Here is an 875,436-nt window from a genome sequence, read left to right as displayed (position 1 = left end):
CTGCTTCTCGGTTTCCTCCCCGTGTCCTTGGCAGGGGAGTTTAGAGGCCACTTTTGTTGGCCAGGGAAACGTATGTATGGCTTCTTTAGCATTTTTCTCTCCAGTGGAAATCGGATGCTCGCTGCCCGGGTGGTGGTTTGGTGAACGCTTACTTTCTCCTCTGAAAACACGATTGGTTTTTAGGTTTCAAAATTGTGTGAACGCTTAACTATCATCCTCGGTCCCTGTTTCCCCTTGCCGCCAACCCGTCTGGGGAGGGGATTCCAAAACAGGGGACTTTGAAAGTAATTCCGTTTTGCAGACTAGAAACTTTGCGAGGGTACATCGCGGAAAGCTTAATAAGCTTCAACCTGAAGGGACGTGAGCTTTGAATGTGGGTCCTTGTGCGGCACTGGAGCCTACAAGCCGAGTACCTGGGTTCCTAATCGAGTGTTGCGTTGTTATTTTAGCATCGTAGAGCCGCCTGGTGTTGCTAAACCACTACTTTTTCAGCATCAGATGGCATCTTGAGCAGTGCAAGCGTTCAATGTAATTACGGGTCAGTATTGCCCCTGATCTTCAGGGATTTAGAAGGGAAATAGATGCAGGGCACATTTCCTAGCTGACTTAAACCCATCAGGCTAGCTGTGTCAGTACATCAAAGCCTTGCATTAAAAAAAAAAAAAAAAAAAAATCTTCCACCCTGGTAACAGCGAGGAGGAACATTTACGGATTTTCCAGTATGATGTGGCTCAGCAATTCCTCATTAAATCTGTTGTGTCGCCAGAAAGGACCTTTAAATATGTATAGAGCCCTGCTTTTTTGCCTATTGGATTAACCCCCCTCATTCTGGTAGAAGGCCTCAGGTAGATCCCCCGCCCCCCTTTTTAAAAAAAAGTCTTTCATCTTTGGGTTGCCAGGAGTTGGCCATCCTGTTATGAAGGAATAGAAAATGGGAAGCTTTCTTAATGGATTTTAAGCAACCTGTCCTTTGACTAGGTGAGGCAGTAGGGAATACCAGCTAGACCTCTGCAGGGAGAGGTGCCAGGTGGGCACAAGAATCAGGAGGAAGGACACAGTAGTACTATCATTTTGGAGGGTGGTGTGTGTGTGTGTGTTTATGTTTCAGTGGGCATACTAATGCTACTTTTAAAATTTTATCTCCATGACAAACTCTCCCCAAACCATGAAAGCTCCCTATATCCCACTTTAAGAAGCCTGAATGTAATCTGATGATTATATTGAAGGATCAGACCCACCAAAATATAATTTGTAATGTAGGTGATGAAACCTTTCAAAAATCTCCGCTTTCCTCATTTTCCTCCCTTTTAAGAGCCTCAAGCTGGTACTTTCAGTAATAGACACAATTGTTAGTAATACATTGAGTTCTTTCTAGGTTCATTAATCAAGCCTAATTTCTGGGCTTCAGTAGCTGAGAGGGACATCAGCCCAGAGAGTGAGAAAATCATGAGACTCTGCAGATAGGAAAGGCATTTCAGTTTGCTAAAGTGTCATTGTGCTACAGGGAAAAGCTTTTAAGAAGAAAAGGATGTTTAGGTTGTTTTTAGCATGCATGTTTGCTGAATTTGGCATTTGGTGGAGATATTTGGGAATTGCAGATATTAAATTCTACACAATGGTGGTATAATTTCTTTTTTGCCTAACATTTTGTTCTTTTAAAATTTTGATTTAAAAAAAAAGATTTTATTTAACAGAGAGAGAGACAGTGAGAGAGGGAACACAAGCAAGGGGAGTAAGAGAGGGAGAAGCAGGCTTCCCGCTGAGCAGGGAGCCCGAGGCAGGACTCGATCCCAGGACTCTGGGATCATGACTTGAGCCTAAGGCAGAAGCTTAACAACTGAGCCACCCAGGCGCCCCAAGATTTTGATTTTTTAAGGGGAATCTCAGTTCTTAGCTTTTGTAGCCTTCCATACTGGCTTACATTAATTCTTGACTTGAACGCCTTAGCTGTTTTTGAGAAGTAGTTGAGAAGTATTGCTCAGTTGATCTATCTTATGTTGATATATGTATGGCTTGAGAGTAGAAATGTTGTTTGCTGCTGGGTATTGCTGCTTTTTCATTATGGTTCATTCTGGACATGGTGGCTTTGCTCCTTTACTGTAAAACATTGAGGTCAGGGATATCTTGCTAGTGTTCAAAACATTGTAAAACTGGGCAGATAGAAGTGGATTGGGATTGGGAGTGGTATAGGAAAACATTATGCATTATAAATCTGAGAATTTGGATTTAAAAAATAATGTATCACCTATTTACTCTTCTTGGGCGCTAGCTTGCTCCAACCCTAAATAGATTTCAAGATGCAAAGTGTAGAAGTAGTTCCTATGAACTGGGTATAATGGAAAGAAAGCTTACCTCACAACCAGCCAACCAGACTTGGGTGGGAAATGTGACTTTGTCACTTTGAACTGGATGAGTTCAACAGGCTACCTCAACATCATGATCTACAGTTTGCTTTCTGTAAAATGGGGATACTGCTACTAAAAGGAATGCTGTGACAAGTAGAATATCTAATATAACGTCTGGTACCGTAGCCAATAAATGGCATTGTCTCACACTTCTTCAGAACTGAGCTCTTGATTACCCAACCTTTCAAACAGTTCCTCCTCTGTTTTCCATCTCATCCATCTAACAGGTGGCTCAGGCCAGAAGGCTGGAGTTTATCCTTCATTCTCTCTTCTGCTCTTTCACTGCCCCCCCCCCCACCAGTTTGTCAAAAAATCCTTTTCTACTCTTATGGAAAAATCTCTTTCAAATCTGTCTGATTTTCAGTCTCCACTATGCTTCCATTCTGCTTGAAGCCATCGTTATCTTTCCCCATTGCCTTCTGCACATATACTGTACCCCTTCCAGTTCCTTTTCCCACCAGCAACCTAAAAAGAAAACAAGTCACTTGATGTTTAAAGTCTTCAAAGCTCTTAGGAAACACATTTATTTCTCCAGATAAAATATGAAATTTTCAACATATCTGTAAGGTCCTGCATGATTTGACCAGTGCACCGCCCCGCCCCCCATCTTCATCCTTTGCCCACCACATTGTCCAGTTCTCCAGCAGGGCTCTTGCTCATGCTATTGGTCTCTATTTTAGGACCATCTCCTTGAGTAATTTGTTATCCTTGGGTATAAATTCATGTATGATCTTTATAAATGTCTTATCACCCTTATCATTGTGTAACTTAGAATCCCTTTATCTTCGCCCTCATAGAGCAATCACCTTTCCTTTTTAATGTTTGCCATAAGTTATAACTATGTATTATTCAACTACTTAATGTTTCTCTCTTGCCCTCTAGGGCAGAAATAATGCCTGGTTTATTTGCTAGTCTATACTCAGTGCCTAGTGCATTTAGTAGGTGCTCAATAAATGGCTATTAGTATAATGAATAAGATAATAACATTAGTTTTGTCTTTATATCTTGATTGCCATATTTATCGCTGTTCAAGCTGCTTTTCCTAACAAAAGCCGGACTGACACTCTCCTATTTTTCCTCCTTGCTGGTGTTATGTATAATATGAAATAGCCTTTGCAGATACCAGGTAAAATTAATGTATTTGGGCTCTGTGGAACATTCAGATAATAAATTGAGACACCTTTTAACTAGTGTTACCCTTGTGATTTTCTTTTGTAGATAATCCTTTTTCTGAGTACATCATTAAAGTAATTATGGGTGTTTTTTCATCAGCACAGGATTACTGAAAGAAGAAAATCTTACTATGTCATATTATTTTACATGTGTCATATGATAATACATTAGTCATCAGCTGTTGATCACTCAATGCCACACTTCAAAGGAAGGTAGAGAAAACTGGTAGAGAAATGAGCATTATAGTTTTAAGGATGTTTAGTACTGTCCAGTTGTTGATGTGACTTGCATAAATAACTAGGTATCATTTGAACACTTAGTTAAGGTAGCAGAGTGGTTGTTTAAAAATTGGAGCCACCTAGAGGCCTGGAAATTCTTTTTCCTTCTTTAACTGAAGCATTCCTTCTTTTAGCCAAAAAAGTCTCATGACTTTCCAAGGCCAAGGAAGGCTTAAACCTTGTTTGAGTGTTTTGTCATGTGGTTAGTCTTTACAAATTATTAGTTTGATGCACGATAGCCCTGAACTGTTTATGTTCTTCTTATTTCTAGTCTCTAATTCTTACATAATCACCCACGTTTTCTTTTGACTTGTTTCTTAGGGCTTGAGTTTCCTTTTAGAATTTTCCCTTTTACCCTTAGAGTATAATTCCAGTTCCTTTCTAGTTTTGTATTTTGTATGTAATAAGGTATACAGAGAATTTAGGAGCCAGTTCTAATTCTTTCATGATTTATTTGTTTGCACTTAACTTCTGGGTTTCTCCTGAACGTTATGCCTCATAAGTGGTCTGTACTCTTGAGTTTTTGTCAGCGAAAAGCTGGATGCCCTTGGGTTTGGAGAGCAGGGAAGATTAAAAAAGCATTTTTAAGTCCTTATTATGTGCCAAGCACTGGGCTAAGAGCTTTGACAAGAGAAGAATGAGTAGTTCACCTGATGAAAATCATAAAAAGGAACCTTCAGCTTTTCATGTGTTTGCTTTACTTAAGGAAATGGTTCTTGTTGTTCCCCTGTTTACTCATCCTTTATTTTCTAGTTGGGAAGGTATGCCAAGACAGAGAAGCCCTCCCTAGCCCATCCCATTACCTTAGCTTTTTATTTGTTTAGACCTGATTTTACTTGTATAAAAATATTGGCAGTGGGGCCAGGGAAGGGCATGACCTTTGATTTGTCTTTGAGGTAGGTCTCTTTGCCCCAGGACATTGGTACCCTGAGTAGCTACCACCGTGGAGGAGAAAAAAGTTATTGTTTAAAACCTGTTATTTTTTCTCTCATGTATACATGCTTACTTGGTTACTTTCGGTGACCTTGAGCAAGTTGCTTGGGGCTTTATAGCACCAATAATATCTATTACCTATTTATTTCACAGCCTTGCTATAGAATTTAGAAGTCTTATTTTTAGCAATTTTTTTTTTGCCACATTCAAATATATCCCAAAGCTCATTATAATTAACTCCAATGCTGTCCAAGTTTTATGCATCAAGAAAAATATTTTCTGACTCAGTAGCATGTGTTTTAACTCTTTGTTTTGATAAGAAATCAGATATAAGTACAGGTTGTAACAAGAGGAGAATTGTGATGATTTTTATCAGGTTTTATTTATGTGGGTGATATATTTTGTCACTTGTTAACTGTCATTGGCCCCTAGCTAAATCATGTTTGTCTTTAATTATAGTAATTTTATTATTGGAAAATCACTTAAAATTAAGTTATTCTTCAAAAAGAAGCACATATATTGAAAAAATTATAGATTTCTTACTAGATAGGTATTGGGCAGAAAAGCAAAATATCACTGTAACTTTTGCTTAAGATACTTGAATAGATTTGTGATCTCTGAAACCCTCATAGAAGTACTATTGAAAGATAGGTTGGGAATAATTCGCAGTGTTTGATGCAAAATTTGGTCATTTCTGAAGCAAGTTCTTTTTTTTTTTTTTTTTTAAGATTTTATTTATTTGAGAGAGAGAGCGCGAGTAAGAGAGAGCATGAGAGGGTAGAAGGTCAGAGGGAGAAGCAGACTCCTCGCGGAGGTGGGAGCCTGAAAGGGGACTCGATCTGGGAGCATGACCTGAGCTGAAGGCAGTTGCTTAATCGACTGAGCCACCCAGGCGCCCCTCTGAAGCACATTCTAATACTTGATGCCATTAGATGTCAGGAAACCTTAAATAGTTTACTTGTGCTGTATTTTTCTTTCTTTTTGTATATAATGATTTCCTCCTTTGCTATTTCTTTTTTTTTTTTTATCTCTACTGAAAAGAACTGAGGTAAACAGCTACTGACATGCAATGAACTGCACATATTTAAGTGTACAGTTGGATAAGCTTCCAACCTACATATATAAATATGAAATCATCACCACAGACAAGATAGTGAATATATATATATATCCCCCCCACCAAGTTTCTCCGTTCCCATTTGCAATCCCTTGCCTGTCCATTATCCTCTCCCCTCAGAAGCTTTGCTTTCTGCAGGGTAGTTTGCATTTTCTAGAATTTAAATGAATGGAATCATGTAGTATATAGTCTTTTTTTAGTCTGGCTTCTTTCACTCAGAATAATTATTTGGAGATGCATTCATGTTGATATATCCAGCAATAGTTCATTTCTTCTCATTGCTGAATAGCATTCCACTGTATGGATATATAACGATTTATGTATGTATGTACCTGTTGATGGACATTTGGGTTGTTTCTAATTTTTGTCTCTTAAAGGCTGCTGTGAACATTTGTATATCATCCTTGTGTGGACATGTGTCTCCATTAGTCTTGGGTAAGAACCTAGGAGTAGAATGGCAGGATCCTGGTAGATGTATGTGTAGCTTTTTCAGAAACTGCCAAGCTGCTTCCGAAGTGATTATTTCATTTTACTCTCCTAACAGCAGTTTATAAGCATGCTAATTCCTTCACATTCTTACCAACACTTAGTATTATTAGTCTTTTTTTTTCCATTTTTTATTAGACTTTTTAATTGTAGTCATTAACAGTATTTCATTTTGATTTTAATTTGCATTTCCTTAATGACCAATGGTGTTGAGCATCTTTTGATGTATTTTTTGCTATCTTCATATCTTCTTTGGTGGTCTGTTCCAGTCTTTTGCTCACATTTTTATTAGGTTAATGGTTTTCTTATTATTGAATTTTGAGAGTTCTTTATATATTTTGGACAAGTCATTTTTCAGATATATGCTTTGTAAAGATTTTCTTCCAGTCTGTGGCTTGTCCTTTCATTTTCACAATGACTTTGAAGTAGGAGTTTTTTTATTTTGATGAATTCCAGCTTATGATTTTCTTCTCTTATACATTATGGTTTTGGTGTCCTTTTTAAGAAAACCTTTGCCTAAGCTAAGGTCAAAGAAATTTTCTTCTAGAAATTTTCTGGTTTTCTTCTAGAAATTTTATAGTGTTAGCTTTTATGTTGGAATCTATGATCTACTTTAAGTTATGTTTTTAAAATAGACTTTATTTTTTAGAGCAATTTTAGGTTTGAAGCAAAACTGAGTGGAAGGTACAGAGATTTCCCCTATGCTTCCTGACTCCCCTCCTCTGTATCTGTATCCCCTCCTCCTTTTTCAACATTCCCCACCAGAATGGTACATTTGTTGCAGTTGAACCTACTTTGACACATCATTATCACCCAAAGTCCATGGTTTACCTTAGGGCTCACTCTTGGTGTTCTAAGTACTATATGTTTGGGGAAATGTGTAATGACACATATCCATCATGGCATCATAGAGTATTTGCACTGCCCTTAAAAATCCTCTGTGCTCTGCCTGTTCATCTCTCTCCCCCAGCTAACACCAGGCAACCATTAATGTTTTTACTATCTCTGTAGTGTTTCCTTTTCCAAATGTCATAGAGTTGGAATCATATGGCATATAGCCTTTTCAGATTAGCTCTTTACCTACTAATATGCATTTATGTTTCCTCCATGTCTTTTCATAGCTTGATAGCTCATTTTAGGTCTGAATAATATGCCGCTGTCTGGATATACCACAGTTTGTCCATTCACATACTTTAGGACATGTCTGCTTCCAAGTTTTGGCAATTATGAATAAAGCTGCAATAATCGTCCATACGCAGGTTTCAGTGTGGACATAAGTATTCAACTCCTTTGGATAAATACAAAGGAGCTAGTTGCAGGGTCATATGGTAAGAGTATGTTTAGTTTTATAAGAAGTCACCACATTGTCTTCCAAAGGACTTTTCCAAAGAGTACCATTTTTCATTCCCACCAGCAATGAATGAGAGTTCCTTTTCCTTGACATTTGGTATTGTCAGTGTTTTGTGTTTTGACTGTTCTAAAAGGTATGTAGTGATATCTTGTTGTTTTAACTTATATTTCCCTGATGACATATGATGTGGGGCATCTTTTCATATGCTTATTTGCCCTATATCTTTGGCAAGGGGTCTGTTAAGGTGTTTGGCCTATTGATTTAATATTTTGTATTGAGTAAGTTTTGAACTGAAGTTCATTTTCTGCATATGGAAATCTAATTTTTAAAAAGACTATTCTTTAACTACTGAATTGCCTTTGCATCATTGTGGAAAATGGGTTGTCTGTTGTATCTCTTTATATTTTATCAGTTGACATTCACAGCTGGATAACACAAACTAAAGGAAAAGCAGCTAAATCATATACTTGATAATGAATGTTTTTGTTATGTTTAATCAAATTTCTAGTTTCCTTACTGTAGCCTTTATGTAAACCTTTTCTACTCAAGCATTTCTCCTTCTCCCTTTTGCTTTTTGTAATTTGCTATGTATCATAGTAGTAACATCTGGTGGTTGGGGTACATGCATAACTTACCCCTTTAAATTTTAATTATCTTTACTGTTAGTGAAAATTATTTATGTTTTCTCTCTTTGAAAGTGTCCCATACTAGATCACATCTTCCATTTTAATTTTTCTAGTTTTGATGATCTGTCTCTTCTCCTAATAGTGAGTGATGACATGTGGTATATATTGGAAAGAGTGCCCAGTTCAGTAAAGCCTGGCTGGACCTGGGTAGCCTTGGCAAAGTTATAAAGCTTACCCCTTCTCACGTTTCCTTTAAATGGGGTTACTAATTAATCATTAAGGGCTGTTTTGGAATAAAAGTGATGTTTGTAGATGTCCATATATGGAAGTGAATGTGTGTGAAATGTCTCAGTGAGGGGTTAGTGCCTTTCCCCTTACCGACTCCAGTAAGCTGTGAATACTCCTTCTGTCTGAACTAGGAGTCTGAAGAGGCCCCAGTGCTCTTTGGAGAGGACACCTGCTCTGCAGTCTGTCTAGGCTGATGGTCTCTGAAGAGAATGTGGTCACTGTAGATCATCTAAGTGTGGGAGAAGAGCCTTTGCTAGTTAACATGGATGATGGTCCTCATTCCTCACAGTCTGGAGTTTCTGTCTGCTAGGACGTTCACCATTAGTACTCCTTTCTCTCTATTGAATTTCAGTCTCCTCTTCCCTTCTTTCCTCACTCTCAACCTGGAAAGGATATGCTCAGGTCTCTCTTGACATTTCTACTCCTTTTAGCTGTCTCCTTTCTTAGCTGACTTCTTACAGGAGTTGTCTGTGTTTAATACTTCTACTGCATTACCTACCAACTCACTCCCCAGGCAGGCACCATTTCTTGGAAACATTTCTTGCCAAAGGCACCAATTTCTTAATTGCCAAAATCAATGAAAATTTGTTACCTCTAATAGAACAAAAGCTATTTGTAGTATGTTTTCACTGTTGAGCCATCTCCCTCTTTCTTTAGACTTCTTGGCTTCCTTGTGAACACTTTTTCTTCTTGTTGTTCATTCATTCATTCAGAAATGAACTGCGTGACCTTCCATGCAGGGAGCTCTAACAGAGAACGAAACACAGAAAACTGCCCTCCTAGAAAGTACATTCTATTGGAGGAAGTTAAAAAGTGAATGAGTAATTTTACATGCTTTATAGGATGATACATGAATCAGAGGGGGGAAAATGTAACAAGTTGGAGAAATTGAAAATGATGGGGATCGGAGTAGAGGTGTTGTTTGATATTAGATGGGCAGCAAGTCCTTACTAATGAGAACATATTGGAGTAGAGAATTTAATAAAGTGAAGGAAATAAACTCTGCAGCTAGCTGGAGGAAGAACACTCAGAGGAGAGAGTGCATACAGGTAAATACACATATCATAGCTGCCGGACCAGTGAGGCTGGGAATAGGGGGAGGGAAGGGGATAGGAGCAAGAGACAAGGTAGAGGAGTTTGGGGGGCCCATATACCAGGCACTTACGGGCTATGATAAGGAACTTGATTTTTACTCTTGAGTGGGAAGACAGTTGAGGATCTTGAACAGAGGAATGAATGAGTTGGAGGGTAGCATAGAGTGGTAGGCAAGAGCATGAACTGTGGAGCCGGTGGCCTAAATTAAAATCCTAGCCCTACACTTACTGGCTCTGTCACCTTGTAGTAGTTCCTAACATCTCTGTGCCTTGTTGGCACTCACAATGTTGTTATGAGGATGAAATGAATTAATATTTGTAAAAAATAGCATGGCAAATAGTATTATAAAAATACTTATGAAATACAATTAGTAAAATGAAGAAGATAGCTTTGTTGCCATGGGGAAGGGACTTTTCAAGAGGAATTAAGAACAGAAGTGGAAAGCCAAGACCTGGAAACAACCTGAGTGTCCATCAGTCCATGAATGAATAAAGAAAATGTAGCATATACATGCAATGGAATATGATTCAGCCAGAAGAGAGGAAACCTTGCCATTTTTGACAACATGGACAGATCTTGGAAGCATTATGCTAAGTGAAATAAACATAGAAAGGCAAATACTGTATGATCCCGTATACATGGGCAATCTAAAAACAAAACACCCAACTCATAGGTACAGAGAAGAGATTGGTGGTTGCCAAAGGTGGGGAGTGGGGGTGTTGAAATGGGTGAAGGGGGTCAGAAGGTACAAACTTGTGCACACAAGGCACATACACCAGGCAATGTAATATGCCTGGTGTAATATGCCATGGTGACTTAATAAAAAGAAAGAAAGAAGAAAAGAAGTGGGGAGACCAGTTAGGAGATGATTGCAGGACTTCACTCAAGGTGTGGCTTAGTTGAGGTGCTCTAGTGGTAGAGGTAGGAAAAGGGTCACATCATGGGTATATTTTGGAAATGAGAATGACTTATTGGCTGAGGGGTAGATCCACTTTTCATCCCATCTCTGATCTTTCTTGCTCAGTCTTCTTTGCTGTTTCCTTCTCTCCCTTTTGACCAGTAGTTCTCAAACAGGGTGGTAGTATTTGGAAATATGTGGGGGCCTTTTTCGGCTGTCCACAGAGCCTAGGCTGTGGGTATTTCTTGTGTTCAGTGGGCAGGGCTGGGCCTGGATGCTCACATTCTGCATGGTGAAGACATGTCCTGTGCAATTTGCCGGTAGCATCATTGTTGAGAAATGCTGCTTTAGACCTTCTTCCCATCTTCTTCCCCTAGTCCCCAAGCCTAGCATTTCATAACCTATGGCCCTCCGTTGGTAGCAGGGGACCTGTAAACTGCCTGGTGTTTTTTCCAAAATGTTAGTGTACATTTTGGTTGGGGGGGAGGTGAGAATTTTCATCAGGTTCTTAAAAGGGTTCTTATCTTAAGAATGTAAGAACTCTTGTCTGAATGGTCTCACCCACTTTTATTGTTTTTATTCTGGCCTATGTAGTGATGGACTTACAAATCGCTCCTATAGTGTTCTGTGCTATGACTTCTAGATCCTTCTCTGCTGAACCATGCAGCAATCCCTTGAGATCAACATGTCTCCTAACTTCTTCCTGTATTTCCCACCTGGGTTTGTGACACCATCATCCACTTTGTTCTTAATCTTGCCTTTCCTGTACCACCTCACCTTGATTAATTCATCTGGTTCTTCTGATTTTACCTCCTGGACAGCTGAGGAAATTTTTCCCATTTCTCCTTCATTCACTGCTCTAATTGAGCATCTCTCATTTAGGTCTTTCCACCTGAAACCCAGTATCCACATGTCAGCAGATGAGTGCTTGGACACAGAAATCTCACTGTGTCACTAACTTGCTTAACAACTAAGCTCTGTCAATGCCTGCAGGGTTGAATTCAGATTCTTGTTATAGCATACCAGACCTGTGAAATCTGGTTCTAGTCCCTTGTCCTGGACTGGCCAAGTGGCTGTCCGGCCTCCCTGCTTGGCTGCCCTCCAGCTCTCCTCCCTTACCTGTCCTTCCATGCTAGCCTATAGCAGGATTAAAGTAGTAAGCTGTTTTATGCATTGATGCTGCAACATCTAAATATGCTATTTGATCCCATGAAAAAATGGTTCGACCTCTCTCTTACCCATACTTGATAGCTTTAAAACCCAGCCTGGCTATCCTTTCTTTCCGAAGGAGGTGCTCACTCCCTTAGAAGGCTGTCTTACTTTCTTTATATACCATATGCATGCCTGTTTCTCTTTCTTTGCATTGTAAGTTCAGAAGCTCTCTCTTTCAAACAGATGAGCTTTTGAGAGGCTCTTCTTAAGCTCATTTGTTCATAGGTTCAAAGTGACGAAGAAGACTTTAAGCTTGCAGTCCCCCAGTGCAGTTCAAGGAGTGTAAGTTGGTTCTTTGAAGCTTTGTAACCAGTTATGCCCTTGCTGCTGGATGTTCAGTGGGGCATCTTTATCTAAAGTGGAGCAGCTTTGTCTGCCTTAAAAATCTCTTGTGGCAAATGGCTCCTTCATGGTCTCTTTGGAGCTCTAGGGAGCCCCTTAGTAACCCTTGGAATCCAACTTTCCTCCTTACCTCTGGAATTATAGGAGCCTCTGGGCTCAGTCTGGCTGTGTTAACCCTTTCTGTTCTAGAACAATTTCCTGGCCTCCTGAACTAACATTGGGCCAAGTTTCCACCTTTAGCACTGTTCATCCTGTTGTACATTCAAAATGGAAAAACTTCTAAAAATATGTCTTCTCTGTTCTGGTTGATTATTACTGCTGGGTTATAATAGGCATAGGTTAGCCTTTTTCACCCTCTGCTCCATTTGTCCTTTGCCCTTTAAGGTTCTTCCCAGTCTTCATTCCATATGTAAAAGGAAAAAAAGGGAAAATATTTTTCATCACTCTCAATAATTTATTAGTACTCCTTTTGTTTCTATCTTTTTCCAAGGGTATTTACACTAAAAGGGAGATTAAGATTTTAATCTAGCCCACAAAGCTCTACAAAACAGAGAGCTTTTACTAATATTATATTTTCTAGCTCTGGGACTCCTAAAATTCCTAGCAATTTTAACTATTTTAGATCCTTCAGATAGAAGAGTGCTTGATATGTCAGCCTGGAACTGTATTCATGGATGGTATTGTTTCTGTGAGAGTAATACTCAGGTGCAGTGAAAATTTCTGGGAATGTACTCAGAGTTTGTCTAAGCACTAGGTTCTGAACCCAGTACTGGGAAGTTAGCTATTTGCAGATAAATGATGTTGGTATATTGGGCAGTGCCTTTACTCATCTTTGATCCATTCATGCAGTATCCATTAAGTTGCCTACAGGCTGGATTTGCAAAAACAAAGAAAACCAGTCTTATCTTCCAGATAGTTTGTATCTGGGCCTGGTATTTAAAGAAATCATTTTTGGAATGTAATCATGGATAAGATGGAGATGTGGATTCTTGGGGTGGGATTGGAAGTGTTTCTGGAAAGATGTTTCTAAGACTGCTTGATGAAATCAGCGAAGGTTTAAGAGGAAAATTCACTCTTGAACTAAGACTTGAGGATGAAAGGCATTATTTGGGAGGATACTCCATACAGATCAAATGGTAGACACCCTTTGGGAACAGTACATAAGGGATAACATGGTCTGTTGGAGAACTACATATAGTTCTGGTATCTCTAAAGTTAGATGTGGACAATGGAGTGCGGGGAATGGCAGAAACCATTAGGAAATTGCCACCACCACCCCGCCCCATCCCACCCCAGGGTCTGGGGTAGGATATCACATTGTCCTAAAGTTTGTTTAGGTTTCTGTTTATAGCATGACTGTTTATGAGAAACATAGTTTTCTATTTCTGTCCTGAGTTAAGATTTCTATTTATTTAGATTTTACACTAGGAGGAAATTTTGAGATTGCTTTAGAATTAACTGGGACTTAGATAGAGTACTACTGCTCAGTGTCTTCTAATATAATGTATTCAGATCACCTTGTTTATATTCACTTCACAAACATTGATGAAGCACATGTTATATAGAAGGAATTATACTTGTTGTGGATGGTATTTTGAGGATTAGAAATGGCCCCGTCTTTCAAGAAGCTTGTAGTCTAGTTAGCAAAGGAAAATTTGAACTTTCAAAAGCCCTATTATGGAAATAAAGGTGATAGCAAAAGGAAAGAGGATGAACTTGTTACTTAGAGCTATGAGGAGCAGAGAAGTCTGTTTAGAAGACTGTGTGATCTAATCAAGGACTGAAAGACCAAAAGAAATATGACTGGTGGACAGTGGTGTAAAGGTGGGACAAGGTGATTGGGGAACTAGAAAGAGGCCACTCCAGCTGGAGAACCATGGTTGGGAGGTAATACAGTGTGTAGAGTCCCTGAATCTGGAGTATATTGCTGGGAGTAGAGAGAAATGAGGCTGAATATATGACTGGGACCAGGTGTTGGGGTCTTACATGCTACACTACGGAATTTGAACTTTATTCCAAGGCAGTAAGCTTTCAAGAACAAGTCTTCTACTGGTCTTCCTCTCAAACTCAGTCTGTTACTGTCTCTAGTTCTCCCTCCCATTTGCTAAGTTCAGAACAAACCTAGTGTAATATACCTAGTCTTGATATCATGTGACAGGGATTCTTCTGGTTTTGTACAGATTACCAAGGAAATTGTGATTTTAGCCTAGAATTTTAGGATGTTTTCATAGCAGCCCAAACCTTTGGTGTTGGTTCTCCTTATTTTAGATTTTTGCAGTACACCATTCAGTTTTTCTGAACTATTTTTGTGCCCACTATATAATTTGATTTTTGTTCTTGGAAATAATCAGATCAGACAGCTTATAGCTAGAGAAATAAGCTCAAAAAGCCTAAATGAATAGCCCAAGATCATTCAGTAGTGAGAGTTCAAGATGAAATTAGAAACTGACTTTATGACCCTGTTTGGTCCAGGATTCCTTCCATGAAGTCATTATGCCATAGCCTTTCACTAAACACTTTTAGTGATTCTGACTACCAGTGAATGTATGCCAGCTGTGTTGTTATGGCATCCGAGAGATGTTTGCATGGATTCATCCTTGTTGGGTGGGATATTTTGAAATGGCTGAGATTATAGGTACATCTATACCTTTAGATGTGAGGGAGAGAGAAAACACACACGCAAGAGACAGCCTGAATGGAGTTGGGAGTGGGAAGCAAAGGGAGAGGGAGAAATAGACATTTTGCTGAGCAGGGAGCCTTACAGCCCACGGACTGGGTAGGCTCCATCTCAGGACCCAGGAGATCATGACCTTAGCTGAAGGCAGATACTTAATGAACCACCCAGGTACCTCTCATTCAACTAATCATTTTGATTTTTTTTTTCTGGAAATAATCCACCTAAATCATTGGAGTTTTTATTCTTAATTTCATATACTTAGCAGGAAAATTGTTTTCCATTCTTCAGATATTCAGCAAGATAACAGTTAAGTGTATACTGTTTGTGAATCATTTTTAAGCAGTATGACTTAAGAAGTTAAGTACACAACTTAAAATATTTGTAAAACAAAAGGAATTAGGGATCTTGCTTTAGAGTTCTCTTTGATTTTTGCCAAGAGCAACAGAGTTGTTGGCCTTTTAAAAGTCATCTAGGTTGTAAGGCAAAGATATAGTATTGGCAAAGATTGTAGTTTTTATAGTTAAGGACCATTGACATCAAATACTAAACCTATAGAATTCCAGTAGGTGGTGACACTGGGAGGTCATACCATATTCAGAAGATAGCTATGGAAGGTCACTTAGTTAATAGTCGGATGGTGGGACTAGGTTTTGAGACACTCCTGCTAGGATCCCTGTTGTTGGTAGGATCAGGCTTAAACTCCTCAGCCTAGGCTTTTGGTCTTCCGAGGAAGTGTGGAGTCTTTTCCCAAATCTGACAATAAAGGCACAGAACACAGACAAAAATAAGGACTTGCTTATCAGCACTGAGTGAATGTAATTCAGTGGCATTGTAGGAATGACAGTAAATTTCAGACCTATCTCAGAAATGAACATGGAACTCTTACATTCTGTTAAAAAAAAAAATACAGTAGATTCTAGTTGAATATGCAGAGGCTGCTGAGCTTCTGATAGAGCTGATCTGGAACACTTTGTTCAATTCTGAGGTCAAATCAAGTTATTTTTAAGCTCCTAAATGACTGGCACTGGCCTAAATACAATACTCTTATGTATCCAAAGCCAGACTGGCCAACCTCACCTGTCTAATAAGAGCATGTACAGTGGCAGTCACAAAACCTCTGTGTTCTCTCACTTACGTCTTCATTATTTCTTACTTAATGCTATATTATATATGTACTACCTATGATTATATTAATAATATTGTTAATAAATAATAAATATTGCTTATCTTATTTCCAGTCCAAAATGTTTTAGACTTCAGACAAAAACCTGTGTTTGTGTACATGTATTTGGTGGGGAGGAATTCCAGAGCAATGGAGTAAGCGCCTTATAGCACAGGCACGTAGATAAAACTAATATTCAGGAAAGAGGAAGGACAACAAAACCAACATTCTTTAAGTTCAAAGTATAGTCAAAAGGTGGTAATAATATTGCACATGATTATGGTGCCTTATAGTTTTCAGATCATATTCGCCTCTTTTAAATCATGTAATTGCTACAGCAAACCTGTAAGAAAGGAATGCTAAGCATCATTCACATTGTCCATTCAAAGTGAGGTCGTAGACTACATTGTCTAATGTAACAAATATTTACACCATTCTTCCACAGTCAGTTTGGTCCTGCCAAACCTTCTAGGTGTCGTATTTGGGGGATTAGATTGATAGCGGTATCCACCAAAGAAGCTTGAAGCAGGTGAGGATTACTTGGCCTCACTACCAGTTTATAATGAAAGCACATTTTGATTAAACTACACATACAGATAATGTTTAAATAAACATCCATTGGCAAGTAACATTGAATTGTTGAAACAGCCTAGCTTGTAAGCTTGGTGAAGGCTCTCATCCTTGTATTTTTAGGTGTTCTAATACACCTTTCAAGGAACATAGACAATAGCATAACAGAGGAGAGATTCTTGGTCTTTTACTTGTCATGAGGGGTTCCAGGCATCAACAGATTCTTACAGTTTGTTTACTTAAGGGTGGAAGTATCTCTAAAACATTGTAACAAGCCACACAGATTTGAATCCTTTAGTTTCACCAACATGATTCTATCTCTGACATTCATCAGGCTGATTATAATTAACAAGCTGCTGATTACACCAAAGAAAATCCATCCAGTAGGTAATGAGCAAAGTCCCCAAAACATTTGTCTCTTGTAACCACCCTGATGTATGGGCTTCCTGATTGGAGACCACCAGCTCCACCCTGGATAGTGCATTCCCACTACTATCAAAGTTACTGTTATTGCTTAATCTAAACTGTGTCAGAGATCACAGGCTTTATGCTGAAATGGCTCAAAAAGTAAATTGCAGATATTGAAACACACTTAGCCTGTTTTAATATCTAGGCAGGTTACACTATAATTTATATTTTGTCTTTAATAAAATAAGGAAGTGTGCCTATTAGCAGGCATATTAACTTGACTGTAGAAGTCTTGACAAAATGTGGGAAGTAAGTTTGTGGTGATGTTATTTTTGCCCATATTAATGCAGCATGAATAGGGCATGTGTGCGTTGTATCTGATTAGTGACTGTGTGTGTGTTTGTGTGTGTGAACTTTATGTAGCTCAAAGACTCAGTGACTCTCAGGTGTAGTTTTGTTTGTTTGTTGTTAAGATCTGTTTGTTTATTTTAGAGAGAGAAAGAGAGCACGCTAGCAGGGGTAGGGACAGAGGGAGAGGAAGACAATCTCAAGCTGACTCTGCACGGACTGCAGAGCCCCAGGCCAGTTTGTGTCTCATGACCCTGAGATCATGAACTGAGTTGAGACCAAGAGTCAAATGCTCAACTGACTGAGCCACCCAGGTGCCCCTTGAGTATAGTTTTCTGAGAAGAAATGAGAGCTAAAAATGTAAAGATTTCTAATACTGAGGTAAGGCTAAGGTTTTGACACCCACCCATACATACATAAATAAGATATAGTCTGGTGACTGCTGTGTGTAAATATTTACACACTCAAGCATGTGGTAGATGAAGTTTGGTGGTTAAACTTAATATAGATAGTTTTTTGGATAGGTTGGAGATATATTACCTATGGAATAAATGTGAGGAAGAGGCATACATGTATTTTTTTCCCTAATTTTAATTTAAATTTAACCTCTCTGTGGTTTATAACTATCCCCCAAAGATAAAAGCATATTAAATTTTACCCTCTGCTTTCCCACATGTGGTAGTAGTTGAAGACCAATTAATAGACAAGCTTGTCTAGCAGAGTAAGAGTGTAGAGTAAAAGTCAAATAGTGAGAAGCTACAACAGCTGGCCTAGTCAGGAAGAGAAACCAGAGAGAAGTGAGAGCATTGTCCTTCCTAAAAGCAAAAGGAAAAAGTCTCAAAAACAGAGATAGCCAGCAGTATTGAAGCTGAAGAGGGAAATTAAGTAGGATAAAGACTTGACTTCTGGCAATAAGGAGGAGATCCTGGATGATCTCAAGAAAAGTGAAGTAAGCATTGAGTTAAAGAAGGTGAGGAAATGTAGGCTGATTTTTAAATAATCATAGTAATTTTATTTATAATGTCCGAATGCTTATAAAGTGCTAAGCGCTTTACTTGTATTAACTCATGTTAATCTCACAAGCACCTCATGGAGTCTGTACTTTTTTATTCCCCATTTTATCTGTGTAAAAACTGAGGCACAGGATAATTTACCCAAACTTCCATGGGTAGGGAGAGTGGGCCAGAGCTATAATTCTAACCCTAGGGTGGCCCCACCACTATTTATTTTAAATAAATTCCATCCTATGCTGAAGCTTTGCCATAGAGGAGAGTTTGGGTCCTTTTGTGTTTTTTGTCCTGTATTGGGTGATAGAGACACAGAGATAGTTCCTACCCTTGAGGAACTTTTTAAAAAATTTATTTTTTAAGATTTTATTTATTTATTTTACAGAGAGAGACACAGCAAGAGAGGGAGCAGAAGCAAGGGGAGTATGAGAAGGAGAAACAGGCTTCCCACTGAGCAGGGAGCCCAGTACGGGGCTCGATCCCAGGACTCTGGAATCATGACCAGAGCCAAAGACAGATGCTTAATGGCTGAGCCACCCAGGCACCCCGCTACCCATGAGGAACTTTTACAGGAGTAGTAGTGAAGCTGGATTAGCAACACATGCAGTGTTTTCATTTCTGTGGCAGAAGTGTGTAGTAGGTACAGTCAGGACACAAGATGATGTGGCCAGTCTTTAATTGTTGGAAGAAGGAGAGGGGAGGAATCAGAAAGGGTCTCTTGGAGAAGGTGACTCTTAAACTTAGGTTCACAATGATAGAATTTAGAGTGGTGGTTTTTTTCATCAAATTTTCTAAGTACTCTTCCCCTCTGGTTAAAAACTGATTTAAGCAAATATGCCCTATCTTTAAAAGTCTGCAGAGGACTAGTCCTTATGACATTTAACTCTCAAATGTCAATGTTTTGTTGTTATTTGTTTTGGCTGGGTGGGTCATTATGCTGTAATATACTCATAATATAATTATATGGAGCATTCTCTTTAGAGAAAAAGAGTTCCCTCACATATTCTATTTTAAGAATTTAAAAAAGCACACACATACACATAACAAAAATATACACAACATCTTTGATTTAAAGACACTGTTCAATGGAAAAAAAATAAATGTAGTAACTGCTGTGCTTTCTGTTTGGGGTGGGAAAGACTTTCTTACATAATCTTTTCTGCACTTTCATTAAAAGCACCTTGGAAGAATTGAAAATGTTGCCTAAATGAGGACATGGAAATCAGCAAAGAAAGAGTTCTGGAAATCTTACAGAATCTTTCTGAGTAACTTTACTTAGGTGCCCTCTTTCCATTAAGTGATTACATGATGTCACTGAATTTATTATTGCTTATTTAAGTATAGATTTGTTACCATTATTTTAAAAGCAAGCAAATTTTAATTTTTTTTAAACTCCAGTTCCATTAAACAAGTTGTTTTATTGCATTGGCTCACTACTGGTTTTGTTTCGAGGTTTGTTGCCCAAAATAATAGTTAAGAATCATGAACTGAGGCAAGATGGCTCAGGAGTAGCAGACTGAAAGAGCATTAGGTCCCAGAAGTTCAGCTAAATAGTGATCAAACCATTCGGAACACCTACAAACTCAACAGGAGATTGAAGAGAAGAAGAACAGCGATTCTAGGAACAGAAAATCAACCACTTTCTGGAAGGTAGGGCATGCAGAGAAGTAAAACTCAAGCAATGGGAAGATAGACTGCAGGGAGTGGGGCTAGCTCCCAGCAAGCAGTAGAGCTGCGGAGCACAAAATCAGAATTTCTAGAAGTTTGCTCCAGTTAGGGATGTCACTTCAGAGACTAAACAGGAAGTGGAGCCCTCGTGGGGACAGTGTGGTCTCGGGACCCGTGGGGTCGCAGAAAGACTGGGGGCGTCTGAGTGTGGAAGAGCTCCCAGATATTGGAGCAGGGAAGCTAGCTGCAGAGAAGGAGTTTGAGATGAGGAGAGGGCTCTCAGCTCAGGATTACCTTAAGCTGTGATCCAAGGCACAGTCAGGTCACTGCCCTTCCAAGCAGGAACCCCACAAGTGGCAGATCAGGAGATACCCCCCTTTTCCTCCTCCAGGAGGAGTGGCACAGGAGCATGCTGCAGGAATCTTCTGGGTTTGGAAACTACAAACGGGGCTGTGTGCCAGAGAGAGAAATGCATGGTCACAGGCTGGGTGAGCTGAGAGTGCAGCGGGAGACCAGGGAGATGGGAGACATTGATTGCTTTACTCTGAGGGTGCAATTAGGAGTGGGGCCCCGAGCTCTCAGCTCCTATGGGGCCGGAGATTGGGAGACCGCTATTTTCACTCCCATTCTCCAGAGCAGTACGGAAAGCATTCAGGGAACAAAAGCTCCCGAGAGCAAACCAAGCAGATTGCTTAGCCTGGCCCCTGGCAAGGGTGGTGTAATTCCACCTTGGGCAAAGACATTTGGGAATCACTACAAAAGTCCCTTCCCCCAGAAGATCAGCAGCAACATCCAGCCAAGACCGAGTTCACCAATCAATGAAAACTGCGAACTCCAGAGCTAGGGGAAAGCAACACATAGAATTCATGGCTTTTTTTCCCATGATCCTTTAGTCTTGCAAAGTGAAATTTTTTTAATTTTATTTTTTCTTGTTGTATTTTTTAACTTTTCCTCTTTCCTCTTTTAACATTTTTTAGCTATTTTATCTTAACAATACCTTTTTTTAAAAAATCTTTTTAAATTTTCATTGTTACAGTCATATTTATCCCTTCATTGTATTTAACCTTATTTTGGGTATACATATAGGTTTCTTTCTTTAAAATTTTGAGATACAATTACTTCTAATAGATCAAAATATACCCTAAATAAAGCACATTGCTTTGTTCTGCTCTCTACTCTGATCACATTCTCTCCTCTTTTGTTTATTTTTTTTCTATTTACAACCAACTTACCAATTCCTTTTTTAGAATCTTTTTAAAATTTTCATCTCTATACTCATATTCCATCCCTTCATTATGTTTACCCTTATTTGTGTGTGTATATATATGAGTTTTTCCTTTCTTTAAAATTCTGGGAAGTAATTTCTTCTAAGAGACCAGAATACACCCCAAATCAAGTGGGTGTCTGTTCTATTCACCAATCAGATATATATATATATTCTCCCTTCCTTTCCTCTCCCCCAGTTTTGGGTCTCTTCTGATTTGGTTAGCATATATTTTTCTGGGGTCTTCGCCACCCTTTTAGTATTTTATTCTCTCATTCATATATTCTTACCTGGATAAAATGACAAAACGGAAAAACTCACCATAAGAAAAAGAATAAGAGGCAGTACTGATGGCTAGGGGTCCTAATCAATATGGACATTGGCAACATGTCAGAACTAGAGTTCAGAACAGTGATTATAAAGGTGCTAGCTGGGCTCAAAATCGGCATGAAAGATATTAGAGAAACCCTTTTTGGAGAAATAAAATCCCTTTCTGGAGAAATAAAAGAACTAAAGTCTAACCAAGTTGAAATCAAAAAAGCAATGAATGAGGTGCAATAAAAAATGGAGGCTATTACTGCTGGAATAAATGGGGCAGAAGAGAAAATTAGTGATATGGAAGACCAAGTGACAGAGAATAAAGAAGCTGAGCAAAAGAGAGACAACTACTGGACTATGAGGGGAGAATTCGAGAGAGAAGTTATACCATAAGACAAAACAATATTACAATAATTGGGATCCCAGAGAAGGAAGGGAGAGAGGGGTGGAAGGTCTATTGAAGCCAATTATAGTAGAGAATTTCCCTAATATGGCAAAGAGAACAAGCATCAAAATCCAGGAGGCACAGAGAACCCCCTTCAAAATCAATAAAAATAGGTCCACACCCCGTCTTCTAATGGTAAAACTTGCAAGTCTTAGTGACAAAGAGAAAATCCTCAAAGCAGCTCTGGACAAGAAGTCCGTAATATATAGTGGTAGAAATATTAGATTGGCAGCAGACTTATCCACAGAGACCTGGCAGGCCAGAAAGAACTGGCATAATATATTCAGAGCACTAAATGAGAAAAACATGCAGCCAAGAATACTATATCGAGCTAGGCTGTCATTGAAAATAGAAGGAGAGATAAAAATCTTCCAGGACAAACAAAAATTAAAAGAATTTGCAAATACCAAACCAGCCCTACAGAAAATATTAAAAGGGGTCCTCTAAGCAAAGAAAGAGCCTAAAAGTAGTAGACCAGAAGGGAACAGAGACAACATACAGTACCAGTTACCTTACAAGCAATACAATGGCACTAAATTCATATCTGTCAAAAGTTACACTGAATGTAAATGGGCTAAGTGCCCCAATCAAAAGACACAGAGTATCAGAATGGATTAAAAAACAAGATCCATCGATCTTAAAACTCATTTTAAATGCAAAGTCACCTCTAGATTTAAAGTGAGGGAGGGGAAAACAATTTACTATGCTAATGGACATCCAAAGAAAGGTGGGGTGGCAATCCGTTTATCAGATAAGATAGACTTTATGCTAAAGACTATAATAAAACATGAGGAAGGACACTTATCATACTCAAAGCATCTGTCCAACAAGAAGATCTAACAATTTAAAATATCTATGACCTTAATATGCGAGCAGCCAACTATATAAATCAATTAATAACACAATCAAAGAAACACATCAATAATAATACAGTAATAGTAGGGGACTTTAACACCCCCCTCACTGAAATGGACAAATCATCCAAGCAAAGATCAAGTAAATAAAAGCTTTAAATGAACACAGTGGACCAGATGGACATCACAGATATATTCAGAATATTCTATCCCAAAGCAATAGAATACACATTCTTCTTTAGTGCACATAGAACATTCTCCAGAATAGATCATATCCTGGGTCACAAATCAGGTCTCAACTGGAACCAAAAGATTGAGATCATTCTCTGCTTATTTTCAGACCACAATGCTCTGAACCTAGAACCCAGTCACAAGAGGAAAGTTGTAAAGAACTCAAATACATGGAGGCTAAAGAGCATCCTACTAAAGAATGAATGGGTCAACCAGGAAATTAAAGAAGAATTGAAAAAGTTCTTGGAAACATGAAAATGAAAACACCCTCTGTTCAAAATTTTTGGGACATGGCAAAGGTGGTCCTAAGAAGAAAGTGTATAGTGATACAAGCCTTTCTCAAGAAATAAGAAAGGTCTCAAGTACACAACCTAGCCCTACACCTAAAGGAGCTGGAGAAAGAACAGCAAAGAAAGCCTAAACCCAGCAGAAGAGAAGTCATAAAGATCAGAGCATTTCATCAAAATCAAAAGTTTCTGCACAACAAAGGAAACAGTCAAGAAATCAATGAAATAGAAACCGTAGAACAGTAGAACTAATCAACGAAACTAGGAGCTGCTTCATTGAAAGAATTAATAAGATTGATAAACCCCTGGCCAGACTTATCAAAATGAAAAGAGAAAGGACCCAAATAAATAAAATCATGAATGAAAGAGGAGAGATCACAACCAACAATTATAAGAACATATTATGAGCAACTATATGCTGGCAAATTTTACAACCTGGAAGAAATGGATCTGTTCCTAGAGACATATAAACTACCAAAACTGAGCCAGAACAACATAGAAAACCTGAAGAGACCCATAACCAGGAAGGAGATTGAAGCACTCATTAAAAATCTCCCAACAAACAAGAGCCCAGGGCCAGAGGGCTTCTCAGGGGAGTTCTTCCAAACATTTGAAGAAGAATTAATACTTTTTCTCCTGAAACTGTTCCAAAAAATAGAAATGGAAGGAAAACTTCCAGACTCATTTTATGAAGCCAGCAGTACCTTGATCCCCATACCAGACAAAGACCCCATCTAAAAGGAGAATTACAGACCAATATCCTTGATGAACATGGATGCAAAAATTCTCACCGAAATGCTAGCCAATAGGATCCCATAGTACAGTAAAAGGATTATTCACCTCAACCAGGTGGGATTTATTCCTGGGCTACAAGTTTGGTTCAACATCTGCAAATCCATCAGTGTCATACAATACATTAGTAAAAGAACAGAAACCACATGTTACTCTCAATAGATGCTGAAAAAGCATTTGACAAAGTACAGCATCCTTTCTTGATCAAAACTCTTCAAAATGTAGGGATAGAGGGTACTTACCTCAGTATCATCAAAGCCAATCTATGAAAAACCCACAGCGAAAATCATTCTCAATGGGGAAAAACTGTCCCTAAGGTCAGGAACACAGCAGGGATATCCACTATCACCACTGCTATTCAGCGTAGTACTAGAAGTCCTAGCCTCAGCAATCAGTCAACAAAAAGAAATAAAATGCATCTGAATTGGCAAAGTAGAAGTCAAACTCTCGCTCATTGCATATGATATGATACTTTATGTGGAAAACCCAAAGGACTCCACTCCAAAACTGCTAGAACTCATACAGGAATTCAGTAAAGTGTCGGGATATTAAAACAATGCACAGAAATCAGTTGCATTTCTGTACACCAACAGCAAGAAAGAAGAAAGAGAAATTCAGGAGTCAATCCCATTTACAGTTGCTCCCAAAGCCATAAGATTCCTAGGAATAAACCTAAACAAAGATGCAAAAAATCTATACTCAGAAAACTATAAAGTACTCATGAATGAAATTGAGGAAGATATAAAGAAATGGAAAAACATTCTATGCTCATGGATTGGAAGAACAAATATTGTGAAAATGTCTGTGGTAGCTAAAGCAATCTACATGTTTAATGTAATCCCTATCAAAATAATCAATTTCTTTCAAAGAAATGGAAAAAATAATCGTAAAATTCATATGGTACCAGAAAAGACCCCAAAGAGAGGAATGTTGAGAAAGAAAGCCAAAGTTGGTGGCATCAAATTCCAGACTTCAAGCTCTATTACAAAGCTGTAATCATCAGGACAGTGTGGTATTGGCACAAAAACAGACACATAGATCAATGGATCAGAATAGAGAGCCCAGAAATAGACCCTCAACTCTATGGTCAACTAGTCTTTGACAAAGCAGGAAAGAATGTCCAATGGGGGAAAAAAACAAACAAACAAGAAAAAACAGTCTCTTCAACAAATGGTGTTGGGAAAATTGGGACAGCCACATGCAGTAGAATGAAACTGGACCATTTCCTTACACCACACACAAATGGACTCAAAATGGATGAAAGACCACAATGTGAGAAAGGAACCCATCAAAATCCTTAAGGAGCATATAGGCAACAACCCCCTTGACCTCAGCCTTAGCAACTTCTTCCTAGAAACACTGCCAAAGGCAAGGGAAGCAAAGGCAAAAATGAACTGTTAGGATTTCATCAAGATCAAAAGCTTTTGCACAGCAAAGGACACAGTGAACAAAACCAAAAGACAACTGACAGAATGGGAGAAGATATTTGCAAATGACATATCAGATAAAAGCCTAGTATCCAAAATCTATAAAGAAGTTAGCAAACTCAACACCCACAGAACAAATTATCCAATCAAGAAATGGGGGCACCTGGGTGGCTCAGTCAGTTAAGTGTCTGCCTTCAACTCAGGTCATGATCCCAGGGTCCTGGGATTGAGCCCCATGTTGGGCTCTCGGCTCAACAGGAAACCTGCTTCTCCCTCTTCCACTCCTCCTGCTCATGTTCTCTCTCTCTCTCTCTCTCTGTGTCAAATAAATAAATACAATTTTTTTAAAGGAAAAAGAAGAAATGGGCAGAAGACATGAACAGACATTTCTGCAAAGAAGACATCCAGATGGCCAACAGACAGATGAAGTGCTCAACATCACTCACCATCAGGGAAATACAAATCAAAACCACAATGAGATACCACCTCACACCAGTCAGAATGGCCAAAATTAACCGGTCAGGAGAGGGCTGATGTTGGCGAGGATGCGGAGAAAGGGGAACCCTTTTTCACTGTTGGTGGGAATAGACGCTGGTACAGCTGCTCTGGAAAACAGCATAGATTTTCCTCAAAAAGTTGAAAATAGAGCTACCCTTTGACCCAGCAATCGCAGTACTGGGTATTTACCCTAAAATTGGAAATGTAGGGATCCGAAGGGGCACATGCACCAGATGTTTATAGCAGCCATGTCCAAAATAGCCAAACTATGGAAAGAACCTAGATGTGCATCAACAAGATGAATGGATAAAGAAGAAGAAGTGTATATATACAATGGAATGCTATGCAGCCATCAAAAGAAATGAAATCTTGTCATTTGCAATGACGTGGGTGGAACTAGAGGGTATTATGCTGAGCAAAATAAGTCAATCAGAGAGACAGTTATTGTATGATCTCTGATATGAAGAATTTGAGAGGCAGGACGGGGGGTTTTGGGGGTAGGGAAGGAAAAAATGAAACAAGATGGGATCAGGAAGAAGACAAACCATAAGAGACTCAATCTCACAAAACAAACTGAGAGTTGCTGGGGGGTCAGGGGGTAGGGAGAGGGTGATTGAGTTATGGATATAAAGGAGGATATGTGGTGAGTGCTGTGGTGAGTGCTGTGAAATGTGTAAGCCTGATTATTCATGGACCTGTACCCTTGGGGCAAATAATACATTATATGTTAATAAAAATAAATACTACAGAAAAAAAAAAAGAAAAGATTCATGAACTGAGTGAATATTATAGGTACAGGGCTGTGCTCGGTCCTTTACCCACATACTTATTTAATCTTCCAATTCTGCAAGGTAAATTTGCTCATTTTACCAATGAGAAAAGAGGTTTGCAGAAATTTAACTGAGCATGTAGTGGGAAGACCTCATCTAAGAAGAATGAGGCCAATGGAAGGAGAAAAAGCAAAGATGAGGTAATGGCATGGAAGTGAGCAAAAAAAAAGAAAAATCAGACAGATGAATCAGTCAGCAGACCGACCCACTGGGGTATTGCACATTCTTGTTCTACAACCCCTGAGGCTTGGGTATATAATGCTCTTGTCTTGAGTATGTTAGCCTTCTGTGTATGTGGGTTATCTCTTTCTTTACATGCTTTATGGCAGGGTTTGCAAACTCATTACAGCAGTCAGGCAGTTGGCATTAAGAGGTGAGGTAGGTTTGGTAGAAAGGATGAGTGGTTGCAACTGTGACAAGCTAGTGTGTGTGTGTGTGTGTGTGTGTGTGTATTTATATGTACCCCACCTAAATGGGGTGGCCCCCACTCAGATCTACCTGATTACTGTCTTTATGAAATGTGGATGGGCCAGGGTTTGGCTTATCAGGTTTTTTCAGAGAAGCCTTATATTTAGATATTTGGGGGTGATTTCCAGCCTGTTCAAGATATCAAAACACCATGTTGGCGCAATAGGACATATAGTGGAAGGTGGATTTGTGCTGTAAATTGTATTATGTCTTCTTGTTAGTTGATGAGAGTTGGGTAGGGGTAGCACTAAGTTCTTACACCTGTGAGAAAGAATTTTGGCTACCTGAGCAGGCCTAGCTGAGGCAAGGACAGTAGTTAGAAATGCTCTAATTTTAACTTTTTCATCATAGGGGATGTAGATGTCAGATTGTTGAGATAATCTCATTTCAGGAATTTAAATTTAAGCTAATTTTTTAAAAAATTCATGGAATAAGATATTACAGTTCAGTGAATTTTTTAGATAACTTAAATTCCTTTAAACTTTCATTTTAAGAATTAAGAATATCAAACTGTTTTAACAATCAGTATATTAAACATAGCATTTGGGAGGGAGGCTTTGAAGGATCTTGTTAGTATATTATCCCATAAATTTAAATTTTGCCCAGTAGAAAATTGGCAGTGGATGTGCACTTTTTATGAGCAGTTTAAGGAGATACTGAGGCAGTTGCTTTATTAAAAGAAGGAAGAGTTACATTGCTAGGGTGACATATGTCCCAGTTTACTAGATCAGTCCTGTTGTTCTGGCATAACAAAAGGACCTTTTGTCCACGATAATAAATTATATGGTTACCTTATATAATGTTAATATGTTTTTTAGTTGCTGATCCCTTTCTTATAGAGGTGGAATAGACCAGGTATGCTGAATGACCTTGTTACTTCTTGTAAAATTAATCGCCAAAGCAAAGGCTAAACCGGTCTTCACCTTATGTGACTCTCTCAGCCCTCCCTGAAGGATCTTTGCTTTTGCTGTCATGGTTTTACTTGTCAGCAACATTTAAACCATGACTGATTATTTCTGTATCATCGTTTTTGAAGCCATCCTTTTTGTTAACTTTAACCTACTCTTATATCTGTATCAAATTTAATTTGTGGTATGTGAGGGGGGCATAGCAATCCCCATTTCAAGGGTCTATACTAAAAATTATCCATACTCATTGTTAAATGACACTTAGGTAAAGGTAATAAAACCTTGATTTTATAAAAGCACATTTCTAGGCAAATATTTTTTATTGAACATACTTGAAATTTATTGAAATTGAACATACTGGGTGCTACTTTCCTGTTGTATCAGTTTTTTTTTCAGAAATCATATTTTAGTAATTAATATATATGAGGGATATCATGTTCCACATATTTTTCAACTTGGAATAAAAATATAGAAGGCACGTTAATCAAGTTCGTGAATGAAAAAGTTTGAAGATACAGGTTAAATCTAAAAATGACAGACTGAAAATTCAGAATGATTTTTATGGCTTCAAACAATGGGTGAACCATAAAAAGACTAAATTTAATGGGTCAGAATATGAATTTCCACATTTAGATTGAAAATAATAGCAGTTACACAAGTACAGGAATGAGGAAACATCTCAACATAGCTCATATGAAAAGAACAGGAAGTAATGGCCTCTTAAAAGGTTAATGCGACCTTTCATTTCTGGTGGGTGTGAGACTAGATACATTAAAGTACTCTTCTACCACAAACTGAAATAAAAACGCTAGATAAGTTATATAAATGTGCCTTTAAAAATGATGAGGGGGAAACATGGGCCGTAAAATGAAAGTGAGACCTTAGTGAGATGAGTGAGATGGACAATATGAGAGCACTTGTTGAATCCAGCAAGTACCAGCTTTGATTTTCGTGGTCTCTTGTTGCTCTCTCCAAAGCCCAGAGCCTGTGTTAGGGGAAAAAAAAGTTTGATAGATGTTTCCACTTCAGTCTGGGATCCCCTAAAGGTTACTTCCGTAGTGTAGTATTGAACTAGAACTAACTTTTTCCTGGATCTCCTCCCAATCCCCAGAAACTGTAAGGAAAACTATCTAATATTCCATACCCAATAACTAGCATTCATGGAGGTTTGCAGTCCTAATTTAGACTTACCTAGGTGGTTCAAAAAGACAATATATAGTTGTAAAGTGGTTTTTGCATAGTAGCTCAAGGCAGAACCAAGTGCAGATTCCTTCTGGGGAAATCTTTCTTCAGAAACCCAGGCCTCAAAAGAGTTCGAAAAATATAGTTGCCAGAAATTTTAACTTATGGTCAAAATTATAAAACAGACAAGTAAACAGAACATCATGACTAGATAACAGAATTAGACATGGAGTGATCTCAAATATAGTTATCAGACAGAGAATGTAAAGTAACTTTGTTTTGAAGAAATGGGAATGTTAAAAATGTGAGTGAATAGCAAGCGAATATAAAAATGACAAAGGAGGTCTGAAAAAACCAAAGAAAGCTTTGAGAAAATAAATGTATAATTGGATTTTAAAAATCAGCACGGGGATGCCTGGGTGGCCTAGTCGGTTAAGTGACTGCCTTCGGCTCAGTCATGACCCCAGCATTCTGGGATCGAGTCCCATATCGGGCTCCTTGCTCTGCAGGGAGCCTGCTTCTCCCTCTTTCTCTTCTTGTCACTCTGCCTGCCTGTACTATCTCTCTGACAAATAAATAAATAAAATCTTAAAAAAAAATCAGTATGCAGGCTAAATGGTAAATTAGACCTAGCCAAAGAAAGAATTCTTGAACTGGAAGACACTGAGCTTTCTGACTGACCCACAGTAAAAAACTCATTTATTGATGTGTGTATACATATGATAGCTGTATATAATTTAAACTGGACTTTTAGGAAATTGATTGTATCCTCCTAAGTGTAATATTCTCTATAATTTTTCCTTTCTGATTTGCTCTTTTTCATTTAAAAACAAAAGTTTAATCCAACCCAGGAAATTTTATAAACCATAGTAGGTCATGAGCACAATTTTGAAGAAAACTGATTTCATTTAATACAGTTGAAAATATACATACCCTACAACCCAGCATATATCCACCAGTGTTGAGAGTACTTTATGTGGCCCACCCCATAAACCCTGGAAAAAAAAATCAGTTGTAGAAAACATAACCATGGTGTGCTTCATACAGTGGCTTACTGTAGCACTAAGATGATGACTGAACATGATGAACCACCAGCAAATACATCATAGGCACCATTCCATCAAAGTGCGTGCTGCCTGGAGACAGCCAGCCTGAGCCCATACCTGTGCATGGGAACTCTTTCTGCAGCTTTGAAAATGAATAGATCACCCATCCAAGCAGCAATACTATATTGAATAGAAAAAGATTATATGTGGTATGATTCCATTTATATCAAGTTCAGAAATTTGGGCAAACCAAATAGTATATCATTTCAGTATAAATGATTACTTTTCTAAAGGCAAGAGTTTTAACTTCTAAGTGGGGCATGAGGGGGAGTGGGTTAGGAAGAGTCAAAAGGAGCTTCAGAGATACTAGTAATTTTTTTTCCATAAAACTAGCTGTGGCACAACTAGAATTCTTTTGTAATTCTTTATCCTTTATATCTCTTCAGCATTTAATGGAAATAATTTAATATTAAAAAAAAAAAAAAAAGGCCAGGGCAGAATCAACACAGGTAATAAATCTTTAAAGCTGATCAGACCATCTTTAGAAAGTCATTCTTAGTTTTGGGTGCCAAATTTCATGGACATTAACAAATTGGAATATGCCCAGAGGAAAATGTCCAGGGTGATGATATGACCCTGGTCTTGAGCCTTTAGTTTTTCAGATGCAGAGCATGTGGATTTTGAGCATGGGGCAGTTTTGGTTTCCCAGGCCTATTGGCTAGTATATGTGGGAAGTGAACTCCACTAATATTGTACCATGCAGAAATGAGTCCTAAAGAATTGCTACAGTTGTTGTGTAGTTTGCTAAATGTTTTGTTTTTGGTTTTTTTTGTTTTTTTTTCATCAAATGCTGTAACTTATAAGTTATAGCATTATAATGCTAGGCCTTGTGTTACCTGCCGTAATATACCAGATAACAGCTCAGGAATGGGCTCTTTTCATTGCCGGGTTCAAACAAGCCCTGTGCTTTTCATAGCTCATGAAGACATCTTTAAATTTGGTCGTATCCATCGAAGGGAGATACATCCGGGTAATTTTGTTTGGTGCCTTTTGGAGGAAAGGCAGATTCAGTCCTAGCATTGCTCTGTCTTTGGCTGTGCAGGGAGCCATTTTGTCTGACCAGGGCCTTAGTCGGACATAGACATGGAAGGCTGGGCAGATGGTAGCCTTTATCTAGGTAATGATCACTTGAGGTAAAGGTATAAATTAGCAATTACTGAGGATCTGCAATGTGCCAGCTATTGTTGGGCATTTTTTTTTTTTTAAGACTTCATCTCTTTAGAGCAGTCTTAGGTTTGCAGCAAAATGAAGAGGAAGTTACTGAGATTTTCCATATACCCCACACGTGCATAGCCTTCCTCATTATTAGCATTTTCCACCAGAGTGGTACATTTGTTACAATTAATGAACCTACATTGACATATCATTATCACCCAGTCCATATTTACACTATCATTAACTTTTGGTGTTGTACATTCTATGTGTTTGGGTAAATGTACAATGATATGTACCTACCATTAGAGTATAGATTTGCACTGCCCTAAAAATTCTCCATGTTCTGCCTATTCATGCCTTCCTCTCTTTCAACCCATGGCAACCACTTACTGTCTCCATAGTTTTGCCTTTTCTTGAATGAATGTCATATGGTTGGAATCATACAGTATGTAGCCTCTTCAGATTGGCTTCTCTTTCACTTAGTCATGTGCATTCATCTTTCCTCCATGTCTTTTCATGGTTGATAGCTCATTTTTATTTCTGAATAATACTCCATTGTCTGGATGTACCGCAGTTCATATATTCACCTACAGAAGGACATCTTATTTGGTTCCAAGTTTGGGGAGTTATAAATAAATTGCTGTAGACATCCATGTGCAAGTTTCTGTGAACATAAGTTCTCAGCTCCTTTGGATAAATATCAATGTGTACAATAACTGGATCCTATGGAAGGCGTATGTTTATTGCACACCATACTGTCTTCTGAAGTGACTGTGTCATTTTGCATTTTCACTTGCAATGAATGAGAGTTCCTGTTCCATTTGATATACTCAGTGTTACAGATTTTGGGTATTCTAATAGGTGTGTGGTGGTATCTCATTTTAATTTGCATTTCCCTACTGATATATGATATAGAGCATCTTTTTTATGGTTTTATTAGGCATTATGATATAAGAATATTCTATCCCATTGGGAAAGAAGTGGTCTTATCTCCATCTTATAGATGTGAAACTCAGAGAGAGGTAGCTGAAATCAGTATTTGAAGGAGAGAAGGCCATCCTGTCAGGAGAACAAGGTGCAGAGTCCTGGCCAGAGGACTAGGACTAGTAAGAGCCTAGGCTCCAGTAAACAGGGCCAGATTCATATACAGAATCTGCCATTTGCTAGCAGGGTGAGCTGGATTGTAAGCTATTTGCCTTATCAGGAAAGGAGGAAATTCTTATTTCGTGGGATTGTTATGAGCAGTAATGAATTAATATGCATGAAGTATTTAAAACAGTGGCTTGGCATGTAGAAGGTGGTATAAAATGAAGTGTTTAGAGAATTTTTTTCCCTGAATGTAGGTATAGCAAGCAATTCTCCTGGTCTCTTTGACCCTGTAGCAGAGCCTGCCCTCAGACTTTTTTTTCTTTTTTAAGATTTTATTTATTTATTTGACAGACAGAGATCACACGTAGGCAGAGAGGCAGGCAGAGAGAGGAGGAAGGCAGGCTCCCTGCTAAGCCGAGATCCCAATTCGAGGTTTGATCCCAGGACCTGGGATCATGACCTGATCCGAAGACAAAGACTTTGACCCACTGAGCCACCCAGGCACCCCAAAGGGTAGTTTTTTTTTTTTTTTAAGATTTATTTATTTATTTGACAGAGAGAGAGATCGTAACTAGGCAGAGAGGCAGGCAGAGAGAGAGGGGGAAGCAGGCTCCCTGCTGAGCAGAGAGCCCGATGCGGGGCTCAATTCCAGGACCCTGGGATCATGACCTGAACCAAAGGCAGAGGCTTAATCCACTGAGCCAGCCGGGCACCTCACTTGCCCTCAATCTTAAAGAGATGAGATGGTTATGTCCGCTCTGGTTTCCCCAGCATCCTAAGTTGGGTTCTGCCCCACACAGACGTGCAGTGGTCTTGAGGATTTACATTCATCAGTTCATTATCTTCTAGGATTCTTCATCTTCTGGAGCATAGAGATGTTGATTATGAGGCATTTATTACAGGATATAGCAGGTACACTTATTCCCATGAGCTTTGCTGTGCAGATAAGGAATTGAGGCTCCAGGGAGGTTATGAGTGTCCCAAATGCACATCATAGCAGAGCTCAGCTTAGGGTGTTTGCTGCACTACCTCTAGAACATGTGGAGCGCAAGGTCACTTTTCTCCTTGGAGCCTTGACTTCAGTGTGGATGACCTCACATTTTATTGGGTTGGCTGGACTATTGAGACTATGGGTTCCAAGTGCCTTTGGGAGCCTGTGATGTGTAGGCTGTTGCTAGCTTCCAGATCATGTCAGCATTGCTTGCCTCTTCTGTTAGCACATCTGCTGACTGCTCCTCTTAACCCAGTTTGTCTCTGAATCATGCAGGCATTAGACTTCCATTCACTTCCTCCGTGTGTTTCCCTCACATCTGACCTATCATTTCCCTTAGTTATTGGCTTTTCACAACCCTGACCAAGTTCCTATTTATTTATTTCTCCCCCCTCCTCTTCTGGCACTTCTGTTTGCTTAGTCATTTTCCCTTTTTTATCCTGTTTTCTCCTTTATTTATCCTTACACACTGGCTCTTATATGTTCCTGCTGTTTTTCCTGTGTCTTAGGTCTGGAGCGGACTCTTGATTTTTAGAGTCATTGCTAGACAGTGACTGGTATGGACGGGAATGTGGTATGAGCTGACCGAAATCTGTGATACCTTACGGCAACTATGTCATGCAGTCTTGCCTTGTAACTTAGTTTTGATTAACCTGGAGCCAAATTGAGCACTACAGTCAGTATTATAATGTCTCAGCAAGGGAAAAGAAGATACCAAACCTGTGGAGACTACAATTCCAGAAATGATCCAAGGACTTCCCTTCCTTAAGGCACTAAGGCAGGAAATGATAAGGTCTCAGAAATAGGTAAATAATTAATGAGTGCCTGGCTTAAGTAGCGTTTAAACATAAAGATACTCTTTTCTTCAACTTAAGGCAGCCTTATTGCTTATGCTCTTCTTGGAACTGAAGTGAAAACATTTATTCAAAATTAACATACATTATGAAATAGTTCAATTTATGAAATTTGATAGTTGTTTAAAACATACTTGAGCATGCTGAAATGTTACATAGTAATTGTCAATTTCTTTTTCTTTTTTTTTTTTTTAGATTTTATTTATTTATTTATTTGACAGAGATCACACATAGGCAGAGAGGCAGGCAGAGAGAGAGAGAGAGGAGGAAGCAGGCTCCCTGCTGAGAATGAGCCCGATGCGGGGCTTGATCCCAGAACCCCGGGATCATGACCTGAGCCAAAGGCAGAAGCTTTAACCCACTGAGCCACCCAGGCGCCCCAGTAATTGTCAATTTCAATAGCAGGGTATTCTTTACACTCTCTGTGTTTTGTCTCTTTTGTTTTGTTTTTAAAAATATGCTAAAAATTTTCTATCAACTATTTTAAAAGGAGAATGAAAATCATTGTCACTTCAAATTAATTAGTGTTAATTTTAAAATGAATCCATCACATTTGAAAATACCCTTCTTTATGGTAGGGTTTTTAAAAATGAGTTCTAGGACCAACAGAAGAAAAACAGGAGAAAGTTTAAAACATCTCTGTGGATAACCTTTTGATCAGAACTGTGAGGTCTTTAAAAGCAATCTTGGGATTTTTCTTGTTGTCTGGTAGCAGTATTGAGCAGATGGTAAATTGACAGAAATAAAGCTGGATGATTGGCACGTCTATGTGGCTCAGTGGGCTAAGCCTCCGCCTTCAGCTCAGGTCATGATCTCAGGGTCTTGTGATCCAGCCCTGCATCTGGCTCTCTGCTTAGCAGGGTGCCTGCTCGCCCCCCGCCCCCCCCCCCCCGCCAACTCCCCCTGCTTCTGCCCACTTGTGATCTCTCTCTCTCTCTGTCAAATAAACAAGTAAAATCTAAAAAAAAAAAAAAAAAAGGCTGGATGATCAAATCTGATAAGATGAGAGGTTAACTAGAGAGATCTATGGTATTCAAAAAAAATTTCCTGGAGTGGTGGGAGCGGTGACTAAAATCAATATTTGGTATTTCATTTGTGTTAATACAAAAAACAAAGCCACAAGTTTGCTTTTTAATTAATTTTTTTTCTTTCATTTAAAAAATAGTCCTCCTACCTCTGAACAAATCCATTCTTGTAGGTATAGAAGGAAAAGAGAAATTTGTATCAGCTGGCTGTCTGCATGCCCCCTCAGGAAATAGTATGTCAAATTCCTGCTTTATCAAGCCCCTCCTCATTCAGTGAGTGTGCCAGATTCTGTGTGAGGTGCTGGGAGTATAAAGAAGAAATGAGACAGGCTTCCATGGAGCTGTGGGGGAGTGGATCTAACAAATAACACAAAACATTCTGGAAATCTCTATTCCTTTCAGTATGTTTAGAGGAACTTTCTGCTGAAGGACTGGCCACAGCTTCACCAGTGTCATTAACCTTTAGTTCATTTAAATCAAAGACCAGTTAACTGTATTTGAATTTTTGCTGGTCTTAGAAAGCAGCTCTTTAATGGGTATACCTGCCCCACCTAAATTCTTCTGAAAAAAATCACTATGCCTCCAAAAGAGCCTTGTACTTTCTAAGCAACAGTAAAGACAGCTTTGTGGAAGGAGCTCACTTCCTCTTCTGTTCTTCAAGTCTTTTTCCCTTTTAACATTTTCATCAGTTTTATGTTTTCTCTTAAACGCTGGGCTATGTGTGCTGGCCTAATCACTGGACCACGCCACAATCATGCTGTTTCTAAGTGCTTGCTTAATGTAACCGTTTAATATGTCCCAGTGTCATATTTGTCTGAGCTGTGTTCTACAGGGAAACATAGTGTCTATTAACACAGTTATGTTTGTTCTTTAACCTATATGCATTTAATCATAGTTTTTTGGGGCAGCTCAAATTGGAGTGATAGATCTTCCATAAAAATACCTAACTTATTTAATGAATGCTTACCAAACTCTGCAGTTGCCCTGAAAACAACTCTGATATGTGGGTTAAGTGTTAGCTAGGGGAAGAAGACCCTATCCAAGGAACCCTTGGATAACTTGTTTAGCAAAGCTTATGGAATGCGTTTTTCAAACTTGTCTAAAAAAGATGATTGTTTGGCTACTTAAAAAATAATTGATCAGATCCTTTGTCTTATCCTTCTCCTTTGTTACTCTTCTGATTGCCTGTGTGGCATTTAATAACAAATCAGACTAATAAGGATGCATTTCAGTTCTGGCAGCAGAATTGCTGTCAATTGCTATAGATCAATTGATTAGGCCAGAAGGGGGAGGTGCAGTCAAGAATGTGAACACTTAAGAGAAGCAGCATGGGTTATGTGAACTAACCTGGGATGGAAGTCTGGTAGAAAAAAGCAAGATCTTTTGAATCAGTTACTCCTGAGTTCAAATCAGGGCTGTACCTTTTACTAACCATGTGATCCTGGAAAGGTACTGAATCTTTCTGAGATCTTAGTGTCTTCATCTGCAAAATGGGGACTGTCAGGATTTACCTTCACAGAGTAGTGGATAGCTTCTAATGATGCGTAGGGTGTTGCCTGGCACTTACTTTCCAAGTATCTACTATAACTTCTTTAAAAGGCAAGAACTTGGTTCAGATCAGGTCATCTAATCTTTCTAAGCCTCAGGCTTGTCATCTGTATAATGGGAATTTCAACATATTAACATGAAAAGGCTCAAAAAATTTGCAGTTATATGGAGGTATAATAGCTTATTTCACAAAGGCCTCCTGAATATCCACCAGAATATGAACTCTACTGTAGCTTTTTTTCAGATCTTTTTGGTGCTTCCAAAATATTCACTTGGTATTACTATAACTACACATTAGTTATGTCACATAAATATTGCAGAATTACTGGAAAGAAATCCATATCTTATTCACATTTATAATTCCTACTATATTTTAAATATATTAAGGATTTGGTAAATGGTTATTATATAAATAATTATTTTTTGTTATTATCATTGCCCTCAGCTTTTCAAATAACAGCTAATAGCATCATAATGGATTTATTTCTACCTTTATTATTTCTGTAAACATTTTATTGTTTTAACATTTTATGTGGAATATGTAAAACCTAAGATACCTTTTTTACTAGCATTGTATATTTAGTACAACTGAATCATATTCACAGATGTAGGATGGCTGTGAGTTTTGGTGCCCAAAAAAAAAAAAAAAAACTTTGAATGTTCCTGCCTTTTATTAGAAAAACTAAAAATCAGGAGAATTTCAAATTTGCATAATATTTATGGTCTTAATTTATTTTGTGTATACAAAGAGATAACACTTATGAAAATCTGCTGTTGCATTCTATTTATAGTTGAATATTTATTTATAGTTGAATATTTAGAGGGATTTTCTCTTTCTGATAAAAAAGAAATGTGCTCTTTTAACTTTTCAGGCATCTAGAAGTCACAGAGGAAAGAGTTATTCCTCCAAACCTTTAGACTTTTTCTTATATGACCTATAAGACTTGAATAACTAGAGCAATAAGCTCTTTTCTGATTTCTACGGTAATAAAAATGCCACTGTTGTCCATTGATTATCCAGCTTGGGGGCCTAGTTTAGAGAAAGGGAATATACCAAAGAATTAATCAGCAGTCACAAAGAGATACCTATAAGCAAATGAAGGGCTTGCATGCTTTATTTCGTTTATTTGGGAAAAAAAGGAAAGGAAAAGGGCAATATCTCTTGAAAACTGGAATTTATTTTGCTCTTTAGTTCTTAATCTGTTTTGATTTGGTTCTGTGTATAGGAATTGCAGTATCCTGATACTCTGTTCATTTCTATCAATAGCTTCTATTTGCATTCTTATAAACTAATATAAATAAAGGCTGTGTATGTGGCAATAGATATATATTAGTTATCTATTACTGCATAACAAATGACCCTGAACCTAGGGACTTAAAACAATACATGTTTTGTTTTGTTTTATCTCACCTAATTTCTTTGGATCAGGAATCCAGGAATGTCCTAGATGGGTGGCTATTGCTCAGAATCTTACATAAAATTGAAGTCCAGGGATGCCTGGGTGGCTCAGTTGGTTAAGCAGCTGCCTTTGGCTCAGATCATGATCCCAGCGTCCTGGGATCAAGTCCCACAAGGGGCTCCTTGCTCGGCGGGGAGCCTGCTTCTCCCTCTGCCTCTGCCTGCCACTCTGTCTGCCTGTGCTCGCTCGCTCTCTCTCCTTCTGTCTCTGACAAATAAAATCTTTTTTAAAAAATTGAAGTCCACATGTCATCCCATGTTATAAGTAGTCTCTGTGAAGGTTTGACTAGGACTGAAAGATCCACTTCCAAGGTAGTTTGCTCACATGCCTGGCAAATTTGAACTGGTTGTTGGCAGGAGGCCTGTTTCTTACCATGTGGACCTCTCTATAGGGCCAATTGACCATCTGTAATGTGAGCAAATGATCAGAGAGCAGGATAGAAGCTGCATTTTCGTTTATGACTTAGGGTGGAAGTCACACATCATTTCCCTGCTAATCCTGCTGGCTGTACAGGTTAACTGTGCTCATAGTGGGAGGAGAATACACTAGGGTACAAAGATCAGGAGTTAAGGATCTTTGGGGGCTATCTTGAAGGCTCGCTACCAAACTAGAATGTGTAATCTAATATGTGCAAGTGTCCAGTGAATGTTCAGATAACCTAAATTTTAATTTTATCAAAAGTAATACAATTATTGGAGTATAGAGATTTTTCATTTTTATATCTTTTATCCCAAATTGCACGTGTTAACATACATTGGTTATTGGTCAATTTCAGTTGCATATAGATAGCAGTGCAAAGTGTCTCTGTCCTCAAGGAAGGGCAAATATTTCATTGTAATTATACCAAGTATTACAACAGGGGTACATACTGAAGATGATGAGGTCAGTTGTTGAAGAACATGAGCTCTGAAGTCAGTTTGCCTCAGTTCAATTTCTGGCTCCTTTATTTATTAGCTATATGACGTTGGACCATTTATTTTACCTTTCTAGTCTTTATTCTGATTATTCCCTTTTTATAGCCTACTTTCCTCCTAGGGTTGTGGGGATTTAGGAAACAGTACCCAAGAGTACTATTAGCCAGCCACTTGAGATTTCCTGGAATGAATCAGTTTGGATGAGGAAGGTTTCCAGGGAATGTGAGACATTTGAGTCATCTCTTGAAGGGTAAGTTGGAGTTTGGTCAGTACAGAAAGTTGGTGGAACCTGAGCATGAGATGCCAGCATGAAGTAGCGCTAGAGGCTGAGGAGCTGAGCAGTGGGGTTGAGGCTGGGGCATGTCATGTGATAGCTTCAAGGGAATGATGAGAAAGAAGTTTAGACAGTGGCATGCAAGGATGGGGAAGAGTCTCAGGTAGAGCCCCAGGACCTTGTAAATTTTCTGAGATGATCTCAGTTTAAATCACAAATTTCTTACTGTCTTCATGACCACCCTCACAACTGCTAGATCTTATATCCATATTTGTGGTTAGGAAAATATTGTCACTACAGTTACAGGCAAAACAAAAGAAGTTTGGACTTTTTTTTTTTTCTTTTAAAAACCATAGAATGATAGGATTTGCTCTTTTTTGTGTGTATATTGTTTTTTTAAGTGTTTTGGGCAGTGGGTTGAATAGTTAGGGTGGTTATAGTAATCAGTAGGGAGAGGACTGAAGCCTCACAGGAGGCTAGAGAGGTGAGTACAAGTATACAAGAGCCCGAGACCTTTGCTTCTTGTCTGTTCTGGCATTTCCCACAGGCATCCGAAGCATGTTTCCAGGACCCTGACAAGACTAGAACACTTCCCATCCTATTCCAGAGAACCTTGACTTATCCAGAATTTTGTAATTATAAAAATCTAAAAAGGAGAGATTTTAATGTTAACTTATATGTAAGTATCATTTTAAATTATGCATGGGAAAATAAGCACAATAATCTTGGCCTTTAAATGTCTGGCTTTAGTATTAATAACCTTGTTTTATGGATAAGAAGATAATGATTATGTCAATTTTAGACACTCCTTCTCAACTGCCCACTTCCCATGTTCAAAAGATTTTTTTTTTTAAAAACAAAACTGAAAAGAAAGATGAGGCTTTAAAGAAGAAAAGACAGATTAAAAATGGGATTTTTGATTTAGATAATTAAGAATCCATTTGCCAGAGAGAGCTGGATTCCAGGTGGCTTCTCGGCCCAAGGGTGGAAATTAGGGTGCTTTGTTTATATATATAGCCTTTCTCACGTGGTTTTTAATTCACCTTCCAATACTCTCCCTGAGCGGGGCTGACTCTTTATTGCTTTTTTTTTTTTTTTTAAGATTTTGTTTATTTGACAGATCACAAGTAAGCAGAGAAGCAGGCAGAGAGAGAGGAGGAAACAGGCTCCCTGCTGAGCAGAGAGCCTGATGCAGGGCTCGATCCCAGGACCTTGGGATCATGACCCGAGCTGGAGGCAGAGGCTTTAACCTACTGAGCCACCCAGGCGCCCCTCTTCATTGCTTTTTGGATGACATGCTCCATGGACAGGCTCTTTTACCAAAACACATAAGCCTCAAATATGTGTCTTTCTTTAGCTTCTTTAGGAGATAGGTAGGTCTAGTTGAAGCCAGAAGGCTCTAACCCATCTGGCATAAAATGATGAAAAAGGAATGCTGTGGTACCTAGTTCACTTAAAGCTTACTTGTTTTCATGAGAAAGAATGTTAATGTGAGTGCTGCCCTCTTTTTCTTTTAAAACTTGGAAGCATGCGCTAATGCACCTTTGCACTGCAGCCATAACACTATGTAAAAAATAACCTAGAAATGGATAGTAGTTTTATACACCTATTAAGTTACATGAAATGTTAGTCTAATAATCAGACTGAGTGACAGTGTCTCCATTCAGGATTCTAATAGCCTTGCAGAGAGAGCCCAGCTATGAAAGGAAATTTTGGAGTAACTTACCCCATCCTCAGCTGTGTTTGAAATTTAGATATTTTCTGATAGCTTGCATCACATTTGGGTTCTTTCTCTCTACACTATTTCTAATTTGATATTTTTTATTATTTCATAACTAAGATTTTAAGGATTGTAACTTTCTTTAATTTTCTGTAACTTTCTATTCATAATAAAAGTAGTTTAGTGTCTGTATGTGCAAAAAAATAGTTGATAGAAGATGGTCTTGTTACTAAAGTAAACCTTTCTATAAATAAATGCAGAAACATCTGTTAAGGGCATAGTCTGAATGTGGCAGACATCTGAATTGCGTCAATTCCTGCCTTGTGGCCAAGATGTCTTTCTTAGGCTTTCTTTATAACTAATGGCAGAGTTTCACATTCTCACAGCATTAGGCAATAGAATGGTCAAAAGAACTGATGCCAAGTTACTCTCTTTCTTGGGTTAGCTAGTGGTAATAATTTATACTCACCAAAGAAAAATGTGGCATTTTTTTGTTTTTATTTTTGAAGACTGAAAACCTGAGATGTCTCCTTCAACGTCACTTTTCGGCCCTGGCTTTAGGCAGTTTTCCAAATGTCTAATTGCTAAACTGCTTTCAAGAAATTATTGTGGTATTACCGGAAGCTTTGGTCAGGAGAAAAAGGCAGCACACAGTCTTTCCTAGAGCACCATGGGCCCGTCAAATGACCTTTTTCAGATACAACTGAGATTCTCTTTTCCGTGGCGGGAAAAATGCTGATTGAAACAAAACAGAAAACAAACTCACCCCACAAGTATTGTAGTCCAGAGGAGTAAAGGTCAGAGAGGGGATGAAAAATTCTTCTTGGGAAAACTTTTGAAGCTAAAGCTTATTTATTTGATCTTTGATGTTTATGAGTTAAAATGGGTGGTTTAGCATTTTTAAGATAAAAATCAGCCAGGACTGTAAGAACACTGTGTACCTTTTCAGGTGCCTGTGTACCTCGTCCTAGAATACCTGTCTGGTGCTCTCCTCTTCCTCAAGACTACCTCAGCACTCCTCCCACTTGGGGACTCCAGCGCCGTAAGGTGAGTCTGCAAAGTTGTACTCCTTGCGTATATCCTAGGAGAGTATCGTTTAAAGTGACTTTTAAAAACAACTGTTCAAAATTTGGGGAGACCTTCGGAGGTTATGTTCACTGGTGAACTCTCAAGAATCATCATTTGTAAGCCCTATATTTAGATAAGTATAAAGTTTAATTAGCAATAGTGTCTTTTGCCAGTATAATATAAGCCCTAGGTTCAGATTTGGGTTGACACTAATAGCATTATGAAACATGCTCTTTAGATTTCAAGTTTGAAGTCTGAAGCAAATTTTTGCCGATTAGTATGTCACCACTCTTAGGTTTCCTGAGCATCATTCTACTCATGCTTTAAATTGGCAGCCTCTTTTTTTATGAATTGATTGATTGATTAAGTTTTTATTTATTATTTATTTATTTATTTTTATTTTTTTAATTTGACAGACAGATCACAAGCAGGCAGAGAGGCAGGCAGAGAGAGAGGAGGAAGCAGGCTCCCCGCTGAGCAGAGAGCCCGATGCGTGGCTCGAACCCAGGACCCTGGGATCATGACCCGAGCCGAAGGCAGAGGCTTTAACCCACTGAGCCACCCAGGCGCCCCAAGTTTTTATTTTAATTTCAGCTTGTTAGCATACAGTGTTATATTAGTTTCTGGGGTACAGTATAGTAATTCAGCACTTCCATACATCACCCTGTGCTCTTCAAAACAAGGGTACTCCTTAATCCCTATCACCCACTCAACCCATCTCCGCCCCTCTCCCCTTTGGTAACCATAAGTTTGTTCTCTGTAGTTAGAGTCTGTTTCTTGCTTTGTCCCTCTCTCTCTCTCTTGTATTTTTCCCTTTGCTTGTTTTGTTTCTTAAATTCCACATACAAGTGAAATCAGATGGTATTTATCTTTCTCTGACTTACTCACTTAGCATTATACGCACTAGCTCCATCTACACTGTTGCAAATAGCAAGATTTCATTTTTTTTTTATGGCTGAATAATATTCTCTTATATTCAGATACACACACACACACACTCCACATCTTCTTTGGATAGATCAGTTGATGGATAGCAGCCTCTTTTAGAGCAGAAAAATATTTCTAACAGTGAAGGTTAGAAGGTCTTTATAAGTCTGAAATAGCTTATAGTTTGAGCTTCGGTCCTGCAAGTAGTGTAATTGGCTTCATTAAGTAAAGGGGGTCACAAAGTCTCTTGAGGTGGGAATATACAACTAAATTAATTTTCACTTGCTTTTTGTATGCTTGATGTGTATCCTCTCTTGAATATTAAAGTGACTCATTGGTCTCAGAAGGGAAAATAATTTGATCTTGTTTATAGTATGTGAATCATTTGTGAATAAACTGTTCACATTTTACAGGTGAATAAGCTCTTTAAGGGCACCAACCAGCATGCCGTCTCGTAAATTCCTTAGTCCCTCATTTGCAAAAAAGTTATGTGCTTGCATTTTTTGCTTCAGTGATGATTTTTGAAGGTCTTAACATTAATTAACTCCCCTCTGAAATAAAGAGTATAACCTTAGAGCCATGTAGTAATTGCTAAACTATATGGAGGGAAATATATTCATAAAACCCCAAGTCCTTATCCTTACTGGTTGTTTTTTTCCTATAGACTCTGTTGAATTGCTTGTGGCATTAGCAAAATCCATGACTAGAAGACCCCAAGTGTTGAAGAAAAGATAGTCTGATTCTAATAGAGCGGTTTTGTTATATCCATGTAAGAGCTGAATAATGCTAGTTAAGCCCTGCTATTTGTTATATAGTCTAAAGAAGAAAAGTATAAGGAACAAAATGTATTATGTAGTCCCACTTACTACAGTCTCTCCATAATTGTGTCATCGCCTAAATTATTAGATTTAGCTTTTGTCACTAATAAAGCTATTCTGTAAATCTTTCTTTTCTTTACATTAATTATTTTCTATTTGGGAGGGTTTATGTAAAGGTTACACCAAGAGAAACTGTGATTCAGATTTAATATTTAGACATTGTGTACATTTGGGTTTGAATGTTTCGGTTATTTTGTTTCTTTTATAACATTGTTAGTTACCCCTCATACAGGTTGGAGATGTAGGAGTTGCTTCAAGTTTGCTGCTAAAGAGTTAATATTTTGGCTCTTTCTTCTCAAATGTTTTCGTATGCTAAAAATTAACAGCCTTTGATTCTTCAAGTGTATAGAGACTCCCTTAGCCTACTGCCTTGCTTTCCTTTTTTAAATGGAGTTTTGTCTGTTTTAAATAAATGAATGGTTCCTGAATGTGGTAGAGCTGTACATAAAAGTGGTTTGCTCTTGCTGACTACCAAAGTGATCCAGTTTACTCATTGAAAGAGGATGTGTGAGGATTCCCTAAACCTTTTTGAATGAAGCCTCTAATTTCAGTTGTGTTGACTTTGATACCAACAAAACCAGCTTTGAATTCTCGCTATTGCTACACTGTAAAACCACCCTAACTTTTTTTTTTAATGTAGCAGCTTTAAATTTTTAATGTATTACAATCAGAATATTTCTACTAAATCCCATTTTCTCTACAATGATGCAGTTTTTCCTAAACCATTATTCTTTTAAGGAATGATAGTGAATAAGTCACATATTATTTATCACAACGCATCTTTTCCTTGGTTTGTAAATTTGAGGCTGTGTGAGAACAAAGTTTAAACCTCCTATTTTACATTAAAAAAACAGATTACATAAAACAGTATTAAGATTTTGCAGATTATTTATTTTATTTGCTTCTCTCTCTGTTTGGAATAGGACTGCATTCTTCTCCCATCCCCCTTTTCTGTTACCTTCCTGTAGAAGGCATTAATAGAGGGAAAAGAATGATAAACAGGACTTAGCCCTATAATCTTCTTTCAAAACTGCCTTGTAAGTAATTTCCCTTAGTTTCTGTAATGAAGCTTATGATGGTAGTATATTGTGCTTCTGGTAGTGGGGAGTAGTTTCAAAATACTCTCAACGTTTTATATTTTAAACTGTGTGTGTGTGTGTGTGTGTGTGTGTGTGTGTGTATTTGAGTTTTCAGGTTAGGTTTTCTGCCCCATGTAGATTTAGTGGAATTTATTTTTTATATGCTTATGCTTGGTTTTAATGGTTTAGATGAGGGTATTTCTGAATAAACCTTGTAAAGAGATTTTTATTGTTGTTACAGGTAATTCATGCACACAGATTTTAGGAGGCTCAAAATGATCTTTTGGCAGAAAAACTTCGTAGAAGAAGGGGGGACATTTTCTGTAATTTAAGTTGTCATAGTAACCTGCATCAAACTCATACTTGGAATCCAGGCCTGAAGAATTTCAGTGACAATAAACATTCCAGTGGCATTCATCTTTTTTTCCTCCTCTGAGAAAGGAGCCATCAATTGTGATCTAATTATTTCATTTCTGTTTTTAGAAGATGAGTAGCAGCTTGCATTTTTTTGGCACTTTGCAATTTCCCTGGCAGAGTAAAAATGAAAAGTTAGCTGTTTATATTTGAACTTGGCATTTTCTGATAATGTATCTCAAACTATTTGATGACAAGATAGGTTCACTATAAAGATTACTTATTGAAATATGAAAAAAATAGAATTTGATAATGATTTGAAGATATTGCCACATATATTTGTTAGCTTGTAAGTTTTAATATTAAAAATATTGGAATCTGGTTTTTATGGAACTCTGATCTGGAAATGTTAGGATTTTCCCAATATCAGATTGTTAATATATTTATTTTATGACACTTTGTACTTAAGCATGAATATATTTAAAAAGGATGAGGTATCATTTTTATTAGCAGAATAAGTGTATTTTGAGGAATTTGTATCCAGGAATTTTTTAGATATGCTCTCTTTCACAGAGGACAATAGAATGTTGTTTCTAAAGACAAAGTTATTTTAGGGTTTGCTTCACTCTTGCTTTTTGCAGGATACTAATTACTAATAAAGGGAATTTGGAGTTCAAAATATTCTCCTTCAGCAAGGAACATTAGGAGAAATCAGAAGATAAAGGTGTGTGTGTCCTTTCATTTTAGGAAACTTGAAAAATAAATTGGAAGAGTTTGTGACTAGTCTAATAAAAATAATATACAAAATTAGCAGTTACTGGATATAACTATAGCTATCTGTAGATAAAAATGGTAAAATTCTTGTCAAAACTTTTCCACATGTATTTGAGAATCTTAAATGGATAATTTAAAAAATTTTTTGAATTTTAAAAGGTACAAGGTAAATGTAGAAAACCTAGATAGTACATTTACTGGGGAACTGTGAAGAAAAATGTAATCACCTATTATCTCACGGTTTAGAGATACTTACTATAAATATTTTATGGGAAGTATCTGGAATTTTTTAAACAAATTAGGAATCAAGCTATCAAATAGCCAAAATACTAATAATGGTGAAACACTAGAGTTTTATCTCCTATTAGAATTAGCAGCATACCTGCTGTCATCACTACTTAAGTAACTCTGAAATATCTAGCCAATGCTTTAAGAACAGAAAGATAGAACATTGGAAAAGACAAAAATATTTGTAGATAATAAAAAATGTCCAAGATACCCAAACTAATAAAATAAAATTCACTGTAATGTAAATATCATGATTTGTATACCAGTAGTAATCAGTTCAAAAATAGGGGAAAAAATACCATTAATAGTAGCAATAAAAATTTATGCTGAAGATTAAAGTCTATAAGAAATGTGAATGACCCATGGGCAGGAAACTATTAAACTTCATACAGACCTAAAGACTTGTTCAGTCCTAGTACTTAACAAAGGAATATCATATTTGGTATGTCAAATCATTAAAGATTCAAAAACATGTACATGAGACATATATGAGTGGTACCATATTATGTTAAAGATGACGTAGACTAAAGTAATTCCTATGTTGGCTGTGGGAGAAGATAGATCAGAATGCTCATATAATGCAACTACAGGGCAGACAGTGTTGCAGCCGGTAATGGAATCTGTCTACCTGCCTACCTACCTATCTATCTATATATCTGTTTATTTATAGATAATTTTTTTTACTATTTAATGAAATGGAAAATGAGAGTAACCTAAAAAGTAACAATGTCAGGACACAATATAAATTATAACCTTGTATTCTTTTTTTAAAGATTTTATTTATTTATTTATTTGACAGAGATCACAAGTAGGCAGAGAGGCAGGCAGAGAGAGAGGGGGAAGCAGGCTCCCTGCTGAGCAGAGAGCCTGATGCAGGGTGGACCCTGGGATCATGACCTGAGCCTGAAGGCAGAGGCTTTAACCCACTGAGCCACCCAGGTGCCCCTATAACCTTGTATTTTTAAATGTGCTTGCAAAGAAAATAAACAAGACAATATACAAAGTGTTATTGATGATTATCTGCAAGTGATAGAACTATAAGAAAATAATAATAAGTCACTATTATCAAATTATTATTAAAGATTCTCTAAAACTATATTTATAATCAGAAATTTGAAAATAGATTCAGTTTTCTAAAAATTCTAAGGTTGGTCAAATGCCTAAGATTTCATTATCTCTTGAAAAAAATTATTGTAAAAACCTATTTATTAAGATGGATTATATACAGAATTAATTAACGAGGGGATCATCAGAGTCTCTGATTAGGGCTGAACAGACTGCACTCCCCAGCTACCATTCATATTTGACTTTGGTATATACCTATGCATCTGGTAATTATGCCTCCTGGGAGTGTGGGTCCCAACAAAATCCCTGAAAATGATAAAGAACAATATGTTCCTATGTTTATTTATTTTTTTTTAAAGATTTTATTCATTTATTTGACAGAGAGAAATCACAAGTAGGCAGAGAGGCAGGCAGAGAGAGAGAGAGAGAGGAGGAAGCAGGCTCCCTGCTGAGCAGAGAGCCCGACGCGGGACTCGATCCCAGGACCCTGAGATCATGACCTGAGCCGAAGGCAGCAGCTTAACCACTGAGCCACCCAGGCGCCCTGTTCCTATGTTTAAATCTGAGCCCTTTCCCCCATGCCTATCAAGTGCCACAGCAGTTTAAATGTTCAAATATTGATTGTCAATGACATTGAATCAAATTTACTGAAGTCTTTATGGATTAAGTGGGAGAATTAGGGCACTTACTTTAATTCTGCAGCCGTTTTTATTACTTACCTTTCTCTCCCCTTTCCCATTGACTCTCCTGTTCTGTTTACAGCAATTATACCTGGTCAAGAAACTTAATAATTTTTAGGAAATGTACCCAGTGTGGGATTCTGTGCCTCTGAAGCCTTAAGTGTTAACTTTGTTAACTTTTTTTGTGCTATTCTTCCTGAACACAGCTTTTAACAGTGGACTTGTTTTGTCTAGTAATTATAGATTTGCAGGTACCACCACTCCTTTGTGACTAAGGAAGAACTTTGGTCTCTCTGGCATGTAAGACCCTGAAAAGGTCCTGGCACAGCCTTGAACCTGTCTCATCACAGGGCTTATATCCCTGAGGTGCTTCCCACCACAGGAAGCATGCTCTTTAAAGTTCACAGTTAATGACAGATGAACCACTTTTAAGTTTAAATAAAATTTGATTTTACATTGTCAAGATAGTTTTCTGGTTTGTTTGTTTAATTTTCTCCTAAGACAATGCTTGATTCTAAAAATTGCTTTTCTGACAAGACATGTCTGATACCTTCTATTTTCTGAAATTCTAGAAAAGAGGTCTTGAGTAAAGCATTAGTCCTTGTATTTTTAAAATAATTGTTCATTTAAAAAAATAATACAGTTAAGCTTAAAATGTATACAAAGGTATAAATAAAAAAACAGGATTACCTTCTTCCTCTTTGTATTTGCTCTACTTAAAGGTAACCACTGTTAATAGTTTCTTTGGTATCTTTGCAGAAAATGTGTACTTATGACATGTGTTTATGCCTTTTTAAACTTACATTAATAGTTTGTGTGTAGTGTATGTATGTGTGATTCTTTACAGGCTGACTCCTTTAATTACCAGAATAATCTTAACAGTAGATATGACTATTAGAGTGTTGAATTGGTGGAGGTTCAATGAATATTTATTGTTGGTTTTCATTCTTCCATTTGGCTGAGTTTATATATAAAAATAAGGATAGTATGTAATTACTTAATATACATGAGACTATCATTGAGTCTACTCCTGATTGCACCAATGACTATCATTTTCTGTGACCTAGTTTCTGTCCCTGTAAATTGAAAGGGTGCCTTTACCTACCTAGGGAGAACATAAATATTAAACAGGGCCAAAATACAAAATCAATTTTTGTTCTTACATACTACTTAGATAATATTAAGATAGTAATGATGCCATAACATTCCTTCTAATTATAAAAAGGCAATTTGTTTTATTTAGAGTGGACCTCATGGAAGTTATAGAAGTAAAAATAGGATGGCGTTCATATTTTCTGCCCTTAAGGAATATAAAGTCTCTCCACGTTAAGAAGGTTCACACACCAGATGGGAAACATAGTTATTGCCAGGTGATAAACTCTTGAACTTGTGCTCTCTCTCTTTCCCTCTTTCACTCTTCCTTTCTCTACATTTCAACCAGAGTATACTTGGTTCCTTAGGAATTTAAGGAAACTTGTCTTAAACCTCCACTTTCAAACCTTAGGAAAGTCTCCCCATGATCTTACTAAGTCTAGAGTCTTTGTGTCTCCAGCAAGCTTCCCCACATTGGTCTTTGACTTGCCTGAATGGATAGTCTTCATTTTGCCCAGGGTTAAGCCTTTCTCTTTTAATAGTTTCTGTGAGAGCACAACATAACACAACACACACATACACATACACTAACACCACTTAGGAGAAGCTACCCAACTTCTGAGACTTAGAGGAAAGAGACTCACACTGCAAGAAGGGCAACCTTGATAAATCTTCCTGGATTCTGGCTTCATCCTTATCCCTCACTTCCAGGATGTCTCAAGAAGCTGTCAAAAACTGCCACGTGTCATCTCGACTCATCGGTCTGGGTACAGGTCAGCCTATCATGTTATTTATTGTGTGGCCTTGACTGCTTAGTCTCTAAACTCCAGTTTTCTTACTCAGATGTTAGGTAAGATTTAATTATACAGTTAACCCTTACTGTACTGTGGTTTAGGATGCCCACCCCCATGCAGCTGAAAATCCACTTATAACTTCTGACACCCCAAAAACTTTACTAAAGGCCTACTGTTGACGGAAGCCTTATTAATAACATAAAAAATTAACAAGTATTTTGGATGTTATATGTATTAGATACATACAGTACATAAGCTAGAAAAAAGAAAATGTTACAGTCATGAGGAAGAGAGAATACATTTACAGTACTGTACTGTATTTATTGAAAAAATATGCATAAAAAGTGGATCCACACAGTTCAAACCTGTGGGAGTCAATTGTATATGTGAAGGTCTTAGCAAGTACAAAATTTAGTGTATGATAATTATAACCATTTTTATTAATGGAATGATGTTTTCCCCAAATGCTTCAATCTTGTTTCAGACCTAGGCTAGATATATTTTTATAAAAGCAGACGTTCACTCTTTGGTACTTACAGAAACTATGTAATTGTTCAAACCAGGCACTTTAGAAAGTGAAACATAGCACTATAGATAATTATGCTGGGATGAAAATGTAAACCATTGATGTTCTAGGCACACAAGAATAGGTGGTCCCTCAGGGTTTACCCGTAGTGCCTGATTTGTAGCTCGTGCTCAGAGAACACAGGTCATTGTTGTTGAGTAAGACAGTGAGGATATAGGACAAGTGAGGTCACATTCATCTTTCTGAGCTTTAGTTCCTTACTTATTAAATTGAGGTTAACAATAACTAGCTCACAGGGTGGCTGTAAAGATTAAATGAAATTGTTATCTTATAAAACAGAGTATATATGTTGAAATTAGACACCTGCTGATTCCCCTCTCCATCTCTGCAAATTACCTTAGCTGTACTGATGGGTAAGTTTTGATTATAGCTATTTTACGTACGTACTTCTCACACCTCCTTAATGTATCTTTATAGTTCATTTGACTGGCCATGGGAGGTGGTAGTCACAACCAACTGCACCTGTGGTTCCTCAGTTTACACTGGAGAGCTGGGTCTGTATTCCTTTAGTTAAGCACATTTTAGAAATTAATTATTTTTATTAACTTATACTGTATTATTAGCCCCAGGAGTACAGGTCTGTGAATCGTCAGTCTTACACATTTTACAGCACTTATCATAGCATATACCCTTCCCAATGTCCATAACCCAACCATCCTCTCCCTACCTGCCCCGCCCCAGCAACCCTCAGTTTGTTTTGTGAAATTAAGCATCTCTTAGGTTTGTCTCCCCCCTGACTATGGAAACAACTTAGATGTCCATCAACAGATGGATGGATTACGAAGATGGGGTATATGTATATAATGGAATACTATGCAGCCATCAAAAGAAATGAAATCTTGCCATTTGCAACGACATGGATGGGACTAGAGGGTATTATGCTGAGTGAAATAAGTCAATCAGAGAAAGACAACTATCATATGATCTCTCTGAGATGAGAAATTTGAGACGCAGGGAAATTTGGAGGGTAGGGAAGGAAAAAAATCAAATAGTTATGTACTTCTTAACATTGAAAGGCATGAATTGTAGTGTTCAGAAACCACACCTGCTTTCCCTGTAAATTCTCTGTGGCACTTTTTTTTTTCCCTTTGTGTTTTTCTATATTTTGGATGATTCATAGTGTAAGTAGGATTTTTTTCCTTAAATATTTCAAATATGAATGTTTATGCATTCAGTAGACTTCGTATGAATTAAAGGCACTTGTTTTGCACATCAGTGCGGAGATGTATTTGTTTCTTGGGAAAAAATATAGCTGAAACCTTGAACATTAATAGAACAGTTGGAATACATATACCAAATTTTATTTTCTTAGAATTTATAAATAAATTTTAATAACACAAAACTGGAGGAAGTAATAGATCTCAAGGTTTGGGTCTTTTGCAAAATGACCACAGCATTTTCCATTATCTTCCATAGTTCTCTTCATTAGCAAATCTGTATTCAGTCCTGGATTGCCCAGTCTTCAGGCTTACAGGTAGTAGATGATTTTAGTCCTGTCATAAATTATGTAATTATGGAATGAAGAAGGTGTGATGAGAGTATAACAAGAAATTTGTGCAAAGGTTAAGGAAGTCTGTTTGTGGATACCATTTAAGTTAAGTGTTTAAAGGTGAGTAGGTCTTTAGGAGGTAGGGATAAAGCTTTTGAAAACAGCCTAAGAAATAGCATATGCAAAGCCTAGAAAGGCACATAAGAAGCCTGATGTTTTGAGGCTTAACAAGTACAGCTAAGTGTGACTATGAATGTGGTTGGGAAGGAGAGGACTAATTTAAAAAATGAGATTCTTACTCTCATTGGTTCAAACAACCTTTTCTGGGGCTCTGGACTTTGTATTGAAAGGATCAAAATTATAAGTAGATAAAGTTCTATTTGGAGAAGAATAGACATGTTAAAGATTTGGAGCAACCTAAACTTCAGAAATCTCTGTAAGGAGAAAGATTACTTACTTTCTTTGTTCTTGATAGTTTCTCCATAATCTCAAGAAATTAAATATTTAACATACCCTCATTCTTCAAAAGGATATTGCTGCTATAAAATGTTCCCACTTAAAAAATTAAATATAAATAGATAACATTAAAAGCTATACTGTTTCCAACCAGTTAATTTAACATTCCATTCATTTTGTTAACATTTTCTCCTGTGAGCTGCTCTATAGCCACCAGACAATTTTACTGTGCAAATTCTTTGCAAATTTTGCCTTGTCAAAATGTGAATTGTATGAGGGATGAAATGATTAAAAATTGCTTTTTTTTTGTACAACAAATAACACTTTCAGAAAAATCATGCTGATATTAACTGCCATTGCTCTTCCATTTTGCTCCCAAGAATTGTTTGAATGTATACACTCCATCTTTATATATATCAAGAAGTAGAAATATAAATAATGATTTTTACCGTTAACAAATAGTGATTTCAGGGGCGCCTGGGTTGCTCAGTCATTAAGCGTCTGCCTTCAGCTCCGGTCATGATCTCATGGTCGTGGGATCAAGTCCCTCATCAGGCTCCCTGCTCAGTGCACCTCCTCTACTCCCCCTGCTTGTGTTCCCTCTCTTGCTGTGTCTCTCGCTGTCAAAAACCAAAACAAAAAACCAAAATAGTAATTTCATATAGTAATATTTATATCATGTGAAAAATAAAATGTCATATGGGTGACTACCTTAGTTCTAGTACTATCTTGCCTGCTTCATTTTGTATTTTCCCTGTGCTACACTATAACATATACATAAAATCTTTATTTTTTACTTGGAAAGCACTTTGAACATTCACATTTGAGCTAGAAGAAACCAAGTCCCAGCTGGAGACTGATTTGTTCCCTTTGGACATCTTCTCTAGGACAGAAACTCTTCTACACCTATTTGTGGTCCCAGTGCCTAGCCAGTAGATAAAAATCTATCAAATAGGAGGGTACATCTCTTAAAACCAGTATCTTTTTGATTCTTAATCAGTCCATATTCTTTCCTGTATACTTATACTTCCCCGTCTGTTTTTCTACTGCAAAATGAAAGCCCTCGGTTTCAAATTATGTGTAATGCGTAGTTGCTGGTTATCATAGTCCCATCCCCATCTCACAAGAAAGCCAAGCTCACCAGCATGTTAGGACAAGGAGATTATCTGGGCTGAGGACCAGTGGATATACCAGAATGTTCCTGAATAAATATAATTTCCATATTCAAGATGGCTGGAGCTTTGTGCTTTTCAATATGTTGTTCATGCGTGTTTTGATTAAACTACAGAGTCAAGAGAGTCTGTTGGATCAGAGACTGTTTCTAGAATAGTATTTCTAAGCAGGGGTAGTTCCACCCTCAGGGGTGTTTAGGAAGTTTGTGAGGGTGTTATTGGTTATCACAGTGATTGGAAGAATGCTACTGGCCTTTAGTGAATGGGTCACAGAGATGCTGGGCATCCTGTGGTACACAGGACAGTTCCACACAGTGCTATTAAAATGGCCCACTCTGTTTTCCTATGGAAAAGCCACAGCTAAGCATAACTTTTTACATGTATACACAAAGCATTTTTGCATTGTCTTAATATCTAATGAATTTTCCAGGATTGCAACTATTACAGAAATTAAGAGAAAATCATGTTTAATTCAGAGTTTGAAAAGAATTGTTCCCCAACTTAATAACCATGTCACAAACAGCAGTCCCTCTTGTAGTATTTGAGTTTCCCATCAACAGACCTGCGTTTACATATCCGTACTTGCAACTGTTGCATTTATGGTATAGGCATACCTCAGAGATAATCACTGATCACAAATCACTGTAACAAATAATAATGAAAAAGTTTAAAATGTTGTGAAAATTACCAAAATATGAGACACAAAGTGAGCAGATGCTGTTAAAAAAAAAAAAAAAAAAAAAAAAAAGGTATGAAGAGACTTGTTTGTTGCTGGGTTGCCACAAACTTTTAGTTTGTAAAAAAATAAAAAAAATCATGGGATCTGCAAGTGCAATAAAGCTAATAAACACAATATGACGAGGTGTGCCTAGAAAGGCACAAGGGTCTAGCTGCTTCATTATGTCTTATCATTTACATATTTAAGTTCCTGTCTCTCTGTTATAAAATATTTTTCTTTTATTTCTTTCTGGTTTCCTTGTTGAGAATAGCCTGTTTGAGGATGGAGGAAGCCCCGGGCAGAAGCAGGAAGACTGCTTAGGAGGCTGGTGCAGTTATTCGGGTTGGCAGTTACAGTAGGGTAGATAGAGACAGAGCTAACAGGATTTCCTGACAGATTAGATATGGGTTATGAGAGAAAGAAGTCAAGGATAACTGTAGGCATTTGGGCCTAAGCAACTGAAAGGATGTATTCTAGTTGCTTTGAACTGAGATGAAAGAGTGTGGGTGCCACAGATAAGGGGTGGGCGGTAAGTGTAAGAGTTCTTTTCAGACACGTTGAGTTTGAGATGTCTACTGGACATCAGAGTGGCAATGTTGACTGGGCATCTGAATGTGAGGCTGAAGTTCAGGGAGGGGTCTGAGCTCGAAATACATGGGAATTGTCAAGTATGTGGCATTTCAAGAAATGATCAAGTTGAATGAAATCACCAAAGGAGTGAATATAAATGGAAGAGAGTAAAGGACCTGTGACTGAGATTTGAGATTCTCAAATAAAGCTTCTAGAGAAGAGATTGAGAAAGAAATCAGTGGGATTGGAGGAGAAGCAAGAAGAGAGTACAGGTATTCTGGAAGCCAAATGAAGAAAGAGAATGATAAATTGACTCTTAGATTTAACAATGAGCTAAACATGATGGATAAGCTTGATTTGGATGGAGCAATGGGGGTGCGAGCCTAACAGGAAAGAACTCAGTGGAGAATGGAAGGTGAGAATATGAAAAGGGAGTAAGATATGGAGGATAGCTGGTGGGGGGAGTGGTTCAGAAGGAAGTTGTTTTTGTTTTATGATGGGAGGTATAGCTACTTATTTATTATCTAATCCACTATAAAAATCAAAGTAGATCGTGATGATGCTGGAGCTGATATAAGAAGACTAGCATCCTGGTTAGCCTTGGTGTGCCTGTGACTGCACTACTGGTTTTCCAAGCATCTGGTATGCCACAGCCCTGGAATGGCCAAACTGATACGTAATAGACTTTGAGACCCTGGGAGCAGAAGGCTCTCTCACTTGCCAGTGTTTCTTCCTCTTTTGTTTAGGAAAGTTGATCAGGCACCAGCCAAGGGTTTAGGTTCTAGCCAGATACTAAATTAGAAATTAGTGGGAAATTAGAAGGGAAGGCAGAACCAATTCCTTCTTCGTAGGCAACTGTCTGAGAACAGCTAAAGTGTGTCCTTCTTGTCCACTTGGAACCATCTTAACCATTTTGACTTGTAGGCAGACTGTCACAGGGCCTTTAGAATAAGGAAAGTGAAGCACCTACAAGGGCAAAAAATATAAGGAGGCACTCACTTTTAGAGTCATGCAGATACGATGTTGACACTTGAGAATGTTGCCTCCTTGCATCCTTTTGTACCCTAGGCACCTTGCTTGCTACACACCCCCCAATTCCCCTGGTCCTGAGAATGGGCACTGTGATTTAAGGAACAATAGGAAACTCTCTCCCTAATTATCTCTTCTCGTATTACCAATTGGTGATTAATGTGCTTTAGTCAGTCTGATACTCCTCTTCTTCTTCTTCCATATCTGGTCAACTTTGGTGACAAACAAACATGAGGAAGACTTGGTAAAGAAGAAAAGAAATGCTTCTGGGCTGCAAAATTCTATTGTTAGTGATGAGGCAGAGTAGGGAATGATTGGTTGGGGCCTTTTGGCTAGGAACATGAAATTTTGGATACCTAAGAGACTGGAGAGAGGCAACTGGGGGATAGAAGGGAGACTGGTTAGGATCAATCAGTTTTGTTTACGTAGACTAAAATAGAAACTGTCCCTCTCTAGCTTAGTACATTTGTCATTTTTAAGAGTTTTAAGGGCCTTGGTACCATCTTGTCTTTCCATCTGTGGAATCCAAGGGTGATAGGAGGTGATCATTTATCTTTTTGGCCCTAAGAATTGAGTTTCTTGTTCTGCCCAGTGCAGATCTGAGAAAGATTTTGTGAGGTCATCTGAAGAATTATCCACCTTTGTACCTCAGAAACTGAAGGAAGCCTTACAGCAATATCTGTAGAACCTAGGATTCTCAAGACTTTGTGTCCTGGAGAATATTGTCAGGTGGTCTTGTGCTTATAGGCTCTGAGGAAGCCCTAGTGATAAAAGTATAATAGAGAATCACAGGCCATCTTGATTATACTATCTGAGTTGACAGATTCTCAAATGAGGAACATTTAGCACCAAATATGTAGAGGTGGTGCAGATGTGCTCGTGTACAAAATGAGAGTCAGCTGAAGGAATAGTGGGCAGAGAGAGACATAGATGGCTGTGCGGAGCTTCCATCAGGAGGAAGTGTCTAGAGGGGCAGGCAGCAGACACACTTGGAAGAGAAAGGGTGGACGTGGTTAGAGATATGGTCAGTTATTCTCTTATAATTGGGAATTTGTTGATTATAGGACTAAGGAAAAGCCCACTGAACTTAAAAGTAACAAAAGTTTTCTTCATTTTAAAGTGGCTCGTGGAATGGCAAAGAAGTGCATGACTAAACATGAATGAAATAAAAGGTAACTGACTAACGATCCTATTTTTTTTGTAGATCTGGAGGTATTTCACTGCAAAAGTTAAACCTTTATATATTGCAGCCACATATGAATCAGTCTGGGAATAGTACTATCAGACGACAAGTTTTTATTGCAGTTTCTTTTGGGATGAGAGCTGATGCTGCTTTAGTTTGTTTTTCCACATCTCAGAGTCCACAGTCATATGCTCATGGAAGGAAGTCCTTACTGAAAATAGTAGATATTTGACTTTATTCGGTACTTTGAGAATTTCCCCAGAACTTATTTTCCAAAAAATTAGTCAAGTATTTCCCAGAGGAGCTTTCTTCTTTTTCATAAACAGTATTATTTTTGTTAGTAGTAGTTACTTTTCTAGGTCCTTGCTTCCTCTTTACCTGTAGTACCACAAATAGCGGAGTCAAGTAAAAGTGAGGACATAATTAACTGAGAAATGGAGACTCACCCATGAACTTCATTTTAAATCTAGTGTCTTTAAATCTTTTGTTATTATATGTGTGGCAAATAGTAGACCTTTAGTAGTAAATGCTTTTTTGAAACCATTGAGTATAATGTACATTTTGCTTAATTACTTCTTTTATTAGATGGTAGAGTTTATTAGTTCATGATTTGAGGTCTGGTTGCAGAGGGCCTAGATTCAGATGCTGGCCTTACTCCTAAGAAGTTATGTGATCTTGGGCAAGTTTTGTAACTTGGCTGTGCCATAGTTTCTTCTTATAAAAAGTAGGGTAAATAATAGTACCTACCTTTTAAGATTATTATGAGGACCAAATAAATTGATATACTCAAGGCACTTAGAACAGTTCCTGGCATATGAGAGGTACTTAATAAATATTACAAATGACTTTAACAAAAGCTGTCAGGCATTTAATATTTAAAAAGTGAGAAAACCAAATCTCTGCTTTTTTCCCCCAAATAGCACTGTAACTAGCAATGAATACTGAGTGTTGGTTGTGTGAATTTTAGATAAGCCTTTTTTAGCTTCCTGTGTTTCTGAAGATGGAGGAATAGAAGTCATCTTCCTATCTGGCCTCATATCATTATATCAGTCTTGACACACTCTTGACACTGTGTTTATATATTATTTACATTTTTGCTAATCATGTAAGTGAGTTGAGTTTTTATAAATTTGTGGGGACTCTGATTAGTATTGGGGGGTATTCTTTGTCCATGATGTTTCCTTCCATGTGAGTGTTTGGAGTGGTGGATTTGTTCCATCTTCATGCTCTGTCCCTCCATCTAAATTAACAGAATCAAAATAAAGGAAAGTGTACCTCCCAAAATAAAACAATGATGAGATTTCCATGTAGGCAGCAACATGTTATCCACAGGGTTCTTTGTTGCTAATAGGCGCATAGTCATAAAGGTGACAGAGTTCTCTTCATATGCAGCACCCACAGGACTTCCCTCCTAGCTTCTCTCCTGCTTCCAGTAATCCAGTTGTATAAACACGTGGGAAAATGTGGCTTCTCTACTGATAACCACCTGATGGGACAGCACTTTGCTGTTCATACTGGTGAACACCTACTCATTTTAAATAGGTGAATTTAGGGTGATGCTCACAGCAGGCTAATGAGAAAAATATTCTTATCAGTATTCTACAGCTGAAAAAAATGAGCCTGCATGAGTTTAAAGGAGTTCAAGGTTATACAATTGAAATACACAGTGAACCCAGGTCTGCTGACTACTTAAATCCCATGTCCTTCTCATTTTATTGCTTTCTCATCAGAATCCCTCAGGCTCAGTAAAATATAATAGGACCTGAAATAGTAGCCAAGACTATTCATTAGAAATCATAATCACAGAATTAGAATTTCAAGTAGCATAAGATTTGATACCATGTTTAACTATTGAAAAGTTTACTTTTTATAATAAAAGGCCCTACTTTCTCTTTAGATATATTGTTCATTTTTCCAGGTAATATAACCTAAGCATTTTCTAACTAACTTTAAATTTTCAAAGAATTTTTTTCATTACATGTATACTTTATCATGAAAGTAGATTTTATGTTGATAGAAGTCTTTTTTCTTTCAGTGTGGCTAGTGTTGAGTAGGCCTAGATTGACTCTGAAATTCTTAGAAGAGTATAATTACCAGTTCTTATCCTGCACTTGGTAGGTAGGTGAGTGATCTCAGGAAGAATAAAATGGTTCTATTTTTGTAACCATTATTTTTCTAAGCCTCATTCTGAGTAAATGACACATTTCTATATTGCAGGGACAAACCTCAGACCTGTAGCATTGGTTTGGAGAATATGAGAGTGTGGACCTCTGTAGCCTCACGGAGTTGTGTTCGTGTGCCCGGCTTGAGCTGCCAGTGCTACAGATACAGCCACAGGAGCCAGTGCCGTTATGTCCAGTGACTTGCTAAGGGAAAGCTACCTCACTGCAGAAGCAGGCCTTTGGCAGAGAACTGCCTATTTCAAAATCACGTTCAGTGATGAGTCACTAATGAGTTCTGAAAGACCTGAACTCCTGTAGTAATAGTAGTAGCTACTTTTTATTAAGCAATTACCGCATGCCAGATTGTATTTAAGTCTTCATGTTCATTGTTATATAGCTTTGACGAATTTAAGGATGATCATTCCCACTTTAGAGCCAAGGAAACTAGTAATTTGTTTAAAGTTGTAGAGCCAAGAAGTGGTGGGGTCAGGATGTGAATTCAGGGCTGACCACTAAAACGTGTTCTTAACCAGCAACTTCCACATGAAGGATGATGAAATATGTCATGTGTGTATACCTGTGCCCATAGCAGGCATAATTAATTGCTCATGGTATGTGTTCCGGCTGAGCTGATAATCCTTTCTTATATTACATTCTTGGCATCTGTAGTCAAACAATCAGACTTTTAACAGGCAAGGTAAAATATACTCTAAATATGTCTCAATTAACTTCCTCTGAAATTTCAGTGGTTTGTTGAAATTGGGCCAGTTTGCTTTTGGGAATAATAAATAAGGTAAATTATCGCTTTGTTTTATAGGAAGAACAAACATGCAATATTTTTCTATGGAAGTCTTCATTGGTGTGGACAGTTGAATTGAATTCAGGATAAATTCCATTTTAAATAGCATATAAAAGTCCTCTCCATGACAGAAAATTTTAAGGCAAGTTGATTTTACTGCTTTATAATATTTGTTTTTTGAAAATTTTCTTGAATGGATATTTTAAATAAAAAACAAATTTTGACAGTGCTCAGAGTTTGTTACAATGAAATTAGATTTTTTTATATAATTGACAGAAAATGAATTTAAAATTCATTAGATTTTAATCATAGATCAAAATACTAATCCTCTAACAATTGAATTTAAAACTGTGTTATAGCTGTAGTTGTAGAAATAAAAACTTGTTAGGATTACAGCTTTATTTACTTAACTTGCTTACTTATTTACTTATGGTCCTTTTTCCCTTCAGACCTTACTACTACTTGAACTGAATATAGTATTCTTTTTTAAATGTCACATACAGTCAGACAGACATTCCATTGTGTCTCTTGACCCCTTGGTATAAGAGACTCCTCACCGCCGTATTATTGAAGAGCATCTTAGCATAGGATTTAGGGATGACATGTTTAAACCAAAGTCTAGTAATACTATAATAAATGATCATTCTTGTCTGCTGCTTTAGCGTTCAGATTTCTAGAAAATGTGCTCTTCATTAATATCCTCTGAAATCTGACACAAAACTGAATAATAGAAAATAACTGATACCAAAATATATTTCCATAGGTAGTCTACCTCACCAGCAAAGAGACTGAGGTATAATTTATTCTAAATTAATATGTGAGGCCGTGGAAAATCCTTTATCTTTTGTGCGTATCTTTAAAGTTAAGTAACATTATACTTTGTTAACTTATCTCCATTTGTAAAGAAATGAAAATTTTCCTTATTTTTCATTAGCGATGTTGTTAGGAGAAGAAAAGTATGTAATACTGAAAATAAGACAATGTATTATTTTGTTTTAAGAAATGCTGACTTGAATGTGCTTTTTTTAAAAAAAATAAATGAAATTAAGGGAAATAACTCAATAGTTTTTCTTTAGTAACTCTACTTGTTCTCAATAATACCATTTCTGGTTTTTCTTTATTGATAAGGTCCTAGCTATTCATACTATATAAACAGAAGCAGTACTTCTCTATAACACTGTGACCACAGACCCCACTAACTCTGACTAATGGTTACTTTGAAGTGCTGGTGGCCAGTTGAAGTTTATAATTTGTTGCCAAATTACTATTATCTTTATTTTCATCCTGTATTTTGCCTGTCAAGCAGTCATATTCTCCAAAACTGGAGAGTCAGAACCTTCAACTAAAGAGTTTGTTTAACTAAAGGCAGGAAGGGCCTATTTTTTCTTTGAAACATTTGGGGAATTCACTCTTTTTCATTTGTTTTAAACTTAAAATCTGGAAGTTATTTAGGGTTGCTTAAGGGGTTTTTTTGTTTGTTTGTTTGCTTGATTGGTTGATTGGAGTTTTTGTTTTTGGATTATCTAATGACTCTCCCAGTTTCTAAAGTCTAACTAGTGCCTTTTTGTTGTTTCATTTATAGTGCTTCTTTAGATTAAGAATTAGCTTCTCCCAAACCTAAGATTTCAAGATCTCCCGACAATCTTAGACCATAGCTCCCATGGCCTGGATTTTTGTTGTAATGTTACCTTAATCTGTTATATTATTGCTGTTTGTTCTAGAAAACTCAGTTTTCTAGATCTGGGAAGAAGGATGGGGGTTTTTATGTATTAATATTTTATTACATTTATGTATTGATATTTATATGTTTCTGTATTTGCATGTATTATGAAACGATTACTACAATAAGTCTGGTTAATATCTGTTCCCATAACAGTTAAACATTTTTTTTTTCTTGCAATGAGGAACTCTTAAGATCTGCTATTTTGGCCACTTTTTTTTTTTTTTAAGATTTTATTTATTTATTTGACAGAGATCACAAGGAGGCAGAGAGGCAGGCAGAGAGGAAGTGGGGGAGACAGGCTCCCTGCCAAGCAGAGAGACTGATTCGGGGCTCTATCGCAGGACCCTTAGACCATGACCTGAGCCTAAGGCAGAGGCTTAAGCCCACTGAGCTACCCAGGCGTCCCTGTCTTGGCCACTTTCAAATATGCAATCCAACATTAGTAACTCTAGGCACTATGCTGTATATTACATCCCCATAACTTATTTTATAACTGGAAGTTTGTACCTTTTGACTCCTTTAGCCATTTTCACCCACCTACACCCTACCTCCTGCCTCTGGCAGCTACCCATCTTTTCTGTGTATCTGTGAGCTTGGTTTTTTTCTTGTTGCTGTTGTTCTAAATTCCATGTATGAGTGAAATCCTATGGTATTTATCTTTCTCTAGTTATTTCTCTTAGTTTAATGCCATCAGGGTCCATCCATGTTGTCACAAATAGCAAGATTTTATTCTTTCTTATGACTGAACAGTATTCTGTGATATATATATATATATATATATATATATATCTCACATTATATGTGTGTGTATGTGTGTCACATTTTTTTAATCCATTTGTCCATTGAGGGAGAGCAGTTAGGTTGTTTCCATGTCTTGACTATTTATAAATAATACTGCAGTGAACATGGAGGTGCATTTATCTTTTTTAGTCAGTGTTTTTGTTTTCCTTAGATAAATACCCAGAAACGGTATGACTGAATCATATGGTAATGCCATTTTAATTTTTTTTTTCCATTTTAATTTTTTGAGGAACACTTACACCATTTCCCATAGTGGCTGCATGAATTTACATTCCTACCTGTGGTGCCCAGGGGTTCCCTTTTCTCTACATCCTCGCTAATAATTGTTATTTCTTGTCTTTGGACAATAGCCATTCTAACATGTATGAGGTGATAGATATTTCATTGTGGTTTTGATTTGTATTTCCCTGTTGTTGAGCATCTTTTTTCGTGTACCCGCTGGCCATCTGTATGTCTTCTTTGGAAAAATATCTTCTCAAATTCTCTGCCCATTTTTTAATCAGATTGTTTGTGGTTTTGCCATTGAATTATAGGAGTTCTTTATCTATTTTAGATATTAACTGCTTAACAGATAAATGATTTACAGATATTATTTCTTATCCAGTAGGTTGCCTTTTCATTTTATTGACAGTTTGCTTTGCAGAAACTTTTTAGTTTGAGCTAGTCCACTTGTTTAGTTTTGCTGTTTTTGCCTTTGTTTTCAGAGCCAGATCCAAAAAATCATATCTAAGACCAATGTCAGAGAGCTTACAGCCTATGTTTTCTTCTAGGAGTTTTATGTTTCAAGTCATCCATTCAAGTTTTTAATCCATTTGAGTTATTTTTTATGATAATGTAAGATATCCTTTTGCATGTGGCTGTCCAGTTTTCCCAACAGCATTTATTGAAGAGACTGTCTTTTCCCCATTGTACAGTCTTGGCTCCTTTGTCATAAATGAATTGACCATATATGCATGGGTTTATTTCTGGGCTCTCCATTCTGTTCTGTTGATCTATTCATCTGTTTTTATGCCAGTCCTATACTATTCTGATTACCATAGCTCTGTAATATAGTTTGAAATCAGGGAGCATGGTATATCCAGCTTTGTTCTTTCTCAACATTGCTTTGGCTCTTCAGGGTCTTTTTGGTTTCATACAAATTTTAGGATTGTTCTATTTCTGTGAAAAATGCTGTTGATATTTTGATAGGGATTACATTGAATCTGCAGATCACTTTGGGTGGTATGGACATTTTAACAATATTCTTCTAATTTGTATCTTCAATTTCTTTCATCAGTGATTTATAGTTTTCAATATACAGATATTTCACCTGCTTGGTTAAATTTATTCCTAGGTATTCTTCTTGACTCAATTGTAGATGAGATTGTTTTCTTAATTCTCTTTCTGATAGTTCATTATAGGAGGGATCTTTTTATTGTTGTTGTTACTGTCTCTATATAAGGGTATATGAAAAAGAGCTTTATAACTTTTAAGTTCTGTACAGTTCTTATGTTGAATGAGAAAGTTGTTTTTAGGAAGTTATAAAGATAAAATATAGAAATTAATTTTTTTTCAGAATTTAAGTTGCTTATAAAGTTGTTTCCTGGCAGTTGTGTATGTCCATTTAAAATTTGTGATAGTATTTTCTTCTTCCCCTTTTTCTTCATGCTATCTGATTTGTTTTGTCGTATTACAGGAATGTTCATTTGTTTTTTTTACTTACATTAACAAGACAGGATAGATAATGAATTGAAGTTCATTCATTCGCTGAGACCTTTCCTTTTTCTTTTCATTTCTAGTGATTTGTAAAATTGATTTGATCTTCATTTCTCTGCTATGCACAAACCAGACAAGTTTCCTTTTTTTATGAAAGCTTTGGCTTCACATTTTTAGTACTTTCAACTGGAATTTTCCCCCTGTAGATGAATAATAGTAAGTGAGGAAACATTCTTTCTTATTGTTCTCTGGTTTTTCTTAGGGAATGAAAATCCCTATAGGATTAGGTAAGTAAAATATTTTTAGCAGAAAAGCTTTTTTCTGATTTTTTTGTCTTCTTATTATATCAGTATTGATAATTGTTAATAAGCATATTTATTCTGAGGTATGTAAAGAAAAAATTGGAAAACGGTGCTTTCTATTGCTGCATAAATCTAGGTCCAATCAGGAGAGAGGAACCACATGATCCCTGGAACAGGGAAAGCTTAATATAAAGGACTGTAAGTATGACAGGGAATAGCAAGTGAGATTGATAAGAGGTAAAGAAACCTCTGTAGAATTACAGGAATAGCAGGTGTAATATGATGACTGAGATAGAGTACCCCAAGAAATGGCCCCTTGAGACTTTCAGAGTTTATTGCAGAGGACCTGGCTGTGGGTCACTGCAGAAAAGTCAGTGTGGTGCATTTTTGTTGGAGCTTACCCCAAATCCACCCCCTGGGAACTTGCTGCAGATGTTTCTTACCGGAGGTACTCCTACTACACAGTCACCCAAGCCACTGCTGGGGCAGCTGCAGGGTCAGCTGACCTCTCTACACTTGCAGGAGCTGGGCACTGAGGGAACCAGGAGGGAACAAAACCGCTTCCTCTTGCCCTCTCCTGTGTGTCTCTCCAGTGCCCTCTCTTGACAAACCTTCATATGCTGCATTTGTCAAAGAAAACCTATTGAAAGACCTAGATCCATTTTCAGAGCAAAAGGGTGAATTTGGAGTGGAAGAGAATAGTTAATAACCACCACAACTCTGCAAGATCATTCATGACAAAAAACATTTTTCCTTCCCCATGGACTCTGATAGTCTGTGAGATAGCCTGATTGCATTTCTACTGAAGTGTCTACTGAATGAATTGTTAGGCATATCAGTTTATTTAACTTCTAATGAAATGTATTAATACTTTGCAGTTCATATATATCTATTCTCTCGATGAATCCTTAAGAATCTGTGTCACTATAAAAGCTAATTTTTATTATTTTTTTAAAAAGTGTTGCTTCATTTCATCCTGCTTCTTACCTATATTCTTTAGACTGTAAACATCCATTTAAATGTTACACAAGCAATTGGCAGCCACCTACGAAGAATTTATTCTTGCTTTAAATTCTATTTGAAAATAGCTCTAGAAGCTTATTATTTGCTTAGGAGATACATTTTTTAATTTTAAAATTCGTGATGTTACCTAACTAGATTGAAATTTTATGACATTCTGCTTTAATATTTCTTAATGACAAAATTCATGAGCTAAAAAAGTCTAGATTAAAAACAAGAAAAGGGGGCTCGTGGCTGTCTCTGTTGGAGGAGCATGAGACTCTAGGTCTCGGGGTCATGAGTTCAAGCTCCACATTAGGTGTAGAGATTACTAAAAATAAAACTTAAAGAGAAAAAAAAAACAAGTTTATAAAACCAGGTATGAATCCCAGCATTAGTAGCCAAATGGACAACATGGTTTTAGTATCTTAGATGTATGCAAACTAAATACTTAAAATTATTGAAACTTGAAATTACTGACCAGAAATTATGTAGGTCCCGTGGGAGAACTAGTAGAAAGTATCTGGTGATAAACCTGTGTTTCCCTGGTTGTACCCCATCCCACTTCCAGGGTAAAGGGATGTTGATTAGATACTGGGTTAAATCAAGGATATTGATCTACCTATCAGAAGAGACTTTCACTGCATTTGGAAATTTTGATCTAGCCCCAGACCTGATGACTCATGTTAGTCCCTTTGTAGTCAGTTATTTAGAATAACTAGTTCATGTGTGGCTTCAGTGGGTATCTCCAAATTTTCTCAATAAGCCCTCTCTCAAGAGTTGAACTGAATTCTGGTGAACCTGAAGCTCTCTTGCATCATGGAAAGGGAGACTATTGTCTTTCTCCTGGTTTGGTTTGGCCATAGTGTGAAGTAGTATGCTGTCCTTGAATCAACTAAACATTTATAGATAGTCTTTTGGGCCTAGGTGGCATGGGGATGGACTGTACAAAGGGGACTAGAGAGCTGGATTGTGGTGGTCATAACTGTCCATTGGTGAGTGTCTCCAGTTTGACCAACAAATCTGCTTGACAAAATTGGTTACAGATTACAGTATACCACCTTTATTCTTTTAAAAGAATCTTAATAATATTAAAAAATGCCACATGGGGTAAGCTTGCTTTTTAAAAATAAAAGATAACTATCTCAAGTTTGGTGACTAATAATTATGAGTGAGTTTAAGAATGCTAAACTGATACTTTTAAAAGAAAGTATGACCATTAAAAATAAGTCTTTTGGTGTATAATAAACTGATACAGAAGAAATTTCTAAAAGAAGAATTATAAATGTAGTTTGAGAAGTTGCAAATTATGAGTAAGTATATATTTCCCAAATTGCCTACCCTAATGGGCACAGCACCTATCTACATGTAAAGTATGAAATTACATATTAAAGAAAAATGTAGTTTCATTACTTTGTACTCATAACTCTTAGTAATAGCTTTGGTGCAGCAAAATCCGAACTTTTAACTCCTAGAGCAGACTAAATAATATAAATATTCTTCATGCATACAAAGGCTTATGTAGAAGAAAGAGTGTGTGTGTGTGTGTGTGTGTGTGTGTGTGTGTGTGTGTGTGACTAAGTTGAGTTTAAAAGATAATTGAAATTATAAAAATATTCCTGAATGTAGGAAAAGATTTGTCATTTTGCAGAGGGGCAATGAGTTACTTTGATGTTTTAGATAATTCTCTTATAAGAGGGAATTTAATTTTCTTGATATCCCTTATTTGATAATGTTTTTTGAGTTGTGTCTCTGGAAGTACCTCAGGGCTGAAACTTAAAATTTACAGCTTTGTAGCATTTGTCTAAGATGTAACAGGAAGATAATGAACATAAGAATCTCATTTGTAACCTTACATAGAGTGAATATTACCCTATATAGCAAAATAAATAAAGATTTTAAATCTTTAAACTGGATTATCTGGGAAGGCCTTAATGCAATTATACCTATCCTTATAAGAGAAAGGCAGAGGGAGGTTTTTTGTTTGGTTGGGTTTTTTTGAGAGAGAAGATGATGAGGAAATAGGACCATGGAGGCAGAGATGGGAGTGATATGGTCACAAACCAAGGAATGCCTGGAGCCACCGGAAGCTTGAAGGAGCAAAGAAGGGACTTTGTAATTAGAGCCATTGATGAATGCATGGTCCTAATGATTCTTTGATTTTGGCCCATAATCAAAACTGACTTTTGGATTTCTGGCCCCAGAATTATGAGAGAACTAATTTTGTTGTTTTACACCAAGCAGTTTGTGGTTATAGCAGGTCTGGGAAACTAATTCACTTACTTAGTACATGGACTGATTGAATCTTTGTTTCTCCCTAAAATTCATTATGTTAAATTAATTACAAAATCCAAGTGATGGTATTTGGAGGTAGGACCTTTGGAAGATAATTAGGTTTGGATGAAGTCATGAGGGTAGAGCCCATGCAATAGGATTATTGTCCTCCTAAGGAGAGACCAGGTGGCTGTCTCCAAACCAGGAAGTGGGTCTTCATTGGATACCAGATCTGCTGGCTGCTTGATCTTGGACGTCCCAGACTCCAGAACAATGAAAAATAAATGTTTTCTAAATCATCCAGTCATCTATTGTGTTGTGACAACCCAAACCGAGTAAGACACCTAGAAATGAAACAATTGCAAAAATAAATTGTAAATATAAGATGAATCAACTTTACAGAGATTAACAACTATATTTTAAAAGAAAATATTGTATTTAGTGATGGTGACTGCATAAGACAGATACTACTATCATATGCTACTGAGAAAGTGAAGGAAATTTGGCAAGGTAGAGCAAAATTATGGAGCCATTAGAAATAATTTCAAAGAATATGTAAGGCAAAAATGTGACTATGATATAATACTAAGTAAAAACAGGATTTATCATTTATTTACATTATGGGGCATCTAGATGGCAAAGTCAGTTAAGTGTCCTACTCTTGGTTTCAGCTCAGGTCTTGATCTTGTAGTCATGAGATCAAGCCCTCAATGGGCTCAGTGCTCAGTACAGAGTCTGCTTGAGATTCTCTCTTCCTCTCCCTCTGCCCCTCCCACTTATGTTCTCTCTCTCTCTTTTTCTCTCAGATAAATGAATCTTTAAAACAAAATAAATTTATTTATGTTGTGAACTAAATTTTAGTATGTATTATCTGTTTATAGAAAAAGAAAAGTGAAATTAAAAAATACCATCTGCTGAGCAAATTTACTTTTCTTTAATCCCTGCTTTTCTACTTCTTAACTCTATGACCTTGGGCAAATTACTGAAGCTCTGGGGGCCTCTGTTCACATCAATAAAGTGAGGAAAATAAAATAGCTATGCACCTTATAGAGGACTAAATGTGTTAATATTTTTTAACCACTCAAAACGATGCCTAGCATATTCCAGGCATGCAATGTATATTACTTAATTTTTTGTCCTTTTTAAAAATATATATTGGAATAAAATTTTCAAAATCTAAGGAAACTGTTCATCTGATTACTTCAAAACTCATTTTATTCTTCCTGCACTTAAAATATAGATATGAAGAGAGGCTCCACTTCCAGAATGGCAGTGTGAGAATCTTTGTGATCTCTACACCAAAATAAGCATAATTGGTAGAAATTATTTTTAAAAAATTAAAGTCACTGGATATCATCCTATAGGTATACACCAACTGAAGAAACATTTATCCAGGAAAATCTTCTAGTACTTGATAAGAACAGCCATTTGGCAATTAAGTCATGACCAGCCCCTACCCTTCACTATTCCCCACAGCTCAATGTTAGAATAGCTCCACTCTTAACAGGTGAGGCTAAGAAGATGGGTGCTCTGTCTTTCATCTGTCAGTGAAAGGATACTGTATCTTCATTTTTTAATTTTTTTAATAGAGTGGGCATACAGGGTAGGGGAGGGGCAGAGGGAGAGAGAATCTTAAGCAGGCTCCATGCCCAGTGCAGAGCCCAAAGGGGGGCTCCATCTCATGACCCTGAGATCATGACTTGAGCCATCAAGAGTCAGATGCTTAACCAACTGAGCCATCTTGGCGCCCCAAAGGACACTGTGTCTTATGAGGAGGGCAGGCTACCAGCATGTCTCATCCTCTCCAACTTTAAGTTATAGAGGCTACATTCCTGGTGAGTGCAGCCGAGATGTCAAAGGCTCCCATCCTCCACCCACCCCATACTGATAGAATGGAGACTCTACTCCAGATGTAGCAGACTTAGAATACTGGGGCCCCAGTTGTCCTCACTCTACCTTCCTTAAAAAGCAATAGTTTCACAGTGAGAGAGGCAAGCCAAAAAGACCAGATGCTGCTACCCCCACTCAGCCCGTGGAGCAGTGGCTCTAAGATTCTGGCTCGGGAAGAGGTAATCCATAAGAACAGAGGATACCAAAGCTCTCCCCAGAGGAACTAATTTTACTTGAAATGGAATTCTGGAAAATCAAGTCTAAGGATGCTCTCAAAAACAATGGAGATCTTGAGAATAAGCAAATTAAGAGCAGGCTGATAGATCCTCTTCATTAAGAGTAAAAGCTAACCCAACAGTCAGCTAGTTCTCAGAACCAGGGAAAGAGCTAAGAAGGAAGAAGTCGGAACAACCTCAGAGACTAGCTGAAAAACTACCAAATCCCAGGTTTAACTGGACCAGACTGTGAAAGAACTTATGCCCCAACGCACTGTTTAAAACAGTAGAGCAATCAGCCAGCAATTAGTTGAGCCAAAGATCTGGGCTGACAAGAAAAAGAGACAAAGTTTTGCTAACAGGACACTAGCATTCCCTGGTGATTTTACTTAACATAATGTCCTCAGAATTCACCCATGTTGTAGCATGACAGGACTTTTTTTTCTTTTTTATGGTACAACAATGGTCAGTTGCATGCATATACTCCATTTTCTTTAAGCATTCATCCATTCCTGACATTTAAGTTATTTCCAAGTCTTGGCTAAGTGTGAATAATGCTGCAATGGGCATGGAAGTACAGATATCTCTTTGGGATCCTGATTTTGGTTATTCGGGATAAATACCTAAAATGGAATTGCTGGATCATACAGTCATTCTATTTTTAATTTTTTAAAAGATTTTTATTTGACAGAGATCACAAGTAGGCAGAGAGGCAGGCAGAGAGAGAGGGGGAAGCAGGCTCCCTGCTGAGCAGAAAGCCTGATGATCATGACCTGAGCTGAAGGCAGAGGCTTAACCCACTGAGTCACCCAGGCGCCCCTATTTTTAATTTTTGGAGGAAACTCCATGCTGTTTTTATTTACAATAGTATACCCACCAGCATTGCACAAGGGTTCCAATTTCTCCACATCTCACCAACACTTATTTTCTGTTGTTTGTTTTATGTAATGGCCATCCTTACAGGTGTGAGGTGATAGCTCATTATAGTTTTGATATGTGTTTCCATGATGACTAGTGATGTGGGGCATTGGTTATATACCTGTTGGCCACTTTTATGTTACCTTTAGAAAAATACCTATTCGGGTCTTTTTTGAGAGAGAGAGAGAGCATGTGCACAAGCAGGGAGAAGAGCAGAGGGAGAGAATCTCAAGTGGATTCCATCCTGAGTGCAGAGCTGGACATGGGGCTTAATCTCAAGACTCTGGGATTATGACCTGAGCCAAAATTGAGAGTCGAACACTTAACCAACTGAGCCACCCAGGCACCCCTCTTTTGCCCATTTTTAAATTGGGTTGTTTTTGTTTCTTTCTTTTTCTGGCTTTTTTTTCTCCTGAGTTCTAAGATCTCGTATATTTTGGATACTAAACCCTTATCATATATATGGTTTGCTGATATTTTCTCCCATTCTGTAGGTTGCCTTTTACCCTGTTGATGTTTTCTTTTATTGTGCAGTATATTTTTAGTTTGATGTACTAGCTGTGTGTCTAATTTTGCTTTTGTTGCCTGCAATTTTGATGTCATATCCAAGAAATTATCTCCATGCCTGATGTCAGGCTTCTTCCTTGGGTTATCTTCTAGGAGTTGTGACAGTTTTAGTTCTTATATTTATATATTTAATTCATTTTGAGTTGATTATTGTGTATGGTATGAGACAAGGATCCAATTTCATTTATTTTCTTGTAGACCTATTGCAGTGTATTTTGAAATCACCAAGTGTAATGACTTCAGCTTTGTACTTAAGTTTTTTGTTTTTGTTTTTGCTATTGTGGTATGCTATTGTGGTTCCGTGTGAATTTTAGGATTGTTTTCTCTGTTTCTGTAAAAACTGTCATTGGGACGTTGATAGGGAATGCATTGAATTTGTAGATCACTTTTGATAGTTGTGGACATTTTAACAATTCTAAGCCTACCAGTACATGAATATGGGATATCTTTCCATTTGTTTGTATAAGCTTTAATTTCTTTCATCAGTGCTTTGTTGTTTTTAGTGTACAAGCCTTTCACCGCCTTGTTTGGTTTATTCCTAAGTATTTTATTATTTTTGATGCTTATTGCAAGTGGGATTATTTTCTTAATTTCTTTTTCAGATAGTTTGTTAGTCTATAAAGACACACTGATTTTTATATGTTGGTTTTGTGTCCTGAAATTTTATGAATTCATTTGTTAGTTCTAACAATTCTTATGTGAATATGTATGGATTCTTTAGGGTTTTCTACACATAAGATTGTATCATCTGCAAACATAATTTTACTTCTCCCTTTCCAATTTGGATACCTTTTTCTTTTTCTTGCCAATTGGTCTATACCGTTTTAAGACTATGTTGAATAGAAGTGGCAAGAGTAAGAGTCCTTGCCTTGTTCCTGATTTTAGAGGAAAAGCTTTCAACTTTTTACAGTTAAGGATGATGTGGCTTTTCATTTATGGCCTTTATAAGTTGAGGTAATTTCCTTACATCCCTATGGTGAGATTTTTATATAGTGTTGGATTTTGTCAAATGCTTTTTTACATCTTTTGAGATGATCACATGATTTTTATCCTTCACTCTATTGATCTGTGGGATGTCATATTAATTGATTCTTGTATTATGAACCATCTTGCATCCCAGGGATAAATCTCACTTGGTCATGGTGTATGATCCTTTTAATGTGCTTTTGAATTTGATTTGCTAGCATGTTGTTGAGGATATTTGCGTCTGTGTTCATTAAGGGATATTGGACATAATTTTCTTTTCTTGTACTGATTTTGTCTCATTTTGGTATCATGGTAATACTGTCCTCATAAAATGAGTTTAGATATATTCCCTCTTCAGTTTTTTGAAAAGATTTGAGAAGAATTGGCACTAATTCTTCTTTTTTAAGTACTTGGTACAATTACACCAATCAAACCATCTGGTCCTTGGGTTTTCTTGTTGGGAGATTTTTGATATCTGATTTAATCTCCTTACTCATGATTGGTCTGTTTGGATTTTCTGTTTCTTCATGATTCAGTCCTGTTAGGTTCTATGTTTCTAGGAATTTATCTATTTCTTCTAAATTATACAGTTTGTTAGTCTGTAATTATTTATAGTTGTCTTTCATCCTTTGTATTTCATTGGTATAAGTTGTAATGTGTCCTCTTTAGTATCTGTTACATATTAAATATCTGTTTACTTGACTAATCTCTTTTTTGCTTAGTCTAGCAAAAAATTGTCAATTTTGTTAATCTTTAAAAATATTTTTATATTTCTGTTCTCTATTTCTTTTATTTATGCTTTAATGTTTATTATTTCCTTCCTTCTGTTCCTTGACACGTAAAGTTAAGCTGTTTATTTGAGATCATTTTTTAATGTAGGTGTTCATTGCTATACCCTCTTCATACTGCTTTTGCTGTATCCATAAATTTTGATATATTGTGTTTTCATTTGTCTCAATGTATTTTCTCATTTCTTTTTTGCTTTTTGACCCACTGGTTGTTCAAGAGTAATCTATTTAGTTTCCATAAATTTGTGTATTTTCCAGTTTTTCTTCTGCTATGAATATCTAGTGTCATTCCATTGTAGTTGGAGAAGATACTTACTATGATTTCCATCTTAAATTTGCTAAATTTTATGTGATTTAACATGTGATCTATCGTGGACAATGTTTCATGTGCGCTTGAGAAGAATATATTTTCTGCTGCTGTTGCATAGAATGTTCTGAATATGTCTTAGGTCCTTTTGGTTTATAGTGTTGTTCAAGTTCTGTTTCTTTATTGATCTACTCTAGATGATCTATCCGTGGTTGAAAGTAGGGTGTTGCATTTCCCTGTTATTATTGTATTGCTATTTCTACCTTCATTTCTGTCAGTTTTTGCTTCATATGTTTAGATGCTATGATTTTGAGCACATGTATAATTATTATGTCTTCCTTAGTGCTCTTGACTCTAAAAATATTGGCAAACGATTGGACATTTATTTGATTAACGTTAAATGTGTTTGTATGATTCAGTGCTTAACCCACTTTTACTGTTATTAACCAGCCAATTATTATTCTAGCTGTAGTAGATGAGAGACTTCTGCTGGGTGTTTCTGGCCTTGGGCTAAGAACTCATTCTTTTTTTTTTTTTTTTTTTATTTTTTTTTTTTAGATTTTATGTATTTACTTGTCAGAGAGAAAGAAAGAGAGCACTAGCAGGGGGAGCAGCAGGCAGAGGGAGAAGCAGGCTCCCCACTGAACAGGGAGCTCAGTGCAGACCTCCTAGGACCCTGGGATCATGACCTGAACGGAAGGCAGATCCTTAACCTACTAAGCCACCCAGGCGTGCCGAGCTAAGAGCCTCTTGAAGATTAGATTTGAAAGTCATTAAGTCATTAATAAAATTAAGCATTTATTAAGCTTCTATTTTGTGTTATTGCCTATTAACACATAGCTAGTAATTGATACCATAAGAATGACTCTGGTCACTTAGGGAAAAGGTATAAAGAAGTGACATAGAGGACAGAGCCAGAAAATTCGTAGTTAATGTTAACATGAGAAAGAATAGCCCATAGTGATGACTTTTAGAGAGTAACCAGATGAATAGGAGAAACAATGGAGAATAGGATGTAAATCAGGACAGGAGAGTGTTTGCAAGGGAATGGCCACCAGTGCCAATGCTATAGAGACATCAAGGAAGGTAAAAAGAAAGAGTAAACTGAGTATACAGTATAAAGATATGGCCCTCCAAGCGTGAGAGCTTTGTGAACTTGGAAGTATTTCAGGTAAAGGGAGGATATATGACAGTGGAGTTTGTGAGGTGAATGGAAATTAATTGTAAGAATTTGAAACCATGTGTAAATTTTTTAAGAGCTTAAAAATAAGTTTCACTCAGAACTTTATTCTCTTCCCCCATATTCTGTGGGATTATAGGTGATTTTATTTTCCTAGAGCCTTTGCCCATTTACTGAATATTCTATAATTAACATATTTTAGCTTTGTAGTTGGAAAAGACTATACTGACTACATTTCGATGTATCCAGTTATATATGCAAAAGATACAATGATGTACAGTAGCCTTATTTGCTAATATGTTGAAATACAAAACCATGTTTTTTTTAAACAAGTATTTTGCAGACTACTAAGGAGTTTTACTGGCCTACTACCCTGTTCTTTGGGATTTTCTTTGATGCTACAGGGAATAAGAAAGACTGTTTTAGAAGGTTCTAAATCCCTAGGTAAATAAGGGTCTGTGCTGAACTGGCTGCTGTAATCCACATACATTATAAAAGCCTCCCCTAACCCTTGAATTTTGCTTCTACCTGTGGCTTACAGTGGTAGACTGGCAGTAAATGAAGACACTTGGGCCCTACCTTTCCTAACGGAATTGCGATGAAAGAGATTGAAACTTTTGGTTGTCCGCTCCTTTTTGTATTATATGAGAGGTGGGGTGACTGGGGAATAGTGTTTTACTGACCACATATTTTATGCAAGACACTGTGATGAATTAAGGGTCTCTCTCTCTCTCTCTAATTTGATTGTAAATATATATGTTGAACCCTGAAGGAGTCCTGGCTAATTTACTTTTTCCTTGAAGCCACATTTGGTAGACCAAACTTAAAACTAATTTAAAAAGCAGTATAAATCTTTATTACAGTCTTTAGCTGAAAAATGTCCAGAGATGATTATATTTATAAAAATTCTTGAATCTGAAATTTCATCCAGTTTTCTCCATTATCTCTTACTAACATGATACCTGTTCACAAATCTCTCCCAGGAAACCGCATCCCCTTCACTCCTCCCTCACTGCTCGAGTTAACTGTTACGCAGATCATTTTAGCCTCTTCGACTGTTTCGCTTTCCTATTCCTCCATTACCTGTATTCAGCACTAAGGGTAAAGGTGATGGGGGTGTTCATGCTCAGATAGGGTCTGGGTGGGGAAATAATATTGAAATACAGTCATTGTGTGTTTTTTGGTGTTTTTTAATGTCCTTATTACAAATATACAATAAGTGTAAAATGCTTCACAAACCCTGTTTTTCATCTCTCTGGGGAAGGGTGACCTCTGGTGGCTAAAACAAAAAGCCCCAAATTCAAGAGACCTAAAGCTTTATTTCATCTCTGCTCAATCGCTTCTCGGCCTTTTGGCTAAGATCAAGTGTAGCATCTCTGCTCAAATTGCGTGCATATGTTCATGTTCTGTCACTTTTTGTAATGTTCCATGTACTCATTCCAAGTAAATAAGTATCTTTTGCCACCATGTTTAAATCCTGCATCTTTTGTTATGCATGGGCTGTGCCTTCTGGATTCATAATTGGCCTTAATTTGAGATCTAAAATATTTTCTTAGTAAAGTATGTTAATTGTAATTATTACTATAACTATATTTGTATTAAAATTATATATTTATGTAATTGTTATATGAACAATAATTATAGATACATAGCCTAAGATATAACATAGTTATAACTTAATTAACATTAATTAATATATTAATTTAATTATATTTTCTTAACAAGACTGTTTCCTTGGTACTCATATATTATTAAAACTTAAAACTGTTTTATTAGTTTAAATTGATATTGTTATTAGTGATAATTCTAATTAGAAAAATAGTGTTATCTGCTGGTTAAAGAAGTTGTCAGTCTCAAACTTTGCTGTCTGTTTTATTTATTTATTTTTTTTAAAAGATTTTATTTATTTATTTGACAGACAGAGATCACAAGTAGGCAGAGAGGCAGGCAGGCAGAGAGAGAGAGGAGGAAGCAGGCCCTCCGCGGAGCAGAGAGCCCGATGCGGGGCTCGATCCAAGGACCCTGGGATCATGACCTGAGCCGAAGGCAGAGGCTTAACCCACTGAGCCACCCAGGCGCCCCTGCTGTCTGTTTTATACTCTGTGCTACGATTTATCTTCGAATCAACCCTCTAACCAATATTTAATTGGGTTGCTTCCTCAGAGATACTTGTCCTTACCTTGTTTAGTCTGTCACTAAATTGTTAATAATCTTCACTGGTTTTAATTTGCGTCCCACTTTGTTTAAAAAGGATTTAGAACAACTTAAAACGAGGCATACTATAAAAATGGTAAAAATAAATTTTAAAATAAAAATGAAGCAAAGAGATAAAGTATCTTGGCTCAGTTTACACTATAGAATGTCTAAATTTTTTCAATTTATTTTAATCCATATTTTTTTGCCTAACATGTACTTGATAAATGTGTTAAGCTTAATAATAAGATAATTCTTAGGAATTTTGCCCCATGATCTAAGGAATGCTTTATTGAGAAAAGAAAAAATTCTTTCTGTAGCAGTTTAAAACCCCACATTCTCATGTTTTATGTTTTAGAATCCTGAATAGGAGAGTAAATGAAGCAGAAATGGATCTATTGCACAGAATTGTACTTGTTTTCAAAGAACTTTCTATGAGGTTCAGTAGAATGACTTTTTAAAAACACTTATCTAGATAAGGTGGATTATCTTCTTTTGTAATCCAGTATTGAGTTTTTGTCTGTCATACACAGAATTATTTTTATAGCGCCTGATGTTCTGCAGAACTGTTCCTAATGCCATAGGCGTTTTTGCTGAGGTGTTTGGTATGAAACAAAAATTCCTGTGTTACTCTACATGTAGTAGAAAAGTGTATTATTCTAATAAATAATACTTAACTTATTTTGCAAACCAAGTAGGTGTCTTTGAACTTTTCTGTTTTCCCTGATTAAATTTAACTAATAAAGCAGCCCAGATGAACACCTGAAAATGTGGACTCAAAGAGCACTTTTTCACACACACTGTACAGAGAAGACTAAGTTTTCACGGTTAATTGTGTATCACAGAATATATCCAAACTATGGCACAAAGAAAACAATACTAACAAAGGCCAGACTGTGCTTAATGGTTACATTTCTTAGACCATTACCCACTATTCTTTTGATAATCTAAGATGTCTTAATTTCATAAATTATATTATTTTGGTATATTATTTCCTTTAGGAACATAATATTTCAGTGTCCTATAGTAATAAGGCAATATAAATATCCTGTTGTTTGTTATAGAAATAATGTACTAATTACTGAAAAATCACAAAGATGTTTTTGTAAAATATTGATACCATGGAAATGATCATGTAAAATACAAGTATTCTCTATAATAGGGTTTTGAACTTTGGCAGTAAAAATGGCAAATAGTTGATTGAGATATTTTTGACTAGAGGACTGGAAAATGAGTGTCTCCTTCTGAAGGTGGCTTTTTAGTGGAGTCTAAGTGATCAGAATGGGGGTGGGAGAGCTTGAGAGAAAGGGTTTAATAGAGATTTCAGTATCAACTATACATGTAAAACCACAGCTATTCCTGTCATTATTGAAAATATTTCTTATTCAGAGAAATTCAAGAAGTCTGAAAAGATGCTTCACTGGTTTGATATGACCTATATGTTTTATTTATAAATGGGTTCCAAATAAATTTACCAAAATACCTTGTTTCCCATCATCACATACTAGTTTAGTGAAATGTATGTTTCTGTGTGTTTAATTGAAATTTATGTGCATGATACCAGCAGCCTCTGCAGGATAAGAAGGAAACTTCCTGTATCCCAGCGGAGCTAGTAACTAACATATGGTCTTGAGAAGTTTGGAAATTTTATGTCTGGAAAACTTCTGGCTTTAGGAATTTTTCCATTGAGCATGCTTCACTTGAAAAGATCCTTCCTAATAGCCTGTAGTGTTTACTGGCCCAGCTCATCCATTTTTGTGATGATTTATTCATTTATTTTCACATGTAAAACTTTTAAATGTCTTGGGAAATTTATGGAACTATGTATGTTGTTGCTTCGTTTTTCCTAAAAGGAAGTAGGATAATTCAAGTAATTAATATAAAAAGCAGTTCTATGTATGCTGTTAGATTCACAGCAGGTTTCTCCACATCATCTAGGTAAGGAACTTTGGAATGTTTATTCAAAACAAACTTCTAACACTGTTTCGTATAGAGAAGTACATCCCAAAGTCAAGTTCTGGGTCTCATGGGAAACTTTCATGGCTTAGTCAAACGTTCTCTTGGGACACATGAATTTTTAGAAGGGAGAACAATAACAAAAAAGGATTTGGAAATTGCTACCTAGTGTGAAGCAAAGAATTTTGAAGAAAATTTTTTCCGGCTATTTTTGTACCTTACTTACCTGTTCTTTATAACCTAAGATATTTTTAATTCATAAAACCTCCAAATCTATTAAAAGTCAAAGGCATTAGATTTCATTAACATGTAAAATGCCTAGTTTTCTTTACCCTTCTATAGTTATTTAAAATAAGGTTAGTAATGAGAATATCAACTGAGAAATTCTGTTGATGTTTGAAATGCCTGGGGTGCCAACATAATTAAACAGCATATGTACACACTTTGGCCCTGTTCCAAAACCAGTGATTATGTGTCTAACCTTAATCCCATGGGTCTACAAAAGCTGTTAGAGTAAACATCTGGGATCTTTTACTACCTAAACTCTTACATAATCAGTGAAAGGAGCTTCTTACCCACAGATGTACTACAGAGAACAATTTATATGTATGATTTATTTTAAAGCACACATGGGTTAGGAACTAAATACATGTATCAGATACTTCAGCCATCCTTGAAATGTGACTTTTCCTCTAAGGCAAAAAGTAAGGACAGTGTTGTGCTCTTTTCAGCAGCACATATACTTAAAAAAAAAGTAGGGACAGAGTAAATGTTGCTGAAGAGTTCAGCCTGACCCCAGATTCTCTATGATAAGACTTAGATCTTTTGGAGATCAAATTCTTACCAAAATTGTGTGGCTCAGCTCTCAAGCCATTATAGAATTTGTTGGAGCTCCTTTGATCAAAATATCAAGATATCAAGATATCTCTTGATACCTTCTCATGTAAATATTGTTCTAAATAAAACTTTACAATCTTTCAGAACAGAAATACCAAATTGTTCATAGCATTTTTTTTTGCTTTTACAATAGAAAATGACATAAATACTGAACTTTTCCATATCTTTTTAAATTTTCCACTACATTCCTCCTTCATGCTTGATACTGTCTCACTCTTTCATCCTAAAGCACATTAAATTTTTCAAGAGTAAAATGATTTGTCTGTAGAAACGACATTAATATAATTATTCAAGGTTTCTTGGGAAATTAAGAACATGAAAGGCTATCCATTGATTTTTTTTTTTTTTATGACAGACATAAGATGAAACTAAAGAAAATAATCTTCATGGAAAGAAATATGCTTAAAGGGCCAGGTATTTTTTTTTAAGTGTATTTCTTTGTGGATATAAAAACTGTTTCTTTTTATTTAATATGCAAACCTGCCTGGCCCCTGTGGGTTTTCCCACCCTCTGGTAAAGATTAAGAGCAAGGACTGGAGTCAGAGTGAGTTCAAATCTCCGCTCCATGTTGTACTAGCTGTATTGTATCTGGTTAATTAACCTTTCAAAGCATCTACATCCTCATTTGTAACATGGGGATGATGATAACATTTTCTCAGTGGGTTGAGTTAGTGTATGTGTCTGGCATAGAAGAACCTCTTGGCATCTGCTGGTGGGCCTTTCCCACGACCAAGCAGAGGCCAGTTGATAACTGGGTGCAGGCCAGCACAAGTGGGCAGGAAGGAGGGGCACGGTGAGGAACCAGAACCCCGTGGGGGCAGAGAGACGTGGCTACCTTACAAGGGGAAGTGTAATTGAGGAGGGGCTGGAGTGAGGTGGGCAATGATAGGAATTTTACCCTAAAGTCCGTTAGGAACATTCACGGATTTAAGCAGGAGAAGCCCAGATATATACTACTAGTGAGTGGATAAATGATTGGGGAAATGAACTAAGTTGCTTTGGGATGGATTTGAGCTGAGGGAAGAAGCTAAGATGAAGAGGTTGTCACAATAGCTGCTGTTTAGACTGCGTCTGAGCCCCTGTGGTTAGAGGAACGAGGTTGTGGATGGTTGTGGATTTCTTCAAAAACAAGTTTTAAGTGTATGAGTAAGTTCTAGTCCAAGTTATAATTATTCTTGCCAGCTGTGAGGATAGGGACTATCTGTCATTAGACCATACAACTTAATTACCCAGGAGTAAAACTAGCTAAACAGTAATGCCCACAGAAGAAGGGTCAGTGCCTTGGTACAGCCTTACCTTTATTACCCTTTCCTCTAGGAGTTAATTTATAATAGTATTGGACGATTGGGAAAATTTCCATTGAAGTTTATAGGGAAATACTGGAGTAATCTTCATAAATCTCAAAAATGGGATACGGTTCATAGCAACTAATGCACATAGAAATTAAAACCAAAGTATTGCAATAAAAAGAAAATGTCCAGAAAGGTAAAAGCAATCTGCAGCAAACCAATTGGAAGAACACTACAACTTGTGAATCTGCAATATGGTACTTTTTGTTGTTAGATGAGCTTTAAAATAATGAAGAATTAGTACCACAGATTTTAATAGATGATGTGGAAAAGATATAATAAATAATTCGGAACTTATCCCACCCTTGTTTGATTTTCTCCCTCTTCAGCCCGGCATTTTAGTAAGAAGCAGGAAGCAGGAAGTTTTACAGTGTTCCCTAACTTGAAATATGGACAGTAAATGCTGGAGGACAAGGACTAAGAGTTACTTAGCCTGCCAGAAAAAAAATGAGTTTTTTTTCTAAGAAGCTTATTTGCTTGATCATTTCCACTGTAAAAAAAGAATTTTAATTTCAGAAGTAGTTAAGAATGATAAAAATCCTAGATAGGGCATGACGGTATTTCACCCTACCCCTGTGGACTCAGGGATGTTGATGGATTTTCTCTCACCCCCTACCCCAACCATTGCTCTATCCCAGTTGACCACTGTGTTCACAAAAGATGTGTGTCCTGTCCCTCTGGTATTCAGACTGTAAAATGAATGAAGAATCCCTGACCTAGATGATCTATAGATCCCTTCAAGGGCTATGCGTCTATATCTTTTCAAATGTGTGCAAGTGCTACTAAAGAAGTAATGAGAAAGTAGATGGAAAATTTATACTAAAACAAAAAGGGGAGAAACAGTTGAGCCTGGTGATACAGCATCTATATTTCAGGGAGTTACAAACATAGCTTTGAAGTACGGCAAACCAAACAGACCAGTTGTGAGAAAGAGAATTCAAGATAGCCTAGCACTATTCTCCTCACAGTTTGTTAAATTACCTCCTTTTACTGGGCCTTAAAGAGAAATTGGAAGGAAACAAAGACAGGAAGCCATTTCATCCTCTCAAATTCAACAATATCAGTGGTAAAATACTCTTCCTCGCCTCAGTGGATCACTGCCAATGCCCATTTCTTACCCTCTTTGGTATGCTCTTACAAAAGCAAACTCTTTACAAATAAATTTAAAATTTCATGTTATTTTATATAGGTTTTGTGTTTTGTACTTTTTGGCGGCATTTTTAGAAATAAGGTAGAGATTAACATTTTTACTACTGGTATCCCATTTTATTCTGTCTTTTGTCAAAATTTTCATCCAGTTTTTAAAAGTTTTATGACCAAATTGTATTTTATTAGTAATTTTCTTATTTGTCTTTATTAGACTTTTAGGACTGAAAGTTTTCTTAGACGCTTAACACTTTTAGTTTATTAAGATTGGCACTTGAAATAAGATTAACACAGTAAATTTAGGTGACTGCTATAAAAAGCAAATGTATTTCATAGCATGGACAGCCTTTTCATAGCTGATGGACGGCCATGACTACTTCAATGGGCCTCTCTATATGGGGGGGCTGCACCATTTTTATACACACACACACACACGTATGAATGGGTTACAGGGGAAAGAGCTTCAGAGGAGTGGCAGTGTTCTGAAATCAAGAGCTATCCCTAAAGCTATCCCTAAAGGTCACCACAACATGTTTGTTTCCCAAGAATCAGAGTCTAAAGGAAAATAATGCCCCAACAGTCTGAGTGTGAAACAATTTAAAGGCTTTTGTTTTGTTGTTTGTTTTGTTTTGTTTTTGTTTTTGATTTTGTTTTCTTAAAAGAGAGACAGGTAAGCAAATACAATTTAAATTCAGTTCTGGGATTGAGCTTGAGTGCCAGTGACATGTGTATGTTTAAGATCTCATCTCCTTTTTAGTGTATTGTCTTAGTTCTACCTTGTACATGCCTCCGCCTTCAATTTTATCAAGTTGTGAATTGTCTGTAAACCTCTGGATTTGGCACACAGGTTGTACAGGGAATGTATGCTTTGGGTGAACTAGTGCCACCGTGATAGTTTGTTCTCTTCATGATGTTTTCTCTGCTGTTTTATACCTTTTTCTTAGAGTGAAGGTTTGTTTCAAGATGAAAGTCTCAAAGGAGTACATTGTCAGCTGCTTTGGAAATAGAACTGACTGGAAGTTAAAATAAATAAATAAATAAATATATATCAGTAAAGCCCACAAAGACAAATAAGCTGAAATATGTGGTTTTGGTAGTTTCCTGAAAGCATTTTACCTTCTCAATCATTTTTGGGCACCCCAGATCCTATATACTTACTCGTTTTATACTTTGTGCTTAGAATCCCAGCTTCTGAGGCATGTTAGAAAGCCCAAAAATAGAGAATTAAATTTTAGCTTTTAAGTATATCTTCCATGTACACCTTCATCATTGTTACCCAGAGTACATTAGAAAAAATTTTCTTGGGACACCTGGGTGGCTCAGTGGATTAAAGCCTCTGCCTTCGGCTCAGGTCATAGTCCCAGGGTCCACCCTGCACCGGGCTCTCTGCTCAGCAGGGAGCCTGCTTCCCCCTCTCTCTCTGCCTACTTGTGATCTCTGTCTGTCAAATAAATAAATAAAATCTTTTTTAAAAAATTGTTTTTTCTTATATAGCCTACTCTTTAACTCCCAAGATTAAATTGGGAAAATAATTCAAAATGCTTTATTCTTTAAAATTCTTGTTTTAATCATGCTTAGCGAAATAAGTCAAGCTGAGAAAGACAACTATCATATGATCTCCCTGATATGAGGAAGTGGTGATGCAACATGGGGGCTTAAGTGGGTAGGAGAAGAATAAATGAAACAAGATGGGATTGGGAGGGAGACAAACCATAAGTGACTCTTAATCTCACAAAGCAAACTGAGGGTTGCTGGGGGGAGGGGGTGTGAGAAAAGGGGGTGGGATTATGGACATTGGGGAGGGTATGTGCTTTGGTGAGTGCTGTGAAGTGTGTAAACCTGGTGATTCACAGACCTGTACCCCTGGGGATAAAAATATATGTTTATAAAAAATAAAAAATTAATTAAAAAAAAAATTCTTGTTTTAAAAAAACCCCACCATTTAAAAAGGGAACATATTTAATTTGCCTCATTTCCAACCAGATATAATTAGTGCTTAGTGAAGCCTCAGCTCCCAATGCACAAAACTAGAACATTGCTTTGTCTCTTGTTGGTTTTATTTAATTTGACTTTAGTGTTTTCACAATGAATTTATTGGCCTGATAAATTACTCCTTTGTTTTCAAAGACAAATCCTTCCTGTCACTCAGGTCTGTGTCAGTTCTTTCTACTTAGAGCTTTGTGGAACAGTCACAGATGTTTATTCTTCCTACATAATCATAGGACTTTTTCTTATTTTCCTAGAAAATGTTTATATTCTTCGTTTGTTTTTGAGTTATCTCTTTTTTTTTTTTTTTTTTTTTTTTTTTAACTACTCTAATGGCACTCACAATGTGAAAGCTTAGAATCACAACTGGAAGGAATATCATGGGTGTTCCTCATGATTGGGCAGGGAACTGACCCAAAGCTGTGAGTTTCTATAAAATGCCTCCTCTCTTGAAATTTAACATACTGCTCAGGGGCAGGCTTAGAAGGTGAATTCTTAAGGTGACTTTCACTGCATCTGCAAAAGAATCCCCAGAAGAATTAGTTTTCTGAAGTAGATAAGGCGAACTCCATTCCTTGGTTTTTGTTAGGCCTGTAGAAGGTGTCCTCTTGGTTTATCTGCTCCTTATAGATCCCTTGTGATAAATCTGGGAGGCTGATAGGGGTCTGAGTGGGTAGTCTTAATTTCAATTTCAGTCTAGACTCCTATTGAGGCTGGATGTTAGAGGACTAAAGATTAGTCTTTACCTAACTCTTTTACCTTAACTTTTGAACCCTCTTGAACCTGATAGCCTCAACTGTTTGGTGTTTTGTTTTGTTTTTTGTTTTTGGAAGTGGGAGTGGGATATCACTATCACAAAATGATAGTGATAACTGCTTAGCTAACTTTATAAATTATCCAACCCTCATCGATACATTATGTATTTAAAATAAAATCATTGTTTCATTTTCTTGAATTGCATAGGATCTCCACAAATTTGAGTATTAGATTCATTTGAACAGTTGATTTTTTGTTTTGATTTTGTTTTGATTTTTGGCTTTTGTAGTTGTTATTGACTCATAACTTTAATTATATTAGTGTTCTTGATTTTTAAAAAAGGAAATTAGGATATCATTTATTTCCTTAACATTGGATTTCTGCTTCAGTAGCTAAGTACAAATAATTGGTTGCCCGGATTTGAATTTTAAAAATTAACAACTTCATTCTCTTGGTCATTCTGTCACTTCTAGGTAAATTTCGAGCAGTGGAAAAACTTCCGAAAAGTTAAAGTTATGCTTCTACTAGTGTTTCAGTGAACGGATTATAGATCGATACCTCTGGACTGTAAAAACTTTTATCTCCTGCTGCTGCGCTGAAACCTCCTGTATGCCCCTCTTCCCTCCCTTCCACCCTCCTCCCCCAACCTTTTCAGCTTTTGGATATGAAATCTACTGGCTTTTAAAGAGTAAATTTGTTAGGCCTTGAATCCTTGATTCCCATTTTATTAGTAAGGTAGCTGCTGACTCTTTATTTGGACTGAGACTGTCTATTGTTTTCTGAGCACTGACTACATTTATATAGAATGAAGATGAATTTAATATATTAATATTTTTATATACAGGTTTTATTCTCTGTGATTTTTTCCACAGTCTAAAATTTAATAATTTATTTAAAATCTATCTTTTCCCCTAAATATGTTGCTGTCCATCACATTAAAACATAAGCCGTGAGTTTTTTGAGATTCCTTACATTAGTTTTGATATATACAGCTTTTAGAGTCTTTCATTGTTTAGTTTGTTCCTCGGAGGTCTATACTTTTTTACTTCTTTGGAAGCTTAGTTAGATAAATATCTGTACGGATTTGTGGAAATTTAGACAATCAGAAATGCATTGATCTCCTGGCTTTGACATTGCATAGTTATATAACTTGAAGGTATTACTAATATAAAAGAGCATGCACTTTATTCACAGATTAGCAATTATAAAGGAAAGGAACTTTGATTTCTAGTTTAAATTATAGTTAAAGGAAGGAGAGAGAGAGAAGCATTATGTGTCTGTGTCTTTGGGCACGCACACACACACACACACACGTGTGTATAAATACACATACACATATACATATATTAAAATACTAAATTGCATGTCTTGATCAGTCTTACAATGGGAGCACAGGACAGCCTGATACAAATTTGTACAATAATGCTAAGGAGGGGTGCTTGGATGCCTCAGTCAGTTAAGTGTCTGCCTTCTTCCCTGGTCATGATCTCAGGGTCCTGGATTGAGCCCTGTGTGGGCTCCCTGCTCAATAGGGAGTGTGCTTCTCCCTCTCCCTCTGCCCCTTCCCTACAACCAGACTCACTCTCTCTCTCTCTCTTCTCTCTCTGTATCTTAAATAAAATCTTAAAAAAAAAAAAAAATTTTTTTTTTTTTTTTGCTAAGGAGATACTATTTAAGGACACAGTGTATACTTGAATGAGTTTTATAGCTTTAAGTCACCTCTCTGATCCTGTGATGTGTTGGATCTGTCTTCTCAGCTCTAGGTGCAGATTTCTAATTTTGTTCAATAGCTCTACAGAAATACTGTTCTTACAAATTCCAAAATATCTAAGACTTAATAACTTCTTGTTTATGACAGAATCATTGAGAATACAAATTGCTAGTTATTGTAAATGTTTTGGAACTCTTAGGATTTAGTTTTAAAAATAAAATGAGGTACATGTTTATTTAATTTTTTTCTGAAATAATATACTTACAAATCAAAAAGGTCAGTTTATCTTTTCCCCATCTAAGTGAGCTAAACATAGCAATTTCAGAACTTGTTTACAGAGAAAACAACATATTTGAAGGAAGAGTTTGGAAAAGGGCATATTTGTGTTCACTCTGTGTATTCCCAAGCTTTGAAATGGAAAAGAATATTAGCCACAGGTCTCTCTGTGGGTCTGTTTGTCTTCATAATCTTAGATAAGTTATTTAGATAGGTAATTTATAAACGAGAATCTGAAAATGGCTTGAGAAGTCTGTGCTGTTTATTCTATCAATTCCTTTGTTATGATTTCATTAAATTCCGTACATTCTTTTTATTAAAACTCTCTGAGTGTGTAGGGTGGAGCATGTCTTTTTTTTTTTAACTGGTGACATTTGGCCTATTTTGATTAATTTGTTTTTAGGGAGGGAAGAGCTTTGCTTAAAGTGATATGGTGTTAAAGAGCAGTATCAGCAGAATTTTATACTGCACTGATTTTTTTTCCATTTCTAAACATTAACCATTATTTTCGCAGTTATTTTACTATCTACTCTTTAATAAGTATGATTACTTGAACTGAGCATTTAAAAATGAATATCTATAAAAGTTATTTCAGCTAAATTTTTTTAAGATTACATGGAAGCTACAAATTGTAGATTAAAACAATAGTATTCCTTTTGTAGACATTACCTTGGGATATACAATATTTAAGAATTCTACAGTGCAGGGACGCCTGGGGGCTCAGTCAGTCAAGCATCTGCCTTTGACTCAGGTCATGATCTCAGGGCCCTGGGATGGAGTTCCACATGGGGCTCCCTGCTCCATGGGGAGTCTGCTTCTCCCTCTGCCTGCTGCTCCTCCTGCTCCTTATGCTCGCTCTCTCTGTGATCAAATAAATAAATCTCAAAAACAACAAAAAAAAAAAGCACAGACTTTCACAGTGCAGTATAATATTCACAGTAGTATCGTTAATGGTAAGATGTGTCATTTATTCTAAGAGTTTCAATCAGGGCTTTACTGGGCTTAAAATACCTCAATGTCGATTTTGTCACCTTTGGATTCACACTGACATTTTCTCATTAGTACTGTGCTCTTTTTCCACCGGTAAATGTAAACTGTCAGTTTCTGTCCTGTTCAGTTAGCACCTGTGTTATTCAGCAAACACATATGGTGCACCCACCAGGTATCAGCCACGGTGCTGAAGGGTTCAAGAGGTAGAACAGGAATCAGAAGAGTAAGCAGATAAGCTCTGTGAGAGGTCTTGTGATGAAACAAAAACAGAATGCTTTTGGAGGCACAGAGCATGGCCACCTTCAGATCAGAAGAGGAGCCGAGAGATTGGGGAAAGATGCTTAGAGGGAGTCTAAAGTCAGAGAAGTATTGTCTAAGGAGGAGGAATAGCATATACAGTGCAAAGATGCTTGAGAGAATGAGATATTCAGTGAACCACAACGTCCTAGCATAATGGGAGGGCAGCTGGGAGAGTTGCAGGAGGATCAAGAAGGAGTATCAGTGACTCTTGAGGACCTTAAATATTATAGACTTGTCAGATGTTTTTTTATTTGAAGACAGTAGAGAGCCTTTGGAAGATTCTGAGCAGGAGTGGGAAATCAAATGTGTATTTAAAAAGATTTCTGGGGTGCCTGGGTGGCTCAGTGGCTTAAGCATCTGCCTTCATTTGGCTCTGGTCATGATCCCAGGGTTCCAGGATTGAGCCCCGGATCAGGCTCCTTGTTCCGTGGGGAGCCTGCTTCTCCCTCTCCCCCTGCTGTTCTCTCTGCTTGTGCTCTATTTCTCTGTCAAATAAATAAATAAAAATCTTAAAAAGAAAGAAAGAAAGAAAGATTTCTCAGCAATAATGTACAAAATGGATATGCAAGGGAAGAGGTAAGATAGGAAGGCAGAAGAATCACTGGCAGGTAGTCACAGAGTGCAGTGGTTCCGCTGCAAGCTACGAGTGTACAAAACTGAGAACAGCCCCCATGTCTGTCAACCCTAGACAAATGAATAAATTATGTTTTGGTTTTTTTTTTTAATATTTTGTTTATTTATCTGACAGAGAGAGAGATCACAAGTAGGCAGAGAGGGGGGAAAGCAGGCTCCCTGCTGAGCAGGGAGCCGGATGCGAGACTCGATCCCAGGACCCTGAGTCCATGACCTAAGCTGAAGGCAGAGGCTTAACCACACTGAGCCACCCAGGTGACCCAAATTGTGGTTTCTTTATGCAATGGAAATCTCTACTGCAGTGAGCAAGAATGAGCTATGCACAGCAGCATGGGCGAAGCTCAGCAAACATACAGTATGTGAAGAAAGCAGCCACCACTTCATGTGATGTCGTCTGTTCATACAAAATGCAGAGCAGGTGAAACTAGTCTGATGATGGAGGGCAGAGTAATGGCTGCCTTTTAGGAAGGGGTCAGGACGAAGAGAGGGGTTCTTTCTGGTCTTAAGAAGTGATTAGACAGATGTGTTTGCTTTGTGAAAATTTATCAGACTTAAAATTTCAGAAATGTTCAATTTCAATTAAATGTTTCTCGAAAAATCCAGTTTTCTTAACTGCAAAGTGTGTACACTGTTTGATTCCCATTCCCTAGAAAGCCCCGTTCTATCTAAACAGTGACACATTTATTGTCTTGCTGCTGCTTTGCTCCCACTTTTCAACTCATTGAGGCAGGGCTAGGTTTGGGGGACCACTGGAATAATCCTTGGCCTATTTTTTTTTACCCATTTCATTCAATGATAGTTCTACAAGCAGATAGTTCTACAGGCAGCTTTGCCAAGATAACTGCTAGATTAGCAGTAGTTGAGCTTTGCTTTTTACTCTGAAAATGTAAAGCTTGATGAGATGTAAACACATTGTGGAAGTCAGACATACTAATGAAATGTAAGTAAATGTATTTAAACATAACAAAAACTAAGGGTTTCTTTTTTCCCCCTGAAGCAAACAATTTAATTTGGCAAGTATATTAGGATTTTTAAGTTAGTTGCTTGAGTTGCTATGCCTTACAGTTGGGCCATTTATATTTTCATCTCTCTAGGTTATACACATTCATGTGCTCTAGGTTAGAGCTTTCCTCACTCAGTCGGTCTCCTGACTGACAGGTCACAGCCATCTTCCCCTGGCTCTGCTGGTTTCAGTAAAGGGCAGGGACTCGGCCTAAGCCCAGTACTTTAAATAGAATATTGTAAGTAGAATACCACTTCAGTCAGCATCACTGTTAATATTTACAATAAGTACCATGCCTTTTGCCCCGAAGTGTCACAGCACACATCTCAAACTTAGCAGCTGTCTTTTCCAATAATGCTGAATGACCGCAAAACAGTACAACACTTCCTAGATTATTTGAAGTCCAAAACTCGCCCCCCACCTAAATACAGAGAAGCACATTGTATCCTTTAAAGAGAATGGCATCTGAAGATATTATGAGGAATAAAGTGTGGCAATTTGGAACAATAGCATTATATGTTACATTACACTGAATAATTAACCTCTCTATTAAAGTTTTGCTGCAGTTGGGGCGCCTGGGTGGCTCAGTGGGTTAAAGCCTCTGCCTTCGGCTCAGGTCATGATCTCAGGGTCCTGGGATCGAGCCCCACATCGGGCTCTCTGCCCAGCAGGGAGTCTGCTTCCCTCTCTCTCTGCCTGCCTCTCTGCCTACTTGTGATCTCTCTGTCAAATAAATAAATAAAATCTTTAAAAAAATAAAATAAAATTTTTCTGCAGTGGAAAATATCTGTCACTTGAAAATATCACCAAAAGATGTTCCTATTTTTGCAGATTATCTAAGAATTTAATTATTTAATTAAATTAGATTTTTCTTAAGGAAATAAATAGAATTAGTAAAGTTCTTCTTAACTCTTAAGGATTATAGGAAAATGCCTTTTCACAGTTGTTCATACTTTTTAAATCTTCTTTGAATTGAAGTAATTCTACTTTAACAAAGATACTTAGGGATCATACATGTTTAGTTTTGCCAAATATAATTTCTGGCTCCCATGCCCTGAAAGCATTTAGTACTTTACCAGCTGAGTAAGTATAGTAATGAAATTTGGGGAAATATTTGAACCGTTCCACTTTATATACTGTGTTATTTAAATCTTCACATTGAAGTTAGTACAAGTTTAATAGTCTGGCAACTACTTTGACCCAGGAGTCAGGCACTCAAATTTTCTTTTTTTTAACTGCATGTATTAATTTCAGTAACATTTCTTCCCCAAATTCTTTTATTTTGGCTTTCAAGTGTTTATATACTAATTTAGCTTAGAAATACTAATTTCCTATACCTTCAAAAAAATGTGTTTTGACATAGAAAGTTTGGCTATTTAAAGTTACCATTATAACCATAAGTTAAAATGTTGTTTTGTTGAAAAGTTTACACTTATTTCATTGCAAATATAAAAATGAGTTTCTTTGTCATACTTGATGGGCTCAGTATTTATAAAAATATGAATAAGTCTGTAGTGATCTTGATTTCATGAATAAAAAATAAATTTATTTTTATCCCATATTAAGTAAAACAGTGGGTTTCATCACAGGAGGTCATAAATACTAAATTCAGAAAATAGGTTCATTATACCTGAATGATGATCATAAGGTCACAACATAATTTGCTGTCACTCCGAAGGATAACATTCACTCATGAAATGCCCACATCTATTCAGATGTGAAGAAGAAAATGATTTTGCCCTGTAGATCCTTTGTTTTAATAAAGAACTTGTGTTTTGGGGGTCTGATAACATTTGGATTTAGACCCCAGCTCTATTCCTGCTCCACCTAGACAAGGGAGAGGCAGGAGGAGCATTTCCAGCAGGAATCTGAGGAGTCATGTATTCCTTCCTAAGTTTGATGTGATTATTGAACACCAGCTCCTTCTTCTCAGCTCTGTGGCAATAATTAGACTGAATATATCATTCAGCTTAGTAGTACTAGAATTTCTGTGTCCTGTGGTCACATCTACTTGATTACTTTCTGTCCTGAGCCAGGACTGGTGATTACAGAGTCCTGGCAAACTTTACTAATAACTCTATTTCATAAATATAAGTAACTTTTCAGTAATTATGAGTATTATCAGATTTAGATCTACCACTTGCTGGCTGAGTGATTCTGGGCGAGTTACTAATTTCTCTATACCCCCATTTCCTCATTTGTGTCAAAATAATTCATGTCACATAGAGATATAAATGGGTATTGAATGGATTAAATATAATAGTTAACTTTTCATCTGTTGCAAAGTAAGAGCTCATTCTATATTAGCTATTTATTCTTACTGTTTCACAAATAACAAAGTGTGTTTTTGTTTGAAGGGTTGGTTTACAATGAAAATACCAAAGTGCATCTGCTCAAGGAGAAATATCACATATGTGTTTGCACTTATGTCTATCATTTAAAATGTAACCAAGTGTTCAGTAATATTTTAAAGTACATTATAACATTGCTCCCTGCCAGTTTTCTAATGATTATGGATGAGAACCTTGAAATAGCACTATAGTGAAAGGCACAAATTTGCTTAAGGCCAGAGTTCAGGGTTTTTTTGCATTAAGACTTTGAGAATGGGGGGGGGGGAGACTTTGAGAATGGGATCCCTCATGCCAGGCCTTAGAGCTCTAATAGGAGTTAAGCTCTCCCAGATCTTGGCACCATACACATGCCTCCAACTGCCTCTAACTGGCCACAAAGTAGACTGGGACCCTAACAGAAGATATAAGTGCAAAGCAGATGGCTTTTTATTTTCCTTTTTTATAATACTACAGCAAGAAATGGAACCCACTGGTATATTATTTTTATATTTCTTAAGAGATTTTGTGCCAATAAAACTAAGTTTGTAAGGTCCCCCACTGTTCTGTCTTCCATAAACATGTAACAAAATTAGCAAGAACAGCAACACATGGTTTTTTCATACTCCTCTTATATCAGTGGTAACCCCCATTTTATGGTCTATTTTAGCTAGAATTCTTTATAGGAACAAGTCCTTCAACAACTTCTATATTGGACACTTAATTTATTTCAATATTTGTAAATATATTTAATATCTGTTTTCAGAATTATCTGGTATTATTCCAGATATTGGCTAACTTGTATCCATGTGATCTTGATCAAATGATGCAATTTGACCAGGCCTCAGTCTTCTATGTTAAGTAAAATGATTATACAAGTTGATAGCCAATGAGTTGCTAGCTCTGAAAGGCAAGATATCTTATCCATTTGGTTTTGGTGAATTCTATGAAATGATTGACCTTTACCTAGAGCGAAAATACCATCTTGTGCCTGTCCCTCCAGTTTCTCCAGTACGAGGAATCCACAACTTCCTTGCTACAACTTTTGCCAGGTAGAGCCAAGTATATTTTGGTGTGTTGTTGGTTGGCTTTTTATTATTAACATATTATGTATTATTTGCTTCACAGGTACAGGTCTGTGAATCATCAGTCTTACACAGTTCATAGCACTCACCATATCACACACCCTCCTCAGTGTCCATAACCCACCACCCTCTCCCTTCCCACCCCACCCCCCAGCAACCCTCAGTTTGTTTCCTGAGATTAAGAGTCTGTTATGGTTTGTCTGCCTGCCTCTCAAACTCTTCATATCAGAGAGATCATATGATAATTGTCTTTCTCTGATTGGGCAGTTGTACAGATTTTGCTTCCTCTTAAAATTATACTTACATAGAAATGCTATGTTCCTACTGGGAGCTTTAATTAACAGATCAAATTTTACCTAAATTATTAGTTCAGAAATCAGTCTGGTGAAGTACTGTACTCCCAAAAGATTCTTGATACTCATTTATGAGCAATTGGTTAACACCTCTGTGTATGGGAGAAGTTTCCATTTCAAAGTCATAGTTACGGGTTTAACCTTATGATTTAGAAAAATATTATTGTCAATAAGCTATCTGGAGGGGGGCTTAGAATAAGAAACTCCGCTGAGGGCAATGGCTCTTATAGCACCAAATTTGGTGCTAAATAAAAAACTAAAATTACTACCTATATTCATTGTAAAGTTTTACTTTTTTAAGGATAGAAAGCTAGGTCTTAATAGCAGAATCAGTATTTTTATACCAGTAACTTTAGCTTGATTTGTGTCATATTTATACCAGATGCATTTGAAATTTCTTAATATGGATGCTAATCCCAATTATCATTTCTAGTCTTGATTTAAAAACTTCTAGAATGTTGGCTGCTCTTAAGGTACATGCTGTAATAAACTAAAATGACTTTATTTTAAGATGCTCTTATTAAAATAGTGTTCCTGAAATTTTGCTTTTGTGTTGATTTTTCATATGATAAAGAAGTTTCTAATTTTTGAAAGTTACAATTTTTATTTCCATTCACAGAATTAACTTTTGTTGAATTCATATTAAGCCCTGCACTAAATACATTTTTAAAAGATATTTCATTTCTCACAAATGCCTCTTGAAAAGTTCTGTGTCTTAAGTCATACAGTAAGTAATAGACTCAGGATTTGAACCTTGGTACATTCTGTTTCCACCAATCAGTGTTACCTTGAAAAAATGGCTCTTTCCAAAAAGTAGTTTTTAACGGTATAAACTTAAAGAAAATGCCAGAAATCTCTTAGAAGCTTTGGTTTGTATTTAAGTCAAGAGTTAAAAATTATCATAAATATGCAGACATATTTATTTTAGACTCTGTAAAAATAAATCTGGATGTAATTTTCAAAAACTGGAGGAATAGTTTGTTAGTACTGAAAATGAACCTGATCATGAGACACTCATTTTGCTGACATGTGCAGTTATTTATTATAGGTTCTCTGAATTAAAACTGTAGTTTCTCAACATGATTTAGTTGGTTTACTCTTTTCTTTCTCCTAGAATGGAAAATTTATACATGTTGTCTGATCATTGGTTATTAATAAAAGTAAATTTTCAAGTGATGGTAGGTGAGATTTCTTAGTGTAACTTAGGGCATTTTAAAAACATTTATTTGGGTACATTGACTCCTTTTAGAGAAGTGTGCCTTATTCATGCTTTAATTTCTTTACTCATCCCAATTTAGAATATATGCCCCTAAATTCCTAGGTTTCTGACCTTGCGAGAGTTATTTAAACTGAGAGTCACTTTTCTCTTTAAAATAAGGCTAATGATACCTAACCCACTGAATTGTATCATGAGGAGTAAGTGAGATACAATACTCCATGCTTAGCAGAGAGTAAGTATTCATGCCTTTCATTGCCATGATTGCAGAATTGTCACTTGAACATGTTAAATTTGGGAAATGTTTCACTGCATATGTTTAAATGCTGTGACCTGAGGATGATGAATAGTAAAGGAAAGAGCATGGGTTTACTGGATTTAATAATTAATATGCAAATATTGCTTAGCATTGTGAACTTTTAAAAACATACTATCAAAAAATTCTATGACTAATAAGAAAAATACAAAACCCATCTTTAGAAGGCATAGCTTAATTGTGGCAATTAAGACTTCATATAAGAAAAAGAGAAAAGCTATTAAATGTTCTCATTTGTACTCTACTGTTCCCACAAGTGAGCTTCACACAGTGTCTCTGTGTGAAGGGCTAGCTAAAATCTTGTTTTATATATAGCATGTCTTCAGAAGTTGGTCATTTGTATCCTGTAGTTGTACGCATTGTGGCTCTTTGCCACTATCTCATCCTCTGTGCTATGTCACTGAGTCCTAGTTTAACAGAGTTTAACCAGTTTCTCTGCTGTGAGGTATCTGCTGCACATGGTCTCCCAGAGCCAATGTGTTTTGAAAAATGTTTCCCAGAATTGTTAGACTGGGGAGCCTTATTTCCTTGGTGCATGTCACAGGACTGTTGTTCTTTTTTTTTTTTTTTTTAATTTTTTATTTTTTATAAACATGTATTTTTATCCCCAGGGGTACAAGTCTGTGAATCGCCAGGTTTACACACTTCACAGCACTAGGACTGTTGTTCTTAATATCTCATTTTGGGAGGCTTTGATTGATATCGCTGAAGTCCTCTGCCTTAGTGTCCACTTTTGAACATTGTGTGCCTTTTATGAAAACCTACTTTCTGTGACAGAGTTTACAGGACTGTATTATAGCAAAATAATGGGTTTGCTACAAGCAACCGAACATTTAACTGGGTTTCCAAAATACAGAACCAGAGTGGCGTAAACATGCATCAGCTGAATACTGCAGTTGAGGAGCAAGCAACCCATGACTGGCATCTGAGGCAGTTTTCCAGAAACTGTTATTTGTCTAGACGAAATCTGTTTTCTTACCCACGTTTTTCCTTTCTTATGTGTTTTCACCCTCCCTCTCCTTCTCTCTCATTGTGCTTCATCCTGTCATGTTCTCCAGGTTGTTTTTTTCCTGTTGTTGTTATTTGTTTTTATGTTTGGTTACTTTTCCATCTCCCACAGGCAAGAGGTACCATTTTTTTCCTTACCTCAGTCACCATTTGATTATTAAAAAGTTAATACTTTTTTACTTCATAACAGTTGTTCTCTATAACTTCATTTCTCACATAAAATTAGTTTTAGAATGAGGTAATCTAAACTCCCTCTAGTTTTTTTTTCTTTAAAGATTAATTTATTGGAGAAAGAGAGTGCATATATGCAGGTAGGGGGAGGAGTGAAGGGAAAAAAGAAGCAGACTTCCCGCTGAGCACCGAGCCCAGCACAGGGCTCTATCCCATGACCCCCTGAGATCATGACCTGAGCAAAACCAAGAGTCTGTCACCCAACCGACTGAGCCACCTGGGCACCCCTAGATTTTATTTTTTAATTAGCTTTCTGTACAAAAGGGAATTTGGGTATCTGATTATTAGTTCTAGTAAGTACTCTTCATAATATACAGTGTTCATTGTGCATAATCTCTGTACGGTGCCAGAAGAACTAGTGGCTAGCATCAATGTTTTATTTAAAATAGCTAGTTTGATTGTGAAGATTTTATTATAACACATTTTATCTGTAGGCTCTTTCTATAAAGAATGCTTTAATATGCAGTAACCATAGATATTGAGCAAAACTGGACATGAAAGAAATGTTAAAACTGGCACTAAACCACCTGTATGTTTGTGTCTAGGGTCCAGGGGGTAATGCAGTTTGCTTAGCAGTAGCCTGATGGTAGCATCACAAGGAAGTTAGATCATTTTAAAGCTTTCAGTCAATTCTTGTTTTTTGTGAGAGCCCTTGGTCACAACAGTTTCATCGGCTGATCAATACATCACTTTGTTTTCTGTGTTTTTCTGTCAAAAAATACCTTATTTGACACACATCGTTGATTCATTAACATTAAACTCACAGCCAGTAGCTCTATAACTCATACCTAACAACACATACTTTTCTCCATAAGTCACATCACAGCCTTCTTATACTTATGTCAGCACTATGCTTGGGAGCCATTTTCAACAGTGAAATCACCAACAAAAACTACAAGAATGCCAAAACATGGCACGAAATACACTGGGAAGAGGTAACTTGTCAACAGTATGAGAGCTGAAACAAGGCAGAATATGCTTCTTTATGACCTCAGCTGGGAATGTGTAGGTCAGACCACTCAGATTTTTCACAGCTGTATACATGTCTTTGAATGACTCTGAAAGTGCCATAAATATTGATTTTGGAGTTACAAGTAAATTTTAGTGAGTGTGTGAATTCACAAATAAGGAACCCATGAATAATGAGGATTGACTAAAATTGTTTCATTAAAGCACTGTTCTTGGGGGAATGTGTCTCCACAAATGTAGATGCTTAATTCCAATATGCTTTCAAGGTAATAAATAGTTTTTAACTAAAGAACACTTGTTCCCAGTAACATGTTACTGAATAAACCTAATTTTTCATTATAATAGTTAAAATAATAATGATTTGAATATAGAAACCTTATGGTAAAAACAATAACAACTATAATAATACCCTTGCAATAGAACCTTACTTCTACCTACATTATTGTTTCCATGGAAAAATTTATTCCAAATTCCAACTGAGATGTCAAAGCCCCTTAGCTTCTTGAGTCCTTAGTCCCAATGATGAGCAGTCCACCATACGCACCTACAGTGTAGGACTTCCGTTTTCCCTCTAGTCTAGTTCTGGGGCTGGGAGCAAATCGTGGGAGTTGGGCTCTGGACCACAGCACAGAAGGGAGTAGTAGGGGCTTCCACCGAGAAGACATTCTTCAAATGACTTTCACGAATAACACCATGATTTTGAGGGAAGCTAGGGGGATGATTGTTAGTACAGCCCCAAACTTGACAGAAGCCATATTTGGAAAACAGGGGCTCTGCTAGAAATAAAATTTTGGACCATGTGGTTCATTGATCTGATCTATTAAGGCATCTTTTTTACTTTCCTTAAGGATTTCAGTTTGAAAGATAGTATTAATGGTGTTAGAAGAAAAATGCAGATGCTGGTCTTCTCTGTGATGAGCCGTGGTAGGAAGTCTCTGATCAAGAGGATAAACACCTTGCAAGTTTATATCAACTAAGCAATATTATTTATGCTCAATGTTTTCCCACAACGTTATTATACTCTGTAATATTTAACAGATATGCATGTGCTCTGTGTTCATTTGTATTTACTTAATGGTTAAAAGTTTGAGGTAAAACAATGATAATTCAAGATAAGAAAATAAGAGGTGGTGTACTAAAATCTTTATAGAACTTAAAAATGGACCTCATAAGTTTCTTTTAAATGATAGGTTTCTTTTGGGGGAGGAGGCCTTTAATGAGATCTTTCTTGCTAGGTTTCCCAAGTTTAAGATTTTTAATGAAAAACAATGGACTAGGTATTAAATAGATTTTAATTCAGCTTAGTTTTTTTAAACTCAGCTGAGTTTTTTATTTAATAAAATAATTTAATTTTAATATATTAATTTAATACAATATATTAATGTGTGACCATTTTTTAATCTTAATTTTATTCCAAAAAGAATAATACATATTCTATTTTTAGTAAATAGAGCACCTGGTGGAGAAGGAAAAATCTCTTATTTTAAGAGAGGAGCATTTCCAGCAGGAATCTGAGGAGTCAGATTCTGTTTCCTTTCCTTAAATGGTCTTTAAATGGATTGGGGACAGTAGCATATATAAACCTCTCATTTGGAATTTCAAGTGTGCACCAGTCTATTAAATGCTCAGAGTACTATAACTGTAAAAAGAAAACTTGTTTAACTTTATTTGCAAGATTTCTTACAAATAAAGTTGGAGCACCCCCCCCCCCCGCCGCCCTCACACCCCAGAAACTTTAGCCTCTTGTGGGATTTCATAACTGAGGAACACAGTTGTGGAAATTAGCGTGTCAGAGGCAAGTGGTTCTTCTTCTGGGCATACAGGGGGTTTATGAAACCACCTTGGCACTTCAGTGTGGAGGCAGAAGGAGCCAAATCAACACACTGGGAAATGGTCCATCCTTTCCCTTGTTTTCAGCATGAAAAAAGTATTTTTGTACCTTCTCTAGAGAGAACAATAGGTTTATTCTCCTTCTCTCATGTGTGTTCTGACTTATATACCCAGGTGACGGGTGGCCTAGAACTATCTTAGGTCTTTTAAGAAAATGCACAAGGACTATATTATACTCTTTTACTAGACATGTTTTTAGTGTTTTTAAAATAAGCTTTTCAATAAGTCATCGATCCTGAAACACCAGTTCCATCATCAACCTTTAAATAAATTTAAATCATTTTAATTAAATCAATGTTTATTACATCTCATAAACTTTAGCATTCTTTTCAAAACCAATAAGAAAATAGAATCATAAGACAGTAGACAAACAAATCATTGATTGATTAGTTTTAACACAGGAAGAGCTGAGATTTTAAAAACCTACAGGAAAAAGAATTGTGTACAATTGATTTTTAACCAGTTAATAATAACATTCTAATCAATACAAGAAATCAAGGCATTTGGTTTGATTGTGTGAGAATGTGAAAGACATATATATAATGCAGCTTTAAAGAAAAAAATCAAACAATGGGGAAACAGCAAGTGTAACAAAAAGTTGAGGTTTATATTATTAGAATAACTCTTGTAATTTAAGAATACTGTCAAACCCCAGTTAAATAAATGAGAAAAGGACAAGCAGTTCATTCATGGGGAAGTTGTCAGCCAATAAAGAAATTAATTTCCATCATCTGCTTTCTGCACACCTGTGCCTTATGCTATGGTTGGTGTTGGAGTTTGAGTGTTGAAGACCACACTCTCAGTCCTTCCGGGAAGGGAGGGAGGCAAGGGACACATGAAACAAAGGAATGCAATGGAGTTGTGAAGATACATTTACAAATGCTTGCAAGGCTATGGAAACTGGTTCAACTGGTTTATTTTTCAAAAAATGACAAAAACTGTTTTTTAACCTTACAAATGATCCTAATGAGTTTTTTTTTTTTTTTAAAGAAAGGAATAGCTTATATGTTGAACAGTAGGGCTTAGTCAAGTAAGTAAGATTTCTTAGAGTTACTTTTTGATTTCTTAGAGTTACTTTATGATGAAAATTATAATTATGAAAATTATAATAATATGAGTCACTATCATGAATAGGTGACTATAGTTGTATTCATGCTACCAAATACAGTTCTATAAAGTAAGTATGTACATGGTCATTAATGGTAGTAAGATTATGAGATATTAGAATTTATTTCACATAATACTTAATAAAATAAATTTAAAGACTCGTTTTATTTAAAATGTTTTTTCTTCTTTTTAGCTGACTACACAAGACTCTGCCTTCCCCATATTTCCATAGCCAGCGACATGACCTGACACCTTGATGACCAGTCTCAGGGCCCTTAGGTGACTGGCTGCTACACCATGGAACTTAAAGTATGGGTGGATGGAGTTCAGAGGATTGTTTGTGGGGTCACCGAAGTTACAACTTGCCAGGAGGTTGTAATAGCCTTAGCTCAAGCAATAGGTAAGTGGACTTTCTGGGAATCTGCGATAAAGTGGTTTATACTTCCTCTTGTGGTTTATGGTTGTGTGTATTAAATATAGATTTCTATTTTTTTGTTTATTTGGTTCCATAATACAACTTGCAGGTACACTTTTACTACTATTCCCCGTGCTTAAATAAATCTATAAACACACTTATTCTCTGTCTCCCCCCAGATTTTACTGACCTTCAGACTAGAGTCTGCACTGCTTTCCATTCTACTGTTGTTTCTCCTAAACAATGATTTGTGGAACTAAAATGTTTTCTTTTTTTCTTTTTTTTTTTTTAAAGATTTTATTTATTTATTTGACAGAGATCACAAGTAGGCAGAGGCAGGCAGAAAGAGAGAGGGAGAAGCAGGCTCCCCACTGAGCAGAGAGCCTGATGCGGGGCTTGATCCCAACCCTGGAATCATGACTTGAGCCAAAGGCAGAGGCTTTAACCCACTAAGCCACCCAGGCGCCCCTAAAATGTTTTCTTGAGCTAAAACATGGATTCCTAGTTCCCAGACCCCTGATTAGGAAAAATCCCATTTTCTGTTTATTCTGACTACTTTTAGAAAAGAAAAATGCAGCAAATAACATGGTCCTTCAACAGAAAGATAATATGTTCATTTTTAAATCTTACCTTACAGTGCAGATGAAGTTATCAAGTACATGCTTACTAGCTCCATCTTGTTCACCTACTAAGAAGAAAAGTTGGAACTTTTCTTCTCAGTGTGTTTATCTTTATCATTTTTATTCATGTTTTTTAGTTGCCTTAACCCTTTTGGAATATGATGAGGGTATAAACATTGCAAAAGCCAATACTGTGGGCTATAGCTTATATTTGCATCATAAGTCCATCATTTAGCAAACATGTAGCAAACATGTTAGGTGCTTAGTGCTTCTTTGTCTTGAGCGACTAGTCAAGTTTACTTTATGTTATGCTAGTGTATACTGGAAACATGTTGCATTTGTTCATGATAGAGAAAAGTCACCCTGTACCGTGACACCTTAGCATTTTGTGGAGGCATTTCTGGCAGCTAAGAAATTGACAGTGCCCTGTGCAAAGATAGACTTTCTTTTTAATACTGACATCTTTTGATTTTTCTTAAATACTGTGTAGTACACATATTAAAACAATGATAAAATTCCTAATCAATGAAATTTTCTTGCATTTTGGCCTAAGTATATTTGTGGACTTAAGTTTAATATTTAAAGAAGGGAAAATAAAGGCATTTAATTTTATTTCATATTCTTTGCAACCAACTTATTTGGTTAATTATCCCTTTTACAAGCCCGATAAAGAATTCAAAGTAATGATCATAAAGGTACTCACTGGATTTGAAAAAAAAGTGGATGAACTCAATGAGAACTTCAACAGAAAGATAGAAACTATAAAAAATAAGCAGTTAGAATTAAAGAGTACACTAATTGAAAGGAAAAATACACTAGAGGGAATCAGCAGCAGATTAGAGGATGCAGAAGAATGGACCAATAATTTGGAAGACAGGAAAATGGACGATAACCAACCTTAACAGCAAAAAGAAAGAATAATAATAACAAATAAGAATAGGTTAAGGGAACTCGGTGATATCATTAAGCACAATAACATTCACATTATAGTGACCTCAGAAGAAGAAAAGAGAGAAGGGGACAGAAAACTTATTTGAAGAAATAATAGCTGAAAACTTCCTTAATCTGGGGGTGGAAACAGATATCCAGGTCCAGGAATCAGAGTGCCCCAAACAAAATAAACCCTAGGAGGTCCACACAAAAACACATAATTAAAATAGCAAAAACTTGGGACACCTGGCTGGCTCAGTGGGTTAAAGCCTCTGCTTTCGGCTCGGGTCATGATCCCGGGGTCCTGGGATCGAGCCCCACATCTGGCTCTCTGCTCAGCAGTGAGCCTGCTTTCCTCCCTCTCTCTCTCCCTGCCTCTCTGCCTACTTGTGATCTCTGTCTGTCAAATAAATTTAAAAAAAAAAAATTTTTTTTTTTTTATAAATAAAAAATAAAAAATAAATCAAAAAAAAAATTTTTTTGTTTAAATAGCAAAATCTTAAGAGAGAATATTAAAAGCCACAAGAGAAAAGTGAATTCATATAAAGGAAACCCCATAAGACTATCAGCTGACTTTTCAGCAGAAACTTTTCAGGGCAAAAGATAGGGGCACGATACACTGAAACGGCTAAAAGGAAAAAGCCTACAACCCAGCAAGGTTATGATTCAGAATTGAAGGGGAGATCATTTCCCAGACAAAGGAATTTATCACCACTAAACCAGCCTTAATAAGAAATGTTAAAGGGAATTCTTTACATGGAAAGAAAAGACCATAATTAGAAATGAGAAAATTATGAAAGGAAAAAATTCACTGATAAAAATAGTAATCAACTATGTATGAAGCCAATATGATGGTTAAACACAAAAATAGTAAAAGTCAATCATATCTATAAAAATTAGTCAAAGAATACACAAGAAGTAAAATATGATTTCATATACATAAAATATGGATGGGGAATAAAAATTTAGTGTTTTAGAATGTGTTTGAACTTAAGGGATTATCAGCTTAACATACGTAGGGTGTTAAATATGAATCCCATAGTAACCACAAATCAAAAATTCCATAGCAGATACACAAAAAAATAAAGAGAAAGAAATCCAAGCATAACACTAAGGAAAGTAATCAAACCACAAAGGAAGAGAACAGAAGAAGAAAGGAACAGAGAAGAACTATAAAAACAAACAAAATTAACAAAATGGCAATAAGTATATATTGATAATTACTTTATCATTACTTTAATAATTACTTTTAAATATAAATTTAATAATTTATTTTTAATTGCTTTAAATATACTTTAATAATTACTTTAAATATATTTTAATTTTATTTACTTTACATTACTTTATAATATTTACTTTATAAATGGACTAAATGCTCTAAGCAAAAAACATAGGCTGACAAAATGACCCAACTTTTGTAGCAACAAAATTTTTTTAAAAAAGATTTTATTTATTTATTTGACAGAGAGAGATCACAAGTAGGCAGAGAGGCGCAGGGAGAGAGAGAGAGGAAGAAGCAGGCTCCCTGCCAAGCAGAGAACCCAGTGCGAGGCTCGATCCCAGGACCCTGAGATCATGACCTGAGCCAAAGGCAGAGGCTTAACCCACTGAGCCACCCAGGTGCCCAAAAAAATGGATTTTAAAAAAATAAATAAACAAGACCCATCTTGCCTATAAGAGAAAAATTCATGACAGAAGACACTTATAGACTGAAAGTGAAGGATAGAGAAAGATAATCCATGGAAATGGAGGTGGAAAAAGAAAAGGTTTAGAGGCAATACTTACATCAGACAAAATAGATATTAAAACAATGACTGTAATAAAAGATAAAGGCCATTCTAACTGGTGTAAGGTGATATCTCAATGTGGTTTTAATTTGAATCTCCCTGAGGGCTAGTGATGATGAACATGACCAAGGTTAACAAGATAGGAAACAACATGTGTTGAGGGGATGTGGAGAAAGGGGAACCCTCTTACACTGTTGGTGGGAATGCAAGTTGGTGCAGCCTCTTTGGAGAACATTGTGGAGATTCCTCAAGAAATTAAAAATAATTTCTAGAGCTACCCTATGACCCTGCAATTGCACTCCTGGGTATTTACCCCAAAGATACAGATGTCGTGAAAAGAAGGGCCATCTGTACCCCAATGTTTATAGCAGCAATGGCCACGGTCGCCAAACTATGGAAAGAGCCAAGATGCCCTTCAACGGACGAATGGATAAGGAAAATGTGGTCCATATACACTATGGAGTATTATGCCTCCATCAGAAATGATGAATACCCAACTTTTGTAGCAACATGGACAGGACTCGAAGAGATTATGCTGAGTGAAATAAGTCAAGCAGAGAGAGTCAATTATCATATGGTTTCACTTATTTGTGGAGCATAACAAATAGCATGGAGGACATAGGGAGTTAGAGAGGAGAAGGGAGTTGGGGGAAATTGGAAGGGGAGGTGAATCATGAGAGACTATGGACTCTGAAAAACATTCTGAGGGGTTTGAAGTGGCGGGGGGGTGGGAGGTTGGTGTATCAGGTGGTGTGTATTATAGAGGGCACGGATTGCATGGAGCACTGGATGTGGTGAAAAAATAGTGAATACTGTTATGCTAAAAATAAATTAATTAATTTTAAAAATAATAATTTTTAAAAAATGATAAAGTCATTATATAATGATTAAAAGGGTTCAATCCAAAAGCAAATATTAACAGACTTAAAGGGAGAAATTGGCAGTAATGCAATAACCATAGGGGACTTTAACACCTCATTTATATCAATGTATAGACCACCCAGACAGAAAATAAGAAAACTGGCTTTGAACCACACATTCAGCCAGATGGACTTCATGAATATATACAGAATATACCACGCAAAAACAGTAGAATACACATTCTTTTCAAATGAGCATGAAATATTCTCTAGGATAGATAACATGTTAGGTCACAAAACAAATCTCAATAAATTTAACAAGATTAAGATCATATTAAGCATCTTTTCTGAATATAACAGTATGAAACTAGAAATTAATTACAAGGAAAAAAAAAACTGGAAAAACCCAAACACAAACACATGGGGACTACACAACCAGTGGGTCAGTAAAGAATTGAAGAGGAAATTTAAAAAAATGCGTGGAGACAAATGAAAATGGAAACACAACTGTTCATTATCTTTGGGACACAGCAAAAGCAGTTCTAAGAGGAATATTTATACTAATATAGGCCTACCTCAAGAAATAAGAAAAATCTCAATCTAACTTACAACTAAAGGACCTAGGAAAACAAATAAACAAACAAAGCTCAAAGTTAGTAGAAGGAATGAAATAATAAAAATTAGTGTGGCAATAAGTGAAATAGAGACCAAAAAAAAATTAATGAGATTAAGAGCTGGTTCTTTGAAAAGATCAAATAGTCAAATCACTAGCCAGATTCTGGAAGAAAAAAAAAAAAAAAACGAGAGAAAGTAAATAAAATTATGTATGTATATATGTATGTATGTATTTATAAATAAAAGTCTGAAATGAAAGAGGAGAAATAATAACTGACACCACAGAAATACAAAAGATTATGAGAATACAGTGAAAAATTAGGTGGCAGCAAATTGGACAACCTAGAAGAAATGGGGATAAATCTTTAGAAACATAAAATCTTTCAAAATTGAATCAGAAAGAAATAGAAAACCTGAAGAAATACATTACTGGTAAGAAAATTGAACTGGTAATAAAAAAAAATTCCCAATAAATGAAAGTCCAGGACCAGTTGTCTTCATCGGTGAATTCTACCAAACATTTAAAGAGCTAATACCTGTTCTTCTCAAACTATTCTGAAAAAAAGAAGAGGAAGAAAAGCTTTCAAATTCATTCAACAAGGCCAGCCTTTATTACCTTTGTAGCAAAACCAGACAAACACTACAAAGAAAAGAAAACTACAAGCCAGTATCCCTGATGAACATAGATGCAAAAATCCTCAACAGAGCATTAGCAAACTGAATTCAGCAATACATTAAGAGGGTCATTCAACACCACCAAGTGGGATTTATTTCAGGAATGCAAGGATGGTTCATTATTCACAAATGAATCAATGTGATACCTCATATTAACAAGAGGGAGAATTAAAAAAATCATATAATTGTGTCAATAGATGCAGAAAAAACACTTGACAAAATACATCTGTCTATGATTAAAAAAAACTCTCAGTAGAGGGCTTAAAGGGAGCATACCTCAACATAATAAAGGCCATATATGGGGGCACCTGGGTGGCTCAGTTGGTTAGGTGACTGCCTTCAGCTAGGGTCATGATCCCAGAACCTTGGGATCGAGTCCCGCATCGGGCTCCTGGCTCCATGGGGAGTCTGCTTCTCCCTCTGACCCTCTCCCCTGTCATTCTCTCTCTCACTCTCTATCAAATAAATAAATAAAATCCTTTTTAAAAATAGGCCATATATGAAAAACCCATAGCTAACATCATGCTCAGTGGTGAAAAATTGAAAGCTTTTCTTCTAATATTAGACATAAGACATGTTTACTCTCACCACTTCTATTCAACATAGTACTAGAAGTTCTAGCCACAGCAATCAGAAAAGAAAAAGGAACAAAAGGCATCCACATCCATAAGGAAGAAGTAGAACTCACTATTTGCAGATCACATCGTAATTACATATAGAAAACCCTAAAGACTCCACTAAAAATCCGTTAGAACTAACAAGTGAATTCAGTATGGTTGCAGAATGCAGAATTAATGTATAGAAAACTGCTATGTTTCTATACATTAATAATGAAGTAGCAGGAAGAGAAATTAAGATAATGCCATTTATAGTAGCATCAAAAAGAATAAAATAAGAATAAATTAAAGGAGGTGAAAGACCTATACTCTAAAAACTCTAAGACTTTGATCAAAAAAATTGAAGGAAATACAAATAAATGTAAAGATGGACCATAATCATGGATTGGAAGAGTTGATATTGTTAAAATGTCCATATGGTCCAAAGCAATTTATAGATTCAGTGCAATCACTATCAAAATACAAATAGTACTTTTCTCAGAACTAGAACAAGTAAGTCTAAAATTTGTATGGAAGCACAAGAGATCTTGAATAGCTAAAGCAGTCTTGAGAAAGAACAATAAAGCTGGAGGTTTTACTATCCCAGATTTCAAGATACATTACAGAGTTCATAATAATTAAAACAGTATGGTACTTGATCTCAGGGTCCTGGGATCGAGGCCCACATCGGGCTCTCTGCTCAGCAGGGAGCCTGCTTCCTCCTCTCTCTTTGCCTGCCTCTCTGCCTGCTTGTGATCTCTCTCTGTCAAATAAATAAATAAAATCTTTAAAAAAAAAAAAAAAAACAACAGTATGGTACTATTAGAGATCATCGCAGCAAGATAGAGAGCCCAGAAATAAACCCACAGTTACGTAGTCAATTAATCTATGACAGGGAGGCAAGAATATACAATGAGGAAAGGTAGTATCTTCAATAGTGTTGAGAAAACTGGACAACTATATGCAAGGAAATTAAAATGGGCCATTTTCTTAGACAACACACAATAATAAGCTCAAGGTGGGTTTTTCCCCCCCAAGGTAGATTAAAGACCTACATGTGAAACCCAAAACCATAAAACTCCTAAAAGGAGTTTTGGACATTGACCTTAGTAACATATTTATGGGTATTCTCCTCAGGCAAGAGAAATAAAGGACACACACACACACACACACACACACACACACACTACACCAAAATAAGCTTTTCCACAGCAAAGGAAACCATCAACAAAATGAATAGACAACCTTCTGAATGGGAGAAGATATTTGCAACTGATGCATTTGATAAGGGGTTAATATACAAAATATATTAAGAATACATACAACTCACCACCAAAAGAAAATCTTCTTAAAAATGGGCAGAGAACCTGAATAGACATTTCTCCAAAGAAGGTAACACAGATGGCCAACAGACACATAAAAAGACATTCAACATCACTAATCATCAGGGAAATGCAAGTCAGAACTACAATGAGATATCACTTTACACCAGTCAGAATGGTTAGTATCAAAAAGACAAGAAATAACGCGGATGTGGCAAAAAAGAGGACTCCTTGTGCACTGTTTGTGGGAATGTAAATTGGTGCAGCCACTGTGGAAAACAGCATGGAGTTTCCTCAAAAAAATTAAAAGTAGAAATATCATGATTCAGTAATTCCACTTCTGGGTATTTATCTGAAGAAATGAAACCACTAATTTGAAAAGATGAATGCACCCTATGTTTGTTGAAGGATTATTTATAATAGCCAGAACACAGGAGCAACCTAAGTGACCACCAGTACATGAGTGGATAAAGTAGTGTGTGTGTGTGTGTGTGTGTGTGTGTGTGTGTACATATACGTGTGTGTGTATACAGATGTATATAAATGGAGAACAGAGTGTGTGTCTGTGTGTGTAACAAGATATTACTCAGCCACAAAAAAGAATAAGATCTTGCCACTTGCAACAACATGGATAGACCTAGAAGGTATTAATGAAATAAGTCAAACAGTAAAGACAAATACCAAATGATTTCACTGATACATAGAATCTGAAAAACAAAGCAAAACACAAAAACAGACTTTCAAATACAGAGAAAAACTGGTGGTTGTCAGAGAGAAGGTGTTGTGGGGATTGGCCAAGTAGGTAAAGGGGATTAAGAGGTAGAAAATTCCTGTTGTAAAATAAGTCACAGTGATGAAAAGTAGATAATCAAGATAGTCAATAATATATTTTTTTAATTTTTTATTTTTTATAAACATATATTTTTATCCCCAGGGGTACAGGTCTGTGAATCACCAGGTTTACACATTTCACAGCACTCACCAAAGCACATACCCTCCCCAATGTCCATAATCCCACCCCCTTCTCCCAAACCCCCTTTCCCCAGCAACCCTCAGTTTGTTTTGTGAGATTAAGAGTCACTTATAGTTTGTCTCCCTCCCAATCCCATTTTGTTTCATTTATTCTTCTCCTACCCACTTAAGCCCCCATGTTGCATCACCACTTCCTCATATCAGGGAGATCATATGATAGTTGTCTTTCTCCGCTTGACTTATTTCGCTCTAGTTCCATCCATGTTGTCGCAAATGGCAAGATTTCATTTCTTTTGATGGCTGCATAGTATTCCATTGTGTATATATAGCACATCTTCTTGATCCATTCATCTGTTGATGGACATCTAGGTTCTTTCCATAGTTTGGCTATTGTGGACATTGCTGCTATAAACATTCGGGTGCACGTGCCCCTTTGGATCACTACGTTTGTATCTTTAGGGTAAATACCCAATAGTGCAATTGCTGGGTCATAGGGCAGTTCTATTTTCAACATTTTGAGGAACCTCCATGCTGTTTTCCAGAGTGGCTGCACCAGCTTGCATTCCCACCAACAGTGTAGGAGGGTTCCCCTTTCTCCGCATCCTCGCCAGCATCTGTCATTTCCTGACTTGTTTATTTTAGCCATTCTGACTGGTGTGAGGTGATATCTCATTGTGGTTTTGATTTGTATTTCCCTGATGCCGAGTGATATGGAGCACTTTTTCATGTGTCTGTTGGCCATCTGGATGTCTTCTTTGCAGAAATGTCTGTTCATGTCCTCTGCCCATTTCTTGATTGGATTATTTTTCTTTGGGTGTTGAGATAGTCAATAATATTTTAAGTACATTGTACAGTGACAGATGGTAACTATACTTACTGTGGTGAGCAGGGAATAATACACAGAATCAAATCACTGTGTTGACTGAAACTGATAAAACATTGTATACCAGCTGTACTTCATAATAAAAATTAAAAAATTAAAGAAAAAAAAAAAGGTAAAACATAAGAACTGAGAGGTATTTTGTCTCAAGACCCAATTAAATACTAACCAAAATAAAGTCATTTAGGCGTATTACTATTTTAAAAATAGCTTTAAGACAGAGGGCAATACAAAGAAGAGACTACTATATTAGCATACATAAGGCTTAATTCAAAGGAAGATAAAAGATTGCAAACTTACATACAACAAGTTAATTGCCTTAAATGTAATCAGGCACCTGGGTGGCTCAGTCAGTTAAGTGTCTGCCTTTGGCTCTGGTCATGATCTCAAGGTCCTGGGATGGACTCTCTGCTCAGTAGGGAGTCTGCTTCTACCTCTGTGCATATTCTCTCTCTCTCTCTCTCTGTCAAATAAATAAATAAAATCTTTAAATATACATATGTATTAAAGTAAAACCAATGGAACTAGAAAGAGAAACTAACACTCTCAGGGGAGATTTTTAAATATACCTCAGTGACTGCTGAGAAGAATCAACAAATCAGAGGGGGAAAGCCCCACATAATTTATTAAAATAAAAATATTCATCTTTGGGGGTGCCTGGGTGGCTCAGTGGGTTAAGTCTCTGCTTTTGGCTCAGGTTAGGATCTCAGGGTCCTGGGATCGAGCGCCGCATTGGGCTCTCTGCTCATTGGGGAGCCTGCTTCCCCCCACTCCCTCTGCCTGCCTCTCTGCCTACTTGTGATCTCTCTCTGTCAAATAAATAAATAAAATCTTTTAAAAAAATACTCATCTTTGGGTTCTTTCCGCTTAGTAAAAACTCTAAAATTAGCAATTGTCAAATCTAACTTTCTTTGTTATATTTGAGACTCAAACCAAGGGCAGTGGTTTAAAAGAACATAAATGTATTACACAGGGAGGCTGAGGGGTGCACCTAGCTTCATCTGTCCATCTGGCCTCCACATTTTCTGCACATAATTTCAAGGGGAAAGTGTCCAGATGTACAAGGTGTGTGTTTGTCCATTTGGACTAAATAGTATTCTGTACTTGCTTGTGAACAAGCTAAAAGTTTTAACTGAATCTACCTCAATTTTTGCTGTCTGTTAAATCAGTCCAGACCTGTTTTTGAAAAATTGACAACTTGAATACAGAGCTTTTATGGTATATCTCCAAACTTGGCTAAACAACTCTTTTTCTGTATCATAAATACTTGATGGAATTCAGAATTCATCTGAGAGATGGTTCAGCTGGCAGCCAGCTGAGGATGGTTGACTCTTGCTTTTCTGATGGCGTCAGACTTTCTCAGCATCAAATGTAATATGCTCCTGATGTGTACTTATATATTTCTCTATCTTGTAATGTGAGTTATTGGTATTCAAAGTTTAAACACTAAATGAGAGTTTTATAGCATGTTGACCTTATTTCCTCTGTAAGAAATAATAAGGGGGCTGTTAGGAAAAATTAATGCTGTGACATCCAACCCCAGAATTTCTGTGGCTGAACACAATAAAAGTTTATCCTATTAGCAGAGTATTGACTGACTGACCAAGCTGCAGATGTTTCTAAAAAATTTATAATGAAGCAACTTGTAGAATACCTTCATGGGTTTAAATCCACACTTTTGGTGCATGGGGTGAAAGCATCAAAGATATACTCTTGATTAGGGATTGTGAGGGATTTTCCTGGAAAGCTAAAATTTCTCTAAGGAAACCACCAAGATGTAAAAATATTTACATAAGTTAACAATCTGCAAATATATATGGCAGTGAACATTTTTTTACTCAGTGCTGTTAATCAATGGAATCGAATTAGAAAATAGCTAAAGACAAAACATAATTTGGTAACAGTTGTTGAATGTATCTATATCTAGTATCTAGTATCTAATAATATGGAAAGAAATCCTTTCTACTCTCATCTTTGACTACCTTGACAGGTTATATTTAGGTGGTAGAAATAGAACACATGCAAATTATGAGACAGAATAACAAAATAAAAACATAATTGAAACCCTTTAATTGGCATGAAGTAGCTAAACCGCCCTGCCATGCACTGTGTGTTTGGTCACTATATATGCTGGGCTTTTGACACATTCCCAATTTCGAGTATTTTGTCTTGTTTCTCCCATAGACTATCCCAGAAATGCCATTATTTCACAGTTCAAACTGCTTCTCAAATCTGTATGTGAAACAGAAAGCCTTTGACTGTTCATCTGTTTCAAGTTATAGTCCAGAAAATGCATTTGCTTTTACAATATCCCCCAAATATGAAAAGAATGTATTTCTGCCCTCAAGTAGCTTAGAACTTAAGTAGAGTATGGCTAACAAAAGATTAGAGAGGAAAAGAGGAGGAAGAAATCAAGGAGACTGAGGGGAAGGTTTTCTGATTCATACTCCTTTTTTGCCTGGTACCATTTAAAGTACGAAGTTTCAGAATTTTTCTCTGTTCTCACTTCTTGTGATCTTGTTCCCATATCTCCTTGTCTTGGGATCAGAGTTAGCATTTAATAGAAACAATTGGTTGGGGCTGGGGTCCAAGGTGAAGTGGACTGTTCCTTAAAAGCCATGTTTCAAAAAAAAAAAACAAAAACCATGTTTCATATGAGTGGCCCCAAGAAAGTAAGTTTTCTATTTTTTTTTAAAGACTTTATTTATTTGACAGAGAGAGAGAGCACAGGCAGGGGTAGTGGCAGGCAGAGGGAGAAGCAGACTCCCTGCTGAGCAGAAAGCGCAACATGGGGCTCCTATCCCAGGACCCTGGGATCATGACCTGAGCTGAAGGCAGACACTTGACCGACTGAGACACCCAGGCGCCCTAAAAATCAATTTTCAAACAAGAACATTTTATACTTAATTCTAGTTTAACTATTTAATACTTACTTCTTTTCTCTGGAAGTCCCTCTGACATAGGGGTCCTGCTTATTATCCATCTTACACCATTGCTTTGCCTAAAGTAAGTAATCAGTAAAACATAGTTTCTAAAACAGTGTTGTCCAGTAGAACTTTCTGCAAGGATGGTAGTGGTCTCCATCTGTGCTGTCCAGTGGAGTAACCACCAGCCGCATGCAGCTACTGAGTACTTGAAATGTGGCTCGTATGACTGAGGAAATGAATTTTTACGTAAAATTTACATGTGGCTAGTGGTTAATCGATATTGTAAACAGTTCTAGAAGATGACATTGCTATCTCAGACTTCCAGTGTCTGTATCTCAACTATTGCCTACCCTCAAATTTCTTCCTTCTCCTTATCTCAGCAAATGAAAATTCTTTTCTTTTAATTAAAACTTTTGTGTGATCTTCATTTCTTTTCTTGTTCTAATATCTCACAACCATTCCATCAACAAATCCTATCTGTACTACCTTCAGTATATATGCAAAATCTTGTTTCTCGTCACAGCCACTGTTAACATGTTGATGTAAGCCACCATCAGTTCTCATGTAGATTTTTGCAGTGGCCTTCAGCTCATCTCCCTGCATCATCTTGGTCCCCTCCAGCCTATTCTCTACAGTTTTCCTTCAAAGTTAATACTTTTTAAAAGTTTTTATTTAAATTCCAGTTAGTTAACATACAGTATAATATTAGTTTCAGATATACAACTCAGTGATTCATCATTTACATGCAACACCCAGTACTCAGGTGCACTCCTTAAACCCCATCATCTATTCCCCATCCCCCACCTCCCTCCCCTCCGGTAACCAGCAGTTCTCTGTAGTTAAGAGTGTGTTTCTTGGTTTGCCTCTCTCTCTCTTTTTTCCACCCTATGCTCATTTGTTTTATTTCTTAAATTCCACGCGAGTGAAATCATATGGCATTTGTCTTTCTCTGGCAAACTTCACTTATCATAATTCTCTTTAGTTCATCCATGTCATTGCAAATGGCAAGATTTCATTCTTGTTTATGGCTGAGTAATATTCCATTGTGTGTGTGTATCTGCCTTTAAAGGCAGATGTATCTATCTTGTATGTATCTATCTTTAAAGTAATACTTTTAAAATATGAGTCATATCTCTCCTCTGCTCAAACCTCCTCCCATCCACAGTGGTTTCATATTAGAAAATTCCAAAGTCCATATGTATAATGGTCTTCAGGACTCTCATGAATCCATACTTCATCTCCTTACCAGTCTGACCTTATCTCGTACCACTTACTTTTGACTGTCCCTTCTTATACACACCAAAGACATTTCTGCCTCAGTCTTTTCATCTCTTTTCTCTGCTGAGAATACTCTGCACCCAGGTATTTTCATAATTCATTCCCTTGGATCTCTGTTTAAATCTCATCTTCTCACAAAAAATGTCCCTGACCACATGTACATATACACATGCACACACACATGCTTATACACTCATATACTCTTTATCTGCCATACTCTAGTGTTCTCTAAAGCACCTGTCATTCCTGACATTACATATAATATATGCATTTTCAAATCTAAACATTTCTGAAAGTCTGGAGTTTATCATACTTCATTTGAAGTTAGCTGTGACTGGAATGTCTTGAATTCATTTGATGGTAAAAACTGCTCTGATTAGATATGAGGCTGTTTTTAATATATATTTATTCCATTTGATATGAACATTGATGCATTTTACTTTATACCTTTTAATATGTTTGATTACAGACATATAGGATAGCACTATGTTGCCTTTCTAAAATCCAGAAAGTTCTGAATTTTCAGCATATCTGGCCTTAAAACTGTTGCATAATGGACAGTAGACCTACATTTACTTTTTGTGTGTTGTATATTGCTTACTACTGTTTTGTTACTATCTATTCTCATAGTTTAAAACCATGCCTAAGTAACAGACATTCACTACATATTTGTGCATAAATGAATGAATTTTTTGAAGTTTTTTTTCCTATAAATTACAGGCTGAGCTGGGTGACCACCTAATGTTTCATCCATCTCTAGAATTATATGATCCTTTAGAAGATAAGGAAAATAATATTTTTATTGCCACATTTAACTCTTAATTTATGCATAAATTGTCAATTTTAGAAATTTACAAATGTGTTGATACTGTATCTGTTTACAAAATAATACTGTTCATTGTAGACTGTTTTGAGTAAAGCAGAAAAAAATGACCCTATCTCCTAAGAGTAATCACTATGAGCAGCACTTTTTATATACCTCTAGATGAGCTTTTAAAAAAAGATTTTACTCTCCATAATTCTTGATAGTTTTAAAGCATCATTTTGTATTTACTGGATCATGAATTAAATGGTCCACACCATTTAATCCTCATAACAGTCTTATGAGGAAAGCACTGTTATCTCTACTTTAGAGATGATCAGGCTAAGGCACAGATTTCAGATAACCTGCACAAGCTCCTGTAGCTAGTAAGGAGGGTACTGGGATCCAAACCAATAGTCTGACTCAAGAACCCTGCTCTTAACTACTATTTTACTCTGTTGGTTATACCCCCTATAATCTCAGTGGACATCTGTTAAGAAATATAGTTATTGATTGAATTATATTGAAATAAGAAATAAAAACACTTAATAGTAAGATATACTGCTTTTTTATAGCCAAGATCATATTTTACAGTTTTGATATTTATAACAATAATGTAATAATTCATAATTTTAAATACCTTTTGGATTTTCTACATAAAACATTAATTAATGTGAAAACATGTAATTCATAGCATGTATCAGACAGGATGGGTTAGATTATTCTATATTAACAAAATATCCTCCAAATCTTACTGGTCTATAGTGATAAGTGCTAGCTGTTATTTTGGTTAATATTATTTATGCAAAGTAAGTAGCATAGTGCCTAGCAAATATAGGCAAAGTAAATGATAATCATTATGAAATCAATAAATTTTATGTTTTCATTATTTTTTAATAGTAGTAAACTTATCATATAATCTTACATAGTTCCTAAAATAATATGCAGTAATTCTGTGACTACATTATAATTCTGTGACTCATCAACACACTGGGAAAATAAACTGTAAATGATTTAGCTAAGAGTTGTGCACAGCTGGCTGATAGGTTATACTCAGAGATATTTACATTCTGACACTGTCATCATGAAATAAACACTCCGTGGTTAAAGTTATCTTAATTGCTACATTCAGGACTTATAGAAAATTCATTGATAAATTTGCAGGATAGTTGGATGTGTTTGGAAGATTGCTTTAAATTCTTTAAGCTTTGATTTCTTCACTAGTGAGTTGAGGATCATAAAGCTATACTGCCTATCTCATAAAACCAATTAGGATTACATATATATTATATATTTTTATTTTTAATATATTTTTTATTTTTACATACATATATGTGTGTAAGCATCAAAACCGTTTAACAGACTATAAAATGATACAATGTAATTTCTTTTACAGTGATCAAGATTCCTTGTAAGAATTCTAAGTCTTTATGAGAAGGATTAGTTATATCGCTTCTCGGCCTTTTGGCTAAGATCAAGTGAGAAGGATTAGTTATGTTTACTGGAGTCTATATAAGAATCCAAAATGTTTATATAGCTCAAGGAGCAAAGTATCTGTTATCAGAAAAGCTCAGTGTGCTTGGATAGATTTTTCATGATTAAGAATGACCTGTTACTACTTCTAATATGTCCAGAAACAGGAGGATATGTTAGCATAAATTCATAAGAGATTAATGCAAAAACTCTGTCATATTGTCATATTCTTTTGAATAATGTACAGTATTCATCTTTGGGTAATAAGTATTTGAAGCTGAAGAAAAAACCAAATGTAAGTTAAAACTAATCTTATCAAGAGGGTTGATGATTAATAGAACCCCCAGGGCCTAACATTATTTCTGACAGAAATTTGGTGTTCAGTATAGATTTATTGAATAAATAACAAGATGTGACTTTTAAATCATGATTTTGTTCTTTGGCTCTAAGAAATTTCCTAAAATTATTTTTTAAAAAAGTTTGCCCTATTGAAAGAGTAGTTGAAATAAGGGCGTAATGTTTTTGGGTGACCCGTATTTGAGTTTTGGTGTATATTTTCAAAAACTTCATAATACTCCAGTTACACATACTATTCTTCTTTAAATTGAGTCAGAGTAATCTGTTACCCTATTTCCTTTTGTCAGTCATCCAGTAAGATTCCACTAATGTGGTAAAGTCTCTTTATGTGATTTTCCTTATTATATGAGGTTAATGATCCTTGAGATCACACAATTGCTTCAACTATTCAAAAGTATAGTCAGTATTTTATATTCGTACCATTACTTACATGGCATACATTTCTAGGTAGTGCAAATAGCCTTAAGTACAAATGCTGCAGATATGTAGATAGGTGGGTATGGATAGATACTCCTTTTTGTTATTCTTAGGGGTCTATCAAGGTAGTGTGCCAGGTATAACTACATGTATCCATTTAATAAAATGCATTGAAAAGGAGTTTTGCAGGAGGAATTTGAATCTCTCCAAATGAAATAGGATCTTTAGGGCCTTGCCAAGCATAGTGTTAAGAATAATGATTATGGGATTTAACTTTTACATAACCTATCTAAAACCTAATTTTTATAATAAAATCAAAGCTATTAATTCATTTATGTTTTATAAAAGCTTTTTTATATTGCTGGATAGGATTTTTTTTTCTTTTTGCCTAATTGCACTAAATATGTGTTATTTAACAAAAAGGGAAAACTGGCAGTAGAAGCAATCCTAAATAATCTTCTACTAAGATACTTTCCTAGGGCAGCAGTACCATTAAGCATTGGAAAAATCAGCTTCATATTTAATTATGGCTAAATTGGGGTTTTTTTAATTGTTAATATAACTCATCTAATGTAATGATTCCATTTTCTTTTTCAAGATGCTCCATTGGCCTCGTAGAGAATTAAAAGAAGGCTCTGCTGATCTATTCTAACCCCTCACATTACCGATGAGGACACAGAGCTCCAGAGAAGAGATTCTAAAAGTAGTTGATAGGCAGCAAAGCCAAGAACACAAAGTGCTGTGTTCTTTGAAGCAGTGTGTACACATGGAACAGTTTTAACCTTGCAGATTTGTCATGTGTTTTTTCTTGGAGTAGTTACAGTAATTTTTAACCTGAAAAATCAACTAGAAATATTTTTTATTCCAAGAAGTCAATCTGCTATATGTAGGGTTTCTTCTTCATTCCCCCTTATTTGCCCACATATTTTTTTTAAAGATTTTATTTATTTATTTGACAGACAGAGATCACAAGTAGGCAGAGAGGCAGGCAGAGAGAGAGGAGGAAGCAGGCTCCCTGCTGAGCAGAGAGCCCGATGTGGGGCCTGATCCCAGGACCTGGGATCATGACCTGAGCTGAAGGCAGAGGCTTTAACCCACTGAGCCACCCAGGCGCCCCTGCCCACATATTTTGACAGTAGTAACAACTAACATTTGTATAGAAGTGCTCAATTTTAGAAAATAATTTTATATTTTATATCTCACTTGACTCTCACAACAACATTGTCAGTAAGAAAATACTATTCTCACCCTATAGATGAGAAAATGGAAGCCAAAGGAAATTTAATAAGTTGTGCAAGTCATTTACTTAGCTGGCAGAGCCAGACTTGAACACAGGCCTTCCAACTGCAGAGCCTCTGTTCTTTCCAGCGTTATATTGTTGGGAGTTGCTAAAAGTTGCTTAAGGATTTTTTTTTAAGTCAGCTTATGGTCATGAGAGGTTTCTGGTCAGCCATCTTGTTACTTGAATAACAGTGCTTTAAATTAATAATGGCTACTGTGTATTGATTGAATACCTACCATGGGCCAGGCGATGGTAATAGACCTTATGATGCCTGACTCTTGCTCTCAGAGCCTGTGAGATACTGGTGGTATCTCCACTTTAGAAGGGAACTTGGGCTGTTTATCCAATAAGTAATTAAAACCCTGGATTAAAACTCCGATCTGTTTGCTTCACAAGCTGCAACTTGTCAGCTGTACCCAAGATTCAGTTTCTGTAAATGAGAACATATGCATTCATGTAGAGCCATATCACTCTTAATGTACTACTTCTGAATTACATACACAGATATTCGCATATATATGTATCTAGACCTGTATTTATTGACCTGATAACTGAGAAAATAACTACTATTGGTTCAGAAGCTCATGAAATTAAAAAAGAGGATAAATCAATAGCTGTATATACCAGTGTTGTAATTGCAAGATGACAGCATCAGTATTTTCTTCCTTGTAATAATGATAAGTAGTAATGGAGACTTTTTTATTGTGATATAATAGACAAGTAACAATTATTTACTTTTAGGTGTCCAGCAGATACTTTTAACAAAATGTAATCCATCTGACCCACCCACCTTAAATGTGAAATATTTAAGAAGTGTGTTCAAGTTAATGATACCATACTGTCTTCTGAAACTTGATCTTCTGTAATTACCAGTTAGGTTTAGTATAACTTCTACTTAAATATGATTTTATTATTTTTGTTTTTTATTATTTTTGCATTTTTTTATTTTTTTAAACAAGAATCTTTGAAGTTAACAACTACCAAAACTGTAGAAGACTTCTCTTTGGGCCCCTATTTTTATACAAAATTATTTTCAAGGATCATTTTCACTGAGGTAATTTTTATTTACCACAGGTATTCAGAAAGATACCAGCTGTGTGAGCTATGAGTTGGCCAAGCCTTCATACAAAGACAGAGGAAAGACCTGTACAGACCCCTGTGAGCTGAGTTATCCATTGGCTCCATACTTCCCTTCAGGAGTAAAAGGGGGCTTCCAACCTCCCTGAGTTTTAATGTGCAGAGAAACCAAAGGGATTCACGAAGTGGAAATTAAGTTTTGAAGTTCTACCTAGCTCCTGGGACCAGGCCCTCATGGCTTCCAGTGGGGCATTCTGGTGTCGTCCTTTGTTTCAGCTGGAGGTCTTGCCCCAAACAAGAAGGTCTAGGCAATTGGGCATTTGATAAGAATGTAAGAGTCTCATGGAGGTTTAAAGTATAAAGTTGAATTTCTAAGCAAATCAGATGGATATATGTAATTCACATGCCATAGTTTTATACTGTTAACATATCTTCAAGAGAAGTTGGTTGTTGTTGTTGTTTTGTTTTGTTGCTTTTGGTTTGGTTTGGGGTTTTTTGTTTGTTTGTTTTTTAGGGTTTTTTTTTTGTCTTCAAGAGAAGTTTAAAAGGCAGCATGGACTGGACTTGGCTTCTAATCAAGAAGACACAGTTATCAAACAGTGTCCTCTGTTGCATCATTTTGGCTATCACATATTCCACTTTGACAATTTATTCTTGTCTTTTTTATCTAGGTCGAACAGGAAGGTACACTCTTATAGAAAAATGGAGAGATACTGAAAGACACTTAGCACCTCATGAAAATCCTATCATATCCTTAAACAAATGGGGGCAGTATGCTAGTGATGTACAGCTGATTTTACGTCGGACGGGGCCATCTCTTAGTGAGCGACCCACTTCAGACAGTGTGGCTCGAATTCCAGAGAGAACTTTATATAGGCAGAGTTTGCCCCCACTGGCTAAACTGAGGCCTCAGATTGACAAATCAATCAAAAGGAGAGAACCTAAAAGGAAATCATTAACATTTACAGGAGGTGCCAAAGGATTAATGGACATTTTTGGAAAGGGTAAAGAAACTGAATTTAAGCAAAAGGTGCTGAACAACTGCAAGACAACAGCAGATGAATTAAAGAAGCTGATCCGGTTGCAGACAGAGAAGCTTCAATCCATTGAGAAAGAGCTAGAATCAAATGAAATTGAAATACAATTTTGGGAGCAAAAATATAATTCTAACCTTGAAGAGGAAATTGTCCGCCTGGAGCAAAAGATCAAAAGAAATGATGTCGAAATTGAAGAGGAAGAATTTTGGGAAAATGAATTGCAGATTGAACAGGAAAATGAAAAACAGCTGAAGGATCAACTTCAAGAAATAAGACAGAAAATAACAGAATGTGAGAGCAAATTAAAGGACTATTTGGCTCAGATCCAGACTATGGAAAGTGGTCTTGAAGCAGAAAAATTACAACGGGAAGTTCAGGAGGCACAAGTCAATGAAGAAGAGGTTAAAGGAAAGATTGGTAAGGTCAAGGGAGAAATCGACATTCAAGGCCAACAGAGTCTGAGGTTAGAAAATGGCATTAAAGCTGTAGAAAGATCTCTTGGACAAGCCACCAAACGATTACAGGTAAGAACATTTCTATAGAAAGGTTTCATCTGTTTAAAAGAATTAATATATTCTTGGCATTTTCTTGAATATTGTCCATTTTCTCTTACATTTAAAGTTAGAAACTGGGGCACCTAGGTGGCTCAGTGGGTTAAAGCCTCTGCCTTAGGCTTAGGTCATGATCCCAGGGTCCTGGGATGGAACCTCCCATCGAGCTCTCTGCTCAGCGGGGAGCCTGCTTCCTCCTCTCTCTCTGCCTGCTTCTCAGCCTACTTGTGGTCCTGTCTGTCAAATAAATTAAAAAGTTAGAAACCTACTTTGGTGTATAAGTTTCATAGAATTTCTGTGACTTATGACAAAGCTAAGATGTGAGACCACAACAAACAGAAGCGCTAAAGCCACAACTGATTCTTGCTCCACAGAAAGAGGTCTCTTACTCTGGCAGTTGTAACATTAGGTAATGGGATACAGAGAACAGAATCTCAGAGCTGGAATGGACACTAATGATGAGATAGGGAATCTGACCTTCTCTCATCGTAGAGATAAGGAAACCAAAGCCAAAATAGATTACTGCAGATTGGTTTACCAAGGATCCTGCGGCTAGTTGACTGCTTATCTATTACTTCTCCATTGTGGTTCACCCCATCTTTCCCAAGATGTAATAGACCCCTTTTCTTCTCCATATTACTTACCTTCCTAAGGAGAGGGGCACAAAAGTTCCTCTCTGATTTTCCCCTCTTCCTGATTCACATACAAGAACATTTATATTTTGCCATTAGATCCTGATCACTCAACTTGTATTTCTCAGATACCCATTCTTGAAAATATGGTGATGTTAGGGGAGTTGCAAAGAGGATATTTAATATACTACATATAAATAATATTTAACATAATAAATATTAATATTAAATAAATTTTAAAATATTAAATTTATGGGTTTGGTTACATTTGGCCACATCTCAAGTGCTCATTGGTAGTTGCTGTATTGGTCAGTGCTGCTTAGAGGCTTGCTCTTCAAAGCATGTAGTTCAGGGCACGCTTGTTAAAAATTCAGAATCTCTGTTGTGAAAGTATCTCCAGATAGTACCAGGGCAGATGGAAGCTTGAGCAGAGCTACTTTAGAATGTGAACAGTTCTATAAGCAGAGAAAGCTAAGGTTTCAAGAACTTACATGATTTCTATTCTATGCCACTAACAATAGTCAAGAGGTAAAGTTAACACCAAAATTTTGAAAATCAAGAATTTCTCATTCCATAAAAGTAGAAGGTTATTAACCTCTGATTTTTCAGTATTATACTATTTGGATTCATTCTGACCCTTAAAAAGGATACAGTTGGAAGTTGTGTTGCCTTTGATATTATTTACAGGAAACAGTAATTTATGATAGTCATTGCTAGTAATTCTCGTTGGGAAGTATCTCATAATCAAACTAACATATCTCTAGTGCCCCCTACACTCAAAGTAAGTGGAGGAAACAACCACTCACTTCTGGTATCTCTTCCTACCCCTACCAGTCTTCAGATACACTCAGCCTGGGTGAGGCCTTGCCACTTTTTCCTCTAGTGCAGTAAGGGAAAAAGAACATCCATTCAAATCACAGGATGCCTCTCTGTGCTTTTTGAGCTTTCTAGCTGTCCAAATTTGATCTCCTTTCTTGAAGGATCTTCAGTTCTCATACCTGTCTTTGCCAAGGACTTAAGAACCCCACACCGAAAATCTTGTGGGACTCTTGCTTTCCTCATGCTCTAATATGTATCTCAGTGATGAATCCCATGAAAAGTTAAACAATTTACCAAAAACAAAAACTTCTCTGAATCTCATGGACCAAATGACTATTAATTTTTGCAGCCATCTATGAACTCATTAAGGAAATTTAATTGTGAACACTTAAAGCAAGATTGCCGTAAACACTGGGATGGACGAAAACTAGTATTTTACTGATTAAAGTTTACAGATAGATTTATTTCATCAGGTGCATAGTGTATTCCTAACAGAGGAAAGCATCACCTTAAAGAGGACAGACTAAAGATGCTGTGTCCTTTATTTGCTTATTTTTTGGCCTGTGCCCCAAAGCAGAAATGACCTCTTTTTAGCCCACTGTGGCAACATTGACTGGGTTTGCTAACGGTGTTCTTGGGAAAGCACGATCACACATCCAGCCCCTAAAGCAGATGGACTATCACTGGGATGTCTTTAGAGGGCCAAGAGTGACTCTTCAAATAAAAAGACAAATTTTAACTTCCATCTAGGACAAAGAACAAGAACTGGAGCAGTTGACTAAAGAACTACGGCAAGTCAACCTCCAGCAGTTTATCCAACAGACGGGGACAAAAGTTACTGTTTTGCCCGCGGAGCCCATTGAAGTAGAGGCCTCACACGCAGACATAGAAAGGGGTAAGGTGTTGAGAATTCTGCTCTCTTTACTTTATTCCCACTGGTTAGCTTTGAAGGAACTACTTGTATTCAGTTAAAATGTTAGCCTACTGTTCAAAGCCTAGGCCACTTAAAAGAAAAAATGGCATGCTTCGTGCTTCTGGGAAAAATCAATAATATCTAGGTTGTTGATTTACATAGGTGGGCATGTAATCCCCAGATCTTACATCATTTGTTTTAACTGCTTCTTTAAGAAACCTTTTCCATATGTATGAGCCATTGTCTGTTGAGTTTTATTAGCTTCTGTTCCTTATGCCCCTTCTTCCTCTCCTAGAAGTCTTTATTATTAATCTGTGCTGATATTTAAAAGATGTGTATCATCTGAACAACCAAGAAATGCTCACCTTTTTAAAAAGGTGTTGAAATCACTGAAAACTATTTGTGTCAACAGAGAGGGTCAAGAAGAGTCTTCTCCTCTTATCCCAGACCTCATGGGGAGCAAGTTCTACAGTTTGCTCTTTGGCTCTTGAGAGCAGGAAAAGTTCTAGTTTTTCGTGTTGCTGTCTACTTCAGGTTGCTGAGTACACCAAATGGTTTTCTTTGTTTTCTGTGTAGAGGCACCCTTCCAGTCCGGGTCCCTGAAGCGACCTGGTCCATCTCGGCAGCTCCCCAGTAATCTTCGTATTCTGCAGAATCCTATCTCGTCTGGTTTCAATCCTGAGGGCATCTACGTATAACATTATCTGTCTTTAGGGGAGAGACCCGATAAAGATACCAAGGACAGTAAGAATTCCTTCTTTGATTTGTGCCAATGATGAACAGAGGATCTATTTCACAAGCCACCGTCTCTTTTTTCTGTCCTAAATTGCATACCACTCGGAGCCATACCCTGTGCACTGATGCTAAAGAACAAAGAAACTGTGTTTTCACACACATCGACAGTGTTGACGTGTTTGTCCAGCAGCTGTAATGCAAAGCCTTCATTTTTATTTGTAGCATTTTGAGAGAGTTAGGAAAGTATTCTGCTGTGCGTATACATAAATAAAACCATGACTTAAGAGCGAAGAGAAATATGTGACTGACTTAGTTTAATTTATTCCATATAACCGATTAGTGGGTGAATGTTGTTATTTTCATATTTTTTGTTACTACTTATCCTGTGACTGAGTTACATTCTGAATTGTGTGACTATGACTGTGTGCACGCCACCAGTGTCCATCCGTACCTGCTGGCCTACAGCTCTGCGAGTGCCATAGGGAGCTCCAGCGTCTGCCCTAACTCCAGAGGAACCCACTTGTGTTTAGCTTGTGTACCTCTCCTAGCCATTGCCTCATTAGACAAAATAATTCAGGTTTTAGTTTTCATCTGGACTCAGATCTTTTCTTTACAGTATTTCCAGCATATGAATGACCACATACCCAGAAGAGTAAATTGTAGGTTTAAAAGATTTGCGGTACTTTAACACTTTAAACAGAAGTGTAGTTGGTAGATCATCTGTCCAAACAGGCATGGGGATTCCTAATAAATTATGTGTTTTGTTCCTGCCCTGCCTTAATCGTTTTAATCTCATGGATCCTCAGAGTCGCCATGATACGTAAGTAAGAGATATCTGGTTGATCTGCTTCAGAAAGGTTACTTTAAGTGATAGATCTTTAAACTAACCCACTTAGGTATGTATAGTCTGTTGGTGTAAGCACCCATGGGTAAGTTCCCGCTTACACATAATTTCCTCTGTACTTTATGGATTGTCGCCATTTCTCCAATCACTTAGATAGAAAGTACATTGGAGTTAGGTATTTTTTACAAAGGAAATAAAGTTAAATTTTTTTTTTTCATTTCTGAGCTTGGCTTTTACAGGATATGAGTCTCCCAATTGTACCTCTATTTTCTTATTTATTTATAAAACCAAAAATGAGTTGACACCTCTCCCATGAGTAGGGACTTAACTGAGATTCACAAGTAGTATCTGGATGGATGTGGTCAGATACCATTTTGCCATTTTTACATTACCTCTGATCAAAATTTGGTACAACATAAGTAAGACCTTAACCTGAAATTTAAAGTAGTTTTTAATTCTGAGGAAACTGTATTCTCTGTATTACTTTCATGCAACAAAGTAAAAGTGGATTAGTATATTAATGCCATGGTAACAATAAAAAGACGTAAGTTATATCTTATGCATGAGGGCAACTTTGGATGTTTTAACACATTTGACTTATTTAAGTGAATGCTGAGAATGCTGCATATAGGTTTCCAATGAAAAATTTTAAGAATGGCTATGAAAATATATAGAAGCTTCTAGAAAACTGAAGGTAATAATGCAGAGTTGCCTTTTCTAGTCCAGCTAAATGGCAGACCTCAACTAAAGATAGTATTTTCTTTGGGTTCTTGGAGTTATCGAATTGACCTTGCCATGATACTATTTTGCAAATAACGAGGAATAATTTATTCTTACCTACATAACCACAACTTATACAGATTTGTTCTCAATTTATAATAGTTATTTCATATCTATATATATTTAAAAATTAGAATTAAAAATAAGATACTTTATAGATTTTGTGATGGTAATGATTTATGTATGCCCAATATATGCCTTATTTTTAAAGGGTTCCATCCTATACCAAGAGTCATTTTGTTATTGTTGTTCAGAGAAATTAAGATCTTATTCACAAAGAAAAACATTTTTATAAATCGATCACATTCTATTTAAATCAAAATGTTAAACTGAAGATATATTAAACATTGCAGTTTTTAATTGCAAAGATGCCTTGGTATGCCATCAAAAACACAAAGTCAATGTCCAACTTAATTGTAAATTATTATCAACATTAATCTAATAACTTTAAGACTGGCAGCGTTGTGACAACTTCCTCTGAATTTCCAAATGCCAAATAATCTTCATGGACCTAATTACAGATAGAAATACTATTTCCTAGAGGCGAAGAATATACAAATGTGAATTTGATAAATATATTGAGCAGCTATACTTTTTAATCAGTCACATTACTTCTGAAAGAACATCTCTAAGAAATATTTTCTAAGTCTTTTTAAAATAGAAGAAAGAAAACTCATTTCCCTTAGAACATCTTAAAAATAATATAGTCTATTCCTATTGTGAACACAGAGGAGTTAGATTAAATGCCACATCTTTTGGATACATTTCAGGGCTGGGGGGGCAGGGCAAGAACAGTGGGCAATGATATATAAAAATACCAAATATAAAATTTTGCATCTGGGGGAATATTCAGGTTCTAAATACTAAACTAGATTAAAGGGTTTTTTAATTGTTGTTATTATTATTATTATTCTGCAAGTTGTTTCATTATAATTTCCTTTAAGTATTCACTACATTAGAAGAGAATTTTTTTTTTCTTACCAAGGAATGATTTGAAATAGCATTGTGTCTAGCATCCTCAGAGAATGATCCATAGTGGGTTTCCTCAGTTTTTTTTTTTTTTCTATGAGCTTTTTTTTTTTTTCAATGAGTGTTTTGATTTATTAGCATGATTTTTGTCCTGATGCACAGGGAATTTATATGTGGGACTTCGGTTGGTATTAATAGAAATTACCCATTTAAGTCCCTCAGTCATTCCTGAAGTAATCATCAATTCCCATAGTTCAAATTAATCACAAAATTGAGCTAAAACAGCAAAAATACAGAATTTATGGTGTGAAATGTGATTATTAATAGTGTTTAAGAAAAACAAATAAAGAACTTGCTTCCAGAGCATAAATAAATTTTGTATCTGCATTAAAAGGACATTTTCTTTGTGAATAAGAGAAAAATGGTCTTTCGAGTAAAGAAACTACATTTAAAGCCATTTCTGTGAACATCTCTCCAAGTTAGAACTATAATAACGGATTGTGGAAATGATATGGAAAAGGCAAAAACTCTTGATTTCAGGTGTGCAAAGGATGTGGGCAGATGGGCATTTCCCTGTGTGCATTGCCTTTGAAAAATTGGGCCTTAATTTATATGTAGATAACAATGCTGTGTTCCCATCCCTCTTCTACCTAAAGTTGTCTTTATTAATCTCTATTGTATTAAAATTTAGCTCATAAGTATTACTTTTATATTATGTCCATTTTTTTGCATGTTTATACTATTTGCTACAGTATTTTTAAGTTTTGGGTGAAGGCCATCAGCTGTGTGGAGGAGACAAAACAATCACTATTTATTCAGTATTGCTGCTTTACATTTCCAGAATAAGCTTTCGATGCCCAGACACTTGACTGCTTGAAAGCTGCAGGAGCTCTATTCCAATGCATTTTATATATTTTTAGAAACCAAATAAATGCAGATAACTATTTAGTATACTAATTATATTAAACCAGCAGAAATATAAAGGCAATAAAGTATATACATATATATATGGGGGGAGGGAAAGATTAAAAAATAGGTTTACAGCCAGACATGGTGATAGCCCTAAATATATTTCCAATCTGTCTTTCTTTATTGACCCAAGGAGGATTTGAGTTGCTGCAGCTTTAAACAGAAAATTGCCACATTCACTACTGTGGACACATAAATATGCTTTTAGTACTGCTTTGCTTATGTACCAATAAAATATCTGTAATATGTATTATATGTAATTATTCTTTTTTCAACTTTCATTTCAAAATGTATATTTTCTGATTATTATCATGAGCTGTAAAACAAAGGATTGATATCTGATGTTCTACCAAGTAATAAATTTTCAGGATTCATTGGGACTTTGTAGTTGCTGGTTTGTGTTTTATGTGTTTAATATTTTAAAAATCTGTTTATTTTCTTTAAAAGATGCCAAAGAGGAAAGGTCTGCATATCAGTGACATAAAATTACATTTCTTTAAAAGTAATGTTAATTATTATAACTTAAGAATTATCTATTGCTAAGAAAAAAAGGTAGCTGTTTTGGGGCACCTGGTCGGCTTAGTCAGTTAAGCGTCCGACTTGATTTCCACTCAGGGCATGATCTCAGGGTCATGAGGTGGAGCCCAGCCACAGGCTCTGTGCTGGGTGTGGGCTTGCTTTAGATTCTCACTCTCCCATTCCTTTCCCCTTCCCCCCACCACACACACGTGCTCTCTCTCACTTTCTTTCTCAAATAAATATTTTTTTTAAAAAGAAGCTGTTTTATCCAAGTGAAACGGAATCAAGAAATTAATGCCTCCCTTTTATTTCAAAAGCAGAAGAAAACATTGTGTCCTAATGAACCTCTATATTCTCAGGGGGCTTAAGTGGGTAGGAGAAGAATAAATGAAACAAGATGGGATTGGGAGGGAGACAAACAAACTGAGGGTTGCTGGGGGGAGGGGGTTTGGGAGAAGGGGGTGGGATTATGGGCATTGGGGAGGGTATGTGCTTTGGTGAGTGCTGTGAAGTGTGTAAACCTGGTGATTCAAAGACCTGTACCCTTGGGGATAAAAACATATGTTTATAAAAAATAAAAAATTTAAAAAAAAAAATCAGGTTTCTTTAAAACCACAAGTGAGGGGGAACAATTCAGGTCCTACTAAGTGCCAGGTACAATGGAAGATACACTCACCTATCTAGGGAACTTCTTCCAAATCATACAACTAATAAGTAGCTTACAAAGCCCTTGAATATAGATCTTCCAGATACGAAATACTTACTGATATTCCATGATAAACGGCATAAGCTTTACAACGCCTAGTTTCTGTTTTTAATGTGGAAGTAATGTGAAAGTACATAAATTATCATTTTCGTATTTTGTGCAAGTTAGATCTTGATCAGGAAATCATACATATGAATGACAGTATGTTATAAAAACAATGATAAATTATTAACAAAATTAGGCAAAATATAAGTTATTCTTTGTCCAAGTTAGGGGGGACTTTTAAAATTTTAATTATCCTGTCCTCCTCTAAAGCATTTTTTCTTAATGGTAGAGCAAGAAATAAACTTCTGTTCACTTGACTCTTCACCTGCCACCCACGTCACATATTTGTGCTGTGTCTTAGGAAGGGCCTCCCTAAGGCCTTTAAGAAGGGCCAGCAGAGTCCTATAAAACAGGCACAAACTTGCAGGAAACGTTCACTGCTTTCTGTAGACATTCAGTGAGCCTTTACTGTTGGCCAGACATTGTGCTGAAATTAACATGATCTGCGTTGCACCTCAGGAAGGTTACGGTCTGATGATCACCCTTATAGGAACAGGATAGAGGGCCATGGAAACACACCAGAAGAGCTTCACCCCAATCCAGAGTGTTGGCAAACTCTGGAGAAGGGAATGGAAACTGGGGAGGGATATCTGGCACAGACTAAAAGATGGCAAGTTGTGAAGCCTGTGGGCCTGTGACCAGACAGTGAAAAGGTCAGGAAGGCTCAAAGAGAACGTAGGCATTGTGGAGGGCTCTTGTTACTATGGTAAGTAAGGAGTTTCTCCATAGAGCTACAGAGGAGTTTCCATGCCACAAGGAAATGAAATGAAATGAAATTTCCACATGGAAATGAAATGATCAGACTAGCATCTTAAGATCTTTCTTGCTGCCATTGTGGTGAACTGACTGGAGAAGGATCAAGACTAGAGACAAGAAAGACCACCGAAGAGGTCTGCAGGAATCCAGGCCAGAGATAATAGTAACTGGAACTAAGAAAGTAAGTAGCTGGTATTTATTCAGTAATGAATGTTTATTGAGCACCTACCTTGTGTGAGAAGAAGAGAACCAAACCAGGGTATAGACATCCTAGGTAAACAGTAGCAAAAGAATATCCTGTTTAAATGGTGGAGACAGAATAAAAGAATCCAAGAATCTCCAGGTGTTTGACAGCTATCCACAGCCCCAAATGGCTGATAGTGACGGTGCTGCTTCTTAATGATGAGTAGTCACAGATACTCTGTTCTGTGTGCTGAGGGCAAAAGATTGGGAGAGGAAGAAGGGAAGAGAGAAAAAAGACCTAAAGAATACGTATTTGGGAGTAGGCCTTCGCATGGGCCTCCCCCTTGTATAGAGTCCCTGCAGTCTTTTCTGCAAGGAAGGTGTGGATTTGGGCAAAAGCTCTCTGCAGCGCCAGATTTAACCATCAGTCTCTTCATCTGGAATGTCAGAATCCTGTTTTCCCAGCATTGTATTTGGCTTTTTGTTCTCTATAGGCCACTTAATTCATCTGCCATGAGGATGTGTCCAAGATGTTAGAACCAGAATGAAAGGCAGTGGAGAGGGTGGACAATACAAAGTCATCTCTGCGCCAAGCCAGTATTTACAAATTTTCTGCAACTGCTAGCAGTGTGAAAATCAAATGAATGATCAGAATACTGAAGTGCAAAATAGGGACACCTGGGTGGCTCAGTTGGTTAAGCATCTGACTTGATTTCGGCTCAGGTCATGATCTCATGGTAGTGAGGTGGAGCCCACAGCAGATGCTTTGCCCTGGGCGTGGAACCTGCTTAACAGTCTCTCCTTTTCCCTCTGCCCCTCCCCACCATGCGTGCACACAGGCACAAACACTCTTTCTCTCTCTAATAAATAAATAAATAAATAAATAAATAAATAAATAAATTATAGACACTTTAAACAAAGAACACAGTGAGCTAAAATGCCATGTGCCAACAGATAGCATGGAAATGGAGGCTGGAAAGAGCAGAAAGAATGTTCACCAGGAGCTTCCCACTCAGTCCAGAGTGACAGTTGTGGCTGTCACTAAGCCATGATCTACTTCCATAACTTCCCTACTAAACCCAGCCTGCATCAGAATCTTCAAGGACTTAACATCCTGGGTCACCCCAATAGGCTAAAAATTTCTCCCCTTTATTAGGCCAAAATAGATTTCCAACTATCCTTAAGACCCTACAGAAGAAGAGTTTCTCATCTATATGACAGGTCAGATATTGAAGGCATCTATTACGTCTCCTACGGTTCTCTTTCCCAACGCCCAGTTCTTTCAAATAGTATAATTTCCAGTCTCCTCTCTCTTGAATGTGTTGCAGACACTCTTGAATGTGGCAGCCTGAACTATTCATAAAATTCCGTTGGTGATTTGACCAGGTCAACATGTAGGAACTTGACTTGTCTTTATGCAGTCTAAAACCAAACGGGGTGATTTGTTTTACTGGTTGGTTTTTGTGAACCTCAGCTCCCTATTAAATCATTGAACTGATTAAGAGTTCACTAAAATCCTATCTTTTTCACACTTTTGCTGTCAGTAAAATCTTTCCTAACCTGTATGTGTGTGGTTGAGTTTTAGGGTGCATGAGCAGAATTTTAAATTATCAAAATCCCTGTAATCTCTGAACACTTGGAAGTTAATAAATTCCAAAAGGAAGACGTGAGCCTTAATGTCAGAGCAATAACGACGTTACTCTGGTGGAGGACAAAGTTCTACAGGAACATACGGGAGGTGAGTGGGAAAATCAGGAAAAAGAACCACTGAAGAGGTTTAGGCTCCTGAGTGAACTCTTGAAGAGTAAATAGGCTTTCACTCATCGTATTTATTGCATGCCTACTGTGTGGTAGACACTAGACATTCAGCAGTGAACAAAAAAGACCTGTCCCTGCTCACTTGGAGCTTATATTCTAGAGGGAAAGATAGAGGAATAGAGAAGTAAAATGTGTAGTATTTTTGATTGTGGTAAGAGCTAGAGAGAAAAATAATAAAACAGGGGAGAGCAATAGGAAGTATCAGAAGTTGGAGAAAAATTGCAATTTTATATAAGTTGCCTGAGGCCTCCCTTAAAGGTGGTGTTGGAGTAAAGACCTAAAGGTAGTCCCAGCACCTGCAGAAATAAAGACAAGATATCTGAACCTCATAGCCCATGTTGGGCTTCATGAGAAAGGAACGGATAGGATTGCCCAAGAAGCCTGTGGTGTCTAGCTTTCTGTTTCCCAGCAACAGATTTGGAATGTGTCAGCCTTTTACTGGCTGTAAGCCAGTAAATCTTTCTCCCAATTACTCATTCAATCAATCCTCTCAAGTCTAAGTAAGAGAACGGAGAGATATTTTAAAGATATTAAAAAATAATGGGGCACCTGGGTGGCTCAGTCATTAAGCATCCGCCTTCTGCTCAGGTCATGATTCCAGGGTCCTGGGATTGAGCCCGGCATGGGGCTCCCTGCTCAGTGGGAAGCCTGCTTCTTCCTCTCCTACTCCCCTGCTGGTGCTGTCTCTCTCTATCTCTCTCTGTGTGTCAAATAAATAAAATCTTTTAAAAATATATATAATTAAAAAATATTTAGGGACACCTGGGTGGCTCAGTCGATTAAATGTCCAGCTCTTGATCTCAGCTCAGGTCTTGATCTCAGGGTCATGAGTTCAAGCCCCGCATTACACTCCATGCCCAACATGGGGAAAAAAAAATGTTTAAAATCTGAATTTAATTACTCTTAATCCTTTCCAAATTTAAATTCATAGGTAAAACGTCCTTCTATGAATAGACTTTACAATTGATCTACTCTCTTTTCTGAAATAGCGATTAAAGGAATACTTTTATATATAAAGATGCTTTATTTTATTAGACATCCCTCTCAAATTTAATGCAGCTTTCTAACCTAAAAATATGTTTTTCAGTTCAAGATATTACACAAAAACCTGCCATTTTGGGGTTCTTTATCATATGTCAATAAGTATAATAATCTATGTTTATGAAAAGGATCTGTAAATTGAGGTCCAGGGACAAATCCTAGGAAAGGTTTTGGAGGCACATCGTATAGAGACTCCTAATATAGACATTTGGGGAGTTGTAGACAAGTAGAATGTGCACTGAGTAGAAGGTAAGGGGAGGAGCAAGTGATAGGAGAAGGGGCCATGCTGTGAAGAACTTTGAATTTCATCAGGTAGGTAGTGGAAAACCAAATGAATTCAAAGGAGTCTTAGATCAGACTTGATTTTTAGAAAGCTCTCTGTGACAATGTTGCAGTGATTGCGCTGCTGTGGGAAGAGATGGGTACTGAGGACACCCTGCAAGGCAGCTGTGATAGATCTGCATTAATGTTAACATCTATGAACACCGTCCTCATCTTCCATCCCCTCCAAATTCTCCTTTAATAAGTAGCAATGACAACTCTTCGCCTTGTGTCATCATTTGGTCCTGAACACATGTCTAGCATAGCCCATGAAAAACCCCAGGTCGACCTAAATGGATAATTCCTAGACTCTGCCATACAAGAACAGATATGGAGAGATTACTAAAATAATGGCACGGCAATTTGCAACGACGTGGATGGATCTAGAGGGTATTAGGCTGAATGACTAGGTCTGTCAGAGAAAGACAAATACCACATGATTTCACTCATGTGAAATTTAGAAAACAAAGCAGAAGAACATAGGGGAAAGGAAAGGAAAATAAAATAAAATGAAAACAGAGAAAGGGGCAAACGATAAGAAGAGACTCTCAACTCTAAGAAACAAACTGAGCGGGCACCTGGGTGGCTCAGTGGGTTAAGCCTCTGCCTTCAGCTCAGGTCATGATCTCAGGGTCCTGGGATCGAGCCCCACATCGGGCTCTCTGCTCAGCAGGGAGCCTGCTTCTCCCCCATCTCTCTCTGCCTACTTGTGATCTCTCTCTGTCAAATAAATAAATAAAATCTTTTAAAAAAAAGAAAAAAAAAGAAACAAACTGAGGGCTGCTGGAGGGGAGGGCTTGGGAGAGGTGGGGTAATTGGGTGAAGGGTATTAAGGAAGCACATGATAGAATGAGCATTGGGTGTTATACGCAACTGATGAATCACTATGTTCTACCATACTAATTTAAAAAAAAAAAAAAAAGTGGCACAGAAAAAATTCCAAAGCCTGTCATCTGGTTTAAGGTCCAGTCAGGCTGATACATAAAAATCAACCATCACAGATGTATGTACATATATATGAGTGTGTATCTATCTATCTATCTACATATAGGTATATGTATGTATATAAATATGTGCCTTGTTACATATCCAGTATTCTAATATATACAATATCAGCCAAATGAAAACCTTTCTTACTGAATACAACCGTATACAAACGCTCCAGTATGAGACTCAAGTAAACTCCTGGAACTGCTATCTGACCACATCCCTCTTGCCAAGAACTCTGACACCAAATAAACTTATGAGCTTCAGAGAAAACAGAAGATCAACTCTTTACGGGGTTGTCTCTGAACAAACACTCATGGATGGCTTCCCTCTTTGATGTGCTTAATGGAACTTTAAATGGAGCCACCAAATGGAAGCCACCAAATGGAAGGTAAGTTCTTGAAAATCTGTTTTATAGGAACCAGCTCCTGTCTAACCATAAGCAGCTCGCTGCCTTGACAGTTCCTTTTATGGTACAAGCAAATGTGAGAGAATGCTTCCAAGCCAGATTTTTGCTTTTTTCCATTTGCAATGGCCTCAAAGTGATAGCCTCAATTTTGCCAAATCAACAAACATTCAGCATGTTTTGGGGGTGCATTTAGGGCACTGGGGAGCTGGTGGACATTGAACTGAAATTCTACCTCTTCGTGATATCTTTCTGCAAGTGGGATCTGCCAGGAAGGGGCTACTTAGAGGACAGTGAGTAAAGTGTTGCCCTTGTCCTGCCAAGAAGCCGGTAGGATCCACACTGAGACACCCAAGAGGTATTTGAATACGCACGTCTGAAGCTTGAGTAGGAAACAAAGCCGAAGATGAACAGAGAGAAACTGTCTTCACTCAGGCAATGGTTTACAGTGCAGGAGAAAGCCCCCTTAAGTACATATGGATGTATTTTTACATGACGAAGAGACAGGTATTCTCAGAAGGATTGACATCTGGTACTCAGCACAGTCAGACGTGCAGCAAGCCAGTGTCCCCAGGGGCCGGTTACAAGTGTACAGTCTCTGCCCCCACTCTGGGTTTAGGGAGTTGGAATTGGCGAGATGCTGCAGTTTTCACAGGCACATTCAACCGGAGAAGGGCTGGAGTCCTCCAAGAGGACTGCAGGGGGGAGGCCAACAGCCAGGAGCCCAGTGGGGGAAGGAGGCCACGAGGAATTAGAAGCTGAAGATGTCAGAAGGGCCCTTGTCAACACGCAGGTGGATGGAATGCTCCTCTAAACCGAGTTCCACTTAGGTTACGTAATGGGGCAATAAGAGAATGAAAGTGACCCATGTCTTTTAGTTTTCAGTGTTTTTTTTTTTTTTTTTTTTTTTTTTAATTTTATTTATTTATTTATTTGACAGCACAAGCAGGCAGAGAGGCAGGCAGAGAGGCAGGCAGAGAGAGAGAGGAGGAAGCAGGCTCCCTGCTGAGCAGAGAGCCCAATGTGGGACCCTGGGATCATGACCTGAGTGGAGGGCAGAGGCTTTAACCCACTGAGCCACCCAGATGCCCCAGTTTTTAGTGTTTTTGTTTTTGTTTTTAGGAACTCCAGATTTTCTAGAGAGTATTAACTGCATCAACCTTCTCTGCTCCTCTGAACTCCATGCTCCAAAAGGAGAAACAGCCATTAAGTATCCACACATCTGGGCTCTTCTTAGCTCTTAGGATGGCAAATTGCTTTTTGTATTTGGGTGATTTCAGCTAAGTGAAGAGAATTTTGAGGTGGGAGTCAGTCATCCCACAAACAATCTTTATGGTTTAACAATAATAGTACAGCCAACCGAGTAGGCGGGCTTGGACCTGAGGATCTAGGGTTGAATAGGGGAGTAACCCTACAGCTGGAGATGAGATTTCCTGGGACTGAACATCATCTCTGTCTCATAATAGCCATATGACCTTGGTCAAGGCATGTGACTCTCTCTGGGCCTCATTGTAAAATGAAGAGCTAAGAAGAGATGATTTCTAACTCTCTTCAGCTCTAACCCCCACAATCAATGACATGTAACAAAGAATAAATGTAGAAAAGCCTGAAAGTCACAAAAATTAATAACATGAGGGGGACCTGGATGGTTCAGTTGGTTAAGCAGCTGCCTTCGGCTCAGGTCATGATCCCAGGGTTCTGGGATCGAGCCCCTCGTCAGGCTCCCTCTCAGTAAGGAGTCTGCTTCTCCCTCTGCTACTACTCCCTGCTTATGCTACTCCCCCTGCTTATGCTCTCTCTCTCTCTTTCTCTGTCAAATACATAAATAAAATAAAATATTTTTTAAAAGGAACATGAATCACGAATACAGCAGCAACTAAACTTGTCAAGTCAATTTAATCTTTTTGAAGTTTGTTACTGAACATTGTCCACCATATGGACCGCCAGGGAAGACAGAATTATTAAGTAATTAGACTGAAAAGAGTCTGCTCCCACACCCTCACCACAGACTGTCCTCCTCGTATGTCAGGTTGCCTGTTGCTCTTAACGATTGATTCTGCATGAAGTCTCTTGTGTTACCGGTCCTCACATCTGCCCTACTGGGTTTAGCTAAACACATGACCTAACATTTCCCCTTTCCTCCCCCCACCCCACTCCTTAGGCTCACCTGTTATATACTAATAACATCCTTTACTTACTTTTTTAAAAAGATTTTATTTATTTATGAGAGAGTGGGTATGGGTAGGGGGAGGACCAGAAGGAGAGAGAGAGAGGAAGAGTCCATGCTGAGTTCAGAGCCTGACATGGGCTCGATCCCAGGACCCCAAGATCCTGACCTGATCCAAAAGCCAGAGTCAGATGCTTAACCAACCGAGCCACTCCAGCATCTTTTGTTTTCTATCACAGCAGTGATCATAACTACAGAGTGGTTTGTCTGATTATTTAATGTCATCTTTACTACACTGTAAGCCCCACAGGACAGGGACCCTGTGTGTTTTGTCCCCCCTCCCCCATTTCCAGCCCCTGCTATAGGTCCTGGCACATGATAGGCACTCAATAAGTATTAAATGAATGAAAAGGTGAATGAATGAATTTCATCTTGCGTATGAGAAGACCAAATCTCATTGGCCAAGTCAAATCACTAAAAAGAGCGATAACACAAACATAGATCTGTTCTCCCCAGCTCCTCAGCAACCTTGTCCTCCACTCAGGAGGGCGTCCTCATCCCTCTCCTGGACTGTGGTCTCCGGGCAGAGGCACAGGTGCAGAAGGAAGTGATTCGGGAGAAGCAGGTACACAGCTGAGGGTATGTTGCCGTCCACCTGCTCCCCCATCACTTGCCCTTTCTCAGAGCGCTTGCCAGTGCTCAGGAGACACTTTATGAACATGAACTCAGCACCCACCTGAAGAAAGTCTGCCCGCTTGCTGAAGGACTCGGCATACACCCCCGCCCTCACTTGGGGGAGCCTAATGAGATATCCAGAACCATGACCTCTCACGTCTCATTCACCTTCATCTACATCACGGAGTCCAAGTTGGAAAAACATGGTATTGTATTTCTTCGGTACACTTGATTTGGGATCACTTCTCATTCCTAATGCAGCAGTTTTCTCTCTGGCCCAGATACCTGGGTGACATAAGCTGAGGTCAGCCCTCCATCCACCATGCCAAGCTGTAGGTCCATTTCCAGAGCCCAGGTGTCCTTTGTTCCATTCCTCCCTCTTGCCCAGAGCTACACTCCGCAACATGTCCACTCCATCTGCTGGATCTGCCTACCACCCCATCTCTCTTCCAGACCCACAGCTCCCTCTCCCTGAATTATTTCCTCAAACTCCATGAGGCGATAATACTTCTAGCTTAAGATAAGCAGAAGAAACACATTCTGGCTACAGAGAAAAATAGCTTAACTGCCTTTCTTCACCTTAGAATGCCATCAAAGCAAATTCTTCAAAATCTGAATGGCTCAAAGTACTTTCTAATGAGTCTTTTGCTTGTTTGTTCCGTTTTTCACAACTCAGAGAAAATACGTTCTCAGCCTCTGTTGACAGTTGTTTGATGAAGAAAGACAGGTAACAAACTTTCCCCAAACCAGCCTGCAGGGCAGAGGATGTGTGTGGAATCAAAGTTTGCCCGCCTGGGGCGCTCACCCTGAAGCCTCACCACCGGGCGTTCTTGGGTTTTCTCTCAAAACCTGACAGAGAAGGTGCTCCCCTTCCAGGGTGACGCACTGCGCCACAGCGGCGCCTCCTTCCTGCCTGGTCCTCCGGTGCCCTCTGCAGGAGGACTCGGCTCTGGCTCTGTTGTCTCCGGAGTGCCTTCTGAAGTCCTTACAAAGCCGGAGTTTTTTGGTTTGGGGACGCTGTGCCTATTACCTGTAATTACCCCCACAAATTCCCATCTGTTTAAAGTTGGAGGCGTGTTTTCATACAACTGAATTTCACTTTAAAAAAAAAAAAATTCTACCGACATTGAGAAACTCAGGTGGTTGGGGGAGTTTCAAACTGGGGAAGCAGGGGTGAGTTCTGATACAGACATTAACGTTCTGATTTTAATTTACTTCAAAAGTGGCATATAAAACCAATTACCTTTTGAGTTTTCCTTTGTTCTGGGCCCTTACCCTATACTTTTTAGTCTGTATTTTGAGTGATACTTCATAATGCAGTAATAATAACATTTGGAGCAGGCTGAGCTGAAGAGCAGAGTTTGTAGGTAGAAAAGAACGAGGTTCTAGGCCTAATTTACTATTATTTTACTGTGTGGCCTTGAAAAGCCAATTCATTCCTCTGGGTTTTAGTGTTCTCTTTTGTAAAATTAAATGGCTGAGCAGGATGATTTCCAGGATTTCTTCCAGCTCTGAAAATTTGTCACCTTATGCTTATACCTGGGTCACCCTTCTGTGCTAATACTTATCGCTTTTATTTCCTACTTTATCTCTTATGCCTTTTAATGGCCATATTTATGGCTCTGTTGTATTAGCTATATTCTTTTAAACAGACATGGATGAGTTTACGTACCTATTTTTCAAGAAAAACAATGACATGGTCATTGTGGCCATGTTTATATATATATATATACATATATTTTAAGATTTTATTTACTTATTTGCAGACAGAGATCACAAGTAGGCAGAGCAGTAGGCAGAGAGAGAGGGAGATGCAGGCTCCCTGCTGAGAAGAGAGCCCGATGTGGGGCTCGATCCCAGGACCCTGGGATCATGACCTGAGCTAAAGGCAGAGGCTTAACCCTCTGAGCTACCCAGGTGCCCCAAATTGTTTTCTTTTACTCTTCCCTTTCCAAATTACTTTTTTAAGACCAAATTATTTTTATTTAGACGTTTCTTCACTCTGCAGATTCTTCAGTTTCCAGTGTCAGTCTTTTCACCAGGGATAATAGTTAATGATCTTTATCACCCACCAATAAAAACATTTATTGAGTGCCTACTATGAGTCAGGCATTCCCCTATGTGCTACAAATATACAGACAAACCCTGGACCTTGTAAACTGAGACTAAGAGAAAATATTCCTACACGCCTGGAAGTTAACATGTTGCTGCCTACCCCCTCACTGTTCCTGCTGTGTCCCGAAACTGACTTCCAGGATATCATACGGAAAATCTACTTATGTGGACAAATCATCTACAGCAGAGGAACATGATCTTCACACATGAAATATGGCTTCTGTTGTGTACTTGTAGCAAATGAACTTAATTCTTACAAATTGCCTCAGCTTCCTTATCTATAAAATAAAAATTTTTTGTTTATGGACTTGGGACAGGGGTTGGGCTGCTTGATTCTAAGATTCATTCTGACTTTTACAGGTCTGTGGTTTCTATTTAAAGTTCAATTATACAGTGATTTCAATAATGAAGACTTGGGACTGTACTTCTTCATAAAGACTAGCAGAAATGAAGTAAAATCCATGGAATCTTCCATTGTAAGAAAACTTCCATTGTAGGAAAGCATGCATTGTAGGAAAACTAAATACATGTCTAGCCAAGTCTATTTATCTATGGTAGTGGACTAATTGATCAGCCTACAAGATTAACGGAATAAAAACTCACTTTAACACAGGGCATCTATACTCAAAAATAAATCTCACATCTGGCTGATTGTGAAGATCATTATTATCTTTCAAAGCAAAGGGGAAATAAACAGAGTTGAAAGTATTCTTCACCAGAAGGCCTGCCCTGTAAAAAATGTTCAAGGAAGTCTTTTGGGCAGAAAGAGAATGATACGAGTTGGAAATGTAGATCTCCACAAAGGAATAAAGAGCTTTCCGTGGATACAAATTTCATTAGCTGATATTCCAGTCTCTACCAGACCAGAGGCAGCAAATGAAGAAATGGAGAGTAGAAGGTCTGGTGGAAACAGATACACACAGCATTCAGCAAAGGAATTCAGCTGATAACCCTACACCCAGAGAAGAAAACAAGAAAAAGAAAATTTATTGGAGGAGGGGGAGAAACAGGGGAGAAGAAGGAATAATTTTAAAATTCTAATAAAATTTAAAATTCTAATAAGTTAATGTCAATTTGTGTTGGTCACCAAGAAAAAAAAATCAAATTCAAGATACCTTGTAAGAAGGCAAGAAACATGAGATAGGTCTATGAGAGAATTTTGTCTAAATGGAGTAAAATATAATTTCATTACTAGACTAATAAAATTTTTTTAAATTGGACCTTATGCCATTTTCTGATCATTTTGTGGCTACTGTTGGGCCCAGGTTGGCAGAAACTCTGCCTTCTCTCTCTGAGTGCCCTCTTCTGTTTGCCCTCAGGACACATGCTCTAAGCACAGTCCTCACGCAACACATGCATTTGATTGAATTGTTGATATAGTCATTTCTAGATTTTCCACTAAAATTCAGTCCTTCTGCCAGGCAGATTTAGCTACCCCTTTTGAAAGCTTAAGCTGAAAAACCCTAGCACTTGTCTATCTTTCAATACTATGAGGTTTTTTTTTTTTTTTTAAAGATTTTATTTATTTATTTGACAGAGAGAGATCACAAGTAGGCAGAAAGGCAGGCAGAGAAGTCGGGGGTAAGCAGGATCCCCACTGAGCAGAGGGACCCCAGGACCCTGAGATCATGACCTGAGCCAAAGGCAGAGGCTTAACCCACTGAGCCACCCAGGTACCCCAAGACTATGAAGTTTTAAAAGCGAACTTAATTTTGCTTGTCCCATGTTTATGCTGAGGAGTCGGGAAGCCTTTTTCTGATTGCTTTAGGGCAAATATCCTTCTTGTCTCTCAGATGTAGTGTGCATTCTCTCATGATTCCTCCATTAGTAATCTTCATCCTCACTTTGAAACTATGGCTCTGAGTGCAAACCTGAGTGCAAATCACAGAGCTCCAGAGGCCACTGCCCTGGCACCTGGCTCGATCCCATCTTAGCTGTCCCTTACACAAGTACCTGTTAGCCAGTGGCTGTGTACTAAGGAAAGTCCCCTCCACATTCTTCCATAGTCTAAATTATGCCTCCCCATGCAGAACTGATGGAAGTCCAAACAAAAAAAAAACCAGATTGTCCTTTCTTTTTTTTTTTTTTTAAAGATTTTATTTATTTATTTGACAGAGAGAGATCACAAGTAGGCAGAGAGAGAGAGGAAGAAGCAGGCTCCCTGCTGAGCAGAGAGCCCGATGCGGGACTCGATCCCAGGACACTGAGATCACGACCTGAGCCGAAAGCAGTGGCCCAACCCACTGAGCCACCCAGGCGCCCCTGTCCTTTCTTTTATCATAACTTTTTCGCCTGCAGATAGAAGGCAACAATGTTCTAAGAAACACAAATGCCAAGAAAACCTACTCTATCCTTTCTTCCTCATGTTACTCAGCCAACCACTTACTGGGCATATTTGGCATAGAAGAAAAAGGAAAGCTAGGACAACTCTTAGTCCCTTTTTCTTTCAGTCCTTATTTACTCATCAGTAAGCCAAAGGCAGAGTGTGTTGGTTGAATGTGCATGAATCGGAAACTGAAATCAAAACAGCTGAAGCACTTTTGTTCAGTATTTCCACTGCTCTGGGAAGAACAAAACACACAGGCATATGTGAGGTACAAAATTTACATTGTATAATTTCAGTACAAGTTATACAAGTTATACTCGCACTTAATATAATTATATTTGTTCTTATAGTTGCAGTTACAATTTGCATTGCAGAATATAAAGATGAATGATAAAATCCATTCTAGTAATTAAAATTTTAAATTTTTCTTTACTTTAGAATGACAATAGTAAATTTAAAAAACACCATAACAAGTCAAGAGAGAAGTTGAAGAAAGGAGAAGGTACTTTAGTACCTTTAGTGGCACCCTTTCCCTGATTTTTAAACCAGGGATCCCACATTTTTGTTTAGCATGAGCACAGCAAATTATGTACCAAGCTGTGAGGTAGGAAAAGCAGAAAATGATGACAAGAAAGTAAAACTTGAAGCAGTGACAGGAAATCATTTAAATGACTATTTCTTCAGGTAATTACAAGAAAAGAGTGTTGGGGCGCCTGGGGGGCTCAGTGGGTTAAGCCTCTGCCTTCAGTTCAGGTCATGATATCAGGGTCCTAGGATCGAGCCCCACATCAGGCTCTCTGCTCCGCGGGAGCCTGCTTCCCCTCCTCTCTGCCTGCCTCTCTGCCTCCTTGTGATCTCTATCTATCAAATAAATAAAATCTTTTAAAATAAAAAAGAGTGTTATAACTATTAATTCCAAGAGAATGATATACTAAAAATCTCTCAGTTATCTGCATCATTTAAACAAAGCATCTTTATTTCCGAGGCGTTAGTCAACCTAGTGTCTGCAGTAACAAGGAATGGTACACTAGGGGGCAGCAGCTACCATCCATCAGACCTCTAGGGCTCTAAAACCCAGGATCACAGAGATTCCTTATTTAACAAACCCTGAGGAAATGAAAAGACACTGACTACCTAAGAAGTCTGCTGTTTATGTTCATTTGCTCTGCTGCATTGTTCCAGAAAGACGATGGGCTGCCTACTCCAAGGACTTGAGCTATTTGTCAAAAATGAAGTAGCAGTAAACAAGTTTTCTGCTCACACTCTATGACACATTTCTTTTCTTTTCTTTTTTTTTTAATGTCACCATACAGAAGTGCTTTGGTGGCTCAGTCGGCTGAACATCCTCCTTCAGCTCAGGTCGTGATCTCTGGGTCCTAGCATAGAGGCTCATGTTGGGATCTCTGTTGAGCAGAGAGTCTGCTTCTTCCTCTCTCTCTCTGCCCCTTCCCCCACTCATTCTCTCTCTCTCTCAAATAAATAAATAAAATCTTTAAAAATATAGTCTAAAAAAAAAAGCCATGGTCTAAAAGATCATATTATTTTTCAAAGGTTTTATATTTTATTGACTTATTTGTGAGAGAGAGCACAAGCCAGGAGAAGAGTCAGAGGGAGAAGCAGATGCCCCACTGAGCTGAGAGTGGGGCTCCATCCCAGGACCCAGGGATCAGGACCTGAGCCAAAGGCAGACGCTTAACCAACTGAGCCACCCAGGCATCCCTGAAAGGTCATTTTAAACTTGGTTTCCCTGAACAACCTAGTAGCCGTTGGTCATCTTTGTCTCCTTCGGATTTGATCGAAAGGAACAATTCATTTCACTGAGGCTGCTTGGCAGCTATCAAGTTGATAGCAATTTTGTAAATCATGAAAAGTGTGCAGATTTCAGAGGAAAACTGCCAAGTCAAAGGATTAGAAAACCATTTACAAAATCCACACTCAGTCACTCAACTTGGCTGGAATTGTCGAAGAATCAAAATGTGCTGAACAGAACAAGAATCTAGAGGTTCATATTTTAAAGGAGATAATTTGCAAAGATTACCACATTTACCAAGATATGGAAAGCTATTGAGTAAGCATGAAGGTGAGACTAGCAATGCCCTACAGATGAGTTGGCTCAAACATAGCTTGCAATATTATATTCAGTTGCTCCTATAAGATTTCCCAAATAAAAATTTTGTAAAAAGTGGAGCAAAAGTTCTATGAAACAGGGTGCCTGAGTGGCTTAGTGGGTTGAGCCTTTGCCTTCAGCTCAGGTCATGATCTCAGGGTCTTGGGATCAAGCCCTGCATCAGGCTCTCTCCTCAGTATGGACCCTGCTATCTCCTCTCCCTCTGCCTGCCTCTCTGCCTACTTGTGATCTCTGTCTGTCAAATAAATAAATAAAATCTTTAAAACAAAAAGAAAAAGTTCTATGAAGCAATATGTTAAGAAACCACTGTTATGAATTTGACTCTCTGGAGAGGATTAAGAAAATGTAACTTTTATCCCAGCTTATTACAAACCTCTAGGATGGTGCTTCTCAAAAGAGGCAGTTCTATCCACTAGAGGCATTTGGACATTTACAGGGGTGTTTCTGGTGGTCCCAGTGATTAGAGGCACTACTTTCATTTAATATGGTGGAGAGCCAGGGACATTAACTCCGACAATGCATAGGGCATCCCCCCAAATTGGAAAAGTAATCTCAAATGTCTCTCACAACTTTTAATGCCCTGCCTTAAATTTACAGGTGAAAAACTTTGTTTCTTAGAAACTAAGTCTCTTTTACATATTAAGCACAGATTAATTGCAGCCTGGTTTTCGTAAAATTCAGTGTTCCAGGTAGGTCCAGGGAAGATCAAGCTTTATTTCATTCAGAACTTTACCAAGACTTGTGATCGCCTCTGAGGAGTGTGTCACCACCAGCAGCTGGTGGGCCAAGTCACCAACAGAACACACCGAGAAGAGTCTGTGCTTATAGCTCTTGATTCCTGGTGGTTCTAAGTGTACATTTAAATATACCTTTTTAGTCTTTATTCAAAATGTTAACTATAAAAAGAAGAATCAAGTTGAAGGGCTTCCCGTCTCTCTTAAATTCCAGCATATTCATAATCATTGTGGGCATCTGACGACTTCATCATGCTTCCCAGCATATCCATAACTGTGCGTTCCTATACTTCAGTGTCTGTCGCTTTCCTCTCATTTCTCCTTCATATGGCAGTTAAGGCATTATATGTATGTGTCGTAAAACGGGCTTCAGGTCTCCTAGGTTTATTTCAATCAACAACTTTTTTCTGACTAATAAGTTTTAAGTAGATAGTTGTGAGTTGAACATTCTTAAATGATATATGGATATAAATACAGCAATGTCAAAAGTACTTATTAATTATTTCATTCATTAAGTATTACCAAGTAGTGAGGTATTAGTAAACAGAGAGTATCTAAATAAAACCAAAATCATTGCTACCCTAAAGAAAATCTTTCTGGAAATAAACCAACGAACAGGGATTTAACAAGGATATTACAAAAGGTGACAAAGCAATTGACTGGGTGAAATTCTCAACCAGATATTTTGGAAGCATTTAATTTGTATCCATCCATTATAGACAGGTTAGGTTCGGTCCCAATAAGCCAAATCAGCATAGATATGCAAAAGAAAAAAAATGCTAAATCTTTTTAAAAAATCACATTATGAGAGATAAAGCAACTTTTAAGAAAAAATTAAAATATGATAAATGAAATGGTGAGAGACTTTCATTATATTTCACCCAAATACACATTTTTTTTTTAAAGAATCAGGATTACATGACTGTGAAATTAGTGTACTTTTTAAAGCTCTTTTGTATGGCTAGAATCAAACTCTTTACTGTAAATTTAGTAATAGAAAGAAATAGTCCTCTGCACTTATTAGAAACAAATGTTGCTATGGGTTTGTTTTCCTTTCCTCTGGCTGGTTGCTAAAATCAAGTATGGAATAGCCAAAGGCAAAACAGGCTAGGGAAGGGTGGCGATGTGACTAGGAGCAGGTCGCCTGACTTCTCAGTGCCTGGGTTTCCTTATATGGTAGCATCATATTAAATGAATCAGTTTGTATTATGTGTTCAGAATGGGGCCCAGTATTTATAGTCAGAGGCACATAGCGAACAGTGTTAACATATCTCTTTTCCAAACCAGAAACATGCAGGCTGCTGGTGGGAACAATTGTCCAACTTAGGGAGGGCTGTCTTGACCCAACTAGGCAGTCACATGACTTGCTTGGTACTTCATAGCTCCAGATGTGAGAGATGCCAAACAATCACAACATAATTAAGAGGGTTTGACAGCCTTGTAGCCCTAGGGCATTCCTGACGAAGCTGTATTCAGTCATTCAAGTTAGGAAAATGGAAGATTTGTGTGGATTTAGGTATTGGAGTTTGTTACTCAGCAACAGATTGACGTTCCTGAAGAAATTCTGACTTAGCTCATGAGTGAAGCAGCTTCTCGATAGTGGCTATTGACTCTGACCACAGTGAACCCAAGAACTCATGATCCTTTGACTCTGGGGGTGGAGGTGGGGACTTCAGGTAAGAAATGATTAGGCAGCAAGACACCAGGAAAACTAGTTTTACAACCTATCAGACAGGTGATTCGTCACATTGTGTGGGGGAGCAGGAAAAGCACGGCCACTGCATCTCACCGGGGGCCATCCGTGTAGCTGCATGGGAACGGGCTCTGGACCTTTGTGCAGCTCTGCGGTCCCAGAGAGGACCTCATGCAGCTGCGGCCCACGGCCCATGACACCAAATGGAAGGCCCATTTGTCTTCCTTCCTTCTAGTATTTCCACAACGTTGCGCAACCGCTGAACTTGCCCAGAAAGAAATGCAAAGGAGGTTTTAGACTATGTCATTTAATGCTTAAAACTATCCTTTCTCATTAAAACCATTCTCTTTACAGGCAAGGGAAACCTAGATTCCGAGAACTAACACTTGAGGTCACAAAGTTGATAAGTGAGCCTCACACCAGTCTGCCTCACTCCAAATCCCATGCCCCCGATCTCTCTGCCGGACTGCCTCCTTGGAACCAGTTACAATGAATGTTTGCTTAGTGTCCGAACACTCAGAAAGCTCCAAACCCTCCTGGACCTTATACCACCATCCTCTCCATTATGAAGATAAGTAAACAGACAAAACAATGTGCAAGGCATTTCCCCAAATTTATACAATTAGTAGAGGCAGGATTTGCCCCCCAGTCTTATAAATCTAAGTAGAATTTACAATAGGACTGCTCAGAAAGAATGGGGTGAGCTACGCTGAGCACCCTGGGGGGAGGGAAAAGATTCTGAGATCAGGACCTTAGCCTATTTTTGTCTTTGCTGTCTCCCCGGACAATGTTTTTACATGAATGGGATTAGCTCATAATCAACCTGCATCCTGATTACTGTACACTCGATCTCTACTCCCTTTTTCTAGATGGTATGTAGGATTTGTATAATCTAGAAAGGTCTTCTCTGTTGAAGATGAAAATTCGAGAGAGCACTTTCAGCTTTAAGTAATATTCTTAAAGTAACATGTCTAGAGCCCACGGAAAACCCCCGTAGGGTTAACAAGCAAATACCAATGGTCCAGGATGCCAAGAGCAAGAAGGACACCACAAGATGAGAAACTTCCACCCCTCGGGAGGACCAACATCTCTGAATTTTGGAGAAAATGCCATTTTCAGGCTTACTCCATTACTTTTATCTAATGAACTGTTACTTATTATGGATTTCAGAAGGTCTAGTGAAGGGACAGTAGCGGAATCAATAGGACATTGCTCTGTGTGAGAAACAAAATAACCCGTATAGATCTCTGTCAAAGTTTACTCCCCTGATCCGGTCTTGAGTCACTGGGCTGTAGGCTCTCAAACACTGGCAGGCATCATGAGCAAGTTCTGTGAGTTCTGTGATTCTGTGATTCCTGCAATTATTCAGAGGAGGCCTCGTGACCTAAGAGAGAAGAGAGTTCCTGGGGTCATTTACCTCACACTCATTTTACCACATTTTCTCCACTACAGAAGTACTGGATCTGTTCATCTAGAGAACTGGTTTGGGTTTTTTTTTCAGATACAAAATATGACAAAATATTTAATCAGTTAAACCCTTTAGGTTCAATTGTAAAATTTAACTTTCTCTAGTTAATTTGTTGTCAATTTATAAAGAAAGTAGAGGATATTGTCATGAGATAAAACTTCCTCAAACATATTTTCAATGCATGAAATAAAGGTAATGCATATTTTTCCTCAACTACATAATAAGCTGTCAGCATTACCAAATTTTACCTATTTCCAATAGTAGAAACAGAAAGGGTTTTGAAGGGCCATTCATTTTAAAAATGAATAAATGATGACTGAATTAATGAATGAATTTTTAAATTATTTACTGAATGCCAGACATGGTGTAGGTACTAGGAATACCCAAATTAATAGCTAAATAAAACCCAAAAACCTACCCTGGGTATCAATATAATCAATATAATTTCATGATCAAGATTAAGAAATAAAAGTCCGGGGTACCAGGCTGACTCAGTTGGTAGAGTACAACCCTTGATCTCAGGATCATGAGTTTGAGTCCCATGTTGGGGGGCAGAGATCATGCTAAAACAAAAAAAGGAAGAAAGAAGAAATGTAAATATATCAGAAGTAGCGTAAATGGAAACTTTGGGAGGAAATTCAAAAATATAAATTAGAAGGCTTTTTTTGCCGTATTCTGGTTTCATTGCTTTGCCTGTCTGTGTGAGCTGGAGAGCACATAATCTGCCCCTGTGAGAGGAGAGGGTGTCGTGCGCTCCAAACCATCCCCACGTGCCTTGGACAGAGACTGTTAATGTTAAGAGAGATCACATACAATTTATTGTAGACCGAGGTCAAAACTGAAGGAAAAAGATTCCTGAAACATGGCCTTGGAGCTTGACAGATGTAAAGATGAGCGACTCACCTTTACCTCTGCCAAAATATATATTCCCTACCAGCCAGAAAGATAAAACGACTGAAGCCATGAATGTGAGGAGGGGAGTTAAGTATTAAAAATTGGAGCTGCCTTGCAGACTGATGCTACCTGCGACTTACACCAGCGCATCGGCATTCTTCCCACAGCCAGCTCCGAAGGAAAGGAAGCCTAGGCTCATGTGGCAGGCATCAGAGTTTACTGGTTATAGAGGGATAGAGCCGCACTGACTGGCAAAGTGGCCACAACCATGGCAAGCCAACTCATCAACCCTAACATAATCAGTTCCTTGAAATAGGGCCATTTTGGGGGTTCCTAGCCAGGTCAACTGTACAAGAGTGGGTCTTCACCAACAGGAAACCACCAAAGAGGGTGCTCCAAATGACTATGCAGACAAGTGGAACTGGGCAGTTTGGAGAGGCTGGTGCCTAACTTCTCGGTCAGAAAAAGGTCACGGTGGTTATTTTTCTCTAAACTTGGATAGGAAGTACAGTCAGTAACAGCAGAGACGGCAAGCCCTCCTGATCTGGTGTTATCTCCTGTGACCCTCCTCCTTGCTTACTCTCCACTAGGCTCGCTGGCCTCCTTGCTGGTCCTTGGACAAGCCGCATGTGCTTCTCATTCAGGACCCTTGCACTTGCTGTTCTCTCTACCCGGAATGCTCTTCCTCCAGATTTCCTCATGGCTCCCTCTCTCACTCCCTTTAAGTCTCTGCTGAAATTTTACTTTCTGAGTGAGACCAGCTGTATTCCTTTGACTTTGCTGCCATTACAAATTACCAAAAACAGAATGATTTAAAACAACACAAAGTTATTATCTTACAGTTCTATTGATGGGAAGTTCACTAAAATCAAGGTGTTGGTAGCCTGCATTCCCTTGTTCTAGGGGAGGATCCATTTCCTACTCATTTGGGTTGTTGACAGAATTTAGTCCTTGTAATTGTAGAACTGAAGTCTCTGTTTCCTTGCTGGTTTTCAGCTGAAGGCCATTCTCCACCTCTAGAGGGTTCCTGCCGTCCTCAGCATGGCCCTCTATCTCCATCCTCAAAGCCAGCAATGACAGGTTAAACACCTCTCCCACTTCAAGGCTATTGTTTTTCTTCTTTCTCCTCATCGCTCTCACTGAACCAGGACAGATTCTCCACTTTTGATATTTTATGTGATTAGATAGGGCCTACCTTGATTATCCAGGATCATCTCACCCTATCACATCTGCAAAGCTTCATTTGCAATGCAAGGGAACCTACTCACGGGATTCAGGGATTAGGGCATGAATATCTTTGGGGGAACATTAAACATATTCAAAATCATGACCATTTAGCTGAGTTACTCAGGAGAAGAACAAATAACGTTATTTAAAAACCCAATTCAGGATTATCCACCCTCTCCTATGATCAGAGTTTGCTTGAAACCCAATGCAATGTGCACCTCAAGGTATTATATGTGTCCCTGACCATCCTTCCTCAGCCCAAGGCCTCTCATGAAAATTTCCCTGATCCCAGCAATTGATGACAAGGGCAACTATGCTGGGTATGTGACCTTTTCTCATAGTCACAGCTGATTGGAGTAGGGAAGACACTTTACCCAAAGGGCAATAGTCCAGTGATTCTTTGATTTGAGCAAACAAGATCTAAAAATAATGGACAATGATATAGCCAATATTTTCCAAAGTTTGTTGTTGTATAGCTCCATATTGACCTCTACTTTGTGAGCACAGTTTGCTCCAAATGTTTACAGACATGCATGTTGATATTCACAATACCTTATGATGAAGATACTCTTATTAAATTCAAAAGATGAACCCAGATAGTTAATCTCCAAAGTCCTAAGTAATCTCACAGTCCTATTATTGCCTTCTACCTGGGAAGGAATGATTCCAGGGAAGTCAAATATATATTTTTTTAATGAAAAATTCCTTCTCCCTTCCTTTCTTAATGACAGGAAGTATGTATGTGTATATTTTAAAATGTTTGTAAATGCAATAATCTTTTAAATATGGTTTTAAATAAAGATATCCTAAATGTCATTCAAATGGCACGAATGACATTAATTCAGTAATCTTGGCATTTGGATTAAAAGAGAACTACACTTAAAAAGAAAAGCCACTGTTTTATACAAATATCATAAATATCTCTAGACTATAACATTAGCATGAAATTGATCAATGAACACCCATTGTAATATCTCTACAGATGGATTCTACTCAAGCTAGGTAGACAGAAAATGAAAAGGCCAATATTTACCCAATTTAAAAAGATATTTAAGGAAACCCATGAATTCTTAAATCAGGTTATAAATTTTGATTGAGAAAACCTTTTCCTCACGTATCAGTGGGCACATGATATCTACATGACTTACCACTGGTGACATGAGCCTTAATCATTTGATTAAGGTGGTGTTTGCCAGGTTTCTTCACTGCAAAATTACTCTTTTTTTCTTTCCATGCCCTAACTTTGGGTGTGAATCACTAAGTCCAGTCATCATGCAAAGGGTGGTTTGTTTACACTCTATTCTGAAAACATTTCAAACTTCTGAGAAAGAACAGCAGCGTGAGAAGTCCCCACACACAGTTCATCTAGATTCATCACTGATACCATCTTCCGCATTCACTTCATCAGTTTCTTTGTCTTGCTCCCTCTGCAGATACATATATTGTTATTCAAATTATTATCTTCTGACTGCACCATCTCCAAGTAAGTTGTAGACAATGTAATCCTCTATCCGTGTATTTTAATATGCATATTCTAAAAACAAGGAACTCCTACATAACGCATAATCAAGGGATTCTTTCACCATTGACTTAATGATCAATTTTAAGGAAATTGAACATTAATGAAATACTATTATTGAGTACATGGCCCAGCACTTCTGCTTTTGTCTGTGATGGAGTATCTGGTACTAGCTCTCTTGACGTAGCTCTAACATTAGACAAAATATGTAAGGCAAGTATCTACAGAAACTAGAGAACAAGCAACACCGAGTAGGCAATGCAAGCCTGCAATCCATCCCTGAAGGCAGAGAAACATTAGAGGTGAGCCTCATGAGAAACCTGGCTCCCTGCCTGGGGAAAATTTCCCTGATTGCAGCATAGCCATCTGGAATCCAAGCGGAGAAGGGCAGTACCCGAGCTGAAGAGGAAAGACCAGAGTTTGGGACAGCTGAGACGCTGGAATCTGCAAGGCAAGGTCCCAGAGAGGCAGGGGCTGTTTAGTTTCTATAACAGAATCATGAGTTTAGGCTGCTACTTCTAATTCTAATCCCCCATCATTAGGCTTTCCCTAGTCTCTTCCTTCTCCAGATCTCTGGCTTTCTTTTAGAGACCCAGTCAGAGAGCAGACGGGCAACATAAGTCACCATTGTCACTGTCAAGCCTCCTACCTGGCGAAAAGTTTGCTTAGAGTCAGGTGTGCAAAAAGGAGGGATGTGGAGCCACAATCACTTGTGTGAAACCTTGAGAACCAATGATGAAACCTAGGAAATAATGATTTGGTAAGACAGTGTACCAAGTGCAAATAGAAATTTAGGGGCTAGGCAATACCAGATTTGCCTCCTAAAGCACCAATCATGATATTCTCTAACTAAAATTTCAAGTTATTTATTTATTTTTAATATTTTATTTATTTGAGGGGCGCCTGGGTAGCTCAGTGCGTTAAAGCCTCTGCCTTCGGCTCAGGTCATGATCCCAGGGTCCTGGGATCGAGCCCCGCTTCGGGCTCTCTGCTAGGTGGGGAGCCTGCTTCCCCTCCTCTCTCTCTGCCTGCCTCTCTGCCTACTTGTGATCTCTGTTTGTCAAATAAATAAATAAAATCTTTAGAAAAAGATTTTATTTGAGAGAGAAAGCAAGAGTGAGCGAGATAGCGCAAGTGGGGTAAAGAGCAGAGGGAGAAGCAGACTTCCCACTGAGCAAGGATCCTGATATGGAACTCGTCCAGGACTCCAGGATCATGACCTGAGCCGTCCCAAAATTCCAAGTTATTTAATTGTTTAAATGATTCTTAAATTAATTAAATAATTACCTCTCACCACAGCTTCTTCATTCCTGAGCTTTTTATTTTGACTCATTTCTTTGTTGTCCGGGGTCCGTCTTTCAGTAGTTCTTTCCAGGAGGGTTTACGGGTTTGTTTTCCCTTAAGTCAAGGATTCGCAACCTTGGACACCTATTGTAATGACCTGAGAGCTTCTGGAAAATCCAGTGACATCGGGTTATTATCCAGACGAGTTCAATCAAGTTCTCTTGAGAGTATGACCCATGCAACAGTAAAAAAAAAAAAAAAAAAAAAAAAATCTCAAATGGCCCTAATGTGCAGACAAGTCAATATCTCCAGTCTCAGAGAAATTACACAAACAGGCTCTCTTAGGAGGAAAAAAAAATCCAAGGGAAGTTGTAAGCAAGGGTCCAAGAAGCAGCCTGGATTGAGAATCGCTGCCTCATTCTTTCAGATTTGAGAACGTTTTGTCTCTATACTAGAGACTCCTTGGGAGGGCTTTTAAAACCTGCATCACGTTTTTGTTCCCTCAGAATTTCATATGCATAGGAATCACCTCCAAATTTGGTCACATGCAGATTCAGATTCAGCAGATATGGAACAGCAACCGGCAACTGGCAACAGAGCTCCTGGGTTTCTGAGACGCTCCCAAGTGATACCAGTATAAGCCTTACTCCTGTCTTCCATAGGGAATATTGCTAGGGAGGAATCTGAAGCTACCTGAACTTGACCCTTTTTTTGCCTTTTGGGTGAATTGACTCTTCTTCCTGGGTGTCCATATGATTCTCTTTTTAATCTTAGAAATTCGGATTTAGTTAGGTTACATGTAGAAGCAAAGTATAAAATGAAGATTCCCTCACTGATACTGCATTGGCTTTCAGATTTTTGTTGTTGTTGTTCTAGTGCCTGTGGGACCCAACTCTGCATTGGTCCCAGCTCTTCCTGGGGACACCATGTAGGACTGGCATGATGCCTAGTCTACACAGTGCCTGAGATTTCTGTTGCCCTGTTCACACATTCATTCCTACAATAAAATGCCCTTCAGTTGAGGTAACTGGAATGCCCTTCAGTTGAGGTAACTGCAAGTTTGTTCCTCGCAACCAAAAGAAATTTATTAAAACAATGAGAAACCATAGATTTGAAAATACACAAAAATAAAGATTGCCTAGAATTCTATGTCAAAAAGTAACATGAATGCAAAAAGAAAAAAAAATGTACTTAGAGTAAAAGTTGGCAGGAAGTGGGGAGGGGCAGAGAAGTTTTCCTAATTTCAGTGTGTCTCTTACAAGTCACTATTTAAGTTAGATCAGCTGACAGATAATAAATAAGAGAAAGGGTAAGAATGTTACATTGCCAAAAAAGAAAGGGAAGAGAGACTAAAGATTAAAATGTGATGCTAAAGGATTCTGGAAAATTTACAAGCAGTTAAAAGCTGAAAACTGAGAAATAAGAAAATCTTAAAGACATAGGCAAGAGTTTAAACCAGGAGGACTATAAAAATTCATAAAACAAAAGTACAACATGGGCTATAAAATTAGCTGAAGGAAGATTAGAGTAAGAAAATAAAATTCAGGGGCACCTGGGTGGCTCAGTGGGTTAAAGCCTCTGCCTTCAGCTCGGGTCATGTCTCAGGGTCCTGGGATGGAGCCCCGCGTCGGGCTCTCTGCTCTGCAGGGAACCTGCTTCCCTTCCTCTCTCTCTGCCTGCCTCTCTGCCTGCTTATGATCTCTGTCTGTCAAATAAATAAATAAATCTTAAAAAAAAAAAAAAGAGAGAATAAAATTCAGAAAGAAACCAGAAGTTTAAAGTAACTTGTTAAAATTGAAATCAAAATGAAGTCAGTTATAAAATAATTTTAAATAAATAAAAATTCAAAAATAAGACAAGGTTGAAAGCCTGCAGGGTAACAAGGAAGTTATAAAATAGGATATGAGATATTTGTTTAAAACATGAGAGTAGGATTAAAGATAAATATAATTAGATGATTTATATAGATTTAAAGTTACATCAGAATATTTTTAAAAAAGTTTGAAAGAGGAAAGGGAAAGAGGAAAAATGTTTTGAAACATAAATAACAAGGAGTAAGAAGGCTTGGTGCTTATTGTCTTTCCCCCCGAGGTAATCTGCTAATGAAGTAGTGGTGTGTTTGGGTGGAACCTGAGGGGACAGAGAGCAATGTGACACCTTGGTCATGGAGGCTTCCCCCTTGCTCCCCTTAGCAGGTGCCAAAGGCCAGCCTCACCAGCAGTAATCAGAGAAGACAGATAGGAGGTATTAATACAGCAAACTCACAGCTGGATGGCACCAACCTGACCCAGGAGAAACTCCCTAGCCTGCCAGCTACATTCCCTCCTGGATTATCTCCTCCAAATTTAGCCCACGTTCAGAGTCAGGGGAAACTACTTTCTCTAGATTAATAACCTACAAAGCATCAGGTGTCAGCAGTTGTCTTATGCCTCTAGACAATTTTTTAGGAACTGTGGTATAGCCCCCCGATAAAAAAAAAAGGCATTTATTTAATACATGTTTATGGGGCATCTTCCCTGTCCCTAGGTGTGTGTGGGTCTCCAGGAAGACCTTCATGAGGTAGTAACACAATTCCTTAACAGAGATCTAGACTCACCGCATGGAAAGGATAGAGCAGTTTTAACAGATAGTGTTTTTGTTTTGTTTTTTAAGATTTATTTATTTGATGGGGGCGGGGGCAAAAGGGGGGAAGGAAGAAAGAATTCTGAAGCAGACTCCTCCCTGAGTGTGGAGCCTGACAGAGGCTCCATCCCAGGACCCTGAGATCCAGAACTGAGCTGAAATCAAGAGCTGGCCACTTCACCAGACCCAGCCACCCACGTGCCCCTAGATAGTTCTGCTGCACCATGGATGACGCACAGGAAAGGGTCGGCTCTGAGCAGAAGGGCCACCTTTCTTTTTGCTGTGGTAGGAAGGGAAATGACGGTGTGGGAGGAGGTGGGCAGGAGGAGTTGAGGGTTTGGGGGTATTGCGTGCAATGGGCTCAATTCGCTTGAGGAAGCAGGGGTTGGCCTGAGAGTCACCGGTCTGGAGGGAAGCAGAGACCTTGAGGTAAGTGGGAGAGAAAGGTCTGGGAGGGTCATAAAAGAAACTGGAGAAGGAGCTAAGAACAAGTAAACAGTCTGACACACAGCAGCGAGCGAGGGCCGAGCGCCAAGCGGAGGCTGGAGCTGGTGCCCGAGTGGCCCGGTTTGGGCCACCACGTGTGGGAGACAGACACGATTAATCACAATACAATGTGAAAAGTCTCAGTGTGACAAGGTAATTTACTGAGACATTAACCTGTGTCTGCTCTCGTTGTATCTTCCCCTCCACCTGTTTTCAAGAATGACTTCAGGGCTATCTGTGTTGGGGAGGTTTGGGCTTAAGTGGATGACGAAAACCTCCCGCCAGGCCTCTTCTAAAGCAGAGGTCTTGAAGTGACCTTCTCTGGGCTAAGACATTTACAGGTGTACTTCATTTGGAAGGAATAGTGTTTTGAAGCTGTTAGAAATGGTTGGCAACATTTGAAAGTAGATTTTTACCTTAAAATGTAGATTTTAGCCTCTCCTGGAAAAACTGGACAGCCTGGTGATCCTGGGCTGCATTTTCATCTTACCACAATTAGTTGGGGCAAGTAATGTCTGCCTCTTGTTAGGGGTTACAACCCCATCCCCACTGTTTCTTTGGTCCCTACCGTTCCCTGTGGTCTTCCACTTAACCATCACAACTCAGGTAGGTTAACTGCCCGTACCTAGACCCCTCTCTCGGGTTGGAGGTATGTTAGGAGGAAGAATTAGAAGCAGAAGCAATAAGGCCTGTGGGCTCCCAGGTCTGCATTTCCTTGGTATAGCAAAGACACAGAGGAGAATGGGGACCCAATGCCCTGAAATTCTAGATCATCAAGCCTTGGCAAAAACTCCTACCCAGAAAGAAGCAGAAGAGCTAGGCATACCAAGTAGCAGGCTTGGACACTGACAGTCATCTAGGACAATCTGAGAATAAAGGGGTTCTTCCTCTATAATCGTGGTATCCCAGGTCCTTGTGAAATCCTAAAGCCAGTAGGAGTAGGAGAGCTCACAGTGACAGTTTTCCACCAGCCTTGGGGGAGGTGGCTAGAAGTTACAATTACTGACAGAAAACAAGAACACACACCACTTCTTGCACATTCATGTTTGTGGAATAAGATTTTAAACACTCAAATGGAGATTTAAGGAAAGGACTAAAAGAACACAAAGCAAAGGAGTGGGTGAGGTTAAGTTTTGACTAAGATCATCTTGGAAGCAGAGGAGATTTAATTGGAGCTGAGTTTTGAAGCATGAGTAGGAGGCTTCCAAATAAAGGCTCTTCTACTCAAAGATGAACATTTGAGAGTACAGAGCACATTCAGGGACTGTGATAGTTCAGGGCAGCTGGGGCATTGGATGCCCATTCCTGGATGGGGGAAATAGGAGATGAGATAGAATAGAAGTGGAGGGAAAAAGGGAGCGTGTAAGCCTTCATGTCTGTTTCCTGTCATAGGGAGTCCCTGGAGATGCTTTTCATATATGATTGTGCTGGCTGTGTGGCTGGTGTTTGGGGAAAGGAAGACTGGGCCAAGGCCACTGAGCCGATTCTTGCAATAATGCAGGTGAGAGGTGATAAAGCTTGAAACTAGGACAACGGCTGTGGGAATGGAGAGGACAGTTTGGATTTCGACAGCCATTTATTGAGTGCTTACTGTGTGCCAGGTATAGCACTGGGTGCTGAGCACACCCTGGTAAATAGATGAAGCTGGCTCTTGCCTGGAAGAAGCTCATTCGCCAGGGGACAAGGTTACCACACCTGACAGAGCCCGTGAAGAGCTGGAGAGTCTGCGAGTCGCAAGCCCTGGGCACACCTGTTGGGTGTTCCATCCCGGGAGGAACTCAGAGGGTCTCACTCAGTCCTACACAGGGTTAGGGGCCAGCTGAAAGCTGACATATCTGTTTTGAAACTTGCTCCTTCTACAGAGCTAGTGTGGCTTGTTCTCTTTAACTCAGGGGATGGAGAAATAATCCGAGTATTTCTTAATTTCAAAGAAGATATTTAAGTAAACAATGTTTTAACGTAATAAGTGGCAATCATTCAGAATAAGAGGAAATTGATGTTAATTCTCTTATTAGGGGAACTCAATTAAAGCTTTGATACCATGTCTTATAATTTTATTTTGACAATAAAATTCAATCAAACCACTCCAAGTCTTTTCCCATTTGCTAGTATGGGATGCTAACTGCCTCTGACTCCTCACCACTTGCTGACGTCTCCTCGTCACGCAGTGCCTGGAATAGAGCAGCTGCTGAGTAAGTGTTGAGGAAATGGATTCGTAATATGGAAAAGGACACTTTGAGAGGGCCTGTGCTATGGTCTTTGGTGAGATGACCAAGCTAAAGTGGTTGCCAGAGATGTTCATTCACTCATCCAGCAAATATTGATTGAGAATTGATACATGTTTTTTTTTATAAAAGACAAATAAATATTTACTTATTTACAGCCAGGTGCCATTCTTGGCACTGGACAAACAGAACAAAGTCCCTGTTCATCCTAGTGAGTCAGACAAGCAGTAAGCAAATTATGTGTATGTGTGTGTATACATGTACACCAGTATACACACACTGTATGAGCAGTGATACATGCTGTGAAAAAAAATAGAGTAAAAATAAAGAATGCTGGGGGAACTGGTATTTTATATATGGCCTTTGGGCTGCTCAGGGAGGGCCTCTCTGAAAAAGCAGCATTTAAGCAGACACCTCTAAAAAGGTGGGGACTGGGGGGTTTGGAATCAGCCTCCAAGCATCTAGGGCTGAGTGTTGCAGGCAGATGGAGGAGGAAGCGCAAGTATTCTGGGTAACGATGAAGCTTGCTCTCTTGGAAGACCAGACAAGTGTGGATGCAGGGGGTGAGGGAAGGAGAAAAGGGAAGAGGAGAGAGGGTGTGTGCATTGATGGGACTAGAGATTTATTCCTTTCACCTGGCATTTTTCATTAAGTGCCAAGTGAAAATAATCCAGTGCGGAGATATACTGATCACTAGTTGTCATAATAGTAATTGCTTGGCAAGTGCCTGGGAACTTGGGAGGTTTTATCACAAGTTGTGAGCACCATAATGGGGGATGAATTTATCAGTATGGATCACTGCCGGATCCCCGATGTCTGGCACACAGTAAGAGCTCAGTAGAAATTTGTTGAGCGCATCTTTGAAGTCTATCTTTGCTTTTTCAACTTTCAGGATATTATTAATAACTAGGCTGTCTCAGACATTATGCACACCTATCATTAAAAGGCAAACAACAAACAATGAATTCGTCTTGTGCTTTGTGAACGTCTGTTAGCTTCTAGCAGCCTGTCTCCAGGGTGGTACTGGCTGTGCCCTTTACACTGGACAGTACACAACCCCTCTATGATGTCTCTGCAAATACTGGCACCTGACCTGTCCAAATATTACTGGCAACGCCGGAGATCACTTTCCATCACAAGACCAAAACCATATTTGCAGGAGGCAGTGGTGTTTCCCTACTTTTGTTACACTTCTGGGTATTCTCGGTTATCTAAAGGGCATCATGAAGACCAAACTCCTCCACACTACTCATTTTAGGTCATTTATGAACATGCGTGTTTCTAGAAGTTTTACAAAATCCACGTAAACACTTCGAAAAGTGAAAGTGGGATTTGATCATTTTTTCTAAGGGATTTGTGAGTAATCTTTTCGAATATAACATAAAAAAAGCCCTCCTTCAGCCCCTGACTACATTAACTGTTCATCTTACTGCACCATGCAGAATCCACTGGTGCCACAAAATCACTTCTTTTTCCGTATACCCTGCACGGAAAGTCCCAGTGTATTCTATCACGATTAACTAAGTCCCCTAGTGCTTAATGAGTGGGAATTTAATTTGCAAAGCGGAGACCAATGAAAGACGCAATGCCTCCACTAGCCTGGTTTGCCCAGACCCTTGGTCTAGCACTCTTCCCGGTCCACCGACCGCCCGGGGTTTCTCCAGCGAGACGTGGCCCAGGGACCAGGGCAGGACGCGGTCTGGCCATAGTCCCGGCGCGGCCGGGTGTGTCAGCCACCTTCCTTCCCCACAACCCCCGCCCCCGCGCCTGGCCCGTCACTTCCCCAGCCGCAGCCAGCCCGGGCTTGAAGTCCCCGCCCCGAGGCCCTCCCCGGGCGGCTGTCGACCTTCCTCTAACCCGCGCCCAGGAGGGCAGCTCGGAAACTGCTGTGTCAGAATGGTTCGAGGAGCCCGGAGTCCGAGCCAGCTTTAATTTGGGAGGAATGACTACCTAGGCCCGGCCCGCTAAAACTCAAGAGGGAAGACGGTGTCGCAGCTGTTGGGAGAGCGCGTCCTCAACCCCACCCGGCGGCCCCGCCCTCGGCCCTCCATTCCGCCCCTCCGTTCCCCCCACCCCAACCCAACCCCAGCCCGCCGGCCGCCAGTCCGCCCCTCCGCCCGCCCGAGTCTGGAGGCCCCCCCCCCCGCCCGCGGGCGTGGGGGCTAGTGCGCACGCGCGGAAGGCCGCGAGCGGGCGCCTCCCCGCCCCCGCCCCGCCCCCTCTCACGTGCCGCGCAGCGTGCGCCGGGGCATGTGCGGGCGCACGTGACAGCGCGCGTCCGGCTCCGGCTCCGGCTCCTTCACCCCGCGCGGCTGTACTTTGAACCCCGGCGTGGGAGGGGGGATGGGGAGGAAAGCCGGACGGGAGGGGTCCGGAGTGGGAGGCCGGCCTCGGGGAGAATGATATCATCCGCAGATTTATCGCTAGGCAACCTAAGAATGCTTCTCTCTTTCCAATCCTAGAACTCCTTGAAGATCTCAAGGCTGATGACATTATCCACCCCCCACACACCCCGCTTGAATTCTCCACCCAGCAGCGCTCGCGTGGCGATTCAAGGCGCTAGAGTTTTTAAATGAGTACGTTTCAAACCCAGAGCTCAGAAATAAGATGCTCCATCGCGCCTACTTGGGTCTGCGGAGCTCTGCAGGAGTGCGGGCATACCATCACGTTTCTTCACCTGTTCGGTCACATAAGGATCCCCCAGCTAGCTACAGTATAGCTATGCGGATGAGCCTTGTTCAACATAATATATACTCGAAAACTCAGCCCTGCTTAAGGTATCCGAGAAGAGACCACGTCTTTAAAATGTATTACAGAATTTTTTCTGACCATTCTTAAGTCACTGAGGTCTACAGGAATTGGATCCAGGTTCAAGTTCCCCTGGGAAAACTAATTTTCTACACATGATCCGAACCTGCAGAGCTGCATAATGGAAGCAAAGTTTATTACAGGGCTATTTGGTGGATACTCAATACTTCAGTTGTGAAACATTTTATATTCTAGGTGTACAAATGTGTATACCAGTATGTAAAGGGCTTCAAATTGAACCTGTAGCAAAAGTTTACAACACCCTAAAAATATCCGATATAAAAACTTTAGCAAATCACCCTCTTTCCTACTTCCTCAATTTCTAAATGTTCCTTCTGTCCAGATTCATAGTTTGCTTTGATCTCTTCTTTCATGGAGAATCTAAATTTAGAGCTCAACCAGAGGCACACAGGTAGGAGGGGTAGAGGCAGAGGAGTAGAGCTCACCAGATCTTGGGGAGACTTGCAAACAAAAGAGGGCACATTTCTGGGTGTCTCCAAATGGAGTACACAGCGGAATTGTAGGGTTCTTTGTAGGGGACCTTGAATATTGTGTCTCCAAGATCTTCTGTATCTCCAATTATTGCTTGCTCTATGCCATGTTTTAGAAAGGCATTAATTAGCTAGCCATCTTTCCTTTCTCCACCAACACATACTCTGCCTCTTAGGATCTCACATGGACCAGCTCAACTCATGTCATGAGCAAAGCTCAGACTGCCCCCTCCTCCTTGCTATTGCCATAGGGTAGTAACACAAAGAGCAGTGGACTCCGAACCAAAAAAACCTGGGTCCTGATTTCATTCTGATTCTGCTGCTTACTGAGTTATGTGACCTTGGACTAGCTGCTTGCTTCAGCTTCCTCCTGGAGGTTTTAAAGTTAGCATTCTTTGTTTCCCTCTAGAATTGTGCACGTGTGCACGCTCTCTTTATCTCTCTCATTTTCCCTTCAGGTATTGAATGAAGAACAGGGTCATCATACCCTTACTTGAAGGGAAAGAAATCACCCTTAATTTCTTCTGTAAGACAGACAGATGGTTGAGGTGAGACCAAGCTGCTTGTGAGGTACTAGCCCCTTCTCCCCACCTTCTGCATTAGAAATTATCATGCTATAAATGCTGTCCTTTGCAGTAGGAAACACCATGGCCCCCTCAGACCCAGCTCATGGTTCAGGTTCTCAGGAGGAAATGATGGTGAGAGTCAGTACAGCAGTCAATTCTAAAGAGACTGGGGAATTAGGAAATCAGTGCTAGGAACTTAGTCAAATAGAGCCAGTTAAACTCCTGGTGCTCAGCACAGGACCCAAGTATATCAGAACCTTCTCCTTGGTGATGGCCCCATGGACTCGTTCACCTGTTCGTTCTGTGAAATCCAGCTACAACTCTAGGCCTCTGACCCACGCAGATGAAGGTAGTCCCCCCTCACCCCTAGTATTGTGTTCACCTTTCTATAGCACTTAGTAGGTTGCATTGTGATCTATTTTGGTATGGGTCTGTCTCTCCTACTAGACTTTGAGATCTCCCGAGATTATTAATCTTTGGTTCTCCAGCACTATCACAGCACCTCATATATAGTAGGAGCAAAACAAATGCCTGTATCCCCATACCCACTGTTTATTGATTTTAGAGGTGCACGGAGAAAAGGAGTGTGTTGCCATCAGTAGGGAGTCTGAAGCTCTGACCAGAAGCTCTCTGACGGGTGTGTCTAAATTCAGTCAGCATGTGGGCCTCAAAACCTCCATCCCAGTTCTGCAGAATGCTTTTGCTGGACCTGCCACCCAATATTCCCAAAACTAAGAGGTGGAGGAAATGAAGCAGGGCCAGGGTCATCCGTGAATCAAAGTGCTGAATCAGTTTTCACTAATACCCCTTGGTCCCATATTCCTATCAATCAGAGAGAAAGAAGTTTTGACAAAATAAAATAATTTGTTTCGGTTGTGTAAATGTCCGTATTTTGTGGTTAGTTGTGGAAGAATGCCATTAGCAAGCTGCTTTTTTATGTACTAAGATTATCAAAAATATATAAAATATCTGAGGGCTTTTGCATAAGTGTTCTGATAGGGAATATTGCTGAGAATGTGCAAAACAAAAGAAATGAAGGGGAAAAAAAGATTGTGGGAGAAACATGTTACTGATTGTACATGCTCACAAAATTTAGAAAAGTGCCCCTCAAATACTTCTGGTAGAGCCTATTTATTCTAATTTTAGACACATTTCAAATGGGTGTGGTTTTGGTTAACTGGTTTCCCAGGCCACAGTAAGTCAGAGATAGCAAATTAGATAAGTTGGAGGCAGGCACTCTGACGCATCAAGAAGTGACAGTTGGCAGCCTGATCATGAGTAAAGAGACTGAAAAACCTATAAAAAGCAGATATAAGAACTCAAAAAGAATTTAGCACGGATCCCAGTACTCCCAGATGACATGCATTGTGTAAAAGTGATGTTTATCATGGTGACCCTGATTTATTGAGAATGGATAACTACGGAAAGGGTACTTCTTTCTAAGATATATTTAGACACTTTAGAGGACACATGTAACATATTGGAGTAAGCTTTCCGCTAAAAAAAAAGTAAGGAAATAAAAGAAAAGATAAACAATATGGCACTTGAACATAGAAGCTTCAGTTTTCTGAATCATTGTTTCATGGGGTCACATATCGTTCCCTGAGGCCAGATAACTTGGACATCACTGGATTCAGAATTTTAAAATATCAACTTTTAAAAAGGTACAGTTTGACATTTGTTTGGAGTTTCCAGTACGGAATCACTGAACTAGTGTGAGCAGCCCAATTATAAGACAAATGTCCAACTCCCTTCTAGTAGCCTATTTTTAAAGTACATGCTGAACATGTTTTTTAGTATAAATCTCACAGGAAATATGTGATAATTTTCTGTGTAAATCTTCTAATAAATTCTATGAAAACAAGAACTTAACACTGTATTTAAGCCTACACAGTATACCCATTTTGAGCTGATGTAAAGCAACACAGAACAATGGGTATTGATGTGAGGGTCCAGTAGGTTACGAATTTTTGTTTAATGGAAAACACCAGATTGCCATCTGAAGTAAAAGACAATTATCACCATAGTACAGCCAGCTTTTAGCATTATAATGGCCTTCATTGGTTCATGAAGGCTCTGTACATTTTCGTCTAAAGGCCTTAGTATGTTTGCCCAGCCTTGTCTTCTAAGGATCTCAGATTGGCAATCACCTTCCATGGAGAGGTTCAGAACTGACCTGTGACACATTCAGAAATAGGCTGAGGCTTCCTTTACCTACTTTTGAACAAAACTTAGGGCCTGCATGGCCAATAACAGAGAACTAAATGAAAAAAAAAAAAAAAACTTTTCACAATGATAGGAACTAAAACCCCAGTCAAACTTGAAATAGTTATTAAAATGTAGTTTCGCTCTTTATGGGGAAAAGGCCACTTATCAATTCAGAATAATGTTTGCTGAGAAATATATGTATGCAAAATCAAATGGCATAATACTATAGGTACACTATATGTATACAAGCAGCACTAACCCACGATTGGTATTTGTCTTAGGTTGAAAAATCACATATATTACAACACGTTTTTTCTTAAAGTTCACCACTGCAGGTATAGGACCATCCTTGTGAATCATTCCTGGAGTCATTACTCGAGTGTTTTAATTTATAAAATAATCAATTACCAAAATAACACATTTCAGATGCCATGTAGACAGTATTATTTTTCAGTTCTGAAAATCTAACTTTATCTTATTACCATGTAAGTACATGGGCATTTGGACTAAATAACTGACCTATAAAATCTGGTCCAACCCTAACTTTTACTTTATCATACCGAAATTATACAATTGCTAAAACATCTATTGTTCTCCAATTAAATTTGAATCTTTTTTGGTTATGAAACTAATATTATTACAGTAGGACATTAAGATGTAGCTCAAAATACTTAAAATAGGACTTTTTCCAATTATTCTGAGTTAGACAATATTTTTCTAAGTTCAGTAGATTACAATGCTCCAAAATCCTACATGGTTTTCTAATGGTAATTTTTACTTCCTTTGTTCTTGTGGTTTATTTATGACGTTTCATGAATGCTGTCCAATCAAATTCAGTTTATGCGTTGAAGATGCTGTGGTGGTAGGTAGTTTACCGACTCGGGGATGCGGTACATCTTGGCCTCTTTTGCTAGCTACAGGTAGCTATTTGTCTGATCCTAGGAGGGTATAGAATAGCTCTGGACTTCATATTGTAAAATGCAGGGGGCTTGACAAATTCATCTCTGAGGTTCCTTTGGCTCCACATTCTAGGACTTGGTAGTTTGGTTGCCGTAAGTCAGCAGAGGGAGCACTTTTTCTACATCTTATAAATTTTGACTATTATTTCAACACCTTTCAAAAATCAAGGGGTTTGTGAAGGTTATTTAAATGAAAAATTGACAATCCTTCCCATATCAAATCACGAATTTGGCCATGAATCTGAGAAAAGCCTACAACTAATTTATTTCTTTTCCTTGAATTCCATGATTAAGTCCCTCAAGAGAATTCTTTTATAAAGGTTAAGGAGCTAAAAATATAAGAAGAAAGTTAAGCACCCCAAAGTGGCAGTGTATTTATTCTGGACCCAGTGAAGAAGAAACGCCAGAGCATCCAAAAGTCTATCTGGAATTAAGGTGAGAAGTCAAAAATTAATCAATCAAAATCATGAGCAAATTGGGTCTAACATAAACAGACCACGCAAGGGATTGGTAGGTTTTTCTTTTGCACTTTTCATTGAGATACATTGGAAGCAAGTAGGCAGACACAGCCAGAGCCTGAAGGCTTGTAAGAAACTGGAAACGTGGGCTATCAAGCCAATGACAAAGTTGTATATCTGAGAACGTTAATAACTTTCATCCCTAAATATATAGATACCTTAAAACTAATGGAGCATTATGCCTTTTTAATTATTAGACAATCCCGTATCGTATATTAAAGTTTTTATTCCTTAGTAAGAATTTTAAAATCACAAAATAGTGTGGCAATATTTAGGTAATAGAATTTACGGAGTGCTGAAAATACTAGAATATAAAGATAATTTCTAGTTTATCTTCACATACTAAAATTTTCTAAACCAGCTGGTTTCTTGCAGACGGTATTTATTTTTTTTTTAATAATTTAAGACAGCATAAGCTTGTACCAAGCATAAGCATTGTAACAAAAGTGCAACTTTTCAGCAAATCCTCCCCAAAAGATATTTTAACTCAAAATATCATTAGCACATAGTTTCTCCCTACAAAAATAGCATGTCAGACATCATTAATTGGATGTATTAACAACTATGTACATAAGAGCCACCTTGTAGGCTAAGAGTTTAACGTTGTTTAAACACAGCGTTTGAGGCAAACAGTAGCAACAGCAGCAGCAAATGCACCAAACTGACTAAAAGACCCAGATATTTTCTTCACTTATAGTCAGACTGTTGTGTCTCACCCCTTACATAACATTCAAGTGAGATTTCTCACAGTGCTACCTTGGCAACAAACTAAAAATATCTAGACAAGGTCTTGGTTTAAGCCTTATTAAAAAAGCTTTCTTTGTGATTATCTGGTATCTGGTTTGGTCTCCAGAAAATACATAGACTTGGAGATAGGAAGGCCTCCCAAGGCTTCATTCCACATCTTTACAGCATTTCCAATCAAAACTGACCAGTTTAATGCTTTCCTCCACTTTTGTTATTTAACAGAAAATAGGAGAAATCATTTTGGATTTGTTTTTAAGTTCAGTGCACATTCCTTTTTTTCTTTACAGCAAGATTATAACAACTTAAAACATGGTGAATTAAATAATGACAAGGTGGGAATAGATGCACTATATATATACATATATGTATATGTATATATATGAAATAATGAAATTAAGACACGTCAATTAATTCACGGTTAATTTCTCCATAAAGTGCTAGTAAATGTACCAGGAATGATTCTGGCCTTCCTCATCCATCTCCTTCCCTGACTCAGTTCTGACCACGGCCCAACTCTGAGTCTCTTTAAACAAGAGCAAGTTACTAAGGGATACCATTCAAACCACTTCAGAAGAGGTTGCAACCTAAGTGACTGGATCCTCACTTCTTCCTCTTTGAAAAATATATGCCTTTTAAAAAGCTGAACATTATAAAATACTGAAGAGTAAATTCAATTCTAAAAGATCCTCATTCTGCCTTTGGAACGCCTCCTGAAGCAGGTGGGAGAGTTATGCGTGCGGGCAGATAGGAACTACCCACTGGCTTTTGGAGGTCAACTCCTGGGCCACAGTTCCCCTACCCTGGTTCAGTCAGCTCCCCCACGGAGCAGACCCTTCTCCCTCTGGAAACAGGTTCTGCATTTTAAAAAGATAATGGAACATGGCCTAAAGAAAGGCAAAACTGATTTGGGCGAATTCTTTAAAGAAAGTATCAATATTGCAGAGGTTCTTTTATAGCTGGTGAGGGAAGAAAGGGCCGTTAGTGTGCGGAGGGTGGGGTGGTGAGGGATGAGCAAAACAGGAACTCCGAATGTACACAAAACACCTGTGTTGTTGTTTTAAAAGCCTGTCGTGCATCTATTACACTTCCTCCCTTAAAAACGTTAAGGGTGTTTTACTTATTAATATTATTATTCCGCGACAACCCTCGTCCTGTCTAAGAAAGGGGGCGAGGATTCAGTGGGTTTCCTTTCCTGGCTGCGAGGGATCTTCCTGAGCGGAGCTCTCCGGGTTCCCGGGCTCGCGGGCGCCGGCGAAGGACAGGTGGGTGCGGCCGTGCGGGTGCGGGGGGTGCAGCGCCCCAGGGGGCGCCACCTCGTGCGGTAAGAGGGTCGCGGCGGCGGCGCCGGCCTTCTCCGGAGGGGGCGACAACACCGAGGACAGGCAGGGGAAGGCGGCGGCGGCGGCGGCGGCGGCGGCTGCGGCGGCGGCGGCCGCGGGCGCGGGGATGCCGGGGTACAGCAGTGGGAACGGGGCGGCGGCCGCCGCCGGGTACAGGTACTTCTCCAGGCCACTCTTGTCCAGGAAGGGCTGCACGTAGGCGGCCGCCGCGGAAGGCGAAAGGAAGTAGAAGGGCAGGCAGAAGGGGGCCGCGGCGGCCGCGGCGGCGGCGGGCTGCGCGAAGGGCGCGCCCCCGCCTCCGCCGAACGCCACCAGCGAGCTGAGCAGGGCGGCGTCGGGTCTCAGCAGTGCTGCGGCGGCGGCCGGGTCGGGCCCCAGGAGAGCGGCCGCCGCTGCCGCCGCGCCGCCCCCCAGGCCGCCGCCGCCGCCGCCGCCGCGAGAATCCAGCTTCATCCTCTTGGGCGCCGGCGAGTCCTCTCCGGGGGGCTCCTGCTTGATGGTGACGCGGCCAGCCCCGGAGCCCTTGCCCTTCTCGCGGTCCGGCCTCGCCTCGGCCTCGCCGCCGTAGCCGCTGTCGGTGTCCGTGTCGTTCTCGGCGGCGAGCTCGGCGCTGGGCTGAGTCCGCTGGATGACCGGCACGCAGTGGGCGAGGGGCTCAAGCTTCTGCCCCCCACGCTCCAGGCAGGGGGCGGCCGCGGACCCTGCGGGGGCGGCGACCGAGGGCGCGCCGGCGCCTTTGCTCAGAGGAACCTGTTGAGTCAACAGCTGGGGGGTGGGCAAGAACTGGGTGGCCACGGCGTGCAAGTGGTTGATCAGCTGGACACACCGCTGCTCCCTAGGCGTCCAGCTCTCAAACCGGGAGAGGTATTGCAAGACTTCTTTGGCGCATGTTTGAAATCCCGAGTGGAACGCATCCAAGTCGGACTGAATGGGCGATTTCAGAGATCGCTCCCCTAGGACGAGGAAGGGGGTGGGGGTGGGGCAGAGGAATGGAGGCAACAAGAAAAATACCGACGTTAAAACATCTGCTTATCACGTGGGCCCTACATTGACTAAAGTGATCTCGGTTTTTCCTCTGGATTCGGGTGATATAATCCACCGGTTGCCGAGGGGCGGGGGGGGGGGCTGTGGGGTGGCGGGGGTGGGAAGCAGGGGGGCGCTCTACTCCCAACTGAAAAGCCAAAGTGGAGAGCGCAACCGCCACTTTAAATAAAAATCTGATTCCTCTGAGTTCTGCTGAAAGCCTCCAGGATGCTTCGGGAAATGGGCACTTTCCAACGAAGGGAAAGTATAAGCAATTTAACAAATGGGAGTGAGCCCGTGGGCCCGAGGAAGGGGGGGGGGCAGAGTCTTAAACACTGCCCCTCTGTGGGCTGCCCGGGTTCATCAGGGGGAGCTGGCCTCCCTGAACTGACTTACCATTCTGTAAAGCAATTATCTTCTGATGCTGCTGTTCGGTTAAGGCTGTTAAAGCTTTTAAGTGTTTTAAAGTTAATTCCAAGACTACCGCTTTCTCCAGATGCCCCAGAGTCTGCAATGGTGCAAAAGAGAAGGGGGCACTTCGTTACTAAAAACACATATTTGGCTTGATTGGCTCTCCGCTCAGCACAGCAACTTAAGCAAAGACTCGGAAAGAAGTACTATTCCTATACTTCTTGAGCTTTCCAGAAGACGGGTTATACATGACTTCTTGCCTTCAGTTGTGAGCACCTACTCTTGAGTTTGTGGGAAACTCTACACTACAGCGCAAGTAGTAAGGCTTATGATATTTACATTTATTCTTATATCTCTGGGAGTAGTACCAAGCTATTAACACACCCTTGGAGAGCAGCAAAGAATGAAAATGTGCATCTTACTGTCAACTTCAGATGTTCAGGCAGTAAATCTTTCAGCTGAGCAATGCATTCATTAATTCGATCTCTTCTTTTCTTTTCTATTAATCTGTGCGGTAATTTGTAGGTATCCTTAATATACGACAATCATGGAAGAAAGACAACAATAAGCTACACATTTATTGGATAAGACAATAAGCCCCCCCCAACACCCCCCCATATTATGTGATCAACTATGCCCAAGAAACCCTTTGCTCTGGACTGTTCTGAAATGCAATTTGAATTCAGGTGTGATGTTTAATCTCCCCTGAGAGTATCCAGCAAACCACTTAAAATTCACAGTTGGGGAACCTCAAGGGCTGGAATATATTTGCGGGCAGAGCTTCGCTGTGAAATCAATGGCCCTAATTAACTATCCAGGCAGGTTATGGGGAACATCGGAAACTTACACTTACCTTGCTATCGTCTCGCTTCATGCTTCTTTTGGGCTTACACATATACAAAGAGGAATAGTCCAGTCTGCAAAACAGAAATCAGCATCAGGCACCCATTCGGGGAGGAGCACTGTCCTTGCCCGATCCATACCACTTTCTGGAGAAGAAAAAAAAAAAATCAAACTGAAGCCTAGACAGATATACGCAAGGGTGCGTGCACCTTACCCTATAAAATCTCTATGTTCCAGTAACTGTCTCTCTTGCAAATGAGGAATTCCTTCGTCCATGTTCAACCGCTGTCCGCTTCCTCTGTTTCGATTTTTGGGGTTCTGTTCTATAATCTGTGGGACGATAGCTTTGGGAGATCTTGGGGGGATCTGTGCGTCTCCAGTCTCTCTCTCTCCCTTCTTCAGTGCAGTGTTGAAAGTGTGAAGCAGTTGGTTCCCCCCCCTCCCACCGCGCTCGCTCTCTGGCACACACGCACACACACGCACGCACACTCGCGCCGTCCCCACTGCGCTGGTAGTTTGCTCTCACTCCGGGCAGTGTTTGGCCACAGGGCACGCGCGTCGCCGGCCAGACCAGCACCCAGCTCACGTGCGGAACGTACCATCCGCGGTCCAGCCCGGAGGGGGGCGGGGGAGGAGGGGCCGGGCCAGGAGTGGGTGTCGGGAGCAGGCTACGAGGGAAGGCGAGAGGCAGGAGGGGGCGGGGACACCTGATCAGGGCCACCGGAAAGGAAAAACAACTTCGGCCAAGCTATTCATCTTCCCAAAGGCGTTGCAGTCAGCTGGGGGAGGGGGCGGAGGCGCCGGGGGGTGCGGGGCAGCCAGGGCTTCCTCCGCTCGGAAATGCTACTCCCTCAGTTCGTCCGTCATTACGGTGCAGGAACGTGAACGTGGCTTTTTGCTTCGCCACCGACTGCACTGGTGGTTTGGACCAGATAAAAGAAAGAAAATTCACGGTGGGTAAACTTCAGTCCCAAAAGAAAATTTGGAGACTTGTTTGCTCACCGCTCAGTGGCCGGGGGGGGGGGACCCCTTGGCCCTGGTTGGAGGTTGCCCCCTAATGGGGCAACTTGAAATCCGTTCCCTGAAAGATTTAAAATAAATGAAAATGTAGTCACTGAGTTAGAACGTCGCAATCCAAGTGTCTTTCGGCGACACGGTGTCCCTGGGCCACCCAAACTTCCCGCAGCAGCCGGAATTGCGGTGCCACTAATCACAGAAGCAGATGACGACGTTTGGGGCCTCTGGTGCTCCCAGAGGAACGCGGCGGGAGGGAGGAGGGAGGTGGGGGGGGGCACAAGAGGGGCTACCGCGGAAAAGCAATGCAGCATTATCATTCGCCGGCTAAACTCCGTCGCCCCTCATCGCCTCGGGTGGTGCTGCGTGGTCTCCCACCCCCACCACGTACCCCTCCCGCCGTGTGATAAGCGACGCCGGAGTGTGCAGAGCCCACGTTTACTACCGCTGGCACCTCCAAAGCCTCCCTCCTTAATCCTGTCTCCAACGGGTACCAGCACAGGGCCAGCAACGTGATCCGACCTGCCGCTGCTGCCACATCACTGCGCGGGGAACCCGTGCGCGCGCGCGCTCGCTCGCCCTGTGGCCGCGGCGCCCGGCGCGGGGAAGCACAAGCCAGCACGAGCCGGGTTACCTCTCCCCAGAGCCATCCCGGGAGTATGACTCACTGCTAGCGAGAGTTACAAGAGGTGCCCGGAGATGCGCACTGCCCACGCCGCCCGGCGCAGCGGGCGATTAGGGGCCTTGGAGGCCGGGGGAAAGCTCGTCCTGCGGGACTCCCCGGGCTCCCGCCCCGCTGCTGCCGCTACTCGGCTCTGCTGGGGGCGGAAAGGAGAGAATATATGTTGATTTCTCTTATATAAGTAGATAGATATAAAAATCGCAGTTCTTTCCATCCTGCAGCAAGAGTAAGGTTCACATTCTCCTGGGTTATCCCCGAAACCTTCATGATTGCCAGCGGCGCAAGAACCAAGGGGAGAAGTACGCCGAATGAACGCGCACAGGGGCGCAGCGGGGGCTGGGACGGTCACTACGCATACCCCCCCCCCCCCGTACCGCCCCCTCCCCAACCGGCCCTCCCCGCAAAGCACGGGTTCCGGGGACGGATCTGGGTCGCGGGAAGCGGCGGCTGGGAGGAGGTCACGTGTCTGCGGGAGTCGCGTCTCCTCCTAGCCTCCAGGAGCCGCCCGGCCGCGGTGGCGGCGCGCGCTGCTGCAGTCTCCCGAGTCCTGGGCGGAGACGCGCCGCGTCTGGCTTCGTGACTCCCGCCGCGGCGGTGGCGGCGGCGGCGGCCCAAGCTCACCCGGGCAAGAGGAGACGCTCGCGGTCCGTCCACTTCGTCTCGGGAGAGGGCCCTTGAAGGTCTCTCGACTTCCTCAAATATGGGGACGGAGTTTGCACCAAACAGGCAGTTTAATAAGGATAATACTTAGAAGAAGTGATTTTTAAATACTGGTTTTATTTTAACCTCGATTCAACCTCTCTCTTGTTTCTGAGTCATTGGGTGGTTAATTCTCTTTAGTGGGGAGGGCAATTTGATGCCCTCCTAGCGGCATATGCCTGCAGTACTGTCCGCTTGTTCTAAATTGACCCAAAAAGGGTGGAGGGGAGGAGGATACCTTTAAGGTGAAACCTCCCTTTATAGGTTTGTGAATTTCGAAGTAAGAAAAGGCTAGATAGAATATTTAGTGAAAATAAGGTCTGGATCACTTCATCTTGGCCTTGTCGGTAGAGCAGACAAGACACAAGGCAGACAGACTAGGGCCAGCCGTGGGGCCTGATTCTGGCGCGGACTCTAAAACAGTTCAGAAGAGGAGGAAAAGGCAAAGAAGACTAGTGAATCATGGGTGTGTTATTGGATGTACACTTACCGTCATTGGGAGACAGAGAGGCCTATTGCTGCAAATTAATCCTTTTTGTGTTACTACTTGGATCTCATCATCCTGTCGCAAGCTTTCTCACCATGCCCAATATTTTTGTTTCCTCTTCCACTCCTTTCTTTTTCAGATGCCCAGCCCAAACTGAGGATGGAATCATTTCGAGTTTTTTCTTTCCTTTGTGGTTCTCAGTCCTCCTTTTCTTCTGTCTTTCCTTTCCATGCCCACCTTTTTACTCATTTCTCCTTTTCTTCTTTTCCCTTATGTTTTCCTCTTCCTACCTTTTCCCCATGGAAGGTCTGCTTTTGTTCTTACTCTACCGTTTGTTCTTTTATCTCTTTTCTTTTTGTCTTTTTTCTTTCATTGTTCACCTGGATAACTCTTCTTGCTAGTTTAATGCTTTCTAATGTCCTTTTGCTGCAAGGTATGACAATAGCTAATAACTAAGGGTATAATAATAGCTAATTGGTAATAATAGCTAATAACTAATAATGGCATTTACAATTAGAGAACCTGAAAACCACTCTAGGGGCTTTTTGTGTATAACTCATTAATCTTTTCCACAACCCTATAAAGTAGATCCCATTATTGCCTCCATTTTACAGATGATGTAGTAGATAGGTAGGGAGATAGGAAAAAAATGTGCCTATGCTCCCAGAGCAGGATTTAAGCACAGACAGTGGGCTCCAGAGTCTCTGCTTTTAATGATTATTACCCCTTGGTGGGGGTAATAATAGGGCCAAGGTCTGAATGTTAAGTAGCTGTGTTTTAAGCAATTTACTAGTGTCAGTGAGTGTGGGCATTTGTTGTAGTGTGTGTGTGTGTGTGTGTGTGTGTGTGTGTGTAGGGGGGGCATTGTTGGAAGAGAGGTTGGAAAGGAGAGATGTTAGCACCGGAATAGATGGCAGAGAAATAAAGATATGAGAGAAAGAAGGATAGCAGTCTTTTGGCAATGAGTGATTGATTCCATTGGCATCTAGCTCCAAATTTATTGATTTAAACCCAAATCTCCTAATTAATTGTTATAATTTCATACAGATGGACACATGGAAGTACAGTCTAGAAAAGGCTAACGTTGGCCAGCTGTTCAACATTTCCACCGAGCAAACCAAGCCGAACTCTAATGCGAAGACTGCAGGTTAGTAATAGCAAAAGTTCACCTGTGGTGAGGTTAGAAAGGGAAAAAAAAATCACCTAACAAAGGAACAGAAGACTAGAATGCCCTCTTTGGGTATGTTTAAAAATAGGTTGAGTCGTATTTTTTGAGGAAGATTTAATGCTGTCCTGCTGAAAGCCAAGGAGATACAACATGAGCTTGAAATCCCTTTGAGCCTATAATTAGAGAATTTTGTGATGGCTTGCTTTCAATTAAAGATACCCATCTTTCTCCTTTTAATAGGTGAGGGGGGAGCTGCTTCCATTGCTTTTCTTTGCTTAAGTAGGGAAATCACTACCTATAGAAACGCTAATGAAAGGGAACACTTATCCCAGTTCCCACCCCCTCCCCCTACCCCCACGTAAGTATTCTGAGCGCTATGCTCATTATATTCACCTTGTGACTTTGGAAGGTCTTATCATGTTTGCTCGCAAAGTCTTGGATTTCCAGCAGAAACTGAACTCTCCTGAGAGGATTAAAGTTTCTGTAGAGAAGAGAGGTTTTCTGCCTTTAGGGTTCTGCAAGCCCTACCAGTCTCCAGGGAGGTGACTGGGGTGTTTTGGGATTCCCAGTCTGATTCAAACTTAGCGGTCATCTTTAATAGCCTTAAAGACCTCAGATCTGCCCCTACTGCTGTGAAAATACCCCATTAGTGGGGCAGATGTCTTTCTTAATCACCTCTGTTTTGGGTGGTGAGCAGAAAACTTACAGTCGCTCTATATCGTTTTACATCAAAAAGAGAAATGCATCCCACGAAGCAGAGTTCATAAAAATCTGAAGTAAAAAGTTTTTGATTAATGCTAAAATGAAGGTAGGGGGGTGGGGCCGAGTGAGATGATAGATTAGGGGTAAGTAAAAGCTTCCCCTGGAACTCTTTCTCTGGGCACTCACACTGCTCTCAGTGGAGAAAAGTTAGTGTGGTCAGGCACAACACAGAAAGAAGGGCACCTCACAAAAGGATCTTAGAAGGGAGGGAAACCCCAGTGCTACTCACCAGGAGCCAAATATAGCTTTTAAATATTGATAATGCTATTTTGTGAAGCTACCAGATTTAAAATCCCAGAATAGAAGGTTGGGTTTTGCAGTTCCATACTCAGCAAATTAGCAGGAACAGCACAAGTGTCTCTGTTTAATTTGTAAAAGAACTTAAGTCTTTCTGGAGACTACCAATTAATGTGTCTGTGGTTATAAACATACACATGAATCACATTTTATATTTATGTTAACACTGCTCCAGAAGTTTATACACTTACTTGTCTTTACATAGCACCAAGGAGCAGGTAATAGGAAGTAGAAGAAATGAATTTTATCAGTGCTGAAACCTTGTGTTTTGTAATTATGTGATTAATCACAAACACTTGTGCAGGTTGTCCTGAATTTAAAATATGACTCAGATTCCTAAAGGGATCACATGCAAAAGCCAACCAGGAGAGACAACTACAAGGGGGATCTCCCTGGCTCTCCTTTCCTCAAGTATTTGCCTGGTCTCTCTGGGGGCCCACGTGCTTAAGATTCTAATTGAACCCAGAAAAGTAGAATGAGGAGCACGTGACAAGCCCATAAGGATTTCCGAAAAGCGATCCCTGCATTTCTCTGGATTCTCCTGGACTAGCCGGATGGTGGAATCTAGAGAAGCTGCACGAAAATGGAGTCTTTGGACACCTTTCCCTTCACCCTTGTTACAGCTGATGAAAATCTGCAGAAAGTTTTCAAAGAGATACATGCTTATGCATTGTGAAACACAACTGGGGATGAATAAGATGTACTAGACGCCCATTTATCTCACCTGCCTGTTACAGGGATGTTCCTTGAATACTGATTTCAGATGGTGTCTGCCCAGCGCAGAGAGCCGTCTGGTCTGCTCAGAGTCTGGTACTTTATAAGGGCAACAAAAAGACTTGCTAGGGAGGATTTAATCCACGCTTTGAACTGTCAGTAATATTTATTCAACAGTTAACTTAAAGCAACTTAAATTCGTATCTAATTATCCAAAAAGGGAATACGGTTCTGATATTAACTTATAATCATCCTTGACAAGGAAACGGATGGAAATCTAGACTCCATGTATCAGTTAAGATCTGCGTTTGAGCATTCCTTGTAATTTCTACCCAATAACTTCTGCTTACGTCGACGTTCTGTCCTATTACAGGAGTGCTAGAAGTACAGTTTTCTAGTTGAGGGTCTCCAATAATGTAGGGGTTCTTTTAGTACACAGGGAGCAGAGAATGGGTATTGGGTCAGCGTGAGCCATCTCTGGTGGTCCGACTAAAGGAAATGGCTTGTTCAGGTCCTCTTCTTTTCTTCGCCAGTGGGCCTTTTTTCTCTTCTATGCCATACGTGTTGGCATTGTCCCTTTATTGTATGAGGGTATTTAATACCAATTTCAGAAAATTTTCAGTCTTTCCATCTGCAGTTGCCCAAACTTAACTAGCCCCTTAAGCACATGCTTTTTAACATCTGTATTCTTAAGTGCTAATAATTACAGAAATCTGTGTAAGGAGGGGATTTACCAGGGTTTGCTTTTCCTGCAGAATGCAAGCTGCAGCTGCATGTTTTCTGGGAAATGATTGTCTTCCTTTTTATGTAGCAGCATCTGTTCCCTGGTTGTTCCGTCTGCATCGCTCTGCCTTCCGCCCCTGGCATCTGGGTTAAAGGAAGCAACCCCCTGCAGAAAGCTCTCTCTGGTAGGGTCCACCTGCCTGTAGCTAAGACTTTGCCCCTCATCTACATCATCCACTTCCAGCAACACCGGCAGAGGCCACAACGACTTTAGGTCAGAAGATTGTGAGTGACTTGGGTTCTTAAATCGATGAGGGAGGAGAGGAGAGGGAGGGGAGAGCCGCGGGATGGGAGGTGGGGGCCAGTCTCTGAGGCTGGATGGAGAAGTGAACCCTGTAAGAGAAGGCGTCTCTGGGGCATGTTAGTGTGCACTGGTATTTAGGCAGTTGTCCTGCAAACCTTATTTAGTTCTCTCAACTCCTGGATCTAGGCTCCATCAACTCCACTTTGTAGATAGAAAAACTCAAGTTCAGAGACTTTAGGTAACTTGTCATTGCCGTGTAGTCAATAGTGAAGTCAGGCAACAGAGAACCTGAGGCCTGAGGTGTGCTGCTGGGCCTTGTCCTCAGGGTTCAAGATTCTAATGGCCATCTTCTCCTCTCAACCCTGGAGGGGATCCCCTCACCCCAGCCTCTACCTTCCTTGGTGAAGCCCCTTCAGGTCATGGGAGCCATTGCCGGAGGCCGGTTAGGGTGGTTGAGAGATGAGGAAGATGGTGGGATGAGGCATTCTTGAGCCTGTGCATTGGCGTCATGACATCTGACTTGGAATTTTGGGTGGATCTCCTTACAGATGGACACATGGATGAGGATTGTGGTTCGTCTGCTGGAATGTTTATGGTGCTGTTAGAGACTGCACTGGGATGGGCGTTAGGGATTCCGTATTGAATCTTGTCTTCAGTGACCTTACGATCTAATAGATCATAATTTGTTAAAGAGGTGAGATCCCTAGGAAAGCTGAGTAGTTACCCTCAAGCCATTGCATGTCCCAGAGGCAGTACTCAGAAACCTCCGTGGTGGCGCGTGAGATACACGTGTAGCTATGCTTCTCTCTTAATGCACTTTAGAAATCATTCCAGAAAGTATAGTCAGTGACCTCAGCCCATGGGTAAGCCTCTTTCTATAATCAAAACACTTCATGGATGGAGAGACGGGCAGGGAAAATGCTGTCTGCCCGGCCCCCATAAGCTGTGCCGTGCATCCTGACCCTCCCCTGGTTTGGTGTGCCTCCCTGGTATTGGTGGCAATGCCCTTCAGCACCACCATCTGCAAGGACGTACACCTTCCCGTCATGGCCTTGAGCTGTTGTCTGCGATTCTGTCAGCGTGCATGACCCATCCTGTGACCTTCTCTCTGTGTGGCTTAGCTTTTGAACTTGTTCTCTTTGGTAATTGAATCTAAACTTCGAGTGTGGATTAACATTTGGTTTCCCTTCTTGGCACTCCAGAGCCTCTGGAGGCTCTGGTAGGAAGCTCCTGCTCCATCCCAGCCCCTCAGCCCTCACCCCTGACCCCAGTTGCTTGCTCATTGCCCCAGATTGAAATTTGGACACAACTTGGCTTAACTGGTTTCGTCTGCTCCAGAGTAGGGTAGAGCAGTTTAAAGATGGTGATAACTCATTACAGCAGCTCATAACCTCCAGAATAAAAGGGCACGTCCTCTTCACCATCATGCTGTCCACTTCCTTAGTTCACTTCTTGGCCTTGGCTCTTCAATCTGGAAAGGGGCCAGGCTGGGCTGGCTGTTTGGGGCAGCCCGATGTCCACATCCCTTTCAGCTGTACGGAACAGATGGCAAACTTAGCAGGACTGCCTGACCTTAGAAACAAAAACTTCGTGGACATTTTTGATCCCTTCATCTCCCTCACTCCCCCCATTTAGTTAATAACCATGTCCTATACATTCCACTTCCTAAATATACATTGAATCCATCCTTTATCCCCCATCCTCAGTTCCTACACTCTAGACCAAGGCCCCCCTCCCCCCATCTCACACCCAAATACTGTGAGAACTTAACTGCCTACCAGTTGGGGTTTAGAAAGGGAAACAGAAACTGCCTTACATAGCTAAGGTACGAGGGACTTAACAGGGGAGATTAGAAGCCGGCATAACCTTTGGATAAAAAAGCTGGGATAATCAAGAGTGCAAAAAAAGACTGCTGTTGACCTCCAAGAAACGTTGACAGAAGTTTCAGGGAAAGCTTGGTGCCATGGAGCTCAGCTGCCTGCCTTGCTGGAGAGGCTGACTTGCAGGAGCTTGTCCGGAAGCTTCTGTAAACCTCACATCGGCACACAGCGGCCACCGCAGGAATATGGTGGGTCTTTTCCACTTTCCACATCTTGCATGAGGGCCTCTTATGGGCACAGTCTAAGCGGGAACCCTGCAGGCAGGGGCTAGGGGAAAGTGTCCTTTCTAAGTTCCTCCCCTGGGATGAGAGCCAGGAGTAGACAGCAGGCATCTCACACTCCACACCCGCCGTGTACACCGCCTTCTCCCTCCACCACACCTATGTTCGCTCTTGGGTTAGGACCAGAGCCATATTGCTGTCCGTCTCAGGCCCTTGACCAAAACCCTTTGTTTCCCATTCTCAGGAGGCTAAATAAAAACAAAAACTTCTCAGCGGCCTGAGAGACAGCCCCCTCCTGCCTCTTCAGTCTCACCTCTTGTTTCTCTTTCTGTCTTTCGGTAACCCAGAGTACCAGCCTCCTTTCAGTTTTGTCTTTCTTCAGCGTGCTCCACTCTTTCAGGCTCTTCCCTCATGCCCTTCTTCCAGCTGACTGGAATGCTTTCCCCCCAACTTCTCCAATCATTCGGCTCTCTTTCACCTGCCAGTCCTTCCCATGCCATCAGAAGTATCACTTTCTCCAGGAAGCTTCCTCTGAGTTCCTAGAGCAGGTTTGTCTCCTTGTGTAAGCTCCTTTGTACCTTCTACTTCTCGTTCTTAACATTTATATTGTTGGAAAGACTCATAAGATGTTTCAGTGACTGTATTCCCCATGAGTCTGTGAGCCCCCTGGGGACAGGCCCCAGGTTGGGGCTGCTGTGTCTCCAGTGCCCAACACAGCGTGAAACACAGAGCAGGTGCTCAGCTGTTTCTTGAGTGACTTCTGCAGGTGCGTCGCCAAATCATCTAAGGCCTGAAGGCTTGTTCCAGGGAAAGGCTTGCTGACAAGTCCTAACCCAGCCACAGAGCCCTGGAGGAGTCCTCATGTGGGCTGCAGATGGGGATCTAGTGTTGGTGCCTATGTCCCTTCGCCCCACTAGGACTTCCCTGTATTAATGTGGCTCTTGTGGGCCTGAGCACCCTCCTTTCATTTGGGGCGCGGTGAAGTTCTTTCTTGGCCTCACTGGGCATGTGAAGACTCGGAAGTAGAGCACACGAAGGGTCAGAAAGTGCTCCTGATGCAGCAGAAAACCCAGGAGCCTGGCAGGGTCTCTAGTGAGATAGACCTCTGACATCGCTGTTGCTCACTGTGCCAGGGTGGACGTGTTCTGTGCCGGGAAGGTGGTAGGCGAACTCTGCCGGTGTGCTCCCTAATGGCCGTGGTTACGCCAGCGTTTCTCAGTCTCAGAACTGGACTTCCTTTCACAGTGGGCATCAGCAGGGCAGAGAGAGTGCAGGGGCTGGAGCTGGGCCAGCTGAATTCCACAGGTGCTCCAGAGACCATGCACCGTTGAGGGGACATCGGGGGCATGGCTCTCCAAGGTCGGAAGTGGGGAGGGTCTATAGAGTTCAGCATGACAAGCTGTATTTACAGGTCTGCTGAGCTGAGTGGATCACAGGAGGGGGTCCTGGGGCAGTGCCAAAGAGCTTGGTTACCAGGAGTGCAGAAAGAAACAAGCCCTGTGCCAGGATGTAGGAGTCAAGCCTCAGACTGCGGAACAAAGTAGGAGGGTTGAGAGCCAGCAAAGCCAATCCATCAGAATGCCAAGCTGGTAGGCACAGAGGAGACAAGGAGTGAGAGGTCAGGAGAGACAAAAAAAGAGACAGAGCAAGAGCGGGGAGGCAGACACCAGATTGTGAGGAAAGCCTGCTGGTGGGGGTTGGGATTCTCTTTGGGTTGGTCAGTTGTGCCCTGGATGGACTAGAAATATGGGCAGGACCACTTCGACCCTCATCTGCAAACCAACTTTGCATGTACTCTTGGCACTTAATACTTGCAAAAACAGAGGTTCCATTCTTCTAACCATGTCTCCAGACAGGCAGCGTTGATTTTCCCGATCATGGGGTTACACAATCAGACTGCACTTCCGGAACATAGCTCTGGTGATATCAAGCGATTGGTCTGATCCACACCTGCTCAGCCGTCCTGCCTTGCCAGGGGTGACCCAGCAGATGAAGTTCTGAGTCTGTTGTGATTTTTGGATAGCTGTGCTAGTAATTTTTCTGGAACCTGTGTTTTTTATTATATTTTTGAAATTCTCCTTTAAATGTACTGAAAGTCATGAAATAGACACATCTCACATTTCCGTCGCCTCTCATAATATTACATGGTCCTGCTTGTAGTGGCAGAGTGCTGTGGGCCCTGGCTTTGAATGAAGAAGACCTGGGTTCAAACACCATTTTCCCATCAAAAGCTGTGTGACCTTTGACAAGTTATTAATGAGTCGATTTTTCCAAATATAACACAGAGATAGTAGCGTCTCCTTCTGACTGGGTGTTGTACGGGTTGGGGGCAATGCATGGGGGGCACCTGAGGCATAGTGGGTGAGCCTTGCCACCCGTGGAAACTATTGTTTTTCTGATTTGAGGTGTCTGGCCAAAGTTGTGGGTATCATGGAATATGGTTGGAAAATAATTGAGAGGTTAAGTAATATATTATAAGTTTGAGAGGTATACCTTTTGCTTTCAGTTATCCTTTACTAATAGATGAATAATAATAAAACAGAGAGGGCAGACCGGTCAATGTCATTTTCCATTAACAAGATACGGTCTTGTTTCATGTGGTAACTGGAACTGGTTGGTAACTGGTAACTGTGGCTGCACAACTATCTGATTTTAAATCATACTCTTCAGACAGCCCTTCTGAGAAGTTACAGTTCCACATTTGTGCACGAATGGGAGGAAATGCTGTCTGCCCATGTTTTGTCATAAGTCGAAGCCTTATTCAGGTTTTCAATGAGTGATGTGGATGATTTAAGTCTCAAATTTTGGTATCTGGCTGTGGGAGATATATTGACTTAGTTCCTCCCTATGCCGTCTAGTCACTCAGCAAGCACTTTGGCTGCAGTTACTCTGTGCCACGCTCTGCTCTGTTTTAGTGTTTTACAAATATTCACTCCTTTCTTGCCCCCATATGCTTTAAGATAGGCACTATGATAATGCCCTTCATGAAAGAAGGGAAGGGAGGCACAAGAGGAAGTAATCTGTCTGTGCCACACAGCTAGGAAGTGGCGGAGCCAGGATTCCAGGCAGGCGCCGTGACTACAGAGCGGATGACCCCCATCTGGCATTTCGTGCCTCTCCTCAGTGGCTTCCCCAATATCCAGAGACAAGTGGAACTTTTCCGTTCACCATCAGTGATTTCATTTAGAGAAGAGAGGGTTCATAGTGCAGAAGGAACATCTGAAACCCTGACCGCAAGGTGAAGCTTTGCCACCGACTGTTTGCCAGACTGAATTGAGAAGGGCGGGGTATTGAACTTCTGCGAACCTCAGGGTCCTCCTCATCCGTTTAGTGAGGAAATTATACATCTGTTGTGAAGGCGACTAATTGTTTGTCTGACACGTAGGAGATACCCAAGAAATGTTAGTGCCCTCCTTGAATACTACCACATACCTAAATATACCCAAGTATGCAATTTTTGATGGTTTCTTTTCTCCTGAAAAATTCCTTCTTGATTTCTTTAACTTTTCACTTTGGAAGAATAGGGTGAATTTTGATCACTCAGTCAATAATTGTCAATCATTTTCTATGTAGACAGCATTTTCTGTTGGGGCTATCCAACAGAACTTTCTGTGATGATGGAAAAGTTCTATAATCGGTGCCGTCTAATATGGTAACCACGAGCCATGTGTGGATACTGAGCACTTAAAATGTGGTTAGTTTAATTAAGGCACTAAATTTCTCATTTTATTTAAGTTTAACTAGTTTAAGTTTAAAGACACACTAATGGCTAGTGGTGGTCATATTGCACAGTGAAAGCCTATCTTTTTAATCTTGTCCAAATACTAGCTGATCAGCAGATAATTCTTTTAAGAAAGTCAAGACAGATTTTTAGTTTGTTCTTCTCCTAAGGTGTCTATGATGCTTAGCATCTTTGTAGGAAGAAAAAAATCAATTATCAAGCATAAATTCAAGCAAATAAAGAAAAACTATAGCCATCAACTTCGCTGGGTTTTATGATATTTGAGAGATTTTACGGGAACCCAAATGACATCACTTATCAACATTTTAAAATATTGATCATGAATTTGCTATGGGTATTTAATGAGTTCCCATAATAGATAGTCATATAATAATTTTAATCCTGCATCATATCCTATGCCTATCAGGTTCAGATATAAGCCATAGTGTACTGGTAAATGTTGAGCAGGTCCTCTTGGAAAAATGTGTGCGTATGTATGTGTAGTTTATTATACACTTTACTATATAAAGGATGTGAGGCCCAGCACCTGTTCAAACATAATGATAAAATATACATTACTCCTGTGAATTCCATATAGCCAATTGATTCTCACTGAGTCTTTTTATTTGTTGATTTTTATTTTATTGCTTTTATTTACTGATTTTTGCCAGATTCTTTTACCTCTGCTAACCTACGGTTGCAGTGAATTCACAGGTATAATTCTGACAGGAATGTTGGGGTAGGTGAAATTGAAACAAAGACCATTGTTAGAGCCCCACTCCTTCACCAATGATATGAGAGGAAGTGTCCTCACTAAATCAGATAATACTTTTCACATACCAGAAAAAGATTTCCTCATTTTTCTGTGTAATTCCCAGCATAACAACTATATAGATAGACGTGGCACACTTTTAAATCCAATCTACATGATTCACATTTTCTCCATGACTTTCTTGATCTAACAATTGACAGAATAATAAATCAAACTCTAATTTGTAGCATTTGCTCCTTTTCATGGCATAACTACTCCGACCAGGACCAACCATAGGCTGGCAGTACAGCAGCACGAGAAGTCCAGTTGGTAAGCTACAGGGGACATAACCAACCTCAAGGGCATAGATAATAATGAAATGTAATAAAGTAATTAGAAAGTGCTGAATTTTGTGTATTTACCGCCTTTGTTTTTAATATCTATTTAGTGATAAGTTTATAGAACTTAATTTCTAATAATGGCTAGTCCCAGGATCAGTCCTTTGGCCATCAACAATTTATTGAGGGGCCACCCTGTGCCAGGACTGAGTGCTAGGCTATAAATATGAATCCGGCCTGTCACTATGTGTGCCTTACAAGATGTGCTCAACCCTCTTCTGTATCAGCATTTTCCCTCTGGATGATCTCATGTAGGTTCATGGCTTTGCTTTCCTTGTTATGCTGAGGGCCCCTGAATTTATGTTTCCACCTCTCTTTTCTGCTGCAAGCTCGACTCCTAATACCAACAGCCTACTCGATGACTTCTCTTGGATATCTTATGGTTATTCTAAACTTGACACGGCCATTCCAACTTGACACATCTTAATGTCCCCCTTCTGCCCCAGATCTATCCACTCTTCCTCGATTCTTCACCATACTCTGTCAACGACACCACTGTACACCACTGAATTGAACCCAAATTTAAGTCTCATCCTTGGTCCTTCTCGTTCATATTTTCTGCACCCAATCCATCAACAACTTCTGTCTCTCCTATACCAAAATCTTGGCTGAATCTGGACAGTTTTCAGCACCTTAACTGCTACCATCCTTGTCAAATCCACTCTCTCATTGGGACTGTAGAGTGACTCCTTCTTGCTCTCCTTGTCTTTACTTTTCCTCATACAGACCTTACACACAATACAAAAAACTCTTAAAAATGTAAGAGCTCAAACAAACCTCTTTTTTTGAAACCCAGTTTCAAACAAACTTTTTTGTTTGAAATCTCTCCAGGGATTGCTTACTACAATTAGAATAAAGTCCAAATGTCTTGCCTTGTCTATGGTAGGTGGAATAATGGGCCCCCAAAGATGTCCATATTCCTAATCCCTGGAACCGGTGAATGCATATTTCCTTACATGGCAAAAGGAACTTCGAGGATGTGACTAAATGAAGGCCCTTCAGACAGGGAGGTTGTCCACATGGTCCCACTGTAATCACTAGAGTTCTTAGAAGAGGAAGAAGGAGGTTGAAGAGAGTTAGAGGTGGTTGTGACTACAGAAATATCAGAGAGATGCCACTTTGCTGTCTTTGAAGACAGAGGAAGTGGGGCAAAAGCCAAGGAATGAGGGTGGCCTGTGGACACTGGGAAAGGCAAGGGAGTGGCTGCTTCTCTAGAGCCTCTGGAAAGGAATACTGCCCTGCCAACACGATGTTGTAGCCCAGTGAGACCCTGTCAGACTTCCGACTTACAGAACTGTAAGATAATAAATTTGGTTGTTGGAACCTCCAAATTTGTGACAATTTGTTATAGTCACAATAGGAAATGAATGCAGTAGTCTGCAAAGCCCTCCAAGATTGGTCTCTGTCTGTCTCTTGGATCTCGTTGCCTGTCATTCTCCTGCTTGTTCACCATTCTCTGGCCATCTACACATTTGTTTTGTCTGCATAGCAAGGTGGGTCCTTCCCTTGGGCTTTTGTTCCCACTATTCCTTGCCTGTGACTGTCTTCCCAAGGTCTTCACATAGTTGGCTCTTCATCATTGGGGTTTCTAAAACCTCTTCAAAAATGCACCATCCCCTAGTCACTTTTTAATCTGTGTTTTATTTTCTGTATGGCTTTTATTAGGATCTGAAATTGTCTTAATTACCTGCTTATTGTCTCTGTATCTCCCCTTCTCACCAGACATGTACCATCAAAATATAAACTTCATGAAATCAGAAACCTAGTCTGTCATGTTCACTCAGTAAGCACTCAGTGACTATTTGCTTAAAAAAATGAGTGAAAACATGGCGCCTTGCTTAGCATACACACATTCAGTGGGAGAGACGATGGAAAAAGCAATGATGATAGAACAGTGTAATAGAGGCTATGAATGCAGTTCCTCTGGGATGTTTTGGGCCCCCATGAGAAAAGCACTTTGGTAGGCTTTCCAGAGGAATGACAACTGGGAAGAATCCTGAGGAGAAACTGGGAAGGCAAAAGCCAATAGAAAAGGAGCAGGTGGACTGTCAGGCAGAGCATGAGGGAGGGGCAAGGGCACAAAGGTGTGAGAGGAAAGGCATTATGGGAACTACAGGTGGTTCAGTTACTTTGGGAGCCTGAAGTGAAAGGCAAGAAAATGCATTACCACAGAAAACTTGACATGACCTACCAAGAGATTTTTAATTTGTGTAGATGGCAGTTAGGGGGCCTTAAAGGATTATAAGCAGTGTCAGTTTTGCATTGTAGAAAATGTATTCTGATAATACCATTGAGAACAGATTGAAGGGGAGGGATGCTGGAGCAGAACACCAACTGGCAGGACATGGCCGTTGTCAAAGACCCAAGGGCAGTGGCAGTGAAGATGGAGAATGATGGGGGAGATCTGAGGACTGTTTTAGAGATTCTGTGGGAGTCGTTAGCAATTTATCATGTGGAGTGAGGGAGAAGAAGGATAAGGAATGACTGCCTGGGTTCTGACTTGAGTGACTGGGCAGAGGGTGCTACCAGCAGTAAGACTAGGCAGTACAGGAGGAGGATATGAGGCAGATTTCACTCTGACATGTTTGAGGTGCTGTGGGTAAAGGAGCTATCTATGAAGCACTTAGATAATTGGATCTGAAGTTTAGAGGAAAGACCAAGACTAGAAATTTAGAATTGAGAGTCAGTGGCATATGTGATTGAGTGGTTAGGACAGTTCCAGTGACATAGAGATTAGAAGGTTGAGGGTGGAATGCTAAGGAACCTCAATTTTTATACATTGGGTAGAAGAAGTTTAGTCCAAGAATAGGACCAGGAAGAAGTTGGGAGGAAGAAAAAGAGATACCTCTGGCCTTCCTCTGCACCCACAATTTAGTGCCCATCTTAAATCTGACCTCTTTGAAGTCCTCTCCAATGGATGCAGATGATTTTTATTGAATCCATATCATGCATTGTTTGTACCTCTTTTAGGGTGATTTCCACATGGAACCTTTTTTTTTTTGTTTTTTTTTTTTGGTACTTTGGTCTAATTATCTCACTCCTATGTTTTAAATTTCTTGAGTGCAGAGATTATGATTCATGTACTTTTCATTCTTTGGAACTCTCAGGAGAATATCTTGCATATATTACTTTTTTTAAAAAAAAAAGTTTTTATTTATTTGAGAGAGAGAGCATGAAAGGGGCAAGGGGAAGAGGGAGAAGCCGGCTCCCTGATGAGCAGAGGGCCTGATGTGGGACTTGATCCTGGGACTCCAGGATCATGACCTGAGCCGAAGGCAGTTGCTTAACCAACTGAGCCACCCAGATGCCCCTATATTACTTTTATGACGAATGAATATGACCACTGAATCCAGCAAATACTATTTGGAATGTAAGAATTATTTATTTATATTTTAAAGAAAACAGTAATCATTTGAATAAATACAGGTGATTCTAAACAGCAGAATACTTCAAGATAACAGTAGTGTATCATCTTGATACATTTGATCGTTGTGAATTCCTATGTAGTCATAATAGAGAATTATTTATTGAGTGCTTACTATGTTCCAGACAGTCTGTCAAGTTCTTTCTATATATGATTTCATGTAATCTTTACAGTAGCCTGTGGGCATGGCATTATTATTATTCCCATTTCACAGATGGAGAATAGGAATTTCAGAGAAGCTGAATATCCTGCCCAAAATCACACAGTCACTAAAGGGCTAAAATTTAAAGCTGGGCAGCCTGTCTCTAGAGCTCATGCCGTTCAGGTGACAACATACAGAAAACTGTGTCAAGGCAAGTCCGGGGAAGGAAGGAACTTCAGAGACTTGTGAAAGGGCTTTGATAACTTAAGTGCTCCTAATCAGGGATGCATCTTGCATGGTTAGAAATAAGTATGAGACATATTTTCTTTTTTTTTTTTTTTTAAGATTTTATTATTTATTTATTTATTTATTTATTTACTTGACAAGCAGAGATCACAAGTAGGCAGAGGCAGGCAGAGAGAGAGGGGAAGCAGGCTCCCTGATGAGCAGAGAGACCCATGCGGGGCTCGATCTCAGGACCCTGAGATCATGACCTGAGCTGAAGGCAGAGGCTTAACCCACTGAGCCACCCAGGCTCCCCGAGACATATTTTCATGGGGAAACAAAAAGTTGCATTTTTGTGATTTGCCTTAAAACAAAGACTTGCTGATTTAAACAAATACCAAAGATCAATTCATTCAATAAGAGATTTAGAAATGCAGAGCTTTGCTGTAGAATACTATAGCACAAAAACCAGATATTGGCCACTATGATTTAAGGCAAAAACAAAATGAATTTAATGGAGTAAAAGACCCAAAAGAGGTTTTAGTGCCCAAAGTAGGCGAGCTTTAAGAGATATCTTTACTGCAGTTCTAGTAGTAATATCTGGTTCCTCCTGATTCTTTATCGTTTAACAACAAGGTGGGGAATGGCCTTAGTTCTCATTGGCCTGTTAAAATTGTAACATACACCAGATAAATTGCGTCTCTGTTGGACTGTAAGCCTATCAGGAACAGAGTTCACTTTTCCCATTATTCTATGGCAAATACAAAAGAAGCATAGGCAGTGAACAGGATACAACTTGTAGCAATTACTGCAAGGGGACAGATACAAGCTCCAGAAGGTAGGGGCCTGTTTTTGTTTACCACTGGCCTTTAAGGGAGATTCTGAGCTCAGTAAATATTTGTTGAAAGAATGGTTTCATAGAATGGGGGCCATTGTCTGACAGGTGAAATTGATTACTTACTAAGTCTTTCCATTTGTAAGGTCTGTGATTATATTATTCATAGTCTTAATTCCTATTAAAAATTATGTGGTCCCTTCTGTGCTAAAGCAGTACAACAGGCTACTCATTTTTCAGCTCACTTTTTCAGATTATTAAACATAATGATAAATTTACTAGTATATAATCACTTCAATAGCACCATATTGGTATATTTTTAACTAATATTTCCATTAATTGAATGAGAGAGCAAATTTAAATGATTGACTATCTTACGGTGTTATTAGAGAAAAAAATATTTCTAATATTGTGAGACACCAACAACTGAAATCCATATTCAAGGAATTGTACATAGTCTTTTTTTTTTCCAGTTTATTAAGGAAAACTAGAATTGACATGTCTGTCACATTCTTGTCACATCTACATTTTTGTAATCAGAATATCTCAGACTTCACCAACCAGATAACACTGCTGTATTATTCAGGACTCACCCCGTTGCAAGTGACAGAAACCAAATTCAAATTAGCTGAAACAGTGAAGGGGATTATTGGTTTGTATATGCGACCAAGGGGAGGGCTAGGTGACAGAAGGACGGATTTGACCGTCATTAGATCTCCTTTCCATCTCTCCTTCTTACCATCTCTCGAATGCTCTCTGCACATTAGCTTTATTCTCCTCAACTGATTTCTTGCTCAAGGCTAAAACTCAGGTGTTTATGGAGTGTGGAGGTGGTGGAGTGGCTGCTGAAGCTTTAAGGCATATCTTCAGATTTGTAACAAGGAGACAAGAAGGTTAATCCTTCCCATTCCAGTTCAAGAAAGGCTGGGAAAGAACTCTGAGTGGCCCCTTTGGGGACTTGATTAGTTTCTCTGTTCTAGAAGGGCTGGTGAGCCGCTCTGACCCACGAGTCTCAGTAGCAGCTCTACTCTTATGGTTGACGATGAGATGTGATCTGTGTATCAGAGAGCAGGTGAATAACAGTGGTGTCCACCGCACTCATGACGTTGGCATCGACTCTGTGGTGGCTAGGAGCTGTCACGTAGCAAGTAGCAAGGAGTCTGGTCTTATATAGAGCCTCTGTGCACTGAGAATTCTGGGAATTCTCAAGATGCCTAGAAAAGTATCCAAGACTTGGTCTTGGCTTTCACTCCCTCCTGTGGATCCCACCGACCTGGGCATGTTCATGAAAATATGCACAAAAGGCAGGACCAGCGCCACCACCACAGTCCTGGACTCGGTACTGGTGGAGATGAGTATGCACTCCAAGAAGGATGAAACTGACCTGCCGCCCTGTGCCCCTCTGCCAGGAGCCTGCAATTTTCGCTCTTGCTGGAGTGAGCTCCTTCTAACTACTGCTTCTCCAGGGTGCGTGTGCTACCTTGGTAGAGACATTGGGGTGGGATGGATTTCGGTGTCCTTTTCATTGTGTGTGCAGATACAGGATTGCACTAGTTACCTGTGCTCTTAGTGTGTTAGCTCTAACTTCGTGAGTTTCCGGAGCTCCCTCAGTCTCAGTTTGACCTTTCAGACATTTATGCTGCGATCACCCAGGAGTGATCTTTGATATCAGTCGATTTAATCATCTGCACAATTCCTCAAAAGGCAGAGTCACCTTAACTTTGTACTAAATAGGACACTCACCCTCCCTAAACCCAATTATTAATGTTTAAAACCATGCAGAGTTAGGGCAGATTTTCTGTGTGTAAGTTTAACAAATAACAGTTTTATTTAGATATGATTTGCATACTATATAATCAGTGTACACTTAGTTTACAGTGTGTAATTAGCTTTTAGTATATTCCCAGAGTTGTGCAACCATCACTACAATCAGATTTAACTCATTTTCATCACTCAAAAAAGTAACTATTATCAGTCATTCCTTACTGTCCTCTACTCCCCTCTCCCCAGCCCTAGACAACCATGCATCCTCTCTCTGTCCCCGTGGATTTGCCTGTTCTGGACACCTCATAGAAATGGAATCATTCAGGGGTACCTGGGTGGCTCAGTGGGTTAAAGCCTCTGCCTCCGGCTCAGGTCATGATCTCAGGGTCCTGGGCTCAAGCCCCGCATCGGGCTCTCTGCACGGTGGGGAGCCTGCTTCCCTTCCTCTCTCTCTGCCTGCCTCTCTGCCTACTTGTGATCTCTGTCAAGTAAATAAATAAAATCTTAAAAAAAAAATCGAATCATTCAATATTTTGTCCTTTGTGTCTGCCTTCTTCTACTGAGCATAATGTTTTCATTATGGAAACATAATGTGGTAGCATGTATCTGTACTTCATTCCGTTTTATGGCTGAATAATATTCCATTGTATGGATAGACCACATTTTGTTTATCTGTTCATCAGTTGAAGGACATCTGAGCTATTTCCACTTTGGCTATTATGATGAATAATGCTGCTGTGAGCATTCGTGGGTAGATGTTTGTACAGACACATGTTTTCAGTTCTTTTGATTATATGCCTAGGAGGTGAATGGCTGGTTCATATGGTAATTGAACTGCTAGACCGCTTTCCAAAGTGGCTGCACCATTTTGCATTCCTGCCAGAAATGTATGAGGGTCCCAATGTGTCCATAATATAAGGGATGTTTTAGCAGAAGACATGGTAAATGTCAAAAGTGAGGCATGTGAAGTCATGACCTCTCTTTACTGGAAATAAGCTCAATAAATTTCCAATTTTTAAGACTCCATTGATTCAACCTAAAAAGTAGTATTTAAAATACATACTTCTGAGGCACCTGGGTGGCTCAATCAGTTAAGTGTCTGACTCTTGATTTCGGCTCAGGTCATGATTTCAGGGTCTTGAGATCGAGCCTCACGTTGGGCTACATGCTGGGTGTAGAGCCTACTGAAGATTCTCTCTCTTTCTCCCTCTGTCCCTCCCTGCCTTGAAAAAATAATATACATATTTCTACTCATAAACCCTGAAGTTTATGAGTCTAAATAATCCACAAGAATAAAACTTCAACGTGCAGTGCAAGTTTATCCAATTTCTATTAAGGGAGCGATAGCAAGGATTAATATATCTGAACAAATATTTTAGGTTGGTAGTATTCAACTTTCTTTCCGAGAAAGTCATCAACATGTAAAAAAAACTAGAAAATACAACTGGGTAGGTGGAGGTAAGGGTTTTATATAATTGCATTTTCTGGAACTATCTATATCTGAGCCTTAGCTCAGCCAAGACATCCTGTAATATATGTAATAAAGCAATAAATAATGTAGGTAGATATGAAAAAAGCAGTAATATCTATACATGATAAAAAGGCTTGGAGGTACGATTCAGATACTACTTAATGCAACATCATAAAATTCTTCATGACCAAAACAACTGTAAGTGGTGGAGTACTTCTTTTTCTCTCCCCATCTTTCTCAGCAAGCCTGATGGTGGAAGGCTTTTAAGGCAGCGAGTGCCTGCTTCTCAATGATTTGTCCCTTTCCATCATCAGGTTAAGTTTTCCATTGTATCTGAGAGAAATTTTTGGAGCTTTAGAATTCACCTGAATATTTATATAATGAAACAAATTCTTCATTTCACAAAATGTAAATGGCCAAGGGATTATAAGATACTTGGTATATGTATTTAATGGTTTGAAATTCTGTTATGTGGATTTCTGTCAAGGGAGGGACTCCCGCAGATTTATATGTGGCTCCCAGCCCGTGAGTGAACGCTGTGCCCTTATGGATCCGTGTGACCCGGCCTTGGTTATTTTCCCATCCTCCGACCACTCTCTTCCCTACGCTGACCCTAAGAGTCAGCGTTTGTCTGTGGGGGTTTGACGTACCTCAGCCTTACCTCGAGGCTAGTTTGGAGTCCCCTGGCTTCTTCCTCAGATTATAATTCAGTGGAATGGCCTGGGTTTGTGCTGCCGGGGAGTGAGTAAGGTTGAGATGCTGCTTAGCTTGTGTTTTTGTTCTGAGGACTGATGGGGAGGAGATCCTAAATTGATCTGAATGAAATCCAGACAGCGAATAATCCTGTTGAATGTTTCCGAACTGATGTTGCAAGGTCAACATGAATACTGTGGGCTTGCGAGTTTATAAAAAACTGACCAATGTGATATGCTACTTTATAGACTAGACGTAAGTGAAAAATTCAGGGGTGGAGAAACCTATAGTTTCTCTGCTTAAGGTTTTACATTTTGGCATCTTGCATTCTAGAACATTTAACTCAATTCTACCTTGTTTCAAGCATGGTTTTCTAAAACCATGTCTACCTCAAGTGAAAACATGAACTCAAAAGCTTGTAACATTGTGAATTTTTCTTTTTGAAAAAAGCTTTCTTTGTCATTATGAGACTCTCTCAGTTGTGCTATGTGACATTTCTACTCAGAAATGCCTTGAAATAAATGAGAGTTGTACAGGAATCACAGTGGACAAAATGCTATGTCTTCCCCATCGTTACTGGCTAATCTTGGTGCAATTACATTGATCTCATCTCACTGTTACATATTTAGACCTGCTGGTTGCCCCATGCAAATGCCCAGATATTTATTTAAATCAGAAATTCTCTGTTCCTCATCAAGCATTACTCCTATTTAAGGTTTGTAATAAGAAAAACTTCAAGCCATCTTGGGTTTTAAAGTAATGGTAGATTTTTCTTCTGGAACATTTATCTTACGTAGAGAAGTACTTAATATAAATTGAGGATTACAGGCCTACTCTCTTGATGTGTAAAAACTATTTTCAAATTGGCTATAGATGTGAGGCAGCTTATAAATTCCACCTCAAAAGACCTATGTCCATTTGCTAGTGTATCTGCATTTATAAACATCCAATAAAAATTTACTCATTCAGGGGGCACCTGGATGGCTCAGTCATTAAGCATATGCCTTGGCTCAGGTCAGAATCCTAGGGTCCTGAGATTGAGCCCCACATTGGGCTTCCTGCTCGGTGGGGAGCCTGCTTCTCCATCTCCCACTCCTCCTGCTGTGTTCCCTCTGTCAAATAAATAAATATAATCTTTAAAAAAGAAATTTACTCATTCAGTGTGCCTGGGTGGCTCGGTCAGTTAAGCATCTGCCTTCCACTCAGGGCATGACCCCAGGGTCCTGGGATCAGGTCCTGCATTAGGCTTCCTGCTCAGTGGGGAGCCCTCTGCAGCTGCCCCTGCTTGTGTGCACATTCTTGCTCTCTCTCTCTTTCAGGTGAATATAAAATTATTAAAAAAAAAAACCCCGCTCATTCATAATTCTCATGATTGGAAATCTCAGTGCTTTGGATTTTTTACCCATCTACCTTTAATTAGTAAACAAATTGGTGATTGTACTGTGACAATAGGCATTATTTTTTAAATCATCAAAGAAAGATCAAGTTTTGTCCCTAATGACTTCAATATTTAACTCATTTTCTTTTAGCATAAAAAACAGTCTGCACAGAGGCCAGACACCAGACTCGAAGCCCAGCCTCACCTTTGTCTCCCTCTAACCTTGAGCAAGTTTCTTCACCACTGGTAGCCACATTTTCCTCATCTCTTTTTCATTGATAATGACATACAGCTTTTAAGTTTCACGTGAGAATTAAACAAGTCAGTAAAAGTAATCCTCTGGCACATAAATTACTCTTGATGATTTGTCTCTTTCCATCATCTGGCTGCAACGGGTCAACAACAGCGATGATAACAATAATAATACTTTGGAAATATTATCCTATGTGGGACATATATTGTAATCTTTTTTTTTTAAGACTTAATTTGTTTATTTGAGAGTGACCATGCACATGCATGAGCATGGGGAGGAAAAGGGGCAGAGGGGGAGAGAGAGAGATGGAGGGGGAGAGAGAGGGAGAAGCAGACTCCCTGCTGCGTGCAGGGCCAAGGCAGTGCTGGATCCCAGGACCCCAAGATCATGACCTGAGCCAAAGTCAGATGTTTAATGGACTGAGGCGCCCAGGCGTCCCCTGTTGTGATCTTTTTAGCCAAATAGTGTGATAACGCATTAGTCAATGACTGTACCTTCTATTAGAAAGATAGTAGCTGCAGTCATGTGTAGATGTGTGCGCGCACACCCAAGTCCATACGTACTGCAACTGAAGTTTTTAAAAAGAGATTTTAGAATTTAAATCCTTCCTCCTATATTTGGATACATAGATTCTCAAGGTCAGTACTTCTCACATCTTCTCAAGTGCAGGAAGAAACATGGGCACATAACTATGTTATATGGTGCATCATCTCAAGCTGGAAGACCATTCCGGCTGACTGAACGCCGTCTTAACCTCAGGCACCCATGGTTTATAGCTGCCTCTTGATTGTGTCAGGAAGGGCACAAGGCCAGACTTGTATTAGCCATCAGAGAGAAAGCACTTTGAAGAGAGCAAAACTGGCTTTGACTCTGGGGCGGCACAGGGGCATTTGGTTTTGCCTGCCCAACTCACACATCACGCTTCTTCCGAGTGCTGCAGCAACATCACACAGCTCAGCATTTCAGCGCTCCGCAGCACATTTCAGGGAGCGCTTTTGGTAATGTCTGTGTGACTCTCCCCAGAATGGCGTCCTCCCATATAATAGATTAGAGTTGGTTAATGCATCAGTTACAGTTTTACACCCTAAGGTAATAAAACCTGTTTATTATTTTTTTCACTTAAGGTAAGGATTTTCTCAGGAATGACTAAGTTGTTTCTTTATCTTATCCATATATTTCTTTTTAAAAGATTTTATTTATTTATTTGTGTGTGAGAGAGAGAGAGAGAGCACAAGCATGCAGAGTGGCAGCAGAGGCATAGGGAGAAGCAGGCTCCCAGCTGAGCAAGGAGCCCAATACAGGACTGGAACCCAGAACCCTGGGATCATGACCTGAGCTGAAGGCAGCTGCTTAACCAACTGAGCCACCCAGGCATCCCATATCCTATCCATATACTTATATGCTTCAGAAAAGCTTGCCTACAAGTGTCCTTTCAAAAATAAAAGCCAAGTGTGAGGTCCTATTTTTTTTCCTTTTTGTGCAAATCCTTGTGCATTTTTAATTTGGAGGGTCATCTGCATCACTGTAATCTACCTGCCTACTAAAAAATGCATTAAGACCCCAGAGCTGAGAATACTTTGTAATATATGAGCATAAAGCCCAATGCTGGGAGGGGTTTTGGAAGGAGACATAAGGCCTTTGTTTTTTTATACCCTTCTTAAAAACCTAGGAACAGACAGTTATCATTGGGATTTGTGATGTATTCTGCACGAGGATAATTTTGCCTCTGGGAAGGTCAGAGCCAGGCCAGAATCACTCCTGGGATTTTGAAGTCTGATGTCACCTGTTTGGCTCTGCTCACTAGAGAACCCAAGATTGCTGTTCATTGGCTAGTGTGAACAACGGTTGAGAAATGACGTGTTGTAACAGTCATTTCCAGAATTTTTTTTAAGGTACACAAAAACTTCTACACTGCTTTTTAGGCACTAGAAGGGCCTATCTTGGTGGGGTTTTCAGGTAGGGACTTAGAAATAAAGGAGTTAGTGCATATTTTAAAAATCTCCATGACGGTTCTTTCTTTCGGAGAACTCTGAAGTGCCCGCTTAGTCTTTTGAACAGGTGTCTTGGAAAAATAATCATGCTATAATGCCAGTATGAGATCAGCCTTTGTTAAAATACCCAAGGAAAAGCATCAAACATTACCAAATCTGTTTGGAGATGCTAGAAGAGAGCAGGGAGGAGAAGTGAGGGAATACATTTCATTCTGGAATATCTAGATGAGTCTTGATATTATTTCCCTTTTCAATCTCTTCTCAATCTTGAAAAAATAGTCACATACTCTCCGTTTTTCTCTTGCTGTTACCCAGCATGACTGCCTCTTAAAATCCTCCACTGGGTCTCCATACTTCTGTTTGGAGGCACTTTTTCATGTAAATGCTTCACTATCCAATTCTAAAAAAGCATTTATTTATTCAGCACATGCTTATTCATGCTTAGTGTGTGGCGGGCAGTGTTAAAAGTGCTCAGGGCTCATCAGCGAACAAGCAGACAAGGCTCCTTGCCCTCTTAGGGTTTGCAGTTCAGCTCCCACCGAGCCACTGACTTGTCTGTGCACAACAGGAGCCAGCCTGCTGCATGCCTAACGGGTCCCTCTGGTCCAAGGGCCTCTATTACAAGTCGCTTGTAGTATGGCTGCAAATCCAACTAACATAATACACTCATATATACAGAAAGCACATATTTTTTAAACATTTTCTCCTTATGTGTCCCTGCCTGGTGAAAAACGAAAATAAAACAAAGGAAAAGCTAGACTTTTTCTTGAACCATTGCTTTTGGGTAAAGTTTAGTTTCTAGACTAAAAGAAAGAGGGATGGGGAAGAAGTGCTACACCAGATAAGACTTTTGAATGCTGGGAGACTATTTTCTCAGTATTCTGTGCTATTCATAATTCAGCATCTACAGACACAACACACGTTTAAATCTAATCTGCATTATTAACATTTCTCCCATCATTTTCCTAAGTCTAGACAGTCAACCAAACAATAAATCAAGCCCTGACGATAGCATTTGCAGTCTCCATGGTGTGAATACTTAGACCACGGTGCCAGAGCGATGTCACTGGATGCAGGAAAGATGTGTGGCAGCTGCCCACTATGGAGTATTTCCAGCAAATGGAGACACAGCCATAAGTAACTTCCAGATTGTAAATAATAGTTAAACATATAGTAAAATAACTAGGAAGTGATGAGTTTTGAGTACTGATTACCTTTTTAAAAAATATAAACTTATTTAATTAGAAATTTACATAATTTAATTGTTCATAATGGCTGTGTTTGACAACTGGCTTGCAAGTTTCCTAAAAATTTAGTGATCGACTCTTGTAAGTCACTATGTCAGACCAAAACTGTAGTAATCATAAATGGTCTCTTCATTCCCTTATCACTCTCCATTCAGTCCAACAGCAAATTGTGTTGACTCTGCCTCCAAAACAGATCTTGAAACCTTCACCTGTCTACTAGCCTCTGACTTCTCATTGCATTGCCTCTCTTCTGTGTTCCTGCAATGTCCACCTAACTGTTCCCTCCGCCTCCACTACTGCTGTTTCTATGGTCTGTTCTCGTACAGAAGCCAGAGTCCTATTTTTTTTTTAAAGATTCTATTTATTCATTTGAGAGAAAGAGAGAGAGAGTATAAGCAGGGAGAGAGGCAGTGGGAGAGGGAGAAGCAGACTCCCTGCTGAGCAGGGAGCCCAATGTGGGGCTCCATCACAGGACCTAGAGATCATGACCCGAGCCAGAGGCAGACACTTAGCCGACTGAGCCACCCAGGCATCCTCATATTTTTAAAATTTTTTTTTTTAAGATTTTATTTATTTATCAGAGAGGGGGTGGGGGAGAGAGCGAGCACAGGCAGACAGAATGGCAGGCAGAGGCAGAGGGAGAAGCAGGCTCCCTGCTGAGCAAGGAGCCCGATGTGGGACTCGATCCCAGGACGCTGGGATCATGACCTGAGTCGAAGGCAGCTGCTTAACCAACTGAGCCACCCAGGCGTCCTGCATCCTCATATTTTTAAAGTGTGCCTCACATCCCGTCTTAAACTCTTCCCATATTAAAGTTCTCATCTTAAAGTCTTCAACATTTTCCCATTGTTCTCTGAAGAAAACTCAAGCTTTGATCATGCCCAATAAGGCCCTGTATCATCTGCTTATAGCCCCCTTCCAGCTTCAGCTTACCCATTGTCCCACTCAAGCACCACATTCCAGCCACACTGGCTTGCTTGCTTTTCCTAAAACATATCTATGTTGTAGCAATCTCAGGGTATCGGCATTTATTCCATTTTCTAGGAATGCTTTTCCCTCACAACATTCCAGGGCTGGCTCCTTCCCGTTAGGTTTCAGTGAAATCGTCCTATGATGGTTATTGTATGTGTCAACTTGACTGGACCATAGGATGCCCAGATGTTTGGTTAAATATTCTTTGAGTGTGTGTGTGTTGGGGGGGGGGGGGCATTGTTTCCAAAGAGATTGGCTTTTGAATTGTTGACTGGGTAAGGCAGATTGCCTTCCCCAATATGAGGAGGCATCATCTAGTCCATTGTGGGTCTAAATGAACCAAAGAGACAAAGACTGTTGAACTGGCTTTCTAATCTGTTTGGATTGAATGACACTAATGACTTTATTTCTGGTAGTAAAGAGAGCATTGATAGTTCATGGAGTGAACTTATAATAGAGATATGCAAAATACCTGCATTGGATACTCCCAATCAACCACTTGTAAGAAGTAAGCAGTTGAATGACTGCATATGTGCTACTTTTTAACATTTTTGGAAAACGAATGAATATAATGACATTGGTGGGCGGCTCCTAATGTCTCTGAACAAAGTAGTAAAAGAAGAGGATGAGCTCAGAGATTTGAATTCCCAGCTCAAGCACTGTATAAATGAGCTGAAGGCTTCTGTTTGTGCCCTGAAGGAGACCTTTTTCTCCAGTAGATGCAGGGCTGAGATTGCTGAAAATCCAGTGCAGAATCTCTGCCGGTGACTGGCTCATATAGTTGCATACAATGTATGTTGAACTCTCACCTTTGCAAGGTGTCGACTGTAAAAGTGAGGGTATGGATTGGGAAATAATCAGATCCTATAAGTTTCCACATGTGGGATGACCCTGATGAAGTTGGAGACATTGAGCCCCTAAATTCTGACGCGTCCTCTCTGCTAGTTTAAGAGATCCCCATGAGGGGAAGTGGTCTCCCCACCCCACTGGAAGTAACTTTCTTGCTCCCTGCAGAAATAGCGGCTTCTCCTCAAGTAGACAGCGTCCTTCAGTGATACTGGCCTTTCCCCTTCCAGCTGAAGGGATTCACTGTGTAATGCCTGAATCAGTTGTCATGCCAGACCGTGCTGCTTCTCCTCAGGACACACCCTCACCAGTCCTCTTTGTTTCTAGACCTAATACCACCTCAAGGCCCAGCAGGGTCGTAAAGGTGAGGTTCAAAGTGAGACCTATAAAAAAGTCCAAAAGATCTTGAGTTTTCTAATTTATACAGACAGAAATCCGGGACCATCTGTGTGAATAGATACTAAGAGTGTGGCATCGTGGAGAAGGGAAACTAAGGTTGGATCAAGCTGGATTTATTGATGTGGGCTCACGAACAGAGATCCTGCATTTCATGCTGTAGCCCAGGGATTTAGAAAGGGCTCAACAGTGGTTAGTTCAAAAGGTGGCCCACGGTGAATGAATTGAAACTGCCCGACCTGCCTCGGTTTGATGTAGAGGAAGGGACAGAAAGACTTAGGGAGGTGGGAATGTTAGAGTGGATTTGTCATTTAAGACCTCCTTCCTCACATTGGGAAGGTCCGGAAGACCTGCTCTTCCCCAGGACTGGGAGAAATACATGTGTGAGGGGGGCCCTGACATCCTTCGAGAGCTCTTAATTATTCCCCGTAGGTCAGACCTCACAGTGGGAGCTGCAGCCACTGAACTGGGAAACCTAAATACGATGGGAGTAATTGGATGCCTGTGGGGGGAATGGAGGTGGGGGCCAGGTGGCGGCACTCAACAGTGATGGCAAAGTGAGCGGTTACTATAATGGGCAGTGGGAGAATGAGAGCAGCAATCAGTCGTCTGACTCATGCAGGCCTAAGAGGTGACGAGTAGATCATAGTATTCCTCGAAATCAAAGAGATAGAAAACCTGATGAATGCTTACTTGATCTCTATAAGCAAAAAAGTTCTAGGTCAAGTGAACCAGAATCTTACCCGAACCATAAAAACAGAGTCATGGCCCCTTAATCAATTCCCAGACTTGAGCCAAAACCCTTGCATGAAGGGGAGGCTGAGTTCCCTTGAGGAATGCCATGGATGGAATATTACCAGCCACAACCATGTGACCAGTCACAGAAATGAAGGATGTTCTTATAACGAGCATTTCCTCCTTAATTTCTTATGAATACTTATGTGTGTGTGTCAAATATCTTTTTTTCTTTCCTCTTATTCCCTTATCATGTAACAAAGGTGTATTGATATTATATGATAATATTTAAGTATTGTAGTAGTTTTACATTGTAGTATTGAAGCTTACAAGATATCAAGGAGAAGAATAACATCACTCAAGGACTTACCTCCTCCTCTGGGAAAGAGATTAAAGCATTTTCAGTTAGGGGCTGAATAGTTATATCATGTTTGGTGGAATTATAACTTACTATTATTTTTAAGGGTTGTTTGTTTGTTTGTTTGTTTTGGAGAGAGAGCATGGGTGCTTGTGTGGAGGGGGAGGAGCAGAGAGAAAGAGAGAAGCAGACTCCCTGCTGAGCAGCAAGCCTGATGGGATGCTGGCCTGGATCCCAGGACGCTAGGATCCTGACCTGAGCTGAAGGCAGATGCTTAACCGACCGAGCCACTCCGCTGTTCCATATTTTCTTTATTTGCAAATTAAGTACTATTTAAGGAGATGTATATGCTGCCAGGTTGACAAGAAGTGCACTTGTGATAGTTAATTTTATGTGTCAAGTTGACTGGGCCTTGGGATGCCCAGATAAAGTAGTTAGACATTATTTCTGGGTGTGTCTATGATGGTGTTTCCAAAATACATTCCCATTTGAACTGGTTGACTGAATGAAGCAGATGGCCCTCCCCCATGTGAGTGGGCATCATCCAATCCTGTCAGGACCCGAATGGGACAGAAAGCCAGAGGAATTGCATCTTTGCCTGACTGCTGGAGCTGGGATATCAATTATTCTCCTGTTTTTGGCTTTTGGTTCTCAGGCCTTCAGACTTGGGCTAACTCTCTGGCTCACAGGTCTTTGAGATACACCACTGGCTTTTTGGGGTCTCTGGCTCACGGATGGCAGATCATGAAATTCCTCAGCCTTCACAGCGGCATGAGCTATTACCTTACTGTAAACCTTTCTTTACCCACTATCTTCCGTCTGTCTATATGTATCTGTCTATCCATCTATCATCTGTCATTTTCCCTATTGGTTCTGTTTCTTTGGAGAACTCTGACTAGTACAATGTTCTAGGAGAGTCTTCGCTGGCTTTTCTTTCCTTTTTTAAATTTTTTTTTTTTTTTTAATCGAAAGTAGCTCCCCACATCACCACTCTGTCACATTACCTTATTTCACAAAGTCAGGTAAATCACTTAGCTTTGTTATGCCTTGGTTTCGTCATTTGTTAAGTGGAAACAGCTGTAATAATGTCCTATATGGTTGCAAAAATCAAAAGGGTTAATGTAAGTAAACTATTTTGAACATTACCTGGATTATATTAGACACTACATAAGTTTACAGCTGGTATTATTGCCACTGTTGATATTTTTATCAAAGCAGTCAAAGTGCTCATCACTGCCTGAAAGTACTTTGTGCATTTATTTATGTATGTATCTGTTTTCTGATTCCTGCACGGGAGAGCCATGAACTTGAACGCCTTGCACATTGCCATCTCCCATCACCTAGAATAAGTGCCTGGCATTTTTTGAATGAACATGTTTATAAGTGCATAAACACAAGAACTGATAGTGACAACATTCTGAGCCTTGGTTTAGTTTCAGCAAAAATTATCCAAGAGCCTTATCATTGGCATGATTGGAAAAACACAGTCTTTCATGTGGGTGGGAGAATTCCTTTCCTCCTGCAACATACTGAATACTGGTCCTTCCCGCATGCCAAGTCACTGATGGCCCAGTGGCCTTGATTGTCAGGAATACTCTGGCTAAACTCAGCTTCCACAGTGAAGTCTAAGTTGTGAGAACTGGTAGTTTATATTCATCATGAAGAATGAGCCCAGACACAGAACGATGAGCTTGGGGATTTCTGAAGAAGCCTGATGCTTGGGAGTCCAACACCTTGGGACATCTTTGCTCCTCAACGATTACCTTTAGTGGAAGAGCTTAGAGTAGTCCTGGGAAGACTTACCACCTTTGCTCTTTTAGTGGCTGTATTAAGAGCAGATACATCATCTGTGGCAAGACCTTATCTTGGTTTACCCATCTTAAACCTGAGCAGTTGTTCAAGAAGGTGATTTAGAAAGGCCCATTCCCATGTTTCATTTTTCATTTAAATCCCTGATATGTCAAAAGGTGGAAGGGTTCACGAAGATTTGCTGCAGCTCACCCTCTGTTTATATGGAAAATCAACTCTTTCTCTCTGCTGTGGGCTCTCAGAGGACAGACTCCCTGTCTGTCTTAGCACTGCATAGTGAGTATTTACATAGGCCTAGCAATGAGTAATACCTACAGATGAAAGAAGGATTCTCATGTTCAGAAAAATATCAAATTAGATGTCTGAAATCGTAGAGAGCAGGGCCTTGGTGGAGTTCCACGGGTTCTAGAGGCTAGAAATTCTGAATAATCTCCCTTTCTTTCTTCACAACTCTTCCTAAGGAGACACTGAACAAGAAGAGGTCAGGCTTTGAAATCTGACACCCTTGGCTTTAGGTCCTGACACAAGTTAAATGACTAGTTAAATGACCTTGAGGTAGCTACTTAAGCTCTCCGGGGTTTCCAGCTGTAAAATAGAAATTAAAAATGATGCCTGGGAGGATTAATTGAGACAGGGTGTGTAATGTTAGCTCAGAACATGGTACTAACTGTGAGTTAAATTACTGGAAGCTACAGACCTGAATCATGTAGAGGCTCTTTGTTTGCATATTATCAGCAAGCAGATTCAGGGGCAGAGGTGTGTCTACGGGAGAGTAGGATTGGATCTGGGAACAGATTCATTGCTGGTCATGGGCCAGAACTGTATTAGCAAGAAGTGGGGCAGGGCCCAGAAGCTGGGGCACCGTGGTGTTAGGTAGGCAGTCAGGAAATTGGGCATGACAGTATGACAACAGAGAAAAGACTTGCGGAACCCGGGATAGATGGGAAATTTTGGGGGGAGCTATACCTGGATTTCTATCAGACTACCAGAGAATCTCTTTTCGTCACTAAACATCTCCTTTTTAGAGAAGGAAAAAAAAAGGCAAAACCATGTTCTAAGACCATTGAATTAGAAGAACTTGGCAGCTGGCTGATTTTAAAGTGAAGACTAGTATATTCATGGTATAAAGCAAGGCCACTGGGTAACATCTGTTTCTTCTCATATTGGGTAGATCATGTATTAGAGTGAATCATGAGGTAGTGTTACTGGTCTGGATTGACCAGGGAAAGGTGACTCTTTAGATAAAGGGGTGAAAACTAAAGAAGAAGTAATCGTGAGCATGAAAGAGAGGACCATCGATGGAAGGAATGGAAGCAGGTATCTGAAATAGAGGGGAGGATATTGTGTTGTGGGCAGAGACAAAAAATGAGAGATAAGCCTTCAACAGTGAAAATGAGCCAGGCTTTGTCCTTACATGGCTAGAGCATACAACTTTAAGACCTCAAAAGGAATAAAATTCCATTTAAGAAAGTGTCCTCTGGCACAATAACAGACTGATGCCCCTTGAATGGTTTTGTAATATGTGTGCGTAGGCAAGAGAGCAATTTGGCAGAAGGGGGAATAGTTCATCTGAAAGAGGAAATTTGAGGTTAGAAGAACACGAAGGCAAATCATTCATGATGGATGCAAAGGAAAGAGCAAGATTTAATAGTGACTCAGGGGGACAAAGAATGAAGCTAACATTAGTGACTATGTACCACCCATACTGTCCACCATCCCACGGAGTCACAACCTTTGAGAGGAGCCCTGTGGTCGGCCCCATTTCACAAAATAAGTGGGTGACTTCGCAGTGGTGGGGCTGGGAGGAAGGGGGGTTGAGGTGTGCATCTTTGCACCTAGGGCTCTCGGAGACAAAAGCTCAAGTATTGAACCATTGCGCAAACAGTGCCCAAAGGGCTGAGGAAGGGAGGAAGATCGGGAAAAGACTGGGGAAGAAAGGTCCAAAGAACTTTGATGTTAAAGAATTTTAGAATGAAAGTAAGACACAGCAAGAAATAAAAAGAAGAAAGCATTTACAGAGGAGCTAGAAAATTAATGTTTATTGATCATGTGGAAGACTCAGCTGCATACAGATCATCTCTTATCACCCAAGAGCTCCTCGAAATAGATAGGCATGATTTCCGTTTACACAGATGAGGGGCTAGAAATGCAGACAAGTCACCGTTAATCACTTCGTTGGTAAATACCAGAGCCAGGATTAGAACCGCTCTCGGCAGCACTAGAAAGCCCACAGCATTTCCATTCAAGCAGCTGCCTTGGGAAAGGAAGTGCAGAGACTGGGTGTGAGAGCGCAGAAATGGCATCTCCTTCGAATGGTGGCCTAGAAATGCAAATAAAGCATGACTAGAAAGCCAAAAAAAGGAAATGAGAAAGGGAGGACCACAGGGCAATGCTGAGGCTCACACCACCTGTTTTTCTTCGGGCCACAGAAGTCTGTCTGAAAGGCTCTGAGTGAAAAACAAAGCAACCACTCGGCTCAGAAAGACCAACAGAGACGCTGCCCTCGGCTGTCCCACGAACTGCTCAGAGATGTTGAGGCATGTGATTTGGAGAAACCCCAAACCGGGCAAGAAAGAGATTCCAGACAATTGGCCCACTGCTGGCTGCAACAGATGTTTCACAGAAAACAGTAATTTTCAAAAGGTCTAAATACAGAGGAGCCAGGAAGATGCTCGAGCGGCGGTTGGCAGGAAGTACGGTTACGATGCGGGAGAGAGAGAGAGAGAGACATAGCTGGGTATGAAAAACAACCCGCTGAAGCTGGTAGAGGAGGTTTTATTATCACTGCTTTGCTTATAAGGAAACCACGGCCCATCGAGTCTGAGGACTTGCCTGTGGTGCCTGACTTTTAAAATCTTGGTGCCGGCCTCTAAATGTAGAGCAGTTACCACTGTCATTTTCATATAAAGAGATAGACTTCTACTGGTGAACTTGGGGTATCAGGTAACGGGAGAAATATTTTTGAGCAGGGCTCTCTACTTTGTGCTCTGCAGGGAGCTCCCTTTAAAAATTCTCTGCCTTTAATAAGACCACCCTACTTTCCGGAAGAGCCTGCCACTCAGCTCAGTCCTGCTGGTGCAGGTTGGGTGGTGCTAGTGTTTTCCAGGTGCCGCTTTCTACAAAGCCTTCACCTTGTGTTGGCTGATCATTAACAAAGGTGGCTGCTGACTCCACAAAGTGACCTGGGATTTCACAGAGAGTCCTTTTGTTTGCTGCTGTCCAGGATACAATGATCCTCTGGAAAACAGTTCTTTGATGACCAGCTCAATGTCATTCATGGGCATGAGCTGACTATGGTGAGATCCAGCCTCACCCCCAGGCCCCTGGATTCCTTGTGTCACACTTAGGCATGTCTGAGCAGAGTGGAGTGAATGAAGTGTGGCCGGTTCCGAATGGAAGCGACTTATTTTGGCCCACAAAAATTCACATTGGATATATTCACAACTATGGCCATACTGACATGCTTGAGCTGTTCAGATGCCTCATTTTTCTTTTCCTTTAAGGAAATCTGGAGAATGCCACCTCCCACCCCCAGATTTCTGTAGTAAGATAAATAGAAGACACTAGAAATCATGGTCAAGGTGACTTTGAAGTTCACTGTTGAATGTGTCTAGATACTCTGTGGTTACATTTTATACCTCTGCTTCCTTACAGTTGGATAAAATAAATATTCCCCCAATTATTGATAAGATTAAATGGCTCAATAGCAGTATGGCAACCCCAAATCAAGGGACAAAAATCAGTGCCTTGCCCACTATCTCGGCTCTTCATGAAATCACTGTTTCCTGTGTACAGATGGGCAATGTGCTGATTTCTGCTTTTAATGCATTTTATTCAGAATTCAAAGTATTTTTATAAGAAAAAGCACAAGAATCTCATTATCTACCTTCTGATCTGTGATAAGGTCATTGGTAAGGGGGAGTTTATCTTTTCTCTTTGCTCAAAATGTCAAATCCAGAGCAACAAGAAATGGAGAATACGTTTTGTTTTAGAAGGCAGAAAACATGTTTGTTTTAATATAACAAAAGACACAAGTAGGGTATTAATTAGAGCTTGATGTGGGAGAAGATCTCGAGAACCTTCCCCACCTTGCCGTATTCCCCTCCTTCCTCCCCTCTTCACACCTTCCTCCCTCCCTTCTTTCTTTTCTTTCCTTCTCTTTCTCTTCCCTCCCTTTTTCTGTCTTCCTCCTTTTTTAAATTCTCCTGTGTTTGCACATCTCCCTCCTGCTCTGGGTCTTATCTTGCTGGGACCTGACCCTGTGTGAGCCCTCTGCCCGGGTTCTGTAAACAGATGCATAACCTTCCTGGCCACATCTGACAGCCCGGAAGCAGCTTGTTCAGAGCAGCTTGAGGCTGGGAGTGGCAGAGGTTTCTCACTGCCCGCCCTGCGGGCTCTGCAGGGAGTCCCTCTAACTGCTCCTTGAGTCGGAAAGGCACTGGCAGTTCCCTTTGTAACCAGACAGGCAGCTAGGATCCTGGCGAGGGGAGGTGCACAGAGGGTAGCTAACTAAACAAAGGTGAGGAATCCCAGCAGGCAGGACCGCTCCTGCAGCCTTTAATTAAGGTCCCTCATGGGCAGAGCAGCCCTGTGACCAGCTCTGGAGTCAGGGAAGGCACAGCTGAGGGCTGCACTGCTCTCGCTGCCCTGGGCCAGGTCATACTGGATAGGGAAGGGAGGTGATACTAGCTAGCTAGAGGGCAGAACCCGTCCTTGTGGTGGGACTTACAGACTGACAGAGGACAGTGGGGCTGAGAGGTCTGACCCTGCTGGGACATGCCGTGGCTGGGAGCAGGGTTATTACAGGACAGCAGAGAGGTCCCAAAACTAACACTGTCCAAAGATTTCACTGAGTCACTCAGGCAGGAGTGTTGCTAATACCTTAAACAATGGGTAGTTAAAATGAGGAAATGGGCATCGGCCCCACAGAAGTCTAGGCAACATGACCAGGCTAGAGATTGGCCACCAGAGGAAGATTGGGGGTGGGGGGCATGGTGTCCCAGGGGTCAAGATGGATGTGAGCCTTTAGTCAGGGAGGTAGAGCAGTGTGAGGGCTAAAGCTCAGCTGTGCCACCTTTGGTTCCATCTTTCTGGGTGGTTATAGGAGCTGTTCCAGCATGGTTCAAGTTTCAAGAAGCAGGGTCCATTCTGTCCCCATTCATGAGGATAAGCATGTCTACAAATAGAAGGGACCGATCTGTGGACAGAGGACTAGACAGAGTCTTTGAGTATTCCTGTGTGGCAGACAGAATCCCAGATGGAGGCAAATTTTACAAAGAGACAGTCAGTTGAATGAGAGAAACACCTTTGCTAACCTGCCAGCAGCCATAAATGCTCCCTAAGTGGTATGCTCAGAACCCCGCATGGTGCCTGGAAGACAGTTCGATTCATCGAATGGACTGCCCTTGCTTAGGATTGCTTGTTAGAGAAGAGATCCCCTAGGAGAGGGTCTGAGTGTTGAAGGGGTTTGGCCTGCTACCTGTCCCCTGATGAATGTGTGTAGGTGATCCTGTGATCTGAGTGGACCCCTTCCCTGCAGCACTACCAGGAAGGCTACGGAAGTTTCAGGCATGCAGAGGGGGTGGGAAGCTGAAACTAGGTCCTCCCCACCCCCGGCTTAGAGCAGACATGGTGGTGGATGACCCAGGTCATAGAGGATAGGTGGAATTCCATTTTGAAAGAGAGAACCCAACAGTATCGCGTATCTTGGTCACGGACAGTCCATGATATTTAATATTGAATCAGGCTAAAGAAAACAGAAAAAATGATTTTGTGTATAAATGGACACGTGTCTTATATTCTTCATTTGCCTTTGCCCCCCCCAAATGGTCTTTCACGTTCAAATGAGCTTCCTTCAAATGAGCTTCCACTTTTTTTTTTTTAATTTTTAATTTTTGGAAGACACAAACTGTATATTATATGTAAGGTGTAGGCCAACACCCAAGTAAAAGGACTTGTAACTTTATTCTTTAAGTCAATTTACTTGTTTGTTGACTCTAGTAATCACTGCTGTCGAAACGCACACATAACATCAGCGTAATTGTTTGTAAGAGAAATTATCTGCTATTTTATAATAGTTGCCAGAGCAAACTCCTCATTACATCAGATGCTGTCAGTCACTTTGAGAAGTTCTGCAAGCAGCACCATTCAGTATAAACAATACAAACACACAGCAGTTTATTTTGTTTTCTTGATGAAAAAAGGAAGGTGCGAGGTTTCCTTGATAGGCACAACTTGTGGCAGCCCTTGAGCTGTTTTCCCTCCTTATTTAGAACCTGCTATCACCTGGCCCGCTCTCACTCCCTCCACTGCTAGCTCCCTGGTCCGAGCCCCGCTCCTCTCTTGCCTCAGCAGCACCTCATGGAGGTCTGTCTGCCCCTGCCCTTCCCTTCTTCAGCCTATTTCCAACACAGCAGCCCGAGTGAGCATTCTGAAAGAAGTCATCTCCCGTCGCTCCTCTGCTTGAAACCTTGCCATGGCTCCCGTTTTCTCACAGTAAAATTCAAAGTATTGACCAAGCCCTTCATGACCCATTTGTACCCCTCTGCCCTCCAGCCCCCTCTCCTGTTGCCCTTGCCTCACTCCCTTCTGATTACATGGCCTCCATGCTTGTCCTTGAACCCAGCAAGTGTCTTGTGTGTTAGGGCCTTTGCTTTCTCTTGGCCTAGAACAGACACCCCTTCTCCCCGCTAGTGACAGCCTCTGGGCTCAGACCCTCTCCCCTGAAAGTCTGTGCTTGGATCTTTCTTCTCTGCGAGTCCTGTCCTGACCACTCTAATTCTGCATCTTAGCACTGACCCCTGCGCTCCTGGTCTCTCTTCATCCGCAGTCTGTCTTTCTCTTCGCTTATCACTTCTGAACTTACTTTAGGATTTACTTATTTATTCTAGTTGTCATTTGTTGTGAGTGTTCCACTAGTAGCATGGCAGCTACACGGGGAGGGGGTTTCTGTTTTGTTCTTTTGTAAGAACTAGACTACAAGAACTAGACTGCGAGTACTACAAGTACTTGTTCTAGCAAGTTCTGGAACAGCATTGGCTCGTGGTGGGTGCGCAGTACATGCTGTGGAATGAGTGAGTGAGCAGGTGCATGGATTCAGTGTGTATTGGTTTACACAAACTTCTGTCATCCTTCTGTGTGACAGACCACTGGCCAGTCCTTTTGTTCCTCACTTCATCTGTTCCTTAAGCACCTCCTCAAGGTGCTATCTCCTTTGATTATCTTGTAGGCCGACATCAAAGACTCTTTTTTTTTTTGCTAACTTGAGGAAAATTGCGTCCATATTCATCCCTATAGTTGTTCTTTCTTTTTATGATTGATCTGGTTGAACACAGCTTCAGGAAAGCCTCTCAGCCAGGCTCTGCTTTTATGCGAATAGAAAATCCAGAGTTTCCAGCCTGCTTGCTCTTCTCATCCCCAGTGGACTGTTGCTGCTGACTGAGTTCCTTCTGCTGGAAAACTTGGGACTCTCTTGCTTTAACCTAAGCCCTGAGTTTCTTATTTATTCTCTCCAGACAGGAGTAACTAGTAACCAGACACCTCTTTCCCAAAAGCTCTCCATGGAGCTGAAGAAAGTAAAGCTGGTCCCCAGCATTCCAGTCTAGAGATGAGACAGCCTTAATACCATTAATCTTCCTATGGAACAGTTTTTAATTTTTTTTTTCCGAAAGCATGTTAATTTAGCAAATAGGTTTAAAAAGGTGGCACAGATTCTACTGAATGCAACAGTTCCCTACAGCTCGAGCTTGAACTGGTGGACAAGGATTGCCTTATGAGGCAACCGCTGTATAACTTGGTTTAACAGAGTTCTGCTTGGTTCCAACCGCAGAAGGAGAAATCCCATGAAGATCCTACAAAAAGGATCTGAAACCTTGGGAAGATGAGTTAATGTTATCGGAATAAAACAGCCAAACTAAGTTAAATGAGTAGGAGGATGTTTAGCTAGAGTGGGGAAAAAGGGATTAGAAGAAGAGGATTAAACAGAATCAAATACTATCTGCTTCGGGGTGTGTGTGTGTGTGTGTGTGTGTGTATGTGTGTGTGAGTGAGAGAGAGACCGAGAGAGATAGAGACAGAGAGACTGCTAACCAAGAGAACAAGAAAGCCTGTGGCTTGGGACCTTTGGAACTTAGAATGTAAATATGGTCATAGCATCAAGGCGTGGAGACATTGAAAGAAGTCTTAGTAGAAAGCAAGTGTGGGGAGGAGAGTGACACACAGTGTTGATCTTAAGAAGGCAATTAATATCCTCCCTATGGCAGATTGTAACCAAGTGTTAGGGTCATTTGCAATGGCTTGAAAGCCCTCAGAGTAGGTATAATTGGGTGAATACCAAGTACAAGAATAAGAGAAAAAGCTTTTCCATTCTTTGTGATAATGCTTTACTGTAAGTGCGTATCTCATCAGGGATTTATATTTCTTTAAATACAGACATGCTATATATCATATCTTGCAACATTGATAAATCATCGTGCCTAACATCCAACAAAAAATATACTTGAGCTCTGCTGTGCTACCAGGGTGAATAAAAACCAGTCTCTGTTTTCAAGAAGCTTAGAGGACAGAGAAATATTCAAATCACAGCATATATTGTTTGAGCAGTTATTTAGTAAAAGGTTATATTTTTGGAGAAATAAAAAACAGGAATGGGTGGCCTGCCCATGAATGGAGCTACTCTGAATTCTCGGGTCTGTACAAAGCCCAGTGATCAGGTCCTTCCGCTGGAAGTCCTGGCGGCGTCCCTTACCAAGAGTTGGTACCTGAACAGCAGACCTTGTGCCTGAAAAGAATCAGTCACAACCTGGAGTAGAGTGTTTCTCCAAGTGTGGCCCCGAGACCAGCCTGCATGTGAATCATGACACGAGCTTGTTTAAAACACCAATGCTTGAGATTCTTCTCAAGAACGTACTATCATATTTGCAGAGATGAGTGCTGGAGTCTTAGATTTAAATGATCTCTAAGTGGTTCGAAGGCATTTTTTCAGAATCATGCTTTTTGGGTTTAACACAGAATGATTTTTTACACACCTGAACCTATGACAGGATAACAAACATCAAAATATCCTAAATTTATATTGGCTTATCGTCCAGTAACGCTCCATTATTGATTTAATTCAGTTCATTTTCAAATGTTAACCCAGGTTCCCTTCTGTTGTACTGAGGCCTAATCAGTTCTTTGCTTTGTTGCATTTGTATTCTTGACTTGTCTTTTCCCTCTAGGTATGTTCTTTTATAGTCATCCCTATTTAACTTATTTAAAACATTTAAAATTAAAATTAAATTAATTAACATATAATGTATTGTTGGTTTCTGAAGTAGACATTAGTGATTCACCAGTCTTTTCTAATACCCAGTGTTCATTACATCGCGTGTCCTCCTTAATGCCCATCACCCAGTGACCCCTTCCCTCCATCAACCTCCCCTCCAGCAACCCTCAGTGTGTTTCCTGTGGTTAAGAGTCTCTTATGGTTTGTCTCCCTCCCTCGTTTCATCTTGTTTTATTTTTTCCTCTCTTCCCCTATGATCCTCTGTTTTTACTTCTTAATGTCCACGTATCAATGAGATCATATAATTGTCTTTCTCTGATTGACTTATTTCACTTAGCATAGTGTCCTTTAATTCCATCCATGTTGTTGCAAATGGCAAGATTTTATTTTTTGATGGCTGCATAATAGTCCGTAGTATACATACACCACATCTTCTTCAGCCATTCATCTGTCGATGGACATCTGGGCTCTTTCCATAGTTTAGCTATTATGGACATTGCTGCTATAAACATTGGGGTGCACATGCCCCTCAGGTTACTACATTTATATCTTTGGGGTAAATATCCAACAGTGCAATTGCTGAGCCATAGGGGAGCTCTATTTTCAACTTTTTGGGGAACTCCACAGTGTTTTCCAGAGTTATTTGTCACTATTTAAATTTCATCCTATTAAGTGTCCCTATTGAATTTCTAACTTTTGACTATTAAAAAACCTATAGATTTTTTTTTAAGATTTTATTTATTTATTTGACAGAGAGCGATCACAAGTAGGCAGAGAGGTAGGCAGAGAGAGAGTGGGGGAAGCAGGCTCCCCACTGAGCAGAGAGCCCGATGCAGGGCTTGATTCCAGGACCCTGAGATCATGACCTGAGCCGAAGGCAGAGGCTTAACCCACTGAGCCACCCAGGTGCCCCAAAACCTATAGATTTTTTAATAGTCAAACTATTTTGAATTGACCCCTTTTCTCTGCAGTATTTATTTATTTTTTAAAATTTTTAAAAGATTTTATTTATTTATTTGAAAGAGAGAAACACAGAGAGAGGGAGAACCGAAGCAGGGGAAGTGAAAGAGGGAGAAGCAGGCTTCCCGCTGAGCAGAGAGCCCAATGCGGAGCTCCATCCCAGGACGTAGGATCATGACCTGAGCCTAAGGCAGAGACTTAATGACTGAGCCACCCAGGCACCCCCCTTTGCAGTCTTTAACAACAGTCCTATGTGATTTAGACCAATCACATACTTACTAAGCTCACATTTGGTTTCTTCTTTCATTTGTAAAGATGATTGTACTCTCTCTCTGACAAATAAATAAAATCTTTAAAAAAAAAAAAAAAAAAGGAGGGGACGTCTGGGTGGCTCAGTGGGTTAAGCGTCTACCTTCAGCTCGGGTCATGATCTCAGGGTCCTGGGATGGAGTCCTGCATCAGGCTCCCTGCTCAGCAGGGAACCTGCTTCTCTCTCTGCCTACCATTCCCCCTGCTTGTGCTCTCTCTCTGTCTGACAAATAAATAAATAAAATATTTAAGGAAAAAAAAAAAAGACAAGCAAACCCCCTTGTAACTCTCCTCCTTGAGCGGATTTCTTTGGAATACCACCGTGTCCATTAGTCGCCCTTAGCCATGAGTAACTTTGGCCTTAACTCTTTTGACATTCTCATAAAGAAAAATGACTGTTTTCTTCATGTTTAGTTTATTGCCTGGTTTAATCGCTTCTTGGCCTTTTGGCTAAGATCAAGTGTATTGCCTGGTTTATATTAAAAATCCCCTAAAAAGTATTTAGAGCATAGGAGAGAATATAAAGAGGAGTTCTGAAATGAGTAATTTTATTTGAAAGATTCTTAACTTTCAGTTGGAATATAAACAGGAGATGTACCTTCTCCATATCTTAAAATTAAGGAGCAATTTAGAAAAGCTCTGGCAGATGAGATAAACTGCCACAAATCTTGGGCCCCAATTTCCATCTATGGAGAGCTGGAGAAAGGGTTTCCTCTTTGTAAAGAGTTCACTGCCCTTCTTGTAAGCCCTCTGGCCTTCAGAACATCTTATAAATCTGCCCCCTCTAGATTTGGAGAACAGGAACTGTAAAGCTGATATTTTAATGCACCGTGTTTTAACTGGCTGCTTTGTTGTATGTATCCTAATTGACTATTTTCAATTTTGCACTTACGGCCTGAAGCAATCTAATCATCCAGGATACAATTTAATAAATTGAAAAAAATTTAAAAATGTACAGTAATGAATGGGACTAATTGCCATTGTGCCTCCCACAGTGGAATGCAACCAGAAGATGCTTAATAAATATTAATTTATGATCATGACAGTTAGCCCTAGAGGCAGGGAACATGGTTTCCTTTTTTTCTGAGTTACTGTCCAATCAGAGAAAAGGCACTTTTATTCTTCAGTTTCACAATCCACAAAAGGAAATAGTTCTTGTTCCTCATTATCAACCCAGGATAGAGAAAGAAATGCAGAGGGATTAACTTAATAATTGTCTTTGTGTTTGAAGGTGGCTGCTGGCCAGGTGTTCTCAGGCTCAGCTGAAGAATTAGAATGAAATGGGTTTGAATGGCCAGATTAAGAGGAGATGATGAAATCTTGGCGTGCCCCTTCTTGACCCCTTCTAAACTAGAGCTTCTCTTGCTTCAGGCGACTCGAGGCAGGTGACCTCTCATACGGTCTTGTCACCCTAAATCAATTTTAAAAGAAAATGGTTACTGTCTGGATAATAAACTACAGAAAGTAGTTCTTCTGTGTAGTCTCTCAAGAATGATGTGATGCAGGAGGAAGACACTGACTATTTAAATGGCCAAACCCAGAAATTTACCAACCAAGAAATAGGGTTGAAGGTAACCATCCAAATGACCAGCAGAAGGCTGGCTGATGGTGTGTCTTTTTTTTTTTTTTAAGTTTTATTTATTTATTTATTTATTTATTTATTTATTTATTTGACAGAGGGGGCAGGTGGGGAGAGCACAAGCAGGGAGAGCAGCAGGGAGAGGGAGAGGGAGAAGCAGGCTCCTCATGGAGCAGAGAACCTGACATGGGTCTCGATCCCAGGATTTTGGAATCATGACTTGAGCTGAAGGCAGATACATAATCGACTGAGCCACCCCGGTGCCCTTGATGGTGTATCCTTTGACCAGGAATCCCTAGAATCTGGAGCCAGCTCTAGGCCAACTGGCCATGTCTAGGCTGCTGCCTATTTTTGTATAACTTGTGAACTAAGGATGATTTTACATGTTTTACATGACTGGAACACAATAAGAAAAGATACATGACCCATTAAACATGAAATAAATGTGAGTTTGATTGTACACGTATCAAGTTTTCTTCGAACATAGACATTTTCATTTGTTTATATGTCTTTTGTAACTGCTTTTGTACTATACCAGCAAAACTGAATGGCTGAGACAAAGACCATGTGACCTGCAGAGTTAAAAATATTTGCCATCTGGCCCTTTGCAGGGAAAGTTTGCCTACCCTGATCTAGAGAATCTATCCAAAAAGTGGTCCACAAAATGCAGAATAAGCTTATCATCCCAGTGTTATCTCTAATAGGAAGATTGTGAGAAGTGTAAATATTCCCCAACTGTTCAGGTGTTATTAAGTAAATTGTGGCATATCCACTCAATGAAACTTTTCAAAACCATTAAAAATAAAGGCTATGACTATCTACCAATATCAAAAATTAAAATACTTATGTTAAAGTGGAAAAAAATCAGAGCACAAACCTGTATGATTCTAGCCTTTAATTAGTTCATTAATTAAGTTAGCTAATAAACATTTATTGGAGGCTAGAATATATTTTTTAAAAGATTTATCTATTTCTTTTTAGAGGGTACGATCAGGGTTTGGGGGATGGGTTGGGGGTAAGAGCAGAGGGAGAGGGGAAGCCGACTCCCCGCTGAGGATGCGGGACCGCATCTCACGGCCCTGAGATCATGACTGGAGCCAAAACCAAGAGTTGCCCAACCGACTGAGCCACTCAGGCCCCACCTCACCAGGGTTTAGAGTATTACTGAGGCATATATCATACACATGAGAGGGGAAAAACCACCTCAAAAGTGTTTACAGTGAGTTGGTAAAAGTGATCAACTTTGCCAGTTATTTTTCTCATCTCCATTTCTGTTTATTTCTGTATGATGTTTATTTTACTTACATATTAAAAACCTTCTCAGAAAAGATAAGGGAAATCCTCAGAGTGCAGGAGAGGTTAAAAAACAGCTCTCCACAAGACTGACACAACCCGCTGGGGCGTGCAGAGGACCCCTGACCCTAGGGACTGTGGCTTGTTCTGCTCCAGCAATTCCTGCTTGTATCTCCTCTTCTTCCACATTTCTCTTTATAAAAGAAAAGAGCAGGCCTCCCTTTAAAAACTTTCCTGCTTTCTAGGAGGTATGAAAGACGGTCTCTCCATCCAATCAATATAAAAGAAACATATTTACGATCTGTTGTGCCATCTGAGCTAACCCCAGCTCTTTCCCTGAAGAGATATAATTGGAAAAAAAATATATATATATATAATTGGTATTTCTGTGTCCTTCACAGTGACCTATGAACTCACACCAGAGTGAGATTGAAGTGAGAGTCTTTCTGGACTGGAATTAGTCCAAGACTGGATACTGAATACCCTGTTTTTTCCTCCCTCCCCCTAGTCAGGAAAATGACCACTAATCAGATTACATTTCAGTCTTTAAGGTAATACAGCATAACCATTTCTTAATATTGCTTTTTCAATATTTCAAGATATATAAGAATGAAATTAGTAGCAAAGGCTACATATTAGTAAGATTAAAAATGTGACTAGCACGAAACACTGAAGGGCATTAAAAAATTATTATGTGCAGAAGGCATCCATAGAAAGATAAAGGAGTTTGAAAAATACCAGAATGTGGGGTGCCTTGGTGGCTCAGTTGGTTAAGCAACTGCCTTCAGCTCAGGTCATGATCCTGGAGTCCCAGGATCGAGTCCCACATTGGGCTCCCTGCTCAGTGGGAAGCCCACTTCTCCCTCTGACCCTCCCCTCTCATGTTCTCTCGCTCTCTCTCTCTGTCTCAAATAAATACAATAAATCTTAAAAAGCAAAACAAAACAACAACAACAACAACAACAAAAAACCAAAATGATCCAAAGAATGATCCACCCAGCCCAGTGGTAGGTCTGAGGCTGTCATGGCGATGATGACACAGTGGGAGTAGCAGACAACAACTGATGGTCATTCTGCATGAATGAAATAACATCAACATTTGAGATTGTCTTCTTTCCTTACCTTTGGAGACAGTTCTTAAGCTGATCAGAGACTTCTATGTAGGTACTGGAAAAGTGAATTAAATCTAATAAGTATTTCTTGAGCACAACAACATTGGGATCAAGAAATGACTGAGGACAGTGTTGTGTTCTGGGTAGCAGGGGCACATTTTCAAAATATGAATTTATGTGACTCAGTGACATATTAGATAGGGGGCACTATACAGAAATTTCCCTGAGGGCAGAATTTGGGCCCCAGACATGCTACAAAGGGCTAACACAGCACCTGCCATTCATGTTGCAAATGTGCTTCGAATGAAATTTTTGAAGATGATTATGATGCTGGGAGAAATGTAGTATCATTATCAAGATTAAAAGATAAAGCCAGATTTTTTTTTTTAAAAGAAAGATTATGAGCCTAGTTTTGAAAAAAACAATTTAAGGTAACGGTGGGTCATCCGACATCAACTAGTTAGCTGATTGAAATTATGGAATTTTAGGGGGACTCTTAACAAGTATTCCTATATTCAGCAAACAAGTCTTTAGTTTTGAAACTCCTAAAGAATTGATTCCGCTTTCTACTAACCAATTTCATTCTTTGTTTCAACCTTTCAAAAGCAGTTGGAAGGCTTTCAATTAATATGCAAATGAATGTTGTCTATTAAAATTGCCTGAATTTGGAGTAATGATAATCAGTCATAATGGGGGTTATTTTTGAAATATATTGAGATTTTTCTCATGCATTTTCTTTTTTCTTCTGGAAGCATCCATTTGCCTTGACAGGATTTAGGAATGTTATAGAAGGACTGGGAAGTGTTAGAATTTAGGGGGCACCTAATTGGCTCAGTCCATAGAGCGTGCTGCTCTTGATCTTGGGGTCATGAGTTCAAGCCCCATGTTGTGTGTAGAACTTACTTAAACACACACACAACTAAAGAAATAGTAATTAAGGAAAAAGGAAATAAAAACAAAGAAAAATAAACACCAAAGGTTAGTAACTATAGTATTTGGCCTCTGGCATCAAAATAGGATTTTCAAAAAAGCAGTGATGATTAATTTTACCTGGAAAGAGTTTGCTAAATTTCTTTAACTGTCAAGACTAAGCCATGAAAATTTAAATCTTAGATTTTCTTCCATAGTGCATGGTGCATCACCCTTCCCCTCAAGGCGGCTAAACTACAAGGATGGCTGATAGAGGAGACAAGAGGATATAATGTAGAGGAAATAGAAAGGTTAAAGCCTGACGCTTCTGGCTCAAGCAAAGAATGACAGGAGTTTGAGGAGGTCAAATATGAAATTCTCAAGCTATTGCCTATGTGAGGTTGAAAGTTCAGTAAGTAAGGTTTTAGAAACATCCAGATACGTGTGTGGAAGCTGAAGGCCATTTGCACTAATGCCTTAACTTCTCTGGTAACGTGAAGAGGCTGTGGATCCCCCCAAGAGTTCAGCCTCTGGCTCGTCGCATATCCAAGATGGAGCAAGGAAGCTAGCAGCATGAGGTAGCAGCACGATGTGGCTCAAGAATGAGCAGCCGGCTCCTCCTACCCACATAAGTGATCTAAAAGGGGATGCTCTGTGAGGCATCTCAAGCGTGCAGAAGATTTTGTAGGCCAGCAGAGGTTTAGGGACAGAGAAGCGAGGCGAAAGTCTGTGAAGAATGAGAGGCAAATGAATAGCACCACAGACACTCCAAGGCTGGGAACTAAGTTTCCACCTTCAAAGGTCAGAGAGAACCTGCCACACTTCAGCAGTCAGTAATCCAAAGAGCAACCCCCCTGCGTTTTCTCTAAGCTTCTGTGAGGATGCAGAAACCTCAACCCCCTTTCCTGTACTCAGAAGCTTTCCTAGAGGGAAACAGATGAGGGAGCCAACTTCTGAATGCCTGAGCCCTTACCTGAAGTCATCCAAGCAGAAGATGGATTATCTGGAGACAATACAGGTGGTGGGTCGGGATTAACATCTGCAGAATAAACAAAATATGTACCCACTGGCCAACCTCTACGTTCTCCAATTCCCCTCAAATGTGGGGACTTAGGAGGAAATCTGAAAAGTTATAAAATAAGGAAGCTGCGTTTGTACAACTAGGTGTATACAATGTCAGTGAATATTCAGCACTTATAGACATCATTAAAATTAGTAGTTAAATGAGGATTGACTGCAATAAATTACTCTTGGTGTCACTCAGTGGATACAGGATAAAACTGAACTGGGAAACTTGTCTTGGAAATGTATGGCATTTATTTCTGACTGATGGAAGTAAGAACTGTCCTAAACTATTATTAGACCATCTTCCTCCAATGGCGTTAAAGCAGATTTCAGAATATAGTGCTATTTTAAGAGTCTTCATGTATTTACTAGGATCCAAACAATTGGATTGATTACCACTCTTGAAATTCTTTCAAAGTAACAAAGCACTGTAAAAAAAAAGTCTCCACAAATATCCCTGAAGCATAGGCTTCATTCACCTCCTGTTCTTTAATCATCTATTGTTATTACTCTAATTTTTCCCTGTGGTCTGTGATTTGCTAATTCCAAGTAGGCGAGAGAAAACCTGCTTCAATTCAGGATCTGCGATTTTATGTTTCAGAATTCATTGAATAAATAAGTGCTTATTGAACAAGTTCCTCTTTGGAGGTAGGTATTTTCCCGTGTTTTAGCCCCACTGTTAGTCAAATGGTGGACACTGACAGAGTGATAGTTTTGCCCATTCGATGATAGAATAATAAACACAAGTGCCCATCATTTGTCCAGCATTGTATGCAATTTATAGAAATGATCACATTTTGTCATCGCGGTAACTCTGTATTATTTTTAACCTTATTTTACAGATGAGGAAACTGAGATGTAGATACATTAGGTATCTTGTCAAAAATCCTTCAGCTAAAAAAAGTCCTACAGGGAGCAAGTGGCAGAGATGAGATTCAGACCCATTTAGCTTAATTTACAAGCTCCTTTTCTTAGCAATGTCACTGTATTCTAGTTTGATGGTTCTGTTTCTCTAGCTGGTCCCTGTAGACTGTTCTGTTGCTCCTTAGTTGCTGTGGCACAAATCTGGACTTCATTTATTTATTTATTCCATATTTATCGAGTATTTCCTAGGTATATCCTCCTGTGGAAGGTGCTAGGTGGGGACTGAAACAGGCTGGAACAGGGTAAGTTTTCGGGTTAGTAGAGGGCATTGGTTTATTAACAAGTGTTAAGCAAACAATAAAGTTAGGATTAACCTGACATTCAGGGAGTGAGCTGTGGCAACACAGTGAAGGTGACAGTTCTTTCTGGGGAGATCAAGGAAAGCTTCCTAAAGGAGTAGAATCCAAAGTATAGTCTGGAGACCACTGGAGGTCCCTGAAACCCGTTCACAGACCTTACAAAGTCAAAACTCTTTTCTTAATTATACTAAGATATTCTTTGCCCTTTTTACATGGGCAGGGGAACCTCTCCAGGGGCTACTGGTGGGTGCTGTCCCAACACAGTGCAGGCACAGTTACGAGAATTCCACTGCCTTCTGTCAATCCAGAAATTTACAAATATTTAAAATAATGTCCATGTTTTCACTACTTTTTTGTTTCAGAAACTGTAGTTTTATTTCTTAAAATATTTATGTAATCTTTGTTTTGTTTTTCTTTTTTTAAGATTTTATTTATTTATTTGACAGAGAGAGATCACATGTAGGCAGAGAGGCAGGTTGAGTGAGGTGGGGGGAAGCAGGCTCCCCACTGAGCAGAGAGCCCACTGCAGGTCTCAATCCCAGGACCCTGAGATCATGACCTGAGCCGAAGGCAGAGGCTTAACCCACTGAGCCACCCAGGTGTCCCTTGTTTTGTTTTTCAATGGATTAATAAATAATTATTTTTAAAGATCTTAGTTTTAACTTTGAATCCAGTAAACATCCATAGATACGATCTATATAAACACAATGTCTTTGGGCTTCCCAGTTTGTAGGAGTATAAAGAAATGCTAAAGCCAGACTACTGAGAATTGCTGGCCCAGAGGAATGAATATTAGAGTTGGCATCAGAAGACCCCAGCTCTGGTCTTACCTCTGCCACTCTGCCTGTGTGCTCGGGGGAGCCATCGAAACACACCTAGTCTTGGTTTCTCCCTGAAGTAAGAGGATGGCCCTGTCTACCCACTCCCTAGGTGTAGCTCAAATGAGATAAAATATACAAAATTGCCCAAGTCATGAGAGTCACTCATAATATTTGGTATTTATTTTGTTGTGAAGTCTATACATTCACCTTAGAACTTTTATTTTTTTATTTTTATTTTTATTTTTTTTTAAAGATTTTATTTATTTATTTGACAGACAGAGATCACAAGTAGGTCAAGAGGCAGGCAGAGAGAGAGAGAGAGAGAGGAGGAAGCAGGCTCCCTGCTGAGCAGAGAGCCCGATGTGGGACTTGATCCCGGGACCCCAAGATCATGACCTGAGCCGAAGGCAGCGGCTTAACCCACTGAGCCACCCAGGCGCCCCACCTTAGAATTTTTTTTTCTTTTTTTTTTTTCCACCTTAGAATTTTTAAAATGTGTATGAAAATAGTTCAAGGATATGATAAAAAAAATCCAAAAATTCCAAGAAGGATTTCTTATGGCAAAAAAAGGTTTCCTGGCCTTTAATTCATCTTTTCCACTCCCCAGAAGTAAATATCTATCCTGTTTCTTGCTGCTTTCACTTTTCCCGGTAGTGACCATCACTACTGGAAGTAATAGGCTTACTTCTCCATTTCTTGATTAGCAATTTTAGAGAGTGTCTGAAAGGTCTGTGCTGTGAAAGATGGAGATACAGCTTATTCATATTATCCCTAGCTAGATGCTCATATATCATTTTAAATATAGATAAGATAATTAGCATAAGGTTTCACTTATTTGTGGTACGTAAGGAATAGCATAGAAGACATTAGGAGAAGGAAGGGAAAAATGAAGGGAGGGACATCAGAGTGGGAGATGAACCATGAGAGACTATGGACTCCAGGAATCAAACTGAGGGTTTTAGAGGGGAGGGGGTTTGGGGAGATGGGGTAGCAGGGTGATGGGTATTAAGGTGGGGGTGGGTTAAAATGAGCAGTGGGTGTTACAGGCACATAAGGAATCATGCAACACAACATCAAAAACTAATGATGTGGGGCACCTGGGTGGCTCAGTGGGTTAAGGCTCTGCTTTTGGCTCAGGTCATGATCCCAGGGTCCTGGGATGGAGCTCTTCATCGGGTTCTCTGCTCAGCAGGGAGCCTGCTTCTCTTTCTCTCTGTCTGCCTCTCTGCCTACTTGTGATCTCTGTCTGTCAAATAAATAAATAAAGTCTTAAAAAAAAAAAAAAACAACTAATGATGTATTGTGTGGTGACTGATGTAACATAAATAAATAATTAAATAAGATAATTAGGCCTTGACTTGCTACCCTACTACATTTTTTCCTTTGTTATTACGCTGTTACTTTTTTGAGCAGTCTCTTGACCTACCCTATAAAACAAGAGGATGTGACTTTGTTCACCTTTCCTCCATCTTTACTCCTTCTCTTCTGCTTCCCTATTTCTGACAACGTACCCTGTAAATTTTATCCTGTATCAACTTATTTTTCCTGTATATTGTCTTTGTGTGGACCGAACTATCAGTGAACAGCACTTGCACTGCTGTGGGTTCGTAAATACTGTTCGCTGCACGTTGTTCTCTGTAGACTCAAAGCCAGGCGAGATCCTTGGGCCACTGGAAGCAGAAGGCTTCCAGCCTCAAGAACGAATGCATTTTTTATTTTACTGATACATTCCAATCCTTGATTGCCTGTTCGTATTTAGACAGTGGGACAGGATATAATGAGTGCCAGGCTTCTGGGTGATGTCCAGCTTCCAGAATTGGGGAGATGTTCCTCTGGAGCATGACCTGCGGACACAGGAATCTCCGTCTGTTTCATCTCTTTAGAGCTCGGGGCTAGATGTCAGGTAGGCCTGTCGTCAGGCTGGTCTGCACTGCGGAGAGCACATAGAGATGGGGACCATGTGAGGAGAGCTCTTGTCCAGTCCCCCGTTTTCAGGTCGCCTCTGAACTTTTCTCTTCACCCTTCCTAGCGCTCTGCTTGGAATGCCAACTCTGGAATCCTCTTTCTGGGGGACAATCAAGACTGCTTCACCAGTCAGAATGCTTCTTCCTTCCAGCGGTGCCTGGGTGGCTGGTCGTCAGGCCTCGTCTGCCTTTGGCTCAGGACATGATCCCAGGGTTCTGGGATTGAGCCCTCATTGGGCTCCCTGCTCAGCGGGAAGCCTGCTTCTCCCTCTGCCACTCCCTCTGCTTGTGTTCCCTCTCTCACTGTCTCTCTTTCTCTGTGTCAAATAAATCGGTGAAATCTTAAAAAAAAAAAAAAAAAAAGAGTGCTTCCTTCCTCTTCCCCATGTTCAGATGATTGTTGATCTCTTTTACAAAATCCCCTTCCCTTATTGCTCTTTACACTTACAGGCTTTTTTTTTTTTTTTTCCTTCCCTTTTTATTTCCTTATGACCATTTCAGTAGGGTCTTGGGAAGGAGGGTGGGAAATACATATGCTCAATCATTATGTCAGAAGCACATGGTGTTTCTCTTAAAAAAAACAACAATAAACTTTTAAGAATTGATGGACTTGTTGTCGTATCTTCAGATTTTAGGTCTCAGGAAATTCGAAAGTGTAATCCTAGTATGTTAAGATATATTGCCCTGATTATTTTTCTTAATTTTGTGTGTGTGTGTGTGTGTGTGTGTGTGTGTGTGATTTTGTTGACTGTGGCTCATGTACGGTGATGATTAAACTTAAATAGTGTCTTCAAGGATGAATGAAGAATTGAAGATTTGTAAAAGTGGTAGACAAGGAAAAATTCATTTGCAGCCGTCTCAAACACTTAAATGAAATATGTGATACCTGTGATTTCTGTATTAAGTTCACAGATTTCTTTTAGTGGAACATTCTAGGACATGGAAAGCAGGGCCCCCATGATGAAAGCATCGTAGAGAGGAAATGGTCAGGGTTTTTTGGTCACCAAGAAAATAAATACACCTTGTTAACAACCTACTAGAGATGAAGTAAAAATAAATCAGGGAACTTCCTTGCAGTAGCCATGAAAAATGTTAGACATTATTTGAAGGTCGAATTCACGCTTTCAGGCATCATCACTGCCTTATACACATCTGATCTTTAAATACCTCCTGGTTAAATATTGATTGTTCTTCAGGCTCCACTTAAACTACAAATACTGACCACATGTACCTATTTTTTCCATTTTCTAACAGCTTTGTTGAGGTCTGATCGACATATAATAAATTTCACATGTTTAAAATGTACAATTTAATAAGTTCTGACTTAAGTATATACACATGATATCATCGCCACAATTAAGATAACGAACATTCCCATCACCCTTCAAAATTTTCTTCCGTCCCTTGGTAACCCATTCCTTCTGTCTCTCCCCATCTCTCCCACCATCTCCAGAAAACCACTGTTCTGCTTTCTGCCACAGTAGATTAGTTTGCATTTTCTAGGATTTCATAGCATGATACATGCTTTTTCTGTCTGGCTTTTTTCTCACAGAATAACTATTTTGCAGTTCTGTTGTGTGGTAATTTCCCCTTTAAGGCTCTTACAAATAAAGTTGCTACGAACATTTGCATACATGTCTTTGTGTGGATGTAGGCTTTCATTTCTTTCGGGGTGGGTCATATGGCGGGTTTATATTTAACTTTTTAAGAAATTTATACTATTTTGTGCTGCTGCTGTTTTGCCTGCCTACGAGTAGTGTGGGAGAGTTCCAGTTCCTCCACATTCTCACCATCACTTGGAAGGCTCAGTTTCTTTAATTTTAGCCATTCTAATGGGTATGTAGTAGTATAGCTCATTGTTGTTTTAATTAACTCATTTAAATTAATAAGGTTAATTTTAGTTAGTTAATCGACTCCAATTCTTTATTTAGTTGATTTATTTCCTTAATGACTAATGATATTATACTTACTTACATATTATATTTATTGTATTTGTAGGTGCTTATTTGCCATCCCTATGCCTTCTTCCTCAAATCTTTGACCCACTTTTTATTGGGTTAACTTTTATCCTTATTTTTGACTTTGAGAATTCTTTATATATTCTGGGCACAGATCTTTTATCAGTACGTGATTTGTAAATATTTTCTCCCAGCCTGTGGCACATCTTTTCATTCTCTTACCATCTAGAGAATTTTATTTTTTGTGGTCTCTGTGGGAATTTTAATCTTTTTAAGGACTAATGACAATCATATTTATGAGTAGTGTATCCAGTTCCGTTGTCTTAGAGAACTACATAGAAAGGCTGAGGTGATGCCTCAGACTTTTAAACATACATTTAAAGAGGCAGTTTACCTGAACCATTAGTTATTATGGGAAATACAGTTCTATGTAATTCACAAAGCTTATTTCTTAAAACTAAAAAATTATAAAAGCTGTAATTTCATTTTTTTTGTGAATCATATTCTGAGTAAAAGTATATTTTAAATTTCTTAAATTATAAAATATATTTCAGATGTAGAAATTCTTTTAGCTTTTTTGTTTCTTTCTCTCTTCATTCAGATATTTTTAACCCAAGTTGTTCTAATGAACTAATTTATTTAGTCTCTCGTTCAAGCTTTTTATAGGCAGAAGCATAATCATTAGATCGCTCATAGAATATTGGGTAATATGAATCACATTTAGTAATAAATGAAAGGGATGCTATGAATAATGGTTCTATACCTCTCATATTTGTATCAGAGTTCTACTAAATTTAGTCATGGAATGAAGACAAACTCTAGATATGGATGTCCAAGCAGTATATTTAAAGCCAGGATCCTGGATTTGGTCATGCCCCTTTGCATGCGGGTTGGAAGCTGAGCATCGCTGGACCTTCATTCAGTACCTTCATTACCAAACATCTTTATTTATTCTCTTCTTGTATTCCCCAGTGCTTGTGCAGATTAAAAGCAGATATTCCCCCAAAACAGTTGAAGTTGAATGATCTAGATATTCTGTGGAAGTAGCCGCTTTCTCCTCAGTCATGGAAACAACTTCCCCTGAGTTGGTTAAGTCGGACACTTGGGCGTATTTTCTTCCTGTCCTCATCCCCAATTTTACTGCCTTGTTCAAGCCACCATTGTCTCCCTGCAGGGTTCTTACAGCAGCCATCCTCCTCATGTCCCTGCCCTTATGCTTTCTCTCCATCAGTCTGTTACCCACACAGTAGCCAGGTCAAATTACACTTTATTCCTGCTCAAATCATGACTGCAGCTTTTTATTACCTTAAGAGTAAAGTCCAAGTTTTTTAGTGTGATTTTGCAAAGCTATTCATGTTGAATTTTATCCTTAAAAAAACAGAATACAAGAACAGGGGAAGATAAAATTAAAAAAAAAATTCAGAATATAAAACCAGCAAAGCTCAGTGACTGAATGGATATAGGGTTGTAGTAAGGAACCAGGGAGGCAATTTAAGTAAAAGGGCTTTGTGAAGCATAAAACATTATTTTAATGTCATTATCATGTTAGCATTGTACCTGTTTCTCAGCAAATCTCTGAGAATTTCACTTTTAATGGCTTGCTATTCCAGCCTGTGTTTATGAAGCCCCGGCCTCATAATGGGGTTGGCTCTAGAAACACAGATGAATGCTGTACTGTTGGACCCCTTTGTCTCCATCCTCAATCCTTACAGATGCTCAGCCTTGAGCAGTCATGGTGCCCAGTGGACGGTTGGGATCTTCCTGGAGGAGGGGCTGTGAAGGTGATAGAAATTTCCTATAGGACTTCACATACAACTTAACCCCACTCTGCGTCACTTGTAGGTTCCCTTCTCATCAAGGAGTTCCTTGTTTTCTTCTCCTCTTCTCACTTGGGAAAGCTGAATCAGGCCCTTAGGGACCAGAGGGCTCTCATTGTTCATCTTTGGGTTGTAAGGAACAGAAATCCTGAAAACTGGGAACTAGAAAAATCAAGAACTGGAAGGAATCTCTCCAAATCTTAAGTGCCACATGCTTTCTCTCCCATCTTCTGACTGTCTGCTGTGCTCTTCTGCTTCAACAAGCTTTCTACTTACTCATCTAGCACAAGAACCAGTGTGGTGCCATCCAGTTCTGTATCCATCCTGTGTATCAGGGCAGGTCATCTCTGACATACGCCAAAGGCAGGTCTCATCACTCATTCTCCATTTCCAGACTTTCAGGAGAAGAATCTGATTGGTCTAAATTATGATTTGAAAAAGGCCTCAAATCTCAGTACACTGGCTGACCTATGGATCAAATCTCCTAGGTCAGCAATTTAGCAGTTGTCTAGTTATTTGAGGCCAGGAAATACAAGGTCATGTGCTTTGATGCTCGCTCAGTAGGCGCTGGGAGTGAGAACTGCAGGAAATGATGTAATAGACATCCCCAATGCATGAGAAACAAGAAGGGGTGGTAGTTAAGAGCACGGACCGTGGAGCGAGACCCCCTGGGTTTAAACCCTGTCTCTAGCTGGTAACTTTGGGCAAGTAACGTTACTTCCCTGTGCCTCAGTATCCTCATCTAGACAATAGAAATAATAGTACCTTCCTAATGTTGTTGACGTAAGGATTAAATGTGTGTGGGTGCGTGTGTGTGTGCGTGTGCGCACGAGCACATGTATGCTTCGTATATGCTCAGTGCTGTCTAAATATTAACAGTCATTGTCAGGATGCAAGTCCGAAGTACAGAGCAGACAAATGAAGAAGGGCTGTCTTTGCTTGGCTGGTGGAGTAACTGCCCAGATACAGGGTGAAACTCAGCTTAAGATGGAGAAGTGGGAAGGAAAGCAAATGAATGAACCCAGTAAGAATGGATTCTGAATTCCTCCGTTGAAATTTTGGGGACTGAAATAAGGAAGGGGTTAGGGAGCAAGGAGAGAAACGCGGAACAGAGTCATCTGGCTCAGATGCAGGCAGATGTCTCGGCTGCTTGAACACAGAAGCTTAGATGTGCCCCGAGCAATCTTCCATGGTCTCTTCCTCACCATGTGTGGCCTCTGGCTCCTGGTAGGAGCAGCTGGCTTAGGGTAAAAGCCCAAAAGTCTTCTTAAGAGTTTAAAGATACTAGATATAGATATTAGATTCTCTAAATATATATTAGTATCGATATCTGGGCTAGATTAATTCGCTGAATCATTTGGTCATTTGAAGGCAAGATGGTCCCAGGGTCCTGGGGTCGAGCCCCACGTCGGGCTTCTTGCTTAGCTGGGAGTCTGCTTCTCCCTCTGCCTGCTGCTCTCCCTGCTTGTGCTCTCTCTCTGACAAATAAATAAATCAGATCTTTAAAAAAAAAAAAAAAAAAAAGACAGCAGCAAAAACTTACATTGTAAAACAAAGTTATTATTTAGGACCAAAGTCCTACTGTGACATTCTGAGTGTTTGGCCTTTGCTGTTGGCCAGGCTCTGTGCTGGGCAACAATAAATATGTCTGTGTTAAGAGCTCAGAGACACACGGACTTCTGGCTGGGGAGGGCACACAGCATCCCATGAAGAGCCAGTGCTGACACAGAGACCTGGATAGGAGCTGCACGGAGCTCTAGAAAAGGACTTGAGGGGCTGAGCTAATTAAGGCCAGGGAGTTAAGGCAGGCTTCCTGGGAGCTAGCAGGGGTGTGGGGGAAAGTGTTCCAGTCAAGGAGAGTAGAGCATTCCAAAGCCTTTCTGCCAGAAGGGAGCAGTGTTTGGGGAAGGACAGTACCCTCGTGTGGCTGGAGACTGGACAGAGAGGAGAGGGTAAGCAGGGAGGGGCCAGGCAGGAGTCATGCTGAGAGGTTTGTACTTTCTGTCCTGAGGGCAGTGGGAAGGGGTGGAAGCAGTTAAGCTTGGACCACGTGGACTGGATTTCGCTCATGCCGATGGGTTGCCCTCTCTTGCTTTTCTGGAGACAGGAGCAAGGTGCTGTGGTGTGGGGAGTGGAGGCAAGTGACACGGTACCATCAAGACAAGAAGATTCAAAAACGAGGGGGTCCCATGTCCAGAGAAACCTCCTCCATTTCACATTTCACAGTGTTGCTGTGTTCCTCAAACCCTCCCCAGGAAACAGAAGTTGTGCCTGGGCTTGTTTTTCAATTTCTCACAACTGCACCCATCCAGTGTCAGAAATGCTGGCTCTATGGTGCATGTGAAGTGCCAAATGCCTTGTAAGAGACCCTACAACGTAGTGCCCACAAATTCCGTGAAAACCATCAAAAACAAGCAAACTAAACTTCATCTTTCTCAGTGTAAGGCTGCCTGTTGAAGAAGGCAATGGACCCAGCAGAGGGGCGCCCCTCTGTGGGTTCTCCACTACCCTCACACACCCACACCCACACAAACACACCCCCACACCCCCCCCCCGCCACACACACACACATTGGGTGTTGCCCTCTCTGCTCATGTTCTACTCTTGGGTGACTGAAACCTTCACAGGGTTGGATCCTGAATTTAGCCAGACTTTTATTACTTGTTTGCTGGCTTTTTTTTTTTTTTTTTTTGGCAGTTCCGTAGTAAAATATTTGCTTAGGCTGCTTGCTGTCCTTTTGTATGGAGAGGATGCCCGTTAGTCTGTTTGTCCCAGGGTGAGGGTGTGTGCTGGGTGGTAGGTTTGTGATGGTGCCTCAGAAGCCTTCCCCTGCCAGGAGCTCCCGGCTCTCCCACGGCCCTGTTGGAACCAGAGAACTTGGCAAGGATGTAAGTTGAAAAAAGTTGGTGAATTTATGCTTCATCTTCTTTCTCCACTTCTTCTCCTGGAGGTGTGAACAAATAATGAAACTGCTAAAAAAGAAAGGCAGTGTGCAAGAGGGCGGCCACACAATTGGCCCTGGAAGATACAGAATCGGGATCATTAGCCGTGGATCTGAGTTGGAGGTGCTGAATATTCATTCGCGCGGTTGTGTGCGGAGCAGCGAGATTTCTTTTCTTGACACGACGAACAGAGTGTCCCGACACCTTGAGACACTAGGGTGCCTGCAGAACCTCGTCAGAGGCGACAGCAAGGGAAGGGATTTTTTGCTTCACCTCCCACACCAGCCCCAAAAGCCCCACCGTTGTACATCACACACACATAATCTCCTCCTACAAAAACATCAAAACTAAGCCACTAAACTTAAGAAACTTGATTTTTCTCACTTAACTGTCCCCTGGGCTTTCTGGGTACACAGCATATCCCCCCTCCCCCAAGCTGGTATTTAGCTTTAATGTTCACAGTTTAATAACTAAGCATTTTTAGTCAGATCTATTCCGGGGTGAAAGAAACATTATTTTAAGAGACACAAAAACTCGAAAGGTGCTTGAGATCTTTGGAGAGGCGTGGAGGGGATGTTGGGATTTTGTCTTTTCATATTCTCAATAATCAGGCAGTATCTTGTAATCATATGGCGTCCCGAACACGGTTTGGGACTCAACAGCAGTTGAGTTCGCTCCAAGCTAAAACCTGGATCAGGTGTTGTTTGCAGGAATAGAGCATACTGAGGGTAAGAATAAATGTGGGAGTGATGTAGCAGAATGTATAGCTCAGGAAGGGAAGCATCAAGCATCTCCCGGGGAAACAACCCCTTACTATCTACCAGTCCATTTAGGTGTGCCACAGTAATGCTCACCAGTTTGGCTGTGCTCCCAGGGAAGAGACCTTATTGTTCGAGGACAAGGAACAGGCTTCACAGAATGCAGAATGATTTTCTTACACTGCACAGAATCTCACACAAGTTTTACTTTTGTTTGAAGAGGTCTATTTATCGCTTTGGTCATATCAGCAACAGACTGTGATCTCTGTGAAAATCTTTTTCTCTTCTTAGCGTTTATTACTCTTTTTTCTTTTTTCCCTTTTACCCAAAGAAACTGTTGTCAATAGAGTTGGGGAAACTTTCATTTTATCCACTTCTTTGTTTACCTGGATGAATGCTGTATGATCTTCTATTGAAAGACAAGATAGCAGCAAAAATTACATTGTAAAACAAAATTATTTAGGACCAAAGTCCTACTCTGACATTCGGACTGTTGGAAGGAGATTGGTGACAATGGTAGCCACCTTCCTCTGTCTTATTGTTGTAATTGTTTTCTCAGTGGTGACTTAAAAAGGAGGTGTGGGAGATACCACCTTATACCAGTTAGAATGGACAAAATCAACAAGACAGGAAACAACATATGTTGGAGAGGATGTGGAGAAAGGGGAACCCTCTCACTCTGTTGGTGGGAATGCAAGTTGGTGCAGCCACTTTGGAGAACAGTTCAGAGACTCCTTAAGAAATTAAAAATAGAGCTACCCTATGACCCTGCAATTGCACTACAGGGCATTTACCCCAAAGATACAGATGTAGTGAAAAGAAGGGCCATTTGTATCCCAATGTTCATAACAGCAATGGCCATGGTCGCCAAACTGTGGAAAGAACCAAGATGCCCTTCAACGGACAAATGGATAAAGATGTGGTCCATATATATACTATGGAGTACTATGCCTCCATCAGAAAGGAGGAATACCCAACTTTTGTATCAACATGGACAGGACTGGAAGAGATTATGCTGAGTGAAATAAGTCAAGCAGAGAGAGTCAATTATCATATGGTTTCACTTACTTGTGGAGCATAAGGAGTAACATGGAAGACATGGGGAGATGAAGAGAAGTGAGTTGGGGGAAATTGGAGGGGGAGACAAACCATGAGAGACTGCAGACTCTGAGGAAACAAACAGGGTTTTGGAGGGGAGGGAGGTGGGAGATTGGGTGAGCCTGGTGGTGGGTATTATGGAGGGCACGTATTGCATGGAGCACTGGGTGCGGTGCATAAACAATGAATTCTGGAACACTGAAAAATTAAAAAACATAAATAAAAAATTTAGGGAAAAAAAAGGATGTGTGGTCAGAATGTGTTCTAAAAACCACAATTTCTCATGGTTCTACAGGATGGTTTACAAAAGGCTGTTAAGGAGGTAATCTAGCAGCCTTACCTAAAAATGTATGATTGTAGCTAGAGAGACACCAATTAAAGATAAAGATTTAGTTTTTCTTTGTTTGTTTTGGTTTGGGGGTTTTTTTGTTTGTTTGTTTGTTTTTTGTTTTTGCTTTTTGCTTTGTAGGATGATCAGAGCCAAACTGTCCAACGAGATAATGGCCTGAAAGACAATACAAAGTAAACTAAACTTGACACATTTGTTCTTCTCATTGGAACACCTATAAGTAGAGCATAGCATTGTGCAATTCAAAAATACAGAATCAGATTCTGAGTTTTAAGAAGCCAGAACCTCTATGTAGAAATAAGTGTGTCCCTTTCAAAACAGTTGCTTTGGAAGGCTTTCCACTCACAAAGTTCCTGTTGCAACAAGTATTTTTGTTAATTATTTTCTGAGAATTGTTCTTAAACTCGGTGTGGTACATTCTTTTTAATACTCTGTAAGGCAGCTAATAGCATTCTCTCAATTGACAGCCATTTAGAAGGAAAGGAAAGCATGTGGCAGGATGGAAGGAGTTGAGTACGAAGAGTGAGCTAACCTGGTTCTAAGTCCCAACATGTCCATCAGTGCTTAGTGAGAGTGTAGGCAGTGACACAACTAATCTGAGGCTCATTTGTTAAAATGAGGAAGTGGAATCATTCACTCACTCATTGATTCATTCATTCAAGAAGGAGGGGTTTATTGAGCATTCACTGTGGGAAACTCAATACAAAAGTGGAGGGATGGGTTGATGACCTCTGACTCTAAATTTCTGTCCTGCATTGGTGATCAGTCTTTAACAAAATAAAAACAACAGGCTAGATTTACACAGTGATTAAGTAACAGTTAGTTTTTAAATCATCTCTGATGAAACTTCCAAGAAAAGTTCCAAATGTTGTAGGAACTATAGGTTTATTAAGTAAAAGCTTAACTTTTTTTTGACAAAGGTGAGGGACCAGAGCTATTTCAGATGCATTAATTGGTGTCTGGACATTGTTTTTTTTTTTTAAATTTGAGACAGTGGTTTATAATCCTAGCCATGTATCAAGATCATCTATAGAGTCTTTGGAAAGTACAAATGCTATATGCGTAATCCACTTCCTGAATTAGAATCTCTAAAGAAAGGTCTAGGTCGCAGGCATTTAAAAAGAATGTTGAGGGTGATTCTGATACACAGTCAGGAATCAGAACCACTGGCTGATTCGAACCCTTATGCTTTCAGAAATCATTACCTTTATCGTAGTATATTATAGCTATCTCTTTTATCATAGAACTTTCTTTTAAAAGTATTATCTTAGCAGCATCTTATAATTAAAACTACATTCAATTAATATATGAACATCTGGTCCAGAGAGAATTTCTCCATCTACTAAGTTGTGATTTTTTTTTTAATTGAGCATCCTCTATGTATCTAATTGTTGTATAGATAACTATAAAAAAATTTTAAGATCCAATCTCTACCTCCAATGGCCCATGTTAGAGGTTAGGGAGGTTGTTGATAGTATTATGAAATGGGTCCTCAGAATACTTAGATCTACTCCAAACCACAGCCTCCCTTCCTTAGGAGTTTCTCAAGGGATATGACTGTGTAGAGAATGTGGTTAAGCTGCTGGCTGGACTTTGGATCCAGACAGTATTGTAGGCTGCGGTGTGGTTCTGAGCTGGATCTCGAAGCAGGGCCTAGTATCCTGGCCCTTGTCACAGCTTCTGGTCAGCATCCCAAATTGTACTATATTCAAGATGACCACATGGAAGGAAGCACCTGGAATAAAGGAACTGGTCCTCAAATAAGAGCACCAGGGGGCCATGAGCTTCCCAAAGAAACAGTTCCCAACTTGGCTTGTCTCATTCACTTATGAATGAAAACTGGAGGACAGGAGGAGCAAGCAAGCTTGTCCTGCCGGCAACCACTATGCCCGTGGAAGCACTGGATTCTAACAAGCCCGTAACAGCTTCCTGGAGGTGGTGGTCAAGGCAGAGGGTGGAACATGGGAAGATTGCAGCTCTAGAGCCTGCAAAAAATTATCTGGATGGGCAAAGAGTAAGGTACTCTCTGGATTTGCAAAGCACTGTGCATATTTACAAATTGCTGTTATTTATTAAACTCTATTCTGTAATCCATCCCATTCATGCATTTTTTTTTTAAGATTCTATTTATTTATTTGAGAGAGAACACTAGCAGGGAGGAGGGGAGAGAAGGGCAGAGGGAGAGGGGGAAGCAACTCACTGGGCAGAGAGCCTGATGTGGGGCTCGATCCCTGGACCCTGAGATCATGACCCCAGCTGAAGGCAGACGCTGAGCTGACTGAGCCACCCAGGTGCCCCCATCCTGTTTATTCTTTAGAGCTAACACAGTTTCTAGCAAACAGTAGGTAAACAATGATACTTTACAAGTAAAGGTTATCCTATAAAGCAAATACAGACTGTAGGATCATATAAATAATAACTTACATCATACATACAATGCTCTAGAAGTTCAAAAAAAAAAAATAGTTCAATGGCATGGAAAGTGAGGAAAATCTTCACAGAGAGGGTGGGCTTGAGATAGGTCTTTCCACAGAGTCAACCTCGTATTTACAGAACGAACATCTGACCTGTGACCAGGGGCTGTGAACTCTGCCTTTGGATGTTGTAGAATAGTGACTAGATGGCTGGGACTTTGAAAGTGAGTAGAAACTGTAGATCTTACCAAAGACCATCAGTGGTCAATATGTAGAACATTTAATGGTGTAGTTCATTTTTCTCCTAGATGGGCATCCACAGAGGAAAGACTGTTATAAATACTAATAAGTAAAATGGAAATATCTTCTCTCATAAAGAGAAAGAGAGCAAAAATGAAAGGCAGACTGTGCAACAACAGAAGTGAGTTTCTTTTGAAAACTAAGGGGGCTTTGTGTTTTGTTTTGTTTTTTAATTAGTTTTTCTTGGTTGGTTGGTTATATTATAATGTAGTGTGTCCATTAGAGGACAATAGAAAAGTAGGAAGAAGGGGAAAACATCCATGTCCCACTGCCCCACAAGCGATTGCTTTTAACATTTTGATTGAGTTGTTTTCTAGGGGTTGTTTTGTTATTAAAACCCAAGTAACTCTCTTGGATTAATGTTTCACATTTCCTCCCTTTCATTCCCTTGTGTTGCTTCCCCTACACTCTCTAAAGAGGATGTGTAAGAGGATAAAATTATTTTCATTTAAAATATGGGCTGTTTAGGCTTTTAGGGACCAAACTTAAAATTATGCATGAGTTTTAGAATCATACCTGATACTGAAAAAATGAAAAAATAAAAAGGAAAAAAAATGCTCTTTCTGACCGCTTACATGATGTGTTAAATGTTTATTGTAGATGGCTTTTGGACAAAAAATATGACTAAGTAAAAGATAGATGTTGAAGAAAGCTGCAGATGATTGAGAGGCATGGGGTTTATGAATTCTAGCTAAAACGGGATCTTCAGTATTCAGGGGAGCTCCGAGAGGGCTTTTACCCCAGGGCCCAACCATAGAGTTGGGTGTTTAGTGAGTCACCCCCCTGCCACCATACTTTGACCTGATCTGATTATACCCTTACCACCCTGGGAGCAGAGGAGCAACAAAATGAAACTGGGAAGGAAAGTCTCTAAGAACTAGGCATAAGGAAGGAGCTATTGGCTAAGTGACAGGAGTTCATGAACCAGCAGGTCCGACCTGATACATTCCAGAGTCACTTCATAGATAAATAACCCCAAGGCATGAATGATCACTCTGCTGGGCCACACATTTCCCAACTACCTAATCTGTGTACCTCAGATTGTGACACACTGTAGTAGAGTCACTTGGCCCTTTGTGCCTTGCTGGACTTTACACGTAATCCTGTTCTCACTCATGTCACACTTTATGACGCTTTCCTGGGAGGTGGCTCCCTCCAGTTGAATGTGAGCTCCTTGAGGGTGGGAACCCGCCTTTTAACCATCTGTGCCCCCTGGGTTATGTAGCAATACTAAGCACTCAATATATGTTTAGTGAATGAATGCAGGAAGGAATGTTGTAAAGGCAGCTCGTGACTGAGAAAGAGGCACCAAGAAGAATTAAAACAGTATAGTTAAACAGTTAGCCTTTGGGAAGGGAATTGCATTAGGAGATGGCCAGAGTGTTGAGCTTGGCTGGGGTGTGTCCTGGGCAGGTGTGTAGAGCGAGACTTAAGCAGGAGGGTACATCCGAGATGTACTCAATGCCTAGACTGCATCCCAAATATAATGAAATCAGGCATGTAGGGAAAAAAACAATAACACATCTTAAATACTCGGTGGGTGATTCTGACCTACATTCTTGGCTCAGTGCAAGTGTCTGTTAACTACTTAATTTTATGATTTAGGCTCATAAAAGAGCAACAAAAGTTTCAGGTATAATTAACTAATTGAGCACGATGCTTTATTCATACAAATACACCTGAGTGAGTGGTGGTGTAGATTATAAAATAGCAATTGGCATTTCCCCACGTGCCATATTGCTAAAGTGTTGTAAATAGACACCTTCTAAAACGTCTCTCCTACCCTATAATGGCTTCGTATTTTTCTACACAGTTTGACAGAAAAAAGAAATGTGTTATTTTAACATTCCTGTCTTTCTGGAAATGAACTCACCCCACACTTGTCATTTCTCTCTGTTTTTCTTCTGCGACTGCTGGTCTGTTGCTGCAGAGATGGGGGTGCTTGTGGGCAGTGCTGAGATTCACCTAGGGACACATTAGTTATGGTAGCTTCCAGTTTCAGGGGATAGAAATAACTCACTTAAAAGGAATATCTTTTGACTTGTTCATTTATTTAACCATTCAGCAAATTTTGATTGAGCACCTTGTGTGTGCCAAGAATGATGGTATGGTGCTGACTTGAAAACTCAAGGAGCTTGCTTCAGGCAGAGCTGTTTTCTGAGGCTGAAATAATGTTGTCAGACTCTCTCTCTCACCTCTGTTTCTCTCTGCTCCTTGAGCGTATTCTCACCTGCTGTAGAAAGACTCTCTCCAAGTTATGGGAAAGAAACCTTACAATTGGCAGACTTCATTTCAAAAAAAAAAAAAAAAGAGAGAGAGAGAGAGAGAGAGAGGATTGCATCCTATCCCAGCATCCTTACCTCATGCTTCATGGAAGGATTCTTACTCATTCTGCCTTGGCTTCTCCTTCATGTACCCGACCCTTAAACCCAGGGTAGGACCAGGGATCCTGTGAGTGGCCAGACCCAGGCCAAAGGGCAATTTCTCTGGTCATGGTGTGGGCAGCAGTCTCCCAAGACCATGTTGAGGTGGGTGAAGGGTCATCCTTCAACACTAAAGGGATTGTAGGCCATCAAAAACAGTGTCATCCGTCGTATCACGTGTGATCTTTTAGGGAGTATAACATTTGAGAAATGGAAACTTTTTCTGTCATAATTTAACTAAGCTAGCTTAATATTGGATTACCAAGACATTGTTTATGAAGTGCTGGCAATTTAATAACTTCTGGGAAGTAATTTGAAATCAATTGGGGAAGTCAAGTGTGAATTTCTGTCTTAATTTGATGTTACCTTCACGGGGTGCATAGCACAAGATTATAAATAAAACAGCAGCACCTTTTATAATCGGTTGGGGTGTCAGACAGCATTGCGGACAGTCACTCCCCTGAAGCAGCGGGTGGGGTCAAAGTTCAGGTGGAAGGAGCTCTAAAGCAATAGAAGAGAGTGGGCTGAATTATCTTTCTCTAGGGATTTCTCTAGGGATCACTCTGGAAAAATCCCAGGTACAAAGTTGGGTGAGAGTATAGTAGGTGGTGGTGAGGAAAAATAAAATGATATTGTGAAGCAAAGCACGATTTAGTAGCTAAAACCTGAGCGATATCAGGCAGTGAGTAGAAGAGGATAGGGAGCGTTCTACTCTTCTGTGAAGAATGTGGGAGGAGAAACCACGAGGATGGAATTGCCAAAGACAAAGATAATGCATGGGGAAGGGAAAGTGAATAAGAAAATAGGGCAGGGCTAGGATAACAGCTAACAATTATTGATTACTTATCCATGTCAGGAAATGGTCTCGTGTTTTCATGAACTACTGTATTTATACTTCATAGCAACCTTCTGAGGTAAGTGTAATGTTCACATTTTATAGAGAGGAAATCAAGACTTAGAGAGCTGTGGGAACGTGTCTGCATCGCACAGCTGGTGAGAGTTAGAGCTGAGACTGGAACTCGGGCAGCCTGAGTCTGGTGTTTGCTTTCAGAGCTGCATATGAGAGAGTTCATGGAAGAACTGCAGGAGAAAGAGAACATGGCCGGCGCAGATTTGTCTTAGGGCCAAAGATGTCTTTAGAGGTGGTGATGACTGGATATGGAACCAAATGCAGGAGTTTTAAGTCTAAGGAAACCTGCACATTATGAAAAGGATAAAAGACGTCAGTCTGGCTTAGAGTCAGACAGTGACTCAGTTATTCTAACTAAGGAGGAGGGTTCATGGTCAGAGTGAAAATCATAGAGTTTGCTTATAACACATAGGATATTTAGAATGATTTTGTGGTGTTTTTAATGTTATTATTTAGAAAGCCTGATTCTAATTCATCCAAAGTGTCCATATGAATGATTCCTAAAGGCAGCTCTTAAAAATGGGCAAACAAAATATAAAATTCAAGGATTTTAAAGAAATATTGTTTGTGTCAGAAATACAATTCAGATGAATTGTGTAAAAACAGCATGACTATTTAGGATCTGTGAATATTTACTAAAACCATACAATGTTCTATGCACTGTGCTGAGTACTGCAGGACTGGTGGTGATTAGGAAAGCATGGTGTCCGCCTCACAGTGCTTATGATCTGAACACTAGACAGCATCTGTCCTTGGGACCCTGGGACTTGGTGGGGATTTCTGTGTACAAAACGCTGTGTACCTTGTGATATTGTGATGTTATAAGAAATACATTTTAGTTTCTGTCTCATTTCTGGCACAGAGCTCCTAAAATCCTCAGAATTTCCTAAGTGATGAGTGTGATGAAGGTGTCTTTTTTATGTTAATGAGATAATATTGGGACTGTACCTAGGGATGGGGACTGTTGCCAGGAGAACCAACTGTGTGACTAGAGAGTTAGAAATTTCAGTCTTACCCCTGACCTCCACGGATGAGAGGGACTGGAGATTGAATCAATCATCAATAATCGATGAATTAATCAGGCTATAGAATGAAACCTCCATAAAACCCAAAGGATAGGATCACTGGTGAACTAGAATGCTTTCATATGCCACTGTGCCAGGCCCCAAACTCTATGAGGACAGAAGTTCCTTTGTTCTGGACTTTGCCCTTTGTATCTCTTCATCTAGCTGTTGGTTAGCATCCTTTAATATCATTTGTAACAAGCCAGTAAGTTCTGTAGCTGCTCCAGCAAATTAATCAAACCCAAGGAGAGGATCATGGGAACCTCTGATCTGTAGCCAGGAAGACAGAAGCACAGGTAACAACATCTGAAGTTGGGCTCATCTTAGTCTAAGAGGGACTGAGCTCTTAACCTATGGAGTCAAGGCTGTCTCCAGGTCAATAGAGTCAGAACTGAATTGAAATGTAGAATACCCAGTGTTGGAGAACTGCTTGGTGGTATCAAGGAAGAAACCCACAGACTGGAATTAGGAGCAGAGTCCTTAACATGTATGCCAACATGTCAAACATATATGTTAACATGTCAAACATACATGTTAACATAAATGTGCTAATGCAGTTTCTTTATGCAATAAAAAATTCAACTCAAGATATACATTAAACTTGTACAATTTTTTTTGTGTATCAGTAAATCTAACAAAATCCAAGTCATTCAGCTAAAATACATATTGAAAGGACACTGGTCTTAGAGTAAGAAGGAAAATCAAAGCCTTGAGCAAATCATTTAACCACTCTGAAGAAACTCTGACTTCATAGAGTTTTGGTTAGATTTAAATATATAATATGTGAGAGAACTTTGTAACCTATAAAAATATATATACAAATTCCAGACATAATTATTTTTGTAATTCACAGACAATTAGGTTTTTGTTCTTTTAGAGAAAATTTTCAGAAAATGATGTGGTTTTATGAAAATGTATCTACAGTTAGATATAGTGATAAAATGTGCTGTGAGATAGGATCTGGGAGTAAAAAGGCTCTATATCTAAAATCTACACCATTTAGAAGAAAAATATTTGATGCTACCTTCATTATATACATATTGTAGAAAAGGCTAAAGATCTGAATTCTCTCAGCTGTCTTCTTTCCAACCCTGGAAACTTAACTGCATTCTATTGTCTTGCATTCTTTCCTCCTATCTCAGCCTATTCAGGGAATTTCCATCTGACTAATTCTTCTGCCTCAAGGAACTTATCTGATCAATTATCAAAAAAAAAAAAAAGAGGCAAAATTTTCCTCAATTTTATATTATCCCTTTAACTACAGCTTTTCTTTCCCCTCTTTCTTTCTCCACTAAGCTTTCCCATGGATTTCTTTACACACGTTCTTTCCCTTTGTCCCTTCCCATTCACTCTTAAACTCACTGAAATCTTAAAACTACTATATGGGACTGCTTTTGGCAAAAGCCATCAGTGGCCATCTTGCCACTAAAGCCTCTGGACATTTTATGTTTCCCTTCCTTGATTCTCTGTGGAGTTCAAGGAGGGAGTGAGTTTGGGATACATTTGGGACATTCAAATGAAGATGTGAGTAGAACCTAGAACTGAGGACAGAAGTCTGGGCTTCTTAGAGTTGGGGATCTTCAGTGAAGTCATGGAATGTGTAGTGTAAGAAGACAGAAGACAAAGAACACCAACATCTAGGAGTTTGGCGAAGGAAATGTACGGTGAAGAAAGCTGAGAAGGAGAGGGTCATGGTTTTTAAAATATGTCTTTGATACTTTTCCTTTCAATAGAAGGATCTAAATTCTTCTTCCTTTGAGTGTAGGCTGGACTTAGTGACTTTCTCCTAAAGAATGTGAGTAAGAGTTACTAAGTTACTCAGACTTCTGAGGCCATGTCACGAAAAGGATAGCTTCTACCTTATTCCCTCCATCTCTGACTCTCTTTTTCTGGTTGAAGCAGTCCACCATGTTGTCAGGATACTCAGACAGCCCAGTGGAGAGCCAGTGAGTGGAGAGGTCATATGGAGAGGACTAAATTTGCTAGCTGGAGGTATAAGTCACCTTGATAGCAGAGCCATCTGCTTCAGCCAAAACTTGAGATGATTCCAGACCCCAGTCTTCAAGGCTTCCAAGTGAGACCCCAGATAATGTGAAGAAACAAACCATCCCTGCTGTGCCCCACTGGAATATGAGACCCACAGCAACTGTGAAATAAGAGATAATTATTGTTGTTTCAAACCACTAAGTTTTGGGGTGATTTATTATGTAGCAATAGATGATTAATACAGAGGAGCCAGAAAGGTAGGAGAAAATTAAGGGAGTTTGGTAAGATAACTGAAAAATCCAACTCTCTATTATCCAAAATATATAAAGAACTTATACAACTCAATATGAAAAAAAAAAAAACCCTGATTTTAAAATGGGCAGAAGATCTGAATAGACATTTTCCCAAGGAAGACACAGAGATAGACAACAGTCCCATAAAAGATGCCCAACTTCACTAATCATCAGGGAAAGGCATACCAAAACCACAATGAGGAATCACCTTATACCTGTTAGGATGACTGTTCCCAAAAAGACAAAAAATGAGTGTTGGCAAGGATGTGGAGAGAAAGGAGTCCTTGTGTGCTCTTGGTGGGAATGTAAATTGGTGCAACTACAATAGAAAACAGTATAGTTCCTCAAAAAATTAAAGAAAGAAATACTATATAGTCCAGTAATTCCACTACTGGATACTTACCCAAGAAAACAAAAACACTAATTCAAAAAGATATATGAACTCCTGTTCATTGCAGCATTATTTTCAACAGCCAAGATATGGAAGCAGCCCAAGTGTCCATGCATACATGAATGGATAAAGAAGATGTGATATATGAAAAAAAATCATATATATATATATATGTGTGTGTGTGTGTATGTTTTATTCTCCATAATAGTGAAAAAGAGAATGAAACCTTGCCATTTGGAACAACCATAACAAAAAGAGTGAAAATCTTGCCATTTGGCACAACAAGGATAGACACAGAGGGTATTCTGTTAAGTGTTATAAGTCAGGAAAAGACAAAACCCTATGATTTTACTTACATGTAGAATCTAAAAAAAACAAAACAAACTCTTGAGTACAGTGGTTACCAGAAGAGAGGTGGGTGGAGGAATGGGTGAAAAAGGTGCAGGGGATTGGTGGTATAAACTTCCAGTTATAATAAGTCATAGAGATTAAAAGTACGGTATAGGGAATATGGTCAATAATATTGCAATAACTTTGTATGGTGGCAGATGGTGACTATTGTGACTTATCACGGTGAGCTTTGACTAATGTATAGAATTGTGAAATCTGAGGATACCTGAAATTATTATAATATTGTATGTTAACTGTACTTCAATAATAAACTTAAAAAATCCCCAACTTGTTCAAGTTAATTCCTGATGGATATACAGTGACTTCCTATAGTTCTTTTTATCACATTTTGAAAATTGAGATATCATTACATAAAATAACATACATAGATCTTAAATATTGTTTGATGAGTTTTCACAAATGTTTAGACTCACATACCTGTTACCTAAGTCAAGATGAAGAAGACTTCTGTCATTCCAGAAAGTCCCTTCCTGCTCCTTTCCAATCAATTCTCTGATGCCAACTCCATAATCACTTCTTAAATTCAATAATCAAAGATTAGTTTTGACCTTCAAAAATTTGCATATAAATAGAAATATGCAACATATATTATTTTATGTCTGTTTTCTTTCTCTTAGCACACTGTTAGTGAGATTCATTCAGATGATTGCTTATATCAATAGTTAATCCTTTTTTAAAAAAATTTAATTGAAGTATAATTAACATACAGTGAATGATACATTCCTTCTTATTGGCAGGTAGTATTCTGTTGTATGGATATACCATAGCTTTTTTATGCATTTTTATCCCAGTATTCTTATCTAAAATTAATTTAGTTATTTCATCATACACAGTGAAAACGTCAAAATTACATGACAAAACTACATGAACAAAATTCTATGTGGAAAAATTTGATATAATTATAAATAACATGATATAAGGAGGTTGAATGCATTAGAAAATGACTGGTAGTTAACATCTTTGTAAATTCTCTGTAGAATGAGAAAGTTATAAGCCCTCTCTCTTTTTTTTTTTTTAAGATTTTATTTATTTATTTGACACAGAGAGAGAGAGATCACAAGTAGGCAGAGAAGCAGGCAGAGAGAGGGGAAAGCAGGCTCCCTGCTGAGCAGAGAGCCCAATGGGAGCCTGGATCCCAGGACTCTGAAATCATGACCTGAGCCGAAGGCAGAGGCTTTACCCACTGAGCCACTTAGGCACGCCTATAAGCCCTCTCTTGACCATAAAGAGTACACTTCCCATATAACACTTAACCTGAAAATATAAATTGTCATGAAAAAAACCCACAAATGGGTCAGTTCTGGAAAATGAACAAGAAAACGAACCAAAGACACATGGAAAATTAATGACATAGAATAAAAGGAAAATAGAAAAAAAATGAGAGTTTTAAAAATTTCTTATACACACCCGCACACAGACACAAATATCAGCAATACCTGTAAAGTCATTTTACGTATGGGCAGTGGTGCTGCGTATCATAAATGAGTTTTCAAGTGTTCTCTGTAGAGTATGTGATACTTCTTTAAATCAAATCTAATTGACCTCCTTGATACATTTAATTACATATTAAAGACAGCTGATACAGTCCTTGGAACTGTAATAATTTTTCTATGAAATCTTTTTTGTTCTTGGCGAACGTAAGATCATGGGTTCAGAAAAACATTGGTTTAAAGATTATTTCTAGTTGGGTCTCCTAAGGACATTTTTGTTAATGACACTGGTTATAAAAAGAGTTATCATCTTCCCAGTTCTAAACTTCTGAAGTGTAAATACTTCCCAATAATGTGGAACTGGGGACACAGCAGAGGTAGATACTAAGCTTAATTTTGTTATTTTCCTCAGAAGATCAAAATAATCTCAAATCATACATTAACTACTCTCCTTCAATTTCTAATTTATAGCCTTTGTTTTTTTTTTTTTTCTTCCCTTTGTTAGTTTTGAGTTATGAGAGCAGCCAGTAGAATATCTGAAAACACTTGGTTTCTACTTTGCCTTTTATCCTGGTAGTGTAAATATCTGAAGAGATTATTGCTTAACCTATAAAATAGTGACATTATAATTTATGAACAACTAAAAAAACCCTGCTCATTTTTGTTCAACTATGTGATGAGCTGTAAATGGTGATTTTTCTCAGTGGAAAGGACATGTTAAATAAAGGAAAAGTGGGGCACCTGGTTGGCTCAGTGGATTAAAGCCTCTGCCTTCGGCTCAGGTCATGATCTCAGGGTCCTGGGATCAAGGCCCGCATCGGGCTCTCTGCTAGGGAGCCTGCTTCCCCCTCTCTCTCTGCCTGCCTCTCTGCGTACTTGTGATCTCTGTCAAATAAATAAATAAAATATTTTTAAAAATAAAGGAAAAGCTTTCCTTGTTGTATCCTTAACAACCCTCCCCTTCCATTTTAGCCTCTATTGTTCTTTATTACTAACCTCCTGACAACTTTTCTCACCCTCTTCTTTGCTTCCACTTCCCCATGTCAGTTGACATCTCATCTTCTCATCACCATCATCTCCTGGTTACAGACCAGGCCCACTCAAGCACAGATTCAACCAAGCAGCTGGGAATTGGAGCATGTGTAAGGCTACTTGTATCACTGCTGCTTCCTTCACTGGAAACTGAAAATTGAAGTTGGTGGTTGTAATCAGACTAGAGGATTACAATTCACCTGTTCACCTCTCCACTGCTACTGGTTTCATTGTATGGTCAGCAGATAGAGCCCGTGTCTAGTTACAAATGAGTAATGGAAATAATGCTCTTCATCCACTGTTGTATATACATTACGGTGGTGAATCAAGATATTTGTGTAAAGTTCTCAGATAGTCTTAGGTTCAAGGCTAATAGCCAATTCTCTGATGGATAAAATACCACCTATGATTGTTAAATTGTTTAAAATCACAAATAATTACACAATCCACTTGTTTGCTTATAGGAAGTAATTATTAAAATAGGTAATCCACCACAGTTCACATTTGGTTCCCTTCACCCCCATCTTAATTAGGTGGGTAGCCTAATAATCTGGTTCCTTAATAATTCTGGCACTCAATTTTTCATCTTTAAAAGCGGAAACTATAATTATAAGGTGGTTGTGTGGAGTGACAGTCAAGTATGTAAAGCACCTAGCATATACTTGATACAGAGTAGATACTCAGTTATCGATCTCTACATTATTCATAACAACAAAGAATTATTTCTGTGTAATCAGCTTCCTAAAGATGCTTTCCATGTTTATGTAGAAAACCCATGTACAGTTTGGTCATTTGGGTTGTTCTCAGTCAGGCCCAAGTTGGGCAGGTACCTAGGTGTTAACAGCCGCTTTTATTTGTCTGTTCTCACTAGAAATCCTAGCGGTATGGCTGCCCCACAGCTGACAATGACCTTACCTCAGCCCCTGTGCTGCTCTTGTGAGAGAGCCTTGCTGCTGCTTCTTCCAGGGGGATCCCTGGCCTGTGTGGTTTGAATTCTGCTTTCGAGCTACTGAGTTTATTCCGTGGACTATATTTTTCTTACTGATCCAGAAGGAACATATAAGAAAACACTGAAGTTTATAACTTAATATTATATTTTATAACTTTAAAGGTGCCTTTTCTAATATCTGGTAGTTTGCAAAAAGAGTTGATGATGATTAGTTTATAATTCTAAGAAAACAGAGCAGGGAATGAGACTTTCTTTAAATTAGCGATAGTGAGCAGTCTAAGAGCAGGCTTTATTTATCCCAGCATCGTGGCAACAACATCATTTATTTTTTAAACATGTCTTTCTGAATGTTACAGTGACCATACCAAAGTAGATATAAAATACTCCAAAATGATGGGATCATTCTTAGTGGTTTCCTGAAATGAGCCCTAAGTGCTACTGAGCACAGATATGTGGGAATAAGAATCATTGGTTTTATTGACTCGTTCTGTGACTTTGGGCTGGGACCGAATCTGTCTTGAACTCCCATTGTAGCACATGGTAGGTGCTTTAAAAATCTCTCTGATGTGGACTGCATTAAATTGTCCATGTCCAAGGGCTATTATAAGGCCCCTCAGCACTGATGTGGAGATTACTGAAGACTGGTTGGGAAGTCCAGATAAACAACTGAAAGAACTTTTAAAAACACGGGCACTGGGAAGAGTGTATTAGCCCAACATCTTCATGAACAGTGCTTTCAAAAGCAGATACCTCCATGGGAAAAGTGCCTTTATTTGTCAGCTGGATTGCAGAATTCATAAAGAAGAGCCTATTCCTTTGTCGGAAAATAAGAACAATTTAACTTCTGGAAATGACTTCGCAGCTTGGAACCCAGCAATGCCTATTTTGGACTAAACTGTCTGTTAATTAAACTCAAATGATTAAACATTCATCACCTTGCATTGCACCTCTTAGAAAACAAAAACAAAACAAAAAAAAAACCCTGGGGCTTTGAGTGAAGAAAACACACACACACACACACACACACACACACGTAGCCTGTCTAAAGTGCATAAGGCCCACAGGATTTAGAAGGCCAAGGGCGCCGCGCCGACTCCCGCGGGGGTCGGCAAACCCTGCGGTGGGCCCAGCGGGCGCTGCGTCTCGGCGCGTTGGCAGTTGGCGACCCCCCTCGACTCCCCCTCTGCTGCGGGCTCCCTGTGGCCTTTGGAGGCCCGGCGAGTCGGCTCCAAATGTTTTCCATATTTGTTCAGCCTCCGTAATTCGAATACCAGGGAAGGCTCAGCCCGCCCAGCGCCGCGCTCCGGGGCCCAGCGCGCGGCACACGCATCCACCCACCCACCCACGCAGCGGCCATGGGCAAGGACAAGCAGCCCCGCGGCCAGCACAGGCAGGGGGGGCCGGCCGCGGACGCCGCCGGGCCCGACGACATGGGGCCGAAGACGGGCAAAGGGGCCCCCAAGCAGTGCGGGGAGGAGGAGGCCCGGACGTGCTGCGGCTGCCGGTTCCCGCTGCTGCTCGCGCTGCTGCAGCTGGCCCTGGGCATCGCCGTGACCGTGGTGGGCTTTCTCATGGCGAGCATCAGCTCCTCCCTGCTAGTCAGAGACACTCCATTTTGGGCTGGGATCATTGTAAGCATCAAGTCTGTTTTGCCTAAGCGCGTGTGCCAAGCAGGAACGCACGGCCGCATGGTCGAGTCCAGACTAACCCAACTGCATGCGCCCTTCCCCAGCTCTACTCCTCTAACTCGCGCTCTGCTTGGTGACGGTGCCGGCCCGGGGGCAGGGCTGGGCGCGGTGGGACTCCAGCCCCTCTCCAGCTTGTAGCTCTCCGCGCCTCTCACGGGCCTGCCTCTAGCGCTCTGGAGCTGGGGAGGCGAGCCAGACGCGGCTTATTGGGGTCAAATTCAACGTTCTGGGTAACAGCAGCGGATTCACTTTGCCTTTGTCCTTACCCTGGTCCCCGGACCCCACCCTTGTCTCCAGATCAGTAACAAACAGTGAAGGAAGTTCACGGAGTACAAGGTTAGGAAAAAGCCTGCGTTTGGGGTTGCCACGTTTGGGTGGTGTTAATTTGATTTTTTTACATTTGAAATTTCATTAGTAAGTTTTATAATGTTTTAAAGCAGGAAATGTGACTACAGCAAGCACAGCCTTAATCTGCTGGAGTCTGAAGTGGCATGAAGGCAGGGGCTGGCTATGGCAGGAGGGTATTTGGGGCTCTGCTAATGGATGTTCTGTTCTAGGCGAACACTGGTCAGCTGTTGTGAGTGTTGAAACACACAGCGTACTTGGCTTCATTAAATGGCTTCTTTGATGTGAAATGGGTGCCATTTACTGGGCACCTCATGTTGCCTGTCCTGATAGAGGCCTTACATTTATTATTTCTAATCCCCACATCATCCTTAGGGGCTGGTTAGTATTGTTTCATTTCTCAGAAGAGAAAACTGAGAGCGGACTCATCCAGGGTCGTGAACTGACCAAGTTGACCAATCAGCCATACAGATTCCTTCTTGCAGCAAACTACACCTGTGTCTGCCTCACCGAGCCGCACTGCCGTCCCCATTCAGTTTGTAATTTTAATAGTCTGTTTTAGTGCCTTGGGGCTGACTACAGTCTCTTTCATGTGCATTTAGTTCACAATTTTTTATTTTATTTGATCCGTGAAACTACGCTTGGAGGTGGGAACTGGGACCCTCTTGGCACGGTGGGGGGAGGGGGAGCAGGCTAGGAGAAGTTAAATGACAATCTCAAGGCCTGACATTAAAAGTGGCAGAGCCAAGGGGACACTAGAATGGCTACTTATGGCTCCTGTGTCATGACTGTGTCATGACTGCTGTTACTGACCACAGGAGGTATAACTCATAAAACTACCCTCAAAATAATTTTGTATCGGGGACAGATGTTAAAAGCACCTGATAAATATGCATCGATGCAGGTATTTTCTCATTAAGATTATTTGAACTCACAAATTCTTGCCGAGTAATTTAAAACTTTTAATTTGTGTACTAAGAATTCCCATGAAATTATCATGATTGGAGTTTTCTAAATCAAGTAATTTTAAAAATAGCTTTTCACTAAGATATACTGGGTATTTTAGTCACCTAAATGACTATCAAGATACTCAACAGTGGAGGGGGCGGTGGGGGGAGTCTTTCTGTAAGACCAGGCAAGTTGAAACAAAGGAATAAGAGTCCTTTGTTCAGTGGTTTTGAATATCACTTACAGGTGTGTCTTCTATCCTTTCCTTATGTCAACTTTAAAAAGTCCGGGACCAAAAAAGCACTTTTTTGATAGGAAAAATGCATCTTGATGTCTAAGTCCCATACATACAGAGTGGATCCACATCCACATACAGAGTGGATCGTGCCACTCTGAAATTTCACAAACTGAGCGATTCTGAAATTTCACAAGCGCCTGTTGGGAGCATCACGTGCTCCTAATTGCCTTGGAAGCTCCCTGGGTGTGATGCAAAGAGCATTGTAGACAGCCAGCTGTCTGTTCTTTCCAGTTTTCCAGTTTATAAACTAGGATCCATCTGAAGCTTGCCTGTGCTGTGTGGCCCTCATGCTATCTGTAAATCCGTTTTCTTTCAACAGAGACTTTCTGGAGAAGAAAAGCAGTTAGCGGAGACTGGTGAGAAGGGTCTCAAGGAGCTGGGCGAGGAAATCTCTCCTCCCAGCTGGGCCACAGACCCCGTGCTTGTCTGCATCTCGCCTTCTGTGTTTGGTCACAGGCACTCTTCCAGACTTTCAGGGAAGTAAGAGACAGGGCAGCTGGACGAGAACATACGGAAGCCTGGTACTGAGCCACAGGCTAGATATTATTTGCTGAATAACTTTGGGCAGGTTACTTATAACCTAAGTTTCCATTTCTTCGTTGATGAAATCAGAATGGTAATAAGTCCTATCTCTTAGGGTTGTCGTGAGAATTAAACAAATCAATACATGTTCTCATACTTAGAGCAGTGCTGGCTTAGAGCATTCAGTGAACTAGCTCTTTTTATTAGCAGAGTAGCAATCACTGGGAGTGGAAATCACTCTTCAAATTAGAGGCAGCTCTATTTTATCTCTAATCTTATGGAATAGTTATTTCAGACTCACTTACATGTCCTAGACTAGTTGAACTCTGAAGGTGATACCAGTTCAACGTCTCAACTTTCTCTGTTCATAGCCAAATTACTCTTAGCAATCTTAACGGTATTCGATTAGTCCAGTACTTTCTGGACCTCTCTGGAGACTTACAACAATGAACTTGGAGGAAAGGGACCTCCTCAGGGTCATTTCCCTCAGGGATATGGAGTGACTGTGGTCTGGGATATCCTCTAGAGAATACTGAAATATTTGCCCTGTTTAGATCTGCTAGATCAAAGCAGTACAGGTCAGTCCCAGGGGCTGAGACAAAGTCAAAATCCACTTAGGTCATTTAGGCCGAATTTGAATAAGCAGGGGTCCCAGACTGTGCCCCCAGTCCATCAACATGTTTAATGCTTCACTCTTCTCTTTCTTTTTGTACTGGTTGCCTCTTACCATATAGTACTTCCTTCACTTTACAAAGGTTATTATCCCATTACTTTGGGATTTGGAAATCACTGTTCTCATCATAGAATCTGGGTAGGTGGACGAAGCCACTTAGGTGACTTACTGACCAACGTCTGGGTGACTTGATGACTATTCAGTGAACTTCTGGTTACAAACTGGAGAAGTCCTTGATCATCTATGATCAGAGATTTATGTCTAGTGGAATTTTAGGAAAACAAATAGGTTATTTCCTGTCTATCCATAGATGTGATTCCCCTCATCCTCCATCAGAGGGATGACTGAAGGCTTTTTACTTCAGTTACAAAAGATTCCTGTAAAGGAAAGAAAAAAAATGGAATGGAGCCACTGTAGAGACTTGGTAACCTGTAAAAGTGCCATTCTTCTCTCAAAATTCTTTATAAATGGTTTGAGGGTTGTAGGTCACACCACAATGGCAATACAAAGTGAAACAGAGTCTTTGAGGATGAACTTGGCTCAGGGCAGGGCAGCCTAGGAAATAAAAGTCTGTTTTGCATTTTATTCTATTCATGGTTTGAGTACTTGGGTCAAATAGGCAAATAAGTTTGCTCATCATAATTCTTACTGATGAAAAACATGTATGGACTGAAGGAATCTAAGAACATTGAGGCTTTTACTTAATTCTTGCTCTATAGAATACAGTCTTGGCTTAGGTAAAGTGTTACATGTTTGAACTTTGGCTTATTTTTCTTCATGTACTAACATTTGTTGGGGGTGTCTGCTGTTCTAGGGATTGATCTAAAAATAATGAGTCTTATACCAGGAGAAGGAGATCTCTAGAGATCCTGATGGGCATGTGCCCTCATCACATCTGACAGTAATGAATACTTCCAATTAAAAAATTTAACCTGCACAAATATTTTTAAAACCCATTACCTTTCAAAGTATTTCACTTACAGTGATTTATTTTCTTTGGCATCTCTACTCTGAAGTCAATTTCAGAGCAAACTCTTGCTTCTCATCCCTGATGGGGATGCATAGATTTGCTAGTCTCTTGGCCCTTGTAGGGAATATTCCCATGGAAAGCAGAAATTTGCCTTATTGTGGTTTTCAGCTTTCCTCATAAGTTTCTCCATCGCTCCCATATCACACTCAACGAGAATAAAAACCCTGAGATGTACACCACATTAATCACATTAGAAAGTTTAAGGAAAGGGCTTCAAAGGAAAGGAAGAATATTTCCTTTCCTTAATGTCATTCATAAAATTCATCGTATGAATCTGTAATGATTAAGAGTCTTGTCAAGAATTTCAATAACAGTTTTCGTATGTTAACTTACTCTAAGGAATTCAAAATGCAGGTGTATTCAGATTTTAAAATCTATTTTTAACCTTGGCTTAATGGAAGGGAAAATTGGGTGGTTATTTATTTTAAAACAGACTATATCCTGAAATGCACAAGGAGATATATGACATGTAGCAAGTAAGGAACAGATATTATCATCCATAATTTATAACTAGAAAAACTAAGTAAGACATGATGATTTGGGTACAAGATTTGATCATGGTTATAGGAGAAACTCGAAGTGAGGAAGGTTTGGCATTTGGACTTTGAATAAAAAAGTCAAGAAGCCAAAGCGGTGTCAGTTTTCCATATAGATGTATTGATATTTGAAAAAGTTAACTTCAAATTATGTTTTTAGGAATATATTACATAGTAACACATTATTTTTCATATTGGGATTTTGATGTGCTTCCAAAACCTAATATTATATCTCTGGCACTACTGGGAAATAATTTTTATTATAGCAACTGTCACAAGTTTTTAGAAACTGAGGAGTGGTAATTATATGGCCTAACTCAGTCCCCACTGAGTATATAAGATAAATAATGGTAGGAAAATTATCTTTTGGTACATGAATTTCTCCGAGTAAGTGTAAAAATGGAATATAACTGAATTAATTTGGCAAAAGAGATTAATTATCATCAGTGTATGAAAATAAAGGGGATTATTTGAGAATTTGGTGATCTGTTTCCTGAAAGAATATTAGAATAAAGAATAAGAAAGCTTAAGATTGGACAGTCTCATTAGGAGAAATGTATTTTCACCTCTGCTGCTAGCCCGATACTAAGCCACACTTGCTAAGGGCCAAGGAAGGGCTTGTTTAATGTGGAAATTATCCCTGGATCTTCTTTCTCTTTTTAAAATAAGGAGGAAACATGCTGGGTCCTAATATTTTTCAGTTCTGTCCTGTGAATATATTCAACGCAGAAAGTTAATCTCTGGAAACTTTTGAGATATCAATCATCATTTGGTTTTATTTTTTTATGGTAGAAATACTAGTGCATAGAATTTGGGGGTAATCAAATGAAACAGAAAGCTATTTATTCTCTTTAAGTACACTGTATGTCCAAGGGACTCTTGTGTATCCCCCGACACATGATGGGTGCCTGATCAGCTTTGAGTTGAATCCCATCTATTCCATACTTCCATTATCTTTGCTTCTGTTTGAACTTACGAAAACCCATTTTTAAAAAAGATTTTATTTATTTATTTGACAGAGAGAGAGCACACACGTACGTGCAAGCAGGGGTGTGTGGTGGGCAATGGGAGAGGGAGGAGCAGCCTCCCTGCTTGTGGGGCTCAATGCAGGGCTGGATCCCAGGAGCCTGGGATCATGACCTGAGCTGAAGGCAGACACTTAACCGACTGAACCACCCAGGCACCCTGAGAAAACCCATTTTTTAAACTATCGTTTCAGGAATGACCTATAGTTGCGTTTTGCAATACAGACAGATTTAAGTTTATTGATAACATTTTAAAGAACTACTAGGGAATAATAAAGAATGTGTTATCACCTCATTTCGGGCTCTGGGGTTCCAGAAATATCCAGGATACATTAATGTAGCATTACTGAGATGTTTTATTTCCTCTTCTAAAATGACTACAGGTTAAAAAAAAAAAAAAAGAGGAAAAAGAAGTCATTTGACTTATTTCGCATATGTCTAAGTAGAATAAATTGACGAGACTGAATGCCAATGTCTTCCTTCTACAAAGGAAGCAATGGCATAGATTTCTTAATTTAGCATAAGAGTTTCATAGTTTGCCAATATGATATCCACTTCGAATTTGTTCTGATGATATGGCTGTTTTCTAGTCCTTTTCTTGCCGTTAGCCTTGTCTGTGACATTTGTATTAAGGGCATTCTTTAACCTGGGTCCATTGCTGGTGTTCTCTACCCTCTCCCCACCCCCGAAGAGTTAGCATCCACGTGAAAGGATCCACAGGAGGCCCTGTGAGGAGCTCAGTATGTGTATTTCTGTGTTGCTGTAGGACAGGAATGGAATCTCGTCATTAAACTTTAATTAGTTATCATTTCACTGCAAACTAGAGAAATGCTGATCAGAAAGGGCCCATCAGTCTAGAGCTGGATGGACCTCATGATGTCATAGTTTAACTCTGGTTGTTTCTTGCCATGAATATCCAGGTCCAGGTTTATGACAATGAGTTCGCAAGCCGAACGTGAATTTTGTTTTTGAAAAGTGGATGTTGGTAACAGTGTTTATAGCTTAAACTGTGTAAAAGCCTATTTTAGAGGCTTATCCTCTGAGATTCTTCGGATGCCGCCTCATATCTCAGTGTACTGAGAGAAAACTTGGCAGGAGTATCTGTCAGATGCCCGAGTGAGGTAGCTCAGTGGATCCCCCTGGTTAAGTTTAAAATTCCTTTGTGTACACCTACGTGTATGACAATAACGAAAATGCATTTTCCTTTCAGTCTTAGTCTGCTCTAGCAAGTTCTGTTCTGGTCTCTCTTCCTGGCTTGCAGACAGCTGCTCTCTTACCCTGTGCTGCCATGGGCTTCCTTCTTTGCCTTGCTTGGAGACAGAGTAGGGTCTCTCTTCCCCCTTATAAGACCACCAGTCCTGTCAGATTAGGACCTCACTCTTCTGACCTCACTTAACCTTAATTACTTCCGAGAAGCCCTGTCTCCAAATCTAGTCATCTTGGGGGTTAGAGCTTAAACCTAGGAATTCAGGGAGGACGCAGCTCCGTCCATAGCCCTTTCAGTGAGGGATGTAAGTTGGTACAACCACCTCTTAATCTCCTTTCGCAGTTTATTCCTGAAGTCCCTATGGCTTCCATTGTTCCTGGAACAGTCGGAAGTCTGCATGTTTCTTTTTTCTTTCTTTCTTTCTTTCAAGATATTATTTATTTATTTATTTGAGTGAGAGAGAAAGCAAAAGACAGAGCATGAGTAGAGGGGGAAGGGCAGAGGGAGAGGAAGAAGCAGACTCTCCACTGAGCAGGGAGCCCGATACCCGACTTGATCCCAGGACCCTGAGATCATGACCTGGGCCAAAGGCTGATGCTTCACCTACTGCGCCACCCTGGCTGCCCCTGTCTGAATGTTTGTAACAAGTGAACTGATACACGATGGTGCTGCTGGGTGGTAGGGCTCTGTGCTCAAGCCAGTAGTGAAACGCATGGAGGAGGTGGTTTTTACTGCATTTACAGAGTGCTGCTTCTGTCAGATTTCTGTCAAAATCAAGTGTAGTAGATTCAGCTAGTGACTACAATTCTTCGGCCAGCTTGGGCATTTCTTTGCTATCTTAGCTCTTTAAGGCTTAGGAACCACTGTTCAGCAAATCTCTGCCTTTCTTTTCTGTTCTGGGAGTGACTTGCTGTCAGCATCTAGCTAAATGATACCTTGGCTTCTGAGGCAAGGAAGTGAGGGTGGTCGGCTGTGCGGAGGCCACCGGCCTCTGATGGGCAGTGAACTCATGCTTGGTGTTTCTAGAACTCAAGGGAAGTCACCTCTCAGGTCTTTATACCGTGCGGCTGTTGTTCCCATTTTTGACGATGGTTCTGAAAGTGACCAGATGACCCATTGTCGTTCTACAGAATGGGTGAGAATGAAACTCTGGAGGTGTTCCCACCTGGGTCTCATGATGTAACAGCCTGGGAGCCTGCATCTCCTTGGTGGATCTCCCCTCTTCAGCACACCTTCCTATAGGATCCTGTTTGTCCAGGTAGACATCCCAAATGGGGCTCTGCTTTCCTTTATCAAGGGCCACACAGCCCAGACTATCCCAGAGAGAAAGACGAGAGGAGGCTAGAACCGCCGATCCAGTCCGAGGCCTGGAATGAGGAGCACATGCAGGGTATGGCCCTTGTTCCGGGGACACCCCACAGTGTCTCCGGGCTGATCTTTGAGCATAGTTAAAATGGGTACTCCAGAGATGGCCCCTGCCTGACATCCGAGAGTGTGTTTCAGTGTCGCTGTGTTTCCTGGGTGCCAGCAAAAGGCCAGTCCGTGAGTGGACACCGGAAAGCAAAGGGTTTGCTCACAGACCCCATACTCAGGTACTGCTGTTGAAGTTCTGTCGGAGCCTGCTTCTGTCTGAGCCTGCTTCTGTCCTTGCAGAAAGGAGCGATGCTCCACCCTGACTGGGAGAGGCCACAAGAAACATCTAGGATGTTGTTTGCCTGGCATCCCACTCAGCTGTTGCTTTGAAAGGGTTTGATTCAGCATTCATTATAATGAGCCATTAAAAAAACCTTTAAGATAGGTTATTACCAAAGAAGCCCTCTCTTGTGTGAAAGACAATGATAGGTGACAAGGAAAGAGGGGGACTTGCTACTGTGTTAACTATACCCTGACTAGGGGGAGAATTTTGGCTTTTAACTAGGGAAACAAAGTAACCTCGAAGCTTCCTTCTAAAGGATCAGGTGTGGCTCACGTATCAGGCCATTAGGCTCAGGCTGAGTCTTATCTCACTTTAGCTGTGCAGGGAAGGCTAGGAAGGAAGGAGGCCTTTTCCGAGATAAGGAAATAGCATTTCAGGGCTCGTCATTTCTGCTGGAGGGCGGAGTGCGAGGCTCCCTTAGGGAGAATGGAGGACGACCATCTCTACCTCAGGGAAAGGCGGGAGTCCAAGGCCGCTAGCGAGCAAACCAGGTCCCTGTGAGGTGAAGACAGTATAATCAGTGATAAGTAATGCCTCCAGGACCGCGTGGAGCTGCAGAACCCAGCCGTTTCAGTTCACATGTTACATGTTCAGGAGGGTGAGGCGTTTCTCGCATGCAGTCAGCTCGTCAGATTCTGAGGCAGAAGGAGCAAACCCACACAGGTTGGCTTCGCCTCATAATCTTCTCGTGAACAAGTAGTTTGGGACGCCTGTTAAAGCGTTTCGATCTGAGTTAAGGGCTCTGAGACCAAATAGAATGTTTAAAAATGAACCCAGGGGAACCGTAACTATTGTGTTATAGAAGCCTCGATAAATTATTTGCATTCAGCGACTGACTCTAGTGCGTCACAAATTTTTCCACCTCGAGACCTCCCTGAGGCCTCGCTCCCCTTCTCCCTGTCCTCACACACATCACAAAAAGCTCAGTGTCTCGCTAACCCATGTTGCCATGGAAGGGAACAGGAGAAATGTTAGAGAGGCTGCAGGCTGCTTGGGGACACTGACCTCTTCATTTTGAAAAGGACAAAACACTTTTCAAAGGAGAAGTAATATTACTATGTATTACTTAATGTTTCATTATAGCCTGGTATTTTTTTTCTTTTAAAAAGTGCTCTCAATTAGAAAAGCCACTTGATGATATTTTTCCACGGTTGAACAGGATGGTTCTCTCGTTTACACTCTCCTTCCTGTGTTATATAATTGAATTTATATTGATTTACTGTATAATTTCTATGTGCTGTACTATTTCACAAATGTTTACTTATTGCACTATTTCAGATATATGAATCCAGGTTATTCATGTAGAATTATCTCTGCAATCATTATAAAGTAGGACCTAATTTGAGAACCTGCTTAATTATGCCTGAGTAATAAGATACAGCCTATAACTAATAACTATACTACAGGACGAGGCAAAAATCCACATTTACAGGATTCCTTTCCCTTCTGAGGACTTGAAAAATCCCAAAGTGAAACAAATGAAGTACAGGTTGTTTATTTTCCCCACAAATATGTAGCAATTCTATCCCTCCTGTTGACTTGTGGGAAATGCTAGAACACAATTTTTGTTTCTTTTACCTTCTTTGAAAATGGATAATTTTGCAAATGTAGGTATTTATTGAATTCATTGGCAATTAGTCTCTGATTAATCACCATGAGAGTGAGGTGCTTGATTAAGAACAGAAACAGAAGCCTATATGAGAAAGAATACTTAAGACTTTTAAAAAATTTGCGTTGGTAGAGGCGGTGGGGAGGGGCAGAGGGAGAGGGAGAGAGAGAGAATCTGAAGCAGACTCCCCACTGAGCATCGAGTGGGCGTAGGGCCTCCATCTCACCACCCCCAAGATCATGACCTGAGCTGAAACTAAGAGTTGGATTCCTAACCAACTGAGCCACCCAGATGCCTGTAGAGTTTCCACATCTTTTCCTGTCTCCGTTGGTCTTTCCATATGCTAGGTACAGTGGCCCCAGGAGCTGAGTGTCTGGGAGAGGACACACAGACAGCCAACTACCGTACAGTTTAAAAAACCAGGTACTAAGGTCCTGCCCTGAAGAAGATAGCACAATGGAGTCTGTGATTAACCCCATTCAGGGAGGATCAGAAAAGGCAAGGTGAGGGGGTTCTGAAATCACAGGACAGGCATCAGCTTTGGGATGAAACAAATGTGGGTAGAATCCTAGCTCTATCAATCTGTAGCCATTTCCAAAAACCTTTGGTTTTGCTCCTTATTGTCATTTTTGTGTGGGCTTGAATAAGTACAAGCAGCCCTAGGCAATTCTATGATTATTTTTAAATTATGAAAACTTCCAAGTATATAATAGCGTGTAGAGAATAAGAAGACAACTACCTACTTATACCCAGGTTTGTCATTTTAATATTTTGTCAGAAATGTTTTATTTTTTTAAGAAAGAAAATATTACAATACTTGTTTCTTTCTTAGTCCTATTCACCTACCCCACCCTCCTTCTGTTACTCACTCTCCTGAATCTGGCACTTATCACACCTTTGAGTGTTTTTATGCTTTTTTGTATGTATATAACCATAAACAATAATTAATTGTGTTTTATATTTCAAATTTTATATAAATGGCAGTGTAACATCATTTTTGCTCAACATTGTTTTTGGGATTCATTTATAATAGTACATGGATACCATTCATTCACTTTTGTTATACTGTATTTCCTTACAGAAATATATAACAATTTATTTATTCTCCTGTAGATGAAAACTTAGGTTATTTTCAAAACTGATTTTTTTTTTCTTTTGCAATTACTAAGTGTTGCAATGGACATTATTTCTCATGGCTCCCCATACACGTATTTCAAAGGCACTTTACGGCACATTCCTAGAAATTGGAATTATTGGATCATAAGATATAGGCATCTTCAACTTGCTAGCTATTGCCAAGTCAGGACCACAAAGCCACAGTTGTATGAATTTCTACTCCCACCAGCAGCAAATTAGAATTTCCACCAATCTACAACTTGTCAGCATTAGTTACTGTTAGGCAATTTACATTTTTGCCCATCTTGTTTATCATGTTTTATGTTTTTCTGATCACTAGAGGAGTTGAACATGTTTTAATGTTTACTGGCCATTTTATTTGTTTTCTAACATTTATTTACAAATGTTTTCTATGAGTTGTTTGTCTCTTACTCATTGATTTATAGGATTTCTCATCTTTGTTATTTAACCTTTGTGATTTGAGCTACTGCTCAAATAGTACCATGCCTTTCATCCTTACTCATGGAGTCTTTGTTGCAAATAAGATTTAATTTTAGCATATTTATATTTAACAATCTTTTTTATGGTGGGTGCTTTGATAGATTTTAAAGAAATCTCTTCCTACACCAAGTCATAAAGATACTTTTCTAGACTGTGTTCCCAAAATGCTGAAGGTTTGCTTTTTTATTTTTACCTTTAATCTAGGTATTCTAACTTTTTGTGTATGAGGTGAAGTAGTGTCTCATTTTTCTCATACAAATTATTGTTTTAGTACTATGTAATGAATAATTGGTCCTTTCTATACTTAACAGCTACTTCCATTTATCATCTATCAGCTTTCCATATTGGATTTGAGGATTGCGTCTGTGAATCTCGTTAGTTTCACCATTTTATTTGTCCTTCACTGTGCTGATGCCATAGTATTTCAATGAACAGCACCGATGTGCTCCATGTGTTGAAGATGGCAGCATAGAAGCTCTCCTCCACCCTTCCCCACTCCCATCTTGTTCTTTTTCCAAATTGCCTTGGTAAGACTTAGCCATGTTCTCTTTTGTCTATATTTTAGAACTGGCTTTTGAGGTCTTAAGAAAAGTACTTTTGGTATTTTCATTTAATTTATACTTTATATACATGAGCAAAGACTCTCTCTTCATTTACCTGATGCTCTATAGTTTAACTATAAGGTGTCCAAATGTAGATTTGCTTTCACTTTTCCTACTGGGGACTTGTTATGTCTCCTGAATCTAAAGATTTTTGTGTTTTTACCAATTCTGAAAAAATTTCAGAACATTTTAAATATTTGAAAAAATTTATTTTTTATTTATTTAGTTTTTCAAATACCATCTCTTTCTTCAGTTTCTCCCCTTCTGAAGCTACTGTCAAAGGCATGAACCTCCTTATTTCATCTTCCCTGTTTCTCACCCTCTCCACTGTGTCATATCTATTATTTTGAATTATTTCCTCAGTTCTATCTTCTAGTTCATTGTTCCCGATTTCAGTTGAGTTGAACCTTTCTATTGCCTAGAGTATTTCATTCCAGTGTTTTTTTCTTTCTAGAACTTCTATGTTTACTGATTTTTTTAAAATATCCCTACTGTTTTTTAAAGTGCCCTGTTTTTTATTCATATTTTCTATTTCTTCTTTCACGGCTTCAATTATTTCGAATGTTGTTTTTTTTTTTTTTTAAGAGGCTCTATTCTTTAGTTCCATTATTTGAAATTCACAAGCTTTAATTCTTGGAGAGTGTGTGCATATGTGTGTGCACATACTAAAAATTAATCAAAATACTAATCATCCCTAACAAGTTAACAATTTCTTAATAGGATCAAATCAGTGTTCAAATATCCTGGATTAACTCATGGATGTTTCTTCACAGTTTGTCAGAATCAGATCCCAATAAGATCTATACTTGAGTTCATATATTTCTTATGTTTCCTTTACTCAAAGATTTACCCTTTCTCTCTCCTTTCTATCAAAGCACACTCTGTCTCCCACTCTTTCTCTCCCTCCCTCCCTTGTCCCCACTTCTCTTCCTCTTTCTCTCCTCTTCACAATTTTTTGTTGAAAAAAAAAATCAAGGTTTGGGGTTTTGTTTTTGTTTTGTTTTGTTTTTGTTTTTGTTTTTAGGACTACTTTCTCAAAACCACCTCCACACACCCCCATCCACTAAGACAGAACACTTGTCTTGATGACTTCCAGCGCTAGTGGGTTCCAGCTGTATAAGGGTGTAGCCATTTGCGGGGCCTAGCTTTATGCCATGATCTTAGCTCCATCTCTTAGCCAATAGAAGCTCAGAGCATTTTAAAGTATTTTATAGCTAGAAGGGTTTCATAACAGTTAGTCCTTACTATTATGCGGAAATAAAACCTCTCGATGTTTTAAAAAATCTTCTTTGGATCAACTTGCAGGTTTCTTTACCTCTCTGAGTCACAATTTTCTATAAGATGGAGTAATATTTTTTGCTTATGGCATTGTTTCAGAAATAAATGAGCTTAATATATGCAAAGCAGGTGATGCACAAAAGGTACACTTTCTGTGTAGATGAGATTCTTGAGCAGGGTTTGAAGAATGAATAATGCTGATTCAAAATAGCTGAAGGGGGAGTACTCTACCAGGAGGATAAAAAAGTAAATGATGTTTTAGGTAAAAGACACAGTTCATGTCCTAAGCTCAATTTTCATCCACAACCAACTTTATTGCTTCACAGTTCTATTGCTTGTGTTCGTTTGGTTTTTTTGAGGATGTAATGGCAAAAATTCCCAGTAGTTACTATCAAATGTGAATCTTAATATAGACACACAGATCTGTTATAATGTTAAAATAAGGAGGATTAAAATAAGTAGAAACCAGAAGAATAAGAAACCAGAATAATAATAAGAAACCAGAAAATAAGGAGGATTAAAATAAGTAGAAACCAAAAGGATCCTACTTGAATGTCTCCATGATAAGTCACGCATTAGGATAGTTGTTGGATTTTTCTTCTGTTTTCTGAGTTGATACAATGCTCAGTTGTGAGATTCATTGGTTTCAAATGAGCTATTTGCAGTAATCTTTAGGCAAGGTTTTTGGAACTTATGAATTGCCGCAACTTCGTGCTGGCACATCTCTCAAAGGTCTCCCTAGCTTTCCAGCCTTGCTTTGGCAGGGACATCAAGAAAAGCACACTATATCCATAGGATTTGGGGGATTCAGGCTCCCTTCATCCAGCTGCTGGTCACAAATTCCAACTCCTTTTCAACAGTTCCATCAGGGTAGTTTTCTATTATCTTTTAAAACAAAAATGAGGTACAAGTGAACATCTGCAAAGCACAATGTGTGCTGAGAAATAAGGCAGTCACTTGACAAGCACATTTCCTTCCCACTCTTTCTGTGCTGGTACAACAGATCTGGCTGAACCACACAGTGATGAAATTACAATGTAACATTGGCTGAGAAAATTAAAATTAAAAGTGTATGTAATACAAAAGTATGCAAAGATATATAATACATGTAAATATATATATACTTCTGGTTATCAGATTGTTTGAAATCATGATAAAAGCCAACACTTTGAATTAGAAAGGACATAACCTACCATGGGAAAAGCTTTCAGCCTGGTATGTAAGTGCTCCTTAATATTCCCTCCTCCACCCTTCCCCCCCGTCCTTTTCTTTAAATTTTTATTTATTTATGAGAGAGAGAGAGCACACAGGGGAATGGGGCAGAGGGAGAGAATCTCCAGCAGACACCCCAATGAATGCAGACCCTGAGGTGGGCTCCAGGCGGGGCTTGACCCCAGGACCCCAAGACGCTGAGATCATGACCTGAGGAGAAATCAAGTGTCAGGCACAACCGACTGAGCCAGCGAGGTGCCTCATTACTCCTTACTTCTTTACCAACCAATCAGAGCTTTAATCCCAACAGAACAGGTGACTCTATTTCATTGTTGATGATTACATGAGCAATAATGTCCTTAGAATTGCCTCATCACTTCTTAGAAATCTTGTGTTTACAATGTATTTTCCAAAGAAATCTGGATTGCGCCAAGTTCTAGGTGATAGACCTTTTTTGTGTTTCAACTTAATTCATTATCACATTAAATTATTTATTTTGCATACCACATTTACAGAAAGTCCATACATTTACAGTAATTTACAGTTGTCAGGGATCAACTCCTCAGTCAAAAGGATAATCATGATAATGAAGGGGAGAAAAAAACTGAGAGGATATGATAGACGGTCTAAACTCAGGTGTGACCAAGCAAGTGTCATTTCTCTTTAGACTCTGAAAAGAAATCATTTTCTGTGATAAAACTGATTATCCAGAATTGCCTTTTCATGGAGAGATTTTGACCTCAATCTCTACCAGCTTCTTTTAAAAATAATCTCTTGGCTTGTCTTTGCAAAGCAGATATTATAAATTGTCCTCCCAGCCCCCATAGGAGGCTGGGAAAATGTATAGATGTGGAAATGTGCTCTAAACCCAACTCCTCCCAGTCCAAGTAATGTTCTTGAATGAAGAGAATTTTCCTGCACTAATACTGTCCGTTGGCAATTTTTACTCTAAGGAAAAAACAAAAGTAAGAAGAGTAAAACAGTAAAGCTCTGGGGTTGTAGATTCCTAAGGCAAATGAAAAGGCTCTGAATCAGGGTGCCCAGCTGGCTCAGGCAATAAGCATCTGCCTGTGGCTCAGGACATGATTCCAGGGTCCTGGGATCGAGCCCCACTTTGGCTCCCTGATTGGTGGGAAGTCTGCTTCTCCCTCTCCCACTCCCCCTGCTTGTGTTCCCTCTCTCTGTCTCTCTGTGTCAAATAAATAAATAAAATCTTAAAAAAAAAAAAAAAAGAAAAGAAAAGGCTCTGAATCTCTTCTCTGATAATGTGATAAGACAAATAAAACGCTCTTTAGCGAAAGTTGCTAGACATAAAAGTTGTTTAGTGGCTATAGTTTTGTTTATAGTGGAAAAGAAGCTACTACTTTGCTTTGGGTTTAATAGAAACCAAGAAAAATGTTTCCTTTTTTTTTTTTTTCAAATTTGTAATTAATGATCTGGGCTTTAATGCCTGTGCATTAATATTTGTAGCATTTAGAAACAGTTACAGTTTTATCTTGCATCTCACTGTTCAATTCTGTCATAAGCTCTTCAGTTGATTTTGACTCTTAAAAAGTTATATGCCTGTTGCTTTTGGAATTTCCCATTAATACCTGTGCACTATGTTGAGCTAAAACAATTATATATTTTTAAAAAGTAATATTAATCTTTGATCTATTTGCTCTGGACAGAAAATATTTGTAGCTGAACAGCATTTTTTTTTCAGAAATTAAATACTTGTCCTTGTAAAACCATAATAGTGTCATCAGAGAAACATATATAGCTTGCATAGTTACCAAGATTGGCATTTCCTGGGTAGTAGAGAATAAATAGTTTGAAGCAGAAACAAAAAGAAGCAAAGAAAGAATTGTATAACTCTTAGGTGTTTGCACACTATTTATGTCAGCAATACTGGGAAGATTTTTGAGAAGTGAGCCCTTGCTATGAAAGCAAAAGTAGCCCAAGTCATTAAATGAGTGGATTCATTTATTCATTTGACATATGTGCTGGGTACTCTGTGACATCCTTTATATATTCTGTCTCCTATAGTCCTTACAGACATTTTTGAAGTAGGCATTGTTGGTCCTCTCACAGATGATGGAACTGAGGCTTGAAGAGGATAACTTGTCCAAGAAAAAAAGCTAGAATGTGGCAGAGGTGGGTTTTGAACCCCAATCTGTCATATACATAGCTAAGATATATTGCCTCCATCTCTGTCTTATGCATGCAGCCCATTTTGCTGTAAAACTTTATTTAGTTACCCTCTGTTGACTCTTATCTGGGGCATGTGTGTGTTATCTTTTATGGAGTCTGTTAGGTCTCAGATAACTTATAGTGCGTCCATGTTGTTGAAATAACAGAAACAGCAAGGCTCTCCTAAGAAACAACTGTGAGTCCACCATCTTTTTAAAGGGGTTGCTGGGCATTACCAGTTCAGTGTTTGAGGGGGGAACGTATCGCCTTGAGGATTTATTGTTTGTATTTCGCTCATGTTTGTCGGAAAAAGAAGCAATGATGTGAAATCCTATGTTCTCCATGGCTCTTCTTAACAAATGACATAGACCCGGGTCTCTCAGTTTATTCGTCTGTGGTCTGCCTGTCCACTTTGAAGCATCGGGGAGTGCTTTTTGTCTCTTCTCTTTACTGAGGTATCTCCAGACTCTCAAAGAGTACCTGGTGAGTAGTAGGTACAAATGAATACTTGTTAAATGAACAGAATGATAGAGGGCTACATTTATATGTATTATTCATTTTAGCTCAAATTTAAGAGAGAGTTATACTGGCACCGTTTGAGGTCCTATGAGATGGGAAAAAAAATAAAACCTACTCCAATTGCAGGTGCGTTATTTATGATCCCAAACACAAATGATAAAGTATTATTTTCTCTCTGTTGCACATGAAGAGGCTGAGTCTTAAAGACGACATCGCCTTCCCCCCAGCCTGGACAGTCATTTGCCTCTCAAAGACTGTTGTGCACACCATGCCTCAGGAGTGGTGCTGGGTGCCTTTCAGCACAGGAGAGGAGCAGAGGCGGAAATGTTCTCCAGATCTCTGCAGCTTCCATTTCACTCACAGTGAAGTCCAGATTCTTCCTTGGAGGTGGCCAGGCTGTGGGATGGTTAAGAGCCACACTCTGGACTCTTGGTGCCACTATCAGCTCTGTATTTGCTCTGTGACCTTGAGCATAAAAGCTTTCTGAAGCTGAGTTGCCTTATCTATGAAATGGGGCTAATAATAGTGTCTACTTGATAGGTTTTCATAAAGACCCAATGGGATAATTTACCTAGAATGCTTAATTTTAATGCCTGGCACATAAAAGTCCTGAAAATTGGCCTTAAAATGTCTAAACACCTAGACTTGATAATTCGTTTTTCTTATGTAAATATAAAGATCATGGCAAATATCCCCTGTATCTGCTAATACAAAGTAGACTGTGTGTAGTTTGTCACGAGACAGTACACATATTATCAATTTTTTTTTTCAGATTTTATTTATTTGTCAGAGAGAGAGAGCACAGGCAGGCAGAGTGGCAGACAGAGGCAGAGGGAGAAACAGGCTCCTCACGGAGCAAGGAGCCCGATGTGGGGACTTGATCCCAGGATGCTGGGATAATGACCTGGGCTGAAGGCAGCCACTTAACCGACTAAGCCACCCAGGCGTCCCTTTGTTATCAATTTTAAACATGGTTAACTTGGTAATGCATCTGTGAGCCCCTCAGTATGCTCGAAGTTTGGCCTACTCTAATAAACATATAAGTGACTTGCAACAATGATTAATAATTACTACAATTATTCTCCAGGTATTTCTTATGCATGATTGTAGGCACCTTATTTACATTAGCATTGCTCTTTGAATAAACCACCAAAAGAAAGCATTATTGTTCTTATTTCATAGTTAAGGAAACTGAGGCTAAGAAGAGTAAATAAGTTTATCCAAGATCATTAGTTAGAAAAATAATAGAGTCAAGCATCAACTGTAGCCTACAGGTTCCCCCCTGTGCAGCACTTAATTATAGTTTCCTACTTGATTTTAACACAACTAAAGAACAGTTACCACTTGTTGAATGAACTGTTAATTGATGTTTCATGCTTTTGAGAGTTATTTTCACCTTTCTTTCCTCATCTGACTAAGAGTATTTTTGAGTCCTTTTGTCTTGCTTTTACCCAAAAATGTAATTTAAAATAATAACTAATAATAACAATAATGATGATAACCTCATGACTCTAGAAAATTTAAGTCCCATTTAACACCAAAAAAATTTATTGTCTCTAAAAAAAAAATACACGGGAGGGAAAAAACCCACAGCTGATTCACTACCCCTTACGTTTAGGAAGGATGAGGGGTTCTGATGAGTGAACAGTAAGGAGGGGTTTGTGTGAGCTGCTATTGACTGTTCATTTTCCCTCTCAGCCCAGACGGATCAAACGGTGTTACCCACGGCAATTAATTTTCCTGTGCCTCAGTCCTTCAGCAAAGCAGGGATTAAACTATGAATTTCCAAAGGGCAAAGAGGGTATCTTACTTTTCTTTCTAGTCCCAGTATCTATCTCAGTAAAGGTTGTTGAGCTAAACGCAGTGGGAAGTAATGCCAAGATGAGGGTGACAGTGAAGAGCAAGATCTGAAAGATGACATCCTACCAGCTTGACTCCATTTCTGCAAACTGGGAGATGACTATTGAGCTTTCTCTCCAGGTCTCTCCCTTGCATCTTTATATTTGATGCCACAGGCTGGTTTCCGGGATTCCAAAGAACTAAGACATAGTAATGCACCGAGCTTTCCTCTTTAGTTGCTGACTAATCCCACTTGGTTACCAGATGCTGCTGTAAGAGAAGAGACTCTAAGGAGGCAGAGTGGGGTCGAGGTACAGGGGTGTGCTCCGGGGCTCGTGACAGCGGGCTGTGCACATCTCTTCCCAACTGCATGCTCAGTGACTTCACGTTGATAGCGGTGAAGGATTTTTTTTCCCTCTAGTTTTAAGGGTTCCTGCAGTAGGAAAGACTAAATTTCTTTATGAGGAAACTATTGTTATTATGTCTCATTATTACTTATGATAAACAAGTGTTTTGTAGAAAACTCCACTTGTCAGCGTATAACTCCAGATCCCAGTCTTTCAGATAAATCCAATATCAGGGGTTGGCATGTAGAAGACTGTTTTTAGCTTAAGCTAGTGGTTCTCAAAGTGTTGTTTTGGGACTAGCAGTGTTGCCCAGTAGTTTGTTAAAAATGCAAATTTTTGGTCTCCACCCCAGACCAATTGGATCAGAAAGTCTGGGGATGCCAGTTTTTACCATGTCCAATACCAAGCATTTCTGACACACTGGCTTGGACTTTGTCTTACCATAAGGCCTTGGCAATGAGAATCTGGTAAAAATGCTGAAGTTATGCCAAAATAGCCTCTCCCATCCTTCTGAAATCTTGATTCAATAAACATTTCTTAATAGATACTCATGAAATTTATTTAATATATTATTTAAATCTCTGATATACTATGTGTTAATCAACAATTTTCCAGAGTGAGACTGCGTTCAGTCAACAGAGTGCTGTCTTTATCATTTGTTGAAAATATTTCTAATATTCTACCTTAAATCCTATTTTTTTTAAAGATTTTATTTATTTACTTGACAGAGAGAGATCACAAGCAGGCAGAGAGGCAGGCAGAGAGAGAGGAGGAGGCAGGCTCCCTGCTGAGCAGAGAGCCCGATGTGGGGCTCCATCCCAGGACCCTGAGATCATGACCTGAGCCGAAGGCAGCGGCTTAACCCACTGAGCCACCCAGGCACCCTACCTTAAATCCTATTAAACAGATGAAAATCCACAGAAATTCTCTTAAGAAACATCCAGAGAAATACTTAACAGTTCTGCTATGTCTCTCATTGATCAATTCTCTGTGCAAACGTGAGAAGAGAGTTTGTCTTGTTACTATACTGACTGAATATAAAGGTGAAAGTTGATTAACTTACAGAAAGAGAGTCACGTTTCGGGTACACAAATGAAAGGGCTGGGGTGGAAAGAGGAGAGAGACTTTGAAAGGCATTTGACAGGGGAAGGTCGTACTCCGCAGGTAGGCCTGTCACGCGGCTCTGTCGACAACAAAAAGAAGAAAACAAATAAATTGTAGGTTGTGTGAATGTCACAAGACCAGAATATAAATCCGTAGGACATGGAGTGAAGTAAATATCAGTAATTCACATTCTCACAAGGTGTTTTAGGCTGGTATCTTCTAGCTAGGCGAGAATGAAAAGGAAAAAAAAAGTAGTACGTAGGTAGAATCTCTCAGACGTTGGTCTGGCATTCACCTTTGATGCATAATACCGACCCTTCAAAACACCACGGCAGGCACATCAGGGCCGACTGATGGAAACAAAGACAATGTGTGACAAGACTCAAGACTCCTACATCTAGAAATGGATCTCACACTCAGAGAACATTTCATCCCTGTCGAACTCTAACTCACCAGAGAGAATGCAGCCTTCACTCTGAGCAGACAAAGAATGTCTTTAGACAGAAGGTGGAATGTAGGACTTGGGTTTTATTTTGATGCTAATAAACTGTAGAAACATGCATCTAAAAATTGATTGAAGATGATAGTAGTCATCTTTTTTCCCATTAAAAAACAACAACAACAACAACAAACCATCCCAAGCTTGTGTTATCCGTCTGTACGTGAACTAAATCTTCCCAGGCTCTTAAAGCCCACCTGTCCTTTCCCTAGTGCCACTCCGTTCTTGTTTGGCTGTATGTGCAGTGACACCACCTGTCCACCCCAGACCTGAGTGTCTGGTCCAACGAAAGCCTTCTTGAAAACCTTACATAACTGCTTTTTTTCCTCTTCCATGGGCCTCACCTCACTGAATCCAATGGAAGCTCTGGCCCAGAATCCAGGAATGTTGTCCAGAGAGACCTGGCGGGTCTCGCTGCTCATTAACATGAGCTCCTCCTCCCTGCCTGGGAAGTCAGAACACCCTGTCTTCCTGGGGTGTCTGTGGCCTGCCAGCTCAGGAAACGAGACCCTTCGTCTGGCATGAGAAGTCTGGATTCCTCCCCATGGCCATAAAGCCTTCAGTTTTAAGTTTCAATAAATACTAGTCTTCTCAAAGGTGCTAAATACCAATAAACTGTCTGATAAAGAAGTATTGCTCTACCACGTAAACCTATAGGTGAGAAAAACAAGGTCTCCCCTCCCGGAGCCTCCTGAGCCCTGGCAGAAGGCTAAGAAATGAAAGTGTGTTGAATGTATTCAGGTTTTATAACAAAGACCCTAGACAAGGGCCTAAAAGCAAAATCCCCAACTCCAAAAGGCTTATCAGTTTCATAATACTTAGACATGTTTTGATATACCATGAAAAGTGTAAGAAGTCGGTATGAGATGATTTCTGCTCAAAAGAATCAGAAGTTTTTCATTCACTGGGCCACTTCTTTGGATCTTTTCTGTTTTCACTAGACTCTCTCTGGATGGTCTCACATTTCTGATGGTTTCTGACTTCACGTGTATACTGATGATTAACCAGTGCTCGACTCCCACTCAGACCTCCTTCCTGAGCTCGAGGCCCATGTGGCTGAGCCTTGAATCCCTGGGGACAGCATCATTTTCCACTCCCATTCTGCTCTTCCTCTTGTGTCTCCCTAAATGTCAGCGCCATCGCCCTGGCAGCTCAAGTCACATTGCTGTGAAGCACCTTCCTGGCCCCTCCCACCCCTAAAGCCTTCATCTCGGAGCCTAAGGATTTGGTTTCCCTCCTGTGGCTTCAGCAGACCCACAGTCTCTCCCTCTGCTAGCTGTGCTAGCTGAGCTCAGGCAGTCACCTTCCTCCATGGATGCCTCAGGCCTTCTTGGCTGCTCTTGCCTTCCCAATCCGCCTTCACAGCCAGAAGGACCATTCTAAAACACAGGGCAGGTCATACCATTCCACAGCACCAAACGTCTTCGATGGAAACAAAAGTCGTTTGTGACCCACCTCCCGTCCATCTCTGTAAACACATCTTTCACTGTTTCTTCTCTCGTCTTCTGCACTGGGGCTATGGGAGTCCTCGAATGTTTACTCTGCCTTTCTCCATGCTTTTGTTCCTACTAGTATGTCCTCTACTCTTCCTCACATCCCTCTCCCAACTGGTTACTGCCTAGCCTTCAAAACCCATCACCCTTCAGGAAGTGTCCCCAAGGTGCCTTTGGATTGATCACCCTTCTTGGGTCTTACAGCAGACGAGGTCCTAGTACTTAGTGGTAGTCTAACTTCATTGTCGTCTCTTTCCCCACTGCACTGGCAGAGAGCTCTCTGAAGTCTGAGGCTATGTCTTCTCCACTGTCAATTCCCAGAGCCGTGCCCAGGGTCTGGCTAGTGTATGTCCTCAAAAGAGTTTTGTCGGTAGACTAAGAGAAATGCCCAAGAATGAGGTTATATGATCCTTTGCACCTTCTTGCTGGAACCTGGCCTAAATTAAGGCTCCAAAGAAGTGGATACTACTGTAGGGGAAAAATTCGTTCAAGGAAGACAAACAGAATCAGATTTTAAGATGTGGGTCAGTTAGGCCTGATGATTGGAATGTGTCTTTCATGAAGGCAAAGAGGAGAGTCTTGCCAAGTGCCAACTTCACAGCAGCCTCTGGGGCCAAAGACAGTTATATGGGAGAGAGCTGGACCCAGGGCAACTGCAGACAGACATGACCAGGAGTGTATGGGCACATGCTTAGGGATTTAACACTCTGCAGAGAAGCAAGTTGAGAAAACTCCATCTGGTTTATTGCCAATAAGCAAACAAACAAAAGGAGGTCTTTTTTCTATTGTTTCAGTGCTATAAATTCTTAATGTGAAAATACATAATAAGCCCCTCCAGGCCTGATCAAACATATACCTCAATTAGATCATTTTTAAAAATAAGTTTTGAGAAAGAAATCCATCCCTGACTGGGAATGTCCACCATATTGTGGGCTGCACATGTAACTTCAGGGTCATTACTTCTGCACCTGCTAGTGCTTTGCCTGAAAAACTGCCTCCCTGGGTCCTACCTACTCTCTGTTTTCCACCCAGCTCTCTCCAACCTGGGCCATACTCATGCATTTTCATGCTGCATCTCTCCCCTGGGAATGTCACTGTTAAGTTATCAGCCGTCCTAATGATGGAAAAGCCTGTACTAAAAGGAGGCTTGGCTTTTGGCTTCACAGCCCAGTAGAAACCCAAACAACTCTCAACTTGAGAACCTGTGAGGCCACAAGCAACTTATTGATTATGTTCAGGGGAGAATAGGATAGAAGCATTACCTTCAAATGCTATGTTGGCATGGCAAATAAACAGCTCTCCTCCCCTGGGGTGTAAAGCTAGCCCTAGGGGTAGAAATGATCACCAAACCAGTCATTTACTGACCTGCTAGGTGACACTCATCTACACTTCCAACATTTGTCTCTAGGAAACTTGTGCTTATCAGAAAATACAATTCTGTTGCTTTTGGTTTCTGTCCTGAAGTAGAACTTAGCAACATTTTGATCTTTCCAAAATTAAGTGTGAATAGAGACATTTGATTAGAAAACTCTAAATCACATTTACAAAACTCTAATGCAGTTAAAAAAAAAAAAAGAGAGAAAAATCTGGTTTGACAAAACAGTTGAGATTCTTTTTCTCTCAAAGTTGTCATTCCTTCTCCCAGTCTTCTCCTTCCCTTTGTGGGTGCTCCGACATGGGGGGATCACTTCCTTTCTCTCCCTGGCCACTGTCCTCCCATCAGTCATGCTGTAGCCACAATGTGCAGATTCTACTGCACTATAACTTCCTTCTGCCTCTTTCTCTGACGTTGCCTGCATCATCTCAGCGCTGGCCCATCTGAAAGATTAATTTTGCTTTGATTAGTAAAATGATATCCTGGCATTCTCACCACCAACCCACCCAACACCACTGCTCATCTTTTTGAAACGTGTCTCGAGTCATGTCATTTGTCTGGTCAAAGAATTTTAAGGAAGTCCCATTACTCCCTAAATTAATCCTACATCCCTGGATTTTTTTTTAACTATGTTTTTAAAAGTTTTTATTTATTTATTTGAGAGAGAGAGACAGTGAGAGAGAGCATGAGAGAGGGGGAGGTCAGAAGGAGAAGCAGACTCCTCATGGAGCTGGGAGCCCACTATGGGGCTCTATCCCAGGACTCCAGGATCATGACCTGAGCCAGAGGCAGTTGCTTAACCAACTGAACCACCCAGGCGCCGCACCCCCCCCCCCTGCCGATTTTTAACTGACCGTTCTGCTCTATATTTTGTTATTTCAACTACAGTTATATATTGGCTACTCTTCCCCCACAATTGGCGCCAGCCTAGCTCTGTGCGATGGCTTGGACTGTTCACCCAAACTACCTCGTATGAGCGCTGGTTTCATTATTTACTAGCTTTGTGCTTCTGTTTCCTCATTTCTAATATGAGGATCATAAGCACCTACTTCCTCGGGTTTTGTGATGATTACACGAGGAAATCCGTACAAAGCCCTTCGAAGATCACCAGCACAAAGTCAGTAGTCAGTAAACGTCCACGATCATTATCATGATTATCATCATCCCTTTCAAGGACCATTTCAAATCCACCTCTTTAGTGAAGTCTTTTTAAATTGCCCGACTCAATGTTATTTTCCCCCCATTTTGTACTTCTCTGAATGGCATTCTCCATATATAGCCCTGCCTTAGAATAGTGCCTGCCCTTATCTCGGCCTCGACTGGACTCTACCCTTGCTGAGGATCATTGTGTACTCTAAAGGACCTCGGACAGCACCTGGCGCATCAAAAGACCTTAATAAATACCAGGTCAATTGAAAGAAATTGATTTTACTATTTTAAAAAGGCTGTTCCTCAAGCTGAGAAAGGAAGAACACAGACAGATAAGTAAATGAAATGAGCACCTCGATAACAAGGCTGTTACTGGGGAAAGACGCTGAGATTGATGTCATGAGGATGCAGGACTGTCCCTGATAACACCCTTTCGTCCCTGTCCTCCCTTGCAGGTCTGCTTAGTGGCCTATCTTGGTTTGTTTATGCTTTGTGTCTCATATCAAGTTGATGAAAGGACATGGATCCAGTTCGCTATGAAAGTAAGTTGTCATTGTTCTTTCTCTTTTATCATCACATAGAAAAAAACCCGACAAGTACAAAATAAAAGAATGCTTTTTAAGGGGTTGCATATCAGATTATTCTAGAAATTGCATTTTTACACAGGCCAAAAAAATGTTTCAGGAGCGCATTCCTCCAGACCCCAAAGGTAATGCTGATTTTTTTTTTTTTTAAGTCTTAATTTCCATGCACTAGGTTGGCCCAGAGCATATGAAATCTGTCCTTCAGTGCCCTTACACGGAATATTGAAAATTCATCAGTTCAGCAAAAATACTTGGCCAGGGAAAAGGTGTCTCTATGAGTTCCCACTTCCATATCTTGGGGGTTTTTTAGAATATTTTAATAATGAGGCAGTCTAAGTGTATTTCCTCTTGTAGGTGGGATCACTGAGACAGAAAAAGTACATTGGGTGCATCCAAATGATCTGTGCCAAGAATCTGAGGGTAAAGGGAGGGGGGGAGAGGATGGGATTTGCATGGTTTAACAGGTGTGTGTCTTTCCCATGCATGTACTTTTTTTTCTTCCATTAAAGATGGTGCATTTGATGGGAACCAATTCAAGTACACAGCATTTCACTACACAGTAAAATCTGCTCCTGAGGGAAACAGAGACACACCCTTTTAGAGTTTAGGGAGATAAACACCCAACTCAGCAATCAGAGCTAGTAGAAATCAAATTCCTACATTTTCTTTCAACTGTTTGTAGCAGAGAACAAAACGGTTTCTGTACTGTTTGTTGAGGGTTTTGTGTATGTGTGTGTGCTTGTGTGTGTGTCCATTCACACTGTTTACTTTTCTTTTGTAAGAAAATACATAACTGGATACTTCTTTGTTCAAGCAAGAAAACAGCACATAAGAGTAAGTCAGCTCTTATTTAGAAATTAAGAAGATGCAGAAAATATATTTTGTATTCCAGTATAATTGAAGCGGTTGACATAAAAAAGCAAAATGCTTATATGTATATGTACTTAAATCGTGTTGTAAAAGAGTAATTAATGGAATGAAAATGTTCACATTATTTTAAACAGCCAAAATAAGCTGGCTCCACAAAATGTACGGTATCATCCTACAGAATAAAAAAAAAAAATAGCTCTTAGTGCAGAGAAAAAAATAGTTATCTTTGAGTGGTGGGAAGACAACTGAAGTTTGTAGTCTTTTGCTCTAATTTTGTAATGTTCTCCAATAGTTAGATCTAACTTTTCTAATTAAAAAAACTAAGGGGTTCTATTTTTTAAAAACTGATAGAATTTCATGGATATGCCTACATTTGGAAATTTTACTTTTTCTGAGGGTGTTTCTTAAAAGAAGGCCAGATAGAGCAGACATCAGTCCATGTTTACTTTTTTTGTAAAGGTCTGACTAAACACAGCGAAGTTTAGTGATGATTTAAAAAAAAAAAAAAAAAAAAAAGCCAGAAAGTCTAGGAAGAAGTGCCCTGTTAAATTACAGGAACCTCTTTCACTAGGGTAAAAAGTGTTCTTTACTAGGTTCATCAGCTTATGTGAAATGCCCTAATTTCCCCTCCAGATGACCCAGCAGAAGCACCCGCATCAGCTTCAGGGACACCCCGGAAGCCACCTCAACACCTGCACTTAAAATAAGGAGCAAGGACAAAAATAAAATAAAATAAAATAAAGAAGTCAGTGCCAATGTCAGCCAGGTTGAGAATTCCCCACTAGGAAGATCTCATTAGCTACCTTTTTTTCGCCCTACCTGTGACAGACATTGACAAATACGGAGGCACTTTTCCCTTCTCCTGAATGTGACCTTTAATGATGCTTGCTGCCAGCTCTCTAAGGTGCCCGCTATATTATCTTCAGGTCTAAAAGGAGCTTCAGTCAATCTCCAGGGTTTCCAAAGGCACAACAAGTTACAGCCGACTTTCCTTGTGCCTCCACATCATTGCAAGGGGCGGGGGGCGGGGGGGGTTACGAAATGCATCTTGGTGAGATGCTTCTCACTAGCATAACCGCATTTTCGTGCCTGCCTGTTGACGGCCTGGCCTGAGCTTTGTTGCAGATTTCCCTCCCCCCCCCCGGCCCCCCGCTGTGTTAGAGACCCAGATGGCCCCGGGCGGTCGCTCCGCGGGATCACCGCGGCTCTCTGCAGCCTGAGCACGCGCGCACGCAGACACCGCTCCCTCCCTCTCGGAGGCAACAGCCTCGGGACTTGTTCCATCTCCGGCGACCGCTGGCCTCCCGGCGACGCCGCTGGCGCGCTCCTTCCCTCTCCCCGGGCCCTGCCGGCGGCCTTGGCGGGCCCCTCGGGGCCTGGGCTTGGGCCTCCTGCCTTTCCTCGTGGCCCCGTCTTCTCGGGGCTCACCTGGCCGACTTTCAGAAACGGGTGCGGGTCTCGTGCTTGGCGAGAGCCCTCCCGGGCTCATTCCCCGCGAGAACTTTTGAGGCGCGGTCGCCGCGTGCCCCCGCGCGGAAGGCCCCCGGGCTGCCGCCGCTCCCGCGGCTGCGGCTTCCCCGCTCCGGCCGCTGGGGAGGTTCATTAAATCGAAGCCGCGCCGCCCTGCTCCCCGAGTCTCGGAGCGCTGAGGCTGGCCGGGTACCCATCAGAGGCCGCGAGCGAGCGGGGCGTGCCGGGCGCCGCTGTTACATAAGCGCCGGGGCCTCCGCACTTCCCCCCACCCCGCGGACCCCCCACCCTCACCCCCGGGTTCGGGCGCCAGACGCGCGGGCCGACGCGGGCAAGACAGATGCGTCCCGGCCCCGCTTCTATCAGGATGTATGGGCTCGCATTCCCAAGGTCATCGCCCACACTTTCATGGGTAGTTTATTCGTGCCGTGTAGGTAAAACAAGCCACTCGATTTTAAATTACAGATTCTCACCCAGAAGCTTGTTGCTGTCAGCTGAAGTCAAACCAATGGTAGCTGTAGCGCAGGCAGAGATAGCCCCCAGGCTTGGGGGCGATCAAATATGTATTCGTGTCTTACACGGATAAGAAATTTGATTCTGTGGCTCCGGCCTGTTGACGGGGCCGGATGCTTTCACAGGGTGGGAGAAGCAGAGCCGCAGCGGGTGAGAGACACCCCGATGGAAGTGCATTCACCTTCCAAGGGCTGAGTGGCTTGGTTTTTGTTTGTGCTCTCGCTGGCTTCTAGCATCTTAAAGATGCTCAATTAAGATTGAGCAAGCCATGCGTGTGCGTGTGTGTGTGTGTGTGTGTGTGTGTATGTGTATGTGAGAGTGTTTACATCCTTTCTGTGAGCCAAGTATGCCTGTTACTCCCACATGACAGAGAATAAGACAAAGCCAGTAGAGTTGATATCCTAAGAGTCTGGAGAACTGGCAGCTCTCTCCGTCTCTAGTAATTTGTTTATGGATTTCACAAATGCTTAAGTAGTGCTAGTTTGTACTAGACGCAGCTCTAAACCCTTGACAGATATCAGCTCTTTGGGTGCCTATAATAACCAAGGCTTAAAGGTGATCATCATCCCAAGCTTAAAGGTGAAGTAATGTAGGTACACATGGGATTGAGTAGTTTGCTAAGAAGGGGAGAATCAGGATTCCAGTGTGGGTCTGGCTCCCCTGTTTGTGCTCCCGGCCATCGCTCTGCTGCGCACTTGGTAAATGTCTCAGGCAAATCTTTTAATATCTAAACCAAAAGGTGATCTTTTAAAAATAGGCAAAATTCTCATTTCAGCAAATGGATTTCTGTGATTACAAGCAAATCCTCTTTTTGCAACCACCCAAATTATTTGCAGATTGAGAAGAGGGACTATTGTCATTGCTTCAAGATATGGTCCCACTGAATGTTACAGAAATCTACTGAGGATGTATGTGTGTGTTGGAGGTAGGAAGGTTATTGCAAGACCTCCTCAGTTCCATCCATTGATGGCAAGAAAATGTGCAGAGAAAACTCCAGTTGGGGCCATTCTACTAAGCAGATGACTCTCAAGTGGGATATTATCCCTTTAATTTGGGCCTTCCCTGCTGGTAAAGGCACCAATGTATCCACATCCCCAAAGCAAATAGTTCCCAGTTCCATGCTGCCTGCACTGGAAACACAGCTCCAGTGGGCACACTTCAATCTGGCTCTTGGTATCAGGAGTTGGAAGTCAACCGTCAGACCCAAAGATTTCAGAACCACCTAGAATATTTCATATATTCTGCCCCGATAGTCCCACAAAAATAAACTCATACTCTTTAGCCTGAGCACTATTGTGTTTGCAGAAAGCATGGCCACTGAAAATTTAGGGAGAGGATGGGTTCAATAGCACATATTCAATCTTTCCTTTTTAAATTTTTAATGGTTCCCATTAGTATTTATCTGCTTCCCTTTCTCCAAGGGAGACTAGACATGTTGCATAGAAGTTCTCCTTGTTGTGTCCCTGAGATAGAAGATATTGCAATAAACTGTTTCACAGATGAAACAAGTGGGTTCCAACTGACGATTCTTCAAGTGATTGAAGAGGAAGGGTAGTGTGCGTGTTTACAATGTATTTGATGAGAAAAATCCAGAGAAGCCGGGCTTCTCCTTGGTTGTGCAGCCGTGTGAAGGCAAGATGGTTTAGCCAGTGGGTTCCACTCCCCTCCCGTGCCCTCAGTCAAGCTTTCTGGCAAACCAGACTCATGATTAGAGCATCAACACACATGCACACACACAAGAAAGAAAAAAAAATACATTTTTAAGTATTCTGGGTTTAAGACTTGAAAGCACTTGGAATTGTCAGCATGTGGAGAATCACTCGGAGGACTTTTGAGCCCATGTTTTATAATCTGAGTTATGTGTTTTTATTTTAAATGACAGATCGCTGGAAGTGGAGAGAGTGCATAATCTTTTCAGAGCTACTTTAATCTGAACCTGGACATGAGTAGAATTAATCTTACTTTGAGGAGTTCACCTTCACCGGAACTGCTCTATGAGCAGCTTTTAACTATGGAATGCAAATCTCACACAAAGAACCAGGCTCAAGTGCACCAGTCCCAACAGCTGGGGACTCTGTTCCTTATCTAGACCCTCAGCAGGTGGGACCATGAAGAGAAACGTTTCCAGTAGGTCAGTGCAATCCCAGGAATATTCCTTGTTTCTATAAAATGCTTTATATGGTGACTGTGTCAACAAGCACTCTCAATTTTTGATCAACGCATTTCAGGTGTAAGCTAAATGTCCTCTTCAGGGATTCCATGGTTCTTTAGCAGCAGAGTTTAGCTCTTGAACCAGACTTTTCCATCACAAGGCTGTCACATAGGCCAATGGTGTTCAGAATCTCTTGGCAGCTATAAAGGGCCATTTGGGGTTTATTTTTATGCTCAGGAACTACATGGCTATAGGTGATGAAGCTGACATTCAGTCATCTACCTTCTGGAACCATAATTTTTTTCCAGCAACCTCTTTCCTGACATTCCTGGACACAGGTTGGCAATCACTATATTGAACACCGCTGTTTTTATTAACCCGTATTGCCAGTTGGTCAATCACAGCCACTTCTGGCCAGCACATTGTTTCTGTTGCATCCGTTGCATACGTGTTCTTTATTTCCCAGTCTTTTTGCAGTCTTCAGGTGAGCAGTTTTTGAGGTCCAGAAACAGTCACAGCCTGCCTTTCAGGGACAGCTCTCAGGTTTGGGAGTCATCTAAACAGGCTGCTACATCCAGAAACATCCCACAATCAAGCTAACATTGTTGGCTCAATCTATGAAAAGCACCCAACATCCGTAGGGCAAATCAACATAGGATCAGGGGTTAAGGACTGCTCACGATCAAATCAAATTCCCCTTCTGCCTTGGGGACTCCATTTCTGAGGCGAAAACAGCCCCTCCCTCAGGACCTTCCTGATGAGAGAAGAGAAAGCCCAGCTTTGATGCATTAGCTTTGTCACGAGTTGTCCCGTGTTCTTTGGTAACTGGAAGGTTCTGTTCTGCTTTCTCGCAGCTGTTGTACTTTCTGCTGAGTGCCGTGGGCCTGACAGTCTGCGTGCTGGCCGTGGCCTTTGCTGCCCACCACTACTCACAGCTCGCCCGGTTTTCCTGCGGAACGGCTCTCGACGCCTGCCACTGCAAGGTGCCCTCCGAGGAGCCCCTCAGCAGGACCTTTGTGTACAGGGATGTGACGGACTGCACCAGCATCACGGGCACTTTCAAAGTGTTCTTGCTCATCCAGATGATTCTTAACTTGCTCTGTGGCCTTGTGTGCTTGCTGGCGTGCTTTGTGATGTGGAAACACAGGTACCAGGTTTTTTACGTGGGGGTCAGAATGTGCTCCCTCAGGGCTTCTGAAGGTCAGCAGCAAAAGGTCTAACGTTCTTGCTCACGGGTGGGAGACGAAGCAGCCCACTGCCGAGCTGAGGTCAAAAAAGAGAAAGGGAAGGAAGAAAGAGAGAAAGAGAGAGGAGGAAAAAAAAAAAAAAAAAAAAAAGAAAAAAAAAAAAACTTTTGACAGTAACTAATAGTCACTGTTCTAAATGAATGTTTTTGTATTTTTTAGGAAATAAACACATCTCTTCAGGTTTCTATAATATTTTTAAAAACTCTTACAGGGAAATTAACATCCAGACTGACTTTGGGACATTAAAAGAACACAGAACAGGGAAAGAACAGCATGTCTATCTTTGCCGCGTGGAGTTTAGCCCTCCTAGAGCTGTCTCCCGCTTCCTGAAAGCTGAGCAGCCCCATGAAAACTTTTGTAAACCGAAATGGTGTAAAGGGAGAGGCTGATCTGTAGAAGCAAAAAAATCTTCAGCTTTCTTTCAGTTAGCAGAAATGGATCCTCATCTAGATAGTTTCGGAGAGTGGGGAAAACCTGTCCTCATTTTATTCCTCATTTGTCTAATCTTCTTTCCTGCAAGTTCAGTTTATAGTGCGCGTTGGCATTTCAGGCCCACGTCGTAAATTTTGCCGTCTTTTCCAGAACCTCCCACCTCCCTCCATGATCTGCCCTAAGTCTCGCAGAAAGGCAGGGGTGGGGGAGGAGAGCTGAACAGCCAGGTTGAGCCTCTCTATTTTCGCTGGTGGAGATGTCTTCAAGGCATGAAACAGCTTGAAGGAGCAGAGAAGAGGAAGAGACTTCGCAAAGGCACGATAATTATAAACACCTGGGCTGGGGCGGAGGCCCTTTTCTCCTCAGCTCCCTGAGTTTGGCTCCATGAATGGATCCCTTGCTTAACGCTTTGGATGATTGTCTGCTTCTCAATAATTGAAAGTTGGTGGTAGTTGTCTTCTTAATGATGTAGAAGGCTCAAAAATAATTACATTATGCTTCTATTCTATCACTAAAACAAATCATTAAAACTAATTTCTACCTAATTGTTAATTATAATTATGCTCCGAAGCCTACTTAATGAGCCCTGGCTGTTCTTACGTAGTAGCACCATCAGAGAAATTACTCTCACAAGAGAGGAGGCTTAAAGATTCTTTCTTATGAAAGCCAAGCTTGACAAGGGAGAAGAGAAATTTTTTTTTTTATTAATAGCTCAGGTTAAAAATACTCATTTAAACAAAAGCAAGAGCATTTGTAATGGGCGATGTTTGTACAAATAGCACATTTGTGATATGTTGTGGAGTATCTCTCTTGACAGCTAAGTCCTTTTGAGGAAGACTGGGAATGGCCATGCCTTCCATTCATAAAAGTGTATCTGATTTGTAATCCTACTATTGACTTGTAAGCACAGTTCCCCCGGAGTCTTCAACTCCTGTTTTGAAGTCCTGATTTAAGCATCTGCCCGTTGACTTGGAAGGTAGTTTTTATTTTGTTCTGTTTCTAAGTTACCACGACTTTAAAAAAAAAAAAAAAAGCACAAGTGCCCTATGGTGGGAATCTTTTCTCTCTTATTATCAAGTTCTGAACAATATCCATGTTTTAAGGACAGAGCTCAGAATGCAAATTCATGCAGCATAAATGTTATCAAGATCTTTCTCTACTAGCATGCTGTAGTGAAATCAGAGATTCAAGATAATAATGGAGATGAATTTGCCTCTCCACATTGCCTACTGATAGACTCCACTAGTCATGAAATTCAAACCTAAAAGAAAAGCATTTTCTTGTTTGCCTTAGAAGATAGTCGAACAATCCCATTGATTGCGACAGTAGTGTCAATTTCTGCACAATATAAATATCCAAGTAAAGAGAAAAACGTTAAGTCAGTTGGAGGATTGTAAATAGCTTTTACGTTCTCCAGATAAAACACCTGATTAACAGATGTGAAAACCTTTTTTATGTATTGACTCACTTTAAAAATGGCCTTCCTACACAAGAGCTCAGGCCAAGAATTCACATTGGAGGGCTTAGTGGATAAGACTCTGGGGCAGAGGTTTGATCACACACAAAAACTACAGCATCCTGATGACGACCTGAAAAATACTCTGTGCTGTTAAAAAAACAATACCAAAAACTGAGTGCATTCTGATCTGGACAGTTTCCTACGTAAGGAAGAAAATGGCTGCTTATCTGAAATATTATAGCTGTCCTGTAGAGTGAGAAACTTGTGATTTAATGCTGATCACTATGAATAGGCCACCACTGGAATCACACCCTGACTTCTTTCAACAACTTTTTGTAGCAAACACTACAGGTCTTATATTGGAAAAATTAAAATTCTTCACCAAGGTGCTCGGTGCTTTACACACGATTCACAGGGTATTTCAAAGGGTAGAATAACTTTAGCTTATGTGCTTTCTTTTTCTAAATGATGCCACCAGGCAGGATCGACATAAGTTTGATAATAATCAGGATACATATATCCTGATTATTACATAATTACATTATATATATGTGTATACCAGGCAGGATTGACATAAGTTTGATAATAATCAGGGTATATATCCTGATTATTAGATTATTACATTATATATATGTGTGTATACATACATATATAATGTAATATACACACATATGTACACATATATATAATGTAATAATGTAATAATCAGGATATATTAAAATCCCCAGTACATATATATATGTATTTTTGCTATTATGTAGTTAAATTTTGCTATTACGTAGTTAAATCATTCTTAAATCCCTAAAAGAGGGGAAAAAATAATCATAACTGAAAGAAGGAACAAATAAACAAAACAGGAAAAAAATAAAACAAGAAAGGAGTCCCCTGCTGTGAACTGAGTATTGATATGTGTAAGAAATGTGTTACATGAATAACAAACTGCTTTGCGCTGGATTTAAAGTATTTTGAGGTTGTGTTTTGCAAATATTGAAGTTATAATAACGGCAACAGAAAAGGAACAGATACACAGCTTTACACTTAGCAAAATGTTACATTTGAAATCTGACAAGGAGCCAAGATGGTGACTGTCTCTTCTAAACCATAAAACAGTAAGATTTGCGCAATCCTCCTCTTCTTCCACCTCCTTCAGGAGAATTAAATGAATCAAGACTTTGGAAAGAGGGGAAACTGCCGGGACTTGGCAGTACTTGAAATAGGAGGAATACAGCAGCCTAAATGTACAGACGTTGTAACCGAGCCCACTCGATCGGTCTGTGCCTTCACGTGACCGCCATCTGTGCCTCCCTCGCTCTGTCCAAATCTGTGGAGGCAGCTCCTTGGAGCCAAGCCTAAAAATATAGCTATGCCGGGCCCTAGAAACTGTAGTCAAGTAACAGGCCTGACTTTGTGCCCCCCTCTTTGAATTAAACGTCTATATGATCTCTTTGGAGGGGTTTCCAGCTGCAAGGGCAGCGGGTTCCAAGAGCTAGGACCAGTGCTATGTGTGTTCTCTATTCACAGCTGGGACATTAGAATCTCTAAATACTCTTGTACTTCCTTTCTTGCATGCGTTGTATCTGGAACATGTTTATAGATTGTTAGTAAACGGTGGGGTAGAGGGTATCCAAGGAAGGTTCTGGAGGACAAGGTGCGGCAGTCATTGAATCAGGAGCAAACTTCAAAGTTGCCCTGAAAAACCGGTGCTATCCTGTCACGAAGCCCACCTTTCCATTTTCTCGTGACTGCCCGTGAACGATTGCTGGGTCGCTATTAACTTCCGCCAGTTGTGCTGGCTATCGGTTTTTACCAGACTCCAAGACCTCTATCATGTTTCTGAATGGATTCAGAGTCTTCAGGGCAGCGTTAAAAAGAGCTGCTGCCAAATATATTGTCTCCCAATGGGAACATTTGTTCAGCTGAAGGCTCAGTGTTTCAGCCTGTGAAATGGATACCTTGATTCTTCTCTTCTGGTTTTCTAGTATTTTATTATCTTGAATGATTATCCCCTTCAAGAATATTGGTCTGCCTTCTGCTGTTGTGATTGCATTTTTCTGGCATTGATGAAACAGTGACTAGAAAACATAGTGCTTTCCACAGGTTTGAGGTGGTCGTTTTTCAAGGGGTTGCACATATGCAGATTTTCTTTATTAATAAAATTTTCATAATCTCTGCAAACACCTTGTTTGGATGTGTTTTGAAGGGTGTTACATGTGAACTTGTATACATAAAATCTCTCAGTTGAGTGTTTGCTTCAAAAATTTGGTGTTGGGGTGGATGAGAACTAGTATTCATTTTGACTTTGTTGTTCCAATGGCTGTCTCTGTTTTGGTACATGACACCCACCATGGAAGTCAAGGTTATAAATGCTCCCTGGGGCTGGAGAGAGCCAGAGCTGAAAAACATCTTGCAGAAAATACTCAGAATGCTGATTCTTAATTTATGTCTGTTAATGTCAAGTAAAGCTTGGCCTAGAGAATGGAATACAAGTTTGAGTGCCACATGTTCAGTCATATCCTACATTTAATTATACAGAAAAATGGACAGCCTAATTCCATTTCAAACCTGAATGTAAGGACTGCTTCTTACAAACTCTGAGGCAATTTAAATAGTTGATGATACCATACAATGCAGTAGTTCTTTCTGTTTATTTGAGTTAGAAAAGCTTGTAGAATGGGAAGAGACTGTTATTACGACTCAGGATACACTCTCTGAGCTGGGTTTCCCATCCTTAGTGTTAGGGCTGCAGGTCCTGGGGTGGAAATCTGACGGCTGTTTTCTGGCTGCATAACTTTTGACAAACCATTTCATGTTTAGCTTCCCCATTTGCAGAGTGGAGAAAAACATAACACGGGGAAAGTTAAATGAAATAGCACTTAGCAAAGTGACTGGCTCAGAGAGAGCTTAAAAAACATCTGGTTGATTTCATCCTTAGCTAAGTTCTGCATAGCCCTATGCCACTTCTCCTGTCCCCACATCCAACTAGAAACATAGCTCTGCTTTGCTATCCCATTCTGTGACTCCCTTTTCATAATCCAGGAACATTATCAAAGGGGCTGCCAACAGAAATTCTGCTTTAAAATAAGATAGTGTCAGCTCTTATTGGTGATAGTGCACAGAATTATGTGCTGGCTGGATCCCTATTTGTTGGTTTGCACAGCTGGATGTTTCCCAAATGTGGCCATCTTTTCTCGGTTCTTCTCTCAGGGAGAAGGAGAAACTGAGACATTTCTCCTGATTTTCATGTCACTTTGAATTTAGTTTGATAGAAGCATGCTTAACCCCAACATTTTACAATGAAACTTTATTGGGCTTTCATACATTATCAGCTGTCTGTATTTTAGATTGTGATGTACAACCCCTGATTTATTTTAAAAAACCAACCACCAACCACCTTTGGTATGCTTGACCCTGTGGGTCACTGATTCTCATTCAAGAATTATTAAAAGGTCTATTTTTCAGCATAGTCAGCAAATACCACCTAGAGCTTTATTCTCCAGGTTGGATATGAGAACACTCATATGAATGTTTATAAATTTGTGGCAAGTTTTTGAAATCATACAGTCAGAAATCTACTTTCTCCCTTGATAGAATCTATCTCTCTTTGTAATTTATAATAAATTGTTATAAATTATTTTTTTCATTTGACAGATTCATCCTCTATAAGTTAGTCTTTCTGAAGTACAGGACCAGTATTGGCTATTTTACTTTTTATTTTTTTATAAATATTTTATTTATTTATTTGACAGAGAAAAATCACAAGTAGGCAGAGAGGCAGGCAGAGAGAGAGGGGGAAGCAGGTTCCCTGCGGAGCAGAGATCCCGATGCAGGGCTCTATCCCCAGACCTGAGATCATGACCTGAGCCGAAGGCAGAGGCTTTAACCCACTGAGCCACCCAGGCACCCCTATTTTACTTTTTAAAATGCAGATCCTAGGCAAGTAAAAAATGAAACTCATGTGTAGGGATGCCCGCATGAAGACAGCCACTTATTCTTTATTTCTTTCCAACATATATTTATATATGTTTATTGATCCCTTCCAAAGCATGGGTTCTTAGAGGAAGTCTTTTTTGTTTTTGTTTGCTTGGGAAGGTCATCAGAAAGATCCTTTCATCCAAGAGATGTGGGACATAGAGTCATCTGTTATTCTTGGGGAGAAGCAGATATTAAGGCCATAATCCAAAATGCACAGATTTCAGCTGAGATATGAAGTCTTGGTATTTAACAAGGCTCTCAGGCTGGCTCAGGGGGGATGCGGAGGCCTGGAGCTTCATCTGTGGCCCCTGTGCTGGGCTAGCCTCTTGCACGCAGACCCCCGCTGGAGAAGGAGACAGAAGCTTCCAAGAGGTGGCCTGGCCCTACCTGCCGCTTCTGGGAATTGTGGATGTGCCTTGATTAATGCCCAGTGAGGGAGCTGAACAGTGAGATGTCCATGGGCAGTTCCCGGTCTCTGAACCTGGAGACTGAGACCGACACCTCTCTCTGGGTAGGGTGCTCTGCTTCTTACGGCTTTCTGTCCAGCCCCCCTGTGTTGTCCTTGACTGAGCAGTTATGACTATGGGGAGCAAGGGGCTGACTCGCAAGGACCAGAGGGGGCCGGTGCACTTCTGAGCAAAGAAGATGCCTGTCATCTCATGCAATCCACTCCCAGCGGGTCTCTCTATATCTTTCTAGGCAGGCGCCCCAGAGAAGGTCTGAAAGTGGAGTGCTGGCTACAGTGAATTATCTGAGACAGAAGAAATAGAATCTGAAAACTCTGTGATTAAAGTTGTCACTAGGCTCAGTGGATTTTTTTTAAGATTGATTGATTGATTGATTGCTGTTAGAGAGAGACAGAGAGTGGAGAGAGGGGCAAAGGCAGAGGGAGAGAACCTCTCAAGCAGACTCTGCGCTGAGCGTGGAGCCTGACACAGGCTTAAACCGACGACCCTGAGATCAGGACCTGAGCCAAAATCAAGTCAGATGCTTCACTGACTGAGCCACCCAGGCACCCCTCAGTGGATTATTTTTAGTTCTCTTTCACTCAGGATAGAATTCATGTACTCTCACAAAATAAACAAGGACTCCTCAGATACCTTTTGGGCAAGAGTCAATTGTTAAGTTTTTATTAATTTTTTCTAGATTACAGTTGAAAAGAGAGAGAGAGCTGACAGTATTTTAATATACAGAAGCTTAGGACCTGGGACGCCCAACATGGCCATTTAACCAATGGCTGGGAACACACAGTCAGGCAAATGCAGGGAGGAATGACATCAACATATTTGGGGTCCGCATGAGGGAGCCACAAGTGAAAACCTGGATTCCATTTGACCTAGTTTGGGTTGAAGTAAGAGCAACCATCCCGGCGTGATCCTCACACCCACCCACCACCAGATTTTAATATTGCTTTGGACAGTTCTGGATAAAGTGACCTAGAAGGCCACCTCCATTTCTGGGATTCATATGTCTCTCCTCTCCTGGGCTCTCTCTACCCTTCCAGCGAAGAGACCGCTGCCCCTCCCTACCTTGTCCCACAGCAAAATCTGCCCATCTCCCATCCCCTATCCCATTTCTTTTACAATCACTCAAGTATTGTTAAATCAAATGCTGGGGGTTAAAACTTTAAGGAGGGAGAGCCCCATAAATATTCTTTTCATCGTAGTAGGATTTTCCTAAAGATGAGAAAGCTTTTCAGGTCCAGAAAAATGAGGCATGTGGGGGGTGTGGGGGGAGGTGGGGGAACTTGCCCTGTAGTCCTTCAAACTCAGTCATGTAGGTAGCCACCTACTCTGTCTGACCAGAAGAGTCACCGTCACAGAGCTGGGGAGACTCGGAGAACATTTCCCAGTAGCCCCAGCTCTGGCTGTGGCTTGGGAACCTGTGTGGGTCTGCAGCTGAACAGACTGCTGGTTACAGCTGAGCAAATCTCAGCTCAGACTGGTTGAAGGGAAGCATCCAGACGTCTAAGGGAAGGGGTTTTCCTCCTGCGATTTCAGAGAGCATTTTAATGTGGAAGGCAGAATGAGTGTGTTTAAAAAAAAAAAAGTGGGGAGAGGGGGTAAGAATTCATGCAGAACCTCTCTGCCCCTGAGGGTAATGCCGGGCTCCCTGAGCATTACTTGTGAGAACTCACCAAGGTTGACTAACTTTGCTCAGACCCCCGGGGTTCTCTATTCATCCCACACAGAACACCCTCAGACACTGGCTTGGCTTCACACTGCTGCCCAGAAGAGGACGTGTCAGGCCATAAGGAAGAAAAATGCTCATTTCTTGTTGAAAAATTCCCAAATTGTAACTTAACAGAGCGATCTTTTTTTTAAATTTTCAAAATGTGCTTTTCCCCCAGAGTCCTTGAGCACAGACCTGCGGTTTTCTCTCTCCTGGGTTTTATAGTCTATCCGCCTCAAGCCAAGAGACTTGGCTCTGCTCCCCCTGAGTCAGAGTCTCGGCTGGTAGCTGAACCCAGGAAGGCCTGGCCCCACGTCTCTCCCTGGAACTACCAGACCACACAGCCTCCCGTGCTCAAGCCTTTGGCTGGGTATCCTGCCCCCTCTTTGTTTGGAAAGAGATGTCTTACGTAACTGCACAACCTACTAAATGCTCCATTGTCTTCCACTTGGGAGAGCTCAAAATAACCCGTTAGTGACTTCTGACTTATCAGAAATATACAATCTCTTACCACAGAGCCACAGCCCCCATGGGGCTAATCACCTATCTGACTCAGATCAATAATAACAATGAGACTTTAATGATGGTTGTCTTTTTGGGGAGAATCATAAGTTCAGGACAAGTTGCCGGAAATGCAAAGCCTGGTTTATCTGTGGGTCACGGTACTCTGCTTGAGCAGCCCGTGGGAGAGTCATCTGTAACTCGGGCTTGAGACAGGCATACACAGTGCTGATCAGATGATTCTTTTACTAATCTGATTTTGATAAACAGCTGATGAAAATGGAAGGTGTCTGGTCATCAGAGGAGAGATACCCAGAGAAGGAAATCAGTTTCTCTTCCCTCCCAGGGCAGGGATTTATTTCAAAGCTCTTGTTAAGGGTCCACAGTGCCAAGAACGATGACCACTGCCCTGGACTGTGAGAGCCTTCCAAGCAGAATGAGAGAGACCCACGGGTCTTCTCTTCCACCTTATTTTCTATGAATCTCTGATTAGCCCAGTTGGGAATTCTAGTAATTACTTTAAGCTGGCACCTCTAGAAAAAAAAAAAAAAAATACCTCTTAGGATTCAATTAAAAATGAAAAGAAGCTCCGTCTGCCTGGTGTTGCCAAGGAGTTTTCACTGTCTAAGGCAGGGGTATATACCAGGATGAAAAAAAAAAAAACAACCAGTCTGCTTAGGTGACATTTTCATCTAGCTGGGCCGCCAGAGCAGCCCTGGGGAGAGGAGCTGCAGAGATGGGGCCAGCCTCCTCCAGCCTGCTCTCTTCCCGGTGGATCTCATAGTCTTTCAAGGGTCCCCGAAGACCCTTCCTGATTGCTTTCTGCAGCAGCAGACATTTTCTCATCGGGGACCAGCTACGTGATTAGCTCCAGTTGGAAGCACATTTCTTCCCCTGCTCCGTGGCCTGCGAGTCTTCCCCGAAGCTCTCAAAAAGGGGCCCCAGAACTTGGTAAAGTGCAGCCATCTCCAACCGTCTTGGGAAGCTTACCCAGGAAGCACGGAGGGAAAAGGTGAGGGGCTGTCTCCCCTGGCGACAGCTGCCCCTCCCACTTCCCTCAACACTTCAGCGTCACGGACCGATCCACCAAGTTCCACGCCTGGATCTCTGGACCGCAGCAGCCAGACTGAGCATGGGTGAAATGTCGCCCTGCTGAGTTCTGGGACTCATGTGGCTCACGTCTCGTCCTGTTGGGCTCACTGAGCTGGAAAAAGCTGAGAGTACAAAGGAGCTTCCCTTCTGGGTTTCCAAGAGCGATTTCCACAAGGATATCTGAAGCTCAAGCGGCTTGCAGAAGCTGCTTCCCTACATGACATGGCAGAGTTGTAAGGCCCATAAGCTGGAAACAGCAGCTTTGAAATAATAAGAACGAGAATAAGAATAAGAATAAGAATAAGAATAAGAATAAGAATAAGAATAAATCCTCTTTGGTTTCCTATTTCCAGGAGACAAGGTGGAGTTCAAGTGGACCTCAAGTGAAAAAACTGGGTAGTTGCCCTTTTATTGGAATGCATTCAAAAATGGATGGGAACTCATATAAGAATAGTTCAGAAGGCAGTGAGCTCTGTTTTCCTTTTAAATGCTAACAGGATAGGGTGTGGGGGGGAGGGGTGGTGGGGGTGGTGGTGGTGGTGGTGGTGTTGGGGGAACTTGGAATGGGGGGCTCAGTTTGTTAAGCAAGTCTGACTCTTGATTTCTGTTCAGGTCATGATCTCAAGGTGGTGAGATCAAGCATGTGTTGGGCTTCCTGCTGGGTATGGAGCCTGCTTAAGATTCTCTCTCTCCCTGTCTCTCTTAAAAAAAAAAAAAAGTAATAAATAAATAATAATAATAAATTTTTAAAAATGCTAATTTGCTATGTAGGAAGGATTTAGAAGAGACATTAGGAAGAAATTCCTAACCACAAATGTGTAAAGTATGGAAGCGATTACCAATGGAACTTGTAGAATCCCTATCTCTATAGAATATTAAATAACTTTATCTAAGAGTTATTAATAAAAAAGTACACAAATCTCCTAGAATTTTTTATTTTCAAACCTTACCTAAAAGCCCTAAGAAAAACAGTTCTTTCAACTGGAATTCCTGGGAATTTACCAAGCCAACAGACTTCTAATTGTGTTGCCATCCTTTCTAACATGTCCCTCGGCCTCTTCTATGTCTAAAAATACTTCTGGCTTAGGAATTTTGGAGACAGAATCAAAAATAGAGAAGTTAAGGGGCCAGCCCTAGAAAGTAGAATTAAAGTATCAATAAATTATCACTTCTAGTTAGCAACAAAAATACAAATTAAGGGGCATCTGGGCGGGTGTTGGTTAAGCCTCTGCCTTCGGCTTGGGTCATCTCAGGCTCCTGGAATCAAGTCCCACATTAGGCTCCTCACTCAGCAGGGAGTCTGCTTCTCCCCTACCGCCCTCTCCCTCTGCTTGTGCTTGCTGTTTCCCTCTCTCTGTGTGTCAAATAAATAAATAAAATAGTAAAAAAAAAATTAAAGTTAAAAATTCTTTCAATATGGACTACATATTTTAAGCACATACATACAAATAACATTCAACACCATAGTCCTCTTTAACTGGGCTTGGAAAATCTCAGAATGATATTTTAAGGACGCTTTGAATTCAGTGTCGATGTATGTTTGAGAGTCCGTATATTATGGCCATTTAGAGTAGAGTTTTGGAATCAGACTTGATTCTTGGGCATACCTGGCCAGGAGCAAACCACCAACTCTCTCTGTACCTCCCTGCCTCAGTTTTTTTGAAAGATAATCATTGGGTATTTGTGAAGAGTGAATGAATGAGTGAAGGGATGATTATCTGTAATAGGTTCAGAAAGAGTGCTTGTGAGTAATACTATGTAAGTGTTTGATGTTGAGTATGAACTGTCAACAAATTGAAATTCAGGAAATTGAAACCAGGAAAACTGGTAACCTCAAATTTCTAGAGCAAAGAACTTTGAAGAAACACACAAATTAGTAGTCTCTATCTTTAACAGCCGATGTACAGAACAGTCATCCCCCTGCCTCTTGTAAGCATGGGAAGTATAATGTAGATAATTTTCTTGTATTTGTTCCCCAGCCATGATCTCTACTCAGTGGGTAAACTGGAGCTTCAGAGTCCTGGCATCTGGGAGCCCTGAGGCTCACTGACCGGGGGGAGTGACATGCAAGGGCCAGAGTAAGAATTTTAGGGCCCAGAGTTATCCTGTGGGCTTCTTCCCTACTCCCACAGATACAGGAGATTACAGGCTATACCAAATGCCTCATGTAGACTTTAAGGGAGTAAAAAGGTAACAAAGAGCTTTAGTAGTAGGCCAGGCATACTGGGAACTGCTTTGGAGACACTGGCAGGCTTATGAATTAAGTGTTTGCACAGATAGATCTGACCTCAAAGCTAGCTGGCAGAGTCATTTCTTCATACCGTCCCCTAGTTGAACCCTGCCCAGCAGCAGGACCTCAGGCTCCCTATAGGGGCAGGATTTGGGGAACATCCTGGTAGGGACCTCTATGTGAAAATAGAATGGTTTGGAGCAAATTGGGATCCATTTGCATTTTATGGATCCATGTTCAAATAGCCAAGGTCAGTACTGGAATCCGAGAGAGAAAACCAGCAGAAGACTTGTCCAAAGCTGTCTTCAGTGGCACATTGCCTGTGCCAGAGGCCCCTGGGGCTGGTCCCAGAAGTGGGCCCAAAATGCAAGCCTCCTTAGTCCAGACCTAAATGCAGAGTTCTATAAATTGACATCTTGGGTACTCTGAAGAGCTAAGATAGACGAGATTCAGATTCACAGCATGCCTGTGAATTAAAAATAGAAACGAAATACAGACATGAGCAAATCATCCTGTTGGAGGAGAGGTGACTTTCTTGCCTTAAGAAGAAATGTAATAGGATCTCATCTGACCACAAGCAGACACTCCAAGCCACACCCATTGCTTTGACAGTAGTAGAACTCTGATATCAAAAAGGAGACATGGTCTACATGGTCTACACTGCACTTGACCCCAAACTACCTCCCCTTTTGCTCCAAGTTTATTCTCTTCCTCTGCTTTTCTTTCGTGCTGAGGAAGAAACACCACCACCAGTGGGAAGGGACCAAAGAGACATTAGCATAAGAGCCTTTGGTATCTGCCTGTAGCTTTTTGTATTCTTTCCTCCTATGACACAAAAGTGGTTCTGGATGAAGAAGAGTTGGAAGGTCAGAGTGACTCTAAGATAGGCACCAGTGTTGTATGGGAGCCTAGGATTTACTGAAGATTCCTATACTCTTTTGTGAGAGCAATTAGGCTTCAGATGGGTTTTTAAATGAAATTATCCGATTTTTAAATGTTTTTTAGGAATAATATTTCTCTTCCACCCCCGGATTATACTTCCAATCACACTAAACATTTGTGCTTTTCTCTCCCAGGGCAGTCATGGCCCTTGACATAAGGCAAAAGGGAGAAATGTTTTTCTGCTCTTAAGATTTAAATTTTGAATCTGATTATTTACAGTCAAAAGTTATTTATTACTGTTTTACCAAAAAAAGGAAAATATAAAAAGGGGAAAAAATGTTTTACAAATCTCTTTGTTTACTCCCAAACCTTTCCCTTAATATTTATGTCTTATCTTAAAATCATTGTATTAGAGCTGGAAAAAATCCTTGTTGTCCAACTCACTCATTTCATAGAAGAACAAACTGAAGCCCAGATGAGAGGAAGCGACTTGCTCAAGGTCATGTGACTCAATGTCTCTCTCTCTCTCTCTCTCTCTCTTTTACCTTTTTAATGTAAACATTTGACTCAAAACTGGCACAAATTTCCTTCCCGATGTTTTTCTTTATTCTTTGCCAAATGATTTAAAATATTTTACCGTTTGATTGGGGTCTGCAATTACACACACTCTTATTTTGACAAGTTGCAAACCCCTGCTCGGTATTCTTATAGAGGCTAGGCAAGGCCAGGGACAGGGTGAAAACTCCACATTCATGTTGCCGGTGTATTCCGGGACGTTTCTCCTATGCATTTTTTTAAAAGAATAAAATAAATAAAATAAAATTTACTTATCCGATCTCAACCTCAGTGACCCTGAAGGAATGGAAATAATGAAATGAAAAAGGTGACTCATGGTAACCCAAGAGTTTGAAGAAGAGTAGCTATAAATGTTAGTAGGAATACTGAGGGGGTGGCCAAAGCAGCCTCTTTCTTTGAGAGCCTGCATATGGTGGTGATTATATGACATTGGTGACTGGAATCCCCAAGGGAGCTTCCTGTTTACCTTGGTTTAAAAACAGACCCCAGAAATGGTCAGATTGCCTGGGGTCCATGTCTAGGTTTTGCTACTATTTACTAGCTCTAGACTCTTGGACAAATTCCTTAATTCCTCTATCCCTAATTTCCTTCATTCATAAAATGAGAGTAATAAAAGCAACCTACCACAGGGTTGTTGTGACAGTTACATGACTTCATATTTATAATGTGCTGGAAAGAGTGCCGGAACATTCTAAGGGCATAATCTATGCTTAGCATTATCATTACCTATTATCAACCCTGTTTCCCAGCTGATCTGAAAATCTGGGCCAAAGATGGAAGAGGAGGGGAATTGTTTTATTATGTTTGACCAGGTACTTAGGAAATCAACACAGTCATGGCCTGACTTGACACTGGAAAATCCTTTTTCCTATATCTATGTATAATTTTTTTAAACCATTAATGTATGCATTCAAAATAGAGAACAGTTTCCAGAATGTGCTTTCTTAGAAACCTCTCCAGTAGACTTAAGACTTTTAGATTAGAGTCAGGTCTTGGGTTGATCTAACCAGCATCTCTATGGTTAGTATGAACCAAGTCTCCTCACTGTAGCTCCAGATCTGCAGCAGGGAAGCACGTCCCACAAAACCCCACGTCTTCAAATGTGGATTCACTTATAGACTCTCTTCCAAATGCTTCAGTTGCCAGTTGGCATTGGGGAATCCTTCCCAGTCACGTTCCTTTGCCTTTGGTGATATCCCTTTCAAAGCTGGACTCAGATTCTGGGGAGATACATACCAGAACACACATACTCTAAGGAGTACGAGGATTTCAGAGCCAGCCCTTCTCGCTGCATGAAAGGTTCAGTGTGCAAATAATGAGCCATTTTTCTTCATCGTCAGATCATCCATCTTTCCCGTGTTGTGTCAGTCCTGTTGCCTTTCGTAGGGTTGCGGTGGACCACTCGGAAGGTATCACATAATTACATGCTTCAGGAAAACCTTCCACCGCTTCTGATTTTTTAATCTATGTCTTGTGTACAACCATTAACACCAACACGCAATGCCTGCAATGACTGGAGAATCCGGTAAATTGTGCAAGCTCCTTGCAAAGCCATCAGAACTTACCCGTCCCCACTGCACGGGCGGAAGGAATCAAATATGCAAATTACAAACCAAAACAGTGCACTTTGGAGACAGTATGTAAAACAGGAATGAGCACCATCATCGGTTGTGCCTTCAGAACAATTAGAAATATTCTTCACCTACTCAACTTGAGCAAAGCACAGGACTCCCACTTGCCTTCTGCGCAGTGAGTTGCTACTGTGGACTGAACCACGGGGAAGCCTGCCATGCCTCAGAACGGGCTCTGCTCGGTGCGGTGCCCTTGGCCACACAACAGAAGGCTGCAGGGGCTGGGGGAGGCCAGACTGAAGAGAGGGAAAGAATGGCATGAAATCTGATGCAGCTGCTGAACTTTCTTTTCATTAACTTTAAATTATATCAATTTTTAGACTTTTGGATACCTACTGGAAGGAGCAAAAAGAGGAAAAAGACAATCTATCTGCTTTTAACCTAACTCGAATTGAGCAATAATAAAAGTAATTTAACTGAGGGCAGAAAGCCAGGACCACCACTGTCCTTGCTCCCCACCTTTCAGTTCTATTTAGCTAGAAGTTTCCATTTTGGCTCTCCTCCTCTGAGGCCAGGAAAACAGCTCCAGAAAGGAGGCTGTCCCTGCAGCTGTCTCCTCGGCCTGGCCTTACCAGAGTGACTCAGCAAAGCAGCCCCTTCCAGGGCTGGAACAGAGCAGGGGTGTGCATTGCCCGCCTGTAGAAGCCTGTGCCATCTTTCCAGCTTGCTTACACATGCTGTTCCGAAGTACATCTATTGGAAGTGGCCAAGAGCACCCAGATGATTAAATGATGTATGTGCTCCATATTGCAAGTGTCTTTTGGGGGAAGAGGTGACCAGAAAGATGTTTCTTGGCCAGGCTAGGCCAGCTGAGGTTGGTGTGGATGGATGGGAAAGTGGTGGGTGGAGGGGCAGGATTCACCTCCAAATCCCCAAGTGTTCAAGATCCTAGCACTCCAAGTGCTTCCCTGATCTTCCGCCCGAAGGCACCTTTTATTATACCTGGATCCATACTTGGAATACTCTGAGCTTCTCCAGAACTCCTGTACCTCTTGGTCACAAAATTAAAAAACAAAGCAAGAAGGGAAGGAAATATAAAATACTCAAGTCTCCAATATGTGCTTATGCAATACATACTTCATAATAGTCTTCATTCCAGGATCCAGGTGTATAGGGATCAATAAAGCTTACATTCATGTGGAAGAAACAGAAAATGAAAATATAAGCAAATAAATTGAATATTTTAGAGAGTGCTGAGTATTCCTGAGAATATTCTTACGGGAGAGAGTTAAGGGTCGGGGTAATACTGGGTGAGAAGGGAAGTCCTCTTTGGGGACATACCATGTGATCTGGGACCTCAGTAAAAAGAAAGGGTGAGCCATGCAATGGGGAGAAAAAGCATTCCAGGTAGAAGCAACAGTAAGGATTAATGCCCAGGGGTAAAGTTAGGCCATTAGGAGAACTAAGAGAAGAGCTTGATCACAGTGTTGGAGGAACAGGCTGCTATTCGATCTGAAAGAGGAGGAAGCTGGGGTCAGATCACAGAGGGGCTTGTAGACCACAGGAGGAGCTTGGGAGCCACCAGAGTGTGTGTAAGCAGTGATGTGACCTATGTTTATCCCATTTCCCATTCCTCCTTCCCCTCTGGGACAGATGCATAGACACACACACAAACACAGGGAAGACACGTGGTTAGGGTAGAAACCAAGTTAAGGATATGAAAATATATCATGTTTTTATAATTGAATGTCACTTCAGATTTGATATTTAGAAGGATGAACAGTTTCTCAGCGCTGCAAAGGAAGAGCTAGGTTGGAAAATCAGGCAAGTGTTTTCTCGAAGCCCTTTTGTAAAACTAACACCTGAGAGGGAACAACACCCTCCACATGCAAGTCATGCTGGACATTAATCTGTCAGAGTCAAGCAACTCTTAAGATATTTTGAATTGATTAGAACAGACACACAACAGGAGAGAGAAAACAGTATCTTTCTCATTGAGTCCCTAGAACTTACGTATTCATTAAGACAAGGCAAGACTTGGTTGAAGAAACAAATAATCAGTGGTTCACAAGTGGCAGGATTCATCCATATTTGCACAGAGTACCAGGTCTCCCTCTGAGATCCAGACGAGAACCTTCAGTTTTAGCCACTTGTTTAACCACAGTGGTCTCTCTCTGCTCCGGGACATTGGCACCACCTTGGAAGACCCAGTCAGTGGCAAAGCTTGGGCAAATAGATGTTTTGGGGTGTTGACCTGTGAAACTCCTCCAAATATTCCTTTTCTATGTGGCTTACGTTTTCTCTCTTTCTCTCTTCCTTTTTTTTTCCCACAAATTTTAAGAAAAGGCAAGACAAATATGAGAGAAAGGGGACATGATTTTTATTATGAATTCTGTGATTATGTCTAACTTGGCTAATATGACATAATATTATTTTTGTAGAAGGATAGAGTTTTAAACACCTGGTGATTAGAGGCATTATTCAGACTACAAGTAAACAGAGACTGCATACCCACAAAATATGTTTAAAAGTCAAAAAAGTCCCTTTTAAAAAAAATTTAATGTCTGAAGAAAATTGAAGGACTTCAGCAGAGTAGCTCTTAACAAAAAATAAATGAAAACATGTTACTTTGTAGATACGTGGTTTTTTTTTTCAGCTCATCATATTTATCCCCCATCAACTTAAAGATATAATGGAAGACAAAATATTTTAAAAAGAGTAAAAAGGCAGATGTCAAATACTAAATAAGGTAGGGAGAGTATACATAAAATAGTAAAAGAAGCTACCATAATTAAGCAAACTACCTAGCACTGGAAAATGTGGATAGTTTCTGCCATCCTATATTTTACTTTCACAGTGATTCCAGAGCCCTAAAAAAGTTAGATTTGAACACCTTATTTTTACCTCAGAGATGGTTGCTTCTTTTGAATAGACAGTAGAAACTTAGCTCAATGATTAAACATCTCACGAACGAAAATATGGAAGATTGAATATTGACCCCCAAAGATAGTCCCTTGACCCTATGAATGTTACTTTATACGGTTAAAAAAAAAAAAGACTTTATAGATGTGATCAAATTAAGAATTTTGAGCTGGGGAGATTATTCTGCCTTATCTGAGTGGAACCTAATGTAATCATATACATTCTCATAAGGAAGAGAGATAACTTGACACAGAAGACTAAAAAACAGTGTGCCCACTGAGGCAGAGAATGGTATGGTGGGCCCACAAGCCAACGAATGCCAACAGCCAATAGAGCTTCAAGAGGCCAGGAGTAGGTTCCTCCCTAGAGCCTCTGGGGGATGCAGCCCCACTGACACTTTGGTTTTGGTGTAGTGAAACAGATTTCAGACTTCCAGATCCCTAAATTGTGAGAGATCATGTCTCTGTTGTTTTAAGCTACCCCACTTCTGGTAACTTTTTACTGCAGCCGTAGAAACTAACACAAAAAGTTAGTCTGAATTAATACTCACTGACATCTTATATGAAATAAAAATAGCTGTGAGGGGCAGAGGACCCCAGCCTACAATAAGATCACAGACTGACTCCTTGATATCAGCCTGTTGAGACTCTGAGCAGAAAACCCAGTTAATCCATGCCAAGACTTCTGACCTACAAGAAGTATGAGGTAATGAATGGGTATTGTTTTCAGTCACTAACTCTGTGGTAATTCAGCAGTGGAAAACTAATATACTAACCAAGCAAGATGAGGATATAGTCACCCTTATGATTTCCTTGGTACCACCTCTCTGTTTCCCAAATCCCAGTTTCTATCAACTGTGCATTTACTTTCACATTTTCAAGGTTAATAATGTTTATATTTTGTTCTACAACAGTAATAGTGTTGTAGCATGAGAAGAGGATCTGTATCAGATTGGCTACATTTGAACCTAGTTTCACCTAACATAGGCATATTGAAAAAAATATATTTATTTTAGAGAGACAGAAAAAGAGTGAGCACTGAGGCAGGATAGGGGCAGAAGGAGAATAATCTCAAGCAGACTCCCTGCTAAGGGCAGAGCCCAGTACGGGGCTCTATCCCAGGACCCTGAGATCATGACCTGAGCTGAAACCAAGAGTAGGACGCTTAACCAACTGAGCCACCCAGGAGCCCCAACACGAGCATATTAAATTTGGGTAAGCAAAGTAAACTTTCTGTAGCTGTTTCCTTATCTGTATTATCAAGGCAGGAAAGTATATGCTATGTTATAGTGATCTTGTGAGAAATAAGTCAGTCAATGCATGAAAAGGGCTTACAAGATAGACTAGCCCATCAATCATCATCATCATCATCATCATCATTGCCATCATCATCATCATCAGTGTTCAGTAAGTATTGCTATCTTTGTTACTATGTCTATATTTTTGTGATTTGAATATATTTGTTCTAAAAATTAAAAGCCAACAAATTACATTTACATATATAGGACTAAGTGTTTTTCACAGAAGTGCCAAATTATGTGTTAGTATGAATAGGCTTATCTGCAGGTCCAGTGTCATAACTTCCAGACTATTCGAAGGAGAATGTTCCTAGTGTCAAGGTCAAATGGATACTTTTCTTCTTATATATGTATGTCATCAGTCTCTCAAAAATTTGTCATATTTTGTTTACTTTGTATTGGACAATAACTTTCTTGGGGTTTTTTTGTCTTCTTGAAAAGAAATTTTGTTCATAATACCTCAAACTGAGGTATTTTAATAAGTCAAAATTTGCTAAAATCTCTTTTCTCTTCAAGGGTATTTCTTAGCTCCAATCTGGACTACTTCTTAAAGTGGTGAAATAGCAGTCAACCTGCGATTTTATGGTCAATACTGGAACACTTTTTTTTCAATTTGTCAGTAAAAAGAAACCAAAAATAGTACATAAAGTGCATTTTCCTGGGAAATTCTGTCAGTATGATAATCACAAATTGCTAGCGGGCTCCCAGAAGGCAGAGGGCCAGCTTTGAAATCAGACAATCCTGAAATCTAATCCTACCTATAGCACTTCTTTATGGGAGTTTAGGCAAAGGATGAACTTTTCAGATCCCCCATGTCCTCATCTTTAGACGGAGGGTAACAGTACATGGCTGATAATTCTGTACATGGCAGATTAAACAACATAACGAGTATGAAACTCCCTGCGTGATACCCATTACGTGGTAGGCTTTTACTAAATGGGAACTATAATCATTACTAGTCAAGAACTGCAGCTAGTCACCCCCGTAGCACTTAACTCATTTGAAGAAAATTATTTCTTTTTAACTTTTAAAATCTGGAATATAAAACACATAATAAAAGACACCTAAAATGTAAATGTCCAGTTTAATCATGAACAGAAAAATGTTGCTCAGATAACAAACACAGATTAAAAAAAAAAAAATGCATTGCCAGCATCCAAAAGCCCTCACTCTCCTTTCCCCATTGAGTTCTCCTTCAGAAACACTTTCCTCTACTGTAAGGATAACTAGTATTTATTTTTAATTTTTGATTGTCTTAATTCATATGGTAGATGCTTCCCCACGTTGTTCTTCTAGCTTTACCACCTAAAGAGAGGTGCCTCTAGCAAGACTGAGATAACTTCTAAGTTGCCCAAGAAAGTTTGGTAGATTGATTTCATATTTATCGAGAGATATAGTGTGCAGAAACTGTACAGAAACTAATAAAGTAGTATACTATTTCTCTCCAGCATCTTGCAGTGATGAAAAATAAAGCCATGTTCCCAGTGATCAGCTTGCCTAATGCCCTTTGTTCCACTTTCCTATTGAGTATAACCATATTTACAGAAACAAAAGTAATACTATCAGTTGCCCTTTTTAGAATTATTTTCAAAGCCAACTCTGTACCCATTCCCATAACACGAAGAGAAGGAAAAATGGATAGGGGCTTGATATTCATTGAGTTCTTGCTACATGCCTAGCAATGTGCTAGAGATTCTCTATTGTAATTACTAATTGTTACAACAATCTAATAGGTATTAGTAACTCTATTTGACTTGTAAGGAAATTGAGGCAACAGCTCAGAGTCAGGACAACATAATCTTAAACACAGAAAATGGTGAGACTTTTATGTGACTTCATTAGGAAAATATAATACTTATAAATGTAAATGCATCTAACAATAGAGTCTCAAGTTGCATGAAATAAAATCTAATAAAATTGAAAAACTCAACAATTATGGTTGGAGTTTTCAATACCTCATTCTCAATAACTGATAGAAATATGAGACAAAAGATAAGCAAGAATATAGGAGACTTGACAACACTATCAACCAACTCACCCTCACTGACATATGGAGACATTCTACCCAAAAATCACAGAATGTACATCCTTCAAACACATGTGGTTAGACCAGGAACATCCATATGTTGGGACCTAAAACAAGTCTCAATACATTTGAGAGGATTAAGAATGTAAGGATCTTACAAAGTACACTTTCCAGTCACAACAGAACTAGAAATCAACAACAGAAAGAAATCTGGAAACTTCCCAAGTATTGGGAAATTTAAAAATACAATTCTAAATAATCCACGGCTCAAAGGAGAAATCACAATGAAAATCAGAAAATATTTTAACTGAATGAAACTAAAGTATAACATAGCAAAATCTAAGAGATGCAGCTAAAGTAGTGCTTTGAAGGAAATTTAGTTTTAAATATCTGTATTAGAAAAGAAGAAAGCCTTCAAGTCAATAACCTAAGTTTCACTAAGAAATTAGGAAAAGAAAAGCAAGCAAACCCCAAATAAATAGACAAATGTAAATAATAACTATTAGGGCAGAAGTCTATGAAATAAAAAACACAAGGAAAATAGAGATTATCAGTGGAACCAATTTTTTTTAATGATTAAGAATTTTTTTTTTTTTAATGATTAAGAAAATTCAAAGTCAATCTTTGTGTAGATTGACCAGGATAAAAAGAGAGAAGAATCAGGAATGAAATGGAAGATATGACTACTAACCCTCCAGAAACTAAGAAGGATTATAAGGGAATATTATGAACAACTGTATGACAGTAACTTAGACAACTTAGATGAGATAAACAAATTCGTAGAATGTCACAAATTACAAAAATATACTCAGGAAGAAGTAGAAAATTGGAATAGATCTATAACAAATAAAGAAATGGCATTAGTAATTAAAAATCTTCCCACACAGATAAGCCTAGACCCAGAGAATTTACTGGTGAATTTTGGCTACAATGTACAGAAATAATAGCAGTCCTTCACAAAATCTTATAAAAAGTAGAAGAGAGAATACCCCCAGTTCATTTTATGATTATTACTACGATCACCCTGGTACCAAAGTCAAAGACATAAAAGAACTCAGACCAATAATAACCTTCATAAACACAAATGCAGTGATCATTAATACCATTTTAGCAAATTGAATCCAGCAATATATAAAATTAAGATAAAGTAGGATTTATCCTAAGAATGCAAAGTTGGTTTAAGATCCAGAGATAAGCCTAAAATATAAAGGACAGCCCTTGATCATCTCAACAGATACAGAAAAAAACATTTGACAAAACCGAACATCCATTCGTTATTAAAAACTCTCAATGAACTAAGAACAAAGAGAACTTCTTCAATCTGTGGATGTGGTGTTTGCTTATGTCTCTAAATTTACTACAAACAAATTACAAAATTTACTACAAAAAAATTACAAAAAATTTAATTGGGGGGCTAATGAATTTACAATAGATAAATTTGTTTTAAAGTTTATTTACTTATTTAAGTAATCTCTACACCCAATGGGGGGCTCAAACTCATGACCCTGAGATCAAGAGTCACACGCTCCTCTGACTGAGTCAGCTGGGCGTCCCCACAGTAGGTAAATTTTACTGTATATAAACTTTACCTCAATATAAATACCATAGAAAATTGAAAATGTCTAAGGTGTTTAATTCTATCAATAGAAGTTTCTATAGGGAAGAAGAGTATCTTTATTATGTTCTCCTTAGAACACAACTCCTCAAGATCACTCAATCAATTTTTAGTAATTTATTCTATTGAGCTTTAGAAAGTGAAACATGTTCCATGGACTGTATAATCTATAGCCTGGCATTCAAGTTGCTGCATGTTCTTGCTGCAATTTATTCTCTTTTATCTACTCTGTTTCCATCAAAGCAGCTTTTAGACCCACTTTTTCATGTCTGTGTCTTTGCTCATGCTGTGCCCTTCATCCACTAGGTGGTACTTTGGGCTCTTGTAGCTTTGTTCCTACAAGGACAGATGTCAGGGTGATTTCAAAGAGGGAGACACATCACGTAAACAAGCCATTTCTCACTCGAGTAGTCATAAGCCGAGGCTCTCTGCCAGGTATAATTGGACAACTTTAACTCACAGTCATAGAATTAATCTTTTAATTTTTCTTTTCCTCAGCAAAAATTGAATATGAAGGACCTCATGTGTCAGAATTTTTCCCAAAATGCGGGTTCCTTGGGCTAATTTAGGGCTTCACTCATTAATTCTTCAATCGACTTTTACTGAGTGTCTCCTCCGTGCCGAACATTCTAGTTACTGGAAGTACAGTTCCTGCCCTCATGGCGCTCATGCTGTAGTTGAGGAAGAAAGCAAATGAACAAATAGCTGCTGACGTTTAGTATGTAGGGACTTTGCAGGGCCCTGAAAAGCAGGAAAGGGGTACAGGGGAATGCTGAAATGGCAGTTACCGTTGTAGGTGGAAGGGACAGCCAAAGCTTTTCTAACAAGATGACATTTAGTACGTCTGAAGGAAATGAAGGAGGGAATCACTCAGCTAACCTGGGAGAAAGCAATGAAGGCAGAGAGAAAACCCAAAATACAAAAGATTATAAGCAGGGGCCTTCTTGTATGTTAATGTAAGAGCAAGAAGGGCAAGTGTTTGGTTGTAGCACAGCGTGGACGGGGATATGTGGTAGAGATAAGCTTGGAGAAGTAGACATGATTGGGCTTGCAGTGCATGAAGGGACGTGCAGGACATCTTAAGGCCTTTTGATTTTACTCTGCGTGAAATTGAAGCCTCTGAAGGGTCGGAGTGACACAATCTGACTTCTGCTGTAAAGGGCTTACTTTAGCTGCTATGTTGAGATGGATTATAGTAGGACAGAGACAGAAGCTGGTAGACCAGCTAGGATGTTATTCTAATAATCCAGGCAAGAGGTAAGGATGGTTTAGATCAGGGTTAGCAATGGAGGCGATGTGAAGTGACCATATTTTGCAAGGAAGAGGCAACAAGATTAGCCAATGATGAGATACAAGGTGTGAGAGAATGATAGGAGCCAAAGATAAATATTAATTTTGATCATTTAACAAAAGTTTATGTAATACTAATTAAAATGCCAGGGACTGTTCCAAAATTTGACAAATATTGACTCATTTACTCTTTGCAATAACCCTATGAGATAGCTACTATTTTTGTTCTCACTTCCTGACTTCAAGGTTCTTGCTCTGAGAAGCTGGATGGATGGAGCTGTCATTTACAGAAATAGGGAAGACCATGTGGAGAGCAGGTTCAAGTTGATGGGTTAAGGTTGACAGGACTGAAACAACTGTGTGGTGTCAAGCAGGTGGTTGGTCATACAAGTCTGGAGTTAAGGAGAGTGGACATCTGTGTAAAGATAGTTTAAAACCATGAAATAGGAGGAGATCTCTAAGGGAGTGTAGATGTAGAAGAGAAGAAGACCAAGGACCAGGCTGGGAGCCATCCAGCATTTACGTATGAGGACACAAAGACAGACTATCAGAGAAGACAGAAGAATGACCAAAGAGCTTGGGATCCTGGCAGCCAAGTAAAGGAAGTATTGGAAGGAGAAGGGAGCAAGCAGCTGGGTTAAATACTGCAGATGGGTCAAGTAAGAGAGAACTGAGAATTTATTTATCGGTTATTTTGAAAAGAGCTGTTTCCTTATGTGGTAGAAATGAAAGTTTGAATGCCATGGGTTCAAGAGAAAGCTGGAGGAGGAGAATAAGAGATGGTAAATAAAGAGAACTATACCACGCCATTTCCTATAAAGAGTCATGGGAAAATGTGGCAGCAGTCAGGGAAGAGTATGGGGTCAAGAGTGGGACTCTTGTTTTATTTATTTTGCTTTGTTTTAAATATGGGAGAAATAACAGCGTATTTGTATGCTGGGGGAAATAGTCCAGTAGAAAAGGAAAAAACAATGGTCCTATAGGAAAGAGGAAATGATGTTAATGAGCTGTTGAGAGTGGATGATAACATACAGGGCTTGGACTTAGAAGCACAGACAGTTCATCCTCAGCAATGGAGAAAAGGCAGGATCTGTGGGGATCCACACGGTTATGTGGTGGATGTGGTCGGCATTTCTGGATGTTCTCTTCTGATTGCTTATGTTTTTTGCAGTGATGTGGGGAAAAGGTCATGTGCCAAAAAAGAAGCTCAGAAAAAGTACAGGAGTTTTGAGGATTTTGAGGGAAATGAGGACTATGATCCATAACAGCCCACCCACAGGACCTTCTATCATCACAATTTCTTTATTTGGGTTTAGAAAAGTTTGGTCTTCAGGAGGCCCCTATTAAAATGCAAACACTGAGGGACCTGGCTGGTGCAGTCCTCTGAGCACTCAACTCTTGGTTTCCGCTCAGGTCCTGATCTCAGGGTCATGAGATCAAGCCGTAGGCCTGCGTGGGTCTCCACACTCAGTGCAGAGTCTGCTTGAGATTCTCTCTCCTTCCGCCCCTCCCTCTCATGCTCTCTCTCTTTCTAAAATAAATAAATAACTTTTTTTTTTTTTTTAAGGGCAAATACTTAGAAACCCCAGTGCTCTTCAGCTGCTTTTCTTGGATAATAATGCATTTGTATCAGAAGATGTCTGAGTTGTCAGTTGGTGGAGAGTGAGATTTTTCAGGTCATGATGCTTATATTCTATTTTTCCTGGGAAATCTAAATTTCACTTCATTTTTTTTCAATAAAAGTACATTGTTAAATGAAAAATGCGTGTAATTCCTTTGAAAATTTTTGCAAGACTTAATATCATTAAATCCACATTAGAAAAATAATTCATCAAACTACTTGTCCAATTTTTTCCCTATAGAAATAAGACATAAGTCCAGGCCCTTGGCAAGAGTCAAGGAGGTAGGGTGAGGAGAGACACTCTTTCTTAGAAAGGGGAAAGGAGCTTCCTATAGGAGATAAGGAGTTGTTCTAGGCCAATAAATGTTACAATTATGGGGACCTTCTCTGTGTCTATCAAATCTAATTATATGTTGTTTAATGAATACCCCCTTTCAAATTAATAACTACTGAATAGGAACATACTCATTTGCTCTCTCTTCTACTATTAAGGCCAATGAATTTCTATAGAATTTTTTTTTTCAAAAAATGCATTGGACCACCCATAGGGTGGCAAGAGAATGCTATCTGTAAAGTACATAGACCCTTAAGCTCAAGTTAGAATCCTATTTCTGTCACACCTCAACTTTGTGATACTGGGAAAGTATCTGATCCTCACTAGGACAATTTATTTTTCTATAAATATGGGGCATGAACGAAGGTTGTTGTAAAATTAAATGAAGTAATGTATCACAGTAAATGTGCAGCACAGCGTCTGGCTCATCGAAAGATTCATTATGATATGTATGTTGCTAGACACTTAGGCAGGATCTTCCCTTTCTGAAGAAACATCCAGAGCTCTCTCTCAGGATTTCTGTTCATTCTGAACCCAAAGACCTGAATGCCACTAAACAGAGACCGAACTCCGTGGGCGTAATGAAGTCAACCTAACAAAAATGTGAGAATTTCCTAAGCAGGTGGGTTTCAGAGTACTGCCACCATGAGTTCTTTCTCATCCTGGCTTGGGCCTGGGCAGTGAGTGGGTGTGCTGGGTATCAGGCTGGAAGCTGGATTTAACGATACCCTCCAACACTGCATCCTTTGCTGATATAGCTACTCAAATCTTGCAACTGTTTTGCTGTTGGTGTGTATCTTCTTCTATGTTACAGTTGAAAATGATGAGAGCAGAAAGAATTATGGGGGTCACACACACACACACTCCCCAAGTGCTTAGGGAGCCAGAGAGCCAGAGTTCTGTGTTCTGCCAAAATCCTGTCCTTCTGTGACCGCTGTGTATCAATCAGCCCAGATTCCAGACACACTGGTGGATGGAAAAGATTAGGGCTCCAGAGCAGCCCTACCAAAGTCCCAGCTGATAACTGGGATTGTTAACCATTAACTTAACCAGGTGGAAAGGAGTCAAGTCTGTTCTTGATTTACAGGCGGCAGCCATGGGGCCATATGTCTTGTGCAACCAGCTGCGGCATGGGGGCCACTCCCATGCTTGTCACCTTGCCCTTCTCTTTCTTGGCCGGCGACTGCTTACGCTTCGTTCCAGATCTCCGGAAGCTGGGCCAGGGCTCTTGGTGCAACTCACAGGTTATGCTGTGCAAGGGTTTTCCATGTCTTTATTTAGCCAGGGAGACTCTTCTTCTCCTGTCAAAATCTCACACCAAAGTCCAATATTTAAATCCTTCCAGTTAGCTCTGGAAGCATTTGGCATGAAGTAGAAAGTAGATGATCCAAAGCTGGTCAAATCTATGTACCCCTCCCAAATCTATAACACACACACAGAGACACACACACTGTCCTTGAAATATCTCTGAAGAATTCCTAGCTTTCTAAGCAAAGTCAGTTTGATAGTCTTATCCTTTCATTTTGTAGATGACAAAATGGGTCTAAATCTGCCCTGTCCAATATGGTAACCGCTAGTCGCAGGTGGTCAGGGAGCATTTGAAATAGCTAGTCTGAACTAAAGTGGGCTGTAAGGACAAAATACGCACAAAATTCCAAAGACTTGGTATTAAAAAAAAAAAAAAAAAAACCATGTAAAGTATCTCACTAATACAGTTTTTTATTGATGATGGGTTGAAATGATAATATCTTAGTCTAGTTTCAATGAAATATATCATTAAAATGAATCCCACCGGTTTCACTTCACCTTTATAATACGACCACTAGAAAATTCAAAATTATACAACTGGCTCACATTCTAATTCTATTGGACAACGTTGGTCTAGATCATCCTGCTAAATGCATTGTTCAAGGCCACCCAAGCAGTGGAGGCAGGTCAGTGTTCGTGGCTCCTGATCTGATACCTCATCCCACCATCCTCCCATCACTCATTCACATGGAGACATGACTGACAGATAACAGCTTAAAGTGACATCCCTGGGCAGTTTCATCGAATGGGATGGGTGAGGAGGAAAGAGCTTGCAGGTGAGGGTAAGGACAATGATAGGGTGGTATTAGGCCCTTGGATGGCCTCCCCAATCACCTATGTTTGTTTGGCAGAGGAAATCTGCCTAGGGAAAGAGAACTGACTTAGAAATAGAAAAACACAAGTCTTAGACCCTTTGGTGTTTACCCTCTCTCCTTAAAAACGTCTCCAACTTTCCTGGGTCTTCTGTTCCTTATCTTAAAGGTAAGAGAGTCAATTCACAAGTGCCCATATCCCTCTTTCCTCTCTAAATTCTGTGATTTACAGCTTGTGCATTCACGACGTGCTTCCCCGACAGCAAATACTATTTCATGATGTGTTCCTCCGTCCACTTCTTTTCCTTGTTCAGATTTCACTCCCAAAAGCTTTGAAAAAGAGTAATTAGGTTGGGTAGGGATGATTACTTCAAAGACAACTCCGACTCACTTCCTTTTGTCCTTGACCTTGGAAGCAATAAAAGATTAGCGACGGGCTCTTACCTGCGGCCAGTCAAGGAGGAGGAAGAGGGTAAAGAATGGATGAAGGGGGGGGGCGCCAGGGTGGCTCAGTGGGTTAAGCCACTGCCTTCGGCTCGGGTCCTGATCTCAGGGTCCTGGGATCGAGCCTCACATGGGGCTCTCCGCTCAGCGGGGAGCCTGCTTCTTCCTCTCTCTCTGCCTGCCTCTCTGCCTGCTTGTCATCTCTCTCTGTCAAATAAATAAATAAAATCTTAAAAAAAAAAAAGAATGGATGAAGGGAAGAGAGTGTGAAAGGAGAGAAGAAGGTGAAGAATAAAAGGAGATGAGTTCTAGAAATATGTAGCTAGTGGGATGATTAATCTTCTATCCAGACCTCCTTGACCTATGAACTCCTGCCAAGCAGGGACTCTATCCTATTTTTTTGGAGAGGGGCTTGTCCTCAACAGTACTCATGCACACTGCTCCTCAGTGACCATCCTTTCATTTGGTTCGGCGCGTTCTTTATACTCCTGCCGTCCACGACTGGCCTGTTCACAGCAGGCATGACAATGAAGGCAGGTGAAACACAGGGGCACAGAAAACAGAAGTCGATTTAAACAACAAATTTATTAAAATTTTACTCTCCTTAAGAAGTCCTATGAAGTAGAAAACACCCAGACATTGTTTTAAGTCAGGGAGTTTCCAGCTTTGCAACTGAACTCCCTGGCAGAGGACCAGGCTTGCCGTCAGCGCGTGGGAGAGAGCGGCATTCTCAGGGCCGTGCTGGAAGTTCCAAGTTTATGAGGCATGTATGTTAGGATTTAGTGGTTACCTATGGGTTTAGGGTTTAATTTTTTTCTCAAAAATACACTTCATCTCTGAACTGCAGCACATGCTAAGATATTCCTGCTCTGTTTTCTTCTTGAGGCCACTCTAGATTTTGTCTCAGGTGAGACAAAGCTTCTGTCAGACCCCACCCATGCCTGACAGCCTTGCAAGTAGCATGAGGACAAGTAGCTCCAAGGACCTGTCCTGAGTCACTGGCTCACAGTGCCCTATTGTCCTCTTCTTCATGTGGGTGTTCTAGAAGGGACAAGGAACTGGTGCAACTTTAAAGGACAGCTCAAACTCCAACTTGCCTGCCCACACCAGGAACGTTAGCAGTTGAGGTTAGCTTTGCCAGGAACCAAAGAACATTTAATTAAAATAGACTTTTACAAAAGAAAGGAAGAAAGAAAGAAGGCAAAACTAGATGGTTCAGCTAAAATGTCAGATCTCTGGAAGGTTAGAAAAGATAAAATGGAAGCAATTAATACAGTGGGAGTGGGGGTGGTGCAATGCAGTCCTGATTTATTTAGGGGTATTACCCTGCCGATGCCGGTGTCCATACTTGCCTCACACAGGACACAGAACATGAAACCAAGTTCTACCAAAGCTAACAGCCAACTATCTAGTCTTGTGTCTGAGGCAGGTTTCCTTCCTCAAGGGTCCACTGCGATCTTCTCAGTCAAAACCTCAAATTAGTTTCCCTTGATATACTTGAGGTATATGGATAAACCCCTCCTTTGGCAGTTTTTTAACTGAGCAGGGGCTTCCGGAGGCTTGGCCAGGCTCCAGGTAAATGGGGTTGTAAACTGGAGCTCAGGGGAAATGCCCTGTAGGTTGAGCACAGTCTGTTCAGACAGTGCCGGTTAAAATGTCTTGGCCTAGAAAGCCCACGTAACTATATTTACTTAGCAGGGCCTTAGAAGACTCTTTTGCTTCTCCTCATCAGGGCTATGAGCCTTGGTATTTTTCTCAAAGATCCCAGGAAGCTGGTCTCCATAGCTCCATTCACACTCAAGGGCTATAATGGGGAAAGGGAGACTTCTTTCTCTGCACGTCCTAGCTTGTCTTCTGAGAACTATGTAGGAAAGGTCAGGCTTTGAGCTGCTCAGAAAAGTCAAAGTCTCCACCTTTAGGGGGTTTGCAGGGTCACCACATGGCAGTCTGCTAGGCTACCACAACGAACTGCCACAGGCTGGATGGCTTAAACAACAGAAATGTATTGTCTCCCAGGTCTGTAGGCTGGAAGTCCAAGATCAGGGTGTCAGCGGTGTTGGTTTCTTCTGAGGCCTCTCTCCTTGGCCTACAGATCTCTGTCTTTTCCCTGTGTCTCACTTGGTCTTCCTTCTGCCTGTGTCTGTGTCCTAATGATTCGTTCTTGCAAGGAGACAAGTCATATTGGATTAGGGCTCAATTTATGACCTTGATTTAACTTAATTTTCTCTTTAAAGACTCTCTCACCAAGCATAGTCATGTTCTGTGATACTAGAGGCTAGGACTGCAACACACAAATTTTGGAGGGGGACATAATTCAACCTATAATACCATGTCTCTGACTGAGAAGGCTGAGAACGTCAAGGAAATTCCCCATTCATGGCAGTGTATCACATTTAGATAACTCAATGACATCATTCCATCTCCATTTCTTACCCAAATGCCCCAAATTTACTGGCCTTCCTAAGCTCCTTAGGGCAGTCTCCTCAGTATCTAATGTCTCAGTGATGTCGGGGATATTGCTTAGAATGTTCCCCATGAGGACCACAGCATTGCCACGCTGGTGGCCGATATGCTCCGCCCCACCCCCATCCTCCTCTACAAGCCCCTCCCAACTTAGCCTAGATGGACAGCAAGGCCCCATGAAGGAGGGCTGTGTTCTTGCCTAAGGATCCAGGTAAACACACACCGCAAATCCCCCAGGGGTGGCATTAAAAAAGATAGCCTTCTCCTCATCAGCTTGTGCTTCCTGTGGTGTTTATAAGCAGGCCTTCTCTGTGTGAAGCAGATCCCAGAAATGGATTTTCAGAATTTGTTTTGCTTCCTACCACTACTCAAAAGTAATTCCCTGGCAAGGCAGGTTAGGAAAGAAGACAGGATTACCGAGCCCACAGATGATCTCGCCTAACCCCTCTGTTTCTTTCGAAGAGCAATTTAAAAATCACTTCTCTCCCGGAACCAGATAAACAAATGTCTCCTTTCCTCTGGGCTCTGCAATTCAACTCTATTTTCTGTGATCACAGTACTGAGCTTATTACACAAAACAGCCTTTGCGAATCCTCCCTCTCCCTAAGACGATGATTCCTGGGTGGTCCTTCTTGGGTGGGTCCCTGGGCACCCAAGCCCCGTGCCATGTTTCCTCTGCTGCTTGGCGTGCCGGGGGAGAGTCGGCCTCCGGAAGCTCAGCTCCAGCTCGTCAAGAGATAAGATCAGAAACACCGAAGAAGGGCCGTGTTTTAACAAGGCAGAAAATACAAGCTACTCCAAACCTCAGGCCTACTGTGCAAGAAACAATCCCTGCAGCACACCCAGGCTTTGGGGGCCCTCTCTCGGAGAGGCTTCTCCCCTCGTAAAGATTGGTATCGTGGGGTGAAGAAAGAGTCATGTCACTCCCAGCACGATTTCCAGTCAGAAAGGCTTCGCTTTCAATTACCCAAGAGCAGCTGTAGGCTGCTGCTTATGTAACGGGCTCTGTGCCTCCCTGGGAGGAGGATGTGGAACCATTTGGTGTTTGCTGAATAATGAGTCATGGTCAGATTTAGGGAGTAGAAACAGTGAATTTCTCCCCTGCATTGCTTCATCCGGAACTTCTAGTAAAGAGTGATAAGCACTGAGTCAGTGCCCGGCGTGGGGGTGGGGGCTGGCCTGGGAAGGGAAAGCACCTCTGAAATACAGGCCCCCAGAGCGCTCACGTGTTGAGCTGCTGAAGAGGACTTGAGGGGCACTCGAAGCTTTGCTGGGCAATCTCTGAGGAGATTCACTGTTTACTGAGGCCCATGGCTGACCTGACAGGGATTTTCCTATCTTGGGCAGTTGCAGCCTTTTTCCAGGCCCCAGTCAGGATCTGGGAGTGCCGGGGTAAAGACGGGAGCTTCAGAATGACCGGAGCTTCCTCCAAACCTCATTTTAATTCTCAGAAATGAAAAGAGTCTGAGAAGTGGCAGGAGGTGGTGGGGGTGGGCTAGGGAGGCAGCACATAGTTATATCAACTGAGAAGCTAAAAGGTTCGGTTTCAGCCAGAAACAAAAATTAAAATATTCTATTTTTCATCACATTCTGAGCTAAACAAAGTCCCAAGAAAACAAGATTAAGCCCTGCGTGAAAATGGACCAGAAATTATTGGTCCCTCTTCACAAGGAGAGAATTATTTGTCCCTCTCCTAAGAAATCCAGTCAAAGTTTACAGACTTTTCACATCAGCAAATAATTTCTTGTAACTTCCTTCCCACCCCCCACCCCGCCCCGTGATGCTTTTCAACATGTGTGGCAAAAAGTCACAGCCGCCATTGTCCCTCTTTAGCAAGTCACCACCCAAATAAGTCTGTGTGAGAATGCAGGGGTCTCTTACAGAGCTGGCGGTTCTGCCTGATGTTGCGGTAAAGGGTACTGCAAGAACGTCAAAGCAGCTTGCTTGACCAGCCACGGAGGGAACATCTTCTTCAGTGTACAGAGCCTCAGGAGGCTGAGAGCTCTGCTTATGAGAAGCAGCATCTAGAGGTCAAGGTCAGACTGCCTGGCTTTGAATCCCAGTTTGGCTACCTACCACCAGCTCCGTGACTTTGACATACAATTTAGCTTCTCTCCTTGATTCCTTCATCTGTAAAATGGAGGCTCTGAGAATCTCTACCTCTACCGGGGGCGGGTACAAGCTCTGAGGGAAAGCTCACAAAGCATTCTGATGTTTTTTTTAAACCTTCATTACTGATTTTATCACTATCATTACCATTATCATCATTATCTAATGTTAGCATAATTTTCATCTCTAGTGATTTCTACCCCAAAACATGTTAGTGAAATAGAATAGCAGGAGCAGTTTTTAAGGTCAAGCAGATATGACCTTTATACAACTGGTAAAAATTTCCTTTAGCATTTTCATCTGTAAAATAGGGAAATACTAAAAATTTATAGTGAAGTACAATAAACAGTAGCTATTTTGGTTATTATATTTTCTAGCCCATAAAATGGAATCTTTGCTCAAATACATTTCAGATTTCTTTATCCCACATGGTAAAATGAAATTCCACCCCCCCATCACAAACACCCCTTTAAAATATTTCTACATTTATTTATGACATAAACTTTCCACAGGGAGGTGAGTTTCTAGAATTATAACTCAACCCAAAGGTCACAAGAGTCCTCCTCTGGTGTTTGGTTGAGAAAAGAAATGCTAAAAGATAAAGCAATTCTTTAGATTCTTTAAGAAGGGCTCTTTTGGCCTCGGTTATATTGATTGATTTTCTGGCTTGATTTACTCCACGGTATTTTGTTGACTTCGGCTGACCACAGGAAGCAGATGACATTCCTCCTCAGAGACCAGCTCTGAGAGGTGGAAGCTGAGGAGAGCAGCCACACGACTGACATCACCCTCCTCCTCATCACCCCATAGAGCCTCCACATTTAGAGGGCACTTAGTCTATGGGTCAGGTCCAGTGCCAAGGACATTTGTCTCAATTCCATACTTAAGATGGCCCTGTTAGCTTAATATCATTTTCTCTAGCCTAAGACCAGAAAACAGTGTTCTTCAGAGGCTTGCAACACACCCATGATCCCACAGCTGTATGTGGTACAGCTGGGGCTAGAATCTGGGGAAGTACTGGGTTGACCAGGCTCTGTTGCTGTTACTGCTGAGGGTGGGCCTCGCTGGAAAAGCCCCTGCAGTTGCAGTGTATATGTCGTCTGCCTTCATGCCCCTGCTCAGGAGCCATGAGATGACCCGCTGTCCAGGAAAGCTCACAGGCCGTCTGTGTTTGAGGAGAGACGGCAGCCGTTGCCAACAGGCGGGAGGAGGCCCTTGCCATCCTCCAGCTCTTGGCGTAACTGAGACGAACTTGACAGAGACAATTCAGTTCCACGGGAGAATGCAATTCTCTACTCACTGCCAAGTTATTCTGTGGAGTCAGCGGGAAGGGGAGGGGTGCTCTCTTCCCACCCATCCTTTGGTGTGGTGGCCTCACACCAGAATGACCCCAGCCCCCCATGCCTTCATGCAGCTATCAGAGCCCTTTGAGAAGGGCAGAGCTGATGGCTTGGACAAGTTTCTTTTCTTGAAACAACGCTAATTTGTCCAGTTTTGTGGCTTTTTTATGTGGAACAACATTAGCTCATCCAAGCTTGTGGTTTATTTGAAAATGAAATTCCGGTAAATCTTTCGCACCATCTGGCAGTGCGGTGATTGGCCGCCAGTTAGGAACAAGCCACTGAGCACACAAGAAAACAAAGCAGAGAAAACCCACCCCAAACAGAGAGGCTCTCTGTAATCTCTGTGCCCAAGGAACCCCACGGGGATCTCTGAGGACGGGGCTGCCCCCGTGAGCGGAGGCCTAACCTGTCACTCTCAGGGTACTGGTTTCTCTCAAAAGCTGAGGCCCAGTGGAGCTTCTTAGCTTAGGCTTTAGCCAGGGTCTTAAATTCTTTCTATAGAAACAGAATAGAAGGGGCCCTCTGAGGGCGCGTACAGAGGATCTAGAAACCAACATGAGTGATCAGGAGAAAAGGGAACTTGAAACATTGGCGGCTGATTCTTTGGAGTGTGGAAAAATGACTAGGTCTGGGTCCCTGAGGGACATAAATGCTATTCTTACTTATGTGTCTGCCACACCCACCCATCTTGCTCCAGACTTCATTACACATACAGTCAACGTTTCCCCGGTGCTCACTGTGTGCCTTGCGCTGCCTTGGGTACAGGGGACAGACATCACCCGGCCTTTAAAGGTCTTATTTTCTGGTGGGATAGATTGAAAAATACTTAAAAATACTAATTTCAAGTATAGTAAGTGCTATGCAAAGAGAAATTAGGGGCTTTAATGTGGAGGCGGGCAGATCAGGACCATTTTTAGCTAGACCACTCCGGAAAGGCTCTCTGAGGAGGAGACATTTAAGCTGAGACCTTATGATGAGATGTTGCTGGCCATGCAAGGTGTAGAAAAGCCTAGGGCCTGAAGGAACTGAAGGACCAGCCTGATTAGATGGTGAAAGAGAAGGAGCGAGGCATGAGGTAAGGTTGGAAAGGCGGGCAAGGGCCGTATCTGTTAGGCTGAGTAAAGCCATTTCCACTTTTTACATAGTGAACAGGAAAGATCTCATTTATATGGACAGAAGAGCACTTCTTTCACTCTAGGGAGAACAGACTGTTGGAGGCAAGAGTGGAAGTAGAAAAACCAGTTAGGAAGTTACTTCAGTTGTCCAGCAAGAGATGATGGTGGCCTTAGCCAAAGGGACAACAGTGGAAGGAGAGAGAAGGAAGAGATTTAAGGGAGAACCAACTGAATTTGCTAGTAGATTTGATGTGGAGTGATAGGGGGAGATCCTTCCAGGATCTCCTGGATGGTGTTCCTAGATCCTTCAGCTTGAGCAGCTGAGTGGATAGTGACACCATTTACCACGATGAGGAAGCCTGGAGATGGGAGCACAATGTCTCGGGCGGAAATAAAGAAACCCGTTTTAACCACGTTAAGTCTAAGATATATGATTGATCCAAGCAGGAATATCAAGTAGATATTCTAGAGCTCAGTGGAGAAAAGTATAAATTAAGATGTCATTAACATAAAGAAGCTGGTATTTGAACCCATGAGAATTGATGAGCTGCCCTAGCAGATGGAAAGTAGAAAAGTGTTCCAGAAAGGACTGTTTGGGGATTTCTCATGCTCTGGCCTGTATGGGCCCCTGGCCCTGAGTACTCGCACAGGCCCTAAGTCATATCAGGAGGGGACTCATGGGTGTATGTGTGGAACCCCCAGCCCACTTGTACACAACCTCCAATGTCCTCCACCCACCCCCATACATAGCACTCAATTGTCCACCAGTCAGGGATGAACTTGGGGGAAACACCCCCGTCTGGGTCCTCAAAACGGACATTGAACTGTTTGGACAGGAATTCCAGGACCTGGTCTGCAACATAGACCTGCACTTGGTCTTTGTTGGCCTTGCCATAATGGGAACAGGCACCTTTCTACACTTGCCGAAACTGACCCTGGTGGGCAGGATAAGAAAGCAAAGTTGAGGGCTTGGGTGAAAGAGAAGCAACCTACCTGCAGAGGCAAACCACAGCTAACTTAGTCCTGGGCCTGATGCACAGGGCCCCATGGGCATTTAAGGGGTTGGAACATTCAGTATGGTTCACTTAAGTGCTTGTGGAGGCCATGTCTCTGGCTGTGTTCACAAAGGGGAGTTCCAGATCCTGAGTGATGTGCAGGGAGGCGAAAGGTACCATGGCTTCTGTGGGACCACTTGTTCTAGGCCCAGATACAGCCAGGTGCTGAGTGGCTGAAAAATAGGATCCATGCAGGGCCCTTTGGCCCGAAGGGCTGGGAGTTAGCAAGAGGCAGCTAAGAAATTTGAGACTTAAGACTATTCCCCCTTCTTAGTGCGTTATGAGGGTGCAAGGCAAGACAACTCATTTTCATTTTGTAAAGTAGATCAACATTTTGGGAGAGGTAGTGGTCCTGACACGCTTGCTCACTCACATACTCACTCTTCCCATGCGGACTCTAATGACATCATGAGTTAATTTCCTGCCCCATGGAGAGAGCTCAGCTGTCTCGCGTGATTCGTGATTCGCTCAAACTAAGGCAAGGCCATAGCCAGGCCCATTAGCATTCCCTCTCCAAAGACTCAAGGGCCGGCAGGCTTCCCATCCATTTCAGGACTGGTGACCAGGCCTTATTCTCTGTCTGAGTTACGACATCCTTAGCTGCCCTCGTCTACTGAGTGAATTCCGAAGGGGCAGATGTCACATATCACAGGGCTAGAAAAATGATGTAGCTCAATGTTCATTTCTTTTTGTCTTCGTAATAAAACCCATGGCGAAGTAGAGGTAGGACTCTGAAGGACAGGTCCTGAGAGGGGATGATGTGTCTCCTTACAAACCCCAGCAGTGGCCCATATTGTGGCCTCAGGCAAGTCACCCAGTCTGTCTGCTCTTTCTTTCCAAAGTGGAAAGGGGCGGGGAGGATTCATTAGTTCGGTGGAAAGGTTTGAGCAACTTGGTTCCATCCTGTGCAATAATGACCTCTTTCTATTTACAAGACTCTGGCTCCTATCCTCATTTCACTTTTGATAGTCAAGTGGATTTGCAAGTTAATGGGAGCTCTCAGCAGCAATCTGTAGAACATTCTAAAAGCCACGTTTGGTTCTGGTTCGCAGCATCCCGAGAAAATGTCAGGGACTCTTCAGTGTTTCTTAAAGGGGCACCAGGGTGGCTCAGCGGGTTAAAGCCTCTGCCTTGGGCTCAGGTCATGATCCCAGGGTCCTGGGATGGAGCCCTGCATTGGGCTCTCTGCTCAGCGGGGAGCCTGCTTCCCCCTCTCTCTGCCTGCCTCTCTGCCTGCTTGTGATCTCTGTCAAATAAATAAATAAAATATTAAAAATAACAACAACAACACAGTGTTTCTTAAAGGGGCTTTCAACAAAACGTAAGTCAAGACCACTCCGAAGCGAGTTTCAAATTAAGGCAACAGAAAATTTGTGTTTTTGAATTGTGGCCTTGAACTCTGTTATGTTCAATTACCTCAAAAGTTTGACTCCCACCTAGTCCAACGTTCTGCAGGTGACACATTTAAATGCTTAACAAGTATTTCTGGTGAGATAAATGGGTGAAGAGATGACAAAATTATAGTTAGTGAAACAGATACCTGTCATTAAGTTTTGACCTGGCTCTGGAACCCTCCAGACATAAGATTTAGGATCCCCAGGCAACTTCGTGTTAACTTCTGTCTTCCTACTTCAACAGAGTTCAGGTTTCACTGGGATCGACATGAAGCCAAAAGCAGACTCACTATGCTTCCTTGTAGCTGTGGAGGGCACTAAAAAGTTTTGTCTGTGTAGGGCAAAACCCCTATGCTATGGGTATGATTTACAGAAAGAGAAACTAAGGCTTGGAGACATTGTGCATTTTAGTGTGGTCTTATCCCTAGGTAGCCACCTGTAATTTGGGAGGCATTGAACCCCCTGCTCCTAAAATTCAGTTGCTTCCAATGCTCTAGATGCTCACAGATTCTCTGATGCAGGAGACTCAGGAAGTCAATGTCATGCATAATATCTTTGCAAGATCAGTTTATCAGATTAGCTTCTGAGCACAATCAGTCAGGCCCAGAGAGGAGACCAGTTAAACCTTGGTGGCCACCAGTCCAGAGAGCAGCCCGGACCAGCCACTCCACAGTAGAGGCTAGGGGTACGATCCAGAGGGTTCCATGCAGGCTCATAGATACCATTTCCCTCTCCCCCATGAGGTCACTGAAGCCATATCTCTTCCCCATATACTCAGATGCTATCCCTGGGAGAAACAGGGGGAGGAGGCAGAACTCCAAAGGAATAAATATTTTATGTAAGAGAGACTACAAAATTACATAAGGAGACTATTTAAATGATAATACCAGACTAAGTTTATTGTCATGTCTGAAAGCCTTACAACTCAAAATGTGGGTCCAAATCAACAGCTTCAGCTCATTAGACATACATAACTCAGAACCCACTTCAGACCTAATGAATCAGAATCTTCATTTTAACCAGATCACTAGGGGATTCACTCATGTGGACATAAAATTTTGAGGCACGCTGGTTTGAAGTGCAGAACCTTTCCTTGTCCCTTCCCCATTGTCTAATGAGGGGAACAAAGCCAGCCATAGCATAATAAGAAACTCTATTTTTCTTAAAAGATTTTATTTATTTATTTGAGAGAGAGAGTGTGTGTAAGCATGAGCAGAGGGGAGGGCAGAGGGAGCGGGAACCTGATGTGGGACTTGATCCTGGGATCATGACCTGAGCCGAGGCAGATGCTTAACTCACTGAGCCACACAGGCGCCCCTATGAAACTGTATTTTATCCAGGGATCTCCATGTACAATGACATGTGACCTTGCCACGGCTAAATGAAAATAAGGAGCAAACTCAAGAAAATGGTGGGAGATGCCAGCATCCTTCTGAGTCAAAAGGAGCAGGTAAAAACCATGTTGGTGACTGCATGTCAGTTTACACGTTAATTCATTCTGTTGAACTGATGTCTTCAGTGCTGTGTTGAGAATTCTGAGCCACACCGAAGGTCAGTGGGAAAGAGTGCCATGCCAGATTAGCTATGACTGTCAAGGGTGAAGGATGGCTGAGTCCCAGCTTACCTTCCCCAAGAGTGCCAGTTCTGAGGTAGGAGACATGCTGAGAAGGACACAACTGCCAACTGGCTTTTGATCGCATCTCTTCAAAAGGTGCAACGGTGGAAACTCTAAGTGCTCTCTGATATTTGAAGGACATTTTTCTGTGGATCAGGTGGCCATATGGCAAGCCTACCTCATCATAGGAGAGGCCACAAGCCTCGTTCTCTGGGCTGTGTCCTTACGTGGGGTCCCACTTTGTTGGCTTTGTAGTCATTAAGATGGGAATGGCCAAGAGAAAGGGTTTTGCTAAGCACCATGTCAGAAGACCAAATGAATAGGACCATGTTCACCCTGTTTGTGAAAAATGTTGCTTTAAGTTTTAGATTATATTATATAGGGTGTAGGGATCCTATGAATTTTACTGGAGAAGTTTTTTTTTTTTTTTTTTTTTGCAAAGTCAGAAATATATTTCCCTGAAACCCGGAGCACTGGGTCGGGGCTTGAGAAGATACGGATTCCAACTCCGATACTCCTACTTACTAGCTATGTCTACAGTGAGGTCAGTAAGTCTCCCTAGGCCTCTGTTTCATTGTTGAGTGGCATATACTAAGCAATCAGTATGATTTTGTTTTGTTTTGTTTTTTTTAAGAAATTAATCCTAGTCTCCACTATCAATTCTGTCTAGTTTGAGTACATGCGTATTTTTAATAAAGCAACTTTCGTTTGAGAAATATTCAGCGCATCTGGAAGATGCTAGAGGTAGTGGGGAGGGCAAACCTTTCCTGCAAAAATTATTTCTTTTCTGTCTTGAATGAGTTCATGTTACAGAGCTTCCTGGATGCGAGATACCGAACCAGAAGACCACCTGGGGTCCCTGGTACCTTTCGGGTTATACCATTCTCTTAAAAGAATGTGCTCAGGTTGAAGAATATTAAGAGCCGCAAAAGCACAACAGGAATTTACCTCTTAGTCTCTCCCTCCCAAACAACTAAAACAGGAAGAGATAACAGGTCTCCTTCAGATAGCAGGCCCCTGCCGCATTCCCAGCCAGAGTGGAAGAAAAGATGAAGCTTCTCGATGCATAAAGTGCTTGTCCCAGAGTTCCCAGACAGATGGCACACTTCTTGATTCCGATGGACCCACTGCAGTGTCACTCACAAGCAACTGGCCTTGTTGGGGTCTTTAACAGCGAGGATGGTCCCACCAGGGACAGCCAGAGAGCACGAAGGTGAGCAGCCCAAGCTCACTCACTTCCGGTGGGCAGGGCAGGAAAGGGGGAGAAGGCTGAGGTCCTCTGCCTGATTCCCAGCTGCTGGCTCTATTTGGAGGCTGAGAGCAGGGACAGCAGATGGGAGAGAGATGATCTCCTCCCGCTGCAGGTGATTCATAGGGCATCCGGGCACACGGCCCACCTCCAACGCCAGTGGGAGCAGATTTCACATGGATCCAACAGCCTCGGTTGGCGCATGAGAACCGCATGAGGCTAGGAGGGGGCAGGGAAGTGGCAGGGAGGGAGCTGTTCTCAAAGCCCAGGCCATCCTGGTGCCAGCCCCGCACATACCTTCTTGCTTCATTTGCCCTCAGAGGCTTTGGTTCGTTCCTCCATTAGCCTGCTGAGGGCAGCTGCATCTGCAGCTACGTTTGCCTTCAGGCTGCTCCAGCTACGTTCCTACCTCACTGTCACAGGCATCCCACCTCTCTGTCTCGTGGGGCTGAGTTCTATGTCTCTTCTACCAATATCCTCACTGACAGGATCCCCATACTTTCTGACAGGATGTAGCCACTCTCTCCCCACAGCAATGCAGCACTCCTCGGCCAGGTTTTCTGGCACCTGATTGCCTATGCCGTTGTGTGGGGCACGGGCTCCCTGCCTTGTAGTGTGAAGATTCTCAGACTCCAGAGAAACAGAGTAACTCAGCTATTTGGCTTTTTCCCACGAGACAGTCTCCAGTGGAGTTTGACCCATTTATTTATCTCCTTTCTCTTTGCCACAAAATGCCTTGGTCAGAATATTTGGCCCTGGAAATCGTCATGTGCCAACTAGGAATCAAGGTGCCCCCTTTTCCTTGGGGATCCCGATACTTCCAGCATCACTGAGGCTGACAGTCCTTCCGTTTGTCCATTGTCTGAGGGGTTCCCTCTGCCCTTCCCTCTCTTAGACCATCCTTCTCCCAAGGAAGGAAACTGGGAGTTCTCTCCTCATGTGATTGCTAGTCACAGACATAACCTTGAGGTCAACCCTGCTTTGCCAAAGCTTATGTCTGTGCTGCCTGGTGTCCTTTCCTATCTGCCTGGTTGGACATTACCACAGCAGGAGCCTGGAGGCACTTCCCGGCTCCCAGCATGTGACCCACACATGCCCAGAAGCATGAGGAGCAATATTAACCTTTTAGGAGATTTTCCAGAGCAAATGAAACAGTCCATGGAGTGTTATTTATGTCTCTTCTTCTTTCCTCCTCTTGGAAGCAGCAATTTGGAATGGACAGACAGAGTAAGACAGAAGTCAAAGAACTGTCTATGCATCCTTTCCCAAGCTATAATTAAGATAGACGCTCATTTGCCATCCTGAGGATCGGTGTCATCAAGCATACGATAGAGCAAGATTTGGGAATATTTTTATCAGTTTTGGAACTACAGCTCTTCCATGGCCACATCTCTCTTCATGTTTCAGATTTCAGAGCAACGACTGACATTTCCTGCACAGACAGGCCATGCCTCGGCTCCCCCGATCCGGCTGACCACTGTTCACTGGAGCTCCATGCAAGGGGTAGGAGTGGACACATTCCAGCACGCCGGGGTTTGGAACAGCACCTCTCATCCCCAGAGAAGGGATTCTCTGTGGGGGCTGAATTGGCAGTGCTGAAGCCTGCCTTGCGGTCGGCACGTAGGCCATCAGAAATCATCTGGGTGTCAGCCTGCCAAGAGGAGGCTGTCCTGGGGTGCAGGGATTTATTGCTAACAGAAGAAAGAAAAGAAGTCCTTTTCTTAACTCTGCTTTGCAGGCCACTTTGAGGCAAAGGGACGCCACTGTTGCTCCAATCGGTTCAGTATCTAATTCATCATGCCTGTGTTCTTCCAGCCGTTTGGGCCTGTCTGCTACCAGGAGCAGGTGCCAAATCAGAGTGTGGAATTTTCCCAGCAGGCCCTAGGGTGTGTTGCTGCCAAGGCAGCTGTGGTAGGGTTGAGGAATAATGAGTGAACCACAGATCCAGAAAAGGAAGAGGAGGCTGCCTTTTTGGCGGGGCTGACTCAGGTACAGGCTGTCCCTTGAGGAAAGATGTGGGTTGTGAAGACCCCTCCGGTGCCAAGGCTGGACAAGGCTAGGGAAGGCAAGAATGGACCCCACAGAGCAGCTTCCCAGAACTAGGTTAATCAGACCAGGTGAGGACAACCGTGAGTGGCTGCCCGCTAAGGCCACAGCAGGCTCTGCCCAGGAGGACTAGCAGAAAGCAGTTGGTTGTTGGGGAAGTCCTGGAGACCAACATTCATTGCGAGCAAGAGCATCACCAACGGAGCATCTGAAGTGCGGTCTGGAGCTGAGCGTGTGCCAGGGAGGAAGCAGAGCTGTGTGCCACATAGGGTGTGTGGGATCGCAGGAACAAAGCCAGTGATAGCCAAGGAGTTGAGGTCAAAAGTCCAAACCAAGTGAGTAGCAAAAAAGAATGAGTTCTTTGGAGTCAATCAGTATTGGCATCATCGGATAGAGTATGCTTCTCCTCATCCTTGTGAAAGGAACCCTGCTCATGGCCCACAGGGGACACAGTATGGTTAGACAGACAGAAGACTTGTGATCAGAGCTGCCTGCCTACCTTTAGCTGTCCTGGACTCCACAGTCTTGGCTGAAATTCTAAGCCATCCAAGGTCAGTGGGAATGAGTGCCATGGTGTGATGTCTGCCATGAGAACAGGAGGGGAAACAAGGCGCATTGGCCATGGCCGTGGTTTTATTCTTCCCAAGGTTTTGCTTCATTTAAAGATTCCTTTAAATTTACAAAGATAGCAAAATGCTTTGTTGAAAGTGAGCCCGTAATATGACATGAAGGTCACAGTTTTACATTTTATTCTATGTGAATGTAAACAAAATTGTCTAATGCAAATTAAAGACATTGAGGAGAGATTGACTGGGAAAGTCTAGGCCTTCATCACTAAACAAATGAACACCATCTCTCCGTAGACCTCCTTTTTCTTCTCTCATCAAATTTTGATCCATCCACTTCTCTTGCTCCCTCTCCATGTACATATGTTTTTGATCGGATTAAGATTTTTCTGGTTTGAAGTCTGAATTGAAATTCCCACCAGGCTGAAAAATAGATATCATGAAACTCCCTGTATTCCAACATTAAATATCACCTGGAAGAAAAAACTTTAGATTTTTCCTTTCTAAACACTGTCGAGTAGGTATAGAAGGGGGTTGTTTTAACCAATGGCCTTTACGGAGGCAGAACAAAGCTATTTCCTTCTACTTTTTAAAGGGACATAGCTCTGAATGTCTAAAATTTGTATGCGGTCTAAAACCTCAGAGTTTGGAATGATCATCTGATAGGAAGAAGAGTAAGCAAACATTGAAGGGTCAGGTATCAAGCGCTGTGCTGCTCCTTTCCTGTGGATATGTCTTTAAAGTCCTCAGAACAACTCAGCAGAAAGTCTTCACTTCTATTTTTATATATGAATTTAGGAAAATTCAGGGAGATTTAATGTTATGGACTCAGCTGATTGAATTGACGTTTGAACCTAGATCTGATTCTAAACTCCATGGTCCTGGTGGTTTCTAGTCTCTTGGTGGTGGCTGTTTTGAACCATTTGTTTCTTCCAGTTCTTTATGCAATAGCTTTGTGGTGTGAAACATTAACTGCATTCATAGTTACATTAGTAAACAGACTAATAAAAAATAAACCGATCAATTCAAAAAAGAGGCTGATGTTCTTATTTCCCAGTAGTTACTATTGTTTAATATTGTATCTATAACTAAAGTGTGGGAGATAGTCCAACAAAATTTTTGATTCAGAGGCAGATTACTCTGCAAAGTTTATGGATGCCATATAAAGCAAAAAAGTACAACATGAGATGAACACATTGATCCCTCTGTTTCCATTTGGTTATCTTTAAAGTTCCCAGATAGGCCATAGGCATTATAATTCTTGCCTAGGAACTGGATTCATCCTTCTGTGTCATCTCCCCACCCCCCACCCCAGCCCCCGCATATGCTCATTCTCCTATATGTGGGGTATGCAGATCTCCCGACTCTGGGGATTTCAGCTCCATAAAGAACTACATTTTAAACCACGAATCCTTCTGTAATATCTGATGGAAAGATCTTTGAGGTGTATGGAAGTATGGGGACAAAGAAATTATTGGCATACGTCAGCATTGATTGTAAGGAGATGCTCAAAGCCCAGACCTGTTCACAGGAAACCTGGCTATGGCAAAGACAAAATAGAGGCAGCATCTGAGTCTCAAAACAGAGAAAATCAGAGGGTCTTAGGAAAGAGTCTTTAGAGAATACAAACTCTCGAACAACAACAGAATTACTTGGGGGCACAGGTGCTCTTTTTATCACTTAATTCTACTGAGACTATAGATTTGAGATGAAAGAGAAAGAGCTAAGAGATCAGTGACTGTCTGTCCAGATAGTGGTGATGAACTGGATTTGGATTTGGTGCCCGTTGGCTTACGATGCTGGAATACTAGATTCTTGGCCATGGGTGGTTCACATTTCATATGCACAAAAGAAGTGTGTCTGCCTAGAGGCTAGACTGACAGAACCAGAAGGCTTTAAAGTCAGTATAGTGGGAGAGGGAGAAAAATAGTCAGGTAAATCTGGGAAAACAGTTACCATGGAAGATGGCAGGTAGAAACAGGTAAAGAAAAATCAGAATGGGAAAGGGCATAGTGAGTCACAAGTGGAATGGTGAGTAGACTTCAATTTCAGTGCACAGATCATAGGAAATTCACAGTGGAGCTGAGATGATGGTGCAGGTTTTCTGTCACTGGGGCCCAAAGAAACTTCAGAACAAGAGTACAGCATAGCTGTGGGATGGAGCAAGACGCCAGGATGCAGAGATACAGGAACTGACTGTGAATTTGAAGTAGTTTGCAGTGACTGGGTTCAAGAAGTAGGCTGTGCTCTTCTCTAGGTTGCCAAGGGTTACTGAAACTGGCTAATGTATGTGTTTGGGAGATGATGAGTGAAGGATGACTTGATAGGCCTACAGTTGGGCCATAAATACATTATTGGGCTTGCTTTTATATATACTAGTAAACAGAGGTAGAACAAGACTCAAGAATCAGGTAAAGTTTCTTACTGAGTCATTTACTTATTCAACAAATATAAATTGAGTGCCTACTTTATTGAGGTGCTGAGGATAAAACACTGAATGAGAGAGACAAGAAACTTTTAATGATGGAGTTTACTAACAAAGGGTGAGAGACAAAATATAAACAGGATAGCAATTAAATAAATAAGGATATTTCATATAGTGAAATTTACTATGACCAAAAGGTAATAAGATTGAGAGGCTGACAGTGGGGATGTAGTGAGGTGAACAATTAACTTTGGATGGGGAAGTAGTGAGAGTGGGCACTCTGAAAATGTATCATGTGAATAAAGTCCTGAAAGAGGGATCCACAATGTGGAGAAATGGGGACATAATTATCCAAGCAGAGGGCATCACATCTGCAAGGGCCCTGAGGAAGAACTCTACCCCTCAGAAAGGAAATAAGCCAAAGTAGCTGGAAGATAGTAAGTGGGGAGAAAGTGCGAAGAAGGGAGGTGGTAAAAGTAGTTTGGGGGGCTTGATCAGGTAGTTTTTTGAGAGTAAGGGTAAGGAATTTTGATTTCTTTTTAAGTGCAGTAAGAAACCAATGAGCCCCGATAAGAATATCAGTGGGGGAAGGGAGCGCCTGTGTGGATCAGTGGGTTAAAGCCTCTGCCTTCTGCTCAGGTCGTGATCCCAGGGTCCTGGGATTGAGCCCTGCATCGGGCTGACTGCTCAGCAGGGAGTCTGCTTCCCTTCCTCTCTCTCTCTGCCTGGTTCTCTGCCCATTTGTGATCTCTGTCTGTCAATAAATAAACAAAATCTTAAAAAAAAAAAAAGAATATCAGTGGGTTTCTCAGCAGACAGTTTTCAGGTCAAGGATTCCTGGGTGACTCAGTTGGTTAAGCATCTGCCTTCAGCTCAGGTCATATCTGGGTCCTGAGATTGAGCCCTGTGTTGGGCTCCCTGCTCAGAGGGGAGTCTGCTTCTCTCTCTCTCTCTCTCTCTCTGCCCTTCCCCCCTGCTCATTCTCTCCCTGTCTCTCATATAAATAATTTTTTTTTTAAGGAAAGTTTCAGACCAGAGGAGAGTGGGATGGTATATTCAAAATATTGAAAGAAAAAAATCCTCCCAACCAAGAATACTATACCTTGCAAGCCTGTCCTTAAAAAATGAAGGGAAGATAAAGACTTCCCCAAATTCACAAATGCTGAGAGAGTTCATCACCACTAGACCTGCCTTCTTCAAGTTGAAAGGATGCTAATTAACAATACAAAAACATATGAATTTGTACAATTCACCAGTAAAGGTAAGTATATAGTCAATATCAGATTCTCTAATATTGTGATGGTGATGTGTAACTCACAATCTAGTTTAAAAGTTAAAAAAACAAACATATCAAAAATAACTATAGCTATAACTATTTGTTAGTGGATATACAATATAAAAAAGATATAAATTGTAACACCAGTAACCTAAAATGTGAGGAAGGGGGAGAAGTTAAAGTGTGGACTTTCTGTATGCTATCAAAGTTAAGTTGTTAGCTTAAAATAAGATGTTGTAACTAAAAGATTTTTATCTAAATCTCATAGCAATCCAAAGGAAAAAGCTGTAGCACACAGAGTAAAGATTATGATAAGGGAATCAAAACATAGCACCACAAGAAATCATCAAATCCCAAAAGAAGACAGCAAGAAGAGAAGAAAGTAACAAAAGAACTACAAAACTGTCAAAACAATAAAATGGTAATAGTAAAATTCACCTATAAATAATTGATTTAAATGCAAATGGGTTAAATTCCATAATCAAAAGTAATGATTGACTGGATTAAAAAAAAAAAAAAAAGATCTGGGGTGCCTGGGTAGTATACTAGGTTAAGCGACTGACTCTCAGTTTCAGCTCAGGTGGTGATTTCAGGGTTGTGAATTGATCCTCATGTCCAGCTCCACATTCAACAGAGTCTTCTTAAGTCTCTCTCTCCTTCTCCCTCTACCTTTCCCTACCCTGAAATAAATAAATAAATTTTTATTTATTTTTTTTGAAGATTTTATTTGTTTATTTGAGATAGAGTGAGCTAGAGAGAGGGAGACAGAGCACAAGTGGGGGAAGGGGCAGAAGGAGAAACAGACTCCCTGCTGAGTAGGGAGCCCAATGTGGGACTCAGTCCCAGGACCCTGGTATCATGACCTGAACTGTAGGCAGATGCTTAAGTGACTGACCCACTCCGGTGTCCCAATAAATAAATCTTAAAAACAAAAAACAAACAAGCAAACAAAAACAAGAGCCAATAATGTGCTGCTTGCACTTTAGTTTTAAGGGCACACAAGGACTAAAAGTGAAGGAATGGAAAAAAGATATTTCAAGCTAAAGATAACCAAAAGAAAACAGGGATAGCTATACTTACACATACCAAATTAAATTTTAAGAGGCAACTGAGACTTGTTTTGTAGCCTAACATATGATGTATCCTAGAAAATATTCTATGTGTGTTTGGGAAGAATGTATGTTCTGCTGCTATTAGATGGAATGTTCTGTCTATACGTTAAGTATATTTGGTCTTTAGTGTTGTTCAAATCCAATGATTCCTTATTGATTCTCTGTTTGGATGATCTATCCATTGTTGAGAATGAGGTATTAAAGTCACTGTTTATTTATTGTATTGCTGTTTATTTATCCTTTCAGTTCTATTAGTATTTGTTTTATTTATTTAGGTGCTCCAATGTTGGATGCATGAGTATTTACAATTGTTGTATCTTAATGAATTGACCCTTTATCATGAGAAAAATGAAGGCCATTGTATAACAGAGAATCAAGTCTCAACAAATTTAAGATATGGATGTACTTATGGGAGTTGAACACAAACTGTAAAAATCTTTGTATCACATATTATCTACATATCAAATGGCATCAGCCACAAAGCACTAAAATATTAAGTAGAATCACTTAGCTAGTTGACTTCAGCAACCTCTGCCATTAGCCATGTTAGTGCTGACACAATAAGAGTATGAATGGAATACAACAGTAACATGGTTGAAGGCTATTCATGGGCTCAACAGCATGGGCTCTCACTCCTCTCACTCACCAAGCCTGATCTAGATACTTCCGCTGTCTAATGTCCAATATGCCATCAAGAGAAACCAATGCTAAGTCCCTGACTTGCCACTTGATGGCAAGTTGATTACATTGGGCCCCTTCCACCTAGAAATAGAAATGGCACATACATACTGTGGCTATGAAGTTTGTCTTTCCTAGGCCTTCAGCCTGCACTGCCATCCAAATGCTTATAGAGTGATCCATTGACTTGGGATCTTGTATAACAATACATTGGACCAAGGAATTCACTTTATAGCAGTAGCTCTCAAAAGTATGATCCCTAGATCAGTACTATTATTACCTGGGAACTTATTAGAGATGAGACTGAGGTAAGGACCAGAAATCTGTGTTTTAACAACTTCTCTAAATGATTCTTATGTACATGAATGCAAAAAAAAAAAAAGATGTGGGTTGGGCATATGACCACAATATCTAATGGTCTTATCATGTACTGTGTTACCAAGAAGCTGCTAGCCTGATAGAGTGACAAAGTGGTATTTTGAAAATACAGTGTGTGGACATAACTACCTTGTATAGATGTCATCCACTAGGGTATATGGCATACCTTAGTCTTTCTCAATCAGAATTCCACAAGAGATTTAAACCACACCAAAAGTTAAGTGACTCTTTTTTCAATTTTCCCAAGGACAGTCCATAGCTGGTACCATTTTAGACTCTTAGGAAGAAAGTTAATTCATTATATGTAACAGATATACTAGGGCAGTAGAGCTTAATGATCATGGAGAATTCTTATTAAGAATAGTTGCTATATCAATGACCATTTAAGGTGTTGTGCCTCCAATGGAGGAATAAATGGGTCTAGGAAACAAGGGGGAAAATAGGAGAGATAATTCTTTTTTTTTCTAATTTAGTATGTATTTATTTATTTTAAAATGTAAATTCAATTTGTTAACATATAATGTATTATTTGTTTCAGGGGTACAAGTCAGTAATTCACCAGTCTTATATATTACCCAGTGCTCATTACAACACATACCCTCCCCAATGTCCATCACCAAGTAACCTCATCCCCCCAGCCCCTCTACTCCAGCAACTTTCAGTTTGTTTCCTAAGATTAAGAGTCTCTTACTATTTGTCTCTCTCTGGTTTTTTCTTGTTTCATTTTTTCCTCTCTTCCCCTATGATCTTCTGCCTTGTTTCTTAAATCCCATCTATCAGTGAGATCATATGATAATTGTCTTTCTCTGATCGACTTATTTCATTTAGCATAATACCCTCTAGTTCCATGCAAGTTGTTGCAAATGGCAAGATTTCATTTTGCATATTATGTATTTCATGCATAATATTCCATTGTATATGTACGTGGAGTGGTAATTCTTTTTTTTTTTATTTTATTTATTTTTTTCATTAACATATAATGTATTATTTGCCCAAGTAGTACAGGTCTGTAAATCATCAGTCTTACACATTTCACGGCCTGAAATGGTAATTATTATCATCACTCTCAGTGACCCATTTGGGAAATTTAGGCTTCTTGTTCCTATAACTCTGGACTCTGTGAGTCTGGAAATCCTAGTTCCCAGAAGATGTGCTCCAGCACTAAGAAGAAGTAAACCAAGAAAGAACAAAACATATTATCTAGAACAGAGTGGGTTCAACTCAGGAGAAAGGTGGAGAGAAGACTTAGGATAATCATTACACAACCTAAATTGAAAAGTACCATGTACAGTTTGGAACAGCGGGATGGGGAGCTTAGGAGACAGGTATCCAAATTCTATAGGGTAGATATTATGGATGGTTATGTGATGGAACATCTGCAAAAAACCAAGACTATGCATATGGAAATCAGGAAAATGAAAATTTAAAAAAAGAACAAAATAGATATGGCTAAAGAGTAGTATATATAGACTTACACATACAGTTGACCCTTGAACAATTCCGGAGGTAAGAACACCAACACCCTGTTCAGTCAAAAATACACATACAACTTTTGGCTTCCTTAAAACCTCACTACTAATAACTTACTGTTGACCAGATGCCTAATGATTAACATAAATTGTTGGTTAACTTATTTTTTGTATGTTATATGTGTCATAACTGTATTCTTACAATCAGGTAATATGTCAGTGTGCGTGCTTGGGTATACATTTACACATATGTATGTACTTCTTGTCCCTATAACTCTGGTCCCCAAATATTGGTACAGTGAGTTAAATCTACCAGAGGCAAATACCTACCATATATGTGTATGTATACATATAACATATGCACACACACGTATGTTATACATATAACATATATATTATTAAATATATACATATATGTGAATATACATATATGTATATGTGTACATGTACATATACGAATATGTATATGTACATGTACATATGTACATGTACATATATGTATACATGTACATATGTATATATGCAATAACATAATATGTTATATATATATATAACATATGTATATAATAACAACTCAGGTAGAAATAAGTAATATGAAGGGAAAAAGAGAGTTGGTGATGGAGGGTGACCTCCTAGCTAAGGTATTTAGAAAAGGCCTAGAAATCCTAACAAAATATAGATGAAATGAAGGAGCAAATCATGAAGTTAGGAAGGTAGGGTGCAAGAGAACATTCAAGGTAGAAACAACAGCAAACACAAAGGAACGGAAAGAGCATTAGCACAAAGAAGGTCGGCAGGAAAGACAAGGAGTTGTTGTTGAGTATTCAGCGAGTGAGGAGGCATATGACAACTACAGCTAGGAGAGGCAAACCAACTACCAGAGAAATGAAGGGGTCGTGCTGAGCAGTGCTGTGAGCCTCTTTGAAGTTTGTGGTCATAAATTTAAAGTGAGACTACTCAGTATAGTTCTGTGATTTTTTTCCAGCGACGTTAAGATGGAAGGAGGTAGGCCCAATATAGGATGTAATCAGGACCAGCACTTAACCCAGTAAGCATGATGGAGGGGAAAAAAAGAGCAAGATATTTGAGATGCGTGTGAGTTTTTCTAATGATGGAATTTAAGCTGACTAAGCAGGCAAGTAGGGACATGAAGGAGGATAATGAATAATGAAAAATTTCTAGGTTCAGTAGCTTGAAAAAGATCTAGCCCTGTAAGAGGGGATGCAGTTTAGCTGCATGTCAAGAAGCTGTATCCCTGTGTAGAAATGTAGAGATCTGAGGATGAGAACACAAGATAGGCATATGGGTGGTTTTAAGGAGAACACACTTGGGGCCAGCTGGCAGACAGGATACTTTCCTGACGCAGATCGCAACACAGCTGAGAAGCCTACTCCAACCAGGAGGGCATCTACAGGGAGTCTGATTTGGCTAAAACTGGAGCATCTGACAAATTCTTGCTTTCCTTAGCTGACAGAATTATCAATCACTAATGGAGGTAGAGATGGGGGAGCTTCTAGTTTAATAAGGAAGAATGTCTTGGTGAAAATGAAATTGATGGGAATTTTAAAGGAAAATGGTCTGGTTCCCTTAAATGAACATAATTCTCCTAATTCTCCTGGTTCATGAGATCACTGAACCCACTACTGGTAAATGTTGTAGAATTGTGAAAAAAATCAAGTAATATCAGCAATAGATAAAAGTTCTGACTTCAAGAAAGAAGGTACCTTCTTTCTCTGCAAAAGAGCCCAAGGACTACCAGAGAAAAGGATAATCAGAGGGAAAGATAAACAGTTGCTGACTTTACCCAATGGATGAAGATTAATCAGTCAGAAGATGTTTCTGAAAAGAGTTGACAGGAAGCAGGAGTGAAGGGTTAACAGAAAGAACCTATCCCAATCACCAAATTTTGGTGTGGCAAGTTAAATCTACCTATGACAGTAATTTGTTAAAAACAAAACAAAACAAAACAAAACAAAACTATTTTTGTATTATGTACCTATATGGATTAGCACTTATACACTTTATTTCTAATCCTTAAAACAACGCTGTAAGTTGAATTTTTATACTTACCTTACAGTTGAGGAAACTGAGGTTAGACAAAGCATTTGACTTTACTGAAGTGTCACAGGATACGACGGAGCCAAGATCCAAACCAGGTCAGTATCTCTCTAAAGATCATTCTGCAGTCACTCGCATCTGAAAAACAATTCTTGATGTGAAATGTATGTAAGAAAACTTTGTGGTGAAGACGACAGTGGTTCTGGCTGGCAGTAAGCCCATTTAGACGGCATGGTTTGGTCATTACAGAAACTAACATTATCTTAGTTTGCCACAATGTGGGGTCAGAATCTTGAGTGACCACCTTGTGTCCCAGCCACCTCGACAGTACTGTGTCCCACTGTGAGCACCATGCTTGAAAAGAGATATAAACAAACCAGATATTTGTAAAGAAATGACCAATTTAACAGAAACTTGAAATCAAGTTGAAGGCTCATAGAAGAAATTAGGCATTTAGAGAAAGGAATAGCTAGATGGAATATGATACCTTTCTTAAAATATTTGACAAGCCCTTCATGAAAGACAGAATAGGCTCATTCTGTATGAAAACTGAATGATGGAACAAGAACTAATGGATAAAGACCAGAGATCCAAATAAAGTAGGGGCTACCTGAAAAGTTAATTAATTAATGAAAAATATTAAGTTTCTCCTCCTGGTATGTTTTCTAACTGCTGGAAAGTTATGGAGGCACCTCAAGCCTCAGATGGGTGATTGAGTTACATGACTTATATTCTCTTCCAACTCTAAGATTCTATGATTCCATGACTTCTCATTTTTAAAAGACCAAGTTCTTTATACACACAACTATCTAGTTTTATAATACATAAGTGCTACTATGTCATACCTGGTTTATTTAACAAGTAATGTCTGATGATTTTTCTCTTAAAAAAAAATGGATTTCCTCTCTTAGCTTCCACAACCCACTGATTTTAGCAGCTCTACACCCTTGTGGGTTCAAATCCCAGCTTTGCCACTTATTAACTACATCATTGGGCAAGTTACTTAACTTTTCTGTAATAATACCTAGTTCAAAGGATTATTATGAGGATCAGTAAGTTAATACACATGAATTGCTTAAAACTGCACCTAGCATTCAATAAGCACTAGATAGATCTGAGCCTTTATTATTTTCCATGTAAATCTTTTCTATGTCAAGTAGCACAGCACTAATCGACTATAATGGCTACAGAATATGCCATAATTTATCCAGTCCCTCTTTTTTTGATGAGTATTCTCTTTTTTCTGGCTTTCCCACTCATACAAATAGCACTGCAATATATACGTGTACCTATGTCTTTTGTATCGCTGTTTTTATGTCTGTGAGAGTAAAACAGGGGTGGATTGCTGGATTGAAGGCTGGATGTATTTCTAATTTTAAGAGATGTTGTCATTCAACTCTCACCAATAAGACTGTAAATCTTCATATTTCCCCACAGTAATGTATAAAAGTACATTTTTCTTTACAGTCCCACCAATGATAGGTAGTACAGCTCTTTGTAACATTTGCCAGAGTAACAGGTATTGGTAAAGTGATATTTCATTGTTTCTTTAATTTGCATTCCCATAATTTTAAGGAATTTGAGGGTTTTTTCATGGTGGTTGTCTTTTACTCGTTTTTCTAATGGGTGGTTTGTATTTCTCTTGTCAACTCCTAAGCACTCTTTGCATTATTAACTCCTTACATGACTTAACACAGACTTGGTCCAAACCATGAGCATGACCACGTTTGGCTCACTTCTGCACTGTCATTTCTATCTGAATCTTTCCCTCTATTCTTGTCTCCTGAGTACCTTGGATGGAGATTGACCTATGAGGAAGTAAAGCACCCAACAAGAACATAGTGGGGTTCCACTGCAGACATGTCACCCCATAGTTCATGACAGAAGAAACAAAGACTAGTTGGTGGGGTGAGCACGATGAGAGACTAATCTGAAGAAGCCAAAGACACAGGATCCAAGTTAGGATCCCAGAGACATGAGTGTGGAGCCAGAGAGATGAGATCAAAGATCAAAGTGGAGGTAGGTCATGGGGAAAGGGCAGTGGTATGGGCTATTTGCTTAAAATACCCAATAATGTTTGAAACTTGTTGTTATAGACCAGCAGGAGTATAATGTGTGCTGGATGGAACTGACTTCAAATGCTCAGGCAGGAACAGATAATTTGCTTGTTCAAAACTCTTTATTGAAGCCTTAGTGCCTAAATAACAGAGTCCCAGGTACTTGAACTTGCTCTTCAAGGTCTTCTAAAATATGATTTGACCTTTCCTTCCTCATTTTGCACTCTCTATTTCTTTATTGTTCCTCAAATTCCTTTCATCTTCTGGTTTTTGCCTGGAATGCCTTTCTCCTGCCTCTCCTTCTGTATGAATTCTATTCATTTTTAAAGACTCTGCTTCTCTGAATGTTGTCCTGACCATTCTAGCCTGATGTGAACTCTCCCCATTCTGAACTCTCACAGTCATTATTATCTGCCCACGCATTTGGCAATTGGTCATTGTCTCCTTGAGATTCTTTTGGAAACAAATCCCCACCAAGCCAACTTAAGCAATAAAGAAATTAATTATCTCATGTAGCAGGAAGCTCTGAGTTAGGACAGGCTCCAAGGTTGATTCAGGGACTAAATACATCATTGGAGACCCAAGTTTTCTCCACTTTGCCATCCCATATCTGGTTTCTTCATGGTCATAAGAGGGCTTTCGAAAGCAGCTAGGACCACACTCTTCTTTGTTTACATCTAGCATCAGAGAGTGGGAACCCTTTCCCTGAGCAGTGGCTGTCTGTTTCTCTTAGTTGGCTTGAGCCAGCATTGGTCATATGCCTACCTCTGAACCAGTAACAGTAGTACAGAGAATGTCACATGTTAATGGTCCTTACTAATTAGGACTATCACCTGGTCTCGAGAGAGTCATCTTCTCCCCCAACTGCTGGGAGGAATGGATACTTGAATAAAGTTGGGCTTCTGATAAGAATCAAGAAGGAGAGAGATAAATTCTGCATAGTTATTAAGTTGCCCTATGACAAGTGTTTCTTATCTTGAACTGCTATTTGTGCTTTTTATTGCCACCTTTTCATACTTCTTATATCTTTTTTCCCAAAGTATATTGCAAACAATTTGAAAGAAAACTTATATCTTACATTTTGTAACCCCCAAATGTGTCAGTGTTATTATAGATGTAGCTGTTGGTAATTATTTATTGAATGCATTTGACTTCTCTGAGATTCACCTACATTCTCTATCTTACTAGCACTATAGTGGATGCAATTGAAGTTTCCGAACTTCTAATGATAAGCACAAAAATACAAGGTTTTGGGGACCCTAAGTCCAGAAAAGAATTACCTTGTACTTCTTCCCTACCTCTGGCTACAGAACCTCATGGATATTATCATCAAACCCTAATTGAGAAAGTAAGACCAAGGATACTAAAAATTCTGTAATGCCATCGATCTTTTTAACCTTGATACTTGCATTTGATTACACTTCACTGCTGAGAACTACAACATTTGCCATAACTACAAAGCATGCATTTTATTATATTCCTCTCATGAAAGACAGTGATCACAAAAACTGACATTTGAGATGTTTCATGCATTTATTCATTTATTCATTCATTCATTTAACAAACACGCCTTTGAATGCTTACTACCAATCTCTGTATAGGTACAGAAAATATAAAGTGGGATAAGAAATTATTCCCTCCCTGAAGTTACTCAGTAGTAGATATATTTTTTTAAGATTTTATTTATTTGGCAGACAGAGATCTCAAGTAGGCAGACAGGCAGGCAGAGGGAGAGAGGAGGAAGCAGGCTCCCTGCTGAGCAGAGAGCCTGATGCGGGGTTCAAAACCAGGACCCTGAGATCACGACCTGAGCTGAAGGCAGAGGCTTTAACCCACTGAGCCACCCAGGAGCCCCATTAGTAGATATGTTATCACTATTTCAAATTTGATAGAAGCCATTTCTTCATGATTACTGGGTTTAGACCTCAAATCATCACCTGGAGTGGCTGCTCTAGGACTAAGTGTTTTGCTATGGACACTTTGCTGACTTTTATGGTAAAAAGAAGTATGGTTTTACCCGCTATTCAATGTCTAGCCTAAGGTGATTCACTTAGCTCAGCTCCTACATCACTAAAATGGGAATTAATACTACTGGTCTACTTCTAGTACAAACTATAAAACCCATTACCCATGTATGAGGCATAATTCTGACACCCTAAGCTGGAGAATATCATTAGCTAAAGTATAGTAAGATTGGGTGAGGTGGTTGTTAAGAGGTTTCTGAATGAGTCAGGCCTCTGGTGCTAAATTTATTAATGAGTCATTTTCCTTGCCTAGCAGACACTGTGGTAGAAAGTGAAAGAAGAAGCCATTCAATGTCTGTTTCTTAAAAATGTATTCTGACCATCAGTTCACCAAAGTAGATTTCAACATATTTAAACATTTTAGACAATACTTGTCACCAAAACATTCTCCGGGTTCCTTTCAATTTAGAAAAAGCAAGTGAAGTATTTTCTCTAGGAAAGGGGAAATTGGTTTTCATTTCTTCCCAGGGGTTTCAGATGATAAATTTCTAGTGGTCAGATATGGCATCTATCATGCTGCTCTGTGCAACTGCTGAAATTCAAATCTGATCGTTCCAGCCTTTACTAAAAGCTTATTAATGACAACAATGATGATGACTCACTGATTTCGTGTCCATTTGCCTTATATGACTTTACTGGCCTTTGTCTCTAGGCTATACAAGGTTCCCATCCACACAGCTATATCTTGGCTGTCTTTGCACATTTCCCAACGAAGATCTCAAATTGGTCCTTTCATCTTTTTATTGCAACTTCCTCATCTATTGTCTCTTACATTCACTCATAAGAACTAAAAGTCCTCTTCTACCCTTATACTAGCTTTAATTACTTATCATTCTTCCTACCACACCAGCACATGAGAACCCTTCTAACTCCTCTTGATGCTTCATTCAACTTAGGCTCCATGGTCAGCTATTATAACATTGCCCCCACCTTTCTAGGCACCTCTATCCATTTGCCATTTTGCTGTGTTCATCATGCCAATCTCAAGCCCTGATCTCATCCACTATGTTTCTTGGACCTGCTCTTGGCAATCTGAGAGTGTGGAATTAAGACTCAAAATCTTATGTGATTTGTCTTCTTCAAATGTGCACTTTCAACTGATCTGCAAGAATCAATTAAATTGAAAAAAGGAAATCAATAGAAGAAAACAATAGAACCAAAAGCTGGTTCTTAGAAAAGATCAATAAAACCAATACCCCCTGTAGACAGGCTATTTAAGAAAAAAGAGGGAGTACACTAATTACTAATACCACAAACAAAAAAAGGGACATCACCACAGATCCTATGGACATTAAAAGGCTAATAAAGGAATGACATAAATAACTTTATGGCCAAAAATATGATGACCTAAATGAAAGGGACCAATTCCTTGAAAGGCACAACCTGCCAAAATGCACACAAACAGAAATGGAAAATCTGAATAGGACTATCTCTATCAAAGAAATCAAAAAACATTTCAAGACAGAAAGTGCCAGGTCCAGATAAATTCACTGGTAAATTTACCAAAAAATTTAAGAAGATAAAAGCAGAGGGAATATTTCCTAATTCGTTCTATGTAGTCAGCATTACTCTACTATGAAAGCAGATGGAAACATTATTTTTTTTCAAATATTTTATTTGACAGACAGAGATCACAAGTAGGTGGAGAGGCAGGCAGAGAGAGGGGAGGAAGCAGGCTCCCTGCTGAGCAGAGAGCCCGATGTGGGGCTCAATCCCAGGACCCTGGGATCATGACCTGAGCTGAAGGCAGAGGCTTTAACCCACTGAGCCACCCAGGTGCCCCTGGAAACATTATTAAAAAAAGAAAACTACAAACCAGTATCTTTCATAAACACAGATGCAAAATCTTTCGGAAAATATTAGCATATTAAATCCAACAATGTATTAAAAGAAAAGAATTATACACCATGAGAAAATGGGATTTATCCAGACATACAAAGCCGGTTTAACATTTGAAAATCAATTAATGTGACCCTTTGTAACAACAGGCTGAAAAAGAAAACTCACATGATCACATCAATAGACAGAAAAAGCATTTGACAAAATTCTACACCTATTCATAGTAAAACTCTTAGTAAACTTGGAATAGAGGGGACTTCCTCAACTTGATAAAATATATCTACAAAAAACCTACAGCTAACATCCTACCTAATGGTAAAAAACTTGAAGCTTCCCCTTAAAATCAGAAACGAGACAAGTAAGTCCACTCTCACTACTTCTTTTCAACATTGTCCTGGAAGTCCTAGCTAATGCAATAATTGAAGAAAAGGAAGCATACGATATGCATATTGGGAAAGAAGAAATAAAACTGTCTTTGTTCAGAGATTACATTATTGTCTACATAGAAAATCCAAAAGAATTGAGAGAAGTAAAGAAAGGAAAGAAACAAACAAACAAAAAAGGAAGGAAGGAAGGAAAAAGGAACCTCTTAGAACTAAGAAGCAATTACAACAAGGTGGCTTGCTTGATACAATCTTAATAAAGAAAGGTTGATTGCGACATCTGGGTGGCTCAATCGCTAAGCATCTGCTTAGCGACTTCGGCTCAGGTCATGATCAGGGTTCCTGGGGTCGAGACCCGCATCGGGTTCCCTGCTCCACCCGAACCCTACTTCTCCCTCTCCCATACCTCTTGCTTGTGTTCCCTCTTTTGCTGTGTCTATCAAATGAATAAATGCATCTCCTTAAAAAAAATAATGCTTAAAGTCTCATAGAAAGGTTGATTGCTTTCCAATATACTTGCAATAAACAAATGGAGTTTGAAATTAAAAACATAATTTCATGGTGCATATATACCACATCTTCTTTATCCATTAATCAGCTGATGGACTTTGGGGCTCTTTCCATAATTTGGCCATTGTTGCTAATGCTGCTATAAACATGGGAGTACATGTATCCCTTTGAGTCAGTATTTTTGTATCCTTTGGTAAATACCTAGTAATACAATTGCTGCACTGTAGCACATTTCTATTTTTAACTTTTTGTGAAATCTTCATACTGTTTTCCAGAGTGGCTGCACCAATTTGCATTCCCAGCAACAGTGTAAGAGGATTTCCCTTTCTCTGCATCTTCACCATTATCTGTTATTTCCTGTATTGCTAATTTTAGTCATTCTGACAAGTGTGAGGTGATATCTCATTGTAGTTTTGATTTGTATTTCCCTGATGAGGAGTGAGGTTGAGCATCTTTTCATAAGTCTGTTGCCATCTCTATGTCTTCTTTGGAGAAATGGCTGTTCGTTTACAGTGGAATATTACTCAGCCATTAAAAAGAATGAAATCTTGCCATTTACAATGACGTGGATGTAGCTAGAGAGTAGTATGTTAAGTGAAATAAGTCAGATAAAGACAAATACCACATGATTCCACTCATATTTGCAATTTAAGAAACAAAACAGATGAACATAGGAGGGAAAAAAAAGAGAGGTTAACCAGGAAACAGACTCTTAAAACAGACTGAGGGTTACTGGAAGGGAGGTGAATGGGGGAATGTGTTAGATGGGTGATTGATATTAAGGAGGGCACTTGTGATGAGCACTAGGTGTTGTAGATGAATGATGAATCACTAAATCCCACACCTGTAACTAATATTAACAATGTATGTTAACAAACTGGAATTTAGGTAAAAACTTAAAGAAAAAAAGTCAATACCATTTATATTAGCAACCCCCTAAAATTAAACACTTAGGTATTGATTTAACAAAATATGTACAAACTTATATGAGCAAAACTATAAACTCTGATGAAAGAGATCAAAGAAGAACCAAAAAATGAAGAGAGATTTCATGTTCATGGGTAAGAATACTTAATATTGTTAAAATGGTCCCAGCTTGATCAATAGATTAAATGCAATACGAATCAAAATCTCAGCAATTTATTCTGTGGATATTGGCAAATTTACTCTAAAGTGTATATGAAGAGGCAAAGGAACCAAGATAGCTAACACCATATTGAGGAGCAAAGTTTGAGGAATGATACTACTCAACTTCAAGATTTACTATAAAGCTACACTAATCAAAACAGTGTGGTACCCCAATATGGCAAAGGGAACGAGCATCAAAATTCAGGAGGTTCAGAGAATGCCCCTCAAAATCAATAAGAATAGGCCCACACCCCGTCACCTAATAGTAAAATTTACAAGTCTCAGTGACAAAGAGAAAATCCTGAAAGCAGCCAGGGAAAAGAAGTCTGTTACATACAATGGTAAAAATATTAGATTGGCAGCTGACTTATCCACAGAGACCTGGCAGGCCAGAAAGAGCTGGCATGATATTTTCAGAGCACTAAACGAGAAAAACATGCAGCCAAGAATACTATATCCAGCTAGGCTATCATTGAAAATAGAAGGAGAGATTAAAAGCTTCCAGGACAAACAAAAACTGAAAGAATTTGCAAACACCAAACCAGCTCTACAGGAAATATTGAAAGGGGTCCTCTAAGCAAAGAGAGAGCCTACAAGTGGTAGATCAGAAAGGAACAGAGACCATATACAGTAATAGTCACCTTACAGGCAATACAATGGCACTAAATTCATATCTCTCAATAGTTACCCTGAATGTTAATGGGCTAAATGCCCCTGTCAAAAGACACAGGGTATCAGAATGGATAAAAAAACAAAACCCATCTATATGTTGCCTCCAAGAAACTCATTTTAAGCCTGAAGACACCTCCAGATTTAAAGTGAGGGGGTGGAAAAGAATTTACCATGCTAATGGACATCAGAAGAAAGCAGGAGTGGCAATCCTTATATCAGATCAATTAGATTTTAATCCAAAGACTATAATAAGAGATGAGGAAGGACACTATATCATACTCAAAGGGTGTGCCCAACAAAAAGATCTAACAATTTTAAATATCTATGCCCCCAACGTGGGAGCAGCCAACTATATCAACCAATTAATAACAAAATCAAAGAAACACATAAACAATAATACAATAATAGTAGGGGACTTTAACACTCCCCTCACTGAAATGGACAGATCATCCAAGCAAAAGATCAGCAAGGAAATAAAGGCCTTAAATGACACATTGGACCAGATGGACATCACAGATATATACAGAACTTTTCATCCCAAAGCAACAGAATACACATTCTTCTCTAGTGAACACGGAACATTCTCCAGAATAGATCACATCCTCGGTCCCAAATCAGGACTCAACCGGTATCAAAAGATTGGGATCATTCCCTACATATTTTCAGACCACAATGCTCTAAAGCTAGAACTCAACCACAAAAGGAAGTTTGGAAAGAACCCAAATACATGGAGACTAAACAGCATCCTTCTAAAGAATGAATGGGTCAACTGGGAAATTAAAGAAGAATTGAAAAAAATCATGGAAACAAATGATAATGAAAATACAACGGTTCAAAATCTGTGGGACACAACAAAGGCAGTCCTGAGAGGAAAATATATAGCGGTACAAGCCTTTCTCAAGAAACAAGAAAGGTCTCAGGTACACAACCTAACCCTACACCTAAAGGAGCTGGAGAAAGAACAAGAAAGAAACCCTAAGCCCAGCAGGAGAAGAGAAATCATAAAGATCAGAGCAGAAGTCAATGAAGTAGAAACCAAAAAAAACAATAGAACAAATCAACGAAACTAGGAGCTGGTTCTTTGAAAGAATTAATAAAATTGATAAACCCCTGGCCCGACTTATCAAAAAGAAAAGAGAAAGGACCCAAATAAATAAAATCATGAATGAAAGAGGAGAGATCACAACTAACACCAAAGAAATACAAACTATTATAAGAACATACTATGAGCAACTCTACGCCAACAAATTTGACAATCTGGAAGAAATGGATGCATTCCTAGAAACATATAAACTACCACAACTGAACCAGGAAGAAATAGAAAGCCTGAGCAGACCCATAACCAGTAAGGAGATTGAAACAGTCATTAAAAATCTCCAAACAAACAAAAGCCCAGGGCCAGATGGCTTCCCCGGAATTCTACCAAACATTTAAAGAAGAACTAATTCCTATTCTCCTGAAACTGTTCCAAAAAATAGAAATGGAAGGAAAACTTCCAAACTCATTTTATAAGGCCAACATCACCTTGATCCCAAAACCAGACAAGGATCCCATCAAAAAAGAGAGCTATAGACCAATATCCTTGATGAACACAGATGCGAAAATACTCAACAAAATACTAGCCAATAGGATTCAACAGTACATTAAAAGGATTATTCACCACGACCAAGTGGGATTTATTCCAGGGCTGCAAAGTTGGTTCAACATCCGCAAATCAGTCAATGTGATACAACACATCAATAAAAGAAAGAACAAGAACCATATGATACTCTCAATAGATGCTGAAAAAGCATTTGACAAAGTACAGCATCCCTTCTTGATCAAAACTCTTCAAAGTGTAGGGAGAGAAGGCACATACCTCAATATCATCAAAGCCATCTATGAAAATCCCACTGCAAATATCATTCTCAATGGAGAAAAACTCAAAGCTTTTCTGCTAAGGTCAGGAACATGGCAGGGATGTCCATTATCACCACTGCTAATCAACATAGTACTAGAAGTCCTAGCCTCAGCAATCCGACAACAAAAGGAATTAAAGGCATCCAAATTGGCAAAGAAGAAGTCAAATTATCACTCTTCGCAGATGATATGATACTATATGTGGAAAACCCAAAAGACTCCACTCCAAAACTGCTAGAACTTATACAGGAATTCAGTAAAGTTTCAGGATATAAAATCAATGCACAGAAATTAGTTGCACTTCTCTACACCAACAACAAGACAGAAGAAAGAGAAATTAAGGAGTCAATCCCATTTACAATTGCACCCAAAACCATAAGATACCTAGGAATAAACCTAACCAAAGAGGCACAGAATCTATACTCAGAAAACTATAAAGTACTCATGAAAGAAATTGAGGAAGACACAGAGAAATGGAAAAATGTTCCATGCTCCTGGATTGGAAGAATAAATATTGTGAAAATGTCTATGCTATCTAAAGCAATCTACACATTTAATGCAATTCCTATCAAAGTACCATCCATCTTTTTCAAAGAAATGGAACAAATAATTCTAAAATTTATATGGAACCAGAAAAGACCTCGAATAGCCAAAGGGATATTGAAAAAGAAAGCCAAAGTTGGTGGCATCACAATTCCAGATTTCAAGCTCTATTACAAAGCTGTCATCATCAAGACAGCATGGTACTGGCACAAAAACAGACACATAGATCAATGGAACAGAATAGAGAGCCCAGAAATAGACCCTCAACTCTACAGTCAACTAATCTTCGACAAAGCAGGAAAGACTGTCCAATGGAAAAAAGACAGCCTCTTCAATAAATGGTGCTGGGAAAATTGGACAGCCACATGCAGAAAAATGAAATTGGACCATTTCCTTACACCACACATGAAAATAGACTCAAAATGGATGAAGGACCTCAATGTGTGAAAGGAATCCATCAAAATCCTTGAGGAGAACACAGGCAGCAACCTCTTCGACCTCAACCGCAGCAACATCTTCCTAGGAACAACGCCAAAGGCAAGGGAAGCAAGGGCAAAAATGAACTATTGGGATTTCATCAAGATCAAAAGCTTTTGCACAGCAAAGGAAACAGTTAACAAAATCAAAAGACAACTGACAGAATGGGAGAAGATATTTGCAAACGACATATCAGATAAAGGACTAGTGTCTTTATCTTAGGAAACTCAACACCCAAAGAACAAATAATCCAATCAAGAAATGGGCAGAGGACATGAACAGACAATTCTGCAAAGAAGACATCCAGATGGCCAACAGACACATGAAAAAGTGCTCCATATCACTCGGCATCAGGGAAATACAAATCAAAACCACAATGAGATATCATCTCACACCAGTCAGAATCGCTAAAATCAACAAGTCAGGAAATGACAGATGCTGGCGAGGATGCGGAGAAAGGGGAACCCTCCTACACTGTTGGTGGGAATGCAAGCTGGTACAGCCACTCTGGAAAACAGCATGGAGGTTCCTCAAAATGTTGAAAATAGAACTGCCATATGACCCAGCAATTGCACTACTGGGTATTTACCCTAAAGATACAAACGTAGTGATCCAAAGGGGCACGTGCACCCAAATGTTTATAGCAGCAATGTCCACAATAGCCAAACTATGGAAAGAACCTAGATGTCCATCAACAGATGAATGGATCAAGAAGATGTGGTATATATACTCAATGGAATACTATGCAGCCATCAAAAGAAATGAAATCTTGCCATTTGCAACAACATGGATGGAACTAGAGCGTATCATGCTTAGCGAAATAAGTCAAGCAGAGAAAGACAACTATCATATGATCTCCCTGATATGAGGAAGTGGTGATGCAACATGGGGGCTTAAGTGGGTAGGAGAAGAATCAATGAAACAAGATGGAATTGGGAGGGAGACAAACCATAAGTGACTCTTAATCTCACAAAACAAACTGAGGGTTACTGGGGGGAGGGGGGTTGGGAGAAGGGGGTGGGGTTATGGACATTGGGGAGGGTATGTGCTTTGGTGAGTGCTGTGAAGTGTGTAAACCTGGTGATTCACAGACCTGTACCCCTGGGGATAAAAATATATGTTTATAAAAAATAAAAAATTAATAAAAACAAACAAACAAACAAAAAAACAAAACAGTGTGGTAATTGTAAAAGAACAGACAAATGGATCAATGGGACAGAATAAGTAGCCTAGAGGTCAGATCCACATGCATATAGTCAATTGATCTTTGACAAAGGAGCAAAGACAATGAAGTGGTGAAATGATGGTCTTTTCACCAAACGGTGCTGGAACAACTGGACATTCACATGCAAAAATGAATCTAGAGAAAATCCTTAGAAGTCTCAAAAAAAACTAACTCAAAATGGATCACAGACTTAAATGTAAAGCACACACTGTAAAACTCCTAGAATATAATATACTAGAAAATCTATATAATTTGGATTTGGATTTTTTTCTTAGATATAACACCAAAAGCAAAAGAAAGAAAAAATGATAAACAAATTCATTAAAATGTTTTAAAATATGCTCTGCAAAAAGCATTGTAAAAAGAATGAAAACAGAGACCATAAACTTGGAGAAAGTGTTTGCAAAGAACCTATTTGACAAAAAGCTGTTATTCAAAATGTATTAAGAACTGTTAAAATGCAACAATAAGTAAACAAACAACTAGATTAAAAAATGGGACAAAGTTGTGAACAGACACCTCATCGAAGAAGATATACAGTTGGCAAATAAGCATATGGAGATATCCTCCACAACCCGTGCCATAAGGGAATTACAAATTAAAACAATGAGACACCGCTACACATCTCTTAGAATGACCAAAATCCCAAACATTGACACCACCAAATATTGATAAGGGTGTAGAGCCCCAGGAACTCTCATTCATTGCTGGTGGGACTGTTAAATGAGACAGCTACTTTGGAAGACAATTTGGCCATTTCTTACAAAATGAAAAAATATTATTTTTTAAAGACTTTGATTTGAGAGAGCGTGAGTGAGAGAGAGACAGAGATAGTGAGAGAAGGAGAAGGGGGAGGGAAAAGAAGACTCCCCACTGAGCAGGGAACCTGATGCAGGACTCGATCCCAGGACTCTGGGATCGTGACCTGAGCAGAAGGCAGATGCTTAACCAACTGAGCCACACAGGCACCCCAAAACTAAACATATTCTTAATATACAATCCAGAAATTGCACTTCTTGGTACATACACAAGAAGGCTTATATCCACACAAAAACCTGCATGTAGATGTTTGTAGCAATTTTACTTATAGTTGCCCAAACTTGGAAGCAACCAAGATGTCCTTCAGTAGGTGAATGGATAGACTATGCCACACCCAGACAATGGAATATTATTTAGCACTAAAAAGAAATGAGGCATCAAGCCTCAAAAAGACATTGTGGATGGCACCTGGGTGGCTCAGTGGGTTAAAGCCTCTGCTTTCGGCTCAGGTCATGATCCCAGGGTCCGGGGATCGAGCCCCGCATCGGGCTCTCTGCTTGGCGGGGAGCCTGCTTCCCTCTCTCTCTCTCTGCCTGCCTCTCTGCCTACTTGTGATTTCTCTCCGTCAAATAAATAAACAAAATCTTTAAAAAAAAAAAAGAAGAAGACATTGTGGGAATAAATGCATATTGCTAAGTGAAGGAAGCCAATCTGAAAGTCTACTTGTTGTATGATTCCAAGTATGTGACATTTTGAAAACAACATGTGATAATTGATTTTATGTGTCAACTTGACTGGCCACAGGACGCCCATATTAAACATTATTTCTGGGTGGATCTGTGAAGATGCTTTGATGTGGGAGACTCAGTAAAGTAGATTGTGCGTAAGCATTATCCAATCCAAGGGTCTGAATAGAATGAAAGTTACAGGAAGGATGAATTCCCCCATTTTTGCTTCTGCCTATTGAACCGGGATGCCTCATCTCATATTCCCTGGCCCTTGGACTGGGAGGTACACTATCAGTTGTCCTGGTTCTCAGGCCTTTGGACTCAGACCGATTACACCATGAGCTTTCTTGGGTCTCCAGCTTGCAGATGGGAAGTCGTGGGACTTCTCAGCCTCCATAATCATGTGAGTGAATTCCTCATAATAAATCATTATCTGTATATATATATAATACTGGTTCTGTTTCTATGTAGAAACCTGACTCCTACAGGCAAAACTATGGAAATGGTAAAGATACTAGTGGTTGCCAAGGGTAGGGATGGAGAAGAGATGACTATGCAGAGTGCAGAAGTTTTTTTTAAGGCAGTGAAATGTCTCTGGATGTTGTTTCAATGGTGGATTCGTGCTCTTAAAAAAAAAATGTGTCCAAATCCATAGAATGTACCACACCAAGAGTGAACCCTAAGGTAAACCATGGGCTTTGAGTGATAATGATGTGTCACTGTTGGACAACTGCTTGTAACAAATGTACCACTCTGGTGGGGGATGTTCATAATGGGGGTGGCTATGTATGTGTGGGAATAGGATGTAGATGGAAACTCTCTGTGCTTCCTCTCAGTTCTGCCATGAATCTAAAACTGCTTTATGAATAAATGCTTTAATGAATAAAAATTATGAAAAATATTTATATTTAAGGATGTTCATCACAGTGTTATTTTTAATGATGTAAAACTGGAAACTACCTAAATATCAAGCAGTAAAGGATGGATGTGTTAAAACAGAGGAGGACTTTTGTGATGGATAGATTAGCAACGACAATTAAGCTCCTGTTTCTGGCCCTAACCTGCCCTCCAGGATTGTGTAAATTCTCTCTGACCCAAGGATTTCTGTGAGTCCCCAAAGATCTTGCGCAGGAGCTGGAGTCAGTCTGTTGATACAATCACATGTGGGTTTTGCCCTACTCTTTTTCTCGTTCCCCCTCCTTCTCTTTAGTATCCTCCATTCTCAACACCCTTTGAAGGTACCTCACTCATACCATTGCTGGAAGGATTTGTCATACATCCTCAGGGTCCATGCTCAGAGCACACTCCCAAGGTTCCAAATCTGCTGACCTCAGAACAGTGCTGAGTAGAAGTGGTTGGAATCACTCTTTCCTTCGGGGCTCGAAAGTAGTCTCAAGGCTCCTACAGGAACCAAATGCCTGCTATCCCTCCTTTGCCTTCATCCCTTCCAGCTTGCTGGCTGTCTCAGGGACTCCTCGCCAAATGCCATCACCATCCTTTAAGGAAAAACCAAAAGCCTTCCTGAAACTCAACCTCATGCAAGTAGGTACTGAAAGGAGTTCCTAGTCCCTGGTTTTAGAAACAGCCCCCTGCCTTCCAGTTTGGGATCAGCTGGGGTGTGTGTTTTTGTATTTATACATCCAGCTAAATAATCTTGACAGTTATGCTACAGCTTTAGTGGGTTTATTTTGCTTTAATACATTATATAGATAATAATACAGCAGGTTCATCTGAAAAGGTTGTAACTGATCTACCCTCCTAGAAAAAGAGCCGGGAGTCACCTGTGGGGATGGGTCAGTGCTCTACCACTTTCTCTTACCCTTTGCGCAAGAGGGACTGGCATCTAAGGGGGATTTGGCTTCAGTTCCTACTAGGTATGGCTAAGGGTCAGAACAGAGCCGTGTCCAAGGAGGACCCTGAATTTATAGGCACTCTTCCATGGAGGAATCCAGGGATGGTAATCCACTCGAAGCACAGACCCAACAGACCCGCTACAGTCATTCCCCATATTGGCCCAACCACCTGCAGAGACTTAATTATTAGGTTGGCTGACACTGGGTCACTTGAATTTAATTCAGTTTGTGGAATAATAGGTGGTGTAAACAAGAAACCTTCATCTGTGTCACCTGGGTTTTGTTTGTTTGTTTATGGTGAGGGTGCACCTTACCAAATAGCTTGGACCTTACATATGAGTCATAATGAATCAAGATTTGTGTTCTGATCCAGTTCAGCAGTCACGTCTCTGAGTCTGAGAGTCTCAGATGGACACGTGGATACACCCATGACACAGTTTCATTGCAAATTGTGTTGTGAAGGGAAACTCTACCAATCATTACCTGATTAATCCCCCCAAAGTGAAAAGATGGCAGGATTATATAGCATTTAGTGTCACCGATTAGCAAAGTCATGGGGCTGAGCCAGTCCTTCCAAAACTTAATATCCACAAACTCAAGGGCATGGGGCCTCTTTTAATTATTTGGGTATAATGGGCCTCAGGGAAGTGAATGCTTTCAGCCTTGTGATCTGAGCGAGGTTCAGGAGCCAGAGCGGTTTTGGCTGAGTCACCGCCTGGCTGCATGACCCCGTACACATCACCTGACCTCCACGTGCTTCAGCTGGCCCAGCTGGAGAAATGAGTAAACGTGGCCCGGAAGGCCCTGAGGGGCAGAGACAGCCTCTGCACACAGCTGCCCCGGGGGGTAGCGTCCGGGGGCACAGGTCAACTCTATCAGAGGCAAGGGTACCCTAAGAGAGACTCCCAGAATAGCCTCTCTAAAAGCCACCTGTGGAAAAGAGACCCACTCACCCTACATGAATAGAATTAAAATTGGCAAAAATTTCTGAAGACTGAAAAACATTCATACCTTGTGACTGGATGATTTCACTTGAGTAACTTGATTCTCAGATACACACCAGTATTTATGTTCAACAATGTGCATCACACTGTTATCTTTAACAGGGAAAAACTGGGAAATAGCTAAGTGTTTAACAGTAAAGTGTTATTAAATAAAATATGGTACATTCATTTGTTGGAATGCTAGACAACCACTGAAAAGAGGTCATTGTGGCAAAAAAATTAATGACCTGGTAAAATGCCCACAGTAAACCCGCAAGTAGAAAGAATTATCAAACAACATTGTGAGAATGATCTGACTTATTTAATACTACACATACCTCCACACATACAGAAAAATGACTAGAAGGACATATACTAAATTGTTAACAGTACTTCATCTCTGAGTTCTAGAATTATGAGTCCCTTTCTGATTCATGATTCTTGCTGTATGCTCCAAAATTTTCATAATGACTGTGTGTTTATTTTGCCATAAATATCAATTCCCCATGTTTCTGTTCACTTGGACCATGGTATGGGGGCCAACCTACATGTGTACCTATGGAGCAGATGAACACAGAGACAGGGCTGTGAACCACGGCTTGAGCAATTCCAACCCTAGAGGCTCGTTGGCCTGGGAACAGAGTGGGATTTTTGTTTGAGGAGACTGAGCCTGGAAGAATGATGCCTCTGTGGGTGGTTTCTCAGATCCTCAGTGCATGTGGCTTCCAGCCCTGACTGCCCAAAAATTCTGGCTTGCTGGTTAAGACTGAAGAGTGAGTTTGCCGAAGCAGCTAATTCCCCTAAATAAGCCCATGGTTTACTCTGTATCTATTTAATATATATTAAGCAACAAGTTATCCTGTTCACCAGGAAGTCTGTTCCAAGGGAAACATTTCTTTCAAAGCTAAACAAATGGGGCGCCCGGGTGGGTGGCTCAGTCAGTTAAGCATCCAACTCTTGATTTTGGCTCAGGTTATGATCTCAGGGTCGTGAATTGAGCCCCCTGTTGGGCTCCATGCTGGGCGTGGAGTCTGCTTATGACTCTCTCTTTCCTTCTCTCTCTGATCTTCCCCACCCCTGCTCTTGCTTTCTCTCAAAAAACAAAAACAAAAACCAAAAAACAAACAAACAAAAACCAAAAAACAAAATACCCACCAAAAAACAAACAAGAAAACCCCAAAGTTAAGCAAACAACCTTGGTAAAGGTCCTAATACCTGGGAATCATGCAGTTAACTTTTTCAAGCATTCAGTGTGCGTGAATTTCCTGAGTCACATTACCACGGTTGGCTGGATAGTGTTCTCACTGTGATGCACCCTGCACGGCAACAAAAATTTTCAAATGGCACACCTCTGTTGAGAAGGAAGTTGTCTCCTCCATAATGCATACTGGAAAGAAAACAGGTAATTTATGAGACAGAGCTCATCACCTATACAGCTTTCAAGATGATATTTTCTAAAGCAATTCAGTCATTCTTACTCCCCCTTACCAAAGCCAAGAGGCAGGGGCAGCAGATAATTTCAACATTCCTGATATCTGGCTTTGGGATGGAGTGTGTGTTATTGCCTTGCGTGGGTCAACAGTAAGCATATGCCTTCCCTGAGACTTGTTGAAGATGGCCCAGAGGCATGGGAAGAAGGAAGGAAGGAAGGAAGGAAGGAAGGAAGGAAGGAAGAAAGGGCAGTCTAAAGTATATTTTAACATTGTTACAGACACATCACAGTGTGAAATTGGGGTAATATTTATCTCCATTTCATGTAAAAGAAATAAAAAAAAAAACCTCTCAGATTACTGATATATTTTATTTAGCATCTACTTTGTTTCAGGCCCTGGGGAAATGGCAGTGAATATAACAGACAATGTCCTTACCCTCAAAAAGTTTACATTCTATTGAGAGGGAACAAGCAGATCTATAATATAGCAGGTAATAACTCATATAAAGAAAAATAAGGCAGGATAAGGGGATAGAGAAAAAGGGATGTGTAATTTTATAAGGAGTTCCTCTGGGAGATTCATGAAGAGAGACACAGAGGCAGTGGGGAAGTGAGCCATGTGAATTCTTGCAGGATAAATGCCTCAAGCAGAGAAGAGAGCAAGTGCAAGGCCTTCAGCTGAGGCCCATCATGATGTGTTAGAGGGTCAGTGAAGAAAACAGTACGGCTCAAGGCCATGGTGAGGATTTTGACTATTGCTGTGAATAAGTCGAGAAGCCATTGGAGGATTCTTAGGTGAGTGACATGACAGGACTCAGCTGTGTGTTTGGGGGTGGGAGTGAGCCTGGATGGGATCAGGGTAGTCAATGAGGTCACTACGGTCACTGTCAAAGTGATCATGGTTTGGACCTGGCTTGAAACAACGTAGGTGTAAGAAGTGGAGCAATTTCAAAAGAAGATACAAGCAGATTGGCTGATACATGGCATGTGGGAGGTGGGGGGAAGATAACAAGGGGAATGGGCCTAAGCAACTCGAAGAATGAAGCTATTTTCTGAGAAAAGAATTGGGTGAGAGGAATTCACAGTCAAGTTTTAGGTATGCCATCAGTCCTCATTATTCACAATAATGTATTCTATAATGTCACCATGAACACTGAATCAATCAATCCTGAATTGTTCCTGGGGAAGTACAGGATTAGCTTTTCTTTTCTTTTCTTTTTTTTAAGATTTTTTTAAAAGATTTTATTTATTTATTTGACAGACAAAGATCACAGGTAGGCAGAGAGGCAGGCAGAGAGAGAGGAGGAAGCAGGCTCCCTGCTGAGCAGAGAGCACAATGCGAGGCTCGATCCCAGGACCCTGAGATCATGATCTGAGCCAAAGGCAGAGGCCTAACTCCCTGAGCCACCCAGGCGCCCCTGAAGGCAGGTTCTTAACGGACTGAGCCACATAGGTGTCCCAGGGTTAGCTTCCTGTGAGCCCCTGGTGGCAAATGTTTTTGTCAAGTGATCAATACATGATCTGCTTTATGTATACTTTATTTTTTAAAGGATTTTATTTTTTTATTTTTAGAAAGAGAGATAGTAAGTGTGTGGAGAGGGGTGGGTAGGAGGGGGAAAAATGGGGAAGGAGAGGGAGAGAGAATCTGAAGCAGTCTCCACACTGAGCATGGAGCCCCATGCAGGGTTCTGTCTCACAACCATGAGATCATGACCTGAGCCAAAACCACGAGTGAGACACTTAACTGACAGAGCCACCCAGGAACCTCTACTTTATGTGTGCTTTAAAGACACCTTCTTTAATATATATTGCTCTCTCCTTGCCCTTGAACTCATGGCCAACAGCATTACAATTCATGCCTCCATGAAGCTTACCCACACACATATTTTCTCCATAAGGCACCTCACAGCCTTCTTACACTGAGAAACACTAGACAGCACTTTGAGATAATGCTTTGGAACCATTTTAAACAGTCAAAACACCAACAAAAAGCACAAAAATGCGAAGAACGTAGCATTAAATAGATCACAAAAGGATGCTTATTTTTATTATGAGCGCTGAAACAAGAAAGGAGGGCGTTGTCATGTTCAGCCTCAGCTGGAATGTGCATGTTGAGTGTCTTACATTTTTCGGAGCTCTGCACATGTCTGCAAATGACTGTGAAAGCAGCAGGGATGTTGATTTTAGGGTCACATATCAATGTTTGCAAAGAGGCCAATCTGCAAATATGGAATCCAGCAATAATGAGAGTTGCTGATGTTAGGAGAGGCCTGTTCTCCATCAAAGTGGAAATACGAAAAATGAGTTGCAGTTTGGGGGATTCCAGGGGACAATTCGGGGCCGGAGGTGTTGGTTAGGGAGTGTATCTCGATTTGTAGCTGCGGTTGGTGTGAGACTGGATGAAATCATCTGGGTAATGTGGAAAAAGGAGAGAAGAGCCAGAGGCTGACCCTCAGGGCCCTCCAGTGAAGAAGTGTTTACAAAAGGAGCCCAAGAAAGAGTGGCCCGTGCAAGAAAGAGAACCAAGAAAGAGCTGTGTTTCAGAATGAGAGAGTCGAGAATAGGTCTAAAGCTGCTGAAAAGTTGTGTCCCACGAGAGGACCTTCAGAACTGACCTTTAGATTAGACACGATGGAGGTCATTGGTGATTTTGATGAACAGTTGAGCTGGAATAACAGAGACAAATGTCCGGCTGGGGTGGATCAAAGGGCAAAGGCACACGTTTTTCCAGGAGTTTGATGTACATGGGAGAAAATGAATAAGGTCAAAACTGGGCGGAGGATGTAGGATCAAGGATTCTCGGTCAAGGGAGCTAGGATAGTTGGTGTGTGCGCTGAGGGGAATGAACCCGTCAGAGGGAATGATCGATGGTGAGATAGATAAGAGAAGGAATAACGGCAGTGGGCCCTCTTGCCCTTGTAGTAACTCATGAACTTCACATCAATGGTATGTGGTTGGTACTGTTACCATCTTCATCCATGGAGGAGAAAAAAATGAGGTACAGAAAGGCCAGAGACTCTTCTGAAACTTGAGATTCCGATCAGTTCCTGGAGATGGATTCCCTTGTAGCCATTAGTCACCAACCAAGGTCGCGTGGTGAGAGTAAGGAAGAGTGAGATTCCAGATGTTGTGCCTTTCCGCTTACCGGGCTTTTTGTGGGAACCACCCCCCTCCAAGGAGAAATGCTGCCGCTGCAGTCTGAGGGAAGCCCAGGGCGTCTGGGTCGGTGCTCATACCTGAGGCTTCCAGAACGTGTCTCACCTTCAGAAATGCTATGAGGTCAATCTTGTTGTACATGGGAAATAAAATCCATTCCTAAGGGTCATTCCCAAATCAAGATTTTAATTAATTTTCTCATAAACTTCTCTTGCTTTTATTTTGGTCCCACATGAGAGATTTCTGAGAAAATAGCTCAGCTTTTCCCAAAATGTATGCAGCTTGGCATCCCCTGGACCCTGTCCACAGTGGTTAAATAAATCACTTGTTGCTAAACAGAGCAATTTATTCCCTGACATCTACATGGCCCTCTTGGTTTATTTTAAAATATATCAAATAACTTGCCACAACTGCCATTGCTTTTAATGTGTCTGACACATCCAATTTCAATAGCTCAATGAAAATGTCACATAATAAAATAGAGAGAGGCAGGCAGAGAAGGCAAGGAAAGCAGGTGTGGAGACACACCCTTGGGAAGTAAGCTCAGAAGACACTTGTTCAGGTGGGGTTCAGGAAAGGGACTTCCTGCCAGCAGTTGCGGAACTAATTAGGTTGCATGGAAATATCTCTTTGTATATATTCTCTCTAAAATGTGAACTCTCCCATATGTGTGATTTTAGCTAATGGAATCTACCCACTCTCCCAAGCTCTTCCACATGAGGTAACACCCGCCTAACTAATACCTTTATTTTTTCATTTCCATTAAAATATTGACTCAGGGACACGGTTACGTTATTTAACAGAGTAGAGAATTTTGGAAGGTAGATGTGTAGAACCCATCTACAAATGAATAAATCCAGTGATTCACACTAGGCGTTGTGATAAAATATCAAGATCACAAGAACTAAAGAGACCAGTTCTGTCTTCGATGGTTTTGCAATCTCAAGAAGATGATTTTCTACAGGAAATGGTAGAAGAAGGCTGTCCAGTCCTAGCTCTGCTACTCTCTGCGTGGTAATTAAGACATTGGACTTGGATTCCTCATCTGTAAAATTGGAAGGATCTTAAATCTTATCTTGGAGCAATATTAAATGCCTACCTTTAGGATTGTTGGGGGGAAGTAAAAATAACATATGTCAAAGCACTGTAAAACTTCATACAAATCTTGTTTCTTTTTAACTGAAATCAAAGTGTGTGGAGATGATTGCAACTTCCTTTATAATGTTCAGGAAACAGATTCAGTTGCTGAATATTTACTATCCATTGCTAGTGTCTTTACAGTGAAGCTATCTGACACCCAAAACAAGGTGTTAGGAGATCATATCAATGATGTTATTTTGCCTCAGCAATTATAGATTCTACTATAATATTCATCTGGATGCCTTGTCGATTCTTCAAACTCAACAGATCGCAAACTACCCTGTTAGGAATTTTCTATCTCTGCTAGTGGACATTGACCCTCTTTCTCAGATTGGAACCTCAAGGTAATCCTCAACAATTCTCCATCTATTGTTCTAAAATCCTGGACCTCTACCTCATGTGTGTCTCTCGGGTCTGTCCATACTTCTTTGTCAGATGACCACGGCCCTGCTACAGCCCTTCTGTTCCCCCAGGTGGATCTTTGCAACAACCTCTTAACCAAACTGACCTTCCTGTCTCCAGCTTCTTCTTCTCCAATCCATCCCTCACTCTGCCTCTAGTTATATTCCTAAAACTAAACATGATCATGTTCTGCTTCCTCTAAAAGCTTCTGCTACCCTCTCCCCTGCCCCCATTTTTCCTTAGATTAATAACATGGAACAATTTCATAGCCTGATTCTTACCACTCTTCCAAGACATACCAGCCATTGTGACTTTGGCCATTCCATGAACACAATTCATTTTCTTCTCTTTCTCTGCTTGCCTTCACTCTGCCTGGAACTTAGAATGACCCTTCTCCCTGATTACTTTCTTGACTGCTTCTAACTTACCCATTTAATTGTCCTGGTGTCACATTCTCTGGGTCATCTCAACACTTTGGACATAGCACTTTGGACCTCTTCTTCTTTTGAGCTCCCATGGCACCCCCTGCCCTTGGACCATAGCATGAGCTGCATTGTACTCAAATGCATTCTGGACTGTCTTACTCCTGAAGCGTGAGCTCTGCAAGAACAGTGTTGGTGTTTTATTTCTTATATCTCCAGGGCCTAGTCCTGTAGCCCCGTGTGTAACCCTGGAAGATGTCTGATGCATCAATAAACATATGAAGAGGAGTTGCTCCTGTCCCTCAAGCCGGTGCCATGGATCTTCATCTTCTGAGAGCTCCCCAGTGTTCCTCCCTCCTCTCCTTCTCCCGCGTCGACCTTTCTTTAATTATTAAATGGCAGCGCTACCTCCCCATCTCTCCTGGAACTTTACTTGTCCTAGATGTTGTAGTTGTTTCCTCAGTGCAAGTGGTAGCGTGTGGGTTAAGAGTATGGATCTGAGAAGCAGACTGCTAGGTCCAAATCTTATACGCTGCGGAACTTTCGGCAAATCGCTTACCTCCCCTGTGCTTTGGTTTCCTTTTGAATCCAGAGATGAATCTAATCTTTATTTCATAGGGTTGAATGAGGATTAATGATTTAAAACATGTGCAGCTTTTGGTGACTTTTAGTGCACACTCAAATGTTCGCTGCTACTCGTATTAGTTCAGAGGGGAATGCTCCATCTGTAAACTCTGGTTTCTCCTCCATGATCCTTCTTCTGGCCTCCCCAACTTACCTCTCTTATCACACTTACCACCTGGCTTTGCAATTGTCTCTATATCATTATCTCTGAGTAACTGCTGAGTTCTTTTAAGACATCTCATGTCTTTTTATTTTTACTTCTTCGTTCCCTGCCTGCTGCTCTCCACCTAGAATATAACATTGGGCACAAAGTTGGCATTCAAAGAATTCATTCACTTAGGCATCTATATCACTGACCTTTAGCCAAAAAGATGGGAAAATGCTAGAATGCCATGGTCATTTTTCTCCGAGAATCAGGGCTTTTTTACAGAATGTGTTCTGAAATCTGTTGTCTACTTCATTCCTCCATCCTCCACACACAGCACAATTATTTTTAATTTAAAGACGTGATTACTGAGTAACAGATGCTTCTAATCCAGAGACAGTGCAGTCTGGCCACTCAGGGGTAGGCATGGCCCTCACTGACTCGGCCATTGCGCTGTTGGGGCTGCTGTCCACATAGCTTATTCGCTGAGCCAACCATGGTCTTTAAAGGTGACCTTACACTAAAAAGATTGTGCAGGGTACAAAGGCAGACTCAACACTTCATAGTATAACACACTTATTATCTGTGTTTATCTATATGTGCATCCACACACAATACTGCTGTTTTATTTTAAACCAAGAAAAGGGGCATACCACAATGTACATGTCTAATCAATAGAACAATACCAAAACCATTAAAAAACCCCCACAGGTTAATTGTTATGCAGATCATTCAAGCCTATAATCACAAAGCAAGTTTGAACAGATGATGGCAATACGCCTCTCATTTTGAATCTCCTGACTTTACACTTCTCTGTAATTCTTCATGGAACTAAATTTAAAAGTTCAGATGCAGAGAAGCCTCCTCTGGTCCATCCTTTTCAGTTCGGCATTTGGGTGTATCTCGACAATGGGAAGGTGGACTTAAAAGGTTGACTTGAAAGTGTGGGGACTTGGCTTCTGGGGGATCTGTGCTACCCAAACTGATTCTGTGCTATCTTTCCAGCTGCCCTTTGTCAACAATGCTGTTGGGAGGAGAATACGAATTTCTTTAGGTAGAAGGTCATTCTCTTCATTCCCATTCCACTTCTCTTCCTCGAGCAGGCTGACAGGCACGGCTGGCAGCCCAAATTGCATTGCCCAAAAAGCAATCCTTGAAGAAGCAGAAAAGCTTTCCTTTTACGTTGAGTCTAGAGTCAGACGCAGTGCATTGTTTTTTTAATTCACTCTATGTGGAAGATCCCAATGCTAGAAACCTTCCTGTCCAGACTTATACCGCTTTCCCTTGCTTCTTGGCCATCCATTCGACTTCCTGCAGTGTCGTAAACAGGATGTTCACCTTTAGAGGTAGAATAAGAAGATTTGGTGAGAACAGAAGAGAGATAAAAAAGGTTGATAGAAGAACTGACTGACTCAGACCATAGTTCTCCAATAAAAGTTGATGGCCACCTCGTCCTCAGATGAGGGTGGTCCATGTCAAGGAATTAGAGATAAATTGTGAGACTATATAAAAATTTTCTCCTAGTTTCTTACCTTAAGTTGTCCACAAACTGATTCTGAGATTGGAATGCCTAGCACGTGGCCCAGATACATTTAGAAAAACTTACTAAACTTCCTTTAGCTTTAGTAAGGGGATCAAGCTACCTAGTTTATGTTTGATTTTACTATTTTGTTTTTATATTATATTATTAGGTGTGGTAATGCTTAGACTTTTTATATGTTTATGAGTAGAAAGTTAGGAGGGATATATGCGGATCTGAGAGGATATGAGCATATTTGATAGGAAGTCTCATACTTTTTGAAAAATCCTCTCTTGACTTCTGAAACCTCATTTCTTTTTGTTCTCACACTGGTTCTCTGACTTTTCTTACTCACCTTTTTTTTTTTCTTCCTTAGCTTCACTTGCTAAATTTTCTGTGGGCTCGTCTATAATCTTCTCTTCCTAATGTCCACACTGTCTTTGAGCATTCATTTATTCCTTTCTCTCACTGCCATATATGTCATTTTTTTTCTTATTTTCTTTTTTTTTTTTTTTATTGCCACGTATGTCTTGATGACTTTTAAATCTTTTCTCTTTAACCTTGATTTCTTTCATGGAGTCTAAACTTATATATTCAACTATCTAGCAGATATTTCTTCCTGATGTCTCAAAAAACTAAACCATAGTATGACCAATAATAAGTTCATCTCATACTTCCCCCCTACATTCTACTCCTCCCGTATTCCCTATTTCAATGGACAACAACACTATTTTCCCATTCATCAAGCCCAAAGCCCAGAAGTCATTCTGGATTCCTCATTTTTTTCTAAGTCTTCACCCAACTGAGCACCAAAATTCCATAGATTTTCCCTTTTGAATATTTCTTGCAAACCTCTCTTTCTATCCCCAGTGCTTACTCTTTAAGATAAAACCCTTATCATATCTTGCCTGGTAGTAGTCGTTAAATATAGTAAGTAGTCCTTAAATATAGTAAGCACTAAATAAAGATGTTAAAATAAATTAATATATAAACATGGAGCTAGATTGTATTCAAAATTTCATGGTTTATTTGGTTTTTACATGAATGGTTGTTTTCCCTGTCATATGTTTATGCAACTGAGCTTTTTGGAGCTAAATTTTATATATTGCCAGTAAAAACTCATCAGAATAGACTTGTTCATTGTTCCAGTTTTCTGACATTATTGTTACTGTCATCCGTCATGCTCAATCTATTCCCCAACTCTATGTCATCTCCACTTTTTGTAATTTTGCCATCTATTTCTTTATTCCAGACATTGAAATTAATGTTGGTAAAGAGAAGGCCAAGGACTGACATCTAACAATAGGCCAAGGATATTTTACTCTAACCTTACATTAAATAAAAGTATTCACTTGCATACAGATTTGTAGAACTCCACTCTGATCCAGGACCAATTTTTGCATCTTGTCTATAGGAATATCATGCAACTTTTCTTAAATGTCTTGTTGAAATCAATATAAATTGTGGCTATGGTATTCACTTCATCTACAATTCCAGTTATCATATAAAAATGTAAATGAGTTTGGGAAAACTTGTTCTCAGGAAATACTTGCTGGACTTAGTATCACTTTTACTTACTTTAAAAAAAATGTTATTAAACCATAGAAGAAATATTAAAAATAGAGAAAATATAGAAAAAGGAAAATAATGTATCATCCTAGCTATTTTAAAACAAGTATCATTATAGTTTTTGTTCATGACTTTTTGAGAAACATGCTTTTATGCAGTTAATGGTGAACATATAATTATAGCTATTTTTAAAGTTCATCCTACCTGTTTTCCAATGTTGCCTCAGTTTGCATAGTTCTCATAGATTTCATCACATTCCATTCTATGAGTGAAGTATAAATTTTAAACACACCAAAATTACTGGACTTTGGACTGTATTCAATTTTTGAATTGTAAATGATGATATGATGGATATTTTTCATATATAGTTTTTTCTTTACTTTCTATTTTTCTTGGCTACATCCCAGAAGCAGTGTATTTGGGTTAATTTTCTGGTGTCTAATACGCATATCTGTACTAGTCAGGAAGGCTGGGTTATGCTACAATAACAATTACACATACCCCAATCTCATTTACCAACAACCAAAACTTCTTTAATTTTAATGCCTTAGCACATGAAAGTTTTTCTTGTCATAGCAATTCTTCTGTACCTATAAAGCTCTTCAGCGTAGTTCCCTTCAAAGAAGGGACTTGGGGATTCAGACTGGTCCCATCTTGGTTTCCATAATCAAGGTGGTGAGGAGACCTGGACATTGTGGAGGGACTTTTTTCCTGTCTCAGTTTGTCAATCACTCACAATCCATTCGTCAGAACTAGTCATGCCTTTTTCCACTCAACTGTGGTAGGTGCTGGGAAACGTGTCTAGTATGCGTCCACTAGAAAAGGAACATCATTCTCAGTAAGCATTAAGGTCTACTCCAGTGGGGTGGCTAGGTACTACGTCAATCAAGCTTAGCTGGAGCTATAATTTTCCAGAATCCCCTTCTTCATAGGATTACCGGTTAATTTTGAACACAGGAGATACTTTCACAAGATGTGGTAGATGGAAGTGAAGCAGCAGCCCTCAAGTTCAGATAGAGTAGGCAACAGATGCCCCGGCGCCTCACAGCCTGATCTCCTGGCACACCTTGTGGGTGTGGGGCAGCGGCCAGCTCACACTCCCCAGTGCCCATAGATCTCCTTCAGTTTCTCCAAGTCCTGGCTCACACACAGCTGCAGCCCCAAGGTGAAGAACGCCAGCTTCATTTTTCAGTCACATGGGCTACGGAGTTTGGCGGTGGTGAGAGCTAGATGCAAATTTCTGTGTCCCCATGGGTCCCAGTCTGTCCTTGTTTTTTTCCTGCTTCACACCCAGCTTTTCTTCCTGACGGCCAGCCCCCCTGACTTAGTGACTTCAGACCCACAGCCAGACGCAGAAGCACCAGCCTTCCACAGAGCTCTTCACCACCACTATATCACGTCAAACTCCTAAAATAAATCTCAGTCATCATGATTTTGCTTCCTGATAAAACCTAATTGATGTAAAATGCATTAATATTATTTTTTTAACAGAGAAGAGTCTAATTTTAAGCTATTGTGCACACAGAATTATTTGACTATACTGCCAAGAAGACCAGGATCACAAAGAAACGTTTTATCCATGTCGAAAAAGAAGGTAGAGGTTACGTCAGGCAGACAAGCAGATACAATTGTCCAAAGTGAAGACAATTGTAACATCAAAATTAAAAGCAGTTACTAGAACAGGCAGCAGCCTCAGAAAACTTTCCCTGTGCCAACACATGTGACTGAGCAGGGGTGAGGGGGACTTTGGAGGGATGTGTCGCAGGGGATTTCAGAAGAAATCCGCACCTGTATCCACATTTCCATTGCTGTGGGGAGGTAATTCTCCCAGGAGGTGATTTTTAATCCAAGAACCAGTGTTAAAAGTGAATGGGCTAACCTAGGGGAAATTCACATTGAAGTGTAAAAACCAGAATTTTCCGTTAAATGGACTCAAATAAGTTCAATGACTAATCTGTTCTTTTTTTTTTTAAGATTTTTAAAATTTATTTGACAGATAGAGATCACAGGTAGGCAGAGAGAGAGAGAAGGAAGCAGTTCCCCGCTGAGCAGAGAGCCCGATGTGGGGCTCGATCCCAGGACCCTGGGACCATGACCTGAGCCGAAGGCAGAGGCTTTAACCCACTGAGTCACCCAGGCGCCCCAACTAATCTGTTCTTATAGATCTTCTACCTGCATCAAGTCTGGTTTCTGTGTTTCTCTGTTTGGTATGTGCCCGACTCCATGGAAGGTATTAGCAGCTCTGCTATTGCAGAAAGACACGGGACATGCTCAAGTGCACAGATTTCTGGCTTGCTATGAAGCTAGAGGCTTTCCTGAGACTTCGCAAAACACACCGCTGACCAGTCAAAGGCAGGGTGACTTGCAGACATCCATCCTGCTCCCCTCCACAGGAAAACTCCTGCCCTTCACGCCAATTATTCTTACTGGAAGAGGAACTCATTGTTCAATTTCCCTCCCTCAACCTTTCCTCCGATTCCAAGCAAAACAAAACAATTCTTGCCACACTGCTTCAAGGAATTGTGGCATACTGGAAAATGCCCACATGAGCAAAGAATTCTATTCCTGGTTTGCATGTGATTCATGCCACTCATTTTGATTTCAGCTGTTGCAAGCTTGGTTGTCTTTGGAGGGGAACTACCATCTTGAAGCACTGTGTGTTAAGAACCAGGAAGTGCTAGATGACCAAGAGGCCTGTGCCCGCTGAGCCCACGCTGGGCACCAGACAGGATATAGATTTGCCAGTGTTGGCCAATTGGGGATTTAGCCAGTTCCCAGTAAATGCTGGGCACAATGTTCTGTTTAGATTAGTGCAATGCGGTTCAAGCCACCCAATTTTTTGTCTTTCCTGTCTCGCTATGTAAAATAGCAATAATAAGGGCTTCCATACCGATGGACAGATTATGTAGAAACATGGTAAGTGAGGAAAAAGGCACTTAAAGTATCACACGCAAAAAAGTCATACCAATCTCATTTTATTCATAATTTATAAATTACACTTATCTGGTCTTGACATATTCTATTGGAATCATATTATTTGAGGCAAATATAGTAATACTCGACTGCAGGGGGAAAAAAGTCTACTGGTGATGATATGAGAAGTAGCAGCCTGATAATTTTATAGATGATTCCAGCCTGTGGAAACACTCCCAGTCAGAGATGGTACTTGGATTTTGCTTTCGGATCTCTCCACTTCTGCATGTGTGTTAGCTCCTCTGCTCGGTTTTGGTATTGTGTTTTCTCCTACTAAATGGCAGAGTGTGACCAACGATTATTTCACAGATAGCCAATGAGTGCCTGGAGGGCCTCAATCGGTATCGGTTTCAGGCATTTTCTAAAAGCTGGACTTAGTTGTTGACTTTTGCCAATAGAAGGCTCCCTGAGCTTCCCCATCCCTACAAATGGTACGCATTCCACAATGTCACACATTTTAGTGCCTCGCCTAGCTCCCAGAGACATGTGTGTTTGTGTTTAAGGGGGTCACCCCACTCTTTTGAGTGGTATCATATGTCAAGCATGTTGGAATGGGTCTGGGGGTTATTCCATATTGATTTAAGAACAGCTGGGGGAATATGCCTCTTACAGCTGCCCTTGCATAAAGCACTGCTCAAAGCATGTTTAAATGTTAGCTCTCTGATATGAGGAAGTGGTGATGCAACATGGGGGCTTAAGTGGGTAGGAGAAGAATCAATGAAACAAGATGGGATTGGGAGGGAGACAAACCATAAGTGACTCTTAATCTTACAAAACAAACTGAGGGTTCCTGGGGGGAGGGGGGTTAGAAGAAGGGGGGGTGGGGTTATGGACATTGGGGAGGGTATGTGCTTTGGTGAGTGCTGTGAAGTGTGTAAACCTGGCGATTCACAGACCTGTACCCCTGGGGATAAAAATACATGTTTATAAAAAAATAAAAAATTAAAAAAAAAGAGTAAATGTTCAATAAATATTTTTAAACAATGAAAAAAAAAAAGTTAGCTCTCCAGTCTGTAATCTGTTACATCACTACACCCACGCAATACTTATCTGCTTACCCTCTAGTCCACTTCCAACAATCTCTCATTTACTCCTTTTCCTTAACATAGTGAAGATCCAGTCCTCACCTTCCCTGCCCAAATCTTCAGACTGCCAGTCTGTCCACTCATCTCAACCCTGGCATGTGGGGGTCAGGGGTAAGCCCTGGTGTATTACTCTTGGTAATGGAACAACTAGAAACTAAAAAGAGAGCAGCCAAAACAATGAGTTGTGAGCTAAAGATATGGAAATAAGCACATGATTAGTTCTGACTTGAATGGAATATCTTCCTGATATAATCAATAACCCACTAGAAACTGTATCTTCATCATCAACAGAAAAATTTCAGTTAAGTGAGAAAATAAGCCCTTTCTCAATGAACTTTCTCAAGGGGTTGAAAAATAATTTTTACATGTATATAATTTATTTATTAATATTATAGTCTTATCTGATACAAAACCTCTCTCATCTCAAATGATATTATAAATTAGGAAACACACTTCTATTAAACTCTTGGGCCTCAGAATGTAGCATGCAGGAGAATAAAATCTTTTTGATATTAAAAATTATATGCAGCAGAAACTGATGCTTTTAAACTGATAACGTATTTTAATAACTAAGAAGTAAGACATTTCCCTTAACATCAAAATCAAAGATTACTGTATTCATTTTAATATCACTATATAAATATAAAAATGTTAACCAACACTTGCCTAGGTCAAATATTCCAGTTGCATTACCAAACATATACATAACAAGTATGAACTTATATCAAGTGTCAAATTTCCCCAGCATTATCTTCTCGTGACATCATGACTTTAAGAGCCTGGAGAGTGACTTTTTTGTTTGCTTTTTTGTTTTGTTTTGTTTATTTTGCTCTGTAATCTCTAAGTATCTAGGCAGGAAAGAAAAACACAACTGAGAAATATTTCCATTTTGAACAAGTAAGAGTCAGGTCAGTTGCAATCTCGTTTGGGTACTTCCCATTCGAGAAAATATGCTGTAAAATGGTGAGCTGCGCCTGACAATGGGTGGAGAGGTTAGGTCATTTGTTGATAGCAGCTATATACCCAATGGCTTATTCACTATAAAAAAGAACCAGCATGGTCCCAGGAAAGAATAGATAGTCCATCAAGTGAAAAGCAGGCTGCTCTTCTCTGGACAAATTAATCTCTTCTCTTAATGTTCAGACACCAAAAATATCTTGTTTCATGTTAAAACAGAGATGGGTTCCTACCCTGGAACAGAGTCAATCTTTACCAATTTCCTCTTCTTCTACTCATCTGCAAACTCTCTGTTTAATTAAAATACTTTAAAGTCTACTTTAATCTAATACTGTTATAACAACGATGGTCTTGGATTAAAACAATGACTGCCTTGGTTGACTTTGGTTTACTGAAGCCATTTAAAAAAAATCAAGTATGTGATATCATTCAGTTTTAATAAAGAATTAAGGGTCACTGAACCACAGTGAAATTTCTCATACATTTGTTGAACGCCTACTAGGTTCAAAGTTTTATGCTGCAGTTAGATATATATCTCAATTTCTTAGTATTTTGGGATCATGGCTCTTCCGCTTCTGGTAAGGAAAAATACTACGGTGTCACAGTAAAGAATTCTTAATGTGGGGGAAGTACAGGGGTAGAGGGGTGGGAGGTGGGAGGTACTAGTAGAGTTAGTTAGGTAACTGTTGTTCTGGGTTTCCACACATTCATTCCAAGTCTACATTTCAACATTGTGGAAGGATTGGTTCAGGAATCCATTCTTAATTTACTCAGACCATGACTCAAGAATCTGAAGAGCCAATAGTTTTAAACTAAATGACAGCAGCAATCCAAAAACTTTAAAAATGGTCATAGGAAACCCTACCCAGACCTTAAACTTTGCCAGTAATAACTTGAGAGTTTTAAGACTCTGGATGTAATTGTTCCTTGGGAGACAAGGGCCAGAGGTCAATTTGCAAAGCATCTCCCAGACTTTGGGTTCAGGAGCCTTGTCCCCTCACCATGCATCCATTTTTCCATTACCCGTATTCTGCTTTAACATCCTAAGTGTTTAGTGTCTACGAATATTATGAGCACGGCAGGTTATTTTCCCCCTCCACAAATCCTGGTTGCATAATTTAACATAAAAACAATTTGAGGAAGAGATGATTATCTCTCTACATTCTGAAAAGCTCTTACCGATACAGTTTAAAATCCACAATTGAAATGCCGCATTTTCTTGAGTACTCAATAAATTTCTTGGATTCCCCCCCCGCTTAACTGCACAGATAGGATAAATAAAACCACTCAGTTCCTTAAGCACAGCAAACATGAATCAAATAGCTTTTACTCCATATTTATAAAAGGCAATGTGACTATCATAAGTTTCTCAATATTCCCTGTTATCTTTAAGCATTTCCATTTATTATTTTCAATACATTTTAATAGCATACATATGTTCACACACAAAAAAAATTCTTCCCGGGGGCTTACCGCCAGCTTTTTCTTCCCCAAATCTTTTAAAATCTTCCCCTCTACACGACTGAAAACATGTTTTGAACGGGTTATCTGAAAATCCCCTTTTGTGCTCCGCAGTGACAGAGCCCCTCAGCACCCGGGAGAAAGCAATCACATTCCAGTTGTGCTGTCAGTGTGAGGGGCACGAGCTCCAAAGAGCTGGAAATCCATTGTGTTGCACGTTATAAATAAGAAAATTGCCCTGTGACAGCTACAGTTTGGAAGAATTAACATTTTTCTTTGCAACTCTCATTTTTAATCTCTACTGTTATTTTCCTTAGGAAAACTTAGCCCCCATATGAATTCCTGTATCACTAACCTATTCGCCGTAATTAAGAGAAATAAATCCCAACCGACCGCGACGAAGGTCGCCGTCCGTATTTAAGACAAAACTGACTCTTACTGATTTAGCCAAAGGCCGTCTGTCCCAGCCGCCCCCTCCGCGCACCCTGCCTCCCCCTCCCCCTCCTCCCATTTCCAAGCAAGCTACTTCACGTTACATTAAGAATGCGTGATGTGCGCTTTCTAGCTTTTAAGTTTGGTCTTCTCAACCATGAAAACACAGTTATAAATTGTTCTCAGAGCTAAACCACTCAACATCTTGGCACTTGGTTGTTTTTAACTTTCAACAATAGGCACTGTTCACTCCCCTCCGTCTCAGTTCTTTATTCAGTGATCAGGCAGGACACTGATGAAAGGCTAGTCACGGCTTCCCCCACCATGGTCTCAGTGTGATGGCATGTGATGGTTCACATGGGGTGTGTTTGATCCGAGAAAGCCCAGTCTCTGCTTATTCTTCCTTTGTTCTGTCATCTGGAGGGAAAGAGAGAGTGTGTTGAGCTCATTTTCTCCCTTTTTCCACAGTGCTGGTGAGCTACGCAATGTGGGGTTAATATTTCCCAAGCACCTACAGTCTGTCTGGCATCCTCCAGAATACAGTTACCAAAAAAAAAAAAAAAAAGGCGGGTGGATTTTTTTTTTTAAGTGAATTTCCACCGAGAGAGAGAGAGAGAGAGAGAGAGAGAGAGAAAAGGCAAATCCCTCTCTGTGGTTTAAAAACAGGAACCGTGGTTCTTTTCAAGCAGCTCTGACTTGTCAGATAATCATCACCATCATGGTAGTCATTTGAATAGTTATCACAGCTACTTTTGATAGTATTTTTACTACTGCTAATAATTTCACACGATGAAGGGGCTGATTATAGCATTGAAATGACAGGTCCGGATGACGATCTGCCTTCCCGATGAGTTTAGTAATTGCTAGGATGGCAGAAAATATAATTTTCTATCAAAAAGTGCGAAGAGGCCCTTGTACTTCGTGCTTTGTGCCTTCTCCCCTCATCCCCCTACTCCCATAGGTGGAGAAGAGTCACCCTAGTGACCTGCAGAGATGTGGTTCTCACAGCACAGTGTTGGGGGTCCCTACTGGAATTTACAGCTCTCTGTGAATAACAGTCCTGCTCCCAGGAGCCTCAGGTCTCCCCTGACTCACCCCGCCCAGCGGCAGCTCCAACTCCCGGAGCACACTGACCTGTTCTTTGAGCTCTGCCAGCTGTGCCGATAGCTGTTTGACCAAGCTCATGGTGGATTCCAACTTCTCCTGCAGGTTCCGAATCTCATTTTGCTCACCATCACCTTCATTGCTGACGAGGGACATGGCTCGCATCCGAGGAAACCAGTCTAAATTCTTCTCCTAGAAGCAAATACATGTTCAAGAGCAAGGGAATAAGTACTGGAAGGGAGTCTGGAGTTCTGTAAAGAGGGGTCATAGAGGCTCATTAGTATTAAATGTTTAAATCAAAGTTTCTTAGTACTCAAAGCAAAGGAACTCTTTCTGGCCAGGCCCTGGGGTGGTCTGTGGGTGGGAATGAAGGGCAGGTTAGGCTTTGGTTTTCATGAGCTGGAGGAAGATTTTAAATATTGGCACAAACTTCCTGTGAGCTCCCAGGTAGGTCCCGGGTGCATCATTCAGCAGAGCACACTGAACTCAAAGGGGATCCAGTGAATCCTGGTAAATGAGGAGGTCGGGTCTGGAGGCTACAGAGAACAGATCCAAGTACGTGTGTGTACAGTAGAGGCATGAGCTCTTTCTCCCCTACCCCCACCTCCTCACCCCAGAAAAGAAAGGGGCAGCAGAATAGGAGGGTGGTAAAAGAAATGTTTCAGTTCCGGCCACCCATGCCAAACTAGTTCACCACCTACTTCCCCAAGACGGGCTCTGAACTCCGCTCAGGCAAGAGGGAAGTGGGAGGGCATGGCCCTAGGTTACTCTGTCTGCTCCCTTTGGAAACATTTTATTACAGTGAGGATGAGGTTTCAGAGTTAGACTTCCCCAGAGAGCAATAGCTGGTACCACTTCTGTTTTTCTTTTCTTAAAGATTTATTTATTTATTTATTTGACAGAGAGAGAGAGAGAGAGAGAGATCACAAGTAGGCAGAGAGGCAGGCAGAGAGAGAGGAAGGCAAGCAGGCTCCCTGCTGAGCAGAGAGCCCGATGTGGGACTCGATCCCAGGACCCTGAGATCATGACCTGAGCCGAAGGCAGTGGCTTAACCCACTGAGCCACCCAGGCGCCCCCACTTCTGTTTTTCTAAGCAGACTGGGTGTAGGGGTGTGTGTGTGTGTATGTGTGTGTGTGTGTGTGTGTGTGTGTGTGTATAGCCCTCCATTGTTGGAGAAATAAGGAGCTTACCCAATGCCCGGTTCTCTTGAAAACTCTGATTGCTGAACATCATAGAAGCACCCTGCATTACTTACAGTGAACTTTTCAATCCTCAAAAGAGTTTACAAGGTAAATCATATTGCTCCCATTTTACAGATGAGACAATGAGCCACCCCAACAGTTTAAACACCCATTTGACAAGTGAGGGAATGGCAGAGCTAGGATTGGAAGCCAGATGAACCTTTCCATTACCAACTGGGGATGTCAGCCTGCATCGCTATTTACCTCCCGATTTCTCTAGGTCACCTTTTCCCAGCATTTCTAGCATGATCTCCCCGCTTACGATTCCTCCCACTTCAGGGGCACCTGGGTGGCTCAGTCGTCGTTAAGTGGCTGCCTTTGGCTCGGGTCATGATCCCAGGGTCCTGGGATTGAGCCCCGCATCCGGCTCCCTGGTTGGTGGGAAGCCTGCTTCTCCTCTCCCTCTCCCCCTGCTTGTGTTCCATCTCTTATTGTCTCTCTCTGTCAAATAATAAATAACATCCTAAAAAAAAAAAATTCCTCCCACTTCAGAAAATCCCACTGACTGTGGTGGTTGCCATGACTTCTGCCTGGCCAGTCACTAGAATGAGGGCCCACGAGTACCTACTTTCCTCCCCTGAGGTCGGACCTATCTCTGTCCTTTCTCAATCTTGTCCAGCCATGGGGCTGTTGCTGGTGTCCTGTAGTTACTGTCACCGCTCAGAAAACAACAAGTTCTTTATGGTTCCCTACCCCCAACGCAATAAAAAGGGCAGATAAAGAATTAAAGAGGAAACATATTAAAGAATTTGAAACTGCACTTAAAGAGCTGTGGCTAATCAGTATTTCAAAGGAGGATGGTAACTTAATTTGAAGAGCAGAGTGACAGCCAAATTCATTCATTCAATCTCCCCTTCAGCATCTTTGGCCTGGTATTTAGAGGTGAAAATCAGATAAGGTATCTGCTCCAAGGGGCTTGTGGCTTAGGATAGCATTCTATAAAAGTGGGCTGTACATTGTATATATTAAAATCCTCACGGGTTGCTTGTTAAAACTGCAGATTTCAATCCCACTCCCTTTTACCAAACCAGAACATGTTTGGCGAAGTTCATGAATCCTACATGCACTCCAGTTTCGGAGCTTTGGTCTACGCAGATGAAAGGGATACATGTTAATTGCTGGAGTAGTGGCAGGGTAGGGAGATGGACCGGAAGGGGAAAGATCTGGAAGAGCTGTTGGTGCGAGTAGGAGGAGGAAGCCAATTAAGGATCCATGAAACACTTCTAGGGTAGGACGGGTGCCCCAGCAAAGTGGGAAACCACGCTCTGTCATAACGCCCGCAAAAACCATGATTTCCCAACGGCTAGGTTAATGTGCAGGTGAGGCAGAGAGCTGGACTGACGAATGACGGGACCAGAAAGACACGGTGAGGGGAAGCTAGAGTCCACAGAGTGCTGGCTGGAGTGCGGGACGCTAACACGCTAACACTAACACGCTACTGCCGTAGCCTGGCAGGCGAGATGGAGAACCAACTGGGCTCCCAGCTCCATAAGCACGTACTCCTTTCAATAGCTCACTTAACTCGGTTCTCTTATCTGTCTAGTATCTGTATTCTTCGCAGTATTATCGATGGTTGGAGCTTTACAAATGAAGAAACTGAGGCTAGCACGTGGTTTATAGAACTTCAGGAAGTGGAGATTTTAGGGCGAAAGCGCCTTCAGTCTGCGGAAGTATCAGGGTTAGTATTTAGTGAGTATGGAGTTTCCATTAGGGAAGACACAATCTCTGGAATGGGTTGTAGTAATGGTAATGTGACTGTATTTAATCCCGAACAATGGTACACTTAAAAATGGCAAATTTTATGTTATGTGTCTTTATAATTAAAAAAAAAATCACTGCATTTGCAGGGGCTAATCTTTGGGTGAATTGTGCACAAAGTCCCTGAGGTCTTCCTGAAGGACATCAGTGGTTGGGGTGGATAAGGAGGCTGTGGGTGGCCAAGGGCCAAAATCTGTGCTGGAATGTACAGGAGTGAGCAGGAGGTATCAGAGGGGAAGTGATGACAAAGGGTTTAAAATGGCATTTTCACGTGTGGGTGAAGATGTGATGAGTCCTTAGTGCAGAGCAACCCAGTCAGCAGGGCCCTCAGTTTGGAAGGGCTGGGGAAATAGGCAGCTGCCAGCAAGTGGGCTGAATGACTAGGGATAGTCTTGGGAGAGCTAGGAAGGCAGTAATCTGGGGCAGGAGAGGTGGTTTGTACCAGGATAGGGATTCTAGGGGGCGCTGATGGACCAGAAGGGTTGGAGAGCTTCTGACAGCTGGGTCTGGAGTAAGCAGGTGCTAATGGACATGATGACACCCAGGGTCAGGATAGTGAGATCATTAACTTTCAGAAAGTCTCCAAAAGAAGCAGAAGGAAACCACTGCTCTGATACTTAGCCAATGACATCACTACTTCAAAGAGAACATGGGTGAGACTCTGTGAAACCAAATTTGAAGAGATCTTATGGTAGGTGTCCCAGGGTCAGGACTCTCCCTACACCCTCAACCTTCACTTGTCCCTGTGTTCATCCGTTCATTTACTCTTTCTTTTTGGGTTTACCGCATCTGTGCTGGGCACCGGGAGAACAGTCAGCAAACCTAAGCATAGTTCAGACTAGGTGGAGGGTAAGACATCTGCCAAAGGCTGGTGAAAGTAAGGACGAGCCTGAGCTTGTGGGCTCTATGGTCCTTTCTCATAGTCCCCCAGAGCTGTTCTTGTTTCTAATCCCGTTTTGGTTTTCCTCACCTTTCTTTCTTTTGCCGCTTTTATCTTTCTCTGTTTCTGCCTGTTTGCAGGTTTCAGTCTCTTCTCTCCCACATTTGTGCTTTTGTTTTATTCAGGCCTTCCCCTCTACATCAACAGACCATAATCTGAAGCCTACATACCATGTGTAATTAAGACTTCTTTTCAGCATTGAGTGTTCTGTAGATTCTTTCCTTAATTTTTAAGGAACTTGACATGAATGTTTTACATCTCTCACCAAAATGGGAAAAAAAAAAAAAAAACCCAACCTAAATTGCTCTCTGTCCTCTTTCTTATAAGTAAAGCCAGTCCTTTAAAAATAATGTTAACAACTGATGTTTCTTCAAATGAGTGCAGGAAGTACGTTTTTTTTTTTTTCACCAAAATTAACTCAAATGCAATAATGTGCTCAGAATAAATGCTGCATATACTTTTCATCAAAAGTGGCCCCCAGCCTGGGTGGCTCAGTGGGTTAAAGCCTCTGCCTTCGGCTCAGGTCATGATCTTGGGGTCCTGGGATCGAGCCCTGCATCAGGCTCCCTGCTCAGCGGGGAGCCTGCTTCCTTCTCTCTCTCTGCCTGCCCCTCTGACTACTTGTGATCTCTCTGTCTCTGTCAAGTAAATGAATAAAATCTTAAAAAAAAAAAAAGTGGCCCCCAATTAAAAGCCCCAAGGTTTCTCTTTCTGCTCTTATGGCACAAAGGAGTGGCTTCCATGGAAGGCTCAGACTGAGCAGGTAAGACCTTGGATTTTTGTCCAAGCCAGAACTGCGAGATGTATGTACAGAACAGGACACCACTCTCTTACCCTATTGATGTGTAGTGTGACTGCCATCTAACAAAGCAGATTGATTTGATCCGTTACTTCCCAGTTACTCATATAGGCTATGTACATCTTGTGATCATGCACATGACTAGCAGATTCCCATGTCGACTTCTGTTAGTCAATATGAAATCATTTCCTTCTTCCACCAGGAATAAAAATATTTGACCACAGGGTAGCATAAACTCGGAGAAGTTCAAGATTAACTGTTAGGCTCTGAGGTTACAGTGTAAGAACCTAACTTCGATGAGTGGAAATTCAGAGCTTCTCAAAGGTTCTAAAACGCAAAGCTCAGAGATAAACCAGTTATGGCTCTGAGAAAGGATTCCCAGAGCGTGCTGACTGGCACCCTCTAGCTATCCCTAGATTCTAAAAATAATGTATCTTTCTAGATGACCTGAAATGAAAAAAAAATCATTCAAATAGTACATTCAATAGATCAATTTGACTTATCTACTTTTGCAGTTATTCAATAAAATGGTTAGGGGGTCAGTTGTCCCTCAAGGTTAGCTGTGCTGTTTTCATGTCTAATTCTTCAGCATGATACCCCATTTGTGCCAAAGAGGCAATGTGGTCTGATGGAAAGATTACAGACCTAGGGGTCAGAACTCCTGGGTTCTGGTTTTAGAATCACTGAAAACTAGCTACATGATTTAAGGGAACGGAGGAGCCTGGCTCTCTGAGTCCCGGTTTCCTCATCTGTAAGGCCAGAAATATGAACCCAGGTGGTCTCTGTGTCTCCTCCAGCTCATCCTTCTGTGAGCCACAAATTCAAGGCAAGCTCCACAAATCAAATTGCTGAGACAAGTCTCGAGCTCCCCGAGGGAGCCAACAGAAACAGTGTTGAGGCTAGACGTGACCCTTGAAACCACATAAGCCAAGCTCAGCCTGTTAAAAATGCCCAGCCTGAAACCTAGAAAGTTTAGATTTCCTGGAGGTCTTAAGTACAGTGGCAAATGTCCCTGCACTTGATTTCCACCTCTGGACAAGTTCATGCACATTACATAATGGAACAGTTTTTATCAAACTATCCCTGATGATGCGTCACTGGCCATGGGCTCAAGAACATGCAGGATTATAAGGATTTCTCCCCACATCAGAGCGAGATTAAGAAGTAATGGTGGCTAGTGACGTTGCACAGGTTCTCATGTGTCTGTTAGACACTTGTATGTCTGTTAGCCACTTGTATGTTTGGAGAAGTGTCTGTTCATGTCTTCTGCCCATTTCGTGACTGGATTATTTGTTCTGTGAATGTTGAGTTTGATAAGTTCTTTATAGATCTCAGATACCAGCCCTTTATCTGACCACTACACGAAAAACTAATGATGCACTATATGTTGGCTAACTAAACATGATGATGAAGAAGAAGAAGAGGAAGTAGTAGTAGTAGTAGTAGTAGTAGTAGTAGTAGTAAGGGGATGGATGAGCCAAGCTTTGGTGAAGGCTCTACTAGGTACCCATTAAAAGTTGTCTCTTTGTAAGCTAAAGAGGAAACAAGGTATGTATTCTTCATCATAGTAATTGATCCCAGCTGTTGGCTGCCTAGCAAGTGTTAGGCACTTTAGTTATGCTCTGGCAAAAGTCTACAACAATTCCACAAGGTGGAGAATATTACCATCCCCATTTTATAGATGCGAACACTGAGGCAGGAAAAGGATTTGTTCCTTGCCCAAGGTCACACACGTGTTGTAAGTGGCTGGGCCAGCCCTTGGCCTCCACCCTGTGCAACTGGAAATCTTGTGTTCCTTTAACTGCACTGGACGACTACTCCACAACTAATGGAGGGGTCATTGCTTAGCTTTTGAACTTGCCAAGGAAAGCAGACCACAGTGAGAATATAATAATTTGAGCCCTCTTAGTTACTTCTGGGGTATGCTAGAGGCTTACTTATTGAAAACAAGAAACACGAAGCCTCTAGGCAGTCTCTCAGATCCATATGCAGACACTGATGAAAATGTATCAACACTTGACATTCATGGCAATTTTGCAGAGTGCTCTAAAGTATTGTTAATGGGGCTACACACTGAACATACCATGTATTGTATTGTCATGGAATGCCAATAAACCATTTAATATAGACCTTCACCTCTGTTTCCACTCTCCCTGACCATGCTTAGAATGTGCTGCCACAAGACCATTTTTGCTAAGGTCTTGGTTACCATCTCTCTTCTAAGCCTTCTGTTTATACTGCATTTTCCAATCTGAAATCATTTACAAACCCTCCTAGGGTGACAAATATAACCATTTCCCCAAAGCCTCAGTATCACCCGCTGCATTCCTCTTTGCCTTCTGGTTTGAAGACGTCAGCAGAAATGGCTCTCTGAAGGAACACTAGCAATGCAAATACTACCTACTTACTGGAAGGTCCCTGAGGGGCAGCACCATTGCTCCTTTCTGGGAACTTCAAACCCACACAAATAACGTGCAACAAGGATTCTTTGTGAAGTGAAGGAATAACTTTGGCTAGGGGGGGAATGCTTCATGTATCCCAACCCAGTCTCTGCTCAATGGAGTAGAGACATGGGGTCTTCCCACCGTCTCACCAATATGGTGACCTCAATGGCAGGTTAGGCATGACCGCAAAAACTTAAGGGACACCCATAACACTGGCATCTGGGTTTCTAGCCTTGTTGCCTTAAACACCGCACCTGCATCTGACAAGTATTGCTAATGTGGGAAACAAAAAGGCTGGTTCTCATGGGGGTTCAGATGCAGACCCTGGGTTCATTCATGAGGAGGGAAGGATGAGCTGGAAAATATACACTTGTCTGACAAACTTTAGGGACTGGAGGGGACAGAAAGAATCTAGCTGTGTCCTTTGAAATTAAAACACTATTCAAGGATTGACAAATAAATGAAAAACTCGGTAACTCGTTTTATGTGTTTTTAAAAAAAAAATGACATGTTACAGAACTGGAAGATTCCTTTGCCAGCCTTATTAACTGTATATCCTTCTGTATCTCTCTGTTTATTCTGTATTCATATCTTCCTGTATCTTTCTTCTGCAACTAGCGGGTTCCCACAAATGCAGTAGAGTACCAAATTTGTGCGGTTTGAACAATTTGAAATGTGGTAGTTATCCAAAGCAAATCTGTATCGAATGATTTTTGTAAAGCAACAAAATCCCTTTAGAGTGGCATTGTCAAACCTTGAAATATTTTAAAAATCTAAATGCTCAGAGATCAAGTCTGCATTATGTAGGCAAAATTGGTTTGAACATTACAAATCACTACACAAACACAAAGTATCCTTGGACTGCTGATGCGAGAGGTATAGAGGTTGGGGCCCCTACCTTTTAGCTCTGGAAGGCACCTAACACAATGCTCAGTGACAATGACCGCTGGTGTCCCTGCTCTGCTCCTATCTGGCCCCCCTCCACGGCACTGCCTCCAGTGAGTGGATGGGGAGTGAGCTGCTAGCCTGGAAGCCTGACAGGAAGTAGTCATTGCTTCAGAAGGCAGAGAGAGAAATAGATCCCATGTAAGAGTGGTGTATGGTTACGAAACAATGTAACAAAGCTCTTTATCTCAGCGGGGCTGCAGTTTTGGAATCAAAAAGCGACCAATCGGAGAGACAGGAAACTCGTTCAATCCCACAACCCCCTCTTTCCTCTGCAGCACAGCCAAGGTGGGAGGGGGCATGACCCATGGCCCATGTGTGGTGCACAGCAGGACAGGGATGTTCATTGCCCCGCAGCCCCAAGGCTCGAGGGTTGGCAGAGGTGGACGCATAGAGGCCCCCCCTCTCCGTGGCTTCCTCGGTTTAGTGAGCCAGAGTGAAGCAAGTGAGTGTGGGCCTCCTCAGGTGAGAAGGGGGTCAAAACAGTGGAACAAACTTTTGCAAAACTGTCTTAGAGGGTTAGGCTCTGGAGTTTCGGAGACTCACGGGTCAAGATACCTGCCCTCTGACATTCCCAAACTGCAGGGGGAGCCAGGAAATGGTGACGGTAGCTGGTAAGGAGGGCTGCGGCCTCCTGCCATGGGCGGAGGCACTTAGGCACGAGGCCGACCAGAGACTCCCTGTGGAGGGGGGGTTGCCTGCCAGCTGGTAGGCCTTGGCTGTCTAGGACATTGAGAACTGGGCTCTCCGAAGCCTGCCCACACCAGGTAACCTGAAAACGCACTCATTTGGCTAGGAGGGCTCTGCATAGTGACCCGAGAAACAGGTGCTGCTGGTACAGATGTGATGGGACCCTTCAGCTTAGCTTTGTGCCCACTGTGGCTGGTAGCGGCTTCCACCATGGACAGCAGGCTGGACTGTGAGCAGAAACTATGGCCCCCGAAAACCCACCTTGTTTCCTTTTCCAGTTGCTCGTCCTGAACTACTTCCCAGCCTCCCTCTTAGGAGCTTCCTGCTCTCCCTGATGAGAGGCAAGTAATTGGCTACACACAAAAGCAAAACTATGTGTGGGTTCTCTTGGCCCAAGTCTTCTCACCCCTGACACAGCTAACACCAGGTGTCTACACAACACGTCAGCTACATCTGCCAATGGCAGGGTTCTGATCGGCTCCCAACTAACCAGGCACCCAGGGGCAGAGCCATGTGAGAAAGAGAGTGATCCTTGGCTGGGAGGCCAAGAGGGCCTGGGCCCAACAGTAGCTTAGGGCTGCTGCCAATAACTCATAGGATTGCTGGTCAAGAAGCAGGAACACTAAGGGGCAGAAGTCTCTGGCTATAGGGTGCCTGGGAAGTGGGGTAGTCGGGGGCTCTGAGGGATAGGGCATAGAGCCAACCTGGAGCCACAACCAGAGAGAAGGGGATGGAGTCCAGCACTCCGGGCTCCTTTGAGCCATTGGCCAGCTCATTCTGAGAACCATGGCGGTACAAGACCCAGAGACTGGAACCCAGTCATGGGTCTTGATGATGCAGTGAGCAGGAGGCTGTGTCCAGGCAGATGTGATTGAGCAAAGAGTCAAAGGACCTGCACCAGCATTCCCTTAGATCCCTATTGCTTGATGTCAGGGAGCATGATGCCTCCAGCCTTGTTCTTTTTTCTCAAGATTGCTTTGGCTACTTGAGATTTCTCTGTGGTTCCATACCAATTTTAAGATTATTTGTTCTATTTCTTGGAAAAATGCCATTGGAATGTTGATAGGGACTGCACTGAATCTCTAGATTGCTTTGGGCAAGATGGATATTTTAACAATATTCATTCTAATATGTGAGCATGGAGTATCTTTTCATTTATTTGTGATTTTGTCCATTTCTTTCATTATTGTCTTATAGTTTTAATTATATAAATATTTCATATCCTTGGTTAAATCTATTAATAGGTGTTTTATACTTTTTGATGCAATTGTAAATGACATTGAAAAAAAATTTCTCTTTCTGATAGTTCATTCTTAGTGTATAGAAACACAACAGAATTTTATGTACTGATTTTGTATCCTGAAACTTTTTTGGACTTGTTGATTGGCTCTCACAGGTTTTCATTTTGGTGGAGTCTTCAGGATTTTCTACATATAATATCACATCATCTGCAAATAGTGATAGTTTTACTCTTCCTGGTTATCCTGGATAACCTTTATGATATCATTAGTTAATAATGGGGTCAACACTTACACAGAGGACACATTTTAAAGTTTATAAACCTTTGAGCATCCATTTCTGATTTCTTCTTCTGCCTTCCACTTGATAGAACCTGCACGACATGGGCACCTGCCACGTGTTATTGGTAAACTGGATAGCTGATTAGTTGTTGCCTGTGGTAGTAATGAGCATTGGTAAGCTGGGCAACCTATTTTTTTGGTAAGATAAATTATTAGATTATAAGATTAAATTATTAGGACAAACTACTTTTCTTTTTGTTTTTTCTTTACTAATCCAAAACCAAAATCCTTCCTTTCCCTTTTTCTTCACCATATACTTCATGAGCACCTACTAAGTAGCAAAGACTCTTCCAGGTACTGGATAAAACAGTAAACAGCTCAGAAAGAGTCCTTGCTCTTTTGGAGCTTAATATTTTAATGGAAGATGAATAATGAAAGGGGGTGGAGGTGACAATAAATAAATGTAAATGAAATAATTTCAGGTAAGGGTAAGCACTATGAAGAAAATGATGGTCTGAAAGTTATCTTAAGGGAAATTATCTTAAGGGAAGAGGGTGTTATTGTAGACTGGGTAGGCCATGAAGGTGGCTATTGGGGAGTGATGTCTGACTGACAAGAAGGAGATAACTTTGCACGGAAATGAGGGGACAGAGTTTCAGGCAGGGGAAATAATGTGAATGCCCAAATGCTGAAAACGATGCTGATGTATTTGAAGGACAGAAAGAAGATCAGAGTGAGGTACCACCTGAAATATGGGGCATTGGAGGAGGTCAAGAACCAGACATGAACAGGCATGAGTTATAGACAGCCTGGTATACAGAGGGAGCTATAGGAGGGTTCTGGCTTCCAACAGACGATTGGCAATTCCTGGTTTATAGCAAAAATACATACACATACGTATGTACACACACACAAATAAAATAAAACAGGACATTCTGGCTGCTGCATGGAGAATGGACATGGTAGAGACTCTTACTGGGAGACCACTGTCTCCGGTTGGGCATTGATGGTGGCTTTGGAAAGAGTGGTAGGAGTAGGCTACCAAAATGATGTCAGCCAAGGGGGCTTTGAAGTCAGTAAATGAGTGTTTGAGAATGGATACTTGACAGCACTATTTCTTGTAGGATAAGATTATATTCAGAGATCAAAATATCTCATTAGCATGATTAATGTGAGCAAACAGACTGGATAATTCAGCCTCTAAATGATTTATTAGGCCAGAACCACATGGCTGTTCCCCCAGAGAAGAGAACTGGGTCCTGCCATTGTGTTTCAACATCTGCATTCAGCAACCCCATGCTGGTAGCCTAAAATCAGCCCCGGTGGGAGGATTTACACAATGGAAAACAGGACTGGGTGTTACACATTAACAAACACACTGGAGAATTTCCTTTACTAATAGAGATGAGGAGATCCTTAAAGATAGTTTAAATTAAACTACTGACCCAAAGTCACATACTGGAGGATCATGGCAGAACCAGGATGATGGTGGAAATCTCCAAATACACCAAAGACACTCCCTCCCTCCCTCCTTTCTTTTCCTTTCTCTCTTTCCTCCCTTCCTTCCTTTTCTCCCTCCCTTCCTTCCAAAAATTTATTTATTTGAGAGAGAGAGAGAGAGAGTGCATACTTGGAGTGGGGGAGGGGGAGGGGAGAGACTCTTCAGGCAGACTCCCCACCAAACATGGAGACCAACTAAGGGCTCAATCTCATGACCCATGAGATCCTAACTTGAGTAAAAACCAAGAGTCAGACACTTAACTGGGCCACCCAGGTGCCCCAAGACACATCTTCTGTTAAATAGTACTGGGTGTGAAGCATAAACAATGAATTCGGAAAACTGAAAAAATAAAATAAAGTTTAAGTATCCCCCAAAAAAGAAAAAGAGTATAATTATCATGATGAGCAGTGAGTAATGTACAGAACTGTTGAATTACTATATTGTGCACCTGCAATTAATAGAATGCCTTATGTTAACTATATTGGAATTAAAATTAAAAACTTAAAGTCTCTTGACCTTAGAATGTACCATGATCTGAATTTATTTTTAGTTTACTGGATTCATAGTTTAATAATCTCTTTTCTGAATCTTTTTATTTATATTTACATATGTACTTTGGATACCACTCTCCTGCATTATGATGATGAAAAGCATATTTACATCAAGATCATCCTGTTTATAAAATAAAAAAAGTCAACAATAGAAACAAAAAGTATGTTTGTATTTCAAATATGATTGGGAAAATGATGGATAGTCATTGTGGCAGCAAACTCACAGCAGCCTAGAGAAAGATACATCCAAGCATTTTGGGGGCTAGACTCTTACAGAGGGGTCTGTCCAAACTTTATAAAAGAATCTGTCTGGATATCCTCATGCACTCATCTTCTAGAAGCAATCTAAAGAGAGTGTTTTGGATTTTCAAACCATGTTGAGCTTCAAATATGTTCCATTTTGTGCTTTAATCATAAAAATAATAATTCAGCTCAATGCATGTCTCAGTTAACCTACAAGTTGGTATATTTCCCTTTAAAAGGCAAATCAAAACAGCTTTTCTGTAATCCTATCAGATATTTTGACAGGACTCTCCTGATATTTCTCTCAAATATAATAATCATATTCATCTCTATTTTTATTAGGAGAATTAATAATAATAGATTTATATATGGAGTTCAGAGAAGATATGTCTATAATTTTCTATACAGAGTCTCTAAGAATGTCTATATAGTCCTTACAGAATATCTCTACAGAAAATGCTATATCTAGAGAAAAAAACATTTCCCCAGATTTTTAACACCAGAATCAAAGGCAATAACAAATGCAATTAAAATTTGTTGTAGTGGGGCACCTGGGTGACTTAGTTGGTTAAGCATCTGACTCTTGATTTTGGCTCCGGTCATGCTCTCAGGTTTGTGGGGCTGGGCCCCACATCGGGCTCTGCACTCACTGGGGAGTCTGCTCAAGATTCTGTCTCTTTGTCTCTGCCCATTCCCCTCATGTGCACAACCAGGTGCGTGCTCTCTCGCTCTCTCTCAAATATTTTTTATTTTTAAAAATAAAAGATTTTATTTATTTATTTGGCAGACAGAGATCACAAGTAGGCAGAGAGGCAGGCAGAGAGAGAGGGGGAAGCAGGCTCCCCGATGAGCAGAGCTCGATGCAGGACTTGATCTCAGGACCCTTGAGATCATGACCTGAGCCGAAGGCAGAGGCTTTAATCCACTGAGCCACCCAGGCTCCCCAATAAATAAATCTTTTTTAAAAAATATGTTGTAGTAACTGCATCTACTACCATTTGAATTTCACTGCCTTTTTTCCTCACATGTGTTTATGGGTAAATCTAAAATACTAAAATTCCTCCTTTGGGATAATCATAACAATAATAATAATGATAATAATGAGTGTTCTTTTTTTTCCTTGAGAACATGCTAAGGAATGGTCACCAAATGTCAAAATCACCCAGGACAGCTCAGTGCTGAGTCTGCTGTGTCTCTCTCGTCCCCACAGAGCTTTAACCACTGTAATCCGATTATAATGAGTTTGTAGCTGGCCAGCTCGGCAGCTGATGTTCTTTCACTAGTCCCTCATATTAAGATATTTCCTCAAATGTTTCTTTTAACTTATGGGCTACCTTGAAGTCTTCCCCTTTGTCTTTACCCAAACAGAGGAAAAGAGCTGGTGGTCCTCAAACTGTGTCTCCTCTGGGCTAGCAGCATTAGTACCGACTGGGCAATGGATAGGAATGTGAGTTCCTAGTCCTTACCCCAGAACTGCAGAATCAGAAACTCTAAGGTTGGGGCTCAGTGATCTGTGTTTTAATAGCACTCTGGGTGATTCTGATCACTGGGTGATTCCGACCTGAAGTTGGTAGCAACCAACTTAGGTATTTAAAATACCCCAGGTATTTTAAAACCTAACCAATGATACCTTAACACCACTAATCATTGGATGAAACTTAACGAAAATCCTTACCTGTACTCATCTTACACACTGATGGAATAATCACACAATTTGTTGGGTAAATAGGGACACATCTGAGCATGAAAAGAATGCTATTAAAAATAATGCAGAGGGCACCTGGTTGGCTCAGTCAGTTAAGCATCTACCTTTGGCTCAGGTCATGATCCCAATGAGATCAAGTCCCACATTGGGCTCCTTCCTCAGCAGGGAGCCTGCTTCTCCCTCTGCCTGCCGCTCCCTCTGCTTGCATGCTATCTCTATCTCTCTCTCTCTAACAAATAAATAAAATCTTTAAAAAAAATAATGCAGAGACAGGGGCATAATCTTAACTCTTATAGTCCAAACTACAGTCTCTCTAGGTTCCATTAAAACCTGGGCTATCACTTACAGTATTGGGACCAACGCTTCAGGAGAGTGACAGAATTCCATTACAGTACCTGAGTGGTCTCTGTAGATAGAAAATTTCATTTACGTATGTAAATGGATGAGAGGACCGTTTTGAGATGCTATCAACTAGGAAGTCATAAGTATTTTGGTCATTTGTCATTTGTAAATTGCCCATAAATATGGGTCCTGACATATTTCTCGTGGGAGTAGTCCATATTTGCCATGCTCATTTCATTATTTCCCATCTCTCTTATAAAATGGATATACTCTAACACTCTCCAAGACTTCTTCTTGATTCTAATGACCTTCTGGAAAACCCAAATTTTTTCCCTTGGACTTTATCAACATCGGCCTCTCTACCAGCCTCTGAATTGAAGTCCATTACCAAAGAACTGGGGAGTGGTCAGGAGAAAGATCTGGAGTGGTTTTTTGGGTCAGCACAGTACAGATCTAACAACAAACTTAAAGCTGGACTTGGAGCATCTGGGTGGCTCAGTGGGTTAAGCCGCTGCCTTCGGCTCAGGTCATGATCTCAGGGTCCTGCGATCGAGTCCCGCATTGGGCTCTCTACTCAGCAGAAAGCCTGCTTCCCTCTCTCTCTCTTTGCCTGCCTCTCTGTCTACTGTGATCTCTCTCTGTCAAATAAATAAATAAAATCTTAAAAAAAAAAAACAAAACTTAAAGCTGGACAAAGATGATGGGCCCAGTTTACTAAAGAAATCTTACTCTCAGGCCAAACTTCTTCATTAGCGTCAAAAAGCCAAAATTCCTTCACTAGATTCTTCCAATAGGATATTGTGTGGATTGAGGGACACTGAATTAAAAAAAAAAAAAATCTGAATTGAGTCCAAACCAATATGCTCTTCTGGGAGCAGAGCACGTGCGTGGGATGTCAAAATGGGACTAAATTGCCAGCCAGATGATAGCTTTTCAGACTACAGCCGTAACCACTGCCTAGCTGGCTCCAGGATTTGGACCACCTACGGAACGGCGCCCAGCAGAAAAAAGAATTCCACCATGGTCTTCAATGCGCCAGCAGCTGACTAGCTGGGTTGCTGGGCCATGTAGTACTAAACAGGGTGAGCAAGATCAGCCATAGGTGATGACCTGTAACTCTGCCAAGCAGTTGTTACATGGTGACAAGAAGTGAGGTCATTTTAGGTAGGATGAACAAGAGGGCTTGCAAATGATGAAGCAGAGGTATGGGCTGCCAGGACACAAGTGAGGCCACAAGACGAGTCAAATATACAGTAACTTCAGAGGATGGTGGTTTTTTTGGAGTGCTGGCTCCTGGCTAATTATAATTATGAAATGCCAAGTCACCAAAAGCACAGAGTTTTGGTGAATAGGAATTGCAGCTATGAGCCACGAAGCAGGCTTACACAAAGGCAACACGGAAGCAATTGTTGATCCCATGGTAGCTGCTGCCTTCCTAGTTTGGGGGCATTTTCACCAATATATTCCTCCATTTTTAAAAAGGTGGTTATTTGGTTTTTACGTTTTTTTATCCATTTTTCCATTTCTGAAGCACTTCCCTGATTATTGGCTTTTATAGAATATCAATCTGAGAGAAGATGAAAAAATTCAAAGAATTACTAGAGTGATTGGTACATGAGGAACTTGTTTCTGACACATGATGGAGCCGGTCCGATGAGATAATGTAATGGCGGGTTATGACTGGCTGTTGTACGCAGGGGCTCGGTGCTGATGAAGACTCAGATGCTGCCCTGAGACATTTTACAGCGCACATTGACTGACTTTTCAATGGCTTCCTGCAATAAGAGTATATCTTGACTCCTCAGTTAGATGGTACACATCTTGAGAGCTGAAACCATATATATATAAATGTTCACAGCTCCCATAGCTCCTCAGTTAGATGGTACACACCTTGAGAGCTGAAACCACATATATATAAATGTTCACAGCTCCCATAGCGACACAAGCTCTTCTAAGTCTTGTATTTCTCCTCTAGCTTGCTTCTTCCTCCACTGCCCTCCAGCTGCTGATTCGAGGCTCCCAGACCCGTCCGGCTCCCTGGCTGGGGCACTATTGTACAATAAAGACTCAGGCTGGTCTTTGTCCCTGGACTCTAAGTCCTTGGAGTTTCCCAAATGATAGAAATGTCTTTATCCTTCACCAGCCCCTTGGATCACACCTGACCAGCTTCGGGATGGGGGAGAGTCCCTGCAAAGACCAAGCACGCATGATTAAAGGGTTGGGATTTTGAGTTCAGCTCACCTCTGGGGAGGGGAGGGAGGCTGAACATTGAGTTCAATCATGTTGCCCATGATTCAACAATTCAGGTTTAGGTAATAAACACCTAATAAAAACCCTAAACACTGAGGTTCGGTGGAATTTCCTGGTTGGTAAACACACTGATGTGCGGGAAGAGTGGCACGCCCAGATTCTGTGAGGAGAGGGCCTGGGAGCTCTGTGTCCCCTCCATGCTTCCAAGACCTGGTCTCATCCATCTCTCCATTTGGCTGGCCCTCCTGGTTTGTATCCTTTATAATAGCACTGCAATTATGCGTATAGTGCTTCCCTGAGTTTCGGGAGTCGGTCTAGTGAATCACTGAGCCTGAAGGGGTCGTGGGAATCCCTGAATTTATATCCAGTCTGTCAGAAATGCAGGGGGCCTGGGAACCCCCAAAGTGTGGTTGGCATCTGAAGTCAGGGCAGTCTCACTGGGGATGATACCTGCTAACTTACGGGATCTGCGCTAGCTCTCAGTGAGTGGGTAGTGCCGGAGCTGAACTGGGGTACTCCTGGCCAGGCCTAAAAGCGAGTAGGTAGGTGTTAGAAGGGGCATCAGCTCTGCAACCATGAAGATGCCATAGGACAAGCAGTCCAGATAACTGGGCTAGATGCACATCTGCTCTCGCTAATCGCTGCTGCTCTGAAACCTATAAACAGTCAATATTCCACTGTACTTTTTTAACAAGAGCTACAGAAAACAGAACATACCCAGAGACGTACAGCTCTCTATACAGATACAATCACGCAAGGCAGGATTGGTGCAGGGTGTGTTTATGGAAGAATAAATTGTAAAGGATGCTATTGGGTTGCAATCTTAAATAAGTTCTCTTTTACCCACTACTCATCCTGCCTTTGGGGCCAGGAACTATTTAAAATCTACCAGCCCGTGAATGTTCTGTGGACTGAACTGTCTGTTCTAGTATGTTCTGCCCATTTTCTTGCCAGGAGTGAATTTTGTGTACTACAAATAATGGACATTGCACCCCAAAGTGAAAGCAATGATATATTTTGTTAGAATAAATTTCCCTAGCATAAAATCTAAGCTCCTTTCCTAACCCAGAGGGCCCTGGCATGATCCAGTCTATCCCTCTCCCATCCCACATCCTTGCTCTCCATTTGTCTTCTTAACTAGATCAAGCCGTGTGGGCCGTCCTGATGGTCCTTCCTTGTGTCCAGCCCATTCCTGTCAGAGACTGGCTCTTGTTAGTTCTAAATCTTTCCATGGCTTGCTCACTTCCTTCCTTGAGGTTTCTGCTCTAAGTACCTCCCCAGAGAGGCTGTCCTTAACAGTCCAATGTAACAGACCCCTGTCCCTGTTTATTCCTTTACCTTGCTTTGTTCTTCTTCCTCATTTCCTGACATGCCTGACCTGAAACAGTTATTTGTCTGTTCCCAATAATAGAGCATGGGCTCCAGGAGGGCAGGGATCTGTCCCCGTGTTCTTTGAGCCTAGAACAGTGTCCGGCACATTGTAGGCTTTCAATAAATGATGGCGGAATAAATGCAGGGGTCAAAATGGAGAATACAGAGCAAGAAAAGTGTTCTGCCCTGGCCGCTGCAATTTTTACAAAGGTCCAGAGGTGGGGGATATTCAGGGAAGGGGGGAAGTGGCCTGTGCGGTGCTGGGAGGGTCTTTCCTCGATGTTAATGCCAACCAAAGTAAAACCACTCTGAACAGTAGTTTCCAGAGACTTCCAAATGAGAGGCTGCTTAGATGGGCAGGGAATGAGGAAAGTGAGCTGTGATTTAAGAGGAAAGGGTTTTGGAGGCAGCTCAGTATTTGTCTGAATCCCAGCTTTGCCTCTCATCAGGTCTGTGATCAGAGAAGATTATTATTTAAGTTTCTTTCTTGGACAATGTGGATAACAATGCTTATCTTTCAGGATTTCTGTCAGGACTTGATAAAAGGATGTAGAGGAAGTAGTGCAATGTCTTTTCCTTGTGGGGAAAAAGAGAGCTGAATTTATGATACGCTTCTGGCAGAGGAGAATGGAATGGGAGTTAGAGCAGCGGGGTGTGCGCATAGGATGTGGGGACATACAGCTTGGGGCAAAGGGGACCCAGAGAGTGAAAGGAGTCACCTGTAACTGGCCTCGTGGACCATGACATCCCAGAAGTCAATAGACAAGAACAAGGAGTCACCCCAATGTGACCTTTTCAATTTCCCCAGGCCTGCTGCTATCTGGGAGTCTGAGAGGGCTTTCCCTACACTCCTCCCCCCCCGCCCCCCACTGCTTAGTGACCTCATGGGAATAAGGAGCCCATTCATCTGTTCCATGTCCTCAAACACAACGTTGGCCTCCACATACCTCCACTTTCTAAAACGTCAATGTCTCAAGTCACCACGGCTTTTCAAAATCGACTGTCTGAAAATCATTGGCACACCACCCCAGAATGGGAAAATTCTATTTTTGCCTTACTTCCTTTGTAAGAGCAGCCTGTGGTCAGGCTTCCTAGGCCCACACAGAGCTGACCCCATCTGTGTATCTGGACAGTTGCTCTGAGAGAAAGCTATGAGGCTTCCTCCCCACCCCCCACCAGGGTGTTTTAGTCCTTCCATATTTTACTAAATACACTATTAATCCTCTTTTACTTCCTCCCTTTTATTTATCTTACCCAACGGGACGCAGAGAATGACCTCCGTACACCAAGTGTCTCTCTTCCCTCTCCTGTTCTGGCCTCTTTGTCACCTCACTTCAGGGCCTACTGTTTTGGAGAAATGATGTTGACCTTTAGTTTTGCCTGGCCCCAAAGTGCACGGGTGTGCTATGAATCGTGTTAAGGAAGACCTGCCCTTGAAGCCATTTTTGGCTTCGCCATAACTTTGTGCTTGAAAATTAGATTACAGGAGATGTCTGCACTTGGGCCCAGTTTGTGGCTTCAATTCACCACCAGGGAATGTGTGCCTACTTAAATTTGGAGCTCACAAGGCTTTTTAATGGCCTAACAAACAGATTTATTTGGATGTAAAATTTATCACCAGGAATGGAAAATTGATGGTTTTGCCAGTGTTAGTAGCCAAGACTTCCAAGGTCCTCTTGAACTCCAATTTATCCTTAGCTCTCCAAGAGATATTTTGTTACATCCTATAAATGTCACCAGGCAGATGTGAATATATATTTTTCTTTCTATTAAGATTTTAGTGTAATTTGATTACATCCTTATGTGCCAGTCATGAATATTTTTTAAAAAGATATTATAGTTGTTTACCCCAAAGTTTAATCATTTTTTTGGAATCTGGGGTAGTTGTTTAGAATTTAAAAGAATGTTATCAATAGCCTCACATTTCATTGTGTTGGGTTGGGTTGGGAATGACGCTAACTATTGGAATTATAGCAACATCTATTCAACATTACTTAAGGTATTTGGCTTTGGTTTACATCCCTGGTCATGGTTTATGTATCACATAAGATTTAACATAATTTCCCCACATTTTTTCTTCAGAGTAATCTGCCTCCCCCCACCCCATTGCTTCATAACTCTTTTTTAATTTGCTGAAAAATGTGGGGAATGATGTGACAATACTCTTACGTAATGTCAATTGTATTGGTTTAGATTCTGCACAATGACCAACTACTTCTGGAAAAAGTTTATCTAATTATTTTAACTTAAGTTACAGGTGCCTTTAGGCTAATGTGATCTATAAAAGAACCCACAATACATTATGTACTACTCATTTCAAAAGGCTTCTTTCCTCAAGGAATAACCACAAAATTTCTTTAAGTAACAATTTCCCCCGATGCATTCGAAGCATGATTCAATTTTCAATACAAAATACATTTATATGCAACATTCCAAAGACATGCCTACTGTAAAAAGCGAGGGAGAGATTATTTTGATGTGTTCTATCAGGTTAGGCAGCTAATTTAGAAAAATCTTATTTGTACTGACAACCATTTTATTGCAAAGTCAAATTTTATAGGACGAAAGTAGCAGATGCGATGTGTAGTGTAAACGTTCTATCAGCCAAATCCTGCTTTTAATCCAGCGTCTCCCGTGCTCCTTCCCTGAGTCACGTTATCACTGCCTGACTGCATAGAATTCCACTGGAACAAATACACTTAGGGCAACTGGAGCTAGAGCAAGGCGATGAGATGTTTCTAACGTGCCCCAAAGCGGGGGCTGGAGGGCACGGCATTCCTAGGCTGCCAGCTGGGGTCAAAGGGCTACAGCTCCTTTAAAGAGGCTGCCATTGCTTGCAGCCACATGTCACCAGATGACCTAGTTCGTCCACAGCCCTGCACGGACTCCCCATCAGAGCTGGTCACTGGCAGTTTATCTCCAGCCTGGGCTGAAGAGCAAACCCAGGGCTCACAAGGATGTCTTCTTTATCTGAAAGAAAATGATTCACGGAGTGCTTCTGACACTGAAAAGCCAACCTGACATTTTAGAAAACGTATCTTTCCTGGTCTCCTTGCTGTCCCATGCAGGATAAAGACCATACATAAAGACCACTCAGATTTCTTCCCGCTTATTGCCTGTGCACACTCAGCCCTGCAAGCTCTCAGACATCTGGGGTGATGATGGACACAGGCGAGAACATGGATAGACTTTTACCATCATCACTCCCCGACCTGCTCCTTCTGGTTAGTCACTGCTTACTTACAGTTGTTTCCTATCACGTCTCTCCTATCATACCCTTTTCCTCTACCATAGTGCTGCCACTGTCCTTGGAACCATCATCACGGGGGCACCTGGATGGCTCCGTGGGTTAAACATCGGGACTCTTGGTTTTGGTTCAGGTCAGGATCTCAGGGTCGTGAGATCAAGCCAATCATTGCGTTCTACCCTCAGTGGGGAGTGAGTCTCTTTGTCCCTCTCCTTCTGCCCATCCTGCTTGTGCTCTCTCTCTCTCTCTCAAATAAATCAATCTTAAAACAAACAAACAAAAAAAACCACCCACAAAACAACAAAACCATCACCATGGGCTGCTCTTCTGCTCAATCACCACCACTTCCTAACTGATCAAATCTAAACTGTTTAGTCTCTTGGTGCAATATCAAAGGCCAACCAGTATGTAGCCAACCCACCTCATCGACAGCTTACCTTCCCTTGTATCCTGCTCAGCACCTCACCCTCCCTCATCGCTCCTTGTAACGCATGAAGAATGCATAATAGGGAGGGCAAAAGATAGGGAGTCCTGGCATCTGATCTTGGGTGAGTCACTTTTGTTCTCTGATCTCCCCTTAGGAGAGGGATTCCTGAGCTGGACTGGGAGGTTGGACTAGTTCTTCACAACCCTGAGATCCCCTAAAGCTCAGGCTTTATGATCTCAACTCCTCTTCTGTTTGTGAGCAAAAAAGTCAGGATGGATATGAAAGGAAAAGTAGAGGAGAAATAATTAATAACATTAAAATTGGTATTACTTAAATCACATAATGCTTTAAATAGTTCATTAATCTTTCATATTTATTATTTCATTCTATTCTCTCATAAACCCTGTGAAGGGCAGCCCAAGGTGTCCCCAAGACACAAGAGAAGAAAATTAAGGTACAGCTGCCATTGCTTCACCAATGTCACCGAGATAATGAGAAAGTCAGAGCTAGAATAAAGGCTTCTGGTTTCCAGTTCCCAAGACCCTTTCTTTCATTCATTCTTTCTTTTTTAAAAGAGTTTATTTATTTGACAGAGAGAGAGATCACAAGTAGGCAGAGAGGCAGGCAGAGAGAGAGAGAGGAGGAAGCAGGCTCCCCGCTGAGTAGAGAGCCCAATGGAGGACTCGATCCCAGGACCCTGAGATCATTACCCGAGCCAAAGGCAGAGGCTTTAACCCACTGAGCCACCCAGGCGCCCCTCTTTTTTTTTTTTTTTAAGTTTTATTTATTTATTTGACAAAGAGAGATGCAGCGAGAGAGGGAACAGAAGCAGGGGGACTAGGAAAGGAAAAGCAGGCTTCCAGCCAAGCAGGGAGACTGATGTGGGGCTCAGTCCAGGACCCTGGGTCATGATCTGAGCCGAAGGCAGATGCTTAACCGACTGAGCCATCCAGGCACCCCCACCCCCAACCTCCTGCCCCAGACCCTTTCTTGAGCTTGTAAAGTATCAGAATCTTTTTCACAGTCATATCTTAGAAAAGGGTCCTACATAATGCTCTAAGTATAGACACTTCTAAAATGCTTGAAGTTAGACTTAAAAACTCAACTTGTGATCAACGGAATGTGTATACCTTGAGGATAAGACGTCTTCCAGAACAAAGACAACCCCCACTCTGAATTAATCAATGGAACTAACACATCTAAAAGCAACTCTCTCAGCAAGAAGGCAGGCAGTTAGCTGGGAACATAGGGGACAGAAGGCAGCAGAACTGGTTTGTGTGCCTAGCACTCTCCTGGGGATATTTGGCTAAACTCCGCATGCTCCTCGTGGAAGAAAAAATGCGAGTGGTAGTAATAATCATGAGTTAGAATAAAAACGATGATGGTCCAGGTGCTGCCATCTTTCCATCTATTATTTCACTGTATTTAAAGGAACTCCCCCGACCATGGCTGTTTTCACTTCCTGGCTTTATTTTTCTCTGTAGCAACCAACATGATCGAGCAGGCTGTTACTGACTTTTTGACTGCCTGCTATTAGAACATAAACTTCACGAGGGTAGGGGTTTCTGTCAGTTTTGTTGACTGCTGTTCCTCGGTGCCTAAAGTAATTCCCGGTGCCCGGTGTTTCATAAATAGTCGGAAAGGCACAATGAAAGAATGAAAGTTCACAATAACCCTAAGGTAGGTGCTAGTCCAAGCTCCTTTTACACAGAAGCAGATCGACACACAGAGGGATTGTTTCCCAAGGTCACAGAGCTGGTCGCTGGTAGAGCCAGAGCTCACAGGCAGGAGGGACTCTCTGTGTTACACTGTAGTCTGCAGCCGTGCGCCGTAATGAGGTTGCATCAGCTCATTTTCATCTGACCCACTAAACATTCAAATCATGCAGCCAGCTAACTCCCTTTGCTCCAAACCTCTGCTCATTAAGCAACCTTCTGATTATAATCTGGCTTCTCAGGAAGAAAAAAAAAAAAAAACACTGACCAGCCATCACGCATGTCAGGTCTGCTTGGAAATTACACTTTATCTTGTTAAATCAATCCACAGGCATTCTGATTTTTCCACATTTCTGCCTCTTGACTCTGATGAGTGTGCTCCCAGCTCAGTTCATTCTGTGTCCTCTGACGGTATCAAGTGTATGGGATTGCAAAGTTAAGCACTGGATCTAGAACTTTATCACCTAGGGCCTGTCAGGAATGCCATTTCTGGAAAACCACCTGGTGACCTGCAGTGAGTCAGCCTCCCCAGGAGGCAGCCCCGTATTGCTGTCTTCCAGTCTGACCCAGGAGAAAGCATTTTTAGCAGAGTACTACTCTGACCGCAGTTATCTGGCATAATTTGGGAAGGACAGCGATGAACATGAATTGTGAAATGAAGCTCATTGGTATCATGCTGGCTCAGCCAGAGGACAGAAGGAAGCCATAGTTTTATTTCAGGTTTTACCAGCAAGGTTCAACTGGAAACCCCAAGCAAGTCAGACAGTTTTCGTGCCTGCACTCGGAGAACTCGAAGAAAGGAAAACGAACGATGCAGCTAGATAGAATGAAAATTAAATCAAAAGTTTGGTAATTTCTGTAGCCTGCCTACCTAACAATATTCTTAATATCAGAGTAGGGCATTGTACATTCCCTAAACATGCCAGGGTTCCAGAAATGACGCCTGTAACCTTAATTACACGAATCTTTTCAGGGGCAAACTTAATTTTTTCTTTTTTCCTTGACATATTGTATTCCCAGACTCAAGACACAGGAGTTCAAAGTCATGGATCAGAATTTTCATCAAGTTCACATGACACCCTTGAAACTTTAAATTGTTCGTGCTTGTTTACTGTGATATACATGAATTTAGAGTTTTAAATCTTAAAATAAATTTGTCCATCTGTGCATTATTCTAGAAGGTAAGGAGCAGAAAAGAAAATGTTCTCTATAGGAAAGAAACTGTGGAAAATATTTGCATACTATTTTTAAAAATACAATGTTTGAATTTAAAAAAACCTAACATTGAAAGAGTTTAAGCAGGATGCTTCTTAAAAACAACTGTCTCCGCTTAAGACAGTGTCACATGGGGTGCCTGGGGGGCTCAATGGGTTAAAGCCTCTGCCTTCTGCTCAGGTCATGATACCAGAGTCCTGGGATTGAGCCCTGCATCAGGATTTCTACTCAGCAGGGAGCCTGTTTCCTTCTCTCTCTGCCTGCCTCTCTGCCTACTTGTGATCTCTGTCTGTCAAATAAATAAATAAATAAATAAATCTTAAAAAAAAAAAAAAAAGACAGTGTTATATGATGAGAGCAGCTGAGGTGTTCCGGCCACAAGAGCCAGTGAGCGTGCGAGGGGGAACCCTTGCCCCAACACTCCCACAGCTGCTGCCCACACAGAAATCATTTCTGACCTGAGCATTTTTAGGTAATATAACATTATTCTTGCACATTGTCCAATTTACCGTGAAAACTATCCATTATTTTAAACTGGAAAATAAAAATAACATATAGCATGTCTTTAGAAGGACACAAGAGAGATCTATTTTAAATTAAATACCAGTTAAGTATCTTCCACTTGCTGACAAGTTTTCAGGGATTATGCAACGAATATTCTTCTGTTCTACATTAGTTGGTCTCTTCATGAAACCATGAAACTGTTTTGTTTGCTCTCCTTCTCTTTGCAAACTTTCAAGGCATCTCCTGTGTGATGCAGAAAATGTAGTTTCTCCTAGCTTAAAGGCTAATTACAGCCACAGGAAGGGGAAATAAGAAAATCCAACTAAAATTGCAAATAAGTAATGAAGGGCTACGTGAGCTTTAACTACAATTTCACACCCTGTTGCAACTGTGTTTTAATAAAGCCTTTGCCGACAATTCATTCTGCTAATTTTAGTCTGATATTTTGATGTTTACTCGAGATCTGTTTTACAGAAAGTAGCTTTGGGTTATGTTTATGGTTTTCATTAGCAGAGATGTCTTGATCGGGAGTCACCCAACTCCAGTCTCATCTTTGCTCTATGTTCAAAACAAACACATTCTTCTATTGTTGGAATAGCTCAAATACAATCTACCATGATCTTCTCCACTATTGTTTTAGGATTTCTTTTAGGATAAAAAGATGAAAGAGAGGGGGCGCCTGGGTGGCTCAGTTGGTTAAGCGACTGCCTTCGGCTCAGGTCACGATCCTGGAGTTCAGGGATCGAGTCCTGCATCAGGCTCCCAGCTCCATGGGGAGTCTGCTTCTCCCTCTGACCTCTTCCCCTCTCATGCTCTCTCTCACTCTCTCTCAAATAAATAAATAAAATATTTAAAAAAAAAGATGAAAGAGAATGCCAGCTTTTATAAGAACATCACTCCTCCTGTTGTATTCCCTTACTTATAGCTGTCATAGGAGGAATGCACCCACTTGATCTGGGAAGGTGTACTTTGCCGGAATGTTTGCTTTAAATAGCAATAAAAACAATCTACTGGGGCATGAGTTCGAGCCCCGCATTGGGTTCCACGCTCAGCACAGAGTCTGCTTGGGATGTTCTCTCCTTCTCCTTCTGCCCCTGCCCCTCTCTGTCTCTCTTTAAAAAATAAATAAATCTTTAAAAAAAAAAAATCTATTGAGCAGTCACTTCTAGAAAGGATATCTATATTGGTAGTTCCAATAACCATAAGGAAAGAAAAGTCATTTTGTCACTTTGGCTAATTTTTTGGCTCTATAAAACCAATATTATGACTTCTTTTCCATAGTGAACAAAAAAGGTATAATATGACTCATGGTCCTACAGAAAATCAGCCATATGCCATTTGAACTGAGCTTGATTAAAAGGAAAAACAATTAACTGTGGTCTTTGAGGGTTATTCAAAACCTCAACTTCCTCCAAATTTCCTATCATGCAATTCTTGACCTATTGAATTTTGTGGAGTCACTCTGGAGGCTTCTATTATATATAGATTGGAAACCAATTTACAATGTTAGATATATACTGATATATACTTTTATCTCTGAAAGCCCTTTGAGACAATTTCGTAAAATACTACATCAAGGATGGTTGGAAACATGGAAGGATTTCATGATGTAAAAATACATCTATGTCATTTAAATTGAACAAAATGGTTCCTTACTTTCCATATACATTTTAACCACCTTTTCCACAAACTTGCTCAAAAAGTACTCCATGAAACATGCATTTTGCACTTTGTCCCATAGATGCAATCTGCCAACCTGATTGATTTCTTTCTCTATAACTTCACCTGATTTCTACATACTCGCTATTTTCTCCTTTATTAAAGGTGATGCAATCTTAGCTTCTATCACATTCATATACACCAAACTACTGAGGACAAGAGAGAGATGAAAAGCTGAAGATAGGAAAGGATAAGATTCACAAGGCAGATTTGCAACCAAGTATAAAAATCTGACAAAGACTCATAAAGCTGATATGCAAGATTAATGAAACAACGACTTTATATGAAGAAATGAAATCTGGGAATAGAAATAAATTAAGACACATACTTGGACAAACTCAGAATGAGAAACCGAGGAGTCAGAACAAATTATTTATTCTGGGGAGACTCACTCTGTTACTCTGATTTGAACAGATAAAAAAATCTGCATGTTGCCAGATAGAAAAATTGCATTCACTGGTATTCTACCCACATTTCTACCTAATTCATCCCAGCGTCCTATCTTACCCAAATGCTATAAACTAATTTCTATTTCTTCTTAGGTAATAATTGATTAGACAAAGAGTAAGACAGAAAAGAGATGGCTGACATAGGTTGCTGTTCCAAATCTGACTCCAGCTTTGGCTCCTTTTTCTTTGTCATTTCCCCGAGTAGACCAGAGCCGGCCACCTAATCAGAGCCAACCCATGTTTACACAGTGGCAAGTTATGTCCTGTGAATTATATTAAGTTGACACTATAGGACTACCTGGTAGACACTGGAATAAGCAGAATCTTTTAAGGTGGATACATGATCCTCCTAGCATCCTTTGGCTTCCAAGTCCATCCAGACTTGTGATTTTGATTATAAAACCACAGAATAGCAGAGTTTGAAGGGTCTTTTGATAGATTTGATAGATTGAATTCAGCCCCTTTGTTTTTCATTAAAAGAAAGCAGGAGGAGGTTAAATAACCTGGGTAAGCTCTCTTGTGTCTCTAAACTTCTAACTCAGTCTTCTAGATAAAAGAGGTTGATTTTAGATCGCTTTAGAGCCTCTGATCAGAGGTTCCACCTGAATGTGTGTAGACTGAAGAGTTATAGAGAATGAGAGGAAGCTCTTCATTATTGGAGGGCTTCAAACAGTTTTAAGAGTTAAAATAGATAATACTGTCTTCTTTTTTATTTATTTTTTATTTTTTTTATTTTTTTTTTTAAAGATTTTATTTATTTATTTGACAGAGAGAGATCACAAGTAGGCAGAGAGGCAGGCAGAGAGAGAGAGAGGGAAGCAGGCTCTCTGCTGAGCAGGGAGCCCGATGCGGGACTTGATCCCAGGACCCTGAGATCATGACCTGAGCCGAAGGCAGCGGCTTAACCCACTGAGCCACCCAGGCGCCCTGTCTTCTTTTTTAATGGATGAAGACATTGAGGCAGAGAGGTTAAGCAAATTGTCCAAAGTCCCACAGCTTGGAAGTAGCCAGCCTGGGATGTAAACTCAGTCAAATATCTGTGCTTTTCTTAAACAAAGTTTTGCTTTCTAGTCATCATCTGCATTATTAGGAAGCTAAGCTAAGTCACTGAAGAGATATCATTACTTATTTCTTACTCATTTGTTTGTTCATTCAGCCGTCCATTCAATCAGTAAATATTTACTGAGCATCTAGTAAGTGCCAGCCACTTCTCTAAGTCCTGATGATACAGCAATGAACAAAACGAAGTTGTTGCTCTAACACAGATTATATTTATTTTGAGGGAGGCACACAATAAAAAATACACAGATTGCAATAAGTGTTTTGGGAAAGTAAGAAAGCATGCTAAAAGGATTAAGAATGATAGAGTGGTGTTGGAGGGCACTGGGTGGCACAGTGAGTTAAACGTCTGACTCTTGGTGTTAGCTTGGTCATGATCTAAGTGTCCTGGGATCGTGCCTGTGGCATCGGTCCCCGTTAGGCTCTATACTCAGTGCGGAGTCTGCCTAAGGCTCTCTCTCCCTCTGCTCCTCCGCTCCTTTCTCAAAAAAAAAAAAAAGCAACAACAACAAAAAACTTAAAAAAAAAAAAAAATGACCAGAGAAAGCGTCTCTGAGATAGTAACATTGAAGCAGAGACTTGCAGAATATGAAAGATAAGCAGAATGCTGCAGGCTGAGAGAAGAATAAATGCAAAGTTCCTCAGGTAGAAACAAGCCTGGTTGTGACAGAAAAAGCAAGGCCAATACGGCTGGAGCCAGTGAATGAGGGAGGGGCAGAGGATGATGGGCAGGTGTCCGAGTGTAGAGACCTGGACAAGAAGTCTGATTTAATCTACATGTTAGGAAGTCAGTGAAGGGTTCTGAGCAGTCAACATATTCTGACTTACAGTTTTAAAATGATCACTTTGCTCTCTGAGGAATAATCAGTAGGGGCAAGCACAGTAGCAGAAAGACCAGTTTAGGGGCATCTGCAAGTTTAGGTGAGAATTGAAGGTCATTTGGACTAGAGTGGTAGAAGTCTCAGGGAGCAGCAGATTCATATCTATTTCATTGGATTGTGGAGGTAGATGAGATATTTTGATTCAGTGCATGTTGTATATAAGAGAGAGAAGAATGAGGAGTCCTAACTTCCTGCAAAGGTTTAAAACTCCTTTCCAAGTAAGTGCTCAAAAAACACAAAAAACCAACCAAACAAAAAACAAACAAACAAACAACCAATGCATGTTCAGAAAACAGGGAATACATCTGCTGTCTAATAAAGCCTGTGACTAGTATTTGTCCCTGATTCTAGAAAGGGAGGTTCTAAAAGCCTTGGAATTTCCCTACGGATAGAAGCGTCTTTGTTATTCATAAGCCCCCCTGGATCACACTGGAGCTTATGTTAATAGTTGGGACCACTCTGGGTGGGGGCTGGTCACTGGTAAGAACACCTGTGGGATTAGATGGTTGGGGCTTTGAATTAGCCCAGCCTCCAGAAAGAGGAAGGGGGCAGGAGTCTGAGTTCAGTATTATGGCAAATGATTCAGTCAGTCATGCCTATATAATAAAACCCCAGTGAAGACTCTGGGCATTGAAACTCAATGGAGCTTCCTGGTTGGTGAACACCTTGTTGTGCTGGACGGTGATGTGCCCTGTTCCAGAAAAAGGGCACAGAAGCACTGGTTGAAACCCACCCACATCTTGCCCCATATGTCTCTTCATTTGACTATCCCTGATCTACATTCTTTATAATAAAACTGTAATTTGGAAGTATAGTGCTTCTTTGAGTTTTGTATGTCAGTCTAGTGAGTTAACAAACCCGAAGGAGCCATGGAAAACTCTGAATGTGAAGCCAGTTTTTCAGATGGGCAGGGGTCCAGGGACACCCAAAGTGCAGTTGGCACCTGAAGTCAGAGCAGTCTTATTGGGGACCATGCCCTCTAACTTGCGGGGTCTGAGCCAACTCTGGGTGGTTAGCATCAGAATGGTACTGCAAACCATCTTTTTTCTGTGGTTCTGTGACTGTCCAATGAACTTGTAATGGGGGCGGTCCTACTCATGCCAGGATGGTTTATACTACACCTCTGTGGGTCAGAAGAGCATTCCCGGTCACTGCCACTGTACAAGACAGAATGGACCTGGGCAGAGTGATCTATCCATAGCCAAGCTGTAATAGTCCTGCCACCCTGCTGTCCTAAACAATGAGCAAATCCATGTAAATATTACATGTTAACATTGATTTACTGTGCTAAAGTCTCTTACCACTTTCCATTAGTGTTTCCCCTATGTGGAATTTTCATCCAAATATCAATAGCTCTACTAATAATTCGAAACAAATTTGTTATTATCAGTTAGCAAAGATTTCAAAACTCCATCTTCAGTTTTGGGCAGTCTACCCTCCTAAATCCAGTTTTGTTATTTCTAAGAACCAATGGAATCATTGCTGAGAGTACCAATACATGGAATGGACTGGCAACCAAAATCACTGTCTCCCCAAATGTTTTGGGGGAAGGAATAAATACTGATACTTCAGTCAATAAAAGGATTCTTCTTATCACCCAAACTCAAAGCCTTAGACTTCTTTTCCCTTCTCCTAAATGCATTTTCTGCAAACATTTTTCTTACTTTATCTTGCACCTGTAATTAGGGAGTTAAAAGTTGGTGTGGATGAACCTCGGAGATCAGTTATTTCATGACTTTGTTCAACAAATGTTTTTTAAGAGCCTTTTTATTCCAGAAGCTGTTCTAGGTACTGGGGAAACAGTGATAAAGACCATCAAGGGCCCAGTGTCCAGGAAAACAAATAATTTTTAAAAGTAGTTAAATGAACTGACAGGGAAATCATTTCAGATAGGGGTGCAGGCCTTGGGTAAGAGATGACAAGGTAGCCCTGGGTCTTTAGCTGGGTTGGCCAGGAGAGGAGGATTTTAATTTCTAAAGATAAGCATTCCAGGTGACGGGAAGAGCAGGACACAAGGTTGGCAGAACTGGAAACCTTGGAAAGAAAGCCGGGAAGGCTGGACCCTGGGAGGAGTGTGGTCCCACCTGGTTCATGGGTGGTGGAAAGAGGACAACAGCCCATTGTCACTCTTGGTCAAGTCTTTCCACCACACCCATCTTTTGCTTTCTATTATGGGTTCCTTCCATCACATTTTACATTAGTATGTTGGTCATTCTTTCTTCCAGCCTCTTGCCCCCTTACTATATCCTACTATGAACTGTTGGAGGCTTTATTAAAAAAATCATGTAATTCCTCTACTTAAAAGTCATCAATGTCTCTCCTTTGTTTGTGGGATCAAGCAGAAACTTCTTACCTTGAGCAATTAATTACTGCCACCAGTTAGCCCCAACCTAATCCAGGTGGGTGGGCCCGTGTGTGTTTTGATATTACTCAAATCTGTTGCTTTCTTTTATACACAGCCTCTTCTTCTTAGCCTGCTTGACATCTCCTCATCTGTAACTCATCAAAATGGCACTGCCTGGTATCACCATCCAACCTTCAGGACAACATATCATGCTCTTCCTATTAGGCCCTAGATTCTTGAAGCAGGAAATTTACTTGTCTCTCATTTATCCTCCCCTACAATATCTAACCCACTGCTATAGACATGGTAGGCACTAAATTAAAGTTGTTGAGTAAAAAATAATCTTTCGAGCCCTGAAGTGCTATTCTGATCCTATCTTATATATATTTTAAAATTGAATGTAACATTGACCATGTATCAGATATTCTATAAATATCAACTTGCCTAATCTTCATAAAAAATATCAACTTGCCTAATCTTCAAAAAAAACCCTCTAGGCAGAGGTGTTTACCCATTTTACAGATGAAGACACTGAGACATAGGAAGGTTAAGTTACCTGCCCAAGGCTCTGGAAGTCCTCAGCCCATGTTGAAAGCACTAGGCCACGCTGTGTCTCTCTTACACACACAACACCCCTATCCCAACTCTCTTTCAACACACCAGACTCTTACATTATTCTTGGTTACTTGGGCCATAACAAGTGAGTTACATGCTAGAAAACAAAGTGAGGCAAACATGCTGCTATCAAGTAAGAATCAATTCTACAATCCCCAATAAGTGGAATCATCTTTTTACTTATCTGTCAGTGGTAAGTCCTTGTCTTCTAATGATACTTTCAAACTGGATTCAGGGCTTCCACATAGTACCAGGCCCTTAGCTCAGGAAACAGAAATTCTGATACCCCACGGCATAGGTGCAGCCTGACACAGCAGAAATTTCCCGACCCCTGCCAGAATCACAGTTGAATTTTCTAAGGGCTTTAGGCTTCAGGTCTTACAGGAAAATTCATGATCTGGTCCCTAATCAGTGTCGTCCTACAGAGATGGCCAGCAGCACAGAGGTGTAATCATATTAGCAGGAGACCTTGGGGATTTAACAGCCAGACTCCAGCTGGGATTGGTGGAAGGGGCAGTTCATATATGCCCTCCCAGTGAAGACAATGGAAATAGTTCAATGCTGACCACTCCAGAACTCCTGCCACGACAGCTTCCCATTTGTAATATAAAACTAAGAGTAACATACTCAGAATTAGATATAAAAATATTGTAGATATTAGAGTTGTCAGAATTTTAGAACTGGGACAGAAGAGACTTTGGAAACCCCTCAGATTTTCACATGAGTGAGGACTTCATGTGCATGGAAGTCAAACCTCTTCTAAGTCACAGACAGAACCATGGCCAAGGGCCTTGATAGCACAACTTGCACCCAGAGAGCTAGAAGAAAACCCTGGACGATTATCTCTTTGTAAAGTTACAGGCACCTATGCAAATAAACCACCCTTGAGCTTGGCTATTTTTGAACTTCAGATTCTGGTAAACTGGTGTTTTTATGTCAGCTGCATTTGAGATGCTAATCAATAATCTCAGAGCAACAGAAACACTTTGAAACCTTTCTTGAGAGTTCATCATGACAGCAGTACACCAGTGCAGAAGGAAACTTAGAGAGCTAGAATATTTTATCTAAAACAAAATGTGTGTGCTTTCACGGGGACTTTTTCCAATGCTGAAAGAGACAGAAAAGGTGATTGAATGACTGAAATGTGCAGCAAGTTCTTCACCTGAAGGAGCTCGAAGGCACTCTTTGGAAAATGAAATTGACTTCCTTTGTTGTTCCCATCACAGAGCCAAGAAAAAGGCAAAGCGTGTCCTTCCCATCCCCTGGGGTGAGCATATTAAGTAAGGGAGGTGAAATCTGTTCTTATACAATCTCTGTTCTGACTCAATGGCAACTCCTACAGCTTCCCTTCACAATGTCCCCATGTGCTCTTGGTGACACTCCTGGCACTATCTCACCATACTCTGCGGGAAGATCTGTCCTAACATCACTTGTAAAGCTCAGATGGATTCATCAGTGGTTCAAGCAATTGAAATAGGTTAAGTGAGCTCTTGACTTCTGGGTTAACAAAGAAACAGGTGGCAAATGGGCTGGAGTTTGAGTCAGGCCACAAGAGAGGAAGGTTCCTCTGCACCATCTGTCCTAGTGGTGACACTTACTTGACTATGTAACAACAGTGGGGGCTTTTTAGGATCTGCCTTCTGCTCTGAACAGGAAGCTCTGTGACAGGCCATGCCTGTCTTGATGTCCTCTGTCCCCCTTTCCAGGGGCTAGCACATTGTCTGGGACACAGTGTTCACTGAATGAATGCAAGTTGGCCATTGTCTAACCCCTAAGAGGACCACTATACAGAATCAGTAATGTGATTTGAACATTAAAAGGCTTAAGAATGCTCTGAATCTGCAAAGTTGCATTTAATTGAACTGTTATTAAGTAGCTAAATATTTTAAGTAGAAGTTGAAAGACCAAAAACTTACTGAGCAATAACCCTGAGCCAGACATCATGTTAGGCACTAGGATATATGGGATTTTGTTTAAACCATACAAGAATCTTACTAAAGAATACTACCTCCTTTTACAGATGAGGAAACAGACTCAGACCTCAGCCACCATTCTTGCGTCAAAACCCCTTGATCTCTAAATCCCCCAAAAGGCAACAGACTCCACTAACATGACATTAATGACAAGTCATACAAGAGCTGAATCACTTGTGCAGCCACTCTGGAAAACAGCATGGAGGTTCCTCAAAATGTTGAAAATAGAACTGCCCTATGACCCAGCAATTGCACTATTGGGTATTTACCCTAAAGATACAAACGTAGTGATCCAAAGGGGCACGTGCACCCGAATGTTTATAGCAGCAATGTCCACAATAGCCAAACTATGGAAAGAACCTAGATGTCCAACAACAGATGAATGGATCAAGAAGATGTGGTATATATATACAATGGAATACTATGCAGCCATCAAAAGAAATGAAATCTTGCCATTAGCGACGACGTGGATGGAACTAGAGCGTATCATGCCTAGCGAAATAAGTCAAGCGGAGAAAGACAACTATCATATGATCTCCCTGATATGAGGAAGTGGTGATGCAACATGGGGGCTTAAGTGGGTAGGAGAAGAATCAATGAAACAAGATGGGATTGGGAGGGAGACAAACCATAAGTGACTCTTAATCTCACAAAACAAACTGAGGGTTGCTGGGGGGAGGGGGTTTGGGAGAAGGGGTTGGGATTATGGACACTGGGGAGGGTATGTGCTTTGGTGAGTGCTGTGAAGTGTGTAAACCTGGTGATTCACAGACCTGTACCCCTGGGGATAAAAACATATGTTTATAAAAAATAAAAAATTAAAAAAAAAAAGAAAAAAGAAAAAAATTCTATATTAAGAGAGACTAAAACCTCCCAAAAAAAAAAAAAAAAAAAAAAAAAAAAAGAGCTGAATCACTTTTGTAAAGCTCAGCACTTATTTTTCAGGAGTTCCCTTAGCTAAAACTAGTCCAAGACCCCATGGCAATTGGCTTGCCTGATAACCTTACCTAACACAAGAGCTTAATTACCATCTCCGCTAATGACTCATGACATGGCCTGGGCAATGGCTAGTCTATTAAAATCCACTAGACAGAAGTCACGTGGCTTTACGGTATATAGTTCTCATTCCCACAACTTACATTTTGATGGTATCTGTTGCTCTCTGGAAGAAAGCCAGTATTTCTGAATAAAATGTATCAGTCCTAACAATGTGGACATGATTATTCCAGAAAGCCAACTGAGAATTGAACAAGATCTTACAGTAATGAGTAGGACTGGGAAACAAGAATTTTCTTCAGCACAGTGGGAAGAAATCCTTTTATGAAGTTTATGAGAATCGGAGATGGGAGCACCCCTTTGTAAGTTCAAAATAAATAACTTAGGATGGGTCACCATTTCAAAGAGGCTTCTGGATGTTGAACAAAATCCAAATCATTTTGCTGTAAACATTTGGGTTTGCAACATAATTCCATACTAAAGCTTCTTAATCAATGTTAGGAGCTCCAAAAGCTGACCAAAGCACTTCTAGGTTCACCTGCTGATGAGAAGTTAAAATCTTCTTTTAGAGTCCTATGAAAATTGTTTTCTCCTTTCTGGAGTTTCTACTTTTTGTTAAGTAAAATCTGTGTGGAAGACTCTTGATATCATCATCATCATCATCATTGGTAATTATTCATGTTAATTAATAGTTATACCTCTTTATCTTTTAGGCTAAGGGCATGCTTTTTCTGACTTACTCACTCTACGTAGTATCCCTTGATTAGCCTTGTCCTAATCAGTAATGTCATGTATCCTGTGTTCTCTAGTGACTTAATAAATATTTATACTCATTTAATAAATTTTTATTGAGCATCTACTATATACCAGGCACTGTTTGATGCTCCTGGGGCATCCTAGTGATCAAAGAAGACTGAAATCTTATATTTGTGATAGTTTATCTTTTCCAGTGGCCTGTCCATTTTAGACTTCTCACCAGAATTCCAGAACCACGTATTCAGTTTCTTATTGGTCATATGCACTTGGAAACCCAAATTGGACCTAGGCACTTGGATACTATGAGGCATGCTGAAATTATCACCTTTCTCCGGCTTACTCCTGTGGAACCCCCACGATTTAGGTTGAACCACCACCTCCCCCTTGCCTTCAGTAAATCCTCTGCCTACACGCCTTCACATCCGCCATTTCTTCTCAGTCTCCAGTGGCATTTGACATCAGCCCTCCTCATGGCTCCTGGGTAATGAACTCATTCTACCTGCTCGTTTTCTTGCTCTTCGATGGTCCCCTCGTATCCATTTCTCACTCCCATGGAACATGTTTCTAAATATCCACGCCTGACCTTGTCTCTTTGGTTTAAGATTTCTGAAGGATTAGCTTTCAGGATAGAGTAAAGACTCCCAAGCAAGAGGCCCTTGTGATCTGGATCTGGTGGCTCCTTTACCTCCTGTCCCCTTGCTTAGCCCCACTCTTTCTCTACACAGGCCCAACTGCCTTAGGAAGCCTTCCTTCCCAGGCTGTCCACTCCATGGTGTGTTTTGCCACTGCACTAAGCCATCATCTCTCCTTTGTTGCAGGTTTCACCAAAGCTTCTGAAGGAAGCTCAGCCTTCAACCCTAGGCAGCCCAGTGCCTGTGTTTGTTTGACCAGCAAACTTTTCACCAATGGGAAGTAATTTATTGGCTGCATTTTTAAGGCATCTTACTTCATATCTCAACTGAGAGTGTAAGAATTCTAATTCCTTAAAATATCGGAGACATCCTTTCCTTCTTTCAAAGAGGTCTTTTGATTTTGGTCTTTTCCCCCTACCTTTTCTCCAACACTTGTTTCACATAATAATTGATCTTAGTCAAGTTTTGCCTGATTCTTCAGTAGATGAAACATAGCATAAAGGTAAAAATCATAGCTATTGGCCCCCCCAAAATTTGTAGCTGGGTCCTGGTTCAAGCACTTATTTGTCAAGCACCTTGGATAAGTAATGAACTTCTCTGAGCCTCAGTTTCCATAAAATGGGTGTAATTAAATAACAAGCAAAGCTGCTGGCACATATCATAAATTTTGTTTCCTTTCTTCTTGGCTGTGCATGCTTTCCCTTTAAGATAAACACTTTGTCAGGAATATATTCCCTTCTATCCCTTCTGTCAAAATCCTCTTCAAGGTCCAACTCTCCTCATCATCTTCTCCATGTCACTGCCCCCAGTCTCTTCAGCCACAAAGACTTGTTGTGTCATCTGTGCCCCAGCGGTTCCACATCTTATTCATTCTGCCCAACAAATCTACACTCAGCATGCTGGGCGTGAATTTAGGTGCTGGAAATACAGTGATGATCAAACCAGGTGTGTAAATACTGATGTCATTGTAGAGAGGAATAAACACATCAATACATATAAAAACAATATTAGGGTCAGATTAATTTAGGTGCTCGAAAGGGTGACAGGAGAGAAGTAACTGGAATGAGGGTGTCGGGGAAGGTGCCAGGCATGGAAAGAGTTAGAAACAGAAACTGCAAAGAGCAGGCAGCTCCGTGCCAAGGCTCTGGCCAGGGAAGATGTGCGAATTTCCCAGAAAAGAGCCAACGTCTTGAACTGTAGTTGGCTAAAGAAGGTGGAATGAGGCAAGACTGGTGAAGTAGGCTGGGCCAGATGGCATAAGGGGCCACGCGAAAGAGTGTGGCTCTTGTTCCAAGTACCACTGGAAGGGTTTCAGGCAGGGGCAGAACAGCACCGTTTGAGATTTCTCCAGATGCTGTGTGTGGGTACGTCTGCTTGACCTCTCACCAGAGTTCTGATGTACACTATTGTTTCCAATGACGGTAGCTGTCTTTTCTATCAAATTGTGGTTCTGTGAGGCCAGTGACCAAGTTTTACTCTTGTTTTGATCGGTGCCTTGTGCGCAGCGCTCCCTGGCAAATTCTTGCCAAATTAAATTGGAAATATCCTGCGGCCTCTGTCTTTCTTGCTTGCAATTGTAGTAATTATAATTGCAATCCTTCAAATCACTGTAAGAAGCTTGCAGCTGCCACCCAGCTCTGAATGAGCACATTTTTCCTATTTGAATTCCTCTCAGGCCTTCCTGCAACTGTAGAGCCGTCAGCTGACTTCCTGTCTCCCGCCCAGGTCCACTCCCTGCACTGGACAGAATGTGTATAGTTCCCCCTCCACCTCCCACTGTCTGCAGAGCACGAGGCCCGCTGCGCAGCCGGCCTGGCCTGCTCTCAAAGGAAGCATGGCTTCTAGCTTTGGACACCACATGGCATCAGATAAAAACAGAGCACTTAGTGACCATTTGCATGTGCCGGGCACATTACAGACACGGCCTGCCTTTCCACTGGCTGTGCAACTTTGGGCAAGTCATCAGTCCTCTCTAAGCCTGCTTCCTCATGGGCGGGATGGCCACAGTCTTAGCAGAGTGCCTCCCAGGGCCGTAAAAGAGAGGACACACATCAGACACTTAGCACAGCACCTGGGACAGAGTCAGCACTCATCAAACATCAGTTATATCAGCGGTAGGGTGGTTAGTGCTCGTGAGTTCCTTTGGTCCTCATAGCAACTCTGCAAGGAAAGTCTTCTTATATCCTCGGCCAACACTCAGCTGGGACACATAGATATGACTGTACTAGTTGCTAAGACTACTACAATATTTCTTAGCTGCTGAATGAGCCACTGTCCCAGCCCTCCAAAGGCTCCTCTCTCCTTAGAACCCTGCAGCCTTCTCTGCTCAGGTGTTTTCCTTGGGACCCTGGAACCCTCCCCTCCCTCACCCTCAGTCCAGCAACCACAGGGACAGGGACAGGGTCCCGGACAGCAGGAGGCCTCCCGGGACCAGCCACATTCAGTCAGTTCAATTCTTAGTGTGGACTGGACGGTCGTACTTGCTCCATGGATGGGTAAAGCGAAGTGCAGAGGGGAGAAGTCACCCATCGTGTCAACGGAAATCCTAAGAAGTTAAACTTCAGAATCGATCACCTCAGCTTACTCCTTCGGTTCAGCACTGACTACAAACACTAACAAAAGCCAGTTTTGGGCTTTTTGAGCCTGGAGAACTATCCCCTGGCTGCCAGGAGATTCCCTGTCTGAAGAGTTCAGGCTCTCGTCTCTGTTCCCAGTCGCACTCCCCTCCACAAAGCTCATTCAAACACGATTTGGCCCCAGTCCTTTACCCTCTGTGTACAGCCCCCCCTGGGAAGTACTTACCATTTTTATCTCTGTTTTTACAAACTAAAAAGAAGAGGAGAATCAGGTTAAATGTGGTAATTCATGAATATTATATATGCATATGGAATAAGAAATTAGAATAATGTAGAAAGACCTCACAGTGACAATGAAATCCAGGGCTGGGAAGCGAAAAGGATCCCTCTTAAATTGAAGACACATGTCTGGACTAAAAATATGGAAAGAAAGGTGGTATCTCCTTCAGTATATACTTTTACTTCTTAATTGTGCATTCCGAGCTGCAAAGACCCCCTTGGTTTGTCTTGAAATGTAAACAATTTTAACAGTGTCTTATGAAGTTCTGAAGTCTTAGGTTTTAAAGATTGAGCAGTTACATAATTGGCTTAATTAGATCCAATTACACAATTAGCATAAATTAGAAACAATAGAATCAGGACATATAATTTCACAGTTATGACACATAACAATAATACAGAAATTAAGTCGGCAAATTAACAGAGGAGGGGCGCGTACAAATCCTTGAAGACTCGATGTCTTTCAGGAGCCCAAACATCTCCCCATCCAACAGTTCCTGCTCGAAACCTGGGTTAACTATAAACAAGGCTGATTTTGGGTTCTAGACACAGAGAACATCTGGAAAATTGTTAGTTCTTTTCCTCCCTTCTGGAGCTGAAATAAGGGGCGACTAGATTTCTATCTCATTGAAAGGACCATCCCTCTCTTTCAGACATCTCAACAGATGATTGCAAGAAAGAATTTATTCTTTAGGGTGAGTTCCACTGTACAAACCCTCCACTGCACATGTGTGCCCCTGGCCAGGAGCAGGCTCAGGCCCTCTCCTGGGATGTAGGCATGAATGTAGGGGGACTGGGCTTGAGAAAGACAGCAAGAGGGGATGAAAGTGGCTCTCAAATCAGCCACGTGATTTCTAATACCGCATTCCTTCTACTTGGTTCAGGTGGCCTACCCCTTCCTGCTGCATCTTTATCTTCCAATTTTAAAAAGAGGGGAAAAGATGACATTGGACTAATGAGAAATTCATGTTCTAAACTCCTGCAGCTATTGTCACATATCTTTCTGTAAATTATCTCCAATTACCAGAGGGCTAAGAAAAAAAATTCATTTGTTAATTTACTATTTTATTATTCATTCAATAAATGTGTCAAACTCCTAGGGGAAAGAGACTATTTCTTACTTAGCCTTCTGTATCAAACCCATAAACAGCTGCTAGGAGACAGGAAGCACTCACTGTTTATCAAATTGCTTTTAAGGCATATTACAGATATTACCTGCTCTCCTATTACAGAGAACAAAGGGCTGTGCTGTTCCTGGTTATGGCCTTCAAGAAACTCACAACTCTTTTTTGTGTCAAGATGATTATTATGTTAACCAAAGCATGAGTTAAATTGTCCTAGCAGACATCACCATGATAGCGGGACACCGAACAGGAGTTGGGTAAATAGAAGAGCTTAAAAGAACCCTGTACTAAAACGAGGAAGTGATCCTCAGAAACCGATGGTCCTGGCGGTGGGGGGTGGGGGGTGGGGGGGAGGTGGCATGGCCAGCCAGAGTCTCGGTGACAGCCTAGCACAGCGGAGCACACAGGTATAAGGTAGCAGGTCTCTGAACGGGCACAATACCTCTCTTATGGGCACCTTTTGTTTTGATCCTGCTGTTCGCCAAATTAAGTCATAAATATCCGTGATGGCCCCAACCCTATCATAGCAAATGAACACTGAAAATCGGAAAATGTCCTCAAAATGTTAGAGAAACATCTAAAAGCCTTGGGCATTTTTTTCTAATGATCTCAATTTTGTTTTTTCCTCCCCAGTCATCATCCTTTGGGTAATGGGAGAAGCAAAAGGGCTTAGGGATGCTCAAAGGCCATTACTAGTACAGGCTAGAAGATTTATCCTTTTATACCCTTTCTTCCGGTGTATCGGATTCCCTCTCATGATTTTTCCTTTCCAGCATGGGCCTTCCTTTTCCTCTCTCATTTTCTGTTCCCAATAAATACAAGCTCAAAATATCAATTCTCTTATCAAAGATGAGGGTCCGCTTGCCAGGGGAAAATATGTTTCCCAAACGCCTTGATCAACTCACATCTCCCCTAACAATATCCCAGAAGTAGCTTTGTATTCATTCAGGTACCTGGACAGTGGCTGATACTCAACCAGCTGAGCTGAGCTTCTGAAGGCACTGGAAAAAAGATTTCAATTTCTCTTCACATTTCAGAGTCTTGATCCTATTACTGGATGGATATGGAGGCAGGCACGAGTATATTTCCTTAGATTCTAACCTCTAGAAATCAATTTATTTACAATGTATGATTCCATGCATATTGATATAAATACTCCTTATTGACCTAGTAATCAAGTGAAGCACTAGAGGTGGAAAAACACACCGAGGGGAGAAACATGCCCCAAACTTGTTATCTTCTCCTTTTCCTCATGCCAGCATAAGGCAGGAAGCCCTTCCTAAGGGTCTGAAGTACAAATCAGCTGCCTTAAACAGGGTAGTGGAATTCAGATGAGTTGTTTCATGAATATGAGGAACTTCCTCATTTTCTTTTGCATAAATCCTTTAGGCTAAAAGGTACATCAATTATGAGGAATTTAAAGCTGCTTTCAAAGCTCTACTGATAAACAAGCACTTAAATCAACTTGGTAAATGAAGCTATTTTTAAGGAGCAAAAATAAAAGTGGTAAGGAAATGTCTGTAAAGTTTCTTTCCAAACTGTTGAGAGTAGTTGCCTCTGGGCTGGAGAGAGAAAATATATAGTCTTTGAACTCACTTGCTTCGACTTGCTCTGTGCTTTAAAATCCCAATCCCTCTCTCTCCTCCTCCCAGAGGATCAGGACTTAAGGCCATAATCTCCACAGAGCTTGGAGTAACAGATTTTCTAATTTGGATTCATTAGCTACAGACTTTTTGAAATGTTCCCAAAAAGGCTCTTCCAGTAAGTGAGCACTCTTCTGTGTAAATGACTTTTTGTTTCCATCCGTCCTGAGCTTAATAATTTCACTCTTCCTTCTCCTGGCCATTGAAATTCAGAAATGGTGCCTGCTGTCTTGGCCATGGCCTGCTTGGATGACAATGAGACAGTTTATATTGGAATAAGCTGGGGAGGGCTCCTCCCTCCCGTCACGGTTCTGGAGAGAGCTGATGGCATAGGAAGGGGAGAAACATGGAATGACATGGATCCTTAAAAATTCAAGCACAGGTGCTCGGCCAAAGGCTGGTTTTCATGCTAAGGTGAAAGATGTGTCTTGTGGTAAAAGCCACCTGGTGATTTCCTTATTACAAAACCCAAAGGCTCTGTTTGACCAGTCTCTTCTTCATGCCCTCCCTGCAGCAATTAATGCTGTTGAAACTCTGACATTGTGAGGCTCATCTCTTGGCTTTTGACACACTCCACATCCTGGTTCCCCTTTTGCCTCTTTTAATGTCTTCCTTTCTACTTCTTTTACTTGTCTTTCTTCTTTTTCCTGAACGGGGGAATCTCCCAGGTTCTGTCTTGGGCTTTCTCTTCCTTTCTTTTTTACACATGTTCTCTTCTCCCCTCTCTTCCTAATCTGATGACTTCACCTGTCACTTCATGTAGACAGTCACAGTGAAAACTGTCAGTTCCCAAGTACCTCCACTGTGCTATCCACGTTTAAAGGATCATCTCACTTATCTCACACCAATCTTCCCTTTGGATGAGGAGGCAGAGGCCCTAATAGGTTCAAAGACTGACCCAAGATATCCCAGACCACACAGCAAGTAAGTGACAGAGCTAAGATCTGAGCCCAGATCTTCCTGGCTCAAAGGCTTGTGGTGTTGTCACTACCCTGACCCTCCTGATTTATGACTCAGCTTCTAGACTCATTTCGAAATCAACAAGTGTTCTTCTCTGACCAGCCTTTCCTCTTGCAGAAGACCTTCTGTAACTGATACAACACCTTTCTCCCAATGACCAGGCTCACAACGTCAGGTGTCTTGGCCTCATCTTGTAGTCTACTGCCTCTCCTGATCCTCCCTACTCCTAATCTCATCAACGGCCAAATACCACCTCTGACTTCATCTTTCCCCTCTCCCAACCAGCCTACATACCATGGCCTGACTACTCTCCTATGCCACATCATTCCCACAGTGAAATCCTTCAGTGGCTTCCCATTCCTGATGAAATGATAACCCAAACTGACACTTACCACCAAAACTCCAACCTACTTTCTCTATCCTATGTCTCAGAGCTTCTTTACAAGTGGACTATATATCAGCGAAACTGGGCCAATGCCCCCTGGGTGTCTGAGTGTTCCGTCTCTATGTCTTTGTTTGGGCTGCTCCCTCGTACTGGAAATCAGTCTTAATCCCACAGACAGCCCCAATCTACACAAATCGACACAAATCCTACCCTGCCCCCAACACCCACTCCCCCCCTCAACATTTTCCTTCCACCATCTCTCAGCTGGATGTCACTCTGTATCCTTAAGCCTTCGCAGATTTTCATTTGTTCCACTCTTGTGGAATTTCGCCTATTCTACTTTTGGCTTGTTTTTCTCCTCTCCCTTTTATTAAACTCCAGATTCCTTGGCAGAGAGGGAATGTGTCGGACTCCTCAGTGTTTTCCCCAAAATCTTTCAGTCCAAGGGATGCAACAGATGCCCAGTAAATATGTATTCATTCAATTGACTCAAACTTTGATAAAATACAGCAATGTGAAGTTACATTTTAAACATAACATTCTATGTGTTTTTCCCCAGCAAGCAGATGTAAACTATTTCACAAAGATGGTCCTTGGGCATCTTGAGATCAAGAATGTCTAAATAATGGCTATGAATCCCTATCTTCAAAATGATTACCTTTTTCCCTAATGTAGATGGGAGAGAGGGCAGAAAAGGAAACATGGGGTAAAAAAAAAAGAAACAATATTAAGTTCTGCCCACTGTCCCATAAATAATGACAACTTCATGGCAGGATGAAAACTTCCATACACACAGAACAACTTATAGGGGCGCCTGGGTGGCTCAGTGCGTTAATCCTCTGCCTTTGGCTCAGGTCATGTTCTTGGGGTCAGGGAATCAAGCCCCGCATCGGGCTCTCTGCTCAGCAGAGAGTCTGCTTCCCCTCTTTCTCTGCCTGCCTCTCTGCTTACTTGTGATCTTTCTCTCTCTGTCAAATAAATAAATAAATAAAATCTTAAAAAAGGAAAAAAAAAAAAAAAAAGAACAACTTACAGTGGACACAAGTCAAAAAGAAAAAAAAAAAAACATGAAAAATCCTTAGCAATAAAAATTCAATTTACATGTAGCTCTCCTGTGACACATAAATATTGTCAGATGAGATACATTACTGCAATGTTAACTTGCTCTTACTAATATGTTACCTGCCAAACGTAGTCTTTGGTTGCTCCCTCTATAGTTTATGTCTTCCTACAGGCATGTCCAGCTTCCAGAAGGAAGGATTCACAGCTACCGTCATCTGGCTCTCCCACAGCTTCAGCACTTGGTGCTGACTACATGTTACCCTGGGACCAGGATGCAAGGAGGAGCTTGCCTCTTCTAAAGCTTCACTCTCAAATAGTTTTGTAAGAATGGTTTTGAGAAAGAAAGTCCAACATACAGCGTGCTTATTATAAGAATATAGGCATTGAATTCAGATGCATTGATACTAAATGTGCATTATGACACTAATGTAACTCTGACTTCTCTTTAAGCCACTTAATTTTAATATACATAATTTTAATATACATAATTTGGTCTTTCTTCTGTTGTACAGAAGAAAGACCAAATTATGGACAACCATAGCCTCTGCAACCGATCTTACTAAGGAGTTAGAAGCAAGTAGGTATGGCAGAATCAGTGCCAATCGTCAGCAACAACCCAAACTGTATGTAGACAGAACGCCAGTGTTCTCCCACTGAGACCAAACACTATTCTTAAACTCCTGATTTCTGAAATACAAGGAATTTCTTAGAGTATGACTCTTCTGTTCCCATTTGACAATGGGAAAGTTCTAGATTTGGAAAACTGAGACACGAGCAATGATACAAGGTCAGAAGATGACAGTCGGAACTGAGATGGTACCAGGGAATTTTTCAGTAAATATCCTCTTGCACTTAAGACTTCAATTTAGTGTCTGTAACCAAGAAGTCCAGTGATTTAGGCAGCATGAAGGTTCTTCAGTGACTGACAGTCCTGTTTAGACGTTAACAAAATGACTGGGAGAACGTCTATGTTTTGGGAGAAGGGCAGGGTAGAGAAGGGGAGAGCACACACAGGCAACGTAGTCGTAGGTTCAAACACTCTCATCACTTACCACGATCATCTGAGCCACGTAACTTTCAGGTCCAGTGTATTCAGTTGGGTCTTTAACCTTCACCAGGACGAGGAAGTACAAATAATGCCACATATTGTGTTCTGACTTGATGTGCTCCTCAAATGAAACCGTTTTATTATCAAACTTGTCCCTCTCAAGTCCTGCAAAACACAGAGAGCACAACGTATGTAATTTGTCAGTTCATCAGCACTCACTTCTTAGTGTAAAAAAAAAGACATCACAATTCTGTGAATAAAGGCTTTCCGTGAGTGTGCTGATTTAGAATGTCATGATCCAAAACAGCACAGGACACAAGACCGCCAGAGCTTGGAGATTGCTTCCAAAGTAATGTTCTCCTACCCCTCCACCCCCCAAATGGATCCTTGGAGATGCACGGTCCTGTTACCGTTGTAAAATTTGCAGATAATTTTAAATATGGCCATGTCAACACTGTCCAATTAAACTGGACCACAAGTCTAAGAAAAAGAAGTAAAAATGGTCATGCAATAAAAGGCACACTTGCTAATCAGGACAGGAAAAAAAAATGTTATTTTATCCAGGAACTTGGGTAAAAAGAGGAGAGGCAGCAGAGAGAGTCATCTTGAAAACCACTTGTAATCAGTGAAGGGTAAGCCAACGTCCACAGTGATCTTTGCTCCTGGTGAGTAAGGGCTCCAGCCTTTTAGACCACAGTGTTCCTGGCATTTTAAGGAGGCGATGGTCTGTTCAATATCCAGGGCAGATTTTCAGCTGCTGGAAGGACACCGAGGAGAGGTTCTGCATAGTAAGATTCCTTTCTCTCAAGGGTTGAAGAGTGGATGAAAGAAAATGAATGGAGATGGAGAAAAACATCTATGGAAAAGTGAATTTGATTGCCAAGTAAAATGGGGTGTTGGGATACAGTCTGGTTTTGCAGTTCAGATACTGGAGAAGAAACTAGGAAATTGAATTCCAATCCTAGCTATTCTTTCCTAAGCATATTTTTAAAAAAGGTTTTATTTATTTGACAAAGATCACAAAGGCGGTGGCGGGGGTGGGGCAGGGAGCAGGATCCCTGCAGAGAGCCCGATGCAGGGGGGGCTTGATCCCAGGACCCTGAGACCATGACCTGAGCTGAAGACAGAGGCCTAACCCACTGAGCCACCCAGGCGTCCCTCCTAAGCATATTTTTAAAAAACCATTCAGGAACAAAGAAGACCCTTTAAATAACAAGATACAAAGTACAATAAGTAAAAAGAAAAAAATCTGTCCCTAGTGGAAGGGCCACCTTTTAAATTATATTATTGGCTGTTTTAATGGAAAATACCATAAAATTCGCTGGCTGATAGTGACGCCTCGTCTTATTTGACCCATCATCAGCTCAGCATGGCCCAAATAAAATCCATACTCTTCCCCAAAACTGCTCCACCCACAGTCTTCCCCTTCATTCCATGGCAACTCTAGTCTTCCAGTTGTTCAAGCCAAAACCCGAGGAGTCATCCTTGGATCCGCTCTTTCTCTCACCCATATCCAATTCATGTTGAAATCCTTTTGGCTCTGCCTTCAGCAAATACCAGGAATCTGGTCCCTTCTCCTCACCTCCACAGCTGCGGTTCTCATCTGAGCCTTCATCGTCTCTCGCCTGGGCTACTGCGATGGCCTTCCAGGCCTCCCTGTTTCCACTTTAACTCTCTGTGGCCTATACTCCACACAGCGGCCACTGAGAAACTTCAAAACCCGAAGCAGGATGGTGTCTCTCCTCTGTTCCGAACTCTGCAGTGGTTCTCCACCAACTCAGAGTAAGGGTCAAAGGCCTTACGATGGCCTCTGAGTAGGGTTGCCAGATAAAATACAGGTGCTCAGGGGATGCCAAGTTAAGTTTGAAGTTCAGATGAATAATGACCAGTTGTTGAGTCTAAGTAGGTTCCGTGTAATATCGGTTTGCTAAAGTCGAAGTGAGGTGGCCCTATAGCCTCTCTGACCTTGTCTCTCACTCTCTCTTCTCCCGTGTCAACTCCCCTACTGGCCTCCTTACTCCTGGCACGCAGACTCCTGCTTCAGGGCCTTGGGACTGGTCGCTTCTTCTGCCCACAGCGCTCTTCTCTCTGGTGTCTCTCTGACTGACTTGTTCACCTTCAAGCTTTTGCTCAAACCTCACCTCCCTGTAGCTTAACTTGACCACCCTACTTAGTCCTACAACCTGCCCCTTCCCTTTTGCCAGCACCTCAATCACTCTTTCTCTTTTATGCTCTTTTTCCTAGAGTGCTTATCACCTCCTAACAGAATGAACATAGCCATATCATCATTCCATTAAACTGGACTGTATGTCTAAGATAAAAAAGTAAACATGATGGTGTGAGGAGAAGCCTGCCTGCTAATCAGTACAGAAGAAAGGAACGCCATTTTATCCAGGAGCTTAGAGAAGAAATTTCTGTGTTTATTATTTATTGTGTGTCCAGGAGCAGATACATTTGTCTCTTTTCTCCACCACTGGTCCGAATAGTTAACAAGGGTGTCCGGTTCACAGTCAGCCCTGAATACAGTATTTATGGAATGAATTAAGAATATTTCACTAATAAAATGTTATTCCACTTGGGTGACTATAATCAAATACAGATTAATAACAAATCTTGGTGATGCTGTGGAGGGACTGGAGCCCTCGTATCCTGCCAGTAGGAATGTAAAAGGAGGCAGCTACTTTGGAAAACAATGTTGGCAGCTCCTCAAGAGGTTAAACTATTTAAAAGGAGGGAGAGAGAGAATGTTAAAGTAGATATTTCCAGAACTCAGTTCAAACAACTACATTCCTATTGCAAGGTACATAGGGCTATAAAATAATGTGTCTACTCTCAGGTAATCTGTAATACGGTAGAGGAAACAGACAGCTTGTATTATATCCTGAAGTGGTATAAACTGCCAAGGAAACACAGAGAAGGACAATAAGAATTGTGACGAGGTACATTTCAAAAGGTTTAAAAGAGGTGTCAAGCTTTAAGTGTCTAGCCTTGAAACAGGATAATGGCAAGTGGAAAAGAGATGAATGGTAATAAAAGCTAGCTAATTTTTATTGAGCACCTATCTGTGCCAACAACAACATACAGATGTTTAAATAGGCTCTTATAATTACAATAATCCAATCTGACCTTTCAGTATGTGAGGAAAGAGATTCGGAGGAATTCAATAAATTGCACAAATTAACACCTCTTGTTAGTGGAGAAGTCAGTCGGTATTTAAACAAAAACATTTCTAGCTCTAAAGCCATGTTCTTTGGCCTTCTGGGCAAACGCAATGGCAGGGCAAAGCTACAGATCAAAGTGGATGACCTGTCTGGGGGGAGGCGGGAGGGTTGGTCAGTTCCTCCAAAGGGAACACTTGGAAATTAAGATGTCAAGGTACATTTGGCACAAATTATGAAGAGTTTTATTTATTTTTATTTTTATTTTTAACTGTAAAGAGCTTTAAATGCAAAGCTATGGAGATTGCACTTTATCTTGAAGGCCTCTGAGTGGAGACTAGTCCGTTCAGAGCGGTGCTTCAGGTAACTTCCTGTGGTGGGATTTAGAAGAAGACTGGGAGTAGAGGCTGAGAGTGGGGAGACCAGGGGACTAGAGCAGTGGGGGGTGTAAAGGCAGGGAACTGGTTGTCTTTCATCTCCACTGGTTCTTGCTCTCTAAGTTTTGTTGGCCATTCCCACGGTTTCAACCATCATTGTACTGGTGAGGCAGCCCCAGCACTGACCTTTCTTCTCAACTTGTTTCTATTTCTAGCTGTCTTCTGGGTGAATCCCCCTGCCTCACTTATGAGCATGTCAAACTCAGCTCACCAAAAATTTGTTTCTTTAGCTCTTCTTCACCTCTGTTAAAAAAGTCCTTGTCAACCAGGGAACCTGAAGTCATCCTTGAATTCATACTCTGACAATCTACTCTGTACATATTTCTTAGAACGACTGGGACTTTCTCACCATTCTCTAAACTCTGAATAGATTGGAAAATTCTATGTCGCTACCTCCTCTCTTTCCTGCCTTACAGGTATTCCTTCCTCAAGACCCAGCTCAACTACCAGTGACTTACACAAACACAAAGAGCTGGTGGATCCTTCCTGTGCCCATAACACTTTGCTATGAAAATTTATCTATTTCTATCATAGCTTCTACACTTTACTGTCTGATCTATTTTTGTATTAGCACCTGGCTTAGTATTGGGAAAACAGTAGGCATTCAACTAACATTGACAGAATAATTGAAAAAAAATGAATAAGAGGGAGAGATTGAAGAGAAGTTTTTGGATGAAAATTTAAGAGGGCTTGATGTTCAATTAGAGGGACAGATTTAGGAGGAATCAAGAATGACCCTAAAGTTCCTGACCTGAATGATTGAATTTATGGTAATATCAGTACAGCAAGGAAAAACAAAAAAGAAGGAAGAGACTTTGGAGGGAAGATACATTTGATTGGGGAAGTGCTGAATTTCTGATGCCTATAGAACAACCAGCGTTGGGTTGTTAGATCTAAAGCTAAAAATCTGTCTTAAACAGAGAGTTCAAGGTATAAATATACTAATTCAAGGATAAGTGACATAAAATAAACAATGAAAGCCAGGGTATTGGAGGAGATAATAAGATAGAAAGAATAAGAGGAACTCTGTGTGTTCTACACAAAAGTTTCAGAAAAAAATAATCCTGCACCTATGTTGTGTTCCCCACACAGTCTGACTAAGGTGAGGGCACACATCCACCCATCACCCAGGTATTCCCATACCTTTTCTCAGTTCTGTTTTTCTGCATAGCCCTTAGCATCACACATTGCATGTGTGCTGAAAAATGAGCTCCATGATGGCAGTAAATTTTGTCCTTTTTTGTTCACTGCAGTAGAACAAAACTTGGTAGTACTAAGAACAAAACTAAGTTACTCAGTAAGTAACTGTTGAACAAATTAATGTATAAATGGCCTTAAGGCACAAGTACAGATAAAGAGCTAATATACTAAGAGAAGAACACATTGCCTCTCTCTGACATATAGTCTTTATCTCCTATTAAATCACCTAGAAAGATCTTTCATTTGAGGCACCTGACTACCATCAATCCTTTCTCCATTTTGGTATTTTGTCACACTGGTCTGTCAGCATCTCCTTCTGGTTGGACCTTCAGCCTCTGGTAACTCAAAATTAATAATTAATATGGATATCGGTGCCAATTTGTTCCTCTGATTACTGCTTCAGTTCTGTCATCTGCTAGTCATCACCCTATCATGGTCGCCTTCTGGATCACTAGCAATTGTTTTCTGAGTCATAACTCTGAAACATCTGGTCATTGCCTTCAAGGCTAGGAACATCCCATCTGCTCTCATTGCCTGTCACAGAATCTACCTCCCCCTCTGCTGCTACTATGGATGTCACTTGGTACGTGTGCTACTGGAGCCAATTCTCTCCTACCGTGGAGATTCTCTCCTCTGCTGTTTGGTAAGATGCCCCTCTTTGGATCACAGCTTAACACCCAGTTCTTACAAGAACCGTTTATCAATTGATCACAACTATTCTATAGCCTACTAGTACAACCCCCAAATTCCCAACTGTCTAAATCATTCTTGTAATTAAGATCTTTTAACGTATATGGTATGTATTAGATCTTATACATGGTAAGCAATTCCAGGAATGCATGCATATCTAGATACACATTATGATAATGCTTCTCACATATTTCTGCTAAAGGTCCTTTGAGGGCAGAGAGTAGAGAAACTTTATGTTGCTGAGGTCACAGAGGTTAGCAGTTATAAGTGCCTGGGAATACTTTTCAGTTTGTTTGTTTGTTTTTTTAATCCTATTTTATTTTAGATGTTCATATTAAATTTGTTTTACTTTAAAAAAACTTTTACTTTGTAGCATACTATTTGTTCTAATGTAAAAAATAATATTAAAATTAACTCTGAGATTAAATTACCTAAATGTCCTCTCAAATTTTTGAATAAATGTGAAGCTTCTAGAAAATAGACCATGTTGATCTAATATCTCCTCCTTAAGCCTCCTGATTTATCACCATATATCTCTGTGATAATGTGCATGCTACCAAAACACTCTGAATGTGACAAAATTTTAAAATAACTTGGAATTGGTACACCTAGTTTTCTTGTCTGCAGTATACATCAATCCAGTACTTAACCACTTTTTCTCCCTTTTGTAGGTTATAAGGTACATAAATATAGAGACAATGCTAATTTAGGCTGATTTATTGAAAAATCATTCACTAAGCAAATATTTATGAATAGTCCTCAATACATACTATGGAAGCATAAAAATAAATATGACATGGATCTCTTAAAGAAGGGATATTAATGTGCATTGAGGGCTTACTCAGCCAAGCATTGAGCTAGGAATTTTGAGACACATGATCTCAATTATACTCACTCAAACCACAGAAGATGGCATTATATATTCTCCATTTTTCAGATGAGGGAACAATAGTTCAAGGTGAAAAGGAAATTTGGCCAAGATCAAATATCCAGGATATGGAACCAGTGTGTTTACTTAACCATAAAGTCCAAGCCCTTTCTATGATGTGATGGTGTATACCATCCGACAGAGGTAAGACAACAAAAAATAAGTATGGTACCATACTGCTAAGTATGATGTCAGCAGTTTAGAAGCTGTGATATGTTTGCTGCTGGTAAATGGAATCTGAGAAGGCTTCAAGTAATAATGGCATTAGAACTGGCCTTAGAGAGAGGGTTGGAGTTCAATAGCTTAGGAGTTTGGGCATTCCAAATGGAAACACCATAACAGAGAACACGTGGAGAGTCTCTAAGTTGAAGATGAGTCATGCAGTTGGGCTGGAAGTTGATGTATAAACAGGGGAACATTGGGTGAAAAGGTGGGCAAAAAGGGAGCTTGACTATGGAGTACCTTATGTGCCAGGAAATTTGGAATTTAGAGTTACAGTCTGTGCAATACTATTGATAGACTTTTGAGTAAGGAAATGATGAATTCAAACTGGAAAAATTAGTTTGGCAGCATTGGGCAGAACATTTTGGGGTGTGAACCAAGGTGAGCCTGAAAAACCAAGGTGTGGTTGTGGGATATATGGAAGGAAGTGAGTGAGATTGGGAACACAGATTCATTAGCAGATGGTAACTAGTGCACCTGGAATTAGAAAAAGAAGTTGCTAAAAATGATGGAGAAGCTCCCAGCCCAGGAAACTGAAGGCCCAGTGGGATATCATCAATGGCAATATGGAGGTCAAAATAAATCGCAAGGTCAGAGGAGGAAAACAGAAGATGCACCAGTTTTTAGACATGGTAGATTTGGCTGCCAAAAGTTATGCCTGTATAGGTGAGAGACAACAACTGAAAACAAAGGACAAAAGCCTGCAGAGAGGCTGGACCTGTGGTTGCACATTTGGCAATAATAAAATCCGAACCACTTATCCAGTGGTTGGAAGAAGGCTTGTGATGGAATGAGAGAATGGGCAATCCAAGGCAGAAGAAAAGGTCAGCAGAAAGCTAATGGGGAGAGCTGAGAAAAACATTCAGTGTGGTGATGAGGGTTACTGTGATGTTTTAAGGAATTTACAGGTTATAAGGGGTTTTTTTTGTTCTTTTTTTTTGTTCTTTTTTTTTAAGTAACTGGGAAAAGCCAAGGAGAATTTTGACAGCAAAGGGAAAGCCTAGAGGAGCAGGAATGGTACCTAAGCGCTGGGCTTGCTTTGCTTTTCATCTTTCTTGTTAGACTATGAGAGGCAGGATCATGGCCTCAAATGGGGTTCACATCTAACTGATACATTCTCCCAAAGAACCCTTTCTTCCAAGGTTGTGCACTGACACAATAGTCACTATGATCATGAAGCGAAGGACTTAGAGGAGGCACTGTAAAAGCAAGACCATGAGACACACAGAAAGATTTTCAAGGGTAGCACCTCTTTTCCTCCACAGAACTCACTCTTCCATCCAGAGCCTTTCTTCCTCAAATCCCCAAATTATTGTGTGGTATCTTCCTTGGCTCCATCTCAATCTTGCTTCCCTCCATCTAGTCTGCACCTATAAATAAAGACTCTTTTTGTCTGCCTCATTTCCTTCCAGTAGGTCTCCCCCAGTGTTGTGCAACTTATCCTCATGGAAAGGACTCCATCTTTATCCTGAATCACCTGAATGAGAAATCCAAAGGCTCTATTTGGCATAATGTGTTACTGGCTTCTCTGCTTTGAAATAGTTGATAACCAATCACCTTCTTCCCAAGGCTGTGTCCACCCCTCATATCCACGTGACACACATTCTTAGTTCTCCTCACACCACGCTGACTGAAGATCTGTGTGTTTTGTGTGTGTGTGTGTGTGTGTGTGTGCGCGCGTGGGTGACCCTCACTCTCTTAACACTGATATTTCCCACTCTAAACCCCACCATTTTCTCATGCCCCTCTGATGTCTTTCCCCATGCTCTGGCTTTTGCTACCACACACAGATGGAGGATTCCCCAGTTACTCTCTCTAGTGTAGACTCATTCTCTGGGGCTCAGACCTCTGTACTGGGTGTGGCCCATTGGGATGCTGAGTACACACTGCAAGTTCAGTATTTCCAAAGTCAAGCTCAGCAGATTCCTCTCCAAATTTATTATTCTTCTTTTCTTCTCAAACTCAACTGTTAGTACTACCACCCACCCCCACACACCATTACCTTTCATATTCATTCCTAACCTATGCATTCCTAACCACTGAGATTTTTTAAAACTCTGTCTCTAAATATTTCTTTCATATTCATTCCTAACCTATTCATTCCTAACCACTGAGATTTTTAAAAACTCTGTCTCTAAATATTTCACGACCCTGTCCTCTACCCCTAATACTGCCACCCTAACTTTCTCACAGCAAAGTTTCATTACCTTTCACTTGGACTATATCCCCTGACAAGCAACCTGTCCCATTGCTCTAAAACAAAAATTAGATCCTGTACTCCTCCACTTAAATTCTTTAATGGTTCAGCTCCTCTGTAAGTCTACAGGACAAAGTCCAAGTTATTTTAACATAAAAGGCCATGTCCTGGTGACCCTCTTCTCGGGGCACAGACCACACTGAAATTCATGTTCCAGCAACACTGAGCTCCTTATAGGAACTGAGGACTCCCATTGTGCTGTTCTTCTCTTCATGCCTGTTCTTAGGATGGTCCCTCTGCTTCTACCCACTTTATTTTCTTTTATTTTTTAAATTTGATTTATTTATGTGAGAGAGAGAGAGAGCATGAGCAGGGGGAAGGGCAGAGGGTGAAACAGACTCCCCACTGAGTGGGGAGCCCAAAGTGGGGCTTGATCCCAAGACCCCAGGATCATGACCTGAGTCAAAGGCAGATGCTTAACCCACTGAGCCACCCAGGCACCCTGCTTCTACACAATATAATATGACTAGATACGTTCCATCTTTACCATCAATTCAGTGACCGTCTCTCCTAAAAGCCTTTCCTGACTGTCCCCACTACAACCTGAAGGGGTATAAGAGCCTACGAACTTCTCTATCATGTCTCTTAACACACTAGATAGCAATGACACTTAACTGTGTTTGTATTCCACAATAGACTGTGAACACCCTGAAGAAGGGCATGTACAACGCATGTTTGTTTCACTGGAATACAGTTCATTGTTACAGGTTAGTACTGGGTACACGTCTGAGTGTTGGAGGAATACTGGAAAGTTTGGGAGACCCATTAAGAGAATGAGACAGTTGACAAAAGGGGAATCAAGAGAGGATGGGATTTATTGAAGTCCAATTTGAGTTATGTAGAATAATGTTATAGTGAAGCCCTTACGCTTGTTACGTGACTTTAAACAAAAGATTCTTCAGGTCAACGTGATGAAGAATCAACGTGGTGAAAGAGATGGTGAGAATAACCTGGACTTGGTGATTATTCAAAGAGAGGGAAGAACTCCAGGATGCTAGGTCAGCTGCAGAGACTACCGAAGGGCTGAAGAATATTGAGAAGATGGTAGAGCAAAAGGGAATGATGAGGGCAAGTAGAGAGCTGGGTGACTCTGAGAGCTAACAATGGGGAAAGAGAAGGAGAGCATGTATGTGTGTGTGTGTGTGTGTGTGCGTGTGTGAGAGAGAGAGAGAGGGAGAGAGAGAGATGAAAAACTGAGAGAAGGTACAGTGAATAGAAGTCCAAGCTGCTAGAAACATCATCTGTGGATTCATAATCCAACAAAATAAAATAAAAATTATCCTGTCATTTAATCAAGATGTTATTGTGATTAAAAATCTGTTCGCCAGTTGGTATAACCTTTTGAAATTTTGCAACACATTCTACAGTCAGAGAATCATACAAATCGCAGAAATGATGACAAGATACCTTTCGGATATCATTCTTCTATCTATTTCTGGAAGCAGAGAACCCTAGTCTACTGCTTGGTTACATAATTTTTGTCCAGCTTTTTTTGAAATTGTTTTTCCCAAAGCATGATAAATAAAAATCACTCTAGCCCCTCCTTCCTGCTAGACAGTTTCTTCACCCATTATTTTAGTACCTTGAGGCCACTTACCACAGATGAAGCAGGTTGTCTTTAGAATCTCTTCTTTTTTCTGTTTTTCACTTCTGAGATCAGCAAAAGTATCAATGATAACACCAAAAATCAAGTTTAGGACAATAATGATGACAATGAAATAGAAAAGAAGGTCATACACCACTCGGGCAGCAAACAAAGGCTCCTGAAATAAAAATTTTAAAGAACATATATGTATACATATTTTCAAGGTACGCTGATTTGGCACATGGTCTAGGAGAGAATACATTCAGTTTCTGTTTACTGAATGAATATAAATAGTGCTCCAAGCTGGAAAAAATAAGACCCACTTTCTGTCTTCATTTTCTTTTTTGAGTGTTGTGAGATACACTTCACATCTGTTCCCAGAGCACCTTCCCTTCTCCAGGACTTATACCCCTCCCACCAACAGGGGAACGTACGTTTTATTAAAAACCACTGTACTATATCATTCTGCTTAATACATTTTGGCACATCGGGACCCTATACCCTTCTAGCCGCACAAACGGTAGACAAGTAGAAATTCCCAAGGTCAGCCGTTTGGAGCTGAGAAGGACCTAATGCTTCGTCCATTTCTAGAGTAGATTTTGTTCTTGGCCTTATAGGGTCAAGTACAGACAGCTCCAGCTTACTTCCACCTGATGGGCAGTATTAAAACACACATCAGAGACGCTGCAATCCAGCTGTTTCATAGACGAGGTACCCTTAGATGACTGACAATAAGCCACAGCTTGCCTGTCGCAGGACTTGGATTTTTCAAGCCTTCTGCCTGGAGTTTGAGCTTTTGCAGCAAATGAGAAATTTTTTAGCCTTGCCATTTTAATATATGAAATCATGTTAGAATTTGTTCAAATTTTGTATTCATCAAGGAGAAAGAATGACCGCTATTACCATTCAGAGGCAAAGAGTAAATCTTCACTCCTGAGAAGCCTGAGACACAAGAGGCAGCCTACTTCCTGTTATTTATGTCACAATTAACTCCTCTACCAAGTCGGTAGTCATGATCTCATAGCTGTAACACAATACACAGTTCAAACTTGGAAACTTTTCATAACCCTACTAACAGACATTGATCTTTTAGGACATGAGTTATTTCTGTGTAGTTCTAGTATATGATTAATTGGTTTTTAATGGCCACCATTATACGTTTAAAGCAAATCACGCAGAGGTACAGCAAACAATATTGTGCTGTAGATGTTGTTAAGAAAACTTTAAGAATGCTTATGTTCTTCTTGAAAAGATATTTTTTTTTCCAGCTTACATCTTTCGATGGCCTCCTGAGAACGTCTCCCACACCGCCGCCATTCCGAAGGCCCTGGTTCAGGACGGTGACGATACACATGAGGAGAGTGTCACATGTCCTTTCAATTCCATCCTCATACTCTTCATCAGCTGTAAAAACACACAAGTTAAACCAGGCAGAAAACTCCCATTTTTGTTTTTGTTTTTTTTTTTTAAGATTTTATTTATTTATTTGAGAGAGAGACAGTGAGAGAGAGCATGAGCAAGGAGAAGGTCAGAGGGAGAAGCAGACTCCCCATGGAGCTGGGAGCCCGATGCGGGACCCGATCCCAGGACTCCGGGACCATGACCTGAGCCGGAGGCAGTCGTCCAACCAACTGAACCACCCAGGCATCCCAGAAAACTCCTGTTTTAAATATGCTCCTGTCTACATCCAAAGAGCCATTCCTTTATAACTGTGTCGTGACACAATGTTTTGAAGCACATAACACATATTCGACTTATAGTAGCCTATGACTGACACAGGCTGAGAAGCCCACACACTAGTATTCTGAAATATTTGTTTTCTTCCAAGAGTGAAAAATGGCAGAACAGAAAGGACAACATATAAGAAAGCTCGTCTGCCCTGTGCATTGTTGTAGCGCAGGGAGATTGTGGTAAGACCTCAGGAAGACAGTCCACTCACCCAGGAAGCAAAGATACTGCAAGAAAAAGAGCACGCACAAGGAAGCCAGAGGGGCATGGCTCCAAATTCTACTCTGTCCCATAACTGAGACTTGGGCAGTCACTTGATCTCACTATACTCATCTGTAAAATGGGGAGTTATAATTAAGGATGAAACCCTTCAGAAGATTATATTTAGGATATGTGAACCATTGCACAGAGATTAGCATACACATGGTAGGTGCTTAAAATTTTACGGCAGTTATTATCTCATTTGGTTAAGCATCTAAGCTCTTTTAATGATGAGCATTGAGCCATGACAAGAAGAACAATATATTTATGTGAACAGTTTATTTTACGTGAATGTACTTACGTGAAAATATTTAGGGTGAAACAAAGACACAGAAAAGATATAATGTGACAAAAAAATTCCTGCCCTTATTTGGTTTATAGGTAAACTTGGTGATAATTTCCCAGTCATTTAAAATAGTGAAAAGTTCATACTATATTAGAATCGGGATTTCTAGGGTACCTGGGTGGCTCAGCTGGTTGAATGTCCAACTCTTGGTTTCGGCTCAGGTCATGATCATGAGATGGTCATGAGATGGAGCCCCACATCAGACTCTGCATTCAGTGTGGAGTGTGCTGAGATGTTCCCCACCTCCCACTCCCTCGCCTTCTGCTCCTCCCCCACTTTGCAAACACCTTCTCTCTCTAAAATAAATAAATAAATAAAATCTTAAAAAAAAAAAAAAAGAATCAGGATTTCCTAAAATTGGTAAATGAGTAGAAGTGTGTTTTTCTTGTTACAAGGTCAGAGAACCATAGTGGCGTCGAATTTTGGAATTGTGTAACCACGGGCGCAAATATGAAAACAACCAAAGGGGGGGAAAAAAGAAAAGAAAAGAAACAGTCTAATTTTGTCTACATGATCCACGACCAACTGCCTGTTTGGTACTTTGTTACAAAAAGGCTGATTTTCCTCTTGTGAACTGACTTTATTTTAACTTCACATGGATGGGAGGATCCTGATATTTTCACTTTATTCAGAGCGGTTTCTTTTTAAAACATAAATATATACCTTAAGAGGAGGACGGAAGTCAGAGATGGGCCAGCACGAAGGTGCAGCATCAAAGCTAGCAGCCGAGGCTGTGCAGACACTTACCTTAGAGGTGAGCCTCAAGGCACATTCTGATTTAGAAAGGAGAGGAAATAAAGGTGCCTTTGGAGGAGGGACAAATGGGGAAGAGGTGAGGCTTGTGGGGGCAGCCGAGCAGAGGAGACAAGGCAGGCAGAGAAAGCTCACTCTGCAACATGCTAGTTAGACTCCCGACACCCGAAGGTGCGTTCTAACGTGGTGGCTAGGAAGAACATGAAGAAAGCTGGTTAGAAATGCGAGGGGCCACCTGGGTGGCTCAGTCAGTTGAGCAGCAGCCTTCGCCTCAGGTCATGATCTCAGGGTCCTGGGATTGAGCCCCACATCTGGCTCCCTGCTCAGTGGAGAGCCTGCCTTTCCCTCTCCCTCTTCCTGTGCCTGCTACTCTGCCTACTTGTGCTCTCTCTCTATGTCAAATATAAATAAAATCTTAAAAAAAAAAAAAAAGAAATACATAAGAGAATTAAAGGCATTCTTACAGAGAAATATGGTTTTTGGTAATGAGGTCATAGGGAATAGGTCTTTATGCTACTTAGCCATGGTCAGACGTGCAGTCAAAGCAATCTCATATCTAGTGGCAGGATCTGCATTCATATATTCAATCAGCAACCACCTGGTCACGTCACTTAAAAGTTTACCAAAGACTTAATTACGTGCCAGGTTAGTCAGCACATAGAAGCCACACAAAAGTCCTCCATCTTGCCCTAAGAATTTAAAAAGGAGGTTGCTCATTCGTTAACAGGTGAGCTAGTAAAATCCACACACAATTCATGTGATTAGTCATTGAGAAGTAAAACAGATGGGCTGTGAATATATAAAGGAGAGTATAGACTTTCCGTGTGGCACGTACCCAGGGGGAGAAAATGCCCAGGTCAGGTCAGTAACAGCAACCAACCAGTCAGCGCACTCTGTAAGGATCGGGGCGTCGGCCATGCTTGTTTTCTACAGGAGCCTCCATAAGTTTGGTGAATAAGGCTCCACTGTCCAGAGATGGATTTACTTGCAATACATTAAGCCAAGTTCCCAGGCCTGAAGCCTAAAAGCCAGGCCCTGAGTCATAGTAAATTCACCTAAGCAAATACCACCTTGTGGAGACCTACCTACATAACCAGCTGGCCTTCCCCATGCCAAACCTGTGTGATCGCACTGTCTCCACAGACCCAGGACAAGGTGCTAGGTATACAGGTGGGAAGAGGGAAGTGTGGCAGCCCCTCGGAGATTTACGGTTTCCTAGGAAACGTTGGTCAGCTGACAAACAAAGGCAATGGCCTACCTCAGGATACTGTGCACCCAGGACAGTGTGTGTGTCGTGGATGGGGGGACATCAGGAACAGGATCTTGAAGGAGGTGGCGCCTGAGGTGAATGTGGAAAGAGATGCATGCCTGGCCAGTAATATCAGCAAAGTAAGGCATTCTAGGCAGAGAAAAGAGGATGAGCGAAGGTGTTTGAGGAACTGCAGGTGCCTTAGAATGACTGGGCCTTTGGTGCCTGCAGACAAGTGTGAGAAGAGGAAACAGGGAGGAGCTGTTTATTATGGAGAGACTCATAGTCCCAGCTAAAGAGCTTGAACTTTATCCTGAAAGCCAAGGGGAGTTGCTGGAGAACTTCAAACAGGAGCAAGGTGGTTTGTCATCTAGCTATGTATGAGACAAAACAGTATGAGATAAAACATTTACTTAAGGGCTCCTGGGTGGCTCAGTGGGTTAAGCCGCTGCCTTCGGCTCAGGCCATGATTTCAAGGTCCTGGGATCGAGTCCTGCATCGGGCTCTCTGCTCAGCAGGGAACCTGCTTCTCTCTCTCTCTCTGCCTGCCTCTCTGTCTACCTGTGATCGCTGTCTGTTAAATAAATAAATAAAATCTTTAAAAAAAAAACATTTACTTAAATACAAGACAAATTAACATGTGATTATAGCCACAGAAGTGGGGCAAAGAGATCAGAATAGAGAGAGAACATTTAATATTAGGGATAATGAGTTGGGAGTACCTCTAATGTAGACTCTGACTTTTGTCTTGAATAGTCAATGGATTAAAACATCAGTGGAGAGGCATTGCCATGGTCTGGCCAGTGAGCATGGGAGATGGGAAGTTCTATTCTTATACGATGAACATCGAATAAGCCCGCATGTAAAGGAGTGGAAAATAAAGTTGGGGAGATAGACTGGGAGATCTGTGCGAGTCTGGGTTTTATTTGGCAGGTACTGGAGCATCATGAAAATCTTGAGTTGGGGGTAGGAGAGGAAATATTCAAAGCAGTGATTTCTGATGAGCAATCTGGGGGTGGTACAGTAGGTGAATGGAAGAGGAGAGAATGATTGGAGGTACAAAGACCGCTTAGGAGGCATCATGTGTCTCATTATGTGCCTCAACCAGGGTGACGGCCATGAGGATGGAAAGGATGGATGAACAGGAGCCGGCAGGACCCTAGGCCTGAGGGAGAAGGCCTTGTGGCCTTGTGGCCAGCCTGCTGGAGCTTCCAGCCAGAGCTGACTCGGGAATGGGGGTTCCTATGAGGCTCCCCATTCAGATATGGACAACTGAAGAGGAAGAGCTGGGTGCAAGGTGCTGTGATGAAGACAAGGAAAGAATTCCAGAGCCTGGTGGGCAGGGCTCAGATCTCACAAGAATTCCAGATGCTGGAGGACGAGAAGGTGAGAAAACATTTTTAAAGCTAGAGAGCACAGCACAAGAGAGCTAGGAGAGTACTGTGATCCAAAATTCAGGAAGAAAATAATGTAAAGATGGAGAAGATGCCAAAAAAAAAAAAAAAAAAAAAAAAAAAAAGAAAGTAACCATTACGGGAAGAGTCAAAAGCCATGAGAAGCAAGAAAAGGTGTCTGGAGTGAACATTCAGGTCATCAGGAAATGACAGGAATATGGCAAATAGTGAAGCAGAAGACGGCTGGTGCAGAAATGAAAGGAGAGTTTAGGCCATTTGTTATATCTGAAACTCTGGTCCTGAAAAGGAGGAGACCAGTTTGTGTGGGTGGGTAACAAGAGTGCAGAAGGTGGTTCAAAGTGAGGAAGCAAGGAGGTTTCAGGTACAAGACCAAATAATGGGCTAGCGAATAGTGGCAAGGCAGTAACAATGAAATCAGGTGGTTTTATTTATTTATTTATTTTTAGATTTTTTTTAAAAAATTTATTTATTTGACAGACAGACATCACACATAGGCAGACAGGCAGGCAGAGAGAGAGAGAGAGAGAGAGGAGGAGGAGGAGGAAGCAGGCTCCCTGCTGAGCAGAGAGCCCGATGTGGGGCTCAATCCCAGGACTCTGGGATCATGACCTGAGCCGAAGGCAGAGGCTTTAACCCACTGAGCCACCCAGGGACCCCGAAATCAGGTGATTTTAAAAGGGGTGAGAGGGGTGTGACTGGATGGGTCAGTTGGTTTGAGCATTAAGACTCTTGGTTTCCGCTCAGGTCACGATTTCAGGGTTGTGAGATCTGAGCCCTGCCCACCAGGCTCTACGCTCAGCAGAGTCTGCTTGAGATTTTCTCTCTCTCTAAATAAATCTTAAAAAAAAAAAAAAGAAGTGAGAGTGCATGCTTGCATACAGGCGAAAGGAAAGAACTGAATTAGTGGAAATAGATGTGCAATGTGGATGCATTTTAAAAACTAAACATAATACATGTAACGAACTTAGAACATCATTTGGCACATAAGGGTAACAAATCTAGGGGTCATAATTATCATTATTACTGAGAGATGACTATAAAATCTTATGGAAAATTAAAGTTCTAACATAGCCACCTTTATACTTGAACAAGAGGAGACTAAATTACCCTCATTTTCAATTGAGTATTAGTAAAATAGAGTACCTTTCTTAATTCATAACAGAAATTAAAGTGTTTTATATAAAGAAAGGGATAAAATATATTCTGTTGACTCTGATCTGAGGTGTTGGCCTATACATTTTTTTGAGTATTGGACATGCTTGAATAAGAGTATTTAATAATGCTATTTTTCTGCTTTAATAATTAAAGTACCCATTTTTTTTATGATTTCTTAGAAACAACAGATGGCTCAGATGGCCACTGAGAAACAGCTGAAAGTCTGAGTGCAATTGAAAACCTCTTGTTTGTTAGTTTTAAACTTTAATTCTAATCAATTCATTATGGAAATTCTTCTTCTTTTTTTTTTTAATGTTAACTAGAAAGAGAAATTTAAAATGCTGGGCACCCTGTGGGAAGCCAAAACATAGAGCGGCACCAAGGCTGGTCAGTTTCAGCTACTCATCAGTCTATTTTATTAAAGTAAAATACCAAAACATATTAAATCTGAATTGCTCATACATGTGAGATACCTGTGCACTTCCTCCCCCTTCTGTACAAATGACCCTTACTTAGAAAATAATCATAATGATATTTTGTAAATTGCCTTAAAATAGGCCTCACTTTTGTAGAAAGCCTGTTTTTAATTTTTTTTTTTCCTTTGGTAAGTGATTATATTTGTCTAAGAAGTCAGGTAGGTCTGCAGCAAATAAAATAAAAGTTCTTTTTATTTTTTTTCTCCGCCACAGTTGGTTGCCCGTTACCCTGCAAATGTGCCGCTGCTTGGACAGTGACCCTATCAGCATCCACTGGAGCTTCCTCGGGGACCAGCTGCTGGGCTTCCCAATCACCACGAGGCTTGTTATTCTGCTGCTGCGTATCGGTCTGGGCCTTTTGTAATGTGGACCTGCTGTCCACAAGGTAACAAACCAAGGGCCGTCACAAACGCACACTAGGGTTGGCAAATTAAAATTTAATTCTGGTCTTAGACATGGACAAGTTATTTTTAAACCTAAGCGACCCATGCTGCACAACAAACACCAGGTTCTAGCTTTTCCTCTACCCTTGCGGTTAAATGCTACGTGTGGCTGAGATTTAAAGGTGGCAAGGGCTAGAAGATCAAAATCTGTGGAATTCTCAGTCAGATGAATTTTACCACTTACTGTAACAAATGCAAAAGAGGGCACAGAGGAAAGAGTAGGTACATGAATAACAGGCATTCCTAGAGTTTCAAAACACTGATTTAGAAATGACCCCAGATGGTGTGAAGCCACTGCCATCAGCTCAGGCTCCCAACAGTGTCCCTGCCACACCTCCAGCACTGACATTCCCCTACTATCCTCTTCTTCCTTCTCTGGGAGATTTACTACAAAATCATACCCGCCTTCCCCTACTCCCAGCTCAGGTGAAGCCTAAAACCATGGAGACGTTGCTCCAGGGGTAATAAGCCTGGAAGAATTATCCCCATCTGTCCATAGAGAAAAGGGAAGTTCTGTTCCTTGTGTAATAAATCAGGTGAGAAATGGGTTGTAGAGGCTTTTATGAGTTTGTATGCAGACTTATAAACCAATATCCGAACAGACTTTGTGATGGGACCAAGTTTCTCAGCATCAACACTATTGACATTATAGACTGGAGAGTTCTTCGCTGAGGGGGGCTGTCCTGTGCTTTGGGGGGAGCTTAGCAGTCCCCCTAGCCTCTAGTCTCTACATGCCAGAAACATTCCTCCCAGAGCTGTGACAACCAAAAATGTCTCCAGGCATGGTCAAACATCTTGAGGTAGGAGAATGGCCGGGAGGGCCGGGGGTGAAATACATAATTAAGAATATTTATGTCTAAAGAATTGCCTTTAGAGGAGAGCATGCATACAGAAAAGTCACCCAAGCATTCTAGTTGAAAGGCAATTTGATAAGCAGAATTTTAACAATCTAATTTTGGGTTAGGGAAGAAAAAGATGTACAGAGATTAATCCTTGAGCTAGAAGACACTAAGACTTAAAAGACTAGAGAACAAGCCTTGGAATCAGAGATCTAGATTATTCTGCTAGCAATGTGATCTTACTGAAAGTTTGTGTCCTTTGGTGTTTTTACCCATAATGTGAGGATAATTAATAGTATCTATCTATCCTTGACATGCCTCAGGGCCCTTACTCATGCTGGTCCCTGTGCCTGGAATGGTGTGACTGCATCCTTCTCATGCTCTAAGTCTCAGTTTAAAATAATCCCTCCTCAGAAAGGCCTTTCTGTTTGCTCTGCCTACAGTCAAGCTCTTTTGTGATTATAGGTCATAGCACCGCTGGTCATATTCACCATATTTTATAACTTTTTGTGTCTCCCTCCACCCTACTATTTTATAAAGTTCCCCAGGTCTATGTTTGTCTACTCCATACTACGTCCTGAACACCCAGCATGGGGGCAGGCCAATAGATCAGGCTGAACCAATATTGCTGGAGGAATGAAGGAAGGAATGAACAAAGGTTTTAGGATAATGTCATCACCATCACCATTACCATGATCAAGGATTTGTGCCAAATTGACTTAATGAATTTCCTGTTTTACAAAAATATGCACTTCATTTTTTTTTAAATGTTATGGTCAAACTGTCAAAATTAGTAATAGCACATAAAACAATGACAGCAGACTGATTAGCAGGCTGACTGGCAATAACGGTTGTATAGAGCCTAAGATTTATAAGATTGCACAGAGCGAGGCCGCCACATCCTGGGATATGTTCACACCATGTATGACTGGGAAGATCTCACTCCAGAAGAAGAGGCTCAGGCAGTGACCTGACTTCGCTTTAATACAAAGGAAATAATTCTAAGGTCATTTTCAGAGATAGAAGAGTAAGGCAGGAACACAGTCACAATATCTTCGGGACCATGCTATTAGAACATTCTTGCTAAGGAGAAAGTACATTTTTTTTTTAAACCTATTATTTTTCACACTCTGTTAAGGAGAAAGAGTGTCCAGTTGAAAATAAGATAACAAGTACTGGAGACAAAAAGCCTGAACTTCCAGGTGGCCAAAGGATCCTAAGAGCTATTTAATTTTACCCAGCTACTTAAAATGATAGCCAAGTTTTTACTGTGGTATTTTTTAAAATCCTAAATAATAACAGGAGAGGAGCATGTGTAGACCTGAATGGGATTGTGACAGATTCAGCAAGCTGCTGACAAATGAGCTAGATGCTGTTCCCCAAGACAATATACCAAAATGGATCATTAAAAAGGATAGTGTGGGAAGAAGGTGGCATCAAGGGAAGCCAGTAAGGGTTCACACTAACCTCAGACTGGGGAGCTAACAGACACTGTGTATGGCTTTGGCAAGGAGGCTCTGAGGAGTCTCGTGATTTTTTTTAAAGATGGAGAAGCACGGGCTAACTGATCATTTATTTAAGACAGAGATCTCGGCTGAAGAATTGCATGGAACATGACTATGTTGGTCTGAAAGCATATTTCTACTAACAAGCTAAAGAATTTGTCCTTAGCACTGTCCCATGCAACATTCCTAGTAGCTTTAATGAAAATTTTCCAGAGCAGAAGTTGGTGATTTTTTCTTTCTCATGAGCCAGAGAAGAAATGTTTAGGCTTTGTGGGTGACATAAAGTCTCCATGGCATCTTTTTCCTTAAAGAAAAGACTTTTTTAAAAGGTTACAACTAGTCTTACCCAGAGGGCTATACAAAAACAGGTGGCAAGTCACATTTCCGTGTGGGCTGTTTGCCAGTTCCTGTTCTGTAGCTTATCAGCTGGAGGATGACACAGAGAGAGTAAACATATTGCTTCATAGAATCAGGATCCACGAAGATACCACGAACCCCGTGGCATGTGAGAACAGGAAGGGGTTTGAAACCTAGAGATCACCTAGTCCAAGAAATCCCTCATCTATTACTGGGACAAGCTGGGATGGCCTTGGATTCTTACTTGGCAGAAATACATAAAAATAAATGCATCGTTTTATATTTGAAATCCCAAACTCCTAATTACATGGGTAGGGGACAGGCAATTATGGCTTCACAGCTGAACCAGGGAAGAAAGGCATTTTAGCCGAGTCAGCCACATATGGGTCAAGGGTAGGGTGTGATTCCAAATTCCACAATCCAGAATATGATAACTCCGCTCAGCTTCTTGCCCTGGAGTGTGACATCAAGAGTCACTGCTAGACTGTGTGAGGAAGGCTGCGGAAACTGGAGCTGTTTAAAGTGGAGGATGCATGGAAAAGGATTTTAGAAATTACAGAGCACAGTAAAGCTACGCAAGCAAGGAATGAGCTGGTTTGTCGTTTGGAAGCCTGCACTGGCTAGCCAGGCCTTAGTGGGGGAAGAAGTCTTGCAGGCAGCTGTTCTCAGTTCTTAGAGCTGTTGGGACTTTGGGATGGAATGGGCATGTATGTATTTCTCCCTTTAGGTCATAAAGCATGAAAGATTTTGTCTGTAGAAGGCATGATACATTTTCCCTAGTGCAGCAATCCAACATCTCAAGGAAAAAGGCAGCTTGGGAAGGGCCGCCGTTTCACTACTATCAGACGAATGTGCTCCCAGATGGAAACGGAGGACTCCAGCCCCACACTGGCCTTATTTACTTTTCCATCCCTCGTCTTCCCCCAGTCCAATTTTGCCCTTCCTAGATGTAACACAGACTAACGCCACTCCTTTTTAATATATAAAACTCTTGAAATATTTAAAGATATATACTCTCTAAATCATTGCTGCTTCTGGAAAGAGATCACTAATTCCTTCTACAGCTCATTAAATTTCACATACGCCATAGTTTCCAAACCATTGAGAACAATTTAGAGTTTAAAAAATTCTTTTTATGAGCACGGTTCCATTTGCTCCTTTGGAAACAGAGAAAGTATCATATTCTCTCTGTCTCTCTGTCTGCTCTCTCTCTCTTCCTCCCTCTCTGGGCAAACCATCTGAACTAGGTCCAGGAAATTTGCATAACGTATCTAAGACAGACAGCTAGAAAGTGGAAAGCCCAGGATTATACCAAGCCTTTTGAGTTCTAAGCCCGTGCATTTCCTGATTCTTTGTTAAAGGCTGTATAATTAGAAGGGTCTCCGTGTGGCATGGGTTTGCAATATAGTTACAGTATTTTTAGCAGCAGTCCCACAGAGTAAATCTGATAAATTCTCATGAATAGAAATAATATAAGGAAGCGGGGGGTGGGGATGCAAAATGACAGATACAGGAATCCTTTCTCTAGGCTGAAATTCTGGGGTCCTTTTACCTAAACGCCGTGATTCTATTTCAACCCACCATGAAATTCTTAGAGCAACTCCTTTAGCAGTAGTAACATTTTCCAAAAAAACATAACTGCAAAGTATCGAGTTAGTACTGTTCTGGGGCCCTTTTCACAGACCTGTATTTGAAGCCGGTATTGTGGGTGAGCAGCTGTCCTTTCCACATGTTTCCATTGTTGAAGTTAAAGTCATAGTAGGAACTTCATTACTACCTGAGAACACACAAATCAGAATATGGTATAGAGACAAATATGCAAATGACAAGCAAAGAACATACGTTTGTTAAGGCACATAAATCAAAGGCACTACCACTCCAATGTAGCTGTGCTTCTGAAGTCTTCTTTAGTAAGTTGGTTTGGAACTCTGAACACAGTTTTGTGTATGGAAGCAATTTTATAAATAGAGAATAGGTTCACAGGCCAATCCACTATAAGCTTCTTATATCTTTATTAATAATAATGTAGACCTTAACCACTATGTGTAACAATGTTTTGACGGCCAAGTGCATTCACGGATTAGACCTGGGATGCCAGGAACACGCCTCCCCCAAAGCAGTTGGTGTTCCCTGAGCTCCAAGCCACTGGTCAGTCCCTATAGCAGGTTGACACTTGGCCGTCACGGCAGTTCTAACAGTGAAGTTGGGGGTTTGGAGAGCAGGATTTATAAATGTAAGAATCTTTTGTCAGATCCTACTCAGGATCTTTCTTTTCTTCCTTAGTTCCCAAAGATCCACCTGCTTGCTCATGTACCACCTTCTTCCCTGGCCAGAATGGAACAGAAGATAGTAACCTTCCTATCTGGTGAGAAAACTTAATAAAACATTTCATTGCTTTTCTTAGTAACAAATTGAAAGTAAAGAGGTTCGTACCTCTCAAACCAATGTTGCAAACAAAGTCATCAAGGGAAGTCCATAAGTTGGAGGGACAGGAGTAAGTTCATTTTTATATACAAAGTGGTAGGAAATATTCACGCGCATATGAGAGCAATACCACACCAAGGCTACCCCGATTCTTTGATGAGATGAGGGCAGAAGTGGCAAAAGGGAGAGCTGGAGTTAGGACGTGTGATCGGGAGAAGGATCAGGCAACAGGATTAGGTTGTCTGCCTCAATAGCCCTGGAGCTGAGAGAGACGGAGCCCAGCCAGGGAAGGGAAGCCACACATTTGCCGCCATCACTCCTTGCCCCCTCATTGGGCCAAACTTGGGGGAAAGGGTGGGTACATCATTTGGTGCAGGAGTGGGTTTCTGGTGGTCAGAGAGAGAGAGAGAGAAAGCAAGCGATGGGGTTTCTGAGTGTGTCCTGGTGGCCATTCCCTTACTTTATACTTTCTGATCCATGCGAGGCTCTGATGATGCCCAGCAGAGGCCTTGCAGACCTAACAACTAGGGAATACCAAGGGGCAGAGACAGGATGATACTGGAGTGGTGGGAGTGAAGGACAGTTCATGTTATTCAGTGCATTAGGAGAGTGAAGTGAATTTTAGAAAGAAAACAAAGAATACAAGGCTTTTGGGGTAGGGTCAAACTGAAGGAGACATAGGATTTACATACAGAAAAGGGGGGGGCAATCCCAGATGCAGTTTGTATCACAAATGGCCCAGAGGCCAGCAAAGGCACAGACATGGGAGCAGAGTGACCTGAGCTCCCAGACTGATGTTTAAAACCAAGCCAGGGGAGATCCCAGCGAAGTTTTTGAGTCAATGAGAGACCCAAACAGAACGGTGCTTAGAATGAATGAATCGAGCAGAACAGGCTGAAGAAGAGGGAGCCACAGGGGAGGTTCCTGCAGTCTTCTGGGTGAGAGGACACGGAGATGGGAAACTGGAGGCGGCACTGAGAATGGGGAAGGAAGGACACCTGTGAGAAACTGTGATCTCCGCTTGTCAACAGAAACTGCCTCCAGCTCCCTGGGCTTTTTAACCCTGTCAAGCGGCCGCTCTTCCTCTATCGAGGGCCGGTTCCACTGGTCCCAGAGGTAGGATCTGCATTTTCCTCAGTTCCCAATGCCATTTGCAAATTATCCATCCTCCACTCTCAAAGGCGCCTGTGATGCACTGTGATTGGGCTCTGGCACTCTCAACCTCCCCTCGGGGCTCCCGTCTCCTGGCTTTCCGATGACTACCTCCTACTCCCTGAGCAACGGCGGACTTCTGCACTCTAGATGTCACTTGCTAGGCATGTTATTCTTGATAATTTCACTCAACTTTGGGAGTCAATAGCGTTCAATACTTGAAAAAATAAACTTTATGCTATTTACCAACTGACATGCTAGATGGCATTACAAATTAAATTAAAAATATTATGAAAGCAAGGGTGCTTTTCCCAGAGAACAGTATCACATTCATTCTCAGCCAATGCAACAAAAATTCTCAATCTTTGAAGAATCAGAGTTTAATTTTATTAAATGTTCTCGTAATCAAGATTTTGATAGTATTTATGAATGCTTTCTCTTATTTAACAGTTTTTTAAATAAATATGCATATTTTTTATAAAGGTCTTGACAATTTAGGTCTAATGTTGCCCATTTTGTAAGAAAAAAGAGAGAAAATATTTTTGTATATCTAAGAAAAATATATTCATAATGGCACTGTCTTTTTATATAACACAAAAATACTTACTATTAGATTCATAAAACAATAACTATGGAACAACTTTGGATTCAGGAATCATGACGCTTCAGCTTCAGACTCACCCTGTACTGAATAACTCAATGTGATCATGCCTAGTAAATAACAAATAATTAAAATTGAAGATTTTTGAGAATAGATAGTGTATGATTCACAGATAGGTTTGCAAAAGTGGAGTTTTGGAGGCTATTTATAGATAGGAGCTTTTCTTCCAAATATTTACATCTGTAAAACTCTGGAAAAAGTAACATTTAAGGGAGAAGAGGAAAGGTAATGACAAAATATTTCGTGTAAATTCGGTCTCAAGTTTAACAACTGAATCTATGGAGATAACCTTCCTATCCTGTGCTCTGATCACTTAGACTTAATAATAGCTCTGTATACCATTTAATTATCCCATAGCCTAAGAAAGATACTACCAAATGTCATCAATTTAATAATCAAGAAATGCTTGTTAAAGGCAAGAAAGAATATTGTTAATAAATCACCACTAATTAAATCATACCTCTAAATGTAAGGGCTTAAGGGGAAAGTCATTTTGTGGTTTCCATTCTCATAGGCTACAGAATCATCCAGAGAAACAAGCAGCGAAGTATAGAACTATGATTTGTATCCAGCAAAGCAGGAGAGGAAGAAAAAGAGTAACAAAGAAATTTAACCTGAACAACAAAAGGTAGGCATAGGGGAAGAAGAAGCCATTAGAAAAGATGATGAATAAAAATTCAAAGTAAGATGGAAAGAATAAGCCCTCACACCCCAGGATTCACAGTAAGTGTAAACAGGTGATGCTTAACCAATCAGACAACAGAAATAAATGTCGTCCAGAAATTGTGACAACACATACTGATGAACTCAGCTCCTTAATGACAGTATTCTGAGCATTTTTTCCATATCCAATTTCTTACTACCTGATGGTTTCCAAATCAAAACATTTACCATTTTCAACTCTTTAAGTATAATCAATACGATGTACTGTGAGCAAACATATATGGAATAATGGTTATGAATGATGCTAGATGTTCTTGGGGGAGACAGGAAAAAGGAGGAAGAGAATCCCAAAGCCATTGTCCCCCACTGACGTCGCTGGCCGTGTCGGAATAGAATCAGCACTGGTGAAACTTACTCCCTGAGATGGAGCCCACATGATGCTTCTTAAATCACGATTTTCCTATACCCACTGACAGCGGATGGCGGGAGAACCCTTCACATTCATGAGCGCTCAGTGACCGAGAACACGTTTTCTAAGGAATGAAAGGAAACACCTCCTCCATTAGTGCTCATTTGTAACTCTCCTAAGCTGTGGACCAGTCGAATCTGCCACGAGAATGGTCTTGTAGCGGGAGCAGCAATACCTGTCACAGGAGTTCTGTTTTTCAGCCGGTCCACCTCCATCGTGAAGTCGTCCTTCAGGAAAAGGAACCCAACAATGGAAAACAGGTAGACGAGGATGAGCGCCAGGACGGCGGTCAGAATGATGGAGCGGCCATTCCGCGTGACGCTCTTTATGACATTAAGCAGAGTCTCTTCTCTGTACACCAAATCAAAAAGCTACAGAAATAAAACAAGAAAAAAAAAGCAGCAGTGCAAAAGCTGAATAAACATAAAAAGTGGTTACGAATACCGATGTAAGCCATTTTGGTTTATCTGTGAAAAAAATAACGACCTGACCGATACCTTAAAAACACACCAAAATGCATGTGTTGTCTACAGTTGGAGCACATTAATAAACTGTTTTTCAATAACGATAACTCTAACACAGCACATTGTGTGCATCTGTTGGTTTCATAACCAACATAATTTCAATTTTGTACGATACAGAAATAGCATAGCTTCAAATTTGAATTTAGAAAAATTATAATACTGTACTTAACCAACTTAACGACTTACTCCTTATTTTTAGCCTCACTGATATTCTGCAGTTGTCTCTGCAATACGTAAGATACCAAAAGTGAAAATGCTGAATTATGTCTACCTAAGTGATGAATAATTGACAGAGTCATCAGCCATTATTGTTTAATCAAGGAATTAGGAGTGAAGTTGCTAAAACAATTTTATGAGCCTGCTGCAGTAGAAAAGATGGGAAATTTTAAAATATTTGAGAAATGGAAGCACCTTTCCCTACTGAAGCAGTATAGCGAGGGCAAAACCTATTACTTTAGTATGTAATTTTGGAAACAGAAATATAAGCAAAAATATGACACTTTTTTAAAAAATTTTTTTACTTCCTTTACTGGGTTATTATTCATTTTGTGTTCAGTAGTAGAAAGTCTCTGCACTACTTAAGAACCTAGGTATGTGTTTGCTCTCTGGAGTCAACACCAAGAATGGTTTTATTTATTGCTATATTATTAAGTTGAAATTATACATTAATTAGCAAGTATATGTCATATTATCAAAAGCTGGTTAAAAGCAATAAGTGAACATTCATTTAAAAAGGCACAAATATCTGTTTGGAAATGAATAGTATTTTAAAAATTGAAATAATTAAGGTTTGTCTCCTGCTATCTGTGGGCAGTGATTAGAATTTCTGAATTAATTGAAGGGATGCATTATCAGTGTCAGAGTACCTGAAGAAACACCAGGGCCTGTCCCCTGTCTTACTGAGTTACTTTTTACTCAGTTTTACTGAGTACTGAGTTACTTTCCAGTTTAATTCTAGTTTTGCAAATAAGTGCTATAAACCTATTACTTTGTTTGCTCACCCTAGGAAACTGATATTTATCAATACCATATGCAAAAAAAAAAAAAAAGTTTAACTATTTTGCTATGTGCTTAGCCTTCTGAAGGGAGCAGCAACTTCTAGAAACAAAGTCAATATTTCTCAGGACAGACAAATTAATTAATGCAAATTTAACTTCCAAACTATTGACACTGCCTTATTTAACTTACTTAAGCATTTAGTTGATGTAAAAGTAGATTTTTCTTTACTTAAGCTCAACAGTGACTTAAAGAAAAGGCCTGGAAACGGGCTTTAGGTCACTTCTCCATGGTTTCTAAAAGTTTATAGCTTTCAGGAGTCCCACTGGATTTCTGCTAAAAATGTTTATTTCTGGGCCCCATTCCACACCTGGGAATCAGAATCTTGAGGAGGCAAAAAATGTGTAAGATGTTGGACAGATTGATTGTTCTTTTTGTTTAATTCTGAAAGGAAAATCTAGAGTGTGGTTTTTACTATTTTGGATAAAAGATTGGTATTTGTGGATAAAACTAGAAAGACATAATCATATATTTTTTAAAATATAAAACATATTTTTAAAAATATGTTTCAATGCCATTTTGGCATTATGTCCATTATAATTTCCTCCTAAATCTCTAAGTGTCAAAATGGACAATATCCTTTTCACCAGCAACCCAGTGAACACAAATTAGCATCACTAATGTAAGATTAGAACAATAAAAAACAAGAGGAAAATACAACTGGGAAATAAGGTTAAGTAACATAAATTAAAAGTAACACTATTATCAATAGCTCATATGCTAATTCAGAAATACCTTTATTTTCTCAGTGGCCTTTCTTTGGAAAATATTTAATAAATCCTTTCACATGTTTTCCATATTATCTCTTTAATGAATCTTGATAGTACAAATCTATCATACTAGACCTATGCATTTTCCAGACAAGAAGGTTAGAGCACAAAAACGTTACAGAGTGTTACATGTCACAGTCAGGTCAAAGTGCTGAGTGTAACAGGACTTCATATATCATGGACATGTTTTTAAAAAAATGGATTTTTTTTTTTTGGTAAATTAGAGCAGAAAGGGAATTCAGTTGGATCCCTGGAACAGAAAAAACTACTTTTGATTGTTGAATCCTCTAACTTAACTACCTAAAAGATAACTTTGTATCAGAGCAGAAGGGACAAATCTACTCTTCCCAGGGGCTCTTTCAAGTGCTTGACAAGTAAATGGAAAATTGGCTTCTTTTCCGTCTTCCTGCATGGGTTTGCTAGCCAGGTAACAGGAAAGCAGCACACGATGGATTTGTCCCTTGAGAGCCAAGCAGACAGGGTCAGCATAATGTTTCTACATCTTCAACTGAGGTATCGGGAATTATTTTTTTGGGTAGTGGTCTCCACTGCATGTCCGTCATGGGTTGGAGATATAAATAAACGGCTCCTATGACATCATGATATTAACCTGGTAGTGCTTTAGTTTTCAAAACATTATCATGTATTTATATAGCCTCCTCTCCTAGTTTATGGCTATAGATCAGTCTATACGTAGGAAGTAAAACTGATAACCTGAAAAAAACATCTAGAAGAAACGTGAAATTCTGCTTAATGAATCAGACATGTGTAGATAAGCTTCACAGCAATGACACATTAAATCTGAAATGAAGATTTCGAACAACTCACTGTCTTTTTGCGAGGTTGACATTTACCCCTCCTTTTACTTATATGCCATTCTAAAGTCACAATAATATTTGTTATAAATAAAGTACAATGATTCCAGTGCTAAGAAAATACATCCCCACTTTTTTTCTTCTACACTCTGTTGGAGAATCTCTAAATGTAGGGGAAGGAAGGATTTGGCTGAAACCAAAAAGCAGCTGCTATATGAAGCCTGGGTCGGGTGGTGGGGTCGTCAGTGACTTCTCAGGGAGGAAATAAAAGGTTGCCACTGCTGATGTGGGTTCTTAGAGGAAAGGAGGAAAAATAATACTAAAGCATGATTTTCCTAGGAAATCCTAAAAATTACATAATTTGTCCTAAATGTCAGGCCCTGCTTAAAAAAAAAAAAAAAAAAATCAAAGGAAGAAGCATAAGAAGCAGGAGCATTGTGTTATTTTTTCCAGCAGGGATTGTCCACATGGAGAAGTACTCACCAGGAAGCTATAGAAGAATTCATGGACAAAGAGGCCCAGCATGCAAACCAGGACGTACGCCACGTGGTAGAGAAAGGCCATATCCAGGATGACCGCTCGGTAGCCTCGGGTGAAGGTGCCACGATTGCCCACGAAACTTACCAGAAATACGATTTTATTACAAAGCTACAGGGAGAAAAAGATTAGATTTTATTGTCTTATTTATCCCCGAAAGTCATGTAAATATCGGTCATTGACAAAAACCTAGTATTCACCAAGTCTGTGATTTTCTTTTATCTTTCCTTGTCTGATAACTTCTGGCCTTGCTTACAAATCTGTGTGTATACATAATACACCCCAAAGCTGTAATGTTTGCAGTTCCAGGAAAAAAGAGGAGGATGATTAAGAGCCCCAGCTATGCAATCGAGGCAGACCTGAATTTAAACCCTCGCTCGCTCACTACTGTTGCACAAGGTCGTGCAGCAGCTGGCCTTGATCACTTCTTTGGAAAAATTAGAGGAAAAGGATTCTGACCCTCTTCAGAGGATTAAACAATTCTTAACGTATATGAAGCACTTAGTACAACGACTCTTTAGACACTACTCATTGTATTTTCCATATTAAAAGTAATAGATGTAAATTTTTATTATACTGGAAATGTAATAAAAAAATCTTTTCAGGAAATATCTATCTTTGATTTTTTTGACCTAGACTTTCTCTACTGAATATTGTTGTAAACAAGTAAGCCATTAAAAGAGATTTTTTGCATTTAAATACATAAAAATACATATATACTTATGTAAGTGGGTTAAAGTAAATAAAATTCATGCATATATTTTCTTTTTTTTTTTTTTAAGATTTTTTTGAGAGAGAGAGAGAGCCCAAGTGGGAGGGAAGGAAGGAGAGGGAGAATCTTGAGCAGACTCTGAGCTGAGCATGGAGCCTGATGTGGGGCTTGATCTCATGACCCTGAGATCAGAACCTGAGCTGAAACCAAGAGTCACATGCTTAACCGAGTGAGCCACCCAGGCACCCTGCATGCATTTATTTTCTAAGCTCTATGTGTGGTAGTTATTCAATAAGCATTTTGGAGTTTTTATTACACTTGGTGCTATATATTTATATTAACATTATTTAAAATTGCCTTTTGTGGCACAGTTTTGGAATATAGAAATGTACATAGAGATTTTTTGGCAATAACAACAATGTGTGCAATGATTTCCAGGGGCACCTGGGTGGCTCAGTGGGTTAAACCTCTGCCTTTAGCTTAGGTCATGATCCCAGGGTCCTGGAATCGAGACTGGCATTGGGCTCTCTGCTCCACAGGGAGCCTGCTTCCTCCTCTCTTTCTCTGCCTGCCTCTCTGCCTACTTGTGATCTCTGTCAAATAAATAAATAAAATCTTTGTGCAATGATTTCCAAAGAACACAGTTATCAGAAACTTAGTGCCTGATATTTGGTTCTAGAGTCACTGCATTATTTATAAACTGAACAACTCATTTTGCAACTTAGTTATCATGGAAACAATTGCAGATTTCAAATTTCAGTTTTTCTAAAGTGTTCCTGAGTTCTTCAAGCTATCTAGTGGCACCATATTTGTCTTTACATGTCCAAAGCTAACTTTGGGAAAACATGTTGTCTTTTGCATCAGCATTGATTTTTCATACGTGAAAAAAAACTGCATTATGAAATGATTTTAAATAATGGGCAGAAGTGAAATTTGAGAGGTTGGAAAAACATTTCCTTCAGCTTCCTGAAGTTCAAATCAATAAATACGTGAGGAATGGGTTAACACCGCATGTTGTGAAGATAGCCAAACCAAATCAACAAAACGGAAGTTCAAACCCCCTCAATTTTCCCCGGGCTAATTAATGATCCTCTCAGTAATCAGTCTTTTCCATTCTTTCATCATCTTGTGAATAATTTGAATAATGTCAGACAGAAAGTTATATTTCACTATTTAGTTTCATCATCACATATTTATGTTATTGTTTAACATAGCTACAGTATAGTGATGCCTTTGTGATTGGTAACCAAGAGTAAATTTAATATTATAAATGGTCTTCATTTCAAAAACTCAGGAAATATATACAAGGTGCTCAAATTAAGTGTGGTATTTGATAATAAGCAACCATGAAAATGGGAAAGTACAGAATGTCTAGGTGAAGTAATAGTCAGTGTTTTACCCTTTGAATTATTTTAAGTGACTATTTAAATTTAAGTTATTTGCTTTCATTCACCCACTATATTCATCAATACAAAATAGAAATAAGAAGTTCTATAAAAAATTAAGTTAAAATTTTTAATTTAAGTAAAAAATTAAAATTAAGTAAAAAATTTTAATTTTTACTTAAGTAAAAGAAAATTAAGTAAAAAATTTTTAGAAGGATGGATGATATGCTCATGACAAGTTGTTCATACATTGTTTACTGATCTCTGTTTCTCTAAACTGAATCGTAAAAAAATTATGCAGGAAAACTATTTATAGGTCCTACACATTCAGGAAAAGTAATATGTTGAGTTCAAGTTCTCAAAAAAAAAAAAAAAAGAAAAAGAATACGTTTCAGTTCTCAAGTAATGCAAAAGGAAGAACACATTTTTCCCTAAAAGGGCCTCTGCCATTTTTACGTAAAAAATAAAGGTTTGCCTTCTCTATGTAGAGGTTGGTTTTTATTTTCTTTGAACCTTGATCTAGAGCTTGGTGTTGATGGATATGTCCCTGTTCTCTTGACTAAGTCTCAAACTAGAATGGAGTTGATATTGGCACTGACATCATCTATTCCTGTAGAGATCAGAAATGAGGAGATTGTCCTTTTGTTTTGAAGTGTTCACACCAAGAAAAAAAAAATAAAATCAAGAATAAATGATTTGAGAAGGAAAAAAAGTTTGAACTCTTTTTTCTGCATCATGAACTTGAGATGTATAAATTGTTTTTATAGAGCAATTCCATGAAGGTTGGGGATATTTATGGAAATAAACAAGTTACAAAAACTTATTCTCCCTTTTCATGCCCTTACTTGATGTTGTCTAACCAGTCCTTCATTTGTCAATGTCATTATGCAGGCAATCTTTGTTTCTATGGCAAGATCCTTGCGGGCAGTGAGAGAGGAGAGCGTGGGAACCGGGCAAGGTGGCTAAGAGACCAGCTCCTTCTGATTTGGTGTTGAAAAGACTTGAATCAGCCTACAAAGAGCAATACAAATGACCATAACAATATTTTTATCTTTGTCCATCTATTCTTAAAATTGCACTTCATATATGTTCTGTTTTGTTGAGGATGGGGTGAATTATGTGGTGGCTGTGGGGGGAAGTGGGGAGTGGGGGTAGGCAAACAATCAATGTAAGCTTTTTGGGCAATCTTTTAGTTGTTTATTTTTTGATATTTCAAGTTTTTACTTGAATTTTAGTTAGTTAACACATAGTGCAATATTAGTTTCAGGAGTGGAATTTAGTGATTCATCACTTACATAACACCCAGTGCTCATCACAAGTGCCTTCCTTAATGCCCATTACCTATTTAGCCCATGCCCCTGCTCACCCCCGCCAGCAGCCTTTTTTTTTTAATATTTTTTATAAGCATATAGTGTATTATTAGCTCCAGCAGCCTTTTAAAAAGATGATTTACTAGTAGATCTTCTGAAAACAAAAGCAAAATTAATGTTCATCTGTTAATTAATGTAAAGTGAATCAAATTCATTATTTTTAATTGGGTAAATTAATTGTACAGTACAGTACTGTTTTCATATATACTTCATAATTCATTGATGTGTCTTTGCAGGACTTCTAACAGTGCAGTATAATGGAAGGACACTGGACTAGAAATTGGGTCATCGGGGTTCCAGTGTTGGCTCTGCCACCCATTGCTTTGGTAAATCTTTCTTGTCTCTATAGGATTTTGCATACTTACTATGTGACTAACTTATTATGTGACTAACATAACATAATTAAAAAAATAATAAAATGCCTGGAAATGAATAATCCGTAAGGTGTCTCAAAGTTCTAGGATTCTATAGGATGTCCTTTAAATTTTACTCTTTTATGGGATCACAGAAATTTATAACTGCCTTTATGTTATGCTTTTTTTCCTTTTTTTGGGGGGGGGTCTCATTTGGGTCTATGTTCTGACCAGGAATTCTATCTTGATCTTAATTGTGCCATGGGAAAACATGAGCTATTCTCCAGGAATGAACTATAGCCAGTAACTCAGTAAGTAAATAAATAAATACTTTCTAGTATTCCTTGAAAAGGAAAAGTGAATTTATTGAACTACATACTAACTACATTATTGTATTGCTATCAACATCAACCTTACTAAAATTTATGGGATTTCATTAAAAAATCTCCATTTCAGTAGTGTTACATCTTAGGCAGGATAAGGTTCTATGGTCAAAGCATAAGGCAAGATTTTCAGGCCACCATCACCCTGGAAATCTTTTAAATTGCCAACAAAACAGTATAATAAACAAGGGTGGTATAAGATATACTGTTTTTTAATAAATTCAACATTTCTAGTTTTCCCCCAGCACTGAAGCAGTTTCCTGCTACTACAACTGACTATCAGAATTAGTTAGAAGCATTCAGTGACCATATTATATGACAAATAGGGTATGTGTGTATGTGTATGAGAGAGAGAGAGGTGAGGGGGAAGAGAGAGAAAGAGAATGAATGTTTTGTCTCAGATTATATAATTGAATTTGTGTATGTTAAGTGAACATATGGTGGGGCTCAACCTTAAAGATTAGCAGTAACATGAGCCCTCCCAGGGAACTACCTGCAGGTAAGTAACTAAGGGCATGACACTATTTAATGTGAACACTGTGGCTTATTGCTAATAGAAAGCTATCTGCTAAACTCCACCTGCCTCTCTCTGCAAAATGGTGAGACCAAGTTTTAGCATAAGGAAACATTTCCACACTACAAATAACTTTAAGAAAGGCAAATAATTTACAAATGCCGTTAAATAAATTATACATTTGTAGGCACTACCACAAAGAAAAAACATTGCACATAAGAAGTGTTTAGAAGATATTAAAAGATCTCCCACAGGTATTTACTGCATTATTTATTATGAAAAATATCTAAAAATCTAAACAATAAAAATTAATGGCTAAACAGATCATAAAGTATCCATGTGACTAGGAATATTATCATTATTAGTGATATAGAAATACTAAGTGATCTAAAGTTTATAAAGAGGGGTGTTTGTATTTGCCAAAATAATATGTTAATTTCCATTGCAATGGAGACGGTGAGAAGAAGACTGTACTGGGTTTTAAGATATGCTTTAAACAGAGAAAAACATCGGAATTTTTGAAACATCTCAAATACCGAGATACCCTTGTGACAAGATGGAGAAATTAGTTGCAGTCTAAACAAAACTTTGATTTTTAGAAATGAGTGAAGATGACATAAATGAGGCATCATAATAAACAGAAACTGCTAATACTAAATGCTCGGAACACAGATTGAGCTTTTTCCTTCCACTTGATTCCTTTTCCAGAAAAGCAACTTTCGAACATTATAAAAGACACTGAGTCCAGAAACAAATAACTCTCTGTGAACTGAAATATAAATCCTTTTCTGATTATGATACCGATGTTTCACAATTAAGTAGTACTTCACGTATTAGGCGTTGGAGAAATGGTAGCCTTCGTTGCTATTCTATCATCACTGCCATTGCTCTGCTCTAAACCTTCATACTGATCCTCTCAACCCATCTTCTAAACAACTGTGAGTGCAGACGAGGCTTTAACATCTTCATTTCACTGATGAGAAAAATGAAACTCAGAGGCTCCATTTGCCTGTGGTCTAGAATTTGGATTTTCTTCAGGCTTAACTGTCAGGTAGATATATTTTTTTTTTGTTTTTCCTGCTTCTGATACCTACAATTTTAGCACCTATGGCTTTACCTGTCACACAATGCAAACATTAAAGTATAAATTAATAAATATATTAAATCCTAAGTTACAAAAAGTGACTGATCTATGTTTTCATTTCACTTTTTCCTTCCCCTCCCTGGGAAATGGTAAGTCACAGACAGTTTTGTAATAAGCTTGTTATGACAAAAGTTAAGGTAGATAATTATTTGTTAAGACATTTTATTAATCTATACAGTATCAAAACTATAGACAGAAATGATCCATATCTATATTATCAAACTCACAATTACTCTATCCAGTTTGTTACTGGATAAGCATAAGGCAAGATATTTATTGCTCTATCCAGTTACTCTATCCAGTTTGTTTGTTCCAAATTAAAGTTGATTATTTTCTTTGTCAAAATGCCCTGAACTGGAAAATTGTAATATATCATTTCGAGGGGCTGTGCAAATGGATTTTTTATGCTGTGAGAGGTATGAGAGTACCCATAGATTCATACAGTTAATAAGAAAGATACATTTCAATGTATATTTCTTCTCAAGTATAAAACTTGCCTCTTATATGAGTTGTCATTTCCTACAGTGGAACTATTCTCACCAAACCAGGCAGAGATTATTTTTTATCCTGTCCTCTAAGGGGGAAAAGAGATATAACTTCAGATGTTTTGGGTTTCCCCAATAGACATTGAAATGTTTTACCTTATCTCTTTATATATTCTAAAATGTTCTGTATAGCAAGAACCACGCCCTCTATTTCTTGGTATTTTCAATGTCTATCAGATAACAGAGGCCAGATAAATGCTTATTTCTGAGCCAACACTATTTAGCTATTATTTCTTTTTAAAATTTTTTTTTAAATTTAACTTAATTTTTTTTTCAGTGTCTAACTATTATTTCAACTTATCAAACTTGGGATTTCTCTCTCAAACTAATATCTTATTGAGGACCAGCTGCCAATTTATGAATATTATTTGCTTCCTCAAATAATCTGGCTCAATATTCAATGTATTTTTTAATAATAAGCTGGACTTACCTAACTCAAGTTTTTTAATAGGGTTAGAAAAATTAGGTAAATACATGAAGATTCCTCAGTTAACTTGGTTTCCAAAACACTGAAAGTTCAAGTTTGGTTCATATAAAGAATTTATGAATGTTTAAATGCTAGGGATTAAGTGGGAGGAAAATGGAGTTGAGAATGAGGGATTGAGGAAGGCAGGATTTTACCTACTGACGTGACAGCTTCTGCCCTCAAGAAACTTAAGAATCCTACATTTGGTACTTGACAGAATTCTTTAGTGATAGACCTCTTTGCATGTATAGTACACTTCCCTTTATTAACAGAGATTGAGGGGCGCCTGGATGGCTCAGTGGGTTAAGCCGCTGCCTTCAGCTCAGGTCATGATCTCAGGGTCCTGGGGTCGAGTCCCGTATCGGGCTCTCTGCTCAGCAGGGAGCCTGCTTCCTTCTCTCTCTCTCTCTGCCTGCCTCTCTGCCTGCTTCTGATCTTTCTCTGTCAAATAAATAAATAAAATCTTTAAAAAAAAAACAACAGTGATTGAAGATAACTGGTAATTTGGTTGTGTGAATGTTCTAGTTAACTGGGAGTTGTCATTTATATTATGTCAAACTTTCAAAGAAGTATAATATAATAGTGGTCAGAAACACAGACTTGGGTCCTTCTAGCTCAGCTTTAAAATTCTCAAAAGTTTGGCTGGCTATTTCATTTATTCATTTTCAATAAATATTTGCCACGTATTTTATGTACAAAGTATTATAAATGTATAAGAATACAAAGATAATTTTTCACTCATTCTTTCACTCACACATTAGCTAATTTATTAAAGAAAACCCTGTTGGATACCAAAGACATTCCAAGACACGAAATGATCCATCATTATCCTTGAGAACTGTATAATGTAGTAGGGAGAATAAGGCCTATATGCAGATACCAGAATGAAGGACACTATGTTAGAGACCCCACACAAGGTACAGACAGTGCTTTAGGGATTCAGCAGATATATTAGCAGTATTTATTTGCTGTCAAGACATTTTTTCTTTCATTAACCTGATGATTTACCCTTCTTCTAATATCCCTTTATGAATATGCCATGTAGAATGCTGTCTAGTCCCTTTAAAATTGTATCTCTTGGGTACATTATTGCTATTTGGAATAGTGCTCTGATTACTTATTCTTAACTTACCTAGTTGAGGTTTTGAAATATGCTCCCTTGTTCTAATATTTTAAAAATTTAGTGAAAAAAATATTAATCTCATCTACGCCTTTCACAAGTTTAGGTGTTTTGTTCACATAAAGAGCCAAATTTCCTATTTTCTCATGTAGCAATCCTTTTTCTTTGGTCATTTTATAAAAGGTACTCACTTTTATAAAAGGTACTCAAAATTCTACTGACTATAATTTAATCTTTCTTGGGTGATTTAGAAGTCACTTTAGGATGTTCACAGTGGCTTGGAGTCATTTTTGTCAGTATCTTTGGGTATAGGATACAGAAGGCATTAAAAGTGGGTTGGATTAAGTTGATTGCAGAACTGGGTCATGCCCCAAATGTCACCTTTTCAAATATAACAAAATTTTTACTTGTCATTTTTTCCTTCTCTCTCAAAATTACAAACATACAAATCAAACTCTCATTAATTTGAATTCACAATAAATAAGAATTTACTATGTATATGTGAATTAAGATATAGAGCTACATTTCTATAGTTAGTACACTTTTTCAAATAATTTACAAAAGGACAAAGCTAATAAAATACTTACATTAGCTGCACCAAGAAGTATTAACGTAGGCCCAAGACCTATTGTATATATCGACCTGAGCATTATTGACACAAGAAATGGCCGAATACCCACAGGCTTGGAGAAGAAAAACAGCATAGATGTGCAGACAGCAACGGCTATCCAAAGAAGAACAGAGAACAATGGAGAAAGTGTACCTGTAAAATGTTAAGAAGTTTATTTTTACTAAGAACAAAAGTAGAAAATGTTAAAATCTTTGCCACTCTACTTTATATAACATAGCAAGTCCAGCCATAAGACACTGAATTTCATAACAACCCACTCTACACACTGTATATTTAGAGGAAATGTCTCTGAACACATTACTCATTATTGCATTTCCAGAAAGTTTGTGATTATTTTCAGGATGTTTAAATACTCACTAGTTAAAGTGGCTTCCATTAACTCTAAGAATTGTTCATCTTTCTCTCCTATGAGAGTTGTATGTTAAATACTTCTGCTAGATGTATCTCACTTGGGAACTTTAATTCAAAACTTATGGTTAATGAGTGTAAAATGCATAGTTAAATCATGTGAAACTAAGGGTTTTGTCACTGAACTCATACCTTGTCTTGTTCTATTGTTATAAAGTTTCTATCTTACAGATTCTTCTAAAGAGTTCAGAATGTAAAATATCCCATCTTTAATAAAATAGACACAAGCTTTACCTGTTAAAATATCCATGTGTATAAATGTATGTGATATATATATATATGTATGAGTGTGTGTACTGGAAAGCCAACTCAAGCTCTAAAAAAACGTTGAGCTTTTAAATCATCAGAAAACAAAACAAAAGTCATCAGAAAACAAAAGCTCCAAATATTCAAAAAATAAACCCAATTGTATCAAAATTTCTTTAGAAATTGACCAAAATTGAAAATTTTATGTGATGTTATTCACCATACAGTACATCGTTAGTTTTTGATGCAGAGCTACATGATTCATTGTTTACATATAACACCCAGTGGTCCATGCAGTCTGTGCCCCCCCCCCCGTTAATACTCATCACCGGGCTCACCCATCCCCCCAGACTCTCCTCCTCTGAAACTCTCAGTTTGTTGTCCAAAAGCAGTTTAAAAATATATCTCCCTTTTTAAAATATATATATAATTAACTGATGTTTGCACTGACTATGTAGATTCAAGGAATCCCCTGTTGAAGGTCATGCGGTGCTGTATTTGCAGAAGAAGTAAAATAAGGGACCACATTCCTGGGCTGATTATATCAGCTATAGGACCTCAAACACATGCCTATTGGCTAATGAAGTCTCAGGGGAAACAACAAAATGGAGATTTTCCACCAGCTATTTCTTTTGGCCAGTTTTTATTATTTATAAAATTCACTTCTGCATGCAAAACACCACATGTGCTTTGGTGTGTAGAGTCTCTGTATTATCAGTGAAGCCCTGAGATTATCTGAATTCCTTCACTAAATTCTGTGTAAGCCTTCAGTTCATAGTGAGTGCTAACAGATCAAAAGTAGGTAGGAAAAGCCTGTCAGACATTAAAAAACAAAACAAGTCAGGTAGCAAAGAGCATTAGCTTAGACAGGTTTATTTTTGCAATGTTTGTCCTCATCACGTTGTCCCAAGCAAAGAGTGATGAAGGATGGTTGGGAAGAGAGATCTGATCTAATCCCTTCACCAAATTAATTAATTAATTAATCTATCTATCTATTCATTCATTCATTCATTCATTCATTTGCAAGAGAGATTCTGCACATGAGCCTGTGGGGGTGGGGCAGAGGGAGAGGGACAAGCCGACTTTCCAGTCAGTCGGGAGCTGATGCAGGGGCTCGATTCCAGGACCCCAAGATCATGACCTGAGCTGAAATAAGATGCTTAACCAACTGAGACACCTAAGCGTCCCACCCCTTCACAAATTTTATGATCTGATAAGATGACTTTGGAGGTAGGGAAGGAAAAGGGGTACATTTCTCTGGAAGTTACCTTAACTCCCAACCTCTGGCAATGCTAACAAAATGGGTGCCCAACTCATGTTTATTATAATTTGGTTTAAAAGCACTTTGTGTCTACCGAAACAGCCTGACCACCAACTACCCTGATTTCACAAATCTCAAAGAGCCATGGAGAGAATGAGATCTTCAACTTTCTCTCATGCTTTTTTGGATGACATCAGAATGGAAGCTTTGGAAGAGTGAAGATCATCTCTGGGGCTATCATGGTACGTGGTATGTAGCAACAAGTAACTATTTATTGATTAAATGAATAAGCAAAAACATAATCTGTGAGCTCATTTTGAGTAAGTAACTAAGTCTCCAGTTACAAATTTGCCAAGTTGTGGAGCTTTACTCTTAAGTTTACTAAAACTTCCAACATCTATGCACATTTAATGACTTTTAGAGAGTCATTGGACTCTTCAGTATAACTCATAAGCAGTGTCTTGGCGTGACGTCCTTATTTTAAAAGTCCTAGCATTGACAGTGAGAGTTACACTCTTCATTATTATTCATGCCTGATAACTAACCACATCATGACTATTTTTCCTCGGCAATATCTGTCTTGCCAAGATTTCCTCCTGATTAAACAAGAAATTATAACCATGCATTTAAAACTGGGCATTTGATCCCTTTGTAGACAGAACTCAAAGATCATCTAATGTTGCACCTTGTACACAGTTTAATACTAAACATGTATTTGTGAAATTAATAAACTTAAAAGTTATTTAAAATGGCTATTGACAATATTGCCAATTATCAATAATTTGTAATCATGTTCTGTTAGAATGGTCACATTAGTTTTTAGCTGAAGACTTAATGCAAAAAAAATACTAAATTGAAAACTCTGACAAACTCTAGAGAAGACTGTATGGATTGTTAAAGCCGGTTTTCACCCACTAAGGGTAGGAGAGGAGACTCTCCTTAACACTCTATATTTGTATCAATTTTCTATAATAAGCATTGTTACTTTAATAATGGAAAAATCTTCTAGAATTCACTCTGTATATTTTCAAGTCTTATAAAGTATGAAGTTTGTCCTTTATGGAAGAAAATTTAAACAGCCAATTTGGAGACCTCAGTTCAAGCCACGTATTGGAACTCTCCTGTCTGCCTCACATGACTTCTGTACAGCTCACTGTACAGAACATGCTGCTTCTTACCTCCAGTCCCTCTCCATTTCTCTGCCTCCCACATAAACTCACAAGTCTTCCCTCTTTCCCCCATCTCAATCCAGCTAAAGAGGATATCTATCCATAAATCCATGGGTGCTCTTTACTATTGAGCCTTATGCATTTCTTCATCCCTGAATTAGATCATGAGCTCCTTAAGACAGGACATCTTTATCAACTTCTGCATCTCTAGGGCCTACTACAGTGCCTGGCATATAGCCACACTTCATCAATGGTTGTTATTCAGTCAAATGAATTAAAATCACCTTGAGGAACTTAACTTGCTTTAACACAAAGCATTTGAGGGGAAAAAAAAAAAAAAAAGAAAAGAACTTCCCTCTAAATTTGAATGTAATTAAAAAAAAAAAGTCATATGCTATCTGGAAGTAAGAAATTCACATGGCAGCAGTTTCTCCACTGTCTGCCTTTGCCAAACTGGAAAGGGACAGTTGGCATGGCCAACGTTCAACTTCTGAATGGACATCTGGGATGTTCTCTAGCACCAACAGCCGCTGCCTCAGCCCACACCAGCAACACCTCATTCCTCCACTTTGGGTACAAGTTTCCTTTTTAGAGAAGCATATGTTAAATAAATAAACCAATCAAACAAACCAAAACCTATAGCCACAAATAAGCCCTGCATTCCTGAATAAATCCACACTGAGCTCACCCCCTTAGGAAACCTGGCATCGGAGGCTTGTGATTCCTAGTGGAAGTGACCTCTCAGAATCAATCGATATGATTGGGAAAGGCCAAGGGAAAAAATGGCTTCCCCTCCAAAAATGTAAAGAGGAAATGAGGAGAGATGAAGCCAGAAATATTTAGAATGGCCTAAAAAGTGGTATTTGTAAACTTCTTTTCATTACTATCTCTAACTATGAGTTCTCTAAAGCCCAGTTACCATGTTGAATTGTGTGGGATAAAGGAGAGGTGACCTGGAACTGCCCTCAAGTGTCCATAGCCTCGGGCTGAGATGTCCTCCATTTCCCAAAGGTCAGCAGTGCCCTTCTGGGTGCACTAGGCCTTTCAGTTGCCTGAAGGGGCTTTCCTCGGCGCCTCCCTACCATTCAGGCTCTTTTGAGAAGGTGGATGGAAGCTAGTCCAGTTGTCTTTCCAGCCTAAGCAGAAGCCAGACGTTGCTGTCAGTTTCCCTCTATGCAACAGTGTAACTAGAAAAGGCAGTAAGGGGATTCTCACTGCACTGAATTGGGCAGGGAAGGGGAAATTCGGTTGATGAAAAAGAGGGAACACTGGGAAATGTTTGAGAATCTGCCTCTGGTCCCGGAACATGCCTAAGATCGACTTCGATCAGGGTTTCAGTCTCCTGGTTAGCACCATAGCTCACCCTGCAAAGCCTCGTTTCCCATCACCTCAGACTGCAAACCAGGCTAGGGATGTCTATGGGAAAGCTGCACTTAATTAAAGGAAAAAAAAGTATTTCTTTGTTTCAATGTTTGAAGATGTTTGTTGTTCTTGTTCTCCCTTGTTCCTGAATCCTATTCTGATTCTCAACCACATTTATTAGCATTACCCTAAGGTGTTATGAATAAAAAACTTGCTGTATAGCTGAATGAATAAAAACAACTGCTTAGTGTTCCCCTCCACCAATGAATGAATGAATGAATGAATGAAACTGAGCTCTTCAAAGCCCGGCCATGAAAGGGGATTATCTAAGCAGGAGTCGGGGAGGTAGTGCACTATAAGCTGATCCCCTGAGAATCACCTTCCCCCTAAGTATCTCCTTTTGATTATTCAACATCACCACTCCGGTGGAAGGGAGCTAATACTCTCTCAGTTAATATTACAACCCAACAGTGAACCAGATCTAAGTCATTCCCAGCTTATCTGTGATCAGGCTGGAAAACATACTTGGAGAAAGCTTACACAGCCCACTGCCTCTGCCAACCCCCAGTCCTCACAGAGGACACAGTGATTCTCAACCAGCCTAGAGCAGGTCTGGGGTAGGGGAAAGTGGCTCATTTGGACCAAAGGTCTTTATTGTTTTTTGGCCCAGGATTTCCCAGGTGATTTCGTGATTAACATCTATTCCCAGAATCCACGGATTTTAAGGTTGGACAGAATCCTCATACTTCCTTATTTTTTCTTTTTTAACCTTTCATTTCAAAACACTTTCAGATTTACATAAGAGTGGCAGATAAAATGCAAAATTACTATATACCCCTCACCTGGATTTCACCTACATAACCACATTACAATGATCTATATCAAGAAAGTAATATGATACACTCTTTTTATCTTCTCTTTTTAAAAATTGAAGTAAAATTAAATGCAGTGTTTCAGGTTAACAATATAATAATTCAACAATATTGTACATTGCTCCGTGTCATCAAGTAAGTGTACTTACCTTAATCGCCTTGATCTCTTTCACTCACCACCACCCCCACCTCCCCTCCAGCAACCAACAGTTTGTTAATTTAAGAGTCTGTTTCTAGTGGGGAGCACCTGGGGGTCTCAGTTGACTAAATGTCCAACTCCTGATTTTGGCTCATGATTTCAGAGTGGGGATATCAAGCCCTTCCTTGAGCTCCCTGTTCAGCGCCTAGGCTGCTTGAGATTCTCTCTCTCTCTCTTTCCCTTTGCCCCCTGCCATTCTCCACTTGCGCTCTCTCTCTAAAATAAATAAATAAATCTTTAAAAAAAAAAGATTCTTTTTGTTTGTCTCTTTTTTCTTTGTGTGTTCACTTATTTTTTCTTAAGTTCCCCATATGAGTGAAACCCTACTATATTTGTCTTTCTCTGACTTATTTCACTTATCCATTCATCTGTGGATGGTCACTTAGGTTGCTTCCATATCTTGGCTATTATAAAAAATGCTGCAATAAACACAGGGATGCATGTATCTCTTCAAATTCGTGCATTCATTTTCTCAGGATAAACACTCGGTAGTTGAATTACTATGTCTTCTTGTAATTAATTTTTTGAGGAACGTCCATACTATTTCTCACAGCAGCTGCACCAATTTGCATTCCCACCAACAGTGCACAAGGCTTCCTTTTTCTCCACATCCTCGCCAACATTTGCTATTTCTTGTTTTGATTTAGCCATTCTGACAGGTGTGAGGTGATCTCTCATTGCAGCTTTAATTTGCATTTCCCTGATGATGAGTGATGCTGAACATCTTTTCAAATGTCTGTTGGCCACCTGGATGTCTTCTTTGGAAAAATGTATATGCACATCTTCTGTCCATTTTTTAACTTCATTATTTGGTGTTATTTATATATTTTGATATATAAATCAATATATTTTGAGATCTTTCTATATTTTGGATATTAATCCCTTATTGGATGTATCATTTGCAAATATTTTCTCCCACTCGTATGTTGCCTTTTTATTTTGTTGATGGTTTCCTTTTGCTATGAAAAAGCTTTTTATTTTGGAGTAGCCTCAATAGCTTAATTTTGCTTTTGTTTTCCTTGCCTGAGGAGACATATCTGGAAAAATGTTTCTATGGCCCATGTCAAAGGAATTACTGCCCATGTTTTCTTCTAGGAGTGTTATGGTTTCACATCTCACATTTAGATCTTTAATCCATTTTGAATTTATTTTTGCATATGGTGTAAGAAAGTGGTCCAGTTTCATTCTTTTGCATGTGGCTGTCCAGTTTCCCCAGTACCATTTGTCAAAGAGATTGTCTTTTTTCTACTGCATATTCTTGCCTCTTTTGTCATAGATTAAGTGACCATGTAAGTGTGGGTTTATTTCTAGGCTCTCTATTCTGTTCCATTGATCTATGTGTCCTTTCTGTGTGTGCCACTACCATACTGTTTTGATTTTACAGCTTTGTAGTACAACTTGAAATCTGGGGACACCTTCAGCTTTGGGTTTTTTTTCTCAAAACTGTTTTGTCTCTTCAGGGTCTTTGTGGTCCCATACACATTTTAGGATTATTTGTTCTAGTTCTGTGAAACACAGTGTTGGTATTTTGATAAGGATTGCTTTAAATTTATAAATTGCTTTGGGTAGTATGGTTATTTTATTTTTTTAAGATTTTATTTATTCATTTGACAGACAGAGAGCACAAGTAGGCAGAGAGGCAGGCAGAGAGAGAGAGGAGGAAGCAGGCTCCCTACTAAGCAGAAAGCCCGAAGCGGGGCTCGATCCCAGGACTCTGAGATTATGACCTGAGCCGAAGGCAGAGGCTCAACCCACTGAGCCACCCAGGTGCCCCAGTATGGTTATTTTAAACAATGTTGGTTCTTTCAGTCCATGAGCATGGAATTTTTTTCCATTTGTTTGTGTTATCTTCAATTTCTCTAATCAGTGTTTTATACCTTTCAGAATGCATGTCTTTCACCACCTTGGTTAAGTTTGTTCCTATGTGTTTTATTATAATATATCACTTTTATCTAATCTATAGGCCTTATACAAAGTTAATCATTTGCCCAATTAATATCCTTATCTTGGGGGCGCCTGGGTTAAAACTTCTGCCTTCAGCTCAGGTCATGATCACAGGGTCCTTGGATCAAGCCCAGCATCAGGCTCTCTGCTCAGCAGGGAGCCTGCTTCCTCCTCTCTCTCTGCCTACTTGTGATCTCTCTCTCTGTCAAATAAATAAACAAAAATTAAAAAAAAATTTTTTTTAAATCCTTATCTTGGACTAAGGTCACATAGTGTCATTAGTTGTCATGTCTCTTTAGTCTCTTTCAGTCTGAACCATTCCTCTATCTTTATCTTCATACGCTTCACAATTATTGACCAATTACTTTGAAGAATGTCTTTCATTTTGTGTTTGTCTAAAGGTTCTTCGATTTATGTATTTTTGGCACAAACTGCCGTGCCCTTGTCAGTGCATCATATTAAGAGATGCTCAGTGTTGCTGTGTCTCATTACTGGTGACATTAACATTGATCACTTTGAGTGATTTCTCCACATTACTGTTTTTCCTCCTGTAATTAGTAAGTACGTTGGTTGAAATACTTTGAGACTATGTCAATATCCTGTTTCTCGTTATTCTTTTTCCTCTAATAGTCACCTATTAATTTTAGCATCAACTGATGATTCTTACTACAGTGCTGCTGGCCAAATGGTGCTATTCTATTTCTATCACTCCTTCTACATTTATTAATTAAAATACTATTGAAGGAGGAGGTTTCTCTTCTCACAATCCATATGGACTCCTGCATTCTCATTTTGATCTACGGGTTATTTTGTATTATTGTCAACACTTTTTTTTTCCTCTCAAAATGTCTGCAGATGTGGACACTGGAAGGCCTTTCAAGTTGAATCTTGTTTTCTTTGACACGTCTCCATCATTTTTTAGTACTTTTTGGAAGGAATGTTAATGCTCAAGTATTCCACCTCAAGTAATCCACCTTTAAATCAGCTCAAAGTGCTCCTGGCAAGTAGTCATCCAGACTCTGTTTGACAAAATCTGGCATTCGAGAACTTGCATATCCAGCACAGGATTTCCCTTCTCCAGACGGTTCTGATGTCCATGTATGCTTCTCAGTTTTATCTTTGTTTTCTCAGTCTTCCAGCTATTCATAGTATACAGCTGAAGGTTAGAGACTGAGCTAATCCTGACCAAAATTTTAACTGTATTCCTAGAGCTATCATTAAATAACTCACCCGGAACTGCAATTAGATTACCCAAATGTGACTTTGGTAGTCCATATTGCCAAAATAGCTGCTCATGCTTTCTCATCTCTCTCCGCGTCAGTGCTCTCCAACCAACGCAGATGCCAAAGGTTGAGCCTCCACCTTGGTTACTACTGTTAACTTTTATCCAGTCCTTTTTGAAGAGTGAAGTCTGCATCGTCACCTGATGATAAGACGTCTTGTTTTCCAGTCTTGTTTGGTTAGTCTTCTTGCTCTCTTCTCTCGGAGCCTTACTGCAAATTCTACGACATGTGTGGTTTCAAGTGCTTGCTCAACGACCCGCTGCATCAGCAATACCTCAGAAGCTTGTTAAAAAAATACATATTTATGGACTCCACTCCTGAATTATTGGGCAAATCTTCTAAAGCCTCAGATCTTCATCCATAAAGATGAAGTGCTTACTTTACAGAATTGTCAGGAAAAGTAAGTGAAATTATGCATGGGAAGTGCTTAGCATTCTGTCTGACCCAATCTAGTGGTAAACAACATCAGCCGCTATTATTATTATCAATATTACTATTGTAACTGTTACTAGGCAAGTATAAAAAAATGTATCCGGTGTTTTACCCTCTCCTGAATGAGTAAAAAGTAGATGTTTAGAGGGGTGGCATTGCCCATTACCATTATAGTTCACGTACAATAGGTGGCAGCAGAGGCTACGTACATTGGCTCTTGTGGTCAGGTAAGGGTTATCATGGATGGAACTCATAAAAAAAAATGTTCTGTATGAAGATTTGTTCTTTTCTTGTTATCTCTATGCTTTCAACTCAATTATCTATGTAGAAAAGATCTTGTTAGGAAACAAAAGAGTTAACCTTCTACTCTAAGATCTACCATTTTTTTTTAGCTTCTCTGGGATTCCATCTTTTTATCTGTCAAATGAGGATTTGATATTAGATGATCTTGAAAATTGCTTCCATATCTTGGACTTTATGCTTCTATTAACTGGGACTCCACAATTACTCTCCACATTCTGTGTGCAGATGATACCAATTTATCATTTCATGTTTGGACTTCTCTCCTTACAAGAGTTACATTCCTCTATGCCAAGAGTGCTATCATCACTAAATAAGACTAAACACAGTGAAAAGAAAGTTGTTTCCACTTCCTGCTGTATTTGCAACTTCCCACAATGGATGGCCAAATACTTGTTCTGTTTTCATTTGCCATTTCCCTCATTACACAGCTGCTCCACTGCCAAATAGTCTTCTTTCAGCACTGGCATGCCTTCGGAAAGATCAATTTTATATAGATAGATAGATAGATAGATAGATATCTCCACCCAAATTACAGCTAAAAGTTAGGACTTTGATATATAGTATCTTTAATGGAGCCTTGAAATAGCAGATTTCTCCTGAACTCTCACTTCCCTTCTTGCTCACCTCCAGTCCATCTGAAATAGGCTTAAACACGTGTTGTTCTCGTCATACCATCACTTTACCATCACTTTCACTGGGCTTCCCTCTGTAGTATTAACATTAACCTTGTAATGACAATGACATCAATAGTAACTAAGCTTCACAGAATGCTTACCAGACACTATTGTAAATGCCTTACCTGTATAGCATCTCATTAAATTCTTACAACAGTCCTACAGGTGAGATATGAAAGCAATTTGTGGTTTGTGTTTGCTGATGTCTCTCATCTTTTCCTTCAAGCCCTTCTTTCCACACACATTTCGAAGCTACTTTCCCGATTGTATCCCAAGGCTGTAATGTATTTTCCCATGTACTTTGCCAGATTTAAACAAAACTCAATTCCCATGGTTCCACCGTTAGTATATTTCACTTCTATCTCTTGTTTCACCTAAGATGGGATAATTTCTCTTGTCTTTGCTTTTGTAAAACTTCATTTATTATTAGTTTAATAATATTAATTTCAGTAATTATCTATGTAGAGACATCCTAGATTGGAAACAAGAGTTACCCTTCTAATCTGAGATCTGAAATATTCTCTATGATCCTATTTTCCTATGCTCTACATTAAAAAAAATGTTTCTCAGCATCCACATGCACTCATTCTAGAAACTTTAAACAAGATAGAAAGTAAGGAAGAGGGTGAAATATAAACTCCACTACTTCAGGTAATCACAATAAATATTTTCGCACTCATTCCCCCCATATAATCGAGGTACCATATTTAAAATGCTTTCCAGTCATATTAATCAGGTAGAAAGAATTCTTTTTCATTGCCTTGCTTGCCAGTATATCATAGTTCTAATAGCTCTTCTGCATATGAGCTTTTTGAATACTAACATTTCTACTGACAATAGTTTTCTGCCTGATCTTCTTAGCATCTTTCTCTACCTTCGGTGAATACAGAAAAAATTAATAAGAATTCCATTATTATTATTTTGAAGCTCTATAAATAGCTGAGGAAAGTATCATCAAGAGTATTGTTTTTAGAACTTTAACCTATTTAGCATTTAAAGAAAAACAAGCACTTGCCTTCATCTCCGTCATCCCCAAATGGATAGAAGAGAGCAACAGCTAAATTGATGAACACAGCCAAGTTGAAGGAAATGCTCCCCCAGAGAGATATGTGCCTTGAGAACCAGAACAGTGCAGGGTTATCTAGTAAGCAAAGAGTATGGCGGGACAAAATAGAATAATTAATTTTGGTTTCAACACATGAATCCTACTGAAATAACATATTACCAAATGTGTTTTGGCAAGGTAGTATGAAAGTGTTATTTATTTATTTATTTATTTATTTATTTTATTTATTTATTTGACAGACAGAGATGACAAGTAGGCAGAGAGGCAGAGAGAGAGAGGAGGAAGCAGGCTCCCCGCTGAGCAGAGAGCCCGATGCGGGACTCGATCCCGGGACCCCGAGATCATGACCTGAGCCGAAGGCAGCGGCTTAACCCACTGAGCCACCCAGGCGCCCTGAAAGTGTTATTTAAACAAACATTCCAAATGACTTATATAAGAAAGTTTATAATCAACACCACAAGGGAATTTTCTATTTGATTACTTTTATATTGCTCATCCAACCTATACCTAAGCCGTGGTAAAAGGGTGAGTAATTTTGTAATTGCTAAACATGGTCAGAAAAAGTGATTCTGTAATAACTCTCTCTAATACAACCCTGGAGCAGACTAGGAGAAAGACGTCCGTGGCTTCCTGGGTCCCCTCTTCATGGAATAGTATGTATCACTTTATAACTGAGTAATATTGATAAATTAGTCCCACCCCCATGCTTTACAGTCAAATAAAAAACCCAAGCCAGATACATGTCTGGTGAAAATACCTACGACCCGGTCATAGTTACCTGAAATTCTGAAACTTAACAGCATGGCCTAGATCTGCTTACTGGGAACTAGTGATTTATGGTATGTAAGTTTTAAATCATAATGCTTCCTAAGCACTTGGGTTTAGAACAGCAGAAAAAAATGTGTAAGACACAACAGGAAGTACTAATAAGTAGGAGAGTCTTTACCAAATATTTTCAGAAAAGAGACTCCATATCTATCTTCAGAAGTGAATTAATAAACTCATCAAATGAACAAAGTTGACCCTAACCCAATATCTGCTGTTTCTACCTCTTCTAACTGAAGAGATAGGCAGTGGATACAAATTTGGCTACATGACTTTTCAGGTTTCATCCATTCTTAACTCTTAATATCTAAACATCAAATCTAAAATATTGGAGTTGCTTGAGGGAGAAAGGCACTACAACTTTCAAGTAGAAAGTATAAACTTTTAAAATTAGGTTCTGTGAATTCCAATCTGGGATCTTCTGCTTAATTCTAAACTGTACTTCTTTTCAGTACGTTTTTCCCCTCTCTATTCCAATACTGGAATAGCCTGTGATCTGCCATGGCATTTAGTTGACTAATGTATGTTACATTGTAAACATCTGCATCTCCATCATTTTTGAATCAGGAGTATTCTTTTTAAAACACAGAATATTGAGGTGTCTGGTTCGTTAAGGCAGTTAAGTGGCTGCCTTCAGCTTGGGTCATGATCCTGGGGTTGTGGGATCAAGCACCGCATCAGGCCCCCTGCTCAGCAGGGAGCACACCGCTCCCTCTGCCTGCTGCTCTGTCTACTTGTGCTCTCTCTCTAGCTCTCTGTCAAATAAATAAAATCTTTAAAAAAAAAAAAAGGCAGAAAATAAGGCAGGAAAAATAAATTTAAAAAGAATATTAAGACAAAACTAGAAGATGTTGATGCATATATTTAATGATTTAGTTTCTAATGATTTAGTTTCTATCTATAACCTCCTTGTAAGTTGCTTCCAAATTCTAAATGTAAGATGTACACTGGAAATTATTTTAAGATTCGTTTTCTAGTAAATAATAAGGTATTTATCCAAAAAAGAACAAACCACACAAACACTAGTTTCTTATTCAATTTCCTTTTTTCAAGGATAAAATCTGAGCTTTTCAAATGTCCCAAATAAAACTATTGAGGCTTTATATAAGTATTCTGGACACTCAGAATTTTCTCTCAACTCCAAAAGGTTCTTCATGACCAAATGCCAAGGGAGAGTAATTTCTTTATTTTTTCAAATATTCTGATAAGAAAGTCTAACAATACATGCCATAATCTTATATCCAAAGACAGCACATCTCAAGCTCCATTCAAATTCATAAACCATGATCATTAAAGTTCCTAGGAAACTAGAAGCACTGTTGAATAGAGGTATTGAGAACATAGGCCTGCTTGCCTAAAAAACTTCCCCTAAGGATAAAAAAGACCTAATCAAGAGTGTCTCCCTACTATATTTTGTTAAAACTCTGTATCTGGGAAAACAAACCAAAAACAAACAAACCAAGTTTACTTAGTGTAAACTTCAAAATTTTTAAGTTTGAAAACTCCGTATTTCCAAAGACTTGACCCTTGAGATGTAAGTAATGGGAACTATATCATACTAATTTTTAACTGTAAAATGGTAACATTGCCTTATTGGAATATAAGTGTCCCAGAATTTTTAGTCTGATTTGGCAAGGTAAAGATATGTTGAAAGAAAGGATGACTTTCAAGAAAACATTAAACGATCTACTCCATCGTAAAATCCTAAGACAACAGAGGATGAGAGAGGTGGTGTTGATATCTCTCTATCCTGTTCACTGATTGTGAAGACCAGTCCGAACCTATTCAAGGACTGCAAAGCTCAGCTGTCCAGCAGCTGAAATAGACAGCTGCAACCTTGCATTTCATAGTATTTATAAAACTATAGGATAAGCACTAAAAGATGATCTAATTAGTCTTCTGTTTTTATTAAGCCGCAGGTGTCTCAGCTCTCGCCCAGGTGTAGACTGAGCTTACGTGCTTAAGCCTATAAGTGACTTCAGTAACATCAGATGGTAAGAAATTAAAAACCGATTTGAATGAATGCTATTATGTGTTCCAAAGAACCAATTTATCTACCATAATGCTCAAAACTAACCATTTTGGTTTATTGTACTTACTCCTGATTTTCTTCTGCCACTTCATTTCATTGTAGAGATCTTCTGTTTGCTGGAAAAAGTCATTCACTTTACTTCCTTGTTCATCCCTTTCAGTTGTATTGAACACACGGCACTTGGATTCTCGTGTAAGGTATTCACATATATTGGGGACAGGAAAAACTATTTGCTCCATCGTCCTATCATGCCGAACAATCTGAAAATATTAATTTGCATTTCTTTTAGCCTTTGGACATTTCAGTCTTGTACTATTTTTTGTTTATAGCATGAGCTTATGAATGTATCTTTTGAATTCAGGTTTGGAAAAATATGCCAGCTTGAAATACCTAAAGTAATCCTTTAATGTACTACTTTTTATTGTTGTCTTTAAGAAAAATTAATTGATGAATCTATCATGAATATCTTATAAATAACAAAACCCCAAATCCTTATTCTTTCTAGACTAATGTTAAACTTTGGCCCACTTTTTATTTTCATGAATTACATCAGAAAACTAAGAACTAAGTGATTGGCTTCATAACCTTAAACACAGCTCCTGGTATATCTGTCTCTGATTCTTAGCTTGGTCTTCCTAAAAGAGCTGTTGCTGTTGGCGACCAAAGGACATACTCACCATGATGTGCCCTGACTTCTGCAGAGAAAGGTGCTTTTTATCATTAAAATGCTTTCCTACTCATGGTAAAACATATTTTTGTAGGTTTCATAACCATTCAAGTATATCACCAGATGTAAATATTCATTATTTTGAACTTGTCTTATTTGGTATCTGTGACAGTGTAATGTTAGACTAAAACAAAAAAAACCAGGATGAATATTTTCACAGAAATTTACTATGTAACAAGGGTCTGTATAGACTAAATCTCAAGATTCTTATTCATATATTCTGCTCAACCCTCAAGAAAGAATCAGGATTGGTGTAAACCAGAAGGGTCATCTTATTCCCCACCACCTTGGGCTGATACAGTGGCTCAAGTAAAAACAGCCTGGTGATATGGGGAAAGGGAATCAAGAAAATGCAGAAAGCCACATCAGGCAAATAAAATAATAACAACAAAAAACTATATACACAACACAAAAACTCTTCTTTTGGCCTGTGTCTTCTTTCTTTCCATGTAGAACAAAAGGTAGTGTTCTTACACTACCTTACACAATGCCTAAAATGCTCGCAGCCATTTTGCAACCACGAGGTAAGATATCACCAGTATAATAAGGAACACCTAGAGAAAGATGGGAAATACCTGCATATTTAAAGACATCATTGAGTCATCGACTCAACTGTAGAACTACTGGTACCTTTAGACTTTCTTTTATGTGGGATAATAAAATATTTTTATTGTTCAAACAACTGACAATCTGGTATTCTATTCTGTTATCTGTAATTGAAGCTATCCTAAATGATATGTTAAATATGCAAACTACATACTAGGATATTATCATAAAACACACAAAATAAAATTTAGTTGTGATAAATAAAATTCTTGAACATAGGTTAAAGAAATCAATCATACAAAAGAAAAATTGGATCTATTTGGTACTGTAGTGGGAAGAAAGTTTTGCTTGATCCAACAGTGTCAAACAAACAAACATACAAAAAAATCTCAGGATGCATTTAAGAAATAATGTTTCTATGCCACAATCAAGTGGGATAGATTCTGGGGATGCAAGTATGTTTCAACAGCCCCAAATCAGTCAATGTGATACAACACAGTAACAAAATAAAAGATAAAAATTTCATAATCATCTCAAAATATGCAGAAAAAGCATTTGAGAAAGTTCAACATCCATTTATGATTAAAAATTCCCAACAAAGGGGATATAGAGGGAATTTATCTCAGTGTAAAAGCTATACATGACAAGGTTACAGCTAACATCATACTCAACAGTTCAAAGCTGAAAGCTCTTCCTCTAAGATCAGTAACAAGACAATGATGTTATCACTTACCACTTTTTTTCAACATAGTATTTAAGTCCTAGCCAGAGCAATTAGGCAAGAAAAAGAAATAGAAGGCATCCAAATTGGAAAAAAGAAGTAAAATGGTCACTATACCTAGATGACATGGTATTAAGTTTTCTTAATATCCCATCAAAAAACTATTAGAAATAATAAACAAGTCCAGTAAAGTGGCAGTCTACAAAAATCTATACATAAAAATCTGTTGTAATTCTATATACTAATGATGAACTATCAGAAGGAGAAATAAAGAAAACAATCCCATTTAGAATTGCATCAAAAAGAATACAATGCCTAAGAATAAGTTTAACCAAGGCAGAAAAGGATCTATATATTAAAAACTATAAGACATTAATGAAAGAAATTGAAGAAGCCACAAATAAATGGAAAAATATTTCATGCTCATGGATTGGAAGAACTAATGTTTTTAAAGTATTCATACTACTGAAAGCAATATGCAGATTCAATGCAATGTTTATAAAAATTCCAAGGCATTTTTCAAAGAGGGCAAAGAGCCTTGAAAAAAAAAAAAAAAGAACAACCAGGTTTAAAATTTATAAGTTTATACGAACCATTAAAGACCCCAAATAGACAAAACAATTTTGAGAAAGAAAAACAAAGTTAGTGCTATCACACTCCCTGATTTCAACCTATATTACAAAGCTATAGTAATTAAACAGTGTGGTATTGGCATAAAAACAGAAACACACATCAATGGAACAGAATAGAGAGCCCAGAAATAAATCTATGCATATATGGCCAATTAATTGACCACAAAGGAACCAAGAATAAACAATGGGGAAAGGACAGCCTCTTCAATAAATGGTTTTGGAAAAACTGGACAGCTACAGGCCAAAGAGTGAAACTGGACGATTACCTTACAAAAAAAGTAAAAGAAATAAATCAAAATGATCAAGACTTAAACATAATACTTGAAACCATAAAAACTCCTAGAAGAGAACAGGCAGTAAGATCCTTGACGTTGGTCTTGAAGATGATTATTTAGATCTGACAACAAAAGCCATAATTAAAAAAAAAATGGGACTATATAAAACTAAAAAGCTCTTGCACAACAAAGGAAACCATCAACAAAATGAAAAGGCAAGCTACTGAATGGGAAAAATATATGCAAATCAAATATCCAATAAGGGACTAATATTCAAACTATATAAAGAATTCACATAACCCAAAAGGTTAAAAACAGAACTACTCTACATTCTAGGAATTGTACTAGGTATTTATACAAAGGATGCAAAAATACAAATTCGAAGGGGTACAAGCCCCTCAATGTTTGTAGCAGCATTATCAACAATAGTCAAACTATGGAAAGATCCCAAATGTCTATCAACTGATGAATGGATAAAGAAGATGTGGTAAATATATATAATAGAATATTATTCAGCCATCAAAAAGAATGAGATCTTGCCATTTGCAAGGACATGGATGGAGCAAGAGAGTATTATTCTAAGCAAAATAAGTCAGTCAGAGAAAGACAAATATTGCATGATTTCACTCATATGTGAAACTTCAGAAACAAAACAGATGAACATAGGAGAAGAAAAAGAAAGAGAAGAAGCAAACCATAAGAGAGTCTTAACTATAGAGAACAAACTAAGGTTTGATGGAAAGAGGTGCATAAGGAATGGGTTAAATGGGTGATGGGCATTAAGGATGGCACTTGTTGTGATGAACACTGGGTGTTAAATTGAAGTGGTGAATCGCTAAATTCTACACCTGAAACCAATTTCACCATATATGTTCATTAATTAGTATTCAAATAAAAACTTGAAAAGAAAAAAAAAGAATTTAATAGCAAAAAACCCCAAGCTGATTAAAAAATGGGTGGAAGATATGAATAGGCAGTTTTCCAAAAAAGACACAAAAATGTCCAACAAATACACCAAAAGATGCCCTACATCATTAATCATTAAGAAAATTCAAATCAAAACCACACTGAGATATCTTCTCACACATGTTAGAATGACTATTATTAAAGAGACTAGAAATATTAAATATTAATGAGGATATAGAGAAAAGGGAACTCTTGTGCACCATTGGTGATAATGTAAATTGGGGTGGCTACTGTGGAGAACAATACAGATATTCCTTAAAAATTAAAACAAGAACTACTAAATGATCCAGCAATTCTACTTTTGCATATTTGTCCCCAAAACCCAAAAACTCTAATTTGAAAAGATATCAGCACCTTTGTGTTCACTGCAGTATTATTTACAATAGCCACGATATGGAAACAACCTAAATGCCTGTCAATGGATGAATGGGTAAGAAATTGTGGTACACATTTGCAGTGGAATATTATTCGGCCATAAAGAAGAATGATATCTTGCCATTTGTGACAATACAGGAATGGACCTCAAGGGCATTATGTTAAGTGAAATAAGTCAGATAGAGAAAGACAAATACCACCTGATCTCTCTTATATGTGGAATCTGAATATATACATATATACATATATATATATATATATATATATATATATATATATATACACACACAAAGACACACACACATATAGATACACACATATAGACACATGAGCTCATAGATATAGAGAACAGATTGGTGGTTGCCAGAGTCAGTGGATGGCATGTGGGAAAAAAGGATGCATTGCTTTTGCTTTAAAAAAAAAAAAGAATAAAAATAAAAATAAATTTAAAAAAAGAAACAGAAGGGTGCCTGGGTGGCTTAGCTAGTTAAGCACCCGACTCATGATTTCAGCTTGGATCATAATGTCATGGATTGTAGGATCAATCCCCACACTGGGCTCCACACTCAGTGGGTAGTCTGCTTGAGAGTCTCTCCCTCTGCCTCACCCCCTATTCATGCATGGTTGTGTGCACATGCTCTCTCTCTCAAATAAATAAATATGAAAAAAAGAAATAGAATTTTCATTATTATAGATCCAACAATTCGGTCCCCTTATGAAATGTTACGTTTGATTCTGGTCATCACATTCTACAAGGGGCACTGACAAACAGGAGGAATTACGGCAGACGGTGGGAGTGTATTAACTGTAAAAAGCCAAATGGATAATTGTTTCAATACATGTATTCAACAAAAGCTTATTTACTCCTTGAGGAACTCTGGGGAATTCAAAATGAAAACACAACGTGAAAACACAAAACATCCCAATCTCTAAGAGCCTTTAGTTCAGTAATCATCATGGTTCTTCAAATGTGACAGCCAAGCCATCATGCTAACAGAGGAGCAAATGTTCTGAAGAGTGGGGAGACATTAAAGTGGCTAGTGTGAGTTCTTTATAAAAAGTAACTTTCTAATTATTCAAGTTATTCAAAATTGGACCTGTTCTCTTCTGAAGTCGTGAGATCTCTGTCACAGGAACAATTTAAAGTAAAGATGATTACAGAGTAATTTATCCTTGAATGGGTAAGTAAACCAGATAATCCACAAAGTCCTCATGTTTCTCAGAGTCTTTGAGTCTATAACTTTAGAAAAATTATGATTTTCAATAATAACCATTATCATGGGATGCTCCAGGCACAGTGTTAGCAAGGGACAAGTGATACATAAGATACATTTTCCAAAATGATATATTATACTAACAGCACAACCAAAGTGCTATGGGAAGACAATGGGATAAACTTACTGATTACCTGATGGGGGAGAGGCCTCTCTGAGTAGGGCATATGAGCTGGTCTCTCTGCTCAGCAGGGAGCCTGCTTCCCCCTCTCTCTCTGCCTGCCTCTCTGCCTACTTGTGATCTGTCTCTCTGTCAAATAAATAAATAAATAAATAAATAAAATTTTAAAACAATATATCTTTCATCTGATCTACCTGCATCCAATGCCCCCATTCTCGTTTCGAATCCTTTCTCCAAAAGCAACTAGAATAATCTTTTGAAAAGAGTCCCCCCCTTGTATGTTCTTTTGTTTGTTTGTTTTATTTAAATTCAATTAGCCAACATCTACTACATCATTAGTTTCTGATATAGTGTTCAATGACTCATCAGTTTGTAGAACACTCAGTGCTCATCACATCACATGCCCTCCTTAATGCCCATCACCCAGTTACCCGATCATCCCCCACCTCCCCTTCTGCAACCCTCAGTGTGTTTCCCAGTATCAAGGGTCTCTCATGGTTTCACACCTTCCCTTTATTTACTTCTATCTGAAATTCTGTGTCCAATCTTCAATAGAGAAATTCCTACTCAATATTTAATATATTCTTTATAGCAACTGTCTCTGTGAAACCCATCCTGAAATTCTCTAGGCACAGTTAATTGCTGTTTTATCTACATTTCCTTGGCCTTCTGTTTATGCACTTAGTACATGGAATTGTCTTCTGTATGTGTATGTAACTATAGAGAGTAAATGATCAGCAAACATTTACCAAATTTATGTAATTCCAGTGAAATTCCCCCTCATTGCTGGGAACCAGTAAAAGCCCAACTTTAGACGAAAGTCCCAGCTCTGACACAGCTATTAACTGAATCTTTCCTCTGGCCCTCTCGGCCCACCTGCTATTCCTATCCCTTCTAATTACATAGCTTTGGACCATGACTTCTGGGTGCTTCCTTAAAACCTTAGTGGTTTGGTGATAAATCCATATCAACTTCTCCTACTTCCTGAGGTGGCCAGCTTCTCCAGCTCCAAGCACCTGATGCAATAAGCAATGTTTCTGGTGCAGTCCAGCTTATGGGTTCCTAGGTCGAGTCTCCCACCAAAGCTGCAGTACCATTAATGTTTATAAACATGAGCAAAAGGCCAATTTTGTGACATGTTCATTATTCCAAACGTTTGGCAATAGTAAACTGCAAGGTATAGTGATTATATATCCTGAGAGTTAATAGCAGTGATACGCATCCTGCATTCTGCTGTAAACTAAAAAATATCCGTCAAAATGAATAAATGTATGAATGTAAATTACGAGTGACAAGCGTCAACTACTCTGCTCACTTCTGCCTGATTAGCTCTGCCAACTAGTGTCAAAATGATACCAGAGCTTGTAAATGACAGCCAGATGGGTCTCACAACACATAATGATAGGTCCATGTTGACCTATTCATCTTGAACTGCCAACAGCTATTAAATAATATTTCATGGAGGGGGTGTGGGGAGGTCAGTTGTTGCGTACTGAAAATGGGAATTGCTAAAGCACTCCAGGTCTATGTTATTGCCATGAAACTTCATAGTGCCTTCCACACTTTTGAACCCTGTTTTACACAGAGATCTCTCTTGTAACGAGCCTTTTAAAGTTTCTACCGAGAATGTTTTTCTTGCATGATAGCTTCTATTATAATAATTTTTTCATCAAAACATTACTGCTCCATAATGATTGCTTCCATGACCAACACAAAACACAAATAAGGTTAATTACAAAAGAAAATTTACACAGAGTTCTTCTGGCCAACAAAGAAAGATGACTTTGAAGGCAATACACCTCAATTTCTTACAGATCACTTCTTGCATCTTAACACATGATGTATACTTTTACAGTTTCTGTTTTTCAATTCTGCTTCACTGTTCTAGGAAACAATTATGAAAATGGTCTGAAAGAGAAAGGGAACATGTATTTTCACAGTTGATCCCTTTTGAGAAATGAGTGATGGTTACCTCGATCTGTGCAGTGTGGTTGGCGTAGTATTTTAAGGCTTCATCCCCGTCATCTGGATCTGATCCTGGTTTGAGCATTTGCTGTAAGAGTTTGTTGTGACGAGCCAACTAGAAGGAAAGAGAAGGAGAAGGGTTTAGGTCTCTTTTTCCCCCTTTTCTGAGGTCAAACTTTGAAATTACTTTGCCTACTTGTGCTCATAGCATCACAGTGGTGGGGTTAATGCTGATTAATCATGCTTCAGGAAAGCATGTCCATGGAAAGGAATGAATAAAGAAATCATGAGGATCAGCGATTATTACTACATCAATCTGTATGTTCCTAGCATGAGAAGACCGTGTCTCGCCCAGAGTAGGTGCTCAATTAATATTTGTTGATTAAGTTAGTATCTTAGATAAATGTATGATTGCACTGGGAAGAAATAATGCCCACAGAGATATACAAACAATGCTCCCTATAATAAATTTAAGCCACATGCACATCAAACATCATCAAGAGTGTGATACTTCAGTAGGGTAGCAGTACCAATCTAAATGACAGCTTCCTAGTTACATAAATAAGTAGAAGAATTTCTCTTATGGCATCTAATCAAAACCCTACATTAGCAGTTTGTACTGAAGTCCTATGCTTCATATGTCAAAATGGATGCTTTATCTCAGTTTTATTGTAATTCGAAATGGGCATTTAAAGAGAGAAAATTTCACCACAAATGATCTTCAACTGCTGTTGATAGAAGTAATCTTTCTCTCTCATTTGAATGTTTATGACAGTTGTTAGCTAGTTCTCTCACTTTGTAGATAACTAATACATATTGTCTTCACATGCCATTTTTCTGGCTGTCTTGAGCAATTCCTGAAACACTGCAATGTCTTTAACCTTTCAGATAGTCTATTTATGCCTCAAGTTCCCTGAGGGCTTCCAAAATCAAAGAATCTCCATGTAATTCTTTTATTCCTGGCCCCATTCCTATCTCTTACTCTGTGCCAGTGTCTATCTTAAACACTTAAGAACATGATCTCATTCGATCCTTCGAGGAAATCCTGAGGTAGGCACTGGCATTACCCTCATTTTACAGCTGAGGAAACTGAAGCACCAAACATTTAAGGGACTTGTCCTTGATAATGTACCTAGAAAATGAGAAAGCCATTACTGAACTCAAGCGGAATGATTCCAGAGTCAGTATTCTTATCAGCATTACAAAGCAAGAAATAAATCTTTGTACATTTGAGATGATAATTCAAATTGTGATTATAAAGAATGGAGATAAATGTTAAAGAATAATCCAGAACCTATAAAGCCTAATGAGCATTGTCCTTCTAAGTGATAACATGGTAAATTAAATATCCATTCCGTTGATGCTGTTCTAGAGCAAATCATTTTTGAAACTATTATTTTAGAATTGGCTTGCAGGGAGGGGTATTTCTATCTAACTCAAGAACACCATTTATATTTCATTCTCGACTAAATGTGAATTGTAGATTTTTATTACAAACTGTAGTCGTGAAATTTGTTGCGACTTGTAAATACTTCTAAAAATCTAAATGCATTTCAAAAGATACAATTATTGTAATCATTTGGGCACATTAGCATATGTTTTAAGAAGTCTGTTGAAGGTAAAATTGGCATGATTTGTTTACAGTTTGCATCTGGGGCATGAGAAAAAGAGGAGTTAGGATTGACTGCAAAAATATTAACCTGAACAAGCAAAGGTTCAGAAATGCCACTTTTACTAAGGAAAAATGCAGAAGGAGCATATTTCGGGAGAGAAAATCAAGACTTTGGTCTTGGACACGTGAAATTTGATGTATCATGCGAAAGGAGACGAGAGCAGGCTGTTGGATGGATATGTTTTTCAGGAGTTCTGAGCAGAGGTCAGGACTGGAGCTATATATTTAGGGGTTGTCAGTATATGCCTGCTAGTTAAAATCATGATACTTCACGGGATGACCTAAAAGTGAGCTGAGTCAGAGAAAAGAGATCCAAAGATTACCAGTAAAAGCTAGGACGAGGAGAGGCATCATCCTGAAGAAGATGGAGAAATTTGGGCGAGGGCGGTGAGAACAAAACCTGTGACACCTGTCCTGGCAGCCAAAGGAAGACAGAAGTTCAGGATGGAGGGAGCGATCATCTGTGTCAAGAGGCACAACAGGCAGTTGAATCAAATGAGGACCAGGAATTGGCCACTGGGTTGAGCAGCTCACAAGTCACTGGTAACTTGACAGCAACAGTTTCAGGGAGCGGTGGATACCGAGGTTAATTGTAGTGAGTTTACATAAGAATGAAGTATAAGAAGTATAAACAATGAATATAGGCAACTCTTGAAAAGGGGGAGCTAAGAAATAGGGTGGAAACTAGAGAAATGGATAAGGTAAAAGGGAGGGTTTTTTAAAGATGGGAATTATAAAATGTTCGTTTAGTATATCCTATTTCACAGAAACATACCAGGACTTTTCTTTCCTGCAGTGCTAATGAGATGATTCTATATTTGTCTTGTTTTCTTGCAGATAAGTGGCACTCTAAAAGGTACTTTAAAAAAACAAGATGCCTCGGCCTCCTTTCACATGTTGAAACACTTAAAAAATATTTTTATCCATGATTCTATATGTCATCTCCACCTAGCTTGGAAAATTTGAAAGCTCTAAGGAAAAATGAAATAGAAATAACTGTACCATTTTTATACCTGGATATGTTTTACATTCTTTGTGACTGAGAGCCCTTCCTGACTCAGTAAGCTAGTTTGCTCTTCCTCGATCTATGTTCAGATAGTGCCCTACACAAACCTAGATAGCAAAACTCCTCCTACTGTATCTTAGTAGATATTAGCTCTCAAGTGGCCTATGACATTTTTAAGGAAGAGGGTCTGGCCTTAACCTCTAGATTTTCAGAGTCAAAAACAGAACTTGGTACACCAAATAAACACAATGAGTATTTGCCAAAGAAACAAGTCAGTGAATGACATTCATCATGTCTTTATGTGGGCAAAACTTAAACTGTAGTGAGTTATCTCTCTTTTTCCTCCTTGACAAAAGATAGAGCAAAGAAACACAATTAGACATCAGATGATGGTATGGTTTGCAGAAATAAAATATTTTAATATTATTCCTTCTTTCATAGTTATTTTGTATACTTACATTTCTTCTGCTATATCTTAAGCTATTTGGAAAAGGAACTGAGTACTTAGTAAACATGGACCTGAACCCTGTGAAGCAAGGGTAGCATCTCTATTATATAGATAAGGTCTAAAAGAAATAAAGAAGATCTCAAGGATTCTAAAACATGTTGAAATGACTGATATCAATATAGAGCTCTTGGGCCGAAATTTATAGTTTACTAGAAGCACAGTACAAATTCTCAGAGACTAGTTAACACCTGCCCAGTAGTTGTTTAAAAAGATTTAGTACCCTATATATGCAGGCCTTTAAAAAATGTTATCTAGAATGGCCAGGCTGCCAATCAAAAGGATCAGTTTTTTCTTAATGATGGGCTCTTTAGTTCAGCCAATTTTCTCTCCTACTCCCTTTTATATGACATAAATAAAGAAAGACAAGCCCAGAATCCAAAGAAGCAATAGCATCATTTAATATTGTGTGTTTGGGGAACCAAATGTGAAAAGCCTTGGTAAGTTTCTAGACAAGTACAGCACATCTGTGGAAATCCATCACAATGAGAGCTCTAATTTAAATCTTAATTAAAAACTTAAAAAGAGTTAATGAAGACATACAAGGACAGTCATCTTATGATATCCAACTTTAGCTCACAGAGACCCTCACAACAGCACTCGAAATTAGCTGATGACACTACACAACATGGTCTGGAAAACCAGCCATCAATCAGTGCTGCTAATAATGAAAATCTGAATATGGGCATCATCGCTGAATACTAAAAAGGAATAATGTCATAGGTAGGGAATCTCTGGGTCCTAGAAATTCTTATAATCCATGGCACTCTTTATTTGGCAAAATTGTAGCAATTGTTTTATACATGGTGTGGAGATAATGCCTACATCTGCCGTAACTACTTAGTAGTGACAAAAGAATTGAGCAATAAAAAACACTTAGTAGTTCATTGTTACAAAGAGAAAAACTAGCCTGAGATAATTTATCATCTTCCACAACATTAAAGTTTTAAAAATGCAATGTAATACATGGGCAGATATATGCATATATATTAGTGAGAAAGGAATCAAAGCTTTGGTGGATAGTTAGCCTTATAAAAGAATAAAGACATATTTCCTATAGGGAAAGACTTCCATGAACAGATAGGGATTCTTTCCTTATGTGTTAAGAAGAAAAAAGGAAACTCATGTACTTCATTACTAATGACATTTTTGTAATTTAAATACATACGCAACTTTAAACAGGAATGAAAATTTGTGCATATACATAAAATACATATATGCTCATAAGTACAAGCCACACACACAAACACGTAAAACCTCCAGCAGAGTCTTTAAGTAACACTGTGCAGTTTTTAAATCCAAGACTGGGGAATAAAGATGACAGATTTAGGTTTTTCATTTTTAGCAGCATCCCTTATTAAAACATTCACGTTTATCTTCTTATCATTAGGATTCTGATGTTCATTTCAGTTTGGGTGCAAATAAGGATGGGGTAAAAAAAAAAATCAAGCAATTGTACTTGAATGATATTCAACAATAATTATTCTTTGGCACTTCTCGTATGTGATTTTTTTCATGTGAGTTCCACTTTTATTAATTGGTAAAACTGACACAGCAACTGCCTTTCCAAAGATCACAAAGTGAGCTGGAGCCTGAAGTCAGAATAATTGGCTCATACGCTTACGTTAATAACTGTCCAATGCTTTTACACCAAACACTCTTCCTATTTGGAGAAGAGAGAAATCAGCAGAAGAGAGCGTAAACTAAGGTTTTCCCTTTTCTAAAATGCTTAAAATACACAAACCCTATATTTTCAAAACATCTATTTTTCTCTATTTTGTGATTCTGTTCTGTGCAAAACAAAACAAATTAAAAAAAAAACTACTGAGGGGATTATAGAGATAAATAAGGCTTATTCTCCTTCTTCAAGCAATCTACTTTCTGGTTGGTGGCATGAGAACAATTACTGACATGTAATTAATATGAGGAAAAATAAGGACAGAAATCGCAGGGATCCCATCTGGTTGGTAGCATTAGGATAAGAATCACGGAAGAAATGTGTCTGAGAAAGGTTTAAAGAATGGATAAAATGTCCATAAGTGGGGGTGGAGGTAGGGAGGATGGTGTGAGGAAGCCATTCTGAGGGCAGAGAGAGGGACCTGCATGAAGAAAGTCACAGAAGATGGCTAGCAAGACACAGGCCTAGAATTTGCAACCATACTACATGCCCAAGTAGGAGTTTGAATGGAGAGTACTGCTGAGGGTTGAACTGTGTCCACCAAAAAGATGTGTTCAAGTCCTAACCCCAAATACTTATAAATGTGATCTTACCTGAATATAGGGTCTTTGCAGATGTATTCAGTTAAGATGAGGTCATACTGATGCCCCAAGCTTTGTTTTTCTTTTTCAACATTTCCTGAGCGATTCAGGGTCTTTTCTGGTTCCATACAAATTTTAGGATTGTTTGTTCCAGCACTCTGAGAAATGCCATCGCTATTTTGGTCAGGATGGTGTTAAAAGTATAGATTGCTCTGGGCAGCATAGACATTTTTACAATGTTTATTATTCTGATCCACGAGCATGGAATGGTTCTCCATATTTTTGTGTCTTATTCCATTTCTTTCATAAGCGTTCTGTAGTTTCTGTAGATCATTTACCTTCTTGGTTAGGTTTATCCCAAGGTATCTTAAGGTTTTTGGTGCTATGGTAAATGGAATTGATTCCCTAATTTCTCTTTCTATGTATAGTGTATAGGAAAGCAACTGATTTCTGTGCATTGATTTTGTATCCTGCCACATCACTAAATTGTTGTATGAGTTCTAGTAATTTGAAGGTGGAGTCTTTTGGGTTTTCCACATAAGGTATCATGTCATCTGTGAAGAGAGAGTGTTTGACTTCTTCTTTGCCAATATTAATGCCTTTTATTCTATTTTTTTGACTGATTGCTGTTGCTAGGACTTCTAGGACTATGTTTGAACAACAGTGGCGAGAGTGGGCATCTTTGTGTCCCTGATCTTAAGGAAAGGCTCTCACAACTGTTAGCAAATAAATGTCTGCTGTTTTAGATCATTAAAATCATGGTAATTTGTTACAGTAATCCTGGGATGCTGTATTAGTCTGTTTGGGTTGCTAGAAACAAAAATACCATAGACTGTGTGGCTTATATATCACACTTCATATATATATATATCACAAATTCATTTCACACACTTCTAGAGGCTGGGAAGTCCAAGATAAAAAGCACCAGCAGGTTTGGTGTCTGGGGAGAGCTCGCTTCCTCATAGACAGGTATCTTCTCACTAAAACCTCATGCGTGGAAAGGGAAGGGCTCTCTCAGGTCTCTCATATAAGAGCATTCACTGCATTCATGAGGGGTCCACATCATGACCTAACCACCTCCCAAAGGCACCAATTTCAAACATCATTACATTGGACGTTGGGATTCGACATATATATTTGGGGTGGGGGACACAAACATTCAGTCTATAGAAGAAGCCAATACCACACCCGGTGTAAAGGAATGTTTTTATTTATTGTGGCATGATAAACTAAGATCTTTTTACCCACTCCTTTCCCTTCTATTGGGGGGAGAAAACAAAATGGAGGGATAAAGAGGATCGATTTAGGAATGATGCCAAGTGTCCAGAGCTACTCGGTACTAAACAGTTCCTTATAAAGAAAACAGCCCGAAGAAGAAACACCTGTTCCTCTAGAATATCGATGCTAGAATTATTATTCTTTTAGGAGTAGGGCCAAAGTCATGCTATAAAGAAGAAAAGGATTTCTCACATGAGACTGAACTGTGTGGTTTCAGCAAGAAGATAGTCACTGTGGGAGGAATATTTGCGCTTAGACACTTGACAATGCTATCAGCTTCTGGCATGCCCAGTAGATGACAGGACAACACCCTCTCCACTTCAGGCCATAGAATCCAGGCTTCAGGAAACCCCTGTTAATATCCAACTTACATCTGAAGTTAAACAGTGAAAGATGCAGAAATGGTGGCATTTCCAAAAGAGGAGTGAGAACATTAGAGAGTTGGAGGGGAGGGGTGAAGGGAGGGGAGGAAATGTGGAAGAGTACTTCAGAAATGGGTTTGATATTACATATACAATACGCATACAGTATTGTAGATGAGACGGGGAAGCAGAGGAAAGTAAGGACTCTCCACCAAAGAGTGTCATGAAATGGACTAGAAGGAAAGTCTGTCTTTCTTAAGTTAATTCTTATTCTTTTTTTCTCCTTCTTAGACTTCCTTGTTCCCTAGTCAAACACAGTTGTCTATATTGTCTTGCGGAATTTGGATTGTAACTGGAATGAAAAGAGAAAGACATAATGTTTCTTTTTCTGGATTTGCCAAATAGTCTCTTGAGAATTCAAAGAGAACGCCTCAAAGGAAGCATGGCCAAGAGGAAAGCATGGCAAAGGCAGGAAAGAGAAGAGAGTGGGTGTTATTCTGAGGTAGGTGGTTCAGGAAACCAAGGAAAGAAAGGATATAAATCCCGGAGAGCCTTGTGAGGTGGCTGTGGAGGATGTATGGACCACCAGACAAAAGGCCTCAGACCCAAAGGAAGATAAACACTTCCTCATCCCTGCCACATACACACAACCATAGAGAAGAATCCAACCATAGAGAAGAATCCCCCCTTCCATGAACTGAAGGAAGGAGCCTAGAATGACAGCATTACCCTACATTAGAGCCTCTTCATCAAAGGAGTTTAGAAAAAATATAGGTTTGAGGGGGTGCCTGGGTGGCTCAGTGGATTAAATGTCTGCCTTCAGCTCAGGTCAGGAGCTCAGGGTCCTGGGATGGAGTCCTGCCTCTACATTAGGGGAGAGTCTGCTTCTCCCTCTCCCTCTGCCCCGCCCCCCCACCCATGCTCTCTCTCGTGTGCACTCTCTCTCAAATCAATCTCTCTTTCTATATATATATATATATGTATATATATATATATATACATATATATATATGTAGGTTTTACTCATCCAAGATCTAAAATAATTTTTTTACAGTTCTTAAAGATCAAAAAAAATTTTTTAAGATCAAAAATTTATTATTTCCATTCTGGCCAAACTAAGATAAAGATGTGAAAAAATAACAAGAAGTTCACCAAAATGAGAAAAAAAACAAACAAACAAAAAAACCAAAACAAAACCCCTCAATTTTCAGATGATCTAGACCCCTATTCATTAGGGTCTGTCTAAAATTGCAGTAAAAACAATAAAAGACCTTTAGTCTTATTATAGTAAGTTTGAAAATATGTTTGCTGGATCAACCTTCAAAGCAAGGCAAAGGAAAGAAAAAACAACATAAATGGCCCATGAGAAACAATGCATTTTGAAATGACTTAAAGTAGTAAGTTATATTTGCACTCTGTTTTTTCTTTTTTTTTAAAGATTTTATTTATTTGACAGAGACATCACAAGTAGGCAGAGAGGCAGGCAGAGAGAGAGGAGGAAGCAGGCTCCCTGCTGAGCAGAGAGCCCGATGCTGGGCTCAATCCCAGGATCCTGGGATCATGACCTGAGCCGAAGGCAGAGGACTCACCCACTGAGCCACCCAGGTGCCCCTGCACTATGGTTTTGACATAAAGCATTCAAAATGTTGTAATAAAGAATCTAGCTTTCCTAATGATTGCTAAAATTCATTGAACAGAACAGTTCTCAAAATGTGGTTCCTAGGCCGAATGCATCAGCATCACCCGGGAACTCATCAGAAATGCAAGTTTGTGGGCCCTACCTCAGGGCCCTCCAGAATCATAAACTCTGTGGGTGGAGCCCAGCATCCCTGGTAGCCCTCCAGGTGATTTTAATCCTGCCAACATTTGAGAACCACTGTCCTAATAGAAAATATTACCACCAGGACCAACTTAGATTCCAGATAGGAATCCACTGTTTTTAAAATAAAAAACTAAAGAAGCAACTGTTTTTAAAGGAGTTTTTCCCTTTTCTACAAAAAAAGTAAGCATTATGAGATATTCTTCATATCAGTAAATAATTTCTTGAACAATTTTTTTTATTGTAATGGGATCAAACATATAAAAACTATTCCATTTAGTTTTTAAAAATTGGTCATTTATCCACCATATAATTACACGCATATGTGGAATTTAAGAAAAAAAAAAAATAGATGAGGGACGCCTGGGTGGCTCAGTTGGTTAAGCGGCTGCCTTTGGCTCAGGTCATGATCCCAGCGTTCTGGGATCGAGTCCCACATCGGGCTCCTTGCTCGGCAGGGAGCCTGCTTCTCCCTCTGCCTCTAGCCTGCCACTCTGTCTGCCTGTGCTTGCGCTCTGTATCTCTCTCGCTAACAAATAAATAAAATCTTAAAAAAAAAAATAGATGAACATAGAAAAAAAAAAGAGAGAAAGAGAGGCAAACCAAGAAACAGACTCTTAATTATAGAGAATAAACTGAAGGTTATCAGAGGGGAGGTGGGTGACGGATGGGCTAGATGGGGGATGGGCATTAAGGAAGGCACTCATGATGAGCACTGGGTGCTGTGTGTTAGTGATGAATCACTGAATTCTACTCCTGAAACCAATATTACTCTATTTGTTAACTAACTGGGATTTAAGCAAAAACCTGAAATGTGAATAAATAAATAAATAAATATTGGTCATTTATAGCTTTAATTGGTTATAGCTTTAATTTCTAAAGTCACTTTGCACTCTTAAAAATATTTCTGTACTAAAATCTCATTCAAGTAAAAATTAGCTTATAAGGAAGTTTGTATAATTATATATCAAAATATACATTACACATTGGCTTATAAAATTAGTTTAGATGCTTATTTTCATGAAAAGTATAGATGAACAATATTACCTTTTAAAACAAGATTTTCCCTATAATTATTTAAGTCAAATTTATTTATTTATCTATATTTATTTATTTGTAAGAGATGGGGAGGAGAGAGAGAGAGAGAGAGAGAGAGAGAGAGAATCTTAAGCAGGGTCCACACCCAATGCGGAGGCTGACATGGGGGTCAATCTCACAACCCTGAGATCATGACCTGAGCCAAAATCAAAAGTCAAGTGCTTAAGTAACTGAACCACCCAGGTTCCCTTAAGTCAAATTTATTCTTGAGTTCAATTTTGCTTAACTAAAACACGTCATAATTTCTTTGGTTTTAATAGTTCAAAAGCTATGTATATTAGGACTTTATAAATAATTTAACATTTTAAGGGAAAATACCTGTCATTTTATATTTTCATGCAAAATTTAATTATATAATTTAATGCTTAATTGCTTCTGATAAATATATACCAATATTTCCTGAATGACTAAAACTACATGAAAATAAATAGTAAGTAGGTCATCTTATCTGAAATCGGTATATCACAAATATATTCTATATTAATCATTGTTGCAGTATCCTATTCAAAACAGATAAAATATTTCTGGGTGAGAAGCAAGAAAATAAATGAATTCTACATGTTTCGTGTGGTTATCCAAAATACAAATAAACATTAATAGAAAAAAGAAAGTAGCAACCAACTAATCTCTAGGAAACTCCCAAAATGATGTATACTTGGAGCTTTTGCTTTTGTTCTATAGAAGTGATGAAAGACAGACATTTCTTCAGACCCTATTTCTTTTTGATGTTCATAAAGATAAGTCTTTGAAATTTCTAGGTCTCGCTATTCCTATAGAGGAAGTAATGGATTTCTTCAGATCCAGAGATGAGAGGATAATATTACTTTAATAGCTCCGTCAAGTACCTACAAATAAATGTGTTGGATATTTCCCATCCATGTTCCCTCCCTAGTGATTTTTCTTCTTTTTCTCCTTTAAAAATTTTTTTTATTTTATTTTAGTAGTTTATTTTGGAGACAAAGCAGTGCAAAAGGCCAGCCACGCTTTCCTGCTTCCCTAGGGCTCAGGGCTGGATTAGGAAAGATGCCATACAGATATTATAATCAGGGTTCAATATCCAAGTCAAGTAAAGGCATTTAGGGGGTGGGCCCTCTGTTTTCAGGACAGCCGGGCAGTTCCAATGGCACCTACCCTCACCCCAGTCCCAGTGATGCTTGATGGCGGTCACCACCTAGCCCTTCCTTTCCCATAGGTGGGTGACTCCCCCACACCCCTCACTGAGCTGGGACTGAAGGTACCTCTGAGTGCCCGGGTCAGCAGCCTCTCTCGGACCTTGAAGGACAGCCCAGTAACCCCCCAGTGATTTTTCAAACATGATCTGGGTAATACCAGCAGAACCCAAGGATCCTTCTCCATGTCAATTCAGATAATGACACATGAGTGTACAGTATTATTTATTTGATTTTAGTAAGTTTCCCTTGCCTACAATATAAGTTTCAGGAGGACAGGAATTTTGTTTCACTCACTGTTGTATCCCATACCTCCAGAATAGTGTCCAATACCCAACAGGTCCTTAATAAATATTTATTGAATGGATGATTGGCATGGAATGTTTCTGCATGATCAATTTTTAATTGTATATGTGTTTAATTTTCCAGAAGAGATTGATTTTTAGGAAATGTTGAAGTACAATTTGTAAATGTTAAAGATGTTTTAATTCCTACTTCTGGAATAAAGTAATTATTTATTTACAACATAAAGAAAGTAAGAATTATGCCATCACAGGGTACCTGGGTGGTTCAGTTGATTAAGCATCAGCATTCGGCCCAGGTTATGATCTCAGGATCCTGTGACAGGCTCCCCGCTCAGTGGGAAGTCTGCTTGTCTCTCTCCCTCTCCCCGCTCACCTCATGTTTTCTCTCTCTTTCCCTCTCTCTCCTCTCAAATTAATAAATAAGGAATAGTGCAGAGGATAATAAGGCTAGTGGGGGGGAAACTGAATGGGAAGAAATCAGAGCGAGAGACAAACCATGACAGACTTTTGACTCCGGGAAAACAAACTGAGGGTTGCGGAAAGGGAAGTGGGTCTGGGGATGGGATAACTGGGTGATGGGCATTAAAGAGGGCCGTGATATGATGAGCATAGGGTGATATACTGAACTAATGAATTATTGTACATTATATGAAAAACTAAAGATGTGCTATATCTTGGCTAACTGAATTCAAATAATAATTAATTAATTAATTAATTAAATGAAATCTTAAAAAAAAAAAAAAGAATGATGCCATCACTTCTCTCTTCAAAAGCATTCTAATTCTTTCACTGTTCCTAGTAATTCTCCCCCCCACCCAGGGCAAGCGTCAAGAGGTGAAAAGAATCATCTTTTTGAGGCCTTTGACCATATTAAAATAGGTCTTACGGTTGACTGGCAAAACTTAAGAGAGTCCTTGCTCTCAAAGCGACTGTCGGAGTGAGTGGGCTTATTATTCACCCCGAGGGATTATCTCTGGTTCTGCCGCTGACCTTTCGCAGGAACATGTACAAACCACTTGACCTTTTTATGTCTAATTTACCTAACGGTGAAATCACAGCAGTACCTGCAGTACCGTATCAAAGAGAATTACTGGGGGATCCGCGTTCGTAACACTCCTTGCACTCCCCAACCCACCAGGCTCAGCGAGCAGCACGGTCGTACTCGGTTCCTCTCCTCTACGACACACCTAGTCTAAGAACGAGTCAATGGCTTTGCTGTTGCTCATCGACGTGACAAAGCCACTTTTGAGTGGGTTAATTAAAGGCTTGGAATTATAATGATGAGTTCCACAACAGTTCTCACACTGCCAGTGTGCTCAGGAATCCAAATGGAAGTGCACAAATTAGCCAGCTGCAAAATCGGGGGTGGAGTGTGCGGAACTGAGAAGAAGGGCTCCGAGACAATTTTCAGGAACTTGAAGCTCAATTGCTTGAAAGCATTTCCACCTCAGGTTGTTACGGCTTTCTATTTCCAAGTTACATCAGACTGAGAAATATCAGGGAACGCTGCCTCTACCTCTAACTGTCTAATCAACAGCTGCTTTAAAAAAGGTCAGCTTTTGTTGGCTAGAGTGGTTCTCAAAAGGAGAGAATTATTGCTCAAGTGAACTTCTGCATTTCAAAGGCAAACCTAATAAAGGAGGAAATGAGGTGGCAAGGTGAATTTCAACGCTAAGTAAGGATTCAGATCAGCTGAATCAAAGTGGAAAGAGACAAAGAATTCTGAACAGATGTATTTTGTTACTTGTTCGTTCTGTGACATCCAACACCCTTTTAAATGTTATCTCGTCATTCAGAAGTTAAATTACCCAGGTTGCAAATGAAAAGACAAAGGAGGGCATGAAAAGAAGAGAAAGGAAGGGAGGAAATCAAATTCAGAGACAAACTCATTTAGGAAACCTTGTTCTCCTGTCTCGGAAAATTATACAGCTAACTGGTGGAGAAGACACTGAAAGGTACAGGTATGGATATATACATATACAAATGTATAGATACTACAGACAGTTGTTGCCTGTATGGCAAGCTTCTTTGGTGATATATAATGAGGTCCTGAGTCATCTATAAATTGTTAGATCCGTAACGCAGGTCGTATGTAATTTTGGCATAACACGGAGACTCACTTACTCCAATCCAAAACAACAACAAAACAATGTTCTTTATAACCTAAGCAATCATGAGCTGAATACAACAGTTAGGGCATGCCTGGTATGCTCACTACAAAACAGTTCGTGAATCCCTGATGTGTGCCTAGTAAATTCTCCAGGAACTGGAGTTATACTAGTGACCAACACAGGCAAACCTTCTGCCTTTATGGATTGACTTTCTGTTAGTGGAGGAGACACAAACAGATGGGCAAGTGCTAAGAAGAAAAATGAAGTGGTTGATTGGGAGTAACGAGCCCTTGGGCAATGGAGGCTGCTGTTTTAGATCAAATGGTCTGACTGGTTTAGCAGAAAGTTAAAAGGGAGATGCAACAGTAAATTCAATGACACACAGCAATATTTCTTGACTTCAAGGCACAGCCACGAGGCTTGAGAAGTCAGGAGGGAGGTAGCCAGAGAGATGGGTGAGGGGGACAGAGGGGCCGGGTCATCCTGAGAGGCTTTTGAGGCCAACGCCAAGATTTGACTTTTGCTCAGAAACTGGGAATATCAGAAAGCTTTGAGCAGACAGGTGACGTCATCTCAATTATGTTTTTAAGGGTTTAAAGCAGCCACTGTGTTAGAGAAGACACAAAGGAAGGCACGGGTGAATGCAAGCAGGGAGAACAGAGACCTAATACAATAATCCCAGTGAGAGATGGTGGTTTGGGACAAGGGGGTAGTGAGGACTGTGGGCAGATTCTAGAACATACAGTGCAAAAAAGAGCACAGATGATGACAGAGATGGTTAGAGAGGAGGACTGCACAGTTAGCGTCACGGGCTCTGACGGACCCAGGTTCAAATCCTTTCCATCCAACTTATTAACAAACCAACACGGGCAAATTAACAGCTTCACTAAGCCTCACTTTCTTTTTCTGCAAAATGAGGTTAATAACGGCGACCTTTAACGTTCACCTCAGAGCGGATTGGATGAGACACCTCACCTGATACAAAGTAAGTTATACTAAATATGAACTCAAAAAATAGAAAAAAGTAAGAGGAATCAGGAACATGATGTGAAAAGGTCTCCGAGTCAGGCCAGCGAGTGCCTACGCTATTCTATAGGAAGCCGGGGGAAATGCTGAATGAGGAGACAGACACCTTTGAAAATAATCCCTTTAACTTCACTGTGGAAAGTGGACTGAAAGGAATCTGACCAGAGGCAGAGAAACAAGAGGCCACTGCTGTTGTCCGGGCAGGACATGAGGATGGCAAGAGGAGGAAAGGCAGGAAGATTAGGAAGCGGGGCAGCTCTGAGAGACATCCAGAAGGCAGAACGGAGGGGACATGCTGTGTGAATGGCGGTAGTGGAAGGGTCACAGCGAATGCCAGCTTTCTAGCTTGATAACTGGTTAAAGAAGCACGCCACTCACGAGAAACGGAGCTCAGAGTAACCCCAGGGGGAGGCAGATGACGACTCCTAGACTGAGTTTTCCTGGGCTGCCCTGGGCTCTGACTGCAGCCGTGAGAAAGAATGTCAGGGCCTTCGGGGGGAGCAAGAAACGACCCGGCTGCCTATTACCACCTACATCCAAAGCATTGATCTTTTCTCGAGATATGCGTTCAATTTATTATTTTGGAGAACTTCTCGCTTAGTTTTGTGGCAATGTTGAACATGGGGAAGTGATCAACTTTATAAGTGAAATTTTTTTTTTAATTTTTTTTATTTATTTGACACAGAGATCACAAGTAGGCAGAGAGGCAGGCAGAGAGAGGAGGAAGCCGGCTCCCTGCTGAGCAGAGAGCCCGATGCGGGGCTCGAGCCCAGGATCCTGAGATCATGACCTGAGCTGAAGGCAGAGGCTTTAACCCACTGAGCCACCCAGGCGCCCCGAGTGATCAACTTTAAAAACAAGTTAAATAGGAGGCACTTCCAGAATCAGTGAAACAGTCCATAAAATAGGGGATGACAGAGGGGAACAATTTCAAGGAAAACTTGCCAGAAGAATGTGTCCTCTGTTAAAACCATACAGACATATGCTGTTTATTCCTTTTGGAGCTCATTTGTGGGCCCTCTTGCAGCATCCATTTAGAGTCTGAACGCCGACGCGGTCCGAAGGCGAGCCCTTGCCTACCCTAATGAGCTTTGGGAAGGTGGATGCGCCTCTCCTTCCTGCCTCTGTCTCAGCAATCAGCGCAAACGCCTCGCTGCAGCTCCCAGGCCCACTGACATTTAATTAGCAGCATCGCTGTGATCCCAGAGCACGCCTTCCCGGAAAACCATAAAGCACCACACAGAGCGGGTACAAGCTAGAACAAAGCCCCGGCTGACAGATCAAGATCTGCTTTTACAAACTGGCACCTGTGAGGATTTCCTGTTAGCCCTTTACTGCTCCTGCTTTTAGGCAAGGCCACTGAGCTAGGAGAGCAAGTATAAGTACGAGGAGCCGTGGGAAACCTTGGAGGACATTTTAACCAACACACACACACACACACACACACACACACACACACACACACATGCATACATCATCTCTTCTAAAGAGCAAGTGCAGTGTATTGAGGGTATCAGTGACGTTGTTTAGCGTGACAGTGAGACAACGTGAGTTGTAATGGCGCCAGTGTTTCTTTCATTCTCCCTCCCCCTGAGTTCTAGAACTAATATTTCACTCTCATCGTGCGTAAGATAGGGATCAGAACAGGACATTTAGACCGAGCTGCTTTAAATCACTGCTTCTCTGACTCCGATGTGGTTTTGCAGCGTACGGACTTTTCAGGTAGTAATCCCACAGCCTACTCCAACTACCGATGCCCATGTGGGGCCCCCACTTGCTCTTGGTAAGGCCGTTGGTGACCTGCTAAGTGCTGAATCCTGGACTCACAATTATGGCTGTACCTTGCGTGTTCAGTTCTTTGGGGCCACTGGTCCCAGTCCCCTTTGTGAGTCAATGTGCTACCTTGTGTTCATGTCCCATTTTCAGACCACCTGATTTCAAACCATTTCTGTAGATTTCTCCTTTTCCTTTTTTTTTTTTTTTAAATTTATGTTTTGTTAGTCACCATACAGAACATTATTAGTTTCTGATATAGTGTTTCATGATTCATTGTTTGCCTATAACACCCAGGGCTCCATGTAATCCATGCCTTCCTTAATACCCATCACCAGGCTCACCCATCCCCCTACCCACTCCCCTCTGAAACCCTCGGTTTGTTTCCCATAGTCCACAGTCTCTCATGGCTTGTTTCCCCTCCAATATCCCCCCTTCAGTTTTCCCGTCCTTCTCTTAATGTCCTCCATGCTACTCTTAATGCTTCACATATAAGTCAAACTATATAATTGTCTTTGTTTGCTTGACTTATTTCAGTCAGCATAATCTCCTCCAGTTCCATTCATGTCAGTACAAATGGTAGGTATTTATCCTTTCTGATGGCTGAGGAATACTCCATTGTATACATGGACCACATCTTTATCTATTCATCTGTTGAACGGCATCTCGGCTCCTTCCACAATCTAGCTATTGTGAACATTGCTGCTATGAACACTGGGGTACAGGTGCCTTTCTTTTCACTACATCTGTATCTTTGGTGTAAATACCCAGTAGTGCAATTGCTGGCAAAAGGTAATTCTATTTTTAACTTTTTGAGATACCTCCACAATGTTTTCCAGAGTGGCTGCACCAGCTTGCATTCCCACCAACAGTTTAAAAGGGTTCACCTTTCTCTACATCCTCTCCAACACTTGTTGTTTCTTCCCTTGTCAACTTTTGCCATCCTAACTGGTATAAGGTGGTATTGCAGTGTGATTTTGATTTGAATCTCCCTGATAGCTAATGATGATGAACATTTTTTCATGTGTCTGTTAGCCATTCCTATGTCTTCTTTGGAGAAGTGTCTGTTCATGTCTTCTGCCCATTTTCTGACTTGATTATTTGTTTTTTGGGTGTTGAGTTTGAGAAGATCTTTATAGATTTTGGATACCAGCCCTTTATCTGTGGTGTCATTTGCAAATATCTTCTGTTCTGTGGGTTGCCTCTTAGTTTTGTTGACTGTTTCCTTTGCTGTGCAGAAGCTTTTTATCTTGATGAAGTCCCAAAAGTTCATTTTCACTTTTGTTTCCCTTGCCTTGGGAGATGTGTCTTGAAAGAAGCTGCTATGGCCAATGTCAAAGAGGTTACTGCCTATCTTCTCTGATGTCCAAAAGCTTACTGTCTCTGTTCTCCTCCAGGATTTTGATGGATTCTTGCCTCACATTGAGGTCTTTAATCCATTTAGAGTTTATCTTTGTGTATGGTGTAAGTGAAGTAAATGGCTGAGTTTCATTCTTCTGTATATAGCTATCCAATTTTCCCAGCACCATTTATTGAAGAGATTGTCTTTTTTCCATTGGATATTTTTCCCTGCTTTGCTGAAGACTGGTTGACCACGGAGTTGAGGGTCCATATCTGGGCTCTCTATTCATTGATCTATGTGTCTGTTTTTGGGTCAGTACCATGTTGTCTTGGTGATCACAGCTTTGTACTACAGCTTGAAATCACGCAATGTGATGCCCCCAACTTTGTTTTTCTTTTTCAACATTTCCTCCTCCTTTCTTTTAAAGGGTGATATTACCCAGGATTCTATTCTTGATTTCATTTATCCCTCTCATTCCAATAGCTATTCCTGGAAAATCTCAACTACACCCACCATTTCCAATAGCATCTATACTAACATTTCTGTACATCAATATCCTAAGCCTGACTCTCTTTTCTGAGAATCTCTTAAACGACTGCATACACTTAAATGACTCCAACCTAATGTTCCTTACGTTCTTGGATACCAAAGTTCTAGAACCAAGCTTCTTCTCTTCCCATTCCACCTGCAAGCCTTTCCTATTTCCAATCTTGTGAAATGCACTATCATCTATCCACTTACCAACACTGTACCTGGGAGTTATTCAAGACTAACACATTCCCACTCTCCTCATGCCACTCCCAAAGATGAAGTAGTGTTTGGGCTAAGGTGGTAGTGATGGCTTCTCACTGCCAAAACCCCTAGCAAGACCTACATACCCTCCTCAACTGACCCTGCCTACTTCCTCAGCTTCATTTCTGGCCTTCTCCCTCTTGTGCCCAACATTCTGGCCTTCTCTTTTTATCTGGCCATTAAGGACTTTATATATAAAGCAGCAAGAAACTGAATTCCCACATTGCCTTATAGGGCCAAGGAATATATGCCTAGAAAAGAGTCATGGTTTTCATCTGTTTGTTTTGATGCAAGCAGTATTATTTTTTAAATTTTAATTTCTTTTTTATGTAAGCTCTATACCCAGTATGGAGCCCAATGCAGGGCTTGAACTGGTGACCCTGAGATCAAGACTGGGCTGAGATCAAGTGTTGAATGCTTAACCGACTGAGCCACCCAGGCACCTGCAAACATGTTTAAAAAGATATCGTCCTGTTACTAAATAACAAAGATTAATTCCTTTGATTTCTGAGAAAGGGTGGGTTAACGTTAACAGAAATGAGGTGATAATCAGATTAGCTTGGAATGTGGAAAGCAGAAAGGAGAAGGAAAGGAATGGAAAGAGAAGAGGTCAGGTGATCTGGCTCTCACATAATTAGGGAAGGAAGCTGTGGAGGGAAAAAATCTGCTGTAACTTTTCTGAATAGGTGGGCTGCAGACAACATAAATAAAAATTTCAGGAATTTATGGTAAAAACCTTTTGGGAGCTGTGCCCCAGGCTTAATGAAAGTTTCTGGGGATGGGTACTACAATTTGAGAACCACTGCTTTTGACCTCTACTTTAAGACATGGTTTTTCCTAAGTTGGGTATCAGATGCAAGCAGATGCCCCCAGTGAATTTTCTTCCAGTTTGACCCCATATTTTGTCTCACTCCAATGACTTCTGCCTTCCCATCCCCTTCTTCTGCTTCAGGTCCACTGGATTCATTCACACTCCCATTTCATACTCGATTCATTCATATGCTTAATCTAATGAAGGAACATATATCTGCCCCATCAATTGGTCAATCAAATCTCATACATGAAAAAAAAAAAAATCTCATACATGATCAGGCTCCCACTGGTCACAGAACACTGACATCAAAGAATCACAGCAACAGAAGGAAAGAACATCCGGTGTATTCTCTTCTTTCCAGTCAGAAACTCTAAGTACCTGTGTCTCTGTGTGTGTGTGTGTGTGTGTGTGCACGCGCGCGCGCATTCTACTCGCACACAAAACAAATTAAACATTATAAAAATAAATATGAAAATTACTTACAAATTCGTGGCCTATCAATTCTTGCTCATAATGATATTTTAAATGTGGGACACAGGAAACTGTGGCTGTGAAGATTATAAAAGCTATCTAAAGCAGAGTTTGGCAAACTACAGCTCATGGGTCAAATCAGGCCTTCCACCTGTTTTTTGTTTTTTAAACGAAGTTTCATTTTAACACAGCCATGCTCATTTGTTTTCGTATTTTCTACGGCTGTTTTTACAGTAGAATGGCAAAGCTGAATATCTGCAGCAGAGACAGCCTAAAATACTATGTGACCCCCTGCAAAATGTCAGCAAACCTTTTATAAAAGTAACACACAGAGGTTGCAGGTCTTACAGAATCAACCAGATGTGGAAATGACAACTACTCAGAAAGATACATAGCTACATACATGCACATAGATTTCCAGAAGATGGTTTTTGAACCAATCAACTTTATATCACTAAAAATGATTTTATTTCATTAATAACATAAATCTCCACAAGGGACTTTCCAGAACTTTCCCCTAATGTATAATTTCACATAACTACTTGGTTGTGATGTAGAAGGGGTGACTATCACTTTTTGGTCTGGCTGGGGATAACTATTTCCCTTTCTGAAACTTGACTTTTTAATTCAACAGCTGATCTTCCAGATTTTATTTTGCTACAACGGCCTTTCATTTTTCTGTGCCTTTATAAGAAATTCTGAAATTCAAAATGCACAACAAAAATTCTGGCCACAAAACACAAATGCTGAACAAGCACACTGTGTTGCTCGGAAGATTCCCATACCCCCATGACTCTCTCAGCTCTTAAATTAAAAAAAAAAAAAAAAAAAAAAAAAAAATTAGTTTCTTACACTAGCTAAATCTTCTGGCATTGGATCTGTTGACTAGAAAATATTATTTGGATCGCTCTATCCTGTCATCCCACCTCATACTTCTACAATGCGTCTTCAGAATAAAGTGTCAGCTATGGTATGTCTTTCTTACACTTATGTTTTAGCTAGAAAAACAAGTTAATCAATACACATAGGCAGATACATACAAGCACACACACAAACAAACACATGCCCAGAATATTACTTAATGCTTTGACATTGTGTTTTTATATTGGCTTATGTGTTTACTAATTATATTTTCTCATGGTTTGTTTTTCATTGATTTATCTTTAAATACTTGCTTAATAATGTCAGGGCATGAATTAGTGCATGAATAAAAAAGTACAACCGTTAAAAGATCTTTTAAAGTCTTGTAATAATGCTTTTGAGTTGCTGGATACCTTCTAAAGCAGATTTCAGTGCCATTTGTTTTTGTGTTATTGTTTTAGCATTCTACAAAATCATTAATGTCTCATTAATTTTAGGGCAACATAAAGAAGAACTAAGTACCCTAAGGAACAGTTTAGCAGAAAACTCTGCTAAGTAACATTTCAATAAACTGAAATATTTTTTGGTCCCAGGAGCCCCTTAAAATTTGGTAAGATATGTCCTCCACAGCTGCCTCCCACCATCTGCACCACTCTTGTTTTCTCGGTCCCTTTAAGATAATGTCCCAGAGCACGTAACCCCCCCACACATATCATGGTGACTATCACCTTGGCTTATGCTCAGTCTTTCCCTGTGATGGAGAGGCCTCCCTCTCTTGTCTACTAATCTAAATCTCATCAATACATAATATTCACCTAAAATGTCAGCCCCTTCACCAAGTCCATTACCACAACTCCAGCCAAGATTAACCTATTTCCTTTCTAGTCATCTCTGACACTCACATGTTGACTATAATATTTGCTCATTTACTCACTTACTCACTCAGAAGAATTTACTGTATCAAACACAAGGATTATGCACTAGGCAACCCATTCATGAATAAAACATGACTCCTGCCTTTACGCAGTTTGAAGTCTAGCAGAGAAGACAAACAACTAAGTAGGCCACAAAAACTCAGGGATACAGGTAAGCAGAGTGTGCAGTGTGAGCGCCCGGGAACAGACTTGGGTTAAAGAAATGGTAAGGAGCTTGGGTTCTGGAGTCAGAGGGTTTGGATTGGTATCCAGGTTGGAAAAACAGTGGGAAAATCAAGAGTTCCATGATGGATATATAAAGTGTGAGGTGCCTAAAAACACATTTAAATGCAGATCTCAAACAAACAGTTGGATGTACCAGTCCAGTGTTCAGAAGAGAGGCCCACGCTGAAGATATAAATTTGGGACTTATTGTGGTACAGCTGGTGTTTAAAGTCATGTGACTGAATGAGATTATCTCGGGAGTGTCAATTGAGGAAACAAGAGATCTATGGAATGAATCCTAGAACACGCTGACCAGAACACTTCTGATAGAAGCAGAAAAAAGGAACAGGAATCAATGAAAGAAATTGAGAAGGGGCCCATAAGGAAGAATAAAGTCCGAGAGACTGTGTGATGTGAAGTCTGAGAGAAGGAAGTAGTTCCAGAAGAAGAGAGTGACTGGCTGTTTCAAATGTTAGAGACAGGTCAAATATGATGAGGAATGGGAATAATCAGTTTTAGCAAGAGAGCAGTCACTGGTGACCTCACTGGGAGCTGTTTTGGTGTCGTGCTAAGGATGAAAATCCAGCAGGGATGAATTCAAGAGAGAAGAGAAAGAGAAGAATTGGAAATTGCAACTTGTGTATCATCTTTTGAGAAGTTCTGGTATAAAAGGGAGCCGAGTTATGGTCTAGTGGATTAGGGGTTTTAGAGAAACAGATTTGCATGCTTGAGTACAGAGCAAGTACGGAATGATCGCATATAGTCTCTTCCCCGACTCTCTTCTCCCTTGTCTCTGTCATAAGCTCACTTTCCTAGGCCCACTCTTAACCCAAGACCCCAGAGCACCCCAGACATACATCTTCCACAGGGCTTGGCACACTGTGACTGTTTTTCTGAGTCCCTGTAATAAATGGTAAATTTCCTGAAGGTAGAGACTCTATCTCATTTCCACACCTTCATCTTCATGTTGGTGGCACAAACATGTCTCTGGAATAGCTGACCCCAGAAGGAGCAAATAATGTGATCACAAGGAGGGAGACTTCCCCATGAGAATGTAAACTCATCCAGGGGAGGGGTTTGGGTGTGTCGTGCAGTACTTGATCCCCAGCTCTGGGAGAGGAGCGTGGCTCTCATAGGTAACCAATAAATAGACTTTGAATAAAGAATGAATTAAGAATGAGTTTAGCTGGGGCGCCTGGGTGGCTCAGGGTTAAAGCCTCTGCCTCCAGCTCAGGTCATGATCCCGGGGTCCTGGGATTGAGCCCCACATCGGGATCTCTGCTCCTCAGGGAGCCTGCTTTCTCCTCTCTCTCTGCCTGCTTGCGATCTCTGTCTGTCAAATAAATAAATAAAATCTTAAAGAAAAAAAAAAAAGAATGAGTGTAGCTGGGGAAAGTCACGAGAGTAATTCTGATGAGTCTTTCTAAACATTTAGGGAGCACTTTCTAGGCACCAGGCTCTATGTAGATGCTGGACGCATAAGCAGAAATGTTTGTTGAGAAAATTTTCAACCTTTACCTTATGTTAAAATTTTAATTGAAAATCTGCTTACCTTTTTTACCACAGAGAATGCATGGCAACAGGATACAACAAGGTTGTTTTTTGTTTTTTGTTTTTTCAATCTGGTGTCTAATAGGCAATTTTTATTTCTAAATTATATTAGTGAGGAAGGCCTACTAATCTTAACTTGTTACAACATCATTAATTAATATTACCTCATAAGGGTTTCGTCAATAAATTCCTCTTCAAATAAAGTACAAAGAAATTTTGTGCTTCACTAATAATCAATATGAGTGGTTTTTTTGTTTTTTTTGTTTTGCCTTGGTTGCCAAGAAACACAGAATAATTAATGCTCAAAGTAACATTAGTTAATAACCATCTATTTTATTAACTCAAATGGCTTTGTGAAGGCAACAAAGAAAAATATCTTTTGATGGGGGGAAAAGAGTTGATCCTGGGTTTCTTATTTCTTTTAGAAAAGAAAATTTGCAGTTATATTAAGTTTTTGGGCAAAGTTCCTTTAACTGCCTGTATCTCTCTACGTATCTGTTGTCAAGATTAACAGTAGTTTTTTGCTTTTTTGTTTGTTTGTTTGTTTTGTTTTTTCACATAGCTGGCCATTAAGTCTATTTTCTGAGATTTTAGAAAGATAATCTCTTGATATTAAGAGAGTTTTTTTCAACTAAGTTCACATATTGGCAAGTTTCTACATTATCCAAATCTCCCTAGGAAGTGACCTTATATACCTGTTTTCACAATGACTACCGTACTCCTCATACTTCATATTTATCGATACTCGCTTTTGATTATAACTCAGAAATACTGAACCCTATTCACCCCCGAGGACTGAAAAAAAGCTCTGTGCATTTTTTTTCAATCTGGTGTGTTGCGCAGAGCTGTTTAGAAAACATTGCCTACCTGCTATTCCCTCCCTTCCATGGATCCCTTTTAGAAGTAAGTACTGACAAAAAGATGATTATGAATGAATAGTACAGATATTAGTAGTCTTGCCCATAGTTTTTCACTCTGAGTCCTACCGATGAACAGTAAGAATATTAGCTGAGACTCTTAGCATACTTCGATTCCTTTTCCTTCTAAGGCTTTTGATCTTGAATTCTAACAGTCTAATTTTACAAGTGCATTTCTTACTCAACCTCAAATTCCTTTCATAAGTAGGTAAGGTGTACATAAATACAAAAATATCCAATAGCTGGTTAGTGTCTCTTTATTTAAAACACAACCTAAACTAGTTAAGGGGCCATCATGGTCCAACTACTCTAGGGTCCATAAAAGTCTCTGAAAGTTTACTCTGAAAGCACAGTTGATGGATACCCCTCATATTTTTGTAGATGAGGAAGCTGAAGTCAGAGATTGAGTGACGTCATTGGCTCATGGAGAAAACACAGGGTGCAAGGGTGAATAACAGCTAAGCTGTTTGTACAATATTCTAGCCAACATGTTACTGAGCTACAAGTGCTTCTGGGAGCTGAAAAACCCAGCTGTGTTTTCTACTTTCTGCACTACAAGCAATAATAAAGATGAAGTAATTGTAAGTTAGTTAAAACCCTTCAAAGATATTAAAGATGGAAGTTACGTATCCAATTACAAACCCATCCTTCTGTTTCTACAAATAAAGTAAATGAAGCAATGCTGATTACTATATATTAGCATAAGAAAATAGAAGCCCCAAAGAGGTGAGTAGCGAAGTCTCTAAGGAAAACATTTTAAGTAGTCTGAGTAATATATACACTTCATACCACTTCAGTATAAATTAAAAGTTAGCTATTTAGAGTATGTATATGCATATCCCTTAAAATGAACATAGCTCAAGCAATCGCAGCTATGAGATTAAATTCTTAAGGAAAAGAAAATGGATGAATGAGGACCGTCAGGACACCAAGCAAATTCCATCAGCATAACATAACAAAAGGACTCCTCATGCTTAAAACACAATGGCTATTCCTCCTATGCTTTCTCTCTCTCCTGAAGGGAAAGAAAGAGATACCGGCTTCCACTCCCGACAGGGTAACAACCCAAGTGTCTAAAATAGGTTAGGAAATACTATGTATTTTTCTGTATGGAAAAAAAATATATGTAAAAGCCTCCCTGCCTGATATCTCTAGTTCTCCTAAGAGACTTTTAATTCAGTGGATAAAGTTGAAATCAGAGCCGACATAAGGAGGAGCCAAAGACACAGCAAAGGCCTTCTAAGTTGCTAGAATTCAGATTGATGCTCTAACAATTATGTCACTCAGAAATAAATATATATCTACCAAACATGAAATGTTAAGCAGAAAAATAATTGCTTCCACTAAACTTGGCTTCATGATCTTTATACCAAACTAACAATTACAGAGTCCAATTTCAATCCATTTCCTGGATTGCATTTTTTATTGCTCCCATTAACCATGAATTTGAGCGGTCATATAAATGGCAGTCATCCAAAGATTCGTTGTTGCTTGGTGAAAGATATGTAGGTGCCCATTAGAGGATTTAAATCTATTATGTCAAGTATTTTTTCCCCAAGATACTCTTCTTTGTGGAAAGTTTCCTTTTTTTTGTTTTTTTTTTTTAAATGAGGCCTCATGGATGCTCAAATTTGGACAATCTACTATTAATTAAGTAGCCAAGTCCTATACACATGAAACAAAGAACAATTCTAGGATGTTATACAGCATAAACTGTTGTGAAAGTATGTATGTATGCAGTTTTGGGTGAACATGACAGATGTAAGAATTCAATACAAAGAAGAGATCATTGGTTGGAATTCATCTAAGAAATGGGGTAAGTCAGTCTCATTTTGGATCCCAGAAAAATGAAGGAAGTACTAACAGGAGTTTTAAGAAAAGGAGGAGATATTTTATTAGTTTAGAGGTGGCATCATGAACAAAAGTAAAAAGAAAAAGTGCTTCGGATGAGGGAGATAGTACAGGACTCTATGTAGGATTTGCTGACATGATTGGTAAAGAGTGCTCTACAAAATTAAAAAGCCCATAGGAACTGAATGAGATCCTTGACTGCCAGCATGCTAATACCAGTGTGGTAGGATGCTCTTAATCTTACCCAGTACCTGTATTACATGAAAATATTATCAGCCTGCATGAATTTTCGTAGGAAATTATTCCCCAGACTCTTCTTGAGTGTCTACTATATGCTAAAGTACATAGTTGGCATGGGACCAGAAAAACAAATTGTGTCTATGCACATAGAATTTACACTCCAGTGGAAAAAATTATCATTAATTTTGAGCATGATGATAACAAGAAATTATCTGTATTCAGCTTTTTTGTTATAATACTGAAATTAAAAATACTAAAGTTTTAGAGTATGTCATGTCCTAGTCATTCATTTCTCCATTTCTCATTCTTTCACTTATTTCATTCAAGCAACATTTATTAGAGGTCTTCACAGTTATCAAAGATGTTGACTTAATATAAATTATTATAATTCATTTCATATGAAGACATCAACAGATACCACACAAGAACCCTATCAATATTCTCAAAAGAAGTTCCTTTCTCTAAAACACTGAAGTTGTTGCCTCTGATGGAATGTGCTCCCCGCCCCTCCTTCTATCTTCGAGATTCAGTTCAAGTGTCACCGCTTCCATGAATCCCCTCCTGACTCCTAGGAACATGCATCTCATGCCTACCTCTATTTTAACAAAAGCCTATTATTATGAGCTTCAGGATAGCATCTTTATTCATCTTTCCATTTTAGCAACTCAAACAATGCCTAATATAAGTGTTCTTGAATGACTATCTTATAATAAATGAGCCTCAGGTGCATTTATATGATTATTACAATATTCGAGTGTTAACGGCTGGTTGAAGGTCTAGCTACACAGGTCTTTTGTTTCTCTAAACATGCCAAGTTCATTGCCACTTTCGAGCCATCCTCTGGGATGTCCCCCCATATCTCTCCATTTCATACTCCCGGCATTTACTTGCTCACTCAGAGCAAGCCTCAATTTCAGCTCCTCAGAGAAATCCCTCCGGATCAGCAGTCTACACTAGCATTCCAGAACTGCCTTTCCTCACACCCTGTTCTCACTCACTGCACGGCTTGTAACACTCTCTGCTGTCTGTCTGGTCTGTCTACTCATCATTTGTTCCCAGTCAGAATGTAAATTCCCTGGGAGCTGATCTCCCATTATTCTTCACTGCTGTACTCCTAATATCCAGCCCAGAGCCTGGCATCTAGCAGACACTCAAAAGATCCACGGAACTGAATGAAGATCAATGAGAAATTTGGATCCTCTAGTCTCTAAGTGGCAAACTATGGATCGTGGGCAACATTCCACTTGCTGCGGAGTTCTGCTTGGACTGCTCAGTGTCTTTAAAAATACCAAATGAACTGTCAACATTTAAAAATTAAGAGAGCTTACATTTTTAAAAAATTTCAGAATTCAGGTTTCTTTTGAAATATTGAAAGAAGTGGAAATCTCGGGTCTTAATCTGAATTGGAAAGTTAGCAGATGTGAGTAAAGGCTGCCTGCTTTGGAAGAGGATCACCAGGCTGTCCCAGGCTCACCTGCTCCCCCAGTGCTCACTCACGTGCCCAGTCTGACCCTGAAGATGGTCTGGAGCTGGCCCTGACCTATTCTGCTAAAGCTCTCTCTGTGACCCATGCTCTATATCACATTCATGTGACTCCTATAAACCCTGCCCTTATAAACTCCTCTTATTACCAAATCTGGGGCTATACCCTCAGAGATAACTTAGCCTCAGAAATTGCTTTTTTATTATTTCTGCATTATGACATGGGAAGATTATATAGTCAAATACTTAACTTAATTCATTATACACCAGAAGAAAATCTAAGTGAGTGTTTAAGAGATCTCAACGGGCAGAAGAAACCTATCATTAAAACATTAAGAAGCTATTAATCAGGAAGAAGTAGATATAGCTACTATGACTAAGATTTGTTACTGTTAATTAAAATTCACAAACACAAAATGAACCCTGTCAGAAGAATGGAGAAACACATTTTCAATTCACACACACACACACACACAAAAAAAAGTAACACTAAATAACATGAAAAGAGGGTCCATTTGGGGGTGTCTGTGTGGTTTAGTCAGTTGAGCAGCTGAGCACTGGTTTCAGCCCAGGTTATGATTTCATGGGTCGTGAGATCAAGCCCCATGTTGGGTTCTGCCTCAGTGAGGAGTCTGCTTGAGATTCTCTCCCTTTGCCCCTTCCCCCACTCTCTCACTCTCTCTCTCTCAAAAAAAAAGAGTCCATTTTATTGGTAATCCAAAGTGTGAATTAAAGTTAGATCCCTGGGGCGCCTGGGTGACTCAGTGGGTTGGAGCCTCTGCTTTTGGCTCAGGTCATGATCCTGGGGTCCTGGGATTGAGCCCCACATCAGACTCTCTGCTCAGCATGTAGAGATGCTCCCCCCTCTCTGCCTGCCTCTCTGCCTGCTTGTGATCTCTGTCTGTCAAATAAATAAATAAAATCTTAAAAAAAAATAAATAAAGTGAGATCACCTTTCAACTATAATTCATTGATTCATTTAACAAATGGTGGTGAAGTGGTCACTATGTTCCACACACTGTAAGTTTGGCAAATTTTTTTTTAAATGATAGTAATTTTAAGATTGAATAAGATTAGTACCATCACACATTTGGACTTTTATGATAACAATTTTATGATATGCATCAAACCATAAAATAGTTACTACCCTGTGACCTAGTAATTAAACTTCTTGGAATTTATCCTAGGGAAGTAATCAGTGTAGCAGACAAAGATTAATGTATAAGGATGCTAATCACAGCATAATTTATAATATCAAAAACATTAGAAACCTAATGTCCAACAATAGGAGTGCTTAAATAAATTATGGCACATTCAAATAATGAATGATTATGCAGACAGTAAAATTATGTTTCCAAGACCATTTAGTGACATAGGGAAACACTCATGAAAAATTTTAAAAACGGTATTTTAAAAATAATTTCATATAGCCAGTTAAAGTGATCCATCCTTTCTTGCCTTATGAGCCAGGGGTTAGGGTCATTTCTGATTTCCAAAGGCTTGTTCATTAATACTTTTCTCCATATACATCTTAATTCTAGTAGGTATTGAACTAAAGGGTCCTACATGTTCACTGAAGACTTATTCACAATAGTCAAGATATGGAAACAATCCAAGTGTCCATCAAGGGATGAAGCATAATGAAGATGTGGTGTTTATATATAGACACACAATGTGGAATATTACTTAGCCATGAGAAAGAAGGAGTTCCATTACACTAAGTGAAATAAGTCAGAGAAAGAGAAATATCATATGATCTTTTATATGTGGAATCTAAAAATGTGGAAGCCAGAGAAACAGAGAATAGAATGATGGTTACTAGGGGGCTGAAGGCTGGGAGAAATGGGGAGATGTTGGTTAAAAGGTATATGCTTCCAGTTATAAGAGTAACAAATTCTGGGGATCTAAGGTGCAGCATGGTGACTATAGCAAATACTCCTGTAATCTCATATAGTGAATGTTGCCAAGAGACTGTATCTTAAATGTTCTCACCAAAAAGGAAATAATGATGCAATGGGATGAAGCTAATGGTGGTTAATCCTTTTGCAACATATAAATACGTCAAACCAACACATTATACACCTTAAATTTATAAATGTTATGTGTTAATTATATCTCAATAAAGCTAGAGGGGGATCAAGTTTTTCAGATGGAAAAACAGAAATTGCTACATGGGACCAGGAAAAACAATATGGTTTAATACATGGTAAGTACATACAAAGTACTGAAGAATGTCCTAGATTGTAGGCAGTGACTATTCTACGGAAAGGCAGGAATAAAGAGGAGAGGAAGCAGTAAGAAGGCAAAATATAAAAGAAGAAGCCCACAGCAGAAAGACAAGGCAGAGATATGGAAAGAGAACATGTGGATGGCAGAAAATCAAAAAGGACCCATAGCTGAATTTTCAGGAAATGTTCTGCACGCACCATAGTAGTAGAACTTAAGAAATTCCCTTTTTGATGTATTTATAGTTTTATGTAGATCAGACAAGACACTTACAAGAAAGAAGCATTATTTGTTTCTTGTAACACCAACCACAGGAAGGGCTAAAAAGGATGTCATGGTAGAAAAAGCAGAACTACCTCACTACCATGAAAAGAATAACAACAAAAATTGAAAGTCTGAGTGCACGAAAATAAACTGTCTGTACAAAAGATGATTATAGTAAAACAAGGAGGAAGTTGAACCTTGGTTTTGGAATTACTGAACTGTGCAAAGGCAGAAACCAATCTGCATGGTCATCAGCATTCAGGGGACAAATAATTCCATACCCACAGTGAAAGCAGCAAAAGCGGGGCTCAACCAAACCCTTGGAGCACTCCTACCTGGCTTCTCCTGAAAGCAAAGCACATGACCCTTCCTCTTTGGTGTGGATGCTGCTTGGACAACAGATTCATAAGGTACTCAGCAACCATGGCTGGCCTCCCAAGAAATCAATGTAACATGCCAGCCTAGAGAACCCCAAAGGAGTCACTTGTGGAAAGATGAAAAAAGCACAGTGGGCTCTCTTCTCTGAGTGAAAGCTGAGTTTCTCTCTCTCTCTCTCTCTCTCTTTCACACACACACACACACAATAGTGGGAGGAGTCACCCAAGAGAATACCTTAAAAAGTAAGAAGGTAACAATGTTCTGTGTCACTCTAAGAAAATAAGCAGACAGTTGCTTAACTCTACACAGTTACATATACCGTTTTATATATTCTGCCACTCCTATCCCGTTTTTGAGTTCCTCAAAGAACGCACACTTACTCTCATTTCATAGTTACTCTTACAACTGAATCCCAAGGCTTAGAGTGTTCAGCAATTCAGAATTTCCTTCTTCCCTATACTCAGTCTGGCTTACTCATGTATCTCTGTGTTGTACAATCCCAGCTCTACAAACTACTGCTTTTTCAACGATTTGGTTTAGCAAAATTAAGAAACCTCTATATAGAGGTTTCTCTCCATTCAAGCCATTTTCCCATCTGTGATTTCATCTCTTTGTTTCAGTAAATTGTATCCTATTACTCCTCTTTTTTACTACTGAATTCCCACTCCTTAGACAACTCCACCGTTGTCTTTGAATCTAATCTCTTCTCTCCAAGCACTGTCATAAATTTAAACCCATCAAGATCATTTATCCCTTATGCCATCTGCATTTTTATCTTCATATTTTCATATTTTATATCATTTTTATATTTTCTATCATTATCCTTCATTCTATGACAGCTCTTGCATTCTTCATACTCATTCTCCATTCTCCTCCACACCCTCCATAGCCTGTTTTTAAAATCTGTACTCTCTACTCTTACACTTCATCTGCTTAAAAATGAACTGACCTAGAAAAGTCTCTTCTTGACCTTGACATTTGTACTGTTCCACACATTATACGGGTAATCTGAGATGGCATTTTTAAACCTCCTCTTCACGGATGGGGGTGATTGGTTCAAACATCTGCCACTCTTCTGGTTCCAAGGCTGGCTTAGCCAGGCTGGTTGTTCATTTCCCACTGCAAGCCTGTCAGGTCAGGACTTGTTTGTGTAGCCGCTCACTCGTGCAAGAGGGGACATTTCTCCAGACAGAGTGAGACCAGGTTTCAGTCAAGAAAACATGGGCGGCTGAATTCCCCTACTTCCTTCCTCTAAAATTTTCACTGCTCACTCTGGCCCACTCTTCCTTGTTGTTTTCCTTCCACAATGCTACAGCTTCTGAAATAGCTCCTTCCCCGGGCACATGCTGGGCCATCACATTTTTCTCTTCCTCCTAGTAGCCAATTTGATTTTCATTTTCAGCCAGTGACTTTTTTTTCTTTCCACTCACGTTCAATCTTTAGTCATTCCTTGTCTAGAGTGACTCAATTCCTGTCACCTGAATTTCTCTTTCTCTCTAAAATGACAGCTTTGGGACGCCTGAGTGGTTCAGTTGGTTAAGCGTCTGCCTTTGGCTCAGGTCATGATCCCAGGGTCCTGGGATGGAGCTGCATGTCTCTCTGCTCAGCTCTCTGCTCTCTGCTCAGCGGGGAGTCTGCTTTTCCCTCTCCTTCTGACCGCTGCTCCCCCTGCTTGTGTTCCCTCACTCCCTCTCAAATAAACAAATCTTTTTTAAAAAAATAAAATTAAAATGGCACCTTTTCTACCTCTTAAACCTCTGTGTTCTTCCTTTAATGTGCCCTTCATTCTGGCTTTCAGTTCCTCAATACCTAAAATTCTCTTTTGTCTTTCTAGCTATAACCCATCTGCCCTTATCTGGGTCTGGTCTACATACGCATTTTGCTATACAATGAGAGGCCCCCAAATCTTCCAGTGATTGAACTGTATTTAAAAAATCAGAGCAGCTTCTTTTGTTAATATATTTTAAAATCCGACTCCTTCCCAGAATCTTTTGTGAAGACTATGCTTGAGTTTACATACTTTATACAGCTCTATAGAGAAGGGCAAGAAGTGTCTGAAAAGCAACTTTTTAACACCTTTAAGCAGATAGAGTGCTGTATATGTCCTTTATTTCTCAATAAAACTGGAAAAATTTTTTAAAAGTGAGAATAAATCAATGTACTTTATATGTATCAGTGTTTGTTCAATTACTGGTAAGCTGTATGGGAAAGAAGGAAGAGAGAGAGGTAGACCATGCGAGAAGATGACTAGAAAGGCAGTTTGGGGAAAGTCTACAGAGTTAGGACTGTATCCCATAAAAAAGAGGGAGTTGCTACAGACAAAATCAAATTGGCACTGTACATTTAAAATGTTTAACTTCTAAGCAAATCTGCGTTAGATGATGCAAATTTAAAGCTGATCTTCATGTTAATAAAATTAAATTCCTCAAACAACATCTATCAAGTGCCTGTGTTCATCAAGAACTATAGAATAGAAATGGGTCTTCCAAAGGAATTTTAAAATTTAGCCTCATCCTTGTTAGAAGTCTAGTAGAAACTAGTTAGAGGCTGCCACTTCTGAAATGCCAAACTCTAACTCAAAGAGGCCAGAAGGCATCTCCAAGGTTTGTCCTGATTAGACCAAATGTACCCCCTTATTTCACACTCTATCTTTTCAGTTGGCCTCTCCTCCTCTCTCCTTGAAGCTTCCATTTGTTGTCATGGTTTGTCTGTTTCTCGGGCTCTGACCTGGTATTGTCTTTGTCTCCTGGCCCAGTAGTTTTTGGTGTCAACTATCATTTTCTTATGGATCAACACTTGGCATGGCTCTGGGAACACAACTGGGCATTCTGGGAACGTTTCCCTCTCCATGGCCCAGAGCAAGGGGGCAGGTATTGTATAAATGATGGGACCAGAACTGGAAAATATAACAAGTCATGACACAAAACACAATTGATAAGATTAGAAATAATATAAGATATAAAATGTGACACCTGATGGGCCAGGATATAGATATTGTGTCCAACATCTTTTGGGGAAACACCATCATCTCCGCCCTCATCCTCTCCATGGTCACATTCCAGTCCTTGGTTATAGGCATTCTTCATCACATCCACCTATCAAAAAAAAAAAAAACAAATAGGAACAAGATTTGAAATGCCACAAACAACAAGCATTTTACATTGTTTATGAGGTATAATTAAAAACTGGAACACTTCCTAAGACTTGAAAAACATAAAAGAACTATAAATGAGAATGACCTTGGTAACCACCTTCATTTAAATGAATATGAAAGTATTTTCCTTGAAAAGTCTTCCTTTGATGTGTGAATGTTGACAATGCCAAAGTTCCCATGAATTAGGAGACTCCGGAACCCTGATAACCATCCATTATCTATTCAGTGCCCACTGGGTAACAGGGACAAGTGAAGCTGGACGTTGTCCACTGCACTGAGGACCCAACAGTGGGTATAACACAGTATGTACCCCCCACTGGGTATAATACAGTATGCACCCTCCTCTAGGAGCTCACTGTCCAGTGAGAGAGTCAGCACATCAAGAGGTGAATGAAAAAGTTCCACAGCAGCACTAAGTGTGAGACACTAAGTGAAAACAGAGCAGGGGCATGAACTCAGGCAAGAGATTGACGGTGAGTCACATGAGATAAAGGTGTAGGCAGAGAAGAGAGTATTTTCAAAGGCTCTTGTACAGTGCTATTGTTGAATGAACACATAACTCATTGCCCCATTCAACCATAAGAGTAGAGAATATCTTGCTTCTTTTAGTCCCCTGCCTTACAGATACGAGACTCTCTATAAATATGTGTTAAATAAAATTACTTCTTACATTTATCTTTATTAGCCCTCCTCAACACCATTCCTCACTCTGAAAGAGAGAGCAAAAGAATGCCTTCAATACAATCTCCCCAAAGTAGCAACAGTGGGGCTCCTAAGACTGGGACTTAGTCATGTGACCGCCAAGTGATGTGGATTTGAGAATGTTTCCAATGTTTTTAAAACCCAGTGCTTTCGGGCGCCTGGGTGGCTCAGTGGGTTAAGCCGCTGCCTTCGGCTCAGGTCATGATCTCGGGGTCCTGGGATCGAGTCCCGCATCGGGCTCTCTGCTCAGTGGGGAGCCTGCTTCCTCCTCCCTCTCTCTCTCTGCCTGCCTCTCCATCTACTTGTGATTTCTCTCTGTCAAATAAATAAATAAAATCTTTAAAAAAAAAAATAAAACCCAGTGCTTTCAAGGCAAAAAAAAAGAGAGAGAGAGAGCGCGAGACAGAGACAGAGACAAACCAAGAAACAGACTCTTAACTATAGAGACCAAACTGATGGTTACCAGAAGGGAGGTGGGGACGGGGATGGGGTAAAATAGGTGATGGGGATGAAGGAGTGCTCTTGTTGTGGCAAGTCCTGGGTGATATATGGAATTGTTGAATTACTATATTGTGCACCTGAGATTAATATAACACTGTATTTTAATTATACTGGAATTAAAATTAAAGAAAAAGAAACTCAGTGCTTTTAAAGCATGCTGATATTACTTCCTAATTTCCATGTACCTGAGGAGGAAAATATAACTTCTACAATAAGAAGACACACTAACGATCTCTGCGGAATCCCCATCAAGTCTTCATATAGTTTCCTTTAGGCCCAGCATGGTACAACATTTCACTGATAGAAACAAGTTCAAAAGGAATTGGTCTTATTTTTATTGTTCAGAAAGAGGTATAAATAAAATTTTTGAGGAGTACAAACATTTTTTTAGACACTTTTCTCCTATATTCCAATACACAAACTAAAGCACACTTATTTTTTTTTTTCTGGCAAAAAAAGAATTTTCACATAGTATAACAGATGTGACAATCTGATTAGGAAAAGTGCTTAGAGAAGATAAAACCAATGAAGTAAGGACTCAAATCACACCGGCTTTGCCATGATGGGGCCTCCTGAGTCACCTGCAAAGGTAAGCTGTGATGTGCCATTATGCCCTGGGGAGGTAGTGGAAGCCACTAGAAAAAGCCACCTTTTCCCTGACATGCATACTGCAAATTCATCCCTTTTAGGATGAACATTATTAATACAGTTTCAAAAGTTTTCTTGGGGTGCCTGGGGGACTCAGTGGGTTAAGCCTCTGCCTTCAGCTCAGGTAGTGATCTCGGGGTCCTGCGATCGAGCCCCACATCGGGCTCTCTGCTTGGTGGGGAGCCTGCTTCCCCACACTCCACCTGCCTCTCTGCCTACCTGGGATCTCTCTCTCTGTGTCAAATAAATAAATAAAATATTTTTTAAAAAAAAGTTTTCTTACCAGTTCCCTGGGTCTCATGTTAAAAAGAATTCTTTCCGCATTCTCGCTGTCATGTCTGCTTTCCATAATGGCCAGCAAAAGCTTAGACGCGTTGTTCTAGAGATACAGATTGAGTTAATGCACATGGAAAGCCTATTTCATGGATTAACTATCCCTGTTTGTTTTAATTGATATTACCAGGACCATTTTTTAAAAAAAACAAACAAACACAACTTTAAATTGCTAATTTCATTTGGCTAGTTCACATTTTAATATAGAAGGTTTTATTCCATTGTCAACACAAAATAAAAAAAATGAGTCATGAGAGTTATATTCCAAAGAATATTTTAAATATTGGTGAAAGGCTTTTTTCAATACAAAATCAAAACCTTATATATAACGCTTTAAAATACACTATTTTCCATCACCATTTTCTAAATAGACATTGTCTTGATGCCATTTTAACAAGATGGTAAGGTGAACCAGTATCAATGATGTACTTTACAGAAATGGTATATAATTTAAAGAACTTAGCACAATTGCTTTTTGTGCAAAACATGAATATGTATTAGCATATCAAAATTTTTAATAAATATGAGCAATAATTACTGAGTATTAATCTATAAAATTTTAAATTCATGAGTTAGAAGTAAAAATAAAAATTTACTGGTAATAATTTACTGGTCTCACTATTCGGCAGTAATATGCAACATGTTTACCATCTGTGTTATAGAAAAACAATATTTTCTTTTGTTTAATAGAGGCTAAAAATAGTCTGTGTTGTCTTTGATGTTTCCAGTTCTTTTATAAGCATATATTCTCAAACATTTAACCTGTAGATACCATTAATATTTCTGATAAAGTTGATTTATAATCCAAAGAATTATACAAAGTCTTATCACACAAAGCACAATATCCTCAACATTTGCAAAGATGTTTCTTTACACTGTTTTCAATAGCACTGCCCCAGAATTATGGCAAACTGTGAAATGATAAAAAGTACCTGGGACATATTTCTACAGTGTTTTTGCAATATTTATTTAGATAAATCTCAAGTGCCACACACAATCTTTGATAGGAGCACAAGAAAAGTAACGTTTAATGTCTTTAAGATGTTTCTCAGTGACTCAAAATTAACATCCTGTAGGATAAAAACTTGAACTGAATCAGCTGTCTGACATATGTAGACATTCATCACAAAAATTGTGTTAAATTTGTACAAATTAACTTGACTGAGTAGCTTAGTACCAAATTCTATCCAACTATTTTGTACTTTTAGGACTGCAGCCTAAAGACTATCTTTAAAACTAATATTAGAAGCAATGATGTCTGGTGATGATGGTAACAATGTCATAGACCCATCCTGAAAAAAAAACATTAGTATTTTGTAAGGGAAGTGGCATTATTTTTTTATGGTTCATTTTCAATTTTTGCAGATTTGCATCAATCCTAAAATCCATTTTTGTAATGTAGCATCCTATACAAACAACATACCTAAAATAACAAGGCTCCACGATTAGTGGAGTAATCAGAGTAATCTGAACTGACCCCACAGAACTCAAAGCTCAAACCTTGGCAACATGAACAGTATTCTCTAATGAACCTCACTTAGGAGGCCCAATACATAATAGCTTAAAAATACATCCAATTTTAGAATACCAGTGGCGATACAATTTTTTTCCAACCAATCTTTTTACACTATCTTCAAAGAATAGAAATCTTGTAAATGACCTCAAATCTGAATCAAATTGAAAGTACAAGAACCTATATACACTAAGAAATCAAATGTGTGCGTTGGTGTTAATAGAAGATTTTCTTCCAAAGGAAGCCAGAGACCTTTAAAAAAAAAAAACCTATTTACAAATTCAAAACTTTGCAGTCACAGGTTAGTCATGAAATGTAAATTAAAAGTTAAAGAACAAGACATATGCATGAAAAAATGCATAAGACTTCACAATAAATGAATATGCAGAGTTAAATATACTTAAAATTTTAAATGAAAGTATAAATGATTAAGCAATTAAATTTAAGGATGAATGATACAAAATAAACCTTAATTTAGCATTTTTTAATATGACTTACTCTTTGATGTTACAGAGATTTTATAATTAAAAGCATTCTACCCATGGAAGCCTCCTAAAATCTGGCAATATATATTATTCTGTTTTAAAAGCGTTGTTCTCATATTGGCCATTATATACAGAGCTTCATAGATTGTTGGGAAAGGCACACATGCCTTGTTCTTTAAGTAGAAGACTATATTTTAAATATTTCAAGTCAAGTCCATTTACCTGGTATGTTATATACACCTTGATTTAGCCAACATCACATTTCAAAAACATATACATAAATAGTGGTTAGTAACAAATGAAATTTTAAATAGTCCTTTTTCAAAAAAGCATTTTCATTAAATAGCTAAAACTATCTACATACTCTCAAGTAATACCCCATCATTTAGTTTTTTACATATGTTTGGATTTGTAAATAATCTGTATGCCTACACTTGTTTTTTTTTTTTTTTAAATACTTTGTTTTAAATGGATGAATCACAGGGCGCCTGGGTGGCTCACTCAGTCGGCTAAGGATCTGACTCTTGGGTTCAGCTCAGGTCATAATCTCAAGGTTGTGGGATCAAGCCCTGTGCCCCACTCTGCACTCAGTAGCCAGTCTGCTTGTGATTCTCTTCTTCTGCCTCAGCCCCTCCCCCTTTCAAATCAATCAATCAATCACTCAGTATTTTTCTCCACTAAGTTATACCAATTAAAAATGAGATTAAAAAAAAAAATGAGATTTAAAGGTAGTTTTTAGGCCAATAAAGGATTTAAAGAGCCAAAGGCCAAGGCTTCTATGTGTTGTTTCTTCATGAATTGTGATTAAAGATGAATTTAAGGGGAAATAAACATTTTTCTAGTAACTCAGCTGAAGCTGTCTGTCATATAGGCCGAGGCTGGCTTCACTAATAAAAACATAATGCTCATGGGGAAAAGGACACAAATTCAATCGACATAAGGATCACCTTAGTTCTATTCTATGAACAGAAAGACTCAAGGCTTATACATATTGCCAATGAAAACAGTGAAAAAATAAAAATTCACCTTGTCTATGAAAAGAAACATTTGCTTATTAGGAGCCCCTAGCACAATCTTCACATAAAAGAGACATATGTGCATTCCATTACATATCTAATCTACATTTAGAAACAAGATTATAAAAATATCACTTCTATTCTCTCTGGCCATAAATTTACTTATACAAAATTTAATTAAACTGTATTTGCTAGGGGCGCCTGGGTGGTTCAGTCGGTTACGTGCCCAATTCATGCTTTTGGCTCAATTCATGACCTCAGGGTCCTGAGATTGAGCCCCCACACAGGCTCCATGCTCATCGCAGAGTTTACTTAAGATTCTCTCTCTGTGTCCCTCTGCACCCCCACCCCCACTCATGCATGTGTACTCTCTCTCCCTCAAAAAAAAAAAATTTGTTCTGATACTGGACGGACCTATCTTTACAGAAAAATTATATTTAACCGTTTTTTCTTTTTTACCTCTTTAACACTAAACACAGTAATGTGATCTTTAATAATTCATCTGTATTGAATATCATGCCTTTGAGTTTGGGATTTATTTATATAGCTTCTTGTGTATATTCATTTGTCTATTTCCATTTAAAGAAAAAGTTGAAGAAATTTTTTTAAATGTCATTTTCTTCCTAGGCTCTGATAAATGGAACTACTGGGAAGTATGCACACAGCTTAAGTTAAAGCAGCTTCTCCAAGGGAGTGTAAACACTGCTAATAGTATTTGACCAAAAACCACAATTCTTATGTAAAAGAAACCAGTTTTTTGAGAGAAGAGAGCCATGACACTAAAATGCAGCCCTTCTTTTACATGATCTAATTCACTGTGACTTGCTAGATAGGATTCTGTAGTCTAGATGAATTAAAAATATATGGCATAATGAATGTTTAACACATTTTTTCTTCTGTATAATAAAAAGTATACAATAAAAACAAAGAGAAATAGTGAAACAAAGTGGCTACTTAAAAGAACTTTCAGTAAAGTACCCTTGACTGATACTACCTCAAAGCTTATTGGACTTTTGTTAGGGATTTAGTGCACATTGTACTTTCACTCTCCCTTTCTGTCAATTCATTAGCTGAACAGATGATAATACCTGGGTTTTTACAAGAGCTACTAGAGGATTCAGAGCCAATTCTGAAATGAAGTTTTATATAGAAAATGTCACCCCCGCCATCCAAATAGTGGATTTAGTCTACCTTTAGTTGGAGCACCAGATCCATTCGATATTTACCCAGAGGGTTTATGTCATTTAGGATCAAAGCAATGATGATATCAATCCCATTTGATTCATGAGTAGCAATACAAGTCTGGAAAACAAAATGTTTACGAACAACATTTTACTTACAACATAAAAGTGCTAGACATCATGTGACATAAAAGAACAGTGACTTTTAAAACAGAATTAAGATTTAACTTTGAGATTAAGTCAAGGGTTTAAATTTGACTTATTCTTTCATACTAAATCTTTTAATTGATTAGTATTGATTAAATGGCTTTGAATGCAGGACACTGAAAGAGACAATGTGTGTAAATAGAAATTTTTAAAATGAACCATTTTTTATAGAATTTCAAAGAACTTCAAAACTGAAGTTAAATATTCTTTCAGACAACAAATTCTAACATACCCGCCAATAGAAAAGTTAGTGTCTTAAATTCAGAATTTTAAGATCTGATCTCTCCTGGCTAAGAGAATATTCCCCTTTAGGAAAGGAGTGTCCACGTGGTATGTTTGTGGTATGTCAATGTCATTGGCACTGATAGAGCTTATCAGTTCAGCTGCTACTTAATATTGAGTGAGTTGCACATGATGCCACTGCACCTCTGGGGGCAGCAGACAAGGAAGACAGGAGCCTTCTATTATTCTGGGGACATCTGTCTGGTATGGTGGTGGAAGAAAAGTTCTGCAGAGTCTTTCAACCTGAGTGATTTATAGAAGGACCTGACTTGGGGAAAGTTTATAAAACATCCTGAGAGATAAGCAGTATTTTGAAGGCTAGGGTCTATTGTGCTAGGATCCTGAACTTAATGCAATGGATAGAACTTGAGCATCAGAAACCTGTGGGTTGGAATTTGTGGAACCACACATTACGATGCAGCAGCCAGTATCAATGGATCCAAAAAATGGAAACCAGGTGAGTTAAACGAGAAAGAGTAAACTCAACGTAATTCTGAAATAACCATTATCTTTCAGAATGGGCTTCATTTTTCCCTTTGCACAAAGAATTTTTTACTCCCCTGACACAAAGGAAAGGTGTCTTCCATCCATCTTCCACATTTCCTGAGGTTCTTCTGATTATTAAGATACTTGCTAGACTGAGAGGGAATCAATTTGCAGATCATTTCTGGAATTTTCTGGTAACCATCTTTTCTCCCACATATTTTCAGAAGTTGGGGTTCAAATAAACTATATTTTTAGAGTATGAGGGATTCATGTTTATTATCATTATTTATTACTATTGGTTTCTTTATTATTAGGTTTGTACTTTTAGAGCTTAGCTTAGTAAATTAATTTTAAAACTCAATTTCATCTTTTTATAAGACCAAAAGTGGGGAATACGTGCTTAATAATATAGATATACATGTTTTTTCCAACAACAAAACCAAGTTTCCAAATTTGTATATTTTTCCTCAACTTTCCACAGTTAAGTTTCTTTGTATCATTACCCTAGGAGACTGAAATATAATCCAGGAAAACCTAGGGTAAAATCTGTTACCTCCTTTACTGGTAATATGCACATTACAGAGGGGGGCAGTATCCTCACAACAAATCCTTTACATCAATAAATGCTGAGTTTTTATTCTACATACCTAGGCATGCATATGTGTGTACCTGTTTATACGTGTGTGTGCATATTTCATAATTTGCAATAGAAAAGCAGCCTGTTTCCCCCCCCACACTTCTTTTCTATGTTATGCACCGATGTTCAGTCTTGATGGCTTCTTTAAGATTTATATCCAGAGATGTTTACCACTCGAAAACTCTTTTCTTCCAGGCTGAATCCATGCTCGCAATGATAGCCCCATAACACTTAAGTGTTTGTGAACAGTCAATTAACAAACTCTCAGGTGACTACCTGCTCTTGACTAGCTCAAGTGTCTTATCTTCTATGCCCTCAAGTGTCCTGTCTTCTATGTCCTTGATGTCCAAGAAAATGGAATCAGGCAAACCTTCTGGAAGAGAGGTAAAATTTTACCCTTGAAAACGTAATGTAGTCAAAAGAGCACTCTACTTAGACCCAATCAAAAGTCCTGAGTTTTAAGTATGGCTCTACAATATACTGATTCTCTCACTCTGAGGCTGTGGAACATCACTTCATCTCTGGGTCAGAACATATTCTTCCACAAAATGGGAGCAATAAGACCTATTTTGTAATGTTCATAGGTTTACTGTGAGTCTAAAGGAGACTAATATATATGACACACCACAATGGAGTGGTAGAAGCCAAAGGGAGTGTGTTTCACAAATCCTGAGAAAGAGTCACTAAAGATGAAAACTGAGCAACGGTGAAGAAACACATTTCACTCTTTTCGGTAGGTCTGATTTATATCTGGAACATTTCCATGGGAATTTTCTTTTATGATAAAATTAAATAAAAATAGGGCATAGTATTTACTAGTCCAGAATTCAGTCTTTGTATGTTTCGTGAGAAGAGTAAAAATATCTGGCAAAGCAAGAAAGATCTTTTACATGTGGACAAAGCTTGGCTCCTTCACCAGTTTGATCCTTTTGCTAATTAGTCATGAATACTTCTGCGTGAAGAACTGCTTTCACGGTTACCTGATTTTCATGGCATGGGCCCTGGCAATATTCCGTCAAGCTCTCCAGAGTCTGATTGACCAGTACTACATTCTTCTCATTGATGTAGAGACCCAACAGGCCCAGGCCACCCGTGGTACTTCCACAGATGCAGTCCAAAAACTGAAGGGTCTCACAGACGAGGTTATAATTTGTTTTGTTGTTTTGATTCCTCAAAAAGTTCTGAAAGCAAAAGAAAATATACCTGAGGAGTTAAAAGAAATCACTATGCTAATTGCTTTCAGCTCTCTCACTATGTGTGTTTTTCTGACTCAAAAATATCCCCAAGGCAATGTGGAATGGAATTGCTCTTTATAAGAAAGTGTTCACATTTATTAAATTTCCCTTAGGTTTAAGAAAAAAGCTTCCAGTTTTTTCCTCAAGAATCTAAATTTATCAGTATAGTTCATAACAATGTCATTACCTCAAAACTATACAGAGAAGGCAAAAAATAAATAATAGGAAAAGGAGAAGGAAACAAGAAGCTAGAAAGAAGTTCATCAGGGAGAGAAGCAATTTTCGAGTAAATGATCCCTCACAACCAGTACCGCTTCAAACAATAAATGATACAACCATTGTGGAGGGCAACTTAGAAGCCCCTATTAAAATATTCAGTTAACATACAATTCTGATTCCTAAGTTATTTATATATATATATGTATACACACACACATATGTGTATATATATATGCAATATATAACATCTCTCTATATATATGATACACACACATGACTACAGAAAGATTTACTGCACACTTCTAATAATAGCAAAAACTGGAAACCATATCTACCTGTCATAATGTGACCGATTTAACAAATACCAGTATATCCAAACATTAGAATATTGCAAAGCTATAAAAATGAGGTAATTCAGTATGTACTAATATAAAAAAAAATCTAGTAATAAGGTGTATTACTAAATGGAAAGTAACATCACATAATCTGAGGAACATTACGTAATCTGAGTTTTTAAAAAGATTTTACATTTACAGATTAATATGCTCCTATGTGCATAAAAGTCCCTGGAAGGAAGTATAATCTGTTAAGAGTAATTTCTTTGGATGAGTAAATCTAGTGAAAGGTAAGCAGAGAGGGGAAACGTTTATTTTTATCTATTACTTATTTTTATTAATTTAATTTATTATTTAATTTACTTATTTGAATTTATTTCCACCACTTACTTTTTTTTTAGGTTTTTTTTTTTTAAAGATTTTATTTATTTATTTGACACAGAGAGAGAGAGAGAGCACGAGCAGGGGGAGTGGGAGAGGGAGAAGACAGGACCAATCCCAGGATGCTGGGATCATGACCTGACCAAAGGCAGATGCTAAACTGACTGAGCCACCCAGGTGCCTTCCAATTTTTTATTATGGCAAAATACACATAAAATGTACCTTCTCAAACATCTTTAAGTGAACCACTCAGTGGTATTACATAAATTCTTAACACTGAACTACCATCACCATCATCCGATTCTAGAACACTTCATCTTATAAAACTAAAACTCTATACCAATTAACAACTCTTCATTCTTCCCTCTCTCCCCCTGGCAACCACTACTTTACTTTCCGTCTCTCTCTCATTCTGACTACTTTAAGTATGTCATATAAATCGAATCACACAGTATTTGTCTTTTTGTGACTAACTCATTTCACTTGAGGCATAATGTCTCATGGGTCATCCATGTTGTAGCACATGGCATATTTTCCTTCCTTTGTGAGGCTGAATACTATTCCATTGTATGCATATGCCACATTTTGTAGATCCATCTGTCAATGGACACTGGGTTCCTTCTACATAATAGCTATTGTGAATGATTCTACAACCTAGTCTATTAAAACAAAAGCATTTTAAAGATTTCATTTTACTTATTTGAGAGGGAGAGAAGGAGAGCGAACGAGTTGGGGGGAGTAGCAGAGGGGGACAGGGAGAGAGAGGGGGAAAGAATCTCAAGCAGACTCCCCACTGAGTGTGGAGCCCGATGTGGGGCTCCATCTCACAACCCTGAGATCACCACCCCAGCTAAAACCAAGAGTTGGCTGCTTAACTCAGTCACCTGAGAGCCTCAAAAGTATTTTATAGGAGCATTTCCCAAATTGTTTGCTCCCACACTCCTACTAGAAAAATATTTTTATCAGATACTATCCACCTATCTACTACATGGACAGACCACACGGACCAGGATGAGCAGGTAGGTGCATTTCCAGTGTCCTCCTTCCAGAAGTAATACTTCTGGCCTCTGCCTGCCACAGCTCTGTAGCAGCCCTCTCCACATTGTGATGGGGTAGTCCACAAAACTCATAGTTTCTACCATTCATGAAGTCCTGAGCTTCTCATGTCCTTGGAGGATATTTAATTCCATTTGTATTAACCTACCATCTCTTACCAACTCAGAATACCTGCACTCTAGGTTCTAGTTGGAGAACACAGCTTCAAACTCTGCTCTCCCTCATCCTGGATATGTGCTCTTACAGACGATTTCACCTCCCATGTCGTTACGCCATGGTGACGTAAGCAGCACGCAAATAATGCAAAAAACAAAAGCCCGAAATTCCTGGGTACCCCTCAGTCCAGCTGTTTGACAAAGAAAAATGTACCAAAGATGATGTAAGACCAGGACTATATTCATCTACAAAGGTATCAACCTTTACTGTCCTAAAACATCCACTTCTATATTAACTGTTTCTAATAGAGATGTAGAAACATAGTCTGTATCTCACTCAAGATATATGAATTGAGCTGGAAATGATGAAAGCGCCTGTAGCTATAAAACCATGAAAGGCAGGGGAGCCTGGGTGGCTCAGTTGATCAAACATCTGACTCTCGGTTTCAGCTCAGGTCATGATCTCGGGGTCTTGAGATGGAGCCCTGCATCAGGCTCGGCGCTTAGCAAGAGTCCTTGGGATTCTCTCTTTCTCCCTCTACCCCACCCCCTCTTCTCAAAAATATAAATCAATCTATCTATCTACCTATCTTTAAAAAAAATTTAAAAACTATGAAAGGGGTACGCCTGGGTGGCTCAGTGGGTTAAGCCTCTGCCTTCGGCTCAGGTCATGATCTCGGGGTTCTGGAATCGAGCCGCCCATTGGGCTCTCTGCTCAGCAGGGAGCCTGCTTCCCCTTCTCTATTTTCCTGCTGCTCTGCCTCCTTGTGATCTCTCTCTCTCTCTGTGTCAAAAAATAAACTAAATCTTTAAAAAAACAAAACAAAACAAAAAACCCACAAAACTCTGAAAGGTATAGATGAGGCAAATGTGACCTTCCTCAACAAATACCAGAACACTAGGATTCAATGACCCTAACTGAGGCTAAAAAGATAGGAGTTGAGGCTGCAATGGACGATCATACACAAGCCTGATTTTTTTTTTCACGCATAAAGGAGTTTTCTCCGCATTTTTCTTTACTTAGATGCAAATGTTTCTTCCCAACTCAGAAGAGCACTATCGGTTTTATTTTCTCTTCTAAAGGACCCGTTAGTTTTATTTGAACGTAGTTACCTACAGTCACAGGCTGTCTTCTCAGCTTTTACACAAACTAGAACAAGTACCTGCAGTTCCCGGTTGTGATTCTCACACAGCAGCTGAAGAAACCGCAGTATGGGCTGCATGATGGCAATCGCAGGGCTCATCGTGACTTCCTCCGCAGACTTTTCCTCAGCATTTCCCGCTTCCGATCCTGCACACATAATGTCTATTTCTGGATCCATTTCCCTTCGGTAGGCACAGTATGCTTTGGATGTCGCCGAAGAAGCTTCTGTTAATTGCCCTTTCATTCCCTCTTTTAAAAGTAATGATGAATCTCTTACTGAAATTAAACAGTACTCTTATTTATTTCTGAAGGAACTTCCTTTTGCTAATTAAAACACAAGAAAACCAGTTCCCAAATTCTCTAACAATTGAATTAAAAATCACTTGACACAAGGTGCAACAATTTCCCCCCAAATAATCTGAAGTAGCAACTAAAATATGAAATTTGCATAGGACATTAAAAAAAGGATGTTAATGCTTTGCCAATTTTAGAAGGGCTTGTGTCTTTCTGATAAATATGAAATACCAGAATTCTTGAACACAAGAAGGTGGGGAAAATATGGCAAACTTCAAAACCTTAATGTTTATGTGATTTATATTTACTTCGTCAATGACTTTTTTATTCCAAATATGAAGAATCTTTCATTAAAGTATGGTACTGTAATTCCTATTCTTCTTTTTTTTTTTTTTAAGATTTTATTTATTTATTTGACAGAGAGAGAAATCCCAAGTAGGTAGAGAGGTAGGCAGAGAGAGAGGAGGAAGCAGGCTCCCCGCTGAGCAGAGAGCCGGATGGGGCTTGATCCCAGGACCCCGAGACCATGACCCAAGCCAAAGGCAGAGGCTTAACCCACCAAGCCACCCAGAAACCTTTGTAATTTCTATTCTTAAAGTTTGGACTTCACCAATGCTCCAAAGGTTTGGGCAACTGGCTCTTTACTGTGCATTCCACTATAAAGCCAACATTTTCATGTCACTAGTTACTTTGCTCTGATAATCCCTTGTTTGAGTTTGGTCCTGCACAGCTGTTTCAAGGTCAACCCTGTGGCCATGATAATTTAAGAATGGAGCTCCACACATGGAACCACAGTTGGGACAATGAGACCAAGGTAAGTGAGATGACAAAGATCAGCGAGACTTAGAAGTTGTATGCCCTCCTGTTCTCTCTATACCCCCAAGTACTCAAATATTTCTTTACCTCTCATTCGTGGACCAGATGTCATCAATTCATTGTCATCATCCCTTTTTTTGTTACCTAAGTCTATGGTATTAACTGTCACTGTTGATCTTATCTCTTTCTGAGCAGCCTTCATTCGGTCATAGAGAACTTTGAAGAATTTTTCTGACTTTTTTTGTTCGTGCAACTGCTGGTAGAAGGAATACTGTAAGAAAACATATTTTAAGATATTAATACCCAAGGGGAGAAAAAGAGTGCTTGCATGCTTGAAATAAACATAAACATCACGGATGAAAGCACACATTTAATGTGCTGCCCATTATTATTTCATAAATTAGCAGCTTTTTCCAGTCTCCTGTACTATTTAGCATACACTAATAATAGCTTGTATTTGCTTAGCACTTTCCACTAAAATCCAATATATTTTCGTGTTATTTCATTCATCCTTGCTGAATATTTTATTTGAAAAATTTACAAGGGCATTGTAAGAAGTTGATCCAAAGAGTTCTCTGATTTTTTTTTACATTACTATAAACTCATGTCTCAATTCAACACGTATTTATTGAATGCCTACTATGTGCCAGGCCCTGGCTACTACTAGGGATAGAGCAAAAAGGAAAATCTACCACAATCCCTGCCCTCTGAGTCTGTCACCTAGAGTAGAAAATAGCCACAAATCCAATAAGCTTCTTGTTTCGGTAAATGTGAGTTTACTCAGAGTTACAAAGAGTTATTTTTCTCTTTATCTAAATTACAGTACATTTAATTTAGAATGTGTTACCATGGCAGCCTCACTCACAGGAACCCACTGATAGATACGCACTAAGTTTTTTCGGTACTTCATTAGCTACATTGCTTTGCATGGGGTCTAGGACAAGCCTGCCATAAAATGTATAAAATGGATTCTGCTCGAAGAGTGAATAATGATACAGAAAGGATTCCACACCAAAATGATGATAAAGTATATCACAGTGAGGCAGAAATACTGAACCTTGAAAATACCTGCCAAATCCCTGTCTGCTTAGTGACTTATGGACATGTCCAGAAGAGGTAGGTGATGGGAAAGGTGATACACTCCAGAGAAGATGGAATTTGTACTGGGTGGGGAAACTGTACATTACCAATATGAAAATCATGGGATAGGCACAATAGATACAATAGAAATAAAGTTAAAAAAACTAATAAAGATAATAATTCTAATAACTGTACTGACTGTACTGATTAAAAGACAGTTATGTAACCTTGATGAGAGACAGTGTGAAGAAAACATGTGAAAAACAATGACTCCCAAATCCAGTACAATCAACCATAATCCAATAAATGTAAACAGACAGTTTTGGTTTGTGTGCTTCCTATACACAGGCTTTGCTAAAAGAATGTCAGGAACCATGACCCAGAGGTCCTGGGACTTGCAGATAAATTCTAATGACATCAGGTCTTGAAATGGATGCGTGTCCTGCAATTTTCAATATGGGTAATGTATGAGTACAGAGCAATTTATGAAGCCTTAGGAGTCGGATTCATACCTACAAGGGGAAGCTCTAAGCAGGAGGCTAGCAACCCCTCAAGAAAGCAGGGCAAAAAGCCACAGTAACCATAGCAACAACAGTGAAACAGTGAAGCTGGTTCTGTTAATTCAAAGGATAAATGCAGCACTTACAGACCTCTCCAGGCCCACAAATTAAGCTGATGCTTATACCCTAATATTTCCAATATAGTCGGGTTAGAAGGTGAGAAAGGAGATTCCAATATATTAATGAGGAAGTTACAGGAACTTTGTGGCTCTATTAAAACAAAGTTTTATAATTTATTTAGTGCCTTGAAATACATTATCTCATTGGTACTTTCAGTACAACTGTGGGGTAAACAATAAGCATTCTTATTTCCATTTTACAGATCAAATGATAAAGTTTACTAAAGGTAAATGACTTGCCCAACATTACGTAAACTAGTAAGTGGTAAAGCTAGGATTTAAATCTAGATTCTCTGAGTCTAAATCATTAAATTTATTAAAGTAACCTCTTAAGCTCAAAATAACAGGTTACTTACACAGACCCCATCTTTTTAAAACCAGGGCGTTACAAAGCTGAACAGTATGACTTTAATAAAGATAAAAAGCACGTTTTATATAAATGTGTATATAACCTCAACAGGCAGCATACGGATTTCTCTGGTGAAAGATATGGTTTTTGATTAGGAAACTGCTTTCACAAGCTTCAGAGTATAAGGGGAAACTCTGAGGTTTTTTCAGGAACCAGCAGTGATGGGTCAACAATCTGTATGACAGAGGAAGGACTTTCTCCCAAGAAGGATGGGGGACCAGAAGAGGGGAGCAGAGAAGGAAAATGAAGGAAGGAACTGGAGAGATGGTATAAGCCTAGGGCACCCGTGCAGGGTGAATCAGCCAGCGAAATCTCCCAGGCGTCAGGAAGTAAAATGTTATTTCAGAAAAGAGATGTTTAGAGTGCCTCAGAGCACGGACCCTGGAGCCAGACTGCACGGGTTCCAGTCCTGAGTCTATCTGTAACTAGCCACGTGAGCTCAATAAGGAGCTCAGACTGTCTCAGATTCTTCTCTGGTAAGGTGAGTTAACACATGTTACCTCATCAGTTGTCGCGAGCATTAACCAAGTCAGTGCATGGAAAGCACAAAGCACAGTGCCTGGTATTTAGCAGGCATTGCTTTCAATAGTGTCATGAAAAATATAAACTGGCTTATGTAGCTTGGGGGGTATAAATTAAAGAAGGGAATCAGATTCCTACAGAAGTAGGGCGGTCAAACATTAGTGCCTAAGGGCCCTGTGAGAATGTAACACCCACCCCACCCCTTCCACCCCCCACCACCTTCCACCCCCACCCCTCTCTCTACACCCCCCTCCCCCTGCCCCTGGGATCGGCAGGAGTCTTGAGGAGGAGTGGGTTTTAGAATGCTCAAGGGCAAGTAATAGGAGTTAAGCTGACCTCGGTTAGACCTTCCAGAGACATAGCTGCTATGTGGGTTATATAAAGTGATGTAGAAAACTGACAAACTTAAATAGGGGTGGCTAGTAAATTACATTGTTAGAACCCGTCTTTAAACAAGGCTTTCACATACAAAAATAATTTAATGCTATTTCATCAACAAATATTTGCTGAATGGTGATAAAGCACATAGCTAGAAGAACTAGGACATGATCCACTTTGAAAAAGATGAAATTTAGCTAAAGAGGCAAAATGTCATTCAAATAACAAAACAAAGTAGCATAGGCAGAGTGCCAAATGGATATTAAGGAAACAAATGTTATGGGAGCTCAGATAAAGGAGTGGTTGTCAAGGCTCGAGCCAGATGGGGAAGACTTTGTGAAGAGGTTAGAATCTGATTCAAACCATTCATTCATACAGCCATCACTCCTAAACATTTATTGGGCCAAACATGGTGTCAGACACATGGGACACAAAGAAGACCAGCATGTGGTTTCAATTGTTAAGGATTCATAATTTGCTAGACCAAGCCTGACACATCCATGAAAAGGCACAATCAAGTGGCAGAAATGCCACTGAAGACATCTGCAGGATATAGCAGGGGCATGCGGCAACTAGTGGACAATTCTGCCGAGTGGGACATGGGATCGGAAAAGCCTTCCAAGGGAACTTCATGAGTTGGGTCCTCCTAGAGGAGAAAGCAACGTGAGAAAAAGCATGATACATATGAGGAACTAGGAAGAGCTCAGTGTAGCTGGTGCACAGGAGAGAGGACGGAGGAGGGAGGAGGTGGAATAAGGAAGGAAAATATGAAGAGTGAAGAGACGAAATCATGAAAGATCTTATGGACTGTGTTAGGGAGTTTGGGCCTTTATAGGGCAACTGACTGACTTTAAGCAGGAGAAAAACATGTGTTTTTGGAGAGGTATCTTTTGGAGGCAGAGTGGAGAATGATTTGGAGAAGTGAAAAACCAGGATCAGCGATACCTCCAGAAGACCTAGATAAAATAAGAAAAGATAAGAAAGCTAGGAATGAGGGTTGGCTATGAAGAGGCTGAAAGCAGACTATGGATATAAGAGTTGTGAACAGGGCAGAATCACCACAGAATGGCCTTCAATGAGATGCTCAGGAAGGTAGTGAGGGTGAGTTAGATGAGGTCAAGGTGGGCTTTCAGCTTCCAGCCAGATATCTGGGTGGTTGGACCACCAATCACTGAGGGAGGCAAAGTAAAAGCAGGAGTGGGTGAATGGAGAACAACAGTGGATTCAGTTTGGGACACACTGAGGTGAAGGTACTAATGGGACATCCCATGAAACGTTCTGGAAGAAGCTGGATGTAGAGTCTAGAAGTGCATCAAGTGAGTGGAGAAAATCATCAGCATTGAATGAAAGTTAAAGATGCAGAAATGAATGAGGTCAGGCTGAAGGAACAAGCCAAATAAACAGAGATCCCAAAGAAATGTGAGAGATGTCAGGATTCAAGAGTTAAATAGATCAAGAGGAGCTTTCACAGAAGGCTAAGAAGAAATGGCAGAAGGTAAAATGAGAAGAGAATGGTGTCCCAAGAACTAAGTTGAAAATCAGAGAGCGAGACAAACCAAGAGAGACTCTGAACTCCGGGAAATAAACAGGGTTTCACAGGGGAGGGGGTGAGGGATGGGGTAGCCAGGTGATGGGTATTAAGGAGGGCACGTGTTATGATGAGCACTGGGTGTTACACACGACTGATGAATCATTGAACACTACATCAGAAACTAATGGTATACTATATTTTGTCTAACTGAATATAACAATTATTTTAAAAATGGGGGAAAAAAAGATTTCAAAGACAAAAAAATAAGTAACCAGTGATAACTGCCACAGAAACACCATGTGATAAAAAGACTGAAAGGTATTTGGGCTCTAAAGGGAGGCAGGGACCTTGTCAGGAGTTTGAAAGTGGAACAGGCAGTTTCTGGCAGAATCTGGTTTATTCCACAGTGATATGAGGACATAAATAAACATAAACGTGTAGGTAGGGTCCAAGATGATCTCATCTGATGACCCTCTCTGTGGTCCAGTAACAGGAATCTAGAAAGCACTTTAACTACATCTCTCTATAAAGAGATCAAAAACAAAAAAATCCTTCACTACTATCTGAATAATCTACCTCTCATATTATGTAGTTGCCTAGACAATTTCTTTAGAACGTCTCCACTGGATATCTGGTTGTAGACAAGAGCCGTTCCAAGAAAACCCACACAAATCCCTCCACCACCCACTTCCCCAACTTCCCTCAGAGCAATCTGTGTTGTAGCTTCAATATCACGAGAATTTTCATGATGTTTTGCAACTCTGCAGGATCAGTGTCTGGGACTTGTTTTCTGGTCACTGTGACATCTGCTGTGCCTGACACCTTTCCTCGTAAAGGCCCCACTCCTGGATCTAGCGAAATTCCTGTTGTCCATTGCCTTTACTGGATTAATAAAGGAACTCTCTTAGTTTTCAGATAGATACGGCTGCTATTTGCCCTGAATAGGAAAAGTGGATTCTGAAATTTCCAGCGAGTTGCAAGCTGAGTTTCCTTCTCCAACCAAGACAAACGCAGAAAGGGCAGGTGAGCAAGAGGTGGGACTAGAAGCCAGGTGGGTGTTCTGTGGAAATTCTCCCCAACTCTGCTCTCAGGCCCCCCTTCTCAGGGTGTTCTGCCTTTGGGAGTGGCAGAGCCCAGGGGCACTTGGTAGGCGTTCACAGGTGCCTTCTGGAAATGGTGATGATGCCTGCATGTGGAATAGATGAATGGCTGCTTTTAACTGCAAAGAAATGTTCCTTCTCTCTCCAGATCACTGAAAATTCACTCACTCCGAGGTATCTGGTTGATAAGCACTGGGAGATTTGGGGCATCAAGTAAAGCTGTTGTTCTCAACTTCTGCAAAAAGTAAGTGGGAGGGGCTGTGCTGGGAGGGGTGTTCGATAGTACTGAAATCCATTACAAAACCAAAGATGGTGTGAGGCATTTATGTATTTATTTATTTTTACATTTAATTCTTAGATTAGTCAAAATGTTGTTTTTATCAGTTGAAAGTAGACCTAAAATTTCCCTAAACAAATCAGAATTTCTGGTATAATGTCAGAAAGGAAGCTTCTAAGGAATGTTCTGCTTCACTGAATAATTTGTGAAGGTCTGGAGTTTCTACAGTAAATCAAATACATTTATAAGGAAAACGTGACACAAGGTTGTTGGGTTGTTGGTTTTTTTTTTGGATAGTCATGAGAAGCCAAAAGCAAAACAATATCACGTTCCTTGGTTCCTAGGACAAGTAAATAAGAGATACAAATAACCAACATAATGCTCATCATGATAAAAAGATACCTGAGTCTGTGTATTTCCTCCTTCGAGCAAGGCAATGCCAAGTAAAATGCCTTCCGAAAAAATCCTGTCATTTTTGGTGTTCACTATAACATCAATGACAAGTTCAGATGCACCTTCTTTATCCAGCAGACACTGAATATCTGACATTGATATCCCCATCTTATCTGAATCTTGTCCAGAAAAGCTCCCTGTGATTAGGAAAATGGAAAAAAAAAAAAAAAAACCTTAATTTTCAGACATTATTCACACATAAGGTTTTGAAATTCTTAGACCTTAAGAATATTATTTATCCTTGGAATTTTTTCTCTTCAGCATTAAATATAATAGAATCTAGGGATTTTTTTAAAAAATGTCAAAAGTTTGCAAAAACATAGCTTTCTATTCAATGTATGACACCTGTAATTAACTCCATGTGTTTTTTCTTAATAATATATACTTCAGAAAAGAAAACTAGCCTTATTTTTGTCCTTAATTTACATACTTATGTAAGTAAAACTTGGGTAAAACTTACATAGTTTACTGTTTTCCAGAGTCTAAAAGCAAAATTAGATATTCAAACCAATTGTATTTTGAATGCAAATTTTTGTACAATGGCTTTTAAGAGTATTTTTTGAGTGAATTTTTTGTTTTGTTCTATTTTCAGTAAAATGCTAGCATAACCCCAGTGTGAACACATATGACCAGAATCTCAGAATGATGAGAAAATAACTGGTCTTACCTGCCCCTTGTGCAGATTTGCAGTAGGTCCCAGAGAGGTGTCCATTCGGACCAACTCCATAGTCTCCTTTAAAGTAGCGATTCAGGAGTATTTTTCTTAATGTGTTACCCTAATACAAAGGATAAGAAAAGGTGTTTCTTATTGTTCTTTTTTTCTAATGGAAAGGGGAAGTATCAGTACATCAAAATGCCACTTAAAATGCATTTTACCAATGATGGCGAGACGTGGAAAAATTAATTTTATACAGCATGATATTTTCTGAGACAGAAATTTGCAAATGTTTCCCAAGAAAATAATAGTGATTTTGCTTCTCCCAGAAATGTCAACAAAATGTACTGGGAAAATCACAATAGGTTGTACTAGGAAAATTTACGTACTATAAATTCAAGATTGCCTCAGAAGCTGAGGATCTTAGTGTTGTTAAGGGTATTTGTGATGCCCAGGGAAATAAAGATCAAAACTACAGTGAGAGACCACCTCATACCAGTCAGGATGGCTAAAATTAACAAGTCAAGATTTGTTAATTATTAAGCAGTGTAAGAGGGTTTTCTTTTCTCTGCATCCTTGCCAACATTTGTTGTTTCTTGACTTGTTAAGAGATAGGAAAATGGTGGGTATACAGCAGATGCTCCAAAAATTACGCTTGATAGGACAGTGAATTGTATTTAAATTCCAAAAGCTTCATTCAGAAGATGATGGGTAAAAGACAGTGTATTCCTTTCTAAAACATGTAATTCAAATACTCCTAAGTCTTCAATCTTATCCTGGTTAAAAGACATTTTAAAAATACTATACTTTGCAATATTGTTGCTTGACATACATAAGAAATACAGATAACTCCAAATCTTCCATTTTATTGGTTCTTGTTATTTTAATAGATGAGAGTGATTTTAAGGTATTATTTAAAGACTGCTTTTAATAACAAAATTAACATAGCAACTACTGAGGCGTAGTCCCATCTTGCGGGTAAGGACCCCAGAGCCCAAGAGCTCAGGTAACTAGACGTGGCTCATTCAGCTAGCAGGTGGTAGAGCAAGACCCTAACTCAGGGCTCCACTGCGTCCCGCCCTGCGCTCCACACCCCTGCCCAGGCACAACTGCTGCTGGCGTGGCGCCATGACACTTGGCCCTCACTGCTCTTTCTCTCTCTCATGCTGTGGTCATACTTCCCTTTCAAGGCCTGAAATTTTATCCTCAGTTCTCTTGTTGTGCTGCTCTCCTCATCTTCCCTCTCCCCATCAGCAATTTTATCTGATCCCTGCTTGCACACGCCCTTCTGTGGACTGGCTGCCAAATGTCTTTGCTCCAGCTCAACCCAGCTCTCCTATGCGTCCCATCCTGTTTCCACTTAGATTGCCTTATCTTCATCTGGAGGTTCTACTGGCACCTCAAACTCAATTTTTCACAACAGAATGGTCTCCTCTACTTTTTTCCATTGTTCTCTTTGTCTTGAAGTGTAATTAACAGACTGTGTTATATTAGTTTCAGGGGTACAACATAGGTGATTCAAGGATTTTATACATTACTCAGTGCTCATCAAGAGTAGTGTCCTCCTCATCCCCTTCAGCTGTTTCACCCGCCTCCCCAGCCACCTTCCCTCCGGCAACAACAAGTTTGCTCTCTGTATTTAAGAGTCTGTTTCTTTGTTTGTCTCTGTTTTCCTTTGTTTGTTCATTTGTTTTGTTTCTTAAATTCCAGATATGTGTCTTTCTCTGACTGACTTATTTCATTTAGCAATACACTCTCTAGATCCATCCATGTTGTTCAAATGGCATGATCTCATTCTATTTTGTGACTTAGTAATATTTCATTGTATATATAAATACCACATCTTCTTTATCCATTCATCTACCCATGGATACTTGGCACTTCTATATCTTGGCTATTGTAAATAATACTGTAATAAACATAGGGGTGCATGTAACTTTGTTTTCATTGGGTAAACATCCACTAGTACAATTACTGGATCATATGATACTTTTCCTTTTATCTTTTCAGGAACCTCCATACTGCTTTCCACAAGGACTACACCCATTTGCATTCCTACCAACAGTGCGCAAGAATTCCTTTTTCTCCACATACTTGCCAACACTTATTGTTTCTTGTGCTTATGATTTTAGCCATTCAGACAAGTGTAAAGTGATATCTCATTGTGGTTTGAATTTGCATTTCTCTGATGAGTAGTGCAATCTACAGATTTAATGCAATTCCTATCAAAATACCAACATTTTTTTTTCACAGAACTAAAACAAATAATCCTAAAATTTGCTTAGAACCACAAAAGACCCCAAATAGCAAAAGCAATCTTGAGAAAGGAGAACAGAGCTGGAAGTATCATACTCTCTGATTTCAAGGTATACTACAAAGCTGTAGTAATCAAAACAGTATGGTACTGGCCCCAAAACAGACACATAGGTCAACAGAAGAGGATTGAGACTCCAGAAATGAAACCACACTTATACAGTCAATTCATCTATGACAAAGGAGGCAAGAATATGCAATGAACAAAGGACAGGTTCTTCAACAAATGGTGTTGAGAAAACTGAACAGCTACATGCAAAAGAATGAAATCGGACCACTCTCTTATACTATACACAAAAATAAACTCAAAACACATTAAAGATCTAAATGTGAGACCTGAAACGATAACACTCCTAGAAAAAAAATAGGCAGTAATTCCTTTGATATTAACCATAGAAACATTTTTCTAGATACATCTCCTCAGGCAAGAGAAAAAAAAAGTGAAATCACCTATCGGAAATATTGCGGAAGAAAAGGCTCTTGTACAGCAAAGGAAACCATCAACAAAACAAAAAGGCAAACCACTGATTGGGAGAGGATATTTGCAAATGATATATCCAACTAAGGGTTAATATCCAAACTTAAGAAAGAACTTACACAACTTAACATCAAAACAAACGAACAAACAAACCAATTAAAAAATGGGCAGAGGACCTAAATAGACAGTTTTCCAAAGAAGACATACAGATGGCCAACAGACACATGAAAAGATGCTCAACATCACTGAGAGCGCTCATCTACTACCCCCTCATCTTGACAATCATTTCTGAAATCCTACTTACTCTATCTTTTCAACTGTAGCTTCAGATAGTGTCTTCACACAGATTTTTTTTTAAAAAGATTTTATTTATTTATTTGAGAGAGAGACAGTGAGAGAGACCATGAGAGAAGAGAAGGTCAGAGGGAGAAGCAGACTCCCCATGGAGCTGGGAGCCCCATGTGGGACTTGCTAAAGGCAGTTGCTTAACCAACTGAGCCACCCAGATGCCTCTTCACACAAATTTTAACCAAACAGAACAATGTGATGATCTCTCAACCACAGTTTTCTATCTTTCTGCTTTGCTCACATATCCTATTCTCTGCCTGAAAATCTTTCCTTCTGTTTTACTTATGGACACGTCCTATCCCCCCATCTTTATTCTACATATATTCATGAGGTATTCACTGTGTCTTAGGCACTATTCTAAGTGAATAAGATATAACTTGCCCCTCAAAGTGTTAACGATAAAGTCACTTCCATAATAGGCACATATATATGGCCCTAGGGAAGCACATAAAAGAAAACAGTTGACTTTGAAGAGGCTTTACATGCGTATCTCTCCTCCTAACCATATGATCATCAGAGCAAAGCTGTCCTATACACAACAAATATGCCCTAAATGTCACAGTGCCAAGAATTGAAATAGACACTTAGAGTGTCTGGGGCTCTTATCCTTATAGTGACTTCAATTAACTGATGATTAAGTTTTTAGAACACAGACAGTTAGTATTACTCCCTACTTCCTGTATTCTTCTTTCAAGACATTTTCATATAGTGCTATAGTGAGTGAAAGTAATGACCAGTCTTGGAAGAAATAGAAAATCTAGAGAATACATAAGAAAAAAAAAAGTATCTCTCTTTTTCTTTTTTCTTTTAAGAGTAAGCTTTTTGAGTTGAATTATTTTCATCAAGGCAAAAATGATCCTTCCAAAAGGGGAGGGTAAACAAAATAAAATATTTCTTTGAAGTCAAATGGGCTTTTGCTTTGGATCTTATTATAGCTCTAAGAGATGCTCTAAGAGAACTTTTAGTACCACAAACTACAGAGTTGAAGTTGTAAGTTGGGGGGAGAAATTTGAGAATATTTTCACTTAAGTAGTAAATTTCTATAATGGGTAGCTCAGTTTGTTCTACTAATCATGCTTCTTATCTCTACAGACCAATGTATTGCTTCTCATTCGAACCCTGTAAGACACAATTTGCCCAGCTACAATAAAGCTGAAAAACATGAAAAATCCAGGTCTGTTTTTCTTAAAATTGCACAAGTCTATGTCACCATCTAGAAGAGAACCTACTGTGAGCAGAACCCTGGGTCCTTGCCAACTAGCTCCCTTTTCATACTATATAAGGGAGTCTTTTAACCAGATTTCTCTAAGGACCCAACCAAGAGATAAAAACAATAGTGTGTCTTTTTTAAAAAGGAGAAGGATAAATAGAGAGCTGCATTTTATCTTAAAGGGGCATTTTTAAATGCCCTAAAAGGGGCATTTATATTGCTGGAAAAATAAAGCTGTTCAAAACCAACCATAGAGTAGAAGAGTGTCACATCAAATTAAAATAAGCATCAAATTTGCTATTATTTCTAAATTTTCTTTGGACAGATAAAATAAAATCACAGGTGTTTATCAGATTTATAAACATCAAAATCAAACGAGAAATTTGATTTTTTAAAAATTATTTTTCTTACCCAATTCCAGCTTTGCCAGAAGCATATATTTTCTAACTCTGTAATATGCAGAATGCCATAGAAAGAAGGAAGGATTTCTTCTATCCCTGTTTTTAACTCTGGAGCCACCCTGCCTAGGTTCCAACCCCCTTTATGCCCTATAGTAACTGGGGGATCTCAAGCAAGTTACTCCACCACCCTGGGACTCAGTTCCACAACTGTCAAACAAAGTAGTCATTACACCCATCCTTCTCGGATTTCTGTGATCATTAAATAGGTAAAAATATGTAAAGCACTTAGAACAGTTCCCAGCACATAGTAGGTGCTACATTAAGTTGTGCAGAGTTGATGCTGTTGCTGCTAGTATTAATATTATCCAGGTGACACAACAGCGGACAGTTTACAAAGTGCTTTTGTACACACTTTCTCACTTCTAAATTTTTATTTATTTATTTATTTATTTATTTATTTATTTATTTATTTGACAGACAGAGATCACAAGGAGGCAGAGAGGCAGGCAGAGAGAGAGGGGGAAGCAGGCTCCCCACTGAGCAGAGAGCCCAATGCGGGGCTCAATCCCAGGACCCTGAAATCATGACCTGAGCTGAAGGCAGAGGCTTAACCCACTGAGCCACCCAGGGGCCCCTCATTTTATACCAAACATAAGTGAACATTTATTCCCACAAAAGTGGAAGTATTTCTATATACATACACTAAGAAAATGGCAAAAAAATTATAAATGATAAACTACCTGAAAATCCTAATTTGTCCACTATTAATCAATCCTTGGAATTATATCCTTGTGAGCTAATAATGTGTACACTTCAGTACATAAAATGGACCTTACAACTCCAACTAAAGTGGATGAATTCTACTGTGCTTCAAACTCCATAATTTCCAACAAAGGCAAACTTCGGCACTAAAAATGAACAAAGAATAGGTACAGATGCAACAAGATTCTACTGACCATCTTAGTTATGCTCACTTAATACTGGAAAACTTCAGCTATTGCTCCATGGCAAGTTTAGCAGAAATAATTGCTTTTGTCAAATACTGAGTTCTGACTTGAGGGATTGAGGCAAGTGCTGTGTTCCAGTTTGTCTCGGGACAGCCTCAGTGGCCGGTACTATCTGTAATGGGTTATAGGGGCGATAATTCAGAAGCAAGTCATTTCCACTAATTCCTTTAACTCCAGTAAATTAATGGTGGAATCACTGGAAGAAATTCTTGTGCCAGGCTTGTAAATAATTGTCATGGAGCTAACATTGTCAAGGCAGAAATGTGGGAAAGAACTAAAAGTACATTAAGCCAGTTTGAAAAGAATTCTACAATACTGAGAAGTTTGACTTCTATGCTCACTCTTTAATTCCAAAATGAATTCCGGACTGGGCTTCCCATGGAAGGTGTCCTTGCTGGATTAGGCCAACTAGCAAGAAATGTCCTTTCCAGTCTTTTCAATATCAGAGTCAATTCCAGGCCACAAGACACAGCTTTTAGCCAATGTCTTCATGTGAACACATCCCAGATGTGCTAAATGTAATGGAGCCAAGATAACTAACAACCACCTTCTGAAGTTACAACAAAACATCTCCATAAAAAGACATCTTCTGTGGCCAGGGCAGTCATGCTGACAGTTTGTGAGTATCTGGGAGGACCATTTTTTTCCTGGCCACTTCCTGTTGCACCAACTCCAATGTATCAAAAATCAAGCTTAGAAATTATTGCTTTCCATGGACAGAAAGAATAACAAAAATTTATTAGTCTTAGAAAGGACTAAAGATTCTCTGATTTTTGAGAAAGCACAACCCTGTTTGCCTTAATAGGAATTAATAGCATTAAGAGTGAAAAGTTCAAGGATGTGATATTTGAGGTACTAATTCCACATTTCATCCCTTTCCCTTGGAAAAATGACACAATAAAGTAATATTTTTTTCCACTGTATAATGATAATATTTTTTCCACTGTATAATATATAATAAAGACACCATCAAATTATGACAACCACAACGAGAATCCTAAAAAAACCTGAGTCCTCAAATGGAAATTCAAAAGGTAATGAAAACTGCAACCTGGAGATGCTTAATTTAGGGTTTCTCCTCAAAAACTAACACTCAGATACTAATCAGCGTGGATAAGATCTGTATGGCGGCTATGGTGTGTACCTGTTGTCCCCACATAGTCTCATAAACTTGGTTTAGCCTAATTGGTGTTTCCCTAACCTTTTTGGTTAATGATAGCATGTCTGCTTAGATATCTTTTCCTCATTTGAATCCCCAGGGATAAATTACATTTTTAATTTCAAATAAATTATTGCAACAGCTGTATCCTAAATGGGATTATATTAGGCCCATCATTATAATAGACAACATCTTCAAGGGACTCCTTTGGGAAAATGTGGCCAATGTCCTATAATCTAGTGATCTAATGGTTCGAATTCCTTAGTCACTAACTCCAAAGAGTGAAAGCCAGTTCCTTCTCCTGATACTTTTTCCCAGCTTTCATAGGATGAAAAACACAAACTTTAATAGGAGTAGTTATTATATACATTCACAAGATGCTCTTCATCAATATAACAACACAATTATTATAATCCTGAAAAACATATGGATGTCTCAACAATTCTAGTAAAGGGGCTTATAAAAAAAAAAAAGACCATGGAAAATGTTAAAATAAATGATTCCTACACCACTGTGACAATCTACTTCTATCTTCCTTCTTTCCTTCCCTTTTTTCATGTTCATTGTAAAGACATACTACATTTCTACCACATGTCAGGAACTGGGAATGGGAGAGCAAAAAACAATTCTGCAGCATATGCTAAAAGAATTTCCAAATATGTAGAGTTGAGACACATGGCAGTGTTTCTCAATATAAATAATCCTCACCAGATCATTTGATTCCACTTGTGAAATTTAAACATTTAAACAGTACATGATACTTAAAAATTTGATGATGATGCTGGAGATAAAAATGACTGCAGCTATCACTCCAGGTTTACCAAATGTCCTAGCCTCTAGACAAACAGGGTTGCTGTGTTAGGGGATGACTCTGTACCCCATAACTAGTGAGGAGTAAAAGAAACAATTTCTTCTCTTTGGGGTATAATAAAAGACTCTCAGTATGTGATTTAGAAGAAGTATCCTGACTGATATCAAACTCAACAGACTCAAATATCTCAATGGTTTCAATACAGGGTCTGCTGAAATTGAGGGGTTGAGACTGTATGCAATCCTTCCCCCCTAGTACTGAAGAATGGATTTTTTTCTGCTTCTGATTGCTTAGTTTTCTAACTAAGCAGTCTTTATCTGATCTGCAGAACATGAAGAGTTGAAAAAAGAGTAAATAAGAAAGAAAGAAACAGACCAACTTGGGATAGCATTTCCCTATTGAAACACCACTACTAGAGTCGCACATCGTAAATCACTACCTCATCAAATCATGCTCAAATGGCAGTGTACACAACCACCAAGGTTAAACCCATAATCCCCTGGTACATAGTGTAGAAACCTACTGAGTGCTATTTGTTACTGAAAAGATTAGGAATCAATACGCTGCAATGCAAACATGTGCTCTCACACCAAAGGTGGGGGGAGGATGGAATTTCAAGGGGTCATTTCAAAGCTTCTGCAAAGAGTGTGTCCCTGAGGGATGGTATGGTGATGCATGTAGTTCAGTAATAGACTCAGCCTACCAGAGGCTCCAGAGAAAATGAGAGGATAAAGCAGAAGTGGGAGAAGACGGGAATAAAGGAAAGAACCAACTTCGATCTGAATAACAATATGAAGGGCAATGGGAGAGGTTGCCTCCTGGATGATGGGAAAAGTCCTATCTACCTTGTAGTCTCCAGTCCTCACATGCTGCGATCACCATTACATCTCCACAACCATTTAGTAAAGGTCGATATACAGGTCCCACTTCACAAGATGATGTAACAAGAGGTAAGAAACAATACATGAAGAGAGGTAATATCTGCACTCATCAGCCTTGTGTACACCTTCCTCTTTCTCTGCAGTCTCACGTTCTAAGTGCAGTCTGTCAGCTCAACCTGTGAACTACTGATCAGAACCAAGAGAGTGCTGGTCCACAGGTCAGTGAGAGGAACACGTGACCTTGAAGTTTTCAAGGGAACTACACTATAGAGAACCTCCGCATAGCCACAAACACAGTGAGAGAGAGGATGGGCAGCAGACCTCATCCCTCTTCCCACATACTAGAAAGAAATTGTCTTTAAAACGGTGGGAGAAAACTAACACTTGCATTACTTATAATCAATGCAAATATTCTGACCAAAGAAATATAAAGCCAAATTTTAATAAATTCAGAACATATTTAGAAGATCCTTAGATCAGGGAGAAATATTTATGGAGTTGATGAAATCATGAGGAGCTCTGCCTAGCACAATTTCAAAGCAAGTTCTTAAGAATTAAAATGAGATAATATCTATGCACAGTTTAACACATAATTAATGTAATTTATGAAACTCCAGGCATGGAAAGCCTGTGTACTTAGTATAAAAGATAATGTCTCGGAGACCAATGTAACTGGTTTGGATCTAGGTGCTGCCATGGCTTTGTGATCTCAAGAATTTTATTTAACTGCCTTGAGAATCAATTTCCCCATCTGTGAACAATCAAATCCTTACCACAGGGCTACTTTAAAGATTATAGATTATATCCAAAAAGCTTTAGTCTATAATAAGTACTAAATAAACAGTTACTGTAATTTTTTTTAAACATTTATAGGAAAATAACACTTGTCCAACTCACAGCAGGTACGGGACCTTGCAATGCTCAGGGTCATGAAGACAGAGCTTAACCCACTCACATCAATATCCAGCTCTGAACTTCTAAAATTTTTTAAGAGAAGGAAAATGAAAACAGCATTAATTCTGTAGAAGATTGCTTTGAAGCCACTTTGATCAGCAGGCTGTTTTCATAAAAACAATACCGATACATGCATATGTTTCAACCATCCCTACGTTTGCACAGCACACGGAATTCATCAGAAGCCAATTTAGGGCAACTTGTCTTAAGGCAGTGTCAGTAGGAAAACCAATGGCCCATGTTCCTAATATTTTTAACATAAGAAATATAAGAAGATATTAAATACAATTACAAAATTATCATGCAATGATTGTTCATCAGGAGAGCGTTAACTAATCTCCTTATATTCACGTGGTGCCCCTCTGATTCATTTTTCACTCAGTATTCACAGGGATATGAAACAACAGAGAACTAGAATTCAGAATATCTGAATATAGAAAGAATGCTTACAAATCAATGAAAAAAAAACATCCTGGTAGAAAAGTGGACAAAAGGATTGAGCTGGCATTTTATATAGGAAACACATCCAACCAATAAATATGAAAAATTCTTCACCTTTTTTAGCAATTAGGGAAATACAAGGTAAGACTATAACAGGATACCATTTTATACCCACCAGATTGGCAAAAATTAAGAAGTCTTAAAAAACCTAGTGCCGGAATGGATGCGGGTCAGTTGTGGGAATGAAAATCAGTACAACCACTCTGGAAAACACATGTTCCCACCCCATAATCCCATTTCCAGGGAGACGTGTGCCCCCAAGAGACACATATTACCACCATACTTCAGACATTCATATTAGCATCAATAGCAAAAACAACAGCAACACAAAAACAAAACAAACAAAAAAACTTGAAATGAATCCAAATACCCACTGACAGGAAAATGGATCAATAAATTGTGGTGTATTCCCACAGCAGAATATTATACGATGCAGACACGAATGAACTAGAGCCTCACAGCAACACACGGCTTTGATGAATCTTAGAAGCATAATGTTGAGAGAGAGGAAAAAAGCAAGTCCTAGAAGACACCAAACTTTAATATCTAGTGTGATATTAAAAATACGAGCTACCATTTGTCTCTGGAAAGGAGGCCAGAGCACATGGGTAATTTTTCATTCTTCACTTGGCTGCAGGGTTCATAGGTCATAATAATATAATGCTTTACAGTAAAAAATGATGTTGTACATATTATTTCATATGAATTCAACATTCTATTAAAAGGAAATACTCATGAAATATTAAACATCAAAATGGTGGTGGCTTCCTACATTTGATATTCTGTTGCTTTTCACCCCTCTGAATATTGACCACAATCCATTGCATGGCTTAGGTGAGGATCCAGAATCTAGCACCCATGTATCTTGAACCATTATCATCATTGCTCTCTCAGCCAATCCAGGTCTTCCTCCTGCCACCCAAGCCTTTTAGTGGTTCACCATGTTCCCTTCTGCCTCAGGACATTAGTGGATGATGTTCCCGTAATACCAGTACTTCCGGCTTTGCTTAGTACTTCCAGCTTCCTGCTCAACTTTTAGGTCTCAGCTCCACCATGTCAGAGTTATCCTCTTCAACTTCGCCAAGTCGGTTCCCATTCAACCCTCTCATAACACCATATGCCTCACCATGTGGTTCAGTTTTATATTTATTTATATCAATCTTTGAATGATCTCAATATCCTTCTACCAGACTGTAAGCACTACAAGGACAGGGAGTGCTTTTTTTTTTTCTTTTTCCCTTTTTGGTTGGTCATTGACTCCAACATCTACACAAACCTTGACTCATCAACTACTCAATAAATATTTTTGAGTGAATGAATGAGTCCATGATTCTGCAACAGAGATCACTACATTTACCAACAAAATTTGATTCTGAGTGTCATCTACTTAAAGACTGTGATATATATTATATATCATGGCTTATAACTTTGGCAAATATTTGGATGTATTCAATGTTACCTGCATATTAAATAATTTTAGTATACAAGCTCATTAACTATGGTTCTCTGGCTGAAAGAAAGAAGTTGTGCTGGAATCCAGAAAGCAAATTTAAAAACACTTAAAAGTAAAGACAAACAATTGCAACATTCTGAAAAGTCAGAGTATAAAATATTAATTCATGATTACAGATATGACCTAATGCAGAAGAATTCAATAATACTTAAAAAGTCTAGTCCAAGGCCTTTCCTTGTTATGTCTATTGTAATGGGAATTTTTATGCTTTATTGATAAACATAGAAACCACTTGCTGCTGCACATCCATACCAGGATCTGACTTAGCCACATAATTTTTACTATTATGTGGAGATGTCATTTAAAATTTTTTTAATGATTTTATTTATTTATTTGAGAGAGAGAGAGAGAGAGCGAGCATGAGAGGAGAGAGATTAGCGGGAGAAGCCGAAGCCGAAGGCAGTCGCTTAACCAACTGAGACACCTGGGCGCCCTAGGAGATGTCATTTAAAAAGATACAAGGCCACTGTTGTCTTTTTAAGATATTATGTTTGAGCCTGTCATAATTTTTAATACAAGAAAAAATTAAAGATAATTGTATTTTATCTCATTTTTCCTTCATAAAATGAAAATCATTTCCTTTCTTTAGTGTTTGCTGTTGACATTAAAAAATTATGTAGACCTAATTTTGATCAATTCCTGCATCAAACTGTCCATAAGATGATTCATTTTGCCCAATTTAATATAAGCTATTATCTGCCCTCACAAGCTCCTAATTGTGTCCCATGTTAATCATAATTTTCAAGGAATTTCACAGTAAAAAACTATGAGACAGTGATTAAGAGCCAGTGGAAACTAGGAGTTCCTTAAATATTCATCAACATTCCAAAGTACCAATACAATTATTACCTCCCAAAAAAGAGGAGTGAATTCAAACAAACCTAAAGATGCCTGAGGTGATTAAAGGCCAAATGCCCACCTCTGGAGCAGGCTTTTTCAGAACGTCTCTGAGTAGACTTACTACAGTCCTTTGAACCGGATTTTGAAGATCACTTTGATTCCTTCTGGCATACACCACAGCATATATTTCACTACCTTATATACCTAGAACCTAACTGGAACCCAGGACACTAAAAAAGTAACCTGTTATTTTTTATAATGTGCTAATAAGCACATTTGCTGTTATGAAAGCTTCTTGGTAATATTGAGGTGCTAGACATCTGCATTATAAACACAATTTTCACAGGCTTATGAATTGCCTATTGATGCTGCTTCTTAAAGAAACAACACAGAACATTCTCAGGCTGAAAAGAAAGCTTACAAAGAAATCATTTCAGGGAAGCCTAAGTTGCTGATCTCATACCCCTAAACTAATAACTACCTCTTTCTTCTTTTTCTCTGTGTGTGTGTATGTGTAATACATCATTTTTATATTCCTGGTTATTAATGCCTATTTGTAAAAGGTATTTATCAAGTCTTGAGGTGTTAAACATCTTGCTTTTACTCCTGGGTATTGGTAAGCATAGATGACCGGATTGTCTCCAAGGGAAAAGAAGAAGAAGGAGACGGAGAGGGAGAGGGAGCAAGAGGAGGGGGAGGTGAAGGGAAGGGGAAGGGGGAAGACGGGGTGGGGGGAGGGGGAGGAGAAGGAAAAGAAGGAGGAGGAGGTGGAGGAGGTGAAGTTGTTCACATCACACCTCCTTCTCTATTAAATTTCAATGATTCTAACACACATCGTAACATTATAACATTGTAACAATGTTGTAACACACATTGTAACATTTCTGAATACAGGTCACTCCAAAATCAATAGTGTGTTATCGCTCAATTAGCAGTGTTCTTTTTCTTTCTAGTAATATAACAGATGGCATATTAGAATTGATGAGATACATTATATTGAATGAATTTAATCTGGCATTGTAAACTGATAAAGGTTCGGAGCATGGGGCATCACTATCATATCTATTTCTCAGCAAGAGGAAATTCTGGCAGAAATTTGGGGAATGAATCTTATATCCAAACTATTTGTTTTTAGTGTTTGTCCTTTGTCATTGCTACATGTTTTATATGACATTTTAGTTCACCACCAACTCAAGTTTTGATCTCACATGGTGAGTTGGGTCTGCATTAGATTTAGTAAAGAAAATGATATTATAGATAGAGATAAGAGGCATATTTACTTACAAATTAAGAGCAATGGATAAGTAAATAAGTAATAGGGATGCATTTAGTTAACTTATAAGCATGAATGATAAATTGCTCTCCTTAAAAAAAAAAAATAGCCCCTTGATATCATTTCCGACCTGCAAGGATGGCTAAGATAAAAAAGAGAGACAATAATAAGTTTGTGGATGTGGAAAAATTGGGACCCTTACACATTGCTGTTGGAGATATAAAATGGTAGAATCACTTTGGAAAGCTGTTTTGCACTCCCTAAAAATTAAATAGTCATCATATGACCTACCAATTCTACTCCTAGGGATACACAAAAAAGAAACAAAAATATATGTCCACATAAAGACTTCTATATGAATGTTAACAGCAGCAGCATTCATAATAGCTAAAAAGTAGAAACAACCCAAATATCCATCCAATGATAAATGACTAAATAAAATGTGGTATATCCATACAATGGAATATTATTTAGCAATAAAAAGGGAATGGAGTACTGATACATGTTATAACACGGAAGGGCCTTGAAAATATTATGCTCAGTGGAAGAAACCAGTTATAAAAGACAACCTATTTTATCACTGCATTTATATGAGATGTCTGGAAGAGGCAAATCCATTGACACAGAAAGTAGATTAGTGGTGGCAAGGAGTCAGTGCTGGAAGAATGGGCAGTGACTGCCAGTGGGTATGGGGTTTCTCTCTGGGGTAACGAAAATGTTCCAAAATTAGACAGTGAGCACTGTTAGCAAATCTGTGACTATACTGAAAACCACTGAACTGTAGACTTTAGCAGGGTGTGTGAATAGTGTATGGTGTATTAATATCTCAATAAAGCTATTAGAGAAATGGAAAATAAATCCATTAGATTGGTAGAGGAAATGCACGCCTTATATAATTTTAAAAAACATATTTTAAAGAAAATTATGTCATTTCTGTCCAAATTCTTACTGAGCAGCTGAGAGACATCAACACTATTTGCCACAAAGTCCCTGCCTTTAAGTACATCTGTACAACAGATGTACCACAATGGCATATGTTTTGAATGTTACATCTGTTAGTATAATGCAGAGGCTCAAACTGCTAATTAAATATGAAAATGTATGTATCAATTAGAAGCCAATTTCTTGTTAAAACTGCCTAATGGCTAAGGCGCAGTAAATTGAGCTTGTACCTAGGACTGTTTGTGTCTTGACCTGTGTGGGAAGGCAGTCCAGTGCACTGAAGATAGGCTAGACAGTTTCCATGGATACCTCACATTACTTAAGGTGTAGAAACTAAAAATTATAAATAACTTCACAAAAATTATGCTTCAAAAATATACTAGTAAAAAAATACCAATCTTCCCAGAGGAAGATGCGAGAATTTATTTTGCTGATAAATTGATAAGGGTTTGTCGTTGTTGTTGCTATTGTTTTTGAGGGGAGAGGGAGGCAAAATTTTTCAAAGGCTCGTTTGTGAGTTCCTTTATAATTCATAGGAGAGGGACAGACATATTCAAAGCGCTTCTGTCGTCATAAAGTTTACAGCAAACCTCGAGAGTTTTAAAGATTTTTAGCTTTTATAGGAACCAACTAGATTGAATTACTCCAGCTGAGTTTAATTGATCGAGCCACTGCACACTAATATGCTGATCTTTCCAAATAAATGTACACTGTAATTACAACCAGGTTACTCCACCCACCATCCTTTTGCTCCTTCCCATGAAATAAGATTGCATGTCTTCCAGATGTAGCATAAAAGCCACAGTGTTATTCATGAACCATGGTGGAATCAGACAAAATAAAGCATTATAAACACATTTCTTTTCTTCCATAAGAAAAGAAGACATTCTCATACCACTTTGTGGAGAAGACCTGACCACACACCGTTAACAGGTTAGAGAAGGAAGACTGAGAAAGTCAGAGCCGTAGCTTTTTCCATGTCCCCAGATCACTTCCACTATTAGGCAATCAAGTTGGGATTTATTCCCAGAACCCAAGAGATAATCAGCATGCATGGAAATGTAGCTGTTTTCTTTGGACCACTTAGTCTAATCATTACATGAGCTCCAACATGAATGAGGGAAAAGGACACAACTTGTTTTAACAAAGGAGACAAATGAATCAGTAAGTTTTCATCCAATTAAACCAATATTTGACTATGGACAAGGACAATTTCACAATCTCATTTGATGCTCATAGCAAACTAATATGACAACTGCATTATTCCATTCCCAAATATTTTTGAAAAGTGTGTATTTGTTTTAATTAAATGTTAAAATACTGACAAACTTTTGAAAAATTAGAAAATGTTCATTGAAAGTATTGGGGGCAGGAACTGGTAGTAGAAGAACACAAAAAAGAACTCTACCAATAAAAATATGCATATTAAATAGAACTCCGCATTAATCAATTTTCTTTACTGTTGTCAACCCTCTTCCTCTACCTCTTATTCATTACCATCTTGAATCACTCACTTTCTTCCTGTTTTCCCAGTCTCTTTTCACCTGAACTGTAACCAAGTCCTACTCTGCTGACCCTTGTGGCTTCCAGGTATCCAGTTTTTTAAGGCTGGAAGAGATCTCAACTAGCATCACTCGTGGTACAGTGGTCTTGGAACACATGCTGCCTTGACTGGGCACCACAGCATGACTTCTCCTGTCTTCACCAACAAAGCCCCCTCCTCCAAGTCTCAGCTTCAGTGTCACATTCCTGGGAAAAATCATCTTCTGCGTACCCCTGTCCTAGCCTCCAGATACACTCTCTTATGGCACTCAGAATTTCTGTCTCAGAACAATTAAGTAATGGGAATAAATTAACCAACCCCTGTCCAACTATTTGTTTGGTACCTGACTTTCTCACTACACTCACAATGCTTTGGGGGTATAATAGATTGCTCATTGACATATCTCCAGGATATAGCAGACATTCAATAATTTATTAGAAGTATATACTGTCTCCTGCACTTCCTTATTTCCAAATACATCTGATTTCTGTCATCTTCATGACTTTTCTTAGACTCAGATGCTTGTTTTCAAAATCACCTAAAAAGTCATACTATAAAATAAATACTATTCATCCTACTTTGGGCAGAAAATCATCCCCGGGAAGCACTTTTGGGACCAATGTATAAACATATGTGTGTCCATGTTTGGGCTCGTGTGGGACCAGTATACAAAGAACTGGACACTGGGAGGGTGGAAGGGAATTTCTGTACGGCCGCTCTAGCTGAAAATGAAGTCTGGAAGACTAAGCCCTCTCTGTCTTCCTCTTTAACCCTTCCGCCTGCCTCAGTTCCTCCAGCGCTGACCTCCTCCATGCCTTTCCACGTAGCCTCACCATTCTTGGTCCCAAAATCTGCTTTGCAGTTTCTTTCACGTGGACCAACCTCCTGGTACCACTCGGCCTCAGCTACTCTTTTCAACTCATTTCAAACCTCGGCTGAAAACATCCCTCTGCCCTCGTTTTACTTCTTGATGAGTGGAGGAGGGAATCAATTTGTCACGCGAAAGCATGTGAGCGAACACTTTACAGGGAGACCCTCTGCAGCATCAGGAAGAATGGGGTACTGCATTTATGCCCAGGGGATTTCTCAAGTTGGTGAAAGCCATTTCCATCCTACATTTCAAAAAGCCTCTGCTTAAGTCAGAATTAAGATTCATTAGGACATTGCCATGATGCTAACATTGGAGTTCCATGAAGAGAGAATATTACTATAGTTGTTCCCTGTGGACAACATACCATTCATGGAAAACACCCATTGCTAAAGATACCAGCAGGGAGTTCCGGCCTGTAGCTTGTCATGAACAACCCAAGACAGTAAAGGAATCACCCCCTGGTTTATTGCTAGAAGAGGTAGAGGCCGGCCGGCTGCTCATCACATCCTCTCCGTCTGCACCCAACGAGGCTGCATGACCCCATCTTCTGCGCAGTCAGGTGGGGCCACGGGATGAGTGACGGAGGCTACGGCATGGTTGGAGTCGAGGATCAAACCAGGTCCTGACTTGTGTCTCCCTCAAAGTCCGGACAGCTTGACAAGGTTAAGGACGGGAAAGTTGAGTAACACTGAGAAAGGGTCTGTGCTATGTGTTGTGCGCTCGCCTACGTGACTTCCCACACAATCTCCCTACAGAAGGGAACAATGTGGTCAGGGTCATGAATTCTTAGTTGGTCCTTGTTGTTCCTGTATCTCCCATAACCCACTCCCTGGTTGATTGTCTTGCTAATGGCTTTAGCCGAGACCACCTGGCATCACGAGATTTGCTTGTAGTTAATGTAAACTTGTTATAGGAACTTGCGGTCATCTGACTAGGAACTGATGTATTACTCCTCCTATTGTAGTCTGCCTTATAAATGCTTGTAAGATGTGGAATAAAATCAGCACTGTTGGACATCCTCCTCAGTGTCCCTCCTGCCCCATCTCTTTGTTTCTTAATTTCTTTTCACCATCCTCTTAATCCTCACGTTTTCCTGGTCGATTTGTCACGCTGGGCGTGACAGATGAGGATGAGCAGACTGAAGGCAAGCAGAAGTGACACGAATCCGGCCCATGTGGCAATCTTGTGTTTCCTTCCTCTGCTCTAGCCCAATGCAGAAAGGGAGAACAGCCTGGGAAGAGGCAGGGCCCCAAAATGGAAGGAACCTAGGGCTTGGAATTGCCAGGGAGCGAGGTAGGAGGCATGCTGCCCTGCAGAACACTCACACGGGGATTTTAACTTTTACTATGCTAACCTAAGTAAACGTATCAGATGAAGCCCCAGAGGTTTCCAGGCTTCTGTTTTGTCAGCAAGAGCTAACCTCAACCAAGACAAGCCAGTGTGGGTCAGCCTGGATGGGCAATTGCTGAGCAGCAACACCTGTGACTCTCCCCAAGGTATTTTGCCCCAACCCACCACTGTCTGAAGAAATTCTAACTCTGGGCACAATCTTGTCATGAAGCAGCCATGAGAAGTCATCTGGGAATATGATTTTATCAACACCAGAGTCTCTCCAGGTTTCCCTTAACTTGTCACTGCCTTCCGTCTTTCCAGCATTTTTGCCTTATCTCTGCTATCCAATTTTTCCATGGCCTCCAAATCCCCATTACTACAATTCATACACACACACACACAGACGCATACACACACACATACACGCATACACACACACACACACACACACACACACACACACACACACACACATTCTTCTCCCCTTTGTGACTGTCCCTGAGTAGATCCAGTATCATAAAAGTCACACAGAAGGAAAATCACCTGACTGCAGGCCACATGGACATTATCAACTGTTTCAAACACTTGCTTTGAGCTATTTTCCACCAACCTTGTCATTTGTCCATTTTCGTTTGTCCTGCCTTTGAACCTCTGAAAATATTTTCCTTCCACGGTGTTAGCTTAAGGATTAACACACCACTGAAAGTACTTAGAAATCCCTCAATTAACTTTATACTCCAAGCACAATGTGATACTTACGCACAATATGAGGCAAGATTTTGCTTTTATTTTTGTATCCTTTTACCAGCTATGGAAGAAGTATGAGCTAAATTCCTTAGTATAATCGGCCTGCATGTAAAAAAAGAAGATTTCCAGCTAACTGTAATTTTTAAATGAGAGAGGAAAAAGAAAGAGTGAGGCAAAGGGGAAAGAAAAAGGACAAATGAATGGGTGAATTGTAGCGGCTAGAATTTGTATCAGTTTACTTTGATATATGAGGAATGCAGTGATTATTACCATTTCTTCTATTAAGTCCAGAAAATGATTAATAGGAATATTGGCTACAGTCAGGATATTTTGGAGCTTGAAATAAATCCATACAAAAGATATTCCTCTGTCCTGGATCAATCAAGTTCCAGCCTGGCTAGAGGTGATGATAATTATTGGAAAGTAAATTGTTATGTTTTCGTCTGACTGCCTGTTGCCTTGGCATGTGTTATTTCCAATTCTGTCTGGAAATAATAGTACATTAAGCCATCTTGGGTGACTTATATAACCAGCTACTATCATTTGAAAATTGTCAGCTCCAGGAACTTGCCACCGTACGATAGTTATGCTGTTGGAACACTGACATCAGTTCATTTATTTTCTGGCTGTTGCTGAGAACTGTATTTTAAAAAAGAAATTAATTCTAAAGCTTCACTTTTCATCTTAATTCAAGCTACTTTAACCTTGGTTACTAACAATAACCAAAAAGAAATAAGATTTCATGAACAGCTGACCTTAAATTTTTCATTTTAACTTATCAATTACAACTTACATTTAAACCTCAATTAATTCTTCATGCAAAACATGATTATCTACCCTGGTCTGGATTTATAACAATAGACTGGGGGATTGGGGGTGTGGAGACAGCCTTCAAACAGAACACGATCTCTGTATTTTCCCAGTAACTAAAAGTAAGATGGTAGAACAGTACTGTCTGAAACTCTGAACAGTTTAGCAAATATACAAATTAATTTCTACCTCAGTATTCAGTAACCTATTCTGCACTATCAAAAGTAAGAAGATACCTAAAAGAACAGTGAAAAACAGGGTCCATAAAAATCTTACTCAGATTGAACAAATTTGCTCCAGTACCAGCAAGAGAACAAGAGAAAGAGAAAAAAGAACCTAACCTATGCATTTAGGAAAAAAAAGGAAACTATAGGGAAAAAATAACTCAAAAACCCCAGAAGCTTTGTATCATTTACTAATGAAAATATTCTTCCTGGACTATCCAAAAACTAGCACCAAAGTCCAATACTAAAGATTTTTTGTTTTTTTTTTTGTTTTTTGTTTTTTTAAATGAAAGGCAAAAGTAGCATCTCTCTCATCTTCCACAGTGACTTTTTTGGGGAAGTCTGAACATTATTTCACTTCCACATTTGTACAGCACCTGCCACAATTATTGTATCACCTGTGTAAACTATCAAAGCCCTAATATGAAAATGCTATTCTTTAAGAGCACATCTTGACTTCCAGTCTACGTATGGCTAATTCCTTTGACATCACGATACTTCCATGGAAATCAATAAAAACCACAAGGAGAATAAAAGGAAGCCCTGAAAACTTCATTTTCAGCAAAAAGAAGAGACAGATACAATCTGAAGGCTCCAGAGGCCATGTGAGGGCGGCCCGTGTCAGCAGCCGTCAGGCAGAAACCACGGAGGACAAAGTAAAGGGAAGAAGCCATGAGAGAGGTCAAACCGCCCAGCAGCAGCCCCAGGAAGGAAAGGCAAAAATGTATCTCCTGAAGTTAAGGAGCCCACCAGAAATACAAAAGCTCCGTTCCATATTGTATCACTAGAAGTCAGAATGAGGGTGAGGAAAGGCAATGTCAGAGATACAGAGGCTACAAAAGCAATCATCAGAGTAGGCCATATTTATAGGGTCTGTCCTATCTTTGTGATAGCAGAAAAGGAAAGAGCTTTTGCACCTTCAAAGACCTCCTGTAAATTACTGGTTGTATCAACAGAAAAATATATAAAAAGGATATGAAAGTATTGAGTAATGTATAGAAATGTCAAATCACTATGTTGTACACCTAAATCTAATAGAACATTGTATGTCAATGCTATTGCAATAATAAAAAAAATTTTTTTTAAATCCCTTGTGTCTGGAAAATAATACACTCTCATTAAACAACTTTTGGGCAAGAGAGAAAATTCAAACTGAACATCAGAATCTCTAGAAAACAACAGTAAATAAATTCCTATATAGAAAGAGATGCTATAAAATAGAGCTAAAGTGGTACTGACAGAAAAAGCCACAGCCTTAAATATTCACAGCAATTAAAGTAAGTTAAAGGCCATAATCAAAAATAAAAAATAGTAAAACTTTAAGTCAGATGAGGTTTTTAAATATAGAAGTACATTGTAACAGGTTACAAAAGAAAATAAATAGGATTAGTAAATTTTTGAAAACTTGCCCTTTGGGGGGGAAAAAAAGACAAAGATTAACAATTGGACAATCCAGTAAAGAAAGAAAAATAAAATGTTAAAGCACTAAGTAACACAATATAAAGGGGAAATAATCAAACAAACAAAAAATAAATGATCGTAAGATTCTCTATGGTCAACACAGTTTTTCATCTCCATAAAAAAAAATTATTGAAAGCCAAAAGGAATAATTTTCTAGCAAGATAAAATTTCCAAAATTGTACCAAAATGAGAGAGAAAATCTCAAAGGACGATTTCCAACAGAGGAAATTGTCAAAGAGCTACACACCCCAAAAGTACAAAGCCCGGATAGTTTCACAGGGAAATTCTACCAAACTTTAAAAAAGAGATCATTCTGATGTTCTTTAATGGGTTCAGAGCAGAGGAAAACTAGAAAAACTTCAAATTCTTCTTATGAAACAAGTAAAACTGATACAAAAACCTAACAAATAGTGATCAACGATAATAATCCCTACAACCTTTTTATAATTATCAGTTTGTGTGTGTGTGTTGGGGGTGTGTGTGTGCAAATTCTGTGACCCAGTGCAGTTTGTTCCAGGAATCCAAAGATGGCTCAAGACTAGAAATATTGGGAAATGTGTTAACAAAGTAGGAAGTGTGAGGAAATAGATTACATCGTATATTAAGTGTAAGGAAATATATTACATCGTATATTAAGTATAAAAAGAAAAGTCATATGGTCATGTTCTAATGATGCTGAAAAGCCATTTCACAAAATTCAACATCACTTCTGATTTTAAAAAAGAAGCTCAATAAATGGATACTTCCTTAACAAAATAAAATATGTTTCTCTTATCCCCAAATCCACACCATGCTTAATGGGAAATATTAGAAGCACTCCCAATAAGACCGGAAAGAGAAAAAGATGTTCACTATTACCATTAATATTTAACATTGTTCTAGATGTACAAGCCAAAACAATTAGTGGAGAGAAATGATCTTAGAGATAGAAAATTTGGAAACTATCAGTATTTGCAGATGATGTCACTTTATCCTGTGAATACCAAAGAGATTAAAGTTAAAAGCTATGAAAACAGTAAGAGACTTCATTAAGGTAATGAGACTTAAAAACACAAAGAAGCTCTCTACATCCTGATTCAGCAAAATCAAAGTTATATTGTTAAGCAAAAAAGGGCAAGGTGCAAAATAGGGGTACGATAACTAATATGATTACAGAGATAAGATTACAATTTTATGTTTGCTTGTATATGCGTAAGAAACTAACCATGGTGATTATCTAGTCGGAGGTAGGCAGAAGGGTGGGAACAGGATACAAGGGGCATGAAGTTGAGAAACTATTCTCTTTACATTTTTATTCTATGTGGTATATCACCTAAAAATATAAAATAACTTGAGAGAATTTTAAGATTTTTTTTTAAGATTTTATTTATTTGACAAAGAGAGAGAGAGATCACAAGTAGGCAGAGAGGCAGGCAGAGAGAGAGGGAGAAGCAGGCTCCCTGTGAAGGCAGAGGCTTTAACCCACTGAGCTACCCAGGTGCCCCGAGAGAATTTTAAGGTTCTTAAAGAAACTTCAGCATGCCCGTTATTAAGCTGTTGCCTCTCAGCTCCAGACAGGTCCTTGTGATGGTGGGGCTGGAATTTTATAAATCACATCTGTACTTGGCTGACTGGCTCTAGGGAAGGCTCTGCTGATACAAGGCATAAATGGGAGCTGCACGACTAGAGAAAGATACGTGTTCCTTCTTGTCTGCTTCCGGTGGGCTTCCTGTTGACTTCGTGGTTTTGCTCCTGGTTTCTGGGAGTTGCATTCCAGCCACACAGTACTCTGGCAGGGGTGGTTCCTGTCCATAGCTAGTTAGCTAACCCAATTTGTAGTTTTTCAGTCATACCCTTCCCCCAGGAACATGGTCTTTGCTGGTGGTCTCCGATGTCTGCATGCAGCCACAAATGCAATTCTCTGCGTTTTTAAGTTTTAGCAATTCCAGTCTCTTCCCTTTGCTCCAGCCGGAGGGGTGACAGCTGCTTTTTAAAGTTGCTATCTAAATAACACTGTGGTATTCTCTTTCCTTTCTCCAATTCCCAGTTAGCAATTCTTTACATTAAATAATCTGTTAAAATACCTTGTGTTTTTTTTTGTTGTTGTTGTTGTTCCTCACTCAAACCTAATGCATCAAGGAAATCTTTCTTTTTATTTTTTTAAAGCACATACTACTTATTAATTTTATTAAACATTTGTGGGTGCGGATCTTTTAAAGGCTGGTAGAACTTTGAAAAATTATAGCAGAATGTGTCAGGAATTGGAAATTCATTTATGTAAGGAATGCAATTTGTTTCTTTTTAGAGTACCTTGATAAATTATATCCTGAACCAAACTTCTTCACATTAATGTTGCAATATTAGTTACTGATGAAAAAGTACATTGAAGACCCAGACACTGTGTCCTTGAGCAGCTTCCTTTCAATGATATAAATCCTCAAAAAGAAACTTCACCTAAGCAACCTGTATAATGCTGATTTCATTTGTTTTATTACCTGAAGACATTTTTGTGCAGCAGTGCATTTTTAGTAGTTATGCAAAGCTGAGATTAACATTTAGTTCATTTGCAAAGAAAAGTTTATTCACTCATGACTGAGGTTCAGAAAGCCATAACACACATTATTATTTATGAATGAAATGAAATGAAAAATTACTACTATTTATTATGTAATATGGGTGTTATGTAAATAATGAAATTTAAGCAAAAAAAAAAAAAAAGAAAAAGCCTTAACTCCCAGGCATACACTTGGTAAATGCACTATGACAGTTGAAACATTAAGACTGTGTCCCTAGAAAGAGCATCATCTGCAAAGTTAGCTGTAACCAGCTTATTAACTTAGAACTGTCAAAAATTTTCAGATTTGTCATATGCATTCAGAGCCCCCTCTGGAGCCTATTCAAAGCCTGAGCCATGATACTTGGGTCATGAAACATGTAGCTTCACAGACTTAATTTGGCCTTTTCAAACATTCCCCTTTAAAACAGATGTTTGTGGTACAAAACAAGAGGATGTTTGCAGAAAGATGGGGGCGAGGGGGATAAAGAAAAGAAAGGTGTTCATGGAGTCCCAGCTCCAGCAATGACGGATATATACCATCTTTATAAAGATGCAAACAGGAAAGGGGGGGGGGACACAGACTCAGTTATGACAGGGAAAGGGATGAGCCAGTCCCTTTCTATTATTTTGTAAAGACCCATCACCAAGTTACATTCACTGACAATAATAAGCCATCTCTGTATCACCAACTCATTAAACCAACTCTGAATTCACTCATTAACAAAGTTACACCAGCTAGCATCAATTTAAGACCTAGATACTAGCCTTTTTACAGCAGATGCCACTTACTGCATTACATTTCCCACTCTATTCTTTTGACTATTAAAAAACACTACTATGTTAGTCACAGAATATTTCATGTCTATTCTAGAAAAATATATTTTTATTAAAGTTTTACAAAGAGACAAAAGAGAATGGATTCTATTTTTACTGTTTGGTTTGGTTTGAATCTGCAAGAACATATATATATGTGCATATATACAGACATATATATTAGTATACATATTATATATATGGAAATTATATATTTATGTACACAGGAGGATGAACAGAAAAATATATGTGAAGTACAGCATAAATAGAGATGTTCTGATGCTATCTCTACAACTCAGAATATTGGACATGAAGTAGCTACCAATTCTGATCTTGCATCTGAATCATCTGGGAAGATTTTTAAAAATTATAGATTCCCAGACCTTTACTCTAGGCATAATAAAATAGAATTTCCTTGAAATATGGGCCAGCCTGGTCCCAGAACATAGAACTGCATTTGGGGGTCGTTATTACAGTGGGATGAAATGTTTACAATCTGTTTTGGAACCCTACCCAGTCACCTCCTTGCACCGTGACCCCGGACAGTTCATTAGACTTCTCTGCACGTCTGTTTCCCCTTTGGTTAAATGGAGTAACAACACTTACCGCAGAGAGTTAGAAAAATTAATGAATGGGAAATACCCATGCATGCTGAACTTCACAAAATTAAGGTAATCTACTAAAATAAAAACCTGTTAAAATCTGGGTTTTAATATTAGGGGCAATTTTAAAATTTTAATTTTACATTAAATTAAATTAAAATTTTAAAATTAGGGGGAAAAAAAACCCATTCATGAATATCCATTTGAATTAAAGTCGGATATAAGGTTACATGGAGAAAATTTGTGTCCTGAGACCTATTTCAAAAGATAGGTCAGAAATAAAAGCCTTCTTCCAATAGGGAGGAAATTACAACGGCACTGGTTTTACTACAGTTCAAGACCTTTTCACCTAAAGTCACAAAGGAACTGTACACTTAATCCCTGTAGATATAACAAAATGGGAGCTCTCTGAATAAGTATCCGGGCGTAGGTTTCAACTCAGTGTCCCAAACGATTCTAATGAACATCTACTTCTTACCAGGGCTTTCAGTAAAAACCTTAAGTCCTACTTGGAGGAAAATGGTGATAGAAGAAAGGAAGTAAAGCTCACATCACTGACTTTAGTGGTTTCCCAGCAGTTCTTTAAAACCCTTAGTATGATAATCATCCTCACCTCCTTTCTTAGATCTCAATTTCCCAAATTTACTATTACTTTTCCTCCTTCATACCAGATCTCCTTTTGTGAACAGATATCAAAGGGTCTCAGCCAAACAATATGAGGTTAATTTCTAATGGTTCCCAACTCCTTAAATTGATCAATGGCAAGTTCACAATGAAACTAAATCTGCTCAGTATTAAATGGCTGTTTGAACTCAAAATTTAAAATCCAGTCCAATAAAAGTTCCTCCCCACCCCACCAAAATTATCACCCTGTCAGTTCGTTTATTCTCACTCACAGATCATGGCATTAAAAAAAAAAAAATACCGGCAGCCTCTAAGCAGAGTCCCCCAAATGATGGCAAAATCTATAAAAACAAATAACAACAACAAAAAACTACTGCTAAGTGTCTGTAAGAAAATGTATTTTCTCTAGTCGTGACGGCTGGGTTTTTCTGCCCCATTATTTCTCCAGGTTACATAATGCTTAAATTCTGCCCCTTGGTGGCACGATGATGTACAGAGAATGCAAATATTACATTGCTAGAATTACCATGGCCATTTATCAATTTATGTGCAGCTAATCAACCCATTTGCTTTCTAGTGTAGAGCAGTAAAAGCTTATCTCATGCAGACTCACGGATCGTTCAAAGCAATCTAATTGAATTTCAGGGCCAAGAGCATTGCACAACACGTGATGTGTCTCTAGTGGAGCCCTGTGCCAGACACTGCAGGTCTTACATAAGCCCATGCTGTCGTTGGCACCGGACGCCTTCTTAGCCGCCTCGGTGGCTTGGCAGTTCGTGTCTCCTCCAATCATGTCCTGCAGTTTTAATCTGCACAGAGTGTTCACATGGACAGTCACATGTTCTGAGACTTACATAGCAGCAAATAAAACAGGGGCCATTTCCCCACTGGTAGAAACAGTTCATTAAAACCAGTCATTCAGCACACAACATTTACCAGGATAGAAGACAGACAGAACGCTGCAGCTTCGAAGCTAGCAAGAGAGAAAGCAACTATCAAATATTCTGTCCTTTTTCAAAAAACGGAGTGGGGAATAATAAGAAATCCATATAAGGGGTTCTGTCCCCGGTTCCTGCTGGTATTTGGTCTTTGACCCTGGTTCCTGACAAGAAGCCCCTAAAACTCTCATCATTGCCCAAGTGAGAGAGCATCTGACCCAGATCCCCTAAATCCACTGCAATTTCTTGGGGGATAGAAGCATCTTTCGTGCTAAGGGGCAACTCTTGGTGGGCTGCTGGATGGCGACTGGGCACCATAGAGACCAGCTCACAATGAGATGTTTGGACCTTTCAGCCCACACCCCCACCCCAATTCTCCACAGTGGGGAGAGGGACTGGAAATGGCCTAAGCCACTGATCATGCCTGATGACGCTTCCATAAAAATCCCTAAAGGATGTGTTTAGAAAGCTTCCAGTTGGTGAACACGTGCAGGTACTGAGAGGGTAGTGTGTCTGAAGTGGCCCTTCCATCAGGCTCTTCTTAACTTGTATTCTTTTAGAATAACCCTATAATTTAGTAAGTGAACTGTTTTTTCCTGAGTTCTGTGAGGCCCTCTAGCAAATTATCAAACCTGAGGAGGGGGTCCCGGGAACCTCAGGTTTCTGGTGGGTTGGTCAAAAACAAAGGTAAAAACCTAGACTTGTGAGTGGCATCTCAGAAAGGGAGTAGCCTTGTGGGACTGAGCCCTCAGGCCGTGGGGTCTGACACTACCACCAGGTAGAAGGCGCAGAACTGAGTTATACTGAAGGACACCACCAATTCTGGTGGTAGAGAATTGGTCAATGGGGAAAAGCTCATATAATTGGCGCCAGAAATAAAGTCTGAGAGTAAAGGAAAATAGTGTGCATCTCCTAGACATTAAGGATATACAAAATTATCTTTGCCATTTCAAACAAATTTTCAAACTGGGAAGGCAGGGGAATAACAAATATATTTAATGCACAACATAGAGTATAATCAGTTGTCCAACATGAATTATCTGTTCCTAAATGGGAGCCACAGAAGTTCCTAGCCTCTTCCTCTTATCATTTTATTTTCAGGGGTCAGATGCATTTTTAAAATATTGAGTATATCTGGTTTTCAAGAAATGCTATTAGATTTATAAATATTGGCCTTTTTTCATGTTTTTATTTAAATTCCAGCTAGTTAACGTATGGTGTAGTATCAGTTTCAGGTGCAGAATTTAGTAACTCATCACTTACATACAACACCCAGCGCTCATCACAAGTGCCCTCCTTAATGCCCATCCCCCATCTAGACCATCCCCCATCCTTCTCCCCTCTGGTAACCATCAGTTCGTTCTCTATAGTTAAGAGTCTGTTTCCTGGTTTGTCTCTTTTCCCCCCTATGTTCATCTGTTTTGTATCTTAAATTCCACATATGAGTGGAATCCTATGGTAATTGTCTTTCTCTGACTGACTTATTTCACTTAGTATAAGACTTTCTAGCTACATCCATGTCATTGCAAATGGCCAAGATTTCATTCTTTTTTTTTTACTGGCTGAGTAATATTCCATTGTATGTATAAAAACCAAATTAAAAATAAACATTGTTTTATATATATATATATATATATATACACACACATACACCTAGACATTTAAACCTTGCCTTCTTTCTATTTTATTGCAATATTGTGCCCTAATAATGTTAAAAAAAATTTAAAATCTAAAACTGAGAATGAAATATACTTAGAAAATAAATTCCTAGCCGTATTTTGTTTTAGATTTTTTTAAACATATCTGTGTAAGATCCTGAACTCAGGCACGCAGTGATGAATGCAGTTTTTTGTGTTGCTTTTTTTTTTTTTTTTAAGATGAAAGAGATCAGTTTAATCTATACCAGAGCTGTCTAATAGAACTTTCTGTGATGGTGGAAATGTTACATATAGAGGGAAAAAAATGAAAACCAAGTACACAAACTATATTTTTTCTGGTTGTGTCTATAGCTCCACCAAATATTAAACTATTGTTAAAATAAATGATTTAATATTACAGTAGCTAAAATTAAGCAGCCTACCAACTGCACAAAATTATCACCAAAAAAAATCTGATTAAAATGTGACTATGTCATTGTAAATAATGAGATTATTTACAGTCATTTTCAATTTTAGGGAAAAAATTTGATTTCCTGTGACCTGAATAAATCCTTATAACTATGGAGTGAGAACTCAAAATAGGGGATAAAATAAAACACTAATTTATTTTCTATCATTTAAAGCCATAGACTCGGGACGCCTGGGTGGCTCAGTTGGTTAAGCAGCTGCCTTCGGCTCAGGTCATGGTCCCAGCGTCCCGGGGTCGAGTCCCACATTGGGCTCCTTGCTCAGCAGGGAGCCTGCTTCTCCCTCTGCCTCTGCCTGCCATTCTGTCTGCCTGTGCTCGCTCTTTCCCCCTCTCTCCCTCTGATAAATAAATTAAAAAAAAAAAAAAAATCTTTAAAGCCATAGAAGCCTGAGTGGGCTAAAGCACTCTATGAGATGGCGACACCTACTGATGTGTTGGAATACTACAGCCCAGCTTTACAGGCTCTTCGTCCATTAATCATCTTAGAGAAGAGACAGGAAAAGGAAATTTCAATTTCAATGAAAAACCTGAGTATCCCTGTGATGAGGACAGTGTCAACACGGAAGGCAAGGGATGGCGGAGAAGAGATTGTCTTACGTTCCCGCTAAACTTTCTACTCATAAAGCTTCCCAAAGGCCATGTCCTCATTCCATTCACTGCACAATAGCTTCCTATGAATAGTTTTTAGTTCAGGATTCATGACAGACATAAAAAAAATCCATCCTTCCAAAATGAAACGGACTCAGAAATAAATTTCCTAAGCTCTCGGCTGGCTTACGACAAGCGTCTCCTCCCTGACCTCTCAGCTCCCAGTATTTGTCACCAATGCTACCTGCAGGATTACCTTGACTGATCAAAAATCTTTCTCAGTAGCTTCAGGATGAGGGAAAGGCGAATTCTACTCCTACAGCTCTGACTTTAAGACTTTGTATAAGGGGGCTCCTGGGTGGCTCAGTCATTAAGCGTCTGCCTTCAGCTCCGGTCGTGATCCCAGGGTCCAGGGATGGAGCCCCACATCGGCCTCCCCACGCAGCGGGAAGCCTGCTTCTCCCTCTCCCATCCCCGTGCTTGTGTTCCCTCTCTTGCTGTGTTTCTTTCTGTCAAGTAAATAAAATAAAATCTTAAAAAAACAAACAAAAAAAAAGTCCTTCTATAAGTTAGCTTTACTCTCCAAATTTCTGTCCTGGCACTTATGAAATACAACTCTGCACCCTATAAACAGGATTACTCCCGACAAGAATAGTGCTTGGGATGATTTGTTCATAAACCACAGCCTGGACAGCTTTGAGCTTATGCTTCTGTCTTCCAACAATGCACTACTCCCGATGTTCTCTGGCATCTTCCCTCTACAACCTGAACTCACCCTATCAGGCCTGCTGCTTAATATGGTTCTTCTGCTACTCATCTCTTGCTTCCTTCTTCGAACACAATTCCCGCTCACCCGTGACACTATTTCACTTTCAGTGATTCCAGCCCAGCCCCAGGCCCCATTCTCCAGCCCCGGCCACCACTGCTAACACTGCGGCGAGGCTGGCCCGATACCCGGAGCCAGGGGACTCCGGCGCGACTCCTACACTCCTCTGCACACTGTCTCCAGCCCTCTCTCTGCTCACACTCACCCAGCCTGCTCTGCTACTTTCTTTCTCCTCTGCGTATGCAGGCTGCATTCTTGGCTCATTTTACAAACGACTCCTAAGTAATCCAAGGCACTGGTATGTACTGCAGACTCAGTCATTAACGCAAAAGACATGATTCTGACCCTCATGGAGTTACGGGTCTAGTGAGGAAAACAAACAATAAACAGGTAAACAGTAACAAAAAGTGAATCTACGTGTTTGCATTTTCTAAAATGTACTATGAAAGATAATGAGCAGGATGTTTTGATAAAGAACAAGTGGAAAAAGTTATTTTATTTATTTTTTAAAGATGTTATTTATTTTAGAGAGAGAGAAGGAGAGTGAGGGGGGTGAGGGAGGTGTGGGGGAGAGAGAGAGAGAGAGAGAGAGAATTCCAAGCAGACTACGCACCAAGCACGGGGCCCCATGCAGGGCTCAATCCCAAGACCCTGAGATCATGACCTGAGCTAGAAGCAAGTGTCAGGCACTCAGCTGACTGAGTCACCCATGTGCTCCTGGGAAGGTATTTAGACAGAGTTGTTAAGGAAGGCATCTGAGCTGAGATCTGAAGGATAAAAGCAGTCAGGTGCATAAACAGCCGGAGGAATAGCACTCCAGGCAGAGGAACAGAAATGACACCACTGTGGCTACACTATAGGAAAATAAGGGAGAGAAGTTAAGAAGGTGGCACAAAGCAGGTCAAGCAGGGCTTTACTTATTCTGGTAAAAACGTGAATGTTCTTTTAAAGAGCAAGAGAAAAACATCAAAAACTTTTAATAGAATGGCATAATGTGATCCATGATTTGCAGTTCTAATTCTATGGAAATAATGGGTTGGAGGTTACAAGCACTGGAAGTAGAGAGGTGAATTGGTAGATAGTAAATTATCGGGACAGGAGATGATGATGCCTCGGGTCGAGGGCAGACAGGCGGCCAGGTGCAGTGCATTCCAGAAAACATTTTTAGGCAGAATCAATGGCAGTTGCTAATACAAGTCCACTCACTCATCACCCACGCCCCTGAAAAGGGGAAGTACTTTATATGACTGGTGAGTTGAAAAGAAGGAATAAGAGGATGCTTGGGAAAGCCCCTCCTGAGTTCTTCCCCACCGCAAGAGTGTGTGAGCGCTGCCCCGCTCTCTGTGAGACTCTGAGAAGCCTGACCCTTTGAGGGAGCAGGGTGATGTTACTAGGTTGGAGCAAAATATCAGTGAAAACATCCATAGATCTTAAGGATGTTTTCCAGTTGGACACTGAAGATACTAAGTTGCATTCTGGCCTTGATCTAAATGATTCCTGTCTCTCAACTGTTCTAAATCCTGGGAGAGGGAATTACATAAAGCCTAACTTACATGAGCCCTAAGACTAACCATAGTTTGAATCAGAGCCATAGAGGCTGTCGAACTTTCTTTGGGGACTACAGAGCTCAGTATATGACCCAACACACCTAGATGGTCTAGGAACACTACATCTATCCCAGATAATGGTGTCTGTCCTATCATCCTCTTCCAAATTCGTCCTTAGTCACTTATTAGAACAACATTCATCCTTACGAAAACCTAAAGAGGGAAAATATACCGGAATAACACTTCCTCGCCAGTCACAGAAATCCTGCTCAAAATCACTGTACATTGTAGAAGAATGAAACTTTATATTACATATCTTCCTTAATTCCAGGTTCATCACTCAGGAAATTCAATCTTCCTCCAAATTAAAGCTGTATTTTCCCTTTTGATAGTGCTGCCATTTGCCTGCTCAAAATACCACACAAAGCAGACACGCTTACTTGGCTAGGATGCATTGCCTTCGCTTTCTGTATTCATCTGAGGAGTACGAGGAAGTCTGAGCCTCACCAGTTCAGTTCCATAATTTCCCTATTTGCTGCTCTGAGCCCTAGTGACACAAGGTGGGCGAGTCTCTTCCCACGGTCTTCTCCTTCACAATAAATGGCCTCTCCATTCTTCTAGTCATTCAGTCCACACTCGTTGGAGTCATTTTTGACTCATTTTTCTGTTATACCTCACATTCAATCCCTCAGCAAAATCTGTTCCTTCCAGCCTCATTATATACCCAGAATCCTCTGACTTCCCACATCCACTGCTATGACCCTGGTCCATCCCTTCACTCCTCACCCAGATGACTGCAAAAACCTCTTCACAATCTTCCCAGCTTTCTCTCTGCAGTGCACTCTCTGTAAGCAGACACACACACCGTCGTCCTTGTAAGCCATTAATCAGACTTACTCCTATACTCCAAACCCTCCACTGGCTTCCCATCTAACTCAGGGGAAAAACCAAAGGTCTTATGATGTCCTAAAAAGCCCTACATGATCTGGTCCTTCTCACACTTCTCTGGTCTCATGACCTAGTGCCACGCATCACCACACCAGCTCCTCCCTGGCCACGCGGTCATCTTTGCTGCTTCTCAAATACAGGAAGCCAGCTCATAGCTTGGGTCTTCAGCACTCACTGCTTCCTGTCCCTTGCATATCTGCCTGGTGTGCCCCTTGACCTTCCTCGAGTCTCCGTCAGGTATTATCACCTTGTCGGAGAGGCATCCCCTTAACAGCCCACATGAAACACTAATTCCCATCCCCTTTCACTCTTCTCACAAACACTTGTGCCCAAAGAGACACACAAAGTCATTTAGTGTTAAAGAGCAAAGATCCTAGGAACCATACTGCCTCAGTGTTAATCCCAGCTGGGTCACCTGGGTCTGTCTGTGAAACCTGAGGCAAATGACTTAACTTCCCTAAACTCCAGTTTCATCACTTACAAAATGGAGGTTGAAATTACACATATGTCATACAGTTATTGTGAGGATTGGACAGCTCAAAGTTTTATTTTTATGATAATATTGTGAAGCAGCTTAATAAATTTTTTTGATTCTGATCAGGGGCGGGGGGGGCAGCTTAAGTCTATCCTCTGATATTTCTGAATAGGAATTTATTTACTCTGTCGTGACATTAAGAATCTAAATCTGCAGAACAGAAGGAAAGTCAGAGAAACATGAGAAGGGACCTCAGAAGATCATCTGGTTTGGCTGTGGCTTTTAATTTAACTTGATGGGTGAGGCAGGTGAGAACCGAGGGGCCTAAGATCCCCCAGCTAATCATGATACAGTGAGAGCCCCTACGTCCCAGACCAGTGCTCTTGACATTGTGCAAGGTTACCTTAAAGGCCATATTTGATCTGTGTACAGAGTCAGGTCAACTAAGTTCATATTTAATAGTTCCATTCAGTCAAGAATCTATATAGATGATATATTTTTTTCTCATCTATATGGGGTCAGAAAACTAGCTTATTTCCCAATCATTCATTCTGGAATTCTGTAGATCTGAAGGCTCACAGAAAGACCCAGATGCTACAGAATACTTAAAATTATATAGACTATTCTCTTGTGCTCATGTTTATATTTGTCATTTTTGTGTTGCCAATGTTAATAATCTTCCAATAATGTTATTTGCTGAAGATCGTTTTCCCCAGTAATCCTAGAGATTTCTTTTTTCTTTTTTTTGATTGTTTGGAAGTAAACGTAGGAGAAGGACTCTTACTTTTGGCCCACCAACAGGGGCTATGAACAACTGTAGTCAACATGGCCATCACCTCCACACAAAATGTCTGCTGCCTTCTACTTCCAGTATCAGGAACTATACTCTGAGGTCAGTCTCAACCTTAAGGTCCCCACTACCGGGTTCTTTTTTTTTTTTTTTTTTAAAGATTTTATTTATTTATTTGACAGAGAGAAATCACAAGTAGATGGACAGGCAGGCAGAGAGAGAGAGAGGGAAGCAGGCTCTCCGCCGAGCAGAGAGCCCGATGCGGGACTCGATCCCAGGACTCTGAGATCATGACCTGAGCCGAAGGCAGCGGCTTAACCCACTGAGCCACCCAGGCGCCCCCCCACTACCGGGTTCTTAAATGGTATGAATATTGTTCTGAATAGAAAGGCCACATGTGCGTAGCTTTTTTTTTTTTTTTTTAAGTTCTTATTTATTTATTTGACAGAGAAATAGAGAGAGAGCACAAGTAGGCAGAGGGAGAGGGGAAGCCCAACATGGGGCTCGATCCCAGGACCCTGGGATCATGACCTGAGCTGAAGGCAGCTGCTTAACTGACTGAGCCACCCAGGCACCCCCACATGCATGTAGCTTTGTCAAACACTGTAGTTTATCTACATGGGATTGTATCAATATGTTCAGAAGGAAAAAAAGGAATACTTCTTTCCAGAAATATTTTATTTTCTCATTTTGGGTTCTCTAAATGCATGCTACCTAATTTATAAATATTAAATCATAAAAAATCATATTCAACAAAGAAGACCTGATGATAGATAAAAGCCCAAAATGAAACTTTTTAGAGTAAATCCTTTTATGATTCAATTTAAACCCACTTTTAGGGATGAACTATCAGTATTTTGAGGTTTGAATATAGTCACTGAATGCTTTGTATATTTGGTAAAATAAACCAATTACAGCAAATTGTTTTTATCTTAAATACCCTTAAGAGTAAGATGAAAGATAGATGTCTGGGAACCAAGCGAGTTCATTTCTGCGTGTGGTTCCCTTGGATTACCATAAATATTCATTGGACTTTTCTAATGCACCTTATTATATTCTGCCCACTGAAATATCTGAGGCAAATGTGAAGTACAAACAAGCATAACACTCTGCAGCATTATGTGTGTAAGACATTTCAATCAATGCACAGAAAATAACAGTGAACTATAAAATCAGACACATGGTTTTCACATTAAATTCTGTAACCTGCTTCTAATCATTTAGCACATATTGGTCATGTATATCAAACTGAAGTAAAAACCAAATTTAGAAAATTACTGGTTTTAAAGTCTGCTTCTGGATTTTTCCACCCTTCTTAGCTTTGTGATACATCATAACAATACTCCGGTGATTGTTATTCTCAGATGGCTTAAATTGACCCTCCACTTCCAGAATAATGAGCCTTAGTCTCATTTCAACACGAGGTATTTTCTCACTTACACCTTTGATTTCCTGCTACCAAGTTCTATGCCTCATGTTTACTGCATTTACCTATATGTATAAATGTATATCTGAACGATCCATGAAAAATTCCCTTTTTCTGTGCAGTTAGTGAAGTGAGCTAATGACTTAGAGTCTCATCAGAAAGATGATACCAGCATCAAAATAAAAATAATCAATAATCTTAACTTAGCTGTGCAAATAGCCACTTGTTTGAGGACAGAAGGAATTAGTCTGGAATGTATCCTGAACTCTCACTATTTTTTGGACGCTGCTTATCCTAGTTTTGTCAGTATGACAGAACTGGTTTAAAACATACAAGTAGGAAAACTTTGCACCTAAGAAAATAAAACAATGCTGTCCTAAAATATCAGAAAAATATTCTATAAACCAGGGTATTTATAAAAGTAATTAATCCTGTAATTTGCATCTTTTTATTTCTTAAAACAGTGAGAATTTCTCATTCCATTGTTATCTCCCACATACGGGTACAAGGAATAAGGCACTGGGGCCAGGCTAAAAGTAGAGTCCCTGTGTCATTTTTTTTTTTTTTTAAATCACTTGATCTTTATGTGGGTATTAGAAATAACCATTTAAAAACTGGTCACTACCACAAAAAATAAAATAAAATAAAAAATAAAAACTGGCCATTTAGCAAAATAAATAGTAAAATTGTGCATGTAGAGTTTACAAATACTTGTAAACAGGATGAAACACTCCTCCAGAAAAGGGACATTTTTCAAGGAAGAATTTTTAAGTGTGTATTTTGCTATGAGAGAAACAGAATGATAAATTGCCAAAACAACAGCCCAGAATAATTTTTTTAAAGGATTTTATTTATTTATTTGACAGAGAGAGATCACAAGTAGGCAGAGAGGCAGGCAGAGAGAGGAGGAAGCAGGCTCGGTGCTGAGCTAAGAGCCAGATGCGGGGCTCGAGCCCAGGACCCTGGGATCATGACCTGAGCCGAAGGCAGAGGCTTTAACCCACTGAGCCACCCAAGCGCCCCCAGAATAATTTTTTAATTCAACTTGTAAGAATAAACTCTAAAGATCATATCTGAAACTTGCAATTTTCCATGATTGTGCTGAAACACTTGTCAAAAGTGCTCAAGAAATAAACTCGACTGTACTTTCGAGAGACAGTCCAAAGCTAAAGAATATCACCAATATTAAAACTGAAATTATATCAAATTTTCAAATTTTCCCATTTTGTATTTTCAGGACTAGTCAGATCCACATATAATGTTTCAATTTTACGCTCAAACATTTACCAATGTACTTCTCAGTGCCACGGGAATCTTAACGCCAATCAACTATTTCCTTTTACCATTAGCCTAAGTTAAAAATAAGAGAAAAGCAAAATCTCTTTTCTATGCCTCCTTGTTGGTTTAGACTGACTTAAATAATAATGCTTAGACATAACTCCCTAAAGGTCTGTTTCTGGATCCCAGCAATCAGCTAAGGGCATTTGATTGCCCTCAACAAAATAAAGCACAGGAGAAGCACACAGAAAACTTCTGTACACATGTCCTATGTATGAGTAGATTAACGACTGAGGTGGTATTATGGGCTGAACTGCATCACCCAAAAATTCATATGTTGAAGTCCTAAACCCCATTATCACAGAGTAGAACCATATTTGGAGATAGACTTTAAAGAGAGAATTAAATTGAATGCCAGGTCATTAGGGTGGGCTCTAATCCAATGTGACTGGTATCCTTATAAGAAGAGGAAATTTGGACACAGACAGATGTACATAGGGAAGACCACATAAAGACACAGGGAGAAGATGGCCATCTATAAGCAAGGAGAGGCCTGGAACACGTCCTTCCCTTATAAGGAACCAATCCTGCTGACATCTTGATCTTAGACATCCAGCTTCCAGAGCTCCAGAACAATGAATTTCTATTGTTTACCAGTCTGTGGTGCATCACTGCGGCAGCCTCAGAAAATGAATACAGGTGGTATCATTTCACGCCTTTGTATCTTACCACCAAGTATGACACAACACTCAATAGGTACTGGCTATTGACTGAAACCATGTAAATAAGGCCACGCTTGTCTCCAAATAATCCTCTCGGGTGCTAATCCCTGACATGGCAGAGCACTGCTCAACACGTCCATCCTCCTAACTGCATGGAATCACTAGCTGTCCCAGCAGTCATCACCACCCCCCGCCCCCGCCCCCAGAATGGGCTCTTTGTCTACCCCTCAACTTCTAGCCCAACCCTGGAACAGCTCCCAATTTTTGTGAGATTCACTTTTCTCCCTAAAATAGAGGCACAGCAAAAATATTCAATATGCTTTTTCCAGAAAGTATCCCTGGCAAGGATGGGCAAGATGGTATGCAAACATGTGAATCTCATTTTACTCTCAGAAAATGGCAGATGTAGAAGAGAGCTGACACTTGCCAATAGACCTCAGAGGAAGCTGTGCTTGATCTCAACTGTGAGATGCATTCCCAATCCTTGACACAGCCTCTAGAGATGGCAAAATATGAAAATCTCTTCTACTCTAAATATAATTTTACATGATTCTAGATAGAGCCAAAGACATAACAATTTCATCACACGTTGATAAGTTACTATATTTTCCAATTTATTAGCTCTCCTTTAGTAATAGGGTATCTTGACTTTAAAAAAAAAAAGAAAGGAAAAAAAAAAAAACTTAAACCTCATATGAAACCCCAAGAGCATTCCTCTTGAGATTTTATAACATATTTTTAAAAGCAGAGATAAAATTCAATATTGAACAGGTAGTTTACTGAGGAGAAAAGATCCTCTGGCGTTGTGTTCAAACTCACTTTCCTCTCAATTAATCACCGGCTGTGTTTGGCACCAGTGGCTTCACACACACGACTCTGCTAGCAGACCTCACGGGCAAATACCTACGAGGAAGTCTTTTCATTCTTAGGTTGTTTTATTAACTGAGAAATAATTGAAATAATTTAAAATGTGCTGAATTACTGAGCCTTAGAGGTAACAGCAAGATAAATCAGGAATGACCAGGCATAATAAGAATGAGCCCCGAAGGCTGCACGTAACAAGGACAGGGCTTCATTTGTGTTACTTAGAACATGGTAGAGGCCAGGAGACCTTTATCAATAGTCATTAAAGACCATCTTTTGATGGAGGATGTCCTCATCCTTCTTCTATCACAGACTTCAAGATTATCTTCTCATGCAAAGGTATGATAAGAAATTAACAAGCACTGACTGTCATTTGCAAACTTCTTAAATAGGTGATTCATTGTCCAGCCCCAAATCCTGACCCAGACTGAGGCACCAGAGTGGCTCAGTCGGTTAAGCATCCAACTCTTGATTTGGGCTCAGGTCACGATCTCAGGGTTCTGGGATGGAGCCCAGCGTTGGACCCCCTTCTCAGTGGGGAGTCTGCTTGTCTCCCTCTCCTTATGCCCCTCCCTCTGATTGTGCTCTCAATCTTCCTCCCTCTCTCTCTCCCTCCCATTCCCCTTCTCTATCCCTCCTAAATAAATGAGTCAGTCAATCAATCAATCTTAAAAAAGAAATCCCGACCCAGCTCTAAAGTTCCTAACTTTAGGCTGAGAGGAACAGTTAACTACACTAGGACTTAATCAACCAAGTACTTGGGGAAGCTGAGTTTAAATGTCTTCCTGAGGTGCTTCTAAGAACTCAAGTCAAAGACTATTTGCCAAATTAATGCAGAAGCAGTATTCCAACAGCAATAAATCCAGTTAAATAAAGAAAAAGCAAGGAGAATTCAAATGTAAAGACCAAAAAAAGGAGAGAAAACACAAGTTTTTGAATCAGAAATTTTAGCCTCCAATTTTAACATAGGCACTTTTCATAAGAAAAAAATCTTATTATATTGTGACACAATTATTTAAAGATGGTGCATATGAAGAAGAAGAAAAGAATCCAAAAAGAACAACTTAGATGTCAGTCAAGATTTCAAGGATTAATATTTATGAAAACAATTGGCAAACAACAGTCCATGATCCAAGAACAAAAAATGTTGTAGCAGATGTCTTGTCAAAAGGCTGCAGACGATGAGAAGTAGCATACTCTCGTCCATATGTTTTCTCAGCCTTGAGGAAAGAGATCTTCAGTCATTTCAATTTTGGAGAACACAGAGTGCCTGTGTATATAGTGAAGTAGAAGCTTTTTTTGTAAGGTGACTTGGAGCCAAGATTTCTGGTTCCAGTTGGAAAGAGGTGGCATATGCAGTTGAGGTAGAACATGAACAGAAAACGAGCCAAATAACTCAGATCATCTAAATAACTCAGTCTGTCGGAGAGAAACTGCAGAAGATATTGGTGTGGTCATTGATGGTATCTTGGCCTGCCTGGTATCCTTCCTTCTACCTTTTGGCAACAATATTCAGATTCCCTAATGAGAAACCTTCCCTCCCCCCATCCATTCTCTTTTGTTGGGACTCTGTGTCAGTGTCTTGTCTTAAACAGCTGCTCAGTCACTAGGCTTGTGACCATGGAATCTGGTGTTCATAAGCAGAGGAAAGGAGCAAAGTGAGCAACTTAGAACTCCCGGGGGTCAGTGGATCTGTTAAAGTAAAAGGACAGTCACAACAGATGTAGCCAAACAAGCAGGATGCATGGGGAAAAGTTAAGGTCAGCCAGTGGGATGCCTGAATTGGCTATTGTGGGGAAGAAGCAGTTCCTGGTGATGACTGCTTGCAAGGTGTTACAGAAGAAGTGGGTAGTGGACCTGGAGACCAGAAGGTCAGTGCAGATACAGAGGGCAAGGGCCTGAGCAGCCAGTGTGTTGGAGACACAGCCCATGCAGACTAGAGTCACCTCTGATGATAACAGATCTGGAGGCCAAGACACAGAATGTGAGCCACAGACTTAGATGGCTAAGAGGGAATGACCAGGATGTTGCCAGACACTAGGGTAATACAGTCAAAGAGCCTTAATCCAGGGCACCGGGGTGGCTCAGTCGGTTAAGCATCTGCCTTCAGATCAGGTCGTGATCTCAGGGTCCTGGGACTGAGTCCCCCATCGGGCTTCCCTACTCAGCAGGGAACCTGCTTCTGCTTCTTCCCCCTGCTCGTGATTTCTTCCTTCCTTCCTTTCTTTCTTTCTTTTTTTTTTTTTTTTAAGATTTTATTTATTTAACACACACAGAGAGAGATCACAAGTAGGCAGAGAGGCAGGCAGGGTGGGGGTGAGTGGAGCAGGCTCCCCACTAAGCAGAGAGCCTGATGCAGTGCTCAATCCCAGGACCCTGAGATCACAACCTGAGCCAAAGGCAGAGGCTTAACCCACTGAGCCACCCAGGTGCCCCCTTCTCTTTCAAATAAGTAAATAAATCTTAAAAAGAAGGGGGACAGTGCTTAACCTCAAAGGAGCTTCAGAATTTAAAAGAGGGCAGGGGAATCAGGCTATAAGTAGCAACAAGACACAACAGGGATACAAGGCCTCTTCGCATGAGGGAGGGAAAAAACTCCACTTGACAGAGCTCTTGAGAAAGCCAGCAGGTCTGAAGGGAGAGTGAGTCTTCATTTAAAGCAAGAAGGTGGAGGGAACCCTTGGAGAAGGAGTTAAGGAAGGACACAGGACCATTTGCTGAGTGGGACAGTGGGACTGGAACTGGAAGAACCTGGTAGACTGAGGAGAAGAGAAATGGCAGAGTCAGGGCAAGGAGACGTGAAACACCATGGCTACATGGGGCCAGGGCTGGAGGGATCCTGTCCTTACATTTCGTGCACTGAATGGAAGAAACATGGTAGACTTGATCTCAACAGCTCCTCCCAAGGGAGTGAGAGATGGGCCTAGTGGCCAGAGGTCTTGTCCAACTCTACCAAGGAGATGAGGGACTCTTAGTCTGCATTCAGGGCAGCCTATTAGGTGAATGAACAGATGACTCAACAGCCACACATACCATGGTGGTAGGTGGGTAGGTGGTGAGAAGCCTAAGCAAGCATCCTTCTTCAAGCAGTGCCCATTTTTGAGATTATTGCTGGTTACCACTTACCTTTTGGTCTCTGATTACCACACTCTGGTATATTTGAGAGAAAGTGAAATTAACATGATACTTGGGATAGAATTTCAGTACCTGTCTGTGAGTCACTATCTTCAACATTATGCCATCTATCTAATATTAATTATAAGCATTTGATCACATGCCTTCATTTAGATTTTGTGTCACTTATGTTGTGTTTTTTAACACATCGTATTGGTTTTCTTTCTTCCATAACAGTAGAAGTCGTAAAGTCTACTATTTGAGTTTTAATTAAAAATTCAGCCAAAGGTTAGGAGCAACTAAGTAAAGATAAACCTCACAGTCGCACTGAGCGATCTGCAAATCCTCAAAATGTGTGTTGTTTCATTGTAACTAAGATTTATTTAAAACCACTTGAGATTTTCAAGCACCAAATAGAATGTGCAAAAACCAAGCCTACTCTGAAAAACTCAGTGAACAGTAGACGTTCAAAATCATTACACACAAAAGGAAATCTCTTAAGGTTTTTTGTGTTACTTTAAACAGGAAAATCATTTTCCTTTGAAAGCCATGGGTGACAGTCCTACAGCTTTGTAAATTGATCCCAGAAGAGAATAAAGACAGTCTCATGTAGTGATGGTAACTATGAGCACTGGAGACAGACACCCTGAGTTTTCATCCCTTTTTCCCTTTTCCAGTATGACCTTGGTCAAGTTTCTTAACCCTTCTGTGCTGTAGTTTCTCAACATGTTGTTATGAGGGTTAAATTAAGTAACATTTTAAAACATTTATGCAAGCATCTGGCTTTCGTAACATAGTAAACACCCTAAAAGTGTTAGCGGTTACTATTTCTTAGTGCCTGTACCTAAAAGTGGATAAAAAACATTTCCATTGGGAAGGGGGTGCTGGGTGGCTCAGTCAGTTAATCATCCCACTCTTGGTTTCACAGCTCATTTAGGTCATGATCTCAGGGTGGTAAGATCGAGCCCCACATTGAGTTCCTTACTCAGTCTCGCTGTCCCTCCCTCACTCTCTTTCTCTCTCATATAAATTAAATCTTTTTCTAAAAAAGGAATACATTTTTGGGGTGCCTGGGTGGCTCAGGTCATGATCCCAGAGTCCTGGGATTGAGCCTGAATCTGCCTCCCTGCTCAGCTGGAAGCCTGCTTCTCCCTCTCCCACTCTCCCTGCTTGTGTTCCCTCTTCCGCTGTCTCCCCCTCTGTCAAAAAAATAAAAATTAAAAAAAAAAATACATTTTCTTTTTTTAATTTTTATTTTAAGATTTCTTGAACTTTCAGATTCAAACTCCTCCTATAAAAGAAGTAAAAGACTCAAAGAGGTGGTTTAAAAATGTAAAAGCAGGGGCGCCTGGGTGGCTCAGTTGGTTATGAGGCTGCCTTCAGCTCAGGTCATGATCCCACTGTCCTGGGATCGAGTCCCACATCAGGCTTCTTGCTCCACAGGGAGCCTGCTTCTGTCTGCCTCTCTGGCTGCCTGTACTCTCTCTACCTCTCTGACAAATAAATAAATAAAATCTTAAAAAAAAAAAAAGGTAAAAGCACATTTAAATTATCACTTATTTCCCCCAACATTCTTTAATTCTCTCCCGTGTGGAGAAGCATCACATACAGAGCAGACTCAGAAGAATTTGATTCACATCCCTGCTCTGTATGGTTCTTACTAGATCCTTTTACCCTCAGTAAGGTCTCAGGGCCTCACTCTTCTTACTTATAAAATGGAGATTTAAAAAAATACTTCCTAGGTACCTGGGTGGCTCAGTTGGTTAAGCAACTGCCTTTTGCTCAGGTCAAGATCCTGGAGTCCCAGGATCGAGTCCCGCATCAGGCTCCCTACTCAGCAGGGAGTCTGCTTCTCCCTCTGACCCTGCCCCTTCTCATGCTTTCTATCTCTCTCTCTCACTCTCTCTCTCTCAAATAAATAAATAAAATCTTAAACTTTCTACCTCAGAGAGTCAGTGACAATACAAGAGCACACACATAGTTGTTCCGCAAATACCTTCCCTAGAGTCTCACAGTCAACAAAGTTAAGTAACAACAAGAGCAATAATAATAATGGAGCTTTAGTACCTCACAAGCCAGATTATATGTCCCCTGTCGGAGGACCTGTTCAAAGAGCAGTCCAGAAATGAATGTATTGAGAGAAAGGTAAAATGTATCAGGCCCAATTTGCTTCACAAATATTCCATGTCCCTTTTCCTCCTTACAACAGGAACAACACAGACCAGCTCCAAACATGAACTTTCCATGTGGCAAGAGACCCTGATGCCACTGGAGATCACAGCTGGATGCTCTAGCTAGTTACTCTAGCTGAGCTGACTCAGTGTCCCAGTTTGAGTGACTAGGCCTCAGCCACTCTCCAGAGCCTCAGTTGTTCCCACATTCCCCTGGTTTTACAGCAGGCTTTTCCTCCTTCTGTAGTTTGAGTCACTCGCTAGCTCTTCCAAGTCCCTTTCAGACCTTCCTAAAAGAGAAGCCCTGTGGCTGGAACATTTAGCCCATTTGCTTGTTCAGATGTGGTCATGCTCCCTTTTTTCCAGCCTCCCTTGGGTGAGCTCCCACCATTACTATGCAGGATGTGGGGACCGTCCACTCCTTCCCCTTTTGCTTTCCAAGTCAGACAGCATCAAAGACTACATAGTCCATCCAACATCATGCTTTCTGCAAGATAATCTCCTCATTGGGCCTCAATGCCATTGCTCTGTCCACTGCTGGCCCCACTCTGCATGTCAAGTCTGAAGAAATCTGCCATTTCCTGGGCTGCAAAGAGATGTAAAGTGGAACTTGAAGTGGCAATTCTAGAAGCTACTTCTTGGATACAACTACTGAAGGCCAATGTATTGTACTAGCAGATAGTCGGTAACACTTATTTCTACCATGTGTGAATAGGTCAGTCCACAAACACTTACTGAGCAATGACTATGTGCAGGAAACCATGTTAGACAATGGGAATACCCCAGTGGATAGAATAATTGGTCTCTGCCCTCATGAGGTACAACACTTATGGAGAATGGAGTAGGACTGAAGAGAAATGCAGAACTATACCTTCATGGAATCTCAGCACTGAAAGGCTTTCTAGACATTTCTGCATCTTACGCATCAGACGTATTGCGTTTCTAATTTATTTAAAATAACAACATACAGCAAAGAAACTCTTCATAGGCATGATATTAAAATGTCTATGCGAACAATGTCCACAAAAGCCAAACTATGGAAAGAACCTAGATGTCCATCAATAGATGAGTGGATAAAGAAGATGCGGTGTATATATACACTGGAATACATTGCAACCATCAAAAAATCCGAAATCTTACCATTTGCAACAACATGGATGGAACTAGAGGGTATTATGCTAAGCAAAATAAGTCAATCAGAGAAAGACAATTATACAATCTCTCTGATATGAGCAATTTGAGAGGCAGGTGGGGGTTGTGGGGGTAGGGAGGGAAAAAAATGAAAGAAGATGGGATTGGGAGGAAGACAAATCATGAGAGACTCTTAATCTCAGGAAACAAACTGAGGGCTGCTAGAGGGCAGGGATCGGGTGGCTGGGTGATAGACATAGGGGAGGGTATGTGCCAAAGTGAGTGCTGTGAAATGTGTAAGCCTGATGATTTCATAGACCTGTACCCCTGGGGCAAAAAATACATTATATGTTAATAAAAATAATTTTTAAAATCTCTAAGCTAATAAAACAGATAAAATTTTTATAAGTGCTGAAAGGCTTATAAACCAGAAAAACATGAAATTAAAAGAAAATAATCATGAAATGCTTCCTAACAGGGGTTTAGGTAGAAAGAACTAATATCATAATTTTGTAATATATTCATTCCCATGCATTTTTCTTGTTGTTCTTTTTTCTTCGATCACAATACCATTATTCACCTACAATCATTAACTATCAAATGTCTTACACTTACTAGCAGCAATGAGTGGTTGACTAATTTTGAGTACCAATAATGTTTTCATCATGATCTTTTTAGTCAATGATCTCTACATAATCACAGAGTATCTCAAAAACCACTGAAGCAATGATGTTACCATGCCAGATTTTTAAATGGAAAAGTAAAGGCAAGGTGTAATAAATAATTTTGTAAATTGTTGCAATAATGAGATTACAATGACTATAGTCTGGTAATTTTATGGCTTAACAAGTGACCAGCCAGCTCAGCAATTAAAAGAAGTAAGATTTCTAAAAATTTATGCTTTTTATGCCCACCTTAATGATCACAGTCTTTTTGCATAGATGAAAATATAAAATAAAGATTCCCAAGTTAAAGAGTATATTAATTATATCTCTAAAACAGATCTTTCATTATAAGGCGACATCAACATATTTTCATATTTTCAACCGTTTAGTTACCTAAATTTAAACAACACATATACACAATATATAAATGATTAAGATAGCACAACATAAAAAAAAGATAGCACAACATGTTTGCAACATCACTTATTGTACCTAGTTTAAAATAGCATTAGAACATTGCAAAAAAAATTTTTTTTCACTCACCTCTAAAGTATATTTAATAAGAAAGTCTACAAAATGCAGCTGATACTAAAAACTGAAATTTATTTTCCCTTAGCAAAACAGTTATTATCAATTTCCTAAGCTTCTGTGCACTCTGTATAGCAATTCTACTTAAATTTGTTTATTTCCCTGCTAGAAAGAGAGATGAGTCTATGCATAGAAGGTGAATGATTCTGCACAGACTCTCACCACACAAGGAACTTGATACAATTTACAAATTTGCAACAATGTGATTACTGTGGAGAATGACAGGTCTGCATATTTGATGTAGGAGGTAAATTCCTTGGTATAATTCCAGCTTATTCTTTTTTGCTGCTCCTCAAAATCAGAAATAAAATATTAGTTACAATGACTTTTTTTCCCCCATGCTAAGGAAAAGAATAAATTCTTGTTAACTCAGCTCACAGTAAAAATTTAAAGTTTAAAAAAATGATGGAAGATAGCTTAAAAATAACTGAAGGCATCATTTCTTAAAGACCTTTATTCCGTATCACTCCAGATACCAACTTTTGACTCAAGAAGCCACTACCTGCCATCATTGTTCGATGTGTAAATACCACCCACCCCACTTGGGCATTTGTAAAGATCACAGCTCTCAATTAGATGCTGTGCTGTTTGTTGAATGCCACATTTCCGCAAGGGGCTGCTGCCTATGATGGTCATTTTATCAAGTACTGTTTAGAACTTTTAAATCTAATATGCAGGGTCCCAATAGCTCGGACTATGATCCCAGGGTAGGATGTGGAGAGCTCTGATATTGAGCTGTAGGTCTGTAACAATAAGCCTGAAAAATCCCACAACAATTGTTTTATACTGTTCCCAATCAACTTAGTCTAAAATCTCAAGCCTTTTTTCCTAGTAGCCCACTGAATAACTGCTTTACGCTTCCCAGTACATATGTATGCAAATTTTATTAAGAATAAAATCAAAGAACTCCTCATTTGATTTAGCTGAATATCAGAGCAAATAAAAGGTTATGATTACCAGTCATGTATCCTGTTTGGCTCTAATATGCTCATTAAGAGTGTGAGCTCAAGAGCCAAACTGTTTGGGCTGGGATACCAGCCTCTTCCACCTGTCAGACGTGTGATCTTCAGGTCTATACCTGTTTCCTCACTGGTCAAAGGGAGGTAATCATGCCTCCCCTAACACGGGCTTGAAGATGAAAATAAGACAATACATAAAAAGGATCAGGGATAGTATTTGATATAAAGTAAGCTCCTGAAAAATACTACCTGTTACCATTTCACAAAAATCAGTGCGTTAAATCACTCCATGCCTATTACAGAGGCAGTTTCTATTTATTTCAAGGATATATAGCACTGTAACCTGAATATTTTAAAAATACTGAATTTGACTGAAATATCTTTGTTGTCCTATAGATCATTTGTATGTCAGTGTAACTTATGAGTAGATAGCAACATATTCTCAGGGGAAATTATGACTGGCTTTATAAATAGGGTCTTTAACTACACATAAGGGATAGGGTCTTAATTTACTTAAAAAGTAAATAGGGTCTTTAACTACAGCATAAGGAAATAGGGTCTTTAACTACAGCATAAAGAAAGCACCTTTAAATTACCAGTTCCACAGGCTATCAGTAAATATTTTCAGTACTCGGTATCTTTTCCAGTTCTAAAGTACAGAAGCTACAAATGTTATATATTTAGGATCAGAGCTTATAGACATCTGTATTTATGATTTATATACAGTTCTCCCTTTTTATGAAAGGAATAATTTGTAATGCTTGAAAAATCTTAATGGACAATATACTAAAGAGTATAAGATGAAGGGGGAAAATCCTTAAAACCAAACCAATCCTCTGAACACGGTCCTTCTTGTTCCCTGCCCCCCTCATCAGACCATCTCTATGCAACTCCCATAGCTTGTGCCTCCATTACCATCTCAGGTAAACCCTTGCTCAGATCTGGACCTGATATGTCTTTAAGACACAAAACAATGGTGCGGTGCTACAGTCCCACTGCCCTGTCCAACAGCAGGTATTTCTTTTCCATGGTAGAGAGGTCATAGAAATAAGAGTGGGACAAAACGGCTTTCAGGATAGAGAACATTTGAAATCATACTGCCCTAAAGCCATTTTATTTATTTATTTTTAAATGTTTTATTTATCTGTTTCAGAAAGAGAGAGAGAGAGAGAGAGAGTGCCTGAGCAGGGGGGAGGGGCAGAAGAAGGGGGAGAAGCAGACTCCCCACCGAGCAGGGAGTCAGATGCATGACTGGATCCCAGGACCCCAGGATCATGACCTGACTCAAAGGTAGACACCGAACTGACTGAGCCACCCAGGTGCCCCCACTAAAGCCACTGACAAACATTCCTTCTCTCCCCCCACCCCCACAAATTGTCAACATACATATCCTTACATGGCATTTTTAATTTTTTTTTAATGTTTATTTATTTTTAAAATTTCCTTTCAGTGTTCCAGAATTCATTGTTTAGGCACCACACCCAGTACTCCATGCAATCCATGCCCTCCTTAATACCCACCACCAGGCTCCCCCAACCTCCCACCCCCCGCCCCTCCACAACTCTCAGACTGTTTTTCAAAGTCCACAGTCTCTCATGGTTCATCTCCCCCTCCAATTTCCCCCAACTCCCTTCTCTCCATCTCCCCATGTTTTTCCTTAGCATTAAAACAAACAAACAAAAACCCTCTGGTAATTTTTCCCTTAAGACTTTCTATATACACATTTCATGTTTTATCCTTCAATAAAATTAAGTACTATAATTTACAGTATGACATATAGTACATATACGACGATAGGTGACTCACACACAGACACACATAACAGAAAATTACATTCTCTTCTACTCTTATTCCATTAAGACCCTTCAAAATATTGCCCATCCACATCTTAACTCTCAAACTTTTGGAACAAACTACCAGCTACACACACATCCACTACTTCAGATATTGGAAGCCAAAGGAAGATAAATGTAAACGGCAATATTTTAAGGTTGTAAATTTAAGTAGGTGGAGTCTGGATCGTATCCTGATGCTTCTTAAGAGTTCTATTACACCGCTTCACTTTTTTTTTTGATTTTTTAAAATTTATTTTTAGCATAACAGTATTCATTGCTTTTTTACCACACCCAGTGCTCCATGCAATCTGTGCCCTCTATAATATCCACCACCTGGTACCCCGATCTCCCACCCTCCACCCCTTCAAAACCCTCAGATTGTTTTTCAGAGTCCATAGTCTGTCATGGTTCACCTCCCCTTCCAATTTCCCCCAACTCCCTTCTCCTATCTCCCCATGTCCTCCATGCTATTTGTTATGCTCCACAAATAAGTGAAACCATATGATAATTGACTGTCTCTGCTTGACTTATTTCACTCAGCATAATCTCTTCCAGTCCCGTCCCTGTTGCTACAAAAGTTGGATATTCGTCCTTTCTGATGGAGGCATAATACTCCATAGTGTATATGGACCACATCGTCCTTATCCATTCGTCCGCTGAAGGGCATCCTGGTTCTTTCCACAGTTCTTTCCACCATGGCCATTGCTGCTATAAACAGTGGGGTATAGATGGCCCTTCTTTTCACTACATCTGTATCTTTGGGGTAAATACCCAGGAGTGCAATTGCAGGCTCATAGGGAAGTTCTATTTTTTAATTTCTTGAGGAATCTCCACACTGTTCTCTAAGGAGGCTGCACCAACGTGCATTCCCACCAACAGTGTAAGAGGGTTCCCCTTTCTCCACATCCCCTCCAACACATGTTGTTTCCTGTCTTGCTAATTTTGGCCATTCTAACTGGTGTAAGGTGATATCTCAATGTGGTTTTAATTTGAATCTCCCTGATAGGTAGTGATGATGAACATTTTTTCATGTGTCTGATAGCCATTTGTATGTCTTCATTGGAGAAGTGTCTGTTCATATCTTCTGCCCATTTTTTTATATGACTGTTTGTTTTGTGTGTGTTGAGTTTAGGAGTTCTTTATAGATCCTGGATATCAACCTTTTGTTTCTACTGTCATTTGCAAATATTTTCTCCCATTCTGTGGGTTGCCTCTTTGTTTTCTTGACTGTTTCCTTTACTGTGCAGAAGCTTTTGATTTTGATGAAGTCCCAAAAGTTCATTTTCACTTTTGTTTCCTTTGCCTTTGGAGACATATCTTGAAAGAAGCTGCTGTGGCTGATATCGAAGAGATTACTGCCTATGTTCTCCTCTAGGATTCTGATGGATTCCTGTCTCACATTGAGGTCTTTTATCCATTTTGAGTTTATCTTTGTGTACGGTGTAAGAGAATGGTCCAGTTTCATTCTTCTACATATAGCTGCCCAGTTATCCCAGCACCATTTATTGAAGAGACTGTCTTTTTTCCACTGTATATTTTTTCCTGTTTTGTCGAAGATTATTTGCCCATAGAATTGAGGGTCCATATATGGGTTCTCTACTCTGTTCCACTGGTCTATGTGTCTGTTTTTATGCCAATACCATGCTGTCTTAGTGATCACAGCTTTGTAGTAAAGATTGAAATCAGGTAATGTGATGCCCCCCATATTATTTTTGTTTTTCAACATTTCCTTAGGGATTCTGGGTCTCTTCTGATTCTATACAAATTTTTGGATTATTTGCTCCAACTTTTTGAAGAATACCGGTGGAATTTTGATTGGAATAGCATTGAAAGTATAGATTGCTCTAGGCAGTATAGACATTTTAACGATGTATACTCTTCCGATCCAAGAGCATGGAATGGTCTTCCATCTTTTTGTGTCTTCTTCAATTTCTTTCATGAGTATTCTATAGTTCCTCGAGTACAGATCCTTTACCTCTTTGGTTAGGTTTATTCCCAGGTATCTTATGGTTCTTGGTGCTATAGTAAATGGAATCGATTTTCTAATTTCCCTTCCTGTATTTTCATTTTAGTGTATAAGAAAGCCACTGATTTCTGTATATTGACTTTGTATCCTGCTGTTTCACTTTTACAAAAGACCTACATTTGTACCTGTTTCTGTTCACTGAAAGAAATTTGGGGAAGATTTTCACTTTATTTTTTTTTAAGATTTAATTTATTTATTTGACCAACAGAGATCACAAGTAGTCAGAGAAACAGGCAGAGAGAGAAGGAGGAAGCAGGCTCCCTGCCGAGCAGAAAGCCCAATGTGGGGCTCCATCCCAGGACCCTGGGATCATGACCTGAGCCGAAGGCAGAGGCTTTAACCCACTGAGCCACCCACGTGCCCCAGATTTTCACTTAAAAAAAAAAAAAAAAAAAAAAAAGCCAAGAGCTACAACGGGGCTCAGCATTCATTTAGCCACAGAGCCTTGATGGAGTTAGCGAGCACCCCAAGCAGGGAGAGTGGCACCCCCAAGCTCCTTCGCCAGAACCACACTCAGCATCTTAGCATCAAGCCCTCAAGAGCTTTGAACTGTGTCTGTGAGCACCTGTGCTTTGTTTCAATTTATTCTGTGCATTTGCTAGCAAGAGGTATCCCAAAGTATCAGAAAAGCCTAAGAGAGGTTACACCTTAGGTCTAGGAATGCATAAAAATTTTCCATATAAATTAATGGTCTTCACTTAATTTGCTTTATACCATTTTAGCTTATCAAAGGTTTTATAGGAATAATCCACTTTGGGCTAGCAGGGGAAATGTGTATTAGGATAGCGAGTGCAGACAAACTCCGGTACCTGGTGTGAATTCTCTGTTTTGATTTACTTCTGAGAGATCTGTTAGAAATGTTTCGAACACAAACAGTAGAAAACCAGTTGATGGTAGAAATCCAAAATTAGACAACCAGATGTTAGATACCCTCTGTGACTTACTGCCATTCTGAGTGTCTCCACATTGCAACTGTGGAGATTTATTTTGTTACATTCATTCACGTTCAAACTGTCCTATAGAGCAATTTAAACCAGCCACAAATAAACTCTCCATCTACATACCACGTGTCATCTCTCACCGTCAGTAAAAGAATCACTGTGATATACTGAACGCTGGCCTACCCCAACTATGTCCATGCCCTAACTACCAGAATCAGTGAATATGTGACTTCCCATTGCCAAAAGGACTTCGCAGGTATGAGGAAGCATCTTTAGATAGGGAGAAGAGACAGGATTATCTCAGTGAGTCCAATATAAGTGTAATCACAAGAGAAGGCAGAAGGGTCAGAGTGAGAGGAGAGGTGACAATGGAGTGTGTGTGTGTGTGTGCACATGTGTGCATGAGTGTGAATGGGGAGGAGTCTGTTAGATGCTATGCTGCTGGCTTTGACAATTCAGAACCGAGTCACAAGCCAAGTAATGAAGGAAGCCTCTAGAAACTAGAAAAGGCAAAGAAAGTCTCCCTTAGAGTCTCCAGATAGAACCTACCCCTGCTGACACCCTGATATTAGGTTTTTGACCTCCAAAACTGTAAGATAATGAATTTGTATGGTTTTAAACCACAAGATTTTTGGTAAATGGAAAACTAACACAATTGTGACCCCTATATACAGACCCATATAATCCTGCTACTGGTAATCAGGGTTTTGTTCTGAGAGCACACAAAGACCTGTAGAGTATCTTTGACCAGTTTCTGAATCTGTTACCCAGTGCCATTTCACCCAGACCGATGAATCATTTCACTCCCCACTTCCCTTCCCACTGACATGAATAACTGAGCTAAGTAAAGTCCTGGTCTGGCATTTGCTGTGGGACCTCAGGCAAATCACATACCATCTCTGGGTCTCAAAGACATTCTTTATGAATGCTTGGACAAAATATTCAGAAATGGCCTGAAGCATCATAAAAGAGAGGCACAAAGTATTTCCTAATTCTATTGAGAAAGTAATCACCACTGGCTGGAACAAGTGGTAAGTACTACCCATTAGAGCTCCTCCACAAAGATGACACTAGGGGTTATTGAGATTTGTTTGGATTTTAGCAGTATGTGATTCCAAATGTAGCAAGGTTTGGTGCAGGATAAGCCTGAGGCACATTTCAAGCACACAACAACACAGATTTCTGGTGGCTAATGGATGAGGAAGGGTGGGGGTAAAAAGCACTGGGGACATAATGAAGGGTCTGGAACACCAAGGCAGTGCAGAGCCCCTGAGAGTTTCTGAAAGACTCTTATGATCTCTGCAGACTATATTCCATGAGTCCACTAGCACATGAATGGTACCCCACAGTGGCCTCCGGCAAGCTGTGTCATCCCTCTCCTTACCCCCGGTGCCCAGGCACAATACCAGTATTTAACACTGTCCACAGTATATGTGTTAAATGATTGAGTGAATAACCACAACTAGCCCTTCTCATCTTAAGTCTTCCTCTAAGGACTTTGTCCTGGGGGTGCCATTCACATCATATCATATGAGAATGGTGTCTCTTGGACTTTTGAAAAGAGCAGCTCTTCCTCCTTTCATGCTCTGTCTTGAGCGTTGGACTATGGGAGTTTTCTAAGCAAGAAACTATGAAAGTCTGAACTTGTGATAGCAGCGGGAATGGAAAGAAGAAACAGGTGCCAGCATGATTGATTCTAGGGTGGTCTGGGAGATACACTTTAATACTCTTGACTAGTCCAAGTAAAATCTTACTTTATTTCTTTCTTATTTTCTTTAGAGTGGTTCTATAATAATCCATTACATAAAATCGGAACTCTTATGTATCTCCTGTTAAGTACAAGTTATTATTATTATAAACTTCACTCTTCTGTCAAAATTTATATTGATCCCATTTTTCTACTTTAAGATCTAGTACTTGAATCAAAATCAAACCATCTATAGCAGTATTTTAAGGAATTCGGAAAAAGACAACAAAAAAGTCTGAAATTGACCATGTTTTACAAACATACCAAATACTCAGGCTTAGAAGCATTTTTCTTGAGTCCTATGTCATAGAAGCATTTGCCAAAATTGCACTGACCACCTTTATTTCTGCAATTTGTTTCCCAAAAATAGCTTAAATGATGAAGAGAACTAATGCAAAGCAAAAGTCGTTTTGATTATAAAGCAAGCATCTGATTCAAATGGAGTATTTTGAAGTTATGCCCCTTTCTATTAATATCCAAGATCCCTTTGTATTTCTTTTCCACAAGAATAAAGTTAAAACAAAAAACAACCTACCATTATGTTCTTTTTGAAATTAGATAGCATATGCATAAATTAATAAAAAAAATTCTTCTAATTTTAAACATATCAGATGATTAGTACTTACAGAATCAGATCAAAATGTTATTAAGGAACATGGTACAAATTTTATTTGATACCTAATATATAAGTATAGGTAGCTAGCTAAAAAACAACAAAAAAAAAACCTTACCTCACTAGATTTCTATTTTATATTTAAGTGTATCACCTTGGGTATTAGACATGCTGCCAGCTATCTCTTAATGAGCACCTGAGCTGTCATTTTTAATAACAGCATGACAATTATTATCTATAAGTTATATTCCCTGAAAATCATTTGTGCAATACTTAAATTAATATAGGTAAGAACAGAAACTTACTATTCCGCCTACAAAAAATAGTAATATTTTATAATATGTGGCATTATATTATAGAAAACGAAAGGGACATATATTTACAATAAAAGATCAACATATGCACAAACCGCATAGACCATTTTAATATGTAGCACAACTTTACACAGAATTTTAATAATGAATCTCGGTTACTCATTGAAAAAAAAAGTCATTTGATCTGTATGAGAAAAATACACATATTCAAGATAGAATATAATAAAACAAATGAGCCAAATACTTGGGCCATTCTGATCTCAGTTTTTTCTCAATTCAAAGCAGAGTTGAAAGATGAGTACCATACAAACAAATTATCTAATTCATCTACGTACACATGCCGTCAGTATGTATTATAAGCAATCATCTCATAGCCCATGTAATCCATTGGTTATGGTATACTAGAAATTCTACTTTATTTTCAAATACTAAAAATTTTAAAAAATATACCTCTTCCACAAAGCTGTCTTTCTTCTCTAGCATTTCTCGTAAAGTCTGAAGAATTTTAATGCACAGCTTTTCTTCTTTCTCCATTAGTTTCTTTGTATGATTAATCAACCTTAAAGCAGAATATTACATCTTAAGTACAACAGTGTTTTCTCTTCAGGTTGTATACTAACATCATGAACTAGAGGGGAAAAAGTCATGCTATTATTTGAGAATATGAAGTAAACACTAATCCTATTTTCAAAACTTAAAATCACACTTTAGCTCACAGACTTTGTATTATAAAGCACCCTTTGCTCAACAGGCAGTATATCTCAGTGCTTTTAAATTTATTCAAGTAGCAGACTTTTAGTGGGATATAATACTCTAAAAGACAATGAGACTCTGATTATCTTTAATCCCACCATATCAACTAAAACAACTTTACTAGTAGAGAAATACAAATATTTGCAGCATATTACCTTTTATTATATTATGTTATACCTTATTATTTTCTAGAGACTATATTACCTTAATTATATGAGCTCAGTAGCAGTCTAAAACACTGCAACCTTATCATAAGGGGTTGCTTTCCAGTTTCTGTTAATAATAATGATGTTGTATTTTTCCCCACTAGGGCTTAGAGAAATAAGCAGTTTGTGATTAGAAGAAAAAAACCACAACAACAAAGTAACATCAAGACAGTCTATCCACATACTATTTTTAATATAATGTGGGTAGAAATTCTAATTTTATAGTGGTAACCTCTGCACTGGTGTTCTGTCAGGAGAAAAGTTTGAGGACCATAGTTATATACCATCCTCAAGAACTCAAAATCAAGTAAAATGTTTATAACCAGAATGCATAGCTTATCATATGTAACTCTGAAAAAGCTGGTTCTCACAATGACCTGTGAGACACATTTTCCTAGAAAAACAGAAGGATGTCAAACGTAATGGAATGGTCCCATTTCAGTGACATGACAGGAGTACCATGGGACATAACCCCGAGGAAAAGTGAGCTTTCACTAGATAATGACTAGTCGCTGTTTATCAGGGGTCAAGATGAAGTACTAGGACTTCCCATGGACTCTCTCAATTCATCCTCACAACAAGCCAGTGCCACAGGTTCTATTATTAGGCTCATGAGAAAACAGAGGTCCTGAAAGATAAAGCAACTTGCCTGTAGTACCCCAGTCATTAAGTGGTGGGATCTAGAAATAGACCCAAGTCCAACGACCACAAAGCCAAGCTTGTGAAGCACCACTCTGTGGTGACATGACCCATTTACTAATCTCCTGCGTCTCAGAATTACTGTGAAGAGAGTCCCCACTCAGCCATATCTTATGTGATATGATAAGTGTTACAACACAGGTAATGGCAAACGCTGTAAACTAGATAAAGAAACTACTACCTTCTTGAGGGAAGTTTCCTAGGGCTGATAAGAGTTCCAGCAAAGAGATAACTGTTAATGATGAAGATTTCACCTAGCAGGAAAAGGTGGAGAGAGAAGGTGTCCTTCAAAGGGAATGATGTGAACAGTGGGCAGAGGTAGAAAGCTGACCTTCCTGTCCAGGAAATAATAAGTACTCTAACTCCAGCTGACACATGAACACAGGAAACAAGAGAGGATAAGAGAAGCAATCTGAAAAGAAGGAACAGGAAATACGATGCTAAAGAGTCTGGAATTTACTCCACAGAAAACAGGAGATCTCTGTTTTAAGGGACCTGAATGACCCTGTCTACATGTAGAAGATGATGTGGAAAAGAAAGAACAAGGCAAGGGATAACATGTGATGGGGTAATTGTACAAGAAGCAATATAGAAATAAAATATCCAGGACATGGTAAGTAATGACAAATTGGAAGTGGAAAAAAGAGGAGGAAGGAGACATCTGACATTGATGGACAGGATGAGCAGATGGACAGTGATAGTTTTAAATGATACCCATGCCATGCGGAAGGGGAGGCACACAGTGAAAGAACAGTGATTTCCTTTCAGACATGGGATCAGGTCCAGCAGGCAGAATAATTCTAGAGGACTCCTTGTAAGGAAAACACTTGCTGTCCTGACACTTTTGCTATTTCATCCTTTCTTTTGTGGGATCGTCCTCGAATTCATGGACATAGTTTTGGTGGGCACCGTAAATTTCATTTGATATTTTTTTCCTCTCAGGCTGTTTTAATTTTCTTTAACTTTTCTTTAGATAAATACTTCATTTACCAACCATTTGAAAATATCAAGCATAAAGGTGAATATCATTTTCTAGGGACTTATACGAGGTATTCATCTGTTACATAATGTCTGGTTGAGTAAAATCTGTGACCTTCTAACATTGCTTTCCATGATCAAAGGAAAAAATAAGTTTCATGAAACAATGTACCATATAAATACACGTGTATCATGTATTAAATTAACATAAAAATTACTTTTATTATATGAGATGCACTCTGATATTTTATATTTTTAACTCATTTTAATGGTTGCCTCTGCTCCCCAAATTAATTTTTAAATCCATAAGTGAGTCACATCCCACAGTCTGATAAACTCTGAGATTATCCTTCATAAAGGACGAGTAAGTGTTAATTTGAATAGATTGTAACCAGATGCCTTAAATGTTAACACCCACATTGACTTACACGCTCTTTATTCTCTTCTCTCTCAATTTTTTTAAAGATCTTATTTATTTATTTGACAGATAGAAAGAAAGAGACAGCGAGAGAGGGAACACAAGCAGAGGGAGTTGGGGAGGGAGAAGCAGGCTCCCCACCGAGCAGGGAGCCCGATGTGGGGCTCGATCCCTGGACCCCGGGTCATGACCTGAGTCAAAGGCAGACGCTTAATGACAGAGCCACCCAGGTGCCCCTCTTCTCTCAATTTATTTGACAAAGTAGATATGGAAATTGGGGATCTTTCCTGGGATCTACCCACCACATTCTCCAGCAGACCCATGAGTCGACAAGTTCCAAGAAATAAATTCATCTGAGGAAGTCAGAGGCCCCACAAAGGCATCGGATCTACACTCTCTTCTCTAGCTGAGCTTTACCAGAGAGCTCTGCACAGTAGTCCAGGGCCCCTTGCATAGCTATTAATAAAGCTGGATTCTAATTTTATTAGATATCCCTGCAAATAAAACCCTTGGATTTTCACAGAGTTAGGGAAGGAGCAGGATAAGTGCTAGAGCAGAAAACAGACATTCCTGAGCCGCTGGCCATACTACAATTATAATAGCACAAAAATCTCTTCTCTAACCACTAAAGTATGTGACATCTTTTTTTCCATCCGAGTGTCCTATCGGTAATATATTCCCACTTTATATTGCTCTGTTTCTCTCCTTTTAGGTGCCTGGTGTTGCAACAGATTTGCTTTTAGCACATGTTCAGCACAGGCCAATATTTTCTTGGCATTTTGAGTTACTTCATGTCATCTTTTCATAGATCGACATCTTTAAGTTCTCGACTGGTGCCGTCAACATAACTTTTTCTGCAATAATTGAGACATTCGCTGTGTTATCAAATTTGTTGGCTGCTAGCCATCTATGCCTATTAAGCACTTAAAATGTAGCAAATGTGATGGGAACTGAGTATGTTCTTTGTATTTTTATTAATTTAAATTTTATTTTTGTTTTTTTAAATTTTTTATTTTTTCAGCGTAACAGTATTCACTATTTTTACACCACACCCAGTGCTCCATGCAATCCATGCCCTCTCCAATACCCACCACCTAGATCCCTCAACCTCCCACCCACCCACCCCACTCCCCACCCCCCGCCCCTTCAAAACCCTCAGATTGTTTTTCAGAAAAACAATCTAATTTAAATTTTAATTTAAATAGCTATGCATAGCTAGTAACTACCGTATTGACTGCCTCATTCTTGACACTGAGGCAGCAAACTTTTTTCCTACAGAGCCAAAGAACAGATACTTTAGGTTTTGTGCGTCACACAATCTCTGTGGCAACTAGGTGACAATCCTATAATAGCCACAGAGAACAAGTAAATGAACATGTGTATCTCTCTTTCAATAAAACCTTATTTGCAAAAATGATCAAAAGGACCAATTTATTCCGATGGGGTAAATTTGCCAGCCCCTGTCCTAGACTGTCAGTTTTCTGGGATATATCTATAGTATCATTTTAATTTCCTGGACTTATAATTCTCATTTACTATTCGCTTTTTAATTCATATTCTATTATTTGATATATATTCATAGGAGGTAAAGGGTATTTCTCGAAGGCTTTACTTTCATAATGAGTTACTAGTGAATAAGTCTAATTAATTTTTTTTTCTAATGGCTTCCATGGTCATCAGTTTTACAGATACAATAGACCTCTTCACTTAAAAATTCTTATTATAAGACTGGCAAGTATCCAGATGAACACAGTCTTCCTAGTCCCCATAAGACATAGGGGGCCAGAGCCAAGAATCCACAATTCTGGCCGTAGTACAAAAAGCTTGCCTATTCTTCAAAATGATTCCTGCAGTCAGTTCTTCTCATCCCATACCTTGTTTTCTCTCCACAAATCCCAGCTTTAACTGGTAAAAGGAAGGAACACACTTCTTGTGTCTTCCAGTCATTCCATTTTTGCCTCAAGTGCATCACAGTCAATGGAGGGGGTTTCAGCAATATCCTCAACCACACAGGAATTAGATGTGATAGATATGGTCAAGGGGGTTGGCAACCTCCTCCGGCTCCCCATCCAAGAAAACCACGTACCTCTGACTGGCCATCCCGAATGAGTCACTCAATGAGTACCCTCAACATTAAGACACATCGTTTTTTTGGTTTTTTTTGAGGAGCTGGTTACACTTTGTCTCACAACCTGCAGCCCTTCCTTGAGAACTGCTCATTTACCATTAATGTGGAAACAAATGGAAGTATTCTAGGATAAACACATCTGTTGTACTAGATCTGACAATAACATAAAAATGCTGAGAGAAATGAGTAGAGGAGAGGCCCAGTGAGAGGCCCTGGGTGAGCACGGCAGAGGGAGACGTCATGGCTCTTCACCTAAAGCACACCTCAGCCTTTCCCACTGCTGAAAGGAGGCTGAGCCCTCAGTCTCTTAGTGTTTGTGCAGACAGATACAAGAGGCAAGCACACAGAGGACAATAACACACACAGCAAGACCTCAATAAATGCTAGTTTCCCCTTCCTTCCTCTATATTAATGAAAATAAGTGACTTTAAACAGGAACCTTTTTGAAGGCCACACCACATAGTGTATGTGGGATTAGAGAGGACAGAGAGGACTTAGAAGCAAAATATTATTTCATTTGATATTTTGTGCCCAGTAATGACATTTTCAATAAACTTAGTTTACTTGACTTTCACCAAAATAAAATTTATATTGAACCAAATTAATAATTCTGAAAGTATATATTAACACAGACTTTAGATCCTTTACATAGTCTGTGGACTGTTGTGTAGCAGTCTGTGTTAGAGAAAGCAGAACTGCATTAGACACCATCTTGGCTTGAGAACACTAGCAGAATCTCAGATTGAAGTCACTTACTTGGACATGAAGGCACCACATCTTATTCTTGCATCACTCCCCTCGGGGAACAGTAGTTCTGGACTGTACAACACATCAACCAACACGGAGAATTCAGCTTGCATCATCGGGCTGAACTGTTGCTCCAACGAGGCCACTACATCCTAAGGAATAAAGCACAAGAGAACACACATGAAGATCTAATTCAGATTTCATCATGTAAAGATATGACAAACCTGAGAATACTAACCAGAAACATGACGTTGGAATTTCAGAGATGTGCCCTACCTTCCCGTGGCATCAAATGTCTGAACTTTAAATAGAGTCTGGTTGTCTGTATGAACACTGCTTGGGTCACCTTTTTCACTTACAAGGTAAGAGACAGGTGGGTAGGTATATGATTTTCAAGGATATATATATACAAAGTGAAAAGTTAGTAAAGCCACTGTTACCAGTATCTAGGATTTTAATGGACACAGGACAGGTATTCAGCAAATTAGAATAAATTGAGGTATGCTTGAGGAACAGCTTAAATAAAGAGTCCGTATGTATTTCTGGTCATCTGGAACCAACCTTATCTTCCCATGGGGCGACTCCTTGACATATCCTTTGAAGCAGTATCAGCACTTCCCAAGTGTTTGATGACATTTAATACTATTTCAAATTACATCTTTTTGATAGATATTATTGGTCCCCTACCCAACAGCCTTATTTCATCCTTTTCCTTGCTAACAGGACCCCTACGTTGTTTCTCAATTAGGCAGCAACATTGTCAGGGAAATGAGCCCCCTCAGCTTAGGATCACAGTGGATTAGTTTATGTCAGTCATGGTCATTCCAGGTCCTCTGACAGGGCTTATTCTAGACATGATGATGTGACACTGTCCTTGCTAATAGGAAACTGGGTGAAATCAGTTGAGCAGGCAGTGATGTGTGTTAAGGGAGGCAGGACCAACTCTTGAAACTACCTATGGCTCTTAAGACAGCTTAAGAATGTGAACCCAAAATGTGAGGCAGCCCTGATAGGACTCTTGGAGACCAACCTTAAGAGAAAGCCAACAGACCAACAGTGTCAGGGCTCTGCTCTCTTGAACTATTAAATTAATCAGCTCAAGAAGAGCCCTACCTCCAGAGTCCTTGCTATGTGAAATGGCATATTTTTTATTGTTTAAGCCACTTTTCACTAAAATCGTGTCAATTACAGCTGAAAGCATTCTCACTGACATGTTTGTAAAATGGGCTGTGGGCATGACAATTTACTAAACATTCTTTAATGACTAAAGCATCCCCTTTGGGTTTTTAAAATAACTATGTTAAAAGAACAAAAAAAAATATTCTCACATAGAGCAATATTTTATTCACTCATACTTATGACATATTTTGTTCAGCAGAAAACTGATTGTCAATTGCTATTGTTACTTTCAGCTACGGCAACACAGTTGGGGTACCGCCTCTCTTGATTTCTTATGGCTAGATTTCAGTAGTGAACTCTCGTTTAACTCTTCCTTCCCTTCTTAGCAAAAGTGATTATTTCTACTTCAACTATTCTTTTTTTTTTTTTTTAAAGATGTTATTTACTTATTTGACAGACAGAGATCACAAGTAGGCAGAGAGGCAGGCAGAGAGAGAGAGAAAGGGAAGCAGGCTCCCTGTGGAGCAGAGAGCCCGATGCGGGGCTCAATCCCAGGACGCTGAGATCATGACCTGAGCTGAAGGCAGCGGCTTAACCCACTGAGCCACCCAGGCGCCCCTCTACTTCAACTATTCTAATAAGCTTTCTGAGAAAATTCTGATGACAGTTAAAAGAAACTACCAGGAAGGCAATAACACAAATGGGAAACCAGATATTCTATAATGTGGGAAGAGAACATGCTTAACAAATTTATGACCAAATTTAATAAAATGTCACTAAAATGTGCTTATTTTTCAGATTACCTCTCTTCATTTCATTACTAAACAAATTATGGGCAGGCTCCTATGATGTGAATTCTGTCTTTAGCTTTTATTTTGATTATGGGGCAATTATGTAACTCTCTAACTCATTACTTCCCCCATGTGAAAAGTCAGGATAATGATACAATCATACAATCACGTGGGTTTGCTGTGAGGATTAAAGGTAAGTACACAGAACAGTGTCTAACACATAGCTATCACTTATTATTCCTCAATAAATGTTTGTAATTGTCACTGTTGAGTACTAGTTACTTGCAGTCATGACCCTTCTTCACAAATCCAGTGGTTATTTTGTTGTCTTTGTCTTACCCAACCACTGCGAAGCATTTTACACAATTGCTTCTACTCTGTCAAACCCTTTCTGCTCGTGGCTTCTGGGACACCACACTTTCTCTATTGTCCACCTATATCCCAACCTTCCTTCACCAACTCCCAGTAGCTCCTGGTCTTTTCTTGTGAGAAATCTCATCCAAGTCCATCCATGGTTTTAATATCATATATATGCTGGAACCTTCCAAATTTATATTTCCTGTCGGACATCTTTCCAAACCGCTCTGGACTCATATATCCAGGTGCCTATTTGACATATCCACATGGATATCGAAAGAGACATCTCAAACTTAAAATCCCACACACAGAATTCCCAATTACAGTTCTCCCATTCTTCCCTATCTTAGCAAATGATTCAGTCATGTCATATCCTCTCTTCTTCTTTCCAACACCCCACAACTCATCCACCCATTTACCATGTCCTCTTGGCCCTACAACCAAATACATCTAAAATTCATCTCCTTTTCAGTACAATCAGTACCCCCATTAGTCAAGCTGCCATCATTTTTTGCCACAGTTAATACAAGAAAGTCACTGCTTCTATGTCTGGACTCTATAATCTACTCATCATGCAAAGTCCAGTGATCTTCTAAAAAGTAACGTCATGCTTATCGTCTACTGAAGATCTCTGATGAGTTGCCCTCTCACTTAGAATAAAATCCAAATGCTTTACTATGCAAGTCTCTACTTGATTTGGCTCCTAATATCATAATCTTCTCCTTTGTTCACTCTACTCCTACCCCAATGTGCTTTTCTTGGCTCCTCAAACCCACCAACTTCACTCCTGCCTACGAACATTTGCATTTACTATTTCCTCCCAGTCAAAATCTTTGTCCTCAAATCTTGAATAGATTATTCCTCTACTTTGTTCAGGTCTCAAATCAAGTGTCACCTCAACAGAGAAGAGTTCCCTACTATAAGATCATTCTCCCAGTATGTCTTTACCATGTCGTTACCAAGCCTTATTTTATTCATAGCTGAGTTTTATTTTAAGATTTTATTTATTTATTTGACAGAGAGAGACACAGCAAGAGAGAGGGAACACAAACAGCGGGAGTGGGAGAGGGAGAAGCAGGCTTCCCGCTAAGCGAGGAGCTGATGCATGTCTTGATCCCAGGACTCTGGGATCATGACCTGAGCAGAAGGCAGATAATGACTAGCCCCCCCCAGATGCTCTATTCATAAGAGTTCTAATTACCCAACATTATGTCATTCATCTAAGAGGTGAGAATGCATGTTCCATGAGAGCACAGGGCTCATGGCTCTATCTTTAGCACACAGTAGTTGGTATTGAGTTTTTACTAAATATGTATTTATTTAATGAGTGTACCAACCCATGCCCTCTCTATGCTGGCTAACACTTCTATCCATCTTTCATCCGAAATATTCTACTCTTTTCATTCTCATAAACCTGACTCCTCTTCTTCCTGACTCTGCCTTTTATCTTTCATATTTGGCCATTCTGCCACACCTGGCCTCTTATAAGATTCTCTTTGTTTTCCCTATCACTATATTCTCCCTTTTAGCAACAACATCCACTGTCCTTGCTCCAACGAATATCTCCGAATATAGGCTTAACTTCCAATACACGTAATAGCCTGTTAATGTGATTCAGCATAGTAGCAATGACCACAGCCAACCTCCTTCTACTGTATTCTCTCCTTCACCTCTATAATAAAAAGTCTTACTAATAACACCTAGTTTCCAATCATCAGTGCCTCTTAAACACCTCTTTCTCCCTCTCTCCACCAAAGGCAGTTCTGCTGACCCTGCCTTCATTATTGAACATAATCCCTGTTTCTTCAATTCATTCACACTGCCACCTGGCTGACATAGTTAGTGATGCCTTCTTTCTTTCTTTCTTTCTTTCTTTCTTTCTTTCCTTCCTTCCTTCCTTCCTTCTTTCCTCTTCTTCCTCTTCTTCTTTTAACCTCCCCCTCCTCCTCCTTGCCCCCCCCTTTTTTTGAGAGAAAAGATAGGGAGGGGCAGAGGGAGGGAGAGAGAATCTTAAGCAGGCTCCTTGCCCAGTATGGGGCTGGATCTCACAACCCTGAGATCATGACCTGAGTGGAAATCTGGCATCAGACGCTTAGCTGACTGAACCACCGAGGCACCCCAGGTATTCAGTGATTCTTAACTAGTCTATCCTCTTCCAGTCTCTTCCTGATAACTCTTTTCTGCAAACCAATAACTGTTTTCATTTTATTTTATTTTATTTTATTTTATTTTATTTTATTTTATTTTATTTTATTTTATTTTATTTCTTTTCAGTGTTCCAGAATTCATTGTTTATGCACTTATGCACCACACCCAGTGCTCCATGCAATATGTGCCCTCCATAACACCCACCACCAGGCTCACCCAACCTCTCACCCGACCCCCCTCCAATTATCTGTTTAATAACTTATAATGACATTTTCACCCAAACTTTCAATGAGTTATAGCCTTCAAGTTCTTCATACTGAGTCTAACTTATCTTTTTAATCCATATAGCACTCAACTATTAAAACTCTGAACCTCCACCAATTATCCTACATGTGACCTCTCACAATATTTATTCCAGTTCATGTCTTGACTATTCTCCAAGCCAAACAATTTCCTCAAACCATATCCTAATTCACTCCATGAAATCACCTGCAATTATGTGGGTGGGAAGGTTTCTGGTATGGTTTGAATTGTGTCTCCCTAACAAAACTCATAAGTTGAAGTACTTCAGAATGTGACTATAATTGTGGATAGTCAAGAGATAATTAAGGTAAAATGAATCCATATGGGCAGCTCTCATCCAATATGACTGGTGTCCTTATACGAAGAGGCAATAAGGATACAAACACGTATGTGCACAGAGGAAGGACTATATAAGGACCCAGTGACAAGGCAGCCACCTGCAAGCCAAGGAGAGGGATCTTGGGCTTCTATCTCCAGAACTGTGATAAAATAAATTTCTATTGGTTAAATTGCCCATCTGTGGTATTTTGTGATGGCAGCCTAAGCAATTGAATACAATGTCTCTCTTTACTTGATGTCCCAGAATCTAGGCCAATCACAGGATTGGAATACTATGCAAATAATGGTGCTTCCACTATTTTCACCAAAGGAGTATAAAAGAATACTAACAGATAAACTACAGCAGGGTTATGAATATTTAATTTATTACCTGAGAACTTATGGTAACTTATTTTTCCAAGTTTTATTATTGAGTTTTATTTTGATATAAAGATCCATTACTATACTATCAAACACATTAAATAATACATACTCACTAAAAATAACAACTTTTACCTGGAAGCCATGTTTTTAAAAAGAATAATATTGATAGGGAATTGTAAAGTAAAGCCTGGTCCCCAACTAGAACTTTGTATTTTTAACCATAGTCTACTTGTATTACTATATATGTTAAAAATTATAATTTAGAAAATGGTAAGCCACTGCATGTTCTTAACGTACCTGTAACTTTTCAATAATATTTCTATAATCCCAAGAAGGCCCTCCAAGAGCTTCCTTAAAGCGTGGTCCAGAGCGAGCAGACAGTCTCCAACCCATGGCAGCTCTCTGCACCATATTGGAATGGCTCTTCAGGAAAAGGGTATTGACTTGGCTGTCCAAATCCACTGGAATAGCAATCCCACGATTCTTTGCTGAAAAAGAGAGAATTAAAATATTTTTTCCCTTAATTTGACTACAGGTTCTTACACATTAATGAAATAATCTTATAAACAGAACAAATAAAGAAAAAGACATAACTTCTGTGATGTAATAAACAGTATGTGACTATTCTTAATAATACTGTATTATCTATTTGTAATTTGCTGAGACAGTAAATATTAAAAGTTCTCACAAGAAAAAAATTGTAACTATGTGAGGTGATGGATGTTAACTAAATTTATTGTGATAATCATTTTGTTATATATGCATATATCAAATCATTATGTTATGCCCTTAAATTAATATAATGTTATGTATCAATTATATCTCAATAAAACAAGAAAAAAAATCAAATCTTTAAACTCTGCCATCAAATTATCTTCTATAACTACAAAAGCTTTTAACCTGAAAGCATCTCAATTCTTAAGACCAATTATTAAAGTAAGTTCATTAAACATTCAAGACCTTATTTGATTTCTTGCTGATTAATATCTGAAATGCACTTCATACAGCATCAATATAGAAAACAGTATAAAATGACCATGCAAATTTGTGCTTTCCCAGCTGCCATGGAAAATAAGAAAGCAGACAGAAAACACATGATAAAATCCTGCCAATCTCTTCATTAGTATAATTGATGTGTATGTGTATATGCATACACACGTGCACACACAAAATTTCACGTAGTAAAACAGCTGAAAGAAGAAATAAAAACTTTGAGAGTATAAAAATCAGCATTTGAAAGGAGCACATTGTGCATGTCCTTCTTTCTAAAATTCACTAAAGTGTGTATTTTATCAGACTTATATCACAGCACTGAAAAAAATGAGGATGCTTGCCATAAGGAAAACAGAAATGTTGAGGCATTTTTGCAAGCAGAATGAAGACAGGATTAGTCCCTCAGAGAAGGAGGACATTCACTGCTCTACAAGCGATAAGAGAACAGATCTTCCTCAGAACAGAGTCAACCAACACCAAGGGTGGTAACCGGGGATAAGGGAATTGTCTGGGCAACACATTAAAGAACAGTATGTGCATCACTGGAAGTTAAGGTCCTCCCTGCTCCGACTAGCATAAATAGTGCAGTTAGCAACAGCAGTATTTATTCAGAGTACAAAATTAGGGAATCACAGAAAGGTCCTCTCATGAAAGTGAAACACCTGCCTAGAGAGAATGCCAAAAGAAGGTGTCAGGACTTGACAGAGAAGCAGAATAGAGCTTGAAGTAACTCCAGAGATCTTCATCAAATAAGTAGAATAGGGGACAGAGAAGAGGCAGCACAAAGAAAAAATATACAAGACTCTAAGCCCTAAGGAAAGCTCTCCTATTTCAACATTATCAGTATTCTCAGCTGGTCTTCTGCTTCACACACACACGCACACACACACACACACACACACATGGAATACCTGTGTATCATTTCTCCAGCCCCTCACCCAGAAGTCTGGGTCAGACCCAGCATTTATGCAAGCATGCTAGTAAAGAAACGACCCTTAAAACTGTGGAGTGGGTCCAATGCAGTCATTACAGACCTTTACAACCGTGAGCACATGACCAAGAATCATAGCGCAAACTAAGAATGTTAAGAATAACTGGCCCCATTGAAATCAGAAATGACTCAGGGAAGAACCAAAAATATTTAAATAATTCTGATTTTTGTCCTCAGAAAATGTGGGTAGATACTACTTCTCCCAAATTAGCAACTCAGAAAAAGGAAGAAATTTTAGAAATTAAAAGATAATTGCACAGGGGCGCCTGGGTGGCTCAGTGGATTAAGCCGCTGCCTTCGGCTCAGTGTCCTGGGATCGAGCCCCGCATCGGGCTCTTTGCTCAGCGGGAGCCTGCTTCTCTCTCTCTCTCTCTGCCTGACTCTCCGCCTACTTGTGATCTCTCTCTCTGTCAAATAAATAAATAAAATCTTTAAAAAAAAAAAAAAGATAATTGCACAAATAAACACTTCAAAATGGCTGAAAAAGAAAAAGATAAGAATGAAGACCAAGGTAATAATCTAGGAAAGTCAAAGTACCTCCTAGAACATAAAGCATAAAAGATCAAAAAGGGGAGTAAAAAAGAGAGAATATGAAATGGAAAGAGTCATCCAGGAAGTCAAATATCTAAAACCTCTAAGTTACAGAAAGAAATATCAGAGACAATGAAGGGAAGAAATTATTAAAAACATAATAAATGACAATTTACTTGATCTGAAGAAAGATGTTATGTCTTCAAACTGAAAGGATCCACTGTGTGTGAAACAGGATTAAATAAGCATATTGACCACATTCTGGTAAAAACTGACAATGCTATCATGGATTGAGTCATGCCACCCAAAAATATACGTTCAAGTCCAAATCATAGATACCTGTAAATTTGACCTTATTTGGAAATAGGGTCTTTGCAAATGTATTCAAGTTAAGATGACTTCATCTTAACTTGAATACATTTGCAAAGACCCTATTTCCAAATAAGGTCAAATTTACAGGTATCTATGATGACTTCATCTTAACTTGACTCACTAAGGCCAACCAAGGCCCACCCTTATCTAATACAAGCGCTGTCCTTATAAGAACGGGGTAAGGGAAACAGAGACACACAGGAAAGGGACACAGAGGGAAGAACACCATGTGAAGATCAAGGCAGAAGGATTTATCCAATTTCAACTCAAGGAATGTCAAGGGCTGCCAGCAAACACCAGAAATGAAGAGGAAGGCATGGAGTCTCAGGGTATGATGCACTGACAGCTTGATTTCAGCCTCCAAAATTGTGAAATAATAAACTTCTATTTTTGTAAGCCACCTCACTTGGGAAATTTGTTATGGTTGCCCCACAAAACTAATAGAAATGCCAATAGCCAAGAAATAAAAAGAGGATTCCTACAGAAAAGAGACAGGCACCAACTTCTCACCATCAATATTGTATGCTAGAATCAGTAGACTAATATGTTGAAGAGCTAATGGATAACAAATTTTGAAAATAGGAGTTTATACCCATCTAATCTGAAAATCAGAAGTGATACCCGGATAAAAACATTTCAGAACATGTAAGTCTCAGAATTTTTTCTCTAAACCCATGATAAAAATCACAAAAAAGAGAGAAAGGAATCCAAGAAAATGTCAACATGAATACGAGAAACTTTGGAAAATGAATATGAGCCTGAAGAAGAGAATAAAGCAAGACACACGTGAAGGAAGATCCATTAGATGTTCATGGTTAGGAAATTGTCTTCCATTTGGAAAAGTCTCAATACCATTACACTCCATCTTTGTCTCTAATGCTTATAGAGCAAAAAATATTTACTTATCATAATATGGTAAGGTCCAATCGCTGATGTTTAAATCTTGTCATCCTCTAAAAGATTTCATTATATTTCCAAATAGAATACAAATTTCAGAAATCATAACAACATAAACTCAATAAACTACTAAGCAATAATCACAACATAGGGCAGGAAAGAAGAGGTCAAAATGAAGGCAATATGTTATGTTCCTTATTTTTCAGTGTGAAAATATAGGTATTATTTACAGCTGTTACGTCAAAAGACAGAGATGTAAGGATATTATTTAAAGTTATTATGATAGTCTCTGTCAGACTTTTTTCAAAAGATTTTTTTATGTATTTGAGAGGAGAGAGAAAGAGAGAGCATGAATGGGGGGAGAGGCAGAGGCAGAGGGAGAAGCAGGCTCCCCACTGAGCAGGGAACCCAACATAGGGCTCAATCCCAGGACCCAGAGATCCTGACCTGAGCTGAAGGCAGACGCTTAACCGACTGAGCCACCCAGGCGCTCCCAGAAGATGCTTTTAATGAATGAGACTAGAAAAGACAGAAAAGAGAGAGAGAAAGTGAGAGAATCTGGTTTGCTTCATATAATGGAAGGAAAGCAACAACAGTTGGCCTTACTACTTCTGCCGGTGAAAATTCTCTTAAGTAGAAGGATACTTTAAAACTTCTTTGAAGATATGGTCCATATATACAATGGAGTATTATGCCTCCATCAGAAAGGATGAATACCCAACTTTTGTAGCAACATGGACAGGACTGGAGGAGATTATGCTGAGTGAAATAAATCAAGCAGAGAGAGTCAATTATCAGTGGTTTCACTTACTTGTGGAGCATAACAAATATCATGGAGGACAAGGGGAGATGGAGAGGAGAAGGGAGTTGGGGGAAATCGGAGGGGGAGACGAATCATGAGACACTGTGGACTCTGAGAAACACACTGAGGGTTTTGGAGGGGAGTGGGGTGGGGGGTTGGGTGAGCCTGGTGGTGGGTATTGTGGAGGGCACATATTGCATGGAGCACTGGGTGTGGTGCATAAACAATGAACATTGGAACACTGAAAAAAAATTTAATTTAATTTAATTTTAAAAAAAAGAAACTTCTTTGAAAACAGATAACCTTAGCTACCAATGCAAAAATTTACCGATTTAAACAAGAGCTGTAGCTGAAATCTAAGGAAATACTGAAGCTCTAAGGTAACCCTAAACCATCAATTGCACCGCTGCCCAAATTTCCCTCGTGAATGTTTTCCTATATTCATGGTAAAGGTCCCTTTTCCAAAGCATACATGGTATCTGTTTATGTCCATTACACACAGCGGAGCAACCGCACTCCGTTTCCATCTGAAGGACAGACGGCCTCGCCACTGCCAGGCTGCACATATTTTTTTAAATACTCAATCCTGCACCATGATCAAATTCTGGCGAGACTTTGATCCCTGTCTGGCTGCTACACATAAGCTGGGCTCGCTCTGCACATTCGGAAGTCAAACAGAAGACAACGCTGTTATATGTTATTTTCTAAGCGACGAAGAAACAAAAAATGTATAAACGTCAACATTTCTCAACATGTATCATAACCGAGTTTATGCTAACATTTAAAAAAAATTGAGGAGGGGATTGGGATTTATCTCCCCTTTAGGAATCAAGTACATTAGCTACAACTGACCATCAGCTAAGTGTTGTTGCTATGAACAGAACTTACACAAAGAAGGACTCAATGAATATTTTTCTAATGACACCAGTGGAGATGCAGTCCAATGGCAGGACGTCTGTTAGTCTCAGCAGTACAGACTTCTAATTAGTGATCTCAGGAGAATCACACCCACTCCAGATATTTCTGCCACAATCCACTATAGCCAACGGCACAGACAGACCAGACTCAAGAGAATTCACTATCTCAAGCTTTGTCGAAAGGGTTTTTTGTTTGTTTGTTTGTTTGTTTACTTTCCCCAAACTGTACTACTTTAATGCGTATCTTCTAGTCTCCTGTCCTAAGACAAATTGTGCATTATAAATTAACGGAGTAAATTAAAAGCTCTTTACTTTCACCTGCCTAAGATGAACTCTAGCCAAGGGCTAAATCACAATTTCTAAGTAATAAAAGAAAATTCACTATGCAACTGGGGAAAAGAGAATTTGAGTTAAAGTAAGTCAGAAATAATGATAAAAAATTTTCAAGCAATTATAAAAATATTAATTCCTTTAAAAGTATGGCTGAAATAGATTCTCTGCACCATCAAAATATTATAAATAGTAATTCTAAAGCAGAGCTGATAATGCTAATTAGCATTCCATATATTGTTTAAAAGTTAAAGCAGAAAAAAAAATTGTGACCAGGAAAAGAAAAGAATTAATTCATGATCTCACTTACAAAAACAATAACTAGAATATTTTTCAAATGCAACCAAAAATGTTATCCAAACTTAGCTTACTTTTACTAAATTAGGAAAATTCTGGTATGAATAGTACCATATAGTGAAATGTGAACTAGGATATATTTTGGGATTCCTGGTTATTCCCTGCCCCCATCTCTCTCACTAAGAAAGAACTAACGAATTTACTACAGCAGTCATTTTTCTGGCCTATGGCATTAACTCCAACTGTGTGCTTTAATAGAAAGAGTCACGTTAAGGTTTAAAATGTTTCAAAAAGAAATGCTCCTGTTTCTCTTCTAAATTAGAATGAAATTGGGAAACTACCTTGTTAAGGATGTTTTGTCAGAGAGTAAGTATATGCAGTTCTTTAAAAAAACTAATAGTAGAAAGGATGGGCTGTTATTAATGCATTTATCTTTTGTAGAGCTCTGCCTAGCGATAGCTAGCTCTCTAAAATGAGCCATCTTTATTCACCGGTATTTTGATGATTCGGCTAAGCTACTAATTAGGCTTATAAATCCTGAAAATTCTCTGGATATGACTCATCTTTGCTGTGATTTTAAGACACAATCGAAATCTATTTCTAATTATTATTCATTAAATATTGCAGATTAGGTGAAATTTTTTAATTAGACAAAATCACTGATGGTATCTGCCAGAACCAAATCTCTGAGAACACACATATTGCAGTGATAGGTGCCATGGAAAAAAGGCTTAGATAGATAAACTAAGGTGGGGGGAAAGGCAACAGAGAGTATCGGCAGGAATTAGAAGCCCTGCTAGCTTGTCAAGCCACACTGGACGGGCCCGTAAGCATTAGAACAGCTGGAGCACAAGGAAGGGGTAATGCGGAGCATGGTGTGGTATTTCTTCTATACTATGTCACAGTGTCCAAGACTCTCCTGAAACACTAGTGTTAAATGTGAAGAACATTAGAGATATGAAATGCATCTTTCCTGTTTGGCGTTCCAAGGACACTGAATTAATCCCCAAATTGAATAAAGACTATAATTTTATGGGTTATGCAGTAACTACCATTGGCACACCTGCCCAGTCATCTAGAAAAAATAAAGTTGATTCCATACCTTCTACCTTAATAACTAAATCTAGTCCAGACACCTCGCAGTTGTAAACAGCCACTCCCGAAACACAAACAAGCAGAGAAACGAAAACCACGCAAATTCTCAATAGGAATTTTAAAGACATCTCAGACTGATCAAGGCCATTTTGAAGATAAAAGAAAATCTATAAGCCCAATGGAAAATAAATTTCTGTATGTCAAAAAAATAAAATTATATGAGCAGTGAGTGTTACACACAACTAATGAATCACTGAAAACTACCTCAAAACCTAATGATGAACTTACTAAACAGTAGTTTTATTGAACACAATAAAAAACAAAAACAAAATAAAAAATAAAAATAAAATAAAATAAATGAAAAAATAAATAATAAAATAAAATTTCAAATGAAAAATGAAAAATATTTCTAATTATTACTTATAGGCAAAGAGCATTTTTCCTTAGTAAATAAAGGGTTATAAGGATTGAGAAACTGTTAAGGAAAAAAAAACCTTTAGAAAAAGTAAACAAAGTACAAGAAGTGACAATCCACAGAAAAGGAAATGCCAATGACTCAATCGCATGAACAGATTTTTTTTCTTCACTCATAAAATGAGAAACACATATCTAATAATACTTTTATTTATAATGATATTTTCTATAACAATAGATAAGGATATTATCTATAACGATATTTAATTATAAGATTGGCAAAGATCTAAGTAAGAATTTGATAACGACACATTATTGAGGAGGAAAATGCTCTCCCACATCACTGGTGACAAGTAAATTACATGATCTCTACAGAGGAGCGTGTCTGTCAAAATTAAAATACTCAAAAATCCTACTTGTAGGTATTCCCCTTCATATGCAAGATGATTAGAAACAACATAATGGGGTTGATTAATTAGAATATAGGCCCATAAGCTACTATGTAGCCAAAGACAGGAATAGGACATTCATGCAGTTATTTATATTCATCCATTTATTTTCATTATGTAAAAAATACTTATTGAGTACTTACTGAGCTCTAGGCACTATCTCAGGCTCTAAAACTTAATAATAGATAAGCTATTTAGTAGTTAAAACACTTACTGTATTTGTGATTTCTGTACCTGTTATATTTATTCCCATAAAAATTTATTGGGGGCAGAAAATACAGTTTGAGACTACATTTCCCAAACTATTAAAATAATATGTTTCAGATAAAGAGGGATCATTATAGATCCAATGGATCAATATGCAAAAAAATTATAAGATTTTGTCTTATCTTGTAACTTATTCAGATTTAACTTTTAAAAAGGAATAATGATGTTTTTAAAAACCAGAACTACGGGGGTACATTGTGTCAAATTCGTCTTACAATCAACTATAACCTCCTAGGTAGATTAAAACAGATTTTTTGTTCGTTTAATAGACACTGAATTTCTCTCCTCAAAGGGTTACTATTTTCTACATGTTCAAATTTTTTGGGAACAATTGGCTTGAAGATTGATGTTCATTATTCAAACCATTTGTAGAAGTTATTTTACAGAATTTCCATTTGGAAAAAAGATTCTGTTGCCAACAAAGTACCCAACATTAATCCCCCCAAATCATTTGAAGATTATGAAACACATGGAGCAAAATTCTTTTTTAAGTGAAATAATATGGAAGTAATTTTTGGATGCTTTTTCTCAAATTACTTCTAACATGTGCTATTGTGTTTTATATAAAAGAGTAAACTGAGGAACAGGAACTGACCAAGAGCATTTAAAACTTTGCATAGCCTCAATGGCCCTACTATTTCTCAAACCGCAGTGAACACCATGGTGTGCATTTATTGCAGAAGGCTCCATCCTTACCAGTTCCCAAACCAGCCTTAACGTATCTCATGGAGAGGAGAGTAGAGAATGATAGACAGGTGTCTGCCTTACCTTCCAGCTAGGCACCACCGCAGGGAATGACATCGCCTGGGAAATCACATTTATTACCACTTAAGACCCTGTATCTTCCTTTCAATTTCAAATTTGACAAAACTTGGGAGAAAGTGAACAATGGAGGTAGCTATCAGTAATTTCCTCAGATACAAATCACTCACAAGCACCTCAGCTTTTAGAAGCTTAGGAAGTTTGTTCAGATAAACTGAACGTGATCCGCATGATACATTCACAACTGATCATGGCTTCAGTATTAAATGTTTATGAAGTTTTACCAGAAAAACTGAACAGGACATAATAAATGCACAATTGATCTCAGCCTCAATACATTCGATAGTAGAAATAAAAATTTCTGGAATATTCATCAAGGAAAAAAGGATAGATAAACAATAGGAAGATATTGTTAAACAGATAAACAATAGGAAGCAAACAGATAAACAATAGGAAGCACTCTTTTTCTGTAAGGACGTCCTCCCCCACCAAACCCTTACTAACTTATTTCACTAATCCCTTTCCCTCTTTTTAAGTTATCTGAAGACTGGATGGGTCCATTTCATGTACAGCTTAAATTAGCATTTTGACCCACATTTTGTATCTTAAAGCATCAAACAGATAATGCCTGTTTTTGCCAACTGGTGATGGCAGACCATCACAAATGCCTGCTAGCCTGTCAGTTTCAAAAGTCTGGTTCTTTCTCCACCTGCCTGTGTGACCTTGGGCAAACTGCCTAACCTTGATGACCTCATATCCCCATGGTAGAATCTTAAGGTTTACCACACTGGCCAATACTCAGTAAATACTCACCGCTCTCAGGAATGTCAGCATTGACTAAGGAAGTGCATGCTCTTGCCTTTTACTCCTTTTGGTGGCTTTTTTTTGTTTTGTTTTGTTGTTTTTTAAGATCTTATTTTTTTATTTGAGAGAGAGAAAAAACACAGAAGGAAAGTGAGGGGGAGAAGCAGACTCCCCGCAGACCAGAGAGCCTGTCATGGGGACTCAATCCCAGGAGGCTGCGATCGTGAGCTGAGCCCAAGGCAGATGCTTCACTGACTGAGCCACCCAGGCGCCCACTTTTCACTACCTTTTGTATCTAATGTACAAACAACGAAGAGAATTAGAATTAAGAATTTTTGGTGATAGATGAGTTGAGCTTATACAGCTGGGAGCACTTTACAAATTGTAATGTGTTATGTAAATGTAACTGTACAGAAGGTTCCTGAGTTAAAGTGGTTTGACTTAACAACTTTTTGACTTTACAATGGTGCAAAAGCGATACACATTTGGTAGAAAAATCGCATTTCAAAGTTTGGATTTTGATCTTTTCCCTTTTCCCAAACTAGCGACATGCAGGAGGATCTTATCTTGGGATGTTGGGCAGTGGCGGCCAGCTGCAGCTCCCAGACAGCCACACAGCCAGGAGAGTTCTGCACCTGTATGTGAGTATCTCAGTTCGACACTTTACTAAAGAATAAAGGCTTTGTGTTAGGTGACTTTGCCTAAATGTAGGCTAATGTAAGTGTTCCAAGCACGTTTAAGGCAGGCTAGGCCAACCTATGCTGTTCTGTAGGTTCGGTATATTAAATACACTTTTCAACTTAGATATTTTCAAGTTAGGAGTGGTTTATAGGGATGTAACCCCATCATAAGTTGAGGAAGACCTATAATAGCTATTTGCATGTACAGGAAATATGTTGACAAATTTGTGAATGCCCTGAACATTGGCTTTGTGTTCTCCTGACTTTGTTCTCTTGACTTTTGCTTAAATATGTATCCTCTTTGTTCTCTCCAATATTATAAATTCTTACATGTTTGAATTGTGTTAAATTGTACTGCCTCTTTGTATTCTTAAAAGAGTTGCTGAGGGACGCCTGGGTGGCTCAGTAGGTTAAGCATCTGCCTTCAGCTCAGGTCATGATCCCAGGTCATGGGGTCCCATGCTGGGCTCCTTGCTCCGCAGGGAGCCTGGTTCTCCCTCTCCCTCTGCCTGCTGCTCCCTCTGCTTGTGCTCTCTCTGTATCAGATAAATAAATAAAACCTTAAAAAAAAAAAAAAGGAGTTGCTGAAGCACAAAAATGTTTTTGCACCTGAGCTATAAAAGGTCAGATAAATCCCTACTCAGCAAGCCAAACTGCCAAGTTCTAGTTTATACATTTGGGCTTCCTAAGACAGGCCTTCTGGGGTAACACAGTACTGCATGAACTCCCTATTCAGAGAAACTTGGATTTTAAACCCAATTCAACTACTTAGTCATCGGACAAGTTACTTAACCTTTCTAAGCCTACATTTCACTGTCTGCACCATCCCTAGCCCGTAGGTTACTGTCAGTCAACAAACACTCATTAACCTGTGTGGTCAGTGCCAGACACTTCCAGGTCCTACCAGTCAGTGAGTCAGGCAAAGCCCCTGCGTTTGTAGTTTATATTCTTTTTTTATTTTAGATTTATTTATTTATTTATTTGACAGAGATTACAAGTAGGCAGAGAGGCAGGCAGAGAGAGAGGAGGAAGCAGGCACCCTGCTGAGCAGAGAGCCCAATGCGGGGCTCGATCCCAGGACCCTGAGATCATGACCTGAGCCGAAGGCAGCGGCTCAACCCACTGAGCCACCCAGATGCCCCTGTAGTTTATATTCTAATGGGAGAAGCAGACAACAAGAAGGAAAAATAAGTAAATAGGTAAACAAACAAAATGCTTTCAAATAGTGCTACGTACTTAGAGGGAAAAGAAGTAGTAAGATGGGATAAGGAGCAGGAAGAAGCTGGGACACTGTGTGGGATGTTCGGGAACATTTCACGGAGCACTTCGATTCTGAACATGTGACAGTTGTGGGGAAGAGGACCCAGAGAGAGGAAACAGCACAAACGAATGCCCTGAGATGAGAAAAAAAATCTGGTGTAGTTTAGAAGCAGGGGGAAGGCCAGTGTGGGTGGAGCAGCAGAGCTGGGGGAGGACGAGTAAAGGACAAGGTAGAAAAAGAAGAGGCTCAGATGATCAGGACTTTCTAAGCCACGGTAAGGAATACAAATTTCCAGCGCAATGCACAGTGGGTGAGCGATATGATTGGATGTACATTTTAAGATCATTCTAACTGCTGGGTCGGGAATGGATGCCAGCAGGACAGGAGTGGGGGTGGGGAGTTCAGTAAGAAGATACTTCTGTAATCCATGTCACAAGACAGTGAATTTGGACAAGGGTGTCATGCAAGATAAAGAAAAAATATATTTTGGAAGGGAAGCCAGTAGAACCTGCTCTGGTGCTTAATGGGAGTGAACAAAAGAGGACAATCGAATGTGACCAGTAAGGTTTTCAAAGAGCACTAACTATAAAGTAGTTATTCTTTAGAGTGGGGCAAAAATCTGCCTCTTCGCAGCTGCCCTCTATTTGTTATAATCTTAGTCCTGTAAAAGAAGTTCATGATCAACTCTGAATGTTGCGACTCTTAGGTCTTCCCTCAGACCTCTCTCCTGCTCCTAAATATTTCAAATGCTTTCAATCACCCTAAGGTGGGTTTAGCTCACTTTATTACAACGGCTGCTCACCTCTGAATGTCTCTTATTTTCATTATGTTTTTCTATGCACAGCAATTCAAGAACAAACAATTCCATCACAAAGCAGGATTTGCTTTCCGCCTTCTTCATCCTAGACAATAGCTTTGGGATCAGCACCTCATAATCATTGTCCCTGAGAGACTAACAGGGGAAACAAGATAAGGACTTAGGACAGGACAGGCTATGACCAAATGAAGACTGTTAGGAAAGTATAAGTGGTCAAATGGGGCCAAGTTCAGCTCTGGATATGGGAGTTAAGAAGGGAGGAATTTGAACAAAAACTTTGAATAATGGGAAAGATGCCAACAGGTAGCAGTGGTGGAAACTGGGGAGAGAAAGAAAATGAACAAAACAGAGAATGAGAACAAGTAAAACAGAGACTGAGAAAGTAAGGGACAGCATGAGCAAGGCATGGGATGTCGTATCCATCCACTGTCACAGGAGGTGTGTGGGAACCAGCGAGGAAGGAGGTCGGAGAGGTAAGGTAGGGCTGAGCTGTAGGGGCCATGAACGGGACAAAGAGAACTCCATGATGCTCACTTTGTTAGACAAAGGGACAACGCTGAAGACTGAGGACATTGTTGCTGATGTTTTTAAACCAGCAGAGAGCATTTCACTTCAAGATGACTCTGTTAGCAGACTTCTTTAGGTGAAGAAAGACAGGAAGAGAGAACACTGAATAATTCCTACAGTGATGAGGGGTGAAACAGGCCTTTATGGAGGGGAAGGAAAGAGAGGTACAAATGCCGAGGTAGAGTGGGAATAAAATTTCTAGAGCTTCCTAACCGCTCAGGCGGAAAGAACAAACGTGCCTTCTCACAAAGATAAAATGTGATTTTACACGAAAGCATCATTCTTCCAGACCTACCTTGATTACAGACTTAGATATAAGTTTTGACGTCCTTGCTATCACACATGTCTTTAAACCATACAGAAAGCCACTAAAATATCCTGTGAAATCACAAGGTTTGGGCCAGGAGAGGACTGGTAGGAAATGAAATCTTATAACGGAAATAAAAGATATCTTTAGACTAATATAATGTCAGTGACTATTTTAAATCCCCAAAGTACAAGAAATACCACTGAAGTGGGGAGTCAGATGGAAAACACAGCGTGGGGTCTCCCCTGTGGCTGAAAGTTCTTCGTGTCAGTTTTTAAATGTTATAAACAGTGTGCCTTCTGTGTTCTGCAGAGGCCAACTGGTGTCCCCTGTACCCCATCAATTGCATTTGTTAAATACTGAGCGGGAAAGAGGGGGAGGATGAAGGGGACGAGAAGAAAAAGAAGGTGGTGGAAGAGGAGGAGGATAGAGAAAGAAAGAAGGAAGAAGAGGGGAGGCTGCCTTAAAATGTTAAAATACAGAAATAGACTTGGCAGCTAGGACAATGTATTCCTATGTTAAAAAAATAAAGATCATCTTATGTCTTTGCTTTTCCTTTGGATTTTATCTTTTAATGATTAGTATATTGCCCAGATGACTTCATCCAAATAAAAATGCTGTTAGTACTGTTTCATTATAGCTTAAACAGTATATTATTAAAACACTCAGAGGTTATACTAAAGCATGAACAGAACCAGATTCACCTATAATTTTACCATTCAGAGATAATCAAGGTTAATATTTTATTTTTATCCTTCTGGACATTTTGTTATGTGTATTTTTTCAAGTAAGAATTAGCTTCTCTCTCTCTCTTTTTTTTTTTTTTGAAGTATTAATTTGAGAGAGAGAGATAGAGAAAGAGAGAGAGAGAACAGAGGCAGAGGGAGAGGGAGAAGTGACTCCCGCTGAGCAGAGAGCCCAATGTAGGGCTCAATCCCAGGACCCTGGGATCATGACCTGAGCTGAAAGCAGATGCCTAACCAACCAAACCACCCAGAGATGCCAAGCATTAGCTTCTCTTTTGTGCCCTTCTTTATTTTTGACATAATACTTATTGTCCTCTTCATTTCTTCCCGTCTTGAAATGTTCAGTCCTAAAGTCTGCCAGATGAGCACAGCAAAGTTAAGCATCAGCCCTGGGCAAGAAGGACACACGAGGATGAGGCGATCTAGAGCTCGAGTGCAAAAAGAAGTGGAAGGTGCCTGCGTAGGAGGCTGGCCAGGCAGTGGACAATCAGAACTTGGTGGGGTGAGGAGCATATCAGCTGCTGGGGGACAGCCTGGCCCAGGTACCAAAGAGTGAGCCAGCAGAGTCAGAGGCCAAGCCCATGGAAAAAGGTCTCTCAGCAGCCTGAGGTAGACTGTGGGAACCTACTGGAGGTGAGGAGGATGCCTCCATAGAGGGGTGTCAGGGGCCACGCTGCCAGGGGACACATCCTTGTGGGGTCTGGCCCTGCATGTGGTACCTAAGCCCAAGTGGGCTGTGAGAAGGGTGGATGTGTGTGGAGGAGGGTTTCCGGGACAGTTGAAGCATTCAACTCATCAGGTATTTGAGGAGAGCCAGTGTCCTCACAAAAGGAACTTTTTTCTTTTTTTTTTTTTTTTTAAGATTTTATTCATTTACTTGAGAGAGAGACAGAGAGAGAGAGAGAGAGCATGAGAAGGGGGAGGGTCAGAGGGAGAAGCAGACTTCCTGCCAAGCAGGGATCCCGATGTGGGACTCAATCCCGAGACTCCAGGATCGTGACCTGAGTCGAAGGCAATCACTTAACCAACTGAGCCACACAGGCACCCCACAAAAGAAACTTTTAAATCCAATAATAGCAAAGCTCTTCCTTTATTAAACAATTTTATAGCCCTCAAAATAATAGTATAATATTCTCTCATGTTTTTAATTTTTCTCTTAAGTATTTAATATTTTTATTATTATTGTGAATAATGTGTTTTACACACTGTTTCTTTTTGGCATACAGAAAATGTATCCAGTTTAATACTTACTTATAATTAATCACTGAGATGAACTCTCTTAGTTTCTTAGCTCTAATGTTTTTAAATTGATCCTCTTAGGTTATCTTGGGTTTTTAATTCAAATTAAAATTGAGCAGTTATTAAATCTTGTTAATACACAGTCACTTGTGTCCAATCGCAGATGGGGGAAAGACAAAAAAAATATAAATGGCCATTAATTAGTTAAATCATTGGTTCATTTATCAAATATTTACTGAGCATATATTATAGCCCTTGCCAAGTTACCTAATCTGGATAATTCTGTTTTTCTCAGCTGTGTAATGTAAATAATCAAAGAACCTATCCAAGCATTAAATGAGACAAATCAGGCAAATTGCTCAGCAATGCACATGGCGAGTTCTCAATAAACGGCAGCGGCGATGACATACACTAGAAGCTTCCCTTCCCAGTGCTGCATCAGTTGAGACAATGGTCAAGCTCATCTGTTCTTTTAAGTCCAATATTTCTTTTTCTGCCTCCCCTCTGCCATCTGGAGAATGGCCCTAATTAACTTGAAAGAAAGAAAGGACTTTTCAAGAGGGGCACCTGGGTGGCGCAGTTGGTTGAATATCTGCCTTCCGCTCAGGTCATGATCCCAGAGTCCCGAGATCGAGTCCCACATCATGCTCCCTGCTCAGTGGAGAGCCTGCTTCTCCCTCTGACTCTGCTGTTCCTCCTGTTTGTGCTCTCTCTCAAATAACTAACTAAATAAAAATCTTTAAAATGGAAGGAAGGAAGAGGAATTTATGAGAAACTCCCTCTAAAATCTATTAACCTTCCTTTTGCTGTAATCCCTTTGCCTTCCATTTCATTTATAATTTCTGAAGGCTTCTATATACAACAGGCTCTTAGTAAACACTGACAGATTTCAGACCAAATTGGAAAACTAAAAAACCCTGAAAAGGTCCCACTGCCCTATGAAGGTATTAGCATATCAGGCTACTTAATGGACAAGACAGTTCCATAACGAAGTCTGAGACAACAATGAAACTAAACTCATGCCTGTGAAATCTTCTGAGCTATAGTAAAGTGTCATATATAACATTATGATTAGAAATACAAGTAAATAAAAGAATTTTGAAATTTTGAAAAAAGAAATGCAAGAATCATCTTCCCCTCCCAAAAACGTATGCTGCAACATTCAGAAGCGTTTGCTGGTCATTGCTCTTCAGCTTGAGAGAAACTTTTCTCATTAAGTCGTAAACTGGAAACCTGCTTGTGTTGGCCAGGAGCCAAAAGAAAAAATTTCTTTCATGAAATGCAAAAGCAAGTGAAACCCGCCATTCTGACTTACCCACTTCTGCCAGAGTTCTGATACAAGACTCCACGGAGGACTTCTGCGCTGGGTTTGGCCAGGTACAATTGTAAATTCTGAAGGCAGATTGCAGCAGCTGAATAAAAACTGGCTGATGTGTCTGAAAGCAGAAAGGAGTATGCAAATAGGCCACTAAGCCATTAACACTCCTAACATGACATCTATGCATTATCAAAAAGGCTCATCGAAATAAAACACAATCCAGTCTTTTTTGAGCAGCGGCACCATTGATAGAATATCTCATTCAACAAATATTCATTATGTCCCCACTTCGTGACAGGCACCATGCCAGATGCTACAGAAAATCAATTATTTGCATTTTAACTACAGACTTAATCAGAAAAAATTTGGCATCTCTTGAAGCCAATGACTTGAACTTCAATATTTTTAAAATAATCTCTGGGTTATTTCCAAGTGTAAGTAGAGCAGGTGTTCTGAGTTTGTTTGATTGACTGCATGTTTTGGTTTTATATGATGTGCAAGGATAGGAGACACCAATTCAGACCTACAGAAACAATTTCATATGGTTCTCATAGTTTAAATGTTTTCCCTAAAGAAAGTATAATTGAAAATGAAATTTTTATAAGGGTAATACACAGTCACTATAGAATTTTAGGGAACCACAGAAATGAAAATCTACAATAACCCTACCATGTAGAGATAATCAGTATAAACATTTTGAATATATTTACCTCCTGAGTTTTTCTAGGTATATAGGCACATATGTCCTTTATACACACAAGTTCGGATGGTACTCTAATGCAATGCTGGGTACTGTTTCACTTAATATTACTTCATAATCATTTTCCTTAGTCATAAATATTTCTTTTAAAACATGATTTTCCCTTTGCTATGTAATAAGCCACCCGATGGACACAAATAATTTATTTAGCTATTCCCCTATTTGTAGTCATTTAAGGCTGATGTCAGTTTTTTAAGTATTAGAAATACTTGAATGAAAATCTTAGTATATAAATTCCTGCTAATTCTTTCAGGATTAATTACTAAGGTGGAATTTATTGAGTCAAATGTCTATCCATTGAAAAAATCATTTATTGCAACATTTGGCAAACAGCCAATATACTGATATGAATGTTTCTGTTATGCTTGGAGGAAAAATAGGAATAATTCAGTTTGAAGATGGGGCCTCTTTATTTAAAATAAAGCTTGGTAACCTCAGAAAGGGGCAGAACAATAAATAATATGAGAGAAAACTGACCTTCAGAAGTATAGGAAATGACTTCCTGACCATGTTAAAATTTTTCTTAACTCAAATAAGATAAATTCTGTGTGACAGAATGTGCCTGTATTTTTTAGCTTACATTACCTGGAGGCTGGTACTGTTGTCTGAGAAGGGGGAATTAAAGAAGCCGCTCACAATGTTCATTATTGACTCAGTGACACACTTCTCCAAGAAGGTGTCTGCGTGTTTCCTATCCGTGGTTGTGTTGCAAACCTGGAGAGAAAAACTGAATAACTCAATACGCTCCTACCACATCTTTGAATTCTAACTCAGTACTGAAACCTTGTAAAAATTGCTCTGAAATTGTTAACTATAACATTTCTTCTGCTTTTGAAAGTTGATTTGAATAGGTACATTTCTGCCAAAAATCTACTAAAATTTTATCATTCTTTTGTAGCTGTTCCTTTCAGTTTGGTTGTCATTTCATCTCGGACCAGAATTCTTTTGCAAATGCCCCCAGTCCCTTCCTCCTGCTCTGCTTCTCCATACTTTGGCACACCAACCTTCTCCTTCTGTCCCCAAGCATGGCTTTGCTGGAAAACGCCCTTTCACTCAATGTGAGGAAATCAAAGAATAAACAGTCATTATAAGAAAGTGGTGAATGTAATTAGCAATGTTTTTTATCTCTACATATTTTCACTTATAATACCTGGCCCAGATTGGAGGATGCCAAGAGAAGACATTTGGCAAGGAAAATAGAAAGCTAAAAGAAGATAAAGCTCTTTCCAACACTTTAGACCTTTTCATCCGTAGCATAAATACGTGGGCAGAAGTGAGACTTTCCCTGCTTCCTTCCCTGTAGCGCTGAGCACGAAGAGATGATACTCACACTAAAGATAAACCAGAAAAGAACACAGGCCTGGTTCCTGCCCTGAGTTTCATATGTGATTAAATGAGGCAGAAATTGGTCATTTTGTGAAACAAGCCACAAATTTCCAAATACATCAGGGTAGACAAATTGCAAAAGCGAAGATACATGATTAAAAACAAATGAAAAAAAAAAGCTGGGCAATAAAAAGAAACATGAAGATAAAAACAAGAAGAAAAGAAAATGGGAGGGCAAAGCACAGGGTGTGAGAAAACCCTGCAAAACTGGGGCAGAGTAACAACATTTCAATATTCACACAGTGACGGTAGGGAAATGTGGTGGCCAGATGTTCCAGATGTTCTTAGACAATCCAAATTTCTACATCACTTCTTTTTCTTCTCAGTAAGGTGATTAACCAAAAGAATAAGTAACTATAATTTAATCTGATACTGCTTTAAAAACCTTTCACACAAATAAATTCACAAAAGGGAAAAATTCCCATCTCAAATGTGTGTCCTGATGTTTTAGTTGGGGAAATAACAGTATTTGCTAAATGCAGGTAAAAGAAAGAGCACAGAGATTGCTTTGCTTCTAAATCACTTCCCATCAGGGCTCTTCATTTTTTCCTCATCTAGGAAGTGACACTTCCCTGACTGGGTTGAATTAGAACCACTCCCACCGGTTCTGCAGGGACCAGTGCAGTTAAAGGAAATAAATGATATCAAATTATGCAATCTTTTAAGCTAGTGTTCCAGCAGGTAACATAGTGCCTGGCATATACAACATGTTCAATTAATGTCTGGGGCATGAATGAATCAATTCATTTTAAAAATGAAAGAATAAGAAGAACAGAAAGACTTTTACGTTGTTTCAAGGTTCACTCTGGGTTAGGATGTATTTGTGAAACATTGGGACTAAAAATTGAACGTGATCCCAGCACTAATATCAAATTAGTTTTCCCATGATGGACATGACATAGGATTTATTTCATTTAGTATCTTTCCAGCACTGGCTTTGATATACTGAAATTTTCAGATTCACAGGATAAAAATATATTACAGTTGAAAAGGTAGCTGACTGAATCCACCATAACCCACCCCAATAGCCTTCTTCCTCATCCAGTGACATTTCACACAATCATGGCGTGTGTGGGGGGGGGTGCTCTACAGACCTATTGCAGCACCATATTGAATTACCTGCAACTGGACATTTGCTAAAGAATCACTCAGAAATTTGTGTTAGTGGGTTAGTATAAAAACTTTCCTCAAAATCCTAGGTTTACAAAACTACGTGGAACCTATTCCTCAATTCCTTTGAACAAGAAATTCAGTTTTCAATATATTTTTTCTTGCCCATACAAATGATAACATTTTTGTTCTTCCAAAACCTTGCAGCCTACATTGCAATATCATGGATAGGCAAAACATGTAAGAAGCCACTTTACTTATTACAATCTTTTAAAAACTTTCCAGTAAAGGGGCACCTGGGTGGCTCAGTGGGTTAAGCCTCTGTCTTCGGCTCAGGTCATGATCTCAGGGTCCTGGGATTGAGCCCCACATTGGACTCTCTGCTCAGCAGGGAGCCTGCTTCCCCCTATCTCACTCTACCTGCCTCTCTGCCTACTTGTGATCTCTCTCTCTCTCTGTCAAATAAATAAATAAATCTTATAAAAAAAAAAAAAGCCTTTGAGGAAAAAAAAAGAACCCCCAAAATAACAATATTTCTTTTTCCATTTTTCTTTTATTAATTTTAAATGCCTCATTCCCATATATTGGAAGTGATCCCCAAAAAGGATATCACATTAACTTTTTTGTGTATTACATGTATTTTCAAAGTTTCGATCTATTTGCACATATTATTTGCATACCATTATTTCCTATAAAACATGTCCCCATGTGATTCTCTAAACATTTATTTTAAAAGGTTATGTAATAACACTGGGTATTATATGCAACTAAGGAATCATTGAACACTACATCAAAAACCAATGATGTACTGTATGTTGGATAACTAACATAATAAAAATAAATAAATATAGTTGGAATTTCAAGCAATTACAAAAAATAACATAGGGGAGGAGTCAAGATGGCAGAGAAGTAGGAGGCTGAGACAACATCAGGTAGCAGGAGATCAGCTAGATAGCTTATCAAGCCATTCCAAACACATAACAAATCCAACAGGAGACTGAAGAGAAGAAGAGTAACAATTCTAGAAACAGAAAATCGACCACTTTCTGAAAGGTAGGACTGGTGGAGAAGTGAATCCAAAGCAATGGGAAGATAGACCGCAGGGAGAGGGGCTGGCTCCCGGCAAGTGGTGGAACAACAGAGCACAAAACCAGGACATTTAAAAGACTGTTCCGCTAAGGGACATCGCTCCAGAGGCTAAACCAGGGTGAAGCCCACTCAGGGATGGCGTGGCCCCAGGTCCTGCAGGGCCAAAGAAGGATCAGGGGTGTCTGAGTGTTGCAGAGCTTGCAGGTATCAGAGCAAGGAAACTGGCTACAGAGACAGAGCCGAGGAGTGAGCTCTCAACTCGGGATTACCTTAAACTGTAATCCGTGGCACAGGCCAATGCTCTGTGAGTGGGGTCCCACAAGATCCAGGGAGACCCTCCCCCGGAAGAGCTCAGGGAACTGCGGGGTTCGGAGACTCCAGGTGGAGCTATGTGCCAGAGACAGAGATGCTTGGTCAGAGGCTGGGTGAGGTCTGAGCGGGGCCAGAGGCCAGGGAGACAGGAGTGATTGAGCGTTTTTCTCTGAGGGCGCACTGAGGAGTGAGGTTCTGAGCTCTTGGCTCCTGAGGGCCAGAGATTGGGAGGCCGCCATTTTCATTCCCATCCTCCAGAACTCTATGGAAAGTGTTCAGTGAACAAAAGCTCCCAAAAGCAAACCTGAGTGGATTACTTAGCCTGGGCCCTGGTAAGGGCAGTGCAATTCTGCCTCAGGAAAAAACACTTGAAAATCATTACAACAGGCACCTCCCCCAAAAGTTCAACAAGAAATCCAGCCAAGACCAAGTTCACTTACCAAGGAGAACAGTGGAATTACAGAAGAGGAGAAAGAAAACCATGGAATTCATGGCTGTCACCCATGATTCTTTAGTCTTGCAAAGTTAATTAATTCTAACTTTTTTTTCTGCTAAATTTTTTTGAACTTTTAACTTTTCCTCTTTGTAACGTTTTTTAACTACTTTATTTTAACAATACCTTTCCTAAAAATATATTTTTAAACCTTCATTATTATAGTCATATTTCATCCTTCATTGTATCTAACTTTATTTTTTGTATACACATAGGGGTTTTTTTCTTCTAAAAAATATGGGGTACAACTTCTTCTAATAGATAAAAATACACCCTAAATCTAGCACCGGGCTTGCTCTAGTCTCCAGCCTGAGCAAATTCTCTCCACTTTCTTTTTCTTTATTCTCCTTTTTTAGAAATTAAGTTTTTTTTCATATTTATAGTCATATTCCATCCCTTAATTCTGTTTACCCTTATATACGTTTTTCATTCTTTAAAACTTGGGGAGGTAGTTTCTTCTAAGAGACCAAATTACACCCAAATTTAAGTGGGTGACCCTGTTCTAGTATATAGTATATAATATAAATATATTTTTTCCATTTTTATATTTTTTCCTTATTTGTTTTCTTTTTAAAATTTTTTTCCCTGAACTTCCTTTTACTCCCCTTTCTCCCCGACCCCTCGCGATTTGGAGTCTCTTCTGATTTCGCGATTTGGTTAAAACACATTTTCCTGGGGTCTTTGCCACCCATTTAGTATTTTATTTGCTCCTTCATATATTCTTATCTGGACAAACTGACAAGGCAGAAAAAATCACCACAAAAAAAAAGAACAAGAGGCAGTACCAAAGGCTAGGGACTTAATCAATATGGACATTGGTAATATGTCAGATCTAGAGTTCAGAATGATGATTCTCAAGGTTCTAGCCGGGCTCGAAAAATGCACGGAAGATATTAGAGAAATGCTGTCTGGAGAAATAAAAGCCCTTTCTGGAGAAATAAAAGAACTAAAATCTAACCAAGTTGAAATTTAAAAAGCTATTAATGAGGTGCAATCAAAAATGGAGGCTCTCACTGCTAGGATAAATGAGGCAGAAGAAAGAATTAGTGATATAGAAGACCAAATGACAGAGAATAAAGAAGCTGAGCAAAAGAGAGACAAACAGCTACTGGACCACAAGGGAATAATTCAAGAGATAAGTGATACCATAAGAAGAAACAACATTAGAATAATTGGGATTCCAGAAGAAGAAGAAAAAGAGAGGGGGGCAGAAGGTATATTGGAGCAAATTATTGTAGAGAATTTCCCTAATATGGCAAAGGGAACAAGCATCAAAATCAAGGAGGTGCAGAGAACCCCCCTCAAAATCAATGAGAATTGGTCCACACCCCATCATTTAATAGTAAAATTTACAAGTCTTAGCGACAAAGAAAAATTCCTGAGAGCAGCCCGGGACAAGTTTATAATATACAATGGTTAAAATATTAGATTGGCAGCTGACTTATCCACAGAGACCTAGCAGGCCTGACAGAACTGGCTTGATATATTCAGAGCACTAAACAAGAAAAACATGCAGCCAAAAATACTATATCCAGCTAGGCTATCATTGAAAATAGTAGGAGAGATAAAAAGCTTCCAGGACAAACAAAAACTGAAAGAATTTGCAAACACCAAACCAGCTCTACAGGAAATATTGAAAGGGGTCCTCTAAGCAAAGAGAGGCCTTAAAAGTAGTAGATCAGGAAAGAACAGAGACAATATACGGTAACAGTCACCTTACAGGCAATACGATGGCACTAAATTTATATCTCTCAATAGTTGCCCTGAATGTAAATGGGCTAAATGTCCCAATCAAAAGACACAGGGTATCAGAATGGATAAGAAAACAAAACCCATTAATATGTTGCCCACAAATAACTCATTTTAGATCCAAAGACACCTCCAGATTTAAAGTAAGGGGGTGGAAAACAATTTACCATGCTAATGGACATCAGACGAAAGCTGGGGTGGCAATCCTTATATCAGATCAATTAGATTTTGAGCCAAAGACTATAATAAGAGCTGAGGAAGGGCATATCATACTCAAAGGGTCTGTCCAACAAGAAGATTAACAATTTTAAATATCTACACCCCTAACATGGGAGCAGCCAACTATATAAACCAATTAATAACAAAATCAAAGAAACACATCTACAATAACACAATAATAGTGGGGAACTTTAACACTCCCCTCACTGAAATGGACAGGAAGAAATAGAAAACCTGAACAAACCCATAACCAGTAAAGAGATTGAAACAGTCATCAAAAACCTCCAAACAAACAAAAGCCCAGGGCCAGACAGCTTCCCAGGGGAATTCTATTAAACATTGAAAGAACTAATTCCTATTCTCCTGAAACTATTCCAAAAAATAGAAATGGAAGGAAAACTTCCAAACTCATTTTATGAGGCCAGCATCACTTTGATCCCCAAATCAGACAAGGATCCCATCAAAAAAGAGAACTACAGACCAATATCCTTGATGAACACAGATTAGAAAATTCTCACCAAAATACAAGGCAATAGGATCCAACAGTACATTAAAAGGACTATTCACCATGACCAAGTGGGATTTATTCCAGGGATGCAAGGTTGGTTCAACATCCACAAATCAATCAATGTGATACAATACATTAATAAAAGAAAGAACAAGAACCATATGATACTCTCAATAGATGCAGAAAGAGCAGTTGACAAAGTACAGCATCCCTTCCTCATCAAAACTCTCCAAAGTGTAGGAATAGATGGCACATTCCTCAATATTATCAAAGCCATCTACGAAAAACCCACTGCAAATATTCTCAATGGAGAAAAACTGAGAGCTTTTCTGCTAATGTCAGGAACACAGCAGGGATGTCCGTTATCACCACTGCTATTCAACATAGTACTACAAGTACTAGCCTCAGCAATCAGACAACAAAAAGAAATTAAAGGCATCCAAATCGGCAAAGAAGTCAAACTATCACTCTTTGCAGATAATATGATACTTTATGTGGAAAACCCAAAAGACTCCACTACAAATCTGCTAGAACTTGTACAGGAATTCAGTAAAGTGTCAGGATATAATATCAATGCACAGAAATCAGTTGCATTTCTTTATACCAACAACAAGACAGAAGAAAGAGAAATTAAGGAGTCAATTCCATTTACAATTGTACCCCAAACCATAAGATACCTAGGAATAAACCTAACCAAAGAGGCAAAGAATCTCTACTCAGAAAACTATAAAGTACTCATAAAAGAAATTGAGGAAGACACAAAGAAATTGAAAAACATTCCATGCTCATGGACTGGAAGAACAAATATTGTAAAAATGTCTATGCGACCTAAAGCAATCTACACATTTAATGCAATCCCTCTCAAAATCCCATCCATTTTTTTCAAAGAAATGGAACAAATAATCCTAAAATTTATATGGAACCAGAAAAGATCTCATATAGTCAAAGGAATATTGAAAAAGAAAGCAAAGTTGGTGGCATCACAATTCCAGACTTCAAGCTCTTATTACAAAGCTGTCATCATCAAAACAGTACGGTACTGGCACAAAAACAGACACATAGATCAATGGAACAGAATAGAGAGTCCAGAAATAGACCCTCAACTCTATGGTCAACTAATCTTCGACAAAGCAGGAAAGAATGTCCAGTGGAAAAAAGACAGCCTCTTCAACAAATGGCGTTGGGAAAATTGGACAGCCACATGCAGAAAAATGAAATTGGACCATTTCCTTACACCACACATGAAAATAGACTCCAAATGGATGAAAGACCTCAATGTGAGAAAAGAATCCATCAAAATCCTTGAGGAGAACACAGGCAGCAACATCTTTGACCTCAGCCACAGCAACTTCTTCCTAGAAACATCACCAAAGGCAAGGGAAGCAAGGACAAAAATGAACTATTGGGACTTCATCAAGATCAAAAGCTTTTGCACAGCAAAGGAAACAGTTAACAAAACCAAAAGACAACTAACAGAATGGGAGAAGATATCTGCAAACAAAATATCAGATAAACGGCTAGTATCCAAAATCTATAAAGATTTTAGCAAACTCAACACCTAAAGAAGAAATAATCCAGTCAAGAAATGGGCAGAAAACATGAACAGACATTTCTGCAAAGAAGACATCCAGATGGCCAACAGACACATGAAAAAGTGCTCCACATCACTTGACATCAGGGAAATACAAATCAAAACCACAATGAGATAGCACCTCACACCAGTCAAAATGGCTAAAATTGACAAGTCAGGAAATGACAGATGCTGGTGAAGATGCAGAGAAGGGGGAACCCTCCTACGCTGTTGGTAGGAATGCAGGCTGGTGCAACCACTCTGGAAAACAGCATGGAGGTTCCTCAAAAAGTTGAAAATAGAGCCACCTTATGACCCAGGAATTGCACTACTGGGTATTTACCCTAAAGATACAAATGTAGTCACCCGAAGGGTCACGTGCATCCAATTGTTTATAGCAGCAATGTCTACAATAGCCAAACTATGGAAAGAACCTAGATGTCCACCAACAGATGAATGGATAAAGAAGATGAGATTATATATATATATATATATATATATATATATATTGGAATATAATGTAGCCATCAAAAGAAATAAAATCTTGCCATTTGCGAGGACATGGATGGAACTAGAGGGCATTATGCTTAACAAAATAAGTCAATCTGAATAAGACAACTATCATGTGATCTCCCTGATCTGAGGAAGTAGAGATGCAACATGGGGGGTTAGGGGTTTAGGAAAAGAATAAATGAAACAAGATGGGATTGGGAGGGAGACGAACCATAAGAGACTCTTAATCTCACAAAACAAACTGAGGGTTGCTGCGGTGGGGAGAGGGTGGTGGGATTATGGACACTGGGGAGGGTATGAGCTATGTTAAGTCCTGTGAAGTCTGTAAACCTGGCCATTCACAGACCTATACCCCTGGGGCTAATAATACAATATATGTTTATAAGAAAATTTAAAAATTAAAAAAATTAAAATTAAAATTAAAGGTTGCATCATACCAATGCACCATCATGTTTTAATCCATTTTTGGAGTAAACTGAGGTATACATAACCAAAAAATATAAATCACTTTCCTGTTTTCCTAGTTATTTCATTCTTACTGGTCTTTTATGTGATTTCCCTACTTTTTTTTTTTCTTTTTTGCAACTATAACAAATTGTGCAAAATTCTTATATTTACTTTTAGATTTTTGGCATATATTCTACCAAAAGAGGAATCATTGGATGAGGCTAAATAGGCAGTTTTATACTGTTGCTGATCCTCGAAAATAATAAATTTACAATGTTAGCTACAGCTTATATGTAGATACACAAGACGGCCCCCCATCATTACCAACTAACTCTTGTTTTCAGTTCCAGTTGGATCAGCTGATATGATGACAAAACAGAAGGGGTGAGAAAGAATTCAGAGGCCTGAGTGGGCCTCTGCCTCTAACCCCATCTCCTCTTCCTCACAGAGGTTTCAGCAGTGTCTGCATCTCTGGAAGCAGCCCTCACTGAGTCCATCGGCAGTGTCCCCAGTAACAATGGTGCTGCCTTCGGCCCTTTATGCCTGGGTGCAAACAGCTTTGCAGTGTTCCCAATTCCTGGGTGCACCCCTGTGCCTTCTTGGTCCCTTTCACACTGCCCACGTCTCCTGGAGGAGGCCATCTGGTTCCCACGGAAACTGACTGTACTTTCTGTAAATTATTATTTTCACCAGTTTAATGACACTTAAAAAAGTTATTTTGTTTTTCTGACATTGCTAATGAGGCTTGGCACTTTCCATGTAATCACTTCCTGCCTACATTTTGTTATGTATGGATGATTCCAAATCTTCTAACCACTTTAAGTAAGGCCTGGATAACGACTGGTACATGCCGTATCTTTTAACATTTTTCACAAGCTCTTGTTGAGCTCTTTCCCATATATTTTTCATATTCAGATTTTTTTTTTATTTAGAATGTTCATTTTACTACATTTCATTGTATCAAGTAATTCTTAGCATTCAGGTATTATAGTTTATTTAGATCATTTCTATTTAGTTAACATAAAGAAGAAAAAAGCCTCCCTTCCACAAAAGCAAAGGACATTTTACACATTTTGTTCTAGTTTTTTATTGGAATCCTCCTCCATCCCTGTAACCTGACTCCCATTCAACTATTTATGCTATCTGGCAGTCTGCTGCTGTGGTGACCTGATTTACTGATTCTGATCAATTTTTTCCCACATTGATATCCAACTATCCTCCAAACATTTACTAAACAGTGATTTCTCGTCTCACTCTTAGGCTGCTTGAGGTGTGTCATGTCAGTAATTAGTATTTAAAGCTCTCCGTTATATTCCATATATCATTATTTTTAAAATATTTTAAAATCTCTGTAAAGTATTATAAAATATTAAAAGAAACCCAAACTCCATGTATCATTATTTTTCAAATTGTTTGTTTAAATTATTATTATTTAAATTAAAGCTAAATATTGGGGTGCCTGGGTAGTTCAGTCAGTTAAGCATCGGCCTTTGGCTCAGGTCATGGTTCTAGGGTTCTGGGATTGAGCCCTGCATTGGGCTCCTTACTCATCAGGAAGCCTGCTTCTCCCTCTCCCTCTGTAGCTCCCCCTGCTTGTGCTCTCTCTCTCTCTCAAATAAATAAAAACTTTTTAAAAAATTAATTAAAGCTAAATATTGGATTAGGAGATAGGACAGTGAACCAAATAAAATAAAGTCCCTACTCTATAAGAGCTTTTTTCCTAATCAAGAAAGACACACAATAGATAATACTAGTAGAAGATAGAGCAAATAGGATACTTCAGAGAAAAATAAAAAGGGGCAAGCTGTACAGGGAAGACGATAGCTCCTTTTTATGCTGCAGGAAGAGGGGGCAAGGTTAAGGATTACCATTCACTTAACTTGCTTGGGGAACCTCTCTGGATAAGATGACATTTTAACAAAAACAACGAAAGAAGTGAGGAAACAGCCATGGAGGATTCTGGGGAAAGAGCAAGTGAAAATCTGCCTCCCTCAGTAGAACATAAGTCCCTGGACCTGGGAAACTAGCTTGACTTGCTCACCACCGCACACGCAGGACCTCAGCACACAGTAGGTATAAAATAATTTGTTGAAAAGCAAATATGAAACAACATGTCTAGACATGATTATGTCTGACATTTCTCCCCGTGCATGTATGATGTCCCTTTTCTCTTCCAATCTAAAGTGACTACTACTCTTCCAAAGATGACAGATGGGCTTTAAAAGTTAGATGCTAGAGCAGCACTGTCCAATAGGACTTTCTGCCAATGATGGAAATCCGTATCTGTGATGTCCAACACATGTGCTTACTGGGCACTTGAAAGATGGCTCTGTGCCACCGAGGAACAGGATTTTCCATCCGATTTAATTTTACCTAATTAAAATTTAAATTTAAATTTAAATGTGGCAAGCTGCTACCCCACAGGATAGGGGAGCTCTAGAGCCAGTAACATACTTCGATCACACAGACCAAGGAATACAAATCCTAAAGATCCTTGTAGACAGTACGCATGTCCCTCTAAAGAGCTGAGGTAATATCATATATTTATTTTAATTTGCATCCCTTCATTCATGGGGCCAAAACTTCCAAACATTTGCTTTTACATATCTCCTTTTTTATTTTCTTTAAATTTTTTTAAAGATTTTTTTAAATTTTTTTTATTTTTAAAAATTTTATTTACTTACCTGTCAGAGACAAAGAGAGAGAGTGTGAGCATAAGCACGGAGAAAGGCAGACAGAGGGAGAAGCAGGCTCCTCAGTGAGCAAGGAGCCCAATGTGGGACTCGATCCCAGAACCCCAGGACCACAACCTGAGCCAAGGCAGATGCTTAACCAACTGAGCCACCCAGGCATCCTTAAACATCTCCTTTTTAGATGAGTCATCAGTTCATACACTCAGTTGGCTTTCTTAGAATTCTAAACTAATATTTTTCTTAATATCCATATATATTAATTGTAGGAACCCTGAAAAAATACAGAAAAGCACAAAATGGAAATGAAGATTATTTATAATACAAAAATCCAGATAAAACAATGGTAAACCTCTTAGAAGCCATTCTTCTTAATCTTTGTGCTCCACCATGTATATTTTCCATAACTGAAATTATTCTAGATAATCAGTTTTGTCTTCTCCTTTTCAGACTCATCACTCAACCATTAGCACTTCCCACATTATTAAAAATCCTCGAGAAATAATCTCAATGACTCTATAACATCAATCTCATAGATATATCATAATTTATTGAACCATTTCTCTATTATTAAATTTTGAAACTATTTCTTACTGTATATTACTATAACAGCATGTTGAGCTCCTACGACCATAAATCCTTGATATCATTTCTAATTACTTCCAAGGACAGATTCTTGGAAGGTAATTATTTGATACATTAAAAAGGTATGAAGGTTTCCTTTAATGTATTACCAAAATGCTTTTCAGAAAGACAGCATGAATTTACATTCTCATCAGCAAAGTATGTGAATGAACCAACATTTAATATTATCTCTTTACTTTTATCTTTTGCCCTTACAACTTTGATAGTTAGAAACTGGATCTTATTCTTCTTTGTATTTTTAAAAAATTATTAACAGTTGACTTTTTTTTTCAGGGGTTTACTTTTATTTCCTGCTCTATAAGTCATGAATGCTTGGGTCTTGACTATTTCATTATTAGATTGTTAGTGGTTTTCATATATATATTAAAAATATGTCCTTATATATACTCTTATATATATTCATATGTACATATATACATTATATATGTATATATACATATATAGTCTTAATACATTCATATATGCATACATACATATATACATATATGCTTTTCATATATATATAAAACATGTTCTTATATATATTCTTATACATTTTTATATACATTCATATGTGTATATATATTATATATGTATTCTTTATATATTTATATATACATACATATAAAATTATTAACAGTTGACTTTTTTTTCAGGGGTTTACTTGTATTTCCTCCTCTATAAGTCATGAATGCTTGGGTCTTGACTATTTCATTATTAGATTGTTAGTGGTTTTCATACATATATAAAAAGCATGTTCTTATATATATTCTTATACATTCCTATATACATTCCTATGTACATATATACATTATATATGTATATATACATAGATGTATTCATATATACATATATGTGTGTGTGTGTGTGTGTGTGTGTATATATTCTCTTTTTTTCTTTTTCAAGCATTGGGCCTTTAAAGATTTATTTTCTTTTTGAATGGGGAGTACATCAGTATTTGTTGTATGATCCTTTGTAAATATTAGTTGTTTTTGTCAGTAAAAATATCCCAGACATTTAAAAAAAAAAAAAAAGAAAAGATTTATTTTCTTATTTCAGAGTGTTGGGAGCAGAGGGAGTGGAAAAGAGAAACCCAAGCAGGCTCTGCACTCAGCATGGAGTCAGATATGAGGCTCGATTTCACAACCCAGAGAGCATGACCTGAGCCAAAACCAAGAGTCTGAAGCTCAACTGACTGAGTCATCCAGGTGTCCCAAAATCTTTATGTAAAGATTATTTAAGCCTTTTTTAAAATGCTCAGCAACTTTTTTCTATTTTGATTTTTTTATTGCTATGTGTGATGTTTTATGTACTTAAATTTGAAATTTTCAAAAAACAAAACATCTATTATTCTCCTTAGCTATTCTCATTCACTGCTTTTATGCTTAAAAAGAACCTCATCCGGGGCGCCTGGGTGGCTCAGTGGGTTAAAGCCACTGCCTTCAGCTTAGGTCATGATCTCAGGTCCTCGGATAGAGCCCCGCATTGGACTCTCTACTCGGCGGGGAGCCTGCTTCCTCCTCTCTCTCTGCCTGCCTCTCTGCCTACTTGTGGTCTCTCTCTGTCAAATAAATAAATAAAATCTTTTTTTTTTCAATATATTTTTTTAAAGATTTTATTTATTTATTTGACAGAGAGAGACCACTAGTATGTGGAGAGGCAGGCGGATAGAGGGGGAAGCAGGCTCCCCATGGAGCAGAGAGCCCAATGTGGGGCTTGATCCCAAGATCCTGGGATCATGACCTGAGCTGAAGGCAGAGACTTTAAACCACTGAGTCACCCAGGTGCCCCAATAAATAAAATATCTAAAAAAAAAAAAAAACAAAAAACAGAAGAACCTCATCCAAAGATAGATAAATAGCTACACATCATTTCCATCAATTTTTGTTACTCCACATTTATCTCTAAAATTTTAATCTAATTGCATTTTATGCTATTATATTATAAATTATATATAATATATATAACCTATATAACCTAACTATACTATTTATATGTATAATATATATAAATTGCAATTTATGCTATTATATTATAAATTATATATAATATATAATATATATAAATATGTTATTTATATATATAATATATATAAATTGCAATATATATAATTGCAATTTATGCAATTATAAATATGCTATTTATATATAATATATATAAATTGCAATATATATAATTGCAATTTATGCAATTATATAAATTGCAATTACATATATTATATATATATATATATAATAATAGTATATTTAGGTTAGAAACTGAGTTCAAGTTAGAAACTGAGTACATAAGAATCACTACTCTAGTGGAGCTTGTATTATTACTTTAATGTTACCAGGGTAAGCCAACTGCAGCTCCGGGGGCAAATCTAGCCATAACCACTTGCTTACATATTGTCTATGGCTCTTTTCCCTTCAGTAATTCCTATAACCATTGGGTCAGAGGCCTGAAAAGCTAAATTATTAACTACCTTGCTGTTCATGGAGAAAGTTTGCTCATCCCTGAAAATAACCAATCACTTCCTTACTAATGGTAATAATTTATTATATATTAATATCTTACATATGTAAAAATCTGTTTGTGCCTGTTTTTTCATCCCATTGATATGCCCACTTAATCTGATGCTAAGCCTACACTTAGTTTGTTTTCAAATTCACTTCATAAGTATTTTTCACTTCAGGGGACATTTATTTATTTCACGAATACATACTATCTACCATGTGTGAGACATTGTTCAAGGTCAGGTGTGCAGCAGTGAACCAGACACACTACCTGCCCTCTGATTCAGTAGGAACAAATACAAATGCATATAAAAATGTCACATGGGGATGTAAGTTCGATGAAGACAAATGAAGCAAGTGAAGGGGGGAGCAGAAGGAAGAAGTTGTTACACACAGGGTGGTAAGTGAAGGCCCTTTGAGGGCTTCTAAGCAGGAACATGAAAGAAGTCTTGAGGATACTTGGAGAACCAGTACTACCCCAGGCAGCTGCAAAGGTGCTGAGATGGGAGTTCAGGTGTTTTCTCATAATGACCCAAATCCCCTGACTTTGAAACAATCATCAGTTAGAAAGGTAAAGGAAAGCGTTTTTGCCCCCCAGACGCCAAGTTTAGCCACACTGGAACACAGACCAAAGTGGGCAGCTGTTTAATGCTCTGAAATACAGTGGAACAACTTTTCGTGAAGCTAATACCTTTGCTGCCTGCCTAAATCTGGCGTATTTACAGAACACAGGTACTGTCTGTCAGGAAATCAGAATGGAATTACGTGTGGGAAACCCAGCACAGGCTTATTAAAAACAATCCTTCAGAAAGATTTTCTCACATGGGTCTTAGCAAGATAAAAGATTGGGTGCGGTGCATAAACACTGAATTTAGGAACACTGAAAAAAGTAAAAAAATAAAATTAAAAAAAAAAAAGACAAGGAAGTACGAATAGGAATATGAAAGATACTAATTAAGACTCTTTAGAGAGATTTACCTAAGAGCAAACAAAAAGAACCTGGTAGAAATGACTCCAGCACAACATGAAGGGAAAGGTGGAAGGTAGTATGAATGCAACTACATATTAATATTTCTTCTGCCTTGTAAGTAAGACTGTTCTCCAAACTTCTACTAAAATAATCATCTGCCCTGTGCTGGCTGGATCCCACCAGAAACCCCATCCTAAATGCCATCCTTTCCAAACACTGACAGAGAGAACCTGAAAGTGTATTGAAAACAGAAAGGGGAACAAACGTGAGAAGCTTTTAGAGAAAAGGCACCGGGTTAGACCCCAGCAGATGCCCCAGCTCTGCTTCTGGCTAGGCAAGTCACCCTATGCCAGTGAATTAATCTCTCTGGAACTCAGGGGCAAAATTATGATGTCGGTCTTAAGTTCTTTAACTTGCATGACTTTATTATTTGAAAGTAGATGACCAGTAAGAAGAATATGTTACTTATGGTAAATACCTACCGAACTGAATCATTCTATGTCGCTACAGAAGGAAGAAATAGGCAAAATGTATAATCATAACAATTTGTCTTAATATCAAAAGCTTCTCACAATTAAAGTTATGCAATAATGAAACCGGTTATCTCAAATAAGAGTGAGAGGACTCCTGCTGGAAATACACAGGCAGGTGCTGAAGAGTGTGAGCCATGGGACTGCTGGTCTCTTCCAACCTTAAGAGCCTATGATTCTTGCAGTCCAATTCGCCACCTACCTTTCCTTCAGATCACCTTCACCATTCCCCACTGACATAAATCAGCTGGTCCAGGATGTCATCGTTTCACGGGAACATCTGCATTTAGCCCATCTCTCTGTCAAGTCACTACTGCGCATGTCCAGTTTCAAAGACATGATTTCTGGCTCTTGCCTGTACTGCCTGGTCCTCCTTTTGGGTATCCTCAACATTGTTACTGGTATAGGTATTGAGGAATCTTGTTGAAATTGCTTCAAAGCCTACAGATACCCTTGTAATAAATACCAGTGACGTTACCATGATATGGATAAAATAGAGGATATTACCAGCTCTCTGAGTAAGGGCCACACATGTGCATATGCATTATCTCATTGAAGCCTCCTGACAACCCTATGAGGAATGTGTTATTGGATCCATTTACAAATAAGGAAACTGAGTCAGAGGGGTAAGTCCTTTGCTCAACGTAACTGAACTAGGAAGAGGCAGAATCTGGACTTGAACTCTGGTCTGGCTAATGCCTCTGAAGTACCTACTCTGAAACTACTATATTCTCCTGCAGTGGTTCCCAAAGTGTGGCCCCTGGACCGGCAGCTTCAGCATCACCTGGGAACGTGTTAAAAAGGCAAAGACTCACACCTACTGCATCAGATACTCTGGGGTAGGACTCAGCAATCTGTTTTAAGAAACATTCCAGACAATTCTGATGTTCACTGAAGTTTGAGAATTACTGATCTACACAACCGAAAAGTTGCCTAGGAAGCCACTTCTACTTTATTTAAACAATCTTTGTATTTGAATTTGAGTATGTCGCCGGCTCCTCAATCTCTCTTCAAGGGCAGAAAGACAAAGGCCAGTTACGGAAAATCCAGGTTTCCTGTCCCTTCTCTGAAATAGGAAGGGTGATTCTTTGTCATTTTTGGTGAAGGGATAAGAGAGCTGCTGTTTTAAAATATAAATAAGAGCGAAACCAGAAGGAAAGAAAAAAATGCTTTTTACGGTATAGCTAAGAGGTTGTGGTTAGACATAATGAGTGAATAGACTAAAAAGATCTCAAAATTACCTTCAAGCCTTTATATAATAACATTAAATGTCTACTTAATCAAAATGGTTAAAATAAAAACCCTTCCTAGCATGCATGCTTTTTTTACAAAAAAAGAATACGTACATCATAGCTTTAGAAACACATCAGCAGCAAGGGTGTTTCCAGAGTGGCATAACCAACGGCTGTTACCACCAGCTTTCTTTGGTTTAAAAGAAAAAACTCCTTGTAGCTTTGCAGCTCATGCTGCCTAGAATGTGACCTTGGTCCTGTCAAACTTATCTGTAGTCCGTGGCACTGTGCAGCTCTGCAAATCAGTCTATAATCTCTTTAATATCTTCCCACACGTGCAATTTTAAAGCTCAGTCATTGGCATAAACCCATCCTTTACTTCAAGGTCTCTAGCAATCCTTGTAGCCCAACAGATGCAAGGGCTTTCACAAGGACATGGGGGTCAATATGAGGGGTCTGAAAACTGTATGTAAAATAAGATGATTTCTCCACAGGTGCTGGTTTGCCTGCCAAAGGCAACGAGTGGCTTTTCATTCTACAGAAATGAAGTAAAGTAAGGACTGCCTTACTCCACGCATGTGTGAACATGGTGGAGTTGGCTTAGACCACACCACAGGGAAGGTAAAATAACCACATTTCACCCACAAGGCCATTATGTCTGAGTCTGAGTCAGTGTTTTCTTATATCCCTCTTGTCTTCCTTCCTTCCAAAAAGGGTTATAGGGAGACCGGCAGCATCCATTCTTCTAAGACAGTGGAAATATGTACCTCACTAACCCCCCTTTCCTCCAAATACATCGAAATAAGGCATGTGTAAAGCTACCAGTACTTGGGAATGTAGAGAGTCAAAAAACTGGGACAGCCCCCATAAGTCATCACAGGTCTAAGGATTATCTATACACTATCTTCCATTGTGAAACTTTTTTTTTTCCAAAAATTTTATTTATTTATTTGATACAGAGAGAGACATATCACAAGGAGGCAGAAAAGCAGGCAGAGAGGTGGGGAGGGGGGGAGAAGCAGGCTTCCTGCTGAGCAGAGAGCCTGATGCGGGGCTCAATGCCAGGACCCTGAGATCATGACCTGAGCGGAAGGTAGAGGCTTAACCCACTGAGCCACCCAGGCACCCCCCATTAGTGAAACTCTTGTTTGAACATTATATCCCATCATTTCAAAGGGAAAACTAAAGATCAAAAAAGCTAAAATAATAGACCCTATATGTTATGATGTTCAACATGCCAAAAAATGTTAAGGGGAGGCAAAGATACATCAACTAAAATTAACTGCTACCTATAAAGAAGAGTCCTTCCTTCCTTTCTTCATTCATTCATCATTTACTCAATTTCACTCAAAAACACATGCTAGACAATATCTAGAGAATGTCAACCAGCTCCACATGTCCTCTCCAATTCCCCCAAAAGGCCAAACAGGAGGAAATGGACTCAGTAAAAAGCAGGACCTATTTTGACTGACGAGTTAAACCAGATGATTCAATTTCTGGAGCTCTTTCCCAGAGAAAACTTTGAATAGGCAGCACTGAGCAATGCTAAACCTTGGGTAGTCTGGTCAAGTACCCATCTATCTGAAAGCTGTGGTCAAGGCCTCCTGAGATCTCTTCTATCTATGGTTTGTAATTGCATCCATGATAAGGGGCTGAATACAAACTGATCTCTGCCAATGTCTTCCCCATTCCGTGTAAAAAGGCCACTGAAATTCCACCTAGTAACATACCGATAGAGCCAGTGGTAAAAGTAGAAATGGATACCTCATTTCTATACACACTACACTGGGTATTTTGTGTATATGAACTCATTAAATCTCATTCACAATCTTGAGAAATGCATGCGCAACTTTTTGAAAGTCATGGATTACATCCAAATTTGGAGGGTTTAATTCCAAATTTTCATCCAGATCCTTGATCCTGTTTAGTCAAAATATGTATCAAAAACATAACTAACCATAAAGCCGTGTTTCATGGTGAAAGTGTAACTCACCCTTGCCATGTCCACCAAGAAGTTCTCAAATAATTTCCAAATGTGGTTACTCGTGTAGATTTCTTTCATTTCCACTTCAGTGTCCACATAACAGTGATTAACAAAATTCACATAAGCAATTTTAACCTGTGCAAGTTTCAAATACAAAAGAAAGTGAGTTTTCTTCATTGTTCATTTTCAAATATCAAATGTGAAAAGTTAAATAAAATCTGGGTTAGTTACTATCGTGGATTATAGCATGTTTTATGTCTACGTAAGAAAGCATTCCCATATCCCTTTTCTTTTTTTTTTTTTTAATCCCTTTTCTTAACTAAAATCCCCTGCCCCCAGCGACTGGAATGCACAAGTACACCAGACTTAAACCGAGTCTATCCTAGTTGAGACACTGAGAGTCAACTGCGCTCCCTTTCCCTGTCTTCCTTCCTCCTCCTCTCCCTCCCCTCTCTCTGTCTCTGACATTCTGTCATTCTCTCTCTTGTCTCTGTCATTCTCTGTTTCTCTATCATTCTTTCTCTGTCTCTCTCTCTCTCTGTCATTCTTTCTCTCTCTCGCTCATTATGAAAATGGAACAAGTTAAACCCAAACTCCAAGAGGCCATCTTCCGCAAGTACATGGAGGACAATTATGCTCAGAAGAAAAGAATGAGGCAAAACCACAAAGGAAAATGGCACAAGAGATGGACACTGTTTGAACCTCTTGAGCCATCAGAACAACTATCCTTCCAATTCCCAAATACGGGAGCCAAAAAAAGTCCTTTTTTTATTTAAGCAATTTAAATTAGCTTTCTGTCATTTGCAATCAAGAGAGTTCTAATATAACATTTAAATGTGTTGATGAAATAGTACTTTATTGCCATTCAGAAATATTTGTTACTATTTCTGAGAAGAAACAGGCTTGTAGTTTAGAAAAAAAAATCATATTGAGATGTAGCGACATTCATTCTCATATTTAACAAAATTCCTCATAAAGGCCTGAGATGAGTCTCACCAACCTAGAGTATTTCTAAAGTATGTAGGGGAGTAATTTTTGCATTTCTTCTCTTTCCCTTTTTTTTTTTTTTTAAATGAAAATGTGATGAGGGGCATCTAAGTGGCTCAGTCAGTTAAGCATTTGACTCATGATTTCAACTCAGATCATGATCTCAGGGTCATGAGATCGAGCCCCAACTCATGCTCTGTGCTCAGTGCGGCGTCCACTTGGGTTTCTCTCTTTCTCTCTGCCCCTCTCCCCAGCTCACAGATACTCCCTCTCTCTCTCTCTCTAAAAGAATAAATAAATGAATAAATAAATAAATAATGGGATGGGTGTTATAAACCACCCCAAGTGCATATACATACAAAATCATGTAAATAATTTCAAGGATTCACAAAATCCAAGTTAGAATATAAGGACTACAGGACTGGCTTTCATAAGGCCAAAAAGCAGACGGGGTGCCTGTGTCAAGAACTGATTGTAGGGTAGGGACACATCAGAACCACTCAGTGCATTATCATAATCACCTTGACAGCAGCTTATATTTATTCATTGTTTGCTACATGCCAAACACCTTCAGCATTTTGTATGTAATATCTTTCTTAGTTCCATCCTCCAGCAATCCTCTCAGTTACATACTATAATCGTTTCACTTTAAAACGGTGCAAATTGAGGATCACATAGGTTAAATAACCTGCTGGAATCAGTCACAAATCTAGAAGTAATGGATCCAGGATTCTGGCTCATTCTTTAATTCATTTGTTCCTTCATTCAAACCATATTTATTAAGTATAGACTCGGGTTCAGGTAATACAATGGTAAACAGAACAGCCTAGTTGCTACTCTCCTCACACTTACAATCTTGGGAAAGCGTGTGAAGGATGCAGACCTTTATTAACAAAATTCAAATGCCAAATTTCAAATTGTAGACTCTTCTAATTCTGCTGTGGGAGGTCAGGGAAGTGTTCCTTGCAGAAGAAATTCTTGAATCAAGGTAAGAAGGGTGAAAAGGAATAAAGTAAGTGAACGTAAGGGGCCAGAGTGGTGCGGTCAGAAAGACCAGAATGTGGGAAGAAGCACAGTCAGAATCAGGATCTCAAATACAGACAGAACCCATGAATTTAATCACTACAGTAGTCCTTTCTTGGCCATCTCATTTCAAAGCAATCAGAGCATGCAGTACCTTGATATGAAGTGTCAATAATTCCACAAAATTTCACAAAAATATCCTTTTAAGTCCATCACTACATAGGACTACTGGGAAGTTAGAGAAGTTAACTTAATCTGACACTTTTTTAAGTTACTACAAATTAAAATGTTTGGATTTCTATCATATCTGATGCATCACACATTTAAAAACTTTGCAACAATACACCACAACAGTAGAAAAGGAAGAGATTATTGCAATGTACATTCCTGGAAGCCTCATTAATCCTGTTGGCAGACAACCAATTTTTAATGAGTTTTTCCCTATTATCAGAGGCAAACAAGGACAGAGCATAAAAACTAATGTGTGAATAAAGCAAAATGTGTGTCTGTATTTCCAAGAATGCACTTATTCCATCAAGCAAGGTAAACCTACAGAGTCTAATAGATGATACTGCTGCACCAGCCCAGCCCAGCCTATCAGTGATCATGAGCTATTTATGAAGCATCTATTACATGCTCAAGAACATACCAGAGGTAACAAGTCCAATCTCTGTTTTATCACATTGCCATACTTAGAATTTAAGAGACTCCTAGAGTAGCTTCCAGTAAACCCACAGTGGCTCTACTCTGAAAAAGTTTATCATCTTTCAGAGCTTCTTGTACAACTAAGAAAAGGAACTTTATATGCTCTTTTAACTCTTCCTAATTATATAGTGAAGTACAATTTCTTGACTAAATACATTATCTCATTGTAAACAGTATGGGGGCGTCTGGCACTTCTGCGCTCTGTATTAATAACAATTTCATGGCTGCTAAGCTTTTGCCAGGCTTACCTCGGGGATGCAGTCATCATGGGTCACCACCCTCACTATGTCGTCCAAGGGCAGAAGGGAATTGCACTTGATTTCAGTGTAGACGTTCTTCCCCTCTGTGCATGCTGCCAGCAGCTCCACCAGGGTGATGTGGTAGGCTAAGGGGCCACTCTCATCCCCTCGGTCTCTCTCTGAACACATCATATGGAGAAGGATGGGAAATGATGCTCTATCATTGTAAAATATCAGCACATCTTCACCCCCATTTATCAACTGAAATGATAATAAGAGAGTCTACATAGCAGTCCAAATGTTCGTCCTTGAAACTATTGCCAAAGATTTGGTCTATCTGGAAACACATGCATCTCTTTATAAACACACACACACACACACAACACACACACACACACACACAGATAATATTGCAAAAGCAGAACTACACCAAGGCAGGATGGTAAAAAGATTCTAGTCCGATGCCAAGTGATTATTTATGAATACTATCAAAAACAGTCAGGGAGATGGGGAGAGGTGGATGGGGACAGGAATGCAATGGCGTGGATGCTAATTAATCATTCCCCAGTGAGTTATCCCCTGAAATTAAACCCCCAAAATATTTCAAGAAAGTTGCTTCCCTCTACTTCAAATGGAAGATGCCATTGCCAAGACATGAGAAATCTCTTAAGTCTCATTTTACTAAAGCAGAGTACAATACTCCCACCCCCTTCAACAGTGACAGAATATAAAAGCATGTACTTTGAGCCAACTTGCAACTTCACAAGAATCTGGAAATACCATGTGTCATGGGCACCAGCAGAGAATGGAGGTGAAATTGGAGAAGAGAGAAATGGAGAAAAAGAAGACTTAAAGAGAGAGAGAAAGAAACAAAGAAATGAATAAGCCGGTGGTTTCAGGATATACATTTTCCTTCCTGTTTTGTTTTTCAGTTTTATTGGAGAGTTCTAGCAGGTGGTAATTTTATTGCTCAAACTCCATAATATCTGTCTATTTTCAGTAACAATTTTCTAACCCCAATAGGGATATTTGGGGGATATGTTTTTTCTCTCTTTTCATTAAATTGGTAACAGATTTGAATTGATAAGACATCTGGCTTGCTTTGAACGTTTTGTGGAAAGAGAATGCATATGTGTCAAAATATGTATTATATGTCAACACAATATTACAAATACTTCTTTCCACATAAAAACACTTCTCCTAAGAGGTGTCATAAATTTTTGCTAATTTTTATTTGCTACTTTCCCATTTTAATTCTTTCCTTGGTGATCATAATGCAAAATCAAATTAGCTCCCACATTTCTAGGCAATGAAGAACAATTACGAATGTAAATATAGATAAGGAAAAGGTAAATTTTACAAGTTTAAAATGTTCTTTAAGATGTTTAATAACAATAATTTGCATTAAAAATTCAAGGCTTTAAACTGATTTAATTTTAAGATTTCTATGGGGTAGGAGGGACTCACATTACATCAATGTAGAAGCCCCCCTCCCTACTATAAACTGAAAGTACATAATTGTGAAAATCGCCTCATATCAATATAATCTATTGCATAACTGTTTGATAGCCATGGTTGAAAGCTGCCTTAATCCATACAGGCCTTTATAGAATTATTAGGTCACAGAGCAATGATTTACCCAAATGAGCTCAATTTCTCCAAAGTACCACTTGGTTCCTAGTGAGTAAGTTACTCATTGCATAAATCTCATTCAACGTCAAACATCACAATGAAGAGAGCAAAATAAATGAGGGGCTTCAACCATCTGTGTTTCTTAAATTTTCAACTTACGTTTCCACATATAATATATCACTGATGGCTAATTTCTATTAATTAACTCAATTCCCTTCAAACCCTTCTACAAATAGTAACAGAGAACACCAATTCTTTCTTTCAGGAATAGATCAAAAAAAAGGCAGTGGGAAAACAAAGTTACAACCATCTTTGTTACAGCTTGAAAATTTTAAAAATATAAAAATGTGTCACTTTCATTCTCAACTATAACATTTCTCAGAATTTTTTTCTTTAAAATGCACAAATTCTTGTGCTCGCTTCGGCAGCACATATACTAAAACGCACAAATTCTTTAAGGATCAAAAGGAAAAATAAACTCGGAAAATTATGCAATCAGCTTAATGGTATGTTACTTCACTAGATTTAAACAAAATATACTTGTTGCGTAAGACATCAGGACGAAATTATTTTCCCCACTTATGTTGCGGGGGCTTTTCACACTACACATTTACAGAAAACACACACTTGCACACATGACTTATGTGAAGCTGTTAAAACACAAACCAAGCACATACCTCTGTCATTACCATATCCTGGCACTTCTTCACATATTTACCATCTGCTTTTACAATCGTTTGCAGAAACCTCAGGTACTCCACGTGGCGGCCGTGTGTCTCGATGCAATGCACAAAGTGTTGCACAACTCTCTCGCTGATCTCATTGCAGAGATGGTAATTGTTCATGAAGATGTGCCGCATGGTTTCTGCTTCCAGGAGCTAACCAGAGAGGAATATGCCCTTGTAATTCTGACAAGATCAATTTTCCATTTTACAGTACTTACACTATTTTCCCTGCTTGTGATCAGCTTTATATTTTATACAAAGCCATAGTGAGTTTCCTGGGCAAGCCTTCTACGAGATGCAATGAGCTCATTCACCATTAAAAGCAAACTGAGCTCACAAAGGAATTTAGTTGGAAAAAAGAGTTAGCATAAAGGTCGACATGTTGGCGATGGGATTCTTGAGATTCATTATCAGTTACTCAAAGTCAGCTCTTCCCTAGTATCCACTGACATGTTTTACAGTTTTCTATATTTCTCTCACTCAGGGCACTGCCATTGTTGTTGGTCCTACCACATTTTTCCCTAACGTTAAACTATATCCATATAAAGGAAATGGTCACTTGCAGGTAAAATTCAGGTAGTATTTCCAGTTTCTATGAATATTTCCTTAATGAAAAAAAAAACAAAACAGATTCACTTTTAGGGAGGAAACCCCTATAAGGAAAAAAATAAGTTGGTGAAGATTAATAAAATTCCATTCATCAATGCTGCTAAAATGAATCGGATGGACACTTAATCGGATGGACACTTTACAATCAATATTAGAAGTCACTAAAATACTTACACCGGGAGTTAAAAACAAATTCAGATGTTTATGAAGGAGAACTTGGTTCTGTGGATTTCCCCGGCAGAAATTCTGCAGGAAAGTGTGAGCCAGATTCATCACTTCGTTCATCTTTTCATCATTCTATAAGTGAAAGAGTAGTGATGAAATAAATAAACCATAATACCAAGTATTATAAAAAAGAATTTTCTTTCCCACATGGACTCTTTCCCTCTCTGCTACTGTGTTATGCTCCTCCAATGTGCCCTTTCCATTTCTACACCTCCCGTGCGCCTCCACAATCCCCTCTCTTACCATCAACCCCCCACCATCTTCTAGATGTTTCTCACTTTCTCTTTATTTTTCCTTCAATTACATGTTCTGCTCCACTATCTCAACCCCTCTTCGTTTCAGTCTCTTTCTTCCCAACCTCTCTGCTTGCCCACTACATTCTCCCATCTGCCCACGGCTGCATCTTCCTCCCCACCCTTGTGTCTAGTCTTAGTGCCCATGGTTCATCTGTCCTGCCTTTCTCTCTCTCTCTCTCTCTCTGTCCCCTCAATGTCTCTGTTCCCTCCCTTTTCTGCTTCACCCCATCCCTCTCATCCCTCCCTTCTCTGGGACTTGCTCTCTTTCCCAGTACTTCTATGTATCTGAATCTTCCTGTTCCTTGTTTTTTCCTCTTTCCCTACCTTCTAGATCCTCCTTCTCAAACTCTTCCCTTCCTGCTGCTTTTCCCAGAATCCATCATCCCTCATACTCTTGTCTTGTCCCTAGTCTCTTTCTTCTCTCCACTCACTTTTCCTCTATTCCCACCCTTCTGTAAATTTCTCTCCCTTTCTCTATATATGCATATATATATATGTATTTCTGACCTCATCTCCAGCCTCCCCTCCCCCCACCTTCACCCTTTGCTATTCTTATTTTTTATTATGTTCAATTAGCCAACATATAGTACATCATTAGTTTTTTGTTTTGTTTTGTTTTGTTTTTTAAAGATTTTATTTATTTATTTGACAGACAGAGATCACAAGTAGGCAGAGAGGCAGGTAGAGAGAGAGAGGAGGAAGCAGGCTTTCTGCAGAGCAGACAGCCCGATGTGGGGCTCGATCCCAGGACACTGCAATTCTGACCTGAGCCGAAAGCAGAGGCTTTAACCCACTGAGCCACACAGGCGCCCCACATCATTAGTTTTTGATGTAGTGTTCAACAATTCATTAGTTGTGTATAACACCGGGTGCTCCTCACAACACTTGCCGTTTTTAATACCCATCCTTTTGCTATTTATCTCATCTATTTCCACCTCTTTGTTTTACCTTTCCTCTTTGCTTTCTGATCTCCTCTATTCCTCGAACTTTTGGGGCCCCCCTCTTTCTGAACACATGTACTCATAAGTTGCTTTCCTTATTCACGGTCATTTTCCAAAATTCCGTAACACTATCTTTCACTTATAGAAATCTCAACAAGAAATTCCAAGTCTCAAAATTCAAAAAGAATGCAAACTTCTCTCCTTAATAGTAGCCTTTCAACAGTATTACTGAAACCATCTAAATTTTTTCTGGGTAGTTGATTATCCAATTTGTCATGTAGTCAGTGTCAGAGATACAAAATAGACTCGTGTTTTGAATGGTAGTTTTAATAAATAACTTAATGTTTTCTGCTTTTTCTAAGAGTCTATAGTTTATGCCATCTATAACTAAACAAACAGCCCAAGATCATTAATAGACTCATTTTCTCATATATAAAATAGGGATGATTTAATTAGATGAGTAAATGAGACCAAAAATTTCATTCCTGACCTAAAAATAGGAAATTTTAATTCAAAATCTACTAACACTTTCCTTTATTTGTGTAATGCAGGGATGGTTCAAAGACATCAAAGAGACTTCAGCCACAGGAATACCCAATTCCCACTGAAAAACTGGCCAAGACAGAACATAGGACAGTGCCATTGTATTCGACATTTCTTTGAAACTCTCCTCTTCTTTTGTTTTTTTTTAGATTTTATTTACTTATTTGACAGAGAGAGATCACAAGTTGGCAGAGAGGCAGGCAGAGAGTGAGGAGGAAACAGGCCCCCCGCTGAGCAGAGAGCCTGATGCGGGACTCGATTCCAGGACCCCAAGATCATGACCCAAGCCGAAAGCAGAGACTTAACCCACTAAGCCACACAGGTGCCCTCTCCTCTTATTCTTTGTTTGTTTGTTTCTGTACCACCCAGTTATTAAAACTGAGCACATCTATAAACATAATGTAGTAGTAAAATACTGAGCATCAAGGTTTATTATTAGAAGAAGGGACTCGATCACATGTCCAATGCCCATTTACAATATCAAAGATGAAATAATGTGGATAATAAATGCTGAGGATTTAATACCTTTTGTTATCTTTCAATAATTCTTTTATTGTATTCTGTGCCATAGAATGAATTATGCCACCTAAGGAAGGGTAGAACTGAGTTTGCGTGTTAAAAAGTAAGCTGAATTGGAGAGCAACCCCATTGGAGTAGTGTAAGTCCAGGTGGGGAGAACATCTGCACCAGGAGAGGCCTGGCAGGGCAGGTAGCACCTGGGAGATAAGGAGGGCACCCACCCTGGGGCTGTCAGAGCCTGAGTGAAGGGCAGAGGGTCTCCCTATGGAGAAGGGCCCACTGCAGTGGTGGAAGATTAGGAAGATGAACTATTTACAGTATTAACAAATGAGTAACTATTTCAACACACACATATGGTCCCTGGCTTTGTCTATTTAGGGGGCCTAGAAGGATAAAACCCCAAAAGCAATACATACACTTAGCTCTCAGAACTTTGCTTCTACACATCATTCTCCCCCAAAATGGAACTGGAACCACTTAAAGAAATGGCTGGTTCCAGAGTTGGAACCAAAAAAGAAAAAAAGAAAGAAATTTAAGGTGATCCTGGAACATCCTCATGTGTGAAAAACAAGGAACTACTCAAGAATGATGCACATGTTAGAGGACAGAAAAGCTAGCTCAAAGGGGAGCATCTGAGAATCAAAGCGCTAATCAGAGATGCCTAGCATAACCTAGGGAATAAAATGAGCACCCATAATTTACACAGATTAAAATAAATAAGTGAATAAATAGATTGAAAGTTTGATGACGAAGGGGATATTTACTCAGTTTCAAAGAAGCCCTCCACAAAATACTCATTAATTACCAAGGGAAAATGAGTCCTTCACCGTGGAGAATCCTGGCAGACACCACCTTAACCAAGTGATCAAAGTAAACACCATCAGGAATGGGACCAAAATCAAAATCAGGTGCCTCCTATTAGGGGGGAGTGGTGGGAAGAACTGATCCTCACTTCTGTTATGTTCCTGCCAAAGATGCATAAATGAGTCTAATCATAAGGCAACATTCACTGGCCCAAATGAAGCAACACTTTGTCTTCCAAAGTGTCAATTTCCTTAGAGTTCCAGCAAGAGGAGAGGAACAGACATGACAACGAAACAGCAGCCGTTTCTGAAGTGAACCATTTTGTCAAAAAGGACACAGTTGAGATGATGAGAGAAATGTGACCAGCGCCTGAGGATGAAGTGGCTGTCAAGTGTCATGCTCTTTCCTGATCTGGAAGCTTGACACGTGGTTGTGCAGAAAGAAGGGCGTCCTTTTTGTGGGAACCACACACTAAAGGGCTCAGGGCTGATCAGCTTGGTGACTCACTTCCACGTAGTTCAGGGAAAAAATTCTTGTACTTTGGCTATGCATCTGAGATCATATCAAAATAGTTTTTTTTTTTTCAAAAGAAGTAACTAACCTTTTCATAGGGTATCTTCAGAAGATCCAACACCACCGAATGAGCTCCCATATTTTTCAGTAATCGTTGATGCTGATTCCGACACTTTTTATTCTGGACACAGAGTTTACTTAGTCTAATCAAAATCTTTAAAAAGAAGAAAATCATTAAATATAAGGTCTATAACATTAAATGTAATACGCAAACAAAAGTCACTTGCCACACAAATGCAACCGATATGAAAATATTTGACATGGACTGACCTCCTTCACAATCCAGTAGTTATTGCTCTTATTGCTGTCAATCTGAGGTTTCCGTGTTCCATCCTGCACTGGACTTAAAATGCTTGAGTCCTAAAGTAAACACAAGTATATATTTTTATCCCATGCATAGCTTTATAAAAAATTTATTTTGTAGTAAATAATAAATGTTTGATAATTACTTCGTAATTTGTGATTCAACTTAAATGTTTCCTTCCTTTTTTTAAGATTTTATTTATCTAAGGGCGCCTGGGTGGCTCAGTGGGTTAAAGCCTCTGCCTTCAGCTCAGGTCATGATCCCAGGGTCTTGGGATCAAGCCCCGCATCGGGCTCTCTGCTCAGCAGGGGGCCTGCTTCTCTTCCTCTCTCTCTGCCTGCCTCTCTGCCTACTTGTGATCTCTCTGTCGAATAAATGAATAAAATATTTTTTAAAAAAAGATTTTATTTATCTATTTGACAGATAGAGATCACAAGTAGGCAGAGAGAGTGGGGGGAAGCAGACTCCCTTCTGAGCAGAGAGTCCAATTTGAGGCTCGATTCCAGAACCCTGAGATCATGACCTAAGCCAGAGGCAGAGGCTCAACCTACTGACCCACCCAGGTGCCCCTAAATGTTTCCTTTGTACTTTTTTATCCCATAAAAAGTTACTTGGCTTGAGGGAGTCAGGCAAATTACCATTTCCCAATAACAACCAAATTACAAGATAGATGGTATTACTAATAATTAATGAGTTAAGTAAAAAAGGAAAAGTTATTACACATAATATAGCAGTATATTTCCCTATGCTAAATATACCACATATATCATCGCTTTATAGAGATGACAGGAGAAGGAACAGTAAAAGTCCATGGGATAAAATAAGTAATTTGGGGGCACCTGGGTGGCTCAGTGGGTTTAGCCTCTGCCTTGGGCTCAGGTCATGATCTCAGGGTCCTGGGATCGAGCCCTGTTTTGGGCTCTCTGCTCAGTGGGCAACCTGCCTCCTCCTCCTCTCTCTCTCTCTGCCTGCCTCTCTGCCTACTTATGATCTCTGTCAAATAAATGAATAAAAACTTAAAAAAAAAAAGAAGAAGAAAAAATAAGAATTTTATCATCAGGGTTAAACTATAGGGGGAAAAAAGGTGAAGAAGCATATCATAACAGCTGAAAAAAACATTTCAGGGATGGACTGTAAGAACAGTTTAACCCAAGAATTCTCCACCAGGTTACCATGACATCCTTAAGAGTCCTGACTTGGGACCAGCAAAGCATGTACAGAACCATGAAAATGAAGAAAGGAAAATAAAATTTAAATTAAAATTTTAAATTACTAAATTGATAAAGCTTATTAAGAGGTCCTGAAATGCCAACAATATTTCACTGTAACAACCATTATCTGTAGCAGTACAATAAAAAACAAATATAGAGAGTGACATATTTTAAATATCAACTCTTATAATTACTAAATAAAAATAAAACACGTTGGAAATAATTTAATGCATGAGCATTTATTAAGACTTAATACATGCCTGGTACTACACAAAGGTGAGTGGATCTAAAAGAAATAGGATAGGGGCGCCTGGGTGGCTTGGTGGGTTAAAGCCTCTGACTTCGGCTCGGCTCATGGTCCCAGGGTCCTGGGATCGAGCCCCACATCAGGCTCTCTGCTTAGCGGGGAGCCTATTTCCTCCTCTCTCTCTGTTTGCCTCTCTGCCTACTTATGATCTGTCTGTCAAATAAATAAATAAATAAAATATATTTTAAAAAAAAAGAAAGAAACAAATAGGATATGTGGTCATTTCCACAAGAAAATTACAGTCTAAGAAAATAAAGATTTGAACTGAGCAGAATTACTATTCAGAGAGAGAAAGGGAGAATAGCTCTAGCTTTAGAAACTTTACGAAGAGGTCAAGGAGAAGCCAATGTCTTGAAAGATAAAAACCATTTATTTATTTAAGTATGAGAGACAGGAGGAGGGATGGGGGCACTTGTTAGGTAAAGAAGTCACTTTAGCCAAAGGTCCTGCAGAAAGAGCACATATAACCGTGTATAGAAAGTGGTAAGAAGAGTCAGAGCATGTTGCAAGAGAGAGCACGAAGCAGAGTGGGACCTGATTGCTTTCCTGATTTAAAACATGTACAAGGGACGCCTGGGTGGCTCAGTTGGTTGGACGACTGCCTTCGGCTCAGGTCATGATCCCGGAGTCCCGGGATCGAGTCCCACATCAGGCTCCCAGCTCCATGGGGAGTCTGCTTCTCCCTCTGACCTTCTCCTCGCTCATGCTCTCTCTCACTGTCTCTCTCTCAAATAAATAAATAAATAAAATCTTTAAAAAAAATAAAAATAAAAAATAAAACATGTACAAAATAGCACGGGGATGAATGTTAAGTCCAACTTGAGTCAAAAACACACTGAACTCCTGACTATATTGACGGTATTGGGTTCTCACAGTTAAAGGGGACCCCAATCTAAGCTCAGGGAAAAGAAACAAAAACATGCAAATCCAATCAACGTAATTTCAGTTGTCCTAAGCTGTTTCTTTGACAAATCACAAAGTTAAATCAAACCAAGAAAAAGAAAAAAACTGCCCATGCTAGTCAAAGAATTCTGAGTAGAGAATTCAAGGACTCTCCAAGTAGGAGAGTGGGCTGCCCAGTACTGACCCATCACCACTCCTTAGCAAGCTTTGTATTGGTCTTTGCTTCTGTTCCAGGCCAATACTGGACCAAAGATAGAAGCCTCCAATCCCAATGCAACCTTAGCAAATAACCTCTCGTACCAATTTACAGAGCATATGAACATTTCCTCTTTTCCACCTGCAAATTCAAGTACCATCTACAAACTTATCACCCCTGCTGTGTTTCAGAGGGAAAAAAAAAAAAACAAAAAACTTTTGATTAATGGATTTTCCAAATTCCACCTCCTCTGCCTCCTCTCCCTGCTTCATCTCTATTTCCTATGCATGAGGAGTTTCTGCTGTCTACTGATTCTTTCTCCTCTTTAAAAATATGGCGAAGTTGAGGTTAACCAAGCATTTTTCAGTGATATTGCCCATCCTTGGAAGGAGTCATGCATCTCAGCTTATGGCCCCACTAGATTTCTCAAAAGAATACTCTGTACCACAGTGTATTAAAATTGATTTATGTGCCAATGACTCATAATCACCAAAACTTCCCTTAGCATCTGATTCTTTGTTTGCTATCATTTTCTTAAGCCGCACTCTCTTTGTTTTATCGTGCCATTGATAGCCTTCAAAATTACTCTATCTTTCTGACCTCCTTGTCTCTTTCACTCAACAGAAATGGAACTGTGAAAAGTAAAGACCATGAATGCTGAAAACATTCCTAATGTTACTATGGGAGTCCAGGGTTGTGTCATTTATCCATCCTAGCAAATGCTCGGAGGGAAATGAAAACCATCCAACCTCCACGACAGGTAAATAAAAGAGAAAAGGGAATGCGGAGAGACTGCCTGTGAGACAACAAACACTAAGTGAATCCTAGAAAGTTGTAGAAGAAAGTGTAAACTACATATCTAAGAGAAGCCAGTGCAGTACAGGAAGGAGCCCAAGTGCTGATACGAATGGAAACTATTTAGATGGAAAAAGACAGCAGGTTGGAGAATGAGACAAACAGGGTTTCTATGTGATGACAAAAATTATTGATGAGAAGTAGAAATTGCAAAAGCTAGAAATATAATGAAATTTCCTTTTTCTGATCACAAAGGTGGCTGTTGAAATTTTAAAAGGCCATGTTCTTTTTTTTTTCTGGAAGAAAAGAAATATTAAAGAAAACCAAGTTTGTACTACAAACCAGGATTAAGATATGACCAAGTCTAAAGATTGATAAAGCTCCTACAATGGAAAGGAGATGTTTCTTGATATATGTCACCTTTAAAAAAAATCAGTTGAAAACACAGGCAAAGCTTTGGCAGATATATTTAAGTCCATTTTTCAAACAATGACCTGAAGAAAAAGCAACTGTCTTGCTTTAAGAAAAGTCATCTCGGGCAAAATGTACTACATTACAAAAAGCTAGGCTCTCTAGGTCAGCCCAGGGGAAGATACAGACAATGCTAAATTCCATAAGTATGGGAATTATGAAGAATAATTATTTTAATTTAATATTGCCAGCAGTCAACAAAAGGAGGCAGCACTGGAGAATTCAATAAGCCGCCCCATTCAATTTCAGAAAATAATTCAATGTAATTAAGCGGAACAAAAATATTAACCCACAGAACATCTGGATGATTCCAAAGCAGATCAGGGGAATTTAAGAAAAATGTAAACTATGCAATTACAGTTAGGTTTCATTTTCTTATTTTGATGCCAAAATGCTCTAAGTAAAGGTATTCCAAAAGCTTTCCTCCAGAAAGGGCAGAAATTGACTATATTTTTTATATTCTATGTAACTTTGATCTTAGGTCAGTGGCAAAATCTACAAAGCCCTGACTTCATTTTAATGTCAAAATATTAGTAAGGAACAAAATGCGGAAGTACAACTTATGCAGAATTCCAGAGCTGAGTAGACTCAGAAAAAAATGCATAACACTCGCGCGCCTGGGTGTCTCAGTGGGTTAAGGCCTCAAACTTGGGCTCAGGTCATGATCCCAGGGTTCTGGGATCGAGCCCCACATCAGGCTCTCTGCTCAGTGAGGAGCCTGCTTCCCCCCCCCCACCCGCCTGCCTCTCTGCCTACTTGTGATCTCTGTCTGTCAAATAAATAAATAAATAAATCTATTTAAAAAAATGCATAACACTGAGAATGGTGCCATGCATGCAGTAGGATACAACTGAATTATCCTTTTGACAACTGTGATGAAGAATAAATATGGCACTCCAAAAGTATTTGCACTTTATTATAATTATTTCCTGTCATCTGGAAGAATTTGAACTTATTTCTTCTAATGGAATATGGGAAACCACTTAGTTCAATGATTTCATAGAGGCAGCTAGATTTTTAATTGCATAGCATCTACTGTTACATAAACCAGTAGGTTCAGAAACCATATAGCAAGAATGGTCTAGAAGGGTCTAGATATTTCTAGAAGAGTCTAGAAATTGGATGGGTAGCAGAGTTCTAGGCAGAGATTCAAAGAGTGAATACCTAAACAAATACTGGTTCGAAATATAGCTACCACAAATTTACTTTGAGTCAGTCAAGCAAACATTTATAGCAATAGCAAAAATCATACAGGGAAGTGATATTGTATGAGCTATATGGCGAACTAAATATTGGCACCAATTAATGGGAATCTGAATTAATTTCAACCAGGGCCATCATGCTTATTAAAAAAAGAAGAAGAAGAAGAAGAAAGGACTTTCTAAATCCCAGGATGTAGAACTGCCTGCATCCACAGCTGCATGATTAAAATAGCTCAGTGCATGTCTTCTCTTTGTCCCCACCCCAGTGAAGTTAAAAGATGTCCTTCCTCAGCAATGTTGTCAAGGCAGCAAGTCTGCCAGGCATTCTGCTCTCCATCTCTGTCCCTTGCCTTTTCTTCCTATAACCATTATTTAACTTATTTAGTGGCATCACTTACTAACTACCATTCTCCCAACTTCGGATGTCAAATCCCTTCCTTTCTCCTTCCCACCTTCTTCCAAAACATAAAAGAAAATCCAATCATCAGTCTTTTATATTTGATTCCCTAATCAGATTATAATTTAGTTGCAACTCTTCATAACAAATGTCACCTCCTTCAGACAACTGAATGATAACCTCATTGTGGAATGATAGATGTTTTTTCTCTCTCCCATCTAAGACTAACATCACATCCCAGTCATGTAGGAAGATACCTAGAGGGTCGCAGACCCCTAAAATCACCCTAAGTCTACTTACGTGACCTTGCACGTAAAGGTAGTTTGGACAACTATGGGGTCATGGCTGACAGTTTCTGCTTCCTAGATGGCATCTAAGGCTGCTTGAAGACTTGGCCCAAGATCCACACTGTGCAGAAGAGGTGGTGTCCACCATTACCAGCGATTAACTTCCCTCACACTTCCCTCAGTTCAAGCCCAAATAGTCTCCCTTCTAGAGAGTAAAAACATATTCTTAATCTGACCCTAAACCTATTTTCCTTTCCTTTGTCCCAAGACAAATACAATATTGGTATTTTCTGACTCGCTTGACATCATTTTAATTAGTATTTGATGATGTTTAATCGGATGCCCTAGAAAACATCCAAATCTCCTCAGCCATCTATATTGCTGATAAATAAGGTACCAAAAAAGGGTATTTGTCACTAGATTGTATTAGAGGGATATTAGGAAAACAGGAATATATTGATGATGGGTATGTTCAATGTAAACTCATCGTTGTTTTCATAAAAATGCAACGGGAACCCATTATAGTACAGCAATGTCTAATACTTTTTATAATACTTTATTTATATAATATAACATAGAATACTTTTTATGTAATCCTCACCAGTATTATATAAAACTTAGAAAGGATAGGCAAGCCTCTAGTCAGCAGGGTGACACAGAATAACAAAGCACCGTACAGGAAATGAAAACAGCAATATAATAGAGCCCTTAGAGACTATGTCCGCTACCCAACATGTTAGGTGAAAGAAGCTTCCCCACTCACAATCATATCACAACACTCTCTGAGACAGCTGTGAGAAGGGGGCGGTCCATACAGAATGGAAGAGAAAGCCATCAGCACCTTCTTTCAGACTCCCTCTTCAGCAAGCAATCACTACAGAAATGTTGACGCCTGGTCTAACAATATCTGCACACTCTGATGTAACTGAATCAACTTCTAGAATTTTCTTTTAAGCCACCTGCTGAGGAAAAGAAACCATGATAGGAACTTAGAATCCTCACTAACAATTTACATTAGGTTGAGTACAATTGGCAAAGTGAAGAAAAAAAAATTAGTGAGACAGTAACTGTTCTTGAAAACAAGAAGAGAAATATTAAGTATATAGTAAAACAGCATTAATTTTAAATGGAAGCCCAAAGGACAAGAAGGGAAAAGATTATTACAGTGGAAGTAATTTAAAGAAACAAATTCAGGAGATACAAGCATTACCTTTAAGAATTTGCATGACAACCAAATAGAATGAGGATGTGTAAAAGTATAATTTGGCTCAACACCAAAAATTAGTTTTTAGAAGTATGTCTTGTGAAAGGACTTATTTTTGTGGCACTCATCTATAGCAATCACCTCCTGCAGCATTCACTCAGAGGCCAAGGACAGGTATATGTGACATTATATAAACAAATGAAATAAATATACAATGAGTCTGGGGCAAAAAAAAAAATTTTTTAAATGGAGATAAGAAAATAAATTTCAGAAAGGAAAATTCAGGAAATCATGCTCCAAAATTAATGGATAAAAATTCTTCATGCAATGACCACAGTGTTCCTCATTGATCAGGTCATGTAGGAAGGTTCTGCCTAAAGCACATGGATTCCACCTAAACTAAGCCATGAAGCTTAGACATTCTACCAGTTGCTTTTGTCGAGAGTTAGTCAATTGTAAGTTTTGCTATAAATAAATAAATAAATAAATAAATAATTTCCTTGCTGTGCAGAATCAAAGTACTAACACTCAGAAAAGCAGTTTTCTTTGCAGATATCCTTCTAGAGGATCTGCCTTCTTGCTTGCTTGCATTATCAAAGGAAAAAGATCAGAAGTGGTGGGCAAAGAGTGGAAACCAGTTTTTGCTTTTGAAGAATAATAGCATGGGGCACCTGGGTGGCTCAGTCATAAGTGTCCAACTCTTGATTTCGGCTCAGGTCATGATGTCAGGGTCATGGGATGGAGCCCATGTCAGGTTCCATGCTGGGCATGGAACCTGCTTAAGATTCTCTCTCTCTGCCCCTTCCTCCCTGCTCTTGCACTCTCTCTCTCTCTCAAAAATTTAAAAAACAATAATGTAAAACATTTTTAAAAGAATAATAGCATATTGAGATAAGAAAAATCATGAGACAAGGAAGGTGCATCGAAATGGAGGGAGAGGAGAAAGGAAGGGATTAAATTCATTCTCTCACCAAGGTAAATTCGCAGAAAATCCAAATGCCTATGAGGAAAGTTAATGCTAAGACAACAAGAAACCTCAATAATGAGAGTATATCATTCCCAGTGAAATGCAAACAGTCAAGAAATCTTCAAGGACTTATAAGTTTGTTTAAAATAATCACAGAGATAAAGTGAGGAATGACGTATCTCATACCACGTGGCTCCCTCTGTGGTTGCCACACACTCAGGCTGACTCCACAGCACCACTTAGCATAGATCAAGGATAGGTTCATCGGGAAAGGCAGAAACTACAAGCCAAGCACCAGCAAAAGAAGGCAAGTGTCCCCCATCCTTCTGTACTTCCACAGTAGCTGCTGGTGCTCTGCCAAACACCGGGATGGGTCTAGATTTCTGAGTAACTGCTCCTATCTCCACCTTGTGGTCACTTCTGATGGGGCAAGTGCAAGAACAACATACCAACAAGTTGGGCACCAGGCTGTGGATTCAGGTGCCCATCGTTTACAGGAATTTATCAAGGACACACCTGGGGAGCCCATAGAAATTGGACAGCTCCTGCTGCCGAGTGGAAGCCACAGATCCCATCAGAAGCCAACCTGGTGTACAGCCTCTCAGAGGAGAAGACACTCCCTCCCACACTCCCCACACTGACCCCCGCAAACAGTCCAGCCAGCTTACTGTCTGCACGACCCAGAGTGAGCCCCCCAGGAACATCTTTCAGTTAATTCTGTTCCTTACATTGCAAATCCATGAAAACATCACCACCAACAACAACGAAGTGAAGCTGAGCAGGCAGATATGAATCTAGAATGCATGTGTGTGAAAAAGAACAAAACAGAAACGCTAAAAATGAAAATAAATAAATTAATTAATTAAAATGGTCCCTGAGCTAAAACCTAGATAGACAGCTCAAACATTAGACTCTAGATCAATAACACATTCAGTAAGCTTTTTAAAAAGAAACAGGTAAATACAGGTGGGTAAATAAATATATAGAGCCCTACCGATACAGAAGCACCATTGTTGTGAAGAAAAATTAACAACCAAAATAAATAACATGAGCGGGAACTTCTCTTAGGAGGGCCATGATGCCCAAGTGACCTGCTTCTCAGCCCTAAATGAAGACGTGGATGAACATGAATGGCAATCCTGACTTAGCCTGTTCAGATATGATTCTCTGAGTTAATCCTTCCTTCCTATAGTTAGAATTCAACACTTATTTGGGTTTTTTTTTTTTAAGATTTTATTTATTTATTTGACAGACAGAGATCACAAGCAGGCAGAGAGGCAGGCAGAGAGAGAGGAGGAAGCAGGCTCCCCGCAGAGCACAAAACCAAGGCAGGGCTCGATCCCAGGACCCTGGGATCGTGACCTGAGCTGAAGGCAGAGGCTTTAACCCACTGAGCCACCCAGGCACCCCTCAACACCTATTTGAATGTGATGAATTAATAATACCACAGATATTGTCAACTTGTTATACCCCAGCCTTTAATGTTTCAACAAGGATGGTATAGTTTTTTAATGCCCTGGAAGGTAAGTTTAATAAAAGAAAATATTATCATATACAATAGATAGTAAGGTTCATAGATGCTAGGGAGGCAATGGGCTTACCAGATGACCAAATCCATCCCATCCTCCTCCATACATAGATATGTATGTATATATACATATATATGATCAACTATAGTAATAGGATATTATAGTTATTACTATAGATATCCTATAGTAATAGGATAATTTTGGATCATAGGGTGAAATTGTTAGTCTTAGTAAATAGATTGTCCATTCCCATTTATGCCCAGAGTAAAGAGAACAGACCACTGAGGAAACAAAATAAAACAAAACAAAAACTTTATCTTATAGGAGAAAAATTTTTATTACTAAGATGAAGAGTCATACTTTTTTAAAAATCACATTAATGTTATCTGGTCTTCTGATATCTAAGCAGGCACAACATTAGAACATTATGATCTGTTTTAAAACAATGCTAATTACTCTGTGTTTAGAGCCTTTGTAAAGATTTCCTAAACAACAAAGGATTATTATCTGTACTGGCCTGCTAGAGTGCTGCTGCCCGCTCCTGGCTGTTGCCATTGACATTGTGACAGCTTTCTTCCTGTTTACAATACATTGTCACTATCTATGGCAGTTGGTTCATTGCAAACCGTAGATTACTTGGCCGTGTACAAGTTAGCAACTTTGTAGCTTCTCACTTTTGTCTCTTTATATTAAGCTATTATAAGTGTACCATTCTCCTGGCCTCCCAATCTACCCATCTGTGTATATTTCTATGCCTGCCACCCTAGTTCATGCATGCATAACCTCACACCTCCGTTTAAGCAAGAGGCCCCTAGTTGGTCCCCACCTTTAATCTCTTGATCTGCCAGACTATATTTTCTAAAATAGTATACTCACCTCCCAACCCAAGAATTGTCAGAGGCTCCCAATTTCCAGATATTTCAAATACAAATCACATCTTCTTCGTGAGCTCCAATTCTCTTTTTATTATTCTTGAATAGAGTAGCTAACTAAATCCTCCTGACCCTTCAGAATAGTGAAGCCTTCTCCAAGTGCTCCAGCCCACACCGACTCCTCCCTCGTCTCACCACAACTTGGTATTTCATTAGACATTCTGGCATATTGTTTTCTACATGTTCATTCTTTGAGGGCAAGAGCCATATCTTGAACATTAGATCTGATTACAGGTATCAAAAGGGGATAGGAAGGGAAGTGGGAAGTACAGGTGTGTACAAAGCTTTACATAGGCATGGTGGTCAAGGAACCCAAATCACACTTTACGTAGAAGGTTCAAAAGAAGGATTTTGCTCTAGAGAGACACACAGCAATCAAATAGAGGTGGCTTAGCTATGGTCTACATTGCCTCAAACCTAGCATCAGTAAACAGACATTAAAAGGATAAATATATGGGCTCAAAGTAAGGAAGAGTCTCTAAGAGTTTATTCTTTTTAAGATTTTATTTATTTATTTTTGCCAGAGAAAGAGAGAATGAGAGAGCAGTGGATGGGGGCAGAAAGAGAAACAGACTCCCCACTGATCAAGGAGCCCAATGCAGAACTCAATCCCAAGACCCTGGAATCATTACCTGAACCAAAGGCAGATGCTTAACCAACTGAGCCACCCAGGTACTCCAAGTTTCTAAGAGTTTAAAGAAAACTTAAGAACTGTCAAATATGATAAAATTGAATTGCAGAGAAACCCCTCCAAGTATATAGCATCTAAGAGTGATAGATAAAATCTTTCAAATGTTCCTTTTTAGTTAAAAAAAAATCCGTTTTTAGTAAAGAAAAAGAAGTAAACGAAGGCCAGAAACATAAAGATTCACCAAGATTCACCAAAATTCACCAAAATTTCCAAGCAGTAGTCAAGCACTAGATTCAAGCAGGGCCGACCTGGAGGACATCCATCCATATCTGATAACATGGATACTGAATCTGAATATATCCCCCACACAATGGAAATGAAACAAAGCCTAGGTCCCAAGCAAGACAGAGTGCTGATTAGAGACCCAGGAATCCTTAGAGGAGACGCCCACAAAAAGATGTGGCCCACAGAAGAACAAAGGGCTACCCAGCTTAGCCTTAGCTTGGTCAAAGCCAAAAAAAGAGAGAAGAATTCTCCTGAGTGCCCATAGGGCAAGACCACTTTCACTTAAGATTTCGGACTAGAATTTCCACTAATAAAGGGGTCTCAAAAGTCCCAAGCCAAAAACATTGTTTAATATGGTTACAAAAAATATAGCAACCCAAAGTGCCACACAGAAGCAAGTGAAATTTTCTCTGGATTAAACATAATACTCAGAAGAATTATACATATAAAGTTACAAAGAATCTAAGTTCATAATACTTTTTTTAATTAGTAAATATCTAAGTAAACACATTTCCACAGACCCCTGCAAAGAGTGGCAAACTTAAAAGTGCAAATGGCCCTCCTATTACAAAACAGTCACATCCTAGATAAAGAACCTATCTTAAGTACATTTCTGGGCTCACAGAAAACAAAGAAGGACTCCAAAACCCCACCTTCCATCTACCAAAAAAAAAAAAAAAAAAAAAAAAAGGTAAGCTGAAACCAAATCAGAACTCTAAGCTTCAAGGCAATGTGATAAGGTTTTCTGAAGCTAAATGCCAGTACTGGCAACTCAAAGATGAAGTCTGTTCTAATCTAGTGTCAAATTCAGGGAACTAAACCTGAGACTCCTGCCTTCAGACAGATAGAGGAGAAGAAAGCTTCATGGTCAGGCTAGCAGTGTCCCCTGGCCATAGGCCAAGGTCATCATAAATACTCAAAAGGAAAACATGCCCAATTTCAACCCCATGTTCTAAGTCAAAAAACATAAGAGTCCAAAACCAACAGTTGAATATTTATAGCAGCATTATTCATAATGGGCCCAAACTGGAAGCAATGAAGATACCCTTCAGCAGGTGAATGGGTAAACTATTGTACATCTAACAATGGGGTGTTATTCAGTGATAAAAAGAAAGGAGTTAGCAAGTTACAAAAGGACATACAAGAACCTAAAATGTATATTGCAAAATGAAAGAAGTCAGTCTGCAAAAATTATATAAACATTAAAGCATACAACATTCTGGAGAAGGCAAAACTATAGAGACAGTAAAAAGACTAACAGTTGCCAGGACTCGGGGTTCACAAGGGAAGGACAAAGAGGTGGAGCCCAGAGGATTCTTAGGGCAGTGAAACTATGCTGTATGGTACTGTACATGACTTATACAAAACCCGCGGAATTGTACAACACAAATAATGAAACCTAAAGTAAATTATGGACTTTAGTTAATAGTAATGTATCAATATTGGCTTATCGATTGTAACAAATGTACCACATTAATGCAAGATGTTGATAATAAGAAAATGGAGAGAGTATACAGGAATTTGTTACACTCAGTGTACAATTTTCTCTAAAACTAAAGTCTCTTAAAAAAAGGTATGAGCTCATAATCAAAGATGATCAAATATTTAAGGCATCAGCAATGTGAGAATTCATAAAGAATTCCCAAGTACTTCTGATCCTGGCATTATTATACACAGTTTGTACAATAGCCATATGGAATTACAAAAATTGGCAAGCAACAAAAGGTGATCAAAAAAATGACCAGAAAGATTGTTTTAAAAATCAAATTGCAGGGACGCCTGGGTGGCTCAGTTGGTTGGGCAGCTGCCTTCGGCTCAGGTCATGATCCCAGAGTCCTGGGAACGAGTCCCACATCGGGCTCCTTGCTCAGCGGGGAGCCTGCCTCTCCCTCTGCCTCTGCCTGCCACTCTGCCTGTGCTCGCGCTCTCTCTCTCCCCGCCTCTCGCTCTCTAACAAATAAATAAATAAATAAATAATCTTTAAAAATCAAATTGCCAGTATGAAAAAATATAATGACTGAAATTAAAAAGTCCGAAGGTAAACTGCAGATAAGATAAATTTAAGGGAGACACATGTGAGTCTAAAGAAATTACTCAAATTCAGCACAAAGTCCCAAGTACAGAAAATATAAAAAGGAAATTAACAGATATTGAGGCAATAATAAGGTTTAACAATGAGTTTCATAATTTAAAGCACCACTATGCCACACACAGCAAACTTCTCAATAGCAGCCACAGAAGCCTGAAGACATGAAATATTATCATCAGAAGTGGGAGAAAATACTTTTCAACAGATAAGTTTTTGCTCCCAGCAAAAAAATAATTTTAAATTTAGGGGTGTCAAATAAAGTAGCCAAAAAATGTGTCAACTATGCTCCCCAAAAAAATGAAAAAAAGAAAAAGAAAAAAACCCAAGTGCAAGAAAACCAAACTAACAAAAATAGCCTTAGAACATATAAAGTAAAAATTCATAAAACTACAGGGGAAAATGTATAAACCTACCATCGTAGTGGAAAATGTTAACAAATTCCTCTCTCAGCTATTGATACATCAAGAAAACAAAAATATTAGTAAGTAGGTAAGTGATTCAAACACAAGAAGCTTGACTTACTGGCCATACACAAAGAACCTTTTACCTGTTCGCATTCTCCTCAAGTCCACATAAAACATTTACAAAATCTGATGCTATTTAAGAAGCCAAAAAGCAGGTTTCAACAAATTTTGGAGAACTGATGGCATCAGTTGCCACAAGTTAATTAATTAAGACTTCAATAACAAAAAGGGATAAATTTCGTCTAGACATTTGGAAATTTAAGAATTCACTTCCAAGTAATTCTGGGAGAAGGATGAAATCATAATGGAAATTTTAAAATATCCAATATTGAACAATAATATAAAAGGCATTTGTCAAAATTTGTGGAACACAATTCCTTAGAAGGAAATTATACCATTAAATTTTTTAAAAGTCTGAAAAGCGTGTCAACATAAAAGGTTACAGTAGAATAAATATAATAAAATAAACCCAGAAGCTCACCAAAGCCAAAAATAGATTCATTAAAAAGCATGAATAAAATATGGGCAATGCTGGTAAGATGATACGTGCGTGACATTACACATTTGCCAAAACCCACAGAAGTATACAACACAAACAGTGAAACCTAAAGGGTCAAAATAAGAAAGTTAACACAAGTAAACAGTATCAAGAATAAGAAAGAGGTCTCAGGGCACGTGGGTGGTGTAGTCAGTTAAGTGTCTGACTCTTGGCTTCGGCTCAGGTCATGATCTCAGTGTGGTGGGATCCAGCCCCAAGCTGGGCTCTGCACTCAGAGTGGGGTCTGCTTGGGACTCTCTCTCACTCAGCCCCTCACCCACTAAAATACATAATTAAATCTTTAAAAAAGGGGATGGGGGGTCCTGAAGCTACAGAGAGCAGAAATTTTAAAAGATAATGAAAGAACATGAACAAATGTATGCCAATAAATTTGAAAACTAAAGCATATGGCTAGAAAAATGTATAGCAAACTGACTCAAAATACAAAGTCTGAATGAATTTACAACCATTAAAAAAATTGTATCCGTAGTTAAAATCTTCCCTCAAAGTAAATACAAGGCCCAGGCAGATTCATGGATACATTTTATCAAACATTCACAGAATACATATCTAAACATACGCAAAAAAAGGGCAAGATCTTGCAACTCATTTTATTATGCAGTTAGTCTAACCTTGTTACCAACATGTGACAGGAACAGTATAACAAAGGAAATTTACAGGCCAATCTCACTGACCACATAGATGTAAAATCCTAAACAAAATATCATCAAACTGGATCTAGCAATGTAAAAATGATCAACAAGATAAATTTATTTTAGAATGCAAGGTTTTTATGGTAGAAGCTCTGTTTATGATTCTTGTTATTAACATTAGCAGATTAAGGGGGAATACGTGAAATCATGGGGATTAAGGATGAGCACTGGGTGATGTATGGATGTCGAAACTAGTATCACAGTGCATGTTAACTAACTGGAATTTAAATGAAAACTTTTTAAAAATTAGCAGATTCAGATTAAAGAAAAATAACATAATCTTGATAGATGTATAAACTGTGTTTAAGTAAAGTCAATAACCATTCACAGTAAAAATTAGCAAACGAGGAATAGAAGGGGACTTCCACAATTGATAAAGGGTATCTACAAACACAAACAGACAATAAACACTCTATTCAATAGTGAAATATTAAAATCATTCCCTTTAAAAACTGAATCCCCAATAGATACCACATCTATTCAACATCATACTGGAAATTTTAACCAATACAACCAAGAAGAAAAAAAAAGAAGTAATAAATGAAAAGATTGTACTCAAGTTTGAACTATAGCATCACCATGACTTGAAGTCAAAAATATTTTTAATTTTAGGAGGAGATAAACATGAATGGGTAAGACCTAGCTAACTTGTCCATACAAGATTTAGCTTAATGTAAAATGGAAGAGGAAGTGAAATGGCCAATAAGCCTATGAAAATATGCTCGAATTCATGAGCAATCACACAAAATCACAACAGAGAAAATACATCAATTCACCCAATTATCAAAAATGGAAAAGTGAGAAAGTCAGCCATCATGAGGATATGGGGCTACAGAACTCTCATACAGTACTGGAGGGAGTGACACTCGGTCTTCAGAAAACAAGTAGCCTTATTTGGTAAAAATTAAACATTCTAGATTTTTTACACCTAAATGTATATCCTGAATAATCTCTTTTCTTATTTGAGGATAGCTGACACACAATGTTACATTCATTTCAAGTATACAACACAGTGATTCTACTTCCATGGAGAAGCACCATACATCATGGTACCAAGTATAATACCATCTGTCACACCACACTATTACATTATCATTGACTATGTTCCCTATACTGTCCTTTTTATTCCTTTGACTTATTCACTCCATAACTGGAGACCTGTATCTCCTATCCCTCTTCTTCCAATTTGCGCAATCCTCACTACCTTATCCTTTGGCAGCCATTAGTTTGTTCTATTTATAGGTCTGATTCTGCTTTTTGTTTGTTTATTCATTGATTTTTGTTAATTCCACATATGAGTGAAATCATATGGTATCATCTTTCTCAGTGTGACTTAATGCCCGTGGCATGATATCTTCTAGATCCATCCATGCTGTTGCAAATGGCATGATCTCATTCTTTTTTATGGCTGCATAATATTCCAATGTGTGCACACATACACACACTCACACACACGTGCATACACACTACATCTTCCTTATCTATTCATCTTTCAATGGACACTTAAGTTGCTTCCACATCATGGCTATTGTAAATAATAGTACAATAAAACTAGGGGAGCATATACCTTTCTGAAGTGTTTTCATTTTCTAAGGGTAAATGGCCATGAGTATAATTATTGGATCATATGGTATTTTCATTTTTCATGTCTTAAGGAAACTCCATTTTGTTTTCCACAGTGGCTCTACCAATTCACATTGTCACCAACAGTACACAAGGGTATCTTTTTCTTCACATCCTTACCAACACTTGTTATTTCCTATCTTTTTTATTTTTAGCTAATCTAACACATGTAAGGTGATATCTCATTGTGCTTTTGATTTACATTTTCCTGATGATGAGTAATGTTGAACATCTTAATCATGTTAGGTCATCTGTATGTCTTCTTTGGAAAAATGTCTATTTAGGTCCTCTGTCCATATTTAACTGGATTATTTAGTTTTTTGGTGTTAAGTTGCATAAGTTCTTTATATATATTGGATATTAACTGCTTATCAGATATATCATTTGCAAATATCTTCTCCCATTCAGTAGGTTGCCTTTTTGTTTGTCAATGGGTTCCTTTGTTGTGTAAAGGCTTTTTATTTTGATGTAGTCCCAATAGTTTATTTTTGCTTTTATTTCTCTTGTCTTGGGAGACATATCTAGAAAAAAAAATGTTGCTACAGTGATGTCAAAGAAGTTACTGGCTTTTCTTTTAAGCTTTTTATATATTCAGGTCTTACATTTAAGTCTTTAACCTGAAGAATCTCTTAAACTTGTTCATCAGATGGCATACAAAAGGTTTTAAAGCAGCATTGCTTTTGGTAGCAAATTTTCTTTAAAAACACTAGCACTGTAAAGAATGAAAATGACCACCAACAGTTAACTAGATAAACATGTGCATAAAGTGTAAGGCACATTCTCCAATATATATTAGAAAAAAATGTGTGAGTTACAGCTATACATCATCAAGGAAGGAGGGCAAAAATATATCTGAGACACCGCAAGTCAATCAATGTGATACATTAATAAAAGAAAGAACAAGAACCATATGATACTCTCAATAGATGCTGAAAACGAATTTGACAAACTATAGCACCCTTTCTTGATCAAAACTCTTCAAAGTGCAGGGATGGAGGGTACATACCTCAATTTCATCAAAGCCATCTATGAAAAACCCACAGCGAATATCATTCTCAATGGGGAAAAACAGATCTTTTCCCCTAAAGTCAGGAACACAGCAGGGATGTCCATTATCACCACTGCTATTCAAAATAGTACTAGAAGTCCTAGTCTTAGCAATCAGACAACAAAAAGAAATTAAAGGCATCCAAATCAGCAAAGAAGAAGTCAAACTATCACTCTTTGCAGATGATATGATACTTTATGATACTTTATGTGGAAAACCCAAAAGAAACCACTCCAAAACTGCTAGAACTTGTACAAGAATGCAGTAAAGTGTCAGGATATAAAATCGATGCACAGAAGTCAGTTGCATTTCTATACACCAAGAAGACAGAAGAAAGAGAAATTAAGGAGTCGATCCCATTCACAATTGCACCCAAAACCATAAGATACCTAGGAATAAACCTAACCAAGGAGGCAAAGAATCTCTACTCAGAAAACTATAAAGTACTCATGAAAGAAATTGAGGAAGACACAAAGAAATGGAAAAACATTCCATGCTCATGGATTGGAAGAACAAATATTGTGAAAATGTCTACACTACCTAAAGCAATCTAATATTTAATGTAATCCCTATCAAAATACCATCAATTTTTTTCAAAGAGATAGAACAAATAATCCTAAAATTTATATGGAACCAGAAAAGACCACGAATAGCCAGAGGAAGGTTGAAAAAGAAAGCCAAAGTTGGTGGCATCACAATTCCAGACTTCAAGCTCTATTACAAAGCTGTCATCATCAAGACAGTATGGTACTGGCGCAAAAACAGACACACAGATCAATGGAGCAGAATAGAGAGCCCAGAAATAGACTCTCAACTATGGGTCAACTAATGGTCAACTAATCTTGGTCAACTAATTGGTCTATGGTCAACTAATCTTCGACAAAGCAGGAAAGAATGTCCAATGGAAAAAAGACAGTCTCTTCAACAAATGGTGTTGGGAAAATTGGACAGCCACATGCAGAAGAATGAAACTGGACCATTTCCTTACACCACACACAAAAATAGACTCCAAATGGATGAAGGACCTCAATGTGAGAAAGGAATCCATCAAAATCCTTGAGGAGAACATGGGAAGCAACCTCTTTGACCTCAGCCACAGCAACGTCTTCCTAGAAACATCACCAAAGGCAAGGGAAGCAAGGACAAAAATGAACTATTGGGACTTCATCAAGATCAAAAGCTTTTGCACAGCAAAGGAAATAGTCAACAAAACCAAAGGACAATTGACAGAATGGGAGAAGATATTTGCAAATGACATATCAGATAAAGGGTTAGTATCCAAAATCTATAAAGAACTAAACAAACTCAACACCCAAAGAACGAATAATCCAATTGAGAAATGGGCAGAGGACATGAACAGACATTTCTGCAAAGAAGATATCTAGATGGCCAACAGAGACATGAAAAAGCAGTCAACACCACTCTGTATCGGGGAAATACAAATCAAAACCACAATGAGAAACTCACACCAGTCAGACTGGTTAAAATTAACCCGTCAGGAAATGACAGATGTTGGTGAGGATGCGGAAAAAGGAGAACCCTCCTACACTGTTGGTGGGAATGCAAGCTGGTGCAGCCACTCTGGGAAACAGCATGGAAGTTCCTCAAAGAGTTGATAATAGAGCTACCCTATGACCCAGCAATTGCACTACTGGGTATTTACCCTAAAGATACAAATGTAGTGATCCAAAGAAGCATGTGCACTCAAATGTTTATAGGAGCAATGTCCACAATAGCCAAACTATGGAAAGAAACTAGATGTCCATTAATAGATGAATGGATAAAGAAGATGTGTGTGTGTGGGGGGGTATATATATATATAAAATGGAATATTATGCAGCCATCAGAAGAAACGAAATCTTGCCATTCTCAATGACGTGGATGGAACTAGAGGGTATTATGCTGAGCGAAATAAGTCAATCAGAGAAAGACAATTATCATATGGTTTCCCTGATATGAGGAATTTGAGAGGCAGAGGGGGGTTTATGGGGTAGGAAGGAAAAAATGAAACAAGATGGGATCAGGAGGGAGACAAACCATAAGAGACTCTTAATCTCACAAAATAAACTGAGGGTTGCTGGGGGGAGGGGGCGTATGGAGAGGGTGCTTGGGCTATGGACATTGGGGAAGGTATGTGATATGGTGAGTGCTGTGAAGTGTGTAAGTCTGACGATTCACAGACTTGTGAGTTTACCCCCCCAACCAGGGTAAGTAATACATTATATGTCAATAAAAATTTTTTAAAAATCCAAGACAGACTAAATAAAATATTTTTCATTCTTTTTTCATGTTTTAGAAATACAAATCCTTGTGGCAAAAACTGTTAAGAAAAGCAAGGAAATGAACAGAAACTCACAATAACGGTCTCATCCAGCATACATGGAGGGATCCCAGGGACTCCCTACTAGTAATATTCTATTTCTTAAGCTATGTGTTCATTTCAATAGAATGTACTACCTCAAGAGTTACTGAATTTGCCATCACAGAAGTTCTGTTTCGAGAAACATCTCACTCATGTGAGCTATTTAGAGAGAAAATAAGTATCAGACAGGAATTGGACTTCATAACCCCGATGAGTATAATTTAACTCTGAGATCTCATAACTCCATACCCATCATAAAAACCATATAATAAAAACCAATAATAATAACAAACAGGCACTGACTACCAAATTCGGCAGACACTGTCAGTTGCTGACCAACAGTTGCTTTTTGTTGTTCTTCCTTGATAGGAGATTTCAGTTTTATTCTACTATCTAGCCTTTCCCCCATGTAATTCAGGGGTAGGTATTCTAGAGCTTGAGGGTTATCCTTTACTTAGGCTAAATTAATCTTATAATCCATTGCTTTAGAGGTAAACATATGGCCCTGCTTTGGACAATGAGACGTGAGATAGATTCTACTAAGGGATGCCTGGAAAAGGTTTCCTTGTTCCTATACAGGACACTCAGAAATGCGTAAAAAGGCACAGATATTCTTTTTGGCGTTGTTGTACATAGATGTAATGTCCAGGATGTTGCTGCCGTGATGCACCCATGAAAAGATCAGTCTCAAAATTAAGTCTATTGGTCCATAGTGACCACATTGAGAAAATGAATTAATTAAAGCTGGAGCCTTACTTCTTGACTTGTTGGTAAATAACATATTACCTTGTTGCTTATATTTTCCAGCTGAAGTTGTATTAACTGACATGCCATGTGCTCAATTTGCTCATCTGATCTAGTATTCTCATGATCTAAGTACCATTATTATGTCCGCTGAATGAATATTTTTAAAGGGGGGGGGTAGTAATATAAGTTACCCAAAGTCACACATATAATTAGTGGCATCTTCTAAGGAGTCTGATGTCAAAACCCATGCTCTTAATGCCCTATCCATTCAATTCCATCGTCCTTTGGCTGGAAGGGCTAAGAAGAAAATCCTGAGAGATGTGAGTGTTCCATCATCCAGCCATGTGCTTTTCAGGTGTGAGTGAGTGGTGGTAAAGCTGCAGCGTTGGCAGCAGCCAAAGCAGCTTCTAGACCTCTGAATTGCACCCATGACTGTTTGACCTTGAAGTCAACAGTCCAGTGGCAGCCTCCAAACTGTACTCCTCCAGACTTTCCAAAATTTAATTCCTTGTATTAAATCACTTCCTGGTTCAAGTAGTTACAATCATTACCATTTTCTGAATAGATAAATCCTGTATACAACAAAGAGTAAATTAATCCCAGCTTCACTGACTTCTATTCATCTCAAGTATTTAGAAAAATGAACTTATAACCCACGTGGAACATAGTTTTGTTTTGAAGGTAGCCACAATCAGACAACTCATTCATCTTCTTTCTTTAATCAGTACAAATTGTCTATTAAACTGCTCCGGGGATACCATGGATATACACTGATAGAGGCTCTTTCTCCACTTCGTTCAGAGATTAGGAACTTAAAATACAGACGAAGGACTAAATTCCTTCATGGAACATCTCATCTGTACTCTTACATGACTTTTTTTGCAAACTTTTACAAAGAACATTTTCCTATGGTTTAGAGTCGTTCTTTATTTTTTAAAATGCAATGTTCTAAAAGGGGAAGCAGTATTGTGTTTATTCTCCAGAAGATGAGCACAGCATGTATCTGCAAAAAAGGTATTCCAGCTTTGTAAAGGCATAATACATCTCTTAACATCTTTAAATATTATATCAGAAATTGCCTTCATACATTAAAGAGCCTGGAACTTATCCTCAGAAAGACCTAGGTTAAAATCTCAGTTGGGTCACACAGAGCTACTTGATAGGGAAGAAATCCTTGGGTTTTCTGAGTTTCAATTGATCCATCCTTAGAAATGTGATCTTTCTAACTCTCTCCAAAGTTTGTCGTAACATTTAAAAAGAGATACTGTGTATGAAAATGTCTGCTAGAAGACGACGTGTAGCAAGGACTACCTAAATGTTAAATGTCCTCTTAGTTCTTAAATATGCTGTAGAAGAACTCTTTATCAACAACGACAAAAGAGCTGGTCATGAAACAAATTTATATGGAGTAGGAATTCTACATTCTAATAACTTATATTATAAAATCACAGAAAAAAGTTACTAAAAGATTAAGTTAAAAATTTTATGCAGATTAGTGGTAAGTAGTCCTGAGACAAGGAAGAAATAGTAACCCACCAGATGAACTTCCCTTTGAGACTTTTCCACATTTTGAGGACTGAAACTATCTCCTACTCTGTCTTTACCTTTCACTACACAATATTTTGGGTATTCTAACAAACAGAAAAGCTGGGGTAGGTAAACCTCTCTGAATAGTCTATATTCCTGAAGATTAAAAAACAACTAAATAAAACACAAGACAGGAATTTAAGAAACAGTATCTTACCAATTAGGATGTTGGCATGGGCTTGCCAAGTATTACTGCAAAAAACATGGCTTTAAAAACTTTAAATGGTTATTTAGTATTTAGTAAAATGTGAAAACAACACTAATTAACCCACCAAAAACTAATACCTATTCAACAGAAGACTTAGGATCACCATCTTACCACTCTTTAGAGTAAATACAGACCTTTGGTATTTTCATGCTGGCATTAAAGCATACTGCCCCATTTAACTATTTTTACATATTGTATAAGGATAAGCAGTAAAGAAAAAAATGATTTACAGATTGGTAATAAACAGTCACTTTGAATGATAACAGCAAAAATTCACCTCTTTAGAGGTCTATGCTTAAGACCTATGAGACCTATAAGAATTAACCAAAATAAAGGCTTATGGAGTTAATTCATTTGGCAAATGAAAATTATATGCTCCATTACTCAGAATAAAATTTTTCTTTGTGAATAATTTTGGCTATGGGGCCTGTGATTAGAAGATATTGTTTGGATTACTTCAAAATATATCTTGAAAACAAACCTCAATGGGTTCTTCACCACCTTTTACTTGACTTTCACCCATTTCTCCATTCTCATAGCTGCTGCTCTTCTCAACCCATAACTCAGATTTTTCCACCGTTAGTCGAAGCTGGTCTAGATCTGCCTTGATTTGCTTGTAGTTATCTACATCTTGATTGGACACTAGCAATTGCACCTGGAAACAGAAGAATTTGAACCCTCAGTTTACTTATGGAAATTCCTTAATTCCTATTTTACTGATGTTAAAAAAATCCCAAGTCTTTTAACAGTTGAAGTTTAATATTTCTAGAACATTTATGGATAGTTTAGATGTATATTGACCATGAAAACTTACCTGGAAATATCTGTGAACACAATCTAATATAGTCATATGTTATAAAGAATTATATATTTTTTAAAAAGTGAACTCTATCAAAGTACTAAAGAGTAGTTCAAAAGAAAAGATACCTTAACTCTAATTTCACTGCTAAAGTTAATTTTTCCCAAGACTCTATCTGAAAAGAGGTAGAAATATAGACATAAGTGGAAGAAAATTCTGATATGGTCTAAGCTTCATGTTATAAACTTTTATTATAATTTTTATGTATTGCATGATATATAAATTATGCATAATTATATCTATTTGTATAATTGCACTTACAATTATTTCATATTTTAATATATTCTTATAAAACATCCTTAACGAAGATCAATGCTTTATTAAATACCATAAATATAGTGAAACACACATGTAAGCAGTTAGGTATTATTCACCAATAGTCTCAAGATTGATGTCATTCGGATGACAAAGAAAAAGATTATGTCCAAAACAGTTACTTTCTTTGGTATTTACACATTTTCAATCACCAAATATATATTTCTGCATTACTGCTTGTCCCATCCAAATTTATGAGTAAAATCTGGTGTCAAAATAATAGCAGGGACAACAAAATTCTTATTATGGTCTTATCCCCCAGTGCCTTCCTAAATCTTTGTGCCTGTCATTTATGTTAAGATATTAACTGAAAATCATTTCGTGGGGAACTCTTTCTAAAATAGATCATGTCTTGGCTTAGGACAAGACCACATCCGTCTTTAAAAATAGAAAATGTCTCTAGGAGAAGACACACAGTCTCATGAACTCTGCAGCTGTGAAGTCCGGTGGAATGTTATAAACAATATTTTCCGAGCATTTGCCGTGCCCCAGTGAGGGCTCCCCAGTCTTACCTGTTTAAATGCCTGTAAGACTTCCGCTCTCTGGCTGAAGTGCTTGAACAGTAGCTGTAGGGCTCCTGAGAGCAAAGGAGGGTAGTCATGCATGATCAGATGAATGAGGACACGTAAAAAGGTCCTGCCTCCTTCATCATCAAGTTGAACTGGATTTTTCTCCTTTCTATAAAACCAAAAATCATTCTAAAATAACTTATATTTACCAAAAAAATTACTCCTATGTGGTTAAAATTGCATATACATTCTCAGTTATATCATTCTCCCCCTCAAAGATGAAATGTAAAAAGGAAGATCATTTTACCTTTTTCCCCTCATGTAACTGATAAAGAAACAAAACGCGCGTGCGCGCGCGCACACACACACACACACACACACACACACACACACACACATAAAGAAAGACAAAAGGAAACTTGGGTTTGTCCATGAAAGCAGGGATGACCAACTGTCCCCATCTGCCCAAGGCTGAAGGCAATCCCAGGCAGAGGACTTTTCAGGGATTGCTCTGGGAAAGTATCAAGCAAAGCAGGATGAGTCCCTCACCTCCACATAGACAAAAATAATTTTGGATCAAAAACGGATCCAAAAAATTCTCAACTCTAATATTGAAAAGAAATACTAAGATAGATGTATAGAAACAACTAACTTTCTCCAGAGCCCTAGAGACCTCTCACCAACAGGTGATGAGCGGCAAGGAAGGACAAGGGCATGAGCACGTGCACGCACATCCATTTGCACACAGTCATCACCAGAGCCACTCTCTGTGCTTGGTATATTTAGATCCTGGGCAAGACTGCACGGGATAAGAGATCCTTTTTTTTTTTTTTGAAGTTTAGTTTTTAGTAAGTTTTTATCTTCTTCTTATGTCCAATTAGCCAACATATGATACATCATTAGTTTGTTATGCAGTGTTCAATGATTCATTAGGTGCCTATAACACCCAGCGCCCATCACAACACATGCCCTCCTTAATGCCTGTCACCCAGTTACCACATCTCTCCACCCCCCTCCCTTCTATAACCCTCAGTTTGTCTTAAGGTGAAAAATCATGCACTGATTTATTGTCTCTTCCTGGGAATAATGAAATACTTAAATAGGAAAACACAACAAGAACACCAACAAAAACTGTCAAAATAATATAAAAACAAAGTTAAACCAAATGTTCACTAGAGTTAAAAAAAAAAATTCTTTTGGGTTCCCTTCTTCATTCTTGTTTGTCTTTCTAACCCAAGAAAAGGCAACAAAGGCCTTGGTGTGAAATTGTTTAAGTTCTCATGGCAAATGTGTAAAGAAATGAACGTAAGAAAAAATAATTAGTAGCTTGGACACCTTAGGGCTTTTTTTACTTTTCCTTTTTTACTGCTATTAGTTTCATTTCTGAAAAAGAAAGAAACAACTTAAAAACAATAAATGTCAGAGTTTCAGAAAACAAAGGAAGGTAGTCATACCAGAGGTATTTTGTTTCCTTTAATCATGGATATTTCCAACTGGCAGAAAATAGCTTTATTTCTCACAAATGAAGTTAATGATAACATTGAAAGAAGTCACTTTCTTGCCTCAAATTTCTCAGATGCAGGAAAGCAATGTTTTGCAAGACAGAGTGCTATTTATACCAAGGGACTTAAAGGGCATCCATGTGCTGTCATTATTTGAGGAAAGAAAAGCAAAGAATTCAGGGAAAAGTTCAATACGCTGATTTAATCTCTCTCGTCTTTCCCCGACCTACCTAAAGAAAAGCTATGCTTTCTCTTCTACAGTATATTAGCAACTTCATTTCTGGCAGAAATTATGTTGGCAACAATAAAGGATCTAAAATTAAATAAATATAGGGAGGTAAACAATAACAAAATGTCAATAGAATTCTAAGCAAAACCTTAGCCACAAGGTAAAGATACATAAGTGTTACTATACCTTCCAGCAAACATAGTTTCTGCCTGGGCTGCAATTTCATCTATATCAGGAACAATAGCTGTAAAGACAAATGGCAAATTCCATTCTTTATCTTATCCTATTTAGGAGTCACAGTATTCATATCAATATTAGCATACCCAAAATATTTGTCTTAATTTCTTTATGCCACCAAATATCAATTAACAGTTTAAAAAGTCACAGTTCTTAATTACACTTAAAGATCAATGTTTTAAAAGAAGTTTACATTTTAAATCTATATTGCTATAGTCGAAGACATATCTAGAAGGACCATTCAAAAAGTTGCTTCATCTCTCTAGATGTATCTATATGCATCAACTCCACACACTCACACATACATGTAAATATATATTATTTAATGAGGTGATGATATGGAAGGGTGTTTTTCAAACATGTTTTTTAAAGAATCAAAATATAGCAATAATGAACCTTATTACTATGTGGTACTTCCAAACAACATGATCCTTTTCCCCACACTTTCTTCTAAAATTCCATCCCTTCTTCTTATGGGACATTAATTTTTTTATGTGAACCAATCATGATTCCTCACCCATCCTCACCACTAATATTTTGAGGATATCTTTCTCAAAATGTTTAAATAAGTACATTATTTATTTCTTATCCCTAAAGCATAAAAAGAAAACAGAGCAAGATTAAAAAAAAAAAAAAAGGAAAAAGGAAAAAGAAAAAGCTCTCTCAACCAATGAAAGAGATCAGGTAAATCAGAGAGAATTGGTTTTCTGAGGGTTCCCCCCCATACTTTAATGACACTTAGAGCTTCTATTTCCAGAAGTCTGGCTTCTGAGAGCCAATAATTTTTATGATACGGTCAATGCAACCGCCAACAAGATTTTCTGGTTCTGCCATATCATTCCTGGAAAGAGCCCTTTAGGGTTCTATACTTCTGGGAAGCATAAAAACAACACGGTTGCAAAGATACCAGAAGCGCCCTGTCCCTTAGGAAAGCTTAACTCCATCTACAGAGGCAAGCTGCCCTTCCAATCCTACTAATGAGTCAGAGACCAGGACATGGGTCTCCCATCCATTTTAACTACACCCTTACAATCACTGAATCATTCCTGTCAAATTGATTGATGGGTGAAAAAGAGGAGGATACCTGATATTTTCATGGTGGTTGTGTTTAGAAGAAAATTTCGTATCTGTGTACAAATCCTCTCCTCAGAAAAAGAATTCTGTGACCTGGCTAAATCTTTATACGACATAGTTTCTAGCCTGCTATTACTGGCCTGATCCACCCAGAAAAATGGAAATTTAATATTTATTAGGTTTCATAGGACACTTTCTACAGCCACAAAATTTTCACAACAATTTTTATGCTCTTTCTTCACTATGCTCCTATACACAGAGATAAACTGGCTTCATTCTCACATTTTTTAAATGTGAAAAACTGACATAGAGTACCAGTTCATAACCATGCAAAGTAAAAACACACACATACACACATGCAAAAATACCCCCATTTAGACCTTCGGGGCGTACCATGTCTTTATTCTTCAGTTGGGCAACAGCTTCCTACAAAACATCTTTTTCCTCACAGCTATATTTCATGCAGCTCTTTGATCAAGCAAAAAGGTTCCCTTAGACTTTCACCAAAACAGCATGATGCTTACAAGATTCAAGCTCTGAAACTGGGGAGACCTCAGAAGAAATCCCCGCTCTACTACTTTCCTGATCTTCAGTGAGTAATTTACCCCATCTGACCTCGATTTTCTTATCTATAAAATGGCACAATAAACAGTACCTCTACCTCACTGAGCTGTGAAGATGGCAAAATAAACTGCATTCGAGGGGCGGAGCACCAAGAAACTGGAAATATCCTCCCAGCATCCTAGGCAAGTCCGTTGCTCTGTCTCAATCCCTTCATGTCATTGGTGGATATTATTTCCACATTTTTGTCTCATAGACAAAATATGAAAGCTACAGAGCAAATATTGACACAAAGGAGCTACCTGATGGTAGTACCGTATCTGGAGAGCCACTGGCAGACGTTTCCGTGTTCTCATTGTTCTCTCCAAATTCCTTCTTGTATATTGACAGCATATACGAGATCCTATAATCTAGTCTGACACTCAGGATAAACTACAAAAAAGCATTAAAAAAATACTTTTATTTTCTTAACGTAGTGGTTAAAACTACAATTCATTACACCAACAACAAAACTTTAAACGTTGCACATGAACTAATTAGAAATCTCAGTTGCACACATGATTATCAGTCATAAAATGAAGAGAAGTGACACAGTTCCATTAGCCAATGTCAGTAAGATCCCAAAGCAGTTTTTTAGGAAGAAGAAAACTTGACTTCCCATGATTACTCTTTGAATATTCCAGATAAAGGTATCCAATGAGTCTGGAAGAAGAGGTAACAATTTTTTGCACCTTGCAGAGTTACCTTTGGCTCTGGGAGGAGAGTGCTGGAGCTATGACCTTCAACCACACACAGAAAGGCCGAAATTCCAGGTACAATAGTATGGACTCCGGCTATACCACAGTCAGTCTTGGATCTCGGCTACAAAAGGACAGCTGAAGTAACAGCATCCAAATATACCATGGATTACCTCAATGGTGTTTGTGTTTCCTTGGGTTGTGCAGTTGTCCTTGTCTTCCTTAACTAACACACTGGCAGAAACTAAGTGTCAGTAAGGTTCCCATGTGTGCTAGGCACTAGGAAGAGTGCAAACACTTGAAGCCCATTGCCCTGAAGAAGCCAAAGTCTGAGTTGGGAAAACAAAATACAGCACTGTTAACACAATTAGAAAAGGATTGAGGGCTTGATCATGTAGTATAGAAAATTCAGTGGTGACCCGAGAAAGAAAATATGTGCTACAGATTTCTGAGTGGAGAAGGGAAACAACAGAGAAGTGGTTTTATACAGGGTTCCCACCTATCCCAGTTTGCACGCGATAAGCCTGGTGTAACATTTTGTCCCAGCGTAACTACTATCTATGCCCCTTGCACTCTGAAAAGAGCCTTGTTTGGACAGTGAAGAGTAATGGTCACACATGGTACTGTCTGACCTGATCTGCCAGGATCTCTGTGGTTCCTGAAGCAGCCCTGTTCCCCCATTCCTTTCTCCTCCTCCTCTCACTCCTTCTCATACTGCTCTGTTCCAGGAGCACTAGATGCTTCTCTCCTGCCTTCTCCCATGTGTTCAGTGTCTACCTTACCTTGAATATTCTCCTCTACTCTAGAGTCACCAGTTTTTTCAGATATCCTCCCAGATTCAATTTAAACTTCTTTTTTTTTAATTTTTTATTTTTTTATAAACATATATTTTTATCCCCAGGGGTACAGGTCTGTGAATTGCCAGGTTTACACACTTCACAGCACTCACCAAAGCACATACCCTCACCAATGTCCATAACCCCACCCCCCCTTCTCCCAACCCCCCTCCCCCCAGCAACCCTCAGTTTGTTTTGTAAGATTAAGAGTCACTTATGGTTTGTCTCCCTCCCAATTCCATCTTGTTTCATTGATTCTTCTCCTACCCACTTAAGCCCCCATGTTGCATCACCACTTCCTCATATCAGGGAGATCATATGATAGTTGTCTTTCTCTGCTTGACTTATTTCGCTCAGCATGATACGCCATTTGCGACAACACGGATGGAACTAAACTTCTTTTTTAAATGAAGCTTTCCCTGATTCCCTGTCTAGATCCATTTTTCTCCTTTTTGCTCACCTAAAATATGGTTTACACCTGTCTACTATCAACCTAATACTTCTATTATTGCCTCTGCCTCTCTCTTTCTCTCTTCTGATAGCCCCCTATGCTTCTTATGGGCAGGAAACATGCTCTGTGTCAGCTATGGTCACTTAAGTTCAACAAACATTTGTGAAGCCAGGAACTAAGAAAGGTGCTGAGGGTACAAAAGGGGTGTCAAGGGTAAGCCTTGCCTATGAAGAATGTATAATGAGGAAGGAAAAACAAACACCAAAGAGTCTCTTTTATTACCATGTACTGCAACACATCATGGTTGGGTAGAGTCTAGCTAAAGAGCATTTTCAAAGGGACAGATCGTGGGAAAACAGAGCTGAGAAGGGCCATTGGACTTGACAGTCTTAGACGGGAACAGAAACTGGATGGCACATGCTTGAAAAGAAAGGTTTAAAAAAAAAACCTATGTAAAGAGCAAATGAGTAAGACACTAATTAGTGAAACACTTATTAACTTTCAGTTAGTGAAGATTAGTGCTCATAGTGTTGTATTTTATAAATATATCCCAAAGTAAAACTTTCATCTTCTGATATATTTAATTTATTTAATATATTTAATATATTTAATTTTATAAAATTTTAAAATAAATTTTAAAAATTATTAAATTTTATTTATTAAATTTAAATTAAATTTTATTAAATTAAATTAAAATTTAATAAATTTTATTAAATATTAATTAATTATATTTAATATATTTAACTGTAAAAAATAAATGGAAGGTAGGAAAGGGCCAGAGGGAAGAATAAAAACAAAGACAGTTGGGAGAGAACTGAAGACACAGAGAGGGAGGGGAGGCACCTGGGTGGCTCAGTAGGTTAAGCATCTGACTCTTGGAGTGGGCTCAGGTCATGACCTCAGGGTTACAAGATGGAGCCCCGGAGCCCCTCTCTTTCATATAAATAAATAAATATTTTAAAAAACAGACTGAGGGAGAAAATGAGAGAGAGAAATAAAGAGAGATACAAAGAGAGAGAGAGAGACATAAAATGATGGGGAAAAGGCAGGAAGACCCTGTGAAGAGGTAGAGCTGGCAGGAAGCAGGAGATTTGTATGAGGAACATGGCTCTAAGGAAATTCTCTCTTATCTTTAAAGATGTTGTTAATTTATTTGACAAAGAGAGAGGACACAAGCAGAGAGAGGGACAGAGGGAAAGGGAGAAGCAGGCTCGCCACTGAGGAGAGAGCCTCATGAGGGGCTCCATCCCAGGACCTGGGATCATGACCTGAGCCAAAGGCAGGTGTTTAACGAACTAAGCCATGCAGGCGCCTCTAAAGAAACTCCTGAAGAGGGAGTTTCTAAGACAGAAACGTCTGGAAGAGCAGCACATAGGAACACGGACTGGATCAGACCCGTACACGGCAACACAAAAACCAGAACGAGAAAAGAGGCTCAACAAGAAATATATTAAAAGCCCAAAAGAGGCAGCAAGGAGAGGTCAGCCCCGCATGGGCCCCACTGCAGTAGCTCCATCTCCTCGTTTGTTAGCTGTCAGATTGTTTTTCGAATGCTAAACTTCCATAACTGTGGGCTAAAACAAGGTCACATATCCTAGAGGTTGTCCCATGAGTAGGATGACGGGAAGCTATGGGCTCAGTAGGTTCACAGGTCAGGTGATCACTACTGTTCTCAGTTTCAGAATAGGGGAACCAAGTGATTCTTCAGAGTCATGAACACGGGGTTCGGAGGCCTGCCAAAATTTCTCAGGATTCAGCCTTTGGAATTTCTGGAGGAACTGTGAAAACTTTTATGATTATAAGCCTAGTTGCTTTAAATAAAAATGTACAGATCCTTCCAGGACTACTAACCCACTTCTGTTAGCTCAGTTTACATTAAATTATGATGAAAGACTTAGTAAACTATATCCAGAATCTTAATAGATTCTTGAAAACTCCAGGCCCTATTCTCCAAATCTGGAATAAAGGCTATAATTAAAGTATCATAAAACTATTTCCAAACTTAAAAAAAATGTTAAGAATTCACAGTTACAGTAATAGGGAATTTATTCACTAAACCAGTGGGCATGAAATAATAATTTATCTTCTTTAAATTCATAGAGCTAGGTATTAAACTATATTCATTTTAAAAACATCTATTATTCTCAGCCTCTTGGAAACAAAAACACAAAGAGAGATAGTCCCTTATATAAAATACTGAGACCAATATTAACATTTTTGTTAATAATAAATAAAATTTCATTTGAGTTTCTTGCAACAATGATAAATCTGAATACCTAGAATTACATGCCCAATTCAATTAAAAATACAAATCAAGTTAGAATTCAATCTCAAGTTTGCCTGCTCTGAAACCCTGAAGTAAAGGTAAAATGAAATCAGGGTCAATACTAAATGAGAAAATGTGTATGAAAGAGGTTTTGTGACCCTCAAAGCACTCCACAGTTGTTAGATATCATCAGAAATACATTTAATGGAAATGAACACATGTCACTAACATTTTAAATAGTGCCGTTCACTTAACAGAAATAAATGAGTTCAATAGCATTTCAGAATATTCCCAGTGATTTGGAGATGCACAATTGGGTATTCACTCCTTTACTCCCGTTCTGCCACGTACCTGCAGAATCTCAATAATCTTCAGTTTGGTGTCCATCACGGTCACATCTTCATGCTCTATGGGGCTCCCCTGCTTGCTGGGGTGGATGCTGGGCTGAACGTCAGGCACACTCATGGGGAAGATAGAGCCTCGACTGAGTACCATTTGGGTCATCATCTCTCCCACTCCATGGATGGTTCTCATGACGTTGTTTCCTGGCACAAGAAAAGTCTTTAAGTCAACACACACGACAGCTGAAGAAACAGGCGTCCTACCCAGCTGGTCAGAACCGGACAGCAAGCAGGACCGCAGAAGCACGAAGACAGGAAAGAATAGCACCAGCTCTACTCTGGCTCCTTCCCTACAAAGTACAGAGGCTGCAGACGCATTTCAAAATGACAAATTTTTAAAAATGGAAGTTTACTGTTCTCAGAAAATGCTTTCCCAGGATGCACCACAGTGAGTTGTGGGAGCTCTGATAACATCCGCCCCAGGTCTTTCTGGAACCCAGGAAGCCCCTACCAGCTGTCACACCAATAGGCTCTAACTTTTACCATAATGTGAATGAACTCTACGAGAAAGGAACTACAAGGGAGGACACAGGCATTACAGGAAAACATGGAAGTGGTGACTAGCATCCTAATCCTACCCTCAACCCAAGGACTTTACAGCTTTGCTTTCATAATGCTTGTGAGAAAAGCTCATGAGGAGTCTGGAATTAAAAAACTCATATTCCAAATCCACAAAAAGCAATGATGTTTGAGGTAATTAGGAAAACACATTAGTGACCAACATGATCATTTCCAAAATGGGATTGCTCTCTTTCTGTGTCTTCTGAGTTTTTCATTTTTGTTTTTTTTAGAAGGTAAATTCCCTAATCTTTTTTAATTATGTTCAATTAGCCAACATGTAATACATCATTAGTTTTTGATGTAGCGTTGAGTGATTCATTAGTTGTGTAGAACAGTGCTCATCACCATATATGCCCCCCTCTATACCCATAACCCAGTTACCCCATCCCGTCACCCCTGCCCCTTTGTAACCCTCAGTTTGTTTCCTGGAGTCCAGAGTCTCTCCTGGTTTGTCTCTCTCTGATTTGACTTCTCATTCATTTGTCCTGCAATAAAACTGCACATACCCTCACGCCTTCCACTGACCACAAACAGCTGAACCCAAGGATCCTCTGGATGCTGCTCCAATCTGTTCTCCAGCCTGACTGTTGTTTCTCACTTCTAAGTTCCCACAACAAGCAGCCAAGAGCCAAAAGAACAACTGTATACTTTTCTTTTGGAACACTGATCTCTGCTTTATGTATGTTCATGGAGCTTTACCTCAAGCAAAGGCCCAAGAATCTGGCAAATAATTTTCCTTTCCCTGAGTGTCTCAGGGTGTAAACCAAGAGAAATGGAAATGGAAATAAGATGAGATGAGATAAAACTCTCAGCTCTAAGTGAAGAGTATAAGTTATAGGGATACCTACAGGACCAAAAGGCAAATAAATAAAGGAAAGGAAAATATTGAAAGGATGACTCAAAATAATCTTGATGCTCTTGCACAGATCAACCCACAAATATCAACAAGCCACTGGTAATCACTGTGAAAAGCGAAATGCCTTTTATAACTTACTATCTTATCCATATATGAAATTCATGTACAGAAAAGAGAGTGGGACTCAAATAGTACATTTTGGAGTAGGCAGAGAAGGAACATTTTTTTTTTTCCTCGAGTGGCATCTTCCAGGCAAAAAATTAACTGGTTTTCCTTCTGAGAGTCTATGAACTTTATTTGACTGCTGTTGGCATAAACCAAAAAAGAACGGCAGGGGGAGAAAAAATGTATATGAAAGGTCATTTCCAAGTTTAGACAAGATTGAGATAAAGAATTCGAGAAAGCCCTGTTTTCCAGGAGAACAACCTTGAGGCAGAATACTTCATTTTCTGCGGTTCTCAGGCAATCACAGCAGTTGACTACTTCCAAATCCCTCCACTGTTTGCTACGTGGATTGCAGGGAAGCACATCTGGAGGTTGGCAATGGTTTTAGGTCACCAGTGTTTAACCAGTACATTTCCCGAATTTTGACTCGAGCATATGTATGTTTTAGCCTCCAGGAGATGATTTCTCACCACTAACACAGAACAGGCTCCTTTGTTATTCCTACCCCTGATTCACACAGAAATCCTTGGCACCCAGTGTTTGCATCTTACTTAGATTTGCATGGAAAATAATCATTTAATCCAAGTGATTATTACACAGAAAGTTAGCCCAGACAATTCTTTTCCCCAAATATAGATCCTGTCACCAAGAAATTAAAATCTAGAGGCCAGAACCATAATAATACGTAACACATGTTGTCAATGACATGGGGTGGGGGGGTTCATTCTGGTTCTACCACATCCTTAGATGCCTGTGGCACGTGGTTACCACAAAACTCTCCTGACTTCTCCATGTATGGCCAACTGCGAGGGCTCAAATTAAAAGATGCTCTATTTTCTGGAGTTGCTTGGTGGTGATGAGAAGTGCTTAAATTGTGAACTATCACAGCTTGGAAAACGTAAGTCAAATGCCACATAAATCACATACATGCAAATCTCCCAAGTATCCATTTCTCCAGAGAAAAATTCCCAACTCTAGACTGTTGAGATAAATCAGAGGCCATCGGTTTTCAACACTGCCAAAGAAGAAAACTTACCATTTCTCCTCTCAATCATAATTAGTTAATACTACTAAAAAGTTTTCAGTGGAAAGGCTACTGTGTAACGATATAAATCCTCTGGACAGACTAACCCATAAAAATTCAGCTTTTCTATGTCTTTTATATTAACCCAGTAGCCAGAATTTATATTTATATGTAAAGGGTGTTGAGATAGTTTGAAAAAATGTTAAACAAAAATAAGAAAGAAGGAATTGCTTAGAAAGAAGAGCAGATGGACTTTTCAGGTCTTTTTATTACATGATTGCACGGATAGCTTTACCCATCCTAATTCCCTCAAGAGAAAAACCTGAAAGTAAAAGCGTATACAAAATGCCTAACAGGAATGGTGGCTAGGAGTGGATTGAGAATACATTGTTGGTTTGTTTGTTTGATGTTTCCAATGAGTCAAGTTCCCATTACCAATCGCAGAAAAATAAAAAGCAATGAGAGATCCACACAACCGGAAAGGTGAGCTGACCACACTTTAATTGTACCTGTTCAGAAGTCATATTACTGCTTGTGAGCATTACTACACTCAACAATCATTAAGAGTTAAGTGGATTTCTAGAAAGCATGAGAGAGTTAACAGAATCTTACTTGATTGAAATTTACCTTATGACTACTGGTATTTTATTTTATTTAATTCAAAGTCATCTTTATGTGTTATCTATTTCTATTAGAAATACCTAAAACAAGAAACGATCATTTGAATTTTCCAGTTGTTTAGATTTCAAGTAGACATTTCTGCAACCTTCTCAGCATTTATAAGAGATCATAGAAATATTTGATTAGAAGAGCTCTGTGAATAATTGTTCACAGCAATTTAATTGTTCTGTGACTACTAAAGTCAGCTCAATGTTTTATAATAGAAGCTAAAGAATGGATAACCCAGAAACTGTTCTTCCTTCCCTGAAACATATTTTCATAGTTTAATTTGAAAAAGAAAAAGAAGGAAAAACGCATTTGTTGTTATAATAATTCATTTGAAACAGAATGATGTTAAACCATAAAGACAGGTCTCAGGAAATCTTCCTCCTTCCTATCCCTGCTCAGCAGCTCCTTATAAACCTCCACTTGCTGGAAGACGCCTACACTTTAGAACTGGAATGGTTTTCTATTTTGAACATTCTCTGGAGCAGTGCTTCCTCCCAGTGGTTGAGGGTCTAGTTTTAAAAGGACTTTTCTATATGCAAAACAAACAAAAACATTAACACAAGATCAAAGCCTTAATGAAGCTAGTGATACAAGCAGAGCCATGGGTACCATGGTACTGACCTGGATTAAATGGAAAATCAAGATTTTACACCCTATGAAGACAAAAAGTAGCCAGCCTTCCCAGTTCAAAGTTAGATCACAGGATTTGAGAGAGCTGGATAATCTAGCCTCCATCGGGTCTGTAAGCCTTATGCTGGACCTGCTGGGAACATGCTGTTCTGCTTAGAGTTCTCTTAACTAGATGGTCACTCAACTTGCTTTCTCACTTATGTTTATGATTTCTGGTACAATATCACCACCTGAGGTGGCTACCCTCTCTAAAGGAGGACTGCCATCACTCTGGACACACACACCTGCTTTACGTTTCAGCCATGCCATTATCGCCATCTCAGGTCATATTTTATATTAGTTTATGTGCTTCTTGTACATACTCCCCTCAAAAAAAAAAAACCCACAAAAGCTCCATGAAAAAACAAGATCCTTCCTAGTTTACTGCTCTATGTCCAACACCTGGAATAGTGCCTGCCATACAGGAGTCATCCAATAAATGTGTGCTAGATTAATGCACTAATAAAAGAAAAAAAGACTTCATAAGCAAATGAATAAACAATGAATTCCAGAACACTTAAAAGAAATAAAATAAAATATAAAAATTTTTAAAAATGAGATTGACATTATTTTAAAAATGGGATCTTAGTATACTAAAAATATTCCATCTTTCCTCAAGGTGAGTTTTTGCTTCCTCTCCTTTATATTTTCCCAAATTTTCTAATTTTTTTTCAAAAAGCATATGTAACTTCATGTTCCTTGAAAACTTGTTCATTAAAAAGAAAAGAAAGAGTAATAAGACAGATATTAGTGAGATAAGGGGAATCATGAAATCTGCCCTCGTCAAGGGCAAATCACATCCCATGTAGTTTACTAGGCCACATATATGCTCACAGTAGGGTGGGGGCTTAGGGGACCCATCCCACTTTACTCAGCCAGAACGTGGCAGAACTTCAGAGAGAGAGGTCAACAGATATCAATATGCAGGGATTTTTCCCCAAACCATGCCGCTTTGCTAATAGACAATCACCTAGCAAGTTTCCAAAGATTTTACACTCAAACTCAGAAAATCTAGCAAAGGCAAGAAGCAAAGATTCTCTTTTTTTAATAGTTTTATTTCTTTTTTTTTTTTTTTAATTAGGCTCCATGCCCAACATGGGGCTTGAACTCATAACCCTGGGATTAAGAGTCACATGATCTACTGACTGAGCTAGCCAGGCACCCCCAGAAAGCAAAGATTCTAATTAAAACTGTGCAGTAAAAATGTGAAATTACTATTAATCATATAATGAATTTGGTCACATTATCCCCAAGTGAACTTATCCAACCAGTTTTTATTACATATGATAGGCCACACACTACTCGGAGCATTTTATTGGTGCTGCACAATTTCATTTTAAAGGCAGCTCTTGCTCAGTAAGTATTATTAAATAACCGATGTTCATCTGGCTCTGTTCTAAGAACAGTGGGGATGGGAGGACATAGGAAAAATAGAACTAACAACATGGCTAGGAAAACATAAAACATAAAATATATCCATAAAAATTTTTAAGAAGAAATATAAGGCAGCTGAGAGTTATAGCATGGGCAGGATGAAGATTCCTGAAGAAACTTTTTAATTTAAAAAAAAAGTTTTTGTTTTTTTGTTTTTGTTTTTTTAATTTACTGAGAGAGAGAGAAAGACTGCGCACAAGCAGGGGGAGGGGCAGAGGGAGAGGAAGAGAGAATCTCAAGCAGACTCTGCACACTAAGCTCCAGAGCCCGATGTGGGGCTTGATCGTGTGACTCTGAGATCATGACCTGCGCTGAAATCAAGTCTGACATTTAACCAACTTTGCCACCCAGGGGCCTCTAAATTTTTTTTTAATTAAACTTTTAGTTTAATTTTTTAAATTATTTTAGGTAAGGAGGGTGAAGGGCAGCTTCACTGAAGAGACACAATTTTGACCTAGGCTGAACAGAGTTGAAGATTTAGATTAGTATGATCTTCCTCAAATTATTTCACCATCCTATGTATATACTCTTAATCTAACAAAATATGTTCCAAGTCCTGTGAGAATAAGATTGTATAATACGAACAAAAATGTCATGAAGAATAAAAGGTATCATATAATTATAACGTATTACCTCAAAATGAAAAGTGGAGGACATGTGCATGTTTTCACTACATCTCTTAAAAACAATTATTCTCCATTTCATCATGTTCTGTTAGAGTAACCACCATTCTACTAAGGAATGCGTGGTTCCTTCATAGCTCATGATCTCTTACACTCTGTCTTGACTGACATAAAATATCACCTCAAAAAGAAGACTTTCAGAGAAGTGCTTTATAAAGAATACTCAGTGAACAAAATAGACAATATGATACCAAATTTTCTTCATTCTAAATAAATACTCATTGAATAGAGTATGCTGATAAACGATTTACACATTCCAGCCTTCCAAAACCTTAGAATTTGAACAAAGCAAAACCTATTGAACACACACTACCAAAATATAGTAATGTTATTATCCATCTTTTTTTTGAATATCAAGTAGACTGCTTAAAAGAAAATTATTTCCCATCACACCCACACTCTAAAGAAGTGTTATTCAAAGGATGAATTTAAAAAGCAATTCATACAAAACAGTGGTTGAGTTCTACATCCTACTTTGGATTTCATCACTGTCAAATACTGACAAAGGCATTTCAATATTCCAAACCTCAAGATTTTAATTTGCAAAGCTGATTTTAATTCTTAACTGTTGGTAATCTAACCAATAAATGAATTTACATAATGTTTTCAATTGAGATACAATTTAGATACAATAAAATGCCCAGATCTTAAATGAAAGTTTTCAGCAGTTCTGCTGAAGAAGGACACACACCCCTATAAACCCACATGTCATCCAGATACCAAATATTTCCATTACCCCAGAACCTCTTTTGTACCTTTCTCCAGTTCCTCTCCTCTACCTTCCCCCTCACCACCACCACCACCAAGAGCAACCACTATTCTGATTCATCATCACACTATAGATACATGCATTAAATAATGTAGTTTCATAGGTATGATTTTAGTTAAATGATCATAACCAAAGAGTACTAGTACTAGCACATCTATCATTGTTAAAGTTCAGAGAGGTTTCTAGCTCCTTGCTGCTGTACCATTGCCTCAACCAGATAAGTATTTTTGTTGCTGACTGGTGAAGTTAGAGACAGCATGTTTCTTAAATGTAAAGGTAGCATGAAACAAAAATGATAACTAATATAGTGATTTATTCCACCAAATCCCCAAACTACACCAACAACATGACAAAATCAAAACAAAATGCCCTGTATTTAGAACCCCAAAAAACCAACTAAAGTATCTGTAAAGTATCTGATGGGAAAATATGAAATACCGGAGCACAAATTCAATTTGAGTTCTGTTCAAGTCCCATGGGGATCTACTCTATGTCATTGTTACCAAAAACACTCAGTTCACCTAGACCGCATTACAAAAGTAAAGAGTTCAGAATGAAAGAGAAAATAACTGTACTTGCCTCTGTGCTGGTCAGACGAGTGATCAGTAACACCTGAATCCTAAAAGGAATAGTTAAAGAAACTACGCAGAGAGGAGGAGACACACAGGCAACATGCTGGTCATTTTCAAACGGAGTGAACAGACATGTGGAATTGATGTTCAATTTCAATGTGCCTCCAGGGAACAAAAGTAGGACTGCTAATTGGAAGTCAGAGGCAGATATATTTAGGATAATCTAACAAAACAGACCTAACATAACAAAAGAAATCTAATAATTGGAGCTCTTGGAAATAAGAAAGACCTGCCTTTTGCGGCAACAAAATCTTGGTCACTCCGATGTTCAAGGAGATCCCAGGTGACCATTTGTAATGGGTGTTGTATGAAGATTTGAAGTTTGTATATTGCATAGATGATTTCAACAATCCCTTTACATGCTAACATTCTATGCATTTATGTTTAGGTTCCAACAGTGTACCTTATTGGAGGTCACTGGTGGACTCTCTTCAGCAGAAATTGAGAAAACTGGGGAACCATTCCCAGTTATTGACAGCTCAAGGCATCAGATTCTGAGGTTCAAATAGTATCTATAAATAGAGAAAAGAGTTGGGGAGGAGGGGAGGACAACATGGCCCTCCTCAGTCAGTCTCATTATTTGTGAGGGCATCCCTGGGTAATTGATTCTGTCCTATTAACTCAATATGGTAACAGTAGTAACTCTTCCTGGGTGCTAGGAATCATTCATGTCTTTCCTAGATAACTCTGGAGGCTCCAGCATCACTCTATAGCTTAAAGACTAAGAGTAAATTCCACACTGAACTGTGGAAGGTGCTCCACCCACTGTGTACCTGATAACTTTGTAAAACCAAACACAAAAACGACACATGATGCCTTTGTTTCTAACAAATCCCACAGAAACACCAACAAACACAAAATCAGTCTCCTGCCTCTACTGGTCAATTAATTATGAAGCTGAACAAAAATAATTTTATGTATTATAACTTTATGTAATATCTGACTGAGAGAACCAAAAGAAAGTTATACTCCCAAAAGGAAGAGGTACTTCATGACTTAGTGTGTCATGTAAATTATGCGCGCATCATAACCATTAAGTTCTTGTGAAATTTATTAACTTATACAGTTAGCAAGTGAATATTTCAATCATATTACTCTATTAAGACAGTGCATCAGAGATCACTGAAAAGGTACAACATTATTCACTCAAACTGCTCAAATAAAATTGCAGGAACAAAATACCAGGAAGTATTTTATCATGAACTGGCATTTCTCATGTTCTGTCTCCTTCATTACAAGTTTGGAAAGGGAAACTAGAAGTTCATCAGTAATAAAAGAAAAAAAAATCCTAGTTTGGGAATGTCACAGTCCAGAAGATATTTTTAACATTCAAATGCTTACATATTTATATAAAAACATGTAGTCTACATACATTCATCAGATGCATTTCACTCAATAGGTAACCCTCGTATGTAAATAATAGTATGTTATACATGGTACATGCCAGCTTATAGAAACAGAAAGAGAATATGTTTTCATAGTTTTCCTCTCTAGGTTGCTCTCTCAGTCAATAAATCTGAAACTTTATTATGGAATTATCCAGATAGTAAATCTAAGAGTCTGGAGCCTTTTGTAAGTCTACTAGGGAAACAACAACAACAATAACAACAAAAAGACAGAATTACAAAACATAATTACAAAATTAAGAAAAGAAAGACACAAATATATACGTGGAATATTAGGACCTCGAAGTACTTTTGTCCTCCAAACACTTGCATATTTACATAGGGCGTGGCACTTACATACACTTGTCCTAATGATAAATTTATGAAAGTATATATGAGATATAGAAATGTGTCTAAGAAGATAAAATTGGTTAGAATTACTGGGGAAACAGTAAGAGGCAGAGCTAGAGACATCTGATGCATGTTATGAAGACCCCTGGGCACCAACTTAAAGAACTGAGTTATTCTCCAGAGAAGAAGAGAGCTAGTAAAAGAGCTAGCGTACGTGATTTAGGAGGATCCTTAGGATGGGATGTGGAGAAAAAGGGCCAAAAACGGACTCAGGGAGACCAGTCAGAAATTTATTGTAGGGAGTGAACAGGGACATCCAGCTTCAAGAGATATTTAAGTGGTAAAACCTTTAAGACCTGTGATTGAAACTGTTTCTGAGACAAGCCAACCATTCAAGAAGAGATGATTATTGGTTTTAAAAAAGGTTTTTTGATCTGACCTGTAATCATTTCAAGTAAATTCAAAACTCTTTGGGAAACACCTACTGTTTAATGCTAAGCTTTCTTGGACACTAAACTTGGAAAAAGTAGAAAATAGCATCCCTGCAGATGAAGAAATCATCTAGATAGAAAGTAATATTATAATAGCAGAAAGAACATCAACTGTAGGGCTGTGGGTTTTTTAAGGAAGTGGGGAAAAGGAAACGAAATCTCAATTCAAAATTTGGCTCAGCAAGCTATAAGTTGTGTGATCTTGGGCAATTTCCTGGGCAAAACAGTGATCATAATAACTAATTGCTGGAGTGCAATAAGGATTAAAAGTAAAAGTGTGCGGGACTCCTGGGTGACTCAGTCAGTTAAGCATCTGCCTTCAGCTCAGGTCATGATCTCAAGGTCCTGGGATTGAGCCCCGCATCAGGCTCTTTCCTCAGTGGGGAGTCTGCTTCTCACTCTGCCTGCTGCTCCCGGTGCTTGTGCTCTCTCTCTCTCTCTCTCTCTCTTTCTCTCTTTCTCCCCAACAAATAAAGTCTTTAAAAAAAAGTAAAAGTATGCAAAAGATCTAAAGGTGTGTTCAGTATTGAATATAAATAATACATCCCTTTTATAGTAATGTTTTGCCAACGTGTGGCCTGGCACACGGTAGAAACTCAGTATAAAGTAGATATATTACATAGTTATTCTCTACCTATTTTTAGACATGCATTTGAGTTTAAAAAAGGAACATGATTTAACATAGATCCTGTGTTTGAAACTTTCTGGATAATGGAGAGAGGATTAAGCCCAGAGAGGGTAAAGTCCTTTTAGGCTTTATTCATAAGTAAGAGAAAACTGTAAAGTTACATAGGCCTTTTTTCTAAAACTAATAAAAGCTTAAAGCTGGCAGTGGTGGGATGGGGGTTGGGGGAAGCAGGTGCATTAAGCCAGAAAGAACTGAGGGGCAGAGCCAGCACAGCACAAAGCTGTAGGAGAACCAGACTCAGAAGATCAGAATGTCACAGAAATTCTTCCTTCATAACTGAAGAAGAAGAGACCAAAAAAGACTTGCTTCCCAGAACAGGTTTGTGATGCTGGTGATTCTGGGGCATTTTGAAGTAGGCAGCTTCTAGAAATTTTTCCTATCTAGAACTTGGTTGTATGTATTATGTTTTAAGGTTGTTTTTACTTTTCTCCCTAATCTCTATTTCCTATGAGATCATAATCATTTTTATTTTTCTTTCTAATCTGCATTTCCTATGAGATCCTTTTTTTTGTTTGTTTGTTTGTTTGTTTGTTTTTTTATTTATTTTTATTTCCTATGAGATCTTAATCTTGAGCTACAATTTTTCCAATCACAGTATTTTTCTGGAAGATGCCTATAGTGGATAAGGTGATAGTCCTGCCCAGATGCTCTTTCAGGGATAAGGGACAATATACGGTCTCACCTGCTAGGAGTGCTACTCATTGAGTAGCTACGTTGAGGACAGCCCTCAAATATCAGCCCTGTGTGGGGACTGATGCGTCTGAAGAGAGCTGCCTCGAGTGGCACACCCATTGCAGTGCAGCCCATGGAGGCATAAAGGCTCAGCCCCAACTCTCACTCCAATGGCAGATGACTCTGAAAGAACATCCCAAATGCAGACATCTCCCCTCACCCCAGAGTTTGCCACTAGGTTGGCATCACAACCCAATTTCTCCCTTTGCCGATCCTGCTCCTTTCCCTTCCATTTCACTGGCATTGATCCTAAGAGTCACCAGTAACACCTCCTTCATGCTAATCTCTGGCTCAGGGTCTGCTTCCTGGGAAACACAACTTGCAATAAATCACTCCAGAGATTCAGGGACATGGTTATCACTGTTGCTGCCATGGTTGTTATTTAAAAATGAATGGAAGATGGGCACCAGGGAGTCCCAGTCACCTGAGAAGCCAACGGTTGATTTCAGCTCAGGTCATCATCTCAGGGTCCTGGGATGGAGCCTTGCATTGGGCTCCGTACTCATCGGGAAGTCAGCTTGAGGGTTCCCTCTCTCTCTCTCTCTCTCTGTCCCCCTCTGCCCCTCCCCTCTCTCTTCCTCCCCCTTCCTCTACCCCTACCCTCTCTTCCTCTCTCTCCCTCTCTCAAGCAAATAAATAAATAAATCTTTTTTAAAAAAAAATTAGTGGAAAAATCACAAGGTGTTATGAGAACACACTCATCTAAATGGCACTCACATACACAAAGGGACAAGAGAAACTCTAGCTCTGTGAAGAGGATTACATGCGTGTCTCCGCCTCTTCTTGGAGTCAAAAGCTTCCCTTACTAGAAATACATGATTCCGATGGGAAGAAGGAGAAGGCAGAAGGGAACAGCAGACAGGTAGTTGGGAGATGTGAGGAACAAGACACATTCTGGAGATAAAGACAGATGTGTTTGAAGCAAAGGGACATCCCTGGAAGCGGAGACGAGGAGAGACAGGTCAAAGAATAAGGCCATCCAAAGGCGACTCTTGAGAGGGAGAATGGGCAAAAAGAAGTCCGGAGATCCCTGCAAGAGATTTTCACATGATGAATGGTAACAGTGGTATCTTCTCCCTACAGGTAAACTTCGCTAACACTTCTGAGCACTATGAACTCCCCCGTGAACTTAATCCTTTATAGAGACCTGGATAGAGCTCAGTCAGATCAAAAATTAAAAGAAGATGAAGGCACACTTGAAAGAGTCTTGAAAATACAAGCTGCCTTGGACCTTGTACTGGCTGCCCGGGAACGGGCATTGTACTAAACCTTACTTCTGTTTGTTGTCATCCCACCTGCAATGTCCTCAGCCTCACCTGCATCCAGGTAAATCCTGGCTTTCTTGCTTACTTGCTTGCTTGCTTTTTTTGTGATACACTCTGTATTCTTAGTGAACAAAGACTTCTGATTTCAAGGCATTCTAGCTGGTGGCTTTACAAAGAGCTATCACCGCTATTAACCAGGAGACAAAGGCCTCGTGGATACTGGCTAAAAGGAGTGTTTTGCAACACACGTTAAAAAGAACAGCATTCAGCGAGTGAACACACTAATCTTCAAAGACTCACAGTTTTGAACTGAAAGAGACCGTAAAGATCACAGTGAGACTAACCATATTTTATAAAGGAAGAAACTATTTTCTGGCAGCTATTTTGCCTGCAAATACTTTCTTCCTTTCCCACCCATATAACAATATTAAAAATGTTTCTGCTCCACCTCCCATCTCCATTTCCCTTCTTTTGAACAGCAACTATGCTGCCAGAAAAAGCATATTTCAAGGTGGATCATGTAAAGTCCCTTCCAAAATGCTCTCCGCTCCCCCCACACACACACACAAAAAAAATAGTTGAAGTGAAGAAATGGCTAGTTGTTTGCTGCGAGATAGACAGCTTGCTCTTAGTCTCTTCCCCAAATCTCCTGGGGCAAGAGATGCTCTCAGACAGACACACATCCAAAGGGCCTCTTACCACCTGCCTGTCCTATCTCTTCCCTCCCCTGGGTGGGACCCACAGGACTCAAAGTCACCCAGGGAAGCTCAGTCCTTTCAGGACATTGTGGTTATCTGTTTCTTATTCTCGAAAACCTCTTTCAGCTCCAAACCCAAGCCCCAAAGAAAGGCAATCCTAAAAGTAAATGGGATTCTCCATTTGACTTTTGTAGCAATTTCCCATTTTCAACACACTAACCTATGTACACCAACCAAAGAGATTGTCTGGTCACTGATTAGGAACTGGCCCACCTTTCAGGGCTTGACTATAGAAACTCCCAAGAATCTGAAGTTGTAAAAAAAGCAAAATGGAAGAAGATTATAAGAAACTATTCGGCTCTTGTTTGGTGTTTTGGTAGTTTTCTGATATATCGCCTTTTCAAACTCTGGTAAGTTCAAGGCCGGGGAGACAACTATGAAAAGAAATGATAGTCTTGGCCTAGACACCCTAACAAGGCCGACATCATACCCTGGGTTAAGACTTTATTGCTCCATGTTGGAGGCTTAAATTTGAATCCCAGTCCCATCCAAACCACAAACAGACAAGTGGAAAGACACTGACAGGATAACTAAATACTGAGTTAGACCCAAACAAGACTGTGTCACCTTCTGCTTTCTGTTCAAGTGAAGATGAGACTTTCTCTCTCACTACGCAGAGTTAACATGTTATGTTGTTCATTAGATGAATGTAAGTTGTATTCACATTTGTTCCAAATATTTGAATGACTCTCTAGGAAAAAGAAATATATCCACTCTGCTACTAAAAAGTGATCTTAATCAGTAGTAGTATCAGTCCTCAGATTATACATCCTTCAGCAGGCATAAAGAGGAAGAAAAGTATAATTTTTTAAATAGAATGTACTTTTAAGTATATTGAAATATCTGACCTATCAGCCAGAGAAAGACAATATCACATGGTTTCATCCATATATGGAATTTAAAAAACAAAACTGATATAGGGGAAGGGAGAAAAAAATAAAATAAGACGAAATCAGAGAGGGAGACAAACCATGAGAGACTCTGAACTCTGGGAAACAAACGGAGGGTTGCTGGCGGGGAGGGGGATGGGGAGGAGAAAACTGGGTGATGGGCATTAGGACTCTTGATGGAATGAGCACTGGGTGTTACATGCAACTGATGAATCTCTAAATTCTATCTCTGAAACTAATTAAATTGAATTTAAATAAAAAATTTTTAAAGAAAGAAAATATCTGACTTACCAGCCAGCATATGCACTGGCTTTTCACTTCCATACGTGACAAAGAGCCCTGCTTGACATAATCCTCCCACCCAAAAGATCAATTACACTGAATGGTGCCTGCGTATTCTAAATCACTGAGAGCAAATGATAGGTATTAGGCAAAGCAAATTGACTCAACAGCATAGCCTGCTGGGAGTGAATACATTTGTCTGAAAACAGTATTTCTTTTCATAAGTGAGAACAGAGCCAATGAAAGGTATGGGATGTGTGGTTCTGAAGGTCAGGACCTTCTATATCACTATAGCACAGGACAGGACAGTGCCCGCTCCCAGCATCTCTATATTAGTATGCCTGCATCATTTCCTGAACGGACCCCCTCGATGGCACAAAAATGAAAAGCTGCTTCTGACCTAGCAATTTCTGCCGAGGATGCCAATGGAAAGCCACAGGGATGGTGAGCAGTCACAGTCTGGGGGCTAGATTCAGACCCACAACCAACTCTAGGATAAGGATGACTCACGGGGGCACACAGTGGGCTGCACTCTTCCCAAGGACCCAAAAGAGGAAAACGTCTGGAATTGCCACTTTCCAACGCAGCCATCCCCAGAATTTCAAACACTAATCACTGACCTCTAAACCCACAGGATTTCCCAGAAAAACAAATGAATGCTACAGGTGCACACCCTCCAAGGCAGACGCCACTGAGGCCCGCATGAAATGGAACTCCAGGAACTCTAAGCCCTTTCCCTCTGGACACGCCTCTCCTTCCGCTCCACTGGGTCTGACCTACCAAACAGCTACCAAACACATTTCTCTGAATGTCCAACCCCAACCGTGCTAGGGCAGAATTAGTAAGTGGTAAGTAGATCAGAAGGATAAAAAAAGACCTGGTTCGATTGCAAAAAATTTTCCAGACACAGTATGAGATGAGAAGATTATCATCACTTACTTAAAGGAACTGGTTCTTCTAGCAACAATGCTTATAAAATTACTTCTTATTTTTAAAAAATTGTGCTTTGCAAATGACTTCCAACTGAATAAGGTTTCACTAAAATAGGAAAATTTAATCCAGATCACTTAAATATAAAAAAGCCAATATGATGCTACACTGGGTATTATTAATCTGGCCACATTGCTCTGGCTCCCATGAGTTGTCCTTTCAAGTAAGAGTTCTCTACCACCACCACCCCCCGCCAGGTACTTTCCACAATCTGGGATTTCCTCTCTGGCATCAACCTCTGTCTCATCCTGTACCACAGGAATTTTTCCCAGGCCTGAAAATCCTGTCTCCACATTTGGAGATTCCAGAAATGTGTTCTCTCTTGCTTCCTTTGTTAAGAATTTTAAGAGTCTAATAGAACCTTTGTTAGGAATTTATAGTCTAATAGAACTCAGCTATAATAACACACCTCCTAGAACAAAAGATAATGCTTTAAGTTTGAGGTGTCATCTTATATATAATAAATCATTTTCCTACGTGGCTCATTATTTAAGTCGTTAACATGTTGTTTTGAAACATTTTCAAATTTATGGGAAGAGTTGCAAGAATAGTTCTTTGTATTATAGAACTCCTATAATACCTTCTGCCCAGTTTTATGAGATTCACGAATCTGGCTGTATTTGCATCCTCTCTCTGTCTTCTCTCTCTCTCACTACGTCCATAAATATATATCTTTCCTGCACTATTTATGTGTTAGTTCCACACATCCTGACCTTTTGACTCTCAATTCTTCACCTTGTATTCAGTAAAAACAAGAACATCCTCTTACATAACCATAGTACAATTATAAAGTTCAAGAAATCTGATCTACTACCACAGCCTAATATACAATCCATATTCGAATTTCACCTATTGTGCCAATAATGTCTTCTGTAGATGCTATTTCTCCTGATCCAAAATCACATATTGTATCTAGTTGTCATGTTTCCTTAATCTCCTTTAATTTGGAACAGTTTTTAGCCTTTCTCTTTCATGACATGGACATTTTTGAAAAGTTCAAGCCAATTGTTCCACAAAATACCCCACAATTTATACTTGCCTCATAATTCTTGATTAACTGGAAACTGAATTTTTGTCAGGGATACTTACTGGGTGATATTATGTCCTTCTTAGTAGCTCACATCTAGAGGCATATGACATTGCTTTGTCCCGATTTCCTTTTGTTTTAAACTCTCTATTTCGTTTACTCAGCTTAAGAAATATCCGTATTGGGGAGCCTGGGTGGCTCGCGGGTTAAAGCCTCTGCCTTCGGCTCAGGTCATGATCCCAGGGTCCTGGGATCTAGCCCCACATCGGGCTCTCTGCTCGGCAGGGAACCTGCTTCCTCCTCTCTCTCTCTCTGCCTCTCTGCCTACTTGTGATCTCTGTCTGTCAAATAAATAAATAAAATATTTAAAAAAAAAGAAATATCTGTATTTGAGACTGAACTGATACACTTCTAAAAAAATTATGAACAAAAATTCTAACCTCAGTTACAATTTTTCTAAAATATTAGCTCATTGGACTGCCTCATGGTAGTCCAATGGTACTACACTGTCTCTGTGGTTTTCCCACACCTTTGTATATGAAGCTTTCCTGACGTAGTGTGCTGTTTCCTGGTTGGTCTTTGACTAATACCCATTTGAGTAGCACTTTCCATAGACCTCAATATCATCATGGCTTTCCAGAAGCTCTGGATAACTAAGGCATCTCCAAAGGCCCCACGCAGGAATGGCAAACGATATTAGTCATTGGATGAAGAACATTACGTTTACATTGTATGGCTCAATATTGGTAGCAACATGATACACCTAAGCTTTGTATACTATAAAACTGTGATTTTATCTCTAGATTTTGTTATGATTAATCTAGCTTTATGTCATCATTCCTCAATCAATAAATTTGAAGGCTAGATAAAGGAAAATATATCTATGTATATTAGCTTATTTGACTAATAAATAATCAAGTGATACGAATGATAGGAAAACTAATTTCTTATGGTTTAACTCTTAGCAATGTTGCTAACTTACTAGTGCATCTTGGGCAAGTTAATTAATCTCCCTGAATAGGTTTTTCTATATTTGTACATTTAAATAAAACTTTCTAGAAAGTTAATAATGCAAGTTAACATGAAATAAACGTCGAACATTAGTAAAAGCAAAAATAATTCCTTGGATAGGTTTTCTAGGGGCGAGGGGAAGGAAGAAAGCCCAGCATAACATCTCTCAAAGGTTATCTGTAATTCAATTACAACTGTTATCAAATCATGCTTAACAATAAACTATGTTTTCTCACATTTTGTATTATGTATCCAATCACAGAAATGTATAAAAAATAATTTACTCCCTGATCTGCAGATATCAAGAGAAGGAATCTTGAAAAAATGGTCCTTAAATTCAAATTAATTTCAATACACCAAAAACTAGGATAACAGAATTCTTGGGTATTTACTTAAAAGGGAATAAGCACATTACTGCAGATTCCAAAAATCTAGCCAAAATCCATAAACCCCTTTCTACCAATTAGGAAAAGGTATTTCCCCAAATCAAGAGACACTCTTCTACTCAACATACGAGTCTTAAAAAGCAGAAGCCTCTGAGTCTCGGTTTATACTGAGACATATATAGATATTTCCCATTGATACAACACAAAGTTTCTTAGAGAATTATAATTGGCTCATAAAAACTATTATGAATTTATTTTAATACTGGAGTAAAATTGTGATGTCTCATATTTTAATAATAGTGTGTGTCGTTAAGCACAAATCACACTACACAGAAGTTAATCCATGTAAAACCACTTAGCACATAGAGTACTCAATGAATATTAGCTATGTAGAAAGTATATTTATATAAGTCAACAAACAATTGCAATTATCTAGCATCACTTTTTGCTGACTTCCAAGATATCCCATTGTCCGGGGGCCCTGCTTTACGCCCTGGCTGTTCTGTCCTGGTCTCTCATGCTGACTTCTTCTCATCTCATGGCTCAATGTTGGAGGTCCCAGGATTCAATCTTTAGACCTTATTTCTTCCCAATCAACAAGCACTCCCAAAGTGATCTTATTCAGTTTGATATTTTGAGTGTCTTCTATGCACTAATTCTCACATTTATAGTTTCTACCCTGACATTACTCTGAAGTTTCATTCATATATTCAGTTGTCAACATAATATCTCCACGTGGATGCCCAACAGGTATTTAAACCTAATGTGCCCAAACAGAAATCCTGATTTTTCCCTCCAACCCCCTCATCCACCAGTCCTTCCTACCTTGATGATAGCACCACATTCACACCAATGGTAATTCAAACCTAAGAACAGGGGTGTCTGGGTGGCTCAGTAGGTTGAAGCCTCTGCCTTCGGCTCAGGTCATGGTCTCAGGGTCCTGGGATCGAGCTCTGCATCGGGCTCTCTGCTCAGTGGGGAACCTGCTTCCTCCTCTCTCTCTCCCTGCCTCTCTGCCTACTTGGATCTCTGTCTGTCAAATAAATAAATAAAATCTTCAAAAAAAAAAAAAAAACCTAGGAATAATCTCTGACTCTCCTCCTTCTTACTCCACATTCAAGTCCTATCAGTTAATACTGTAAAATTCCCAAATCATCCCCTTTCCCCTAATCTACCACTCTTCTTCTAGCTCATCATCATCATTCAATTCCCTAAAAGCTTCCAAACTATGGTCTTCCTACCATTATGCCCACATCAGTATTCTCCATTCTCTACTCAGCAAGCAAAATTATCAGACCGTATCAATCCTTTCTCAAATCCTCCCAAAAGACATGCAACAAACTCACAACAAAATTCAAATTCACAGGTCTGCAAGGCTCTATAATCCAGGGTTCTCCAACCTTCTCTCCTATTATTGTCCCCCATTTTACTTACCTCAGCCAAAGTGGCCTTCCGGCTACTCCTCCCTCATGTCAATCTTATTCTGTCTCAGGGCTGGTTTCCTTGACCTATGTAGATCTCTGCTTAAATGTCAGATGTTGCTCAGTCTATTCTGCCCTCCTCCCCACTTATTCTACCACTCTCCATATTGTCCCACTTTATTTTTCTTCATATCATGGGATGTTATAGTATACATTTATTTGTTTATCACCTGTCTTCCAGTAGGGAAAAAAGATGGATTCTGCTTCTGTATTTATTAATTGTCTGTCCTCCTTGTGACTAAGGACTTTATCTTCTCTATTCCCACTGAGTAGAACAGCATCTGGTATGTAATAGTAACTCAATAAATTCTTGTTGAAAAAAATGAATCATTCTCAAATTGCTGATAGAATGATTAAGAAGTCCAGAGATGAATGGAGTCCAAGAGAAAAATATGAGAATTATAAATAACATAAAAGAGTAAAAATATATATATACATATCTTACAGGGCAGACACAGACATGACAGAGACAGTGCAAACAAGATATTTACAAATTTTGAGAGAAAAATAAAACTTTCCTTTAGGGGACTGTGAGCACTGAAACCAAGAGACCAATAGAGAAGATCAATTTCTAACTTATAAAGAATGACTTAGATCAGAGTAAATTGGAGATTATAAAAGGATCATGCCAAGAAGAATCTTTAATATGCACATCTCAACTCCTATGTACCCTCTGGGACTGTTAAGAAGAAGAGTTTCTCATTGGTGAGATTCAGAAAATAGAAATAGGATAGACCACTGGCAAGTCCCCTGTTCTTTGATTTACCATTATTGTTCTTGGCTTTTCCTTTGTTTTTATTCAGATATTATTAATAGGCTTTGATTTTTATAAAATTTTAAATTTTTATAAAAGATGCAAGAAGAATACAGAATGCTTATATACCCTTTCGTTTTTTTCTCCACTTGCTTTCATAGCAACTCCCCCTACATACCACAACTCTCTCTGAATATACGGTATATATTACAGTTTTATCATGCTATGTCTTAAAATCAACATTCCAGACAATTACACCATGGAGAACTTAGGTTATTCTTTATTTACAGAATGTTTTCTTGGACTGTAATCTTATATATAAGTTCTGTTCCATGGTTTTAATTTTCTTCTTCAGAGGAACTCCAATTATTCATATGATGGCTCTTCTTTGCCTTTCTTCCATGTCAACCATTTTCTTTCTGACTCTTTTTACCTGTTTCTTCATATCGCTGACATTCTCATTATTGTTTTCCTGCCTTTCTTCAATTGTGCATATTATGCTTTTCTTCAAATCTATTCTTTTCATAATGTAATTTAGTCTCCAGATCTAAAAAGAATAAAGTCTAACATTTTATTCTCTTTCTTTCCTGTATCCAATAAACTTTCATTTCATCTCCTCCTGATTTTTTGGTCTACGTCTAACCTGTTTTTTAATCTATGATTCAAGGTGGTTTTCAAATCCCAATTTTTGTTTGAAAATACTTAATTCACTTTAGAGTCTCATGTTACAATTTTCTTTTCTTCCATGGTTGGTTTTCAGAGCAGAATTTCCATCAACCGAAATGTTTTGATTCTCCATTCTATTTTGATTTTACAGTAGCATCATATATAGGAGGATTGATTTCATGTCTGCATTTCTTGGACAAGTCTGAAAATCTGAGCTGGTTCACATAAACTTCAGTTCAAGAACACCCTCTCCTGTCAGAGTGGCAAAGTGCAATTCCTTTAAATTCTAGCTCATGGTGGGTGGCAAAGGAAAGGAATTACATACATTTCCTTCAATTGTTGTTGTTGTTGTTGTTGTTGTTGTTTATCTTGTGGAACTTAGGATTTCATAATCTTGCTTCTTTTTCCCTTCAACATGAGATTCCAAAGGATGACTCTCCCTCATCCCTAGGGATGAACATTAACCCACTTCATCTCTAGAAGCATTGCATTTCCACAGCTGTTACCTGAGTACTGTTAAGCCCCTTCCTTTTTATTCAGTGCTCTTGTCTACCAGATTCTACGTCAGTATTTCCACACTTAGCACAGACTATCTTTCTGAGGGTGTTTTGCAGACAATCTCTTTTTATCTCTTCTGCACAGTTTTTCCAAAACCTTCTGTCTACAAAGGCTTGCAGTGAGAACCTGTGAGACAGCTCTACTGAAAACTGATGCTACATTTCTACTTACACCTGATGTTTGAATTGTCCTCTGTCTTCTAGTTCTGCTGAAGGTGAGGGATTTATATGGTTAAATTTGCTTTTTATTGGTCTCTACAGATTTCTGGAAAATGTAGAAATTATTAAGATTTAGGCAACAGTCATTGCACTCCTGGGTATTTACCATTGCACTCCTGGGTATTTACCCCAAAGATACAGATGTAGTGAAAAGAAGGGCCATCTGTACCCCAATGTTTATAGCAGCAATGGCCACAGTCACCAAACTGTGGAAAGAACCAAGATGCCCTTCAACGGACGAATGGATAAGGAAGATGTGGTCCATAAACACTATGGAGTATTATGCCTCCATCAGAAAGGACGAATACCCAACTTTTGTAGCAACATGGACGGGACTGGAAGAGATTATGCTGAATGAAATAAGTCAAGCAGAGAGAGTCAATTATCATATGGCTTCACTTATTTGTGGAGCATAACAAATAGCATGGAGGACATGGGGAGTTAGAGAGGAGAAGGGAGTTGGGGGAAATTGGAAGGGGAGGTGAACCATGAGAGACTATGGACTCTGAAAAACAATCTGAGGGTTTTGAAGGGGCGGGGGGTGGGAGGTTGGGATACCAGGTGGTGCGTATTATAGAGGGCACGGATTGCATGGAGCACTGGGTGTGGTGCAAAAATAATGAATACTGTTATGCTGAAAATAAATAAAAAAATAAAATAAAATAAAAAGATTTAGGCAGCAGTAATTACTTTAGCTACCTGTAAGTTCCTCACTTAATCTTCCTTAACCAGGTATTTCTGGTTAAGGAATATTAAGTAAATACATTAAGTATGAAATTACATTTCTGGTTTAACTTTTTTAACTCTGTAGTGGAGACTCCAGTGGACACACTGTGCTCTACCCAGGTCCCCTCTTTAGAGTTTAGAGTTAAGACACCTTTCTTTTCTCCCAGTTGAGGAGCATCATAGTTGCTGACCTCCCATGACACCTCTCACTAAGAATGACCTTTGGCCAAAGGAAACTGTCTTACCCAGGGATTCATACCCCACTCCATGAATAAGCCATCAACCAATGGTTGGCTGATGCAAGAATACAAAATTCAGTACTTTTGCTTTAATTTATGACAACTATAAAGGGCCACCCTGCTCTAGAGCTAACCTATAGGATCAGCTGATGTCTCACTTGTAAATGCAGTGTGGATCAGCTACTCCTATTGCCCAATCCTACCTTCCTCACTTCCTTACAAATGTATATCCTGAACACATTCTTCACTAGACCCTATGAAAACAATTCTCTACCTCTCGCTGTTTGCAAAGCATCCAACCTAAGACAATCACCAATAAAGAAAATAAAATTATTCTGTTATCAGATAAGCACTGTTGTAAGAACCTTGAGTATACTGTATACATTCATTTAATTTTCATAAGGAAGATGTGGGGAAGATATTATTATTATCATCTTCATATCTCAGATGAAAAAAGAAACTCTTGGAAAAAATAAGTACCTTGCCTAGGTTAATAAATGGTAAAGGCAGGATTTGAATACAGCACTCTGACTCAAAACCCCATTCTCTTATCCACTTCACTATACTGCCTCTCCCACTGGTTTTTCATTCACTGCTTCTCTGGTATAACCATTACTGTTCCAATTCTTTGCATTTCTCTTTGCCCTGCTATAAAGCAGAACCATCATATGACACATACCAAAATGATCACAAATATTAAGATGTTTTTATTTTTTAACACATAATATTTTCACTAATGAATTAGCCATAACATTAGTTGCCAAAGATGGAACTCACTGATCTATGACTTTTTCTTCCAAATTTTTAATTTATAAACAGCAAAGAAAGTTTATAAATCCAGCCTATTATCACTTAGTCCCATTATAGAATCACTGTTCATTTGTACACAGGCATTAGCAAGCATATGTTAAAAACCACTTCTCCATAGATTTGTTTTTATCCCACAACAAAAAAGATCATAATTTTTCTCAAAAATTATATACTTCCAAAAGCAACCTATACTTTCAATGCCGTCCCAATCAAAATTCCATCAGTATTTCTCAAAGAGTTGGAACAAACGACCCTAAAATTTGTATGGAACCAAAAGAGACCCCAAATTGCTAAGGAAATGTTGGAAAAGAAAAAGAAGACTGGGGGCATCATGTTGCCTGATTTCCACCTTTACTACAAAGTTGTGCTGGCACAAAACCAGACACATAGACCAGTGGAACAGAATAGAGAGCTCAGATATGGACTCTCAACTCTATGGTCAAATAATCTTCAACAAAGCAGGAAAAAATATACAGTGGAAAAAAGACAGTCTCTTCAATAAATGGTGCTGGGAAAATTGGACAGCTATGTATAGAAGAATGAAACTCAACCATTCTCATACACCATACACAATGATAAACTCGAAATGGATAAAAGACCCCAATGTGATGCAGGAATCTATCAAAATCCTAGAGGAGAATATAGGCAGTAACCTCTTCGACATCGGCCATGGCAAATTCTTTCAAGATATATCTCCAAAGGCAAAGGAAACAAAAGTGAAAATGAACTTTTGAGACTTCATCAAGATCAAAAGCTTCTGCACAGCAAAGGAAACAGTCAACAAACAAAGAGGCAACACAAGGAATGGGAGAAGATATTCGCAAATGACACTGAAGACAATGGGGTGATATCTAAGATCTATAAAGAACTCCTCAAACTCAACACACACAAAACAGATAATCGTGTCAAAAAAAATGGGTGGAAGACATGAACAGACACTTCTCCAAAGAAGACATACAAATGGCTAACAGACACATGAAAAAATGTTCATCATCATTAGCCATCAGGAAGATTCAAATCAAAACCATATTGAGATACCACCTTACACCAGTTAGAATGGCCAAAATTAAAAAGACTGTAAACAAGTGTTGAAGAGGATGTGGAGAAAGGGGAACCCTCTTACACTATTGGTGGGAAAGCAAGTTGGTGTAGCCACTTTGGAAAACAGTGTGGAGATTCCTTAAGAAATTAAAAACAGAGCTTCCCTATGACCCTGAAATTGCACTACTGGGTATTTACCCCAAAGAAACAGATGAAGTGAAAAGAAGGGCCATCTGTACCCCAATGTTCACAGCAGCAATGGCCACAGTCACCAAACTATGGAAAGAACCAAGATGCCCTTCAACAGACGAATGGATAAAGAAGATATGGTCCATATATACAATGGAATATTATGCCTCCATCAGAAAGGATGAATACCCAACTTTTGTATCAACATGGACTGGACTGGAAGAGATGATGCTGAGTGAAATAAGTCAAGCAGAGATAGTCAATTATCATATGGTTTCACTTCCTTATGGAGCATAAGGAATAACATGGAGGACACTGGGAGATGGAGAGGAGAAGGGAGTTGGGGGAACTTGGAGGGGGAGACGAACCATGAAAGACTGTGGACTCTGAGAAACAAATGGAGGGTTTGGGAAGGGAGGAGGGTGAGGGACTGGGTGAGCCTGGTGGTGGGTATTATGGAGGGCACATATTGCATGGAGCACTGGGTGTGGTGCATAAACAATGAATTTTGGAACACTTAAAAATTTTTAATTTAATTTAATCTTTTAAAAAAACTACTCAGCAGGTGAAGAAGTGGTGATGGGAGGCAGAAATACCTTTCTCTTATTATAGCAAATAGTCAATACTATTGCTAAAAATTGATTTCAATCTCTTAAAAAAAAAAATTTCTTACCACCATCTTGAAATTTGCTTAGTCTTTCAAAATACGATGACATGGGGACCTGTACGATATCTAGGATAGCCAGAAGTGTTCTTGTTAGTCTTAACAATTCGCTGAAACTATAAAATCCAAAGTATATAAGATTCCGAGCCAAGTGGACCACCTTAATAAAAAAAGGGAGGGGAAATGGGAAAGAAACAAAAGAAAAACATTACAAACTGAAATTAACATTGATTTTCTTTTTTAAGTAGGCTCCATGCCCAGCATGGAGCCCAGTGGGGGGCTTGAACTCATGACCCTGAGTTCGAGACCTGAGCTGAGTTCAAGAGTCAGACACTTAACAGACTAAGTCACCCAGGTACCCCTGAAATTAACATTGTTTTTTTTATATTAATGCAGATATTTCAAAACTTTCTAATTCTCTAATACTTAGGAATTAAAATGCATACAAAAGCAACCACTGAACTCTGATTTATTCATGTTTATAATCAAATCCAAATAAGGTCAGTTTGCCATCTCTCTCAAAAGCTCAAATGACAGGCTGCCTGGGTGGCTCAGTGGTTTAAGCCTCTGCCTTCAGCTCAGGTCATGATCAGGGTCCTGGGATCAAGCCCTGCACCGGGCTCTCTGCTCAGTTGGAAGCCTATTTCCTCCTCTCTCTATGTCTGCCTCTCTGCCTACTTGTGATCTCTCTCTCTCTCTGTCAAACAAATAAATAAAATCTTAAAAAAAAAAAAGAAGCTCAGATGACATGATGAGGTAGTCTGGTCCACAGCCAGCAAAGAAGCCAAAAAGAGATTTTAGATGTATTAAGGTGTTTAAAGAAATTTACATTAGAATGATCTACTTAACTAAATATTAACTTATTTAAGTCACAATATCACTTAATAAATGGTTACATTAATGAGTTACTTTAATAAATGGATTTTATACAGGAATTTGTCCAGAAATAAATTGTTCCTTATGCTGTTATGTGGTCTTCTGGACACTGTAAGACATTCTAGGTATGACAGTCAGCTTCTAACATGGTCCCCAAAGCATGGTCTCTTTTCACAATGCACCAAGGATGGACTGTGTGACAAACAGAATACAGCAGAAGTAATGGCATGCCACTTCCAAGACTAGGTTTTAGAAGATTGCAAATTCCATCTTAGCCTCTCTCTCTCTCTAATGGCTTGCTCTGCGTGCCATGCCATGGCAGCCTATGGAAAAGGCAGCCTATGGAAAGGCCCGCATGGCAAAAAGATGAAACCTCTGGTCAACAGCCAGCAAAGAGATATGGCCACCAAGATACACATGAGTGAACTTAGCAGCAGGTCATCTAGCTGGAGATAAGTACAACCCCAGTCAATGGTTTTAGGGATTCATGAGAATCCCTGAGCCAGAACCACCCAACCATGAATTTCCAGACTCCTAACACAGAGAAACTGTAAAATAATAAATGCTTGTTGCTTTCAGCTAAGTTAGGAGATGATCTGTTATACACCAGTAGATATCTAATCCACCAGGTATCAGGTAATGGCATCATTTCTCTAGTTTTGTCACTATATCCCCCAAGTGATATTAAACCAAAGGTATTTCAATTCAGTTTAATGAGGCTAAAAATTTCACTTCCATGGAGATGGGGGTAAAATGTATCCAAACAAATTACAATGTATGCAAATTATCTTTGTTCATGAAAAGCAATAAAACTTATACAGATAAATGAAACCCTCAAAATCCAGGAAAACAGAAGGTAACAGGTAATTATAAACAAAATATTTTGTATTGAACATCAGGTCTAATTAAAGCATCAAATCTGTCTTTTAATCAATGGCAGAGGGAATCATACACTCATCAACTACACTACCCAAATCCAAAAACATCCTAAATATTAGAGGGAAAAAAATCTTTGATGCTCAGTGTATCTAACTCTTGACAGGGAAAACTGAATAACCTCACAAATTAATCATTTATATTAAATACCTCAAATGTCAGTTTGTTTTTTTCTTTATCCCCAAAAGGAAAGGGCTGATTTACAACTTCTTTCAAGTATTCTTCAACAAATTCCATTGTCAGTGCAAATTTCCTCTTCATATCATTTCTGGAAGAGTCTGTTATAGAATCATATCTAGAAAGAAAGAATATAAATCAAGTTCAATTGAGTGCAATCATTCAAAAATGGGAAAATATATGTACATTAGCTTCCCAGCTTCTTAAGTTTAGGTAACTTATTTAACCTTTCTAGATGATTCTACCATAATATTAAGCACTTAAAAAATTGTTACTCCTATTATAAATACGATTTCTGCTTATTGGTTTCCAGAATGTTTCTATTACCAAGAGTTGTCATTTTACTCTCCAAAAAGAGTATCTTATATGTATTTGATAGACTAACAACCTGGGTGTGTGGGAAGGAGGGCTAAACAAGTGGATAGGGAGGAAGGCATGCACATGCCATGATGAGCACAGGGTGACGTATGGAAGTGCTCAATCACTATACTGTACACCTAATATAACAATGTATGTCAACTAACTAGAATTAAAATTAGAACTTTAAAAAAATAATTAAAAAATAAAAGCAGTTAAAAAAAAAAAAAAAGACTAACAACCTGAGTCTCAACCCAAAAATGCCCTTCCATATATTCATTTCAAAGTTGAAGACATTTGATTTTGAGTTCATCTACTGAACGGAAACTGCTCAGGAAATGTTTCCAAACATACTCATGAATTGTGATCTTTGTAGGAATTTCGGTCCACAGCCGGGCGTAGCGAACAGGCACCACAGATTCCTGGGGATCCCGGTCAACATGCATGTGGAGCATGAGGCGACAAAAAGACGCTCGGAGGTCAAAAGGCAGGCTCTCATCCGACACACACCGCAGGATCAAATCTACAGAGAGCTGCATAGAAATCTGGTTTATGGCCAGATACTGGCGATCCAAGCACATCCTTGCAAAGAGGTTTAGCTGGTACCTTTAAAATATGAAACATGCAACATTATTCGTCTTCTCTTGATAAAGTTCTTAAACAGCACAATATCAATCAATATCTACCAACTACTTTCGTACAACACCAAAATTTCTGAGTGTTCGTGACACTGGAATCGAATTTTTTTAGTAGTGAGTGAAGTAATCAAAGGATAGCAAATACACAAAATTATCTCTACATCTATTCATGTTACAATTTCTCTTACTTGTTCCAGCAATAAGTATCTGTTGGAAAGTGTCATTGGTTGGGGGTACCTCAATGGCTCAGTCGGTTAAGCATCTACCTTTGGCTCAGGTCATAATCTCAGGATCCTGGGATCGAGCCCTACATAGGGCTCCCTGTTCAGCGGGTAGTCTGCTTCTGCTTCTCCCTCTGCCCCTCCCCACTGCTTGTTCTCTCTTTCTCTCTCTCAAAGAAATAAATAAAATCTTTTAAAAAATAAAAGTAAAGAAAGAAAGAAAAGAAAGCACATTAGGCTCTCCATTTTTGGTTTCCTAGGATTACAAATACACTAAACCTGAAGGCTATGGATAACAGTGCACACAAAACCATCTCACCTTCCCATTCCCAATCAGCTCCAGCCCTAATATCTAGCTACGCTCTATCTTTAGATCCACTCAGTTCTCAAACCAAAGGTGACCTAGCCAAATGGCATCAGTTACACTTGGATTCAATAACCTCTGAGATCAAGAATTAGCCGTGGCTTTGTTGCAATACCTGTAGAAATTGGGGAACACAAGGCACGTTCGGCCTTTCTCAGATTCCTGTCATCTGGGCCCAACCTTTTCCAAGGGCACCCATTAGAGGTTTCTATACCTTAAACTCAAAGACACCAGCTAGGTTCTTGCTCCCAACATACTGACTTCAGGCAACTACCATGGTGACTTCTGCTGCCAAGTGCCACCACTGAACTTTCATAACTATACATACCAGCTTCTCTCCAGCCCTAGTACTCCACATAGTTGTAAACACTCTCTACATTCCTGATGGCTAACTTTCTCGGAGGCCACCTCTGCAGCTGGATCAACACACCCAGCTCAGCGCCAACCCTCAAGTCCAACACCATGGTCCCATCATGTCTCTCATCTCATACGGATCAATCACAGGGAGAAAACCCTCTGCTGCACAACAAAACCAAATCAGTGAAAAATAATCAGAAAACTGCAAGTTGTGCAGGTGGAAATCACAGATGTTACCTTTTATTTTGAAGACTTTAAATAATATTATATATTTCCACTACCTTTGTTTTGACATGACTTTTAAAATTTCCTATTCATAGGTACCTGACTTTTAGAGGTTTCAGAGAATTTTCTCTCAATAAACATGTAAGATTGATAATTATGATTCTTTACCTATAATAGGTAAGAACTTCCAAATCAGCTTTGGTGCCTTCTTTTGCTTCTTGAGCAAGGTGCCTGATAGCTTTGCCATGAGGTTCCTTGTTGCTGTCAATCCAGTAGAGCCAAACTTCTTCATCATCAATGTCATCCGAGAGGATGGAGCTCTCCATGGGGTTGTCTACTTGCATTGAAACCAGCCTTGAAATAAATTATACATATAAAATCAATTAAGGAGCTGACTCACAAATACGACGGGAGTTACGATGCTTACAAATAATGAACAGAAAAAGATTTCTCCCCTATCTGGGCTTACTTAGTTTGAATGAGAATGTCTGCATTGCCTGGGCTCAGCATAAATTTACAGATGAGTTCTTGAGTTACAGGTATAGCAGTGGTATTAGAAACACATAGATCTGACAAATAATCCAAAAACCTGGCAAGAGAAAAAAAAAATAAATTGAACACTAAGAAAAGGTACTTCATAAAACAGCACAATAAAAATATCCTTGGGGATATAATGAAAGTAAGTTTTTATATCTATTTTTAATAGCTCCATGCAACATTTTTAATATGTCGCTTAGTACTGCATCATTAGAAGCAAATTAAGCATCCAATTATTTGTGTTTAATATAAATTTTGTTTCAAAAAATGATATAAATTTTCTTCTATTTATCTGGTGATATTCCTCCCACAGCACTGTGACTTACTATGTTTAGAAAATCAGCTATCTGCCCTAAAATGAGGCTATCCAAGAACTGGATAACAAAACAAAAGCAGATGAAAGTTAATGCTGTATTGAGTAAAATAGGAAAACAGCACAGTCAAGAAAAGTGAACATGGCCTAGTTGAGTCCAAGGCCCATTTTTACCTTCTAACATTTATTTGCTGTGCTAAAGAGGAAAGAAAACTCAATTTGCTTGAATTCTCTGCATTCATTTCTTCTAGATAAAGCTGTATGTGGAACAGAATTGTGGAATATAAGGAAGAGCATGGAGGACATTAGAAGGAAGGGAAAAATGAAGGGGGACATGGAATCAGAGGGGAAGACGAACCATGAGAGACTATGGACTTCAGGAAAGAACTGAGGGTTTTTGAAGGGAGAGGGTATGGGGGATAGGTTAGCCCAGCAAGGAGAATTAGGGAGGGCACCAATTGCATGGAGCACTAGGTGTTATACACAAACAATGAATCATGGAACACTACGTCAAAAACTAAGGATGTACTGTATAGTGACTAACAGAACATAATAAAAAAAATTAAAATTTAAAAAAATGTGAATTTGATGGAATACCACAATAGTAAGGAATATTACCATAATATTATTCATAAGTAATGATGATATTATGGTAACATTCCTTACTATTGGGGTATTCTTTTTTTTTTTTAAGATTTTATTTATTTATTTGACAGACAGAGATCACAAGTAGGCAGAGAGGCAGGCAGAGAGAGAGAGAGAGGGAAGCAGGCTCCCTGCTGAGCAGAGAGCCCGATGCGGGACTCGATCCCAGGACCCTGAGATCATGACCTGAGCCGAAGGCAGCGGCTTAACCCACTGAGCCACCCAGGCGCCCTATTGGGGTATTCTTGTGCAAATTGCTATCTAGGCTGTTTTCTCATCTCTAAAATGTGAATAATAATTTACGATAATAAGCAAGTTGGTGCAGCCACTTTGGAAAACAGTGTGGAGATTCCTTAAGAAATTAAAAATAGAGCTTCCTTATGACCCTGCAATTGCACTACTGGGTATTTACCCCAAAGATACAGATGTGGTTAAAAGAAGGGCCATCTGCACCCCAGTGTTCATAGCAACAATGGCCACAGCCGCCAAACTGTGGAAAGAGCCAAGATGCCCTTCAACAGACGAATGGATAAAGAAGATATGGTCCATATATACAATGGAGTATTGTGCCTCCATCAGAAAGGATGAATACCCAACATGGGTATTTGTATCAACATGGACGGGACTGGAAGAGATTATGCTGAGTGAAATAAGTCAAGCAGAGAAAGTCAATTATCATATGATTTCACTTATTTGTGGAGCATAAGGAATAACACGGAGGGTATGGGGAGATGATGAGGAGAAGGAAGTTGAGGGAAATTGGAGGGGAAGACAAACCATGAGAGACTGTGGACTCTGAGAAACAAACAGGATTTTGGAGGGGAGGGGAATGAGGTGATGGGTGAGCCTGATGGTGGGTAATAAGGAGGACATGTATTGCATGGAGCACTGGGTATGGTGCATAAACAATGAATTTTGGAACACTGGAAAGAAATAAAATAAAATGAAAAGAATATATAATATATTGATAATATTACAATAATATACAACCAGTGTACCTCATGGAAATGTACAAGGACTTAAGGCAATGTACATGAAAATATTTTGAAAAACTAGAATTGCTATAAAAACATAAAAGATCAAAATGAAAGTCACTCATATTTAAATATGTCTATAAAATGTTTTAATTTCCTATAAGGTAATAACTCTATGATTCATAATTATTATAAAAGCAAACCTAACATAGTTTTGTCCATGAAAGTTAGTGACGTGAAAGAATTCCAACTTTTACAGGCTGCTTGGGTGGCTCGATCAGTTAAGAGTCTATATCTTGATTTTGGCTCAGGTCATGATCTCATGGTTATGGGATCAAACTCCTGCATCAGGATCTGTGCTCAGCAGGGAGTCTGCTTAAGGATTCTCTCCCCCTCTCCCTCTGCCCCTCCCGGCCACTCATGCAGCCTCTCTCTCAAATAAATAAATCTTTAAAAAAAAAAAAAAAAGAATTACAACTTTTAAAACCTTCCAAAAATAAAGCAAAAAGCTCTTTTGTAAAAAAAAAATAATAATAATAATAATAATAAAATAAAATAAAGCACAATCCCCACTAGTAAAGAATACTGCATAACCACTTCAAACCTTGGCTCACGATTTCTCCTGAGTAAACTGACAAATGTTTCTATTTCTTTTGCTGTGATATGTTTCTCTAGTAGTTTTCTGTTGTTGTGCAACAAAGCTGTGATGGTATCTTCTGCCAAAATATCATAGCCAATCTGGGACTGCATGACACAGAAATTCTTAGCAATATATTCCTGCAAAGAAGAAAGACTGTCAGAATATGCTGCCAAACAGCTTAGCAATAACAAGTTCTATTAGAGTCAGCAATATCGATTAATTTATTCATAACAAAAACTCAACTACATCGTCCAAAGAAAAGCAATAATCTTTCGATAAATATGGCTTCTTGCGAAAGGAAATTGAAACATATGAGCATATGCCTAATTTAAATTATAATAGAAAATTACATACATAGAAATATTTAATGTGGGTACTTATATTCTGAAAGCATAGGTAGGAAACACAAAAATAAACCTAGTTAAAATAACAATTTCTTTCGACATGATAAATTTTGCATGCCTAACAGAGGCCCTTCTTCTGGTTCACACTAAAAGTCATAACCATTGACTGTATTGTAACTACAGAAAGAAAATGACTCTGATATTTCATTCATGAGGCTTGACATCTATCCTGTTACATGAAGAGCCCAGGCTGACTTGCAGTGATTTCTTTTTTGTGCATATCCAAATCTATTAAATCTTCTCTTCAAAATAAAGATAAAATCCCATACCACTTTTTATCTTAAAAAGCTACCATCAAGATAATATGAATAATCAATCACTTCAGTGACCAGGTCATTCATCCCATAAGTACTTCTTGAAAGCCTACTACATTCCTGGCCGTTTGAGAGACTAGACGTATATATGGCACCAAACAAGATAGATGAGTTCTCGTGAAGCTTACCTCTCACTGTGAAAAAAAGGCAGTAAAGGAGATAATAAATATGATCCTTTTATATGTTAATAAGTGACGTGAAACAAAGGGACAGCTTGAGCTGGGATGGAAAATAGAGGAATGATCAAAAGGGGGCAGCCATGGGGAGAGAAACATCTAGGTAGGCAGTGGAACCACGTTCTTTGTGCTCTACAAACAAAGGTGGCCCGCGTAGCTACAGTGTAGTACATGAAGCAGAAAACAAGAGCTGAAATTGAAGAGGTAGGTCCTTGGGAGACAGGGTAAAGGGCCAAAATGTTATTCTAAGAGCAAGAAAAAGCCAGAGAGTTTCAGTCATGCATGACTTAGTCTGCTCCTCCTTCTCCAGACTGACTCTTCTAACTTCCAAGTCACTATTGCTCATGTCCTACATTCTGTGTACAAGCAAGAATCCCACACAACCATAGACAGACCTGGTAACTAACCCCTTCCACACTCCACAGTTCTCACTTCAGATTCTTGGGGATTCTCGTTGGGAATATATTTCTGGTTCTATAATGGGCATATTTATTGATTGGAAAGTATTTTTGCCTTAGGTAAAATTTACTGGAACCTAGCTACTCCTTGAAAATGATACAGGTTGCACAAATCTAATTATACTCTAAGCAGCAATTTTGTGGCCTTTCAAAATGATAGCTTTATATTGAGTAACCAGTTAAGTAAATGTCTTCTGTTAGTGTATCATTTTAAAGACATGTATTGATTTACAAACTTTCATGACTATTGTATTCATACCCTAGTATAAGGCAAACCTCCAAGATATTTGATAAATAGATCAAGATACTGATAAAAAAAAATCAAATCAAGTTAGAGGTTCTATAAATAATAGTAAGTAGACCCTCAACCTTAAAGACCTGGGTTAGCAAATCACAAAAGAACTCCCTCTTAAGACTCTGTACAATACAGATGAGCTAAAGGAAAACAAGACAATTACACAAAAAGTAGAAAGTAAAGCTGCTCTATGCTTAACAAAAGCATTCCTGATTCAAAACAAATGAGAACAAGATTATTCAACTATCACTGAAATTGAGTTGGAGCATGCATGAGAACATAAAGGAAAACAAAATCTAACCCCCAGTGGGTACTGGTGATTCTTCTACTCTTTTGTCAGCTCAATGATCTACACCTTGGAAAGAGAGCCCAAAAGAGACAAAGAGTGCCCCCCTACAGTCATATGCTCTAAAGAAACCCAGAAAGCAGGTCCCCTAAAGGGAATAATCATTTACCTGGAGTAGTGATGTGCCTGGGTCAGGTAAACTAAGAACAAAGAAGAAGAATTACAGGGGCAGTGTGTGCGTGTGTGTGTGCGTGTGTGTACGTGCGTATGTTTCCACTTATCAGAAGAATGAATGTTTTCAGAGGAGAAATTGCAGACACCTCAACACATTAGGGGCAGGAGTCCCCAGCTAAGACTAAAAAGAGTGAGAAAACATTTTGTGTACCAGATGAAGAAAGGACATCAGTTAAGATGTGCTGCCGAGGGAATCTACCAGGACCAGCTGAACAACCACACCCAAGGAGATGGGGCACTGAAGCCAGGGCAGTGATATAGAATGGAAGCTCCTCAGACCCCTCCAAAGGCTGAGCACAGTCAAGAATGGCATACATTCTGAGCCCATGGGACTCAGAGCACCAGGTAAATTCTGTAGACCTGTTGGTTTCTCCAGTTAATCCAAGCTCTCTAACGTGCACTGCTCATGTGTGTGGAGCTGTGGCTTATCCAGCAAAGTAGATATTTCCAGACCCAAGAAGACAAATGAGGCGAGGTGGCATACAGTTAGCAACCTCTAGCCCCCATCTCCACCTCAGGTCCCCACAGAATAACAAGAGCCTTAATATTGGGGGATTTCTGGGACATCGATTCTCTCAGGGCTTGAAGGTCCATCGTTTAACATCCTGGAACTTGATTTCTCTTCCATTTTAATGCAATGCAGGGAAGCTGGAGGAAAGAATTTCAACAGCAGTATTTCTAATTGGAAGGAAAGGCTGTTTATAATAGGATTATATTCAGAAGTCGTTAAAGATTTGTTTATATTGTCCTCTCCCTCGCTCCTTTGCTCCTTGCCAAATTATTTATCTTCTAACTAGTCTATTTTACATATTCTTTTTAGACTCTTCTTCAATCTTGAAATAGAATTTCAAAGCCAATGTATTTGAACAGATTTTTCTTAAAGCAAATTCTTTTTTCTTGCCAAAATACTTTCAAACTACTAAGAGGCAAAATGTGGTGATTAAGAGTCTGGGTTTGAATATTGGCTCTGATTTTAGCACTGTATAATCTCTGGCAAGTGATTTAACCTCTCTGTGCTTCAGTTCCTCATCTTACCTGAGTTAAGTTATGAAAAGTGCTTAGAACTGGGCCTGGTAGGAAGTAAGCACTCAATTAACACAACTGACTATTCCCAAATAAATGCCAGCCTTTGGGCCTGATGTCCTGGCCTAAGTGGCTCAGCCCAACCTGTCTCACCAGGCCTCTCTCTCTCCCACTAAACTAATCAATGAAATTTACTGAATCCACACTTTTCTCCCAAACTGGCTAAGAGAAACACAGGTTGCTAATTTAGGAAATGATAATTAGTTTTCAATAACTTTATATTAAACAAATGCATATTATTAAACACATTGGAAAATATTGTGGGTTTTTGTTTGTTTGTTTGTTTGTTTTTGGTCAGAGAGCGTGTGCATAGGCAGACAGAGTGGCAGGCAGAGGCAGAAGGAGAAGCAGGCTCCCCACCTAGCAAGGAGCCCGATGTGGAACTCAATCCCAAGACGCTGGGATCATGACCTGAGCTGAAGGCAGCCACCCCACCACCTGAGCCACCCAGGCGTCCCAATATTGTGTATTTTTAAGATAAAAGTGAGACTTAAAAGAAATTTCATTTGCCATTAGTAACTTTTAGCTTGAGCCCTAGGTTCCCTATCCTCCACAGTTATGACTCTCTTGGGACAAAAGTGCCCTTTTTTAGTACCCATCACTCTCTCTTTATACACTGTTCTTCACTGAAATGCCTGTTCCCATACAATTTATGAAAATGAGTCTCATCCTCCTCAAATACTTCTTCTCCAAGCATCCTGCCTGGGCACTCAGCCGCACTGAGCTCTCTCTCTCTTTTCAATTCCCAGAATGCTGCCTTTTCTCTCTCATGTCTCCATTTCACCTCTCCCTTTATGTTTCAGATATACCTGCCACATCTTCACCCCCAGACAAGGAAGTCTTTGGCCTACACATGAGGATGTGGATCTTCACGTGTTCCTAGAAATGTCAAGAAATGTCTCCCTCCTCTTTATATAACACATCCAGCATGCCTCCTGCCTAGCAAAAAAGGACCTCAGACATCTTCCCCGCAGAGATTCTACTTGTACACAGAAGAATAAATACATACGTCAGCACAAAAATACTTACAGGTCATTTTTATATGTTGTCAATATAAAACATTTCATTGCAGAGTGGAAATTCCCATTCCTATTTTATGTATTTGAGAACAGTAACCAAAGAACCTTGCTTTTACTTTAAATGTGAAGCAGAGGCAAAGCAGTTTAACAAAAACGTTAAACAGAGACAACGACAGCAGCCTCCAACCTGGTTTTTCCGATAGTCCTGTTGTGAATGTCTCAGCACACGGTAACACAGCCGCAGCATATACTTGTAGGGAGCGTATCTTTGGTCCCCCAGATCTTCAAGTCTCAGCATTGAGCCTTCTCCTGCCTTCTCTTTAAAGGGTGCTTTGAGAATCCCAAATACCTATTAGGAAAAAACAAACAAACAAACAAAACACCTATTCTGATGAACGGGAGGTTTATGTTTTACAAATAAATACACTGACTCAAACATACTTTTGTAATATTTGAGTAGAATTCAGGTAAAGGAAAAAGAAGATTTAGAATATAGAACCAACATACTAAGCAACAAAAAAAAATACCTTAAGGATTTAAAGGATTCCTTAAATTGACAAAAACTTTTCAATAAAATACTTAATTTTGTTTAGAAATTATATTTTATTAAAATAAGAAATATAGGGGGCACCTGGGTGGCTCAGTGGGTTAAGCCTCTGCCTTCGGTTCAGGTCATGATCTCAGGGTCCTGGGATGGAGCCCAGCATAGGGCTCTCTGCTCAGCAGGGAGCCTGCTTCCCCCTCTCTCTCTGCCTGCCTCTCTGCCTACTTGTGATCTCTCTCTCTGTCAAATAAATAAATAAAATCTTTAAAAAAAAATTAAAAAAAAGAAGAAGAAGAAGAAATATAGGGATACCTGGATGGCTCATTCTGTTGGGCATCTGCCTTTGGCTCAAGTCAAGATCTCAGGAGCCAGCTGGCATCAGGCTCCCTGCTCAGCAGGGAGTCTGCTTCACTCTCTCCCTCTGCTCTTCCCTCCACTCATGCTCTCTCTTTCCCTCTCTCAAATAAATAAATAAAATCTTTTTAAAAAATTAAATTAAATTAAAAATATAAAGATGTTGGGCTGTACCAAATTATGTGAACATAATCGAATGAACTAAAAAAGTTTCATTTCTGTAGACTTTATAATTACTTCTATTAATGTTCTGTAACTTTTTAAAATCAAAATAATATAAAGGAAACATTTACTTTTCATCTGAAATTGACATCAGAGAATGACCTCCAAGTACTGCCTCCAAACCTCTTTCAGAAAGAGTTCATTTATTGTTCTTGGTACAAAACAATGTCACCAAATCAATGAATGTATCAGGATTCAAATAAATAAAGTGCCACTTGGTAGTATGTAATGACTCACATCATACCAAGGTGAGCAGCTGAGAAACAGCTAAAAAGTATTGAGGATTCTAACTCTTTGAGGCAACAGGACAGCAGGTAAGGTCACCCAGGGATGAGCTGGTAGGATGAGTAAATTTTTATGAGGATGCACCTATACAAGGGCATGAGTATTAATACAAGAAACCAAAACAGAAAGTTCATGAACTACAGTACAAATTAGCATTACTTCAATAATTTTATATTCACTAAACCTTGCATTTTATATTTAAAATACTGAAATAAAAGATTAGACATGTTAGTTGAAATAATATTAATAAATCATTCGAGGTCCTAAAAGTCCTTGAAATCAAATGTTTTATACAAAAGAATGCTAATGTCAGAAAAGCCTTTGTCTCATTAGATTTGCAACCTTTATTTTCTTTGAGAGAAATGTTGATTTTATATTTTCAGACAATCAGCCATGGAATATTAATTGGCAATATATCTACTATTCTCCTTTCCCAACTCACAAGAATACATATATTAATAACATGATTTTTTTTTATTTTTTAAGTATCTTCCTTGCAGAAGCCCATTACTGTGTATGACAATTAACCAAATTAAAAAAAACACACACACACACAGAAAAGTAGGCATGCCCATATGTATATATTATCAGGAAGGAATTAATTTACCGGTGTGTTATGAACAATTTCTGAAAGACATAGTATAAGTGCAGCTCTAGACTTCCAGGGAAAAAACTAGAACATTGTACAGAGGACTTGTGAGCTGATGACTAGACTGCCCCACTTTCTAGGGAAGAGAGAGACAGAAGTAGGAAGTAGATGGAGATGGCACTTTCCAAGTCATCCTGGAAATTCTACCTAGAAAATTATTCCAGCATGTTTTCTGGAGATAGTCTGACCCTGTAGGTTTTGTGAGAGGTCTGCAGGAAGCTGTCTCTACGATGGCCCCACTGATCCCTGCCTCCTGGAATTGACTCTAGAACACAATAGAACTGATAAGATGTCACGTCTCAGACTGAGTTATAAAAGAGACTGTAGCTTCCATCTAGGTGCCCTCTCTTGTTCTTTCTTGGATCCCTCATTTCTATGGAAAGAAGCTTCCCAGTCTCAAGGCAGTCCTAGTAGAGGCCCGTGGGAGTGCGCTGGGAAGTGAATCCTCTTCGGTTCAAACCTGAGATGACTACAGCCCCAGGCAACACCTTGACAGGCGACTTTGTGGAAGCCTCTGAGCAAGAACCACCACCCAAGCCATTCCCAGATTCTTAACCCACTCCCAGATTCAGAAACTGTGTAACTAGTATCTGTTGTTTTCAGCCTCAAAGACTTGGGGTAATTTATTACACGGCAATAGTTAACACAAGGACTTCCCTGATGCTATAATTCAAAAAAACTAAATATGCCAATGTAGTATATGAAAACATTCACCTGTGCCAATATGTTTTGTTCCCTCATTAATTTTTGACGTTCTCGGTTTGGCTTAGTGATAACCACATCCAGAACTTCTTGTCCATTATTGAGTACATCAGCCACAAAGAAGATGAGGTCTTCCAATAATTTGGTTACAAACCTATCATAAAATGAAAAGGAATTTTTACTCTAATTTTGGAAAATATTTTTTAATAAACACTTAAGGACTGAAACATTAGAACATTGAGAGTATTTTGTAATAAACATTCTTTCACCAACAAAATACCTAATTCAGTTGACATTTACCTAAATCTTTACAAAGATTTACAAAGCCTTCTCCAGCTCCTGCAGCCCCGAGTCCTGCCTCAAGTTTCTAGTCAAGTATTTGCAAAGACAATTATGAAATAAAGCCACATGAGCCCCAACAGGAGAAGAGTTGATAGGCTACCACCACCAGATCCTTTTCTATGACTAGCCAGCAAAGAAGAGTATTTCTGCTTAACGGAGGACAGCTCAATTTCCAAATTTCTAAATTCAAATCACTTTTCTACTTTTGACTCAAACTCCATTTCCTAATACTCACCACACTTCTATATCTCCAGTAAACAGAACAGGAAAAACCTAAATGATCTGTGAACAGATTCAGAGCAAGCAATCAGCTGTTCTAAACTGTTCTTAAACTAGGGATGCCTGGGTGATTCAGTCAGGTAAGCATCTGCCCTTGGCTTAGGTCATGATCTCGGAGTCCTGGGACTGAGTCTCATATCAGGCTCTTTGCTCAATGGGGAGGCTGCTTCTCCCTCTGCCTGCCATTCCCCCCCTGCTTGTGCTTATCTCTCTCTGTCAAATAAATAAAAAAATTTTTTAAAAATCGTTTTTAGTAGTAAAAAAAACCTGTTCTTAAACTATTACCTGATCTACAAAAATCATATCAGTCTAAAATCATACACTAATGTTCACCTTTCACTCTACATTTTAGTTATTAAATATTACTTGAATTTCAGAGGCATTTAGAACCTTAAGTATCTTGAAAACCCTTCCTCCCTTAGCTGTCTTGTTTCTCCTTCCTGTCTGCTCTTTATCATGTTCCATATAAATTTTTTAATTTTTTAATTTTTAAAAATTTTGTTCAGCAAATACATACACATGTATGTATCTATACATGTCAGCATATCATTCACTATAATTAGCATGGTCAATCATGATGACATCAATAAGAAAACTACAATATAAAGAGTCAACAAATCCAGAAAAGTGTAGAATGGATTCAGTTAGGAAATATCTTGATCTGTCTCCGATCTACCTCCTAAAAGAGAAAGTAACTTTCTTGGAGCCAAATGGACATACCTTAATCCAGAATTTAGCCATCTACAGCCAAATTTTAGCCTATTTCCAGGAATCATAAATTCTACTCCAACACTCCAGAGATTCTATGTTTTCTTGGAGTACCTTTTTTTTTTTTTTCTAAAGATTTTATTAATTTATTTGACAGACAGAGATCCCAAGTAGGCAGAGAGGCAGGCAGAGGGAAAGAGAGGGGAAAGCAGGCTCCCTTCAGCAGAGAGCCCGGCGTGCGGCTTGATCCGAGGACCCTGGGATCATGACCTGAGCCGAATGCAGAGGCTTTAACCCACTGAGCCACCCAGGCACCCCTGGGGTACCTATTTTAAATGTTAACCCAATCTGTTTCTTTTAAAAAATGTGCCTGTATAGGATTCACTCTCATAACCTTTGAGGGCAACCACAGAAATGTCAACTATGATTTGTGTGCATTGAAATGTGGTGTGAATTTCTTTTGAAATTTTGACTTAATGTCCTCCAAATCATTCTGGTATTCCTAAAAATAAAAATTATTTTCAGCCCAGGTTTCTTCAACCAACTGAAATAAAGTTGAACTTCAGTTGCTATCTGTTCAATCAAACAAGTCGAGTTTGAGCATAAATAGATGTATTTTCTTTTAAAATTATTAATATTCTTTTTCTCCTGTTTCAAGTTAAATGTGTTGCAATGTTTCAACATCTAAGAAAGCACAACTGTGGGACAGCTACAAATCACTCAGTTTCAAAGTCTTCCAAATGGCCTCAACTGGGGACAGTTACTGGAATGACAATCAACAGTTTAATGGAGGATCACTATACATTAGTTCTGCCTACACAGCCTGGTTCCTCTGCTGATGGGGCCTCAAGCACCCCACCTGTGGCAAAGCAACTGGGTTTTTTCAGTTTAGATCAAACTCCAATTCTATACTCAGAAGTGGTTTGTCCTACTAAATCATTCAATCTTATTTGCTTGTACTAAAGACTTTAGTGAGACTTTGTCATACGTGGAAATGATAACTAAAATATATTGTTTGAAAGATATACCTAAAAAAATAAAAAGCTCTGTGGATTAGGAACAAAATAAGAAAAACACAGCAAGGAGTGCCCAGGCGGCTCAGTAAGTTAAGTGTTTGCCTTTGGCTCAGGTCCTGATCCTGGTGTCCTGGGATCAAGTCCCTGCTCAGCAATGAGCCTACTTCTCCCTCTTCCTCTCCCCCACCCCCAACTTGTGCTCACTCTCTCTCAAATAAATAAATCTTTATAAAAAAAAAAGAAAGAAAGAAAGAAAGAAAGAAAGAAAGAAAGAAAGAAAGAAAGAAAAGAAAAAACACAGTGATAAGCAAGGATACTGTCCAATCCTTGCCAGATAACTGGGACTAAAAGCACATGGTAGGGACCTAAGCTGAAGGCATGAAAGCAGGTATTAAAGGAGGATTTCCACCTCTTAAAAAAACCTTAAAACTTGGTGGCTCCTTTTCAGCTCTGGCTATGCAGTGGTAGCAGGAAAGAGAGGAAATTCATGACAGGACTGGACCTCGCCACCTGTGATCTCAACAGCTGAGCCTCAAATTACCACAGGACTCGGACTCTTCGTCCTCAGTTTCACTCCTCAACTAGCTGAGATGTGCCAAGTGGAGGCAACAGTGAAACTGATAGAGGCGATAAACAAATGAAAAGAAAGGAAAAGCAAAAACCACACACATAAGAGGAGCCTGCATATTCAAATTCCAAAGCACAAGGGGGAAACGGACATGAAGCCAGACCCACCATATGTAAAAATCAAGAGGCCAGGGCACTGGTGGTCCAGTCCATGAAGTGTCTGACTCGTGATTTTGGCTCAGGTCATGATCTCATGGATCATGGGATCGAGCCCCATGTTGGGCTCTGAGCTGGGCATGGAGCCTGCTTGAGCTTTTCCCTCTCTCTATGCCCTCACCCCACTCATTCTCTCTTGAGCACTCTCTTCTCCCAAATAAATAAAAGAGCCTATAAGAGAAAATCAAGAGGCCAATTCATTACCAACAAAATGCAAGTAACGGAACAATTTCAAAATTATTTTTAAATAAGTTTTTTTTCCATCACCAAAGAGATTAAGAAAGCAATTATATACCAAAAAAGACAAACATCTTAAAAAGGCAGATATGAATGAAAAGGTGGATACACAAGAGAACCAACAGAAAAATGAGAAATAAAATTATAATCATTTAAATAAAAATCTAATTCATGAAGTTAAACTATTCTGCACACTTTCTAAGAAAAATTAGTGATTCGTAAGACAGTATAAAAAATCAATCCAGAAAGCAGCACAGAGAGATTTAAAAAGGAAAATTGTAAAAAGAAAGTTAAGAGATAAAGATGATGAATTAAGAGGCTCAAACGTGTATTTAATAGGAGTTCCAAGAGAGAGGAAAGAGGGAAAAGATTAAGAAGTAGCATTTGAAAGAAAATGGCTGAAAACTTCAGAATTAAAGGAAAACATAAGTACACAGAGTAAAAGCATACCTTAAATGTTAGGTGTGAAAAACAAAAATTAAATTTCCTTATGTTTAAAAAGTAAAAGGTTTTTTTCATGAACTCACAGATACAGAGAACAGATTGCCAGACATGAAGTGAGAGGTAAAAGGAGTGAGTGAAATGGGTGAAGAAACTCAAAAGGTACAAACTTCCAGTTATACAATAAATAAGTCCTGGGGGTGTAATATACAGCATAGTGGCAATAATTAAAAATACTCTATCATATATCCAGCAGTTGCTATGAGAGTAAATCTTTAAAGCTCTCATCACAAGAAAATAAAATTTCTCTAAGTCTATATGGTGACAGATGTTAACTAGACTTACTGTAGTGATCATATCATGATATACACAAATATCAAGCAATTATGTTGTACACCTGAAACTAATATAATGTTGTATGTCAACTGTACCTCAATTTTTTTTAAATGCATTAAAAATTTCCTTGTAAATACACAAGAGTGAAACTTCAGGACATCAAAGACAAAGAAAAAATGTACAAAATTCCCAAAAAGTAAAGCATAAAGGTCAATAAAGTAAAAATTCTATCAACAAAAGACTTCTTAATGAAAACAAAATATGTCTAAAAATAATTACATTATAACCTTAAAATACTAAGGGAAAATAACTGTCAAGCTGACATTCTATATATAGTTAAAATAGTACTTAAGAGTGGCAGCAAAATAAATATATTTTCATATATTCAAAAATTCAGAGGATTTACCGTAGACCCTGACTGAACAGCTTTACGGAATAAATTTCAGCAAGCAGAAGAGGTAAAATATAACAAGAAATACAATTCATAGTAAAACTAGTCTTTAAAAATAAAAAATTTAATGAATAAGTGGTATATCATAATTTATAGGATACACCTACTTCTTTGTAGGTATCAACTATTATTAAATGAAAATTTTAAACAAAAATAATTAACACAGAACTATGGTTCTAGACAAATATTCCAAGAAAGATGTGAAGGAGAGTATCAGTGCATTTTCTCCCATGAGCAAAAAGTACCTTTCTCCCATGAGCAGAAGAAATAAATATTTAATAGCTTCAAATTTTATAGGAAAGACTATGCAGTTATGCAGTTAAAATGAATGGCAAGAATTTAAGGGCAATTGCTAAAGAATAGCAACATGACCTAAAGCTTTTAAACCAGTACAGGAAAAAGAAAAATGGGGAAAAAATATAAATTTTATCACCCTAACAGAAAGCAAGAAGGTAGAGGGGAAAAAAAAAAAAAAAAAAAAAACTACACTAAAGAAAAGAATTAGAATAAATCCAAACACATTATTTCTTTTCTTTTTTAAAGAGAGATTTTAAAAAGGAGAGTTTTTGTTTTTTTTTAAGATTTTATTTATTTGACAGACAGAGATCGCAAGCAGGCAGAGAGGCAGGCAGAGAGAGGAAGAAGCAGGCTCCTTGCCGAGCAGAGAGCCCGACGCGGGACTCAATCCCAGGACCCTGAAATCATGACCTGAGCCGAAGGCAGAGACTTTAACCCACTGAGCCACCCAGGCACCCCAAAAAGGAGAGATTTTATTTATTTATCAGTGAGAGAGAGAGAGAGTGATCAAGAGAGAAGGAGCAGGGGGAGAAGCAAACTCCCCGCAAGGGGGAGCCCAGGATCACGACCTGAGCCGAAGGCAGACACTTAACCGACTGAGCTACCCACGCACACCTAAACACATATTTCTTAAATGAAAACGATTTAAAGACTATCAGATTTGATTTTTATTTTATTTATTTATTTATTTATTGGCCTCAGGTCTTCTATTTTTTTTTTACACTTATCATGCTGTGAGTTCATAGGGAGTGGGTTCCAGGAGCTCAGGCTCCCTTCCACTGGTTCTCACAAAGTGTTTTTCTCTGGGTAGAATAGGCTGGAGCTTCCTTTGAACCCAAGTACCTTTCTCTTCTGTTTCCTTCTTTTTCTGTTCATCTTCCTTCATACTGTGCAGGCAGCTATCTCTGCTCTTTGAGTGCTTAAAATGCATTAATCCTCTTGGCAACAGTCCTACCCTTGTCGGTTTACAACAATGCCAACAGCATCCTGGGAAACATTGTAGACTCTTCCAGCTTTGCCATGGTAACATGTATAGGTGTTCCTTTTCGAACAGTGCTGGTTCCCTTGATGTTCACAAATCGTATATTTGCATGTACGTGGCCAAAGGAACCACTCCATGTTTTCTAAAAGGCCTAGAGAATATAGTGAGGGCCCCTCCTCTTTCTCTTTATGTTGGTCTTTTTGGAGAATTACTGGAAGATGGGGACTCCAGATGAAAGGAATCCAATTAGGTGAGGAGTTAAAATGGTAGAGTAGTAGGGGGACCCAATGCTTGTCTTATCCCTCGAACACATCTAGATAAGTATCAAATCATTCTGAACACCCAAGAAATAGATCTGAGAACTGAGAGCACAAACTACACAACAAGAGGGAGAAAAGAAAGGGATCAGATTAGATTTTTTAAATTTAGTTCTCTGAGGGCACCCGGGTGGCTCAGTCAATTAGTGTCCATCTCTTGATTTCAGCTCAGGTCATGATCTCAGGGTCATGAGATGGAGCCCCACATTGGGCTCTATGCTCAGCGGGGAGTCTGCTTGAGATTCTCTCCTTCTCTCTCCATTTCCCTCTGCCGCTCGCCCACCACTCACTCTCTGTCACTCTCAAATAAATAAATAAATATTTTTTAAAATCATAATAATAAATAAAAAACATAATAATAAAAAAACATAATAATAAATAATAAATAAAAAACAAAATCTAGTTCTGTGTTGCTCACAAGAGACTAAAACAAAATGACCAGGAAATCTGAAATAAACTGACACTCAAAAAGCGGCTTTAGACACATACTCAACAGAAGATAGTTAGTGTAGCAACAGTATCATCAGGCAAATAAAATCTAAGGACAAATGGTATTGCTAAGGAAGATACTAACTTTGAATTACAAGGATATCCGATCTGAAAAAGCAAACAAACAAGGACATCAGATGTGGTGACTCTATGTGGGATGACCACTATTCTAGATCCCGAGTTTCTATCGTGAGGAATCAGAACCAACCTCAAACCAGTAAACTGCATAAAAACATGGCCATGGGCTGCTTTGTTCACTGCCACATTATGAGCGTGTATGCCTGCTGCATGTCACAGCACCTGGCGTGTACCAGGAGTTGGATATACACGAATTAATTACATCTCTGAACTATAAATGCCGCTGAGGAAGCCCACATCTCTTTCTGTACCCTCAGAGGTAAAACATGGTGCAGAGATTCTGGTTGAGGACTCTATGCATCACTTCTTCCAGCTCTGAACAGCAGTTAACCCCACGGCAGGCTCCCTCCTCTCCCACCCGCAAATATGTTCCCAATACTCTCTATTTTGTTGGTGCAACTTTGCACAGTAAGATGAGAAAATGCCACTGAAAAATATCTGAGGTTGAGGCTCTTGGAGCAGAGTGGCTTGTGCCTCTAGAGGCCATCCTAGGGCAAGTGAAGGGGGAGCCATGAGTGAGAATTCAAACAATGCCGGCATTTTGAGGTAGATCTGCAATATTCTAACACCTTCCCTCTGACCTTGTCTCATTTTTTCTAGTTTGTGTAAAAGAAGATCTAATAATAACTTCATTCTCTAGAGGGGAAAAAAGTCTGAGTTGTGAGGTATTTTCAGAAAGAATTTTATATTGAATTCTAAAACAGAGAAAATAATGTAAATGCATTCAAGTATGCCCATAAGCTCCACTGTCCTGACAGGCAGCTTTGAATGAATATCAGTGGGAGATGACTTTCCTAAAATTACCAAATTAAAATCAATAATTGCAACTTGATATTTCTCGGGCATACTTCTCTTTCTTCTGATGTTTCTTTCTTACTCTAAAACATGGGAAAGAAGCAGGGAAAATAAAAACATATGATCCCTGCTCAGTCCTGGGTCCAGACCTTCCTTTAAGAATCATGAGGGGGAGGGACGCCTGGGTGGCTCAGTTAAGCATCTGCCTTCAGATAAGGTCATTATCCTAGGGTCCTAGGATGGAGTCCCGCATCAGTCCCCTTGCTAGGCAGGGAGCCTGCTTCTCCCTCTGCCTGCTCTGCCTGCTCTGCCTGCTCTCCCCACTACTTGTGCTCTCTCACTCTCTTTCTCTCTGTTAAATAAATAAATAAAATCTTAAAAAAAAAAAAAAAAACAGGAATCATGAGGGGGCAAGATTCTCTCTGGCAGAAACTGACAAGCAACTTGCTCCCAGTTACAACCTGCTATGGGGGAGGGCTCATATCTACTCTTTACTTGTCCTTTTCCTCAAGAAACACCTTACTATTAGCATGGGAGACTTTTTAGGTGAGGCTGAGTAAATTTCTGTGCATATATGAGAGTAACAGAGACAAAGAAATGGATTCATCAAAAGGAAGCACTGACAGACAAGTAACAGGCAGATAAAAAGTGTTATATGATGATCCAGCTCAGATATCTAATTGTCTATAGTCCAGAAGAGTTGGGCAGTTGGGTCAGCTTTTGGACTTCATTCATTTTTTTCCAATGAGATTTGAGGTACAATTGAATATACAAGAGTTATTTTCAAATTCACATTTGTGAGTGGAAAAACAGAGGTAAGAACAGAAAGTAAGCGGAGTAACAGGTATCCATTTGTTTGCATATTTATGATGTTTTTCTACAGATAGTAGTGGGAAGAAGCAAGTTGGATTTTTGTTCCTTTGTATTATAAGATACATCTAAGGGTGCATAAAACATAAATGTTTAGTTGTGGAATACCTCTAAGGCAACCGCATAAAGCCACCACCCAGAGCAGGAAATTGGACATGGCAGGAGCCTCCTTGAATCCCTTCCCTCTCAGGAAAACACCACCCGGATTTTTGTGACAGTCATCTTCTTGCATTTCTTTATAGTTCTGCCGATTGCTTAAGCACTTGAAAGAAATAATTTCACTTTGCCTGCTCTTGAACTGTAGAAATAGTATCACAGTGAATGCATCTGTGTCTGGTCCTTGCTCAGTCTGAAGTTTATTGGATCTATCCATGTTGTTACACATAGATGTTGTTCATTTATTGTCATCGCTATACTGTATCCCATCACATGAATGTACCAAATTTGTATTCATCTATTCAACTGGTGACAAACATCGGATGGTTTTTGAAGTCTGGGGTTGTTGATAATAAGGCTGTACATAGGGGTCCTGGTGCGCATGTGTAGGGGTTTCTTTTGGACAGATGATCAAAAATGTGTAGTCGAGGAGAAGAACTGGTGAGTCATGGATCGTGAGTATGTGTGCACATGGGTGGTAAGAACACGTATGAGATCTACCGTCTTAACAAATGTTTAAGCGCACAATACAGTACCGTTAGTTATAGGCACAATGTTGCACAACAGATTACTGTGTATAAATGAAAGTTTATACCTATTAAACAAGAACTCTTCATTCCCCCCTTCCCATCAGCCCCTCCCTAGCAACCACCATCTTACTCTGTTTGAGTTGGACTATTTTGCAGCATTGTTAACAAGAGCCAAGACACAGGAACAACTTAAATGCCCATTGATGGGTGAGCATTTAAAGAAAATGTTACTTTATATATACAATGGAATATTATTCAGCTTTTAAAAAGAAGGAAATGTTGGGGCACCTGGGTGGCTCAGCGGGTTAAGCTACTGCCTTCGGCTCAGGTCATGATCTCAGGGTCCTGGGATCGAGTCCCGCATCGGGCTCTCTGCTCAGCAGGGAGCCTGCTTCCCTTCCTCTCTCTCTGCCTGCCTCTCCGTCTACTTGTGAACTCTCTCTGTCAAGTAAATAAATAAAATCTTTAAGAAAAAAAAAAAAAGAAGGAAATGCTGTCACATGCGACAACATGGGTAAACCTAGAAGATATCACACTATGCGAAATGAGCCAGTCACAGAACACACACTGCTTGTTTCTACTTATATGGGGAGTGATTTCTTTTACTTTGCAAGGGACCGTCAAACTATTTTCCAAAGTGGTTATACCAATTATCATCTCCCCAGCTGTGATGAGAGTTCCAGTGTAGGAATGCCTGGGAAATTGGCAAGAAGCTTTGTCTTGTTCAGATGTAAAGGTACGAAACAGATCATCAAGAAGGGAAATATAGAGAGTGCTTTTGTTCTGGGACACTGAAAACATACAGACTTTAAAACCACACATAATCAAATCCCCAATTACGTAAAATGAGGATAATGTCCATCTCATGACTACTTGAAGGAATAGATAAAATAGATTTACAGTACTGACACAAAGTAGGAATGATAAAATTGACATAGCACTCTCCTTCTCAACTATCTCCAGAGCCAGAGTTGAAGAATCAAGGATCCAGTTTCTCTGGGACAAGGGCAGAGTGCTAGACCTTGCAGATTGTTTTCTCGTGTATTTATTTGGTGGTACCAGAGTAGAAAAATGTGTCTTGAATAAATAAGAATGCCAAAACACAAAACTCCTTTTAGGAATTTTAGAACTCTTAAAATAAGAAGTAATAATAAATAAATAAGAATACCAAAACATGAAACTTCTTTCAGGACTTTTAGAACTCTTAAATCCAAAATATTAAATGAAGGGCAAGTCTTTTACGAAACATTTAAAAGGGAAGATCGGCAAGTAAAAAAACAACTGTCTTCAAGCCAAGCCAAAATGGAAAAAGTGAATATTCCACCAGATTTTAATGTCACCATTTTCATTCACTTACCATGATCTGCTCGTTTGGAAGCAGGTGTGCTGCTATGGAGACCATTCTAAATATTCCCTTAGAGTCATTCATTCACTTGAGGTTTACCACAAGAGTTGACAACTGACTCTTAATGATTTAAGAGTCATCTTAAAAAGTTACTAACCTCCTTTCATTCTGAGTTATTGTACCATTTTCCAGCTTTTTAACTGTGGTCGCCAGCACTTTATTTGCATCATTGGCAAAGTCTAAGTCTCGGACCTCAGACAATGGGACAGACACAATGGCAAATGCTTCTTTATCTTCTTTTGTTTGGCAAGTTCCAATCTGCAATGTGTTTTTTCCATTCAGATTAGTTTTTGTTTTTTTTTTAAATAGCTGTGCAATATTTTTCAGATCCTAACACATCGTTATACTGTTTAAGAAATACAAGACAGGAATAGCTCACCCACACCCAATAATTCCCACATGCATCATCCGCTATGAAAGACCATAGGGACACACAGATTTTCCATGCCCATTTCCTGCCTTGTTCCCAAAGCCCACCTAGAACCATTGCCCTTTTCTTCTGTGTCAACAGTGTAGAGAGAATGTACTATTGGGACCTTCTCCCCTTTCTACATGCCACTCCTATGATTTGGGCACAGCATCTAAGCCACTTAGTTCAGTGATATAAGCAACCGGCAGAATGAATACTTGATTAAATTAATTGCAATAATCTCTGATATTGGTAAAGACGAATTGTAAAGACCATGTCAATCACTCCCTGATCCTAATCACACATCTGGCGAAAAGTTAAACCACTCTCAGGAGAATTTACCTTCAACATAACAGGTCTCTCTTCATCTGTGTCTATGGGTATACTAGTACTTGTTACCCATGTGTTGGTACATAAATGTCTCAACCGAACATAAGAGTTCCTAAAAGCAAAACACAAAAGAACAGCTTATAAAAAATTAGCACACTTACACATTACCTTATTTTAAGAGTTTCATACATTATATGAATAGGTTTCAGACTAGAATTAACTCAAGTATAGGACAGTCTGGTTTAAGAAAAAGTTTTGAGTCAAAGACTATTTCAAAGCTTGTGGTATTTTACCTAGACCAGTGGTTCTTAAATTGTGGCCCCTGGTCCAGTAGGACCAGCATCACCTGGGAAATTGTTTGAAATGCAGATTCAGGGAACCTGGGTGGAACAGTTGGTTAAGCGCCAATCCTTGGTGTCAGCTGGGATCATGATCTCAGGGTCTAGGATCCAGCCCTGTGTCAGGGTCAGTGCTTTGGCATGGAGTCTGCTTGGGTTTCTCTCTCTCTCTCTCTCTCCCGCTTTGCTCCCCTGACCTCTCAGGTGTTCTCTCTCTCTCTCCCCCCCTCTCTTTGGAATAAATAAATAAATCTTTTAAAAAAATGCAAATTCTGAGTATTCATCCCAGTTCCCTGAATCAGAAACTCTGAACATAGAGTGAAAATGAGTCTTTTACATCCAGATGGCCAACAGACACATGAAAAAGTGCTCCACACCACTTGGCATCAGGGAAATAGAAATCAAAACCACAATGAGATATCACCTCACACCAGTCAGAATGGCTAAAATTAACAAGTCAGGAAATGACAGATGCTGGTGAGGATGCAGAGAAAGGGGAACCCTCCTACATTGTTGGTGGGAATGCAAGCTGGTGCAACCGCTCTGGAAAACAGCATGGAGGTTCCTCAAAATGTTGAAAATAGAACTACCCTAGGACCCAGAAATTGCACTACTGGGTATTTACCCTAAAGATACAAACGTAGTGATCCAAAGGGGCACGTGCACCGAATGTTTATAGCAGCAATGTCCACAATAGCCAAACTATGGAAAGAACCTAGATGTCCATCAACAGATGAATGGATAAAGAAGAGGTGGTATATATACACAATGGAATACTATGCAGCCATCAAAAGAAATGAAATCTTGCCATTTGCAACAATGTGGCTGGAACTAGAGCGTATCATGCTTAGTGAAATAAGTCAAGCGGAGAAAGACATCTATCATATGATCTCCCTGATATGAGGAAGTGGTGATGCAACATGGGGGGGCTAAGGGGGTAGGAGAAGAATAAATGAAACAAGATGGGATTGGGAGGGAGACAGACCATAAGTGACTTAATCTCACAAAACAAACTTGCTGGGGGGGGGGGGGTTGGGAGAAGGGGGGTGGGATTATGGATATTGGGGAGGGTATGTGCTATGGTGAGTGCTGTGAAGTGTGTAAACCTGGCGATTCACAGACCTGTACCCCTGGGGATAAAAATATATTATATGTTTATAAAAAATAAAAATTAAAAAAAAAAAGAAAAGAAAATGAGTCTTTTAGCAGCCTCTCCAGGTAATGCCAATGTGAGAACCACTGACCACCTCAGCTAACACTGCTATGTGATCTTAGTCCTTTCTCTAGCTTAATCATTTGCATATAAAAGTATATACAGCCAATCTTCATTGTTTGCCGATTCTGTATTTATGAATTCTCCTACTCAAGAAAATGTATCTGTAGCCCCCAGAGCAACAGTCTGGGCATTTTTGCAATCATTCTTGGACATGGACAGAGTGGCATTTTCTCCTTCTGGAGAAAATACTCACATTACATAAGCTTCATTCAGGCATAAGATATAGGGCTGATTGCTGTAAGTTCAATGTTAATGAATCAACAATATGTATTAAATAAAGTGCCTTTAAACAAAAATATACATAACACAAGGTTATATGGTACTGACTGATGAAAAATATTGTGACCAGAGGCTCACAGGAACCTAACCCCATATTTCTTCTAGGAACAGTGGCTCAGTATTTGCTAATTCAATGTACTGGGAAAAACAAGAATCAACCATATGTGAACTGTGAGGAAACACCTGAGAAAAGACAGCTAGAACTTCATCCAACTCCAACATTATAATTTTAGTGAATCACTTATTATCATCATTTCTTTAACAAATATGTGTAAAAATATCTGTTCAAACAAAAGCATTGTGGTAAGTTTTGTGCCTCCAAGTTGCTAAGAGTTCGGTAGGAAAGATAAGACATAAATAAATCATATAACATGAGGCAAAAAGCATTAAGGTCAGTAAGACAGAACCAAATAAAACAAGGGCCTCCAGGAAAGAGCGATTCATCATGCTTTGGCTCGTTTGTAAAGGTAGATACAATAGAAACTGAGTTTCAAAAACCTAAAGTAGCAGAAACCAATCCTTGTACAAATAATCAGAAATTTGTCACTAATTTACCTCTCCTTTGCCACTAACTTTACTTTACTTAACCATTCGTCATGGATCTGTGTGTTCTATAGGGAGATTCTTTTATCATTTTCTTATGCAAACATTCTTGTTTAGAGTTCAAGACGGACTCCATTTCTGCTGAGTTAAATCTAAAATGATTAAAGTTGTTGATTAAAATTCTAATACTCAGAAGAGAAGGCCAGCAACAGGGATCAGGCAAAACCCTCCGATGGGATCTTTACAGGCTTATAACAGTGGAACAGGAAAGCATGAGCAATAGCTGATGTAAAGCTAAGATTGAGCAGCATTTCTCATGAACAAGAATAACCAGGAAACGCCTTGGGAAGCTCAAGGAGCTGTGTTTCTCAACAGTGCTAGTGCAGCAACCCTCCCTGGAAGTAACCTACACAATGGTGTCTGCATCTTATGTGGGTACCTTCAGTATAACCACTGCCATCCTCCCAAATCCAAGTACAATAATGCTCTATCAAAGACAGTTTAGAACCATTTCTCATGAACAAGAATAACGAGGAAATGCCTTGGGAAGCTCAAGGAGCTGTGTTTCTCAACAGTGCTAGTGCAGCAACCCTCCCTGGAAGTAACCTACACAATGGTGTCTGCATCTTATGTGGGTACCTTCAGTATAACCACTGCCATCCTCTCAAATCCAAGTACAATAATGCTCTATCAAAGACAGTTTAGAACCATCCTACTAGATCTAAGGATATGGGCAAGACTCCCTCATACACTTAGAGAGTATATCATAGTGCAACTGTTGGAAGAGGGACAGTGGCAGGCAAAAGAGATTAATTAAAATAATCAAATCCAAGCAAAAGAATGTAAGACATTGTCTCACATTAAGTTCTGGCTACCTCATTACCACTTCCACTTTCTCACCCATCACTCACTTAGGTCCAATTGGTCTCCTAGCTGGTACTTCAGCACACCTACTAAATTTCAAGACTTTTCCATTTCATGGTTCTAAACTGTCTTTGATAGAGCATTATTGTACTTGGATTTGGGAGGATGGCAGTGGTTATACTGAAGGTACCCACATAAGATGCAGACACCATTGTGTAGGTTACTTCCAGGGAGGGTTGCTGCACTAGCACTGTTGAGAAACACAGCTCCTTGAGCTGCTTGAGACACTGCTGCTTGAGACACTCCCGATGGGGAGGACCTGATCTCTCAAAACATTCAGGTCTTTTCTCAAATGTCCTAAATCAGAGAATCCATTTCTGAACAGTCATACTACCTAATACAACTCTCTCTGCAATTATTTTCTCAAAGCATTTGTATTACCTGACCTCCTATTTTATGGTTTGTCTATTGCCTCTCTTCCTTATTTGAATTTAAGTTTGTTCAGTTCTCTTCCCAATGCCAAGGGCAATGTCTGTTAAGTGCAATAAAGATTTACTGGCTGAATGACTAAATAATGAACAAATGGATGAATGCATGAATGAATGAATGAAAGAAACCTGGAACTTGACATAATAGAAATAAATGATATAAGTACTGATAGGGAAAAAAAAGTAAATACGAATAGAAATGCTCCTTGATCATTTTTCATGTTAGTAAGCAAAGGCCATACAAGTAATAAGAATAAATAATTCTTATGAATTTTTCAGAATTCTTTGGTCCTGCATGTTTTAATTATTTATGAGAATAAAACAAACTATGTGAATCTTCTCACAAAAGAATCTCGCATGATTTTTACACACTATTCTTTTCTTATGCTTGCTCCCTAGATATCACAAAAATTCTATCAACATTAGATGTTAATTCCTTACCTACCATTACAATTACTCAAAGAAATTACTCAAAGAAATCTTACTATTTATTGTATAGTTTTTATTTTTTTATTTTTTTATTTTTTTTACCTTGGAACCAGGCAGTCGGCTCTCTGAAGAGTTGTGGCATCCAGCTCGAACAGGGATGCAATGTCATTTCCATGTGGGACTGAGACTAAAGTATACATGATCTTCTCCCCGGCCTGGCGTTTCTTCTTTGAAGTTGGAAGATCTCCATCTCTCTGTTGCGGAGGTACAAATTATTTACTTTTAACAGGTTTCTTACTATATTCTCCAATTAATCAGGAGATAAGATTTAAATCTGCCCGTTATTTCTTCACTAGATCATAGAGATGTCTGTTTCACATCATCCAGAGAGAGCAGGTCAGGCCTGACAGCCCTTGAAGTAGCTATTATCAATACTGTTAAGTCACACACTCCTGGAGAGATGGCTTGATCTGGGCAAATATCAAAGCACTAACAGTCATAATAGTTGTGAATTCCTTTACCATGTCTTAAACCAATTTACATAGTAGTTTTGACCATCCCACATTTAAAACAAACAGAGTGAAGAAATAGTGTGTGGAATCATCTAGATTTCATAAACTCAAGAGTCAACATGGCAGTATCTCAGAGTTCCTGACCGACTCCCAGAACACAACAGGGAGGAAGAGGAATCAACAGCAATATTCCTATTCAGTTCATTGGCTTATTCCATTAAATCCAAAAACATATTATAATGGCAAATACAGTGAAATAAAATGGGATCTTCACAAGCAGAAGCCCACATGATGATGCAAAACTCAGTCAATATTTCCAAAATTCCCCATTTTAAGCTGGTAACCACATAAGATTAGTAATTATATATATTTATTTGAAGGAAGTTTCAATCCCTGTGGAAGAACATGATGCACCAGAAACCAAAAGCTGATACAGCAAATGTAATATGAGATTGGTAATTACATACATAAATATAATTACTACACATATTTATTGAAAGAAATGAAATTTTAAAATGAGAGAAGTAGAGAGAGAGAGTATCACTCTACCATCACAAGAAGCCAAATGAAAGTGGGGAAGAGGAGGGGGATTTGAAAGGCAGATGAAAGCAGTCTATGCCCAATGACAAGCAGTGTTTAATGGCCACTATGACAATGAGATATCACACCCAATCATTCCAAAACATTCACTTGAAGTTCCATCCCAAGATTGTGAATGTCATTTCCTATGCAGTTTAATTCTTATGTCTTCTGCAAATGGTGTGCAAATTGGTAGCACCACTGAACTGTGAATGGGCAGAGGAACCCCCAGGGTCCTGAAGCAGGAGCAAGACTGTTAGCTGCTAAATCTCACATAGCCCAGAAGTACCTGGTAGCTCCTGACATCTTTGACTTACATGTCTTCTAACGAGACCAAAATTCAGAGTTAAATGAAAGCAGGAGTCTGGCAAACTCTCCCCGTTAGCCATAAAAGCTGTTTCTAATCAGTAAGTATAACTAACTATACTTATTGATCAGAAGAAAAAACACACTTAACTAACTTAGTGTACATTATAAGGGAATGCAGAGATACAGGGGAAAATGCAAAAACAGTAAGAAAACCATATATGTGAATTTACACAGAGCTTCTCATAATACCAAAGCCATTGCTGTTCTCATTAATCTTACAACAAAAATTTGAAAGGAAGTAAGATGAATATTATCATTTCCTTCAAACCAAGAGATAAATGCCATTGCCTACCTTTGATGAAGAATGAGGAAAGCAGAAGAGAGGGAAATAAGAGAGAAAAAGGAAGGAGGAGGAGGAAAGAAGAAGAAGGGAGCAGTAGGTTGTGGCAGTGAATACCCAACCCCAAATTCAACTAACCACCCCTCAAGCCAAAGCCAACCAAAGCCAGTGGCCTAGACCGAGGCCTCAAACACTCACTGACCTACTCCTCAAAGGGCAGGAAAGAACTCACAAGTAAGAACCTTTCTTAGGTCTTCTGAAAAAATTCTCATGGGTCATGAGACACATTTTCACAGTGATCTGAGTTGAGGGAATGGAGATCTGAATTGAAGACACAATCTGTGAGGGACAGAAACACCCTCATATCCTGAGGAAAAAAAAATCTAAATGTCTTTAAATAGCCCAATAAGAGTATCCTGGCCAGACAAATGAGTTGGGAGAGACGGCTACCCAGGTAACACAAAGCTTAGGCTTCTGAATCTTGAGATTGGGAAGGGTCTTGAAAGATCATCTGTGAGCTAAGAGTTCTTCCCAAATAAATTTCTGACAGTAACTACTCAAGTGAAATTCTATCATTTGGAATATATTCTTCTGGGTCTTGAAAACATTTAGGTTTAATTTTAGTTATTCCCTCCTGAAATCTGAAAAGCCTTTGTACAGTTCTATTTATTTCCTGCATTTCAACTCTCAGAATGGATTAGGAGGAAGATCCTCAAGGAAAAAGAAATAGTTGGAATGGAAAGGTGGATGCAAGGCAAAGGAAAGGGAAAGGAATGTGATATTCTAGAAGAAAAACAGGAGTATACAAGAGCAGTACAACACTGAGGGCACCACCCCTGAGACAAACAGCTAATAAATTGGTTTTCATGAAAACCAGTTTCTTCTGCTCTGTGAAAGACACCGTCAAGAGAATGAAAAGACAAGCCACAAACTAGGAGAAAATATTTGCAAAAATACGTATCTAATAAAAGACTCTTACCCAAAATATACAAAAAACACTCAAACTTCAGCATTAATAAAACACATTTCCCAATTTAAAAGTGGGTGAAAGACCTGAACAGACACCTCACTGAAAAAGCCATACAGATGGCAAATAAAGATGTGAAATGATGATCAGCATCATATGTCATTAGGGAGTTGCAAATTACATAATGAGATGCCACTCACAATAATGAGCTAACCACACACACACCCCTATTAGAATGAATGAATCCAAAACTCTGAGGACTGCAAATACTGACAAGGATGTAGAGCAACAGAAACTCAAACTGATTGCTGGGGGAATGCAAAATGGTACAGCTACATTGGAAGACTATTTGGTGGCTTCCCACAGAACAAAGCATACCCTATAACATATGACCCAGCAATCATGCTCCTTAGTATTAAACAAAATATGCACACAAAAACTTGCAAATAGATGTCTAGAGCAGCTCTACTTGTCATTGCCAAAACACGTAAGGGACCAAGATGTCCTGCAGTAGGCTAATGGATAAACAAACGGTTGGACATCCAGACAATGGACTATTACTCAGTGCTAAAAAGAAATGAGCTCTCAAATCTCAAAGACATGGGGCGCCTGGGTGGCTCAGTGGGTTAAGCCGCTGCCTTCGGCTCAGGTCATGATCTCAGGGTCCTGGGATCGAGTCCCGCATCGGGCTCTCTGCTCAGCAGGGAGCCTGCTTCCCTCTCTCTCTCTCTGCCTGCCTCTCCGACTACTTGTGATTTCTCTCTGTCAAATAAATAAATAAAATCTTTAAAAAAAAAAATCTCAAAGACATGTCAGAACATTAAAATATATATTGCCAAGTGAAAGAAGCCAGTCTGAAAAGGCTACCTACTATATGATTCCAATCGTATGACATTCCAAAAACAACAAAACTATGAAGACAGTAAAAAGATCAATGGTTGCCAGGGAGTGGTGGGGGGAGAGGAGAAAGGAATGAAAAGACAGAGCACATAAGATTTTTAGAGCAGTGAGACTATTCTGCATGATATTTTAATAATGGATGCATATCAAATGATGGCTACTTTTATCAAAATTCAGAGAACATACAAAGCCAAGAGTGAACCCTAATGTAAACTACAGATTTTGGATGGTAATAATATGTTAAATAGATTAATCAGTGTAGCAAATGTGCCATTTTGGTGCCAAATGTTGATATGAGGGAGGCGGTGCTTGTGTGGTGGCAGGGATATAGAGAAATGTGTACTTTCCACTGAATTTTGCAATAAACCTAAAATTGCCCTTAAAAATTGTGTCCATTAAAAAAGAAAAAACCAGGATGAGAGAAAATATTTGTAAGTCATTTGCCTGAGAAGGGGACTATATCCAGAATATATAAAGAACACTTACAACTCAATAGTAAAGACAACCCAATTAAAAATTGAGCAAAAGATTTGAATATATATTTATCCATAGAAAATATTCAAATGGCCAAGAAACACGTGCAAAGATGGCCAACATCACTACTAATTAGTAAAATGCACTAGGACAGCTATAACCAAAGAGACAGACAACAAGAAGTGTTAGTGAGAACACAGAGAAGTTGTAACAGCCATATATTGCTGGGGGAACATAAAATGGCATGGCCATTTCAGAAGAGTTTGGCAGTTTGGCAGAATGTTAAAAATACGACCAACAATTCAAAGTCTAGGTTTTCTATCAAAGAAAAATGAAAATACATTTCCACACCAAAACTTGTCCATCAGTGTTCACAGCAGCATTTCTAAAAGCCAAGATGAGGATACAATCCAAATGTTCATCAGATAATGAATGGGCAAACAAAATGTGGTGTATATGCACAATGGCATATTATCTGCTCATAAAGGAATGGAGTACAGATACAAGCTACAACATGCATGAACTTTGAAAACATTATGCTAAGTGAAAGAAGTCAGACACAAAAGGCTATATATTCTATGAGCCCATACAGGAAAGGTCCAGAATAGGCAAATCTTTATAGAGAGAGTAGATTCCTGGCGGCCAGGGCCTGGGGGGAGGAATGGGGAGTGACTGTTGATGGATTTAGGCATTCTCCTGAAGGAGAGAAAAAAGTTGTAAATTTGATAGTGGCTATAATTTTGGAGCTCTGTGAATGTATTAAAAGCCACAGAGCTATATATTTTTATAAACAGAATTTTACAGTATGTGAATTATATCTCAATAAAGTTATGGAAGAAAGAAAGGGAGGGAGGGAGGGAGGGAAAGCGGGAGGAAGGGAAGAGGAAATGACAGGGAGGGGAAAGGAACAAGGAAGGGAAGGAGGGAAGAGAGGAGAGGAGGAAGGAAAGAAAGAAATGGAAGGAAGGAAGGAAGGAAGGAAGAAATGAACAAACGAACTCTGAAGGTCACTGTTTCATTGATGTCTGCCATGTAGCTCGACATGAAAATTCAGGGGTTATACTAAACTATGGATGGCAAAGAAGCATTTGCCTGGATCATAATGGTGACACAGGAACCACACTTCTGCCTGAAGGCAAGAAAGTCTCAAGAAGCTCTAAAGAATCCTTTTATACGGGGCCCAGGAGAACACCACTTGCAACTAGGAATTCCTTCTCAGTGGTAAAAATGGTGGTGACATTTGATATTGAAAATGATGACTATGATGAAGAAGAAAACCAAGAGAGGAAAGAAGAAGAAGGTTTAAGAAGAGGAAGTAATAATTCTGAAAGAAAGAAGAGGAAGTTTGCTTCAGTTATAATCCTCATAAGATAAAAACTTGAGGAGAAACAGACCAGGAGAATTGTAGTCACAAAGAAATACCCTTAAAGAACTGGTTTTTAGACTCTACGATGCTACTGCGGCCAAAAGAAAGAACCACCAACATAACGAACGTTAATTAATACATGTGAGAGGAGACTGACTCACATCGTAAAACACAGAAATAATGGACAAGACCAGTCAGTTGTAGAAATCACCCAAAGGATTTTTTGAATAGGTAGGCAAAGGAATTTGAAAACAAGTAGCTTCAGTAGATTTTAAGAAACGCACAAATAAAATATGACTTTAATTAAGGAAAATATAATTTAATCAATTATATTGACCCATGTTTGAAGAAAGTCTTTATTAACAGAAGATGAACATGCAACCTAAATAAACAGAGATTCAGTGAATAAGATTTGATAGCTTCTTTCATCATTGCGAGTGCAGATGCAAAAAATTAATATTCTGGTCTTTTCAGAGGAATGCCATATCCCTAAAAAGAATATGTGTCATCTAATTTCCTGAGCCTCTTGCACACCAATCTTCTAATTATAACTTAGTTTTTGCTATAGATTTTCTATCAAGGAAAATGCATGAACTGACCCAATGATTTAGATTTACTTAGAGATGAAAGTTGGCATTGTGGTTTATATATCAGTCCCCTGTGAGTTCATTTAGTACAAGTCAATCCTACTGTATATAACCTCCTTTTGAAATGTTCAGAAAATAAATTTTCTAGACTTACAAAAAGAAAGCAGATCCAGGTTTCTAGATTGTCTTCCTACCCCACCCCTTTGGTAATATGCAGTTTCCCAACAAGAGTAGTAAGGAACCTTTCTATTTTGACACTTACAATTAACAACAACATTTTTTTTCCAAACATAGGAAAACCTCACTTATTATGGCTAATTAAAAGAGGTTCTTCTGAATTACTCATACTATTGAGGACCTGTGGTTTAATTTTAATTACATAGGATAAGTGGAATGTACCACTACACCCCTAAATAATTTGCTTAGGTCCCAGGGCAGGAGGAGAAAGAAGATTAATGAAGAGATAAATTCCGTTTACAAATAGAATAACAATTATTTACGTGTGCAAAAGAATTTCTAAGATCTTTTGCAGTTTTTTAAAGCAGTGCTATACATTTTGCTTTTAATCTCACACTCTGATATTTTGCTTAACAAACACTGCTTTGGAAATAGTTCCACAGTAAATTTCAAGACAGCCCCTCAAAATTCGTAAACAATAAAACGTGAATGAAGAGTTATAAATATATAATTTTAAAATTTATGGCTCAAGCTTCAATCTATAAGAAGAATCAACATTATATTTCTATAATAGAAAGGCAGTTCTGTTCAAAATGGTATGCCTGTGGCTTCTGTTTGTAAACCCATACATTTTTTAAATAAGAAACAAGACACAAAAAAACTAGTTCCTCACACAGAATTACCGAAGCGAAACGCCCTCCCTTCTTGCATCATGAAAATACATTTAAAGTACAACAGAGCTTAAACAGGTGTTAGATTTCCTATCAGCTAGCTATCCAAAACCCTCAATTTCGGGAATGCAGAGCCTCAGAATGTTAACCTAGTCTGCTGGTCTCTTAAAAAACCGGCATTTTCACGTGGAAGGAAAGGCACACAGCCTCTCGGGTTATACAAATGGCTCTCCCGGCTTCTCCTGCCTGGCCTGGGGCCTGCCAGTGGAGTCATAGCCCTTAGCCTCCTGTAACACCTTCTCTGTTGACTCATTTGTGAGTCATCGAATTTTTAGCAGAGACATCACGTTGCAATTCTGTTGTTAGGAGCCAGAGACATTCTGTAAGAAAGAACGTATGCATTTTCGGGGCTGCTGCAGACTGCGTGCGGTCACAGCCAAGGCAGCATAATGATGTGCAGGCATCTGTGTTTTTGGTCAGACCCTCCAGGGCTCTCGCTGCTGACTTTATGTAACAGACATAACCCTGCCATTTAAAGGTGCAGACACTTCTTCCCTTGCCAGGTTCCTTAAGACACTGTTACTCTTAAACTCATTCTTAATGACCCTTTTTCCATTCTTTTCCTTATCACCTTACCAGTCATGAGTATAGAGTATAAACTTAAGGAAATTTGGGGGTCTTTGTTGATAATCTGGCCCCCCCAAAAAAAGCCTATAAAATAGAATTTTCCAATGCATGTCAGCCAAGTATCATGGTTCCTAGAATACTGCTATTTATGTATGTCTATGCATAAAGACTGGTGGTCATCAATGAGGAGAGAGCCCAGACCCTGGGGGGGGGGGTGAGGAGGGGGAGCTTTCGCAATTTCCAGACGCATGTTTAGTTGCCCCAACGGGGGGCAGGAAGGCCATCAGTGACATCTAGTGAGCAGAGTCTATAGGTCTGCCAGACACCTGACAGTGCAAAGGACACATCCCCACAACAAAGAATTCTCCAGGCCAATCTATCAATATGGCTAAGGTTGAGAATCCCCAGCATAGACAAAGACACTCCCTTGAAAAATCAGATCACATTCCACATCAATATGGTAATGTGCAAATGGGTGGTGTTAGTCCAAAAAAAAAAAAAAAAAAAATCCCCTTCAAAGAGCCATTTGAAAAGATGCAGCCTTTCAAGGAGAAGAAACTAATGACTGTCAGGTTCCCAGCTGGGCTTGACACAGTTCCAATGTTTACAGGGTCCCTGTGGATGCTGTACATTTGTAAGATTGGAAATAATAGGCTCCTTTGTAGAATAAATACAGCAATTTGGGTCTTAATGGGAGCTCCGACACACACCGCCTCATTTCAGTGGCACCAGGCATTAACCTTTGAGACTTCAAAAATGGAAGGCAACATTTTGATAAAGGTTTCTAAATTACAGGAAAAATATTAACTGGATATTAAATAGAGAACATGAGGGAAAATTTGGAAAGAAAAATAATTAGCATGGTCACAGTGAACTCAGTTGTTACTGGAACCCAGATCTGAGGTGAGATAGCATTCTGGTTGGGGAAATTGATTTCATTTTTCACAGGCTAAGCTCTAACTGCTCCTTCGTTTTCTTTTTTTAGACAGAAACATAATTACTGCTAGGTGGAAAATGGTCTATAAAATGAGAAGCCATATTGTTAGCTTTACTGTTCCATATTTTTGGTTTTATTTACTTTCAAGCTAGGGATTAAGGATAGAAAAAAAAATGAAATCAAATGTCTCCAGTTGGTCCTCTCTCGGATGGCAGATGAGATCCAGCCATAAACTTCTAGGGCAAAGCAGACCCACCTGTGTTATATGCAATTAAAGTGTTTCTGGTAACAACCCTCTCACAGAAAAGTGCTCTTTGTCACCTTTACAGGTGAAGGAAGAACTTGTACTTCAAAACATAAAGGAAACACGTCTACAAAGTCTAACTTAAAGCTTGATCAACGCAAACAGCAAACCTCATGGATCCTATACTGCTTCCTAAACCTCCCTACTCTTTCTTCCCCAGTCAGCTCTGCCCAGAACCATCATCAGTAGCCTCACCAAACAGTATGCAGCTGAAAGGAGATAAGCAAAGAGATGGAATTCAGCTGCACAATTTGAAGCTTGGGGGTGATGCCCTTTCAATAGAAATAACGTGCATTTTTCACCTACTAACATCTTGGATTCAAAGAGTTTCCTTTTATCTGATGGAATGTTAACCTCATGGCATATAGGTAACACACACAGCAAACCTCCTCAATCCAACATTTGGGTAGGAAAAGGAGTCTCGGGAGGGCTATCTGACATGTCCAAAGTGACACAAGTCAACGGTGGTGTGAGAAGTAGAACTCCCCTGGTGCATAACAATGCTGAACTCACATAGAATATCATAAACAAAGACCCTTGAGCAAGAGAAAAGCAACCCTGACATCTGAAGTTTGGCCCAGTATGATCAGGCAGGCTCAATGTGGCCAGGAGCACCCCAACATTTGTGGATAGGTCACAGTGTCCTCCTGTGAACACGACCGATTTCACAGAATGTCAACATCAGACCTGGCCACTCCACAATCGTGTCTGAACACTAACAAAATGGGAATGTTGTCCAAGCCATAGACACTATTTAAGATCCCTCTCCCCTAATGGGTGCTGCTTCCTATAGCACTTACAACCTTAGCCTAGCTCTCACCTGCCCTTCCTATAGAGAAAACGTCTCTTCCTGACAGCATTCCTATCTACTGTAAGCCCCCTTCCTTAAATCCTCCCAAAGTCATCTTGTATAACTCCAAATCCACAGGTTCTTTCTATCACCATCTGAGAGGCCCCACAGTTCCCAGGGGATGTAAGTGCAACGTGTCATTAACTCCACTCGTTCAAGAACAGGTGTGTTTCTGGTAGTCTTTGGTTAGAGACTATTGCCCAGCTTACAGCAAGAACCAAAGACTCTCAAAAGAAGCTTTTCAATGTGGTTATGGATGGTGTTTTTCTAAATCACAGGAAAATGAGAACCCAACAATCCTGGGCTAGCTATTTGAAAACCGAGGAGAGAAGAGTCCATACAGGGCATAAAACTGAATTAGAAATGAGTGATCCAACTGATCTAAGAAGCCTACTTCTGTGTTTAGGGACATTTTAACACAAATTACAGTTTTCATTAGGCCAATGACTTGTTACTTCAGCTTTATTTCTATTGTAAATCTGATAGTCAGATGGAGAAAGAATCAAACAGGACTGACTCAGGTCCAGAAATTCTGATTTGGTTCACCTCCCCCATATCAATATTCTCATAAAACATAAAGCTGAGAGCCAATGCAAAGACAGAAATTATTTCAATTAAATATTACAACACTCTCTGTGGAAGGATAGAATTTTGAATGATGCAGTAATAATCCTTAGCAATTCTGAAAGAGACTGCGAAACTCCTAAGAAAATTAAATTATAGACTGTATCTATTTAACATTAAAATGTCTAGCTAAATTGCTAAACTATATAAACACATAGAGATAGGTACATAAATCCATCCCATCAACCAGGTTTTTTCTGTAACACACTAAATATCCTCCACTTCAGAATTTTCTATTGAATTAAGTCATGTTGTTATAATCAGTCATCCTCTTTACAAACGATGATGAAAGAGCAGACTGCATAATAATAAATATCTTAATGAAAGTTGGCTTTAAAATAAGATTGAGATTTTCTGAGTAGCATGTTTTAGAATATCAGAAAAATCAGTCATACAGCTGTTTGATGCCTCAATTTCTCCTCGTAAATAGAACTCAAGTTATTTTCAATCCGAAAGGATTGTTCCATTGTCCTCTTTTAATATCATGCCATAATTCAATTTCTCCTTCCTAAACATCTGTGTACTTCTGAAAACTAAACCTACACCGTATCTCCCAGATGCCCACTGCCTTCAGTGTTCTATCATAAATGGCCTCCAAGTTGCTACAAGTCTCCTTAAATACCCATTACTGAACATTTTTTTATAATGTAAGCCATGTCATCTTTTACTTTTTATCTGTGATCCACAGCCTCTAGTCAGAGAATCTCTCAGAATCCCTCGTCTTCAATTTTCTATTAACTTCTCAATTTGTTCATATAAAATATAAACAATATATTTGGAATTTTGGAGGGAAAAAAAACAATTTCACTCACCATATTTTTTCCTTCATTTTGAGCATCTCGATAATCAGGATTAAGCTAAAAAAATTAAAAATTAAAAATTAAAAAAACAGTTTTTAATCTTTATGAAAAGCAAATTAACAAGATCAATGATCTTTAATTCATTTCACTATTGTATCCTTAACTAAATTCAATATAAAAAAAACTAAGAAAGAAACCATTACTAAAATATTACAATTTAAAATATCACCTTCAAACTCTAGTGGCAGGAGACATGAGCTAAAATGTCATGTCTATGGCTTTTGTTTACATTAGAATAGTTGACATCTTTGAACAAGTTAAGAGCTGACAATCTCGCATCCTCCAAGAAAGCCTTCAAGAGAATTCATCATCTTGCTCACCACAAAATCTGCCTTTAACCAATAACTCAATTTTTTTTAGAATTAGACCAAAGGAAAGTCTTAGTGACAATGATTCAGTATCATGTTCCACAGGCTATATACACAAGAAGAGAATATTGAGCAAAAAAAGAGCTATATACCGGATATATATATATCAGATATGAAGGTTAGTGCATGAGTGTTGTGTGGGTGTTAGGGGTCAACAAAGATAGATGAGTTCCGGATATGCCGAGTGTCGGCCCACACATTTCCAGCTGGCCAGAATGCATACCTCCCGACTCCCGTCCGATGACACAGTCCCAAAAAATGTCTGTGTTGTACTGAAACAACTAGTTCATAATTTGTAAAACAACAGACTTATAAGGTGTTTTTTTCTCTAAATAATGAGTTGTTCACTTGATTTTAACTATTTGAACATGAATCAGTTGGTGTCTGTAACATGTGACCCCAGGCATTAAAGTCACCATTTAAAATGTAAGGTCAAGAGTCTTCCTCAGAATGGCACTTGGCTAGTAGCTCCGAGGAATGTTCTCACAACTTATTATTAAATATCAGCAAAGGAGCTGAAAAGGATCAAAGGCAAAACAGAGCAAAAAAAAAAAAAAGGCCTGAATTTCATTCAAAACTAAGACTGAAAAACAACCTACTCCCAAATCTACAATGAATTGGCGGTCTTTCACAAAGCAGCTGGTGCTGAGGGAGAAGCAGACACGTCCCCAAGGTTTTCTCTGAGGACTCAGCTCACTCCACCTCACTTCAAGCTAACAGCCTTGTGAACACAGGATACTTGCTATGGCTGCCGCTGTTTGTCCATTCACTCAGACACCAAAACCCCACACAGAAGTGTGTACCGCTGAGGAGCCCTTGTTAGACTAAGCAAAAACCTGTCTCCCCAGGACTCCCATTCACTGTCCCTGCTACCTCTGTCCTCTCATGACCAGAGAAATGTGACAAATCTTAGAAAACAAATAGGCAGAGAGTCAAGGGGGCAGATGATAGCAGAGGGCTTTCGAAGAACACTTCCTGAAGAAAGAAAGAGCAAGAAGAGTGGCTTTGTATGGGGGAATTACACTGCCTGACATTGTAGAAATAGCAAAGGGGTAGGAGAGAGAGGCAAGGACCGTAGAGCCCAGGTAGGCAGAGTCACCATGTGCTGGACCTAAGACCTACAACGGCAGTGTAGCCCTCCGGCTAACGACTGAGAAAAAGGATCAAGAATTTTTTAAAAATAGAACAAAATGACCATCCACTCAACCCATCTGGTTCTGCACAGAGCCCCCTTGTCTGGGGATAGTAAGGAAGGAAGGAAAAGAAAAAACAACATGAGACCGATTAAAAACCATGTTATGAGGGGACATTATTTTCCCAGAGTCTTTCTGAATATCTTCTCTGGTAGGATGCAAAATCAACTTTCAGGAAATGGTTGGCATATTCAAGAAAGTGTAAGTAAACATTTCCTCTAGGTAAGGACAACAGAATAAAATGAACAGCTGAAAACATAATACAAATGACATAAATAATAATATACAAATATAAAGAATTATAAAAAGAAGGATTTCACTAAAAATGAAAACGCAAATACAAAATTAAACTCCATTTTGGCAGCAATAAAAGCACAGTTGATGCTGCAGGTAATGAGCGATGCAGAGCATAAAAAAAAAAAAAAAATGGAACAGCCATCCCTCAATATAGAGGAAACGTATGAAGAAATAAAAATTAGGAAAAAGCAAGTAGTCCTGGGAGGACCAGAGAAGGGCCTATCAATTGATGGACAACAGGTGTACTGAAAAGGAAGAGAAAATTAGTGGGATACAAGCAATGATCAAAGATAATAGAAAATAAAGCTTTGCCCAGCTGAAGAACTGTGTATGCAGAGGTGACCATACCCCAGGAAAATCCACTAAAACGGACTGACACATTCATTTGAGGACAATGAGCAGAGGAGACAAAAGGGAAAACAATGATAGGGACATAAAATAGAGCCAGAAATTAGATTTAGACAAAAATGCTTACCATGTAACAGGAGAACGGATAAATCAAGTGTGGCATTTTCAAACAATGGAGGACTACTCAGTAATAAACACGATGAGCTACTGATATGGCAAAAAGGCTGGGTCTCAAAGACACAGACAATGGAATACTGTTCAGCGATAAAAAAGAATGAAATGCTGTCATTTGCCACGATATGGATGGACCTTAACAACCCTGTGCTATCTGAAAAAAGAGAAAAACAACTACCGTAAGATCTCATTTATTTGTGGAATCGAAAACAAACTGAGCTCAGAGATACAGAGAACAGAGTGCTGGGTTCCCAGAGGTGGGAGATGGGGCATGAGCGCAATAGGTAAAGGTGGTCAAAAGGTACTAACTCAAGTTAGAAGAAAATATGTCCTGAGGATACAATCAATGCCCATCATGGCGGTTATAGTTAACAATACTGTACTGCATGTTTGAACGCTGCCAAAAGAGTAGATCTTAAAAGTTCTCATGCAATAAGGATGTGTGGTGATGGCCGTTAGGCAGACTTAACTGCGGTAATCATTTCACAATATAGACACATACCAAATCATTATGTTGTACATCTAAACTAATAAAAGGTTATATGTCAGTTATATACTAATTTTTAAAGATACTGTAGGTAGAAAAGCCAGACACTGTATGACTCCATTTACACCAATTTGAAAGTCAGATAAAACTAAATTGTGGCTAAACAAATCAGAAACTGGGGGAGAAAAAAGAGGTACCGGGGAGAGGAGTGGAAAGAAAGCAGAGAACCCAGCCCAAGAGTCGCATGCCAGTCTCAGTTAAACTGACTAACAAAGGAAGGCAGGGGAGGGGGCAAGAAAAGGGGAATCCAGTTACAAGTTGCCCCTTAGTGTTAGGCCAGAAACTAGGCAGATTTGAGGCAGGACTTTTTCTTTAGAGATATGTATCTCAGGCTCCTTAAGTTCCCTTGAATGACAAATAAAAGAATTAATTCCAAAACCGGCTTATTCTTGCTTTTGGAATCCAACAGTGAAAGGCAGAAAGCCAAAAAGATAGGGAATTAACTGGCTTCTCATGTACTGATGAATCAAACACAAGAAGACACACTTTTCTTTAGAAGTCATGACAGTTCCAGCACAGTGCCCAGGAGGGGTTTATCTAGCTATTTTAGGCAAGCATTACTGGTTCGCATTTTTAAATTTGTTTTCAATTTGAACAATTCAGATTTTTTTTCAAATTAAAAAAAATAGCCATACTAAAATTATAGTTAAATTATTTCCAAAATATATGTAGCATGTTTAGCCAAAGATATATCTCATGGTCAAAGCATTCATTCAATAAGCATTTGAGTAGTTGGCCACAGACACTGTGAAGGGAACCCGTGCTGGAAACCATGATGTGTCCTACCTAAAATGTGTAAAGGAACAGGAATTAACATACCTTGGTCAAACACAAAATCATGTATGCCCTCTGAAATGTAAGTTATGTTCCATCCCAAAGACATTACTTTCTGAAATTCTGTCTTCATATATTTCACCCTCTTGGGTTACTCATCTCAATCCCTAAATTCAATCCCTAAGAGAAGTCTGGGAACTGGACTCCAGGCTCTGCCCTGGGAGGAGATACCCATGAGCTTCAGGAAAGGTCACCTAACCTTGGAACTCAGAGTCCTCATCTGTTCAATGAGAAAAGTCTATGACCAAAGCTTAATCATACTAATTATATTTCATCAAATTTTATATATTCATGTCTTTGGCAATAAGACTAAAGATGGTGCTGATCAGTTAAGACTTTGCCTCATCTTGTGTCTCTCTGGCTGTAACGTGGGGTTTTTTTAAATGATTAATGTGGAGTTACTGCTTAAGTAAATTCATTAAAGTGATAATAATAACAAAGAGAAAGAAGAAGAAGAGGAGGGGAAGAAGGAGGAAGGGGAGAAGCCACCCAAATAATCTATGCCTATATAAATTCACCAATATTAATTGAAGACCACATAAATATATGCTTTCATGTATGTTTTAATTATACTGCTGCTTTCCTCCTCTGAATATGAGGGCAGTAATTATTAAAGTAATTAGACTAAGGGTGAGCCAAAAAAAATATTATTTCTAAAGAAAGGGAAAAAAGACATGGGCATGTGAAGATTCCTGAATCTTTCAGGACTTTAAAGGAAATATTTCCTTATGTTAAAAAATAAATTATAAATCTGGCATTAGAGAGAGAACTTTTTTCCCTTTGAGAGACCAAATATGCTCTTCAATCATTTATTCAATAAATATTAATAGAACATCTATAATGGGCAAAGCATTGTGGCATATGGTATTTTAGCAAAGATGAAGAGAATATGGTCCCTGACCATGAGACAGTACAATCTAGGAAGGAAAATAAGACATAAATACAGTTAGCTGTAATACAAAATAGAATGTGACAAGAGATATAAGACAAGAATGAATAATTTATAAATAATACAGGTCAGAGGAAGGAGGGATCTGTGGTGGGCAAATTTAGCCAAGAATTATTCATGGAGGGGCGCCTGGGTGTCTCAGTCAGTTAAGTGTCTGCCTTCAGCTCAGGTCATGATCTCAGGGTCCTGGGATCGAGCCCCACATCGAGCCCCACCTCCTCCCTCGGCTGCTCCACCCCGCCTCATGCTCTCTCTCTCAAATAAATAAGTAAAATATTTTTTAGAAAAGAATTGTTAATGGAGAAGGTAGCATCTGAGATAAGCCTTAAAGAATGGGTAGAATCATAACTGGCAGAGAAAGAAAAGAGTAAAGAAAGGACACAGGCAGTGCGGGGGAAGGACATAGGCAGCACAGAGATGAGAAAATGACACGTGTTCAGAAAAGACCCATTAACATCATTTATGGAATATTTTTATATGCTTTTAAAGGTTAATTCATTTCCCCTTACAGTCCTATTAGAAGGGATACCTTTCTTTAAAAAAAAAAAAAAAAAAGTCTATTTATTTGTTTTAGAGAAAGAAAGAGCCAGCCCATGGGGCTGGGGGGCAGAGGGAGAGAAAAAATCTCAAGAAGACTCCCCCTGCTGAGCTTGGAGTATGGGGCTCCACTCGGGGCTCGATCTCACAAACGCTGAGATCATGACCTGAGCCAAAATCCAAGTTGGACGCACAACCATCTGAGCCACCCAGGCACCCCCTCGTAGGAGGGATTCTTCACCCCACTTTATAGATGAGGCCCCTGGGGCACATCAAGTGAAGTCTTCTGTACAAAGTCATACCACTGGTGAGTGGTAGGGTCACTCAGAAGCACAGATCCTATGATTCCAAAACTCCATCCTTTGGTTACAATACCATGTTACATCCCTCCTGCCTCCATAAAGAGGAGGGGTGTGATCCAAGGTGGATCCAAGTCAGCCCAGACCAATGGGTCTTTTAAGTCATAAACTAATGGGTTTACATTTTCAGAAAGATTTTGAATATCACTGGGGAAGCATTTGCAAAAACACTACATTAAAAAAATCCTCAACTGGCCATAGTTAGTAGGAGATGGAGAAAAGGGATGAAAGAGGCAAAGAAACCAAGAGAGTTGGTTCTAGGAAGGCAGCAGAGCCCTGACAAAAATAATCATGCCGAATAAAGGAAAAAGCCAATGCAGAAGATGGCATGGAGACACAGTCAGTAGAATTAGAATGTGTAAACTGAGACAGAAAAGTATGTTTGCCACGATGCAGGTTTTCAACATTTCACTAAGAAAATGCACTGTTTGATAGAGAAAAGATTCAATCATAGACATATTTATTGAGTTGCAATGGCAGTGGGATATCTGAGATCAAATTCCTGGCCCACTGCAGCCGAGGGGGTGAATAACAGGGAGACTATGAAGACCAAAGACCCAGTACAAACTCCTGAAGGGAGCCCTCATTTGAAGGGCCAAAGGAAGAAGTCAAGGAGAGAATGTCACAAGCCAGAAGAGAGAAGTGGCAAAGAAAGAGAGAGGCACAGAGAAATACCCTAAATAGTTAGGCAGTGAAAACCATGATTGTGCCACAATCAAATGAAAGACAAGTACAACTTTCACCTAACACAATAGTAAGAAGCAGACAGACCCCTCCCAAGTCCACAATATAGGCTCATTTTCTTAAAACAAAAATGTTGGTTTTTATGAGGAAATGTGTTTTGATCAATTTTTATGATATATAACATTAAAATCATCACTTGTATATTTTTTCAAATAATTATATATGTATATGTTCTTGTCTCCAATGCCTGACATTTCAGAGACAATCTATTATTCTGACCGACAACTCTAGAAAAAAAAAGAAGGTAAAAAATAACCTTTATTAAGTGCTTATATGTGCCAGCGCAATTCATATTTTGATATATAACATTTATGTGTGTGTGTGGAAGGCCTGGTTTGTGTATTCTTCCATCATATTTATTTATATATATGTATACGCAAACATACAAACCACCAACTATGGCTGATATAGTGCATGGAAAACTAAACACAGAGGTATTCAAAACTATAAACCTAATATTCAGAGGATTCTATACCAATGTACAGGTTCTTGAGTACAAAGTTTTTAACTAATTAATTAAATCCAAAATCCATTGCATCGTTAGGAAATAAGTGTTTACTGCCATCTGGTGGACGTCTGGCCCATCTACAAATAAGCTCGTTGGCTTTGAAAGGGTAATGATATCTTTAACAAATAAAATTACTTGCACTATTCGATCTATCTTGCTCTGGGAAGGATCCTATGGCTTTAATAATATCCCAAGAAAGAAAATGTAGAAGTAGTAGATCAGAAACTGTGATACTTGATTTAGAATTGCTCCCATGACTAGAGAAGAATGGTTTCCTGAGATTCCTGTATTATCCCCTTCAAAATGTGATAAAAGTCCTGTCCCTCCCATTGATATGGCTGTGAATTCTCCTGCCCCAGTACAGCAATACAAGTAAAAGATCCAGGGTAAATGGCCATGAGTGCACTTACAACCCTGCAGTGTATAAAAGGCAAAAATTCATGGCTGTTTGCGCTCCTTCCCCTTATGGTACCTTCTCCCTTGTATGGCCCAAGGAAACTGACATCACAGAAGACAGCTTAACCATAAGGCACTGTAAGTGTTCTGGAAGGCATTATCTGACAAAGCCACAAATGGCTTCGTTCTCTAATTCACAATTAAATACTTTTTTTCCACGTTTTGTCCATGAGCTTCTAGCACTGTATATTTCTCCAAAATGAATTCTGAATTCCCTAAAACAAAATGGCACTATATTTATAGTGCTATTCTTAAATAGCTTGCCATTTACGTGCTTTGTCTCTATAATTAGACTACAGAAGCATCAGCATATGAAACAGTCTAATTTCCTTTGGATAGTGTCCCCTTCATTTCTCCACAAACAATAGTCTCATTACAGTTTTCTGGAAAACTTGGCCTCCCTGTAAGTACGAGTTAAATTAGAATATCATGTTTAAGAAGTATATGTATAAGTAAAATTTTGAGGGTTTCTTTTCTCCTTTGTGCTTAGATTTAAGATCGCAGCCCTTTAAACTCACTGTGAGCTTTAACATGGCCATAATTTAAACATTACACAAAATTGGTGCTCTCAGATATGCACGCATGCTGGAAATCATTGCAAAGGAGATGTCCCAGTGCCTAAATGAATGTCCTTCTCTACACTGCAAACTCCCAAAGGACAAGGACCAAGTGTTCATCACCTTGGTTATCTTCACGGTATCACCTCTTCACAACTCCGTTGCTTCCATGAAATCAAAATGATGCTTCCACCTAGTACACAGTCAGTAAATGAGTGTTGCCATGTTGGTGTAACATGAGTCAGGGTTTCTCGATATCAGCACTACCAGCATTTTGGGTCAGACCATTCTTTGTTGTAGTGGCTGTCCCGTGTCCTGTGCTTGGATGTTTCTCTGCACCCCTGGCCTCTATCCACCAGATGCCAGTAGCTCCCTCTCCCCAGTTCTGACATTAAAAATGCCCCCAGACCTGGTCATATAGCCCCTGGGCAACAGGATCACCCCAGGCTAAGAACCACTGGGGTAGATAAAGCGACACAAGCCTGCCATTGAACCCGACTGTCCTTACCTTGTGTTTGAACTTTGGACAAAGTGAATCACCTCTCTGAACCTGTTTCCTTTTCTATAAAGTAAAAGGATTGGATTTACAGCCTCAGGCTCTCTCCCTGATTCATCCATTAGATTATCTAGTATTTACTGAATATATCTCCCATGTACAAGGTAACCAGTGATGAACCCCTGAATTCCAACCCCCCACCGCCTTCAGTTACCTGGCTTGCCAAAAAATACCAGTGCTGGATAAAAACTGTAACCATAATAACAGTAGAAGCAGTGAAAGTAATAATAAACAACGCGACTCCACATTTTTTGTCCCCTTCTCAATGGAAGTGAGGGGACTTCAGAATTACTGAATATATTTTATGTGCGAGGTGTTGAACACTCCGTATCTTCCCTAATTCCAAAATAATCCCATGTAATATATACTATCATCTTCTTTACACACAAGGGATCTGAGGTTCAGAGAAGTTAAATATTTGCTTTAGGTCAGATAGATTGTGAGCAGTATACGTGGGATTTTTTTCCCCCACTACACTAGGTTCTCTTTGCCACACTGGCCAATATAAGCACCATACCCTCAAAGGCAATTCAAGAATTACATAATCCAATTTACCAGAAATGCCTCAGGCACATTAAAATAATATTTCAAATTATCAGTATGTGTGCTGAGAATGGAAAGGCTGAGGGAAAAGGGTAATGCACAGCCAGATCCTGGTCTTCTGACAGGAACTTCCCTTTAAGGCAAAAACGGCTCTGTTCTCATCTTATATATATTTTTTTAAATATACCTTTAAAAACCTATCTAATAGGACTGTTTTCCCTTTATTACTGTTTCTGCTCCTTCAAAGCCCTGATATGAAAAGTCAGTCCACCCTTATTTCTGCTTCCTGGCTTCCTTGTCATTCCTCTGCCCTCTGGATTCTGGTTTCCACGAAAAATGCTCTCAATCACAAATGACTGTGTTCTTGCCAAATGCCATAAATACAGTGTGTTCCAGACCTTTCGGGTAGCACTCTCTCCTTTTTGAAACTCTGTCCTCCCTTGCTTGACATTTGTGACTCAACCCATCGGATTTTCTAGCGGTTTCTCTGACTTCTCAGGCTCCCCGTCTGTCATCCACCCTTGGAAGATGATGTTCCCCACAGTTTCAGCATCAAACACCTTCTCACTCTCCTCATAATGCCTGATGATCTCCTCCGTGCTGATGCTTGTCAGTTGAGCCAATCCCCAAACTTCTAGAAGATGCGAACCCTGTGCCTATCAGGCATTTTCACCTGGGCATTTTATAGCACCTCCAATCAAACGGAGTCAAAACTGAATGGATTATTGCCTCATCCGTGCTGCACCCCTTCCCATTTTCCCTGAATTGGTGAATGACATCACCAGTTCTCCAAAGCCAGAATCCTCCAACTCTTTCACCTAAAACATTCTATGGATTACGACTCTTTTGCTTCCATGTCTGAAAAATGTCTTCCCTTCTTGCCATGACCAATGCCACTCCCTCAGTTCAAATCCTCAACATTCCCTGAAGGTATCGGACCTCTATCTCCTCTCCGGGCTCCCCATCTCAGAGGCAATCCCTTCCAGTTGCTAAGGCTCCAGAGCAGCTCTGTCTACTGGAACTTTCCTGGTGCTGATGGAAATGTTCCGTATCTGCACCCTCCAACACCCTGAAGGTACTGAGCCACTTGAGATGTGGCTAGTGTAACTGACAAACTGACTTTTTCATTTTAATGGTATTTATTTTAATTAAAAGAACCAACATATGCCAAGGCAATTCTAGAGTGGTTGTCCTTAAACACAAATTTATTTAGAACGCTGCTCTTTATGCTTTAAAAATAAAACCAATTCTCCTTAGTTTAACAATATGGCCTAAAAAAACCAGCTGCCCTACATGTCTGGCCCTACTACTCCCCTGCCACCTTCCAGCACCACTCCCAATCTCACACACAGCCTCTGTGTGATCCACATGTATATTAGCCACATGAAACTAGTTTGTACAACAGCACACACCTCCTTCCCTTTGTAAATGCCGTCCTCACTGCCTGAACATGTGCTCTCCCCCTCACACACACCTGCCTTACCCATCCACCAAGCAGCACCTCCTCCAGCCTCCTGACCATTCCTTGTGCCTCCAGACACCTAATGCCGCCCCATAAGCACATCACTGTTCCTATTGCTATACTACACTTATCACACTGTACTGAGAGCTCCTCAAGGACAGAAGTTAGATTTTCTAGGGACATCACCGGTGTCTACCAAATGTTTACAAATACCCATCCAGCCTCAGTCCCAAAGGTAACTACTTCAAACCTTATTCCTCCTACGGATTAGATCAAACCCAAACCTTTCAACCTAAATCTTTAAGCAAAGGGATCTGTCACTCAGTAATTCCTTTTAGAACTCCTTTCCTTAAAAAAAAAAAAAAAGACCCCCTTTCCTTGAGCCAGGCTGCCCTTTTTTCATTGTCTGCCTGTGATGTGGACATTCTACAACCCTGTCTGTGTCTTCGTGGCAACTTCTACACTGGTTGTCCTTTTGTTTCTCTACCCACCTGCGTTTATTCCTTTCTTGGAGAACCAGGGACAAGTTCACCACAAGCAAGAGTCTTCTTTGGCTAATTTCCTGCTGACCTAGCTCCCCCTGAACACAGAATCAGTCTGACATGATCCTACCGCTGACCATCCCGTGGCCATTCACTGTAGACCGTCTTCCACTTCCAAACCAGGTCAGCTCTTTGATAGCAGAGACTCACCGCCCTGCTTCCTTCTCTCCCTGCAGCATTCTCCATCATGCTCTGCACTTATCAATCACTTAAAAAGCATATACTAAAGATGATGTGAAATCTGAAGGAGGGTGTCTGCCGCTGCTCTGAATTCCAAAAATAATTATTCCCAACTCTTGCATTTTCAGCTTCCTACAATGTGTGTCTTATTTTTTTAAGAAGCATCTAGATATTAAAGATAAAACAAAAAAAGTAAAATAAAAGCCATGGAGCCTTTTCTCTCCTTTGAATAAGTATATAATATGAGAAAATAAATAAAGCTAAGAAGTTGCAGATCCAATTGTTGGGAATGAGTTGAAATTAAAGACCTAGACATTTTTAAAAAGCAAAATAATAAAAGGATAAGCATTGTGTTTTAACTGTTGTCAGAGGCTAATTTCACCTATTGCAGAACTAGAACTGGATAGCAATCTTTTACCACATGACAACGACAGTTACTGATTTTGCCACACCTGTAAACACTTTCACACCAGTAGGACACACACATCCTGTGATGTGACTATACCAGGATCTTACTGGACCTTAGGCAACAAATGAAATATAAAACCCTAACCTATGGATGCCAGTATTTTGAGGCTAAGATTTCTCTTTTGATGGTAGAACACTACACAGAAGTATCCATTCTATTTTACTAGTTAAAACCAGTAGAAAATAAATTCCTAGCTTTCCATTTTCAGAGATGATTTAATGCTTAATTCTCCTTCTCTCACCTTGCCATAAAAAAAGATGTTATCGCAAGTATTAAAGGTCAAAGAAGAGCTCCTCCAAGTACACCAGACTTTTTAATGGACAAAATAGCATCTGGCATTTAAAGTTATAGTCTCTAAAGACAGAATAGAGTCTTTCAAAGTCTTTTCAAGGAATGAGCTACTTTCTATTTCTCAATTTTTAATAAATTCCTTTATATATTCAGGTCTTAGATCTTCATTAAAGTTAATAAACAATTTAATTCTTAATAATTCAGTCATTTGAATGTGTCAATGATAAAGTTTTAATTGCAGAAATTAACTAAGAAACTCATAATGTATAATCATGTTGGTTTTCTATAGAATGTCAGTAGTTAAAACAGCCATTGATTAAAGTAAATTAAGGGTGAGTCACTAATAAAAGATTCAAGAGAATTTTGATACTAATTTCTTATCTTTTACACCACATAAAATAGACTTCTCTTATTTTAGACAAGAATCTCCGGCTTAATTTTGCATCAAAGTGTTATTTTTCAAAAAAAGTTACCTCAAAACACTCATGATGTAAACAGGCCATAAATTACAAGGCTATATTTCATTTATTTGAACAGATTCATAAATAATAAGTCAGATATTTATAAAAGTAAGAGTAGTCCCTATTTCTCATAATAAATATAACCATGCCAGCGTCACTTCCTGGAGGCTTACCATGGCCCACATGCCATGCCAAGCATTTCACCTCATTTAATTTTCCTAATACTCGTATTATATAAATATTGTGATTATCCCCATTTTCCAGAGGAAGAAACTGGATCTTAGAGAGACTAATTTGCCCAAACATGGCTCCAAATGCCACTCAGATACAAATCCCAAAGTCTTCTTCCCATCCTCTAAGCTTACAGAAGCCTGAATGGGTTCTATATACTCATTCATTCATTCAAAAAATATTCATCAACTCTTGTAAGTACCAGGCACTGCCCTACATGCTGGGGACACAGTGTGATATAAAACAAAAACAAAAACAAAAAGAATCCCTGCCTTCAGAGAGCATACATTCTGACAGAGAATGTTGAGAAAATAAGATGTACAATGAGTCAGACAGTGGTAAGCACTATGAAGACAATTATCGCAGGTTAATAGGATATAAAGGGTAATGGTGTTGAGTACTCAGGGCTCAGCCTGTTAACAGAAACATCCTGTTTCCCACACCTCTTTCTCATCACTTCTGCCCCCCCAGTTCCTTATCCTCCCTGACATCCAAAACCGTAACTCAGATAAGGATACTAAAAATCCTAAGGCCAATTCTGGTTTTGAATCCCAGAGGAAACCTTCAATTGAAAAACAGAAACAGAGTTGAGGAGAGTAGAATGAATGTGTATTTTCATCCATCTAAAAAACAAATATTTTCAAAATTATTTTTACATTGGATAACCAAACTTTAATTAAGTCATTTGTAAAACTTCTATGCTGTTACGTCGTAGCTACCTGATTGTCAACATGCTTTTAGTGGAGAAAGAAAAGACCTTTATTTGTTTTGACCATTTTTATTAACAGTATTAGGACAGTTCAGTGCCTCAGGAAGAAACGCCTTTCCTCTCCAATGGTTTGAACAATAAAAGTCATCCACTAGTGAAACCAGGCTCAGTGAAGATGACTGAAACTATCAAGGCTCTACTACACCAACAATGAGTTGATCATGTCTCCAAGGCAGACATTCTGCAAGATCGAAGCTAAATAAAAAAGTCTAGAACAAACAGCATACATTATGCAAATCAGATACTCTATGGCACTTGACCTTAAAGTAAACCAAGCACCAGTGCTCTGTTGTTACTGTTGTTTTCATTTCTTTTAAGGTTCATTTATTTATTTTAGAGATAGACAGCATGCCCATGAATGTGGAGAGGGGCCAAGGGAGAGAAAGGATCTCAAGGAGACTTGGGGCTGAGCACAGAGCCCAATGCAGAGCCAGTTCCAAGACCCTAAGGTCATGATCTGAGCAGAAATCACAAGTCAGACATTTAACCGACTGAGCCACAGAGGGCCCCTTGTTGTCTAAATTTTTAACACAAAAATTATTGCAGTGCTTCGATTAATATTCACACTTTAAGAATAATTTATATGCCAATCCAGATCATGAAAGACAATAATCAAATTTTGCATAATGACTGTTCCTACGAATACAGCTTCTTTTGGAGAACCCAATTGCTTATTTCACTATTTCAGAGACAGAGATGTAATAGCACTGTATCCATCAGTCTTACCTCTGCAGCTAAATAGTTCCCAGTTGCAAGGTGTTTAAATCTGAACAAGCTGTTCCATTGTCCAGCACCCCCACGGCACGGGTCATGGTGAACGACCTACAGAAAAAAAGAGCAACGACAATAAAGTCTCAAAGATACTCATGCTGCTGGCAAGCCAGTGCCAACAGTTCATACAAAGCGTTTGCCTGTTAAGGCTCCCTTGTCAAATCCAATATATGTTTGCCTGAGAGGACGATATGGCAGAAAAACAAAATCCCCCACAAAGGAGTAAAGAGACGTAAGTTCACTCAGTGTGTGCACACGTGATGCTCAGGCCTTAAATGTGTAAATACAGTCTTACTCCAAGAGACAGGCTTCCCAGGCCCAAACTGGAAATGCTGAGGGATTCTCTCCCATCGGTCCCTCAAATATTCACTCAGCAAATCATATTAAAAGCTTACTCTACACCTTCTTCTAGGCAACGGGGTCACAGCAATGGAGAAGACTAGAGCTTTCACTAAATAAGATTCGGCAAGTGCCACGAGGAAATAAACAGAGCAAGTGACTGAGTAACTAGGGAAGGCTTCTTGAGATGTGGTGATTAGGCCAGACCACTCTGACATGACATGTGAGCTGAAATCTGCAGGATAAGAACGAACAGTCACGTAGAGATCGGACGATAGCATTCCAGACAGGGAACCACAAATGCCAAGGCCTGGAGCTCTCAATGAACTTAATTATTGGCCCTTTCCACAAGTGCTTTTTTAATAATACCCTGGCCTTTGATACCTGTCCTTGGAAGTGGCCTTGCCCCAGATGCTGAGCCACAAGGCTCACTGAGAGTAAAAGGAGAGGCTCTGAAGCAAGTGGCTTGGGGCAGCAGCAAAGCCAACATTTTACTGTCTGAAGATGACTGTGTTTGAGTCCCAGCTCCGCCAATTCCTATGGTATGATCATGGCAAGTAATTTGACATCTGCAAGCCAGTTTCGTCACATGCAAAATGATTTTTAATTGTTTTGAAGATTAAGTACTAGGAGAATTTTTTTTATTATTCTCCCCCAACAGGTTACCTTCTTTTTGCTAATGCTGACCCCCACCCCCAGTTGGACTCCTGCCCCAGCCTCAAATTCTGTGTGCTACTACATATAAACTTTCTAATGCTTTTGCTAGACTCTAGCTTCTAGGTCTTCCCCTACCCTGGGACGCCTGGGTGGCTCAGTTGGTTAAGCAGCTGCCTTCGGCTCAGGTCATGATCCCAGCGTCCTGGGATCGAGTCCCGCATCGGGCTCCTTGCCCCGCAGGGAGCCTGCCTCTCCCTCTGACTCTGCCTGCCACTCTGCCTGTGCTCTTTCTCTCTCTCTGACAAATAAATAAAATAAAATCTTTAAAAAAAAAATCAAATAATGTAATAATTAGGAAAATACTTCAAAGTGGATGAGGTCTTTAAAAAAAAAAAAAAAAAATCCTGTGGCCAAAACCCTACCCATCTTCCAAGGCTAAGTTCTAAGTTCTCAAATCAAACTTCTTCCACAAATCTTTTGCTAATCACACCAGCTACCCTTGAACACTTTTGGCAAAGGCACAGATACCTCTGACACACTGATCAAATCTATTGGTTGTCTCACGTACACGCACACACATTTTGTGTACAGCTGCTAGAAGTTCACACAGAACCAGAAGCTCCCCAGGGTCCCAGACTAAGAACTATCCGAGACAATAGTTGATCTAGCAATGTCGGTACAACTCACTAGGGGACAACTGGACATACAGAAAGGAGGGTGTTTTCATCCATCACAGTGATTTAAGAGGGATGCTACGGGCATTATGGGGTATTGGCTAAAATACCATATATGCTGCAGGTCACAGGAGATCGAGCCCAGGCTGGACGTTGTCTGTGGCACTCAGGACCCACCCACCCCTCCAAGTGCTCCTCTCTCTGTATCCTGGGGTGGGAAGCCTCAGCAGCAGGGTTCTGGGTCCTTCCATTAGGATGGAAAGCAGAGAAAAGTAAAGAACGCTTCCTCTTCAGGTTCTAGTAAAGGGGTGGCAGGTGCCTCGGGCAGCCTCCTGAAGCAAGGGGGGAGAGGTCTGAGGGCTCAGAGGAGGAGCAGTGAGACCTTCAGCCTTGCCTGATCTTCCAATAAGACTGTCCCCTGGGTGGCTCAGCAGATTGGGCCTCTGCCTTTGGCTCAGGTCACAGTCTCAGGGTCCTGGGATCGAGCCCCTCATCGGGCTCTCTGCTCAGTGGGGAGCCTGCTCTCCCCCTCCCCCTCTGCCTGCTTCTCTGCCTGCTTGTGATCTCTCTCTCTGTCAGGTAAATAAATAAAATCTTTAAAAAGAAAGAAAGAAAGGAAGGAAGGAAGGAAGGAAGAAAAGGAAGAAAAAGACTGCATTCCCTACCCTGGTTTTCCCTGTCTGGTCCTTCCAGTAACATTGAAACCTAATTTGCTACACCAAATATCTCTTCGCCTCGACCACACTGGCTGATACTGCACACAGTAGAGAAATGTCCCACCTCATTCAAGCCTCCTGCACAAATGAACCATCCACAAATATAAACTGGTAACACTTTCACATATAATCGTATTAAAAAGTTTTCATAACAAGTCAGATGAAAAGTCCAATAATTGAAGGGAAATCCACTACAGAGAGGGAAGCTTAAATGAATTCGAGACATTATTTCAGAATTATTAAATAATGGATTCATTCTCTCCATGATGACTGCTTGGTGGGCTGTAGTAGTTACAGTATTTTCGACTGCCTTGTTGGAAAGGATGACAACACAGTGATACAGTTACAGCAAAATCTATAAAACTAATAGTAAATATATAAGAGAGAAGACTCGCAATTCCTTTAAAAGACTTAGAGCCAAATACCATGTAGGCAGAGACATAGGAAATAAGGGGAACTCACTGTATAGGGAAGTCACTATAGGACTTTTTTATGACTATATTTCATTAAGAAAGCTTTAAAATTATACCTCATATTATTGCTCTCCCTGTATTTCTTTAATTCTTTAGAGCACAATGATAAGAAATCTATGGTGTGAAAAATACATATTTTAATTATGTATTTATTTGGGAGCTGCCGGTTATCTTTCACCCTGATAAGAGACATTGTCAGGTAGATTTCTTAGAAGAATATCATGTAGTTTTGGTGATGGTGGTTTTTGCTAAGATTTTCTCAACTCCCTGTAAACCTATCCTCTTGAAGGATAAGGTCTCTTCTGAATGCTAGAGACTGAAAGTATGCCTCAATATGTACTAGGGTTTCAAGTTAGAAAATATGCTTTTTGTACTAGTTCATCTCTATTCTAAACCATGTCATAATTTAGAGAATCATTCTGATATTACATTTATAACTAAGGCTCAGCTCATTGGCATAAACATCATACTTCCTCATTTTCTGTTTCAAGAGTCTGTAATTTGTGTTGTTATCCCTATATTAATGTTTATTTCCTTCTTTTTTAAAATCATGTACAAATAAGTGCGTTCTGTTATTACTTCCCCTAACACGAGATCATGAGATATTTACAAGCCCATATTTACCCCTGTTCTTTCATTTTCCTGTACTTGTATAGAAGGTCTTTTTTTTTTTTTTTTAAGATTTTTTTATTTAATTGAGAGAGAGAGACAAGCAGGGGGAGCAGCAGAGGCAGAGGTAGAGGGAAAGGTAGAAGCAGGCTCCTGGCTGGGCAGAGAGCCCACGAAGGGACTCCATCCCAGGACCCCAGAATCATGATCTGAGCTGAAAGCAGATGCTTTACTGACTGAGCCACGTAGGTGCCCCTGCATAGAATGTCTTCTGATCCTCATTTTCTACCTTGCCTTTCAAATCCAAATGTATTCATTCAAGGTGGGTACAGATATTATATCTACTAGAATAATTATTTACATATTGAAATACATATTGTTTTTATTATCAATTATTTATTATAAATTATTTTCCTTTCATGTTTTCTAAATTGTAATTTAGGGATATTATTAATTTTTACTCATGTAAATCTATAAATAATATTACCTACAAATTTCATTTTAAAAAACTAAGGAAGGATCACAAAGTACATGCTATAAAGGGGAAGTGATGGGTTTAAAATGGTTGAGAACCACAGATGTAAGTCTGGGTGTCCATTAAATCAGAATGGAATGCGTCGTATGTTGGCTTGTTCACAGGTAATTATGTCTCTCTTATCTCCTTCATCGTATAGTAAGACACCTTAAAGAAAAACCCACACTTTACAGGGCACCTGGGTGGCTCAGTGGGTTAAAGCCTCTGCCTTTGGCTCGGGTCATGATCCCAGGGTCCTGGGATCGAGCCCCACATACTCTCTGCTCAGCAGGGAGCCTGCTTCCTCCTCTCTCTCTCTCTCTCTCTCTGCCTGCCTCTTTGCCTACTTGTGATCTCTATCTGTCAAATAAATAAATAAAATCTTTTGAAAAGAAAAGAAAAATCCACACCTTACATTTTCTTAATTACTCTTCCATATTGGCAACATTTAAGAAAAACTTTTTAAAGGATGGATGAATTCTCAACTATGGGTCTCTTCAGCCAATAAAAGTGGCATCTCCAGAAGAAACAAATGTTCTTCTCAGTGACTGTGTAGTTCTGATACCGGAAGTGAGCGAAAGTTCCATCATAACTCCAATGCCATCTGAGGCACATCACTTGAGGTCAGATCAGTGTTGACAACAGTTCACAATGGGTTTTAAAAAGGCAGCATCTTTCCATTCCGTTAATAGATGAGAGAAGAGAGAGAGGGGACAGGAAAAGAGATGCCCCAGAGAGTATAGGAAAAGGAAGTAGCAACATTTCAAATTCATCACAGTAATGAAGAGGTACAAGTTAGTCCACAAATATTACTATTTTATGGATTTATCATAAATGATGTCTATAACAATAAAATAATCAGCTTAGTAACCTTGTCTTTTTATATAAATACTTATTAAAATCCAAACATTATTTGCATACCTCTATTTCCCAGAGCGCTTTAGAACTGGTAGCAGAAGTGGCTGATTGACGCAAGGTTGTCCGAAGGAAAATGTGCTGTTTCTTCTCATATTCATCACAAGTCAGAAACTTCTCTTGTTCTGCATGAAACAGTCTAACAACATCACCCTAGGAAAACAGGAAGAGAACAATGTATTTCCAAGAAAAGTCAGAACAAATACACATAAGAAGCAGATGTCTCCTGGTTTTGATACTCTGGGCCCTTCTACTACTTACTTGGCTTTTAATGATTATGTACACATGTCAAACTATAGAGAAGAAAACTCAGTGAAACACTGTAGTGACTATCAAGGTTTATAAACATCTCCTGAACTATGAATACTAGTGAATACACAGGTTTTACATCCAGAAGTTCAGGAAGACAACCTTCCATTCTTCAAGCAAATGTTCCACGTAGCACATACTTACTCCTTTTAGTACATCCTCTCGATAGGAACTGTATTTCATGAATAAAGTGATTTTCCAGCTAGTGTTGCAATTAACAGCATTCACCTATTAATGAAGAAATGTTAAATTATAAAACTGCAGCTCCATTTGTACCAGAAATTCTTCCTCCAACTAGTAAAAAAGAGAAAAAAGATAACTGTGGCCAATAAGATAGGCACCTCAACACAAATACTACGCAAAAATAGCAATCACCACCTACCCAGATCTTAGGAATATTAATTAGCACAATTACATTCATGAAAACAACGAATGAAGCTGTATGACTTCTCTTCCTCTCATGATAAAAATAGACAAACCCGTTTTTTTTCCTCCCGAACTCACCTCCTTGCACCCTCGATTATCGAGAAGCTCTATGTTGCTGGCGTGCAGCGGCTGTCCCGCGTTCACGGGCATCAGAACAACTTTATCACCCACCACAATCTAGGAATTAGAAATAAGTTGCAACTGAGACACTGGGCAGAACTGTGGTACCACATCTGAAGCTAGAAATAACTGCAGGGAAGTCCAGTTACTGACGCAACACCTGGTCTGGCTTCTGCACAAATATTAGTTCAATTCTTTTTCTCTTAGAGTAAAATATTTTCTGGTAAATGATCATGTCATTATGTTCCAGAGTACTTATCAGCCTGGATTCATAAAGCTCATGCGGGCCCTTTTCTCAGTCTCCCATTTCGGTAAGAACTTTTTTAATGCTGATAAAGAGGATGTCTCCCCTCCACACTGGATCTTATGCCGTGAGCACAGCAGAGCACCTGCCACATCAATCTGCCTACATATTAGAAGCACATTAAGTGCAAGCAGAAAGCGTTACTCATTTCTGTTATCTGTGGGATTAAAAACAAGTCTGTTAAATTTGAAATGTCCCATCATCCCAGAAATACATTAAACATCCTAATGTCATCTGGATTCAGGAAGTGCACAATTAGGTATGACCTTGTAGAAATATGCTTATTGTTTGGTCCTTAAGCATCTGGTTCACTCTTATCTTTCACATCCAAATGTTCTTTAAACTTTGGGGTTCAGTATGAAATTTTTAAAAAAAATGTTTAAGGTAAAAACATTTATCTTGCTAGTTTTCAGTCATAAGCCCACCTTTTCATTAAATATTCTCTAAAATCGAAATGCCTTAAAATTTAAGTTGGAACAATAATTTTTAAAAGTTGTGTATGTTTTACACAATGGTACACTTGGTACCAATATAGCACTATATATTAACTATACTGGAATTAAAATAAAAAGTTTAATAAAATTTAAAAAAAATTTAAGATGAATTAATATTTTTTTGTTTTTTTAATTAGGGGACGCCCGGCTGGCTCAGTCAGTAGAATCTGCAACTCTTGATCTCAGGAGAGTAGAGATTACTGAAAAAAATAAAGAAAACATATATAAAAAAATTTTTAGTTGGTTTTGGGAGAAATGATCTAGAGAATTAAATCTAAGTTGATTTTTTTCATTTATGTTATCATTAACAACGTCCAATTTATCTTTAAGAATTTCTATTCATAACTCAAATTGTGGGAAATGAAGTTATGCTTTTTTTTCCCAAAGATTTTATTTATTTATTTGTCGGAGAAAGAGAGAACACAAGCAAGGGGAGCAACAGTCAGAGGGAGAAGCAGCCTCCCCACCGAGCAGGCTCCCGATGCAGCACTCGATCCCAGGACTCTGAGCTCATGACTTGAGCCAAAGGCAGATGGTTAACTGACTGAGCCACCCAGGCGCCCCAAAGTTCTGCTTTCTTAATGATAATAATAAGCAGTTTAATTTTAGAGTTCCTAGAGTTTCTCTTGTTACAATCCATTAGAAGAATTAGTACTGTATGGGGCGCCTGAGTGGCTCAGTCACTTAAGCCTTTGACTCTTGATTTCAGCTCAGGTCATGATCTCGAGATCCTAGGATTGAGTCCTACATTGGGCTCCATCCTGAGTGGAGAGGCTGCCTGTCCCTCCCCCTCTGCTCTTCTTTTTATTCCCTCTCTCCCTCTCTTTCTTTCTCTCTCTCCAACAAATAAATAAGTAAATAATCTTTTTGAAAAAAGACTTATTACCAAAAGACCTATATGCTCAATTCTCACATAGAACTGCTCACCATCTCAGAAATGAAAACTAATATGTCTCTTTGCATATTTCTTACCGAGTATTATACTATATTAGTTGGACAGATAACTGAAAAAACAAATTAGGACTCAGAAAATAAAAATAAACAAAACTTCTCCTCCCTGTATCTTAACCTAGACCAAGGCTTTCAGGAACATAATTTCATATTTCCAATTTAAATTAAGCTTTTATGGGTTATATATGGGAGTCTACATTCACACATAGTTCTGTTGTCACAAACTATGATAAAGAAGCCTCAAGCTCACTATTCAAGCAAGGGAAGTTGTTCTTAGGTTTGCAGAAGTAGCTTCTACCGCTCACAGGATTGGTCTCTATTCATCACCTGCTTTTCAAGTCCATCATCAGTCGGATGCTGGTGCTGGGACTCAGCAAAGCCATCATAGTAGCTCTCTATGCACAGATAAGGGAATACCGTAAAAAAACAATGTGAAGGGAGAGGGGGAGGGGACAGAGCTGGGCTCTCTTTGCGTTAAAAAAAAGGATGGGGGAGAGAGGGAGGAAGAGTACAAGCACCAGAAATCTTTCTAGAAGTTTACTGTGGTATAGGGGACAGAAGACACTGGGGAGCCGGAAAAAAGGTTAAGAGACTTTAAGCAATGTATCTTTATATTGTTTTCTATCTTTGAACCAAAATGGGTTAAGTATTTTTTAAAAATTAAGTATAAGCAGAAACATATAAAAGTCAATGTGACATAAACATACGTCCAACATCCCCTTCCAAAACACGTACATACACACACACACACACACACACACACACACACACACTTGATACCACTGCACATGACACCACGGTAGCTCCGACTCTCAGGGCCAGAAGGAAATACACGCAGCCATCTGTACTATGAATACTGGGACTTAATACACATCCTGCCGGTGCTATACCCGATATTCCAAGTTCTTAAAGAACAACTGGATCTGGTCTACAATGTCTTTCTTATTTGCATCAGATAAACATTGGTCAATGAACTGCTAAATATAATGATATATTCTAGCTATGTCCTTCCAATTAAAAGAATATTTTTGTTTGCACCTATATCCATTGATCTCAATCAATTTTCTTATTTCTTATTTCTTTTGTTATTTCTTTTCTTATTTACTATTTTCTTTTTTTTTTTTTTTTTTTTTTAAATATTTTTATTTATTTATTTGACAGAGAGAAATCACAAGTAGATGGAGAGGCAGGCAGAGAGAGAGAGAGGGAAGCAGGCTCCCTGCTGAGCAGAGAGCCCGATGCGGGCCTCGATCCCAGGACCCTGAGATCATGACCTGAGCCGAAGGCAGCGGCTTAACCCACTGAGCCACCCAGGCGCCCTTATTTACTATTTTCTTATAGTTTTCTGTAAGCTTTGGGTCAATCCATATGTAATATTTATTTCAAAACACCACCCAGAAAGTCTTCTACTATATATTTTTAAGAGATCAGCCATATAGCCAAAATGCTCTAAACAGCAAGGGTTCATAAAAACAGTAATAACAAAGAGAATCTAACATTAATTCACTCATTTCCAAGTCTTCAGTCTTATTCTTGACAATGGTTACTTGGACTAACCAAGGTGGAAAAAAAAAAAAATCTTGTACATGCAATGGACCAGATGCTAATCAAAAGAAATAAAAAGAACAGATGAGTGCAAAAAGAATACAAAAGTGTGACAAATAGTCCCTGTTCTCAGGGAATTCACATGTAATTAGACAACTTGGTACATATCAAACTTGATAATATGCTCTGAAGCATAAAGCCTGGGACTAGTCCACTGATGTGGTCTGATACCTTCTGAGAAGCTGTGTATTTAATAAGGAACTTAAGGGTGTCATCATTTTCTGCCACATCACACTCACCCTAGTACACAAACATCTTTTAAAAATCCCAATTCCAGGGCACCTAGGTGGCTCAGTAGGTTAAAGCCTCTGCCTTCAGCTCGGGTCACGGTCCCAGGGTCCTGGGATCAAGCCTGGCATCGGGCTCTCTGCTCAGCAGGGAGTCTGCTTCTTCCTCTCTCTCTCTCTCTCTCTGCCTGCCTCTGCCTACTTGTGATTTCTGTCGGTCAAATAAACAAATAAAAAAATATTTTAAAGGGGCACCTGGGTGGCTCAGTGGGTTAAAGCCTCTGACATCGGCTCACGTCATAATCTCAGGGTCCTGGGATCGAGCCCCACATCAGGCTCTCAGCTCAGCGGGGAGCCTGCTTCCTCCTCTCTCTCTCTCCTGCCTCTCTGCCTACTTGTGATCTCTCTATCTGTCAAATAAATAATAAAATCTTTAAAAAAATAAAAAATCTTTTAAAAAAGAATTCCAATTCCAAAAGCACTTCTGTTGATTCTATGCAACAGCCATGAAGATCCAAGCTGAGATTTTACTGGAAATACAGAGCAAAATAACACCACTGGCAGCTACCCTTCTTTGGAAGTGACACTTGGCGTGGCATTGCAGTAGAAACCAATGCAGCAGGGATCTAGTCCTGCCTTCACTAGAATTCTAAGAGATCCAGTTTTGCAAAATTATAAAATCTACTTGCTGTTTGAAGAGGCTCTTTGTCCAAGAGTTGAATTTTTCTCTTCACTGAAAGACTATCTGGGCTCTTCTCCTTTTTAAAATCTACTCTCAAGGTAAAAAACTCATGTCTTCTCAGATCAAAGTTGAAAATGAAAAATTAACCACTCAATCATGGGAAAATAAATGAAAATGAAATATTTATGTACTCTGCTATCCCCAATGACTTTCTAACTACACAACAGCAAACAAGATCCTCCTTACAGCCAAAATGTTGAGGGATCCCTGAATCTATTTTTCCCCAAAAACTATCCAACTCATCATTCTATAAATAGTAGAACCCACAGATTTTTGCGGCTATGAGCATTTTTCTCCCCAAACTTTCATCAGCCTCATTCTTAACATTTCATTTCAGTCACTAAACATCTTATTGGATACTCACAACCTGAATCTCAACTTACTAATTGCTTAATAGTAACATGTAATTTTAAAAATCCTTTGAACCTTACAATTTCCTCTTCCTAGCTTAATATGCTTTTCAAGAAAATGAGTAGTAATTAAATCACTTGTTATGAAGTGACAGTATTTCCAACTGCCCTCAATAAAATACATTTTAGAATTTTAGAATGATACTTATTGCTAGGGAATGCCAACCAATCCTAGAGAAGAAAAGGAGCACTACAATACAATTATTTGTATGGCAAACAGGTGGATGTGGGTGTGCTTATGTTTTCGCAGCAATCTTAATCCCATACAACAGCTACACAATGGTGAGCGACAACAGTGAGCTGTTCCAGCAAAAAGCAATGTGGAAGCTTGTTGTAGCCATGCTTTATGGAACACATCTACGGAAGGAGGGTTTCTATATTGCACTTCACAATTACACTGTCCATTTTACCAAGACGGAATGCTTGGGCAGGAGGTTCCCCCCACCCCAGTACAACTAATTATTTGAAATAGTTCATTACATTCAACTCTCAGTGGATCCTGTAAGGGCCTTTGGATACAGGGAAAGGACTAGAATATATAAATAAATAAACAAATAGAATGAATTTATAAAATCCACAGCTAATCGAAAGGCCCTAATTTATCCAATCATTTCCAAGAAAGGGCACCAGAAGACATGGGGTGTTCTTAAACTGCATAATCAGTCCCTAAATAATTGAGAGTTGATTGTAATTAACTACCTACTGAAATTAACATATAGATCATGCTCAGAGCACACGTCACTTGATGCCAAAAAATAAACAAGTAGGACTTTTTTTTTTTTTTTTTTAAGGAATCCAACACAAGACTTAAGGTGCCTTACATTCCTGCATGCCATGCATCTCCCAAACCTTACCTAAGGAAGATATCATCAGATCATTTATTAACCAAATTAAACCATGAAGCTTGCATCCTGTGGAATTGAATTTGTATTTCAAAATTCACTGAAAATAGAGATTCACTATAAAAGAGGGTATTTCTAGGACAAGAAATATCCAAAACATATTTGAAATGTAATCCAAGTATTAAGAAACCCATCAGAATAATTATATTTTTATATTGCTTTGAATGTATAAGGTTAAGTTTTTTTAAATCTCAACTCTTTTTCTTGACACCTGACCCAACACTTGTAAGGTATTCTACTTACAAAAGTTATTCAGTATTTATTGAGCATTTCTCATGTGCTAGGAATTGTCACTAGCTACTTTATTACAAACAAAAATATCCAACAATTGACCCTATTGAATCATTTCACATAATTTTTATGTTCCCTACTCTATAAACTAGTGGGAAATGCTTGAGCAACTACTAAAATTTACATGATACAACATATATGTATTCCCAAACATATTTTAAATATTGTCATCAATAAGCAAGTGCCCATCTATATAGCTCCTCATACTTCATACATCTTTAAGATGTATAGACCATAAATAGCTGAAGATAGAGCCAGTAAATGAAATATCATCGTAAGTCACTGTTACTCTCTATTAATTCAAAGGGATAAACAACATTCCCTAAGCATAGCTTTCTCTCCTTACAACCATGCTCCCTTCAGATTAGGAAAGGAAGCAAACTCTCTCCTTTGAAAGGTTCAGCCAATATTAACATTACTTAAATTCTTTCACATGAATTCCAGCTGGAAGATGATTTTTTAATTAACCTGAATTTTGTCTTTTTATGATTCCCAAGCACAATTTGCACTATAAATAGCTTTAGCCTATTAAAGAGATTACCATAAAAATAATGTGTTGATTGAAAATCACACGTCCTCTCTTTGTGCCTTTGTGCTATCTGGATTCTCTCACTTATTAACAGTTATTGTCTTTAGGAACACATTCTTTCTCTCTTAATTTTATTTTTACATACATTGTCACCCTCACTTCTCAGCTTCCAGAAGGGATGAATATAAAACCAAGACCCTTCATTTCCTGCAGCATCCAAGGATACACGCATGGCATTCTTCTCCAGTAAAGCAGGTAATCTCTTGTTGACAGTCAGATACTTGTTGCTTTTTATATGCAGCAGCTGTGGGGGAAAAGATATAACCGCCTTTATTCTTCCATGTCCTCTGTTAATTACATGTATGCGTTTGTACATATATTTTGTGTCCACATGCTATAGCTTCGAGTGCAGGTTAAACAAAGGTGCTCTTTTCTCGCTTTATACTCGCCATCTTCCCAAGCTGACTTTCTCAGGTTCCTCTTCACCTCCAGCCCACAATGAACAGGGCTCATGGAGAAATCAAACCAGAGCAGATCTCCGAAAATTTTCATCTACTGATAAATAATAGGATAAAACCAGGCTTCCCAAAGGAGACCAGGAAATGCCCTGAAATCACATCCTCTCCATTCTTGCACAGACACAAAACCAGAATATACTAAGAAAAATAACCAAGAAGCTAAAATAATGGACCAGACCTCTTAGTGTCATTAACTATCCTTGCCACGGACAGCCCTACTTCTTCCTCTGTGAAGAGGCGGGCTTTGCATCCCAAATAATTCCTGCAGGAGGACACTGATCCTACTCCCTTCTCAGATGAGCAGAGGAAACACCATTTCTCAGACTTTTTGGACACTGGGGACAAAACCTTCCCAAGACTTTATTCCACCAAGCAAGAAAGCTAAAACAAATAACCTTTCCTGTCTATTATGACAATCATTTCAAAACAGAGTGGTCATTTTCATATTTACAATATAAGAAAGAAATTCTCTTCTGAACCAACGAAACCCTCACGGCCCAACCCCACTCCTTCAGAATCTACCTTGATAGGGCATGTGGCTTGGTCCCTAACTGACCACCCAAACATTTGCACTTCCAGCTCTTGACAAAAAAAAAAAAAAAAAAAAAAAAAAACATAGACTCTACTTGCTGGCACTTCATATTAATCAAAATTTGGTTAAGAAAAACTCGACTAATGGAGGACTGCTCAAGGGACATGCAACCCACCCACTGGCGTCCTATAATCTGCCATTAGATGAGGTCCTACATCCGGGTTGCTACAGAGCCAGGCACTCTCATCTTGTCCCAGGAGAGGGCTGCTTGGATGGTCCTGTCAGATGCCATTCTGCCACTGGCCAATAACAAAACATCGGGCGATACTATGTTTTAAAACAGCTCTATGAAACACCTCATTGTAGTGTTTACTGTAAGGAAGTTGTTAAGGCTGTTATTGACTCTATTAAACAGTGTCCTCTTTATGAGAGCTCATTGGAGAAATACTTCTCTGGTTTTCCTGGCAACATTTGTGCTTCCAGACCTTTGACTCAGTTCTATGTCAAGGGCCTCCTAGGGGAGTGCTGTAGGATACTCTGCTTCCCTTACAGCAAGGATAAGACTTCCAGGCAAAGCTGAGCAGACTTTACAACATGGATTTTATAAACACGCCTCCCCGCTGACTTCACCTTAGTCGCTGAACCACCTTTCTTTCCCTTTGACCCAGTTGCCTTATTTATTTCTATTTTATCTTACGTGGTATGTATTTTTGAAAATGCCTTGCATTCTTTTTGGAACAAGGTGGGGCACATATTAACAAATAAGCAAGTAAAAAGCTAAAAGATCTAAGAGAAGCACAAGAGAGGGATGCAGCCTGAGATAAATCAGTGAAATAACTTGTTTAATAACAATTCAAGGATGGTTTCCATATAGAAGTACAATAGGAAACTTTTCTTCTCTCTACAAAATGAAAAATAAAGCTTCAGGTGTTACATGGTAGTCCCATCAATTCTAAAGGAAGATTTTAGTACAGACCTTTAAAAATTATGTTTCCCCATCTTCATCCTTTTGATGTAATAATGACCTAATTCACTTCCTTATGTGTATGCATCAGACACATTCACAAACATAGAGAAAACTGTGCTGAACATCAACTGAAAATATCATGATATCCGTAATCTTCATGAAAGAACTATTATATCCTCAAATTTTAATGCAGCTTGACATGCCTATACAAATGAAAATTACCCATCAGATAGTCACCGTTTTTAAGAGAGAGTAAACAGACTTACTTGTATAACATTACTGTATTTCACAATTTCTCCCAACAGTTTCTTATTCTCTGATTCATTTTGTTTTTGTTCCAGTTCTGCAGCATGCTGTAAAATGATTATCAAACACTCAGCATGGAAACATAGTAAACAGAGTACAACAATTAACAGCAACAACAACAGAAAACAGGTTATTTTAGGAACAAGGACTATAACCATGAATAAAATAGGCTGGTTGCTTTACTCTTGGTACTGTGGATAAGGGACCAACCATTAAATAAATGACTGTAATACAGTATGATCACGGTCTCAATTTGATGCTGAAATGTGGCCAAAAAATATCTTGGGATGCTTTTAGGTTAAAAATGTCAGAAAAGTACTAGGCTCTTTGGTCTTACAAAATTAATTTCAGAAGGAATACTGTCAGACAAACCAAATAATATAAAAATAGCAGGTGAATTTCAAAAGACTCAAAATAGTTTCAGTTCTGAAAGTAACAGGAATTTTAATAGCACAAAATTTTAAGTTCTATCAAATTTACATTCAGCCCAAACCAGAAGCAACAGACTTTCAATTTCTTTTTCTAGTCTTTCAAGAAAAAAATTAAGTACTATGCCAAGTAAAATATAACTGGATTTGAGATTCCTACAGAGATTCTGAATTGTTTCCAGTTTGATGTGAATCTCCGAATTAGTCTGGCACACCCTAAGAATTAGCAGCAGGAGTGTATTAGCTCCATGCCAGGAAACGAGAGGATCACACCCTGTGACTTCAAAGTCCCTTCCACTTCCAATGTGTTGCTACATCTATTCTAAATCTCTGTGCATTGAGTGAAATCACTAAGATACAAAATAGCTGGTTTGTTATTGCTGTTCTGGGTCTAGCCTAAGCCAGACCAATGGAAACTAGCCCTTACCTGTAATTTCTTCAGCAAGGCTGCCTCTGTGTGGTTCCCCTGTTTGGCTTGCTTAGCTTTCCAATATTGTTTCTGGGCAGAATATCGGTTCATAGGGCACACCTTAAAGAGGCAGTCTATGACAAAGCAACAAACAAAAACACTGTAACTAAGGCAACCAGCATTTCTTAGATTTTCCTTATAGCCTAGCCTTGGAACCTTTAATCCCTGAGTAGAAAGAACACCGAGCCCATCTCCCAAACTCCCCCATAACATCCTTTCCAAATAATTATTTAGATTGCTAAAATACCTTCTGCTTCATTAGTTTAGGTTTTTGAAAAGCTAACATAGCTAGTGTAATTTATTAAAAAGTCGAGTCAACATAATCATTACATTATATATAAGGTACTTCTTAATGACAATGAGGTACCTGGTCTTAGGAAGTGAATAGAATGAGATTAGTGGTTCTCACTACTTTACCTCACCCTGCAAATTTAATTATTTATTCATGGTATGTATCTTTGACAGCCAACGTGATGCAAAAAGTAGAAACAATCAATCACAACAATTACATCTCAGAGGTGCCTGGGTGGCTCAGTCGGTTGACTGTCTGACTCTTGATTTCACCTCAAGTCATGATCTCAGGGTCATTAGATCGAGCCCTGCATCAGACTCCTTGCGATGCTTGAGATTCTCTCTCCCTCTCCCCTTGCTCCTCTCCCCGCTCATGCTTGCTCACTCTCTCTCAAATAAATAAATAAATCTTTTTTAAAATAAATAATTAATTAAATCGCATTTCGGTCACCCATTCCCCAAGTTTCCATATATCTGTACTAAATATCAAGATGGGACATCACAGTGGAATAATACAGGGAGTGTTATCTCTAAGTCAAAAGCCAAATATATTTTTTCTTTTTAATGAGGATGTTACAAATGTGATGAAAGAATCCTTCCAGATGCTAATGATTTTGGATGTTTGTGAAATGGACTACAAACCAGAATAAAGATTAACTCTCAATATTCTATGATAAAGAAGTAGGGATGCAGAAAACCCCAACATTATCTTCATTTTTTTTTTCACAAAAAAACTTTATTAACTTAATGTGATATACTTACTTTATTTTGGTTGATGTGTTAATATTTAGGGTCATTCTCACTTTTTAAATATGTATCACAAAAATAAAATTCGGGGGGCACCTCGTGGCTCAGTTGGATAAGGGGCTGCCTTCAGTTCAGGTCATGATCCCAGAGTCCTGGGATCAAGCCCCTGCATGGGGCTCCTTGATCAGCAGGGAGTCTACTTCTTTCTCTGGCCTTCACACCACTTGTGCTCTCTCTTACTCGCTCTCAAAAAAATAAAATCTTTTTAAAAATAAAATAAAATTCAGTCAATTTCACTACATTCTTGACTATATTATATATACTCATCTTTTCTCTTTAAAAATAATTATAAAATTGGGGCACCTGGGTGGCTGGGTTAGTTAAGCATCTGCCTTTGGTTCACATCATGGTCTCGGGGTTCTGGGATGGAGCCCCACATTGAGCTATCTGCTCAATGGGGAGACTGCTTTTCTCTGTCCCTCTACCCTCCCCCTGCTCAGGCTCATGCTCTCTCTCTTTCAAATAAATAAACAAAATCTTTAAAAAAATAATTACTAAATTAAGTGATGGACTTGATCTCTTTTCAAATCTCTCTTACAGTTCTAAATGGCATAAAATGACCAAGAAATATGACTATACACTTTTAAAGAAAATTTAAAAACACAGAAGAAGCAGTGACCCTTTCTACAGCTTGTACTCATAAGCAAGTTCTATTGATTGTCCTCCCACCTGATAAACATACAGGCTACAGAAAACTAATTATTCATTTCTGGCTTAAAAGCTACTGGAGGAGTAAACATTTCATACATAGCGGGAAAACAGACACCTTCCACCCACTGAAAGTAGGCAGAGAGACCATCACAACTATAGTACGATACAGGTATCACCACTTGGCACATGTGTGTGAGAACCTAATAACTAGACCTCAAAACTGTTTCCCTTGGCAATATATTTTATAAGCCCTAGAAATTATTTCCTACATATCAGTAACTACCAAGAAAATATACAAATTTTTTTAACACCAATATAGAGGCTGTGAATATCACAAAAGGAATGCTCCTAATGTAATGGGAGAGACTATTCTGTTCTGTATAGGCCAGAAGTTGAATTCTACATTGTCTAAGTGTAGCAAAAACACAGCTCCATATTCAAGTTGAACTGAACTCCATGATCTGTAGCCTATACTTCTGACTTCATCCATCCAGGAAAAGAAAGAAAAATGTGTCCCTCCATTACTTCAGATTCTTAACTAAATTCATTAGGAAATGGTCCTTTAAGGGAGAAAATATTTTTTCTAGATCACCCCAGTCACCCTCCTAATTAGTGGTATCTTTGGGTAGCTGGCAAGCAGACTGTGAGCGTCACGGTCCTGATCATTGTGGCTGAGTTTATTGTGAAGTGAAGCCAAACATTCAGCCAAACCATGCTGACTGGCCTGGTTGTGCTGCTAGGCGCTAAGAACCAGGTCCTGTCCCCTAAAAGTTCACAGTCTTGTGGATGAGACAGTATTGGAAGTTTCACGCTGGGGCTCTTCAGAAGGTACCACAGGACACAAAGATGCATGTCGCCCACTTCACCAGGGGAGGTCAGAATAGTCCACCCAACGAAGACACAAACCAAGTTTGAACGAACCAACATTAACTCAGCACATTGCCAAGGGGGTTCAAACGCACACAGGGGAGGAGGGGCATGCCACACAGAGCCGATGGCGGGTACAAAGGCAGAGAAGGAGACTGCCAAGGGACCTGCCAGCCATATAGGAAACTACAGCCTAGGCTATGAATTGAGAATGGAGTGGCTGCCCAAAGTCGGGATCTGTAGAGCACTATGTGCTAGATTAGGAGAAGGGACTTCATTTCCTGGAAATGTCGAACTCTTAAAAAACTTGATGCTCTTCACAGTGTGTGAAAGAGGATGTGAAGGAAAGTCAAGGGGACCCGCGGGAAGCCCTCTGCCGGCATGCTGGGGGACAGCGAGCATCTGAATGTGGGCTGTCCAGTCGTCGGGGGCTAGCCATAGACTTCTAAGAAAAAAGCAGAGTCAACAGGCTGAATAACCAGTGAGATGTGGTGTGGGGAGAAGCGAGAAGAAAGGAGGGTGAAGATGGCCAGATGAACAAGCTTTCATCCACGGTGTCTGAGACGCAAAGCCTCGGATTTCAAAAGCTTTTCCATCGTCAGGGCCCTGGTTCCCTGGTCATCCTCAGCAGCCTCCCACTGGCCACATCTCATTCCCCGCTACAGTACATAAAGAACGGGTCCGTTTCTGTGTGGGAACTAGTATCAAGGGACTATTTTGGTTGATGGGAAAGAATGTGGGGCATACACAGACGTCCGTCAAAATGCTTTTCTTGTTGATGGTGGTGATGGTGACGGGGGTGTGTATGTGTGTGTGTTTAAGTCTCTCTTCCTTTTTGAGAAAACATAAAAAAGATCTACTGGTCTTGGGCGAGTCACATATCTTGTCTGATTCTCAATTTATTGCATAATTAAGGTGTTAATACCTGCCACGCCTCATTCACAGGACTGCTGAGATTTGCAGAAAGAAAATCTTGTGAAAGTACTCTGTGAACTTGAAAGCCTTATTATCAATGTAAGATATTATTATTAATATTGCTTCATTCATTCAGCAATTGCTCCCCAAAGATTAAGAAATGACCGAATCCTTACAGAGCTCCCAGCAAAGAGCAACTAGAAGCAGATTTCTCGGGTTGAACCTGAACACAAACCAAAAACGCTCAATTCACAACAAGGTGTTCACTGTGGTTTAAGATGCCACAGTGTGTGATAGTATAAAATTCTAAAATTTCCCAAAACAGCATGGCAGTGAGCAGAGGAGGCAATCTCTATTACCTTTAACATATGCAGACACAATCCCTCACACCAGCACGGATGGAAATGTCCCACATTCACCCCCTCCTAAAACGTCCCACATTCACCACCCCCCCAAGTAGAAATCCCACTCGTTCAGTGCTATACTCTCTCACCCTGCCCTCTAGTATTTGTTGGTCTGCTCTTTCTCTAAATTCAAAGGTATATAAGAAAAAGGCTTTCTGGGGCACCTGGGTGGCTCAGCCAGTTAAGTGTCTGCCTTCGGCTCAGATCATGAACCCAGGATCCTAGGATCAAACCACACAATGGGCTCCCAGGAGGGAGCGTGCTTCTCCCTCTCCCTCTGCCTGTTGCTCCCCCTGCTTCTGCTCTCTCTTGCTATCTCTCTTCTCCTGTCAAATAAATAAATAAAATCTTTTTTAGAAAAAAAAAGTTAATTTTAAAAAAAAGACAAAGGTTTTCCAATCAGAAAGCAACCCAGTGTCTTTTGTTAGTTCAGTAACAACATTCTCTTCAGCATTTCAAGACTCAAAAAAAAAATTTTTTAAAAGGAAAGTTTTGCCTCATAGAGCCAACACTAAAAAAGCACAAATTAAAGGAAGTAACTTGAGTTAAATTTTTTAAAAAGCTTAACCTGAAGACCTAAGGTCAATAATTGTGCAGAATTACAGCAGCTCAGGAAATGTGAGTAATCCTATAAAACATGATATATTCAGTCAGACAATATTTTAAGAACAATGCCTTAGAATTAAAACCTTTTTTTTTTTTTTAAACTACTCTGGAAGGAAAGTAAGCCTCCCAAAAGTGTTCACTTTAAACTGATAGAATCAGTAGCATTTTTTGCCTGCTTCTAAATGCTAGTGGAGAAAAGAAATATGAAAGCCATTCAAACAGTATAGAGCATACAATGTGCATTCCGAAGAACTACCTTTTCCACATGATTCCATGTAAATCTGGTAGGAAACCAGTCTAAACCTCCATTTAACAACACCTATCTAAATAGTTCTGAAATGTTTTGCTTTGAATCTGTACTACATCTTTGCATCTAAGGCAGTTTCTACATCCCTAGAAACTGTCTATAGGACCCCATTTGGACTACTAGATGCAAAATTATGTAATGGCCAACAACTTCCTTTGGTAATGGTGGAAAGAAAACTTTCATTTCTCTTCCCTCCTAAAGATGTTGTCAAATTTAAATGACACAAGACATTAAACCATCAGCAAATGCCTGTCACAAAGCAGGCATTCAACAAATGGCTCTTTCATGGTAGCCTATAAAATTACCTCATACTGATTACAAGGAACATGGTTGCCAAGGGCTTGATTATTTCCACGTGGAGAAAGGTGGAGAGAGAGGGCGTCTGGAGCCTTCCTTTTTCTCTTTATGACATAAACAGGACGCAGCAGCATTCAATGAATATTATGGGACCTTCCCAATGATAAAATGGAAAGTAGTAAGAAAACTCTCCCTAGGGTAAGGGACAGGCACACAAGGGGCCATCCGACACTAGTAATTAGAATTCAGAGTTGGTCAGAAGACAGGTACACATTCATTAACTGAAAATGTAACTGTAGCTCTCTTTTGTCTTTTAGTTTCTCTAAGAAAGCACCCTGAAATACTGTGTTTGTATAAAAACTCTTTATGTTTAGAGTGTATTTTTGTTTCGCTTAGGCATGGAAATCTCAAAGGAAACCTCTACCTCCCTGGGTCATAGCCTAAGGCAAGGATAGAGAGGGTGTGTAAGAGTGAAAAAGTTCTCTAGAATTTTACAAAGGCCAAAGAAAATTTATTACAGGGATTATCAGAGATTAAAGTTTATCAAAGTCCCTGGGTGGACAACCAGGAAGATGCAGGATAACTTCCTCTAGGCAAAAGTCAGCTATTTTACTACTAAAGAGAGAAAGAAATAGCCTTTTGTAGTTACAGACTCCTAGATGGCTAAAATGTTCAAACTCCAAGGGGCTTCAGATAAAATCTGATCTTTTCCTTCTTTGAGTTAAAGAAGTAAAAATTCAGAATGAGCTGCCTAGGTTGTTCATGATAGAACCTCTAGATCAAAGTAAATTGTCAATATGAACAAGTTCAACCACACACAGGGTGCTTGAATGCCTTCACAGGGGACAGTCTGGCCTCATGGTAGTAGGGATGGTCAGACCACACTAGGTTTGCTCATTCCAGTTTACTACCCTGGAACACTTTATATAACACGAAGAGTACTATACATGGATAGTCAAGAGACCCTGAGAGTTAATCAGGATTATTTCCCCCCCATCCCAGAAAAGGAAATGGAGGCTTTTCTTAAGACCACACCATTGGTAAGGAATCCAGCTGGAATTTGAACTGAGATCATCTGAACCCAACTCAGTGTTCTGTCACCTTGGGATGACACCATCTGGGAGCAAATGTGTCATACAAAGGCAAAATCTGTACCACTTGAAAAGCTATTAAAATTGTACATGGACACCTCGAGGCCAGTTAGAACAAATCTAATCTGACTTCTATACCACGGCCCTAAATATGTGAAAACAGCATCCATCTCACATCCTGAGCTCATCTTTGGTTTGATTACCACAGCATGATCTCCTCACAAAATTCCATTTTTATTGCCAAATATGAAGAATACTTCCTCACAGTATATGAGATTTTAGCCAATTAAACATTGACTTGTTAAAGAATTTATTAAAGCAGTTATTAATGTATTTAGCAAGTATATGCAGTGGGAAAAAAAAAACTGGTCAGAGAGTGAGATGTGCCTCAGTTTCCATGCTACCACAGTCTTGCAATGTGTTTGTGTGTGTGTGTGTGTGTGTGTGCATACACACACACATATATCTCTACAATAATACCTCAAAAGAAACTAATTTTAAAAATGAAAAGAAAAGAAACTAATGAATAGTTTTTCATGGGAAATATGCCATATAGGCATACGTAATTAAATAAATCTTTTAAAACATCAATATGTTACAAAAATCTTAGTCTCAAAAACATTAATCACCTCATTCATACATTAATGGGTAAATACTCAAAAGTAAATGGAAATTTATTATGCTTCATTGGGAGTACAGAGAAAAATAAAATTCAAATGCATCAATGCTAATTTTCATTCTAGTCAAGCTTTAAACTTGAGCATTAGACAAACCATTATACGACAGATAAGTGGAATATTTATCAGAAAATCATAATGTATAATTTTGCAATCAATTATCCCATTTTCAAAGTGTCATATTAACATTAATAATCAAGAATGTCATAGACAGACTGATTCAGAAGTCTAAATGCAAGTTACCTTTCTTTTTTTTAAAAAAAAGATCTTATTTATTTGAGAGAGAGCGAGAACATGAGCAGTTGCGAGGTGAGGGGGAGTCAGAGGGAGAGGGAGAAGCAGACTCCCAGTTAAGCATGGAGCCTGACATGGGGCCCCATCTCAGAACCCTAAGATCACAGTCTGAGCCGAAGGCAGACACTCAACTGACCGAGCCACCTAGGTGCCCCTAAATGCAAGTTTCTGAACCCAATTACACAAATACCAAGTTTGGAAAAAAAACAAACAGAAGTGAATTTATACATACATAAATGCTTTGTATGTATATATATACCTAAAATATAGATACACATATATAATGGTTTTTATATAATATGTTCTATATTTTTATTTATATTCTTATTTATGTTTATAATATACTATGGTGTCTCTTATATATCAATGGTTACCACATACATTCCCTCATTTAATTCTAAAAAACTTTTTTTTTTTAAGAAAGATTTTATTTTTTTATTTGACAGAGAGAAACACAGCGAGAGAGGGAAACACAAGCAGGGGGAGTGGGAGCGGGAGAAGCAGACTTCCCGCTTGAGCAGGGAGCCTGATGTGGGGCTCGATCCCAGGACCCTGGGATCATGACACAAGCCAAAGGCAATGCCTAACGACTGAGCCACCCAGGCGCCCCTAATTCTAAAAATCTTTTAAGATAAAAGTTAGTTTTATGAATGAAGAAAGAGAAACTTGGCCTATATTAGTGATTCATCCCAAAGTCTCAAAACTAGTTTTTAGACCTAATCCACATCAATCTGTCCCCAAAGCCCACCACAATTTAATCAAAGGCATTCTGTATTTCTCAAATTAAAACACACAATATGACAGTCTATCTTTCCCTGGTTTCATAGTCCAAGAAATGCTGAACTTCTATAAGGACCAAAAATATTTAAGAGTATCTACGTATCTGCAGCTCTGACCTAAGAGAACAGCGAAGTAGCAAACTAGAAGAACTTGCGCAGAGAATTTTAGAGCATCACACCCTCTACTTCAAAAGTAACAACTTTCAAATAGCTGAACAATTAAACTGTTAATACAGATAAATTAACTTTATAGAGATAGCTCCCCTTTTTTAATCAATTTTAGCATGGCAATTATAACTCTAGGCATTAAAAAAAAAACAACTTTTTAAGTCTAACGGGCTATTTTATGCCAATATAGTTATGTAATAGAAATATCTAGTTTAAAGAATTGCTTGCTGTTCATCATCTAGGTACAGAATTAACTGCTATTCTCATATGGAAAACCTCAAACAAAACCAGTTCACTGTACTAGGTATTTTGTGGGCAGCAATGTATCCATATGAACAAAAAAGATCATAGACAGATGATCCATTTGTCCTTCCATAGACAAATGGATAAAGAAGATGTATCCATATACACAATGGAATATTACTCAGCCATCAAAAAGAATGAATACACAACTTTTCTATCAACAGGGATGGGACTGGAGGAGATTATGCTGAGTGAAATAAGTTGAGCAGAAAAGGTCAATAATCATATGGTTTCACTTACTTGTGGAACATAAGGAATAATGTGGAAGACATTAGGAGAAGGAAAGAAAAAGTGAAGAGTGGGAAATCAGAGGGGGAGACGAACCACAAGAGACTGTGGACTCTGAGAAACAAACTGAGGGTTTTTAGAGGGGAGGAGGGTGGTGGGATGGGTGAACCTTGTGGTGGGTATTAAGGAGGGCAGTATTGCATGGAGCACCGGGTGTAATATGTAAACAATGAATCTTGGAACACTACACTAAAAACTAATGATATACTGTATGGTGACTAACATAGCACAATAAAAAATTAATTAATTAACTAAAAATAATTTTTTAAAAGATCATAGAGTCCTAATCAGCATTATCATTGTTGATTTATGCCCAAGTAAGACTAGCTTTCTATTGACTACTACCATGATTAAAGTATCTATCACTATAGACAATTTAGGAGTCAAGGGACAACACTTGGGGCACCTGGGTAGCTCAGTCATTTAAGCCTCAGGCTCTTGATTTCCACTCAGGTCATGATCTTGGGGTCATGAGCTCTAGCCCAGGGTCAGGCTCCACGTGCTCAGCGGGGAGTCTGCTTGAGGTTCTCGATCTCCCTCTCCCTCTGCCCCTCCTCCTGCCTCCCTTCTCTCTCAAATTAATAAATCTTCAAAAAAATAAATAAGTTTACAACAGTGTTTTACCAACTGTCATTGTGCAAACCAGGTTTAAAATTAATTTATATGGCTTCAGTTAGCCCCTTTGGAATGGACTGAAATGGAATGGAACATGAAGGGTTGGGGGAAGGCAGTGGGGAGGGCAAGGAAAGGAAATAGAGGACACTGCAACTAGCAAGTACTCTTTCAAGAAACTTGTTTCTGGGGTGTGTGTGTGTGTGTGTGTGTGTGTGTGCTGGATTACAATGTAAAATGTATCTCTTACTGACAGTTGCTTTAAAAAGTATTTGAAAGTCTCTGTTCTAAAGGACTACACATGGGTACCAGCTATGGTTAACAGAACTGAAAAACTTAAAACATACATATTATATATATACAAATGTATTATATTTGTATCTGCACATATTACATAAATACAAATAAAAGTACAAATATTATACAAGTTAGTACAAATGTATAAGATCCACATTAGGTAGATACATAATGCATTTATAATAGATATGTCATAATAGGAGAGAGATTGAAAGAAATTCTGTGGTCGAGAGGACAGGAGAGGACCAAAGGAACTTTTTTTTTTTTTTTCTCTCTATGAATGACTTTGGAAACCCCCCCAAACTATCCTTTTATTAATTGTTGCATCAAATTTTTACACAGGCAATTACAATGGAACAGGAAGATGCCCTGTTAAAACTGTCTTCCTCCTTCTTACCCCCACTCTTTACTGGAGCGCGTATCTATCAGATGGTATCTTGCATTAATTAACATGTTTGCATGTAACTCTACATTCAGCACCTATTATCTGGTATATAGAAAATGCTCAGAACCTACAGAAGGAAACTTCTGCCTAGATACCTGAGCAGCAATCATTAGAATCTCTTCTTTCTGCTCCCGAAGGTTTGAGGGTCTCAAGGTTTAAGGGTCCCTTTTGTCTTGTTAAAAGGAGAACATGAGAAGAGAACAATTGTGCTCTTGGTTCTCAGTTGACCCCTACTGCCTGATATCTCCCTGAGATTGCGGGCGGACAGGTGCTGCGGGTGTTGGGAAGGCACCTTTCTCATTACCAAGGACTGGGAAGGGTATTCAGGAAAGTTGTTTATCAGATTTTCAGATGACGCAGATTGGGAAGCAATAGCTAATTTGACAGATAAAAATCTAGATTTTATAATCTCCACAGGGCAAACATTAACATAATTAAATTTTAAACAAACCTAAATATAAAGTTCTGGGTTTATGTTCAAAAAACTTCAACCACTTAATTACATGATAGAGGGGAACCAAAGAGGTATTAGCAACAAATCTTTATAAATAAATAAATACATAAATAAATAAAGCCAGACCTGAGGCTTAATTAAAATTAATATAATTACAATGGCCATACATCCCTCCCCAGGACAACTCTGGTTTATGCCTGTTGCCTGAGCCTAATTATTAACTGTGTCCCCTTTCACTCTCAGTGTCCTGGCTTAGATGATAAAGTATACGATCACTCCAAATATAGTAAATGAATACTGTTGATGTGAGAGCTGAAAGCTGATGAAGCCCTTTTAGGCTCACTAACAGAAGAATGAGATCACTACCAGAGGAAGTAGGAATGCATCCAGATCATTGGGCTCAATTATACATAGACAGAATATCGGGCTCACTTATACACACCACTTAAAATGTGTAACAAATTACCTGGGTCCAAAGTTAGGCAAGTGGGAAAGCAAGCAAAATATAGAAGTCATGTTATTTGAGGAACAAGAGTAGGAACCAGGAAATGTTGTCTAACAGAGTAAAAGAAGAGTAGGCATAATCTCACATTCTATAGTTATAGAAAGTGATGAATAGAAGACATGTTTTTTCCATATTGATCCAGGATCAAAGCAAAATTTCTAAGTGTGTAAGTGTATTTATAAGTACGAAGAAAATCGGGCTAGCAATTGGAAAAATCCAAAAAATACAAATTAATCACAAGCAAGCAAACTTCTACAATAATGTTCAGACAGAGGTAGTTAAGAAATGCTACAAAAGGGGATCTTGTATTGGGAAGGAGCCCCTTGCAAATATGACCTTCTATTTAATGATGGCAATTGTGGCAGAGGTGACTGGTGTGGAAAGGGTAGAGCTCATGTCCAGTATTTACTGATAAAAAGCTCAGACTTCTCACCTTCCTCAGCTGTATTTATCACCCCATGGTTTGGTTTGGCATCTCCCTATTACAGAGACCAGGAAATTCCAGCCCTGGACTCTGTAAGTCTATTAAATATCCATCAGTACTAGGTTAAAATGTTCTAAGTTAAAGCACTACATAAATACTCCTTATTATTACTGCCAACTTTACATTCCAGATGAACAAATACAGTTGTGTTTCTATCTGGGAGTTCCGGAAGCATGATACTTCTGACATTGTGTCACATAAATATTTTAGTTTGGTAAGATACTGCCAGGATAAAAGAAGATGAATGAAGAACCAAAAGTAAAGGGAATGATAACCAAGAAACACCTCCTCCCTCAATACACACACACACACACACACACACACACACACACATACACACCTCACTAGCAGCTAACATTCAATAACCGAGTGCTACATACATACCAAGCACTATGATAAGAGCTTCACATGCATTTTTTAATCCTCACAGCAAAACATGAGACAGGTAGCACGGCCATTCCCACTTTGCAGACAGCGAAACTGGAGCCGGAGGGTAGGTTCTGCCCAGCATTACAGTTAGCAAGTAGCATAGGTATGATTCAAACCTAAACATCTAAGTTCAGAGCCTGTGGGGTTTTTTCTTCTTAAGATATTATTTATTTATTTGAGACAGAGAGAGAGAACAGAGAGAAGGGGAGAGGGAAACTCATGCTGAAACTCAGCACTCTGAGCTGAGTGCATAGCCTGATGCAGGGCTTGATCCTAGAACCCTGAGATCATGATCTGAGCTGAAATCAACAGTCAGACGCTTAACGGACTGTGCAACCCAGGAGCCCACAGAGTCTGTGCTTTTATACTCTGAAGATGGAAAGGACAACCCAGCTGTTTTGCATGTCTGGAAGTCAGAATAGTAAAATATTGAAGAATTGGGAAGTGGAAAGGAAAGTGAGACTTCCAGAAAGCAGGCTGGATGTGAGAAGTCAGAAATGGAGAGATGAAGCATCAGTAGAAGATGCAGGATATAGGACAAGGGAACTAAAAGAAACAGTTGTTCTGGCATTTTCTTCTCCCTGGATTTTTTTTTTTTTTTGTCTTCTCCTTTCACAGCTATCTCTCCTTTTTTCCCCCCATAATTTCAAACGTGTATGCTGTTCTCTTCCTCTATTTCTTGGGGTCTCTCTCATTCCATCTCTCTTTTTTCATTTTATCTAATTCTTTCTTTTTTCCTACTTACGTCTTCCTTTTACTCTCTTATTTTGCTCTTTCCCCAGTATTTCCTTTATCTCTTCTCTGAACTTTCTCTTGACTCTTTTTCTTTTGTTCTCTCACATGATCATAAAATTATGCTCAAAATATGTTATGATTTTGTTTGGATAAGATTATATATTTTGTATTTCAAATAAAAATGTAAATGAATTGGACATTTTCTTATTAAAATTGAACTTAAAATTAACTTGCAAAAGCAAAACATATACATATATCTAACAGAGGACTTGGATTCAGAATATAGGCAGTATCCTTACACCACAATAAGGAACACATACAACCCAAAGGAACCACAAAGGAAAGATATATAAATATAGACAGATAGATAGATAAAAAGCCAACAAGCACAAGAAAAGATGCTCAATATCATTGCTCATTAGGGGAATACAAATTAAAACTCTGATTATATATATCTACACACCTGCTAGAAAGTCTACAATTAAAAAGGATGATAATATCATATGTTGGCGAGGATACAGAGTAATTAGAACCTTCATATTGATATATATATATGATCATATCCTCAATCATGGTCTGAATGCAAAATGGTTCAAAGACTTAGAAAAATATGCTGGTAATTTCTTGAAAAGTTAAACATATACTTAATATATGATCCAGCAATCCCAGGACACCTAGGTGGCTCAGTTGGTTGAGCATCGGATTCCTGGTTTCAGCTCAGGTCATGATTTTGGGGTTGTGAGATCAAGCCTTGCATCAACTCTGAGCTCCCCCACAGAGTCTGCTTGAGATTCTTTCTCTCTCCCTCTGCCCCTCCCCAGTTCACTAACTCTCTAAAAAAACAAGTAAAATCTTAAAATATATATGTGTGTGTGTGTGTGTGTGTGTGTGTGTATAAAATCCATCAATCCCATTCCAAAGGAGAATTAAAACATATGTACACAGAAAGTCTTGTATGCAATGTTCATATCAGCATTATTCATCATAATCCAAAAGGGGAGGGTGGGACTCAACTCTTAATGTAATACTCAAAAAAAAAAAAAAAAAAAAAGACTGAACTACTACTAATATGAGTCTCAAAAACATCTTACTAAGTGAAAGAAGCTAGACACAAAAGACTATGTATTATGGGATGCCAATTACAGGAAATTCTAGACTGGATAAAACTATAGCATCCAAAGGATCAATCGTTGCCTAGAAATGGGGTGAGGACAAGAAATGACTACAAAGATGAGAAAACACTTTCTGTGGTCATGAAAGTATGATTGTAGTGTTGGTTGCACAACTGTATGCATTTACCAAAACTCATTGAACTAAGCACTTAAAATGAGTAGATTTTATGGTATGTAAATTACTAGAAAATAAATTTGAAAAAAAATATTATTATATTTGCATATGGTCTTCAATTGCTTACCTTTCTATGGATCCGTGGTTTCCCAAAAATATTCTTAAGATAAAAGTTAAACTTTAAAGATATAATAAGGACTCATTTTTGTTGTTCAGGTTATAGTTCGTTACGGGAGCAAGAAGACTGAGGTGACTTGTTTGCTACATAACAGGATTTAGCTGGCTCTCCTGCACACAGCAGCTTTCAAAAATATTTGGTGATTGACTGATAAGGCACACCCAGGGGTGCAGCAGGTAGATCTGGTTAAACCTTGTGAGACAAATTTTCCTAAACACAGCACAAAATAAAATTGAGCCTTGTTCCAAAATTTAATTTTATTTTAGGGAAAAGAATAGGCTAGAACACCTTGCCATAGGCGAAAATGAGGAATTCAGCTCAGACCACTGAGTCACATCAGCAACACTTGAAAAGGGTCACACTGGGGGTGGCTGGGTGGCTCAGTCGTTAACCATCTGCCTTCAGCTCAGGTCATGATCCCAGAGTCCTGGGATTGAGTCCCGCATCAGGCTTCCTGCTCGGCGGGGAGCCTGCTTCTCCCTCTCCCACTCCCCTTGCTTGTGTTCCCTCTCTCGCTGTGTCTCTCTCTGTCAAATACATAAAATATTAAGGAAAAAAAAAAAAAGGACAAAGAAAAGGCTCATACTGAACAAAGGTGAGACTATCTAATCATCCAGATTAACAGCTGACTTGGACAAAAGCACATTGAATAGGGTAAAATCCAAGAGTTCATAAGTATAAAAAAAAACTTTTTGGTCATCTTTAAAAGTGAGGGTCCCAGCTCATTACTCTAAAAACAATTAAAGGAAAACAGGCACATTTAAAAAGATGAACAAGATCAGAGGAAGGTAAGCCAGCACAAATGCAGCACATGCACAAAAGCGTATCTGTGCTACCCTGCAAAGTGGAAGACACAGTCCCCATAATTCTGTGCAATGTGATTCCAGCCCAGGAAAAACAAACAAATCTATACCAGCTTTCATATGCGTGATTAAAAACTCTGGGAAGAGAAACTACGAAGAGCGGCAGCTACCCTCGCAGAGTGGAAACGGTCACTGCAGACAAGGAGAAGGGATCTTTCCTTCGTCCTTCCTGTTCCTTTTGTAAATATGTCAGACCAGTAACTTTTAAACCAAAAACACATTTATTTTCCAAGGAAAAGATCTAGCTGATTACAGACGGTTTAATTGTGTGCTTCGTTGAGCCCTTTCCCGTTCTTTTCCATGACCTCTCTGATGGAGCAGCACCCAATTATTCACCCACTAAGAAAATAGGAAACGCGCCCAGGCTGAGGAGGGGCAGGTTCCTGGTGAGGGAGGGAACAGGAGGCGGTACCTCCCCAGCGCATGCCAGCTGTCCCTGAGGCCAAGGCGAGGCCTTCTCAGCCTGGGAGGGTCCAGTTGAACTGCAATTTCTTTCTTTTAATCTCTAGTTAGGCAGTTTAACAAGAGTGGTGAAGGATACAATTAGAAAAATTCTCAGATGGTTGCAGAACTGAACAGAATAAGGATTCCACAATAATTACAATGACTTTTCTAAGTGCTAGTAATTCTTACCTCTTCGGCCAGCTACGTCAGAGTTTCTGAATTAGTCAGTCTTCTATCTATGCATACATGGTCCTTTGTCCACATCTGTTGACAGTGACAGCTCAGAGCAGATCTTAAAGAGTTGGGGCACACTGAAGAATACAACCCATTTCTTTTTAATTTTTATTTATTTGTTTGACAGAGAGAGATATCTCAAGTAGGCAGAGAGGCAAGCAGAGAGAGAGAGGAACACAGGCTCCCTGCTGAGCAGAGAGCCCAATGTGGGGCTCGATCCCGGGACCCTGAGATCATGACCTGAGCTGAAGGTAGAGGCTTAACCCACTGAGCCACCCAGGAGCCCCAATACTGACCCATTTTTAAGACATTACAAAATAGAGAAGATTCTTCATCCTGGAACCATGAATCCACCATTTGGTAGGATTCCTAGAGGTCCACAGATTGCCCCAAAAAATGTACGAAAAATTTTAAGAAAAAGTGTGTATGTTCACAGGTGCATTTTCTCTATCTCTCTCTCTTTTTTTTAATGTAGGCTCCACACCCAGTCTGGAACCCAACACAAGGCTTGAACTCACCCCCCCTGAGATCAAGACATGAGCTGAGATCAAGAGTCAGACACTTAATGGACTGAGCCACCCAGGTGGCCCCCAAAGGTGCATCTTCTACCAGAGCCAACAGCTTTTATTGCACCCTGAGAGGAAAGAATCCAGGCCCCTCAAAAACCTGTAGCAGCTGCTCCCACTAGAAAATGTGCCATTGCAAATCATCTTGGGCTGCCAGGCTGCCAACAGTGAGTTGTAGGCAGGCATGAGCTGAACTCTGCTTTGCTAATCAAGAGAAGCAAAAATGCATAAAGAAAGAGAGGATGGTTACAAGATGCTTTACAGGAAACCAAAAAAAGAAAAGAAAAGAAAAGTCAGTTCCAAACGTGTGCCCAGGGAGGGAAGAACTCCTAGGGCAGGTCCACAAGAAGCCAAGGGAGTGCCCTGCAGCAACGTTAGCAAGCACACCAGAACGATGTGGAAAGTCAGAGAAAGAACAACATAGCAACCCCACTTCTCTGTGTCTACCCATGAGAAAGGACTGCTTTTGCCCACCAAAGGACACATAAAGAATGTTCACAGCAGTATTGTTCATCCAAGCCCTCCACACTGGAAACAACACGAAAGACCGTCAATCAGAGAATGGACAGATTGTGGTATGTTCATAGAACAGAATCCTAAAAAGAAATAATGAAAAAGGATGAACTGCTTCCACATGCAACAACGTAAATCCCACAGGCGCAATGGTGAAGAGTCACCATGATTATCAACAGGAGAGCCGGCGTAGTATGCATCCCATCTCTTGTACCCCAAGTCCAAAACAATCAGATTCCTGTAAGACCTACCTAGAATCTGATTTCTCACCAACTCATCAATCTAATTCAAATAGCCAGAGTTTCTCCCCTTGATAAGGCAAAATCCTCCTGACCCCTGCCCTCTGCCTGTTAACTCCCCATATGATGGGGGAAGGGGGGTGGCAGAGAGAGTAAGCCTATTAACACACAAGCCAGATCCAGTCACCGTCTTCTCAAAGAAGTCAGCTTCTGCTCTCTGCCCCCACCACCCCCAACAACCTTCCTGACTCCATTTGCTACCCTCAGGCCACTCACTAGCTCACCCCAGCCACCCCGCCTGCAAGCTGTTCCTGGCATTTACCGCAGGACACCTCTACCTCAGGGCCTCTGACCTGGATGCTCTTGTCCGCCTTTGCTTTTTCCCCAAGATTTTTGCAGAATTAACCCTCTCTCCTATTCATCCTCTGCTCAAACATCAGTGAGACCAGCACGGGCACTGCAAAAACAGCAACCCCTTTCCAAGCCACACTCTGCTACCTTGCTTCAGTTTCCTACAGAGCACAGCACAACCCGATGGATGTCTGGCACTGAGCAGGCACTCAGAGGATGTGCGCTAAATGAATGAACACACACATGAATAACTGAGTACTAGAAATGAATGCAGTCAGTTCCATTAATCCGTGGATGTCGAATTAAATCCCACAACCTTGGGTAAGATCTATAATTTTTGTCATAAGCATTAATTATTTTGACACAGAACACAGTCCTAGGAGCCAACAATCTACTGGATCCTCTTTGTGATACGCATATAAAAATAAAAGAAACCAATAAAGCAAGAAGAAACCCGCTCTTTCTTAAGTGTCTTACCCTCTACTTGGCCTTATTAAGAAAGTGGTTACTATGATCCTTTAAAGGGAAAACTGAATGTGGAGAAAAGTAATTTTGCAGGCCAAATGTTACTCATTTCTAGATTATCGGCAGAAGTTCTCTGTTAAAATTAGGCAAATGATGGCAGGTGCAACTTTTTGCAGATAAAATGTTCTGCTAAAGGGAGAGAGATTTCCCAGGTAGCAGCATTATAAACGTTCTCAAGGGTCATAGAGGCCTATCCTGCCTGCAGATTAGCAACGGCTTTGCCAGAACAGGCGGGCTTTGATCTTATCCAGGAATGACGAACAACAGACCTCCCGTGCTCCTTGCCTGCTAGATGAAAACATGAGAACATAAAGGAGCCCTGGTGCTTCTTTCCTTTTATCCTTGAACAAACACAGACACAAAGCAGATATGACTTCACTAAGTCGGAGCTGATTCAACTGATGGTTTGGATTGCACTTCTAAGGATTACACGTTGTCATGTTCCCACTCTGTGCGACTGAATCCAGGCAGAAGACGAGAGCCACCCTCAGCACCACAGACATAAAAGTTTATTTGAGGCACAAATTCTGGATACGCTAACAATCCGGGAAAGGGTACAGGATTATTTTTCGATAACCCAAACTGCAAAGTGGAGCTATCTGCTTTTTAGAACAATGGCCACCGAGATAGCTGACTCATGCTATTTGAAGAAGCACCCTTGAATGCCTTCCCCAGGCTCGAAAAGCAAGAAATAACTGCAACAAAATCCTCACTTATAGAATGTCTAGAAGTCTATGGGAAAATCACAATTTAACCAAGCAAAAATTAAGAAATGTCTGCTTTAAAAAAGAGAGAAAAAAGACAATAATGCGGCACTCATAATAATGCTGTTTTGTGGGAAAAAAATTATAAAAAATCATGTAAGTGGCTCTACCTAAACTATACAAAGAGAATCACACCTGAGTGGTTTTTCACTCAGAATTCAAATTTTAGTCCCATTACTGAAAACACAGTCTGCCATAGTAGATATTCAATAAATGCTAATTTAAATGAAATTCAATTCTAAAATATAAACCCCAGGGGTGCCTGGGTGGCTCAGCGGGTTAAAGCCTCTGCCTTCGGCTCAAGTCATGATCCCAGGGTCCTGGGATCGAGCCCCACATTGGGCTCTCTGCTCAGCAGGAAGCCTGCTTCCTCCTCTCTCTCTCTCTCTCTCTCTGCTTGCCTCTCTGCCTATTTGTGATCTCTGCCTGTCAAATAAATAAATAAAATCTTTAAAAAAAATAATAAAATAAAATATAAACCTTATTTTTCCAGATGTTTTCCTGACTAAATCACCTCACAAAAAAGCCCCTCCTCAGACCCATATAATACTTACCATCCAATAATGATTACAAATAGTTTATTGTTGTTCTTTATTTTATACATAGATGCTTATCTCCTCAATTATTTCCCAACTCCCTCAAATTCAGAGACTGAGCATTAAATTTTTTTCTAACCCAATAGTACCTAGCCATGGGCAAACAAAGAATGGAATTAAATATGAAACATCGGGGAACCTGGGTGGCACAGTCGGTTAAGCCTCTGCCTTCAGCTCAGGTCATGATCTCAGGGTCTTGGGATCAAGCCCTGCATCGGGCTCTCTGCTCAGCAGGGAGCCTGCTTCCCGCTCTCTCCCTGCCTGCTCTCTGCCTACTTATGATCTCTCTGTCAAATAAATAAATAAAATCTTTAAAATAAATAAATAAACAAACAAATACGAAACATCTCACCCCTTTCACCCAGAGAGCACAAACAGCTCAAAATGTAATCACTGGTTCTCACTCTCTTAAGCTTTCTCTCTCTCCCTTTCTCTCTCTCTCTCTCTCTCATACACACACACACACACACACACAAACCCATTCTTGCATGGCTCTTCATGAGCTGCTTCTTTGAAGACCCAATAAAATATGCATGCAAATGGACGGAACCTGGAGAATGAGCCCATTCTACTGAGCCCCATGCCCCACATTCACTGAGCTTAGAGAAGACAGGGCTAGTGTTTCTGTGGTATTTAGGAAGCACTGGACGTGAGTCTGAATAAAAAATGAGAAGAAACAACCTGACAATTTGCCACTCTTAAAGATGTAAGCTTCTTTCCTTCGCTGCTACTTGTTCCTGTTTAATGTGGCATGCCTCCTTGGAGAGCTGGCTGGTCTAGTGACACAACTTTTTCAAAGGTGTTTTCCTTTGGGAGATTTCCTCCAGAGACTCACACCACTTTGGTTTGCTGTAGAACATCACAAACTTAATCTAGCCTTGCTGTTATCTTCTTTATTACTGAAGCAAATGTGGGCCACTCCTGAATAATACTCACCAGTAAGATGTGCATGAAGAAAAGTAGAGGATTATCAAGGCAATTCAGCCAAGTTGGGTATTTGAAAATAGTGTGTTGTTCAATGAGATATCACCTCACACCTATTAGAATGTCTATTATTGAAAAGACAAGAAAAAGAGTTGGCGAGGATGTGGAGAAAAAGGAATCCTTGTGCACTGTTGGCTGGAATGTAAATTGGTGCAACTACAATGGAAAACAGTACGGAGGTTCCACAAAAAAAAGTAAAGAATTATATGATCCAGCAAACTCACTTCCAGGTACTTGCCCAAAGAAAACAAGAACATTAACTCAAAAAGATATACCACACTCCCGTGTTCGTTGCAACATTTACAATAGCCAAGACATGGAAACAACCTGTGTCCATTAACAGATGAATGGATCAAGAAAATGAGGCATATATATATATATATATATATATGTATATATATATATATATATATTTCATATTAGTGGAATTTTTGTTAGCCATAAAAATAATGAAATTCTGCCTTTTGTGATAACATGGATGAACCCTGAGAGGGCATTATGCTAAGGGAACTAGACAGAGAAGGACAAATGCCCTATGATCTTTTACATGTAGAATCTAAAACAAACAAACAAAAAAAAACAAACTCAGAGATACAGAGAACAGATTGGTGGTTGTCAGAGGCAAGAGGCAAGGGCTGGGGATGGGCAAAACAGGTGAAAGGGTCAAAAGGTACAAATTGCCAATTTTAAAATAAATAACTCATTGAGATGTAATCTACAGCATGGTGACTACAGTGAATAATACTGTATTGTGTGCTTGCAGGCTGCTAAGAGTAAGTCTTAAAAGTTCTCACCACAAAAAATAATACGGTGATGTATGTTAACTAGCCTTATTGTGGTTGTCTTTCACAATATATACAATATATACAAATACCAAATCATTATACCTGAAACCAATATAATCCTGTATGCCAATTATATCTCAATAAACAAATAGTGCATTGTTGTATGTACCTGCTTTTTCCTTCAAAGATCTCAAGTGTTCTCTCATCAGGGTGTGTGTGTGTGTGTGTGAGTGTGTGTGCGTGCGTGCATGTGTGTGTGTGTGTAAGTGAGAAAGAGAAGCAGAGAATTATTTTTGTTTCATTTTTTAGTTGAGCCCAATTCTCTTAGTGGCTACATAAGAATGAGTATAAACGTGAGAAAAACATGTTTCCAGACTCTCTTTCAAATTCACAAAATAACTTTTTCCTACCAAATAGCCAAATAATTCAAAACTGAGTAGTTGCCCAGGTCAGAACCAAACCCCAAAGAGGTAACCAATCTTCCAAAGTTCCTCTACTGGACTTCCAGTTAGTACATGTAAGTGTACATGTTTAAAATTCAAAAAAAAAAAAATTATTCATGATATTTGCATGTAGTTAGTTAGTTAGTTCTCAGCTCTACAATGTACTCTGCTCCCAGCTCAGAGCTCTGAAAATATCCCAAATCACTTAAAATTTTTGTTCTCACATAATTGGTAATATTGCTACCTTCACAATTCTTGGTTCCTCATTGATGCCCTTACCCATTTTTTTGGTAAAAATTTGTTTATTTATTTGAGAGAGCGGGACAGCATGTGTGTGCACACCAGGGAGGGACAGAGGGAAAGGAGAATCTCAAGCAGACTCCTTGCTGAGCATGGAACCCTACAGACTGATCCCTCAACCCCAAGACTATGACCCAAGCTGAAACCAAGAGTCGGATACACAATAGACTGAACCACCCAGGCACCCCAACACTGCCCATTTTTGAGAGTAATCACCTCCAACTAGTTGTGTATACAAGGACCCATATAAAACTACCATTTTGGTAGATTTAAGAAGTTTGAATTTGTTAATTTCATACAGCTCAAACCTAGTATATACTTAAAAACATCTTCAACTCCTCTCTTCTTCATGCTACTCATTCAAATATGAAGTTTTATCTAATCAAATTCCATAAGCTTTATCTAATATGTCTTTTGTTCTACTTTCATAGCAATCATTGTCCATTTGCTAAACTGCACTGAAATGAGTTGCTCACTACCTATCAGCAGGACAACTGTAACTATGTCTATGCATGTCTCTCCATCATTTGTATCTCCCCTTCCAAGTCAGTCTCAACACCACTGGATCAATCTTTTAACAATGCTTCTAACATATTTTCCAATTCAAGAATTCTGCATCAGATAAAAATTTGTTTACTTCATCTTGAGTGTTCCTCACCAAGTCATCTATCTCGTGCCATTTCTTCATTAACTCTTCTCGTTATCCTGTAACAGATTCTCTTCTCTTCTCTTCTCTAGAAAAGAAATAAACCCCTAGCTTCTCTGGCTTTCCTGTGTTTTAGTCTGTCCTCTGAATTATTTAGCCTATCAGCTTTCCACCAATTCAAGTCCCTTATAATTTCAAAGCCCTGAAGAAACACTTCCTCTGGGAAGACTTCCCTAATCAACTTTAAAACACTCGATCAATGCTATACTATTACAAAGAAATCATTCTTTTTCATTGTTTTCACATTTGTTCCCACCTGAATTTTAGCTATATTATCTCCAAACCTTGTTCTCACTAAAACTTTAGTAACATGATTTCCAAAATGTCTGCAGAACTTATCCACTGGTGGGGAGGGTCCCATTTTCCACAGGAGATAAGACCTTTTTAATCTTAGTGGCAATTATGACAGTCATTCCTTGATATTTGGGTAATTTTTTTTTTCTTTTGAGAGAAAGAGAGCAAGTGAACATGCAAGGGGGAGGCAAGAGGAGAAGGGGGAAGAGAGAATCTTAAGCACACTGAGTGTGGAGACTGACACAGGGCTTGACCTCAAGACCAAGATCATGACTTGACCCAAAGTCAAAAGCTGGATGCTTAACTGACTGAGCAACCTAGTGTCCCTTCTTTTTTTTAAGTAACCTCTACACCTAGCCTGGGGCTTGAACTCACAACTCCAGGATCAAGAGTTGCATGCTCCACCAACTGAACCAGCCAGGTGCCCCACAGTAAGATACTTTTTAAATTGCAAAACAGTATATGAGATTCTAAAATACCATTTCCCTCAGGAAACCCATGGGTGATGAGTCAATGGATAGACTGAGAAAATCATAAAGTTTGAAATAGAAATTTTAGAATCTATCAGAACAAAGATAACTATTTCAACCACAGGAGTAGATGAAATTTAAAAAATGGAAGTAAAGGAATGGGAAGAGAAATCTGGGGAAATCCCTAATTTTGAGTACATGTTGAGGGACAAAAACAAGTGAGATTCATTGCTGGGATCTGACTGTAAGGTGTCACACAGCACATGTAACTCCAGCCCTTCTCCAACAGGATTAGCATGATTCTCTATTAAGTTCCTATAGGTTGTTATACCTACTCCTCAGTTTAAAGATAGAAAACTAGAGGAAGAAACTAAACTCACGATGTGTTGGCATTGACTTATGAATGTCCAGGTCAGGGAATTAAAAATGGACTGTGATCCAAAGCAGCAGTCATTCAGACACAGTACTTATGAAAACTTCTAAAGGAAAAGTTACTGCTTATTTCATAATGTAAAATGTCAAGCATTAGTGGAAAAATCTGAATTGCAGCCATATTTTACTCAGATTTCCTAACTGGGGTAATCATACAGTTTCAATTCCTATTTTCTTTTCTCCTGGGGAAACAATGAAATACTCATTGTGTTCTACCACATTCACTACCTGCTCTTGATTCTGTGAGAGGAAATAAAGATCCTTGTTTTCAAGTATTGTGCCAGGATTATAAGTATTCTAAAAATCACAACCAAATATCGTGTTCATTTTAGGAAACCAAGCCTGCAGACTTCAGGGAATGCAAAAGTTAATTTATCCATCAGTTTCTTATGTTATCAATTCCAATAAATGTCATCCAAGGAAGAATAAACATCAAAAATTTTCCTTATTATCACATGTGTTCTCATCTATGACTCCCTAAATAACTAATAATTTTTTAAATACTATGCCTCAGAAACACAGTTATAGGAATCACTTGAAACTGAAGATGTACATAACTTATTAATCATTTATTCCCTCCCCCCACCAACATTGTTAGAATAACCTTCACAAGTGCTAATTAATATCTGCCGAATGTCCCACAGGGATAAAACATGGAACCAGACGAGGAACAACATTAGGAGAGAACATGAACCACTAGAAAACAAGAGACTTGTCTGGTTCCTTCCAGACAGCCTGTTGAAGAATAAAATGGCCTATTTCTAACTTGTATTATGAACTTTAGCATGACCTTATATAATAGTAGCACATTTCATTCCAAACCAAAAGAACTTTTTCTCAGTTTGGAAAATATTCACCATAATGTTGAGCTTCAGGTGGTGGGTTTAGACTTCCAAGTTCAATACCCAATAAATCCTCGATTTTCATTGTGCAATCTGGGCAGACAGTTTTCAAGGCTATAGACTCCAACTGCCCTGCCCTTTCTCAAAGCAATACATTGTTGGATGTAATTTATGGTTACCTCTTACACTAGACATCTCTCTGAGGTGCGCCATACTTATCACTCCCCTTGCCACCTCCTTATAGATAGTCAATTATGGAACCTCTTTCTTTGGGTATCAGCTAGGGCAAACTAGAGATTCATACCTCATCTGAGGAGAACCACCTCTAGGCTACACCTACAGATGAATGAAGGCCAAGGAGGTGGTCTTCCTTCAAGAGATCCACCCCACAGAGGTCCACTATACTTGACAGTGACTGATTAATAGGGTGACCATGTGCTTTCCATTTATTTCCAAACCAAGACACCGTTAAAGTTAAAAGAACCTTGTAATTATACTGAGATGATAGGTGAAAACCAGGACTGTCTCAGAAAAATAGGACATGTGATTATAACCAATTATCCCAAAAAGATCCTCTCTGTACATGAGAGAAGAAAGCCAGCAGAAACACACGGAGTGAAGGCAGGAAGCAAAAATCCTAAGGCAGAAGAAAAGGAAGTAGGTAATCATGAATAAACAGAAGAGGTGAGATAGAAATGGAGAAAAACTTGTCCATGGCATCAGGAATAGTGCTTAATATCTCAGACACTGTGCTAACAACTTTAGATATCTCATTGCATTTAATTTCCAAAGCAATTCTATAAGAGAGCTACGATCACCGTCCACTTCACAAATAAGTTAAGTGAGGATAGCTGCTCAAGATCACACAGCTTGTTAACATCACCCAGGTAACAAAAACAGCTGAGTCATCCTAATGGCAAAATACTAGGGCAAAGGTTCTAAAAATGGTATGCACATTCCAGAGGAGTGCCCAGACAAAATAGTAGAGTGTGGAAGAAAATGCTAGAAATTAAATTTACATTTTTTATCTTCTATTTTAAAATTTATTTTTGTGTATGTTCAATAATATATACAACTCAGTATTATAGTAATAAACATAAAGAATTTATAAGTCAACTTATATTTATTACGCTCACTGTCTTTCTGATGGGGCATATGATCAAACTGTTGAAAAACCACTGCCCTAGAGTTCAGAACAATAGGTGCCCCACTTCTGAGGGGACAGTTCCCACAGTCACTGTGCCATCACCAGGACCTACTAGAACCAGGGGTGCAGCCACAAGGCCCAGATGGTGGTGACCCAGACTGATTTGTAATCTCCCTCCCTTCTCTATTTCAGGCCCTAACAACAAACTCCCATCAACTCAATTAACTGAGCTTAAAATGTCAAAAGCCTCATCTTATACAAGAAGTTTTAAAGGTTTAAAATAATATGCTTTATTTTTTATTTAAAAGAAGTTTAAAATAATATGCTTTCAAGCCCAGACATAAAATTCTTTTTAGCACATGCATAATCCCATAGAATTAGAGAAATATGTGTCTACAGTCTTGTTAAAGTAAACAGGGAGGCCATAAGACTGAGCAGGCTCCAGTGGCTTGGTAACCTACATAAGCAAAAAACCACCTAAGCCAGAGTCCAAGCCCTGGAATCCAAGAAAATGAAACCAATAACAAAAAGCCAACTAGGCTTTCCCAAATTGCATAACACTGGAAACTAAAAACAATCAAATAATCGCTTTGCTTTTGCACCTTCCCTGTAAAAACCTCGCCCCGGCTCTGGCATCGGAACACTCCTAACCACTGTAGTATATGCCCAATCCAACTGATGTTTGCCCATAAACACTTCAAAATTTTAATGTGCCCCAGCTTACCTTTTAACCGTCTGGAGGCTCAAATGCATAAACAGGATTGATAATTAACTACCATGGGTGAACAGTCTCCTTTTTAAAAAAAATTTAAAAGATTTCACTTGAGACCTCTAAAAACTCACCTTAATTTCAACAGCCCGCTTTTTTGTAACAAAGTGTGTCTTGCCTATGCTAAGTTCCTCAGAATGGTTAAGATAGTTTCTCCTATTGCATTCTCAGTTGAGATAATGACTAGTTTTCATCTATGCATAATAACTTCTCGAATACATGAAAATGTTTCTTTAGCTCAACTGTTCTTTGTCTAACTGATCCACATTCATCTCTGATTTTATGCAACTCTTCAGAATTACTTTATGGTGTGATGATGCTTTAGGTAGAGTCCTTAAAAAAATACCTCTTTGGAATGTGCAAGGTGGGAACATGAGGGTAGGAGGCAACTGCTGTGACTCTTCTACTTAAGAATTTGTAGAAATTCAAAGACAGTTCTAGAAGTGTTGAGAATAATTACTTACATATTAATTAGAGTCCAAAGGACAACAGTAGTTAGTATAATTTGATTCTGAAGAAAAATGCCCAAATTAACAGTCCAGCTGAGGACATCTCCTCCTGCCTGGTTTCCCTTCCACATGGCTCTCTCTTCCATCTCTTTTCTTAGGTAATGGAGAGCCAGTCTCTTCCTCATCCTCTCTCTACCCTTCTCACTCTCCACTCCCCACTTCTAATCTTCTTTCTTCATTAACTAAACACAGATATAAATCTGTATTTTAAATACCCACCTAACATACATTAATGTCTTCTCTTCTCACTTTTAAAAATATAAGTGGAAGATGAAAATGTAGAAATAACCAAATACTACCTAGTACATCATAGATGATTATTAATGTTAGTTCACATTAATTTCCCCCCTTTGTTGTTTTTGCCTTGCAACTGGCCCTTCCTTGACCAGTTTGTCAAGATCAACTGCCCTAAATGAAGAAGAAAAGATTTCCCACCTTAACACCAGCCTTTCTCCCACAGTCTTTCTAGCCATGATGCCTCCTAAAAACTCCACAGACCAGACTGTGAAAGAAGCTCCAGGTAGAACAGGATATCTGATCCAGGAGTTGGACTATACTATTGAATTTCAGGTCCCACGGGGGTTGCTTCTCCTGCTGCAACCTACATACCCGTCTTTTGACCTGGACACAAGGATGGGAAGAGGGATTTTCCATATTCTCCTTAGCTCAAAGGAAATCAGCCAGCATTCCTTTTTAACATTCTTCTTAAATGCCAAAGGAAATATTTACAAAATCTATGGTTTTTCAAACAACAGGTTGTTGATACTCTGTGGGCCACATCCAACCCTGCACACAGTCTTCTCTGTGATCAAGGTCAGAAGGCCAAGCTCAAACTGGACATCGTAGGTCATTTGTGCCATGAGGGCAGAAAAAGTATCTGAATTATTTTACAATAAGATATCCAGGGTCTATCAAAATACTTAACACTTCAGAAGGATTCAATAAATACTTTACAATGAATGATGCGGACATAGAGATTCTCACCTTTCGAAAGAAATACCCCTCCCAAGAAGTAGATCATGGGCCATACGCATTACATGAACCAGTTGAAAGAATTTCCTTCTCTTCGTAACAAGACAGATATTCTTTCAAAACTCCCTCACGGAAATGGAACTTGTGTTACATTTGAAAACAAAGTCAAATGAGGAGGGTTTGGTGTTTTTTTTTGTTTTATGTTTTGTTTTGTTTTGTTTTGTTTTGTTTTTGCCCTTAGTCCACGTAAATCAAGCCACAGTAGGACACCCAGGTATGTTCCAAAATACACTATTCATTTCACCACAGCATACCTCTTTTTTAAGAGGGCAGGAGTAGTTTGTAACTGTCTGTCTTCCCTTAACAGCTGCTATTTAAATTGTGAGGTGTCATTCTGTTGTAAATTATATCTTACCTAAGGAAATTACCCTCGCTCTGCAAACCCCAGGCAAATCTAGACAAATTAAGTACAAACTTACTAATACTATGAGCTGGCACACACAAGCTACCTCATGAAAGGTGAGAACAATGTCTTCAAAGATGCACACATCATTACAGGTGGTGAACAGGAAGACAAAAGGAGAAAGCGTAAGACACAGGAATAGCAGCTTGTGGGAAGCCCAGGAACACAGTATGTGACTTCCACACCGTCTTTTCTAGAGCTGCCCTTTTCTGATTACTGGGAACCCTTCCACTAAGCCCATGTGAAGTCTGAATTAAAGAAACTCACAGCAAGATAGAGGTCACCAGAATCAGCTAGGATTACATTAAAATAATAAATATGAAATTAAAAAAACAACTGTCAGCATTTTAAAGAAGCAAGGAAGAAAGGAAGGAAACTTTAACTATTTCTTAACATCTATATCTCTGATTTCTTATAAGATAGGGGGTGGGGGTTAAGAACAAACAAACAAACAAACAAAAAAATGTGATCCTACCTTTGCCAGCAAGCATGCTAGTTACTTTACACAAATTATTTTATTTCATTTTCAAATAACCCTTGAATGTCTGTATCATCATCATTTTACAGTGTGTATACTGAGACAGAGTCAGGTGAAATAACCCCTCAGAGCCACATTCCTAGTAAGTGGCAAAGCCAGGGTCTAAAGCTCAATTTGTCTGACTGTATTACACCAAAGCAGGAAAAAGAAGACCCCCACCAGAAGCCAAAACTGTGGTTCCAAGAGAGAAGCAAGCCCTATACCTTAAGGAATTCATTGTATATAAAAAAAAAAAAAATTAACCTCTCCTCTGCTTCTAGAATGGACTGATTATGTACCATCCCTCGGAGAACTAACAGGCCCTCACATTATCTGTGTTCGTTGACAGATGAGGAATCCTGGTGAGAAAGGATAGAACAGAGTGCCTGCTGGTTTCCTAGCAATTGTGTAAAAACATGTTTTCCAAGATCCAGCAATGCTACTGCTCAGGAAATACCCTATCAAGAATGTGCCATGGATCTTTGGCAATCTAGTAAAGCCCTTTGCTCACAAGAATATTTTATTACCTACATCCAAAATTAAAGGCAAAAATTAGCAAAAATAATGAAACTCCTGGAAAAAAAAAGAGACTAGTGAAAATAAAGATGGAATTTTTCTCTGTCCAAGTTCATGGACTCAGAAAACAATGAGACATGTACATGTAATTTAGGAATATACATGTGGATCATAAATAATAAAACCAAAGAAAGGGAATAGTTAACACAAAAGTCAGGACAGCAGTCACTTATGTGGAAGAAGAAAGGGGACAGACACAGTAAAGTAAGGGGTAAAGAAGGGGCTTCCAAGGTACTTGGGGTTCTAGTTTTTAAGCAGGCACTCGTGTTGTTTTTCTTAAAGTACCATTAGTGAAGACTTTCTTCCCCACTTTCCTTGCTTCTTCCTGGTAACAGGAAGTCAAAAAGTCAAACTGTCATTTTTCTACCTTTTTGTTTACCCAGGCCTGCAGAAGTGAAGAGGCTTCCTCATAACCCGAGTGCTGCCTATGACAGGGTAGAGAGTTCTACTTCATTCTAAATTCGGAGTTAGCATACCCACTGGGCCAAAATACTTAAAACCAAATCCTCAAACCTGGCCTCTATTATATAAAAGGTAACATTTTGGTATCCATCTTCCCACCCTCAGCTCAATTTGTCCTTAGAAAAGAGAAAAGAAAAGGCCTATCCAACTTTGAAGACTTAGTATAAAGCTACAGTAATCAAGACAGTATATTTGTGAAAAGTAGAAAAATAGATTAATAGAACAAAACAGAGAGCCCAGAAATAGACCCACATGATTACAGTCAACTATATCTTTGACAAAGGAAGGCAATACATGGAGAAAAAAAAACAGTCTTTTCAACAAATGGTGCTGGGACATCCACACTCAAGAAAAAAAAAAATCTAGACACAGACCTTACATTCTTCACAAAAATTAACTCAAAATGCATTATAGACCTGAATGTAAAATGCAAAACTCTAAAACTCTTAGAAGATAGCATAGGAGAAACTCTAGATGACCTTGGGTATAGTGATAACTTTTTAGATATAATATCAAAGGCACAATCCTTGAAAGAAAGAATTGATAAGCTAAACCTCATGAAAATTAACAATTTCTGTTCTGCAAAAAGACACTGTCAGGAGAATGGGAAGACAAGTTTCAGACTGAGAAAAAATATTTGCCCAAAAAAACACCATATCTGATAAGGGGCTATTATCCAAAATACACAAAAAAATCTCATAAAACTGAACAAGAAAGCAAATGGCCCACTTAGAAACTGGGAAAAGACCTAAAGAGATGTCTCCCCAAAAAAAAAAATATATACACAGATGGTATTATAACCAATTGAAAGGATGCTCAACATCATATGAAATATGCAAATTAAAACAACAATGAGCTACAACTACACACCTATGAGAACACCCCTAATCCAAAACACTAACATCATCAAATGCTGGCAAGAATGTGGAGCAACAGGAACTCTGATTCCCTGCTGATGGAAATGCAAAATGACATAACCACTTTAAAAGACCATTTGGTGGTTTCTTACAAAACTAAATACCCTTAACATCTGATCCAGAAGTCATGCTCCTTGGTATTTACCTAACTGAATTGAAAACGTATCTCTACACAAAATCTGTACACAGATGTCTGTGGCAACGCAAACTGTCAAAATTTAGAAGCAACCAGTATGTCCTTCAGTAGATGAATGGATAAAGAAAATGTGGGACATCCAAACAATGGACTATAACTCAGCACTAAAAAGAAAAGAGCTCTCAAGCCATGAAAAGACTTGAAAGAACCTTAAATGCATATACTAAGTAAAAAAAGACTGTCTGAAAAGGTTATATACTGTATGACTTCAACTACACGGCATTCTAAAAAAGGCAAAGCTGTAGACAAAGTCTAGGAGGCTAGAATGGGTGAAAATATTTGCAGATCATGTATCTGACAAGAGATTAATATCCAAAAATATATACGGAACTCATGCAATTCAATAGCAAAAAGAGAAAGAAAAAATTAATCTGATTAAAAAATGAGCAGAGACTCTGAATAGACATTTTCTGAAAGAAAACACATAAATGACCAACAGGCACATGAAAAGGTGCTCCACATCACTAATCATCAAGGGAATGCAAATCAAAACCACAATGAGATAAGCTCATATCTGTTAGAATGGCTACCCAAAACACAAGTGATAACAAGTGTTGGTGAGGATATGGAGAAAGGGGAACCATTGTGCACTCTTGGTGGGAATGTAAATTGATGCAGCCACTATGTAAAACAGTGTGTAGGTTCCTCAAAAAATTGAAAATAGAACTACCAGGGCGCCTGGATAACTCAGTCAGTTAAGTGTCTGACTCTGGGTTCAGGTCAGGATCTGAGGGTTGTGGGATGCATCCCTGCCATCAGGCACTGTGCTCAGCAGGGCATCTAACTGAGATTCTCTCTCTCCTTTTCCCTCTGTACCCCCACCACCCCATGTATGCTCTCACTCTCTCTATATATAAAATAGTAAATAAATCTTTAAAAATAAAAGAGAACTACCATATGTAATCCAGCAATCTTGTTGCTGGATATATATCTGTAAGAAACAAAATCACTTTGAGAGATCTCTGCACTTCCATTCACTGTATTATTTCTCATATGGGAAATGGGAACAACCTAAATATCTATCAACTGATGAATGGATTTTAAAAATGTGGTATGTATCATATACAATGGAATGTTATTGAAATGGAGTATTAATGGAATATGCAATGGAGTATTTTTCATCCATTAAAAAGGAAAGGAATCTTGCCATTTGCGATAATAAGGATGAACTTTGAGGACATTACACTAAGTGAAATAAGTCAGACAGAGAAAAACAAATACTGTACGATCTCTCTTATATGTAGAGTTTAAAAACACTGAAGCCATAGAGACAGAAAACAGATTAGTGATGGCTGTGGTGGGAGGGAGATACGGAGAGTACATGAAGTCAGTCAAAAGGTACAAACTTCCAGTTATAAATAAATTCTGTACATGTGATGTACAGCATGATAACTATAGTTAACAGTACTGTATTGTATACCTGAAAGTTGCTAAAAGTAAATCTTAAAAGTCTTCATGACAAGAAGGTCACTTGGCTGGCTCAGTTGGTAGAGCATGAAATCCTTGATCTCAGGGTTGTAAGCTCAAGCCCTACTTATGAGAATAAAATCTTGGGGTGCCTGTGTGGCTTAGTCAGTTGAGTGTACGACTCTTGGTTTCACCTCGGGTCATGATCTCAGGGTCGTGGGATAGAGCCCCACACTGGGCTCCATGCTCAATGTGAGGTCTACTTAAGATTTTCTCTGTCCCTCACCTTCTACCCCTCCCCCCACTCATACTCACACTCTCTCTCTCTCTCTTAAATAAATAAATAAAATATTTTTTTAAATCTTTAAAAAAAAAATTCTCATCACAAGAAAAAAATTATAACTATGTGAGGTAATGAATGTTAACTAAACTTATTATGGTAATGATTTTGATATACATATACACACATCCCATCATTATGTTGTACACCTTAAACTAATGCAATGTTGTATGTCAAATACATCTTAATAAAACTGAGGGAAAAAGGATTAGGGTTGACAGGTTTAGAATGGAGAGAAGGATAAATAGGTGGAGCACAGAAGATTTTTAGGGCATGGAAACTACTGTGCGATAGGACAACAGTAGATACACATCATTATACATTCGTCAAACCACAAAACATATACCAGCAAGAGTGAACCTTAGTGTAAAATGTGGACTTTGGGCGATAATGATATGTCAATATAGGTTCATGAATGGTAACAAATGTATCACTTTTTTTTTTAAGATTTTATTTATTTATTTGAGAGAGATTTATTGAAAGAGATCACAAGCAGGCAGAGAGGCAGGCAGAGAGAGAGGAGGAAGCAGGCTCCCTGCTGAGCAGAGAGCCCGATGCGGGGCTCGATCCCAGGACTCCAAGTTCATGACCTGAGCTGAAGGCAGCGGCTTAACCCGCTGAGCCACCCAGGCGCCCCACAAATGTATCACTATCAAGAGTGAGTGGGTGCTGACACCAGGGGACCCGAGGCATGTGTGAGGCAAGGGGTATATAGGACTTCTCTGAATTTTGTACTCAATTTTGCTGTGAACCTAAAACTGCTCTAAAAATGGTGTCTATTAAAAAAAAAAAGAGAGAGAGAGAGAGAGAGCAGGGTTACTTTGGGCTCTGCTCAGTTAGTTCTATTTATCTATAAAATCTATGCCCATATATTGGCATATATCTATACACGTATCTATACACATCATACAGAGGTATACACATTAATATCTTTGAATGTATGCTTTACTTCACAATAGAATTTTTTTTTAAGTTAGGATATCATGACCCCAAAGACAAATGATCATTATAATGAATTTGTAGCCATATGGGAAAGTACTTATAAAATTAAAAGAAAAAATCAGAATATAAATCGGTTAAGCCTTAAGAAGAATAAAATTAGCCTTGGAAAACATCCCCAAGGGCTGAAGTGAGCGCTTCGTAGGTGGCAGAGCCCAAAGTGTGACAAGGACAACTGCAGGGAGGAGACAAACAGGAGGAAGCTGACGTTGGTCTAATATTGGCAACTCCTGTCTTTCCTCTTCCCTTTCTACTCCTCCAACAAGAGATAATTATCAAGCAAGAGGAGTATTTACCTCCGCCCTCTTGCTTTCCTACTCCTCAGGCTTTTTGTTTCAATTGTAAAATGATCCTAATGCCCCGGGCATCTGGGTGGCTCAGTGGGTTAAGAATCCCACTTTGATTTCAGTTCAGATCATGATCTCAAGGTTGTGAGACTGGGCTCCATGCTGGGCGTGGGGTTGACTTAAGATTCTCTCCTCTCTCCCTCTCTTTAAAAAAAAAGAACAAAGAAAAATTCTAACACCCTAAACCTGCCCTTCCACCAAAAAGCAGAAAACTGATCATGGGCTCTGGGCTGTCATTTGTGGGACACTGACTGAACAACTAGAATCTGCAACAAATAGTAGCTCCTAGTATTCTACAATGATAAAAAGTATGTTCTACTCTTATTTTTTTCATTGTACTAATAATTTTAATTTTTTACTTGAGATAGCCTAACAAATTTAAAGGAAAATATTTTAAAACATCAAACAATGAATTAAAAATAAAATGTTATATATAGTAAAAATAATGGTAGGTACATTGGGTTTTTTTTAATTTTTAATGAAGAAATACTTCACATATATGGAAAAACTGTTAACAAAAAATAAAATGTTGCACTTATTTATTAGTCAGTAACTGAGTACCTAGTATGTGCCAAACACTATACTTGCTGGGGATGAAAAATGAACAAGACAGTTATAGTTTCTCCCTTTGTGAAGCTCTTCCTTAAGTAGGGGAAATGTATACCCATGAACGTGTATAGAAAAGTACATGGTTCTTTTTAAAGGCATTGATACTTCATGGTTTACTAACCCACCCTTAAGTTGTTAAATATTTTTATTGTTTTCGCTTTTTAGCTATAATGAGGAACATGGATTTAAATTTTTTTTGGCAAATTCTTTGGCCTCTTCTGGACTACTCTAAAACCCAACTGGAACAGAGGTTTTGACTAAGATTATCAGCCCTTCCCATCTAAATATCTTGTTAGATCAGACCACAAGGAAACACTGACTGAACTTAGAACCCTTCTTTGTGTAAGTGGAACTCCAGCAATATCCACAAGTTCTGTGCGAAAACCCAACAAATAGCCAGTATTTTCTATGGGACACACACCAAAATTGTTCTCAAATTTCCCCCCTACGGTATTGACTCCACAAACTATGTTAATTATACATTTTATGAGTTAGTAATACATCTTATGAGCAAGTTCATCATTGAACATGAACTCATGAGCAGGTAGAGAAAGAACTTTTATTATTTAACATTTAAGATCAGAATTCTTTGCTTGCTGGTTATTTTATATTTTCCTCCCTCAGCCAAAGCCTTATTAGGTATGTCTGGTTCATGTAATAGCTTTCCAGAAAGTCTATACCAATTTATAGATTCTCCTCCACTGTGAGAGTGATTAGTTCCACAAAGCCCCACTCTCTCTTGTTCTCTCTCTCTTTACATAGCCCTTCTTAAAGCTTATAATTTTTACATATTTTGGCTGACTGGACAGACACAATGGTACACTAAATTGTTTCAACTGGGTAACTATTCGTGAGTTTTAACATTTTATCACATGTTAGCTCCATACCTTCTACTTTTATAACAGTTTTATTCGTATACAATTTACTTACCATTAAATTCATTCCTTTAAAGTGGACAGTTCAGTGGTTTGGGTGTATTTATAGAGTTGTGCTAACAATCCCATAAACGAATTTAAGAATATTTTCATTACCTCAGAAAGAAACCTTGTACTCAACACCATCAACCCCATGTCCTTTTCCCCATCCCTGGCAATCACTAATCTAATTTCTGTCTCTACATATTTACCTATTCTAGACATTTCATATAAAGGGGATCCTACAATATCTTTTGTGACTGACTTGTTTCATTCAGCATAATGTTTTCAAAGTTTATCCATGTTATAGTACTTCATTGTTTTTTATGGCTAAATAAATGGCGTCTTATGGCTAAAATGTTTTACTGAAGGGATATATCATGTTGTGTTTACCCATTCATCAGTTGGTGGGCCCTTGGGTTGTTTCCACTTTGGGCTATTATAAATAATGCTGCTATGAATCTCTGTACAAGTTTTTGGGTGGATATGTTTTCATCTCTCTTGGGTATATACCTAGGGATGCATTTGCTGGGTCCCCAGTAACTCTATTTCAGCTTTCTGAGGAACTTCTGGATTCTTTTCCAAAGTCAGGTACCATTTTACATCCCCACCAGCAGTGTATAAGGGTTCCAATATCTCCACATCCTCACCAACACATGCCATTATCTGCCTGTTTGATTACAGCCATCCTTACAATTGTGAACTGATATTTGTTGTGGGTTTTATTTGCGTTTCCCAGATGACTAATTATTTTTAACATCTTTACATGTGACTACTAACCATTTCTATATCTTGTTTTGGAGATATATCTATTCAGATTCTTTGCCCATTTTTCAATTGGGTTGTTTATCTTTTTACCATTGAGTTGTAAGAGATCTTTATATATTCTAGATACAAGTCCCTTACCAGATACCCGACGTGCAGTATTTTCTTCCAGACTGTGAGCTGTCTTTATACTTCCTTGATGTTGTCCTTTGAAACACAGAAGTTTTTAATTTGATGAAGTCCAGTTTATCACCTTGTTGTTGTTGTTATTGTTGTTGTGGCTTGTGCTTTGGTGTCAGAACTAAGAAATCATGAAATAACCCAAGGTCACAAAGATTTACTCCTAGGTTTGACTCTAATAGTTTAATAGTTTTAACTCTTATATTTAACTCTATGATGTTCTTTGAGTTAGTTCTTGTCTATGGTCCTTTCACTTTTTTTTATCATTTTATTTTATTTTTTTCATCATGATAAGTGTACTATTTAATCCCAATTCTCTATTTCCCCATCCCCCAACACACCTCCCCTCTCATAACCATCAGTAGTTTCTTTTCTGTAGTTGAGTCTGAGTCTGTGTTTGTCTCTCTCTCTTTTCCTTTGCTCTTTTGTTTCTCAAATTCCATAATGAGTGAAATCATATGGTAGTCTTTCTTTGACTGACTGATTTCACTTAGCATTTATACTCTCTACCTCTATCCATGCTGTGGTAAATGGCAAGCTTTTGTTCTTTTTTATGGCTAACATTCTATTGTATGTATCTATACTACATCTTCTTTATCCATTATGGACATCTGATTTATCCATCAATGGACACATGGGTTGCTTCTGTATCTTGGCTATTGTAAATAATGCTGGAATAAACATAGGGCCAGTATCCCTCTGAATTTGTGTTTTTGTAAATTTTTTGGTAGATACCCAGTAGTGTGATTACTGGATGATAGGGTAGTTCTATTTTTAATTTTCTGAGGAGCCTCCATACCATTTTCCACAATGACTACACCAATTTGTATTCCTACCAACAGTGAAAGAGGGTTCCTTTTTCTCCATGTCCTCATCAACACTTTTTATTTCTTGTGTTTTTTATTTTAACCATTCTGATAGGTGCTAGAGGATATCTCATTGTGGTTTTGATCTCCATTTCCCTAATAATAAGTGATGTTAAGCATCTTTTCATGTGTCTGGTGGCCATCTGTCTTCTCTGGAGAAATGTCTATTCATGTCTTGTGCCAATTTTTTTTCTTGGATTATTTGAGGTTTTTTGGTGTCAAGTTGTATCAGTTCTTTATATATATTGGATGCTAAATCTTTACTGGATATGTCATTTGCAAATATCTTCTCCCATTCAGTAGGTTGCCTTTTAGTTTTGTTGAACATTTCCTTTGTTTGCTTTGCAGAAGCTTATTTTGATGTAGTCCCGATAGTTTATTTTTGCTTTTGTTTCCCTTGCCTCAGGAGACAAATCTAGAAAAATATTACTATAGCTGATGCAGAAAAATTAGAAAAGTTACTGCCTGTGCTCTCTTATAGGATTTCTACAGTTTCAGGTCTCACAGTTGGGTCTTTAATCCATTTTGAGTTTATTTTTGTGTACACTGTGAGAAAGTGGTCCAGTTTAATTCTTTTGCATGTGGCTTTCCAGTTTTTCCAACACCATTTGTTGAAGAGACTTTTTCCAGTTGCATATTGTTCCCTCCTTTGTTGAAGACGAAATGACCATATAATCATGGGTTTGTTTCTGGGCTCTCTATTCTGTTCCATTGATCAATGTGTCTATTTTTGTGCCAATACTATACTGTTCTGATTATTATAGCTTTATAGTATAAATTGAAATCTGAGATTGTTATACCTTCAGTTTCATTCAGCTTTTTCAAGATTGCTTTGGCTATTCAAGATCTTTTGTGGGTCCATACAAATTTTAAGATTATTTGTTCTAGTTCTGTGAAAAATACTGTTGGTATTTTGACAGAGATTCCATTAAATTGATAGACTGCTTTGGGCAGTATGGACACTTTGACAATATTTGTTCTTCCAATCCGTGAGCATGCAATAGCTTTCCATTTGTTTGTGTCATCTTCAATTTCTTCCATCAATGTTTTATAGTTTTCAGAGTACAGAAAACTTTTCACCTTTGGTTAAGTTCATTTCTAGGTATTTTGCTAATTTTGGTGCAATTATAAAAGCGATTTTTTTCTCTTACTTTCTCTTTCTGTTACTTCACAATTAGTGTATAGAAATGAGATGGATTTCTGTGTATTAATTCTGTATCTTAAGACTTTACTGAATTATCTTACCAGTTCTAGTATTTTTTTTTTTTGATGGAGTCTTCAGGTTTTCTATATATAGTATGATGTCATAGTGAAAATATGTGAAAGTTTACTTCACATATAGTGAAAGTTTACTTCTTCCTTACCAATTTGGATGTCTTTTATTTCTTTTTCTTGTTTGATTGCTATTGCTAGGACTTCCACTACTGTGTTGAATGACAGTGGTTGAGAGTGGACATAGTTATCTTGTTCCTGATCTTTGGGGAAAGGCTCTAAGTTTTTCCCCATTAAGGATTTTTCAAGATTGCTTTGGCTATTCAAGATCTTTTGTGGGTCCATACAAATTTTAAGATTATTTGTTCTAGTTCTAGAAGCTGTGGGTTTTTCATATATGGGATTTATTAAGTTGAGGTGTGTTCCCTCTAAACCTACTATGTTAAGCGTTTTTACCATGAATGGATGATGTACTATGTCAAATGCTGTTTCTGCATCTATTAAAATGATCATATGGATTTTTATCCTTCCTCTTGTTGATGTCATGTATCACTGATCGATTTATAAGTATTAAACCACCCTTGCATCCAGGGAATAAGTCCCACTTAATCATGAATGATTTTTTTCATGTATTGTTGGATTTGGTTTTCAAGTAACCTTTTGCTTTAAAGCTCTCTGATAACAGCAATATTTGGCTTCCAGTGCACTCCCTGGAATTCTCGCTTGCCTGTGCTCCCTCCAGACATTCAAGCCAGCCTCACAGAGGCAGTAAAAAAATTTAAAAATTCTGAGCCTTAGGTAGAAAAGCTATCATGATATAAAACAACTTCAGTTTTTTCTAACCTCATAAACTAAAAAAATGTGTGTATATGTCTGTATGTGTAAAAAAACATGGATTTTTCTGAATATAAAACTGATAAATGACCAGTGGAAAAAAATGGGAAAATCTAAAGAGTATAAAGAAAAAAAACAAAACACTCTTTTCATGCCCCAAGGTTAACCAGGTTTATCATTTTGCAAGACAAGCAGTCATATACATTTAATAAAATACACACTTATGCAGGCATATCATATTTTAGGTAACTGGAAATGCATTTATATAAACTGTATATAAAATATATCCAGTTCACATAAAGCCTTTTTTAAACTTCACATCTTCTAATGTCATTAAATATTAACTTGAAAACATTAAATTCCCACTTAGGACACATGATGACATATAAATCTTTTTCCTCCTCTTGTATATTCGTTCCCTCCATTAAAAGTATTACTGCGATAAATACTGCATCTCAAATGTTTCTCAAAATTTTATTTGGTTCTACAATATTTATACTTAAAAATTCAATCTTTCACAAATATTTTTCACAAGCCTATCCTACTGTAGGCACAGTACTAGAGATACCACGCTGAACCTTGAAAAGCACACAGAAAATAGATATTTCTCCTGTCCCCTCTATTTATTCTGCCTCCTTGGTATACCTGTTGGCATCCTGACTTCTAATTATTTTTCCAGACCACAGTCCTTGCCTATTCCCTGTCCATCCACTGCTTTTAACATGTGCCCTTTCCCAGAGCTCAGTGAAATTTATTCCTAACTCTTGCTACCTGACTGTTCCTTTAGCAAACAGTTCTCAAATTTGTTGGTCTCAAGACCTCTTTACAGTCTTAAAAATTACTGAGAACCCCAAAGATATTTCCTTTTGTGGCCATTTCTACTTAATTTACTGTATGACAAATTAAACTGAGAACTTTACAGCGCAGTAAATCACAAGCACATAATCCATTAGACAATAGAAAGGTGACACCACCACACTTCATGCCGCCTCCAGAAAGCTCCACTATCCACTCAAGAAAGAGAATAAAAAGGCAATTAATGTCTTAATCTCATAATGAAAAAGTTTTATCTTAGAGAGCATCCTAAAAGGATCTGGGGGACTCCAAGCTACAGAATCACAAGAAGCCCTTTGCCCTTCGACCACTTCTGTTACTTAATCTACATTTTGCATTGACCATCTCTTATGGCCTATGGCAACCACGAGGGGATTGTCTTCAGCTAGGCTGGTTGCCATACACCACAATGGCATGGCTCACAGGGCACGTGTAATAAGTGCTCCCAGTTGCCCCTGTTTGCTCTGTAAGTGATCAGTTTCCAAGTCCCAAAGGTTTTATCCAACTAAGTCAGTGTTTCTAGGCTACTTATAAGTTCTAGGCTATTTAAGTGATGAAATATTGAATTCCAGGTTGTTGAATAAATTTTACTTAGGAAGGCAAGCAAGAGATAGGCAATATATCCAAAGAAGCCTCTACAACAGTGTTACCCATCCCTTGTGTTAGGATGAAAGTGGGGAACTGTCCTGTTCTCCTGGTTTACATACATGTAAGCCAATTAATGGAAATACCAGACTTTCATTTTACTAGCAATGTTTACGAAATATATAGAAAGAAAATAAGGTGAGAAAGAAATAGGAATTAAAGAAATTCCATTGTTAATGTCTTTGGTGTTTTTTGTTTTGTTTTGTTTTGTTTTGTTTTTTAAAGATTGTGTTTATTTGACAGAGAGAGACCCAGCAAGAGAGGAAACACAAGAAATGGGAGAAGGAGAAGGAGAAGCAGGCTTCCCAACGAGCAGGGAGCCTGATGCCAAGACCCTGGGATCATGACCTGAGCTGAAAACAGACCCTTAACTGACTGAGCCACCAAGGCGCCCCATTGTTAATGCCTTTAATCAAAATATTAGTTACGCTCAATTGGGTGCTTTTTGCTTTGTTTTTATGCTTGCCCTCTGAACAGTCACACTGTTTTTTTTTTAACATGGTATTTCATGGGTATCAGATTTTTTCTTTCATAACCTGGCCACACAATTTACTCTGTTTTGAGGTTTTTTTCTTAAGATTTTATTTATTTATTTATGAGAGAGAGAGAGAGAGAGCATAAGCTAGAGCATAAGCAGGGTGAGTGGCAGGCAGAGGCAGAGGGAGAAGCAGGGCTCCCAGATGAACAAGGAGGCCGATGTGGGGTTCTATCCCAGGATCCCGGGATCATGATCTGAGGTGAAAGCAGACGCTTAACTGATTGAGCCACCCAGGTGACCCACAATTAACTTTGTTTAACTCTGTTCCTTCTAATATTGACCCACATCAAGGTATCTAATTATGCAGATGCACTCAGAAGGACCACAGCATAACTGGGAAGCTTTCTACAACTCTGGCTACATTTGTACTTCATGAAATACATCTAAATAGAATCAGAGGGACAAATTCATGTTTCCAAACAGGAGCTGAAACTTCTCGCATTTAGAAAATGCTAGTTAAAAAGCCAGGTTTAGCCTCCCCATACCTATGATTTCAAGAGAGGAGGCTCTTAGATAAGCCTATTATCTCCCAGTTCCACATGTCCCTTGAGAGCCTATGGAAATTTAAGTCTCACCACCTCGAAGTCCATCCAGTGGAAGATGGTCATACACATTTACAAATACGCATGCACACACACGGCAGCCAGTCATGTAGATCAACATTAGAGAATTACCAAGACTCAGTGAGTTCCTGGGGACCCCCACTTTAATTTTCAGGACATCCCTCTCTCTTTGTAGAGGTCTCCAGTTGAAAAAGGCAAGCAAGTTCAGGAAGAACAAGGGTGAGTCAGTGGCGCACTGCCAAGTGGGGTTGGATCTACTTTTGAGGGCTGCTTTCTTAGGTTTTTACCTACTTTATTCTCTAAAAGACAAAGTTTCCAAACTATTTCCAAGCATTTGTAAAACAAATAATAACACCCGCCAGCACCTGTTTGCTTTATTCTGAAATTGCTGTGTTTACTTTGAAAGCCACAAAATGTAAACAATGGCACCTGATCAGAGAAGATCTTTAAACGGCTCACTCACTAAATCAACACCTGGAAAGGAAAGGCAGTTTACTTGAACTTGAATACATAATGTACAAATCAAACTTTTATCTTAATGGTAGCTTAAATAAGTTAATGATTTGTAAGATTCATGGAGATACACAGAGACTTTCATAAACAAAATATAACTTGTATTAATTTATTTAATACTTGTAAGAGAGTGAAACAAGTAAGGGCCACCTACCAGAAACCATAGAAGTACAATCTTAATTCACTTATACTTCCACTTAACAAATATGTATATGACATTCTCCGACATGTACATAGTTTATGCTATAGAGCATGAGAAAACTGAAGTGATTTGACTTTTTAACACGCCTTTTAATATGCCTACCAGACAGGATAATAGAAATGTTTTAAAAATCCCGACTTTTAGGGCACCTGGATGGCTCAGTTGGTTGAGGGACCGACTCTTGGTTTCTGTTCAGGTCATGATCTCAGGGTCATGATATGGAGCCCTGGGTAGGGCTCTGCACTCAGCAGGGTTCTTCTTGAGATCCTCTCCCTCTGCCCTACCCACCACCCCCCACACACACACTCCTTCTCCCTCTCAAAGAAATAAATAGATCTCTTTTTTTAAAAATCACCACTATTTACTTCTGTGAAGAGTTTTTGAGTGAGCTATAGCCTCAGTTCTACAAACAGTCCATGCTTCTTACCATATGTTCCTAGAAACTACATTATAAAAAGAATGCACTTTCTATAGGAAATTCCACAGGAATAAAATAACTGGGTTATTTTTCTAATAACACAAAGTTAAATATATGGTTAATATAATGCAAAAAATAAATATTACATAGATGGAAAACCTCTAACCCTCCAGATCATTTAGAAGAGCAAACATCCTTTAAAGTGACTAAAAGAAAGTGATTAAATGATAACATAAGGATCATTCTTTTCCCCAAAATTAATACTGTTATCATGTAAATATCTGAAGACCTCACTAAGGACAAGCAAAGAGATCTAAATGAATAAGGTCTCTCTCCATCTTCCACACAGCAAGCCATAGAGGCAAAACAAACAAACAAACAAACAAACAAAACAATCACACAAGTGTAGAGTGGAGAGACTTTGTTTTGTTTTGTTCTGTTTTTCAGTGAAGTCAAGAGTACTTCTGGGTCAACAGAATGTTTAGCCACCTCAGGGGTACTCTATCTTGAGTTGGCTAAATTCATCCCTCCTGCCTCAGCATTTTCCAGAATGGTATATTAACACAGTCATATATTACATAGATTTTTGAGACTGGCTCCTTCCACTTAGATAGCACTTTTGGGATTCATTTGTGTTGCCAGGCATATCAATCCTTCAATCGTTACTACTGAGTAATGTTCTATTATGCGGCTATATCACTGCATGTATTGGTTATCCATTGACCAGTTGAGATTTTGATTGTTTCCAGTTTTTGCTATAAACATTCATGTACAAATTTTTGTGTGAACTTAATTTCTCACTGCTTTTAGTTAATACCCAAGAGTGAAATTTGGAGGTCATATAGTATGTGCATATTTAACTTAATAAAAAAACTGCCAAACTCTTTTCCAAAATGGCTGTACCATCTTGTATACCACGAGCCATGTAAGAGAGTCCTAGTTGATCTGCATCCTTGTCAACAGTTGGTATTTTCAATATTTTTTTAAACCATTTTTGTAGTGGTACTTCATGGTGGCTCTTGATACTGAGATGTTATTTTCTGGCACCTGAAATGTTGATATTCCTGGAGATTCCAATTAGGGTACTCTTTTTTTCTCATTCTCACAGACTTAAATTTAATCCAAATTTTAATAAATTTCAAATATCCATTTTTCCATCTAGATTTCTGAGCCTCCAGGTCAATATATCCAGCAATCTTCTAAATCTACTTCTCTGGCAGAAAGGATGCCAGAACCAAGCTCATTACTGGGGTAAACTGCAAAGAGGCCATAAGTTCTTCCCATCCCTGCACGCACATCTTATTGCTGGTAACTTTGGAGCTCTGCCTATCAAAAGGCACAGACAATGTCTCCATGCTTTGCATCTGAATATACTTGTGTCACATTAGTAAATGTGACACAAACAGGGGTCTGAACAGTGATGAGCACTGGTGTTCGCCCTTTTTGCTGTTGACATACTATCCTTATGTGAAGAAACTGAGCTAGCCTTCCAGGCAGTAAGAGACACATGGCTCAGCACCCCCCATCAACAGCCTATCCACAGGCAGATATGTGAGTGAAACCATCCCAGACTATCCAGCTGCAAAATACCTACAGATACTTGAGCAAGTTTAGCAGAAATCAGCCAGGCCAGCTCAGAACCAAAGAATCAGTCAAGGAACCACAGATTCATGAATTAAATAAATGGATGCTAAGTGAGTCACTCAGTTGGGGGATGTTTTGACAGATAGTAAGAAAGAAAGAGTTGATACAATCACCTTCCCCTATCAAGTAGTTTCTTTCGTGTTCCATATCTCAATACACGCTACTACCATCTACTACATTGCCCAAAATGGAAACCTGGGAGAACTCTGGGACATATGCTTCTCCCTCGCCTCTACGGCCTACCCCACTTCCTCACACAATAAGTCACCAAGGCCTAATATGGTCAAATACATCCCCTTCCCACCATCCAAAGCTACTAGCTTAGTCCATTATCAAATCTTCTCGACTATTTTTAATAGTCTCCTCGTTGATATCCCATTATATAGTTCCAACCTCTCCATGTAAAAGAACAGTATTTCAAAATTTCAATTCTGATCATGTCTCAGACCAACTTAAATTCTTTAATAGTCCTCCACTGTCTTAACATAAGTATCCAATGCCTCAATGCAGCATAAAAGGCCATGGGGCATCTGACCTCCTCCAAGCTCATCTCTGCCACTCTTCCACATCCTCCTAAGCTTTAAACACTCTGAAAAGCCACAAACACAAAGGGGTCATGCCACTGCACTCCTCTGCACCTCAGCCAGAAATGCTTCTCCTCGACCCGCTCCTTTCCACCTGGTTAACAACCGCACATTCTTCCACAGCTCCAGCTCACCTCCATTCTTCCGAATTCCTAAATCAAATACAATCCTCTTCGTGCTTCTGAAGCCCCTTGGGCTTAAAAGCAATACAGTTAATAGTTAAGGGTCTGGATTTCAATCAAAGCTTTGCTTCTATAAAAACTTGAGCAAGTTACTGAAGTTCTCCAATCTCAATTTCCTCAGCTGTAAAATGGGGGGTCACAGAGAATGTTACCCTTCACGCCCTGTTCCATTGTCTTCTTCCTTTCAGTAACAGAACTCCTAAGTTTGGGTAGGCAAATGGTCAGCTGTCAGCCCACTAACCACCACATTCCTCAGGCTCCTTGCAACAAGATGTGGCCATATGTGTTTGTTCCCTATGGCTACCAAAACAAATGGCTAAAGAGTTGGTGGCTAAAAACAACAAAAACTATTCTCCTATAATTCTGAAGGCCATAAGTCCAAAATCAAGGTGTCAAAAGAGCCATATTCCCTCTGAGAGATCTAGGAAACCATCCTCTCTTATCTTATCCAGCTGCTGGTGGCCCCAGGTATTCCATGGCCTGTGGCAACATATCTGGTTGCTCTGTGTCTGTCTTTGCATGGCCTCTCTGTGTCTTCTCCTCTTCTGTCTCTTACATGGACATTTGTCATTGGATATGGCGCCCACCTGGGTAATCCAAGATGATCTCATCTCAAGATTCTTAATGTAATCACATTTGCAAAGATTCTTTCTTCCTTACTAATAAGATAACGTTCATAGGATCCAGGTATTAGGATATGGACTTAATTTGGGGGGGCTACCCTTCTACCCAATATGCCATGTGACAAAGAAATATGAGAAGGAGTGATATATGAAGTTCCAGATGTTCCTGAAAGAAAAATCTACTTGCCCTGGATTCCTTTTACCCCCTTTCTTTCTTTCTTTTTTTTAAAGATTTTATTATTTGAGTGAGAGAGAGAGAGAGAATGTGCAAGGAAAGAGGCAGAGGGAGAAGCAGACTCCCCACTGAGCAGGAGCCTGACACAGGGCTAGATCCCAGGATGCTGGGATCGCGACCCAAACTGAAGGCAGACATTGAACCAACTGAACCACCCAGGCGCCCCTCCCTCTTTCTACTGACTGGGAAGTGGTGACTACTGGAACAACTTTGGGAGCCATGTGCTGAGGATGGTAGAATTGCCAAGATGGTTCTGATCCACTCACTTAGGAACTATGAAATGGGAGAGAAATAACTTCTACCTTATGTAAACCATTGGTGGTCATCTAATTCATGCAGATAATAATGTTTCAATAATAATACATACCTCCTAAGGTTACATGAGAATCACATGGATTAATAGAATGTGAAGCATCACCAGACATATAGTAAAAACTAAATAAACATGACATCCTCAGTGGTAGCAGCAGAGTAGGCTTGGTGACATTTAAGTATCATTGGCTAACTTTTGTATCTCCTAGAACACCAAATGTATTGAGGTAAATGGCTTAGTGCTTTCATCTCAGCATTACAGTTAAAGAATGCCAAGCATTCTGTCACTGAAAAGAAGATGCAGTTCAGCTTGGTGTACCAACTATTACCCTAGGAACTAATTTCATGAAAAGGTTCACCCTCAGTCTGAAAAATCAAGATCTCCCTTCCCTGTGGATACAAATTTTTTAAGCTACAGGTCAAATGCTATCTTTATTAAGAAGCTTTCCTCATCTCTCAAAACAGGAAATTAAAATCTCCATCCTCCTACAATACCTTCACCACACCTTTTTATTTAGGCTTTATCGCTTCTACCTTGTGCTATAATTGTATGTATGTACATCTTATCTCCCTCATTAGATTATAAATTCCTTGAGAGCAGTGTTCATTTCTGACTCATTTGAGCCATACCAATGAGTTCGCATGCTACATTTCACACAATGGATATTGAATAAATCTTGGGAAATGTATCCCAAGACTTGATAATGTTGAAGAACAAATTTGCCTCACCACCTAGTTAGCTGTGTAATCTTAAACATGTTGCTTGACTTCTCTAAAGTGTAGTTTCCACGTTTGTAAAACGGGGCTATTGAGAATTAAGCAAGGTAACATGGATAAAGGCCGACATAACCACTCAAAGTTAAGAAATTTTTTAAAAATATTTTATTTATTTATTTGACAGACAGAAATCACAGTAGGCACAGAGGCAGGCAGAGAGAGCGGGGGAAGCAGGCTCCCCACTGAGCAGAGAGCACGAAGCGAGGCTCGATTCCAGACCCTGGGATCATGACCTGGGCCGAAAGCAGAGGCTTTAACCCACTGAGCCACCCAGGTGCCCCCAAAGTTAAGAAATTTACATTTAGAACTTTCTTTCTCAGAAAGAGTAGTCTTGGCTATTAAAATTTGTACAAAGGATATTTATTCAATATTTACGAGGAATGTAGATACAAACTAACTTCATACCCAATACTGAAGCGAGATTTTTACAATGAGCTAGCAGCACAGGAAAATCAGCCCCTGGAGAGAGGATTAGAAAGTGGGGGTGTCAGAGTTGTCCTTATGCCACGAAATGTACACAGGACAAGTGTTCATTTTCTGCCCATTAGTTCTTACTCTTAAGGGAGAGAACTAAATTTCACAACTTAGAGCCACAAATCAAAGTTCGTGTAACATATTTATTTTAGATACATAATTAAGTATGCCAGTGCTAGCCTACATATCCAGTTCGTGAGGCTTGCAAAGTAGTCCTATCTGACCGTTGAGAACCACAGCAACTTCCTCCATTAAAGACTGAAGCATCTTACAGCCCAGGCACTTTTGCAGTCCTGACCAGATCCAACAGAAGAAGCAAAGAGGAAAAGCAGTCCATTTCCATTTCATCCTTTGGCCCTTCTCTGAAACCTCACTGAGAAGAGTAAGTTTATTATCCAATTTCCATTGCCTCTTAAGAGTTTAATAATAGGGACTTATCTTACTATGACAACGTACTACAAATACACAGGATCAGTGCAGCAGTAACATGCCACTGGAGACTTTAAGGACTTTTAGGTATAAATCATGTAATTGTTGGCTTGGAAATCCATTGGAATTTTCTAGACTTCTTTGTAGGAAACCACAAAATGCTATAACCTTAATAAACTTCACTCAATACATGTAGAAGTTTTCATCTTCTGCTATTCACCCTACAGATTAATATGTTAGACGGCACCCTTGACACCAATGAACTTAAATCTAGAGGAGTAGAATTGAAGACTATAACAAAGTAACAGGTCTACACATTGCTTTATTATAAAACAACTTTGTTATATGCTGGGTGGTGTTAAAACACGCCCCCCCCCAAAAGAGTATCTGACAACAGGCCTGAAATTATATTGCCTTTAAGAATTATAATTTTTTCTAGAACTTACTCATTCTTTCAACAAAAATTAATTCAGCACTAACAATATGCAAAGCACTGTTCTTGATCTTGGTAACTCCCCAGAAGGCAAGGCTAACACAGTCTTTACCCTCAAACAGTTTATAGCCTAACTGCAGGTCTTTCAAGTAAAGAAACAGGTGCAGCTTCTGAACATGTACAAGTAATGTGACTATGTGTCTTCAGGCCCAAGTTCACTGACAACTACAGTGGACAGTTTCCAGCATGTTGAGAGCTTCCAACCTCCAGTTCCCCCATCTCTCTTCTCTTTGTGAGAGCTTTCCCTGAAAGCTTTCCCTTTTACTTGCAGAACTTCTTAGGTATAAGCAGGAGCAGCCCAGAAGTGTTGTGGAAGAGGGTGATAACACCCTTGTAGGGGCAACCCGTAACCCACAGAGGATGCAAGTTGGCCCCAGCTTTTCTGTCCTTGGGCAGGAGATTCTGAGGCATGGTCCTGAGGAAGTCTCAGAAGGCCCTAGCAGCACAGAGTTCCAGTTGCCACAGTGATGGACATCAATGAACAATTTGTTGCCTTTTCTTTCCCTAGACTTACTCTCCCCCACTGCTTCATCTGGGCTTCCAGAGATTACCTCCTAAATGGACTACCTCCAACCATGTCTTCCAAAGTCTGATTTGTAGAGACTCTGACTAATGCAATCCTACTCTATTTCTCCTCAGAGATATTCAATAACACTGGAATAAAACATGGATTCAGAGGATCACACATCTACCTTTTACCAACTGAACAAATTTCAAGGTGTTGTAAGGCTGGGAATTTGAATAAATAATTTGGATAAGAGTTAAGATCTGAGAGAGAGCTAGAGTGAGAGACAGGGTGAGTGGCAGGCTGGAATAATAAGCCAATCAATGCCAATAAAATGAAATGTAACAGAGTCTCTACTTGGTTCCAAAGAACCAATTACACAGCACAGGAGGAAGAAAATGAGGATTCAGAGACTCAAAGGAAAAGCATCAGGAAAAGCATCTGGAGGTGAGGGAAGGAGTACTGCCCAAGACTCTCGAGCCACAAACATGGGATCCCAAAAAGAGGAAAATTCTCATCACACTACACCCAGATGTACTACGTTCTCTTCTTTCCACACCTCTAAGAACTACACCGACAAACAGGAACCCAACCAGAAAACAAACAAGACAGTGTAATGAAAGCTAGAGAAATCACCATGAAGAATTTGTGACTGGCCACAAGTGAAAGACGTTTTAAAAAGTAAGCCTATAGAAGGAAAGATGTGCAGAAATGTGATCGTTCTAAACAAATACTTTAAAGGACTGTTGTGTGGAAGCGGGATTAGATTTAATCTATGTGAGTATACAGAACCACTGAGTAAAACTTATAGGAGAGGATAATTCAATACATAATACGGCAGAGTGATTAAAACCAAACAGCTCTGGGGGTTCCTGGGTGGTTCAGTGCGTTAAGCCTCTGCCTTCAGCTTAGTTCATGATCCCAGGGTCCTGGGATTGAGCCCAGCAGGGAGCCTGCTTCCCCCTCTCTATCTGCCTGCCTCTCTGCCTACTTGTGATCTCTGTCAAATAAATAAATAAAATCTTTAAAACAAACAAACAGCTCTGGAGTCAGTGACCTCAAGATGGCTGCATAACCTCATTATACTTAACTCTGTCAACCACAAAATTGGGAATAACAACAATTTTCACTTTTAGGGTTATTGTGATTACCACATAATAATGCATAGGAAGCCCCAAGCACAGTGTAGCATGTATTAAATGTTCCATAAATGTTAGTTATTTCAAACCTGAACTTGTTTCAGCCTTCATCAAAAAATTACACTAACTGGGGCACCTGGGTGGCTCAGTTGTTAAGCATCTGTCTTTGGCTCAGGTCATGATCCCAGGGTCCTGGGATCAAGCCCCACATCAGGCTCCCTGCTCAGTGGGGAGCCTGCTTCTCCCCCTCCCACTCCCCTTGCCTGTGTTCTCACCCTCATTGTCTCTCTCTCTCTGTGTCAAATTATCAAGTAAATAAAATATTTTTTTTTAAATTACACTAACCCCAAATCTGAAGAAATTCAGCACAGCAACTGTCAAACTGGTAAAGGAGGTATTTATACTAGAGAATCACTGTGTTAGACAAGATAGACATGGTCCACTACATAAAAACTCAAAGCTACTATGTAGCAAGATGGCTTTCTCACTTGTGCGCCTGCGCCTGCGTGTGTAACTTTCATGACTGGAGGCAAAAGGTGAGAGTCCCAGCCTTTAAAGGGACTTCCCTGAATTATACGAAGAGACGGAACTGAATTGAAAAAATAATCTTGTCACTCTTCTCCAAAGACTATGATTTTCACTACCTATGTTAGTGTTGCACCACAGAGCAGAAGATTTCTCTATTTAAGTTCTACTTCCAGAAACATTTTAACTTGCTGCTTCGGGATGACTATTTGCTTGCCAGATGTGTCTACTTGATAAGTATGGTAGATGATGAAATAGTCACATGTCAAATGAGCACAGAATCTCAGAGTTGGACATTTCAAGACCAAAGGGACGAACCCTGAGGAATACCTAAGCCACCAGAAGGGGCTATCTTCTCTTCATTCCCTCGCTCTGGGGGGGTGGCTTCCTGGGTTCTCTACTACTTCTGTGTTTTATCCCACTGATGGTAATAAAGGCACACATAAACCTGTCTTGCCTGGATTTATATTAGCTTTTCCTCCTAAAATAGAATGCATATGTATTAATAGAGCACAGGCTTCAGGAAAAATCCACATCAGAGAAGAGCTTTCTAGAGAGTAGAGGGCAAGGGAGGTAGGAAAAGAAGTGTCTAAGGAACTAGGGGGGAGAAAGGAAAACCAAAAGACTATAAAGTCAATAAAACAACTGCTATAAATTAGTATGAATGAGAAGGATTACATTCTATGTCAAAAAATGGGACCAGGGGCACCTGAGTGGCTCAGTGGCTTAAAGCCTCTGCCTTCAGCTCAGGTCATGATCCCAGAGTCCTGGGATCGAGCACCAAATCGGGCTCTCTGCTCAGCAGGAAGCCTGCTTCCCCCTCTCTCTCTGTCTGCCTCTCTGCCTACTTGTGATCTCTGTCAAATAAATAAATAAATTTTTTTTTTATAATGAGACCAGTGATAAAACATGTTGATATTATGTGTCCCTGATATGTTTGCAAAGAGAAGGGCAGTGAACCTCTGTGGTATTCTTTGGTTTTTTTTGTTTTGTTTTGTTTTGTTTTGTTTTGTTTTAAGATCTTATTTATTTATTTGACAGAAAGAGAGAGAGAGAAAGAGAGCACAAACAGTGAGAGGCAGAGGGAGAAGCAGATTCCCCAGTAAGCAGGGAGCCCGCTGCGGGGCTTGATCCCAGGACCCTGCAATTGTGACCTGAGCTGAAGGCAGATGCTTAACCAACTGAGCCACCCAGGCGCCCCGTCAGTAGTATTCATCTCAAAAACTTAACTGCAGCCTAATCGTGATAAAAACATCAGGCAATCCCCAAATGAGGGAGATTCTATAAAATACCTTGCCAGCATTCTTCAAAGGTTTCAAAGTCATGAAACACAAAGAAAGACTGAGAAAATTCAGAGACCAGATTAGACTAAGAAGCGAGATGACTAAATGCCCCATGGGGTCCCAGATGGGATCAGGAATGAGGAAGGGAGAAGAGTCAAAAAACTGGTGAAATCCAGAGGAAGTCTGGAACTTAGCCAATAGTAATATTCAAAAGGTAATTTCTTAGTTTTGACAAATACACCATGGCTATGGAAGAGGCTGACACAAGAGGCAACTGGGTGAAGAGGAATCCTCTACAGTAGTTTTACAACTCCTCTGTCCATCAGAATTTATTCCAAAGTTTAAGGGTTATCTTTAAAGAAAATAGATAGTCTTTGACCAGGAGAGGAATTTTGCACTGGCAAGAGAAAGCCACTGCCCATCAGTTAATATTAGTCTGATTGTGTGGTTTCTACTGAAAAATGGCCGTCAATCAGGTTTTAAATAGCCCTCAGGAAGTTGTTGTTAAACCTTGGTTTCCTCTATTCCTACAGGAGGCAATGTGACATAGTCAAAAGAATATTTCACTGTATAACTTTGGGTATTGGAGAGAATCATTTTAACCCTTTTGGAGCTCTGGTTCCTCATTCCAAAAACTAGAGGAGTTGCACTAGATTAACTTTGAACTGTCTAGCAGCTCTAAAATTGTAGGATTCGCTCGGACAAACAACAGACTATGAAAAACAACACTCTTTCCAAATTAATTTGAGACTATCATTTGTATGGCTGAGGCCAGAGGAACTGAGGTGTAGCAGAACCGTGATACACTATTGTTTCTTCACCTTATCTAAAAAGTAACAATGAGGGAGGGTGCTCTGGAAACTTGGCCGAGGAGTCTGGAAATGCAGGGGTGGCAATGGTGGGAGGCCAGTCCATGAAAAGAACAATGATTTTTAAAACCAGAGGGTATACATGCAGGCAGAGAATGATGAAATGCAAGAACTGTGAAATCTATGTGAAAAGACAAGGCATCTGGGACAAGAAGGCACACTTCTGGCTGCTGAGCAGTCTGAAGACCAAGGCAAGCCCACTGCAGGGCATTATTTACTGGGACTCTGCCATGCCGGGGTTCCAAGAATCATGACAGAAAAGCCAGAGCTTTAAAGATAAAAGGAAAACGTATGGAGAGGGTGGTTGGGTTATGGACCAAGGGTGGGGGCGGGTATGTGCCAAGGTGAGTGCTGTGAAGTGTGTAAGCCTGACGATTTACAGACCTGTACCCCTGGGGCAAATAATACGTTACATGTTAACAACAATAATTAATAAAAATAAAAAATAAAAAATAAATAAATCTTGGCGTGGGGGGGAGACTAAAGGAAACCCTCAATCCCCAGTTTTAAAAAAAAGGGACCCTCCTTCTCTGAGGATGAAGGGGGTAAGAAAAATGGTTCAGTCTTAAACTAGAGGTAGAAAAATCAGAGCAACCTAGCAGGGACAATGGCAGAGAGTATTAGATTACAGGAAAAGCCAGCCTTCCAGGGGTGGGTTGGAGCACCTGAGTGATTCATACTTTGAATCAATGCCCGCTGAAAAACATGACACCAAGCATCTGTATATAATTATCTGCTGGGCACGGAGTATTACCACGGGGCTGCCTCAATGATCTTCATGCTTTAAAACAATTTGCTTTGCTGGGAAAGAGGAAAAGGAAAAAAGGTGGCCATCCACCCTGAAGGTTGTCTTTGGAAGATTCCTCTCCCTTGACTGACAGAGGAATAAGACCGCCCCACCTGCGGTGGTGAGGTGTGGAGGGGCCCTGAAGAACCAAGTTCTATCCCATGACCCCAGGGAACTTTTGGGTGTCTCCTCCGAAAGAACTGAATGATTAGTTTTGGGATGTCTAGCATGGGCCAATAACTGGAAAACAAGGAAAAAGCAGAATCCTGCCCTCGAAGACAGTACAACGTAAGAGCTGAGTCAAATATGTTAAAAGGAAATACATTATGACTTTCGATGATAAGTAAACTGTCATTTCTATCAGGATTTAAAGCACTTCCCATTTATTCTCTGGAGAGGTCTCCAGCCTCAACTGAGCTCTGTGTGGCTCTCCGTGCCTTGTTCTCATTATTACCCACCCCTGCTCTCACCAGCCAACGACAAGTGCACTTTGAGGCTCAAAGTGGTTAGGTGACCTACTTAAAAATGACACAGCCAGTGAGCCGCACAGTCAAAACCTGAACCCCATGTTTTTTCCTGGTACAGAAACAGATTTGTTGTCCGCGTTTGCCTTGGAAACTTGTCTTTTTATCATTAATGTTCCATCCACACCACAAGTTACTCATCGGTCGCACCGCTGACTCTCCTTCCTGGTGGCTGTATGGCGAGTCCGTCCTCAGTGAGGACCCTTGAGGGAACACCTCACATGCTCGGAGTGAGGGGAGAGTCCCTAGTGACTGGTTCCATCAGTGCTTCCAATGGCCAGTGTCTCTCCCACGGCAGTTTTATGTTAATTTTTCCACGTGGAGGAAAAAATGGGAGTTCTCATTCAGATTGACCGATTTAACTCAAAAAATATTTATCGGGCTTGTCATTCTCTCCTCAAGGTTCTGAGTAGGAAGAAAATGAACTATATACATTCTTATAATGAGAATTGGGTGGGAAAGTGTCCATCACGGGGAGTGAGACAAGGAAAATATTTGCCAAATGTGAAAAATACTTCCCTTCCCCAATGTAGGAAGTAGCACAGCCTGACTTGGGGCTGGGGACCTGGGGAATCCCTTCTACCTTCTCTCTCTGGAATTTTATCCCACATTAAAATTGCTTTTCGCCATTATGAGAAGGAATGCTTCCACCGTGTGTTCAAAGTGAATGCTGCTTTAAAATTATTTTTATTGGGACGCCTGAATGGCTTAATCAGTTAAGCATCTGCCTTAGGCTCGGGTTGTGATCCCAGGGTCCTGGGATCGAGCCCCGCATCGGGCTCTCTGCTCCGTGGGAAATCTGCTTCTTCCTCTCCCTCCCTCTCTCGTGTTTTCTCTCTGCATCAAATAAATGAAGAGAATCTCTTAAAAATTAATCAATTAAAATTATTTCTATTATTGCAAGTACAAACAAATTATGAAATTGATTTGAACAGGCTTTTAATTGCTGGTTTTAGTTTGTTTCTTTGCAAATTCCATTAATCCTCCCTAAGAGTTGAATTATAATCGGTCTCCTATTATGGCCCATGTCTCAATTGATATTATCAAGTTAACACTAAAATTATACTTAGAAAGGAACTCTAAGACAATTGTTCATTATTACATGTCATCCAAAGTGACATTTTAAAAGCTAAGATAAAGAGCTGATAATGAAACACAAATCTTTACAGCATAATTGCCCCAGGAATACATAAATAAATATTTGGCTGTATTTATTAGTTTAGAAAGTAGGCTTTCAGAATTCATTATCAAGATTTCCTTTCAACAGATGGACTATCATCCAGCAAAACAAAAATTGAAACTACTCTTTCCCTGTAAATCCTTCAATGTGTAAAAGAAGAAAAACAACAAAGAAATTTTTGAAAGACTTTTCAGTGGACACATTTATATGTGAAAGTTTCACACTGAATAAAGTTTTGGGTTTTTTAAGATTTTATTTATTTATTTGACAGACAGAGATCACAAGTAAGCAGAGAGGCAGGCAGAGAGAAAGAAGAGGAAGGAGGCTCCCTGCCGAGCAGAGAGCCCAATGCGGGGCTTGATCTCAGGACCCTGGGATCATGACCTGACCGAAGGCAGAGGCTTTAACCCACTGAGCCACCCAGGTGCCCCCACACTCAATAAACTTTTAACATGACTTTATTTTAAGACACAAAAATAATCTCAGGCCCTTATGTCACATAATAAAAAAAAATAGATATGTATTTCTTACCTCTGAATTTCTTGGGAGGGTTGGCGAGGTCTCCCGCCTCCGGGTGCACCACACATCTGTCATCCACTAACCTGGAAGACAAAGCATATTGACACTGATAACCTCATCATGTTCAGAAAGCACAGACCACATGTGGCTACTGTATACATACTTACTCAGAGTATGAACACCATTTTTCACTAAGAAACTTTTTAACAATCATAAATTTGTAATAAGATTTTGTCATAAAGATACTAATTGAAGCAGCATTTATGAAACTGAAAATTTTTGCTAAATGGAAGGAAACCGGTAACCAATCATGATATAAACAAATGACAGAATACTATAAAACTATTTAAGTCTATTTTTAAAATGTACTGGCCTGCAGAATATTTATAATATGTTTATGAAAATAACTGGTAGCAAACCAATAAGATATCACACACACACACACAGACACACACACACACACACACCCCCTCTACACATACACATATAAAGAATGGAACACAGACACCAAAATATTAACAGTGGTCAGATTACATAGTTTTGATTTTCCTTTCTTTTTTTCCTATGTGTGTGTGTTTGGCGGGGGAGGGGTGTTTGTTTGTTCGTTTGTTTGTTTTTTAACAAGGAATGTGTGAGCTAGGGAGATCATACAGGGACCATAAAGTGGGTGGTAATGAGCTCTCATTCCCTCATTCAAACCCTGGGTCAGCTGCTTCTTAGCTATGTGACTTTGAGCCTCCTTCTTTACACCTGTAGAATAAAGATACCTACCTCATAGCATTGCTAGGACAATTACATGATTTAATATCTCTAAAGAACCTAGTACAGTTTCTGGCACATAGTAAGTCTTTAAATAAGTCTTTAATAGCTAAATAAAAATCAAGGACCTTGCCTGACTTATTCTTTACCATACGGTCTCTTCTAGAAGAATGTCTGACACATACTAGGTACTCAATGAATACTAACCAAATGAGTAAATCACCCTTATAGTTATAAAAACATATTTAATTCTTATTAAAATATTCATTAGAGGCTAATTTCTAGGACAGTATCAAGAGAAGAGCTGAATCCGACCTGAGAGCCAGGAGACATCAACCACCCATTCAAAGAGAATTATCTAACTACCAAAGCTTATTCACTAACATTCATTTTCTTCACTGAGTAAGTGGCAGGAGTAACTGGATTGTTTTCCAGGATATTGTAAGAATGCATGCGAATTGGGCGCCTGGGTGGCTCAGTGGGTTGGGCTGCTGCCTTCGGCTCGGGTCATGATCTCAGGGTCGTGGGATCGAGTCCCGCGTCGGGCTCTCTGCTCAGCAGGGAGCCTGCTTCCTCCTCTCTCTCTCTGCCTGCCTCTCTGCCTCCTTGTGATCTCTGTCAAATAAATAAATAAAATCTTTAAAAAAAAAAAAAGAATGCATGCGAATTAGTTCTAAATTTGTGAATTCATTTGAAAGGAGGTGCCCAAGTTGCAACGAATCAAAACACAAACAAACAAAAACCTAAAACCAAGATCACTAGTATCATCAATAGTATCATACATCAATTCAGCACTGACGGAACCCCAATTTGTCATCAAATGTCCCCTTGAATTAGGATGACAAACTAAATCAAAATGAAACTTCTGGTTCCTGATTTATCTGGCTACCCAAAGAAGACACTTCCTAAATCACCAAATTTTTCTATGGCATCCAATTTCTACAAAACAAAATGCTAACTTGGTCAAGCAATATGGTTCTTTGATTTTTTTTTTTTATATATATACTTCATTCGCACTGGTTTACTAACATGTGGTTTTACAAGAGTTGCCAAGCATGCAAGATATTCCTTTTAAAAGTCTTTAAAACTGTTTTTCTTAGAAACAGGAAGTCACATTGGGTCAAGAGAAAGTAAACCCAAACCTCCACAATATCCAGCTTCAGCCTAGAACACTGAATGTGAAAGGCTCAGAGAGTCCTGAGAATATCACAACATAATACTTAATTTTTCTTAAAAGCTATGAATTAAAAGGCAGCTTTTCTAATTACTTAAAACATGTTAAGAATTCAAAATATAATGATCAAAAATGATAATCTTTTTAGAAAATTACATGAAAAGCAGCATTGACAGTCTACTCATTCTTTGTGCCTATCCATTCCCCCAGAAATACAGAATCGTGCTATAATGCCTACTAAGAGTCCCTGCCTGCATGGGTTAATCATCAAGAGGAAGGGGTAAAACTGAAGCTATATGTCAGATCACAGTGCATTTACATACTTGCACCTATCCTCAATTACATGATAGCCCAGATTAAAACATAATACCTAAGAATGACTTCAGTTCTAAGACTTAGTCCTATTCATTATAGACAAACATCTGTGAAAATCCCAAAATCATTCCACCATGAAGACTTAAATAACTGCAAATGAGAATGGAAGAAAGGGAAAGGTAGGGATAGGAAGGGGGGAAAGGTGAGGAGTGTGAGTCTGTTTCAAAGACATAGACAATCATTGATGCTAAAAGTTAAATGGGATTTTAATGGTATTTATTGGCGCTACTTCTTCATTACCCCCATAGCCTCTTCGTGAGTACCTCCAAGGTCAGAGTATTCATCATTTACCATCTTTCTGAGAGTATTAATATCAGAGAGGTGTTTTATATGGAGGGGAAATAGCACCCCGTGTTTCCCTTTACTATACTTATCACATTTTCATTAAATTGCTTGCTTAATTGTCTGAATCTTTCAATAAATTGCAGCTTCATGAAGTCAGGAACTGAATCCATCTTGTTTACTATTATATCTTTGGCAACTTTGAGAATGAGTTATAGTAGATATTAAATACCTATTACATGAATAAATGAGTCAGTGAATAAAATGAGACTTGCTTCCCAAATAACTTTCCCTTTTCAGTCCCAGTTCTTTCCTCTGGAACTATGTAAACTAAGTTTTCTTTTTCTGGGATGAATAAGACGATTTCTCTCCAATTCTTTCTCATAACGATATTTATCAAGGAGCTCAATGTCCTTTCATACACGTCAAGTGTCAACCTTCCCCTTAAATACAATTCTAGACTCTCTGCATGAGTCCAGATATACCCTCCAATGGCTCCTCCACAGGGGACTCTTCACCAAGAATCTGTATTTTTAAAAAATCTCTCCAAAGCTCTTGTTTTTGATTCTGGTCATGATCTCAGGGTCATGAGACTGAGCCCCAGGTGGGGCTCCATGCTTTCTGGGGAGAGTCTCTCCTGAGTATTTTTGAATCATGAAAGATTCTCTCTCCCACTCCTTCTGCCCCTCCTGCTCTCTCTCTCTCTCTTTCTCTCTCTCTCTCTCTCTCTCAAATAAATAAATAAATCTTTTTAAAATCACTCTCCTTCCTTAAATGGATCAGGAACACCTGCTCTGCATTCCCACTGTACTCTAGGCTATCCTCTATCAATAAAACTTATCACGTTCCATCATAATTTTCAAACATAAGTCTCTAATGCTATGAATTATAAGTTCCGAGAGAGTCAGACCATTTCTGTTTTGTTCACCATAACATGCCCAACTTTGAGTATGAGGCCTCAAACATGGAAGATACTAAATAATTATTAATTGAGTGAATGGGTGACTTTTTGAATCACTGAATTGGTCAATAATGTTACTTTTGGTAAATCAAATAAACAGTAAAAATAACTGGAACCAACAAACAGTTGCCTAAATGTAGATAAAGGAAGGTGGGAAACATTTCCCATCCAGATGTGTTTCAGAAAATTATCAAAAATATCAAATCCTGAATGAGGCCACGATACCCTGTTTTAAATAACTGTAACTCATATAGCCCCTTTCAACCCAGTGAAAAAATCTCAAAGACATAAAGTTGAGCTTAAAAGAAGCAAGTTCCAAACTAGTAACTGCTATTTAATTCCATTTATATTGAAGGGGCAAAACTAAATAGCAGCATTTTAGAAATATGCATGGAATATAAACAAATTGGTGTATAAAAATATATGGCTATCAGATTTTTTAAAGATTTCCCAAAAAAAATACATGGCTACTATAGATTTTTTAAAGATTTCCAAAAGAAAGCAAATTATCCTTTTATCTCCAGTCCCTTATTATTCCCCCAAATGTAAAGACAATGTAAAATATGTTAGTCATGTGAATAAAGGGAAATCTTACAAAAACAGAGTGAGGAGAATAGAAGGGGAGACTAGAAGGGGAAACCATACCACTCAATTCATAAAGAATTGTCAATTATAGACCCCAACAACAACAACAACAACAAAAAACCATCAATAGAAATAATCATTAATTACAGGACCCAACAAGAAAAGTTGTACACACTGCATCTCCTATAAGAAATCAACAACCCTTGAAACTCAGCCATCAAGAAATTATCATAAACCTGGACTCATGCTTTTCTCCAATAGACTTTCCTTCAAAACATCCCCTCCCAACTTCTTCCTCCTTCTCCGTAAAACAATGGTTCTCCCCTTTGTTGGACTTGCCTATGGTTTTGCCACTGCTTGCCTGACCCAAATTGCAATTCTCTGTTATCCCCAGATAAACCCAATTTTGCTGATAAAATAACTTTTATTTCCTTAGAGTTAACAATTGTACCTTTTTCCTTTAGAAACCACAGAAGAAACTATTTCCAGTGTGAATACTTTATAAACTAAGTATACTATTTTCCTGCTGTTTCCCCACTGTGTGTCCCTGGATCCTCATACCATTAAGTGATATAGTTCACTTTTAATGAAATGACTCTGAAGCACATTTAAATGAAATGTATTTAGGGGGGAAGAAACAGTGTGGACTACACCATGGATATTATAAAAAAGGTGTACTAAGAAAGGGGGTTAGAATTGCTAGGTTCATAAGCAGGATGGAATGCTCAGGTCATGATTTGAGTTCCACATCAGGCTCCTTGCTCGGTAGAGAGCCAGCTTCTCCCTCTGCTTGCTCTTACCCCTGTTTGTGTTCATTCACTCTCTCACTCTTGCTCTAACAAATAAATAAGGAAAATCTTCAAAAAAAAGAAGAAGAAGGTGGAGGAGGAGGAGGAAGAGGAGGAGAAAGGAATTGCCCTCAAAGTTCTTCCAGAACTTGACCACAAATAACTTTATCCCCAAATCTGGGTTCACTTTGTTGGCCATATAAAATTTCTCATAAATTCTGCAACCCTTTGGCATCTTACCTAAACTATCCCTCCTCCCCACACGTCCGCACCACCTGCCACTCGACAGCCCCCACAACCCTGGCACACATTCACCTACCTCTTTCACCTTCATCTAGAAACCGCACTAGAACAGAAGGGGAAAAAAAAAAAACCCTAAGTTTTAATCCTTGGTCTGCCACTACAAAATCAGCTGTGCCTACACTGGTCCTTTAACCTCTCTGTGCCTTATTTCTTAAATGGGATAGTTGTGATCTCCCAGGTTCCTTCTCTTTCTGTAGTTTTTTTTTTTCATTTCTCCTATTTTGTAATTAGAGCTGGCCTGTGGGATCATTCTTCAATAGCAAACTCTGACGTTTATAATATTTTCAGTGTAGAGTGAATGTTTAACTGTTTAGTATCAATGGTTTTAAGTCGATGTATTATTTTATCACTCCAAGCAAAGTACGAGTATGCGATTTTGTTCTGTTCACTCACCATTGTCTTAGAACATAGTGTCAAAAGATCTTAAGATCTTGGGGTGCCTGGCAGTCATTAAGTGTCTGCCTTCGGCTCATGGCATGATCCCAGGGTTCTGGGATCAAGCTCGCAATCGAGCCCAGCATCGAGCCCCAGGAAGCCTGCTTCTCCCTCTCCCACTCCCTCTGCTTGTATTCCCTCTCGCTGTGTTTCTCTTTGTCAAATAAGTAAAAAAAAAAAAAAAAAAAAAAAAAAACCTTAAGAGCTTGCCACTTAGTAGTATAGACATTTTGTACTTACAGAACTCAAGTTGCCCAAGTAAGGAACCAATCTCAAGCCTATAGATTCTTGTTTATATGCCTAGTAATTTTTCTCATAATTCAGAGTAACTAAACAGAAAATTCTTCAGATGTCCAATTTCATACCTTATAACTGATGGGTCTCTCAAACATATCCCTGCCAAACCATGAACAATTCAAATCCCATAAAGAGGGAAACAAACACTGTCAAAACTTTCTGCCAAAAAGTGTTCTATTTATAAAAGCAAAACAAATGCAACATACCAAATTCACTCATCGCTATATTCCAGCTTTGCCTGCCTAGAATGACAAGAAGAATTAATTTCACTTTCATTTGCCATTTGAAACATGGGGTTTTGGGCTCCTGGGTGGCTCAGTTGGTTAAGTCTCTGCCTTCAGCTCAGGTCATGATCCCAGGGTCCTGGGATCAAGTCCCACACCACGTTCCCTCTGCTCAGAGAGGAGTCTACTTCTCCCTCTAGCTCTACCTGTTACTCTCCTTGATTGTGAGCTCTCTCTCTCTCTCTCTCAAATAAACACATAAAATCTTAAAAAAAAAAAAAAAAAGCTAATGTTGTTCTTAAAAAAAAAAAAGAAAATGAAATGTGTGGTTTCTAAAGGTTAAACAAACAAAATAAAAGTGTCTTCCTTTTTTATTTTCTTCTTTTATATGCCTTACTACAATAACATTTTTTACTAACACAAATATTTTAAGCTTAAATATTAAAAATATGCTTAATTCCATATTGAAGTATGTTTGCTGCTGCTAATATTTCTAAAACTGGTTCCTTCCAAAGTTGAAATTGTCCTTGCTCTTAGGTCTTGAAAATGTCTACAGTTATTTGTCCATGAAAGACCAAATCAATTTAAATCACATTTAACTCATAGTATAAACTCTCAATGTTGAAATACTACTATGTGGAAGCTCCTAAAAAGATTGGATGAATCCTTGTGTTTAAATTTTTTGATCACTGCTATCACTTCATGTGAGTGACTTAAAGACCTTTTAGAAAGGGCGGTGTCGTGTGGACTCCAAAGGCAATGACGTCTTGCATATATGATCCTTTTTAGAAATCACTGTAGGAAGCCGTCATTTTGTGAGGCAATTACCTTCAGAGCATAGATACTGATGAAACTGGGAGTGGGGGAGAAGATGGGGAGACAGTAAACTACATGGTGCCTTTCAAAGGGAAATATGTAACTAAGAGTTCAGAGAGAATTTGTCCATATATTTTGAAAACTTAAAGCCCTAATCCAGCTAAAGAAAGAAATCATGGCTTTTTCTTCTCGGATCTGCCTTCTGCATCTGATAACTTGCTTTTCTTGATCCTCTCTCCCCTGCCTCCTTGACCTCTTGGAATCCGGGAATGTTGCAAGTCAGTTTGTGCAGCATTTTCTCCTAGTCTGCCTATTACTGTTTTCCTAAAAATCAAAAGCATTTGCAAAATGCCTTCCTCCAGATATGAATGAGCATCTCTCTATCAGTTGAGACCAATTATTTAGTGATGCTGAGTTGACCTTAACTACTATCAGTTCTCAATCATCTGTCAAGAGCTAGAAAATCATTGGCCCTAGAAAAAGTGACTCACAAGGCAAAGGTTCAGGTCCGGAGGCTTACTCCTACCAGACGGACATTCCTTTCTGAGTTTTTGCCACCTAAACCAATTTGGCACCAATTTGGAGGTGTTCTCAGGGAAAAAAAGTCATAAAATGGAAAACTCACCCTAGTGACATTCGTTTCTTCCAAGTATAGACACCTACCCCACCCCAGACTTCTACTGCTTTTAGTCATTCCGACCTTCCTTGAGGACTGCAGGAGGAGTATATTTTTTTTTACATTTAGTTAGTTAGTTAGTTAGTTATGTAAGTAATCTCTACACCCAACATGGGGCTCAAACCTTAAACCCGAGATCAAGAGTTTCATGCTCTTCCAACTGAGCCAGCCAGGTGCCCCCTGAAGCAGTGTATTTTTAATCTTTATACCCTCACTATGTAGCACGGTGACTAGCATGCAGTCAGTACACACACACACAAAAAAAAAACCTGAATGAATGAATGGGTACTTCATTCCTGAATGAATTGAATGAGCAGATCAGGAAGGTCAAGAAACCAAATTGCAAAAGACAAAATGAGGCTGATGATGAAACAGCAGAAAGATCATAGGCAGGAAAGATAAAATAAATATGTGATGATGATACAACTAACCGTTCATCCCTGGCTCATCCCCTCAGCAAATCATATAATAATGTTTACACATTCTAGAAGGGAATGGCTAAAAGAGACTTCAAAGAGTAAGCCAATCACTAAGGGCTCCTAGGCAAAGCAGAACATAAGTTAGCCAAAAATACTTCCTTCTTTGGAAATCTTCAGAGCACAATGCTATTGGTGATTAAGTTTTATAGCTGTAAGAACATGCCTCATCCCTGTTCCCTTTAAGTATGCTACCTTCTCCAAACGGAGATGAGTATGAGAATCATCTACCACTTCCTGGCTAATTACACATAAAAGAGAAACATACCTAGGAAGAAACAGTTGGCAAGAGAAGTTCCCTGGCCAGAAAAACCTCTGACAGCTATAGACTAATTCCCACAATTATTCTAGCATGAGAACCTGGACTTTTTTTTTTTTTCTTTTCCAGAAAGTTGAAGGGTATAACAACTTCTTTGTTAAAACTACAAGCAGATGACTCTTGTTTTGAGTCAATAAGGACCTGGGACATTTCTAAGAACTACCAGGAAAGGGAAGAGCTCAAAACTCTTAAAAAAATACCTCCCACAGACATAGCTTCCAACATTTAATTAACAGTGGCTAAATGTGAATAAACGAGAGTTAAAAAAAAACAACAACAACACAGTTGTCATTTTAAAGTCACACTTAATAATCGGGAAGGATAGAATCAAAGGGCATAAGACCCCCTTTTAAGCTTTTTCTGTGCAGGAAGAAAATAATCCCAGACAAACTTGTGTTATTGGCAAGGGTCTAATTGTGGCTGAAATGAGAGATATATCCTCTTCTGGAGTGTTTTAACTAAAAAGCAAAGACCTCTGTGGGATGGGGTAAATGAATTCTAACCTGAAAATAAAGCAACACCCATGACCTCTGAAAGCAGAGCCAACTGAAGGTAAAATCAAAGATAAACAAAAATAAGCAGAAAAGTCTGACAACTGAAGAAAGCTACACATGCATGTGTTCAATTATTTCCCTTGTTTCCAGGCCAGGCAAAAAAAAAAAAATTCTAATTCCTGCAGACAGAAATAGTAGTACTCCTAAGTTAGATGTTGTATTTAATATTAGGTAATGACTTTATCTCTAAATGCAAGGACACTCTTAATCCTAATACTAGTTCTTCACACAGTGATCATCATAACCACACATAAAAGTTCCCTAAGAGACATACAGACTTCTGCTAGAACTGTACAAAAATTGGATAATAATAATTTTAACAATATATGTTTCCTTTTAAGATTCTAATATCACAGTTGTATCAATTTTATACTGAATATATGTTATTGGAATGTTATTTCTCTGGCCTAATTACAAAATTCAGATCATACTAGTATTAACTTTGTAGAGTTGATTTGAAAATTAACTAATTTGATAATGCAAAATACCTGGTCCAAAGTTAACATTCACTAAAGGTTAGCAATCATCATCATGAATATTATTGATTACAAATGCCTAGCACAAAGTATATACTCAGTAATTATTAACTATATTCATCATTACTATTTATTATTCATATTCATAATATACATCATCATTACTATTTATTATTACCCTTAATTGCTGAAAAAAGTTAGCAATAAGGTAATCACTTTAGAAAAAAATTTATTTAAATCTCTTTCTCGAGGGGCGCCTGGGTGGCTCAGTGGGTTAAGCTGCTGCCTTCGGCTCAGGTCATGATCTCAGGGTCCTGGGATCGAGTCCCGCATCGGGCTCTCTGCTCAGCAGGAAGCCTGCTTCCCTCTCTCTCTCTCTGCCTGCCTCTCCGACTACTTGTGATTTCTCTCTGTCAAATAAATAAATAAAATCTTTAAAAAAAAAAAAATCTCTTTCTCGGGAAATTCATTCCACAAACATTTACTAAGCAGTTACTATGTGCAAGGCATCATTCTAAGAGCAAATAAAACCAACACTCACTCTTACAGGAGATAGCAGGGAGTAGACAAATAATAAACAATAATAAACCCATAAATTTTACAGTGTGCTAGGGGATAAATGCAATAGAAAAAGAAGAAACCTAAAACATGCTAAAAGACTTAACAGGCCTGAGGAAGATATCTGCATTCCAGGCAGAGGGAACAGCCAGTGCAGACCCTCCAGTGGGAGGATGTTTGGCATATTCAAGGGCCTACAAGGAAGACATCATGGCTGAAAACAGTGAGGAAGAAGGTAAGCTACTGGAAAGGAGGTCAGAGAGGTCAAGGATTCAAAGGCCACATCCTATAGGCCTCCTGGGTCATCATAAAGACCCAGGCTTTTACTCCAAGTGAGAGAGGAGCCCCTGGAAGGAGCAAGGAAAGGTCAGCGTGACCTGGCTTATTTCTGGAAAGATCTCTCTGGTGGCCAAGCTGAGAGCAGACTGGTGAGAATGAGAAAGATACTACTTTAGAGGCTAGCACAGCCATCCAAGTGAGAAAACACATCCATAAATGTGTTCCATATCATCAACATTCTAACGGAAAAGAAGAGCAGGGAAATTCAAAAGAGATGTGAACGGCTATTCTCTCTTTAAGGGTTATCATATTGGTTTTATGGTGGAATTATACATGCAATATAGTATTTACCATAAATAAGGTGCAGTGAAGTACTTCAAAGTCAAAAAACTAAGCAATGCCAGGCACAGAGAAAGCACATAATAATGACTTATTTAATTTAGTAAATCTAAATTTACTCAACTTCTTGGTGGGAAACATTATTCAAATATATTTAATAGGAAAATGACATAGACCTACTGCTCATGAGGCACACTGATACACACTAATTTATATTCACTCATCATTTCATTATACAAATACAAATGACCACCCACTACGTGTCAGGTATCACATGAGATTCTAACCGAATCTTTTAATTAAGACTTCAAGAAAAATAATAACAGTGTGGAAAGAGTCCACATAAGTTCACATTTAGTTACTGAACCTGAAAAACAGGTCAGGATGACAATCTGAACATATTAAAAATCAAAGTTTTAAAAGTTAACACTCTAGGGGCACCTGGGTGGCTCAGTGGGTTAAAGCCTCTGCCTTGCACTCGGGTCATGATCCCAGAGTCCTGGGATGGAGCCCCGCATTGGGCTCTCTGCTCAGCAGGGAGCCTGCTTCCCCCACCCCTCTCTGCCTGCCTCTCTGCCTCCTTGAGATTTCTGTCAAATAAATAAACAAAATCGTTAAAAAAATAAATAAGAATAAAAGTTAGCACTCTATCACAGAACTGATAGTCCCCTGCTCAGCATGAGTCCACAATGAACCAAACAGAAAATTAGGAGCATTATACCTTTAAATAGTAAGTCATCTTAACTTATCCAAATATATCTTGGGGTTTTGAATGTATTTGAATCTTAAGTGTTATTCTAAAACCTTCATGATAATTATTACAAAAATACTCTTCTTCTTTTTAAAGAAAAAAATATGAATTATTAGAAAACCAATATCTAGTGAAATAGATCTTCAAGAATAATTGAAATTGCAGTCATTTGGAATCTTGGTCATCAATACAGAGTGTTTTCTCCTTTAGTAAAGCACACAGAAAGTTGTTTCAACAATCCCCATACATTCCAAAGTACTTCCTTCCCCAACCAAAGTCAACCTGCTCTGGTTCCATTTACGAGCCCTGTCAAGGACAGTACACTCAGCCCACACCAACATTCTGCTGGAGACACCACAGAGCAAGTGAAAAGCTAAAGCCAGACTTGACATCACATTCAGTAAATCCAAATTACTGCCCCTACAGTCTGAAGAAAGCAGCTGTATGATAGATTTCACAAGATTCCTATAATGCTCTCCTACTTCCTTCCTCCCTTTGCACAAATGTTGGTATTTATTCTCTTAATCCTAAAAAATTCTACAAGACGCAAGTCCTTCCTTTGAGGACCTATGTTTCAATGATGACAATATCCAGAAAACCAGTTGCTCGGTAAGGGACACTCAATGGACCCACTGACATCCTAAGACCACAATATCAACCTTAACTAAACTATCACATATGAAATGTGTCTTGGACATCTGTTATGTTTTCTCCTGCTTCTTATAGAAACTTCCCTTTCCTACTGAATAACTCTTTTTTTCTCTTTTTAAGATTTTATTTATTTATTTGACAGAGAGAGAGAGACACAGCGAAAGAGGGAATACAGCAGAGGGAGTGGGAGAGGGAGAAGCAGGCTTCCCGAGGAACAGGGAGCCTGATATGGGACTCGATCCCAGGACTCTAGAATCATGACCTGAGCCGAAGGCAGACGTTTAATGACTGAGCCACCCAGGTGCCCCTCCCACCGAATAACTCTTAAGATGGCATGGTTAAGAAACAATGGGATCCCTCCACAACTCAAGGGAGGGTATGAAACCTAGCCGGACCTCCTCTCTCTCCCATCACACCAAACAACAACAGTGCTTGGTCCAAAGGAGAGAACACAGCCCCAGCAGGGCCCAAGTGCCTCTATAGAAGCAGATATGAACAATGAAAGGAAAAGGGAGGGTTCTATCTCCCTATAAAATCAAGCATTATGAGACAAAGTGTAGGCATAGAACTGCCAGAAATCATTTTTCCTCACCATGAGTGGAAAAAGTCTTCCAGAGAATAAGTCCTACAAGAAGGACAGAGGTTTAAAAAAAAAAAAAAAAAAGAGAGAAAGAGAGACAAAATCTTAGTCTCCTCAACTGAACCCTTGGTCCCCTCAAGTGAACCCTTAGTCCCAGCTGAACCAGAAGGCAGAACTTCCTCTTAGACCCCCCAGTAATGCAAACCAAAAAGCTCCTATTGTGCTTAAACTACTTGGGTTCCTATCCCTTGCAAAAGAAGTAAAAAAAGGTCCTATAGAGTGCAGAACTGGTAAATTATAAGCAACCAGAAGATCCAGATTAGATGAACCACATACCAAATATGTCCAAAATAAAATATGTCCATTTTAGGGCACCTGGGTGGCTCAGTGGGTTAAGCCTCTGCCTTCAGCTCAGGTCATGATCCCAGGGTCCTGGGATGGAGCCCCACATCGGGCTCTCCACTCAGCAGCCTGCTTCCCTCTCTCTCTGCCTACTTGTGATCTCCGTCTGTCAAATAAATCAATAAAATCTTTTTTTAAAAAATATTCATTTTATTCAACAAATACTCATTGATTACGAGCCAGGCACTGTGCTAGGCACTGAGGAAACAACAGAGTGCAATACAAACCAAACCCAAAGCTTCCAGCTTCATGAAGAGCTATTAGCACACATTAGCACAAGCATTCCCAAGCTTGGATCCAATGGCTAATCTTCAGGGAGTCTTGAACACCATCAAACGCACATAAACTCTTGTGTTTTTGTACACTTGTTTGAATTTCCTCAGTCTCAAAGTGACATATGACCCCCAAAAGATTAAGGAGAACTCTTAGAACACAAACATACCTTAGAATCCTGACATCTCAAAGTTTTTATGGAAATTTTCATCCCTTAAGCTTAGCACAGTTTTGTTCAGAGAAGAACAGGCATGTGACAGAAACCTCACTCTCTTTTAAAATATATTTTGAGGTGAACTCCTTTAATAATTCTTATTCTATAGAAATAAAACTAATAGCTAATAGCTGATTGTCTTAATGCCTAATAAGCTGGAAAGTGTCTCAAACATTAGCCCTTTAAAGGCTGAAGAGAGAAGAGGATTTAGACCCTCTCCTATAGATCATATACAGTCTTCTTTTCTTACGATGCTATTTGTGACCAATATATAGTTCAATGATTTTTTAAAAAAACTAATGGGAAGCAAAAAAAATAACTCTTCAAAAGGAGGATTTCCCCCTACCATGAAGTTATAAAGGGCCCAGCTTACAAACATCATTATCATCAATAGGCAACTTTGTGTTTTTCCTTAGCAACTTAATTTGAATTTGAACATGTCTTTCTTATAATTTGATAGAACCAAAGAGCAATCAAGTTGCAAAATGCAAAATTTCAATAATTCTGAAAAGTTATAGGGGAAATTAAAATTAGAGAAGCTTCTCTTGAAGTTATAAGCTCATGAGATCATGAATTTTAAATCAGAGGAAATTTTAAATCAGAGGAAAATAATTTTACAAAGACAAGCTCAAGAAAGGTATCATCTTCTACAGTCTGCCCATCATCTGAATGTTTGGGAGGATCTCAGTACCCACTTTCTAATTCCTTTTGAAGCATATATACAGGTTATCTGTTTCACAGGTGTATTTCCAGAACCCAAAAGGAAAGATATCTCCTTTTCATCTGCAAAATGGTTTTCAACTAAACTGATATTGATCAGATTTCTATTTGGTTTAAAAAAAAAAAAAAAGGAAAGAAAGAAAGAAAAAGAAAAACACACACAGGAACAAGAGTCACTGCTTTCTCTTACCCAAAATGATCTCTTGGAGATGTTTTCATAGCAGCTGATTCATTATAATTATCTTCTCACAAAAATTTCCTCTAAGAATGTGATTTGGTGGCTTTCATTATGGCTTTTCCTACTCTGAGACTACCAAAAGCAGATTCCTTTTCAAGGTGAAACAACTTCTTTCTCAACCTCCCGCCATTCCTGGGAGTGAAACTAAAGACCAAGTAATCAAATGTCTATGGTGATTTTCCCAAATAATTCATTGATTCCTATTTACCAGCTACACGCTACCTTCTCTCTTCAAAGATGTCTCCCTAGGGATAGACAATCTCACCTGACATGTTGGTAAGATTTCCCAACCCTCTTCCATCTGGTACGACTCTCTTGCCTCCCGGAAGAGGTGAGGGAAGAGCAACATCACCAGCGGCCATTTTGTCCCAAGAATAAAACCGGCTACTATCTTTCGGTAACACGTGCTTTTATTTACCTGTATCTGTTTCTCTCATTCTTTCTCTTCTATGATGTCAAGCTTCAAACTTAGCCAAAATATTTTTTTAAGATTTATTTACTTATTTGAGAGAGAGAGCTAGAGCACATGGCGGGTAGGGGCAGTGGGCGAGGAAGAGAGATTCCTAAGTAGACTCTGCCCAGAGCACTAAGGCCAAAGTGGGGCTTGATCTTACGACTCTGAGATCATGACCTGAGCCAAAATCGACAGTCTGACACTTCACCAGCTGTGCACCCAGACACCCCTTAGACCATCTTTTTAAGCAACTGTGTTTCGGGTCCAATTATCTTGTCAAAGTGATTGTTTCCAGCCCAACTCCTAATCCAAGAAGGAAAAGACAAACCTCCACCGTCACCCTATCTTACGGGACATGCAATAAGAAACACCTGTAGATGTAGTAATATACTCACTCTCCCCCACAAACCAACACAGCTTTCAGCCTTTTTTTTTTTTGTAAAGTTCCTCTAGATCTGCACATTGAGTTATAATGCTGTGCACAAAAACAAATTACATGGAAAAAAAATACATCCATTAGAAAGACATGATTCTTCAACTGTGTGTTGTTTCTGGGTTGTACACTGAGGGCTTTGTCTTGAGAGACCATATCCACGCAGGACGTGGCATCTTCTGCCAGGATGAGGAGAAATTATCCTGAATCATAAAGAATAAAAAACCTTCAGGTCCCCCTTGGCCCTTAGTCTTGTCCTGTCAGAAGAAGGTCTGTGAAAGGCAGGAGAGTCCCTCTGGACCAAGATTGCACATTACTGAGAGAACCCTCCCCCTTCCTTTCTCAGTTTCCTCTCACAAAGCAATCTGATGGATAGTCCCTACAGTAAAAGGTCTCCAAAAATCCTTATAGCTTTTTTTCCCCACAGTGTCCTGTATTTCAACGTTAAGTGACTGAAATGACACCTCTTTGGTTCCCTGCCTTATTCAATATTCTAAACCACTGAATTCTCTCTGAACAGAAGAAAGCCGTCTCGCCACTTTCCCCGTGTCCACCCTCTTCAATTCTCCCCTTTTCTAAGCACAGCATCAAGGGATGTTCAGTCTTCCCCTCCTTTCACACACCAGTCAAAAGCCCCTTCCATGCCTGGAGAAAATCTAAATTCCTAGAACTTGGCAGTGCCGGGGCTGTGACTAGGCCAGGCTCATTAGCATTCCAAACAGGGCCTGAAGAACTGTTAAGTAGCCGAATTTTCTTTAAAGGGCTTGGAATTTAAAAACAGGAAAAGAAAGGATGTGATAGGAAATGTTTTATTTTCCCTCATTCAACATTACATTTCCTTTAATTTATGGATATCTTGATTTACACACATAATTGTGCTGGGTATTTCACCCTTTCAACTTCCCTGAACACTGGAGTTAGAAGAAACAGTTGGCCAGATGTCTTTTTTAACAATCAATAAACCCTAAATCCTATCTCATCTCCTCTCTCATGCCTCGTTAAAAAAAGAAAAAAGTAATAAAGAAAGTATACCTTAATAACACGCCAAATACCATGGCTGATCTGTTGAATTGTAATCAGATGATACTTGGAGTGTAGTTTAAAAACCACTGCTTGGTGAAAATAAGTCAACAGGAGAAAGACAACTATCATATGATCTCCCTGATATGAGGAAGTAGAGATGCAATGTGAGGGGTTTGAGGGGTAAGAAAAGAATAAATGAAACAAGATGGGATCGGGAGGGAGACAAACCATTAATAGACTCTTAATCTCACAAAACAAACTGAGGGTTGGGGGGGGTTGTGGACATTGGGGAGGGTATGTGCTATGATGAGTGCTGTGAAGTGTGTAAACCTCGCAATTCACAGACCTGTACCCCTGGGGCTAATAATACATTATATGTTTATTAAAAAAATTTAAAAATATAATTTTTTAAAAACCACTACTTGGACCTTTAAAAAAAAAAAAAAAAAAAAGTGGAAAGCACCTGGGTGGCTCAGTCATTAAGCGTCTGCCTTCAGCTCAGGTCATGATGCTGGAGTTCTGGGATGGAGCCACAGAACAGGCTCCCAGCTCAGTGGGGAGTCTGCTTCTCCCCTCTCCCTCTGCTGCTCACCGTGCTTCTGCTGTCTTGCTTGCACTCTCTCAAAGAAATTTTTTAAAAATGCTGCCTAAAACAAGATATTTAATCATATATATACATATGTTTTATATATATACAAGTAATTTATTTTAGTTATATGTAAATTTATATATATGCATTATATATATGTGCATAACTAAAATAAATTATTTCTATTTTCCAAATATGTTCCTTCATCAATAAAGACAAAATAAAATCAAGAAAATACTGGGTTATGTACTTAAATCAAAATTTTCATTTTATTTACATCACTGCCACAACAGTGGGAAAACATTTTCTGGGAAACGTTAAATAGGGGAAACATTTTTCTGGCTTTTTAAATTATAGCAAATCTGGAAAAAGAAACCGCTGATATTTAAATGTATAATATGATTCAACTCATGCTAGTGAGTAGATTTAGGTGAATTCCTTAGGATTTATTGTTTAAAGAAAATATATATGAATTTTTTGAACATCCAGCATGTACCAGTAGAGCTTTCCAAACATTCACACAGGTATAACATCATTTCACCCCCCCAAAGAACCACTGAAAAACAGAGGACACATACACTTATACTCCCAATTTAAAGATGGGGACCTGGGGGGCACCTGGAAGACTCAGTCATAAAGATGGGGACCTGAATTCAGATATTAAATACTCTGTATAAATTCTCAGAACCTCTTCAGGGCAGAATAGAATTCAAACCTCAGTACTTCAACAGCTCTTTCCAAAATCCACATTGCCTTTAAAAGCTCATTATCAAACATCTATTTATTTAATGATTTGATTTCAACCTTGAAATTAAATATGATTTCTAGATAATTATATCATAACTAACCGATTTCTTCAATAGTCAAGTAGACCCAAGTTTTAAATATTAAAATAGGAAAAAAAAATGAGTTGAAGACATTGACTTTTAAGAGTTAGAAGAATTTACTGTGCCATTTCTGAAAAGGTTACACAAATATCACATTTCAATATTACATATTAATTAGGAATCATAATTCATATCTAGCTCTGGCACAAAATACATTTGTTTTACAAGGGAATTTTTAATTAAAACTATTTTCACAACAAAATTTTCGAATTTTTGAGATCTAAAATAATGATCTTTTATTTCAGAATCTGTATTTTTTTTAAAGGTTTTATTCATTTATTTGACAGAGATCACAAGCAGACAGAGAAGCAGGCAGAGAAAGAGGGAGAGGGAAGCAGGCTCCCTGCTGAGCTGAGAGCCCGACGTGGGACTCGATCCCAGGACCCTGAGATCATGACCTGAGCCGATGGCAGCAGCCCAACCCACTGAGCCACCCAGGTGCCCCCAAAATCTGTATTTTAAATCCTGCTACATCCCACCCTGCTTTGTATACATCTGCATCATAATAATTAATCATGTACACTATATGCACATAAGCTGCCACAATTATTCCAAAGTGGACAAGCTACCTGTGCCTAAACAAAAGTTATCTACATTAAAAGGAAATACATTCACAATAAATTTACTGTAAGAAATAGAGAGTCTCATGTATATACTCTCATGGATGACATTCATATATCAAAGCATGTTTATTCAGGTGCTTATGAATAATGTGCTTATTTTGAAAAAGTCTGTTTCATAAACTCTCTCTTTTTTTTTTACTTCATAGCAACAATATTGGGGTATTACCTAGGTGCAATACATTGCTGCCTTACCTCTGACCCCTCACCATGACCCCCACCCTTAGATTTCCTCAAAGTCCTTTCCTCCAAGAGCTGATGCCCAAAGAAATATGGACTGGACCAGACTTGAGGCTTTACTACAGCATGTAAAAGTATTCAGATAATTCTCCTCTTCATCAGGAAGTAAACTCCACCTGAAATGCTAGTATAAAAAGCCCAAAAGTAGTAAGCTGGAAAGAGAACAGTCTTCTATGAGCACAAAAGGTAATTAAAGGTTTCACATTTGAAAGCCTGATTGTGAGGACATAGGAGATATAGCTTCCTTGAGGTTAAGGGGTAATCCTTTTTGGCTGCGGGGGGCACGTGTTGTCTTTACCTTCCCATCCGGTTGTCCACTGTCTTTCTCTGGCAACAGAACCCTGACAGAATAATGGAGAAGGGCTCTTCTTCTCCCACTCAGGGCATGACCATGTCATCTCTGGAAGCACTAGCATCTCATTCCCTAGCCACAGTGTTTGGCTGAAAGTGGGACCACTATCCCAGTCAAGCAACAGAGGTAACTGCTGTACTTCTGGGGTCCGAGGAAATGAGGCACTCTTTTCAGCTCTGGGGGTAAGAGGATAGGGTACTGTAAGGCAGAAGCCGCTAGCAGCCATGCTGTCACCATAGGCAGAAGCTTGCCTAAGGGTGGAACTAACACTCGTTATTTCAAGAATAAAGGGAACCTGGGTAGCTCAGTCCTTAAGCATCTTAGGTCATGATCCCAGGATCGTGGGATCGAGCCCCGCTTCAAGCTCCCTGCTAAGGGGGAAGCCTGCCTCTCCCTCTCCCACTCCTCCTGCTTGTGTTCCCTCTCTCTGTGTCTCTCTCTGTCAAACAAATAAATAAAATCTTAAAAAAACAAAAACAAAAAAACAGAATCAAGAGATAAGAGTTTATAACAATGCTATGTGTACACTCTTCGGTTACTTTGATTACAAAGTTCTCTTTGCTGACCATTGTTCCAGCTGGGTTTTCTGTTTCTTGCACCCTGATTCATAGAGGGTCTTCAGATTCACCAGTCCTGTCATAACAAGGAATGTGACATGTTTGGAGCTCTTATCCCATTACTCCAGTAGGACTAGAAATAGCAAACTGGGATAAACTGCAACGTCAGGAATTAATGCGAGCTCAAAGGAAGCATCTCAGAGAAACTTTCAAAAAAGAGTTTATAAGGGGGTGGGTTGTGAAGTGTTTTTCTTTAATGCTTTTATTTATAAGGATTCTTCAACAGTTTGTGTGATATATATACTAAGATTCCAGTTATAGTCAAATCTCCTTTTATGACATAACTATAAGAAAGCTAGAGCCTCCCTATTTTTGTTCATTAACTATATCCAAGAGGCAGGAGTGAGAACACCCTCCATGCCTTTTGGATCCCTAAGATTTTGTCTAAAAGTCATTAGTATTCCCAAGATAAGCAACCATGATCACTTGATTGGTCACTATTCAAAATTTAACAAGATTATCCCAGGCTAATTTTTTATTTATAAACTGATTAATTATCCAAATTAGATAAATGTTTTTGCTAATCCCTCTACCACTCACAGATGTTCCCTGGGAATGCTTGGCCAATAGGAAACAAGAGAAGGTACAGTAGCACCAGCTGTTCAGTGGAAAATTGAGCAAAATCTCTATCCTAATGGCTCCAAAGCAAACATTTGTTTTTGTTTCAATAAATAAAACAAAACTCTTTCCTTTGAGCACTATGTTCTACCGGGAAGGGGGAGAGGGGAATGTTAGCAACTAAAATAACAGGTTGTCTTTAAAATGTAGCAAGACTTCAAAATTCCAATCCGGGAAAATAGGGTATATATATGCCAAGCAATTCTAAGATTATTACTAATGTTGATACACTTCAGGTGTTTGCATTACATCAAAAGGATAGCAGGCATCAAACCCACTAATAAAAGATAAATAGAAGTGCCTGCAACTTGGTAATGTGCATTATCAAAGTGAGGAAGAAAAATAAAAAGCCAAAACCAAAATAAATAATAGATAAGGAAGTGTGACTTTGAACAGCCTATTAAGCAAATACCAGCTTATACTGGTTTACTACAAAATTTTATAAACATAATGCAGCAGAACTTTCAACATCGATGCCCTATGAACTCAACCGAGTTTCCAAAAAGAGATTCATGCTGATTTTTTGGATATAATAATAATAACAATAGTAATAACAGTGGTTTCTACCTACTTAATTTAGGTGCCCAATGCTAAGGGTCTGACGCTTACTAAATGTTTCACAAATGTTAATTGCCATTAATCTCAGGGCAATCGTAAAACCTAAGCAATAATCCCACTTTACAGATCAAGAAATTGAGGTTTCAGTATTAAGGTCACAACTTCTTAAGGTCACACCAAGAAGACTGGAGTTGTGATTTGAAACTAGGTTTGTCCGAACCAAACTCAAAACTTCTTGAGTACCTACTACCTGACAGATGCTCTGTGCAACATTAGGAACATAATTGTGAACAAAACCAGACAGGCCCTGCCATTACAGAGTTTAAGTAAAATTAAAACTACAACTGTGATAAATTTTCTGAAGGGGAAAAATATGGTGCTGTAGGAGCACACAAAAAAGGAGCTCAAACCGTCTGGAAGATCAGAAAAAGTTCACTGAAGAACGGTCAGTGAGCTGAAATCTGAATAAGGAATAGGTACAAATTAGGTGAGAGGCAGGAGTTTAAGGGGGGAAATCTGCCAGACAGAGAAGAAAACACATGAAAAGCCCCTGTGGTAAGAGGAAACTCAGAATATATATGCAACTAAAAAAAAATGGGGGGAGGCACAGGGAGACATCTCCCAAAGCAGGGAGCCAGGGGAAGAAAGCATGAACAAGATGAGGCTTGTATCTCAGAGCCCAGGAAAGCCTGAAGTTTAATGACCTTTCATCCATCCATAAGCAAATGAAAGAGAAACTTCTTTCAAGTCCATGTGTTTCACTTTTAAAATAAAGCCTCAAAAGTCACACTGAATGTTTTAATCTATAAAACTTTTCAGATCTAAAGTGAAACACTACTGTCCCTTCAGTGATTCTAAGACAAGTTACTTTTCATCCCCAGTACAGCTCCTTGGTTCAGGCCTCCTTCAGGTAAGACCCTGATTCTGCCCATGCCTACCATTTGCAACCTCATTCTATCCTTTCTCTTTACCACTGTCTGATCTTCCTAGCACAAAACCTGATCATTTCACTCTCCTGCTTAAAAATCCTCCAATGACTTCACATTACCTAATGAGGAATATATGATCTGGCCTTTGTCTGCCTATCCAGTTCCATCTTCTGTTAGAATAAAGTCGAGCCAGGATTTGAGGATGTCCAGAGATCAGGTTCATTTATGGATGCTCTATTATCCCCAATATACTGGTCACATCAGCAAGATTCAAGATGGCTTCTTACAGCTCATAGAACAATTAAACGAAATGGGGGGAAGGGAGGGGAGGGAGGGTAGCGGGCAGCCAAAGCCTCCTTTAAAAACCTGACCTTGAAGTATAGTCCATGACCACCCTGGCTGCAAGGGAGGCTGGGAAATGTGGTCTTTATTCTGGGCACCCATAAAGTCAAATACTTGTTAGTATGGAAGAAAGGAAGAATGAATTTGAGGGAATAACTAGAAGTCTATGATACAGAAATTGAAATAAAAAATGCATTTTGCTAAATTAAACAGAGCTCAAACTAAATGTTGCAGTTGGCGTCAATTCTTTAGAGTTTATCACATTAATTATAATTTCCATTTCAAAAAAAATGTGCAAAATGAATTTTGATCTACTCTTTAGAAAACTGTCATAGTACAACTTTATCTAACTATTGCCAAAGTAATCACTGCCTCTCAAAACTCCTACATGGGGGCACCTGCGTGGCTCAGTGGGTTAAAGCCTCTGCATTCAGCTCAGGTAATGATCTTAGGGTCCTGCGATCGAGCCCCACAACGGGTTCTCTGCTCAGCAAGGAGCCTGCTTCCCCCTGTTCCCGTCTGCCTCTCTGCCTACTTGTGATCTCTCTCTCTCTGTCAAATAAATAAAATCTTTAAAAAAACAAAAAACAAAAAACTCCTACATGTCAATTTACCTAAATAATTCTTTACCCAGTTTCCTCAATAATGACAGTGTTTTTATACTTGCAACTTGATAATATTTTAAAAGACTTTCTGAAAGATTCTTTAGCAGCTACAACTAGAAATAAGCACTGGGTTTCACCCTAACAGATAACAATGACTTCATTTGTACTGATCAGGAAAGAGGCTCATTCTTCACATGAGTTTAGAATTGGAACTCAACTATTAAATCATGTCCTGCCAGGTAAATAGGGAAGAAAGGTAAATAAAGGCCTTTTTCTCATTTGTTAGTAATCCTAGAGATGGAAGAGATGGATTAATTAAGTAAATTTTAAATAAGTTTCATTGACTTTCATTGACAATGCGACTTAATTTGATTTAAATGTCACAATATTCACCATTCCTAGCCACAAGTGCCACAGGTATCGAGTCTTTAGTACAACAAAATTCCTTTCCTTACTTTTCCTGCCTATTTTAACAAACCAGGTTTGAAATTACCCTCTTTGAAAATGTGGCTGAAGCCAAAAATCTACTTGAAATGCAAATGTTTAAGTAGTTATGTCCCTGATATCAGCAATGACCTTGAACACTTCAGCCAAACACAAGTAACTAGTCCTTAAATCATTAACTTATTTTGGATCCCTAATGTAACTATGGTGATTTGCGTGATATATTTTTTAAGTCACTATCTTTAATTGGTATGATGTGCTTCCCTGGAATTAATTTGGAAATGAAGCAAAACCCTGATAATGTTTTGTATCTTTCATCTCAAAAGTACTTTTTTAAAGATATTACATTTTAAACACCTATCATAGAAGATCATGGTGCATTACAACTAGAGGAAATAGAATGACATTGTTTTACTTTGAAATTATTTTGTAATTTGTACATATCTATATTTTTCACTTTATTTCTCTGTCCTATATGCAAATATACCTCAATGAAGTTCTTATTTGTACACTGCTACCAGTGAAGATTCCAAGAATAAGAGCAAATAACAACACTGGAGAATTTTATGTTCTTAAAAAGAGAATGGCCAAACATGTGTAATTTGGAATAAGCCTGAGGCAAAGCACATTCTAAGAGACTCAGGCAATAGATGGAATATAAATTAATGAAGAACAAAAACACAGCAATTTGTTTTCTTCAACCTATATTTAAATGCTTATCCTTTTCCAGACACTTATTCTTAAATTTCAAAAATAAAAATTACAAGTTGTCATATGCTCTCTTCTATTTTTCTTAAGCGCTATAAATTCCCTCAACTGTTCTCTGGTTTCATATTAGCAAATTATTTCCAACTAAACTTTTTTGCCAATAGCAGTTAAAATTTTAAAAAGTCTCTCCAGATGTGTTACATACTATCCACAAAGAGAAAGAGCTGATTTAAAGTAAGAAATTGTCTCATCAAAAGCTTACAAATTCACCCTTTGTACACATTAAAAACAAAACTGAACTTTCAGAAATATCAACTTTAGTTTAATGTGGCTATAACAGGCAAACCATTAAATAAGGTTATATACAGTACCTTTTCCAGACTGCAGGAAAGCACAGAGATATGACCCAAGACATTATTAAACTACCTATTATAGTAAGATTTAATGGCACCATAAAACTAATGACTACTTCCATCTTTTTTGAAAGGACTACCTGTATGGATTCTCAAAACATTTAATAAGTAAGAGCACTTACATTGATTTTTTTTTCCAGAGAAGGACTGATATTAACTGTTATTAACTGATATTAACTGTTACTTAGAGATTTGAGAATACATATATCCTAATTCAAAAATATTTATGGAGCCAAGCACTTGAGATACTCAGTGACAAAACAGAAAGATCCCTACCTTCAAAGAGTTTATAGACAGATGATAAACAATGGATATTTAAATAGTAAATTATATTGTGTGTATTGAGATATAGTATGGGGGGGTAGGTAAAGCAGGATAAGAATAGGAACTATGGTGAGTGCTGTGAAATGGATAAGCCTGATGATTCACAGACCTGTAACCCTGGGGCAAATAATACATTATATGTTAAAAAAATTTTTTTATCTTAAAAATTTCTTTTTAATTTTTTTTAATAAAATAAAGAATAGGAAAGGCTGAGGCAAAATGTTAAATATGTTATCAATGACCCACGAATTCTATATACTGCTAGGTATATACCTAAAAGAATTAAAAATATATATCCACACAAAAGCCTATACATGAATATTCATAGCAGCATTTTTCATAATAATTAAAAAGTGGAATCAACCCCAAAGACCCATCAACTGATAGACAGAGAGACCCAATATGCTAAATCCATACAACAGGATACCGTTTGGCAATAAAAAGGAATGGAGGACTAGTGCGCGCTACACGGTTGGTTCTTGAAAACATTATGCTTGTAAATAAGTCCAGACTCAAAAGGACAAATACTATATGGCTCCACTTAGGTGGGGCACCTAGAATGGGTAAATTCATAGAGACAGAAAGTAGACTAAGAGTTACAGAGAGGAGGAGGGGACGTGGACAGAGTGATGGTCGAAAGGGATGATGAAAAAGTTCTGAAAATGGATACAGGCGATGGTTGCACAACATTGTAAAAGTGATTAATGCCACTGAATTTTACGCTTAAAATGGTTAAGATGGTAAATTGTGTATTTTCCCACAATTACTATTTTAAAAGGCACTTAGAATACTGATGATGTAATACTGATAGAATAAGCGATGATCTAACCTCCCCTGCTCTTAGCTCGCTTGCTCTCTCCCATACCAGACCGCCCAGAAGCCCGCAGAAACCAAAGGGCCTTGCTCAGTGATTTCTCTGGTAATCAAACCTGGTTTTGGGACTTCTTCATTCACATAAGTGAATAATCCAAATGGAGCCAAATTCCACCACTCGATATTCTGAAATTTAAGAAGAAAGACGCAGAGTATAGGAATTCCTGGATCCAGGTCATGTGAACGGCAGGACAGAGAGAAAGTTCTGCTATTGAGATTCCCACAGCAGCCCTGGGCTTCTGCCTTTCTCACTGCTCAGTTGTTGAGCTCATCATTCAATTTCTTGGAGTTCCTCCAGTATCCTTATAATTAACATTTCCTTCTTTGCTTAAGCTAGCCAGAGATAGTTTCTCTTCCTTAGAAACAAAAGAACCTTACTTCTAATATATTATAGACTTTTGATCCTGAGGCTTTATCCATGTAGGAAAATGATATACAAGTATCTTTCGCTTTCCAAATCTTTTGGGCTTTTGAAATCAGGTAGTAAGAATTAGGATAGCAAAGGATACTGACTGTTCTTTTGAGAATTCCAAGACAATTCAATACAAGATTTGTAAATAATTTGACTAAATGTGTGTTGGAACATCATTTTAGTCTCTGAAATTACAAAAAACAGGTTTCTTCCCCACCCAACCCCCCCATCGGAAAGTAGAACATTCCTATGAAACCTTTAAAAAGCCAAAATGCATAAAGCAAAGAAGCAATTGCTATTTCACAAAAGCAAAAATCCTCTTTGGATTTCTTTCAATTACTGAAGGCAGTTGTCAGTGTAGGTCTTTTGTTAAAGTGAAGTTGGATAAAGTGAACTTCTGGATAGTAGGAGATGCCTGTAATACACTTTGATTTGCCACTAGAAAAGTCAATCAACAAATTTATGGTCCAGTTTTATTTTTTGGTTTGTGGTGGGTTCTGTTTGTTTATGCTCTTATATTTAGCTTTGATGATCCTTGTATAATTTGAAGAATTCTCTTTTCAATAGGAGATAAGATATGGAGAATAGTAGTGTCTACTCTTAGTGATTCTTTCAAAATTAGTCATTCCCACAAGGTCTTGGAGAGCTAGATATCTAGGAATTACTTAATTAAAAACTTCAGTTTTCTCTAGGACTCCATTGAGGAATTGTTTTGGATAACTATACGTAATAAAAGTCCAGCATTTTGTAATTTCCACAAGAAAATTTTATGAGGATATTTTAATAGTGGCTCAAATACCTTACTAATAGATAGAATCTCAATAACACATTTGAATTCTAAGAATTTAGACACATATTCAAATTATGCTTAGTGCACTTCATAAGTCTTTTCCTGTGTTCATGAGAATCTATGAAAGGTATTCTGTACCAATTGGGAATGAGTGTGTGTGTATGTGTGTGTGTGTGTGTGTGTGTGTGTGTGTGTGTTTTGAATAGTCACAGGCAGTATGAAGCAAAACTCAGAGGGTCTGAACCAAATTTAAACTTCTCACATTTGGTAAATAAGCATAAAATACGTTTTTAGATCATTTCTTCTATCTTTTCATATCAAAAATATCAAATTGTTTGCTTCCTTTTTTTGGAGCTATCAAAACGGACAGTAAAATTTCACCAAGCTGCTTTTTCAATGAAAGAAAAAAGTACCAAGAATATATGCTCAAATCATGGGTATAGATTTGAGACAAATATCCATCCTAATGATCTTTCAAAGTTCAGCTTAAATACCACCTTTTCCTCGAAACCCTCCCCAGCTCTTTTAAGCCAGAAGCAATGAATCCTCTCCTGACTTCTTTATGATACTGTTTTTAATCATCTTCATGACATTTGAAAAGAATTGTCTCATGTTGTGGTTATTCAACATCAGCCTTACCTCCATCACTAGTTACTAATGGTAACTGGTAACCACTAGTTACTTCACAAATATTTATTAAGCAGGAATCGTGTGAGGTGCTAAGCATACAAAGATAAAAATGACAGTTCCTTACCTTGTGGCATTTTTAGCACGGAGAGCAAAGAAGGTGTCAATACCGTTAGTCTCATAGATCCTAGACAAGCTCTCAAAGGAAATCTCATACTACAAATTCCCAAAGATAATTTTAGTTTTTGAGATAATTAAACACTTAAGATCTAGCATCTCTGGGGCACCTGGGTGGCTCAGTCGTTAAGCGTCTGCCATCAGCTCAGGTCAGGATCCCAGGGTCCTGAGATGGAGCCCCGCATCAGGCTCCCTGTTCAGCAGAAAGCCTCCTTCTCCCTCTCCCTCTACCTCCTTATGCTCTCTATCTCTCTGTCAAAAAAATAAAATCTCTTTAAAAAAAAAAAAATCTAGCATCTCTTCCCACTATATCCCGAGCACATAGTCAGGGCTCACTAAATATTTGTTGAATGAATTAATGATTCTATCTGCGGCATGCTCCAGTATAAACCACATCACAAGGAAAATTACCTGGACTTGATTCATGATGTAAGTACGTTTGCAATTTTATGATTAAAATGTTTTTTTTAATAACCTCATAATTTATTCTCAATTCTGAGTTGGATTTCTGTGGGTATGTGTTGGTATGAACTACAAAATAGCTCTTGCTAACCAATTGTTACTTTTTATTTTAAGAAAGCTAATCCATGGGCTCCTGGGTGGCTCAGTGGGTTAAAACCTCGGCCTTCAGCTCAGGTCATGATCTCAAGGTCCTGGGATCTCACCCGGCATTGGGCTCTCTGCTCAGCAGGGAGCCTGTTTCCTTCTCTCTCTCTCTCTCTGCCTGCCTCTCTGCCTACTTCTGATCTCTCTCTCTGTCAAATAAATAAATAAAATCTTAAAAAAAAAATCTAATCCATTCATTTCGAAGACACTTAACAAAAACATTTCAACCATACATACACAAAAAGAAATCCCTCACAAACTATTGCCTATAGAAGGTGACTCGGGATTTAAAAGTATCATAGTGACTACTGAGATTACAAACATGAACAAGTCGGCCATGCTAAACTGCACACTTCTTACTTCATGCATAAACAGACTTCTAAAATAAAACAATCTATCTAGTTAGTGCATAAGTTAAATCAATCATTAAGAATTGCTCAGCATTACTGGTCAAACATTTTGTCATAATACATTTTCAAAACCAGTAATAATAAGGAATAAATGTTGTTTATGATAGACAAATGACCATCTATTTCAGCAACACCTACTGAACTAGTTTGTAGTTTCCCTTCATTGACCATAAGGAGGACAAAATTTTATTTATGCTTAATAAGGTAAATACTATTGGCACACCTGAGTGGCTCAGTAGGTTAAGTCCCTCCCTTCAGCTCAGATCATGATCACAGAATCCTGGGATCAAGTCCCCTGCTGAGCAGGGTGCCTGCTTCTCCCTCTGCCTGCTGCTCCCCCTGCTTGTGGTCCCTCTCTTTTGTTCTCTCTCTCTCATTCTGACAAATAAATAAATAAAATCCTTAATTTAAAAAAAAAAGATAAATACTCTTGACTAACAGTAATAAGAAACTGAAGAATCTTTAAAAATACCACTTTCAATTTAGCTAACTCTACTGACTACACCAGTAATAGATGTTTAATTTAAGAAACATATCTAGAATCTGGGAAATACAGGAGATACAAAAATGAAAATGAAAATCACCTATTCATTCACCATGCAGTTCTACCACCGCTAATATGCTATTGTATTTTCTTTCACTATTTTCCATATATATTGTTTTGTAATTTTTAACTAGAATTATGATTTTCTGAAGGCATATTTTTAAAACTTTCCTATCTAAATTTAGATGGGAGAAGAAAGAGAACCATAAAAAAGGCATCAATACATTTGAAAGGTACAGTTTTACCTACTGAATAAATGAATGAATGAATGGTCATTAAACTTCTACTTCTCATTATAATCTGATGATCTGTTACCAAGAACAGGTGTTCAAAAAAAAAAAAAGTAAAATTCATTCTTATTTTATGCTATTAATTTGTCATAAAAGTCCATTATTACTTCTTCTTCCAGATTTATATATGAAGAGACACCCTGTGCCTGGGATCTGAGTTTTAAATTATGAGTCTATTGTATTCTGTGTATATTTGTGAGCTATCTATATTCCATCTGTACAAGAACAGTTCCAAGGGAAAATGAGATTATGAAACGTGCTACCTAAGCAAAAAAAAAAAAAAAAAAAAAAAAAAAAAAAGTATCTATTAAACCTAGAATGAGGCCAAGCAGTTGTCTGTGAATTCTAGTCAATCAGAAGGAAGCATCAGGGGCATTTAGGAGGGACGGTTGTTTACCTGACTGAGCTTTCTCCACAAGAGAGGGTCTAAAAGCTGCAATGTTATTTATGGCATAACTTCTAAGTTTAAGAAACAGTTGACATTTTAGCTTAAAATAGCCTTTATGTTCACCACTTCAGAAACTGTCTTCGTACTTGAGCAGATTTCAAGTTCCATAAGGTGACACTACTAACCCTTAGACTTTCCAAAACAACTGAGTATTCAAGATTATACTGTCTTCTTCCTCCCCAGTGAACACGCATGCAAATATTCAATGGATTTTTAGATATTTTTATCACAATAACATATGCCTTAGCCAAAACAAAGCTAAGTTTATACAGCTAGTTAAAGCAGGAAATACTGGGTGTTAACTTGAAGAGTTCTATTGGGAAGACTGAAGATAACCTACAAATTATTCTAAAATAACACTTGACTATAACCATTCCTTGTGTCATCTGCTTGACTCTTCACTGATCAGCCAGTCCTAGGAAGGGAAAGATGTTTAAAGCTAGAAAAAGAGCCGCATAGGGCGCCTGGGTGGCTCAGTGGGTTGAGCCGCTGCCTTCGGCTCAGGTCATGATCTCAGGGTCCTGGGATCGAGTCCCGCATCGGGCTCTCTGCTCAGCGGGGAGCCTGCTTCCCTCTCTCTCTCTCTCTGCCTGCCTCTCCATCTACTTGTGATTTCTCTCTGTCAAATAAATAAATAAAATCTTTAAAAAAAAAAAAAAAGAGCCGCATAATTCAATGAGTAAAAGAAGAAAAGATAATAATAAATCAAATTTACAAGTATTTGAATATCAAAAATGTTAAACAGAGTAAAAGATCAGGAAGGCAAATTCAAGGGACTATAAATGGGAACAATAAAAGGTACTCATTTACAGTTTTATTCATCTGAGGAATGAAGCCAGAATTATAAACTGTGTGACACACCACCACCCTACATAATGTCCGTCACTGAACATGGAAAGAGGGAAGAGAAAAGTTCACTGAATTGGCCAAAATCAAGCAGAAAGTAAGAAATAAGGGACACAATCTTGTGTCACTCTGGCTAAGAGACGATGATGATACTTTGTGGTCACTGTATCAGTGATGCCACTGATGGCTTCCTGAGACCTTAACTAGTAGGTGTTGATTCTTGGTAGATCCTACAAAGAAACCTCAAACCAAAGGCAGCAATCACACACACACACACACACACACACACACACACACACACAAATACACATATCACACGTGTCATTTGCTAACTTCTCAATCGTGTGGAGGATAGACAATGAAGAAGTTAAACACCTTTTCACTATTCTATCCCACCCATCCTGGGAGTTCTGCCGTGCTCATTCCCACTGTATGGTATCTAACCATTTGGTCAAGTGGATGGACCCCGAAATATGAAGTGTCACATACAGCAATGACTGGGGAAGTAAGTCTCAGGGTAAAGAAAATTTAAAAGGGGAGATGGAACAATTACCACTATATTTGACATTGTACAGCAGATCCCCAAACTCCTTCCCTTTTTTTTTTTTTTTTTTTTTAAGATTCTATTTATTTATTCAGGGGGAGAGAGAGAGAACAAAAGCAGGGGGAGCAGCAGGCAGAGGGAGAAGCAGGCTCACCACTGAGCAAGGAGCCCAGCATAGGACTTGATCGCTTGATCGCTTCTTAACCCACTGGGCCAGCCAGGCATCCCTAGTGCCTCCCTTCTTTTTTTTCTTTTTTTTAAGATTTTATTTGTTTATTTGACAGACAGAGATCACAAATAGGCAGAGAGGCAGGCAGAGAGAGAGGTGGAAGCAGGCTTCCGGCTGAGCAGAGAGCCCGATGTGAGGCTCGATCCCAGGACCTGGGATTATAACCTGAGCCGAAGGCAGAGGCTTTAACCCACTGAGCCACCTAGGCGCCCCACCTCCCTTCTTTTTAAAAAGTAAAAACAACAAGGGCACCTGGGTGGCTCAGTGGGTTAAGCCTCTGCCTTCAGCTCAGGTCATGATCTCAGGGTCCTGGGATCGAGCCCCACATTGGGCTCTCTACACAGTGGGGAGCCTGCTTCCCCCTCTCTCTGTCTACTTGTGATCTCTCTCTCTCTCTCTCTGTCTGTCAAATAAATAAATAAATAAATACGACAACCCTAAAACATACCATTAGCAAAAGAGACTATTTAAAATATATGCAGCAGCATCATTCTACAGGATTTAAAGCAATTTTCCTTAAATCGATATAAATGTTTCCTAAATAGATCTTTAGATGAAAAGTTAATTGAGAAAATACATATTAGGCCCCTCTGGCACCTACACAAGCTGGGAGAACAATACTTCAGTCAGCATTAATTTGGGATTCAGAAACATCAAGTAGGTATTGGTTAAAGGATAACTGGAGAAAAAAGAGGAAATGCAAATCTTTGCAACTGGGGCATTCTAATTTCTCACAGACTGAAAAATCAAACTTAGAAGCTGGGTCACAGAGCCTAAGAAAATCCTCCCATATTTCCAGTAGGAAGTACCTCTAAGAGGAACCTGCTAAACTCTCATGGAGTGAAACTGATTTTTTTTTTTTTTAGCAGAAAAACTCATTACCTTATTGCAAAACTTCCCCAAAGTTAAATGATAACAATGCATATCCTCCAAAACTCCCTCACACACTAAATGTTAAAAGCAAATGTTCATTTGCAAACAAATATCTTTACCAAGAATAACCTTGAAATGCTGTGTAAACTAAGTTCTCATTAACTACTCCCTTAGGCTGAATTTTAAAAAACCATCATGCTATCCAAAGTATCAAATAGAAAATTAACACAAAAATCAGAAACTTTAAGATGAGTTTCTAGCTCCACCAGTTAGAGAAAAAGAATATCCAATCAAAGCACCAAGCTTTACCAAGAGCAGGATGGGTAAAGAACCTTCCTTACCTCAGAACTGAGCTGCACAGAGGTCTTGTCCTATTAACCTCAAGGAGACTCGGTTTGTTAACCCGAAAATAATACTACGCACATTCTAAGGAAACCCAACTTTCAAAACACCAGCAAGAAATAATGAATACAAATAATACTTTTAGAAACATATGCTACATTAAAGGTAGGAGCTTACTTTTCTCAAGGCTTAAAGATTATGATGTGTAACCAAAGAAACCACACTTTGCTGGGACTCTGGAGACAGGGTTACAGTTCCAGCTTGAGGCATGAATGTCCCCCATTTCTTAGGCAAGTCACTTCATTTCTCATCCCCTCAGTTCCTTGATCTCTAAAAGGAGTAGGAGAGACTCCACAACTGCTACAGTTGTAGCTTCCTGATTTTTCACCTCTAGCCCCATGTGGGTCTAGGTACACAAACACATCACTTTGCTGAACAAGACTCTACAAAAACATAGCCCTTTATTTACCCAGGCTTTATACTCTATTCCTTGTCCTTTTCATTATTTTGTCCACAAGGGTAACTATTGCCCACAGTCACCAAGGTAGTGATGATTAGAAGAGCAAACACATAAGTGTTTATTAGGTGCCGGGTACTGGGCTAGGCATTTTGCATATAATAACTCCCTTCTTCAACACAGTCCTATGAGGCAGAAGCCAGTAGTATTCCCATTTTTAGACAGGAGGAACCTGAGATACAGAGCAATTCTGTAATTTGCCCAGGGTCATAAGATTCACAGGTGGATTTGCCAGGATTTGACCCTGAACATTTTGGCCCTGGAGCATTTCCAGACTCCCACCCAGAGAGTTTATGGTTGGAAAAGGTGAAGTGCAGCGGAGTTCATCTGCAAAATGTTGTTGGGGGCGCCAAAACTGACCTCACACTGTGAACTGTGTCAGGAACAAACGGTAGCTCCTGATTTACAAGCCCAACAGTTGCGGCTGATACATTTTTCTTCCACACTGCAGTTTCACAATTAACACTGACCTTAAAGGCATTAAATTATTCCTCCCTCCCTTCTCTCTCCTCTTAGGGGAGATGCACAATTAACACACGCTGTACTAAGTTAGGTGACTTCCTCGTGTAGGCACCACTCCGTTATAATATGGCTCGCAGTCACGGTCCAAGGACACTGCATGTTCAGTCATGTGCCCTAAAACCTACCAGCAGACAACAGTGACCAGCCAGGAGTGGAAACACCAGTTCCGCAGCCTGAAATCTTGTAGACGGGGCAGTCTGAAGTACTGAGGCCATAAGGTAACCCAGAAAAATGCGTGCGCATCGAAATACACTGCCTTGTGCGTTTAAACTGCTAACTTGTATTCACAATCAGGACAGAGAGAAAAATGCTAGTAATCAAGGAAGTCCTATTCAACCAATTAGCACTTGGTATGTTTATATACATATCTCCCCCACTCATAAATCACTCGAATCTCAAGAGCCGTGCACTTGGCCGAGTTCCAGGCGAGGTTCAGGATTTCAGTGAGGCAAGACCCGGGAAGGAGAAAAGCACGTCTGAGTTCTAGAACCCAAGAGGCCCTCAGAGATCCCCGGGGGTCACGGCGCTGCACTCGCCCCTCCACTACCCGTGAGGCGGGGGGCAAGTCCCCGATGCGCGAAGTCCAGAGGAAATTATTTCAGAGGCGACGGGACGGTGAGCAACCAACCCGCGCAGGGGCAAAGCCACACCGGGGCTCACGACCACATCGTTGGGGTTTCACGTCCGAGGCCACAGACTTTTACCCACGGCTCTCACAAACCCGGCCCGGACAGACAGGGGCTTGAGAGTGGGGAGCTAGCAAACCCGGGGAGAGGTGCAGTTTTGCTTTACCTTTAAGGGAAAACAAACATTTTAACGAAAACAACCCATGGAGAAGCTAGCGAAGACTTCTCCCCGGGGCCTGTCTCCGGGCTTTTGAATCACTTCCTCCTTTTCTGATGAGTCTCTGAGCTTGAGATTACAAAGTTGCTGAGAAAGTGTTGCCGCTCGGGGCAGCTTCCTGCGAGCGAGCCGAGCGCCCGGCGCTGTCCGCGGGCGCAGACACAGCCGCGCGGCCCGGCCACCCCCCGGCGGGAAGCTGGGGGACGCGGCGGCGCGAGCAGGGGCGGGGACGATTCCGCAGACGGAGCGCGGGCGCTGCCCAGCCCTCGCCCCCCGGCTTACCCCAGGGTGCTGATGAAGCCGTTGACCGAGCCCTCCGCGTACAGGGACACGATGTCCCCTATGTAGAGGAAGCTGGACATTTTATCAGACATGCTGCTTCATGCTCGAAAGCAGACGTCCCTCCTCTTTCCTGCGCCCTCGCCGCCCTCTCTGGGGAGCCGCCGCGGCGGGGGCGGCACGGAGCGCACGGCTGCAGCGCCGACAGCGGCGGCGAAGGGCACGGCCCGAGTGACCGAGTGTCGTGGCTCAGCCGGGCCCCCGCGCCGGGGGAGCGGGCCAGGAGCGCAGCGGCAGCCGCGGACACCCCGCGACGTGCGCAGCCCCGGCGGCGCGAGAACTGCAGCCGCCGCTTCCCCGGCAGGTTTCCTGTTCCTTTCAGAAGTTTTCTCTCCAACACCTTTGCTCCTCCTCCCGCCTCCTCCGCTCCCCACTCCGTGTCCCCTCCCCGCTCTGCGCCCCCACCGCGGCCGTTCCCGCCGCCCGGCCGGTGCTGGTGGTTGCAGAGCCCCTCGGTCCCCTCGGGGGAATTTTTGGACCAGGTGGCGATGCCCATTGGGCTGAGGGGAGGAGAGGAGCCCGGGGAGAGGGGGTGGGAGGCCAATCAGCGAGCGGCGGCCGGGGGAGGAGCTGGGCCCGGGCGGGGCGACTGTGCCTAGGCCGGGCCACCCGGGAAGCCGCGCGCTGTGGTGTACCGCGGGCGCTGGAGGGGCAGCGGGGCCCCCGAGCCGGGGAGAGGGCGCGTGATAGTCGCCCTGGAGCGTCCGGGCCTGGCGTGCGACATTCCCCGCCAGGGAAAGCGAGGGATGGCGGGGCCAAGACGTCTTCCCCGAGTTTTTCAAGGGGCAGGGAGGGTGACCGTTGGCCTTGGGCCGGGCGCGGAGGACGCGAGCGGTGGAGTGAGCCAGCTAAACGCCTGGAGATGAAAAGGTGGAGCCGGGGACCATGGGTGGGGGTGGGTAATTTGCTGACGCAGGCAGAGGAAGGTGTTGAAGTAAGGGGGGGGGTGGAAATAAAGAATAAATACATAATAAAGAAAATAAGGAAGAGGGGGGAGGGAGGAAAGGAGAAAGGGAGGAAAGGGGGGGAAGATGGATGGATCTGTAGTTCCTTGGAGTATGTAGGTTTTGTCTCAAGTATGTGGCATTAGTGAAACTTGACCTGTCAGTAGGTGTCCAGGTGGACGCGAACTTCCATGGAGGTAAACCTCACATGGCCGAGCCAGCAATTCTTGTAGCCAACCGGTAGTGGGGAACCTTCTCTAGTCTCCAAGGACAGGCCTCCTGTTGATTCCTTAACTCCAAGCCAGTTTTAACCTTCCACCTCGTGAGCCCATTGTCAGCATCTCACCGAAAAAAATTCATATGTTTAAATTTAAAGATGCTGACGGTTAAAACTCCAGCAGTCACAAATGATAGTAGTGGCTGGACACGTTTCCACACCTTTATGCTTTAATACCCCTCCTCTTATCATTTTAGAAGTCTTTTGCCCTACCTTTCTGGAAGACCTGGAGAAGGCAAACCCTTTTCAACATGGGTTATGACACTAGCGAACTAATCAAAGAATTGCAACTCGCCACAGAGCAAGGTCTCCAGAAAGGGTGAGGAGGGGGCTGTGCCTGCAGAGGAGTGTATGTCAAATTGTGCACCTGACCAAAACTTAAATTATAGTGCAGAGATGTCTTACAGTTCGTTGATGGTTTGGGTTGAGACTTATAATCACATAATGGAATATGAAAGAAAAATAAGGTTCATATTCAAATGTGTATGCTTAAAAAGCTTGCAGGAAAGAAAAGAATAGAGCGTTCGACCCAGAGTCCAGGAAATGCCCCCGCAAAGCCTGTAAGTGCTGAGATAAACTGGACCCAGTCACTGTCCTACCATGCAGCTGACAGATCTCTTTAGTTCCGTGTTCTCATTTGGAAAAGGGTACTAAGCAACTTGGAAATGCCTGTTGCATGATAGAAACCCTCCTGTGTCTACAGAAATGGTACTATTGTTTGGGGCCTCTGAGACACTGAACATGAACTATTTAAAAGTTTCAGATGGAACAAAATGATGACCCTGGAAATGGAGGTTTCTGTTTATCTGGGGGATCTGGGTATTTCATTCTATTGTTGCCCTTACTGCATTGTCCTGTGCCATACATGTAATGGATACTCAACAATTATTGCTCAAAGTCATAAATTTTTTCCTTGGACACTGGAACACTCAAAACACTGCTGGAGGAAATGTAAAATGGCACTGCACTTTGGAAAACAGTTTAGGACTTCCTCAGAAAGTTGAACATAAAGTTACCATTTGACCCAGCAATTCCATCTCTAGGTATATATCCAAGAGAAATGAAAACATTTATATATGCACACAAAACTTGTACACAAATGTTCACAGTAGCTTTATTCATAAAAGCCCAAAGTGGAAATTTCCCGAATGTCCATCAATTAATGAATAGATAAACACAGGGGAACACTATTTGACCATGAAAAGGAATGAAGTACTGATTCATGCTACAACATGGATGAACCTTAAAAAGATTCTGCTAAGTGAAAGATCATATATGATTCAATTTATAGGAAATGTCCAGAATAAGCATATCTATGGCCAGTGGTACAAAGGGCTTGGAGTAGGTAAATAAAGCACACAGGGTTTCTTTTGCGGGGAGATGAAAATGTTCTAAAATTGTGATGGTTGTACATCTCTGGGACTATGTTTAAAACATATTGGGATGCCTGGGTGGCTCAGTCAGTTAAGTGTCTGCCTTTGGCTCAGGTCATTCTTCCAGAGTCCTGGGACTGAGCCCCATCTCGGGCCCCTCCTCAAGACCTATCTGGGGCTCCCTGCTCAGTGGGAAGACTGCTTCTTCCTCCCCCTTTACCCTTCTCCCCTGCTCATGCTCTCTCTCTCTCTCAAATAAATCCTAAAAATTAAAAAAAAATTAAAAAATCAGTAAAAAACAGTCTCAGGGTCGGGGATGGAGAAGAACAAAAGGTAAGGTTAAAAGAGACTCCCGCAGGACTGGGTGCTTGGGTGGCTCAGTTGGTTAAGCGGCTGCTTCGGCTCAGGTCATGATCCCAGCGTCCTCGGATCAAGTCCCACATCGGGCTCCTTGCTCAGTGGGGAGCTTGCTTCTCCCTCTGCCTCTGCTGCTCATGCTCTCGCGTGCTCTCTCTCTCTCTTTCTGGCAAGTAAATAAATAAAATCTTAAAAAAAAAAAAAGAATATATTTTCTGAAAAAAAAAAAAAAGAGAGACTCCCTCAAAAAGTATTCTTCAAACTTACACTTGTGTTTGGCCATTTTTTTTTCTTTAACTTGACCTCTGTGCCCTTGGTCCTAACTGACACCTACTTTGGGCAAGGGTGGCCTCATATCTAGCTGCTCAGACCAGGAAAAAGTATTAGAGTACAACTGAAAAGATTCAGTGAAACACTAGGTAGGGTAAAGCCTATCACTTCATTCCTCACTAATCATCTGACTAACTATGCAAGGTCAAAAATGTCCCAGCTTCCAATAGAAATCAACTTTTGCTTTTTTTTTTTTCTTTTCTTTTAAATAAATTCTACCAGGGCACCTTGGTGACTCAGTTGGTTAAGCATCTGCCTTCAGCTCAGTTCATGTCAAAAAAAAAAAAAAAGTAAACTCTTTGAGCCCAACATGGGGGCTCAAACTCACCACTAGAGACCAAAAGTTGCATGCTCTACTGACTGAGCCAGCCAGACACCCCTAGCAATCACATTTTCATCAAATGGCTTCACCAACCTCTTTAAGAATCCAGGCACCAAGTCTTGGAGTCACTCTTTATTCCTTTCTCTACATATTTCTTCCTCTTCTATTATCTCAAATATGTTTCCTTTTTTACTTTGCCCACTATCCTTGCTCCATTCTGTAGTGTTTCTGATCATTGTCCCCTACCCTTCCAGTCCCCCTACTCACCACCCTCATGGCAAACCAGCACTGTCTTCTTACAAAGTTGATAGCATCAAAACTTTTCAAACTTACAAGGATGCCCCATTGTCTACAGAAGGAAGTTCAAAGACCCTAACCTGCTGGAGTGAATATTAGATGTTGTGAACATCAGTCCATGTAAATGAATCTCCTGTGCTGAGAATACAAGACACTTCACCGTGTCCCAATATTCCGGGCAGTCCATGATCCAGTCTCCTTTTCTCTCTAGCCTTGGTTTCTCCCTCTTCCACTCCTGATATCCTCACAGAAAACTAGACTTCCCACATACAAGCTGGCACTTTTAGATCCATGTCTTAGAATGTGAGGTCCCCCTCTGCCAGAAATTCCTCCTCCTCCTTCCCTTCTCCCATCTCTGCCTGTTCAAGCTCTACCTCCCCAGTGAGGCTTCTCGGATTCTTGGCCAAGGCCAAGTTCTCACTCTTCATGAATTCCCATAGCCAGACCACCCTGCCCCTAACATTTGTGGGTCTTCAGGGCAAGAGTAATCGGAGACACTCATAACAGTCTGAATATTAAACGTTGCAAATGAAGCTAAGTAACTGTTACAGGTAGTACAGGGAGAATTGGCCTACATTTCCAAGTTCATCCTCTCTACATTTCTACATGTACATCTCTACAAGTGGTTGAGTCATTCCTCAACCACTTCTTGGGCCCACCTTGCTCATACCAGATGTCCAGTCCACACTCGGGAGGATGGGTAAGGGACCATCTATGTGTAGGATTCTGGGGTCTCATATACCCAGAACATATTCTAGGAGTGGGAGGAAACTTGGGCTGATGGTAGGTATGTCTCCTTGGTCCAGAATAGGGCCCTCTACAATTCAAAGCCCAGGGAAGGAGCCCAGTTGCCCAGCCTAAGGGTACATCTCTTTTTAGGTACCATTCAATACTTTGTACCTTGCCTTCTGGTTATTTCCATACATCTTGAGCCTTACCTCTTGAGAATGAGTGTCTAATTCATGTTTTATCCGTTATGGGGCCTAGCAGTCCTCATTTAGGGCTTCAATAAAGAGTTGATAGATTGATGTAATAATAACTAATATGGATTTTTTTTTGAGAGAGAGAGAGAAAACACACACTTGAGGTGGGGGGCAGGGGGAGGGGGATGGAAAGAGAGGGAGAGGATCTTAAGCAGACTCCACACTGAGCAAGTAGACCTACTCAGGGCTTGATCTCATGACCCTCAGGTTATGACCTTAACTGAAATCAAGAGTTAGATGCTGAACTGACTGAGCCACCCAGGCACACCTGATAAGGAATTTTTTAATGCTTAAATATTTTTATTACCTCTGATGGGAATAACAGAAGACGTCACAAACATCAGTTCAACCAAATGACATTTAAAGAGTCTCCTGTGCTGAGACTATGAATCACTTCACCAAAAGCCCAGTCATCATTGCCGTAAAAAAATCTACAAGAGAGGTAATAGATAGAGCATAGTATAATATTGGAAATGTTTACTCCCAAAAGATTGATTATATCAAAAAATAAGTGCAATAAAAAGTTCTTCCATCAGAGATAGTTTCAGGGTGATTTATATCCACTGTTCACTTGGATTCCTCAGATCAAGACTAGAAGTGAAAGGGTTTGAAATCTGTGATCTGTCAACTGAATCATGAATAGCTTTCCTCATTCCCTGCCTAGTACTAAATATAATTTTTAATATGTAACTGGCTTATTGAGCAGTTTGCCTCATGAAGTACAAATAAAATATGAGTTTTTAAGTGACTGCCTTGCAACATCAAATCTATATGTTCTGTTCCGTAATGACATTTCAAGGAGAGCCCTTGGATGTAGTTATTTTCAGTTATTAAACATACACACATACCCCATTCCAGGTCAGTTGAAAACTTGGTCACATCTCTTCCTGACTTCCTTAGATTAATGCAGCAGCCATGAGGAAGGGAGTGTGGGGCTGTCCTTTTCTCCTCTCCATACATCTTTGCATTTTAGCTCCTTCCATGTTGGGTTAGGGAAGTAGAATCAGGATGAAATGGGCTAACATATCACTCTGAACTGGATGTATGATTCCAGTCCTCTTTGCTGTTTGTCTGGCCAGCACTGACTGGTTGCATTCAGGTAAGTATCAAATGTTAGCTCTCTCTTGGGCCCATGGGTGATGTTTTTAGCTGCTCTGAAGGATTTCTGCAATGCACAGTTCTTTGAAGTGGGAGAGCTGCCCCTGGCATGACCTGCTGCAAATCCTGAAGCTCCATCATCGGCAGTGTAGCCCGCAGGCAGAGTCCTCTCCTCTCCCCTTGGGCAGAGTCCTAGCAGCTGTGGTCTCCTTGTGTCCATAGGAGATTCAGGCAGGGTCTGCTTTACAGTTGTGCAACCTGTGCTGTAATACGTGGTCGAGTGCTTAGAAGGGCCCCATGCTTGATTTGATATTTCCCTGGCACCATCTTGAAATTCTTATTTTTGAACAAAAGTCCCACGTTATCTTTTGCACTGGGTCCTGAAAATTTTGTAGCCTGCCGTGCATTCTGACGTCCTTACTGCACCAGAATGAGCTATAAAATACTCCATGGGCCCCCTCATTCCATCAATCTTTCCATCTTTCTCCAATTTCCTTTCCCTTTCAGATAGATCAATAAGTCTGACATACCAAGAACCAACCTATCTCCAGTTAGGAGAGTCATGAGTGCTAGCACTCTTCACATCTTCCCCTCCAAAATATCCTCCATGGAGATGAGGAAAAAGCTCTACCTCCCCTCACTATCTCAGCTGAAAATGGACAACACCGCCAATTCACCATAACTGATGTATATTCTCTATGGAGAATCAATGCATTTGTTCTCTCATAAATATACATTAGTCATTGATACTTTTGATGTGAAATTTTGGACTAAAAAATTCTGTGTACTTGAGGAATAGTGGATGGTATTGGGGAGAATAAAGAAAGAGAATCTCGTGTCTATCCTCAGCCACTGTTGTGAGCCAGATCCTGTGGTCAGCTCCCTGAGAGTCATCACCTTTTCCCCGTGCCTGAATTAACACCACACCCCAATTCCAGGCAGAGCCCCTGAGCAGTCAAAACCAGTGCTTCTCAAACTTGAGTGTATATGAGAACCATCTAGAGGGTTAAAACACAGATCCCAGGGCCCCATCCCCAGAGATTCTGATTTAGCGGGTACTCGCATGTCTGAAGGGGGAACTATGCATGGGCACAGGTTGTACAAGACAAGGTTAAAACAAACATTGGCTAGTGGGAGGCCTTGTTGAGAAAATGACTTGTTTTTCATTTTCATTTTAAAATAAGCTCAAACACAGAATAATTATAAAGAGAATACAGAACTTTGATCCAAATTCAACATTTTTGTCATTTGCCATGTCTGTTTATAATTGTCTTTCTCTACGCACACACACACATACACAGACACACAATTTATTTTCAGAATTACTTGAGTGTAGGTTGAATACATCATGCCCATTTATCTCTTAATACTTCATGTATTTTTAAGAATAAAGAGATTCTCTTATATAGTAGTCCCCACTTATCCTCAGGAGATACGTTCCAAGATCCCTAATAGATGCCTAAAACCACAGATAGTACCAAACCTTATCTATGCTATGTTCTTTCCTATACATATATACATACCTATGATAAAGTCTAATTGATAAGTTAGGCATAGTAAGAGATTAACAACAACAATAATAAAAAGAACATTTATAACAATATACATAATAAATTTATGTGAATGTGGCATCTTTCTCTCAAAATATCTTATCAACCTGTACATAGACTCCTTTTCTTCTCATGATGATGTGAAATGACAAATTGCCTATGTGATCAGATGAAGTGAGGTGAGTGACATAGACATTGTGACAGTGTTGGGCTACTGATCTTCTGATGATTCATCAGGAGAATCACCTGCTGCTAAACCACAGTTGACTGAAGGTAACCAACACCGTTGTGAATTATGAAATCTGGGGGGACTGTATATCCACAGTACAGTGATCGAGTTCAGAAAATGTAACATTGATCTAAAACTTTAATCTACTGCCCATGTTCCAATGTATCCACTGTCCAAATAATGTCCTTTAAAACAGGTTGTTCTGGGGCACCTGGGTGGCTCAGTCAGTTAAGCATCTGCCTTCAGCTCAGATTATGATCCCAGGGTCCTGGGATGGAGCCCTACATAGGGCTCCTTGCTCAGTGAGAAACCTGCTTCTCCATCTGCCTGCTATTCCCCCTGCTTGTGCTATCTCTTTATCTGTCAAATAAATAAATAAAATCTTAAAAGAAATAAAATAAAATAAATACAAGAAAATAAAAATCTAAAGCAGTTTATTCCTCTGGCACAGAAAACCCCATTCAGGATCACATGTAACATTTGGTTGTCAAATATCTTTAGACTGTTTTGATCTATACCAATTCCTCAACCATCCTTCATCTTTAATGACATTGACGTTTTTTAAGAATATAGGCCATTTATTTCTAGGGTATTCCTCAATTTGGATTTGTCTTGCGTTTCTTCAGAATTAGATAAGTGCAGCCTTTCCAGACAGAATACTCTACAAGCGATGACATGTTCTTCCCCAGATGCCATCTGCCCCTTGTTGAGGATATAAATTTTGATCACTGTCTAAGTGTTGTCTGTTAGACAAAAGTTTAGGAATAATCTCAGACCTGCTCTCTTTTTAAGGCGTGGTTCCCAAGAAACAATCTGTTAGACTGAGAAAGCTCTGGAAATGCAGGCCAATCTCAGAGCATCAGCAAGTCTGATTTTCCTGCCAAGAATGCTGTCCAGCCCATCTCCTGACCCTTCACCTCTCTATTTCCAGAGCTGGAGTCTCAAATCAGTCTACTTTATTTCCCTACAGAAGACAAACACCATGCTTCTCAAGTGGAGCCTTTGAAGTTCCTCTCACTAGACTAGAAGTCCATCACTACCTCCACCCCTCCACACCAGGGTCCTTTCCCACGCCCTGGGGCAGAGCAGGACTCAGAACACAGCAGCAACTCATAGCACAGCACTCACCATTGCAGAATCCTCTCTTATCTCTAACAGTGCAACCATTTTAGATCTTTGATCTGGCAGCAGGGTTTTTAAGCATTATAGCCCTGGTTTTCAAATAGTTCCTTTAAAAATTTGCATCTTGATCTCATTGTACTTTGATGCCTCTGCTGAAATTCCCAAATTAACATCCTATTAAAATATTCTTTCAACTTATTTGATAGGGTCATAGCACCTAGAGATACTTATATTATCTGCCATTGAATTGCTCATGGCCTAGTTCTGATAACAAAGGAGAACGGAAAGTTTGCAGAAAAATATATCAGTATTTTAAATCTTTCCTACTTCAGTGTATAATGATACTTCCCAAATGCAACTTTATATTTCCATCTATATATCAGGATAGCATTTATCAATCAGTTCAGAGGATCTCATGACTATACAGCAGAATTTTTTAAGAATATAAGCATCACATAGAACTGATTTAAGTCGCTAATTTCCCCTTTGCCAGTCTTTCCAAAAAAAAAAAAAAATTAACCACAGTTTCATTTTCCTTAACTGTAAAATGAAGGCAATCATCGTGCCTACCTCCTATGGTCCCCTGTGAGGGGTTTAAATTAGAAAATACACTTAAAGGGCTTGACCTGGTACTTGCCACAAAGTAAGTGCTCCATAAATGTTAATTACTTTTCTGATTATCATTATCTAAGAGAAAAGCAGTTGTGAGGGTCATAAGAAACCAAGCATCAGAGATTGTGACCTGTTTGAGAAGACACGTTAGTGACTGAGTCAGTGCCCGCCTCCAGAGACTGAGTCCATCGTTTTTTCATTTACCCATCAGTCCCTTCAGTAACAGTGGTAATCACTGATAATTATTGGAATTTTTATCTCGTTCAGGGATATGTGAATTTTTTGAAAGAAATCTGATTTTTAGTAAGAAAATTTCAGACATAATAGGAAACATAAATTTTGAGACAAAAGAAACAAAAGTGACTAAATTTCCAGTGTGGTGCTCCAAAACCACCAAAGAATGTCAGATGGGATCTCTGTCTTCCACAAGCTGACAGCTTTTATCTCTTCACAGAAGGGAGCAGATAAAACCCACAGAGAAAACGGCCATATAACACCGCTGTCACGCTTGTGGTCCCCTGGGAAATAACAGAGAAGGTGTAATGCAGAACTTTGATGATCTCTCGCTTCTTGCAGACCTCTGGAGATCATAAGACGGGCAGCTTGACCTCTTCAGTCTTAAAATCCAAATTAAGAGAAATTTCTCAAAGTGTAGTCCAGGTCCCAAGATCCTGATTTCTGAATTTCTGATGGCTCTTGAATGTCTACTTCAGAATTTTAAACTATCTTGATGAGGGAACACAGACAAATAAGTCCAAACTTGCCAATAGTAAATGCCAATGGGAATAAAAGAATTAGGAACAAGTCTTGAGGGAGGGGAAAGGCATGCACTGTGAAGAAGGAAACTAACATAAATTAACAACATTGATGTTTGAGTCTCTGTGCTGAGCACACTTCATACATTCTGTAATAACCTCCATGAGATAACTGCTATTCTTAACCCCATTTTATAGCTGCAGAAACTGAGACTTAGAGAAGTTAGGGAACCCAAAGTCCCTCAGTTGGTAAGATACATGGAGAGAAAAGAGAAAATAGCACCATAACTCAGATAAAGGAAACCCCAGGGAGGAGACTCAGGGAGAACTTCCGGAAGTTCTTTTTTCCCACTCCCAGCCCCTCCCCAGTGTGCTGTGGTTTCCTCTCCTTCATATGCACGGTGTTAAGTGTGCGTCTGTGGGCTTGCTCGTGTGCGTTATCTCAGGCATGTACATCCAGATCACCCTCGTTCAAGGCAAGAACTCTGTCCTGTACTTCCCTTGCAACTCCCCTCACACCCACACATAACACTAAAGTCAGTAATGCAGGAAATACTCTAGAATCCTGGTCATAATTCTTCCATTCCATGAGCTGCTCATGATGAACGCTCTGGAAATGGGCTTTTTCTGTGGGCTTTTCTATCTTCAAGTCATTTGGTGGTATGTGGGCCAAGTAAATCTGAAGGACTGAGAGGAGCCAGGTGAGTGTTTATTTAAATGATAGGCACATTGATCAATCACCAAAGAAATAAACTTGGGAGATCAGAAGCTTGGCCCTCCCAAGGAATGCTTCTGGAAATGTGACCTGCACTCACCCACCCGTGAGGGTGGGGGAGTGGCATGTGGTGGCAACTACTTGTGCAAATGGGCACATAGCCACAGTCTTCAAGCCTATCTGTAAGAACTCAGTAGTTGATAAAGGAAGCATCAAAAAGCAGTGAGAAGGCATAAGATTCCTCAAGAAAAGATGCTGAGGTGATTATTCACTTATATGATGAATATCAATTTAGTACTGTTTTAGGATATTACATAATATTTTAAGATAAAAATAAATTCCAGTAAATATATTATCATTCAATACTTCTAAAATATCCCCCCAAAATTGAATTTAAATTCAGCAGTCTATGAATGAGGGATTTCTTAGCTTAGAAATATTTATGCATTAATATAAAAATATCAAGCAAAATATCAAGTAAGTTTAATTTGTACAACTTTGAATTTTTATGTCAAAACTCTAATAAAATCAAAAAGTAGAAGACAAAAACGGGAAAACTTTGCAACAAATGTTATAGGCAAAACTTTGATTATAGGCGAGAAATTAAAATCATATAATAATGACATGCCATTTCTCACATATCAGATTAGAAAAATATTTTTTAGTTATAATAACCAAGGCTGATATTGAAACAACCAAACTCAAATCTTCTACAACCATTTTAAATGGCAAAATGGAACTACTGAATATATCTTAAGGCTATAATCCTATATTTGAAAAAAATACTTTATTCACAATTGTGTTTATCATAGTACTAATAAAAACAAACATTGGAGATAAAGTAAACATTGAACAATAGCAAATTAGTGATATAAACTGTAGCTGCTGACATATGTAGCCAATGATTCTTGTTCAGAATATGTGATAATATGGGGCACCTGACTAGCTAGTCAGTTAAGCATCTACCTTCAACTCAGGTCATGATCCCAGGGTCCTAGGATTGAGCCTGCATCGGGCTCCCTGCTCAGCAGGAAGCCTGCCTCTTCCTCTCCCTCGATCCGTCCCCATCCCTATCTGCTTGTATTCCCTCTCTCACTGTCTCACTGAAATAAATAAATAAATCTAAAAAAAAAAAAAAAAAGAATATGTGGGCGCCTGGGTGGTTCAGTGGGTTAAAGCCTCTGCCTTCGGCTCAGGTCATGATCCCAGAGTCCTGGGATCGAGTCCTGCATCCGGCTCTCTGCTCAGCTGGCAGCCTGTTCCCTTCTCTTTCTCTCTGCCTACTTGTGATCTCTCTCTCTAATAAATAAGTAAAATCTTTAAAGAAAAAAAAAGAATATGTGATAATATATAAAATGATTTATATCATGACTTCAAAAGCAGGATGAAAGTTCTATATTGAGTATGGTCACAAAAATGTAGGAAAAATAAATGAAAAAAAGACTTGCATGATAAAACTATGGGTATTTTTTCTTTACTTTTTAAATGTTTTAGACATATATGTTATTTTTTTAATGAAAAAATTTTTTAAAACAGCAATAAATGACATTTGATTTTAAGTTGAAAAGCTTGAGATAAATTATGGGATTTTTCTGAAGAAAGTCTAAGTTGACAGAGCAGAATGAAGTCAAGGAAATAGAAAAAGGGAATCATCAGATTCAGCTGTGCAGAAGAAATCCTTGGAAACTTTTGATCATGGTATTTTAATTAATCTTTTCCTATTAACGTATATTTTCAAGGAAATGTATATATGTATATATTTCAAGGAAATGTTGACCACATTCTTCATAGTAAAATCATGCACAGAGCACATACACCTTCATGGCATTTTAGTAATTCAGTTTCTGCAGGGCCACTCTCCTGGCATCTCTCAGAACATCTCTGCAGAAAAGGGTGCCAAGTGAAAATCCAAGAG

General features: G+C 39.4%; 4 protein-coding genes and 1 pseudogene across 12 annotated transcripts; 3 read left to right on the top strand and 2 right to left on the bottom strand.

Annotated features, from left to right (window-relative positions):
- The first annotated feature begins 40,513 nt into the window (after window positions 1-40,513).
- Window positions 40,514-128,954, top strand: RASSF8 (Ras association domain family member 8). Of its 3 annotated transcripts, none has more exons than XM_032347635.1 (6): window positions 40,514-40,643; window positions 42,634-42,731; window positions 101,364-101,570; window positions 121,127-122,016; window positions 124,245-124,389; window positions 124,984-128,954. In XM_032347635.1, exons 3-6 carry the CDS (start codon window positions 101,468-101,470, stop codon window positions 125,103-125,105), a joined length of 1,260 nt encoding a protein of 419 aa, XP_032203526.1. In that variant the 5' UTR covers window positions 40,514-40,643; window positions 42,634-42,731; window positions 101,364-101,467; the 3' UTR covers window positions 125,106-128,954. The 3 variants fall into 3 exon arrangements, with proteins under 3 accessions (XP_032203526.1, XP_032203527.1, XP_032203528.1); XM_032347637.1 differs by lacking the exons at window positions 40,514-40,643; window positions 42,634-42,731 and adding exons at window positions 98,647-98,724; window positions 99,022-99,097; XM_032347636.1 differs by lacking the exons at window positions 40,514-40,643; window positions 42,634-42,731 and adding an exon at window positions 98,631-98,724.
- On the top strand, window positions 76,808-76,911 carry LOC116594518 (annotated as a pseudogene).
- A 38,608-nt stretch (window positions 128,955-167,562) lies between the features above and the next one.
- Window positions 167,563-173,034, bottom strand: BHLHE41 (basic helix-loop-helix family member e41). Its single transcript, XM_032347611.1, has 5 exons — window positions 171,238-173,034; window positions 171,034-171,097; window positions 170,603-170,710; window positions 170,166-170,277; window positions 167,563-169,699 (listed from the first exon to the last, which is right to left on the bottom strand). Exons 1-5 carry the CDS (start codon window positions 171,297-171,299, stop codon window positions 168,582-168,584), a joined length of 1,464 nt encoding a protein of 487 aa, XP_032203502.1. The 5' UTR covers window positions 171,300-173,034; the 3' UTR covers window positions 167,563-168,581.
- On the top strand, window positions 168,585-281,492 carry SSPN (sarcospan). Of its 6 annotated transcripts, none has more exons than XM_032347614.1 (4): window positions 168,585-168,668; window positions 174,953-175,052; window positions 273,647-273,733; window positions 279,635-281,492. In XM_032347614.1, exons 2-4 carry the CDS (start codon window positions 175,038-175,040, stop codon window positions 279,998-280,000), a joined length of 468 nt encoding a protein of 155 aa, XP_032203505.1. In that variant the 5' UTR covers window positions 168,585-168,668; window positions 174,953-175,037; the 3' UTR covers window positions 280,001-281,492. The 6 variants fall into 6 exon arrangements, with proteins under 6 accessions (XP_032203505.1, XP_032203507.1, XP_032203506.1 ...); XM_032347615.1 differs by lacking the exon at window positions 168,585-168,668 and adding an exon at window positions 173,294-173,399; XM_032347616.1 differs by lacking the exon at window positions 174,953-175,052 and having other exon boundaries at window positions 168,609-168,668.
- Window positions 281,493-365,020: 83,528 nt separating this feature from the next.
- ITPR2 (inositol 1,4,5-trisphosphate receptor type 2) lies at window positions 365,021-862,698 on the bottom strand. 2 transcript variants are annotated; one of them, XM_032347608.1, is made up of 57 exons: window positions 862,501-862,698; window positions 827,677-827,747; window positions 771,303-771,418; window positions 770,408-770,494; window positions 768,270-768,428; window positions 761,628-761,726; window positions 761,268-761,351; window positions 760,821-760,967; window positions 755,873-755,968; window positions 741,724-741,768; window positions 730,790-730,941; window positions 726,483-726,582; window positions 725,829-725,989; window positions 715,172-715,313; window positions 712,591-712,752; window positions 708,099-708,271; window positions 705,495-705,614; window positions 705,194-705,379; window positions 703,575-703,826; window positions 702,837-702,981; window positions 700,884-701,034; window positions 675,761-675,954; window positions 671,422-671,551; window positions 669,434-669,491; window positions 667,520-667,685; window positions 666,315-666,488; window positions 643,104-643,193; window positions 642,862-642,987; window positions 639,107-639,229; window positions 638,276-638,476; window positions 635,976-636,227; window positions 633,022-633,147; window positions 613,674-613,802; window positions 612,326-612,446; window positions 595,770-595,960; window positions 590,062-590,204; window positions 584,574-584,682; window positions 529,309-529,417; window positions 528,591-528,778; window positions 522,300-522,483; window positions 521,122-521,378; window positions 517,558-517,758; window positions 514,976-515,086; window positions 510,721-510,816; window positions 508,405-508,527; window positions 474,729-474,836; window positions 467,187-467,379; window positions 464,212-464,337; window positions 453,000-453,175; window positions 444,367-444,531; window positions 440,894-441,089; window positions 437,034-437,126; window positions 426,096-426,226; window positions 424,835-425,000; window positions 414,350-414,510; window positions 368,466-368,627; window positions 365,021-367,748 (listed from the first exon to the last, which is right to left on the bottom strand). In XM_032347608.1, exons 1-57 carry the CDS (start codon window positions 862,590-862,592, stop codon window positions 367,662-367,664), a joined length of 8,106 nt encoding a protein of 2,701 aa, XP_032203499.1. In that variant the 5' UTR covers window positions 862,593-862,698; the 3' UTR covers window positions 365,021-367,661. The 2 variants fall into 2 exon arrangements, with proteins under 2 accessions (XP_032203499.1, XP_032203501.1); XM_032347610.1 differs by lacking the exons at window positions 365,021-367,748; window positions 368,466-368,627; window positions 414,350-414,510; ... (3 more) ...; window positions 440,894-441,089; window positions 444,367-444,531 and adding an exon at window positions 462,913-462,991 and having other exon boundaries at window positions 453,097-453,175.
- Window positions 862,699-875,436: the final 12,738 nt, after the last annotated feature.

Source organism: Mustela erminea, chromosome 6 (assembly GCF_009829155.1).
Source record: "Mustela erminea isolate mMusErm1 chromosome 6, mMusErm1.Pri, whole genome shotgun sequence".
Taxonomy (NCBI): domain Eukaryota; kingdom Metazoa; phylum Chordata; class Mammalia; order Carnivora; family Mustelidae; genus Mustela; species Mustela erminea.
Note: the sequence above shows the minus strand (reverse complement) of the source record. Positions and strands in the feature narration are given on the sequence as shown.

Coding starts and splice junctions, on each gene's coding strand:
- RASSF8 (XM_032347635.1), top strand. CDS start 101,468: ATGGAACTTAAAGTATGGGTGGATGGAGTTCAGAGGATTGTTTGTGGG. Junction 101,571..121,126: donor AGCCTTAGCTCAAGCAATAG/GTAAGTGGACTT, acceptor TTTTTTATCTAG/GTCGAACAGGAAGGTACACT. Junction 122,017..124,244: donor AAGCCACCAAACGATTACAG/GTAAGAACATTT, acceptor ACTTCCATCTAG/GACAAAGAACAAGAACTGGA.
- BHLHE41 (XM_032347611.1), bottom strand. CDS start 171,299: ATGGACGAAGGAATTCCTCATTTGCAAGAGAGACAGTTACTGGAACAT. Junction 170,278..170,602: donor CTGAACATCTGAAGTTGACA/GTAAGATGCACA, acceptor GCACCATTGCAG/ACTCTGGGGCATCTGGAGAA. Junction 169,700..170,165: donor GATAATTGCTTTACAGAATG/GTAAGTCAGTTC, acceptor TCCTCGTCCTAG/GGGAGCGATCTCTGAAATCG.
- SSPN (XM_032347612.1), top strand. CDS start 247,764: ATGGGCAAGGACAAGCAGCCCCGCGGCCAGCACAGGCAGGGGGGGCCG. Junction 248,040..273,646: donor CATTTTGGGCTGGGATCATT/GTAAGCATCAAG, acceptor CCTCCCTTGCAG/GTCTGCTTAGTGGCCTATCT. Junction 273,734..279,634: donor GGATCCAGTTCGCTATGAAA/GTAAGTTGTCAT, acceptor GCTTTCTCGCAG/CTGTTGTACTTTCTGCTGAG.
- ITPR2 (XM_032347608.1), bottom strand. CDS start 862,592: ATGTCTGATAAAATGTCCAGCTTCCTCTACATAGGGGACATCGTGTCC. Junction 755,969..760,820: donor AAGCGCTCTGGGAAATAGAG/GTATGCAAATAA, acceptor TTTTTTCTGTAG/GTCGTTCACCATGACCCGTG. Junction 515,087..517,557: donor GCCCATGCCATGAAAATCAG/GTAACCGTGAAA, acceptor TTTGTTTTCCAG/ACTTGTATTGCTACTCATGA.